This window comes from Notechis scutatus, chromosome 4 (genome assembly GCF_049901735.1).
Source record: "Notechis scutatus isolate UNSWTSFEM ecotype Mainland chromosome 4, rNotScu1.2, whole genome shotgun sequence".
Lineage (NCBI taxonomy): Eukaryota > Metazoa > Chordata > Lepidosauria > Squamata > Elapidae > Notechis > Notechis scutatus.
In genome coordinates this window covers 18,099,436-19,120,166 of record NC_142012.1, presented here as the reverse complement: position 1 = coordinate 19,120,166, position 1,020,731 = coordinate 18,099,436, and the positions used below count along the sequence as shown (strand labels likewise).

Sequence of the window (1,020,731 nt, the reverse complement as noted above, 5' to 3'; positions counted from 1 at the left end):
AAATTATACATTATATAGAACATGGTAGTCCTTCTTGCCTCAATCTGGTCTCTAAGCAATACAGAATTGTCAGCATCATAGGTGAGTCCAATATATATTGAAGATAGCAACAGCACTTAGACTTATATAATGCCCCCGGTGCTTTATAGCACTCTCTGGAAAGTTTATCATGTCAGCATATTGTCTCAAACAATCTAGGTCCACATTTACTGACCTTGGAAGGATGGAAGGTGAGTCAACCTTGAGGCCCATCAGGACCAAACTTCAGGCTGTGGGCAGATTTTTCCTGCAATACTGTCTTCTAACCACTACACTATCAGGGTTCCCTTGACAGAAGACAGTAAAGATAAACTAGTTTATTACTTGGTGCAATCAATTGCCATTGTGTGTTCAGTACGTTAAGTGCTTTCATTCCTGTGTAATATTATATTCTACAATTATAACCAAAGGCCAAACTATATTATATTTGAAGTCTTAAAAAAGCAGCTAATTCTAGAAGATAATTCGAGAGCACAAATGAAGTCTCTTAACCAAAATGATGGTTGTAACATTTTAATGTCCTGCATGATTATATAATGAAACATGCTTTCACTATGAAAATGTATTACACAAAGGTATTTTTATTATTTTATTTCTTCTTGGAGCATATTTAACTGATTAAAGTATATCACGGATGAAATAAGTCTGTTTACTACCATCCTCTCTACAATGGAACATGCTTTTGTGTATGATTCATCTATATTAAATTTGTATTGTGGACAGAAAACTATTTTTATTGATGAAATTTTAATTAGCCATATTTTGGCATCAGCAGTGAAGCATGAACACCATATGTCTTCAATATACTGTCTTGCACCTGTTGACTTTTACATTCCAAGAAAAAAACCTTCTTTGTAAGAACAGGGTAGAAAAATAGATTTGCATTCAACACACGTATCACAACTCAGAAAGTTAAACTTGATCACTTCTGAATATGCCAACTTTTGTCCAAATGATTCTTTATGGGATTAGACTTTGTCTGCTGAATTATCTATCCACAGTTGTTCTTGCACACATATTTCAATATGAAATGCTCAAACATGTTAAATTAAGATCCCTTATGAAGCCATAAGTACAATTCTAGTCTTGTTGCCTTGCAGTAAATTCAGTGGGAATAGAGGAAAAGTGAATTCGTATTACTAGTGAAGATGGGAATTGAACTCCATCACTTCTGGAAGATACTGGGTTAAATAAGAGTAGGAGTTCCTACCACTGAAGCCAGTTCTGAGAAACCATAGAGTGAGTAATTAATGATCTAATTCTCCTAAAACCAAAGTTATAGCTTTCCCCCCCAAAATGATTGATTTATTTTATTCCACAGTAAATGCCACATACTGGGGTCAAACCAGGAGCATATATTTTTTACTAGACAGGTAGGCTCCCATTATGCAATAAAATGGGTGTGTGTTGCATTGTCTGATATACTAAATTTATAAAGAAGGAGATGGGAATAAATGTCCTTACCTTGTTCTCCATGCTGATCACTATTTATTGTGATATTTTAAAGTTGTTTCCTCCCTGCCTCCTAGCTCAGATGAGGTCAAATGACAAATGCAGTGTTGTGCTGATGCAACACAAGCCACACACATTTTATGCATCTGCTGTAATACTGGACATATATACAAAAGGAATACAATATTGCTTTTGTCATTTTGACAGAAATACAAATCCTACAGACATCCTTGCCATTCAAAAATGGACAGTGCAAAAAGTGCAGGTTTTATTTCCCATTTGTCCCCTGTTGCATTTAATGGAATATAACGTGTTTTTAAGAGAAAATTTAAACACACTATGGAAAAACCATAGATTCTGGCAGCATCTTGAGCATTATGAAAACTTTCTGGTTGTATTGTACAAAATGCTTAATTGGATCAATTAGGGATCTCATATGCTAAATTAAGTCATTTAATCTTATATGTGTCTGTGGTTTGTCATGTTTTATCAATCAAATGCAGATACAGAAAATGGTGGTATCATAATGCCAACTTTGTCCTCTGAGAATGCTATAATGCTTGAAAAGAGTTATTCTTCATTATTAATCTTGAATCACTCATTTTACTCTGAGAAATGGCTTTCTTTTTTAGGGTTTTTTTTGGGGGTGGGTGGGGGGTGAGATTGATTGTCCAGAAAGAATCAAGTAAACACAATTCATTATTCTGAAAAGCAGTTCTAATGCTCCTTGTTAAATTGATTTAAACTACTAGTCAACATCCTTTGATCTGTGACAGCCTTCAGTTTAATCTATGGGCTATTTTGACTTCTTTTTCCCCTTGGTATCTTATTTTCCCCTTTGGTTTACAGACATGAAGTCTTGAAAAGACAGTATCTATTCCTGATTTGATTGCCCAGTTGGTAGTTTCATAGCATGCTGACTTCTGTCATCATCTGTAGATTATGGTGACTGAGCTATGATCTTTCTGAAAAGTACTCATATGTATTAAATAATAGTCATGCTTTTCAATCATACCATTGTATCCCAATGTCAGTTGACAGAGATAAGATTACTATGCTACTTATTCTTCATCACCTCCCTATATATCTCTTAGGCAAAGGGATAAATTGCACTTGGACAAAAAATGTTATCCTGAATTTCTATAGCAAGAAGAACTCTTCCCCCTTCCCCCCATATCAATATAAAAACTAGAATACGAGTCCTTTTTGCACTAGTCTAGTGCAATTCTCTTTCCACATGACAGCATATGTATATTTTATCATACACAGCACAATAATACTTAGAAAAAATAACTGCACATAAAACCTCTCACAACTGCAAACTGGAATAGCTCTTTTAATCAAAGCATTGCATAGAAGGAAGTATTCATAGCATATCATTCAAAACAAAAATCACACACACACAAATGTCATTGTTGTTCCTTTTATCATGTGCTGTTCTCATGGGGGTGTATTGTTCTGATTTTTAAACATTTTAACAAATGTAAACTACCCAGAATCATTATCACATGCACAGTCAGCCAGATTTTTAGACTTGGTTTAGCATTTTTATCCACCTATCATGTACTTCCCAAGGACCTGGGATAGGCCAATGTTGCTGTTTGATTCTATTAAAGGTATCTTTCGAGGTGTAAGTTGTTCCAAAAAAAGATGGCTTTGCAATCAACTGATGATGATTTTTGTCAATGCCGATGGTGTTCGAGTAGTGCTCCAGATGTTTTGGGATTGACCGGAGACACTATTGGTATTGGCTTTACTTTCTTTTGCCAAAAATCATTCTAATTTTATTTGCAGATCTTTGCAGTTTGGTGGTTTTTTTCCAGCTCTTTCTCTTCTTTTCTGCTTTCTCTTCCAGGTGCTGCCATATCCACTATTCAAACTTTTTTTGTCTTTCTTAGTGACAGTTGTTAAATCTGGGGTATTATGTGGCAGGTGTTTGTTTGTTTGAAGTTTAAGGTCCCAGAGTACTTTAGCTTTTTCATTTTATATTACTTTGTCTGATTTGTGGTTCCATCAGTTGTTGCTTGTGGACAAATGTTATTTCTTGCAGATATTCCAATGTACCAGTGTATCTGCAATATTAACACTCCTGACCGGAGAAATGTCCTATTTCTCATGTTATGGGAACAGAGTCATTTTCTGACCCTAATCTGCACTGTTCCAACAATGCAGAAAACATTCATGTGTAAAAAGCTATGTAAATTCTGTGGCTTGAATTCAGGTACATACTATCAAGGTTCTTCCCATATTAATTTTAAAAATCATATGTTGGTAAAGCATTATGTGATGAACATCTGTATTTCAGCTCTCAGAATTGCTTAGACAAAACAAGTTGCAAAATATTGCCCTATCTAAATATTCATTTCTGTAAATTGAAGGACAAAAAATATTCAAATAAGTTGGGTTTTTATTTGGAGCTTAATGAAAGAATATATCTTCTATCACATCTTTAAGGATTGTTCATAGTACATTAATAATGATGTAATAGGAATAACCTGAGCCACAAATAATTGCTGTAAGAAGCTGGATTCTTTTACATCTAACACTCTTTTAAATCTAATGTTCCTTTAAATCTAACATTTTAGATAAATTTGAAACATCTGAGTCCAGTTAAAATGGCTATTTTCCCTTCTTATCCCTCCCCTTTTGTAATAAAATTGCATTTTTGGAAAAACATTTTAGTTTAAGAAGGGAATGAAAAGTAGGCTGAAACCAGGAATGAGATTAGTTAATATAAGAAAAGATTACTGGACTGAAGGATATTAGAAAAAGACGGTAATTGTTATTTCCAAATTGTTGAGTAATTATGAACTCATTTCCAGAGATCAGCCGAGGTCATCTTCAATTGTAGTAATGTCATCATCATTTGTGGCTAAAAGAAATAAGCCAACTACATTATGTTGTACATTGGTTTGTATTCTTGATTTGTGTTGCTCACACAATTGCAAAATTTCTCGTAATCTCTATAAGTAAAGTATGTACATCAAGGTGAAACTGTAATTGAAGTAACAACTATATGCCCTTTATAAGTAAAATTCAAAGTCATTGAATAAAGAGCTTTTAATTTATGTCATATGCAAAACATATTTCTGCTTTAATCAAACTGATATGCTTGGTATGATGTTTACCCAGAGAGCTAGAATTTTTATTAATCGAAAGTTCATCTACAAAGGTTTTGGTTAATTTTCAGAGACCAAAATGTCACTGCAGCTCTGTTCAGTGGTATTTTGTCTTCAACTATGGCTTTATCTTCACGGGGTCTTGCCTCTTAGAAGGTCTTCATGAAATTATAAACTGGCAAGAGAGAAAACTTTGAAATACAAAGGTAAGGAGATTATGGTCTTAAAACAGATACCCAGAAGAGTGAGAGAGATGAGAAGAGAATATCGATTCCTGACTAAAATGTTACTGAAAAAGAAGTGAATTACAGATGGCTGATCCTAGAGGGTTAATGTTCACATGGCAAGAACAGAGACATAGAATTGATTCAATTGAGAAAGCAGAATTATTTTATTCAGAATTTTTTGGAAGGAAAGAGGAAGAAGCAGAAAAAGAGATCTCACTAATTGAATTCCAAGAGGACAAAATGGAGACTGAAAAAGAAGAAGGCGCAGTAGGTGGACAGGTGGAATCCAAAGAACAACGTGAACCAAGATCTACGAGAGCTGCCAAACCTAACTATAAAATATAATCATGGAAGAGAAAAAATTGATTACAATCAATATAAATGGACTTAATTCAGCTGTTAAAAGAAGGAAAACTTTTCATAAATTAGAGAAACTAAAATTTGATATAATTTGTCTACAAGAAGTACATATTAAAAAACAATATGAACAATTGTTGGTACAGCCAAAATTACGGAAAATATTTACTTCTTTGACTCAATGTAAGAAAAGAGGAGTGGTTTTATATATTAAGGAGACCACCCCAGCAAAATTGATTTACACTGATGAAGATGGAAGAGTATTAATGGTGGAAATAATGGACAATAATATGAAAACACTCCTGATTGCAATTTCTGCTCCGAATGATAAACAAGAAGAATTTTATAAAAAATTACAGATGAAAATAATTGAACTGGACTATGCCAATATAGTTATGATGGGAGATTTTAATGGAATTGTAGACAATAAACTGGACTATACAGCAACAACAACAAAGCAAAATAGAAAGACTCTCCCAAAATCTTTTTTTAAAATGTTTGATGAATTAAATTTAAAAGATACATGGAGAGAAAGAAATGCTAAAACCAAGCAATACACTTTTTACTCAAATAGACACTTATCATGGTCCAGAATAGATATGATATGGATGTCAACAGAATTACTATCTAATATTCAAGAAGTAAATATTGAAACAAGTACTTGGGCAGACCACAACCCAATGACAATCAAATGGAAAGGACAAAAAAGAAGATCGAGATGGACGCTAAACAATACTATCTTTAAAGGAAAAAGACTTTACACAGCAGTTGGAGAAAGAACTGGCCTTTTTCTTTAGAGAAAAAAGAAATTATAAACTTAAAGGAAGGGAAGAAAAGATGCTTAACTGTAATAAAGACTACATTAGAGTTTTGCTTAAGTCCAATTCACTATTCCAGCTTTGTGTCTAATGATCAGAATTGCCCAGGTATTCATTACCTTGAAGGTATTTCCTTCACTGAGTTTGGACTTTAAGATCTTCTTCCTTCACATGAAACATTCACTTCTAATCTTCTTGATTTCAATTGTGCTGACACTGTCAGCTTAAAGAATGCCCAGGCATTTGTAGCCATCCTCTTCATCCAGATCTTAATGTTATTTCTAAACAGCATCTTAATTCCTTCAGATTTTACTATTTTCCTCCTGTTGATGGCAAGGCTGAATTTTTGACTTTGCAGTTTCTTGGCTGCATATATGAACAGTGTGAAGCTATGATTCAATTTCAGTTGGTCTTTTTCCATACGACTGATTGAGATCATCGATAAAAAGAAGGTGGGATAGCCTGGCAGGTGTTTATGTTATTTGATAGCATGACCTGATTTATTCAATATTGTTTACAGAGGAGTCTATGCAATGACAAACTGTAATGGTGATAGTAAATCTCTTTGAAAAATTCCTCTTGTGATATTAATCTCTCCTAGTCTACACCACTGACCAGCAACCATGTCTTCCATTGTGCCATTGATCTTTACACAAAGCTTCTGATGTTTCTACTGTCTCCTGTTATTTCTATGATAGTTGCAACATCCCAGGTTCACATGATTGTCATTTCTGACCTCTCCAGCCAACTTCCAACAAGCAAAGTCAATGGGGGAATTCATTGAATGATTGTGTATTCACAACAACTGCAGTTATTTGCTTAACAACTGTGGCGAAAGAGGTAGTAAAATTGGGTGTAACTCATTTAACAACTGTCTTGCTTGGCAAATAATCTAATTGTGGTATTAAGGACTCGTTGTATTCTTGGTAAATTTGTTAATTTGATTTAATGGCTAAGGCACCAGGTGTAAAAATTAGGATACTGTGAGTTCTATTCTCACTTTAGCCATGAAAGATGATTGGGTGACTCCCAGGATTGTTGTTTTGAGGAAAATAGGAGGAGGAGGAAGAAGTATTAGATATGTTTACCACCTTCAGTTATTTATAAAAATATTAAAGGTGAGATAAAAATAATAAATAAAACCTTCCTATTTGAGAGAAATAATATTGGGGCCTTGGCAGTGGTGCAATGCTGCCGGTTCAGATGAGTTCTAGCAAACCGGTATTTCCAACAATCAGCTGGCCCCGCCCACCCACCCCCACCCTATCCTGTCCTATATTTTCATGTTTTTCAGTTCAGCTGATTTGTGTGGCATAGTGGATTTCCACACCTAAGCTGTTTTACTTACTGGGGCTGCCCTAGAAGGTAAGCCGTAGAGTTTGAAATTGGTATATTTTGAATGCTGCACACGCATGCTCACAAAACCGTTTGTTAAATCGGTTGCAGTCCACCACTGGGCCTTGTCATCCATGAGGGAGCAAGGCAATAACAAACAAGATGGTGGTTGCAGTAGCACAACTGAAGCATACCTCTTTAAATATGCATGTTACATCAATACATGTACATATGCAGAAAGGGCTACGATCATGCTTCTGTGACTATCATCTTGCCATTTTGAGATATTGTTGATTTAGGAAATGGGAACAAAGCTCTTCTTTTCAGCCACAACTATGGGAAAGAATAAATTCATATGAGAAAGAATAAATTATTCATCTAATGACAACATTATTGAGAGCACATAATTTTACATTAACAAGATAACTCAAAGTTGAATGGCAACTGAAATATGCATTCCTTCTATACCTGCTTATATCAGAAAGTAAAGCACTTCTGAAATATTTATAGTTCTAAGGCAACTGTTATGTTCAGGCCAAAGTTTCACAATTTTAAAAAATGGTTGTATTCCAAATGTTTATAATAAAAATGGAAAATTTGGAGAAGGGATTTGTTATTTGATAAGTTCTAATATGTAAGATAAAAGTGATGACTTTTTAGGCAAATTTTATTTCAAGTGTGATTTATGGGATCAAAACCATTTCAGTGAATTGAGGAGGAGAGTTTGCATAAAATACCATGTCAGAGCCCTTAAAATTTAATGTTACAGACATTGCTTCTTATAAATTCAGTTAAAGTTTCTGAGCTTGCAACATTATTACTGTCAAAATGTTAATATCAGCCGCCTGGAAGTGTAATAGCATAATGCTGTAAATGTCTTTTATCTATATTGATTTTAAGAGATGAGCCTGCTTAGAAAATATTAGGCCTCTATGTACTGTATATTTCCAACAGTCAACCTGTCTTTTATATACAGTATATTAGCCATTGGAGAAGTTTTGTGCTGGGACAATTTTCCCAAAGATGAATATAACAAAAGGGATCAATCATTCTCTTCCCAGGCTGTGATATCATTGCTGGGAACTAGACCCCAAAATGTGGTACTTACAGTAAGAGGAAAATGGCTGGCTATGTTAACTTGCCAAGATTGGCAACCTGGACTCTTGCTTTCTTTTCAGTCAATATAGATTATCTTGGATATCACATGCTGCTCTCATTGACTCATTTTAACTGTACTGGCCTTTGTTTAGAAAACCTCAGCTGCAATATCTGGTTGCATACTTTCACAAGCAATGTGAAAAAAATCAGCAATGTTACCTTTTTACTCGAGTGCGAGAAAATACCCTATGGTAATTTGCAAAATGTAAAATATAACATGTTTCCCCCTTATAATTTGCCCTACAGAGACTCTACATAATATGATCTTTAATCCAACAGAGCTAATATTTACTAATATACTACATTATGTAACATTATATTTAATCCAAAGGGCTAATAAATTGCTTGGGCTTCAATCCACACACATACCCCTCAATATAGCAAGCATACTTATACGCTTTTCTTCCCCTGTTTTATCCACAACAACCACCCTGTGGGGTGAATTTAGAGGATTGACAATGACTGGCCCAAAGTCACCCGATTGGCTTTCATACTTAAGGTGGGACTGGAATTCCCAGTCTGCTGGTTTCTAGCCTACCACCTTAACCATTGCACCAAACTGACCCTCTTTCTTTAATGATTAAACCAATACAGCCACATGTATCCAAATTAGAACGGCCTATTTTATAATAACTTCCTGGGTGCTATAGCAGCATCCACAAAGGGTCAAACAGTTGTGATGATTTGATTTGATTGAAGCTACACTTAATTGCATGTGTGAGTAATTTTTCCCCTTTATTCCTAATTCCTGGTTTCTAAAATTTCATTCCACTGGCTTACCTTTCCTAAGTTCCATAACAGGCACAATAAGCAATTAAAATCAGTATCCATTAATAAAGTGTTCTGACCAGACAGGAGAGCTGAATGCCTGGCTAAGAAGCAAACAAGGTGGAAAAATTTAAGGTAAACATAAAATAGCAGAGATATCTATGAGACATTGGAAAAGGTGTCTTTGAAAGTAAAATCAAAATACATGCAGCATGAGAACAGGAAAAAAATGGCTTTACTGTTAAAAGAAGTGAGCAACAAAGAAACTTTTGATGGGATACGATCAGGGGTGGGCTTCAAAAATTTAAGCAAAGGGTTCTCTGCCTGGTTGCTGGGTGGGCATGGCCATGGTGGGCGTGGCCTAGTCGGCCTCCTGCACCACAAGGGGGGGGGTGTTTTTGCCTTCCCCGGGTTCCATAGGCTTTTCTTGAGCCTCCAGGAGGGTAAAACAGTCTCCATGGGCTCCAGAGGCTCTCTGGAAGCTGGAAACGGGCATATTTCTGGCCTTCCTGAACTTCCGGGAGGCCCATTTTTGGCCTCCCAGAATCTCCGTCTGCACCCTGCAACTTACCTGCATCCAATATGAGCCATGTGGGAACTCCTGAGAGGGACGGGGTGGGGTGGGCAGCTAGGATTTGGGGGCAGCCAGGATTTGGGGGTTATCCAAACTGCACAGAATCTTAGCTAGGGGCTCTCCCAAACCCCTGCAAACCCCCAGCAGCCCACCCCTGGATATGATCACTATGAACAGATAAATGACCCTTTCATATGTGCCTTAAATTGCCTTAAACTGGCTGGCAATGAAGACTGGTTGAGAAATATTTATGGGTTTCAACCATATCCTACGCCTTCCCTATGGTGACAATCTGGTGTTCTGTCTGAATATACTTTCTATGACCTCTGATTAATGGGCTTCTATGGTCCTTCATCACCACCACTATCCCATATACACAAATCTACACAAATCTTTGTCTGGAAGGCAAGTACCAATTATGTTCCTTTCATTGGATTGGTTTTTAAGAACTTGTGATTGCCTTTGCTATTTTACATGAACAACTTTCTGTTTATCTTTCTCATACTTGGCACATACTTTCAAATATTATTCACTGGTGGACCAGAACCAAGGAAGAGGAAGAAATGTTTACTGCTTTACATTTCTTCCTATCCTTTTGAGTAGAAGGAATAACTGGCAACTCTTATGAATATGTAGGTCAGAGTTTCATGCACTCTGGTGAAATGAAAGTCAAAACCAGAGGTTTGTGGGTTGAATTCCCTTCAGAAGGAAGCAGATATCCCAGCAGCCCACAATGAAAAATTTGTGGAAGACAGTGAAATTAGATTCAACAGGGAACATTCCAACCACACTGCACAGTGAAAACTGGAGCAACGATGAAATAAAAATCACAGCAGGCCAATTAGATAGCAGTACTTTTATCAGTATAAATCAGAAATGACAACTTTTGATGTGTAGCAGGAAAATGCAGGAGGAAGTTGTCTTCTTGGTGGACTGCACACAAGTATGGAATAACATCTTTGAGAAATATATAGTGATGAGGAAATTTGGTTGTGTAGATCAACCTGTAGAGTTGATTGTGTAAAGCAACCTGTTGCTAACCCAACAACTTAGACCAGCCTCCTTCAAACCATATATTCCATATTTTCATTATTTTTAATTCCATCAGATTTTATTGTTTTCCCCTGTTGATGGCAAGGTTGCCTTTTTTTTCTAGGCTAAACAACTTTGCAATACCTTGGCTGCATATATGAACAGTGATTGAATTTCAGTTGGGCTTTTTCCATGCAGCTTCAGATCTTCCATGTACAGAAGATGGGATAGCCTGGCAGATGTTTATGTTGTTTGACAGCCTGATCTGATTTGTTCAGTATTATTTACAGAGGAGTCTCTGTGCAATAGCAAACTGTAATGGTTGTTGAGGTAATTCCCCGTTAGGAGAATGAGCGCACACAGGGAAATGTAGTGAGAGTGGTGAAGAATAACACACAAACAGCACACAGATACACTGTATAGTAAAATGTAGGTTTTTACTTCCAATAAATGTTTAAGCAAAGTCCAAACAAGCAGTCCAAGTCATTCACAATTAAAGCAATCAGTTTTCAGTCCAGGGATAATCCAAATAACAAAGTCCAGTATCAAAAACAGTTCAGTAAATAGACTTACATCAAACCCAAGAAGAACTGTGATCAGCAAACAATCAATAGTCAATAGGAACAGCAACACTCTCCAGAACAACAGAACAGGAACTAAACAACCCAGGTTTCTGGCTCCATCTTATGGCCATTTGAGGAATCACACCCAATTACAGTTTTAGCATTCTCTTAAAGAGACAGTATTAAAATGTCTATCCTGGTTTATATATTTTCCAACCCAAATGTTAGGTGACTTATATTCCTAACAATGGCGATAGTGAATCTCCTTGAAAAATTCCTCTTGTCATGCCTCTGGTGGAGACTGACTCTGAGGGAGAGGAGGAACAGCCAACAGGAAGTGTGGCTCCAGAGGTTGTGGAGGAGGCTGGGGAAGGGCAGAGGTCGGCTGAGCAGTCAGAGGAGGACCCAGGCCCATCCCTCTCTATCCTAGGGCCGCAGGGAGGAGAGTATAAGGGAGAGACATGGTCTACTCAGGAGGAGAGGGCCTTGATCCTCTTCATGGCTGCAGCTGTGATAACTGAATAGGAGGACAGACCTTCGTACGGGCGAACGCTGGAAACAAAGTGTGGGAATATCTCTAGTTTCTGGTTCCTCTCTGAGTTTGGTGTCCTTCCCAGTGTGTGTTCTGTTATCTATGGACATCCTCCAGCCCTTATCTTGCCTGGTTTGTGTTGCTTTTTTCCTTCTTCTTGTAACTGTTTGTGTGCAAGGTTTTTTTTTTTGTCTTCCATCAAAGATATTTGGAGCTTGGAAGCAAAGTGAAGGAATAAAAGGGGCTTCACCAGGTTTTTGTGACTGTGTTTATGTTTATCCCCACCCTGGGTCATCACACCTCTCATGATATTAACCTTTCCCAATCTAGCACCATGGGTTGTAGAGTTGATTGTGTAGAGCAACCTGTTGCTAGCTCAACACTTAAACCAGCCTTCTTCAAAGCATACATTCCCTATTCTCAACATTATTAGCCACCAAAACAGTTGCAAACAAGTTTATATGTGGCCCTTTGAATCAGTTCTTTGCACTAACTGCCTTGTAGCTGCAAGCACAATTGCAAAAGCAGTTCTCCCTCTTCTGTTTCTGGCTGTTTGCATTCCTCCTGGTGAATTCAAAATTCAAATATGGATGGGGTTAAAGGTAAGCGATCTTTCAAGATAACTTCTTACGTTACAGTGAATGAAACAGTGCTTATATCACCTCTATTCTACATCTTATTTAGTGTATTTATTCATCCAGTCATGCCTATCAAGCCAAAGAATAGATTACAACTTAAAGAAACATTCAAAAGCCTCAATAATAAAATATTTTATTTATATTTTAAATCATTGGTTACACTGAGCATAGCCAGAAATAATAAAAGTTATTAGCCTTGTCGAAGTTACTACTATATTTTTAATATGAGATTATCCTTTCATAGAAAATATTTTTCTCTGTTATGGAAAGAAATATTTTTAATCATTTCAGCATCTTAAAGATTGCAAAGACAGTTTTATTTTTTGAAAACATGAATATCTTTATGGTGGATAATTTAGAATATTACATTTTTATTAACAGATTACCATCAACTAATTCATGGCTGCATATGGTATGAAATGAATGGCAAAATTCAGTACAGGCTACTTAATAATCTTTGAACATAGATTGTCTGCAACTTCTAATAACAGGAGACATTGTCTGCTATCACAACTAAAGAATTATCCATTATACAGTCATTTATTTGATATTAGATTGCCATATGTTCCTGAAAACTGAAACAATATAAAACAAAATATAACCCTCAAATTAAAGACATAACAGTCTAGACAGAAACTGATAACCTTGAGTTCCCTAGAGCAAGAAATGAAAGACTGCTATGCTACCAAGAGATACCACTCTTAATAAGCATCAAAATTTTTGCAATGTTTATGAAGGATGAGATTAAGCTACACTATTAATGCACATTTACCTCAGGATAAATTGTATGTGAGGTATTATTTCAGCATAAACATAAATAGAACTGAATTGAAATTCTACTATCCAAAGAATATAAAAAGCAATTGTGGTCATGCCTACCTATAAGAACAAATACAAAATCGCTTTGGTAATATCCTTTTTTTAGGATCAACTAAAATGACCTAAACAAGTAGTCAGTTATTATCAGTATTAGATTCATTGCCCAGACAGTCTTAATATGGATGATGAGTATGTTTTTTGGAAGACAGGAGATTTTTGTTTGTTTGATTGAGTCTATTAAGTCAATATTGAATATTAGCATCTGTCTATACCAGTCCTTACAGTTTTCTTAACATCTTTATAAGTGGTTTGGAAGTCTCCTTCCTAGGTTTGAAGATCAACTGCTTCAGAGCAACTCACTGACTTTGTCCCTAAGGGTTAGGGTTAAGACTTAGGGTGTCCTCATTTCTATCCCAATAGCTTTAAATACATTTGTCGGAATTACAAATGATGTCGGGTTTTAGTTGATATTTAGAGCTGATTTATGAATTGTGGTTCCCTCGGTGAACTTAGTAAATTCCAAGTAAATGTAAAGGACCTTGGAATACTCACCTCTAATGATCTAAGTGCTAGAGCCCACTGCAACTACATAGCCAAAAAGGCATTAAGAGTTGTTAACCTAATCCTACGTAGCTTTTTCTCTGATAATATCACACTACTAACCAGAGCATACAAAACATTTGCTAGACCAATACTCGAATACAGTTCATCAGTCTGGAACCCACATTACGTATCTGATATTAGCACAATTGAGAAAGTCCAGAAATATTTCACAAGAAGAGTTCTCCACTCCTCTACTCGTTGTAGAACACCTTATGCCACCAGACTTGAAATTCTAGAACTAGAAAACCTTGAATTACGCCGTCTTGGTCTGATTTAAGCATGGTATATAAAATCATACATTGCAATGTCCTACCTGTCAATGAATACTTCAGCTTCAACCATAACAACACAAGAGCACACAATAGATACAAACTCAAAGTTAACCGCACCAAACTTGATTGCAGGAAATACGACTTCAGCAATAGAGTGGTCAATGTCTGGAATACTCTACCCGACTCTGTAGTTTCTTCCCCAAACCCCAAAAACTTTAACCTTAGACTGTCTACTATTGACCTCACCCTTTCCTAAGAGGTCTGTAGGGGCGTGCATAAGCGCACCAACGTGCCTACCATCCCTGTCCTATTGTTCCTTTTATTTTTCTTATATGTATCCATTTCATGTATTCATAACTATGTATATACTTATACTTATTATCTTGTAAACAATTGGCAAATCAAATAAAAAAATAAAAAAATAAATAAATAGTTTATTTCGAGTAAATATGCCTAGCAAAATTCCATATTAATTTAAGTATTAGAACTATGCAATACATATAGATACATGCTGATATTGATAAATCATGACTCACATCCTACACATTCATTTTTAAACTAAAAAAAAAAAATCCATGGCAGAAAGCAAAATAGGGTTTCTTTGTTTTTTCTGTCTTTCCATTGGGTCAGTCTTTTAATGTGGACCAAGTCAAGAAATAGGTTTTCTGCAACTCCACTGTTTATATTTTTTTAATCATTTGTAAATCATTGAGAGTCATATATTTGAGATGGATGGCTGTATAAATAGGATGGATGGATAATAAAGGTAAAGGTTCCCCTCGCACATATGTGGTAGTCGTTTCTGGCTCTAGAGGTGGTGCTCATCTCCATTACAAAGCCAAAAAGCCAGTGCTGTCCATAGACATCTCTGTGGTCATGTGGCCGGCATGACTAAACACCAAAGGCACACCGAACACTGTTACCTTCCCACCAAAGTGGTCTCTATTTTTCTACTTGCATTTTTACATGCTTTTGAACTGCTAGGTTGGTAGAAGCTCAGAGAAGTAACGGGAGATCACTCCGTTACGTGGGTGCTAGGGATTCGAACCACCGAACTGCCAACCTTTTTGTTCGACAAGCTCAGTGTTTTATCCACCGAGGCACCGCATCATTAATAGTCATTAATAAAAATAGTAGAACGTATTTTTGATTATCTAAGATTTATTCAAATACTTTATATGTATATCAATTCAACACAAGATATGAACATTTAACTAACGTTTAGGTTTTTTTCTCTCTCTCTCTCTCATGTTACCAGATTTTACTTGGTATGAAAGATCTGCAATTCTGAAATAGGGTGGTTGAGAGAAGTGTAGCCAACACAGTCAAATGTACCCTTAATTCTGATTCATAAAAACATTACATTTAAGCATATTGCATGCATTACAGGGCATATTGCATTGACCATACTGATTATGACTTCGTTATAAAATATTGTTGCCTGCAGGGTGTGTGTGGTGTTTGTTTTTATAAAATTCTTATCTATACAAACATATATTCAGAAAATAGAATTTCACTACATTAAAAACACCTTCATTTACAGTAATAAAGATATCTTTGTCTTATAGACTCTGTGTGTGTGTGTGTGTGTGTGTGTGTGTGTGTGTATTTAGGATATATATGCATCTGTTGTGGTTAGCCAGCAGCAGGTGCAGACAGCTGAGGAGAGTGAGGACTCAGATGAGGGGGCAGGACCATTAGGGAGAGGACTGCTGCCTTCAGAGATTGTGGAGACTGGCAGAAGTGATGAGGAGGTTCCCAAGGAGCCTGTGCCAAGTGCACGTGCACGAAGGTTTGCTTGGAGGAAAGAACAGTTACAACAGCACAGGAGACTCGGGAGTAAGGCTGCAAGGTAATGGCCCCTCCTTCAAGAAGATAAAAGCCAGCTGTGAACGAAAGCACTTTGCAGAAGGCAAAGAAGTTTTGAACTCAGCCTCATGGACATTACAGTTGGTATTTGAAGACTCTTTTTTTTTTTAATAAAGAGATTTTGCTGTAAGTTCTTTTTAATTCCAGGCAGTCTCCTCCCTTGCAGATCCTACCCTTTTATTCTTTTTCTCTCCTTTCCTGTTTTCAAAAGTTTTTAATTATCCAGAAATCTTTATTATCCCTTTGACTTTTTATTTTCAGCATTAAATGCCTATTGATGTCAAAGTGGATTATTTTCCAATTTCTTGCTTAAGTCTCTTAGCTTAAGTTCTTAGCTATAGGAAAAGGAGAAAACCAAATCTTTTCCCTTTTCTCTCTCCTTCGCAGCTTAAAAATCTTCTTAGGGAACAATGTTATTGTTTTTTAACAGTTTCAATTCCAGGGTACCTTATTTGTTGCTTTAGCTGTTTGACCCAGTCAACCAAAACTTTCTCTTCTTATCTTCCTCCTGCACATTCTTTTCCAGTCGAGTTCTTCTTTGTGGTGGCCATTTCTGACCACTGCTGCAACCGCCTTCGAGAAAGGGAGTAATGGCCAGCTGAGGAGGAGAGATGCGGCTCTCCTCAACCCTGCTGGCAGTCTCCCCCCCTCTTCACCACCTCTATGAGGTGGCTTAGCCCTGAAACCAGCCAGCTCAGGGCGCTCCAGCGGCGAGCACGGATCGAAGCCTCGCAGGTTTCGGTCTGTCACTGAAGAAGCTCAAACCAGAAGTCGGTATTTGAAGACTCTTGTAAACTATTTCTTACCTGTTATTTTTTGTCAGACTTGAAAAAACTTGGCAAGGCTTTTTCTTGTCAGAGCTAATTAGTTGGAAGCAGCTTTTTATCTGTGAAGAAACAGGATTCTTAGCTGAAACTTTAAAAGATTATACTGCTGCCTTTGTCTTGTGTTTGCTCTTTTGGAACCAGGTTTGGATCACAACAGTATCCTACACACATCTGTGTGTATGTGCACGCACACATACTATACATATTATAAGTATTTTCTAGTCCAGGTGTGTCTGTTACCAGGTGAGAAAGACTTACCCAAGTGACCTTCAACCTTGTCTGCTGCTTTCTGCTTTGGTTTTGCTTGTGAGAAGTCATCAGGGAAGGTTGCAAATATATATCATGTGATTGTGATATAAGAGCCGTGGTAGCAAAGTGGTTAGAATGCACTATTGCAGGCTAATTCTGACGACTGCCAGCAGTTTGATTCTCATCGGCTCAAGGTTGACTCAGATTTCCATTCTTCCAAGGTCAGTAAAATGAGGACCTAGTTTGTTGCGGGAATATGAGCTCCTAGCTCTTCTGCTAGGAGAACTATATAAATACCTGATTTCAGCTTTGTTATAACAATCAACTTTTAACAAATGATCTATATAAACTTTATCTCTCTACCTAATTGTGGAAAATTTTAACTTATCCACAGAGGTATCCAGTTTCAAATTTTATTCTAGTAGTGAGACAGGTGGCATAACATGGCAGGCAGCAAATAAATATTTAAAATAAACACAAATAAATTACATCTCAGTCTTATCTTCAGGAAGGACCTTTAAATGCCTCTTTTCCAGGGTTATGGTCTACAAATCAAATAAATAAATAAATGACAGCAGCAATATTATTATTATTTTATTCCTTTATATACCACATACTGCCAATAGGTTGGCCTACAGTGGTTTCTGCATGCCAAGCTTAAGCTTCCAAGCCATCCTGAAAGTAATATTAGCACTTTAGTGTCTGTAACAGATTTAGTTTGCACATCCTTTTTTCCATAATAAATAGATGTACATTTATATAAGCAAAGATTAGATAAATTGACTTGAAATCAACATCTGTAATAGACAATGACTTGCATATCTAAAGATGAAAGATCATCAACTGAACTGTCAAACTATTTAGCATCTTAGACACACTTTTCAACAAAATCATTTTGTATATTTAGCCATGTGTCATAATACAATTAGATAGCCTGAGTGCTGAAATCTGTCATTCAGTGGGCTTGTTAAACACAATGGAGACATGTCATTTGCATATTCTTGTAGTCCTAGAGAAAGAGAACCACCTGTGTTATTAGTTCATCTTATAAATGCATAATTACATTTACCATTATTTTTTTTACAGAATAACAGCGTTGGAAGGGACCTTGTAGATCATCTAGTCCAATCCCCCACCCAAGCTAGAGACCCTACACCATTCTGGCAGTCCAATCTCTTCTTGAAACCCTCCATTGATGAAGTTCCCACAACTTCTGAAGGCAAGCATTGGTTGATTGTTCTCACTGTCAGAAAATTTCTCCTTATTTCTAGGTTGAATCTTTCGATCAGTTTCAAAATATGCATTTAGCTGAAGTATTAGAAAGAAAGTTGTGGGCTGAAATATTTAACCAGAGCAAAGGTGATAAATGTCAAGAACCAACAAACTAAGTTGATGGGAAAACTTAGGATTTATCTTATGAAGTTGAAGCATCAGGTAACCACCTATTACTTTAGGGCATATTAGATATTACTTTAAGGCAGTTATTTGACTGCAATAGTTGTACATTCCTGGTGGTTGCAAAATGCCAAATATAGCTCATGTGATCTTAAGGACAGTTAAAATACAAGGAATGGTCATAAAGCTATTTTTTTATTTATTTTTATTTTATTTATTTATTTGATTTGCCAATTGTTTACAAGATAATAAGTATAAGTGTATAAATAGTTGTGAATACATGAAATGGGTACATATAAGAAAAATAAAAGAAGAATAAGAGAAACAATAGGACAGGGACGGTAGGCACGTTGGTGCGCTTATGCACGCCCCCTACAGACCTCTTAGGAAAGGGGTGAGGTCAATAGTAGACAGTCTAAGGTTAAAGTTTTTGGGGTTTGGGGAAGAAACTACAGAGTCGGGTAGAGTATTCCAGACATTGACCACTCTATTGCTGAAGTCGTATTTCCTGCAATCAAGTTTGGTGCGGTTAACTTTGAGTTTGTATCTATTGTGTGCTCTTGTGTTGTTATGGTTGAAGCTGAAGTATTCATTGACAGGTAGGACATTGTAATGTATGATTTTATATACCATGCTTAAATCAGACCGAAGACGGCGTAATTCAAGGTTTTCTAGTTCTAGAATTTCAAGTCTGGTGGCATAAGGTTTTTAGTGTTGTTGTAACTCTGAAGGATCACTAAACAGGGCAATCACTAATGAGGTCTACCTATATTATCGTTATTCATAGTAATATTAGTTAAAGTAGTATTAATTAAATTATTGCATGTAATAAAATCGATGGAGGTTGATAATCTGAAACTTCATGAAAGGGACAATGAACTGGATAAACCTAAAAGCAGCCAAGAGCAACAGTTTTATGAAGTCAAATATATTTCCTTCTTTGTATTTATTTTCCTTTTGTTCCTATTCATAACTTACGGTCAGCCTTATAAACCCTCTTTCAGGTAGCCTTCTCTTGCTCAGGTGTCAATGGGGCTATCTGGAAGTATACTTCCTCAATATTGCCTGAATGTCCTCCTGAATTCAGCACTCCAGCCAAGAGATATGTATTTTTCCTGGTCAGAGACAAAGCGGGAAGGGAAAGAAAGAGATGGATACTAATTTTTAATGTGTTGCAAGCCATCTCATTAAAAATTCCATTTTAAACAGCAGCATTTTATTTTAAATAAATATGAAGAAGCATGTTTTGTTTAGAAAAAGAGGCACTTAAATGTATTGCACTAGTGACTGATTTTAGAAACATTGATATGCATGTATGAAGTTGGAATAACCCACACTGAAGACAGAGAAAGCTGCTTTCAAGTATGCATAAAGAGTAGTTAAGTATAAATCATACAAGATGTTATACTCCTGGGCCTCCATAAATATGATAATGAAGAAATATGCTTTGGAGCATTTTGAGTTTACATATTTACACAGCTTTAAGTCTGAGTAATTTTAATTAATTTATATATTTATAAATATCTTTTTGCCAGTTTGAAGTAATAGACAAGTAAGGAAAAAACATTAAAAATGAGCAATTGATGCAAGCAACAAAAGAATAAAATAAATATGAGCCAATTGCAAGAGAGTAAAATAATTCAGTGCTAGTATTTTATCACCCTATATGAATCCCAGTAAAGTTGCAAATTTTAAGCTTTTTTTTTTTTTCATAACAGTGACTCCAGGAAAAAAAATGGGAAGGAAATAATGCAATAGAAAGGCAATCTTTGTCTCACGTGTGAGAACCCTAAATGAGGAGAATAATAATATAATTTAGGTGCTACTGTAAACATTAATGTAGAATTTAACTTTAAAATAAATAAGGTTTGAATTTCAGTCTTCCTTTAATTTGCATTGTAGGATTTGCAATTGATACAAAACCTACGAGTGGTGCAAAGAGCCAAGGAAAGATACATGCTCTGTATCACAAGATAAGATAGAAAGACCTGTGCATGGATTAGAGAACAAACGAAAATATACGATGCCATCAAAAGAATAAAAGAAATGGAAATGGGCTGGTCACATAGCAAGAAGAACTGATGACAGGTGAAATAAGGCAGTCATAGAATGGCTCCAACTTGATAAAAAGTGTCTACAAAAGAGACCTAAAACAAGATGGAGTGACGACATCAGCAAGTATTGTGGGCCCAATTGGCAAAGGAAAACTCAAGGCTGGAAACATACAGAAGAGGCCTTCATCCTGCAGTGGATAGGCAAAGGCTAGATGAAGATGATGATGATGATGATGATGATGATGATGATGATGATGATCTTCTAATTGGTACATTAACAGACCCCACCCCCACATCACCTAGAAATTCATCAACTAGGACGGAGTGGTCTAACTGTGCATAGCTTTTAGTCTTTTATGTTAACAGAGCAGAAATCCAGTTGGCCAACATTTAATTGATCCAAGGTTCATATAGGCAGAAATAAGGTCTGAAGCAAGTTGTCTCTGGCTGTAATTGTATGCTTATTTACCTGGAAGGAAACCGCATTGAAGATAGTGAAACTTACTTCTCCATTAAAATGTAGAGAATTGACTGACAATTATCCACTTCCACATACTGTGCTTAACAAATAGTATTTCTTAATGGCAGGATTTTTCAGTTCCCCATATCTAAAAGCAGATATTCATGAACATTTTAATGTAAAATAAATATTATTTCTGCATTAGATATCAAACAGCTGAGGCGAGCATCCTTCCTTTAGCATATTTTAAATGTGACTCTGAACCAAAACCAAATGAAATTGCTTACTCCAACTGTGAAAAAGCATTGCCACATACAGTAGCATGTGGCGTTCCTTCTGCAGAACTGCAAGGCATGTTTCACACCTGTTGTTGGTTTCTTTCCCTGCTATTTCACAACCCGAAGGCTCTACATTGAACTACGGGAGGCCTAATAGACTTGTGTATGTGTTACTGAGTTCTAAAACAGGTGTACAGTATACTGTTATAAACATATTTCTTGGTTATGTGAAATTATCTTTTCATTTTCAACATTTGTAATGTGTTTGTTGATTCCCATTACTGCAATAGCTGGCCCAGAGAATGTTAACATTGTCAAATCACATAGTCAAAGGCAGTATCTAATTTTTATGTGTCTGAGACATGATCTAATCTCCCTAATTATTTCCAAAGACAAAGGCCATGCTGATCAATTTATGTTTATTACTTTTTAAGAAATGCTAACCCCACACTCACATTTCAGGTGGACAATTATCTTCACCAACTTATACAACTGTGCAAACTCTTTAATTCAATATTGTCCTATTCTTTTTTTCCTTTCCCAATAATAAATTGATACATAAACTATTTGTCCTTTTACTGTCCAAGACAGTATTACCAAATATAAGGATCTATTTGATTTGTTTTGATTGAGAAGTTAAAAACAAAAGAAGCCAAAAGAGAAACAGTACCATAATCCTAATGTACAGCCAGAATTCTTAACTCTCTGCAATTGGAAAATATGTCTTTCTTTAAGGAGATATTTCTTTCAGTATTCACTGAATGAATTTTCAATATTTAACATTCTTTTGCGTGAGCCAGGCTGGAATACTGCACTGCACTATATCAATATACAGCTCTATCAAATATATCCAGCAACAATATATATAATTTATTATATAGGTTTAAACTTACAATAATGCCTGGGGTTTCTCACCTTTAATTTGCACTGATAACTGACCCATTAATATTAGTCAAAAGAAGAAACATTAGTAAAAATGCTTTGCATTCCTACATCTGTTATCATCATCTAATGAAGAACAATCATTTAGAAATCTTCTATGGGTCAGCCTAACTAGGTCCAATGATAACTAAAAGCAGGTTTATCAGGATGCTAAGAGACCTTGAAGAGTGAAACAGTAATAATATCTTTGCAAAAAATCTGCATATTTTTAAACTCTGTGTCTTTCTCTGCAAGGAAACAAAAAAGGAGCAGCAAGGAAGGCAAGAGGAAGGCAGAGAAAATATAAAACATAGGTTTGGATCTGGAATATTTGAAGAAAGAGATTTTTCTAAAAGCTTAGTCTAGGGCCACAGCTTTTTATTCCTTTGTTTTTTCAGTGTCTATTGTAGACTTGGTGACAAACCATAATAAAGCAGCCAAACCTTACAAAGCAATTTTAAGTGTCCTAAAAGAGATCAAATAGTGAGGTGTGAATTATTTATAATTAGTCTGTTACATTTACAGCGTCAATATCTTCTACTTTGTTGACACTCTTGTTTGTTTTTGCTTTGAACTGCAAAATTAGGCTGACATCCTGCCAGCTTATCATTTGTTTTTGTTGTCATGGCCTATAACATAGCCATTTTTCTTCTCATATCAAGATTTCATTTTTATAAGAAAATCAACTGTCCTGTCCTGCCCTGCCCTTTCTCAACTTGCTGCAAACTGAATTTTAGTTTATTAACCAGTAGTAAAGACTACAAGTTCACCTTCATGCCCTCTAATTATGCCATGAAAATGACCTCTAAAAGAAACTCTTTTATCTCTGATGTCCTCATGACATTGCCTTTACGTCATCCCTATCTCATATTTCATACAACCTATGGTCATCCTTAACTGTTGCCATCTTCTCCTCCTGATGCTGGCAATATACTCTATTATTCTTCACCAAAAATATGGTTGCTGATACCTCAGGAACTGAGAATACCCCAGCAACTATCTATTGGCCACTTATTCTGCTGGGCCATGCCTCCTCTCTGCCAGTCACTGGGAATCCCAGGGGTGGGATTTAAAAATCCCAGCAACCGGTTGTCTGCCCGGTTGCTGGGTATGCATGGCTAAAATGGGTAGGGCTTACCGGAACTTCCGGGATGCTCATTTTTCCCCCTCGCCACGCTCTGGAGGCTTCCCTCGAGCCTCCGGCAGGGTGATAATGGCTCCAGAGGTCTTCCAAAAGCCAGAAACAGACCTGTTTCTGGACTTTTAGAACTTCTGAGAGGCCCATTTTTCACCCTCCCAGAGCCTCTGCCTGAGCCCTGCAGTTACCTGCATCAAAATGGGCCACATGGAAACTCCTGGGAGGGGTGGGAGGGGCTAGCAAGTCGGTTCAACTACTGGTTTGGCAAACTAGATGTAAATTTAACATCTGGTTCAGCCAAACCAGTCTGAACCGGCTGAATCCCATCCCTGGAACTGCCCTACAAAAGTACTTTGGTTTGGGTTGAAAGACAGACTGGGCCCCTGACATCCACAGAGATATCTGTTTATGGCTAATGGCTCTACCAAAAGTTCCCAAGTCAAAATGTCAGGTTTTATAAGATTCCTGTTAGATTTCAAAGAACATGAATTAGCATTTCTTTGAAGCACGCTAGTCTAATTCTGGGCTCAGGTCAATTTTAACGAGAGAGAGGCAGGTTTTGCCAGTTGTGTATTGGTGGTTTTGTCATCACTAAGTGCATTACAGATTTTCACTACTTCTGATGAGTTTGATTTTGCTACACTTTTTTTTACTATGCATGTTATTGGGGCTCTATATTCTGGTAATAACTAATTTTATGTGCACCAATTTTAATTGCATGTTTTCCAGGATCACCTAAAGTAGATTGCTGCCAGCCAAAAGATCAAAACTGAACTTCTTGGCCACTCTCTACCAGACCTGCCATTCCCTCATAGCACTAATTGAAAATAAACTCATTATTATTGATCACTCTATCTTGCCTCATTTCAGGCCTTCCCTCCACTCCTTTTCAAGTGGAGCATTTTTGAGGTTAGAGTTTAGGCTTTTTCAAAAGAGCATCAGGCCTGAATTCAGGAATAGCCTGACTGACAAATCACATGCACCAGTGAGGGATTGCATTGAGCAAGAGCATCTGAACAACGTCCATGTATTTCACACTACACCACACTGTTTTTCTTTTCTTGTCACCTGTAGGCTGGTGTCATTTGTTCAAGTTAAGCAAGGTCAAGAAATAAGAACAACATGAATGTTCTTTGGTACTGTATGTGTTATTACAATAGATTATGGAAACCAGCCAGTTCTTTTCCACAATACTTTTTGTTAGGTATAACATTGATACCAAATATGGTTTGGGTGAATAAATATATAAAACTTAGATATCATGGTTTAAGTGCTTATCACTTTAAGCACAATGCTGCAGGCAATTAGCCGATTAAGGGTGCGGTTAGAAGTTACAATATAAGGAAGCATTAGAAGCTGGAAAGCTTACTGTGACTAACTGTGATTACTGACTGTGAGTGCCTGTGACTGAACTGTTCTTGTTTGCTACTGTTTGCTGATTTACTGCGTAATTCTACTGTTCTACTGTTTGAACGTCTTGTTGAATATCCAGCGTTTGTTTCTCTGGAGAGTGAAACCGGAGGAGGAGAAGATATCTTTATCGGTTGATAAAGATATTGCAAGGACTCTTAACTTGGACTATACTAGTGAGTCTTACTGGATGGAAATACTGTGAATGACTTAATGGACTGAATGACAATGCTTTAAACTCTAAATGGATTAAAAACTATTTAAACTACAAAGAAGTGTTTGTGTTCAGTGTGTGTATACTCTGGGGCCCTTCCACTCTCGTTTGGCTGCCTGGCTTGACTACTGCTGCAATACTCTGCTAGGGGTTAATCCCCAAACACTAACATTGGTTATGGGCCCAGCAGCATAGTCTAACTAACCAGGATATAGCAGAGAGAGTTGGTGTGAGTTGCACATTACTGTAAAAACAAACTGTTTTAATTAGTTTAAAATAGTCAAAATATCTGAAGAGTAATGGCACAAGTAAATTTGTCACAACTGTCCATGATATCCAGGCTGGATGGAACAAACTATGTTTCATGGTCAATGAAATGTAGTTTACTTCTACGCAGAGAAGGTTTGTGGGATATTATAGCAAACCCACCAGATGTGAGTAGATGGGATCCTGCTGCTGCTGATGATAACGAAAAGTTACAAGACTTTAAACTGAAGAATGAGCAGGCTTTATGCATCATAGGACTGACTCTCTGTGATCAGCAGCTTGTCCATATTCGTGGAGAAGAAAATGCTGCAAACTGCTGGGAGAACCTCAGGAAGATTTATGTTCGGGACAGTGTAGGAGCACATATAAATCTTACACGGAAGCTTTTTCGAACGCATCTTCAGAGGAATGGAGATATGTTAGTTCATTTAAACTGTATGAAGAGCATTTTTCAAGAATTGCAAGAAAAAGAGCTTATATTTAATGAACTGCAACAAGTCTACATAATATTATCTTCATTAGATCAAAGCTATGATGACTATGTGACTTCGTTAGAGGTATTGCCAAAAGAAAGCCTCTCATTAACCGACATTACAGGCAGGCTATTAGAAGAAGCCAGAAGAAGGCGTGAGCGTGACGAGCTGAGAGAAGATAAGAAAAAAGAGAAATTATCTTCAAAGCTTGAAAGAAACCAGATTAGCAAAGTAAAGCACCCGGAAGAAGAGAATTTATCTTCGATGGCATACACAATTAAAAAGTGTTTTAATTGTGGAGGCAGAGGACATTTGGCAAGATTCTGCAAAAAGAGAAAAAGCCAGAATATAAAAAAGCCAAAGAAAGCATTTGAACTAGCCACGTTTAGCAACTCTGATGTGAAGAATGATCTATGGGTGGTTGACAGTGGCGCATCCCACTGCATCACAAGAGATAAGACAAAATTTATAAAAATGTCTACAAGTTCTCAACATATATCTCTTGCTAACGGCTGGAATCTTAAAGCGAAAGGAGAAGGTTTTGCACATTGTCCGTGCATAAACCAGGATATAAAAATGTTGTATGTACCGCAACTAAAGTTTAATTTGCTTTCAGTAAGGGTATTAGATAAATTAGGTTATGTAATTACTTTTAAAGATAATAATTGCATAATTGAAAAAGATAACAAAAGGGTAACTGCAGCTTTAAATGGAACATTATATGTCTTAGATAATAGTAAGAAAGGGGAGGCACACTTTTCATCACTAACACTTTTCATCAAACAAAAGCAAAGCACTAAACAAGGCAGTCATTAATTGAGCCATATCCATTTTTTGCTCCACACAATAGTTAAGCGAATCCTACAGTCGTTCATTCTGCTTTGTCTATTGACATTTATTGTAAATAAATATGGGTTGCCAAGTGTCCAAATTTTGATCACATGATCATGTGGATGCTACAAAAATAATATGTAGCAATAGTAATAGTACTTAGACTTATATACTGCTTTATAGTGCTTTCCAGCCCTCTCTGAGCAGTTTTACAGAGTCAGCACATTGCCCCCAACAATCTGGGTTTCATTTTACCCACCTCAGAAGGATGAAAGGCTGAGTCAACCTTGAGCCTGGTGAGATTCAAACTGCCAAATTGCAGGCAGCCAGCAGTCAGCAGAAGTGGCCTGCAGTACTGCACTCTAACCACTGCACCGCCAAGGTTAGAGAATGTATGAGGACCAGTCATAGATATGAAAACTTTTTCAGCCTTTTTTTTTTCCGCATTGAACTGTCATTAAACAAATGTTTGTAAGTCAAAGATTTATAATGGGACATATTAGTAAGAGTGGCATTGTTTATGCCAGCATACTTTTCTACCAGCCTACAGACTTCCCCAATGTACATCAGTTATAGCAATAGCAATTAAACTTATATACTGCTTCTGGAGCTTTACAACCCTCTCTAAATGGTTTACAGAGCATATTGCTTCCAACAATGTGGGTCCTCATTTTACTGACCTAGGCAGGGTGGAAGGCTGAGTCAACGTTGAGTGATAATTAGCCTGTAATACTACATTTTAATCACTGTGCCACCACAGCTCAACTTACAGGTAAGTTATTTGGACACCATGCAGAAGTACTGTTTCATTGGTTGATTCAGAGTGGGAGAAACAAAGGTTATGAAAATTATACATCCATGAAAAGTTGGAAAATGTGTTACAATAGAAATGAACAAATGCCACTGCTCCATCTGATGATGATCATGGCAGTGATGACAATTATATTTCCAGCTCTTTCTTGCCCAGGAGCCAAAGCAACACAGATGATGAAAATTTTACAATAAAGAAGTCTAAGAGTAAAACAGCAAACAATAAAAACAAAAAGAAAGCATTAAGTTGTGCAATAAAAACCATTTATCGAAAGTAAAATATATTAAAAATTAGCACAGACCTTAATTTGAGAGGTAGTCTGGACCCTGGGGGCAATTGCTCAAACAAACACAAAGTCTTTGGTTGCTATCTAAAATAAATCAGCATGACAGCCAGCTTTACATGTTCTGGAGAGATTCTAAGGCAGAAAAATCTACTTCCATGTAGATAAAATATTGGAGCACAATTTAGAGACATTCAGTTGGCCTAGGCAAGACAGACTTTCTCTTTCCTCCTCTCTCCAAATGCTCCTTCATTACCTTATGTAAATGGACTGTTGAATAGTTCCTTCGAATGAGATACAGCAGCCAGGGAGAGGAAGAAGTGACAGTTAACTCAAAATTGGACAGAGACACTTTCCCTAAAAACAGTGGCTTAACTTAGTTTAAAGACTCCTTTCTCCCTAATTCCATGCCTTTATTAGAGCTTCTCATATGTAGAACATCAATACAGGTGGAGGAAGAACGGCGGTGAAATAGTTCCAATAGGAAAGAAATTATGGGAACTTTTCTAAGTAAAAATACCTTATCCTTATCCTAGAAAAATGAATTAAACTTTCATTTTTTTCAGGAATAAGTTTGTTTTTTTAATTTACAGCATAAGAGTTGCATTAATAAAATATTATTTTAAGGCCAGAATTATAGCTGCACTTTGCTTTTTCCCCCCTCCTCTGAAAAGCCACTTCTGATTAAATGAAATAATTCTCCTGGGTATGTCTGCATATATTTATTAAGACATGTCTGCTCTCTGGCCTTCCCAGCAAAGATAGTATAGGAGGCACAGAGGAAACAATCAATAATACTGGTTTTTTTACAGAAAGGTTGCATCTGATGAAATGGACTGTGGTCTGCCATAATTTGTGCTGGTAAATGTTTTAGTCTGACACAAGAATGCTTAGGTGTTTGTACACTGGCTTTTCTAAATATAGACGTCACCCTTCCACATTTTGGCTATAAGATCTTTATAGTCCAGAAAAGCAGTTTGAGATCAGCTGCTTAAACTCAGAATGAGCACATGTAAGTTCACTTAATGATTCATATAGTGTTCTCCCAAGACAGCCATCTATTTGATCAGTGCTTCCGGTTATGATCATTAGCATCAAGCTGAGCAATGATGACCTTACATCCCACTATACATTACTCAAGATTTTCAGTCTCTGCCTAATACCTATTATCACACAAACGCACCCTTCAGATTGACTTATCAATCCAACCCCTAAGGAAATACCCCATGTCAGATTGAGTCAAATGTTGTTCAAGCCATCTGGTTCATCTCTTTGCATCCTTGTATTTGACTTTATGCACATTAATTCACCCAAGTCCTAAAATAGCTTCTTCCAGGCCTGATTAGTATAGATAAAAAAGAAAATATCTTTGAAACAAAGCTTCAAAGTTTTTACATCTAAGAAGTTCTTCCTTTAGTGGCATTTTTCCCTCCAAAGATGCATCTAAGTCTGAGGAACATCTACTTCTGTATTTTTTGCATTTAAACTTGGTTTCCTCAACTTGGTAACCTTTGAAGTTTTGGACTTTAACTCCCATAATTTTTATGAAACACAAGGCCTTTGGTTGGGAATTAATGAATTGAATTTCAATACTTGGAGGGTAGCAAATAGGAGAGAGCTGAGATGAACAGTTGTGTATATATGACTTATCCTGGGCCCTATTGGATGAAGTATGTAATTTTCATTATAGCTGTGGCTGAAGTAGCCTTAATATTCAAGCAATGCTTCTGGATACAGAGATCCTACAGCTACAATTGAAAAATATTACCCAACTTTGCTGTCCTGCTTCCTTAATTGATTTTCTGGTGAGAAAGAAAATAGATAGGAAGATTATAAATGAATGTTGCATCTAAACCCATTGTAAAATTATGTGAATAAGATATGACAATGGTATAATAAATATCTCAGGACAAGTGTTCTAGGTGACATTTGAAATGACACATTTCTAAATGACATGGGTAATTTTATATGTAATCATTGTTCATGGAGCATATGTCAATGATTCTTCCTGAGAGCTTAAGTACACATATTGTATATAGGTGCTAAACTGAGTTGGCATTTTTGTTTCCAAAAAGAGAGCTGAATTTACTATTTGACCTACAATTGTTAACAGGATATAAAAATAATTGTGCCTATAACACAAGAACAATATTTTCTGGACCCTGCTTCCGTTGTTCCATGCACACATACATTCATATCAATCACAGTATTTCTTTTAAGCAAGCAACATTATGCAAAGTGAAGCAAAGGACTAAAATAGTGAACCAAATGAATTAATTCTATAGATAATACACATAAAAAGAAACAGCAAAATGACTTTACGCCCACATTATTCACTATATCTTTCCATATTTGTCCATGCTTCCACAACTTCATGCAGTTTTTATTCTCTAAACTTATCTCTTTCTTTTAGCAGATCTCACGAATTCATCCACTTTTTATTCCCTGTTCAGCGCTGAACCATTCACTAATCATTCCATATTTTTCCAACTTATGTGATTCTTAATTCATTCAGCAACCAGCCATCAATCCGTATTATCCAAAGTGTTCCACAATCATCAAGCCTATTTACTTTATTATGTACTTTTCCTAAATCAACAAAAAAGCAGTAAAACTTAGTTTCTCATATTTACACATTTCTTATTTGATTTCAAAGGGCTTACTTGGGGTATTAATTTATCCTGAGTTTATGTCAATACGCTGCATTCAGAGTATTCCTAATTGGGTTTTGACTTGCAAGTTCATGTCTTGGTTAGACTTTTAGTTTCATAGAATAGGGTAAGAATGTTTGCTTCTGGTTAGATCTTGGTACCACATGCAGAAGATTGGCCAAAATGTGCCCCTATTGCAACATGTGGCACAGTTATGATTAAAACTGTTAACCTAGCCTAGTAATTTTCTATTACTAAAACTGTTATATGACAGGTACATATCTTATTTTCAGGTTCTGCAAAATAAACAAAGTGGGTTATTTAGTTTAGTTTAGTTTTTTATTTTAAGAAAGACATGATCCATTCTGGTATTTAAAAGAATCAGTTTGCTTTGGCTTCCTTATGTTAATCATTCCTTGTATCCTAGATTCCAATAGATATGCATATTAATCTTGTACACATGCTGATTTGAACCATCAGTCTTTGTCTACTTGGACAAAGGATTTTTTTTTTCCATGTATAAGTCTTCCGTTGAGATTCTGTTGCAAGGATATCACATTTTCTGACCAATCAAAGCACAAAGTTTTGTGCCTTGGAAAATATGATACAGATAGCTATTGTAATTGCTATAAAGAAAGCAGTTCTGCAAGTTTCATGAGTTGCCAACTAGATATTGGAAAATCCTCTCTTCTGAAAATTGAGTGGCATAGTTCTAAGAGAGAGAGATGCTCAGCTTTTGTAGAACACTGAAACCAACACTGAATTACCCCATGCAGCCTTATCCTTTGCATAAGAATTCATAAGAATTGAGTTGAATGAATGCATTGGGACTCACAAGTAATGTGCACTGAAATGTGTTTAGGGGCTATTGCCAATAGAAAAAAATTTAATGGAATATATATACACATACACACACACACACACACACACACACACACACACATATATATATATATATATATATATATATATATATATATATATATATATATATATGTATGGAATTCAGCTTTGTTCAGGTGTTTTCCCACGTCATTGTAGTTGTGCTTTTAAAGTTGTAGCAACGTTTCGGCAGAATCTCATCTGCCATCATCAGGCTTCTGTATATCACGAGATTAAAAAGAACCCAATACACAAGCCTGAGGATGGCAGATGAGATTCTGCTGAAACGTTGCTATAATAAAAGCACAAATATTAAGACGTGGGAAAATACCCGAAGAAACCTAAATACCATACATACATACATACATACGTACGTACATACGTACTGAAAACCTATAATTTATGCAAAGCTTGTAAACCTCTTGTTTACTTTTCACTTGGATATTACTTTACTGCCTTGTCATTCTTTTTTTTCCTCTGGTGTGTATACTTTTTCAAAAAATATTCATTAAAATATATTTTAAAAGAATATGTCTTAATAATGGATAAGCAACCAATCAACAATAGTTGACACCATAAAATATCAATGATACAATATTGGTTGTCTTTCAGGGAGTTTTCCTACCTTACCTATAGCAAGGGAGAAAATATAGATATAGTATATTTAGAGAAAGAATTATGTGTTCTAAATATTTTAACTCTAATGTTGATCCTCTGTTTTGAAGAAATTTATTTTCATTATTTGGAAATATAAGAAGAAAACAGATTTTCACTGTTTTGTAAGGGGAAAAGAGGAGACTTCTTCACTTCTTTCTAATAGTATAATAAACCATCTACTTAATGGATGAAAGTTTAGCACACATCGGATATAATAGATAAGATAATGTCAGGCACAAAAGACCAGGTCCACATATGAAGATCCAATTAAATTGATTTACTGCAAAACATCTTATGTGCAGGAATCTTCTCAACTAAAGGTCAGCATCTGGTTGAAGTTACCGTGTTTCTCATAAAATAAGGCCGGGTCTTATTTTTTTTTGAGCCCCGAAAAAATGGCTAGGATGTCTTTTCGGGGGTGACTTAATTTCCTTCCCCCACACACACCCCAACCTAGAGCACCCCAAGTGCACTCAGCTCTCCACAAGGCTGCTTCTATTGGCCGATGGAAGCTCCCCAAAGGCAGAGTCACCAGCTGTTTCTATTGGCCAATGGAAGCTCCCCAAAGGCAGAGTCACCAGCTGCTTCTATCGGCTGGTAGAAGCTGCGTCATGGAGAGGTGAGTGCGCATGGGGCGCTCTAGGTGGGGGTGTTTGTGGGGGAGGAAATCTATCGGCTGGTAGAAGCAGCCTTGGGGCGAGTGCCCATACACACTCCCCTCACCACGAAGCCATTTCTATCGGCCGATAGAAGCTCCCCGAAGGCAGAGTCACCAGCCGCTTCGAGGCAAGGCATGGCTGCCCGCGGGGTGCTCCTGCACTTGCCTCGCCATGAAGCTGTTTCTATCGGCTGATGGAAGCTCCCCAAAGGCAGAGTCACCAGCTGCTTCTTTCAGCTGGTGGAAGTGGCCTCGGGGCGAGCGCCCACACGCACTCCCCTCGCCACGAAGCCATTTCTATCAGCCGATGGAAGCTCCCCAAAGGCAGAGTCACCAGCCGCTTCTATTGGCCAGTAGAAGCAGCCTCGGGGTGAGCGCCCACGTGCAGTCTCCTCGCCACAAAGCCGTTTTTATCAGCTGATGGAAGTTCCCTGAAGGCAGAGTCACCAGCTGCTTCAGGGCAAGGCATTGCTGCCTGCAGAGTGCTCCTGACAGGAGTGCCCCATGCGCAATCCCCTTGCCACTAAGCCATTTCTATTGGCTGATAGAAGCTCCCCAAAGGCAGAGTTACCAGCCGCTTCTATTGGCCGGTAGAAGTGGCCTCAGGGTGAGCGCCCCATGCACATTCCCCTCATCATGAAGCCACTTCTACCGGCCGATAGAAGTGGCTGGTGACTCTGCCTTTGGGGAGCTTCCATCGGCCAATAGAAATGGCTTCGTGGCGAGGGGAGTGTGCGTGGCTGCTCACCCCGAGGCTGCTTCTAATAGCCTATAGAAGCAGCTGGTGACTCTGCCTTTGGGGAGCTTCCATCGGCCAATAGAAATGGCTTCGTGGTGAGGGGAGTGCGCGTGGGTGCTCACCCCGAGGCTACTTCTAATACCCTATAGAAGCAGCTGGTGACTCTGCCTTTGGGGAGCTTCCATCATCTGATAGAAATGGCTTCGTGATGAGGGGAGTGGGTGTGGGGCGCTTCTGTTAGGAGTGCTCCATGGGCAGCCACACCTCACCCCGAAGCAGCTGGTGACTCTGCCTTTGGGGAGCTTCCATCGGCCGGTAGAAATGGCTTCGTGGTGAGTGGAGTGCGCGTGGGCCCTCGCCCCGAGGCCGCTTCTACCGGCCAATAGAAGTGGCTGGTGATTCTGCCTTCAGGGAGATTCTATCGGCCTATGTTCTATCGGTAGTAGATTGGGGTATTCTTGCCTAGGCTACCTGCAGGGTGCTCCTAAAGGCAAGTTTTCTCCCTCCCCTTCCCCCCCATTTCTCTTCACCTCGTGTAGTTTTAACGAACAATGTGAGAAATGGCGGGGAAACGCATGGATTAAATAGGCCTAAATTTGGGGGGTGGGGCTTAATTTCACCTCATGCCTAGAAATCATGCTGGGCTTTCCTATTGGTGGAGGTCGTATTGTTGGAGAAACACGGTAACTATGCACCATGGAATTCAGGAGAGGTTGGACTTAGTCCATTTGTGGCTATGCAAGGATTCTAGGCTGATCTCTCTTTTAACTCTGCCCTCAAATTCTGCCATTTCTTCTCCTATAGAGGACTTTTTACACGCTTTATTTCTCCACATGTATAAATATTTCTTATGTTATGCGTGTGAAAATATTTGAATTCCACATTCATAAAATCCCATTTCCACTTTACCTAAGCCAAAAATGCATTAAAGCCAATTCAGATTTAACAGACATGCTGATTTAACTGATAAAGTCAGTCAACATTGTGCTCAGGTATCCCCAATTAACTCCCAGAAGGGAGCAAAGCTCCTAATTCCCCTTTGCTGGAGATGTTAAAAGGGTTATTCTTCAGAACCATGCAGAAAGCTGTTGAAGTAATGCTGTAAGACAAGTAGGTCTCTCCAAACAGCTATGAGACAGAAATTTCAGTAAAAAAAAATAAGCAAACGAAACATCTATTTAAGGAAGCTTTTGTTTCTGCACAGATACGTTAAGATCTGGTCAGGAACATGCATTATACACTTGATTTATTTTTCTGTGTTATGTAAGTTCAATATTCTTCATTTCTCTGTCCAAATGCAGTAATTGCGTACATCATATTATAGTGTGGGTCCACTATCAGTGTCAACAATTGTGTATATATCAGATAGTTTATGGGGATATTTTCATTCCTTCGGGTCTCTTGTGGTCTATAATATTATATTGGAACTCACCATCCCATTTTTTTATAGGGATTTTAGTTTAGAAGTGAACAAACTAAGCATTGTCAGGCAATGGAAGAGATGAATTTTATACTGACAGTTTGTACTAGCTCAGTGGTGGTTACTTAGCTCTGGTAATGGCCTCATATGGAAGTGAAACATATCATTCCATACAATATATCAGAAAATACTAAAGTTGTGAACCAGACTGAAGAGTAAAAAAAAATATCCTGAAAGAAGGTAATCATAGAGTCATGTTTAGCTGGGTACATTTATTGCAAAGGGCAGGAATTTAACTAGAATTGAAGCTTCCTTGCCATTTAGTTGCCCAGAAGTTTGGCTGGCTACCTCTCTTATGTTTTGCCTGATGAGAAAATATTTTTGTTGTCAAGTATATATGCCTTGCCGTGTTGTGCAATTTGTTTTAACTTGTGAATCGAGTATCTTAACTGACAAATAGAAAATTGGCATTATGCTCCAATCTTTCCCTGAGCAAAGGAAAAAGCAATCAGAATGAATGCAAAATCTGCAGGTGGATTTGTTTGTTAAGTGGGGCCTGGAAAGCATTTGGCAGAATTCTGACTGAAAAGAGTGTTTAAAAAAAGAACTAACAAGTAAAATTTGAGAAGCGTAATATGGCTTTATGCCATACAGGGGCTGGAGACCAGATTTTTGCTCTTCAGCAGGTCCTTGAGGTATTTTATTTAACATTTGCTGGTTTAGAGAAAGCATAAGATAATGGACTTGAATATTTTGTGGAGTTGAAAGTTGGTTAACTGAACAAGATAAGAGTAGCATGTAATAGAAGGAAAATAAGAGAAAATAAATGGAATACTTTCCATATTAAGCAGTGAATAAGATAAGGATGTGTGATGTTTCCTTAATTGTTTCATGTATTTCTAGACACACATATAAGAAATGCATTAAAGGTGTGCTGGCTGGCAATGTGAATATAACTGCACTTTTGTCTACATGATGTGGTATTGTTGATTGAGAACTGAAATGACTTCCTAGAATGCCAAATGGACCATAAGATGTAGTGCTGGACATGAATCTTAAAATTAATGTATCGAAGTCAAAGGTAGTGACAGAATGAATGAATGAATGAACAATCACAAGTTATACATAAATGTCCAAACATTAGAACAGGTAGATATATTTGTATATGATGACAGGATATTTCCAAAGATGGGAAAATGAGTGAAGAATGTTTAAGACAGGTCAAATGCTGGTAGAAATAAAATGTGTTTATTTCTGCCTAATGTGTTTATTATGATGATTTATCACTTGATGTTTGTATCTTATTAATGATTTTTTAACTATGATTTATAATCTATGACCTATCACGTTATTTGTATGTACATTGAGACTTATGCACTGGAGACAAATTCCTTGAGTGTCCAATCACACTTGGCCAAAAAAGAATATCCTGTCCTGTCCTATCTTATGTAGAACTGAGTCTTGGATGTGTCAGGAGAAACATAGAAATGGAGCTCTTAAAAGTTCTTAATATAAGAACAAAAATGGGTAAGTCCTAAATGAATGTAGATGAAATACAAAAATGAGGCGATTTAATCATACAATGAGAATAAGGATCAATTCACAAAACAGAAGTAAGAAGGTAGAATAAATGGGACTTGATGGAGGGAAAGATCAAAGATCTTTAACTACATAGTTACATAGTTACACTATGTAACATAGTTATATAGTTACATAGTTACACTGTAACTACAAAGCCAAAAAGGCATTAAGAGTTGTTAACCTAATCTTACATAGCTTTTTCACTGGTAATATTACACTAATAACTAGAGCATACAAAACATTTGCTAGACCAATACTCGAATACAGCTCATCAGTCTGGAACCCACATTATGTATCTGATATTAACACAGTTGAGAAAGTCCAGAAATATTTCACAAGAAGAGTTCTCCACTCCTCTACTTGTTGCAGAATAACTTATGCCACCAGACTCGAAATTCTAGACGTAGAAAATCTAGATCTACGCCACCTTCGGTCTGATCTAAGTATAGTATATAAAATCATACATTGCAATATCCTACCTGTCAATGACTACTTCAGCTTCAACCATAACAACACAAGAGCACACAATAGATACAAACTCAAGGTTAACCGCACCAGACTTGATTGCAGGAAATATGGGTTCAGCAACAGAGTGGTCAATATCTGAAATACTCTACCTGACTCTGTGGTTTCTTCTCCAAACCCCAAAAACTTTAACCTTAGACTGTCTACTATTGACCTCACCCCTTTCCTAAGAGGTCTGTAGGGGGCGTGCATAAGCGCACCAATGTGTCTACTGTCCTATTGTTTCTTTATTTTTCTTATATGTATCCATTTCATGTATTCATAACTATGTTTATACTTATACCTATTATCCTGTAAGTGATTGACAAATCAAATAAATAAATAAAAATAAAGAAAGAAAGGTTGTCGATCAATTCTTCAGAACATAAGAAAAACAAGAAAAAGACAATCTATGTAGCACTGTATGTACCTTGTGGTAAGATGGGCAGAAAATGAATTAAATAATAATAATAAATATATTAAAAAATGGAAATAAAGATTGGAATAGCAGTAGAGTATAGAAAAATATAGTGAATGGTATTTTGGTATAAATTAGTTCTAGGCATGCTTCTTTCTATTTTTCTTATTTTTGGCCTTCAATTCCTTTGGCTTATTTGCCTTTTTATCATTTTGCTTAACTTTACTTATTCCAGAATGGAATAGCATGATGGATTCGTGGGTATGTAATGTTGTTATTGCATTGTATTTTACAGTTAATTTTCACTGTTGCTAACATCTACTGTGCCTGCTACACTCAACTGAAAGATAAGATTTTTCTCTACTGCTATTGACCAATAAATAATATTTTGTTCAAAATGGCTGCCAGGGTATGCTTACAAAACAGTTTCCCTTCTGGTGGCAGCAGGTAGGTTTTGCTGAGTTTTGAAGAAGAATGTATAAATCACATTTCCAAAGCATCTCATGTATGATATCCATAATCCCAACACCTTTTTCGAGTTGGCAGCTGTTATATCTTCTTGTTTCCCTAAGGGCATGTGGAGAAAAGGAGGAGGAGAATATGTTGGGAAGTTCTTAACTACTCCATTACAGTTTGTTTCTTTGTTTCTTTCTTTCTTTCTTTCTTTCTTTCTTTCTTTCTTTCTTTCTTTCTTTCTTTCTTTCTTTCTTTCTTTCTTTCTTTCTTTCTTTCTTTCTTTCATCTTTTCTTTTTTTCCTGGCAGAACTCCAGCATTACCACAGATCTGTGCGGAATGAAAGAGAGGGAGAAGACAATTTTCCATGCCTGGAGATTCAGAAAGCACGAAAGGTTGTTTTAAAAAAGGGTTGTTGAAAGCAAAAAAGCCTTTCCTATTTTATTTTGCCTTTTATTTCAACCCCACCCCATCCCAAAGACAGCTCTTTTTAAAAGTTTTTTTTTTTTTTTGCCTTTTGGATTTCCTTACAAGCTTTTTTTATAAAAAGACGAAAACGTATTTTTCTTTTTTGCTGCAGTTGACGGCATATGCACCGCTGGTGTCCATCCTTTGAAAAGCAATTTTAAAGGGAGGCTCCGCTGCTTCCCATCGGATACTCCAGTTCGGATTTTGCGAGAAGCTCGCGGAAAGCTGAGCTCCTTTGGATGGGGAGCAGAATTGCTCTCTGTTCTCGATTCCTACAGATAAGCGATCCCAGGCAGCATTTTTGGGGCTGGGGGGAGTGAGTACAAACTTCGCATTTCCCCACATTTACTCATCGCTTTCCCTTCGTCCCGCTTGGGCGCGCTTTAGGCAACAGAATGGATCTCTCCGTTATGCCGTTCGCCCTAGGAGTTTCAGGAGGGAATCCCCGGGAGTTTACAAATAGATCGCAACTTCCCATCTCAGGATCGGGGTGCCGTTTGCGCCTTTGGCGCAACCGATCGCCCTGCGGGTGAATCCCCGTCCGAGAAAATGGGGTAATTGGGAAGGCTTTCGAGCTCGGTTCTGCTTTATATACTCTTTGCGCAAATTTCAGGCAAATCCCGTATGCGCCCCCTTCTAAATGCCCCCTGCTCTGGCGAGCCAGTTGAGCCGCGATCCTGGAATGCTACTCTTTGCTTAGGGCTGAGCTGAGAGGCGCACCGATCGCAAATCTTGGAGCATCTAAATATCCAGGTTTTCTAAGATAAATAAATCTAGCTTGGCTGCCTCTTTTGAAAGAGAGGTGAAAGAAGGGATTCCCCCGCCAAGGACACCTAGTGGGTGGGGGGAGAAATAAGCAACTTTTTCAGCTTATGCTTAACGAGGTAGCATATAAAGCTCACCATCTCACTTATTTTGCGTTGAAATCAGCATGCAGTGGCATCAATGGGCTAAGGAACTCAATTTTCCTTTTTTTCCCTGTTACTTTGCGGGATATCCCATGTGTTTTTCTTGATAATAATAGGAAGTGGTCTAGCGTTGTCTTCTGGTGAAGCATTTTTCAAATTTTCTAAAGGTAAAGGTTGTCCAGTTGTGTTGGACTCTAGGGAGCGGTGCTCATTTCTGTTTGTTTCTTAGCCAAAGGAGACAGAAAAAAAACCTGAGATTTCGTGGTGGTCTCCCATCCATGAACTAATCAGGTTGGACCTTGGTTTGCTTTTCAAAACCAGCTACATTTAAATCCCTGCTGAGAAATTTCTGGCCTGATATACATACATACATACTCATTTTGCCTGTGTCTGTGTACACATATGTGTGTGTGTGTGTGTGTGTGTGTGTGTGTGTTGGGGTGTGTCACATAAAGAGAAAGAAAGAAAGAAGAAAGAAGAAAGAAAGAAAGAAAGAAAGAAAGAAAGAAAGAAAGAAAGAAAGAAAGAAAGAAAGAAAGAAAGAAAGAAAGAAAGAAAGAAAGAAAAAGAAAAAAAAGATGCAAATTGTGTTGTTGACATAATGGTATCCCTGGTTGGGGGATTCCTTCCAATAAATGCTTCCAATACGTATATTGCCCTATTCAAGGCTTTTCTGAGGGGGACTAAATCCTATTTTGCTTTAGGTCCAATCTAGTCATAAGTATAACTAATACTTCTATTAATACTACTTCTTTACACTTGGTGCTTTTAGTGGATGTATGAAGAGTAATCAATATACTGAGCGGCATGAGATTGCTTCCCCTTTCCTCTTTCTTTAATTTCCACCTCATGTAACTCCCAGTTGGCTGAATTCTGGAAAGAGATACACCCCGTGGGACTTCTTCATCAGTGAATGTCTCTGAGCAGCACATTCTAGCTTTATGGATTACTGGTACAGTCCCCAACAGTTCTACACAAAAGCAAGCTAACTTCCCTGGAAACTATGCATAAGATTAAAGCAATTATAAATATTATGCATGTTCTCCCAAGCATGGTGCCTGCAGTACTTTACTCCTAGGTACCTTGAAAAAAGAACAAAATTATCTATAAAATGACTATGTATCTTAAAGTTAGAAAGTTCTATGCTGTAAAAAGAATTTTACATATTATGTAGGAACAGAAATGTAGCAGTCTTCTTTATTGATGTACGTGACAATCTAAATATTAGACAATTGTATAACTGTTGTAAATGCACTTCACTTGCTATTAGTGAAACAACAGATGGTGTATTGTATTTGGTTTTAACTTTTTCCACTTTACTGGTTCTTATTGCAGGGAGAAATGTTGCAACTCTTAATTCTGTATTAATAATTGTCATCACACATCCACTTTGCTTTTGAGCATACATTGAAAGTTTACAAAAGGCATAAAAACCCTTTACTCTCTTTAATTTCTCTTTCTGTATCTGAACTGAAACTGGTAGTTTTTTGTTGGAGTAATAAAGTCACACAAACCATTTCCCCTTCCTTGATAATACGTGTGAAAGATTAGGCTGTCCAAGCCATAAATCATACATAGAAGCACACACCTCGAATTCAAATTTCTTAATAGTTCAGTAGGTCATCTTATTGGCTTTACATTAAGTGATAATTAAGTTGCCATAGATGCGGAGAGAAAGTGAACCATGCTAATTACAAAATTATGTAATTGATTACAAAACGTCACATTTAAAACATACTAAAAGGAAACAAAATATGTATCAAATATGCACAAGGGGGCAAATTCTTTAATGACCAAAAACACCAATTTCTTTGTTGTTTCCTTCCTATGCATTAGTACTACTGTTGGCCACCACCATTTGTTTCAGTTATTTCATATTGATCAATTTGTTTCCTTTGGAATAGTTTGTCCCTTCAACCAGGATAAAATAGGGCCTTCTGAACTCACTCCTTTCACTAGAATATGTTCAAGTGTGGGTTTTGTGGTAAAGATATTATTGTACATTTCCCACTACTTCAGCATGCAAGGCCAGGTAAAACCAAGACTTTCTCCATTACTTTGCCTCTTAACAGTGTAACAATGGGAAATGTTTATACTAATAAAGAAGAACATTTTTAGCTCAGGATTGATATGAAGGGTCCTGGGAGCTCTCTGTTGTTGTTGGTTGTTTTCTTGCAGACATTTCATAACCCAAACTAAGTAACATAATCAGTGCTGATGATATTACCTAGCTTGAGTAAAGGAATGTCTGCAAGAAAACAAGGAAGCTCAGAAAGGACCCCTCAAAATGTTTATAATTTGTCCCTTTATATTATTTATTTATGTCCTGCCTTTATTACTTTTACAAGGTGGTGAACATATCCAACTCACCTTTCTCCTATCTTCCACACAACAACAATCTGTGAGAATGAATTGGTCTGAGCAGTGGTGTATTAACCATTAAGCAGACTAGGCACGTGCTTAAGGCACCAGATCCAAAGGGGACACCACAAAGTTGAGAATATGGCTTTGTTTGTACAAGATTTGTCAATGCTTAGGGCACCAGTGAGCCTTCATCCACCAGTGGGGCTAAGAGAAAGACTGGCCCAACGTCACCCAGCTGGCTTTCATGGGTAAGGGTGGACTTGGATTCACAGTCTCCTGCTTTCTAGTTTAGTGCTTTAACCACTAAACAAAACTGCTTCGTTATAGTACCAATAATTGGCTGTCATGCTCAAAACATGGTGGAATGAGAGACAGAGTCAGCTTGTTCCTGGTGCATGACTTTGGAAGTCAGTTTTCCAAATTTCCTGGTGTGAATGCTGCATTCATCCTCTCCTAGCGTAGGATCCAGGATCTCGGGGTGCTCTTGGGAAGAGATCCAAGATGAAAAGGGGAATGTAAGAAGTTGCAGATAAAAATGAGAAATCTAGGAGCACAAAATAATGTTTCTGGTGCTATAATACAGCCCAATTAATTCTTCAGGGCAAATTATCTATTCAATACTTGGTCCTAGGAATATTTATTATCTTAGCATGGCCTGGGAGCTTTCCAAAATTGTCACAGTATGCATTCCAAATCAAGCCCAACCATGTCTAAGTCTTCCTTTAATTGGTTAAATGCATAAAAGCATAATGTCTAGCACACCTAATAATGAGTAATCCATTAGGGCACAGCACAGTGAAGCACATAACATTTTCATAGTAATTGTTCGCATGTATCTTAAGTTGAGTCTCCTTTAGTTTACTATGCAGCAAAGAAATAAGCCATTAACACAATTAACAGATGTTGAGTTACAGAGTTAATTTTGTTTTTTTAATTAGTTGGCCAGAAAGCAATCCCAGGAATTGTGACTAGGTATTTTAGCAAAATAGCAGTATATATGGAACAAGGCAAGAAATAAATGCTTTGTTCTCCTAAGTTAGTAAGCAAAACCTATTGCTTTTTCAAGCAGTTTTTTTTTGAAAATGCATGCATTTGATGTATTATTTCAATTTGCATATTCTTTTTCACCTTAGTGTGCTCAAGGAAGAGGAAATGGGAACCAGTATATATTAGTGAAATCTATCTTCTCACATTTAGAAAATGGGCATTTGTCTTTTCTTTTTTCTTCTTTTGGTTATGCCAAAGATGCAAAATACTGCATTTTTCCTTCAGATAATGCAACCAGAAGTGGGTTCTGCCCCAACCACATATTTTGAGGCCTACCTGTGTCTTCCATCCTTATGCTGTCCAGATATTTTGAGATTTCTGGAAGTTATAGTCCCAACATGCAGCAGTTGGTATTGGTGTCAGTGCTAGTTAATCTAGGCTGATCTTGAAAAGCTAAACAGAGCTAAACACACCTGATTAGGACCTGGAGAAGACACCATGAAGTACTCCTAGACTAGACTGGGAGGTTAACAAAACACCCTACAAGAAATAGGAAACAACTGTACTTCCATTTTGTCACCAATATGGATATGTTTATAAAGTCAGTAGAAAGACTCAGAAGCAGAAAGGAAATTTTATTTCTTTTTAGTCCTAACACTTTTGGAAGGCATCAGGTTACACAACTAATCTACATGTTCACATTTGTCAGAGTGCATTGTTCCAGTGTGCTAAGCCACGGTATATTTTACCAGTTTGTAAAACCACAGAGGCAAGCTTTAAAAAATACCAAGTCATAAACTCTGCTTTATAAGCTACAAAGATTATGGATTGCTATATTATCCTAAGCCAAAACCAAATGACACACTAGCTGTATTCATGAACCCATGGATAACTTAATGATTATCATGTTAAGCAGGGGTGGGATTCAAAAATTTTAACAACCCCTTCTGTGGGTGTGGCTTAGCTGGTGGGCGTGGCTTAATGGTCACGGCTTGGGTGGTCATGGCTTGGTGGTTATGTTATTGGCTGGGTGTGGCCAACTCAATATCACATCGAGGCACGCATCTCCTTGCCTGGCCTTTCATGACTGTGGGGATGCTACAACAGTTGTGTGAAAAATGGTCACAAGTCACTTTTTTCAGTGCCATTGTAACTTTGAATGGTCACTCCACACAAGCAAAGTACCAGCAAAGGAGGGAAAAAAAACTCCAGAGACGTTCCTGAGACAGGAAGTCTAGTCCTGCCAAAAATGTAATAAGGGTTAACGGAGAGGCAGTTTCTGTAAGCAACACCAGAATGTTTCCTTCCTGCCTTCCTTACAGGATTAGGCTAGTAATTTCTTCTAACAACCGGTTCTCTGAACTGCTTAGAATGTTAACAACTGGTTCTAGCAAATAGGTGCGAACTGGTAGAATCCCACCCCTGATGGTAAGCTAAAATGCACTTGGCTAGATTGTGGTTCAGTGTCCAAACCATTCAATGTAATGTGTGAGCTTAACCAGTGAGTTTTGTCTTGTTCTTGAGTGAATTTATGGTCTTACAGAAATGTTCCTGTACTCTACTTCTTTAAAAACAATTCATTCCCCAAAACATATCCATTATATAGTCCCAGCAGTGAGAGTATTGTGCACACAAAGATGGAAAGATTCCACTACCCATTATGGAGGAATGGTTAATGAAGTTGATACATTGTTGAAATGGATAAATTAACTACTTTGACTAGAGAAGATACATCATCTATGTACTTTTGTTTATTGGACTCCTCTTATGGATGCTTTGTGTAAAAATGAAACTTGTGACTTATGGTTTTGATGATTGGACAGTATAGATTATAGAAAGAAGAGTACTATGAACTAACTTTAGAGATAAAGATGAAATGTAAATGTACTAATAACTGCTATGAAGAATATCAAAACCATTTGTTTCTATGGTTTTTCTATTTTTATTAACTATTTTCTTTTTTTCTTTCACTTTTTGCTTTTTCTTTGAATTCCTTCTCTTTTCCTTTGCTTACTGCCTGTTCCTTTGTCTTGGCTTTTACCTTTATGTTTATTTTTTTTTAAATCAAAATGCATTTGAGAAAAGAAACCTGATGGCTCACAGGGGTTTGAATTTTTTTAAAAAAATATCAAATAGCAAAGAACTCTTGTAAACGGAATTATCCACTGAGTGGGGAGGAAGTCTTTATTTTTACTTTAGTAAGTAGTACCACTTATTCCCCTTAGAAGGGCAACTATTGTTTAGAGAATCTCAAATTGATTGCCAGAATAGTTAGGAACTAGCCACGGCAGAGAATGAGGTGGCTGGATGGAGTCATTGAAGCAGTAGGAGTGAGCTTAAATGGACTCCAGGGGATGGTAGAGGACAGGAAGGCCTGCAGGAACATTTTCTATGAGGTTGCGACGGGTCTAACAACAAAACGTTAGGAACTAGCAACAATCTTATTGTGGATGTGTTGTGATGGTCTACCTTCTGTTTTTGTCTACAATCAGCTACTCCAGAAGGCCAGCCCTGCCTCCCTGACAGCTGGAGAAAATGTCTTTATTCCAACTAAAAAGACACTGGTAGGTGGCATTTCCGTAACTACTAAACGATTGCCACACATGGATAGTGCTTCTTCCATCCAATATAGCCAGGACCTCCTAGTTGATCCACACTGCTCAATCCTAAACAAGGTTACTCAGAAATCCCAAAGGTGCTTTTTCTACAAGAGGCAACTGGACTTTCTGGTTTTTCTTTGGAGACGTAAAGCAGCTTCTTCAGCTCTGAGGTGAAGAAGCTTCTTGGATGAGAAGCTAAATGTCTTCAAAGAAAAACCAGAAAGTCCAGTAAGGAGAAACTTTCTGATAGTGAGAACAATCAACCAATGGAACACCTTGCCCTCAGAAATTGTGGGAGCGCCATCACTAGAGACCGTCAAGAAGAGATTGGACTGCCATTTGTCAGAAATGGTTTGGGTCTCCCCTTGGGTGGGGGGTTGGACTAGATAATCTATAAGGTCCCTTCCAACTCTGATTATCTGTTATCTGCTTTACAGCTCTCTCTAAGCGGTTAACAGAGTCAGCCTATTGTACCCAACAACCAGTTGCTTCTTGGAGAAAAAGCACCTTTGGGACAACCATGACCTGGATGATTGAGAACCTCCATATATAAACACTTACTAAGAAATGAATCCCTAACCTATCCTGTTGGGGTTTATAAGACACTGGTAGGTGGCATTTCCATAACTACTAAACTATTGCCGCACACGGATAGTGCCAGGACTTCCTAGTTGATCCACACTGCTCAATCCTAAACAAGGTTACTCAGAAATCCCAAAGGTGCTTATAAGACACTCGCAAACGTGCCTGGCAGAAACCTCACGTCCACCTACTCCTTATTTATTTATTCATTTCTTCCCGTCGCTTTTCTCCAGGTGTTCCGAAGTGGTACTCGCAGCATTTTTTACCTCCGTTTCCACTTCCCGCCACAACCTACTTTCGCAGAAAGCCACTTTCGTGACCGTCCTTTTCAAAATACTGTTAGAAGGAGGCTTGGTCTCACTTCTCCTCCCTTCCCTTCTCCCGTCTGGGAAACGCGGGAGGATAGTAAGCGCTTAGGATTGCGAACCCACCCGGGCACCGCCGCCCGCCTTCTCTCCTCCAAGCCTTGAAGTGCGCAGGCGGCGCGAGCAGGGAGGAGCCACTTCTGGTCCGAAAAATCCAGCTCCGGGCTTTGCGGCGTTGTGGGGGGGGGAAGCCGAGAGCTTCTTGCCTTACTACCGCGAGGTGCCTCAGCCGGGGCTTCACTCCGCAGCTCGTGGCCAACATTCGGGAGGGAGGGAAGAAGAGGAGGAAAGAGGAGGAGGGAGCGGGGAGTGTTGAGAAGGCAGAGGGCGAGTACGGCGCGCCGACTCGCTCCGCTTTCACGCCGGCGTGGCGGCGCGAAGGGGAGTGTGCTGCTTCTGTCGGGTCGCCGCGCCTGCCTCCGGAGGGAGTTGGGAAGGATGCTGCGGGGAGTCGGTGCCGCTTCTACCACTCCGGGCTCGCCAGCGGCTCCTGCAGACTTCTTAGCCCAGGCTATGAAATGACCATTCCTGGTCGCCTCGGAGTCGCCGTCGCCTGGACGCCTTTCCCTCCGCGCGCAATTCGGGCTAAGGAAGCGCGCTACCCACCTTAGGGCTGCGTTTCCCGGCCAAGCCAAGGAGGCTGAAGAAGCAGAAGCAGAAGAAGCGGCAGAAAGCAACGGTCGGGCAAGGGACGCTGTGATCTCCAAGTGGGGCTTGAACCGCTGCCCTCAAGCGGCAGTCGGGGACCAGGAACCGGCGCAGCGCAGCGCAGCGCAACGCAAGGCAAGCGTTTCCCGAGCGAGCAGGCGGGCGAGGGGTCCGCCGCGACTGCTCCCTCCCCGACGGAAAGTCCAGAAGGGGGCCCCCGGCGGGAGGACGAGAGCTGACGGAGGAACCGCCGCTGCTACCGCGGCCGCTGCCGCGTAGGAGGTGGAAGACGGCGGCAAGGGGCGCGAGCCGGCCTCCGCCTTCGAGGGCTCTTGGGCGTCGAGTCTCCCCCCACACACACACCGGAGCAGCCATGGGCAAAGGGTTGGAAGCCGCCGCCGCCGCCCGCTACGGACTGGGACTGGGATACTTACTGCAGATGGTCGCATTGCCCGCCTTGGCGATCCTGAGTGCCAGCAGCCCCGGCTCGGCTGCGCAAGGTAAGGCGGCTTTTGCTCTTCGCCGGAGCTCTCTTCCTGCACCTGAACGGCCGCTTTTCCCAGAGGTTGGACGGGGCGGACGCCTCTTTTCCTCGCCCCTTGTCCGTTTTCTTCCTCCCCGACCGCCGGGCACAGCTAGGCAAAAAAGCCAGCCCTGTCCGCTTCTCTCGCTTCCACGGTTTCAGGCGGAGAGGCTGGAGCGGGGCGGGCGGGGGGGGAGAAAACCCGAGCGCAACGGGGACAAGCGGCTTCCAAGCCACTTTCCTGTGCCCGGCTTGCAGCTCACGCCGGCTGCGTGTGGCGGTGGAAAGAAAAAGTCCCCGCGGAGTTTGAGCCGGATTCAGCGGGCGCTCCGAACTCTTTTCCCCCGAAGAGACTTGGGGGATCGGCGGCGTCTCGGGTGGGCGGGAAGGCGTTTTGCATCGCTCTCCGCTGCCCTCCTTTGCAGCGAAATCCAAGGGGAGAGAACTGCACTTTGGCAGGCGCCGGAGAAGCCCGAAGCTCCTTCTTGGCTCCGCTACTCCGGATTGCCAAGATTATGCGGGAATAGGAGGATTTCCCTTGGAGAAAGTGGGTCCACCGCCGTCCGGGGGGCAGCCTCCTTCGGGAGCAGAGCTGAGTCAGGCGGGGATAAAGAGCAAAGTGTCCGGTTTAAGATTTGCTCCGAGGCGGAGAGCGGGGCTCGGTAGTTGAGGACAAGCGGGCAGCGTCGGCTGGGTCCCTTCTGAGGTTCCTTAGTTGGAGAAAGATGGAGAAGAAATAATGAATAGTCGCCTGCTGCTTTGCAGACAGAGCTGCTGCACTTCTCCATCTTTCAGCCGGCTCCTATAGATTTATTTGGGGCATTATTTAATCAGTGGTACCGGTCTGAATCGTTTCAACTCTACATATCTCTCTTTAGGTATTTTTTTAAAAAGTTGCCTCCTTCCACAGTAAAAATTCCACAGTCTCTCCTATTTTCCTCTCCTGCTCTTCACTAGTTTGATCACACCCATGTATATTCCCTTCCCACTCACTTAGTCGCATGCATGTCGTCAACAGATGCTCTTCCTTCTCCAAATTGTGGTTGCCTTGATAAGTGGCATGTTTAGTGTGGCGAATGCTATTGTGTGTGGAGTTGATTGCCTTCCTTGCTTTCTGCTTGATCTCATGTTAGGTGGTTGAATAAGGCTGGCCCTTTGACTAACCCTCTGGAAGTTGATTTTCACTGGGGAAGACTTCGGAGGCAAGGGACTATTAGCATATCAGAGGTCATTCTAGAGAGGACCCAGCGGTGACAGGTTTTGGCAATCGTGAAGGGCAACAGAACAGGAAAGAAAAAGAATTAGCACAGTGATGCTAATGGACCACAATCTAAAAATAAGAGTGCCATGGGGTAAGCCTATGGAAATAAACCCATTGAACACTAGTTTTCTGTCAGGGTTGCTGATCATATCAATGGGGCTTGTGTAGGAGAACTTCTCAACAAACAGTGTTTTATATTCAGGAGTTGAATAAGATGCCTTTAGATTTTTTTTCTTTCAGATTTCAGAAAGATGCAGGAATAGGTTCTTCCTTGGCTTGAACTCATTGCTTTCAGGTCTTTTGTCAAATACTTCTTCATACTAAGCTATTGTAACACAGGGCTTATTCCTGATTGTTAATTTGTACTAAAATACTGGAAAGTTAGAGAGGGCTCTTTCGGAAGTCAGTGCCCTCTGTCTAAGCATAGCATCAGCACCAGATTACTGTACCACTTGGTGTCTCTGTCTTCGTATTGCCATAGAAATAATCTTTTACAAAGTTTCCTCAGGCTGCAATTCTTTGCCCACTTTTTGGGGAAATTAAACTTAAAAAGGGAACTTGTGACATGTATGGATTTAGCTTTCAACCATTCGTTATAATTGGTGATTATTTTTTTTTTTAAAAAAGCCATACTTTTCAAATCCAATTAGTAACTTTTTTCAGAACATGAATCAAAACTCTTGTTCCCATGAGAATTGCTACTACCATTGAATACTAGCAGAAAATATGACTATTAAGCCTTAGAAAGTTTGCTTTTTGTGATTTTGGATTCGCTTTTGAAATGGGGGGGGGGTTCTTCCTACATGAGGAACAGACAAGAGTTCATCCAGTTCATATCCAAAGTCTGGCAGTCTGATGAATTCCTTGTTTTCAGCTCACAATTTGAAAGTAAACAAAAGGGTTAATGGGAGAACAAAGCATGCTCACTCAAGACAGCCAGATGAGAAGAATCTGATTAGTAGTGGAAAGTGAAGAGATAGGGGAGAGGTAATATAAGAGGGACAATTACTGCTTCTTTGTATATTAGGCATCTCAAAGAGTCGTGGTGCCTGAAAGTTGATTATTGTTCTTCTACATGCTTTGCTCAGCAGGAATAGAGGTATCCTGAGCCTGCTTCTTTCTGTACCTCCCACCTAAAATGCAGTTTTCCCAAAAAAGAATGAAGCTTGTATACAGTATTCATTATCTGTCCAACATTGTTGACCAAAATCAAAGCCAAGCCAGAATTGTGTCTGCCTCTTTGCAGGCTCCTCTACTTTTTGTTTAATGATTTGATATATTCTGACTCCTAAAGTTTCATGTAATACAAATTTCTAGGTTATTTTTTTGCTTTGTTTGCTTACGTTACAGGGCATTTGGTTTGTAGGATTCTTTCTGAAGTTGCTACCTTGAACTTTCTTGCCACATATCAGCAGCTGAATAATAGGATTTGAAAAGAAATGTCATTCTTGTGTCGATCTATATACTGTGTACAGAAAAGATGAACATTTTCATCAGATTGAGTAACCCATTTTCATTGTTACCATGGGGAAAGAAAGAGAGAGCAGAAATACACATTTATTGCAAGCACAGCTGAGAAACATTCTGGGGGAAAGAGACTTGTGTGTGACAAAGTTGTTGGACATTTTCCAGAGCTTTTGTTCTCAGTCTAAGCAAAGTATAGGAGAAAGCCACAGCAAGCATAAGGCGTCTTAGTGTGCATGTGTTTCATTTTGGGGGACCCACAGCACCTGAAAATGTCTTTCCTTTCTGTCCTTACCATTTTAAATTGGTCTCTAGGGTATATAGATAGGATTGATTTGGGCTATCTGACTTTTTAGTGTAGTATCATAATAGGGATGATTTCAAAAAATTGTTGCATTTCTTGAGGGACTAGCAGGAGTTGAATGGATTGAACAACATTTCCAACATAGGAATATCCCCTTAAAGCTACAAAGAAGTCACTGATCATTTTGTTTATTGTTCTTTGAATCAGATGTGAGTATAGCATTCATGGGGGTGATTATATCACTTGATGTTCTTTGTACATGAAGCTAGTGATTTTTACATTAAGCATATATAAAGAGATTCTGTGTATGCATATGCAAAAATAAACAAATAAAATGGTGGCCAGTTTGAAGTTCTAAAATTTAGAACTTCTAAAAGTTCTAAATTTGAAACTCAGACCATGGCATTACAATGCTGATAGTATGTTTCATGATAATTTGTGTAATCCTGAATTAACTTGGTTTCCACATTAATGATTACTGTTATAACCTTGGTTGTCATGATATCACCTGAAATGTGATAAAAACATAGAAAACTTTCTATTACTACAGATAGATGTAACTATAGTAACTAAGTATGAAAGATCTTCTGCTATTTTTATGCAGGGAAGGGAATTCTTCTGCAGCATTACACTGCATGTTAATTTTTAATTGGTTTATTCCTTTTTCAATTATACTTCCTAGTCTTGTGTTCACTTTTCATAACGATGAACATGACCCCAACAGCTTACTCATTTTCTGGTTTTAATACAATATAATGAATGAAATGATGATATCCCATGTTTGAAGGAATGATAATATGAAAACAAACTAATTAATGCAATTACAAAATTAAAATATAGGTAGGATGTATTCATACATCTACCAGTATATTATTATGAATGTTGTAAAAGAAAGTGGTACAATCATTGGAACTCCTTCCAACAGTGGAGAAATTTCCTTTTTTTTTAGTTTTCGTTTGTTACTTACCTGTTTCAGAAGTCAAAAGTGTTTTAAAGCAGATGTCAGTTAAGACAACTATAAAATAAGTATTGAACAAATAAGTAAAACTTTGAGCTTAATGCACCTATTGTTTTTGCATGACTGAGATACAATGTGAGGTTACAATGAGCAGAGTTTTTTATTTTATATTTTGCGCCTTCTGATTAAACCTTATGCACTTCTGAATAGACTTTATGCACCAAGACATAAAACTTTACACCAATCCGATCATGGTTTCATTGATTTCTGTACCAAAGTATTTTCCTCCTTGATTCCATTGCCCTTTATACTTTTTGCCCATGGATAAAGTATTACCAGCATTTTTGAACAGTTCCTTTTTTGTGGGGAAATCTGTCTAATATTTCAAACTGAAGTTACCTTTGCAGATTTCAATTAAATCTACATTCCAAATGCAAACATTGTCTAAAATTCACCTTTTTGTTTTAAAAATCAAACGCATACTCTGAAAATATTTTAATTTTGTTTGCTTGTATTACAGTATTATCATTTTATAATTATTTAAAAGTTTGCCCTGTGTTGGTTTTTTTGAGGTGGGCTGGATGCCTTGGGCATTTCTGGAATCCCTTTTACTACATTTTGGAAATATATTCCCTAATTCAGTAATTGTTTTACACCTTTCCCTAGAGACATGTACTGTATTAGTATGAACAGTTGTTATTCAGGGCAAAGGATAAGGGCAAAGTATATTTATAATTAGATAGGAAGAATAACTTTATTTTGTTTTATAGCTCTTTTAAAATCTTTTAAAATATTGAATTGTGTACACATTTAATTTTATTCAGTTACTGCAATTTCTTATTCTATTTCTCAGAAACTATTATGTGTACAGAATATAGAATAGTATTTTCAGATGAGTTACACAAATAATGAAACGAAATTCAATCTTATGCTGTCACTTACACCGTTTTATTCAGTATTACATCATAAAACCAGTACTGGTAATTTCCAGTAACAAACAGACATACAAATGTGATGCTAATGTATACTGATACTGATGTTCACTTTTTTTAAAAAAATAGGCCTAATTAATTTTCGCTTCCATGGTAGAGTATTCGTAATAATATTATACTAAGTAGAAATGGTTTAACCATATTTATTCAAAAGCAGAACTACATTTGCTGGCCATAAACCTAGCTGCAATTATATAGACTTTGGAAGAAAAAAAAACTCTACTCATTTGGAGTTGTTTTGAACTTTTTAAAATTTCAATTATTAACAATGTTGGGAAACTGGTAGCTATCCAGATGTTGAAGCATTCCAGTTTTCATCAACCCAGACCAGCATGGCCAGTAGTGCTGAATGTTGGGATTTGAACCCAACGGTATCTGGATTCCGTTATCTGTATGAGCAAATTGCTGGTATCAGTACAAACAAGCTATTTTCCCATTCAGACTGGCTTTTTAGATCAGGTATTTTTTTAATTATAAAAGGATATTGTTATATTTCTATTTCTGCATGCAACTCTTGCATATCAGCACTGTTTAGGCTTAGATTAGACTAGCAGAAGTGATCATTCTTTTGTGAAATGTAGTTCTGGGAACTAAAACTTCTACTTCTGATGTTTCCACTTAGCAATACATTTAAAAAAATGATTTAAAATCCTGTGATGATGAAGAACATGATGACGATGACGATGGAGAATAATCCCAGTCCACCGATCTGTATGGTCATTCATATTTGTCCTAGAATCACCCTCTTTGTTATCTCTGAAAATAAAAGGGATCTAAAACACTGAGAGAAAATTTGCATTCTGCCAGTCCTCAAATTCTTTTTGTATAGAAAAAATTGTTCTGCTGGGTCCACACTAAATAATTACTTTTGAAATAAAAAACATTAACTTAGTAATATTGTAATATGACCAGGTTAGTATAGATCAAAAAATTTCAAAAAAATAAAAAATACAGAGACAATAACTTTAGCCATGTACTATATAATTATTTTCTTTATCTTTGTTTCAGTTAATTCTAATAAAAGTGCCTGACACAGAACCTTTCCCCAAATCCAGGTTATTTGTGCTAGCTGGTTCAGATATTATTAACATTATTTTCTATAGCAAAAACCTCCTCAAATTTATCTTTAGTACATGGATATGTCCAGATAGTTTTCTTCAAAACAGCATGGAAGAGCTTTGACATTGCATGCTTCTGGGATTCCTCCCCGCTATTTCTGCTATTTCGTAGTTCGGTTTATAGCCTTGGGTCTCGTGATTTCTCACACAAGTGCTAACTGATCTAACTCTTTCAGAATCTGACTCAATATTAGATATGGTTGACCAGGTACTGCCTTTAGAATTCAAATGGTTACCAGGGTGAATTTGACATTTAAGGATAATATAAGGAACAATTCTATCATGTAAAAATTGGATGCAGAAAGCCTCACTCATTGTGGACCAAAACATTGGTTTATATATTTCTCTTGTTCAACAATTTATTTATTCAGCTGATGAGATAGCAGTGATATTGGGGGAAAAAACAGCCACTAGGTGAGATTTTCCGTCTGATGTCTTTCCTTAGGATTTAATTCAGTATAAAAATGGAAGAAGATTGAGCACCACTGGAAGATGATTATTTATTTATTTATCCAATTTATATACCCCTGATGTCAATGAGTGACTCTGGGTGATGAACATAATTAAAATAGCAATAGCACTTAGACTTACATATTGTTTCACAATGCTTTACATCCCTCTCTAAGTGGTTTACAGAGTCAGCATATTGTCCCCAACAATCTGGGTCCCCATTTTTACCCATCTCGGAAGGATGGAAGGCTGAGTCAACCTTGAGCCAGTTAGAATCAAACTCCTGGCCTGGGAGTGCAGAGTTAGCCTGCAATGTTGCATTCTAACCACTGTGCCACCATGGCTCTTCGTATACATAAAGTGAAAACAATAACAAACATTATAAAAGTTAAAATACAACAACTAAAGAAAAAACAAGCCAAATCACTATCACAATCAAGAAGTTGTAGATACCTTTTGCTTACTTTATCATCCAGTGGATAAAAGAACTCTACTTCAACTTCTTCTGTGGAAAAATTTCTAAATCAATTATCTTCTATTTAAAATGTGAACTGGTAGGAGTAAAGGCTAGAAAATATATATACTTAGAGTATTAATATAATCTAGGTAGTTTCTTATTTTGATAGATTTAATATAAATCACTAGTTCTTAGGGAAACAATTGAACTCTTCTTCCATATTATGCCTTAATGCATTATGAAATGAATTGCCGCTATTGGATATAGTGACATTCTCCCCATATGGGAAACAATCAGATTCTCTGGTGCCATACACAATATTGACCATCTATATGCTCAGAAGACCGTGAAAGATTAAAGTTGAAAGTGGGGGCTAAATGCTATGGATATCCCTCAGATTTTGTCCTATTTGTTCCTTGTGTGTTTTGTACATATGTTAAATTTCAAAAAGCAAAAACCCATCCCAAAGAGCTTATAATTAGATTCAAGTGATCATTTTAAAAAGAAAGAATAAAAGAAGCCATATGTGCAGATATTTACCTCAGCCCACTGTATTAGCAACAGCAGCAGTTTGAAAATGCTTGGTGTGGAAAAAAAATATAATATGTGAATATGCTAATCTTCAGGGATACACTTTTTAATTAAGCACCTAAATGCATTTTGTTGCCCCCCCCCCAAAAAAAGTGAGAGAAAGATGTTGCATGGAGAAAAAAAAACAATTATTTTGATGCATCAATGAACTAGCTCTATTTGATATATCAGACATAGCTTTTTGTAAAAAGAAGCACTGAATAGGGTTTGCAACACTTTTTTTAAAAAAATTATGTTCTGGTCATAAACATTTGAGAAACCCAGCTTAACCACTACTGTCCTTTCTTCAGCTTATACCACTAACCATAGTGCTTTACTTAGAGCAGCATTGTCATAGTTGATTTCATTGAGGGCTGCATCAGGGTTGTGTTTGACCTCGGAGGGCCAGGGTGGGTATGGCTAGCTCGACATCACTCGTGTTGGTGCCTGTGGTGAAAACAGGGTCCTGGGCTCCGTTTCTGACAGCAACGGCCTCCTGCAACCCTCTGCCTGCAAAAACAGAGTTCAGGAGGGCCACACGTGGCCCTCCTGAGCTCCGTTTTTGCTGGCAGAGACACCGCAGGCTGGTCCCTTGCTGTTTTCAGAGTGGCCCCGTGGGCCAGATCTAAGCACCTGAGTTTGACAGCCCTGGTTTAGAGGCTCCCTTTACAGTACAATGCACACTTCAGCAACAAAAAGAGTACAACGAGCATATAAAGTAAAATTCTGAATATGTGGGAAAGTTTATTGGGAGCATAATGTAGGGAAATGTATCCATGTATTGCAGGTTTCTTTTTTAAATGAAAAATGTGGAATACAAATCATTTTTCTTCCTTTAGCAGTTTGTAACTATATAACTATACAAATAGTCCTTGATTCATTTAGTGGCCATTCAAAATTACTGATCCTCACACTTACAACCATTGCAGTATCTCCTCCATCACATGATCAGAATCCAGATGCTTGGCAACTGGCGTGTATTTACAATGGTTGTATGGTAGCATCCTGGGGTCATGTGATTGTCATTTGCAACCTTCCCAGACAGCAAGCAAAACCAATCATTAGGGCTGCTACATTGTGGGTGGCTGATAGGATAGAGATGATTCTCACCTCTAGGTTGCCCATTATCTTGGTTTTTAATTTTAATTTTAATTTTTTATTCTATTCATCCTATCTAGATATTTAAATCTAAATATAACTTCATATGTATTGATGCAAACAACACAAATCATGTGCTTGATAGGACCATGTCTTTAAAAGTGGTAAACCTTGTTTTAATTATTTTAACTGTTGACCATACATTTAAATCAATCTTTAGTTCTTACAGGAACAGTGACTTAGTAAGTGAACTGGGTACATTTTCCTGAAAAGATAAATGTTTTCCTTTTGTCAGGAATGCAGTTATTAGCCACCCAGTGGAAATGTTCAAGTTTTGCAGGCAGCAACCCTTGGAACAGAGAAAGCAACATTTGTTATGCATATCATTTTCATTACTGCTTTTTTTCATTAATCACATTATATGATGAAATCATATGAACTTCTAAAGGCCAACCTTGCAATTAACTGCAAAAAATAAAAAAGAAAGTCTTATAAGAAAAGTTCGTTCAGAACTGTTTCAAGACCTTAAAAAGAAAAGTAATAAAATGATTTATTACATGTGTTCCATACAATCATAGTCTTAAATTCAGACTTCTTAAGAATATTCTATTATTCTTCTATTATACTTCGAATAGGTAGTCTTAACTAAATAATATTAAGTCTTTGTGGTACACACTTTATTCAAACAATAATACTCTACTTACTTTATTCAAATTAATTTACAAAGTTTTGTAATTAATGTGGAGAACATGGGTGAAAAAATGAAAAAAAAAATCCAGAATAAAAAATACGCAGGAAGCTGTAGCATAGTGTGATTTTGAATCCATAGAATTAACAAAGTCACAAAAATATAAAGTCACCCCAAAGCATTTTATCTGTTAATGCTGACTATAAAGAACAAGCTATTTGCAGCATTAAAAATGTCCTTGATTTACAATGCATTATTTCCCCCTTTGCCCAAATACAGTTGCTTATAGCATTGGTAATTAGGACTACAGTGTACAGAGGAAAGATTTAATTCTTTCTTCCTTCGGTGGGCACCTAACAAAAATCCCTCCTTTTGTGTTATTATTTGCATTGGGAATAAGTGTTACAGTTAAGCGTTTACTATTATAACTGATTTTATTGCATGTATTTATTTATTTATTATTTATTTATTTTGTCAAACAATTATTAGATAACAGGTATAAGTATAAACATGGTTATAAATATATGAAATGGATACAAATAAGAAAAAAAGAAACAATAGGACAGGGACGGTAGGCACGTATGTAGCTGATGTTTGCTGTAGAATATATAACCAGAATGGGTAGAACATAATATGGAGTAATCAAATGGTTCACTTTGGAAAAGCAGTATGTCAAGTAAGTATGCATGCTATCACTTTATCTACAGTATTTAAAGTATAAACAAACTGAACAAAGTGAAAGTGAAGTTAATGGGAGAATGATCAGCAATGTGAAGTAAGATAATAATACTACCAGGATGGTGAACAGAAGACTTTTTAAAAATCTCTTGCTAAAAGTGAAATAGAAGATTGTGCACAAGCTAATGGTCAACATTAAAAGCAGTAATCCAATACAAATAAATGGAGAAGTTGTGGAAGTAACAATAGACTTTATTTTTTTAGGATCAAAAATTCACAGGGATGTTGACTGCAACTGTGAAATAAAGGGTGTCTGCTTGGAAGAGAAACAAAGACAAAATACCAAAGTGTACAGATATCACACAAAGTATTATCAAGGCTTTAGTTTTTCTAGCTGTAATATATGATTATGGAAACTGGTCCACCTGGAAGTAGAAATGAACAAAAATAAATACCTTTGAATTGACCTGGAAAAAAAAACTTGTTGAAAATATAATGAATTTCAGGAATAAACAATTCACTGCTAAATGAAGTAAAGCCAGACTGCTCAGTGAAAACACTATTAATAAATGATTAAATATTTTGAAGACATAACTAAAAAAGCAAGAATAACCTGCTGCTTGGAAAAATAGAACACAATATAAGCAGAGGCCAATAGAAGATAGCTAGATTATTCTGACTGATGATGCAAGCATATGAGAAGAGGAACTCAGATAAGCTTTTACTGACTAACAATTCTGGCAAACTGATATCCATTGGACCATGAAGAGTCAGAAGGAAATGAAAAACAATAATCATAAATATACTAGCTATACTGAAAATTTAAGTGAGTTGAATTGAACTTAATTACCATAAGTGTACTTAAAATCATGAGTGCATTTTTACATTGAGAAGATGGAGATTCAAGACACATTGTGAAATATCTAGAGCAGGGCTGTCAATCTTGTGGCCCATGGGCCAGATGCTTCACGCGCTGGCCACACCCAGGCCTGGTTAAGCGAAGGGGGAAAAAGTTATGATACATCATGTGACCAGCCGTGACGATGCGAGTTTGATACCCTTGATCTAAAGCATTTATCTATCCTGGAGTTTAGCATAAATGTGAATATTACCATTTTATTTATACATTTATTATGGAGTGGGTCACTGTACAAGCAAGTTAAAGACACAGTCTGTGTTTCTATATCACAATAAGAACTACTGCTGAACGTGCTGCTAGCAGTGTTTGGTCATTTGCGAGGAATTTTTAGGCATCAAAATTGAGAAGGCATTCCCATTGTTTATTTTAGCTTCATAGTTTATTGGGTTGTACGGCTGAGCCATAGAGTAATACCATTAATCAAGATAAATACAGTACTTTATTTGTAATGTATATTTTATGGTAGGGGAATGAATAGTTGTTATTTTTGTTACTTTCATGGGGAGAAATGTTACTATCCAGCTGTGATCCCGAAGTTTTTAAACACAAATTATATGAAAATATGTGGTAAACAGTCCCTTGGAGAGAAGGAGTAGTTTTATGTATAAACATGCATACATATATACATTTGATGTACAAGTTACTTTTATAACAATATCAATATGCTGTATGGAGTTTATTGAAAATAAACTTTTTAAAATATCAGCATGATATGCCTTCAGCACAGATGTCTGGGAGAACAAAATAATTAAAGCTTAAGTACAAAGAAATATTTAGTCAGAAATAAGGGTCTAATAAATCCAGCTGTTAAACATTTGTATCTGGAACATTAACCTATTCTAATCAGAATAATTTATCTTGGGTTTGGATCTTTGAATACAGTCTTCAGAATCACGGTGGCACAATGGTTAGAGTGCAGTACTGCAGGCTACTTCTGCTGCCTGCTGGCTGCCTGCAATTTGGCAGTTCGAATCTCACCAAACTCAAGGTTGACTCAGCCTTCCATCCTTGCGAGGTGGGTAAAATGCAGACCCAAATTGGGGGAAATATGCTGACTCTGTAAACCACTTAGAGAGGATTATAGAGAACTGTAAAGCGGTATATAAGTCTAAGTGTTATTGCTAACTGCTATTGCTATGGTACCTTTGCTCTCAAGCATTAATTCGTATGTTCTACTTTTACTGGCATTATTTGTATCTCACACTTCTTTGACTTCTGTACATGAAATAATAACCTCGCCGACTCCCTGGTACAGTAATAGGAGAAAACATTTGTACTTTATTTTATTATTTTATTTATGGTGTACATGGAAAGAAGGAAAAATACATATAAGCAAGAGGCTCCTGTTTGTCAGGGAGCTATACTTGGTGGGCTCCAGGAGGTGGTCTTTCTTTGCTGTGGGGCTCACCTTATGAAATCTTCTAATGACATCAGCTCCATACATCTTAACATTCCCTCAAAAGTCACTATAAAACCTGGCTGTGCCTCCAGGGAACCGAGGAGATATTGCGATGGCTCCTTTACTGTGGCTAGTATCATTATTTCCTGGTTTTGTGTTTTTATAGCTTTTAATAATGAATGTTTTATATACTTCTTGGCTTTTTAAAATTAAGGGTTGTATGCCACCCAATAAGATAAGAGGTGGGCAGCCATTCAAACTGGGTGAACAAACAAACAAACAAGAACAGCATTGATTATTCAGGTTGGAGTGTTTATTTCAAGATGAAAATTTGTAGGTGAGAAAAGATCAAATTAACAAGACACTAGAATTGCTGCATTTTAGAACCTATTTCAATTAAATCACTACTCTTTTATTCTTAGGAATTGCAAAAATCCAGATAGCTGCCTGACTATCTAGTAGTCAGTCTGAGTTGTACAGATTGCTTTTACCTCAAGGGTTTACATGCTGTTATTGTGTTGTGTTTGCAACCATTCATAGAGCCAGCCAGCCATAATACACCACTCCAGGTTTAGCTGCTTAATTAAGGTTCTCATGACATGGCTTTGACACCTTAACAATGCTGGTGGAACTTAACCTTGTACCGAATTGATGTATGTTCTGAATGATTATGAAGATCTAGTCATATAAATTGCTTTTCACACGCACAAAAGTTTCACTGCACACCTGAGCCACCAATGTGGTTCATTTAATGTAAAAATTGTTGGGCTGAATTATTCTTGGAGGATGCTGAGAAAATAAACTTTTATACCTTACTCTCGCTTAGCAAATATGATGCTGAAGAATTCAGTACGGTTTGCCTGGTAGCAGCTGATTACTGTTTTCAGTCAGTTTTCATAAAGCAAAGCAGGTTTATTGCTGAGAGGTTGAAATGTTAAGCTATGTGGATTATCTGCAAATCCTGTGAGAACAGACCAAATTTGGATTTACCTTGCTTTCTCTCCTGGGTGCAGGCTCTAATGGTCTGGAAGAAGAAGAAAAAACCCTAACTGCATATGTCGCAGCTAGGGAAATGTTTATCTCATTCTTTTGTACTCTCCAAGTGGGAATTGAATTTATTTTGGTAAAGTTGTTTTGTTTTGTAGTGAATATTCTATTTTACATACAAAAAATAGGGTATAATAAACATATTTTAAAGAATTTCTTCAAGGGCTGTGTTTTTAATTCCTGAAATGGTCCAAAACAGTTAACTGGCACTAAAATATGCAGATCAGCTAGTGATTAAATGTAAAAAAATGTGATGACTGGCTTTGAGTGTTCTTAAAATGGATATATTTTTAAAAATTGCTTTGCAATTAGACTCTCTATACAGTGGATTACTGCTTAATATACTGTATTTCAGCCTAATTAAATTGACCTACAGTGTGATCCTTTACATGTTTATCAAATATGAGTCAAGTTAATTATATATTATATAAAAATTTATCTTTTACATTCATCATCCAGAATCCATTGAAATTGGCTGGCCACTAAATTTAAATAAATACTACATATATCTGGTAATTCTGATATGACTAGTGTCGGGTGCAAGGAATTAGGGCCATTTGTAAGGTTGGATCATGGAAGATTTATTCTATATTATATAAATGAATCTAGTCTTTTATATAGTCAACTAATGGTCAGCACTAAATTGGTGCTAGATAAAGGTTAATGGAATTCAAAGGGGGCTGAGCTTGTATCTCTTGTGGGAACCAAGGAGTCTAAACTGATGGCTTGTTTAACTCTGCCCCTTAGCTCTGTCTGCTTTTCTCCTATACTGGTTTCAATATTGATGGGGTGTTAGCATCACACTTTTGCATTAGCAATTCAACATATAATCCTTTGTCCCTTTATTTGGAAATATTACTGAAAATGTCTTTATTTTATTAGAACAAAATAAAATAAAATACTTTGAAGAAAATACCAGAGAATCAAAAATTGCTGAATGTTTTATTAGTATTCATTTTATCTAACTATACAGGGCTTTTTCTGGTATGAAGTCTCTTGGTAAAGAAAACCTTAAAAATTGCATATGTAAGGAGTCACATGAAAAACTGACTTCAAATGACTGAGCAATGCAAGATAACTTTTTTTATCTGGTATATCTCACAAGTAGACTGAACCCATTTATAAGACTAAAGGAATTTATCTTAATTGCCAAACTTTTATATAAAGGGAGTTTTAAATATTTCAAATCTAAAAATATAAAGTAAGAATTTAGAGTATTGCAGCACATTTTGATCTTCTCAGACCATTGCTTTTCAATCACAAAGGGAATTTTATGGTTGATATCTGAATAACATTGCTTCTTTGGCTGAAATTATGTGAAGTCTCTTAGCCTTTTATAAATTTACTAAACCCCTGGCCCAAATGCAGTGAGGATTTTGAGAATTGTAAGGTTGAACTGAGGTTAATGAGTTGGTGCTAGAGATAACAGCACATTCCAGACTTCAAGTTTGTTTTGCATTCAGTGACAGTCATTAAATCAAAGGAAGGATTTAAACACACACACACACACACACACACACACACACACACACACTTGAGGAAGGGGTAGTTTTTTTAAAAAAAAGATATGGCATATTTCTCCTAATAACCACTCACTGAATATAACCCCATTGACATTAGAAGTCCATTAGCTAAGCCTAGCTTAAACAGCAGCTGATGCTATGTCAGCTAAATGTATATTGGAATTTTACACATAATGCACAAATTGAATATATATGCAATGGATATATAGGAAATCAAATATATTCTTATTGAGAGAATATATTCTCTCTCTAATCAATCAGACTAATCAAAAGTATAAAGTGTAAGCTGAGTAGCAAATATCTCTAGTGGAAGAAAATGAAAGTAAATCTAAAATTTTTGTACAATAAATTGAAATTTGTAAGACATATCTCCAAATGCCTAAAGGTACAATGATACCTGACATCAGAACTTGTGATTTTCAGTTGTAGTGAAGTGTGTGTAAATGCTGTAAAGAATGTGGCTGGATAAAACTAAGAATTACTATCAGCAAATGCAATTATGTAAAGTTTATTTTTATTACAATTCCAGATTTACTAGAGTTGTATTGCATTGCAATTTCTGAATTCTGCATTAATGAACTTGTGATCTGTGGAAGTCATTTTTCAAGCAAAAGTTGGCTAACAACAATGATAGAAATAGCATCAAAAGGAAAAGCACTGCTGAGTGGATTATCGTGTTACTTAACAGATCAATATTCTTTAGGACAGTTGAAGATGAAAGTCATGGGGTGGTAGATATCTTGATAGGGATTTGCTAGAAAACAAAGCTAGAAAGATGACACATGACAGGCCATGAACATCTTAAAGAGGACATGTTTCTCACATGTCTGCATTTTATTATTTAATTTTGTAGAGCATGCACTTAGTCTAATCTAATTACACCTAAAATTAAGCAGCTTAGTTCAAGCCTAGTTGCCTTCTTCTCTCAAACTTTCTTAGCCAGCATGCCTATTGCTAAAAATTCTAGGGAGTACTAAAGAAAAAAAAAACATGTAAGAGCCACTAGCAGATAAAAAAGATAATAAATAGCAATAGTGCTTAGACTTATATACCACTTCACAGTGCTTTACAGCCTTTTCTAAGCTGTTTATAGAGTCAGCATATTGCCCCCAATAACCTGAGTCCTCATTTTACCTACCTTGGAAGGATGAAAGGCTGAGTCAACCTTGAGCCATTGAGAATCGAACTGCCAAACTGCTGGTAGTCAGCAGAAGTAGCCTGCAGTACTGCATTCTAACCACTGTGCCACCACCGCTGTGTATGTCATCTCATCTCTAGGAGAGGAAGATTCATGAGAAAGACCCTCTAACTCCACTTTGATTCTGTCTGAGAGGGGCTAAAAGGAAATTATGCCAGTCTTGAAAGATTCAGTTGCTATACACTATGAGACAAAAGTGGAATTCCAGTAGTTTTTGTAATAACTGTTTCCTGACTTGGCCTGTCTCAAAGGACTGATAAGTGTGGTACATTTGGAAAATGCACTTGAGAAATCAAAGGTATATCATGGAGATTTTTAAAAAGTTACAAATTGATGTAAAATGGGAAAATATTACAATTGTTAGAGGATAACTAGCAACAAGATGAATAGACTCAATCACAGTGACAATGGGTGCAAAGTTGGAAGACTTGAAGGCCAAACTTGGGAACAGATAATTCTGGAGAAAATCTGTGTGGTTATTAAGAATCTCTGTGACTTGTGGCAGATAATCAGTCAAAAGAAATACACACCTTTTTTTCCCAAGTACCTTCAAAGTTATGACAATCTGACATTTTTTATACCTCATGCCATATATATATATCATCTGAACACTATACAGAAGCCTGATGATGGCAGATGAGATTCTGCCGAAACGTTGCTACAACTTTAAAAGCACAACTACAATGACGTGGGAAAATACCCGAACAAAGCTGAATGCCATACATATATATGTATATGTATATGTATATGTATATGTATATGATGTATATGTATATGTATATGTATATGTATATGTATATTCTTAAGTTTTCGTGTGTACTTACATGTATGGTATTCAGCTTTGTTCGGGTATTTTCCCACGCCATTATAGTTGTGCTTTTAAAGTTGTAGCAACGTTTTGGCAGAATCTCATCTGCCATCATCAGGCTTCTGTATTGTGCTCTGTGAGTCAGACTTTCACAGCCGTTTCAGTTTTAAATTTGGGGCTAGCCTACTGCTGTGCCAGAATGGTTTTTTCTTCATCCTGATTGGTTGGGAGTCTTGGTCTGTGTTTATTGGTCTTGGAGTTTGCTGTGTTCTGCTTGATTGGTGTTTCTAACATCTTCTGTCTGTTTTGTGGCTTTTTTTTGTCTTGATTGGCTGGCAAAATTGTGTTCCTGTATTGGAGCTTTTAGTGCAGCTTGGCTCCGAGTAAATGGATGGCTATCATTTATTAGGAAGCTAGGTTTCATCTGGGTGCCTGGTTGGGGTGTGTTTGAGCTGGAGGTATCAGGGGGGATCTGTTTGTGCCCAGGTGTTTGCCTGGCTTATGGTGTGGAGATTTTTTTTTGTTTGTGAGTGCAGGCTTCCAAATAATTGACAGTCTGGTGGAATCATCTCTTCTATTCATGCTTTCAGGTCTTTTTTCAATCTTTATGGCTTCTCTGATAATTTTGTGGCTGGAGTTTTCTATAGTGGTAGGGTTTTGGTGCCATTGAAGTCGATGCTATGACCTGTTGCTTTCATGTGTTGGACTAGTGAGGAAGTGTGTTCCAGCTTTTTTACTGCATTTTTGTGTTCATCCAGGCGGGTACTTATTCTTCTATTGGTCTGTCCAATGTATGTGGCAGGGTGTGATGCACAGGGGAGTTCATATATGCCTTGGTTTTCCAGGTCAATTTTATCTTTGGGGTTTCTTAGGATGGCTGCTATTTTTCTGTCTGTTTTGAAGGCAGTCTTGATGTGATGCTTGTGTAGTATCTTACTGATTTTGTCTGTAGTACCTCTTATGTAGGGCAGGACAGCTGTTCCATAGGTCTGTTTATCTTCTAGGTCTCCATTATGTCTCAGTGTGTTTTTGTGGAAAACAGACCGCGGCTGCTTCGCCAGCTGTTGCACCCCCTGACCCCAAAACCAAACAAGCTGACACACGCCAAGAACACAGACCCAGACCCCAAACTCGAAGCCAGACTAAAACCCAGAATGCTACATCACAGCCACCCACTCAGGACATCACATCAGAAAACTCAGGAAATTACACCACAAGAACTCAAGAAGTTGCAACACAGCAACACAAATGACCCATGATATCACAGCACAAGACCAAGGATACCACAGCAATAAATCTCACAAGGTCATCATACAACACATTACCCAAGCTGTTACTACACAGAAGGCTAATGGAAAAGAGATCAAAACACAAACGACCCAGGAGATTACAATGCAGGACCCAGGATACCACAACAAAAGAACTTGCAAGCCCATCACACAACCCATTACCCAAGCCGTTAAAACACGAGAGGCTAATGGAAAAAAGATCACTACAAAACAAACGACCCAGGAGATTACAGCACAAGATCCAGGATATCTCCACAACAAAACTCACAAGGCCATCACACAGCCCACTATACCAACATCAACTCCATCAACCAATCAAGAGGTAGCAGCACAGCCAACCAGCCCAGCACACCAGTCCCCACCACCAGTATTTATAGAGAGATGGCAGCTCCGATCACACACTGCTTGCACTGGCACGAAGCCGAAAGCACCAGCCTGAGGATGGTGAGTGGGACCTCACCGAAACGTCACCAAGATACTCTTAATCTTACATGGGAAAAGACCCGAACATACCTACACCTACATACCTGTACCCGTGAAAATCTACAAAAACAAATATATATGTTTGTAGATTTTCACGGGTACAGATATGCAGGTCTTGGCTTGTTCGGGTCTTTTCCCATGTAAGATTGAGGGTATCTTGGAGACGTTTTGACGAGGTCCCACTTGCCATCTTCAGGCTGGTGCTTTTGGCTTCATGCTTGTGCGAGCAAAGTGTGATCAAAGCTGCCGTCTCTCTATAAATATTGGTGGAGAGGTTGGCTGTGTTGTCATTTCTTGATTGGTTGATGGAGTTGATGTTTGCAGATTGGCTGGCTTTTTCTTAAGAACATGTGTGTCTGAGGTATTGGCTGTGTGTCTGAGGTATTGGCTGTGTGTCTGAGGTATTGGCTGTGTGTCTATCAGCCTCCTGTGTTGTAACGACCTGGGTAATGGGCTGTGTGATGACCTTCTGAGTTCTATTGTTGTGACATCCTGGGTCTTGTGCTGTAATCTCCTGGGTCATTGGCTGTGTTGTAACAAACTCATTACCTTATTAATGTTCATTAATAAGACACTGGACTTGTCAACCAGAAATTTGGGAGCTCAAGACCCAAGCACCACATGACAAAGTCAGCTACTGTTCTTGCCCAAGCTCTTGCCAGCCTAGCAGTTCGAACGCCTACAAATGCAAGTAGATAAATAAGTGCTGCTTCAGAGGGAAGGGAACAACGTTTTGTGTATCTTGGTGTATAGTCATGCTGGCCACATGACCAGGGAAGCATCCTTGGACAAAGCTGTCTCACTTGGTTAATAAACGGACAGGAGTATAACCTCCTCGAGTTGTACACAACTGGACAGGAGAAACATTTATCTTTTTTAGACAGAGTACTGGATAATAGTATTTCTAATATAATTGAAATGTATATAAATTTTAAAAGTACTGTATTCTTTGCAGAGCATTGCTTTTCGTCTGGAAAACTAGACAGCCAACCATGAGCTCTGAAACGAGAGATCACAGGCTTTAAAGTACAAATATAATTGGCATTCCATTCTGTTTTATGGTGTTATTGTTTCAAAATGTCTTTTGAAAACAGTTATTATGCTGTTATTCTAATGGCCCTGTGGAGGAAGGGATTTGTTTCTTAAGCTAATGGGCAATCTTAGGTAGAAATTGAACAATAATTAATGTCTTTTCTGTCACATTTGTAACTACTATGAAATATTATCATGACCTCCTGCTTGCACCCTGTTCTATTACTAGTCCATTAGCAAAATCCTGCACAATGTAACAAGTATAAAGCTTTCCTCCTTGTATGACTGGAGGAAACCTAACATTTTAAAAGTCATATCTGTATGCGGATATAAATATATATGTATAAATATTATAAATATTAAAAAATATTTAACTTGCTTATATACAGACAAAGATGGATTTGAAGTGGCTTCATATTCCCCCAAGCCTTTGCAGAGAATTCTTGGAGATGCAATATATTACTAATGACACAAAAATGTTATAAAACTAAGGGTCATGGGACTATTTGTGTTTATAAAGGCGTGAGGTTCAATATAGGACAAAGAAATGACTTATTTCTTCTATTTCCATTTTTTTTACTGTTATAGAAGGCTGAAGCTTGGGTATATCTCAAAGCACTTACAGCTATCAAAAATTTAGGTGATTCTTAATTCTAGACTTTAGGTGATTCTAAAAATTTAGAATTTAGAGAGATTCTAATCCTGTCTTGGATAATCTCTTTTATACCAATTACAAATCATTCATTTGTTGATCAAATAATTTATTGTCAGTCCATGAAAATAATAGAAATAGTTTGGTGTACTCTGAAGTTTGAGTTTGTGGAAATAATGCACAGGAATGATCATCATAAAGTACAAAATTTCTGACAACAAGAGGATTCATTTGAGTTCTTTAGATACTTCACAGATCTTGCAACCTAAATGATTTAATGCAGGGGTGTCAAACTCGATTTCATTTAGAGCCGCATCAGGGTTGTGTTTGACCAGGGTGAGCATGGCCAGCTTGACATCTTTCATGTTGGGGCTGCCTGTGACATTTTTGCTCTGACAGCAAAAATGGGCTCCCAATCTCTGTTTTCAGCTACAACGTCCTCCTACAGCCCTCTGCCAGCAAAAATGGAGCTCTGTTTTCACTGGCAGAGGGCTACAGGAGGCCATCATGCCCAAAAATGGGGTCTGCAAGGGCTGTGCGGAGCTCTCCCAAACTCTGTTTTCACTGGCAGAGGCACCATGGGCCGGTCCTTTGCTGTTTCCAGGGCTGCCACAAGGGCCAGATCGAAGCACCCCGTGGGCTGGATCCCATTCCGGGCCTTGAGTTTGACACCTGGCTTAGTGGATGGACATATGGTATGAAGATATATCTAAATTGCTTTGGAAACACCATCCCTTTGTGAAACTATTCCTTTTCTGTTGCCTGTTCATATTGTATGCACATATATGTTTGTCTATTATATAAATGGAAGTCTTGGCAGAATTTAATTTTGGAACATAACAGATCAGAATTGGAAAGGACCTTGTAGGTCTTCTAATCCAACCCCCTGCCCAAGCAGGAGACCCTACATAATTTCTGACAAATGGGAGTCCAATCTCTTCTTGAAAGTCTCAAGGGATGGCGCTCCCACAACTTCTGAGGGCAAGCTGTTCCGTTGGTTGATTTTTCTCACTGTCAGAAAGTTTCTCCTTATTTCCAGGTTAAACCTCTCCTTGTTCAGTTTTCATCCATTATTCCTTGTCTGGCCTTCAGGTGCTTTAGAAAATAGCTTGGCTCCTTCCTCTCTGTGGCAGCCCCTCAGATATTGGAACACTGCTATCATGTTTCCCTTGGTCCTTCTCTTCACTAGACTAGCCATGCCCAGTCCCTGTAACCATTCTTCATATGTTTTAGTTTCCAGTCCCCTAATCATCCTGGTTGCTCTTCTCTGTACTTTTTCTAGAGCCTCAACATCCTGGTGACCAAAACTGGATGCAGTACTCTAGGTGTGATCTTACTAAGGCTTTATAGAGTGCTATTAGAACCTCACTTGATCTTGATTGTATCCCTCTATTAATGCAACTTAGGATTGCATTAGTTTTTTTGGCTGCTGCTGCACACTGCTGGCTCATATTTAGCTGGTTGTCCACTAAGACTCCAAGATCCCTCTCACAGTTACTACTATTGGGCCTGGTTTCACCAGTCTATATGTATACTTTTGGTTTTTCTTGCCTAAGTGTAGGACTTTATTTTTCTCTACATTGAATTTCATTTTGTTAAATAGGGCCCAGTGTTCTAGTCTGTCAAGATCCATATGTTGGTATAGTATACTAATTTATAATAACATATGTTGGTCCAATATACTAATTTAAATGATGTACTGAAGATAAAGAATGATACGTCATTTATACATATAGCATCAAAACTATACAATCTTGTCTTCTTAAAATACCACTTTCCATTCTCCTTTACCTGCGAACTTTTAAAAATTTAACATTCAATTCAGGATGATATTTACTTGACAGGTGAGAAGATAAAATACAGATAGTCCTCAAGTTATGACCACAATTGGGACCATAATTTCCATTGTTGAGTCACACCTCATTTTATGGCCTTTCTCCCCATAGTTGTTAAGTGAATTACATGCTCATTAAGTGAACCCAGCTTTCCCATTGATTTTGCATGTGAGAAGCTGGTTGGAAACTGTTGTAAATACATGCTGGCTACCATATGCCCAAATTTGGATCACATCACTATGGGGATGCCGTATTGATCATAAGTGTGAAAACTGATTGCAAGTCACTTTTTGTGTGCTGTTGTATCTTTGTGTTGAAATTATGTTTTACCGACAAAGAAAATCAAGAGAGACTAAGTATAGATCTATTTCAAGCTATTTAGCTCTCATCAGCTAGCCATACCCTTCCTGGGATTTGGACTCTGGTTTGTCATGAAAGCGACTGTTTGCGAAGGCCCCTGGATTGGGGCTGAAAGGCGAAAGCAGAAGCAGTATGTTCCATCCCATAATTGGGTAGACCAGGTTGCCCTGATATACAGTTCTCAACCGGGGAAAAAACAACAACAACACTTGTAACTTTAAGCAGTCATTAAATGATTGTAAATCAAGGACTACATTTGTACTATTTTTAGTAGCAGCTTAAAAAAAAGAAAATGCCCATTAGAAATGGAATTGAATCAGGTTTTTTTATTTAAGATATAGGATCAGCAATTGAATAATTGGAAACTGATTAAAATGTGTTGATATCAACTAGAATATAAATTAGGATAACACAGAAGTGTTTGATCATACTTGAAGACAAAACTCTAATTTTAGATGCTAGAAGATTGCTAGTTATTTCTAGTGCATTTTTATATATATAGAATACAATGGTTCTGTGTTGTTTTCAGCCATGTATATTCACTCTCAAAATGTGTTTTTGCTTGGAAATTCTGAGCCAAAATGCAGTTTATGTATTCATAAACCTGTCTGATTTATTTCACTTGTATCTGATCATAAATAAGCGTATTAAGACCTGTGACTGTTGCAAGTCTGCATATACCTTTTTGCTGATTCATAACATATGCTTTCTGGGAGCAATCTTGATTTATTTCTGGAAGATGCAGTTCAATACTAAAACTAGAATGCTGTTATGCTGCTTGTTTTCAAAAGCCATACATAACACTGTAAACATGGTTTTTCCAAATCAAATATTATGATAATATAGGCTGTAGTCCAGAGAATTGCTAGCTCAGTAAAAGACTTGAGCGCCTACTTAGCATCCATAGATAAACACAGCAAAAATTTGGAGGTTGACATGGATTTATATATTAACTGGTTTGTTTAGTGTATTTTGTCTCCCAATATATCAGAACCAACTACGAAACCATATATAAGTCTGCATACAAAAGTCTGATTAAGAAAGTAACAACTTTTTAATGATTGCAAAATTGAAAAGCGTCTGAACAAAGTAAGTGTTATGCATCAAGACACAATAATCTATTGTTAGTGATTACGTCTATAGATTGTCTCCATTATTATCTGTCCCTTATCTGGTCTTTCAAGTCTTCAGCAAACTTATTGTTCCTATAACTAAGTTCATCCAACGCAGCTGGTCATCTTTCTCTTTCTTTTCCTTCCATATTTCTTAATATTAGAGCCTTCTTCAAAGAGCTAACCTTAATAGAATATAATTTAAGAGAGATCAGTGCATTAATGCCACCTGCTATATCCCATTGTTATATATGATGCCCATATATAACTTACTTTATCAATTTAGTTGGTAAAATATGATGGTTACGGCTTCTGTAATTGTTTTTTACACAGCTGTAGCAAATCACCTATTTTTAAGGGATCAGCACATTTTTAGATTATCTTAGGGTGCAGTGATAAAATTAATTCCAAGGGGACACTTGCTATAGGCAATATTGTTGCTATGGTGAGCATGGCCAGTTATAAAAATGGCCCTCTCCCAGTACACAAATCTTATCTCTTTGCCTCCCCCAAGAAACTCATTCTCATCCTAGGAATTGCTGCAAATATAATTCAAGAGGCTCTTGGGTTTTCTCTCTACATAAATTCAGCTAATAAAAGAACTAGCAAAAACAAAACAAAACTAGATAACATCAAGAACCTGGTAGTTATCTTGGGATATGTTGGTACTCACAGACACATCCTTTTCTATCCCTTGTTAGTCACGATTTAGTTGGAATTGTAAATTGAGTAATCTATGAGGTTGCTCAATTTTCGTGCATAGTTAGATAAAGCAAGGCTGGATAGTTCAAGTCCTCAGCTCAGCAAAACCAAACTGATGATGATTTGAATTGTGTGATAAATTAGAAAATTCTGAAAACAAACAGTACATGAGGAAGAGAGTAATTGCTTGCGTACATAAGGTACTATATCAAAATAGCAAAATCTTGGAGTTGGATCATTTAAAATAGCACGTCAGCTTTGGTGCAATTGACCTTATCCCATTTTATATCAACTTAAAAGCTTGAGCTTGGGGGCAGGAGGAATATTTTCAAAATACATTATTAGACTTTAGAAATATCACCATTACTACGGGAATACAATTTCAAAGGGAAACTAAAACAAGAGCAAACACAGCAGTCATCCCATTAGCTAGAAATTCTTGCATTAACAAGGACATTTTTGAGTGCCATTCAACAGGCAGGAAAATAATCCTCCTGAAACTTTATAAAATCTCGTCCCACTTAACAGGACCAAAAGAAATGACATACATCTAGAATAGCAATTATACAGCAAAATGCTTTTAAAAGCAAGTATATCGGGATTTTAAGAATACTTTAAAAGGAGCTCAGTTTGCAAAGTTTACTGGGAAGCTTTTAGTAAACCGCTACTAGGCATGTATTGTAAGTGAAACAACATTTTGAACAATTAGGAGTAAAACATAAAAATAGTAGTGACTTCTGTCTAGATGAGTTTTTATTAATATGGTACTTTGAAAAATATTTGTATGCAAGTTTCCTGCTTTAGTAACTTACAATAAGGAGCACAAAAATTATAGAAAAAATTATTGTACTCTGGCCCTATTTTATTTGGAGTAGTTTTCAGTGATTAAGGCACTAGACTAGAAGCTGGGAGGCTATGAGTTCTAATTCTGCCTTAGACATGAAACCAGCTGCATGACTTTGGGCCTGTCATTCTCTTTCAACCCTATGAAGAAAAAGAAGGAAGTAAGGGCAAGCCGTTTCTGAAATCTTACCAAGAAAACTGCAGGGACTACTCTAGGCAGTTGCAGGACTCAAGACTGACTTGAAGACACACACACACACACACACACACACACACACACACACACACAAATAACCTATCCATTCCCATATGGAACTTGTTCATCCTATGTTAAACAAATCTCCAAGCAGGTTCCCATTGATTTTTACATAGCATATGGCAGTATTTTACCACAGTTAAACATGGAATTCTCTTGGAATTTAAATGAAGCCTTGGAAGCATTTACATATATACCTGTTGGCAGCCTGAAAAAGATTATAAAACCATTAACTTCACATCATAGTTATGTGAATTTTGCTGAAATTCTAGTTTTGTTTGAGAAACACCCCCCCATAAATTAAATCCCTGATGATAAAATGAAAAGACAACTGTTGGAAAAATACAGAAAAACATATTTTCCTGCTTCCTTATCCTAGGAAGCAGGTTCTTGGTTCCTTTATATATGATCATGTGTAATTCAGTCTGAGTAGACCAAGAAAAAAAGTAGAGGAAGTTGGAAAAGCAATTTGGTGAAGTCTTTGTTATTTGAAGCTACATCAAAAAATAGATTCGGTTGCACAGGCAACTGTTTTATGTTTATTCAGTAATTAATCCCCTAACATGGGAAAGTGCAGCTTTTATCGGAATAGTTCTAAAGAAGCAGTTGAGGATGTAGAATATATTTTCACAGAGTTAGTATCACATTTTTAAAAAGTGGTTGATTAGGTAATTGGAAGCAGGCAAAATAATATTCAACATAAGTTAAGGCAAGAAGACAATGGTGATAGAGTGAAGTTTTGTTCTACCAACCATTGCATACAAATCAGACACTAACCACACGTAACCATTATATGGTCATCTTGTAACAGCTTTCTCTTACTAACTGGACAAAACATGTGATTCTTTTTCAGGTGTATTAATTTCTTCCAAACATCTTTTCTCCAAAGTGTATCTATTTTGAATGTTTGGAAAAATAGGACTTTCATCCTCAAATGTTAATTATATAAAATGCTACCGTGTTTCTCATAAAATAAGGCCGGGTCTTATATTTTTTTGAGCCCCGAAAAAACGGCTAGGCCGTCTTTTTTGGGCTGACTTAATTCCCCCCCTTGCATTCTCATCTAGAGCGCCCAGCGGGCAGCCTCGCCACCAGCTGCTCCTAACGGGTGATCATGGCGAAGCGCAGAGAGCTTCCTACTCCCACCAAACACCTTTGCTGCAGACCCAAGACCTTTGGCACCTGCCGCTGTTGCTTTCCCTTCTGCCCATTCCCCCGCCACGTTTGGAGCTGCCGCTTCCGTGTTTGGAGTGCCGCTGCCACTTGGAGTGCCGCCACCATTTGGAGCACCGCCGCCACGTTTGGAGCTGCCGCTTCCTTGTTTGGAGTGCCACCACCATTTGGAGCACCGCCACCATTTGGAGCACCGCTGTCATGTTTGGAGCTGTCACTTCCGCGTTTGGAGCTGCTGCCGTGTTTGGAGTGGAAGCGGTGCTCCAAATGGCGGTGGTGCTCCAAACAGTGGCAGTGCTCCAAACGCAGAAGTGGCAGCTCCAAATACGAAAGTGGCAGCTCCAAACAGCAGCAGTGCTCCAAACAGTGGCAGCGCTCCAAACATGGAAGTGGCAGCTCCAAACGCAGCAGCAACTCCAAATGCAGAAGCGGCAGCTCCAAACGGCAGTGGTGCTCCAAACAGCAGTGGTGCTCCAAACATGGAAGTGGCAGCTCCAAACACGGCGGCGGCATGGGCAGAAGGGAAATCAACAGCGGCGGGTGCTGAAGGTCTTGGGTCTGCCGCAAAGGTGCTTGGCAGGAGTAGGGAGCTCTCCGCGCTCTGCCATGATCGCCCATTAGGAGCAGCTGGTGGCGAGGAATTGCTACCCGCGGGGCGCTCCTAACGGCATGTCCCCCCACCCTTCCCCCCATTTTGTATGTTTTAAAATAGGCCTAAATTTGGAGGGAGGGGCTTAATTTCAGTTTAGGCCTAGAAAACATGCTGGGTCTTCCTATTGGGGGAAGTCGTATTGTTGGAGAAACATGGTAATTATACAGCGAGCACAGCATTGTTTTTGGTAAAACATAGCTACTATCTTAAGAGTTTGACAAAAATAAATCCTTTTTGTTGGAGTTTGTTTGATTTTCAATCTCCAGTTGAGGAAGTATTAACTTTAGAAAAATAGCAAAATCTGAATTTAATTATTCAACATGAGTCAGGGAAGTAACTTCTAAAGATCAGCAAAACACATTAAATCTTACATATTATGTTATTTCAGGCAAAGAGAAAGAAGAGAAAGAAAGGGGACATTATTCAAACTGGTCCTTTTTGTAAACACAGAGGTATATAATTACCGGTGGGGTCTTGCATGCCTTGTTTCCATACTACTAGTAGTTTGTTATCAAATGATGGAATCTTTCTTGTCTTGACATAAAACAGAGGAAGTGGTTAGGAGACAAGCCTGTAATTATCAGCGGCAAGTGTCTGTAATAGAATGCCACAGGGGTTTCAAAAGACAAACATTGCTTCAGTAGAAACTTCAACATTGTCAAAGAAACCACAAGACCTCAAAGTAATGGGGAGTAAGGATTTAAGATTTTGCTGAAATTGTACCAAAACCAATATCTAAAAGAAAGCCTCTGAATTAGTCAGGTAGTTTTCACGAGGCTGCACATTTCAATAAATCTATTCAGTCAAGTTTACAAATGAACTGGCAGATTAATAAGAAAAAACTTCAGGGCTTCTTTATATATCCCTGAGCTTCTACTTAATTCTTGGAAGGTTTGCAGTCTGCAATCATAAATCTGAATATTATGCAGTGCATTGTATCAATTGAACCTGTGAATTAGGACAGATAAGTTTTATTTAGCAAGTTGAATTCATCCTACCTGATACATTTGGCGTAGCTCACCATAGGGTTGTACATTACTTCTTTACCTGTCTTCTGAAATAATTTATTGAGAGCATGCAGCTCAGGGATATACTGTATAAACATGCCCTATAACTTCCTGAAGTTCCTAAGAGCCTTATCTGCTTCTTGGATCACTGGTATATGTGATATGAAGCTACCACATTGACATTTTAATATGATAAAAAGGAAAATTATTAAACGCATTGAGAGCATTCATGTTAAATTAATTTAGTGTAATGTTAATTGAATGTTTTTTTTTTTATTAAATCAGATTTAGTTTTTCTGTATGCCTGATATTGAATTTTTGGAGTGCATTATTTTAAGTCAGAGAACACATATCACATTATGCCATAGTTCAGTTTTTTAAAATAATAGTGAGAATGAGGAAGAAAAGGAGGAAGAGGTAAAAGTTAAGTAGTCAGTCAAGAACAAAACAACAAACTGTTTAAAATTAAAAGAGGAGGACCAACAATAAACACAAGCTAAAAGAACAATACAGAATATATTGTCAACATTGTGGTTAACATTGTAAGCTATATATCTAAGACCAAAATCCAGAATGTAATATTTTAATACCGGTATTTTCAAATAACTTGTTCTTTATACTTTTTTGGAGAGCTATAGTTAAAACAAAATACAGCTTACTGTGATGTTTACATCTCTACAGTATATCTTCTGTCAATAAGGTGTTTTCAGCCATCTGATTAACACTTAAGTAGAAGATCATAAGGGCTATAAATTAGATTGGTAAATTACAAATGACCACTGGCAAGGAAATGTAATAAATGTATCTATGAAACCAACAGATACTGAGTTTGACTGGAGGAAATTTTTTACATTATTTATGCCACAATTATTAGGCTAAAATATGTTGTTTAGCAGCACTAGGAGTTAGTAAACAGAAAAATATAAATTAATATCTTACTTTTTTTAAAAAGCAATATCAATAAGACCTTTAGAATTTGTATCTTTAATATGAACTGTGCTTGTTCTTTTCAAATGCACAGGAAAAAGAAAGCACAAAGAAAGCATCCATCAGTTATGTAGAATGCAGAAAAAATGTAGGTAAGGGAATGCAAATATTCCGAAGCTGTTCTTTTTAAAATGTACATGTGGTTTTTCCCCCCTTACATTTATTTTTATTATAATGGTTCTAATGTATTTATTAAAACAAATTGAAAAGACTCCAAAAGATCAGTATCAAAAAGAGAAAGTCAATAATGTAGCTGCCAGCCTAACTTTTTCACATGATAGGATGTACACTAAATATGTACTTGGTGGACTAAAAGTGTTTGAGACCAAAGTATTATCACAACTGTTAAGACTTCCCAAATATGTGTACATTAGACTTTTGAACTCATAAAAGTTGTTCAGTTGAGCTTCTTAAGAAGCTTATTTTTGGTTTCCACTTGTGTTTAACTGTAACTTATAATTGAAATTCTATCAATGGTATTAAAATTCATGCTCACATATCATGTGTTAGCTACTGCCTCAATCTTTAACCCAAGCTATCTGAATTTTTTGATTCTTGAGTTTCTGTGTTTCAACTTCCTTATATGTATATTCCATTTTTTTCCATGTGGTATCAATGAGGTCTCCCATTATTAATCTCAATAATCCTTTGAAGTAGGTTGGGCTGCAAGACAATGATCAGCCAAAATCACCCATGATCCCTTTTGATAAGTATAGCCAATATACTATACAGTTTCATTTGCTTCTTGATATATTTTCTTCCAGTATAAATTCAACTTACTGTGGTTTAGGAAAAGAACCATTGTTAGAAACAGATATATGAAATAGTTTGTTGTTTCTTTCAGTTAAGGCAATCCAGGTTTTAATACAAAGGCATAGGGTCCTACTCTTTTCAACCGTATGTCTGAAATATTGTATTTCTCTTATTTAAGCCTGCTTTACTAGAGCTGGAGCTACTGTATCTGGTCTTCAGTCATTTGGATGACCTGGACATGGAAGCAGAGAGTTTTATATTTGTTCACTCACCTATCTAGTGGTCATCCAAATATTTGCAACCCAATGTGATAAACTTGTGAGCAATCAGCAAACTTAATATTTAAATACATGCTGATTGCTCTATAAAAAAGTAATGAATATATGGTACAATATTTTCTAGCATTGCATAATAAAATAGACTTCCAACTAAATGCAGTTTTTTTGTTTTCTTTTTTTTCATAGACAAGGTCATAGAGCAGGGGTGTCAAACTCACATCATCATGTCGTCACGACTTTTTCCCCCTTCGCTAAACTGGGGTGGGCATGGCCAGCGCATGATGCATCCAGCCTGCAGGAAGCAACTTTGACACCCGTGACATAGAGCCTGTGTCAATGACATCAAGCCTTTTGGCCTTGTGTCAAAATTCAGAAAATGCTTAACTTGATTTTGCTGACCTCTCTCTGTCTCTTTCTCTCTTGTTTAGTCTCTCTCTCTCTCTCTCTCTCTCTCTCTCTCTCTCTCTCTCTCTCTCTCTCCACCCTTTCTCTCTCTCTCTCACACACACACAGACAGACAGAGACAGAAACAGAGATAAAGAGTCAGAGATTGAACAAAAGAGGAACAACCTATCTCCCAATCTAGGCCACCATAAATAGTGATATTTGGTGGTAGCACCAAGGCTGGGGTAGAGGCCAGTGCTCTAGTGCCACCACTGCCACTCAAAATGTCATCTTGAAGTTCCCTGAGATATGATTGCCTCCTCAGCTCAGCGCTCCCCAGAATCCTGAACACATGAGGCTTACTTTCAGGTAGTGTCCTCTTTCTGTTGACAGACCCCTGCAGCCTACTGAAGCTGCCCGAGATTGCACAAGGCCCACCTTCATTCTTAAAGTGGCTTCAGGTAATGCTTTTATGCATTCTCTGAAATCACACAAAGAAAGGGTGAAGTTTGGTGAATACCAGCATATCAACCCAAATGTCATTGCATGTTACCTTAGATATGTTTTCCATATCTGTCTACTGTGCTAATCTTTGGTTCATTCTATAGATCCCATTTGGGACTGATAAATCTCATTCCTTTGTAAGATGAAGAATTTAGGCAGAAAAACAAGGTCAAGTCTATTGTGCTGTCCAGAAAGTTTAGATTTAATGGTATTTGGGATAGTTAGTTAGGAATTGTGAGCTGTCATAGTAAATGTAGTTAAGATATCCTGGGAAATGTAGTCCATGTCATGTGGTCATATCTGTAATCCAGATTGGTCACTAAATTGACCCTTGGTGGGTCGGGGAGGTTTCCCTCACTCTTGCCTGAAGCTATTACCATGCGGCTGCTTCAATCATCATGGGGTTGAGACCTTATTATCTTCCTAGACCACAATTCAGATATGCAAAGGATTGGACATTAAGAAGAACCTCGTCATAAATGTGAGTTGACTGATGAACCAATAAAAAATACTTTGTGTGGATGCTTTGTGGAGTTGATCTGTCTGCTTTATGCCATCCAAATATTAATATGCAGAACATCTATAATATTGTTGGAATTTCTGTGACCTGAATGTGAAGAAGTTAAGCATAACAGACAAATCACTTTCATTTTGCAAATTACTGAAATATGCTTATTGTCTATCAAATTGTATTAAAACATAATTGTACAGACATGCTTCCAAAAATGAAAAAAAAAGAGTGTCATCTTAAAATTTTGACAGTGCACAAAAAAATAACACGTATTCTTGATTCTTACCTGCAATAAATTTAATTCCTCTTTCAGTGTTTTAGATTTTCTTCACAAACAAACCTTTGTTGAGCAATGCATTTAAAAATGTCAAGTACATGTATCACTTATATGAGTAATGTCTGCATTTACAGTAAATGGAATTTCTATGAAAACACTTTCCATGCTTGAATCATTGCTTTGGTATATCACTCCAGCCCAAATGACCAAGATCTAACCATATTGCTTTTAAAGAAAAAAATAAATAAAATGCATGCTGTATCAAATGTTTTCCTTCATAATTATGCATATATTTATGGGAAGAGAAATGACACAAATCTTTGAACATCTGTTGTATTCTTTGTTGTTCTTTTAAAAGAATTCCTACAATGATGAGAGTGTTACAAAGTTTAGCACCATAAAATATTTCAAGAACTGACAGGAACATAAATCATTTGGATGGTGTGTGAAACAGGAAAATATAAGTTAATTTTAAATCTTCAGAAGTTTATTTTCTACATGGCAGCAGTACCAGCCAAGGATCAAAGTCAATAACTTGGGGAAGATGGTTTCCTAATTCTGAACAAGGACTTGTCAAAGAAATATGTTCTCTCCATTCATCAGAAGTAACAATTTTAGATGCTAAGAGAGCCATGCAAGGTGTGAAAATGAGGTGAAAGTAAGAGTTGAGCTAACCTCTTGTTGTTTGTAGAGTTCAAGACAACAAAATTGTTCATCACTGAGTTCTTTATACAAAATGATAAAATACAGCAGGTTAAAAAAAACATTATTATAACATATACTTTATATACTACAATTTCCCTAGTACCAAACTTCTAACTTCCCTCCTGAAATCTACTTAATTTAACTTTTACCATCAAACATATACTTATTATTTTGTTGTAAAGATAGAGGTGCATACTCTACAACAGTTGTTAGATTCTGTTCCTAAAGTTTCAGAATTAAACAGTGTGAATTGTCATATTCCTAAACGTGTGAAATGCTATGTGCCAAAATGCTTAAAAGATGCAATAGTAACTAACAGCTGTGCATTTGATTTTTCAGTAACTTTTCCATTATATCCTTATAAAAAGATTATTTCTGAGTTCCTGAGACAAGCCTGCTATTATCAATGTTGAAAGATCTACCATTTAATTGCTATTGTTTTGCTGATGTTTATTGCATACAGCTCTTATATTAGTGAGGTACAAGTTTGGTTGTATGCTACAGTCATGAATTGATTCAGGATGATAGGGAAACTTGTGAATTGGAAAATAATTGCTATTTATTTATTTGTTTTCAAGCTAGTCATGTGCCAACTAATATGATGAACAAGGACACAAGCAATAGAGCTACAATGCTATTTGTAGTAGCAATAATCTAATATATTTGTTATTTATCTGAACCCTGAAAAATTTGGGAAAATGACAAGTAGTAATCTCTCTAGCTTCCACACAAATTAGTTTTCACTGTCTATTACAGATTTTGTCAACCTGCTGTTTTTTAAGTCTCATTTAAGTACAAGAAAAATAAATATTGCTGATTTGCCTTACATTACTGTTGAAAAGAATCACAATAATGGCTGCACTAGGCTACCAAATGATTTTGATTTAGTGTAGGCTTATAAACCATAATATATTGTTTAATACAATGCATAAACCTAGTAATTATGCTTATTCAACTAACAATAATTAAAACAAGCCATAACCTAGATTGATGTGTGAATCACATTGAGCGTGAAGTGTCCTATAAAAATATTACAGGTGTTATTAAAATATATTTGTATCTAATGGGGCTGTGTTTGCAGGAGCTAGCTGTTTTTATTAGAAGGTTCCTGTTGAGGTATTCCCCGTTAGGAGAATGAGTACACTCAGAGAAACATAGTGAGAGTGGTGATGAATAACACACAACCAGCACACAGATACACTGAATAGTAAAATGTAAGTTTTACTTCCTGTAAATGGGTAAACAAAGTCCAACAAACAGTCCAAATCATACAGAGTTAAAGCAGTTAGTATTCAAAATAATCAGTCCAGGGATAATCCAACAACGAAGTCTTTTTCTTTACCGGTATCATAAACAAAGTTCAGCAAATGGAGTTTGCGAATAATTACAAGACTCACAGCAATTCAAGCAGAATGACAATCAGACAAAAGGCAAAAGGAAATGCAAAAAAAAAAAAAAAAGAACAAACCAGGTTTCTGGCTCCATCTTATGGTCATTGGAGGAACCTCAGCCAATCACAATTACAACATTCTCTTAAAGATACAATAGTATTAAATGACTATCCTGGTTTATATATTGCCAACCCAACTGTTAGGTGACTATCATTCCTAACAGTTCCCCTTTTGGGACATACAATACATGTGATGTGACACAAGAGGAGGATTTTGGGTTGGTATTGTGACATTGCTTTCAGCAGTCTTAGTCCACCATTTTCTGATGAGAATATTTCTGATGAAATCAATGAAGCAGACAAAAGAAATAATTATGTGCTATCAAATCACTACACATGACTAAGTATCAGTATCAAGAACATATCTATGATACCTATGAGAGAATGCCTTTATATGTAAAGCAATATTTGTACTGCAGAGGTTTTTACATGTACAACTTTATGTATAAAGTTGCATACACATGCTCTAGTTCTCATATAGACTTACTTAGGCGTAATGGTAGGGGTAGAGCTTCTTGCTACAACTCATGCTATGATTTCAGTATTTTACATAATAGAAAGTTGCACTATTACAATGTAGATTAAAGAATAGTTTTAGTGTGTTAATTAATGCTTTCATAGTACAACATGGTCAACTAATCAATGGCTACTTGACTAATCATATTTGGCTTAAGGACAAATTAGATTGATTAAATGCACGTTGAATTAAAATAACTTCTTTGTTGTTCAGTTGCTGTGTCTACTCTTCATGAACTTTCTTCTGATGTTTGGGTTGCCCGATGTGGCTAATATTTCATATAATCGTGAAGACTGGACCCAGTCTTCCAGACACTGGACCTAGATAGTAGACAAGCTTGTTGTGATGTGACAGTGATGGTTTTATATAAAGAGTAGTGGGCTAACTTTTATTCTGGTTTATTCTGTCACATAAAGGTAGCCAATATATATCTATGCCCACCAAAACTATTATTTACAATAATAGAGCACTGCATAATTAGCAAACCATAAACAATAATAATCAAAAGGCTACAAGCTCTGTCTGTCTACTTATCTCCTAATACCTACAGTACCTTTTCAAAATAGCATTTTGTGGTTTTGATGATATGCTTTTGCTTTTAAAAAAATTAAGACAGGAGAACATTTCTGGGAAAGGTTATTTTTCAGCAGTCTATCCATCAGAGATAGTTGGAAGGTCTTGTCATTAAAAACAAACAACACACACACTGGAACAGAGAGCCCTGGATTTTTTTTCTTAGTTTCCTGCTCCTTTCAACTTTCAGTGATCTTTAGGCTAAACTAAAATGAGATTAAGCAACCTCTTTTCTCAAAATGTGCCAGGATGTGGATCTTTTTAATAGTTTATTGAGTAGGGAAGTGTAGGCTTAACTTAACTTGGAGAGCACCATTTATATCTCTGTTTATTTTTCTGCTTATCAGTATACAGATAATGGTCCTTAACATTCAGACTAAATGCTTTAGTTAATTTCTTCCAGATGTTGGGAAGTCTTTGATGCAGTTTACATAAAAGTTTTTTCTTTCTTTTTCATTTGAGTTAAACAGCATTACATTTTGAAATGGGAGCTCAAGCAATTATTTGATGGGCAAATACTGCTAAAATGAGAATGAGTTCACTAGTCTTTTGAGTGCTTGGTTTCAACTTTCATTTTAAGTAAAAATGTCACCATTTGTCATGCCAGCATAGCTGTTAGGTCTGGACTGAGAAGTTAATTCCCATGCATATCTAAAAATGAATTATTTTTATGTAGCCAAAATAAACATCTCAATGAGACTCTGTTGATAATGTTCTTTATCAGCTACATTTTTATTTATTTATTTTATTTATTTATTTATTTGATTTGTCGATTGTTTACAAGATAATAAGTACAAGTGTATACATAGTTGTGAATATATGAAATGGGTACATATAAGAAAAATAAAAGAATAAGAGAAACAATAGGACAGGGACGGTAGGCACGTTGGTGCGCTTATGCACGCCCCCTACAGACCTCTTAGGAAAGGGGTGAGGTCAATAGTAGACAGTCTAAGGTTAAAGTTTTTGGGGTTTGGGGAAGAGACTACAGAGTCGGGTAGAGTATTCCAGACATTGACCACTCTATTGCTGAAGTCGTATTTCCTGCAATCAAGTTTGGTGCGGTTTACTTTGAGTTTGTATCTGTTGTGTGCTCTTGTGTTGTTATGGTTAAAGCTGAAGTATTCATTGACAGGTAGGACATTGCAATGTATGATTTTATATACCATGCTTAAGTCGGACCGAAGACGGCGTAATTCGAGGTTTTCTAGTTTTAGAATTTCGAGTCTGGTGGCGTAAGGTATTCTATAACGGGTAGAAGAGTGGAGAACTCTTCTTGTGAAATACTTCTGGACTTTCTCAATTGTGTTAATATCACATACGTGATAAGGATTCCAGACTGATGAACTGTATTCGAGTATTGGTCTAGCAAATGTTTTGTATGCTCTGGTTAGTAGTGAGATATTACCAGAGAAAAAGCAACGTAGGATTAGGTTAACAACTCTTAATGCCTTTTTGGCTATGTAGTTGCAGTGAGCTCTAGCACTTAGATCATTAGAGGTGAGTATTCCCAGGTCCTTTACAGAGCTTGGGTCATCAACAAGATCTTGACTATTCAGCTTGTATTTTATTTTCTGATTTTTTTACCAATATGTAAGACAGAGCATTTATTTGTTGAGATTTGGAGTTGCCATATGTTAGACCATTCAGATACATAGTCTAGATCTTTTTGAAGGGTAGTAGTATTGTCTGTGGTATTGAACAGCTTTACATCATCAGCGAAGAGAATGCAATTGCTCTTGATATGATCACAAAGGTCGTTTATGTAGATTATGAAGAGAGTTGGTCCTAGAACACTGCCTTGGGGAACACCACTATTGACAGGTACTGGATTTGATAGGGCGTTCCCAATTTTGACCATTTGTTGTCTGTTTGACAGGAATGCTTCTATCCAGTTATTCAGTTGTCCAGAGATACCATAAGATTTTATTTTTAGGAGTAGTTTGTCGTGTACCACTGAATCAAAGGCTTTGCAGAAGTCTATGTAGATTGCGTCTATTGCTTTGCCCTGGTCGAGTTGAGTAGTCCATATGTTTTTGCAGTGTAAGAGTTGCAGATTACAGGATAGTTTTTTTCTGAAACCAAATTGTTTATTGGAGAGTAGGTTGTTTGTCTCTAAATGGAGGATGATGGATTGGTTAATAATTGATTCCATGACTTTATAGGTGACGCAGCATAAGGAGATTGGTCTGTAATTTTCAACTAGGCTTGGGTCTCCCTTTTTGAAGATGGGAATGACTGTGGCTTGTAACCATAGGTTGGGCAAGGAGCTGGTTCTGAAAGATCTTTCAAAGATTATGCTTAGAGGTTTGGCTATGGCAGCGGATAGTTTTCTTAAGAAGTAGGCACATATTCCATCCGGTCCAATAGATAGAGATGGTTTTAGGTTGCGTAGTGCTTTTTCAACGTTGTCTACTGTAAAATCGATATGTATTAGATCATTATTGTTGTCTGTGGTACGGCTAGGAAACATTGGGCATGATCCATTACTGTTTACAAACACTGAGCCGAAGAATGTGTTAAAGATGTTGGCTTTAATGGTGTCGTCGCTGCAGTCTTTACCATCAGGTCCTATCAAGGGAGGGATGGACCTTGAGTCTTTTAGTTTGTTGTTTACAAAATTGTAAAAAGCACGGGTGGAATTGGTGCTTAGAAGGTTTTCCTCTTGTTTAATGTGGTAATTGGTGCATTCGGTCTTTATCTGGTGGCATAAATTTTTATATCGGTTTTTGAAATTAGCAACGTGACCAGATTTGTTTTTCCGCCAGAGTGATCTCTTTTTGGATTGAAGTTTCCTTATTGATATGGGTAATCTGCTTTTTTGTTTTGTTTTTGGAGTTGTTGTTGGAACATATAGTTTGATGACTCTTTTGACTTCAAGTAAAAATATGTTGTAATGGTCTTCAACAGTATTGCATCCAGTGAATAGAGATTGCCAATCGAGGGATGAGAGATCGTTATCTATAAGATCATAGTTGCATTTTTTGAAGTTACAACTAGGGATGACATCGTTGTGGTGATTTTTGTGTGGACGTATGTTGAGGCAAAAGTCAATCATATTGTGATCACTACTGGAAAAGGGTTCTTTGGTTTGTATTCGGTAAATTAAATTCAAACTATTGCAGAAGATGAGATCGAGGCAGTTGTTCAGTCTAGTGTTGTTGGTTACTAGTTGTTCAAGACCTAGATTTGTAATAGCATTGAAGAAGGTTGTGTGTATGATTTCAGTTGTACAATTATTTAGGGTCCAGTCAATATGAGGTAGATTGAAATCTCCAAGAAAGATAAAAGGGTATGGGCAGGATGTAGCCCATGTTAGTAGTGTATTTAGCTTGTTTACATGTTCGATGTCATAATCAGGTGCTCTGTAGCATAGTAAGAATCGAATTGTGATATTTAAGGATAGTTCACAGATGATGGTTTCAGGAAGGGCAAGCTCCTGGGTAACTTGGATATTTTTTAGATGTAAGGATTTTTTATAGAATATAGCAACACCACCTCCTCGACGATTTTCACGATCTGATCGGTAAACATGATAGTCTCTTACTGTGGTAATGGAGTCGGGGAGAGATGCATTGAGCCATGTTTCACAGACAAATATAATGTCGAAGTTAGCCATATTTAAGAGGATGAGAAATTCAGGTATTTTATTCACGAGGCTTCTTGCATTGAGTAGTTTGCATTTAAGTCCGGCAGCAGTTGGGATTGAGGTAGTTGGGGGGCGTGCGTGCCTAGTCTTGGGTGATGGTGGGTGGTGGGTAGTTTTGGGTGATGGTGGGTGGTGGTAGGTGGTTGAGGTAGGGTAGTGGTTGAGGGTAAAAGTTGGGTATTGGGTTGCGTGTCTTACTTTTGATGCAGTCAGCATGGTAGTCAATGTACAGGTCCTTCTCTCCATTGTCTAGACGGGTTTTGAGTTCGATGCGGAGTGCACGGGAGCGGGCACGTTGCTGTATGGTTAAGTCAGGGCGGCAACGGAGGTTTTTGTGGTTGGTGTTGGTTTTGGCGAGTGAGTTTATAGTGTAAATGAGTTTACGTTTGCTTGATTCATTTTTGCAAATGATCCTGCACAAGCGTGGGGCCACAGAGCCGTCTCTATTTTTAAGCTCTCGGTCAATGCGGGAAATGTCAAGTATTTCATCGCCGGAGATGGTTGATGCTTGGTAATCTCTGATGATGTTTCGGACAGTTGTGATGTCATCATTGACAATGCTGTCTTCTAGTCCAAATAAGATGGCATTTGGACGTTTCCGTTCACGCTCTTTTATGTAACATATGCTAGATCAAGGTAATGGCTTTGAGAGGAAATATATTTTAAGTTTAACAAACATCTGTACTCTATAGCTACATTTATATAAATATCACAGGAGAAATTATCATTTCCAAAACAAAAATTCATAACGTACCACTGTGTCAAATAATTATCAAGATTTGTCACTGTCACATTCAAGAGACAAATATATATATATATATATATATTCTGTGTTTATGTTTCTATCTGTCTCAGGAAACAGGAACAAATTAATCATTTTATGTAAATAAATGCTAACACAATGCCCTACAAACTATTTCAGATCAAAACTAATTGAAAGAGAACCAAACTGTTGGCTATGATAGAAAATCAAACTATAAAACATTCACTGTATATTTCTTAAAACTATATGATGCCACAGGGTTCCAAAATACCAATATAGATAAAACTTAGCTATATCATTTCTTGGTGGCCTATTCTGTCTTCAGAAATTACATGGAACAGGAAAACTAATTTCTGAGAATGTTGATGTCATATGTGTGCATTGTTGTTTGCATTATAAAATTTAAAAGATAGTTATTTAGAATGCTAAAATTAAACACTAAAAGTTTTTGTCTGAATGTTTTTGGTGTACAACATCAGTTTACAAAATCATTTTAAAACATGACAGTAGTAGTACCAGAGAAACTGAAAGGAAAGCAGAAAAAGGTGGCAAAATGGATACCATACCTGTTTGAGAAATTAGTGTAAAAGAATCCCACAGGAGCTTTTTCAGTCACTGGACTTTCTTGTTTTTTCTTTTGAAGACATTTCACTTCTCATCCAAGAAGCTTCTTCAGCTCTGACAGAATAGTGGGAAATGGAAGGTTTTATATTCCTTGCAGACAGCTGGTCATTTGCATCCTTTTAGGTCCTTGAAGCACTTGGAGGTTTATTTGTGTCCTTAGGATCACCTGAGTAGTGTTCCTGGTTCCTGTAGTCTGCAATTTTCCCTTCTTCTGGAAATCCATTCCTATTCCCACAACATTCAAAGGGTATTTGTCCCAAATTGTATAGTTCAAAGTCTATAGAGATTCTCAGTCATCCAGGTCATGATTGTCCCAAAGGTGCTTTTTCAGGAGGCAACTGGACTTTCTTGTTTTTTCTTTTGAAGACATTTTGCTTCTCATCCAAGAAGCTTCTTCAGCTTTGACAGGATAGTGGGGAATGGTAGGATTTATATTCCTAGAGTTCCTGTAGTGTGCAATTTTTTTTCTCTGGAAATCCATTCTTAATGTAAAAGAGAAGGGCAGAGAACATGTCATTTGTAAATTGAAAACGTGGTGCCCTGTCTTCATGTAACATGCAGTAATCATGCTGTAAATCTGTACCGGATAGCTTTCATATCTAGCTATTTTGAGGCTTACTTTAATAAAATATAATACGGTGTAAGAAAACAATTTCTAAACAGATACTCAAGGTCTTGCAGATACTCAGTGCATGCTTTTGTCTCCCTTAGTGGGCAAACTCTATCACTTGGCAAACTATAAGCAAAATATGAGGTCAATCATTTTTATCTCTCATTCTGCAGGTGGGTCATAGGTTCATTCTAAGAAAACTAATGTAGCGTGTGGGAAATGACTGCGGCCCGGTGATGTGGAATTGTTCTTGTTCATTTCAGCTGTTGTTTTGAGTTGCCTTGTTTTTTTGGGACAGGTAATCTATTTCGTTTGTACCTGAGTCCCTTGCAAAGTGCCACTAACTGCATTACTCCAGGTCACACTGATAAAAAAAAGGCAGGTTGAATTGTTCATCATTCAAGCTGCTGCAGTTTTTCTTGTCAGAAAGGATACAACATATGTCACTAGTCAAATGATGATAAGAAACACACATTTTTAAAGTACATTTAGGATGGTAATATATCAGGCTATCTAAGGACCCTGAAACAGACTAAAAGCACTCAGAAAATCTAAAAATGATAGACTTGCTGTTGCATAATTCAGTGAAGCCAACTTGAATCATGATGGTCTTTACATTTATTATGACATTATTAAAACTATAATTAACATTGCAAAGTAAATTGGTTATTCAGAACCAGAGTTTTGTATTTGTAAATATAGATGGATAAGTTTACCCATGTGCTTCCTTGATATAATATGTTAGTTTTACTTGGAAGGACTATAGTTGTAAATATAAGCATTACATATAGAAAATTTATATCTGTAATCTTTAGCTAACTATTTATAAACTGATAAGGAAAAGAATTATGCTGAGATTCTGGAGAGCAATCGCTAGTCAAAACTACATTATTGAACTAGGTGGACAGCCTGATTTAATCTCAGGCAGTTTCTAAAATGCAAATCCTACATGGTGCACTACAAAGTACAACACTATAAAAATGGAAAAGTACAACACTATAAAAATGGAAAATAGCTGTCATCAAACATTAACCAATATAGTCCATCTGTGGTAAGAATACGTAGATATATACCATCTGAGAAAATCTTTCAAGCTTCAATTCTGTAATTGTTTTCTCGTGGGAAAATGTTACCCATATAGATACTAAGCATGACAGGAAGCCATTTTTTCTATATCTTCAAAGGTCTACTTTTCTTGTTAAAAGGGAATATTAAAACCATCTAATTTTTGACATTTGGAAGCTGAAGTGATTAAATCAAGGAAACTTCAAACCAGGTGAGCAAACAGCAAACTTAATACTATTGAAAAGGTTTTTAAGGCCATCACTTAGGTGCTTGAAAGTTAATGCCCAGAAAAGCCATTGGATTCAATTTTCATTTTCTCCAAAATCCTTAGATTTTCATCGGGCTTGCGGTTGGTGTATAGATGTAGACCAACAGTGCAATTTTTATAAAAATTACTTCTATATCACACTGTTGTTTAGTTACTGTTTTCCAAAATGTACAGTTTATCAGAGAAGTAAAAATTGAATGTGGCTTTACATATGGGTAAAAGCATGGCAAAACTGAATGCATGTTGGTTAAAAAGTAATCATACTACTTGCTATTAAAAGAACACTGAAACAATATGTCTGCAATACTAATTTGTGAAAAACCATGTTCATTTATAAGAACTTTTAGTTAGGCTTTCTTCCTTTGCCTTGCTATTTATGAGAAAATAAAATTAAGCTTGCATAAAGAGATATTATTTCCAGCTAATGCAATATGATAGTAATGTGCTTGGCTTCTACAGCAATTACTGTTGTAGAACACAATGAGTGACAAACAGTATTTAGCATACTGAATGGGGTAACATCTCTAGCTTTAATCCAATTAATGCCCCCTCTGCAAGATATAAATAGATTAAGTAAGAAAAACCAATATTTTTTTCCATTCTCCCACTAGAGTGATATACATTAGTTGTTTCTTCCCATCTAATTGTATTACATGGCAGGGAAGTGATAAAGGTTTTAATGGCAGTTATAATCATCTGTCACTTCCACTTAGATGAATGTTACTCAATATGATTTACATCATTTGCACTGCAGAATGTTCCTTCTTGTCATTAATGTTCCTTCTTGTCATTAATGTTAATATGTCAGTAATATGCTGATTATTTTTCTTTTAATTAAAAGGAGTTCCTTACTTTAATAAAGAATTCCATTTTACCTTAACAAGTGAAAAACCACACATGGTAAATAAATTGACAATGGGATAACACATAAAAATGTAGCCCTAGAGCAACTATCCAAGCAATATTTTCTAAACAGAAATAATTTCTGGTGTTAAGTTCTTTATTCGCTCTATAGCAGTATTTTTGTCCTGTATAAAATTAAAGACTCATTTTAAATATAGCTAGCCCACTCTTTCAAGTCTGAAGCACATTATTAGCACTAGCACTAGCATTTAGTCTTACATTCCGCTTCACAGTGCTTTACAATCCTCTCTTAAGTGGTTTACAGTGTCTGCATTTTGCCCCCAACAATCTGAGTTCTCATTTTACTGACCTCAGAAGGATGGAAGGCTGAGTCAACCTTGAGCTGGTGAGATTCGAACAGCTGGCAGCCAGCAGTCAGCAGAAGTATACTGCAGTACTGCATTTCAACCACTGTGCCACCATGGCTCAGTCTAGGTATGATAAAATATACAGTCTCTCATCGAGGGTTGGACAGGTTAAAAACAACACCATTTACTCATTTCCACATTCACTTAGATAAGGATGTAGGATGAGTAAACTTGTCAGGATTAAAGTCTAGGTATTACAAATGTACAGTAAACTATACCATCAGTAGTCATTGTCACATATGCTTTCCATGGCATGCTGATTATCTTTTTTGTTCATACTCTTTCAGAAGAGAATATATATCATTGTAATGGAATGTGGAAAAGATCTTGGGGGAGAAGGTAAAGAAATGTTGCCTAGGAATAGTCAGATAAGAGATAGCATAGCCGGCAGAAGCAAGAGGCTCTAAAAGGATGCTCCCTAAGTTTTTGGGCTATAAAGGTGTCTGTGGGAGAATTTTATTTTTAGCCTTGCAAGATTTCTTCTGTTAGTGTAGCTTTAAACAAAGTAAAATTAGTTCATCTGGCCATATTTCTTGTCCTGTTTACTTAGCAATATAGACAGGAGACATTTCAGAAATGGCCTCCAGTCCTCAGGGAGCTCTGCTATCTGCTGAGAATCTGGACAGCAGTGTTGTTGCAAACCCAGCAGCAAGTGGATGCACGGATGACCAATTTGCAGACAGCCATACAACAACTAATGTAACAGCTGGGGCAGAATTTGACTCAACTGCACAACAGATTGTGACTTAGCCAATGCCCCTGCATTCCCCTGAGAGCTTGCTGGGAAACTTTAGAGGGACCAATTCAGGACATTCACTGCTCAGTGTGAAATGTTTATCTCAGGCAGGCTGGTAGAATTTTCCACTGATCGCAACAAAAGTTACTTCTGTGCTGAGTTTGCTGAAGGAAATGGGCATTGGTAAATTTACCTTTCTATAGATGCTGCTAGAGAGCCCAGGATGGGTTAGACTCCTCCTGATGACATCATCAAGCTGGGTCTGTCTTGTATAAAAAGGACTGCCTGTGGGAGTTTTCCCCCAGCTTTGGTGAAGGTACTTGACAGACTGTAGGAAGTGTCTCTGAAAGCCAAACAGAATCTTTAACATAAACATTAACACATCTTAGCATGGTCCGGACCAAATAAGGGAGGGGCTGGGCTCTCTAGCAGCATCTATAGAAAGGGCGTTCTCAGGTAAATTTACCAACGGCCATTCTCCTAAATGCTGCTGCGAGAGCCCAGGATGGGACATACCAAAGCCTGCATGTCCATGGGAGGGTCCTCGTCCGGCAAGTCTCTCCAAAGTTGGAACCACTTACTGAAGCAACTGTCTGCCAAAAGCCGCACTCCTCAAGGCATAGGAGTCCAGACGGTAATGTCTGATGAACAGAGACGGGGAGGTCCATGTAGCCACTCTGCAAATCTCCACTAGGGGTGTCTGGGTGGCCCAGGCAGCTGAAGTCGAGGCACTCCTAGCAGAGTGTGCCATTAGGCCCTGGGGTACTGGAAGGGCTCTGGTTAGAAGGCCTGTGCAATGCATGCCGTGATCCACCTACTCAAGGTGGGAAGAGAGGTTTGTTGCCCCCAATGGGAAGTGGAAAGGACACAAACATGGCCTCAGTTTTGCTAAATGTAGAGGGACGTCTGATGTAAATTTGAAGTGCCCTGCTAACATCTAGGGAGTGCCACTTGGGCTCTAAGTCATGGAATGGAAGGGGACAGAAATCAGGTAACACTATGTGTTGGGATCTGAGGAACCCAGTATTAATCTTAGGTACAAAAGGTAGGGTCTAGATGTCTTTCCTGACAGACAAGGCTGCCAGGACCAAAATCCTTCTAGAAGGGGTGATCACTACCAGAAATGCCACCTTACAAGACAAAAAACTGCAAGGGAATTGACCTCAGTGGTTCAAATGGGGCCTTAGTCACTTTAAAGAAGTCCCATGTGGGATCTCGATGACCAGGTTTGTAGCACCCTTCAGAAACCTGTGGACCGTGGGACGTCTAGACAAAGATTCCACTCCCCCCAAGGATAGAACAGAGGGCAAGACTGCAACCTGCCTCCGCAGAGTGTTAGGTGAAAGTCCCTTGTCTAGGCTCTCTTGGAGGAAGTCCAGCATCTGGCAATTAAGGCTCCGGAAGGGGCAATGTCATACTTACAACACCAATCGCTGAAAGCCTTCCAGGTTGCATCGTAGATGCAGTTGGTGGAAGGTCCCCTGGAGGCTTGGATAGTTCTTATTACTCTGGAGGAATGATAGTTCCGGATCAGGGATCCCCGCTCAATCTCCAGATGGCCAACTGAAGCCACTGGGGCTCTGGAAGCAATATTGGCCCCTGTCTGAGCGACACTCTGTCTACCAGAATCCTCCCAGGAACTGGAGATGGAACGGTTACTAAGTCTGCGAACCAGGGCCTCCTGGGCCAGTGAGGGCTACAAGTATAAGTTCTGCTCTTCTGCCCACAGAGTCTAGAAGACCCCCAGAATCAGGGGCAGAGGAGGAAGGGCATACAGGAGTTCCCATGGCCAAGGGCTGCATAAAGCGTTCATTCCCTCCACCCCGGAAGCGCACACCTGGAGTAGAACCTCGGGAGTTGCATGTTGTCCTGGGAAGCGAGGAGATCCACTGTTGGCAATCCGAAGCGCTCAAACAGCTCCTGAAATAAATTGGGGTGCAAATGCCACTTTGCCTGGTCAGTGGTGGCTCTGCTAAGCCAGTCAGTCTCAACATTGGCCCCACCTGCAATGAGCTCAGCTCTGAGAGATACCTGGTGTATCTCTGCCCATAAGCAGAGTTGATCTGCCTCTAACATCAGAGGTCCTGAACGTGTCCCGCCTTGGCGGTTAAAATGTGCCTTGGTTGACACCTTGTCAAGCAAGATCAGGATGTCCCTATCTGAGATAGCATACTCTAATTGTGTCAGGGCCAAATGGACCACTCGAAGCTCTAGCCAATTAATATTATGTGCCAAATTTGCCTGGGACCATGGTCCCTGGACCACCCTGGATTGAAGGTGGGCTTGCCAGCCATACAGACTGGCATCTGTGGTTAGCACTAACCTGTCCGGTTCCTTGAACAAGAGTCCCATGGAAAATGCCTCAGATGACCCCCATCGAAAAGATTTAAGGACCAACGGAGTTAATCTGACCTGAAAAAATTCATAGCAGCCCCTCTTCTAGGCCCTGTCTGATGCCAGTGGAGACTACATCTTGGATGTAGTTGGGTCTGCCACCAAATGATGGACCTGAGGGGTGAAGGCCTGCAGCAGGGGTGAAGGAAGCCTTGAGTTTAGGTTGAGAACACCTTGGGCCATGGAGGGCCAAGCTGAAGAGAGGTCCCAAGAGGCCTGTTTAAAAATTGGGGCCTGATCTGCTTAATAACTAGAGGATTGGCTGCTTGGGAAGCCTGTTGTAGTTGACCCCTCATTTGCTCAATAGTTTTGTTGAACTGCCTTTCTAAGGCTGCATGCTTTCGTTTCTCTGCCTTTAATTCGGCCTGGGATGTTTTCTTAGGGCCCAAAGCTTTGGTCCTAATCTTGGCCGCCACCTCCCTTTGAACAGACTGGGAGCATTGTCTCCTCTTTCTTGTGCCAGCTTGGAGGCCTTGAGAGATCAGGCCTGAAGGCTCTGTGTGGGCCTTGTCTTGATTCATAATGTGCATAAACAGACACAAAGGTGCTAGAAGCGATCCTCACTATGTGTTGTCTATGAAGTAGCCTGAATAGGAGCTTATGAATAGTAGAAGCTGGCCTTTGGGGGATGATGCCACCTAAAATGGCCACTTGCTACTTTCTTTAGAAGAAGAAGCTTTCAAAATGGCCACTCACCATGTGCGGTTGAAGAAGAAGCCTCCAAATTGGCCGCTCGCAAGAGCTACAGGCTATGCAGTGGTTAAATCACTCCTTAGGCTGTAAACAACCCTGAACGGAGAAATCAGCAATAAAGTGAAAATTTACGATCAGCTGAGAGGCGCTGCTATCCTCCATACGATCGTGGAGGCCAAAATCACTGAGGGAAGACTGTGGGGGAGGATCAAGGGTTACTCCCTATTTACAGTCTCCCTCGGTTGAAGAAAACGTTGAATCCTCGTTGCAGGAGAGTGGATGCCAATGATGAAGATAGCTTTCACTTTTGCTAACTAAACTGCTTTCAGAGACACCAGTTTATTCTTTGTTGTAAGTTGGATTCTTTGGTAATGAATGGTACAGTTGGGTAAAGCAGTATGTTACATTTATGTGTTTTTTTAATGTCCATAGAAGTGTGGGAAGATGGGTCTGCTGGTTTTCATTTGTCACCATTCTTTAGTGATTTGACCAGAGGTGGGATTCAAAAATCCCAACAACTGGTTCTCTGCCCAGTTGCTGGGTGGGCATGGCCATGGTGGACGTAGCCTACCAGAACTTCCGGGAGGGATGGTTTTTTGCTTTCCCCAGAGTCCAGAGGCTTCCCTCAGGCCTCTGGGAGGGCGAAAACGGACTCCCCTGGGCTCCAGAGATCCTCCGGATGCTGAAAACAGGCCCATTTTTAGACTTCTGGAATTTCTGGGAGGGCCAGAAGGTTTTTGCCCTCCCAGAGCTTCCACGTGGACCCTGCACTTACCTGCATCCAAAATGGAGACTACTGGGCAGGGCCAGCTGGTCAGTTCAACTACTGGTTCGGCGAAATGTAAATTTAACATCTGGTTTACCCAAACCAGCCCGAACCGTCTTTGATCTTTTTTAGTTAGTTCAAAATGAACAAGGAGGAAGAACCATGGCATCTGCTTTATACCATAGATTTAATAGCTCCCTACTCTTTCCCGACTTCTGCATGCTTACCCTAGTTTGAGGAAGATTAAACAAAATGAAATTAAACATCTAAACATTTCCCTTGTTTAGATACTATAATTGAAGAAGATGAAAATAACACATAAACAAAGAATGAGAAATTCACAAAGAAAATTATACCATACCCAGACAGTCGTATTGAGCCTCTAATGTGAGGGGTGAACTGCACTGGAAGTAAAGTGGTTACCACTTAATATCAGACTGGAGAAGGGTTGGTTTGTGTCTTACACTTGCCAAGCAAGTGGTGTAGAGCTTCAGAAAGCAAATAGGAAGAGCTATTAACTGAAATTGTGGGTTAATCACTGGACATGGATGCAAAAGGAATTCAAGCAATGCTCTTGACTGCACTAGGGTAAAATAACAGAATCTTGAAAGAAGAAAATATTTGTAGCTCAGGATTGAAATGAAGGATCATTGGTGCTCTCTGAGCTTGGTTATTTTCTTGAAGATGTTTGATTGCACAAACTAGGTGATATCATCAATAGTAGCATCACTAGCACCGGTGATGTCACCTACTGAAACGTCTGCAAAGAAAATAGCCAAGTTCAGAGGCCACCAAGGACCTAAAAAAATCTTGAAACCTTCCCAAACCTTCCTTGCTTCTGTTTTTAATGCAATAGGTTTAAGGAAGGGTATTCTGAACCTCTTCTTCTCACTTTCAATTTTCCTAGGGCTGAACAACTCTTTCCTTTCTCCCTCCTGTTTTTAAGGGCAGTTTTTCTTCATACTGTTACAATAGTTTGAAGATGCATATAATGTTTTCTTTTTTGTCTGATTTTTGAAAGGTGAACTGATAGTTTCTGAACTATCCTTTTCTTATGTGCAAGTTAGCTCATGTCAAACAACTGCACCATATTCAGGCAATGATGTTATAATTCCTTTCTGTCACCCCTTTGCACAGAAGGCCTCATTGTATCTGTCTTAAATTTGGCAAAACATCTATCCTCACTGAAAGGACTACTACTGCTACAACTTTCAACAATCTATATCCCACGTTAGGCATCTTTAAATCCTGTTGTTTAAACTGAAACTTAAAAACTCCTGTATAGATTTTTCATGCAATTTGGCAAGCTAATCTCATCATAGGTTTGTTTGGAAATTGGATTCCATTATTCCGAAAACAGAGGTACAGCTCAGTGTCTCTCATGTGCTAGGCCCTGGAAGTTGTCATAGCCAGCTTAGCAAACCTTGCTCCAAAGTCAGTCAGTCAGTCTTTCATGAGATTGTCATGAGTTAATTAGATGATTTTAAGAGATCTAGGTAGGAGTGCAAATCAAATAAATGTGTATCTCTGCTATACTTTTTCTTTTGTAGTTTCGTTTCATGAGAAGAATATTCTTCTTTGATTTATTTTTCTTCCTTGTACTCAATTTTAAACCTCTGTATTTTGTGTTTGGATATTGTCTACATCAGAAATAACACCTTATAAAGTATAGAAAAACAAAGGGGGGGGGGAAATGTAGAAAAAATTAATTTATAATTTTTGTAAAATTTTCAAGAATCATTTCTAAACTGAACTATGCTATCATACTTTACATTATTATATATAACAGAAGTGACATTTAAGAAGTTGGATGACCCCAAGTCCCATTGGCTGAATTTCTGATAAGTGACAAATATAACTCCTAAACTTTGCAAGGTGAACATGGCAAATCTAACATCTCTGCTTTGTAACTTCCAAACCTATTGCAATTATGGTAATAAATCATGACAGTTGTAAAATGGGTCATCATCACATGACCGATCCAATTTTACAGTCTCTTTTTGCAGTGGTCATTAAGTGAACATGGCAACCACAAAACAATCACTGCAGTCATTAATGGCATATACATTTGTCATTAAGTGAACCCATTGTTTGCTATGGGCCAGTTTTTACTGGAAACTGGATATATATGCAGTTTTAACCTAAAACGTTATAAATCTCAGTCATATGACTGTGAGGTATTGCAAACGGCCACAAATGCAGGCCACATGTTGAACACATAAACTGTGGTCACATAAGCTCAGGAGGGGGTAGCCGTTAGAACTTTGGAACTGGGGTTTAAGTAGCCTTGGGGGGAGGTTCCATTGTAACTTCATAACTCAAGGACTACCTGTGCTACTTGTTTTGCTCTTCTTTTCAAAACACGAGTATAATTTTATATGCATACATTGTGTCCTGAATTATAAATCATAATGTGCAGCCAAGAGTAATTCAAAACTCTATGAAAGTATTCAGATAATGTATAGTGGTTAATGGTTGACAAGGTAGTTACTTCTCCAACTTTTATTTATACCATTTATAAAAATGAGAGCGATCATTAGAACAAGGTTAACGCATCCCACATTTAACATGAATTAAATCTCTCATACTGTTCAAATAATTTTATGGTAAAGTTCTAAAAGCCGAGTAGTTAATAATAAACAAGTTTCAACTCCGATAAATATAAATGTGGATGAGAATAGGGTTATTATACATATATGATAACCAGGGGTAGAATTCTTATCAGTTTGGCCTGGTTCGGTTGAACTGGTAGCTCCGAAGATCATCTGAGACTGAACTGGTTCACCCGCACTGACTCCATATTGACCTTTATTTCCTGCTTTTCAACCTCAGCTGAATCGTGTGGCACCGCAGATTGACACGCGTCAGCTGTTGAAGACACAGGGAAAGTGCAGGAGAAGGTCGGTAGGAAAGCCTCTGTGCGCACACAAAACACGTCTACCAAGCCACGCCAACCGAACTGGTGGTAAAACAGTTTGAATCCCACCACTGATGATAACCAAGGCAGCAGCTGTTGTAACCCATTAACAGAACCTGCAGGTTTCTTGTTATCCTCCAACTAGCTATATTTTGACTTCTTGTCAAATTTCACTTCATACCCATTCTCTCTTCTTCTTTTTTTGCAGCTCTTTAGGTTGAGAAGTAGTAAAGTGGAAAGCAAGTTGAATCTGAAATAAGAACTTGTTCAGTAGCTTTCTACAGTCTTTTTTTGAAGCATCTATGAATGTAAGATGGAAACAAAATGCCATAAATTGAACTATACTTCTATTTAATCCACAGGCTTAAATAGAAGTAAAATTTTCCTTTTATTATTTTTATAAATATCTCAAGAGGGCAAACATACCTACGATTCCTTCTTCCTCATCTTCTTCTTTTCTTCCCCACAACAACTCTGGTTGGGCTGGACTGAATGAGACTGACTGGCCCAAAATCATTCAGCTGGCTTTCATGCTGAAGGCAGGACTAGGACTCATGTTTCCTGGTGCCTAGACTACATTGGTTCCCACCTATTTGTTAAGATTTTCAAACATTAAAACACTAAATATTAATATTAATAATATTGGAATGAAGGGTATTCTTTAATACCCCAAGGTGAGAAGAAATGCTGTTTTCTGTATCTGTATACCCTGAGCTTGCTCGGAAAAAGTTTTAAATCAAAGAGACTCATTTCTGGATAGGTAAATGTGTGTATTTTCTTTCTGAGTTTGCTGTGAAAGCAGCTACAGTTAATTATTAGATTAGTAGAGTCTTCTGCTAATTTGACAAGGTCAGATCATGTGGCTTTGTCTTCATTGCAGGCAACCTCTGTGCTATGAATCCTTAAATCATTAACTTCTTTGTCACTGAAAAAGTATCCTAGCTACTCGCCTGTCTCAATCAATATTCCCAGACAGAGTATTGGTGTCCTTATTCTTTAATGTCCCAAGGGATTGGCTCAACCACATCACCACTTCCAAATCACTCAGCTAATGGGCACAGAACAGCAAACCCTGATGGTCTCTGACACAACACAACCACTTGCATATCAATGCTGTACATCTCTGTGGCAGGGAAGGGAAACTCAATAATGAAAATGCTAAGTTTGCATTATATCAAATTTGGGTCCTGTAGGCTTGATTCTGTTTAATATACCTGAGAATTTTAATGTCCTTTGAAAGTAGGTATGTATTGTTCTTTCTTAAGGGTGTCTAAATTTACTCCATGACAGGGCCTTGTGATAAAAATTTCTGCAAAAAAAGAAAGAAAGAAAGATATTTCTCTTCTTCTTAGCCACATCACAATTGTATAAAACTTAGGTTAGCATTCCTAAGTATGATCAGCCAACATTCAGTCTCTCACATATATAAATAAATGAAAGAATATAGCAAAAGGTGTTAAATTGCAGTAACAACCCCCTCTAGTGGCACTTGGTGATGATAAAATATAAAGAACTTCAGAATTTTTATTGAAGCTGCATTTTGTAAAAAAAAAAATACATAATTTTTTAGAGTATGCCTTGCTTTAAAGTTAAATCTTAAAGAACATTCCATTTTAGCTAGCATTTATTTTTAAAGGTTTTTATATTTACAATCTATGAAGAAATTACAGTCTATGTATTTTTTTTTTTTCAAATGGATTTAAATTGTATGGATAACTTATTCCTAAAATCAAAATTCTTACGGAAGCTATGGTTAGTTGTCAAATTAATGTATTTTTTGTTGGAGTAAAATGTAAAATGTATATTATGGCAGTCTACAAATTATTTCTTCATATACCATCCTGACATATGATACAAACGTGTAAGTTGTAGTTTTCACATCATGACATATAATGAGTGAGGGATGCCTGTCTCTGCAGTACAGCAATATAATTTGCAGTAGAACAATATATATTACTAATAAGTTCTAATATAGATTGTCCTTGATTTAAGATGACCATTCAGAGTTGTGATGGATTCGCAAAAAAGTTATTTATAACTTGTCCTCAAAGGTATAATTACCACACCATCATGTAATTTCAAATTAGGCACTTGGCAAATGGCTCACATTTATGAGCAGTTACAGTGTCACGATCATTACATTTTGTGACGCTTTTTGCCATTTTCTGCAAAATGAGATAAAACAGATTTGCATGTACAGCCATGTGTTTGCAACTCCCAAGCCATACTTTGTAGTAAGATCTAGAATTCCAACACAAGCATCAGAAAGTGATCGTGATTAGACCACAGCACAAGAATTCCATAGTAGTTATCAGTAATTCTTTGGTTATAAATAAAGTTTTTTTTTCTAGAAACACAAAATGTATGGGTGTTGGGGGAATGATATCAACTAAAAGTACAAAATGATCTAATTGTTTCCTCTCCTTGAAAATGGCTGAATCATCTTACTTCAACTACCAAAAGAAGGATAATACTATAGAAAAATGTTTGACAGCAAAGCACTTTACATAAACAGGCCTAATCATATACTGTAAGCAAAAAGTATAAGAGTGTCTTCTTTTTTTGAATTGTTCCAGAACTGTTATCCATCTTCTACCAGCATAAAGGTATTTCAGCAAACTAAGTAAAGATACATTGCCACATAGGATCAGTATCAAGTAAGCTTTGCATAGAATTAACCTTTTAATTGAACTAGTGAGGCTAGGATTATGAATCTATCCTTGTTTTGCTTTGCCTTCTCTAGTTCCTTTTTCTTTTCCTACTCAGTTAGTTATAGTTGCACTGCTAAAGCAATATAACAGAACAGATTAATAGAGTTGGAAGGGACCTTGGAGGTCACCTAGTCCAACCCCCACCCAACCAAAGCAGGAGACCCTACACCATTAGTGCCAATGACAATTCTCCTCTGTTTCATGGTAGGACAATCTAAAATTTCTTGCCTAAGCCAGTACTATTATAGCAACAGTGTTCAGTCACTAATATTTCATTATCTATTCATAAGAAATGGTAGAAATTATCTGTGTATTCTTTTCTTTCTTTAATGTCCATCTAAAATGCTTAGAAGTTTGTTTGTGGCTGCCTTGTCCCTGCTCTTTTACATTTTTTGCCGATATGTTTGTAAATCTATACTTCAGTGGTTATTACAGTTTGAAATTACCATATTGCTTGCTGCTTTAAAACTCTTCCTTTGCTTTTAAGTCAGTTCTGCACTTAATAAAATTAAAGTTCCATCAAAAACCATCTTTTTGTTGTAGGTTGTATACAGTCGTCATACAGTTAGGGCAACTTAAACCTGTAATTTAAGATGTAATTAGTGTAACTTTTTGGAATATAATTATTAAAACTTTTCATTAAGAAGATTAAAAACTAATACAAACTAATATAGAATAAGGAGGAAAAAAGAACAAGAAAGAAAGCAAGGAAATAAAAAGAAAAAAGTTGAAGATTATAGAAAACAAAGGAAAAATATGTAAAAAGAAGTGGCTTCTAATATTCTTCATAACAGAAGTGCAGATATATTTAACTTTTTTCTCTAATGCTACATTATATTACCTGCTTCTTTCTGTAATCTTTTCTATCTAAACATCAAATGCATAAATTACAAGTTCATGTTTTTTCATGTTTGCACAAAAAGTACAAGAGGCTTCCAGTTACCAATAAATGTAGAAGTATTAATGTTTTTTTCTCAAATCAAAGAAGTCAGTTTATCTATTTCAGCAAAATCTGTCCACTTCATCAGTCAATCCTTTATAGCGATTAGAGTCAAATCTTTCCATCTCTAAATATATAGTAATTTGCTGTAGTAATCACATATTGAAAGAATCTTCCATAGCTTCCTACTGTTTTATCCATGTAACAAACAGGCTACTTTTAATGTACTAGTTTTAAATACATTGTTTATATTAAAGAGAAATTGGGATAGTATAAGAACCACAGTGGCACAGTGGTTAGAGTGCAGTACTAGAAGCTACTTTTGCTGACTGCTGGCTGCCTGCAATTTGGCAGATCAAATCTCATCAGGCTCAAGGTTGACTCAGCCTTCCATACTTCCAAGATGGATAAAATGAGGACCCAAATTGTTGGGGACAATATGCTGACTCTGTAAACTGCTTAGAGAGGGCTGTAAAAGCACTGTGAAGCAGTATATAAGTCTAAGTACTATTGTTATAGTAAATAACTTCCCACCTTTATAGCTGCAAAGGGTTTGCATTCTAGAATGTTAGTGATACATTTGAAAATAATGATATGTGAGTGCCAAATTAGAGTTAGCCAATCAGGCACCAAGCTAAAAAAACTGGAAGACTCTGAACTTTAGTCTTAGTCCTTAAACCAATTGTGTGAATTTGGGCCTTTCTCTCTATCTAAGCACTAGGAAGAAGGTAATAGCAAATCATTGTTGTAAATGTATCCAAGCAGTCATTTCACCAATATTCAACATTGACTTAAGGGTATTTGCACATGCAAACATACAAACACAGATGCCATTTAAAGAGTCAATGAATATTCACTTTAGTAAAAGAAAATCTCTTACATGGTCAAACCCATTCAGGGTTGAATTTTTTCTCAGGGAGCAACATCATGAAAGTAGTTTATTTCTTCTTTAAATATGATAGGATTTTACAAATTTTGTGGTAGTTTCTCATTGAAATGCTAATTAGGCTGATGCTAATTGAGCTCAGTTTTTTTTAAAGTAACCAACTTTGGTTGGGTAATATATATTTGATGTATCTTTTAAAAAATAGAATGATAAGAGGATTGCACTTTTAATTATGGAATACCCAGAGGTATTTGAGTCAGGTAGCCTATAAATTGTATAAATAATTTTCATTGTTTTTCTGTTTTTTATATTTGAATATCTAGTTTTAAAATAGTTTTTAAGAAACCTAATTGGAATTTGATTTACAATATTGTAAACAATTATAAATAAGTTGTAAAAACTTACAAGAGGTAAGTTTTTTTTCACATTATAATCTGACATTCACGTATCACAAAATTTCCTCTTACTGTTAAAATTTCAAAATATAAAAAGTATTTTCACGAATATACTGAAAATCAATTGTCTCAATCTTGGGATACCCTAAAATAGGGGTGTCAAACTCACGTCACAGCGGGGTCACATGATGTTTTGGGACTCTTTTCCCCTTTGCTAAACTGGGCAAAGGTATGGCTAGTACGTGATGCATCTGGCCTGAGGGCCGGGAATTTGACAGTTCTGCCCTAAAAGATGAAGAATTACAATCCTCAGAATCCTTTATCATTAAGTACAATTTCTAGACATTGGTAATTCAATAATATCAAGAATCCCACAGATTTTCATTCCCAGAATTCAGAAAGGTGAAAGAGGTTAAATTGTGCCATGCTTGAAAAAGCATTGCAATTCCCTGAGTAGACACTGAATATTTATTGAATTATCTTGCTACTGTCTTGGGATCTGTGATATAAAAATGCATATCAATAGTAATTTCAGATAATTGTCTTACAATGTTTTATTCTTTATTTTTTACTATGAAAAGTAAAATAATAGGAATAAATTCAGTCACTTCATTTCCTAGAAAGGCAAATAAAATATATCTTTATCCTCTTGGCACTTTCTACTAAATAGTGTTTTGTCAGACCAATTTACTAGCTTAAAATGTTCTGACAAAGGACAAAATGTTTGGGAGGCAGTTCTTTCAAATAGGAAGTAAATTCTAATCTTTTATGTTAAGTTTACATTAGCACAACTTCTGAATCTGAATCAGAATCTTTGATTTCCTCTGATAATCTCAGTGACTTGCCAACAAAACTGAAATGATAAATATCTTGGTTACTAATTGTTCTGGCCTAAACTGTTTTAACCAGGAGTGGGATTCTACTGGTTCGGCCCCGGTTCAAGCAAACTGGTATCTCCGAAGATCAGATGGGAGCAAACCAGTTTACTCTAACGATCAGCTGTTGGGCCCACCTGCCTGCCCGGGCTCCAGTCTGTGCTTTATTTCCAGGTTTTTCAGCTCAGTTGCTTCATGCGGCACAGCCGATTGCTGCATGTCAGCTGTTTTACACACAGGCCTTTCAGCAGAAGGTGAGTTTGCAAATGCGTGCAAACTTTACTGAACCGGTTGTTACACCGGTTGAATCTCACCCCTGGTTTTAACTGTCATAACCCCAACTCTTGAACCTGGCCAAGAAACTAATTGGCAGCTACAAGTGTTGTTTCAATAAAGATGTCATTTGTATGAAAAGGTACCTTTGCTCTAATGTGGCCATTGTCTTTTGTACAAGTTGTAGCTTTGGGACCAAAAGTTAGTCTGACATAGAGTTCATAGAGTAACCTATAATTTCACAAAATGCTCATATATATAGGACATCTACCTAAGGCTTTATGAAGTAGAAATAGAAAAAAGCTGACTTATTGGAGCATAAATCCCTTTACATAAGACATAAAAAACTGGAAACTGCAAAATGATTTTAAGTGAAAAGGAAGTTGTGATCCAGTTTGCAGGAGGGAAACCCTATTTTTACTCCTTAAGAATAGAATAGTATAGTATATGTAAATAGTAAATGACTGTGATTGTCTTTCCTGTTTAATTTTTTGGTTTTATGGTAAAGAAGAAAAATGAATCAGAAGCAAGTCTATGTAAATGAATAGCAGATTCATAGTTTTCTCAGTGTAACCTCTTGAGAAATTATAATCAAACCTTTTATGTTATATCCAATGTAAAACAAATGCAATGCACGTTTTGAAGATCACTTTTGGTAATTAATACTACAGAAGATTTAGTAGTAACTTGTAACAGATTTCGATCAATAGAACAACAATGTCTGAAAATTCCCAGTCACAGCTTGGCTGGATCAGAATGTTTATTATCGCTGTTCAGAAATATAACAGTTTGCTATTGCTCTTTCAAAGATGTAAAAGTAATTTTAAACTTTCAGGGGTTTAGGAAACTTAAGCAAAATGTGCACAATTTATAACAGCAAGAAATAATTATCAATATGTATTTACCACTGTGTTACTTGAGTCCTAATTTCTATACTATCCTCCCTAAAATGCCATCCTCCAGTTTTATGCCCTTAAAAATCTCAGAATTCCCCAGCATCAGTATTGGGGTGGGTGGGTGTTGTTAGCATATTTAGAGCAGTGGTCTCCAGCCTTTCCAGCTTTGTGGACTGCTTCCTGTGTTGGCGAGGGAGGGAGAGGCGATGATTCCATGTAAGAAGTGAACACACAGCGCCATTTGGCTCATGCATGCACCCACCACTCCTTCAAATGGAGTTTGCGCGCTTGCCTGCCACTTGTGCAACCCAATTCCAAATGGGTTAGGGACCCCCTGATTTAGCATAGAGATGGGATATTTTTTTCATCTTTTGCTTGGATTCTACTCCTTGGTGCTTCAGATCACTTCTTGTTACATCTCTATGTTTCTGAATCCAATAATTTAACGGGAAAGTCAAATCAAAGATTGTACCTCATAAAGATTTCCTGATCTGAACTGGTTCTAAGTTTAGAACCTATGACACTCGTGCCAGAAGTGGCATGCAGAGACATTTCTCCGGCATGTGAGAGGACTCCCAGAAGAGCCCCACTGCACATGCGCATGTACCCCCTGCCAGCCAGCTGATCGTCAGGTATCTGCCATGCATGCTTGGGGAATACATGCACGCATGTGCAGGGGGCGTGGCGCATGGGAGGGTCATGCACACATGTGCAGAGGTATGTGGCATGGGGGGGGGGTCGCGTGTGCATTGCGTCATGGGTGCACGCAACATGGAAAAGGTTAGCCATCACTGACCTAGATCATATTTGATGTTACTTTCAACTAGTAGCAGAACTAGCAGTTGTAATTCCATTACGGCATAGTTTTAGTTGTATTCCATTATGGCATAGTCACTGGTTTGGGAAAAGTTTCTGCTTTTTCAGTCTATTTGTTCTATCTTACAGATGACCTTTAAGTATTAAAAACTTCAGTATCTTGAAAGATGACCTGCATATAAACCCAAAGCCTCAGGGATGCTTAAAATTCATCCCAGCTCTTTTTAGAACACTGCTATTATGAAGCTAACTCTATAAAGAAACACTTACATGAACAGTGTGTATGTGTGGATATGATTTTTCCCCTAAAGGCACAAAGATGAATCTGACATATTAGGAGTCAACATAGAGAGTTAAAGAAGAATCTAATCAACTATATCCTTCAGTATAGAAGAACTAAACAATGGCAAATTTGGCATAAAATTGTTTAATAATTGTATCTATAGGAAATACAATCTACCGTATATACTCGAGTATAAGTCAACCCGAATATAAGCCGAGGCACCTAATTTTACACAAAAAAACTGGGAAAACTTATTGACTCGAGTATAAGCCGAGGGTGGGAAATGCAGCAGCTACTGGTAAATTTCAAAAATAAAAATAATTAATTTGAGAAACGATCTCACTATCACGAAAGGTTTAATTGATTCACTAACCCCAAAGAAGATGATGATGATGACAGCGGGAGGCAGGAGTCACTCTCTTCCCCTCCCTCGGAGGCCCCCTGAGTCAGGAGTCGCTACCGCCGGCGCGGCCCCAGTCCCGCGTCGCCTCGGGAAGGGAAAGGCAAAAAGGAAGAGCCGCGGCAGCACACCAACAGCAGCAGCGGCACCGGAGGCTCAGGCTCAGCGGCTCCTGGTTTTGCCCCACCCTTCCAAAGGCAACGCGGGACCGGAGCCGCACTGGCGGCAGCAACTCCCGACAGCCCCAGCCGGACACCTGAGCGGAGATGTAGGGAGAAGGCAAAGCAACGGAAGATCCTTCAGGGAAACTGAGGGGAGACTCACCTGGTCCAGATGAGCCCCCTTCCCGCCCTAAGGAAGCAGAGGCAGCCAGCAAGGGCAGGCAAGCCCGCTTTACAGACTCCGTCCGTCCTCACTCCCACCCACCCACCCACCCAAAGCCACGAAGTCCCCCAATCGCGCAGCCCAGAATCGCCCTCCCCTCAGGGGAAGCAACGACACCCGCCAGCGCGTGGAGCAGGACGGCGCCGGAGATCGTTGGCTGCCTCTTTCGCAGCACGGGAGGCCTCCCCGGCTGGCCAGCTGTTCTCCTCCTTCTCTGCCTGCGCTCAGCACTGCCGCGGCTCTTCCTTTTTGCCTTTCTCTTCCCGAGGCGACGGGACTGGGGCCGCACCGGCGGCAGCAACTCCCGACAGCCCCAGCCGGACACCTGAGCGGAGCCCGGGCGGAACTGCCTGTTGCCGCCGTGGGCGCCGTTGCGGGCGCCTGGCTGCCCAAGTAAAGAACAGGGCCGCGCCGGACCATCGGAGAAGCGGAGCAAAGCCGGACACCAGCAGCCGCCTCCTCGGCGCAGAAAGCCTCCCCAACCAGCCGGCCGGTCTCCTCCTCCTCGGTCACACAGAACAAACAGGCAGAGAAGGAGGAGAGCAGCTGGCCAGCCGGGAGGCCTCCCGTGCTGCGAAAGAGGCAGCCAACGATCTCCGGTGCCGTCCTGCTCCACGCGCTGGCTGCTCGGACTTGCCGGGCCCGGCACATAGAACAGGGCGGTGCTGGATGTTGGAGAAGCCGAGCGGAGCCGAAGCCACCTCGGCTCGTGTTGTTTCTGAGCCCGCGAGCCTAGAGCCAGGGCGCTTTCATTGCACGGCGGAGCTTCTTGTCTCGGGAAAAACCGGGCGTCGTTGCTGCCCCCTGAGGGGAGGGCGATTCTGGGCTGCGCGATTGGGGACTTCGTGGCTTTGGATGGGTGGGTGGGTGGGAGTGAGGACGGACGGAGTCTGTGGCGGGGCTTGCCTGCCCTTGCTGGCTGCCTCTGCTTCCTTAGGGGCGGGAAGGGGGCTCATCTGGACCAAGGGTGAGTCTCCCTCAGTTTCCCTGAAGGATCTTCCGTCGCTTTTGCCTTCTCCCTACATCTTCCCTCTGTTAAAATTCCCCCCCACACACACACACTTATTTTCGGGCGGATAGATTTCGTGTCTGAGCATTCTCACATGACGGTGAGTCTTCCCCCCTAAAAACAGTTAAAAAGAAAAACATATCCTCATGCAAGAACTTTTCTGCTTCCGATTACCCCCATGCTTAAAAGTTGCAAAGGAAACACGGAAGCAGGGAAGCGCCTGCCCAGCTCCGGATCTCCACACCATTTTTTTTCAGAGGGAATCTGACTCGAGTATAAGCCGAGGGGGTTTTTCAGCACAAAAATGGGCTGAAAAACTAGGCTTATACTCGAGTATATACAGTATATCTCAGTTAAGACATTACATTCTTTTTTAGAAAACTGTTGAGGAACAAGAAGAAAAAATATAAATAACAGCAAAAGGCAACTGAAAAAACTACTGACGCTAGTAATGGACTACTGTTAGAATATTATTAGATCCCCATTACAAAAAAACTATGAAGGTAGTTGTAGTTTGGTTAACTTTCTTTTACACTTTTGGTTGGCATGTAGAATTGAAACATTTGCCTACTTTCTCTTTTAGTACTTAATGAAGGGTTATTCATCATGACTGCATTTCTGTGGCATTTTGGAGCCTGTAAAGACTGAGCTTTTTCCTCCTGTCCCACTTGCCAAGTTATGAAGATGAATTAGTAAGATTTTTGTGAATATTTCAAGCAGATGGACTTGCCTCAAGAGGTGGAAGAGGAAAGTAAAAATCCAGTGATTTTGCACTTCACTTCCAAGGGATAAATAGTCATCATCTATCTGTATTAATACTGTTATGGAGTAACCAAAAACCATTGTGAGTTTTCAGTACAGATCAATATATTTCACTGAAATTACTAGTAGTATTACAGAGAAAGTGAAAATTAAATAAGCTAATGGGGGCTACAAATTGGTGTAATTATCCTGACATGTTTGAGATGTAATCTTCAACTGTTCCTAGTTATCAAAGTTGATAATTTTATTAAAGTTTCTGAAAGAGGTAGAAAAGTGAGAAGATAGAGAAGGTTTCTTTCCCGCTGTATACATTATCTATTCTATGAGATTAATATTCTGTTTATTTTTTATATTTTTCAGAAGAATAAACAATGAGTACTCCCATGGAAATAGATGAAAAAATATTAAAAATTAAGACTTGAACTCAAACCACTACCCTGTAAGACTTCCTGAGGAAACACTTGAGATATCTATTCCAGTGGTGGAATTCAATTTTTTTTACAACCGGTTCTGTGGCAGTGGAAGGATACTGTAAAATCTCCAGTCAGAGGTGGTATTTGCCGGTTCTCCGAACTACTCAAAATTTCCACTACCAGTTCTCCAGAATTGCTCAGAACCTGCTGAATACCACCTCTGATCTATTCCTTTACTCTTTCTTCAATTATTGGTCTTTTTTAAAAAATTATACATGGGCTAAGTTCGTACCACAGGCAGTTAAGACTATAAAAATCATGCAACAAGACAAAGGCAGCCTATTTCCACATAAAATTGCCATATTATCAATAGCAATAGCGCTTAGAATTATAGACCGATTCAGAAGAAAAGAGGGGTGCATTCCAGAGAGATTGGAGGCAGCTCAGTTCAGATAAATTGTATGACAGAAAGAAGGTGAAAATAACCCCTCCCTAATAGTTTTCAGGGTAGATGCCAAATGTGGATAATAGAGAGTTTAGTTTGGCAAGATTTTGTTGATAGGTGTGGAACAATAAAGAATTTTGCTTGGAATAAGCACTATGTGTCATCTTGGTTTTGGGGCTTGAAACTTGCTACTCTAGGCTGAACTTCCCAGAATTCGTTGCCATAATAGCTAGTATTTTAGAGCCTGAAAATCCTGGGAGACTAAGTCCAAAATGATCTGTAAACAGAGAAAGATGCTTTAACTTTTCTTATTTTATAATTAATTGGCATTTTATTGTTTTCTACACCCTTCTGAAAGTAGTTGTTATGCGGTGAATGTATATTTTGTTTATTTGAAGTTTTAGCCATTCCTAAAACGATTTGGATAAAATAAGCCATTGTAAAAGCTTCTGTTTCATATGAGTTGGTGTGAAAATGAAGTAAAAAATTTCTCCATTAGGAGAAATTTAGGGGAAACACAATTAAAAACGAAATAAGAAGACTGCTAAAGAAACAAGCCTTCCCATTTCCAAGAAGAGTGTAGGCAATTATACTCCCAAGAGCAATACATAGGGGACATACTGGCAAAGTTGTGATACTTATACAAAGCTTTTCTAGTGTATAGAAGATGTTTAGATAATCATCAATCTTCATATTGACAGATACAGGAGCAGAGAGATCTGACTGTTCTGCTTTTCAATATAATCATTGTTCCCCCAGAAGAAAATTACTGTCCTGGTGTACCTACTTAAATAAGAATACTACTTCATCCAGCTGATTAAGACACAATGCAATAAAATAATCAGAAGAACACATACAGTTTTTGTTAAATCCAGGATTTACTTGGATTGATTCAAGTTCCAAAGTTAGTAGGATCACTTCAAAATACATCTTACCCCTGCAGCGTTTTACAGAGACACAGATACATACCATTAGTATCTTTATCTATAAAAGTTTCATATAAAGAAGGGGACACAATGGCTCAGCAGTTAAACATGTCAGCTGGAAGACTGACAGCCTGGGCTCAGTGGTAGGATTCAGCCAGTTTGCACCAGTCCAGGAGAATTGGTTGTTAACCCTCTGAGCAGTTTGGTGAACTGGTTGTTGGAAGAAATAATTAGGGCAGGGAACTGGTTCTTAAATTATTTGAATCCCTCCACTGCCTGGGCTCAAGACCCGAGCACCGCCTGATGGGGTGAACTTTTGTTACTTGCCCCAGCTCCTGCCCACAACAGTTCAAAAGCATGCCAATGCAAGTAGATAAAGAGGTACCATTTCTGTTCTATCTTTCTGGCATATAGTCATGCTAGCACATGATCACGGAAGTCTCTTCCAACAATGCTGGCGCCATCAGCTAAGAAATGGAGATGACCACCACCCTAGATTTGGACATGATTGGACAGGGGCAACATTTACCTTTACCTTTATGAAGAAAAGGTGCAAAAAATGTAGTTTATTATTATGACTTTCTTTTTTCCCCACTCAAATATTCTCATCTGGAGATAATCAGTTTTCTTAGCTAAGGCTGATATTTCTGTACATCTCATTCTCATGTAGGCAACTCTTATGCAACTCCTTTAATTGCTCCTCTGAAAATTAGTGGGCTTGATCTCCTCAGAAGTAAATAGTAAGCTTGGAAATGTCATCCAGTTCTGCAAAATTAATTAAAGCTAGCTGCTATCTCCTTTTTCAAGATTATTATTAAAATAAAAATCTCATACGTAATTTTATAAAGCTTCATACAATGCCAATATCCCCCAATTCTGTTTTAAAACAACACAAGATACAGCCTTTTGTTGAATTCCGATGACAGTCAATTGGAATATCTAATCCATATTTGGTTTGTTGTACATCTTTCATATTAAAAGTTGATCTTTGCCTTTTATCACTAACCTAATTCATATGAAGCTTTTAAAAAAAGAATACTCCAAGGATAAGGATCTTTCATTTCAGTTTTGCTGAAGGGTAAGATCATAATCAAAAGCTATCTTAAACCTCTAAAGTTCAGTAGAACCCCCCCTCCCCCCAGATAGATGGAATAAATATAATATTCCTTACTAAGGTTAGAAAGATAAAATTAAAAATAAAACTAAACATAGTGAAAATAAGTTTACAGCAGCATCATTACCTACAATCAGCCCCAAAGCCCAAAGACTCGGTGGCATACAACAACAAACATAAATAAAATATAATAGAAGCTAAATTCAAATAATATCAAAAAAAGAAAAAAAACCAAGAAAGGCTGCCCTAAGAAGCTGCCACAAAGAAGAGGAAGACTACTAAGCACCTTTTTCATTAAAGCTTCGGGAAGGCAAGTTATTCCACTGCTTAATTGTTCTCACTGTTTGGAAATTTCTCTTTAGTTCTAGGTTGCTTCCTCTCCTTGATTAGTTTCCATTCAGGGGTGGGATTCTACCGGTTCAGACCGGTTCGGGCAAACCGGTAGCTCCACTGAGCATTTGGCCCCGCCCACTTGCCCCTGCTGTTTCCTATGCTTTATTTCGTTGTTTTAGAGCACAGCTGATTCGCAGAGCAGTTTGCTGCGCCTCAGCTGTTTTATTCACAGGGGCTGCTGTAGAAGGTAAGTATTAGAGCTGAAAATTGGTTTTTTAAAATGTGGAGCACGCGTGCGGAGCGTGCGCTTGGCACGCATGCACTCACCAAGCCAGTTATTACACCGGTTGAATCACACCACTCTTTCCATCCATTGCTTCTTGCCTTGCCTTCCAGAAACTTTAATATAAAACCAACAATGGTGGTTTTTAAGAAGAGATTGGACAACATTTATCTGAAATGGTACAGGGTTTCCTGCCTAAGCAGGAGGTTGGACTAGAAGACCTTCAAGGTCCTTTCCAATTCTGTCATTCTGTTAAGAAAAGCTGAAATGCAGCCCAAGCACTTTAGAACAAAATAACTTGGAAAATTATTTACAAAACAAGATGGGATTGCCCATTCTTATCTGGCAAGAATAATCCACTTTCAACAGCTATTCCTCTGGTTGCAGAATGACAATCCTTCAGAATGGTCACAGGTCCTTTTGGAGGGTTATAGGTCCTTTTTTATATTTGAGACTAGTTTAAACATTTTTCTTCTACCTTGCTAGTATCCCACAAATTCTTCTTTTGTCTTCTGTTTTAACCAAGGCAGCAAGACTACAGATTTTTAGATGTTGTTTGTATCATCTTGAATGATGAGGAGCTCTTGAACTGCCTGATAGAAAGAACATCCACTTTGGGGAAGATTCAGTGTTATTGCAACTCTACAGACTATGACTGTAGACTGGTGGAATCCCAGAATTTTAGAAATTATTTTATAACCTTTTCCAGATTATAAGAATCAATTTTTTTTTACAGAGGTATTCAAGTTTTTTATTTTGATTGAGGTTTGATATATGCTTAGTATTTGTAAGATGAGAAAACCATTATGATATATGTTTAAAATATATATTTATATAAGATGGGATTGGCCCATATCAAATGATTGCTTAATAAAATGCCCAACTGTCCCTATTTTTCCCCTTAATTAAATTGGGCATGGATTATTTTTAAAGTGGCATGTAGGAAGACAATTATTAAATTTATTAAATGTGTCTCTCTTTGTGTATATATATAGAAAATGGATAAGAATTTTTGTATCTTATAATCTTATAATATTAGAATCAGAACTTTATTCTTCTGATTCCAATTAGAATCTTTAGAATTAGATTCTAAAGATTCTAATTATATTAGAATATTTAGAATATTATCTTCTAAAGAGAAAAGTGAAAATCTATAGGTGAAGGAAATGTTCTTGTTTCATAGTTTGTGATTAAACTATGAAAGTGTAAAATGCACTTCCACAAGATACGGTGATTATTATCGACTTAAATTGCCTTAAAAAGAATTTCATAAATTAGTACTTTCCACCTAGTAATGTCTGCCAGCCATAATTACTTGGTTCCCTCAGATTCGGAGACAGCTTCTTCTGAATATTAATATTTGGGTATCAAAAGTAGTAGAAACCATCATCTCAGAAATAAGCTCTTTGGCCACTAAGGGAAATGAGATGCTGGACTGTTAGGTTTTTTTTCCTGTGATTCTGTTTCTTTTTACTCAGTTCATTTGTTCTAAAAAAAATTTCCTTCCTTCCTTCCTTCCTTCCTTCCTTCCTTCCTTCCTTCCTTCCTTCCTTCCTTCCTTCCTTCCTTCCTTCCTTCCTTCCTTCCTCTTTCCTCCCTCCCTCCCTCCCTTCCCTTCCCTTCCCTTCCCTTCCTCCCTCCCTCCCTCCCTCCCTCCTTCCCTCTTTCTTTCTTTCTTTCTTTCTTTCTTTCTTTCTTTCTTTCTTTCTTTCTTTCTTTCTTTCTTTCTTTCTTTTTTTCTTTCTATAAATAGAGGTGGCAAACTACCTAATACTCCTTTCTTCTCTAATTTCCCCACAACAACTTGTGAGGTAAGTAGGACTGAGAAAGAGTAACTGGCTTTAAACTGTACTTTAGTACTTTAAACTACCAAAAGAAGATTGGAAAATATCAGTTTATTCTGATCTGAAAACCAGGATACTAATGGTGGAATTAGATGTAGGTTTTGCTGCAAAAATCTGAAGGATGCACATAGCTTCTGTCAAAAAAAACAGGGTATAATTCTGAACTCCTTAAAGAAAAAAATACATTTAATGAATAATAATATTTTAATAATAATTCTATATAAATATAATTTATATTTATTATAAATAAATATATAAATACACATCTGGAAGAAGCAACAAATGTAAATTATGCAGATAGAAAGACAGGACCGGACCTAATAAGAACCTATAGAAAAATTATACAGATTGTAAGGCAAGACATCATCAGGGAGAAAAAAATGATAAAGTAGAATTTACATGAAGATTTAATAACGTGATGTCCCAAAATGTTAGTATGATCACAGTGTTGAAAATGGCCTTGTAAAAAAATGTATAGAACTGTCATCTAGAACATAGTATTCCAGATAATCCAGTAAAACAAATTTACCTGCAGAAGTGACAATACCAAATGAAAACAAAGTAACTCAAAATGAATTGGAAAACACTGTAAAATATTGGAATTTGACAGATGAAATACTGAGATTACAGAATAAATTGGCCAAACATTTTCACATTAATGCATTAGGAACTATAACAATAGAATCAAAACAGTCCTATTTTTTCAATGTGTTCTGACCCGCTCCCAAACATGACAAGCACACTGTTTGTAACAAAAAGTTCCCTTTATTAGGAGCATCAACAGCTCCGGCCCAGAGTCTCTCTTCACAAAGTTTCTAAGTGCCTGTGGAAAGCGAAACTGGCTCCCTTTCCCCCTGAAATGGGACCAATACACCAGGAGTCTCTTTCTCCCCACACTCATAAAAGAAGTCCTGGAAGGTGTGTTCACTCATTTCCAGCATCACACACACACACGCTCAAAAGGCACGCCTGACTCTCAACACAGCAGATTCCATGAAAGAATTTTGATAAAGTTCCAGACAAGATTCAGTGGTTTAGCAGTGGCTGACCGACAGGGAGATGAATAGTTGTCTGCCATACCTATTCACCTCCGCCCCCTGCCTTTTATCTCCAGAGCTAAGGTGGGGCTTAATTAGCATTGGTAGCTCTTCCATCCTGATGACCAGCTCATAATGTCCCACTGCTCTCCTTTCCTCTGCCTTCTGCACATCCGTGTGTCAGGCACAAGACCCAGCTGTTTCTCCTTTTCCTCATCAGCCACTTTCAAACCTGGGGGCTGTTGCCTTTCCATCTGGAGCCTGCTGGATGGCCCAGGCTCTGCCTCTGTCTCTATCTCTGACATTTCCTCTTCCCCTTGGAGCTCTCCTCCAAATGCTTTGATGCGTGCCTGACTCCCACTCCTCCTCTTCCTCTGATTCAGCTGCTGGAGAGGCCAACAGCTGAGACTCCACAACATAATGGTTATCAAAACAGTTGAAAAGGGAATAGAATAATTTAACCTCAGAACATTTAGTTCACAAATTCACATCCCAAAATCTTGTTATGGTAATGTTTGGGAAATTGTTAGACTTTCGAATAGAACTTATATCGACACTAAGCATTCTTAAAAGGTAATAGTAATAATATTTGGTGGTATTGCAGATCCCGGCAATAAATTTGTCAGGTCCAAAGTCAGATTTGTAATTCAAAGTACTTTCAAAACTGAAAGGCAGTGAATAAGCAGAGGAGCATGCAGTCATCATAATATTCTTTTTACCTGTCTTTCTAGCTTGCAGTTTAAAAATTGCATTTAAATGTATCCATTCATACACAGAATAAACACTGCTGCTGTATTTTTAATGTAATAATACTCCACTGGTAACAACCATTGTATTTTACATTTTAATCAGAAATGGTAATTTTTGTTAGAGTGGACTCGATCTATACAAGCATAAATAAAATGTCATGGAGCAAGACCATTTATTTGAACGAGGAAAAAACTGTTTAGAACTATGGAGAGATCAATAGACCATAAAAGTCCTTGTTTGCCTTGTCTGAATTCTGTATCAGTCTCTGAATTACAGAAGTGGTCTATATTCAGTAGAATGATAAGGAGCTTAAGTAGCTTTCAGAATAATGTTGGCGCTTGGAATGAACATCTCTTTGCTGTGGCCACTTTTCAAAAGATAAAGGCCAGAGATCAGTATGCAGCTCTGAGCTTTGACTTAAGATAAACGAGAGTTAGACTTTAATGTTTTCTTATCCTATGGTATTCATCTTCCAAGTCTAGTTTACTGCTCTAGTTGCCAAAATCCAAATTAGATGAGGGTCTTGTCTATTTTGGAGTGGTATATATAAGCATCTAGAAAATATGAAAAATTCATATTCTTAAACTACATATAATCATAATTAGGAACAAATAAAAGCAGGGAAAGATTAAAATCAACCAACTGGTGTGCTTTGTGTTTTTACTTTACTTTGTGTTTTTACTTTCTAGAAATAGCAAATAAATAAGCAGCTTCCCATCTGGCTAAGCAACTTTATTTGATTAAAAAGAGCTAGCCCAGGTTTTCCCCCCTGAAGCTATTCGTTTACTAGGACAATCCTGATAATTCATAATAACAAGAACACAATGCACCCCTTCACCTAATAAAATGGCTTCATCAAATCAAGATTTTTGTTTATTTGTTATGGTATTCTATGTAGCTCAGATCATGGATTTAAGAAAAATAATATATTTAATGCAATGCAAAAACAAGCAACAAAAACTACCTTATCACAGAACATTGCATAGAGCAGATAAATCCCATAAGCAGCAGAAATAACAATAAACCTACTGAACACTCATTGGTACCATCAACTTATAGTAATCTATTGCACATAAATATGGTAAACATAATCTCTTTTTGAACAAAATTTTGTGGGATAGAAGAGATTTTCAGACCATATATTGTTTACCTAGCCTCTAAACCAGGGGTCTTCAAACTTGACAGCTTTAAGACTTGTGGACTTCAACTCCCAGAATTCCTCCTCCAGTCATGTTAGCTCAGGAATTCTGGGAGTTGAAGTCCATAAGTATTAAACTTGCCAAGTTTGAAAACCCTTGCTCTAAACCTTTCAATGTTTTGATTCAGATAGGAGAGAATATTTGTAGCTCACGGTTGGATTGTGGGATCCTGACTTTTCTGTTAAATTCAGTCCTTGCATATTTAAAGGCAGAAAGTTGGAGAAGGTTATAGTTTCTAATGATTGATAACCTCCGTCAAGCCTAAAGACTGGAATTACTACCATGGTTAATGCTTTCAATAATCTTGAGAGTTTTGTTACTTAAATTAGCAACATTTCCTCTGTTTTCCTTTTCTATTTATATTTGTACATTGCGTTCCTGTGTATGGAATGTTGTTGTTGTAGTGTGGGTGGAGGTATGGTACACAAGTGCGTCAAACACCCACCTAAGCCCCTTTCTTATATTGTTCTTGTAGAATGGGACATATGGTTTACCAGATTGTATTAGACATCTGCTACACAAAAAACTATTACCACTTTTCAGGCTTCTCTCAGTTATTTACTTTAATATTCTTCCTTTTTATAGAAAAGATTATCTCGCAAACTAGATTTCCCATAATAAATAGACATCATTATTTTGTTCTAATCCTATATCTTTTCCCCCTTAAATATAATGTCTTTCACAATATAGCAACAGCAATAGCACTTTACAGTATACCGCTTTACAGTGCTTTAAATCCCTCTCTTAAGTGGTTTACAGAGTCATCATATTGCCCCCAACAATCTGGGTCCTCATTTTACTCACTTTGGAAGGATGGAAAGCTGGATCAACCTTGAGCTGGTGACACTCAAACTGCTGAACTGCCGGCAGTCAGCAGAAGTAGGCTGCAGTACTGCATTCTAACTACTGCGCCACCACGGCTCTTATACATAGTTGTATAACCATTTCATTTATTTTGCTTGTGGGCATAGCATTTTTCCCATTGCACTGTTGTTGAGAAATACCCAATATGAAGACTCCTGAATGAGCTAAACCTTGGAAACCCTTCCTTTCTTCTTTTGAAAAATGAAGTATTGAAAACGTCATATGTTATCCTTTTAGGAAGTGAAGAGACACCTTGGTGAGAATATTTTTTAAAATGTAGATAGATCTTGATTTGTTAACTATTTCACATTGTTTAATTCATGGCAATAAAGCAAATGCAATAGAAACTGTCTTTCTGGTAGAGAAAGTTCTGCTGTTCATCATACATTTTAGCCTCCAGACCCTTTTTCATCTTCATTGCTCTTCTTTGCATTCTTTCTAGGATCCCAGCATCCTTTTTGTGTCATGGTGGCCAACATTGGACACAATATTCCAAATGTTGGCCAACATTGGACACAATATTCCAAATGTTACACTCCACTAGTGCAGTGTAGAATAGTACTTTTACTTCCTGTGATCTTGACGCTATCCCTATGTTGATGCAGCCTAGAACTAGATTGGCGTTTTTGGCAGCTGCAGCACACTGCTGGCTCATATTTAAGTGGTGCTCCACCAGGACACCTCGATCTCTCTCACAGGCACTACTGATGAGCCAGGTACTTCCTGTGTATTAAGTTTTTCCTTCCTCCTGCAAGACTCCTTTTTTTCATCACTGAACTGCATCTTGCTGGACCAAGGCAATAGTATAAAAATAGGGGAGGAAAAACACTTTTACCAGAAGGAAGAAATAATGTGGAATTAAGTAGTCTCTCTTTAAGAAAAAAAATGGAAAGAAAAATTGTCAAAAAAATGTATGCAAATTTTGCTGAATTCATTTATTCAAATAAGTATTTGAACATTCTGGCCATATATTAAAGAGGGGTGCAAGTTATTATTGTGAATTCAATCTACATTACAGAATAGGGACTTAAAGCTTCCTATGCTCTCAATAGTGTGTTTTATTCTGTACCCTTGTATACCTGGTGTACAGGTAGTCCTCCTTTAACAATTGCTCCTCTAGTGGCTAAAGATGTTACTACTTCCCCAAAAGCTAATTACAATTCTATTTTGAAGTTATGGCTGCTTCAGTGCCCCTGCAATCCTTCACCCTTATGACTGATAGAAGGAGTGCTGAAGCAGCCCCCCCCCAACCTCTGTCCCCCTCCATTCTGCCCTGCTAGGTTTCCACAGCCTTGAACCTACCTGTCATGATGTACACTTATCTTTTAAGGTAATATGCTTACTGGCCAAAAAGGTTGGGAGATCGTTCTATGGTGAAACCCTCCAAAAACGAATTCCCTTTGTCTGCATAATAACCCTTCTGTTGTTTTGAAAAAGAGGGGAAGCTTTCATGTTTTTAGACAATGACTCATTTCAAAAGTTCAGAGATAGAAGGAAATCTAGACACTGGAATAAATGGAAGTTTTTCTAACCCTAGTTTAGAGTACAATTCTCAAACTAATTAATAGTTCTGTAGCCCTGTTAATAGCTGTGTAGTTATAATTCATTATAATTAGCTGTAATGCTTGTCTATATATAGGTATAATTAATTATAATAGTTGTATATTATAATTCAGTCTATGAATCATAGATTCACTGATCTGATTGTGTCTCCTTCCATTTGCCTTCCATGTATTTTCACTGTTTTTTTTTTAACCTTTTGCTCACCACTGGGGCAATCAGAATGAATATGGGAAAATTCATAAAATTACTAGGGTTAAGTAAAGATTTTTAAGGTACATTTAGTTTGTAAAAAATATGGTTCAGCCATCAGAATAGAGAATTTTTGCTCTAAATATTTTCCTCTTGTGTTTTTTTTTTTCATACTTCTGCTCGATCATCAAAGCAACTAAATGCCTTCAACTCCTGGCAAGTCATTTAGAGCAGGGGTCCCCAACCACCGGTCCGCGGAACAACTCCTACCGGGCCGCGGCTTGCTGGGCGCCGCCATCTTTTTTTGATGAAAACGTGCTTCCGGTGAGCTTTTCCGGGTAGAAAGCTCACCGGAAGCACGTTTTCATCAAAAAAGATGGAGGCGCCAGCGCTCGTGAGCTTTTCGGGTAGAAAGCCATTTCTACCCGGAAAAGCTCATCGAGCAGCTGCGCCGCCATCTTTTTGATGAAAACGTGCTTCGGTGAGGTCACCGGAAGCACTTTTTCATCAAAAAGATGGCGGCGCCCAGCTGATGCCGTACCGGGCCGTGGCGCCCAGCTGATGCCGGTACTGGGCCGCGGCGTCAAAAAGGTTGGGGATCACTGATTTAGAGAACTCAGAAAAAAAACATATATTGAAGAGCATGTTTTAAAGTCTTCCTAAACTAAAAGAAGTTTAGATAGCTATCGATTCAGCAAGAAACTGTTTTTTTTTCTCATATCCTATTTTTACACTTCCTCTCTTTTTTTTTCCAGTCTCCTGTACAATTGCTTCTCTTCACTGGTCCAGTTCAGTGTCAGAAGTTAAATGGATCAATTATTTGCAAACTGCCTGTTGATCTGTATGGCTATATGGCAATCAGAATTCCAAGAGAAGTGATTTCTTCTGTTTGTCTCTCTTTCCATTGTCAAATGGCTGCTTTACTTCCTACTGAGGCATAAGCTGTCTGCAGAGACAGGTGGGCTGAGGGTGTCCTCAAGGAACTATAATGAATTTTGGCCCACAACCAGTCTTCTGCAGCATCCAAGAAGAATTATTTTTTTGGGGGGGGAGTCATGAGCTGAGTGTTTCACTGGCTGTCGGCATATTTGCTGATCTGAAATTTGGACTTAAAAAGTCACAGCATCCTTGTCACAGAACTGTTTTTGCGCCACTATTCTCCTTTATGCAGGATAATAATTTAGCACTCTCTAACTTTTGACTAAACAAAGATTAATCTGACTAGCAGGCAGCATGAAATTCTTCGATAACACTTGGATTCTTATTCTGAGTAATTATAACAGGGATCTGAATTTCATTTAATTTTCCTGCAATCAGCATCACAGGAAACACTGATTTTGGGGGGAATCCATTTTATTTAGTTGTTGCAGTATTTGTTTTAACGGTATTGTTGTTAGTTGCAAAGTCATGTCCGATCCATCACGACCCCACGAACAACGTTCCTCCAGGCCTTCCTTTCCTGTACCATCTTCTGGTATACAGTATACCATTTGATAAAATGTGGAGTTAATTCTCTTTGTATGTGGCTAGAAAATACAAAATTATCTTTAGAACAGAAAACACATAGCACAGTGCATGTGATTGTTTTGTTTTTCATTTTTTAAAAAGTCTCTTTAAGTTCAGCTGCATTTCAATGACATGATTACAATTTTCAGTCACTTAACTACATAACAACCTAGAGAATTCCCAGGCACTGTTGTGGCACAGTTCTTGTGCTGAATGTATACTTTACAATTTGGCAATACAACTCATAAAAAAGGTTCAGGGGGTTATTTCTTTGATTTAAGACTATCAGAGATAAACATGGTACAAGCAATTATATGTGTTTGAAGGACAAAGGAATAAATATTTGTTATACATCAAGCATTTTCAGCAGTGGTGCAAATCCAGTGTTACTACCGGTTGAAACTGTGAGTACTTTATTATATGATTCATTTATAATATAACTGATATAAATAAATATACAGCTCATTTTGTAAGGCCTTTTATCTTGTAAAAAATGTGTGTAAGAAAAACAAATGTTACTGTTAATGTATAGGTTGTCCTTGACTTACAGCCACACTTGAGGCCAACATTTATGTTGTTAAGTGAGTTGTGTGCCATTTTAAGACCTTTCTCGCCACAGTTGTTAAGCTAATCACTGCAGTTGTTAAGTTAGTAACACAATTGTTAAGTGAATCTGAATTCCCCATTGACATTGCTTGCCAGAAGGTCACAAAAGGTGATCACATGACTCCAGACACGTTTTGTGCATGTAAAGGTAAAAAGATAATAGAACTGAACATCAAATAAGCATGAAAAATTGTCTTTGCAATCATTTATTCAACAACAAAATAACATATATGTCATGTCCTTTTTCTGAAAAATGTATATCTTTGGCTCTAATACCCAGTATTGCCCCTTTGGCAGAAACTAGGTTGTTCTTATAACTGTCTATCAGTCTATCATTGGCAACAATTTCCTCCTAGTCTCCCATACAGAATGTTTTCAGCTATGAGATGTTTGAGGAGTTTATTGCATATACATTCCTTATCAAAGCCTGCAACATCTCAGTGGGATTAAGTTCCAGGCTTTGCTTTGATTAAACTCCAATTTCTTTTTTCCCCCAGCCATTACTTGGTGGATTTACTGGAACATTTAAGGTCATTGCCATGCTGCACTGCTTCTTTAAGTTGAGCTGTGATCTTCTGACAGGACCTTCTGGTAAAATGAAAAATTCAGAGTGGATTCTATGATGGTGAGATGCCTAAACACGGATACAGCAAAGCAGTCCCAAACCATAAGATTTTCATTAGTTGGCTCTGCAGTTGGTATCAGTTCCTTCTGGTGAAATGTTGTTTTTCAGTTTTCACAAAATATATCTTCTGGTATGGTAGCCAAGAAAGTCAACCTTAATCTTTTCTGTCCAGAGCACATGGTTACAGAAGTCCTAGACTTAACATAAGTTTTTGTATTCAAATTTTAATATTGTCCTCCAGTTCTTTCTTGGGCAACAAAAGTTTTCATCTGGTGTACCTCCCTGTTTTTCTAATTATAGAGTCATGCACTATGATATCAATAGTGGTGAGAGTTACCTGTGGATCATATAATGAAATAGTGGTGTTCTTAAAGACTTCTTTTGGCATCTTATGCTGGGATGTTCTTGCCTAGGGTAGGTTGTCATTTGTTAACATCTTCTCCACTTGTGGATGATCTTAAAGACTGGAATGGTTGATGTTCAGTAGTTTGATAATCTGTTTGAGTCCCTCCCTGGACTCATAGGCATCAATAGCCTTCTTTCAGAAAGCTCTTTTGGTCTATGCATGGATACACCACACTCTTCAACAACAACAATAAACCAATCAAAATAAACATCTAAGGTTTAAATCAGTGATCCCCAACCTTTTTTATGCCGCGGCCCGGTACCGGCATCAGCTGGGCGCCGCGGCCCGGTACCGGCATCAACTGGGCGCCGCCATCTTTTTTTGACGAAAAAGTGCTTCCGGTGACCTCACCGGAAGCACTTTTCATCAAAAAGATGGCGGCGCTAGCGCTCCGGTGAGCTTTTTCGGGTAGAAATGGCTTTCTACCCGGAAAAGCTCACCGGAAGCGCTGGCGCCGCCATCTTTTTTTGATGAAAAAGTGCTTTCGGTGTGCTTTCTACCCGGAAAAGCTCACCGGAAGCACTTTTTTATCAAAAAAAGATGGCGGCGCCCAGCAACCAGCGGCCCGGTAAGACTTGTTCCGCGGACTGGTAACGGTCCGCGGACCGGCGGTTGGGAACCCCTGGTTTAAATGACACAGATTCCTCCAGATTGATTCTGATTAACATACATCCCAGCCATTACAAGGGTGTATTTTTACAAATCACTTTATTATTAGCTTCAATTAGATCACAGTTTACAAAAGAAGTACACTTTTAAAATCACCCTTAAAAAGTTATAACTTTAAAAATAAAAGAATGGTTAATTGTCAAAGTATATAACGATGATATAATTCTTTGTTTCATTTATCAGTAGTTTTTTTCTGTGCTAATTTGAGTTTAGGTTGATATTATTTTGTATTTGTATTTTTCCTATTTATTTTAGCAATCTTGAGCATCAGTAAACAAGTTTGGAAAATTTGTGATCAAAAATTGGCACTTCAGAATGTTATGAGGTCAAGCTGAACTAGTAGAGTTCTAACTGGAATGATCCTGTTTTGAAGCATAAGTTTTGAGAACATGCAATTCAACAAAAACAACATAAAAGTTTGTTTCTTTTATATTAAATGGGTTTCTTTAACCAGTGTCATTTTAAAAATGATTTTAAGATATTTTATTTAGTAGTAGCAGTTAAGGACTGAAGTCATTTGATATTTGATTAAATTATGCTTTCCCCACCCTATATCTTTTTACTGTGTTACAGTAAAAAGTCAAGATTCCTTATGTTTTGCATTAGAATGGATCCATAAGCATTTGAAGCATTTCGTTTTAAATCTTTAATGATACAACTTAAAGTTTTCTTATTAAAGATTCAAAATGAAAGTATGTCATTTTAGTGTTCTGCAATGACCATAAAATCTCGTCCTCTTCTTTCCTATTTAAGATCAAGTTTCTGGTCCAAGGAAATGGAGAGCTATTTATCTAAAATATTATCTGGTTTACTAACCCACAAATAGAAATAGAAATACATGAAGAAACAGTATGGAGAAGCTGAATGACAAATAAATAAATGTGCATTGTGATTGAGAAGTTAACAGTGAAAACCTTTTGATTTAACTATTTGTCTCAGATCAGATATAAATACGAATGGGTAGGTGTCACATTGTGACATGTGTTGTTGTTTTTTCCAACATTAGAGTTAACAGTCTATGGGTACATACCAATCTAATATTAATTTATTTTAACCATTATACAATTTATTATTATTATTAATTTATTGGACCACAAGCCACAGTCATCCCCATCTTCAAAAAGGGAGACCCAAGCCTAGTTGAAAATTACAAACCAATCTCCTTATGCTGCGTCACCTGTAAAGTCATGGAATCAATTATTAACCAATCCATCATCCTCCACTTGGAGACAAACAACCTACTCTCCAATAAACAATTTAGTTTCAGAAAAAAACTATCCTGTAATCTGCAACTCTTACACTGCAAAAACATATGGACAACACAACTCGACCAGGGCAAAGCAATAGACGCAATCTACATAGACTTTGATTCAGTGGTACATGACAAACTACTCCTAAAAATAAAATCCTATGGTATCTCTGGACAACTGAATAACTGGAGCGTCCTATCAAATTCTGTACCTGTCAATAGTGGTGTCCCCCAAGGCAGTGTTCTAGGACCAACTCTCTTCATACTCTACATAAATGACCTCTGTGATCATATTAAGAGCAATTGCGTTCTTTTCGCTGATGATGTAAAGCTGTTCAATACCACAGACAATACTGCTACCCTACAAAAAGATCTCGACTATGTATCAGAATGGTCAAACAAATGGCAACTTCAAATCTCAACAAATAAATGCTCTGTCTTACATATTGGCAAAAAAAATCAGAAAATAAAATACAAGCTGAATAGTCAAGATCTTGTTGATGACCCAAGCTCTGTAAAGGACCTTGGAATACTCACCTCTAATGATCTAAGTGCTAGAGCCCACTGCAACTACATAGCCAAAAAGGCATTAAGAGTTGTTAACCTAATCCTACGTAGCTTTTTCTCTGGTAATATCACACTACTAACCAGAGCATACAAAACATTTGCCAGACCAATACTCGAATACAGTTCATCAGTCTGGAACCCACATTACATATCTGATATTAGCACAATTGAGAAAGTCCAGAAATATTTCACAAGAAGAGTTCTCCACTCCTCTACTCGTTGTAGAATACCTTATGCCACCAGACTTGAAATTCTAGAACTAGAAAACCTTGAATTACACCGTCTTCGGTCTGATTTAAGCATGGTATATAAAATCATACATTGCAATGTCCTACCTGTCAATGAATACTTCAGCTTCAACCATAACAACACAAGAGCACACAATAGATACAAACTCAAAGTTAACCGCACCAAACTTGATTGCAGGAAATACGACTTCAGCAATAGAGTGGTCAATGTCTGGAATACTCTACCCGACTCTGTAGTTTCTTCCCCAAACCCCAAAAACTTTAACCTTAGACTGTCTACTATTGACCTCACCCCTTTCCTAAGAGGTCTGTAGGGGGCGTGCATAAGCACACCAACGTGCCTACCGTCCCTGTCCTATTGTTTCTCTTATTCTTCTTTTATTTTTCTTATATGTACCCATTTCATGTATTCACAACTATGTATACACTTATACTTATTATCTTGTAAACAATTGGCAAATCAAATAAATAAATAAATAAATAAATAAATATCATTATACAACAAGAGAAGAATAAAGGGATGTGGAGCTTTCTGCTTTGAAAAATGTATAATCCAAATTAGCTGTGAAAGCTATTTAAGCCAAGGAGAATGCCTATGACTTTTAAACAAAATATCAGTGTATATAAGCGGTAGAGAATAGCATTTCAGGTGTGAACAGAAATTTCTATTCCTTTGCCACTTGGAAAAATAAACCTGGGTGTAAATAAGCTATTATATTTAGATCTAATTTAAGATTTAATCTATTCTAGATTTAAATAATTATCTTCCAGATAAATAAATGCCACTCTTTACTCACTGGAATAAGAGATGTTAGCAAGCAGTGCCTAATTTATCTATTTTGCATGATAAATTAATTAACCCAGTCAAATCCTTAGATTTTTACACTCTCAAGACCATTGAATTCATTTGTTCATTTCCAAACCTGTCTATTTTGAATTAAGATCAAGTAATGATGTGTACCTGAAGAATGAATAGATAGGGATTTGAGAAAATTGCACAAAAGGAACACACAATTCCTAAAACATAACCTTTCCTTCATTTCAGTCCAAACATGTTTAAAGTTTCCAAGTATAAGTAGCTACAAATATAAGTTGATGCTCAGATATATGGTCATTTGTGCATGTGTATGTATGTATGTATGTATGTATGTATGTATGTATGTATGTATGTATGTATGTGTATATCACAATTTTAACTTTTATGATAAGCAATTTTATACAAGTAAAAAGTGGCATCATCTCATCCGAATTTACACATTGCATTCTGCTCTTTAAAATTTCCAACTTGTCTTTTTCCAGAACTTCATGTACTCCACTCATAATTATTTCTTCTTGACCCTCTTTATACTTCTTTCATATATTCGTGTTATGGTTCATTCTTCATTTTTCTTTCTTTTTTAAAAATTTTAAAATAAACTTTATTAAAGTTTGTCTGTCTGTCTGTCTGTCTGTCTATCTATCTATCTATCTATCTATCTATCTATCTATCTATAATAAAATATCGCATTTCGTTACAAACGAAACCAATATACAAATACAAATATTAACATAAAACATATATATTTCTTATCAGCTAAGATGGTGTGATCATTTATTGAAAACAATTTTACTAATATTCATTTTCTATTTTTGGTATATGCTCTTAGTTTAACCACTTCATTTTTCAAATCCTTATCTTTTAATTTCCTGGTTTTTCTCCTTCATCCAATTGTACCATTTTTCCCAAGCCTTGTATATTTTGAGTCTACCTTATTTTTTGTGTAAGTAGATCCATTTCAGCACAGTCAAGAACTTTCTGAATTATCAAATTATTTGTTGGCATTTGGTCTCCCTTCCAGCATTGTGCCAACGCAATTCTTGCTGCCGTGATTATATGGAGAATTAAGTAGTTCATTTCTTTTTCATAGTCCCCTTTTAACATTCCCAACAAAAATATTTTGGCCTTAAATTCTAGTCATATATTTGTAATTTCTTTTATCCAAATTCTATTTTTTTTCCAGTACTTTTTACTTTTGGGGCAAAGCCACCAAGTGTGAAAGAAGGTACCTCTCATTTGCTTACATTTCCAACAGGTCGGATTTAAATTTGAGTACATATTTGCTAACCTTGAAGGTGCCAAATACCACCGATAACACATTTTGTATTGGTTTTCTTTATAAACAACCAATTTTGTTATTTTATGATTTTGTTTCCAGATTTTTTCCCAATCTTCCAAATTAATGTTGTGCCCTACATTCCTTGCCCATGTGATCATTGGGCCTTTAACTATTTCTTCCACCATTTCAAATTCTAATAGATAATTATACATTTTAGAAATTAATTTTTTATCCATCCTCTCTAATATTTTATCTACTTGATTTGGTTTTACCTCAATTCCAAATTCTTCTATATCTTTTTTATATCTCACCACTCTATTTTCATCCCTTGTTCTCTGAGTTCTTGGTTCGTCTTAATTCTCATTGGGAATTTAGGACATCATAATACCTAATCTTTCTTCCAGTTTCTAAGGCACTGGGGAGGATCAATGCCTCCATGACGGAAACCCATCCTGGAATCTTCATATAATGTTTATGTTTAATCTATTTCCACACTTTTAACAATGAGCTTCTAATTACATGACTATTAAAGTGTGTATATCTCTTGTTTCCAGGGTTCCACATGAAGGCATGCCACCCCACCTCTAAATTGTGCCCTTCTAGGGGTAATTTTTTTTAATTTCTTAGATTGGCCCATTCTTTAATCTATGTTAAAACTACTGCTTTATAGTATATTTCCCAGGCAAGGAGTCCAAATCCACCTCTATTATCTATTATCTTGTAGTGAACTTAATTTTATTCTCACTTTTTTCCCTGATCAAATAAATTTCATGGTAATTTTATTTAATTCATTAAAGAATTTTTATCTAATTTAATTGGAATGGTTTGAAAGAGAAATAGTATTCTTCTTGACCCTCTTTACTGTTCTTTCATATATTCATATATTTATGGTTCATTCTTCATTTTTCTTTCTATGGGACTAAACTTCAATTGAGACTTCAATTGTATTATACTTTGTCCGCTTACTTCAGTGGAAATGTTTGCTGTATGATTATGCACATGAGTAGAAGCTCAATCAATTGCTTTAGACAATGTAATAGCAATAGCACTTAGACTTACATACCACTTTACAATGCTTTACAGCCCTCTCTAAGTGGTTTACAGAATCAGCATATTATCCCCAACAATTTGGGTCCTCATTTTACCCAAAAAGGATGGAAAGTTGAGTCAACCTTGAGTCTGGTGAGATTTGAACTGTCAAATTGCAGATAGTAGTCAGTCAGTAGAAGTAGCCTGTAATACTGCACTCTTACCACTGCACCACCGAGGCTCATAATAATCTGCTATAAGTGTAGGAGCTGACCAGACAGAGCTTGAAGATGGAGTCAAATATATCATTGATTTGGAATTTTTCTATAGCCACAAGAGATCTAAGTCTACCTTTCTGTGAATTCTGTTGGTGAATTATCTGGTGTCAATTTCCTTGACTGTTGGTATCAGATAATTGTGTATAGGTAGCATGTAATACATTTTTTGGCTATGAACTCAATTCCTGTTCCTGGTTACTTGTACCTGACATTAAAGTCTTGAAGCAAGATCTGGAAGACAAAAATATAGATAGTCCTCAACTTACAATTGTAAGGGAGCCTGTTCAACACAGTTGTAAGTCATGGTGAGTCACTCATGTGACTGACTCATTTGTAAAACCTTTGTTGCAGTGGTCATTAAGCAAACACTCTGGTCATTAAGCACAGTTTTGCTTAAAACTGGAAGTAAATGCTCAGGTTTTTTACAAAACCATCCTAAATTGTGGTTCAGGTAATAGCGGGACGCTGCAAATAGATGGGCTAGTTGCCAAGCATCTGACATGCAGTCACATGACCAGAGGGGACACCGTTGTAACTTCGAAACTGAAGCAAAAATAGCCCAGCGAGGTTCACTGTAACTTTGAATAGTTGCTGAGTAACAGGACATAAGTTGAGGACTCGCTGTAAAGCATTGGTGAAGTTTATTAACATCAGCTTTATATGGCTTTAAACTGGGTTGCTATGTCTTGATTTTGTTTTGAATTTTGCAGTTTGAAATTAAAATACTTGAAAATGTATTAAATAGTATAGCTGTTTTTTAAATATACCATTGCTATACAATATGTGCTATCAGAATATCCTTAAAATTTTTATGCTGTGTTTGTCAAACCCCCTTTCAATTATTTGCCATTTGCATATGATGAAATTATTGCAAGCAAATAAAACCAACAAATTCAATTAAAAATTAAATTAATAATCAGCTTAGTTTAGTTTAGCAAATGAGAATTCGGGAGAAGAGAGGTTAATATATGGAAAAATAATTTTGGGTCACTGTATACTGGTCCCAGATTTCAAAAGGTATCTATGTTCCACTTGTAATTGTTTCAAGCTTTCTCATTGAATATAATGATCTTCAGAGTTTCTCTAACTTAAAACATACTAATAATAACAATAACAAAAAAGTTGTAATTTAGCCAAATATCAATTCCTTATTTGACCATCAATCTATTCACAGACAAAGTCAAAAGAAAAATTAAGTAGTTTCTAGTTGCCATTTAATTGGGAAAAAAATTGTCTGATGGTATTTGTCTAGCTGATTGATTAATTTTAGAAGCTTTGTGTTGATAAATAAGAGTTTGGTGATCTTCTTGCATACTGAATATATTCCCTCCCTCCCTCTTTCTTTCTTTCTTTCTTTCTTTCTTTCTTTCTTTCTTTCTTTCTTTCTTTCTTTCTTTCTTTCTTTCTTTCTTTCTTTCTTTCTTTCTTTCTTTCTTTCTTTCTTTCCATCATACACTTTATTGTGAATCTGATCTTATCTTTGATATTTCATTTGTTCTTTGCTGTATAAGAACAGAACTAGGTTTCATCTGTTAAATATGTTTCTCAGTTCCTATAAAATAAGGTTGCACCAAAACTGGAATCAGATTAAAGTCTGAAACTCAAAAGGTCACTGCTTAAAATATGGATAATACTGTCCATGAAGCAACACTAATCTCTTGGTACTATGATGAATATGTTGACAAGCCTTTGATTTTTAATAATTAATCACAAAAAAACAAAGCCATATTAATAATTTAAGGCCTACTAATGTAGGGTGCTACGGTTATTTGAATACCATGCTTTCTCTTCAGCTTTGCCTGTGTTAATTTTAACTCAAAGAACTCCAAGCAATATCTCTTTTAGCTCATTGGGTTTATTTATGATACCATTAGCAAAGAGCAGACCAGTTCAATGGCCATACAGCAAGTTCAGAGATAATGAATTTTTAAAAAGCACAATAGGTAATCAGAACACAATGGGTAATTAGTCAACTATGATGGTATATAAATAAAATAAATAATCAGGAAGCTCTACCATCTGTTAACCTTCCTTTAAAAACAGTTGAACTTGCAGTTCTGATTTGTGCAATTTCTTCACTTATTATTTCTTCACTTCACTTATTTGAAAAATGCATTTTTCCTTTTGTAGCAATATATGGGTAATTTTTTCCTTCTTGTGGTTAACAGTAAGAACTATAACCTCGCTTATTACTAGCTTGTAAATAAATGAATGGATACAGAAACTCTCTGTCTCCTTCTTCATCTGTTTGTGTTTCCTGGTACTTATAGTAGGAAATTCTTTAAATACTGAACTACCAGAGCACCTATTTAGCGGTCATATCAATTCAGTATATTAAATAAGGATGATAGCTATTTTTGTAGTTGCAGACTGATTCTGCATAAACAGAGACTGTCATTTTCTAAAGAGCTCTGTTCTGTTCACTTTGTTGAAGTTGGAGCTGGTAAATGGAGGGAGAAAAAAAACCTTCTCATATTGCATGTCTGGTTACAGAAATTGGATGATTTAGCATAATGCCTTCCAGTCTTAAATACTCAGTTTTGTGACTATGTTCAGCTATTTTTTTAAAAATGTTGGTGGTTCTGAAATTGTACTAATGAAATAGCACTAATTCCTGGTTTTTGTAGAAGAAAGATACAGGAATTAGGAAAAGCATCTTTAAAAAGAGTAGTTTATTTTTATGTACTTAGTATCATAGAAGCCAAGCATGTGGACAAAAAAAATACATCATAATTATATGAAGAAAAATATGGATTAAAAGCAAATTCTTTACAGTAGAAGGCCAACATCTCAGGTTTCAAAATGTCTGAGTGTATATGTGTGGGTTTTGGGAGGCAGTTATTGTCCAAATCTTCAAAAAGCACGAAAGGTTTGTGGCATGTTCACTCATCTAATGTCTCAGGTTTTTTTCCCTACTGATTTGTTTTCTTTTTTTTAAAAAAAAATTCTCCAGTTCAGTTTCAGAAAACATGCCTAGGAATAGCCTAACTATATAAAAGATGGCTTTATGGCTTAAACTAAAGTAAGAATATAGCAGATGCATTTGTTTACAATATTTGTTTTTATTTTGTATTACAACATTTCTTTAGTGCTGTAACTAGTTTTTATTCAAGGTACTTTACAAAATCAAGTAGAGTCAAAGACAAGTAAAAAATAGCAATAGCAATCCTTGTTCATTGTTCATTCCAAATGCACATCAGAATAGTATATCAAATCAAATCAAATATTTATTACAGTCATGGACCAGCATAGGGAATAGTATACTTTTTCAGTTTTGTGAAACACGAGTAAGGTAAGGACTCCCCTAACATCAGGAAGAAAGATGTTCTATAACACATGAGTTAACAGCAAGATAGTATACCTGTGGACCAGGTCTATCTTAAATACAAGACCAACCAAATGACAATAGATTCATCAACTACCTTTTACAGCAAAAATAAAAATATGGAACTGGTCGATAGCTTCACTTTTTAGGATTAACTATCAACAAAAACAAGAGAGCCAGTTGATTAGTGGTTAAGACTTTAGATTGTAAATCAGGAATTGGTGTGTTCTACCCCTATCTTAGGCACAGAGCAAGCTGGGTGACTATGAGCCAGTCTTTCAGCCCTAGGAAGGAGGTAATGGCAATCAACTTCCCAAAAGGTTACCAAGAACACTTCAGATAATAGTCCAGGCAGTCATCAGAAGTCAATAGTCACTTGAATGGACAAATAGACAAACATACACACAAAACTCAACAGAAGCTAGCAGTCAGGAAATACACTACAGATTAGTATTTCATTGGGACAACAATAAAGACCTTGAAAAAAATATTCATATGCCATGAATATCTATGCCTATTAGAATCATGCAAGGAATTTTTTTCCTGTGACACAATATGGAATTGAAAGTTATACTTTGAGGAAACAAGATTTTGGAGAAGATTCTTCAGAATACTTTAGACAGACAAGAAAACAAACACTTGGATCTTAGAAGTAATCAATTTGGAGTTCTCACTCAACACACAGATAATCAGGCTGAATTTATATTATGTGAAGGTTTAGCTCCCTTGAAAAATCAGTGCTAAAAAGGTGGAAGGATGAAGAAGGTGATGACCAACAACAAGGTGGATGGACTTGATTACTGATTACGATTCTCTTGTATGAGCATGCAATTCTCAAACCATTCATTGTTTCTGTATAATCTACAGTTTTAGGCAGATATTTCACAGATGGACATGTTGGTACTTCTCTCCTGATTGAATGAAAGTCTTACTGTGAAATATTTTATTTTCTTAGGTGCAGCACCATATCTTTTAACTTGAGATCCACTAAAATAGTTGCGTGAAGTGGTACTCAAATGGACCTTAACTAAGTCAGCAGGTTGAGATAGAACTTGATCTTCATGGTCCATACAATCTGTGAATGTTACAATTTGAGGCGTTAATTTAGAAAGTCTGCTATAGATAACCTCCAGTTTACTCATGCTACTTAGTAGAGGTCAAGAAATCAATTTAACCTTGTGAAGAGAGATTCACTGATCTGTTTTGGATTTCTGAAAAACTCAGAAACAAGCAATCTTTATTCTCTAAATACATACAATTTTGCATTGTAATCTAGCATAACTGCATGGACAGAAAATAGAGTAATATTAATTCTCAATTTTACCATATATACATTGATCTAGTACAGTAAGTATAATTTTTGTCCAAGTCAAAACTGAATTAATAAGATCATTGCAAAAACTTCCAGGATTACAAAAGTTATTTAGATTGTAAATTGTTGTACAACAGAGAATTACATACTGACTGTATTTTGTAGTTCTGGCTTTTAAAATATTTGCACAGTTTGTCTACTAGGTATTGAAAATAGAGTTTATCTGAGTTATGTTAATTCATTATACCTAGCTTGTAAGGTTTTGAATATAACTTATTCCTAATCCAGTCCTTCTGCTAAAGTATACATTATAAACTGTTGTATAAACTAATGTTCATATAAAATCAGATTTATTCTAATGCCTTGGTAAATATATAAAGGGAAAGATAAGCTGCTTGGATAGAGAACAATTTGATCTATATAGCTAGTTATAAAAGCAATTTAACCCATTTGCTTTCTGTTGAATGGTCTTTTTGAGACACTTAATCATTCAGCAAAGTTATATAAACTGTCTGAAATTCTTAATTTGGTCCTTAACTTAATTTGGCCTTTAAATCTGTTGAGTTGTATAATAAAATGTTTGGAGAAATGCAGAAGACATTTCTGATCACATCTTACTATACTACATCAATGGTTATTTATGATCATTTGGAAAGAAATAGAACTCTGAATGAAGTTGTATTCCAGTATTTATGGGTAGATGGTTACCAGATGGAAAATGGACAAAGGAGAAAAAAATCCTTTTACATCCCTGGCAGAAGCTGGAGCAAAGGACAGGAGCTGATCCCACCCCATGACAGCACTTGGGTCTTGAATGCAAGCTTACTGCTTTTTAAGCCAGCATCCTAACCATGCAGGCCACCTTACTCCTTAAGGAACAATCAAGGATATAAATAAGATTATTTCACATCTGATTCATTGTGTTAATGTAAACCTTTGTGCTGTTCTGTTTCAGTCCTCCTTGTTTTATGCAACCAGGATCCTAATTTCCTCTTTAGAATGCTAAAATTAAAATATAGCTTTCTGATGTAATAGGAAGAGATGATTGAAATAAACTGATGTTGGGAGACTGGGAAGAGGAAATTGGGTTCTTCTAAATAATGGTCTACTTATGTGGTCCTTTCTGCTTATTGAACTTGGTTGGTTTCTTGCAGTTTCATTACCAAACTAGGTAACATCATTAGTGCTAGAAGGAAGTGGGATTACTTTCATTTTATATTCTAGTGGCTTGCCCTGTTGACATTGGTGGGAGTGGTCTTGGTGGATATTTAAAATAGGCTGCTGTTTTACTGTTTGGCAATAAAATGTCTGCAAGAAACCAACCAGGCTTAGAGAGCATGAAAGATGCCACAGTTGGCATCAGTCTTCTTCTCTCACACATAAAGCATTTTGCACTTTTGTCAACAAAATTTAATTTAAAAGTGGAGCTAAGAAACAGGTTGAAACTTGTTTCTCTAAATCAGAGGTGTCAGACTCGTGGGCCAGATGCATCATGCGCTGGCCATACCCACTCCGTTTTAATGAAGGGGGAAAATGTTGTGATATGTCACCTGATGACAATGTATTATCACGAGTTTGACACCCTGCTCTCAATGAATATTTTGGGATTGATTGTCTCTATTATGGCATAGATTAATAAATCAGTCATCCTGATTTTTATAAGAATGCACGGTGTTTTCTTAAAGCTCTTAATTCTGGGTTGTTAGGAAAGTGAAAACCATACTATCACATAAAACACAGTAATTAAGCCTGTTTTTCAACTTCTATTCACAAGTGAGTCAAACATAAGCTTTAGTGCTATGAGTATTAATAAACTGCTAACTAATATTGAGATTTCTAAATAAATATAGCTATTTTAGATCTATTTCCATAACTAGGGTCATGGAAACATGTTTAAAATTTGCCACAGGTTCAGTGTAATTTGGGAGAGGTTTTTTATAAACAATTGTTGATCAGTAACTTACTATCATGACTTTTTCCCTCCTGTGGGTTTTGAATAAACCTATTGATAATATAACATGTATATACTTTTGAATCAGCTATGTAGTACTAAATACTATATAAAAATGAAAGTTTTCTTTTAACTTAATTCACTGAGGCTAAATAAATACTATTTATAATTTAAGAGATATAGCTGTTGATGACAGTTCCATCAGTTAGTGTGAAATGTTAGAACGGAATTTTAAGGTGAAATGAAAGTACCTATTGCAGGATACAATCTGGGTCGGCTACCAGGACCGTTTTGTCTTCCGAGCTTTTGGACTCATCCTGAAACCCCTCTGGAGCCCCTCTTCAGGGAACTTTTCTTTAGCAGAGCTGTTCTTGGCCAACAGATATGTTGGCCAAGAATAGCTCTGCTAAAGAAGAGTTCATTTTATACAGAGTTCACCCCTACATCAAACATTAAAGTAATAATATTTAATTGGCAATTTAATCTGCTATGTTCATTTTCCCCTTAAAAGCATATGTCAAACACAGAAGCATTTGTAATAGAATGTGTGTATGACCTTGGAGGATAAAGGAAAGATATGTTGCCTAGGGAACAATCAGACAAGAGAGGGAGGAGCCCCGATGGCATAACTAAAAGCTAGAAGAACAAACTTAGGAAAGACCAGCTCTAATTGATCAGGTAGTTAGAAATGGTGGTTTGTACCTTCAGACATGCAATATTCTGTTAATATAGCCTTAGAATAACGTATCTAGTTGTGTTTCCTGTTTACCCAGAATGGCTGACATCTTTAAAGGAGCAGCAATATCCAGTTATATGTATTAGTTTTGTATTAGCCCAGGGGAATGATGTTTGCATTTTGAAGTCAGTACTCTGACTTTACTTCACATTGTGCTCCTTATGATACATATATAGTGCATGCTCTTCCCCATGTATCAACAGAATAAAAATGCAAATATAGATATTGTGTAAGGTAGTTTTTTTTACCTTGCTTTTCAAGACTTGCTCTTATGTGGATACCAGTGCACCATTGGAGAACGATAACTTGTAGTATAAATGTGATAGTACATATGGTGTATTACACTTAAGGAACTTGTATCTTAAGCAGTTCTTTTCCAATTTATGTCCTCATGAGTTCTATCAGTACATAAAACATGATTTGAATAATAAAATGGCCTGACTATTCTTTTCAAATGATGTTCTGTAGATGTTTTAAAAAATTGTATAAATATTCAAATTGCCTAAAAATCTCACATTGATTTAAACATGTTAACAGAATGCTCTCTCTCTCTCTCTCTCTCTCTGTGTGTGTGTGTGTGTGTGTGTGTGTGTGTGTGTTTATTTCACAGTGACTTTTTTCAGGGAGTTTTTAAACATTAATAGAAATCATTAAATTAATCATGAAAATTATTTATTCAGAGCAATGCCAATGTGAGTTAATGGCTGACAGCTAATGAATTTTTACTTCTTTCTGTGGGAATTTCAACAGAAGCACTTGACTCAGGATGGTGTGATGAATTTAAATTATAGCATAAATTCAGCACCATAAAATTCCTGTTCAGAAAAGATGATAGATTGAATTACAAATAATAAACATTCCAAACAGCATCTGCTTTAAGTCCACTGCAGTTTAGAACATTGTATTTAGAGAAAAAGATAAGTGACGGATGGGTTGATGTTTCTTTGTTTACATATTCCTTCTTCCATTTGTTAGCCAGTATGAAACTTTATATACAGAGAGTCTCACTGAAAAAGTGGGGCCAAACAAGTTATGCTCTTTGAAGTGATTAAAAAAACATTTTGGGATGGGGGTATTGGTTAACATTGTTCAAATTGTCTAATGCCTTATATTGTAAATGCAGGAAATATTCTGAAGGATTTTTCAGGATTAGAGTATTTCAGTCTGTGGTTTATCATTGCATTAGAAAATTTTTTGTTAAGAAGATATTGACTAAGAGGCTTTACTTTCTATACTATTTAATAGAAATGATTCTACTACAATATGAAGCAAGGGTTCTAACCCAGAATTAACATTTCAGTCAACTTTATCTCTCAAGCCTTCTTAAAGCTTTGAAGAGTTATGCTACATCATCATCATAATTACAGATTACCATGATTTTCTTGAAAATATAGAGGAAGGAAATTCTGTGAAATAATTATAGATCTACAGAAAGGTTGGAAGAGGCTGCATAAGGTAGCAGCCAGCACTGGGTTTTTTCCCCAAATTCGTTCCCTATACAGCCCAATAATGTCATGTTGAGATGCCAATCTGCATGAAAAAAAACATGCTATTTCTCTTCCATATGAAAACATTATTAAGGTTTTAACATTACAAATAGAATCCATGTATACTGTAGATTACTCCTGACTCATTAATTGCGGTGGTTGTGAACCTGTTACGTTCATCAGTTGGAGAATTGTTTAGGGGAAAAGAAAAAAGAAAAATAGAAACATTTCCTTAGAAGAAAGCAAAGATTGTGCTGCATGATATGTATTTATTCTTTGAAGTAGAAATATTTACCACAATTAAGGGATAAAGGTAGCAAATTAGGCTTCATCTTATAAAATTAAATAGAGCTGTAGATTATATCCTGGAAAAGTAGGCATGGATACAACAGAGAAGGTTGCTGATGTACCAAAACAACAGTACAATAGGGAAAAAAAAAAAACTCTTGTTGGGCTCAAGCTTTGGGTTCCATTCCATAAAATGTAATTTATTATGATGAAAGAGTTCTTTATGAAACAATGAATTATTGGAATGTTGTGAATCCTGCTAAGTGCAGTCATCCTTTGAAGCAGGGGTCCTCAACCACTGGACCGGTCCCGGTCCGTGGAGCACTCTGTACCGGGCCGCAAAGAAAAAAAAATGGCGGCTTTCTTCGCCTTCGGTGAATGCTGCTGGGATCGAGGATCAAGGACACAAATGAGAGAAGGGGAGGGAGGAAGCAACCAAAGCCTGTCCTGCTCTCTGGCTCAGCGGCTTCGGTTTCCTCCCACCTCGTTCCTCTCTCAGTCGCTCTCTCGCTGCTCCACCAGCCCAGGAAGAAACTGCTTCAAAGAAGCTGGGGGGGTGGCTTTTCCTGTCACCGCAGCGCCTCCGAAGCGCCCGTTCACCCCCACCCCGCCCGCCCGCGCGCGGTTCAATTCAGTGCCCCGTTCTGCCTGCCTGCCTGCCTGCCTGTTTGGGAGCAGCTTTGGCTGAGAATAATAACTATTCGCCTCTTTTTATCAGCGAAGCTGCTCGAAACAAAGAAGGCAGGCAGGCAGGCAGAACGGAGCACTGTGGATTGAACGCGCGGGCAGGCGGGGTGGGGTGGGGTAAATGGGCGCTTTGGAGGAGCTGCGGCGACAGGAAAAGCCACCCCCCACTTCTTTGAATCAGTTTCTTCCTGGGCTGGTGGAGCAGCAGAGAGCGACTGAGAAAGGAACGAGGCAGACACCTGAGGGAGGGAGGGAGACACCTGAGGGATGGGGCTGAGGGAGGCAGGGCCGAGGCGCTCCTGAACTTGGTGGTTTGCTGGCAGACGTTTTATTACCCGACTAGGTAACAACATCAGATGTTACCTAGTCAGGTAAAGAAACGTCTGCAAGCAAACCACCAAACTCGGATTCCCCCCCCACCCCGGTCCTTGAAAAAGTGTTTGTGCTTGAAACTGGTCCCTGGTACAAAAAGGTTGGGGACCACTGCTTTGAAGTATAGGTAGTCCTCGAATTATGACAATTGAGCCCAGAATTTATGTTTCTAAGTGAAAAATTTGTTAAGGAAACTTTGCCCCATTTTATGACTTCTTGCCACAGTTGTCCAGTGAATCACTGCAGTTGTTAAATTAGTAACATAGTTATTAAGTGAATCTGGCTTCCCCATTGACTTTGCTTGTCAGAAGTTCACAAAAGGTGATCCCAGGACCCCAGGACACTGCAACAGTCACAGATATGAGCCAGTTGCCAAGCGTCTGAATTTTGATCACTTTGTAGTATATATAACAGATTTGCATCACAAACATGGAAAGCAAGAGAGAAGGTTAAAGGTGTAGAACCTGACAAAGGTTAGGTCACAGGCTGTATGCTATGTGTGACATTGCAATGTGAAACAATTTCCTTTTTTGAAGTTGGTTAACCAACAGATGAAATTGGTAAAATGGGAAAATTAGCCACCTAATATCTCAGATTAAAATTGTAGTAAAAATAAGTGATGAAAGATAGTTTCTATAGAACAGTTTCTTTTGGAAATGTGATCCTATGTCTCTTGTCACAACAGTTTTGTCACAGTCTCTGTTATATTACTAATTTTCTCCAAAATAATCTTATTTGAATTAGGCTGCTATGCATGTAGCCTTTCTTTTCAAGTTTTTTTTTTGAAGTGTATTAGTTAGAGAGTCCTGTTGTACTAATGAACAACTAGGAAAAGAAGAAACAAGGGCACTTAGAGGAGTTGTTGATAAATCTAAGTAATATGGACTGAGAAAACATTCCATGTTTCTGATTCTCTTTTGGTTGCACAACAATAGGTCAAAACTCATACTTAGAGGTAAGTGTCTCAGTGAATTATTTTCTGGTTAGAAAGTTCTAGGACTGATGACACATTATGCCTTAATCCAACCAGAGTTACTTTTAACTGATTGTTGTGGCTTACCAAACTAGAGGCCTGGACTTTGAGTCACAGCAAGAGGTACTAAAGGAAAGGCAATTTAAAAAAACCTGTTGTTTGCACTGGGAGAGAAATAGTTGGCATTTGAGAACTGCTGCTGTTCCCCACTGAGATGCTGGCAGATTCCATTGTGGCCAAATAAAAACTAACTATTCTTTCCCGCTACATGGGGGACGAAGCTCTACAGATGCTCCATTGGTGAATGATGTCAGGAAAGTTGTAAAAATATGAGTAAGATACTTAACACAACAATGTCTTTTTACCATGAGGCAATTTTATGATGAATTTCTTGGCTTGTCAGTGTGAAGTGGTCATGATGGCAGCAGGATAGCCCTTGTTCTTGAAGAATTTATTCTCTCCTTGATGCTGCTTGTATGTATTTAGTTTTTTGTCAAAATGCCCCTCAGAAGCAAGAAAAGTTTTGCTGAATGGAAGCAGAGAAATGGCTAATAGTCTGTAGGCCTATCATTCACCATTTCTGCCTTTTGACTGCATTTGTTCTGTGCTAGGCTTAACATAAATTGCTTGTTTATTCATGCCAGAGCTTAAATAGAGCTTGTTTATTCATGCTACAATGAGAAGTTAGATGAAATGGTATAGAAGTTGATTTTGTATTTCAGTGACTGAACACTATATCAAAATACTGATGATTATAGATGATAAGCAGCTACTGTTTCTTCTGACAATTGGTGAAACTTTAAGGATACAAAGAAACATATCTTAGTTCTGTATCATTATTTTTTTCTTTCTCCATGTCCTTTTTAAAAACATTCATTTACCACTGAAATCAGTTTAGGCAGTTTGTTCTTTCTACCCTACCTCCCCTTGCAGACAGACACCGCATATATTAAATTGTTGGCTCTCTGAACATATTTCCATGATTTGTGTCAGGGCAGGACTAATGAGGCATGAAATCTTCTAGCTCTGAGACATTTTATAAGCAAAGTCTTCTCCAAAACAAGCAAGCTCTCTTGGCCCAATGGAGTAGCGAATTCTTTAGATCAGGGGTCCCCAACCCGTCCGCGGATCCGGACCGTGCCGCGGAACAAGCCTTACCGGCCGCTGGTTGCTGGGCGCCGCCATCTTTTTGGTAAAAAAGCAATTTTTCGTCAAAAGATGGCGGCGCCAGCTTCGATGAGCTTTTCCGGGTGAAAGCCATTTCTACCGAAAAGCTCACGAAGCGCTGGCGCCGCCATTTTTGACGAAAAAATCACTCGTGACGTCACCGAAGTGATTTTCGTCAAAAAATGGCGGCGCCAGCTGACGCCGGAACCGGGGCGCGCCAGCTGACGCGGAACCGGGCATGGGCGTCGAAAAGGTTGGGGATCCCTGCTTTAGATTACACAAAAAGGATCTTAAAAAGTAAACATTTAATTGTCACTTATTCATATGCATGTATTTTGGATACATATTTTACACCTCCAGTTTATTCATAATAGCTAAGATATGTTTGATGGAATGCCAGTTAAGCAATCCCGTATTGAACAAACCTTTGTTTTTTAAAAAGTAATATTTAGATAGTGATGTGATAATATTGGATAATTATTTAGAACGTAACACATTTGAAACCAAGCTGTGACTTGTATTGGCAGTAATTGCTTACGTTTATATGTGTGTTGATTATTATGGTATCCTAGGTATGTGGTAGATGTTGGCTGTTTAATAACTACCTGTTTGATATGTATTTATGTTTGCTATGTGTTTAATGTTAGCTGTGTAAATTGCATAAAATAGATGAACATGATGTACAAAATATAATAGAACATTGAAGTTATATAGAACTTGGCATGCATCTGTCAAGCTAGTTTTTCCTCTTCTTTATAAATGGTTTTGTATTATTGTTTGCCAAATACATGGAACCTCTGTCACATTACTTAAGAACAACCCAATTAGCGTTAGTCTCAAGTTATTATTTGTTTGGAAAACTATTTTTACATGTATTCATCTTGAGAATTATTATGTTTGTTTAAAAAATCACTACTTTAGTTGACTGGATTTGGCTATTTTAATTACATTTTATATCTGATATCAGATTATTGTTAGCTCTATCCTAGACAAATGGCCATCCAACCACTGTTTGAAAATTTTCAGCAAGATATCTCTTATCTTAGGTAGATGGTTTCACTGCTTAAATAAGCCTGGTGCTGGTGTATAGTCATGAATGAATTAAAATTTACTGTCAGAAAATTTCGCTGACTATTCCCTTCTTTTTCAGTTTCAACTCACTGGCAATTATTCTGCTCCTTGGTTTTGTTAAAACATACAAGTTACCCTCTCTTGCACATGACAGCTAGCATCTTTCACCTCAGTATTTTCCTGCAGGCTAAAAGGGCCCAGGTCCTTTAAACATTCTTCATAGGACGTGATTTGCAGACCACTAATCATCCTAATATATCTTTTTTTTGACCAGAGTGCGATTTGTCCATATCACTCTTAAAGTATGGTATTGATGGAGGCACAATGGCTCAGTGGTTAAATACGTTGAGCTTGCCAGCTGGAAAGCTGATAGCCAGATTCAAAACCTGAGCACCACATGACAGGTGAGCTCCCATTACTTTTCACAGCTCCTGCCAATCTAGCAGTTCAAAAGCATGAAAATGCGAGTAGATAAATAGGTACCACTTCGATGGGAAGCTAACAGTACACTGGCTCGTTTGACTAAGAAATGGACATGAGCTTTGCTCCCAAGAGTCAGACATGACTGGACAGGGGAAATGTTTTTCTTTTTTCTTTTAATATTTAGTATTAGGTACAATATTCCATGTTTGGTATAATCAGTATAAGTACAAATGGATTAATATTTTCTATGATCCAATTGCAGTGCAGATTTTAATGCAGCCAAAATTTCTATTAGCCATTTTAATTCACTAGGATTCCAGAGGCTTCTCTTGTACACTATTGTCAAAACAGGTTTCCCCTGGCCTGAACCTATGAGTGAGTTTTTTTCTTACCCTTGTGTAGGAACAAAGACCTATCATAGTTGAACATGGTCTGTTCCATTTGGCCCAATGTTGACTTAATTAAGGTGTTAGCTAATCCCTCTGATTGGTGTCATCTATACATTTGATATATTTATCTTATATTTTACTCTATCATTTATAAAGATATTGAATAGAATTGTACTTAAAACAAAGCCCTGACAGACTATATTTCATACTTCTTTCTTATTCAACACAACACCTCTTACAAATACTTTTTTTGACACAGTGTCATAGAACTGGAGTTCACCCTCATCAACATTTATTAATTTGTTTCTATTTAATTTGGGTTCTTAAATTACAGTTCAGTGATCCTTTGTTATGGATTTGAAGATTCATGTTGTCTGATGAAGTATCTGAAACTAACAAAGAAAATTTAGATGTTTTCAGAGTCAAATATAAGTACTTTTTGACAAACCGAAGAACTGAGTTTATTTTTGTCAAATCCCAGTACATCACCTGTGCATAAGAGCAGTCCTCCCAAAAAAACAGCAATAATATTTACTTGTCAGTCCATAATATTGCAGTAATATTTCCTCCTCACACCCTACAGTGTTGTTAAAGCTATTTTTAAAATTTGTGAAGTAGGTGGTTAGCCATATGCTTTTTTGCTGGAATGGAAATTACAGATTTTTTACATTCAAACACTGATGTACAAAATGAACAACTCAATATGGAAATAATTATGGTACTATTTTGGATAATGCTTACAAAAAAGATCTGTAGAATTTTCCTGTGGAAAATTGAAAAGAGCAACAAAAAATATGGAAAAAAGGAATTGGGAGAAATAATATGTATGACTACATTGCTAAACTACTGACTTAACCCCCCCCCCTCCCAGCTACTTGGCAGATAAGAATTGGGTAACCATCCACCTCACGGGTGTCAAACTCATTGCTGTCATGTGACGTTTCATGATGTTTTTGCCCTTTGCAGAGCTGGGTTGGGCATGGCTTGAGCGTGACACATATGGCCATTGGGCTACCATTTTGACACCCCTGATCTACCTGCATCCTAAAGTAACTGACTGAAAACTTCCATGAATTGATATAAGCAACATAACCAGGATAATGTTTGGAAAATGGCAGCAAGACAACATATATATGTAACCCCCGGGTCAAAAGCAATGTAAAAACCTTTATTATTTTGTTTTGTACAACTTAATACTATTAAAAAAGATGATATAAAATCCCAGAAGGGATTTAAAATAAATTAATATATTTATGCCACAATGACTTAAGTAAATTAATGGTAGTCTGGAGATAAAGTGGCTGAAGAAAGCATGAAATTTCCCTTACAAAGAATATCTGCAATAGAAAAAGTACAGTGTTCTGGAGAGAAAAACCCAATATACAGAGAATCGTAGCTGAGAGAGAGAACCATTAGCATCAGCAGTTAGAGTTCCTTTGCCTTTTCATAAGTCATTTGAGTTTTGTATGGTGGCACTACATTTGCTCTTGCTATCCCACAGGAAGTTTAACAATACAATATTATATATGAATATAATATATTCAGAATCGTGGTTCTTACACAAGCCACTAAATCATTCATAGGATAATAAGTACAGTGCAATGCAAACAATGAAATTATATTGTAGTTTTTCAGAATAAAAGGTACAGTATATGAAAGAGATCCTGTTGTGGCTCGTGATAATATAGCCAGTAGTTGAAAGCGTCAAGAAAGAGTCATGAAGATGGCATTAGCTTTGTTCTGTGGAGTGCAACAAATTTACCAGCTTACTTCCATGCTAGGCCTAGGTGATAAATCAGATCACAAGCTGCAGGCACCATGAAGAGTCCTCGGCTGGGTGCATTGAAGCAAAGGCAGCCTAGGCTATTAGGATCCCAGCAGAGGCTTCAAATAACATGTTCTGTCGCCTAGAAAAAAATCACCACAGGTGGGCATGGAATGAATCCAGCCTATCTTAAAGCGACCAACTACTGCAGTCAGTTTCAGAAGGCTTAGAAATGGAGCATGCATGGCGTTTCTTTCATTGCCTGAAGTTCTTGAAAATAGGAATTAGTATATCATAGGTAATTTTCATGAAAGAATTTGGAATCTAGATTCCGGTGCAAAGGCATAGAATTTACTAATAGTGTAATCCTAACTTGATACTCAAAACAGAATCATAGAATTTTTGTAACTTTGTGCATTCTGTATTTATAATTCTCACATAAAGATTACAAATGAATCCTTAAGATGTGCTATTGTGAACAAGAGGAATGTTAATTTATGTCTAGAAAAATGTAACAGGAAGTCAAAAGCTGAATATATTATAGAGATAAAAGGAAGAACGGCTGTTTTAATGACTCATTCCTAAGTTTTGTAATATCTTTTTCAAACTGAATGTGAACCATTTCACTGCCCTGGTCATTCATATCTCCCCTCTCCCTCCCTCCCTCCCTCCCTCATCTCAATTAACAAAACATTGAAAAATGTAGCAAATTTCAAAAAGCAATTTCAAAATTGCATTTTGAAATTGAATTTTACAGGTCCAAATAATAACAAATTCAAATTTGGACGTGTTTGTATTAACAGAGAAGAAACTTAAGTTAATTGAAAAAGCCAGTGTTATTTATATTAAATTGTATTATTGCTGTATTATTGACTGTATTAAAATGTCATTTCAGTTTCAGTGGTATGGTGTGATTTTTGAGGCACCTACACAGTTCAAGGCACTTAAATAATTAGTGCAAATAAGCTAAAGTATTGATGCATTTTTTTAAAAAAGAATGTTTCACAACATTAAAACAAGCTAAATATCCCCATAAATTATACTCATGAAAGAGATTGCTACTAGTAATTGAGCCCATGTTCCACACTGCACTGTGTGCAGATATGCCAGTTAATAAGCCTTAGCAATGTCTCTGTTCATGGAAAATGAATCAGAAATTATTATCAGATTATCTTTTTGGCATGCCTGACTAGTGTCTGAAATGGCACTTTACTAATATGCTATTACTCAATGTCATTAAGCTAGAAAAATGATTGAACGGCAAATTCATACTTGCATTGCCCTGCTCTAAAGATGCAGTGCTTTAATATTAATGCAACTCCTGGGAAATAATATTGCATGTACCAAAAATGAGATTTTCATGTCCCAAAACAGGAGCTCCTAAAGCTCTGTACATCATCTATATACTTGGGACAGAAGATGGAATCTATAATAAGTACTGAAATTGAAGTTAACATTGTTTGGACACACAAAACGTAAGGTAGAGATAGAAAACTTGAAGAAAATTGGATTTTTCAAAACAATTCACAATCTTTCCATCCAGGTTCAGAGTAGTGTACGTTTTGTGAGTGATAGCTTTTTCCCATGTGTCCGTAAGACAAAAATAATTCTACAAGTGTTGTCTTGACCACAAGTTTGTATGGTTCTACAAATGAATGAACAATCTGGTGAGGTTGAGACCTACTCTGTTACTTCACCTTTTGTAAGCTCTGGATGTTATGTTGCTTTTGCTGTTCATTCCATTGTATTGTTTAAAACTCCTCTGAATTCCTAGTTTTCTTGATTTATTCTATTAAAAGCTGTCTGGATCTTTAAACAAGTAAACCCCTTTTTCTACAGTAGTTTGCAATGTTGTGTTAATCACTTGATAGCATTCCCATTTTAGAATTGCTTTAATGAAGGTAACTAAGAAAGAAGCACCATTTGGGAGAGAAAAATGGAAACAGTATGACTGTGTAATTTATATGATGTTTTCAATTAATTCTACTGCAAATTGTAGAGAGAAAAAACAAATGAGATGTTTTAAACCTTTTTTTTCCTTTTTTGCACACAATTATTAAGAAATTGTATTTTAAAGAATGAAATACTTGTTTTGAATTACAATGTGAAGCAGAAACAGAAGGTCTGTTACAGGAAAATGCAATTGTGTTAGCAAATCAGCATCTCCTACCATCCTCAAAAATATAAAGTTAAGAAAGAAAGAGCCAGTTTTTTCTCTCTAAAAGTCAGCTATCATTTGACAGACATCAGATGTCAGATATTATTCTAAAACCAACAGTGGCATACACCAGGTTATTATATACCGAATCTGAAATAAATAGTCCATGGTTTCTGCAAAATAGCATAATAGCAATATGTGGGCTAGAACTATGGAAAAGTAAGTTAACCAAATATGCATTACTTTAGAATATATTTGATATGAGGGATGCAAAATAAAACAGCATTAATAAATCATCCCAAATAAAATTTCAGGGTTATACATTTTAACCTTTAATGGGAGTTGTCATATTAACAAATTGCTTCTTGGAATGCTGATGACAAGATAGTAGGTTACCAGTACAAAGTAAAGATGTCAATACGTAGTATACTCAGTATAGATGATTTTTTTAAATTAATGATGTTTAGTATAAAATGTGTCTTTCGTCCACCACATCTACATAAATCTTTTAAGTGTCTTTCGTAGACACATTTTGTCAAGTGGAATTGATTGTAGGACTGCCTTGGTCCACCTGCCATCAGTTCTCCTTGATATGTGACCAACCCGTTTCCATTTCAATTGTTTTTTTTTCCCCTTTAAATTCTTTAAAACCAGATGGATCAATGACATCAGCAAGTATTGCGGGCCCAATTGGCAAAAGAAAGCTTAGTGCCATATGTGTTGGAAACATGTGGAAGAAGTTTTCGTCTTGCAGTGGATAGACAATGGCTAAAATGATAATATACAAACATAAATAAATAAATAAATAAATAAATAAATAAATAAATATACATACATACATACATACATCTCTCTCTGTGTGTGTGCGCACACACATTTTCTGTACAAAGGGATTGAGACTAATTCAACTCTCTTAGCATTGTATTTCAAGGTTTGCTTAGTTAGAATCACTTGCATGTTCAAATGTTTCTGGACAGAAAGTTTTGTAGTATTAAAAGTTCTTTCCTAGTTTCAGCAATATTTTCTCCTGTTCTGATAAAATATGAGGGCACCAAAATTGCTGCCCTCACACTAAAGTGGGGATAGTAGCTTCTATTACCGTTGTTAGAGGAGCAAGAACATCTCTGTGCATGCTATTCTCTCCCAACCCCAAAGCTGCCCTCACTATGACAATAACTATCTTTGCTTCTCTTTTTGTTGGAAAGCACCATTGTTTAAGTGTGGCAGTACTGACAAGGATAATGATGAAGGAACAAATGTAAGATTTCCATTATGAATCGTGACTTTGTGGGTTTCTGTCATTAAATGAGCCAACCTGTGCCTGGGGTGCTCATGTTGAGGGCCTTGAGATAGAAGCTCATGTTGAGGACCCTCAAAGATTGGTGAGCAGAACATCTTAGAACTAGAGCATGAGGGTTGTGCAAATAACCCTGATTTGTTTTGTCCTAGCATGAACTCAGGTTAACGAATCTTTCCATTCTAGGAACAAAAGACTGCCTTGCTCCCATTCTAAACTGCTATGTTGCTCTGATTTCCTTTCTTCAGAGCCAAAAATAAACTTAACAAATGTTCGCTCAAAAAATGAAGGTCTCAGACGACTTGCTTCCTTGAAAGGTGGCCTTTCTTTTCTCAATCCAAACAAGCTCAAGATTTGCAGTTTAGAACATAGTGTGATAGCTATTAAAAGCATTATACTTAAATAATGTAAGTAGAAATGATTGAAAAGAACCTAGGCATACTGAAGATACAATAGGTCAAATGACAGATGAAACATGGAACTTGGTGGGACATACAAAAGAAATGAACTTTGCATTGTAAAGCATAGTGTGAAAAAGGCTTTACAAGAAGTCTTCCCTGTCTCTGAGAATACAGAAGGCAGTTGGTTTGACAAAATACCACTCAAGGGAGAGAAGGAAGCTTCTCACTGTCTCTTGGAAAACAGGGTTACAATTTACTTCACAGTTGGAGAGATCAGCTCCAAGGGGAAAAGCTAGGATTGATCCTTCTGTCTGCACCCATCAAGTCTGCCTCCTAATGGTTCACTTTTAATTTTTTATTGTTTTCATTAGCTTAACCTGCAGCTGACCCATGCAGATTTTATTTGCAGCATTGTTAATTCTCTTTCTCACACCCTGCAGAAAGTCTTCTGCCATTTTTGTGACATCTCCTTAAAACACACACACACACACCCCACCGTAATGACTACTTCATGGCTGCATGAAAAACCTAGTTCTATTCCATTATTTAACACTACACTTATGCCATTCCATTTGAACTTAAGAACTTTTCAAGCCTGCTTCATTGCACTGAGTTTGATAGCTAACCCAAAGGACAAGGATGGTTACTGTGAAAACAAGGAGCAAGTGCACACACACACACACACACACACACACACACACACAGAGAGAGAGAGAGAGAGAGAGAGAGAGAGAGAGAGAGAGATTAAAGCAGAACTGATATAGAAAATAGCAGGAGATTTATATAGGACTCTAAATATAAATTTCTTATAAGATAAAACCAGTCCATTCTACCTGTTTCAAGTATATCTTTGTGGAAACCAAAAGTAATGTTCCTGTGTTCCTAAAAATGCCCAGATCTTACTTTGTTTGCCTTATGATGTTTTAAATGTTAAACAGAGAACAGTTATATTAATGTTGCTGGTTTTTCTTATTTTCCTTGTTTATCCATCTGGTAATCAGGGATGTCAAACTGGCAGCCCACGGGCTGGATGCGTCACACAGAGGCCACGCTTACTCCAGTTCCATAAAGGCAAAAAAGCCTCGCGATACATCATGATACGTCACGTGACACAATCGAGTTTGACATCCGTGCTCTAGTTTAAACAAAAACTTCAAAAAAGAGGATAAACAAAAAACTGTAGAAAAGCTATTACTGATATTTCAGGATGAATCAGAGGGATACAAATTTCAGCTGATCTGTAGTAATTCAACCGCATTCACAGAATGAAATGCAGGTGAATTAAAAAATCCCTGTTCCGGCAAAGATTCCTCTAGGCAGTTGTCTTCTACCTTGCCACAAGAGTGAAATCACATCTGGCTCTCTCTCCAAATGAAGAGTGACAGGGGTGATGGGGATTGCCGATATTGCAACAGTATTTCTTTGGTAGCAAAAGCTATCTGGTAAGATTTAGAAGGCAATAAAGGTTTTTCAAGAAATACAAAGCTAACTTTGAAAAGTAAAGAGGAACTCGGGGAGGGGGGAATGTTAAGGCAATCTCTGACTCATATATTCTTTGCTTTAGACATCACTTTCATGTATTATAAAATATCCATAATAATTTAATTTGTTCACTCAAAGGTCCTTTTAGAAACCAGTAACTACAAGGTGTCACCTGGAAAATGTGATCTGGGTATTTATAAAATTAACTGCAATCCCCATTTCCTCCCCAAGAACTGTGCTTAAATAGCTGTAAAGATATAATTAATGGGGGGCGGGGTTGAGGAATATGAGCATAGTCTTTGCTATATGCCTGTTAACTTTCCATTAAACTTCCATTTGTTTAGCAGAAACTTTCATGTAAATATTAAAGCTTTGTGAAGAAATATGGAATAGAGTTAGTCTGCAGGAGTCTAGAAGAATAGTGAAGAAAAATTCTGTGCTAGATTCACAACAGAATTTGAGCAGTCCAACTAACTTCTATTAGGCAGATCATTTAATGTAATAATTTAATTTAATACAATTCTTGGTTGCCTACATCTTTTGGGATAATGTTAAAGTATAGGCTCTTTTCTAGTAAACAAATGTTAAAGAAATACCACAGCTCAGTGACAGTGTCCATGTTTGCATGGAAAAGGTCTAAGGTAGGGTGTCAAACTGATAGCCCACAGGCTGGATGCATCACGTGCAGGCCACGCCCACCCCAGCTCCACAAAGGGGGAAAATGTCATGACCGCAACATGATGCCTCGAGTTTAACGCCTGTGGTCTAAGGGATTCAATCTTTAGCATTTCCTGCAAAAACTGGAACATGTGGCACCATCTGGAGATAGCAAAACAGAAGAGAAAGAAATGTTTTTTTAAAAATCACAATATTCAAAGACCTGAAAATAGAAGTAGAATTGTGGCCCAAGGAAGCAAAGCTACTGCAAATAGTAGTAGGCAGCACCTTGGGTGCAATCTTAAAACATCTGGATTACAACTTGAATGTGATGGGCATTGACAAACACACTATCAGTCAATTGCAAAAGGTAGCTTTACTTGAAACAGCTTACATCTTGTACCAATATCTTCAACACCGTCAAATATACTAATTTAGGTAAGGAATCAATAGATGGATAAAAATGCCAATGTCTAAACATTTAGATGACTGTGCAACCAGACATATTAATAATAATAACAGGAGGATAAAATCTGAATGTTCAGCATGTAACGAACAACAGGAAATGTCACCTTTGTAGTAAAAAGGTTGAAATGACCATTTGATCAGTGGCTGCAGAAAATTTTCAAAAACTAACGATGTAGCATCAGAACTAGGTTGCTAGAATTATTCATTGGAAACTTTGGATTTGAATGGTAATAAAAACTATTGGGACCATCAGTCTTTGGAAAATGAGCATGACTTTAAGAGCTAAACCTGTTCATAACCTGCCTGATATAATTTTATAAAAAGAGAAAGCCTGTTTTGTTGATTTTGATATTCAAGTAATGCTAGGATTGAGGAAAAACAATTGGAAAACATATAAAATATTGGGACTTGCAGATCGAAGTTGAATGCTCATGAAAAAAGAAATCTGTTGTTATACCAAATATAAAGTAATGCCTAAAGGACTTTTTTTTTTGATGGCTGGATAGAATTTATCAGATCTGAACACCTTAATTTTACAAAAAGCCACGCACTTTGGAATTAAGTCTATACCTTAATAATTTTTTGTCTCCTTGGTCAGGAGCTGAATGATTAAGTGTCTCTAGACTGTGAATCTAACTATAGATTATGCATACATGATAATAATATCATAGGCATGGAAATTGTAAAAGAAATAATACAACCTAAGGAAGTTTCACAATTTTAATTCTTTAGGGTTCTGTCACCCTACTTTAAAATCCTTGGTCAGTAATAGCAAATTTAATGCATGCTCTAGGAACCATATTTATTACTCAACCTTGGAAGTTATTACATTTAAGTATTGTATGGTCATGAATAAGAAGGAGAAAAATAAACTGCACTACTTTGCTTCTTAGTATATCAAATTTTTGCTGCTGAAAGATAATGGAAGCAGAAAATATGAATCTATTATACAACTGAATCTCTGATGATTCAGTTGACGGTGGAATGATGTATGCTAATGTAAAGCTCAACCTTTTCTCCTGATAAGTGATGACATATAACAAACTATTTTAAGTACATCTGCATAGAACAGGTTGACATTGTTTTCCCATAAATCTAAAGCTTTCTTAACCAAGATGCTTATTGTAAACATGTTTATTGTATGACGATCCTAAAATTAACCTTTAATTGGAGTCCATTATTGGTTCAAATCACAAGTCTCTTTTCGTATATTAAAGTTTTAAGGCTATCAATGGCAAGGGCCCAATTGTCTACTTTTCCTCTCTCTGTTATGAATATGTCCAGTTAAGATTTGCAAGATTAGCACAGACACAGTCACACACAAAAGACACAGTCACACACAAAAACTCATTTCATCATGCAATGCAATGTATGAAATAGATTTCTAAGTTTTCTCTTTCTAGTTTTCTCCTTTCGAATATATATTTTAATTTGCTGTTGTTTTGGGAAAAGTTTTTTTAATAATCTTTTTTCATGGAGCTTACATTTTTTCCAGTAATTTAATGTTTTCCATATTTGATAGATTTAATAATGATTTATGTTATTGTGCTATTACTTCCTTTGTCCTATGCATTTTCTTAGTACCTTTTATACAAAACTGATATTAAAGTACAAAGAAATAAGAGAATTATGCACATGCAAAATAGACATAAAAACCATGTTAACAAAGTTTTACATTGATCTCCAGGTCCTATTAGAGATACAGAAGCCTACTTAGCTCTTGTGATAGTGGAAAAAATAATTTGTACCCAAACACAAAATCAAGATAATATGTATGTATGTATATAAGCAAGCAAGCAAGCATACCTACAGGTTGACTACAGGTTTATCATCTTTAAGTATTTTTTTTCCAACTTAATCCATCTTTTAAGGATTTTTTTCCCAACTTAACTTAAAAAATATAAAAATAAAGCAATCTTTCCCCAAAATAGTATTTTTCTTGGTCTGATCATATTCCTTCTATCTCCTCATAATTGACTTTGTTGGTTCCTCTAAAAGCTTCTCCTGGAAAAGAGTGACTGTAATCCATTTTTTAAGCGACTATGAATTATATGCACGTGGAATTAGATTGAACCCACATACATTAGGCTAAATGGCAATAAACAGTACGGAGGGCATGACCTTCCTCAACATGTATTTAGTTGGTACCAATTTATAGATTCCCCAAAAAATCGTTGAATTTTTTTTAAAATTACTGAATCAGTTCTAACGCATATATTAAGTCTTCATTGCAGAAAACAAGTAGAGTTATTTTATATTTGAGAAAATTAACATGAAATGAAATTAACGTTTATCTACTCTGCAGTGATGGAAGAAGGAATGGATATTAGACAGGTCGTTTTCAAGGAATTACTGCCCTGTGCAGGTAACAGATTGAAGGGTTCAAGAACTAACAAACCTCCAGGCTGTTTGCCCTAAGCTGCATAAGCGAGGCATGAGATTTGTGGATAGACTAGGCTTGGAGCCAGGTGGCTGATTTTCTGTTTATGTAAGCAATCACTTTAAAAGGAATACAAAAAGCATTTTAATTTTTAAACCATTGGTTTTTTTTTCTTTTCCCATTACATAGTAACAGATGCCTGACAGCCTTGATTAATAGTTTTTCAGGGGGTGCTTCTTGTCTTGTTATAAAGGTTTAATTTGCAAATTTTATATCACTAGGTTGAAAGGGAATGAATAGCAAATGTACAGGAGACACCGAGAGAAGTTGGGATTCATTTTAATGAAAGCGATTTGAAAATATTGCATTGGGACAATATTATGTCCTCTCCCCAAATTGAACACATAAGTGAAAAGTGAAGCAACATTGTGATATGTTTGTTTTCAAGGCATTTCTTTAATTAAACCAGAAATGACATGTATCTTAACCACCCATGTTATGACATAAGCTACTAACTTAGTTTTCTAATTTTTTAAGTACTGCTGAAGTAATTGCATTTAAGGAACCTATGGAAGACAGAGTTAAAACAAAATGAAAAAGAGGTTTTTCACACTCTCTGTGTGTATATTTCACACATGCATGCACTCACACACAGACACATTTCTCTGAAGAATGGTGTGAGATTTCCATGCCTGGGCTTTAACACATAAAATATTAACAGCCAATTTTCAGCTGTACTTCTGTCACTTCCATTATCATTCTACACATCCGGAGTGATAATGGACTTGGTAAATTGAGGCCTTGAGACCACTAGGGTTTTCACCTAGAGTACTATTCTTCACCAGAGGTGAGGCAGCTAAATGTTAATGGCATCAAAGTGCAGCATCTTACAGTGTATAATAGAAGCCATATTGGATTGGAAAATAAAAGATCTGGGTTACAAAAGATCTTGCTTTGAATAACATTGAGATGACACTGGTTCTTGAGATTTACATCTTAATTTAAAGAACTGTCAAAGACTATGGATATCTACTGAATATCATTATAGGTATGTGTGAATTTATGTGTGTGGAAAAGAGGCTTTTGGTTTTGAAGAAAAGCATATTCTTATAGTATGGCCTGTCTCTGGATGTGAGGGCCATAAATAAGCGTTTTCATGACACAAAATGCATTCATGGATATTCTCTCAGGTTGGGAAAATATGGCAGGACAGACCAATTAACCTCAAACTGGAGTCTTTTGGCCACAGCCCGCCTCACAATTTAGTCTTCTTTATGGAATAAAAATATGAATAATAATGAATTTTTTAATTAATATGTGACAGCAAAATAGACTGCTGTCAGGCACTGACAAATTGTGGAGCTGACTTCCAGCATGTCAACTATGTTCAAGGGTGATATTCAAAGTCAGCCTCATAAAAGCTAGTCAGGTGAAAAAATAATAAAGTGAATTCCATAGATTTCTCTTCGGCTTTACATGAAGGACTGGCCAAACAACTTGTAAAACTGTTGTTATTGTGGTGCTTTCAATCCTGTAACTTCTTGTAATTAAAATGAAACAACAACAGTCTGAATTAATGATCTCTTTTTACTTTGTATCTTAACGCTGCCTTTGGGACACAAGAGAAAAATGTCATCCATTCTAAGCGAAATTCAATATATTGTTCCCTTAAACTATTCAATTATAAGTGTGCCTTATTTTGTAATAAAATGGGATTTAGTTTTCATTTAAATATATACTAATTAATTCTATTTATAAAATTAGTCTTCTCTCTCTCTCTCTCTGTATATGTGTGTGTGTGTGTGTGTGTGTGTGTGTGTGTATATATATATATATATATATATATATATATATATATATATATATATATATATATATATATATATATATATATATTTGTTTTCTGAGGTTCTCTGGTATTTGTATGTGATCTTGTTGGCCGTAGATAATGCTGATGAGTCCATCATCTGGCTTTCAGCCTGTGCTTCTCAGAGTGAATCACTCTGAGAAGCACAGAGCTGAAGACAGAAGCCTGAAGATGATGAATGAGACTTCATCGAAACGTTGCCTAGATACTTCCAATCTTAGGGAGAAAACCCGATAACAAATATATATATATATATATATATATATATATATATATATATATATATATATATATATATATATATATGGCATTAATTGTGTTACTTTATTGGAGGCCTTTAGTGCAGCTTGGCTCCGGGTAAATGGACGGCTATCATTAGTTAGGAAGCTAGGTTTCATCTGGGTGCCTGGTTGGGGTGTGTTTGAGCTGGAGGTATCAGGGGGGATCTGTTTGTGCCCAGGTGTTTGCCTGGCTTGTGGTGTGGAGATTTTTTTGTTTGTGAGTGCAGGCTTCCAAATGATTGACAGTCTGGTGGAATCATCTCTTCTGTTCATGCTTTCTGGTCTTTTTTCAATCTCTATGGCTTCTCTGATGATTCTGTGGCTGGGGTTTTCTATAGTGGCTAGGGTTTTGGTGCCATTGAAGTTGATGCTATGACCTGTGGCTTCCATGTGTTGGACTAGTGAGGAAGTGTGTTCCAGCTTTTTGACTGCATTTTTGTGTTCATCCAGGCGGGTACTTATTCTTCTATTGGTCTGTCCAATGTATGTAACACAATGTTGCCAGCCAATCAAGATACAAAAAGAGCCAAAAAAACAGACAGAAGATATTAGAAAGCAGAACACAGCAAACTCCAAGATCAATAAACACAGACCAAGACTCTCAACCAATCAAGATGAAGAAAAAACCATTCTGGCACAGCAATAGGCTGCCCCAAATTCAAATCTGAAACCACTGTAAAAGCCTGACTCACAGATGAACTATACAGAAGCCTGATGATGGCAGATGAGATTCTGCCGAAACGTCGCTACAACTTTAAAAGCACAACTACTATGACGTGGGAAAATACCCGAACAAAGCTGAATGCCATACATACATACATACATACATACATACATACATACATACATACATACATACATTTGGGTGTGGGTCTGGTGTCATTCTTCATGTTAGGTACTCGTTTGTTAATGAGGGCAGGTTTCCAAATGGCTGGTAGGCGGGAGGTATCATCTTGTTTATTCATGCTGTGTGGGCATTTTTCTATCTCTATGGCTTCTCTGATTATTCTGTTGTTGAAGTGTTGAGTTTTGGCAATAGTTCTGGTATTTTTAAAGTCAATCTCATGTCCTATGGCTTTGAGGTGCTGGACCAGGGAAGAGGTCAGTTCTTCTTTTTTGATTGAGTTCTTGTGTTCTTCAATGCGTGCACTAATTCTTCTGTTGGTTTGTCCGATGTATGTATTGGGGCAGGCGGTGCATGGGATTTTGTATACTCCTTGGTTTTCTAACTTGGTCTGTCTTTAGGGTTTCTTAGGATGGTGGATATTTTTCTGTTTGTGCAGAACACTGTCTTAATGTTGTGTTTTTGGAGGATCTTGCTGATTTTGTCTGTAGTGCCTTTTATATATGGGAGGAGGGCTTTGCCATTCTCTTGTTCTCTGTCTTGGATTTTGGTTGGGATTTGTTTTTGGATTAGGTGGGTAATCTTCTTTCTTTGGAATCCATTGGCTGTTAGTACGTTAGTGAGAGTGTGTAGTTCGGTTTTTAGATGTTGTTCATCGGCTAAGCATTTTGTTCTGGAGATGAGTGTCTCGGCTATGGAATTGATCTGTGCTGGGTGGTGGTGTAAGAGTGCGTGGGTGTAGATAGTGGTTTGTATGTGTTTTCTTCTGGTAGATGGTGTGTCCTAGGGAGCCATTGGATTTTTTGTATACTAAGACATCTAGGAAGGGAAGTTGATTGTTAGCTTCTGTTTCCATGGTGAATTGTATTTTTGGGTGTAGGCTGTTGAGGTGTGTGATGAAGTTGTTCAGTTTTTCTTTCCCGTGTGGCCAGATTATGAAGGTGTCATCTACATATCTGAGCCAGAGTTTGGATTTGTGATCATATTTTTCTAGAGCTTGTGTTTCAAAGTGTTCCATGTAGAGGTTTGCGATGACAGGTGAGAGGGGTGATCCCATGGGTGCTCCTTCTATTTGTTTGTATTTTTGTCTGTTGTAAGTGAAGTATGTATGTGGTTGGTCAAATCTAGGATGTGCTTGGGGGGGTGTATTTGTTTTGGATGTCTGTCAAGGCTTCTTTTATAGGCACTTGGGTGAAGAGGGATATGACATCGAAGCTCACTAGTAGGTCGCTGGGCTGTAAGTTTTGTTTCTTTATGATCTCAATGAACTGGAATGAGTTTCTTACGTGTGTGTTGATGGATTCTGCATAGGGCTGTAGTTGTTTGGCAAGAAATTTGGCTAGGTTTTGTAGAGGTGAGCCTATGGAGCTGACTATTGGTCTAAGTGGGGTTCCTTCTTTGTGCATCTTGGGGACACCATAAAGCTTAGAGCATCTGGATGATTTCTCTCTGGGTATAATTCTTTGCTGGATTTCTTCGCTGATGGGGCAGGCTTTTATTTTGGATCTGGTGGTTTTTTCTAGGTAGGTGGTGGGGTCTGTGTTTAGGGGTTTGTATGTGGGGTTTTGGAGTAGGTTGGTTAACTTGGTTTGGTAGTCAGATGAGTTCATAACCACTGTCGCGTTGCCCTTGTCTGCTGGTGGTTTTTTCTAGGTAGGTGGTGGGGTCTGTGTCCTTTCGAAAGGATTCAACTTTGCTGTCGCTCCCAAACACATCCTCACAGAAACCATTATATGCGGAGTTGAAACCTGCCTGACCAAAACCAACCCTGATGATGCTAACAGAATCAGACTTGAAATCACCAACATCCTCTGCACCAGCAAACCACCCAAAAGCAACTTATCCAAAGAAGAACAAACTGCACTACTTAACCTGAAAGAAGACACCAGCATAATAATCCTACCTCAATAAATGTTTCCTAAGCCCTTGCTTAATTAAAGTCCATGGTGGTAAGAACAGAAGGAACAATACTTCTAAAAATTCTAGTCCAAGATTTTGTCTCACAGCAACCAATAAGATATTTATAAGTTTTTTTTTAATTAAAACAATACAGGAATGAAATAACAATCTGCAATGTATGTATTCCATAATTATCACTGTCATCTCTACCATCATCTCCGACTCTGGAGGAAGCACAAAGATATCAATTGAATAGCTACTGTCTGTTATGGTTTGATTGAATAATTGATTTAGAGTGTCTACACTCTTTATTGTTATTGCACTTTCTGGTCACAGCTTTCATAGTTTAGCTATTCACTGTGTGGATTACTTTTTCCTCTCCTAAATCTCTTCTTTAGTTTCATTGCATGATTTTGAGATATTATTTTGAGAAAATTAAGTATCACTTTCTCTGTGCCCCTCACCATTATTTACAAAAGGTAAATGGGCTTCATGCCCCATTGCCATACGTTTTTCTGCATTTGTTCCAGCTTTACAGTATTATTTTTAAGGTGAGGTGCCTTCTATCTTAAGTATCACAAATGTGTTTAAAGGCATTCCAAATTTATTATTTTCCTCCCTTAGGATACCCAGTATCAAATTAGCAAATTTTCCTTGCTAAGCAGAAGATGGATTGGCAGTTTTCCCTCAAGACTGATTTCTTATTCAGTCATTGCATCTCAAATGACAGCAACCTATATTTATAATTAAAGGTCCTTCCCCATATACAATTTACATCATTTTACATCTATTCTCCCCTTGCCATTGTCTCATTTGCTGCAAACCTACTTGTTAAAGATGGCTACAATTCTAGTTAGACCATAGAAGTTGAAGGACATAAAGATGTAGGAACATGTGCTTTTTATCCTCCGTGAGTACTAATAATTTAAGTTCAAAGTGGCAAATTTATTCCCTCTGTACTATGAAAAATGGCATCTACAGTATCTACACATATAATAGTAAAAAATAAGTTACCATGAACTCAAGAGTATATATTCCCAAATAAATACATTTACAATCACCCTATAACTTTTAACAAGGTGATTTATTGTTTTTCTAGCAATCTACTTTTATGTCTTAGTCATAGATGAAACTTGTGGTCTTCAAACTCTCTGAGGTTATATAATGAGTGATTAACTTCACAAAGTTTTCATAGACATGAAGTGAATTCTGTGTGGTAATTTCATTTGTTCTCTTCTGAGTATGATTCAATCCACCGTAGATCCGCTTGATCTTATTTTAGATATTTGGATTCCTGGCTTTTCAAACATCACGCTCAGTTTGTTTTTTTAATTGAAGACAACCCAGAAGTAAATTGTTATATAATTGTATCTATTACATGCCACTTGTAATTAATTAGTATGCCATATATTGTTTCTACTAAATTAAAATATGAAGTGATACCTGAAATAGAAAATATGCATGCATATCTATTGTATATATGTATTCCCATTTGTATATACAAAGATATCATTTAGCTGTAACACTACAATATAACAATATATTTATTTATACTTTACATGATAGGAGATATGCAGAAGTATTCTGATTAAAATAATCTTCAACCCCTTCTCCTTAAAATGAGTTGAAAAAAAGAATATAAGATGTAATTCAGAATTAAGAAACAAATTTTAGAAGCTTTCATTGTTTAATAGCTATACAGATGTGAGAATAGGAACAGTTGCAAAAACCACATATACAGAGAAATGTTGGCTTTTTGTGTGAGAAACCATGAGCTTTAAAAATTAAGTTATTTTCTTTAAAGAAGAATGCATACATTTTCCCTCCCTCCCTCCAGTGACTTAGATTTCTGGCTGTTCAGCCAATTGTCAAGGAACCATACACTATCTAGGATCCCTATGCCAATGATGACATCATAAATTTGAATTATGTTCGAATCCTCCCTTACATATTTTTAAAAAGTTTTAAATGAACACAGTAGTATTTTAATTATTGCATACTTATGTTTATAATGTGATCTATGGGATAATTAATTGCAGTCTCAATGCCCAAGCTACAATATTGCCACCTGGTGGTATTTAATATATTATAAATGTCTAATAAATCTCATTTGGAAGTTGCATGCAAAAAATTCAGAGAAACAAGATTTCTCATGTCTACTGGGGAATCTATAATATATTTAATATTGTAGATTAAAAAAAATTCTAGAAGTGCTCTGTCAAAGAAACTAAAATGGTGACAATAAGTAGTTTCTAGATTTGTCTGCGGTGAAATCTACCAGTGTCTAAATATTCAGATAGTTGTTCAGTGGGTTATATGCTCCTTTTGCATTTACATTTAATATTTATAGCTTTGAATAAAACTAATAAAATGCAGGAGAAAAACTTTGACATCCAACCAAAAATTCTTATTCACAATAATATATTTTCCATATTTTAACTAGAAAATAAAAATGTTATAAGTCATCTTAGAAAACAAATTATTTAGAAACATTTCAACTTGAAGCAAAGAAGAAATTATTTTCCCAAAATATGTGTGGGTTATATTTGTTGAAAGACTCTTCACTTAACAAGCATTAAAGGTTACAAGGGACCCCAAAGATATGACTGCCACATCTTCATCCTGCAATCAGGTTTGCATTTTGGGTGCTTGAAACTATCTCGCATTTATGATTTAGGAATTTAAGGGGAGATTATTTATTAAATACAGAAAATGGATAAAGCTATCTTACTTGCAAGGTATCAGTGAAGCAAAATAAAGTTATAGAATCCATTGAATGCAGTCTGCTTTATAAATAGTTCATTGGTGAAGTCATGTAACTTGTCTAGGCTGATTAAGACATATAAAGTAGATTTCCTTGATTAGAATTTGGCTCTTTTTTGATCTGGAAAAGGATTAATAACTAAGGTTATAAGGAAAAACAGCTGTTCCAATTTCCTTTACAGCATTACGTTTCTTGCACAAATATGCCTTTCCTTGTAAGTATTGGCTATTTATTTTGTTATCTGTGACAATTCTGGGTTCATTTGCCCATTCTGCCATGACCTACTTCAGCTTCTCCTCATGAAAACTGTAAATTTAGCTTGATTATTTATTTGTAATATCTTATACTTTGGGATGACGGATAACAGTTTAACAGCTGGTTTAGTTAAGATAGTGTGAATGAAATAAATGAAAATTCATTTAACATGGGAACATTTAGCTGTAGTTTATGCACCTAGTAATGTGATTAGTCTTGTTCTATGGAAAATATATAATGAAACTTAACTTGTTTTAGGAATGATAGTGTTTTATTCAATAGATTTCCAATTGGGAGGGAAGGGAAGGGAAGGGAAGGGAAAGGAAGGGAAAGGAAAGGAAAGGAAAGGAAAGGAAAGGAAAGGAAAGGAAAGGGGGGGAAATGACATTTTCTCACCTTATGACTTCAATTGAGCCCAAAATGTATGTACTAAGCAACAGGTTGTTAAGTGAGTTTTGCTCCATTTATGACCTTTCTTGCCACAATTGTTAAGTAGTTAACAGTTGTTAAGTTAGTAACACTGGCTTCTCCGTTGACTTTGCTTGTCAGAAGGTCACAAGAAGTGAGAAAAGATCATCACTAAAGGTGATTACATGACCCTGGGACACTGCAGTCATTATAAATACAGGTAGTCATTGACTGAAGACCACAATAGAACTCAACATTTCTGTTCTTAAGTGAGACATTTGTTAAGTGAGTTTTATCCCATTTTGCGACCTTTCTTGCCACCTTTCTTGCGACCTTTCTTCATTGTTAAGTGAATCACTGCAATTGTTTAGTAAAAAGGTTGTTAAGTGAATCTGGTTTCCCCTTTGATTTTGCTTGTCAGAAGGTCGCAAAAGGGATCACAGCAACAGTCCTCATTTAATAAGAATCAGTTGTCAAGCATCTGAATTTTGATCACATGATTATGGGGATGCTACAAAGGTTGTAACTGTGAAAAACAGTCTTAAGTCACTTTTTCAGTGCCGTTGTAATTTTGAAAGCTCACTAAATGAACTGTTATAAGTCAAGGTCTACCTGTGCATTTCAGTTGCCGTGCATTAAAATTTTGATTACATGACCATGGGAATGTTGCAATAATTGTAAGTGTGAAGAATGATCCTAAGTTGTAACTGTTGTAATGATCATTAAAAGTATGGTTGTAAGTTGATGCCTACTTGCACTTATTTTTTACACATTTCAAGCATGTATACAGATTTCACTTCTTAGTAGGTCTTCCAAATGTAATTTTTTAAAACCCTGACATTTATTATATGTAAAGCAGTTCTTTTTCCCTTTCTGAATACTCAAGTTCAATTGTTAAACAGTCCTTTACGGATTAGAAGTGAAGCAACTAAATTGAATAAGTTAATACTAGAAACCAAATTAAAAAGCAAAAACATCAAGTAAATCAATATATATTTATTTAATGCATACATAGAGTGGCTAAGAGAGGTCATTCAGTGGCCTGACATACAATGTTATCTCTAACCCACACAGATGGGATATGCTTTCAACTTGGAGTGTTTGAATGGGAAGAAACAGGTTGAGAGTTGACCCAAGCAAGGCATAGTGGCTATGTGTCCAGAAACCAGCTGAGTCCAGGACTCACAGTCATTATGTCTTGCTTGGATTAAGTGATTCTACGATCAAATCATAAATACAGTAATAGTCATTATCTATGTAGTTTTGTAATTGTGGGTCCAATTTATCCAATTTAAGAGTGCCAAGTTCATTACTGTTGCCCTTGTTTATTTAGTCATTATTTGACTGACTGCATTTGAGTGGTGTGGTGGCCTAGTGGTGAAGCTAATTGCTCCCATTCAGAAGGTTGAGGGTTCAATCCTAAGTAGCGGCAGATGTTTCTCTCTCCCCAGGCGCAAAGAAAAAAAAATCTGCTGTGAACTCCACATGGTGTCAGAAAGGGCATCCAGCCAGTAAATGCTCAGCTCCATCCAGTCGCCCGATTCTACCCCGAATTACTTAAGGGATGAGTAAGTAATTTGGGAAGTTGACTGACTTCAATTCTTTAGTTTATCCTAATCATAATAGCTAAATCTCACTGGGGGATGGAGATCAGCATGAACTATGATATTAATTTAACTAGCAAATAAGGAACATAAAATGTACATCCTTATTTTAATTGATAAATGGCATCAAGATAAAGCTTTAATCCAGTAGGGAACTTTGCAGAAAATACTTGAAGATGCAGCAGGACATTACAAAAATTGCATTAAATTGATACTTGATCAAGAATGAAATTTTAGTACAAGGATAAAGAGATATTCAGCAGTTTCTATAGAAAAGTTCCATTGTATTTGTGTTTGTCTTTCCTTAAGCAATGGAGACAAGAGAATGGCCTGATTGCGAAGATAGATATTCCTGCATTGCTGAATTTGGAAGATATGAATTCCCTAGTAAAAAAAGGAAAGAAGGAATAATGCTTCTTTTTCACAATAGAACAGACCCTTTTTTTTTTTTTTTTAGTAAGCTGAATGAAATCTCCACATTTTGTTAACAGAATTGGGAATATAACAAAGCCCTTTTTCAATGCTCTGCCATTATCTCTTACTGTAAACTAAATTATGGCAAAATTGTGGAATTAATCACTTGAAAAATCACAGACCTCGGGTTACCTGATAAGTATTTTGGCACTGTTTTTATTCTGAGAATAGGAAACAATTTAGTAGTCTTATTAAGGATGTGCCAGTTAACTTCCAATCCACCTTCCTGTCCGATTGGTTTAGATCTTATCATTAGGAATGACTAAGTGTGATTGAATAGCATTTCAGTGATTATATCCACCTTTATCCAACTTCATTGCTAAATGAAGTGGGACAGGAAAACTAATTATAGTTCAGCTTTAGAGGGTGGTTCGTGTTTCCTGGTTCACTGATTTTACAAAAGAAATTTGTACTGTCTGCTAGAATAGTCCTTAACTCATTTTTTAATGGACATGTTTGTTAATTCTTTGTTCCCTGCTTTAAAATGTAACATGGTCCTTGCCTCTCAGCTGAGTTTTTTTTTTTTTAATCTTTGAAGATTCCTCATTTTGACAATAACTGGGATAAATTGATGATTGATTCAAAGTGCAAACTTTTCCATTCTTTCATTGCAAACTGGTGAAATAATTTGTTTTAAAAATTAGAAATGGTTTTGGTGCTGTCAGTATTGACATCAAGGAGTGGGTGGTTTTTAATTCAACATTTATTGAAAGTTTTATATTTCAAGTAATTATATACTTTATCTATAAGCTGAGAGTTCCCCAAACTTTCTGGCTTTGTGGACCGGTAGAAAGGAAGAAGGGATGGTTCTGTGCGAGCAGCCAGCAAGCACATGCGCAACTCCATTTGTGCAAGCTGCTGGCAAGCGCGCCCATATCCATGCTAAAGATCCTTCAGGCACCAAATTATGGAAGAAAAATCATCACATTTTCTTCAAGCTGTATAATGAGCAATATTTATCAGTGTCAAGCATAAAAGTGCACAGTCTCAGTTGCATAACTTTGGGAGGAAAAGAAGTTAATAATGAAATGCTGACAGATATTTCAGCTGTCTTAAGGATCCTGACAAGCTTAATTGAAAGTAATGATCTCGTACATTCACAAAAACTTTTCAAGAATTCAAACTCTGCTCCACATAAATGAAAGTTTAAAAGCGTTTTGCTATACTTTGAATGCATAAAGATGATCTTTGTTCTTTTTTTAATTTTGTGCCATGCTTCATTTAACTCCAACTGCAGTTTGATATAAAAAAAATAGTCACAGAGTTTTCAGATCCATGTTTTTTTTAAAAAAAAGAATTTGTTTTCTTTTTTTAAAGTTTAATTGCGCATGGCATAATGGAAATGACATAGGTATTAAATTGCTTTATAAATTTTTCACTGCTGGTGGGAAGCAAATATTTTTTTAGATTCCTGTCTCTGTACTTATGCCTGATATTAGTTTTAGTCTCAAATTCATCATACTTTTCCTTGAAAATTCATAATATTAGGAAAGGTAGAAAAAAGACAGTGACAGGAAAATGTATGGATTTAATTACAGAAAATTCATTCATAAATTCATCATCGGAAGATCTGAAAGGTGGAATGTACTGGGAACAGAACATTTATGTGGTCATTAAGAAATGACAGTGATTTGATGGCAAAACCTCACAAAAATGTATTTTTTTAACATTGTTGTAACAAATCATCTCTAATGATCTAAGTGCTAGAACCCACTGTAACTACATAGCCAAAAAGGCATTAAGAGTTGTTAACCTAATTCTACATAGCTTTTTCTCTGGTAATATCACACTACTAACTAGAACATACAAAACATTTGCTAGACCAATACTTGAATACAGCTCATCAGTCTGGAACCCACTTTACGTATCTGATATTAACACAGTTGAGAAAGTCCAGAAATATTTCACAAGAAGAGTTCTCCACTCATTGCAGAATACCTTATGCCACCAGACTTGAAATTCTAGACCTAAAAACCTAGAACTACGCTGCCTTCGGTCCGATCCAAGTATAGTATATAAAATCATACATTGCAATGTCCTACCTGTCAATGAATACTTCAGCTTCAACCATAACAATACAAGAGCACACAACAGATACAAATTCAAGGTAAACTGCACCAAACTTGATTGCAGGAAATACGACTTCAGCAACAGAGTGGTCAATGTCTGGAATACTCTACCTGACTCTGTGGTTTCTTCCCCAAATCCCAAAAACTTTAACCTTAGACTATCTACTATTGACCTCACCCCTTTCCTAAGAGGCCTGTAGGGTGCGTGCATAAGTGCAGCAACGTGCCTACCGTCCCTGTCTTATTGTTTCTTTTTTATTTTTCTTATATATATATCCATTTCATGTATTCAAAACTATGTTTATACTTATACCTATTATCTTGTAAGAGATTGACAAATCAAATAAATAAAAATCAGATAAAGATGCAGGTATCATTAGCCAAGGAATTTCAGCTGGTGGTATCCACAAGAGCCTTCTCTACTATGGTTCCTGCCCTCTGGAACATCTTACGACCTAAAGTGAGGTTGCTCATACCCTCTGATGTTTCGTAAGAGCCTTAAGACCTAGCTCTGCCAGATAGCTTGGGGACCCAATGGGGGAGCTTCATACTGGAGGTTGTTGACTAATTAGAATTCAACATCATCTCCCCCCATGTCCAACTCCCCTTCTTTGCCAACTTGTATCCATGATTTAATGCTTTTTTATGTGCTGTGTTTTTTTACGATGGATAATTTTATTTTATTTTTCAAAGATTTTATACTTGTAAACCACCCAGAGTCATTGGATACCAGATACGTGGCAAATAAACTTCATAAATAAATAAAATAAGCAAATAATCATTTTTAAATACTTTCAAATGTCCAAAGAATAGTGGAGGAGTTGTTTGTTTTGGATTTGCCTACTCTTATTCTGTTGATGTGATAGGCATCTGTCATTTAATAACCAGCCTGGATTATTAGAAAACAGCAGAATGTGGCAATGGTACCTGAATATTCAGTAGATGTGTGTAAGTATGTGTGTATTTGTGGGTCTTATTGTAGCACATTTTTTTTAACAAAAAGAAAAAAAACTTATTTCCAAATATCTATGGGAAAAGATGAATATATATAAACTTAAAAGGTAACTGGAGGAAATATAACACATTCCTCAAATACATAAAAAGATGTCTTCTAGAAGAAAGTCAAGACCTAAACTTTTTGTTCTAGAAGATGAAAAATGAATTTAAGTTAGAACAATCTTTCTCAAACTTGGCCATTTTAAGATGTGTAAATCAATTTGCCAGATTCATTCACATTAAGCTATTATCACGTATTTTCATAGTTTGCAAAGTTGAGTTGTTACAAAATATTATTTTCTATTTTTTTAAAGTTGGAAGTTCTAAAACTTCTGTTGTTGAACTGACAAGGTCCTAATTTCATTATTACTGAAATCATCAAGGCAATCCTATACAGGTAATCCTTGTCTTGCTATCACAGTTAATGACCATATGAAGTTACAGCTGACTCAAAAAAAGTTACTTACAATCCATCCTTGAAGTTAACAACTTACACACCACTCTCACAATCACACAACCTCATTTGGTAATTGTTTTATGGTGTTTTTCCAGCAAAAAATGGGAAAATAGTCCAATGGATAAACTAGATTTGGATTTAAGACCATGTGATTCACTTAACAACTTTTATGACTCTGTATTATAAAAACAACTGTAAAATCGTATCTAATCAAGTGGTGACTCAACTTACAACCACAATCACAACACAATTTCTGTTGTGGTTAGCTGGTAGCAGATGCAGATGGCTGAAGAGAGTGAGGACTCAGATGAGGGGCCAGGACCATTAGAGAGTGGACTGCTGCCTTCAGAGATTGTGGGGGCTGGCAGCAGCGATGAGAAGGAGCCTGTACCAAGTGCGCATGCGCGCAGGAAAGAGCAGCTACAACAGCATGGGCGACTCAGGAGCAAGGCTGCAAGGTAATGGCCCCTCCTTCAAGAAGATAAAAGGCAGCTGTGAAGCGAACGTTCTTCGTAGGAAGCAAAGAAGTTTTGAAACTCAGCCTCGTGAACATTATAGTTGGTATTTGAAGACTTTTGTGTTGTAAACTATTTCTTATCTGTTGCTTTTTGGCAGCCTTGCAAAAACTTAGCAAGGCTCTTTCTTGTTGGAGCTAATTAGTTGGAAGCAGCCTTTTATCTGTGTAGAAACAGGATTCATAGATGAAACATTGAAAGGTTGTGCTGCTGCCTTTGTCTTGTGTTTGATCTCTTGGTTTGGGTCAGAACAATTTCCAGCTCAGTTGTGGTCATAAGGACTACCCGTACGTTCTTGCTTAATGACGAGTTCTTTTTAATGAAGATGTCTTAATATGGGATTATATCTCAAATGCTTTGTAATATGATTTTACACCCTTGCTGCAAATTTAGAAAATGCAATTTATTGAAAGATTAGTCTGCATGACTAAGTTAGATGACTTATATCATTGTGATTCCCAGAAACCCTTCTGAACCAAGGACTACTAAAAATAAAGTTGAATGTATGGCTGAATCCTTAAATCAGGTGTCCAGTTCTAGATATATGTGTGGAAAAAAGAAATAGCAAGTATATCAGTGGCAGCAGTTTGCACCAGATCTTGACTGATTTTGAAAACTCTGAATGAGATCAAACTTCATTAGTATTTATTTATTTATTGATTGATTTTATTGATTTAATTTATAGTGCTACCTATTCTCCCATGGTGACTCGAGGAAGCTTACACAATGTAAAACCATATTTAAAACTAAAACTAAAAATAAAAAACAATAAAAACTAACAAAAAGAATCAAATAAATTAGTAAAGTACAATAGAACAAAATTTGGAGAAAAAAAACCCCAACTCCCATCCCCCGCCCTGATGACAGCAGATCACACTAGCCATCTGATGGACTCCATCCTACTCTGGGTTCCCCAGGCCCGCTGGCAAAACCAGGTCTTCAGTGCCTTTTGAAAGAGTGCTAGAGTGGGGGCCATTCTAATCTCTGGGGGAATGATATTCCAGAGAGAGGGAGCCACCACGGAGGAGGCCCTTCTTCTGGATCCCACCAGATGTATCTCCCTAAGGGTGGGACCCGCAATAAGTTTTAGATTGGAGAAAATCAGGAATTCCAGGTTTTCAGGTAGACCAGGAAATTTTAAAAAGATCATGGAAGAAAGCAGTGGCAAACTTCTCAGTACTAATGCTGAGAGATGCTAGAAATTAAATTCAAGAAGCGAAAAAAGTCTTTTAAATCTAACAAATACTTGGCTTGAGCTTTGGAATTGTGATTGGAACATTTTTAGAAATAATCTGTTTCCTGAATAATTCAGTCCATCATTTTCCCCTCGTTTCTTTTCTCAACACGTCCATAGGGGGAAAAAATTGTTATGCTTTTGTCAAGCCTCTGCGAAGGGAGTTGGGATGTACAAAAAACCCTCCTGATGGATCATGCACCTCTGTATGATGTTTGAAAGAAGGGGAAAATATGTTATATTATTCTGTTCCTGCTGAGTGTCGTTATTTTTCATTGAGATGGCTGAAGCCAATGCAGTTGTTTACAATGCCAATTTTAATAATTAAAGGCTTTACTCCCTGGCATAATTTGTATGCATAAATCCCGAGATTTAAATTCTGCAGGCTAAAAGTATTACATCTTTATTTGGACAGCAGCACACAAAATGTTTGGTTTGCTGAATTTCTGGCAATAGACTGGGATGTGACTCTGGCAGGTGGAAATAAGGAATGTGTTTCACTGAAGGACATGGGGAGCCTAAGAATGAGCAAAGATGCCATTGCTGGCTGAATCATGTCTTTGTATCTTTCTGAGTAAGTGAGCAGATCTGCCATGATGTGCTACGACATTCTGGCAGAATGTGGCCAAGATTTCAAGGGAATAGCCGTTCCTTTGGGTAGCGGTACAAGCCCCTGCACAGATAGTTATTCTGGGTTGGAAAAACAGATTACATAGTGCTGCTCATAAGGAAAATAAAAAGATCCTTCAAGTGGAAAATGTGCCAATTAAAACACCTGAGGGAAACCAGAAGAGGAGAAATGCACCTTATCTCAATTTTTTGTCATGGTATTTGTCATGAAAGTAGTGTGCAGGATTGCTTTTGACATCTTTCTATAATTAGTTCTTTTGCTGCAATCTTTGTGGGTAGGGAGATGTTTCCTGTAACACGCTGACACAGATGAAAAGGAAGAAATACTAGAGAGCTGTTTAATTGACTCCTGTACAATCTCATTAAACTTAAGCTTTTTCCAGCAGCAGTAGGTCATGGTAGTGACCAAGGACTGTGAATTCTGCCTTGGCAAATGCACAATGGCAGGGAGCATGTTCAAGTGGGAGTTACTTCAGCAGAATCTGTAATTTCACAGTACAAGCACCTTTGGTCTTGTGGGTTGGAAGCCAAGTCCTGGATCTCCAGGTAAACAAGGTAAAATAACAATATGTTAGCATTTACAGTAACGTGGATTTTACAGATGTTCACAGAATTTTTGAGCCATTATGGAAACTACAGCCCCTGTATATCAGTGGAGTGTAGATGTTGGGCATTGTGTAGGGTGTGTTTGTTGTACAACAGACTGAAATATATGGATACAAAAATATAAACACGGAGATACACACTTCAAGATTTCAGGTATATATGGAAGTTTGTATGGTTTATGGGTGTACTATATTCTGATCCAAGTTTAGCACCTGGTTTATAAAGATAGTTCAACATACTAAGGCAGATCAATATTAAAGTGATTTTAATATTGATATGCTTAAATGTGACCCAATATTTTAAAAACAGTAGTATAGTTCTGAATGACTGCCCCAAATTAAGACAACTGATTCCATATTTGTAAAAATTAATACTACTTGAAAAAAAATACTATTTGAAAAAGTAATATCATCTCGACTTAAGAGATTTAGCAAACTGTATGGTAGATGGTCTGAGATTTACTGAGTAAGATAATCAGTGGATTATATAATTGTATTTTGTGCGTCTACTTATTTTAACCTACCTTCTGCCAAGTGCCTTCCTGACATATTTGATGGCAATTGCCACAATTCCAAATGCATTAAGATAGCGGTTTCCATAAATCTTGATTTAGAGCAAACTGCTAAACACATTTAAAATAGCAGAGAAGGCGATCACACAGTCTTAGGATGCTGTGAGTATGAATATGGAATTCATATTTTAATGAATATGGAATATTTTGGGGGGAAAATATTGAAACCTTTTTATATATCATGTTAGGATATGAGGTTTTACTATTGGTTTTAGAAATTCAGGCTGTTCAAAGACATTTCTGTAGACAAATGAGTTCAAAGCCACTTAAATATTCTCAAAATGCATAAATAAAAATAAATTTCCAGCATATTTGCCCCATATTTTCTGAAAGGTTTCCAGTTAAGGTAAGTAATCTCTTGCTTTAAGAGTAAGTAAACACTTAAGTAAGATAGGTGCATACAAGTACCGATTTTAGGCTTTTTTTTCTTTCTCAGGCTTTGAATTTAAGATAAAAATACATCAATATTCATGTTGCCTAAGTTGCAAAACAGATTAATAGAAGCAGCAATTAAAACACGAAGACATCATTTTGCCGAAGCTAAGAGGTTCAAGCATTCATCGATTTGAAGAGACAAAAAATAATGCTTATGTTTAAATTCTCCCTGAATGGGAGGTTATAAAGGCACTTAACTTTGGCTGATACATTAAGTGAGAAGAGCAGAGGGATATTTTTTTCCCCCAGTTCTGGAAATATATAGTGGATTGGAGAACACAGTGCAGATGTTTAGTTATTATTGCCAAGGAACTGTTGCCCCTGTGAGCATCTGGATTTATTTTTTGACTACCTGATCTGGATTCACTCACAGACAAGAGACTCATTTCCACTTAAGGCAGATACTACACAGGAAAAATATTTCATTGCTCATAGTCATAATAAAGCCCATACAATACAGACTTCAACAACAAAGCTCAGGTTTCTCTTAAGCAACTGCTAGCATTTCTGCACATTGTAAAGACCTTGTAATATCAAAGCTAATGGAAGGACATATGCTAAGCAGTTGCTTTAATGGAAGAATGACTGAAATTCTTGAAAGCTTGTTAATATGGGACCCAATGAACTAAAATGAAGTTAAGAAATAAAATTTCTAGTCACCGTTTTGGGCAAAATGCATGCTATTTTTAGTTGTTATGGTTTCTTGTTCCACATAGAGAAAAAATATTTCAGACTTCTTATCAGAAGCATATTACAACGGCACAGAGTGAATTGCATGACACACAGAAACAGTTTGAAAAGGATACGAAGCTAAAGATCAGGCTCCTGCAGAAAATGAATAGACTTCTAGTTGGACAGCCAAAATACAAGCAATAATGATAGGAGCGTTGTCACTCTACTGCTTTTGTCCACTTGACTTTTACTCTGAAGGGAGGAGAGATTACAAAAGGTTTAACAGAATTGTTTTCAGTGCAGATTCATTGGAGGCCAAAACTTCATTAGGAAACTTGGCCGTTGAAGAGAATGTGTTCTATTCAAGTTGTTGTTTGCTTCTTGTTTACCAGTAATTGTGGAGTATTCATTTCAGCGAGAATGCATAGTACATCAGTCACGCATGAATGAAATGAAATGAAGTGCATGGATTTGTTTAACTTAGGTGTATAGCTGTACATCAATCCATGTTTTCTGGGAACCATACAGATTTGAGAATAAAATAAGCTACTTAAAATGTGGTACAGTGAAACAGTACAGAAAAGTAAAACTATACCATAAACATTTGTTGATATGTGATACAATAAGATAAGTTCAATTGTGAAATTTGAATGTACTCACCCAAACTCTACAGTGATTTTAAAAACTGTAATTTCACTAGTACTTCATTCTCCTTCTTCTTTTGCTAATTTCAGAAGATGAAGGTTAGTGATGTCAAAGCTTCACCAAGCTTACTGGTTGTTTTTTTTAAAAATAAGTCTACTAGTCATACAATTGCTGTGAAATTGTGATCCTGCCCTAAAATTGTAGCCAGAGCTTAAGCAGATATCAACATAAAAATACAACTTTAAAAAAATTACTGCAGAAAACATTTTTACATAGGTACGATAAAGGAATAGGAAATCCACATATGTACAAATAAGATGGAATTGTGGCAGACTTTCTCACAATGCCCTCAACAATGTTCTGAGTACTAAGTGTGAGAGCTGCTTTAGCAACAGAACTTAAGATGGATATCTTGCCAAAAGTTCACACAGATAATATATGATAGGACATGGAGAGAAAACAAATATTGCATGGAAATAAACTCTTGTTCAATGTTTTAAGTGATATACCTTGAATTGGATCAGAAAGAGATAAATAATTTTTTTTAAAACCTACTATTTAAGGAACATTTTTTAGAGAACAATCATCTTGTGAGTTGCAAAAAGGAAAAATTAAAGAATAATATAAGATGGTTTTGAAAAGAATAAAGGGTTGGGCTTCTGGAGAAAGAATGAAGGAATGAAGATGGCTCCTTGAAAAGTAGAGCCGATGACAGTGAAGACTGGAGATCTAGCAACTTTTTCAACGTCTCTGGACAAAGGATAGTATGTGAGATTATCCACAAGTGCTCCAGGCAGTTGTTCCTCATGAGGCATATACAAGATAGTGGTCTCCACTGGGTTTTAAGTCATGGGAATGATCTTGCTCAAACTGCAGTTTGTGTCTTTGAAAGGACACAAAACTTACATACTTTTTTCATCACACCCTGAAATTGCTTATTAACTAATTTTCAGCTATAAGTAACTTGTTGATCAACAAGTCTGAAACACCAGTGAAAGTCTGACATCACGTTTTACTTAAAAAAGACAGAACCTCAGTGTAAGTGGATTTACAAATGGCAGACTACAAAAATGATATGGAAAAGATATTACACTGCACATAGAAAAGACTGGTGGCTGATGTTTTAATAATTAAAAAAAGATACCTAAATAGCTAACCAATAGAGTATCTTGATAATTTGTCTATATTTGACTTACAAAAGAGTCATATTAAAGTATTGAGGAATGTTGGAAGGGGACAAAGAAAAAAAAAGTAATGAAATTCTATTATATTAAGACAGTTAGAAATAAAGGGAAGAACTATTTGATCAAGGCGTATAGGCATGTTGTTATTTCCAGTTACTCTTAATGGACTCTGCTGACATCAGGGCTTAAATGACAATGTTTTATGGATTTGTTTATTCTTTTAATTATACTACTCTTTTAACAATACTCCTTAATAAAATTACTTGGAAAAATGAAAAAACAACAACACCAAAGGTTCAAGAAGAATGTTAAAAAGAAAGAAACTAGGGGAAAAATAACCAAGAAGAGCTTGGTCCTAATTGAAATTAGAATTGCTTTCATTTTGGGAAAATGTTTTCTTAACAGATAGTTGTATCCTTCTCTTCAAGCTCTTTCTGGTTAAATTAAGGATGGTGGTTATAAGCTCCATTAATGTTGCCCTTTCTGGGGGAAAATATTTTTTTAACTGCAGGTTCCCTTTTCCACTTTTATCTTTCCCAATCTCAGGTACACAGGTCGAAGCCTTAATTGGGGTCAGAGCGGAGCAAAAGAATAAGCTTTTCTTTATTGCTATGCAAATGTAGGCAATCACTGGCATAAATATTTCATGTATGTCAGTCTTAACCTGCACAGTGTTTTGGCTACAAGTTTTGTATAGCTATGGTTGTCTTTGGAAAGATATATCTTGCTCTAACCTGCTTTATAGCAGTGATCCTGCTAGTTGTGCACTCTGTCGTTGACCTTGTACATTTAGATATAAACCGCTATTATAACTATTCAGGTCTCTGTAGACTAATATCTAAAATCCATGTACTGTACAGGTAGCTCTTGACTTACCACCACAACCCAGCCCCAAATTTTTGTTATTAAAGTGAGTCACGTTAAGTGAGATATTTTATGATCTTTCTTGCCACAGTTTTTAAGTGAACTACTCAAAATTCCCTCTACTGGTTCTCCAGAACTGGTTAGAACCTGCTGAATACCACCTCTGGAAATGTTTATGTCCTTGCTTACAGTACATCTATGAAATTACAGAGTATATTAGGTCTGTCCATAGTTCAAATGATGCCTCCAACAGAAATTATATTTTGTAGACGGTTTCATAAAAGTGAGGCCCAATTTGCATCTGTAATTTGTCTTGATTCAGTATATCTCATTTCCTATTTTTAGGAAAGTGATCAATAAAACTTACGATATCACACCATGTTTATATCAATCTTAGGCATGAGCATACTTGAGAATAATGTGTAACAGTTCTAACTATCACATCTAAATAGATAAGAGGGTTAAGATGGGAATGGTACAGAAAGAGGCCATCACATTATCAGGGAGGCTGGAAAACTTGCAACATATAAGACTTTTTAATTTAGAAAAAGGCAATTAAGAACAGCATATTAGAGTTATTGAATTATGCCATAATTTTTGCTGCTGTCTTAACAGAAAATCTTTGAGTCATCCGATGATATTTAGCATCTGTTTCAGAGCAGTTCATAATACAGTGTTCTGGAATGTGAAAATTAATGTAAACTTTCACGTCTTTTAATTAAGATCAGATGCATTTTTGAAAACTAAAAGTAGCAGTAATCACTAGTCATGATGACTATATGCTAAATTTTCCAAGATTAGGATCTGCATGTCAGTGAACATCCCTAGGTAGAAAATTAAAGAATAGAAATTTGGCTTTTGATGTTGGTGTTCAATTTCTGATTTATTCCAAAAGACATCTAATTGACCCTTTTGGAAACAGGATGCCAAGTTAGATAGGTCTTTGGCCTAATCAAGGAACATAAAATTATATGTTACTGATTGCTTAATTATATCATGTAAACTCATGATTTGTTATTTCAGTTCGTTTTAGAAAATCGGATGGTATCAGGACTGATATAACTTGCCAAAGTGCCTTCCAATTCTGTTATTGTGTAAATTCCAAGGCAATGTCTTGTAAATCAGTGGTTCTTAACCTGGGCGATATCGCCCCCCAGCGAGCGATTTCATTTTTCAGGGAGGCGATGGAACGAAAAGGGGCAATGCGGGGCCAAAGGAATGGAAGGGGGCGATATGGGGGCAATGGAGTGAGAAGTTTTGGGGACACTTTTGAGACTTTTTTTGTACAGTGAGCCGCTGTATATCTGTTGTACAAAAACATCAGATCGCTCGCTATTAGTGGATTGAACTGTGTTTTAAAATGTTCCTCCAGTTAGCTTCAGTACAGAATGCCATACATATATGAATACGCATCACTCATCTTCATGAGCGATATGGAAAAAAGACTGGAAATAAATTATTTGCATCAATATGTCCTGATGACAATTTTTTTTAAAAAAAAAACGTGTTTGCATAAATTGAAGAATTATTTCCTTGTGTTGTGATTGAGAGGTTATGTTGGGGGAGGGGGGCGATGATAACTTTCTCAATGGCTCAAGGGGGCGATTCTTTCAAAAAGGTTAAGAACCACTGTTGTAAATCACACTACAGTAGTCCAGTTTCAAGGCAAACAAGACATCAGTGACAACCTAAGTGGCTTCCTGGTCCTGGAACAGATGCATCTGGCACATCTGTAGGAAGACTCTCCTGGCAAAAGCTTCTACCTGTTCTGGGATGGAAGGAGCAGAAACTCAAAATCCAGGAGGACATAGGGCAAGTGACCATAGTCACAGGTGCCATAGTGGTAAAGATATCTGCCATAGTCCTCTGATGCTGACACCCTGTGCCATCTGCTTTCAAAATCTAATCTGTGCCAATGAAATGGCATATCACATTCCACATTAATTGTATATTTGTGAGAAAGTGTTTCCTTCTCTTAATTTGATGATATTACCTGTGGGAAAAAATCTTGCAGGAAAATCTTGCAGAAAGATTAATTGTTCTTCCTTTCTGAGGAACTGCCATCCATATACCTCTATGTCACAACAGCGTATTTTATTGTCTCTTCATCCTTACTACTGGTCACCAGAGCCAAGGTATATCTTTTCCTCCCACCCGGTTCATTCTTCATTCTGTAGGATAGTAAAAGTACTGTGCACACCATCATATATTTTCCATTAACTTACAGTCAATTGAGAGAGTTTCACAAAAGATATTTTCCATTAGCAGGGTCAAATGGGTCGTTTTAAATTTATTTTGCAGAAACGGTGGGACCTAGAATTTCAACAGGGGTTTGAAGTAAGATGCTTGGAGGCATCCTCTCTGCACGAGGCATATGAAGATGCAGAATGCCTCAGGGTATGCTTGGAGTAGAGTCCCGTTCGACTTTCTTTGCTCTTGCTTTTATGAGCAGCGTGATGGAATTACCAGCACTGCTGCTAGAATCATGAGGGCAGGGGCCTGTAATTTTCATATATTTTTTTTCATTTGTACCTTAACTGTAGAGATACTTACAAGAGAGAATTTACCAGTCCTGCTACTGCAGAGTGATTCTTACGGCTGAACACTTTTCTATGCCCATAAAATTTGACTGAAAAGAAAAGCTTAAAACACACATTAACATGATCTGCTATATACTGATGCTTCCTTGAGTTACAGGGTTCTATAAAAGTGGAACTTGGATATTCTGTCATTGAATGGGTCATTGATTTGAAAATAGGATATTGATAGGGAAAAAAAAAGAGGGGGAATACAGAACTGATAGGAATTTTGTCCATAAATAATAACTTTTTGCAATCTTCCTTGCTGTCTTCCCACACGTAAAGTCAGTGAAATAGCCAGCAGAGATGACAAGCCAATTTGGCAACTTTTTTCTCTCACAGCCTGGCTGTGGTGCTTGTAGCAGCCCCCTTCCCACAGCGATCAGTTGTGGGCACGCACATACACGCAGACTCCATCAATCCCAGCTATCCCTGCCATTCTTGCATTTAGCAATGGGAATTCCAGTCCCAATCATCATCATAATCCAAGAATTACTTGTAGACTTTGAAGATAAGATTTTTCATTTTCTTTAAAACACCTATTATTTTGTAAATTGTGAATGGTTTGGGTTCTTTGTGAACTTTTATAAATGTTTTATGGCATAAGATAAAGATATTGCTTCCCACTATGGTATTTACAGTTAGCAGTCCAAAGGAGGGGGAGAGAGTGGGGAGAGAGATTTTGAATCAAAGTAAACAAAGATGAGAAATGACTGAGTGATCAACAAATTAGTCTGTCTTTAATGATTGCATTTTGTCTGATTGTTGTAAATACCACTGCAAATAGATCTATTTTTCCCCTAAAGGTTAATACAAGGAGATAAATTCTTCACCCCAAAATAGTTGTTTAAATTATTTCTGTCTTTAGTGCAAAGAACCCCCCCCCTCACAAATATGCAGGATGATTATAATTTCCTGATTAATTTATTTAAAGTAATTGTTTGACTCTGAAATGTTAGAGTCCTTAGTTTTTTTACTTTATAATGGCAATCAAAACTTCTTACAACTTTTCTGAAAATAAATGGAATATTGCCTACCTTGAGCATTATTGAACTTTTCTGGGAATTTGTGCATATACCAAAGAATCCAAGTGAGTCACATTTCATTTTGGGATACTTATTAAAATGTGAGGAATATGCAAGTAGCAGTATGTTTGTGATGTGATGGAATTAAGTAGAAATAAGTTCTTGATGCAGCCCACGATCCAATGTTATGAATACAATATAATGAAATGTTTTAAAGTGTAGGCATGAATTGTTTTTTTGATGGGACATCTATTTGGAGAAAAGAGTAAGACTTAGTAAGTTGTATATACCTCAGTAGGGAGTAAGCTAGAACCTAGGTTCTAATCACGATAAACCCAACATGATGACATATGCATTGTTATATCATGACATCAGCTCTGCCCTAGTCGCATGGTGTTTCATGTATGTTTGTAAAGGTTGAAGTTTGATCGTGATTTCACAACATACAATTCATCTCTTGCAAATGTTTATAGGCTGAAATTTTCTTCATAACATTGGAAAGATCCAAATGCAAGGCATTTAAAACTGCAAGCTCTTATCTATGGTCTAACATAGAATGAAAAATGCTTAGAACTTTAGGCCAGTTGCTCTTCCTTATTCCTAGGAAGAAGATAGTTGCAAACTGCTTCCAAAAGTGTTGCCAAGAACACTGTAGAGATTTCTTTAGCTACAGATTGTTCTCAGCTTACAAACACAATGGAGTCTGGAACTTCAGTCATAAATTGTTGCATAAGCTGAGGCATTTCACTTACGACTGAACTCAATTTTGTAATTAATTTATGATGATTGTGAAATGAGTTATCAAAGTTGTTAAGCAATTCCTAGGATCAGTAAGCAACCCAGCAATCCAGCATACCCAATGATGCCATAAATGCCAAGTGTGCAAAATGCAATCTTGTGAACACCAGCGAGGCAGCAGTCATAACCTTAAGAACAGGCCATAAGAAATTTTTTAACTTCATCATAACTCTTAATAGTCATAGTTATGAGCAGTTGTAAGTTGAGGACAGTCTGTAGCCAAGGGTAACTTGAAGGCAAAACAAAAAGAGTTTTTGATACAGGAAATGCAGTTAGTTTTATTAAACATCTAATTGTAGGTTAAATATACAAAAGAAAAGAGAAAATAATATTTACTAATACCTTGGGTGAAATGATTGAATGATATGTTATTTGTTATTAGTAGCCCCTTAAGATCCTATAGTTTTAAATGGTTCAATGAAACAGGCTTCAAACGTCATCTTATGTTATGTATGAATGATGGATGTACAACTTGAAAAGAAAGTTCAAAGTTGGACTAACCATGTCAAACAAATTTTGTCTGCAACATGGTGTGAATTGGAATTATTGGATCTTCCTTGATGCCAGCAGAACAGCAATAGAGCTGTGTGACTTTTACACAATATCATATCTATTTTGAAGGAGTGTTGAAAAATAAAATTCACTACATTTGGAAGATGTTTGGAGCCAATAGAACTAGGGTAGACTAGTTGACTTACTGAGGAGAATGATTGGGGTTATTTTTATTGTACGTCCTTGATTTATTGGAATATTAGTCAGACATGGGAAACATTGCAGTCTACATTATAAACATCCATGTGGCTGTGCAGTGCTGACAAAGTTGGTGGTTATAGACAAGCTGTCTTTCCAGAAAGCTTATCTATCAACAGCTTTTGATCTTCAAACTGCTGAGTCTTTGATCAGCTTCCAAAGATCCCCATGGTTTCCTGGAATACTGTTCAAGTATCACAGAACTAATGAATCTTTCAAAACATTCTACAAAAGAGAAAGAAAGAGAAAGAGAGAGAGAGGAAAGAAAAAAATTAGTTCAATATTGTCATATATATATATATATACACACACACACAAAACACTAAACATTTCTATAATGACTAGCAATAGATAACTGGAGAAGAAAAAAATTCTTGCTATTCTAAACAGTTTTTGGCTACTGCAAAAAATAAGTTATTGAAGGATGCAGGAGGCATCGGAAGAAAGTCCACAGTTAGAAGTTTATAGATGCCAGACAGCCACATTAATGTAAATCTGCTTGTGCCTACAGGCATATAAAACATAAGCATTCTGTTCAGTCACTAGATATGTCAATTGTTCAGTGTAAGTGCTTTTAAAGTGCTTGGCACTCCTGGTTTCACTTTAACTTTAAACATCACAACTGAAGACTTTCAGAAAGAAAACAAGGCTAAAATAAACAGATCCTCCAGACTCTTTGTGTCTTTGAAATTCCCCCTTTTAAAAAAAATCAGATTGCATAGTTATTCTTCAATAAAGTAGAAGAGAGTTTCAAGAAATTGGCCAATTCAGTAATTGTATATAAGAAATAAAAAGAACTTAATCAGAGCAGAGGGCATGGAACTAGCTTTCTGAAATTTAATTGAACGTTCATAAATGTTGAATGTAAATTGAATGGTGAATGTTATTAAAATTGATCACATACCTTTGTACAGTCACGTTTCTAAGCTTATTGAATACAGCACATTTTATTGTACATTTTTCATATATAATTCTAACAGCTGCTTTAAGTGTTTTAGATTCACATTATGTATATCGTATGTATTAGAGATACTGGTGGAAAAATCTGGAAATTACTCATTAAACTTTCCTAACCATGGATATTAAAAAATTGGTTAGGAAAACCAAAACATCACACTATAGAGCAGTAAGTCTCCACATACAATAGCTTTAGAATTAAGACAAAAGAAACAAAACAATGAAATTAATCCAAACCAAATCAGTTTAGGTTTGTCACTCAAAAGCACAAGACTTAACTTACTATAAGGTGGACCATTATGTGCAAAATCCTAGCTTTCTTGAGAAGTCTGTGCTGCTGAGAAAGGTGGAAGAACAGATAAAAAGGACAGCAGAAACAAATGGGAGAGACTTCAACGAAGCAGTGATTGGGTATAACATTGGAAAACCTAAACATAGAGAACAGACCATACAGAATCTCTGTGTGATCATTGACAGTTGATAATGACTTGATAATATCATTATAATTATCATTATAAATAACATCATAACATAGTTATGAGAGATTTGTCACAAATTTTTATTTTTCAATTCTCTGTGTCTTAGCTGTTTTAAAGCCCATTATCTGCAATTTGGTAGAGAGTAGCAGTACAGACAGTCCTCGACTTAACAATCATAGTGGAGTCCAAAATTTCTGTTGCTGACAGTTGTTAAGTGAGTTTTGCCCCCTGTTATGACTTTTCTTGGCACAGTTGCCAAGCCTGCAGTTGTTAAAATAGCAACCTGGTTGTTAAGTGAATCTGGCTTCCCCATTGACTTTGCTTGTCAGAAGGTCGCAAAAGGGGATCACATGAGCCCAGGATGCTGCAATTGTCATAAGTACAAGTCAGTTGCCAAGAATTTTTGATCATGTGACCATGGGGATGGTGCAATGGTTCTGAGTGTGAACATTGTCATTTTTTTCTGTGGCATTGTAACTTCAAACAATCATTAAACAAATCATTGTCCCACAAAGATTATTTTTATTTATCTCTTGCAGCCAAAAAAAAAAAAAGCATTTAAAAGTTAAGCTAATTTATTTTTATCTGAAATTTCATGTTATGGCAAGGTTAGTTTTAAGTTATGGTACAAGCAACAGACCAGGAAGTGAATGCTTTTTCTCTGGTATTTATATGAATTAATAGGGTTATTACACAAACGATACAGTCCCAGTGTATTAAGCCTATACTTACCTGTGCCTAATGATATGACAAGGGACAATGCTGTATCAATAAGTGACAAGTGACAGGATTTTAAAAAGTTACAAATTTCTTTTCTTTTTTTTTTATCCTGGGCCATCTTTTTCTACTAATAAAGGCAGTTCTTTTGACAAGCTTCTCCTTCAAGGACTGAGGAATCTGTTCCTGTTACTCAGGGCTTCCCTCAGCTTCCAGACTCCACATTTCTGTAGGTTCTGCTGTAAATTGAACTAGCTCTGTAATTGCCTCTTGGTTTTTCAGTCTTTATTGGTATGTAAGAAGAAGGGGAAACAATTACCTGTTGCTAGATAGCTGTGTTTGGCATGCAGAATACAAAATAAGAGTTGGAAGGAACCTTGGAGGGCTTCTAATCCAACCCACTGCTCAAGCCGGAAACTATTAAGTTAGAGCTGAAGAAGCTTCTTGGATCAAAAGTGAATTGTTTTCAGAAGTTTGTCTGAAAGCCCCAAAGTTTGAAGAAAGCCCAAAAACTCTCTTTTGGAAAAAGTACCTTTGGCACAACCATGACCATGGATGATTGAGAATCTCCATAGACCAGGGGTCCCCAAACTTCACAAGTTTAAGATTTGTGGACTTCAACTCCCAGAATTCAACTCCAGCTGGCTGGAGAATTCTGGGAGTTGAAATCCACAAGTCTTAAAGTTGCCAAGTTTGGAGACCTCTGTCATAGACTTTGAGGCCCTAAAACATTCCAGACAAATGGCTAGTCAATCTCTCTTTTGAGGCTTGAGAAACTTTGAGGCTTTGCTACTCCATACTCAGCTGTGTTAACTGCAGGGTCTTGTTGATGTTTTACCTCCTCCGTGCATAACTGGCTTTTCCCTTAACTTTTCCACTGAATTTTATTTCCTTCTTCCACCCTCATGTGTCTTCAGTAGTTCTCTTTGCATCTTTTTACAATACAGGCATGAACCTTCACTGTATTAAAATCCTAGGGCACACAAAATTATATCACATATATGGAAAACTCAACCTTTGACTCTTTCCTTCTGCACGTGGTACACAGTCTTCAATCCATGTATTTTATGAAACATATTAAAATCCATTAAATCTTTTGTGAAATAAATAAAACGGATGGATTTGAAAACTCATCATTCTTCAACATAGACTTTCCTAACCTCTTTATTTTTCAGAAAACATAGCCATCTTGATTTTTTACGAAAGGTCGGGCTCTTTGCATGTATTCCAACGAAACAAAATGTTATATTTTTGTACCCATCATATCAGCATGTTAAATATATAAGTTGATCCTTGAGTGTCCAATTTCGTAAGTTTCTTCCCTTACTCTAGTATCTCCCTAATTTACCCAGAGCAGAAAAGTAGGACATTATTAAGCATTTTTCTGAGGGAATACTGTCATATTCTTACTGGAACTATTGCTCTCATTAGATTTCACCAGAAGTTACAACTGTCAATATTTGAAACTACTCACAGTGAAGAAAAGTATTGAATTAGCAACTATGCAGTGACACAACAGATCTGCAATAATTTTTGTCACTCCTATTCCATCAAAATAATTGAAATAATATGTCTACATATGATTATTTCGATAGTCTTTATATACTGTACCTTCTTTATACTTTTTGTTTACACCGAAAGAACCCAATCAGATATATTATTTCTAATTATTTTCAGTAACATAATAAGATAGGCAATCATTTATATGCTCCCTTTTATTCATTTTCTTCCTTTTATTGAAAATGCCAAGCATTAAACAGGTGATCATTTTAATTTAATGTAACAAAGCAGAAATCTGTTTAAATGTTAAACTTAATAAAGATTTGGAAAACAATATAAAATAAATGGATATAAATCTGTTTGAAAGAATTAAATCAGAAAGTTATATTTTCATTAAACAAAGTGGCTAAATCATGCTGCCTCCATTTTGGACCAGCAGTCTTACTGAAGAAGCTTAGAACCATGGGAAATTTTCTCATTGGTTGTCTTAGTTCTCTTAAGTCCATAACTTTTGACCTGTGATAAACTGATTTTTGAGCATTTCAGAGGGATTATCTTCTTTCATCTACAGTACAGAACTTCAGGCAGACATAACTTGCTTACAAAATAATATCTTCAGGTGAGAGAAGTTTGTGTTTTCAAATGAACTGCAGAGATTTCAGGTAAACAGATTCCCAAACACACAAAGGTGTTGTTTTATGCATTTGTTAACAGAATCTGAACAGGTCCTGATTATCCAAAGAGCTTGTAGTCTTGTTGAAAAATCCAAAGCAATTCTTTAATCTTTTGAGAGAGAGGTGAGTGAAAAACTTTATAAATTATGAAATATTTAAAACTGGAGAAAAAGAGAAGGGAAAAACATTAGCTACAGTTAGTCCTTGACGGACGACCACAACTGGACCAGAATTTCCATTGCTATGTCAGGCGGCTGCTAAGTGAGTCATATAGAAGATATCACATCTTCTGTTAGGATTGCATGGAGTAATCAGTCTCATATCATATCCCTATCTTCATCCATTGAGAAGCAAGTATTGAAAACAAGTAATGTACTCAGGGAAAGGTGACATTTTCAAAGTGAATTGTCAAATTAAGTTTGCCCCAACTGTTTTGTTGGTTGGGCTGAGGAAGACCTATGGTATTGGACAATAATAAACTTTTTAAATTGGTTTTCCCTTGGCCAGAAAAGGAACAGATGGCTACAAGTTAGTCTAGTTGATAGTTATGATTTAGCAACTCTTAAGTATTTAAATGTATAGTTCCATTGTACAGTAGGGGATTAGCATATTGTTCTAAATTTAGAGCTGATATCTCCAGGGGTTCCTTATGCTTCTGTAACCAGCAGAATTCAAGCAAAACTGTTCAGTTACCTATGGTTACTGCGGAGGTATATTCATATGTCCTAATGTGTTTCACAATGATGACAGGATTATATCTTACTATAATTTGTAGTTATACATGTTGACATCAAGGGTTATGGTTGCATTTATTATTCTGTTGGTAATTGTATTTTGTATCATTGCTGTGATCCTATAGATCGGGGGTATCAAACTGGATTTCTTCAAGAGCCGGATCAGCATTGCAGCTCTCCTCCGTGGGCCAGCTGCGGGGGGGTGGGGGTGGAGAGACGGGACGGATGTCTTCCTGCAGCACCCTGCTGGCCAAAACGGGATAAGGGGGGGGGCTTTGTGCAGGTCCCTCTGCATCCCATTTTCAGCCTGAATGTTGTCCTGCAGCACCTTGCTGGCCAAAATATTTTGGCTAGCAGAGTGCTGCAGGAGGCCATCCAGGCCAAAAACGGGGCATAGGGGGCCGTGCATGGCCTCCCTACTCTCCGTTTTTGCTAGCAGAGGCACGCGGGCTGGTCCTTTGCTATTTCCAGGTCAGCCCTATGGACCATATTTAAGGACCCCGTGGGCTGGATCCAGCCTGCGGGCCTTGAGTTTGACACCCCTGCTCTAGAATTATAAATATAGAAGCAGCATAAAAACACTTTAAATAACAACTAAAGAATCACAAAAATGTCACATTAATTAATTTCTAGAAATGTTAACAGCAAAAACAGATTTTAAGAGCTGCTATGATTTGCGTCAAATTATTTGTACTGCCTTTGCAATAATCATTACATATTTGCTTATACTTTCTGATTTTAAATGTTAAAATTGCATTTTTAAGAAGGAAGACATTCTATTCGACTATTTAAAGTTCATAAAGAAAACATGCTTGCTCACCTCTCTCAATTTGTTTTTATATTCTTTAACTGATGTTCTGAGAAAAATACTTTAAATGGAGTCAAATTATTGGCATATTGAGAGAATATGAAAGTAATCAAGCTAAACAATGAATAAGAAAAATCATGGGATAGAATGTAGCAAGGATATAAAAGAAGAAAACAGAAAATTATACAGCAATTATCTGTTTTAGCCATATTTGCTAAAATGCTTAATGACTTTTAAAGGAACATTTTTTAAATCTTCATGTATTATTGTCTTTGAAATTATTTGCATCACTGGAAAAAAAAACTTGGTGTATCATACAACAAGACACTCCTTTCACTTCATTGTTCAACAGTGATAGACAAGTTGTTTTTAATCTTAATAAGTGAGTTGATCTATTTTTGGAATTTGTGCAGCTGAATTCAGCTGAAGAAATAGTAATGAAGATAATTTTTAAGGGAATAAAGAAAGAAGTCTATCAGGCTCTGAAATAAAGTTAACTTTAATCAGGTGTCATAGAAATCCATAAGAACAAAATTACATTGCTTTAGTGTTTACAGCTTAAACTGTTGTTGGTTACCTTGAAATATTTGATTTTTCTGCCATGTTTAGGTTAAAGCAAATAAATGTTCTTATTACTGAAGTAGTAAAGTTACTTAATCTTTTTCATAAGGAAACACAATGCTGGAACATTCTAATATTTTTGATAGAGGCTTGATTTGTGTCCCATTAATGGATTTTTATTGCAACTTTTTATACATAGGAGCCGTATGACAACTTCAGACACATTTTTTTTTATTTTGAAACTAAATAAAAGCAACTCTTTTTACTGTTTGGATGGGAGATAATTTGGAAAAATCTGACTGCATATTGGACTGGGAAGTTGCAAAATATTGCAAGAGAAAACCTTCAATATTATTCATAAATAAAATAACAGGAGTCACCAGGAGTTTAGATTAAGTAGAAGTTTAGATATTTTCCTTATGTTTTAACTAATGTTAAAAAAAAACTTTATTGAGTTCCAAAAGAGCTCTGAGCTCAAAATAATTCTTCATTATATTTTCCCACCCAAATTTTCTTTTAAGATAGTGATTAGAATAAATGAAGAAACTTCTTCATTCAGCAATATGGCCTTGAATGGAAAAAAGAACTATCCATGGATTAAAGAAACTTAATATAAATTTGATTATGAATGCCATTTAAGTGTAGCAGAATGGGATTTATTTAAGTCTGGCCCATAGAATTGAGAAATCCACTGGGAAATATATTTACATAAGCTCTTTTTATTTCAGTCAAGAAGACATGGGACTTTTAAATTGTTTCATTGCCATACTATAAAGTAGGTATATTTGTAGTTTTTTCTGTTATTTCAAAGTAGGTATATTTATTGCTGTTTTTAAGTGTGGTGAGGAGCTATGCTAGCATATTCTATTTTTGGGACTAAAATATAAGAGTTGGCTTTGCCAAGACAAAATAACTATTATATAGTTAAGACAGAATGTAAATTGATACATTGATTCATGTAGGGTTTCAGATTGAGTTAAGGATTTCTTTAATTTCTATTTGATGTTTCTTTCAAAAGTCAACACACCAACCTTCCTTATGAGATAACTTATTTTGAAACCCATAAACGATACTATTGCCTTTATCTTGTAATGATTTTTTTATTACCATAGAAGGCCTGTGTACCTAAATAACTTGCAGCTAAAATTTCCTTGTATTTAGCTGGTTCTACATTTTCACCTTTCTATCTTTTTTTTTGTGCGCTTTTTTTCTATCGTTCAAAGTTTCTTTTTTAAAAAAGGAGTCATAAATCTTATTTAAAAACAGACAAGTATGATGATATTCCTTATATTTCTAAAACACTTTTATCAGTTGTAGGAAAATGCATTAGATTTTACCGTCACTTTGTATTTGTCTCCTAAGGGCCTAAAACAGTTACATCCCTGAAATTTTAAGTAAAGATGGACAAATAAGCTATTCCCTATTCTTGTCTTTTAAAACCTTTAAATTCTGCACATGTGTGTTGCAATTAAACTGAACCATGCCTGAGTTTAGATGTCATAGTAGCATTTTCCCTTATTTGAAAATTATGTTAGTTTAGTGCTCTCAGATCATTAGGTAAATCCACAGGGAAGTGTGTGATGATCTGGGGCATGGCACAAAGGCAACACAGTCAGATAATCAGTAGGAGTCCCTTTATTAGCTTCAACTTTTCTCCCGATGTCCTGGTTACCTTCTGGCTGGAGAAAAACTCTCCCAGGATCAGCCTTTGGCTGCAGAGAATCAAGTCCAAAACGTAGTCAGCAAAAACTGTAACTATAAGTCCAATCAAGGCAAAATGAGGTAATTAGTTCAGCAGCGCAGGAGCAAGAACTCCAGACATGAAGGCACGGCAATAACTCAACATGGTTGGGAAGACGCCAGGAACACAGATAACTAAAGGCAACACAAGATAAATTATGTTCGCTTCTAGCAGCTGCCATACTCAATATGCATTTCTTTTAAACTCTAATTCCCAGGCTAATGATTGGAATCAGGTCCCTTTCCTCTCCCGTAAGCCATGCAACCTATCTTGCTCTCTTCTCCGTTCCTCCCTGCATGCCCTAGGATGAAGAGGGGGTGGGCCTGGGTCTTCCTCTGAACTCCCTTTCCCTTGTTCTACCTGACCCCTGCTCTGCCCAGTGGGACTTTGCCCTTTCCCAGTTTCCTCCACAGCCAATGGAGCCACACTCCCACTCCCTGTCTTCCTCCTCAGATTCAGACGCCAACAGGGGCATGACAAAGTAACTGTAAAAACTGAAGTGGCTGACTTTATGTTCCTTAGCCTTGGCACACATGAAGTTTCTTTCATTACATGTATTAGTTAAAGAAGAGTTAAGGACAGAAAGAAAAAAGTTTTTTTTTTCAAGCATTAGTCTGTCCTGGCACTCTGACAAATCAACCATTAACAGGCACATAGATACACACTCAAACTTACCTACTATTCAAAAGAGAAAATCAACAAACTGGAAAGAGAACAAAAAGACTCAAACATCACCTCACACAATTAACAGCCAGATGAGAAGACAATAACACCAAGAATAACATTAGATTAGACTAACAATCAAGAAGCAAACAATACTCCAGTCAACAAACTGCCAAACAGTAAACAACCCAACTAAAGAACCACTTCCATCTGCAAGGCATGCCACTAGAATATAAATTTAGAGCAAAACCCTATTAACACTGATGACGTTACCTGGTTTGGTAATGAACTTTCTGCAATGAGACAACCAAGCTCAGAGAGCACCAAGGATCACTCATTGGTCTATTCTCTTAGTATTCACTGTCATTTATTTAGTGGCTATAAACTGCCAGATATCATGGGTTAGTCAGTATATTTTGCCTTTAAAACTATTTGCCAACAGTAGAGTACTTTTAATGCTGAAAATGCTAGTCTATGACCACAATGAAGATTTGGATTTGACATGATTTATGATGAAAACAGCATTTTGGAAAATCATTTTACCTCCCCTGCAGCAATAACTCAACATCAGCATTCATGCATGGATTTATCTTAAATACAGGGAACCATATGCTTCGTGATTCTTAGCAGATAATGCATTTTACAAAATTTTGCTTTAGTTCATATTGACTTCATTAGTTCAGAGAAAGCAACCAATAATATTCCTTCCCTTCGAACATATTCCATTATAATTTAAGTTTCCTGAATTATTCATCATCATCTCACGTACACTGTAACTATAAACCCTTCGTTGTGATTTATTTCCCCCAGGTACATCATGTACTTTTCCATAAAAATTTATTCATACATTTCTTATTAGCAAGTGTCTATAATTTTGCACACCCCATTCTTGTGTTTAAATAAACGGATATATCTTATCTTCTTCACTCTTTCCTTACTCAGCCTTTGGATTCTTGTTAAAAGAAACAGTTGATCTGGAAACATGGTAAATAAATGCATTTCTCAAATCAGTTCTGGATTTTCTGTTTATAAATTATAGGTATCAAATCTACATCATGCATTCCAATGACTAAATGTGTGCTACTTCAGCATAATAACTTACTTGATTTGTTTAAAAAAATAAGAAAATTAGAGTTGTAAAGAAATACTATTTTTTTAGACTGACCAACACAGTATTGGTTTTCCTATAAAACACACTTTTTTGTGTGAATGGGGAAGAATTTCAAGGGTTTTTTGTCCTCCCCAAAATTGAGAAAATTGTTTTTGGATTAGTTCCCCCCTAGATGTGAACTGAGTGCATTCTAAGTGCTATTGCTATTCAAATGCCCTTTTTTGTTTCATCCTGTCTCTTCATAAAACTTTATCAAATTCTTAGGAAACCATAGATTTGCATGGAAAACAGCTTGGAAAACCCTGCTCTAAAGCACCCTATTGCTTCTGAATGTTGAAATGCTGCACAACACTACAATTTACATCAGGGGTGTCAAACTCGCAGTGTCACGGTGGCATCATATGACATATCACAACTTTTTCCCCTTCACTAAATTAGGCATGGGCGTGGCAAGCACGTGATGCATCCAACCTGCGGGCTGCAAGTTTGACAGCCCTGATTTACATTATCATATTCTTGGGGTAGAATCCTGAAAATACTACCAAATGCAGGCAGGATGATAATTGTAATTGTTGTATTTTTTTCTCTCAATAATGTTACCAGTATCCTGTTTTTCTTCCTTAAGTTCCTTCCTTATCTTGCTGAAATTTTCAGATTCAAACTTCAATTATCTAGTTAAGCCATTCTCATTTATTACTATAAGTGTGACAGCAAAAAGAATCTAGTGAAAATGTAATTTTACTTATAAATTATTTTTCCACTTGCTGTACCTGCATGCAAACATTTTAAAAATAAAACACAAGTTTAAAGGTGTATTTAATCTGAACAACAAATCTGTATAAACTAAAATATCTACTACAGAACAAAATAGTTAATTTTCTTTCTCTCAGTTCAGCCTTTTCATACCAGCAGGAAGAAAAGAAAAAAACCCACCAGTTTTTTTAAAAAAAGTTATTTTCCTTCACACTAAATTAGCCATATGAGGTAGCGGTTGAATAGGCAAATGAAATGTATTATTACAGTTTTTAAATCTCCAGAAACAACCATTTCATTTTATTCTGTGTTGGTCAAACCCTGCCTCAACTAACGTGTTTCGTCTAGGGCTCCATAATTTTACTCTGATAAGGTTGTGACTATAGAAAAAGCAGTTGGTGGTACTGGTTAAGGTGTTAAACCAGGGCATACCTGGTTCAAGCCCACTTTTAGCCATGAAAAATCACCAATCTTTTCTATCAACCTACCTCATAGAACAGGAATGTCAAAAGTGGCAGCCCATGGGACAGATGCATCACACGTAGGCTATGCCCACCCCAGCTCCACAAAAGGGGAAAACGACACAATATGTCATATGATGGCAAAGTGATGCTGCAAGTTTGACACCCGTGTCATGGAAGATAAATTGAAGTGAAGCCCCAAGATTAACTGTCTTGAGCCTTCAAGTAAATAAATAATGTAAATATACATTTGGTTGGACATATTCTGAAGTCAGATGTTGGGCTAGAATCATCTTTATTGTTGCATTAATGTACAAAGTTACTAGCAATTTTAGTAGTTTGGTAATTAACTGAACAAGGAATCTATCTCTTAATGATAGGGCAATAACTCATTGCTGTTGCAGAGTGTGCTTTATTTGTTAGGATAAAAGGCTGTCATGTGTGATTAATAGCAGTGTTTGTGTTTACATTTTAAAGTAACACTTCATAAAGGAATATGAATGTCATATGTTTGGTAGGACAAAACATAGAAAAGGAATTTTGCTATTTGAGCTTTGTACAATTTTCCATGTTCTGTTCTTTATGTGTCGTACCAAGGATATCTTGGAATGATCTGAATTTCATTTTTTTCCTTTGAATACAATTTCCTGTAATTAAGTGTAAATTAATTTTAAATTAAATTGTGATACACTTCTATTTTTCCTATCTGTTTTAAAATACCTTCTAAGGGAAAGGCTTGTCACTCATTATTTAAAAGAAGAAGAAAAACATTCTACTGGGGAAATTTTTTGAAAGATTGTCATCAAATCAATCTTGCCCTGGCAATTGTGCAGTATTTTCAAAATGATTTGTCATTGCTTTTTCTTTGGTCTGAAAGAGGTTGATAGGTCCAAAGTCACCCAAAGATTTTGTGCCAACATCGGATCTAGAACTCACAGTTTCTTGGCTTCTAATCTAGCATCTTCCAGAACTACATCACACACTGGTTCTTGAGGAAACATTGATTTAGTGTTATTCTTCTTTGAAAAAAAATTCAGATTCTTTATATACTGTACATGTTGTTTGAAATCCTGCAGTATCCTTGATGGATCATAATTTGTCACATTTGCAAGTAGCCAATGATAATTTGGATCAGAAATTGAGTCATTAAGATGAATCATAAGTTATAATGTCACATGACCAATTTAGGATAACAGTTCTGGCAGTCCCAGTTGTTGTTAGGCAAATCCCATGTAGTCAAAGTTTCCCATAGTCACATGATCACCATTTGTGACCTCCTGCTGGCTTCCCCATTGACTTTGCTTGTCAAAAGCCCGCAGTGAAAGTTGCCAGTGGTGATCATATGATCACAGAGATGCTGTGACATATGCAACTGTGAGAACCCATCGTAAGTACTCCTCATTCAATGCCATCATAACTTTTAATGGACACTGACTGAATGGATACTACACAAGGACTACCTGCACAAAAAGATGGTTTAAAAAAAACCCTCTTACTTCAAATGCAGTTTCTAAAAAATAGGAGGGAAAAATCTACATTTGCACAAAATGGTACTAAGGTGCTGGAAATTTCTGCTTTCTATTTCAGATGTCCTAGCATAGATCACAACTTAACAAAAAATAATAATAAGTTTTTTTCAATGTGGTGTCTGAATTTGAGAGCTTCACAACTTGCATACCAAAGCAGAATTTGTTAGCTGAAAAAAAAAAAACAAGTTGGTTGTTGGGTACATAAAGAAGCCACATGTTGTGATTATTCTTTTGACTACCTGTTAACAATGCCTGCATCCCATCCCAATCCTGTAATCATAATGATTCAGTCTCCTTTATAACAGTAGCTTGTAAACCAAGGGTGCCAAACTCACGGCGTTACAGCAGCGTTACGTGACGTATCGGGACTTTTTTCCCCCTTCACTAAAAGAGGCATGTGTGTGGCCAGCATGTGACTCATTCAGCCCATGGGCCGGGAGTTTGACAGCCCTGATGTAGACTTATATACCACTTCATAATGCTTTATAGCTCTTTCTAAGTAGTTTTCAGAGTCAACATACTGCCTTCAACAATCTGGGTCCTCATTTTACCAACCTCAGAAAGATGGAAAACTGAGTCTTGATACCTCCAGAAGTTAGATCTGTTATAAATTAGTATTTGGCTTAATTTTGGTTAGTTTGTCCTATTAAGAAATAGCTTTTGAGTTTTTAGCAGCTTGTCTATTTCTACACCTGATTTTTTCCAGTTTCATAGGAATTGAATCGTGGAACATAAACAATCTGCAGGGAAAGACATTTTTCCTTGCAGTGAGTGGAGCGAAATAACTTCCTGTGATTAACCATTCAGTCAAAGAAAGAGAAATACTTGGATTCTAGACACAGACGTCTTTGTGTCGCTGCTCACACAAATTGAGAAATACAAATTCTTTTCTTGCCTTATGGGATTGGGGTTGCAGGTAATTGAGAGAAGCATTTTATATAGGAAAGGAAAGAAAAAGTACATTTAGACAGCTCCGTTTGGAAAATTGCAGCCCGAGGGTATAATAAAGAGACTAATTCTATGAAGTCCAAATCGGCCCCAGACACATTAAATTGTGAAGTGTGAGAAGGACACCATCAATTATGGCTGCTCTACTTAAATGTAAATGAGAGCTGTGGATAATGCTTTGGATAATGATTTTTGTAATAGTACAATCAGAAGGTTTCATGTATCTCACACAGAGGAACAGTTTATAATGAAATGCTTTCTGCTTCCTTCAAGTCTAGAAGCAGATATTTAAAGTGGGCTTTAATGCCTGTAATCATTATTTGGATATTCTGACAAACTTTAATCCAACATTTAAGATGACTTTACACAACACACATTAAATGAGTTAATGTTGGGTGGTCATCTTTAATAAGAAACTCATTCCAAAGAGAAGAAATACATCCTATGGATATTGTTCATTCTTATAAATATGTTTTCATGTGGTGAAGAAAATAAACAAGGGGAAATGTCTTGTCCTAAGACTAAAACAATATTCAAGATGTTCCTGCTTGGATGCATTTATTGTATTCATCATTTTATTGCTTTCTTGAACTGGTCTGTTGTTTCCTTTTCAATATTCTGCTCTGACCAAAGTGTCACGAACAGACTATTTTCTCAATCTGTTCTCTAACCCTGATGTACTTTTGGCTGGGTTCAACCCTGCAACTATAGTTTGCAAATCAGAGTTTATCACTTAACATTTTGTATGAACATGATCAACATTAGTAAAACAGCACCTTTGAGATACATAACTAAAGTTTGCTGAACTCAACCGGTGGTGGATTAAAGCTCACTGGTGCCCTAAGCACTGTCAAATCTTGGTGCCCCCCCCCTTGTATATACTGTACAGACGAAGCCATATTCTCAATTTTGTGTTGACCCCTTTGAGCCTGGTGCCCTAAACATTTGCTTAGTCAATTAGATACCACTGAACTCAACGTGTAAACTTAGTCTCATGCAGAAGTTACTTGTATTAGCTGCAGAAAAAAAATAAGACTTAGAATGCAGGAATGCATTCTTTTCTGTCAGCTGTCTTAGCTTCATATCTTGGAAATTCAACCTGGTAGAGGAGAGATTAAGCCAGAACATAGGAGCTGACTGACACTCTATGAATCTTCATAATGGCAATGTCAAGAAAGCAGTGCATCTTTATTATACTAGCTGGCTGTTTTGCTTTGATTTTCTCCTAGAGATAAGGTTAATTAGCTTTGTTAGGGCAGTAGGAAAGGAATGACTTAAACTGTAACAGCTGGTACATTAGAGAGGCCACATCGCACAGCTGTTGTGGTAGAACCCCACCTAGATTTAACCTTTCCTGACCAGACAGCTGAAGGGGGTGTTATTTTCTTGATTTATATTTTAATGAAGTCATTTTGATTAGAGGCTGCCAACTCTTTGAAATAAGAAAACAGCTTATATTTTCTAGCAATTTGCATTTTGTTTGTTTGTTTTTTTCTTTTTAAAATAGAAATGTTCCACTAAAAGGAAAGAGAAACATTCATGTGCATTTTTTGTGCCATTTATGAACTACCTTTCCATAAAATAAACAAGTCTCTTAAGCATAGCTAGTAATCTGCCAGCCTCACGATATACAAATAGCTGAAAGTCATTAAGGGAATTAATGGTACACAGGTGAGTCAGGAATATTTTTATTAAGTGAGGAACTATGCAAAACAAATGACTTCTGCAATCAAGGACACATTTTATGAAATGAATGTGGAAGGGCTAATTTCTACAGGGAACCTGTATACTAAACCAGGACCAAAATAATGTAGTTAAAAAAATTAGAAGCCTTCAAACTAAATTGAAATTATAGATATCTTTTTGCACTGTTTTCGGAGTAAATAGATGTAGGTTATTTTTGTCTGGCTTTATGTTGAATATATAAAAATGTATATTAAAAATAGCAACTCCATTTACTGTACCATGTCAGATATATTTATTATTCTAGTTTTTATATATGTCACCCAACTTTCTTTGTTCTCCTCAAAACTATATCTACAAATCTTGAATTCTCCCATGTTTCTGTTGATGGTTAGCATGCTTTTTACTTACATACTGGTAAATAATTGTTCTTTTGCTAAGAAATTGCAGGAAGCTAAGCAGATATAACCACTGTGTTAACAAAGTAGATAGCTTACCAAACCTATTGTCAGGCTAAAAGAAATGCAAGTTCAATTTTTCTTTTCCAAATCTGTGGGTAAGTTGGAAAGAGGCAAAGTAGTGCTTGTGCCAATCACAATTGGGACCAGAATTTCTGTTGCTAAGTGATGGCACAGTGGTAAGAATGCAGTACTGCAGGCTACTTCTGTTGATTGCAGGTCAATTCTCACCAGCTCAAGGTTGACTCAGCCTTCCATCCGTCCGAGATTGGTAAAATGAGGACTCGGATTGTTGGAGGCAATAGGCTGATTCTGTAAACTGTTTAGGGAGGGCTCTAAAGCAGTGTGAAGTGGTATATAAGTCTTAATTGCTATTGTACCCAATTTTGCCACAATTGTTAAACAAATCACTGCAGTTGTTAAATAATCATGTAGTTGTTAAGCAAATTCAGGTTCTGCCACTGACTTGTCGGATGCCAGATTAAAAGATCACAAAGGATGCAGAGACACTAACTGGTAATACATACCAGTTACCAAGTGCCCAAATTTTGATCATGTGATCCTAAGGATGCTGCAACAGTTGTAAGTGCCAGGTTTAGTTGTAAGTCACTTTTTCAGTGCTATTGTAATGTTGAATGGTTCTAAATGACTGGTTGTAAATTGACGACTACTTGTACTAAGCCTTAAGCATAAGAAGTTTAATTCAGTTTTCAGTTATATTTTCTCATCAGTTGTTGTACATAAAGTAACTGAACATACAGTAACCATTTCAGAACTAAATAATTATGTCTGCTGGAAGTGTCGGATATTCCATAAACCCTTGCCTCTGAAAGTAATTACAACATTTCATTACATTACATGAACCAACTACATCACTGTCCAATACTGAATATCTCAGCATGGATATTCGACAGGATACTCCCTTTTAAACAGCATTGCCTGAACACTAAAGCTAAAGTTAGCTGGAGGAACAATATCATCAGGAAATTGATAAACGAGACATGGGGAGCTCAACCATGTATGTTGTGCACATCAGCTTTGGCTTTGAGTGTCTCTGCAGCAGAGTATACTTGCTCCAGTGTGGGGCACATCTACACATGCAAAATAAGTTGATATTGCCATCTATGAAGCAGCACTCTTAGTGATCAGATATCTCAAACCTATACCAATTAAGAAAAACCAATATGCTGAAGTGGAGACTCTTAGCAGATAACCACCTGCTGTGTGAATGTGGAGAGATGCAGACCCCAGCCCATCTGCTGCTATGAAACATGTACAGATAATGACTCATTTTTGACCAACGTCAAGAAGGTGGCTTCATTCTGGCAATTTAAAGATAGATCTAGACATGAAAGAAGAAGATCACATCACATCGCTGGTTCCTTAATGCTGGTCAGGCAGGGATCAACAGGATTAGGGCACAGCAGCCAACCAAGAGTATTCATTGCTGCCAGATCTTTTCAATGAATTTGGAAGCAGAGAGCCTTGCCTTTTTAAAACTTGATCAGATAGCCAACTTTTTTTATGGGAATAAGGTTTGGAAGCAGGCTAGATTATGGTATTCGTACTACACAATTGACTAGCAAAGGGACAATTAATTCTTACCCCACTTCTGACAAGGCATTTATGTTTGGATGTGCTTTAGCCCTTGTTAAGCCCTTTGAACAAATCTAGTCAATTAAAAGCTCTCTGTGTATTAACAATTATTGTCGGAACAGTAATTATTATTCCATTAAAATATCAAAAATCTGTTAAGATCCAGAGACAAGAAGCCAAGGAATTCCTTCCTAATGATGCAGGCTTTGGGTGAGTCCTTATCTTTCTGATAGCTCAGGATGGAACCACTTTTTTCCCCAAAACAAATCAAATCAGTATTCAGATTTTAACTTGGCCATGTCAGCATCCTGGGAAAAGGGTCATTCAGCTGGTGTAAGTTGGGGGATGGAAGTCAGCAGGCTTAATTTGAATGTTTGCCCTCTGAATTAATTCGAGTTGACCTATTTGAGCAATGATGGAAGAATTTTTTATTTTGTTTGCCCTGATCTATCCCCTAGTGAGTCTATGCTTGTTATTTTTTAATGAAACCATTTTCAAGGCCTGTTGTTTTTGGTGCAGAGAATGCAGGAGGATGAATTTATCTATTTTTATATGGTTTAGAAAGATAGATGGTTGCCAAAACCACCCACTTGCAATATGGTGAGTTATGTCTCTCTCTTTTTGTTGTGATTGTTGATATATATGTTCTTTTATTCTTGCAGGTGCCATTTAGTTGTTTTTAACTCTGTGCCTCACAATAAACTTTTTAAGATTTCTCTGAAAAAAAACCAAAATTATTTTCACAAGGGGGAAAAAGAGAGAACATCATAACAAAATATTTATCAAAGCCTTATGTTTGCATACTAGCATCTATTTTAATATCTGATCCTTATAGCACATATTTAAAGATTACGAAGTGCTTCTTATTGCTGAAAATAGGGAATAAGATGGAAAACAATTCTTATTTTTCTCAACTTCGTTCACCCTTCATGACTGGAGAAAATGATGTACTTACTGGTTCATCAGATACTCCTTCCAGTATACTGAGAAATTCACTCCAAGAGGATTGATATGTAAGTATCTAAGATCAAAACCCTGTTCTTAAGTTAAAGTGCATAAAGTTGATAAGTCCATAAATAATACTTCCTAAAACACAGATGACTATACTGCTAAATAAAGTCAATGTCTATTCATTATCACGACAAAGTGGAACAGACCAACATTTCTTGACTGTCCACCCGATATTTTGTAACCCACACTTCATATTTTCCATTGCACATATGGAAGCAAGCACCATTTCTGTGTCCCGATCTCTCTGCTTATAAGATATCAAGCTGAAAATGGTAAGATTGAAAGTCAGGTAGTTACTGACATTTCCTGGCCTACTCAAGCATCTAGATTAGCTGGATCAGCAGTGCAAACACAATTCTTCTTGTGAATGAAACTTGAAATCAAACCTCAGTAATAAAATAATATGCAGCTCACTGAGTTCTGCTCTTACTAGCAAAGATATCTCTGCAAGATGAAACAATTTCATTTAAAAATGTAATTATAAAACTTTACACATATGGGGTAGAATTGTACTAAAACATGAGGTGTAAGTTAAGAGCTTTTTAAAAAGGGGGATAAAATCATTCCCCCCCCCCAATAGATATTAATGTAGATATTGTAGGAGAAGCAGCTAGCAACCAGCTGTTTACTTTGTCAGTAATACAAATACTCAGAATTAATATGTAGTCAACATAAATTATATTCAGTATGAAAGCAGATAGTAAAGCTTCCACTAAAAGAGAATATAGAAGTTGTGAATTTGTTGGAGCTCCAAGAACTCCACATGTAAAGCCTTACTGCAGGAGTCTTCAAACTTGACAGCTTTAAGACTTGTGGACTTCAACTCCCAGAATTCCTCCTCCAGTCATGTTAGCTCAGGAATTCTGGGAGTTGAAGTCCACAAGTCTTTAACTTGCCAAGTTTGAAGACCCTTGCCTTACTGTCATATCTCCTTTCAAAGGTTCCCCAGATAAAGACAATTCTGCCACTATCAACTGAAACTCCGGACAAGTTGTAGACTGATTAGTTGGAGTTTTTTTTTTTTAAATCAAGGAGTCCTATCTTAAGTCTAATTCTGAGGGGGAAAATGAAAATTTTTTGATTACTCAGATCCAACAATATAGAATTCAATAAACTTGGTACAAGTCTAAAAAGATAAAATTTTGTGCCACTTCTATACAAAGCCATGAAAAGTTCCTTTTTTAAATCAAGGCATAGATAAAGGTTTTGATTAGGAAAGCAGGATTCTAGGAAAAGAAATGTGGGTAAGAATTACAAAGAATTTCAAAAATTATGAGCTTAACTGAAGCAATTTTTTGTCATATACTTTTATAAGTGTGAAAGAACATGTCACTGAAGATAGAACTGAAAAAGCCCCACCTGTGGACAAAGGACCATTTTAAACTATAGCTCATGTCCTACTATACTGCATTTTCTATAAGGACTCATAGACCCACTTTCTAACACCTCACCTAATAAAATACCTAGAAAATACTGGTCTCTTCTAGGTACAACTTGTTATCAGATCAGTATGAAATAGTTTCTCTGAATGCAGCCAAATTTTGTTAATCTGTGTGTAAAACTAGGGAGACTGTAACTGTTCACTGATAATCTATCACTAATGGTAACATATTATTTTGCCTGTTTTTTATTTTTTAATTATTATTGATTTTAATGCTTCTATTAGTAATGCTTGTCTGTGACTTTAATAAATAAATAAAAATTCCTGAGAGGCAACCATCGGCCCTTCTAATTGCATGTTATTCAGCATAATTTCTTCTTCCTCTTTTTTCTTTCTTGAGCACTGTCAAGAATTATAGAATGTTACAGTAAACCAGAGTAAGATTGATAAAATAGTTGAATTTCTGATCCTGCAAAATTTCATAGGTTTAGCAAGCAAATAAAACCAATCACCTAACAGCTGAACCTACCTTTTTAAAGGGTCTGCAGTTGAATGATAAGGGTGCTGATTAGTTTTCACTAGTTCTGTTACTGTATTAAAGTAATTACACAAGAAAGGTTATTTTGGAAGATAAAATGTGAATTCTGTCTATTTAGGTCATTCAGTTATAGTCAACTTGGCAGGTGCTGTAGCAAACAATTTTGTTCCATATAGAATCGGTGGCAAAAAAAAAAAAGGGCTTTCAGTACAGTATATTTATTCCATCATATCACCCATGTTTCACTGAAGAAAGGCACGATTTATTTAATGCATATTTAAAGATAAAAGAAATTGTTGCATATACTGTAGTATTCATGCTTCTGCTTAACTAGTTAATAACAGATGTAATGGGACATTATCATAATTTTAATCTTGTTTAAATTCACAATTCTGCCTGCAATCCACCAGACCAAGAGGAAAGAAATTACAGTAAGCTATCTTAAGGCAGCAGATTGCATAAGAATCCATTCTTGTAACCTATAAAATCCTTTTGCAATTTCTGCGACAGCTGTCCTTAATAAAACAAAAGAAAATCCTCATTGTACTGTACTATAAATCTGAAATAAATAACTCCTACAACAGAACAAAATATATTGGTACATGTTCCTACAATTAAAATGTACTGGTTGCAGTTAATGGCTTTCCTATATTTATTTTTGAAAATCAAGAAGAAGAGGGACCTTCAGTTTGGAAAGTACTTTTATTGTGCATCACATGTGGCCCTCATTATTCAACGTTCCATTGCCACATTTTTGTATACCTGCACTTGGTAAATACAGACCTGTTCTTATTGTCTGCACTGCAGGGTTTTGTGCTTGTGCTCTTTACGACATGCAGATTTGTTTGAAGGAGGACTTTTGGAGTGTTTGTGTATGTTTTACACATGTACAAAGAACAATGAGCTTTTGTACATGTACAAAATATGTTTTCCAAGGTCTCCTCTGTGGCTTCCTTATACTGAGTGGTTCAGCTGGAACAATTGTTCTGTGAATGAGGACCACCTATACTACTAGCCTTAGAAACAGATCAGAGGTAATTCATGCAAATCCTTTAAGAGAAAAGGAACTCACTACAGCGTACAAATGATAATGCATGAGTGGAACAGAAAACCAAAACTGAAAAACGTATTTTCTGTTAACAGCATTATTCAATCCATTCAATTTTCTGTTGTTGTTTTTTTATTCTTGGACTGAAGGAATAATATCAGGCAATCAGGCAATCGGGCAATACCAATGATCATCACAGTAAGAGATTCTCCAGTCCAAATAAAAACAGGAGTGTTGTTTGCCATCCCATGCAATATACTTCATAAGTCTTCAGTTTATTAGAAATTGACAGTCCTTCTTAATAAGACTACCCAGAATCACTTAGGTGAGATGGGCCTTGTTTAATAAAGACACCAGCTGATGCAGGTGCACAAATCTTTTCTAATATTTAATTGGGTCACAGAAAATCTCCAGAAGGGTGAGCACAATGGCGAGCAAGTTGCTGCTGTTTGTATATACTGTACTTTACATACTTGGGCTTCAGTCTTTGAAATGAAGATTGAATATGTACTAATATTCTCTGTGCATATCTATTCATCCTGAAGTTTAAAACATCTCTATGGGCTAAGGCTTCTACAAATGAGGAAGGATACTACTTCTACATAAGAAATGATGCTATCTTCCAAATATAATCTCTAACATGATACCTCCAACCTTTTTCTTTTTGAATGGGTTGATCTTCACAAAAATACGTTGTAAGGGAGAACAAGGTCAGAAATGCCCTTCAAAACACACACACACACACACACACACTCTTTCTGTTCCTGTATCTGTGATGTAGATTGGAATCAAAAGCAGATAATTACACATAGCTGACAGAGTTGGAGAGAAAAATAACCATTGCTCTTGTCCACTAGGGCATAACATTAAAAGGAAATGCCAATTTTGATTAGTATTGGCAAAAGTTTTGCACCAGGGATACAGGTCTTTGGAACACCGTATTATTTAGGAGTGCCCTTTTTTTCTTCAATCAAGTCAGTCAAACAGACTACAATCTGTTTTAGGACTGTGTGTACTTTCTCAGCCATGTGTTTCAGCTGCCATCATTTCTAACAGCGCTGTACTTTCACCAGAGTTCGCTCAAGCATGGCCCTCTGTTAAAGTGTGCAGGTGTAATAGCATTCTAGTGGAAAACGATATGCTGTTTGTGAGGCCTCAGGAATTTGCTCAAGGTGATTTTAGTGGCATTTTTCAAGGAATGGTAATGCAATGCTGAGTGATAGAAAATCTGTTCTTCAGCTGCCGTGGGCTATAAACTGAGTATTAAGGGTATGGAAAAATCTACCTTGCTCTCAAAATAAGAAGAGGGAATATATATTCACATGGAATAAAATGTACTCAATACTTTGAAGTAAACATGAATGGCATTTCATTTCTTGTTGCCTAGTGCACAAAAGCAGTTTTTCTCTGCTGCGATAGAATCTGGCAGACTTAAAATTTATTGGTCTTTGCATTTTAAAAGCTGCCCTTTTAAAAATTTGAAATCTGTTTGAACTTCTGTGATTATGCGGAGGGTCAGAATATTCCTCTATTCCATTGTTTTTCAACCATGGCAACTTTAAGAAATATAGACCTCAGCTCCCAGAATTTTCCAGTGAGAATCAAACTAGTTGGGTAATTCTTGGAGTTGAAGTCCCCATGTTGCCAAGTTGGGAAAGACTGGATAGAGGAAAAACTGGAAATTTTGTTTTTTGCTTGTGCATAGGATGTTAGTAACAAGCAAACCACCCAAAAGCAACTTGCACAAAGAACTAAAAGCTCTGGAAACCCTAAAAAAGGATAGCAGCATAATCATACTTCCAGCAGACAAAAGGAATGCCACAGTAGTAATGGATAGAAAAGACTACGAAACAAAATTGACAGACCTACTCCAAGACTCCACATACAAACCCATAAACACGGACCCAACCACATATCTTGAAAAATTAACCAAGAAGAAAATTATAACCAGCCACATGAGCAAAGAGATCCAACAGACGATCATCCCAAGAGAAAAATCTTCCAAATGCCCCAAACTATACAGCCTCCCAAAAATACACAAAGAAGGCATACCTCTCAGACCCATAGTCAACTCCAGAGGAGCACCACTACAAAACCTAGCTAAACACTTAGCAAAACAGCTAAAGCCCCATGCTGAAACAGCAGCTTCACATGTACAAAACTCATACCACTTCTTGGAAATGATCAAAGATCTACACATGGAACAAGAAGATCTGCTTGTAAGTTTCGACGTGGTTTCACTATTCACTCAAGTCCCGATAAAAGAAACTCTTGAAATCATCAAAAATAAATGCCAACCAGCTAAACACCTCATGGAACTAACAGAACACTGCTTAACCAACACATATTTCATATACAAAGGACAAAGATACAAGCAAATTGAAGGAGCCCCTATGGGATCACCACTGTCACCCGTCATTGCAAACCTGTTCATGGAAAAATTTGAATCCAGAGCCCTGGCTAATGCCACCCACAAACCCAAACTATGGTTAAGATACATCGATGACACATTCGTGATTTGGCCCCATGGAAAAGAAAACCTAAACAATTTCCTAACACACCTAAACAGCACACACCCCAAAATCAAGTTCACCATGGAAACGGAAACAAAAAAACAACTACCATTCCTAGATGTACTAATTTACAAAAAAACAGATGGCACACTAGGACACACCATATACCAGAAGAAAACACACACCAACCGCTACCTCAACGCCCAATCCCACCACCACCCAGCACAGTTAAACTCCGTGGCCAAAACACTAATTGCTAGAACCAAACGCCTGGCAGACAAGACACACATAAAGACTGAACTATGCACCCTGACTAAAGTACTGACAGCCAACAGCTTCCACAAAAGCAAAATCACTGGCTTGATCCACAAAAACACACTGAGACATAATAGAGACCTAGAAGATGAACAGACCTATGGAACAGCTACATAAGAGGTACTACAGACAAAATCAGTAAGATATTACACAAGCATCACATCAAGACTGCCTTCAAAACAGACAGAAAAATAGCAGCCATCCTTAGAAACCCCAAAGATAAAATTGACCTGGAAAACCAAGGCATATATGAAGTCCCCTGTGCATCATGCCCAGCCACATACATTGGACAGACCAACAGAAGAATAAGTACCCGCCTGGATGAACACAAAAATGCAGTAAAAAAGCTGGAACATACTTCCTCACTAGTCCAACACATGAAAGCCACAGGTCATAGCATCAACTTCAATGGCACCAAAACCCTAGCCACTATAGAAAACCCCAGCCACAGAATTATCAGAGAAGCCATAGAGATTGAAAAAAGACCAGAAAGCATGAATAGAAGAGATGATTCCACCAGACTGTCAATTATTTGGAAGCCTGCACTCACAAACAAAAAAATCTCCACACCACTAGCCACGCAAACACAAACAGATCCCCCCTGATACCTCCAGCTCAAACACACCCCAACCAGGCACCCAGATGAAACCTAGCTTCCTAACTAATGATAGCCATCCATTTACTCGGAGCCAAGCTGCACTAAAAGCCTCCAATACAGGAACACAATGTTGCCAGCCAATCAAGACACACAAAAAAAGCCACAAAACAGACAGAAGATATTAGAAACACCAATCAAGCAGAATACAGCAAACTCCAAGACCAATAAACACAGACCAAGACTCCCAACCAATCGGGATGAAGAAAAAACCATTCTGGCACAGCAGTAGGCTAGCCTCAAATTTAAAACCGAAACAACTGTAAAAGTCTGACTCACAGACAAACACAATACAGAAGCCTGATGATGGCAGATGAGATTCTGCTGAAACGTTGCTACAACTTTAAAAGCACAACTATAATGACGTGGGAAAATACCCGAACAAAGCTGAATACCATACATGTAAGTACCCGCGAAAACTTAAGAAAACAAATGTATGTATGTATGTATGTATGTATGTATGTATGTATGTATGTATGTATATGCATGCATGCATGCAGGTCTTGGCATGTTCAGGTCTTTTCCCATGTAAGATTGAGAGCATCTTGGCAACGTTTCGATGAGGTCCCACTCACCATCTTCAGGCTGGTGCTTTCGGCTTCGTGCTTGTGTGAGCAAAGCATGATCGGAGCTGCCGTCTCCCTATATATCCTGGTGGGAAGGTTGGCTGTGTTGTCATTTCTTGATTGGTTGATGGAGTTGATGTTTGCAGATTGGCTGGCTTTTTTGTAAGAACATGTGTGGCTGAGGTATTGGCTGTGTGTCTATTAGCCTCCTGTGTTGTAGTGACCTGGGTAATGGGCTGTGTGATGACCTTCTGAGTTCTATTGTTTTGACATCCCGGGTCTTGTGCCGTAATCTCCTGGGTCGTAATGACCTGGGTCATGGGCTGTGTGATGACCTTCTGAGTTCTATTGTTGTGACATCCTGGGTCTTGTGCTATATATTAGTAAATATATATGTTCCACAAATTAATAGCATTCACCTGTTTACCAAACAGATTCCAATCCACATTCTGTATTGGCCAGCTCCTTTGAATCAAAAATATTTTGAATAATTATAACCAAACCCAGATAAAATGCTCTGCCATCCTAGATTAAAATGTATATGTTTACAACTTACTTTACACCCTTCAGAACTTAAAAGCAAAATAGGTAAATAAAAATATTGTCTACTAGTGGAATTATATTTAAATGTACCTACCACTTCAGATAATTATTAAAGTAACAGTTTTAAAAATAGCATAAATAGGTTACACTTTTATATACAGGTGAAACTTGAAAAATTAGAATATTGTGCAAAAGTTCATTTATTTCAGTAATGCAACTTAAAAGGTGAAACTAATGTATGAGATAGACTCATTACATGCAAAGCAAGATAGTTCAAGCCATGATTTGTCACAATTGTGATGATTATGGCTTACAGCTCATGAAAAACACAAATCCACAATCTCAGAAAATTAGAATATTACATGCAATCAATAAAACAAGGATTGTACATAGAACAATATCGGACCTCTGAAAAGTATAAGCATACTCAGTACTTGGTTTGGGCCCCTTTTGCAGCAATTACTGCCTCAATGCGGCATGGCATGGAAGCTGTCAGCCTGTGGCAATGCTGGGGTGTTATGGAAGACCAGGATGCTTCAATAGTGGCCTTTAGCTTGTTGTTTGGTCTCATGTCTCTCATCTTTCTCTTGGCAATGCCCCATAGATTCTCAATGGGGCTCAGGTCAGGCAAGTTTGCTGGCCAATCAAGCACAGTAATCCCACAGTCATTGAACCAGGTTTTGGTGATTTTGGCAGTGTGGGCAGGTGCCAAGTCCTGCTGGAAAATGAAGTCAGCATCCCCATAAAGCTCGTCTGCGGAAGGAAGCATGAAGTGCTCCAAACTCTCCTGGTAGACGGCTGCATTGACCCTGGACTTAATGAAGCACAGTGGACCAACACCAGCAGATGACATGGCTCCCCAAATCAACACAGACTGTGGAAACTTTACACTGGACTTCAAGGATCTTGCAGTGTTGCCTCTCCATTCTTCATCCACACTCTGGGTCCTTGGTTTCCAAATGAGATGCAAAAGTTGCTCTCATCAGAAAAGAGGACTTTGGACCACTGAGCAACAGACCAGTTCTATTTTTCTTTAGCCCAGGTAAGACGCTTCTGACGTTTGTTGTTCAGGAGCGGCTTGACAAGAGGAATATGACATTTGAAGCCCATGTCCAGGATCCGTCTGTGTGTGGTGGCTCTTGACGCATTGACTCCAGCCTCAGTCCACTCCTTGTGAAAGTTCCCAACACTTTTGAATGGCCTTTTCCTGACAATCCTCTCCAGGCTGAGGTCATCCCTGCTGCTTGTGCACCTTTTTCTTCCACACTTTCCCCTCCCACATAACTTTCTATTCATGTGCTTTGATACAGCTCTTTGGGAACATCCAACTTCTTTTGCAATTACCTTTTGAGGCTTTCCCTTCTTATGGAGGGTGTCAATGATGGTTTTTTCCACAACTGTCAGGTCAGCAGTCTTTCCCATGATTGTGCTTCCTACTGAACCAGACTGAGAGACCATTTAAAGGCTCAGGAACCCTTTGCAGGTGTTATGGCTTAATTAGCTGATTAGACTGAGCCTAGAATATTGAACCTTTTCACAATATTCTAATCTTCTGAGATTGTGGATTTGGGGTTTTCATGAGCTGTAAACCATAATCATCTCAATTATGACACATCACAGCTTGAACTATCTTGCTTTGCATGTAATGAGTCTATCTCATATTAGTTTCACCTTTTAAGTTGCATTACTGAAATAAATGAACTTTTGCACGATATTCTAATTTTTTGAGTTTTACCTGTAAGTATGAAAAATACATTTTATCCAGTTGCAAAGCAGTCATATTCACATTGGAAGCTCAACTTTCAATGGAATGAGAATTATACAGGAATTATTTAATTGCAAGCTGAAGATAGCAGACAGAATAGCAGAATGATCAAACGGAACATAATAAACCCATAAAGAATTAAAATATCTTTGTACGTGTGTCTCCATCAAAAAGTTCCCTGACTGAAATTCTGTTCATCATGAGAGATTTTGATAGATTACTTTATAAATCTTGGGACATTTACTTCACAATGCTTTTTAATAATATTTAAATTTTTATGCATTGCTATTCAGCTAGTATCATACTGGTTTTCCATAATAAATGCATAAATGCAGTAGCATGAAAGTAAAGTAATGCAAATTGCAAAATTACAGCTTAACCTGAATCACTGATTCAATATAGGCATGATCACCAAAAATATCATTCTACTTTTGTTGTTGACTTTCATGTATTCAAAATATAAGCACATAATGTATGATCTTGGATCTTAATATACTAGCATTTAAGTAATCATATGGTATTTTAAAACAATTGGTCAAATTCATACACCAAATTGCACTCTAAAATTGATTATCTATGTTTGGCTTAATGCAATTTATAAACTTAGCCACTATAACATATTCCATTATGGAAGGATATGGCTCAGAGGTGGTATTCAACTGGTTTGGACTGGTTCTGGTGTACTGATAGTGGACATTATGAGTAGTTCGGAGAACCGGCAAATACCACCTCTGGCTGGCCCTGCCCCCTGCAGTTTCCTGCTGCATATTCCCTTGTTTTTTAGCTTAGCTGATTCACGCAGAAGAGCAGAATGCCGTGCCTCAACTGAGCTAAAAAAACAGGACAGCTCACCAGCGCTGACACAGAAGGTGTTTTTTGAGCGCTGCGTGCATGTGCAAAGCACACTCTCATAGAACCAGTAGGAAAAAATTTGGAATCCCACCAATGTTTAGCATGATATGTGAACAAGCTAGTGTTGGTAAAGAGCCTCAGTGTCAACCATGAAACTGGAACCAGGTGTTGGAACCTGACACTCAGACTGAATAGCACAACACATGCATTTATTGAGAAAAATGCATAACCTAAAAATGTAGTTAACTAATCAAAATAATAGCCAATGATTGCTATATACCAAGTAAGACATTATATAGCAATAGCAATAGCACTTACCACTTTACAGTGCTTCACAGACATTTCTAATTGGTTTACAGAATCAGCATATTGGCCCCACCAATTTGGGTCCTCCTTTTATCCACCTCGGAAGGATGGAAGGCTATAGTTAGATAATCTAATAGTCTAACCTGCTGTAAGGCAATGGTAAATTAATTGTGTTAAGTTTACAATGTAATAAAAGCAACAATAAAAATAAAGAGGTTTTTTTTTTGAAGAAATAACAATCCGAAATAACTTGTAGATTAAAAAATAGTTCCTATAAACCTGGATACAGATTATCAGAAAATATTAACAAATAACATTAATTCCATTACAATTTTGAAAACGTTTCCTTATGTAGCATTTTTTTTAAAAAAGTGTTTACAACCAGTTATAAACATTGTGTTCAGCTATCAGTGTATTGTAAAATCTGTCAAAATCCTGATTTTTTTTAGTTTAATAGGCAAAGGTAGCTAGAGTTAGGGAGTTAATAACTTGACATTTTATTTGACAAATACAGCATCAGGAATATGCACTGGGTTAAGCAGCTATTAGAGAGTCAAATATGTCCCAAACAACTGCCAGTACCTATGAGACCGTGGCTGATTTCAGCTAAAGAGAGAAAAACAATAACCAGAAAAAATACTAAGTGAAAATACATGTAGGACGAAGTGAAAACAGAATGTAAACAAAAACCAAAAATAAAAAGGACAAACGTGGTATAATAAACCTTTGTATAACAGAAGTCAAGTCCTAAATAAGTTATTTGAGGTTCACATATTGATCAGATTTTCTAAGTCATGAATTAATGTTAGTTGAGAAGTCAAAAGTGCAGGCTTGTCTTGATCCAAGATTTTAAATCAGGCATAGTGGAGCTTTTTATTTGATGCCCATATAAATAAATCCACCGTTCTTAATAAAACTGATGTGTTTAAATGTTTCAGTATACAATTTAATATTGCATCATCATATATCATATTAACGTATCATCATACAGTTTGAAGTGATCTTCAAGGTCACTTAGTCCATCCCAGCGTTCATTGTAGCATTCACTAAAACATTAAAGAAGAAGGTGTCAAGGTAATATTAGGAAACATACCTCTTCAGCAAAGGCAGTCTCTTCCACCAACTCTATCTATCTATCTATCTATCTATCTATCTATCTATCTATCTATCTAATCTATATATCATACACTGCTCAAAAAAATAAAGGGAACACTTAAACAACACAATGTAACTCCAAGTCAATCACACTTACTGTGAAATCAAACTGTCCATGCTGGAGGATGCTGCAGGCAGCAGAACATTCTCCACGGCATCTCCAGACCCTGTCACGTCTGTCACATGTGCTCAGTGTGAACCTGCTTTCATCTGTGAAGAGCACAGGGGACCAGTGGTGAATTTGCCAATCTTGGTGTTCTCTGGCAAATGCCAAATGTCCCGCACGGTGTTGGGCTGGAAGCACAACCCCCACCTGTGGACATCGGGCCCTCATATCACCCTCATGGAGTCTGTTTCTGACCGTTTGAGCAGCCACATGCACATTTGTGGCCCGCTGGGGGTCATTTTGCAGGGCTCTGGCAGTGCTCCTCCTGTCCCTCCTTGCACAAAGGCGGAGGTAGCGGTCCTGATGCTGGGTTGTTGCCCTCCTACGGCCTCCTCCACATCTCCTGATGTACTGGCCTGTCTCCAGGTAGTGCCTCCATGGTCTGGACACTACGCTGACAGACACAGCAAACCTTCTTGCCACAGCTCGCATTGATGTGCCATCCTGGATGAGCTGCACTACCTGAGCCACTGGTGTGGGTTGTAGACTCCGCCTCATGCTACCACTAGATTGAAAGCACCGCCAGCATCAAAAGTGACCAAATCATCAGCCAGAAAGAACTGAGAAGTGGTCTGTGGTCACCACCTGCAGAACCACTCCTTTATTGGGGATGTCTTGCTAACTGCCTATGCTTTCCACCTGTTGTCTATTCCATTTGCACAACAGCATGTGAAATTGATTGTCAATCAGTGTTGCTACCTAAGTAGACAGTTTGATTTCACAGAAGTGTGACTGACTTGGAGTTACATTGTGTTGTTTAAGTGTTCCCTTATTTTTTTTTGAGCAGTGTATGTATGTACATATATATATATATATATATATATATATATATATATATATATATATATATATATATATATATATATATGTGTGTGTGTGTGTGTGTGTGTGTGTGTGTGTGTGTGTTTTCTTAAGTTTTCACGGGTATTTATATGTAAGTTTTCACGGGTATTTATATGTATGGTATTCAGCTCTGTTCAGGTATTTTCCCATGTCATTATAGTTGTGCTTTTAAAGTTGTAGCAACATTTAGGCAGAATCTCATCTGCCATCATCAGGCTTGTGTATTGTGTTCACAACCACCTGCTCAGGATATCACATCACAGAACTCAGGAGGTTACACCACAAAACCTGAGGATGTTGCAATACAGCCAACGACCTAGGAGATCACAGCACAAGACCCAGGATGTCACAACAATAGAACTCAGAAGGTCATCACACAGCCCATGATCCAGGTCATTACGACCCAGGAGATTACGGCACAAGACCCGGGATGTCAAAACAATAGAATTCAGAAGGTCATCACACAGTCCATTACCCAGGTCACTACAACACAGGAGGCTGATAGACACACAGCCAATACCTCAGCCACACATGTTCTTACAAAACAGCCAGCCAATCTGCAAACATCAACTCCATCAACCAATCAAGAAATGACAACACAGCCAACCTCCCCACCAGGATATATAGGTAGACGGCAGCTCCGATCACGCTTTGCTCGCACAAGCACGAAGCCGAAAGCACCAGCCTGAAGATGCTGAGTGGGGCCTCGTCGAAACGTTGCCAAGATGCTCTCAATCTTACATGGGAAAAGACCCGAACATGCCAAGACCTGCATGCATACATATATATACATACATACATACATACATACATACATACATACATACATACATATATTTGTTTTCTTAAGTTTTAAGCAGGTACTTACATGTATGTTATTCAGCTTTGTTCAGGTATTTCCCACGTCATTATAGTTGTCCTTTTAAAGTTGTAGCAACGTTTTGGCAGAATCTCATCTGCCATCATCAGGCTTCTGTATTGTGTTCATCTGTTCGTCTGTGAACACTATACAGACGAACACAATACAGATGGCAGATGAGATTCTGCTGAAACTTTGCTACAACTTTAAAAGCACAACTACAATGACGTGGGAAAATACCTGAACAAAGCTGAATGCCATGTGTAAGTACCCGAAAACTTGAGTGTGTGTGTGTGTGTGTGTGTGTGTGTGTGTGTGTGTGTGTATGTATGTATATATATATATATATATATATATATATATATATATATATATATATATATATATATATATATATATATATATATATATATGTTTTCTGAGGTTCTCGCGGTATTTGTATGTGGATCTTGTATGTGGATCCCACTGGCAGTTAGAAGGAAGAAGCAGCTGAAAGCTCACATCATTCTGAGAAGCACAGAGCCAAGAAGCAAGCCTGAAGATGATGAATGAGACTTCATCGAAACGTTGCCTAGATACTTTGAATCTTACGCGGAGAAAACCCGAATAACCAAAGATATATATATATATATATATATATATATATATATATATATATATATATATATATATATATATATATATATATATATATATATTCATATTCTAAATCTGCTTCGTAGTAGTTTCAACCCACTCCACTCCATAACACCAATTCCATTCCATCTCTAGAATAGAATAGAATAGAATAGAATAGAATAGAATAGAATAGAATAGAATAGAATAGAATAGAATAGAATAGTATTCTTTATTGACCAAGTGTGATTGGACACACAAGAAATTTGTCTTGGTGCAAATGCTCTCAGTGTACATAAAAGAAAAGATACATTTGTCAAGAATCATAAGATCCAACACTTAATAATAGTCATAGGGCACAATAAGCAATCAAATCATACTAGGAAACTGTCAATAAAAATCATTAGGATACAGTCATAAGTGGGAGGAGATCGGTGAAAGGAAGGATGGGAGGAGTAATAGTAATGCAGACTTAGTAAATAGTTTGACAGTGTTGAGGGAATTATTTGTTTAGCAGAGTGATGGTGTTTGGGAAAAAACTGTTCTTGTGTCTAGTTGTTCTGGTGTGCATTGCTCTGTAGCATCGTTTTAAAGGTAGGAGTTGAAACAGTTTATTCCAGGATGTGAGGGGTTTGTAAATATTTTCACAGCCCTCTTTTTGACTCGTGCAATATACAGGTCCTCAGTTGAAGGCAGGTGGGTAGTCCTAATTACTCTCTGAAGTCTGTGTCTGTCTTGTTGGGTTGCAGAACCAAACCAGACAGTTATAGAGGTGCAGATGACAGACTCAGTAATTCATCTTTAGAACTGTATCAGCAGCTCCTTGGGCAGTTTGAGCTCTATGTTGTAAATGTAAATCTTTACTTATTATACAGTCATAGTCTTTTCTTCTGCAGGCTAAACATCGCCAGTTCCTTTAACTTGTTTTCCATACAATTTGATAATCATTTCCCTAACCACCTTCAGCCCTCTTTTGAACTCACCTCACTGTGCTAGTATTTTATTTTATTTCATGTCATTTTTGCTACAGTATGCACAACTGGTCATAATATTCAAGTGGGATTTGACTAGAACATAATGGATAGGAGAATAGCAGTTATCCTTTTTAACAGCTGCATCACCTTGTTTAATGGGGAACCAGATACTTTTTGCACATACAAGTCAAGTCTCCTCCATTGTCTACTCTGTATTTTTTTCCCCATCTAGATGTAGGACTTTAATTTTTTTCTCTATTACATTTCATCCTCTTTGTTTTGATCCACTGTTCAAGCCTGCATTTTGTGACCTTCGTTTTGTCTCCTAAAGTGTACTTTTGTGTCATTTGCAAGTTTGATAATTGCCCTCTCAATCCCTTCATTCAAATCATTAATAAAAATTAATAAAAATATAGTATAGCAAAGGGCCTCAGACAAGCTCTCTGGTACTTCACTTGATATGTTCATCAATTGGTCTGGATCAATTAGAGTCCTTTCCGAGTGCAGTCATTCAGCCAATTATCCTCTATCTAATCATCTAACTGTGGTTTCATCCAGCTCATATTTAATGAAGATATCATCAAATAATGTATTGAATGCTTTGCTGTGATCAAAGTAATTTATGTACAGACATTTTCCTAAGCTAACAAAAAGGAGATAAGTTTAGTCCAGCATGACTTGTTTCTGAAAGCTGATATTGGCTCTTACTGATTCTAATTTTCTAAGGTTCATAAACATACTGTTTAACCATTTGCTTAGGATCTGGCCCAATGTAAATCACAATTGACAGATCCCACACCTTTCATTTTTGAAGAGCGAAACATGTTTTATTTTCTCAACAGCCTATTTTAAACTATTAATATTAAACTAAAATGGTATCCCTAGAATGAGAAGTCAAAAAAATTCATAGAAAGCAGTGATAAACTACTGTACTTTTTATACTGTTGCCTGAAAAATGAAACATGTATGGATTCACCAGAGGTTGAGCTCAACTTGAGGGAATCTTGCTCAAGGTAACCAAGTAACTGTTCCAGTTAGTGGTTAGAATGCAGTATTGCAGGCTAATTCTGCCAACAGCCAGCAGACTGACTCTGAACGGCTCAAGCTTGACTCAGCCTTCCATCCTTCCAAGATTGGTGAAATGAGGACCCAGATTGGTGGGGGCAATATTCTGACTCTATAAATTACTTAGAGGGCTGTAAAGCAGTGTTAAGTGGTAGTCTAAGTGCTTACAAAATAAAAATGAAAATTTTGAAAATATTAAGTGAAAGTGCACCTTTTTTCCATAAGGCTCTGCTCTATGGGTAACTGAATATTAGGTCAGATTGACAACTATATTTAAATACTACTGCAATGGAATTTCAGTGCTATGAATGGGCAAAATAGGATAAATAGGTTTTTAGATGGAATATCCAAACCATTAATCTCACCTAATTCACAATGTCTCTACCTTTAGCCTTAAAACTTTAATCTTAGACTTTCTACTATTGACCTCACCCCTTTCCTGAGAGGTCTGTAGGGTTAGGGTTAGGGTGCCTACCGTCCCTGTCCTATTGTTTCTTTTATTTTTCTTATATGTATCCATGTATTCATAACTATGTTTTTACTTATACCTATTATCTTGTAAGCAATTGACAAACCAAATATAATAAATAAAAATAAATAAAAAATACCTAATCTTAGTAGCTGCCATAAAGACAAAAATAGGCAGCTAAAAAATAATTCAGAAATGATGTTATTGTATTTCTTCAATTTTCAATTCTCTGACTGAGAAAGTACCTTCATGTTTATTTATTTTTTTAAGCCTCAACTTGCCTTTCGATGGTGGGATCATGGCAGAGTGTACTGTTGTTCTTTTGCTTTACAATATACCTTTTTGTTATTCTGCAGTCTTCCTTGCTGTCTCTGCTTCCCAAATGGGAAGAGTTTATTGGGGAGAAATCATTCTTTGGGATTTAAGTGAAGTTTGGAAATAAAAGAAAAAACAAACTGCTAAAGAGAAGATTGTACAATAGACAACAGGACATTCACACCCTTAGGAAGTTCCAAGTATTGGAAACCCAAATCCCAATCCTTGGTATATCACCTTTTGTTTACTTTGAGAGGAGACAGAAATTAAACATTTTTGTTATTGGATTGAATGTGATTGGTTAACAAAAAGCAGAAGAGAAGTCATCCTCCCCAATTTTTATTCTCTGTATCATGGAAGTAAGGAAACTAATGTATAATAGTTAGGCCTGTGATGAGGAACTGACAGTGCATAAAAAAGAAATGATGGTGACAAAGCAGTTTTTAAATTCTTTGTGGAATATTTAAAGGGCGACTGTGTTTTCCAATAAACATACTGCCCTCTGAATTCATTAACGCTCTCTCTCATTACAGTTTGTTTAACTTGCTCTCAAAGATCTGTTTGGGTGGATAAATGGCAAAAGCATCTCAAGAGTGTTCATATGTCTCTAGCAAGTCAATCAACTTTTGATACTTGAAAAACTCCCTGGAAGACATGGTCCATAAGATGGATGGCAGAAAGCTGCAGTAAATTGTTTCTTAGCGGGAAATCTGCAGGAGTAGTGTAATTTGGACAATGGAGCATTTGACAGCTAACCTATCAAGAACAGTGCACCCTGGGGATGCCAAGCATTGATGAAGCAGACGCTAAATAGGGAAATCATTTTCCAATCAGACAACAGAGTGGCTGCTTATCCCATGGTCCTGGGGGTTTCTTCTATTGCAGTTCTTTGGCAGCTTTGTTCATTTGGCATTTCTTCTTAAAGAAAGTCCGTTTTATTTTTAACCTTAATGAACACAACAAGGAAAAAAAAGATTTGCAAGTTTTGGTCTTTCTCCAACGAGTTTTTGGATGTATTTACCAGTTTAAAACAAGGCTGTGAAAAATAAATTACGTATATAGAGTGCTTAATAATCAGTGTTTGATAAATTCAGTTACTTGTTCAGACAGTAGCTTACTTGCATCCATGAGACTGTTGCATATTTTACTATAGTTCCTAAGAATTTGAGTATTAAATGCAGTGGTAGTTTAATTAATCATTGGGAATGCTTAGGAATTAAGAGGACTGCATCTAAAACTGAAACTGTTCTTACTGTAAAGAAGGTAAAAAAATGGAATTCACCTATTTTAATAATTTCTAAATTAAACTTAAAAATAAAATGAAATGAAATTGAGAATCCATTGCTTTTTGTTCATTAGTAGTTTAAAGAAGAATGACTTTACATAATTATTATATTCTTCCAAAGCCCATTTGTCCAAGAAATTCATTCATTTGTTGGGCATTCCCAATATGTGTATTCATGAATGGGTCCAAATGTATATGCATCCCAGGATGTTGCAGGGTCCAATCTGAGTAGGTAACTGGGACCATAGGTTTATTCTTCTGAGGTTTCGGACTCGTGTTGAAGCCCATCCTCGGGGAACTCCTCTCTTTCCAGAATGCATGCCAGTTCTGGAGAGAGACAAGTTCCGTGAGGAGTTCCCTACGAATAAGCTCCAGCACAAACCCGAAGGCTTGAAAGAATAAACCTATGACCAACTCAGATTGGATCCTACAACACTATGTATTTGTAATGATGGCATCTTCTACAGATATCTGTATGTTCCTCCTGGAAGTTTTCAGAAGAAAAGCCCTTTTTGTACAGAAGTACTCCTCAACTAATTATCGCAACTGGAACCAGAACTTCTGTCACTAAACAATGTGGTCTTTCAATGAGCCATCATATGACCGTGCCTGATATTCCATATTTTGCTGCTATTGTAAGTGAATCGCTGCAATCACTAAGCAAATTAGGCTTCCCTCCTCCCCAACTGACTTTGTTGTCAGAAGCCAACTGGGAGGGTCACAAATGTTTACATGACTCTGGGACATTGTGACCATCATAAATACATGATGGTTGCCAAGCGTATGAATTGTGATCATGTGAAGATGTGATGATTGTAAGTCTGAGAACCAGTCATAACTCACTTTTTTTGGGGGGGGGGGAGGTCATCATACCCTTGCTAAATGAATGGATATAAGTTAGGAACTATCAATATAATTAAATAAGGATTTTTCACATGTGCCAATATTGTGCATTATCAGAAGCTTATATATATTCTCAGTTCTGGACAATCCTAACATCATACAGGACTCATTTTGAACTTAACTTTGTTTATGAGCTATGTTTATGCTAAAGAATAAAAATAACTTAAAGGGTATTCATGTATCCTGCAACTTCAGTGGGGTTAGCTGAGAATTTGTTCTTAGGTCTTAGGGAAACGTTGCTATCTGTAGGGTAAGAGCAGGCAGAGCCTGAGGGCAGAGTCAAGTAAAGAGACAGCCTAGAATTGTTATGTGTCCACAAATGCTCCAAGTCCAACCCTTCCTTTGAATTCTGCTAACTCTTATCTAGGACCAATTTAGTGCTGGCCATTAGCTGACTAGATTCTTGTGTATAGGCTTGAACAATAACACTTCTGACTTTGAAATTTCCTGTGATCCCGTTTCTTCATTCCTGACAGTATCCCCTAGACAGAGTTCTGCTTAGGAGCTGTAATGGGTTAGACCAAGGGTGTCAAAGCCTGGGGGCAAGATCCAGCTGTGGGGTACTTAGATCTGGCTTGCAGGGCTGCCCTGGAAACAGCGAAGGATTGGCCCGCAGTGTTTCTGCCAGCAAAAATGGGCTCCCTAGCTCTATTTTCGGCTGCCAGGGCCTCCTGCAACCCTCTGCCTGTGAAAACGGAAAGCTCTGTTTTCATTGGCAGAGGCCATGGCAGAATGCTCAGGCCACCACGGGTGCCCCATCAGGAGTGATGTCGAGCTGACCATACCCATCCTGGCCATGCCTCCCCCCCCTCCGAGGTCAAAAACACAACCCTGATGTGGTCCTCAATAAAATCGAGTTTGCCACCTTTCAAGATGGCTTTAGTGAATTCTGATTTGTGCTTATGATCAAGGCCTAGAACTTATTCCTTATATTTGTTTGTATTTGGCCTGCATAATTCAGCTAATCCTTTGTCTGATTTAGGCCTGCTTCATTTCCATGTTGTAACACCTTCCTTGCAAAACCAACAAATGAGGTAATAAAATTGTAGTCAATTGGATCCCCCCCCCCTGGAAAAACTAGCACATTATACCCTACTACCAAGATTTCTTTCTGGCATTTAAATATGAATGCTATATAGTATGTATTCAGTAGATTTGCAGCTGCAATCTCTGCAATCAAGGTCTTAATTCTTCTGACAAGAGAATCTATTTTATCTAATCCCCAAGTGTTGATATCTTTTTCTATTTTGTATGCTCCCAATACTTCATTCTTTCAAAGACCAGTACAGATTTTTATAATTCCATATGAAGATTTGATTTATTGTATTTAAGCTAATTATTTAATTACATTTTATACATTTCTTTTTTTTTTTAATGAGTAGCAAATTGTAAATAGTTTAACACATACAAATAACCCTAGACATGGGCATTTTAAAATGATTCATATAATGTTCATATAATGTTTGGGCGAATCTAAGTACAATAATTGTATTTTGTTTCCTAGTTTTCTGGGTTATCTGTCTTAAAACTCTTATATTCTAGAGAAACATTATGGTCACTTTAGAGTGTTTATTTACTGTTGAGTTACTTTTACTCTACATCATTCAAGAAATAAATCCTTGTTTTCCAGAAAGCAAGCTTAGAGCTACTTAAAGTCTGAGTGAGTGAATTAAAGCAAAAATAACAGTATGTGTGAGCCATGCTTTTACTGATATTTTAACACTAAATAAAAAAGGTAAAAGGCAAAGGTTTCCACTGATGAATTGTGATTCTAAGGAGTGGTGCTTATCTCTGTTTCTTAGCCAAATGAGCTAGCATTGTCCAAAGACACTTCTGTGGTCATGTGGCCAGCAGAACTATATGCCAAGGCACCTGGAATACTGTTACATTCCCACCAAAGTGGTACCTATTTATCTATTTGCATTTACATGCTTTCAAACTGCTTGGTTGTCAGGAGCTGAGGCAAGAACAGATGCTCACCCTGCCACATAGTACTTGAGTCTCAAACTGCCAATCTTCTGGTCGGCAAGCCTAACATCTTAACTGCTAGGCCAGATTTCCCCAACCTTTCTGGGTTATCAGCCCGAATGGGGAGCGGGCAGAGAGAGGGGATGATTTTGTGGAAAGGGCAAGCGCATGTGCATGTGCATGCACGTGAGCACCTGTGACATTCATGATGATGCAAGGGTGAGTGGGTCTGCGAGTGCACATGACAAGGCTAGCGCAGGAAGGGCCTAGAGTACCCGCAATGAGGCTAGTGTGAAGGGGGCCACGAGTGCTGCAATGAGGCTAGTGCAAGTGGGGCTGTGAGTGCCCGCGATGAGGCTTGCATGAGTGAGGCTGTGAATCCCTGTGACAAGGCTCTCATGAGTGGGGCCATGACCGCCAGTTGATATTCACACAAATGGGGCTATGTGCGTCTCCAGAGGCATGCACATCGGCCAGACAGTCATACCGCCTGGTGGCAATTAGCCCATGGCCCAGTAGTGGGCCACGGTCCACCTGTCATCATACTCCCTTTAATATAACACCAGACTTATCAAATATTTGCCAAATCTCATACCTCCCACCACTACGTCCCCCCAAAAGTTATCACACTCTTTTTTTTTTTCTTTCAATTGGAAAATTTGCTTATACATGAAGAAGTTCCAGAGGGTAAGCAATCCTAATCCCCAAATCAGGCCCAGGGGTGGAATTCTACCAGTTCGCACATATTCACTAGAACCAGTTGTTAACATTCTAAGCAGTTCGGAGAACTGATTGTTAGAAGAAATTACTGGCCTAATCTTGTAAGGAAGGCAGGAAGGAAGCATTCTGGTGTTGCTTACAGAAACTGCCTCTCCGTTAACCCTTATTACATTCTTGGCAGGACTAGACTTCCTGTCTCAGGAATGTCTCTGGAGGTTTTTTCCCCTCTTTTGCTGGTACTTTGCTTGTGTGGAGTGACCATTCAAAGTTACAATGGCACTGAAAAAAGTGACTTATGACCATTTTTCACACTTACGACTGTTGCAGCATCCCCACAGTCATGAGAGGCCAGGCAAGGAGATGCGTGCCTCAATGTGAGTGATATTGAATTGGCCACGCCCAGCCAATCACATGACCACCAAGCCACACCCACTAACTTAGCCATGCCCACAGAACTGGTTGTTAAAAAATTTGAATCCCACCCCTGATCAAGACTGTTGATATTAATCGCATGACTAAGGGAGAAAATGTTCTGTAGCTGCTTTGAAGAGGAAAGGTCATTGATTTGAAGGAAAAATCTCCCTACACTTCCGGGCACATTTGTACTTTTTCAGATGATGTGATGTGCAGATATGGATGTCTTTATCTAAATGATAGCTGTATGCTGTTTACTGTCTGTCATAACCTTATCGTCTTAAAGGATTTTCCAATACTGCACACAGCGCATCTGTGACTGAGACAAAATCAATGCTTATGGATTTAGCTGTGTAATCCTATCACTTGTCCTGCAAGATGTGGTTTGAAATGTAAAGTTTGTTAAGGTTTGAATGAAGTTGAAGATCCAGGGTCTCTAGTGGAAGTTTTAAGTTTTTAATGAGTAATCTGTTTTCTACCTTTTCTTTTCTTTCTAGTTAGCTGTATTTTTTGCTGTATGTAGCTTAGCCCTTTTCCTCAATTATTACAATATATATCCTTAAAAAAACTGCCTGCAACTGATAATGATCCACATGAAGAAAGCATATGGAAATAAAATTTAGGATCTTGGAAAGCCTTTGTGAGGCGTATGGGAAAGACCACATTGAGAATGAAAGAAAAATTAGATGGTGGAATTAAATGGAATTATTCTTGCTCAGCTGCAATATTTCTGTTGTTACATTACCTGTTTTATTTTATGAGGTTCTAAAATACTGCATGTGTCTTATTAAATAGATGAGCGCTTTCACAGCTGAGCAAAAGCTATTATACTGGGGTTATTACTTCTGCAATCGGGAACAAGTTGGTACAATCTGTTGAAAAGCCTTCCAAATGAGCTTCTTTAAAACAAACAGCAAACAAATCTTTTCTGCAAAGCATATTTCTACAGATAACACACACACACACACACAGAGAGAGAGAGAGAGAGAGAGAGAGAGAGAGATTGAGAGAGAGTATTGATAAATAGGAGGAATATGCAGATATTTTCCAAGAAATGTAAATGATTTGTTTGTCCCTTCTATTATTTATTTATAAAACAAACATATATAGCTTCTTCTCTATCAGAAGAAATTCTGGGCAAAATAAAAATAGCACACACTGAAAAAGATAATTTAAAACAATTAAACTATGTTATTCCCCCATTAAATTTGTGTTTATCCATCCATTACAGTTAGCCCTCGACTTACGATCACAATTCAGCCCAAAATTTCTGTTGCTAAAGGAGACAGCTGTTAAGTGAATTTGCCCCATTTTATGATCTTCCTTGCCACAGTTGTTAAGTGAATCATTACAGTTGTGAAATTAGTAACAGGATTCTTAAGTGAATCTGGCTTCCCCATTGACTTTGCTTGTCAAAAGGTCACAAAAGGTGATCACATGACCATGACAATGGAACCGTCATAAACATGAGTTGCCAAATGTCCAAATTTTGATCATGTGACCACGGAGGTGCTGCAGTGGTCATGAGTGTGAAAAATGATCATATAACTCACTTTTTTCAGTGACATTGTAACTTTGAATAGGCACTAAATGAATTGTTGTTCATGTTTGACTACCTGTATTTCACACACACACACACACACACACACACACACATGCTCAATAGATTTTCAATAGTATGGATCATATTATCATATGTGGTAGACTTGTGCAGAAGCTAAAAGATATTGGACTAAAATACATACATGGTTGGAAAAAATGATAAAACAACATATAGATTTCAAGCCTGAGATATTTTTATTGGGGATTTTACCTGAAAACTATAGTAAAGAAATAACATATTTGATTATTCATGTGTTAACAGCAGCTAGCATTGTATTTGCTCAAAATTGGAAAAATGAGAAAATTCCGATGGAGGAAGAAGTGATTAAGAAAATAATGGAATGTGCAGAGATGAGTAGGTTAACACTGGCAATTAGACAGCAAGAAGAGAAGGAGTATTATAAGATTTGGAACTTATTTTATGCATGGTTAGAAACTAGAGTAAGAAATTAAAGGATTAGTAATAATGCTATATTGTAATTGATTATTTTGAATAAATCATGACATGAACATAATTTAGTAAGAGTCGGGATTTGCTATTAAAGATAGATGGTAATTGAAATAAAAAACTTAATAATATTGCAATAATGATGAAATATGATATATAATGTTGACTAGAACATAATATGAATGTAAACTCAGTGAGAAATGTATACAAATATTATTATGCCCAAGATATATGTACCCAAACAACACGCTGTATAATTGAAAGATGGTTTTTATTTGTTGTTTTTGTTGTAAAAATTAAAAAAAAGATTTTCAATAGTGGGTGGAGGGGAAAAATAGGTTACATTGAAATAGAGTACCTGGCCCAGTCACCACAGCACTTTCACAACTGAAGATGGATTTGAATCTGAAATTCCTTAATTCTGGTCCAATCCATACTGATTCTCTTTTAAAGAAGCCATTTTTAAGCCGTGGTGGCACAGTGGTTAGAATGCAGTATTGCAGGCTAACTCTGCCGACCGCCAGGCGTTCGATTCTGACTGGCTCAAGATTGACTTCGCCTCCCATCCTTCTGAGGTCAGTAAAATGAGGACCCAGATTGTTGGGGGCAATATGGTGACTCTGTAACCACTTAGAGAGGGCTGGAAAGCACTGTGAAGTGGTATATAAGTCTAAGTGCTATTTTGCTATTCTTGGTCTCCTTCACTAACGTCAACATATTCTCCATTTTCATCACCCTGAAACCAGCTCTACCAGTCTGGACTATCTATATTCTTTTTCTGTGATCTGATCTTCTTTTCATTCTCTGCATGTGTCCGTTGTTTAAAAATTTGAAATCTTAACATTGCTTCTTTTGCCATTCTGCATTTTTTTTCTCTCAGTGTAGAAAGTTTATAAATGCCTAAGTACTTATTGGAATTGTCTGGGCAAAGGACCAATTCTTCATATGGAAGGGGAGGATTTGGGGCTGTTTCAAAACATTACCTGGCATTAACCTGAGGCCATAAAAAGCAATAGCTAATTATTCATTCACAATCCAATTGCTGAGATCTACTCTAACAGGGAAATGTACTGCCCAGCTGAAACTAATGATCTCCATTTAATAGACTGGGAGCAAAGATTGTATCTTATGTTTGTCAAATACACATTGGGTTGAGAATTGTTTTTAAAATAAAAAATACATTTGAACCAGTAACACAGTTAGATCCCTGCAGGGTGTGTTGGTTGACCCGAATTTATGTTGTTAAGCAAGGCAGTTGTTGAGTCACACCTTTTTTTGCCATGGTTGTTAAGCAAATCCCTTGAAGTTGTTAATAATATGATGGTTAAGGGAATCAAACTTCCTCCATTGACTTGTTGGAAGCCAGATGGGAAGATCACAAATGGCAATCACACATCCCAAGACACCACAACCATCATAAATACATGCCAGTTGTACTAGTTGTAAGTCACTTTTTTCATTGCAATTGTTACTTCAAATGAGTGGTGGGATTCAATTTCTTTTACTACCGGTTCTGTGGGTATGACTTGGTGGGCGTGGCAGGGGAAGGATATTGTAAAATCTCCAGTCAGAGGTGGTATTTGCTGGTTCTCCAAACTACTCAAATTTTCGGCTTCCGGTTCTCCAGAACTGGTCAGAACCTGTTGAATAGCATTTCTGCTTCAAACAGTCACTAAATGAATGGCTGTAAGTTGAGCATTACCTGTAACCTTTGAACTCTTTTGCCATCCTGTGTCATCTAATTTTATTCTTAAAGCAGGGAAACTCAAAGAGCTGGGTAGGGTAAAATGAACTGTGATACTAGCAGTGCTAAAAATGTGGCAAGTATAGTAGGAAGGTCTATTCAATTACTCAAATTTCCTTTATGGACTGTAGGCCTATAGTTCCCTATCCTGTTATAAGGCATAGATCTTTTCAGCTGTCACAAAGAAGAGGGAGTCAAACTATTCTACAAAGCACCTGAGGGCAGGACAAGAAGCAATGGATGGAAACTAATCAAGGAGAGAAGCAACCTAGAATTAAGAATACATTTCCTGACAGAACAATTAATCAGTGAAATAACCTGCCTCCAGAGGTTGTGAATGCTCCAACTGGAGGTTTTTAAGAAGAGATTGGATAACCATTTGTCTGAAGTGGTGTAGGGTTTCCTGCCTAAGAGGGAGGTTGGACTAGAAGACCTCCAGGTCCCTTCCAACTCTGTTTTTCTATTCTATTCTCTACTGCATCTTTTCCAGTAGATTCTGAATTTCAGGGGTGTCCTTAACCCTTCAAAAGCTCTCTATTTCTCTGTTATGGCAACCATTTGTGGCCAATTTGGGTACCCTTTGAATATGTAGGTTTAATCTGCCAGAATTGACTTGCCAACATGGAATCTGTTAAGAATTCTGAAGGCCGGAGTACATGCTGATTTCACACACATTTTAAGCCACCATGTTTTGGAGGGATTACTGTGGAAACTGCTGGTAGTTATGGCTTCTATTAAAAAAATCCTTTTAAAGAATGGAAAAAGGGAGAGTAAAGCAACAAGAAGGTGTGGTTGTAGCAATATGACCTTTTACATCACTCTGGGTAACAATTTAGCCTTGCTTTTTCATTAGATCTACTACAGAATTGATGATGTAGCATTCACACTTAATTAGCCACAGAGCAGGGTTAAATTAGTGCTGGAAGTTCTAGCACTTCTACTATAAAGGCATGTAAACTGCATGCACAGCGAAAAAATATTTTATCAGCAAATTGAATAAGGGAATATACTTCAGCAGGTTTTCCCCCCCAAATGGAGCTTTGAACATAAGATTATGTGCTTGTGTGCATGAATGTGCATGCATATTTACTTCCTAGATTTTTCCCCATTTGGATAGTCTTTATATATATAACAGGCAGCCACAGAGGCAAAACAGATAAGCATGCTTGACATAGTTAAATGTCTCATATAATATATACATTCCTATCATCCAGCTCCCAGGTGTGATGATAATTTTACAAAGAATATTAATACAATGGTTTTGTTTCTATTTTGTTTTCAAAAGAGTGTGCAGATTCCTCAATAGAAAGCCTTAATTCATCAATATGGATAATTGCATTGGATGAAACGTTAATACCACTTTATAGTGCCTTGGTAAGACCACACTTGTAACATGGCATCCAGTTTTTGTCATTACAATATTTTTTTTTAAAGATGTTGAGACTCTAGAAAGAGTGCAGAGGAGCAACAAAAATGATTAGGGAACTGGAGGATAAAACATATGAAGAACAGTTGTAGGAATTGGGTGTGTCTAGCTTGGTGAAAAGAAGGACTAGTGGTGACATGATAGCAGTCTTCCAATATCTCAAGGGTTGACACAAAGAAGAGGGAGTCAAGCTATTCTCCAAAGCAGCTGAAGGCAAGATAAGAAGCAATGGATGGAAACTAATTAAGGAAAAAAGCAACCTAGAACTATACAGAAATTTCCCAACAGGGAGAACCATCAGTGGAATGATGCCTCCAGAAGTTGTGGATGCTCCAACGCTAGAGATTTTAAAGGAGATTGGACAGCCATTTGTCTGAAATGGTTTTTTTGCTTGAGCAGAAGTTTGAATTAGATTCCAACTCTGTGATTCTGTTATTCTGGACGGATGCCAGCTTATGTATACAAATACAGATTGTAGGCTCAATTTTTATATAGAAAGTTTTCACAAGGAACAGTTCCCAGGTTGATTGTCAGCATGAGTCATCAATTTAAGAATAAGCCAAAGATTTACTGAATAAATTCACACACCCCATAGAACAAAATATTACATTTACCTTCATCTTACCTTCTTTCCCACTGTCCTTTTTATGTGGTTATAAAATCGCTGCAGTGTAGAAATAGCAATTATTTTATCTCCTACTTAGCTCGAATTCAAAAGAATTTCTTTTAAAAAGTATTAACTAGTTAATAATCCAAATTATGCTGACTGCGCATATAGCCACTTTGCTCCTGCTGGGAAGGAACAGCTAAAGAAGTTTTTATATGAGGAAACAATAGATAGGTGAATAAAAAGCCAGGATATTAACTTATTAAAATAATGCATAATATTATGGCTTGTTCTGAAATTGTAAATTGGACGAGAGGAGAAAAGGCAAGGTTTGATGGATTGTTCATACCCACAGGAAAAAGTTACTGTTGGTATGCCAAAAAATTCTTATAATTATCCAAATGCTGCTAATAATGTAGGCTGCTAATAAATATAGATTTCCATTTTTAGATTGCTGAGTTATTGCTGGAGAAGGCACATGTGTTAGAAAGAGTAAATACAATTTAGATATTTCTTTACCTCTGTCTTATGTTTACTTATTTAATTTCAATCACAAATTATGCCAATCTTCATATACTCCAATTGGAGTGTATGAAGCATGATAGGTATAACAGTAAATGATACAATGTTAAAAGAACAAGGCATAATAGTAACTGCACTAATAGAAATATCACTCATAATTAAGAACAGTCACTGTGAGAATCAACCATTCACTAATTCCTGAAACTTTTCTGAAACACTGTCAGTCTTGTGTGCTAGTCCAGACAAGAAGTATACTCTGGAGCAGGGGTGTTAAACTGCATTTCTTTGAGGGCTGGATCAGCATTGTAGTTCTCTTTGTGGGCCTGGGGTGAGGTGGAGACTGGCAGGTGGCCTGAGTGGCCCATTTTCAGCCCGTTTATGGCTGTTTTTAGCCTTTTTTTCAGTCCATTTTTGGGCTGTTTTGAGCCCGTTTTTTGGCTGTTCTCGGCCTGTTTTCCATCCAGCTTTTGGTCCATTTTTCAGCTGGCAGAGTGCTGCAGGAGGGCATGAAACACACTCATAACCTATGTAACACACACAGCAGAGGTGTAACATGTGCAGAGGTGTAACATTTGTATCAGCTGAAACAGGACAGTCGAATGTGCTTACAAGGTTGAGTGTGCTACACTAATCAATACGGAAGGTTACTAGAGCATGAGTGACTGAGTGTAGGGTTTTCTGGTTCAGAAGTGGACAAAATGGTACATAACCCAAAGTTGTGCTTAAGTCTTCCTAGCCACAATTGCTACTTTCTTATCAAGGCCCCCTGATTGTTCAAAGACCCTATCTGGGAGAGTGCCACTTTATTCAGAATTAAAGATATTAAATTTCCAAATTGGTGACCCTAAAACCCAAAGCTGTTTTCCAGCCTTGGGAGCGGGAGGCAAAATATTAATGGAAGGAGTTCCCTTATGATATTTGGAGCTTATAAGAAGATGGGAAGTCAGAAAAACTGTGAATTACAGCAGAAATGATTGTACATTTAAAGAAGAACTTTTACACTTTTACTCTTAAATTCAGGAACTTTCCCCCAATATTACACCAAAAATCTCTTCTTTTCTTCTTGGAAAGCAAATTATTTTTTTGGCATATCCCTACGTTGTTTCACATGGAATAATTTTACTTTTAGCAAGAAGAATATTTTAAAAAATTATTCCATTAAAAAAAATTCACCAGATAACTTCAGAAAAGAAAAAACCTTCCCAATTTATTGAGCTTACTAAAATCTCAATAATGGAATATCCCTAATAGCAATAATAGCTATTGTATATTTAAATATACGACTTAGTAAAGCACAAAAACATTTGTCATAGTTATTATTATTATTTAATAATAATAATTTATTTAACTAACTCTCCGTAACACCTTACTTGCAGTGACTCTCTGTCACTGAGAGTAAGGTGGTACAGAGAGTTAGTTATATAAACAATTATATCTGGTTATATAAACAATTATGCATTATTTTAAAAAAGAGAATTTATTAAAATAACCCTTATACTTGTTGTTCTTTGTTTCTTAGAAATAATTTTCAAGGATACTCCTTCTAGCAGAATTTGTAGCAGTAGTCTTTCATCTAAATACAGTATATTAAGCAATTTACTTTAGATAATGTATCCAATAAAAATTTTAATATTGGATTAAATAAACCATATCTTGTGGCATGCCTATTGCATCTTCACCGTCAAAGCTTGATCTATGGGTGCATTTAGATAATTTGGTCTCCCTAATGCTCCAGTGGAGCAGGGTCAATTGTTGCCTAATGAAAGAAATCGATAGCAATTTTTCTAGTGAGCTCCGAGAAATTAGCATTGGCGAACAAGCATTGGCAGTGTAGAATCTGATACAGTTATGTATCCCTGCTGCTGTTAGGAAGTAACCTACAAAGTAATGGATCAAGATAAAATTCTTTGATTAAGTAGTTGGGTAGTGTGAATAAATGTGACTGTGTGCATAAGTCAATGAAGTTTGAAATGATCAGGAAAAAGCTTTTCCCTGCTAAAGGAACTTTGAGCAGGTCTTACTCTTCATAGTTCAAAACAGGGGCGTCAGACTCAAGGCCCGCAGGCCAGATCTGGCCCATGGAATGCTCTGGCCTATCGGGCTGCCCTGGAAACAGCGAAGGACCGGCCCATGGTGCCTCTGCTAGAAAAAACGAAGCTCCATTTTTGCTGGCAGAGGTTTCAGGAGGCCATCACAGCCAAAAACAGAGCTCGGGAGCTCGTTTTTTGCTGGCAGAGTGCTCAGGTGCCCACAGGTGCCCCTGACATGGGTAATGCCCACGCCCACCCTGGCCATGCCCACAGCAGCCCTCCAAGGTCAAACACAACTCTGATGCGGCCCTCAATGAAATTGAGTTTGACACCCCTGGTTTAAAACAAAGGAATATGAATGTACTAGCTGGATACCCATGCTTCGCGACAAAACTATGTTGTTGGGCTGAGCAGGAGCCCAGGCTTTCCTTCTTTCCTCGTTTCCTTTCCTTTCCTTTCCTTTCCTTTCCTTTCCTTTCCTTTCCTTTCCTTTCCTTTCCTTTCCTTTCCTTTCCTTTCCTTTCCTTCTTTCTCTTCCTGCCCTCCTTTCCTTTTCTTCCTTTCCCTTCCCTTCCCTTCCTTTCCTTTCCTTTCCTTTCTCCATTCCATTCTTGCATCCTTTTAGAGAGTTGTTGAGACAACTTGGAGGTTTGTCTGTGTCCTCTGGTCACCTGAGTGGTGAACATGGCTGTGAAGTTACTAAGGAAATGGAATGTGAGGCAAGTGGGGGGAGTAGAACACCATAGCATCAGAGTGTGTTAATAATATATGAAATACTAATGCTCTGATGGTCATTTTGAAAAATCCTTTCTTAGCAAGCACCTAGAAGCTAAGAGGAACATATGTGCCAAATTTCAAGTTTGTAGGCTTTACGGTTCTAGAGATTTCATGATGCTGAGTGAGTGGTATTTTGCACTAATATATACATTCCATTAAATTATTAGATAGATAGATAGATAGATAGATAGATAGATAGATAGATAGATAGATAGATAGATAGATAGATAGATAGATAGATAAAGCTGCTGGGATGAAGACCTTGTATTCCTCCAGATACTGGTGCTGATGATACATCTCTCTTTTTGTGTTTCTGCTTAAATGCTTACATAGCCAATTCCTGATAAATTCAAGATATTTAATGAAGTTACAAATCTTTCCCAAAAGTAGCACAAAACTGGAATTTCTGTTATTAGGAAAAATGATTGTTCAGTGAGTCACACTCAATTTTATGACATTTTTGCCAGTTTTTAAATGAATGACTACAGTTGATACGTGAATCGGAGGGCGGGGGTCATTGAATGAATCTAGCTTTGCTTGCCAGAAGTTGGCTGGGATGATCACAATTGATCATCATAGATACAGTAAAGCCAGTAGTCTTGATCATTACATTTTCCAGTTTCAATATCCAGTTCTTCTGTAATCACCATGCCAGTGGTAAGATTCAAAAAAAATTATTACTGGTTCTGTGGGTGTGGCTTGATGGGCGTGGCAGGAGAAGGATACTGTTAAATCTCCATTCCCTCCCAGTCCCCACCCCACTAACCTGCTTTCCAGCTCTGCGTGTGCAGGGCAACAAAAGAAGATCCTGCCAATGAACTGGGACTCGGGAGGCAGAGAAAAGATGAGGGCGGGGTGAGTCAGAGGTGGTATTTGCTGGTTCTCCGAACTACTCAAAATTTCTGCTACCGGTTCTCCAGAACTGGTCAGAACCTGCTGAATACCACCTCTGCACCATGTTGTACTGTAGCCATGCTGATCGATCTGTTTCAATAGATGTTGTTTTAATCCTTGCAAACACCTTATTCCTCTCTTTCCTTATTATTTTCTCTATACTGTTATAAAGTATTATCAATTACCATAATTAAATTAGATTTCTAAATCTACTGTTAGGCAATTTTATTATCCTTATATTATGATCACTTTTTAATGTTAAAAGAAGGTATGTCTAAGGCTCTAAATAGAGCCACTCAAACTGAAGCAGTAGAATATGAGCCCATTTATTCCTATTAAAGTGAACAAAAACATCTGACACTTTTGGCATTTCATAAACTAGAATATGTGCCTATGTTGCTAGCTGTTTTCTCCTTTAATTAGTCACTTAAATGATGTATTCATTTATTACATTTATTAAATGGCTCATAAACTAGGCATTACATAACAGTTAAAATACAATAATAAAACAAAAGAAAACAGTAAATCATTGTAATACAGAAGTACAAGTATAAAATAAGCACTTAGAAATATAACACAATAACATTTCATCAAATGCAAAACCACAACCCCTCTCTCAGGTAGATGAAAAATATTTGAAAGGCCTAGCATCCCTTGAAGAAACAAGGGCCTTGTTCTGACAATCATAGGTGAGTGGAGCCATTGGGCAAGCTTTCACACCTTCGTAAAATGGTGAGGGGCACCACCAAAAACTTCTTTCTCAGAACCATTCTCTAAATCTTTTTCTGAGGCTGTCTTTAAATCTCAATATTGGCAGTGAATGAGATTCTAAAACATGAGTAATTTCAGGAAAAAGGTTGATCTTTCTAACTTGAATGATGTAAAGGAACGTTGAAGACAGAACAGAAATTATCCAGTCCAGAAATCCAGGCTAGGCATTATGAAGAAGCTTCTTGGATGAGAAGCGAAACATCTTCAAAGAAAAACCAGAAAGTCCACTTGCCTCTTGAAAAGACCACCTCTGGGACAACCATGACCTGGATGACCGAGAATCTCCATAGACATTTAGTGATACCCTTTGGGTATTAATTTACTTGTGGTATTAGAAACTTGTATTTATGAGATCACATCAAGTAAAAAAAATACCATTAGGTGTAAATATCTTTTGTTTGAGTGATTTAGAATTAATACTCCAAACCTTTCCCCATATATTTGCTGACACATAACATAACATCGCCTTACTCTATTATATTGCAGAATACAGATCTGCTGAATGAGCCCGGCTATGCTGACCTTATATTTATACTGCTTAGATTAGGTGCTTGCGGCTAATCAAAGGACTATTTGAAAAAGGTTATTGATTGAATGTTGGGGCTAGACTCTGATCCCAGAACTACACGGGCTAAAATTAGATCATGCTACCCAATGAAATTTTATGCTGATATGCAGAGGCTTAGCATCAACTTTTCATTTTAACATTATAGAATCTATGCAGATAACTGACGTTTGGATAAATCCATGTCATTATAATTCCATTCAGTCTTAGCCTAGTCTTCAGTCTATGCACTGGTGACATAGAATAATTCTGGGTACAATATCTATTAAAATAGAAACACATATTTTTTTGGGTGGAAAACAGATCAGAAATATGTCATTAATGCATTCAGAGTAGTTATGCATTAATGACTTATTACTATTCTATCCTAATTAATAAACACTTAGAAATTAGAAAGAGAAGGGTGCATAATTTTACATTTGTTTATGCTTCAGTGCACTCCTACAGATGAGAACTTTCTTGCAACTTGTGAAATACAGGCTACATTAATTAGTGCATATTCCAAGTTTTCATATCAGATGATTTGCTCTTGTAGATAAGTTAGTGAAAGGATTTAGAAATCACCTATATAGAAAGTAATTGCAAATATTTCCCAATAGAAAATGTATAATTTGTGAGCCATGTCTTATAGAACACAGTGGTAGAATATTATGTTCATAGGGGTTTTTTGGGTACCTTAGATGAAAAGGATAAATGAGCCAGAAACCTTGCTGCACTTGAAAACTGTTTTCTTTTATATGATCTGGAGGAGCAAGCTGCTTAAATTTAAATTTTTTATTCTTCCCCATGAGAAGAAAGAGAAACAGAGAGAGAGAGAGAGAGAGTATTCAAAACACAAATGATAGTTCTGAAACCATAGTGCTTAGCAAATCAGCTAACTGTTTTAGCTAGTTAAGATCAAACTATGAACCAACAGTATCATGTGGTGCATGCCATTTCACGTTTAAATTGTAGGGCTGTTTGAACAATCTCACAGTAAAGCAGCCAGGCACATTAAAGCAACAATAACAACTAGCAATATGAAAAAGGATGGTAAGTTAATTTTCTTCCTGTCACCCTAGTTCTTTCTGTGAGTTCATATATTACAGTGATATTTCTACTAACATGTGGCTCAGTGGGGTTTGTTTATGGATACTATCTCTTCAGAGCAAGTTATTAATATGGAAATATAATACTAACCTCAGTATTAGATGATCCAGTAGAATCCTTTGTATATAGCTGTGCATTTCTTTACATATACATTAATATATAGGGTCCCCTCACCAGGGGAGACATGATAGCAGTGTTCCAGTATTTGAGGGGCTGCCACAGAGAGGAGGGGGTCAAGCTATTTTCCAAGGCACCTGAAGGCCAGTCAAGGAATAATGGATGGAAGCTGATCAAGGAGATTCAACCTGGAAATAAGAAGAAATTTTCTGATTGTGAGAACAATCAACCAATGGAAAAGCTTGCCTTTGGATGTTGTGGGAGCTTCATCCCTGGAAACTTTCAAGAAGAGATTGAACTGCCATTTGTCAGAAATGGTGTAGGGTCTCCTGCTTGGGCAGTGAGAGGGGTTGGACTACTTGACCTACAAGATCCCTTCCAACTCTGATAATCTGTTAATCTTCTCTGTAAAGAATTCTGCATGCAACTTCCAAATCTACCTCCCTTCCAAATCTACCTCCCCACTGCATCAGAATTTTGGACCAATTCATAATTTTTACAACCTGGAAATTATCTTGGAACAGTAGTTCCTTTGTTTTAAAAGGCACACATGTAACCCATCGTTCTTATTGTCCCACAAGAAGCATAACTGTGTACTTCTTTATTTTAGAAACAGAATAGTGTACTATCAGCTTGTTAGACACATGTGCACAGATTAATTATTTTCTATTTAAATCACTGATCTGTTTACCTTAGTTGCTATTAATACTGATTTTGGAAAAGTGCAGAATTTATGATTTATTTGTTATTTTTTATATTTAATCTTTCACTAAAGAACTGAAGACATCATATGTAGCACTGTCTCTTTATTTCCCCCCATTAATAATTTGGATTAAGAGAAGAAAGACAGAATAATCCAAAATTATCCACTGAGATTCCATGGCAGAGGGTTGACTAGAACCAATCTAGTGTCTTAATCATGATATCACATTGGCTCTTATTAGATTAGAACGTATTGAATATGATGTATACATAGATTCAGTCACTATGAAGCCAAAAATTACCTGTATGATGCATAAATGTTCATGCTTAAAACTTGTGCTAGGCAAGCCTAGTTATATCACAAAAGGAAATTGTAATGCTGTGGATAGTTATTTTTGCATAATTCCATCTGAACCCAGTTTAGCTGAGTGCTAAGTATTAATCTTTGCAAAATTAATACATATATTGGAATAAGATAATTAAAAGACAATCTTTACTGGATCTTATCTACATGGCACAGTGGTTAGAATGTACTGCAGACTACTTCGAATCTCACTGGCTCAAGGTTGACTGAGCCTTCTATCCTTCCAAGGTTGGTAAAATAAGGACCCAGGTTGTTGGGGGAAATATGCTGACTCTGTAAACCACTTAGTGAGGATTGTAAAGCACTGTGAAGCAGTATATAAGTCTAAGTGCTATTGCTATTGCTACTGCTATCATATAACTCAGGGATTCCCAAGCCACAGACCAGGCAGCAATCTATTGGGACCTGGCCAGTTCTGGAGAAGCGGTAGAGGAAATTTTGAGTAGTTTGGGGAACTGGCAAATACCACCTCTGACTGGAGATTTTACAGTATCCTTCCCCTGCCAACCAAGCCACGCCCACAGAACCGGTAGTAAAAAAACCTTAAATCTCACTACTGCACAAAACCATCCCCCCACCCTGGCAACCAAAACCATCCACTGCCAATCCATGGAATCAAAAAGGTCCCCCATTGTAACTGATATAATGAATTCTTGGCATATGCTGGGAAAAGATTCTGTTGCATGATCTAAAACATTCAAGCCATCTAAGTAGATTCACACAGACATAAAATACAGAAGCAACAAGTAGAAGCTAATATCTTAACCTATGGCTTTGTTTTGTCACACTTGGCTAGAAGAATGGGTTGTATTTTGAGCCAGTATTTTTCTAATATATTGTTCTAATGTGTATAAAGAATTAAATAATTGTGTGATGGTGTTTTTTTTAAGTAGCAAGAATATGTTTTCCTTTTTTCAGTATTTTTCTTGTTTTATTAGCTCCGATGTCAGTCACAAAGGGATAAAAGTATCAAACTGGATAGAATCTTTAGTTGAACTCTGGAGTGCAAAGTAGAGTGAGAAGCTAGGGAGCCAAATTTCAGAAGTTCCTTTCCTGACCTAGTCTTTTAAATTAAATCAATTGGATGGCAGGGGAAATGGAATGAAAGAATAGCAAATCAGCAAGATTTTGCAAGAAAGTGTTGATAGAATTAGTTTCTGCAGGGAATAAAATATTGCAATATGTAACCAGATACTGACATTTTTTGTGAACTCTTAACTTTGTGGCTATAGATTGCTTCTGTAAGTTATAGGAGCAGATGGAACTGTACTGCCCCATTGTGAGTCTTGAAATTAATCTACTGCTGTTTAAAACAGTGGAGAAACATGGGGCTTTTATATCAGTGCACCGGTACATTGCTGAATGTTTTGCTGAGTGTGTGTACCTGCAAAGTAACTATGAAGATATGTCTTATTGTAGATAAAATATATGAGCTGAAAAAGCAAGACTATGTAGATATATCCTTAAAAAAGCTGTAATACAATCTTGGAAATATCTCTACTGTATCGGTATATTAAAACTACCTGTACATTCATGTTTACTTCTAATAGTAGAAGAATAGTCTTTTGTCATTTTTTTCCAGTTTGTTTACATTGGCAGGTAGTACAATAGCAATAGCATATACCACTTCACAGTGCTTTACAGCACTCTCTAAGCAGTTGTTCTGGTCTAGGCTTCCCAAGATCATTAGGCAGACTCCTCGTCCCGATAAAACCCCTTTTATTTGGGTTAAAGTGAATTCCTCTCCAGCAAAGTCCTGGCAAACAGTCTTTCTTGAGATTTCACAACTACAGACTTTTATCAAGCTTGGAGAGTTGCCAGGCCAATATCTTCCAAATGCCAAGCTGTAGCAGAATTTACTTGGCAAGAAGTCAGGAACAGATCCTCACCCTAATGAATTGAACTAATTGTCTCCTGCAAACCCCACTTCCCTTTTCACTCCTCTTTATTCCCTATAGGAGGGGCCATTCACTGTCCACCTGTGCCCTTACTCCTGAGTCAACCCTTGTTCCTTAACTGTTCCCTTCTCCTGGCAGCTCTGTGCATGTGCACACTGGGAACAGGCTCCAGCTGTTCTTCTGCTCCACTGATCTCTGCCTCAGAAGGCAGCTGATAACTGTCAGACGGGCCTGGCCCCATCTCTGCCTCTAAGGCACTTGTCAGAGCCTTCCCCAGACTCCAGGACTGGCCCATGTTCCTCCCCAACCTCCTCACTGTCCAAATCTGGCAGGCCAAAACAGCGCTTTACAAAGTCAGCATACTGCCCCCAACAGTCTGGGTCCTCATTTTACCGACCTTGGAAGGATGGAAGGCTGAGTTGACCTTGAGATGCTCAGAACTGAACTCCTGGAGTGAGCAGTGAGTTAACCCTGCAGTACTACATTCTAACCACTGTGCCACCACGGCTCAGTTAAGTGAACAACCCTGCAGTTGTTAAGTCAGTAATAGGATTGTTACATGAATCTGGCTTCCTCATTGATTTTGCTTATCAAAAGGACCCAAATGTGAGCATGTGATCTTAGGACACTGCAATGTCATAAATATGAACCAGTTGCCAAAGATGATCCAAATTTTGATCACATGGGGATGCTGCAACAGTTATATGTGTGAAAAAGCATCATAAGTCACTTTTTTTTCAGTGCTGTTGTAACTTTGAATGGTTACTAAATGAATAGTTGTAAGTTGAGGACTACCTTGTGAGTTTGATCCTAGGTAGAGGCTAATATTTGGAATAGACACTCCTGCTCAAGCAGGGGGTTGGACTAGATGACCTCCAAGGTCCCTTCCAACTCTGTTGTTCTATAGTCTAAACGATGAGTAGCTATACATTATCATCATCATCACACAGCAATTTTTTAGATGATTCGGGGAGGCCATTAACACATTGTGCAAAACTAAACCTATCACCCCAAAACAAGCAAACATAAGAAATTGATTTCATAAAATGTCTTATTTATACATATGTTGGCTTTGAAATAACAATACAAACAGGGAAGGCAGTGATCATGTGAATTTCCCAGTCAAGCTATTGATAGGCTATTTTTCTTTTTACAGTTCTTACCTTTGAAACTAGGATGTTTAATCGACCAAAGATTGACTTCAGGCTGAAAATAATTCTTTAGATGAAAAGAAGGACCAGGTGTGACATGACAGCAGTGTTCCAATATTTCAGAGGTTGCCACACAGAAGAGGGAGTCAAGTATTCTCCAAAGCACCTGAGGGCAGGACAAGAAGCAATGGGGGAAACTAATCAAGGAGAGAAGCAACTTAGAACTAAGGAGAAATTTCCTGATAGTTAGAAATTTCCTGATAATTAATCGCTGGAACAACTTGCCTCCAAAAGTTGTGAATGCTCCAACACTGGAAGTTTTGTTGGATAACCGTTTGTCTGAAGTGCTGTAGGGTTTCCTGCCTAGGCAGGGGGTTGGACTAGAAGACCTCCAAAGTCCCTTCCAACTCTTATTATTCTATTCTATTAATAACTCTCCAAGTAGAATGTTATCTGCAAAGTGAATTGTACCTTTTCAGGTAGAGGAGGAGGAGGAAGATATTCAAATAGGACATCCAAAATGAAAGTTCTTCCTATATAAATTATACATGGACAAGTAATGTGGATTATTTTCTTATGTAGGAGAATGTTTGTCAGAAGTTATTTTGATTTTGTTTCCTTTATGAAAGAACATTCAAATATTAATGTGTTATTTAATCTTCAACTGACTTTCACTTTAAACTTCTATCAGCATTTTGAAGAAATAATGAAACCCTGTGCTTCCAAGGCAGTGAATTCAGTAGGGCATACATCTTTCTAAAAATTACCTTTGTAGCCTAAATTTCTTTGAAAATAGATAAACAAACATGCATGCAATGATAGCACTACTTGAATTTGGAATCAGTATTTGGGCTACAATGAATTAATGAGTTTTGTTACATATTTCTGAACAGAGATTAATTTTGAGTTTATTCTGATTTTTAGTAGTAAACAGTGTTGCTTAAGGATCATTCTACCTATTTCAGCATTCTAAGGATCATTCTACCTATTTCTACCCATTTTAAAGTATGAAGTATGGAGTTTTTCATGCCCTCCTCCTCTTTAGAATGATAATGGACTTGTAATGAAGTTGGACATAAATCAGTCACAAAGTGAATAATTTGTGTTTCTTTGAAACTTGGCAAAAGGTATTTGGCAAAAAAATGTGTACCATTAGGACTTGAAAAATAAAGTAATGGTTTGGCAATCTTTGAATATAAGGATGGCACATTTATGAGTGAGTGGTTGTAATAAAGGGAAAATGTGCATTATGTGTTATGTTACAGAAAATACAGGCAGTATTACTCAAGTTACAACAGTTCATTTAATGACTGTTCAAAGTTATAACGGCACTGAAAAAAGTGGCTCATGACAATTTTTCACACTTATAACCATTGCAGCATTCCCATGATTTATATTTGGATGCTTGACAAGTGACTCACATTTATGATGGTTGCTGTGTCCTGGGGTCCTGACAGGCATAGTTAATGGGGAAAGCAGATTTGTTTAATAACCAGATTACTAATTTAACAAATGCAATGATTCAGTTAACAATTGTGACAAGAAAATGCATAACATGGGGAAAAAAATCACTTAACAAATTTTTCACTTAGCAACATAAATTTTGGGCTCAGTTGTGGTTGTCAATTAAGGACTATCTGTATAAGAAAATAGTTTAATTCTATAAAGAATTCAGAAATACAAACTCTATTGTGTCATGACGTCTGAATGTTATGGAGTTGGTAGGGGATGTTTGAAATAATTGATTCTAACCTCTTACCTCACACACTTACCCAAATGATAGCATCCTTAATTGATGGCTGTTGTCTATGTCTGATTAAATATATTCAGTAAAATATTTCTTTCAATTCAGTGCACAGAATTAATCCTTAATCATTTCTATAAAGCTTTTTTTGCTTCTTATTTTTGCTCCGTTATTTGTAGCGCTAAAAGCAGGCATCTTCACCATTGTATGTATTAAGATAGATATTATTATTATTAGGTTTGAAAGAGTAGCTAGATGTCCTATATACTTTGGTGAATATAATGGTTAACATACTCAGGATAATTCTTTTTAAAAATATACTTTAGTTGAATATTTGTTTATTTAAAGTTGTATTTATAAGATTAAAAATATATTCCTTTTATCAGAATGAACCAGATATCTGCTAAAGAGGAATGTTCTTATTCCTAACTGTAAAGATACATGAATTAAATCATTTTCCAAGATTAATATAAACTATGGAACCTAAGAAACTGCTGCTAATATTTCTATACCTAGAAGACATCTGGAGTGCTATAATGAAGTTTGACAATAGTTTACCATTAAAGTTACATCTCTTATCTCTTCCCATTTGTTCCTCATGCTAACATCAGCCTTCATCTTCATGTAAATATAGGAATTTTTTTTCTAAGTGACAAAGGGTGCCTTAAGGGAGCTTGAATGAATAGGTTTATAAAAAAAATATTGTAACCTAGGTCTTGTCCATCTTTAATTAGTTACCAAGGTTAAAGGAAGGTCAAGAGCCTGGAGCTGTTTCAGGACTAATGTGTCAAAGAAAAATGAAGCTTTACAATGAGAAGGAAATGATGCTGCTTAGAGCTGCAATAATTCTATGACCCCATGTCAACCATTAGGGCTACTAATGGCAGTTGAAAGTAAAAAATATGTCTTGTATTGCAGGTGATTCAGAAGCAAAGAGTGCTTAGGCTTTGGGGAGCCAATATCAAATGGAATAAGACATTTTTGCTTTATGCAAAATTTGAAATAATCGCATCTGGTCTTCTCTTCTCACTATACATTTATTTGCCACCTCCTTGAGTCTCTAAATCCAATATTCAGTTATTCAAGCAGGCAGGAGGTATGAATGATACTGAATTGCTCATAAACTGCCATTACAAACCATATCTAATTCAATAAGTGTTAGTTTGCTAATTAGATAAAGTGCCCCAAGCTCTCACTTTGAACAATTGTGAGCTAAAGACTGTGAGCTTTGTTATATGAGAAATACTGAAGTGATCAGTTACTTACTCAGTTCAACATGCATCTCTCTCTCTCTCTCTCTCTCTCTCTCTCTCTCTCTCTCTCTCACTGGAAAAAAAGAGAGGTTTTTTTAACATTTAAATAAAGGAAAAGAAAAATTGACAGCACAATATGATCACTATTCAAAGCATGGTAATAATTAGAAAGAGGTTTCCATAACCTCTTTTCCTTTAACTTAAATGGATTTAGCAAGTTTTCTTTTCAAGGATAGAAATAATACAGTCTGAACCAACTCTCTCAGGTTTTTTTTTTTTTCCAATCGTAGTTTGTGTCTTTAGCACCTGGCTTGGTAAATTGCTTTCTGGTTCCAAGAGGGGAAACTCTATATTAGCCTTTGTAAAGTATACATTTATTAGTCCACACAGGGGTAGCCTGCCCCAGCTCAGCAAAGGAGAAAAAGTCATAATACGTGATGTGATGGCAATGTGACATCATGGGTTTGACACCTGTGGTCCACAACATTAACTTGGCTGGTCAGGTATATATAATTTTTGTCATTATTAACACTTGCATGTAAGTGAAAAAAGAGGCTTTGATGTGTTAGTTAAAAAAAAAATAAGGCGTTACTGGTTTAGTTTAGTTTACTTTATTGTCATTGCATCTCGTACAACGAAATCAAACACCATCTTCAGTGCACATCATGACCATGAAAATAAACACAAACACACATCCTTCACACTCCACACATTGAACCGAAAAACCCTGATACCGCACCAACACTGCACTGTAGAATTCAATAGAGCTACTGCCTTGGGATAGAAGCTGTTTTTCAGCATATTTGTCCTTGTTTTATTATTCTGTACCATCTGCCAGATGGTAGTAGTTCAAAAAAAAGGGTGCCCAGGGTGAGATGGATCTTTTAAAATGATTTGAACTTTCTTAAGGCAGCAGCAGCTATAAAGCTCTTCCAAAGAGGGGAGAGGGCAACCAATGAACTTCTGGGCAAAGAGGTTAACCCTCTGGAGTGCTGTCCTATCTGCCACTGTGAAATTGGCAAACCATACAGAGGTGCACTAAGTTAAGATGCTCTCTGTGGTGCAGTGGTAGAAGGTCACCAGCAGTTTTTCATTCAGTTGTTGTTTTCTGAGAACTCTCAGGTAGTATAATCTCTGCTGGGTTTAAAATTGTGGTTTTCTGTGAGCATGTGATTAGTTTCATCAATTTCATGTAATGGGACAAAACAAGTATATTTTCATACCTTTGAAAGAAGTACCAATCACATATGGTAGTAATAAATAAACTTAACTAATTTAGAATTTCTGTGGAAGATTTGAACAATCTACATTATGTAGACTTCAAGCAAACTACTCTTAACAACCTTCTGTGTCTTCCCCTGTAGGAGTAGAGAAGGCAGAGCCTGGGAGTAGAGTTAAGAAAGGACTCAGCTCTAGAATCATTACATGTCCACAATTGCTCCAACTCTACACACACACACACACACACACACACACACACACACACACACACACACACCGAATTCCATTAACATTCATTTAGTGTCAATTTAGTGCTGACTAATAGACCAGGTTGTTGTGTATAGGCTTCAGTGATGAACTGAACTGGAATTTATTTTATATCTGATCCTGGTTCTTTGTTCTGAAATCTCTGGAAATATATAGTTTGCCATAAAAATTCAGTAATTCAGAAAACTGATGGCAGGCTGCTTGGATGAAACTATTAACTCTTCTGCAATTTGTTTAAGTTGAAAGGAAAATTAAACCATTCATTTTTCCCCCTTCTCACTATGCCAACTTTGCATCTTGATTTTTACTAGTTGTGGCCTTTAGATAGAAACAGATAGATTAACATGGTCACTGTTCTCGATTCTGATTTTACCCAAATGACTTCTACAATAAGTGCAAACTCCCTGAATTTTGGATGGCTTCCTCCTCATCCTCTTAGGGTGGGTGTGGGAGGCAGAATGACATGTTTCCTGTTAAAGTGTCCAGAAAACCTGAAAAGTTGCATTTTGTTGTCATTTTGGTTGTTCATAAAGGATCCATTGCCAACATACATAGACTACTACATCTAAAAAAAACGTTTAATCTGTCTCTGGGTTAAGTCTTAATTTATTCACTCATTAGATTTTAAACCATTAAACCTGGAACATAATAAGTGTGTTAATGCACAATATACATATTCTCACAAAAAAGGCAAACTTCCACCCACAAATCTTCCACTACCCATTCACCCTTCTCTGGTTTGCAAGTCTGAATTCAGATTTAAAATGATTGCTGAAAACCAAAAGCAGTCCTAACAAGAGATAAGAAAATAAAAATTAGAGTGTGATATGCTACAGTCTAGATCAGGGGTATCAAATTCAATTTCATTCAGGGCTGCATCAGTGTTGTGTTTGACCTTGGGTGGCCAAGGGGGTGTGTGGCCAGAGGGCATGGCCAGTTTGATATCACTCATGTCAGGGCACCTGTTTCTGCCAGCAAAAACGGGCTCCAAAGTTCAGTTTTCAGCCACAATGGCCTCCTGCAGTCTTCTGCCAGCAAAAACAGAGCTCAGGGGCCACGTGAGGCCCTTCTGGGCCCCATTATCCGCCACAACGGCCTCCTGCAGCCCTCTGCCAGCTCCTTTTGTGCTATTTCCAGGGTTGCCAGATCCAGCCTCCAGGCCTTGAGTTTGACACCCCTAGTCTAGATATACTACATTTTTTTTAAAGGAAGGATTTCTCCAAATTCAGACCAGTTCACAGATGTAACGTGTCCAGCCTGGCTAACGTGGCAGTTCTTAACTCCTCCAAAAATGTCCCATGGAATCCTGGGCCCTCAAAAAATAACCTTGCTCCTTTTTTTGTATACTAATTTGTCTACTTAGTTTCTGGTATAGATAAAAGACATCCATCCAAATCACAATGTTACACAAGCATGTGAAGGAAGGAAAGAAAAAAAGAAACTCTGAGCTTAGATATGGATGCTAAATATCCTGTGGATGTGACTGACCTGGATTTCCACACACACACACCCTTTGTCTAGTGATCTATTATTTAAACTGTTGGAGAGGATAGAGCAGATAAACATAAATGAAATAGGAGCAGAAAGGTCTGGGTTCAGATTTCTGCTCAGCCATCAGTAGGGTTAATTGTGGGGTATGATTAGAGGATTGTTTTGTAGAAAAAAAGGACTAAAAGATAGAAAGATACAGACTGTTACTTTGCAGGGTATCATTTGCTGTGTAGAATTTCTACATTACCTTTGCCTATCTTGATAGAGCATAAGATTTTATTTTTTTAATGACGTCATAGCAACCATAATGCATTATCTTCGCCCAATGGAATTATATGTTCAAAATAACACCTGTTGTTAATTTCATGCAAAATGGGGGTATATTCTTCTAGAAGACCATTTAATCAAAACATTTAAAAACTGAGCTCAGCTCCCAAACATGCAGTTAATTCCAGCTGCCTTTGTTGTAATGCACTGTGAAGGTTTCACTAAATGATTGGAATTCAAATGTGAACAGAATTATCTTGGCATTTATTCACTTTAAAATGTTTTTGAGTCATTCTGAAATAAAAATTCTGTTTGAAAATATATACATACATACATACATACATACATACATACATACATACATAATCTTTTCAAACAGAATTTTTGAATATATATATATGTCAGTAATTGCTTCTTCTTTGAAAGAGACAAAAGGATGAGGGAAATGCTAAGAATATTTTTTTGAATTGTAGTGCAAGAAAAAACAAAATCACATGTATTATCAAACAGTTATAATGAAACTAGTTTTCTGGCTAAATTCTGCTTCAAATAGATTCAATTAATGCTTTGTACTTCATGGAATGTAGAATGAAGTTATCCTCTATTAACCGTGAGATACAAATGTATATTTTAATTGTCTTTGCAGATATCCAGCTCTTAATTTCTCTTTATCCCCTGTTTATCAGAGGTATATGCAGGAAAAGGACTTGTTAAAACATAGTCCGCTACCTAGGAGAGAAAGAAATAATGTTTTGTGTTCTTGCTGCAGGAGATCTAATCACATCTGGGAAGTCAGAAAACCAAACCGAATTTCCAGCATTGATTCTATCAGTTTGATAAGGCTGAGGCTATTACTTCTTAGTGGTGTGTAGCAGATGTATAGGATTGAAGCCTTGAATGCTGAAGGAGATGAAACAGGAGTTTTCTGTTGACACTCTTTCGCCCCCATAGGATGTGACAAAATCCAATCATCTTTTCATTGTCATATATTCTTTTTCCACCATTATCTTGGAGAATAATGAAAAATTATAAAGTCTACAAATTACCAAAAATCTGCCAATAGTTATAGGGAGTACAGGTTAAGGTATTGTTGTTTTTCTTATCTGGTGGGGGGGGGGGGGAGGATGCAATTTCTGTCCTTAACAATACAGTTTTCAAGCATCTCTTTAAGATATCCTCACATCTGCTTTTGATTCCTTTCCTTTCCTTAGAATTAGAAAAACAGAGTTGGAAGGACCTTGGAGGTCTTCTAGTCCAACTCCCTGCTTATGAAGGAAACCCTACACCACTTCAGACAAATGGTTATCCCATGTCTTCTTAAAAAATTCCAGTGTTGGCGCATTTACAACTTATGGAGGCAAATTGTTCCACAGATTAATCGTTCTAACTGTCAGGAAATTTCTCCTTAGTTCTAAGTTGCTTCTCTCCTTGATTAGTTTCCACCCATTGCTTCTTGTCCTGCCCTCAGGTGCTTTGGAGAATAGCTTGACTTCCTCTTCTTTGTGATAACTCCTGAGATATTGGAATACTGCTATCATGTCACCCCTACTTACTTTCACCCTTCCTTTCCTTTTTAAAAAAAATATATTTTATTGAACAACAATTAAAAACTTGGTTGTTTACTTTCCTTTCCTTACTTTCCTGAAATGAACTAGTGTATATCAAGAAATGTTCCTGTAACTGTGAATTTTACAATTCAGACATGCTTTCTCCCAAGGGTGGGATCCGACCGGTGTAACTACCGGTTCGGTGATTTTACATTTTGTTCGCGCATGCATATCGTCGTCATCTAGCTGTCTGGACAGCTGAGCAGCGCTGCGCACAGGTGCACAGCAGTTTAAAAAAGCATTTTTTTCCTGCTTTTTCAACCACAGCTGTGTTGCGCAAAGCAGCTGCGGTTGAAAACACAGGAAATAAAGGTCAGGTAAGAGCCCGGGCGGATGGGTAGGCCAAAACAGAGCAGACATAGAATCGGTTCTATGTATGCTCTCTGTTTGCTGCTTTTTAGAGCAACCGGTTCTACAGAAGTGGACAGAACTGGTAGAATCCCACCCCTGTTTTCTCCCCATATTAAGATAAATCAGCCCTGCCAGGTGATTACTGGGCTGTACTTGGATAATATCAGAAGGAGTCAATAGAGATGGGTCTGGTAAGAGATATCCAAGAAACACCAAGGTTATATAGGTAGTCCTTGACTTATATAACCATAATTGGAACCAGAATTTCTGTTGCTAAGCAAGGTGGTTATTAAGTGAGTCACATCAGCTTTTACACATGTTTGCCACAGTTGTTAAACAAATCACTGCATTTGTTAAGTGAATCACATTGTTGTTGAGCCATGTGACCATGCCTCATTGACATTGCTTATCAGAAGTTGCCGGGGAAGTTTGCAAATTGTGATCACATGACCCCGGGATGCTGAAACCATTGTAAATATATGTTGGTTGCCAAGCACCTCAATTTTGATCGCATGTCTGTGGGGATGCTATGACAGTCATAAGTTCATGGACTCGTCATAAATCATGAATATCAGTGCTGTTGTAACTTTGAACAGTCATTAATCAATGGTTATTTTTTCAGAAAGTCACTGGGAAAATAAAAGAAAAAAAATCACTTGAGAAAGGAAATTAATAAAACACGTCAATGGCAAACTGAAAGGACAAGATAACTCACGATCTCCACCTCTCTAGCCTGGTGATGTTTACTCAAAATAATTATGCCACAAGGAAGAAGTGGTTCAACCTAATTTTCCAAAGCAAAACAATGGATGGAAACCAATCAAGGAGAGAAGCAACTTAGAACCAAGGAGAAATTTCCTAACAGTGAGAACAATTAACCAGTGGAATGACTTGCCTTCAGAAATTGCAGGTGTTTCAACACAGACTTCTAAGAAGAAACTGGACAGCTCATTTGCCTCCAATGGTATAGGGTCTCCTGCTTGAGCAGGGGATTGGAGTAGAAGACCTCCAAAGTCCATTCTAGCTCTGTTATTTTGCAATCTGCTATTGAATTTATTTTATTTATTGATTTGATTTGTCAATTGCTTATAAGATAAGAGGTATAAGTATAAACCTGAGTAAGAATACAGGAAATAGGTAGAATAAATGGGGACAATAGGACAGGGACGGTAGGCACGATGGTGCACTTATGCACGCCCCTTATAGACCTCTTAGGAATGGGGTGAGGTCAATAGTGGATAAATGATAATGACAGTCTACAAACTGGACAACCAAGTATTTTTCTTTTTGCTTCTCTGGAACATGATTAGATGCAAACTGAATTGTTGATCTAGCATACATTTTTGTATTAAAATGGAAATATTTGAATTAATTCAATACTGTCTGCTTTGGTTATGCAGAATATATTTCCTAACTATGTTATATCAGTGAACAGGCAAATCTAACAGATCACAATATAGCAACTGACTTAAAAAATAAAAGTGTTTTAAAGGATCATTTGAACAACATCACAAAGGTCCTGATCAGTCAGTCTGAATCAGAAAAACTGTAAATCTTTAAAAGAGAATTTTGTGATTTGCTTTAATAGGATGTTGATCATTATAATATGTATGCTGGGAGCCATTAATGAAAATGACCACATTTTTTTTCCTGTTGTTAAGATCCAGAATTGCATTTTTGCTTAATTATAGAACATATGTGTCTACATATGTACACATCTGTCTCTTTTACTGATTTGCTGTTAGGTTACCAAAAGAAACAGATGTGGTCTGGATCTACTCAAGAGAGGCTACTAATTTCTGGTAGAAATTTGACCTATGCTCCTAGGCACGTGAAGAGACCGTCCTACATCAGGCCTTAAAATGGCATAAATCCAAAGTTAATCATAATTAGAAGAGATCCAATACAATGATTAAGACTTGTTAGTGACATCATATTATTGTACTGATTTTAAAGACTTCTGTTGGTAAGACTGTGCCTGGATCCCATTCATTATCTTTGCAGAGAATAACTAAAAGATTGATTTATTTAAATCAAGATGACTTAATTCAGAAAAAATTAAGTTTACCTTGATGTTTAATTTTATTCATTAATTTGAATCCCACCTGTATTATTTTTACAAATAATAATAAGGTGATGGACATGCCTAATATTCCTCCCTTCCTTCTATTTTCCTCACAACAACAGCCTATGAATTGAGTTGGACTGAGAGAAAGTGACAGGCCCAAAATCAGCTGACTTTTATGGCTAAGGTGGGACTAGAACTCATGATCTCCAGGTCTCTAGCCTGGTGATGTTTACTCAAAATAATTTTTTTTAAAAAAATCTACCAAAATATATAACACAAAAAACAATATTTCTTACTTGTTTCCTGGTGGTTTTCTTTTAATGGTGCTTGGCTCAATGGCATTACAAAATAGCATCTTTAAAGCAATAGCTTATGCTGCATCAACTGTTAAATAGTCTATCTATAATTAGAAAGGAACAATCTGTATTTTTCCTTATAGTTTGAGAAACTCTGAAGGCTCGTGAAACCTCAACCTTCTCAATTTACACTTTTCTAATAAAGACATAGTGTAACTGAAGCTACGAAGATAGATACCCTGATAGCAATCTATCCAGTCCCTTTCATCCATCATTGTTTGTTCTTTATCTGTCTTTCTACAAAAGCTGCGCCGTGAGGAAAAGTCTTTTCATATCCTTTGTAATTCTGGACAGTGGAAAATATATGTATATCGAGAGCAAAGAAAGGTAGTTGTCTGACATTTAATCTTCATGAAAACTGACACGAAGGGAAGAGCTAACCTTCTGCATTATTTTTAGTTTGATATTCTGTGGTACTTTATTGATCATTGCTGGCGTCCATCACTGCGCATAACAATAACTGATTCAGAAGCAGAAAAGAAGAGATTGAATAAGGCCTTTAGGACAATCAGCTTCTTACTGAGAAATATGTCAATAGTGACTGTTCCCTCATCCTTTTACCAATAAGAATGGCTCATCTGGGTATTTCAAAAGCTTTTGCATATTGACAAGATATTTTTAAATCAATGAGAAGCTATGAACTCTTCCAATGAATTGCTGTGTTCTTGTTTTAGAAAAGAAGAAGTTTGCTTTTTTGGTGGGGGAGGAGTCTTGCTACGGGGAATAAATGGACTATCTTAAACCCTTGCTCGTTTTCAACTATTTACCAGAGAACTTTCTGTAAATCTTCCTTTGCAATGAAAGACATGCAGTGAAGCAGTTAAAACCTGTCCTTACATCAGAAATAAGAGAATTGCTTTTAACTTCCCTTGGTTCCATGATATCAGTTGTTTTTCCAAGGCTAAAATCCTGCACAACATATACACACATAATGCTTCAAGCAAATGAATACAGACTTGAAATGCAGGTATAAATAAAGCAGGAAGATTCCAATAGCAGGTTTTCTCATTAGCACATTATATTTAAATGCATAAATGTTCATGAGCTACAGTTCACTTCATGAACTCATCAGATGCCTAGATGGGACAGACATAACTCGTGTCACCTTAAGAAAGCTTATGCCTTTGAATAACATTTATTAATCAGAAAAATGCTACCAGATCCCTTCAGATTTATTTGTCAATGATTCTCCTCCTATTATTGATACAGCCATAGTGGATGATGTTTAATTGAAAGCTCATGCTCCATTTTTTGTATATCTAGAAAAGTGGAGCACTTATGATTTCATCCAATGCTGATATGTTACTTAGAGGTAGTCCTCGACATATGACCATAATTGAGCCCAAATTTTCATTGCTAAACAAAACAGTTGTTAAGTGAGTCTTGCCCCATTTTATGATCCTTCTTGCCACAGTTGTTCAATGAATCACTGCAGTTGTTAAGTTAGTAACATAGTTGTTAAGTGAATCTGGCTTTCCTATTGACTTTGCTTGTCAGAAAGTTGCAAAAGATGGTAACCGTGACCTTGGGACACTGCAACTGTCATAAATACATGCCAGTTACCAAGCTTCTGAATTTTGATCATGTGACCACGGGGATGCCGCAAGGGTCGTAAGTGTAGAAACCGGTCCATGAGTCACTTTTTTCAATGCTGTTGTAACTTTGAAAGATCACTAAGCAAATGATTGTAAATTGAAGACTATATGCCAGGGGTGTCAAACTTCATTTCATTGAGGGATGCATCAGGGTTGTGTTTGACTGTGGGGGGGAATGGCCAGGGGGCTGGGGTGGATGTGGCCAGGTCAACATCACTTGTATTGGGGGTGCCTGTGGTGGACTGAGCGCTCTGCCAGTGAAAATGGGCTCCTGAGTGCCGTTTTTGGCTGCAACAGCCTTTTGCAACCCTCTGCCAGTGAAAACGGAGCTCGGGAGGGCCACCTGTGGCCCTCCTGAGTTCTGGTTTTCTGGCAGAGGCCCCATGGGCCAGGGTGGCTCCATGGGCCAGATCTAAGCACCCTACAGGCCAGATCAGGTCCCAGGGCCTTGAGTTTGACATCCCTACTATATGCCATCTGAAGGTAATGTAAGTAAAAGATCCATAGAAAGACACACAGATGCACAATATTTTCTTTTATTAAAATTTATACAATAGCAGAACTTCCGGTTTGAAGGGCTTCAATCGTACGCGGTTTCTGTCTGGGCTCGCCGCTGGAGCACCCCGAGCTGGCTGGTTTTGGGGCTAAGCCACCCCGTAGAGGTGGTGAAGAGGGGGGAGACCACCAGCAGGGTTGAGGAGAGCTGCATCTCTCCTCCTCAGCTGGCCATTACTCCCTTTCCCGAAGGCGGTTGTAGCGATGGTCAGAAATGGCCACCACAAACGAGAACTCGAGCGGAAAAGAATGTGCAGGAGGAAGATAAGAAGTGAAAGTTTTGGCTGACCAGGTTAAATTGTAAAAGCAACAACTAAGGTACCCTGGAATTTAAACTTACAAAAAATAACATCGCTCCCAAAGAAGAGTTGGAAGCAGCGAAGGAAAGTGAAAAGGGAAAGGTTTGGCTTTTTTTTCCCTTCTCTCTCCTTCCCTATACTGACAACTAAGAGACTTAAATAAGAAATTGGAAAAATCTGCTTTGACATCAATAGGCAATTAAGCTGAAAATAAAACAAAATGCCAAAGGGATAATAAAGATTTCTGGACATTAAAAATTTTCTTTTTCATAAGCAGGAAGGGAGAGAAAAAGAATAAGGGCAGGATCTGGAAGAGAGAGGAGACTGCCTGGAATTAAAAAGAATCTACAGTAAAACTTCAACAAGACTTCTAGAAGATACATTTTAACTGAAACCTGCAACTAAATAGTAACCCCAGGAAGAGAAAGTGAAAAAAAAGAGCAAAAAAGAAACAGCTTGCATGTATTTGGATTATTTGGTGATCTTTGGATTCTTGGTTATTATATTTGAATGACTAAAATCAATCGGGTGGTTGTTTAAAAATTTATACAATCGCACCACTTCTGGATGAATTGAAAATGGAACTTAAAACGTACAAAGAAGATGCACAAGAAGGGAAGGGTTCTTTTGGCTTTGTTTTTCAATTCTTAGAAATGGAGATTTGGAACTATGAGAAACAACAAGAAAAGACTGCAAAACAAGAAGACTGGGACAAAGAAGAAGACTGGGACAAAGAATAAACAAGCAATTTTATGTGGGGAAGAAAAAGGAAAGGGAGGAAACAGAATGGAGAATTTAAGACTTAAAAAAACAACCAAAGAAAAGAAAAATAATTTGAAAAATAAGTATAATACTGGAAAGCAACAGAAAAGGGGAATACAGAAGAGAGAAATAGAGGTAGAGAGACAAGGGGGTAAAAAGGGGAGAGAGAAGAAGAAAGGGAAGAAGGAAAGGAAAAGAAGTTACAAAGGACTGGAGCAAGATATAGAGAAACAGGACATATTTAGAGATAATGGGTGAAAATCTAACTGAAAAAGGGATTCTGTAAAGGTACATAAGATTGTATTGTTATATTAGTAATAGAAATAACTTTAGAAAATTGGAAACAACGTATGATTAAAATGAGGGATAAAATAGTTAGTGTAATTTAGTGAAATGTTTGTTAATAAAATAAGTGAAATAAAATAAATGAGAAAATTGAATTAGGAAGGAATGGGAACATTTTAATTAGTTAATGTTTTATAAAATATAAGTGAAGGGGGGGGTGGAATTAACTATGGAAAGCTTATAATTGTTCCCATAGAAGTATGATATTTAATTGAAAAGTAATGTTAAAGATGTTAAGACTTTAATGAATATTAATATTAATGGTAGAATTGAATTGGAATGGAATGTTTTAATTATATACATTTATAATTTTTTTCTTTTTTTAAGAATACAGTGTGTATTTTAAGAATGTACCAAGCAGAATCTGAATGGAAGTTATGTATTATATTGAATGTTACAACTTTAGGGAAAAGATATAAAGGCGTCATACTCCAATCAGTAACTACAGGAGAAATTTTGTTTAATGAGAAAAGATAATAGATAATTGAAACAGGACAGACAAAAAATATAAATACAATGATTTGAATTGAGATGAGATAATTAAAATAAAATTGAGAAAATTAAAAGAGGGGAGAAGCTATGCAGAAAATGTAAAATAGTAATAAGATATGGAATAGAATATAAAAATGAGCATGAACCTGAATTTGTGTCTGTACGAAGAAATGTAACCCGGGATTATGCTACTTTCAAAAAAGATGTTTTATTTGTATTTTTTTTTCTCTTTGTGAAAACTCAAATAAAATTTACAAAAAAATAAAATAAAATTATACAATAGCACTCAGCAATATGTGTTGTGTTCTGGTTTTCATGAAGTTGCCTGATTAAATGACTCATACAGTTAGCAGCATGTTCTTAATGATTGAGTTTGATTTTCATGTTAACAGAAGAGCAGGGGGGAACAAACAGATGCAGCCAGACCTGCGGCATTACAATGGAAGATCTACCCCTTATCACCAAGCACATTACAAATGATGCCTTAATACTGCTTTAATCTTTATGAAGCAAGATCCCGCAGACACCACTGTTGACTTATGTAAGGAAACAACAGCCCAGTCTGAATCTAACTGAGTTTTACAGAGCTCTTTTATAAAATAGGTCATAGAGAATCTAAAGAAGCCAGATTCTGGAAATTATTTATTTTATTTATTGTTTATGCCACCTACCTCAATCTACAAGAGGGGTGTCAAACTTGATTTCATTGAGGGCCTCATTAGAGTTGTGTTTGACCTCAGGGGAGACGGGTGGGTGTGGCCAGGGTGGGTGTGGTCAGCTGGACATCATTCTTGTTGGGGGTGCCTATGGTCACCTGATTACTGTGCTACTGAAAACGGGCTCCCAAGCTCCATTTTGGCTGCGATGGCTTTCTTCTCTGCAGCAGAGGCACCACCAAGGGCCAGTCCTTTACTGTATGCAGGCAGCCCTGTGGGCCAGATCTAAGTACTCGTGGGCTGGATCGAGCCCACGGGCCTTGAGTTTGACACCCCTGCTCTATTGCAGTTCTGGTGGCTTACATTATAATAAAAAGTTAGAAATACAAAGAAGTTGAAATTAGTAGAATTAAATAGAAAGCTAAAAACCAAGAGGGTGGACGACATGGGAGGTGGTCTTTTCTACCCTTTTAGCCAGCTCAGCACATTGTGTCCCTATTGGACTCTGAGGCCAGCTGGCTGAACTGGAAGGCCAGGAGTGACAGATCCCAGTAGGAGAACAATCCAGAGGGCAGGGGCCACAGCAGAAAAGTCTCTTCTCCAGACTCTGCCAGTGAAAAATCTTTGGTAGACAGAATCCAAAGTAGGCCTCTTCTGTTGGAATGAGTGCGGGTAGACCAGTCCCATCAAGGTGAAATGGACCCACAGAGATCCTGAACCCGTATCCTAAAGGGCTTGTGAGATAATTATCAACATCTTGAATTGGACCTGAAAGCCAATTGGCAACCAGTGTACCTCGTGTAACAGCAAGGTTACATGTGCCACTCAAGAGGGCTCCAGAACTGTCTGTGCCCCTGCGTTCTATGCTATTTGTAGTTTCCAAATACTCTTCAAGGGTAGACCCACATAAAGTGTGTTGCAGTAATCTAGTCAAGAGATAACCAGTAGTTAGAAGTCCCAACACATGCAGAAGGTTGTGGGTGAAGAGACTGTTATGCAATATGTATGGTAGGACTGATTTCTGATACATACTTTTAATTAGAGGAATATTCTTCAGTGATTCACTAATATTCCGCCCACATATGAAAGCTACATCTTAAGTTTTCATATGTAACTACTACAGTGTGATTTTGATTCTTGACATTTTCTATGAGTACTGCTATTCCTGGGGTTTTAAATATTCACATGTATTAAAGCTAATCATAAGACCTTGACACTAGATTTAAATAAAACATTTATTTAGTTCCTTCAGTGAGAAAAAATATATAAAGTAATCTTAATTCATGAGCTCTTGCTGTAGTCATAAACTGGCATGACCTAATTCTTAATATATTGTCACAAAAATACTCTTACCATTATTAAAGAAATAATTACAAGTAAATGCAACTGATCCAGAAAGATACATAAAATACTTCCAGATGAATTTACCAAGGTTAACCAAAGCAACTAAAACTCTTCTGAAGGAGTCATGAATTGTTAATAATAATTATAAAAAAAATACTGTTGGCAAATTAAATCTACCTACTTGAAAATATAGTTGTAATTTTGCAATTACGGTTGATGGTCCATGATTATCATATGGAAATCTGTCTACAAATTATGCAATCTGCAAATGATATGAGATAGTGAAAGAATCAAGCCAGCTGTATAAGGATTTATTTATTCGTTTCAATTTATATGGGTGTCTATCTCATATTCATTACTCTGAGTGGCTAACAACAGTTAAAAACACTATGTGAAAACACATGACAAGAATGCAAACATGATTTGCAGATGAAGTAAAAAACCAAAAGAACCCATAAATGAATAAACACAATTGTGCGGGTTCTGCTACACATTCCCCAAGCTTGTTGATCCAACCCAGGGGTGGGCTTCTGGGGATTTGCAGGAGAGCCCCTAGCTAAGATTCTATATACAGTTTGGAGAACCCCCAAATCCCACTCCTGGCTGGCCCCTCCTGCCCCTCCCAGGAAGTCCCCACATGGCCCATTTTGGATGCAGGTAAGTGCAGGGTGCGCATGGAGGCTCAGGGACAGCAAAAAACAGGCCTCCTGGAAGTTCCCATTTCCAGGTTCCAGGGAACCACAGGAGCCCAGGGAGGCCATTTTCATACTCCCATAGGCTAAACGAAAGCCTCCAGAGCCCGTGGAGGGCAAAAATGCCTCTCCTGCCATGGTGCAGTAGGCCAACTAGGCCACGCCATCTAGCAACCGGGCAGAGAATCCTAAAATTTTTGAAGCAAAGCCCTGACCCAACCATCTCTAGTTCTTTGATTCTATGATTCTAGTAGAAGGGTTCTGAGGGGATGATTTTACCAGAGTGGGCACCATGACAAGGCCCTACCAGATGTTTCTTGAGTCCTGCCAGATGCGTTGTAGATAGGCAGAGCAGTCCTCTCCTGCCAAACACAATGTTTTTATTATTTTATTATTTTTAAAATGAAAATTAAAGCAAAACTAGATTTTATTTAACTATGCTTTAATGTTCCGTTTTCATTCTTTCCTACAGATGATGATTTTTTTCACGAGCTCCCAGAAACGTTTCCTTCTGATCCCCCAGAACCTCTTCCTCATTTTCTCATTGAGCCTGAAGAAGCTTACATCGTCAAGAATAAGCCTGTGAACCTTTACTGTAAAGCCAGCCCAGCCACTCAAATCTACTTCAAATGCAACAGTGAATGGGTTCATCAGAAGGACCATATTGTAGATGAAAGGGTTGATGAAACCTCTGGTGAGTTGCAATTACTTTGGGGAAAAAATGTATAATGGCTTTGGTAGATTGCTTTAAATCTTGTTGCAGTAAGGTGACAATGGGAAGTACATAGAGTACTTATAGTGAAGCCAACCTTTTTGTGGAACCTTAAATAAGTAGAACCAAATATTTTAGAGACATATTTTGGAGAAGGTGATTTAAAGGGTGACATTAATGTTTTTATATTTATTTATATATACAGGGGGCTATGATCCTAGGTAGAGGCAGATATTTCTCTCTCTGGGCACAATGAGAATATATCGACTGAACAAAACTCCGCATTGGTGACAAGAAGGGTATCTGGCCATTAATACTCTGCTAGCTCCATTCAGTTGCTCAGACTCCACCCCGCAAGGGATTATTATGGGGTCATTAAAAATTATGATGATGATTAATGTTTTTATATTTCCATACTATCCCTTAATAATTCTAACTCCACAAAGTAAGACAGATTTTTCTCATGGAAAGATTAAGGCTAAAGTCTTAACTGTTTCCCAATTCAATTGTTCATTGTTTTTCATTAAAAAATATCACTTCTAATCAAATACAGGTAGTCCTTGACTTACAACCATAATTGAACTCAAAATTTCTGTTGCTAAGCAGGATAGTTATTGCGTTTTGCCCCCATTTTATGACCTTTCTTCCCACAGTTGTTAAGTGAAGCACTGCAGTTAAGTTAGTAACACAGTTGTTAAGTTAACCTGGCTTCCCCATTGACTTTGCCTGTCAGAAGGTTGCAAAATCTGATCACATGACCCTTGGACACCACAATCATAATAAATACATGTATCACAAACATCCAGATTTTGATCAAGTGACCATGGGGATGCCACAACAATTGTGAAAAATGATTATGTCACTTTTTTCAGTGCTGCTGAACTTCGAACGGTCACTAAGTGAACTGTTGTAAATCGAGGGTTACCCTTAAGTATAATTTATAGTCACCCAAATTAGAGATCAACATCTATGGTTTTTCATGTCTTAATAATGGCTTAATATGTCAGAACCATATAGAATCAGTTTCAGTTATGCATTTTTATATTGAATCCAAATACAGGTGTGATATGGTATGTACACTTTTAACTGCTTAAGGTACAGAAAATTCTACTTATCTACATTTAGTATTCTATTTTTATTATATTTAGTATTCTGAAATATTTTTCTGTCTGTCTGCCTGTCTATCAATCAACAGGCTTGAAAAGGTATCCCCTGAGCTATAAACCTATTTGTGTCAATGATGTGCTTCTTATTTTCTGAAAGATTAATAATCAATACTTGGGATCACATTCAAAATGGAAGATTGAAGTTTGTGCTCTTTGACAGCAATGAAAAATAACTTGCTAGCAAGCAATTTTTTTCACAGGGGAATTGAACACTTTGTCTAATTACTCAAGGAAAAAAATCCACTCAGTACATGGAATGCATAAAAATTTCATATAAAGTCAGTTCAATACTAAAAAAAAATCTCTTATTTTTTAACATTTGAGAGTACAGATTTGTAAGCTGTTGTAGCAAGGTCGTTCTTGAATTAGTGAAAAAAAAAAGCCACAGCTGTTTTGTTTGAAATGGTAGTTCTATAGGAAATTACAGAAGTTTTCACAATTCTGGAAGACAGGTGGCAGTTTGAAGAAATCAGAGTTATTTTCTACTTTGTCTAATATTCATATTCCGTGAGTCTTTGTGCCAAAAAGGTACTGACAAGGCTTTGTTATATCAGTAGCCCACTTCTACATTGACCAACCAAGTAGCTGTAGGTATGACTATTTTGGCTGCTGATCCTTAATCATGGGTTGTTTAATGAGACCCGTGTTTTTTCAGCATCTCTAGTTCAGAGAAACCATTGAGTAGAGATTAGACACCTAACAACCCAATCAATTTCATTATTCACACAACTGATGGTTCAGGAAGGGATAGTTTAACTCAAAATTTCTCCAGTGATGTTGGGCAATAGCCAGATATAATCTGAAGGAATGACAAAAGAAGAGAACTAAGAGCCCATTTTTAGTCAGAAGTACCACTTTTTCATATGTCTGTTTGGATAATGACATGGTTCTGATAGAACAGGGCTGTAAAACTCGTGGCCTGCTCATCGGATGCATCACTCACTGGCCACGCCCAGGTCCGATTTAGCAAAGGGGAAAAAAGTCCAGATATGCCATGTGATACCACTGTGACGACATGAGTTTGACACCCCTGTAATAGAATGACCTCTTGTCATAAAAATGTGATAGATTTTTCATTTATACAGCCCAGGATTGTAATCTCATCTCACCGACTGTAATCTCACCCCATCCTCATAGATAGCTCTTAACATTTTACTATGTGGGCAAGAAAGTACATCATAATATTTTATACAGAACAATGGTGGGATTCCAAATCTTTTCCTACCAGTTCTATGAGAGAGCACTTCACGCTCACACAGGCGCTGTGCACATGCACAGCACTCAAAGACCGCCCTTGGTGTCAGTGCTGGTGAGCAGCTGAGGACCAGCAATATGCTTTGCCGTGCAAATCAGCTGAAAAACAAGGGCATATAGGACAGGGAACGGCAGGGGTGGGAGGGCGGGGCCAGCCAAAAGTGGTATTTCCCGGTTCTCCGAACTACTCAAAATCTCTGCTACCCGTACGCCAGAATTGGTCCAAAATTGATGGCTGAATAACACCTCTGATACAGAAGGGCTTTGCAAAACAGGAAAACAATACCCCAGAGAGAACAAAACCTTCTTCCCGGCGTTATTAGATTAGCAGCATCCTCTGGAGCCAGTTATGTATACTGGTTAAGACATCAGGTTAGAACTGGGAAACCATGAGTTCTAGTCATGTAGCAGCCACAAAGTCAGCTGGTAGAATGGTATATGGGAAAGATCTTGGAAGACTGGGACCATAAACACTGTCAAGGGAACAGCTAAATAAGACATACCATAGTTAATAGCTGGATAATAAATGGGGCAAGACCTCATAAGAGACCCTCCCTAGTATTCTATGCTGTAAAAGAAATGAGGGGGGAAATGTACTTGCAAGAGTCTACCAATATTGCTTTATAATAAAGTCGGATTAGTTCCTCTGATTGTAATTCCTATCAGGTTTACCTAGAAAGGCCAACAACAATTTTGCATGTCTGAAAATACAATTCACCCATTCCCATCTCCTTTATAGCCAGAGATAGTGTCTCTGGACCTGGTCCTCCCTGGCTTTTTTCACATATCACCTTCCAAGCAGTGATGTAAGCATTATCTAGTTCTACCAAACTTTGCAAAGCCTGTCTTTCCAATGATTGCACAGCCCTAGTATTCAGTCGGAACACATGAGTGGTGGAAATGATGAAAAGTATCATTTTATGGTCCTTTATTTGAAATATAGTTTTTTTCTTCCAACAGCTTCCAAATTTTCCATAGAAATCATATCATTCCCACAAATAATTATTCACATCATCATGATTTTATTTCTATGTAATGTAATCTAGCAGAAAAGCACCATGCATTAGAATCTTTGGTCTAAACCGTATGTGAAAGCCAGGGAATAATACAGGTAGTTACTGCTGCTGATGTATTTATTTTTCTCATTTTATGGTTTAATTCTTAATAAACAGCCTTGTAAAGAGCTATTGAACCTTCATGTTGGTTGTTGGTCTGTGAAAAAAGATAAAACTCACATTCTCCCCAGTCCTGTTGCTATAGTTGCATTGGCATTCAAATATCAAGCAGTCAAGTGCATCTTCACTTGCTTGTGACATACCATCTTAGAACCAGAGTCGTCCCCCCCAATCTCTCAAATCTTAAACAATGACCAAAAACAATGCAAAGCCGTATGAAGAATGGTAAACCCTGGCCATGGCACCGGTAATATAAGGCATCTGTTAGGCTGAGATTACAGTGGTGGAGGATCAGAAATGTGAATGAAAAGCCTAATGCTGCATATCTGAAATTGCAAAAATGTAAAGAAATGAAAGAAAGCCACCAAAGGACTGCAAGTAAATATGTTCATCAGTGCTGGAAGGGCTAAACAAGATAAAATTGTGGGCTCATTTGTTCATTTCTCTTGCTCTATCCTTGACTCTGTTTCTGTTCACAAGAATGGATTTTTCTCATTGATAAACATGGTACAGTGAGCATCTTATAATCCAGCTATAATTGAGGATGCAGAAAATAACAAGGCTGGGTTTAGTTATTCCCATAAAGAATAACTGGAAAAACTGTGCCCTCAGAGGCTCAATTATTTTAATAGAAACAGGCTTATATCTACTTGCTGACTAAGGTGGAAAGTTATTGTGTGTGTATTTGATGAAATATTTCTGAGTATCTTAATGCTGACAGATGCAGTGTAATATTACAAAGTTGAATGCTATAAAGGATCAATGAAGCCATGGATTCTTCTTTTTATTACTGTAAGACAAATAATGAAGAATTTCTAGTTTTTTTTATATAAAAAGAAAACCTCAATTGTTTCATTGAGTTAAATAATCTATATGGCTACCTATCTCGTAGCAACAACTCTGGGTGCCAGATAGAGGGTTGAAACTGAACCACAGTAAAATAATCAATCAATAATCAAGGTCCAGGGTCAAAATAGTCCCAGATAGCATCAAAATGTAGCAAACAAAAGAGCAACTACCAGAGCTTGTTAACTTGCCAGGTGAAATGTTTGTTGAAACACCCAGATTTTTAGTATCTTTTGGAAGGCATAGTGCACTCATCCAAATCTATGGAATGATGCTGTTTCATGGGGCCCTTTTAAATTCTTCCCCTTTTCACCATTTTAAATTAATGAAATGAAGTGGGCTTAATGTTGAGGTAGAATATTCTTTGCATTTTTTTTTCCTCAGCGAAAGGGATTCTGGTTCTTTGTATTTTCAGAATTGCTTGAGAATTTCTTTGAGATTTCTCTCATAGTGCTTGATATATATTGATATATAGAGGGTGTTGCTACTGGTCTAAAAATCATAGGACTATTTCATGATATTACCCTTTAGGATTCGTTTAAAATATGGGAAGACAGGATGGCTGCAGACTGTATTATATATGATAACACCATGATCATTCACAGATCTCCAAACCTAAATACCAGGATTCTCTCCCTTGCCTTCTTTCAATAAAAGTATTGTTTTTATGACATTTCCAAAAACAATTCTGTTTCATACTAAATGAGAACTGACAGGAAAGGGGCACAATTTTTCTACATTTGTTCCAATTTAGAAATGAGGGTTCACAATGTCGGTTATGCTTGCAATTTTGATTGATGATTTCAATAGCCAAGGTGAAATATAGCTCCAATTAAATTATAGTATCAGGAGACAGAAATATTATAAATTCACTTTTATTTTATTACATTTCTTTAGCATATATGTTTAACTTTGATAAACTCTTCCCTACTCCCCATGATAGTTATTTGGGTTGTTTTGAGTAGATTTCACTGCCTTAGAATTTCTCGGTGAAGCAAGATCCTTTCAAAATAACTTTAACATGGAAATGTACCACAGAGCCCAAACAAAGTTTAAATGATGCATGTCCTTTCATGAAGCATTTTGAAAAAAAAATCGTGCTGCCCTATTCCGACAATCAGTTCACATTTTGACAAAGTGCTAAGCTATTTCATCATCTTTTGGTTCTACCTGAAGAAAGTTAATTTAGTGTTCTTTGAAAATCTCTTTGGTTGGAATTTTAATCAGATGTCCTTCACAACAGTATAAATAGTCTTGTTCTTGAGGTCTGTACTTTTTCTCAATCATTTCGGAGTCTAGGAGTTTGTCATTCCAGTACTTATTACTGAGCCACGCAGACTGATGCCATCATTTGTTTTAGAAAACAGTGCAAATGCTGAGGCAGATTGCCACTGTGATGAATTTATGTAGCTCTGAGTTGAACTATTAGGTTCTTGGTATTCTCTGAGCTTGGTAGTTTCCCCTTCAGATATTTTACCACCAATGTAGCTGTCTCTATCTCTAAATCTTTAAGTGTTTTCATTGAAAACCTGAAGAACTGCTACCAAATCAGCATATTAAAATTGAACTAGGTGGCCCAGTGTTCTAAGCATAAAGGTAAATTTTAATCTTCCTACATTTACTTTGTTAATCAAATAAATTCCAGACAGACCAATTTTCAAGATTTCTTATATAGCTTGTTTGCTTTAACAATGGTGTGTGTAAATATATGTTCATATAGGCTCTGCAGCATTGATTGTGCTTGTTGACAACCTGATGATACACAGTTGCACAACTCTGCCTTGGGCTACTCAGACAGTGCTGCTAAGCTCCTTTCTCAGTGCCAGGAAACTATGAAGATCTGGTGCTGGAGAATGGATTTCAGTTAAACTGTGGAAAAACTCTGTGGCTGTAAGTTTTAAGTTCTCTCCCGCAATCTGGAGATCTGCTATCATTAACTCAGTTTGAGGGGTGGTTCATTTTCTCAGTTAGCTCTGCTATGAGTTTGAGCATCTTCTTGGACTCATGGTTGGTGCTTGAAAGAGCAGGTGGTAGCCATGAAAAGGGGTCTTGATCATGGTGACTCATGCTTTAATCATCTACCATTTGGTTTACCATAATGTGGTCTAGATGGGGCTGCCAATGCAAAATATTTGGAAGTGGCAGCTGTTTCAAAATTCAGTGGTACAAGCAGTTACATTATATGAGATGACCAGGAGATGACCAGGCTGAGCCCAAGAGAAGGGTTAAGTGCATCATCAGTCTCGAGTCTGTTAACACACAAGAAATCTACGTCCAGCCCACCTTGAATTCCATTGCCTCTTATCTACTGCCAGTTTGATTTGACCATTAGTAGTTCAGATTCTTGTAGAATGTGTTAGCATGCATTAAACCTATATTCATGTGGTTCCTGACTTCTTGCACAAGACAGAATCCCTTTATATGCTCATATAACATCACAGTGAGTTGTACTGTTTCCCAGTAGGCTTCTGATTCCAATTCAAAATGTTGGTTACAACCAATAAAGCACTAAATGGCATAGAAATAGGCTTTTTAATGGGACTATCAGTCCCACCACATCTACCATGGAAAGTATGCTCTAGTTCCCTCTATTAATCACTGCCATCTTGCTGTACCCACAAAGTCACATCTGCTAGCTTAACAACAGGTTCAATAGAAGAGGTACTGCAAAAGAACTAAAGCCAAAGATATTCATCATTCATCATTCTTTCAGTATGTGCAATATATCGTCTTTCTGTCTCTTCATTAGATAGCAGTATTTCATAACAGGGCTATTGTTCTTCAGCAACTTCTTAGCCATAAAATATGGAGAGCATCTTCTTCTATCAGATATAAAGTAGGCCCATACACTTTTTTCCTTTATCATATTTGACACATATTGCTATCACTTTCTATTCTCACAAGATTTCTCCATGCTTCTTTCATTTTTTTTTCTGTCTCTTCACTGTTGGAAAAATAGAGAAAAGAAGAGAGAATCATTACTATCTCTAAAAAAGAAACCTCTAGGGTTTTTTTTTAATCAATTGGAAGAAAGGTAAAAGGCTGTGAAGCAAAATTGAGCCTCAGTCATTTAATTATAAGTTCCAGATATCACATTAACAATATTTATAATAAGACAAAGTTTTCAATTTCCAATTTAAAGAATGAAAATATACCAGGAGTGTAGATTAGGAAAATAAGCACCTCAAAATGAAAATATTAAAATACCAGGAGAAAATTTTGCAAAGAAAATACTTATACCACATTTGAGATGTTAAGAAGAAATAGTGTAGAACAAATCTAGAATTGGAGAAAAGGTAAAGTAAATGAAATCATATATAACAGATTTATTCCCCATTTCACTTGTGAAAGAACTACCAGAATACTAAATTAAAAACAAGGCTGGAAAAATCATTCTGGTTAATATTTTTCCATTGACCCGTAGCCCTCTGCAGTATACAGACAGATTTGAAAGTCCCTTATTCTCACTAGATTAAATATCCATTTTCTTATAAGAAACTAACAGGGCTATTGATACTTCGTTTAAAAAGGATTTAACCAGGGTTTCATATGGCATACAAAGATAAGCATTTTTTGAAGTTATTGAAGTTGTCCAGTAATTTTTTTATATCCTTCAGTGACTCACTTTCCTGTCCAATTTTTCCCTGCTTGTGATAATTATGTCAAGAATTAAAAACACCTTGCTTCTCAGAAATTTGAGTATGCTTAAAATTTGGGGGAAGACATTGCATTTCCCAAGCTACAGCCTCTCTGGAAGAAGTCAATTTGTTTGACCATAACCTTAGGAAAAAGGAAAAAGCTAGGCAATAAAGAAACTTTTGAGACTTATTACATCTTCCTTCTTTGCTAAGTTAGCAATGAAATAGGATTTCCAAACAGCCCAGAAATGTGTGTATGCTCAGGGACTTATACGAGCAATTTTCTCCCTATTTTCTGGCTCTGCATTTCATGAACTAAGAAGAAGCAAAAACATTCAGTAAGGCTCCCCACTGACCCCTTGTGTCACTGTGTCGATTTTGCTTATTTCTATTGTTCCTTCACCATTGCCTGAATTGTGACACACTATCCAGCCATGGGAATGATGCATTTTCCATCAAAATACTATCTTCAAAATGTATGTGGTAGTGGATTTTTTGTTTTGTTTAGGAGGTGGGAGGGAGTTGTAATAAATACAAATCTTTTCATTTTCAAAACCACATTTTGAAAATAAGATAAAATAATAAATAAGATATAACCCTGCTGGGAATTTTTTTTTTTTTTTTTTTGAGTTTACGAATGGCCAGATAAGCCTCCTTACATTTCTAATTTTTGCAGTGTGTTCTGGCAAACAGTACTAAGTGGCTCCTATGCTTTCCTATACACTCTGGGATTCTTTGGCTTTCCTTAACTGCTTCAAAGTGTTTCAATTTTGCGTAAATGCTAAGCTACGTCTGGCATATATTCCCAGGTTCCAAACAGCTGTATCATTAGAAACAGCATGTATATCCACTGAACCAGGAATAAGAGAGTGAACATATTTTTCTAGAAGTTTGCTCAAGGCTGTACTCTAGGAAATTCAATTTTAAAACTTATTTTCTTTCCCTTCCTTCTATGTCATTTGCAGCTCCATTTTATCTATGCTAAACATCCATGCTGTCAAATGCAAGAATAACCAATGCAAGAATAACTCTTGGCACCTTCTGTCAAGATTTCTGTCAAGAAGAATTCTTTTTTGCTTCAGAGCTCAGCTTGGACCTTTCCTCCCCTTGCTCCTTTATATTCATAACAATCGCCCAAAGCTCTGCATAGGGAATCCCCAAATGTGACAATAAAGAGTCACTGAATGACAGGAAAAACCAAGCAGTACAGTCTGTTTGTCATAGAAGTACTGTAGAAGCCACCCAGAGTTACTTAAGATGGTCAGCCATATAAACCTTTTAAATAAATTTCTGCTCATGAATGAATTCTTTATTTTTGGAATTACTTTCTGTGTTCTGACTAAGGCTTCCTGAGACAGTAACAATCACATGCTGTTCCCAAAACCTTTGTTTTTATTTCAACGGCTGTGAATTATATGCATTCACAGCCCGTAATGAGGCCCAAACAGTTTATGAATAGTCCAACAGAAGTCTGCCACAGTCTTTCGAGATAAGGCTGATAAACATCCACTTTTATCTCCCTTGAAATGCTGCCAGTGACTAAATTGCCAATTAACTGTACAAGGCCAAATGGAGCACAAAGTCAACACAGAACGTCAGAGTTTAAACCGACCAGAATGAACAAAGTTGCTTCCTGCAAAGACTCATGTCCCTTTACTCCTCCTTTATGTCTTATGGGAGGGGCCAATCATCTCCAAGCCTTACTCCCGAGTCGCCCCTTTTGTCTTAACTGTTCTTGCCTTCTGGAAGCTCTGCACAAGCACACACTGGGAACAGGCTCCCCCTGTTCCTCTGCCTCACTGATGTCCGATTCTGGAGGCTCTGGAGTCAGCACATAACTCTCAGAAGTCCCTGGCCCCATCTTTGTGTTGGACACAGATCCTTCATCCGAGTCCTCCCCAGACTCCAGGACTGGCCCATGTTTCTCCCCATTGTCTGACTCTGCTGCCAGCTCTGCAGGCCACCGGCAGACCACAACACTCAGGTTGACCAAGAAGCTACTGATAGATTTTTGCAGCACTGTAGATCACCTGGGTGCTTTCCTGATATATTATACCACAATCCCCATAATTCAGATGACTGTTTACAAGCTGCATGGGATGGGGAGATGAATCCCAAAATGTATGCTGTATAGTGAAACATTGGGAAGGGATGACCTACTAAATTCAGCTCTAAATACAAGTAAATGTATACAGTGTCATTCTATACCAGGGGTGTCAATCTCGTGGCCGGATGCGTTGCACTGGCCCATTCACCCCTGGTTTAGTGAAGGGGAAAAAAGTCACGATACTTCACATGACGACAACATGATGCTACAAGTTTGACACCCATGTTCTATACCATTATCAATATAGGACATTTCCTTAATTAAACACTCTATCCAGTCTCTGATTTCCAAGAATCTTGAGATGGGAAGTATATGGTAGAAAATCAAACTAAGATCATTTATAGTGATGGATGGATGGATAGATGGATGGATAGACAGATAGACAGACAGACAGACTTCACCATCACACTTCATCAAATTAAATTCACTTGTTTTTTTATTGATGTACCAATCCAAACAGTAACATGGTCTCTGAAAAATGTCCAAATTGTGCTTTGAAAGCTAGCAGTTATGAATCCCATTACTGGTGTTAATATCCTTGATATTGTTTTAGGGTGTTATATGTTTCATAAATGATGCAAAGTATGCTTAAAAAAAAACAAAAAGCATTTTTATTTTTATAATCATATGAATTTTAATTTTGTTATTTGATTGCATTAGCAAGATTCAACTCTACTGAACAAGTTGTGTAAGGTCCCAAGTGGCCTCCCTTCATTTTTATTAAATACTATGTTTTCTTCCACATTTTGGGATAAATCTGCTTCCTTTAAAGCAAGAATGTCACTGCAATTCCTCTTGAAAGAATTGGTGCCATTTTTCAGGCTCCTGTCCAAAACCTAAAAAGTGAAGTTTCTTCAGAGGGTTTGCTAATTAAAGGATTATGCCTTTAATGTAATTCATTTGGTATCATTTTCAAAGCATGCAAAACCCTATTTTGGATGTTGTCGTATGTTTGATCTTTGCTGGTCCTGCCTCAGATACTTATCTTCTCATTCTACATTAGTCTTGAAAATGATATCCCTAATGATTCAGGACTAAGAAAGGAATATGAAGTTATATAGGAGCTAAATATTAAATTCCAGATGTGGTAAGATAGATAATGCCACATATCATAACTAATAAGGAAGACTTCCTATCCCTCTGAGCTCTCCAGATATATGTTCTGACTCTGCTGATTAGAATTGTCAGAGTAAAATCAATAATAAAATATACCTGGGGAAGATTATGTCAGCAGAAAAATGAGATAGGAAGAATGATTTGGGATTGGAACAAAGACCACCTGGCTTCTTAATTTTGTATAGACAACCTCTACAAAGTTTTATCTAACAACATATTTTTAATAGGATTTTTTCAATTCTTTATTCCAAAGTTTTTGGAATAAACTTCCAAGTTATTCCCAATTTTTAAATAGTGCTGATAGGAATGAATCAAATTGTGATTAAGTTTTGTTTACTCTCTTACCACACAACAGTTTCAACAATGGTGACAGAAGCAGAGCTCTTGAGATCACGGAATGATTTGCTATTCAGATAATTAATCACACAAACAACACCAATGTTCACATGTCAAGTGATTAGATTTCTTACTTGCTATCATTTTAGTAGTGCTAAATTTGCCCCATATCACCCCTTTTTTGGTTTCACATGAAGCTTCAAAATAACATCTGAGGAAATATGCTATGTTTTATTCAGGTCTCAAAAGAAGTAGCTATTTTAAACATACAAACAAATCACTTACAAGGTTATTTGTGAAAATCTGTACTAAATTGGGTATGTCAGCATTTCATCTGAAATTTTACTTGCTTCAACTATTTTGCTATCTTCACCCTAAATGACAAAAAAAGGAAAAAAAACCTTAGCCTGAACATGTAAGCATTGGCTACTAATTTTAAATTTTCATTTTAAGCATTTTATGTTTGGAAATTTTAGGCATTTCCTCCTACCACCCAATCAAAATCAAACTTTGACTTCCATGTAAGTTTATACCAGAACTTCAATTACTTCATTGTTAACTGTTTGTATATTTCTGAATGAAATATGCCTCAGGTCTAGTTATTTAAAAGTGTGATTTCATGTTTTTAAGAAATCATTTTCAACATTCACTTGCTGTTCTATTTGGCCAGTAAAATACACAGATAAGATGCATTGATAACAACAACTAAGGTTTCTATTTATGTAGAACTTTATTTTTCAGTTGTTTGGTTAACCCAAGGAAGGTTAATAACAGAAAGAGATGCAAAGTCATAGCTAGCTTAACCAGTTTAAAGTTGATTGGGTTTCTCCTCTCCACTTAGATATGCACATTCAAATCTATTGATCACAATTGCTAGGTTACCATGGTGCTCTGAGTATGGGTTGTTTGGATCTGAATAATTCTGATAAACCAATGTGATTTGTAAGATGTCATGTATGGTTTAGTATTTGTGTGAATCCAGCCATTGCGACTTATTGTTCAACAAATGGACCATTTCAGCAAATGTGTAAAGCCAGATAGTAGCTATGTTGTAGCAATCCTTTTGTCTTAGCAAAACGTTTCTATTTCTCTTTAATGTGTCCACTAGAATATTTCCAGAAAACTTCCATAAGTGTAAACTGTAAAAATAGTGTATAACTGTAAAAAAAAACAATTTATACAAGACAGATTTATATATAACTAGGTTCTTTGGGTTTAGACTATTACATCATTTGTTTTCCTTGGAAATATTTCTTCCCTTTTTACATATGGACCCTATTTACTAACTTTTGTATAACAAAAATCTAGTGTCTACTTTGAAGTGCTTGAATAAAAGCTCTTTGAAGTGCCTGAATAAAAATGGGACCACATTCTAGAAGCCAACAAATACGTTCTTTCTCCAAGGATGAAAAAAATATGTATACCAATTCAATTTTGTTTCAAGATAAGCAACATTATGGGGAAAAACACAGGAAAAAAGTAGGAATCAGCAAGGTAAAGAAGCTAAAACATAAAATAGTGAGAGGTAGAAAAATATAGTTAAGTATTATTCACTATTCTCCTGCATGGTTTCTGTTCTGCATATCGTCTATAGCTAAAGCAGTTGACCAAAGGATCCATTACATTAAACAGATTGTAAAGGTGATATATTTACCTAAATGTAGATTCTTTGTATTTAACACACATGGTTTCTTTTGTACATGTTATCCTGGACTTTTGTATTTTATTTTTGTTTTGTATTTGACCTGATTGTCAGACTAATCAATCAATAAACTACCTGTTTTCCTGAATACTTTTTCTATTCTTGCAAACAATTGCTTCTATCATATCCATACACTGATTTTGTATATTACTTTTGATTTAAACTTCTCATCTCACCCTTGAGAACCTCATCATTCAGTCCATTTTATTGACCTTCCCTTTCCTTTTAACCAATGCATATTTCCTTTTCATTGTTTGTGTGTGAGAGAGGAATAGAGATATATATTCAGTCTTCCTTCATTCGCTCTGTATGACCAAGTAATCTCAACAAACTTCTGTGGTCTTTTTTGTATTCAATTCACCTTCATTCAGTATCTCTTTATTCTTCTTCCAACCTTTTCTTGTTTTAGCTCTTCTTAATATAACATTAACATAATTCTGACATACCCCAATTCCCACTACACATTCAACTTTTATTTTTGTCCTGCTACACTCATTTTTATGTAGCAAAATGGGTTGAAGCATTATCCTATGTACTTCTACTGACAAGCATTCATTTTTCACAACAGAATACATATTATCCACTATCTATCTACCAGCATGTGCATGCCTTAAACTTCTCCATTTTTCATTCTTAGTAAATATTCTTCTCAAGTACATACATAGGCATCAATTTCAAAACAGCATGCAACCTTCAAATGCACATAAGCGTTATGGCAGCATGGTCTGGAATCATTTGTATACCATTGTTTGATCTCAGTCAGAAATACTTCCCAATCCAACTAAGAAATAGTAGGATAATAAACATGGAAATCTTAACTCTGACCTTTTCCCAAGGAAAGAAAATTCTGTTACGTCTTTACATCATATTGGAAATAAAGATGTACATGATGGATAAATAAGTCCCAGTGCTCCCAAATTGGTGGCTTTATTGTTCTCCACTATGGAAAACAACCAAACCAGAGCTGTAAATGAAAATACAAGGCATTTCATTAACAATTTTAATTACTAGCTGTTTATACAGTATGCAACTCTTGTTGAGTGTTCTGTGAACTCCTACAATTAATCCCCTGCAATTAAGTTTGTTATGACATAACTTTAAATGAAAAGCACATGCTTCTGAGCCCTGGTGTTTGAATTTATGCAAATTTATTAATGCATGCAAATTTGCAATTTCCTGGATTTTTCTCCGAGGTTGCTGGCCGTTATTCATTTGTGAGTTTTATGTATAAAAATGGATGAGTGATGCCAGTACTCATCTGCTAGGCACTAGATGAAACAATTATCTCTTCTTTTTAAACTTCTTTTTGTTTTCATACTAGCGGTTTCATAGTGTGCAAGGAATGCTCAATTCGATAACTTTTTCCTAGCAGACCTGTTTAATGGTGTACTATTATAAGCACTCAGCATGTAGAACTACCAGGCTGACCAAAGATGTTAAGTTTTCCCAGCAAGTACACATAAGCTTGAAACTCTGGTAAGGGCATAGAAGGACAGTCTCCTCCCCACCTCCCTTCCCAAATAACATCTATGATTTCACAGTGTGCGACAAATCATGTACCTTGACAAGCTGCCCCAATAACTAGATTTATGCTCTTAACCTAGTGGACATATGTCTACTAAGGAAAAATAGAAAGTATAAACTAAATTAACCATAACATATAAAGAAATGCAGATATAGGTAGTCATGGAGTGAATCTGGCTTCCCGTTGACTTTGCTTGTTGGATGGTCCCAAAAGGAGATCACGTGACTCCGTGACACTGCCACCGTCATAAATATGAGTCAGTTGCCAAGGGTGTGAATTTTGACCATGTGACCAGGGGGATGCTGCAACAATCATAAATGTGGAAAATGGTCATATGGCACTTTTTTCAGTGCTCTTATAACTTTGGTAACTAAATGAAGTGTTGTAAACCAAGGATTACCTGCAATAGGAAAGAAAGAGAAAGCTGTGCCATGTAATATGCTTAGGATGTCCTCTACAAAGGATATCAGGGTGTTCATTATCCTTAAACAGTATACAGAGTTGAAGTGATTTTTAAATTCTACTTAAGCAGAAACTTTAATTAATGGTCAGTATCATTAATAAGTTGCTTGAGTGGTGCAGTGGCCTAGAGGTGGAGCTCGACTTAAACTCAGGAGGCTGTGAGTTTGATCCAAGGCAGCGGCAGATATTTCTATCTCTGGGCACAATGTGTTCTGACCTAAACCCTTTTCCAATAAAACAAACAATAACCAAAGGAAACAGAAACCTTTTAATGAGTCTTATGAATCCCCAATTAAAAGGCTGCTGCAAACTAATTAACTTTGATAAGCACAAACCTCACCAAAACTGTGTGAGACTGCCAAGAATCACAGATAAGAAATATTTCACAACACAAGAGTCTTCAAATATCAACTTAAGATACTTCAATGTCCACGAGGCTGAGTTTCAAAATGTCTTTGCTTCCTTCAAAGAACTTTCACTTCACAGCTGGCTTTTATCTTCTTGAAGAAGGGGCCATTGCCTTGCAGCCTTATTCCCAAGTCGTCGTGCTTTCCTACGAGCAGCCCTGTGCGCACATACACTTGGCACAGGCTCCTTGGGAACCTCCTCATCACTGCTGCCAGCCCCCACAATCTCTGAAGGCAGCAGTCCACTCCCTAATGGTCCTGGCCCCTCATCTGAGTCCTCACTCTCCTCAGCCATCCGCACCTGCTGCCAGCTAACCACAACACAATGATTAAATATCTGCTGCAAACTCTGCAATGCTGACAGGAAGGCCATCCGGCCAGTAAACACTCAGCTTTATTCAGTTGCTCTAACTCCACCTGATGCAAGGGATTACAGGGTCATTAAAAGAAAAAAAATATTGATATCTTGCTGATATACTCTCAGCTTATGAGAATCAAGAGGTCATGGAGGGATTTTTTCTGGCCTTCTCACCAACATCCCCATGCTCACAGACAGGACATCCCATTGGAGTTCATGCTAAATTTGATAGGTTCATAAAGGTCACAGAGGGCATTGATGTAGCATTGTAGTAGTCAATGCTGCAGAAGGAGAGTTAAGTTTGGAAAGATATTTTGGATGGTTTTAAATTTTTCATATTAAACGTTTTGAATCTCCATTGGAGGTTTTCAGCTACCATGCCTTAAAAACTAAATGATCTATAAAATTCAGGGGAAGGAAGGCTTCAAGGACCCAGAAAAAGATATTGAGGCCCCAAAATTTGCCTACTTATTTTGTGAAACTTATTCAAGAAGACTTCTAAGCAGATGGTGTGTAGGCAGGCTTTTTTTGTATGTGTGATTGTGTATATACAAACCAATATTAAACCATCTAGGCAGAAGCAGAAAATTGATTCATTTTTTTCTAAAGAACAGGGATGGAGTTAAGAAGATGCTTGAATAGGTCTCTGATCCATTAAAAAAAACCCAGCATAGCTGCTATTACTGAATCGAAAGTCCTTTTGTTTGCTTCTATAGCAGCAATAATAAAATAATCACACAAGTATGTCCTTCACAGGTATAATTGTCTGCATGAGGCATTCACATGAAGAACAAAGATACGATTTTTACACAATTTGCAAAGATTCACAAAGGAAAACCTATTCTATATAATCTACAATATCACCCTGCTCACCCATACAGATGTTTTATTAAATTTAATTTTCTTTAGCATGCCAAGGAAGAATTGTTGTACTCGTGGTTTCAACCTCATAGGCAAATGGTGATAAGTTTTAGTTTTCTGATTTGAGACATGGATGAAAAAACTCTCAGCCCTAAGTTACTGAAGTGGTATATTTCCATTCATTCATTTAGTTTGACTTTCTGTTTCTGAAGCAAACTACTGCGGCAAGACTATAAGGATACTAAACATCAGGGGTATCAAACTCAAGGCCTGAAGAGTGCTTAGATCTAGCCCGCGGGACCGCCATGGAAACAGTGAAGGGCTGGCCTACAGTGCCTCTGCCAGTGAAAGTGGAGCTTGGGAGGGCTGTGTGAGGCCCTTCCGAGCTCCATTTTCTCTGGCAGAGGGTTGCAGGAGGCCATCACGGCCAAAACGGAGCCTTCGTGCCTATTTTCACTGGAAGAGCGCTCAAGTGCTCCTATTACAAGTGACGTTGTAGGCACTCCTATTGCAGGTGACATTGAGCTGGCCAGGCCCACCTCAGGCCCCCAAGGTCAAATACAAGCCTGATGCATCCCTCAATGAAATCGAGTTTAATGCCCCTGTTATACGTGTATTGCTAATACATTGCGATCATAAGCCAAATTTATGTTCTCAGCAGAGATAAGTTGAGACTTGTTAACATCAGTGGTGGGATTCAAATGTTTTTACTACTGGTTCTGTAGGCATGGCTTGGTGGGCATGGCATGGCTTAGTAAATGTGGCTTGATGGACATAGCTTGGTGGGCATGGCAGGGGAAGGATACTGTAAAATCTCCATTCCCAGCCCACTCCAGGGGAAGGTTACTGCAAAATCCATTCTCTCCCCACCCCACTAACCTGATTTCCAGCTCTGTTCTCCTGTGCAGGGCAACAAAAGGAGACCCAGCCGATCAGCTGGGGCTCGAGAGGCAGAGAATAGATGGGGGTGGGATCAGTCAGAGGAGGTATTCCAATCTACTCAAAATTTCCACTACCGGTTCTCCAGAACTGGTCAGAATCTGTTGAATACCACCTCTGGTTAACATGCTATATTTGCATTTTAAGGAATATTGCTCACATTAACAAGTTTACATAACATTTTTAAATATTTATTTATTTATTTATTTATTTGATTTGCCAATTGTTTACAAGATAATAAGTATAAGTGTATACATAGTTGTGAATACATGAAATGGGTACATATAAGAAAAATAAAAGAAGAATAAGAGAAACAATAGGACAGGGACGGTAGGCACGTTGGTGCGCTTATGCACACCCCCTACAGACCTCTTAGGAAAGGGGTGAGGTCAATAGTAGACAGTCTAAGGTTAAAGTTTTTGGGGTTTGAGCTAACTCTTTTCATAATGCACTGGTGCCTTTTGCCCAAAGCTGCATAAAGAATTACATACAAGCAGGTAAGCTAGTAATGAAAAGTTTCTTCAATACTGCGATGAGTATCTTGGTCGGTTGAAGGAAGAGCAGAGCCAGGCCTTGAGTGCTTCTGACAGCCAGCCTTCCTAGCACTACTAATCAAAAGGCATTGTGTAGCTTTTCTAAAGAGGTTCATAAAATTCTATGAATAAATCATGATGTTTTCCAATCATAAATACCCAAGATAACCGAGCTACAGCATTGGAGGCACTGACTACTTTATACTGATTGGAGCTGAAGGTCTTAATTACTATTGAAATTTGGCTTTTTGTCAAAATGAAAGCTGGTTTTTGGGAATGTAGCAAACATGCAAGTAGATAGGTTTCTGAAATAGTAGCACCACACACCTTGTTCAAAATAACTGATGATGGTAGGATGATAAGTGGCACAACTGAAGATTGTACAGCTGAATAAATTCTTATAGGACATATATTCCAATTTATGCAGGATATTAAGGACAACTTTATGCAATGATTGTTTAGCCTATGCTTGAAAATTTCCAACAAGAAAGAGCCCACCTACGAAGAGAAGAGAGATAATTTGTAACAGCTAGAAGGCAACTAGTGCTTAAAAACACTAAAAAGCTGTTTCTTCCTGTAATGATCTGAAATAACCCCAACAAAAAGCTGATAGTGGAACATTTAAGACATCATAATGCTGTTATTATGGACCATCTGTCTGTCTGTTTCTTGTCTTGAGCAAATAATTAGAAACTGCTGTCTGCATAGAAAGAATAGCAAGGCCATTTCCAAACATAAAGTTAGGGATCAGGTTTGTAGCCGTAAGATGGTTCTTATTGAATTGCTGCTCTCACCTTTTAAAGGTAATTCTGGGAAAAATAGGTAAAAAGCATTAACTGAGAAACAACTGCAGTTCTAAATAAAATCATATTCTAAACAGAAGAAAGGACATATCTGGGATCTTTTCTGAAGTCAAAGTAGCTCTTCAGAGGAAAGCAGGGTATAACACCACACCTTCTTAGGTTTTTCAAATGTAATATATATATTCCTTTAGTTTTTCTTGTGTTGCTTCCTTTAAATCACAGCAATATACTTTGAGTGCTTTAATTTCACAAAATGCTATTAAGAAGTATTATTTATGCAAAATAGTTCACAGCTTGAAGGATAAAATGCCAAGAATAATAAATTTTGTTGATTTATTTGTTTGTTTTAAGAAAAAGGAAATGAAATGCAAAACAAAGGCAGCAACCGAACAAGATGTTACAAGCTGTGTTCACACAATTTGTATTAAATCAATTGAATAAACTATAATGAACTTTATTGCTCCAGTGTGGTAAGTCATAAAAAGTTCTTTAAAAAACATAATGGCTGGCTTCAGGAACACAATAAGTCCTCGGACCAAACAATGCACACTGTGTTGTATCACATTGTATGAGCCCAGGCACTATCTGATGATTCCGCAAGTTGAAGAAAGATGTTTTGGTCTCTCTGTTTGTTTCAGTGATACAATGATTATTACTATTTTTAACAGAGTTCATACTGACTTACAATATTGGTGTACTGTGAAATTGTATAACAATAACAATTAATTGCGTATGTCCTTCAAATTGGTGGCCTAGAGATGACGACATTCACCTCCCATTCAAAAGGTTGAAAGTTCAATCCCAGGCAGTGACAGATGTTTCTCTATCAGCGTGCATGAACTATGAACTCTACATAGGTATTAGAAAATGCAACCTGCTAATAAATGCTCCATTCAGTTACCCCAACTCCACCCTAATAAAAAGGGATTATAGCAGGGGTGGCTTCAAAAAATTTAGGAACCAGTTCCCTGCCCGGTTGCTGGGTGGGCATTTTTGCTTACTCCGGGCTCTGGAGGCTTTCCTTGAGCCTCCAAGAGGGCGAGAATGGCCACCCCAGCCTTTGGAGGCCTTCTGGAGACTGGAAATGGGTTTGTTTCCAGCCTTCTGAAACTTCCGGGAGGCCTGTTTTTCGCTCTCCCTGGGCTTTGGAGGCTTTCCTCCAGGAGGGTGAAAATGGCCTCTCTGGACTTCACAGGCCTTTCTGGCCTTCCAGAGCCTTCAGGATGCCCATTTTTCACCCTCCCCGAGCCTCCACGCACTTAGCTGGGATCCAAAATCGGCTGCACAGAGAATCCTGGGAGTGGTAGGGTGGCGTGGGCGGGGCCAGCCAGTCGTTGCAACTACTAGTTCAATGACCCAGATATAAAATGAGCACCTGGTTCACCCAAACCAGTGTGAACCTGTAGCAGCCCATCCTGGATTACAGGGTCACTAAAAAAAAAAAAAAAACTGGATCCTTCTTGTTTTGTTTTACATAAATTATTGCTTATTATATTGTGAATTTCTCAGAGTCAGTTTGAAGTTGAGTAATGCCTAATTTTAAATAAAGAAATGGTTACCTAGTCTATTGTATCAAGTGCCTGAGAAGAATTTTCTGCTAAGTTCAAATCTCACAATTAAGTTAAGCTTTATAAAGTAAGGTGTCTGTGATTTACACATAACTGGGTCTGACTAATAATGTCAATGGTGTTATGTACTGCCAGCAATCCTCACAATACAATTGTTCTGCAAAGAAAGGAAACCTCATGATCTGGTGTATCACCAAACCAAAATAACCAACATATTACCAGACAAATATTTCCCTGAAAAACTCAATAAAATTAAGGCTATTTTAGGTTAACACTCTTGAAAAAAATAAGTGAATTAACTACTACCCAATAGAATAAGCGTCTTTTTTAAAATTAATATCTGGGTCTGGTCTTTTGTTCAAATGGCAACTTATTTGTAATTATGTATATCTTAGATGATGCATAATATGTCTACATTTTTGATGTAGAGGAGTCTAACAAAAAGATACAGTAAATGTACCCTTATTGTGAACTTTAACATCTATTGTTACATCTACTTTAACCAAAATGTCATTTAGTATTTTCCTGGGGAACAAAAATCTAGTGCCAGAAAATTCTTCCTACTTTCAAAAATAATTCAGAAATTAGAATCTAGCAATAAATCTTCTTGCCAATCCACCACCTCAATAGTTCTTTTAAAAATTTGATAAATAAATATTTTTGAATGTGAATAACTCTTTAAAATGCATTTCTAACCTTACTCCTAAAACTTCTACAATGCAACTTACATAAAACAGATGCCAATGGACAGCAGTATTTTACAAGGCTGTCTTAAGAAAATGTCATAAGATTTCAGATTCTGGTAAAGATTTGGTGGGAAGTTTGCTATATTAATTGCTTTATTGCCCTATTTTTTTGACATTTCATTTAGATTTTTGGACTTAGTTGTTAGGAAGAAAGCTAGCTAGACATATCATTTATATATATATATATATATCTTTTTAATATATATAATAGGTAATCTTACTGGTAGTGGTAGGTTTCAGGTTGCATTCCTGCTTTTTTTTCTCTCTTTTGTCAACTGTAATAATTTTTATTTTCACTTCTTTGGCCACTGTAACCTATGAACTGGAGACATTTTCCATTTACTGCCAACACATTTATGTGGGTTTTGATGCTTTTAACAATTCTACAATAGTCTACTTCACACTGTGTGCTTTCTGTAATCAGTGCTTTTGCAGGACACAATTTTCCACTGTAAAGACAGACCTCAGGCCTCTTTGTCTTTGGAGCTAGGGGCAAAAAAACTTGACTCCTGAACTCCAAATAAGAAACCCTTGTACAAAAGGGGGAAAAAAATTGCTAACACAGACTAAAATAGCTTAAGGTTAAATTGTGACCTAAAACATTTGATTCGTAGGATCCAGAGCATATGTCCAAGTATTTCTGGCTTGTATCATCTATCTAGGGACTATGAATTACTCGTCTGGCACACTCAGTCATGCATGCAACATAATATACAGCAAGCAGAAGTATTTCCTTCATAAATATCTTGCTTGCTTTATATAATACAAGAGTGAGCAAAGAATATGTTTAAATGTATATTTACTTAACTTTATTTTAGGAACTTTGCAAAAAAAGCTTTGCAATTTGAAGAACTTACTGTGAGCAAATATTAATGCACCTTCCAAATGGACAACTGTTTAAAATCACAATTGCCAAAACATCTCAGGGAGATGTTTACCCAAGCAGGATTTGAACAGTTTGATACAATGGTTAGATTTGGGAGATTCCATTCTATCCCATACAATGAACGTAACATGTATCTGTGAAACTGACGAGATAGAAGATCTGACCCATATATTATTCAATTTCTGTTTGTATAAAGAGGTGAGAGATAAGTACCTTGGTCCACATATTAAACATATGGTCCAGTGGGAAGCCCATATTAAAACAACTTATCTCATGTGTGGCCAGAATCTGAAAATGGCATTTAATACAGCACAATTTCTGACTAAAATGGTCCGACTTAAGATCGGCATATGTGGGCCTGATTGGGGTAGATTTCAGGGGTGATGTAGAAATACAATTTTATGTCATTTTATTCTATTTTACACATTTATGTATTAAATTAATGTATTTTATCCTATAACATTGTATTTTGCCCTACTCTCATTTTAAATTGTTTGTTTGGAATTTTATCGGTAGGCTAATCAATATTTCACATATATATATAAAACTATGATTTGAAGAACTTACTGTATAAGCAATAAAAGTGAAAATAATTTCTAGAATAAGAATATATCTAGATGCAGATACAAGAGTTGTATATCTAATCTGCTTTGTGTTCATGAAGTATACCTTATATGGAAAGATGAAATAGATTAAAAAGGCTGTTGCTAAAAAAGGAAAGCTATACATTAAGCTGAAAGGAAGGACCACATGTCAGGAAACATATGATAAGATGCCTTCCACCAAGCAAATAAAAATGAAGTCCTTCCATTCCTTCAAAGGTTGACTTGCTTTTGAAGACTCTCATCACATTGGTTTAGAGTATAGACTTACACTTGGACCTTCATTTAGGCTTCAGACAGGACATTCACAGCTTGGCTTCATTCAGGAAACTCTCCAACCTTAGCAGGGGTGTTTATGATTGGCAGACAAGAAGCTGTGTCCATGCCCTCTCTTCCCTATTGCATTAGCTTTGTTGACATTATCCTGGCTCTAAGCTACTTACAGAGAAGACAGCATGTTAGTACATTTGTGTTGAAGGCAATTCAAGATCACAAAAATATAAACTAAGCAATAGCAATTACAACATTTCTTTTCTTCTAATAAGAGAAAGCACAAGAATAGAAAAAGGAAATTCAAATTGGCACAGGCATTTTAAAGCAAATATAGGCCTTATTGTAGACCCAATACATAAAATATAATAACAAATGAAAAATAGACTCAAATCTAATAACTGAAACAATAGAAACTGTCCATAGCAAACCCTTGGATGTGAAATGTATGAATAAATATTTTATCAACAATGGAAGCTCTGTGTTTTTTTCTTTGTCACTCAGTATCATACTATAATTTAAAATCACAGTATGGATCAATAAATGAAGGTTACTCGGGCATGTTGTAAATCTTGTGTAGGTTCTAGAAGTTATAATTAACGTACAAGCTTGGGGTATATTACTGTATATTAGATATCTATGATCTTTGCAATCAGTAGCGTGGCTTTACACTATGTGAAAAAAAAAATTAAGAATGAGAAAACATGATCCAGTTTAAAAGCAGTTTGATGCCCAACCAATGTAAATGAGCAAAACTTGATTAATTTTATGTCACTGGCAATAATCTACTACTTATTTTAACTTTGCTTTGTAATTTTGTGCCTAACTATGTAAAATACATATTTTATAAAAATGCATATTTTCCTTTCTTCTTACCTTTGTCACTTCCTCAGTAAGGTAAGGTGTTTCCCTGAAAATAAGACTATCCAAAAAAATAAGCCCTAGCATGTTTTCTGTGTATGCGCCAAATATAAGCCCTATCCCCAAAATAAGCAAGCCTTACTTACTTATATTTTAAAAAGTATACGTATTTCAAAGGTGTCTTAAAAATAGTTCCTTGTCCTGCAACTGCTCCCTTTTCCATACCAATGAGTTACTTACATACTGCTAAAAATGCCAAATTCTGAAATCAATATAGACATATTGATTATGTTTTGGTAGGACTCATTGTTCGAGAGGTGAGCATTGAGATTTCACGGCAACAAGTTGAAGAACTCTTTGGACCCGAAGATTACTGGTGCCAGTGTGTAGCTTGGAGTTCTGCAGGCACAACCAAGAGTAGGAAGGCCTATGTCCGTATTGCATGTAAGTATTTCCTTCTTTATTTTGCTAGAAAGCTTTTTTAAATACTGTAATCAAATTAAAGTTCTTTCATTATTTTGCTCTGTGTGAGAATCTGACTCATTTCATTAAACTTTCATTAAACTTTTATTTGTGGTAGCATGTATACTTTACTGATTTTGCTATAATATCATAGGTATACTTTTTGTACATACAAATATTTACTGTAATCTCTTGTTTAAAGTGTTCCTTCCTGAAAGATAAATTAAATTATTTATCAGGTTTGTTTGTTTTTATTCTGCCTTTACTACTTTAGAAGCAACTCAACGTGATAAACATACATAAAACTCCCTCCCCTATTTTCCGCACAAGAACAACTCAGAGAGAGAGAGAGAGAGAGAGAGAGAGAGAGAGAGAGAGAGAGAGAGGAAGAGGGAGAGAGAAAGAGAGAGATTGGCCCAAGGTCACCTGGTTGGCTTTCCTTTTTTTAATTTATTATGAAATTTATTTGCCACCTATCTCATATCCAACAAATGTCATGCCTAAGACAGGACTAGTACTCACAGTCTCCTGGTTTCTAGGACAGCGTATTAATCCCTAGACCAATTGACACAGACTTATTATCTCTTCTTTTAAAATTATTATTATTCCACTCATCAGTCATAAGTCTTCTGGTTTATTGTCTATTTTTGATAAGTGTTATTTTTGGAGTAGGATAAAATACTTTTTATTCTACTCCAGATAGTATACTTTTATTGCTACTGCATCTAGTTTTGTTATTGTTTTTAAAATAATACTTGGAGCCAGTACTTTTGTGATATTTCTTTTAAGATCAAAATTTGATCAACAGTACAAAGCCATTCAAATCTAAGTGAAAAGGAAAATCATGATTTAAAAAGTATAGATTCTGCATTTTAGTATATATGGGGAGATAGATGCTATATAAATTTTATTAATAATGAGTAGAGCCATGGCCTAGAAATGAAGGCACTCTTTCCCCACTCAGAAGGTTGACACTTCGATCCCAGGCAGTGGTAGATGTTTCTCTGTTAGGATGCAAAGAGAAAATACCTTCTGTGAACTCCACATAGGTGTCAGGAAGGGCATCTAGCTAGTAAATAGTTAGTTTCATCCTGACTCCACCCCAAAACAAAGGAATTAAAAAGTCATAAAAAGAAAAAAAAAACATGATTTAGAAATAAATATGTGACAAGCCAAGAACAGCAAATAATAGTTCAGTACATTCAAATTAAGAGAAATATTATGACCTGGAAGCTGAATGAATATTCCCATTTATCAACATCAATAATTGCAACTTCAGCATAATGGTTTCTCAAATGCAGTGTGGTACATCAATTGCCAATGAAACTGTCATCAAGAAAATAGAAGAGCCAAGTTATACAAGGTGCGACCTCAAAACCAAGCAGAGCTCCTTCAAGAATTTTAGCTGAATTGAATTATTACTGTGACAAAGGTGAAAGTATGAAATGCATAGAATTTATTGTGTTAACAATATTGGAAGCCATTTCTGCTGCTTTTTTGTGCTGACTCTACTGACATATGTAGGATTCTCAAGTCATTCAAAAGATAAATGTTGTTCCAGTTCTGAAAAGCATTACACAACTTGGCAATAAAACCTCTTAAGTTTAGTCACTTGATTCTCCATATTTATTTACTACGCTGAACATAAATTGCAAAAAGTGGAAATGAGTCTGATTGTTAAACATATTGTGAATACTTCTTTTGGTACTGAAGAGTAAATGAAAATGAATAAGGTTTTATTTTATTTTTCAAATTCACAGTTCAACTTTGGATATTTATTTTCCTTGATGGATTCATGAACTTTAGAGTTGCACTATGTAGATCCATTAATCTGTCAGAACTGAGGTATGCTGCAACTAATGGCCTTCCATCTAGAGAAACTGTCTACAGTCAAACAAATAGTTATTTTATCCAAATAAAGCTTTTGACAGGATAAATACAATCCATGGTAGTAGATTAGATCTGTGTAATCATTTCATTCCACTGCTTTTAATAAGTTGAAGAAAGAGTGGATAACAGTCTATTTTGCTTTAAATAGAGAAGAGAATAAGATTGCAAAAAGTATTTTATTTCTTCTACTCTGTTCTTCCCTTCTTTCAAGGCGAACTGAAACACAGATACTCACCTTACTGTACAAATATTTAATTTCCATTAATTTCCAAAGAGAAGACTCTCTTCTAAAGCAGTATTTGCACTGGAGATTCTCTTTCTACCATCATGTGGATAAAATGAGTTTACTCTGACTTAACAATGAAAGCCATGGCCATTACTCAGAGTCAGCCTTTCTTTGCCTTTGGGGAAATGAAATAAACAAGTTTTGGTGAAAGTTCACTGGAAACTGTCTATCAGTCTGGCATTTAGCCTGACATTTTAGTGAAAGGGAATTGCACGTCTATGAATAAATTCCAGAAAACCCTTTTATCAGAATGCACAATTTTTCCATGAAACACTGTAAAAGCTATTAAAATCATTCATAAACAAGAATTCTTAAGACACATAAAGAATCTTGAAATGGAATGCTTTGTTGCAGTAGCATCTACTAAATCTTAATGTTCAAATTTCTAACTACTCCTAAAGGTTGGTGCTTTTGTTGTTTCTTTAGTTTCATGTATACGTTTCTCTTTTTTTGGGTGATGCTTACAACTGATTACCAGTGTAAGAAACAAATGATTACCTAGGTTAGTTTTCCAATACCAAAGTGCACAAATTAAAAAAAAAATCCTAAACTTAAAAGCCAGACCTACATGTTTTAATCACTTGACTGCCACATCTAGAAATTACATTCACAGATGAATTAAAATCATCATGTTTATGCTTACTAGAGCATTTTTAGTCCACCAGCTGCATAAGAGTTGCATTTCATCCATTATATCCTATTTCTAGTAAGTGGAAGTCAACCATATTTAAATTAAAATATGTTAACTTGACAAGTTGTCCTGGTGATATTCAACAAAGCATATCTTTTACACACCTCATTTTTCCAGGACTAGCTAAAAACCTAAATCATCAGTGCATCTTGTTTGTCTTCTGTTTAACCATGTATCTTCTCCAGATTTAACAAACTTATTTTACACGTGAAACTAGACTATTTCTTTTTGTGGATCTAAAGTTATGGATGGAACATGATTATTTTTTTTATGAAGAGCAATGAAGAGACATCATTGGCAATCAACATTTGTTATAAGTTGTTATCACTGAATATATTTGAAAGAAGTATGGTAGCTCAGTGGTCTATCTCAGAAGCTTCTGGAGCCAGAACGTTTTTATTATTATTTTATAGCACTTATAAAAAGCAGAAAGCTGGCTAGGAATATCTGCACTTATATTAAAAAAGTGCTTTTTACAGATTTTTCATAGAACAAATTTTATAGTACGGAAACAGACTTCATAGAACAAATCTACATGATTTATCTCATGTACAGTAGATGAATCATCTTGTCTACTAAAACTGTGCTGCCGTGATTTTAGTAGGGCTTGTTGCTGGATGCATATATGTAATGTTTCTGTGATCTTTAAAGCTCAAATAGATAAACATCTGCATGTTAACTATGCTTCCATATCTCCCAGTAACAATTATATAAGTATTTATAGAAAAAGATGCAAGCCCTAGTATTTTACTGAGAGTATGTTTTTGGCAACAAGCATATATTTAGCATCTGGGGAGCTTTCTGGCTGTTAAATGTCAAAATAACTATTCATTTAAAGTACTAGTAATGAGTCCAGGACAAATTGAAAAATGCTGAAATGAATTTTTTTAAAAACTATGTTAAATTATGGAACGTATTTGAATATGGTTTTTTGCCAGGGTACTCATGACAGATTGTCAGCATATCATAATTAGATTTTTAATTGAAGTTATTGTTATCTAATGTATCAGGGTAGTTGGTATGACTATAATTAGCTTCTTACAGTAAGATTTATAGTTGATATCTCCTCCTCTTTATGTTGTGATGAAATGATTCGAACCAACCAGGAATATATCAAAAAATTGTTGCTTATTAGCTATTTGTGACACACTAGCTCTTCATGTCAATTGATCAATATGTAACTATCAATTCATGGACTTTCATGTAATGTTGAACCTTTTATACAACTTCCTACTACTCATGGTTTATAACTAATATTTTCAACAACAATAATAACAAAAACAGCAGCAGCAGCAGTGTCACTCTAAAATGAGGAATCTTTGAAATTATTTTTTTTAAAAGGAAGATTGGAGAAAAATTGCTATGATAATCAAAATAAAAATACTACAAAGAGATTTTAGAAGCAGCAGTTTTGAATTTTTAAATATATGCTCTTGGACACAAGAACAACAATTTGTAGGTAAATACTTATATTGGTTATTTTGGAGAGTTAGGCAATGTGAAAATCCTCTAATTTATGTTGGCAGAATAATTACTGTTAAATGATCAAACCCTTGGCCTGAAATGAAACAGTAGCAGTGGTAAGCTTAGTGCTGAAAACTTAATCTTAGTGAAATATGCAGAATGTTCACCACAGGTCATTCACAATATTTAAATTGCAACAAAGATAGATTTCTTATAAATACAGAATGCCCTTTCTAAGCTTATGTTGGGTGGAGAAGGAAAAGGGAAAAGTTTTGCCCTACTGATTCTACAGGATAGTGGGACACCTTCACTGTCTCCATTATGTCCAAAGTTTCATAATTTTATCTCAATTCTGTTCACATTCAATCTAGATAATAAATCAAGGATTTTTTTTTTTAAAAAAAACCAATTAGCTTGATCCAGTGGTTAAAATATTTAAATACCAAAGCCTGATGTAATGTGACTTCAAAAAGTAATTAAGTTATTATTTATAATGAGAGCTTAGAAACCTGCAATATCATACATTAGCCAAATTCAAATATGCACAGACCCTTGGTTGTGGCATGCATGCAAACGTGTAAAAAAATATCATTAAATGTTTAAATACCATTAAAATCTGACTTCAGAAATTCCGAAGTTTGTGACAAATACAACAAACAAACAAACAAAAAACACAAGAAAACAAATCAAACAAAATAGAAACAGCAACAGTGCTGATTAATACTTTCAGGAAAAAGACACAGTATTACTTATTTTAAAGTAAGAAAATATTTTCATATGGTTCTAAGTCTTTCCCTCTAAGTACTTTTGTGATTCCTCAGCCATTACTTGAAACTTTAGAACAGACAATGAATATTCCAATGAATTATGATCTTATTGCTGCAACATTTTTAAATTACTTAATTTTTTAATTACAAAATAATCATACATTGATTGGAAGAGATATGTTTATTATTTGAATGAATGATCTTCTAGAAATCTTATGAATGAATGGCCATCTAGAAAGGCTTTGGAATATTTGGAAATACTAGTGAATATATCTATGATGACTTACCTGTTTAAAGTTGTCAAAACAATTTCCCTAGAATGACACTCTAGTGTCAAACTTGCGTCGTCATGACATCGTCACATGACATGTTGTGACTCCCCCCCCCCTTTGTGGGCAGCAAGTTTGACAGCCCTGCTCTAGCTTAACCTGGTTTTTTTATCATATTTATATAGCCACCCATTTCACATGAAATTATTGATTCACAGTTTAACACTCATTCAGTTATCCTCAACTTGTGGAAACCAACAATGAATCAGACAGATTAACTAGATGAATTCTCTTAGAAAGTAAATACAAGCTAGGTGAGATGGAACTGCATATTTTTTTAAAAGAGAACTTGTTTTTAATTTATGCCATAAACAATGAGTTGAATCTCACTGTTGTCTGGAGTTTTTCAGGCACAGGCTTGTATTTACAGAAATTTATTCTGAACTTCCTATCTGCAAGCTGGTGCACCTTGGAAGAGTTTTGCACAGAAGTTCCTAGGATTCTCAAGAGTATCTCCAACAGCTATTTCCCAGCACAACTGGAGGATACCAGTTTGGGAAAGAATACTTTAGATATGCAAATACATTCAGTGCAATAATCATAACAGACCACATGAATCCTGGAGGATAACATTGCATCTGGATTTTAAAAGTTCCAACAGAAAATTGAACGAGGGGAAATCAGCTTCCAATACTGATTTCTACACTGTAAACAATTCTTTCATTGGATAAATAGTGTGTTTATGTGGGGGAATTATACCTTTCTTTTAGACAAAAGGAGGTTTTGTTAACACATGGTAAGCAAAGGATTGGAATCACAGCAAGATTAACTTGTAATGACTTCTGCATAGGAAAGCACATAGACACTGTAATTGTACATCAACAATAGATTTACTAAACTTCTTATCTCTTTTTTTGTACTTGTAAAATAAATACACACATACACACTGGTTCACTAATGGAATTGCCACCAAAAAGCACATTTCACAGCTAATCAGGTCTGTTAGTATAGTGGATTTTTGGATGACCATTCTAAGTACACAAAAGGAAGCAACCAACAAGCTGCCTTGTAAGTACACAATTACGCCCTTTCTTTAAAAAAGGATATTATTCACTTGATAATCTCCAATGGGTTCTTTAAGGACATTACAGCTTATTATGCCAGTCGATATTAGAAGTCCTTTTAGTTTGTAGATCACTGACCTGGTGGAGAGGAATAGTGTCATTTCAAGTGTCACGTTCCCCGCTGATGGAAATAAACAAAAAGAAAAGAAACTCCTTCCGAAGGGTGTGTAAAGAAAAGAAATGTTATCTGTGGCTGCTTTTTTTGTGTCACCTTTTTCAGCAGGCAAAACAGGGTTTAGGTTGTAAGGAAGCAGTAACAACAAATTATCACTATTACAAGTTAATAAAGCTGTTTCTAGAACGATTCTTTCAGAAACATAGTGTGTTAGGAACAGAGAAGATTAAAAACTTGTACATTAACTTCAAGTTACTTCAAGTTTAAATTAATGCTCTAGAGAGCCAAAACCAGACTCCAGGAACTAGCTTAGATTTGTATCTATTCCAAGTATACTCCTTTTTCTTTCACTGCAGTAAATATAAATGCTCCTAGTTTATTATCTTGATGTTCTTTATCACTGTATCTATGTATGCTACTGCAATTATTACTGTATTTTTCTCTTTGTCAACCTAAGTTTAAAATGACACAGTGCCCTAATAATCTTTATATATATAGAGAGAGAAATGCAAGCTGTGTGAAGCGGTGAAGGGTTTTTAGCATATTTTGTGCCTGAATAAAAAAGTACATTTTATTTCATGTATATTCTACCTTTCTCACTGAGACACAAATTCATATAAGGGGAAGGATTATCTCTCATCATTTTATTTCTTAAACAACTGTGTCATAAACTAAGCAAAAAAAGAGACTGATCCAAGTCAGTGATTGTATAGTTAAACTCAGGACTTCTCAGTCCAGAATAACAGATTTCTTGGGACCTTGGAGGTCTTCTAGTCCAACTCCCTGCTCAACAGGAAACACTATACCATTTCAAACAAATGTATATCCAGTCTCTTCTTAAAAACGCAGTGACACAGCACCCACAACTTCTGAAGGCAAGCCATTCCACTGATTAATTGCATGGTCAGGATTTACTTATTTAGCGTATGGAAAATACATGGTGTCAAGCCCGAAATTGTCATAAGTGTAGCCATTTTAGTTTGTCTTAGTATATATTCTTTTTTCTTATTTTCCCTGTGGTGGTCATGGGGGGGGGAGTTGTGGGCTTGACACACTCCTAAGGTGGGAGGAGTGGAGATAAGGAAAGTGTTATGGCTAGGGTATCTTCTTTCCCATGGGAAATGAGCTGTCTGGGTTTGGGGCCCTTGGAGGTGGAGATTTATGACATCAAGCAACGTTGTATTACTTCTATTGGAGAATGTGACTTTTGGGGGGTGTTTCTAACTTCTAATATTGTGTGGTGATTCTGGGTTGTGTCAGATCCAGAATTACCATGGACTTTACCAATTTGATGTTTTCCTAAATAAAAGAAATCTTTTTGAAGATGGACTTTATTATTTTTCTTTTAACATGGATTTCATTACTTGGGAACCTGACACATGGACGTATAGTAGCTCAAATGTAAATGTCCAATCCATCCCAGCCCTTAAAGGACAGGGCGGTCCATGCTGAAAAAATCAGACACGGTCAGGAAATTTCTCCTTAGTTCTAGGTTGGTTCTCTCCTTGATTAGTTTCTATCCAGCCCTTTAACCCAAGATGGCTGGCAGCAGAACATAAATTCAACAGCAGATTAAGCTAATACAGAACAGTTCCAACTACACACTTTAAGGCAGCAGGCTGATTGCTCTGTCCTCCAATTTCTTGCTGGTAGTTCATTTCTCTGTTGACACTGCTGGCTGGTTGTAGCAACCAATGCCGCACTGCACCATTATGTATCATGGGAACAGAACAACATATACTGTAGGTATTTGTCCTGCTGGTGCATTTGTATTGGTGCCTTTTGACTCATACGTACACAGAAATGCTCTCAGTGATATCATGAAGGAAAGTATTTGGAGAAAGTAAAATTACTGATAGCTAAGTACTTGATCAAAAAAGGAAATATTTAAAGTGGAGGTGAGTCTCAGGGAGATAAGGTGAGAGTGCTACTCTGTCTATGTTGTCATTTGCAACCCAAGGTCCTGCCTTGCCAGTCTTCTCAAGAAAGCAGAACTCTTGAAACAAAAGCCATTTCAAAAGGAACTTGTATTGAAAGATTGTGATAGCAAGAAGATGTAGGCAGGAACTAAGGTTTCCCGCTCAAAATGTTAGAGCGAACAGAGCCCCTCCCAAAGTCCAGTCCATCATCAAGCCAATCCCAAGGTGCAAAGATGTTATGAGAAACTCAGGCCGAGAAGGTGATGAATGCTGGTTCCCAAGGCAACACTGCCACTCTTCTCCAAAGACGAGATAAGGCAGATGGCTCGAGGCACATTCCTTTTTCCTCCCCCTACATTCCATTCCTTTTCCTTTACAGCAAGGCAAAGCAAGGAATAGAAACAAAAGCCCCATGCAGAGATTCCCTGCAAGCCTCCCTCTCCCACCAAAATGACAATGTCCCTATGGGAATCTATGGGACCTAACAGCAATTGCTTTATTCTTTGTGATGGTTGGGCCACTTCTAAGCAATGGACACAGCTTGAGCTTAACTTTGAATACTGTCCACATACCATTGAATCCTATCAACAACTGACCACAGAGTGGTGCATTTTTCAAATTCAGCCCAAATCATCCAAACTCGCAAATTAATGTATCATAATTTATATAAATGGTTACTGACCAAGTTTGGGAAACTGAAGCATGGAAATAAATGAGCCATCTCAACTAGTAATATTATTGCTAGTCGACACTAGGATATTGCTTTATTAAATAAAATAATGAATGCCAATCCCTAAGGACAAGTAAAGAATAATCAGGATAATAAGTGATTTTATAAAATGTTAGCAGTCAATTAGGTTACACTTGATTACAATTGAATTTGATATCTATGTTGCAGTATGTGTTTCAACAAAAAATGTTTTACAGGATAAATATCCTTCAGTTTCAATGGTTTGCCATGGAACTTCCTTGACAGAAGTAATCAAAATTTTAGGAGACCTCAGGTCAACTCTTTCTTAACAGTAATTATGCCTATCAACTCAATGCCTTCTGGATTCATGCACACAAAGCAAAATGGCAGTGTGCCATTTCAACAAATGACTGGCTAAGAAATTATTTTCAATTAACTTTTCAAAACAAGTTGGAAAAGCAAACCATAAAATAAATACCTGATTGTAAGGGCCTCACATGCTCCATGTTCATTTGTGTATCGAAAGCCAGTCTCACTTGTCACCATCTCAAGTGAACAAAAAACAGATATAATAAGATAAGCAGATATAAACACCTCTTGTTTAAAAAAAAAAGTCAAAGAGCAATTTATTCTCAAACTTCATTTGGTACAAGTAATGACTGGAATTCATTCCTATAAAGCTAAGTGCAGAGCAGTAGGAGCAAAGCATATTTTCTAAGATTCCACTCTCCATTATTAATAAGATAGTCATAGCAGAGTATAATGGGGATCTTTCATTAAAAATGCTACTTATACATTTTCTTGGTACATGGCCATCACATCACCTTAATGTTTGGTGCTTTACTGGTATTCTAATTAGAAAAGACTGAATCAATCATATTCCGGTCTATGCCAGTTCAATCTATTGAACCACAATTCCATTCCATTTATTTTTGCAACAAATCTTCCTTTCTTTCTTTCTTCCTTCCTTCCTTCCTTCCTTCCTTCCTTCCTTCCTTCCTTCCTTCCTTCCTTCCTTCCTTCCTCCCATCCCCTCCCCTCCCCTCCCCTCCCATCCCTCTCTCCCTCTCTTACCTTCTACTTTTTGTATACAATATTTGTATACCTTAGAAACAGCCTCACAAAACTTAAAAGAACTGCAATCCACGTATTAGTCCTGGAAATACAATTTCAGAAGAAATGTGTCTTTAGCCATAAGGAATAGTACAATTAAATATGTTTTTCCTCCCATCCTAGATTTACGGAAAACTTTTGAACAGGAACCATTAGGAAAGGAAGTGTCTTTGGAGCAAGAAGTACTACTTCAGTGTCGCCCACCTGAAGGAATCCCAGTGGCTGAGGTGAGTGACAGGAGTCTCTGAAGGGTGGGAAGCTGAGGCTGCTATCCTGAGACCTAATCTGTGGCTAATGGTGCAGTGAATTAGGTGATGGCATGATAAATGGAAGGTAATGGACATCAAACTTCCTGCTGTTGGTAGAGTAGATTGATTGGGAGCTGATTAATGACTTCAGAGTCAATTAGAATGCTCCACTAGGCAGAGTTACAATGAGATGTTTCCTTCCACTTTTATGGTGAAACAAGAAGACAGCTAACATCAGTCTCTTAAGACAGGCACCATGTAGAACATATGAATATAACTCTTTCTTCCCCCACCAGGCCATGCCAACATTCTAATACTGAGATAACCAGCTTTCATATATATATATATATATATATATAATTAAAATAATTTTACTGCTGCATTTACTTTTACAGCTATGATTATACATATGGTGACTCATTTAAACTGCATCATGGTAAGTATGCACCTGCTGTGGTCTGTTAAGGATCTGGAACAAAGGAAAACTATAATCCATCTTTTAATGTTCCATGCCTGTTTTACTTAACAGCAATTAAAAACACATGAAATAAGTATCTTGATATCTATCTTGTGGAAGTGACCTACTGAGTAAAAGGGAAAAAACTATAAATGTTCTGACTAGGGAGCCCATCTGTTAAGAAAAACCTACCCTCCAAACTTGGAGGTCGTGCTGCTTTTAAAAATGCTTGTGGACTTTCTTTGAAATTGGACTTAAATACTTCCATTTTGTCTACTTGTTAAGTAGAAGTATGTAATACTTGTTTTATACTGAATAAATAAAAGCTTTATAATACAGTTTGTGGTAAAAGCTTTCTACTGGTTGGAACTATTTGGTGGGATGCTACACCAAATGACATTTGAAACATTTGCTCAAGGTAAGATTTAGAAAACCTAAAAGATGTTAAAAAAAGATTTACATATTAAACTACAAATATATTTATTACATAATGAATCTATTTATCCACTAATCTAATTCGAGATAAAGATAAAAGTTCTTCTGGATGGCCAAATTATAGTAAAAATGAAGCCAATTTATGATATAACTATAATAGATATTTCACATTTCTCTTTTTGGCTATATAGGAAAAGCTATGCATTTGTAATATTTGTGGTATTATCAATATACCATTAGAGTTACAAGAAACATAGTGGGGAGGGCGGTATAAGTCTACTACCTAACACACTTGGCTTTTATTGAGGCTTCCACTGGATTTCCTGAAATTCTTCCCAAAATGAAGAATTCACCTTGGAATATGACACCTGATATTCTGTAAAATTGTGGCCAATTATTTGATTTATTAAATATCAAGTTTTCTCTCGGAGAGAGAGATCAAGAGAGGAATCCCCCATCATTTTATCCCAGGGGCGTCAACCTTGGTTTCATTGAGGGCCACATCAGGGTTGTGTTTGACCTTGGGGAGGGCAGATGGGCATGGCTAGGGCGGGTGTGATCTCTCTCTCTCTCTCTTTCTCTCTCTCTCTCTCTCTCCCTCCCTCCCTCTCTCTCACTCTCCCTCTTTCCTCCCTCCCTCTCCCCTCCCCCCTCTCACCACAACGTACCTCACAGGATTATTGTGAAGGGAAATAGCAGGAGGGAGGGCTAAAACACTCCCTTGCACCTGAAGGAAAGGCAGGATGTAAACTTAATATACAGACAAGGGGTAAATCACAAAGATTCTTCCATCACAATGTATTTTCTGAAATGTAGAAGGAATTTTTACAACTTAGTAATAAAACATTGTTTATTCTTAATCCACACCTCATATTTTCTCAGTCCACCACATGCAAAAGGCCTTCCAGATAGGTAAATCAAAATATAATGCCATCATTTTGGTAACAAGATGCTTGCCATTTACTTTGTAACTGTTTTGGGGGGGATTCTGTAAGTTAGCTGAGCCAGTCTGTACAAAGCATATCTCAAAGCCTATCCTGATTTGTTAAAACAGCAACAGATAATTATAATTACATGGTTAATGCATTTTACTCCTTTTCCATTTTTATTTTATAGACTGGTGCAATGAGATTAATAATTTAATGCAGAGATAGGTTGGAAGTCAGCATTGTGATAACGGTAGAATTAATCAACTACTGTTCTCAAGAAGAACTTATCAGTTTCCTTTTCTTCTGAATTGCCTAACAACCAGCTGTTGCATAGTGACAAGAATATTTATAACAGGGCGCATCATATCGCAATTGCATGAGGGTATTTAGGGACTTCATTACCTTTGCTAGAAGCTGAGATTATTCATGACTGGCAGATTGTCTGGGTTCTAAATTATGCACAAGACACGGATCATCCCTCCCAATGTTTTAATAGTTTTGTCCCCAAAGCAGAAAAGATTGTGTGCCAGGCAAAGGAAGAAGAAACACAATTAGTAGAAAGAGAAATTTTCAGGGTTTTTTGTATGTCATACTCAACCAGTTACAAAATACTAGCTTTTTGACAGGAGAGAAAAAAGTAATTAAAAGCAAATGGTTTAAAATATTTTATAAGACCACAAAAGAGAAATGACGTTATAGTCAGAAAGTTTTTTTTAAATCTTCTTTGTAACTGCTGCTCTCTTAAATCGAACAGTCTAAAAGTTGACTAATAGACAAAGCAAGGATATTTTTATTTAATCATATATTTCATTGTTGATATTTCTGGCTGTGCTTTTTTCAATAGACCTAAACACATTTCATTGTAATATGAAACATTTAATTTCTAATTAGAAAGAGTCTTGTTTGGACTTCCGGTTTGAGCTTCTTCAGCAACTGACCGAAACCTCATTTCTGCGAGGCTTCGATCCATGCTCACCGCTGGAGCGCCCCGAGCCGGCTGGTTTCGGGGCTAAGCCACCCCGTAGAGGTGGTGAAGAAGGGGGAGACTGCCTGCAGGGTTGAGGAGAGCTGCATCTCTTCTCCCCAGCTGGCCATTACTCCCTTTCCTGAAGGAGGTTGTAGCGGTGGTCAGAAATGGCCACCACAAAGAAGAACTCGACTGGAAAAGAATGTGCAGGAGGAAGATAAGAAGAAAAAGTTTTGGTTGACCGGGTCAAACAGCAAAAGCAACAAATAAGGTACCCTGGAATTGAAACTGTTAAAAAACAATAACATTGTTCCCTAAGAAGATTTTTAAGATGCGAAGGAGAGAGAAAAGGGAAAAGATTTGGGTTTTTTTTTCTCCTTTTCCTATACTGACAGCTAAGAGACTTAAGCAAGAAGTTGGGAAAAAAAATCCACTTTGACATTAATAGGCATTTAATGCTGTAAATAAAAAGTCAAAGGGATAATAAAGATTTCTGGATAATCAAAAGCTTTTGAAAACAGGAAAGGAGAGAAAAAGACTAAAAGGGCAGGATCTGGAAGGGAGGAGACTGCCTGGAATTAAAAAGAACTTACAGCAAAATCTCAACAAGACTTCAAAAGATACATTTTAACTGAAATATCGCAACAAAAACCCCAGGAAGAGAAAGTGGAAAAAGAAATAAGAAGAAATAATTTGGGACTATTTGGATTACTTGATGATTTCTGGATTTTTGATTATTGTATTTGAATGACTAAAATCAATCGGGTGGTTGTTTAAAACTGTTTAAAACGGCTCCACTTTTAGAAGAACTGAAAATGGAACTTAAAAAGTACAAAGAAGATGCACAAGAAGGGAGAGGTTCTTTTGGCTTCGTATTTCAGTTTTTAGAAATGGAGATTTGGAATTATGGGAAACAACAAGAAATGCCTGCAGAACAAGAAGATTGCGACAAAGAAGAAGCCATCTTTAATGAACAAATAATCTTAGGTGGGGGGAAAGAGAATGGAAAATTTAAGACTGGGAAAAACAACTCCCCCCCCCCCAAAAAAAATACAGTGAAAAATAAGTATAAAATCAGAAAAATAAGTATAAAATCAGATTCCTTTTTGTATATTATAGGATAAGAAAATGCTTCAATAGTCGATAGCCAGACTGGAATTTTCAAATAACATTGTCTTTTAATCTTCCCCCAATTTAACCACAGAGACTCCTGTATACAATGTCTTCTAAAGTACCCCTGTGTGTTAGTTCCTTTATACCAGTGGTCCCCAACCTTTTTTGTACCAGGGACCGGTTTCAAGCAGAAAATTTTTGCAAGGACCGGGGAGGGGAAGAGAAGAGAAGGAGGCTTCGCTCTCTCGCTGCTCCACCATCCAAGGAAGAAACTGCTTCAAAGAAGCGGGGGGGGGGCTTTTCCTGTCGCCGCAGCTATTCCGAAGCGCCCGTTTCACCCCCACTCCCACCCCACGCGCGCGCGCGCTTCAATCCACAGTGTCCCGTTCTGCCTGCCTGCCTGCCTGCCTGCCTTAGTTTCTGGTTGTTTGGGAGCAGCTTCGGCTGAGAATAATAACTATTCGCCTCTTTTACTCAGCCGAAGCTGTTCCGATTCAACCATTAATGAAGGCAGGCAGGCAGGCAGAACGGAGCACTGGGTTGAACCCCGCGCGCACGCGCGCGCGGGCGGGTGGGCGGACGGGGTGGGGGTGGGGGAGAAACGGGTGCTTCGGGGAAGCTGCGGCGACAGGAAAAGCCCCCCGCTTCTTTGAAGCAGTTTCTTCCTGTGCTGGTGGAGGAGCGAGAGAGCGACTGAGAGAGCTGACCCAGAGAGAAGGACAGGCTTCGGTTGCTTCCTCCCTCCCCTTCTTTCATTTGTGTCCTTGATCTCCGATCCCAGCAGCATTCACCGAAGGTGAAGAAAGCCGCCATTTAAAAAAAAAAAAAATCTTTGCGGCCTGGTAGAGAGTGCTCCACGGCCCGGTACCGGTCCGCGGCCCGGTGGTTGAGGACCCCTGCTTTATACCATAAAAAAGCATGCCACCCCAACAATAGATCATGTCCTTCTAATGTCAACAATCTAGTATTTCTTAAAGTTATCCATTCCTTAACCCACATCACATTTGTAGCTTGGTAATACAACTCCCAATTAGGCAAACCAAATCCTCTTCTTATTCTAGCATCTTGCAAAAGTTTTAACTTTATTCTCGCTTTCTTACCTTGCCATATATATTTCAACACAATTTTATTTAAATCTTCAAAGTAGTCTTTTCCAAGCCTAACTGGAATTGTTTGAAACAAATATAAAATTCTGGGTAATATATTCATCTTGATTGTTGATATTCTCCCTATTAATGACAGTTGTAAATTTTCCCATTTCGCCAAATCTAGCGCTATCTGCTGTTTAAGTTTGATATAATATTTTGATGCCATTCAGAAAGCAGTTTTTGCAGTTCAGCTTTGATATACTGTCATCCACAAGTTGGTTTGTTAGTAACTGTTGTGCTTTGAAGACTGAAACATATTAATTCACTTTGTCAAGCAGAAAAGATTGATGACTGCAACCTAATAGGCTGTGAAGCCTATTTGTACTGCCATGGGGCAGACACCAATTAACACTTGGCAGGTCCAAGAATCCTATCCATAAAGCCGTTTAATGTCTTCCACTTCACACAACTCCCAATTGCCTTTTTTACTTTTTTTATTTGTCTTAATATCAGGAGTGGAGTCAAACGTCCAAGAGAGTAGATTAGCCTAAGAGAGCTTCTGTATAAATTCCTTCCAACATTGTTAGAAGAACAAAATACATAAAATTAATGAATATGAATAACTTACTTTAATATGTTATTGTTGTCACTACCAGCAACAAACAACATATGAAATATTTGGGGGGAGAGGAAAGCAAACTAATATAAGATCACTCAGCTGAAGGATTAGATTGTAATTTTAATCTGAAGATGTGTAGGTTCTTTGTTTAGATTCCATGTGCTTGAAAGGTATTATAATTGCCAGACTGGAAGTTAGAAAGTTGCCTGCAACTTTCCAAGTTGTTTAATAGAAATAAAGCAAACAAGCTTGTAATTACTCTCTGTTTAAAAGAAAGACAAGCCATATCCAGCCTTTTAAATATTTTTTCTGAAATACCCAAGTATGTATTTACATTTAAAAGCTCTATGAGAAAATAATCTCGTCTACATTTTACACCCTGTGGTTCAGAGCATGGGAAATCTAAACATGGTCTACACACTAGTTTGAAGATGTGGATACAATCTTTTTTTTTTACAAATGAATTTGCAACTCCTCCTAGATTTTAGGATCTTATGACTGATTAGTGGCAGGAAATCACTGCAGATGAACAGTAAGATCATTTTGTTTATTCTGAATATATTATGGCATAGAAGATATATTTGCTGTGCTGTTTGTCCTCAGCAGGAGAGAACACTGTTTCACCTACCACACGGAAAGCTGTCCATCATCTACAAATTTAGCTGCCTACTTAAGACTGTATATAGCTGGATAGCTTAACGATATGCAAATTAGCAGCCTTGCTCAACAGATTAGAAATTGAATAAAACAAGAAATTTAAAAGCACTGATTTTAAATGTTTCAACATTAGTGGAGATTACATTTGTAGTGACAGATTCTATCTGAAGCCTTAGGGAAGGGGTGCCCAACTTCTGGTCCATGGACCAGCACTGGTCCGTAACATGCCAGCAACTAGGCTGCACAATCAAGCCAAGCCCCATCCATGGGATACAGGCAGCCTGTGAAATCACACCCCTCCAATGCACGGAAAAAACTTTTCCCCATGGAACTGGTCCCTACTTCCCAAAAGGTTGGGGCCCGTTGCCTTAGGAGGAAAAAGTCAAACAAATAGATATAGGTCACACCATGGAATTTTTAAACCCCAAAGCCAAAACTAGATACATTTTTCTTGGAGATTTGAATCCTGGAAATGCAGTCCCTCATATTTTTAATTGGTTTCAAAATCAAATTGTTATCTTTTTAAACAGCTTTAAAAAGATGTGGTCCAGCACTTGATTTATGAAAATATAGAAATACTGTGATGATCCAGGGTGGGATACAAAATAAACACAGTCACAGAAAACAGGTGAAGCCCCTTTTATTCCTTCACTTTGCTTCCAAGCTCCGAATATCCTTGATGGAAGAAGAAAAAAATCCTCCCACAACAATAATTACAAGAAGAAGGAAAAAAGCAACACAAACCAGGCAAGATAAGGGCTGGAGGATGTCCATAGATAACAGAACACACACTGGGAAGGACGCCAAACTCAGAGAGGAACCAGAAACTAAAGATATTTCCATGCTTTGTTTCCAGCGTTCGCCCGTATGCAGGTCCGTCCTCTTATTCAGCTGTCACAGCTGCAGCCCATGAATAGGATCAAAGCATTCTCCACCCAAGTAGACCACGTCTCTCCCTTATCCTCTCTTCCCTGCGTGTCTGGCGGGAATCACTCGCCAGCCTCTGCCCTTCCCCAGCCTCCTCCACAACCTTTGGAGCCACACTTCCACTCCCTGTCGGCTGTTCCTCCTCTCCCTCAGAGTCAGTCTCCACCAGAGGCATGATAAATACAGCAAGGAACTGCATACCGCCATATGGGTAGTCCTCAATTTAGGGACACAATTGAGCCCAAAATTTATTCTTGCCACAGTTGTTAAGTGAATCACTGCAGTTGATAAGGTAGTAACCCGGTTGTTAAGTCAATCTGGCTTCCCCATTGGCTTTGCTTGTCAGAAGGTCACAAAATGTGACCCAGCAAAGGTCATAAATATGAACCAGTTGCCAAGCATCTGAACTTTGATCACATGATCATGGGGTTGCTGCAAAGGTTGCAACTGTGGTGTAGGGTAAATGGAACCTGTTGATGTTTAACTGTGAAGAGGAACCAATGTTAGACAGAGAGTAGTGAGGGACATATTTTGAGGTGACACAGTATGAAGGAACCAGAAGGGAGGAGTTAAGAAAAATAAAGCAGTTTTGTGTACAGAGAACTCACGTGTTAGGAGTACTATTACAAAATACGACATGGTGTCAGAAGTTCTGTAACATGGTAACTGAACAACGAGGTCTACCCAAAAGAGGAAAATGAGTGGCAGTGGGGATGAGCAGAATGAGGAAGGAGTTAGCAGAATAGCTAGCACACCCAGCACTACTTTTAACATCCAACCACAGGAGCCCTTTGATTTTTCCAGACCAAATGAGTGGACAAAATGGATACGGCGATTTGAGAGATTTAGGCAAGCAAGCAATCTCGCAATAAGCTTCGAAGAAAATCAGGTGAACACTTTGATTTATTGTATGGGAGACGAAGCAGATGATGTTCTGCATGGCCTGAAACTCAGTGAAGCTGATCAGCGTCAGTATACTAAAGTAAGAGACGGCTTTCAGTCATTCTTTGTAGTAAAAAAGAACATTGTGTATGAGCGTGCAAGATTTAATATGCACAAACAAGAAGCAAATGAGACAGTTGATGCATTTGTCACAGCGCTGTATGCATTAGCAGAACACTAACTATGGAACACTACATGACGAGCTCATCAGAGACAGGATTGTAGTAGGCTTGGTCGATACACAGCTATCAGAACGCATGCAAATGGAAAAAGACCTAGACCTGGATAAAGCTATTAATATGGCAAGACAATCAGAGGAGATTAAAAAACAGCAAACCACATTGAGAAGTGATGCTAGTGCTGTAAACCTAAAGTTTGTGAACTCTTTGGATAGACTGTTTAAAGGCAGGCATCAGAAAGAAAAGCAAAAATTCAGCAGAGCAAAGAATGATGAAGCAAAGCCTCAAAGCAGGCATAACAAAAACACTAAAGACCCCCAGTGTCACAAATGTGGTGGCATGCTTCACCCTAGACAGGAATGTCCTGCTAAGGATGCTAAATGCCATACATGTGGGGAAAAGGGTCACTATCAACATGTATGTTTTGCAAGCAAGGCTGTGCATGGCATTGAGGAAGAGGAGAGAAGCTTCTTTCTTGGCTCTGTGACATCACATGCTGATCCATGAACTGTGGAAATCAGAATGATGGATAAAGACATCATGTTCAAGTTGGATACCGGAGCAGATGTCACTGTTGTTTCACAGAAGAATTTTGCCAACATTTTTCACAACACACAGGTGCCGGTGCTGCAAAAAGCAGAGAGACCTTTACTGGGTCCAGGGAGAATTCCACTGGAAGTGATGGGGTTTGCCAAACTACGGCTAAAGAAAGGAGCAAAACAAATTACAAAGAAGGTGTATGTGGTCAAAAACCTGAGTATGCCTTTGCTGGGACTGCCAGCTATTGTAGCTCTTGGTCTGTTGGTTCGTGTGGACACTATTGACATGGAAAACCTGAAGTCAAGCTACCCTAAGTTATGCAGCGGCCTAGGGGAGGTTCGACAACCTTATTGTATTAAGCTCAAACCCGATGCTGTGCCTTTCTCTTTGAAAACCCTAAGGAGGATTCCCCTACCATTGATGGGGAAAGTCAAAGATGAGCTTCAACGCATGAAAACTTGGGAGTAATCACTCATGTGGAAGAGCCTACGGACTGGTGCACAGGCATGGTAGTGGCGCCCAAGAAGGACAGCAAAAAGGTGTGTTTGTGTGTGGACCTGACTGGCTTGAACAAGTATGTGTGTCGTGAAAAACGCATTTTACCATCAGTAGAACAGAGTCTTAGAACACTGGCTGGTGCTAAAATGTTCAGTAAATTAGATGCCAACATGGGGTTTGGGCAGATACCCCTCACCGAGGATTCAGCAAAGTATACCACATTCATTACACCCTTCGGGCAGTTCCACTTTAACTATCTTCCATTTGGCATTGTCTCAGCGCCCGAACATTTCCAATATATGATGGCGGAAGTTACACAGGGGCTGGAAGGTATAGTTTGCCACATTGATGATCTACTGGTGTGGGGATGGGACCAAGAAGAACATGACCATCGACTCCATGCAGTGCTAACAAAATGGGAAAAGGCGGGAATCACTCTGAACGTGGATAAGTATGAACTCTCCAGGAGTGAGGTGGTCTTTTTGGGTCACATCATCTCTGATGCAGGGATACGACCTGACCCAAGGAAAACAGAAGCTATCAGAGCTATTAAGGAGCCCTCTAGTGTGAACGAACTGAGGAGTTTTCTTGGCATGATAAGCCAGCTGGGGAAGTTCATCCCTCAGTTGGCAGAAAAAGATAAGCCACTTTGTGATCTCCTTTCTAAGAAAAACTGTTGGGTTTAGGATGTGGAACAGGTCAGGGCATTTAAGACATTGAAAGATGCTTTGTCTTCCCCTCCGGTGCTGGCCACGTATGATCCAAACAAAGTGACGAAAGTGTCAGCGGATGCATCGTCATATGGCTTGGGTGCTGTTCTTCTTCAAGAGTGAGGAGATAAATTGAAGCCTGTGGCTTACGCATCACGTTCACTCACTCCAACTGAACAACACTATGCACAGGTGGAAAAAGAAGGCCTGGCTCTAACCTGGGCATGTGAAAGATTTCGGGATTTCCTCCTAGGAAAGCATTTCTGCCTGTGGAGACTGACCACAAATCACTTGTCAGTTTGTTTGGAGATCAAGCACTAGATCTTCTACCCTTGATAATTCAGTGATTCAGGTTGAGGCTCATGTGTTACTCTTACTACATTGTGCATGTGCCCAGAAAATCACTTTGGACAGCAGACACATTGTCACATTCACCTATGGACTCTCACATGTCCAAAGCAGAACTGGAGCTGATGGAAAGCACTAACATATATGTGGACTGTTTAGTAGACACCTTGCCTGTTAGCCACACATATATGGAAATCATAAAAGAGCAGTTGCAAGCTGATAGTATTTGCTCTCGAGTCATGAAATTGTGTGCAGATGGATGGCCAGTGCATGCAAAACAGGAACCTGCACTGAGGGAATACTGGCCAGAACGAGCTACACTCACTGTACAAGATGGATTATTACTGAAAGACACTAGGCTTGTGATCCCATCCACTCTGAGGAATGAGGTGTTGGAGAGGCTGCATGAAGGACACCAAGGGGTGATGAAATGCAAAGAATGTGCTCGTCAGTCTGTGTGGTGGCCAGGACTCAGTCAGCAGGTCAGTAAAATGGTGCTCAAATGCAGGACATTTATTCAAGAGCATCAGAATCCTAAAGAGCCACTCATGACATCTGAGTGCCCAGAAAGACCATGGCAAAAGTTAGGGACTGACATGTTTGTACTTGGAAGGAAAACATACTTAGTTGTGAGAGACTATTTCTCCAGATATGTCGAGATTGCACTGCTATCGAACACTAAGTCAACTGATGTCATTGTCCATCTGAAGTCAATCTTTGCCTGGCATGGGATTCCAGAGGAGTTGATATCAGACAATGGACCACAGTTTTCTGGACAAGATTTCTCTCATTTTGCATCCACATATGAGTTCAAACACGTTACCAGCAGTCCAAAGTTTCCACAAAGTAATGGAGAAACTGAACGTGCACTTCAGACAGTGAAAAGTCTCTTGAAAAAGGCTAGCGACCCTTATCTGGCCCTGCTTGCCTACAGAGCTACCCCTCTCCAGAGTGGGTTCAGTCCGGCTCAGCTGCTTATGGGGCGACATCTTCATACCACTGTGCCAACTCTTCCCTCTCAGCTAGACCCAGCATTGCCAGATGTTGACCATTTTGCTCGTAAAGAGAGAGAGAAGAGGAAATTGAATACTGAATACTACAACAGGAGACATCGTGCAAAACCTCTTAGTGATTTGGTACCAGGAGAGCATGTATGGGTCACTGATACAAAAGAATCTGGGACTGTGCTGCAGAACCACACGAGTCCAAGGTCATATCTGGTGGATGTACCTAAAGGTGTGGTGAGACGCAATCATCAGCACTTGATACCCTTACACACACATACAAGTGAAGGAGGAGCGGTGGAGCAGCAGGAGTTACCAGAGACAAACAGTGAACAAGTTTCTACAGCACCTGGGAAAATACTTAAAAACTTTCCTAGTGTAACAGCTACCCCAAGGACAAGGTCTGGGAGAGCTATAGTTAAACCAAAGAGACTGAATCTGTGAACTGAGAAAGTGAAAAAGAGTTAATGTTGATGTGTAGTTCAGTAAAAAATCTGAGGTGCAGAATAGTTTAAACACAGTTAGGTGTATTGGATTAGTAAATAGTTATATGATAACATTTTCTTCCCTACAGGATTTAGATAGGAACAGACCTTCCACAAAAGAGGCAGAATAATCCTCTAAGGTCTGGTGAGACAAAGGTAGTCTACCCTTTGTTCTCTAGAAAAGGGAGATGTGGGGTAGGGTAAATGGAACCTGTTGATGTTTAACTGTGAAGAGGAACCAATGTTAGACAGAGAGTAGTGAGGGACATATTTTGAGGTGACACAGTATGAAGGAACCGGAAGGGAGGAGTTAAGAAAAATAAAGCAGTTTTGTGCGCAGAGAACTCACGTGTTAGGAGTATTATTACAAAATACGACAGCAACTATGAAAAATGGCCATAAGTCACATTTTTTCAGTGCCGTTGTAACTTTGAACGGTCACTAAATGAACTGTTGTAAGTCGAGGACTACCTGTAACAAAAGCAGTATGAGCTTCCAATAGTATTTGCTTTTCTAATGCAATTGGTATATGGAATCATTAACAATAGTAAATGAACTCTCGATTGATTCATATTTCAGCCTTCCAAAGCATAGATGTCATCTGTCAGGTTTGATAGTGACTAACCATTACACTCACCTTGATACTAACTGCTAACTCCGATTTGGAGTTATTCTGCCATTTTTTATTATAAATATAACATGTCAGGGTAATGATTTAAGAGCTGACCGGCTGCTACGATGATGTAACGCTGGGAATGAGTTAGCAAGGGATTTGGGGCTGATGTCACATTAAGAGCCTGTAATAATAAGAGTCCCTGTTGGGGTGTATCTCTCTTTCCGTGTGTAAATTGCTGATTGCTGTTTGTTTGAGGTCTTGTTAAAGAATGTGTATGTATATATATTTTTGTAGGTAAGCCACTATTTAAATACAAACCTCTGTCTGCTGTATTTGCTTCTGGGTTGCCTCACATAGTCTCACTGTGCGCACTCTGACATAACAAGACTTATTGTTCCAAAGTTTAATGTCCAATCCAAAGTTACAATATTTCCTAAATCTGAAAGCTTCCAAGTGTTTGTCATAACTTGAAAATGGAGGTAGGTATAAAAATATTAAAAAGTCAGCTGCCTATATTCTCACATTATGCTTCTAGTCTGGCACAACACTATAGATGGGAATATATTATTTTCTTAACACCTTCCTCCCAAATTCCCATTTTAACAAATCTCAGGCATTTGAATTCAAAAACTATGTGAAAATTAAGGTGTGTGTGTGTGTGTGTGTGTGTGTGATACAGTTTAACAAATAATTTCTGCACTAAACAATGGAGTCCTGGTGAGTCTTTAAAAGAAACCCCTAGCATTAAAAAAAATTCTTTTTTTATTCCTAAATTCTAGAAGCTCTTAAGTTTACATGACAAACTAGGTTTTATTAGGGTACTATGGGAAAGTCTACAATTTTACTTTGGTCCTTTTTTATTTCAACCAATAGCTGAAATAGTTGAACACTTGGGAATTCATTTGTCATTTTCACTGAGCGACGGTGCCGCAGTGGTTAGGGTGCAGTACTGCTAACTACTTCTGCTGACTGCTGGCTGCCTGCAATTTGACAGTTTGAATCTCACCAGGCTCAGCCTTCTGAGGTCGGTAAAAGGAGGACCCAGACTGTTGGGGGCAAGAGGCTGACTCTGTAAACCACTTAGAGAGGGCTGTAAAGCACTGTGAAGGAGTGTATAAATCTAAGTGTTATTGCTATTGAAAAGAGACATTAGTATCCATGTTCTAGTAGTAGCTAAAGATCCTGATTCCTTCTAAACAGCAATTCCCAGAATCTGTTTGGAAGTATAACTCTAAGTGGACCAGTTCCGATATAACTGTTTCTATTAGCAACATTTGTAGTTCTCTTAGGACTTCTTGTTATATTACAAAGTAATTCATCTATTTATCTACGGTTCCCAACATATATTTTACAGATTATGAACACCATTTGCATTAGAAATGCTATTGTGACCTCTGATTTCAATTACTGCATTTTTTTTTCTACATAGGGCTGCCCTTGAAGAGCATTCGGAACCTTCAATTGGTGCATTATATGGCTACATGGGTTGTAAATGGCATTAGATATTTAATATATAGTATATAACGCCACTTTGGAACTTCATTGGCTGCCAATGTGCTTCCAAGTGGAATTCAAAGTTATCACTTTTAAAACACGTCATGATGCAGGATTGAACTACCTAAGGGACTGTTTTCTCCCAGTTGTTTCTAATCCATCCGATCCAATCTGTTAGATTGGGTATGTTTAAGATCAGAGGTCCCCAATCCCCAATCCATGGCATGCCAGAAATCGGTCAGTGCAAACAAGTGAAGCCCTATCACTGGATGCAGGCAACATATGAAACCACGTCCGCTCCAGTCCACATAAAAGCCTCTCTCCACAGAACTGGTGTCAGGGTTCCGACGGATGCCCTAATGAATTCATGAGCCTCGAGCCAAGTTTCAAAAGAAATCCAATGATTTGTTAGGAGCAACATGTCGGCACTTTTCCCAAGTGCAGTCGGCTCTGCCCTATGTAATTTACTGCCCACCGATGACCCTGTTTCCCTCCCTCCTCCCAGGGTTTGTCATAAATCACCTTCTCCAGCTTTCGCAGGCTGTGGAAAACATGCCTTGTCTGCTGGGCTTGGTAACCTGAGACACAATCTGGAAAAAGGTATGCGTGGAATGTGCTTCTGGTCATAGCAACAAACTACTCCATCAGATCTCCCCCCCTTCTTATGGCAAATTGAGAGTAAGCCAGGATTTCTTTACAAGTTGACAACCGGTTCTCGGTGTCCAATACCCATATATATTTATTTCAAACTGATTTAATTGTTGCTGCCCTGAGCCACTTGAAATGGATGGCTATAGAAATCAGATAAATAAGAATAATTCAAAGTACAATTATTTTAGATGCTTCAGAACCTTTTGGCACAAATACACTGCTGTGTCCCCAAGATGTTGCCTTCATTTGATCCCAATCCATGACTCAGTCAAGGTTAAGTTCTAACACTCTCCAAGAACAGCCTCAGTGCATAGAATCTGTTAAGCATTGTTATCCATTATTTTGGAAGGAAGGAAGATGTCTGCAGGGACATAAAAGAAAAGCAGGATAGGAATTGACGTTGGGAATAGCAATTTCATGCTAGTATAGTTTCCTGCTGAGTCAAGGATGGATGAACAGTTCTTCGATTCACACAGCTCTCAGTGGATATGGATTTTTTCAAAATCACATTAGTACTTATTTTTTGCAGTTTTAGATAAACTGTTGGATTATCATAAATCATGTTAGGAATATGCAATGTATGGAGGAAGAGACTTTGTGTACTGACAATACACCACAATTGTCTGTAATATATTTTTTCCTTTTTCGTGAGTGAAAAATAAAACATTTTGAGATACCTATAATTTTTTTTTTTTAAAAAAAAGCATCTCTATGGCAATTACTGGGATTCTCCTGCAGTAAAGAAAGGACAATTATTGGCAGTTAATTATTTTTTCCTCATTGCTTCTGAGGTTTTCAAAGATGCCCCACTATCCTTAGGAGAAATGATGAGGCAGCTTCATCAAATTAACTTCTCACTCTAAGGTTATAGATCAACCCATCGGTGATACCTGAGATTAGTTAATAAGCTATAAGCAGTTGAACAATTAGCCTTTCTAAGTATAGAAGGAAGTTTCTAAAAATTCAATTCAATAGCATCAGCTATAACATCTGATGACCCAACTGAGCTTAAAAACTGTTGTATTAACTTCAATCAAGTTAGGGACCAACTGGGGTTGGGGAAAGCTAAGTAAAGAGACTGTTGCTGTGTTACCAAATGATTACATTATGCTTGCCAACTCAAGAAGAATGTGACACAAATGCTATTCAGCTGGGCAAAATGTACAGAGCAAATGGGACCTATACAAACATGTAGCATCAGGTGGCTGCTGCATCTAATTGATTGTTAATATAACCGCTATTTGCTTTGTTTAGTGAGAGTAGTTCCTGATTTTGCAGCCATTGCCTTTAATTGGAACTCCTCTGTGTACGTATTTCCTTGCAGGTACTTTATCAACCTGACAGCATTTTTGCATTCTGTTCAGAAAAGTTCAGAATATCTGTTCAGAATATCTAGGCAGAATGCCAGCGTCCATTTTTCTGTATTGAAAACAACCCACCTTCTTTTCTTTCTTTGTATTTATTCAGTCTTAGGCTTGGTTTTTGTACATAGCTGATTCCTTGCCTATACTGGTTGAGTGATTGGATTAGGACTAGTCTTAAAATTCTCTTTCTTGTTCTGTTTTCTCCAGTTATCTTACCCTTGTTACCTCTGGTGTTTCTGCATTTTCTTATCTTCAAGGAACAGCATTGTTTTTTATCACCTGTGTGATAAATTCTAGATCTGTAAATTCTTTGAAAATAGTCCAGAAGTACTTTGAACCTCTCTCTAATACAGGGGTGTCAAACTCAAGGACTGGGGGCCATATCCTGCTCGTGGGGTGCTTAGATCTGGTCCTCAGGCCTGCCCTGGAAACAATGTAAACAACACCCAGGCTCCGTTTTTGCCGCGATGGCCTCCTGCAGCCCTCTGCGAACAAAAATGGAGCTCGCCCAGGCCAAGTGCACACGGCCTCCCCAAGCTGTTTTCCTTTGCAGCGGGTTGCAGGAGGTCATCACGGCCAAAAATGGAACCTTGATGAGTGACAGCTGGCTATGCCCATCCTGGCCACACCCCCAGCCACACACACCCTCACCTCCCCAAGGTCAAACATAACCCTTATATGGCCTCAATGAAATCAAGTTTGACACCCCTGCTTTAACACAACAGCTCTTTGCTATTGCTTTTATTATATTTGTGAAAAAATATGCAAATACATTAAGTATCCACTCCTTAAATACTTTAAGGAAACTACTGCTTAAAATTTCAGTGATTCTTTAAGCAGGTGTATCATGGAAGTTGCAAAAAAAATCAAACTATTTTAATGAAGAGCAGAGAGAACCTATTCTTGACCAAGCACTTCTTCAAAATTAGTTTTGAAGCATGTACAGTTGTAATGCATTCATTTTAAAATTACATTAAGACATTCATAAATTAAGTTTATGAATTTAATAAATATTAATTTCTATGAAAAATTTGTTTTTTTTAATTACTCTCCTAGTCCTCCATTCTGCCTTGTGTGAACTTAAACTATCTTAATGTTCCTTAAACATTAATAATTTCAGGTATTTAAGTAGTTGATCAATTAATATTTGAAGCCAAAACTTATATCTAAGAAAAATGTTATCTATTTTTATGCTACTATTTGTACATGGAATGCATTTTAGCATTTAATAGTGAAGGATAATGTTCTGAAAAATAGACCGGTTTAGGACTGTAACAAAGAATCATTGTGACAATCGTGTGTTTTTCTCTCTTGTTGAGGCAGTTGGCCTCACATTTCATGTTGGGTGACATGTGGCAGGTTCTCTTTTCTAATTAGAACAAATGTCCCAATTATGTTAATATATCTCCTGATGCCAATCAGTGAATAATTAGAGGCAACACATCTGTCTCCCGCTAAGGGAATGGGATAAAAAAAGATAGAAGAACAAAGTGCAAAGCGCTCTAAATTGCTGCCACATTGGATTGCACATTTATGAATGCACAATATCATGAACAACTTTTAAATGTGTTAACTATACATTATATTTTTGTTTGACGTTCTAAAATATGAACTGCGGAGATCCAGAGCATTTTATAGTAAAAAAAATTAAACCAAAACATTAGAAGCATGTTCTTTAAGGACTTCTTTAAAAGTGAGTAATATTAGTCACAGGATCCAATCTGGGTCTATCACTTTGGGACCAGAGATTTAGTCTTCCAAGTTTTCAGAATCGTGCCAGAGCCCATCCTCAGGGAACTTCCCTGAACTTCAGTTCCCTGAAGATGGGCTTCAACACGTGTCCGAAAGCTCAGAAGACTAAATCTCTAGTCCTGGTGATCGACCCAGATCGGATCCTGAAACATTACCCTGGGATCCTGAAACATTATCCCCATCTATTCAGCTTCATCTGTGAATATTAGTCCCTCAATCCAACCCATTACTGATAGCAAACAGGTGTTCAAGAGTTTCCCATCATTTGCTGAATGTATTAATAATCATGTTTATACTTATATTTATTACCTAATGCATGCTTGACAAACAAACAAACGACTAAATAAATAAATGAAGCGGTATATAAGTCTAAGTGCTATTGCTATTAATAAAATCTCCATATCATTGTAGCCTAGAAAGATGTGTTAAGATATAAAATGAAAGAAATAATGTCTTGGCAGAGGCTAAGAATGAAGAACAACTTGTATACTCTGGGAGTAATTCCAGAACAGAGGCTGAAAAATGGTTTATTGTATGTAGCTTGTATAAGGAAGCATAATTCCTAATATGAATTACATGGTTATCTATGTTTAACTGTGATTTCCTCAATTAACTCTGTTTTATGACTTGGCAAAACACACTGAATATTACTATACAATGGAATGGGTTCATATAGCATGTTATGCTAAAATGTGATCTGACATTTTGGTTCGGTACATTCTTTGAACATAGGCATAAAACTTCAGTATTTTTGGAATTCCAAATTATATTGGCATTTTCTATAAAAGCTTTAAATGAAGAAATGCCTTATTCAGAACAGGTATTAATTCTGGAGCAATTGTTATATGTTTATAGCTGAATCAATTTTAATTTGACATTTAGTACTATTACTAAGGACATTATAAGTGACTCATTACTAAAAGGCCCTACAAATAAGACCTGTGGTTTCAACAACCTAAGGAGCTTTAAATGCAACATCTTGTCTTCTTTGATAAATTAGGCACATCAAACATTGGAAAATGACTGGAATGCTTATTCTCTCTGTGTGATGAGTTTTAGAGAAAAATATTAGCAGCTCTGAAAAAGACTTTAGCTTTGAAAAATGTTTTGAAAGGGGAAAAACAGGTGCTCTTTGAAAGGTTGCCTTAAAAAGTAAAACAAAAAAACAAAAAAGTACTTACTAGCTGGCTTTCCTTCTTAATTTCTGCCACTATCTTAGAGATATTTTATCCATTTCTTTACATAGCAAATTCAAGGCACATTTTAATCAATATACACTTTGCCATCTATGATTTCTAGGCTGCTTGGGTAGATGGTTACATGATTTAGGAGAAAAAAAAGCTGTATGTGTGTGTGTACACATACACACACTGCTTTTTTTTCTCCTAAATCATGTAACCATCATGTACACACACACACATTGTGAAAGATAGGACCTTTATACATTCCACTGCTTACTTCATCTCTGAAATGCAAGATATCACATTTTTCTCATTTTATCAGAATTCTGGTTTTTTTTTCCATAAGATTGTATGGGAGCTAATATAATAATATGCAGTAAGATTTTTCTTTATAATCCAAGAAAGTAAACTAAGACAAATTCTGCTTCACAGACTGTCATCGAGCTGACATTTGTACATGGAAGTAAATAAACGTCATGTATATTTATCTTCATTTGTGAAATAAATATAGCTGTGCGATTTTCAGTCTCCAAAAAAGACATTCGGAACATGTGAAAACACAAATATGGCACCTATCTGCAACCCTTTCAAGAAGTTGTGCCTTTCCTTGGGCATCACAGAGCAATCATGTAATCCCACCCCAACTGCTATCCAGGTCTTGCCTCTAGTCAAAGTCAAGGTTACCTAATGTTGCCACAGGCTGTATCTACTGTGTGGGTTGCATTACCATTACCTCTTGGTGAATAAGCGAACATGGAATATTATCTATCTTTATACATATTGTCCATGTTCTCTGTAAGATGCTACAGTACTGTACGAAAATAAGGCAAGGAACAAAGGACTATGATTATGTCAAGGGTGAGCTTGTTATCTTCTGCAAATTGTGTATCCTTCTTGGGTAATTATGACAACAAAAAACATTTGGTTTATAGAGTTGCAGGTGCTATGATATATTTCCATATGCTCCAAAACATACCTGAAAAGTGCATCTAAGTGCTGTACTGTGGTGGAATCTAGTTTCAATAAGAACAATCTGATAGTGCCCAATATATATATATTAGATTATATTAAAGCTGACTATTTTGAGAATTACATTCCTGAAAGTATTAGGGAAAATACGTGAGTGCAGGAGTGCAATAAGGAATACTACCATTGCCTTTGGTTCTATTGTACAAATTGTGTAGCTGTTTAAAATCCCAGATGCCTAGAAAGGGCTATCTTAAAATATAGGATGAATGCATGTGATAGACAATCACTCTATAAATTATAATGACTGTTTCCATGAAGAAATATTCTTTGCCTAACATTCTGGCATGAAATATAATTTCAGAATAAGAAAAATCTAAGGTTGTAGATTTATTAAGGCATGGTTGCATGTGGTATTTTATCACAGAAAATATATGTAATTTCACACTATTTTAAATGAAATAGTTTCCACTAGAAATAATTCATTTATGCAGTGCATAGAATCATTAGTAATTCTGTATTGAAAAATATTAATTTGATGAACATTAATGTATGGATCTGAGAACGAAGAGTTGCATACTTTGCAACCACATTTTATTTTAGGTGATAAAACAAAATATCCAGTTAGAACAAGGGTGTCAAACTCAAGGCCCACAGGTTGCATCCAGCCCATGAAATGGTTGGATCTGGCCTGCTGGAGTGTCCTGGTCTATCCAATGCGAAGAGGAAATATTGGGTCATTCTACTCAATGGCTTCAGCCCGGTCTACCCAATGCGAAGAGGAAAGATCAAGCCAGTCTACCCAATGGCTTCAGCCCGGTCTATCCAGTGAGAAGAGGAAACATGCCAGCAGTTTGGGGAATGGTGTCAAATTAGTCACGCCCACCCAGTTGGCCACACCCACCCAGTCACACACACACACACACACACACACACACACACACACACCAAGGTCAACCACAGCCCTGATGCGGCTCTCAATTAAATTGAGTTTGACACCCATGAGTTAGAATATTCATGTTCCTATGTTAAATGGGATGGATTTTGTTAAGCATAATTTCAGTGATTTGTAGCATACGAAGAAAATACAAAAATAAATAATAGGAAAAAATAGGGAAGGAAAAGGGAAAGATAAAAGTGGGGGAAATACTTTTGTATTTTCTTTGCATGTTACACTATAAACTAACAAAGGTGTTATTTAAAAACATTCAATCATTTGTATAAGAAAAGAATCAAGCTTTATGTTAACAAAATCAGAAGAAGGCCCAACTGCCTAGATGAATGATTGATCACAGTCATTTCTGTGATTTAAAAAAAAACAGAGGAGCAAAGCTTCTTGGCTTTCCATCTTCTTTGGGCAAGTGTTCAAACTGTTTAGAGTAAAGGGCATGTTTGTCTGGGCGAACCAGGTCTTTCTTTGTTGTGAGAATTCTCTGTATTCCATTGGGTTGGCCAGGGGCAGGATTTTTTTTTTATTTGATTAAAGTGCTGGGCATAAATTCCAGTGATCTAATGACATAAAGGCACTTCTTTGATCCATCCCAGGCTGTAAAACATGCTCAGTTCAAAAGCAAATAAGCTACTAAATGTTCAGCCAATTTATGTAGACTAACTTACCTCAGGCAGTTCCAAGAGACTGGAGTGCTTCTTGATTATAGAAATGAATGGAATATTATATAGCTTGAGGAACATGTTTTTAGGTCTTTAAGCATTCCAGCCTTTCTAAATGCCCTTTAAAAAAAAACAAAAAACCACCAAATATTTGTATGAATACAGAGTGTGATTGTATATCCAAGTCATACAGAGTCACATTGATACACGTATACCCATACAGTATATACGGCAAACAGTATCTTATTTTAAGTCAACAAAAGATGCATTATTTTTGGTGAAATATGTTTAACCTATGTTCCTACTAAGTTATTAATGAAAAATCATTTGTTTCAAAAGATCGTGACCCTCATAGATTCCACAGAGTTCTCTAAAACCGTAGTTGTTAACATTCTGCATAAAGAGGTCACCGAATGCTGTTATTCTTTAAATTTAAAAATTCACTGTTCAGTTTCCAGTGAAAGGTAAAGTAAAAGGTAAAGGTTTCCCTTGTCCACTTGTGTCCGGCTCTAGGAGGTAGTGCTCTCATCCCTGTTTCTTAGCTGAGGGAGGCAGCATTGTCTGAAGACATTGTCTGAAGACATGTGACCAACATGACTGTATGCTGAGGCTCACAGAATGCTGTACCTTCTCATTGAAGTGGTACCCATTTATCTACTCGCATTTGCATGCTTTTGAACTGCTAGATGGGCAGGAGCTGGGGCAAGTAATGGGAGTTCACCCCATCCTGCAGCACTCGGGTCTCAAACCCGGGATGTCAGCTTTCCAGGTGACAAGCTGAGCATCTTTAACCACTGAGTCACTGTGCCCTGATTGAAAAGTAGGATAAAAATAATTACAAGTCAAAATATACTTGAGCACATCTTGATAGGAAATCTAGATTTGCCTTGGCAATACATGGTCTCCTCATGTTTCTAGGGCTATTGACCACTAATAGTTGTCACAATGAACTCTGGAATTTCCTGAAATAAAAAGAAGTGTAAAGGTAACAACTACCTTACAGGTCTTTTCAGCTGGACATTTTTCCTGTATCCACTATATTTTGGTGAAATATGTTTAACCTATGTCCTCGACTTGCAACTATTGGTTTAATGACTATTCAACATTCCAACAATGAAAAAAGTGATTTATGACCATTTTTTTATAATTATGACCTTTGTAGCATTCCCATGGTCATGTGATCCCTATTTGGGCTTACTACTTGTCAGTTGGCATGTCAATTACACTGTCCCAGGGTCATGTGATCACCATTGTAATCTTCTCAGCTGGCTTCCGATAAACAAAGTCAAATGTGGAAAGCCAGATTCACTTAAGGACCACATGATTCACTTAATGACTGCAGTGATTCATTTATCAACTGTGACAAAAAGGTTGTGAAGTGGGGCAGAACTCACTTAACAATTGTATTGCTCAGCAGTAAAAATGTTGGTCAGTTGTGATCCAAATCGAGACCTATCAGCTCTCCTAGAAGAAGATAATTATTGACAATTGCTTGTTTGTGTTTGTATTTAAAATGTATTTTTGCTTATGTTTATTTACTTGTTTTGTACATGTAATTGACAAAGTGCTTTGAGAGAATTATTAATCTGTCAAGGAATATAAATACATGTAATTAAAAATGTAGTTCACCAGAGTGCTTCATATTATCTGATCATATTTGTGAATCTCTCAACAGGTTGAGTGGCTGAAAAACGAAGAGGTGATAGACCCTGTTGAAGACCGAAATTTTTATATCACTATTGATCACAACCTGATCATAAAGCAGGCGCGTCTCTCTGATACAGCCAATTATACTTGTGTTGCCAAAAATATTGTGGCAAAAAGAAAGAGCACCACTGCTGCTGTCATTGTCTATGGTAAGAGAATTATCAGGTTATGTATTTGAGTGATTTATAGATTTTAGTCTATGTATAAATTAAATTTAATCCATGCAGGCATGAGAAATTTAATCGATGGACTTCTAATATAGGTTGAATTCTACTTTATTTTGCTCTGCATATTTAGTTGAAGCATAGAAACAATATAGGCAATTTATAATGAAAGTAGAATGGCTTTCATTTTGTAGTTAATTAAAACAAGTTGGTCTGAGGGAAAACAAACTCCACAGATTTCTGAGTTTTGTTGCCCTCATTTTACTGGAATGTTAGCCCAACCTCCTTGTCCATGCTTTCAAATTTCACTGTGTTTATCAAAAGCTTAAGACCAAGGCAGCTTGAATAATACAGCCTTACAGTTTTCCATCTGCCTGCAATTAGAACCAGGACATATATTATATTTAGCCTTGGCATTCTTCCTGTTGAGTTATAGGTAGAGTAGGGAAAAGAAGAGAGAGAGAGAGGTAGGAAAAAGCAGATAAGTAACTGTTTGCCTGATTGCACTTACACTCGTTTTCTCTTTTCCCAAAGAATATCCAAAGTTCTCAATCTGCTGCAGTGCCATAAAGAATAATTATTCCTGCATTTTCCATCACTTTTCATTCAATTTTGTGATAAAGAATAGGCTTTCAAAATTTCTTTCAAAGGAAAATAGAATTTCATCATTGGGTTCTTGCACTTATTTTGTTACAAGAAAGGGTATGTAGGAAGTCTATGTCTTCCACCTTTCACTGATCAGTTATTTGTCCAGCAGTCTGTAACTATTAGCTTCCTAGCTTCAATTAAATCCCTATAAAGAAAGAATTTCTCTATTTTAACCCTTCTTCTTCTTTTTTTTTTACCTTGGACAGGGTAGGTAGATAGCCAGGGAACCCTTCAAAATGATGAAAGTGTAGAAAGTAAGAGCATCAATAGTATTCTTTTCTACCGTCAATGATGATAAAGAGTCATCTCAAGAGCCTCTAAGTCTTTTTATCTTTTGGACAAATGCTTGATACATAAAGCAGTTTTGCGATATGTCCTAAACCCGGGGTGTCAAACTCAATTTCATTGAGGGCCACTTCAGGGCTCTGGTTGACCTCAGGGGGCCAGGGGGAGTGGCTGACTGGGTGGGTGTGGCCATCTTGACACCATTCACTGGGTGTTGCCAACTGGGTGAGCATACCCAGCTTGATGCCATTCCCCAAACTGTTGGCATATTTCCTCTTCACACTGGGTAGACTGGACCGAAGCCATGCTGGCCTATGTTTCCTCTTCCCATTGGGTTGACCAGCTTAAGTCACACTGGCCTGATGTTTCCTCTTCGCATTGGGTAGACTGGACTGAAGCCAGGCTGGCCTGATGTTTCCTCTTCGCATTGGGTAGACTGGGCTGAAGCCACGTGGGCTGATGTTTCCTCTTCGCATTGGGTAGACTGGACTGAAGCCATGCTGGCCTGATGTTTCCTCTTCGCATTGGGTATACTGGGCTGAAGCCACGCTGGCCTGATGTTTCCTCTTTGCATTGGGTAGACTGGACTGAAGCCACGCTGGCCTGATGTTTCCTCTTCGCATTGGGTAGACTGGGCTGAAGCCACGTGGACTGACCCCTTACAAATGGCCCCATGGGCTGGATCCGACCACATCATGGGCAGGATTTGGCCCGTGATCCTTGTGTTTGACACCCCTGTCCTAAACTATACATTTTTAAAAAAAAAAATTATATATTTGACATTTTAAACTTCAGAATAAAAGCTTCATCAGATATGTTCTGTAATGTCATAGCATTTTTCTATTTTTTTAGTCGTTAAGTTGGTGCAAAATGTATGAATTACATTATTGCATATATCACCTGAGATGAAAATAAAACACTCTGCTGAAAGAACCTAAATTAATTGGATAACCACATTAATTGCAGTGCATTTAGCTGAGGAATTGGCCTGAATGTAAGGGGAAAAAAGCAGAAGGGAAATTCTATGAAATGCAGGGGATGATTAATTTTTGAAGCTGTAATCCTTGCACAAATAAATTGTAGGTATTATTTTCCAAAATGTAAGCTTGTGAAACTAGTTTAATGAGTAGAATTTAATGGGTTACTGACACAAAAAGTGAAACATTGAATTTCATTTAAAGGATATTCCATCTACAATATAAAGTAGAATATCATCAAATAGTAATTGATTCGGGAGAATTCATAAAGTTTTAAAAATTATTCCAGATTAATCTATGAAACAGAAATTTGACTAGGTAACTCTCTTTTGACACACACCATACTCTCTTTGGTTTCTAAATATTTAAGAAGTTAGTATAAGGTCCTTAGCATCAAAATATTACCTGGCTGATATGCCACCAAGTCAATATTAGTCATTGTAGATAGATTTTTTTCCCCTCCAGGATCTTCCCAAAGCTTTTTTCAAGAGGCAATTGGATTTTTTGGTTGCTGGTTGTCCTCTTTTTTTCCCCCTTCTCTTTCCTTGTACCTTTTCCAGTAATATGGACATTTGAGCTTGGTCATTTGTTCCTTGAATGTTCATTTGAGTTGATTTGTTCCATCTTCCATTTTGGGGGGGGATATGGGAGGGATTGGTTATTCCCTTTATTCTTAAGTTCAATAGCATAAATATTCTTTCTGTGCTTCTTCAAATGCCAAGTTTCATAGAGTGCAAAGGATAAGTAAAACCATTGCCTGCACTAATCTGGCTTTTCTAGATTAAGATGATGGCATCTGAATATATTTTCCAGGATTCATTGCTGCTAAACCAAGTGCTAATATATGACATAGTTCTTGATTGCTGATTCCTTTATTGTTGATAGTTGATCCTAAACGACAGAAATTACCCTACCACTTCAATATCAATCAATCAATCAATCATCAATGGATTGAATATGTTTATTGTCAGTTCTAAGGACCATTATTGTACCTGCTGTCATTAGTTTGGCCTTCATTGAATGTAATATTTGTCCCATTTTCCATTGTGACATTCCTTATTAGAGGTTGCAGCTTGTTTGTATTGTTAGTAACAGGATAGTTTTACCAGCATAAGCCAGGATGTTGATGTTTCTTCCTCCAATTTTTAGATTATATTTGTCTAATTCTGATCCAGTTTATAAGTTAAACAAATAAAGAGAGAATATATAGCTTTGCCTTATACCTTTGACAACCTAGAGATGATCAGTTTCACTATGTTCAGCCTGAGTATTGTTTCCTAACCGATCAATTTCCTAAGTACATTCCATAGCTTGACATGATAACCACATGTCAAGGGTCTTCTATATCCAATAAAGCACATATTAACTTTTGGGGAATATTCTTTATCTTTCTCCATACTGTAGTAGCAAGAGCAAAGAAAAGGTTAGTGTTTAAACAATACTGTCTATGGAATTATTTGAGTAGGAAAGAACCTATATTGTCCCCTACAATAGTAAGGGGGAAATCTTAGAAATTTTATGTGACTATTATATAACTTTGCTGATATAGTTGTTCAGAATCACTTGCAACATTGAATTCAAGGGATAGTAAATTCTGATTTATCGATATAATTTGGTTGACTCAATTTTCAGCTTCATCAGCTGGTGTAAGTATAAGCGTTCATCTTCTTGGTGTAAGAATATCCTGAAACATAAGGAAGCTTCATAGAAAAAGGGGATTCTATTACTGGCCTTCCTAAATGATATATCGGTGGAAATCGAATAGTCTTAATGCCCATTATGACGTGACTATCTGAGTGAAGGAATATCTCACTTGGGAAGTAAGGAAAAGCTCTTATTGGTTATATGTATCTTTTCCTTATCATCTGCTAATATGCAATAAATTTTAATATTTGTTTTGAGAATGATATATACTCTGAATTAGAGTCCCAGTGGCATGTCAAGAAAAGTGAATGAAGCAACATCAGTGCCAATTGCCCAAGCAATGCCCCTCTTGATGTGTTCCATGCTGGAGAAATTCCTACTAACCTACACTTTCTTTTCTTAAGCTTACTTGATTACTTATGATAAATAAGATTTGATTCATATGGCAGGGCCTTGTTCCTTGACAGAATACATATTTTTGGTTCTCTATTATTAAAGCTAATGCTGGCATATTACTTAGTTGGCATGGAGGTCATCTAACTTTTTTCAGATGGTTCTCATTAAAATGTGTATTTATTTTTCTTCAACCTATACAGACGTCCTGAAATTGTCTATGGATAGTGAGAGTAGGCAATAGTGAGAGTAGGCAAATTGTATGCCAGTTTTATCCATCCAGGAGAAAGTTGATCATGAGCCTTATTTTCATAACATTCCTTCAGATAGTTGTAATATGCAACTCGATGAAGCTCTTCCTGAAGAATATTTGAAGACTTCAGCAAGTATAGGAATTATTGATCACAGTTTTGTCTTGCCATCATTCCAGAAATGCATCATTTGTTATATCATTTGAACCAACTACATCGGCTTTCCATTTCTCTCAAACCCAATTAAAAATTATATATATATATATATATTCTTAAGTTTTCGCAGGTACTCACATGTATGGCCTTCAGCTTTGTTCGGGTATTTTCCCACGTCATAGTAGTGGTGCTTTTAAAGTTGTAGCAACGTTTCAGCAGAATCTCATCTGCCATCATCAGGCTTCTGTATTGTGTCCGTCTGTGAGTCAGACTTTTAGTTTATTTAAATGATTATCCCCTCCTACTCTTTTTTTTCAGATAACTTATTAGAAAGATACACTGCACTAATGGATATAAAAGAGAAGCCCTATGAAATGTATACACTGTCTCTATCCAATTTTATTATACCCACTGTGTATGTTTGCATGTATGTGTGTGTGTATTTATGTCTGTGTGTATGTCTGCAATTATATAGAAAGCAATACATCTGCCAACAAAATTATTTATTTCTTATTTATTTTTATTTGTCAATTGCTTACAAGATAATAGGTATATGTAAAAACATAGTCATGAATACATGGATACATATAAGAAAAAAAATATATAAAAGAAACAATAGGACAGGGACAGTAGGCACGTTGGTGCGCTTAGGCATACCCCCTACAGACCTCTTAGGAAAGGGTTGAGGTCAATAGTAGACAGTCTAAGGTTAAAGTTTTGGGGGTTTGGGAAGAAAAAAAAACACAGAATCAGGTAGAGTATTCCAGACATTGATCACTCTGTTGCTGAAGTCGTATTGCAATCAAGTTTGGTGTGATTAAGCATGAGTTTGTATCTATCGTTTGCTCTTGTGTTATTATGGTTGAAGCTGAAGTATTCATTGACTGGTAGGACATTGCAATGTATGATTTTATATACTATACTTAGATCGGACCGAAGGCAGCGTAGTTCTAGATTTTCTAGGTCTAGAATTTCGAGTCTGGTGGCATAAGTTATTCTGCAATGAGTAGAGGAATGGAGAACTCTTCTTGTGAAATATTTCTGGACTTTCTCAACTGTGTTAATATCACATATGTAATGTGGATTCCAGAGTGATGAACTGTATTTGAGTTTTGGTCTAGCAAATGTTTTGTATGCTCTAGTTATTAGTGTAATATTACCAGAGAAAAAGCTACGTAAGATTAGGTTAACAACTCTTAATGCCTTTTTGGCTATGTAGTTACAGTGGGCTCTAGCACTTAGGTCATTTGAGATGAGTACTCCAAGATCCTTGACAGAGTTTGGATCATCAACAAGGTCTTGACTATTCAGCCTGTATTTTATTTTCTGATTTTTTTTGCCAATATGTAGGACAGAGCATTTATTTGTTGAGATTTGAAGTTGCCATTTGTTTGACCATTCTGATACATAGTCAAGATCTTTTTGAAGGGTAGCAGTATTGTCTATGGTGTTGAATAGCTTTACATCATCAGTTGCTCTTGATATGATCACAGAGGTGATTTATGTAGAGTATGAAAAGAGTTGGTCCTAGAACACTGCCTTGGAGGACACCACTGTTGACAGGTACAGAATTTGATAGGACACTCCCAATTTTGACCATTTGTTGTCTGTTTGACAGGAATGCTTCTATCCAGTTATGCAGGTGTCCAGAGATACTATAAGATTTTAGTTTTAGGAGTAGTTTGTCATGTACCACTGAATCAAAGGCTTTACAGAAGTCTATGTAGATTGCATCTATTGCTTTGCCCTGATCGAGTTGTGTAGTCCATATGTTTTTGCAGTGTAAAAGTTGCAGATTACAGGATAGTTTTTTCCTAAAACCAAATCGTTTATTAGAGAGTAGGTTGTTTGTTTCTAAGTGGAGGATGATGGATTGGTTAATAATTGATTCCATGACTTCACAGGTGATGCAGCATAAAGAGATTGGTCTGTAATTTTTAACTAGGCTGGGGTCTTCCTTTCTGAAGATGGGGATGACCATGGCTTGTGACCATAGTTTTGGCAAGGAGCTGGTCCTGATACATAGCCAAAAAGGCATTAAGATTTTTCAAAGATTATGTTTAGAGGTTCGGCTATGGCAGTGGGTAGCTTTTTTAAGAAGTAGGCACATATTCCATCCGGTCCAATAGATAGAGATGGTTTTAGATTGCGTAGTGCTTTTTCAACATTGTCTTCTGTAAAATCGATATGTATTAGATCATTGTAGTTGTCTGTGGTTCGACTAGGAAATACTGGGCTTGATCCATTGCTGTTTACAAATAATGAGCCAAAGAATGTGTTAAAGAGGTTGGCTTTAATAGTGTCAATGTTGCAGTCTTTATCATTAGGTCCTTTCAGGGGTGGGATGGACCTTGAGTCTTTTAGTTTGTTGTTTACAAAATTGTAGAAAGCATGGGTGGAATTGGTGCATAGAAGGTTTTCTTCTTGTTTAATGTGATAATTGGTGCATTCAGTTTTTATCTGGTGGCATAAATTTTTGGCAACGTGACCAGATTTGTTTTTCCGCCAAAGTGATTCTTTTTGGATTGAAGCTTCCTTATTGCTTTGGGTAATTTGTTTTTTCTGGTTTTGGGAGTTGTTAATGGTACATATAGTTTGATGACTCTTTTGACTTCAAGTAAAAATATGTTGTAATGGTCTTCTACAGTATTGCATCCAGAGAATAGAAATTCCAATCAAGGGATGAGAGATTGTTGTCTATAAGATCAGAGTTGCCTTTTTTGAAGTTATAATTGGGGATTCCGTCATTGTGATGATTTTTGTGTGGATGTATGTTGAGACAAAAGTCAATCATATTGTGGTCACTGTTGGAAAAGGATTCTTTAATTTGTATTCCGTAAATGTTTCTGGATTCAATCCTGAAAGACTTTGGCAAAAGCCAATCTGTACAACTTTCCACATAACTTGAAAGATAAGCCTTCCATAGGAAGAAAACCCCATTAGAAGATATTCAGGACATCTCTTATTGCACCTTCTAGTATATGGAGATCCTGTGTAGGCTCTGTCTGATTATCCAAATAGGCCAGGCTTTTCTAAGAGGCATTTCTTTCCTAAGAGAGCCAAAGATTACTGAATTTTCAACAAGCAGAAGCTAGTTTTGACCAGATTTTAATCTCATTTTGTTACACATTAAAGGGTGGACAGAGTACCTTTGTTGTGATATTACTGTTTCTTTTATTATCGACATTTGAAATCCAAGCAAGCATAAAAGAAGTAGTGTATTTTTTGCTCCATAAGACGCACTTTCCCCTCCCAAAAAAAGTGGGTGGAAATGCCTGTGTGTCTTTGGTGAATAGCAGCTGGGCCGTGAAGGCGGGGTCCTTTTACAATGCTGAACCCTGCCTCTTCTGTCTTTGTCACTACCCGCTTCTTCTGTCTCTTTTCTTCAATGCAGGGAGTCAATAGGCAGAGCTGGCACATGCGAGGACACCTATCTGTGGTCCTCTCAGACTCTGGTTCAGAATATATTTTTTTTCTTGTTTTCCTCCTCTAAATGTAGGTGCGTCTTATGGTCAGGTGCGTCTTATGGAGCGAAAAATACAGTATATAAACTTTCCTTTTTCACACAAAAAAGGTTTAATTCATAGAAACGCTTGGAAGCCTACAAGCTTAATAAATGGTTAGTTCTTCATTTAAATCATTTTCCTACCTTTATTTTTCAGTCAATGGCGGATGGTCAACTTGGACAGAGTGGTCAGTATGTAACAGCCGTTGTGGAAAAGGCTCTCAGAAGCGTACAAGAACATGTACCAATCCAGCACCACTCAATGGAGGGACCTTCTGTGAAGGCCAGAGTTCACAGAAAATAGCTTGTACCACATTATGTCCAGGTATGTTTTATCCCTACTATGCAGTCTTGTTTTTGTTTCTTTTCATGGCGGTAGTGTGGGGGACAAAAATGATGACTCCTTACTTTTAATTTTAATGTGAACTCTATTATGCCATTCAGATACAAATAAGATGAATAATTAGCACTATTATTATGCAATGTTTGCCTCTCATTGCAGTTGTTATTCTGAACACCTACATAATGAGTCAAGATTTAGACCCTTGGGAACCTAGGCCTTGGATCTGTTAAAAACTCTGCATTTAAATGATAACATGATTTTATGTATTAAAAAGCTCACACATAGGCAAAGATTTTACTAAAAGTAAAAATATTATCTGAAGCAGATGTATTATTGTATTTATTGTAAACTGCCCAAAGTCACTATGAATACGGGTAGCATATAAATGTGATAAATACATGAATGAATAAATACATAAAATTATCATGTTATTGTAATTGTTGCAAAATAACAAAATTTTCATGTTAAAAACAAAAACCATGCACAGTCTCTTAAGAATATGTTTCAGAATGTTTTTGGCTGCCGTCTTATTCACAAAGATGAGTAAAATCTACCCTATTCATTTTAGATGGATTAGAAAATTGCTTTAGTTCTTTCCAAGGACAAAACATTTAAATAAAGCTCATGCCTGATTTCTCTAGTTCAAAACCTGATTCGCCCTTTAAACCAACAAAACATTTTTTCTATCACCAGCTACGTTCCTTTATCTATCTGGCCATAGTGATCTAAATAGTATTAACATAATGATTGGAAGAAAACCTATTTCGTTCCCCCTCCCTATCTTTCTGTTGCTCTTGACATCAATTAAACTTTCCCTTGAAACATTACAAATTCAAGGTTCCATGTTATTGCATGCTTCTCAGCAATACAACTTTACATTGAAGTAAGGAATAAAATATAGATTTAAAAGGGTAAAAGCACAGTACAGTGCAAGCAATTTCAAAAATTGTGTATATTATCCGTAAGAATTTGTTGTGGATCTGTTGAATTCTTTCTGAACCTATTATTTTAGTAGGGAATATTGTGAGAAATCAATATGTTAATAGAAATTCAGTAAGCATATATTTATATATATTTGTTTTCGTAGATTTTCACGGGTACAGGTATGTAGGTGTAGGTATGTTTGGGTCTTTTCCCATGTAAGATTAAGAGTATCTTGGTGACGTTTCAGCGAGGTCCCACTTGCCCTCCTCAGGCTGGTGCTTTCGGCTTCGTGCAAGTGCAGGCAGTGTGTGATCGGAGCTGCCGTCTCTCTATAAATACTGGTGGTGGGGACTGGTGTGCTGGGCTTGTTGGCTGTGCTGCTGCCTCTTGATTGGTTGATGGAGTTGATGTTGGTATAATGGGCTGTGTGATGGCCTTGTGAGTTTTGTTGTGGAGATATCCTGGATCTTGTGCTGTGATCTCCTGGGTCGGTTTTATTGTAGTGATCTTTTTTCCAGTAGCCTCTCGTGTTTTAACGGCTTGGGTAATGGGTTGTGTGATGGGCTTGTGAGTTCTTTTGTGGTGGTATCCTGGGTCCTGCATTGTAATCTCCTGGGTCGTTTGTGTTTTGATCTTTTTTCCATTTGCCTCCTGTGTTGTAATGGCTTGGGTAATGGTTTGTGTGATGACCTTGTGAGATTTATTGCTGTGGTATCCTTGGTCTTGTGCTATGATATCCTGGGTCATTTGCTGTGTAGCAACTTATTGAGTTCTTATGGTGTAATTTCCTGAGTTTTCTGATGTGATATCCTGAGTGGGTGGCCGTGATGTAGCATTCTGGGTTTTAGTCTGGCTTCGAGTTTGGGGTCTGGGTCTGTGTTCTTGGCATGTGTCAGCTTGTTTGGTTTTGAGGTCAGGGGGTGTGACAGCTGGCAAATAAATAAAGCAATAAATCTCACAAGGTCATCACACAACCCATTACCTAAGCCATTACAACACAGGAGGCTAATGGAAAAGAGATCAAAACACAAACGACCCAGGAGATTACAACGCAGGACCCAGGATACAACCACAAAAGAACTCGCAAGCCCATCACACAACCCATTACCCAAGCCGTTAAAACATGAGAGGCTACTGGAAAAAAGTTCACTACAAAACAAATGACCCAGGAGATCACAGCACAAGATCCAGGATATCTCCACAACAAAACTCACAAGGCCATCACACAGCCCATTATACCAACATCAACTCCATCAACCAATCAAGAGGCAGCAGCACAGCCAACCAGCCCAGCACACCAGCCCCCACCACCAGTATTTATAGAGAGACGGCAGCTCCGATCACACACTGCTTGCACTGGCACGAAGCCGAAAGCACCAGCCTCAGGATGGCGAGTGGGACCTCGCCGAAATGTCACCAAGATACTCTTAATCTTACATGGGAAAAGACCCAAACACACCTAGACCTACATACATATATACATATATACATATAACATATATAATATATAATATATACATATAAATATATACATATATACATATATACATATATACATATATACATATATATATATATATATATATATATATATATATATATATATATATATATATACATACATACATACATACATACATACATACATACATTCATGCTTTCAGGAAGAGATGATTCCACCAGACTGTCAATTATTTGGAAGCCTGTACTCACAAACAAAAAAATCTCCACATCACAAGCCAGGCAAATACCTGGGCACAAACAGATCCCCCCTGATACCTCCAGCTCAAACACACCCCAACCAGGCACCCAGATGAAACCTAGCTTCCTAATAAATGATAGCCATCCATTTACTCGGAGCCAAGCTGCACTAAAAGCCTCCAATACAGGAACACAATTTTGCCAGCCAATCAAGACAAAAAAAAGCCACAAAACAGACAGAAGATATTAGAAACACCAATCAAGCAGAACACAGCAAACTCCAAGACCAATAAATACAGACCAAGACTCCCAACCAATCAGGATGAAGAAAAAACCATTCTGGCATAGCAGTAGGCTAGCCCCAAATTTAAAACTGAAACGGCTGTGAAAGTCTGACTCACAGACGAACACAATACAGAAGCCTGATGATGGCAGATGAGATTCTGCCGAAACGTTGCTACAACTTTAAAAGCACAACTATAATGATGTGGGAAAATATGTCAAACATTACAAATACCTTGCCTTAAATTCAGGGTGGTAGAAGAGATCACAGAACCAAAATTTGAGAAATCCAAATGTCTAGTCTAGGGGTGTCAAACTCAAGGCCCTGGGGCCGGATCCACCCCACAGGGTGCTTAAATCTGGTCTGTGGGGCCACCCCTGGAAATAGCAAGGGACCTGCCTGCAGTGCCTTTGCCAATGAAAATAGAGCTCATGAGGGCCATGCACAGCCCTCCCAGACTTGGTTTTTGCCCACGATGGTCTCTTGTAGTCCTCTGCCAGTGAAAACAGAGCTCGGGAGGGCGTGTTACCCCTCCCCGAGTTCCATTTTCACTGGTAGAGAGCTGTAAGAGGACATTGCGGCTGAAAATGGAGCTCAGAACCCCGTTTTTGCTTACAGAGAGCTCAGGCAACCACAGGCACATACCCTGAGAAGTGTGACATCAAGCTGTCCACACCCACCCTGGCCCCCCAAGGTCAAATACAACCCTGATCCGACCGTCAGTGAAATGAGTTTGACACCCCTGTCTAGTGACTACCTATCTAAAACTTCTTCTGAAAGATGCACTTTAAGAAAGACTTTTCAGAATATTCTTAGAGCAATTTTAGGTAACTTTTTACATAAGAGCCAGGATGAGTCAGCAAGAATAAGACCTCTGGCTTTTGGAGTCCTAAATAGAAGATCTTCCTCCTGTCTTATTTTTTCTTAATTAAGGGTTTTGGAAATTCAGCAGTATCACCAAACACAATTCAACTTGTTGGCATACCATGAGTTATCTGGGTGGAGGAAAAGCAGAAGCTATCTAACAGCTCTTCTACTCAATTATTCTATTAATCCCAGTGTTAAATCTCTTTGCTTATAGCTACACTATTCTTCCCTCTTGTTTGTACATGAATTCCCCATGAAAGCTTCTTTCATTGTATACTACCATGCACTAGACTTTCTTCTTTTGTTGTTTTCTTTGAAGTTGTTTCATTTGTCATCCAAGAAGTTTCTTCAGAAGGTAGAGACATTAACCTGCATTATAGGGAAAGGGTGCTATTTGGTGGCAAAAATCAACTGGAGTTGCTGAGATAGTCAGGAATTTTTTTTCCTGCACAGAATAGAAATGGAAAATAAATCAGTAAGTTTAAAATCAAAGTAGGGTTTCAACAAATTTACAGCATTTTTTACTTTGTGAAACTTGTTACTACTGTATTTTTGTTAGAATCTCCCATCTCCATATGATCAGTGAAATAGAATGCTCTATTAAACTCCGAAATAATCTCCTTTTCAAGTATGAGTTCTGCATTGGTCATACTGCAGTATATTGGACTCTTAGCTTTCTATTACTAGTATCATTTCTTTTTGTATCATTCCATCATACATCCAGGATTATCCTTGATTTTGCTAAAGGAAACCTCTAGAAAATTAATACATAAATTTGAACATGGGAAGGAATATTGCTTCTGCAGTAAAGTATGTCTATTGCTGACCAAGAATGGAGAAGTATCATTCTTTATTTTAAGAACTGATATCCCACCATTAATGTTTCATACTGATCATTGGTATGATATAATGCAATATTTTGATTAAAAAACAATAATAAACTGCAGATGTTCTATTTTTATTTCTTCATGTGGAGTAGGTGGAATTACAAAAATCTTTGAATCTTTACTGACAGAATAGGACATTTCTAATTTGCTTACTTACACATTTCCTGATGTCACTGAAGAAAATAGGTGAATCAGAATTTCCATCCCTGTTCACATTTAGTGAACTAGAACATTTGCATGGCAATTTATTGATTGTTATCATGTATAGCAGACTTTCTCAACCTCAATAATGTATTGACTTCAACTCCCAGAATTCCTCAGGCAGCCAGTTGAAGTCCACGTGTCTTAGCATTCCTGTGGTTGAAAAACACTGGTGTATACAGTTTGGATTAGTAAATCTCATATGATCTACTAGTGGCACCATTTCTAATGACAGCTTCAGTTCTTTGATTTACTGCATCTCTGCTTCTGCTGCATGCTAGAGGAATGCACTAAAGAGAAAACATATCAAAAACTGAACATCTTTCACTCATGCTTCTTTTAGTAAGTTCAGCAGAACCCAAAACAGAAATTTTGATCAATATAGTTGTCCATTTCTGAAGCTCTATAGCTACCTCTGGTGGGTGGTTTACTGGTTTTACTGCATATTGCAAAGAGTTGGGCTAGGTGATTCTTATGGTGTTCTGCAGTTCGGTGATTGGCAGTAGGATAAAAAGGATTTCATCTTACATAGAATCTATAGGCAGATTTTATCCTGAGATTTCATCATTGCATTCCAATAAATGAAGCTGCTACTTATATACAAATGATCTGACCAGTATTGAGTTGAAATGTATCACTTTGGCTGGAAAGAGGGAGAGGAGGAGAGGGAAGGAGAGAAGAGGAAATGAAATAAGGAAAGGAAAGGAAATAAGGAAAGGAAAGGAAAGGAAAGGAAAGGAAAGGAAAGGAAAGGAAAGGAAAGGAAAGGAAAGGAAAGGAAAGGAAAGGAAAGGAAAGGAAGGCACTTCTATCTGTTATTTTCACTAAGCAGACTCCTTATAGAGCAGGGGTGTCAAACTGATGTTGTCATAGCAGCATCATGTGACATATCAGAACTTTTTTCCCCTTCACTAAACTGGGTGTGGGGGTGGCTAGCACGTGATTCATCCAGCCTGTGGCCCAGGAGTTTGACAGAACCTCTTATAGAGTCTCATGTAAAATCATTTTTTTTTAATCTGGGTATTTTCTATTTCTTCCATTCCCACCTCATTTTGTCTTTATATTTTGCCTTTACATTTTTCCATTTTCTTATGACAGTGGATGGGAGGTGGACAGCATGGAGTAAATGGTCTACCTGTGGAACAGAATGTACCCACTGGCGCAGGAGGGACTGCACCGCACCGGCACCCAAGAACGGCGGCAGAGACTGTGAGGGCCTTGTCTTGCAGTCCAAGAACTGCACAGATGGGCTGTGTATGCAGAGTAAGTGGAAGTACCCTAATGCTGCTTTGTTGACATTGCCATTTGGGATGGACAGACAGAGTGAAACAGTTTAGAGCTCTAGCCTTCTCTTGATATTTGAAGAAAGAAAGAATTCATGTAACTCTGTACTGGAAAAAAATTCAAAAGAAATTCCCCATAGCAGAGGAACAAACTCACCTTTAAAAGGTTTGGCATAGCTTCGCAGAAACAAGTCATCTCCTGTGCTCTTCTAATCCCTTTTTCGGTGTGTTTGGATTATAGCTTCCTGCTAGTTTGAGTATGGAAGGAATTGACCTTCAGATGTCCCTCAAAATTCCAACAGAATTAGTACAGTTCATGTTGGGTCATGACATCTAAAGCCTTCCATCTATTGATTTACTCAGCCTGGCATTTAAGCTAGGAGAAATGTTTTTAGGAGGAGCAAAATATCCTCTTTGTCTTGTTGTTCTTGACTGTAGTTGGCACCTGACAAAAAAGTACTAGCTGTATTCTGAATAGGTATCTCTGTTGCTTTGCATGTGTTCATTCATAAGCCCATATTATCATTTTTCTCATTGCTCTGTTCCATATTTTAAAAATGAAGGAAAGCATAAACCTGTCTGATACTGCAATCCTATTGCAAATCTGTTCAGTAGTAAATGCAGTTTCATTCTGAAAATTAATTGCACATAATTAGCACCCTTGTCCTTCAGCACATATAGAGAGAGAGAGAGAGAGAGAGAGAGAGAGAGAGAGAGAGAGAGAGAGAGAGAGAGAGAGAGAGAGAGAAGAACCTCTTGCAACGCTTCTGACCACAACCAAATCGGGTTCGACAAAAATTAACCCAAATTTTTCATGGCCAATTACACCTTCCGTGCCAATTTTTTGTAAGTGCCAAATTTCCAAAATTAAGTTTGGGTCACGATCAAATCAGATTGCAACCAAAGTTATGGAATGAATTATGGTCATGACCAAATGTTCTACTGTAATAAATATTTGGGGCAAAGGGATAACAAGAGCAACATCCCAAAATGTCTGAGAAGTATGAAATCTATACTATTATTATATCTATTTCACACATAGATTTCCACTATGATGGATATCAGGATGACAATCCTTTAGATCAGGGATCCCCAACCTTTTCGGCCTTGGCCCGGTTCCGATTCGGCATCAGCTGGCGCCGCTGACCCGGTGCCAGCGTCAACTGGGGCGCCGCCATCTTTTGGCGAAAAAAATGCTTCGGTGGCGTCACGGAAGCACTTTCGATCAAAATAGCGGCGCCAACGCTCGGTGAGCTTTTTCGGTAGAAATGGCTTTCTACCTGGAAAAGCTCACGGAACTTCAACGCCACTCATCTTGATGAAAAAAGTGCTTCGGTGAGCTTTCTATCCGGAAAAGCTCACCGGAGGCTGCTTTACACAAGATGGCAGCGTAACAACCAGCGGCCGGTAAGGCTTGTTCCGCGGCCCAGTACCGGTCCACGGCCCGCGGCAGTTGGGGACCCACCTGCTGAGATAGAGAAGATACCAAATTTCATTGAAAAAGAATTAGTTTCTCTTTAAATATATAAGTGCATATGGATTTTTTAAGGAAAGATCGTGATTATGTTATTAGAGTCTTGTTAAGTTTTTTTCTTCTTAATTAGTTGTATCTTTACATAAAATACTAGGGAATCAACAATAGTAAACATAGAATTTGAAAACATGCATACAGTTGCATTTGGTGATTCTGTGTACTTTCCTAGAAAGTACTTTAATAAAATTGTATTTATTTTACTTGTTAATGATATTTGCAGGCTAGCCACTTAGAACAACTCCGATAAGCGTGCAGATTAAAAACTTAAAAATCAATAACAATCTAAACTAAAGACAAGAGAAAATGGAGGGGACGAACAAATGCTGAAACATGAAAACCACCATGTAATGAGCTCACAGCATTCCTTAGCCCAATGTTTGGGGAGTCATTTCTGAAAGAAATTAGGGTTAGAACTGTTCAGCTATCTGGGAGAATTCTGTTTCAAAAGGCAAATAGTGAAGCATGCCATCTCTGAGACACAAATATGGGACCTGAAGCATGCTGTTGTGGTTAGCCGGCAGCAGGTGCAGATGGCTGAGGAGAGCAAGGACACAGATGCCAGGTCAGGACCATTAGGGAGTGGACTGCTGCCTTCAGAGATTGTGGGGGTTGGCAGCAGCGATGAGGAGGTTTCCAAGGAGCCTGTGCCATGTGCGCATGCACGCAGGATTGCTCATAGGAAAGAACAGCTGCAACAGCATGGGCAACTTGGGAGTAAGGCTGCAAGGTAATGGCCCCTCCTTCAAGAAGATAAAAGGCAACTGTGAAGCGAACGTTCTTTGCAGGAAGCAAAGACATTTTGAACTCAGCCTCGTGGACATTACAGTTAGTATTTGAAGACTCTTGTGTTGTAAAATATTTCTTATCTGTTGTTTTTTGGCAGCCTTGCAAAAACTTGGCAAGGCTCTTCCTCGTAGGAGCTAATTAGTTGGAAGCAGCCTTTTATCTGTGAAGAAACAGGATTCATAGATGAAACATTGAAAGGTTGTGCTGCTGCCTTTGTCTTGTGTTTGCTCTCTTGGAACCAGGTTTGGGTCAGAACACATGCCAACTCTATCAGATCTTATAGGATAGACAAAACCATGGGAGAAAGATAATACTTTAAATCAGGGGTCCCCAACCACTGGTCCGTGGACCGGTACCGGTCCGTGCCGCGCCATAAAAAAGGTTGGGGATCACTGCTTTAAATAACAAGGCTGCATGCCGTGGAAAACTTAATACAGTACATGACAACCAATATATTGAATTGCACCTAACTCATGTACCAAAAGTTTTAGATTAGGGGTGTCAAACTTGATTTAATTAAGGGCAGCATCCGGGTTGTGTTTGATCTGGGGGGGTGGGTGGAGGAGGCATGGTCAGGGTGGGCATGGGCAGCTCAATATCACTCATGTGATCAAATGCCACTTTTGCTAGTAGTTTGTTTTGCTAGCACTCTGCCAGGGAAAGTGGAGTTGTGAGGGCCATGTCCAGCTGCGACGGTCTCCTGCAATCCTCTGCCAGTGAAAACAGAGCCAGGGAGGCCTACTTGAGTGCGCAGCTCTCCCGAGCAGCCAAAAACAGAGCGGCCCCTCCTGAGCTCCGGTTTTCTCTGGCAGAGGCACTGTTGGCCGGTCCTTCACTGTTTCCAGAGTGGTCCCATGGGCCAGATCTAAGTACCCTTGAGTTTGAAACCCCTGTTTTAAATGAACACACTTTGGCATAGCTATAACTGTTCATGCCACCACGTTTTGGATCAGCTGAAGTGGTCTTCTGAGTGGTCTTCAGAAACCATCCCAAGTACAGGATATTCCAGTAACTCAGATGACAAGTGACTAATGAGAGGGGGCTCGTGATCCAAGAATGGATACAATTGGCATACAAAGGTGTTCCTGGACATAGCTGTCACTTGTTCTTCAAGCTGGAGCTGTGAGTCCAAGAAAATCCCCAAATTGCATACAAATTATATTTATACTTGCCTATAAATGTTTTGGATTCTATTTTAGATTGTGTATATTAATAGTTTGCAAAAATGTGAAGGAACAATTATTACTTATTAAGAACCATACCATTATTTATGTTCTCCTATGGTCTTTAGTCATACAGATTAAGAAAGCTTTTGAAGTATTACGACAGTGAACACATTGCAGATAATTCCTTTACACTATTGCTCCTTTTTATGTTCAAGGTATTGTAAAGGAAAAACAATTAAAGCTCATAATATTCATCTCAAATGTTGATAGCCATTTTATTTTTCATTTCACCAAAGGAAGGAAAGGAATCTCTAGAAAGGAAGACAACAATTAGATGATTTGCAAAAGTGTCAAACTTTGGTAACATTAGATGGAGGAGAAAAAATGTCTGACTTTTATAATACAGCAAATTATGCATCGCTTCAATTCAGCTAGTCCTCGACTTTCAACATTTCATTTAGAATGGAATGGAATGGAATGGAATGGAATAGAATAGAATAGAATAGAATAGAATAGAGTAGAGTAGAGTAGAGTAGAGTAGAGTAGAGTAGAATAGAATAGAATAGAATAGAATAGAATAGAATAGAATAGAATAGAATAGAATAGAATAGAATAGAATAGAATAGAATAGAATAGAATTCTTTATTGGCCAAGTGTGATTGGACACACAAGGAATTTGTCTTGGTGCAAATGCTCTCAGTGTACATAAAAGAAAAGATACATTTGTCAAGAATCATAAGATTCAACACTTAATAATAGTCATAGGGCACAATAAGCAATCAAATCATACTAGGAAACAGTCAATATAGATCATAAGGATACAAGAAACAAAGTTGCAGTCATACAGTCACAAGTGGGAGGGGATGGGTGATAAGGAGTAATGAGAAGATTAAGAGTAATAGTAGTGCAGACTACTATTTCATTTAGTGACCATTCAAAGATACAATGGTACTGACAAAAAGTGACTTATGACTGTTTTACACACATATGACTGTTGCAGCATTCCTGTGGTCACATGATCAAAATTCAGATGCTTGACAACTGACTCATATTTATGATGGTTGCATTGTCCTGGGGTCATGTGATCACCTTTTGCGACCTTCTGATAAACAAAGTCAATGGGGAAGCCAGATTCCTTTAACAACTGTGTTACTAACTTAACAACTACAGTGATTCACTTAACAACTGTGGCAGGAAAGGTCATAAAATGGGGCAAAACTCACTTAACAAATGCCTCACTTAGCAACAGAAATTTTGGGCTCAATTTGTGGTCATAAGTCAAGAACTACCTGTAGTTCTGAATGACCTGTCGTGATACATTATGAAGACAAAATATTCTTTATTTTATATATATTGGTATCACGTGATATTTAGATAGGATGATACTGTTCTTGCATGTATGATGAAATAACCTTTTGTGCAGAAATTTGGAATGAAAATACCATAAAGTACCTCCAGGCAGGGGTGGGATGCTACCAGTTCTCTATAGAACTGGTAGCTCTGAAGAGCAGCAGACACAGAACCGGTTCTGTGTCTGCTGCTGTTTGGCCCACCCGCTTGCCCGGGCTCTTACCTGTCCTTTATTTCCTGCTTTTTCAACCTCAGCTGCTTTGCCCAGCATAGCTGAGGTTGAAAAAGCAGCAAAAAAGTGGTTTTGCAAACGCTGTGCACCCGCGCACAGCGCTTATCAGCTGTCCAGGCAGCACAGCTTAAGTTGCATTACATGCATGTGTAAAACGTAATCACTGAACCGGTAGTAACACCAGTTAAATCCCACCCCTGCCTCCAGGTGCTAATATTATATACTGTCCTTTTCTTTAGCGAGGTTGTATTGCTGAATTTAAAGACTTCACTACTTTTAGGAAAATTTATGATCTATTAAGAAAACTGTGTATGTATACTAAGCTTACATTTATTTATCAAATTTCTATGCCACCCATATCACTTAAGTAACTCTGGGTGGTGTACAACATAATAAAACATTATAAGCCCTGAATAAAAGTACAACTTAAAACAAAGTTTAGAAAAAAGTTAAAACTTATAAGTTAAAGCAAAAAAATATATATCAGAGATAAAAAAAATTCACAGGACTAAAAAGTTAACAAGGCAGAGGGAGTGCCCTCAAGCCATCAGCCATCCCCAGGATGGTATCACATTCTTAGACTCCTGTGCTAATTAAGCTTTCTTTGCTTAAGTGGATTTTGTCCAAATGTTTTACAGTTGAGAGGTGCACAGTCGTTCATTTTTTATCCTGAAATATGAGCCAAGCAAGGGGTGCCTACAGCAGGGGTGTCAGACACAAGGCTTGCAGGCCAATGGGGTGCTTGGGATCTGGCCACGTGGCCAGCCTGGGGATAGCAAAGGACTAGGCCGGGGTGCCTCTGCTAGTGAAAACGGGCCATGGGGGTGGGGGCACGTGACCTGTTTGGGCCAGCAGGGTGCTGCAGGAGGACAACATCCTCCCACACGGCCAGACTGCGGAGGACAACTACTATGTTGATCCGGCCCTCCAAGAAATCCAGCTTGACACCCCTGATCTACAGACTATAATAATAAAAAAAAGTTAAAATACCATCTCTGCATCCCAGATAAAAAGCAAGTGGATTTTCTATTGCAACATTGCAGCTATCATCTTGACTTTTTAATCACTCCTTAATGAGATCTCTAAAAGTTTTGATTTGCCACCCACAATTGGTCCAGACCATCTACAAATGTTCCCTCTCCACTTTTCATATCTACCAATGTATTCCAGTTGTTTGGTTCCACCAATATTCTTCAAGAACAAATGGTTAACTAAAGAGAGGCTATTCTTTTCAGCCACAGAGTGCCATTCTGCCTAGAGACAAAATAAACACTGCCTTTAATGCATAGTGTGCTGGGACTTTTTTCCTGAATAGGAAACCAAAAGCCCCCATTGAAGCAAATTAAGGGGTCTTTTCTGCTTGCAGAATAAAGCACCAGCCTACTTGATCTCCCATGGGTTTCCCAAACAAATTTCACTAAATATTGTGCATTAAAAGTAATATGTAATTTGCCACACTGCATGCATTATTATTAGATTAATCAATGTCAAACTAAAGCTAGATTATAATCTTGAGCTAAGCAATGGTTTGTTTAATGCCTTAATGTTCACATGTAACAAGAAGCCATACATATCAGCATGACTAGGTGATTGTGAATTTATCTAACTATTTATTATTCCACGTAGTAATTATACTACGGGATACTAAATATACTAAGATTTCTTACAAACAACGATTTTTCACTGGTGGCAATGGTCTATTAATATCAGTGGTCCACTGATATGATGAAGAACGAAGAACTTAAATGAAACAAGCCTCTTGTACCTTCCTCCCTCTCTTTGCCTTCAAGAATCTTTCTTACAAGTACCTTAGTTGCCCATAATGTGATCATAGCTATTTTTTTCCCAATTTTTAACAGCATTCAGTTGTTAAAAGACTCTGCAAGAGATACTCTGCAAGAATGTAAGTTATAACCCTGTCATATAATTTACATCAGCAGAACAAGGAATTTAGATATGTTTGGCTGATCATAATGAAACCGATAACATCTAACTCCTATCAAATCAAGTCAAATCAAGAGAAAGAATTAGTGTGCTTTGTTCCTTCAGCTTCGAGTATCTTTCCTACATCTGCCTCTTTTCTTCAGTTGTTAGTTCTGTCCTTGGCTATCTTGACTAATTCAAACAGACTCTTAAACCGTTCATTTTCAGTACGAACCATGTTGTTTCAAAGTTTTAAAAGTCTTCATCCTAGATTACCCATCAGAATTAGAAAAGAATGCAGTCATTTAAGGGTTAGCCCTTTTGCTGAATATAGAAACTTATATTAGAGCATCTCAGGTGGCTTTTCAGTGCCAGTTTAAATACATCTAATACAAAAGGGCTCAATGCTTTCCTAGATAGCTCCATCTATTACACAGTTATAATTCTACTGTTCCATCATGCTGAATTCTTTCAATTGTGCAACCACTAAAGACAATCTTGATTCAGGATAACTTTGCATATCAAATGCCTCAGGGGTGGGATTCAAAAATCCCAGCAACTAGTTCTCTGCCCAGTTGCTGGGTGGGTGTGAAAGTTCTACCAGAACTTCCGGTTTGGCCATTTTTCATCTTCCCCAGAGTACGGAGGCTTCTCTCAGGCCTCTAGGAGGGTGAAAACGGCCTCCCCCGGGCTCCAGGGGACCTCTGTAAGCTGGAAACAGTCCCATTTCTGGACTTCCAGAACTTCCAGTTTGGCAGTTTTTCACCTTCCCCGGAGTCCGGAGGCTTCCGTAGGGCCTCTGAGAGGGAAAAAAACAGCCTCCCCTGGGCTCTATAGGCCTTCAGAAGCCAGAAAACAGGCCTGTTTTTGCTATCCCAGAGTCTCCACACGGACCCTGTACTTACCTGCATCCAAATCTGTGTGGAGACTCCTGGAAGGGGAAGGAAGAGGTGGGCAGGGCCAGCCAGTCGGTTCAACTACCAGTTTGGCGAACCAGATGTAAATTTAACATCCGGTTTGTATGAAGCGGGCTGAACCGGCTGAATCTCAGCTCTGAAATGCCTCCTTTAACAGGAGGTATCTATCATACACTTTTCCTCAGTTTCCAGTTACATTCAAATTAATGTATATTACTTGTGAGCTTGCTCAAAGTAATAGATGATTAATGTAAGTTCTGATGTAAAATATGTTCATAGTACTTGTTGGATATAACTTATTATATATTCATATTAATCTGAATTCTATACTTGAAGGAAACAGAACAGGAACTAGTCAGAATGATTTGGTACCTCTAAAAATCCAAGAGCTCAAACCAGCACTGTATGGATCCTGCCAACTTCTATTATCTCTTCTCCAGTCCTTTTCCAGTCCTCTCTTACCTACCCTTCCACACTATCTGAATTGCAGTGATGGTGACAGTTGCTTAGCTCTATTCTAACAGCACTTTTATATCTGTGCAAGTGCAACCATTACTGAGGAAGTAGCATAAATAACCATATCATCATCCAAGCTAATTTAATTGAACAGGCAAAAAAAATCACAAACAGCCTCATCTTTTCTCTACAATCAATTGCACCTTTCTTGCACAATCAACAAGAAAGGCTGATATTTAAACAAGATACCCTAGTAAATCTTGGTCACATTTACAAGTATTTTCTTTGCAGTATATTATTCTCTACAGTTATATCACTCAGGCAATCAATAAGCTGCTTCATACATCTATCCCTATTCCTGTGTAAAATAGCAGTCTGAACTGGTATTGATTTCTTTTAGAATTAAAAACTATGGAGTTTTCCTTTCCCCTCTCCATTGCTTGTAATTACTGTATTTTTCACCCAAAGCTGTAGTTTGTGCTTACTGCTAACTGTGGTATTTCTGGTGCAGCTTGGCTGTCACATTTATTCAGACTAATGATCTTGCCCACACACTGGCTCTCTCTCATTCTGTAGTTAGTATTTTCCCCCTAATGTGAAAGGATGAATAGTCAATAAGCCAATTCCTTCACAGAGACTGAATGAGAAAACTAGCTATAGTGCCATTACTAGAGGAGGCTGCCTCAGTAGACAACAACATTAAAGTGGAACCCTTACAATTATTTAATCATTATAAGGGCTTTAATTAGACTTCTATATTGTATGTTGACCAACAAATTAAAAACTATTCAGTTGCTACCCAGAAAAACTATTCAGTTGCCACCTCCTTTCTTTTTTGCAAATCATAACAGGGCATCGACACAATATAACTCAATAAAAAGAGCTAGTTGTAAAGAGTCTAGAGGGATTTTTTGTTGTAAAGTTTAGTAAATATATCATTATATTAAATTACACTTGTACCAATATAAATGTCAGAGATAACAAAATAGTAGCTAAAATGTTTAGAGCTGGCTAGAAACAAAATAGCAACAAGCTTCATTCAGAGGAATAGAGTAAGTCATCTTTCTCTAACCTTTATATCTAATGTCTATCAACTATAGTTTTTCACCATTTCTGTCCCTGCCAGATTTTTTTCATTGATTTCAGTCAGCCCCTACTTTCCATGGTCCACTCTGCCTCAGTTTCATAACACAGATCTTAACAAACTTCATGGCAAACCAGATTCCAGCCACCATCCATATTTTTTTCAGCTCTGTCCCTGCCAAGAGTCCAAAGGAATGGCCTCTGCTGCGTAGCCCTTTGATGCTGACCTTGCCAAAAGCAACTTCAATACCCCAAACAATGATTATTTTCAGCCTTATTCCAAGAAGCTGAAGCAGGCCATGGATTAACCAATTAACAGAGTTGGAAGGGACCTTGTAGGTCATCTAGTCCAAGCCATTGGATGCTACACCATTTTTGACAGATGGCAGTCCAGTCTTTTCTTCAAAGCCTTCAGTAATGAAGCTCCAACAACTTCTGGAGGAAAGCTGTTCCATTGGTTGATTGTTCTCACTGTTAGAAAATTTCTCCTTATTTCTAGGTTGAATCTCTTCTTGATCAGTTTCCATCCATTATTCCTTTCCTGGCCTTCAACTGCCTTGGAAAATAGCTTGACCCCCTCCTCTCCGTGGCAGCCCTTCAAATATTGGAACACTACTATCATGTCTCCACTGGTCTTCTTTTTACTAGATGAACCATGCCCAGTTCCTGTAACCATTCTTCATATGTTTTAGCCTCAATTCCCCTAATCATCTTGATTACTCTTCTCTGCACTTTTTCTAGCATCTCAACATCTTTTTTATAGTGTGGTGACCAAAACTGGATTCTAGGTGTGGTCTTACTAAGGCTTTATAGAGTGGTATTAATACCTCACCTGATCTTCATTGTATCCCTCTGTTAATGCAACTTCATATTTCATTGGCTTTCTTGGCTGCTGCTGCACACTGTTGGCTCATATTTAGCTGGTTGTCTACTAAGACTCCAAGATTCCTCTCACTGGTACTGCTATTAAGTCTCTATGTGTACTTTTGTTTTTTCCTGCCTAAGAATAAGACTTTCCTTTTCTCTACATTGAATTTCATTTTGTTAAATAGGGCCCAATGCTCAAGTCTGTCAAGATCCATCTGGATATTGAGCTTTTCATCTAGGGTGTTAACTATTCCTGCCAGCTTAGTATAATCTGCAAATTTGGTAAATTCTCCTTCCGTTCCCTCATCTAAGTCATTGGTTGATTATGTACGGAAGCAATTTCCCACAGGCAGCAAGCAGACAAGAAAGAACCTGGAGGATGCAACATACTTTCCTTCTCCTTGCAATCAACCTTGGCCAAGAGGGAATATTCCCTGCAGCTTCTACTTCAAGAGTAGGATGCAGTGGCAAAATAATTTCAAAGGCCAGAAAAAAATCCTGTTATAAAAAGACAATGGAGCAACGCATCATGAGGAAGTCTACTTTGGTCTTTTGCAATAGAGCAAGGGTCTTCAAACTTGGCAAGTTTAAGACTTGTGGACTTCAACTCCCAGAATTCCTGAGCTAATGACTGGAGGAGGAATTCTGGGAGTTGAAGTCCACAAGTCTTAAAGCTGTCAAGTTTGAAGAAGACTCCTGCAATAGAGGAATTGCATTTGTTTTACCTGAAAAGTCCCATTCATGTTGCTACTTCTAGATCTTGTCCACTTTCAAGTTGCCCAGGTCAGCGTACATACTTCTTCTTTTCTCTTCACAATTCTCTTTTGTGTTTAATGACTATTCTTAAAGCTCTTTATGAGTCTTGTGACTGGATGGAGATTTGAACAAAGATTTAACCCTATTTGAAGAGATGTTAATATCCTACTGGCATTTCAAAAAGGGCATTTCATTCACTTCCCAAATGACTTTTAATTAAAGGCTGCTCAACAAACTTGTCTTTCATTTTCCCTTATAGTCTTAACCTATTCATCTTGCTTTTGGAATCCTTGAACTTTTTTTTTTTTTTTTTTGAACATACAAATTGCATTAATACCAGATCTGTGGTCAATCACAAAGCCTCAAAGCGGATCACTGTTGAAAAGCAATCATGAGGGTTCATTTTTAACAATATTATACATACGCATGCCTTGCATTTCTCCAAAGAGAAATGTATCATTCCTTAATGAAAAGAAAGATTTAAAAACAATGGTAATATTTAGTTTGACATTGGGGTGGAGGGAGGTTTAATAGCTATTATGTGATTACTTCAAAAGACAACTTATGCCTAACCATGTGCATTTTGTATTTGTCTCTAAAGTGTGGAATGTCATTTCCACTGTTTGAAAGGCAGAAGACACTTAAGCTTACCCCTCAGGGAAAAAAAAATCAGTATCCAATAGATGAGTAACTAGCTGGAGAATCTCTTGGGCCTCATATTCCAAGGTGATCTCTCATTCTATAGTTGACAATAATTAGCCATTCAGAAAGAAGATAAATGTATGTGATTTATTGCTAGTATATCTAGTGTCAGCACTGACCTATGGCATCATTAGTGCAAACCAAAGTCTTTCTGATTGATGGTGATTATGTGCCTTCAAGTCAGTGTTGACTCTTAGTGATCACATAAATAGATAGATCTTCTTTAGGATGCCCTGTCCTTAGATCGGACCTTCAGGTTTTCTAGAATTTCACCCATTCCTTGTATAGCTGAATCTATCCCATTTGCTGCTACTCACCCTCTATTTTTCATTCCTTCCATCTTCCCTAGCATTAGTGCACCCCCACCCCAATCTTTATAGGCCAAAAAAGGGGGGAAGTGTGGCAGTCAAAATAAACCAAACATTCTTGTTCCTTATCTGATTTTCAAAACCTTTTGCATGTTTTTCTTTGTAAACAAATAGTAATCCTGCAGAACTTGAAGTTTCAAAGCGAGGGAAACCATTATTTCTTTGTTTATTTAATATAAAAAGTATGAATTTCAGAAATGTTACACTTAGCAACAGGAACTTAAATATCCAGACTGCCTATCAAACCCAGTGCACCCTGTATTTTGGTTAGCTTCAAAGATTTGCATAAGAATGCTGATAATTCGTGGAGAACATCTTTTGAATTTCTTAGACTTCAGAGATACATTAGTGGAGTGGAACAGAGAAGACACTAATTTATCAACTTCGTTGGTTTGAGTCAGGCGCAAACATAAGGAAAGGCATATGGTGATTCTTCCAAGCAGGAAGAATCTTGCCAAACTGAAGTACTGTACTATCTACATCAAACATATATTCTGAGAACTATTAGGAAGGGGCTGTCTTTGCCTTCCTTCTCTTACATAACATATCTGAACGGAGGTACCTCTTATTCCCCTGCAATGTACCCCTTCCCTCCTGGGAATCCAGTTTACTACATTCCATCACAGTGTACCAGGAACTACTGCAGTCTTTAATTTTCTCAGGACATATAAATGTAAATATCCTAGGACCAAAGAAAGAAAAGATTCTACAGTGATCTTCAAGTACACCAATAGTAATACTCAACTTACAATCATTTGTATAGTTACCATACAACCAGTCCCCACACTTAGAACCATTGCAGCATCTCCATGATTATGTGATCAGAATTGGGGCACTTGGCAACCGGCATGAATTTATGATGGTTGCAGAGTCCCAGGATCATGTTATCCCCATTTAGATCTTCCCAGCTGGCTTCCAACAAGCAAAGAAAATGGAGGAAGCTAGATATTAACAACTGCATGAGTTTCTTAACATCTATAGTAATTCGCTTAAGAAACATGGCAAAGATTGTAAAATTGGGCACAACTCACTTAACAATCACCTTGCTTAGCAGTACAAATTCTGGTCACAAATATATATAAATATAAAACTTCTTGTAATTTGGAAATAGTTTGTAAAGGCAAAAATTAAATAGATTGGATAGCAAGTAAAATTAATATATTTTTATTTGTGTGTGTGTGTTTATTTTTCTAAGGAATGTAGCTTTATGGCTATACTTAAAAACAATAGGTAGGCTAGAATATGGCAAGTTTACACAGAATCTACTAAAATATGTGTTTAGGTCTTGTTTATTAAATAAAATATATTACATTTATTAAATTTATTGAAAGTTGCCTACATAAAAGATTACTTAACTCAGTCCCTGATCCTCAAAATAGATTCTTAAAATGAGCAGCAGTTACTTTGTATGCCATATTAATTAAACAGAGTTAATACAGGTTAATAAAACAGCCATGAACATTTGAAAGCATTTTTCATTCTATCTCAACAGCCTGTAAAAGGCTATAAAAGTGCAGGTTGTCACAACTAAAATTTCAGGAGAAATCCATTTCCTTGCATACCATTATATACATAAGCATCTTGACATCTAATTCAAAGCTCAAGAGGTATAGCTATTTAATAGTGCAGTTACATAAGCTCTTTTGTTCATAATTTTAAAAATGAAATACTTTGAAAAGTAAGATTCATATACTATGAAAATAGTCATTTCTATAACCTTTAACTGTGCAACCTCAGGCAACAATTTTGGGGCTAACTTACAGAATGTGTCCAAAATCTGAGGTGCATGTCTTTCAAGAGAATGACATTTGGGGAAATAGCTTCACTGCTACTTGGTTAGGCTGCTGGTGCTCGAGTGATATGATCCTCATTTTCAACATGACAGTTTCCCAGCCATTCTAACAATCTCTTGCTCTGTCTCCCAATCTGTGGTGTTGCCGTTCACCCTCCCAGACCCATGTAGCACTTCTTGTGCACCCTCATGCACCTTACCCAACCTGTGCCACCACATATGTGCCTTCCTTGACCTGTGCAGCACCTCTTCCACGTGCCCTTCCCAACTCACATTACCCCCTTTTCTCTGTCTGCATGATACTCCCAAGCACTCCCAGGCACCCTTCTTAATCCACACTGCCTTCTATGCACCCTCCCAATCCTTCAGGACCCATAGGACACCTCTTGCATACTCTCCCATATCTTTTCCAATCTATATTCCCATGCACATGCTCACTTCCTCTTCATCCAGAAACAGCTACTAACTTCCTGCTGGCCTTGAGTAAACAACTTCCTGGTAACTTTCTTACTAACTTTCTTTCTGCAAGCTTTCCATAAGCAAAGTCAGTGGGAAAGCCAGCAGGAATTTGAAAAAGGAAGAAAGGAAGATTTCTGATGCTGCCTGCCAGCTCCCCATGAGGACACTCGATGTGAAAGCCAGCAGGAAGTTGGAAGTCCCTCCTGATATCTTTTTTTGGGGGGAGAGGCGCTAGTTGTGTTCATTCTGTTTCCCTCTTTAGGTGAGGAAATATATCTGAAACAATGACCCAATGGGACATGTGCATGTACATATATATGTATGTATGTATATACATATGTACATAAGTATGTGTCGTTAGTGCTATTGTATTATCCATAAAATTTGGAGCATTGTACAATCCTGAAAAAAAACTGTGGCTTCCTTTTATGTTCCAAAATACCTCTTTTTAAGAATTTGCAATCTTAAAAATCAATTAAACTGTTTTACGTAAATGTACATCAACATTCAGAATAGCCCTTTGAAATGTTCATTTATGTCCTAATTTATAGAATTCTAATGGCAGTTTCCCTTATTTTGAAAGAACAATTTAGATGCAATGTAGAATTACAGCACAACAAAATGATCTTATTTAGTCCCTTCTGAATTAGTTTTTTTTTAAAAAAAATCCCTAAAAGCCTGCAGCAAAATTTACTATTTGCTTTTGAAGGCTGTCAAACTGCTGGTTCCTCTTAAATCAGCATGTTTCATTTGGGTCCTCTTTGGTCATGTCTTCCAGATCAGTGTTTAAGCACAAGGTTATTATGCAGTATATTCTTAGTTTCCCTGCAAGATTCCTTAGCGTTTTCCAGAAATTGCTCTTTCATGATTAAACTGATCCTGATCATTATTATGCAAACCTCATGATGTTTTGCAATCTTGTTTTAAAGTTCATGTACTTTCAGTTTAAAGATCAAAATCAGTTTTTGTTTTTTGTTTTTAAATACATAATTAGCTCAGTGGTGGGATTCAGCTGGTTCACACTGATTCAGGTGAACCAGGTGTTAAATTATACCACCCCACCACCCCACTATCAAAATGGATCCTGGGAGCTACGCTGCACTGCAATGGAGAAACAGGCAACAGAGTGGCCGGCGCAAGAGAAGGAGAAAGCCACTTTCCTTCTTTCTTCTTCCTGCTCCTCCTCCTTGCCTCATGCTGGCTACTCCATTTCCCGTTTCTCAATTGCAGCGCAGCACACAAAATTCACTTTGATAGCAGGGTAGGGTGGGTAATTTAACAACCAGTTCACCCAGGGTCAGGTTGGCGGTCGCGGGAGGCTCGTCCCGCATGTACGATGGAGTTGGAGGATGGGGATTGGGCATGCCTCCCACAACAGCCAACCTGACCCTGGGCAAACCAATTGTTAAATTATTTGAATCCCACCACTGTTTTAGCTAAGCGGATGGTGATAGTTTCTAATATGTCCTATTATTTATTTATTTATTTATTTTTCATATTTCTTAACCGCCCATCTCCCTTCCGGGTTCTGTAGGTACCCAGGCCCTATGAATTAGACCCAGAAGCAAACTGGCATCCAAACTGTCATGCAGTTCATGGAGCAAACATATTAAATGTGCCCTTCTTTTGAGTACCCAGTATGGTTCATGCAGCCACATTCTGTGCCAATTGAAGTCTCTGGATACTCTTCCAGGGTAACCCTAAGTAGAATGCTTTGCCTTTTATTCATAGAATCATAGAGCTAGAAGGAATCTTAGAGGTCTTCTAGTCAATCCCTTGTCAAAGCCAGGAGACCTTATACCACCCTGTACAAATGGATGTCCAAACTTCCAGCAATGGAGCACTCACAACTCCAGGAAGCAAGCTCTTCCATTGATTAATAGTTTTCTTACTGTCCTTAGTTATAAGTTGGATCTCTCTTTGATGAGCTTCCACAAATTGCTTCTTGTTCTATCCTCAGATGCTTTGAAGAAGTCACCCTTTCTTCTTTGTGAGAACCCTTCAAGTACCAGAAGACAGCTATCATGCTACCCATAAACCTTCTCTTCATTACCCATACCTAGTTCTCTTAACTATTCATTGTACAATTTAGCCTGCAACCTCTTATAATCTTCGATCCTTTTCTTTGCACTTTCTCTAGAATCTTAGCATATATTTTTTGGTATTCTGATGACAACAGTTGGATGCATTGTTCCTAATCTGGCCTTACAAGTGCAGTATAAAGTGGTACTATCACATTTTGTGATGTTGACGCTATCCCTCTGTTGAGGCAACTTAGGCCTGTATTAGCCTTTTTGACAACTGCAGCAAACTGCTGGCTCATATTAAGTGGTGGCCCACTAGGACATCTAGATCATTCTCACCATTACTACTGCTGAGTGAAGGAACCATCCATTCTGTACCTGTGTGTTTGGTTTTGCTGTTGGATAGGGTCAAAGGATCAAGCCTGTCAAAATCCTTCTGAATCTTGAGCCTGTCTTAGAAAGTGTTAGCAATTCTCCCCAGCTTAGCATCATCTGCAGATTTGATGAGCTCCCCTTCTATCCCCTCATCTAGTTCATTTAACAAATTGAAGAACACCGGCATGTTTCCCTCTACATGGATGTAGTTCCATTGAAGACTACATGCTGAGTGATGATGGTACTATCTCATTTTGTTCCTCTTCTTCTTGTGCCATATCCATCACCGGACGTTGGCGATCATGTTGGCAATCTTATTTTTTATCAACAGACGCACGAAAAAGTGCTGCTGAGTTTTGTCCAAACCAGTCCTTTAGATTTTGAAGCCATGATGTTCTTCTGCCTGGACCTCATTTGCCTTCAGTCTTTCCCTGGATGATTATATGCCATATTTTTCCAGGTATCACATCACATGTCCGAAATATAACTTCCACTTTTTAATTATTTTGATGATTTCTCTTGGTTTTTCCATGTGGCTTATCATCTCCTCTTTTCTGATTTTGTCAACCCAGCTTATATGTAACAGCATTTTGTTCTATCTCACCAAAAGGTAGCCTATCTTTATCAAATGCCTTACTGAAATCTAAATATATTATATCCACCACATTTTCCTGATCCACTAATTTAGTCACTTTATCAAAGAAGATTTCTCTGGCATGATCTGTTCTTAACAAACTCACACTAGCTTCTAGTAATCGCCTTGTTCATTTCTAGATGCCCACAAACTCACTGCTTGATTATCTTTCCCAGGATTTTCCTAGCTATTGATGTTAAGCTGATGGCTCTCTAGTTTACTGCATCCATCTGGATCTATTCATGAGACCTTATTGCAAAAATGGGAGAATGGCAGACTTTAGCAATTAAGACCTCCAAAGATTGACTTTTGATAAGGAATGAGAAAATAAAAACTCAAATATATTTTAACTCTATCTATAATTTAAGAAAAAAAAATATAAATGATAACTGGAGTTTCAACAAAGCTTTTTAAGTTTAACCCTGTCCCACTTTTTCCTCCTTGAAACTGTAAGAATTAATTTCCCAGATTTTAAATAATTCAATTCATTAATTTAAATGCAGGGAGATATGTTAAGCATTGTACTGATCGCACTATAGTTATTCTAGTAGTAAAGTCATAAGAAGGTAGGGGGAAAAACATTACAGAATCCATGGGAAATATGTTGCTTTTTTTTTTTTTAAAGAAACACTTGAGGCTTTTTAAATTACATTTTTTCTCAAGGCAAGTCACTGGCTGTAATTCAGCAGCTCAAGTCTCAGCAGTGCCAGAAATTATTATGGAGTCAAATTAAGCAGCAGCTTTTTATACATTTACCTGAGGTTTTTTTTTTTAATGTGATAGTGTTATCAGAAGAACCCCAGGTACTTACCATGCAGTAGTGCTGACACCATGAGCAAAATAGATCAAGGAAGAAGAACAAATCCCAGCTTTGCCTGCTCTCGCTTTGAAGCTCGGAGAAAAGTCATTTTTCTGTTATTACAGGTACTAATCTCACCAGATTTGCCTCATTATCTGAGGAAAATGCCCTTTCTTATTATGTAAAGATCAGATAGGGAAGCAGAAGAGGGGTAAATGCAGCTGTTGAAATTCTCATATTTGTGCGGAAGCAATTGTCAACTGTCAATCATGTGTATCCTCACAATATTTTCTTTGCTGGTCCAAACCTTTTGAAATGCTGTAGGAACAATTGTTTTTAATATATGACAAATTCTTAAAATCAGTCCCTGTTCTCCAAGGTGTGCAGAAACAGCAATGAAGAGAATCAGGTTTGTTAAGTTACTTTCCCCCCAGAACAGTTAATAAAACAGGCAATAATTGTTTTAGTTGCTGGGGTATAGGCAATGGTGGGCTGCAACTGGTTTAACAACCTGTTCTGTGAGCGTGCACTTTAATTTTGGTTTCCGGCAAAAAATGGCTTCACTTAACAAGCCCTTGGTTTGCTCAATGACTACCGCAAAAAATGTAAAATCAGGTCGGTTATGTGTTGACTTGTTTATGACCATAATTCTGGGCTCAATTACAATAGCAAATCCAGGACTACCTGTAGCTATACCTCAAATTTGTGCTTGGCTTGGGGCTTCCCAGTGTGGGTGTATTTGTTGTCTTTATTCAGGAAGTTGACTTTTGGATTATGGGAAAGGTGACTTACCTTGAAGTACTATCACAGCACCTCAGAATTGAAGCAGCAGTTCTATAAAGCCAGCATAGCAATGGAAAATTAGTTTAGCAATTCTTGTTACTTCTCAGCTGAGCTGCAAAAGAGGGAGAGAGAGAGGGCGGGGAGGGAGGGAGACAGAAGAATGAGTGTCTGAGGAACTACATGGCAACACATGCAGTGGTGGAATTCAAAATATTTTACTACTGGTTCTGTGGGCACACACGGAGCGTTCTAAAATGGGCAATTACTGTCAGTGCTGGTGAGTAAAACAGCTGAGGTATGGCAATCCACTCTGCTGTGCCTATCAGATGAGCTACAAATAAAGGAAATATAGGACAGGAAAGGGTGAGTGGGTGGGTGGGGCCAACTGCTGACCGCCCCTACCAGATCATTAGAACTAGTCCAAACCAGCTGAACACGTGCCTATGCCAATCTCAGTGGCATAACAAACAAAATTGGGAAACTGAAAAATACATAAGTTAGGAGCATTTCATAATGGAAGTATATTAGAATAGGTGCTGGATAGTTCCAAATGCTGTCAGCTGAAATCATTTTTTTTATTAAAGAGCAGAGTCATGCATATTCTCAGAATGATGTACAGTGTTTTCATAACTAATAATGATTCAATTTCAGCAATTCGTAAGTTGAACCTTGATGAGGTTTTTTTTTTTTTTTTGTTAAAAAGAAAGTTACATTTCTTGAAGCTTATTGTAATTAATGTAAGATACCACAATATGCGTCATTGTTTTACATACTGATGTTGAAATCCATGTGCAAAAAAGCCATGATTATAAAAAGGTCTGTGTAGATTGGTGCCTTAGAGAAGCATATCCTGTCTTTCCAAATGCTACTTGTGGAGCAACATTTGAGCATCAGCAGTTACATATGCAGCGGAATTCCCTTGCTCAATGTGTAGCATGTCCCTAGTTTATGAAGGATGGCTGCAAAAATGGTCTTGCTCTACTTTAGGGGTGTCAAACTCAAGACCTGCAGGCCAACCGTGGGGTGCTTAAATCTGGCCCACAGAGCCGGCCTGGAAATAGCAAAGGACTGGCCCACGGTGCCTCTGGCAGCCAAAATAAGGAGTGTAGCCCATTTTCAGCCTGGACAGCCTCCTGCAACATGTTGCTGGCCAAAACAAGGCACAGGGGGCTGTGTGCGGCCTTCCCACACCCCGTTTTGGCTGGCTAAATACTGCAGGAGGCTCTCCAGCCCAAAGACGGGTTGTGTGGGGTCTGCGTGTAGCCTCCCCATGCCCTGTTTTGGCCAGCAGGTGCTTCAGGAGATGTCCGTCCTATCTCCCCCCACAGCCGGCCCGCGGAGTAGAACTACATTGCTGATCCGGCCCTCAAAGAAATCCAGTTTGACACCCCTGCCCTACTTGGTCAAGAGAAAGTAACTTGAAAGTAAAAATATTATAAATTGTGCTTTCCTTATTGAAAATGCTAAAGAATGAAAATTGTTAAAGTTGTTGGTTTTCATACTTTGAACTATGTGGGCCTTGAAGATAATAGATCCATGCTGTAGGGATTCTATAAGAAAGTGGATAAACTTGGTTGCCATTTCTCTATATCAGTATAGCCTACCTTGATTGAAAAACATTTTCAGTCATCAAATACTAAGTAATATTATATTGAAATTTATGTATGGTTTCTCAGTAGTTCTCTGTTGTGAAAGTGTCTTCTGTTTTTCAATCTCATTCTCATGGTATTTTACAATGCCTTCAAATTTAATTGCTGATAGGCCTAGGAATGCAATATTTTACGATGAAAAAAAATCCATTTCAATTTTCTTTGGGATTTGGTTCCTTTTTTTAAGTAAGCCAGCGTCCCCGCCCCCCTCCAACAGCTGTTTACTTGATTCTGAACATGCTTACTTAGAAGTAAAATTTCCACTCATCACAGTGGGAATTTGGTTCCAGGTAAATGTTTCTCCGTTGGCATAGACAAAAAAAACCCAACACCTTTTTTTCTTTACTGCACAGCTTCAGAGCAAATTGCTCAAAGAAAAAAAAAATAGATTGCTTGAGAATTGCATTATCACTAAAAATCAGGAGAAAGTCACTTTTCTTTCTATTTGTTTCTTGTAGGGAAAAAAATTGTGTTATAGTTTTGTCAATATTACACAAAGCTTCAAAATCCGAAATAAATTACTTTATGATGTCAAGGTTCCTATTGATTTTCTAATGATCTCAAATGGAACACATGCCTTTTCCAACTCTCTGGCAAATTGCTTGCTCCCCAGAGAACAGAATTGGATTTCTATTAAAAGGAAGGTTAAAAACCATTCCTCTGAAATCTAGGGGAAAAAGGAAGAGTGGAGGGAATGATGCTTTTCCATGGGTTGAACACTTGGTAAATGGATATTTAACCTTTGACCGTTGAAGACAAGGCACTTGCAGTCCTATTAGACCAGCAGCTAGCTTCTATAATTAAATAAAAAACTATTTAGAGCTCTGCTGAATATATCCTGGGAATTAACGCATATGGCAGAAATTGGGAGGAAGAAGACTTTCCATATGCTAATGATCCTTGATGTCTGAAATAAATTAGATCCATTAGAGTTTATGCTCAATAAAAGAAAGACTTTAAGCACTCCAAAGTTAGTGACTCGAGACCAATTTTTGGCTTTGAAATTCAATCTGTCTACTTATTAATTCTGAGTAAGACTATTGAGCAGACAGGAGATGCAAAATTATAATAGTGTGCTGATTCTGAATTCTAAAATGCCATGAGTTTTTTTCTTTTTGTTCCCTTTTTTTCTTTTCCATTCCTTTTGTTTTATTTTTAAATTAAAGTATTTGGGTACAATTGTGCGTATGTGTGAACGTGTGTGTTTAACAGCTCCCTGTGTTAATTTGATTTTATTCCCATTTTTTTTTCTTTTAAAGGTTTCATTTACCCTATTTCAACTGAACAGAGAACCCAGAATGAATATGGATTTTCTTGTAAGTGTTGCTTGATAATATGTGCTTGGATTCTGATTAGCTGATCCAAGAATTACTTTCCACTAGGTTGTATGTCCATTGGAGAAGAGAGATTCAACTTCTCCAGAGTTATGTTTTGCTTGTTTAAGAGAGAGTCCACACTTGGGGAACAAATATTAGGGAAGGAAGGTAAAAGAAAATCAAAGAAAACCAACTAAGATTTTGGCAAGGCATGAAACAATTGCAACTTTTTAATTTGATTAAAGAGGATAAGACAATGAGTGTGTATGGTTCCCTTGGTGATTTTTCTCACACTTTTTTCCATGAAAGCCATTTCTGAAAGATAGAATAAAATATTAGCATTTTCAAAGGCACCTTTTGAGTTCTATTAGGAAGAATATATAATAGATGTCCCTTGGTCATCTATTGGTATTCATCTATTGTATTAGGAGTTAAAGAAAACCAAAACCAAGTATTTTAGAACATGATCTTTTCTTTTAAGAAAGTATTGCCTACGTACATAAGGAATCCAAAAGCTTACTACTTAAGCATATCAGTACATTTAAATGTTGTAATATTGGTCTGTTTAAAAATAAGTTAAAATATTTTCTGTTCATGAAAAATGTTGCATCATATTTATGTCACGTAGGCAGGTTTTTTTTTGGAAAAACTTGTAGAGGGAAGCCATGGATTGGCATGTAATATTACAGTGGGATTGTGAAGATGTATTACAAACATATAAGTGAAAAGATCACCAAAGCTGTTTGCTCATCTGCATTGCCGTTTGCTCATCTGCATTGTGAAAATCAACAAACTGGAAAATTTAGAGGATACATATTTAGATATTTTGAATAAATGAAGAATAAACTATGAACACAGTAGGTGGATGATGATTATATTCAGTCTCACCTCACCAGTGTTGTGGACATGATTGTGCTGGGCTACCTTATAGCACTATATTTGGGAACAAGTGAAGGACTCCAACATCCAATAAAGCCAGTATGGTGTAGTAATTAAGATGCTGGACTATAATGAGTTAGATCAGACAGACCTGGATTCCAATCCAGCCTTATTCATGGGAAATTGGGGACTTTGAGACAGTCACTTGCAGTCAGCCCAAACCTAGATACAGGGGTTTGTTTGATGAAATGAAGAGTTATTCCATAAACATTGTCTTGAGCTCTTGGGAGAAAAGACACAATATCCACTTGATGAATTAATGGATAACTATATGTTTGTTGAAGTTCTGCCTGGTCTTTCAATAAAAACCAAATTAAATCAAACCAAACATAAAGCTTGAAGAGCAGTTCACAATCCAACCAAAATAACAGATAGTAACTTCAAAATGAAAACAACAGAACAATAAGAGATCGTCAAAGAGTACACACAAACCAGTTGGAGTTCAATTGTATTTTAAAAGTCTGGTAGAAAAGAAGAAATGTGCCTGATGCTTTAAATTTAAGCTTAACTTTAAATTAAAGACATTCAAATGATGACAGACTTTCAAGGCAGTGGTCACCGGTCACTTCATTTGGAAGAATAGGCTCCAGGGAAGGAGGCTGATAATGCATGAAAAATATTCATACGGCAAAAATACAGCACCACAAATAATAATATTTAAGCCTAGATGGCTTTGGTTCTTATTTCATCCTTCATCTCAGCACATTGCAGCAAGCTATCCAAGGCATGTTGAGGTATCAGCTTGTTCTGTTGCTGTTAATTGTTGTTTTGTTCTTGAAAGTTGTCTAAAGCAGAGGCTGTTTGGATTTTCATGTCAGACCATGTTTGAAACAGGAGGAACAAATCTGATTTGGACAGCTGCCTTAGGCTCTCTGACAGATTGCAGACTTCTTGAATTCTGTCAGCATGCATAAAACAGTGATGTTCTCAGATCTGAAGCTTACTATAAATCTCTCTCTCTCACACACACACACACACAAATAGAAAATATGATTTTGTAACAAAAAAAATCAGTGATGCATTAGAAACATGTTTTGAATTTCTTGACATTATGATACTTTCCTCTAGGTTTTAATGGGCCACTTAGTCTTTCAATGTCACCTATAGCCTAAGAGCATATTTGGGACTTAGATTCCCCACAGCTTGCCTGGGAGGGGCACGTCAACAATATGTAGATATTTAAAGTTTCTTTAGGCAAAGTATAAGCAGCCGCTCCAACTTATACATACATGCAGATGCACATATTGATCCACAGAGACTCAAATAAATAAAATATACATACTGAATACTTTTAATACTTTTCAATAATAATATTTAAGCCTAGATGGCTTTTTTATTTATGTGCATAAATAAAATATACATGCACATTTGAAAAGTATTAACATACAGTTACTTCTATGTCTTCATATTATGGAGCGTTGTCCTCAAAGTATTTCCTTTAAGAAGTAGGCAAGCTGTCTATCAGGCATACCACCATTTCCCATTTATTTTCTTTTAAGATTTATTTACTTTTAAAAATTAAGCTTCAGTATGCCAAAAGGAAATATAGCCTCTTTTATTAACAGGTGCCCCGCTGAATACATTAGCACCGAAAAGAGTGCTAAATGGCTCTTTTGATTAAATTTGCCTTGACAGTCTATTTATAAACAATGTGTTAATTTACCTGCCTCCAAGACAAAAAAAATACACATAGACAAAGAGTAAGAAAACAGTTATGACTAAAGCCTTGAATATTTTTTCCTCCTTCCAAAATCATGTGGCAGAGCATTCAATTTCAAATTAACATGCAAAACTATAATAAACACCTATAGGAGCTGATAGAAATATGTGGGACAATTAATATGTTCTACTTTTGTGTTTCAATTATTATTTTTTCCCCTCCTAGCTGCTCCTGATTCGGATGATGTCGCTCTCTACGTTGGCATTGTGATAGCCGTGATTGTGTGCTTGGCTATTTCGGTAACTGTTGCATTATTCATCTACCGGAAGAACCATCGAGACTTCGAGTCAGATATTATAGATTCCTCGGCACTAAATGGTGGATTTCAGCCTGTAAATATAAAAGCTGCAAGACAAGGTTTGTTTTCAGTCACTATTAACAAAATTTAAACAAAAGCTGCAAGACAGGCGCCATTTGTTTGTTTCCAGTCACCATTAACAAAATTTAGAGATATGCCATAAACCAGATTTCTCCAACTAAATATCCTGTAGATAAATTTATCTAGAAAACTTAATCTATAAGAACTAATGTCATTTGTCCCTCTTCTGCATTCTTCTTTTTTAAAAAATCATTACCTTTTCTTTCCTCTTACCCAATCTAAATTGTGAGTTCTTTAATCAGGGACTCTTTATCAATTATATATCCTGTGTAGGATTTAAAGAAAAAAATAATTTGGGTGGTGAAATGCAGCCCCTTCCAAATTCCTCTCCCTTTTCTATTTAGCTTTGCAGTACCAAGATAACTTCCACTAGTTTGGTCTATAGAATTATTTCTGATAAGTTTATTTATTTACTAGAGACCTGTGTCTCTAGTAAAGTTTATTTACTAGAGACCTAATATGATAGACCTGTGATTGTCCATTTTTCAGGATTTGTTTTTGAGAAGAAAGATTTTCCATGAAGATCCATGTAACCCATAGAATTCAGCCATGCAAGGATTACATTTTTCTATGCTGTACAAGAAACTACATGAACAATAAGAAATGCCAAATGAATAAGAAAATTATAAAACACTCAAAACATTTTGATTCTTTTGACTTTCTCCCAGAAGCTTGGAATGTTCTGATAGTCTCCTATATGCAGTACTAAATAACTGTAGTTATTGTGCAAGCAATTACATAGGGGAAACGACCAAGTGGCTACAGACCAGGGTACATGAACACAAACTAGCTGTCCGGTGCAAAGAACAGTGCTCTCAGATCTGGGCACATATGCGGGAGCCTAATCACACATTCAGCTTTCAAGAAGCTGAGGTTGTTGCCCGTGATATAACTAAAGGAGGATGCCTTTAAAAGAAGCCTGGTTTTCCAATAGCAATTCTATCAGTACGCATATCGAACCATCACCAGCCTACCAAGCACTGAGACACCAGGAAAGACCCTGTAGGAGGAGCAGAGACCACTTCCCATTGGTCTCCCATTGGGAGCAGGGACCACCTCCCATTGGGAGCAGGGACCGATGCCACCCCTCCCATCCCTGGGCATGTGGACCCATCCTATGAAGGCACAGCCAGGCCTGTCTAAATACAGAGGAGCTCGGTAAAGCTGCCTCAAGTTATAGCAGACAGGAATAATGAAGAACGAGCTGGGCCAACTACAAGGTCACGAGCAAAGCAACATATTGCAATAGCTGGCATGTTAACATCACCTCCTAGAGAAAAGCATTCCAGGCTGGGTCGGGTACAGGAGAAAGCAACAACAAGAGATAAGCCTCCTTTAACCAACATGACAAAGGAAGCAAAAACAACAGAGCTAATTATGGATGGGAGGCAGTTGAGAGGGCCTATTATGCGTGCAAGGGCTAAATTGATTAATGATATATAAAGGCAAAGATCTCTGTAATGGTAGCTTAATACTCTGACAATATCAGCAGAGGCTGACGAAAGCTTAGTAAGTACATTAAATGTAATTTTAAGTTTCAGAGATCGCAGGATGTCTGTTTCTTATTTTACAAGTATACCTGGAACTCATATTTTTAGAATAGTTTGTGATACTAAATAAGAAAGAATCTGTTTAATTTTCTCACTTCTTCCAGCTCTTCCAATTTATTCTATTATCACTGCTGCCACTTTGCGTGTCCTCCTTCTCTGAGGGGAAAGTCCCTTCCCATGTCGATTCAAAGAAACTTTTTAGAAGATGGAAAATAAAAATTAAAAAAATGACCTGAATCCGCTCCTTATTCATTTCAATAGCAATATGATTAAATTGTTCAGAGTTATGAAAGCTACATGGTAGCCATGTGCTATCCAATAATTTATAGCCTAGAAAAACAAATTTTGGGGAGGAAGATAACATAAAATCTATTTCCTGACATGCTTCTGCTCTTCTTCAAAAATTCATTGTGGCTTTTCAGTGAATTTTATCGTGATAGTCTGACCTGTAAATAGGTACTTCAACCTCAAAATGAGACATTCCAAAAGGTCTGGAACATCTTACAATCTTGAAACGCTATTTTCAAGACCAGAATGCTTTGAATGGCCAACCTGGGTTTGGGAGCATTCTATGATTAAATGTTGACTGGCCTATGGCCTATACAATACTTGTTTATATTTCCTCTCTCCCTTTCTGACTTCATTCACTCCACAACTGGTTTCTATGGGTTTTGCTGTGCAGCTTTTTCTTCATTCTGCCATACTCTCTATTGAGTCCTTTACTTAGCAAGGAAATCAATGCAATCTAGCGTCAGCTGCCACCTCACACTTGCTTTTGCCTCGCTACCCTGTGACGACAGTCTGCCATGAACTTTGGGAAGTGTGGATGGGATGCTGCTTCAAGGTCACCTGGTTGGGAGAAGAAGGCAGCTGCCTTCCAACTTAGGCTTGAAGTGACCATTCTGAAAACATCTTGCTTAAACCTGATTGGATATGGAAGCATAAATTAAGGGAGGGAAAAGTTGAACTTAGGGATTTTGACATATGATTTTCAGTTCTGGATATGCTTTACTGCAATACGCTTGACTTCTAATAAACTATACCATTCTCAACCAATGGAATCAAGGATCATTTCTAATTAGAGGTTTAAGCTGTGACAGGTCTGACATCTAGCTTGTAAGACCACTTCAGATCACATCTACTGCAGATAAAACACAGTAGATTGACTGGAAGGGGCATCTGGTAGGCCCCATCAGATTTCAGCTTTATGAACTTTTGAAGAAAGGAACCTTCACATCCTAGAACTTCAATTCTGTCTATTTCTATAACAACATATGGCCTAACAACTGTCTTTTTTTTAAATAAAGTTTTATTAAGTTTTAACAAAACAAATAAAACATCTTATTTGAGTACAGCATGGTTCCGGGTTATCACATTTCCATACAGACACAATTTCATATGCATATTCATCTTATATATTCAACTTCATATCTTATTACTCTTTTTCCAACTTCTCACTATTTCTCCCTTTACTTCTCTTAATTTTCTTTTATGATTATCTCATTTTTTCTTAGTTAATTGTATTTCTTTTACCTAAATTTCTATAACTTTTTATTCATTATACTTGTACTTTCGTCTGTCTTGTTTACAATTTCATTATGTTCTCTTCCAACATTCTTAAAAAGCAAAATTCCCTCTGTGATTGCCAATCGGAGCGTAACACCTTTAAGTCTTATTGTTATTATCATGAAATTTCATTAAACATTAAATTTGTGCATTCTAAAATTATAACATTCAAATTTCTAATCTATTTTATATCATGTAAATCTCATCATTCAGACTCTGCTTGGTACTTCCCCTTAAAAATGTAAAAAGAAAAATTCTAAAAACATAGCAAAAACAATATACATATATAAACATTAGTGAACAAAATAGTTATTCAAATTCATTCTAATACTGGTATGAGCCTTGTAAATCTTCCACATTTCTTTTCAATATTTATCAGTTGAAATGTTTCCCCCTCTTCTTCATTATTACTTAACTGTTAATAAACATACCATTGGATAGTCATACAGTTTTATCTTATAAGTTATTTACTATTAATAAGCAAATTAATTATTCAAATTCATTCTAGTAACTGGAATAAATTTCCTTATAAATCTTTCACATTTCTTTTCAATATTTTATCAATCTTTAGAAACAATTACAATGTTTCCCTCTTTTCTTTATTATTGCATTAATTATAAATAAACATACCATTACATAACAATACAGTTTTATCTCATAGATTATTTACTTATTTCATTTCTAACTCATTAGAGTATTCTACTACACTATCTTTTGTACCTTTGCATGATGATAGATGATAGTTTGTACTTGTGCTATTTGTGCACTATAACAAGATGCTTCCTATATTGCATGGTATAAGATTGACAAGGTTGTTCTCCAGTTTGATTAAACTTCTACAAAGTATTTTCCACTTTTCAAAGGCTCAGGATATAGTACTTTTCACATCTTTTCTCAGCCCTATCAGCCTCCTGGGGATTTCTTTTCATTGGCTAGTTCTTAAGCCTTTACAATCTCCTACATCTGTTTTCTGCCATGTTGACATTGCAGGAGCTTTCTTGTCTCTTTCCAATATTTCTGTCAATTTCACTGATCACTTTGCTGGTCTGCAACTGCTGTGCAAAGTCAAAAGTTATTCTGCCAATGCTTTTGGAATCTTTGCTGCCCTTTCTGGAAAAAAAGTTCTACTTTGGGACATTTCTAGAACTGCAGGTTGATATACCACATCTATGAGAAATTATTGATTACAGGTAATTCAAGTATTTAAGCTGCTTCTGTTACAGCCCTGCTCCCTTCTACCCTATTTTAGGAACACTTAATCATGTTCTTTACCCATAACCATGATGTGCAGAAATCATCTGGAAAAACATCAGATTCTTACCTGGAAAGGTGAATCTTCATATGTGAAATGCCTTAGTATGACTACATACCAGAGGTGGTATTCAGCAGGTTCTGACCAGTCCTGGAGAACCGGTAGCAGAAAATTTGAGTGGTTTGGAGAACCAGCAATACCACCTCTGACTGGAGATTTTACAGTACCCTTCGCCTGCCACGCCCACCAAGCCATGCCCACAGAACCGGGAGTAAAAAAATTGAATCCCACCACTGCTGCTTACATTACTACTCACATAATTTTGGCTGCATGCAGCAGCTTAATATTTTCAAACATTTTCAGATTTCAAGTTCCACAGCCAAACCTGAGATTCAGTCATGATTTAGTGAAGCCTTTCCTGACTAATAGAAGTTACTTTTTATCTGTAGTTTATGAGCGCATTTTTTTTAACACGGTATGTTCAAAGTTGTCCTGGAAACTCTGAGGGTTTCATTCATATCAAATCCAGACAGGGACTGATGGGAATGCTGTTGTTGAGGCCATAGCTTCTTGACCTTAATGTTGCATTTTTTTCTTCTTCTTCTTTAAAACAGATCTCCTAGCTGTTCCTCCTGACCTTACTTCTGCAGCAGCTATGTACAGAGGCCCAGTTTATGCTTTGCATGACGTCTCTGATAAAATTCCAATGACCAATTCTCCAATCCTGGATCCCCTGCCCAACTTGAAGATCAAAGTTTACAACAATTCAGGTGCAGTCACACCCCAGGATGAGCTGTCGGATTTTTCATCCAAACTCTCTCCACAGATTACCCAATCCCTACTGGATAATGAAGCATTAAACATTAAAAATCAGAGCCTTGCACGGCAGACAGACCCATCGTGCACTGCTTTTGGGACCTTCAACTCTCTTGGGGGTCATCTGATTGTACCCAACTCAGGTAAATTATTATTTACACCCATTTGCTTTCAAAGAACATTTCTCGTGTTATTTCCAGAATTGTGGGGGTTGTTTTTTTTCCACTCTAGCAAAGATTTTGCATCATTATAGAAAGCTGTATCCTACATTTAAATCAGAGAAATATTTTTCTCCCATTTGATTTTACTTGGCTATTATACATATTCTTCTCACTAACTTCTAACTTCTTCTGAAGGAGAAAAATGCAGAACTCTGAGTCATTGCCTTCAGATAGAGACCTTAAAGTGTCAACTTATTTGAAGTAGGATGCTCAGCCCTTTGGCTTTTTTCCCCTTTCATGTATCACAATTAAAAAAGAGGGAAGAGGGAGAAAACCTTGAAGTTCAAGGCAAAAAGAGTTCTGTTCTCACTTGACATAAAAAGAACAAACTAATTATAAGAAAGAAATCCATTCCAAATTTCTGTTTGTTTCCTCCAGCTCAGTCAGAAGGCAGATGTTTATAATACAATAGTTCTTTCTCTCTGCATTTGCAACCTCAGAATTTATTTATTTATATTTTAAAGATAAATGAACTCTTTGAAGGTCAAATAGGGGGAAATAACCCAATAATGAAGAAGAAAATGCATTGTGGAATTAAATTAATTATCTTCCATAATTATAATGACCATTTGCAGGTATTCCAATAAACTCATTTGTGTGTGAAGTTCTGTCTCCTCATAAGAAGAGATGTTGTGACACAGAACAAGGTAGCAATAGCACTTAGACTTATATACTGCTTCACAGTGCTTTACAGCCCTCTCTAAGCAGGTTTACAGAGTCAGCATATTTCTCCCAACAATGTGGGTCCTCATTTTACCAACCTAAGAAGAATTAAAGGCTGAGTCAAAACCTTAGGTTAGGATAGAAGGAATCGAACCCCTGGCAGTGTGAATAGAGTTGGCCTGCAATATTGCATCCTAACCACTGTACCACCACTGCTCTTAGTTGGACTGAAGTTCTTACTGGATTTGGGGGGAACCTTCCCATACAGGAGGGGTTTTAGAAAGGGAAGGTAGGGAATATTCAGTGTATTATCATCATTGTTCATTAATGTGCTTATTTAGATGCTGAGACCATATCATAGTCTGTATATACAAAACATAGCAGGGCAAGACCAACGGGCCAGGAATGATGTTGAGGGAGTTTGTTGGTGTCTGAATCTGAATGGTCATGAGGACAGCACCTAACCCCTAGCAAACTCTCTACCTGTTTATCTCTCTGTCTTGGAGCTTGCAAACATTCTCATAAACTTATATTGATCAGGGTCACTGAGATAACACATCATTTTCCTCCCATCACCCAGATGCTCTTCTTCCCATTTAGAATATCTGAAATGAAAGGATACCAATGGAAACGTGATTGCTTCCTGAACTCACAAGAATGTTCACCAATGGAAACTTTAGTATCCCTAAATGACTATGGAGATTCTCAGCCATCCTGGTCATGGTTGCCCCAAAGGTGCTTTTTCAAAAGGCAACTAGACTTTGGTTTTTCTTCAAGAAATGTTGCTTCTCATTCAAGAAGCTTCTTCAGTTGCAAAAACTGAATGAACTGAAACTGAAATAGCTTCTTAGATGAGAAGGGAAACATCTTCAATGAAAAACAGTCCAGTTGACTTTTGAAAAAGCACTTTTAGGATTTTTAGTATCCCTACCACACCTGCCTAAAGACTTCCTTTCAGAGGAGAAGATCTGGTAAGGATTCTAGAACTAGTTGAGAGATTTTTAACAGTACCTTTAATTTTGCAGCTATCATCTTAAATGATTACAATTTAATTGCATTTTGACAGCATACTTTTACAGGCTGTGTTTTAAGCTACACTCTAACAAATATTCCAAGCTGCTGGTAATAAAAAAAAAGTCAACGAATATTCCCTATTCTGTAACCAAACTTACATTGGTTCATCTAAATGGTGAATAATGACCAGATAAAGCTGATATCCTCAGGAACATGAAAGAGACTACTGTTGTTTCATGAGCAATGTTTCGTTGCCCTTTTTTCCAAGTTTCATTAAATAAGAATTGCCAAGAACAATGATCCCATTACTACTGTTTGGAATAGTAAATGCAACTCTGGGCTTTCCCCTCCTCATTTTTACAGTCTAAGCAGCAGTATAACCATCTGTTCATTTCTTAAATAAAATAAAAGCAGTTTCAGACTCCTAGAATGCAGAAGGCAAACACTGAGGCACCAACAAGTCAGAAAACTACATCTATTAAGATGGCTGTAAAAATCCCATTTCTATTTCAAGAGTCCTGGTAAAATCCTGTCAATCTCCAAAAAAGCATATTATTCAAAAGTTCAGGTGGTTTCTCCCTTCTCTTTTATTTGCTTCAGCTCTTTCTCTCTCTCTCTCTCTCTCTCTCTCTTTTGTCATCTTGTTCTATAGGAGTAAGTTTGCTGATTCCTGCGGGGGCGATTCCTCAGGGGAGAGTTTATGAAATGTATGTGACGGTTCACCGAAAAGAGAACGTGAGGTAAAAGATTCTGCTGCTTGCATTTGCTTGAATGCTTGCTGAAAGGAGGAGTCCGCATGTGCTAATGTAACATTCTGATCAGCATATCTGCTTGGACTGAGGCAAACCTGAAAAGATGCTGAGGCCATAAAATGGTTTGCGAGCAAACAGACAAGCCTTACTGAGGGAATGATCTCTCTTCTCTATTGACAGGAGCAAGTGATGAAATATTTCACTCGAGCTGTTTGTTTTTTATTTGTCAAATTTAGTTACCACCTCTCTCACTCACAGTGTGATTCTAGACAGTTAATTGAACAGCTTGAGTAGTTAATAGCTATTTGGCAGCAGTATCAAAATAATGAAGGAAAATCGCAGATATAAGGGTACATTCCCCAGGCCAGGGGAAAGAATGGAATAGGATGGTATTCTCTACCATTCAAACTTTATATTCTGCATCTCATTCCCTTACGTACAGGTTGTCCTTACTTAATGACAGTAATTCGCCCTGACATTTCAATCACTCCGTCATAAGGTTGTAAAGCATAATGTCATGTGACCTCATTGCTTAGTGACACCACTTCTGGCATTCCTTAGTCCTGCCATTAAGCAAGGAATGCAGGTTGTTAAAGGGGTTAAAGGAGCCAGCAGTATATGGCAGGAGCCAAAAAAGGCAACGCAATCCTAAATTGCATTAACAAAGGGATTGAATCAAGGTCAGGTGAGGTACTAGTATTGATCTATAAAGGCTTAGTAAGGCCACTGCATCCAGTTTTGATCACCACACTATAAAAAGATGTTGAGATTCTAGAAAGAGTGTAGAGAAGAGCAACTAGGAGGGTCAGGGAACTGGAGACTAAAACATATGAAGAACAGTTGCAGGAACTGGGCATGGCTAGTCTAGTGAAGAGAAGGACCGGGGGTGACATGATAGCAGTGTTCCAATATTTGGGGGGCTGTCACAGAGAGGAGAGGAACAGCCTATTTTCCAAAGCACCTGAAGGCCAGACAAAGAATGATAGATGGAAACTGATCAAGGAGATATTCAACCTAGAAATAAGGAGAAATTTTCGGACTTTGAGAACAATCAACCAGTTGAACAGCTTTCCTTCAGAAGTTGTGGGAGCTTCATCACTGGAAGCTTCCAGGAAGAGACTGGACAGCCACTTGTCAGAAATGATACAGGGTCCCCTACTTGAACATGGTGTTATACTAGATGGCCTACAAGATCCCTTCCAACTGTGTTATTCCCAGCATCTGAAATGAGAGTGCATGAATGTAAATATTGAATGGAGTGTTGGGAGGCTCCCAACAGGCAAGGGAATGGTTGCTGCCAGAGAGGGGAGGATGCACAAGCTGCATCCTGAGTATGGCAGAGCCAGGAGTGATTGCTGCCAGGTGGGGAAGACTTACCCGAAGGACTTGTGACCTTCCTTGGTAACTTCATCATTGACTTTGCTGGTGGAAAGCCGGCAGAGAAGATTACAAAGAGCAATCACATGACTGCAGAATGCTGCCACCATCATAAGTGTGAGCCAGATCGCAATCATGTGACCATGGGCCATGGTACTGTTGTAATTTTGAACAATTGCTGAACAGGTATTCATTGAACAAGGACTACTGAAGGTGATGTGTATTTTGAACACTTCAATTTTACAACAGTGGATCCAAAAAGCCTTGCATTTTAATCTGATCATTTCAGCTTTCACTTACTTTCTCCAGTGACACAGCCTGTTCTGTTCTCAGCTGCAGCTAGACGCACTTCTATAATCTCATAATCTGTTCTCTATCCCTAAACTAATTGCTTCCGAAAATTAATTATAAGAGAAATATGTCACTTATATTTTGGAAACGGGGAATTATAACAAAGGTCTGACTGTGTGACTATTTGCCAGTTATTTCATAAAGTACTATTATTCCCTCCATCTTCATAAACCTAACTTCCAAGGCAGGTCGAATTTTAAATAAATGCTGTCCCTATATTTGCTGCATGAAGGTAGGATCTATTATTCAATCCATGTCTAATAGGTCATCACAGCTACAATTTCTTCACACTCAGCCCACCTCAAATGTACTTTGACACAAATACACTGTTGATTGCCTACGGTACACGTTTGGCCTGGTGCTTTTCCCCTCTGCTTTTGTAGTGATGGATTAAATAAAAGCGCCCATGTTGCTTTTAAGAAACAAACATTGACCTTTCAAATGGAAATCACAATTATAATGCTAACTTGGTTACTGTCTTTTAAAAAGGGATATAGTAGAGTTGCAAAAAAAAGCAATTAATGCATTAGGGGCTTAAATAACTCTCCTAGATGGGAAAATTACAATGTTCAAACTTTTTTTTTTCACTTGGATGTAGGACAGTAAGGAGCAGAGATGGCATTTAGCAGGTTCTGACCAGTTCTGGAGAACCGGTAGCGGAAATTTTGAGTAGTTCTGAGAACCGGCAAATCCCACCTCTGACTGGCCCCGCCCCCATCTATTCTCTGCCTCCCGAGTCCCAGCTGATCGGCTGGGTCTTCTTTTGTTGCCCTGCACAGGAGAACAGAGCTGGAAAGCAAGTTAATGGGGTAGAGAGGGAATGGATTTTGCAGTAACCTTCCCTTAGAATGGGGAAGGAATGGAGATTTTACAGTATCCTTCCCCTGCCATGCCACGCCCACCAAGCCATGCCCACAGAACCGGTAGTAAAAATAACTGAATCCACCACTGGTAAGGACATATATTTAATCAGAATAAAGCTGGAAGGGATCTTGAAAGTTTTCTAGTCCACCCCTTCTGCTCAAGCGGAAGACCCTATACCATTTCAGATAGGTGGCTGTCCAGTCTTTATTTAAAAACCTCCAGTAATGAAGCACCCACAAGTTCTGAAGGCAAGCTTTCCACTGGTTAATTGTTTTCACTGTTAGAAAGCTTCTTCTTAATTCCGGGTTGCTTCCCTCCTTGATTTAGTTTCCATCTATTGCTTCTTGTCTTGCTTTCTGGTGCTCTGAAACATAAGTTGACCACCTCTTCTTTGTGGCAGCCCCTCAATACTGGAACACTGCATATCATGTCACCCCTCGTCATTATTTTCTCTAGACTACCCATAACCAATTTCTGCAATCATTCTTCATATGTTTTTGTCTCCAGGCCTTTAATCATCTTGCTCTTCTTTGCACTTTTTCCAAAGTCTATCTAATATAGGAACATACATAAGCTGAAAGGAAAATGTTTTTATCTTTGAAAATATTGGACTCAGGGCAGTGTACTGAAACTAAATGCAGAATAACGCAGCAAGTTCTTTGTCCTAATTTGGTTTACAGTTTATGCTGAGATTAAAAATAAAAAGAAGGTGTTATAACACATAGGTTTTTGTTTTGTTCTTTTTTTACTTGTTCTTGTTTAGTGTTGTTCGTTTTTCATTTTCATTTTGAGTTACTGTATTGTACTGATTTTTAAATTGGTCGCTATTGCAAGATGGGAGGTCATATAAATGTAACAAAAATATAAATAAAGTTAAATATGGAATTTGCTGCCATATGGCATGCTGATAATCAGTCTAAAAAGTTTTAAAAGGGGGGACTATACAGATTCATGTGAAATTAGGCTCTTACTCTTAATGATGAATTCTACATTATTAGTAGAAGAGAATGAAATATATAAACTTAGAGGCATTAGCTGGATTGCGGAATTTTAAAAAAAGGAGATTTAGGGAAAGATAAGTAATGCTCTCAAAACATTGATGCTTTAGAGTCTCACTATGCACAGTCTGATAATGAATCTGTGTCAATGTAGAAACAACATTACATGTAATGGCTCATTATGCTAAATCTTCAGGACTGGATTGTAAGATGTATTTACATTATTTTTCATGAAATGTATGTGTTCCTCCCTGACACTGCACAATCCTGTTTTGCTCTTTTCAAAAAATAGTTCTGAGGCAAGGATAATTTTGCAAGTTCAGTGTGACATCTCTGCTATCATCCTATCTTGTATAAGTATAATATTTTTTTCTGAAAGAGTATCTGAAATATGTTTAGGTTTATGTGTTTTCTGAATGCATTTTTGGCAATAGTAGATTAGATGGATCCAGAAAGCATTTTTTGTGTTGTGAACCATAATAACAATAGACATACATATGTACTTTCTTGGCCAAAATTATGTTGAGTGTCAATTTATGGAAGTCTCAAGTAAATGATTAATATCAAATGAATAAAGTTTTGTTCTAATTATCAAGACACATAATAACAGTTTCTATTATAATATCTTCACATTTCTTTTTTTTTTTAGTTCTTATGTAATGTTGATTTTGCTGTTACTGGTGCAATTTGGGTATTTTTGCCACCTACAATAATCTGGCATTGTTCTTTCAACTTAATATTTGTTATAAGAAAATAATAATAATAATAATAATAATAATAATAATAATAATAATAATAATAATAATAATAATAATAAATCATAGCACAATATAGCATGCATTCTGGGCAAAAGAAAGAAGTACAAATGTAGGATTGGCGGAGGCTGCCCAAAACATTTTTGATCATGCCAATTTGGAGGAGACAATACATTTGTATAAACATTTGCATGAAGTAAAACTTCAGTAAAATACCAAAAAATTTAAAATTTGCAAAGTATGTCTGAAAGGATAATCATCTGCTCCTATGGCTATTCATCTCAATTCTTTCACTCTGTATTCTTTCCACTACCACCACCTTTAAATTTGGTGTTAATCAAAGTATAGTATTTTATTCCAGCAAACCAAATAATTGGCATAATAACAAAGAGGACACAATTGAAATAATGAAATCTGTTTGTCACTCAGAATTATATATACTATAAATTTCTGCAAGCATACTAATTGCCAGCATGGCTTTCCCTGAGGAAAACCCAATATTGTAATTTAGATTAAAGAGAATCATTAATAGCGTTCTCAGAAATCATAACTACAGACACCAGGTTTCTTGGGAAAAGTCGTAATAACTGTTTACTGAATTTGATTTTCTAGATGAATGCTTAATATAGTAATGATGCCCTCTAGGATAAATACATAGGGGGGAAAAAGATTCCTAGCAAGTTTTAAGAGATGTAACATAGGTAATTGTAGTACATAAGTGAATGTCATCTTAAGTTGTACATGACATTCACCACATATTTCTGAGGAACCAACAGCAGATTACTATAAACCATTCTCTGCCCATTAAAAATTTATTCTGGTTTATGCTTCTTAAAAGAAGCAATGTCATTCATTGCTGGAGTTCACAGCTGTTATTTCTTAAACTATTTTAATGCATTCTAATGAGAATAGAAAGCACCACCCGAAATCTTGTGGTATGAATAACCTAAGTCTATGAAAATGGGAAATGGGGTCATTAAAAATCTTGGAGGTACAATAATAACAATTTATGGGTATTTTTAATACACTCTTCATTTACACTGGTGAAGATGCACTTGTGACATTTCCTGATACTAACTGCATTTGTAACATAATCCTAGATTTTAGCATGCAAATAAAAACTAGCCTAGAATAACAGAAGATATTTTACATTTTTCTACTCAGACAGTCTACTGTTGTGACCATTCTTAAATCTGTGTTGCAAAATATGACTAATGAGGCATCAACAGAATTGAAATATTTAAATGGCTTACTTAGTTCTACTTTGTTCTGTGTCTAGTAATGAATATTTATCTATACAGAAAAACAACATTTAATGGCTCATTATGGCTAAAATATGTTCATGAATTAAGTTCATTCTCCCCCCCCCTCTCTCTCACACACACACACATACACACACACCTGGACTACGGTGCCACTGGGGAGAGAGAGAGAAAGAGAAAGAGAGAGAAAGAAAGAGAGAGAAGAGAAGAGAAGAGAAGAGAAGAGAAGAGAAGAGAAGAGAAGAGATTGATTTCAGTTTCATGAGCCCCATTCAATATTTGGGATATTTACCATAGGAAGTTCACAAGAATTTCCAGGCAGCGTTGCTCTATAGATACAAACTTTTGTAGAGCAGAACTGTCTGCAAGAGTAAAACTGTTGAAGGTATCTCAGTTACCACATGAGCCACAACACTGCATTGTGAGGGTTTGTCAGCCTTCAAGATTTTCTCCCTTTGCTTTGCATCTTTCGGCTGTAACGGGGGGAGGAGGGGAAAATGGTTATGGGAAATGAGCTGGAGATGTTACAAATCAGAACTGTATAAGCTAGGGGGGTAGATTCTTGCTTAGGTTTCTATCCTATGCTATGCGCAGCTGCAACTCTTTATCAAAATATGTCAAGGTCAACGGACAGAGGCCTCATCACTACCTGGAGATACTCACATGATGATATACACAACTTTTAATTGGATGAGCCAATTGAACTATTGGGGGTGGGAACGTTGCCATTACTTTGTATATGTGATTTACGCGCCCATTCTCTCATATTCAGAATTCTTTTGTTGCTAACCACTTGATTTCTAGCAAAAGATATCTTTTCTCTGATTAAAGGAGTCTAAGTATTTCTTTCTTGGATTTTGAATGGAGCACCAGCTGACAGGGTTTTTCCTAATGAAGAAGTCTATGTAGTTTTTTTTTCTCTTGTGTGTATTGGTATCAAATACACAAGTCTTTTCTGCAATTAATATCATTTGAGTAGTGCTGGCTGGGGGAAAGATGGGAAGAGTTATAAATATATCTGAATAAGACTATAAAATATACCTGAATGGCACTGTAGCTCCAGTTGTCATTCATATGCTACAATGACTCTTTATGAGTTCTGCAGCATAGAGATCAATCAGTCAATCAGTCAATCAAAATATCCTTCTATAGAGTGCAATATAGAACATCGACACAAAAACCTGCATTAGCAGAAATCTCCCAACTCAAATCTTCTAGTTGACTCCTCTTGATAGTCTCTGACTGAGGCCTCAAATTAGTGATTTTGGATTATTCTTTGAGAAACTGAAACCCGAATTCTAATTTGATTCTGTCCCCCATCACCCCCAGCTTCTTATTTCTGGCTTGAGTAGAGGGACAAACAAGGCATCACAGGTTACACATAATGCTAAACAAACTGCAGGCAGATTTCCTATCTTGGTTAGCTGCTCCTACTGACAGCATGAGCGATCAGCTGAGTAATCAAGCAGTATGCCTCTGCATAATTTTAGCATGAGGATGAGCATTAGATTGGGTTTTATGATTAGTGGCAGCCTCATATTACTGTTTCTGGCTCAAACTGAGGGTTTCAATTAGGAAAATATTTGCATTATTGCTAGGGTGAATTTTTGCATGAAGAATTTGTAGAAATCTGCATAATGTTTTGCTTTGTTTCAGGAAACAAAAGTATAAATCCTCTATTATAAGGCAGATTAATCTTGAAGAACGAATGGAAAGTTGATGAAAAAAGATATTGTATGTGTGATAAAATGATTAGGCCCAGAATATGGAATGCTTTGTGTGAATATGAGTTTTAAATTTGGCTGCTAATATGATAAAAGTGATTTAAAGGCAAAGCTTAGCTGACAATGAGAATGCTTTAGAAATTGCTTGGCACAGAGAACAAGTAAGACAAGGATTTGTCATGTCTCCTTGCTGTGTGGTGTAACAGATTTAACACATAATCAGAGTTGGAAGGGACCTTGTAGGTCATCTAGTCCAACCTCCCGCCCAAGCGGGAGAATGTATAAGCAATTGTTCTTGTGACATTGGAGGTGTGTTGGCTGCAGATATAATGCACATGTACTTTTCCATGTATTTTGCTGGCTGAAATCTGAATGATTTGCAGTGAATGTCCAATAGAATGTTTGTACGTTGTAGCAAGGAGTGTGAAGCTGAAAATTCATGTGTCAAAGAACAAACATAGATGTGTTTGACAAAGAAAATCAAGTGATTTTATAGTTACATGTCTGTATGTGTGCACGTGTACAGGTGCATTATAGAAATGGGAGAAATTAGAACAAGGGGATGTATTGATATACTTTGGTAAAAGGTTTACCAAGTATGGGAAAATAAAAGCAGACCTTCTAAGATGGAAAAATACCGTATTTGCCGGCGTATAAGACGACTTTTTGCCCTAAAAAACATGCCTCCAAGTGGGGGTCGTCTTATACGCCGGTAAATCATTGTCACTGGTGCAAGAGCGACGGGGCGGAGCTCCGCAACTTGCGAAGCCCCTTCAAGCCCAGCCGAAGTCTCTCTTCCTCCTCCTCCCACCCACCCACCCACCCTCCGCCCGGCTCGGGCGCATGCGGAGGCCAATCTGGAGGTGGGGTGGGGGGTGGAGCGGGAGGGTCTCTGGCGGGGCCACTCGCCCAGCCAGCCCCGAGCCGCGTAATGGCCCGGGGAGTGGGGGGAGAAGGTGGTGGGGGTGGACTGTGGCGCCCCTCCTTCTGGGCAGCGGGGCGGGGCGGCAATTTGCTCCTCCCGCTTCTCCCTCCCTCTTTGAAAGACCGGGAGGGCTGTGCTTGGGGCAGGGGGTGTCCTCAGGAAGTTCCTGATGGGACCCGCTGGGCAGGGCCACCCGGCTCCCGAGCTGCTTTCCAGGGTCCCCTTGGGAAGAAAAGGGTCCGGTGGGCAGTGGAAGAAGGCGAGCGCCCTCCTCCCGCCCCCTGTCCCGTCCCGTCCCTCCTCTTGTCCCCTCCTCCCTCCCCGCTTAAGAGAGAAAGATCTGCCTCCCTGCACCGAGCTTCCACCGGCGCCGCGTCTCCCGGCCAGCGCGCGCTGCGACTTGGGAACCGGCCAAGCAACTTTAAAACCGGCGGAGGCCAGAGATAGCCGGAATTACCCTCCACACCACACACACACACACACACACACACAGAGAGAGAGAGAGAGAGAGAGTTGGCAGCTGTCCATCCCCACCCTTGGAGTCCCGATGGCACGCACGCGGGGCTGTCACAAAGAAAGGGAGAGGAATTGAGTGCCAGCCTGAGAAAGGCGAAGCTGCCTCTCTAAAGCATTTTGGTGGCTTTGTAAGTTTGGGGGAAAGGGGTTGGGGGTGTCAATCAAGAATTATATCCAGAATACCCCAAGTGTTACAACTTACCGTGTTTGCCGGCGTATGAGACGACTTTTTGCCTTGAAAAGCATGCCTCCAAGTGGGGGTCGTCTTATACTGCGAGTATATAACAAAAACTATATTTTGAGTGGAAATGTTGGGGGCTCGTCTTATACGCCCAGTCGTCTTATACGCCTGGCAAATACGGTACTATTGGAAAGATAATAAGTAGTCTGTGGATCACTAATAATGATTGGATTCTAGATTTAATATAGAGTTGGTTACCAGTAATAGTTTGAGATGTTTGGTCTTCTATAGAGACAAAGAATAAGGGTCAAAGTGCAAAACTAATATATAAGGAAGAGTGAATGAGTTGAAAGGAAGGGAGAAAAAACTGGAAAAAAAACATGGTGACTTGATGAGTTATAACATCACTAATTATTTTTATTTTTAATTTCAGCATAAACTGTAAAAAAATTAAGACAAAGAACTTGTGTTAATCCTGAATTATTCTGCATTTAATTTCAATAGATTGTCCTCTTTCAGCTCACATGTTCAGCTATATGTTCCTATATTATCCTCAGTTAACAAGATGTTACATGAATTCTTGTATCTATGTGGTAGAAGTAATGTCATTTACAAGGATAAATAAATAAAATACAGAGGAATTACTACTTCAAATTTGCTATAGAGTGTATAGCAGCATACTCTTTAATTGATTTTTTTACCAATGTATCGTCACATAAATTGCCTGCCATAACTTGAGAGTTATTTTCCCTCTGTTTTTTTCTGTTTTTCTTTCTTATTCTTTTGCAATGATTTTAAGCACAAATAATTGTTAATATATTATCGTTTTAATAATAAATAACACCAAACTTCTCTTTGATATCAGTTCAGGGATAAATAATAACAGGGTTTATAATAAATCAATTACAATGGTACCTGATCAATGTATATTTTCTTCTTCCTTTATAATCCATTCAGGCCACCAGTAGAAGATTGTCAAACCCTTTTGACCCCTGTAGTGAGCTGTGGGCCTCCAGGAGCATTACTAACTCGGCCTGTCATTTTAACAATGCACCACTGTGCAGAACCAAACACCGAAGACTGGAAAATTCAGTTGAAGAACCAAGCGGACCAGGGACAATGGGAGGTGAGGTTCTTGCCTTTCACTTGCATGGTTCACATTGTCTGATCGAATATCCATTAAAATATATAGTTTTCCTGAAATGTATGTATTGTGACCATTTTTAAATCATTTCATTCACATTTCCCACTGGGTGTTGGGACTGCAATTTCCATGGAATGTTTTGAGTTTTTAATACTTGCATCTAAGGGATGCGGTGGCTCAGTGGCTAAGACACTGTACTTGTTGATCGAAAGGTTGGCAGTTCAGCGGTTCGAATCCCTAGCACCACGTAACAGAGTGAGCTCCCATTTCTTGTCCCAGCTTCTGCCAACCTAGCAGTTCGAAAGCACGTAAAAAATGCAAGTAGAAAAATAGGGATCACCTTTGGTGTGAAGCTAACAGCGTTCCGTGCCCCTTTGGCATTTAGTCCAGTGCTGGGATTCAAATTTTTTTACTACCGGTTCTGTGGGTATGGCTTGATTGGCGTGACAGGGGAAGGATACTGTAAAATCTCCAGACAGAGGTGGTATTTGCCAGTTCTACTCAAACTATTCAACATTTTCGCTACTGGTTCTCCAGAACTGGTCAGGACCTACTGAATACCACCTCTGGTTTAGTCATGCTGGCCACATGACCACCGAGATGTCTTCAGACAGCACTGGCTCTTCAGCTTCGAAACAGAGATGAGCACTGCTTCCTAGAGCTGGAAACAACTAGCACATATGTGCAAGGGGAACCTTTACCCTTACCTTTTACTTGCATCTTGGCAGGCTATTATATTAATAGGGTAGAGCTATAAATTCTGAAGAATAGTAGACAGTATATTGTGTTACTCCTGATTGTTTGGTATGTTAGGGAAAAAACCATGATTCATGCCAATACTATCAAATAAGAATTAATGCCAGCAGTATTAAGCAGATTTTGGGTAGGTAAATGGGTTTTAAAAAGTTCTAAATTATCAGAAGATGGTAGAGCTTGGAGAATTTCTATTCTTTCTTTTCTTTTCTGGAACACTTGTGGTCATTTTAAGCTGTTTTCTTAATTCATAAACTCTTAGAAGCATGCAGGATTAATGGGATGTATCTAGTTATACTCCATATACATTTGGTTCTTCCATCTTGATATCGAAAGATTGAAGAGGAATGTAATATTCATATGAATACTACAGCCTTTTATGAACTTGAAAATTTTGTATAGTCCCAGAGATAAAACTTGATCAAACAAAATACAATAATCACATTCAACCAAGTATTAAAACAGTTCTTCTTTAGACTTTCCCTATCAATACAGAGATGTAAAAGGGGCATATCTAGTTCAGACATTTCCATCTTAACCTAAGTGCTATAATTTATGATTTCTTGAAATGTTTTTATCTTTTGTTATAATCTAACATTAACTTTATACTTGAAAGTCACTGGGAAAAAAGATAAGGTATGATGGCCTTTCTTTTTTAATAAACATCTCTTCAGTCCAGTTTTATTGTATTAATAACTCTTTTATCTACTCAGTGGTTGGAAATATGTCCAAACAGGTTTGGAACAAAAGAGTAATATAGGTAGTTTTTGACTTATGGCCACAATTGAGCCAACATTTCTGTGTCTAAGCAAGACAGTTGTTAAGTGAATTTTGCTCCAATTTATGACATTTCTTGCCACAGCTGTTAAGTGAATCACTGGAATTGTTAAATTAGTAACATAGTTGTTAAGTAAATCTGGCTTCCCCATTGACGTTGCTTGTCAGAAGGTCACAAAAGTTGATCACATGACCCTAAAACACTATAGCCATTATAAATATGAATAAATATGCCATGCATCTGAATTTTGATCATGTGACCATGGGTATGTTGCAATGGTCATAAGTGTGAAAAGTGGTCATAAGTCTTTTTTTTCAGTGTTGTTGTAACTTCAAACAAACATCAAATTAACTGTTATAAGTAGAAGATCACAACCTATACATTATTTTGCAGTAGGCGCCTGCTAATAAATCTGTACCATCACTAAAGTAGTCAGCATTGTTTCTCTGTTAGTTTTGGGACATGCTTGGTTAATATTACTTATTTGGTAAAGAAACACATACTGTTTCCTTTTAGATTTACTCCTGGTAGCATATTGATTTATAAAAAGGAAAACATAGCTCTTGCAATTCTGTTGAAAATCTGACCATTTTTGTATAATTATTTTTTGTAAAATGCACTTTGACATAATAATTTGAATTGTTTGCTACTTGTATAGAAATAGCAACTGAATAAAACACCAGATACTTCAATTCTAAAATCATATCTAGGCTTTAATATGCTGGTTTTATATTGAAATATTTGCTTTGTGGAATTTTCAATTAATGTTCAGAATATAAAGCAACAGACTTGTAAAATAAACAACTTGTTTTATTCACTGTCTAGAGACTAAACTTACAAAATTGAAACCTAGGTTGTTACTTGAATAGCCATACTTTGCTTAACTTCACATAAGATCTTTCTAGATACCCCTTTGAGTATGAATGATATTGGTACATGTGGAGTTGTTTTACCTTGTATTTCTATGTTATTTTTAATGTTGTTAGATACCTTGAGTAATGAACATACAGAATAACAGGAGATGAACTGAAGCATGTGTGTACGTGCATACACATTCAATATACATAAACTGAACACTTGTTGACTGAAGGCAGAGGTGGCATTCAGCAGGTTCTGACCACTTCTGGAGAACCAGTAGTCGAAACTTTGAGTAGTTTGGAGAACTGGCAAATACCACCTCTGAATGGCCCCGCCCCCATCTATTCTCTGCCTCCCAAGTCCCAGCTGATCAGCTGGGTCTTCTTTTGTTGCCCTGCATAGGAGAATGGACCTGGAAAGCAAGTTAGTGGGGTGGGATGGGAATGGATATTTTGCAGTATCCTTCCCCTGGATTTGGGAGGGAATGGAGCAGAGGTGGTATTCAGCAGGTTCTGACCAGTTCTGGAGAAGTGTTAGTGGAAATTTTGAGTAGTTCAGAGAAGTGGCAAATACCACTTCTGACTGGAGATTTTACAGTATCCTTCCCTTGCCATGCCCCCCAAGCCACGCCCACAGAACCGGTAGTAAAAAAAATTGAACACCATCACTGGAATGGAGATTTTGCAGTATCCCTCCCCTGCCACGCCCACCAAGCCATGCCTACCAAGCCACGCCATGCCCTCAGAACCGGTAGTAAAAAAATGTGAATCTCACCACTGACTGGGGGTATCTTAACAAGTGATCAAATCTTGTCAGGTAAATGTTTATAATAGGTTCTTTATTTCTTGCTTCTGGTCTGTATTGTATGAGGATTTGACAATAGGGAATGTCCTAAAAGCTCTTTCAAACACTGTAGTTCTGTGATAAGATATTTATTACACTTATCTTGGAAGACCTTGTATTTAAGAATATCTAATGCGACCTGCTTGCATTAATTATCAGTTTCCAGGCCCAGTTAAGGAGCTGTGGTCATTTTCTCCATTTGTACTAAGCAGTGTTTTTGTGAAATAGTTTTACTATCTAAAGTAAGATACATGGAAATTACATTTAGAGACTTCATAGTACTGTCATCCTGGCCAGGGAGCTCTATTTGGTAGACTCTTTTCAGTTTATTTTTTCTTCCTTTTGATCATATTAAGATGTATGTCATGTTTTCTTCTTGATGGTTTTCCATGCTATTAACTTTTATCCTGTGTATGATGTTCTGTTATTTTCTACACCTTTGATTTTATTATCAAACATTCTTGTAAACCATTCAGAACACTTTGCTATGAAAGAATATTGAAAATTAAATACATAAAAATAAGGATCCCCATTTTATTTCCAGGTTATCGAACATCAAACCTAGGAAAACCCTTGCTGATGTAGTCAGAATTGGGTTATATGTACTCATTATTTTGGCTCAATCTGTTGTACGTGTGAGCATACAATCTTGAACCAGCTTCTGACAGTATGTCATATTCCTCTTTGTGACCTTTGTCAGAGGTGGTATTCAGCAAGTTCCGATCAGTTTTGGAAAACCAGTTGCGGAAATTTTCAGAAATTCGGACAACCGGCAAATACCACCTCTGACTGGAGATTTTATAGTATCCTTCCCCTGTCATGCCCACCAAGCCACGCCCACAGAACCGGTAGTTTTAAAAAAATTGAATTCTACTACTGGCCTATATGCATCACCTACTTGGGTGTTATATCTGCATTGAGTTTCAAGCAGGAACACTTCAAAATTGAGATCCCCCCCCCCCCGCATGCTACATGGTCCCATTGTACATGTTTAAGAGATATTCCTACTTCTCCCTCTGATCCTTTTCAAAGAGCTGGTTTCAATAAACTCAGAGATAACTTGGGAAAGATTTCATGGATGAAAATCCTAAAGGGGAAAACAACTCAAGAATCTTGGGAAACTCTAAAAAGTATGATCATAGAAGCCCAGACCAGCACAATGCCACTGAGAAAGAAAAACAAGAAATCCAAGAAGAAACCAGCATGGCTGCACAAAGATCTCTCTGGCAAATTGAAAGAAAAAAAGGACAAGTACAAAAAATGAAAAGAAGGACATACAACTAAGACAGAATATCAGCAGACAGCCAGAATCTGCAAAGATGAAGTCAGGGTAGCAAAGGCTCAGACCAAACAAAGACTTGTAACAAAAGTCAAAGATAATTTTAAAAGTTTCTTCCAACATATAAATAACAAGAAAAAAATCAAGGAAACAGTCAGTCCACTAAAGAGAGAAGATGGCAAGGAAGTAACAGGCAACAGAGAGAAAGCAGAACTGCTTAACTCATTCTTTGCATCTGTCTTCATGCAAAAAGAAACTATAGCTCAACTCACCAAAAACATAACTGTAAAAGACAGACCAGAAATAAAAGTTAAAATAAGCAAAAAAATAGTAAGAGAACACCTGCCTGATCTTGATGAAAACAAATCACCGGGGCCTGATGGATTACATCCCAGAGTTTTAAAGGAGCTGGCAGATGTCATCTCAGAACCACTGCACCATATCTTTCAAAAATCCTGGAGCACTGGGGAACTTCCAGAGGACTGGAAAAGAGCTGACGTGGTTCCCATCTTCAAAAAAGGGAAAAAAACAGACCCAGGAAACTATAGACCAATCAGCCTAACATCAATACCCGGGAAGATACTGGAACAGATAATAAAAAAACAGATCCGCCAACATCTAGAAACAATCAGCACGTGTTTGTTAAGAAGAGATCATGCCAAACCAATCTTATTTCATTCTTCAACACAGTGATTAAATTAGTAGACCAGCAAAATACTGTGGACATAATATATTTAGATTTCAGCAAGGCATTTGATAAAGTAGACCACAACCTACTTCTTAGTAAGCTAGAAAAATGTGGAATAGATAGCACCACCACTAGATGGACTCGTAACTGGCTGGCAAACCGTACTCAACGAGTAGTCCTTAATGGGTCTAAGTCTACATGGAAGGAAGGAAGCAATGGGGTGCCACAAGGTTCCGTCTTAGGCCCAGTACTCCTCAATATCTTCATTAACAACTTAGATGAGGGAATAGAAGGGGAAATTACCAAATTTGCAGATGATACTAAGCTGGCAGGAATAGCTAACACCCAAGAAGATAGGCTCAAGATCCAGATGGATCTTGACAGACTAGAACACTGGACCATATCTAAGAAAATGAAATTCAATGTAGAGAAAAAGTAAAGTCCTGCACTTAGGCAGTAAAAGTACACATATAGACTGGGTGAAACCAGGCTCAATAGCAGTAGCTGTGAGAGGGATCTTGGAGTCTTTGTGGACAACCAGCTAAATATGAGCCAGCAGTGTGCAGCAGCAGCCAAAAAAGCTAATGCAATCCTAAATTGTATTAACAGAGGGATACAATCAAGATCAAGGGAAGTACTAATTCCACTTTATAAATCCTTAGTAAGACCACACCTAGAGTACTGCATCCAGTTTTGCTCACTACATTATAAAAAAGATGTTGAGACTCTAGAAAAAGTGCAGAGAAGAGCAATCAGGATGATTAGGGGACTGGAGGCTAAAACATACAACAAACGGTTGCAGGAACTGGGCTTGGCTAGTCTAGTAAAGAGAAAGACCAGGGGAGACATGATAGCGGTCTTCCAATATTTGAGTGGCTGCCACAGGGAGGAAGGGGTCAAGCTATTTTCTAAAGCACCTGTAGGCCAGATAAGGAATAATGGATGGAAACTGAACAAGGAGAGATTTAACCTGGAAATAAGGAGAAACTTTCTGACAGTGAGAACAATCAACCAATGGAACAGCTTGCCCTCGGAAATTGTGGGAGCGCCATCAGTTGAGACTTTCAAGAAGAGATTGGACTGCCATTTGTCAGAAATGGTGTAGGGTCTCCTGCTTGGGTGGGGGGTTGGACTAGATGACCTACAAGGTCCCTTCCAACTCTGATTATCTGTTAAATCTGTTAAGTGCTACACAAGCAACAAGATACGGAACTTTCTTTTGTATATTTTCTCCTTAGTGTAACTAGATATTTGTTCCTTTTTGTCCTTTTCTATATTCTTCTTCTATAGAAGACAAACAGGAAGATGAAGATATTCTCAAATGGGCTGTTCTTCATGTCTTTTAGCTACATCAGTCCCCTACCTAGCTGTAGGGTTTGAGCAATGAACGCCCATTTTCATAAGTGCACTTAGATGTGATGGCATATTCAATACCCAGTGCAAATGCATTTTGTTGTTGCAATGTTGGTTTATTTTGACACAGGGATATTTTGTTTTCAGTTATACAAAAGTTGTGGGAGTGCCTCTTTTGTGACAGATCTGGTTGGGTCTAGACATCCTTAAAGCATTAGTGATCATGATAGTTTTCAGCTCCTTGGTCTCCAGTGTCATCATCATAGAGGTCAGCAATCTGTTAAGACTCAACTAACAGTCAGCAACAAATTGGCACTAAATAAAGGTCAACAGAATTCATGAGGGACGGGGCTGGACTTGGATCTTTCGTGGCAACACAAAGCCTCTAAACTGATGATGCATTTAACTCTGCCTTCCATTTCTCTTCTACACAATCCCAGCAAAATTAGATCCCACTTCAATCTTGTCCACTTGCCCATTCTTTACCACGTCTTACCACGTCTCCAATATACACCAGATGCCTGTCTAAATAACCTGAGTAATTCTGAGAATAGGAGGATTTAACAATAGACTTCTATATCCATTGTTATAAGTTTTTCAGTCCCTCAAATGCTTTTGCATCTCTTGAGTATGATGGGTTAGTCTAATTGGATATGGCTTAAAAATCTGTGGGAAAGTGATCCAAGCTCCTATTTTTTTCTCCACATAATATTACATCTTTCGCTCAGGTGCATCTTGTGGTAATGATGCAATGATTCAGTGACTAATCCAGTGACTGTAATCACTGGAATAAATAGATTTGTTTGCTCATGATAATTCACAATTCTATCAATGGCATTCATGACATCTCTTCCTTAAGTATGAAAGCCAGTTGAGTGACTTTGAGCCAGTCACTCTCCCTCAACCCAACTCACCTCACAGGGTGGCTGTTGTGAGGCAAAGAGGAGGATCTTGAGTTATTCACAGAAATAATAAAGATGGGATAATTAATTTTAAAATTCCAGGAAGTGCTTCCTTTCATTAATGGAACAAGAAAGTTCTTCTTGCGTTCTCTTCATTTTTAAAAAAATCAGGATGATCCAGGTGTGGTTCATGTCTCTCGTCTTATAGTCTCATTAAATGCAAAAAAAAAAAAAACCTTCACCAGTCTTTTTGGCATCATGACCCTACTGCCAATTTGTAATCAAATTTTCTAGCTTGACTTTAAATCAGACTCATAATGAATGTTCTTGAAGTAATATCAGGAACATCCTTGATCAAATCAATATTCCTATGTGAGAACATTAACTTAGTTTCTAAGTCATTCAGCCTGAAATATTGTTTCACTTGTTTTCTGAGTTGAGGAGCTATATAAATGTGAACAAATAAGTTAATTCATTCCAAGTTTTACCACTTCTCTCTTTGTCTTTTTCTCTCTCTCTCTCTAATCAAAGTTTCCTTCTCAGCTATTTCTTTCAGTCTTTCTCCTGTTGATAGATATTCCTTGTTTTCTATCCACTTAATGTAGCTATCTTTTTACATCCTGGAGTTTACCAGGACTTTTTTTTAACAAACTGTTGTTTAAATCTCTGGCTACTACCAACATTAGTGTGCTAATTTTCAATTTGTGGTTTTGGTAGTTTTTGCTTCTTTTTGGACAACTAGTAACCTATATGTGTTTTAGCCTGAATCTTCTTATCTGCAATGCCAGGGTGACATAGTTGTGCTATATTCAGATGTGACCTTATTTCCAAAGATAGTTTCATGCTTACATCATAATTAATCATTTATTCTGATAACATTCCTTCTGGATCCAACCACTTTTCTTATCGTCACTTATTCTACCTTTGACAGTTAAGCTTGCCAATCCCCACACACTAATCTGTGCATTGTAAAATAGTTGTGAAGACTACTTTACTTTATATTTTTCTTCAAGGAATCATCCTGTTCATTCATATATCACATTGATTCTTTCCATAAATTAATGAAATGATGAGCATTCCTTGTTCACAGTGCTGCTATGTTGATCCTGGAAGCTAAAGGGGAAGAGAAACCACACCAAACAAATTGAGTTGAGACGTGTTTTAGCCCCAAATTTTTCCAAAGCATTGGTGGACTCCCAATCAGACTCCCAATGGGAGTCCATCAATGCTTTGGGAAATTTGGGACTAAAACATGTCTCAAGTTTGTTTGGTGTGGTTTCTGCTCCCTCTTACCTTCCAAGATCAACATAGCAGCACTGAGAACAAGAAATACTCATGAATGAACTCTCAACTCTTCTCGCACTGTAAGTTTTAACATCTATATGCTTATTCTCTTCCTATTCTGAATGCCATTCTGATTTTCTTTCCTTCCATTGAGCACTCCTCAAGGCAGATGAGTTTTGAAAGTGCCAACACAATTGTTTTATAGCAATGGTTGCTAAGATCTCATTACTGATTACCTGTTTCTTCCTATTCCTCAGGATGGGCGGGGTCATTTTATACACATGCAATATCACCTTATCCTTAATGAAGGAATTTTAAATCTTTCCCCAATTCATGAATCGTTGAACCTACTGATTCATTTATAAGATCAAGATTACTAGGTATCTTACTTTGAGGCAATGGGGGAAATGTTCATGAATTGATGTTTCAGTGATCTTTCCCATTATCACTGCATATGTGGTAGCTGTCATTGGGTGTCTAAATTTCCAAATTCTCTAAGCAGTTCGTCTTCCTTTCAACTCCTTACTCAAAAAGGGAAGTGAGTATCTTTGCAAATGCGATGACCCAGGGTACGGCACAGAGATAACACGAAGAGCTGACAGTTCAAACTGTCCCTTTTGTGCTCCAAATCTCCCCCAAATGCTTCCACGTTACTGACAAGCAGGGTGATAATAAACCCCCATCACACCAACCTCAAGCAGTGTCTGGTTGCAATTACACGGCAACAAATCCTAAATGTATTTGGTAAAAGAAGAGCAAAGCAAGGAATTCAGGGAGCAAAATATCCAGATAATCAGTTTAGAACACCACACAGGAACGCAAGGTTCCTTGGCACATTCAAACTTCAGCACACAACACTTCAGGACCTCAGCAGTTGTTCCGACAAATGACCCTCCCCACAGAGTCACCTTAAGTCTCATTCCCCAGGTGTGCCTGGTGAAGCTGGGTGGGGTTCTCTCCTCATGCATGGCCTGCTCCATCTGAGCTGATTCCTCCTTCTCTGCACTCTCCAAGCCCTTGCATCAGTAGGGGTGGTTCTTGCCCCTCGTCTGAACTCTGTTCCTCCCTGTTTGCAGGCCTCACTAATTTCGAAAAGCCATGCCTGGACTGACTCTGCCCTTCCCCAATTTCCTCCAAGGCCCTCTCACTCTCTGTCAGTTCTTGTTCCATCTCATCCTCCCCTGCAGATTCAGACTCCGATGGGGGGGGGGGAGCATGACACTAATATTTACAAGTATCTTTTATGTGACCTAATGCTGAACCTCTAATTATAACTCTTTTTTTCTTTTTCTCTCTAATTTTTGCCCATTGTCCTCATACAGATTTGTTGATGTATATGGTTCTGCCTACGCCATCTTTGGCAAATGTCAATTTCCACCTTTATTTCTCTCCATGTTAAAATTATTATATATTTGTAATGTTTATGTCATGATACGTTTGCAACTTATTGGGTGAATATTTTTCTTTAATGAAATATGCATGTATGCTTTTATTAAAAGTCCGGATTTGAATCATTGCATAGAAAAGGGCTAAATGCATCAAACATAAAATAATTTAATTTGCTTCTGAAAATCAAAATAAATTGGGGATACCCATACTTGAAATATTAGTAAAACATATTATATAAAATAATAGTCAAATATAGAGTAAATAAGTGAGCAAGTATTTTGAGAGCTACTATATATCCCTGATTTATTTGAATTCTATTTCCTGAAACACACTTTGCTTGATATCAATTACTCTCAGATTTCTCCAAATATTTTACATGTCTCCATGGTATTGTAACTGGAAAAGCAATACTATTGCCTGAATAGTATGCATTGATGTATTGATGTTGACATTGTCCAAGCCTTTAAATTGTTCTTATTTGATTGTCTTTGATCTTTTCAGGATGTAGTAGCAGTTGGAGAAGAAAACTTCACTACTCCATGTTATATCCAGTTGGATCCAGAGGCATGCCATATCCTCACAGAAACTCTTAGCACCTATGCCTTAGTAGGGCAATCAGTCACCAAAGCAGCCACAAAACGTCTGAAGTTGGCCATATTTGGGCCACTGATCTGTTCATCCTTGGAATACAACATCCGTGTCTACTGTCTGGATGACACCCAAGATGCCCTCAAAGTAATTTTCATTTTTGATATCATCATGGTCTCTCTTTCCTCTTCCATTTCTTGTTATTGCTATTACTGTTATTATTATATCTTGCCACCAAGAGCTGTGGTGGCGCAATGGTTAGAATGCAGTACTGCAGGCTACTTCTGCTGACTGCCAGCTGTTTGAATCTCACCAGGCTCAAGGTTGACTCAGCCTTCCATCCTTTCGAGGGCAGTAAAATGGGGACCCAGATTGTTGGAGGCAATAGGCTGATTCTGTAAACCGATTAGAGAGGGATGTAAAAGCACTATATAAGCGATATATAAGTTTAAGTGCTATTGCCATCATTATATTGCTTTAATATTTACTTTTGGACTTTACCATTGTTTGCTTGCAAATGTCCACCAATCTGTTTTATAACAAAAGATGAGCATGATTAAGACCAAAAAAAAAATGCAGATTAAATTGTAACAATGACCTTTTCATCATCATTTTCCTCACACTATAAGCTAATTCTTTTCCCAGAATGCCTTATTCTTTTGTTTACCTGCAATGAAATCTGGATTCCACGATGTTTGCATTATTAAAAGGCCATAAGGTGCTCAAAAATTTAATTGCTGGTTCATGTATTTTTGATGCAAAGTGCCAGCTCCCCAGAGGAACAAAACATATAAATGCCTCTTTGTAAATACTTTATAATGATAAAAGAACCTCCGGGTTTTTAATGCAATCCTGCTGTTGTATTGCTTAGCTAGATAACTTTGGCTGCAGTGTTTGCACTGAAAATTTGTAACATAAATGATCCAACTTTCTGTATTCCTACACACAATCTTATCCATTCATGTGAATGCAACTAATTCACAGCAGGGTTTCCATACCAAGAGATACAGCTTGTCACCTCTTTTGAAGTTGTAATCTATGGTGCAGTTATACTCTCCATCATTAAGCACAACATTATTGATATCTGAGTCTTTATTTGTAGTGTGTTTTTCTTAACGGCTTACATAAGGCTTTAGTAAATATATCCACAAAGTCTTCCTAAAATCGGATTGTTGTGCATGGCTTGCAAATCCATATGACTCCAGCTACCATTGGCAATGCCATTTATAGAATAGAACAAATTATTACTGTTGTTATTTCTATTGCACCACTACTGATAGTGGTAGTAGTCAGGGGTGAGATTCAATTGGTTTTACTTTCCTTTCGATGACTACGTTTTGCGCATAGCAATAGAATACACGCTGGCAAAACTTTTCTGGACCACATGTGGTTTCTTTGGACAGTATCTGATGGTTAAAAAATTACTGCATTTTATTCATTAGAATATTATTGCTTGCATCTCAAGCTCATTAAAAGGGGATTAAGTTCCAAGCAATGTCAGGGTTTTAGTCTCGCAGAGATAAATTATTTTTTCTTATCTGCCCATTTTGGCCCACAGAATCGGTCGGCGTTGTCTCATACTCGCCAGACGTTTTATGTGCAAACAAGTGTCTTCTGAGAATTACTAATAGAGGCAACTCACTTGCGGGCTTATGCAAGGAAGTCTGTGAAGGTCTTACAAAGTTTTTGGGTTTCCATGGAGCCAAATAGTTTTTAGGAATTCAGGGTACTTAACATAGATACACATCCTATTTTTTAAATGTTGTATTGGTTAATATACAAAAGAGTGTAATGTATAATAATATACAAGTTATTTGTATTCCAGTCTGACTAAATAAATCCCATGCTTACTTATATAGCCTTATCCTGGAACTGAGCTGAATGCTCCCATCATACTTTGCCATACATTTGACTAGGCAGGACAACAGAAGCATTATGAAGCATTTGGCAAGTTACACATCGTACATTCCATGAGTGTTGTGCATAGCACCAAGGAGACATTCAAGCCAACTTCCATGAACTTGTATCCAAACAGCAGGTCCATTTATAGCTGTTTTTAGTACTGTAACACTAGATTAAAGTAAGGATAGGTGTGTTAAAAGAAGTTAGCAGTACACTTGCCTACTTATTCTAGTTTTATGTCAAACATGTGTCATGACAAAAAATAACAAGGCACCGTACAAACACTGTAAGGCATTCAGATTAAATCAGCCCTCTGAATCTTATAACACTGCATGTTTCTTTTGAGTAAGTTAAAACATGCTAAAGTTGTTTTGAAGTTTAGTTTTCTTTTAAAGCACTGTAGAATAGAATAATAACAGACTTGGAAGGGACCTTGGAGGTCTTCTAGTCCAACCCCACTACTTAGGCAGGAAACCCTACACCTCTTGAGACAAATAGTTATTCAATCTCTTCTTAAAAACTTCCAGTGTTGGAGCATTCACAACTTCTGAAGGCAAGTTGTTCCACTGATTAATTGCTCTCACTGTCAGGAAATTTCTCCTTAGTTCTAAGTTGCTTTTCTCCTTGATTAGTTTCTGTCCATTGCTTCTTGTCCTGTCATCAGGTGCTTTGGAGAATAGCTTGAATGTTTCTTCTTTGTGGCAGCTCCTGAGATACTGGAACACTGCTGTCATGTCACCCCTGGTCCTTCTTTTCATTGAACTAGACATACCCAGTCCCAGCAACCGTTCTTCATATGTTTTAGGCTCCAGTTCCCTAATCATCTTTGTTGCTCTTCTCTGCACTCTTTCTAAAGTCTCAACATCTTTTTTATTGTGTTATATTGGTCGCATAGTCACTCAGATGTTCAGAGTGGATTTGGCATTTTAATCAAGACTGACACTATTGAGTCATTCCCAAGAATCTGGGATAGGAAGATATTGGTGATGTAAAGGTATTGTCTCCGGATGCAAGCTATTTCATGTAAAGTTGCTTATTAGGTAAAGGTAAAGGTTCCCCTCGCACATACGTGCTAGTTATTTCCGGGTCTAGGAGGCGGTGCTCATCTCCATTACAAAGCCAAAGAGCCAGCACTGTCTGAAGATGTCTTTGTGGTCATGTGGCTGGCATGACTAAATGCTGAAGGCGCACGGGACACTGTTATCTTCCCACCAAAGTGGTCCCTGTTTTACTATTTGCATTTTTACATGCTTTTGAACTGCTAGGTTGGCAGTAGCTAGAACAAGTAAAAGGGAGCTCACTCCATTACATGGTGCTAGGGATTCGAACCGCCGAACTGTCAACCTTTCTGATTGATAAGCTCAACATCTTAGCCACTGAGCCACTGTGTTCCCTAAATTTGCTTATTATTATTACATAATTATTAGTAGTGTTACCTAGTCAGCGATGATGATTCAAACAGGACTTGAATCTAACTCTTTCTACATGTAATCCAATTCATTAACCAAGAAAAAACTTTATTCTTTCTGTTATCCATTTCCTTATTCACTCACAAAAAATCCCTAATGTCAACTTTTCCATGTTTGGCGGGGAAAGCAAGGAAACCTTAAAAATGTTTGTTCCCTTGCTTGTAACATGAAACTAGAAATACTGTATATTCATATCCGTCTTCCTTTCAAGTTTGTATTGAATTGCTTTGAAAAATTGAGTAGGAATACCAGATAATAATGATTGTAGTGTTATTAAATTTTCTTGTTTAAGTGAATCTTAATTATGTGCAACAATATAGAGGCTGCATAAGGAATATATCAGTAAGGAGATACAACAAATTTTCCTTCTCGCAACTCAGGAATATAATTTGGGTGTAATTAACATTGATAGAAATCAAATTATTATTGCCGCTTTGGTTTTTAGGCATCTTCACAAGATAATTAAGGTGTTCTTGGAATAAGCTAAAACTGACTGGCAGAATGTAATTCTAAAAGCTTTCTAATTAGGCCCCCCTCCCATTTAAATGCAAACACCATTTTGACTTTAAGAATTGTCAGGTTAGTTGGAGACAACAGCCTTCTCAGTTATGCTAAATAGTTTGTGAGCACGATCATCATAATGATCTTGTATGTTGAAGAAAAGACATATTTTCTATCTTTTATGTGTGCAGAGTGTGCATGCTCACATGGGGGAAAACTATGGATGTGATTTACAAAGTCCAATCAATTAATTAACAGGACTGCAACTCCACAGCCATGCCAGAAAAAGATGAGTCTAGTTCCAGGAGTTGTGACAGATGTTACACGTGTGCCCTAAAGTCCCTTTTTACCTTCGTTTATGAAGTGCAGCATTGCTCCTCTAATTATGATTTCAGTAGGAAGGAAGGGAGTCTTCCTCTGCTTTGGATTATTACTGGCAATGTAAGACGTTCAGCCTTGTACAGAAAAAAGATCCCTCTTAGTCTAATGAACATTCAAACAGAAATTACATTAGTTTTGATTTGCGGGATCATTTTGCAAAATCATAGTAAATATACCGTACAATTCATCCTATCAAGGATTCAGTGGTGGGATTGCATATTTTTTCCTACCGGTTTGAGCGCACTTCGTGTAGCACTCAAAAACCGCCCTCTGTGTCAGCGCTAGTGAGGTGAGCTGCTTTTTTGCTCAGCTGAGGCGTGGCAATTCGCTCTGCCATCCGAATCAGCTGAGCTAAAAAGCCAAGGGAATACAAGACAGGAAAGGGCAGGGTGGGTAGGTGGGGCCAGCCAGAGGTATTTGCTGGTTCTCCGAACTATTCAAAATTTCTGCTACCGGTACATCGGAACCAGTCCGAACTAGCTGAATACCACCTCTGCAGGTATTTCCTGTTTGAATCAGAATAGGGCCATATTTAGTCCTTATCTTTCATGTTGACCAGGTTCTGGCTTGCCCTACAACTGGTTTGTATAACAGATGTCTTCCTTGCACTGAGCAAGGAAGTCTTTCCTTTTGCAAAGTGTTTTCCCTGTGCTGATCAATTCATAACCTATTTAGGAGTCATTATGAGTATATAATTCTTCAGTGTACAGAAAAGAAGACCCAACTTACAGCAAAGAGATCTGGGTTCAAATCTCCTTTCATCTATAAAACACAGTACCGTAGCCAATAACATAGTTTCAGAGATTTTTCTGCTCTAGCCCTTACAGAATCTCCCCTCGGAGAGTAGAATGGCTCCAATTCTGTTAAATTTTTGCAAAGTTTTAAAATGTTGTCTATGTAGCTGGGCTTGGAATTCCAAATGTGTTTAGGGCCCCGTTACTTGGTTTTATTATTAGTTGATTAATCATCACTGCTGCTGTTTGCATGAATTAATTTTGTGAGGTTTTTTTTAAATATTTTTTTAAAAATTGTTTTAGAATTGTAAGCCATCCAAAGTCACTAGGCTAAGTGGATGCTATGAAAAAATGAATGAATGAATGACTAATTTATGTGATCTTGAGTTCACATAACAGAGCAGGGTTGTACAACTTTTGTTTTAATTTATATGTTATCAATGACTCTTTTAATACCATGCTAAATGTACTTTGTCTTTCTTGCAACATTCAGGAAGTGCTACAGTTGGAGAGGCAAATGGGTGGACAATTATTGGAGGACCCAAAGGCTTTACATTTTAAGAGTAGCACTCATAATCTTCGCTTATCTATTCATGATATTACTCACTCCCTATGGAAGAGTAAACTACTAGCAAAATACCAGGTAAGAATTGCCAAATTCTAGGAGAATTCATCAGCCCTCTTGCAATATTAAGCATCATCCAGTATTGCAAAGTCAAGTGGGAATACAGGATCTCTGAAATTGCTGAATACTTGATAAGGATAAATGAATGTTTAACACCTGCTACTACATTGTTTGGTTAAATGATTCTATTTGCATTGTTGGTATGTGTATTGGGATTTATATTTTTAAATGCTCATAAAGGATGTTGATAAGGAATACACAGTGAACACACCAGGCTCATTGAAAACATCAACCTGGTAGCAATGGGATCTCTTTAAACTGGACAAGGGGCCAACCTAACAGCATATCCGTTTCATTTAAGTAAGTGTAAAGTGATGCATATTGAGGCAAAAAGTATCACTAATGTCATATGCACACTAAGGGGTTGTGAGCTGTATGTGAAAAAGAACTAGTGGGCTAATAGGCTATATGACTGAACCACGTATAATTAACCTGTGGAATTCATTACCAGATTCATTCATTACAAGATGTGATGATAGCCCCAAACTTAGGTAGTTTTATTTAAAAAATAAATAGGGAAAACCAATAGAAGACAAATCTGCCAAGTACTGTAGTATTAGTCTTCATGGCTCACTATTATCTGTTGTTTGAGAGTACTTCAGACTCAGACTCCTATATGCAAGTATCCCAAAGTCCAGTCGGCTAATGAGAAGCAAAATGTCTCTTGGCCTGGTTCTACAGAACTATTCTTATGTGTTGTCCTCATAATAATTATTGAAAGGTGTATCATTACCTTTCCACAGATCTTGAATGTTACCTTTAGGTGAGAGAGCCAGTCTGGTGAGTGGTCAGAATGCTGGCCTATAAACCAGGAATCTGTGATTTCCAGTCCCACCTTAGGCATGAAAGCCAGATGGGTGACTTTGGGCCAATCATTGTCTTAGCCCAAACTACTTCACAGGTTTTTTTTGTCGTGGAGAAAATAGAAGACGTAGAAGTATAATGTATGTTTGCTGCCTTGCATTAGTTATAAAGTAATAAGGTGGGATAAAAATAAATAAAATCTGAAGTTGATTATTGATATAATGATTACAGAAACAATGGAGAAATATTTGATAGTATGGAGTAAGGAAAACTGAAAAACTATAACATAGGTGGAATTGATCTACCTGCCTACCTGGCTTCATTATTGTTAATTCCAAGAATTAACTCCTTTTATAATGCAAATATTATATGATGATAGAAATCTCTTCAGGAATTTACAAAAATGCAGTAGTGGAATTTAATAAGTATCTGTTACAGAAAACTCAGTCATTTGGCATTAAATTAAGTCTAAATTAGAAACTTTTTCTTGTTGTAGACTCTCAAATACCATTTGAAAGAATTGGGACTTCTGTTCCCAGAAGTCCCAGACTATGGTTAAATTTCTGGAGCATATTTGTCTGGAGAACAAACATGTTAAATATATACTTACCTTAATTATGCATTTTGTTATGGAAATGTTACTTTTTCATTTCTTTCCATTCTACTCTTAACTATATTTCATCAATTGTTACAATAACCTAGTCATGTGAAATTTACATCCAGCACAGATTGGACTAAGTGAAAAATCAGAAATTTATTTTTATTATCGGTGTTATTTCTTCTCCAGGAAATTCCCTTTTACCATATCTGGAGTGGATGTCAAAGAAATTTGCGTTGTACCTTCACCCTGGAAAGGTTCAGCCTGAACACACTGGAGTTGGTATGCAAACTCTGTATACGGCAGGTGGAAGGAGAAGGGCAGATATTCCAACTCAACTGTGTGGTGTCTGAGGTGAGGCATCTCTCCACTCTCACTTTTCTCACAGCTGGGTAAATCCTCAGAGGAAGATATTCATTGTCTACAGATCAAAGAAATAGCGTAGAAACTGAGACTATGCAAAAGTTCTTGATTTGACCAACTAGGATTGAAGCAGTTGTGGGATTCCACATTTTTTCCTACCAGTTCTATGAGAGAGCGCTTCATGCATGTACGCAGCAGTCAAAAAATGCCCTCTGTGTCACCGCTAGTGAGGTGAGCTGTTTTTAGCTCACCTGAGGTGCGGCAATATACTCTGCCACATGAATCAACTGCGCTAAAAAAACAAGGGAATATAGGACAGGAAAGGGTAAGGGCAGGTGGGCGGGGCCAGCCAGAGGTGGTATGTGCTGGTTCTCTGAACTACTCACAATTTCCACTACCAGTATGCCAGGACAAGTCCGAACCGGCTGAATACCACCACTGAATTGAAAGGTGTTATTGTTTCATTGAAGTTAATGAAATAAAACCATCGAGCAACATGACAGAAGGATGGCTTTGTCTGGAAATCTTTTATGTAATGAACACATAAGAAAAGGAAAGATAATATTGGCAAGACAGAAACTAGGGGTTATCTAAGGCTGAAAGACAGTTGTTCTGTAATATAGCTTCCCTTTTCCCATGAAGAGCCTAGTTTTCAGCACAACAGAGATGTTAAATTTAGATGTTTAGTTGGCATTTCTGATATGAAGCAATTTCTGCCATTTGCAGCTTCTCCTATATAGAGATAGCTTGGTCACTGTCATCCATATTGTGGTAACATTCAGATTTGCCACTATTTGCCACTATTGCAATTCAGATTTGTCTTATGAAGATCTAGCATAATCAATAAAAATGCCATAATATTAAGTTGAGCAGTAGGAATGACCATAGACAGTCAAATTTGTTTTGGGAATTTTAATCAGGAGTCAAACCTGAGCAGTGGAATGGGTCTACTTAGGAGCATAAATGGGATAAAAGCAGGGCAACCCTTATTAAAATGTAATTTTATTTTGAAAGTGTTTTAAGTCCTGCCATTGTTGCTATATAATCAGGGACAAAAAAATCATTAGACCGAAACCTTTCCTCTTCGTTTCTATCTCCCAGAATGAAGTGTTAGCCTTAAAATCACTTCCTTGGCCTTTCTTCTGCTTCATGCTGTGGCAGAATTGGTACTCTCTTTCTGACTTTCACTAGCCTTTTCAGTTAAAAACAACTCCAAAGAAAGACCTCACTGACATTAATAAGGAATGATTCTGGTGTCTCAGCACCATAGCAACCAGCCATCAGTTTCGTTCTGCTGGCCATATCTCTGAGCCACACAGCTCCACCCCTGCTGGCTTTGGATGGTGTTTTTATTTCTGAGCCCAGCAGGTCTATGTCATTCAATAAGCGCACAACTCCAGCAACAACTGGAGGAACAGAAATTCAGGATAGGGAAAGATCTAGCGGTCCTTTTGATAAATGCTGCCTCTGTCTACCAGGGCTGGTGGATAAAGAAAAAAAAATGGATCAGACAGAGAAGCAAATGGAAAGATTAAGAAAATCCCCCTTTTGTGGGCATTTTTTTTCCTCAAAGGGGACAGTGACATCACTGTAAAGACTTTATGGAAGATTTAGTAAGGTTTATTTCATGATTCTTTTACAGCATAAGCTTCTATATGCAGCGGCGGCTGGGGAAAATGCTGATAAGGATTGTGTAGCAGCAGATGACACCATATCTAAAAATTATGATAGTGCAAAGTATTGGCTGTAAGGGAAATGAGGACTAGGGAAGTACCTTTTTTCTTCCTTGTCATCAGGGAGTAGAAACATTCAAGAGCCATATCACAAATTTCTCACAAATGTGTGAAGCCACTGAGAATGATATACACAGTGGTATCTCTGTTTTTGAAAATATGTATTTCATTGTATGAATGAAACAAATGTGCTTGCCAATCCTTACACTGAAAACTGTAAGCGACAATAGTGGGTTTTAGGAGGAGACCTTCTATTCTATTCCACCTCTTACAATATTAAACACACAGTATCAATACCCTGTTTCACCGAAAATATACCTACCCTGAAAGTAAGTCCTAGCTTGATTTTTACATGTGCGCCCAATATAAGCCCTACTCCCCAAAATAAACCCTCCAGAATGCACAGGTAAAAATTAAGCTAGGGTAGGGATGGGGGTGGTGGAGCTGCCCTACTACTTACCTTTGGACAGTTGTAGCCAGGCTTCACACACCCCGACACCTGTCGTGCCAGCCCATTTCTTCTGCAGCCAGCAAGGCTTTCCTGAAGCCTCTGTAGCTGATAACAAAGCTCTGTATCGATCCAGAACCATCATTAAAAAGGCACAACAAAGAATGTTCTTCTTGAGTCAACTCAGAAAGTTCAGACTGGCCCAGGATATGTTGATACAGTTCTACAGACAAATTATTGAGTCTGTCATTTGTACTTCTCTAACTGTCTGGTTTGGTACAACAACCAAACAGAACATGTACAGACTTCAGTGGATAGTTAGGGCTGCAGAAAAAATAACTGCAACTAGCCTACCTTCCACTGAGGACATGTATACTGCACCAGTCAGAAAGAGAGCTGAGAAAATATCTACAGACCCTTCACATCCTGGACATAAACTGTTTCAACTCCTTACCTCAGGATGCTGCTATTGGGCGTTGCATGTCAAACAACTAGACACAAAGACAGGTTTTTCCCTTGAGCCATCACTCTGATGAACACCTAATAACCACAGTACTGTCCTATGTCTAAGGATATTTACCCATGTAGTATGTCTGTATTACTATTACCCTTCTCATCTTTTCTACTACTTTCTCCTTTTGGTATTTTAGGATTATATTACTTCATTGTTTATATGTACATTGAGAGCTTCCGCACCAAAGTCGAATTCTTTGGCCAAAGACAATCATACTTAGCCAATAAAGTATTCTATTCTATCCTTTCCTCTCTTCTCCATCAAAAATCACATAACTTTTTTGGTCATCTGCAATTATCTCTTTGTCAAGTGAACTTTTGGTGAAAACCAGAAATAATGAGCTACCATCCTCCAACTCATTTCATTATTGTCCCATGAATTTTATGAATTTGTATCTTTAGTTATATTTTTTTAAATCCATTATCTGGTCCAGTGACCAATGACCTTTATGTGTGTATTTAAATGTATTAAAATTCTAATCAGTGAATATAATTCTTGAAAATTATAACATTGAAATCAGTGTAATTAAAACAAATCCTCATGCTAGAAAAGTCTTAAGAAGTTAAAAGTTATTATGAAATATTGTAAAGCAATAACTAATCAAATCTGATCATATAGTCATTCCCTAAGTATTGATGTAAATATTAGAATATTTATGAAAAAAGTGGGTCTAATATTAACTATGATAAGAATGAATTCTTCAGAAGGCCCTGTTAGATAGTATTAAGTTAAGATTTGATATAGTCAGATTACAAAGTCAGGTTAATTTTCATCTGATCATCTATCCTGGCTTCTGCTGAGGATCTATTTAGCAATAGTAATAGCACGTAGACTTATATAGTGCTTTACAGCCCTCTCTAAGTGCTTTACAGAGTAAGCATATTGTCCCCAACAATCTGGCTCCTCATATTATCGACCTTGGAAGGATGGAAGGCTGAGTCAACCTTGAGCTGGTCAGGACTGAACTGCTGGCAGTTGGCAGAGCTAGCCTGGAATACTGCAATTCCACAGCTCTATATTTACTATATTTATATATAATATTTCTTTCTCAAACAGTTAAAAGAAATCCACGGAATGGCTCAACTTCATTTTTTTTCTTAATCACCCTGAAAAAGCTATTATGTATCAGTACATTAGACTAGAAGACTGGTTATATATTATAGGGCAGGGGTATCAAACCCGCGTCATCACGGCAGTGATGTCATGTGATATACCGGGACTTTTTTCTCCTTCACTAAACTGGGTAGAGGCAGGGCCAGCACATGATGCATCTGGCCCACGGGCCGTGAGTTTGATACCCCTGTTATAGGGCATACAAAGTTGCATCATTTTCTTCTTTATCATAATTGTATTGAAGTACTTGAAAAGGAGTAAAAGCAACTATTTGCTTCACTCCACCAGAACATACACTGGGGGCATGAAGGGAGTGTCAGGATTTGAAGATTAAGTTTCCAGTTGGGAAAGCACAAACTTTACAATTCCTTTCAGTTACTGCTTCCAACCACTATGACAGACTCATTTTCACCTCAGAAAATCTATATTACATTATATAGTTGTCTTGTTGATAAAGTTCACCTTTCAAAAAGTAGTAACTGATTTTTGCACCAATGCATTCATTGTATTACATTATTGAGACAGTCCTTTCCTATTGCTACCGCGTCACTTCCACATGAAGCCCAGACATCCAAATGCACTGCTAAAGTCAAATAAGCGTCAATGTTTTGTTAATTTTTGTTGAATGAAGGACCAGTATTTTAAAAAATACTGATGCTAATTTGATGAATGAATGAATAAAAAAGCCATTTCAAAATATATTTTGAAATGTTTTACCAGTTCTCATGTCCTTTTCTGTTTTTGATTAAAATCAGAGCATAAAAAATTCTGCACGCTCTCCTCTTAGATTTCTACATGAAACAAGGATTGTGTCTAAATTATGACATGTCCACAGTGATGACACGCAGCAAACTTCACTCTTATCTACTTGCTCTCCCATATCTGACACAAGTATGCAAGTCGTGGTTATGTCGTGAAGTCATGATATATTTCATAATTTTCTTTCTTCGCAGCTGTCTATGTCCCTTTTTGTCACTCTAAAATACAGGTGTCCAACTTGTCAACTTTGAAACATGTGGTCTTCAACTCCCACAATTCTGCAGCCATTCATGCTTGGTAGGGAATTTTGAGAGTTGAAGTCCACAAGTTTTAAAGTTGACAAGATTGGACACCTCTGCTTTAACAAGAACCCTTCCGTCTTCTCCATGTACACACCTGCCCAATAATGTAGAATAACCAAGGTAGAGGATAAAGATATCATTTGCCATTAACTTTGCTTTAGCACCTTGGGAGAAAAGGCATTTTAAAAAGTCTTTTTGGTCATTCCAATATCATAACCCCTGTTTAGTAGTAGAGAAAATTTCCTTCTGTTCCTATGAAATGAATTTGCCATTCACCTGGAAATACTGGAGCTTCATGGAACCTTGGTCTGACCCATTTTCTTACTAAGCAGAGTTATTTCCAAACCCATCTTTCTAATTTTAGTTGCTCTGCCTTGTAAGAGAAATACTGACTTGATAGTTTCCCTTCTCCTCAGTAATTCTAGCAACTAAGCAGGGATAAAACTTACACAATTCTGATAAGTTTTCATCTTCTAATTGGAATGCCATATATAAAGCCATATATAAAGCACCAATCTACTTGGCTTGTGAGTGTCTATCTGTCTGTCTGTTTGTCCTTTGTTTTCTTTTAGTGTAACATTGAGATAGTAGTATCAGCTCAAGGGGTGGGGAGCACATTTCCAGTCCTTGTTCTCAGTATTGCAAAATTGTCATTAAGACAATTAGATGGCTTTTGAGAGATTGGAGAATGAATACCTTCACTCAGGATAGCAAAGTGATAATTATTTATCTATAAATTCAGAATTCTGATTTTTGGATGTACTGATAATAATAACATTTTGGGAAATAAAGGAAAGTTGATAGTTGCTGATCAATACTTCAATGTACTACAAAAAGTTTCATGGCCCAGTGTGTAACTTTATCACTTGTGCTCAAGTTCTGAATTTCCTACTGACCTCTTGTAATTCATAAAACTGGTCATATTGCACAATGGGTTAGGGTAGGCAGGAGTTCAGCTTGCCTCCAGAAGTTGTGAATGCTCCAACACTGGAAGATTTGAAGAAAAGATTGGACAACCATTAATCTGAAACGGTATGGAGTTTCCTGCCCAAGCAGAATAAGCAGAATAACTCTAATAACTCTGAATAACCTGCCTAAGCAGAATAACTGTGTTATTCTGTTAAGTGTTAAATAATTTAAAAAATGACAAAATCAGAGGATCGGAAGTGACATTTGGCCCCAACTTTCATTATAATCCAGTGGATACTTTGAGTCCTTTGCAGAAGAGAAGAAGAATGTGTTAGGAAACCAGAAAATGAATGTTGACTTTTCAGGGTTGGCCTTTTTCTTACTTTTTGATGTGGCCCCTTTAAAGTCTACGCTAGTGTTTCTCAACCCTGGCAACTTTAGGAGGCGTGGATTTCAATTCCCAAGAATTCATCATGGCTGGATGAAGGATTCTGGAAGTTAAAGTCTATCTCTCTTAAAATTGCCAAGGTTGCAAAACACTGCTCTGGCAGCCTGGCACTGTTAGGTACATAATTCCTACTTTGTAAAGTCAGTAGCACCCACGTGACAAATTTGGCTGAGAGTGTGCAAAATGCCTATGAGTCAGTAAATAGCAATATCACTTAAACTTGTATACTGCTTTACAGTGCTTTGCAGCCCTCTCTAAGTGGACTATAGAAGGAACAGATCAGACATCCAGCCCTTGCTTATCAATGGAGACCGAGTTTCAAGTTTTAAGTTTCTAGGTGTTACCATAAAAGAGGACCTGACCTGGGGTGCCCACATTGCAGCACTGGTCAAAAGGGCCCAGCAGAGATTATACTACCTGAGACTTCTCAGGAAACAACTGAATGAAAAACTGCTGGTGACCTTCTATCGCTGCACCATAGAGAGTATTTTAACTTACTGCACCTCTGTATGGTTTGCCAATTGCACAGTGGCAGATAGGACAGCACTCCAGACGGTTAATGTCCCAGAGGATCATTGGTTGCCCTCTCCTCTCTTTAGAAGAGCTTTATAGCTCCCACTGCCTTAAGAAAGTTCAAAACATTCTCAAAGATCCATCTCATCCTGGGAACCCTTTTGTTGTACTATTACCATCTGGCAGATGGTACAGAATAATAAAAACAAGAACAAATAGTCTGAGAAACACCTTCTATCCCAGAGCAGTAGCTCTTTTGAATTCTGCTGTATAGTGCAGTATTGGTGCTGTGTCAGGGGTTTTCGGTTCAATGTGTGGAGGGTGAAGGATGTGTGTTTGTGTTTATTTTCATGGTCATGGTCATGATGTGCACTGAAGATTTGATTTCATTGTACGAGGTGCAATGACAATAAACTAAACTAAACTATTACAGAGCCCCCAATAATCTGGGTCCTCATTTTACCCACCTTGGAAGGATGAAAGCCTGAGTCAACTTTGAGCCTGGTGAGATTTGAACTGCCAAATTACAGGCAGCTGGCAGGCAGCAGAAGTAGCCTGCAGCACGGCACTCTAACCACTGTGTTTCTGTGGCTCTTGTCTTTTTTCTCTACTATGGATTTTAGTCCAAGTAGGGATATGGAATCAGTCTTTATTGTTATAGCATCTGTAAAATAGATGCTCAACCCTTTTCTATGTCCCTAAAGTTCTTGCTGTCGTTTGTTTGGAAAAATTACCCTAGCAATTCTAATGTATAGAATATAGTCTGTGAGCAATCATTTTGATCCAACTACATCCACCTATGTCAGGCTTCATCTACTACACAGGTGAAATTTATTTACATTCTCAAATGTTGATTATACTGTGACACTGACAAGGTCTAACATTGGTTTTATTGATTGAAATGAGTTCTGGAATACTGCTGTACTCAAACCTGTAGATGAAATATAAAGAAACTGACATTTAAAGCAGATTCCTTTTTATTATTTAGTAGTTTACCAACAACATAACCTTTGCTTTGCTAGAGATAGAATATCCTGAAACAATACGTTTTTATTGGTTTCATCTCCTGCAAATGTCATGTAAGGTTTTCTTGTAAATGGGTGTTTGTGTATGTGTGTCTGTGTATGTGTATGCATGCTATATATGTATTACTACAATTTTTGATAACATGCTTCTGCCAGGCTTATACATCATCTTGTTTTCCAAGAAGTATAGTACTATTTTCAAGAAAAGAAGTAAAAAAGCAACGGCATAGTAGGGCTGTATTATAAAGATGGGGGAGGTGGTGATGATAGTGTTTTACTCTTAATTATCTGTAAATGGAGATGATTACACTTTGTAAATTGATTTGGAATATTACATATTATGTGTCCATGGGTTATGTGAGCATTTTCAGTGCTACCAGGATTCCCAGGGTTGTGTTTACATTGTTATTTGTATTTCATTTGGGTGGGGAGAGCAATTTGGTTTCTTGATATAGTATAACCAATGGATTTCAAATCTTCATTTTATTATGACATTTCCTGTTGCAGAAATGTCTTATTTTTAAAAAAGACTTGTGAATTTTATCTTTTATGAACAAGAACTATCTGCAAAAATACAATGGTGATGGTAGGAGTAAAATATTTCAGTTATGCAGAAAAATATTTTTGCACCATTCTCCCTGAACTTTTAAAATACCATAATAAACTATTCATATGTTCACATATTCTATCTGAAGTATGATCTGACTTGGCCTTTTCTCACATTTGTTGATGCTTACCTTTTGTCTGGAGGAAAAATGGGTGATTTTGTCTGGAGGAAAAATGGCTGAAGGAATTGTTATATAATAGGCCAGAGTCTTCATCTATCTGGTTCAGGACTATGGCAATGACTGATATTAACTTTACAGATTTAAAGAGAGGACTTTTGCTAACTCTGAAAAACCTACCTAAACAAACAGAAATAGAACCTTAAGCTCTTTACATACATCATTGATAGCCATCAGCATCTTTTGACTGAGGATTGTTCTCTAGCAGCAGCACAGTGGAATTCTCTCAAGTGCAACACATGGAATGATTTGCTTGTGGCATTCAAGGATATGGGCAGCGTGGTGGCTTAGAGGTTAAGACCTGGGCTTGTCAGCTGTAAAGCCGACAGCTTGCATTCAAGACCCTAGTGCCACGTGACTGTGTGAGCTCCCGTCCTTGCCTCAGGTCCTGATAGCCTAGCAGTTTGAAAGCGTGCAAATGCAAATAAATAAATAGGTACCACTTTGGTGGGAAGGTAACAGCATTCCTTGATGTCATGCTGGCCACATGACCATGGAAATGTCTCTGGACAGCACTGGCTCGATGGACTTGAAATGGAGATGAACACCACTTCCTATAGTTGGCAACAACTAGTGAAGTAAAATCAGCACTAGTAAAATATCTTTGAGTAAATTTACTCAAAGATATTCAATTAAAGAATGGGGAAAATACAGCAAGTCATTCTTGGTATATTAATTATCAATTGCAACTTTAAAAAATCAGCGTTCTATTATATATACGACTATATAAGCAGAGGAAAGAATGTAGTGCTCAATTTGTTCCAGATAATCTTTTAAATAAAAAAAAGTAAGCAAGTAAATAGGAAACTGGTATATGAAAGCCAAACAGCAACTTTATTTAATTTATTCATTGTTACATGAATGCCCCATTATGATTCCACTGGGATGTTAATAAACATTCATTGTTACAACCACCAGATTGTAGAGAACTGTATGACTGTGTCTCAGACTGTTTCCTAAAATTAAGACTATGCTTAATTTATTAAGTTATTATGACACCATATAGGGAACAGATAGTGGTGAAATTCCCTGGATGCTATGGCTCAACTGAAGACATTAGTAATTTTAAAAGTTTATTTTAAAGTATTTTACGTTGCCTTTCTAATAAAAGGTAGTAGAAAAGCAATATAAAAGTAGAACTTCCGAAGATTCATAGCCATTATGTTACATCTTATAGAACCCAAAGGGTTTATATTTCATAGAGTGTTTCTTTGTTAATCTAATTCTGTCTCCTCGCTTATTGTGTGGCCATATTTTCTACTTTTCATATATGCAGGAACCTACTGGCATTGAATATCCTCTTATGGATCCAGCAAGCACCATTACAACCATAGTAGGACCCTGTGCATTCAGCATCCCTCTTCCTATCCGTCAGAAGCTTTGCAGTAGCCTAGATGCTCCTCAAACAAGAGGCCATGATTGGAGGATGTTGGCCCACAAACTAAAATTGGACAGGTAAGCAAGCATATTGTCAACGTAAATTTGACATTATTTGAGTTACCTTTTCATATGTGCTAGCAGTGCATTGCTGATACTTCTGAAATTAGTAAGGGAGAATTAAAATCTGCTCTTCAAAAAGTTCCTTCCAGAGAGGTTTGTGCCAATAAAACCATGGACATTGCATAGGAGTAAGTCATATAATGGCTTATGGTCTATGGCAGGGGTGTCAAACTCAAGGCCTGGGGGCTGAATCCAGCCCTGGGGTTCTTAGATCTGGCCTGTGGGGCTGCCTTTGAAACAGTGAAAGACCAGCTCACAGTGCCTCTGCCAGCAAAAACGGAGCTTGGGAGGGCCGTCTGCGGCCCTCCTGAGCTCCATTTTTAATGGTAGAGGTTACAGGAAGCTGTCACAGCCGAAAATGGAGCTTGGGAGCCTATTTTCACTAGCAGAGTGCTTGGGCCACCACAGGGACCCCTGGTACAAGTGAAGTCAAGCTGGCCACACCCACCATGGTCCCCCAAGGTCAAATACAACCCTGATGCAGCCCTTAATGAAATCAAGTTTGACAACCTTGGTCTGTGGGAATAATTGTCTCAATCAACGCTGGAGAACCCATCCAAATTGTAGCTGAGGGCTTGGTATACCAAATTATCAAATCTTTTCATCCAAAACAGTAACATTAATATGTTAAAATAATACTCCTGGGCATTATTTTGGTATTTTTCTCTTCTCTGCACATTCCCATATACACAAACCAGAGTAGAAAGCACGCAGTAAAAGTTCTAATTAAGTTCTGTGTTCTTTAATATGTGTAGCATGTGACAATTAAAAGGTCACTGATAGCCTCTAGTACATTTTAATTATATTGTTCTACTGATCAGGAAAAAAAACCATTAAAAAAGAAGGTTCATTTTCTTCTTTAATGCATGTCACTCTTGGAGTGACCACTATTATAATGGAGCTACAGATCAAACAGTAGGGAAGAACATAATATTGTAGATTGCTAATAAATGACAGTTGAAGGGAAGAAGGACACACTGTTCTTATTAACATGGTATACCTGGAGACAGCAGAAGGACATGCAGAAATAATGCCTGTGTTCCAGGTGGCTTATTTTATATTCTAATTAATTACAAATGCTTCTGTATCCTTCACTGATATGATTCTCACTTATATATAACATACTATATATATTTTAATGCATTACAATAATTTCAAAATTAACAGACATATCAGATAATAATAAATAATATTGGCATACATTCAAAATAAATACAAAACATCAAGTATTCATCTTAATCAGGTACATAATTTTTATCTTATCGGCCCCCAAATATACATCTTAAAAGCCAAGTTTTTAGAACCATCGTAAATATTAAGAATCGGAGTATGGTTCTTCCTAATGGTGAGAGGAATGGGATGGAGTTCCCACCAAGACCACCCTTCCCTCTGAATTCCCATTTGTGGTTCCTTATAAGGGTAGGATTACTAAACATGCACTTCTGCAGGCATGATTTTGGATGGGTAGATTCAACTTGGAGTTCTCATAGAGATAGATGAGCCACAAAACCAGGTAGGTTTTTAAAGGTGATCGTCAAAATTTACCTTGAATAGCATTCAGAACACAACATCCAACGAAATTCCTGAATCTTGCTATTGTATTACATTATAATACAAGTTTCCCAATTAATATGTAGACCTCTGTATTTTGTACCAGTTTTAGTTCGTGGATGGTTTTCAAAACCAATCTATTCATGAGGAGACAAGGGCATAAGTAAGTGAACCAGCTTGGTTTACTCCAGGAACATTGCAGCTGGTCCCCTTGCCCAAAGATTGCAAAGGTCTTCCTAGCCATTGCTTCAAGCTGCTGTCCAGCAGAAGATGACAGTCAAGGATCAGCTCCAGATTGCACACAACTCTTTCTGGACATGCACAATCCTGTCTCAAGCTAAAGCAGATAGTATCCTACCTTCCAATCCATTTAGTAGGGCTGAGTCTCAATTTGTTTCTCTCCATCCAGTCTCTAGGTAACAGAACAAGATTTAAGCTGCATCAACCAGACATCTAGGATAGATAGATAGATACGTAACCTATATATTTCCCCTACAGCTTCATGTAACATTAAAGATAAGGGTAAAGTAATTAGACACACTGTACTAGAATACCGGAGGGCTCCATCTGTTCTCTGTCCCAGTGTCCATACTCACTGGAAAACTCCACAAGTACCACTATGAAACTCTAGATCCATCAAATGCCTGGAGAGATCCAATTGACCAATCTCTCTCCAAAGTTTGTACCCTTAGTCAACTCCATAATCATGAGAAAGTCGTTAATAAGGGCATAGTTCTTATATCCCTGCACTAACAGATAACTTCAAGTGTCCTGGGGTATAAATAATGTTTAATGTGTGCCTCCTAGTGTGTGTCAGGCTGGTGAAGATTTGAGGTTAGTCCTTGGTTGTCACGGTCATGAAATCTTGAACCCCCTGAGAATACTCAGAGGTTAGAGACGATAAACTTGAATATCAACCTAATCGTCTTAATCACCAACCCATGTCAAAACATGGTAAAGTGATGCTTTGGTAGAGGTGGGAAGAAGCAACAGCAATAACATATCCATCTGGTCCTGTTACCTATTAGACAACTATGTACCAATCCCATATCTTGTCTTTGCAGCATTTTGTTGATTCCCCCATATATAAATGACTGCATAGTAACTTCCTGGCAATGATACTGATAAAGTACTCCATCTACTATACACTCCAATCTCTGATGAGATTAGAAACCATGCCTAACAATGCTCTTTTACATGGAGCAAAATGTAAGATATTTTATATTTTGCTCCATGTAAATTACATTTATATATAAGCAAAAAAATTTAGCCAAGAGCACAGTTTTAATAGCATCTGATTTCTCACTGCAGGTACCTCAATTATTTTGCTACAAAATCAAGTCCCACCGGTGTGATCTTAGACCTTTGGGAAGCCCAAAATTTTCCCGATGGAAATTTGAGCATGCTGGCCACCGTCCTTGAAGAGATGGGAAGACATGAGACAGTTGTTTCATTGGTAGCAGAAGAAAAGTACTGAACTGACCTTGGAATGAGAATGAAGGAATGTTAACCATCTCATCAGCTGCGACCAACACAAACCAAGCACCCCAAACCAATGTGTCTCATATCCAGAGGCATTCCAGAGGGACAAGACACAGAATCCTGCCTTTTCACGTGCATCCTTTTTGTATATTATCACAGGATTTGAAAGAAATCATGCAAAGTTGTTACCTTTATAGTATAATTCAACCTAACATTCCTCTCAGCTTGGCTGTACACTGCTTAGTGCAGGATTTTACAGTTTCCTAGGAAACGCTTTTTATTGCTATCCAGATATATGGATAAACTTTCTTAACAATCCCAGTTTCTATGAACGTTGTTTACATCAAATCCTGGGCAGCAGGATGGAAATGACTGTCCATGGCTATCTTTTGATATATTGTTTTTCTTCTTTCGTTGAAAGCCATTCTACACCAAGCTGTGGACAAAGCAGGGTTGTGGCTATTTTCTGATAAATCAATCTCCAACACACATTTCAGACAATTTCATAACTGCAAATTTGCCCATTAGATGTCTTAAAATAACCTACCTATTCTGTTTCCTAGAATGAGTTAAGACAGAATTTGAAACTTGTGCATCTGGCAGGAAAACAATCTGAAAGCTGATCAGGTATGCATCTTCCCTCTCTACCTTCACCAAGGTAGCTTGTGTGTCCCTTGGTGACTTCAACTCTGCAGGGATTCCCTCTCCCTCCCCCAGCTTACAATATGCCCTGCCTTCATCTTTAAAGCGTGAGTGAATGAGTGGGTGAGTGAGTTACAGGTACTCAGTTTGGTGTGTTTTGAGAAGAACTACCCTCCCTAAAAAAGAAAAAGAAAAAAGTTACTTGTATGATGACCATAACTGAATAGTATCTCGTACAAATAATGTTATATTTCTTTTAATAGTAGTATTTTTGTTTACCAAAATTATCTACAGCATTAAACATTTGAGCACCCTCCTTGGAAGTTGAGGATGGCTGCCTTAGGCCTTCTAATCCCTTTAAGAGGGAGATTCTTCCCCTCTGTCCTGGCCCTGGGGCTCTGTCCCTGACCCCTCCCCCACTGCCAATCAATGTCAGTGAACTGGTGCATGAATTACTATCATGCAATACACTTTCTCCTGACAAGTTTTCTTTTACAGATGGGTAACAATGCATTCATCTTGATAAAGAGAATTCAGCCTAGATGGATTGTTTTATACATAAACAAGATGTTTTGCAAGAAAAACTGCACGTTACTCCTGTTTATTTAGTAGTTTTGATATTAGATGCCTTTTCTCTTTGCTGTAAGCCATCAAAAGTTCATGCCTGTCCGTGGGATTAATTTTCTATGCCTGAACATTAACTATCTGTTCTATGTATATCGCTCCTTATTGCTATTCTTTTAGAGAGAAGTGCTCCTTCAGATACTGGTTTTTATCCAAAGATGAAAAAGTATTTCATGCAAGTAACTGCAAAGTTTGAAGCTAAAGGACACAATAATTTCATTTGTGTGTTTCAGATTTATTGTTAAGAATAGAAACATCTATGGGTTTTTGAGTTTAAAGTACTTGAGTTGGGTCCTGTTCTACATGTGTGGTGTCTTGGATAGGTTTTGATGGCCTGTTAGCAAATGAAACTGGGAATTGTCCAGGCTCATAAGGAACTTTGGTACATTTTTCAGTTACAAAAACAATATCATGGCATTTTGTTTATAGCGTTCCCTTTCATTTTTCTCCCTTTCCATTTAAAAAAAAATATGTTATTTTACCATCTTCACTTGCTTAAGATTCTGTATAAGGTACGCATGTGCTCGTAATATTTCCTGTGAAGGTTCTCAAATCTGCATTTCTGAAAGTAACCATGGAAATACTGTTGGTTAGCAGGGAAGGTGAATTTTGCCTGACCTTTTCTTCATTTTGACATTTCCACAGAGTTTTATTATCCATCCAGCGACTATGCGTTTATTAAACACAGAGCACCATTCATAGACCATTCCGTTAGGAAACTCAGACATTCATCTTTCAGTAATCAGAAGCAGTGAACAGGTTTTGATCAAAGTCAATGTGGATTTTCTTTTGAGAAAGTAGTTAATATTTTGGTCATGGAACATCCTAGTTGGGCTTTAAAAGTAACTTTTGATCTGGTACAGTTGCCTCCTTGTGTTTAATCTGTTTCTGGCTCTTCAACAACCATTGAATTTAGATGATCTCACTCCTAATAATCCCTTTCACACACGCGAACACCTCTCTCTCTTTTTTTTTTTTCTCTCTCTCTCTTTCTCTCTCTCATATCTATCTATCATCTATCTATATTTATCCATCTACAGTATCTATCTCTATTATCTGCCTATCTATCCATCCATTTGTCATCTATATCTATCATCTATCTCTTTGCTATCTTAGCTATTATCTATATAGTCTCCATCTCTATCCATCATCCATCTCTATGAGACATTTTTCTATCTTTCTGTCTATCTCTGTCATCTATCTAGTTTTGGTTTCGCTATCACTATCTAATAATCCTGTCAAATATATTCACTAATAAATTATCTGTGATTTTTTTTAAAAAAGTACCCATACCAAAAATAGCTATCATGTGAAATGGGGTAAGTCTAATACCATACAGGTGACAGAAGAAAAGTGGGTATCTACAGGAGGCTGATGGAACCACAGTTTTTCTCTCTGTGCCTAGAGATTCCATCTAAGAAACCAGAGAGTTTATTAAAAGGGAAGCCATCATTTTAAAACATACACATACTTTCATTAGCTGGTCTAATTTTTTTTAATTGGACCTTGTTTAGACTTGGCAAGATGGTGCCTATTAGCTGAAACCTCAAATGAAAAATAAAACTGACACATTTTAACCAATTCTATCAAGATCTATTACGTTTTTGCATTTTTATTTTTTAAATATTTTTTAAAATAATAGTACCACACAAACTTTTACCACGATACAGTGTCTGAAAAGTCATTTTCTGCTGTCAGCTTTAGATGCAGTGGATGCAATGAATAATAAATATACACATACATAGACACACTATTTGTAAATTGAGAAAAGACAAGCTGAGATGCATTCCTACTTAAAAGTAGCCCTTTTCAGACCATTTTGAAAAATGTGTCTGGTTGAAGTGTGTATAGAAAGCCCATGATTATAGGAAAGTGTGTGTATTTATGTGAGTGTATATACTTACATTCCATCAGTGCACAACAAACTAGGAAATACACCTACTGTCACAGCTGTTCTGATATTGATCAAAGGTTTTTAAGTTACTGTAAAGCAGTTCTGGAAAATAAACTTAGACTATTCTGAATTAAGGCATGTGCAGTAGATGAGTATGGCGAAACAACCTTCAAGTACATAGAGTTAATCCCCAAGATGCAGCTTGACACACACTTCATATTTCAATAGGAAACATTCCTGAAAAAATAAGTTTATGGGAGCAAAAAGAATGGTGGAATTTATAAGAGAAAACAGAGTCTAAGTTTGAATATGCTTGAGCCTACTGCCATCTAGTGGCTTAGTATACCATCTAAATGAGTTTTAGAAAAGCCAGTTTTTTTCTTAGCATTAAATATAATTTTGTTATCCTTGGGGCTTTTTAAGAAAATATATTGAGATCTAGTAGTAAGGTCTTCAAAACGGCATTTATGAGATACATGTTTTTTGAGACCTAGAGAAAAAAAATCAGGACTATCTGCTAGAACTTCCCACTTAAGGTTCTAGAGACTTTGGGTATTTGTAAGTTTTCTCGCCTTTGTAGAATTCTGCAGATGTGTCTGTTGTGCATACAGGTATATACAATATATAGGTATTGTGTATACAGGTCCTCACAGTGATATATAAAATGCTAGTGATAGAAGTAAAATATATAAATACTATACCTATACAGTTATATAAAGGTAACTAAATATATTTAAAACTTTTTAGGTTTTTTTTCTTTTTTTTAAAGTCCTATAATGAAAAAGCATTTAAGGGTGATTGATGGTTTGTTTTTTGGTTATGTTTTTCTAATTTTTTGTCATTCTTTTCTTAAGAAAGTGATTCTCAAAATATTCATATGAAGTGAATTATATATTCATATTGCTAGAATGTATGAACTTAAGTCATTTTCAAATATTATTGGAATGCTTAGTGGTAATTTCCTTTCTTGGTTGGTGCAGAAATCATAATTCTGCACAATTGATTGAATTGGATGTTACCATTGGATTATGATCAAGATATAATTATGCAGCTTTGCATTCCTTGCTTGAACGGAGGAAAACTTACATATCTCAATTCAGTCTTGAGGAAGGAGGAATCCCTCATATAGATGTATGGACTTGGTTTGCATAGTACACTTATCTAGATCAGTTAAAAGATATAGCTGCTGCATTCATGTAACATGCTAAATTTGAATATGTTAGACTATAGTCCAATATGTTCCTTGAATTCAGCCTATATTCTAGCAAATGTGCAAGCTGTGATTCAATTCACTATCGGCATCAAACATATTGTGTTAACCAATCCATGGAGTGACTGTGCAAATACTGAGATAATGTTTAGAATGTCTGCCTTGAACTAGTTTCATAGATACCAGAACCATGGTCCCCATGAACATCTCTTAGTTGGGACTACATCTTTCCTATATTTACCATTACCTTTCCTTATGAGCTATTGCTTTTGTAGTAATATCAAAGACTCACACAGAAGCATTTTCCAATGATTATATACGCGTTGTGCAACGGCTAAAAAATTGAGTTGTCTATTGAGATTCTCAGTCATCCAGGTCATGGTTGTCTGAAAGATGCTTTTTCGAGAGATAACTGCACTTTCTGGTTTTTCTTTGAAAACATTTCCCTTCTCATCCAAGAAGCTTCTTCAGTTCTGATAGGATGATGGGAAATGGAAGGATTTATACTCCTTGTAGACAGCTGGTCATTTGCATTTTTTTAGTGAGACATTAAGGCCACCTGGAGGTTTATCTGTGTCATCAGAGTCACCTGAGTGGTACAAATGGAAGTGGAGCCTTCTTGAAACTGTTGAAAGGACTGTGTTGTAGACTGGAGATGATGCTGTATCCTTCTCCCTCTGTTGAGAGGGTTGTTCAATTTTGACATAGATGACATCTTTGACCCCTCTCAAACCAGCAGTCGTCTCTGTCCAAAATGTGGACTCTGGTGTCTTCAAAGATTAGCCTTTGTCTTTTGATACAGATAGACTATTGAATCTAATTCTGACGGGTTTGTTATGTTGTGCCATGCCTTTATGAAGTGGTTGTTTTGTTTCCCCAATATACATGTTTCACTGCATTGTACTGGATATACCACGTTGCTCAGATTGTGTCTGGGTGTTTTATGCAAATGACCAGCTGTCTGCAAGGAGTATAGATCCTTCCATTCTCCACCATCCAGTCAGAGCTGAAGAAGCTTCTTGGATGAGAAGGGAAACGTCTTCAAAGAAAAGTTAGAAAATCCAGTTGCCTCTTGAAAAAGCACCTTTGGGAAAAAAACCTGAATTGTGCTACTGTTAGAGGGCTCTAAGCATGCCAATGGTTGCAGCCTCAATTCCTTGTCTGGCATGAACAACATTGTCTGTCCTATTGGTTGAAAGACAGAGATAAATAATTCTTTGACTCATCAACTGCAGTATAAAATTTTAAGTATACTATTCCCTTAATTATGAGAATGATTTTTATAAACCAGCAACAATAAACGTAAAACATTCAAGAATTTTGTAGAAAATGCATTATTTTTTTTCCCTTAGATTTTGGATAAGCAGACTTTCACAAATTTTTGAGGATTTCTTTCTCTGATCCTCAATATCATGACCAGCATCTCTGGATGGCAAATATAATCAATGTATCTTTCTTGAAAGTAATTACTACCTATGTTTTACAATGGCTTTAAGAAATCTACAGCTTGAGTCCAGTAGCTTGTTTTCTGGTAGGCTGCATTACCTACTTACCTTTCCTCAGTATATTACATTGTGTGGATGAAGATATCAGTCTGAACAGGCAAATACAGTATATGCCCAGTGAGTAATGTATTTAAGAAGACAAGCAGTGCTGCAACTGATCACATTATACACATAAGCATTACAGCAATTATTTGAGTAAATAGATCCAGGACAAAATTATAAGCCAATGGTAGAGGTGTGGATAACAGTTGTGTCCATCACACAATGTAACTGGAAACCTTGAAGCAAACCTGTTGATTTTTATGTTCTGCATCTGTACCCTTGTCAATGTCAATTCCATTTTAAGGCCTGTTGCTTTTGGTTTATGGGATAATGATTAAAGACCCATTTTTATCTTTCTTCCTGGACAGAAGTAGCCTAGTCCTTGCCCTAAAACTCAGGGCAAGGTTGAAATTGAATTTATTTCATAGAACATGAACTCATCTCCAAAATGGAATACTAAAATAGGAATAGCAACCATACTGGTGATTGTGGCATGTCATTTCAGTACATCCCTCTTTAGCAAGGATAAAAAGGGCATAAAAACTTAAAAGCACAGGTCATTCATACACAATTATTGTGTGTGTGTGTGTGTGTGTGTGTGTGTGATGATTAACCTTATTTTCCCATGATCTTCAGGTAATAGCTGTTTACATAGCCCCCTAGTTGTTCCTTGTAATTCAAGTGGTGACAGTATAGGCATATTTAAGATGTATGGTCATTTCCTCCTATTAAATTAGTTGGATAGCTTTTTAGACAAAGGGAGGTTAAGTCCATACAAAATCATCAATTTTTAATGGCTGAATGTTGCTCCTCATGGACTTTATTCCTTATTTGGTTAAATAGGCCTCACTCAAAGTCATTGGTTGAAGATCAATGGTTCAGACTATCTAAAGTGGGGGAAAATATCAGTATTACACTTTGCATTATTGGTTACAGACCTTGAACTTTAGTCTGATCTGATCACAATATGCTACTAGGCTGTTTCTTTATGGAGGTATTTTTAAAATGTGGCAGTTTGTGACTTTGCTGCTATTACAGTTTAATTCTCTTAATTGTGTCTTTGAAAAAGATCAAGACAGCTGGATGTATCTTACTGGAAAAAATGAATTCAACCTTCTGTGACAACAGTGAAAATGTATATTGTGGTTTTACTCTTGATTTTAACTGACAAATATATTAATTCCTCAACTCCTCTTTCTTATCTTCTTTTTATAAAGTACAGATTGTGTGATTGATGTAAGCTTTGTTAGATAAGGTTATGATCTTTATGGTGTCCTTATCTGATAGTTTTGATTTTAATTAAAATTTTACTTTTTTGGCAGTTCCATTTGGGCCTGCTGAGATTCAGATAAATGTATTTTGCTGGACTGGAAAAATTTAGTTGAGCTTGTATAGCCTGTTGGCTTCCATATGTGTGTTTCAACAAATTAACTAAAATAAACCCAGGAGGAACAAAAAAAAGAAACAATAACCAAATTAAGTAGACAAGGTAGAATGAAGCAAGAATGCCTGATGTTCATTTTTATTCCCCCTTTGTGGCCTTTGCTGATTATCCCTTCTAAAATAATTACCATCACTACCACAATACATCACCTTCTAACCCCTCATTCTGTGAGTGGGCACCGAACATAATCATTGGTAAGAAATATGATTCTCTTGGGGCTGATATTAGAGCATCTACATCTTACTGAGGTGCTCTTTCCATCTATTACTGAGCAGTAACAGAGTGAAAGCAGACACTTGATACTGGTTTAAACCTGGGCTAAGACATGCCTGCTATAGCAGGAGAGGAAAGAGGAGACAATGTACTTCATACAATTTGAAAGAGAATCTTGTTTCTTAACTTTTTGCATCTCGCAGCTGAACCGCAAGAATATTTCCTTTAGGTTTATGCTAGGAGTAGATTTTGGTCTTGCATTTGTTTTGTTGAACCAGTTTAAGGGAACGGGTTTGGTTTAATTTTGGTCTCCCTTATTGCTGTATCTTCTATGCAATTCTTTTTCTAAAGAATTACTATGACTAACAGAGCAAAGTGCTAGCCATTGCATTCTCTGTATTGCTGTACAGTGGAGGTGTAGTTTACTAGTTCAGAGTGTGCCTCTGTCCCTTTCTCCCTTTTTCCTTCAGCCCTCTGTTTGTAAATGCCTGCATTTATGCTGTCAGCCTGACATGTACAAAGTGTAAGAAAGAATTTTTAAACAGGTTATAAATTATATTTATAAGCAAGTGAAAACAAAACTATGTGTGTCTTTTCATTTAGTAAAAGCATTTTCGGTCTGCCTTGTTTGTGCGAAAGCAGTTTGTGCTTCCCAGTATTATAACACAACTTGTTCACATTCACATTTAAGCCTCCACCTCAACAGAGTAACTCCAGAGAATGACACATAAAAATGTACTGAAAATGTACATATTTCAAGACGCTAACTGCTTTGCAAGTCACAATTCACAAATGAATCCATTTGCTTCATGAACTGTTTTTTCTGACATGTCATGCCATGGCCAAAGGCTCTATGCCTTGCAAAAAGGCACAAATATTGGGTGTTTGAAGGAGAACATTAAAATTTCATCATATACAAGATTTAAACAAATTAAAGGTAAGTCTTTAGAGCAATTAATGATGGGCTGGTATTCTTATATTTTCCTTGGGGGGCTTTCAGATTGGACAGAGAAGTTGGGATCTTGTGGCTTGAATCATTGCAAAACCCCAATCCATATGGTAACCAAGAAGAAGGAATTGTGCTAGAATGGACATTTCAATGATTGGATAACCAGTACTAAGGAAAAATATCTGCATAAAACACACTAAAACATAATAAAGGCCACTAAAAACCCAGACAAGAATTGGAATGGGAGTTAATAAGTCAATGATAACAACACTCTTAAGTTATTGCCTTGCTTCCATGTAATACCATGTAGTTATTCCATAAAGAGAAAAATTGGAGACGGAAATGCATAATTTGTTATCTGTCTCACTATTCCTTCCCTGAGGAAAGAGACTTTGCTGGTTTCAGAGGTGGTAATTCAGCAGGTTCTGACCAGTTCCCCCATCTATTCTCTGCCTCCTGAGTCCCAGCTGATCAGCTGGGTCTTCTTTTGTTGCCCTGCACAGGAGAATGGAACCGGAAAGCAGGTTAGTGGGGTGGGGAGGGAATGGGATTTTGCAGTAACCTTCCCCTGCCATGCCTGCCAAGCCACGCCCATCAAGCCACACCATGCCCACCAAGCCACACCACGCCCACCAAGCCACACCCACAGAACCAGTAGTAAAAAAACTTAATCCTACCACTGGCTGGTTTGCTGTTGCACCATTCTTATTTTTAGATCTTCCTCTTCAAAATGAATCTGCAATTCCAAGTTCAAAACTGAAAGGTGGCTGATGCAAAGGATCTCCTCTTTTTTCCTACATCTCCACAGGGTCAGTGCACATGGCAAGTTAAAAGGGGCCAGCAACCACAACGGAGACCAGCAAATCTGATGCTAAGTGCTACTGTCATTAAGTGGAAAAATCAGACTTATGACTTCACATCCCCTTTGGTCATTAAACAGAACATTCTAAGACCGTACAATTTTACCCCCGTCTTCTCTACTAATTCTTCTTGTCACAAGCTGGTTGCAAAGCACAAGAATGGCGATCTGATCACCACAGAACATTGTGGTGGTTGTAAAAGTGATCACAACGCTTTTTTAAAAATACTATTGTAACTTGAAAGTTACTAAACAAGATGATAGATAGATAAGGTTTACCTTTCATCTCTACTCTAGGCTCCTTTACAGACCTTAAACATTTACTTTATTACAAGGGCTAACATAAGTCTAACTACATTTTTTTTTCATTTTTAATGATTCAAAGAAACGCATTCACTGCATTGAAGTCGTGTTTCTGTAGGGTCATGTCAGAGTACAATTACAGTTTTATCAAGGCTGCAATAGGTTCCTAAAGAAAGAATGAACTAGTTTTTCCAGGTTATAATTCAATGTAAGTTTAATAAATCAAACTAAACTATTTAATTCTGTAGGGCTTTTTATTGAATAAATAAATCTCTAAATATCTCAACCAATTTGTGTACCTCTTGGGTTCCCATCTAAATGTTTTTATTCTAGAAAACAGAGAAAATCTATGTGTAAGAGTCAACAAGGACTTCATGGCATATATTGAATCAATAACTCCCTTTTTACGACTCTGCAATTTCTTAATTTGGGGCAGAGTAAGGGAGACTGGATGGAGGTGACCATTTACTGGCTGGATGTCCTTCCTGACACCACATGGAGTTCACAGTAGAAGTTTGGGTTTTTTGTGCTCTGAGAAACATCTACCTAGTAGTGAACTCTCAACCTTCCAAATGAGAGGCAAGCATCTTCACCACTAGGCCATCACACCGTTCATAATAGATAAATCAAATTCAAAAAAATAAAAATTGTGTTTAAACAGCAGCCATTTTTTTTATTTTATATTAATCCTAGCTATTCTTTCCTCCGTACAGTGTAAGACTAATAAGCAATTTAAATACTAAGTGCAATGAATCAGTAATCAAGAAACCATACTTTTACAACTTCATTATCAAAAAAAGGTGCATTGGAAAACATATTTTCTAATGACAACCTACAATTTTAAAGTAAATCTTGAACTCTGCATTTCTGCCTATGGTTCATGCCTATTAAAATAAGCCTTCCTGCTCTGCCAATTTAACACTGATCAGGAATCACTTTTCAAGTTTCCCAAATTGCAAAATTAAAAATGGGAATCTGTAAGTTATTCTAGTGGCAAAATAAAATCAATTTCTGTTTCTTCATCCACACATATGCCAGCACTTCATAAACTAATCCCTTTTCCTCACATATTATCCAATCTGGACAAATAGTTATGATTATGCCTTTTATCATGTGTACTGAATTTCATAGTGGTTGGATGAATACGTTTATTTTTATTGGCTAAAATGCAAGAAAATATTTTCCCTATACTAAACTTCTCCTGTTTATGGGTTTGTAACATTTAGTTGGGTGAAATGTTACATCACAGGGCAACAATTTTTGAATCAAGATACCTCAAAAGGACTAATTTAAATAATAGTTCCAAAATCTGAGACCCATGATGCCCATGGGATTGAAATTTCAAGAATCTTCATACTAGTTCTGTTCAAGTTGTGGCTGCTGGCATCCCTGCAATTAGCCACAGTCATATGATTGGGATTTCCAGCTACACTTCCTTGAAACCTGGAGGTTGTGAGGCATAAAGGAAGATGGGAAGGATAGATTCTCCACCCTATTTCCTACTTCCCTCTGACGTCTACCCCCCCAATCAGCTAGCAACAAGATCTAATGGGTGAGTAGCAATTGTGTGCTTTGAAACTGAGGTCAACTGGCAAGGTCTCTTCCTCCCTGGAGGGGGTCTTTGGGTATAGGGCAGGGGTCTCCAACCTTGGCAACTTTAAGCCTGGTGGACTTCAACTCCCAGAATCCCTCAGTAAAAAGGCTGAGGAATTCTGGGAGTTGTAGTCCACCAGGCTTAAAGTTGCCAAGATATAGAGAACAGGGTTGTAGTTTTTCTTGTGGTCCATGACTACCTTTGTTTCCCCTCTTCCAGTAAAGTGGTAGGCAGTTCTGCAGGTCAGAGAAGAAGAAGGTGGGTTCAGTGGAGCTCTGCTGAAGGTCACGAGGAAATGGGAAATAATGCCAGCCTAATATGTTACATCTGGAAGCAAGGATGACCCAATAGATCATGGGTTGTCTACGCTAATCTTAAAAATTGCCTCATGCATAGGGCAAGTAACCCAGAGAGAAAATGAATAACAGTAGCAATGAGAAATATAAAGTGAGGAGTTCTCAATATTTTAAGGACTCCGCACTATATGTTTTCTTTCACAACTTCAGCTTTTCACAACTATCAAAAAACAATGTTTACTCATTGCAAACATATTAATTTACTTTTTTGATATAAAGTAATTTCACAAATAAATATATCTGCCTAATCATAGCAAATCCCACTGCCAACAAATTTTGTGAAAGCATTTCAAATGATTCCATCCCAGCAAGGCTAATGATGAAGTACATTCTCTCCCTACAACAGCAATAAAATACCAAACAATGAAAATCAGGTTGTAGAAAGCAAAAAATCAATTAAAACACACACATAAAAAGTATTTGCAAAAAGTGAATGTTTTGCCTACCCAAATAAAAGCTGAACACTGTCGCCTTGTTTTAAATAATTATACAAATTCAGATTTTTCTACACGGTATCCACCTTAATTTGCAAGTAGAGGAAAGAATATAATAGTTGCCCATTTTTAATACGCTGTTTCATGTCTTTGAACTTAAAAGACAGACAGGAAGTGAAAAAGAATCACCATGCTAACAAGAGTTCAGTGCAGATTTAAAAAAAATTCATTGCTATCCGCTACAAGTTTGAATATCATTGTCATTAGCAAATAAATGGCAGGTTTTTTTTAAAAAGCATAGCGATAAAGCTAAAACAAACAGTACAAAGATACTAAAACCATTAGAAACTCAAAGCCAGCTATCAGAGACAATATAAAGGTAACATGAAAGAGGTTTTCAAGGCTTTTCTAAAGCCTCTTAAAATGCTATTATCTGGAACCCAATTCTTGGCCTACCACTGAAAAGGTATCTTCCTCAAATTCACCTATCAGAGGAATGTTGGAAAAGTGAATTTTGGCACGTTTTAACTTTTTAAAAAGTTATTTGAAAGTCACTTAAGGTTTTATTATTTTAAAACCAGCTCTGAACACTTAGGCCTAGTATCAATTTGGAAACCTATGGAGCTAAGTAGTAAAGGTATCACTGATAAATTGAAATTTTCCAGCAGCTTCCCTACATTGGCTGGTTTAATTTTCAGTTTTGTTAATTGTTCCTCCTATAAATGCCTGAATCAGAATAGACCTGGAAGTCCAACCCCTGCTCAAGCAGGAGTCCCTATACCATATCAGACAAGTGACAATCCAATCTTTTCTTAAAAACATCCAGTGATGAAACCCCTACAATTTCTGAAAGCAAGCTGTTCCACTGGTTAAGTGTCCTCACTGTTAGGAAATTTCTCCTTAATTCCAGATTGCTTCTCTCTTTGATTAGTTTCTATCCATTGTTTCTTGTCCTGCCTTCTGGTGATTTGGAAAATAAGTTGACACACACACCCCTTCGTTGTGGCAGCACCTCAAGTATTGGAATACTGCTATCATGTCACCCTTAGTCCTTTTCTCTAGGCTGGCCATACCCAAATCCTGAAACCGTTCTTTGTGTTTTTGTCTCTAAGCCTTTCATCATCTTAGTTGCTCTTCTTTGCACTTTTTCCAAAGTCTCAACATCTTTTTTGTAATGTGGTGACCAAAATTGGGTGCAGTATTCCAGGTGTGGCCTTACTAAGACTTTATGAAGCAGTACTAATACTTCACGTAATTTTGTTTCTATACATCTGTTTATACAACCAAAGATTATATTAGCTTTTTTGGCTGCCGTCAGTTGGCTCATGTTTAAGTGATCGTCCACTAGGACTCCAAGATCCTTCTCAGTTACTGTTTTTGTACCAGATTTTGCCTATTCTGTACTTGTGCTTTTGGTTTTTCCTGCCTAGGTGTAAAATGTTGTGTTTTTTTCCATATTAAATTTCATGTTGTTGTACAGCACCCATTGTTCAAATCTGTCAAGCTCTTTTTGGATCCTGAGCTTGTCTTCTGGTGTGTTGGCTATTCCTACCAGCTGCAAATTTAATGAGTTCCCCTTCTATCCCCTCATCAAAGTAATTTATGAACATATTGAAATTTTAATGAGTTCCCCTTCATTGAAGTAATTTATGAACATATTGAAAAGTACTGACCCTAAGACGGAACCTTGTGGTACCCACTGCTTACTTCCCTCCATGTAGATGTGATACCATCAAATACTACTTGTTGAGTGCAGTTTAACAGCCAGTTACAAATCCATCTGGTGGTGATGCTGTCTATCCCACATTTTTTTAGTTTACCAAGAAAAGTTGTGGTCTACTTTGTCAATTGCCCTGCTGAAGTTTAAATAGACTATGTCCACAGCATTTCGCTGGTTCAACACTTTCATATTGGAGTCATTATAAAAATCAGGTCTAAATAAACATCATGTTTAGGTTCAAATAGAAGTTTAAAGGTAGAGGAAACCACATTGAACGAGGTGCAGAAAAGTTCATCCACCACTAAGTTTTTAAAACTTTCAGAAGACTGGAAAACTTTATACTTTTTCCTATCGTCCTGTACCAACAATTCTATTGTATTTTAAACATGAGTATAAATTATGGAACAGAATGAACAACTTTCATGATAACTACAATTGATACAGCTAGTAATCTCTAGCAATCTGGCCAGTAACAAGGAATATACTCCTACTGTAGAATTAATCCTACGTTTCCAAATGTTTCTCCATCATGCAATAATTTTTCAGCTTGGCTCTCTTATATGGAAGGCGAAATTCCTTGATGTATTGTAATATTTCCCCCAAAGTACTGTTTTTATAGTTTACTAATAAGACACTTAAACACTGGAAGTTTTTAAGAAAAGTTTGCATAACAATTTGTCTGAAGTAGTGTGGAATATCCTGCCTAAGCTGAAGGTTGGACTAGAAGACCTCCAAGGTCCCTTTCAGCACTGTTATTCTATTCTAAAAGGAAGACTAAAACATTTTGGTCAGTTTTCTGACTGCTTATGAATGGGAGAATGGCAAATATTGATAAAAGTTATAAGGAAGCTAGCTGTTTGAAAAGACATTGTTTTTTTAATGAGGTATTGAAAACATTTTATTTGGGGAATGTTAAAATGAAAGACAACATTATGAACAATCACAACCCAGGCCTGTTCCCTGTGTTTCTGTGTGTTTTATAATTACAGTATTTACAGATCAAATAAGGCATTGGTTTTCATAAGAACACAAATCAGTATCATTTTAAAAAAAAATCATACCATCAACCTTCCTTGAGCTGCATTAACAAACATTAAATCATTATTGATCTCAAACTTCCTATCCTCTCAATGTAACTTGGTAGTCATACAACTTTCTAGACATTTTTTTAAACTTGGTATTCTTTGAAGAAAACTATTGTGTCCTAGCATTCTCCCCTTTAGCCTGATATAAATTTGTAGTCATGAAATATAGAAGGTCCTTAAATAAAATATCCATTATGGACAGCATTTTGAATCATTCATGCCTGATTCTGACTGTGCAATTCACTTTTGGAGCAAAACAAAGAAAAATTATTGTATCTTTTCATGTCTTTTTTGTTTTCAGATCACAGTATCACATATTGTGTTTTCATAAATAAAAGTTTTATTTGCAGCTATTTATTGGCTATTGTATAACACACCTTACATTTAATATGCATGGTGGATTTATTCCAATTCCCAACAGTGTGAGATACAACCACATATATATTTAAATCCAGGCACCTGGACAGATGTAAATCACACAAATATTCAACTTGAGGAAAATATCACTTGAAGATCATTTCTTTCAAAAACAGATATATTTTTTTTTAAAAAAAATATCAGCTTTAAGGTTAGCAGTGAAATGATTTACAGATTTTGAGACTTTTAGAAACATTTTGAGAGCAGGGCATAAAGAACTTTCTTTGAGCCCTGAGAAGACTTGACTTCATAATTCAGGCATCCGATGGCTTCTTGAAAGCTCCAACCAGTCTGGACATTTATTCCAAAATTTCTAAATAACACCTGCAAATTTCAGTAGTTTGCTAATCAAGACTAAGTGGTACAGAGTAACTGCATATGGAAACTATGAAAATAATGCAATTTGACTATAAATATTGTTTAGGGGCCAATAGGTTTCCTTAATATATATATTTTGCTTTGAAACTGAGTATTTTCTACATATTATTAACATATATAAAGTACAGGGATATGTCCAAATGAAATTGAAGAATTTATATTTCTGGGGAATGAAAGAATATCTTGGAGATCTGCAATTTAATTGCACAAGTTTAAACCCTGTATGATGTAGTCAGAGCTTAAATTGGTTGTATCTCTTCGTTGAAACCATGTAGAAGATTCTTTAGAGCTTTACATTCTCAGCTTCCATTAAGCTAATCACAATCATGGCTTGGTTAATTTATAGAAGTCAGTTGTCAAAACATCAGGCACTCAGGAGGAGGAAAGGTACAACTTATGAAGTGACTGGTTTTGTGCACAATCAACTGCTTTGGAACAAAAGTTTCATGTGAAGGCAGCTAATAGCTTCAGAAGTCGAATTGATTTTAGAATAGCCTATAAATTACCCTACATCAATAAGAATCAGCCATCCTTAACTGAATGCAGCAATAAGTCCATGCAGGTTTTTAAAAGCATGGTGGCTGTATGCTGTATTTAATTAATGATTCTTTCTAGATGGCTTTGTGGAATCTTCTTAGAGACTGAATGTAGAAATTCCTTCACATTACTAAAAGTGCCATTGTAAAAGGGTACACTAATGAACATGATCTATCCAAATACATCATACTCTTCTCAGAAATATGACGTTGGAAATAATTTTTAACTATCATTTATATTTGCTTTCATTCCAATAATTTATGCCAAGGTAACTTTGCTTACATCCATGCATCTTACAAAGAGAAAGAAAGTTCAATAGTTATCTGTAGAATTCTAACAAAAATGTCCTATTTCATAGAGACAAAAATGTTCTATACATTGCTTTTAGAATGAAGAAATGCATGGTACTTCCCAGTTTTAAATTTCTCTCTGTGAAAGGCACAGCAGAAAATCTCAGGTCCTCAAATCTGTATTTCCCCCATCTGTTCTGAAAACCCAGTAAACAACTATGGTTCTATCATTTAAAATTACTCCTCAGATAAATCAGATTATTATAAATATGAGAAACATTTATTAAAATTTACATGCTCCTATCTCACTGTCTAAAGCAGTTTAGAAATATTTGGAGGGGGGGCATATAACCAAGTCAAAAAGATGTGTGTTTCTTATATGTATCCCATTTATAGCTCTTATTACTATTTTGTGAATTTCTTTAAATGAGCAATTCAAATTTAAGATAGTTCATCAAAAGGTAGAAAGTGTAACAAAGGCTGAAACAAGATTAAAACAGGCTGACATCCGTGTTCAAAACCATTTCTACGATATACTGAAACTAGCAAAATTTGTTTAAAAATGCAAAATTGAGAGAAAGTACCACAGGAATTCCGAAATATGCAGAGTTTTGCATTTTGGCTGAATGTTATTTTGGCTTAAATAACATTGTCCTTTTTCACCTAAACTATGGGATAATGGTTAGAGATATAGCATTGTCCAATTTATTTATATAAAAATAAATAAATAAAAGGAAACAGTACCTTAATTTTTCTCTAGAAACATTTCTATCAACACAGTTTATTTTAACTCAATTACCTTAAGGCAAAAGGTTTTTAATGCAATTTTGGGAACACCTTCATTTACCGTTGAAATGCTAGTGAGAATACACAAGTTCAACCTTTAACAAATGTTCTCTAAGACATTTTTTTTCAAAACACTGAGTGTAAAAAGGCCAAAAAATTAGTCAAAAAGCCCCCAAAGGCACAGTCCTCTGTCAGAATAACTTGCATAAGTCTCATTAAGTGAATAATTATGTGCTGATATCACTCCCATATTTCCATGAATAGAAGGATACACCCTATGGGTATGACCAAAGCCCATGTTTTTACAGGAATGACAATTTAGAATTGGCCAAGAGAAATTTGTTTTGATGACATGTTCCTGCAAGTTTCATGAATGTAAAATATTAAAAGTTACACACAAGGAACTGCATGACAATATCTTCTTTATTCAAGGCACTGCTTGGTTGCAAATCATGGCTTAGCTGTTTTTCCCCCCAGGCATAGCATGCATCCTGCATAACAATTTAAAATTGGGTTTGGGTCATTTTAAGAGTGCAACAATTTTTTTTCTATCAGTAGGACTTTGGATGCAATTTTGTATTTTTTTGTGTTAGAAAATAATTCTTTCCTCGGACTTTGCAACTGCAATGGTTCATTCCCATGAAAATTAAAAACTTCAAATATTAATAACAATATTAATAATAAAGGCTTTCACAGAAAGCAGCATTCATAGTCTAGAAACAATTATCGATATATTTTCTTGCATTAATCTCCAAGGAAACTAAAAGTCTTCTTGTCTGGTCGGTCTTGACTGAACCACATTTCTTTCCCTTGGAAAGGTTTCTGCCCCAGTATGCAAAATGCTTTGCCAAAATCTGTATTCAAGGTTCATATTACTGAAGGCATGTCATTCTTCTTCCTGTCTCTTTGAAACACAGAAGGAAAGTCCATTTTTTCTGAGCTTTAGCTTTTGTTAGCTGAATCAAAGCTTAATGTCCTGTGACTCTGACATTTTGGCAAGTGTTTTCTTAACTCGCAGGGCTGTGAGCCGGGAAGCAGGGTTATGAGCCCAGCATTCATTCATTAATTTTCTCATTTGTCGTAAGCACTGTGAAAAAGAAATAGGTATACATATATTTACATCTCTATACAAGCATTCTATCTCTCTCTTTTGCACTTACTCTCTTACACACACATATCAAGAATATTTCATAAGCCAATATTACCTGTCTGGCCTTATAGACAGACCTCTTCAATATTATTGAAAAATCAAAGAACTCATCTGAGCAAGGAAACTTATACGAAAAAGTCACATTATTTTGCTCTTTGTTCTGATTATGTAGATGTTACTAGATTCTTTGCGTATATTCTGTTGAGACTTGGCCTCTGAGAGAATCCCACTCTCCTTTAAAATGAGACTAGATCAATGGGATTAATAACATTCAAACAATATGTTTGTTCTTGAAGCATTTGATGATTTTTTCTCTTTTTGCATTGAAGAGCAGTCTGTGAAGATTACACCCAAAACTTTCTAAGACAAGTGTTCTTAGCACAAGTATCCTACTCCTGCTCTTCCAATATGGATTCAATAGCATCGGATCTCTTAAAATGTTGGGGATAGGAAGATATTTCTGGGATTGGTTTGAACTTACAAGAAGAGACCTGCAACTTATATAACATCACTACTCAGTTTTGTGTTATTTTAAACCTGAATTTCTGGTTAGGTTGCTGAAGATTACAAAGTAGTCAGCAAATGTAGTAAGCAAACATCTGTGGAATTTCTGCAATTTACTCTTACTCCCCCCCCCACACACACACTTTTTTAAAAAAGCCCATTTTGTGTATGCCCCCACCATCACTCACTCAAGATTGTTTACAACTCTTGCCATTTTTAAGTCTTTTTAAATCTAATTGCAGAATACTTAAGTGAAGACTGCTATTCCCAAATCACAGCTGTCTCCTACAATAATAGCATTACACTGTACCACTTAACAAGATTAATGACCTCTGCATAGCATCGCCATAACTGTCGGCAGATTTGTCTGCAATACATCAATTACTAGTCTACTGATTCCAAAACACAATTTTGCTTCATTATAAATTCTCAGTGGAAAGTGTACAGACTACTTTCTCCCTCCTTCCCCTAAAGGAAAATATCAGCATATCAGCTTCAGAAAAGCAATTTCCCATATTAATTTACAAACAAGGAGCAGAAGACTCACAGCATCCCCAGACTATCTATTGCAGGGCTGCTATGCTGTTTAGCCAGTTTGTAAAAATAATCTATACGGATCCATATTCTACAAAGTCTGTAGAGATTCTCAGTCATCCAGGTCATGGTTGTCCCAACAAAGTTTTTTGAGGACTTTCTTGTTTTCTCTTTGAGGACTTTTTGCTTCTCATCCAAGAAGCTTCTTCAGCTCTGACTGGATGGACGGTGGAGAACGGAAGGATTTATACTCCTTGCAGAAAGCTGGTCATTTGCATCCTTTTATAGGGTCGTTGAAGCACTAGGAGGTTTATCTGTGTCCTCAGGGCCACCTGAGTAGTGAGCTATACAATTAGCTATACAATTTGGGATGAACACCCTTTGAATGGTATGGGAGTTAAGAATGGATTTCCAGAGGAAAAAAACTGCAGACTACAGGAACCAGGAGCACTACTCAGGTGATCCTGAGGACACAGATAAGCTTCCAAGTGCTTAGACCAGCTGTCTGCAACGATTATAAATCCTTCCATTCCCCACTATCCTGTCAGAGCTGAAGAAGCTTCTTGGATGAAAAATGAAACTTCTTCAAAGAAAAAACAAGTAAGTCCAGTTGCCTCCTGAAAAAGCACTTTTAGGACTATATTCTACAAAGAATTTAGTAGGACTGTATCTGGGAGAATATAAAGGGCATAGAAAAAAACACAAATCTCTCAATTCCCTCTCTCTGGATCATATATCATATTATATGATCCAGTAGTTATCCAGCCCATATTCTTGTCTTCCCACTTATCAGTCCATCTCCACTCCTTTTCATGCAAATTTTGGCCATCCTAGTTAGGAATTCATAGGGTTAAGATTTCCTCACACACTGACACAAGTTGAAGAATTAGATGGATCTAGTCAACCAGTGTACTTAAAAGGTAGCCATGCCTAGAAATGGGTTGGTTGGATGGTTGCTTTGTTCATGAGAACAAACTATTACAATATTTCAAGCAAATATGTCAAACCACTGAAACAGCCTAGAGTATAAAAGTTACAATTATTTTTTTATTCAGTGCTCTTAAGTTCAACCTGACTCCTACTCTACAATCCATCAATGCTTTAGAAGTGGCTTTTCTTCTTCCTTTTTCTAGAATATTTTTTTTTCAATTTCTCACTCTAAGCTACACCTCTGGATTTCCATTATTAGGGTTAGAATCTCTTTTGTATGCCTATATTTTATTAAATAATTTTCAAAAGCATTCAGTACAGGTAGTCCTCGACTTACAACAGTTCATCTAGTGACCATTCTAAATTTCAACAGCACTGAAAAAAAGTGACTTATGACCTTTTTTCACAGTCATGACCATTGCAGCATCCCCATGGTCACATGATCAAAATTCAGGCACTTGGCAACTGACTCATATTTATAATGGTTGTAATGCCTCAGGGTCACGTGATCCCCTTTTTCAACCTCCCTGTCAAGCGAAGTCAGTGGGGAAGCCTGATTTATTTAATGACTGTGTTGCTAACTTAACAGCTGCACCAATTCACTTAACAACTGTGGCAAGAAAACTTGTAAAATGGGGCAAAATTCACTTAACAAATGTCTCAGCAACCTAAATTTTGGGTTCGATTGTAGTCGTAAGTCGAGGCCTACCTGTAATGGATGGATTGAAAAGAAAATACTTTACCCTAAAGTAAGAATAATGTCTTAACATTTAGGTATTCCTTTTCTTCTTTTTAAGCATGTGATTCAAATTAAAAAAAAAATTCACACAGAATTGGGATAAAACAACCTTCCTATTTTTGAAGATGATCTCCTTACCTCATCACTGCTCCATCTATTGGGAAATGAAGGCCGTAATCTTTTGATGCATACTATTTCCCTCATGTCTTCATATGAAGGATCACTGGAAACAAGGTCATGATAAGGAAGCTGGTATTCCTCAAAAATACCTAGCAAGGAAACCATTTGGCAAATATATAAGTTACGTCCAATTGAACATTCCTGTGGGATTAAGAACTTACAAATTTAACTAAACTCAACACAGGTATGGATAGCAGCAGGAAAAAAAATCAAGCTATATTTTATTCTGATCAATATGATGAAAGAGAATTTATTGTAGAAAGTTGGTGGGCTTCAGAAATCAACAGACACTTAGTGATTCTTCGAAGCAGATTTGTTTATCAATTCACACCTACAGATATAATCTTGACAAACTAAAGCAGACTACACCTACATGAAATATATATTCTGGGAACTCTCGGGGATGGGCTGTCTTCACCTCTCCCTGATCATCCCTCATCAAAGCTGATGAGCCCTGGTGATTAGAATGTAGGACTGCAGGCAAACTCTGCCCATAGTTTGGAGTTTGATCCTAACGGGTGTCACGGTTGACTCAGCCTTCCATCCTTCCGATGTCAGTAAATTTAGGACCCAAATTGTTAGGGGAAATATCTCACATTTGTAAACCACCCAGAGAATGCTATAAAGCACTGTTGGGCAGTATATAAATCTAAGTGCTATTGCTAAAGCTGAAGGCCCTTTTCCAGTAATGGGTTTATAAGTCTCATGACGAAAACTTTAGAAAGAAAATTAGAACCTGGTCTTTTCCAAGATTAAGCTGTCCTCTGATTTTTTAGTAATCGGAAGTACTACCAAAATGTCCAATTTCCTTTTTTAGATGACTTCAGATTATTAGAATAGATCTGCATGCTATGCCCCTTTAAAATGGGTACTACAATATGCCAATTTCACTTTACAAACATTGAAATGTTAAACATTCTTAAGACAAAGAATACAATAAAGTAAAAAAAAATTAGGGTTAGCATTCCAAATCTTCCTGAATCCAGAATTAATTTTCTATCAGGATAATCCTACACACTTCCAGTCCTTCTAAAGTGAAGTTAACACCTGTATTTTCTATATTTTTGCTCTTAAATCTAACTAAATTCCTTGCTAATCATGGTACCTAAGCAAAATCAACCTCATTGTATTTTTGCTTAAACAACAGCTGTGCTCTTGCTTTAGCAGTAATTTTTATATCCACAACAGTTCCCATAAATGAACTCCAAATTCCCATTACAATTATGAAATATTGCATCTTTAAAAGAGTCTATTAAAATAGAGAATAAATCTTTATAGGCTAAGTAAGACCTTCCAGAAAAGGAATAATAAGTCCCAAGAGTACAAAGGGACTTAGTGTAGTGCCACCAATTATTTTTTAAAAAGCTATTATAATTCTTTTTCTCTGTTATTAAAAAAAACACACACACTCAAACATTTTCTGGAGAATAGTTTGGGTTAATGGGTTGCAGCAAAAATAAATTTTATGGCACCTTAAAAATCTAACTACAGGTAGTCCTGGGGTTACAAACCATTTATTTAGCACTCAACGTCACTGAAAAAAGTGACTTATGAGTGGTCCTTGTACTTAGGATCCCCACAGTCATGTAATCAAAATTTGGCCTCTTGGCAGCTGCATGCATTTATGATGATTGCAGCATCTCAGCATCATGTAAATGATCTTTTGTGAACTTCCCAGCCAACTTCCAACAACTAAGTCAATGGAGGAAGATGGACTTGCTTAACGAACACATGATTAACTTAACCACTGAAGTGATTTCACTTTACAACTGGGACAAATAAGGTCGTAAAAGTCAGGTATGACTTGTTTAACAACCAGCTTGCTTAGAAGTGGAAGTTCTCTTCCTAGTTGCGGTCGTTAAGTTGAGGACCACAGGTAATACATTCCAACACGAACTTTGTAGATGCTAAAAGATGATAATATGATGTTAAAGGCAGGCAGCCATGCCTAAAATATTTACCTCCAGAAACACATCTCCTTGCTATTTCCCAAAGGATGAGCCCAAAGCTGTACATGTCAGCCATAATATATGACTGAAAGTGATTTCGATTCAAACTTTCATCCAGCACTTCTGGAGGCATGTAGCGTTTTGTTCCTACTCTGGTGTTTGGTGGGATATCCACTTCATTTGTATCACTGGAAGATGGAGGGGGGGGGAGAGAGATACGGAAATTAAGTATGCAAGCAGTTTCTCTTCGAAAACCAAAACTGCTCTTAAGAGAGAAACACCCACTCCTTTTCAAATTAAAACGATATCTAGGCAAGTCAGAATTAACGGATAGTCTCAATGGAAATTATTCTTACAGAGAAAGCTTGTCAAGTCTTAACCCAATGCTCATTTTGAAACACAATCCCTACCAAATGTTACATTAAGCATTAAACTGCAAAATTCAGAATTCAGCAGAGGATGCTGGAGACTTTTCTGAGAGTTTGCTGGCAATAAATTGGAATTCTGATGCTGAGAATTACAATTATATTTCTCTTACAAGTGTCTTAAGATGCCTCAGATGCTAATGCCTTCATGGAGGGTAACAAAAAAGCTGAAGAATTACTATTCATGATCTTAAGGAAGATATACTGTGGATACATAGTTAATAAAAATGATGTTTAAGAACGGAACCATTTATATTAATGTGTCTCTACATCACCATCAGAATCAAGCTGGAAGGGACCCTGGAGGTCTTCTAGTCTAGCCCCTGCTCAAGCAGGAGACCCTATACCATTTCAAACAAGTGGCTCTTCTTAAAGACTTCCAGTGATGAAGCCTTACAACTTCTGAAGGCAAGCCATTCCACTGGTTAATTGTCCTCACTATTAGGAAGTTTCTCCTTAGTTCCAGGTCCGTTATTTCTTTTCTTGCCTTCTGGTGCTTTGGAGAACAGGTTGACCCTCTCATCTTTGTGGCAGCCCTTCAAATACTGGAATACTGCTATCCTGTCACCCCTAGTCCTTCTTTTCTCTAGACTAGTCAAACCCAGTTCTTGCAAACATTCTTCTTATGTTTTACCATGCAGTCCCTTCATCTAAGTTGCTCTTCTTTGCACTTTTACCAAAGTCTGAATATCTTTTTTGTAACGTCATGACCAAAACTAGGATGCAGTATTCCAGGTGTGGTCTTACCTTAAAGGCACCTGTGTTGTGGCAGTATAATTCAAACTATTGAAAAAGACAGCCTTCCGTTTGAAAACATATTAGTTGAAACTGGTTTATTTGCATCACGCCACAAAATTCACACAGCCTCCCCCTCTACTCCTTCTAGTGGGTAATATGATTATAGGAGAGCTTCCAGTGGCTTTCTGAAATGGTAGCAAACTTAGCTGTTCTGACCCGGCTCCCAAACAGGACTAACCCTCTGTAGTAAAATAAATGTTTCCTTTATTAGGAGCCCAGCAGTCCCAGCAAAAAATCTCTGTCTCTCTCTCAGTCTCAGTCCCTCTCTGTCTCTCAGTCCCCCACCCTCTCTCTCACACACACAGAGCAGGCTAACAATCTGTCCACAGGGAGATCAATAGTTGTCTGCCACACCTATTCATCTCTGCCCCCTGCCTTTTATCCCCAGAGCTAGGGTAGGGCTTCATTAGCAGTAGTGGCTCTTCTTTCCCAAGGATCAGCCCATAGATTTCCATTGCTCTTCTCTCCTCTCCCTTCTGCGCATCTGCACGTGAGGCACTGGGCCCAGCTGTTCATCCTCTTCCTCATCAGCCACCTCCAAACCCGGGAGCTGTGGACTCTGCATCTGAGGGCTGATGGACAGCCCAGACTCTGCCTCTGCCTCTCTGCCAGCTCCATTCCCTCTTCCCCCTCAGAGCTCTCAGGTTGCCTTGATGCCGACCCTTACTCCCACGCCTCCTCCTCCTCTGATTCAGCTGTGGGAGGGGCCTGCGGCCAACAGGCCACAACTTTAGCTACGGTATTCAACTCCTCAAAATTGTTCACTCCTACCACAACAGCTTGGCTGCTAGAGAGGATGAACAGCATTCCCACCTGATGTTCATTTCAAGGATCTGTATAACTTCCCCCCCTTTTTCCCCTTTAAAAATGTTTAACAGACTCAGCTTCCTTAAGATATGCTGTATTTTACCCACCTAATGAATTTAACCGCCAGACCAAGATCTGCTACACAGCAAGTTCCGTTTTTCTTCACCAGAATGTTTTTACTTTTGAGATCCCTGTGAGCAATTGCTGGTTTGCCTTGGGTGCTAAAAATCTCGGTATGCAAGTGACACAATCCACTGATAGAGGAATATGCCAGTTTCAGCATTGCTTTTGTATCCAAGGTAGTAGATTTTAGATAATCATAGAGAGATCCATTTTCATGATAATCAGTGATAAGATAAAGTTGTGTCCAAGATCCAGTACCTTTAATATCTGCAGCAATAAATCCTGCAAGACAAAATTAAGACAAGACTTTTCTAAAAGGTAAAAGTAAAGGTTTCGCCTATCCAATCATGCCCACCTCTAGGGGGCAGTGCTCATCTCCATATCTTCATTGAGGGAGCCATCGCCCAAAGACACTTCCGGGATCATATGGCCAGCATAACTATATGCCAAAGGAGCCTTGTTACCTTCCCACTGAAATGATACCTATTTATCTACTCACATGTGTATGTTTTCAAGCTGCTAGATGAGCAAGAACTGGGGAAAGTAATGGAGGCTCAGCCCGTCACATTATTAAATTACTAAAAATATTTATAATTACGAACAATCAAAATATCAAAAAAAATATTAAAAAAGAACTTTTGCCGAAGTAAAAAGTAGAGAAGTGTTAACAAATTCAAGAGATCAAAAGGAATGAGGCCAACTTCACCTCAGGGGAGACAAGATTGGACAATGCGGAGATTACATTTAGCTATGTCACTCACCCAAAATATTTTCATGCCTCATCAGGACAGTCTGATAGATTTCTGTCTCTCGAAACCAGCTGGCTTCCTCGGTGGTGAAGAAAACTTTGACAGCCACTTTTTCTCCTCTCCACTTTCCCATCCAAACCTCCCCGTAGCGACCTTTGCCAATCTGCTTCACCATCTGAATCTGTTTCGCTATAGTCCTCTGTACCTGTTAAGAGACATAAAATGTTGGCGTTATGCCTACTTCCAACCAGACACCATTTTTGAAAATTTTCAAAGGTTGGAACCATTTTCAATAATTTATATTTCTTCTTGAGTTAATAGCATTAGGTCTTTGTTCTGATCTTGCAGGTCTTCCTTTATCTAGTACAGGTTTCTTTTCTCTCTGTGGCCAACAAATATCTTCAGTAGGTCAAAATCAGGACAAAATATACTTTCAGTTGTGTTCACTAACAAATGACGCTCAGATATCTAGTGGACTTCTATGATTAAGTACACACATGCAATTGGATTTTCCTGGTCTTAGTCAATTCCTTAACCAAATATTTCTCAACTTTAGCAACCTTAAGATGTCTGGACTTCAACTCCCAGAGTTCCTAGTCTAAAGTTGTCTACCTAAAGATGCATCTCCAATGTTTTTATACCAAGTTCACCCTGAATATTCATTCAAGTTGTGAATATTCAGTTGGAAAGTGAAGGACAAAGCTCATTTATAAGATTAAAATTATTTCAACTTGTTTTGAAATGAAAATGAAGTTTAAAAATACAAAATTAAAATGAAGATTCTGTAATTTTAAAAATGGACAAAATCCAAACCAAATAATAAAACAAAAGCAAGAACAGAAAACCTACATAACTGAAATCTTCTTAGCTGTTCACCTGCAGCCTATAGATTTTGTCCTATATTTTTCATGAAACACTAATGCTGTTATTTTCTTTAGTTGAGATACGATGCAAACAAATTGTGCAAATGGTGACAATTCTTATATTATAGATTGACCATTATAATTATGATCTCAGTACTCTTTTCTTACCAATAGAGGGAGCCCTGAACCACTTCCTGAGCTCTGTGACTGCTCAATGAGGTCTTTCAAGGATTCTCCTGGTGGAATATATGTCTCATCTTGTTCAAGTCCAATGCTGTAAGGAGGAGGTCGCCGTCTCCTTTCTAGTCTTTTATACCTGCAGATGTATATATAAGAATAACTACAGGTGATGCTACCAATACTGGTTGGTCATGAAAGCAAGCAAAAGGTAATGTTTCCACCATTGTTTGCTACCATTTTTCCATCGTTAAATGCTATGAATAATTCAGCATTTTAAGACCTTCGTGACATTGTTTGTCTCTCTGTAAATTTGTACCCTTCTCATTATTATCATTATATACATACATTATAACTATCTGGTTACATTTAACAATGACCAAAAATCTATTACTTCTGTAATAAACAGGGACAAGCATATGGCAAACGTTAACTCCTGAACCGCCTCCTATCTGAAGGAAAGGAGGCTAAAATTACTCAGTACTACTAGCAGCCTGGGTGAAATCACAACCATCCTTGCAATGAAATTGAAAAACATATGCTGCCATGCAGCTGGGAGAATGTAAAATACAAGCTCTCTGAGTTTGTTCTGCGCATAATAAGCAAGCCCTCATTGCTAAGTCAGCTGTCCCAATTCCTGCACTATTTTCCCTATTTTCTTAGTACATTTTTTCACACCCACTGGTCCTTTCATGAGCGGTCATGAAAAGTACATGAAGTAAAAGCAAGTTTATATGTTACATAAAGTATCTCAGAAACTTGATAGAAAAGGAATAAAATGACAGAAAAAAAAGAAAAGGTACCAAGGTATGCCATGCAATGTAATAAAATCACCTGCAGTGGACCTGCAGGAAATACTTTTATGAATGGAAGAGCCAAATGGCAATCCACCCTAAATGAATCAAAGGAAGAAAAGTGTGTATTTCAAAGAAAGTTTGGTCAGTTATTTTCCCTATGAATGAAAGTGCTTTATTTTCATGCTATGTTGGTGTAGAGTTGTCTGGAGGAACATAATAATTAAATATTAAAACTGGTAAAAAAAAATCTGCCATTTCATTCTGCAGGCCAACAGCTTTGCCTAATTTGTGTATCTTCCAGATGTGAGCAATTTAGCTCCCCAAATTATCAGCAATGGTTGTGCTAGCTGGGGAAGTGAACTCCACATGTCCTGAGGGTCCCCAAGTTGAGAAAAATCTGTTCAGAAAACATAACCTTCTTGATAATATCCAACATGGTTTATGCTACTTTATTTGTCACTACCTTACCAAGATAATTTGGGAATGATGCTAATTATACACATACATGTAACGGTACATACAAAATTTCATAAGGGTTTTGTCTCTTGGATAGATGTACTTTCTCTGTGAGTTTTATAAACCATGGGGAGGGAGGGAGGGAGGGGGAGGGGAGGAGGAAGGAGGGGAGGAAGGAAGGAAGGAAGGAAGGAAGGAAGGAAGGAAGGCTCTTTTCTAAGACACTGTGTTACTCAGAAACAAAGAAAAAACAGAAATCACAGAGACTTAAGCATTAAGAATGTACAATGATCCAAATTCAATAAGAAAAAGGATGATCTGAATTACCTATGGGCAAATGTGGCACACCTGCCCACCACCTTCTTAAATCCAAAATATGTTTCCCACGACCATGAGGGGCAGTGGCATATACTCAAGAAAAGAAGCAAAGTTTAATCAGGATGTCCCAATGTGTGTCATACATGCACTTAAGTAAGTCTCAAACCACCCCACATATAATGGGATATATGCCTCTAGGCATGTCAACAAATAAATATATAGAAAAATTAATGATGCCTTTGAGAACAACACACTGTATACTGGAGTGTTATTTCCATGAGCCTAATTCACAAAACAATTCTGCAATATTTATTTCAACCCTGGCACAACCTGAAGAAGTAATGAAACTTTTAAAATTCATCATTAACCAGGAAAAAAAATACAATTTGATGTCTAGTCATGTTTAACTGATAAATCTTAATATTTTAGACATTTCAATCTATGCCTGAATATCAAATACTTTTGGAATTATAACCTCACCTCAAATCCTAAAAATCTCAATGCTCAATAATTTAAACCAGAATTTATGACGATTTCTAATATACCACGCCTGTTTTACTTTATTCACAAACCCACTTTCCATTTATCTCATACATACAGGCTCAGTTTTTGTAAATTTTCATTCTGACTGTCAAAGCTGTGTCAAAAGTACTATTAAAACCAAATTGTTCTCTCAATCTTCATACAAACGCAAGAAATTAGAACACGTTAAAATGATCTTTCATGTCAAATTGTGCTGTAAAGAAACAGTCAAGGATAAAAGTATAATTTTCTTTTCCAGACATACCTGAAGTAACAGAATATGATGATGCATACCAAGAGTATGCTACAGACAATCACTGAAATTAGCAGAGCCTTCTGGTGAACATTTCCCTTTGAAAAAACTTAAAGAAGAAAACAAAAGCCTTTATCAATCAAGAGATAATGAGAACTTCAGTTTGCACATATTTGTGAACAGCAGGCAGGAGGGAAAGATAAAATTAAGACAGTGGTGACATTAAAAATTGCAGCACCCAGATGTGACTTATAAAGTTTCTCGCATTAACCACTGCTATCCAGAACAGGAGCTGAAACAAAATCAAATTCAAAGAATATGCCTGTCCTGAATTTTTTGAATTCAACCAGTTTTATAATACTCTGAATCATTTTAAATCCAGATTTCGTTGGTAATTACTCCTATTCTTCTTTTTAATAGTTTGGGCATTGGACAATTCTGTGATGGTAGCAAATGCAGAAGTGATGTAAAGTATCCATGGTAAAATACTTTACTGCACGGATGTCAAATTCACAGTGTCACATTGCCATCATGTGACATATTGTGACATTTATTTCCCTTTGCGGAGTTGAGGTAGACATGGCATGCGCGAGATGCATCCGCTCGCGGGCCACCAGTTTGATACTCCAGTTTGATACTCACTTCCATGGATCTGCAATTGTTACCATCATAATATGGTACAATTATCAACTACACATATTGCGAGATAGGCAACTTATCTCTAAAAAAAATGAGGAGGATGGAGTGGGAAGTTAAAAGTTAAAGTTTACAAATAGTCTATTCCAACTTTCAACCACCATTAACATTTGACTCTACACAAATTTAGTGGCACAGAAATTTAACAAAGAAAAATCAAACATATCAGCAGTGGGATTTCCAGGGCTAATATGAGTCTGCAAATAGACATCAGGACTCCAGAGATAGTTAGCACTCATAAAGGACTGGTCAAAACTCAGGTTAGAAATTAGAAGCGTGTTTTTATGAAAGTTACATTTACATCAGAAAAAAACATCTAAGCCAGCCTCAGAACATCCACACAATAAATCATGACATTTGTAAATGTTTCCGGTGTAATTGTTATTAGCAACTATGCAAATTCAAGGAAATTGCATTTTTATTAGGAAATGTTGAGATGTGGGAAAGTTAGGAGGAAAGAATATATTCAATTTAAAAAATAAAGAATAAAGAATAAAGAAATGAAATACCAAAATATTTCATACTGAAATACTATCCAATTAATATAGTAGCAGCAACAAGATTTACTGTGATTTACAGTATATATCTCTAATAGCCACCATCACAAATATAAGACTTTAGGAGATTATGGTCTCCATTTCAAGTATACATTTCTTTATCTGTGAACTGCAAACTGATCCAGCATGCATCTGGTTGTTTGAGAGTAAGAGGAGCTCTTTCGGTGTTCTATATAGCAAGACAAGATGAAGAGAAATCACACCATAAGCTGCACGTCCTCTATCCTTATTGATCGGCCCTGGAATATGACTATTGTATTTCGGATCTACCAGCATGATACAACAAGGAGGTGCCTAGGGGACTCTTAGCTTTCTTATTAAGCACGTTTACTTCCAAGCTCTGATTTCATCGTCTATTTTGGCCCCTGAACAACATTTCCTTTCTGGTTTGCCTCTGAAGTGAGAGGCAGACAAGGAATCTATCTCCGGTTTGCATCAGGTTTAATGTTTTCATTTTATAGTATCTACTAGTGGTGTAGAGACCAAACAAGGCTGGTGATTTTGAAATTGCTTTTATGAAGGATATGAAAAAATACTTTAGTGTCCATAGTTAAAAAAAAAAATGTCACAAAATCCCAACTTTTGGCAACTTTTAAGTCTTGTGGACCTCAACTCCCAGAATTTGCTTTGTTGGCTGAGGAATTCTGGGAGTTGAAATCCACAAGACTTAAAGTTGCCAAGGTTGGATACCCCTGTCCTAGAGCTTGCATGAGTTAAGCTGCATGTGTGTACACACTGGACACTGTTCCACAAGTCAGGTGAGTGCACATGCACACTGGCCCGTTGCTCACTGGCCCAATTCCAAATAAGCCACGTCCCAGTAGTGGGTCATGGTCTGGGGTTTGGGAAGCAGCCATGTGGAGAGAGAAGCAGCAATGTGGGTCATCTCATGTCCTCTCTTTTCCGAAGATGTTCTGAAGAACCAGTTTATTCACTGGTTTGTTTAGTCCTTGCTACAGTTATAAGCTTTACATTCAGAGAAATGTCTTCTGTTTGCCATGAAGACAGTTTGAATATTTCCGAGATAGATTCTATGCAATCTCCTGTAAAAAATGTATCTAAGGAGAACTCTCTGCATTTCAGAAATACCTAATATTTTCCAACTAATTTTCTTCATTCACAAGCTAGAAGCATGTTCAGGTTTACTACGGTTGCAGTGAAAGTCTGCAATGAAAGCCTATCAAACTCAATTTCATGTCCCCACTTATTTCATCGCTAGCCTGGGAGCCAGACATAGTGGCACCACCATTTCTGTTTGCAAGAGCATAAAATCAGTAAAGACATTTTTTTTAAATCTGTTCTGCCTGAAACTTGCTTTTTTCATATCCAATATTTTTATTCTTTCCAACATTATAATGGGAATTAACTGTTTTTCCTGCTTGTCTAATAAGCATCCTGCCTAACCAGGGTATGGTCTTCTTGTTCTTACAAGGACATTTTACTGCGTAGGAAAGCTGTTTAAAACCTGGAACATTGAGTGGGGGTGAATGTTCTGTTTTTATCTTGTTACCAGTAAATTAAGACTTTATTTTTTTTGCCTTTGTGTTTTTTTTGCCTGTATACACATTTCCTTCATATTTAGAAAATGATAGCACAAGGAAAAGCCCTTGCAAAGTACGGCACCTTTACTTTTCCTACGATCTCTTCTGTATCTCAGTTAATTTGTAGGTTAAGGAACCTACTACTAGAGAATTTCTTTAGACTGTGCCTTCCCTTGAGATATGACCCTGGGTTATAAGCTTTTTGAATCAGAAACATCTATTTTTCACGTGACAAGTGAAAAATGGTTGTGTCTGGAAAATGATTTTGCATAGGTTGTTTCCTGTTAAAGAAAAATATTGAGCTGGAGGTTTAAATTCTTGATTTTCAGAATAATGAATTAAGAGAATTTTAGACAACTGACAATTGATAAATCAAAACAGTTCAGAAATTTAGTAAGATTTTCAGTTGTCCTTCTTATTTGAGCCGTGGTGGTGCAGTGGTTAGAATGCAATACTGTAGGGTACTTCTGCTGACTGCTGGCTGCCAGCAGTTCAGCAGTTCGATTCTCACAAGGTTGACTCTGCCTTCCATCTTTCTGAGGTCAGTAAAATGAGGATCAGATTGTTGGGGAAAATATGCTGACTCTGTAAACCACTTAGAGAGGGCTGTAAAGCCCAGTGAAGTGGTATATAAGTCTAAGTGCCATTCTCAGCACATTGTAGACTTCTTGAAAAAAATTATCGCTTCATAAAGAACACAATGGGCTAAAGACCTGTGGCATCAGTTGTCTGCTTCTGTGATTGTGGATAGGTAGAAGCCACAGAATATGTTCTTTGTTGCTCCTTTCATAGAAACATTTGAACCAGGTTTATCCTCCTTCTTATCAGCAGATATCTTGATTGTTCTGACTCTGCTCTGAAGCTGCTCACAAATTAATTGCCTTTTATTACAGTGGCTAAGTTTTGCTCAGCAGCATGTAAGGTCAAGCTCCTGTTACATAGATATATATTTATGTTATTTCAACCAGGTCTTCTAGTCTAACCTTTGCTCAGGCAGGAAACTCTATATCATTTCAGACAAATAATTGTCCAATCTCTTCTTAAAAACTTCCAGTGTTGAAGCATTTATAATTCCACTGATTAACTGTCAGGAAATATCTTCTTAGTTCTAGGTTGCTTCTCTCCTTGATTAGTTTCCATCCATTACTTCTTGTTCTGACTTCAGGTGCTTTGGAGAATAGATTGAGCCCCTCTTCTTTGTGGCAACTCCTGAGATATTGGAATATTGCCATCATAATAAATAATAGCAATAGCAATAAGACTTATATACTGCTCCACAGTGCTTTGCAGACCTCTCTAAGCAGTTACAGAATCAGCATATTGCCCCCAACAATCTGGGTCCTCATTTTACCCACCTCAAATGAGTCAACCTTGAACTTGGTGAGACCCGAACTGCCCAACTGCTGACAGCTGGTGATCAGCAGAAGTAGCCTGCAGTACTGCATTCTAACCATTGTACCACCGCAGCTCTTAATAATATTTATAAGTATATTTATTATAATATTTATAATAAATAAATAATAAATTGACTGAACTGAACATCAACTTAATTACTACATGGTCTTTAATTGAGTGGAACTCATTGAGTGCTTAAGTGCTTAAAGAAAGAGAATCTAAAGACGAATAGGTTCACTAAGTAGATATACTGCACAAATGTAATTTCACATATTCTTCAAGGAAAACATTTTCTTAAAATGAAGTCATTTTAACCGTATGGAGTACATTGCTACATATAAACCAGTCATCTAGTTAAATAGAAACAAGCATCAAAGTAATTCACTCCTGCATTTTAAGGCTATATTATTAGATAAGTTTTCCTGATTTCAGAGGAACAAACTATTTAGAAAATCATCTTAGGTTAAATGAAAAAGGGCACCATACAAAATGCTTACGTTGTCGTATCATCCTTGACAAACTTACGTAGTCTTTTTCGAAAATGGATATGTATTAAGATATTAGGATTAGTAATCTTTATTACCTGGATGTTCTAATGGTGGTAGAGTAGGGTGAAGATCTTTATTACAGAAATCCTGATCTGTGCAGCATGCTATTAATCTTCTTGGTTGAGACAATGGAGTGTCCTGTAATAATTATAGATAACTTTTATATAAAACAGTTCATGACAATTTTCAACTATAAGGAGACATGTGTGCATGCAAACAGTTCAAAGTGCTTGTCTTAAAAACTTAGGAGTGCACCCATTTCAACATGAATACAATGTATAACTCAGGTTGCTTATCATTATCGAACTCCTTTGTGTCTTTTTTACATGTGCAATTTAATTCCTAAAACTTATGAGGAAATGTTTAAAAAAAAACATTAGGATTTGAGTTTCTATTAAAAACCAAGGGCCCCAATTTAGTGAAGACCTTACTAATGACAAATTTGGCATTTGCAGCTAGATGCAGTTATCTGCTTGTGATTTGCTACCTTTTTTTTGCCAATTTCCAGCAAAAACGACCCATTGGAGAAGTTGGATATGTTTAACAATCGACAAAAATTGTTGTCAAACTGGGTCCAACTTGAGTTACCACTGCAACAACTTAGGATAGAAATTCCAGTTCCAATTGTGGACATAAGTTAAGGTCTATTTGCTTAGTGACTGAGGTTAAAACAGCACTGAAAAATTGTGACTTATGACCATTTTTCATATTTACAAATCCTGTGGTTGCATGACCAAAATTCAGATGCTTGGCAACTGGCATGTATGCACGACGGTTGCAGTATCTTCATTGCCTTTTGCAACCTTCTGACAAGCAAAGTCAATGAGGAGATTTACTTAACAACCATGTTACCAACTGAACAACTGCAGTGATTTGCTTAATAACTATGGCTGCTACTACTTTTACAATTCTGAGCTGGTCTTTTCTTAGCATGGATAAGTTGGCTGTGGTTGTGTTTCTGGTCAAACACAGAATATTTCTGCTGTTCATATTAATGGCAATAATATTCTCAATTTGTTTCTTTGACCTTGTAAAAATAATGCAGAACATTAATATTTTAATTCCCGACAATATCCAGACCGATTCTGAAAGGTTGAGTTCACAACATTTTCTTACTCGGCATTGGAAGTCAGAACCTTCTAAACCTATGCAGCCAGTAGTAAAACTCTGTCCTCCAGTATCTTCATCTTCCACCATCGCAAAGCAATAGCCATCCGTGCTGAATACAAGAAAAAAAGAAAGATATTTCATTTAGCCTTTAATATTCATGATTCTCATAAGTGTTGTTCATAATTCATGAAGCATCTGAACCTGGAAATCATTAAATCAAGTGCAGTAAACATTTATTAAAAGCCAAACTGTGTGATGCTCTGTGGCTAGCCATTCTTTGCAGAAAATCGCTTTTTCTCCAAAAATCTGGTACTTCTGGTATTTGAGAGTTATTTTCCACTGGTGTTTGATTAGAACAGAGTAAGCAAGGCCTTTGCAGCATTTGTTGACTTCTAATGATTATTATTATATTCAATTATTTGACAAACTGTTATTATGAGTTTTCTGTCAGTGACTTCTCCTCATTCCTACTGCTCTGGGGACTGCCAGGAAAATGGATCAGAAAGAGGCTGGAGGAATGCATGAGCTGTGTCTTGCTATGGTTTGTTCACATCATCCTTAACTTTGGCTGAGCACATTGCAAAAAACCACAGCCAACTTATCAGAGCAAGGAAAATCAGCTTTACAATCTAGACGGATTCAATTTGCTAAGGAAGAATTGAACAACATAGCACATTCCAGCCAGAGCTGCCTATCACAAAGCAAAAGTGATGGCTGGAGAGCCAAAATGTTTGGGTTACAACAGACTGTACAATTATGCAAACTACATGGGGCCCCGACAATCATTTTTTAAAACATCTTTTTGGTGGATGATTTTTTTTCAGTTTATGTTAAGCTTGCAGTATGTTTTATACTACAGCGCTACAATACTGTTTCCTGCTTCCAAATGTGAGGAAGCAGCATCACTGTTTCTTTGGCAAACAGTCTGATTTTTAATATGTTGTTATGACTGTGCTGGAATTCAGGATGAAAGATGCAACATTTAATTACATTAGAAAGAGGCTCTAACTGAGCCAGTTCAGGTATTAATCAGGGATCCATGAACTGAAAGCAAATAAATACCAACCCAGGCACTTCCCTTCCTCAGGAGCCTAATTTTTGTATAGACATTCTAATCTTATTTAAAAAATAGGATGCTCTACAAAGTCAAAATAAGGAAACTGAGATAAAAAAAAGTTCCCAACAATCTACAATATGAAAACAAAGACAAGACGAATAATCAAAAAAAGAAAAACTTCATTATGACTTACCAGCTGAACTCAAATGTTCCTGATTTTTAAAAAAATGCTGGCATATTTTAGCATTGATGTATACATGCTAATATCAAGTCTACAATCAAGTCTGAATGGAAACCGTTTTATTACTACTTTACAGTCTTGCATGGAACAATTAAGAAAGCAGAAATGAAGTGTGTTGTGTTCTATGGTCAATAGTGGTTTTTTAAAATATTTTTTTAATTTTTTGCTATATAAAGAAAGAGCAACAGTTTCAATGTCTATACAAACAGTGTGTTGTCTGGTTACAGTTAATTTTAGCAATCATAATCATAGTAATAATGTTCATTAGTAGTAGTCATATAATAACAGTATTTTCTTGACATATTAATACTTATTAATACTAATTTATATTAATAATAAACATATCATAAGCCCTCATAGTAAAATTAATCCTTCTCTTACAATTTTAAATATTCTAACTTCTGATTCTGTTGGTTAACCATTGATAAAACAAATCTCATATTTCAAAATATTCCGTATCTTCCTTCTCTTTAATTTCAAGTGTTAATTTACCCATTTCTGCATATTCTAGTATTTTTTAAAATTATTATTGTTTCTTCTGTAGGGATCTCCACACCTTTCCAATTTTGTGCAAATACAATTCTGGCTGCTGTTAACACATGTAGTATCAGATACATAGTCCCTTTCAATAGTAATTTTTAATAGACAAAGTAAACATCTGGGGAAATAATAAAACATGTAATAGAATTACTGACAGACCCTGAAAACAGAAGTTTTAATTAAAGATTACCTAACCCATGGTGTAACTCAGGTGTTTACTAAATGTAAAAAAAAAGGGGGGGGGGACATAGTCCAGAAATTTTGTAGCTGTTTAACCAATATCATTATCCAGTTTCTATTCTACAAGTTGCAATATCTTAAATATTGATCAAGAGTAAAGAACTTGGAAGGTAATTTTTGAAAAACCTCCAAAGGATTTTCAGTTCCAATCCAGAGGAAAACATATATTATTATTCTCCACACTGAGATAGTAAAAAGAACCTTTTCAATTGAATCAGTTTGAGTAACATTCAGAACCTTGAAACAATAAAATTATTGTCATTTCTCTCTATTCAATCCACCTTTTTTTCTTTTGTTCTCTCCTTTTGTTCTCTCTGCCATCTGTTTTTGCTTTCTTCTTCCCTTCCCCCCATCCCATGCCTTTTCTCCTCTTTTTTTCCACCAACTGGTTTCCACTTCAAGCAAAGATTTTCAAAGCTCACTGTTCTTTTTTGCACTGACCTCATCAAGCAAACTGAAACTTCATCCTCCTGCAGACTTATTTTGAAAACTGTGCATTCTCTTTTTCATAGGACTCTTTGGGATTGAGTGAGGCAGAACCCAAAGTGGGCAGCTGTTGCAAGCTACTGAAATTTTAGCCACATGCAACAGATACACTACTACTGATACAGGCTTTAAATACCAAATATTTCAATATATACATATTCTTCAAACATACCACATAGATCCTGGATATGATATATTAGAATATCATGCAAAAAAAATTATAATATCGTGCAAAAGTTCATTTATTTCAGTAATGCAACTTAAAAGGTGAAACTAATATATGAGATAGACTCATTACATGCAAAGCAAGATAGTTCAAACCATGATTTGTCATAATTGAGATGATTATGGTTTACAGCTCATGAAAACCCCAAATCCACAATCTCAGAAAATTAGACTATTAAATGCAATCAATAAAACAAGGATTGTACATAGAACAATATCGGACCTCTGAAAAGTATAAGCATGAATATGTACTCAGTACTTGGTTTGGGCGCCTTTTGCAGCAATTACTGCCTCAATGTGGTGTGGCATGAAAGCTATTAGCCTGTGGCAATGCTGAGGTGTTATGGAAGACCAGGATGCTTCAATAGTGGCCTTCAGCTCTTCTGCATTGTTCGGTCTCATGTCTGTCATCTTTCTCTTGGCAATGCCCCATAGATTATTTATGGGGTTCAGGTCAGCCGAGTTTGCTGACCAATCAAGCACAGTAATCCCACAGTCATTGGACCAGGTTTTGGTGCTTTTGGTGTGTGGGCAGGTGCCAAGTCCTGCTGGAAAATGAAGTCAGCATCCCCATAAAGCTAATCTGCGGAACGAAGCATGAAATACTCCAAACTCTCCTGGTAGATGGCTGTGTTAACCCTGGACTTAATGAAGCACAGTGGACCAACACCAGCAAATAACATGTCTCCCCAAATCAACACAGACTGTAGAAACTTCACACTGGACTTCAAGCATCTTGCAATGTGTGCCTCTCCTTTCTTCCTCCACACTCTGGGTCCTTGGTTTCCAAATGAGATGCAAAAGTTGCTCTCATCAGAAAAGAGGACTTTGGACCACTGAGCAACAGACCAGTTCTGTTTTTCTTTAGCCCAGGTAAGATGCTTCTGACGTTGTTTGTTGTTCAGGAGCAGCATGACAAGAGGAATATGACATTTGAAGCCCATGTCCAGGATCCTTCTGTGTGTGGTGGCTCTTGATGCACTGACTCCAGCCTCAGTCCACTCCTTGTGAAAGTCCCCAATACTTTTGAATGGCCTTTGCCTGACAATCCTCTCCAGGCTGCAGTCATCCCTGCTGCTTGTGCACCTTTTTCTTCCACACTTTTCCCTTTCACATAACTTTCTATTAATGTGCTTTGATACAGCACTTTGGGAACATCCAACTTCTTTTGCAATTACCTTTTGAGGCTTTCCCTCCTTATGGAGGGTGTCAATGATGGTTTTCTGCACAACCGTCAGGTCAGCAGTCTTTCCCATGATTGTGATTCCTACTGAACCAGACTGAGAGACCATTTAAAGGCTCAGGAACCCTTTGCAGGTGTTATGGCTTAATTAGCTGATTAGAGTGGGACACTTTGAGCCAAGATTACTGAACCTTTTCACAATATTCTAATTTTCTGAGATTGTGGATACAGCACTTTGGGAACATCCAACTTCTTTTGCAATTACCTTTTGAGGCTTTCCCTCCTTATGGAGGGTGTCAATGATGGTTTTCATGAGCTGTAAGCCATAATCATCCCAATTATGACAAATCACAGCTTGAACTATCTTACTTTGCATGTAATGAGTCTATCTCATATATTAGTTTCACCTTTTAAGTTGCATTACTGAAATAAATGAACTTTTGCACGATATTCTAATTTTTCGAGTTTCACCTGTATAAGATGTTAAACAACCTTGCTTTAATTTTTATAAATATATATATATTACCTCAGGTAAAAGAAGTTTAATTTGTTAGTGATTACATTTAAATGGAATTACAGTATGCCCTGAAGAAATATTTATACTATTTATCTCAGAAGTCTTCATAAGACCTAAATTCATAAGACCTAAATTCAGTTTAAAACTGTTTTTGGATTAGACATAATCCTTCTAAACTGAGAAGCCCTTACAACACTGTCTATATATTTATTTGGCACAAGGAATTACACTCTTAAAGTATAATAACTCTACTAAATCAATACACCCAAGTTACAATAGTGCAATCTGTGGTAAATAGATTTCACTATTGAAAGGTTTTGTAGCCACTTTGAAGGCTACAAAATCCATATGAAAGAAGCACATTGAGTCGAAAAAATCCTTGTGCATGATATAACTTATATACGGTTTAGTACTTGAGAGTTCAAGGTAGAGAAAAGGTTAAAAATGTTGGGGTTACATTGACAAATATAAACTCTAAATTGTTTCAAAACAATTTTGCAGCTGTGTGAAATGATATTAAAGATGAGATAACTTGCAATTATCTTCATTGGGCAGAATCTGTGTAAATAAGATGAATATTTTACCAAAGATGTCGATTTTATTTCAGAGTTTACCAATATTAATAACCAACAGTCCATTTCAACAATGGCAAAAGGATATTTCTACATTTATATGGCAAACGAAAAAAAACCCAAGAATTAGATATAAATCTGCAAGATGCTAAAGAAAGAGAAGCTTTGGGTTTATTAGATTTGAAATTGCCACATGAGGTTTCACTTAACAATTGCTTAGTGATAAAGTTGCTGGTCCCAATGGTAACCATTAAGTGAGGATTATAAGCAAGGTATTTTAATATTTAGATTGTTTTCAACAAAAGAAGGATAGTGACTAAAACATTTTTGACAGAAATAAATTACACAACTGTTCTTTCTTATTATGAGGACAAAACTTGCTAGATTTTAAAATTGACAAGCATATTTTTTTCCTTCTCAAAAGTGCCTTTATAATTATAGGGGTGCTTAAACATTTCCTAAATTCCCTTTCCTGTCCATTTTTTAAAAATTAACATAATGTAGAGCTGATTCAATATGAAAAGCACACTTAACTTTGTGAGGAGAGTTGTTGACTACTTTTTATAAGCATCAATGGCTTACAACTTTAAGAAGATGTCTCAAATTCAGCACCTCAGATAAGGGTCATGGTTGTTTTTAAATATGGTCATCTCTCTAAAATGAGCATCCGCTTGGCTGCTAATGTTCACAATTCAATGCTTTTAAAGAGATGTGTGAGTGCTTTGATAACATCCAGTGGTGGGGCTGCTACCAGTTCGGACCAGTTCTAGTGAACCAGTAGTTCCAACAATCAGCTGGCCCCGCCCCTCTGTACCCGCCCTTTCCTGTCCTATATTTCCATCTTTTTCAGCTCAGCTGATTCGCATGACACAGTAGATTTCCGTGCCTCCGCTGTTCTACTTACTGGGGCTGCCCTAGAAGGTAAGTTGTAGAGATTCAAATTGGTGTTTTTTGAATACTGTGCACGCTCACAAAACCAGTGGTTAAACTAGTTGCAGCCCACCACTGATAACATCCAATGTTTTATTGAAGAAAGTTGTTCCTAAAGGGCTAGGAAAATAAATGTGTGTTTGGAACTTCCCAGGTGCAGGATGTTTACATGATGATGGTTAGTGTTTGCAAAGGCTGAAGGTTAACATAACCTTTACAAGCCCGGGTTTAGGAAATGCTTTCAATAGCTTTCACCTCTCCCAGTAAAAGGTCCTTGTTAATCCATCCACCTGTGCACTCAGCCATCTCTTCCTGCAGGTAGGTTGACAGTATTTACATATTCTTTGTGGTGATTCAAGGTAATAGAGAAACCCAACACCACGGCCTTAAAAATATACCAGAGTCTGTGGGCTTCATTCTGAGCCAAAATTAAATGCTTTAAACAAATCTCGTCCCCTTGTGAAATTCTCCAAGTACGATACAAATTGCCAGCTCTCACTAGGTGGCACTTGGACAGATAGGTAGATGTGTTATGCACTCAAGTAAATATTTGCAGTTAGATCTTTTATGTTTGCATTCTTCACCGTATAGACCTTATCTGCATGAAGTGGCACAAAAGGAATAACTAAAGTTACACTTTCTATGTCACAAAGACCGGCAACTTCTTAAGAAAGTTAGAAACAGCAGAAACACTTTTTAAAAAGTGCCTAAAAAGTGAGTTTATAAAAGTCATTGTCACATTCAACAATACAGACATCCTAATTTCTTTTGAAAGAACTGAGTACTGATATGTACAAACATATATTCTGTAAAAAGAAATACTATAAGTGTTTTAAATTCTGCCTATATAGAATATTGAGTAAACTATATTTGCAAGCTATGAACTTTGTTCCTTGATTTAATTCTAACAATAGACTTTTTTAAAAAAACCAAAGAATTGGGTGGTTTCTTTTTAAGTAACCCGGACAGCAACTATATTGTTAGAAAAGGAAGGAAGGACAACTTGAAATCCATTCAACCTTCATCTTAACTGAATGAAAAACATAACTACATCAGTCTAAAATGTACTTGTACATTTTGCCTTTTTATTCTATCAAAAGCCATCCACCTTAAATCAGTGTAGTATGTATGATTTGGGTTTCTCTAGGCCTAAGACTTATAGGAAAATGTGTTGGCACAGAACAAATATACTTAATATTTTCTCTTGTATTAATCAGAATTAACTCCAAATATCAAATATAAAGTTTAAAAGGTTAACAGAATCAACACCATATGGAAAGACATTTGTCTTCTTTTTCTGCCAAGACTATAATATTTCTGTAATGTAAAATGCATTATCCAGAAAGATTACCATAATAGGAAAATGAGCTTAGAAGGAGAAAAAAAGAACCTATATAAAAGCCTCCATCATATATGTTAAGCAGGAGCATAAGTTAAACAACAGTTAGACAAAATTTTCCTTACCAGGTGATCCCTTTCTTTAGTAAATGATATTTACTCATCCTAAAATCTCAGTATTTATTTGGGTAGCAAAATTAACCACCATTTACAGATGCATTTTTCATTATTTGGTTTAATCTTTTAAAAGCATTTAAGTCAAATGGGCATGACACCAAGTTAAATCATGGGCACAGCAAAGTATGTAAATTGCACAGTGTGTGAAGATTTCTCCACCAACCTGCAGGTGTTGTTTTTTGAATTTTCGGGACAGTAGTGATGACAGTGACACCAGAGCTTCTTCTGGGTAGGAGCAGCTGCTGTGCTTCCTCCATCTTCTTTCCTAGCATCGATATTTCCTTTCCCAGAATTCCTCAAGGGCCTGCTGTCTAGAAAGTTTGCTACACAGGAGAAGAAAACAACAGCAATGCAAATAAGACTAAGAATTTTGAGTCGGTAGTCCAGAGTTCTGGAAGATGCAGGTCATAAAGGACTCACACACATAAATGACAGATGTACTCATTGTTGAAATATTGTAACTTTTTCTAATTCATAGCAACAAGATCACTTAATTTTTATTTTCTTTACTTTTGATTATATAAAATTTACTACCCATCATTATAACTTATCTATCTGTATTTGAGAAACATTCCTATTACAGATCCCTTCCCACGTTTGACTCTGGCATCCTTGATATTTATGATATTAAGGGCTTTTCCATACAGTATTGTTTGCACTACCCAAATTCTTAAAGCTGAGTGCAGAGATATTTTTAGTTATGCAAAACAAAAATTCTCTATGTTGCGAGAAAGTGAATTAAATTTAAATAGTTTTTAAATAGGACAATATATTTAATACTACATGTTTTGACGGCAGCGAGAATTGTATTTGCACAACACTGGAAAAATGAGGAAACTCCTACAGATGAAAATATCATTTAAAAAATATTAGATTGTGCAGAAATGGATAGGTTAACATTAAAGATAAAGAATAAAGAGGATACAGAATATTTTTCAAGATGGGATTTGTTTTACCAATGGTTAGATAGTAGAGGTAGAAATTAGAAGTTGGAAGACTACCACTATGTACAAGTAAATAATATTATTATTACTATTATTATGTATAACTAAATTCAGACAGTACACTGTTCATTAAGCACTTATGTATGTTAAAGAAAAATGCATAAATAATTTTTTTTAAATGTAAATAGTTCTTTATTCCAATAGACTACCTGATCCATTGCTGTAAAGGAGAAGCTGCAAAGGTTCCAAGTTTGCATTTCAAAGTCTGTAGCTAGCTCTGAGGGAAGGTTTTGAATTTATGTTTACCAACAAAGAAATAAAGGGACACTAGTATAGATCTATTCCAAGTTATTTAGTTCTCATCAGCTAGCCATACCCTCTTGGGATTTGAATGCCGGAGCGGAAGCAGTATGCTCCCTCCTATAATTGGTTGCCCTGATAGACCGGTCTCACACTCTAAGGCAAGTGTCTTCAAACTTGGCAAAAGTTTAAGGCTTGTGGACTTCAACTCCCAGAATTCCTGAGTTAACATGACCGGAGAAGGAATTCTGGGAGTTGAAGTCCACAAGTCTTAAAGCTGACAAGTTTGAAGACCCCTGGTCTGAGGGAAGGTATTCTGGGACTTTTGCAACCAGGAACTGCACTGTGATCTACCAAATTATTGTAGAAACTATGCAGCATTAAACCTAAAGCAGGTGAACAAGATAACAGTATTTCTAAACTTAAGGCAATGGTTGACTACATATATTAATAGTCTTAAGATACAAACATCTTCAAGGTGAAGTGCAGACAATCCACATTTAGCAACTGCCCTGTTTAGTGATCATTTCTAGTTACCACAGAGATAAAAAACCAAACCTTGCCTTCATGACCTTTGCAGGTCTATAAAGCAAAGGAAAATTTAAGATTGTAAGCCCAACCACTGCTTCACTTAGTCACTACTTTGCTTAACAACTGAGTTGTGGCTCCCAATATGCATTAGCATATTGATTTTACCTTTCTTCAAACCACTACTTATAAAACTAATTCCTGATTGGGGGTCCAAGGTTTTGCTTTCAAAATATTTGAGTTTAACTTTCTAAATATCTGAGCAATATTTAAGAATTTTTGTAGAGTCTCACATCAATACATATAACAGATGGAGTTTTTTAAAAGCTCTTTAACCCAGTGTAGAGCAGAATATATTAATAGCTACAAATTTAAAAATCTTGTTTTATATATTGAAAAATGTATTTACTTAACAAACTTATACAAGCAGATTTCTTATTAGGATAAGTAACTTCAGTTATTTTGGCTCTCTAAGAATTTTTTAGAATTTTGTTTTAGATAAGCTTTCTCACACACAATAACCCACAAAATATTAATTTTTGCATATTAGGGCATTTTAAATTCCAAACTACAAAGGACAATTTAACATCAACAGATGTTAGCTTTTTGGGTCAGTGGAACAGAGCCTTTTAAAACTAAAGCTCAATTTTCAGCAAATAAGCACAAAACTGGGATTGTGACTAACATTGTTATTCATGGACAGAAGACTGACTTTTTACAAATGTTCTAGGCAGAAGTTTCAGACATCTGGCAAAGTGAAATTTAAAAAAAAATTAAAATAATAATAATAATGAAGAATTAAAAAGGTCAGCCATGTACATGTCTTTTTAAAAAATGTGAATATTTTCTCACTTTTCTGAAATTTACAGAACAAGCAAATTCAATCTATCCTATACATAACTATCTCTCACACACAATCACCACAAGCATTTAGGAACCCAAACTAATCAATTTTTAAGATTTATATCACTCTTTAGGATTTAGTAGAGACAGGTCACTGACTGTAGAAATAATCTATAATCCAGACTCTTATGTAATTCAGACTTGGCTACTAAACTAAAATAGCTCTTGCAAAAAACAAAGAAACAAAGAGAACGTATGTTAGACACCTTCTAAAGTCTAAAGAAGAGTAGCTACTAGAAAAACATACTCTGAGTTTACTTTATTAAGGCAATTTCTCCAGAGAGTTCCACTGATGTTCATCCATCCTTACATTCAGGAGGCAGATATAAACTTGCATGAATAATTTTCCAGATGATTAATTTAATAACAGAGCCCTTATTGTGTTAACATTTTTCTGTGTGATGTGCTTCACCGATTATGATGGTTTGTTTTATTATTGTCCCCAGTTTTCTGGTTTTGCTTGTGAGGATTCTTTTCATGATAGCACAACAGGCTATTAATTTCAATGTAAGGAAACAGGATTTGCAATTTTTTTGACAAGACAGAAAAGCAGGATCCGAAGGAGAGAGCCTAAATCCACTGGCTTAATGTGGAGCCTGTTATAATGGCTAATCTTAATGATTACAAGAAACAACAATGAGCTTTCACCCAACTATAATCTGCAAATTCACTCCCAAACTGTACAAATGTTTCTGCTTTCCAGAAATTCAGAGCAGCTGTTAAATTTGGTTATGCTGGAAGCACCCTAGCTTCCTAATATTCTAACAGGAATTCAGTGGGATCTCTTTGCTCTTTTGGCAGACAGCCAACAAGCTCAGAAAAGAGGCAACATTGTAAGAAGAACTCTAAAGCCATAGAAAAAAGTGCTGTGTCAACTAACTAGTTCATAATACTTGGCTCTAGACAAAAATAAAAGAAACACATGCCAGATCTTTTCACTTGCTTTTCAATCTATAAAATCCTGTTTGCATGGATGTATGTAAACGCTTATATGCAGACTTTGGAGAAGGAAAACTCAGAAATTTGAATTAAAATATGAAACAAATGTTTTATCTATAAAACATGGCAATTTAACTGAAGCTCTCGGTCACAAGGACTATTCAGACATAAAGAATCCAAACACAAAGAAGTAGAAGTGGCTTTTGTTATTACTTCTGCACTTTTCCACACTACAAGGAGAAAGAAAGAACTGGAATCAGATATCCTACATTTATCTAAACACAGGATCTCATCAATCCTATAAAGAAATTACTGAAGTGACATCAGGTTTCCTGTGCTCTAAGTACTTGGTTTATTTTATCCCTAGAAATCCAGCAGCACTGCTTTTGTCTGATGGAAACACCAGATTACTGCAAATCAACAGTATTTTAGCTTCTTCTGGAGAACACTGTGTACCAAGAGACAAATCTTGGAGGCTGGTGGAGAGTGTGAAATGGAAGCTAGTACATATAGGTCTGAACATCAGATATTAGAACCGAAATTGACAAACTAGAACATGTTCAAAGGAGAGCGACCAAACTAATCAATGGTCAGGAAAGAAAAACTTACATGATATGGTTGGAGGCATCCCAAAGGTACTTTTTCAAGAGGCAACTGGACTTTGTGGTTTTTCTTTGAAGACATTTCGCTTCTCTTGGAAGCTTCTTGGAAGAGAAGCGAAGCACCTTCAAGGAAAAACCAGAAAGTCAGTTGCCTCTTGAAAAAGCACTTTTCGGACAACCAAGACCTGGATGACTGAGAATCTACAAAGACATTTGGTTGGAGGTATGTTTAATCTGGAGAAGAGAAAACTGAAGAAGATGGGATAGCTGTTTCCAGGTATCTAAAGCAGTGTTTCTCAACAATGGCAACTTAAAGTTTTGTGGATTTCAACTCCCAGAATTCCCCATTCATATGGCTGACTGGGGAACCCTGAGAATTGAAGTCCACACATTTTAAAGCTGCCAAAGTTGAGAAACACTGATCTAAAGAGTTGATGCATATAAGAAAAGGTAGTCAGACTTGTTCAAGTATTGTAATGAATACTGAATTTAAATTAAGAGATAATACATTTTCATTGAACATCAGGAAAACTTTCCTAGTGGTAAAACATGTTCAACAATGGAAAGGATTACTTTAGGAGTAAGGGGCCATTTCCACTGGAGGTGTTGCTACTGAAGGTTAATGGTTATCTATCAGCTCTGCCGTGCTAACTAATTCCTGTCTTGAGCAGAAGGTTGGACAATATAATCCAGAGGAAGAGCCATGGTGGCACAATGCAGTACTGCAGGCTACTTCTGCTGGCTGCCAGCAGTTTTGGCAGTTCAAATCCCACCAGGCTCAAGGTTGACTCAGCCTTCCATCCTTCTGAGGTCGGTAAAAGGAGGACCCAGATTGTTGGGGGCAATAGGCTGACTCTGTAAACTGCTTAGAGAGGGTTGCAAAGCACTGTAAAGCAGTATATAAATCTAAGTACTATTGCTATATAAATACAAGTGCTATTGTTTTTGCTAATTTATAAGACCTCTCTCAACTTTTGTGTGTGTGTGTGTGTGTAAATGGGGACAGTTGAAGTATATTTAAAACAATGACGGGGATCTAAAGATACCTTATACAAATGGTAAGAATCTTGTGACTGGCATCTCACTATGTGTGAAATGCTTTAAAAAAACTTTGACCAACTTATCTTGTAATGGTGCTGACTCCTTTCACTCCAATGACCTGTTCTTGGTGATTTATTGTGGCTTTGGTCCCTGATTGGCTTACCTAGCACTTAGGTTGTCTACGGCCTATCATCTGCCATCAATACAACTTTTGATTGAAGCCTGACTTTCTCCGATAATGAGAAAGCCTTGGCCAGGACAGCAATAGATGCAAAAAGATGCAGTCAAAAATGAGCATTCAGCCATTCTCACATCCAGGGTGGATTTGATTTAAATCAAGTCGGTTTAAATCACAATTTAAATCATAATTTAAATCACTAGTAAAAAGGCTTGATTTAAATCATAATTTTTAAAGAGCAACTGTCATCTCTGTCCCATAGCAGCTCCTCCTCTGACCTGCTATTGATTCACTGACAGTCCCAATATTGCAGAATATACAGCTTCATGCTACATGACTAAGCTCCGTTTTATGCTGAATAAACTAAATTATTAATGTATCTTAAATAGAAAACTATCTTTAGATAGATTTGTACTCCAAAAGCATTTTATTAAAATAAATTTATAAAAATAAAAAAACATGCTGGGTCTTCCTATTGGGGGAGGTCATATTATTGGAGAAACACAGTATTTTTTAATAAAATACTTCTAACCGTCTTTCTCCTTTCTCCAGAATATACTATGATATATACTAATATATCAAGAATATATAATTATTTAAAGAAAAAACTCTTCCTGTGTATATTATTAAGAAAAAAAATCTATAGTATAGACCAGGGACCTCCAATCTAGTCAACTTTAAGACTTGTGGACTTCAACTCCCAGCAAAACTGGCTGAAGAACTCTGGAAGTTGAAGTCCACAAGTCTTAAAGTTGCCAAGGTTGGACACTCCTGGTATAGACCATGCCTATTTACATTCATTTTACTTTGGCTTGGTACAACCTTGCCAAATCTCCATCCCCAATGAGAATCATGTGACCAGACAGTAAAACTACTGTACTGCTGCTAAGGGAGTTTCCATTAACAAAACAGAGCACCTTATGTTGGGTTAAGCCTGCACCTGTGATCAGTTATTCACCAGTTAAGAAATGCAGCCCAGGCTTGGGTGCTTAATCCATCTCAGCTGTTCTTTCCCCAGCTTCTATTCTCTTTGATTGCACAGTTGGCAAGCAGAAACCTGTTTGACTAGGCAAAGAGCTGCATGTGTGATTTTTATGTTAATTATTTTATTTATTAAATTTTTCGGCCTCCTATCTTCCCTATAGAGTAAATCTGAACAGCTTACAACTGGTAAAACAAGTAGAAAAATAATTCTAAAATATTAAAACTACACAGGTCAAGATTTGAAAACTAAACTGAAACCAGAACTAAGAGATAACGGGACAGGGATGAGGTCTTCTAACTCATCAGCTAACTCCTCCATCATGTGAAACTGTCTAAATGACAAAAGAAAGCTGAAAGAAAAAGAATATACTGTGGGAATATATAGAGCAGCAGTGTCAAACTGGTGGCCCCTGAACTGAATGTATCACACACAACCCACGCCCACCCCAGCTCTGCGAATTAGAAAAAAGATGCAACCTGCAATAGTTGAATCTTCCAAGTGATCTTCAAGGAAAGACCCAAATAGTTTCTTCTTCTTCTTCTTCCTCCTCCTCCTCCTCTACTGGTTCTGTGGGCGTGGCTTGGTGGGAGTGGCATGACTTGGTGGGCGTGGCATGACTTGGTGGGCATGGCAGGGGAAGGATACTACACAATCTCCATTCCCTCCCCACTCCTGGGGGAAGGTTACTGCAAAATCCCCATTCCCTCCCCACCCCATTAACCTGCTTTCGGGCTCCGTTGTCCTGTGCAGGGCAACCAAAGAAAACCCAGCCAATCAGCTGGGACTCCGGAGACAAAGAATAGATGGAGGCAGGGCCAGTCAGAAGTGGTATTTGCCGGTTCTCCAAACTACTCAAAATTTCCACTACTGGTTCTCCAGAACTGGTCAGAACCTGCTGAATACCACCTCTGAAACACTTGTTATAGTCATCCAGAAGCCATCTTTGCAGTTTTTCTGGCTAAAGAATTCAAAATATTTGAAAATACTAAGAGCAATTATTTGGATTACAAGGAATAAAGAATCTTTCACCAAGTGCCTTCCTCTGAAGACATCATAAATAACACCTCCCATAATGGTGTGCCATCTCTAGAATGCTTGCCATACATTTTAAATCGTTTCACACCAAGCACAATATTTTTCAACTATTAGGCAAACCTTGTTTTCATTCCAAGGTTTTCTTTAATTTATGCTACTAAACTTAGCTATATGGTGCGTTTTATTTGTTTTACAGCTGTCTGCAATTAGGTTGCCAATGTACTTTATTTTATAAATATTCAGCAGTAAGTGAACATTAGAATGTATAACGGCTTTACAAATGATGCATAGATGTTCTACACAGATTCCATAATAAATGTAAGCTCTCCATTTCATTAGGAAAGAAAAATAAATACATCTTTAAAGCTCTTAACTGATACATAAACTATGAAAGGTTTAGAAAGGTTGTCCCAGCTATGATGCAGAAAACAATGTTTTTCTTGTGTTACAAAAAGGTGAAGGTTTCCCCTCTCCAGTCATGTCCAACACTAGGCAATGTTTCCGAGCCAAGGGAGCCAGCATTGTTCCATGATCACATGGCTGGCATGATTGTATGCCAAGGCACACTGAACGCTGTTACCTTCCCACTGGAGTCGTACCTATTTATCTACTTATATTTGCATGCTTTTGAACTGCTACATTGCTAGGAGCTGGAGCAAAAATGGGAGCTCATGGCATCAACCAATGCTTGGATTTTTGAACCGCCAATCTTATGGTTGATAAGCCCAGCATTTTAACTGCTAGTCCAGGGGTCCCAATCCCTGGTCGTGCCCAGCACCAGTCTGCGGCATGCCAGAAACTGGGTTGCACAAAGCAAAACTCCATCTGCAGGATGCAGACAGTATGCAAAACCATGCCCCCTCCTCTAGTCCATGGAAAAACTTTGCTCCATGGAACTGGTCCCTGGTGCCCCAAAGGTTGAGGACTACTGCGCTAGACCACACCCCTTCATGAATTACATTATTCACACATACACATGCACACACACACACACACACACACTTTTACATGTGTATGCACTAAGCATATTATTATGTTTACAATATAATAAAAAGATAACAAGATTATTCAAAACAATTAAAAATTCAGAAAAATAAAAGTCCAAGAAACCAAGAGGGCAGCCAACATGGAGGTGGAGTCCTTTTTAGGCCTTTGTGACAAATTATTTACATAGTTATGATGAATAATACCTCACATTATTTTAAAATATTTCCTTTACAGTTTATCGTTCAATTACAGTAAGTTATAGGTTAAGATAGTATTTATCACATTCTGTTCTAATAAAGGCAAAACAGTGAAACTCCTAAATAGGGCCCACTATTTCAAACTATCCACATACTGTATGAAGTGCTTATTCTGATTTCTTCTATGTTGTAAGCCAGCAGATCAGTAGTTATGACTAGCAGAGTCTCAAAGATAATATGTTGATTATTTTTATTTTTTTTTACCTCAGGAGCAATTTTACTGCAGTATTTTGAGAGCTACCTATCTACATTTTTTAGCATAAACAGGAGTCATTCTATTCAAGAGTGCAAAAATTAGAGTTACTGTTGTCATTCCACAGTAGTAAGTTTAAAAAACAGTGTAAATAATGCGTTTTTAACTGATGCAGTCTCGCCCGAGATAAATAATACTTAGGTAAGTAAATAACTAAGCTGCTGTACCCAAAAAAGGTCCATTTGTCATGACAATTCATTTAGAAAATCCACAGTGGAAGGCACAATTCAAAAGACTAAATCACAAAGTAAGTATTAAGTAACAAGATATGCCAAGGACACTTAAAGTATGCTACAATCAGACCTGCCTATCAGAGTCTAAAATGTTAAAAGATAACTTTGCTGGGTGCTATGACTTTGTTTTTTAAACTGTGATTTAGAAAGCAAAGCTTTTGCTTTCAAAAATCCTAGTCTTTTTACTTGCATATACTATGTATTCTGCAAAAGACTATTGTAGCTTTTTTAAAGCAACATTTTCACTTTATGATAAAGAAATTAAGTGGAGTCATGAAACAAAAGAGCATATTACATCGGTCATCTGCCTTGTCACTCATCTCTTTTGGCTTCTCTATTCATCTCAAGTACTGATTTAACTTTCCATACCATGTTATTTCTATGTTTTTAAGATTGTGCTATATTCACATTCACATATAAAACCTATAGTGGTGCCGTGGTTAGAATACAGTATTGCAGGCTGACTCTGCCATTGCCAAGAGTTCGATCCTGACAGGCTAAAGTTAGACTCAGCCTTCCATCCTTCCGAGGTTGGTAAAATGAGAACCCAGATTGCTGGGGGCAATATGCTGACTCTGTAAACCACTTAGAGAGGGCTGTAAAGTCCTATGAATCGGTATATAAGTCTAAGTGCTACTGCTAGTGCTATTCTGCAGCTACTTCATGTAGCATGATGGTATTTTCCATATACATATATAAGACCCATTGAGATATTTTAGGTTCATGGGCAAACTTTAAATTTTGAGGTCTTATGAAAACCAATCCAAAATAAGGGAATTTAGAGAATATAGACCACACAGTCAAGATCCTGGAAAAAACTGAATAACACAACTCCTATTTCTTTGAAATTTGAAAGCTCTGTGTCAAAGCTTTTTTTCCTGCTTTTCTAGCACAATTGGATACTCAATGGAGTATTTTCTTTGGATAGTGTGTAAAAATTTCTAAACTTAGGAAAACAAGTAAATTAATAATATAGCCTTTCCATACTAAGCTTGTGATCACAACTGTGATGCCTACAATTCATGCATTTTTTTTCCTCCAAACTGTCAGATCCCTTTGTTCTCAAGGTTAAATGTAGTTCTTTCTTATAGAAAATAAATAAGGTATACCAGCTCTTCCTTAATCAATAGCATCCAATATTAAATATTTTGCATTCAAAATATAAAAAACAAAAAAATGTATTGTATTTATTGTTTACTGTACTTATATCTCCCCTGTTCTCTATTAAGTCAAAATGAGGGTTTCACCTAAATTTATTCCTGTAATAACAACTCTGTCAGATAGACTGGACTGAGACAGACACAATGACAGCTCTAAAGAATACAGCGATCTGAGTGATTTCATTCAATTATCTTCATATTTATCATTTTTAATAGAAATTCATTTTCTTGTAGTTATGATCATTTAGGTTGCGTTCTTTTCAGTCTTTCATAGAGGTTCTTTTAGAAACTGAATACATATCTTAAGTCAGTGTTGACTCTTAGCAAGTACACCACTACAGTTTCCCCAGGTGGATGTATTCTCAATTTCATCCTTTAGATCAGGGGTAACAAACTAGATTTCTTCAAGGGCCAGATCAGCATTGTAGTTTTCCTCCATGGGCCAGCCAGAGAAAGGGGGACAGGACAGATGCCTCCTGCAGCACCTGCCAGCACCCCATTTTCAGCCCCCCCCCTCCATTTTCATCCTGGATGGCCTCCTGCAGTACTTTGCCTTCCAAAACAGGGCGCAGGGGTGCCCACACAGGGCCCCCTGCAGTCTGTTTTGGCTGCCAGAGGCATCATGGGCTAGTCTTTGCTATCTCCAGGCCGGCCCCACAGGCCAGATTTAAGCACCCAGATCTGGCCCACAGGCCTTGAGTTTGACACTGCTGCTTTAGATGCTGCTGTCACTCTTGCTGTAATTGAATTCATCTTTTTTTTTTCTTCTTCTTCTCTTCCATCTTTCAATCACAGATGGGATGTAGGTTCTCATACGTGTCCAAATTAAGTTAATTTGAATCTGTATAGTTTGGAGATGGATTATTGTAAAGCTACTCCAAGGACTCTATGTAAAAAATATTAGAATATGGCCTAATCAATGGATTGAACTGATGTTTCTGTTGAGGATCACTTTCATCATCAATTCAGACACTATCTCTTATGTATGCTTTAATTTAAATTTCATGATGCTTCTATGCATCACTTTACTTCCTTTCAATGAATTTAGAGCAAACCCAGTAGAAAAGATTTTTTAATATATTTTGTCTCAGTTTGTCTGGATTCTCCCTTTGAACATATTGCTTTGCTGTTGCTTCTAAAGCTATTCAATCCATATGCCTATATATCAGCATTTTAAATTTCAACATGATTCATGCTCACTGGAACTATTTGTATCCAGCATTTGGAGAAGTATAAGTTGTATAATCCTGCAAAACTGTGCTAAATGTTGGACTACCTCCAAATTTATCATCTCATTAAATCCCTTTTTTATTCCAACTGGCTGTCTCAAGGTGATCATTACTCTGCTTCATGATAAACTCAAACAAGGAATACATGACTGCTGAAATTATATTTCTCCTACTGGTTATGTTCTCAATATCACTTTTTGTGGGAACTCTGAAAGCTGAAATTGCAATTAATCTGGAAGACAGACAGACAGACAGACAGACAGACATACACCCCAGCCTGGAAAAAGACTGCAGTATTATCAATTGAAATGAACCAAATTATAATTCTTATTTCTCCCATCAACAAACAAAGAACCCAAAGCTTGCACAAGATCGACTCTCCCATTACAAGTGTCAGGTGTTACAATGGCAGGCCAGAAGTGAGAATACCCAGGTGTGAATTATGTCACTAACTGAAAACAACTCAGGTTGTCTGGAATCTGATACCACTACCCACACATTCCTCTGAGCATTACACAAGCCTCCCTAAAGGAATATTACACTAATGCTGCTGACTTCTTACAAAGTCTTTATATACCATCCCTCCTCCTTTCCCTAGATTGTCCAAAGCCTGGAAATGTGGATATTGTTCAACTAAAGGGTTTTTATGCTCTTTTCAGTCAGTTCTTCCAGACATGCAATGCACAATCTCGTTTAAAAATATTTCCCTATTGACTCATTTATTATTTCAATTTGCATTATGGTAACATCCCAGTATCTTGAAACACACTGGTATATAAATCACAAATGTATCTAAAGTCCTATTGTCTTCTCATTATGACATAGAACGACAACTTCTTTACCTAAACAAATGCTGCAAACACACGTATTTGCTAAAATGACCTAAGTTTAATTCTAGCTTGTGAAAGTAGTGTACCTGGCACTAAATCTCAATTTATTGTCCTTTATGCACATATTAGGTTGTGATGAATTAAAAATTATATGCTGATACTCCTGGAGGGAACTAGGTTGAAAAACTCTCATCTACAGTATTTTGAATACAAAATATGTATGAATCTGTAAAACCAAGTCCAAAATATTTTTTAAAAAATGTGCAAATCACATATCACAAGAGCACACGGAAGAGAAAATCAAAAAAATCCTAACCAAGTCATTCTACATATTTTTGTCATCACACATGATTGTCACTTCATGTAATCCACGGAGCTAACCAATATCTCCTTTTGTCTGTGTTCAATTATTTTCCCCACTTATGAATGCCTGAGCTATCAACATACACACAAATGCTAGAGGTAATTCTTTCCCTTGAGAACACAGGGATTTCTTTTCTGTAGGGTGGAAAGTACTAGTATTGCTTCTATTGATGATTTACTCGTTTTTTTAAAAAATGAATCAAGCAGAAACAAGGATTAGTATTAAGTAGCTATAACAAAACAATGTTAGATGAATGCAGTGAGCCACATCTGATATTCACAAGTAGGATGGTAGATGGAAAGCCAGATCCTTAGTGATTGAGATAATGTAGTTTAACAAGGTGTGTATCCTAATAAAATAGTATGCTTAATACCTTCCAACCCATTCTCAGAAGTCCTATTTACATTAACTCTTATTCCTTTAAGCAAAGGATAAATAATTGTACTTTAGTGATAATTACAGTTTAGGTATTTTCACCTTCCTTTATGTTTTCTCCTGCAGAGATAGAAACAAACTGTTTTCTTCACACAATACACCTAGTTGGCTTTATGGCAGACCAATAACATTTTATATCCCTTTTTACAACTTGTCCCTTGCCATTCTTGTATTGTAGAAAAATATGGTAGCTTCAGTTTATACTATTTTCTGTGCCCTTGGTGCTCTCTGAGCTTTGCTGTTTGCTGGCAAACATACCATTATCTGACTAGGTAACATCATCAATGTGTGTGAGTGTGGAGTTTACTTCTTATTTAGATACAGGTAGCTTGACTTGCAGGGTTGTTGGGAGTGTGGCTTTTTCCTTGGTGGCCCTTGATTGGGGTATTTCTGCTTGATTGTTTGACTGCTTTCAACCCCTGCTACTCTATTTATGATTTGAAATAGTGTACAGGTGAAACTCAAAAAATTAGAATATCGTGCAAAAGTTCATTTATTCCAGTAATGCAACTGAAAAGGTGAAACTAATATGTGATAGATTTATTACATGCAAAGCAAGATAGTTCAAGCGGTGATTTGTCATAATTGAGATGATCATGGCTTACAGCTCATGAAAACCCCAAATCCACAATCTCAGAAAATTAGAATATTGTGAAAAGGTTCAATATTCTTGGCTCAAAGTGTCCCACTCTAATCAGCTAATTAAGCCATTAACACCTGCAAAGGGTTCCTGAGCCTTTAAATGGTCTCTCAGTCTGGTTCAGTAGGAATCACAATCATGGGAAAGACTGCTGACCTGACAGTTGTGCAAAAAAACCATCATTGACACCCTCCATAAGGAGGGAAAGCCTCAAAAGGTAATTGCAAAAGAAGTTGGATGTTCCCAAAGTGCTGTATCAAAACACATTAATAGAAAGTTAAGTGGAAGGGAAAATGTGAAAGAAAAAGGTGCACAAGCAGCAGGGATGACTGCAGCCTGGAGAGGATTGTCAGGCAAAGGCCATTCAAACGAGTTGGGGACTTTCACAAGGAATGGACTGAGGCTGGAGTCAGTGCATCAAGAGTCACCACACACAGACGGATCCTGGACATGGGCTTCAAATGTCGTATTCCTCTTCTCCAGGCGCTCCTGAACAACAAACAATGTCAGAAGCATCTTACCTGGGCTAAAGAAAAACAAAATTGGTCTGTTGCTCAGTGGTCTAAAGGCCTCTTTTCTGATGAGAGCAACTTTTGCATCTCATTTGGAAACCAAGGATCCAGAGTCTGGAGGAAGAATGGAGAGGCACAAACTGCAAGATGCTTGAAGTCCAGTGTTAAGTTTCCACAGTCTGTGTTGATTTGGGGAGCCATGTCATCTGCTGGTGTTGGTCCACTGTGCTTCATTAAGTCCAGGGTCAACGCAGCCGTCTACCAGGAGATTTTGGAGCACTTCATGCTTCCTTCCGCAGACGAGCTTTATGGGGATGCTGAATTCATTTTCCAGCAGGACTTAGCACCTGCCCACACTGCTAAAAGCACCTTGACCGTGGGATTACTTGATTGGCCAGCAAACTCACCTGACCTGAACCCCATAGAAAATCTATGGGGCATTGCCAAGAGAAAGATGACAGACATGAGACCAAACATCCTTGTCTTCCGTGACACCTCAGCACTGCCACAGGCTGATAGCTTCCATGCCACGCTGCATTGAGGCAGTAATTGCTGCAAAAAGGGCCCAAATCAATACTGAGTACATATGCATGCTTATACTTTTCAGAGATCCAATATTGTTCTATGTACAATCCTTGTTTTATTGATTGCATATAATATTCTAATTTCTGTTTATCGATGCATTTTGCTAGTCTTGCCTGTCAGTCCTGCACAATGGCTCAGCCAGAATGAGACATACTGTACAGTGGTCTAAGGTTATACACACAAAACCAGACTTTCCTTCTTACTCTACCTGTCCAAGCAGAGCAGAAGTAACAGTGATCCCACTTTGCATATGTAATCCTCCCAATTAAGAACTCTAATTTATTCTCAACCCCCAAATGGATTCAAAACAGTTTGAGGGCATCTGCTACAGGAATACAGCCTCATTATCTGCATCCTACTCTTCATAAACATATCTCAAAGTAAGCTTTAATAATAGAAAAAATGAATTGGGAGAAATGAATATTCTGGGGAAAAATTAATCTATGATTCCAACAGGAAGTTCTTTTTGTAAAGACTTTACAGAACATTGGAAGATAAGAGCAACAAAGAGAAGTGCAGGTTGGGAGGTTTCAAAGAAAGAATATGAAGGAACATGGTATTCTCGGGACTCTTTTTATGAACTGGGACTTTGCACCACTGTGTGCCTTTCTATTCGACATCTATTTATGATAAGCTAAAAATACAAATGAAAACACATACACAGTCACATGAATAAAAGGTGGCTTTGAAAAATTGCTTCTTAAAATTACATTTAAAAAAAACTTAGTACGTAAGAAGTAAAGAGCATGAAAGACACTCATAGATTTTTGTATTAAAGAAGAAACAGAGAAAAAAAAGATGAGTAGAGCCACACAACATTTCAGAAAATTTTCTTTAGAACACAGTGGCACATGAAAGTAGCAACTGTCTGTGACGCCTTTAAAGCCGTTGGATTTGTTTCCAGAGTTGATGGATATTTTAAGTGTAGCGTTCATGTTATGCATATTCCTAAACAATTTTTTTCTGAATTTTATCTGGAGCATTTCACAATTCCTGAAGCACCACAAATAATTTATAAATATGAACCATGCACTTTCATATACTCCCCACAGTAATTATGCAAGAGACTCTGAAAATGAAGTTTAACTGCCTATTATTCTGTGTAGATTAAGTTCAGAAGAAAAAATAATAAAAGACTATTAAGATAGTTCCTACAAGAAACATATCCTTTCACTTTTTACCCAAATGTATTTAGATTCTTTTAATGAACTCAGTAGAACTGTTATCTGAATGCTAATATTCATTTGCTGCAATAAAAACAGTTGGCATACTCAAATGAACTAACTATGCTAAAGATTAGTACCTCTTAGGTTTATATTACATTGTATTTTACTCAAATGAAAATACTTTTTATTGCAGCTGATACTTTTCTGTTTGTCTCCTGGCAGAGGAATGAATGCTAACATTTATTCTACATGTCTTTAAAGTATTCATTAGCAAATGGGCAAATCAGTTACTAAGATTCATTCTAATTAAGTTTGTGAAATCGAAAACATAAAGTTCCTTTTATAAAATATGTTTATCTGGATTATGGCATTTCTGGTTGATATTTGCACTGAAATATTTTCAAGTTTTATACAAACATGCCTGAAATAACAGGCGTGACAATTCAAAAAAATGTGTGGAAAGCACAATGGATCCTTACTAAACTGTGTGGGATTCTGGAATATTTTCAAAAAGGACTGTGACAACATCAAAGAGATTCATTCAAACTGATCTACAGTGAGAAAAACTGGCATTCCCACTCTTCACTGTAGCTGATAACAGGTTTAGAATCATCATAATTATGAAACTAGGTTTTGCAATCATATTTAACCAATCAGTTATCATACAAAGGTAAACTCATTTCAGTCAATTTACTTTAGAAGAAAATTAATAAAGGAAACACAACTGCAAAGTTATTTGATATTAGAATCTTACTGCTCATATTAGGGATTTCTAAATCTTAACTCTTCCTCTCCTATACACAATATCTTTCACGGAAAAACAATTACCAACCTTCGTACCAAGCAATATGTTTAGCAACCGCAATTGTGACTGGAAACTCCACTGCTAAGTGCTGGGGTGGCTAATCACGTGACTGCAATGGGCTTACCACCTCATTTTCTCTTTGATCATGAAGTGAAACATCACAATTGGAACAGACTTACAACCTCACATCCCTTTTGGTTATTAAGTGAAATAAGATGTGACTGCAATTTATGGTTTTATTTCCACCTACTCTATTAACTCTGCTTGCCAGATGTGAAACATTCAAATGGCGACCACAACACACAGCAATGGTTGGCCATAAAAGGTTTTGTTGTGACCTGTCGACCACCAGCCCGCCAGCAACCGAATCAGAGGAGGAGAAGGAGGAGAGAGACAGAGAGACAGAGAGACAGACAGAGAGAGAGAGAGAGAGAGGGAGAGGGAGAGAGAGAGAGAGAGAGAGAGAGGGAGAGGGAGATGGAGATGGAGTCTGGGCCATCGTCAGTTCTCAGATGGAGAGTCAACAGCCCCCAGGTCTGGAGGTGGTTGATGAAGAAGAAGAACAGCTGGGTTCAGTGCCTGGTGTGTGGCTGTGCAGAAGGAAGAGAAGGGGAAGAGCAGTGGAAAGCCATGGCCCGATCCTGGGGAAGGTAGAGCCATCGCTGCTAGTGAGACCCCATCCTAGTTCTGGGGATAAAAGTCAGGGGGTGGAGATGAATAGGTGTGGCAGACAACTATTTATCTTCCAGACAGATGGATGGGTGAGAGAAATTTTTTGCCAGGACTGCTGGCATTCCTAATAAAGGAATCTTTTGAGTTCACATCAGACAGTTTGTTCTGTTTGGGGAACTGAGTCAGAACAACTTTTTTAAAATACTGTCATAATTTTGAGCAGTTATTAAACAAAGGAGTCTATAAACAAGGACTACCTGGATATAGAAAAAAACCTGAAGCACCAACTTTTTCTGACTTCATCTCTTATTCTATGAGTACCAACTTGGCTCAGTGCAGAAGAATTATCTTTATCTTTTATTTTTCTTTCTTTTGCATACATACATGAAGAAGGTCCTGGATTAAATCCTAACATCTCCACGGAATGCCCCAAAATCCTGCTCAGCACCTTTAAAAAATGCAACTAATAACAGTACTATTTAGTTTGAAAGTAAGTAATCTGCATCAGTAGAAGGCAACTTCCACTCTGAAACTTGTGAAGGATCTCTCTCTAGCAAAATTGCTTAATATATCATGAAAATATTTGGACATGCCACTCTAAAGCCTTAATATTAAAAATTGGTCATACCCGACAGGAATTCTGAGAGCTGAAAACCGAAATTCAACATGTAAGAAATATGTCTATTTTCCCAAAGTTAAAGAAAGTGAGATGAGCAGAAAAATGCTCTTTTAATGTTTCATGCATGAAACATGTTTGTATCAAAGACTACCCATCCCCGAAGGTTTTGTTTAAAAAAAAATACTGGTCTCCCTTTGTTTTACAAACCCAAAATGTCCTTTGTGACCCATAAACAGAACAAATACAGAGTTATCTGGTTAGTTTTTAATGCTGTTATAATAACAATCTTCTATTAAGATGGCATTTTCAACACTCATAAGTAAAGCAAAGTAAGTAGTGACAGAAAACAAAATAATCTGGTCACACTCAGAACCAACTGAACAGAAAGCAGAATATTTGCAGATGCCTTTGCTTTTATCCGAACAAATACAAATCTTTTATAAAAGCAAATGTATCATCCCAAAAAGAAGCTGAGGGATTGTTATTCTTATTCTTGTTACTGAGGCATGTTTCATTCTTCCAGCTTCTGGTGCCACAGTTCAATCCAGCATTCTGAAGAGAAGTAAACTACAGAAGCTCTTGCTGTAAATTTCTTTTTCTGACTAGATTCCAAAAACCTTCCTGCACTTTGTTTTGCTTATATTTCAAATATTTCTAACACTCCCACAGAAGAAACACTCAGGAAAGGAAGCTGAATGTTTTTAACTGAAGAGCATCTCGGTTTGATTTATACTGTCAGAGGGAGAAAAAACTCCTGAGATAAATACTGTTGGGATTAGGTGTTCCCCACTTGTCAAGAGCATACACAGTAAATATACCAAATACAGAAAGCTCAAGATTTCACTGTGCCCTCCACTTAAAACAATGCAGGCTTAACCAAGAATAACTTTTGCATGAATTGTGCCCATTTAAGATAACTGCCACCAACGTAGATTGCTAATTAATATAGGTCCTTCTTTTTTCTCCCATGCCCAAATACCTCTTCCATAAATGACATTTATTTATTTATTTATTTATTTATATTCAAAATCTATAACCACTCATCTCAAGCAAATGGCATTTGAGACAAAAGGCAGAAAATATTGAGAAAACTTATGCACACCTGGAGCATATGACTTCTGTCTGAGAGCTAGGCAAAGAGGGAGAAAGTCTTAATATTCTGATCTTACTTTGCCCAAATAATTTTTAATTACTACATCACTTGATGAAGATCTTGAACTTCAGGTTTATAACAAATCAGATGTTATCTACCCCTATCCCCCAATGTGATCATCTAAAGAAGCTTTAATGGAATCCTTCAGACTGATCTATATATGGTGTCTTACATGACATAGCCTATTGGCCAAGCTTCTATTTCCAGAAAAATAAACCTCTATCAATATTATATGAGAACCTGAAAATGATCAAGCTGGAAGACATAGATTATTTACCACTGCTGAAGCACTGATTTATACACAGTTTATACACAGTTTCTCTCAAATGGTAATACTGAGAATGGTAAAGTTCATTTTCACAACCAAAAATTGAATTCCGGGGGTACTAAGACAGGTGTGCATGCAATGGTTCAGAGATGCATATATTATGCCCATCATGGCTGACATGTGGCGTAGTTCAGAACACTATTTGGTTTGTGAGTGTTGTCACCAGTTATAAAAGCTGGTAAGGGTGTTGAAAGATGTCTGTCATCAAAACATCCCCAAGGAAAGCATTTTTATATAAAACTCTAAACCCTAAAGAGGTAGCTCCCGAACCTCCTAAGTCTAGCAGACTTTAACCCTCCCAAACATTTTGGGAATGTCACGAATAATTGTGTACTCTATACATTTATTTTATTTATTTATTTGTTTTGTCGATCACTTACAAGATAATAGGTATAAGTATAAACATGAGTAAGAATACAGGAAATAGGTACGAATAAATGGGGACAATAGGACAGGAACAGTAGGCATGATTGTGCACTTATGCACGCCCCTTACAGACCTCTTAGGAATGGGGTGAGGTAGATAGTGGATAGTTTGAGGTTAAAGGAGGTTAAAGGTTGAAGGAGTGGGGGTTACATGTCTGGAAGCTCTTCAGACTTCTTTCATTTGCTGTCTTTCGTTGAAAAAGGAAAATAACTGAAGAATGGAAGAGGCATGTGCTAATGTGGTTAAAAGGACATCGGCTGTAGGATCAATAATAACTCTCGATATTTTTTTCCTATTTACATCACTGATGTTGTTATAAAATCAATTTTTATAGGGGTAACTTTTCAGCTATTTTTTAATCCCACAAAATAGCTCTGGACAGCTCCTGAGCACAACTATTTATCTACTCTCATACGAGTATTAGATTTTGCTCTTTTAATTAAACAAATATCATTATTCTTATGGTCTGTACAGAGTAACTGGATTTGCATGAAATTGCATTTATTGGCCCTCATTGCAACCTTCTGTGATTAATCATGTGCACCATGAAAATAGTTTCCTCTTTAATAAATATATATGAGTGATTTTACTTGTTAAATGCTATTATTGTACTGTGCACATGGATAATGGCTAAAAGTTAAAAGGGAAAGAAAGATGGGCTGGAATTAAAGGATCTGGTGTTATGGGAAAGTGATTAGTTGGGTGGAGGGAAGCCATTTCCAAATACTATTCATGGCAGATGTGAATTAAATGATACATACTATTTATTCTTCTGTCTTCACATTGCTTTTAAACTTCTAGGAACTTTGCATGTATTCATATAAAGTTGAAAAGAAATATAAATGATTGACACATAAGAGGGAAAAACATGCCACATCAACCAAGTTTCTTATTACAACAGTTTATGTACAAATATATTGCACATAATAGCAATAGAATAAGCACCACATAAACAAATGCTATGCCATTAACTTCATTTTCAGCTAATTGTAAAAATCAGTGCTTCAGCAGTGGTAAGTAATCTAAATATGGATGTAGTTCTTTCCCTTCTATGGTACTGTAGCATTTTAATATTCATCTGGATACCTGAAACTTCCAAAAAGTTAGATATCCATTAGTTGTTATTTATATACTTGAAAAACACAGTGTTATATCAGATGTTTGTGACCATTGGGCTACAAATTCCAGCTTACATTCTCTGGTGATGTCGCTGAAGAAGCTAGAGGCCATTTACTTGGGTTTATTTGGGTTTTAATATGCCCAAATGGTTTTCTATCATAGAGGAAAACTATCTGTCAGTGTTCTAAGTAATGCACCCATAGAAAACAAAACTCCCAGGCACATGAGTTCCTCAAAGAACAGTTTATTGGAAGCCGACTCTGAAATTTCCTGTGGCTCTCACCTGATTAAAAGTAAAAGCTTCCCCTTTCCCACCAAGTCACTGGTCACAGTGTCCAATCCAAGTGCTGGCCAGTCACTTGGTTACTTGCTCCTCCTCTGACCAGCCCCACCTGTGAGAATGTTCTTGGTTCCCACAGGAAAACTTTTTTCTTTTGGCTGCAAAACCCTTTCTAACTATTTTCCACCTCCCATCATTGTGTGGCAACCCTGAAGCCTCAAGATGGCTTCAGCCAGATTCACTTCAGGGTTGACAATATTCTTCCTTACCCTACTCACACATATGCATAAGCACATACAAGCATAAACAGAATTGCACACAAACAACCCTACTTTGGTTATTCTTTGTTTTTCTATGGATTCTGATTTTTATAAAATCTTTCTTCCCAAAACTGCTGTCAAATTAAACTTGTATTTATGTTGATAAGCTACCTAATAAAAATTGCAGATCTACTTAGCAATAGACTCTTTACTATTTTAATGCATTTAGATTTAGTGCACAAATTTGTAGCACAATTATTAGCAAGACAAAATATGCCAACATTATTTGTGCTCCAAGCAGTACTTCAGAAGATGGATATTGTTAATCTGGCTGGCAAAGCCAGTAGATTCTCTACTATCCATATCCTGATCCCAGTGAGTCACAGGCAAGATAAGAACTTGTGCGATTTAATTTCATTAAGAGTCACTCAAATACATTTTACTTATCACTATCAGAGCAAACACCAGAACATTTTGTGTTTCTATATTCTCGCAAGAGCTAAAATTTAGTTTATCAACTCCCTACTCTCTCAAGGAAGATAGATAGAAGGTATTATCTTAAAATGCTTCTGGGCAAAATAATGCTAAATCTCTTCTTTGGCTCAAAAAAAGCCTCCTAAGGAAATCACCTATCATAGAATTGTAATAAGTCCTGTGATTTAAGATGATGTCAATATGCTTAAGCATACACACCTGAACTATACCACTATTCTCAGGACAACAGCAAAATTCTACTGGTTTTCTATCTCAACTGGTTCTACTCCAATGGAAAGCATGGTGGTTCCCTTGTCTCTCAGCACTCAAACCAGCTATCCTGTATTCTCATATGGAGTAGCCATCTGGAACAGATGTGGGCAATCACCCATCTTCTCCTTATCTATTATGCGGGATCAGAGTTTCTGTGGGATCAATCCAGGGGTGGGTTGCGGGGGATTTGCAGGGTTTGGGAGAGAGAAGATTCTGTGCAGTTTGGAGAATCCTACTCCTGTATGGCCCCGCCTCCCTCTCCCCTCCCAGGAGTCTCCATGCAGCCCATTTTGGATGCAGGTAAGTGCAGGGCATACACGGAGGCTCAGGGAGGGGAAAAAACAGGCCTCCCGGAAGTTCGGGAAGGCCATAAATTGGCCCGTTTCTGGCTTACAGAGAGCCACTGGAGCCCAGGGAGGCTGTTTTTGCCCTCCTGGAGGCTTGAGAAAAGCCTCCGGAGCCTGGGGAGGGAAACCCCCCCCCACCGTGGTGCAGGAGGCCGACTAGCCCACACCCACCAAGCAACCAGAGAACCCTTTGCTAAAAAATTTGAAGGCCCCCCCGATCAATCTACTTACCAGTCTTCAGTCTTAGCCATGGTTGCCATCATTCAGAAATGCCTTAGCTTGCCATGCCTTACCCAGAAGGTCTACTTTTCCTAGAGAGGAATCATACATGTTTCTTTTGGGGCAGATATTATGTTCCCTCTCTTGGTAGATGTTCTGTAAGCCTCTTGACTATTTTATAAATCGATAGATATTATATATCTTTTTAAATTAATCAGCAGGACAGAAATAGTTTTGAGGACAGAAGTAAGCAAGGATGTAAGAGTGTGATTTCAACATTTCAGTGCCATATTGCCTTATCATGCTCTAGTACCTATTTCTTGCCAAACAAAGACAAAATCTGACTACTTAAAAAGTCCCTCCTCCCACCTCCCAATTTTTTATTTTATCATAATAACACAAAGTAAAGTTGAAAGGTAAAATATAAATGCATGAAATAGAAGAACCAACATTCTTTAGCATAAGCTTTGTTTAAATTTTCTTTTAAAGATTCAATATTAAACAGGTGAAAATAAAGAGAAAACATCATATCCAAAAAAAAACACAATATACCGCCTGCGTGCATAGAAATACAACTGACCAGCTTGGTCCTTTTCCAAAGGTAATTTATTGCAGGTCTAAATATAAAGTAGGTTTCCTTGACACAGGACTGTGTAATGTCTACAAGACAAAACCCAGCACACATTGTTAGACAGACAAGGGGATGGATAGAAACAACTAGTCAGAGCTTTGTTGGCTGCCTGCCATTCTGCAAATGGTACAATTATGAAATATTTGAGATCATGACTTTTTATAAGATTAAATGCTGAGCTGTGTGCGATCAACACACAAGTTTAACAATAACTCACCTTGGATACCAAAACCATGGCCTCCAAATGATAAATTGCACATCCTTTGCGTGCATAAAGCAGTCCTTCTCTAGGGATAGATAATGCACAGTAATAAACTGCATCCTCTCTAAGAAAACTGTCATGTCAGAATGAAGCTAGGGGCTCTTGATTTAAGATAAAACTATTTTACCCATGGAAAAAAAATGTATCTGTAGCAGGTGACTTGCTATATCCTTCTACACTGATGAAGAGAAACATGACACCACAATATCGTGATTATAAACAGCTACAGGGATAAGTTTTGCTTTAGGCCACAGACAATGCCTGTCAGAAGGACAATAGTCTTAAGAGAAACTAAAATGCAGTTAAGTACTTTCTGATTACATCACAATCTAGATGTAAGTTCATTATTATGACATGCTCAAAAAGAATGGATCATAAGGAGCTCATTAAATCTGATAGAATCATACAGTCTTTATATGTGATTTGCCCATCAACAATAGGTCAAAATGTGATGACCACATTACATCAAATGTGATGTAACAAACCATTTCCAATAGGCCAATGTATAGGAATATATCTTTCTATTTTTTTAAGAAATCAATATATTAACAGTTAATGATTGCACTCATCATATGATAACCTGATTATCTAAAATTCACATTACAAGGCAATTCATCATAACAGATTTATGTCTATTTATGTCCAAGGTACAGGCAATGAAATAGGATGATACATGGAACCCACATCACCATAATTCCCATGAATCCTGGAAAAAAAAACATTAAAATATTCCAAACTATCTTTCTCTAACCTTGTGTATTCCTGAATTGTGAGCCTAAAACCCTCAGAATTCAGGAGGAGATAATTACAGCAAGCTACATCCTAAAAAAGTATGGCAAATTACACACAACTCTAAATTTCATGAGCATTCCAAAGGAAGAATGAAAAAGGCAAAGCAGACATTAAGAGAAATAGCACAGCAAATAAAAGATACCTCAAAAATTGCTATTACTATTATCCTTCCCCATGTTTCCTATTACAGTGGTGGGATTCTTTTTTTTTTTTTTTTTTTTTTTACTAACGGTTCTGTGGGTGTGGCTTTGTGGAAGTGGCATGGCTTTGTGGGCATGGCTTGGTGGCGTGGCAGGGGAAGGATACTGTAAAATCTCCATTCCCTCCCCACTCCAGGGGGAAGGTTACTGCAAAATTCCATTCCCTCCCCACTTCACTAATCTGCTTTCCAGCTTCCTTCTCCTGTGCAGGGCAATAAAAAAAGACCCAGCTGATTAGCTGGGACTCAGGAGGCAGAGAATAGATGGGGGCAGGGGCAGTCAGATGTGGTATTGGCCAGTTCTCTGAACTACTCAAAATTTTCGCTACTCGTTCTCCAGCACTGGTCAGAACTGCTGAATACCATCTCTGTCCTATTACCTTCTACTATTCATATCTACTATTGATATCACTATATTATTTTATTGTTTGTGTGTACACTGAGAGCTTATGCAACAGAGGCAAATTCCTTGTGTGTCCAATCACACTTGACCATTAAAGAATATTCTATTGTATATTCTATTCTGTATCCATTTCTCTTATTATAACCGCAGACTTTTCCACTTCAAAATATTCATTTTTTTCTCTAATGCAGGATGGGAAAAGAAACAAATGCTTGCATTTTAAGCATTTCTAAAATGCTTTCAATATTATTATGGTCTGTGTCAAAAAGAATTTCAGCAACAACAATCCTAACAAACATAGCTTAACAATAATTCTGCATATTTTCAAAGAGGACGCTGCATTCAGCATTATTCTTTGGGAAGGACGTGATCTGTGGAAAGAACAAATCATCTCAACTTGGCACTAAGATGTTGCTGCTGCTTTTGGAAATGTTTTCAAGAACCTTCAACTCAGTTTGCACATTTTGAGCTTGCATTCTCTCCTCTACCCCAAGTGGCTAACTAAAATGTTATGGATAAATTTAAATTACTATAAAATATAATAAATTAGGGGACAATGAAACAAGGAGAAGAACAAAAAAGAAGGGATGATTAAGATTTTATAAATTCTGCTAATGCAGATAAGCAGGATAGTTTTAATCCCTATTTCCTTAACTTTCATTTTCTTAGGCTAGCGAAATAAAATAATTTTCCACTTCTGCTACATATATCAGAGCAAGCAATTCTAATATAGTTATGAAATATGCATACACCTAAGAACGTTCTGCTCTACTAATCTTCTTCATAGAGATGAATACAGAAATAAGAAGAAGTAATCCTGAACTCTATTATTAAAGGATGAATTGGAATAAGTGTAAATCTTTATAGCAAATCCAAGAATCTGTACTGAAATAATTACAGTGATAAGCTAGGTGAGGTCTGATTAGTAAACATATAGACAACTTTTTATAAGTAGGCTTGTAAAAGATGATATTCACAACAGTGCCAGTCTTATAAGCAATTGTAGTGGGTTACTTTCCAAGTATGTACTTCTCAACACCTGTCTACAAGATGATGATTCCTATCAAAAGCACCAGTAAAACTGAAACCTTAGATGTCATGTCTCTAGTCATGCCTAAAGAGGTCCCAAAGTTCACACCAAATCTCTCTATAAATTGCCTTTTGATTCTTCAAAAGCAGTAATTAACCTGTTGAATGTTATATTCTAAAAAATTATGGAGTCACAGTGATTAGTAATCCATAAAATGTCACATTTCTAAGATACTTACCAGCCATTCAATGCTTTTGATTTAATCTCTAAAACAACGTTTGGGAGCATGTGGGATAATAGGTGTGTAATTGGAAGGCCCAGATATTATATCATCAAAAAGCTTTTAATTTGGTCATCAGAAGTCTTGTAGGAAATTCAAGGACTATCCCCTAATTACTGATGTAGAAAATCAATTGCATGGGATTAATTATATTAAATTTGTGTTAAAAAAATTAACTGAGGTGATATTTTACTGAATGAAACAATATCTTCTTTCTGTAATGTGGACCCAAGCAGTTCATCCAAAGACCAAATAGAGCCTTTAGCTAAAAAAAGAAAAGACTGTGCAGACTTGATGCACATATTAAAAATTGAAACGGTCCCATATAGGACTCAGCTATTGACCAAAAGCATAAGAGGATATCTTATGTACAACAATGGAAAATAATTTTTCTTTCAAGAGTTTTGGTTCCTGTAAAACTTTTGGTGATTATGATAGATCCCTTCAAACTGAACCCAAAAATAATTTCAGAATGACTGTATCATATAGCCATCTTGAGAAATATGAAATAACAGCCAAAAATCTATGAGATATGCTCAAAAATATTCAGGAAGCAAAATATTTGTTGATCAATTAAAGCAACTGCAGTGAATATTTTGCCCTTTATTTTTTTTCCTTTTCTGTTGCACTGCTGAGCAAAACATTCAAAACCAGTGACTTTTTTTTCAGTACGCTCACCCTTCTATCCAAGATACTAAGAGTGAAAGGTAAATCTTGTCATTTTCACTAATAGCCTTGTAAAGACAAAATGTTATATAGCAACTGTACCACATCTTTAATTAGCTCTTTAAAGCACTTCACTTATTGAACATGGGATTTAAAAGCTCAACCGCAAAGCCAAAGTGCGTATTCATTCAAAAGCTGCAGCTAAGATATATACAGCCACTAGAAGTTAAAGCACAGAATTTGAAAGATTTGCAAGCTCTAGGGGGAAGAGATTTAATTTTTAAAACAATGTGTCAACATGCACACGTGTATATTTCTCATAGAAAAATGGAACTAATTATACTTATGTTATTAAATGGGATAGAATTAATATTGCAATATTAGAATTCAGTTTAAATATCTGATAGGCAGAAAGAGACTTTAATAACAAAGAGGAAGAAAATGCTTCCTGGAGTTTTACAAATTAAGAGGGAAGATATGCATATAAACTACCCATTTTAACATAACTATTAAAATGGAAAAAGTTACACAAATGGATTTTTTTTAAAAAAAGAACAAAATAACTTTTTATACATGTATTATTTTCCACTTACATTGTTGGATTTGAAGTTATTCATTTGTTTTCAAAACTTGCACAGAATGTAACATCCTGCTACTACTAAAATTATGATTAAAATAATTTTAAAGGTTAAGTTGTTCAAATTCAAGTCAAACTATTTTGTCCCCCAGTAACTTCCACAGCTACTTCTGAAAGTCAACAGAAATTATCAATGTAATAATAATCATGGATGAATCATGTAATAATCATGGATGAAAATGATATATTCCTGTAGATGTTTCTTACTTCATCCTAGGCCAGGGGTGTCAAACTCGTGGCCCGCAGGCCAGATGTGTCAGGTGCTGGCCACACCCATCCCCTTTTAGCAAAGGGGAAAAGTTTGACAGCCCTGTCCTAGGCAGTGAAAGATGGCCTGTAGCTTCCGTGTTGCCTGAGAAAGAGCATAAAGTACATAATTTGTGTAAGAATAAATGCTTAGATAATTTCAAAAATCAAAGCATGAAATAGAAGCTGAGTAGCTCCAGGTTTCCCCAAATTGTAGGTGGGAAACAACTTAAGTCTTTGTGGAAATGGGACATTCATCTTTCATAGCTAACTCGTTATGATAGTCTTCAGTTTTCAAACAACCTAAGCTCAATTAAGTTGACTCTATTGAAGATACAGGTTGTACAACACTTATACAACTATCGTGAATATTATTTCTTTACATGTGGCTTACATGTCAGGAATTTGAGAAGCAAAATGCCCAGATAACAAATCAAAGCATTCATTTTGATAGAGTCCCTTAAATCTTTACTGGGAGGGAGGGAATACTTCCTGGTGAATCAACATCTCAATTTGTTTCTATTATTTGTAATTTGTATAGGGAATGTAATTTCTTTGCATTCAGGATTGACTGCTATTCAACAGGAAAAAGCACATGTAGCTCAGGCTGGGGACTGTGTTGACTTGGTTGTTTGTTTGCAGATATTTTAATACTAGACTAGGTAACATCATCAGTGCCAGTAAGTGTGGAATTTGGTATAGTAGCTTGCCCTGCCAATGTTGTTGGTGGTGTGATTTTCTCCTTGGTAATTCCTTAATTAGGGTATTGTTTTCTGCTTGATTATTTGTCTAGTACAATCCCTGCTTATCTGGCTATTAGATGCTGGTCTTTTTGTCCCTTTTGTAACTTTTTTTTTATTGTCTGTATTGAACTGTCTGTAAATGTAGTTTATCTCTATGTGTCCATTGATCACTTATTTGTCTGAATGCCAAGCTTCCAGGAAATCCATAGCATTTTTGGATTTAGCTTGGTCCAGTATGTTCAGTGTTTCCAATTGAAACTATGGTGGAGTCTGTCAATAGGAGTTTTCACAGAGTCTCCTAACTCCTAGCACTCTGCTAGTCTTCTTCCTGCCTGTCCTACTTAGTGGCTGTTACAGTCCTTACACTCTATGTTCTTTTTTTTTTTTTTTAAGGAATCATTTACAACCTGTGCAACCAAATAACCAAACTCAAGAGCATCAGGGACTGCACATTAACTACATGTCAGAAACTGTGGGATATAAGCTGAAATTGTAAAAAACAGAATTACACAGATGCGCTTTTTTCTCTAAGTGAGAAATAAGTATATTAGTACTAATATACTAAAAGTACTGTACTGTACTCCTAATATACAGTACTAGGAGGTTCATCCTTAATTCAGTATAACAGAGATAGGTATCAGGCTCTTTTTTTCTGATGTTTTACTTCCATCCTTACAGTTGGCACCAGCAGACAAGTCAAAGAAATTCACAGACTTGTTATCAAATTTCATCACACAAACAGGGTATGGTGCATACTTTGTCGTATAAACTTTAAATGTATTTCAACTACTTGGATGCTCCCAGGGCTCTGCTTCCAAAGATTTGTTCTTCTGACCACAAACATTCCTTTTTTGATTAAGTTTATTTATTGTCCCCAGGCTTCATTTAGTCCACTCTCCAAACACACTGTTTTGCTCTGTATCTTTAAATTGTAGAGTTTTGAGGTTGATGCATATCGCAAATGGCATTCTGTAAAACCAAATTTTCAAAACTCATGCTAGTCATTGGATAAATAACCAACAAATTATTTTAAAACATGAAGCTGGAATTCAGGATGGATTATGCCAAATTATAGGAATTTCCAGCTACATCTCAGTTTGCCACTATGTGTTTTGCTTTGCTTTACAGAAGTATTGCAAAGTCACCCCAAAAACAAATTACAGCAGTTTTACTAGCAAAAATCCGATATTGCCTCAGAGTAAACCTAAATAAACAAATCCCAATTGGCTTGGCTAAAATATTAGAGGTTTGTGCAATATATGGTTACGGTAGGCTAAATGAGGCAGAAGAAGGAGATACAAAGAAAAAGTAATTGTCCAGAAAAAGTGATTTTAAGCTTGCACAGAAAGGGGGAACTGCTTTTCCTGCATTCAAATGCACTGAATTATAACAGATTACCTTTCCCCCCCAAAAAAAAATCTGGTCTAATGCTCAAAGTTTATACGTTATAGAATTTTACCAAACAGTTTGAAAACCTAACTGTCAAGGCAACTTTACTCCTACTTCCCAAGAAAACAAACACATCTCCTTGAAGAGCACAGAAGCTACAAAATGGAGCAGTAGGGACAATTTTGTTCCACAATGCACTGGTGTATCATCTGTGACACACAAGCTGGTTAGCTTCCAATAGGCCTCCATTCAAGATGTTGGTTGTTGGCTATAAAAGCCCACAAGGGACAGGGTTACTTCTGGGACCCATTTTTGATTGTCTCTGTTCATCATACTAGAAATGTCCCAGCACCCATCTATTAAATTGTGCCACCTTACGAGATCTAGGAGTTGTGTTTTCTCTGTCACTGGACCTTCCCTGGGGAACCTCATTTCCCTCCCCCTCCAGATTCAGATGGCTCCAATTCTGCTGGCTTTTTGCAAGGGACTACAAATTTAAAAACCTGAATGAATGCTATTTTTTAAAAGCAGTATTTGATTGAATTATCCATGTCCAAAACAATGTGCATTGTTTTGTTTTGTTTTGTTTTAATTTAAAAGAAGTAATCATTTTTATAAGATTAGGATCAAAGGCTGGAACATTCTATTTTGTGATTAAAACTCAAATATATTCGCAAAAGGCACTAAAGAGATATTGTAAGTAGTCCTTGATTTACAAACATTCATTTACAAATGGGTTACATTTATAATGGTCCTAAAATGTGATCTACAACCTTTTCCCAAACTTATGACCACTGCACCAGCCCTGTGTTCACACAATAGCGATTTAGGGGCTTGGTAAGTGGCTCACATTTACAATGATTACAGAGTCCGTCCTACAGTCATCTGATCGCAAATTACAACTGTCCCACTAGCATCCAAAAAGTAAAAGCAATGTGAAAAGTTGTGTTTGCTTAATGACCATGTGATTTGCTTAACAACTGTAGTAAAAATGGTTGTAAAATTGAGTCAATGATGACTTGCTTAATGATCACATCACTTAGCAATCAAAATTCCAGGACCAAGTGGGTCATAAATCCAGGACTACCCATGTTTCCACGAAAATAAGACCCTGTCTTATATTTTTTTTGCCACCAAAAAAGGCATGTTTTTTTGGGGGGGGATGTCATCCACTAATTCATTTCGCTTGCGTGCATTGCCCCCGGCCTCCTTTTCGCTGTCAGAGGCCTTCAAGAACTTCTGTGGCCAGAAAGGCCTGAAAAGCTTTCCTGAAGGCCTCTATAGTCAATAACAGAGCTCTGGACCAATTCAGAACTCTGTTATCCACTACAGAGGCCTTCAGGAAAGCCTTGCCAGCTGCAGAAGAAATGAGCCGGCAAGGCAGGTGTTGCGGTGTGCAAGGCCTGGCTGCAACTGTCTAAAGTTAAGCAGTAGGACAGCTCCATTCCCACATCCCCAGCCTAGCTTTATTTTTACCCGTGCACCCTGGGTGGGTGAGATCTTAATTAGGGCTTATTTTGGGAGTAGGGCTTATATTGGGCACACGTGTAAAAATGAAGCTAGGACTTACTTTCGGGGTAGGTTGCATTTTCAGGAAAACACAATATCTGTATCTCATATCATACTTTTTCAGAACTGAGCTACATCACACCAAGAGAGACTGGCCACGAGAAACACCTTCAAATACATGAAAGTAATAACAATTTTAACCAATGTAGAAAAGTGATTTGAGGATGAAAGCAGGCTAAGATATACAGATGAGCAAAAAAAAAAAAAAGGATTGGTACACAAGATCCTGATTTCTTTCCTCCCCAATGATGTGCTCTCTCAGGAAGCCACATATAACCTAAAAGAACAGCTTGGAGAAACAAAGTTCAGGGGAAAATAATGAGTGGAGAGAGATATCTCACTGTGGTTACGCTACCTTGAAACTTCCCTTCAGATGCTACTGATTTCCTTCTGTTCTGCTGACCCTAGACCGCCTGGGATTATTATCTCCATGAGTTGAGATATGCAAAACATATCACAGCTTTAACCTTCTAAATATTTTCTCTACAGGATATGCAGTAGCTGCCAAAGACTGGAAGGACTGACTAAAGTGTTAGCTTCCTCCACCGCAAGAAAGTTAAATGTTTGAGGTTTTAGGATAATTTACATTCTTTTCAAGTAATGCACCAACATGACATCAATCTTACAGAAAACAACATATTTATTGGAGTGTTGTAGAACACCACAACTGAGAAAGGAAGATAATTTTTCGAGATAATATAATGAGAGACCAGCTTCCATTTAACTCCAAATAAATCAGTTTAAGGTATCCACTTAACACAATCCTTTAGAAGTGATTATAAAAATATAGTAATAAACTTGTCAAATGTTGCCAGACAGTTAAAATGAGGCAGCCTGGAATATTAGATTATAGATTTGCATTTAGGGACCTGTTGCCTTCATTTTTGTACACTACCATGTTATGGGCAGTATGCTGTAAGTAATAAACATAATTATTATAAAATATTAATAGCTCTGACCTATGGCAAAATGTGAAAAAGCACACCCTAATTAGGAAGTTGTATTAGAATACTACTTTCTTGTCACAGCAAAAAGGGAAAAGCAATGTAAAACAATAACAAGTTTTGGGAAATTTCTCCAAAAGATAATAGATACATTTGCCAAGATCTATCATAAGGAGGAGGTAAAGGAGTCCCTGAGGATTTTATTCTGCTAGTCATTGCCAACTATAGGGAGTGATGTTTATCTCAGTTTCAAGGCCATTTAGCCAGTGCTATCCAAAGACATTTCTGTGGTCATGTGGCCAGCATGATGTCACGGAGCACTGTTACCTTCCTACCGAAGTACCTATTTATCTATTCGCATTTGCATGCTTTCGAATTGCTAAGTTGGCAGGAACATGGGCAAGGATGGGTGTTCACCCCATCGTGTGGCACTTGGGTCTCGAACCTGGGATTCCAGCTTTCCAGCCAACAAGCCCAGCTTCATAACCGCTGAGCCACCACAACACCTATTCTGTGCATTAAAACTACTATATTTATTGAATATACTTAATGCTGAGCATTAAAACTGCTATATTTACTGAGTGTATAGTTGAGAATAAAACCAGAAGTGCTATAGAATAAATTTCATATTATACTTTGGAGAATTAGTTTTTAAATAAATAGAGTAAACCCATTATCTTTCCAAGATAATTTACTAGTTCTAAATGTTCAAAACGCCTTTTTGGGAATAACCTGTCTATCCCAACTAATGAGATGTCCACTACATTTGCAATTTGATATCTAATCATTTTACACTAAATGAAGTATTATTAAAGAATCTGCCATAAAGCAACAAATTATTAGCATGATTTTGGCCACTGTTTGAAACTTTACAGTATCATGAGTAACTGAGCTACAATGAGTAGTAAAACAAACATTCCTTTTTAGCCTCTCCCATTATTTGCTAAGTGAATTTTGCCAAGGATTTTTAGTTCAATTTATATTTAGGAAGGATTCCTTGTGGATAAATAAAGGAACTCTAAGTTCATACCAGGATAACAAACCAGATTAATTAGTAAACCTGTGACATATTTTTTACTATCCCAGTTTGTTAACTACTATTAAACAAGAGATACCTGATTTAGATGTAAAACGGGAAATTTTAATTTAAGATAGCATATTCTGAATCCCTAAAGCACAGTTCATGGAACTCTCAATATTGTTCTAACCTGACTTTTTCTCATGATATACATCTCTATATCTACTTAGCCCAGAGTTTCAAATTGCCTTCCCAAATTTAGTAAGCCTTAGTAATATCTGAGTTACAACTCCCAAAATTTTCCACTAGCAGTTCCAATAAATTTGGACACTCACAATATAGAGAACTATCTTTCAAGTTATTAAATAAAAAGTATGTTTAGTTTGCAGAATTATTTTTTACATTTCCAGATAGAAATACTCAGGAATAGTAAATTTAGGGAAGGAACAGCTGTAAGATACTGGATCCTTTTAACTTATCACCCACCCCAAAACACAGCCCAGAATAGGATTTTCATAATGCAAATCCAGGCAATTTTTTTTTTTGTTTTATGTCCACTGAGTTTACTTGAACAAAATTAAGAGTCATATTTTGCTTAAATAATTCTTTATGTAGCTGAATTAGTTTATGTAATTGTATGCAACAGATGAGAATCAGCAAAGTGTGTTTTAAAACCATCTTAAAAGTCAATTTAACTCTTGTCATGGAGATACTCAGAATAATTTATGGTTGCTCCGGAACAGAGATGAGCAGCTTCCCTTGGCTAAAGGGCTAAATCAGATTTATATGGCATGATAACAGATGTTTTCTAAAATTGAGTGGGACAAGAACCCACTATTTTAAATATTTTAAGGAATGAAAAAACACCTCAAGTCACATGCAAAATTCATTTTGACCCTTACCATTCCCAAACATCAACAATCTTAATTGATCCAAGATTTTTTTTCTATCTTACAATATATACTAATTTAATTTTACTGGGTGTACAGGTTTTCTTTATGTATATATATTTAAAAATAATTGCCATCCGTCACATTATGTGACCTATTTTGGAGTGATTTTAAAGATGGCTAAAATAGATGTGCCACGTAAACTCTGTGACCCCTTTAACTAGCATCAAACCAAACTGTCTTTGCTTTGTAGAAAAGCATCTGGGTAAACAGGAAAAAGTGAGATAAAGTGCAGCAACTGTGAACAACAACAACACATTTCCAAAAGAGAGTGCTACTAATTACCCACTCCGAAATTCACTTCAGAAGTAAGTTTGCACGTAGTTTAAAAAGTACTGAAGCAGTAACCTGTCTCTTAACACTTCTTCAACTTAAGGTGAAAGAGAGCAGGAAGAAACCCTTTAAGTTATATGACTATGTCTTCAACAGCCCAACTGAACTAATTAGCTTATTCACAAGCTCATCATTATATTCTCAGAGCCTTTTCCAACTATTTAAAATCAGTTCTGACTTCATAACCTGAAACTTAGGATTTTTTCATGCCTAAGGGCACTAAATTGTATTTACTTGTAAGTTCCACTTCATAAATTATTTTTGTGAATTAATGAGCGCGCAAAACGTAGCTGTGTGCCTGAGAGACAAGTTTTGTCTAATGGTTAAGGCATCTGGCTAGAAAGCAGAAGATCATGAATTCTAGTCCTGCCTTAGCCATGAAAACCAGCTGGGTGACTTTGGGCCAGTCATTTCCTTTCAGCCCAATCCCACCTTACAGGGCTGTTGTTGTGAGGAAAATAAAAAGAATGTATGTTTGATATGTTCACCACTTTTTGTTATTTGTAAAAATAATGAAAATGGGATACAAATAAATAAATGCTAACTACAAATTATGTCTATATCTGCTTTCCAGGCATAACCCCAATCTTCTGTATTCATGAAGCTCCTCTCTGAATTTAGAACTGTTATTGATTAACATTCTAAATGATTCAAGAATTTTCAAAGCTTTTTTCCCCAAAAGTTATACTGAAAATGGTAAGGGAATAAAGAAACAAGGCAACTTTTGAGTAAGGCAAATTCTCATGATGACATAAACTGAAACTGAGCTACCATATCTTGGTTTTATTTAAATATACGGTATCTTATTTTAGCTACCTGCAATATACATGGATGGTTTCCTTATTCTTTACTTATCAATAAAAGAAACAGAACTTTTAGAAACAAAATTCTTCATTTTACAATGGTAGTCTTTTGCTAAACTACTAAGATGCTAGAGATATATGAATAGATCTCCCAAACAGTTTAGGTGCAGAAAGATGTCTGAATGAATCATAACTGGATTAGAATCTATTAAGCTCTCTTCCCTCTTCCTTTATTTTCCCAATATAATTAAAACTCAACTAAAGTATTATTTGATTTGTTACGGAAAAGTTACAACTATGCATATTTTCTCTAATGAAACCAACAGAAGCTCAGAGATATCCATTTCAGTTGGGAAAATTCTGTGAAGGACAAACACCAATAGATAGTCTCTACCATTTCCACTCTATCTGATTTCAAGGAAAATCCATATACATTTAGTTTCTTGTTTAGTTTGGCCTTGGGCAACATGTACACCAAGTGATTTTTAATCTTGTTGGAGATAAACAAGATCATCCATTTTGAGATACTAAACAACCTCCCGTTCTAGGATGAGATATACAAATATTTCTGAAAATAATAATTTGGGCTCTGTAAGTACCAAGTGGCATTTTTCTACATGGCATAAAATATCATTTGACTAAATATGCAAAGAGAATAATCTTTCTGCTTTTATTTTTTTAAACCTGGAAATAGTTATCTCCGTATGAGAAATGTAGAAGTGACCTGCTCTCTGGAGAATCTGAATAATGGATATGGATTCCATAGCCTTACTTCCCTGTAAAATACATGGGTAATATTAATAATTGAAGTAGAGATGAAAGTAAGATCTGTATATATGTTTTGTGCACAAACTCAGGAAAGGAAAAGAAAGAAACCATTTTTAGTTCGGATTCTGTATTCATATTTGTTTAAGTTTTGCTCATGTTTCCCATTTTTAATATTCTAATCAAAAAACAATATTCAGTTCCTTTGGATGGAAACATTTTCTGTATTAGTCTTTCAGCAGTTCACTGCAGGTTTCCTGCATAAATCTCTCCACACCCTTACAGATGTTCGTATCTCAGTACAGATCTATTTCCCTTGAGAATCAGCCAAACTATTAAGAATCTGCATTTTAAGGTGGGAAGAGCTGCATGCCATCTGGGAATATGAAATATAAACGATCCAAAATCTGTTTAAGTCTTTAATTCTTCAAAAGTCACCCTTGAACTTCCTCAATAACATGGGAAAACAAGGATATTTCAAGAAGGACACAAGTGAAAAGTATCTAATGGGAGGCATGGCAAGTACTATGGGGACCACCAAACATTAAAATGTATTATACTGCAAATACTATCTTGTCGAAGCCAGAATACACAGCAGTTACTGTCCCAAGGCTCACTTTACTCAAGTAATACATTACATTAAGTGTGTAAATGCTGGTCTTTTTCACCCGAGTGGGGGAAAAGGGGGGAAACACAGGAGAAAAATAAGGTAAAAAGGGGGCCACAGGTAAATGGTGAAACATTGGTGGGATAGAGGACCAAGAATGGGCTAAAAGTTTTATGAAAGCTGGATTTATCTTTCATAAGCAACTCCTTGGTGAATATAGAAAATTATTCCTCCTTATGTTGAATACCAGCCAGATAATGCTACAAGTAAAATGTAAAAACTATGTCACCATATTGCAGGATTGTATGTAAATACAGGTGATGTATGCTCAAAGAGCATGTAAGGTAAGCATAATCCAAAGTGGTACATTTAACACACTGGTTTGCTACCAGACAACTGTGAGAGCTGGATATGTTCAAATTAATTGATTTCAATAGGTTAAAAAAAGGTATACCACTGTAAGTTACATAAAGCTTTGAAAATTAATTTCTCAACCAACAGTTAAGTTTAGCTGAACAATATTGTTCAAATTAATAGGGTTCTATTTTTGACTAGAGTAGTTTCACAGCTGTGTATATAACTGACTTCATGGAAATGTACTAATTGCTAATATAATTTATTTAAATAAGACTGTTTTCTTTCTTCTGTTATGTATCTTTCTAGATTTTTGAAGAACATCAAACATTTGATCCCAGAAGAGATCATTAAATTATCTTTCTTCCTTTTCAGTCATTTTTCAGTGCCTCTGAGAGAAAAAAAAAAGTTTGCTGCCCCTCAAGTGTCATTTGCATTAATTAGCTACTATATCTTAAAAATACTAAGAGCCCAAATCTCTTAATATTGCCTTTTTAATTCCTTCCAATAGCTCTTTTAAAATGGCAACATGAAGCAGCACTTGCTACTGATTTTGAAAAGGCTTTCTGGAGCACCGCATCATTCCATTTGAAATATTATTCAAAGAACCACAAAGCAGTATTTTTAAAAGGCAGAAAAACAAAGGAGAGGCCTGGCAAGTTATAACACCCATCTATTTCTAAATTAAGCCTTTCAAGGCGCAACACTATAAACCATTTACCTTGTGGAACCTTGAACACAAATCTTTTAAAAAAAAAAATAACCCGAGAAGTTCAGAGATTCTGCCTAAGTTGCACTTTTTAGTGCAAGACGCTTCAGCACCCTATCAGAGACAAATTGCACAGCATTATCTTCTTACCCTTCGTGTGAATGGAGAGCAGCACTAGGAAGGAAATGTGAAGTTGCCAATTCGTTTCATCTAGCCAGTTCATTGCAGCAGATGCAACAGCGGCGGCAGCTTGCAGTTCTCTTCTTTTCCCCTCGCTTAGTTCGCAGAGAGCTCTCGCGCTCCCGCCTCTCAGCAATTCAGATGAGTTGTGCCAGCAGAGCCTAAAGAAGAGAAGTTGAAAGACAAGCCTGTTACAAACTGGTTCTGTCACCACGTAGTCCTCAACCGATCACCCTTGCAGGAAGGACAACAAAAGGGCAGCAGGACTCCAAGCAGGACTGGATTCCTGAGACAGGAGCATGGACTGATTGCTGCCCACACAGGGAATTCATGTAAACTTAGAAGTTGCAGCAAAACAGGAGAGAGAGAAGAGAAAGAGAGAGAGACAGGAGGGAGGGAGGGAGGGAGGGAGGGAGGGAGGGAGGGAGGGAGAGAGAGAGAGAGAGAGAGAGAGAGAGAGAGAGAGAGAGAGAGAGAGAGAGAGAGAAACTCAAGAACAAATGAGAAAGAATCTCAGCTCCCTTGTCAATTTCACACTCACGTTCACAAAACAAAGCCATGCTGCTTCAAAAATCTAACACATAGTTTCTAGAAGGTTGTATACCAGTAAGTCTGCCATGGATTATCCAGAAACAAAAATAACTTGATTTTATCCACAAATGTAACTATATTTTTTTTAAAAATATTGTTTCACTGAATGTATTACACTGGCAATTGCCCTTTTTTAACAGCTCCCCAAAAGGAACAATGATAAAAAAGGAAAAATGATAAAGCCAACATCTTTAACACATTCTTTGGCTCAGTATTTGTAAACAGCAATGGATCATGCCCAGTATTTCCTAGCCGAACCACAGAAAACTACAGATCTAATACATATTGATTTTACAGAAAACAATGTTGAAAAAGCACTACGCAATCTAAAACCATCTCTATCTATTGGACCTGATGGAATATGTGCCTACTTCTTAAAAAAGCTATCCACTGACATAGCCGAACCTCTAAGCATAATCTTTGAAAAATCTTTCAGGACCAGCTCCTTGCTAAAACTATGGTCACAAGCCACAGTCATTCCCATCTTCAAAAAGGGAGACCCCAGCCTAATTGAAAATTACAGACCAATCTCTTTATGCTACATCACCTGTAAAGTCATGGAATCAATTATTAACCAAACCATCATCCTCCGCTTAGAAACAAACAACCTACTCTCTAATAAATAATTTTGTTTCAGAAAAAACTATCCTGTAATCTGCAACTCTTACACTGCAAAAACATATGGACTACACAACTCGATCAGGGCAAAACAATAGACACAATCTATATAGACTTCTGTAAAGCCTTTGATTCAGTGGTACATGACAAACTACTCCTAAAACTAAAATCTTATGGTATCTCTGGACAACTGAATAACTGGATAGAAGCATTCCTGTCAAACAGACAACAAATGGTCAAAATCGGGAGCGTCCTATCAAATCCAGTACCTGTCAATAGTGGTGTCCCCCAAGGCAGTGTTCTAGGACCAACTCTCTTCATACTCTACATAAATGATCTCTGTGATCACATTAAGAGCAACTGCGTTCTCTTCGCTGATGATATAAAGCTGTTCAATACCAAAGACAATACTGCTACCCTTCAAAAAGATCTTGACTATGTATCAGAATGGTCAAACAAATGGCAACTTCAAATCTCAACAAATAAATGCTCTGTCTTACATATTGGCAAAAAAAATCAGAAAATAAAATACAAGCTGAATAGTCAAGACCTCGTTGATGATCCAAGCTCTGTAAAGGACCTTGGAATACTCATCTCTAATGATCAAAGTGCTAGAGCCCACTGTAACTACATAGCCAAAAAGGCATTAAGAGTTGTTAACCCAATCCTACGTAGCTTTTTCTCTGGTAATATCACACGACTAACTAGAGCATACAAAACATTTGCTAGACCAATACTCAAATACAGCTCATCAGTCTGGAACCCACATTACGTATCTGATATTAGCACAGTTGAGAAAGTCCAGAAATATTTAACAAGAAGAGTTCTCCACTCCTCTACTCATTGAAGAATACCTTATGCCACCAGACTCGAAACTCTAGACCTAGAAAACCTTGAATTATGCCGTCTTCAGTCTGATCTAAGTATGGTATATAAAATCATACATTGCAATGACTTACCTGTCAATGAATACTTCAGCTTCAACCATAACAACACAAAAGCACACAATAGATACAAACTCAAGGTTAACCGCACCAAACTTGATTGCAGGAAATACGACTTCAGCAACAGAGTGGTCAATGTCTGGAATACTCTACCTGACTCTGTGGTTTCTTCCCCAAACCCCCAAAATTTTAACCTTAGACTGTCTACTATGACCTCACCCCTTTCCTAAGAGGTCTGTAGGGGGCGTGCATAAGCACACCAACGTGCCTACCATCCCTGTCCTATTGTTTCTTTATTTTTCTTGTATGTAGCCATTTCATGTATTCATAACTATGTATATACTTATACCTATTATCTTGTAAGCGATTGACAAATCAAAATAAATAAATAAATAAATCAAATCTTACACTGTTCTTTATAAGTCTCTAGGCCACCTTGAAGCCCCCTGAGGTCAACAGGCTGTTACTCTCCTATACAAGTAACCCAATCTCACCACAAAACCCTGTATGTGTTTACTGAGAAGCAAATTCTATCAGTGGGAGTTTATCCTTTGGTAAAGGGATCCGTACTTAAAGTATTGGATTAGGATGGAAAGACCCAGATTCAAAGCCACCTTTATCCATGGATACTAAGAGGCCAATCCGCCTCTCTTGTTTATTCCAACAAAGCTTATATGCATAAATATCTACAGCAGGGGTGTCAAACTTGAGGCCCAAGGGCCACATCTGGCCTGTGGTGTGCTTAGATGCAGCCTGCGGGGCTGCCCTGAAAACAGATGCCTCTGCCAGCAAAAATGGAGCTTGGGAGGGTGGCACCCTGGTAGAATGTTGCAAGAGGCTGTTGCAGCCGAAAACTGAGCTGAGGACCCTGTTTTTGCTGGCAGAAGACTTGGACTACTAAAGTTGCCCCCAACACGAGCGATGTTGAGCTGGCCATGCTCACACAGGCCACACCCACCTCAGACCCCCCCCCCAAGGTCAAACACAACCCTGAAGCAGCCCTCAATGAAATCGAGTTTGATACCCCTGATCTACAGGATCAAATGCTTATCTCTCAATGACAGAAACTCAAGCTCCATCCCAATACAAGCTCACTGCCTTTTGTACATGTGACACTGCACCGTTGCTGTTTTTGTCACTTGCCCTACCTCAAACTCCCGTGACCCCACCTGCAGACATGTCTATGTCCAGGGTGGCTGCCATGGGGATCACAAGAAAGAATTCCCCCTATTTAGTCATCTTTGAGTACTTGTAGAAAAGTGTTATAAAACTAATAAATAAATTAAATCCTATCTTTCATCTAGATCCATTAGTTTAGTTATTGTAATTAGTTTAGTGTCTATGGAGCTTCTCGGTCATCCAGGTCACAGTTCTTATTCAGCTCTGAAGAAGCTTCTTGGATGAGAAGCAAAACGTCTTCAAAGAAAAACCAGAAAGTCCAGTTGCCTCTTGAAAAAGCACCTTTGGGATAATTAGTTTAGTGTTCTACTGCACAGTGTTAAAACACAAACTTTCCCCTCTATTTCTATGGAGAGCATTGCTAAAGAGGCCTAGCAATGCTGCTTCAATCAAGGATTACAAGAAAAAAAAACCTTACTATTTTACTGCTTGTAAAAAACATGAAACATCAAGAAAATAAATTGGCATTTAGCACATAGTCTCTACTTGAGGTGGTCCATACTTGTTCCAAACTTCAGTTCAATCCTATACAAGAATTCATGCTTTAACATTATCTCTCTTTCTCAAAAAAAAAAAAAATACCCCTCCATTCTGCAGATTTGACATCTATACATTTTTTAAATTTGATTTTGGGAAAGTACAAGTGGTCCTTGACTTATGACATAAATTGGGACTAGAATTGCAATTGCTAAGCAAGGCAATTCTTAAGCGAGTTGTGATCAATTTCACAATTTTTGGGGGCGTGGTTGTTATGTGAATCACTGCAGTTGTTTAAGTGAATCGTTGTGATCATTAAGTGGGTTCAACTTCCCTCATTGATTTTGCTTGTTGACTGGCAAATGGCAATCACAGGGATTCTCAAACCATCATAAATACATGCTGGTTGCCAAGCAAGTTGCGATCACATAACCATGGCTGCTGCAATGGGTGAGAATCACCCATAAGTCACTTTTCCCCATACTATTGTAATTTCAAATGGTCACCAAAGGAATGGTTTGAACTGAAGTCTGCCTGCATAGCTTCTGTTCAATTTTGGAGAAAACAACTGATCTTTTTCATGCTTGTTGTGAAAGGCAGGTCCATTGCTGTGAGGAAATTCTGTCTAGCATTTAAACTGGTTTAAAAGCTTTTTGACGACTTCTTAAATTAAAAAAGCACTGAAGTTCTTTTGAACATACTACATTTCATCCTAAACTAGGGGGATGTGATAGATAAGCAGTTAAAGACACTGAGCTTGTCAGTTGGAAAGCTAACACCTCAAGTTAACAACAGGTTGAGGTCCCATTACTTGCCCCAGCTCTTGGCCACTTAGCAGTTTCAAAGCATGCAAATGCAAGTAGATAAACAGGTACCACTTCGATGGGAAAGTAACAGGGTTCAATGCACCTTTGGCTTACTGGCCATGGTGGCCACGGAAATGTCTTCAAACAATGCTGGGTCCATCGGCTAAGAAATGGAGATGAGCACTAGCCCTAGAGTTGGAGATGATTAGACAGAAGAAACTTTTATCTTTATGTTTACATTTCATCCTAAACTAGATTTCTGCCAATATGTCTTCAATGTTTTCAGGAAAATTCTACATTGCAGAAAGAATTCAGTGAATCGTATATGTCGTATCTGTTCATTTAGTTATATAATACTAGCTTAACACTTAGATTATATGCTATTGCATATACTGTGTTAGGTATAACATTGATACCAAATATGGTTTGGGTGAATAAATATATAAAACTTAGATATCATGGTTTAAGTGCTTATCACTTTAAGCAAAATGCAGCAGGCAATTAGCCGATTAAGGGTGCGGTTAGAAGTTACAATATAAGGAAGCATTAGAAGCTGGAAAGCTGTCTGTAACTTACTGTAACTGTGTGCTGCTGCGACTAACTGTGATTACTGACTGTGAGTGCCTGTGACTGAACTGTTATTGTTTGCTACTGTTTGCTGATTTACTGCGTAAGTCTACTGAATATCCAGCGTTTGTTTCTCTGGAGAGTGAAACCGGAGGAGGAGAAGATATCTTTATCGGCTGATAAAGATATTGCAAGGACTCTTAACTTCGACTATACTAGTGAGTCTTACTGGATGGAAATACTGTGAATGACTTAATGGACTGAATGACAATGCTTAAACTCTAACTGGATTAAAAACTATTTAAACTACAAACAGTGTTTGTGTTCGGTGTGTGTATACTCTGGGGCCCTTCCACTCTCGTTTTGGCTACCTGGCTTGACTACTGCTGCAATACTCTTCTAGGGGTTAATCTCCAAACCCTAACATTGGTTATGGGCCCAGCAGCATAGTCTAACTAACCAGGATATAGCAGAGAGTTGGTGTGAGTTGCACATTACTGTAAAAACAAACTGTTTTAATTAGTTTAAAATAGTCAAAATATCTGAAGAGTAATGGCACAAGTAAATTTGTCACAACTGTCCATGATATCCAGGCTGGATGGAACAAACTATGTTTCATGGTCAATGAAATGTAGTTTACTTCTACGCAGAGAAGGTTTGTGGGACATTATAGCAAACCCACCAGATGTGAGTAGCTGGGATCCTGCTAATGATGATGATAAAGAAAAGTTACAAGACTTTAAACTGAAGAATGAGCAGGCTTTATGCATCATAGGACTGACTCTCTGTGATCAGCAGCTTGTCCATATTCGTGGAGAAGAAAATGCTGCAAACTGCTGGGAGAACCTCAGGAAGATTTATGTTCGGGACAGTGTAGGAGCACATATAAATCTTACACGGAAGCTTTTTCGAACGCATCTTCAGAGGAATGGAGATATGTTAGTTCATTTAAACTGTATGAAGAGCATTTTTCAAGAATTGCAAGAAAAAGAGCTTATATTTAATGAACTGCAACAAGTCTACATAATATTATCTTCATTAGATCAAAGCTATGATGACTATGTGACTTCGTTAGAGGTATTGCCAAAAGAAAGCCTCTCATTAACCGAGATTACAGGCAGGCTACTAGAAGAAGCCAGAAGAAGGCGTGAGCGTGACGAGCTGAGAGAAGATAAGAAAGAAGAGAAATTATCTTCAAAGCTTGAAAGAAACCAGCAAAGCAAAGTAAAGCACCTGGAAGAAGAGAATTTATCTTCGACAGCATACACAATTAAAAAGTGTTTTAATTGTGGAGGCAGAGGACATTTGGCAAGATTCTGCAAAAAGAGAAAAAGCCAGAATGTAAAAAAGCCAAAGAAAGCATTTGAACTAGCCACGTTTAGCAACTCTGATGTGAAGAATAATCTATGGGTGGTTGACAGTGGCGCATCCCACTGCATCACAAGAGATAAGACAAAATTTATAAAAATGTCTACAAGTTCTCAACATATATCACTTGCCAATGGCTGGAACCTGAAAGCGAAAGGTCAAGGTTTTGCACGTTATCCGTACATAAACCAGGATATAAAAATGTTGTATGTACCGCAACTAAAGTTTAATTTGCTTTCAGTAAGGGTATTAGATAAATTAGGTTATGTAATTACTTTTAAGGATAATAATTGCATAATTGAAAAAGATAACAAAAGGGTAACTGCAGCTTTAAATGGAACATTATATGTCTTAGATAATAGTAAGAAAGGGGAGGCTCAAACTGTATTTAATAATATAAAGCCTCATGATGAATGTATCCATTTATTGCATAGGCGTTTGGGGCATGTAAATTTTAAAATGCTAAAACGTACAGTTGAGTTATCTGAAGGAATAAGGTTAAAATCTTGTGATAAATATTTGCGTTGTAATGTTTGCTGTGAAGATAAGAGCAAGGTATTGCCTGCAAATAGGCTAAATGGTTTCAAAACAAAAGAACCTTTAGAAGTAGTATTTGCAGACATAATAGGTCCAAAGAAACCCAGTATGGGAGGTGCTAGATATATACTGAGCATTATGGATCATTATTCTAGATATGGGTTTTGCTATTTAATGAAAAGCAAAACTGAAACATATCAACATTTTTTCAATTGGCTCAGGTTTGCTGAAAGAAAGTCTAAACGACAACTGATAACCCTGGTGACAGATAATGGCACGGAATTTATTAATAACAAATTCCAGAACAGACTTAAGATAGCTGGAATAGAGCATAAGAAGTCTGCTCCATACAGGCCAGAACATAACGCTTTTATTGAAAAGAAGAGGCCAAACACTACAGGCAATGGTTAGAACAATGTTAAATGATTCTGGGTTACCTGATTCTTTGTGGGGGGAGGCTACAATGTGTGCTAATAACATATTGAACAACGTTGTTAATACAACAACAGGTGAAATTCCATTCACCAGGTGGCATGGCAGGAAACCTGACCTAAGTTACCTGCACACATTTGGTGCACCAGCATGGGTGCATATTCCTGCACAACTCAGAAAAAAAGGGCAACATAGAGCTAAAAGATTTTTCTTCGTTGGTTATCAGGCAAACCATAGGGCATATAGATTTTGGGAGAAAGGCACATCTAAAGTGTTATGTAGTGCTAGTGCCCAATTTCTAGAACATGAAGGATGGGAGAAATTAGAACAGGATGCCAATAAAGATGTAATTATTGAATCCTATAGAAATCCCATTAGTTATCCCTGTAACTTTAAAAATAAAGTAAAGAGACAAATACAGGATGAAATAGTGCCCATAAAGGAAGAAACAGATTCAATAGCTGAACAGGATGAGGAAGATGAACAGGTAGTAGTTCAACAAAGTCCTCCTGTAAGCCCTGTAATTCCCAGAAGAACTACACGTATATCTAGACCGCCTGATAGGTACCAGGCTAACACAGTGTGCCAGATTAATGAAGTTCCTAATTTTGTTGAAGAAATTAAAAAGTATCCTAATAAAGAAAAAGAAAAATGGTATGCAGTAATGAATAAGGAACTGAATTCATTAAGAGATATGAAGGTGTATGAAAATGCCAAATTACCTGTAGGAAAGAAATCCATTGGCTGTAAATGGATATTTAAGGTAAAAACAGATAAAGATGGTAATTTAATCCATAAGGCAAGGTTAGTAGCCCAAGGTTTTAGGCAGAATGCTAATGACTACGATGAGGTGTTTGCACCTAGTCTTAAGGCAGCAACCTTGAGGGCAGCTTTAGTGTGGGCAGCTAGTAAAAACTATATAGTTAACCATTTAGATGTGGAAACTGCTTACTTGCACGCCCCATTAAATCATATTATTTATATGAAAAAACCTGTTGGTATTAAAAGTGAAAATAAGAATAATAATGATTGTTGGTTGTTAAAGAAAAGTCTCTATGGTCTTAAACAATCAGGCTATGAATGGAACCAGTATATTGTAAAGGAACTAGACAATATAGGATTTAAAGCTGGTTTAGCCGATCCATGTTTGTTTAAGAGGGAGACAAATGGGAAAGTATCATTATTATTACTATTCACAGATGACATTGCATTGATTACTGAAACTAATGATGAAGCAAATAAAATAATAGCATCATTAGGAAAGAGAATAAAGATCAAGCAATTAGGGGAGATAAAGAAGTATCTCGGTTTGAATATAAAGAAAACTCAGAAAGGTTTTAAGATATCTCAGGAAGATAAGATAAGCAAATTGCTAAAAGATTACAAGATGGAGCTTTGTAAGCCAGCTAAGACTCCAATGAGTCAGGAGTTTAGCAACACTGATGTACAAAGCCCTGAGTTTGATAAGGTGATTTATCAATCTTTAATTGGTAGTTTGAGTTATATTAGTAATTGGTCTAGACCAGATATATCGTACTGCGTGAATCAGTTGGCTAGATTCAATTCTGCACCATGTGAAAGACACTGGAATGCAGCTAAGAGGATATTAAGATATCTTAAAAAGACAATGAATTATTCATTGTATTTAGAACCAAAGGGTGATTTAATTCTAAGTGCATATGCAGATGCTAGCTTTGCATCAGAAAGAGACACTAGAAAGTCGACTTCAGGAACAGCCATAATGCTGGGTAATACATTAATAGGCTGGAAGTCAATAAGACAACAGCATATAAGTTTGTCTACTATGGAGGCAGAATTCTCCTGTTTATCATTGTTATGTACAGAATTAATAATGTATAAACAAATGTTAATTGATATAGGTATAACTGTAGATTATCCTATAATTATACATGAAGATAATCAGGCAGCAATTCAAATGGCCACAAATATTGGAGTAAAAACAAGAAGCAAGCATACAGATCTAAGATACCTAAACGTGAGACAATCTGTAAGAAGTAAGATGATTCAGCTAGAGTACTGTATGTCGGAGGACAATTTAGCTGATAATTTTACTAAAGCCCAAGGTGCCAGTAAGCACCAGGAGAGTTGTGAAAAATATGGGATAAGATTGTAAAGGTATTATATATTTATTTCACCCAAAAGGGGAGTATGTTAGGTATAACATTGATACCAAATATGGTTTGGGTGAATAAATATATAAAACTTAGATATCATGGTTTAAGTGCTTATCACTTTAAGCAAAATGCAGCAGGCAATTAGCCGATTAAGGGTGCGGTTAGAAGTTACAATATAAGGAAGCATTAGAAGCTGGAAAGCTGTCTGTAACTTACTGTAACTGTGTGCTGCTGCGACTAACTGTGATTACTGACTGTGAGTGCCTGTGACTGAACTGTTATTGTTTGCTACTGTTTGCTGATTTACTGCGTAAGTCTACTGAATATCCAGCGTTTGTTTCTCTGGAGAGTGAAACCGGAGGAGGAGAAGATATCTTTATCGGCTGATAAAGATATTGCAAGGACTCTTAACTTGGACTATACTAGTGAGTCTTACTGGATGGAAATACTGTGAATGACTTAATGGACTGAATGACAATGCTTAAACTCTAACTGGATTAAAAACTATTTAAACTACAAACAGTGTTTGTGTTCGGTGTGTGTATACTCTGGGGCCCTTCCACTCTCGTTTTGGCTACCTGGCTTGACTACTGCTGCAATACTCTTCTAGGGGTTAATCTCCAAACCCTAACATTCTGAGAACATAGACCATAAATATTGAGTCATCTATTTGCTTTTTTTTAAAAAAAAAAACATCCTGTATTATGGTATAGGATTCAAATCTATGAAGGAGAAAGTAGATTTGTCTGGTTCAAACCTCAAGTATGTATTTGGTTTATATGCCAATCATCAATTACTGAATACTACACTGCTCAAAAAAATAAAGGGAACACAAAAGTAAGATATCCTAGATCTGAATGAAGGAAATATTCTTATGAAATACTTTGTTCATTACATAGTTGAATGTGCTGACAACAAAATCACAAAAAAATATCAATGGAAATCAAATTTAGCAACCCATGGAGGTCTGGATTTGGAGTTACACTCAAAATTAAAGTGGAAAAAAACACTACAGGCTGATCCAACTTTGATGTAATGTCCTTAAAACAAGTTAAAATGAGGCTCAGTAGTGTGTGTGGCCTCCACGTGCCTGTATGACCTCCCTACAATGCCTGGGCATGCTCCTGATGAGGTAGTCGATGGTCTCCTGAGGGATCTCCTCCCACACCTGGACTAAAGCATCCCCCAACTCCTGGACAGTCTGTGGTGCAACTTGGCATTGATGGATGGAGCGAGACACGATGTCCCAGATGTGCTCAATTGGATTCAGATCTAGAGAACAGGCGGGCCAGTCCATAGCATCAATACCTTCGTCTTGCAGGAACTGCTGACACACTCCAGCCACATGAGGTCTAGCATTGTCGTGCATTAGGAGGAACCCAGGGCCAACCACACCAGCATATGGTCTCACAAGGGCTCTGAGGATCTCATCTCTGTACCTAATGGCAGTCAGGCTACCTCTGGCAAGCACATAGAGGGCTGTGCGGACCCCTAAAGAAATGCCACCCCACACCATTACTGACCCACTGCCAAACCGGTCATGCTGGAGAATGTTGCAGGCAGCAGAACGTTCTCCACGGCATCTCCAGACCCTGTCACATATGTCACGTGCTCAGTATGAACCTGCTTTCATCTGTGAAGAGCACAGGGTGCCAGTGGCGAATTTGCCAATCTTGGTGTTCTCTGGCAAATGCCAAACGTCCTGCACAGTATTGGGCTGTAAGCACAACCCCCACCTGTGGACGTCTGGCCCTCATACCACCCTCATGGAGTCTGTTTCTGACCGTTTGAACAGCCACATGCACATTTGTGGCCCTCTGGAGGTCATTTTGCAGGGCTCTGGCAGTGCTCCTCCTGTCCCTCCTTGCACAAAGGCGGAGGTAGCGGTCCTAATGCTGGGTTGTTGCCCTCCTACGGCCTCCTCCACATCTCCTGATGTACTGGCCTGTCTCCTGGTACCGGCCTCCTCCACGTCTCCTGATGTACTGGCCTGTCTCCTCCATGCTCTGGACACTACACTGACAGACACAGCAAACCTTCTTATCACAGCTCGCATTGATGTGCCATCCTGGATGAGCTGCACTACCTGAGCCACTTGTGTGGGCTGTAGACTCCATCTCATGCTACCACTAGAGTGAAAGCACCGTCAGCATTCAAAAGTGACCAAACCATCAGCCAGAAAGCATAGGAACTGAGAAGTGGTCTGTGGTCACCACCTGCAGAACCACTCCTTTATTGGGGATGTCTTGCTAACTGCCTATGCTTTCCACCTGTTGTCTATTCCATTTGCACAACAGCATGTGAAATTGATTGTCAATCAATGTTGCTACCTAAGTGGACAGTTTGATTTCACAGAAGTGTGATTGACTTGGAGTTACATTGTGTTGTTTAAGTGTTCCCTTTATATTTTTGAGCAGTGTATATGATTTTAAAGAAAACCAGGAACAGAATTCTGTACACATTAATTATAGAAGTAATTAGTTCATTCATTCAAGCCTCGGTTCATATGATCAGGACTCATAATTCACACAATAATAACTTTCTGGAAAGGCGGTGCATACTTAATTCTATAAAGGTCATGCAAATTTTAAATTGAAAATTTGGAACAAATAGAAAAAGCAATACACTGCATATGTACAGCTATTCCTCGTGTTGATCCATTTTTTTGTTTTTTGAAGAGGTGTGATTTTATCTGGAGATACTAGAAAAGGTGACTGTTTTCTCAGTCACCTTCCACAAATCTGTGTCCTATCTTGCAACATTTTTCATGTCACAAAAGTGATTCTATTACAGTTCTTAATGTATTTTGAATGTGTGTCTGCTTTGTTTCAAAGCCACTTCGATTATTTTTTTCAAAAATACTCGTCATTGTAGAAAGTTTGCAAAAAGGTGGCTTTTATCAACCACTGACATACTTTTTTTGGGGGGGAAAGGAAAGGGGCAAGACATCCATCTGGATAAAAGCATATGATGCATTTGTTCCTAAATTACAACTTACTTAGTAACTTACTCTGCTAAACTTCAGTGATCTAAAGTTTAAGGCATAAATAACAACGGTAGGAAATCTGATTTAAGGAGGCAACATCTCTTATGGTTATAAGTTTCTTGTTTAAGGGATATTTAACAATTTGCAAAATGACAGCAATCTACTGAAGAAGATGACTATTAAAATTATCCTAATGTTACCTATGATTCTACCCTTCATCCAAAATAATATATACAGATGGTTCTGACATGATACCAATAAAATACCTTGCCTCCTTGGCAGGGTAAACAAGTTGGCTGAACTGTAAGAAGCTTAAAGGAATTCTATTGGGAGGATCCAATTTTATTTCATTTTATTTTTTGATTTCATAGTCCTGAGACAATTAGGAAGTCAGACTTCATCTAAATAAACACCTAGGGCCCTCTACAATAACAGCACCACATTTCAAAATAAATAGCATGTGGAACTACTCTAATTATGCCAGATGTATAAGAAGACTTCTTAGTTTTTATTTTTTTTTCATTTGATATATTCTATATTATATTATTTAATTACATATTGCTAGGGCAAATATTAAATTCTGCAGGGAGGTTTCATCAATAAAACTCTTTAAAATTATATATAAATGAAAAATCAACATTGTTTCCATGCTTTTTAATCTTATTAGTGGTGTAACTGTACGTTCCTATTTCTAATGACCCTATAGTGTATTTTCTTGTATTGGAAAGATCTGACAGCATTAAAAATGGCATAAACCAGTGATGGCTAACCTTTTCGTCATTGCGTGCCAAAACTGCACGCATGTGCATGCCTACACCCATAATGCAATGCGTGCGTGACCCCCCCATGCCCTGCGTTTGCACTTGCAATGCCCTTGTGCCGTGCGCCTCTGCGCATGCACTACACCCCCTGAATATGCACACACGTCTCCCCCCACACATGCACGGCAGATACCTGACAATTAGCTGGCTGGCAGGGGGTGTGCGCGCATACGCTGTGGATCAGTTCCAGGCGACAGCTCACGTGCTGGCAGAAATGGCTCTGTGTGCCACTTCCGGCATGCATGCCATAGGTTCGCCATCACGGGCATAAACCAAGAGCTGAATATTACTGTTCTTTAGCTGATATGGAAATAATAAGAAATTCTGTACATGTTAATAATTGGTTTTGGGTTTGTTTGTTTTTTAATGTTAGTTTGTTTCACAGGAAAAAAACCAGTTTTATTGGTTAGAGGAGACAGTGATGCAGAGTTAAGATGTTAAATTAAAGTGGGGACACCCATTTTCTAATCCACTTTGAGTTACAGAACTCATTGGATTGGCCTGACACCAGGCCAATCACTGTCAGCCCAGCCCAACCCCCAAACAGGCTTAGTTATTGGAAATATAAGGGGAGGGGATAGTAAATATGCTATTTTTTGTTCCTGAAGAAAAAGTAAAATAGGAAAGAAAATGATTAGCACATAAAAAATATTCCAGTACAGGTAGCCCTTGTCTTACAAGAGTTCACTTCGTGACTATTCAAACAGCACTGAAAACAGTGACTTATGACTATTTTTCACACTTATCACCATTGAAGCATCCCCATGGGGATGCTTGACAACTGCTTCACATTTATTTAGTGTCCTGGGATCATGTGATCCACTTTTGTGACCTTCTGATAAGCAAACTCAATGGGGAAACCAGATTCACTTAACAACTATGTTACTAATTTAACGAACTGCAGCGATTCACTTAACAAATGTGGCAAGAAAAATCATAAAATGGGGCAAAACGCACTTAGCAAATTTCCCATTTAGCAATGTAACTTTTGATCTCAATTGTGGTCGTAAGTGAGGACTACCTGTATATATCCACTAGCCTGGTTAGATAGTGGTTGTTCAAACATCCACAGTGTTACTTTTCCTGACTTTGAATATGCAAAGCATATTGAAAAAAGAAAAACCAAGTGAAATGAGATTCTGTACATATTAAAAAAATGTATTTCCCTGACATTTCATCTAATATGGTCTTAATATGGTTTCTTTTATTTGATTTAAGATGTGGTGCCAATACAAACAATTGTGACATTTTCTTTAAAGTATATTTCAACAAACCATGGCATAATGTAATATGAGCCTTAAGCCACGAGATGGGCAGCACATAAATTTGATAACAAAAATGCCAAATGCACTACCTGCCTATATCTACTAATATTGGATAGTGACTCTACAATGGATGATGATGAGGATAGTAATTTTCATGTTTAATGAATAAAATATTTATAATAATAATGATAAACTTTATCATTATTAACATAATAATAATAATAATAATAATAATAATAATAATAATAATAATAATAATAATAATAATAATAATAATAATAATAGACGGGCACCTGCCACATAACACCCCAGACTTAACAACTGTTGATAAGAAAGACAAAAAAGTCCGGATAGTGGATGTGGTAGTGCCTTGAGACAGCAGAAGGGAAGAGAAAGAACTGGAGAAGATGAGAAAATACAAAGATCTAAAATAGAATGACTGTGGCAAAGGCAAGCAAAGGTAGTACCAATAATAATGTAAGTCTCAAAACAATGGGGGCACCATTTGAATACCACTGGCATTGACAAATTTGCCATCAGTCAATTGCAGAAGGTGGCTTTACTTGGAACAGCTTCTATCCTGTGATGATATCTGTAACACTGTCAAACATCCAGATTTGCCTATTCCTGGTCCTTGGTAAGGACTCGTTAGATACACAAAAATCCCAAATCTAGTTTGAACATCTGACTGTGCGATGATGATTAATAATGATGATGATGATGATGAAGATGATATTTGTGATATTTTTAAATGTTCAGTTGACTGTTTCATGATTAATGAATAAAAGAAATTATTATTATTGTTGTTGTTATTATTATTGTTCTTGTTATTATTATTAAATAAAATACAAAGACGTGCAAAAATAGAGCAACTGTGGCAAAAGAAAGCAAAGGTGGTACCAATAGTATTAGGCACTTTGGATGTAATCCTGAAACATTAACACCATGAACATCAACAAAATCACCACTCGTCAATTTCAAAAGGCAGCTTTACTCATAACAGTTTACATCCTGCAACAATACCTTTAACACATCTACCTATCTCAGGTCCTTGGTGATAGGCCAACAAAAATGCCAATACAGTCTAAAAATTTGGACGACTTGACAATGAACAATAATAATGATGATGATAATGATGATCCTGGCTCCAATTTGCATTCAAACTTTGCCTTCTCCAAATAGAAATATTTACCCAATTCGAATTTAAATCACTGTCTCAATCAATGACCAAATCACCAGGTCCTAAAAGAAGATATAAAAAGAGCTGACTGTTTTATATGTCAACTTGCGTCAGGGATATCAGGATAGTTTTGCTGTCCTTATCCATGCCTTGTGTTGATTTAAAATCAAGCCAGGTCCAATGGAAATGACTTTTTCCCCCAAGATGCATTACATAGGATCACAAAACGTCAATATTCAAAAACTTAGCAATATGTTGGTTGGTTAACCAAAACAACAATAAAAACCCACCCAAGGTGGGTTTTTTTTTTCCCAATCATTCTGAAAGAAAATTCAATAAACTTTCCTTTCCCCAACTTCAAATGGAGAAAGAATTTCCCTACTCCGATCCCCATTTGCAGTATTCCATGTCGCTAGACAGGAACAACCCAAAACCGTAACATTTTTTGAACCTTCCAATGAAAAGACTAATACTTTGTTACCAAAAGAAAAAAGAAAAATTCCCCTCCTGTCCCCCCAGATCTGACTTGAATGAGCAGTATTACATTCCAAGCATGTATTCTCTTTCTTTTCAGAAAGAAGTTGGGTCATTTCCCTCCCACCCATCTCCAAGATGGAAGGAGAAGGGGGAAGAGAGAAGGGAAAAAAAAAACACCTCACAACTTTTCTAAAGTCTGCAAAGGATGATTTGTGTTCTCACTTATGGGGTATGACTGTCACTCTTGATCTGCTTTCAGGCCTAGATTACATGGGATAAGGGCTGACCTTATTTGAGTATTCACACATTATGCACTCATGAAGAACAAGCAGGGAAACAAAAGTCCCTCAGATGTTTTCTACATCAATCAAGCTCACAGCAGGGCGACTGCCAAAGCCGCCTTCCATTTAACTTCGGAGAGGAAAGAAGAGTCCAAGGCAGACTTAATAAAGTTTAAAGCTGTGTCACGGTAGACTTAGGTCCAATTGTCAACTCAGCCCCTCCCTCCAAAAAAATCTTTCTTTCATTTAACTTCGGAGAGGAAAGAAGAATCCAAGACAGCTTAATAAAGTTTAAAGTTGTGTCACACTAGACTTAGGTCCAATTGTCTGTTTCCCCCCACCCCCCCCAAACAAAATTTTATTCAACAAATTCTCACCCGTTGCTGCAGACAACAAATGTCTTAAGACAAGTTAGCTAAGAAAAAGTCAAAGAACAGAATGGCAAAAGACGCTTTAGTACCGTTCTCACGGACTTTCAGTAAAAAGCATCAGTGGGTTTCTCTTAAGGAAAAAAAAGAGAGAATTACATCTTTTGATTAGGGGAAAAAAGAATTAACACCACTAAGTATTCCACCACTAGAATGCTTTAGATATCAGACAACCCAGAAAGTCCTATCCATTCCATTGAGTATCAACAGTAGATTTTTTTTAAACAATAAGACAGGCTTCTGCAATATGATATCCTCGAGATGTTGTGAGGGCAACAATTGCCAATACTGAGAGTTTTAAAAATGGCAAACCCACACAAAGCCGTGGGGGGGGGGGGAGAAATGCCAATTCATCAGCACCCATTGTAGGAATCGAATGACGATGGTTTGCATGACTGCAAGTCTTTTTTTCTTTTTCTTTTTTTCAAATTCCATAATCCAGATCAAAGGCCACGGCTGACCCTGCACTTTCTCAGATGCCCCTGTGAGGATTAGCACTCGCAATAAGCCATCTAGAGAATCCAAAACTGAACCCAATTATCTTCTGCATTAATATTCTGAGACAGGGGTTTAGAGAGAGAGGAAGGATGAAGCAGGGAAGAAGGAGCAAGGAAGTTTAAGGATCTCAAACTATATAACTAGGAAGATGAATACTTTTCAGTCCAAGGATTAGTTCTTTGTAAACATTTGCATGCTCAGCAAATAGGCGCAGCCAAAGAAAAGTGTGGGTTGGTATCTGGACTTTTTCACACAAATACCCCACACATCTCTTATGGTTATGAGTTTCATGTTTAAGGGATTGAAATAATTTGCAAAATGATAGCAATGCTACTGAAGAAGATGACTCTATTAAAATTATCCGAATGTCACATAAACAGGGACACAGTGGCTCAGTTGCTAAGACGCTGAGCTTGTCAATCAGAAAGGTCAGCAGTTTGGTGGTTCGAATCCCTAGCACCGCATAACGGAGTGAGCTCCCATTACTTGTCCCAGCTTCTGCCAACCTAGCAGTTCGAAAGCATGTAAAAATTCAAGTAGAAAAATGCAAGTAGACCACTTTGGTGGAAAGGTAACAGCGTTCATTGCACCATCGGTGTTCAGTCATGTTGGCCACATGACCAGGGAGACAGGCTCTTCGGCTTTGTAAGGGAGATAAGCACCACCCCCCTAGAGCCGGAAATGACTAGCATGTATGTGCGAGGTGAACCTTTACCTTTAATATTACATATGATTCTACTCTTTATCCAAAAAAAATATATAGATGTTTCCGACATGAACCAATAAAATACCTTGCCTCCTTGGCAGGGTAAACAAGTCAGCTGAACCATAAGAAGCTTATGGAATTCTACTGGGAGGGTCCAATTTCGTTTTATTTTTGTTTTTATAGCCGAAGAAAAGTGTGGGCTGGGTATCTGCACTTTTTCACACACACACCCCAAATAAAATCATGCACACATATATACTCCAACCTGAGTGAATTGGATGTTTTAAAATTCATTGTCTTCGCTAGGCGCAATCCCACTGATCTTTGCCTTACAGTAATTCTATTTTTTTTTTTAAATGTTGTTGTTTCCAATTCAAAATAAAACTCTTTCCTCTGCTCTTGGCTTCTGTTTTCCCATTCTTCCTCAGAGAGTGCAGCCTCTTGGATCACCGGAGTTTAAAAAATGTCTAAAGGGCTTTTGTGAGAAACAGTCTTACAATAATCTCCTTCAATCCTTCCTAACACTTTCTTGTTTGGATGGCAATCTTCCTCAGCTTGGGAGCACATGGTGTAAATTTTGTGTTTAAAAATTATTCTGAGTAGATATATATATATATATATATATATATATGGACAAAGTGAAAAAATATTAGGGGAGGGAGAAAAAGATTTAGTACTAGGTACTCCTCAATTTATGACCATTTGTTCAGAGATGGCACTGAAAAATACATTTTTGATCCTTCCTATGGCCATTGCAGCACCTCGAAGGTCACATGGTCAAATTTTTGGCACTTGGCAACTGCATGGACTTACAACTGCATGGGCGCTTCAATTACTTCCTACCTGCCTATCTTCCGCCCTCCCATTTATCTCCTTTAAGCCTTCCTGCACTCCTCTGCCTTGAGGGAAGCAAGTAACCCCAGAAAGGTTGAAAACTGGAAAACCCCAGTGGCCCCAGCCCACCCCAGCCAGCATACCTTTGCCCAATTGCTTTCTCTCCCCACCCCACTACCCCAAATCCTCCCCAACGCAGCCCCAGCAAATGCTCACACGTTCCCCAGCCCACCCAACAAACCAGCAAGCATGGGTCTCCCTTGCTGCTTTCTTTCCTGGTTCACCTTTTGTGCTCTTCTTTTTAGACACAGCTTTTGAGGCAAACATTTCCTATGGTACCTTAGCTCCACTTTTATTTCACTTGCCTTTAAAAAGTACAATTTACAAATTCAGAAAGAAGAAAAAAAATCCATTAAACATCTATTCAATATGCCATTTGCATCCTATTCACAATTTGGATCACTCAATCAGATCAATCAAAATTAGAGCTGGAAGGGACCTTCGAGGTATTCTAGTCTAACCCCCTGCTCAAGCAGGAAACCCTATATCTTTTCAGATAGATAGCTGTCCACTCTTTTCTTAAAAACCTCCAGTGATGAAACACCTACAATTTCTGAAGGCAAGATGTTGCACTGGTTAATTGTCCTCACTGTTAAGAAATTTCTCCTTAATTCCAGGTTGCTTCTCTCCTTGATTAGTTTCCATCCATTGTTTCTTGTCCTGCCCTCTGGTGCTTTGGAAAATACATTGACCCCCTCTTCTTTGTGGCAGCTCCTCAAATACTGGAATATTGATATCATGTCCTTATTTTGCAGTATTTACAATGTAATCACAATTGATTTCATTACTGGGCAATGAATGTCAGTATTTTCAAAATGATTATTCCAAAGGAGTTCTATTTAAGATGGCAAATGTAATCAAATGTAATCTTGAGAAGATACACTCCCACCTCCTCCAAGGTATGACTCGTAAATCCTTTATCCAAGGATCATTAGTCACTGCTTGCTTTCAAGGATCATAGTTCAGTTCACTGTGCCCTACAAGTTTATCTTGTAACAAGCTGCTTGTCCTTCAGATGTTGTTGGATTCTTAATTGATATTGCTTTAAAATAAACTAACAAAGCTGCAATATTGTTTTCTTACTTAATCTACAATATCTTGTCCAGTATTTGTTTTAAGTGAAGTGTTCTTCTAGGATTCCATTAAAATGTTAACAGGAAATTCAAATTCAATATAACAGTTATTGATCTTATTCATTTAGGAAGATGTCTATTTTCCACATTCCTAATTTAAGGTTGAGACAAGGGCAACCTTAATTTTATAAGTACAATAGCTTAATTTTCCAAAGTTGTCATTCTCCTTTCAGTGAGTCCCTCTCAGTAGGCTTAATTTTGATCAGATTGTACTCTTAAAATTAAACAGGGTTGATGGACATATTAAAGTGCTTACAATTTTCACTTATTTAGGTCTAACATCTTCATATATCTTTATTTTTAATATCTTGCTGGCTTTCCAGAAGGCCATGAAAACCTGCTTTTTCTCAAAAATTGGGGCCCAACTACTAGCAATCTCTGAAATTCATGTTTCAAGGTAGGAGGGGCTTCTAAAATACATAATTTCATTTCAATTGTATGTTGTTGGTTTTTGTTTTTTTTACTTATTTGCTTCTTGTGTGACCATTGTAAGTTTTCTAAATAACATACTGCTCTTTGCATTATGAAAATCTAAATCATCAGCTATCTTTTAGAGAGATTATAAATGCCAATAGGATAGTCTAGATCAGAACATTTTTAAAGCACCATAAACATAAATTATATCAAAATATTGGTTACCTCAAAAAGTGTGTTCAAATATATTTAAAAGCACTGAAATTTTTTTAAAGGATCTTCACTGGTATTCACAGTAGGCCTACAAACCATAATGGGTGGAAATTACAACATAATAAACCAAGCTAAATCGTATTATAAAGCAGATATTGTGTTACTGAATGCTAGAAACAATCACAAACTTGATAGATCATACTGAGGTCTTGAGGTTCTTGCATATGACTTGGCATTTTTGTATCAAAGGTACTCAATAAAGAACCTTTTCTGATAGTTTACAAATAGTGTTCAACTTATTTTTTTTAAAAAGGAAGCAACCAAAGAATATGTTTACCAGAGAATTTTATGGTGTCAGCAAGCTACTGAATTCATGCTACGACTGTGAAACTCACAAACATTTGGTTTGCCTTAAGATGCAAGTAACCAAATACACTTCCTACCCAGTTGTTTTATGAAAATGTGTTAATCTGAAAATAATAAAACCTACACTTACGAAAAAACACTAGGAAAGAAAAAAAGATAGTTCTACAAGATTTTTTTCTTCTTAAATTAGAAGAGTTTTGAGATGCACAATTATACAAAACTGGAAAAGCTACATCACTCAATTATACAAAATATTTAAAAAGTGGCATTGAATCAAATGAATCTTTATCATAGTTACTGAAATGTAAAGTCTTCAGAAAAGTTGAAAAATTAAGAACTGAAATCCATGTATAAGGACACATTTGCAGCTGTATCAAATCTGATGGTGTATTAAAACGTTCTATTTAGTTTACTGTTGCTTTAATCATGGAATTAAAAATTATGAACACAGAACACTAAATGGAAAATTATGATTATCAACTTCTTATTATAAACATTGTGAATATGTTTTGCAAAAGAAAAATGAACTCTACAAAAACACATATGGCACAAATTCCTAAAGGATTTATTAAGATGGGGGAAATTACAGTTGTCATTGTTGAGAAGAATTTGTGCAGTGCAAATGAATGAGTTGTTTGCAGTAATCTTATTTCAGACAATAACTGCTTTGACAATTGATGTACCACTTAAATAGCGGCAACATAGCCAGATTTATATGGCAGAAGAAAAAAACCCAAGAGTTAAATATAACATTATCCCAGTTGCAAAGATAAGAATAGGAATGGAACTGCCTGGTTTTAAATTGAATTTTGCTGTCTGCTGGTTGGTTTGGATTAAGGAATGGATGTTGTTAAGAAATAAGAGAATTTTAGATTTAGAAGATCATGGTTTGAGATTTGACTAATGATTAGGTTAATGTTAATCAACAAAGTAATGTTGACATCCTTACTTGCAAAATTAAATAGATTTGCCACTGCTAAAATATCTAGAGATAATGTATCACAAAGGGCCTCAATACAGGTGGTCCTCAACTTACAAAAGTTCGCTAAGTGACTGTTCAAAGTTACAACGGCACTGAAAACTATGACTTATGACCGTTTTTTACAGTTATGAGCTTTTCAGCATCCCCATGATCAAAATTCAGATGCTTGCTAACTAGTTCATATTTATGACCTTTGCTGTGTCCCAAGGTTAAGTTATCCCCTTTTGCATCCTTCTGACAAGCAAAGTCTGGGGAAGCCCGATTCGATTAACAAGTGAGTTACTAATTTAACAAACTGCAGTGATTCACTTAACAAATGTGGCAAGAAAGGTCATAAAATGGGACAAAACTCAATTAATAAATGTCTCACTTAGCAACAGAAATTTTGGACACCTGACCTGAAGAAAAGTGGGTAAGCCTTAAGATTCCTCGTCCCATATTGTCTCCCAAAACCTACATGAGATATATGAATCATTTCAACCTTTAAAGAAAACCTTTTGCCGTTCAGCTCAGAAAACCTAAATAAACAGGAGTGACCAGTAACAACGGAACATTTAAATTCAAGAATTCTGGATTTGCCACTTTTCTCATGCTTTCCACCAATCTTAGTATAAGATGGCTACTCAAAGAAGTAGGCTTTTTTACTTTTACTTTTTAAATATCTATTGATATTTTTACAAACCTTGACTCTCCTTCGAATCTTTGGCTTCACTGTTTGTCAGGACATCATGTTGCCTACAATGCCTACAATGTCAGCTGCACTCACCAATTTGAACACGTTAATAAAGAAAATGAAGACAAATCTATTAAATGGACTGAAAAGCAACCTCAAACTAATCATAAAATGTGCTTAAAGTTCTACTTGTATCCTATTCTGTAAGGTATTTGGTTTAATTAACATTTTAACATATGCTTATTACTCCCCCCAAAAAATCTCTCTGAACAAAGAATTTCCAACAGAAAAGATGTGCAAGAGCTGTAATCCACAGGACCGCATACACACCACATGAAAAAGGGTGGACCTTGTCACCTTTTGATCTAGTTTAACTAACTATTGCTATCCTAATTATGGAAACCAGCCATCCCTAACTTGCTGCCATCAAGCTGAGTTGGAGTAGAGCTCCATGTTTCTGTCAACTCTGCAAAGAATGTCCACATAGATTTTATAAGCTTTACACATATAGTTTCCTTGGCTACATAAACAAAAGTGCACTGGAGCTGAAAAGTACTTCACATTCATTGCTTTCATTCTTAGATGGAAAGATTTAAAACAATTCTGACATGCACACACTGCCAAGCAGCAAACACCGCCACATTATATAGCACAAAAGTATTATTGTCCATATTTTTCTATAAGTGGATTAAGAGAAAGCGGTTTCATATGTCTGATATGAAACCTGAATTGCAAGTTCCAAGCTCACAATATTAATATAACATTTTATGCAGAAACATTTTCTCCACAGTCCTACCTAGAATAGAATAGAATAGAATAGAATAGAATAGAATAGAATAGAATAGAATAGAATAGAATAGAATACTTTATTGGCCAAGTGTGATTGGACACACAGGGAATTTGTCTTGGTGTAAATACTCTCAGTATACATAAAAGAAAAGATACACTGCTCAAAAAAAATAAAGGGAACACAAAAATAAGACATCCTAGATCTGAATGAAGGAAATATTCTTATTGAATACTTTGTTCATTACATAGTTTAATGTGCTGACAACAAGCTCACACATAAATTATCAACGGAAATCAAATTTAGCAACCCATGGAGGTCTGGATTTGGAGTTACACTCAAAATTAAAGTGGAAAAAAACACTACAGGCTAATCCAACTTTGATGTAATGTCCTTAAAACAAGTCAAAATGAGGCTCAGTAGTGTGTGTGGCCTCCACGTGTCCGTATGACCTCCCTACAATGCCTGGGCATGCTCCTGATGAGGTGGTGGATGGTCTCCTGAGGGATCTCTTCCCATACCTGGACTAAAGCATCCCCCAACTCCTGGACAGTCTGTGGTGCAACTTGGCATTGATGGATGGAGCGAGACACGATGTCCCAGATGTGCTCAATTGGATTCAGATCTGGAGAACAGGCGGGCCAGTCCAAAGCATCAATACCTTTGTCTTGCAGGAACTGCTGACACACTCCAGCCACATGAGGTCTAGCACTGTCGTGCATTAGGAGGAACCCAGGTCCAACTGCACCAGCATATGGTCTCACAAGGGGTCTGAGGATCTCATCTCGGTACCTAATGGCAGTCAGGCTACCTCTGGCGAGCACATGGAAGGCTGTGCGGCCCCCTAAAGAAATGCCACCCCACACCATTACTGACCCACTGCCAAACCGGTCATGCTGGAGAATGTTGCAGGCAGCAGAACGTTCTCCACGGCATCTCCAGACCCTGTCACATCTGTCACGTGCTCAGTATGAACCTGCTTTCATCTGTGAAGAGCACAGGGTGCCAGTGGCGAATTTGCCAATCTTGGTGTTCTCTGGGAAATGCCAACACCATCCTGCACGGTGTTGGGCTGTAAGCACAACCCCCACCTGTGGACATCGGGCCCTCATACCACCCTCATGGAGTCTGTTTCTGACCTTTTGAGAAGCCACATGCACATTTGTGGCCCGCTGGAGGTGACTGCCATTAGGTACCGAGATGAGATCCTCAGACCCCTTGTGAGACCATATGCTGGTGCAGTTGGACCTGGGTTCCTCCTAATGCACGACAATGCTAGACCTCATGTGGCTGGAGTGTGTCAGCAGTTCCTGCAAGACAAAGGTATTGATGCTTTGGACTGGCCCGCCTGTTCTCCAGATCTGAATCCAATTGAGGGCTCTGGCAGTGCTCCTCCTGTCCCTCCTTGCACAAACGCGGAGGTAGCAGTCCTGATGCTGGGTTGTTGCCCTCCACGTCTCCTCATGTACTGGCCTGTCTCCTGGTAGCGCCTCCATGCTCTGGACACTACATTGACAGACACAGCAAAACTTCTTGTCACAGTTCGCATTGATGTGCCATCCTGGATGAGCTGCACCACCTGAGCCACTTGTGTGGGTTGTAGACTCCATCTGATGCTACCACTAGAGTGAAAGTACCGCCAGCATTCAAAAGTGACCAAACCATCAGCCAGAAAGCATAGGAAATGAGAAGTGGTCTGTGGTCACCGCCTGCAGAACCACTCCTTTATTGGGGATGTCTTGCTAACTGCCTATGCTTTCCACCTGTTGTCTATTCCATTTGCACAACAGCATGTGAAACTGACTGTCAATCAGTGTTGCTACCTAAGTGGACAGTTTGATTTCACAGAAGTGTGCTTGGCTTGGAGTTACATTGTGTTGTTTAAGTGTTCCCTTTATTTTTTTGAGCAGTGTACATTCGTCAAGAGTCGAGAGTCATAAGGTACGACACTTAATGATAGTCATAGGGTACAATAAGCAATCAAGTCATACTAGGAAATAGTCAATATAAATCATAAGGACACAAGCAACAAAGTTAGTCATACAGTCACAAGTGGGAGGGGATAGGTGATAAGGAGTGATGAGAATATTAACAGCAATAGTAGTGCAGACTTGATACAAGACCATCAACATTCCATATTTATTCAAAGAAAAAGTCACTTAATAGTTAATAGGGTTCAGCAATGTTTTTGTGTGTCTGTGTGTGTGATCTGAGCATCCTCTCCTGATGGCACGTACATACATATGATACATACATTATCCATCATTATCAGCTTAAATTTGTATAATAAAAGCTTCTTTGTTGATTGATGGTCATGGGCTCTGATCTATCACACTAATCCAGTACAATTTGATAGGCAGTTTGTTGTTGTTGCTGTCATTGTTTTACTTCCCAGTCTAGACTTGATAGAGAAACTGGCCAAAAGTCACCAAGCCACTTCCATGCCTAAAGGAGGAACAGTCTATCATTTCAGTTTGCTTACCTGAAATCTTTCCAGAAATCTTACTCAAACAGTTGAAAGTTTTCAAGTTTTGATAATCAAATGAAATATAGAGCATTTAAAATAATAATAATAAACTGGGGGCCTTAAAATTGTATTCCCAGCAAATGCATTAGCATTCCCCTGACAGATCCTATAACAATATAGCATAATCTCTGTTAAGCCTGGATTCCCCAACGGGCGTTAAGGAAAACAAACTAAACAGAACGTGCAGCGAAGTCAGATAGGAAGACAGGTAAATGTGTGAGATAAGTTTTCTAGTTAACACGCAGTAAAAATACAGATACGCTTGTGCTATCAAAAATATAGTTTATTCCATTTAAGAATTATAGCATAGTCAAATGTAACGGTCCATTAGTCATATATCATTTTCAGTCAAGTCTTGTCGGGGATACTCTATTTGCAAAGTCCGTGTTGAATAGCCAATGTCAGTACACTTACAATAAATCAGTCCAATCTTTATCTTCTCTCCGTTGAGAAAAATCAACACTCCTTTTTCTCTCCCTGTTCCAGCAAGAATGCAGTCATCAATCCATCCAGTAATTAGGGATCAGTAAGCCAGAGAGAGCGAGCTGCAATTGCCTCGCTTCTTATATAGTGCTTTTACAACCACACCCTTAATTACATTCCTGCAGTTAAAGTTACACACACTTTAACTAACAAACCATGATACCATATTTATTATTTTTACCCAAACCATTTAGGGTAAACAATGTTATCCCTAACAATCTCAAAATATCTTCTTGTAATATTTTGCTAATATTCATAGTAAGATATGGATTGTCACTCACAATTTCCAAATTAGTAGAATTTGGTCACAAATGTTTGGAATTTGAAATACAGGGGCTAATAAATTTCATTATGTAAAAGAGTCAACTTGAATGAACATTGAGATCTAGAGAAATTGTAAGGCAGGGGTGTCAAACTCAAGGCCCAGGGGCCGGATCCAGCCCATGGGGTGCTTAGATCCGGCCTGCAGGATCACCCTGGAAACAGCGAAGAACCAGCCTGTGGTGTATCTGCCTGTGAAAATGGAGCTTGGGAGAGCTCCATTTTCACTGGCAGAGGGATGTAGGAGGCTGTTGCAGTAGAAAACTGAGCTCAGGAGCCTGTTTTTGCTGGCAAAGTACTTGGGCCACTACAGGCACACCTGACACAAATAATTTTGAGCTGGCCATACCTACCCTGGCCATGCCCCCTGCCTCCCCCCAAGGTCAAACACAACCTAGATTCGGTCCTCCATTAAATTGAGTTTGACACCCCTGTTGTAAGGCAAAACTCACTATTAAAAACTACAACAGAAGCTAAACAAATAAATAATTAGTTGTCAAGGATAAATACTATCACTGCTACACAATTGGTCAAGGATAAATACTATCACTGCAAGGCACAACCATCAGTTCAGATTCAACGGGACACATGACGACCCATCAATAACCAGAAACATGTTTCACAACAATCTCCTGATTTACGCAGCAACTTACAGTACATAGGGCAATTAACAATAAGAGATCATAAAGATTATAAAGCAAGGCTTATTTAAAAAAAGTTCCCCAATACAACTAAAATAATCTATTTGACTTTTCAGATTTTCAAATCTGAAAAATAGAAAATACTATTGTCCATTTTGGAAATACTGCAAAAAGCACAGCTGTTCTATATTTAATAAAAATAACAATCTTTAGTTCATTCAAAAGCCAATATAAAATACAACTGCAGATAATAAACTGCAATAAATAAGTTTAATTTTAATGACGTGATATAAAAGACTACAATTCTGAATTCTACGGTGTCATTCCAATGCTCAGGCATGATATTCCCCTCTGGAAAAAAAATCGGGGCCGGCCAAAAGAGACCCCCCACCGCGCGCCAAGAAATCGCCCGCCCGCCCGCCCCGCCCGCCGCGCCCGCCCCTTAGCAACTGCTGTAATTCACTTAACAACTGTGGCCAAAAAGGTTGTAAAATGAAGCAAAACTCACTTAATAGCTAGCTTGCTTAGCAACAGCAATTTTGGACTCCATTGTGGTCGTAAGTCAAGTACTATTTGTATTCACTACCTGTAAGCACAGAATATCTTCATATTCATCCTTTACAGTAAAATGGGGAAACCCCTCTCTTGTACACCAATAAAATATATTAGCAAGAGAATCAAGAAATCCGTGCCATAATGAATTTTCAAATAAATTGGTTTCTAAATTAAATGTACCCAGCTGTCTGGATTTAGGTAACCTAATTCCATTTTCTTTTAAATAAAACTGGTCTCACAGTTTGTACATTTTAGCAGAACCATTTCCAAATTATGAACACATGGCTAATAAACAAAACATACTCTTCCATTTAAAATTCTCTAGGGATTATATTCTCAGCTGTGTATAAATTTCCAGATTTTCCTACCTACCACACCTGGAACTGGCTCCTCAAATTACATCCTCCCACATCATTTTTATTTACTTTAATCTCATATCAAGAGATCACACTGAGCACTATTTTCTTGCTAAGTCCCAGAAGTTCAAGCAATTTCCCAGGACATTTCTGAGTGAACATCTTGCTCCTCTTTAAATCTTGGGGAAAAAATGTTCATTTTTGATTTCCAGAGAAATAAAAATAGACAATGAACAGTTAACTATCTCAAAATTCAGAATGAGATCATAAGTAAATGCAGATGCAATACTTCAGGATTAGAAGATAATTTTATTGTCATATCTTATATACATGGGAGGACAAGAATATTTGTAATTGTCACTTATCAAATTAGAACATTAATCCACCTAAAAAGACTTTCTAGGATTTCTGACTAAAGTCCATCCTAGGCCTATTTTGACAGCCAGACCTTTTGAATGCAGAACATGTATTTGTCCTCCCTCTTTATCACAGTTAATGAAATAAGCCAAATCAAGTGAGATATCTTTGCTTAGACACTTTGATACCAGAAATTTATTATTCATTTAAAACAGCATTCATTGTTGGAAATACAATTACTCTTGTACTTTTTTGGGGAAGAAAAAATGCAGTAATATTTTCTTGGGTGGATTATAGAGCTCTGCATACATGAAGACCCTGATTACATCATGCAGTATATAAACCGATATAGACCAGCTTGGTCTAATGTTTAAGGCACTAGGCTAGAAAATGGGAGACTCTGAGTTCAAGTCATACCTTAACCATGAAAGCCAGCTGGGTGACTTTGGACCAATCACTCTCTCTTCACCTACCTAATCCACTTTACAGGATTGTGAGGAAAGGAGGAGCATTACATATGTTAGCTGCTTTGAGTTATTAGTAAAAATAATAAAACTGAGATAACAATAAATACATAAATAAACACCATCATCGCTTGTCCAGCTGACTGTAATTTCCTTGGCTTCCCATACTTCAATCAAATCTCAAACTTTTTCTAGTCACAGACTTTTTTCAGATTAGGAAGGAAAAGCAGCCATAGGGACTGCTGTATTATTTATCAATTTCTATGCCTGGATCAGCAGTTGCCAACTGGTGGGCCGTGGCCCACTGGTGGATCATGAGAAAATTTTGGTGGGCCGCAGAGAAATCTCACCCCCAGAGCACCCCGCCCAAAGCAATTAATCCAGGCTGCACAGAAATACAAGGCTGCGCTGCGCACATGGCCTGCGGAAACCCTCCTGCCCACTCACTCCTTACCCAGCAAACTTGCCTACTAAATTGCTATTTCTCCTTTTGGTGTTCTGCTGTGCCGGAAGATCTAGATTAGTTAGGAAGCAGGAAATGGTTGGATTTCTTGCTTTCTAGCTAGTCTTTAGATCTTTGGCTCTGCTTTTAAGCACAAACAAACCTCCCTTAGGACTGAAGGTTTGCTTGCAAGCAAATTCACTGCAGACTCACGGCAAGAAAATTTGAAAGACTGAGCTAGCTGATGGCAGACAGATAGATTTCTGAATGAATCTGTGATTCTGTGAGCAACTCAATCTGCCTGCCTGTTTTGCCTGATTTGGGGTAAAAGTTGCTTTTTTATTAAAAAAATCAATATTTATATAAATATTTATAATATTTATATACAAACCATGCCCAGCCAGTCACATGATCACCAAGCACACCCACAAATTAGGCCATGCCCACAGAACCAGTTAGTGGTCCCTGGGATTTAAAATTATGAGTTTGGTGGTCCCTGAGATCCAAAAGGTTGGCAACCCCTGGCCTAGATGACTCTAGGCTGCTTACCCAATAGGATTGAAACATGAACTAAGAATAACAAGTAACAATACAAAGCAGAAATGTAACAGTACAATACATAGGAAGTTAACTAAACAAACATTTCCAGCCAACCACCATGCTATTTCAGAGTCCTACTACAGTTCTAGCTATAAGATTGTGGGGGAAGGGATGGCTTTATACAATCTTCAGCAGGGGTGTCAAACTCGTGTCATCACATGATGTATTGCAACTTTTTTCCCTCTTCGCTAAACCGGGCATGGGCGCGGCCAGCTCATGACACATCCGGGCCACAAGTTTGACAGCCCTGATCTACAGGGTTGGGACCAACCAAACCTACCAATGAGGCGAATATCCAGATCATAGGCTATAAAAGGCTTTATAGATGTCAACCAAACCCTTTATTCCATTTGAAAGTCTACTAGTAATCAGCTGATAAAGCAATGATGTCACTCCTTCAAAGTAGACTACACTAGGAAGTGAATTTTTAAAATGATACTACTTTCACTGTAAAGTTACAGCAGGGGTGTCAAACTCACGTGGTCACAGCAGTGTCATGTGATGTACTGGGACTTTTTTCACCTTTGCTAAACCAGGTGTGGGCATGGCCAGCATGTGATGCATCTGGCCTGCAGGTGGGGAGTTTGACAGCCCTGAGTTACAGTAACAGAAACTTACAAGTCTGACTGGTTTTTTTACCCTTCTTTTGTTCATACCCATCAGTTTATGTTTGCCAAGATATTGAGCCTTTTTGTGCACAAGTTGGATATTTTTTTAAAAAATCTTTGTTTTCCTAATCAGTAAATCTGATTTCTGTTGGCAGTGCCCCCATTGAAGGGGTAGTAGAATAAGATGTCCAGAACTCTTAAGAGAGGACAGCACCAAAAAGTTATTTTCCCCTATGGTTCCTAGAATCTAGCTTACCTCCATAAATTCCCAACAAATGTCAAGAGTATAGGGAAAAGGGGGAAAAAAAGATCTCCATAAATTTTCAGAAGAAAAATGGTCCAACAGGTATAGTAATTAGTAGGAAGAACAGATGATGTCAAAAATGAATAGAATAGAATAGAATAGAATAGAATAGAATAGAATAGAATAGAATAGAATAGAATAGAATAGAATAGAATAGAATAGAATAGAATAGAATAGACCGTTATTGTCATTGCATTACACTAATACAATGAAATTTGAAAGCTACTCCAGCACACTGCCCCAAACACCACATCACAATCACACTACAGAGTATTTAAAAATTAAAACAATTATTATAATAATAATAAGACTAAATCACAAATAGACCAGTTAGTCCACTGTAATGCTGGGAAGACTTGCTGGGAACTGAAACCCAACATATTTAGGGGCATCAAATATAGGAAGTTTGTCAGATATAAATGTAAGAGAAGGATTAAATTTCCCTGATCTTCCAAACATATCAATAAAAGAACAATTCAGTCAAATATGATATAAATTTCAATGCTGATTGCCCAATTTAAAAAGAAATGCCTTGGCAATGGAGCTAGTGGGCATTTATTACCAAATCAGAATGTTGTCGTTTAAAATTGTCACCAAATTCAAACACATCCAGCAAAAACTTAAACTAAGTAATGTTATGTTTTTGACTGCATGTTAGACCTTGTAAAATTCAAAGCATCAGTGCAGCAAACTTTGCATCATGTTTGTATTTCCAAGGAAAATGACAAACTTGTTGTAAATTTAGTAGTAGATTCTCACATACTTCTATGTTGTGTCTGAAATATTAAGCTTCCTTTTACTCAGCCAGCTTTTATTTAAGTCATGCAAATTACAATATCATTTTCAAGCTTTTCTACCTTTGTATTCTATACATGTAGTACATTCAAATACGAGATTTGTATTTTTGGAGAAGAAATCTACAACAGAAAAAGAGAGGTCAGATGAGGAAATTTAAATTCACTCACAACTCCTTGGAGACCTGTATCTTTCGCCAGTATCAATTTGGAGGGCATCCTCAAGTAATGCATTTGAGACAGGAAGGTGACTAAAAGGTCACTTGTCCTTTTGATTCTCCAGAAAGGATTTGCCAGCTGAAAAGCTTTCAAGGGCTTATAGAGTAAGTTCTTGTGGCTGGAAACACTGCTAGATACTGCGTCCCCTGAAATACTTGTGTTTTTGCCGTTTGCTGTTTTTTCTTTTTGTTATGGGCTGATATCAATTCTGATTTGCAATTCAAAGAGGAAGCAAAATAACGATTATTCAAAAGATAGTACAACTGGTTCTGGCACATGAAGAAAAATGGAGATAATCCATTGTTATGGAGAATTCTACATATAATTCTTCTGCTCAAATTATGTCTAAAACAGTAGCTGTATTCCAGTTGCACACAATGGGAAGAGAAAATCAGTGAATCTTCAGCACCCAAACAAAAAATATTAATATACAAAATTAAGCTGTTTTTGGTTTTATATTTTTATTAAATGGGAATGCCAGCACTTAAAATTTCTCTCTAATTTGCTAAAGTGATAGGAAACACACATCTATTTGACTACCAAGGCTCAGATACCTTTTCTTACTACAAGTAGTCCAAGACTTACAACCATTCATTTAGTGGCCATTCAAAATTACTTCACTGAAATGACCACTTATGACTGTTGCAGCATCCCCATGTCCCACGTCCACCCCAGTTCCCCGAGGTAAATATAAATATGTCTGTCATAAATATGAATAAGTTGCAGTATCCCGGGGTTATGTGATCATTGTTTGGCCTTTGGACAAACAAAGTCAATGGGGAAGCCAGATTCAGTTAATAACTGTGTCACTAACTTAACAAATACGCCAATTCACTTAACAAATGTGGCAAGAAAGGTCATAAAATTGAGCAAAACTCACTTAACAAACGTCTCACTTAGGAACAGAAATTTTTGGGTCAATTGTGGTCGTAAGTTGAGAACTACTATACAAATGCTCTACTTTGGATGCAACTAGAACAAGAGAAGAAATTGAAAAACTCAAGACAGAAATGCATATTATGATGGTTTTCCTAGGGTGACAAATTGGCAACCCGCGGGACGGATGTGTCACACACAGGCCATGCCCATCCCAACTCTGCGAATGGGGAAAAGTCATGACCACAATGTGACATGGCAAGTTTGACACCCATGTCATAGAGGTTAAGATTGCCCAATGATTTTCCATTATTTCTCTCCCACCTTCCACACTTTTATTTTTTTATTGCTTCAAGAGCGTTCATAAAGATTCCCTTGATGAATTTTAAGACCAGAGTGAAAGCTGCATTCCTAATCTAAGTTATGCATATTAGGGATTTGAATATTTTCATACCAATTTTGGTAAACAAAGAATGGTAGTGTGTCCCCACTCGCTGTGACAATTCCATAATGGGGCTTTAACCTGTGAATTAAACCAACAGCAATAACCTATCGAAGTTTGTGAGCCCACATTTGTTTTAATTAAACAAAGAGATTATACAGATGCTGCTGACAAGGATTATCAAAACAGAACGGCATCACCTGCCCTCTGCAACCTCACTAATTTGTACTGAATCTGAGGTACCAATTAACAGAAAAAGCAGGGAGGGGTCAGCAAACATAGTTCAAGGCCAACCATTTCACGCTGAGCACAAACGCATTTGCTGCCATTATTTCAGGAGAGGGGGCTTTAAATAAAAGCTTCAGGGTTTCAGAGTTTTGAAAGCATCTTTTGTGGCGTGACATATTTCCATTGTCAGTTTTGCCTCTCTTGCTTGCAATTCCAAGGAGGACAAAAGAGAAACTTCTGTGTGGTTTGGGTAAAAAGAAAAGACATTTTCTATAGGCTTCTCAGCTAAAGAAAAGCAGAGAAAATGATCTGCATTGTGCATTTGAACCGGAAATCTCGCCTTCGAGTGGCATGATTGAAATTAAGGCTCCAGAATATTGGGCAAGAGGAGAATAGAAACTAATTTGTAATGAAAGGTAATTTAAATGTAATTAATAGCATTCATCCAAGGCAATTAACTTCCTCTGCATTTAATAATTTCACCTTCCCCCCGTTCCCTTTCCCATTCTACAGGTAGTCCACAACCTACAAACATTCAGTTAAAGGAACAACAGCACTGAAATATGACTATTTTTCATACAACTGTTTCCTGGGAAGATCTGTTTCTTCTTCTTGTGCCACATCCGTCATCGGACATTGGCGATCCATGTTGGAGATCCTATTTTTATCAACAGCCACATAAAAAAGTGCTGCTGAGTTTTTTCCAAACCAGTCTCTTAGATTTTGAAGCCATGATGTTCTTCTTCTGCCTGGAACCTCATTTGCCTTCAATCTTTCCCTGGAGGATTAAGCGAAGTATGCTGTATTTTTCCGGTCTCGCATCACATGTCCAAAATATTCCAACTTTCACTATTTAATGGTTTTGCTGATTTCCCTTGGCTTTCCCAGGCAGCTTAAGATCTGTTTAACTTATAAATTTTAATCTGGTATTTTAAATTTTAAATTTTATGTCCTATAGCAGGCACAATTATTTTAATTGTGATGCTTCTGACATGAATAAACAAACATGACCATTGCAGCATGCATATGGTCACGTGACCAAAATTCAGATACTTGACAATTTTCCTAAATATCCCAAAAGAGGCTTTTCCTGATAAGAACGTAATTGGTAACTGCGGTAATGAAGGTGCAAAGTCCTTCCTTCCTTCCTTCCCAGTTATCTCTTCTCCCACCTCTACTCCTTCCAATATTTCATCATGTTGCTTTTTTTGTCAGTAAAAAAAATTACCCTTGTTCTAAAAAGAAATAAGGCAGTAGGTATTTCTGTCTGTCCATCCTTCTGTGTAAGAGTGGTTTCTGTTTCAGACAGACTGATTAATATACAAACATCTAGTGTTTTTTTTAAAATGCAATAGCTTATTTTACAAACTAATTTTATTGGTAATTATAACATCTTTTAATATATACCAAGCTTAACAATTTTTGAGAATACATAAATGTATATACAAGTGCGATATCTTAATACATTTCCTGGGGAAATCACCAGGATTACTCTCAGAGTAAGCATCCATAAATTGAAACAGTGAAGATGATAGGAGTAGCACATACATATATATCCTTCAAGCTGTGCTCCTTTCTGGTAAATAACACATATACATTTTGACACTTTCTCAGTTTGATTTATTTGTCTTTCAAATGAGAATTAACAGAATGATTACAGGGCATAGTTATTCTCCTTGTCCTCTAGCAGCTATGCGACTCATCAAATAATGACTGATTAACTCATTAGTACTTTAGACTCAACTGACATTTCACTCTCTACTCATGTCATGTCCCACAAACATTTTCTCCTTTCCCAAGGCTATATAAAATGCTGAACAAACATTTGTCTTTGGTGATATATTTATTTATTCAGCCATTCTCTGCATTTAATCAGCTTTTCAGATTTCCAATTGCACATGGGATTTTGATTTCCAAACATAGACCAATATGATGAGAAAGAGAACAAAGGAAGCCCAAAGGGCAATGAAGTTCCACTAACATGCCACCATAACTATTCCATAGTTTAGGGTTACCTTTACCCCAAGACACACATATGCCAAATGCAGAAATATGTATTTCAATTACGAGGACTTCCAGTTTGAGGCTCTTCGCTGGCAGACCGAAACTGTGATCATGCACGGTTTTGATCCGTGCTCGCGGCTGGAGCGCCCTGAGCCGGCTGGGTTTGGAGCTAAGCCATCCCGTAGGAGTGGTGAAGAGGGGGGAGATTGCCAGCAAAGTTGAGGAGAGCCGCATCTCTCCTCCTCAGCTGGCCATTACTCCCTTTCCCAAAGGCGGTTGCAGTGGTGGTCAGAAATGGCCACCTCAAAGAAGAACTTGACCGGAAAAGAATGTGAAGGAGGAAGATAAGAAGAGAAAGTTTTGGTTGACTGGGTTAAACCAGAAAAGCAACACCGTAAGGTACCCTGGAATTTAAAATATAAAAAAATAACATTGTTCCCAAAGAAGATTTTGAAGCAGAGAAGGAGAGAGGGAAGGGAAAGGACTTGGTTTTTCTTTCTTTCCTTCCTTATACTGACAGCTAAGAGACGTAAGCAAGAAATTGAAAAAAAATCCACTTTGACATCAATAGGCATTTAAGCTGAAAATAAAATGTCAAAGGGATAATAAAGATTTCTGGATACTTAAAAGCTTTTAAAAGCAGGAAAGGAGAGAAAAAGAATAAAAGGGCAGGATCTGGAAAAATGGAGGACACTGCCTGGAATTAAAAGGAATTTACAGTGAAATCTCAACAAGATTCCTAAAAGATACATTTGAACTGAAACCTGGCAACAAAATAATAGAACCCCAGGAAGAGAAAGTGGAAAAAAGAAGCAAGAAGAAACATTCTTTGGATTACTTGGATTACTTGGTGATCTTTGGATTTTTTGGTTATTGCATTTAAATGACTAAAATCAATTGGCACCACTTTTAGAAGAACTGAAAATGGAACTTAAAAAGTACAAAGAAGATGCACAAGAAGGGAGAGGTTCTTTTGGCTTTGTATTTCAACTCTTAAAAATGGAACTATGAGAAACAACAAGAAACGCTTGCAGAACAAGAATATTGGGACAAAGAAGAAGCCATCTTTAATGATCAAATAATTTTATGTGGGGGGGGGGAAGGAAAAGGGGGGAAAGAGAATGAAAAGTTTAAGATTTGAAAAAACAACCAAAAAAAAAAGAATAGTTTGAAAAATAAGTATAATATTAGAAAGCAACAGAAGAGGGGATTACAGAAGAGAGAATTTGAAGTAGAGAGACAAGGAGGTAAAAAGGGAAGGGAGAAGAAGAGGGGGAAGAAGGAAAGGAAAAGAAGTTATAAAGAACAGAAACAAGATATAGAGAAACAGAGAAAAGGTATAAGAATTGAAAGTATAAACCTGTTTAGAGACAATGGGTGAAAACTTAATTGTAAAAGGGATTCTGCAAAGGTACATAAGATAGTATTGTTATATTACAAATAGAAATAATTTTAGAAAATATGATTAAAATGATGGATAAAATATTTATCATAATCTAGTGGAATGCTTGTTAATAAATATATGAAATAAAATGAATGAGAGAATTAAATTAGGATGGGAACATTTTAACTATTATTAATGAAGATGTTAAGATTTTAATGAATATTAATGATAGAATTGAATTGGAATGGAACGAGTAATATATATATATATATATATATATATATATATATATATATGTATATGTATATGTATATGTATATGTATATGTATATGTATATGTATATGTATATGTATATGTATATATGTATGGTATTCAGCTTAGTTCGGGTATTTTCCCGCGTCATAGTAGTTGTGCTTTTAAAGTTGTAGCAACGTTTCGGCAGAATCTCATCTGCCATCATCAGGCTTCTGTATAGTCTCTACAGACAAAATCTGCTGCAAAACAGACAGAAAAATAGCAGCCATCAGGCAACCCCAAAGATAAAATTGACCTGGAAAACCAAGGCATATAAGTCCCCTGTTCATGCCCGGCCACATATACAGACCAATATAAGTACCCGCCTGGATGAACACAAAAATGCAGTCAAAAAGCTGGAACACACTTCCTCACTAGTCCAACACATGGAAGCTACAGGTCATAGCATCAACTTCAATGGCACCAAAACCCTGGCCACTATGGAAAACCCTAGCCACAGAGTCATCAGAGAAGCCATAGAGATTGAAAAAGACCAGAAAGCATGAACAGAAGAGATTATTCCACCAGGCTGTCAATCATTTGGAAGCCTGCACTCACAAACAAAAAATCTCCACACCACAAGCCAGGCAAACACCTGGGCACAAACAGATCCCCCTGATACCTCCAGCTCAAACACACCCAACCAGGCACCCAGATGAAACCCAGCTTCCTAACTAATGATAGCCGTCCATTTACCCGAAGCCAAGCTGCACTAAAGGCCTCCATTAAAGTAACACAATGCTGCCAGCCAATCAAGATACAAAAAGAGCCAAAAACAGACAGAAGATATCAGAGACACCCATCAAGCAGAACACAGCAAACTCCGAGACCAATAAACACAGACCAAGACTCCCAACCAATCAGGATGAAGAAAAACCATTCTGGCACAGCAATAGGCTGCCCCAAATTTAAATCTGAAACCACTGTAAAAGTCTGACCCACAGACGGACACAATACAGAAGCCTGATGATGGCAGATGAGATTCTGCTGAAACGTTGCTACAACTTTAAAAGAACTACAATGACGTGGGAGAATACCCGAACCAAGCCGAACACCATACATGTAAGTACCCGCAAAAACTTAAGAAAACATATATATATATATATATATATATATATATATATATATATATATATATATATATATTTGTTTTCTGAGGTTCTCGCGGTATTTGTATGTGGATCTTTGGTTATTCGGGTTCTCTCCGCGTAAGATTCACAACCCATTACCCAAGCTGTTACTACACAGGAGGCTAATGGAAAAGAGATCAAAACACAAACGACCCAGGAGATTACAACGCAAGACCCAGGATACCACAACAAAAGAACTCACAAGCCCATCACACAACCCATTACCCAAGCCGTTAAAACACAAGAGGCTAACGACCCAGGAGATGACAGCACAAGATCCAGGATATCTCCACAACAAAAGGCCATTACACAGCCCATTATACCAACATCAACTCCATCAACCAATCAAGAGGCTGCAGCACAGCCAACCAGCCCAGCACACCATCCCCCACCACTTGTATATAGAGAGAGATGGCAGCTCCGGTCACACACTGCTTGCACTGGCACTAAGCCGAAAGCACCAGCCTGAAGATGGCGAGTGGGACCTCGCCGAACGCTGCCTAGATACTTTGAATCTTACGCGGGAGAGAACCCGAATAACCAAAGATCCATATATATATATATATATATATATATATATATATATATATATATATATATATATATATATATATATATATATATATATATATATAAAACCTTTTTTAAGAATATAGTGTGTATTTTAAGAATGTACCAAGCAGAATTCGATTGGAAGTTATGTATTATATTGAATGTTATAATCTTATACATTGAAGCTTAAATAAGAGTTGAATGGATAAAATTAAAAGATATAAAGGTGTTATACTCCAATTAGTAACTACAGGGGAAAATTTGTTTAATGAGAAAAGATAATATGAAATTGAAACAGGACAGACAAAAGTATAATATAATGAATTGAGATGAGATAATCAAAATAAAGTTGAGAAAATTAAAAGAGGGGAAAAACTATGTACAAAATGTAAAACAGGAATAAGATATGGAATGGAACACAAAAATGAGCATGAAATTGAGTTTGTGTCTGTATGAAGAAGTGATAACCCGGGACCATGCTATTTTCAAAAAAAGATGTTTTATTTGTATTATGTTTTTTTTCTTTGTGAAAACCCAAATAAAATTTTCAAAAAAAAAAATGTATTTCAATTACGTGCTAGTTTTAAATCTATTTTAGGTGATATTTCAAATAAACCAACTTTCTGAATGCTCAAGCTTTACTGTACTATTTATTTAGAATATTTATGTATATACACATATACACACACCCCCCAAATGCAATAATGAAATTCTGGGTAGTACAGGTAATCCTCAAGATTTGACCACAATTGAGTCCAACATTGCTGTTGCTCAGCAAGACATTTAAATGAGCAGGGGTCTTCACTTGCTGAGTCCAATTTTCTACTATAAATTTGCCCATGATTTGCTCATCTGCTACTATAAATTTTATCATCACGTAACAGGTCCCGGGCTTTACAGACAAAAACATTGTCAACCTCTGTTCTAGAACTTAGGAGCTGATTAGGGTAAGTCTCTCATCTAAAAATCATGACAACTAAAGCCTCAAAGAGTCATTGCAAGAGCTGAATCACAGTTAACGAAGAAATGAAAAAGAAAAGTATGAGAAAATTATTAAACAAACTGGAATTTGGTGAGTTGATCAGATAGTGCCATGATGGCAAACCTATGGCATGTGTGCCAGCAATAGCACGCAGAACCACTTTTGCCGGCACACGAGAGGTTGCCCGGAAGAGCCCTACTGCACATGTGCATGCGCGGCCCGCCCAACAGCTGATTGTTGGGTATACGGTGTGCATGCGCAGGGGGCATGGGAGACATGTGCGCATGCAGACGCATGGCGTGCACAGGAGGATCACGCGTGCATGCGCAGAGATATGTGGCACATGCGGGGGTCCCACATGCATACACAGGGGGCGTGGGGGGCACATGCATTGCCTTCTGGGTGCTGACAGATGAGCATGCGAGCACATGCACAATTTTCAGCATGGGAGCCCAAAAGGGTTAGCCACCACTGAGATAGTGTATGATATCTAATGTCCTATAGCTATATCCAGAGTTTTGTTAATAATACAGAAGAAAACTATACATATGTGTTAACCTGATTGATTACATATGTGTGTGTGTGTGTGTGTGTGTGTGTGTGTGTTTTCATAGATTTTCACAGGTACAGGTATGCAGGTTTTGGCATGTTCGGGTCTTATCCCATGTAAGATTGAGAGTATCTTGGCGACGTTTCGACGAGGTCCTACTCACCCGAACAAAGCTGAATACCACACACACACACACACACACACACACACACACACACACACACGGTATTCAGCTTAAGTACCCGCGAAAACTTAAGAAAACATATATATATGTGTATGTGTGTGTGTGTGTGTGTGTGTGTGTGTGTGTATTTGTTTTCTGAGGTTTTCGCGGGTATTTTTATGTGGATCTTTGGTTATTCGGGTTTTCTCCCACGTAAAATTGGAAGTATCTAGGCGACGTTTCGATGAAGTCTCATTCATCATCTTCAGGCTTGTGTCTTCAGCTTTGTGCTTCTCGGAGTAATGTGAACTTACAGCTGCTTCTTCCTCTTAACTGCTAGTGGGGGTATGACTTGATTGGGTGGGGGCTTGGCTGTGTTCTGATAGGGTGGGGGTGTGTTCCCATTGGTTGGGGGTTTGGCTGCCAAGCAGCTGCAAGCTCACATTACTCCGAGAAGCACAATTTATATAATATAATATATATAATAATTATTAATAAGTATGTATGTGTGTGTGTGTGTGTGTGTGTATATACGTATATATATGTATATATGTATATATGTATGTATGTATATATGTATATATATGTATGTAAGTACCCTAAAACTTAAGAAAACATATATATATATATATATATATATATATATATATATATATATATATATATATATATATATATATATATATATATATATATTATTACATTATATAAATATATAATATTTTCCTATATGATTTTAGGAGCCCATTGTGTACACAGCAATCAGGTTGCAACCACCCATATAAAGAAGTCTTCTCACATTTTCTCCCATGCAAGAAAGATACTTCATTAGTCAATATGGTGTAAAAGTCACAAGGCTTAAATAACGGTTAACCTCTGGATGAAACATGTTCTCAAATTCCTACAGACTGCTTTATTGTAAAGCGCATATTTGCTGATGCAGCCATGAAACACAAAACTTCTTTCAAAGATAATTATTAGCATGATTTGAACAATCTTCTAGCCAAGCTTCAAACTCACCTCATCATTTCCTGGAGGTCATGCAACAGATGTTAAAGAAAGCCAAGTCTTGCTTATATTTCCCTTGTTAAGTACAGAGTTAATGGTTTGCCTTTTTCTCCTGAAAAGATAATAACTGCTGCCCCAAAGGTGATTCGTTTTACAAAATATCAGTTAAAGAACTGTTCACTGATAACCTCACATGTGTGCATCGAACCAATATTCCCATTATTTCTGAACAATAAAAAGATTAACATTATAATTCAGAAGTGACTCAGGCCTATTCCTGATTCACTGGAATATAAGACTGGGGAGTGGCTATAGCACAATCAGACTGGCATGATTTTCTTATTATTATCTTCCTGTGGAGTTGATTATCTGCTCTAGTCTATCTACTGTTGCTGACATCCAGTGACAACAGAAGATAAAACAAAATATTCTCACACTACAAATCTTCTCTTTCTTTCTTCTCTTTCAGCCCTACCCAAACTATATTGTCCTTTGAATGCTACTGATGTCTGTCTAAATGGTCCCAATCAATGGTCCATGAGAAAATTTTGGTGGTCCACACAAACATTATTTGCATTTTTTACATTGCATTAAATACTATTTATCTTTTTAAAAAATTCATATTAGTGGCCCGTAGGATTTAAAATTATGAATTTAGGGGTCCCTGAAGTCTGAAAGGTTGGTGGCCCTTGGTCTACATCATTTATGTTGCACAAGATCAAAGTATCGTGGGTATAGTAGAATACAGCTAAAAATTTAGACCCTTAGTTTAATTGTGGTGACTTGTACTGCAAAGTATGGATTGAAACAGAAATAAAACTGACCATTGGAAGAACTATCAGAGCAAATAGTTTCATTTAGATGGATTAAGGATATCCTCTTATTAATAATAATAATGAGATTAGGTGGATAATAATGCCAAATCTAGTCTAAATGTTTGGCTAATGAACCATAGTAAGGTTGAAATACTGTGGGATTTCTGAATACAAACTGATAAAGTCTCAGCTAATAACAAGATTTAACTGTGGTTGAAAAGAAGAAAATGTGAATAACAGATGTAACAATATCAGGGTATAATAGAATAGAACACAAAGAATTGGAGAAAAACATAAAGTATTAAGATTTTAAAATTCGAAATTGAAAGATTATGGCATAAACCAGCCGTGACTATACCAGTAGTTAACAGCAAACTGAGGGCCATTCCAAAAACTCTTTGAGCAATGCTTAGAAAATCTGCATATTGACAAAATTGTCATCAGTCAATTGCCAAAGTCCCTACTGGTTACATCTGCATATATACTATGCTATTTATGCATATACTGCACATAAACATTATGACAGTTTCCTAGATTCTTGGGAAGAACTTGACACATTTGAAGGCCAATGCTAGCTAAAAAACTGTCATCCGTGATTTTAAATTATAGTGAATAGATAACAACAACAATAATAATGCAACAATATTGTTCAATTCAAGTAAGTACCAAGTTAAACTGGTTCCTATTACCATCCACTCAGTTTCATCTATGATACAAATTTGGGAGTTTTCCCTCTAAAGGTAGTCCTTAACTAACAACCATTCATTTAGTGACTATTCAAAATTACTAAAAAAAATTGATATAGGACCGTTCTTCAGACTTATGATTATTGCAGCATCCCCATCATAATGTGAACAAAATTCAGGCGCTTGGCAACTGGCATGTATTTATGACTGTTGCAGTGTCTGGGGTCTTTTGTGACCTTCTGGCAAGCAATGTCAATGGGGAATTCAGATTCACTTAACAATTGTGTTACTAACTTAACAACTGCAGTTATTAGCTTAACAACTGTGGTGAGAAAGGTCTTAAAATGACACACAACTCACTTAACAACAGAAATGTTGGCCTCAAGTGTGGCCTCCATTTTTTACCTATTTCATAATTCAAGCTATGTATACACTGTAAACCTGTAAACAATTGATACACAAAAAAAAAAAAAAAAAAATTAATGTGGCTTTTAAGTCAAGGACAACCTATACATTAACAGTAACATTTGTTTTTCTTACACACATTTTTTTACAAGATAAAAGGCCTTACAAAATGAGCTGTATATTTATTTATATGAGTTATATTATAAATGAATCATAATAAAGTACTCACAGTTTTCACAGAAACAACTTGAGTCAAGTTTGGTAGATTTTTTTAAACCCACAATAGAAGAACCAACACTGCAAACTTCTTTCTATAAGCAGTAATAATTTGATCCATGTTCTTTTATATATAAAATGTTTGAAATGGGGGTTGGGAGTCTGAAATATTACATTTATCAGAAAATAAATAGTATTATTGGTGTTTTGAAGAAGCGTATCTTTACAACTGTATAGTTATGTCTCTTTTCCAGTAGTATTATAAAATTGATCGAATGATTGTATTAAAAACAGATTCAAAGCTTTTCAGACGGATAGTTCATTTGTTCAAGAGTAATCAAAATTAGCCCAACTGAATATCTTCAAAGTATTGAGAGGTTGAATTATTTAGTGATTCTGGACAAAAAAATGAAGAAAAAAGCAGTGTCCCCCACCAGGTTCTACTTTTCTAAAAAAAAAATATGTGTTTTTCTTGCAGTAAAATCAATATTTATTTCTGTAATAGTAACCCATGAGGCCCAAATGAGCTCAATTATAGCTTTGTTATATGCTCAGTTCATGTAAACTTAAATCTGAGTATTGCCATATGAATTGGTAAAACAAATTACAGAAATCTTGGCATTATATAATTATATTATTTTAACTAATATCTCTCTCTCTCTCTCTCTCTCTCACACACACACACACACACACACACACACACACATTCTTTTTCATGCAATAGTGGTGAATATTTGTAGCTCAAGTGTAGAATGAGGGTGAAAGTTCGTTCTCCGAGCTTGTGGGTTGGGTTTCCAAACGTTTGTTATTAGGCTAGGTAACATCTTCAGTGGAGTTTAGGGGATGTCACTGTCACTGTTTTTCTGTTTATGAAGCTCGGAGAACAAACCTTCATCCTCATTCTATTTCATTCCAAAAAAGCTGAATCTTCAATTCTACATTTTGCATAAATTGCATATTCAATTCAACCAGTGGCAAGTTGGGACAGTTTTTTGACTGCCAGCATCTAAGACATGAAAAATGTTCCCTATCAATATAACAATGTATCTTATTTACAGGCTTCCATATAATCTCTTGTATGGTGAAGCAAAATCTTGGAATCTAATTTTATTTTTTATGTATAATGCTCTATTGTAAAGCAGCAAAACTAGGTTCCCAGCACTTATCAACACTGTTTTTCAGTCCACGGAAGTGAATAGAACCGGCATTTATGTATTTTACACGTACCATTTTATAAAATTACTATTAACCGAAATGCCTGTCACTACTCCCCTGAATTATAATAATTGGGGTAGATGAAGCCCTAAACTTTAATCCAAAAAATCAAAGAACACAATAGCATAATTCCATTTGTCTCACTGGGATTCTTCTAAAGGAATTCCCCTAGGACAAGGATGTCAAACACAAGGCCCATGGGCCAGAACCTGTAAGGGAGCCAGCTGTGTCACTTTGGCCCGATCTACCTAATGCAAAGAGGAAGCATTAGCCCAGCATGGCTTTGGCCCAGTCTACCCAGTGCACATAGGAAACATGCCAGCAGTTTGGGGAGTGGCATCAAGTTGGCCATGCCCACCCAGTCAGCCACACCCAGTGAGTGGCATCAAGCTGGCCACGCCCCCCCATTGGCCACACACACCCAGTTGCCATGCCCGACTGTCCCCCCCCACCGAGGTCAACTACAGCTCTGACGTAGCCCTCAATGAAATTGAGTTTGACACCCCTGACCTAGAAGTCAAAAAGAAACATGTAAAGTAATGAATGTTTTCATGTTCATAAAAGGTCCACTTCTTTGATCTAGAGTAAAACAGCACGCAGTACTTCTATAGGCATAAACAGTTCTAGTTATCAAATCCCAAGGCTAAAAGTTCGTTTATTTCCATTTCAATCAAAATTTTAGCACTATGCTTTTGACTAACCAGAAGAAGGCAATACTGCTAAATGCTGCCAAGAATACATGTCCATGAAGTCAGCAGAAGTTGTGCAGGAATTGGGCTGAGTTCAATTTTAAAGAAGGCTTCTAAGACAGATCCATGAATAATACATTCCAACAGTCTAATCTGAGTTGGCTGCTAGGGTCTTTCTTTTGAAGTGGCATAAGAAAGAGTAATGTAATGGGTTTCATCAAAATTCAGAACCATATTCCAGTCCCATAAAAACACTTAATATGACATTTCTCTTACTGAACTGCTTCTAAAGCATATTTCAAAAGTGTACTCGAGCCTCAGGAAAATGTATCCAATCCCATGGAAAGCCAGTTTGAGTTACCTCCAATTTCTTGCTACGGACTTCCAGGTGTTTCATCTGGCCCAGCAGTTGGGCACTAGTGTTGATACTTTGCATCTGAAATTCAATCACTCGGAGCTCACTTCCCATTGTACTCAAATCTTCCAGCAATGTGATTATACAACTCCCACAAGCTAAACAAAAAAGAGCCCACACAGAAGAGTTTAAAATGTGTGTGTGTGTGTGTGTGTGTGTGTGTGTGTGTGTGTGTGTGTGTTGAAAAAAACTGAAAATAATTATGGGACAAAAGATATTTTCAGAAAATGTTATCTGTTACTAAAACCAATAAGAAAACTTTTGAAATGGTGTTATAAAACTATGTTTGTCATACAACTGCACTGCTTGTCTGCACTATTTTACTGTTACAACCATCAATAAAACCAATAAATGTAAGATGATAAAAAAAAATGTCCACTTGGACCACCTATCCAATCAGATGCCTTGCAACTTTTGTTGGTTTCTACAGTAAAACAGAAAACAGTGGGGGGGGGGGGTTTGTCAAAAATTGTGGTGTCATTTTATCATCCTTCTGAACAGCATATTACTAAGTATGTGAACTACCAAGGGACTGATTTAGTCTGTAAGTATTAGGTTCATTTATTAACTCTGATTTATGACAGTCTTGATTTTAAAACAAGAATACTGTACTGCACTTCCAGCATAAATACCCACTGGCAGACAAGTAGAATAAATATATCCTGTACTTTTGAAAGTTCAAGGTATCTAAGTTCCAGTTGCAACTGGAATTCAAGCCTTTCCTGACCTAGTGTATTTACAACTGTGTGTGGTTACATGATCATCGTTTGTAAGTGGCATGGAATTTTAGAACATTTTGAAATGTATATTGAGATTTGTTGGCATAGACAATATATCCCTGAAAACTAAAAGCACTATTTTTATATGGAGAGTGGTTTAATAGCTTTATTCAGGAAGGTAGAAAAGAAGTCAATACTACCCATATTGAAAAAGAACTTAGTACTACCTCTATCAAAAAAAAAAAAAAAGAAGACCTTAGCAAACATCCATGAACAGAGTTAATGTTTCTTATGGACTTGAGTATACTGTACATGACATCAATAACTGAATCCTACTGTGATCTGATTTTCTAGAACACACAATCTGAATTACATCTGTATACTACTAAAACTTGTCATATCTATTTGTTAGTAGCCTTCCATTGGGTGAATTGCCAGCTATAGGGTAACAGTGATTAAACCAAGGTAATTCAAATGAGATAACTTTGAGATAGAGAATGCCATGGCAATGAAATTTGGGACTGCTGGGGTTGCTTCAGCATCACCATGCCTTCTGACTACACTTCTCCAAAACCCACAAGATGTGTAACGCAAGGGAAGATGGAATCTTTGCCCTCTTTGCCATCTTCCTCTGGTCCCTGCACCTAACTGGGTGAGTGGACATTGTCTGCATTGTATTTAAAGATGAAATTTCCAATCTCTTAATGACAGTGGTTAATGAGGGAAGAATGAGGCAGTGACTGAGATGCTACTGGATAAGTAGGGTTGGCTGGGAACACCAGTAACAGGTAAGCTCTCTTCCTCCCTTGGTGACATACCAGGATAGGGATCAGGGGTGCAGTTTTCCTCATGATCTAGCACTCCTTTTGTTCCATGGGTCAGGCAAGGAGGAGAAGGTAGAGTAGGGGTGTCAAATTCGATTTCATTGAGGGCCACATCAGGGTTGTGTTTGACATCAGGGGGCCGGGGTAGGCATGACCAGCTCATCATCACTCATGTTGGGACACCTGTGATGGCCAAGTACTAAGGCAGGACTTCCCTCCCTCTCGTTATCTCCCTCCTTCCTTCCTTTTCTTTTTCCTCCCCTTATTCTTTCTTCTTCCTTCCCCTCTTTCCTTATTTTTCCTTCTTTGCCCTCATCCCGTCTTTCCTTCTTTTTCTTTGCCTTTCCTCTTTCTCTTTTCCTTTCTCCTTTCTTGCATGCTCAAATGCAAAAGGGGAAACATTTCTTCTTTTGTTTTGTCTTTAGTTTGCTTTGCTAAACCCTCTCCCAGCGAAAACGGAGCTTGGGGGGGCATTTTCTCTGGCAGAGGCACCATGCGCCGGTCCTTTGCTGTTTCCAGAGCAGCTCTGCGGGCCAGATCTAAGCACCCCAAGAGCCTTGAGTTCGACACCCCTGAGGTAGAGGCTTCCCTGGGACTCTTCTGAGGATGAAAAGTTAACATTTATGGAAAGAATGACCCAGTGAGTCACATAATGTCTAGTTAATTTTAAAAGCGAAGAGAACCTGGACAATGGATAAAACGGGGCTTGTTTTCCTATAGCACTAAGTGAAAAATAAATTAGCCATTAACATTTACTTGAAGGAAAACAGTCACCTTTGATTTTTTTTTTTTTATAAAGACACAAAAAATGAGATAAAGAATACTGTCACTGTATTGGCATCATCTCATTTTAGAAATGTAAAATCCAGAAACAACATTATTTCCAAGGCATAGCAACAAAATATCTAAATGTATCATTAATTTAATCTGTGGAAGACATTGGGATGAACACCCAACCCTAAATCGCCAGCACACAAAGGTTTAATTGTAATTTGCTATTGGAGATGTTTAAATCATATTAACTCAGATGCTTATTTCTGCAATGGTAAACATCTTAATTTCTCATAAGCTTGTGGATATCACAATTCAGAAAAATAAACATAAAATAGGAGTAAAAAAAGCAAAATCTCCATCATCTTAAAATAATTGGTATAAATTGATTATATACCTTAAGAACTAGAATAATGTTATTTGAAACACACTAACACTTGTCACTCCCTCTAATATATACAATATTCAAATATATGATATATTCATTTCAAACCTCTAGGTACAATAGAATGTTACATATATAGAATAAAAAAACCAAAACTGCAGGAAAAAGAATTCTATGATCAAATCTGTATCTTTACTTAATTATTTTACTTATCTAATTCCAGCCACGAGGTGGTGTATTTACAATTTATTTAAGGTCACAAATAGGCTGCTTAAACATAATGTGGGTGGGTCTGAATGTGCATGGTTGATTATTAAAAAAGAAGCTCAAATATACCACAAATTCAAAATCACTGATTCGGTCTTAAATTTTGCTTTCAACCACAAACCTATGTCAGTATTTCTCAACCTTGAAAATTTTAAGGCATGCTGACTTCAACTCCCAGAATTCCCCAGTGAGCCATGGCTGGCTGGGGAATTCAGTGAGCTGAAGTCCACATACATTAAACTTCCCAAAGTTGAGAAACACTGGCCTATGTGATGTCTTTGTAATTGTGATTAACTCACAATTCTCAGGAAGCATAATATATACTTCTCTAAATATGTAATACAACATATTTAGAGGATGCCCAAAACTTATTCTTTAAAATTACAGCACCTTGCAAGGCAGACTTGCAAATTGATGCTTAAAGTTAAAGAATAAAAAAAAGTTTAAAGCCCATAAATAGCAATAGCACTTAGACTTATATATCGCTTTACAGCCCTCTCTAAGCAGTTTACAGAGTCAGCCTATTGCCCCCAATAATCTGGGCCCCCATTTTACCCACCTCGGAAGGATGGAAGGCTGAGTCAATCTTGAGCCTGGTGGGATTTGAACTGCCAAATTGCAGTCAGCAGGAATAGCCTGCAGTACCACACTCTAATCACTGAGCCACCGAGGCTCATTAGTTATTTGGGGTCACTATCAAAGTTCATAGGACCAAGATATAAAGCATCTGAGTTATTAGCACTTAGATCAGACTTGGCCTTGTGAATCACTGTTAGTACAAACTTAGAAGCAACTGGCAAGCAGGCTAAATTAGACAAAAGAGAGAATATGCCAAAAATAAATAGCATTCCTTTTTTTCCAAAACTATGATCAGGGTGGGTAGGCATGATACAACTTATATATCCTTGTTTAACTATAAGTAGACAGTAGACATAACTTTCTTAGTGAAATTGTGTAAGATTTTATTAAAGGAGATTATCTGAACTTGGTTCTGTTTCAAAGATAATGACTTTGAAATTTATGACTCAAAATTAATGGATTACAGGGTTATAAAAAGAGCGCTTTACTATTATTGTTCTTGAAGCAGTGAGTCCTTAAGACTCACTGACTGCCTACTAGAAAGATTGTCAGCCTGATTAGGTGGATCAGACAAGAAACACCATCAGATAAGTTAATTCTACTTTACTGTTAAGGCCATATTAACAGATTCTTGCAAGTCTGACGTTCCAATTTCCAGTTTCCTTTTCACCCTAAGAAATTAGGGAGGTATTTTCTAAGCCTCTTGTCCATCCCATTATCTACCTGTGGACTATGCTGTCTCCCTATCTCTTGGAAGTAAGCAGCTTCCAAGGTTATTCCCACATATTATTAAAGATTCTCCAATCTTCCTTCTGATGAATTCTACCTAATCTACACCTGGAAACGTTCTGATGTGTTTGGACTGTATTTCTTAGATTTTTTTTTTTTTAAAGATCAGCCAGTTTAGTTTAATGGTTAAATGTGCTGTAATAAAAATAGGGTGATTGGGAGTCTAGTCCTGTCTTAGCGATGGAAACAAATTCAATAATTTTGTGCCAGCCACTTTCTCTTAGCCTAGGAAGAAAGCAAAGATAAACCACTTCCCAAATAATTGCCAAGATTTGTCCATATAGCTGCCAAGGTCCATGAGGGAAAGTGCCCTCATCCCTCAAAAATGTATACGAGTATTAGCTCATCTGAAAGGCAGTAGATTTGCTGTCATCTAATGTACAACCAATAGCTCTAGATAGCACCTCCATAGATTTTTGGTATGCTTGGTTAATTTTCTCATATGAATCTTGCTGTAGCATTCATGAATGTTATTTCTCTGTAAAACACAAACTTAAGAAAGAATGACACCAACTCCACCTAAATACCTTCTTTCAATTCTCCACATGCTTGTAGTTCCATTTTTCTTCCTTTTCCCCTCCTGTCTTAGGGATTTAGTGGCTAAATATTAGCAGCTACCATATTTCTTTAGTTGGCACCAAAAAAGAGTTTATAAACCACAATTCCTCAAAGGCTCCCTATTAATAATTAGCCAGATTTTTTTCCCCATTATAATGAATCTCATTACAAAGTGAAGCAGCCTTCAAAAGCTTCCAACAGAATTCAGGTCGCTTTGCTTCTCCAACTTATTTGACTTTGCCAACATATTTGACTTGCCAAACTCGATTTACTAGCAGAATATAAACATGGAAATCGCATTTCAAAAGATTAGCAAACATCAATGGGCTGGTAATTGATTGCAGCCCAACAGCATGTGATAGAATTTGGTCACTTCTTACATAAAATCATCGTTGGTCATTTGTTACAGTTTGCTAATTAACAATGTATGGGAAACGCCCAAAAACAGATGATGGAAAATGAAGAAAGTGATTATACATTGTCACTGGGAATGATAGCATCATCAGCTAACCAGTACAGAAACTGATATGTAATTTTCCACGTCAAGGCACAGGGACAATGGGCTTGTTAATTAAAAGTCATACTTTATACTTTACACTTCTGGAAGCAGGGAGATATGTAATAAATAACCACCACTCACTGATATATTTCAGTCCTCAACAAAAGCAGGCCCTGCTTCAATGCTTTGGCACTAAGTAAAGGATATGCTGACCTTCAGGGCAGGGAAGAAGTTTTTAAACATAAGGGTTTATGGTAACTTGATCTGGGCCATAAAGGATACAGAAACATAAGTAGATCTCTGCTAAATGAAATGGTTATTCTCAAGGGGCAACTTATCTTCACAAATCAAAGTGACTGTCTCAAAAGGATATTCGCAGCATCATTTTTTATCATCCTGATTTTGGTATGAGTTGGGATGCCTCATGAACAGAATAATTCCTCCTACTTTCTCATATACATTTTTGCCATTTTCATAAAATAGAAGTTTGGAAATACTTCAAAATGAAACCTCAAATTAAAGGTTTCACTTCTACACTTTTTTTTTTCATTTTTAAATATATATTTTTATATATTTAATTTAATTTAAATAAATAAATGTTTAAATATTTTTAAATGAGATCCCCAAACACTTGTCAAAGACACTCTCCCAAAAAACACCGTAAATGGCTGTTGCTATGTGTGAGCCCAACTAAAGATTCAACTAATACATGCACTGATTTAACCATGCAGAGGTGATAAAACAGTCTCTTTGTAATAAGCGAATGGTGAAGTCATTCTTTTTTAACCCTGTTGAGGTAATTCCCCGTTAGGAAAACGAGCGCACACAGGGAGACGTAGTGAGAGTGGTGAGGAATAACACACAACCAGCATACAGATAGAGTGTATAGTAAAATGTAGGTTTTTACTTCCAGTAAACAGTTAAGCAAAGTCCAACAAGCAGTCCAAGTCATTCACGGTTAAAGCAGTCAGTTTTCAGTCCAGGGATAATCCAAATAACAAAGTCCAATACATCAAATCAAGAATAATGATGATCAGCAACAGTCAATAGGAAAATGCATGAACGGCAACTCTCTCAGCAACAACAGAACAGAACAACCCAGGTTTCTAGCTCCATCTTATGGCCATTTGAGGAAACACACCCAATTACAATTTTAGCATTCCCTTAAAGAGACAGTATTAAAATGTCTATCCTGGTTTATATATTTCCAACCCAAATGTTAGGTGACTTACATTCCTAACAAACCCCCAGGACTATGCATTCCTGACAGGTCCTGGATAAAATTCATCAATTTGTAAATCTGTTCCATCAAGAACTATCTCAACGTTTACATAGTTCCAATGGGGTCCATACAAAGAGAAAACCAGTCCAATTAATTGGGAGAAAGATGAATGTGTGTTTGGCATGAAGGTCTTCCAGATTTTGGGGGTGGATCTACCAATTCTTGACTCCTGACAACTACCTGGAGAACTCTGTACAGTTTTCTTCGCAACATTTTCAGAAGTGGTTTGCTACTGACTACTTCCTGCAGTCTGAGAAATACACACTGACTGATCCAAACTCACCCAGACCCAGGGTGAAATTCAAAGATTTTCCCTACCTGCTCTGTGGGTGTGGCTTGGTGGGACTCAGTCTTTAAAAGGAAGAAGGCAGGCAGGTGGGCATGGGCAGGACCAACTGATTCAAATCATCCCTACCATCTCTGCCAATGTGGTGCGAAGTGGTTGAATGACTGACCCAGACAGTTCTGTGACACCTTGACAAGAAAAGATCTGGAATACAAACAGGTTTTAAAACTTCCTTTAACTGCAGTTAAAATTTGTATCCTGTAGAAAGTGTGATTACAGAAAGCTACAATCCTGCTGATTGAAAAATTGTCACTCGTGACATTTTAAGATGCTGTATCATAGCTATCAATGGTGTTAAACCCTGCTTGTTTAATACTGCGTGCTTGGGGGCAGGTTGTGTTATTCATTTTATCTTGTGTAAGAGCCTTCAATTTATAGAAAACAATAGCAGCTGGAAAAATGGGGGGAACACTGCGATTTATTCCGCAGATTGAAAATCAATATGCGCTCAAGTTGGAAGCAAGAATAGCATCGGCATTATAAAAAAAATACTGCACTAAAGGTACTAAAGAAGAAATTCTCTTGAAATGAATTTGTTAGCATTAGAATCCACTAGAGAAATTTTGTGTAAAGTCAAGGATTTAAGTACAATGAACATTTGTGTCAAGCAGCTTGAGAGGAGTAGTAGCTCCAAATTGGTTTGGGACACTTATAGGATTTACCTGCAACTGCATTCTAGCCAATCCTGAGTTAAGGGCATAAATGAAATTTAAAGAACTAATTCCCCAGCTCCTAGACTATACAACAGGGATGTCAAACTGAAGGCCCTCGGGCTGGATCCAGTCCACAGGGTGCTTAAATCTGGCCTGCGGGGCTGGCCTGGAAATAGCAAAGGACCGGGCCACAGTGCCTCTGCTAGCAAAAATGGGGCATGCAGAGGCTGTGCGTGCACCCCCATGACCCGTTTTTGGCCTGGACGGCATCCTGCAGCAGTTTGCCATCCAAAACAGAGTGCGGGAAGCTGTGCACAGGGGGCCCTACATCCCATTTTGGCCAGCAAAGTGTTGTAGGAGGCTGTTCAGGCCAAAAACAGGGTGCGGGGGGGGGCACGTGGCCTCCCCATGCCCCATTTTGGCCGGCAAGGTGCTACAGGAGGCATCCGTTCCGTCTCCACTTCCCCATGCTGGCCCATGGAGGAGAACTACAATGCTGATCCAGGTTGACACCCCTGCTAAACTTTTCACATGGAAACAAAAATCATATGATGCCTGCAGATTGTAATAAGATCATTAGCTTCATATAGCTGCTTTATGTAGCTCGGCTTTAGGACACACCTGTAAACAAAATCAGCCAATTTATTTAACATCTGAGACAAAAGGGCAAAAAAAATCCGCCACTTAATAACAAAAATACAATATACAGGTGGTCCTTGACTTACAACAGTTTGTTTAGTGACCGATCGATGGCACTGAAAAATGTGACTTATGACCATTTTTCACAGTTATGACCTTTGCAACATCCCCAGTCATGTGATCAAAATTCAGACATTTGGCAACTGATTCATGTTTATGACTGTCGCGGTGTAGCAGATTCATGTGATCACTTTTTATGACCTTCTGACAAGCAAAGTCAATGAGAAAGCCAGACTCACTTCACAACCCTGTTACCAACTTATCAACTTCAGTGATTCACTTAACAACTTGGCAAGAAAGTTCGCAAAACGGAACAAACTCACTTAACCAATATTTCACTTAACTGAAATTTTGGGCTCAATTGTGCTTAAGTCGAGGGCTACCTATAACTAATAATAATTCACAATGACAGGCTATCCAAACATGTAGTCTAAAACATTCACACAATGAAGTGGCTTTTCTCCCACTGTGAAATGTACACATGAATTTTTTTTAGCCTAATCTTTTGATATAAGCCTTCCTACAGAAAGTATATTCCTTACTGTAAAATGAAGCCAGATTCTTTTCTTCTTACAAAATTACTATAACTGGACTATTCTTCCCATCATTTAGGGTCAATTTATATTAGCATTATTGACAACACCAGACCCAGAAATGATCCAAGTCATGCATACACATTTGTTTAAATTCAATTTAATCTTAATCAATTATGAACCACACTGGCAAGTGGTTGAGTCACGCAAAATAAAAATACATGCAAGGGAATGATATAATATTAACTCCTTTGAAGATTTTTTTTTTTTTTTGCCTGTCAAGTTCACTGAAATTTAGATGGAAAGAATACATCTTGAGAGGAAATAAAATAGTGGCATTTTGAACATTATCCGCAGCTACATAACATCTGATTTAAAACAAAAACCCTAATATTTGAAAAAAAGATTTGGTTACCATCACAGAAACTGATATAGTGATGGGTCAACTTACCACGGTAACTCACCACAGCACAACTCCCCACGGGACAAGAGTTACACTAATGTCAAAGAAATGGTGGAACAGAATCATTAAGAAAGGATGCAAAAGTGGCAACAAAATTAAATGTGAATGAGAAGCATTTAAATAATTTCCTAATTATTTTAATAATTTAAATTGTTGAATTGTCTCACAGTGTGTTGTGTCATAGCAAGTTGTACCGCAGCAAGTTGGCTGCAATGATTTGGCCACAATGAATTGGCTGTGGTGGGTTGACCATGGTGAGTTGTCCCATTCCAGGGGTGTTAAACTCAAGGCCTGCAAAAGATCTGGCCCACAGGATCGCCCCGGAAAAAGAGAAGGACCAGCCCATGGTACCTCTGCCAGCAAAAATGGAGCTCAGGGGCCATGTTGGCTCCATTTTTAGCCCCACAGCCTCCTGCAGCCCTCTGCCCCCCCCCCAGCTCCATTTTCACTAGCAGAGGGCTGCAGGAGGCCATCACAGCCAAAAACGGAGCCTCAATGAATAATGTCGAGCTGGCCACGCCAACCCTAGCCACTCCCCCGGAGGTCAACAGAACCTGATGTGGTCCTCAATGAAACCGAGTTTGACACATCTGTTCTATTCCATCCAGATACACCCAGTACATATGCAAAAGAATGACAACTGGTTCTTGAAAGCAGAAGCTACAAAACTGTAGGCATTAAGAAAACAGTTTTCAACCAACAGAGTTTTCATACAGTAATCCCATGAATGGCAGTACACCACAAACCTACAAAGGCAGCTTTACTGATTCAAACAGTGGCATGTAATCAGTCCTCATTACAGATGAAGAAGTGAAAACAAACAACAGAATAAAAAGTGGTTACATACCTTCACAATCTTTCCTTTAGTCAGTATTCACTGTGTTGCTGGAAGACTGTTCTTCTTAACCACAAGTAGCCCTTTGAACCTAAGAGGGGGAAAAACATAGGTTTAAGCACAATAAACAGGCGAAGTATAAAGCCCTGATCCAAATCCAAGTTAAAATTAAGTCCATTGTTGCTGTTGATTCCATTTCTTCATATATAGGTGTCTCTCCTCTTTTCCAAAATTGCTACGTAGGTCTATAAAGATTATTTCCAGGCTCTCACTCATTCCTTCATTTGCACATGAGACTGGTCTGTGTTATTGTATACCTCGGAATGACTCGATAGCCAAGTCTCTCAGCTGTTCAGACAAAGGCATGAATTAGCTTCCCTACCTGCCACTTTCCGCCAGGCTGGAAAATACCACTTTGCTGCCAGTTTGACAGAGGCTATAGGCCTTTTCATGAAGACTCAGATCAGGCACACAAGACTAATTATGAGACTCCTCTGAAGAAAGGAAACTCTGTGGGGGAACAGGGGAGAGGGGGAAACCAAGAAAGCAGAGGAGGTGGAGGAAACTAGCTATTCTCCCTCTCTTCCCAACTTCACATATATATTATTAATTAGGCTCATAAAATCAAATGGATGTATAATGCCACTGTCAACATGGCTAAAGGTATATATAAAATTCCATCTTTCCTTCCTCTCTATTCATTAGATACCTCACCAACAGAGAACTCAAAAGCTTACATGAACTGAAAAGCTTACACCATCTTTTCGGTCTCAAGATTTGATCCTTGTGAATATATTGATCAGCTAGGAATGTTTTCTTCTAAGAACTACGATAGTTTTACTCCCCCCCCCAAAAAAAAATAATGCATGGAAAACACCTTCTCTTCACAGTTCTCAATAGCAACAAGTTCTAGTAACCCAGAAAATTAACTTCTCACAGATTATATGAAATCTAGTGCAAGACATGGATCCCTATTGGCCACTAAACCAAAAAAGATTCTGAAGTTTTATCTGTGAAATAATGAAAATAGCAATAGCACTTACACATATATATCACTTTATAGTGCTTTATAGCCCTCTCTAAGCAGTTTTACAGAGTCAACCTATTGCCCCCCACAATCTGGGTCCTCATTTTACCTACCTCAGAAGGATGGAAGGCTGAGTCAACCTTGAGCCTGGTGGGATTCGATCTGCCAAACTGCAGGCAGGCGGCAGTCAGCAGACATAGCCTGCAGTACTGCACTCTAACCACTGTGCCACCAAGGCTCTTGTTCCTGTTCCATTTCTGTTCCTGTTCCAATTCCTGTTCCAGGGCAAGCAAATGAGGATGCCAGATTCATTAACAACTATCTTATTAACTTAACCACTGCAGTGATTCACTTACTAACTGTGATAAGATAGGTTGCAAATGGGGCAAAACTCCCTTAACAACTGTCTCACCTAGCAACCGAAATTTTGGGCTCAGTTGTGGTCGTATGTCGAAGGCTACCTGTATATGGGAAGAATGTTGCTAAAAATGAAGAACTAGCTAAACAAATTTTATCAATTGTGACTGCTGGAAGTATTTATTATGTGATAGTTGTTCAAAAACTGAAAATGGCATTGTGTAAGAACAGTCAATTGCACACATTATAATGTGGAAGTGAGCATTGTGTACACGAGAGGAAATAGTTGCATGTAGTAGAATGAAAAGGGAGAGCGATTCTGCTTTGGAGTGAATGGATGCTGAATCAATGTTGATTGAATAGCAAAGTGAGTCATTACAAAAGCAGCATGTTAAGTGGTCTACTCATTTAGAGTTAATTCAAGAAAACTGAATTGCAAAACAAGAATACTCTGGTTTGAAAAGAAGGGGCAAAACTGGAAGATGTTGTAGCTGAATGGCAGCAACTCCTCTAAAAGAGACCGTTGAGAACAAAAGAACAAAAAGCAATGTATAAACTGTTGTATGGGGATGGTGGACGACAAGGATGTTTTACAAGGACAGAAAGGTGTTTGTAACAGCTGAAGTGGGAACCATGGCAACTCACCTCAAGCAGAAACATAAGAGTGAATAAAGTTTCATAAAGTAAAAGAAGTATCAATAATTCACTGACTCAAAGGAGAGCAGGAGAAAAACAATCTTAAGATTTAAATCCTTGATCTATATAAAATCTATGTCTATAGACCAGTGGTCTGCAACTTTTTCAGCTTGGTGAACCAGCGGATGTGGCGGGAGGAGACCAGATGGTTTCTTGTGCGCCACTTTCACAAATGCACTATCACATGTGCTCACCCACCACTTCTGTAGCCCAGCTTCAAGCGGGCTGCGGCCCAGCACTGGGTCGCGGCCCAGGGGTTGGGAACTCCCTACTATAAACAATACATTCATAGGTGGCAAATGCAATCAGGTCCAAACTCCACTGAGTGAAATGGGCCATATATTTATCTTTCCAATGCTGCAATATTAGCCTTTCAGGCATAATAAGGGAATGGAGATGTCAGGTTCCAAGTAATGCAATCATCATAAAACTCAGAGGCATTGTAATTTAGTTTGGTGGTGGGATCATATGAATTCAGTTTGACAGGAGAATTCATTTATGTTGTACAATTGTAAATTCAAAGTATTTGGTAAGAGAAAGTAGCAAGGAGGTGACAAGCAACAGAGAGAAAGCAGAACTATTTAGTTCGTTTTTTGCATCTATCTTCACACAAAGGGAAAAAACAGTCCAGCCTATCAAAAACAGCACCACAAAAAACAGATTAGAAACACAAGTTAAAATAGGGAAGAAAATGGCTTAAGTTAGCACCTGTGCATCCTAGACAAGTTTAAATCACCAGGACCTGATGGACTACACCACAAGGTTCTGAAGAAACTGGCAGACATGATCTCTGAACCATTGAACTATATCTTTCAAAGATCCTGGAGCACCAGGGAACTGCCAGAGGACTGGAAACTACTTGTATAGTTCTCATCTTCAAAAAAAGGAGAAAAAATAGATCCAGGAAACTACATGCCTATCAACCTGACCTCAATACCAGAGAAGATTCTGAAAAAGATAAGCAACGAATCAGATGCCTTATTTTATAATTCAATACGTCTGTCGTGTGTTGCAACAGACATACTAAATGTGTCCATCTGGCTGACAATCTTAACTGGGACTTTAAAAAATCGTGCCAGGGCTTATTTTCCAGTTAGGTCTTTTGTGGGGAAGAAATATGGTAGTTGGCATAATGAGTCCTCACTCATGGTATACACATTAAAATGCTCAATACTTATTTCTGAAAAATAAATGCAGGAAAACAAGCCACTGAACATTTACTCGTAAGTTTGTATCCCAACTTTTTCTTCAGTGCAACAAAATCCTAATCAATAAAAGTCAACCACAGAACAACAACTTCTAAAAGACATCAATAATTTTTATGGGCTTCTTGTGAAATAAATTGATGCACTTTAAGAATTTATTTTTCCCTGTAAGCTTTGTTTTTATTAGCTAAAATAGAGCACAAAACAAATCATAACAATTCATGATTGCAACGATGGATGTTATTGATATGTCCAAACCCAAAATGGGTGGATTACCTAACATATATTAATAAATGAACAATCTCTCAGGATCATGGGTTGAAATGTTGAATTCTTTGCTTGGAGAAAATTGCCTGCAGTAATGTTATATAAATGTTATTTTTTTCACAAATTAATCGGTAAATAAAAACTACAAGTTATCTTTATGAGTAAAAATATATGCTGAAAATCCCTGAAAAGGGACTGCAAAAGTAGCATCTGGAGGGAAAAACCTTATTTAAATGTAGTCTTTAGAAGGAATATTTCTATCTTCCACCTTCTTTTTTAAATGAACAGTTGCATTGGCCCTTAAACTTCTGTGGTAATGTCTCATAAACAAAAAACTGTACTAGAAATCATCTTTCTATAATTATTTATTATACAGACCAAACCCAAAAGACTGCATTTCTGTTAAAACAATAAAGTTTGGTTAAAACAAAAGCTGATAGCTATTAAATAGGTACCATGGCATAGCAGATTGTTGAGTCACAGTATACTCAAAGTTAATAACTTTTCCATTTATGAATTTATATGGTATAGTTCACAATAAAATTAAACTAATTCACAGCCATTTTTACACTAATTGCATTATGAATTACAAACATATGGAAGACCTTTAAAAAACCCCAGAAGACTAATATCAATGCACTATTTTTGTTTCTACCCAATAATATCTCTTGTAGGCTTCTCCAAAATCAGTCTTGGATTTAAATCCTCAATTTTTGAGTTTAAATACAACATATCTGATGATGCCAGTGATTATTGACATTTAGCATATGTTATCTGCCATCATTCTATGTGTTTTCTTAATCTGGTAAGGGATATATCGAATAAAGGAGCAGGCAATGGCCATGACATTACTAGGATTAACCAAGTAGTTAAAGAAGTTAAAGTAGCTGTTCTGAAATATGAAAGTTAAGAGAACCACAAAGAAAAATATAATCTTAAAATTTATAATAGTATAAAGGATTTGTTAATACTTGTCTTCCTCTTCCAGAAAAAAGGTTTCAGAAAAACACTGGATTTACCAATGCAAAAGCTGTAGAAACATGGACTTTGCTGTTGTGACCTATTGCAACTTGCCATGGCATTATAGATATAGAGACATAAATGAAGGGTCCCAGTATTCTTTACACCAGAGGTTCCCAAACTTGGCAACTTTAAGACTTGTGGATTCCAGCTATACTGGCTGGAAAATTCTGGGACTTGAAGTCCATAAGTCTTAAAGTTGCCAAGTTTGGAGGTTCTGCTTTATACACATGTAATTATGTAGGGAATGAACATTAAGACATAGAAAGTCACTGATAGTCAAATCTCAAACCTATTTTTAGGAGATAGAAATGTAAAAGAATAATAGAATAACAGAGCTGGGAGTCATCAAATCCAACCCCTATACCATTTCAGATGAATGCCATCCAATATAAGAATTATAGAGTTTTAAAACAGAGCCAATTGATGCAATAGTTAAATACACTGGATTAGAAAGTAAGAGGCCATAAATTCTTGTCCTGAAAATCAGTTGGGTGATCTTTGTCTTAGCCCTAGGAAGAATGTAACATTCCTGTAATCATCATGTTGGATTTGATGACCATTACACAAAAGTGTAAACAAAACACACAACTTAAATTAGATAAAAGGTTTTGGAACATCTCTGATACAATACCACTTGTTGTACTATATATAAAATCTTCCAAGTTGCATTTAATTTCAAAAACAGTTGAGAGACCCATACAGAATAAATTTTAATATGTCAGTTGAACCTGCAATTTAGTAACCTGTAATGCATTTAAGAGATGCTCCTTATAATAATATCCTTTTTAAAAATTGCAGAACCTGTTCAAAATATTCTGACTCATCATTTTGCCTAGTTAAAAGCTAGGCTTCTATTATCTCACTGTCAGAAAAGCTGCCACATTCTGTAACATAAAACATCTAACAAGTACACAACAGCTGTTCATACTTGCCAGGAAAGTATGTTATAGCAATGATGTCATGGAAAAAAATCTGGAATTGATTAAAATGTATCAGACAGTCAAGCTATTCAATCTCTTGAACAATATGTGTTCACATATTCCACCATCTGCATTACAGCTCAGGGCAATGAAGAATAGTTCCCTTTAAAAGATTACCATTGGAGAGAAGGCAATTGTCATGGTTTAGTAGTTTCATTTAATAAAACTCTGCTTGTAACCAGATAGTAATACATATGCAAAGCTAGAAGTCTCATAACTGCTAAATGAGTGGCTTGGCATTCATTATCCAATAAGAAAAAAAAGGCCAATCTTTTAACTTTTAACAACACATGCATGCATGTACTATGCGTTTATAGCAATGCAGGAAGCTTCTAAGGAGGTTTTTTAAATTGAATTATCCATCTCCGTTCCAATGAAAATGGGTTAAATACTGGTCATAAAAATGCTTAATTCAGATAGAATTAATTTATTTGCCCAGTTTGAAAATTCTAACCTTTGAATTCCTGATCCTGCTTATTTGTTATAAAGTGCATTGTTTCAATTTATGAAACAACGTTTGCACTTTACTTACATCAAGCAAGAGTCTAAGGTTGGTTTGAAAAGCAATCCTATGTATTGCTGTTAAAATAAATGTTATTATTTTTTAAAATTTATATACATCTTTATGAATTTGAAAATGTATTGAAGGCTCTTTACCTTTCCAGTCTCATTTCAGTTTACAGATGTTCAACAAATAGGGTGGATTTGATTTATATCAAGTCCATTTAAATCATGATTTAAATCACTAGTAAAAAGGCTTGATTTAAGTTAACTTGATTTAAATCATAATTTCTTAAGAGCAACTGTCATCTCTGTCCTGCAGCAGCTCCTCCTCTGACCTCAATATTGCAGTATATACAGCCTCATAAGCTCCGTTGCTGAATAAACTAAATTGTTAATGTATCTTAAATAGAAAACTATCTTTAGATAAAAATCTAATTAAAATAAATTTGATTTTAAAAAATTTAAAAATCCTATTTTTTTTTCATTTTTTAAAAAGGGTGTTGGTACTTACCTGATACGCCCGTTCTCTGTGAGCTGTGAAGAGCATCCAGAAGTGGGAGGTGCTTCAGTTTCTTCTGGAAAGGCTGGGCTTAAAACTCCGGGACACTCCTTCTCCTCCACGGGACACCTCCTCAGCGTCCCCCAGTTTTGCGAAGGTTGAGTGCCATAGTCCGGGACTCATCACCTAATCTAGATCCCTGACTGGAACAGAACCCCACCAGATGGAAAGAAATGGGTGGGCTGGATGCTCTTCACAGCTCACAGAGAACGGGCGTACCAGGTAAGTACCAATGCCCTTTCTCCCATGAGCTGTTCAGAGCATCCAGAAGTGGGACATACCAAAGCTTGGCCTGTCCTTAGGGAGGGACTCTGTCTGGATCGAAATCCACTCCTAAACTCTGTGGACCCTCTGCAGGACTCTTCTGCCAAATGAAGCGTCTGCTGAGGCATAGACATCAATTTTATAATTTCTGACAAAGGGAGATGGTGAAGCCCAAGTTGCCGCTCTGCAAATTTTGTCTATGGAAGCCCATGTGGCCCATGCTGCTGATGTTGCCGCACTCCTTGTTGAGTGGGCTGTAATGCCCTTAGGAACTGACATGGACTGGCATTCGTAACTTTTAGCTATGGTGGCTCTCAACCATCTACCGATGGTCATCGACACCTTTTGCCCTAAAGTGCATGGGTTGAAGGATAAGAATAGAGCCTCAGATTTTCAAAATGCCGCCGTGTGGTCTAGATAGATGCTTAAGGCCCTTTGAATGTCAAGTCGATGCCATTGATGCTCCAGTCTATGAGATGGTTTCGGACAAAAATTTGGAAGCACCAACTCCTGCGCTCTGTGGAAGGCTGAATTTACTTTAGGAGTGAACGATGGATCCAATCCCAATCACTCTATCCGCATGAAACACGCACAGGTCCTTTCTCATTGACAATGCCGCCAATTCGGAAATCCTCCTTGCTGATGTGATTGCAATTAGGAAGGCCACCTTATATGTCAGGAATTTAAGACTAGTGGTTCTTAAAGGCTCGAACGGGCCAGTTGTAAGTGCGGTTAACACCTTGTTGAGGTCCCAGGTGGGATAGCGGTGAATTACAGGAGGTCGTAAGTTTGCAGCACCCTTAAGAAAGCTGCGGACATGTGGATGGTGCGCTATGGACCGGAGGCTATGGACCCAGGCTATCACCGAGGATAAAGCCGCCACCTGTCTGCATAAAGCATTTGGAGATAGGCCCTTGGTCAACCCCTCCTGTAAAAAGTCCAATAATTGTCCTATTGGTGGGGCAGTTGGGTCGATCTTAGAGCCCTGGCACCAGCGACAGAAGGCGGACCACGTGGCCTCGTATATACAATTTGTTGAGGACCGTCTGGATGCTTGAATGATGGCAATAGCATCCTCTGAAATCTGTTGGGCCCTTAAACGGCTCCGCTCAACCTCCATACGGCTAGACTGAGCCATTGTGGGTTCGGGTGAAGTATCGGCCCTTGGGAGAGGAAAACCTTCGACGGTGGAATTTTCCAAGGTTGTTCTCTTGACAGGTCCTGTAAGTCTGTGAACCACGTTCGCCTGGACCCGTAAGGGGCGACCAATATCAATTCCGCTCGTTCCTCCAATAACTTCTGGATCAACCTGGGTATTACCGGGAATGGAGGAAACGCATATAGAAGTCCGGGAGGCCACTGACATCGCAGGGCATTGACAGCCTCCGCCCCCTGAGTCGGGTACCTTGAAATATACCGGGGCAATTGGGCGTTGAGAGGAGAGGCAAATAGATCGATCACCGGTTGCCCAAAGCTCCGCACTGCTTCCTGACAGACGGGTGTAGGCGCCACTCTGCCTGATCTATCATGGCCCTGCTGAGCCAGTCCGTTTGTGTGTTTAAGGCCCCTGCTACGTGTTCTGCCTTGAGCGAAAACAGATTGGCCTCGGCCCACTTGAACAACTTGGCCGTCTCCAGCATCAGAAGTTTGGAATGGGTACCCCCCTATCTGTTTATGTGGGCCTTGGTTGTGATATTGTCTGTCAAGACCAGAACGTGGCGTGATTGGAAAAGGGGTAGAAAACTGCGTAAGGCCAGGTGAACTGCTCGCAGCTCCAACAGGTTGATGCTTTGTGATTGTTCGGAAATAGTCCAAATTCCCTGCGCAGTGTGGAATTGGAAGTGAGCTCCCCATCCTACCAGGCTGGCATCGGTTGTGATCATTGCCCTGTAAGGTTCCTTGAAAGGACACCCCTTGTTTATCGTTTTTTCCGACCACCAGCGAAGCAATGAGAGAACATTGTGTAGTACCTTTATCCGGACGTTGGAAGTGGCTCTTCCAGATCCCTGGAAAGGTAGCAGGAACCATTGCAGCTCTCTAGAATGGAATCGAGCCCAAGGAATAATGGAAATACAAGAAATCAGTTTCCCTAACAGTTGAGACAGCACTGCCAGGGAAACCCTCTTTAAGGCTCTGATCTTTCTGTCCAAAGACTGGATACTGTTTAACCTGTCCTGAGAGAGAAAGACCTTGCCCTCCACAGTATCTATCACTGCCCCTAAATGAACTAACCTAGTTGAGGGGATCAAATGGCTTTTATCCCAATTTATGGAAAAGCCATGACTGTGAAGGGTCTCCAGAGTAATCTTGGTATCCAATTTTGCTTGATGTCTGGAAGATGGCAAAATTAACATATCATCCAGATAACATTGTAAGTGAATAAATTTGATCCTGAGTGAGGCAGCCAAAGCCGCGAGGACCTTGGTAAAAGTCCTAGGGGCCGAAGCCAGACCGAATGGTAGGGCGATATATTCGTAGTGCCAATCACAATAGCAGAATCTAAGATATTTGTAGTGAGCAGGTCTAATTGGTATATGTAGATAAGCCTCTGTGAGATCTATAGAGGTCAGGACATCGTTCTCTCTGATGCTGAGCAGAATGGACTGGAGAGTAGTCATCTTGAATTTTCGATAAACCAATGATCTGTTCAGACGTTTGAGTTCCAGAATTGCCCTCCAGCGCCCCGAACTCTTTGGGATCACAAACAATAGAGAGTAACAGCCATGACCCCGCTGTTCAGATGGGACCTCTCTAATGGCCCGAATATGTAGAAGATGATTGATAGCCTCCTGCATCAACACCCTCTTAATGGGGTCCATGGACCTAGGGCTCCTAATGAAAATGTTCGGGAGGGAGGATTGAAACTCTAGCACCAAACCAAACCTAATAGTGTCCTTGACCCATGCATCAGAGGTGGAGCTGTCCCATTGATCAGCAAACAATTTTAGCCGTCCTCCAATGGGAACTGCTGTTGAGGACTCACTTGGGGCGACGAAAAAATCGGCCTCCGGTGCCTCTGGGGTTTCTTCTGTTTTGGCCTCCCCACTGACCTCTATTGGAAGATTCAGACCTATCCTGTCTAAAACTGGGTCTGTAGCCTGATGTTCTCTGAGATCTGGGAACGTATGGGCCTTGATAGTAGGGCCGAAAGGAATCCCTTCGAAACAACTGGGGCGTTCTGTTTTCAGACCTCCGAAAGAGAGGGGGAAGCACTTTTTTCTTGTTTCTATTCTCTATAAGGAGGGGCTCCAGGACACTGCCAAATAATTTATCCCCCGATATTGGGGCTGATGCCAACTTGCATTTATGCTTGGTATCTGCCTGCCAATGTCTGAGTCATAGCAGTCTCCATGCTGATACGTGAGATGCTATGGCCCTAGACGAGAATTTGACTGCATTAAATGTGGCGTCGGCGGAGAATTCTGCCGCTGCAATAATTTTAACAATGTCCTGGTGGGCTCTGACATTTGACGCCAGCAATATATCCCTCAAGTGGAAGAGCCATCGTAGGGAGGACCGTGTAAACAAGGATGCCACTGTAGCTGCCCTAATGGCCCAGGCGTCAGAAACATGCGCCCTATGGAGTGCCAACTGTGCTCTCTTTTCTTCCGGTCTCAGGGCTTCCTCAGCCTCGTTGGGAAAGGTTGAAGAAGAGGCCAGTGCCACCTCCGGCGTTTTGAGAAAATTTGAAAACTCTGGTGCCAAATTATAATATCGTTTATCGTACCCTGTTGGGGCTGGGTATGATGCTGCTGATGCCCATTGATTTTGTACTAATTCAGCAAACATACGAGGGACAGGAATAGTTTCCGCCTCATTAGCCGGTTGTGAGAATATTAGGTCCTTGGATTCGGAGGAGTGTCCCGGAGTTTTAAGCCCAGCCTTTCCAGAAGAGACTGAAGCACCTCCCACTTCTGGATGCTCTGAACTGCTCATGGGAGAAATAATTGATTTTTATTCACCCTGTCAACAAATAAAGAAAATAATGACAAACACATCTGGTGAGTATTACAGGAGAGTAAGAAAAAAATGAACTCTCTCAAAGCTATTCTTGCTTAGTTCTTTAAGCATAGGAACTCTGCAAGTCTGAAGACTAGGTCTGGCTATAAAGAAATTGACCAATTAATAAATTCTCTTTGAGCACAATGCAAGAAATCAAGCTACAACTGAATTGAAACTGTATTGATTCAATAAAAGTAATTCTACAGAATCTGTTTTGAGGAGTAATATAATTCTTCTGTCAGTCAGCAAAATTCTTTCCTCGTAAACCATGAGGAAAATCTGTATCAATTATCACATTACATCTAGTACAGCTGAGGTTAATATCCAGAAGAGAGGCTATATTTCCCTTAGGTCTCCTCTCAACCATCATACATCAGCCTTCAAGAGACAGGAAATGATAAGTAGATGTAAATAGGATTCCTAGCTAGAGAATACACAACTGGGAGTCAATTAACACTTGCAAGATCATTGAAATGATATGACATACTAAAGAGTAGGAAATCTCTCCAGACTCTTAGACTAAGAATATTTCTAGTTTCTTTACCATATGTGAGCAAAAGCAATCAATCAGGAAAGTGGTTGGAAGAAAGAAAGAGATTGGCAGGTCTAGGAAGTTCAAAAGAACTACTAATCATTCACTGACTTCTTCCAAGATGGTGCTTTTAAATGTGTTAGGATTATAATTTCTAGGATTCCAAATAAATGGCAATTCTAACACATTTAGTGGGTGTCATGAAAGGAAAGGATGTTCTATTCTGCATAAATGTGTCATTGTAGTGTGGTACAAAGACAACCTTGACAAATATTTTTAAATAATATTAACAATTCATAATTAATACAGGCCATCATCAAAGATTACTGCTATTCATAGTTTAACAGGAAGGCAGACGTTTTCTCTGGATCATGAAAATGCTGAAATCTCATGAGATTACACAATCCTTCCAACTCTCAGTAATCCTACAAGATTACTTTAAGAAACAGGTTGTTTTTTTCAACATTTAATTTTGGGTAATCAATTCCTGTACAGTGAGGTCACAGTTGCCACAAGTAAAATATTGAAAAACATTCCGCTTTCAGCTAAACCCCTACTTCAGTCCATTTAATACATTGCAATGAAAATGTGAGAAAGAAATACTACTGCCAGTATGGGAGAGAACTTTTAACCAAAGGATAATATTTGTTTCAGCATTTGTAATAAATCTCAGGATTTGGAGAAAATGTTATTTCCATTTGGAAAGTTTATATGTTCTTACGCTTTAAAACAGAATAACGGAGTTGGAAGGGACCTTATAGATCTTCTAGTCCAACTTCTGCTCAATCAGAAGACCCCCTATACCAGTGATCCCCAACCTTTCTTATGCCGCGGCCCGGTACCCCCAACCTTTTTTGTGGCACGGCCTGGTACCGGCATTAGCTGGGCGCCGCCATCTTTTTTTGATGAAAAAGTGCTTCTGGTGACCTCACCGGAAGCACTTTTTCATCAAAGATGGTGGCGCTCAGCGCTCGGTGAGCTTTTCCAGGTAGAAATGGCTTTCTACCCGAAAAGCTCACCGAAGCGCTGGCGCCGAAGCACTTTTCATCAAAAAGATGGCGGCGCCCAGCAAACCAGCGGCCCGGTAGGACTTGTTCCACAGACCGGTACCGGTCCGTGGACCGGTGGTTGGGGACCCCTGCCCTATACCACTCCAGGCAAATGGTTATCCAACATCTTTTTAAAAAGTTCCAGTGATGGAGCATTCACAACTTCTGGAGGCAAGCTGTTCCACTGGTTAATTGTTCTCACTGTTGGGAAATTTATCCTTAGTTCTAAGTTGCTTCTCTCCTTGATTAGTTTCCATCCACTGCTTCCTGTCCTGTCTTCAGCTGCTTTGGAGAATAGGTTGCCCCCTCTTCTTTGTGGCAGCTCCACAAATATTGAAACACTGCTTGCTATCAGTCATTCTTTTCATACCCAATTCCCGTAACCATATGTTTTTAACCTGTAGCCCCTAATCAGAGTGGGCTGCACATACTTTAACAATTGGTTCGCCGAAAATATGAGGGCTCGCATGCATGCCCCTTCGCGCGCTTGCGTGCATGCACACCAAACACACTTCTGCACCGCTGCAAAACCACGGAAAATTTCCTGCGCGTGGCAGCCAGGGTGAGTAGATCGGGTAAGGCGTGGAAAGCGGCTGGGCTGCAAGGGCGGGATACGTGAGCAAAACTGTGAGATATATAGGATGGGATAGCACCTGGGCAGGTGGGCGGGCCCAACCAGTGGTCATAAATACTGGTATGGCAAGCCAGTCTGAACCGACAGCAACCCACCACTGCCCCTAATCATCTTTGTTTCTCTTTTTTGCACTCTTTTCAGAGTCTCAATATCTTTTTTATATGGTGACCAAAACTGATTCTATTTATTCAAAACAGAAGTTGGATTATATTGTTTTATAAATTTATGGGTTGTCCAATTCCTGACATTGTGCAATGTTGAAAACATATAAAAATTATTAACAGAAAATGACGGTGACACAGAAGTATGTGTCCATTTTAGCCAATAAACATTACAAGAAGCATTTTTCCAAAATTATTTGCAAAGCACGCAGATCTTTAGAAATAACTTTTCTACAGCAAAATGCTCCTCTGCATTGATAGGCATTTGAGTAATGCAATCAACTAAGCAGGCCCAATTTAATAGGTCTATTTCTCATACTCCCAAGAATTTATAGGCACTGACCTCTATTTCACAAACTCATTCAGGTTTCTGAAGGGATGTCATCTAATGGCGAGATTATTTTTTTCCAAATGGGAGATTTCAACATTAGAAGCTTAAAATCAATTACCAAAGGATTCCAAAGAAATTCTCCATTGCTCTGAGAAATAAGATAGGAAGACACCTGTCTCTTTTTCTGGAAAAGTTTTCAGGAAATGGGAAGACAAGCTAAGCAGACCATGAATCAAACCAGTCTGCTAGGTCCTGATTAAGACAGGTGCTGCAAAAGGCTTACAAATGTTTTTGTATCATTATCCTACTTAGACAAAGATCTGAATGCTTCTATTCTTCATACAGAGAAAAGCACGGACAACTGTGTTACCAAAAATATAGTGAATCGGTGAAACAACCCATACCATACATAAGATTCAACCGCTAGAATTTTGACATGGATTTACAGTTAAGTTATGCCATAATCAACATTACTATGCAAGCCATTCAGAAGATCAAACCTGCCTTCATTAAGCAGATGAAACATTTTTTCTTCTACTAGGTAGAAAAAGTGCAAATTAACCTGGCACCTTCCGACACTGACTACATTACTCATGATTCCCAGCCAATATTATCACCAGAACTGTGGACTGAAAATGTATGGGAAACATTGTACAGCTATCTGCAAACAGTGGGTTGTGAGAGAGGCCAGCAGGGGAGACTTTTACAGGTTTGTGCAGAATTTTTAAAAATGCTGGGTGAGCCAACTCATCTTGTTCCTATTCACAAAGTAAAATAATGTAGCGTTTTCTAATCATAAGGTACAGAAGAATGAAATATATATTTTGAGGTGTCCAGCACATCTTCAATACATTTTCAGCAATAAATAGTAAAGCTTAGTTAAACTATTTCCATAAATTCTTTGAATGAGGTTTCAGTATGGCAACTCAGCATTCTTTCGCATTAAAGCTATCATAAAACACTGAACAGCTGCTAAAACCCTTCAAAGTAAGGTTTAGCCTGTATAAATGAAGTTTATAAGAAAAATAATACCAAAGAATGCATGTAGATATTGAGCCTTATCTACCATAGAATGCCAGTTCTATGCTTCTCACATGTACACTGCTCAAAAAAATAAAGGGAACACTTAAACAACACAATGTAACTCCAAGTCAAGCACACTTCTTTGAAATCAAACTGTCCACTTAGGTAGCAACACTGATTGACAATCAATTTCACATGCTGTTGTGCAAATGGAATAGACAATAGGTAGAAAGCATAGGCAGTTAGCAAGACATCCCCAATAAAGGAGTAGTTCTGCAGGTGGTGACCACAGACCACTTCTCAGTTCCTATGCTTTCTGGCTGATGGTTTGGTCACTTTTGAATGCTGGCGGTGTTTTCACTCTAGTGGTAGCATGAGATGGAGTCTACAACCCACACAAGTGGCTCAGGTAGTGCAGCTCATCCAGGATGGCACATCAATGCGAGCTGTGGCAAGAAGGTTTGCTGTGTCTGTCAGCGTAGTGTCCAGAGCATTGAGGCGCTACCAGGAGACAGGCCAGTACATCAGGAGATGTGGAGGAGGCCATAGGAGGGCAACAATCCAGCATCAGGACCGCTACCTCCGCCTTTGTGCAAGGAGGGACAGGAGGAGCACTGCCAGAGCCCTGTAAAATGACCTCCAGAGGGCCACAAATGTGCATGTGGCTTCTCAAACGGTCAGAAACAGATTCAATGAGGGTGGTATGAGGGCCCGAAGTCCACAGGTGGGGGTTGTGCTTACAGCCCAACACCATGCAGGATGGTGTTGGCATTTGCCAGAGAACACCAAGATTGGCAAATTCACCACTGGAGCCCTGTGCTCTTCACAGGTGAAAGCAGGTTCACAGTGAGCGCATGTGACAGACGTGACAGGGTCTTGAGATGCCATGGAGAACATTCTGCTGCCTGCAACATCCTCCAGCATGACCAGTTTGGCAGTGGGTCAGTAATGGTGTGGGGTGGCATTTATTTAGGGGGCCGCACAGCCCTCCATGTGCTCGCCAGAGGTAGCCTGACTTTAGGTACCGAGATCAGATCCTCAGACCCCTTGTGAGACCATGCTAGACTAGAGTGTGTCAGCAGTTCCTGAAAGATGAAGGCATTGATGCTATGGACTGGCCGGCCCATTCCCCAGACCTGAATCCAATTGAGCACATCTGGGATATCATGTCTCGCTCCATCCACCAATGCCACGTTGCACCAGACTATCCAGGAGTTGGGGCATGCTTTAGTCCAGGTGTGGGAGGAGATCCCTCAGGAGACCATCCGCCACCTCATCAGGAGCATGCTCAGGTGTTGTAGGAAGGTCATACAGGAACGTGGAGGCCACACACACTACTGAGCCTCATTTTGACTTGTTTTAAGGACATTACATCAAAGTTGGATCAGCCTGTAGTGTTTCTTTCCACTTTAATTTTGAGTGTAACTCCAAATCCAGACCTTCATGGGTTGCTAAATTTGATTTCCATTGATAATTTTTGTGTCATTTTGTTGTCAGCACACTCAACTATGTAATGAACCAAGTATTTAATAAGAATATTTCATTCATTCATATCTAGGATGTCTTATTTTTGTGTTCCCTTTATTTTTTTGAGTAGTGTATATACACAAAGCCTCTCTTATTTGCAAATCATAGACATACCTAAAACCCATCAAATATATATGTGTGTGTGTGTGTATATGTGTGTGTGTGTGTGTGTGTGTGTGTGTATTCCATAAAGAATCATATTAACATTTATTGCACATCATTTTTATTTCTACTTATTAACTAAGTCCCTTGATTGTGAAACTGGTGTCTATATAAATATGACAAATAAATAAATACACTACACAATACAAATTACATTTTCAGAAATACTGAATTTAGTTGTTAGTATAAACTTTTACATCACCTTTCTGATGCTGCTGTACAATTAATCATAGGAAACAAAATTAAATTAGTTTGTAATGTTGTTGTTAGTTGTGAAATCGTGTCCAACCCATTGCGACCCCATGAACAATGTTCCTCCAGGCCTTCCAGTCCTCTACCATCTTCTGGAGTCCATTTAAGCTCACGCCAACTGCTCCAGTGACTCCATCCAGCCACCTTATTCTCTGCTGTCCCCTTCTTCTTTTGCCCTCAATCTTTCCCAGCATTCGGCTCTTCTCCAGTGAGTCCTTCCTTCTCATTAGGTGGCCAAAGTATTTGAGTTTCATCTTCAGGATCTGGCCTTCTAAAGAGCAGCCAGGGTTGATCTCCTTTAGGACTGACCGGTTGGATCACCTTGCAGTCCAAGGGACTCACAGGACTCTTCTCCAGCACCATAGTTCAAAGGCCTCCATTCTTTGGCGCTCAGCCTTTCTTATGGTCCAGCTTTCATAGCCATACATTGCAACTGGGAAAATATAGCCTTTACTATACGCATTTTTGTTGGCAAGGTGATGTCTCTGCTTTTTAACATGCTGTCTAGATTTCCATAACTTTCTTCCAAATTAGTTTGTAATACTAATTTTTAAAAAGCAATTACAAAAATGATGTTTTAAAAAAAGTGATCAGTTTCAGTACTTAAAACATAAGGCAAATTTCCTATGGAAATTGCTAAGATGTTGCTCAAACTTCAATGTTTGCAAGAAGACACTAATTTTCTCCTGGTAAAATTGAAACGTTTTCAGTTTAAGCACAATCGCTCGTAAAGCCCAACAACCCCAAAATCCATCACAGATGGACATCCGAAAGATCCTATTAATCCAACTGTAATGCACAGGTATGTTTGTATGGATAGTTACCACAGAGTGTTAGTGTGTGAGTAATGTTCTGAATTAATGACTGATTTAGTCTGATATTTCAAATCAATTCAAAAAAATTGATCCAATATTGGAGTCTGAATTGAATTGTCAAATTAGGTTGATTTGATTCCAAATTGGTTAGGACAAAACCAAGAAAATTGGTTTTGCATATTTGCAGGAGGGGTGTGTAGAGAAGATGCTCAAGTACTATTTTCCACAGTTAGAACAACAAGGACCAGGAATATTAGGTATAAGATGCAGCAAACTATGTATCATTTAAGTATCCGGAAAATCTTCCTAACAATTATGTCTATACAACATTGACAAATACTCTGCCTACAGAGAGTACTCTTTCTTCTTTCAAGTTTTTAAGAGGCTAAACAGCAACCTCCTGAGTGTGCGTCATGTCCACTGCAGAAAGTTGGACAAATCAGAGGTCCCCAACCACCAGGCCATGAACTCGCACCAGTCTATGGCTTATCTGGAATCGGGCCGCACAAGCAAGCAAATCTCTATCTGTGCATAGACAGGATCCAGGCAATACACAAAACCACACCTACCCAGTCTACTGAAAAAATGCCCTCCATGGAACCAGTCCCTGTGCCCGAAAAGTTGGGGGCCACTGAATTAAGATTATCCTGTTGTCCTTTCCAATTCTATAATTGTTAGATTCTATGATCATCTTAGTAACAGTAGAAAAGCAGTGAAAATTCATCCTGCCTTCAATAGCACATTCCAGCTAAATGTCAAAACCATGATATAAAAGAAAGGTTAAGGTTTTCTTTTCTTGGCACCAGTAGCATCGCAATTATTAATTTAAAAAAATGAAACATTTGATTTTGGCACTGAAGATCAGGTCTACATCAAAACCGATGGCTTAAACTTTTGCTCAATTACCCATTTATTCAAAGCATATAAACCTACAAAACCACACTTTCTCTTATGCCAGCTGATCAATGAGGTATGGAACACTATTAAGTACTAAAGCAAGCTCATACTTTAAAATGTTCCAAATATGTTCTTTAGGTGCATAAATCACATAAGGTTTCACATTTCAATTTCCATGCCTTAAAATAGGGGCAGAGCTAGAGTTCTATCTGATACTTCTAGTAGTTTGGAGGTACAGTATCAAGTACATCATGTAACCAACATCATGTCATGTTCAGGCCACGTTAATCATTGTATCAGATCACGTTAATTGTTCAGGCCAAGTTAATCATGGTATCATTTTACTTAATTTTTTAATATATGTTAATTTTACACTAAACTAATTCTCAAGATTTGGACTGATTATATTTTTAGTGCAGTTTCACTGGCCTATTTCTTTGCTGCTCAGTCTTCTCAGTTTGGTGATCTGCACTGATCTGAGAAAATTAACTTTAAAGAGAAAGAGGAATGAGGCTTGAAATATTATTTTGTAATCTCTCTATGATTAAGACTTTCAGAAAGATTGTCACCAGATTTCCTATGATCACATATGTGCATCAGATTGAATTTCAACTCATGGAAATCACTCTGAATTATCCTTTGTAAATGGGTAACTTGTAGTGAGACTCAACTATTTGAAAAAAATTATCATATACCCATACAAAGCATTTCATGTGCTGTGAGTTAAAAAAAATTAAACATTCTTCTCCAGTATGAAAGTTATGGGTGTCTCAGCTCACCTGGAGTTTGAAGAAGATCATAGACATTGCCCTATTCTGACAATTTGTTCATCATACTTACACAAAAATAGGAGGTACTTGACCACAACATGCTTATAATGCCATTGCAATGTGAACCTATGTTTACAGCATTGTTTTAACTACAAACATGTTTGAATCAATAGAAAACAGTATGTAAAAGAGCCTTTAAAAACTTTCAACTGAAATTTCTAGCAAACATTCATCACAAAACTTTTATGCCAAAAAATATATTTGATGTAATTTAATGCTAGCAGAGTGAGTCCATGATCACCAACTAGCAGAAGACTGCTTAAGAATCCTTAATTTCACAAAACATTATCAAGCTTAGCCATAGTTTTAACTACAGTAGACTAAGAACTAGACCAAGTCAAGTACAAAAATGCTATACAATTCCTGGAAGCCTAACACTCAGACAAATCTATCATCAATAGGCACATAGAAGTAAACAACATCTACATATCATTCAAAAAAGACAATCAAAAAGCTAAAAATAAAACAAGATGATAAAAACACCAATAATCAACACTTAGATGAGCAGAGGTTACACCAAACTTAACATTAGACAAACAATCAAGAAGCAAACAATAATCCAATAAAGGAACTGCCAAACAAGCTAACAGTAAACAGTAGCCCAATCAAAGAACCACCAAGACCACTCCCACCAACACTGACAGGGCAAGCCATTAGTATATAAAATGAAAGCAAACCCCACCCGCTACTAGCACTGATTGTTACCTAGTTTGATGATGAAACATCTACAAGAAAACAACCAAGCTCAGAGCAACAAGGATCTCACAGTTCACCCCTGAAATACTAATATTCTCTTCTACTAGCTCGATATCCGTGCTTCACTATGAAATTATGTGGTCAGGCTTAGTTTTTGGTGAAGAAAATAAGGGGAAAAAGTTCTGCCTCTGCCTACCAGCATCCATCGGTATTCATCTGTCTAGCCTTCTGTCAGTTTGTGAGAGGGCTGTATGGAAACTGAAACAGTATTTGCTGTGTGAGTAAGATGGAGACAGCAAGGAGCCTGGGCGTGGCTTAGCTGAACTGTTCTGTACTAAAGCTGCTTGCGGCTGTGAAAGTAAAACTGAAACTCCTCTCCTCTGCTTATGTTTTGCATTTAGAAGAGATTTCTTTTCAGGTGGGGAGGGGGAGTAGAACTCCTTAGCATCAGAATGTGTTGATAATAATATAGGAAATGCTAATGCTCTGATGGTCATTTCGAAAAATCCTTTCTTAGTGAGCACCTAGAAGCCAAGAGGGACATACATGCCAAATTTCAAGTTTGTAGGCATTACAGTTCTGAAGATTTTGTGATGATGCATGAGTTGTATTTCACATATATATGTGTATGTGTATGTGTATATATATATGTGTGTGTGTATGTATGTATGTATGTATGTATGTATGTATGTATGTATGTATTGTATTCAGCTTTGTTCGGGTATTTTCCCACGTCATTGTAGTTGTGCTTTTAAAGTTGTAGCAATGTTTCGGCAGAATCTCATCTGCCATCATCAGGCTTCACACACACACACACACACACACATTCTATATTAAAAATTGCCCTGAATTCCTTCATTTTTAAGGTAGAAAGGTAGGATGTAGGTAACCTAGCAAACAAGAAAACTAACCCAGCTGCATACATATATCATATTGTTCTTTGCATAAACAGAAGACTGAACTAATTCAAACGAAAGGAATCAAAGTAAAGGAACAAATGTCTGGCCTTGTCACAACATTTCCTGCAGCAGGAGCCCTCTTCATACACTAACAAAAAATCCTTTGATAGCCAGAGTCCCTGAACCCCAAAGTTGATGCCCTCCATCTTCAATGTCAAATGCTTCAATGAGCAAAATTAAATAAGTACCAAAGAAAAGATTTAGGGACATTATAGACCTTTGTGTAACCAGTGACACAATACTACAGTCACCTAAAGGTCAAAACTTTGATTTCTTGACAAAGTAATATTTTTAAAAATTATTTTTTTAGGTTACAATTTGGTAACTAAAATGCACAAAATGTACCTAGCCACATTGCTTTTAAAATTACTTTTCCTGTTTTAACAAACATAGCATTTCTTGTAATATCATGATCTGTAGCAAAGAACTGTATATTTCTCTTAGGCTCTAGCTTAAATACCACCACACTTAATGGTGAAGATTTTGAATGGGCAATGTTTATTTTCTTAATTAACACACACAGAAATTGTCCTTGGGGGAGGGAGGGAATATTGAGCTGCCCCATAATCTATTCTTCAAAGTACCATGTCCTGAAACAATGGTGGGCTGGAAAGTGTGTTGTTCTTTGCGCTCTGTTATGAGTACTGGGATAATAAATATGTGCCAGTATAATGTGCCAATATGATGAGGTCAGTTGGTATGGCATTAACATGCTTTTCTTAGACACTTTTGTTTATTTGTCTTGTGCTATTTTTTGTTTTTAAATGTTAACAACTGCAAACTGCCCAGAGCTGCTGGGAATCAGGTGGAATTTAAATATGTTTCGTTTTGTTTATAAATTTTAATATATTTAATTATTCAATATAAATAATTATGATCTTCCATAATTAGATGATTCTGAATTATCTCAATATTCACTTGGAAAGGCAAAACAATTTTGACTTTGTGTTTCTAAATTCTTCCTTCACAAATCTCCAAGATCCTTCAGCCTTTCATATCATGATTGCTTCCTGCCCAAGGACTTCTTTGATGTGGCCTAGATTGGATCAAGATTTGTCAAGCTGCCTTCTGAATCAAGAAAGTTATTGACTCCAGTTAATAAGCAGAGCTAATGAGCAAACATTAATCACAAGCCCAGGAAGTCTGCTTTAAATGCCTACATCTCTTTCCCAATTGTCTGAGAACTAACCCAGATCATCAGCCTCACACATGGTGCAATTATTTTCTCACTATAATACTCCAACTTTACACCTCTAAAGGTTAAAAGCTAGCACATGATAGATGGTATAAAGAAGATCAGAGAAGAGTGGTAAAGAAATTTTCCTGGTGTTCCATTTTTAGAAAATGATGGTTTCCAACATCTTATTTTCCATGTGAATTCTAAAAGACAGAAAGACTATCTGTATATATACGGTATACATACTGTATACATGTATAACAAAATAACAACTACAATACTTAATACATTTTTTCATGTATATCTTGACTATATTGTATACGTGTAAAACAAAATAACAACTACAACACTTAATACATTTTACATGAATATATCTTGACTATACTGTATATGTGTATAATAAAGTAACAACTACAACACTTAATATATTTTGCATAGAGATATCTTGACTTCTGAATCAGTGTTTCCTTTTCAGTCTACAAGTCTGAATCCACACTGATTATATTTGCACCAATTATTCACAATAGAAGTCACTATTTAGAACATGTATATATTTAAAAAGAATAAAGCCTCTAAATCATAATACTTTCTCAAACAATTTTCCCACAAGGAAGTTCAAAGCAAAGCAAATCAAGTTTATTACAGTCAAACAACAGAGACCAAAGCAAATAAAAACACTCAAGGAATATTCTAAACTAAAATAATAAATAGGTTATTATATTTAGTTTGTTTAAAAGACAGAAAGCAACCTGAGTAGTACCCTATGCCTTTATACAGATTGTTCCATCTTTTGGGTTTTTTAAAAGAATTTGATTCCATGTACACATGCAGTTGTTTTGAAGCTAAGAAAAATGCATAATATAAAAATACATTCACAGTCATTTTCCTTGACACTAAATATATGTATTGCACTACCAGGGGTTACTTGTGAAGGAAAAATGTATTTCTATGGAGGAACAGAGGTATTCAGCCCCTAACATTAAACTTATTTTTCTCAAATACTTTCACATTTTCAGACATTTATGACATTATATACTTTTGCTGATATAGTTCTATTTAGATTTTAGCTCTATCTATATTTGCCTTAAAATAAAATGTCTAAGTATATTTGCATAATTATTTTTTATGCTGAAACATAAAAATATTAAACATATATTTAATGAAACTGCTAATTTTGTTCAAAATTAAAACTTTAAATTAAAACTTTGAGTATTTGTTATAGTGGCTTCTGAATCTTACATTAATCTTTGTTATGAAATATAAGAAAGAAACTGAACTTCAAATGTATCTTGGGACCAGACCCAAAATTAGGGCAACACTAGAAAATTCTTCTTAATTTCCCTAATAGGAAAATTGGAAGTCTAATTAAATCAATTTACCAGGGGCCTTAAGATCAAATTTAAAAGTATCTAAAAGCAGAACTCATGGCTGCAATGTCATATTTCAACTTGTTCTGAACATTTGTCTCTTTGCCCTCATGCCTTTGCATTTTATACTTGTATCCAACCTCACAGACAACTAGAAAATGTGAAATCTTGCAACCGGGTTTGGTTTACCCCAAGAAATGCTTTTCCAGTTCCAACATTGCTATATTTGTTTTATATGCAGAATATTATACACAAAAGCAGATTTATATAAATGACTGTTGCCTGATAATAATTTTGGAGATTGGTAAAAACTATCCATTCAAATTAGCCTTGAGAAGAGGAAGGTTTACAATATTCTTTGTTGGGGTTCCCTTCCCCTCCATATTTTCATTTATCGGCTAAGAACAAAAACTTTGTTTCAATCACCATTAAACACAGGAGTTCCTGAATTCATTCCTATATGGCCCAAAGCCAGATTAGAATTATGGGAATTGAAGTCTACAAGTCCTAAAGTTGCCAAGGTTGGAGGCCCCTGATCTACAGGAACATCTTTCCCCAAGGACCTCTACCCATCCTACCAGGATGGATAAGGTCGGCAGCACGCCCCCCACGCTCCTGGGGCCTTCTGGGCCTCAGGGAAGCTTCCCGGGAGGGTGTTTTTGCTTCCAGAAGACTTCCCTGGCGCTCAGGAAGGAAAAAAATGGAGGAGGGGGTTGCTGTGACCCCTGTTGCTGTGAATATCCTGTCAAACATTCTGAGGTAGACTTGCTTTTGAAACATAGCCTTGATTGTACTCTTCTTCATATAGTATTTTATTTCTACTCCTGCCGCTCCGGCTTTCCCTTTTCAGCCAGTTCACGCTCACGTAATATCCACCCACATTTAAAAATGCCAATCATTCACCTTCTACAGTTGCTCATTAAAAAAATGGTAATAAATCATTACACTGAATATGAGAGAGTATATGTACATCCAACACTGTGGTGGAGAAATAAAGCTAACCGTACGAAACTTCCACAACTCCATCTGACAAATGCAGTTAATGTGTCAACATTAATTTTCTGAAAGAAAAAGGCTTATTCCAGTTTAAGTATAAGAAATCTTTATAATAAATTGATTTGGAATTGTTTGCCTGGATCCAGTGAAGATAATTGAACTTAACCCAATGTTCTCTTTCAAATCATTGAGAAATATTGAACAAGCAAACCATTATTTTTTCTGCTTTCCAATCCAACTCCAATTCAAGTTGTTATTTTTGGCATTTTAGACTTTGAATGCATCACAACATGTGCATGGGAATAAACAATAAGTGAAACATTTCTCAGGGAAAAGAGAAATAGAAAACAGAAGTTATTATAGCTATTTTTTTCATTTTGCTTTGGGAATCTTGAAAAGTTTTCAAGGCTAGTTTCTACTCCAACTCAAGGTGGGTTTTATTTTATTTTTTCTGCTTTCCCAAGACCTAAATATACTTTCCATCAGGGCCTCACATTCTCTTCCCTCTTCTCTGAGACAAACCAAACTTCCATCATATCAGTTAGTGATTTCCCTAGAAAGGACCATTGTAAAGAAAATTCTTTTTTTATATATATTCCAATATTCACCATGTCAGGAACTACATCCTGAACATCTGACTCCAGACATCTAAGATCTCAGGTCTAAACATGCTGCTAAAGAAAAATTGTGTTTTGCAGAAATATGCAGGTGGTCTTTTTTTCAATTAAAACTACAATCTACGGTGGATGAGCTGAGTTCCAGTTCAAAAGGAAATATACATTTGCTACTACTAATCAATCATTAATAAGATGACTTTTAGTGTTCACTGGTAAATTTCTAAATCTGTGCAAAATATGTCTGGAACTCTCATCAGTAAATAGCAAAGTTTAACTTAGTTTCCAGCTTTCCACCATATAGTCAGTATGCAGGACTTCTTTTAGGTTATTATCTCAAATATCAGCCAATATTATTTCATCTACATTGTATAGGAAACTTTACCAATGATTTCAGTAGTGGCTCTAAACTGTACATTGGAACAATACGCTAATAAGAAATCAATTTCCATTCCCCCAAAAGGCCTCTGTTGAAACAGCCAATTAAAAAATGCAGATTGTGTATCATAAAACATATATTTATAAAGTATATAAATCACTATTTCAATGACTCTTGATATAGTACTTTAACTGGTTCCCTTCAGTGCTATATGTACCTACACCTTCAAGTATCTCATTTCCTCCAAATTTCCACAATAGCCTGAGTCAAATTGTACTTTAGATACTGCAACTATTTGTGGAGTATGGATTCCTAATAGCTTTAGTCCATGGTTGCTGTTAAAAAGTGGGATATCAGTCTCACTAATTTGCCATTAAAAGCCTTGCTTTTTAAAGCCATAATTTAATATTTGAATAGCTTATAATTAAGTAAATGCAGAGTAGCCTTTCAAAAGCCAATTAAATATGTTGCCATCAAATATGCTATATGGTAGATTTCAAAAAATTCTCATCACTCAAAAGATTTTACCCAGTAATGGTACTGATTCTGAAACTATAGATCCTATTTTATTATATTGCATTACAATAACGAACATTTCACTGGTTGGCCAAATACATTTTAGTTACAAATTATACACTGTGGAATTTCCAACCCATTTTTTTCAATATCCCACCCATTCCCCTTTCAAGAATGTCCAAGGAGGTTTACTGACAAAATGGTGATTCTGGGTACCTTTTTTTTTTTCTTTTTCAAAATGAAATAACACTCAAAAAAGGTATGGCATAATTCTCAAACAATGGTCAAACATTTTGTGTACACATACATGCAACAACTTTTCTGTAAATCACAAAATGTCCAATGAAACAAAACAAAAAAACAAAACAAAAAGAACCAAATTAAAGTTTCAGGGAGGGGAAAATAATGTTTATAATGTACCTTAAAACATAAAATAGGGAGAAAGATTTTTTCCCTATTTTATATGCTTTAAGGTACATTATAAATATGTATTCCATGTTATTATTCTGGGTTCAGAGATTCAGTATTATATTTCAAAGATTCATACAGAAATACATAGTGAAGCCACTTAATAGTATATATTCGTATGCTTAAAGCTAACAATCTAACATCAAACTCCAGTGTGACATCAAGAGAAAAAAACCTCAAATTCTGCAAAATTTACCTCCTTTAGATTAGTGGCAATCTGGCAACCAAACCTCTTCATTATGGAGAATAATAAAAATTCTTTCTTGTTCTTCTTTTGTCCCATTTCAGATGTGGTAAACAAAGGTAAAGAGACAAAGAATCTATCCTAAGATCTAGTGTGAAAACTTGAATGAATATGTAAACAAACACATGCTGAAGCATCAAAGCATGAATGCTGCTTCCATATGGAGTTAATTTGGAACACCAAATGGGAAGTAATTACTGTTTGTTGTGCATGCACTTATATCCCTCTGTCAGTTTTTGAAAAATGGTCTTCCATCCCTAAGACAGACTATTTCTGCTATTTTTCATTTTGAGGTAACAATATTATTATTCATCATCAGCCAATTGCAAAGGCAGCTTTACTTGGAAAAGCTTACATTCTGCAACAATAACTTTAATATCATCAAACAACATCTACCTAACCAAGGGAAGGACCCAAATAGCTGGATAAAAATGCCAAATGCAGTCTAAGCATCTGGCCAACTGACCAGATAATAAATGTTACTATCCTTCTGAATGCAGTTAGTTCCCATTCTAGCAGCAACTGGATTACTCTACATAACTATTTATACAAGCAGCCACAATTGGGACCTGGAAACTCAATTGTTAAGCAGAGTGTTCATTAAGTCAACCTGTGACTGTCTTTATGATTTTACTTCAGCTTTCCTTTGCTTTAGCAAAGGTTTTATATGCAAGGATTGGTTGAATTAGTTGTAATGGTGAACAGTCGCTGTATGAGACAATCACTAAATGAGGAATACCTGTCAAGAATTATACTTCATTTCATTGCAAAATTCTATTCCGTTTCATCTACACATCTATATATTTATATCTAGTGTTACACTTTTCTCTTGCTGCATTAACTCCAGGGGTTTTTAGGAAGCTACCAAAAACTGCTTTCATCTTATCTTAGGGGTAACAGGATGAACGTAGTGTTGGATATTCCCCACTCTTTTAAGAAGTTTCCTCTCATAAACTAGAAGGATATCATCATTATGAAGTTTCTATGAATGCTGACATTTCAGAATGCTGACATGCTGGCTGGGATCGCACATTGCATTGAGCCAAAAGATGTTTTTCAGAGTTTTGGTTTAAAGCAGGGGTGTCAAGCTTGCATCATCACAGTGGTGTCATGTGATGTATCAGGACTTTTTTCCCTTTTGCTAAACCGGGCATGGGCATGGCCAGCGCATGATGCATCCAGCCCCAGGCCGTGAGTAAGACAGCCCTGGTTTAAAGCGTCTGCTTTTAAACTATGGTTTATAGTTTAAAGTGCTACATAAACTCAGCCAATAGGACTTGTTCAATAATTCAAGGTTAAATAGTTTTAGAATAATGCCTGAACCCAGAGAGTATGTTTTTGCTCTGAAAGAAATTTCCAGATTATAATCGCTAATCTTCGATCTGCAGCAATCCATCCATTATATTCAGAAAGTCATATGCCCTATCTCTATCATTACTTCCCTGTCAAATAAATGGTCACAGCAAATGAGAAGAAAATTGCTTGACAAAATTACAAAAAAAGAACATTTGTCAGGCAGACATGTAGGATTCCAAAAGTTCTGAATCAGGAGCAAACTTATCCTGCTGAAGAGAAATTATAAAATATTTTCACAAAAGAGTAGATTCTCAGCATCAAGCACTATTTAATGTTGAGACTTGAAATGCGAGTGCTTGCCAAGCTCCACAGTTCCCCAAATTTTTAAATTAAAAAAAGAGGAAGAGTATTCTTTGTATTCTGTATTGAGATTGGAAAATAACAATGTGGGTTTGGGACATAGGATTTGTTTGCTTAGATCTTTTAAGTGGTTTAGCCTTTATTTGTTGGTGTAGGGTTGGACTGCAGCAATTTGAATGAACACCAGAAGGCAGGGAAGAGTAAGAAGCTTCTGTAAGTTTCTACTGCCATCAAGTGGCAATTGGCATTTTTGCCAATCAGATTTGATACAGACAGACAGGTAAATAGGTAGATAGATCTGAGGAAAGTTAATATGAAGGCAAACATTTAAGTCGTGTCTGGATGGCATCACAACTCTTAAAACAAGAAAGGGAGTTCACAAGATTATGAGTCAGCTCTAAAGTAATCTGTGAAGAACACCAATGCATACATAATGAACACTGAACCTATTGTGTACTCCGCAGCACAACTGCCAGCTAAGCCATCGATCTTTATTTAAATAAACATTAAAGCCGGTTTTTTTCCTTCTTAAAAAAAAACATATGAGAAATTAGATAGGTAATCCTGACAGAAGGTGCTAGGGATTTTAAACAGACCACTAAGCATAATATGTGCTTTATGAAGGGCTAATTGAAATTCAATTTAAGGAAAGATAAGGATCTTGAACAAATGCTTCTTCACTTAGCCTTTTCTAATAGAGCTATAATACTCAGAATTCCAACGCACCTGGTTAATGGTTATCACATTAGGATGGAGTGCTCCAAATAAGAAATTTAAGAGATTTCTGATGTGTGCAGGGGTGTCAAACTCAAGTCATCACAGCAGTGTCATGTGACATGTCGTGACTTTTTTCCCCTTCGCTAAACCAGACGTGGGCTTGGCCAGTGTGACGCATCCGGCCTGCAAGTTTGACAGCCCTGTGTTAAAGTAAGAACCCACAAAAGATTCCTGAGAGAAAATAATTCTGAACCAGTAGTTTTCAGAGCTAGTATGATATTGTGGTTAAAATGGATTAGAACTGGGCAGACCCAAGTTTGAATCCATGTTCTATCATAAAAAACCCCTGGGTGATTCTGGACACAACCTATCTTGCTGTGAAAAAATGTGAAGGAAGCTATGCATGCTGCTTTCCATTCCTAAATAAAAAGTGAAGTATAAATTGAATACATAAATGCCATCCATCTTTCGCAATGATGAAATGATGTCACACATTATCCATTTATCTCTCTTTTGTTTATTACAACAATTAATCCATACTTTGCTATAAGAAAAGTTAAGTGCAATATCAAGATGTGATATTAAGTGAGTCTTTTTCTTTGTCTGGAATACTACTGCATATTATTATAAATATTTTATATTTACTTTCCCTCAATCATCTTCATTCTTTTGAAAAAACTTTTCCAAATGGTTTGGGGGAGAATCTCCTAAATAATGGGAACTAGAGCAGCTATTGTGGGTAAGAAGCTATCCAAAATTGGTGAAAAAATCATATCAAATTCTTGGACAATACCCCTCATGCACTCTAGGAAATATGATAAAATCAGAAAGAGGGAGAAACTTCAGCCTCCTTATACACAGGATTTTCAGGATACAATATTATTTTTGTTTTTGTAGTATATTTAGTTTTGAGGAATAAGAAAGGAGATAAAAATGAAATCCAACTATGTCCATCAGCTTACAGTAGTTATAGAAGCTATGGTAATGATAGAGGCTACACCTGAAAGCAAATAGGGTTTCAAAATTCAAAATTCTCCAAGGAAATTGGTTAATTGAATGGGCGTTGGTTCTTACCTGACACGCCATTTCTCTTCGAGCTGCGAGGATCGTCCAGAGAGTGGGTGGAGCTTCAGTCTCTGCTGTCGTAGGCTGAGCTTAATTTCTGAGGAATGCTCCTCCTTCCATCACGTGGCTCATTACCGCGTTCCCCAGTTTATGCGAAGACGAGAGGAAACAGGAATTCGTGCTCTCATCTTACTAGACTTACAGGTGCATTGGCCGAAACAAGACCCCACCAGACGGTGAAAGAAAAAGGGAGGGGCTGGACGATCCTCGCAGCTCGAAGAGAAATGGCGTGTCAGGTAAGAACCAACGCCCATTCTCCTTAGAGCTGCTCGGATCGTCCAGAGTGGGACATACCAAAGCTGGCGCCTGTCCTACGGGAGGGGCACCGTCTGGTCTGTAGACTCCTCGGGTTCCCTGAGTACCCTCTGAAGGACCCTTCTACCAAAAGAAGCCTCCGCTGAGGCATATTTGTCGATTCTGTAATGCCTAATGAAGGGCGACGGGGAAGCCCACGTCGCTGCCCGGCAAATGTCGATTATTGGGGCCTGGGTAGCCCAGGCGGCTGAAGTTGCCGCACTCCTGGTGGAGTGAGCCGTGATACCTTTGGGCACTTGGAGGGCCTGAGCCTGGTATGCCTTGGAAATGGCCGCTCTTATCCAACAGCCTATGGTGGTTGAAGGGACCTTGAACCCTTGTGACTTTGGTTGGAAGGATATAAACAGGGCCTCGGATTTACGGAAGGTCTCTGTACGTTTAATGTAAATCCTCAAGGCACGTCTGACGTCTAGAGTGTGCCACAGTCTCTCCCTTTCATGAGTTGGCCTGGGGCAAAAATTGGGGAGGATAAGTTCTTGAGCCCTGTGGAAAACCGAATTAATCTTGGGTAAAAAGGAAGGGTCAAGTTGTAGGACCACCCGGTCGGGATGGAAGACGCAAAGGTTTGCTAGCCTTCCCCCTGGCACCCCCTGGGGCCGGGAGAGCCTCCCAGGGGACTTTAGAAATTAAAAAGGAACCAACTGCGCAGGGCTAAGAGAAGAAAACAATTAAATGAAATAAATACAACCTGGAGAAGAAAAGACTACGAATCAAATAGGGCTTTCCTGAAACGGCCAAGAGCACATTCAAAAACTGCCTACTCTGCACGAAGGCTGAGCATAAACTGGTGAACGCGGTAACGAGCCACGTGATGGAAGGAGGAGCATTCCTCAGAAATTAAGCTCAGCCTACGACAGCAGAGACTGAAGCTCCACCCACTCTCTGGATGATCCAAGCAGCTCTAAGGAGAATTTTTCTAATGTCTTCTCCAAAAATTATCCACCCATTTCTCCAGAGCAAGGCTCCTTCTTAACAGCGCTCATACCACCACGACAGGTAGTCTTCTACTTACAACAGTTCATTTAGTGACCATTCGAAGTTACAACAGCACTGAAAAAAGAGACTTATGACCGTTTTTCACACTTAGAACCATTGCAGTATCCCCTCAGTCAAGTGATCAAAGTTCAGGTGTTTTCTGATGGTTGTCCTGGGAGTCACGTGATCCCCTTTTGCAACCTTCTCACAAGCAAACTCAGTGGGGAAGACAGATTCATGTAACAACCGTATTACTTACTTAATAACTGTGTGATTAAGCCGTGATTCACTTAACAACTGTGGCAAGGAAGGTGGTCAAAATGGGTCTTAACAAATATCTCACTTAGCAACATAAATTTTAGGCTCAACTGTTGTCATAAGTCGAGGGGCACTTGTACTGAAGAAGCCACAACTGCTATTTCACTCTTGGCTATTTTATAATGAACCAAATACAGGAACCTTTCGTTCACTGCGCTCGAGACTTTCTTTGAAATGGTTTTCTCTGTTGAAGGAACTTCTAATTCTCTAATAGAACAAAGAGGCGGAAGTATTAGTCGTAGCATCACTAACAGGAAAAGTGCAACCGCTTGAGCTTTCAAGTCCTAACACCAGGAACAAATTAGTTCATTAACCACCTAGGTAGCCTGAATTCCTCCAAATTTCCCTGCAGTCAAATATTACAGAAGCTCGGGTAAAATCAAAAATTTGTAGCAACAAAACAATAATGATTAAAGCCTCTTTATTAATCCTATCCTATTCAAAATCACAGAAGGCAGATAGATACATTTTGCAGGGAGTTCCCAGTGAACCTTGGTGTTATTAAGAGTTTTGCTTTTAGGCCCTCCTTACCAAAGAACATTTGAAAAGAAAAGAAAATGCCAGCCTTTAAAACTTAATCCTCTGCGAATAATCCCGCAGAAGCAAAATCAAGGCAACCTAATAAAGCAAATTGGCCTTTATCCTGCTATGCCAATTACATGCCCCACCAGACAAATTCGGATAAAGAGGAACACATTGGAATAATTACGGAGGTAGCATTAAGGTAATTAAGGAAATTACTTAAAATCGATAGACTTCAAAAAAACATTTGAAATGATAAGAATCTATCATTAAACTTCTGAGAGTGCAGCAAATTACAAGGAAAGTGTTACAAGATGAAGACAGTTCTCCAGGTAGTTTATGAAATGTTTCCCATTACACATCAAAATGAGTAAGAATGTTTGTATCAAAAAAAAAAAGTGTGTGTTACAATACACAAGACACTTGGACGGGAGTGGCTGGGTATGAGGGTGTAGGAGAAAGGCACAATGCATCTCTGGAAAACAATACCAAATTTTGTTTTTCTTTTCTTTTGTCTAAACATCAATTTAAAAAAAATAAATAAAAGGAGTAACCACCTCTCGTTCTTGACAGCAAAAATTATCTCCTATAATAACTAACTCTAATTTTAATGACTATTTTAACTGAGCACAAGGTGGAAAGGGATTAAGTTACACCCTCTCAATTCTACTGTAATGAGATAAATATTTAATATTTTTACTAAAATTCCCACTTCTATTTTCCACATCAGAATTTTCAATCACCAAATGGGGAAAAAAACCCAATTCACAGAATCTAATCATTACTATTATTATTATAGGTGGTCACACAGCCAAGATATTTAAACTGAATATGGCATTTTTATCCACCTGTGTAGTCTTTCCAAAGGACTGTCAACTCAGGGTTCAGGGCTGCCCAAGACAGGGAGGGGAAAAATAATTAGGTGGGGCTTTTAGTCAAAACAAAAAGTTTTCCTGTGGGAACCAAGGACATTTAAACAGGTGATGGGGAAGAGGAAGAGTGGAGTAACCGAGCAACCAGTCTGCACGTCTATTGGACAATGTGACTGATGACTGGGGGGAGAGGGGAACTTTCACTTTTTAATTAGGTGAAAACTGTGGGAACTTTCAGAGTCAGTTTTCATTCCATATGGTGTATCCAATAAACTGTTCTTTGAGAAATCTACCTGCCTCAGAGTTCTGCTTTCAATGGGTGCATTACTTGGAACGTTGTTCTATTTGCCAATCTTTGCATTTTGTGATTTCCCCCCCCCCCCAGTTCTTTCTCTTCTATTTTGCTGTTTCCAGGTACTGCAATGTTCACTATCCAGAATTTGTTGTCTTTCTTAGTGACAATTATTAAGTCCAGGGTGTTACATGGCAGGTATTTGTCTGTTTGAATTCTAAATTCCACTTTAGCTTCTTCATTTTTTTATCACAGTGGTACCTTGGTACTCATCATTAATTGGTTCCAGGAGACACAATGAGTACCAAAAACGATCAGTATCAAACGAATTTTCCCATAAGGAATAGTATAGTGGGTCCCAAACTATCCAACAAAACAAGTTTGAATTAGTACATCAAGTACCAAACAAAAATGAGCACTGGGACACATTTTTTGCATCAAATGCATTGAATATCAAATTTGATGTGTTTCAAAGCAGTTGAGTACCAAGGTATCATTGTATTTTGTCTACTTTGTGAACTGGAGCCAATCGGCAAAGCTAAACCATTTTGCTCATACAGAAGTTAGGCATCATTTTAACTATGTCTTCCAGATGGTTCCTTATCTAAATAATCTTACCTTTTACAAAGGCTAAATTAAATGTCATACTATCACATACAACTTCATGAAGATTTGCAAAAGTTCTCTATTGCACAAAGATTTTGTTCATAAGACAGCAAAAAGGCAAATTGCTAGAGAATGTTTTGAAGGTTTGATCTGGCTTAAATTAAAAATTATTATCAGGTAGATCTATGCTGTTCTTGTCTGACAGATCCCAAACTAAAACTTTCTGGTAGTGAAAATCAAATAAAAACACAGTTAGAAATGTAATTAGGAATGGCTGGATTATTTTGAATGTATTGTTAATAGTTAACCAGTGTTGAATATTTATGGTGTAATTCTTTTCTGTATTGCTTAAGGTAATAAATTCTGCAGTGTTTATATTAAAATGGCTTTTATACTGGGTCTGTTGAATGTAACCAATTTATAAAACTTCATCAGAAATCAGAAAATTTTGGGGCGCCATCTAAGTTCCGGATCCTGTTCTACTGTTCCAAAATAAGCCATAAATTGTAAATTAAGAAAAAATAATTTTTATTCTCCTTATTTACAAAGAGCAGAATAACAAAAAGTTCAGAGAGTAATTCAGCCAATTGGCTGGCCTTCCACAATAAAATTTATATATTTGTTTTTATATTATTACTTTTTCAATATGTATTTTAAATATGTTTATATCTGTTCTTTTTATATACTTTATTTATTTAATTATTGTACACCATTCAGAGACACTTATGGTGAGATTGCAAGATATACAAATTTGAAAATAAATAAATAAATAAAATTCACACTTCGGCTACAATACCAAGACAGCCATTGATGGAATGATGACAAAAACAGTGCATAAAAATTGAATCTAACTTAAGATGATTGGGAAGTATTTCCAAATCTCTAGGCCAGAAGGAGAACCACAGTGAACTCCTTGATACGGAAATGCAGTGGGTCAAATATGTATTGTCACATTCAGGAAGTGTTGCCAGTAGCCAAGCTAAATAGGGATTCTAGGATCTACACTAGTGTTTCTCAACCTTCACAACAGTAAGATGTTTGGACTTCAACTCCCAGAATTCCCCAGGCAGTAATTCTGGCAGTTGAAGTCCAGGGATCTGAAAGTTGCCAATGTTGAAAAACCCCGATCTATAAATACATTATAGAACTGTTTGATTTTGATCTTGCTCCTACGGGTTTTGAAGCATTAGAAAAAAGGAAAGAGTGAACAAAATGCAATCCCTAAATGAAATTTTCATCTTGTGATTTTTTTTTCAATTCAACAAATGTAGCAGAATTACCTTATCTCCACTGCCCAAGCACTTTAGCAGTAAAGATAAAAGCATAAGTGATCTGATTATTGCTTATAATATCCACAATTTAAGATAAGAATGCACTTCATTACTTCATTGTATACTCTAAAAAATAAAATTAATGCATTGTTTTTAAACAAATCTAAACACAAATTGGCCCTTATGCAAATATTGACCAAGCCTAATCAGTTAGACATCATTGTAGCAATTCTAGATAATAAGTCTGCTTCTTGGTTAAAAAAAATAAAAGCAAATATACATAAGACACTGATTGCTAAAACAGCCATATTTCAAAATATTGCGGCACACATAACAGTAAGCTAACTAAAACTTCAAGTCACTTCAAAGAATTATTATTCCAAAGCAGAATAATTATATAAACTTCCTGCCTACCAGGATTCATAAGAATGTAGAATATCCAAATTACAATCACAATTATCATGATGTCTAGTTTTGGTCTAGTTGAACTATATACCAAAACTCTGGAACCTGATTGTTCGTCAAAAACTGTAAGTGAAGGGGGTTATATAATCTAAAAATATCATGTTGAGAACTTGGAAATAATATTATCCAGATGTGAAGGAATGTTGTTAGAAATACATAGAATGTTGTTAGAAATACATAGATCAATGTGATTTAGAATATTTCCTACTATTCAAAGGATCCTTCAAAATACAGCAGATTATAAATTCCAATATTTTTTTACTCAGCTTATTAGTGTATTCATTGATATAACAATACCAATTATTAACAATTAATAAGTGTAAAACATAACATAGGATTTTTCTCTTTTTTAGCTTTATTATATTTATATTTATTTATTATATTTAGCTTTATTGTTTTGTTAATTATGTAGGATTTTTTTTAGAAAAAATGATAAAGTTTGTGATTTATGACTGTGTATGTATAATTGTATAAATAGATCATTGAGAAACAAAAAAATTAAGTTTTTTTTAAAGGTGGCATATAACTAAGTAGAATATCTGGAAGTAATCCAAATCCAAATAAGGTTGAATTCAGGAAAGCTAAGGCTCAGAATGAACTGAAGCTTTCAATACATGTCCCACAAAACTTTGTGTGAAAGAGAATATTCAAGAAATGTCTGGTATGCTAGCTGAAGAAAACGGCAAGATGGTGACAGCAACTGCTTAATTCCTATTTTGCACTGGCCTTTTTGCAAAAAAGAAAAGATAGACAAAACTGTCAAAAGCTATGGATGGATTAGCAGATAAACGCAGATCAGAATAAGAAAGAACAGCTAGTTGCTTTGAATTTAAATTTCTGGGCCAGGACGCTAAAGCAACTGGTAGATATGATCTCAGAACCGTTGAAGTATTCTTTAAAAACTTCTGGAGTACAAGGGAAATGACACAAAACTGGAAAAGAGCTAATCTTGTTCCCTTTTTTAAAAAAGGACAAAATGGATCAAGGAGTAAAGAATACCTAAAAGGTAACCAATGAAAGAGGTTTGCCCCTCAAAAGTGAGTAAACAACACATATGAAAAAATGCAGATACATCTCTCTCCTCAGTGTTAATTTGTTCCTTTATATATTCAGTCACTAGCTCGATACCCATGCTTCGCTACGAAACTATGTGGTCGGGCTTAGTTTTGGGGGAGGAAAGTAAGAGGGGAAAATTCTGCCTCTGCCTACCAGCATCCATAGGTATTCATCTGGCTAGCGTCCTGTCAATCTGTGAGAGACTTGAGGGTTGTTTGGAAACTGAAACAGTATCTGCTGTGTGAGAACGGAGACAGCAAGGAGCCTGGGCATGGCTTAGCTCAACTGTTCTGTTTGGTGCTGCATGGTGCTGTGAAACTGAAACTGAAAGTCCTCTCCTCTGCTTGTGTTTTGCATTTGGAACAGATTTCTTTTCAGGTGGAGAGGGGGAGTAGAACTCCTTAGCATCAGAGCGTGTTAATACCGTATTTGCCGGCGTATAAGACGACTTTTTTGCCCTGAAAAACATGCCTCCAAGTGGGGGTCGCTTATACGACGAGTATATAACAAAGGTCGTCTTATACGCGCAAATACGTTGTTGTCACTCGGTGCAAGAGCGACGGGGCGGAGCTCCGCAACTTTGCGAAGCCCCTTCAAGCCCAGCCGGAGTCTCTCTTCCTCCTCCTCCTCCCCCACCCACCCACCCACCCACCCACCCACTCCGCTCGTGCGAGCGGACAGGCAGGCTCCAGGCTTTGCCCCATCCCTCACCTCCTTCCATCCCCTCCACCCCCCAGTGGCAGAAACTTCGCCGCACGTGGGGACGAGTGGAGGGGGTGGAGAGCAGCTGACGCAGCTCAAAGCTGAGAAACGCCATCCTTGCTTTTGTGCTTCGGGAAGAGTTCGTGTTTTTGTTTTTTTGTTTTTCTCCCAGGAATGGATGCTGCTCGTGCGATTTTCTTTGGGAAGTTTTCTCTTCCCGGTTTCAGCCTTTGCTCGAATCCTCCCCCCCATTCACTTCTGGAAAGGATGCTTGTGTAACTCTTTTCCTAAGCGTTGCTGGGGTGGAGGGGGGCAGTGTGCAGCGTGAGCGAGAGGCTCTTTCCTTTCTCCCTGAGCGCAAAACCGTCTGCCTTCTTCTCTCTTGGACGGACCGAGCAAGGCTAATAAGATAATAATAAGATAATAAGATAAGATCCTAAAGCGCGTTGTGGAAACAGATCTGGATCTCATTGGAGAAAGGTAGCAAATGAATGAACTGGACTTTTGGCAAGTCTCGGGTAGGAACTCGACGCTTTCTGGAAAGTTAGTGAGCAGGAAAATAGACATCCTTTCCGCTTTCTCCCAGCGTGGGTATTTCATTATCCCTCCCTGTAAGAAGTAACAACCACAAAGCCAAGGGAAAAAACGATGCGCAGGAAAGCCACAGTAGGAAGCAAGATTTCTCCCCACCCCACCCTCTCTCTCTGAAATAATTAATGTCACAATCAGTGTGGTGCACCCTTGAGACAAATTGGTTGGGGAGGTGGAAAGATATTAAGAAACAACTCGACTGTTTTTCGTCCAGTTTTATTTTTATTTATTTATTTTCCCCTGAAAAAAGCAGATCGCTCAACGGTGTCACAAAGAAAGGGAGAGGAATTGAGTGCCAGCCTGAGAAAGGCGAAGCTGCCTCTCTAAAGCATTTTGGTGGCTTTGTAAGTTTGGGGGAAAGGGGCGGGGTGTCAATCAAGAATTATATCCAGAATACCCCAAGTGTTACAACTTACCGTATTTGCCGGCGTATGACTTTTTGCCCTGAAAAACATGCCTCCAAGTGGGGGTTAGTCTTATACGGCGAGTATATAACAAACTCTATATTTTGAGTGGAAATGTTGGGGGCTCGTCTTATACGCCCAGTCGTCTTATACGCCGGCAAATACGGTAATAATAATATATGAAATATTAATGCTCTGATGGTCATTTTGAAAAATCCTTTCTTAGTGAGCACCTAGAAGCCAGGAGGAACATAACATGCCAAATTTCAAGTTATTAGGCTTTATGGTTCTGGAGATTTTGTGATGATGCATGCGTGGTATTTCACTTTTATATATAGATAATTTTATGTCCACTCCCCAAGCAACTCTGTTAAACAAACAGAAACACTTGCAATTTTTTTGGTAACTCACTGAAAAAGGTTTATCAGAAGATTTGGTATTACCCACACCATTCCTAATTTAGAGGACCTACAGGAACCACTCCAAATACACTAAACAACTACATCTGCTTCAAAGTTAATTATTACCGAGTTAATTTTGCTGCCTTCAAAATTTGTTCTGCCTGCTTCACATAATGTTTTAGAAATGATGCCCAACGGACCGCAGACCACAGGCTTGCCAATTTATTTTCATTTAAAGATGGGGGGAAAGATAATTTAATGTACTATTTACCAGTTGAAGAGTTACAGTTCACTGCAACTAATTTCACCCATCTTCCTCCTTTAAGAATATTAAAAGATCTAATGTTATACAGCAGTTAAATGTTGTCAGTGTTACACATCATTTTTCTACATCTTGTAGCAATCGGAAAACATGTAAGGCATCATTATCAAAGGAAAATGAATTAATCTTGTCTGTTTTAGTACGATGTCCCAAACAGGCAATGCCAATGAATGTTAAGCAAATACCAAAACAGAACCATTGTTTAGGATCATGCAACTATAATAAAAAATTACTGAATTTTTCGCTCCATAAGACACACTTCCCCACCTAAAAAAAGTGGGTGGAGATGTCTGTGCACCTTATGGGGCAAATATTGCATCATGGTGCCAGTTATTTGGTGAATAGCAGCCGGACCGCAGTAGCAGGGTCCTTTTAGTGTTGAACCCCACCTCTTTGTCACTGTCTTTGTCACTGCCTGCCTTTTCTGTCTCTTTTACATAATGCAAGTGTCAATAGAGCTCAATAACTGCACATGAGAGGACACTATCTGTGGTCCTTACAGGCTCCGCCTGATATTTTTTTCTTGTTTTCCTCCTCTAAACCTTGGTGCATCTTATGGTCAGCTGCGTCTTATAGTGAGAAAAATATGGTAACAATCTGACAGCTCTTTGATAGCATCCCTCCATGTAAGAAGTCAATATTTTTCTCTCCCCCGCTTTTTATCCTATACTTCTTTATTTCCATCTTTCCCTGCCCTATTTTCTTACTATTTTCATTTTCATCTGTATTTTACACTTGGGTAAATTCAATAAAATTATTAAAACAAATAAATATATATAATTTAAAGGTAAGAGAAACACATACAGGAGCAAAACCTGCCGTCATGCCAGAAGTACTGTGTTTCTCACAAAATAAGGCCGGGCCTTTTTTTTTTTTTTTGACCCCCGAAAAAACGGCTAGGCCGTCTTTTCAGGGGTGACTTAATTTCCTCCCCCACCTAGAGCGCCCCATGCGCACGTACCTCTCCACGAGGCCATTTCTATTGGCCGACAAAAGCTTCCCAAAGGCAGAGTCACCAGCCGCTTCAGGGCGAGGCGTAGCTGCCCGCATCCCATCACCATGAGGCAGTGTCTTTCGGGCGATGGAAGTGCCCCAAGGGCAATCACCAGCCACTTCAATCGGCCGGTAGAAGCGGCCTCGGGGCGAGGGTTGTGTGCGTGGGCGCTCGTCCCGAGGCCACTTCTACCGGCTGATTGAAGTGGCTGGTGACTGCCCTTGGGGAGCTTCCATCACCCGAAAGACACTGTCTCATGGCGAGGGGACACGGGCAGCCACACCTCACCCCAAAGCGGCTGGTGACTCTGCCTTCAGGGAGCTATCATCGGTCAATAGAAATGGCCTCGCGGCGAGGGGAGTGTGCATGGGCGCTTGTCCCAAGGCCGCTTCTACCGGCCAATCAAAATGGCTGGTAACTGCCCTTGGGGAGCTTCCATCACCCGAAAGACACTGCCTAATGGTAAGGGGACACAGGCAGCCACGCCTCGCTCTGAAGCGGCTGGTGACTCTGCCTTCAGGAAACTATCATCAGCCGATAGAAACGGCCTTGCGGATAGGGGAGTGTGTGTGGGCGCTTGCCCCAAGGCCGCTTCTACCGGCCGATCGAAGTGGCTCGTACTACCCTTGGGGAGCTTCCATTGCTCGAAAGACACTGCCTCATGGCGAGGGGACACGGGCAGTCATGCCTCGCCCTGAAGCAGCTGGTGACTGCCTTTGGGGAGCTTTCATTGGCCGATAGAAACGGCCTCATGGCGAGGGGTGTGTGCGTTGGCGCTCGCCCCAAGGTTGCTTCTACCGGCCAATCAAAGCAGCTGGTGACTCTGCCTTCGGGGAGCTTCTATTGGCTGATGTTCTATTGGTAGTAGATCAGGGTATTCTAGCCTAGGCTACCTGCAGGGCACTCCTAAAGGCAAGTTTTCTCCCCCCTCTCCTCCCCCCCCCCCATTTCTCTTCACCTCATGTAGTTCTAACAAACGATGTCAGAAATGGCGGGGAAATGCATGGTTTAAATAGGCCTTAATTTGGGGGCGGGGCTTAATTTCACCTCATGCCTAGAAATCATGCTGGGCCTTCCTATTGGTGGAGGCTGTATTGTTGGAGAAACATGGTATAAGCAAACATACAGACTTAAAATATCCTATTATCAAGGTTACAATATTGGCAAGTTATCACTCCTTCCAACAAGGGCCTTTTTTGAGTTTATTATACTATATGGAGAATAAACTCCTACTCTCAACACTTTTTCTAAAGTTACAGGATAGTCTGTATTTCTTATACTGGGATGTTTCCTTTACAAGTTGCTAAAATGTCTGTCTGTACCTATATACACATTCACATACACACAGATACATAGATAGATACATAGATAGATAGATAGATAGATAGATAGATAGATAGATAGATAGATTGATTGATTGATTTTTAGGCTAGCATAATTTCCTTCAACTGATCTCCAGGCTATTCAAGAATTTTTTTCCTGATGTAGACATTCCATGTCTAATTACTCAACAAAAAGACAAACATATAAAACTAGTGTTTTGATCCTTAGGCATATAGTTATGGTTAAACAGCATTATATGGGCAATCATCTCTTAAATCTTCTTCCTATTGAGTCTCATACAGGTTGACTGAATCAATATTATTTAATTGAAAAACCTGTTGTACAGATAGCCATGGAAACCTCCTGGGAATAGCTATTATAGCAACAATTGTGAAAGGTAAGTTTCTACAATACCCCATCCTGTGTAAAAATTTTAAAAAGAGAGAGAAAGCAAAAGTCTACAGATTATTTGAAAAACATTGGTTTCATATATGTGATTTATACAAGTACAGTTAGTCCTCGACTTACGATCACAATTGGTACCCAAGTTTTCTGTTGTTAAGTGAGACATTTGTTAAGCGAGTTTTTTCCCATTTTACAACATTTCTTGCCACAGTTGTTAAGTGAGTGACTGCAATTGATAAGTTAGTACTACGGTTGTCAAATGAATCTGGCTTCTCCATTGATTTTGCTCATCAAAAGGTGATCACATGACCTTGAGACACAGCAACGGACATAAGTATGAACCAATTCCCAAGCATCTGAATTTTGATCATGTGATTATGGGGCTGTAAAACAAAGGTCGCAAGTGTGAAAAACAGTCATGAGTCACTTTTTTCAGTGCTGTTGTAACTTTGAATGGTTACTAAATTAACTGTTGTAAGTCAAGGCTTACCTGTACATGATACAATGAAACTTAACTTCCCATCTTCATTATCAGCATGTATTTACAATATTTATATCCAGGTAGTAAATGAAATCTAAGTGGGTCTAAATGTCTATGAAGATTGTTTCAAGGTGCTTTTCAAAAGGCAACTGGACTTTATTGGTATTTTCCAAGGCACAAGGCAGTAATTATTTACAACAATTATATTAATAATCAGTTTTTTCATTGGGATTATTTTTGCATTCCCTAATTATTTAGCAGGAAATACCAGGATTAAGATTTAACTTGATCTTATTTTTAAACAACTTGCAATTATAAATTAACCTGGTGCAGCCAACAGGCAACAGAACACAAGTAGAAATGATGTAACCTTGTAATTTTCTATCTGTAACATTGTAGCTCAGGTTGTTGTTGTTTTTTTAAATGAGATTGATTAATGATGAAGGGATCAGCGTTTAATAAAACTACTTAGCAAACTAGTATTTACCAGTTAAAAAAACACTGAAATTTAAGACCAGTTAAATTACCTCCTTTTCATTATAGATCCATAACAGCAGATGTGGAAAGTCATAAATCATACTGATTTATTATTTACATTCAATGAACACATATTCTTTACCCTGAGACAGTAAAGATGACCATATTGCTCCATTTATTACTGCATTATTAGATCAGAGTTCTCCCAATGTTTTTTTTTTAAATTTATGGGCACATTTTGAATTTTGACTGCATGTTTTAGTAGCATCACAAAGACATGGATGGTAAGGGATCCAATAAATCACAAAATAGTTAACTAGAGTGGGTATGGCCAGTCACATATATTTATCTACAGTACTAAAAAGTGGCTTGCTAATCTCTACTAATCTTTCTTGTCCTACCCAGTATTAGTTCTTGGTTCCTATTGAATCCCAAACCAAGCACTCATAATTTATCTAAGCTATCTATTTAATAAATTTATATTTGCCCATCTTTCTATCCAACACGACTTTTACAATATAGTAAAAATCATAAAAACATCAAAATTAACAAGTATTAGATAAAATTAAGAATCAAGAGCACAAGTGATCCTTCCAGTTACTTCCAATGTAAAGCAACTCAAGCCAACAAGCAGAGCCAACTTTTAAGATTGTTCCAGAAGGCCAACAGTGGAGATGGGCCTTACTCCCAGTGGCAAGATGTTCCAAAGGATGAGGGCCACAGCAGAAAAGGCTTCCTTGACCAGCTGGGTCCTCAAAAGGTCCCTTTCTGTTGAAGTATGTTGGGTGAGCCAATCCTATTAAACTGAAATGTTTCTAACAATAATCCTTTCCATTTGCTGAGAATGCCTATTAGGTCTATGCTAGGATCAGAGGAAGTTCTGGAAATTAAAGATCATGCAGATTTTTGGGAGAGAGGGCAACAATATGCTAGCTTCCCATTTGATTTTTAAAGTAAAACAGCCTTTAAAAACCCAATTTATATTAGTTGATGTGGGAAACATAACAAGCATTAAAGGGATGGTGCCTTGAGCATTAAAGGGTGACACCACTGGTACCACACTGAATTCTTCTCTTGTTGCTTTCTGTTCCTTTGAATAATTCCTCTTCAGTTGCTTTTCTCTGTACAATAACTTAACCTTTTGTTTAAAATCCCTGAAAAGGAAATGTAATCATTCTCTAAATGAAAATGTTCATGTCAATGCTGGCAATGCCTTTAAAAATGCTTTCTGGCAGGTTAACCTATACGACACATGGGATAATAAATACATATATTAACGAATGGACATTGTTATATCAATGACAAGGATTAAAATGAAGTTCAATTCTTTCAGACTGTGTTTAAAGAAACTTCCATTAAACAAAATACAACTAACAGTTAAGATAGAAAGCACAGATGTGTAAATTAGGCTTGTTGGTTTCTTCCCATTAGTGTTTTGACATACAATAAACAGTAAAGTCAATAGATGTCATTTATCTCTCTTGTTAACACTAGCCCAGGCACAGTCTACAATTTTTTTCAATGTACAGACTACCTGGGAGTGGGGGGAATAACAAAATACAAAATCTGTTAGCAGCTTGGAGAGATTGGGGCGTTGGTCCTTACCTGATACGCCCCTTCTAGGCGAGCCGCGAGGAGCATCCAGACTGTGGGATGTGCTTCTGAGTCCTCTTCTTTCAGGCTGAGCTTTAGACGAGGAAACGCTCCGCCCCTCCCACGTGGCATCGCGCAGCCTCCCCAGTTTTTTGCGATAACGAGAAGAGAAGTTATTAATCCTATCTAATCAACTATTGGCTCCTTGGCTGAAAACAGGAGTCCCCACCAGACGGAGATGCTAGGGTGGGGCTGGATGCTCTCGCGGCTCGCCTAGAAGGGGCGTATCAGGTAAGGACCAACGCCCATTCTCCCTCGAGCCGCTCGGAGCATCCAGACTGTGGGACATACCAAAGCTTGGCTGTCCTATGGGTGGGACTGCCTGGCCAAGGCCCCTCCCGGATCATTGACAACCCTCTGTAAGACCCGCCGGCCAAAGGAGGCCTCAGCTGAGGCATACGTATCGATCTTGTAATGCCTGATAAACGGGGACGGAGAGGCCCAGGTGGCTGCCCTACAAATGTCAGCAATGGGGCTTGTGTGGCCCAGGCCGCAAGTGGCTGCACTCCTGGTGGAATGGGCTGTTATTCCACCGGTGCCGGCAGAGAATGGGAAAGGTAACACCTGGCGATGGTCGCCCTGATCCAGCGGCTGATAGTGGAAGGAGAAACCTTGAGCCCTAGTGTCTTGGGTTGAAAGGACAGGAAAAGAGATTCCGACCTTCGTAAGGACTGAGTGCGCTTAATATATACGCAAGGCCCGTCTAACATCTAGGGTGTGCCAAAGAACCTCCCTGTTCCCGGAGGGTCTAGGGCAAAAATTTGGTAGAACCAGTTCCTGAGATCTATGGAAGGGCGAGTTAACTTTGGGTAGGAAAGTGGGGTCAGGCCGCAGGGACGACCCGGTCTGCATGGAACACACATAGATCGCTCCTGACTGACAGAGCTGCTAATTCCGACACTCGACGAGCAGAAGTGATGGCTACTAGAAAAACTACCTTAAAGGTGAGGAACTGAAGAGATGACTCCCTCAAAGGCTCAAACGGAGAACGTGTAAGAGAAACTAGGACCTTGTTGAGGTCCCATGTGGGAAACCTGTGAACAGTGGGAGGGCACAGGTTGGTGGCACCCTAAGGAAGGATCTAACCCGGGGTGATGGGAAAGGGAGACGTAGTTATCACAGGAGACCACTGTTGAGAGGGCAGAGACTTGTCGCCTCAGGGTGTTAGGTGCAAGCCCCTTGCGAAGGCCTTCCTGAAGAAATTCCAGAATCTGAGCCACGGAAGGAGAGAGGGTCAACCTGGGACCCACTACACCACTTGCAGAACCCTTCCAAGTGGCATCATAAATTCGTGTAGTGGAGGGTCGCCTGGCGGCCAAAATAGTGTCGATGACATGGCTTGATAGGTTCTCGCTAGTCAGACGGATCCGCTCAACTTCCAGACGGCTAACTGTAGCCATTGAGGCTCCGGATGTAGAAGGGGCCCTGAGAGAGGAGACCCTGTCCGGGGGATCCGCCATGGGGCGCTACCGATAGGTTGCGGAGGTCCGCAAACCACGGTCGCCTGGGCCAATAGGGAGCCACCAGGAGAAGGTCTGCCCTCTCCTGAATGAGCTTCTGAATGACTCTGGGCACTAGCGGGAGCGGAGGGAAGGCATATAGGAGCCCTGGGGGCCATGGGCAGCGCAGAGCATTGTGGTTCTCCGCCCGTGAGACGGATACCGGGAGAAAACCGTGGAAGTTGTGTGTTGGATGGGGAAGCGAACAGATCCACCACTGGAAGGCCGAATATCTTGGACGCTTCCTCGAACAGGGATGGATGAAGTCGCCATTCTGCTTGGTCCACCGTGGCCCTGCTCAGCCAGTCCGCCTGGGTATTGTCTATCCCGGAGATGTGTTCGGCTTTTAGTGATAGAAGGTTGGCCTCTGCCCAGCGGCAAAGGCGCTCGGCTTCCCTCATCAGTTGAATTGACTGGGTGCCCCCTTGCCTGTTGATATGGGCCTTGGCCGTGACGTTGTCTGTGAGAACGAGAACATGGCGACTGCGGATCTGGGGAAGCAGCGCAGAGCCAGATGGACGGCATGGAGCTCTAGCCAGTTGATGCTGCATCTTTGTTCGGTCGGCGACCATTTGCCTTGCGCCGAGAGTGAGTTGAGATGAGCGCCCAACCGGATAGACTTGCCGTCGGTAGTGACGGTGAGTCTTTGAGGCTCCGCAAAGAGGTGGCCTCTGTTGATGGCGGGATTGGTCCACCAGAGAAGAGACGTGAGGACCTTTGGAGGGACCTTGACTCTGATCTTCGAGTTGCTTCTTCCGGATCTTTGGAGCGGGAGCAGGAACCACTGGAGGGGCCTGCTGTGTAAGCGGGCCCAGGGAATAATAGAGATGCATGACACCATTTTTCCCAACAATCTAGAGAGGTCAAGCAAGGCCACCCTCCTAGAACGTCTAATTTGTTTGACCAGGGTTTGAATGCTAAGAAACCTCTCTGGGAGAGAAAAACTCTCTGAGACCGAATCAATTATGGCACCCAGGTGGTTGATTCGGTGGAAGGGGTAAGTTGGCTCTTTGCCAATTGACTAGAAACCCGTGTGCCCGTAGGGCGGAAAGGGTGACCCTGGTATCCCTGACTGCCTGGGACTTGGACGGGGACAGGATAAGGATATCGTCCAAGTAGCAGTGGAGGCGGACGGGAATGCTCCTGAGGTGGGCCGCCAGGGCCGCCAGGACCTTGGTGAAGGTCCTGGGGGCCGAGGCCAGCCCAAAGGGTAGGGCCACGTATTGATAGTGAAGGCCATTATAACAGAACCTAAGGAATTTGTGATGAGAGGGCCTGATAGGAATATGAAGGTATGCCTCAGAGAGATCTATGGAGGACAGCCAGTCTCCCGCCTGGTGCCTAGGAGAATGGATTGCAAGGTGTGCATTTTGAATTTGCGCTGGATAAGGTGACGGTTGAGCCGTTTCAGGTCTAGGATGGCTCTCCAGCCCCAGAATGTTTGGGCACGACAAAGAGATGGGAGTAAAATCCCTTTCCTCTCTGAGCCGGAGGGACAGGTTGAATGGCCTGAATATCAAGCAGGTGATGGATGGCTGCATCCATTAATGCACGTTGGTGGGATCCCCTGAGGAGGGGATGGGAAGAAACGATCAGGGGGAGTGGATTTGAACTCTGAGGGCGAGACCAAACCTTATTGTGTCTCTAACCCATGCATCGGAAGTGGATTTGTCCCATTGGGCGGCGAAGTGGCTGAGGCGGCCACCAATGGGGAGGGAGAAGGAGGCTCTACCTTCTGCGGTAGGGCCTTCCTCCCGTTCCCGAAAGGGTCTCTTATAACCACCCCCTCGCCTGGTCCTGTCGCCTGAGTCCGTGCGATCCTGGGATCGGAAGGAAGGGGGTCGGGGGAATCTGGGCGGGAAGGGGGTTGGTAGAAAGGGCGGGAAAGCTCCTCCGAAGGGCTGAGAGCCCCTGGTCTCCGATCTTCGAAGAAGGGAAGGCAAGTACTTCCTCTTGCTGCGACCCTCGACCAGCAGGGGTTCGAGGGCCGGGCCAAACAGTTTGTCTCCTGTAATAGGGGCAGTGGCCAGCTTGACCTTATTCTTTACGTCCGCCTGCCAGTGTTTGAGCCATAGCAGGCGACGAGCCGTGACGTGGGACGTGATGGCCCTGGAAGAGAATTTCACCGACTGGTAAGTGGCGTCAGCTGAGAACTCGGCTGCAGCCACTAGCTTCTGCAATGTCCTGGTGCGCCCTCAGGTTGGAAGCAGGGACGTGTTCCCTGAGCTGACGTAGCCAGCGGATAGAGGACCTAGTGAAAAAGAGGCGGCGGTAGCTGACTTAATGGCCCAGGCGCCGGATAGGTGGGCCCTGCGCAGGGCCAGCTCCACCCGCTTATCCTCAGGTTTCAAGGCCTCTAGGGCCTCACTAGGTGTAGAGGAGGAAGCTAGACCCACAATAGGGTCATCGACCTCTGGAATGTTCAGGAGGCTGGACAGTGCCGAATCGAGATTAAAGAACCTCTTGTCTTGGCTAGAGGGTGTGGGAGGGGTCCCTGTGGAGGATAGTTGCTTCGCTACCAGATCTACGAATATGGGGGGGAAGGGATGACCTCAGCTTCAACCACTGGTTGGGTGAAATGGAATCTTCTGGGCCCTCTGGGATGGGGGAGGTCAGCAGGGGCCTGGGAAAGAAGGCCCGAGACATTCTTGGCCTTAAGAAGGAGGGACTTGAACATGTGTGGTTTGAAGAGCCCCCAAAGGAGGGTTGGTCAGTCAAGTGCCCTCGTCCTCGGACATCTCCCCTCCATGATGTCAGTCTCTAAGGGAGGTTCACTGTAGCGGGAGGAACCCATCTGGGAATCCTCCTCCTCGAAATCCCTAAAGTCCCCTTCCTCCTCAACCTGGGCCCCAACCGGAGGAGGGCTGTCCCTCTGAGAGAGTACCTGAGCAACCGGGGACCGGTTGTGGAAGGGATCTGATAGACAAGGAGTCGTGCTCGGAGACTCGAGGAGAGAAGCCTGATCTGGACATGTGCTGTAGTTCCTCTATAACACTCTGGCGGATGGCTGATTCCATCCAAGCCCTGATGTGAGGTGGCACCTCAGATGTAGAAGGTTCGTCCTGGCGCAGACCAGCAGCCGTGGGTGTAAAAGTGGCTTGGGTGTCAGACTCATCGTAGGACCGGGGGTCGGGAGACCCTGGGGCGAACTGCGCCTAGGTAGGGAAGAAAGGCCTGGGGGAGAGGTTGAATAGAGGTAGGGGGTGGAGGAGGAGGTAGAGACGGTTCAGAGCGGGACTCCTTGAACGCCTGTCGAACTCTTTTCTAACGCCTTGTGGCGCCTTAAGGCGTCACGTTGAGAGGCCTTGGAAGGTTCCTTGTCCTTTCTAGAGCCCTTAGGTTCCTTGTCCTGCTTGCGCAAATAGTGGGACTTTGCCTTGGCCTTCAATGAAGGACGTTTAGAGGAATTGTCGTCTGCCATATTGAACAATAGAGATTAATAAGGGCGGTTGGCTCGCCCAGATCAGGCCTGGATAAGGCCGGGTGAGGATGAGGCTGGCCCGCTCCCCCTTTTGAATTTTACTTGTACAGAGATAACAGAAATATATATATATATATTTAGCTATGTAATCCTGTTTTGTTCCTTTCTGTAGTGCTTTTTATATTCTTTATATCAGCTGAATATACAGGTACTCCGATATATCCAATATCTTAAGAGAAAAATTGCTGTACCAAAAATATTATTTCTTTTTGTTATTATTCCTTTTGTATTTGGATCAAATATAAATTCTATTATAGTTATTTCCTTGGATGTATATCTCTCAGTGCCAAATCAGTCGAATAACGCCTGAGGCCTAGAGTTGAATAGGAGGCCTCTGGCAGCCAGCCTCCAGACAACAGAAGAAAAAAACCGGAGGGGGAGGCTGCAACTTCGCCCCGAAAGGGCTGTGGGAGGCCAACAAGCACTAACCAAGACTAGCCAGGCAGTTCGATGGGCAGCTAGGCTTTAACCCTAGGCCTGGAGATTTAATTCACCGCAGCTGAATATTAAATAAAAAAAAACTTTCAGCGCCCGGCCACGGGTGGAGCCAAAATGGCGTCCTCGAGCTGAACTGCCTGGGCGCCTTCGGGACGGAAGAAAGGAAGGCTTGGCCGGTCAGCTCGGCGCTCCTAAAGCCCTAGGGGCGATAGCCCTCCCGGTTGGCGTTTAGGGTGGGGGAATCCAGCGGAGGAGCGCATGCCACAGGCAACGCGCAGGCAGCGACGCGATCTGATAAGGGGGGCGTCGCGCTGAAGGCGCTGCGAGCCCGCAACCGCCCTGAGGACAGGGAAAAAATTTCCCTTGAGTCCTGACCCTTTGCGCAGGAGGAGGAAGGAAGCAAACCTTATTAGGACGGAGGATTCAATGAAACAGCCAAGGAGCTCTTTGAAACGCAGCCTGATTCTTCGAGGCTGAGCAAAAGACTGGGGAGGCTGCGCGATGCCACGTGGGAGGGGCGGAGCGTTTCCTCGTCTAAAGCTCAGCCTGAAAGAAGAGGACTCAGAAGCACATCCCACAGTCTGGATGCTCCGAGCGGCTCGAGGGAGAAGTTCATACATGAATAGTACATCCCATGTTCAGCCTGAGAATGTTATGCAATTTTCTAGCATACCATTTGCAATTTCTTTCATCCCAAAATGCACTGTTAACATTTAGAAGCAACCTGCTCATTTTTAAAGGAATGCTCCCATTGTGAGGAATATGCATCACCCAGAGATGAGGTGGGTTTCCAGTTACCAGGCCTTCCGTAAAGATGTTACTCTCTCACACACACATACACACGAATTGACCTGGTCTGATAATAACTGTTTGAAGAAAGGAAGTCCAGTGAGAGAGAAAGAGAATCCTCGCTTCTTATAAAAAAATAAGGCCCAAGTTTTCACATCTAAAACCTCTCTCTACTAATACTTAAATCTTTGCAAAGAAATCATGTTATTATCAAAATGATTTATTTGCTGAAGAAGGAAGCTAGCAAGGTATATTCTAATTTTATGCTGTCCTGTTCAGAACACTACTGGGCATGGTGATTTTAAATACATGTAAATAAGTAACTAAATTCAAGGACAAAACCAAATGTACTTGTATCGACCCATTAACTTCCTTTTCATTCTTTTTATTGTTCTTTTAGTGTACTTTTTTTAAGGGCCTTAAGACATCTCATCTTTTCCCTGTTTATTTTTTTGGAATTGATATAATGTATTAGAGTAAGAATGGAAATGCCTGGCCTTTGACAGATTGACAACTGAACAGGGATTGGAAATTTGAATATCGTTGTTCCAAATCTAATCCTGTATTCCTTGAGCTATAAAATTCTCTTTTCTAAGGTGGCTAATTTATGCTTTCCTGATCAGTTAGGAAATAATATCTACCCAAGAACTTTGAAAATGTTTAAATACTAGCTTACAAGATTACATTCCAAAATAAGGTCATGGTCAAGACAAACTGAGTTTAATTGCGTTGTGTAAACCCAGCACTGGTCTATAAACTGTGATATATAGTTAAATGCTTAACCTTGGTGTACTGGGAAAAGGTTTTCTTAATGTATGGTGTATAATGAATTGTGTAAACCTAGCCAACCAAGGTTGATTTAGTAAGCATGTGTGAAACTGTTGATATGTGTTTAATTACATCAATTTAACTAAGTGAAGAAAATTTCTAAACACCATTTCTAAATGGTGTAGGGAACTGTAATTCAGATGTTCCTTCTACATGATATAGAAGACAGCTGGGAATTCTAGGGAGTTGTGGTCCGAATCCTATATGGAGTTAAGAATACAGAATTTACAGAAATAGGCACAGATATGAGAGATATGTATTGCTTCAAGCAGTTACATCATACCTATGATGGAAAAAAATGAAAAGACATCTTTACATTAAGAGTTAGAGGAAACAAGAGGTTGGAAGATAAAATGTGAAACAGTCAAACTCCAATTATTATCTTTTCAACATCTAACTACAATAAAGGACAATTCTTTGTATAAGCACAACCTGTTCTGAAATAGTTCTTCTACTAAAAAAAACACAAATGTTTGGTATGCAGGTAGTCTTGTTCCACATCTTCAAACACATACCCACCTGTATAAATTATTTATCATGGAAAGAATCTGCAGACACTTGTATGGTTCACTTCTCTAAATATAAAGGTATTAGTCATTAACTTAAAGATTCATCCAGATGAGTTAAATGTTGGGATGCAACTAATAAGATTTGTGACCAGTCAACATTTGCCTCCCCAAACACACACAGCAACAGCAGGGTGACCTAGTGGTGATGACACTCGTCTTGTACTCGGAAGGTTGAGAGTTCAATCCTAGGTAGCGGCAGAAGTTTTTCTCCTAGGGTACAAGGAAAAAAATATCTGCCGCCAATTCTGTCTGGTGTCAGGAAGGGCATCCGGCCAGTAAATCCTCAGCTCCATCCAGTCACCCTGATTCTACCCAGAATTAAGGGATTGCAGGATTGTAAAAAAAAAAAAAAAGAGGATATTTACATACACATATATAAATACACAAGCATTAATCATTAAAAAACCCATCATCACTGGGAATAAAATTAATATACAATATCAATGTTTTCCAAATGTACTGACATAAGCTCTCATTAACTTCTAGGCAACAGTGTGTGTGTGTGTGTATTCCTAGTGAACTCTGTATTTTTTTGTATCAATTGGTCTTTGTAATCCCGAAGTATTCCATTGCGAATCAACATCCTGACATTTCTTACCTTAACAACTATTTACAGCTGAAATTTATTTAATCCAATCAACATAATTTAATTCTCTCATCACATTACTCACATTTTTTTAAGTGTATACGTATGAAATGTTTACTTATGTACAGAGCCTCTTAAAGCTGTTAGAACAATTCTGTGCAGTATAAAATGTAATATAAAGTCCTCCAACTTTAACTAGAAATAAATTTTCAGATAACTATAATAAATTATGAAATTATACACTGATCTAGAAGTGCAATATGAATAGGGTCATTCGACTTACACTGATTTTAATGAATATTATATGTGTTTAACAAATAGAATTTGTAAAGCCGATGATATTCCAACCAAGTCCAAAATCCCCTTCTTCCTTCTTTTCTTTGCAGTTAGTTTACAAAGACATTTACATTTTTATCATATACACATATTTTTCTTTTCAATTGTGTCCAATTATTGGAGAATGCTGGAGAATCCCCTGCAGTTTTCTTAGCAAGATTTTTAGAAGTTATTTACAAAAGATATAAAGCTAAATCTCTAAATGAGATGGGTAGCATATAAGAGTACTAAAAAAAAAATTATTTATAGGGAAATTATTGTAAGAACTAGAGATTTATCCAAACCAGAAATCCTTTCCTAGAAGAATCTTCCCTTGACCTCTGTAGAAAGAAAAGAGAATGCATTACAAAGATCTGCTCTCTATTAACCAGTAGAAGATGCATATAAAATATATGTGGTCCTTATTTAGCGACTGCCTTGTTCAGCAGCTACAGCAGTTACAACAGTGATGTGAACCAATCTTCACATATATTGACCTTCACAGCTCTATAAACTGAAGGAAAGATGAAGTATTATCAGAAGGATGATCACACTTTCACTTAGCAACTGCTTCATTGAAATGACCATGTTGCCAACCCTAATTTAGGTTACTACACATGTTAAGTAAGTCCTGCTCATCTTTGCATGCATATTAAACTTCCACAGATTATCAAGCAGAGAAAAGCTCTGCTTTCAAATTGGGTCGGTGGCCAAGGCACTGCTCAGTGACTGTTTCCAGTGATCCAAAAAGGGAAGCCGTCCAGAAATCAAAAGTACATTTCAAACCTTAACTATGAACAAACACAATAGAATAATTCTGCAGAACAATGCCATGTCAAACTGACTTCCCCGCTGCTCTTATAAAAGGGAAATTATGAAGAACATCCAAGCCCTTATTCATCCCACATGGAGCCTTTCTGCAAAAGGACAAACCTCGACCAATTCTAACTCCTTATATATTGTCACTGATATGATTTAGTACATCCACTTTTTCTGCCAATGCGAAGGATTCATACATTCATACACTTTTTTTTTATAACGAAACACAGCTTTTGGTGCCTTGCCCTAGCTTGCCTTCAATTTATCCATTAATTCTGCTTTTTGCCTTTGACCTTTAAGGCTGCCTGATGAGGTCACCTCAGGTCACCTTTGCATATTGAACCTTTGCTAACTTTTGTGCATGAACTGACCTTTCCCCTTTCTTTGAGAATGCTCTATTTTGAAAGCTTCATCTTCTTGCTTGCTTTGACTTGTTCCTGGTTTCCAAATTTCAATTTTTCTCCTGTGTCCTGACAAGGTACATGGCAACCACCTTTTTCTAGCTGGATAAGTCCAGTACAAAATTAAGTGATTTCATTACTAAACATTAACCTGCAAAACAAAAATAACTTCCCCTCATGCTTCACAATTGAACAACAATATATTTTTACCCAAACTACTACTGAAAACTACTTCTTTCAAATTGTGTCCACAGAAAGAAAAAGCAACAGAATGGCAGAATTTGATTCTGTAATGTGTAATGTGTAAAAAGAACATAAAAATTGCTAGGCTAGGAATCAGCAAATTATATGTCACTGAATCAAATGCTTCTTCATATTCATACAGTTTTCCCAACAGTAGAAAAGTAGAAGTATAGAAGAATAAGAAATGCCTAGGCCAACAGGCTTTGTTGCTAGATTTCTCCAAGTTTTTCCTCCATGAAATACTAGTAAATTTAATTGCTAGCTGATGGGTTTAAATCATATTGATCATTCAGGTACCAATGGTGAATCTACACCAAATGTTGGTGAGCCACAGTTCTCCACATTGATCTTTACACAGGCACCCACAGCAACCAAAGTGATGAAACATGCATCATGATGTCACATCACAAGCTCCTCCCTTTATGGATTCACATGTGAAAGCAGAAGACAATGTCATAGAATCTGTGACATGATTCACATTTTATCATTTGTTCCCATTGGTCCTTCTTCAGATACCTATATTTGCAAGAGCCGTGGTAGCGCGGTGATTAGAATGCAGTATTGCAAGCAAGTTCTGCCAACTGCCAGGAGTTCAATCCCAACCAACTCAAGGTTGACTCACCTTCCATTCTAACAAGGTTGGTAAAATGAGGACCCAGAGTGTTGGGGGCAATATGCTGACTCGGTAAACCGCTTAGAGAGCGCTATAAAGCTCTTTAAAGTGGTATAGAAGTCTAAGTAATATTGCTATTGCTATTGGCCAGGTTACCTTGATTACCTGGGAGATATGTAGTACAGTAACAGCCACTGGTTTCCTAATCTAAAGTATTTACAGGTAGTCTTCGATAGCATTCAAAGTTACAACAGCACTAAAAAAACTGTTTTTCACACCACTCTTGCAGCCTCCCCTTGGTCACATGATCAAAATTTGACTGCTTGGCAATTGACTCATATTTATGATGGTTGCAATGTCCCAGGGTCATATGATCACCTTTTGCCACCTTCTGACAAGGGTGGTCAATGGGAAAGTCATATTCATTTAATAACTTTGTTACATCTTAACAACTGCAGTGATTCACTTAACAACTGTGATCACAGAAATCGTAAAATGGAGCAAAAGTCATTTAACAAATGTGTCTTTTTTTGTTAGCAACAAAAATTTGGCCATACATAAGTTGAGGACTACCTATATTTCCTTTGGTATGTTTTATAGAAATAGCTTTCCACCTGAAGGTTTCAGCGATGAGATATAGTCATTGTATCAGTGTCACCCACACGGTATAATAAAGTTGAAAATTAAGGCCTTTTACACAAAAATGAACTCTTCAAATTAGGCTTTGGAAACGCTTGTTTCAACAAGCGTTTTTTTAATATATATATTTTTTTACCATGATTAAATTTGGGCCATTAGAAGTAGCACTACAATAGTTTAAGGGGCAGTTAAAAGATTTGTCCAATTCTATATCAGACCTTTCCTACCACTCCTAAATGAACTGAATGGAGTTCCTGATAACCAAATCATTGACATAATTTCTTTTTTAAAAGCCTATTACCCTTCCAAAGGGGGCATAGTTGAGCAGGAGTTAATTTTCCCAACAATGCACTATAATTAAAACCTCTGCAAAATTAAAACACACTTGAGGATTCTGCTAAAAAAAATAAAATATATCAAACTATCTCCAGATACCAATAAATATGGAAGGTGTGTAAAAATGGGGAAAGGAGAGGCAAATAGGTGATCCTAAGTGTATTTTATTTTCTGGAACAGCCACTTGGGTGGTCCAATGAACAGCTTATATATAGGATTACCTCTAGCTCAGCCACACTTAGAAACAGATGTGCTCCCAGGTCTGGGAAATTAAAAGGGTATAGTCACAGCTGCCAGAAAAATCACAATATAATATCTCATTGTAAGGAGAATGATTGCCTGCTGGAGCATACTGAACAGCATTCAGAGCCGAAGCATTGTGGATTACACTTGTGAATGCCTCCAGCAAGAGTTCCGTTCTTCACATAAAAGTCTACCCAAGGATCAAAAATGTTTCTTGCTCAATAAGCAAAGGTCAAAGTAAAAACATCTCTTTTAAGGGATGACAGATTTGATTATATCACACTAAACAGCCGTTGATTATTCTCGCACACTGAACAGTCATGCCTGTAATTTGAGGGCAAAGTCTTTTAATATGAATTTCCAGTTCTGCTTAAGAAATCAAACTTCGTACAATCTGCTTAGTCATATACAAAAATCAAAATTGGAATAGTCTGTTTCAAAAAAACCCACCATGAATGTGTAGCCTGATACCACTGACACCTGCCATGAACAAATGGATCCAGTCTTCATTCTGAAAATGACTGAAAAAAAATAGCCTAATTATTGAACTTTGTAACTTCATGAATTTCTTCCTCAAACTATACTTCTTAATATGCTGCGTGTGAAGGGCTCTGGAGAATCAAATCCTTATACTCTTTTGTGCCGTTTTGATACTTCCTAATAAAGTAATTACCCAACTACAAATTGGGTAATTACCTAATTAGGAATTGAAGCAGCAATATCCTATTGAGTCCAGCAAGGAACATAAGGATGGAAATTTTAAATTACAATTTCAAGCCCCATACTTCCCTCAAGTATGTGGAATCTTGCTTACAACAAATACATTTGGTCAACTACTCGTAACACTTAATGCTTGACTTCCATATCCTCAGAGGTGGGCTTCACATAGTGTGCCTAGTGCAGAAGTGAAAATGTGAGCGCGCTTGTGTGCGGCTTTTCAAACACACAGCGATTTCATGTGTGCAGCTTCCAGCACCTTCTCGGGCAGCCACAGTGAGTAGAGGTGAGGTGCGGAAATCAGCTGGGCTATGTGGGCGGGGCAAGAGAGTGAGATATATAGCAGGGGTCCCCAACCACCGGGCCGCGGACCGGTACCGGGCCGTGGAGCACTCTTTACCGGGCCGCAAAGAAAAAAAAATTAAAAAAAATGGCGGCTTTCTTCGCCTTCGGTGAATGCTGCTGGGATCGGGGATCAAGGACACAAATGAAAGAAGGGGAGGGAGGAAGCAACCGAAGCCTGTCCTGCTCTCTGGCTCAGCTCTCTCAGTCGCTTTCTCGCTCCTCCACCAGCCCAGGAAGAAACTGCTTCAAAGAAGCGGGGGGGGTGGCTTTTCCTGTCGCCGCAGCTTCCCCGAAGCGCCCGTTTCACCCCCACCCCGCCCGCCCGCCCGCTCGCGGTTCAATCCACAGTGCTCCGTTCTGCCTGCCTGCCTGTCTGGTTGTTTAGGAGCAGCTTCGGCTGAGAATAATAACTATTCGCCTCTTTTTATCAGCGAAGCTGCTCCAAACAAGAAGGCAGGCAGGCAGGCAGGTAGAACGGAGCACTGTGGATTGAACCGCGACGGGCGGCGGGCGGGTGGGGTGAAACGGGTGCTTCGGGAAGCTGTGGCGACAGGAAAAGCCACCCCACCCGGCTTCTTGGGCTGCTGGAGGAGCGATAGAGTGACTGAGAGAGGAACGAGGCAGACACCCGAGGAGGGAGGGAGGGAGACACCTGAGGGATGGGGCTCAGGGAGGCAGGGCCGAGGCGCTCCCTGAACTTGGTGGTTTGCTGGCAGACGTTTTATTACCCGACTAGGTAACAACATCAGATGTTACCTAGTCAGGTAATGAAACGTCTGCAAGCAAACTACCAAACTCGATTCTCTCCCCGGTCCTTGAAAAATGTTTCTGCTTGAAACCGGTCCCTGGTACAAAAAAGGTTGGGGACCACTGATATATAGGACGGGATAGCACCGGGGTGGGTTGGCGGGCCCAGCTGATGGTCGGAACTACCGGTATGGGAGAACCAGTCCAAACCGGCAGCAGCCCACCTCTGCATACCCTGCTATGTGAAGACTGACTGTTATATCTCTCCAAGTCAGGGTTATCTGCCCCCAATCTGCTCCTTGAACTCAATATTGTATCCATAACTACTATAATTGTACCCAATCTGCTCCTTGAACTCAATATTGTATCCATAACTACTGCTGGTTGTCCTCTCTTTCTTTCTACTTTTCCCAATATTATAGACTTTCCAAGAAAGCTGGGTGTTTGTACTAATATATCCAAAACACATTAGTTACAGCCTGGTCACTTCAACACATTCTTCAACACTCAAGTTGAAAAGCATCTTTCTATCCTGTTTTTTCAAATTCAATTTTCATATCTCATTCAGTGTCACAAAGAAAATAGCTGCATATACACTTTTTAATTTTACAGATACAGATTATTTTATCATGGCACCTGAATATCTTTTCATTGCTACGCTACCAAGAGCTTGTCTGTGACTTATTTTTTAGCTGCTGATTTCTTTACTGCCAATATCAATCCTAAACAGCAAACGCTATCCACCAATTCATTGTCAATTGTGAGGACTGCTCGTCACTAATTTGGTCTTTATATTTAATTGTAGTTCCATTTTCTTACTATGCTCAACTTTTATCATTAAAGCTTGCAGTTCATCTGTACTGTCAGTTATAGTAGCTTCAGCCTATCAAAGAAGGAAAGCTCACAATGCAATCCATGGCCCCCTACCTTTCCAGTTCCGCAGACTACAGCCGGGAAGTGGTAAGGAGGAAGGGGTGGTTTTATGCTAGTGCAAATGGCATTTCACCTACTCATGCGTTCATCCAACATTTTTGCAGTCCGCTTCTCAACGGAATAGGTGATCCCTGCTATAGATTAGTTCCAATGTCAAACTGATCATAGTGACAGGCATTTGCTTTCTAACACTCCATTGCATCTGGCATCTTATAATATAATTCCATTATTCCATATCCTGGAATTTTGAATGAGAAATCTTGACCTCCTTCTAAATAATATTCCCCTTAGATATTTGAGGATTGCAATCATACTTCCCCTTTCTAGCAGCTTCATCATCCTTACTGCCTTTTCCTGTTCCTAGGACTCTTGAATCTGTTCCAATTTCCAGAAACTGTTCCAATGACTCAGAATTCTTCTTAAAGTGTGACTTTTACTAATACAGCCTGAAATTTCATTTGCTTTTTTTACAGTCATATAGCCAACCACACGCACTGTTTATCCACAAACAGATGAAACTTAATAATAATGGGACATCACCAGTGGAAGCTCAGAAGGAATGGTTAAATATAACTAGAACATTATTATTTATACTAGTTCTCAAAACTACAGGTTTCATTCTAAAAAAAACCTTGCAACTTAAATTGAAAAGTAATACAAAAATGTGAAAACAGCCATTTGCCAGTCAAATGAGCGCTCTACAATATTGTAATTTCTGGAAAATGTGCATTTTGTGTTTAACTGACTTCTTTCAATGATTTCTCAGTTGTGAATACACTCTGAGAATACAAGTCTCAGAGAAGAGATATTAAATGTCCATCCCCTTATTAAATTAAGTCTGGATTTCACTTCAATCTTTTCTTTGTGAATTTTGGGAATAGTAAAAATAATAATCATAAACCAACTGTTTTACAATATTCCTAGCAAGTGGGAGGTAAATGTATGAAAATGCCAGAAGAAAACATGATTAGAAACAGACACAATATTAAATAAGACCTTTTTTTCTTTTGTAGAGAATGGCACCAATGTTAACCCATTGTTCTTTAGTCAAAATTCCCAAATTTGGAACATAATGTTTAAAAATGTATGTTTAAAGTTACAATTTTTACATGTTATTGCAAGCAGATATTTTTAATTTTTCACCTTTAACTTCTGGATATATTTCTTTTTTTAATCTGATATACGGAAGCTGCAATGAAATGATGCCTAATTATATTGTAATTTAATTTTCAGTGAGTTGAAATTCAGTGTGCCAAGAAAGTGATTTCACTTATATTGTAAATGTTACCAACTTCAATACCAGAAAAGTTTGATTTCATATAGCTAGCATTTCAGATGTGCTGAGGATTTTTCCTATAGTATAGTACAACTTGTTATATCTGATATAGTATTACAGATCTGCTACTGATAAATCGGGTATGCTGTGTCATATTACTAAGAATGAAATTAAAGCATTAATTCCACCTTTATCTTCTTAGTAACTCAAAAACCTTTCTAGAAATGATGATGAAATTCTTGAATGGTTAAGTTATGTTAACAATTCAGCACCAATATATATTTCCAAATTAACTTCATCTTCAATCTTCCTGTAAGCATAAAACTGTGAAAGATACAATGGCAATGGTTGTTCAGAGGTGATTTTAAATGTCACTATATCACCTAGGATAAGAAACTAATAGTTAATCTAGCTTTGTTTTTGTTTTGTTCTTTTAGTTGATGGGTAGGGTACTACTACTACTACTACTAAACTAAGAAATGCTGACAAAGGGGAGCTGAATTAGGAAAAACATTCCAAAGCCTGAATGAGTTCTCCAAGACAGATATTACTAACACTGCAAAGCCTACTTCCTCAAAACCAACCAACCTGTTTTGGAAGATCCATTACCACAATGAACCAATCACAAGGCAGATAAACCTAAACATTGTTGATAGATTGATTCAACCAAAACGGTAAACCTTCCCTCCTCAAAAATGGATTGAATCCAACTATTCTTTTGCAGATTTAATTTTGATTTACTTAACTGCATGAAAACAGGGCATGAGGGCTCATCATTAGGATGAGCAATCTTATAATCTCTCTCTTCTCACAAGTTGTTGTTTGTTCGTTTTTTTTTTTTAAAAAAAATCCAGTCTTTAAGGAATGAAAGAAATTAAAACCAGATATAGGGAAGGACAACACGTACAGTGTTTAATATTATCACCTAATATATTTCTCAGTAACATGGAAGCAAAATTCGGAGTCTTAATTCAACTAAAAGAGCAGTGATGTCTTGCCAACTCCAGTTCCACAGACACATTCCTAAGGAACTGACAGTCTCCCCAGACTGAACGTATTTCATAAACATTTTCATCTTTGTCTTTCTATGCCTTATCTGTACTGCCAAACATCAGTCGGAAGACACTGGGATCAAAGAACACCTCTTAAGAATGCCGAATAAAACAATTTTGCAAACTTTTTAAAAATATGCACTTATAGAAACTAACTTTCAAATAGGTTGGTGTGTTGATTTTTTATTATTATTAGAATAAGAGCAAGAAAGGGATACCACTATGCTTTAAGATTGAAATACAAGGGCAATATGTTATATAAATTAAAATTGTGTTGAACATACAGATGGCCGCCTGACAAGAAGCATATTTTACTTCCTAGGACACTTCCTTTAAAGTTTTCCATGAAATTGCAATTCTGTGATACTTAGTTTTTTTTAATACATCTTATTCAAGGTCTTTGTTCCCAGAAGTATTAAATGTGTAAGACCAAAAGATTCTGTTTCCTCAAATATGTTATGCCATTGGGAATTTGTATTCCAATAAATATTTCAGACACATGTACAAATGCACTGACAAAAAGTTAAACAAGAGAGTACGAAATCACTATCATAGTAGGCTTAACCCACAATTCTCTTTAAAGCTAGCTGATACTCACATGCAAGTATAGAAATACAGAGAGAAAAAACTAAATGGAGACAATGCTTGATGGCTTTCAAGGAACACTTTTCTTCCTTACAATTAAAAATGTCAACCCCCCAGTGGATTTTTGGTTGAATTTACTGCCAACAGACCTCTATTTCACAAAGCAAACCACTTCTAGAACTCAGGAAAAATTTCAGAAGGTCCTATATCAACCTGATATATTTTCACACTTTAATGTTGACAATCACCAATGAAGGGGAATATATGTGTCCCAGGATAATGTTGCAGGATCCAGTCTGGGTCGGTTACCAAGACAAATTACCCACAACAATAAGGAAACTTCAATAAAAAAAAGATCACTATGTATATACAGTATATACATAGTATATACTGTATAAATAATATATAGTATATGTTTTCTTAAGTTTTCGCGGGTACTTACATGTATGGTATTCAGCTTTGTTCAAGTATTTTCCCACGTCATTTTAGTTGTGCTGGGTGATGGTGGGATTGGGCATTGAGATAGTGGTTGGTGTGTGTTTTCTTCTGGTATATGGTGTGTCCTAGTGTGCCATCTGTTTTTTTGTAGATTAGTACATCTAGGAATGGTAGTTGTTTGTTTCCGTTTCCATGGTGAACTTGATTTTGGGGGGTGTGCTGTTTAGGTGTGTTAGGAAATTGTTTAGGTTTTCTTTTCCATGGGGCCAAATCACAAATGTGTCATCGATGTATCTTAACCATAATTTGGGTTTGTGGGTGGCATTAGCCAGGGCTCTAGATTTGAAATCTTCCATGAACAGGTTTGCAATGAAGGGTGACAGTGGTGATCCCATAGGGGCTCCTTCAATTTGCTTGTATCTTTGTCCTTTGTACATTAAATATGTGTTGGTTAAGCAGTGTTCTGTTAGTTCCATGAGGTGTTTAGCTGGTTGGTATTTATTTTTGATGATTTCAAGAGTTTCTTTTATCGGGACTTGAGTGAATAGTGAAACCACATCGAAACTTACAAGCAGATCTTCTTGTTCCACGTGTAGATCTTTGATCTTTCCAAGAAGTGGTATGAGTTTTGTGGTATGAGTTCCACTTCTTGGAAATGATCAAAGATCTACACATGGAACAAGAAGATCTGCTTCCATGAGTGCTCTTAGAGGTGATGCTGAATCTTGGCCCTTAAAGATAATCTATACAGCAGCTGTACAGCACAAACCCTAAGATACAATAATACACAACAACAAATTGCATTCTTCCAGGATTTTCACACATATTGGCAAGAACACGGCTACTCTCAAATTAGAACTAACAAAACAAAAATGCTGAGTACACTCTTCATTATTGTAATTTGGAAACAAATTCAAAACCCTTGAACTTTTAGAAAAGCGGGCGCAGAAACTCACAAATGCTAAGTTGAAAAGAATAGTGAAAAGGTAGCCTTCATTTATTATTTAAAAAAATATCTTGCTTCATTCACAAGACATAATATTGGATTCTAAAGATAAGTTTTAAAACCAACTTTTAAAGGTGAGCTCACCAAAGGAAGGGAGATATTAGCCAAGGAAAGGAAAAGTACATTTTTGTCTTGTCTAAGAAACTTCAGCCAAAGACAACAGCTGTTGAAATTTATACATCTGTCTCCTTTCACATATTGTTTTAGTAATTTTAAAATTGTTTAAATAGATATTAAGAGCCTTGCATGAGCAAAAGTAGCTGGTAGGCATTAGATAGATGGTTATATGCTGTACCATATATCAGAGACTCACTGTTGCAAAGATTTTTTTTAGAAAGACCTTGTCCTTTATTTGAATGGAATTACTGCAATGAAATTCATTTTTATTGTTCACATTAAGAAATAAGAATAATATTATACATTAGGATTTTTTTACTAGGGATATCAAAAGTTCAGGAAAGATTTTCATATGAATATTGCCAATCGGATTTTTAAATAAAGGCCAAGTTCCAAATACCTTATTTGCTAAAGGAAAATGTTTACAATTTTGGCAATTATTTTCAAACTTAAACACATATATAAACTGGATTTCATAACAAAGGAACTCCAATTCAGGATTAAGGAAAGCATGGTTTCTTTTCATAAAGTGTACATCTAATCATGTATTTCATTAAATGTGTGCTTTGCATTCTTGTCTAGGTTTTTCAAGTATATAATTCTAAATATAGGGGGAAGAGAAATTTTCATCAAATCACAGTGAATCTTTTTGCAAACAGATTTCTGACAAGAATTTCGCACTATGACAGCTGGAGGGAGCCAGAAGAGACTTCCTAAATCGGAAGAATTGAGGGATTTTCACTTAATTGTCACAAGGAAAAAGAACACCTTTAAATTAATGTTTCTGTATTTGCTCTAAACACCTAGGTACATTTGTTTGCTATTTGCTTCTGAATTAGGCCACCACAGAATGGGTTGCTAAATGTGCCTACAAGTTGGCTGTGAATTTATGCAAGCTGTTTGGGAAGTGAAGGTTGACACTAGGAAATTTTGTTTGTTCTAACAGTATCAACTTTTCCGTGAAGATTACATACATTTAATTTATGACTAACATTCATATACTTTTTATTTTAATACATAAAACTATGAGAGATGTTAAACTGGGAAAATCATAAAGAAAAGTTTATTGTAGAGATGCTGAGAAGTTTGTACATATGTACCTAGAAATGAATGCGCGCGCACACATACACATACACACACGTGTGTGTGTCTGTGTCTGTGTGTCTGTCTATCTGTGTGAGAGAGAGAGAAATACCACTCATGCATCATCACAAAATCTTCAGAACCGTATGTTCCTCTTGGCTTCTAGGTGTTCACTAAGATGACCCTTTCTGGAAGATCAGCCTCCTCTAGCCGCTGCCGCTCAAGTACCACACGGTCAGCTTGGACCACTGGGGCTCTGGGTGGAGCAGGGCACCCTGGTGAAGGGAGATTAGATGGGCTGGGATCCTCCAAGGAGAAGCCACCAATAGGTTGACCAGGTCCGCAAACCAGGGCCTCCTTGGCCAATAGGGTACCAGGAGGAGGAGCTCCGCACGTTCCTCCAACATCTTCCAAATTACTGCCAGAATGATGGGAAGCGGGAGAAAGGCGTAGAGGAGACCCTTGGGCCATCTGCACTGAAGAGCATTGGTCCCCTCCGCTCCCTGGCAAGGAAACCTGGTGAAGAATCTGGTGACTTGGGCGTTTTGAGGAGTAAAGAAGAGATCCACCTCCGGTGTTCCGAATCTGAGGGAAAGATCCCTGAATAGAGACGGAGGAATGGACCATTCTGCCTGGTCAACTAGGCTCCTGCTGAGCCAGTCGGCCTGGGAGTTGTCGACCCCGGAGATGTGGTCCGCCGAGATCAACAGGTGTTTCTCTGCCCATAACCCCAACCATAGCACCTCTCTCATGAGGGCTTTGGACCTCGTCCCCCCTTGCCGATTGACATGAGCCTTTGTGGCCATGTTGTCCATAAGGACTAGAACATGAGAGTCGGTCACTGATTGCCTGAAATGCTTGAGAGCCAGAAAAATGGCTCTGAGCTCTAGCCAATTTATGGGAAGGGTCTGCTCTGATCTGGACCAAACGCCCTGAGCTATCAGGCCCTGCATATGGGAACCCCAACCCAGGAGGCTGGCATCAGTGGTTATCACTAGCCTGTCTGGGTCCCTGAACAGGAGTCCCCTCCAGATTGAGGGGGAATGCGACCAATTGAGAGATCTCCGGATTTGTGGCGGGAGTGGGATCTTGATGGATGAGTGGCTGGTTCCTGCTCGTTGGTAGGGAAGCAGGAACCATTGGAGGGGTCGGGAGTGGAGCCAAGCCCACGGGACAATGCCAAAAGAGGAGACCATCTTCCCCAGAAGTTTGGACAGCAGTGACAGGGGGACAATTTGATGTTGCTGGATCTGGCTGATGATCTCTGCAAGGCTCTTTCCACGAGCTGGGGACAGGAAATCCTGGCACGACATGGTATTGATGATTCCTCCCAAGTGTTGCAATTTGGTTGTGGGAGAGAGCTGGCTGGTGTTGATGGAAAATCCGTGGCTCTGGAGACATGACAGGGTAATTTGTAGATCCCGATGGGGCACAAGGGTGGAAGAGGATAGAATCAAAACGTCATCCAAGTAGCATTGGATCCTCACTGGAATAGAACGCAGAGATGCCATCAATGCTGCCAGAACCTTTGTGAAGACCCTTGGAGCCGATGAGAGGCCAAAGGGAAGTGCTCGATACTGGTAATGGGTATTCTGATAACAGAAACGGAGAAACTGGCAATGATGAGGCCAAATTGGGATGTGGAGGTAAGCCTCAGTGAGATCAATGGAAGAGAGGTCTCCCTCCGGAATGCTCTCTAAAATAGAATGCAGAGTCTGCATTTTAAATCACCTGTATTTTACAAATTGGTTGAGAAATTTTAGATCAAGGCTGGCTCACCACCACCCCTGAGGCTTTGGAAACGATGAAAAGGCGAGAATAAAGCCCATGTCCCCGTTGAGACGGGGAAACAGGTTGAATAGCCCTGATTTCAAGAAGATTCTGAATGGCCTGATTCATGAGGGCTTGCCTGGAAATGTCCCGAGAGACAGGACAGATCAAAAAAATTTGGGGGGGTGGCATTAGGAAGTCCAATTGTAACCCTGACCTAATAGTGCTGAGCACCCAGGCGTCCGTCGTTGACTCCTCCCATTTGGAGGCAAAGAAGGCTAGGCGACCTCCGATGGTGGGGAGAATGAGGGATTACTTAAAGCAATGGAAGGAACGACCCCCTCCCCCCCGAAAGGGCCGTTTACCAGTAGAAGGTTGTTGCCTGCCAGATGCTTCTGCCCATTGTTCTTGGTGCTGGGAGTATGGCCTGTGAGAGCGGGGGAAGCGAGATGAGGTCCCCACTCGGAAGGCAGGAGGGCGATAAGGAGCAGGGCAATCGTCGGCTTTCTTCCCAGAGGAAGAGAGAATTTTACGTTTATCTCTGGTTTCGATAAGATAAGTTTCCAGAGCATCACCAAAAAGCTTATCGTCTGCGAATGGAACTGAAGCCAGCTTCCATTTTAGGCATGACTCCACCTGCCAATTTCGGAGCCATAAAAGTCTTCTTGCTGCTACAGAAGATTCCATAGCCTTGGATGCAAATTTGGCGGAATTGAGAGTGGCATCCGCAGTGAATTCCGCTGCTGCAATAATCTTATTAAGGTCTTGGTGAGACCGAAGGTCAGAAGCAGGCAATCTATTCTGGACATGGCGCAGCCACCGTATGGATGCCCTTGTGAAAAAGGATGCCGCTGTTGAAGCCCGAACAGCCCAAGCAGCGGCCTGGTGATTGCACTTGAGGTTCTGTTCGGAGCATTTATCATCTAGTTTCAGGATATCTTCTGGCTCCGTGGGAGTGCCAGAAGATGAGAACGTGGCCAGAACCAGAACATCAACAGAAGGCACTGCCAGGGCATTGTAGAAAAGCTTATCCAGAGAAGATGGGTGAGGACCTGCCGAAGGAGAAGTGCACTGTTCCTTGACCATGTCCAGGAACAAAATGGGAGAAGGCAAAACCTCTGCATGCACTACAGGCTAGAGCCTTAGCTTTGATTTTAGCAGCCACCTCCCTTTGGACTGATTGGGTGTGTTGCCTACATCTTTTTCTCTTACTGGGCTTAAGAGACTGTTCCATTGGGAGGGGGGGTAGAAAACTCTGCCTGAGCCTTATCTTGCTCCATTTGTAGAATAAAGGCTCTTGCGTTGGAAAAAAGCTGTTTAGAAATTTTTCTATTAAGCCCCTTAGGGTATAAATGGCCCCCGGGCTTACAAAATGGCCGCTCACCTCGTGGTGGAAGGCTTGAATCCAAGATGGCCACTGACTACAGGAAAACAGGCTCCAAGATCGAAGAATCGCTCCTTAGGCTATACAGAGCCCCAAGCGAAGTCAGCAAGGGAAAAACAAAGCAACCAGCTACACGACCAGCTGGCTTGTGCTCTTATCAGTTTGCCGATCATTTTAACGATCGCTCCAAACCACAGGCTTGGGGGAGGTCTGCAGACGCTGCCCAGCTTGCCTGCACACAGCTCTGTAACGCTGCTCCCAACGTTGCAGGAGAAAGAGCCCTGCTCTCCTGGAAGAGCAGCTGCCCTGGGAGCTGCTTGAAGCGAGGAAAAAAGTACTGAAGATCGCTGTGAGTGCTAACTAACAGAACCCTTTCAGAGACACAGCTACTGAGTGAAAGGAGGACTCAAAAGCTGGGGTCTCTCCCAGGGGCTGGCTTTTATATCTTAGTACAGACTCAGCTAAATGACGTCATAGGAAGGAGTCAACCCATCCTGGGCTCTCGATGCAGCATGGAGGAGAATTTGACACCCCTGCTCTACAGTGTCCAAACTTCAAGATGACATTAGCACCATCTTTACTTTATCCAGAACATGGATATATAATACCTTACCTCACTGCTCCAGGTGGTATCACCCGGCAGCTTCATTAAATGTTAAACAGGATAGTCTCAAACCCTGCAGCACCCCACAATTTAGAAGCTACAGACAGAATTTGTGCTAACCAACACTGACTGAAACCTGCCACTGTGAAAGCAAGAGAAACAGTTATACGGTTATACAGAGAAACAGTTATACTGCCACACACTCACAACCCCTGAAGTCGGACTAGAAGGAGACCATGGTTGATGATATCAAAAGACACTGAAGTATCAACAAAAGCAAGGATAGATGCCCTAACCGCATCCCACACTCACTAAAGGTCATAAAAAATTTCAATCCATACTATTTCAATCCAATATACCCATGGCTGAAATCCATCTGAAAGGGGGCTAGATAATTCACTTCATCCAGGATCCACTGAAGCTCTTGGGAAGCCTCAACAAGACTTCCCTAAAAAATAGAAGATTGCCCAGAATGGTTGACTCCAGCAATGGCTGTTTGAGGAGAGCATGAAGCAACATTTAAGGGACACTGGCATCATTTACCACCTCTGAAACCCAACCACATGTCACTTTCCTGGAAACTTTCACCAATCAGGCAGGGAATGGATGTAATAAAAAGATGGCTGAGCACACGGTCATAAAGACCCTTTCTGCTTCCTTGAGCCCAACAGTGTCAAAGTCCTCCCACGTAATATAGCAAGACTCTCTCCCAGGCATCTTTACAAGGCAACCTGAGAGGTTCTGTCCAACAGATACTCTATAAGCTCCTCTCATGGACCTGAAATATATCCCAGAGTCCCTCAATCCAAGATACAGTGGAACCTCAGGTCACTAACACTTCTGTCTGTGGCCAAATCGGGTGACGACCAGAATTTTCAGAAAAGTTTTGTTTCTGGTTGCGAACACACCTTCAGGTGGCGACCAGACACAGCCACAATGATTTTCTCTGCTGCAGTGATTTCCCCTTTGGCACCATTTTTTGTCTGCACATGTACAGTCAGTCGTGCTTCCAGTCATGACCAAATTGGGTTGTGACTGAAGTCCCGGAACAGATTACGGCCGCGACCCGAGGTTCCACTGTATATATTTTCTTGTCAGGGGGAAGTAACAGAAAATGCTTAATTAGATTATTACAGCTAATCAGAAGAGCAAATTACTTTATTACTTTAAATGACTATAGCACAATTTTATTGAATAAGACTAGTGGGACCTCCTCAACTGGAATGCCTGCCTATATCAAACCATGACTTCTGTGTACTTTTCAAGATGAAGTGCAAGTTTAATCCTTTTTCTTTAACCTATGTGTAGGGATGACAGAATTACTATTAATATCCCAACTGCTGCTGTTGCTACAGAATTAAAAGGTGGCACTTCAGAAAATATAAAGCTTGTCTTTTGTCCCATTTAAGTAGGAGAAGGCTACCTCTAACAGAAGCAGTTCTACTGATTTGTCAAGATACAGAAGACATATGCAGGGCTCTAACCCTCAATTTAAATAGGATTTGTTTATTTCATATTGATGGGGTTTTAAAACATGGAATGAAAATCAAGAATGTCAAAAGAAGCAAAATTGCATTTCTGTCTCAGGAAGAGACAAAGTATAGCAGTGGGTCGTTTTGCTGCAAAATTGGGATTGTACGTCTGATTCATCGCACATGAAACATGACCTTCCTGAAGAAAGGTGTAGCATTCAGTATCTGTAGCTTCTCCTGGTTTCCAAAGATGTCAGCCCACGTAACACACACACACACACACACACACACACACAAGCCAATTAATTTGAAAACCACATCAAAAACCTTCTATCCTGGAAAAGGATGCTAGTCTTACTAATAAATCAGCAACCTGGCTGGCAATATCTTTCCTTCTGTCAACAGCACAGGCCACCAGCTGTCTTGGTTACATTCCTTGTATACCACCCTTTGCGCTGACATACAAATTTGACAAAAAAAAAACCTTGCTCACTGAGCTAAATATGCCAAAAGCAAGTGGTGAAATCAAAAGTAAATACAAATGTGCCACAGCGAAGACACCCAAAACAGAGAAATGAGATATAACAAAGGCTAAGGGTTGAAGCCAAAGGTACCCTACACAGCATAGTTTATGTTTCACTGGCTGTTTTAATGACTTAGTCAACATCAATAATATAAAGGACATCATGCTATTGAAGGAAGTTTTGCATAAATAAAGGTCCAAATCCTTCTTTTTCTGAAATAATGGTCCAAACCCTTCTTTTTCCTCCTTGCTCAGTACACTTTATCCACTTCCAAAATAATTGTTTCCATTTCAATCACTCCACATTTTCTATGTCTCTTAATAGTCTATCAGATTACATATTTTTGCAAGTTTTTATTATCCATTTTAGTATATATTTTTTCATAATTTTTGAAGTTATAATTCTATGATATGCATTTTTTATCATCCACAGACTCTTTAACTTTATCGTTCCTTTTTCATATTTCGAATTGTTGTATTTCCACAATCTTCTGTGGCAAATCTGGATTATTGTCACTCTATTCCTGTGATGGCACGTGTGCCAGAAACGGCATGCAGAGCCTCTGCCAGCCCACAAGAGGTCGGCCGGAACAGACCCACTGAGCATGCGTGCGTGCGCCCTGCCAGCCAGCTGGTTGTTGGGTATATACCATGCATGCATGAAGGAAGATGCACATGCAGAAGATGCGCATGTATGCGCAGCGGGGCGCAGCATGGGGAGAGGTCATGCGCACATGTGCAGGGCATGCGGCATGGGGGGGTCACACGTGCATGCACAGAGCCACACAGTGTGCATGCAGGTCATGAGTACATGCACAGGGGACGGGAGGTCATGCGTGCATTGCACTATGGCACGCGACGAGAAAAAGGTTAGCCATCACTGACATAGAATATAGAATTTTAGAGTTTGAAGGGACCTTGAAGGTCTTCTAGCCCAACCTCCTGCTCGAGCAGGAGATCCTGTATCTGTGGTGGTGAACCTATATGGCATGCGTACCACAGGTGGCATGCAGAACCCTCTCTATGGGACGTGTGCCGTTGCCCCAGCTCCGCCGCACATGCATGCACACCTCCCACCAGCCAGCTGGTCTTCGGGTCTCTGCGGCGCATGCGCGGCAGGTTGCATTGCAGGGTACATGTGTGGAGGTGTGTCCATGCATGAGGGTACGTGTTGCATATTGGGTATGCACATGTGCACTTTGGGCACTCAGTGCCGAAAAGGTTCGTCATCACTGCTCTATTCCAAGAAGCTTTTATGTTCTCTTTCCTAGTGTCCATTAGCATTCATATCTTCTAATCCTTTTTTATAAAGGATTCATACTTCGTCCTCCTGGATTTATTGCAGGGGGTTTTTTTCCACTTCTTTTCTTCTTCCATACCTGTTTTCCCAAGATTGTTTTCAGAACTTCCTCCTGACTCTTATATCCTTCACAATTCTTTCATCTTTCATTAAAACAAGTACATCGTATTTTTATATTACTCTTAATTTCTTACCTGTGCAAAGAAAAACATATATCAGATATTTAAAAGATTTTTTTCAAATTAAATTCTTATCTAAGTGATCCTTCCTTTGTATTCTTGAATCTACAAATAGTTGATCACTTTTTAAATGTTATTTTTTCCTCATTTCTGTCCATCTATTCAAAAAACAAAATAAAAAATAACCTATTCAACACATTCAAGTTGCACATTTTTCCCAAATATTTATTTGGGGTTCTATTGTCATCACAATTTACTGGAGTTGACATGCAACCATCATCAACCTATAGATTCCTACAGCAACCTAGATGATACCAATTTTTATTTCCTAACAAACATTATTCCCTTTTAATTCATAAATAAGCCTACACATCTATTTCCCTGCATGCATTTATCAGTGGTTGGAAGAACCTTCTTCATTTTATTTATCATTCCCATGGACACACCACTTATCCTATTTCTTTGTTTTCATTCCATTTACTTCTTTTTCATTCAATTTGAAAGATTCCATTTGTTATAATCCTCCCCAAATGAGCCCAAAGGTATTGACTTCCATAGCCAATGATGGCAGTGGAGAAAAGAGGCATTTATATGACTTTTTAATACTACAGAAAAGGCTAAACTAGGTTACCAGCCTTAGTCATACCCAGACTCATGCACCATTTCCTGCTAATGGAATAAATCAAACAGAATTCATTATTGATTCAATGGAAGAAAAAGCATTTGCTTAATTTATATGTATTAAAACAATGGGATTTCAATTCCGCTGGATTTGGTCCAGCGTCACTTTATACAAAGTTATTAAGGTTCTTAATGAATGATAAAATACACAAATTAAGAGAGAGAAAAACCAAAAAAATAGTTAGGTTTGGCTTGTTAAGTAAGGTAGCTGTGAAAAAATGTAACACAAATAAAGAACCCACTACAACAATAAATTACTTACAATCTTCTGTAATGGATCAAACAAACTTTTAAAATAAACTTTTAAAATAGCAAGATGAATCTGACACACCTTCACTTAAGGGAGTCTCAAACATAATACTCTTTTTTAAAAAAAAAATCCCTGAAGAGAAGATCTTATAGTTAATTGAAAATGTCACAATATAAAAGAAGAAAGGAAAAAGTGTAACTTTAAAGTTGTATTTGAAGCACTCTTTGATGCTGATATTGTCATGGAATCCAGTCTCTTCTAAAAATAAGAGTTTATAAAAACCATAAGTTAATTTTTTTAAGTTTATTTCTTCTCAGAATTATAGATATATGTATCAATATTATCCAGGATACAGCTGGTTGGTTTAATGTGTGTATTATGGTAACATGAACTGTATTCACACAAAGCAGTAAACTTAATAAAATATACCGTGTTTCTCCAACAATACGGCCTCCACCAATAGGAAGACCCAGCATGTTTTCTAGGCATAAAATCAAATTAAGCCCCTCCCCAAATTTAGGCCTAGTTTAAAACATGCAAAATAGGGGGAAGGGTGGGGGGACTTACCATTTGGAGTGCCGTTGGAGCTACCACCGCCGTTTGGAGTGCCGTTGGAGCTGCCTCTGCCGTTTGGAGCTGCCTCTGCCGTTTGGAGCCGCCGCCGCCGTTTGAAGCTGCCGCTTCGGCGTTTGAGCACTACACAGCTGTTTGGAGCACCACGCCGCTCAAACACGGCGGCAGCTCAAACACGGAAGCGGCAGCTCCAAGCGTGACGGCGGCACTCCAACGGCGGCGGCGGCTCCAAGCGGCAGAGGCAGCTCCAAACACGGAGCGAGCCACCACCGCCATTTGGAGCTGCCGCCGTCGTTTGGAGTGCCGCCGTCACGTTTGGAGCTGCCGCTTCGCGTTTGGAGCTGCTGCCGTGTTTGGAGTGGTGGTGGTGCTTCAAACAGCGGTAGTGCTCAAAATGCGAAGCGGCAGCTCCAACGTGACGGCGGCACTCCAAGGCGGCGGCAGCTCCAAACGGGCGGCGGTGGCTCCGCTTCCGTGTTTGAGCTGCCTCTGCCGTTGGAGCCACCGCCGCCGTTGAGTGCGCCGTCACGCTTGGAGCTGCCGCTCAGCGTTGGAGCTGCCGCCGTGTTTGGAGTGGCGGTGGTGCTTCAAACAGCGGTAGTGCTCCAAACGCGGAAGCGGCAGCTTCAAACGGCGGCGGCGGCTCCAAACGGCAGAGGCAGCTCCAAACGGCAGAGGCAGCTCCAACGGCACTCCAAACAGCGGCGGCAGCTCCAAATGGCGGCGGTGGCTCCGCTTCCGTGTTTGGAGCTGCCTCTGCCGTTGGAGCCACCGCCGCCGTTGAGTGCCGCCGTCACGTTTGAGCTGCCGCTTCCGCGTTTGGAGCTGCTGCCGTGTTGGAGTGGCGGTGGTGCTTCAAACAGCGGTAGTGCTCCAAACGCGAAGCGGCAGCTTCAAACGGCGGCTCTCCAAGCGGCAGAGGCAGCTCCAAACGGCAGAGGCAGCTCCACGGCACTCCAAACAGCGGCGCAGCTCCAAATGGCGGCGGTGGCTCCGCTTCTGTGTTTGGAGCTGCCTCTGCCGCTGGAGCCACCGCCGCCGCTTGGAGTGCCACCGTCACGCTTGGAGCTGCCGCTTCGTGTTTGGAGCTGCCGCCGTGTTTGGAGTGGCGGTGGTGCTTCAAACAGCGGTAGTGCTCCAAACGCGGAAGCGGCAGCTTCAAACAGCGGCGGCTCCAAACGGCAGAGGCAGCTCCAAACGGCGGCAGCAGCTCCAACGGCACTCCAAACGGCAGCGGAATGGGCAGAAGGGAAAGCAACAGAGGCAGGTGCCAAAGGTCTTGGGTCTGCAGCAAAGGTGTTTGGTGGGAGTAGGGAGCTCTCTGCGCTTCGCCATGATCGCCCGTTAGGAGCGGCTGGTGGCGAGGCTGCCAGCGGGCGCTCTAGATGAGGATGAAAGGGGAAATTAGTTACCCCGAAAAGACGGCCTAGCCGTTTTTCGGGCTCAAAAAAATAAGGCCCGGCCTTATTATGTGAGAAACACGGTAGTTAAATTTATGAATCACTCAAAGCCAAATCGAAGCAAAATCATAGTATGGCTTAGGGCAGTATATGTGAACTGAACCTCAATTTCTAGACATTTTAGTTGACATCAAATGAAAGAAAAGTCCTCAAATATTGTCTTGCTCCATCAAAATTTACTAGCTAAATATCCATAATTCAAGTTTTAGTTCCACATTCTCCTTGTATGTGTGCATTGGTTTATAAATAAGCATTATTTTCTAAAAGCAGTTTCTATTTTGTAATTGGTAGGATTTGTGAAATACAAGATAATTTTCACCATGTGACCTATGAATGTTTAATTTGTTGGAATGAGAAAGAGGACTTAAGTTACAGGACAACCTTCCAAAAGGAAGCTATGAGTCTTCAATGTATAATTTGTGTAAGTATCAGATCATTTTCCAACATGTATTTTCTCCCTATTACCTATCATGGTATTTGAGCTTTCATACTGGAAGACAACTTTTATATAATGAACTTTTGTTAATTTTCTGCTTTTCAAATTCTGTAAGGGGCTCTCAAGCATAATATAACCAAAAAAAACCCATAAATTAGAAGAAACAATATATAGTAATGAAATTATGAGACGTACTTAAAATTGATGTAATTTTCAGATAATATATCCATGCACTACATGACTGCATGCAAACCTCACATATAAAACATTTTGGACAAGATCCTTAAGCCAGGAGTTTATGCAAAGCAATTGTTCTCAGTGATCTGAGCAGCTAATATCTTACATGAGTCAGCCAGAGCAAAAAAAGATGTTAACAGACAGTTGTATAAATGTAATACAAATAAAACGCCTTTTGCCATTACAAGATCCTGCCTCTACATCTATAGTAGGCCCCATCTGTCAATTCAAAATCTAATCCCTCTTTCACAAAAGATTCAACTGAGAATAAACTTTTTTAAACTGTGAAAAAGCATCAAGAAGTCATCCTCTGAAATCATCCTCATTTCACCTTTGAATATAAAATCAAAGATCAAGAAGTTGATCTTATGGGAGTGTGTTCTTCCTCTAAAAAAAACCAACAGAAAATAAAGCATCTGAGGTATTGAACTACTTGAGACAAAGCCTTTGAGGAAAAATTGTCTCCTTGTCTGTGAGAGATATTGACAATATCTCTCACAGACAAGCTGAGAATCAGTCTCAGCTTGCACTACAGCAGGGGTGCCAAACTCAATTTCATTGAGGGCAGCATAAGGGTGTTGGACCTTGGGGGCCAGGAAGCATGGCCAGCTCAATACTACTCATGTCGAGGGCATCTGTGGGGGCCTGTGTGCTAAGCCAGAGAAAATGGGCTTGCGAGTTCCATTTTCGGCCGTGACAGCCTCTTGAAAACAGAGTTCAGGGGGACCACGTGTGCCTCCCCAGGCTCCATTTTCAGCCGCGACAGCCCCCTACTGCCCTCTGCCAGCAAAAATGGTGCTTGGAGGATCCAGACAAGCTCTGTTTTCACTGGCAGAGGCACCTTGGGCTGGTTCTTTGCAGTTTTCAGATGACCCCCATGGGGTGGATCTGGCCCCTGGGCCTTGAGTTTGACACCCCTGCGCTACAGTCTCCAGTTATATGGATTTACCATACGTTACAAATTTTTTGGGACACTCTTCCCCCTGAGACTTTGTTCCCATATGGCTTTTCCCAGTTCTTCATTATCTGAACATGTTTCTCCATTTGTCATTTTAGGCTTTGAATGTTAATGGTTTTTATTATTTATCATTAAATGTTCACCATGGTACCTCAGGATGTCTTACACATAAAAATGGCATAACAATAGTTAAAGATACAAGTCCTTCTAATCAACACAGTCTGAAGGAGTGATCATTGCTCTCCTTGCTTGATAGCACAACTCACCTGGAAAAGCTTTAGCTTAGGTTTGTTTGAAGATCAGGTCTTACTTGACAAAAAAATACACCATCTGTATTTTGGCTACTTGTCATAAAAAGAAGGAAGAACGTTTGAACCTACATACTGATAGTTTATATTTTACAGAACTAGATGCATTTGCCAGACTTATGCTGGTGTTTCTCATATGTGTCCAAACACTGAATACTTGCATTTAAGAGTCAGTGCCAACCATTGATTCTAGATCATTCTAAGTCTCCCTAAGTGTTGGGAGGTCCATATTTTCCTAAAACACACAGGGTATGACTCTTGTAGCCCACACATTCTGATCTCTTTGAAATTTTTAAACAAAAGTCACATTCAAGCCTAATTGCACTATCCAAAAAGTTTTAAGTATATTCTCACAAATGGATCCAAACATAAGAAGCAAAATACAAAGCTTGCTTTTAAAGTCTCTTTCCTTAGCAGTATACGCTCTAAGCGTGTATATTTGACCTGGATTATTGAGAAGAAGGATGATGTAATTGTGAAAACTGGAGTTCAGGCTATTACCACATTTTCCAACAAATATTCCTCCATGAACTCACCCAGACAGTGATTCAATTATTCAAAGGTCTCCTTAGTCATGAAACAAGACTAAAATTTTATGCCTTCACCATTTATAATTCATAGTATCAACAATATAATTAAAAACAGAGCAGCTTATTAACCTACATCAAAAACTTCATTTTTATACTGCTACAATTTCAATGTCCTGATATTCTGGTATTCAAAACAATTTGCACGATTCTTCCCCATTAAAACAGCTTGTTGAGCAGGTAAACTAAGCAGGAGTACTAGGAAAAACTTGGAAAACAAAAACTTTTAAATTTTGTCTGAAATTATTATGGTAGGTTTTAAGGCACTTTAGTGGGTGCTCTCATTATACTTTATTTGTTTAGTATAACATACAATTAAATAGTATCTCCAACCTGATACTACCATATCTCATAATGGCATTATAGTTAAGGACATGGATGACTTACAATATTTCCAAAACAATTGAGCAATTACAGAGAAGTCTATAAGAAAATGGAAAGTTAAGAAAAGCAGAAATGATGAGAATAAACTCACAAGCATTTGCATAATTCAATTATTTCCACAACAACTTCAAATCCATGAGCTGAAGTATGCAATTTAAATAGTGCGTTACTTTTCTTTTTTCATTCAAAGAGCTACTATCTCTTTTGCATAATAAACAGATTTATTTATTTCATTTAGCAATCAATTTGAAGTTTACCAAGTCATTAATAAAAGGTAAATGTTCCCCTCACACATACGTGTTAGTCGTTTCCAGCTCTAGGGGGCGGTGCTCATCTCCATTACAAAGCCAAAGAGCCAGCACTGTCCAAAGATATCTCTGTGGTCATGTGGCCGGCATGACTAAATGCTGAAGGTGCACGGAATGCTGTTACCTTCCCACCAAAGTGGTTCCTATTTTTCTACTTGCATTTTTATGTGCTTTCAAACTGTTAGGTTGGAAGAAGCTGGGACAAGTAACAGGAGCTCACTTCATTACATGGCACTAGGGATTTGAACTGCTGAACTGCCGACCTTTCTGATCAACAAGCTCAGTGTCTGCCACTGAGCCACCGCATCCCCTAAGTCATTAATAGAACAATTAAAGTATTAATAGAACAATTAAAGTATTAAGTCATTAATAGAACAATTCAAACTACTGTAAATACAAACTTTCCCTAAATTCTGTCTTGTTGACGTAAGTATTATGAGGAATTTATTTGAAAATTATCAGGTTCATAGACTGAGCTATGACATCATTTATTTTACTATTTGCTGGGTTCATACATGCCCTAATCATAAAGCATGATCTACAAATAAGAAAAGCTCAGTTCATGGAAAATGCTAAGTCAAAATAAAACAAGCCACAATATAGAATAGCACAAAAGATAAACCAGTGACGCACTAGATGTGGCTCAACTTGCCAAATTTCTAGGAAACGTGGCCTGTAGTGAAGACATGAGTTCAACATCTCAAATACTACAGGTTGGCATAATATGGATTAATCTTTCATATGAAAGATTTCATTACTTCTTACGCAGTGTCTGAAAAAGATTCCTTCTTCCAGTTGCCCACAAAATTTGGCAAGTTTCCCATGATACAGGCCAGATATTTTATTCTTAGTAAGCCAATCCTGCACACTTTATTCCATTAGTTGTTGGTGGTTAGAGGGGGCAATGTTCATCTCTGTTTCAAGAGCATTGAGCCAGGGCTCTCCAAAGACATTTCTGTAGCCATGTGGCCAGCATGACATCACACAATCCTGTTTTTTTAAATATATATTTTATTGTATTTCCATCATTACAGCGCAAATCATCATATTTTCAACAGCATTTCTGACATCTATAAAAATGTATCTTATAAATCTTAATACATTATATATACATTTGCCAATAACTAATTAATATCTTTATCCATAATTATATTCTTATATACTCTACGTATATACAATTCGTTTTCTTGAGGTCTCTTACAAATTAGTTTTCACATCTTATTTCTATATGTTATCTAATTGTACCATTTGTGCCAAATTAAAAAATATTCAGAATCTTCTTTATCTTTCAAATTTAGTGTGAACATATTCATTTCAGCGCTTTCCATTATTTTTTGGTGCACTAATTCTTCACTGAGGGTATTGGGAGTTTTCTACATTTGTGCATAGGCTGTTCTGGCAGCTGTTAAAATATGTAATATTAAATATTTTACTTTTTTTGGACGTTGGTCTTTGATGATTCTTAAGATGAAAGTTTCTGGTCTGAGTTCAATTTGATAACCCGTAATCTCCCGTAGCCAATTTTTGATTTTGATCCAGAATGCCTCAGGGCATAACCACCACATATGGTAGAAGGTACCGTCAACAAGTTGGCATTTCCAGCATTTTGGACTTAAAATGGGGTAAAATTTTGCCAATTTCGTTGGAGCCAGATACCATTGGTAAAACACTTTATACAGGTTTTCTTTGTATGATGAAGATATTGTTAGCTTGTGATTTACATTCCATAATTTCTCCCATTCTTCCAAGTCTATGCTATAACCAAAATTCTGCGCCCAGGCTATCATAGTACTCTTCATGGTCTCTTCTTCCATTTTGAAGTCTAATAGGTAAATCACACAGCGCTGTTACCTTCCCATCAAATTGGTACCTATTTATCTTCTTGAAATTTTTATGCTTTAAAATCCTAGTTTGGCAGGAGCCCACCCTATTGCATGGATCTTTGGTTCGAACCTAGGCTGTCAGGTTTCCAGCTGATAAGACCAGTGTCAGCATTCTGATTAACACACTCATTGGAAGCAGAATTCCGGGGCAGGTAGATTCCTCAAAGAACATGTTTATTGGATACATCATATTGGCACAGCCAGTGAAAACCAACTCTAAAGATTGCCGCAGTTTTCACCTAATTAAAAGAGTAAAATCCCCCCCCCCCAGGTGTCACCAGTCACATTGTCCAATGAATACAGTTGGTAGGCTCCTCTCCTTCACTCACTACCTGTCACAAGGACCTTGGTTCCCACAGGAAAACTTGTTTTGACTGTTAGCTGGGCTATCTATTTTCCCCCTCTCTTTCTTCTCCTAGGCTTCCTGGCAACTATGAAGCAGCACAAGATGGCTTCAGCCAGGTTCGCTTCAGTTGACACCTAGCATCTTAACTACTGAGCCACCACACCACCAATTTATTCCTTATATTTTTAACTTAATCACTATAGTATAGTTCTTTCAACAGAGCACACACTCCTATCTTCAAGACTGTCAACAAAAGTTATGCCACGTTTTTGTTACTGAAGAGAAGGCTGGAAATGCATCAGTTTCTTGCCATGCTATGGGTTTTTTTTTTCAATGAAAAATCAGTTTTGATGGTATCTTATTGCCCTATTCTCAGTAGTGCGATTCAACGGGTGTAACAACTGCTTTGGAGACCGCGCACACATGCTCTACATTTTAAAAAGCCCATTTACTAACCTATTGCAGCCCCTGGGACTAAAACAGCTGAGGTGCGGCAAACCATTCCGAACCAGTAGAATCCCACCCCTGCCTATTCTTCCCCATTCTAGTTAGGAAGCACTGGTCATTAAATGTAGCCAAAGCAATTCATGGGATATGCAGCCCACTATTCCTCTAATAACATGTACAGATGACTCAGTTTATATTTCCTGCTTTTCAATTTTAATCAAAATAACGTATACATTTATACAATTTCATGAAATAGTGCCTTTCACTTAAAAAGAGACAGGAAGAAAGAGCAAAAGAAGACACATTTGCATGGCATATTCTAATTTATATTTTAAATTGAAATGTAGATATAAATTAGTAAATTCAAGCATCACCCTAACATATGCTACTATAGATTATTAAGCAACTTATCAGTATGGGTCAGCTCAATCAGATGTCCAGGTGCTTATTTATTTTAATTTCAGTTTCATTAAGATGGGTCATAAATAATTATAACAATTGTGCATTTCTAAATTTTACTCTACATAAGCAAACTTAAGGGCATATCTTCAGGGGTGGTATTCTACTGGTTCAGACCAGTTCACCGGATGTTAAATTTGCATCTGGCTTGCTGAACCAGTATTTGAACTGACCGACTGGCCCCTCCCACCCAGGCCTGCCCCTCCCAAGAGTCTCCATGAAGCCCATTATTGATGCAGGTAAGTGCAGGGTCCGCACAGAGGGTCAGGGAGTGGGGAATGGGCCTTCTAGAAGAACTGGAAGTCCGGAAACTGGCCAGTTTCTGGCTTCCGGAGGGCCTTCAGTGCCTGGAGGAGACTTTTTGCCCTCCCATAGGCCCGAGAAAAGCCTCCGGACTCTTGGGAAAGTGAAAAACGGCCCTCCCGGAAGTACTGGAAATCCAGAAACAGGCCTGTTCATGGCTTCCGGAGAGCCTCCAGGAAAGCCTCCGGACCTTTAGGAAGGCAAAAAATGGCCCTCCCAGAAGTTCTCCCACTCCTACTCAACAACTGGACAGGGAAGTGCTTGCTGGGATTTTTGAATCCCACCCCTGGGCATCTTTCTCCTTAAGCCAAAAACATGATGTTCGCTTCAGTTAACACCTAGCATCTTAACCTAGGTAAAGTCTGTGTGCTCCTGATTCAGAAAGGTAACTATGTATAGCATAAAATTTATCAAAATTACATTTAAAGAAGCTATGCATATGAAGGTTGAAAGATATTTCATGTGTGCCTTCAGTAACTCAGAACCTTATTTTAATGCTGTCTGAATTTTTAAATATTTGTCTTAAATCAGCTGAAAATTGTTTTGCATATGGCATCTTTCATGTCAGAATGGGACAACTCACCATGCCCAACTTGCCATGGGACAATTCACCACGGAACAATTCAACAGTTCAATTTAATTATTTAAAGTAATTTTAACATTATTTTGATTTTTGTCGTTCACATTTTATTTTGTACGTCCTTTTGCAGTTTCCTTAATGATTCTATTCCACCATTTCTTCAACAATGATGTAACTCCTGTTCCGCGGCAAGTTGGCTGCAGCAAGTTGCCTGCACTGAATTATCCTAGACCCTTCCATGTTCCCCACCCATTTCTTAAAACCATGATTCAGACATCTTGGTTTAAGTAGAGAATCTGTTAAGATGATCATGGTTGATGACAAATGTCCTTCTTATGGGTTGAATTCAAAAGTTCCTCAGAAGGAGGATAGTTTCAAAACAATGTCCTCTGGAAGGCCTTCAAGTAAAGAACCACCTTTGTAAAATAGGAATATATAGATAGTTTCTCAGAGGCTACAAGATGAATCCAAAAGGAACCAAACAGGTGAATGACAGAAAATACACTGTGCTGGTTAATCCCTTTTAGAAAAGGATTGGAAATTGGAGCAGTCAGGAAAACAGCTGATCACTTAATAGAAACAGGGCTGTGCTCCTTCACCCCATCTAGATTATACTGAAATACATCTGGATTTCCTGTATTAAGAAATATGCGCAAGTTTTCCTTGTTAGGAAGAGATTGTTCCATCTTCTGCTTTTAATTATGCACTGAAAAATGAAAATGAACCAAGCTGTAAGCAAGGAAATAATTCAGAAACAACTGAATTAGTCCCAAAGGCCCATGGAGTCAAAACTACTATAGAGATTTATTTTGCTTATTCAGTTTGCGTCTCATTTCTTTTCTAATGGTGATTCTAAGGAACAAAATAATAAAATTACAGATGGTCTGGACATTCTCAATAGTATTTAGATTTGTGTATAACTGAAAATAGTTGTTTCATGATGTCTTTAATCTATATATACATTAATTTAGAACTAGATGGGACTAAATTCTGAATAAATAAACTAGGTACTGAACTGTTACAACAAACAAACCACTATTTGTAACTGCATCATCTCTTAGCACAACCCTGTATAACAGGGGAGAAGTCAAAGTAAAGGCCTGAAGACCAAATCAAGCCCACAGGGAACTTAGATGTGGCCCATGGGGCCACCCTGGAAACAGCGAGGGACCAGCCCAGTCCCTCTGCTAGCAAAAATGGAGCTCAGGAGGGATGCCCAAGCTCCATTTTCACTGGCAGAGGATTACAGGAGGCTGTCACAGCCAGAAACAGAGCTCGGGAGCCCGTTTTCGCTGGCAGAGTGCTCAGGTCACCACAGGCACCAATGCAAGTGATGTCAAGCTGGCCATGCTCACCCTGGCCACACATACCCCCCCCAGAGAACAAACACAACCCTGATACGGCCCTCAATGAAATCAAGTTGGACGCCCCTGCTGTATAATATCAAAATCTTAGATTGAAGTCAGCAAGGTCATGAAAATTGTAAAAACTGAAATTTCATCCCAACTGTTGCCCAAGTATAAATGTGCAGAAATCCATTTGTTCCTGTTATATGTATCAAATTTTCACCTAGTAAGATCTAGAATGTTTTCTTCCATGTTATATAATTTGTTGTAACAAACATAATATACATATTCTCCCAGTATTTGGATTTTCACATGCAGGCTGATTATATGTAACCTTTTGCTGTTTGAAACTGTACCAATGCATACATAGGGAAGTAGAGGCTAACCTACTACCATATTGATTGCATCGGGCTATTCCATTCCTCTTTTGCCAGACATTTTTATACTTGGTTACACTCCAGTAAAGTAGAAATTATATCAGATATAAAATCTATGATATATAACAATTTATTCCTTTAATAAAATATTTAATGAGTTTAGCCACTTTTTAGTATTCTGAGTAACTTTATTATCTGCACACACAAAAAGTAACATACGAAAAATTTGAAAATTCCAGAATTTTTATCAGCTATTAGATTATTTTCCTTCCTTCCTGAGCTCTGTACATACAGTATTTGACATACTAGAACATTCAATTTTAATGAAAACGATATTCACATTTCACCTGTAAATAATATATAACATTGCTTTCCAGCAAAATATAATATTCATCCTTCGAATCATGGAGAACTGTACTCACAACATACAGGTAGTCCCATGTCCAGTTAATCTTACCAAATCAGAGATATCAGTGAAATGAATACAAAACCAGGAAGATAAGAAATGTGATTCTGCTTAAAGTCAACTGCAAGGACATACAATGTGTTTCTTCTTCAAAGAAACGCTGTCTCATTCTGGCTGTTTCTTATACAATAGTAAAGTTCAATATTTTTGTGGAGTCGTAGCCTATTGCAAGCCTCATGAATGTTCTCATTGTAACTTTTGATTGGCTGCTTCAACTTTTTGCCATTGATGAACTGGTCAACAAAGGTAAGGTAAGCAGAAATCTCATCTCGCAATAGAAGACTGAGTGCTATCACTGAGACAATCCAATCTCCAGCCATTCCAACAGATTCTATCACAGTAAGTCACAGATGAGACATCCTTCTATCAATAGTTCAGAATTAGAAGGTCCATATGGAACCTAAACCATAAAGGTTTCTTCTGTTCAGTTGTGTCTGATTCTAAGGGCTGGTGCTCATCTCCATTTCTTAGCCAAGGGGCCCAGCATTGTCCAAAGTTCATTTGGCCAGCATGACTATACACTGAAGTGCACAGACCACTGTTACCTTCCCACTGAAGTGGTATCTATTTATCTACTCACATTTGCATACTTTCAAACTAAGTGGACAGAAGCTGAGGCAAGGATGGAAACTCACCCCAACACGCAGAGCTTGGGTCTCAAACTCAGGCTGTCAGCCTTCCAGCTGACAAGCTCAGTATCTTTAATCACTGAGCCATCATGCCCCTATGATTGAACTCATTCTATAAAATCTATTAGAAATTGCCATTCAACTGCCTTTACAAAAACATGGGTTTCAGAACTCATGCATATTTCATATGCCTTCGTGAAGTTTTCTGTGAAGTGATAAATGCCACAAGGTGCTTTCCCAAAGGAAACCGGCCTCTTGGGTTTTTTCCATTGAAAATATTTCACTTCTCATCTTCAGTTCTGAAGAAGCTTCTTAGATGAGAAGCAAAATGTTTTCCAGGAAAAACAACAACAGGAAAGTCCAGTTGTCTTTTGAGAAAATACCTTTGGGACAACCATGACTTGGATGATTGAGAATCTCCATAGATATGATAAATGACACTAAATAAATGAAAAAACTATTTGTTTTTTTAGAACAAATAGTCTATTATAAAATGACTAAATTATAGCGTGTCAGTATTAACAGTTTAGAATATTTCAATATCTGCTACATAAAACCAAGAAAACTACCATGCTGACCAATGAGATATTGTGTATTTTACCTTAAATGTATTAAAGTAGTTATTTCTATATAAGGGCAGGTGTGGATTTTGAAAATTGTATCCAACAGTACTAGTTTCCTTTTCCCATCCCTATTTCATTCATGGGGAGAAATGAATCAAGTTGTGTATTCCCATATCCTTACAATGCAACATAAGCATTCATCTACATGGATTTCATTTCAGAATTACACTGGGCCACATTTACTGAAAGGTGAGTTATAGCACTAGCAACAGAAACAGCACTTAGACTTGCATACTGCCCCCTAGTGCTTTACAGCACTTTCTGGGTGGTTTACAATGTCAGCATATTTCTCCCAACCATCTGGGTCCTCATTTTACCAATCTCAGACAGATGGGAGGCGGAGTCAACCTTGAGCATCATCAGGCCCGAACTCCAGGCAAAGTTAGCCTGCAATACTGCATTCTAATCAGTACACCACCAGGGATCAGTGATACTATTTTATATCTGTATTATATCTTTATTTATCTGAACCTGTGAGTCAGAAGGTGTGGTAAATCAATGAGAAACCAGAAATTTGCAATGTGCGAGATGTTACCAGGCGTGGCTTATATTGTGCAATCACCTTGTCTCATGTATAAAAGGTAATGGACAATCAAGATTATGACATCTGCCCCCTTGTTAACTTTATTTTTCTCCAACTAAAAGAATCACCGGAATGAAAATATGGCATATTGCACTGGTTAGGGGGCCTGAGATTCAGGGTCCTCCATATGGAAGTACTCTTCCATTTAAATACTTATGAGTTCCCAAACAACAGATATGATCAACTTTTTAAAGAGTAAAGATCATGCTGGCTCTTATAGAATCCCTGGGCAACCATGTATAATTGGATTACACACTACGCAATCACTTATATATAGTCTCATTCTCTTGTCTCATCAGCTGAACTTATATACCATTAGAAAGAAATTTTATTTGCTTCCCCAAATATCTGGATTAATGCCCTTCCAGAAGCAACAGCAACAAGAAAATAGCAATCTTGAGCAGATCAAACTTCAACAAGATTTCTATGTTTATTGCAATATAAACTCTTCAGAAATCAAATGATGGTTATTTTGTACTTTATACAAAGACAATCTCAAACCATGCATGCTATTCTAATATATCTGTTCTAGCATTACACTAGTTAGAAACTTTCTATAAACCTATTGGGTCAGCAATGAAAAAGAACTTTTCCAGCGATTTCCACAAAAATCTCCACCTTTTTATTTTTTTTTCTGTATGTTAGAAAGTGTTCTGGAAAACACATGTGGAATTTAAACAAATAGGACTTTTAAAAGATTTTAAAATAACACTTTTGCCCTTATAAACACAGAACACTCTTATAGCACTTTGGCAAGTTGAACACCAGAAATCGATTCAGGATAAATTGGGTTCATGTTTCCCACCACTGTCCTTTAGACCAGGGGCTTTCCCAGGTCCAAGTCACATTTTTGCCCTTTTGTTACCTTTTGTTTGGAAACTTGACAGATTAAACTTGAAATTTCTGTTCTTTTACCAGCGAGTCACAGCTCCTCTTTTAAATATCAATAAGCAAAGAGATCTTCTCCAGGCACAGCTCTATTTAAAAAAAACAAAAAAAAACACGTACCAGTTTATTTGTAGCTACTTATGGCAATTTTAAGATGTTCCTCTCGCGGCTTCATCTCACAGATTCATCACTGTGAAATTATGAATATGAAGTCATTCACTCCCTTGTACTCAAAACAATCATTCAAGAACAGTTTAGTTCTCCCAACTGATGTTTAACCCCAGAAAGAGCAGTCACTGATGTTCTCCAAAAGCCAAAGATGCTTGGAAGATATGAATTTAAATTTCACTCTGCTCCTTGGAGGGGGGAATTAAACAATGAAAGCACAATGCCTTGGATTTTACAGGTTGTTGGAAAAGTACTCGTTCATTTTACCAGATGCTGAAAATAACAGAGAAGGGTGAAGCAGAACACCTGTATCAGCAGATGCAACTAATATAAAATCCAGATGAAGAATGATCAGTAAAGCATTCCTGGTGGTTTATTTTATCTTTCCTAATAAGCTGTGACCAATTTCCTCTCTTCACTTTGCAAAACTTGTGGGTCCCATGCCATTCCACATACCTGCAAGACAGCAGCTGTTCGATTCCTCTAACTGTAACTTTGAAATGTGGCACTCCTGATTTAACTGCTGTTAAATTGCAAGTACAGTTGAAGTTTACAGTACTGGTTTATCCAGCATGTGTATTTTTTTTTAATCTTTCTTCTCCTTAAGCAAAACTACACCTTCCATACACATCGCAACCTATTAGTATCACAGGTCCAACCTGCAGGATGCAGCTTGCTTCTCCTGAAACTTCTTAAGCCTTGTTTATTTAAAAGCAACATAGTTGCCCACTCCCATAGGCTCTGTGTCTTACAAATTACAATTCCAAAACAATAAAAGCCATTAAAAAATGCACCACCCCACAGACAGCCCATCTTTCAAATTCATGTAACACACACATATGCACATCACATGAAGGCAGTAATATTGTTGGTCAACTTCAGGAAACAAGAAAAGCAATTTTCTCTTAAAATATGAAGCTCCAATGTAAACTGCAGAATGGAGAGTTACTGTCGGTCAATTATCTAGTTTTAATTTTCTCCTCTGCATGTGATTGGCCACTGGAGTAAAATAATGCCAAAATTTACTTTTATCAAGTACTCTTATGCCAGTTGGGGGTTAGGGGTGGGAAGAGATGCTTTCCGCTACCCAAGGGTACATTTCAATACCATTTCAAAAGTCGAATTCCCTGAGACAGTAGATTATTCCTTTCCACTGATTAAAAAAAACAAACCCTCTTTTCCCCCCAATTTAGGGTGCTCCAAAGTTCAAAGGCTTTATTGTCATCGTACATCATGTATACAACAAAATCAGTTTAGCCTCTACTGGTGCAGTCCATACAAGAATACAAGACAACATGAATAATATAAAGAATAATCCTTATGAGTAGTTGGGGGGAACCTAGTCAAACGTTTCCAATTGTACGTCATATTCTGTGCCACATGTATATTACTCTGGTGTATGATCTTATCTCATGGTACATACATGTCCTTCCATTGAGGACCTGTATACTACATGAGTCAAAAAGAGAGCGGTGAAAATATCTACAGACTCTTCACATCCTGAACATAAACTGTTTCAACTTCTACCCACAAAACAACGCTATAGAACACTGCACACCAGAACTAGACATACGGATATTTTTTTCCAGAATGCCATCACTCTGCTAAACAACTAATTCCTTCAACACTGTCAAACTATTTATTTATTTATTTTGATTTGATTTGTCAATTGCTTACAAGATAATAGGTATATAAGTATAAACATGAGTAAGAATACAGGAAATAGGTACAAATAAATGGGGACAATAGGATAGGGACAGTAGGCACAATGGTGCACTTATTGCATGCCCCGTATACATCTCTTAGGAATGGGATGAGGTCAGTAGTGGATAGTTTGAGGTTAAAGGATTGGGGGTTAGAGGATGTAACAACAGAGTTGGGGTAGTGCATTCCAGGCATTGACTACTCTGTTGCTATTTACTAAGTTTGCGTTACTATTATTCTTCTCATCCTTCCTACTACCTACCTCTTCCCACTTATGACTGCTTGTCTCTCTACAATTTATATTGTTTTATTTGTTCCCAAGTATGATTCGATTGCTTATTAGTAACCTGGGACTATCACCAAGTGTTGTATCTTATGATTCTTGATGCATATGCCCCAAAGACAAATTCCTTGTGGGTCCCATCACACTTGGCCAATAAAGAATTGTATTCTATTCTATTACACCCTACACCGGCACCCGTGAAATTCGTCTTTGATCCACTCGCAAAGGATAAAAGAATAAGCGGCTCTTTCCCCAACCCGCACTCCAGCTCTTTCACGTCTGTCTCCACGTGATTCTGGAACTTCAGTCTCACTTCTTAGCAACGTCCACCAAACTTTCCGCGCCGTCTCTACCTAGCCCCCCACCCTTGCTTCCCCCTCCCGTCTAAAGAAGGGCTTTCGATCTACCGCCCCTCACGTTTTACTCACCGCCTAAACTCTGGCGATTCTCGACCTTGCGGAGCTTCTGGGTCGGCGCTCCTACCTCTCTCTCCCAAGCCGAAGGGGCTGACTTTCCCCCGCAACCCCCTCGCCTCCCACACTCAAGAGGGTCTCCTCCTCCTCCCTGCCCCTTTCCCACAACGCGCACCTAAATCCGGCCCCCGAGAGAAGCCGGCCTCTTCCCCCCTTCCCCCAGCTGCCCATGCCAAAGCCCCCCACTGAGCTAATGGGGGAGAGAGACTGGAAGGCAGAAGGAACGGGGGAAGCAGCCATTCCCAAAGGCGCCGCGCACCGCGCCAAGGGAACGGACGCTGTGGCGAGTTTCGTCCCGCCGCCGCACCAACAAGCCGAGCGCCCGAAACTCACTTGCAAGTCCGAGGCACTGATAAAAGTTTTCCCGAGCCGCCCGGGCTTCTCCACCCCACGCCGCTCGGTGGCCAGCAAAAGGGAGAGATAGTGGCAAGAGCGAGCAGGCTGGTTTTTTTGTTTTTTGTTTTGCCCTCCTCTCCTGGCTCTTTGAGCTTGTCTCGGCACCTCTTTCTCTGCGCCGCTTCTGGCTTCTCTTCCTCTCAGAAGCTGCTCCCGGACTCCGGAGCAGAGAGAGAGAGAGAGAGAGAGAAAAGAAAGAGAGAGAGAGAGAGAGAGAGAGAAGGAGCGCTGCTGGATTCGTGCCCTCTGCAGCTCCCACTAGTGAATGCCGAGAGCCAAGCGCTTTTTTCTTTTTCTTTCTTTTTTTGCAAAGGAAAAAAAAAATCTCTTAAGGCTCAGCTCCTTCTACACTCAACCCCCCCACACACACACACACACACACTCACACCCCGTTGGGAACATGCGGCTACCTTGGTTTAAGGACTGGTGCACGTGTTAGGGAATCCGCCGTCCGCGCCCTGAGAGGAGCGTCGCGTCGCTTGCGAGCAACTCACCGGGTTGGCGCGCAACGGTTATAACGCTCCGCGTTCTGGTTCTGGGGCTTTTAGGCTCGGACGGGCGTTTTTTGAGACGGGCGGCTGCAAAAACGTGGAACGGCGCGCACAGGCGAGAAGGTCGGCTGGGTTGTACACAGCCTCCCTGGGTTTCCCTGCTGGCTGAGGTGAAAAGCCAAAAGCTGGCTGGCTGCCTGGCGTTTTGCAGGTTCGTGCCGCTCTGCTAATAAACCAGGATTAAATGAATGTAGGCAATACGTGCAATAAACGCAGGTAGTCTTCGACATCCCAAATCCATCTACAACACAATCCATCTCCTGTCGGTGGAGATTCTGAGTCATTTCATTTTATTTATTTATTTATTTTATTTGCTTACAAGATAATAGGTATAAGTAGAAACATAGTTATGAATACATGGATACATATAAGAAAAATAAAAAGAAACAATAGGACAGGGACGGTCGGCACATTGGTGTGCTTATGGACACCCCCTACAGACCTCTTAGGAAAGGGGTGAGGTCAATACTAGACAGTCTAAGGTTAAAGTTTTGGGGGTTTGGGAAAGGAATCGCATCCAGGTCATGGTTGTTCCAAAGGTGCTTTTTTCTGGAGGCAACTGGACTTTCTTGTTTTTTTTCTTTTTTGAAGACCTTTCGCTTCTCATCCAAGAAGCTTCTTCAACTCTGGCAGGACTGTGGGGAATGGAAGAGCTGAAGAAGCTTCTTGGATGAGAAGCAAAAGGTCTTCAAAGAAAAAAAAACGAGACAATCCAGTTGCCTCCAGAAAAAGCACCTTTGGGACAACCATGACCTGAGAATCTCTACAGAGAGGTAATCTCTGATTTAACAATAGTTTTTTTTAATGACTGTTGGACGTTAACAATGTTGCTGAAAAAAGTGACTCATAACCATTTTTCACACTTGTGACCCTTGCAGCATCCCTGTGATTACATGATTTACATTCTGATGCTTGACAACCGATTCGTATTTATGGCATTTGCAGTGTTCTGGGGTCAGGTTTGTTTGTGACCTTCTGGCAAGCAAAGTCAAAAGGGAAACCCAAATCACTTAATAACCCTATTTCTAACTGAACAATTGACGTGATTGCAGTGATTAACCAATGTGGCAAGAAAAGTCGTAGAATGGAGCAAAACTCACTTAACAAATTTCTTAATTAGCAACATAAATACTGGGCTCAGTTGCGGTCGAAAGTCAAAGACTACCCTTATCGTGTAGCCAGAAACAGTAGGACTCCCATTTCCACTCTTCGTGAAAATCTAATTGGGCTCTAAAAATATTGCATTTTCCAAAAAAAACTTAAATTAGCTACATAAGTCACAGCCATAATTCGTGCCATAACTTTGGTCGCAACCTGATTTGGTCATGACCCAGACCTAATTTTGGAAATTTGTCACTTGCAAAAAAAAAAAAAAATGGCGTGGAACGGAAAATTGACCGTGAAAAAAAAAATTGTTAATTTTTTTATTGGAACCCGATTTGGTTGTGGTCAGAAGTGTTCGTGACCAGAGGTTCTACTGTATTTGGAAGAATATTCCATCAGATAACTAGTGGGCCTAAGAGTAATATCAAAAGGTAGTTTTTTCCAGAAGTCACCAAGAGTCAGTTTCTACTTTTAACTATGCAGGTTTGAGTAGCAAAGAGTTACAATTTTGGAACATCTAGCAAACTGCAAGTTCCCACTTTCTATTTTAACTGAAGTAGCATAAGAGTGATGAACTTTCCACACCTCCTGTCTGACTGTTCATAATTTGAAATTAATTACAGCAGAATCCAGTGCTCCCTCGAGATAGACATTCAGCTATACAGAGGCATTATTACCCCAGTTCTCTGCTGATTTTCCTTTTTCTTAGTTTTTTTTTAATAGATAAAGGTTCATTCACCCACATTCTTAATACTGTAGAGTTCTCACCTCAATCAATCTTGGCTACCCCCTTGTGTGCTGTGCTGAAGAATCCCAATCCTTGTAAGACTGTGGAACTGGGAGTGGTGCTGAAGAATCCCTAGATGCTGAACTTTACCCAGGAAATATTTTATTTCACTCCCTCGTCCTTTAGGAGAGGATGGGAACTCCTCTCCTACCTATTGTCAGCTTTGGAAGCCATATTAGTACCAGGCGTTTCCACACTGTCACATTCTTGAGCCTGGGAAAATGGAAGGGGGGAATTTCTTGAAGTGGGTGTGTGGTTAGACATAATAGCATTCTTCTTCTAAGTCAAGGTCATGTTATTTCTGCACCTGGTTGAGAGGAGTCTCAAGCTGGGACGGATGATGATTGGGGCCTGTGGTGCAATGAGGGAGGGGTGCAGGGGGTGGATTTGTAGTTTTTACTTATTGCAAGGAAATCCGGGACTTTCAGATTTGAGGTTTCCCAGATGTGCCAGGGTACTACTCTAATAGAAGAACTTTGAAGAGCATGTCTGTCTCAGAGTTATTTGTTTGGAGTGGAGGTTTTCTGGAATGCTGACACCTTTTTTTTGTTTATGAGTATATAATGCAATGGATATGAGTTTGGCTCAACTAGCTGTACATATTTGCATGGAGAAAATAATACTAATGGGCCATAGATAACTTATGGCAGAAGAATCTTCCAGTTCTGCATTCATAAGTCTTCACAGGTTTTCCTCGAAGCAATGCTCACTTTACAAGAAAATGTCTCTTCCTAACTAAGCAGGATCACAGTTCCGCCTTAGTGGTGCATTCATTTCCAACCTGCTTTTTCTCCCAAGGACCCTACCTTGTGCCATAAATTTCCATTCATGCTCTTCATTAGTGTCTCAATTAGTTCTCAGTGTAAAAGCTGTCTGGAAAGGAATTTTTTTCTCAAAATATTGGTTATTGAAGACTCATTTGAGATTTCATATTTTAACCCACCTAGTCTTAGAGCATTATTGATATGGGTCCGAGTCACACAAATCTTTTTTTTCTTTCTCTGTTGATGAAGGAAATTTGAGAAGGGAAACAAAGAAGGTGTCTCAAGATTTTAGGATACTGAAACAGACCAAGGAGCGTGCAAACCAGTTCAAAAGCAAACACCGAGAAACAAAAAGTGCCTCTACCTGACCTGTCACCCACTTTGAGGACTAAGCCTTTGATTAAGTCCTTGACATGTTCAGTGAAATCTTGTTTGCCTTCTCCTTTCATGCACCTTTGAGCTTGTAGGCCTTACCAGTTGGGACCCAAGCCAGGACTGTTCAAAGCATGCAAAAAAAGTTTAACATTGACTGAGCCTAGAAGCGGAAATACTGGAAGTATGACAAGAAAGTTTGTTCTTATTTGATTTGTGAGTCTTATGTTGGCAAAATCTTGAGTTCCCACATATCCTCATGCATTCAGAAGGTCTGGTATCCCCAAGCAAGTTTTCTGTGCCTAGCGTGGATCAATATTAATGCCTGCTACTTAGTGTAACTTTTCATCTCTCTTGTGGAAATGTTTCTTCCAATTGCTTGTGTATCTTTCTTACCACAAGTTGATCTTCTTAGAATACACCCAGGTAAATCGTGAGGTGGCTAGGGAGAGAAATCGTCCTGCTTTCTTTCACACTCAGAAAGAAAGTTGATGAATGAAAACATGACTGAGAAATGCCCAAAACAAAAAGGACCTTGAATAAATTCTAACAAGTAGAATGAATGAGTGGTTTAGAAATAAAAAGAAAAGAAAATGTCAATTAGGAAAAGAATGAGGAAGTATGTAAATATGTATATATGTTATAGAAAAGATTGAAGTGTAAGATGAAATATATTGATTTGTAACAAGAGCAAGATGTAATGGCAATGGAATAAGTAATCATATATTGAAAAATTATAAGGAAATGTGAAAGATGTCTTGATGTTGATAACAATGGATATAGTTTTATTTTATGTTTTTAAATTTTGGAATATCAATAAAATATTTTAAAAAAAGAATGTGATACTGCATATATTTAGTTAGGAGATGGCTAAAGTGTGTGTGTGTGTGTGTGTGTGTGTGTGTGTATATATAACACAATAAAGATCCCTTTTATCTTTACAATCCTGGGGAAAATGTTCTGCAGCCTCCCTTATTTTCTGTATTAAAATACCATCATATGTCTTTTTCAGTAGAGATGCTGTTGTCTCATTACCAATGGAAATGTCTATGGAGATTCTCAGTCATCCAGATTATGGTTTGTCCCAAAGGTGCTTGGTCTTTGACTTTCTTTGTTTTTCCTTGAAGAACCATCAGAATGCAGCTGGAAGGGAATTTGGAGGTCTTCTAATCCAACCTCTGCTCAAGCAGGAGATCCTACACCATTTCAGACAAGTGGCTGTCCAATCTCTTCTTAAAAGTGATGAATCCAGTGATGAAGCACTCACAACTCCTGAAGGTAAACTCTTCCACTGGCTAATTGTTTTCACTGTCAGGAAGTTTCTCCTTAATTAGTTTCCATTCATTGTTTCTTGCCCTGCTTTCTTGTGCTTTGAAAAATAAGTTGACCCTCCACCCTTAAATACTAGAATACTGCTTCTCATCCAGTATTCAGAACTACTTCTTAAATGAGAAGCAAATCATTTTCAAAGAAAAACAAGAAAGTCCTGTTGCCTTTTGAAAAAGCATATATGGGATTACTAATGGGAAGCAGTTATCTTCCAAACACTGATTTCCCCATCTCTCTTGTAGAATGAAGCATGGAAAGAATGTGCAGTGAAGCACTACAAAACATATGTGTACTGTGCCTCTACATTTAAAGCTCATCACGTTACTCCATGCTTCCTGCTTATAGTGGCACAAAAGTAAGAAGGCACCTGTGTGACAGTGAAATATGATGCACACATGAAGTCCATTATAAGGCATCCAGAAAGCATCCATGATATCAATCAATCCGAGACATTTTCTCTCCAACTGATTTATTTAGAAACAGATCTGGTATGTCTAAGGCAATTTCCCAAACGTTACACAGAATCCACCTTCTCTCCGCCCACTTCTACACTTCATAAATCATGAGAACCAATTAACTGCAACTGGAATTTCTTAATATGACATAACAGAATAACCTTGAACTTTTCAACTCCTCCACCCCACTTCCATGAAATGTGACAGCTTAATTTTAAAGCTGACATCCATGCCTACACTTTCAATATCCCTTGGGAAAATTCTTGTCCACACAAGATTCTGAATCAAGGAAATTGCTTGTGCGCAGATTAGAGCAGTGGTGGCGAGCCTGTGGCAGGCGTGCCAGAGGTGGCACGCAGAGCGCCCTCTGCATGCACGCCATCATCCCAGTTCAGCTCCGCCACGATGTGCGCATGTTTCCCGCCAGCCAGCTGGTCTTCAGATCTCTGCCACACATGCGTGGGGGGTGTGCATGTGTGAGGCACATGCACAAAGGCACACGTGTGCACATAAGGGAGGTACCCGCATGCATGGGGCGCGCTTGCATGTTGCATTTTGGCTATGTGTGTGTGTGCGCGTGCGCTTTGGGCACTCAGTGCCATCACTGGATTAGAGGATTGTGATTGTTTTCTTTTCTTGTAGGACGACTTCATTTGCTGGTTGCCATTGCTGCTGGCGGTGTGGTTGTCAGCTACAAAAGTAATAAAGAACTATCTAAATCTAAAATAATTTCCAAAGCAATCAGACAAAAGCGGCAAAAACACTCAAGCTCTCAAGAGGCTTTTTTTGGGGGGTGGGAGGTCTTTTGAGTGATTCCACCTCCATGATTTCAAAATGTTGAGAGGTATCCTGAGCTCCTTCATATGTCCCATGGAATTAAATCAAGGCTCCTCCCCAGGGCCATCAAAATGAAATAAAAGAGATAGCAGCACTTGCTGACACAAACACTCACACCTCCAGAAAGCTGAGCCATTACCTCTCTCTAAAGATTACAAGATGCCTTTTAAAATAATATATTCTATCAACATCTGAGAATTAATAAACCTGTATTGGTAGCAACAAGTGCTCTTAGGTATCCCCTGCTCCAGAGAGAAATTACAATGAGTGTTTCATCTTCCACAAAATGATTTTTAAATATTAACCTTGGTTTGTTCAGATAGATTTTATTTCTTCACAGCTAATTTATTCTGATTATTGTTTTAGGATATTATTCTTATCCTACTTCATTAAGATGCCAATATTATCAGCTTTTGATATTACTCTACTCTCTAAAAGTAACACTCTGTGTTACTTTTGTTTATTGAAAACCACTATGCAAGTATTAAAGCTAAATGTATACCACAATTACTACTGTCTCATACAGGTTACTTTTTCCAAAATGTATTGACATTTTATGATAGCCTCATTTCCTAGCAAAGTAAAAATGAGATAATAATCTTCCCACTTATATTTAGAATAGAATAGTTGGAAGACACTTTGGAGGTCATCTAGTCAACCCCCTGCCATCAGACAAATGGTTATCCAATCTCTTCTTAAACACTTCCAGTGTTGGAGCATTTACAACCTCTGGAGGCAAGTTGTTCCACTGATTAATTGTTTTAACTGTCAGGAAATTTCTCCTTAGTTTTAGATTGTTATTGTTGTTTTTAAATAAATAATGATTCAAGTTTATTACACAACCGCAATAGCACTTAGACTTATAGACCACAATTAGACTTAGACCACAATTAATATCATTGTATAATTGGAAGAATGCAATGCGTTGGAACCAAAGGATTATTCAGTTTTATGCCAAATCAGAGCAGAAAACAAGGAAAGGCATTTTGTCCTTGCCTCTCCCCTCATAGTTCTTTTTATGCTGTTGTTTACGTGCTTCTCCATATACAACTTTTACAGAGCAGCGTGTGTTTAAAAAAGGAACAGCAAAAGTCTCAAGAGATTGTAGTTAAAACTGCAACAAAATGCCTGGAGAAAGTAATAGGTCTTAAATGTCCTCCAGAAAGCAAGCTTGGAAAGATGTTCACAAATCTAGATGCCATCACATTGGAGCCTAAGAATAGCCCTGTTTTGATCAGGATAAACAGCTTAATCCAGCATTTGGTTTCTCACAGTGGCCAACCAGATGCTTCCAGAATGCAGAATACAGGAGATGGACATTGTCCCAGTGTTTTTTCTCTGAAAATTGTATTTAAACTCATGATGCCAGCAAGTATACCAGTACCTGTTAGTCTTTGAACTCTAGGTAAATCTGTCCTCCACGAATTTATTCAATCCTGTTTTAAAGCTATCTGAGTTATTGATCATGAACACATCTTACAGTGATAGATTATATGAATCAGTGTTGCATTGGACACTGGCTGCATTGGATGGCTCTTGAACCCAGTGCTTTGAGAGATGGAGAAAAGTCAAAACAGAAAAGATCCCATTTTCCAACTCCAGCCATAAAACATGTTGAGACTCTAGAGAAAGTGCAGAGAAGAGCAACCAGGATGATTAGATAACTAGAGACTGAAACATATGAAGAATGGTTACAGGAACTGGGCTTGGCTAGTCTAGTGAAGAAAAGGACCAGGGGAGACATGATAGCAGCATTCCAATATTTGAGGAGCTGCCACAGAGAGGTCAAGCTATTTTCTAAAGCACCTGTAGGCCAGACAAGGAATAATGGATAGAAATGAATCAAGGTGAGATTCAACTTAGAAATAAGAGGAAACTGTCTGACAGTGTGAACAATTAACCAATGGAACAGCTTGCCTTTGGAGGTTATGGGAGCTTCATCACTGGAAGATTTCAAGAAGAGATTGGACTGCCATTTGTCAGAAATGGTGTAGGTAGGGTCTCCTGCTTGGGCAGGGGTTGGACGAGATAACCTACAAGGTCCTATCCAACTCTGTTAATCTGAAGAAGATTATTATTATTACATCTGAGGAAAAAGAGCACAGAATTGAATTTTATACATTTTCCTTGGACAATACCACAGCATGTTTATCTATGTCATTTACTGCATTTTTTGAAGTAGCTAAAGCACCACTTAGTCATCAATTTATATTTATCGCTAGATAAAGACATAGAAGCTTAGACTGATGTATCTATGTGCCTAAAACAGTTATTTGAAGTAAGCAAGAACAAGAATAAAGAGCCTCCCTATGAAGGAGATGGGCTGTTAATAAGTTTGATAAACAAACAAACAAACAAACATTATTTCTGGAACACTCCATATGTGGAATTTGATAGTAATGTTCACAAAATAGTTGCTGTTGTTTATATAGCCAATAACAATATACTATAGCCATATGTTACAATTATGTGACGCATTCCTTTGGAAGATGGTATGTTCAATGGTCTTTTGTCCACTTCTTATGTGTGGAAAAAATGAAGAAATATGAAGAAACAAAATTTATATCCCAATTGTACAGTATTTCTCAATACACAGGAAATAGTGTCAGTTTCAACTTTCCCCGGTGTTAAAGGAAAGATAAATCCAGAAAAGTTATATAAGAGAAAGAGGAATGTTAGCAGAACAATGGAGGGGCAGATCTGATGATGGTAGAATGGACTTTGATGTCCACAGAATTTCCATCAAGGTCAAATCTAGAAGTGTTCACATATACCACAGTTATTTCATCCCTTTAATTTCCAATATTAATTTATCTTAAAAATCTATCACAGACAAAATAGAGTGTCCACATGTATCAAATAATTCAAAAGTTGATAGACAAGCAAGAACAAGAATAAAAAAGGGGAAAAAAGAAACAACCAACCAACCTTTGAAGAGGAAAACCATAAAAGAGAAATCTGAACTGAGTGGATATAATCTGAAGAACAAGGTCCGTTACAGCAAGATATTATTACAAATGACATAAAAGGCTATTGCAGATTTTAAATCTCTAATTTACTGAACAGTCTTCAGAGTTGCACCAACCGTCTACAACAACCCTACTCTTGTTCCATTCTTCCTATGTAATAATACAGCTTAGTTCCAGATTTCTTAATTATTCATAAGACCCACTTAGTTAGTCATGACTAATTTTCCTCCAATGCATCCTGTCCATCAGTTGTAAAAGTGGACAGTATTTTGGAATCCAGGAATCCCTTTGGAGAGAGAAATGAAGCCAAGAGTGCACAACTTTATAGCCAGGTTGGGGATTTTCTGGTCCTTCCTTGTTTTTGACGATGATGCTTGAATTATTGTTCTTTAATTGTAATAAATCTCATTAAACATTAGTGCACTGTTTCAAAATAGTGTGAAACCAGTTTCACACACAAACACACGTCACTGAATTTTCACAGCACCCACAAAAGAGTTGGAGAGTTTCTGCAAAAACACCCTTGTCTAATGTTTGCATGACTAATTCTAGAGCTACTCCTGGATTCTCTAAGGTTGTTAAGGATTGGATCTGTGCACAAACTAGCCTAGACTACCCTCTTCGAGCAATTTTATACAGGATCTCTTCAGGGGTGGACTTCAAAAATTTTAGCAAAGGGTTCTCTGCCCAGTTGCTGGGTGGGTGTGGCCATGCTGGGCGTAGCCTAGTCAACCTCTTGCACCACGGAGGGGGAGCATTTTCGCCATCCCCAGTAGTTGTGGGATTCAAATTTTTTTACTCTTGGTTCTGTGGGCGTGGTTTGGTGGGTGTGGAAGGGGAAGGATACTGTAAACTCTGCAGTCAGAGGTGGTATTTGCTGGTTCTCCGAACTACTCAAAATTTCCACTTACTGGTTCTCCAGAACTGGTCAGAACCTGCTGAATACCACCTCTGTTCCCCAGCTTCAGAGGCTCTCTGGAGGCTGGAAATGGGTCCGTTTTTCCTAAACTTCCAAGAGGCCCATTTCCCCCCGCCCCCAAGCCTCCACACACGCCCTACACTTACCTTCATCCAAAACAGGCCGCGTGGGGACTCCTGGGAGGGGAGGGATGGGTGGGCGGGGCCAGCCAGGAGTGGGATTTGGGAGTTCTCCAAACTGCACAGAATCTTAGGTCCCGAACCCCTGTGAACCCCCAGCAGCCCACCCTTGGATCTTTTCAATGTAGTTTATGCAGTTTTTAACTTTGGAATTATATCTGTATATATCCATCACAATAAATATGTGACTGATCCTATGGTGTTCTTTTCTGTGCCATCTCTAAATCATCTTGACCCAACAAGCTAGAATATGATCTATTTTCCTTCACTAAGCTGGTGCCATAGACCTTCAATTTCACAGCCTCTAACTCGAAAAGACAGAGTGAAAACCTTTGGATTCTGCATTGCAAAAGCCTCCTTTCAATTTCAAAATAATATAAAATAAAAAGGCAGAGTGATTGCATCCATGGCAATAAACCTCCACACAAACAAAATGCCTCAGGATAAAAATAGTGTCCTAATGGTCTCAATCTCTCATTAGACAAGCAAGTATCTAGCCATTCAGGCCAAAGATGTAGGGTTACACACAGATTTGCTAACAGACCAGCACATATGCGCCTAGTAACATTCCTATGAATAAGTTGCTAACAACAATTCATAAAGAATTCAAAGATCTTTTTATCCCAAGGTGATGTTTTATTTCTCCTTTCTGCCCCATTAATTAGTTGGGTAATGTAGACCAATCCTCATTTCTATTGTCATATTCTGTGGTTTTAATTAGTCTAATCAAATAACATATATTCAGCTGTTGAGTGATTAGAACTTAGAACTGAGTGGTTACTTGATTTCTTACAATTGCAATGTAGTCCTAAACAAATTTTCTCTTTTTAACAATTAAATTTGCCTTTGTGATCTAGTCCTCAACTTATGACCATATGAGCCCAGAATTATGGACTTAACCTGTGCCACTCATTAAACAGGTCATTGCACGACAGACCCAATTTTACAACAGTTTTTCAGTGGTTGTTAAGTGAATATGGCTGTCATAAAGCAAATGCCACAGTTGTTAAGCAAATCTATTATTCAGAATGGGCTTTTTTTTTTTTGCCAGAAATCAGATGTAAGTGCCAGTTTTCAGAAAAAAAAGTTGTAAATCACAGTCATGTGATCATGGGATCTGCAAATAGTTGTAAATAGAGACCAGTGGCAAGTGCCCAGAATGTGATCATGTGACCATGGTGGGGACCGACATTGGAACTTCAAGACTGGGTGGTAAGTAACTTTTTGGAGGGTCTGTTGTAGATTTCAACAGTTGCTAAACCACCAATCATTAAGCAAGTATTATGTGTATATTATATGTCTCTTGTTTTGTTTTTGTCTATTTGCTCCATTTGAAACAGACTGTGTATACATTTTTATTAATTAAAGAAGGAATTTAGATTTGATGATGTTGCAAAGATATCAAAGATATCAAGCAAGTGATATGGAATCTGCACTTTTAGAAGTGAAATGAATTTGTTGGGTTCCAAACATCACAACAGGCAGAGGAGGATTCTGTTCATCTGAAAAATATTTGCAAAATCCTGGAATGCCTTAAAGCAGCAGCAGGACAATCACAATTTTAATATTTCTAATTTATTGTATGTATTTACCAGTGTGCCATGGATTCTAAAAATTGGCAATTAGAAGAAGCACCTCATCAGAGTGAAGTCCAGCTGATTTGCATAGGACTAATTAAAAAGTCATATTTAATTTAAGAGATAGCCCTCTCCTCTTCTAACATTTGGGGGTGTTAAAATACATTCTCCTAATGCTCTTCACAACATCCTAATAGAGGTGCGTTCAGTGGATTTTCTCCATCAGAGAGAACATGAGTCTCCATCATTTGATCTGATGCTATCTTTAGTGCAAGTGTTCGCCTGATTTCTTATCTGCTAATATGAAATGTTTGTATATATGATTATTCCAAAATGGGGAGAGAGAAAATTTTTCACCTTAAAAAAAAGAATGACAGCCCAATCCTTCTGCCTTTTTTACTTAGAAGTAATAATAAAATGCCTTAGAACTATAGCCAGGGAATAATATCTTTGTGTTCTTGAGGCCTAGACTTTCACCTTTTGATATAACCTTTAGACTTCATAAAGTGAATAAAATTTCAGATGAGCCACAAATCTTCCTCCTTGAACTCCTTCTTTCTAAAAAGAAATAGTCACATAAAAAGAACAATAGATGAAACATTTCAATAAACAGACATTTTGTGAAACAGCATGGAAACGCTGAATATTTAATGAATTGCCTATGTCTTTGCGCTGTAATTATTCATTACAGTAGCTGATTAGATCTAATTGTTGAAGGCACTATGTTTATGGAATCCTCATCTTTTAAAGTCGTATATCTTTTAAAGCCACATATCTTTTAAAGTCTGTCCTTAAGAAGTACAGGTTGTCACTGTTCCACTGCTAAGCAAGAGAGTTGTTAAGTGAATTTTGTCCCATTTTACAACCTTTCTTGCTTGTTAAATGAATCACTGTAGCTCTTGAGTTAGTAACACAGTTAAGTGTCAAGTGACTCTGGCTTCCCCATTGACTTTGCTTTTCAGAAGGTCACAAAAGCTGACCACATGACTCCAGGACACTGCAACTGTCGTAAATATGAATCAGTTGCCAAGTGTTGAAATTTTTATCATGTAACCATGAGGATGCTGTAATGGTCATAAGCATGGAAAGGATCACAAGTCATTTTTTTTCAGTGGCATTGTAACTACTAAATGAACTGTTGTAAGTTGAAGACTATCTGTATTGCTATGTTACACAGTTTGCTATACAGTCAGAATAACTTTTCATCATTGAGCGCCATCTATTTTAATCTAATTAAGCTCAAAAAAGATTCCTCTTATCGAAAAAGCAAGTAATAAATCAGGCTGTCCATTCAGAGTGATTATGTCTAGGCTCAAGGAAAAGTGTATGGTGTGCAGCCAAGCTTTTCTCCTCTGGACCAAGGGAAACAAAGTTATTTGGGAATCTGTACTGGGAAGAAAAATCCATTCGTCACAGAATGGTATATCGAAATAGGGTTTACATAAAAACTCACCTTCGCTCTAGTCTGCATATTTTACATCATTCAAGTAAATGCATGAATTTTGTGGCGGATTAGCTGTGCGCTCTGCATCATGAATGCCAAACAGCTTGGATATGATGGATTGCCTAAATTTTGCCAATAAATATGTGGCTATTATTTATTTATTAAAACCAATAAATATGCGACTATTCTGTGGAAAAAGCCAAATGCCTTTAAAAGAAGGAAGGAAGGAGGAAACAGTGAGTTTGCAACTTTTGTTACCAAACCACATAAAAAAGCTATAAGAAAAGCAGTTCCAATATTACATTTAGGTAGTTTTTCTACAAGTCTCACAATGAATGAAACTGGTGAGAAAGATGGTGTGACTGCAGAGGTGATATTCAGCCAGTTCTGACAGGTTCTGAAGCGAAAATTTTGAGTAGTAAATATCACCTCTGGTTGGCCCCGTCCCCATCTATTCGCTGCCTCCCGAGTCCCAGCTGATCGGCTGGGTCTCTTTTTGTTGCCCTGCCCAGGAGGACGGAGCTGGAAAGCAGGTTAGTGGGGTGATGAGGGAATGGGGATTTTGCAGTAACCTTTCCCTACCATGCCCACCAAGCCACGCCTACTAAGCCACACAACGCCCACCAAGCCACGCCCACAGAACTGGTAGTAAAAAAATTTGAATACCACCACTGTGTGACTGTATAAATATTTGCATTTCACACAACATGCATACACTACAATTATACTGAAGAAATTTAAATAAGGTCATATTAGTTACACAGTCATCATGATTCTAACTTCACAGAGGATATGCGATAGCAAATTCAGGATAAAACCTGGAATCAAACATGATTGATTCTTTGATGGCTGTTTTGACCCACCATGTGGCTACTAATATGGAAAAGGAAATAAATGGATGGGTCAGCTTCATTAAGAAAAAATCCAAATCACTAAATTATGCTGGTTCATGGTTCATACACATTTAGAAGATTCTTGTACATTTGTTGAACATAGACAATTGTTATGATTCGTTGGACAGTTAGCCAAATGTTGAAAGTGGATTTTGCATTTTTGTCCACCTATCGAGGCCTTCCCCAGAACCTGGGATAAGCAGATGTTGATGTTTTTTGGTGTTATGGGTATTGTTGCAAGATGTAAGCTGTTCTAAGTAAAGCTGCCTTTTGCAATTGACTGATTTTATCAATGCCGAGTTTACATTCATAGTATCTATTACTATTGGTAGTAATGCTTTCTTTCCTTTCCTTTCTTTTGCCACAATAATTCTACTTCTGTTTGCAGGTCTTTGTATTTTGTTATCTTTTCCAGTTCTTTCACTTCTATTCTGCTGTGCCCAGGTATTTCCACCTCCACTATCCAGACTATTATTATAATCATCATTATTAAAGAACAAATGATCCATTTGCAGAGAGCTCTGCCAGAGAGTTGAATATACCTCTGTTAAGAAACCAGAGAACATAAGAACATGAAAAAATTAGAACATAGACATATTAGCTTACTCATCTATGGGAGTGGCCCTTCTTTCACCAATGAGTAATCACAATCAACATAGCATCTAAGCCAGGATACCAACAAGCTTCAGGCACTATTGGTTCAGGTTAGAGATTAAACCATTAGAAATAAGCTCATGATATCATGTACTATGACAACCTTTTAAATCCTTCAAATCTCTACCTGACAGGTGAACAGAGGGAAGAGTATATATCTTTTGTTTAGATTAAAGAACCCAGCATTCATTTTCTGCTGACTAAAATAAACAATTGCTATTGCTTACATTTAGGCCTACATAGATGTCTCTCCTGAGAAAGACTTGGCATAGAACTTTAATACAATTTTAAATGATAGTTCATGTACATGTTGACAGCTATTTTCAAGGCCAGCCCAACAGTCATCCCAGTGCAGATAGAAATGTTTAAAACATTTGTTTTAAAAAGAAACATCTATATAAATAAAAGTATGCATTAGTCATTGGATAGAACGATACCAGGAGAGGAGGAGAACAATTGGTGTGGTGAAGAAGAATCAGTTATTGCTAGCTCAATCAATAATAGTGTTTTTCAAATTTGGCAACATTAAGATTTGGGGATTTCAACTCCATTGATGGTTGGGAAATTCTGGGAGTTGAAGTTCACACATCTTAAAGTTGACAAACTTGTAAAACACTGATCTGTCCCATGGTAATTGGTGTTCCCCTTTTGTGTGTATATATATGCACACACACACACACACACACACACACACACACACACCATATGGCTACAATTTATGACCAGGTTTTGTGTGTCTATGTATTCGTAATGTATCATGTTGTTTCTATACACATTAACAGAGTACATTTTCTCAAGTTCCCAATGAGAGTACTTTGGTGTAGTGGTTAAAAACAACAGGCTAAAAACCATGAGATCGTCAGTTCTAATTCTGCCTTAGAATAGCAATAGCACTTAGACTTATGTACCACTTCACAGTGCTTTTACAGCCCTCTCTAGACAGTTTACAGAGTCAGCCTGTTGCCCCCAACAATCTGGGTCCTAATTTTACTGACCTCAGAAGGATGGAGGGCTGAGCCAACCTTGAGCCTCGTAAGATTTGATCTGCCAAATTGCAGACAGCCGGCTGCCAGCAGAAGTAGCATAAGGGAATAACAGAGTTGGAAGGGACTTTCTTCTAGTCCAACTCTCCGCTCAAGCACAAAACCCTATACCATCTCAGACAAATGGTTGTCCAATCCTATCTTAAAATCATCCAGTGGTGGAGCACATACAACTTCTGGAGCAAGCTGTTCCACTGATTCACTGTTCTAACCAGTGGCGGGATTCAATTTTTTTTTTTTTTACTACCGGTTCTGTGGGCGTGGCTTGGTAGTCATGGCAGGGGAAGGATACTGTAAAATCTCTAGTCAGAGGTGGGATTTGCTGGTTCTCCAGACTACTCAAAATTTCCACTACCGGTTCTCCAGAACTGGTAAAAACCTGCTGAATACCACCTCTGGTTCTGTCAGGAAATTTCTCCTTAGTTCTAGGTTGCTTCTTATCTTGATTTGTTTCCATCCATTGATTCTTGTCCTGCCTTCGTGTGCTTGCAGAATAGGTTGACCCCCTCTTTTTTGTGCCAACCCCTTAGATACTGGAACACTGCTATCATGTTACCCATAGGCCTTGATTTTATTAAATTAGACAGAGCCAATTCCTGCAACCATTCTTCATATGTTTTGGAGACAAAGCTAGCTGGCTCAATCACTCTCTCTTTCTCAGCCCAAGGAAATTAGCAATGACAAACTCTTCCAAACATGTTGCCAAGAAAACTGCAGGACTGACTTGAGGGTATCATCATCACCATCTAGCAGAAACTAGTCTGAATTTTTCAGCCTGAAAATTTGCGCTGTTTATGTGAAAATAAGCATGATATATTTTAGCCATTTTTAATTACTGTTTCATGACTATGCATAAAAAAGAAATGAAGGCATGCAAGCAAAATTGAAAAAGCAGATACCTTGACAATGAATAAAGCAGGAAGAAGGGCCTTAAGTTACTCTGAGTGAGTCTTGGTAGCCTAAGGTTCTCTTTTATTACCACAATAACATGATGGTGCCTCAGCATTGCCTTGAATTCAGCTGAAGGCCTATTTATATAATAAAGTTGTCAAATTGCCAGCTTCATGCCTTTTAGTCACAGTGGGTGACTTGGCATCAGGGAGAAAATTTTCTGGGGAATATTGAATGTGGAAATGCTAGGAACATAAAGCTAACATATAAAAATAAACAGAAAATATAAACAAAAACCATGTTCCTACCCTTTAATAAACTGCATTAGAAGTTATTCATTTATGCATTTATTTTAATTTATTATAACTGCCCAACTGCAATTTCTATTCATATTCCATTGGTATTTTTTACAAGTAAGATAGCAATAGCACTTAGACTTATATACCGCTTCACAGTGCTTTACAGCTCTCCCTAAGCGTTTTACAGAGTCAGCATATTGCCCTCAAGAATCTGGGTCCTCATTTTACCCATCTCGGATGGATAGAAGGCCGAGTCAACCTTGAGCCTGGTGAGATTTGAACTGCCAAATTGCAGACAGCCAGCAGGCAGCGAAAGTAGCCTGCAGTACTGCACTCTAACCACTGCGCCACCATGGCTCTAAATGTAGAAAGATGCCATTTTAACCAGTTTGGTGGGTATGGAGGAAAAATGGTATGGAATATTTCTTTAGGATGACCGTATGTAACATGCAAAAAATATATAGTAAACTGACAACTTGTTTGAGTGCTGTCTGGATAGGAAAATAGAATATAAATTGACTGATTATTTTCATGACTAATCTCTCATAAAACCATGATCTTTGATTTTATTTGCTCGGTGTAGGTTCTGTTATACTGCATTCTTGTTTAAAATGTTACAGAGAACAGGAAACAGATAGATTTGAAGCACAAGTCCAGGTAACATTACTGAACAAGAACCTTATCCAGATTAGTTTGAAAGGGTAACCTTAAAGAACTCATGCAGCAGTTTTGGACTAATAATGTTCATTGAGGACTTAAACAGATGAGAACCCTTCATAAATATTAATGTCACTCACCAGCATTAATGATCAATTTCACAGTAGTTTATTTTAAAGCAATCTAATTTCCTGTCAATCTCATTATTCCTTTCTTTGAGGCAAAGCAAAATGACATTGTGTGCTGAAAAGTCCAAAGATTCAAGAATTTATTTATTTTCCTTCTATATATAAAGTGATCCTAGTAAAGCACAAGAAACAAATAATTTTTAATTGCTCTTAAAAAAATACAATACTGGTATTTTATTTTCCACATCCTCACTGACATAAATCTGTCCATATTCTAGGAAGGATGTCAGTATGTTTAGTTTTTAAGAAAATTCTACTATGTGTAACCTGTCTAGCCAACATTATTGAGTGCTTTTACACCCAGGCATGGGGAAAAAAAATGACCAAAAAAGGAATATCTTTCCTTGCAAATTTTTAAAAGCTTTATTTTAAAATCATAATTCTGCCAAAATTTATGACTGTAAACCATAGGAACTTTTAAAGGGATTCCTTCAAAAAGTGATGACACATCACATAGATGTACGTTTTTGTATCCAAAATACTTTGTGGTAAAAAGAACTCCCAGAAATTCAGATTACAGGGGGTGAGGGAAAGCTTTGCTTTGTATTCTGATTTTCCCTCCTCAAATTCTGATGAGGAATCCCATTTAAGTAAATTCTCAGGAGATCTTTAAGGCCAAATAATCAACATTATAATTACCCTTTGATTACAAACTTTCTCATTCTTCTTCAATAAAGTAATGTGTGGTTGATATTTCTCTTCACATTTAAGTCCAACTGTTATTTTCCAAAAAGGGGATTTTTTTCCCCATGACTATTTAATTCCAGCCACATTAACATAATTCTTTTCAAAGTCTGGGAAATCAATCTCCGTTCATGATGGAAAAGCAATTCTTTTAGGGACATTCTTTCTTTAAGAATGATAGTCTTCAGGAATTGTCTCCAGAATTCTGATCTCTTATGAAGCACTCAGCAATTCTATTTAGAAGTTTTTCATAAAATCTGCATGCATAGAATGACTGCAAAAAGCAATATATTGGCATGGATGCAGAAAAATTGTGTTAGGGTGGTATGAATTGAAGCTAGGACAGCTAAGAAAACCTATAATTGATAAAGAATTGGTTGTACAAGAAATAGCAATGGCACCTACACTTATATACTGCTTCACAGTGGTTTACAGCCCTCTCTAAGTGGTTTACAGAGTCAGCATACCCAACAATCTGGGTCTCTTTTTTTTTTACCGACCTGGAAGGATGGAAGGCTGTACAGATAGAGATACAGATAATCAGAGTTGGAAGGTACCTTGTAGGTCATCTAGTCCAACCCCATGCCCAAGCAGGAGACAATACACCATTTCTGACAAATGGCAGTCCAATCTCTTCTTGAAAGTCTCAACTGATGGCGCTCCCACAACTTCCGAGGGCAAGCTGTGTCAACCTTGAGCCAGTCAGGATCGAACTTCTGGCAGTTGGCAGAATTAGTCTGCAATACTGCATTCTAATGACTGCACTACCACAGTTCTTACAGAAAAGGGAAGAGTTGTGGCCACCAAAAAATAAATTAATGAAAGAACACCATAGAGCACCTGAAAATTATCTTTTATAACACTGCGCACGAAAAATGCAGGAAAACGTGTCTCTTTTGCATTTATGCAGGCTTCCATCAATAAAAGACACAAAAGTCATTTTTCACCTTCCATTTCCTTGATTGTCTCCCAAAATACTGAAATATTATCCAATCCTCTGAAATAAATTTGGGGAAGAATATACTTCTGAAAATATCTCATGACATTCTGGAAGCCTCCACAGAATCAGTGAATCTGACAGAAATAGAAACATGCTAGGAAGAATGTATAGGCACTAGACCATTATTTATATTTAAGGTTGATTTATTGAATAAGCTATAATTGAATGAGGTTGTACAACATATAAAACCATAAACTGTTATTTATAAATCACAATGCTTGTAGGTTGATCTGTTGATTTCTTGATTCAAGCTAAATTTCCTAGGTAATCAAATGCTTCTAAAACCTTTAAACAAGAGGAAATAGCTATTTAAACAGAATTATGAACATAATGTTATATTTGGATAGCTGTAACATAATTTTTTTTTTTTCTATTGTTCACTCAAAATTGAAATGTCATGGCCCCATTGGATACTGGCTCAAAGGAAGAGGAGGCATTGGATGGAGATGGCACATCTCCCCTGGAATGTTTGGAGAGGCCAGAGACTGAGGACAATGCTGTCCTAGGCCCCTCAAGCATGGGAGAGGTGGTCAGCCAGATGGGGAGCTGCCTGCCCTCACATACGCAGGGGAGAATCCACTACAGATGGGCAATGGTGACGATGAGAGGCAGCAGATCTCCTCTGACGAGGAACAGCTGCTTCCCTCACTTGATCCAAGGGCAGGGAGAGTGGAGTGGAGGTGAGTTCAAAGGAGGTCTGTGAGGCTGCTCACGAGGGTGTCCCCCTCCCCTGCTTTTCTCACAAGAAACACCTGGCTTGAGTTGACTTAAGCAGAGGCTGAGGGAGAATGACTTTGTCAAGAACAAAAGGGATATTCATCTGCAAGTTGGTGTTTGGATGGCAGACCATCTGTGAATTTCAGGCCTGATAATATACTGGCAAATTTAAAAAAATGGCGAATCACTTTCATACTAATGCAAGTTGCAATGGTTACTTGTCTGCTTCCAGGTACAATTCAAGGTGTTGGTGATCACCTTTAAAGCCCTTCATGACAGGGATCCAGGTTACTTGAGGGACCATCTCACCCAACTGGGATTGGCCTCTCCCACTCAGAGGACACATGTTGCGGGTCCCGTCAGCTCAATTATTACAGCTGGTGGGATCCAGGAGGAGGGCCTTCTCTGCTGTGGCTCCTGCCTCTTGGTACATCTTGCCCCCCGCTTGTGCCCCCCTGAGTCTCCTATCCTTTCACAAGAGACTAAAGATGTGGCTTTGCCAGTAGGCCTGGGACCCTAGTGAGGGAACAGCACAGTGAAGGTGGTTGACTGAATAACAACTGATCCTACCTCCTCCCCACTCCACTCCCCCATGTGTCCTTAGGTTTTAATGTTGATCTTAATTATTTTAATATAATATATTATATATAATATATTTATTATGGTTAGCTTATGGTAAGATGGATGGATAGATAGATAGATAGATAGATAGATAGATAGATAGATAGATAGATAGATAGATAGATAGATAGATAGATAGATAGATAGATAGATAGATAGATAGATAGGCAGGTAGGCAGGCAGGTAGGCAGGCAGGTAGGCAGGCAGGTAGGCATGCAGGCAGGCAGGCAGACAGAGATAAATACCAATACATACATACATACATAGGCTACTTCCACTGCCTGCCGGCTGCCTGTAATTTAACAGTTCAAATTTCACAAGGCTCAAGGTTGACTCAGCCTTCTATCCTTCTGAACAGTGGTGGGCTGCAACCAGTTTAACAACTGGTTCTGTGAGCCTGTGCTTTGCACACCTACGCACACTGCACACACATGTGTGCAGCATTCAAAAAACACCAATTTGAACCTCTACAGGGCAGCTCCGGTAAGTAGAACAGCTGAGGCGCACGAAATTCACTGTGCCACATGAACCAGCTAAGCTGAAAAAGATGGAAATATAGGGCAGGATAGGGCGGGGAATGGGTGGGCGGGGCTAGCTGATCGTCGGAACTACCAGTTCGATAAAACCGGTCTGAACCAGCAGCATCCCACCACTGCTTTCGAAGTGGATAAAATGAGGACCCAGATTGTTTGGGGCAATATGCTGACTTTGTAAACTGCTTAGAGAGGGCTGTAAAGCACTGTGAAGTGGTATGTAAGTCTCAGTGTTATTGCTACTGCAAGAAAATTACACGGATGTGTCTTTGTTTGGGGCTAGAAATGGGGCTGATGTCATCCTAATCTCCACAGGCTTAACCGTGTTCCATTTTCTAACTGTGTTAGAGCATGATGGACTGTTGTAAGTGAAAGCAATAAAATAGTGAATGGAAGTTGTAGAAGGGATTCTCTTCAGCCAATGCTATGCCTCTTAATTTCCTCTCCTTTTAGCTCTCAGCTCTGTTTTGCCATCTGTGCTCTGGGAACCTTAAGTTAATTGTATACCCCAAGATTTTACAGTTTCTTCCGCATAGAGCAACAGAGATTCTGCTTCTCAACAGGCAGATTAACAATGAATACCTTAAAGCACAGATGATTCATTTCTGACCTTTTCCAATGAATTCCAGGGCATTTTTCATATAGAACCACCCTGGATCAGAAAATGTACTTACTCAAAATAACATAATGTACTGCTGGCAACGATATGCAGTCCCCAAGTCCAGATTTAGAAAGCTTTAAAAATCTGCAACTACCTTCTGTTTTATCATTGTTTGCTGTTACTGTTACCTCAATAAGTTGCATGAAGTGAGAACTCCGAGGAAAGCCCATGTTAGCTATGTACAGGATTACTATAAAAACAAGGGTGTCAAGCTCAAAACCCGCAGGCTGGATCCGACCCATGGGGTACTTAGATCTAGCCCACAGGACCACCCTGGAAACCAAAAAGGATCAGCCCATGGTTTCTGTTTTTGCTAGCAGAGGGTTGCAGGAGGCTGTTGCAGCTGAAAACAGAGCTCAGGAGCCTGTTTTCGCTGGCAGAGCATCCGGGCCGCCACAGGCGCCCCCCCGACCTGAGTGATGTTGAACTGGCCACACCTACCTTGGCCACGCCCATCATGCCCCACCCGAGGACAAACACAACCCTGATGCGGCCCTCAATGAAATCGAGTTTGACACCCCTGTCATAGAATATGGAGCATCCCCAAAATAGAACACTTTTCACTGCTCCTATAATACATTCAATATTACGCCTTCCACTATTTGATAGGAGAAGCCCCTACATTGTGGAAAGGCAGATAAGCTGCATGCAGAACAGCCAATATTCAACTGCAGGCTGTTTTTAAAAATAAGGATCAGGAGATTGGGACCCTGGGAAAACCTATTGCCAGATTCATGAACTGTGAGCTAACAGTTGAAGCAAGATTGTGAAGTGACAAATGTTCTCCCCGACTAGCATTTTTGCAACTAAACATTGTCTCCAACTTTTGAAAAATGACCTGCTGCTTCTCTTGCATGGCAAGGAGCTGGAAGCTAATTTAAAACAATAAGATTATAAATTATGTCTTATTTAAGTGTGGCTTATCATAGTTGGATCCAAGACTTGGTTTACTTCAGATTTGCATTTGTGGTTCCCCCTGCTCCAACTAACATGTCCTAGGTATATTTATCTTTGTAGGCCTTTATTGTGTCATACTCCAGATGCTTAGGGTTACAAAAGTATTCCTGGGGCCTATATTCTTCAATGAACTGCAGGGAATAAGTTACAGTCAGTATATTGAACACAAACCAGAGCCTTTCTCCGAAGGAGATGGGTGATTAAGAAATATAAAATATAAATAAATATATAAATATGCATAATAAAGCATTAATGAACTATTTAATATAAGGTTATATACACCTTTTGATTTTGCTGTTTCATATTTTGTGACTTTTTAAAAATGTAAACTATTTTCAAAGTTTTGTGCTTAATGGACAATATAAGTATGCCAGGTTTTTTTTTTAAGTCAGAGAAATGCAAGCAAGAAGACCCCCAGAAAGAAACATCTAAATTGTAATATTTCTTACATTGCTTCTCAGACTCATCTTTCATTTTCCTGTCAGTCTCACCATTGTCTCCTTAAAATATGAATAGTCTTTTTTTCTTTTTTTTCTGTACCTTTTATTCTTTCCTTTCTCTTCCCTTTCTCTAAATTTAGTTTGTATTAGTTTTTTCTATTTTAATTAACATTCTAAATAAAAATTACATGTATGTATGTATGTATGTATGTATGTATGAATGTATGTATGTATATGTATATATAAAAAAGAATACAAACCTTTCAAAAACATTCCATTCCCCAGATACATATCCCTATTCCCTGATTTGCATGACACTGGAAGCCACAAAGCATAGTTAAAATACTGCTTAGGACTTTTTAACTAACCTTCTCAGCATATCCTATCAACCGAGCCAAGGTGAGGAAATAACAGCTCTTATACAATCATGGGTTATTTAAGGATTATGTACATAAACTTCTTTTTCCAACTTCTGGCAATAAACAGTGGAGTCTCAAGAACTATTTCATGTTTCCTAGTAATCAATCAATTTAGGAAGTAATCAGGTACTCTTTTATGATGGAGTCTCAGAACAAGAGGAAGATAAATGTTTTTTTTAAATGTACAGGATATTCATAAGCTCACAACCTGCATTTCCCCCCCACTTTTCTTTGTAAAAAGTAGTTTGATAAGCCACAGGTTTGAAACCTGGATTTTGCATCTGCTTTAATTCACCTCTTGAGATCTGTCTTTTATAATAAAATTGTGCAAAAATATTTATGACAGTCTCTGCAGTACATTTTATTCTTTTTTTAAACTAGTCTAGGCTGATGGTATTCCTATTTTCCAATTCCATCATTCTCACCCATCTTATTATTTCCAAAATATCATCAGTACTTTTCCACTACCAATCTAACGTTGACTTCCTCAATCTCTGAAAAGGTGATGATATGATATTTTCATCTTTGAAATCTTCCGAAAACAACAATGTTGCCCTTTCCTTATTTAAGAACCACCTACTATTTTGCTCTAGAAGTAAAATAAAAAATTTAAAAGCGAATAAATCACTTATGCTGCTTATGGATTACTTGCAAGTTCGAGTTTCACCACAACATCTCCGTCAATGTCTTTGTGGATTTTTGAACAATCAGATCTACAAATCCAAACCCAAGCTGCCAGATCTGATCCAAAATATAAATAAAATAAATATCTTTTATATCGTGTTCATAAATCTTTTTCCTGCCTCAATTCAGATCCATATAGGAAGCTAATATACCATCTGAAGATAGGTGCATCTTTCTCATAATTTTTTTATTTTGTCTTGGTAGGCAATCCTGGTTTCTGAGTTATTTGAATTAGCAAAATTTGTATCTAAGAATGTAACAATAGTGCTACAGGATAAAGCCAAAGGCTGCCAATCTGCGCTCTCAGTGACCAGATATGTTTAGGAGACCCACAGGGATGATATCCACAGGGCACCGTTCTGATGATCCATGTCAGGTAATTTGTACCTGCCATGGAAGTGCATTGCTTCAACTTCTAAGAGAAGTAACAATTAAGAACCTGAAGATGTAGTTTTGTCATTGAACCTGGGATCCACTAGTGTGGGGGACAGCTGGTTAAATGACTATACTTCTAAACAATGAATGGTTTTTATCACAGATTATGTTTCTTACAATTCAATGGGTTTTTTAAATGAGATTTTTCTTCTTTTTTGTGGTTGTGTTAACCCTGAAGTGAACCTGGCTGATTTTTGCCTGGCCATTTTTGAGACTTCAGGGTTGCCACACAATGGGGGTGGGAGAAATAGCTAGATGGGGTTTTGTAGCCAAAACAATAAAGTTTTCCTGTGGGAACCAAGGACACTCTCATAGGTGGCTGGCCAGAGGAGGAGTGAAGTAACCAAGAAACTAGCCAGCACCTTGATTGGACAGTGTGACCAGTGACTTGGAAGAAAGGGAAACTTTCATCTTTTAATTAGGTGAAAGCCATGGGAACTTTCAGAGTCGGCTGTGCCAATATGATGTATGCAATAAATTGTTCTTTGAGGAATTTGCCTGCTTCAGAGTTCTGTTTTCTATGAGTTCATTACTTGGAATGCTGACAGGTTGTTTTTTGGCTTTTAACCTGGGTTGATCATCCAGAGCTGCAGTTGTGAGATGGGAAGCTATATAGGATTTGTGAGTAAATGCAGGAAATGGCCAGGCTAAGTCCAAGAGTGGGGTCAAACTCATCATTAGTTTGGAGTATTCTACACCCCTTTAAGAGACCTAAGTCTTTGTCCATTATCAAACCTCTTGTATAAGCCTTCATTGTGTCCCAGAGGTTCTCTAATGATGTATCCTCTTTTGTATTTTCTTTAAAGAAAAAGTCAATTCTCTCTCAATTTTCTGTTTAAAGTCTTTTTTCTTTAATATATATTATTTAAAGTCCATCTAGATCTCCTTTTTTGTCCTTTCCATACAAGTGTTATTGGATTGTGATCTGCCCAAGTACTTGCTTCTATTTCAATGTCTTGTATGTTAGAAAGCAATTCTGTTGACATCCATATCATATCTATTCTAGACCATGATGCATGTCTGTTTGAATAAAAGGTATATTGTTTATTTTCTGCATTTCTCTCTCTCCATGCATCTTTTAAGTTTATCTCATCTACTATTCGAAAGAAGGATTTTGGCAATGTCTTTCTAGTTTTCTTTGCTGTTTTTTGTGTTTTATAATCCAATTTGTTATTTATTATTCCATTAAAATCTCCCATCAGACAGATATTAGCATAGTCCAGTTCAATTATTTTCTTATGTAATTTCCTGTAAAAATCTTCTTGATTATCATTTGGAGCATAAATTGCTATTAAAAGTGTCTTTAGATTATTGTCTGTTATCTCCACCATCAAAATCCTTCCATCATCTGTATATATTTGTTCCGTAGGGATTGTATCTCTAATGTATAACACCACTCCTCTCTTTTTACAATGTGTTAACGCTGTAAATAATTTCCCTAATTTTTGTTGTTTCAATATATAATCATTTGGGGTTTTTTTTCTCCTCCAACAAAATCTTAATAAAAATTTTCCTTTTGTCCTCTCCCTTCCCACTTATAACAGAAAGCTTTAAATTTTTACCTTCTGTATAATAGCAGGATTTTCAATATCCATTTGTTAAATCCATGTGGAAGGAGAGTAAACTTTCTCTTTAAACACTTTCACTCGCCGCTTGTAAATCTCTTCTGGAAACAAAGTATCTTTCAAAAATCAGGATTTTCAGGATATTACTTGTATCTTATAGTCCCAGTTCAGCCAAAAACTTTCGCTTCAGAACTTTCTCCTTCTTCCTCCAGCACAATCTTGTCCAGCTGTCAGCTTCTTTGTGGCGGCCATTGCTGACCGCCGCTCCACCGCCTTGAGAAAAGAGGGTTAAGCCGGGTGGGGAAGGGGTCTGCGAAAACCCCAACCCCCTGTCCGGATCCCTCCTATCTTCGTCTGCCTCTACGGGGCAACCTTAGCCTCCAGACCCGTCCGGATCGGAGGCACCAAGGCGGCTAGCGCAACAGGGATCGCGCAGGATCACGAATCCCTGCCACTGCCGAAGCCGACAAACCGGAAGTCCCCATTTTGTTTTTTAATATGTACTTCTTGTAGGCAGATTATATCAAATTTTAATTTCTCTAACTTATGAAATTTTTCTTCTTTTAATAGCTGATTTAAGCCCATTTATATTAATTGTAATCAATTTTTTCTCATCCATTTTAGACTTTGTAAGAAGGATTTGTTGCTCTAGTAGATCTTGGTTCTCGTTGTTCTCTGAGTACACCACCTATGGCTCCTTCCTCTTCTTCAATTACTGCTGTACATTCCTCTTGAAATTCAATTAACAACTCTTCTTTTCTTGTATCTTCCTCCCTTCCTCTAAAATATTCCAGATAGAATAACTCCACCTTTTTCAACTGTATCAATTCTGTGTCTTTGTTCCTGCCAGGTAAACATGAGACTTTTGGGTATCAGCCATCTACAATTTATTCCTCTCTTAAGTAACTCTTTAGTCAAAAATAAATATTCTCTTCTTATCTCTCTCACTCTTTTCGGTACCTGTTTCAGTACCACTATTTCTTTATCTTTGTACGTTAGTGTTTTTTCTTTTGCCGCCTGCAGTATTTGTGATTTTATTATTTTCTTAGTAAATCTAATATGAACTTCTCTTGGCAGTTTATTTCTCATCGCATATCTTGTATAAACACGAAAAACCTCATCCATTCCATCCATCATCTTCTCTTTAGTTACCTCTAATGCTTCTGCCAGGATTTCTGTCATAATTTCAGCAAGGTTTTCACCCTTTTCTTCTTCTATATTTTGAAATCTAAGATAGAATTCTGATCTATCAATTTCCCATCCCAATGATTGTAGAGATCTGCCCTTATCTCTTTCCACTTCACTCAATCGGGTATCCATATCTCTAATCTTATTTCTTTGTACATTTTGTTCTTCAATTTTCTTAATTCTGTCCTCATATTGCATCATCATCTGTTGAATATTTTCTATTTTTTCATCCGTCTTTTCCATTCTTTGCTTAATATTCTCCGTTCTCTTTTCAATATTATCTGTTTTTACTTGTATCTTTTAAATTCCTTGCATAATCATCTGCAGTGTCACTTCTTTCTCCTTTTCTTGTTGTAACATCACCTGTATTGATCGTTGTCCTCCAGATGGTGAGGAAGAAGAAGTTGGGATTGAAGAAGCTGAGGCTGGTATTTTTCTGCTCATCTTAAAGTACAATAGAAAAATTGAAAAGAAAAAGCAAGAGCAGCCAATTGCCATTCCAGTAAAAAAAAAAGAAAAAAGAAAAAATAATTAAAAATAAAAGAGGGAAGGGAAAAATCTTCAGGCACTTGAATACCTTAATCCAAATGGTTCCAATTATATAGGAAAAAAGGAAAAAAAGGAAAAAATATAAAATGGAAAAAGGATGAAAAAATAAAAAAAAATTAAGAAAAGATTTAAAAACACAGAGATCTGTATATTCCCCTTGCCGAAGAGGTAAAATAAAGGGAGGGGGTAAAGTAGTCTTATTCTTGCATAAGTCCAAATATAAAAATCCAACTGGGGGCGGGAATAGAAAAAAAAGGAAAAAGAAAATGCAATTCTGTCAACAAGCAAAGCACTGCCACTATATGTTCAAGGCTCTTTACTAAATCAAAAAACAAAATTTCCAGTTCTCTTTTCAAGGTCACTTCAATCTTCTTTCTTCAATTTCAAATCCAGACTCCAGCTATCAGTAGTTCCACAGAAGAGCACCTGCAAACAATGTACATGCTCTTCCCACTATCTTTTCAATGAAAAGCACAGAGTCCTTGAATGTAACAGCAAATGTATCAACAAGAAAGAAAGAAAGGAAAACAATGTATCCAAGCCTCCAGGTGGCAGCGCTACTTATTTCCCTTTCCTTTCCCTTCCCCTCTAATATTAAAATCAGGAATAATAAAAAATATAAAGAATCTAAAATTATTAAAAAGAAAAAGCAAGAGAATAAAAAACTTTTCCAAAGAGTTATTTTGAAGGGAAAAAATAAAAATTAAAAAGGAAAGACCAGTCCAGTTTAAAAGTTAAAAAGTTTTAACAAAATCCAAAGTTCCAATAAAAAAAAAAAAAACCTTCAGGCTTAATTTGTGCTTAATCTCGCCGCTTGAGCACTTTTATCTTCACTTTTAAATTTAATTTTTAGTCTTTTAGGGTGTTCTCTCCAGAAAAAAATAAGTAGAAAATTATCTCACCAAACGGACACACTTTCTTTCCAGCTTTCTTCCATTCCGGAGCTGTCCCAGCTTCAGCAGCTTTAATGGCTGCCTCTCCACCGCGGGAAAAAAGGGCTTCTCCTGGATCTACCAGGGACTTTGCGATGTCCCTGGGATCAACAGGATGTGCCCTCCTCTGTCACTGTTTCTACGGGACGGTTTAGGTCCGTTGGGACCGTCCTGCAATGGAGATATCAGCAGCGATCTTAGAGCTTAAAGATTGCATGCTGTACTGCTGCGACGCAAGTTTTTCGGCTTTTAACCTGGGTTGATCATCCAGAGCTGCAGTTGTGAAATGGGAAGCAATATATGATTTATGAGTAAATGCAGGAAATGGCCAGGCTAAGTCCAAGAGTGGGGTCAAACTCACCATTAGTTTGGAGTATTCTACACCCCTTTAAGAGACCTAAGTCCAGCTCCCCATTGACTCTTACCTAACACCAATTTGCCTTGACAGTTCGTAGTTCATATTCTTATGTGTAGGTAGCATGAAATAAAGCTATAATATTTTTGAACTCTATCCTGGTTCCTGACTTCTTGCATTTGAAAATAAAACAGCCATCTTGATTAATAGTTTAAACCATTCATGAATCTGATCAATCCCTTTTAGAGCTGTCCAAGTTTGATGACTAGTTTTGGAAGAAAATACCATAAAATACCATACCATAATTGAACTACATGTATTCATAATGAATGTATTATTTAACTTCATGTATTCATCACTCTTGGGTGTTTCAAAAGATCTTTTGAAACACTACAATTAAAAGATAGGAGACTATACAATAGATATTAAGCTCAGGGCTAATTGTTCACAAGCTACAATGACATCAAAATGAGACATACATTGTGACATTTTGCAAAGGGTGGAATTTAGTTTATGCAGCACAATAATTCACGCATCATAAATATGCATTGCACATCTGTGAATGGAAATCATGCAATTTGGGTTATGGTGTCACAATGGATGTATCATGATTTGCCATCTAGGTTTCTCTACTTATTTCTGTGCTTTAACTATTTTCAAAAAGAAAATATATACAACTTTTTTTCTCTGATCGCAAACAGAAGAAAGCTGTAACTTTTCCACTTAGAAAAGTTTGCTCTAAGTTACTTTCTTCATCTTGCCCACGAAACTTTGGCCCTTCCTCCAAATACATTTGCCTTATATTGTTTCTGTCCTTTTAAACTCCAGCCAACAATGTTGAAATACCAGACCTAAATATTTCTATTTTGCAGAATTATTCTGAGTTTAGACATTGCACACTCTCAGAGCAAAAAAAGTATTTTATTGACTTGTGAAGATTTTGCTCAAAGTTTATTGCATAGTTCAGATTTTTCCAATCTTTCAGATTCTTTGAGGCAACATCACTAATTCTGAAGAATGGAATCGGGCAGATTTAATATGCATTTTTCTCACAGTGTTGAAAAGCATACTGCCTATCATTTGACATTTGTTGTAACATTTATTTATTTATTACATTTTTATACCATCCACCTGTCCTATAAGGCGACTCTTATTTGCTGATCTAATATATTTGCATATTTTTTTACTCCTTTTTGTTTCAGAGTTCTATTTAATTGATAATAATTTATTAAACTTGTACAGTGCTTGACTCTCAATCACTCTGGTCTGTCCACAACAAGCAAAGAAACAATAAAATCAATAAAATATAAAGAAAAAAGACAGCAGTATTTTGTTTCGTGGAATTTTGTTTCCAGGTAATTTCTTAATATATATTAATGAAATTATCTCTGCCATTTTTTAAAAAAATCTAAGCTTGCTTGAATATCTTGCAGAATCACTCTCCACAGTTCCCTAAAAGTCTGGGGAATCCTGATGCTTACTTTTCTGTTTCCATGGTTTTGCTGTGGTCACCTGTTCCAAATGCAATTAGAGTAGCATTTCTGTAGGCCAGACTTTTAATTTCTAGCCAACAAGAATCCTTTTTAAAGGCTCAAGGCACAATGGCATATGTTGTTTGGTTAGAAAATTTATGGGACAGTTTGGAAGCTGCAACTTGTTCTACTTTTGCAACTTGTTCTACTTTTTGTATATGTAGTTACAATAATTCTTACTTCCATACTATGGCTCAGAGAAGACTAGACAAGACTAGTTTAATATATTCCAAATTGTCCCTTGCTAAAGGCGCCCTGTATAGTATTATTGCATGATTGCCAATCATTTGGATCTGGATTATTTGCTCTGACCCAAAGCAGTTTGCCTAAATCAGAAGCAGAATGTCCTGCCTCAGCGTCTACTGTTTGGTCCCTCAGCTCAAGCATGTTGCAGATGTCTGCTTGCAAAATAACACTTTCACTTTTTTCTTCTTTCTTCAAGCGAGGTATGACTGGTCCATTCAATCATGTTCAATGTGATAACACAATCCATCTCCATGGAGATTCTCAGTCATCCAGGCAACTGGATTTTCTGGTTTTACTTTGAAGACATTTCACTTCTCATCCAAAAGCTTCTTCAGCTCCTCACCTTTCAGAGAAAAACCAGAAAGTCCAGTTGCCTCTTGAATAAGCACTTTTGGAACAATCCATCTACTGGCACTATCATAACACTGGTCTTGTCCCTTATCCTTTGGCTTTTGTTCTTTGGTTCTTTTGCTTGACTTGGGGCAAATATCTCATGAACTTACCCTGAGATCAAAGAGTATGGAGGATTAGAAATATTATTTGGTCAGTGCAAATCTTTCTTTTGGTCAGTGCAAATCCTGGAACAAGGTTCTTCTTAGTGTTCCAATTTACCTATGAGTTTAGGGATCAACAAAATAGGCATAACAACCTTGTAGATGTGTCGGTAGAGGGCAAATGAATGGCACTGAACAGAAGTGAGCAGTGTCGAGTGCATTTAAGGAGGCAGCTCCCCTCCATCATATAGCCTTTGTATTTGCCAACAAGCAGCTGGTTTAAGAGTCTGCATTTAAGATGCATCTAGATTTTTCTGTTAGGAGGTCAATGAAACATGAGAAGAAGAAAAAGCAGATGTAGTTCTGTGAATGTGAGAGACTTGTAGCAAAAGTTTTGTTTTGCTGCAAGAATACTAATTTAAGGTAAACTTTAAAGTCTTAAGTCTGAATAATCTACAGAGCTCCAAAACCGATTGAACATTGATTCCCAGCAACCACAATCAATGTGATCTCAATTATAAGAACCATTCAGGGTGGGGCAGCACAGTTGGTTGGCTCTTGCCTTGGGTTAACTAGTACAGGTATGCAGATCCTGTTTGATAGTTGGTGGGATTTTATGGTTATTAAGCCATTCAGTATTTATTATTTTTATTTCAAAGTTATTGTATAACCATGTTCGAGCAATGTAAAGATTTAACTCTCTGTGAATGTAGAAATGCTGAAGATAGCACTTTCACTTGAACACAGCTGCAGACAATAGTTTGATTTCACACCTTGTGCCTTGGAATTAAATCTGGTGAAAGATTAGGAAAACACATAACGTTTAAAGGACTATATTGCAGAGAGAACACACATTTACATTATGCTAAAAGCAAGGAGGGAAGAAAGGGACAATTTCATGTTGCAAAAATTAAAGTTTTAGTGAGATAGTGAATCTATGGGTATGGAATTGGTTTGGTTGAAATCTGATACTCTAAAAGAAAATGAATTACACGAAAGTTTAATTTATACATCTTATTTTATACTGACTGTTTCCTAGTATGATTTGGTTGCTTATTGTACCCTATGAATATCATTAAGTGTTGTGCCTGATAATTCTTGACGAATATATCTTTTCTTTTATGTATACTGAGAGCATTTGCACCAAGACAAATTCCTTGTGTGTCCAATCACACCTAGCCAATAAAGAATTCTATTCTGTTCTATTCTATTCTATTCTATTCTATTCTATTCTATTCTATTCTATTCTATTCTATTCTATTCTATTTTTATGGTATGTATTTCCCAAGGTGAGATTGCAGTCCTGTTAGGAAAGAAATCAGTCATCTTCATGTCACATTTTTCCGAAATTGTTGAACTGTATCTTAATTTGGATTACAGGTAGTCCTCAACGTACAACCACAATTGAGTTCCAAATTTATGTTGTTAAGTGAGATATTTGTTAACTGAGTTTTGCCCTATTTTACGACCTTTCTTGCCACAGTTGTTAAGTGAATCACTGCAGTTGTTAAATTAGTGACACAGTTGTTAAGTGAATCTGGCTTCCCCATTGACTTTGCTTGTCAGAAGGTCGCAAAAGCTGATCACATGACCAGGGACACTGCAACCGTCATAAGCATGAACCAAGCTTCTGAATTTTGATCACATGACCATGGGGATGCTGCAAAGGTCATAAGTGTGAAAAAGGGTCATAAGTCACATTTTTCAGTGCCACTTTGAATGGTCACTAAATGAACTGTTGTAAATCAAAGACTGCCTTTCTCAATTGCATCTGGACAATCAACCAGATAAAAATTAATTAGTCGGAACATCATTAGTTATCTCCATTTAATTTTATCCAACAAAGTTTGTTCATCACAAGGGAAACTTCTTCCATTAAGGATTTTGACTACCAAACAGATCAGAACATGGAATTAAAGAGCCGTATAAAATTACACCTAAAAGCCATTACAGCCACTTTTCATTGTCTGTCTGTTTAAAAAATTTTTTTACAAGTTCTTAATGGCAATTAAATTACATTGTTTGTGAGCATCTTCCCGTTTTATGACTTTAGACCCAGGCTATTTAATCAGTGAATACATTTGCTGAACCGAGGAAAGTAACGATAAATTACAAAAATCAAATTCTCACTTCAATAAAAATATGATTTATTATAGCAGCACAGAAAAGTGTTTAAAACAGATGCCACTTTAAAGTAGCCACATTAGTTTCCTATAAAGATCATTTTTTCCAAATAATAATAATAATAAAACAACAGCAACCATAGCAGGATAGAGGTAGGGCCCAGTTGTATGTCTGCAACATAAAAATTAGCATCAAGAATTTATAATGGAAATTTTTTGAAACAACCTTAATCCCAGGGCCTTTTTGAGTGTACCAAGCTCATAAAACCCAGCACTATGGAGGTAGAGTTGTACTGAAAATATTTTTTTTTTAAAGCAAACAGCAGAGATACACATTCTGCTCAAGTTTTCAAAGGCTAAAACCTGCTACTATTGTGTAAATATAAAAAGGGTTGCCAAATATTATCAAAAAGTTCACATGGGATTTAAATATTGAACAGCTTGACTGACAACTGAAAGCTTATCCTGAAAGCAATTTAAAACTGGGTTGGCCACAGGTCAGTTTTTCTTTACCAATTTCCAGACTTGCATAGATATCTTGCCAAATACCAAAGTTTTGGCAAGCAGGGATGCCCTATTTTGGGCTTGGGGTCTTTCATGGTACCAAAATTTCATTTATATCACTCTTTCTTCTAAAAAGAATGTAACATCCCTAACAAAAGAAGCTGTTGTGTTGAATTACACTGGTAGAACACCATGAGTGCTTTTGGATAATAATGTAATACTGGTTTAATACAGTTGTGATATTCAATTTTTTTTACTACCGGTTCTGTGGGTGTGGCTTGGTAGGTATGGTGCGGCTTGGTGGGCGTGGCAGGGGAAGGTTACTGGAAAATCCCATTCCCTCCCCACCCCACTAACCTGCTTTCCAGCTCCATTCTCCTGTGCAGTGCAACAAAAGAAAACCGAGCCAATCAGCTGGGACTCAGGAGGCGGAAAATAGATGGGGGTGGGGCCAGTCAGAGGTGGGATTTGCCAGTTCTCTGAACTACTCAAAATTTCCACTACTGGTTCTCCAGAACTGGCTGAATATCATTTCTGGTTCAATACATTTTGGGGATAGGTGGGCTTAAAGAGTATATACTGTATATAGTAAGTCTTTGAGGTAGGAAACCACTGTGAACAAAATGTCTTCCATGGATTCTCTCCTAATTCAACTGACTCATGTGGGTTTTACTAGCCACAATTGTGGTTTTGCTCAGCAACACAGTTCAATCAATGTCATTTCCTGCAACATCTCACTCTGAATTGCAGTGGAAAATTGTGTCTCTGAGATAGAAGGCATCAGCCTACAAATGTGTCCTACTGGGTATCTAACATTTGCCAGATGTTGATGTGTATCTACTCCTAATCATGATGGCACCAAAATTATAAAACATACATTGTGATATCCTGATACTTGTGTCATAATATCAGATGCAAAGGCAAAATTTTGTCATAGTTATATCATTCTCCTCCCCCCTCCTTTGTTACACCATGGACACTCATAGATATATGGCAATTGAATAGAACATATTTGGCTTGCAACTATGTATTTTTTTGAAGCTGCCACAGGCTAATTTCATTGATGGTTCTCTTAGTACAATATGCAGCCTCCTGAAATATACAAGGACCTATGCATCATTTGCTGAGATGGGTAGCTATAGAAACCAATCAATCAATCAATATTTCAAATCTACTATCTAGATTCACATAATTATATGATCTCAAATTTGTTGAGCAATGAACAGTTGGCTGGGTTAGTAAAGGTCAACTCTTCTATGTGGTCCAGGTTAGGAACCAGATTCCACCAGAAGACTAGAATTATACTTTATTGAGTATACAGTAACTGAATCTTGAAAGTCTGATTGTATTTTCCTTTCCTTCAAACTTACATCCCAGGAAATCAGTTATGGAGTCAGTTTGAGTCTCTTCCTAATGATTTTTTCCTTTTCTGGGGCTCAGGACATGCTCCTGCACATTTGTAACAGTTTCTAATTATTTTTCCCCATGGGGCGTGCATAAGCACACCAACGTGCCCACCGTCCCTGTCCTATTGTTTCTTTTATTTTTTATTTTTCTTATATGTATCCATGTATTAATAACTATGTTTTTACTTATACCTATTATCTTGTAAGCAATTGACAAAAATAAATAAATAAATAAATAAATAAATAAATAAATAAATAAATAAATAAATAAATAAATAAATAAATAAATAAATAAATAAATAAATAAATATAATCTCCATGACTCCATGCACCAATACAAATAAGCTATTGATTGTAGAATTGTAGAATACTTTATTGGCCAAGTGTGATTGGACACACAAGGAACTTGTCTTGGTGTAAATACTCTCAGAAAAGATACATTCATTAAGAATCAAGAATCATAACGTACAACACTTAATGATAGTCATAGGGTACAATCAACTATCAGATCATACTAGGAAACAGTCAATGTAAATCGTAAGGATACAAGCGACAAAGTTACAGTCCTACATTCACAAGTGGGAGGGGATGGGTGATAAGCAGTGATGAGAAGATTAACAGTAATAGTAATGCACACTTTGTAAATAGTTGAACAGTGTTGAGGGAATTATTTGTTTAGCAGAGTGATGGCACTTGAGAAAAAACTGTCCTTGTGTCTAGTTATTCTGGTGTGCAGTGATCATAACTTTAGAAACATAATGATTTTACTCAACATACTAAGCTAACGTCATTTAATTGTGATCACTTAAATATGAGCCACCAGTGTGCAGTAGCACCTAAAAAGGCTAATACAATCCTTGGTTGTATAAACAGAGGTACAGAATCAAAATCATGTGAAGTATTAGTACCACTTAGTAAGGCTACATCTGGAATACTGCATCCAGTTTTGGTCACCATATTTCAAAAAAGATGTTGAGATACTGGAAAAAGTGCAAAGAAAAGCAACTAAGATGATTAAAAGCCTGAGACTAAAACCTATGAAGAACGATTGCAGGATTTGGATTTGGCTAGTCTATAGAAAAGAAACACTAGGGGGGACATGATAGTAGAATTCCATTACTTGAGGGGCTGCCACAAAGAAGTGGGTGTCAACTTATTTTCCAAAGCATCAGAGGGCAGGTCAAGAAACAATGGATGGAAACTAATCAAGGAGAGAAGCAACCTGGAATTAAGGAGACATTTCTTAACAGTGAGGACAATTAACCAATGGAACAGCTTGCTATCACAAGTCGTTGGTGCTTCATCACTGGAGGTGTTTAAGAAGAGCCTGGACAGTCATTTGTCTGAAATGGTATAGGATCTCCTGATTAAGTTCCTGATTGGTATAGGATCTTCTGATTGGACTAGAAGACCTCTGAGATCTCTTCCAGCCCTTTTCTGATTGAACATATAAGTACAGGGCAGGAACCCAGAAAAGCAGGAGTCAGTGAATATCCACATAGTTATTTAAGAAAATAGATGCCACTTTTTTTTTAACTTGCCAGATGTTCTCACTGATAGGAAAGAAAACCATTGTGTGACTAATGTGAAAAAGAGACAGAGATTGATCCATTCAAATATTTCCTCCTTCATGCTATCCTAAGCCAGAAGGAAGATTTGAAAAAGAGGATCTCCAACCATCATCAGCCAAAGGAAAATGGAGGTGGAAGGAGGATCATAACAACTTTTGGCTGTCCAAACTAGAAGGAGGAAGAGGGTGATGTGTGTACAGTTCAGAGACCCAAAAGCAGACGAAAAGGGCAAAATGGATGTGGGGTGGTGTAAGGGCTGAAACTGGTGATGGAGGAGCAAAATATTCCCACGCTAGGGAAATCCATTATGCAAACCTATTTCCACTATCTTTCAAAGTCCCCAGACAATCTACCAAGTAGCTGCAATTTCAAGAGGATAAGAGATACCCTGTGTGAATTATGAAGCTAATTTACCCAGGTTTTGTTTGGAAAGCTGCAAAGTCTAGCCAAAAAAAAATTAATCGAAAGTAAACTGTGTGAAGATCTGGGATTTACAGAATATAAGCTGGGTAGGATGCGCGAATCCAACTGGCTTGTATGAACCAGCCATTAAATTTTATACATCATAATTGGTTACTTAGTGTGGTAAAACCATGATTAATTAAACAGTGGCACTGAGTGATGTACAAAGCTAATATATAAGTAACTGTTCATTTTTGAAAAGAATGCTACATTGTTCTTTTAGATCTTTATTTTAAAATAGATTAGTAGAATTTCCACTTTATGTGGGCAACATGTATCTATCTATAACAAGATACTATAAAAACACACACACACACACTTAGGCCACTCAGAGTCTTGCCTTTGAATATTTTTGAGCAGGTCAGAAATAGGTTTGTAGATAAAAGTCTTGTTTGTAACATACCAATGCCCTATTTTCAAATGCTGCTAACAAAGATATCCGAAGGAATGCAATAAATGTTCACATTTGTGCACAACTGATACCTTTCATATTTTTGTAGCTTTGATCCTTAAGGTGGTGGATTTAATTAAAACTGTTAAGAAGTTGTTTGCATAAGTCCTGCTTCTGTAGACTAAACAAATGGACCGGCTTGGAGACTAGCTTATAGTTAGGAGCCAATATATACAATAGTGAGCTTTAATATGGCAGGAAGGTTAAGCCAATATTTGGGGAAAACATATTCCCTATTTTCTCCTGCTTCCTAAAAAATTCTAAGCACAATTCAGTGTAGTTATGTTTGAAACCCTAGAGAGTTTGGGATCAGGGCACCTTCACAACTGTTGGGTCCCAAGAGTTCTTGTCACCCTTTGAATTAGAATCCTTTTCTGAATTTTACTGTGGAGTAAATTAGGGGTTTAATTTACCCCCAATGCCTCTCCAATTACTGGATGGTTAACAATTCTTAAGATATGTGGTCCAATGCATTTAAAAAGAAACATTCAATGAAGAGTTTGATCACAGATTGGAATTTAGAGAAATAATAGGCTCAGGATAGACACTGATGTCTTCCCTCACACTTCTGAACTAGTCTTTATAGTACACCTTGTGGCACCCAAGAAGCTCTGAAGAATGAAGATGGTGTAGAAAAGTTACTCAGAGATACAGCTTGTCTTTTCTATTGTATAGAACAAGATGATTCCAGCAAGATCAATCACTACAAATCATATTTTCTGAGTCAGGGGCAGGTATATTGGCTAATATAAGGACATGGCAATACCAATCTATAACAGAATAACAGAGTTGGAAGGGACCTTGGAGATCTAGTCCAACTCCCTGCTCAGGCAGGAAACCCTACACTATTTTGGTCAAATAGGTTGTCCAATTTCTTCTAACAAATGTCCAATGTTGGAACACCCACAACTCCTGAGGAAAATAATTCCACTGATTAATTGTTCTGTCAGGAAATTTCTCCTCAGTTCTAGGTTGTTCTAGAACTTAGTTCTAGGTCTCTTGATTAGTTTCCATCCATTGCTTCTTGTTCTTCCTTCAGATACTTTGAGAATAGATTGACTCCCTCTTCTTTGTTGGCATCCCCTTAAATATTAGAACACATCTATCATGTCACCCCTAGTCCTTCTTTTCATTGAACTAGAAATACCCATTTCCCGTTCTTCATATGTTTTAGCCTCTCTAATCATCTTTGTTGCTCTTCTTTGCACTCTTTCTAGAGCAAGGGTGTCAAACTGAAGGCCTGGGGGCTGGATCTGGCCCACAAGGTGCTTAGATCTGGCCCAAGGGACCATCCTGGAAACGATGAAGGACTGCCCCACGGTGCCTCTGCCAGTGAAAATGGAGCTCAGGAGGGCCACATGCGGCCCTCCTGAGCTCTGTTTTCACTGGCAGAAGGTTGCAGGAGGCAGTCTTAGCCCAAAATGGAGCTCGGGAGCCCGTTTTCACAGGCAGAGCACTTGGGCCACCACATGAGTGATGTCAAGCTGGCAACAGCCACCCTGGCCATATCCACCCCGGCCCCGAGGTCAAACATAACCCTGATGCTGCCCTCAATGAAATTGAGTTTGATGCCCCTGTTCTAGAGTCTCAACATCTTTTTTATATTGTGGCAACCAAAACTAGCTGCAATATTCCAAGTGTAGTCTTACCAAGGCATTATATACCTTTCCCTTTTGAACTTCCTGGCTTTTCCTCTCAATAAAATACAGTGTTTTGTATTGCCTTCCATTTCTCCTTTAAGGTAGCCTCCTATCTTTATGCAGGGAAGAACATTGTCCTTGTATGTGACATTTAAAGCTTTGTCTCAAATAGCAAAGTGGTTTGGATCCACCCTAGTATGACTGCTTATGTGTTGCTTTAAGCTTCATGGTTTTTTTTTCCTGGAAAACTTACTAAGTGCTCAAATGCTTAAGACAATGCAATGTAGAGAGATAAAAGCCAATTAGCAATTGTAGATTACAATACCAGTTTGGAGGGAACTGTCACTCTTGTGTTAATAATATTATTATTATCCTAGGCTTCTCCAACTTCATGCTCTGTGAGTGTTGGCACTGCAAATCCCAACATTCCTACTTAGCATTGGAAGCAATAACTGTAGTCCTTTTCTTTCACAATCACTTACTTTGACAGCAGGGAAGGTCCGTCAGCTGTCACCAAATCAGAAGTCTCAGCAACTTTAAACAACATGCCCAATAAGGCTATGGAAAGAGGTGGTTTTCTGGATAAGAGCTAAGGTGGCGCAGTAGTTAGAGTGCAGTACTGCAGGCTACTTCTGCTGCCTGCCAGCTGCCTGCAATTTGACAGTTCAAATCCCACCAGGCTCAAGGTTCACAGTCCTTTATAGACTTCTCTAAGAAGTCTCAGCATATTGCCCTCAACAATCTGGGTCCAATCTGGGTCAATTTTACCCACTTCAGAAGGATGGAAGGCTGAGTCAACCATGAGCTGGTGAGAATTGCTGATAGTCGGCAGAAGTAGCCTGCAGTACTGCATTCTAACCATTCTAACCACTGCACCACCATGTAGAATAAGAGCCAAATATAGTAAGTTCCAAGCTTATTCAAATGTTTCTAACAATAAGAATGCTAAATCATGTCTTATGGTTTCTGGTCAGTGTATCTTACTGATGCTAGGAAGTACATTGTTGGGAGTGTGTGCATTTTCAGGAAAATCCCACATGATAGGCAGATGATAGAAAAGAGATCAGAATAAATAGGATTAATTGGAAAATAAAATGACAATCCACTCTAGTAGTTGCCAAGAAAACCAATCGGGGTTTACAAAATGGGACAGTATTAGCATTTTGCTTGGAAATTAACTTTCTCTTTATCCAAGTCTGGAAAATATCCAGTGAACTACTGGGCAGTATCAGTGGCCAAATACATGTGGCACTGATCATTGTGATATGGATGGACTAAAATCAAAGGACGTCTAGAGGGAAAGAGAGCTCCACAGTGCAAAAAACATATTTACATTGGGAAGGAAGAAGGTTAGACGTTAAAGCCTAATGTCAGAATCAAAATGCTAAGATTGAACACTGATAGAATTATCTCAGTTTGACTTTTAAAGCAATTTCAATTAAAGAGAGAAAAAAACGTAGTTGATTATGCGAAGACCTAGCTCTTGGGGAAAGGTTCTAATGCTGATAAAGATAGAGGGAAAGAAAAACCTGGAGAAGAGCGATGAGTAGCAAAGAGGATAGACTAGATACAGTGGCAATGAACGTACCATTGGGAGCCTTGAAAGAATAGGGCAGGGGTGTCAAACTCCTGGCCCACAGGCTGGATGCATCATGTGCTGGCCACGCCCACCTCTAGTTTAGCAAATGGGAAAAAAGTCCCAATACATCACATGACAATGACATGACAACATGAGTTTAGTACCCCTGGATTAGGAAGATCTCATGGTGAAGATCTATGTGGTCATTAGAGAGTCTAAATTGACTTTCTGGCAGTTAATTGGTTGACAATTCTATTATGACTTGTAGCCCTATCTATGTACAGTACTTCCATGCTCACCTACTCCACCTTCCTGGAAAATCATTATAGGTGATATGGTCTAAACCAGGGTGTCCAACCTTGACAACTTTAAGACTTGTGGACTTCAACTCCCAGAATTCCTCAGCCAGCTTTGCTGGCTGAGGAATTCTGGGAGTTGAAGTCCACATGTCTTAAAGTTGTCAAGGTTGGACACCCCTGGTCTAAACCTATGGGTTTGTTTCTTTGAAACTTTACTATATCCCTTGCTGCATGTGTTTGTGTGTGGGGGGGGGGAGAGAGAGTTGGATGACAACTAGCTAGATGATGATAGACAGACAGACAGACATCATTTAATATATCTTTTGATTTAATTAAATCAGTTCATATTTTAAGGAAAACTATTTTTTCTTCTAAATAACTACTAAAAGAAAACAAATATGATTGCAACTATGAAATTTTTCCAGATTGTTGCACTTGCATCAAAGGGCAGGAAAGGAGAACGATAAAGAGATTTGTCTACTTTCCATCGTGAGGATTTTTCAAATGTACCCCATAGAGCAAAGCCCCAGCAATGAAATTAATTTGAGGAAAAAGAATAAACTACTGTTTTTTCCATACACCTTAGTCTACAATTCCCTTCAGTTGTAATTAGCATGACCAATGGGTTAAGACTATGGGAGTTGCAGGCCATAACATCTGGAAAGGGCTAAGTGGCTTTTCCCAGTGATGACATGATTAGCAAATACAGCATACTGTAGCTTCAGTTTTTTAGACCTGGGGTGTCAAACTCGATTTCATTGAGGGTCGCATCAGGGTTGTGTTTGACCTTGGGGGGCTGGAGTGGTCGTGGCCAGGTGGGTGTGACCAGCTCAATGTCACTTGTGTCGGGGGTGCCTCTGGTAGCCTGAGCACTCTGCCAGAAAAAAACGGGTCAAGCTCGGCTCGAGCCGGAGCTCGTCACCTCAGGGGTCGGAGAATCGACAGCACAATAATGATGCAGCAATAGGGGGGTGGTTGGCCATGCTTACCTAGTCAGGACTGCAGAAAGACTTTATGAGCTGCAGCAGCAGCCAGCATGCACAATGGACGTCATCTATGCTTCAACAGCCCATGATGCGACACCCAGCAGATGGGGGGGAAAAGAGCCGATCCTAGGACCTTTTAACTATAAGCAGAGCAGAGCCAATCCGCGGACTGGTGGAGGGTTCCACACACATCGCGCCTTGGGTGCGAGCTGGTGAAGGGTGATTAGCATACACTGTAGTGTCAAAAGATGGAAAAGAGAAGGGATGTGGGATGGCTAAAAAGGGGTGGGGCCGCTGGATGTTGGGGAATGCACTGATAATGACTGGGTGGGATAGATAAATGAAGCGCTGGTAGGCGAAGCTACCAATGCTAACTTTGTTTTGCATGCTTGCTGTTTCCTGCTGTCCCTAAGGCTGTGAAGGAATAAACAGCTGCTGTTTTTCTGAAAAGCAACACGTCTGCTGTTATCGCCTCATCTGTTTGGGTAGCTCAGAGAGTAGCTGAGAACGGGCTCCTGAGCTCTGTTTTCGCCTGTGACAGTGTCCTGCAACCCTCTTCCAGCAAAAATGGAGCGCCAGAGGGTCGCATGCGGCCTTCCTGTATTCTGTATTCCCTGACAGAGGCACTGCGAGCTGTTCCTTTGCCTGTTTCCAAGGTGGCCCCACGGGCCAGATCTAAGCACCCCATGGGCTGGATCCGGCCCATGGGCCGTGAGATTGATACCCCTGTTTTAGACCTTTTAGTCCCATAAACAACAGTCTCAAGATGTTAAAACTTGATGAAATACCCTTTATCTAAATACAGTTAGAAGGGTTAATATTTCCTTTCTTACTGTGCATAAAAAAACTCTGTAAAACTATGGGAAATGTTAGCAGCATGATTTTTTTTTTCACAATATGTATTTAAAATTAATCATCAGATGTCCCACATGAAAGCAGTCAGGCAGCTGCAAATCCTTTCAGTCAGTAGGTTAATGATTTGACATGGCCTGTAACAGGATATGTCTATTTTGATTGAAAAAGTTCCAGAGATAGCAACTAGCAGTTCCACTACAGCCCAAAACGATCCCAAGGATTTTCCTATTAACTCCCAATTCTACAATAGGGTAAGTTAACTTTCTCCAGCCAATGGATAAGGGAAAGCATATCATTTATAAGAAATAATAAAAGCAGGATATAAAGAAACAAAGCACTTTGCTCATAAAATGGTTGATATTCAATTTGTTCCTTCATCATAATGGATGCCATTGTAATCACATCTAGCCACAAAACGTACATTTCACAGAAGGCAGAACGAGATGTTCCCGTCTATCTTGAGTGGGCATCTGCAGAAAGGAGACACAAAGTCCAAACAAGCAAGATGCTGGTCAGAACAACCCAATTGAAGGTCTTCCTTTTTTCTATAAACTTTGAGGTCACACACAAATAGAAATCTATCATGTTTCCTGTTTCAATCCCCTCTTCCAGAAGATGCTGCCTCTTAAACTTTTCATTTTTAAAAAATATCTTATCTTTCTTCTAGTCATGTCACACTTGCAAAAAAAAAAGCATTAGGTTTGAGTTAAGTCTATTTTAGTTCCTAAAAATATCTAAGCTAGGTCCAAAGGGATCCCTGTAAATAAATACTGTTTTGTTTTATTTTTTGCTTTGTATAGAAAGTCTTAAATAGAAGACACTTCAAGGGAAATACCTGCAAATACAGAAATGCCTGTAAGAATTGTGTGCCTGAACCTACTATAGACAAAAATGTTTTAAACTTGCATTCAGCACTTTGTTCAATGATAATGGTTTGGTGCTGGAAGAGAAATGCTGAGAACAGTTAGTACTTGAACTCCTCTTCTTCTTTTACAGTTAGAAATAGCTGATTCTTATTTCCAAGAAAGTATATTTTGCTGTTTTATTGATTTGGGTTTGCATCAGATCTCACACTTTTTTAATGCACAGGATTAGGGATTAAATGATTGGAAATAACTCAGGCTGAAGAACTGTTGCTGGTCACAACACAAATTTGGATCAATTGTCCAGGTTTAACTTTGATGGTCTTCAAGTATTGTTTTCTTATAAACTAGGGTTGAATTTGGGTTTGCAAAGAAGTATTTCTCATCATTTACTAATTATATACTTACTAATATCTCATCTTTATTATAAAGAACTCAAGGGGGCAAACATATCCAACACACCTTCCTCCTGCTCATTTTCTCCACAACAATGACCCTGTGAGATGAGTTGGACTGAGAGAGAGTTGACTGGCCCAAGATTACCCAGCTGGATAAAGCAGAAAGTAATTTATTGTCTCATGAGAATTGTAATGCCACATTACAGTTCTGAAACTCAGTCTGAATAGCATTATTTCTTCTTGGATTTATCACTAGGTTCTATTTGTGTTTATCATTGGCAGCCTCACCTTGGAGAACTAAATGTCACTTCAGTTATTTGGCCTTCCCTTTCCACTCTTCTTTCATCTTACCCACTAGAGTTTAATAGGAAACTGATAGCAGTTGGTTGGTAGGAGACCACAAATCAACATCCATTATTGTTTTAATTTGTAATTCAGATATTTGATATCACTTACTTGAACCATGTTCTAATTGAAGGTTATGTTTGCTTCATTCTTCCAATAGATATATTTTGAATAAAGTAAAAAAAGATTGACAAGGCAGCTTTTCTAAATCTGGTGCCTTTGATGTTATGTTGGAGACTCTAACTCAAATTTCTAAGACTTGGATCATTCCAAATGCTTCTAGATTTCATTCTTCCCACTCAGAAGACTGGTTTCTACTTTGAAAATATAGGCTGCATACAATAGGTAGTATACATCTGAAGCTTTGAATTATATTAAATATGTAATATGAAGCATTTGGCTAATAATGTGTCATATGACTGTTTTGTAAAACCAGTCCTTGTCATATTATATCCTTGATAAAAGGTTTTTCTAATGAAGCATTTTGCGGCACCTGCACTCCACCAACTACCCTGACATACTTATCTCATTAGTATATTTATTCCAAAATAAATGTGTTCAATTTATATAGTCTGCATAAGTCTTTTTTGGTTTTTTTTTCTGAATTAGCTCAACACACAATGATCTAGAAATATTAAAGAATTAATTCCCAAATCAGCCATTCTTCCTAAAGCAAAGCATTTTGTCTGTCGATTTTGAGATATATTTATTCTGAAAAAAAAAATACTCTCAGTTTATTCTCAGTGACATAAACTCCTTTTAATGGCTATTATCTTCCTCCCTCTTGGAATTGCACTGTGCAAGGCATATAACAAGAGCTTAGTGAATTTCTCCAAGTTAGATGTAAATGTGTTTTTCCTTGAGGTTTAATTCAACTGCTGTCAAAAGCTAAGTGCCCACCGGAAGAAGTTAACACCACCATAGGGACAGAGATAGAGAGAATGCAGCCGAATATCTTGGCTGCCTTCCATTTTGTAGCTGAAAACTATTCCAGGTGGAGAACAATTTCCAAAGGAGTTCCAATCTTCTGTCAAGTGACACGGCAGTGTATCAAGCCAGAAATTAGGGTCTGGGGGATCCTGGAACATCGATTCCTTGGGGAATGCTGGAAAGTAATCTACCAAATGTTTGTAGCGAAGCATCACCAGATGAAGCACATAATCTCCATACCATCAACACACAGTGGGGATTGTTTAATACAGTGAACCATGACAACTAACCTTTAGGATTATTTAATCTTCCACAGCAGCTGCACCATTGACATGGAGGTTTGGAAGTTTACTGATAGGCTTATATTCTGTGTGCAGCAATGCAATTTTTGTATTAGCAGAGACGGTGAATAAAACAAAACGAAAAATTATAGTAGTTTCATAACTTGAGATGGCAGAAGATATCAAGTTTCCTATTTGCTTTTAAAATCTTTTTTGCATTCGATGGACAAACATTTCAAAAATATAAAATGGAGATATTGGCTTTTCTTTTCCCTCAGGAGAAACTTAAAAGGAGTTTTGCAAGTGTTTCGGGACCTTATGGTAACTGGAAATCATGAACTATTCTATTGTAGAATTCTGGACCATTATAGCTCAAATTCTTTCATCACGCCTACGTAGGAAACTTTTATTAAAGCCATTTTAAATTCTCCGTTGCAATTAATGCCATTCACCTTCAACAGCATAAAAATGATTAAAATTGTTAATATGAAGCAGGAACTAAACAATTAGCATGCTATTTTTTAAATATGTGTGCATATATAGGTGCATATATTGTACATCTGTGTACACTTATTTCTCAGCATACAACCACAATTGAGCCTAAGTGGTCTGCTGCTAAGTGAGACATTTGTTAAGTGAGTTTTGCCCCATTTTACCACCTTTATGGCCACAGTGGTTAAGTGAATGAGTGCAGTTGTGAAGTTAGTCACATGGTTGTTAAGTGAATCTGGTTTTCCCATTGACTTTGCTTGTCAGAAGAAGGCAGAAGGGGATCACGTGGGATGCTGCAATCTGGATTTTGATCAGGTGACCATAGGGATGCTACAATGGACTTAAGTGTGAAAAATGGTATTAAGGTCACTGTTTTCATTGCTGTTGCAACTTTGAATGGTCACCAAAACAAACTGTTGTAAGTCGAGAATTACCTATATATGAATATCTAACAAAGTTAAAAAAAAACTATATATACGTTACAGTCTCATGGGTGCATCATTGGAAGATCCCTCAGGAGACCATCCGCCACCTCATCAGGAGCATGCCCAGGTGTTGTAGGGAGGTCATACAGGCATGTGGAAGCCACACACACTACTGAGCCTCATTTTGACTTGTTTTAAGGACATTACATCAGTTGGATCAGCCTGTAGTGTTTTTTTCCACTTTAATTTTGAGTGTAACTCCAAATCCAGACCTCCATGGGTTGCTAAATTTGATTTTCATTGATAATTTTTGTGTGATTTTGTTGTCAGCACACTCAACTATGTAATGAACAAAGTATTTAATAAGAATATTTCATTCATTCAGATCTAGGATGTCTTATTTTTGTGTTCCCTTTATTTATTTTTGAGCAGTGCATATGTATGTATGTATGGTAGGTATTCAGCTTTGTTTGGGTATTTTCCCACGTCATAGTTGTGCTTTTAAAGTTGTAGCAACGTTTCGGCAGAATCTGCCATCATCAGGCTTCTGTATTGTGTTCGTCTGTAAGTCAGACTTTTACAGTTGTTTCAGTTTTAAATTTGGGGCTAGCCTACTGCTGTGCCAGAATGTTTTTTTCTTCATCCTGATTGGTTGGGAGTCTTGGTCTGTGTTTATTGGTCTTGGAGTTTGCTGTGTTCTACTTGATTGGTGTTTCTAATATCTTCTGTCTGTTTTGTGGCTTTTTTTGTGTCTTGATTGGCTGGCAACGTTGTGTTCCTGTATTGGAGGCTTTTAGTGCAGCTTGGCTCCGAGTAAACGGGCGGCTATCATTGTAGCAACGTTTCAGCAGAATCTCATCTGCCATCATCAGGCTTCTGTATGCCTGACTCACAGACAAACACAATACAGAAGCCTGATGATGGCAGATGAGATTCTGCCGAAACGTCGCTACAACTTTAAAAGCACAACTATAATGACATGGGAAAATACCCGAACAAAGCTGAATACCATACATATACATATAGATATACATATAGATATACATATAGATATAGATATAGATATAGATATAGATATAGATATAGATATACATATACATATACATATACATATACATATACATATACATATACATATATATATACATATATATATATATATATATATATATATATATATATATATATATATATATATATATATATATGACAACTTGTTTATGGTTATTACTCTAATTAGAGAAACATTTTTCCATGGTCTGCAAGCTCCCAGAGGCTTTAAGCCATCATTCAAAATGATGCAAGCTCCCCATTTTTGCAGTAAGATAAATTGAAAATGAACGAGATTCTATAAAAGCAGTCTTGTGTTGTTCAGATATGCTCCATTACAAGTTAGCATTTATTTTAAGACCATATTGGCGTTTCTTAATATTTCATTTAAACAAGATGAAAGAACAGCATGGTCCTAGCACAGAGGTGTCAAACTCAATTTCATTGGGGGCCGCATCAGGGTTGTGGTTGTCCTTGGGGCACTGGATGGCCATGGCCGACTGGGAGGGAATGGCTGACTGGGAGGGCATGACCAGCTTGACACCACTCCCCAAACTGCTGCCATGTTTCCTCTTCACACTGGGTATCCTGGGGCAAAGCTATGCTGGCCTGATCTTTCCTCTTCGCACTGGGTAGATAAGGATGGCCCCATGGGCCAGATCTGACCACATCATGGGTTGGATGCAGCCCACAGGCCTTGTGTTTGACACCCCTGTCCTAGAAGGTGGGAGAAGTTAGTCTGTGAAGGTTTGTATCTTAACCCCAGCATCTTTTTGTTCCAAAGGACGATTCAGGAGTACATTTTGAAGAGATTTATTTGTTCTAGGAGGCTGGGATAAAACCTAAGTTATCATCCATGATGCTTTGTAATACCTGAATGGTTTTCTATTATGCAAGCTTTCATTTGTACCCTTCATTCCATTGTACCTTTTAAGTCTGGTTGTAATTTTTGTTATGTGGTACATCGACTCCTTATTTAGTGGCCGAATTCTTTGTTTACAGTATTTTTTCTATATTTTTTTACAAAAGCAATAAACAAAAAAGGAAAATGTAGAGAAAATCTCTTTAATTATATTTACAAAATTCTCTCTCACTCCAGTTACAACAAAATCCCTAATTTTTTATCATCCTTTTTCCCCCCCTAATGATCAAAACCACAAATGATGAGTGCAGGTTTTCTATTTCATGTAAAGGGATTTTCAGTTGAGCCTAAAAGCTTAGGCCTCATTTCTTTAATCAAATTTAGTTATATTTGCAAGTTTCATCTCCACCAACCATTCCTCTGTTGTAGGTCTTGTTGAGCCATTCCATTTTTTTGAACAGGTAAATAGCTTTGCTGCACTTTCCACATATGAAAACAAAGTTCTGTGACTGTGTGTGTGTGTGTGTGTGTGTGTGTGTGTGTGTGTGTGAGAGAGAGAGAGAGAGAGAGAGAGAGAGAGAGAGAGAGAGAGAGAGAGAGAGAGAGAGAGAGAGAGATCATTTAATTCAAAAGAGAATCTGAGTTGCAGCAAGCAATTCTCACTGTGAAGCCAGTCTAAAAGTCTTAATTTTCCAGGCAATTGTATTAAAAACAGCTGCAGGTAAATATACTGTAGTAGATTAGTTTCATCACTGTCAATACAGTATATGAAAAAAAAAATCTAGCTGTCGAGTTTATCGTTATTGTTAAATATTAAAGCTTTTGGAGTGAAAGCCTTTCTCAAACACACTAAAGAAGCTACAACTTCCAGAAGGGCTGGCTCAGTTGTTTTTAAAAAATTTCTTCACTGTGTGCACATGGACAAATGCACAAACCACTCTCTCTACTGGACCCTCGGTGGACTGTGAAGAGGTTTTGCTAGTGTACAGTGTAGGTATATGTGTACAGATAACAGGAAACATCTTCAAAGCAGCTGAGCTGAGCTGACCTTCCAGAGAGAACAGCTGCTTTAATACTTCGAGGAGGAGGAACTTCACTCGCACCATTGGGCTTTATGAAGTTCCAGTTGAATGCTTTGCAATCCTAGTTATTATTTTCTAAGTGATATTGCATTCAATAAGTACAGATCAACATTCACTTTCTACAGTATAAACAGGCACTTCTCTTGGTCAATTCCAGTGGCTTGCTTAGTTCCACGAGTAGAATATCAATTCTGTCAAAACTGTGAATGTTTAATTGACTTTACACTTTCTCCCTAAATAGGTTTCCCATGTGAGTCTCTTATTATCTTGTGAGTTTGTTTCCTATTACTGTATTATAAGTACCCACCATCTCAGTGAAGTGATAATGTTTGTTCGAGAAGCTAAATTAACAAAATAAACTACTATAGACCTAATCCTGATCTGATTGACATGGCATTCCTGAACTAATGCACAGATTATATTTTACATCTATGGGAATTTTCAGGTTTGTTCCTAACCAACCTGACATTTTAAAATTATTATAATGCATGTGAAATAACCAAAAGGCCAAACCGAGAGGAATGGGGCAGTACTGCCCTATTTTAATAGCTAGATCTGTGTAAAACCTGATCAATTTTGAAATAATCATACAGAGGAGAGCAATTATTTTTAAAGTGGCATAATTTATTGTTTTAATATAGGCATGAGGAATCTTAAATTTGGCTGTGGAAGAATAGGAATAACAACAACAAAACTAAAATGCTATTTTGATTACATATTCCTCTGTGCTATTAATGTTTAATGGAAAATTAGCACATCATTTTGTGTCTTTTAAAAGTCACATAATCTTCAAGAACAGTTTCAGTTCTTGAAGAACTATGAAAACAAGTATTTGAATGAATAAACTGTAATAAATCAATTTAAACCAACGAACCAGTTTCTGAAAATATTATATACAATGTTTAAAGAAAATTTAAAGATTCTCAAATTGAAATAAGGATAGGTGTCATCTACGTATCTGAGCCAGAGTTTGGGTTTGTGATCATATTTTTTTTAGAGCTTGTGTTTCAAAGTGTTCCATGTAGAGGTTTGCGATGACAGGTGAGAGGGGTGATCCCATGGGTGCTCCTTCTATTTGTTTGTATTTTTGTCCGTTGTAGGTGAAGTATGTATTGGATAGACAGTGATTGGTCAGATCTAGGATGTGCTGAGGGGGTTGTATTTGTTTTGGATGGCTGTCAAGGCTTCTTTTATTGGCACTTGGGTGAAGAGGATATGACATCGAAGCTCACTAGTAGGTCGCTGGGTTGTAAGTTTTGTTTCTTTATGATCCTCGATGAACTGGAATGAGTTTCTTACATGTGAGTTGATGGATTCTGCATAGGGCTGTAGTTGTTTGGCGAGAAATTTGGCTAGGTTTTGTAGAGGTGAGCCTATGGAGCTGACTATTGGTCTAAGTGGAGTTCAAGCCCCCACCTGAACAGAGCACGCCTCCAGCCAATCAGAACACGGCCAGCCCCCCAACCAATCAGAACACAGCCAAGCCTCCAACCAATGAGAACACATCCCCACCCAATCGGAACGCAGCCAAGCCCCCACCCAGTCAAGTCACACCCCCACTGGCAGTTAGAAGGAAGAAGCAGCTGAAAGCTCTCATCACTCTGAGAAGCACAGAGCCGAAGAAGCAATATATGTGTGTGTGTGTGTGTGTGTGTGTGTGTATGTATGGCCTTCAACTTTGTTCGGGTATTTTCCCACGTCATAATAGTGGTGCTTTTAAAGTTGTAGCAACGTTTCAGCAGAATCTCATCTGCCATCATCAGGCTTCTGTATGCCTGACTCACAGACAAACACAATACAGAAGCCTGATGATGGCAGATGAGATTCTGCCGAAACGTCGCTACAACTTTAAAAGCACAACTATAATGACATGGGAAAATACCCGAACAAAGCTGAAGGCCATACATATAGATATACATATATATATACATATATACATATATATATACATATATGGTGTTCGGCTTGGTTCGGGTATTTTCCCACGTCATTGTAGTTGTTCTTTTAAAGTTGTAGCAACGTTTCAGCAGAATCTCATCTGCCATCATCAGGCTTCTGTATTGTGTCCGTCTGTGAGTCAGACTTTTACAATGGTTTCAGATTTGAATTTGGGGCAGCCTATTGCTGTGCCAGAATGGTTTTTCTTCATCCTGATTGGTTGGGAGTCTTGGTCTGTGTTTATTGGTCTCGGAGTTTGCTGTGTTCTGCTTGATTGGTGTCTAGCTAAACCTAGCTAAACACCTAGCAAAAGAGCTACAGCCCCATGCTGAAACAGCAGCTTCTCATGTAAAAAACTCATACCACTTCTTGGAAATGATCAAAGATCTACACGTGGAGCAAGAAGATCTGCTTGTAAGTTTTGACGTGGTTTCACTATTCACTCAAGTCCCGATAAAAGAGACCCTTGAAATCATCAAAAATAAATACCAACCAGCTAAACACCTCATGGAACTAACAGAACACTGCTTAACCAACACATATTTCATATACAAAGGACAAAGATACAAACAAATAGAAGGAGCTCCCATGGGATCACCACTGTCACCTGTCATTGCAAACCTGTTCATGGAAGAATTCGAATCCAGAGCCCTGGCCAATGCCATCCTCAAACCCAAACTATGGTTAAGATACATCGATGACACATTCGTGATTTGGCCCCATGGACAAGAAAACCTAAACAATTTCCTAACACACCTAAACAGCGCACACCCCAAAATCAAGTTCACCATGGAAACAGAAACAAACAAACAACTACCATTCCTAGATGTACTAATCTACAAAAACAGATGGCACACTAGGACACACCATATACCAGAAGAAAACCCACACCAACCGCTACCTCAACGCCCAATCCCACCACCACCCAGCACAGATAAACTCCGTGGCTAAAACACTAATTACCAGAACCAAACGCCTGGCAGACAAGACACACATTAAGACTGAACTATGCACCCTGACTAAAGTACTGACAGCCAACGGCTTCCACAAAAGCAAAATCACCAGCTTGATCCACAAAAACACACTGAAACATAATAGAGACCCAGAAGATGAACAGACCTATGGAACAGCTGTCCTGCCCTACATAAGAGGTACTACAGACAAAATTAGTAAGGTACTACACAGACATCACATCAGGACTGCCTTCAAAACAGACAGAAAAATAGCAGCCATCCTTAGCAACCCCAAAGATAAAATTGACCTGGAAAACCAAGGCATATACATAAGTCCCCTGTGCATCATGCCCGGCCACATACATTGGACAGACCAATAGAAGAATAAGCACCCGCCTGGATGAACACAAAAATGCAGTCAAAAAGCTGGAACACACTTCCTCACTAGTCCAACACATGGAAGCCACAGGTCATAGCATCAACTTCAATGGCACCAAAAACCTGGCCACTATAGAAAACCCTAATCACAGAATCATCAGAGAAGCCATAGAGATTGAAAAAAGACCAGAAAGCATGAATAGAAGAGATGATTCCACCAGGCTGTCAATCATTTGGAAGCCTGCACTCACAAACAAAAAAATCTCCACACCACAAGCCAGGCAAACACCTGGGCACAAACAGATCCCCCCTGATACCTCCAGCTCAAACACATCCCAACCAGGCACCCAGATGAAACCCAGCTTCCTAACTAATGATAGCCGTCCATTTACCCGAAGCCAAGCTGCACTAAAAGCCTCTAATACAGGAACACAATGTTGCCAGCCAAGCAAGACAAAAAAAGCCACAAAACAGACAGAAGATATTAGAGACACCAATCAAGCAGAACACAGCAAACTCCGAGACCAATAAACACAGACCAAGACTCCCAACCAATCAGGATGAAGAAAAAACCATTCTGGCACAGCAATAGGCTGCCCCAAATTCAAATCTGAAACCATTGTAAAAGTCTGACTCACAGACGGACACAATACAGAAGCCTGATGATGGCAGATGAGATTCTGCTGAAACGTTGCTACAACTTTAAAAGAACAACTACAATGACGTGGGAAAATACCCGAACCAAGCCGAACACCATACATGTAAGTACCCGCGAAAACTTAAGAAAACATATATACATATATACATATACATATACATATACATATGCATATACATACATACATACATACATACATACATACATACATACATACATACATACATATATATATATATATATATATATATATATATATATATATATATATAATGACAACTTGTTTATGGTTATTACTCTAATTAGAAAAACATTTTTCCATGGTCTGCAAGCTCCCAGAGGCTTTAAGCCATCATTCAAAATGATGCGAGCTCCCCATTTTTGCAGTAAGATAAATTGAAAATGAACGAGATTCTATAAAAGTAGTCTTGTGTTGTTTAGATATGCTCCATTACAAGTTAGCATTTATTTTAAGACCATATTGGCGTTTCTTAATATTTCATTTAAACAAGATGAAAGAACAGCATGGTCCTAGCACAGAGGTGTCAAACTCAATTTCATTGGGGGCCGCATCAGGGTTGTGGTTGTCCTTGGGGCACTGGATGGCCATGGCCGACTGGGAGGGAATGGCTGACTGGGAGGGCATGACCAGCTTGACACCACTCCCCAAACTGCTGCCATGTTTCCTCTTCACACTGGGTATCCTGGGGCAAAGCTATGCTGGCCTGATCTTTCCTCTTCGCACTGGGTAGATAAGGATGGCCCCGTGGGCCAGATCTGACCACATCATGGGTTGGATGCAGCCCACAGGCCTTGTGTTTGACACCCCTGTCCTAGAAGGTGGGAGAAGTTAGTCTGTGAAGGTTTGTATCTTAACCCCAGCATCTTTTTGTTCCAAAGGACGATTCAGGAGTACATTTTGAAGAGATTTATTTGTTCTAGGAGGCTGGGATAAAACCTAAGTTATCATCCATGATGCTTTGTAATACCTGAATGGTTTTCTATTATGCAAGCTTTCATTTGTACCCTTCATTCCATTGTACCTTTTAAGTCTGGTTGTAATTTTTGTTATGTGGTACATCGACTCCTTATTTAGTGGCCGAATTCTTTGTTTACAGTATTTTTTCTATATTTTTTTACAAAAGCAATAAACAAAAAAGGAAAATGTAGAGAAAATCTCTTTAATTATATTTACAAAATTCTCTCTCACTCCAGTTACAACAAAATCCCTAATTTTTTATCATCCTTTTTCCCCCCTAATGATCAAAACCACAAATGATGAGTGCAGGTTTTCTATTTCATGTAAAGGGATTTTCAGTTGAGCCTAAAAACTTAGGCCTCATTTCTTCTTTAATCAAATTTAGTTATATTTGCAAGTTTCATCTCCACCAACCATTCCTCTGTTGTAGGTCTTGTTGAGCCATTCCATTTTTTTGAACATGTAAATAGCTTTGCTGCACTTTCCACATATGAAAACAAAGTTCTGTGACTGTGTGTGTGTGTGTGTGTGTGTGTGAGAGAGAGAGAGAGAGAGAGAGAGAGAGAGATCATGATACCATTTAATTCAAAAGAGTATCTGAGTTGCAGCAAGCAATTCTCACTGTGAAGCCAGTCTAAAAGTCTTAATTTTCCAGGCAATTGTATTAAAAACAGTTGCAGGTAAATATACTGTAGTAGATTAGTTTCATCACTGTCAATACAGTATATGAAAAAAAAAATCTAGCTATCGAGTATATCGTTATTGTTAAATATTAAAGCTTTTGGAGTGAAAGCCTTTCTCAAACACACTAAAGGAGCTACAACTTCCAGAAGGGCTGGCTCAGTTGTTTTTAAAAAATTTCTTCACTGTGTGCACATGGACAAATGCACAAACCACTCTCTCTACTGGACCCTCGGTGGACTGTGAAGAGGTTTTGCTAGTGTACAGTGTAGGTATATGTGTACAGATAACAGGAAACATCTTCAAAGCAGCTGAGCTGAGCTGACCTTCCAGAGAGAACAGCTGCTTTAATACTTCGAGGAGGAGGAACTTCACTTGCACCATTGGGCTTTATGAAGTTCCAGTTGAATGCTTTGCAATCCTAGTTATTATTTTCTAAGTGATATTGCATTCAATAAGTACAGATCAACATTCACTTTCTACAGTATAAACAGGCACTTGGTCAATTCCAGTGGCTTGCTTAGTTCCACGAGTAGAATATCAATTCTACTCAAACTGTGAATGTTTAATTGACTTTACACTTTCTCCCTAAATAGGTTTCCCATGTGAGTCTCTTATTATCTTGTGAGTTTGTTTCCTATTACTGTGTTATAAGTACCCACCATCTCAGTGAAGTGATAATGTTTGTTCGAGAAGCTAAATTAACAAAATATACTACTATAGACCTAATCCTGATCTGATTGACATGGCATTCCTGAACTAATGCACAGATTATATTTTACATCTATGGGAATTTTCAGGTTTGTTCCTAACCTGACATTTTAAAATTATTATAATGCATGTGAAATAACCAAAAGGCCAAACCGAGAGGAATGGGGCAGTACTGCCCTATTTTAATAGCTAGATCTGTGTAAAACCTGATCAATTTTGAAATAATCATACAGAGGAGAGCAATTATTTTTAAAGTGGCATAATTTATTGTTTTAATATAGGCATGAGGAATCTTAAGTTTGGCTGTGGAAGAATAGAAACAACAACAACAAAACTAAAATGCTATTTTGATTACATATTCCTCTGTGCTATTAATGTTTAATGGAAAATTAGCACATCATTTTGTGTCTTTTAAAAGTCACATAATCTTCAAGAACAGTTTCAGTTCTTGAAGAACTATGAAAACAAGTATTTGAATGAATAAACTGTAATAAATCAATTTAAACCAACGAACCAGTTTCTGAAAATATTATATACAATGTTTAAAGAAAATTTAAAGATTCTCAAATTGAAATAAGGATGAATAAAACTTCACTATGATGCATGATCAGTGAAAGAAACATCCAAAATTTATTTATAATACATCTTGTATTATACAAAATAATTCAGGTGTAATAATAATTTTTCTGCATGAACTAAAAAACTAAATAGGTCAGGACACTTACTACATGCTGATTTTTGACTGTAAAATCAAGACTTCTGTACCAAGTATAAGACAAGGACTTCTCAGAATGGAATTATTTTGGAAGCTTTGATAGGAAGTGGCAGGTTTTTTTTTTTTCACTTTTATAATTTAAATAGCACAAAGTATACCATTGATTGAGAGGTCCCATGACAACATACAGTTTCTTAGAGGAATTGTAATACTCTATTAAATGGTTTTAGTGAAAGCTATGATTTTTTGGTGACTTCTCCTTTGCCATTAGTAAAGTGTAATCTTCTAATTATTTTTTTCATCATGCTATTTCTGGTAACTCCTAATTAACACTAGAAAATAATAAAATCTTAATGAATTTCTAATATTACCAAGACTTTATCTGAAGCCAGATATGAATATTCCCAGAAAAGTTAAAACTTTGCCCTAAACGAAGGTTTTATTGAATAAAGGAATTTATGCCAAGTTCTGTAAGAAAAGCTTTGAAGACCCTTAACACAGTAAACCAGTCAGCTGACTGGAAGGTTTTTTTCCTTGGGTTAAACAATGAAAGGTTTACATTTTGAAATTTAGCTGTAAGGCAGGGGTCAAACATCACGTGACGTATTGGGACTCCCTCCCCCTTTGCTAAACCGGGTATGGGCGTCGCCAGTGCGTGATGCATCTGGGCCATGGGACGGGAGTTTGACAGCCCTGCTTTAGAGGTATAGATATTATTCTAGATTACAATTTTCTAATGAATATTTTTGTTTCTTGTTGCTAAAATGATAGAAAAACATACTCTCTGCTGTCAAAGCTTTGAGCTTAGTCTTGATGCCTTTAATAATTTTACTTTTGGAGTTTAATATACTGTTTAAATAGACTTGCGTTCCTCATCATAGTAGCCTAAACACTTGCAACAGAGGCTGGATTCCTGTAAAACAACCTCTAGCTTTTTATAGTCATGTGCAGTGTTACTTTTTCGTTAGACAAATAAGGTTGAAAGCAACATTACATTCTCCTAGAGAGAAAAAATACCAAGCTCATTAGAATCCCAGGAGCTACTGTTCTCATGAAGTAATTGACCACGTTACTATAGATGGTTAAGTATCGTAAAGTGAAATCAGAGAATGCTTTGTGCTAAGGCTAAATACAGTATCAGATAAACCTCGTTGGAAAAGATAGAATTGCAGTTCCTATTGATGGTCTCCGGCTTGGAAAGAACATCAGGCAATCTTTGCACACAACTTTGTCAGCTATTGTTTTCTGCCTGCTGATGAAAGAGAAAAAAAAGAAAAATACCAAATACAGGCAGTCCTTGACCCAGAATTTATGTTGCTAAGTGAGAAATTTGCTAAGCTCCATTTTACAACTTTTCTTGACACATTTGTTAAGTGAATGCAGTTGCTAAATTAGTGGCACAGTTTTTAAGTGAATCTGGCTTCTCCATCTTGGTAGAGGACCGCAAAATGAACCCAGGACACCGCAGTGGTCATAACTATAAGTCAGCTGTCAAGCATCTGAATGTAAATCACGTAACCATGGGGATGCTCCAACGGTCCTAAGTGTGAAAAATGGTCAAAACTTATTTTTTCAATGCTGTTGTAATTTCAAACAGTCACTAAATGAATTGTTGTAAATCAAGGACTCCCTGTAATTTGTTACAGGTAAAGATATATGGCCACTTTGCTGTGATGGTATTAAGCTCAGAGATGGTATAAAAACAAAGCATTGAAAATATAATTCCACAGATATGTTTATTGATGTGTACATCTGATCAAGTTAATGAATAGGCTTTTTTGCAACAACTGAACTGATAGACAAATGACAATAGAAGCAGTTACATGTTTAGCAAAGGTGAGAAGTTTTAAAACAGAGCAATACAATAAAATGAGAACTGATACCAAGATCACTAGAATATAAATGGATTGAAACAAAACTTCACAAAAAATGCAGAATAACCAAATCCAACTTTCTTCATCTTGCTTTTTGAAAATCACTCCAAAACTCTTGATTATCAGGATATGAAGACCAAATAATCTTTAATTTTTAACTTAGCTCTTGTACCAGAGGGACATTGGTCTATTTACAAAGAACGTTGTACTAATTAATTACAATATGCAACAGCTTGCATAAATAGGTTTTCATAAATCCTGTCTTATAAAATAAGTGGCTTATTAGCTATGGAAAGTATTCATAAACTATCCATTCAACTCTCCTCCTCTCCTCCTGTGTCCTATTTTCCATTTTTAATAGCAGCAGCAAACTCAAATCTTATTCAATCTGGCAGAGGCTGAAATTTCAGTTCTCCAAATTCTCAGTTACGGAAAGGCTATGCATTTACTGAATGCAGAGCAAAATAACTTTTCAAATTCCGGACATTTGCCACTAAATCAAAGTCACCTTATTCTACAAATTGTAATTTGCCCTGTGAAATGTTGATTGGTAACCATATTTCTCCTACAATACATAAATGTGGTATTTATATATGAATGAATCATATTTATTAATGAATGAAAAAAATCTAAAGAAGCTAAGGAATAGAGAATAAACCTCATATGTATGGGCTAGATACAGACTTAGAACAGATCCATAAAAAAACAACAGAATCTAAATTAAATATGGTTAATTTAAATTCCTTTGGTTATAATAGACTATTTTGGCTAACTCTGATCCAGTCTATTTATTCCATGCTTGTAAAATGAAAATGCTGGAATACTTACAACACTGGAATGAATACTATTGAATAATTTTACTTGATTGAATACTTTTACTTTGTGATGTCATCGCATGACACAACTTACACAAAATTCAATATAATCCTCCTCTCTTTAGTAAATACTTGGGAACTCTAAATTGGTTCCAATATGGAAATATTATTATGCAAAATTATCATAGTTCAGCTATCACTGATCCATAGTACACACCAAAACCATCCACTAGGAGTCCCGTGGCCATTCTGAAGACATATTATGGAGGGCAACTTGGCTACAAGAGGGCTTCAAGTTAATGTATTCAAATTATGCTTTTCTTTGTTTAATGCTTCAGTATTGTTCTCAGGTATCATAATTTTTAATTTCTTAAGGTTAGAATTTCCAAAAAAGTAGTAGCAGCCAATGTCTCTCTGGATTCCCGAGGTCAACAGCTGTAAATGGCAGGTGTAGCAATGTGACCCAAACTCCATTCCATTTGTGTGAAGTGTCAATGTCACACAAAAGTGGGAAGCATGAACCATGACACTAAGTTCATATCTTGCAAATTTTGACCTTTCTCCTACCCTCATAAAGATCCTTGACACAGCCTTCATGGAACACTTACAGTTTATTTAAATTCTTTGCTCATTTGGGAACCTATCCACTTATTCTTTTAAATCTTTGTATTAAAGAACATATTATGCTATCAGTTGTCTTTCTTTTTGTCTCTTCTCCCTACTGTTATCAAAAGAGGAGCTGAGATATACAGGATGAAAAATTAGTTCATAAATTTACTTATATATACACAAATGCACATAGAGGAAGCAAACAAGCATTTCAACATAATTCAGTATGTATTTTACATACACATGATTAAAGCAGCTGATGACCAAACCATAAAAGAAAATAAAAACCTTCAGTACTTACTATAGCAATAGTACTTAGACTTATATACCGCTTCATAGTGCTTTACAGCCCTCTGTAAGCAGTTTACAGAGTCAGCATATTGCCCCCAACAATCTGGGTCCTCATTTAACCCACCTCGGAAGGATGGAAGGCTGAGTCAACCTTGAACCTGGTGAGACTCGAACTGCTAAACTTCTGGCAGAAGAATTAGGCTGTAGTACTGCATTCTAACCACTGCGCCACCACAGCTTATTATCTAAGAAAGCTGGAATTAAAATCCCCCACCTTTTTCTGTATGTTACAACAACAAAATAAGTGCTATGTGCACACAATGTAAATGATTAGTAAGGACTTAATTTATGTAAATCTGATCTTACTTCAATCCTATCTATGTGTACTACTTGGACTTCTTTTAATATCTGATATTATTTCAAGACAATGTGCATATGCTTCCTGAACACTTACAGAACTTTTCATCTCAGTGATTATTTCAATACTTGATAAGTAAAGTTTATTTTACTTTTTTCTGCATTTGACAAATGTTTCTTTGATAAAGAGCTGGATTCTACCTGAACTGATCAATTAACCAAAATCTTTGTCCCCACCTGCAAAGCAGCTACAAACCGAATTCTAAATTTGCTAGGTATCAGGGTCCACCCTCTTTACTTTCTGCAGTATCCAAGAAGCTGTTATCGTTTATGGCATTTAAATAATAATGCAAAATTTGCTACAAAGTATTGGATTAAGGCGAAGTATTACTTGATTATAAAAACCAATCAGCAACGTTCCACTTTTTTTTTTAGATTTACTCTCATTAACAACAAACATCTAGCTTCAATCTTTTATTATATACTTTAATTCAACTATTTCCAACCTTGTGCCCATGAAATAAATTCTGGATTGAAAATGTCAGCTTCACAACTGAAACACAACCAAAAGCTCTCAGAGCAATTTGGCTAATTAGTTATCCCTCTTTCTATTTCATGTGAAGTCATAAACCCTACTTCTTCCCATGTCTTTGCTTCTACAAATTTAAAGTTTATATAAATACATCTTGAAAACCAACACCCAGCCATGTTCTTTTCTCCCATTTGTTGGAATAATCTTTAATGTTTCAGATGTTCACAGAGTGAGCATGTTTCTTGCACAGAGGCTTATCCTTCTTGGAGAAGAATGTCTGGCCCTCCAAACTCTCACAGCAAACCTGAAATAGCATAAAATTAATTAAAGGCCAGTGTTCCAAAACTTTATACATAAAATACAGGTCCTCTCAGTACTCAATGCCTTATTGAACTAACTAGATTTCTTTGCTTTTTGTCATTGTGAATTATTACATAAAAATGGGATCTGCAAGAAAAGTGGTGCAAAATGTTCTTGTTCAGATCTTGATATTGACATCCAAGTTTTGTAATCTATTTATCATCTTCTCAAGTTTTCTTCTTTTTTTGTCTGGTTGAGAATCAACCACATTCCATGGCTACTAACAATTTTTCATTCTCTATCAGGGATTGAGAATTTTGCTCCACATTTAAAGAATTTTTTCTAAGTATATTGTTGACTTGGGGGGGCAGTGGCCTAGTGTGCAAACACTCAGCTCTCACTCAAAAGGTTGAGAGTTCAATCCAAGGTAGTGGCAGATATTGCTCTTCTAGGGCAGTGGCCCCCAAACTTTTAGGTACCAGGAACTGGTTCCAAGGAAAGAGGGTTTTCTATAGACCAAAGGGAGTGTAGTTTCATGTGCTGCCGTCATCCCGCGAATGGGTCTTTGCTTGTTTGTGGAGCTCTGTTTCTGGCATGCTATGGACCACTGCAGGTTCAGGGTCTGGCAGTTGGAGTAAAAAGAAAATATATCTGCTGCAAACTACACATGGTGTCAGAAAGGGCATCTGGCCAGTAAACTTTCAGCTCCATCCAGTTGCCCCAGCTATATCCCAAATTAAGGGATTACAGGGCCATAAAAAAGGAGAGTTTATTATTGATGTTTGCATAGTTTCCCCCATCTTTATACTACTTTTCCTAATTGTTGCTATTAAATGTTTCTAAACTGTATTTTACAATTGCAATCATGCCAAAGTGATACATGGTAAAACAAAAATCTAACAAAATTGTATAATAAACATCAAATAATAAGACCGCAATGGAACACTAGGTGTTACATTATATTTTTTTAGTCTTTGAAAGTCAACACTAGCACCATGAATAGGCCTGGAAATAAGATAATAATTGTTTCTAATGTTGAACATAATATAGGAATAACCAATATTAAATACTAAGCTTTCATTAGCATCTGAAATTTTAACCCCTCTTGTAATAATAGTCCAACATCTAACACATTACATGTTGCCTGGACAAGATCAAAGTGTGAGTAACTGAGTAGCAACAATTATAATCCCTGATGAACTAAACAATGGAGTTCTGTTTAAATGACTATTGCTTGCACATTTGAACTTCTTCATGTTCTTGTTAACAAGAAGCTGCAGTCACATTCATGATCTGCTTGTGGGCTCTTCATTAGAATCTGTGGAGGACAGAATGCTGGACTAGATGCTGGATATTTTGCTCTGTCAGCTTGGCTTATTCTTATCTTTCCACTCTTCTCCACCTCCTGCACATTCATAATACGGTTTTTATACTTACTGAGCACACAAAACAGGTATCGTGCCAAGTATGGCCCAAGGCTTCCAGAAATCTGTCCCCAGCTTCAATAGGGAACTCACATCCATGGCACATGGAACCAAATAATGCATAATAATCTGTAGAATACATAATGTGGACACTTAAAGAATAACAGCAATTTCAGCAAAATCTACAAGAGAATAAATGCTGTATGCCTACAACAGTGGACAAAATTTTTGTAGACTTTTTCTCTTTGAAGTTTACCAAGCTACTATTCCTTGTAGGAGGATTAAATATTTTGCTATTTGGCAATCTGATTAAGGGTATAAAATTAAATTATCACCACCAGATGGCAGCAAAGAAAATATAGATAATTCTTTGCTGCTCTCCAATGTCTGTCCCGATTTGGTAAGATGCGTAACAATCACAGCGAAGTAGCTTTATGATAATTATTAGGGACACTGTGACTTTCCAAATAAACTTTTTGCATCAAACAATTTGATTCTGTAAAAGGACCAAGATGAAATACCATTCATATGGTAATGGATATAATAAAAGAATCACATGCAGGGCGGAATTTATCAAAGATTTTCCTAAGCCATGTGACTATTTTGTACATTTTTTTTTAATATTCAGTACACACTGTATGCATGTATTCCAATAACTTATTTATTGCAGAGGTGAAAGGGCCAAATTAAAATTATGCACAATTTATTTAAGATAGATGGTGATTTATATAAACAATCAAGTACACCCATTTCTCCAGCTACCAACTCCATGCTGGAAGTTAAATGAGAAGTACTTTATCAACTCAAGGAACTTGCCAAATTTGTATGCTATCTTTGATATGACACATTATTCAAATATGTTTATTTTAAATCTGACAAGCTCTTTCATCTCACAATATCATACTGAAAATGAATGTAGATCTGTTTAACTTGGCTCCTGCTTAGACTTTTAAGAGGTTTACAAGCTTTCTATGGAACAGTAGCCAGAACAGACTGAAGAGCTTCTGTTTTCTTTCCTTTTCAACCTTAGACACATAGTCTTAAGATTTTTCTCCTGTTACATTAACCATGGTAACAGCAGCCTAAAATAATCTGTGCAAGGAAAGTCCACAAAAGGCAGATCAGAGATGCACGATTTCCAAGTGCGGACATTGAATTTGTATCTTTGATTTTTCACCTGAAATTCCAGCTGAAGAGGGACCTCCCATGAAAACTCGTGGGATGAATACTTCAATTATTTTTGTTATTGCTTTGTTACTTCCATTCAAGTTGTGAAAGCTGGGTTAAACCCAATGGAGGGATTCAGCCGGTTCGGACTGGTTCAAGCGAACCGATTGTTAAATACCACCCTCCCGCAATCAAAGTGGATTTTGGGCACTGAACTGCAATGGAGAAACAGGCAACAGAACAGCCAATTTCCCTCTTTCTTCTCCCTGCTCCTTCTCCTTCCCTCATGCTGACCAGTCCGATGCCCGTTTCTCCATTGCAGCACAGCAACAGGATCCACTTTGATAGCAGGGGTGGGGTAATTTAACAACCGGTTCGCCCAGGGTCAGGTTGGCCATCGCAGGAGGCTCGTCCCACGTGTGGTGGAGGTGGAGGACAGGGATGGGGCATGTCTCCTACTGACCCTGGGCGAACCGTTTGTTAAATTATTTGAATCCTACCACTGGTTAAACCCCACTTCCTATTACCAGTGATGAAGTTACCTAGTTTGGGTAGTGAAACATCTGCAAGTAAACAACAAAGCTCAGCATCAAAGACCATTCAACCCTGAACTACAAACACAGTCCTCGACCTACAACAGTTTACTTAGTGACCATTCAAAGTTACAATGGCACTGAAAAGTGATTTAACGACCATTTTTCACAGCTATGACCTTTGTAGCATCCTCATGATCACGTGAACAAAATTCAGATGCTTGGAAACTGGTTCATACTTATGGCTGTTGCTGTGTCCCAAGGTCATGTGATTGCCCTTTGCGAACATCTGACAAGCAAAGTCGATGAGGAAGCCAGATTCACTTAACAACCAGATTACTGACTTATCAACTTTAGTGATTCACTTAACAGCTGTGGCAAGAATGGTCATAAAATGGGCAAAACTCACTTAGCAAATGTCTCACTTAGCAACAGAAATGTTGGGCTTAATTGTGGTCATAAGTTGAGGACCACTCGTATTCTCCTTTATCTGTATTATACTTTTTTAAAAATTTAACAACTTTCTGGCATCTCTTTTGTTTGTGAAGCAATTATTGCCTTCTGCCAGGAAAGATGCCCATTGGTTTTTGCTTATTCAATTGCGAGCAAGAAAGAGTGTGATTAATTTCCTTACAAAGAGAGGACTGCAGTAAAAGAACACAGTACAATTATCTACAAAAAAAATAAAAAGGAAAAAAATGAAATAGGAAAGCAAGCCCAAGCAATAACTATTTTTTTAAAAAAATCTATGAAAGCAAGATACATTATATACAGTAAATGACTAATAAATTGCTGTAGGAAATTCCATAAATACATAACGTCCCATTTTTGATATGTTGATCTTTTCCCCCCAAATATTTTCATTTCTACAGAGAGCACTATACCTGATGACTTGTTTACCTAACTTTAAATTCCAGATTTAATCATTTTAAGTTGTCCTCATATTTTCTATCAAATCAAGAACGGCATTTCAGTTCAAATGAACTGGGGGGGCGCTCTGCCCCACTTGATTTATTCATTTTTAATTAAAAGTTTCTTTATTAAACAAATAAAGACAAAGACAAACAAATCTTACAATAAAAAAGTTGGATGTGCCCCACTTTAGATGCCACTAGTAGCACGAAACTGACCTGTTTCCAAATGTTATGTTAAAAATAGAAACATTATCAGCTGAACTGGTAGATTCCCATCAGCAAGGAAAGAATAGCCCTGTATTTTTTTTTAAATATAAATGTCTTCTCACCTCTTTATTTTCCTTATTTGGGTTGCTATGGATAACACTCACCTGTCTCACAGTAAGGATCACCATCTTCCAAATGGAAAATATTGTTGCGAATGGGCTTGTGACAGGCCACACACACAAAGCAGGAGACATGCCAGCTTTGTTTCAAAGCATTTATTACTTCCTAGCATAGAAAGCAAAGCAAAGCAAAGCACACAAACAGGGTTTATGTGTGAGTACTTGAATATTTGAATTAGATAGCTTTTTCTGTATATTTTTGGAACAGCATAAAAGCATAAAAATTGGGAAATACATGCTTTGAGCATTGATGTTATCAACTCTACAGCTACTATTCAAGGAAAAGCTAAGAACTGAAAATCCAATAGAAGGATGAGTCCTAGACACCTTGTGCTTTAAATACCACAACATTCATTGATGGTATTTTAGAAATTGAGACCTTTTTAAATGCTGGAAAGGCTTTCCACTTGACATTGAAAGATACATTTCAAAAATTATCCCCCCACCAAACTTCTGGGGATAATCATAATGAGTCTATTCACCTCTTCTTAAAGAGCTGATGCTAAAACTTTGGCTTTCACATCTAGTATAGCCTTTCCCAAACTACATAGCATTAGCAATATATACTTACTTATACACTGTCCCACAGTGCTTTACAACACTCTCTGGGTGGCTTACAACATCAGGGTATTGCCCCCATCAACCTGAGTCCTCATTTTACCAACCTTGGAAGGATGGAAGGCCGAGTCAATCATGAGCTGGTCAGGATCAAACTTCTGGCAGTGGGCAGAATTAGCCTGCAATACTGCATTCTAATCACTGGGCCATCACAGCTCCTCTGATAAAGTTACTCTCAAACTCAACTCCTTTTGGCTCTACAGGTACATCTATGCAGTTTTCCTGTCAGTATTATCACAGTAGTTTTGTGATTGCCTCCTTCTACGATGTTTTTCTATTTTCCAGACTTATCCATTGCTCTGGAATTCCTGGTGTTTTCCATTCAAGTATTAACCAGATCCAGGTTGCTTCCAATCCCAGAGAACAGTAGCCCAGGTGCTGAGACTGGGATTAAGATACAATAGGATATTCTGGAAAGGGAAAACACTAGAGAAAGGCAATGCACAACTCTAAAGATAATTCTAATTTTGAAACCGAGATTAAGGAATTATTTTATTGCTCCTGCATCAATCTTTACAGAAACAGCTAGTTTGAGTATGTGAGTTATCTACTCTATAATGTTAATTACAAATTGACATCTTACTTACTCCAACCCGTAATCTTCCTCAAACCAATTGACATGGGTTTGCAAGGCACAGACATTCTGGGCGAGGAAAGGCTGTTAAATGAACATTAATTTTACTCCATTTTTTTAATCATACTTTCAATCTTCTTCCAGGAAAGCAAAATTTATTGCTAGACAGAAAAAAACTTCTACTGGATTTTTTAAAATATCGAGATACAACTAAGCCATGGACAAGTTGTTTGGTATCATCAAAGTAAGCACTTAATGTGAACTCTTCAGAAGACAAATTCCCAAAAAAGCTACAGAGGAAAGGCAAACCTCTGTTTTGGCAAATAAATCTAAGAACCAAAAGGATTAAGAGATTTTAAGACACTCCATGTTTAATAAAATGCAATCGAACATCTACTTTCTATCTTCTTCAGCAGGCAGAAGGCAAAATTTATTGCTAAAGAGAGAAAAAACTTCTACTGGATTTTTTTAAAATATCGAGGTACAACTAACTCCATTAAGATACATCTAGACATGTGATAGAAAATTCTTATACTCTATATGTTCACCATAAGGTTTGAATGTATTGTTTTTGTTTAGTTCCTCTAAACCAAAAAGCAAAATTAAATCAACCAAAGTGAAAATGCCATTACTCTGCTAAACTTTGCTAAACAACTAATTCCCATAACACTATCAAACTATTTACGAAGACTGTATTACTATTATTCTTCCCATCCTTCCTATTACCTATCTGCTCCCACTTATGACAATAACCTTGTTGCTTCTATCTCTACGATTTATATTGTTTTATTTAGTAACCTATGACTATCAGTAAGTGTTGTATCTTATGATTCTTGATGAATGTATTTTATTTCTTTTTATGTACATTGAGAGCATATGCACCAAAGACAAATTCCTTGTGTGTTGAATCACATTTGGCCAATAAAGAATTTTATTCTATTCCTATTCTATTCTATTCTGTTCTGTTCTAAAAGTTTAAAAAAAAAGAATGCATGCCATTTCATCTGTAGAACTATATTCTGCCTATGTATAAAACACAGGTTAATTATTTCTCAAATATTACAAAGCAGTGTTTTTCCCCATGTTTGAACCTTTAAAAATCATTTGAAAAATACAGACACTTGAATTCTACAGGTAACCTTGTTGCTCTGTGGATATCTGAACAACTGGTCCTGCTCGATACCCTCTAACCTCTGTACAGGCACCTTTTAACATCAATGCTCTTTCAGCTATGTAGAAATCCAATTTAAGTCCTTATGTATAACAAACTGCTCTCTTCTCACAGCACAGGCTAATTTATGAGGCTCATTAGAAAACACCAAGTCTGAGTAGGACTTCTGGCCCTACTTAGGATCAAGTTTCCAATTGTCTGCACTAAAAATACAGCCTTGGAAGAAAACATAATAGGAACTTGGAAGGACGACTAAGTATTTTGGTACTACCAGCTACATTTAGCAGAGAATATTTGAACTTGGTGTGCTTTAATTTTCTTCAGCCATTTAAGAATATTAATATTTTGAAGCTTATACCTGAAGAGGAGTAAAGCTCCAGTGGGGAAAAAGCAAATTATTATTTCCAGTATTTCAAATTTTGAATGAATCAATAAATTCTGCAGCTGAGACTACCATTGAGGAAGTGAACATAGAATTTTTTTCATTGATTTTATTGTAAATACTGTGCATGAACTCAGTGGAAATCACATGTGGGCAAGAAAACATAATATAGTTGACAGAAAAGCATCAACTAGATTTATATTCCAAGCAAAGATGGACAGCATCAGCAGTAATCCTTTTAAATATGAAATTTATGTAAATCAAGTCAACGTTCTGTTTCATGAATGAAAATAATTTGGATGAAATGCATAAATGCATAGCTGTTTTGTAGTCTGAGGTAGCCAACTATGACTACGTCAATGGAAAATAAAATATTGAGTTAAGTCACGGATGTGCTTCCATAGCTGGGAAAAAATGCTTCTGTAGAGGTCATTTGCTGGAACTGTTAATATTTATGCAAGACAATGAGTGAAAAGGTATATATAGAAAATCCATATTCTTTGGAAAACAGTTGGTTAAATTGGTGTTTTTTATACTATTAAGTAAGCAAATGTCTATGAAGATTTTCAGTCATCCAGGTCATGGTTGTCCCAAAGGTGCTTTTTCAAGAGGCAACTGGTCTTTCTGGTTTTTCTTTGAAGATATTTCGCTTCTCATCCAAGAAGCTTCTTCAGTTCTCTCTCTCTCTCTCTCTCTCTCTCTCTCTCACTTTCACTCTCACTCTCACTCTCACTCTCAGAGCTGAAGAAGCTTCTTGGATGAGAAGCGAAACATATTCAAAGAAAAGCCAGCAAGTCCAGTTGTCTCTTGAAAAAGCACTTTTGGGACTATTAAGTAAGTACAAAGTAGCTGATCTATTACCAGAAGCTGTCATGATTTTAAAGGTTCATGAAGGCATGATAAAAATGCAACTTTATCTTAAAGTATGTTTTCCCAAGAGTTTTCCATTTCTTTTGGCAGTTAAATTGCACTTTAATTTCTCATTTATCTTGCAGAAAATTTCTTTAGTTAGGGAGAAAAAGAATTTAAAGAAATTCATACTTTTTTTAAAAAAAAAATCCCTTTCATGTAAATGATACAGAAATATGTCAATACCAAGATTCTAAGTTGACAAGTTTAATTGTTTTATTCAATGATATTCTGAGACTTTTCAGCTGTTGCATATAGCAATCTATTAGAATTTTACTACAAATATTTCACAGATATAATACACAGGAAAAACCTGATCTTGATATTGCAAAATGGAACGAGAGCCTGTAATAAGATTGCAAAAAAGTGTGGTAACTTTTAGATAAATGTATCAATAATTTAAGGATATTAATTAAAAAGTTATAAGATACTCTATCTTAAATTTGGGGGACTTGTACATCATGGTTATTTCATGCATTAGTGTAAAGTAACCAGGTGTACAATGCGTTTGGCTGCAACACAGGTGTGCTGTGGAATGTCACTTGATCCAGTTCTTACCTTTTCACAGGTAATACTGCCTCAAAGGGCATGAACTGTAATTATACTAAAACCTGAACCCCAAAAGCTGAAGGCTATCATAAGCTTCCCAAAGTATTGTGCTGCAACAGTAGGGAAACAACATGATATAATCTTTATAAGAATGCCAGGTGATTCTATATAACCTTCTCACTTGTCTTTTCTTTTACTTTCTGACCCTGTGTGAACATCCACTTCTAATAATATGTCCATATAAGCCATAAGCTTGATATTATACCAATCAATACTCAATAAAACAATTCCTCCTGAAAATTTCTGGATTCTATGATTGAGACAATTATGATAACCAGTAAAATACTTACAGTATTTCAACTATGTAAGAATTCACATGCTTGCACAATTTTTAGTGGACCAAAATGGATACTTCCTCAGCTTTCTGTTATGTTCCGAATGGAAGCATGTATTCATTTTACTGACCATATTGTATGAACCTTATTAATTAGCATTTATTTGTTGTATTATGAAATCACTATGTTCAAGAGTTCAACTCAAGAATAGCACTGAAGTAGTTTCAATCAATGAGTTACAATTACTCATATACAAGTTCCTTGTAGAATAAGAGGTGCCGTCCTGCACCTCATGTATATACAACAATCGTGTATATAGAAAATAGTACCAACCTGATGACTTGATTGCACTGAGCACACATTGGAGTCCGCTTGCCTGCTGGAATATGCTCTGCTCTCTGAACCAAAGTATCTTCATTGGTTTGCAGAGGTGCAGCTGCAGCTTTCTCACCAGAGGTTGTATTATTGTTGGAAATCCATCCACTTCCAGCTGCCATGAATCGAAATGGGACAAAACTGAGCTTACAAGGAGAAATGCTAGCAACCCCAGTGTTTTAGTATATAAATGCAGAAAGAAATATATTGATATAAATAAGTATGCAATCATTAGGGATATATCTAGCATTCAAATGATTTGCTTCACTTAACACCTGTGAGCATCTTTGAGTGATGAATTCAAGCGCATCTTTTGCAAGACTTTTGTGACCATTTTTAAAGTTGTTTCTGGTTGCTTCTGTATATGCATGAATGCCCTTTATGGAACAGAGATGCTTTCAAAACTAGAAACCAAGAGATGCAAATAAACTGTGATGTGCTTGATTCACAATCTCTCAGGTTAAAAAGAACCTCAAATCCTTTGTAGAGAGATAATGCTGAAATGCTTATTTTCATGACTGTGATATAAAGTATTCCTTGACAGGAATTCCTTGTTTCCTATGAGGGTTCTCACCCCATACCTGGACTTGAGACCAGACTATCATGAATCCGGGTTTATCTGTATCCTCTAAGACCCTCTGTATTTTATAATTAACATATTTTATACATTCATTCTTTGGTTCTCTAGAATCTCACGTCCAAGACGTACATGACATAATCATAAGAAAAAAAGGAAATAAAAAAATTTAATCTAAGATTCAAGACTGAATATATTCTTTGGAATATAACTGAACTTTTTTAAAAAAAAAAAAAGTATATAAAGACTACATTTCTGAATGGAGTTTAAAGTCTAGTTCTATTGCAAAAATGTCCTTCACAATGGACAAAGGAATTCATTTTAAAAAAAAACTGTAACTGGTAAGAGATTTCTAGCATATTAAAGTATTCTAGTCAATCTGCATTACTTTGACTTTAAAGGCTAACTCCCATTAAACAGTTTATCCAGAATTGTCTAATTCTAATTCTAGAAAGGCTTATTAAATAAACTTTATTCTATCTCAGCTGGACAATTACATGAAGCAAATAAGAAAACATACTCATTAGCAGGCAAAGAACTAATCATACTTTTCCCTTTGTAGCGTACTAAAAAGAAATCCTAAGTGGTGAGATATTTGAAATATGCATCAGAAATAAATTCCTTCAAAGAGGATCTTCACATAAGGATTGTGTACTTTGAAAATAGTGCTTTTACCCTTGGGAACATCCCAGTGAATTTTAAAAAAATCCACACAACATTGCATGCAGCTAAAAGGGAAATTAAAGAACAAGCAACAAAGGATTTCAACAAAAAAGGCAGGGTAAAAGTCAACCATGTCTGAAATGCTGAATTACTGGCAGATAACCATAACATACAAGAGGGTTAATAAATGAACATAATACAAAAATAATTCAAAGTAAAGAACATCAGTAGAAGTAGAAATACTTTGTATGCAAAAGAAGTCCAAGTCCAGACTTTCTCATCTCTACAGAGGATCTGGAAAAAATATCTTATTGGGAACACTACAGAACTACTGCTAGCTAGTACAAAGAAATAAAGTAAAGCAAATGTAAAGGAGTCCCTGCGGGTTTTACTCTGCTAGACATTGCCGACTGTAGGGGGGTTGCTTACTTAGTTCCAAGGCCATTGAGCCGCACAGTCTGAAGACATTTCCATAGTAATCATGGAGTATTGTTAACTAAGCCTTTCATGGCTTGGGACCAAGTTATCTGAGGGACCGTATTTGCCAGTCACATCTACCAGACCCATCAGAGCTGGGAGATAGGGAACACTGCGGGTCTCATCCCCTAGAGAGATACACCTGGTAAGAACTAGAAAAGGGGCCTTCTCCATGGTGGCTCCCTGTCTTTGGAACATCATTTCCCCAGAGATTAAAATGGCTCCCACTCTCTTCCAGAAGGCGCTGAAGACCTGATGCTGCCAGTAGGCCTGGGGAACCCAAAGCAAGATGGAGCCCATTAAATGGCTCGTGTGATCTGCTGTTGCCAGGGCAGGGGGTGGGGGGTGATTCTATCTTATATTATTTGATTCTTTTTTATTAGTTTTGTTTTAAATGAGGTTTTATATTCTGTAAGCTGCCATGAGTCACCATGCGCAAATAGGCAGCAATAAAAATTAAATAAATAAATAAAATAACTTCCCTCCGAAATACTCGCATTTCCATGCTTTCAAACTGCTAGGTAGGCAGGAGTTGGAGAAAGGACGGGAACTCACCCCATCATGTGGCACTCGGGTCTAGAGCATGAGCTGCCAGCTTTCCAGCTGATGAGCTCAGCATCTTAACCATGGAGCCATCAAGTGCCACTCAAGTCCAAAAAAAAAATAAAAAATAGATAACACCAATTAGCAGGGGCGGGATTCAAATTTTTTAACAACCGGTTCTGTGGGTGTGGCTTATTTGGTGGGCATGGCTTGGTGGTCATGTGACTAGGTAGACGTGGCTTGGTGGTCATGTTATTGGCTGGGCGTGGCCAACTCAATATCCCTCACATCGAGGCACGCATCTCCTCGCCTGGCCTCTCATGACTGTGGGGATGCTGCAACAGTCATAAGTTTGAAAAATGGTCATAAGTCACTTTTTTCAGTGCCATTGTAACATTGAATGGTCACTCCACACAAGCAAAGTACCAGAAAAGGAGGGGGGAAAAACTCCAGAGACGTTCCTGAGACAGGAAGTCTAATCCTGCCAAGAATGTAACAAGGGTTAATGGAGAGGCAGTTTCTGTAAGCAACTCCAGAATGTTTCCTTCCTGCCTTCCTTACAGGATTAGGCCAGTAATTTTTTCTAACAACCAGTTCTCCGAACTGCTTAGAATGTTAATAACTGGTTCTAGCGAATAGGTGCAAACTGGTAGAATCCCACCCCTGCCAATTAGGTGTCCTAAATTCTTAAGTGTGTTATTTGCTTTTCAATCTTTCTGACAGGGCCTTGTAGTAAGTAGCATTAACTTTATAGCCATATCTGAACAGAGGTTCAACACAAACAGCCCCTATCTTATTCTACCAGACCACCCCTTATTTTTTGTCCTACAGTCCCTATTTTGCATCTTTTCTTTTAGAAATAATGCAAAAACAGCTCCGTTTTCTGCCATAATAAATATCTTGGCATGCTTTTAGTTCTGCCTATAGTCAAATTCATTAACGTGTATTTATCAAAGGCAGTTTAGTCACACACCTTTTCTGCCTGATTAAACTTCAAAGTCTAACAAACTGTTGAAGTTAAGAGATAAGACTGGCACCTTCTAAAATCTTTTCAGCCCTAAAGTGACAACAGTCGATAATTTTCTTTCAACCTCTTTTCACTAAAGTGTGATAAACACCTGTAGATATTTATGATGCAGCATCAGGATAACCTTATCCTGACAAATAAATAACGACAGTAAAAGAAACAGGAAAGGTTTCTAGAGAAATTGGTACAATAAATAAGTAATTGGTCAGCTTTTCACTATAAAGAAACGGCATATTCTTTAAAATCGGCTCTTTTCTGTCTCTGAGGCATTCCATTGTGACCCAGTGATCACAGTAATTTATTTTGAACTATAAATGCTCTTCAGGTCTACAAATAAACACCAGATAAAAGGGGAGCAAGAAAAATAATGTTGAAGAGTGCTGTTGTTTCTGACAAATGGCACTTTTGAGCACTACCTTTGAGAGTTTACCGCTTCATTTTCAACTCCCAGCAAACAGGAAAATTGTCAGAGCATTTTCTTGAGATTACTGAAGCAACTATGTAATTATGGATTTTTCCTGATTATAACACCCCAGGTAGCAGTCTAATGCATTTGCTGAGAATTTTCATTGTGTTTGAAAAGTTCTCTTTTAAAAGGTTGCACTTATCCAAGTTAGATTTTTATAGGAGCAGAGTGTTGCTACTCGGGTAACATTAAACACCTAGGAGAACCTCTGGGACCTCATTTTCTTCGTATATTCCAGGTAAAACCTGGAAATGATTATGGACGATGACACTGAACTTTTGATGAGCTGTATCCCCTCTGCGATTCTCCAATCCCTTTTAAAACTTCTTTGTCTTGATCCTGGCCCAACACTTCCAATTAAAATGTACAATTTCCATTAATTAGCACTGTTTCAATTGCTGGATTGTTGCAGCATCTGGAATTATGAACAATTCAGAGGCGAATGTCTGAAATTATGAACAATTCAGAGGCGAAGGACAGAGATAGACAGGCATGATTTGGGAGGCATGAGACTCATTAATAGCCCACAAAAGTCACACTTTGTCTGCTGTGATTTTGTTTCCCCAATTAGGTTAGAAATAAAAACATGTTATTGCACATCATTTTCATGAAAGTCAATAATGAATTCTGAACTGCACTTGGGAAGCAAAGCATTAAATAAAAATGTGAATTCATAATGTATTACAGCTGGTGTCAAATATTTTGTTCTAAAGGAAAAATGTCCTTGTCTTTATCATTAACATGAAAAGGGTGGAAAGTTACCAGCTCAGCTAGTCCTCAACTTACAACCACAATTGAGCCTAAAATTTCTATTGCTAGGCAAGTCAGGTGTTAAGTGAGTTTTGCCTGAATTTTTACAACCTTTTTTACCAAGTGAATCACTGCAGTTGCTAAGTTAGTAACATGATTTAAAATGAATCTGGTTTCCCCCTTTGCTTGTCAGAAGGTCGCAAAAGGGGATCATATGACCCTGGGATACTGCAACCGTCATAAATACAGTTGCCAAGTGCCCACGATTTGATCAAATGACCATGGGGATGCTACAACGGTCATAAGTATGAAAAATGAATTTTACAATAGCACTGGGAAAAAATATCATTGTTCTGGTAGGTTACTGGTAAGCTGAAGAGGACAATATTTGAAATGTATGCAAGCAACAATACATACATGCATTCCCGTATATTTCATGGGAAGATGAATCTTAGAACATATTCCAGAGCCTTGGTGGCATAGTGGTTAGAGTGCAGTACTGCAGGCCACTTCTGCTGACTATCAGCTGCCTGCAATTTGGCAGTTCAAATCCCACCAGCCTTCCGTCCTTCCAAGGTGGGTAAAATGAGGACCCAGATTGTTGGGGGCAAGATGCTGACTCTGTAAAACTGCTTAGAGAGGACTGTAAAGCACTATAAAGCAGTATATAAGTCTAACTGCTAAGTGTTATTGCTATTCTGGCTTTACAATTTTATACCAGGGTAAGACAATTAACCTAAAATTAACCATAGATCCCTAAAAGTAACCATAGAACCCTTTTATGCTACCCATATATGCTACTCTTTGCCACAGCTTCATAGTTTATTTAATACATTTAGAGACTACCCTACAATTTGTTCAACTGTTGGGCACAGAGCATTGTCTCAGTTAAATAAAACTTTCTCATGTTATGTTATGTTATGTTATGTTATGTTATGTTATGTTATGTTATGTTATTTGTATTCCATTCCATTCCATTCCTTCCAAAAATACACCAAGATATGTGTTTCGATTAGGTAGTAAATACTTCAATTTTATTTGTGTCAGTTGTTTGCATGTGAGAAGTTTTGTTTGAACAGTACAACTCCATACATACTTTTGAATCTCAAGGGCAGCTTAGACTGACGCAAACACAAAATACCACCTGTTGTTTGGGATATAAAAGATAAAGATGTCTGTAGGAGATACTAGCTTCACCGTAGAACACAAAATAAACTAACATTTTCAGAAAGGGCCTAAGCATACTGGTTGGCAGTTTGTTTGTTAGTCCAGGCCGACAGCTGTCTTTCTCTGGCTGGTAAACCTCTTATCTTCCATTGCTTCAATCTCTGGTGGATAAACTGTACAGGGCAGATTTTTTTTCCACCATGGGTCCTTCTCTTTGTCTTCTTTCAAACCAATAAACACAACAAAGGTACACAATGTAACATTGTCCAGTCCATTCTAGGATTATTAGCCACCCAAGTGCTTTCCCAAAACCAGAAGCTAATCTTCAACAACCATAGTTGTCTAGATCTGTCTTCAATGACAGCCATAACACACTATTTATTAGCCTAAAAGTAAAAACAAAACAAAACACACCCCCAAATTAATACTCCTGCTTCTTTTTTTTTTCCTCACAACAACCAACCTGTGAGGTGGATTGGGTTAAGTGGGACTGGCTGGGCCATAGTCATCCTGTTGGCTTCTCCTAATGTTCTTAGTGTTTATCCTGTAATCAGTGATACCAAAACCAGCTTGTATTTTTCAGCTGGCTTATTCCAAGATACGATTAGGGCTGAGAGGAAACATCTGACCCAAAATCACCTAACTGCCTTCTGTTTCTAGAAGAGAACTAGAACCTGAGTCCCTGTTCATGGCGCAGCATCTTAACCAATACACCATGTTGGCACTCATAAGAAGTATCTTTTATAGTTGAGCCAAAATATATAATTCTGCAGTTTTCCTCTCCCGGTTCTTGACTTACTTTCTGCAGTAACACTGGAGAAATGTTCTCTATCGTCTACCAATTGGAATCTTTAACCCTTTAGATCAGGGCTGTCAAACTTGCGTCGTCACAGTGTCATCATGTGACATATCAGGACTTCGCGTGACAAATCCAACCCCTGGGCTGTGAGTCTGGCGGCCCTGCTTTAGATAATGAAGGTTTCCCATTTTTACTTCTCTTCTGCTCTTTGTAAGACTTGGAACAGACCCTTCATTATTTTAGAGGATTATTTTCTGGGTACACTTTAATTTGTTAAGGTTTTTAATAATGGCTGTCATCCTAAATGGAATAAAATACTCTATTTCAGAGGACTGTAATGGAGTAATTATTCTTCTATAAGAACAGTATTTTTCCTGGAAATACTTCTATTTTCTAGAGAAACATGAGAATATTCAGAACACACAAGGTGTTATTCATAGCAGAGTCTAATGCTAAACATTAATAATGAATTAAAATCTTATGTAAAGTCCACTACTTGAGCCAACCCTTCTCTGGCAGATATTCTCCTGACCATAGCAACCACTGAGACTGAATATTTAACACTCACTTAAACATAAGATCAGGCATCATATGAAGTCTATAAATAATAATAAAGATACTTCTAGACATACAAGTGCCAGAATTTCATTATAAAGTGCTGTCGTCCAGTGGTTTAAGTAACCACAATCATACTACCGTACAACAGATGGGTGAAAATAGATGTTCCTATTACTTAATAGACTAATAGACCTTGGCTCTTATTTCAAGGATAAATGAATATTGATGAGTTCTAAATGCTATTAATATTCCCTCCTTCCCACAAAAAAACTCCACCAACTAAATTTCAGGCTCTGAACATTTCCCTAAAAGGCATGGGCTTAGGCAATGAGAGAAAGCAAAGCCTTCAACAGCCATTACTTTTTTTTTTCTTTGCTAGATTTGTGGAATATAATTAAAGCTTTAAATCCTCCTATGATGAAAGGCAGAACAGGATTGATTACACTGTTATCATTTCTTAAAATGTCTGGGAAAGCTAGAATGTGCACCATGAAAAATCACAACAGGTGCATCAGAGGCTGGGTTACAATTTCAGAAGGTTAGTTTCCTGCCGCAGCAGCTAGTCTTTCATCTCTAAAGCGCTCAGATTAAATGGACTGTAAAGTTTCTTAATTAAAATGAACATTCTGGGCTGGCTTGGGTCAGGTCATTTTCTCATCTGCAGTGTTTATGGGTCAGTCAAAATTCAGTAAAATTTGAGGGATTTTCTTTGTTCCTTCCAAAGTCAGTCTTAGAAGGAAGAAAATTGGGAGTACTATCCCATTAAATTCATGGTTGCTACAATCAGGAGGGCAAAAAGGTGTTCTGGAATAGCATGGAGCGAGAATGTAGGATATTTTCCAACTCCTTAAAACTGCCACACCTTTTCCAGGGATCATATATTGGTTTAAGAATTTATGGACGAGTGTGGTTTGAATTCGATCTGTTCTCTTGTCATTTCTTCCAGCCAATTTCTAATTTTTTGCCAATATTTTTGAGCTTCTATACAGGACCACCACATATGGAAAAAAGTTCCCTCTTTTTTTTTTTTTTGCATTTCCAGCAATTTGGACTCATATTGGGGTGCATCTTCGCTAATCTCGAAGGAGGAAGGTGCCATCTATAAAACATTTTATAGGTGTTTTCTTTGTATGCTACCGATTTTGTAATTTTATTATTTTTACCTCAGACCTTTTCCCATTCTATTATGGTGATGCTACATCCTATATTCCTACTCCAGGCTATCATGTTCCCTTTTACAATTTCTTCTTCTAATTCTACTTCTAATAAATAATTATAAAATTTGGTTATATTTTTTTGCCTGATCCTAATAAAATTTTATCTAATTGCTGGAGTTTATTGTTAATTCCAAATTCTTCCTTGTCCTATTTATATCTACTTTGAATTTGAAGATATGCCCACTGATCAATTTTTAGTCCCCGCTCTTGAAGTTCTTGCCACGATTTCAAATTTCCTTGTGTATCCAATAGATCCTTATATTTAATCATTTTAGTGATATCCAGATTATTTGGGTGAATCATCGCCTCCATTGTTGAAATCCAAATTGGTATTTTTAAATAGTGTTTTTTCTGTATTTTCTTCCAATTAGTTAATAATGAGTCTCTGATTAGGTGTCTGTGAAAAAATTTCTGGCTAGTTTTCCCTACATCCCATAAAAAAGCATGCCACCCCCTTTGCAAGTCATGGCCTTCTAAGAATAATATTCTCTTATTGGTTAAATTCACCCATTCCTTCAACCATACTAAAGAGGCTGCACAATAATACAACTCCCAATTTGGAAGTGCCAGCCCTCCCCTGCTCTTTATATCCTGCATTGCCTTTAAATTTATTCTAGTTTTTTCCCCTTGCCAGATAAATTTTACAGATATTTTATTAAGTTCTTCAAAAAACATTTTGATTGGGATCGTCTGAAATATATATAGGAATTTTGGAAGAATATTCATTTTAATAGCAGCAATCCTGCCTAATAATGAAAGTTGCAGCTTGCCCCATGTTTTTAAATCCTTCTTTACCTGTTGCATCAATTTATCATAATTATTTTCTTTAAGTGTCTTACAATGTGCTGTCAACCATATTCCTAAGTATTTAACTTTCTTTATCACTTGTATTCCCATAACTTCTTCTAGTTCTATTTTCTGTTTTTCTGTTAAATTTTTAGTCATTAATTTTGTTTTCTTCCTATTAATTTTAAGTCCTGCTACTGCTCCAAATTGTTCTAATTCATTCATCAATTTTTTCCTCTTTCTATTGGTTCCTCAATGAAAAAAAATCATATCATTCGCAAATGCTTGCAATTTATATTCTTCTTTCTTAACCTTTAATCCTTTTATGTCTGGGTTCTGTCTAATTCACATTAGTAATGCTTCTAATGATAATATGAAAAGCAGGGGTGAGAGTGGGCAGCCCTGTCTGACTCCTTTTTCTATTTTTATTGGGCGGGTATATTCCCCGTTTATTATAATATTAGCCTGTTGTGTATCATAAATGGTTGTTATAATATTTTCAAATTTGGTGCCTAAATTCATATTATAAATTTTTTGGATTAAAAATTGCCAATTTAAATTATCGAAGGCCTTCTCTGCATCTAAAAACATAAGTGCAATTTGTTTTTCGGGGTGAGTTTCGTAAAATTCTAAGACATCTAGTACTATTCTTAAATTGTTCCTGATTTGTCTGGTCGGGAGAAATCCATTTTGATCTTTATATATATGCTCATTTAACATTCTTTTTAGTCTACTTGCTATAATAGAAGTGAATATTTTGTATTCAGTATTTAACAGTGAAATTGGCCTATAATTATGTATATATCGGGGATCCGAATCCTCCTTCGGGATCAGCGAAATCAATGCCCCCCTCCATGAGTCCGGCATCCTGGCTGCCAATAAGACGTCATTAAAAACTTCCACCATAAGAGGTCCTATTTGTTCTGCTATTGCCTTGTACAGCTCCCCTGGAATCCCATCTGGTCCTGGGGATTTATTGTTTTTCTGGTCCTCTATTGCTGATTTCAATTCAAACCAAGTAATGTCTTCGTTTAATAATTTTTCCATTTCTTCCCCAATTGCTTTATCCTTCACTTCATCTAAATAGTTTCTTATTCTATCTTCGTTAACTTCTTCCTTTTTATATAACTCTTCAAAATACTTATGGGCAATTTCTTTTTTCTGTTCTATCTCCTGTTGTATATCCCCCTTTCCATCTATTAGCTGGTATATCAATCTCTTTCCTTTTCTTTTTTTTTAGTCTATATGATAGCCATCTCCCTGGCTTATTAGCATGCTCATGTTAGGGATCTTTGATAAACAAATATCAAAAAAAGTGAAATATATAATAATACACATTTTAACAGCGGCCAGATTGGCTTTTGCACAATGTTGGAAGCAGCCTCATGTTCCATCAGAGGAGATGATCGTTCAAAAAATTTCAAGTTGTGCAGAAATTGACAAATTAACTTTGGCATTAAAAAATAAAGACACTTCAATATACTACAACAGCTGGAATTGCTGGTACAAATGGATAGACCAAAGATAGACTTCACACTAAAAGGCAAAAGAGGATAGGATAAATCCATAGTAGTGATACACAGATATATGTAAGGATTAGGTGTGTGTATATGGCATAAAATAAGGATAAAAAAGAGGTCTTACAAACTGTTGAAGATGAGAATGTTTTTAATTGTTTTCTATTTTTTTTTCTATTTTCTTCTCCCTTTCTTCTTTTTCTCTCTTTCATTTAATGTATGTGTTGTTGGTTTGTTTTAATTGTAAAATCAATAAAATTTATTTTTAAAAAAAAAGAATTTATGGACGAGTGTCATGATTGCCCTCCATTTTATAATACGGGATAACTGTTGTAAAACAGCCGCCATAATTGTGGTGGCAGTGGTTCAAGACTTGCCAATGCACTTCCAACATCTTTTCAGTTTAATTTTTAAACCAGAATTGCACAATCCAGTAGAAATTGGAAGACCATGAGTTCTAGTCCTGCCTTAGGCACAAAGCCAATTGGGTGACCTTAGGCCAGTTGTTCTCTCAGACCTAGGAATGCAGCAATGGCAAACCACATCTGAAATCTTACCAAGACCAATGCAGGGACTGGTCCAGATAACAGATTAACAGAGTTGGAAGGGACTTTGTACTGTAGGTCATCTAGTTCAACACCCTCTCCACTGGTCCAACAGAAAACTCTACATCATCTCTGACAGTGAGTCTGGTCCAGGTAGTTGCCAGGAATCAACACTAGTTCAAATGTGTACGTACACACACACACACACACACACACACACACACACACACACACACGAGAGGGAATTATTGACTATACAGTCAGTAATTAAATGAATTGAAGGAAGTCACACATTGGAGATTATAAAGTCTATGGTAATTTTTCCAACCTGTGTGGATCTTTCTGACAGATGGACCGGACATTTCTGAGAATTCTAGGAATTTAAATTCATCCATTTGAAAGTTATGCAGATTAAAAAACAATGACTTATAGTTATTGTGAGGACTACTTATGCCATATGTAAAATAATCCTCCAAAGCACATTAATTTCAAATTGCCGTATTTGGGCTGGACCTGGAGAATGCTGACTCCTTCTGGCTGCCGAAAGCGGCAGACTGTAAACAAGACAATGAATAGGGAGTCTTATTTTAAAAGTTAATAAAGAAATGAAGCTGTGGTTTTCTGGACAACAAGATGGAGAGAGGCTGGGGTGGGAGAGTGCCTCACTGTTAGTAGGAGGAAAATGAGGTGGAACATATTAACCCAGTTCATTTACATCTGATGTGGGAGGAGATGAAAGTTGTGAAAAAGAAGAGCATTTCAAAACTCTTATTCCAAATAAAAAAACCTGAAATTATCTCTGCAAGATACTAGATCTGAATAATACACATCTTTAAAATCCATTTAACCACAACATACAGGTGCCTTTGTATCCGTGGCTTCACTAATCATGATTTAGCCTACAGTTAATAAAAACAGACCAGACCTCATTAGCAGCAAGTATGGCTTTCATATATTTGCAGTTCTTTATCTGTCTCTCTTCTCTTTGCATATGCAAAATGGTGGATGGATTCTGTACTTGAGTAAAGCAAGTTTTTAAAGGTCTCGTTAGCCATGGTTTTGTTATCTGCAAGTTGAAACAAAACCATTACAAATATCCAGGGCCACCTGTGAAAACTTATCAACTGGCTTTTCTGGTGGGAAGAGAGTTGCATAATCAGAATCGTATTTTATATAGGGAAAAGAAAACATTCTGTTCCACGATGCTTGCAACAGGTTAGCATCTCACATCACAAGGAAATGCCCCAGCTTCAACAGGTGATGTTTTACGGAGAACTTTGGTGTGGTTTCAGAACACTTTGCTTGGCTACACTGGAATTCACATTCATTAACCTGTCACAGCCTGTGGTATGCCAAAACAATTAGCACTATTAATACTGGGCTGTCTATTTGTCAGGAGCAAACTTCTCTGATGTTGCTATTGAACTTTAAATGTATTCAACTCTTTCAGGACACTTTTATTTAAATTAATGTCCTGCTCAGTTTCAAAATACAGCAAATACATGCTGCTAGTCTATGACCCAAAAAAGATTTGATGATGATGATGAAATACAGCAAACAGTCTTTATAAAAACCAGGTCAAAATTAAATCTACCAATACTGTATGGGTTTTAATCTCACGAATCTAACTTCCTAAAGTACAGAATTCTAGCCAAACAGCTCTAGTTTGCTACCTTTGGCACTTGAAACCGTCCACTCTTTAAAACTTTATTGAATGAATCACAAACTGTATGTATAAAATACCAGCCCCACAGTGTCATCCTAATTTTAAAAATGTCGTTCAGCGTCTTATCAATTATAAGCATTTTGGAAATTTAAAAAAGGAAGATAGTTCATTACTGTATCTGGAAATGTTCCCATTTTTCCATTAAAAGGATAAAGATAAGTAGAATCACAGAGAACATATTGGATGAGCTAGAAGGAAAAAAAACATATCCATTTGCATTCAGATAAATAGGTGTTATACTTTGGGCTATATTATGCTGGCAGTCCTGTGACGAATGAGCAACATCCTGTCTTTCAAAATGGTTGTGATTGTGCCTAAAGATGTTGCCCACTCGTGCCAAATAACACTCTCTTCATTTCTCTGCAGCACATTTAGTCCTGCATCAACTGACACTACAAAGCAGCAACTTAAGTTTAATCAGTGTTCTGATTTCACTAATTGGTCCAGACATATAAGCAGCGTGTAGAATTCCCACATTATCGGAATGTGTTTTGGATAGTTTTAAGTCTACAGTATTTTTTATAAGCAGTTTAAAGTTCTGCCAAGTTGGATATTCATGATTTGCAAAAACTCTGGGAAGATCCCCACATAAACTAATTTACAAATAAAAGTCTTAAAACATATTAAGAATGCTTCTTACAATCTTAAGTTTTAATTTTGTGTTTCAAAGATTAGTCTGGTTTAGAAATTAAGCTTCTCTTGAATTGCATACCAATATGGTTATTACCATATCAAAAATTCAAAATTAATTCACAAACATACCGATATCTGTTCACATACTCTTTATGAACTAGTTCTCCATATATATTCCGATTGGTATTTATTCCAAATAGTTAATAATGAATTTAAGATTGGTCTGAATGGTATAAATATGCAATATGTGTATGTGTAAGTCCCAGGTTTGGGAGTTAATTATAAAGGTCAATTTGTAAGATTTTCAAACACTGGGAAAACAGTGAATTAAGATGGGGTCCCCAACCCCCAGCCGTGGTCTGATACCAGTCCGCGGCTTGGTACTGTTTTGCGGCCTGTTAGGAACTGGGCCATGCAAGAAGGCGAATTTTGTCTGCGCATGTGTGGGATCTAGATAGTGCGCAAAACCATCCCCTCCCCACCACTGCCACTGATCCATGGAAAAATGGTTTTCCCTGAAACTGCCCCCGCTGCAAAAAACTTTGGGGGCTGCTGAACTAAGAGACCGAAGCCTAAGATCTGGTGAATGGAATAGGAAGGCAATGACAAAATGCTGTGACTTGAATAAACACTGTGGTTCTTTATTTAGTTTTGAAATACTTGGTTTGCATTGATCCAGACACTGTCCTGTGTTTGCAGTGGCATGGAAAAGTTGTTGCTTCTTAAAAGAGGGAAAACTTTAAAAGTCCACTTTATAAAAAATATGTGCCTTTCGGGGTATTACAGCAGAACTAGTGCCTGGGAGACAAAATAAGACGGTACTTATAGATAGAAAAGAATATTGGTAACTTAGGACTCAACTGAACTGGAGGTGTTTACCATTGTGAGATGGGTAGCTACACAAAATAAATACATAAATAAATACATCTTTTCACATTTCTAAAGCCTGCAGAGAAGAAATGCATGTTTCAGAGCACCACAACACATATCACTTCAGCCTGCTATATAGAGGCCAAACCTAACTCCGGTTGCAATCAGATTTTCAAATTCTGGTAAATTTGAGGAGTAGCATGGTTATCACTTAGCATCACTGCAACCAAAATATCTTTTAAAGCATATAAAGTGATTCCATCCTAATGATGGAAAGGAAAGCAAGCAGAATCACATGCCTATATTGTACTCTTAACATTCAGCCAAACACAGATTTGTCTGCCCCAAACATTCTTATACTTTTTCACTCCTGTATTGGGTTTTTTCAGTTTAAAAGGCAAGCTTTCCAAAACAAATCTCATTGCTTGAGAATAGCTTAATTCCATTAAACAAAGTAGTAAAACAAAGGAAAAAAACTTCAGCAGATAAATATAAATTACAAGCAATGAGATTCGTGAGAAACTTTAAAAAAAACACCATTTGAAATATTGCCCTGCCTTTGTTATAAAATACATGGGGTTAACACACTTACTTCTACCACCATCCAGAATACCTTGCAAGTTAAACATTAAAGATCATTTCTGTTAAATGTACCATAAATGAAAGAACACTGTACACTCAAAATATAGGTTGTCCTCTAAAAGTTAACCTCTATTTCATTTCCCATTAGAAAGAGAAGAAAGAAAAAGAAAACCATTCAAGAAAGTACAAAATGCAGTGATTTATCGCCACCTCAAGGTATTTTGAGGCATCACACCTCCAAATCCCCCCTAAAATTATTGTCAAACATAGTCATTGGGCCACCCAATTAAAACTACCTACCACATTAAACATACATTTTTGGTAACTAGGAATCATTATGAATCCTTCCCCTATCAATGAGTTTTCAAAAAAATGCATCCATTCATAAGTGTGATTGAATCTAATTGCTTTATTTGATTGAGTGATTGATTGATTGATTTGGAACCTCTCTTTTCTGCACACAGCATACATAGTATTCCACCTTCTAATTTTTCCTATAACAGTAATTTTGTGAGGTTTGTTGGACTGACAGATTGACTGGTCCAAAGAATACCTATTGAGCTTTAATATCTGAGGTAAACTAGAACTTGGGCTTTGCCTATGCCAGTTCAAATCCGTAACTGACTCTTTTTACAACTAGAACAGTTCTAAATAGATTAAAAATACCTTGAAAGAGTAAATTAGTATTTTTTTTAAAGTAACTCAGAAGGTCTTTCTTCTTTTACTATGAAGCAGAGAGAGTATGGAACAGTTCTCTGCTAAATTTTGCCTTCTGCAAAAGGGGATTTTTGAGGGGAAGGGATGGGGCATTGGTTTAATCTTTCTCCTCCAAGTAGAAAATCTTTAAAATCACAGTGGAGAAAGCAAAAGAGATTATTACAAAGTGTGGTGGCAAAGAGGTATTTTATACTGAAAATAACTCTTCTGCATATGGTCAAAACAAGCCGATAGTCCTACAGTTTTAAAGTCAGCAGACCTTCCTACAATGATCAGATAGTGACTCCACATTGCGTAACCACAACAGAACCATCCCAGAAAATTTGCAAAAAGTCCTTTGTGTGAAGACAGAGATCAGCCAAACAGGCAGGAAAAAGTTGTCAAATTTCTGGAGAAATCTGTTTTTCCTTTTCTTTATTGCACCCTTAATTTTGCCATGCAAATGTAAAATCATGGGTGAAAACATTCTCTAGCTCAGGGATGTCAAACACAATTTCATTGAGGGCTGCATCAGGCTTGTGTTTGATCTCAGGGCCCAGGGGGGTGGGCGTAGCCAGGGTGGTATTTTATGCTCACTGGCAGAGGCATCGCAGGCCGGTCCTTCACTGTTTCCAGGGTGGCCCCGCAGGCCAGATCTAAAGGCACCACTGGCCGGATCCAGCCCATGGGCCACAGGCCTTGAGTTTGACACCCCTGCTCTAGAGCTTTAGATGAGAAACACATCAGGAAAATTAAACTACATAAATTCTCAGTTTATTCAGGACTGACAATTTTTATAAGAGTGAAGAATCTGAATTCCACATAATGATAAATTGTCCCGGACCCCCGCCCCCACCAAAAATAATTACTCTAAAATAATTTGGAAAGTCTGAAGAACCACATGTATCATATCCAGTTTACATATAGCCAAAAGTATTTTAAACAAAAGTCAAACATTAGCATGCCAAGAATCAATTAAGTGTGTTTAATTTATGAGTTTACTATGCAAATGAATTGAAATCTTCGATTGGAAATATATTTACTAAAGCGTTTGAAAAAAAATTAAGATATATGAGTAATTTTCAGCTTACAACTGTTGGTTTAACAATGGTTCAAAATTATAATGGTCTTGGAAAAAGTGTTTATAACTTTTGTCACTTATGACTGTCTCTCTCAGACACGTGATCACAATTTGGGTACTTCCCAACCGGCCCACATTTATGACTGGTTACAGCATCCTGAGCAAATATAGTTTCAATCTATAACCTTTCCAGTACCAATGTCAACTGGAGAAGCTGGATTCACTTAAACAACTACAATGATTCACTTAACAAATGCGGTAAAAAATAGTCATAAAATAAGGTCCAATTATGTATGGCTTGCTTTATGACTGCACCAGTTTACTATGGAAATTCTGGTCCAAATTGTGGTTGTAAGTCAAGGACCACCTGCTTGGCTTAACAGCCTATAGTTTTCTTTCCTTATTAGATTTCAGCAGTACAATCCAATACGTTTTCACTTGGAAATTTCCCACCGAGTTAATGAAGTCAACCTTTTAGTAAGTTTGCTTTGTTGTTGTGTTATTGCAGCCTAAGGAAAAATGGAAGATCTGAAAACTGCTAATATGCTCGTTTTAGAATTACCAAATTGCTATGTATATAAGTGTATGTTCTACCTACAGATACATAAGGGGGGAAAAAGCAATAATTACAAGCTTGATTTTTAATGTAAGGTGCCCTATTTAGTTATTTAATCTAATTCTAGGCTAAAGTCTTATGTTGAAGCACCGTAACTTTCATGGAGCTCAACTGAATGGGGAAAAAATGATTAAAACACAACAGCATGAAATTACTGTTGCTTAAACCTTCACTGCGGACTGTACTGAATGAAAGTTCAGGGAGGAACTTTCAGGGAGAAGAAAAATCAATGCATACCTAAAATTCATACAGTGAAGGTCTCTATAAGTCTAAAATCTTGAAATAGCAGCTTCACAAATACCAAAGGAGAGAATGGTCGGTCATATTGTCAAAAAAATCAAACTTAGAGGAGTTATTTATTCCTAGATAGTGCTCTTACAAGTGACAGCAAACTTATTGTGATTATTAATGTCTTAAAGAGTCTAGCAAGTTTTTTTTAACACAACACTGGTTGTGTTATATGCCAGACTGGTTACCTTATTTGAAAATAGCTTAGTAGCTAATGGCATAAGTGTAACAGTTATGTGTAAAAGGATGTCCCACTGAAAATGCCACATTCTATCAGGAATAGTAGCAGCAGAGCACATTACAATTACTTGAGTAAACATTACTAGTACAGTACATGAATAGGACAGCCCTGTGACTATATCAGCTATGGGAAAGAACGTAACTGATATAACAACCAAGCTGGTGACAGATACTCCTGGTTAATGTGTTCATTTAGGCCCTTGATAACAATGGTAAAACTATATGTGCCCCCTACTCAATTCTGCATATTTCTAAGTACAACATACAGGTAGTTCTTGTTTAGAAACCACAATTGTGACTTCAAATTAGCTGTCAAATGAAGTGGTTGCTCAATGAAACTGACTGTGCTTATGATCTCACTTCAGCTTTCCTTGATTTAACAGAGCTAAAACAAATAAAATAAAAAGATTTAAAAGGATGGACAGAGAAGGAAATTCTTCTAACTTCTTTCTCCAAAAGAAACAGCTCTCCCTGGAAAAACTTTCCCCAGGGGGAAAGACCCCTATCTATGGAAAACAATTATTTAAAACTTATCAAGATTAAGAGCCTTTCAATATGCAGTCTCAGCCAATGTATCATATCCATGCCATAGGCAACTGGTTTTTCCTCATTCTCCTCATTCTATATATTATTATATATTGAGACTATAACCCATCTTCCTTGCAGAAGAGAGCTCACTTTTCTTCCATTATTAAACCCAAGGCAACACAAACTAAGATTTCACATTCTCATGTCTATATAAATTGACCCAACGTATAGAAATGTAATATCTGGGTCATGGTATTACACATATGAAGACAGCCCTGAATCTCTGCTCTGTTCTAACTAGAAGTATATGTGCAGTGAGATGTATGGAGACATAAGGTATATTTTTGTGCCATATGGTACATAATACCAACACATCAAATCAATATGAATAAATTAAATATTAAGCAAAACCAACCTCCATGCTTCTTGTGTTAAAATGGCAGTCTTCATTCTTCACAACAATTTTACTTTACAGGGGATCCATTTGTGAAAATGAATTTTATTAATTTTGTTATTCTATACTTTTGTATTGCATTTGAACATTAAATTTTCAAGGAAAGTAAAGCACACAAATCTGGACTCGGCATCAAATATTATCAGGTAGCACCAATATTTGTATATAAAACATTTGATTTCAAAATCAGCAACCAAATCAAAACCTTGAATAATTTACCTGGTTGCTTAGAAGACTCCCAGCCTGAGGTTTTCTCAGCATATTGAGGTCCTTTGGGCTTGAATCCTGCTCCAGACTCAGCTGAAATAGTTCTACTGGCACCATTTTCTGGGTTTTCAGGCATGCTTCTTACTGCAGAAGCAGTACAAGTAGTAAATTGTGTGGGTTCCAAAGAATCGCTGTTTGAAGAAAAAAAATATTAGTTTAGCACAATCCCCAAACAAGCACAAGGATTCAATGGAAATTTTCTTTTATATAAATACAAAGAAAATTATTTTAATTTATTATCAGAAAGACTGCTCCTTCACTGTTTGTTCTCAATTTTGCAATACTGCAAATCTCATAGGACACCCTAATCCAGGGGTCTTCAAACTTGACAGCTTTAAGACTTGTGGACTTCAACTCCCAAAATTCCTCCTCCAGTCATGTTAGCTCAGGAATTGAATGGGAGTTGCAGTCCACAAGTCTTGCCAAGTTTGAAGACCCTTGCCCTAATCCATACTCTTTGCATGTCATCCATACTTGAACTGTTTCAGATAGCCGTATCGTTCATTGCAATTTATAAAGATCTTGTTTAAATTGCTTTTTATGACAGAGATAGTTGGTCCCTTTCCAATTTCCCAGAATTCTGAGCCTTCAGTTAATGCTAAGACATGCTCATGTGAAACACATTTGATTGATTTGTTTTTAATAATAAATATAGTGGCATTTTTCAAAGTCCAGAAGGATTCATTTTCACAGTGTATAAAACTGCTTTCTTCAAAACCATGAACAAAATTTCAGATGTAAGCACCCAAAGAAAGAGGAACTGCCTTTCACAATTCAACCCCAGACTAGAAAAGATGACTTAACAATCAACAATTAGATACGTACCCACAAGTTTAGAGTTAAGATTATGAATATAATTGTCTACCAGTCCATGTGTTCACATTATACTTTCTTTAAAATAAGGAAGGCTAAACCAAGCCTATAACATTTGAGGGCCTTCCTGTTCATTTATTCCACCTCAAAAAATGGTTCTGGTTATTAGTGCAGCAAGAATATATTTTACTGATTGCATTTAATATCCATCATTTATCTGATTAAAATTTTAATCCAGCAAATATGAAAGAGTTAACATGTCTTAAAGCAAGAAAATACTATGTGTATCATATACATAACTGGTAAGATTTACTGGTTTAGAGAAAGTGAGAATTGAAGCAATTGGCGGGGGGGAGTTTACATTTTGGGAAAGGACAAGTTTCTCTTGGATTTAGTTCTAAGTTTTCATACAGGTTAAGTCACTTTGGACATTCTATAATTTCACAATTAAAACATTGGTCTGATTTAGTAAATCTGCTTGAAAATATTCCAAAAGAAGTAACTGTAGGAAAGCATCCTCAAAGTATACATTACAATAATTACAGCGTTTGGCTTGCTCTTTTCTAAATACAGGTAGTCCTTGACTTACAACCACAATTGAGCCCAAAATTTCTGTTGTTAAGCGAGGCATTTGTTGAGTGAGTTTTGCCCCACTTTACGACTTTGTAAATGAATCACTGCAATTGATTAAGTTAGTAACCTGGTTGTTAAGTGGCTTCCCCACTTAACTTTGCTTGCCAGAAGGTCGCAAAAGGTGATCACTTGACCCTGGGACCCTACAACTGTCGTAACTATGAACCAGTTGCCGAGCATCTTTTGATCACATGATGGATGATGGGGAGGCTGCAAAGTCCGTAACTGTGAAAAGTGATCACAAGTCACTTTTTTTCGGCGCTGTTGTAACTTTGAGTGGTCACTAAATGAACTGCTGTAAGTTGAGGACTTCCGGTAGTAAAGCTATGTAGACTTTAAGGTTCTGCCTGTGGTTGATGGTGGCAGTTTTTAAAAAAGTATTAATAGAACAAAAGTTCCTATCGTCATGGAAGTCTTTTTATGTATCTTTCAAGATCCATATTACACGTGTATGATTTTTTTAAAAATAGCAAGGAAAGTCCTTTTCCCCTTTACATTGCTTTGGAAGTCCTGCTAAACAATGAAGATTGCATTAAGTCTATGGACTAACAAATATGAAAGCGGCTTCAAGCATGATTTTGCTGAAGAATATGGTTTATTTTATTTTATTGTCATTGCACCTCGTACAATGAAATCAAACACCATCTTCAGTGCACATCATGACCATGACCATGAAAATAAACACAAACACACACCCATCACCCTTCACACATTGAACCGAAAACCCCCGATACCGCACCAACACTGCACTATACAGCAGAATTCGAAAGAGCTACTGCCCTGGGGCAGAAGCTGTTTTTCAGCCTATTTGTCCTTGTTTTTATTGCCCTGTACCGTCTGCCAGATGGTAACAGTTCAACAAAGGGTGCCCAGGATGAGATGGATCTTTGAGAATGTTTTGAACTTTCTTAAGGCAGCGGGAGCTATAAAGCTCCTCCAAAGAGGGGAGAGGGCAACCAACAAAGTAACATAAAGACTGCTGCTGTCTCTTGGTCTCCTCTTGTTTAAATTTGTGTACTTTTTTCATGCTTACTCTCTCTGGGTTAAGATAAAACTGCTTTATCTTAACCCAGATATCGCAGGCATGAAACCTACTGAACAATACACAAATTCAATGAAATTATGACCAGACATTCAAGGTAGTCCTCGTCTTACGACCACCATTGAGCCCAAAACACTTCTGTTGTTGAAACAGTGAAGTGAGTTTTGTCCCATTTTATGATGTGCCTTGACACAGTTGTTAACTGAATCCCTGCAGTTGTTAAATTAGTAACATGGTTGTTAAGTGATTCTGGCTTTCCCATTGATTTGTTTGCCTTAATCTTGCCAGAGGCGATCACGTGACCCCAGGACTCTGAAACAGACATAAATATGAGTCAGTTGCCAAGGGTCAGAATTTCGATCACGTGACCATGGGAACGCTGCAATGGTTATAACTGTGAAAAAGAGTCACTTTTTTTCACTACCTGACACTGTTGTTACATCCTCTAACCCCCACTCCTTTAACCTCAAACTACTATTGACCTCACCCCATTCCTAAGAGGTCTGTAAGGGGACATGCCTAAGTGCACCATAAGTGTCCCTGTCCTACTGTCCCCATTTATTCATACCTATTTCCTGTATTCTTACTCATGTTTATACTTTTACCTATTATCTTGTAAGCAATTGACAAACCAAATAAATAAATAAAAATAAATAGACTTTGAACAGACACTAAACAAATGGTTGTAGGGTGAGAACTATCTGTATTGCCAAAAGCATTTAAACATGTGAATTTATACAGAAAGATACATGAAAAGTGGCATGACCCATGCTAGTACAGCTAAACTTAGAGGCATGTAACTAGAAACTGTGGGCATTTTAAAGGGAGGAAAGGCTGAGGTTTAGCTGAACAATTGGCCTCACATGAAACTTTTGATTTATGGCACACGCTATGCCTATTGAGGTTGGCAGGAGTCCTTCTGTCAACATTTGCAGTAGACCTCACACACCAATAATATTGGAACTAGTTTTGTAAGGCGTTCATTACCAAAACAGAGAACATTTTGAGTTCCTGTGGCTGCATTCCCTCCGGGTTTCCTTGCAGGGTTAATCTTCATATTGTGCTTAAGTAATTATGGAAATGTTATCAATATGCAACATGCTGATTTAAAAAAAATGCAGCTTGCTTTCTAGTATAATTCTATGCAATGGAGATTGATTAATGGATCATGGTGTAAGGGAAGAAAAGACTACAAGAATTGGGCATCTGTCAAGTTATCATATCCAGCAAAAAGATTGGTATCTTTTTGTTCACATGAGGGCAACTGGATATATTTTTCAAGTAAATCTATTTTCATCATCATGAAAGAGTTCAGAGGAAGGAAGGAAGGAAGGAAGGAAGGAAGGAAGGATATGGGAATGAGAGAAGGAATTAAGTTAGGAAGGAAAGGAAGGGAAGAGAGAAGGAAGGAAGGAAGGAAGGAAGAGAAGGAAGGAAGGAAGGGGAGGAAGGAAGGATATGGAATGAGAAGGATTATTAGGAAGGAAGGAAGGAAGGAAGGAAGGAAGGAAGGAAGGAGAAGAAGGGAAGGAAGGAAGGATATAGGAATGAGAGAAGGAAGGAAGTTGGGAAGGAAGGATATGAGAATGAGAAGGAAGGAAGTTAGGAGGGAAGGAGGGAAGGGCGGTAGGGAGGGAAGAAGGAAGGAAAGATATGGGAATGAGAGAAGGAAGGAAGTTAGGAAGGAAGGAGGATGGATATAGGAATGAGAGAAGGAAGTTAGGAAGGAGTGAGTGAGTGAGTAAGTAAGTAAGTTGTATTTCCTTCTGTATTTAAAATCCTTTGGAGCTCAACAAGATTTTCATTTAAATTCCTATCTGGAACTTCAAGACCTCCATCAACTGTTCAGAGTATATTAATTATTGTATTTTAATCTAATTTTGCTATCCATAACAGATGGACAATCTGTTAATTTATATAAGATCCAACTTTCAAAGCTTACAAAGCTATGCTAAATAACCAGCACACCCATATGCCTCTGCAATATGCTATCGCATTCTCTTTCACTCCTCCTACGCATAACACTTTTACATCTGGATAGCGAGGAAATGTATGATAAGTAAAGGAATGAACATCCATGCCATTCCAGCCCTTCCTATGAATTATTCAGATCAGTGGTGGGATTCCAAATTTTTTTTCGTACCGGTTCTATGAGAGCGTGCTTTGCGCACACAGCAATCAACAACCGCCCTCTGTCAAGTGTTAGTGAAGTGAGCTGTTTTTTAGCTCAGCTGAGGCACGGCAACCCGCTCTGCCAGGTGAATCAGCTGAACTAAAAAAATCAAGGAAATATAGGACAGGATAGGGCAGGCGGGGCCAGCCACAGTTAGTATTTGCTGGTTCTCTGAACTACTCAAAATTTCTGCTACTAGTACGCCAGAACTGGTGCAAACCAACTGAATACCACCTCTGATTCAGATCCACTATGGCGCTCATCAGTCAGAACAATGGCATTCTTCCCATTTTCCATATTACATCTTCCTTGGACAGCATGGGAAAAGACAAAAATGAAAACTCTCCAGTTAGCTACACCACATATAGGAAAAGGAATAAAGAGAGGCGGGGGCACATTAATTACTCTCTTGATAAGGATTCCTTCTTCTATTCATAAATTACCCATTTGAATCGAAACTGTAAAGCAGAAGTTCTTTGCTTTGAATGGCCAATTCCAAAAGTGTCCATAGACAAGACAAAATGTGTGTGGCCAAAAAAATTATTATTAATTTGAATTAATTTGAGGTCTCAGCCCACCTTGATACTTGGGGCTATGGTGTTCTTCATTTCTACAATGGTCTTCATTTCTTACAGTACCTAACTTTATTTATAGCAGAAACCTATGTGTGAACAAACTACCTGAATTTCAATAATATAGCACTTGTACCTGAAGTTATATGTGAAATCACTGTATTCATGGTTTCAGGATAAAGAAATTTGCTTTAAGTTATCAAAAAATCAAATTAGAACTAAGTGCAGCAGTCTGGCAATGGAATACTCAAAAACATCATTAATGACATTTAGTATATTTTAACTTAGTTACAGTGACTAATAAATTAGAGCAATAGAGACATGTAAGTCAAAGTTAATGAGATACATGAGAACTGAACCCTATCTTACCTATTTTTCCATTTGTTGTATCTCCCCCCAAGTAGACTTAAATTTATCAAGCAGATACAGTTTTCCAGATAATAATTGTTTAATTTTCCATTGTCCTAAAGTATAATCTTTGTTCTAAAGAACAGGTCTTTTAAAAGGGAACAAAGAGAGATTCTGTCACTTCCCAAGTCACTTTCTTTGTGCATCAAATTCAGGAAATAAGATCTAATGCAATGCAAGACCATATTGTTTTTTAGGGAAGAAAGACATTTTAAGATGGAGAAATTTAGATTGAACAGTAATTTAGATTCCAATTGTGAGATACTTAATAAGATAGATAGCTCTTCCCTCAAAACTATCAAAAGCTATTTGTCCATTTTCCGAAGAGAGTCAGACATCTGCTAGGGGTGTACAATCAAAGAAAGTGCCAACATTTCAGTAGGACCACCACTTTTGTTTTTTTATGTCATAATTCTTCTAGGTTAGGCCCTCTGCCAAGAAGAATTGGCTTCCCCATAAACAGTCTGGCCTGGAACTGGCCATGTTGCTGTATTTTTTCCAAGTGAATGTTCCCAAAATTAGAAGATTTCCAGAAATAAATAAGTTGACATAAAAACAAAATACTTAAAATGGAAAACTGATTCAATGACCTCTGCAAGCTAAAGACACACACAAAGCCATTACCAATATGATCTGCATGTTCTGATCAGTCTTCTCAAAATACTTCTACACAGGTAGTTTTAAAAGCTGGTGTCTAATACACCAGTATCTCGCATACTGTACCTACTAACCAGTATCTAGTATATATCTAATACAGGAGCGTCAAACTTGAATTCATTGAGGGTCGCATCAGGGTTGTGTTTGACCTTGGGGGTCAGCATAGGCGTGGCCATGCCGGGCATGGCCAGCTTGATATCACTTGTGTCAGGGGAGTCTATGGTGGCCTGAGCATTTTTCCAGCAAAAATGGGCTCCCGAGCTCTGTTGCCCCGCCCCCCAAGCTCTGTTTTTGCTGGCAGAGGGCAGCAGGAGGCCCTCGTAGCCAAAAGTGGAGCCTGGGAGGGCCTCAATGGCCCTCCTGAGCTCAGTTTTCACTGGCAGATGCATCGCAGGACAATCCTTTGCTGTTTCTAGGGTGGCCCCGTGGGCCAGATCTAAGGACCCTGTGGGCCGGATCTGGCCCGTGAGCCTTGAGTTTGACACCCCTAGTCTAGGATTCCTTTGGTTTTATAATTATTTTTAACCCATTTAACTTTCTCCCTTGATTCACTTGGCCGATTCAAGGTCAACTAGGTTCTCTTTTTATGGATGTTTATGGATGTTTCTCCCCCCACTTTATTTATACCAGAGCCACTCACTCATCAAGGCATCGTGCTGCCTCAAAACTGGACCGAAGAAAAAAAAAGTCAGGTTGTATAATGCATTGTGTAACTAGAAAATGTCCTAGAATCTCATATACTGGTATTTTTCTGTTAGCCTTATAAAAATACTCCAGGGACAGATTCCTTCTCTTTCTTAATAATAACTAGGAAATTGAACAAAATCCATCATCTGTATAGGCAGAGTGCTATGTTTCTTGCCCAATCTCTAGAACTAATGCACCATCATTTACAGAACACCCAGACTAAGATGATCATTTCTTAAATCTTAACAAAACACATAGAAATTTAAATATTTTAAGCATAGCACAACCCTACCTATGCTTAGGATAAATTTATAATCACAGGAAGGATGAAGTCAGTTTCTTTTGACAATGTCATAAGCCCATGATGGATGAGAATTTTAAATCAGATTCTAATATTCAATCTAAAAAGCATCTGAGTTACAAAAAAAACAACTTCATCTTCAACTGCTGATAGCAAAAAAAATAATTTCAACTTATTTTAGTTCTTTTATAGAACTCCAATTCTAATTGTTAAGAAACACTTCACTTAATATAATTCTGGGAGTGAGCAGGATGAAAAAGAAAAGTTGAAAGATATCCATGCCATTCTCTTACTCAATATTATAAGAAAATCACTGGTCCGGGAACCCTGATTTACCAAATGTGAGGCGATAATGATAGAAAAGATCATAAGATGTGACACTTTCATGAAGTGTCACTTCTAAACGGCCATTGATCAAAACTATCCAGATTTCTTCAATTTTAAGAGTTAATGTGGAATCAATATTTGAACTAAAAATTAAGGAATAGCTTCTCTTCAATACATCTAAAATTGTTATTTTTGAAAGTCTTACATTTTTAAAATATCCTCTGTTTTGCAATTTGTGGAATTTTAAACAAAGGAAACTATTCTTAAAATATAACCATCGTTTCACAATGTTTGCAGCTATGAGAAAAACATTTGGAAAAATTGTCTGCATATGGCAACATAAAAAATGCTTAGTGCCAGACTCACAAAAAACACAAAGAAGGAATTCTACAGAAGGGATTCGTATTTCTCTCCTTTTAAATAACTCTCCACTGTAAAATTGCAAAGATTAATGTTTAATATTGCTAAAGGCAACATTGTTCTAGCAGAATCTAAAGAAAAGGAAAGAACAGCTAGACATATGAAAAAATGGAAGTGGGGAAGATAAATAAGGCAAAATGACTCAAGATTGTTTTGCCTCCTGAGTTGATAAATGAATATGCAAAAGTCTGAAAATCCAAATCATTCAAAGCTCTTACATTTTTTCTCAGATACAGAGTATATTGGAAAAATAGCTTTCTAACATCATTCCAAACAATAAACATATTTCTTTTTTTTTTTTTTTTTGTATTAAATTAAAATTTATGAAGATGCTAGTAGGATCACACGTAGTCCTCAACTTACAATTGTTTGTTCAGCAATCATTTGAAATTATAATGGTGCTGAACGAGAGCAGCTATGACTGTTGCCCCAAGTTACAGCCCCTGTGGCACCCAGCAGTCACATGATCAAAATTTCAGCATTGGCAACATGCCCACCATTATCATTGCAGGGGTGCTGCAACTCCCTTACCTATCTCCATCTTCAGCTAGGTTGCTCTGTAACAGGGCTGTCAAACTCTCAGGTTGCGAGCCGGATGTGTCACATGCTGGCCATGCCCACGTTCGGTTTAGCAAAGAAGAAAAAGTCCCGATACATCACGTGGCACCACCATGACGACTTGAGTTTGACACTCCTGCTCTATAAGGTGGTACTTAGTCATACCACTGAGCCTAAACCCTAGTTCTGCCACTGCCAATCACAAATACCACCTTGCATTGTTGTCTAAGGCAGTGGCCCCCAATTTTTAGGGCACCAGAGATCTGGTCTATGGAGAGCGGTTTTTCTGTGGACCGGAGGGGGCACGGTTTCATGTGCTTCCTGCATTCCATGGATTGGGTTTTGCTTGTTTGTGCGGCCCATTTCTGGAATGCTGCGGACCAGTCCCGGTCCACAGGTTGAGGACACCTAGAGATCAGGGACTCCAGCTCTAAGGTACATGAGAATTGAGGAATGATGCAATTGTCCCACTGCTCAGTGCTCTTGAGGATCTGCCATGTACCATTTATTTTCCATTGTTTGTCTGCTGCTATGGAAAAGTGTCTACAACAGGGATGTCAAACTCAAGGCCTGCAGGCTGGATCTAGCCCATGGGATGCTTAGATCTGGCCTGCAGGGCAGCCCTGGAAACAGTGAAGGACTGGCCTGCAGTGCCTCTGCCAGCGAAAATGGAGATTGTGAGGGCTGCGGGAGGCCCTCCCAGGCTCCGTTTTTGCTGGAAGAGGGCTGCAGGATGTCAAGGTGGCCATGCCCACCCTGGCCATGCCCACCTCACGTCACCTCTCCCTCGCCCACTTGTCCCCTCCGAGGTCAAACACAAGCCTGATGTGGCCCTCAATGAAATTGAGTTTGACACCTCTGATCTACAACCTCTCCAAGGCAGCTCAGTCATGTCAGGTCTTCTTTCTTGGAACCTGTTTGTGCAGAATTTGTGCAAAGCTTCTGAAAATTTCAGAACAACTTGGTGCAATTTTGGAAGACTTTGGAAGTCTGATGCAACTTCAGAAAAGTTTTGAAAGCCTCCTGATAGTGGGGGAGTCTTGGGAGTCTGTCAAACCAGGGGTCCAAAGCCTTCCAAAGTATCACTCACCTTTTGGGGGACTTCAGAAACCCTACACAACTTGGGAAGCATTTAGAAATTGTATGTGAACTCTTGTGGAGTCTCTGAAGTCTTTCAAAGTTATGCTGGGTTTCTAAAGTGTTCCAAAGTTGTGCCAGGAGTTTGCAGGCTTCGGAAGCCTACACGAATAGGTTCCAGAAAAGAAAGCCTGATGAAACTGTGTGTTGTATCATTTTCTTGTTGATTTTTTATCATTGTGGATTGTGAGCCATCAGTAAGGTTTGGCAAAAGAAAGATGGCCAAAAATATTTTAAGAATGAAATGCAATGTGGAATTTCTGAAATTGAATAAGACTCCCTTCCCTTCCTCAGTCTTAATATTTGCCCATCCTCATGATTTGCTCCTGCTGCCTTCGTAATTCTAGGAGTTGAACTTCAAACATCTTAAAGCTGCAAAGGTCACAAGTAGAAAAGGTTTTTGATTCTAGTTTTCTATATCTTGCTATTGTTAAATATAGAGAGTAGCATTTTCATACATTATGAGGTTAACTCAAAGGTAACATGAACTCAGATTTGGGAAGGATCATACAGCAACAGCAATTGCAGACTTATATACCACTTTACAGCCCTCTGTAAGCAGTTTACAGAGTCAGCATATTGCCCCCAACTTGGGTTACAAAGGTTTATGCTGAGGAAGGAAGGAAGGAAGAAAGGAAGGAAGGAAAGAAAAGGAAGGAAGGAAGGAAGGAAGGAAAGAAAGACAGAAAGTACAAAAAGTGACTTTTCACTGATTATGGAGAAGGTTTTTAAAATCTTCACAAAATAAGCTTTTATGTGTTCACATTTGGCTAATCTGAATAATATGTACTTATGAAGCATTTTAACAGTGAAATCATCCAAGCGTCCCAAAGGAACTAGTTTATTAGACACAATAAATGAGCGAGCTGCATCTAAATCATCAAAACCTCTGCTTTGTTGGTTAAAATAAAACTTGCCAGAAAAGCTGGTTCTCATGTTATCATAGCTGTGGTCAGAAAATATGACACAAAGCAAAATGCACCACCCCACCAGGAATCGTGAAGTGTTTTACAGAGTAGGTGGCAAATGTGTGAATAATCTTTTATTTGCTGTCCCATTTCCCAACTATTGCAGTCAGACTAAGTCAGTAAATACCAGGGGAATAGAAGAAAAAAAGCCTCTCTGTTCTAATAATACTTCTTTAGAACATGTGGTTTCCACACTGGAGGAACATTGCCAGTACCTCAATCCAGACCTATTGATTCCACTCTAGTAATATTTCTCCACCTTGGAGTTAACTGAAAGGTCATACTTTTTAAATAAGGGAAAATGGTTCTGTGCCATGAATCACATCATAAATTCAAAATGAGTTGGAAGACCACCATCAACCTAAAATATCTTAAATTAACCTGATTTGAATAACGTGGTACCAGCAATGGACATGAGCCATTTATAAAACATTTTGCTATAATGACTGAAATATTTTAGAATAGTCTTAACATTAAAATATGACTTTTCTCTCCCCCTCCATTAGTCCAATACAGATACTATGCTAGTAGTGAGTGATTGCTACTCATGCACAAAAGTTTTTGTGTAAATAAACCAGTGACATACCTTTCTTAGTTTTTAAAATGAAGAGCTTAAGCAAAAAGAAATGTACAACTTTTACTACAATAGTGTAAGTGGGATTGAAATTCGAAACAATCCAAAGAGCCAGTGAGTTAGATACAACTATGAGGATGAGGTAGAAGTGGCCAAGAAAATTTGCTATATTTTTACTACCTCCATTTCCTTTGTACTTCCAGAACACTTGTAGATTTCCTTGATGGCCTTGTAATTTCCAGAAGTGGGGGTTTAATAATAGGAGTAATGAGAAGAGCATCCAACAGAGAACGATAGCTACTATAATCTGGAAGTCTAGTAAGTATTTAAAGAGAAAATTAAAGAGAAAGGGAAAACTAATTATCATTGTACATTAAATAGAAAGCTATCCATGCTAAAACTGACGAGGAAAATAGCTTCTTTCATTTTCTAGTACCTAGAGACTAACATGCATTGTTATTCAATCAACCAAACAATGTATATTACCAAATAATGCTCTCAGATCTTGGATAAAAGAATCTGTACCTCAGATCATACTAAACTCTAAAGCAGGAGTGTCAAACTCAAGTCTCATGGGCTGGATCCGGCCTGCAGAGTGCTTAGATCTGGCCAGCAGAGCCACCCTGGAAACAGCAAAGGTCTAGCCCGTGGTGCCTCTGCCAGCAAAAACGGAGCTTGGGAGGGCTGCGATGGCAAGAATGGAGCTTGGGTGAGAAGGCAGAAGGTTGCAGGAGGCCATCACTGCCGAAAACAGAGCTCAGGAGTCCATTTTCACTGGCAGAGTGCTCGGGCCACAGGTGCCCCCACCTCCAACATGAGTGCTGTCAAGCTGGCCACATCCACCCTGGCCATGCCCCCCTGAGGTCAAACACAAACCTTATGCGGCTCTCAATGAAATTGAGTTTGACACCCCTAATCTAAAGCATCTGCAAAAGTCTCCTCGTCCTGTATTTTTCATGATATATTAAGCACATCAATGAAGAAATGTTCAATCTAAATATATCCTGGAAAAATATATTACTGTTCATGAAAATTATGAAGTTGGAAATTCTATATGATGACCTAATGACTTCATGAAATACTGTACTATTATTAAAATACATAAAGGAAGCTTTAAGTTCAATTTACACTGATTCAATCCAGGGCTTCTTCCAATTTCCCAGGTAAGCTACCAGCTGGTCCCTTGACGAAGCGCTAATTGGGACCAACCCCACTTAGCTTCGGAGACTGCCTAACTAGAATTATATGCCAACAGGATAATTCAGATTTCAGCAAAATTGGAATGTCAAAATTATAAAGTTAGGTCAAACAGTTATTTAAATTTCAAACACAGAAGCTGCTGAATTACCTTCTATGAATTCATTTAAATAATTAGAATGATTCCCCCTTGCATCCTGATTACAATTCCTTTACAAAATCTAAAGATGATAGACTTGAGGTTTTGTTTTTTTTCAGAGCAATCAATTCAAGATAAAATCAGAATTATCATAAAATCCTAACTCACTGGGATAGAAGAGGTCAGATATATTCATATGTACATATATGTGACAGATTATATAACTGGAAACAATTTTCAGTGGCTGACACTGATGATGTTACCTAGCTTGGGTAATGAACGGTCTTCAAGAAAACAACCAAGCTCAGAGAGCATCGAGGACCCCACAATTTTCTCTACTGTAAATCCAATTAATTCATCTATTCCAGGGCTGTCAAACTCCTGGCCTGTGGGCTTGGATGTGTTACGTGCTGGCCACACCCATGCCCAGTTTAGCAAAGGGAGGGAAAGTCCCAATACGTCATGTGAGGCTGCCGTGAAGACGTGAGTTTGACACCCCTGATCTATTCCAAGAAAAAAAGGGGGGAAATTGAGACTTAATCACACAATTAATCGAGCTATTCCAAAAAGGGAACAAATTGAGATTTAATCACATAATTCAACACTGTGAATTAACTGCATTAAGAGTGCTAGCATATATTTCTTATCTTAAAAGCACTCAGAATTATATCTCACATATTTCTGTGCTTCTGTGCTATTTGAGCTTCTCTCATGATATTCCTTTCCAACATAATGTCTACCTGGAACGCATCGATACAGCGGCAGATACAGCAACAGCAGCACTGCTCCTAACATGTGTGGTTGCCTCCACTGGAACTGAAGTGAAGGGCATTTGAGGATGTGTTAAACAACTTCCCCATGGATTTTCCAATAGCAATTTCCTATGATGCAAGATTCAGTCCAAGGGAAGAAAACAAAACTGAATCTGAGATAATTGTAGATAAGCAGAGGTTATGTATACAATTTTAGAATTAATCGCAACACACCAACGTACCAACTTTTTCCGAAACGTTGATAAACTGTTCCTTAATAGAAACATCACCTTGAAATTTGCCTATATTAGCAAGTGTATAAGTCAGTCTTATATTCTGGTATCTTTCTACCCTTGACACTTTGGGGAAACTGCATTTAGGTTACCTGAAGTCTTCCAAATGGCTAGCATTAGAAACAGAGCTTTATAGACTTACTTTTCCTAATTTATTCAGTGGGACCTGTGTCCAGTTAATGTGTAATGGGCTTGGCTTTGCAGCCTGAACAGTATTGCTTTGAAGCACATTATTAAGCAGTGATCTTAATAATGTAATCTCTTTTTAATTAAAAAAGTGCATCCGATTATGATTGAAATACATGACCCAAATACCAGCCTGAGGAACTGACTGGTGTTACATACGTACTTATTTAAAGCATCCTCATTAGGGTGTTGAAGCATCCGTTATTTATATTCAGAAGGTGTATGACTGGAATTGCACTAAGCACTAACAGTATAAGTAGTCTTCAACTCCATAGTTAACAAAGATCTTCATCAAAGTCTCCAGCTTAATTTCAGAAATCCTCTATAAGATTATCAGTTCAAATATTTAGAAGAATAACTGTCCTCTGGAAACTAGCTAGAGGAGAAAAAATTTGAACAGAAAAACAGCGTGGGGAAAAAGAAGATATGGGTTTGATCCTATCTATCCTTTCACTTTATTTCTACCTACTGCCAGATGTCAGGCACTAATAGATCAGTCTGGATGCTTTGTGAAGCTTTCATAGGGGAGAAAAAGCATCTTCCATCTTACTAAGGTGTGGCATCTTGAATGAAGAGATTTTTCAAACTACATGTTTGCATTCTTAAATTGCAGTTTGAAGTCACTGCAAAGGTTTTGTCAAAAGTTTTTTTTTTTAAAGCATACAATCTCTGATTGCTTCCCCTGAGTTTAATATAGCACATTTTATTTCAGATGATTTGGATCAATAGTTAATAATGTTTAAAGAACAATTCACTTCAGGTGTTTAAAAATGTAGCTGATCTCTCACAGAAAAAAACAAGTAGTAACGAAGAAAAATGTATGAAGCTATGCTGAGCAACACTCTCTTAAGAAGTTCTTGGAGTAAATATAATTTCAAGATGTTTCTCTCCTAGGAAAAAATCAATATACTATAGGTAAGGTTGATACTGCTTAGTATTGAGTTTCAAATAGTTTTGTTATATTCAGTTTGTTTGGTGAAGGACTTATTGCTATTGAAATTATAGTCATTCATATTTATTTTTTACTTGTATTTGAGCATGCTGGAAAGCACTCTGGAAAGTAAATACTGTTTTTCAATCTCCGCCTTGATAGAAAACTAAGATGGGTAGAGAGCAGCTGGTCTTCTTCCTTATCATAACTGCTGCACACAACCATAAGATAAACAAGGAGTCTCTAAGTCTTTTAAGCAAGTCTTAATAATGCCAGGATATGAGTACCTGCCAATAAAGGGAGGCTCCAATGTAGACTTCTCAGGCTGGGCTGTTGAAGTGGATTCCACAGAAGCAAGAGAAAGTACTAGAGGTTCAAAGGTCTGAGTTCCCACAGTACTCATCATGGGTAGGTTCTTTTTATGTTCAGCTTCATTTGTCCCCAGCTTTGGAACTGGGGCAATCAATTCAGAAGACTGAGTTTTTAGTCTTCTTGACCTTGATCAATTAAGAGTTAGGTTTAAACAGGCACTATATTAATTGCTTAATAAGCAATAGGAAATAATTAAAGCACTGGAGGGTGTTTTTTTTTTAAAAGAACTAACGTTGAAGGACCTGCGATCTAGATTAGAACAGTCTTTCTGTACCTAAACACTTTCTGGATTTTAAAGATTCCCAAAATTCTCTCAGCAGTGGTCCTATTAGTAGGAATTCTAAACATTAAAGTCTTCAATTTATGGGCCTCCTGCAGATTGGAGAAGGATGGTATACATGAATCTCACATTTAAGGTTATCAAATGTTCTTTCTCTGAAAATAATCCACTTTCTAAGAAATAAGAGAATATAATCATGTTATCTTTTCCCATCTGAGTTGCATCTAAGGCCACTTTCTTTTGTTCAAACTATATGTTACAATCCTTTCACAAAATTTGGTAGATAGGAGCATCATATAAAGGTCAGTTGATGTGCCACAGAAAGGTCACTCAGATATTAATAAAAAGGAACTAAACTATATGCTTCTAGGGTGGATTTTTGTTCACTGAAGATTAAATATACATGATATGCAACTTTTTTCTTTATATGGGAATTGATTCTGAAGAAATAGTAACTTATGGTTTTTAATAGCAACTTATGAATCTATGGAAGATTATCTGTATGAAGATGTTGACATCTTTATTTTATCTATAAAGGACCACAAACATATGGGCTCAAGGATTGTCTAATATGCTACCTACAGGTTGATTTGTTTTTTACTCAATAAACTGCTGCCCTCTGGTGGAATAAAACACCTTTAGTAGGATGAACATTACCAAATCTCTAGCAGACTTTTAATGCTCCTTTCTCCATTTTATCACACAAAATTCTCTTGCAAGCACAGAAAACATGCAGACCATCCCCTCTCTGTAAGGGAAGTGTGCAAACTGGACTGTCACAAGAGAGGGAAAAAAAGCAGTCAAAATACTATTAAAAAAGAAAATAATTTTATCTGTCTTTTTCCCTAGTTTTCCAAGGTGACAAACATTTTGCTATCTTAATAGCAGTTTTTGTGGATTTTTAAAAAGAAGCAGGATGCCCATGGTTAAGAATTATGTAAAGAATTCCTGCACTGAGATGGAATTGGACTGGATAATCTATAAATCCCTTCCACAATATGCATTCTATTATTTTACGAATACTATCCAATTGATAGATTTGAAACTACCTAGCAATAACTGGTGTTGTTTTAGACACGGTGGCTACTTGACTGTTAATACTCAAAATATGGATGGTCACAGGTGGATGAGGTGCACACTTGGGTAAGGCTTCCAGAGGATTGTTGATAAAAAGTTCTCTGAAGAAAAAATGTATGGTACAAATTTAGAATGTAAGTTTTCTAACATTAGCTATGAAGTTACAATTAAAAATTGGCTTGACCTTAAATATTAATATGTATGTTGGTATAACATATAATATGTATGTGTATGTATGTATGTATGTATGTATGGTATTCAGCTTTGTTCGGGTATTTTCCCACGCCATTATACACTGCTCAAAAAAATAAAGGGAACACTTAAACAACACAATGTAACTCCAAGTCAATCACACTTCTGTGAAATCAAACTGTCCACTTAGGTAGCAACACTGATAGACAATCAATTTCACATGCTGTTGTGCAAATAGAATAGACAACAGGTGGAAAGCATAGGCAGGTAGCAAGACATCCCCAATAAAGGAGTGGTTCTGTAGGTGGTGACCACAGACCACTTCTCAGTTCCTATGCTTTATGGCTGATGGTTTGGTCACTTTTGAATGCTGGCGGTGCTTTCACTCTAGTGGTAGCATGAGAGGGAGTCTACAACCCACACAAGGGGCTCAGGTAGTGCAGCTCATCCTGGGTGGCACATCAATGCGAGCTGTGGCAAGAAGGTTTGCTGTGTCTGTCAGCATAGTGTCCAGAGCATGAAGGCGCAACCAGGAGACAGGCCAGTACATCAGGAGACGTGGAGGAGGCCGTAGGAGGGCAACAACCCACCATCAGGACCGCTACCTCCGCTTTTGTACAAGGAGGGACAGGAGGAGCACTGCCAGAGCACTGTAAAACGACGTCCAGTGGGCCACAAATGTGCAAGTGGCTGCTCAAACGGTCAGAAACAGACTTCATGAGGGTGGTATGAGGGCCCGACGTCCACAGGTGGGGGTTGTGCTTATAGCCCAACACCGTGCAGGACGTTTGGCATTTGCCAGAGAACACCAAGTTTGGCAAATTCGCCATTAGCGCCCTGTGCTCTTCACAGATGAAAGGAGGTTCACACTGAGCACATGTGATAGATGTGATAGGATCTGGAGACGCCGTGGAGAATGTTCTGCTGCCTGCAACATCCTCCAGCATGACGAGTTTGGCAGTGGGTCAGTAATGGTGTGGGGTGGCATTTCTTTAGGGGGCCGCACAGCCCTCCATGTGCTCGCCAGAGGTAGCCTAACTGCCATAAGGTACTGAGATGAGATCCTCAGACCCCTTGTGAGACCATATGCTGGTGCGGTGGGCCCTGGGTTCCTCCTAATGCACGACAATGCTAGACCTCATGTGGCTGGAGTGTGTCAGCAGTTCCTGCAAGACGAAGGCATTGATGCTATGGACTGGCCCGCCCGTTCCCAGACCTGAATCCAATTGAGCACATCTGGGATATCATGTCTCGCTCCATCCACCAACGCCACATTGCACCAGACTGTCCAGGAGTTGGGGATGCTTTAGTCCAGGTGTGGGAGAAGATCCCTCAGGAGACCATCCGCCACCTCATCAGGAGCTTGCCCAGGCATTGTAGGGAGGTCATACAGGCACGTGGAGGCCACACACACTACTGAGCCTCATTTTGACTTGTTTTAAGGACATTACATCAAAGTTGGATCAGCCTGTAGTGTTTTTTTCCACTTTAATTTTGAGTGTAACTCCAAATCCAGACCTCCATGGGTTGCTAAATTTGATTTCCATTGATAATTTTTGTGTGATTTTGTTGTCAGCACACTCAACTATGTAATGAACAAAGTATTTAATAAGAATATTTCATTCATTGAGATCTAGGATGTCTTATTTTTGTGTTCCCTTTATTTTTTTTTGAGCAGTGTAGTTGTGCTTTTAAAGTTGTAGCAACGTTTCGGCAGAATCTCATCTGCCATCATCAGGCTTCTGTATTGTGTTCGTCTGTGAGTCAGACTTTCACAGCCGTTTCTGTTTTAAATTTGGGGCTAGCCTACTGCACAACTACAATGACGTGGGAAAATACCCGAACAAAGCTGAATACCATGCATGTAAGTACCCGCAAAAACTTAAGAAAATATATATATAATGTTTTATGTAATTTGATATCATATCAAGGAGTCACTTCAACAATTATTTAAAAAAAAGCTCCTTTACAAAACTAGCTACATTTATCTTAAGCCTCCTCAAATATTTGGTCAACGCTGAAGGTAAAATGCTGATAGACTACATTGTGCATTTACTCTTACAGCTCTTTATTCCTTACAATGGATTATCTCCAGATTTACTCAATATTAAAAAGGTAAATCATATTGATGGCATTCATTCAAGTATTTTTTGGCAATACCAGAAGAAGTGTGCCTTCTTCCAAGGTAACTTTTTAATTTCCTGGTTTAGCCAAATTCCTTTGAATTCCCACATGGTCCATGTACTACTAAAGCTAACTCTACTAAATTTTTGAACTAAGTCAAGATTGGGAAGGCACTGCTACCTGTGGAGACTCCATATTTATATTACTGGAACAAATGAAAATTATGCCTCCCAAAGTACCTCTGATTTAAAAGACCAGTCTTATGTTTGGTTCCACGACTGACATTTAATTTTCCAACCATTGTATATATCTCTTTTAGAAGTGATAGAATTCGTATTGATGTTCATATACAAATTTAGAATAATAAAACATTCCTTCATATTTTTTATTATTAATATTGAGATAATATTTCCTAATAGTTTATGGAATTCTACCAATAAAACTGTTGTTCAAATATAGGCAATACCTCATGTAATAGAAAAACAAGGTGAATGAAGAACATATTATATATTGAAGAAACCATGAAGTATTTACCTCCTGAAAGATGGAGAAGAGAGGTTAGGTCCAGAAAGTGTGGTAGAAGAAATGGTAGTAAGAGCTGGTTCTATGGTCACAGAACTAGTTGAATTTGCTTCTGCCCTGTTTCATGGAAGTTTGTTTCCATTCCATCACAAATCAGAGAATAAGTCAAATGTTCAAAACAAATTATTTGAAATCTGCACCTACACATTTCTTTAGCCTTAGGGCAAAATTGTTTTGAGTTGGATGAAACATTTGATTAGTATCCACGCTAACTTTGAAGTTTGCTGCATTTTATAGAGTTCCTATCATTCTTTTAAAACAGTCAAAACTGAATAGATACATAAAATTCAGATCAGTGTGAGCAATTCAATAATTAATTTGATAAGATAACATAATCCTCATGATGCCCAGCTTTATTTTACATTTTAATGTTCTGAAGACATTCTCAAAATACTGGAAGTTTCAATAAAAATGCAGCATGCAAACCTAATCAGACCTAGAACAGAAATTGTTTCACCTTTGCCTAACAGATGCTGAAAAAAACCACATATCATGTCCCTTTGACACAGTAGTCCTATTTTTTGTCTCCAGTTTAACCTCACAATAGAAGAGTATCAATAACATGTCTTTTTTTTCTTAGCAACTGAGATCACTATATGTTTTCCATGGTTTTCTTAGCCACTTAGCAACTTTCTGTGCAATATGTACAAAACATATGAAGAGTTATTGTGTGGAATGGCGAGGTGGCCTACAGGTGAAGCTTTTGCCTTACAATCAGGAGGCTGTGAGTTCGATCCTAGGTGGAGGCAGATATTTCTCTCTTTGGGCAGACTGAGAATGTATCTGCTGAACAAAACTTCACGTTGGCAACAGGAAGGGCATCTGGCCATTAAAATACTCTGCTAGCTTCATTCAGCTGCCCAGACTCCACCCTGCAAGGGATTGTGGGGTGGTTAAAAAAGGATGCTATGAAGAGTTATTGTGTGTGAACATGCCCTCTATGCAAAAAAGAATCAACTGTAGCTTTCCCCACAGCCTGGAATCTAATAATAATTAGTAGTAGTAAAGTGATGATAAACGTAATGCTCTGACTTCCAAATGTGCTTAATTACTTAATCAAGAATACCGGTGTCTTTTAAAAATGTTATTAATAATTATATTACTACATGGTGCGGATGAGTTTTCGTAATAACATTCAAGTCATGAGTGAGACCTGTGAACTGATGGAATCACAAAAGAGGAGCCAACCTTTGAGGTTGTGGTGGTGGTGGTGGTGGTGCTGATTGTTGAAATTCTTCAGATATTTCACAGATCTGAGTAGCTTCAGAATGGGAGTGCTGAGCTTCTAGTCCATTCATTAGATCTCTAGATATGATTTATTTGTAATAATAATAATCATAGAGTGCTTGTAATTTCAAGTCTAGCTACTGTAGAAAATACAACTTTTGACAGAATAAAAACAACAGTAGGGCAATCAACCACATTACAGATTAATTTTTAAAAAACTTAGTTTAAAGAAAAACAAATTTAACATGTGTTCTGCTCTACAAAGCCAGAATATGTACATGGTGTTATGTGTGTTTGTACGCCCTCCCATAGACTATTGCAGCTGCCATCAGCAGGGACAGTTACAGCCGTCTGCATCCTATTCCTGGCAAAATAACTTTATAATAACTGAACTTGGCAAACAGGGATAAAGCATTCTCAAGGATTATCAGAAAATAGAAAAAAAAATGGTAGAAACAATAGCAACAGCACTTAGACTTATATACCACTCCACAGGGCTTTACATCCCTCTCTAAGCGGTTTACAGAGTCAGCATATTTCCCTGAAGAATTTGGGTCCTCATTTTACCAACCTCAGAAGGATGGAAGGCTGAGTCAACCTTGAGCCGGTCAGGATCGAACTCCTAGCAGTGGGCAAAATCAGCCTGCCATACTGCATTCCAACCACTACACCAAAATGGCTACCTGAGACATAGCAATAGTTTGGGACATAAAGATCTAGTTGGAATTAGATTAAAAAAGGACTTGGGGTTTTGGAGATTAAAAAACAAAAATAGTGATTCAATTAAAACTGCTTGCGTTAAAATTGATAATAGCGTATGGGGGGAGGCAAGGGATCTCCGAGAAGGGACTGACACTGAACAATATCGATGGCTCTTTATAATGCTCATGTCTTACAACCCAAGAACAAGCATCCAGATTTCACTGTGGCAGGAAAATGAATAAATATATAGGTCTAATCAAAATTCATATTTAAAAAATGGAAACAACTGAACAGTTCTCCAATCTTTCAAATGGTAATGCAATATCAAGAATATGTTTAATTCAGTGATGGAGCCTTCAGACCTTAATGAAATGAGGTATTGAACTGTGTTGTGTAGGATCAAAATCAATACCTTTTCCGCAGACTGACAAACAGTACAAGGTACATGGCCTGGGCTGAATCAATGTCTTCTGTTTTAATCATATTTTCTTTTTCTTTTTTTTTTGGGGGGGGGGGGAATGGTTGGGTAAAGTCACTAGATATAACAAGCCTATAAATAATACATTAATCATAACTTTTTTTCTCAGTAAAAATCAACCAGAAGATCACTTGAAAGGGCTACAAAACTTTCTGTGAAGTTAAGTGTTTTTTTATCAGGGTTCTACCCAATTATTGGACGGAGCATACTGCTTCCACTTTTACCTTTCAGCCCCAATCTAGGAGCCTTCACAGGCAGTTGCTTTCGTGACAAACTATTTTTGGGTTGAATTACCAACAAAGAAATAAAGGGAGACTACTATAGATCTATTTCAAACTATTTAGCTCTCATCAGCTAGCCACACCCTTCTGGGATTCAAACCCAGGCTACTTGTATATTTGGTAGATGTATTAACCTCTAAGCCACGGGCTCTCCTCAATTTGTTGGCTCTATCAGAAGAAAGATTAAGTGTTTTTTTAACTTCTGTGAAGTTCAATATAGTCCAAAATTGAAGGTGGTGAAACTAATACAAACTTCCATAAATTTGAAATGTTGATTCAAATATCAAAAATTAACTAGGACACTTCTAAGACCCATGGGTGTGGATTTTAAAACTGTTCACTGTACCATTAAAATATACAGTGGAATCTCCGGTCATGACTGTAATTCATTCCGTTACTTTGGTTGCAACCCGATTTGGTCGTGACCGGAAGTGAGACCAATAAATGGTGAAAACGGGGAAATCGGTGCAGAAAGGGAATTGGCCGTGAACATGATTGATTGCCACCCGATTTTTGAATCGTGACCAATTCAAAAATTTTGTGGATTTTTTGATTGGAACCCGATTTGGTTGTGGTCAGAAACGTTTGTGACCAGAGGTTCCACTGTATCTTAGATCAGGGATCTCCAATCTTGGCAACTTTAAGACTTGTAGACTTCAACTCCCAGAGTTCCTCAGGCAGCTTTGCTCTGGGAGTTGAAGTCCACAAGTCTTAAAGTTGCCAAGGTTGGAGACCCCTGTCTTAGATCTTTAAAGAATCCAGCATGGGAACCATCCAGCAAAATATTAATTTTAGCTCTAGAAAATATTTATGGTAGAGGACACACAGTTGGCTACCACCTCCACTGACTCCAAAAATATAAGCCTAGATTTAGGCCTAGCTCAATTAGTGGTAGGTTTGGGTTGATCTCTCCTAGCTGTGAAGGACTCATGTCTAGGTATTTAAAAACCTTTGTTTGTTCAATGTTGTTACTATTTATTTATCAATGAGAAGCATGACAGGCAGGTCCTTTGATGAATATCACTATATTTGCTTAAGAAATATTGATGACAAGTTGGTCACTTGATTACATCAGTCCTGAAGGTTTGTTTGAAAGGAGGAAGAACTGCAATGATCTAGGGGTAAAAACAGTTTGTGCTATGAAGAAAAGACACATAATGACAAAAGGCAGATTGACCTAAAACAGCAAGAGGAAAAAGAGAGACCAATCCTCTGAAGTTTTCACATAGTACTGTGCAACCTAAGTCTTAAAAAAATATTCAAGCACAAAAGTTTACCCGTCATTTGGTATACATGTGTGTTTACATCTTGGGCCTGCAAAAAAAAAAATACTGGAAAGAAAAAATGGTCTTTCATGACATAAATTTGGGAAATTTGATTTATAGTAATTTCCAGATCTGCAATGAATTCCATCTTCAATTCCACTGAACAGTTAACCTGGAAATATTAACCTGGAAAACAATGCCTAGAAATAAATGATTAAGTATTGCCAAATATTTCCCACGAGTACCTACAGAATCCCTAATATGTTTTCATATCAGGAGCTCCTAATAACTCCAAAACTAACATTTCAATTATGGGAGAAAACTATAGATTCTTCATTTATCTACCGTGTTTCTCACAAAATAAGGCCAGGCCTTATTTATTTTTTTAACCCCTAAAAAAATGGCTAGGCCGTCTTTTCGGTGACTTAATTCCCCCCCTTGCATCCTCAGGCAGGCGGGCGGCGATGGCTTGGATGTTGACCTCGGCGTTGGTGGGGCACTTCATATCGGGAAACCTTCTGCCACATTTGCTTTCCCTTCTCCCCATGCTGCCATGGCATTTAAAGCAATGCTGCGGCATTTGGCGCAGCCATGCGTAGCCAGCCCGGGCTCCTCCCTGCAACTGGAGCCCGGTGGAGACACTCAGCTTCAGGCGCTCCTGTCGCTGCCTTCCCTTTGCCTTTGAAGGCAAAGCCAATTCTTTTAAAAACGACGCCCTACTATTGGTACGACAAAGACTCCCCTGCCTGAGAGGGCAGCCCAACCCCATGTGGGGAGGCGAATCTCCCGGGGCCAGAGCGCAGGATCGGTTCACCCCGGGAGAAGTGCCTAGCTGCCATCCCTGCCTGGCGCCAGGCAGAGCGCAAAGAGCTTCGCCTGGGGCGCCCAGCGCAGCTGACAAGCGGGCCCTCCTGCCCGGTGGTGGAGCTCTCGCCAAGGCAGCGAGCGCCTCCCCGCCGGACTCACCGATCATCCCACCAGAGCCATGCAGGCTGGGCAGAGCCGGGAAAGCGAGCCGCGGGTGCGCACCTGCCTGCCAAGCAAAAGAGCCGGGCCGACCCGAGCTTCGCTTCCTTCCCAAGTCCCTCCAGCCCAAACCTGAAGGGGCCACCGGGAGAGGCCGCCTGAGGCAGTTATAGCACCCACTCATCCGTGGACAGGGAGGCAAGGCGACAGCCTGCGCCGCATCCTCCTCTGAGCTGAGCCCCGCCAAGTGAGCGCCTTGCCCGATGCCCATGCCGCTTCAGCGTTTGGAGCTGCCGGCGCGTTTGGAGATGCGTGGGGACAGGGATGGGCTGGGCGAGGGGTGGAATGGACAGGCGGCTTTGGGCTCTCTCCGCCAGACCCGCCAGCCAGGGAAGCAGTGCTGCTGTCGCCTCGCCTCCCTGTCCACGGATGGGTGGGCACTATCATTGCCTTGGGTAGCCTCTCCCAGTGGCCCCTTCGGGTTCGGGCTTTGAGGGACTTGGGAAGGAAGCCAAGCTCAGGTCGGCCTGGCTTTTTCAGTTGGCAGGTGGGTGCGCACCCAGCCTGCATGGCTCTGGCGGGATGAGCAGAGGGTCTGGCGGGGAGGCGCTCACTGCCTTGGCGAGAGCTCCACCGCCGGGCCAGAGGGCCCGCCTGTCAGCTGCGCTGGGCCTCCCAGGCGAAGCTCTTGGCACTCTGCCTGGCGCCAGGCAGGGATGGCGCTTCTTCCGGGGTGGGCCGATCCTGCGCTGCGGCCCCGGGAGATTCGCCTCCCCACGTGGGGTTGGGCTGCCCTCTCGGGCAGGGGAGTCTTTGTTGTACCGGTTATAGGGCGTCGTTTTTAAAACAATTGGCTTTGCCTTCGAAGGCAAAGGGAAGGCAGCGACAGGAGCGCCTGGAGCAGAGTGTCTCTGCCGGGCTCCGGTTGCAGGGAGGAGCCCTGGCTGCAGCGTTGCTTTAAGGAGAAGGGAAAGCAACGGCGGAAGGTCTCCCGATACGAAGTGCCCCACCAACACCGAGGTCAACGCAGGCAGCACCATATCCGGGTATGCAACAAAAGTACTTCCTAATGGCCCCACCATTCCCCCCCTCCATTTTGCATGTTTAATATAGGCCTTAATTTGGGGGTAGGTGCTTAATTTGATTTTATGCCTATAAAGCATGCTGGGACTTCCTATTGGAGGAGGCCGTATTGTTGGAGAAACACGGTAGGGTTCGTCCCATAGTGTATGATGATATAATAATGCATGTTCAAGTGTTCAATGTTCATTAGGACATTCCTTTACACTATTCCTGAAAGTTAGTATCATCACTCCCATAATGCAGATGGGGAGATATATGTAAAACTATACAGTAAATTAAGAGAGAAATTAGATACCAACTAGAAGCTTTTTAATGTATATGTACTGGACCTACACTATAACATAATATAATGGACTTACTTTGCTTTTGATCCAATGCTACTGTAGAACACTAATATCAACTAAAGATAAGGTTGGGTAAAGATACAGGCTTAATTATATGCAGCCCATAATTAAACATATAATTACAGAAATGTACTCTTAGCATGAGTAAAAATCTTGAAATCTCGGATGTGTTGTAGCAAAAATCACCACAACTGTTAAACAGAAGCCACAACAGCATTTTACACAACAGTTCCACAAGCAGGTGGGACAATTAGAATACAGACCAAGGTGTCACATTGCACTATTTTGTGTACTCACTGAAGACTAATTTGGTGCACATGCATTGTAAAGAGAAGTGAGGTTTTATTATATTGTAAGTTTAGCAATTCTATGAGTTAAAGAATGAAGCATCAGTTAACTAATTTACTGTCTTGTAAAGAACTAGAATAGTACAGACTTTAAGAAGAAGGTATCAGGCATTGGTGTTCTGAACTCAACCGCGTGATGAGTACCACTGCCGCTGTATTTGGTAATTTTTGTGCACATGTGCTATTAATGTTAAAAAATTAAGTTACCTTAGATCTCCGTTCTCTGTTTGACTTTCCCTAGAGTGCCAACAAATAAAAAGTGACAACTGCTATCATAAAAGACAAAATAAACATCAGAAGAAAATTCTATGTAGAATATGTTCATGTTTGGGGCATTTCCCCTCAAAGCTTATATCTGAGTTTGTTACACACAGGAATGTAAACAAAGAATTTGTCCTTGTAGTTATTGTAAGAATGATGGGAGCTCTTTTTAAATGTTAAAAAATAAAAATGAACCAAGGAAATGCATCCTTTCTTTGTATTCACTGTCCAGCAGCCCCTTCCTATCCTTTCCTTTTCCAGTAATGTTTTCAATTAAATGTATGTTTGGTACCTACACGCGAGAACTTTGAATGGATATAAAGAAAAAAGAGAAAGTAAATTAAATGCGATATTTATTCAGTCATTTCGAGCCCCACATAACATAAATTAGATGAGTATGCATCTGCTATAATACATTATATTACAAATTAATATGTATGATCAAAAATTAATAAGAAGCTCCAAACAACCCACTTCACAATAAATAAAACCATTATTCCCTTAGGTCATACTATTTTCTTTTGCTGTTTTACATGGCTTCTTCTACAATATAATTTTTACTTTGATCTGTGTCTGGAAGACTTCAGATGATTTCAGAACATTTGTCTTAAGTAGAACATGAGCTGTATAACGCAACTATTGCTAAGACCCATAAACTAACATAAAAAACCCTCTTCTTCCATTACCTCTTTGAAAACATTTACATTCAGCCATTAAATATATCCAACACAAGAAACAAACATTGATTTTACTGAATCGAACCAGAGCCGTATCGGAAGTACACAATGACGCTTAAATAGTTTATTACGTATGTTTTCCAACGCAGGCATTACTGTAACTTTCTCTGTATCTTAGCACATAGCACCTTTTTTCAAATAAGAGCCAGGTTCCCTGCCAGAAAAGGCACCCTACTTTTTTCAAGTCAGTATGAATTTTCTATGCCACCTGTTATCTGCATGGTGGTTTTTACAGAGATGCTGGCTTTGTAGAAGCAGAAACAGGTTCATCTCATTCTTAATACACGAATAGGGAAATTTTTTTAAAGAGAAAAAAAATGATAGATAAAAGGCTAGACTTTCTCAAAGCTGGGCTGGTTTGTTTGTCATTTCTTTCTTTGCAAAAGCATTTGGAAGAAAAGGACTCATTCAAATTTTAGGACTTGGCGAATCATTGGACGTTAAGGACACGGGCTGAAACGCCATGGTGCCAGTCACGTAATTTTGTGTATCTAGGGCCTATGATGTGGAGGGGGATCTTTTCCCTGCAGAGAAGAAGTAACAGAAGAAGACAGGTAAGAGGAAGGAAGTCTGCATATCTAAATCCATTCTACACAACAAACCAAAAGCATGCGGAATTCAGAATCAGAATTAGTTTACACTAATTGTCCTTGCACTTCAGTACAAACCTGTCGACGTTGATGAGTAAACCAATTTCTATTGCTTCTTGTTGTGAATTGACACTTTAAATAAGCAGACAATGTCTGCTGACTTTCAAACACCAGAATAGAAGCTGCTATTCCTTCCATTATTAATAAACTTAAGAGTTATGCAAGATAAGTTGGGTAAAATTAATGAGGTTAGTTTATCCTGATGCAGAACCCAACTTCTTACTGAAAAAAAATGTGAGTACTATTACTGATACTACGAATAAACATTGGTGCTAGAACAATTGTGTATAATTGCAGTTAAAAATGCAGAAGCAAAATACTACACAGTCCACACATCTCAAGCACTTACGATAGAATAGAATAGAATAACAGAGTTGGAAGGGGCCTTGGAGGTCTTCTAGTCCAACCCCCTGCCTAGGCAGGAAACTCTACACCAGCTCAGACAAATGGTTATCCAACATCTTTTTTAAAAACTTCCAGTGTTGGAGCATTCACAACTTCTGGAGGCAAGTTGTTCCACTGACTAATTGTTCTAACTGTCAAAAAATTTCTCCTTAGTTCTAGGTTGCTTCTCCCCTTGATTAATTTCCACCCATTGCTTCTTGTTCTGCCCTCAGGTGCTTTGGAGAACAGCTTGACTCCCTCTTCTTTGGGGCAGCCCCTGAGATATTGGAATACTACTATCATATCTGACAGAATTATCTTACAGAAGTGCTCAAATACCAGCTAGCAATAATTGAAGAAACTTTGATTGACAGCACTTTCATAGAATATAGGTTTATAATTCTGTAAAGCACTCAAGACTGAAATGCCTTTTAATCAAGACAAAAACTGCCTCTTTCCATATGATCCTACATTTTCTCTGTGGTCATCTTCAGAGGGTCTGCTGCAGATGAAACCACATGTTGTGGTGTGATACACAGCTACCTAGCAATAGCAAAAACGCTCTACCCAGAAAGGATACTTAGCACCCTATTTGTTTATCTTTCTGGAAGCAGACAAAACATTTATATTTTACATATTTATATTTTGTGTTTCTCTGAAGCTTTGCGATTCTGCTATGATGCATATATTGTTCATTTAATTATTGTTTTGGTTTGAACTTTTTTATAGTGTGATCAGTGGAAAACTTGGTAATGATGAGCAGACTATAGTTTTTAATAATAAAATTTTCTAAAGGAAAATAACGAAATAAGGCTACAGACTCTTCTGCTTTTAAATACTTACATGCTGTAGTGAGTAGGATTATTCCCAGCTCAAGACAGATAAAAGACACAATAAAATATCAAATATTCACAAGCTAAAGGAATCAGGATGTTAGGAATTGCAGTAGCCTCATTCACCGGTAATATCACTTTTTAATAAAGATGCACTAGCATTTCAATTCTTGTTAGTTTTGTCATAAAAACTTATTTTAAAATTGGAATTTGGCCTATATGTCAGTAGTAAAACATATAATTTTAAATCTGATTAATATAACAAAAATATCAAACTTCTAAAACATCTCAAAAAGATTAAACAATTACCTCTAAACTTCTGATTACTATTTATATTTTTTTAAAATATATATATATATCTTTTTCACATTTCTTTTCCACTGCTGACACCATTCCATTTTTATGTAAGTATTATTAATAACTTTAGATATCTATATAAAGTATTCAATTTTATGCATATTCATTAAAAAATAATGTTAAATGGGAAATTCTAGGCCTATCCCAATTTATTTAAAAACAAAAACATGCCATACAAACCTGAACCAGAATTTTAAAATGTTTCTTTCGGAAAACCGAAAGAATCTTGTAACATCTTTTTTTCAATATATCAAAGCAAAACCATGCAATATATCTTTTTTTAAAAATAAAAAAAAAAAATCATTATCTTACTTTGCCTTCTTTAGATTGTCTGATTCCGGTTCTTTCACTGCAACAAAATAAACCATTCATTCAGTTTCCATGAAATTGCCATTTCTTCTCACTGATCCATGAAACTTTTATCCTTAATTTATGACAAGACTAATATCTAAGCATCCTATTGTTACAAATGCCTTATGATAGTCTAAAACAGAAGTGGTATTCAGCAGGTTCTGACCAGTTCTGGAGAACCGGTAGCGAAAATTTTCAGTAGTTCGGAGAACCGGCAAATACCACCTCTGAATGGCCCTGCCCCCATCTATTCTCTGCCTCCTGAATCCCAATTGATTGGCTGGGTTTTCTTTGGTTACCCTACACAGGAGAACAGAGCTGGAAAGCAGGTTAGTGGGGTGGGGAGGGAATGGGATTTTGCAGTAACCTTCCCCCAGGAGTGGGGTGGGAATGGGGATTTTGCAGTAACCTTCCCCCTGCCACACCCACGAAGCCGCGCCCACAGAACCGGTAGTAAAAAAAATTTGAATCCCACCACTGGTCTAAAACAGTGATGGTGAACCTATGACACATGCCATGTCATTTTTGATGGCACATTGACAGGTCATGTGAGAATGTGGTGTACTGTCATATGGTCCCTAAAGCCTCTGGAAGTCACACAAGAGGGCCTTCTTCTCATGTGGCCTCTGGAACCACCAAAAAGCATGCAAGAATGGGGCGAGTTTTCCCACTCTTTTCGGAAACACAGACCATTCTCCTAAGTTTCCAAAAGCCTTATGTGACCGGAAGCAAAAAAATTTCTGAGACACAAACTGAAACATGTTTACAATTAATGTATTTATTTATTTTATGTGCCACCCATCCAAAGCAAATATTTGTTATTGTTTCTCTTTTTTCTGTGTGTATGTGACATACCAGCAGAGTCAAGTTGGGCATTTTCTGAATTTTTGATATGCTGATAACATAAGAACCATCATTGCTGTAAAACAGGGCTGTTATTTTAAATTTACTGGGTGTCTGTTTATTTTAAAGAACAGATTGTGCCTCAGTGTTGAGTTGATTTGGGATTGAGTGTGGCAATTTTCCAGGCCTGTGATTGTACAAGTGAGCGACCAGAAGCTGAACCTGAGAGCATGCTTGTGTAACACTACTTAGTAGGGTAATGAACATCTGCAGGTAAACAACCAAATTAAAAGAGCACCAAGGACTTGCATCAGGGGTGTCAAACTCAAGGCCCGGGGGCCAAATCCGGTCTGCAGGGATGCCCTGAAAACAGCAAAGAACTGGCCCGCGGTGCCTCTGCCAGCAAAAATGGAGCTCAGAAGGGATGCAAGAGGCCCTCTCAAGCTCCATTTTCCCTGGCAGAGAGTTGCAGGAGGCCGTCGCAGCCAAAAACGGAGGTCATGACTTCCCAAGCTCCATTTTCCACGGGCAGAGAACTGCAGGATGCTATCACAGTAGAAAACGGAGCTCGGGAGCCTGTTTTCGCTGGCAGAGCTCTCAGGCCATCACAGGAACCTCCGATACAAGTGACCTTGAGCTGGCAACACCCCCCCGGCCAAGGCCCCCATGGCCCCCAAGGTCAAATACAACCATGATGCGGCCCTCAATGAAATCAAGTTTGACACCCCTGAGTTATACAGTTCCACCCTGAGCTTTATTTTCTTCTGTTAAATACTTACTACGTTCAGTGCCTGTGATCTGTTGAAGGATACGGAAAGAACGTGACTGAGTGGTTCCGGTCCTTGGATGCCAGTCCTCAGTATCTTCAATCAGTCTCTTCTTGCTGTTGTTGCTATGAACCGGTGGATGGAAAAATTCTGTATTTCTGTACACAACGTGTTTCCGTGGTGGACTAATACAATGCATAAGAACAATAAAACCATAAGTGAAAGAAATCTTGATGACGCTGACTTTTCATTTACATTTATCAAGGCCAAGATGTTAAGGATATGTATTTAATATAAATCTCGCTGGAGTAAATTTTCATTTCTTTCAGGTTTAGATAAAAACATTGAAGTGCATGGCACCCAGGTTTCAGCTGTTCCTTTTTTTAAGAAACGTAAGCTGCAATCATAATTCATAGAATCCTTCCATTTAATTCAATAGAATTTTTTTAATAAGATAGCACATAACTGTATCTCCTTGTATTGGGCTCTAGGAAAAAGAAAATATATTACATTTTCTAGGAAAAAAATACTGTACAGACACGTTCTTGTGCTTTTTTACTCCCGTTATACCTATTCTAAAATATAGTTTACTATATTAATTTAATAGTGAATTTAAAAAATATTATGAAGTCGATCAAATGTTAAAGATGGCTAACTTGTAATGTTGATCAGTACTGAGATTATGTGACCCTAAATGTATGGACACCCTGTTTGGTAGATAAAGAATTAATATTGGGGAGTGGGTTCTTAAATACAAAACAATTGGTAAGATAAATACAAAGGAAGGAAGGAAGGAAGGAAGGAAGGAAGGAAGGAAGGAAGGAAGGAAGGAAGGAAGGAAGGAAGGAAGGAAGGAAGGAAGGAAGGAAGGAAGGAAATCCTATTACTACTATTCAGCAAAGAGTAAGGAGAGAAAGGCAATAGTTAAATTGGTAGAAAAGATAAGTAGAATTTGGAATGGTACAAAAATTAGTTATGGATGTGCAGAACCATTTTAGGCAAACTGTAAATTATCACAACTCACTCCCTCTCCCCATACCCACCCTGATCAAAAATAAAGGCCACAGTTAAAAACAGCATATAATATTGAACTTCAAAAAGGCACGATTTTGGCTATTACCGTTTAGGTGGATTTTTCCTTTTATTGTATTGGAAAGAGCAAGGCAATAGAATACAAGAAAGTTCCAGCATAAAGAGGAGAAAGAAAGAACAGAAAGACAAAAGAATTATAAGTATTACGTTTAACTGCTGCTACTATTAACAAGTCACCAAACAAAATAATTTAATAATTATTTTATTTTCCCAAGGAAAAAACCCTATTGGCTTACTTGAGCCTCATTTCACCCTCTCAATTTCTTCACTTAAGTTTGGCAGAAAGCTGAGGGATGAATTGGCAAACTCCCAACCTGTCATTGAAGCTTATATAGCTACTAAAAACAATCATATGCATGTAGCCAATTACTCCACAAGCAACAACAACAAAACCCCCATGTTTGATCCTACTGGGCATATTGATGTTTTTTTTCTTCAAAATGTGGGATCCTTTATAATTACTTTTGAATAAGCAAAGACTCTCCACTATTAACTACCCTCTACCTGGGCAACTTCATGGACATCAGCTCAACTTTACTGAGAAGATAGGCTACTCATCGCAACCCCCACTGTGACTGGTCCTTTTTTTACAATACCTGAACAGGGTTATAGAATCTCGTATAAGAAGATCACAAAGACCTTCTAAAAATCCAGGTGATTTTTCCATCTCTGCTTAACAATTTCTATCGCACAGAAACTCATCATGTTCACTCTGGAGCTACCTCTTGCTATTCAGATCTTTCTTCTGATGTTTAGTATCAAACTCCTTCCTAAACTTTCTGAGTGAATTCAGTAACTTAGTGTATACATTTACTTCTCTTTGTCATATTTTCATCTTACACTAAAAAAATAAAAGTAATTACTGTGGTACCTTGGTACTCAACTGCTTTGAGACTTTTAAAAAGAGATTGGACCGCCATTTGTCAGAAATGATGTAGGGTCTCCTGCTTGGGCGTTGGACTAGATGACCTACAAGGTCCCTTCCAACTCTGTTAATCTGTAAATCTGTCTTCATTGAATTTGGTACTCTACATATTTTGATGTGAAAATTTTGTCCCGGTACTCATTCTTTGCTTGATACTCAATGCATAAGCTATAGCTTATCAGATGTCGATTGCCTTGTTCCTACATTATAGCTTATGGGAAAAATTTGTATAGTACTTATCATTTTTGGTACTCATCACACCTCCTGGAACCAATTAATGATGAATACCGATGTATCCCTGTACACAGACTAAAATTATCTAAATAAAATACTGAATAGAAAAAAGAGGAAAGGATATAACTTTCAGATTCAACCTTCCCCAATGTAGTATCTTTCTCAATTCTACTAATGTAGTACAATGTCAACAATTCTGATCATTCCTAGGTCATAGAATACACCACAGAGAGGTGGTCATTTTAGTTCAACACATCTGGAGAAAAGCAACTGGAGAAAGTTAATTTACTGCATACTTTTTTTCAATTCTTTCAACAAAACAAAAAATATTATTACAAAACCTATTACCAAACTTAGAGGAAATGGAAGTTAATTCAAAAAGTCTGCCTACAGAATACAGCAATTATTTTATATAAACTGAAGCTCAAACATTAAGAGAGTGATTAGTAAAGTACTTACACCTCATCAGGGTTACTGAAGGAATGAGGGACAGAAAAGAGACAAACAATGGACATGATTCCAGGATGTTCAAATACAGATAAGGAATAACATAGAAAATGGGAGCAAAAAAAATAGTTAATGAAAGTTAATTGTAATATTAAAGACAGATAGGAAAAAAGAGTTTCATTTAAATCATAAATATCAGGTAAAGCTAACAGTATCCAATTGGTTTTTCTAGAATAATTTCTTGCTGACTTTTACCAGCAGTTACCATATCATGCCATAAGATGGCGGCACAAGCTAAGGTAAAGTCATGGTAAATTTACTTCTTCCCGAAGTCAATGGGAGAATAAGGGAAGAGCAGAGAAAGAGGCTGAAAACTCCTTGAATTAAATTTTATTCTAATAAATGCCTTCATTTTTACTGCATTTAGCAACATTTGACTATCTCAATAGGGGGGGGGGGAAATCACCCATTTTAATGTCTAATCACATACATTAAAGAGACTCTTTTGCTGTTATCTCTACTGTTTGCCAGTTACTCATGACAAAATGTAATATTGTAATTAAAACCAACACACCAGTGAAAGTGCAAACAATTTATGTTGCTTTAACTTCAAAAGCCAAGGCTCTATTTTGCTTAATTTTAATTCCAGGACAGCCAAACATGCCAATTATTTAAAGCACAACTCCATTCTAGTGAAACGAATACTAACTTTGTCACTGTCGTAACCTGTAAAGGGGGTTGAAAAAATATGTCAATATGTTTATTACAGCAACTTCCCTACTGTTTTACTTTATCATACCCAAACCATTTAAAAGTTCAAGTGTTTTCACACATTTCAAACCAATATAAATAATCTATTTCATCCCGTGATTAGCTCAAGGGGTCCATCTAATACAAAATTTCCATGCATGAATTAAGAAAGCAATTCAAAGCAAACACACATGTACTTAAAAAGCAAACCAGTAGTCCAGTGTTTCTGACGCTTGTGTGGATTGTTACCTTGCAGAATTTTCCAGTGAGCAGCCAAGAGTTAAAATCCACACATTTAAAGTTGCCAAGTTTCAGAAACACCTGATTAGTTATTCACTGCCCCATAGCAGAAACTCTTTTCAAGATGTGCTCTTTTCAGTAGGACATGCATGTTGATTTTAAATTTATAAACTGCCAAAATTTAAGGACCACTCTATTTTAAGACAGATTTAAATAGGAAGTGGGATAGATTAAACATTTTACTTCAGTTATTGATTACACAGTGACTGATTTGCACAGGATACTAAAACATTTGCTTCTGCATTTTGGTCTAAGAAGTGCTAATCCATCCACTAGGTGTCCTATGCTCCTACTATTGAGTTACTTTTGATACTGGTGAAGTGGAAATAGCAGTTTCTATCTCTATAGACAAACATGACAAATCCTAATATTATTATATTTATCTGACAACTTTAGCTAAATTAATTTAAGAGGTGCAGTTATGCACTTAGAAATTAATGTTATCTTTGAGAAAAAATAAAGCATCAGTAATCATACATCTTACTCTACAACAAACTTGAGTTCATTTATACCAAAGGTGCTTTTTCAAAAGGCAACTAGACTTTCTGGTTTTTCTTTGTAGATGTTTTGCTTCTCATCCAAAAAGAAGCTCCTTGGGTGAGAAGTGAAACATCTGCAAAGAAAAACCAGAAAGTCCAGTTGCCTCTTGAAAAAGCACCTTTGGGACAACCAAGACCTGGATGACTGAGAATATCCATAGACATTGAGTTCATTTAGTTTTTGAAACCAATATATTTTCAGAAATAGGGAAGAGTATGTTGTACAGTGCATAAGTTGGTGGTTGGACTAAGGTGGTATTAAGCTGGTGAACCAAGGAACATCAGGTTCTAGTTCTTCCTTAGCTACAGAAACCTATGACTTTGGTTGAGTTACACCTCAGTCTTAATCAGCTTCAGACTCTGTGACAGGTGGCTGATGAACAAAATTCTCATCCCAAAGATACCACTTGGTATCTTTTCTGGAAAAACTAGAGAAGTGCATTCAGAAGAACAAGCAGACTCAACAATATTGGATAAAGGCTTCAACAACATCTGTATTTTCCTAAAATTTAAATCTATTGGATTCAAGGCAAGTATTCCAGACTTTCACGACTGCTGAGTCATTATAATACATTTTTGTTCAAAGTTGATGTGGCAGAAGTAAGTAGACGCTTTTAAAGTGCCAATTCAACCATGAGCTTCCCTAGATCACAGGTGTCAAACTCATGGCGTCATGTTGCCATCACATATTGTAATGTTTTTCCCCTTTGTGGAGCTGGGGTGGGCGTGGCCTGTGTGATGCATCCGGCCCATGGACCACCAGTTTGACACCCCTGTGCTAGATGATTACTATCAGGTACATCAGGTAACAATAGTGTCTTGGATCAAAAAGACTCAAAAAGGAAATGGAAAACAATATTTTTAAATAAAAAAAAACTAGAAATATTAAACACAAACACAGCCCAATTCTCTATAATTATCTACATATTTACCCTAAGGCAAAACCTTTGATTTTCAACAGCCTTGTACCTCTATGCATATAAAATTGTGGCAGGCTTAATAATTGCATATAATTGTTTTAAAAGTCTGCATGCCCCTTATAATATAAATCTTTATTTAGTATTGAATTTCATGTTAATCTTATGAGAATTTCATTCGAGGATGCAAGGGCCACCGGTGTTCTCATTTTATACGCTGACAAATAAACTACTCTTTTCTCTGAATTAATCTGTAATCTCTGCAAGCAATTCCTTAAGATACAAAGGTAGGGCCATTTTAATTGCTAGAGTTCAATCTCAAACTACATTGCTTGAAAAGATATAGTGCTACCATCTATGACTGTTTCAGTAAACAGATTGTATTACTAAGCGCTAAATATATTTGTAAAAAAGGGCAGTGCAACATCTCAGTGTTTAATCAGCACCAGATTTTTCATGTGCAAGCAAATTCTTCTTACACAAATAACTGCACAAGCATCATTTGAAACCATATTTTAAGATTTTGCACCTTGTCAGGACACCTCAGTCAGTTTTAAAGAACAGAGAGATAACACTTGGGTTGACCCTACCAGCTGCATTTATTATGAAACTTAAAAGCTTGAAAAATCAAAACCATTTAGTTCAGGGGTGTCAAACTCAAGGGGTCCGGCCCATGGTGCCAGTCTGAAAATAGCAAAGAACCGTCCAAAGTGCCTTTACTAGCAAAAACTAGATATGGGGGTCGGTCCCTTGCACCCTGGTTTCAGCCTGGATGGCCTCCTGGATGGCCAAAATGGGGCATGGGCATTTTGGCCCGCAGGGTGCTGTAGGAGGCATCCGTCCCGTTTGCCATCCATCCTGTCTACCCCCTCCCCCCCGGATGACCCGCGGAAGACAACTACAATGCTGATCCAGCCCTCAAAGAAATCCAGTTTGACACCCCTAATTTAGTTCAACAACTTGATTCAAAAAAGCCTTCAATCCAAACCACACTGATAAACCAACAAACTTTAAAAATGGAGATAGGATTACAGATCTAAATGTCTGGGCTAATGTAGGACTTCTTTATAGACAGATAGCTGGCAAAAGCTCTTTCATAGCCGGATTTCAGAAAGCAAAGGGAACAATTGCATACATTAACTGTAGAGAAAATTGTTTGTAATTACAGTGGGTGACTAGATCTTGCCTGGGGGAAAGAGTTTGCTTGTCTTCTTAGTACAAAGTTATTTTAGTTGTTATAAATTATTTTTGAATGCTAATGAATGCAGCTGAATGGCAGGGCTGTATTTTAAATTTGCAAAAGCCCTTGTGCCAGGGTGCCTGAAGCATTGCCAAGATATATTTATATGTACTGAGAAATTTACCAGGAATTCATCCTCTCTATTTTAGATAGGGTGGCTGCATACAACGCTATGCCCTTAAGGCTAATAACAATAGCTGTGCCCTCTACGTAATGTAGTATGTGTGACATTTTTGCATAGTAGGTATTATATTGAAAGCAATAAGTTGTCGGAGGAAAAAAAATTGAACACGCAAAAGGTCAACTGCTTCAACAATCTATAACTTGAGACCTATACACATTGCTTCAATGAAACCAACTATGAATAAGCAAATTGGAACGTGATGGATTATTTTAGGCAATGTATTTGACAGTCCTTTCAGTGATTCTCTTTCTTTTAAAGCAGGGGTGTCAAATTCAAAGCCTGGGGCCCGGATCTGGCCCATGCGGTGCTTAGATCTGGCTCGTGAGGCTGCCCTGGAAATAGCAAAGGACCGGCCCGTGGTGCCTCTGCCAGCAAAAATGGAGCTTGCGAGGACCGCGCATGCCCCCTCAGCTACATTTTCTCTGGCAGAGTGTTGCAGAAAGTCGACACAGCCGAAAACAGAGCTCAGGAGCCTGTTTTCACTGGCAGAGCGCTTGGACCACAGGTGCCCCCAACACAAGTGACATCATGCTGCCACGTCCACCCTAGCCCCCTCCCGCTCAACCTAATGCAGCAAGGACAACCCTGATGTAGCCCTCAATGAAATAGAGTTTGACACCCGTTTTAGAACTATGCCTAAGTAACTTTGAAACTTTGTGAAATCATTTTTTTAGCTTTGCTTTCCCACACCATTTTTTTGTTTTTGTTTTGTGCCTATCTTATATTACCAGTGCCAATCTTTTCTAATCGGGGAATAGAGCTGTAGTCTTAGATGTGGTTAAGCCTGATTCTGATCCACTCTTTTAATAGTTACTAAAACTGACAAGGGTTTCACAAGCTCATACTCTCAGATCCTTGATTTTCTGTATCTCTTCCAATAAGCTAGAACTACAGTCTTCGGGGACTCATACTTGACAATCAGCTATATAAATTACAGAATCATGAACTTCTTTTTTTTCCCCTAGTAGAATGTACTAAGTGGGAGAGAGAAGGGAAAATAAAACTATGGGAAATTAAAAAGCATGAATTGAGAGATTGAGCTTTTCTTCTACCATCTTGCCTTCCTCAAAATGAAATATAATTATTTTCAGTACATATTGTAACTGCCTCTTCAGATTCCCATTAATGGCTTCATGGCTTCTCACAATAACAAAGGAATTTGACAAAACATTTTTCTGCCAGAAATTGGAAGCACTTAGCAATAGTACTTAGACTTATATACTGCTTAACAGTGGTTTACAGCCCTCTCTAAGCGGTTTACAGCGTCAGCATATTGGCCCCAACAATTTGGGTCCTCATTTTACTGACCTCGGAAGAATGGAAGACTGAGTCAACCCGAAGTCGGTAAGAATAAAACTGCTGGCAGTTGACAGAATTAGTAATAGCACTTAGACTTATATACCGCTTCACAGTGCTTTACAGCCCTAAGCGGTTTACAGCATCAACATACTACCCCCAACAATTTAGGTCCTCATTTTACTGACCTCAGAAGGATGGAAGGCTGAGTCAACCCTGAGTCAGTAAGAATCAAACTGCTGGCAGTTGGCAGAATTAGCAATAGACTTGTATACTGCTTCATGGTGCTTTACAGCCCTCTCTACAAGTGGTTTACAATGCCAGCATATTGCCTCCAACAATGTGGGTCCTCATTTTACTGACAGTCAGCAGAATTAGCCTGTAGCATTCTGACCACTGCAACACCACAGCTCATATTTATACTTACATTATAAATATAATTATTATAATATAATATAAAAATACATTTATATATGTACTATGCTTATGTTTACAAATCCATATTGTTGGTAATGTAAGTCAAGAACCATAATATAGTTGCAAATTTAAAAAGAAAATGAAAATTGCAGAAGAATAAGAACAAAAGCTGTAGGGGGAAGTTGTTAAGTACAGAAAAAGCCCTGTACTAATACAATGGATAAAAAGAAGAAAACTGGGTAGAATATAGAACAGAAAATGCTTGGCTGGAAAGATGAAAAGAAAAATTTCCACAACAGGTGAACCTTTTCCCCCTTGTAAAACCAAGAACACATCTATGATAGGATGAGCTTTGCTATGCATTTAAATCTTCAATGGTCATTCTTAAATTGCTGCGAACCCTCGAAAATAGCAACTTGGCGTCTCCAGCAGAGCACATTCAGCACTGTCCTCAATTTATAAATCTGATTTATAAAATCAAACAATTTCCTTCTGTATAGATCTGCCCAGATTACACTTTTATAAACTAACCTGACTTTTTAACATTTGTAATTTCAGGTAGAAAGTGCAATCGATGAATTACCAAAGAAGAACTTTGGAGACCATTAAAACAGGGAGGAGGAGGAGGAGGAGGAGGAGGAGGAGGAGGAGGAGGAGGAGGAGGAGGAGGAGGAGGAGGAGGAGAAAAAAAAACTGCCCTAAAACGACCTACCCATTTTGCTGATTACTGTCACCCTGGTTCTCTCTGGATCCACTTTGCTGCCCCTCTGTCACCTCTGGGGCCCTTTCGCTGAGCGATGCATTGTGTGGGGATTGCCATGGGATATTTGCAGCACTCAACACAGGGCAACGTTGGTCAGCGTTAGTTCTGACATTAACATGCACTCCTGAGGCAGTGAACGGGGGAGGCGTGACAGTGGCCAGAGGTGTAGGGGAAGCATGTAATGGAAGACTGGAACTGGCGGGCGTGAAGGCAGATGACGGTGATGGGATGGAAGTGACCTTGGAGGAGGACACAGCTCCAAAGGGCCTGGGAGCCTTATTGAAGGCCACGCTGGTTGTGGATGAAACTTTGGGCACGGCTGGAGATGCAATGGGCACAGGCTTAACTAGGTCCTTGGGCTCTACCTAGGTGAAATAAAAACAGGGAAAAAAATACACAAGAAAGCACACACACACATGCACATACACATGCAAAATATATCCACGGCATCTGTAGCGGTTTTGTTGTGAAACATCAATTGATGACTGACTGGTTGTACAAGTACACAGCATTGGCTGTAAAGCACTGACTGCCAACATCACACAGCGTGCGTCATTGGAAAAAAAACAAAAAAAAAACCATGCGTGAGCTGGTAGCCTTAGATTTATTTTAGCCAAAAATGTCACTGTAAAATTGGATCCAACAATTAGGAGAAAAGTACAGTCCTCCAGTGCAAGGGTTACAGGTTATCAGTGAAAGGCAGAATCCTCATAGTGACATTTTTACTTATTAAAGGATTATGTGTCTCAGACAGGACTATATTGGAACAATGTCTCTACTTTCCAGTGACAAATGACCAATTTATTTTTTTTAGAAGTTAGTTTTGAAAATAGTATGAAGTCGTATTAAACTCTGACACCAGAGAAAAAGAAAATTACAAGTTTTATTGCATATAATCAGGCTCTGAGTATTCTTCATCTTACCTTCTCCTCATTCAAAAGCCATTGCTATCTTAGCTTAACTTAAAGCAGGAGTCTCAAAACCGATCGCATCGTGGGCCGTATCGTGACATATCACGCTGTATCGCAACATATTGGGATGGTTTTTTTGTGGGTGTGGCCGCCAGTTTGATAGGCCTGACTTAAAGGCAAACTCACATATTATCTTTGCTACAAAATGTGACAGTGTGTCTTCTTTTACTCAGTTCACTGCACTACAATAGCCATCAGACTTGCTGTACATGAATTTTATCTGTAATGTAGTTAAGCAAATCAACAGGCACCTATTAGATATCACATTCTACTAAGGAAAGCAAATCTTTTTGCATCTTTACAGACTCCTCTTCGTAATTGTATCATACCTTTAGAGATCTGGCAGGGAAAGTCTTACATTAAGCTACCTTCTTATAAAAGATAAAGGTAATCATTTTCTCTGTCTAGTCAGTCCAACTCTAGGACATGATGCTCACCTATTTCTTAGCGGGAGAAGCCAGCTTGGTCCTTTTGTGGTCATATGGACAGCATGATTATATTATTATGTGCTCATCTCCATTTCTTAGCTGAAGGAACTGGTACGGTCCTTTCATGGTCCTTCTGTGGTCATGTGACCAGCATGATTAGATGATGAGGCACACAGAATGCTGTTACCTTCCCGCAAAAGTGGTACCTATTTATCTAATTTCATTTGCACCTTGTTATAAAGCTCCTACTAAACATGCTTGTAGTCAGTTGCTCTTAGAATTTTAGGGAACTGAACAGGGCCTTTTAAGAATATGGCTGATCTCTATAAGTAGGAGCAGTTTCTTAACTTTTATCTAAGTTTGGAAGCTAAACTGGACTAGGGCTGGTTAGCATTAGGATGGAGAATGATTAGGAAATTCCAGGATGGTAGACTGGATTAGAAAGAGGGAAAATACACTGGAATGGAAAAGTTGTGCAAATCACTTCTTCACTGTTACAAACAAAAAACAAAAAACTGTGGAAGGGTGATCATTAAATCCCCAGGAGTTGAATTCAACTCAAAGAAAAGTCTGAAAGAACTACAATAGTTATTTCCCATGTTAGTTCTTGTTTTTGAAACCTTAAAAATTTTATATTGGTCGCTTGTCATCCGATATAAATTTGGCCAATGCCAAAACAGCTGCAGTAAGGAGGACTTTCAAAGCCAAAAAATTACACCTTAGTACCAAATGTTTAGGATCAAAGAAAATAGCATATCTCAAGGATTCCAAAATAGCATCTTTCAAAGTATGTCCCTATGCATGAAATGGGACATACAACACAACCATGTTGCACTGGAAGAGCTTTTCAGATCGACGGCACTGATTAAACAGAGCATTGAGAGATGGGAAAGAGTAAATTGGCTACAACAGGAATTCTCCTGTACTTAGGAACTGGGGAAGAACCCCTTACCTGCTGCACAGGAATTGGATCTGGTTTTGGAGCTGCAGGTGCTCTGAAAGAGAAAAAGGAAACAGATTACATGGCTTCTAAAGCAATTTATCCCAAAGTCCCATAGAGTCCATTACAATGTAGCTTCTAAAATCACAATGCAGATCAAACACTTTTTGAAGTCCCATTGACTTAATTCATGCTTGATAATGCTAATCAGTGGGACATGTCAGCTTAGCCAAACTTACATCAGCCGTTAATCAAAGTCTTATTTCAAATAACCAAAGATAAGTAGATTGAGCAGCAAAGCAGCTCCACCCAGGAAAGCAAAACTGAAGAGCAAACCATCTGCATCCTAAAATTAAACAAGAACGGCTTTGTATATTGAATGGACTTATAACTCAACGGGCCCATGCATGAACGATAAAACACTCCAACGTACTAACAAAAACCACACTGCTTTCAGTTTATACAATAGTGACAATGTATATGGCATCATCTCATTTATCCAACTGGCTTTACTTCCTACTGCAGGCACAGACCGCCAATGAATTAGTCCTAAAATAAACTGAAGGAGAATTTTGGAGGTTGCCTCATGAATAAAAGCTTTAAAATACAGCCTTCTTCCCATTCCTTGCACACCACATCTGTGAAGAGTCTCAATTTTTTTTTTTTATGGTGATGGTTATTCTTCTACTTTTCAACCTGCTATCATACTTTCTTAGAAAATGTTCACATATTATACACACACACACACACACACACACACACTACAGCAGTTTCCCTTTACAATACGTGTGCTGTTTCAGCTCTAAAGTGCATGTAAGTTGCAACAATTCCTTGAAATGACTTCCTAAATACATGGCTGGGACCCCAAGATGCAGTACCGATTTTTGGAAAAGATGTCATAAAATAGCAATAGCACTTAGACTTACATATTGCTTCACAGTGCTTTATAGTCCTCTCTAAGTGGTTTACTGTCAGTACATTGCCCCCAACAATATGGGTCCTCATTTTACCCACCTTGGAAGGGTAGAAGGCTGAGTCAACCTTGAGCCTGGTGAGATTCAAACTGCCAAATTGCAGGCAATCAGTAGTCAGCAGAAGTAGCCTGCAGTGCTGCACTCTAACCACTGCGTCACCGCAGCTCAATGTATTGAGCCGCATATTCTTCATCCACAGTATATTAAATTATTCTGGATATCCTGAGAATGATCCTCATTTCTGATTAAAAATTAATGGTGCTCTGAGTTGATCATTGCATTTAAGCCACAAACTGATGCTCAGTTAATCTGATATGAAATAATTTCTTAAGAATACTTGAGAAATTCATTTATACCTTAGCTGTCTCCCCTTCCCCTCTCAACTTACAAGCCTTAGCTTTATCCAATCCTTAAAAAAAAAAAGGAAGCAAGATTGCTACGGCTGCAGTAAAGAAAAATAAAAGAGCTTATGCTGGCAAAAACAGTACTTAAAAAAAAACACTGAAAGCAGTTTTCTTATGCATTATGGGCTGATTCAATTACTTCCAAACAAAAGCATATTTTAAATGCATTTTGTGGCTAGATTCCTGAAATAGTCTACTGATTATTACTCAGGATTGAAAAACCCGGAACATTTTTGCTCGCACACAGATAGGCACTGATGTGGCTGTGAAAACAAAAGTTAATAAACAAAACCAGGCAGAAATGACAGCTTTTGATGTACTGGGTCCTCATAGATCAAGACTGGGCAGATTGAAATAAGTGGCTGAATTTATCCATTAACTAAGCCCCATTCACAATAATTAGCCTTTTATGTGCCCAAGAGCTTGCCTATCACTATAATTTATAGTATAAAAGTCTGCACCAACAGAACATATGTGTGGATAATGCCACAGGACCTGTCTTCTGTTCTATTATCTCAATTTGGAGTAAATCATTTTTCCTATTCGTAATTTATTACAGAAAGAGGGGTGGTGCACCATATTAGGATTGCTTTCTGTATACTGACTGTATTTCAGTCAGTTTCAACCTCTCAATTTGACGAGGAGCCAATCATTTAAGTCAGGGGTGTCAAACTCAAGGCGTGCGAGCCAGATCTGGCCCATGGATGCTTAAATCTGGCCTGCGGGGCTGGCCTGCAAGTAGCAAAGGCAAGTAGCCCACGGTGCCTCTGGCAGCCAAATGCCCCCCCCCATCCCATTTTCGGCCTGGACGACCTCCCACAGCACTCTGCCGGCCAAAACAGGGCATGAGGGAGCGCACAAAGCTCCCACACACTGTTTCGGCCAGCAGGGTGCCGCAGGAGGCCATCCATGCTGAAAACAGGGCAAAGGGTTGGCGTGTGAGGCCCCACTGCACCCCATTTTGGCTGGCAGGGAGCTGCAGGATGCCTCTGTCCCATCTCCCCCCAGCCGGCCTGCGGAGGAGAACTACAATGCTGATCCGGCCCTCAAAGAAATCCAGTTTGACACCCCTGATTAAGTGAATGATTAATGAATTAATCATGATTAATATCAAGAGCATTATACATTAAATCTATATCAATGGAAAAGCGGGAACACAATGTTTTCTTGCAAGAATGGAAAAATTGGGAGGAAATAAGCAGTTGCTCTATGTTTCTTCAGTCTCAATTAACTAATTGGAAATGCTGTATCTGTGTCAAAACCAACCAGAATTATGAATTCTACAACAAACAGAAGAACAAGATCTATTAAAACAACTCATTTATTATATGGACAGTTTAATGGCTTTTCAACCACTCAGTCCTAAATCTATTTAATTTAAAAAATAGGTTGTGCCTTCAGATCACAACCTGCTTAATCTGTCAGTTATATTTTTAGCAAAAATAGTCAATGGTCCAGTAGGTCTTAGAACCATATTTGTTTCTGCTGCAACAGTTACTCCTAACTATCCCTTTCCCTTTTAATATGATATGGATACACACACACACACACACACACACACACACACACACACACACACACACATATATGCAGGTCTTGGTGTATTTGGGTCTTTTCACGTGTAAGATTGAGAATATCTTGGCGACGTTTCGACGAGATCCCACCCGAAACATCGCCAAGATACTGTCAATCTTACATGGGAAAAGACCCGAACACACCAAGACCTGCATACCTGTACCCGTGAAAATCTACAAAAACAAATGTGTGTGTGTATGTGTGTGTGTGTGTGTGTGTGTGTGTGTGTGTGTGTAGAGAGATAGAGAGATAGAGAGAGAGAGAGAGAGAGAGAGAGAGAGAGAGAGAGAATGAATCAATAAATCCACTTCAACCCTTTCTACCAATATATTAGCTATTTCATGTAACGAAATAAGGTGAATTTCTCTACAGGAAATATAAACCAACAAACTCTTCATTCCTTACATTTTTGTTTTGTTCACCTTTTCCTGCTTGGTTCATCTTTTCCTGCTTATTTGAGACTTAAAAAAAATATGGAGAACTCTGCCAAGTCATCCATCCAGCAATCTGGAAACATTTGCTTCAAGACAAAACTGCTTTGTTTCAAGTCAAAGCTACAGCTTGCTTTATAAAGCAAAGTTATAAACCAAAAAAAGCTGAAATGCAAGAGGGAATGGAAAAGGAGGAGCACATCATAACACAATAGTTTTTAGTAGTTGGCTGAAGAAGACAGAAATTAGCAACCACACTCAAGCAAAAAAGCTAAATAACATTGGGGTGGAGACTTGGCTATTTTACTATACAATTTTGTTGCAAGCATTATATTCCACAATGTCACAGACAATGCCAGCATTTCAATAATTGCCAGACACATAAATTATCTGAAATTGTTCTATTTCTAGAGGCTAGGTCCATTCAACATGCTTCCAGTAAAGTCAAGTAAAACCCTGCAGTTTTGACAATATATTAGTTTAATTATATTGAGGCTCAGAAACGATGCACAGGTATCCCATATAAGTCACAAAGATGCCATGTTATTTGCACAATGACTTCTTGACAAATTAAATAAAAACCCGCCCTCAGAAGCTCATGATTAGCTTAATATATTATGAAATGCAGAAAATGGGTTAATACAGTAAACCAGTGTTACATTAACTACCTCTACAGAGGTAGAAAAATGAAAAATGGAGAACAACCTGAGAGTTAATATATCATTCTGGCAATCACAATGACAATCCTGGGTATAACTACAATTACCATATTAAGTACAATTTCCTATCAATATTGGCACTATTTTATGATGGGATATTACCATATTCTATCATAAAACTAAGTTAAATGTCATCACTTCAGTATTGCTTTTCTCTTCCCTCAATTCTGGTTAACAGGAACAGATCAAAAGATGCTGAATAAAATAGAATAGAATATTCTTTATTGGCCAAGTGTGATTAGACACACAAGGAATTTGTAAACATACATTCATTATAAAACATTAGATACAATAGTTAGTAATAGTCATGAATACTAAATATGCAATCAACATAAATCATACTAGGATACTATGTAAACAATATAAATAGTAAGATACAAGCAACATATAAGAAAATAAGGAGATAGGTAATAGAGAAAATGAGAATAATTATGGCAATACTGCCTTTCTAGATAGTTTGACAGTGTTGTGTGAATTAGTTGTTTAGCAGAGTGATGGCATGGGGAAAAAACTGTCCTTGTGTCTAGTTGTTCTGATGTGCAGTGCCCTATAGTGTCGTTTTGAGGTACAGGGTAAGTTGAAACAATTTATGTCCAGGATGCGAGAGGTCTATAGATATTTTCACAGCCCTCTTTCTGGCTCGTGCTTTATATAGGTCCTCAGTGGAATATCACATTTTGACTTTTGTGTTCATTCAAAGAGATTACTCCAATAAAGCTTTTGGATTTTTTTGTCATTACAGCCTACTATTCTTTATACACACAGTTTGTAAACAATATCTTTTTGAATATGCGTGTATGTATGTGCACACATAACGCTTTGATTTACTTTACAGGAATGGGTTTTTTTTCCATTGAATTTTTTACATTCTTTTACATAGCATACTGCACATTGCTAATTAATAGTAAGGCAGTTGGGTACATAATTCTCTATGTTGACGTTTTACAGTTATAACTCCTAACTCCAAAAAGCTATTTGAGTAATATTGCAACAGATTTCTCATTTTATTGAATATATATTTTCTCCCATGGTTGTTTGTTTTATTTTCTATGTTAGCACTGATCAGATAGTGAACAAAACCAGATCTTCACACAAGACGAAGACCAGAAATCACAGTCTTGTGGACCAAACACTAGTATAAGTAGCGACATAAAGGATGGAGAATTAAAGATGGAACAGATAGGATTGTAAAATAGAAGAAGAAAAAGTACTGGATTGAAAAAGTAAGAATCTGAAGGAGGAAGAGATGGAGAAAATAAAAATGGTTAATGTTACAGTGTAGGAAAGCCATGAAAACTTGTAAAGCTTCCTCAGAATTAAACTCATGGACATAGCCACTTAGTGTTCTTAGCAACAATACGGAAGAGGTTTACCATTACTTTCTAAAGGTAGTCCTCGACTTATGACAGTTTGTTTAGTGATTGTTCCAAGTTACGATTGGACTGAAAAAAGTATCTTATGACTGTTTTTCACACTTTTGGCCGTTGCAGCATCAAAATACGGATGTTTGGCAACTGTGTCATAATTACAACAATTGTGGCGTCAACTTTTGAGACGTTCTCACAAGCAAAGTCAATGGGGAAGCCAGATTCACTGTACAACTGTGTTACTAACTTAGTAACTGAAGTGATTCACTTAGCAAGTGTGTCAAAAAAAAGGTCATAAATGGAGCAAAATTCACTTAATGTTTCGCTTAGTAACAGAAAATTTTGGCCTATTGTGGTCTTAAGTTGAGGATTACCTGTACTGGGATTTTTTTAAAAAATTCCTCAATTGCTCAATAATCTTGCAGTTTCCAGGTAGTCTCCAATTTAACCACTAACTTGACATGCTCCAGTTTAGCTTCCAAGACTAAACAAAGGTCAGTCAAGTGAAGTACAAGCCAGAATATCTAGACATTATTGTCAGGATTAGTGGAAGAAATAATACCAGCAAACAGGAAATAGAGAAATTATGAAATTCTATGAAGAAACTAGAAGTACTATTGACAAGTAGAATCTGGAGGTGGCTATAACGCTAAAAAGAAGAAGTGAAAATACATGAGGGAGGAAAAAAAGTTGAGTTAATTATAGAAAGAAGTTGATCTACAAACGTAGGCGTGAGTAAAAGAGCAGACATACTTTTGCTAAGTCTGCATGCTGGTATATATCCATAAAATAGAAAAATTAGGCCAATCTTCTCAGTGCTGGAAAAATGAAAACAAAATAGGGTGCATTTTTTTTTTGCATAATCATTCATGTAAATAAGCAAGACACCTGACCTAAAGGGGCTTTAGCAGATGGCCAATTTCTACAAATATATATTTGAGTTGGGCAGGAGGCATGCCTTGAGTTGAATCAACAAATAAATAAGAAACATTGGATGGTGGGAGTAACATTCATTTCTACTTTTCACCTTAAACAAAAGTCTAAACCTCCCTTTCTTAGTTCTGAGTATTCCGGATGCAACTTACATTACTAGCTCTTCATCACACGTACAAAATAACCGAGTTTAGGTTTCATTTTTCTGATTTATTTTTCCATTTTCAAAAGATACACTAGATAATATCAAGAATAAATAAAATCGCTAATATGGCAGCTAGCCTGAATAACACAAGCAGTCATTTGGGGTGTGTGTGTGTGTGTGTGTGTGAAAGCACTTTTATGTAAACGATAGATGAGTAAGATTAATGCAATTCCGGAACATTTAAAACAGTCTGATAAATGTGTTATCAACAGTCTTGCTACCAAACAGGCATCACACTCAAGAGTAGATGGTGCTATTAGAAATTAAAACTGAAAGCCAAAATGTCCAAATCTGTCAAATGCATTTTGACCAACAAGGTCTTCTTCAGGAGCTTAAACTGGTGGCTTCCTTAAAAGAATTGAACTCCATCTTCTAGTTCTCGGCGGCCTTTCCCTGAACTGAACTCTCTCCTTTGTCACAATTCCTAAAAGAAGGTACACTACTTTAAAAATGATGCAAACTAATGGTTTTGTTGTTGTTGTGCTGTTTAAATACAGGCAGTCCTCAAATTACAACAGGTCATTTAGTGACTGTTCAAAAAAACTGACTTATGACTGTTTTCATACTTACAACCTTTGCAGCATCCCCATGGTCACATGATCAAAATCCAGATGCTTGGCAACTGGCATGTACTTATGACAGTTGCACTGTCCCAGGGTCATGTGGTCTCCTTTTGTGACCTTCTGACAAGCAAAGTCAATGGGGAAGCCAGGTTCACTTTATAACCGTGCTACTAACTTAACAGCAATTCACTTAACAACTGTAGCAAGAAAGGTCATAAAATGGGGGTGAAGTTCACTTAACAAATGTCTCACTTAGCAACAGAGAAATTTGGGCTCAATTGTGGTCGTAAGTTGAGGACTACCTGTAGAAACAATTGGCAAATAAATTTAACAACTTAAGATTAATCAGTATCTTTTAAAACAAAAGCTATGAAAGTAGTAGTAAAAAGGTTGTGTGAAACTAAGCAGAACTTAGTAGTATTAATGTTAGTATTAGTATTGCTAGTTGTTCATTAATACGACAGCCTACCAGCCAAAGTATTAATTTATTTTTAATGTTAAAGGGAAATTCAGAGATTTTACAAATATATCATGGAGGAGTAATCATTTTGGTTTCAAAGCTGGATGAAGCCACGAGAGTATGGATGTCTCTTAAAACTGATCCATGACCTACAACTCAGTTCTGCTGAAATTGTTGACAATCAAGGGTGAAAGTCTTACTGACACCTCTCCATTCAATCCTACTTGCTAGATTTCCACCCCTGTCCCTGGGAAACCCACCCAGGAAATCTTCTCACAATATTCTCGGGGCTAGCTCAGAGTATCAACACACTAAGAAATCTATGCAACTACTGGGTCTGATAATGTTTTTTTTTTTTTTTAATTACAATATTTCTATGTTCCTTCATTGCAAAAACTGGCTCTGGGTAGGGCACAAAAAAACCTCCCAGAAACAGATCACAATTACTTTCCCAATGACAGTAATAAAGATTGCCTAAGAATTGCCGATGGGTTGTTGGGTTTGACGGCCTACTAAAACAAAATGGTTTCACAATCTTCCTGATTGACAAATGTCAGGCACAAATAATTAAGACAGCAGTTGTGTTAAAAATGTATTACATGCTACCTATACACAAGAATCTGGACTACATAATTAAGGCAAATTGGTGCTAGCTAGGGGTCAATGAAATTTATGGGGGGCTGGATTTGGATATCTTGTGGAAGCGCAGTGACTCCAAACTAATGATACATTTAACCCTATCCTCAGCCTGCTCATCTCCTACAAAAGGTTGGATCAAATAGCACCACTGACACCTTGTGTTCCACAATATAGAGCAGGGGTATCAAACTCATGTTGTCACGTGACGTATCGTGACTTCTTCCCCCTTCGCTAAACCAGGAGTGGGTGTGACCAGCACATCACAGGTAATAACACAGGTATTACTATGGCATGCTAAAACATGGAGCTCTAATGAAGCCCTGTATATCTGTCTTCTTAATTAAATACTTTCAAAATAATCTTATAAACTCTCTAGACATAAAATCTACATATGAAATATAAAGGTATAAATTCATGAATTTTTCTTCACACAGTAAATATTTTTTTTAAAAGGAAAAAAAATTATGAAAAAAAATCACAGCTATTACATGGAAGCCAGATTTTCTTTTTCATCTACAGATACTTCTCAACTTACAATCATTCATGTAATAAAAATTTGAAGTTATAATAATTTGAAGTTTGAATTTGAAGTTATAATAGTACTGAAAACAATGACTTATGACTGGTCTTTGCATTTATGATTTTAGAAGCATCCCCACAGTCACAAGATCAAAATTTGGTAATCGGCATGTATTTACAATTGCAGCGTCTCTGGGGGCTAGCCAGCTCTCCAAAGGCAAATCAATGGGGAAAACTGGATTCACTTAATGACTGTGTGATTCATTTAACAACTGAGTAATTTGCTTAATTGTGGCAAAAAAGGGTTATAAAATTGGCTATGACTCCTCAGCTGCCTACGAATGTAGCCACATTCCCTCAGTAAAAAAGTAGGGTAAAAAAGTCTTAAAGTTAGTAATTCAAAACTAATTCGTTAGTAATTCAAAATTCAAAACTACAAGGTAAACCATGATGAATTGCAATCTCTATTTGGTGATAACCTCCTCCCATATATCTCTCTTAAACTCACTGATCATTCTACTAGGTAGCCATTGTAAGGAAAGGTGATTTAGGTACATGAAGTGTTCAGGAGGTTATTGGAGACCTTATACTTTGAATTCCAAGGTCTTCAGTACTGCTATTAGTAAGCTGAACCTCAGCACTGGCAGTACACCGTGGCCTTTTGACTGACCCTGTTGGTGCAGAGTTGTTGAGTAATTGCACAACTTTAATTGACAGGCAATCCTTGGAGATCATATACAAGATAGGGCATCTACTATTTTGTTAGCTATGTCCGAAAACTAAATATGAAGACCTAGTGTAGGAACAACTATTTTAATTAAACCATGAGAAAAACTCTTGTAAAAAGGATCAGTAATGTTCTAACACAGGGATGTCAAACTTGTGGTGTCACATTGTCGTCACATGATGTATTATGACTTTTTCTCCTTTGTTAAAACAGGGGTGGGCGTGGCCAGCCCATGACACATACTGCCTGCACGTTTGACACCCCTGTTCTAATGTTAGGTGTTTCCACAAACAAATTCTGTTTCTAAGTTCTGAGCAGAACATCTAGTATGTCTACCAATTTACATATTGTGTGATTGTCCTGATGAATATTCATACACCCTCAAGCAACTATATATAGGAGATAAAAATGCAAATAATTTCCTAATTAATGCTCACATAAATGCTTGTGTCCAGGAAATTAATATAATTTTCATCTCTAAATATATCCTTCCAAGTATCCAGTGATGAATTCGTTGCTCATATGAGGGGAAAGTGAAACAAATAACCAAGTTAATAAGTATACTAAGATATGATTTGTTGAATTATTTTTAATTGAAAAGTGCAACTGTCACACTAGGATACAACTCCTGACTTATTAATCACAGTGACAAGGTTTATTCAACACCTTAAGCTTAAAATAAATCAGATTATGTAACACAAATTTCAAACTATACATCTATTTGCTATGGATTCTAAGCACTTCTGGAAATTAAATTGTGTCTTGTACAGTTTCCAATTTGTACAATAAAAAGCAAATCAAACATGATAGAAACAAGCAATTTTCCGGAAGGATAGTGCTTTTAAAAAAGGCATCTGAGCTGTCTACTGAGAATATAAACATATTTAAGAGACAACCACCTTTTTTTTAATGCCTTGGCATATTTATAGGGTGCTTTAAGGCCAGATGTCTAACTAACTAACTAACTTAGCAACTTTAAGACTTGTAGACTTAAAGAATTCTGGAAGTTGAAGTCCACAAGTCTTAAAGTTGCCAAGTTTGGGGACCCCTGTTTTAGGCCATGGAAGACATTAGAAATAGTCAAGTTTCTGTAGTTAGCCTGGAATAAAATTTACCGTATTTGCCGGCGTATAAGACGACTTTTTGCCCTGAAAAACATGCCTCCAAGTGGGGGTCGCCTTATACGCCGGGAGGACTCCGACTCCCACTTCGAGCTTGAATTGCAGCCGGGAGGGAGGCTGGGGGAGCGGTGTGTGTGTGTGTGTGTGTGTGTGTGTGGCGGGTGTCACTCGCCACGCGCTGCGCAACCTTTCCCCTCTTCCTTCCTTAGCGGTGTGGGAGGAGAGGATTCAAGATCCTCACGTGCGGCGACTTTTCTTTCTTTTTTTTTCTTTTTGCACGCAGGTTTTGCATGCGGGCGGCTGTAGGTTAAGGATGGGGAGCCCCCGGGTGGGTTATCAGGTTTTACGGTGCTTCCAACATGTGCGAACGGTGGGAGAGCGGAGAAGAGAGCGAGCGAGCACCCCGCTGTGTGAAATCCTGCCGTCAAAGCAACACTGGGGGAGGCAGGGTATAAATTTACCAGGTTAATGTAGCAATGGTGATTAATGCCCAGAACATTGTTTGCGGGTATTGGGGTGTGTGTGTGTGTGGTGGTGGTGGTGAGGAGAGGTTGTCCTTTGAATGCGGAAAAGTAGGTGTGACCTTGTGTAGGAAAATAAAGAGATCCTTTTAGCGTGTTTGGCTTCTTTGCCTCCCCTCGTTCGTTTTGATGTGGAGATAATGGCCTTCGGGCGGGAGGGGAAGAAAACGGTAGCTGGATCATTTCAAATTTCACTTACTCTCCTGCCTCACTTCAATATGTCTGAGCGACTCCAGATACTGGAAGACTTTTTGAATGAAAGTGTTACCTCCATATATATTTTTTAAAGAGGGCCACTTGGGGAAAAAAAAAGATTCTAAGGAATTCCTTGTTTCTTGATTAAAGAGAAGGCATTGAATATACTGTTCCTTGGCAGCCTTTTCAGTGTCCGGGTTTTTGGTGTGTGTGTGTGTGTGAGAGAGAGAGAGAGAGAGAGAGAGAGAGATCAGCTATATTGAGAAGAGAACGTTTCCTGTGTTCTCATTTTATTTACAACATATTTTACGCTTAATGGTAAGCAATGAAAAATATTTTTAAAACTCATTTCTAAACTCCATAGCTATTTGCATATTCTTGGTTCAAAATTGGATTAGCTCATTTCAAAATTGTCCAAAGCAGAAAAGTGCGTCAAAAAAAAAAAAGTGCAAAAGTGGAAGGTGTGTGGAAGAGGGGTAGTCTTATACGGCGAGTATATAACAAACTCTATATTTTGAGTGGAAATGTTGGGGGGTCGTCTTATACGCCCAGTCGTCTTATACGCCGGCAAATACGGTACACCCAGGGAAGTTCAATTAGTGGGAATAGCATGACTACTTATGAAGTTAATGTTCCACATGCAAAACAAACTTTAGACTAGGAAACGCATTCATGTAGAATTTATTTATTATTAAGTGTTTTTTTTTACTCTGCTTCACTCCATGGACTTCAGATGGCTTACTAAAGAATCCAAAATAACAAATGTAAACTTCTATGCAAGTAAAATATTTGCTTAAATTAGAATGATAAAATTTAACAACAAAAAAATAAAAATTCCACTCTGATCTCTACATCTTCCTAAGTTGTGGTACAAACAGGAGATAATAAAAAGAGACTGCTTCTTCTAATGACAATTAGTTTCTTCCCCTGCAGTTATTCCAGACAAATAACAGCCCTACTGAAGTGTTATTTCTTTATAATGAAGCACTGCTACTAAAATCCTGGCTCCATACCAGATTTGATATAGATATTAACACTTCTCGTTCCTAAGAAGGTCTCATATATCTGACTATGCAAAAACCAAAGATTTGAGAATGCTTTGAAAGCAATATACAAGGAGGACAGGGATTACAATTTCGTCAAATCAAAAACTACTGTCTTATATTCAAGGTGCCTCAAGTTCTTTTTAAAATCCTTTTAGTTCCCTTATCTTTTGCAAATATTATGTTACTTAAACATATGGGAAACTTGTCAATACAATCCCTGGTCTCTCTACAGGGAAAAAAACAGTCTCAATTGCCTTCCTTCAATATTCTTGGGAGTTGTTTGTGATTTGTTTTAGAAACTGTTACTATCGTGGGGTATTTAAAGAAAGAACAGGCAAAAAGTGCAATTTTATTCACATATATTTAATGTTTAACAAACACGTGTACTAATATATTTTAAATATATAATGTCATAGGGAAGAGACTACAGATAGCTGCCAGGAGCTACTGCCAACAAGAAGTCTCTGCTTTGGTCGTCACTAGACTGAGAACATAAAAGGCAAATGTGAAAGTTGGACCATAAGGAAGGCTGAGTGCCTAAGAATTGAGGCCTTTGAATTATGGTGCTGGAGAAGAGTCCTGTGAGTCCCTTGGACTGCAAGGCGATCCAACCGGTCAGTCCTAGAGGAGATCAACCCTGACTGCTCTTTAGAAGGCCAGATCCTGAAGAGGAAACTCAAATACTTTGGCCACCTAATGAGAAGGAAGGACTCACTGGAGAAGAGCCTATGGCTGGGAAAGATTGAGGGCAGTAGAAGAAGGGGACAGCAGAGAATGAGGTGGCTGGATGGAGTCACTGAAGCAGTCAGCATGAGCTTAAATGGACTCTGGAGAATGGTAGAGGAAAGGAAGGCCTGGAGGAACGTTGTCCATGGGATCCCGAAGGGTCGGACACAACTTCATGACTAACAACAACAACCCTCTTCTATGACAAGATGAATTTATCTTTAATATCAACTTCTCTTTATTTGCACAATTGACAAGGAAGCAGGCTCTGATCCCAGTTATTAGTTAAGAGGGCCTCATCAGGTGGCAGCATGCGGTCAACCTTGAGTGAACTCAAAAAGGCTAAGCAGGGTCAGCCATGATTAGGACATGGTAACCACTTAGGAATCCCAGGGCTACAGAGAAGGGAGTAAAAGGTTTAAAAGGCAATAGCACAAAAACCTCCACCAACCAAGTTGATGTAATCACCAGGAGTCAAGTTCAGTTTGAAGTAATTGTTACTCAGAGGACTAAGGGCGTTGACAAAAATGTGTAGAGCAGGGTGCAGCATTTGGCTCATGAAAATTCCCTAAAACTTTGAGTCTTTCATCTTTTATGAATCTGAAATGCATGAGAACACTAAAACTATTTAATTTGATTTAATGACATTTAAATTAAAGCAAATTAATTTTATGACAACAATCTTTTTTTTGGGAGGGGATTAGAATACTGTCCAATTTGGACAGTATGGTTCAATATATTATTTATGGACAAACACTGTTCTTAGCTCCTCCCAAAAGAAATTTGTGCCCTAGCATGAAATGATCAGCATATTAACATACTTCTTTGCTACTTACAATTCAATTAAAAACAGGTGTACAATATACACTGCAGCAAAATATGAGACCTTTAAGATCCAGAGAAAACTATTCTGAATAACCATTCTATGTTACAATATGATGAACCAAAAAGAATCAAGCCTCATTAGCTAATCACAGTATGTCTTATTATTTCCCCCTTCCCAAAGAAAATGATATTGTTCTTGGAAAGTTCAAAGACCATGTGTCAAACAGGTACAGAAATGCTTAGAATAAAATGGCAACCAACATTAATTTGTTTGATAAATAAATGAGTAAAATGGCAACCAATATTAACATTTAGTATAATTTATGTAATAAATTGTGTGTGATTTTTGGTACAGTGGTATCTCAGTACTTGACTGCTTCAAAACTAATGGAATTTGATGCAAAAATATTTTTGCATGATGTATTTTGATGCAAAAATATTGCCCCAATAGTCATTGTTTGTTTGGTACTTGATGCCCTGTGGTGGGAAAAAGGGGATGGCTGTGGAGAACAAACAGGAAATAGACCATGCCAGGAAGGTCACTGCAAAAGGAAGAGGGGATGACTACAGACAGTGGACAAGAATTCAGCCATGTTGGAAATGTCACTATCATAAAAAAGGGACCAGCAGAAAATCCTTTCTGACTGAAACAAAGGATCGCATGGTAAGTCACGTGGTTTGTTTGGCACGCATTGTTTTTAGTACTCATAGTGTGTCCTGGAATCAAGTAATGACAAGTGCCAAGGTACCACTGTATACCCGGTATTCTGAAGCACTTTTCTACCACTACAAGAACAAAGGCCCTCCAAGAACAATTCAGAAAGTTAAAAATTGCACTAATCAACTCTTAATACTAAGTTACCATATTCCGTAGTAAGGAACTGTTGCTCACTCATCAAATATCTGTTCAAGAAAAGGTTACCGTAATTCAGTTCTCTATATTATTAAAATAAGGAGATCATTCGATCTCCTGGTCCCCTGCTCTCTTAGTAATTTAATTTATTCATGAATTGCTTCTACACTTATAATATATACTAAAATCTGTTGTCTTTTCATTGTACTTTCCATACCACAACTCCTTTGGCTGTTTAACAGTAAGGTTATAGGTAAAATATGTTCATATCTATATCCATTTATGACACAGTAAGGCATTCTTGACTGTAAATTGTCTTCTCTGACATACATACCATCAACTTCTAGGGATTAAATGCATTCATAGATGAAGATATTCAATCGGGATAAAAGTATATTGTTTCTTAGTTCAAAGAACATGTAATTTAACTTCAATGTTATTTGTGATACCAACTAACTATTTAAAAGGGGAGGGAAAAAGAATGCTAGCAAGACTAAATGTCACCAGAGCTCATGCACCAAGTCATCTGTATTATTTTAAGAAGTTATGATAAATGCTAGCCAAACTTACATTGTTTCCCTTTGTCATCTTCTCCGTATCCAAACAAGCCGAGCTTAAAATAAATGTACAAGGACAATAGTGCCATGTTCTGAATGCTATCTAGAAAATCAACTAAGCCAACTAATCTTCTACATTCTCTTATCAGAAACTATGAGTTAGGTAGAGATTCCTCCTAAGTGAGAACATCACTAAGTGAGGACAAAGGGTGGAGTGGAAGCTGATTTGGTACGTTTTAAAGTATTCACAAACAATAGGAGTCAATTAATGCTATACAGGTAGTCCTTGATTAGTGACCACAATTGAGCCCAATTTTCTGTTGCTAAGCGAGACATTTGTTAATTGAGTTTTACCCCATTTTACAATCTTCCTTTCCACAGTTGTTCAGTGAATCACTGCAGTTATTTAGTAATAGGGTTGTTAAGTGAAATCTGGCTTCCTCATTGACTTTGCTTGTCAGATGGTTGCAAAAGGTGATTGCATGATCCTGGGATACTGCAACCGTCATAAATACGAATCAGTTGCCAAGCATCTAAAATTTGATCATGTAACCATAGAGATTCTGCAACGGTCGTATGAAAAATGGTCATAAGTCACTTTGATCAGTGCCATTGGTCACTAAAGGAACTGTTGTAAAGTCAAGAACTACTTATAAGTAACAGGATTCTTCCTGTTTCTTCATGCTTTCTATGGATTAACAACAATAAATGCTAGACATATGGATTATTGAAGATCTATAATAGGAGAAGCATATATAATCTAGTGACAGCAATTAATTGAAAGGAAGGAATGAGGACCTTACAAATTTAGATAAAGTAGAACATTTCAAACTGTAGCTTTTAAGATTTTGTGCAAGTGATAATTGTGTGAGTGAATAAAATCCACACCTACAATTGACTCATTGGCCACAGTTTGATCCATGCCTATCTTGTAACACGCCAAATGCACAAACTTCTGATAACAGATAAAAGCTACAACTGGCTAGAAAAACAATGCATTTGTGCAATCGGTTTGAAAAGCTCAGCTGTCTTCTGAACATTACCAAAAGAAAAAAGATGATTAGGAGAGGGCGGAGCTGGCGTCACGACGATATGGCATGCGATCTGGGAGGTCTGAGATCGCTGCCGATATCTTTGCTCCTGGATGGTCCAAGTGGATCTAAACCGTCCCAAAGAGACGGTGAATGTAAAGAGCGCATCCTGTCAATCCCAGGGATACCGCAAAGTCCCTGGTAGATCCAGGAGAAGCTCTTTTTGCCAGCGGCAAAGAGGCATCCATTAAAGCTGAAGTTGGGACAGCTCCGAAACGAAAGAGAACGGAAAGAGAGAGTGTGCCGGTTTGGTGAGAACTTTTTTTTTTATTTTAAGATTTGAAAGGACACCCTAAGGAAAAGAAAGAATCTATAAAAGTTTTGACAGAATTGATTAAGCGGCAATTTTAAACAGGAATGTCAAAGTAATAAAAAAAATTTTCATTGCTGGATTTTCTACACATGATCTTATATTTTGAAACTGGACTGGTTTTTTTTCTCTTCTTTTTATCTATTCTTTTCTCCTTTTTGACTTTATAATATTTTAAGCCAGAGACTCCCTTTTAGTTATTTTTTTTTTAAATCTTTTTCTTTTTTTAATTAATTCTTATTATATTTTACTTGGAAAAGGAGGGGGAAAGAGAAAGCTAAAGAAACTTTGTAACACTGCCAACTAGAGGCTTGGAAATATTCTATCTCTCTTTTGACCAGACAAAGCTGGGCTGATTCCAGAAGGTTTAATGTTTACATGGCAAGAACAGAGATATAGAATTGATTCAATTGAGAAAGCTGAATCATTTTACACAGAATTTTTCAGAGGGAAAGAGGAAGAGGCAGAAAAAGAAATTTCACTAATTGAATTCCAAGAGGACTCCCAAATGACGACTGAAAAAGAAGAAGGTGTAGTAGGTGGAAAGGAGGAAGCCAAAGAACAGCGTGAACCAAGATCCACGAGAGCTGTCAAACCTAATTGCAAAATATAACCATGGAAGAGAAAAAATTGATTACAATTAATATAAATGGATTTAACTCAGCCGTTAAAAGAAGGAAAATCTTTCATAAATTAGAGAAATTAAAATTTGATATAATCTGCCTACAAGAAGTACATATTAAAAAACAATATGAACAATTGTTGATACAGCCAAAATTAGGGAAAATATTCACTTCCTTGACACAATGTAAGAAAAGAGGAGTGGTTTTATATATTAAAGAGACCATCTCAGCGAAATTAATTTATACTGATGACGACGGAAGAATATTAATGGTGGAAATAATGGACAATAATACGAAAACACTCCTGATTGCAATCTATGCCCCTAATGACAATCAAGAAGAATTCTATAAAAAATTACATATGAAAATAGTTGAATATACAAAATATACAAAAAGGAACAAACAGTTAGATATGGTGAAATATTGAATGAAAAGGGTGAATTTAAATCTATACAAAAACTAGAGGAGCAAGGTATAAAGATGAATTGGTTTTCATATGCGCAAATACATTCAAGGTATGATAAAGATTCCAAAACAGAAGGTTTCTATGATAAACTGACTGACTTAGATAAGATTTTGACAGGTACTGATGAAAAGGTGATTAAAAAATTGTATGGATATTTATTAGAAATTAAACTAGAAGAACAAGAAGTTAAAGAAACTATGATTGCTTGGGGGAAGAATTTTGGATATGGGATTGATCTTGAGAAATGGCAAAAATTGTGGTCTCAAAATTATAAAATGACAATATCAACAGCATATAAAGAAAATTTGTAAAGATGTTTTACAGGTGGCACTTTTCCCCGACAAGAATAGCAAGAATGTTCAAGAATAAATCCGAAAAATGTTGGAAATGTCATCAGATATCTGGCTCATATTACCATATGTGGTAGACTTGTGTGGGTGCTAAAAAATACTGGACTAAAATCCACACGTGGTTGGAAAAAATGACAAAAAAGCATATAGATTTGAAACCAGAAATATTTTTATTGGGAATTTTACCTGAAATATATAGTAAAGACTTGAAATACCTGATTGTAAATGTATTAACAGCGGCCAGGATTGTATTTGCTAAAAACTGGAAAAATGAGAAAATACCATCACAGGAGGAAATCATTAAGAAAATATTGGAATGTGCTGAAATGAGTAGATTGACATTTGAAATTAGAGAACAAGGTGATAAACAATTTTATAAAATTTGGGATCTATTCTATCAATGGTTAGACAATAAAATATAGTAATGAAATATGTAGTCTTTTAGAAAATAATGAATATATAAAGATGTATTCTTTTCTAATTATATCTACAAAATGATTCTAGGATAGATCAGGGGTGATGATACGAATTGTTATAAAACAAATTAAGTAAAATATGATCATTTTGGAAAACATGAATGAATAAATAGTCAAATGATTGATTTTTCTTATATTAATAGAGTCTGTCAGTTCTCCCTCTATCATTACCTTTGCCGTTTGCTTATAGTATATAGCTTCTATTGCTTGAATAAATTGCAATTTCAAGTTGTATGAAATTTATTTTTTCTCAGGCAGCTTTGTTATTAGAAATATAAAACTTTTAAATATAAATTGGCACAGTATGTTGTAATTAAAAGGAAAATAGAAACTTAGAGAAACTACGTTAATAGCAAACTATTAGAGAAAGAGGGTTCCTAATAATTTAATTTGCAGATCTCAACATTTTATCAATATTTAAAGATTATACTGATGCTTATAATATACCCTAGTCCACAAATGAATTCAGGTGTTCTCCTCCAATATCTAAATATGAGAAAAACAGTATCAACAACTAAACAGTACAATACAATACAATACAAACTCACTTAAATCATTAGTTGAAGTTTAGCATCCGTTTTTTTTAATCAACTCAATTCAGAAATTCTAGCTAACTACTGTTAAATTGTCTCAGTTGAACAACTAGAGTTTGACTTTGCCTTTATTTAGTGATTTAAAACATGTATATAGCCTACCCATCTTTAAATTAACTTTGGGTGGCTTCCTATCAAAAATCCAAAAAACATATAAAATCACTTAAAGCTATTTTATTTGTTTAAAATATTTATATAGCCAACCATCTTTCAACCAATTCTGGGCGGCTTCAAATCAAAAACCTGAAAAACATATAAAATCACTTAAACCTATTTATTTAAAATGTTTATTTAGCCAGCCACTTTTCTACCAACTCTGGGTGGCCCCCAATCAAAAATCCAAAAAACATATAAAATTACTTAAAGCTATTTTATTTATTTAAAACATTTATATAGCCACCCATCTTTCAATTAACCAAAAGATAGTGAGGCAGGGCAGCCATTCTGGATTGATTGCTAGGGATGAAATCCATACAGAGAAAGTGTAGGGATAAAAGTTAAAGCTTGTTCATGATTCTGATTTCCCATGATGTGCTTTATACTTTTCTTGAAAATCTGGTTCAATTCTAGTATAGCAACTATTCTATAAAAAAGCAATGCACTTATTTTTTGTAGAAGTAATAAATGAACTGTAAGTAATTTGATGCCTATAACTGGATATCCTATGTATTTTTAATTACGGGCATTGCATTTAAAAAATTAATGCAAGTACAAATTGCAAATTAGTGGGTGAGTCTTACTGTGACTAACTATGATCAATGATGCAGTTTATTCCAGAAAAAAACTTTGAGATATGGTAAAAGCTTATCGTTAGTCAAATTTGAATTTCAGTCAAAGAGTAGTATAGAAACAACTATCCAACTGGTTGAAAGTTAAAAAAAAAAGCATTAAACACAAGCTAAACGAATACTAAATTTATTGTCACTAGTGTTACCAATGTAAACTATGTCTCTAGAACAAAAAAAACAAAACCAGAATACCATGTTTTCCTGAAAATTAAACCCAACCAAAAAATATGATTTTTCAGGATGCCTGTACTATAAGCCCTACCACAAAAATAATCCCCAGTTTCGGATCCTCAGCCAGACGGATGCATTTAGTACCGTATTTTCCCAAAAATAAGATCTAACCAGAAAATAAGACTTAATACATTTGTGGAGCAAAAATTAATATAAGACCCAGTCTTATTTGGGAAACACGGGTATCATTTGTTTAGAACTAAAGCATAAAGCTACAAATCTAAGATAGAAATAGGTTGCAATAAAATATAATAATGTGACATCCATCTGTATATTTAATATTGTTCAAAAGTTAGGTTTTGGGCGTATAATTTCCAATAGGCATATAATCTGTAGGAGTAAGGTGTCAGAAATTTAATAAATAATTATAAATTTATAAAAATGCAATCAAGGTCAGTAAAAAATGAAATATGGCAACAAACAGGGCTTACATGTAGAACAATTTTAGTGGACACTCGGAAAAATAATTGATAAAAAACATACATGAACTATAAAAAATATATCAGGCGCATCTGATGAAATGAACTACAGTCTATGAACAGTCAATAATATTTAAGGCAGCCTCTCAGGCCAGATCTTCTGAATTACTTGGGTTTGTAAAAATTGCTGAAAGCATTTACTATCTATCTGTGGTAGCAGAAAAATACTGCATAGGCACAGCTACAAAAATACATTGTCAAATGCCTCTTGGATGCAAAAAAAGGATTAAAAACAGATGGAAAATATAAGATTGGAAACTGGCCTAAGAGCATTAGACATCATTCCCTCTTAAACAAAGCTAAGATGCCATGTCTGATTCCAAGGACTCTTCATTTGATCTTTACCAGCCTAATTCTGTACAATCTTTACTCCAGCTGCAAGGTGGCAGTCACTAGTGAATCACATCCTGTACGGGGGTGAAACACTGACTCATTTTCTATCAAATAACAAAAACCGTCCAAGGGTTTGCTAAACTAGCCATCAAATAAAAAACTAAAAACTAGTTTCTGTTATTTCTGTCCCCATATTAATCATCATTATTCCACTGCGCTTCTTAGACATCCAGAAGTTAGCTTTCAGCAGAAATTTAATTCCTCCTGCAAATCTCAGTGGATATCACATGTAATGAATAGAGTTGAATTCATGTATTTTGGGTTGGCAAATCCTTCATTACTGCAGATTGAATGGATTCTTACAAGGATAGAAATAAAGCAGAAAGAATGTATTTAAAAGTCCTCCATAAAGATTATTTGTTGCAGTAAATGGGTTTTTCAGGATCAAGTCCCTGATGCTAGAGAAGAAAATCTCTAAGCTGCTAACTTCATAGGATACTTCTTGAAAGTATTACTTCAAAAGATGGTCTACTAGCTTCAGAAGATATTTCTGGTGAGGTATATATTGACAGTCTAAATTGTAGTTGACTAGTTCAATAGCTGATATGTAATTGATTACATAATTGATTCATAAGAACCGTAATACCAAATCTCTTTTTAGTCATGCTTCAGGTCAACCCAGTCTATGGCAGGGTTGTTAAACTCAAGGTCCAGGAGCTAGAGCTAGCCAGCGGGGTGCTTAGATCTGGCCTGCGGGGCCGCCCTATAAACAGCAAAGGACCAGCCTGCAGTGCCGCTGCTAGCAAAAATGGAGCTCGGGAGGGTGGCTCTCCCGAGCTTCATTTTCGCTGGCAGAAGGGTTGTAGGAGGCTGTCACAGCTGAAAATGGAGCTCAGGACCTGTTTTTGCTGGCAGAGTGCTCGGGCCACCGCAGATGCCCCAACATGAGTGGCATTGAACTGGCCACATCTGCCCTGGCCACACCCACCTCAGTCCCCCAATGTCAAACACAACCCTGATGTGGCCCTTGATGAAATCGAGATTTACACTCCTGGTCTATGGCTAGAGATTCAAGAGATCAATTATTATTTTTGATCAAATAAGCCTATTATTTATCTGATGAATCTTTTAAAAAAATATTGAACAATAGATCATTTCTGTACTTTCTCGATTTATCTTTAATCAGAGATTCCTTAGGCGTCCTTCACTTCCAGTCTCAGTAATATCCAGCATGTCTGAAGTTGTTCTCCCAACAATTTAATTCCAATTGCTATTTTTTCTACTCAAGCATTTCTCATCTTATAGTCTGCATGTATATTAATTGAACAAGTGGACAGTGTTTCCCAATTCTGAACAATTTAGTTCTTCTTTATTCTAATTGATGCTTCCTGGTCATCATGCAGATTGTTCAACAGGCAAATGAAGTGGTATGATAGACCAGGTTTTTAAGGACTAGTCAATCTGTTTTGGTCTATGTAAGTGTTTATATATCATCAGTAAAAAAAATGGACACATTTCTTTTTGGATTTCCCTTGTCTGTATTTTCTGAATATAACATCTGTCAGTTTTCATTCCATGTGTTGTCTGCACTGTAAATTCTTGAGCTCTGTCCTACAAAATGCAGACTAAGTACAATTATTTTGTAGTTTTTAGCAGAGACAATACTTGGAATTGAAATTTAAATTGCTCTTTTGCATCCCTAGAACATTGCTCTATTTTGCACACCATACAAATCTGTGCCATTTGAAAAGTTTAAACAATTTGATCAGTACTTAATAAAATTACTGAAGTTGTTAGCACCATTTTCTAGGGTCCATTTAATTTCACTTTTTATAATGACCCATCCTAAATCAGTAATAATTCATATCTGTCATTTTTTCTATAGTTCTTCCATATATTTGTACCATCTCTTCTTTCTATCCTCTTCTTAAATATTTCTGTTCCCATCTTTCCATAAGGTATCTCCTATTAATTGGATTGTTATCCTTCATATTTTTATTTTGCTCATTTAGCTGTACCTTCTTGGGTTTTCCTGTTCCTTTCTGAAACTCAGTATTCTATAAAATTTATTGAATATGAATTTGTTTTGATACCTCCTCCCCTTGTCATCTTTTTACTTCCATTTTGAAGGGAGCAGAATACTTTTAACCTACCAGCAAACAGCCGTTTTGCTTCTTTTCTTTTTTGCACATCTGCAATTTTGGTTTGCTTCCCTTTAAGATCTCACCCTTTAAATACATTCAACACATTTTCTCAGGGAAACCATCGTATTATGTTGGTTTGGTGATTTTCTTTAAGTTGTAATTTTTCAATAAGGCTGAGATCACAAACCCCTTGCAAAATTACAACTTAAACATATATTTTCAAGGAGAAAAAAAAAGATCTAGCAGTGTGATTTGAACCGCAGGCAGTACTAAATCTTGTTTTTGCTGACTTAATGAAATTCTTCCATTTTTCTTGCAGAGTACATAATGAATTTTATTTTGGTGTCATCCATCTGTTGATGTGGGGTATCAACTCAGCTCTAGGTTGTTGGGGAAAAAGTATTTGCTATAAATATTGAATTTTTTTGGCACAACTGTTAGCCTGTCTCCTGCTTCATATTATACATAGAAACGTAATGTTTCCATTATTTCAGTCCTACTCTAGTTCCAACTTTAGCACCCAGTCTCATATAATGAACATGCTGTGGGTTTTTTTGGTGTGGCGTTGACAAGTTATTATAGAACACTTCAACTTCCCCTTTTTCATATCTGTGGGTTCAACACAAGACTTGAATCAGCATGATACCAATTGGCTTGAATTGGAATCAAATTTGAGATTATTCTAAATTTTTTAAGATCATCTTATCGTACTTTTTAATCATTCTAACATATCTAAACACTGATTTTATCACTTGTATATATAATGATAGTTACTTCATTTCTGCTGTATTTTTCTTGTCTGCAGTAGATCCAATGCCCTCTGCCGTTTGAAATTTGTTTCAGTTCGCTGATTTCCAGAATGTCTATGTTCAGTGTTGACATTTCTGCTCTGGCAACATCATGTTTGTCCTGGTTTATGGTTCCAACATTCTACATATTAGTAATAGGTGTGTCAACTCTGAAGCTGGCCTGAGTGAGGCCATTTTGAGATTTCAGCGCTGACAAACTGAAGAGAGACAGGGAGAGGGGAACAGAGATAGTTGGGGTGTTGTAGCCAAAACTTTCTCTTGGGAACCAAGGACATTATTGCAGGTGCTCGGAAGGAGGGGACTGGAGTCACCTAGCAACTGGAGAGTAACATGATTGGCCCATGTGACTGATTGTTTTGGGAAAGTGTCAGAGTCGGTTTTCCCCAGCCTGTGCCAATATGACATAACCAATATAATTATTATTTGAGAAATCTACCTGCCTCAGAGTTTTGTTTGCTGTGGGTATGTTACTTGGAACCCCGACAATGTGCATCTTTGCAATATTATTAAAGATAGCCTACATGACAGCCTATGCCAGGGCTCTTCAAACTTAACAGCTTTAAGACTTCTGGACTTCAACTCCCAGAATTCCGACTCCAATCATGTTAGCTCAGGAATTCTGGGAGTTGAAGTCCACAAATCTTAAACTTGCCAAGTTTGAAGACCCTTGGCCTATACTGTCCTCCCCAGAAACTCGTTGGATATCTTCTGAATGGGGGAGACTTTGATGTTGACATTGTCCTCCTTATGTATGTCCATTTGGTTTTCTTGGAAGAATATTGCAGTAGATCTATTTCCTCCTTGAAAGTGCTTTATTTTATATGATCCTTTATGGTCAGTGGAATGGAGAGAAGACTTCTCGGAATAAGAACTCCTAATGATAGCTTTTATGTCACTGGGATGTACAATTCAATTCACTGCATAAGTTCATACTATTTTTCAAATCACAAGGATAGAGTCTCATATGGTATCAAACATTGTTCTTCTGTTTAGAATATTGATTTAAATTCTGTATTTAAAGAATGCATTCTACCACTAACCCTCAATAAACAGAACCAAATCATTGGCTAAAAATACAGAGAAGTGTTAAGACTATTAAATTTTAAAGGAAACTAATAAGAGTACATCTGAAGGCTTTCTCATAGTTGTCACACAGAGACTTAGAAACCGAATATTTTAAAGGGGGTCTATGTTTACCAATCTTATTTTTTGTAATATGTTAAAAATATTTTTCTTAGGAACTTAAAGAAGAAACAGTGGATATGTAATTTAAAGAGTTGTTATAAATAAAGCTAAGTTAGATGACATTTTAGTTCTCTATCAGAAGGATTGGGAAATAGATGCAAGTGGTATAACATAGGTCCTTGCAATTTTGCATCATACAGCTGTTCGATTCTTTTTTAAATAATAAATTGATGATGCCATACAAAGCTCTCATTATTACAAACAAAGGGTACAATCAAGGTTAGAGAAAAAGCATAAGCATTCCGGGAAAGAAGAATGCATGTATTTTTCTTCTAAGGTGATGTTATTCAATAATAGTCATGGTAATACCAACAATCATGATAATTACCTTTGCAGATTCATAACCAGATTTCCCGAGCAGGTCTTGATTTTATTTTGTGCTTCCAGGTGAGTCATACTTTCTGCACTTATCCCATCAATGCTAAGGACCACATCACCTATTCCGACGTTTGCATTAGCTGCTTTGCCTCCGTCGTTCAACTGCAAAGTAATATAAGCATTATTCATTTTCATTCACATTTTAAGAACAGAGTCATGAGAGCTAAGAAGAGGAATGACAAACATTTCAAAGTGATATAAACTTTGAAAAGAATACTGCATTCTTATAATGAAACTACTCTATGGGAAAGGCATAAGATCCTCTTAGGATGGAGTGAACAGTACATGAAATCAACCAGGTTCAGATGTTATACTAAACCAAAACCTAATCTATTCATTTCTAGCTAAGGTTGTTTAGTGAAACCAGCCCAGTGGTCCATAACACATGGAATAGCTTGGTTTACTTAATTTACAATGTTAGACTAATCAACTATGTATTATAAATAAGCCACAGTTTGTCTATCACACAGCACTCAATACAAAATGCATTTCCATACATTTTAAGGTGTCATGATCTTGGCATAATTTTTTAATGAAAACCATACACAAGGACCTAAAGATTCAAATGCAAATTTATAGAAGACATTTAGAAAACAATCCCTGTCTTAGAATAATAAGCTGAACTAGGAGGCTGGGTTACCAATAATGGTCAAATTGGAAATGCATTAACAAACATATAACTCCTTGCCCCAGTTCTCAAGCACAACCATCTAGGTTGTGTAAGTCTGTTACTGTGGGTACCAGCAACTTCATGTATATCCGAAGAAAAATCAATCCTCTGCTATCAGGATCACAGTAGATTTCCAGAGGCAAGCAATGCTCTTATTTATTCATTATAGTTGAGGTACAAAATATATCACAAAATACAATAAGGTGTAAATTGATCATAGCAATCATATAATTATCACAGGATTTGATATAAACTTATCATTGCAGGACTTGCATGTCAACTAAGTAAGCAGAAACTGAAGACTACAAGTTCTTGGTTATTTTGCACTGGGTTCAAGAAAAACCCCAATTAGACCAGTGGCCCCCAACCTTTCGGGAACCAGGGACTGGTTCCATGGAGAGAGGTTTTTCCACAGACTGGAGGGGGCGTGGTTTCGCATGCCACCTGCATCCTGCAGATGGGGATTTGTTTATTTACGTGTCCTGGGTTTCTGGCATGCCAGGACCAGGGTTGGGGACGCCTGAATTAGACAACTCAGTTGTTTAAGAAAAGGTCCAAGAAATCCAAATGTTTTCAACCTGCATGTAGAAATTGGCTATTAAGATGTGAATTAACTCACAGAAAATAATTATTGCATCTTGTATTCTTTCTCCATGGAGTTCCTTGAACTGATCAAAAGTTTGAAGAGAACCAGATTGGAGTATTGGGGAAAGGAAGAGTGCAGAAACATCCTTATTGTAAATTTTCTTCAGCCAACTTATTATAAAACTTCACGTCTGATTTTGGACATGTATCTTCTCCTCTACTAAAGGTATTTACAGACAGAATATTTCTTCCAAAAGGTAACTTTCCAGAGAAAGAATGCTAGATAGAATAAGAACAGCTGAGGGAATGCAAACATTCCTTTGTAAATTCCTTTAAGTTTACTTATCTTAGGATCTAAGCCAGATGAAATTGTTATTTCACATAACAGTTCATTTAGTTGGTATCAAAACCCTAAGTATAAAAATCAAAATTAAATGTCCCCTTTCAAATCTTTTTTTCCCTTTGAACTTGAGTTGATCTTCTCATGTCTTATATATGTACAATTTAAAAATACAAAGTTATTTCAATTTTGTTTCATTCAAACCAGATAGAATGAGAAAGATGGTATTTTCCCACTACTTTAGAACTTGCAATTTCAGACAACACAAAAAGTATATATATTATTTATTTACAGGAGTTAATATGCCAGCTCCAATCCAGTGTGCACACTGGGCAAACTGAATTAATTTTAGGATTTGAGTAAAGCATTCTAACACAAGAAAAGAGAATAAAGTTAATAATCGCCAATGTAACATAATAATATATAATAAAAGTTAGAAACCAGTCTTCCATGCAATATGGATATTATGAAAGATTCTAACCAAACTATTCACATCTGCTGCAGACAATCCTACAGACTCTTTGGCTAAGAAATGAAACAGTACAAATTCAAGCAGCAAATAAATGAATGGCATCACCATACAAAAACTTTAAATGAAAGGAAAAATTGAAAAAACAGATTATCCTTTCCATGCAGATTGCCAATGTGGGATTACTTCCTACTATATCATGGATGGGCTCCTATCCTATCTAATTTCAAGTATGGTTCATGGACTTTTGTTTACTTAAAAACATTATAGTGCCATAATGAGATACAGAACATTGGTGAGAATGTAATTACTATATCCTATTGAAATAAAACTATTTTATCTTTATTTTGAAAAAAGACATTCAATTGCTCAACAATTATATCTGTTCTTTTAGCCACCGTTCATGTAATAATGATTCATGTTGGATTCCAGGTCTTTAATTTTGCCAACATATTTGTATTTTACTCATGATCATAAATTAGGTTTATTTTTCTTAAATGTTCTTCTTTCTGCATTTCTGGGCTCCAATTCATGAGGCCACAGGAAAGTTTCAGATTGCAAACTAACCCTGAATTACATAGGATACGGGCCACAGGAATGTCACATATGTCTAGTCACACTTAAATATTTTTTATTTACCTACAATGTTAGTACATCCAAATGTATGCTAATAAAATGCCTAAATGGTCCAAATTTTGGCATTAACAAATCCACTAACTTACCCCAACAAAGGATGTTCAGATTTGGTCCATATTCTGAATACAAACCAAACAATAATTAGAAAAGATGTGTTGCCAAGCTGACTTAAATCAGTTTCCATTACATTCCTGAATACTTTCTAATATATGAACAGTGGTGGTGCAGTGGTTAGAGTGCAATATTGCAGGCTACTTCTGCTGACCGCCGGCTGGCTGCAATTTGGCAGTTCAAATCTCACTAGGCTCAAGGTTGACTCAGCCTTCCATCCTTCCAAGATGGGTAAAATGAGAACCCAGATTGTTGAGGACAATATGCTGACTCTGTAAACCGCTTAGAGAGGGCTATAAAGCACTGTGAAGTGGTATATAAGTCTAAATGTTAATGCTAGTGCTATATACAGTATATAAAAAAACTGATCTGGTTTCCTACCATTACCTTTTAATACATAAAACAGACAAGGAGAAGAGCAGACAGAGAGGACTCAGCCTAGAATCATTATGTGACCACAAATGCACCAAGTCTATCCCCACTTGAATTCTATTAACTCTTATCTAGCGCCAATTTATTGCCTTCCATTAATTGACCAGACTCTTGCGGTGGATCAAAAGGTCGGCAGTTCACATGTCACATAACGGGGTGAGCTCCCGTTACTTCTCCCAACTTCTGCCAACCTAGCAGTTCGAAAGCATGTAAAAATGCAAGTAGAAAAATAGGGACCACTTTGGTGGTAAGGTAACAGCATTCCATGGGCCTTTGGCATTTAGTCATGCTGGCCACATGACCATGGAGATGTCTTCGGACAGCGCTGGCTCTTCGGCTTTGAAACAGAGATGAGCACCGCCCCCTAGAGTCAGAAACAACTAGCACGTTATGTGCGAGGGGAACCTTTACCTTTACTTTGTGCATAGCCTTGAGCAATAAATCTTCTGAACTGGAAATTGTGTTCCAACACTGTTTCTCAGAATGGCTTCATAGATATTTTTGGGGTGTTTATAAGCGGAGGCAGCTAGTCTCCTGAAACTAATATTTAGAAACAAATGTCCCTCAAATGGAACTAACAACGAATGTTCAGATCTGATAAGACTTGCTCTTACAGACTTGTTTCCTTCCAAGCCATTTAGGTTATTAGCCATCACTATATACTGTGGTAATGAAGTCCATGGGTTAACTACTACATAGAGTTAAGTATACTTTTTGTTTTAAATCATTTTCCAATTAATCTTAATGGAATGACACTTAATCCTAAGATTTATAAAGGGGAGAAAATCCTTCTCCACATCCAGGTTTTCCATGCCATGGAGGACTTATAACTGTTTTCTCATAAGGAAGATGAACCTGAAATCACACAACCAATTTATTCAGTTCAAAATTATCCAACTAACAAAGAGATGCCAACAATAAGAAAATTAGGCATTCCCATTATTTAATTCAGGATGTCAAAACATCAACCCAACTGTTCCTGAAAACCTCTACCAAAGGTTGCCCTACTCATTTGATAATTATTTCTACTGCTGGACTGCTGCGATATTCGAGACAATTTTTGTGAAATTTCATTGTCTTGGGTCCATTACATTTATGTATCTTTGGTTCATTACATTTAATCAAGGAGCAGATAGCTGTCCTTCATTTTCTGCTGGGACTTTGCTTATTGAAAGAGGTACTGTTATTTTCCCCTTCTGTCTAAAATGAATATCATGGATTCTATGCATTTGAAGTACATTGGCTTTAGACCATTTGAAAACTGGGATACTTAAAGTAACTCGTTCACATGATTGTGTCTACCACACAACATATTCCGATCTACTGCTATCGGTGTTTGTTCCATTTAGTGAACACATGCTGCTTTTTGGCAAGGTAGTGCTCAATGTCTGATCTGGAATAGTTTATGGAAGATAATGCATACTCAGCCAAATGCTATTTATAGAGATCTTGCTATCTATTTCTCATGTATCCTCTCCTAACCTGATAAGAAAGGGACAGCTAGTCAAATCACTGGATTCAATTTCAGCTCTTTCCTTGTAAGCCAGTGGCCCATAAACTGGAGACAATTATCCCTAGGAGGATATTTTGGGCACACTTGAAGATAATGGAACAATTAGTAACCATGTGCTTACGAGTCAAAGCTGCAGTTTGGGACTGCCAATGCATTTGTGTAAAATAATTCCTTGGTGGCGAGGGAGAAAAGTTAATGACACTACTCAAGACCAGGAAAAATCATATAAGAACCCCAGCTGCAAGTTAATGCTAATGTAATATCATTAAGAATAAAAGCAGAATTCTACTCTGGGTAATCTTATAGTAAAGTGACAGAGAGGATAATTCCAGCTACACAAGACCAAGCCTTAAGAACAAGTGCATTCAAGGCCGGAATTAGAAGACAGCAACAGACAGCAAATGCCATCAGCAAAGCTAAAGAAACAGTGAACCACTTAGTTGGCTATGGCAAGAACATCTCACAGACTGACTACAAACAATGGCATCATAAAGCAAGATTGGAGCATTGGAATACCTATAAGAAATACTGCAAGCAAGAACTGTTAGGACCACAAAATAGATAAAGTAATGGAAAATCAAGAAGCTAAAATGCTTTAGGATTCAAATAAGAAGTATTGGCCACACAACACCCCAATCTTAATCATTGTTGATAAGAAAGACCAAAAAAGTGCTTATTTTCTGTATCAAGTGTTAAATCCATTCATTTTGTCTATAACATTGCATGCTTGCAGTCAAACAGGTCTGAAATTATTCATTCTTTCTTAAAATAGACATCTCCTGGACTTAGAAACAAAATAAAAATGCAAGAAATGTGAATTCCAAATATTTAACATACCTAATAAATGCCGAGTTTGCTGGGAATTCACATTTCTTACGACATTTTTATTTTACTTTCAAGTCTAAGAGAAAAGTGCACTTTTATACTACATACGGTTATATAAGACCTGTGTGCATAAACATTGAAGTACTGTTCTTTAAGCTATTCCTTTGCCATTAATTTACTTGATCATCTAATTAAAACAATCGAGCCTCTTGAATCCCCTTGTTTTTTCCTAGCAACTTGCTGACATTTATTGTCTTTTTGAATGAGGCAACTCTAATGCCTATGAACATTTGAAGTTCTACAATGTTGTTGGTTTTTTTTGGCAGAGTATTAGCTAATCAAAACTACAATTCAAGTCTTATTGGCGTTCAAGCTTCTCGATTTGTGGTAAGGCACTATTTTTCACACCTCAAAGATTCTTAATGAGTCACTAATGAACAAATCAGCTGAGAAAGCATTTGGCTTCCCAGATGGACAGGAGACATAGGATATTGCCGGGAGACATAGGATATTGCCGGTTTGGATATTTCATAGCTGAGATACTGCATCACTGCAGTATATTTACTGCTGAGCAAGACTGCCTGAGCCCAAAGCCCAAATGTACATGACATTTGCTAGTACTGTAAATGTCATTAGACACATACCCTGCCATAGTATGTCAGTCTGCAATAATATGGATTCCAAAATACTCTTCATTCTTCTTGCCAAGCTTCAAGTAACATTTATCTGGGAGGCACATTAGTGGTTTTCTTTGTGAAAGCAGAGTTGTGCCATGTCATTTAATACGCAAAGGCGAAGAAAAACCTTTATCTATTTTTGTGTATTCTGTGTAGTCTACAAATTTATAATATGGACAAATATAACTTCATTTATTTCATTTATAGCTTTATTTTTATTTTATTTTACTTCATTCATGGCAAACTATATAGAGATCCTATATATTCTTCAGGAAATGCCAGACGTAGCAGACTGATATTCTGTCTTGCATGAGGCAAATCTTTATGGTCAAGACAGAGGAGAGCGCCAGCCACATGTGGAGACAGATGGGGGTAGAATTTGGACTTGTTTAAGTACAATATATCTGCTTCAGGAATTACACTCTAAATTATCCATTTCCCCTCAAAAATGCCAAAAATTTATTTTTTAGTTTTTGCAAATGTGATCATACAAACAACTCAAAAAGCTAAGGGAACTCAGGCTGTCCAATTCAAATTTAAACTCCTGTCTAAGGTAATCTAATTTCTATATTCTATATCTTTTATTTATTGTTCCTAGACATGGAGAACCATTCAAGAATTTTCTATCTGCACCCATGTGCTTCAAACTGTAGATCATTATTCCAAGAATTATGTTCCTACAGCTAAAAAATCCAACTTTCTCTTGGCAAATAGCTTGCATTTTGAAGCATGTTGTGTACATTCAACAACAACAGATTAACAGATTTGGGAGGGACCTTGTAGGTCATCTAGTCCAACCCCCTGCCCAAGAAGGAGACCCTGACTACACCATTTCTGACAGGTGGCAGTCCACTCTCTTCTTGAAAGTCTCAAGTGATGGCACCCCCACAACTTCCGAGGGCAAGCTGTTCCATTGGTTGGTTGTTTTCACTGTCAGAAAGTTTCTCCTTATTTCAAGGTTAAATCTCTCCTTGTTCAGTTTCCATCCATTATCCCTTGTCTGGCCTACAGGAGCTTTAGAAAATAGCTTGACCCCTTCCTCTCTGTGGCAGCCTCTCAAATATTGGAACACTGCTATCATGTCTCCCCTGGTCCTTCTCTTCACTAGACTAGCCATGCCCAGTTCCTGCAACCGTTCATCGTATGTTTGAGCAACTAGTCCCCTAATCACCCTGGTTGCTCTTCTCTGCACTCTTTCTAGAATCTTAACATGTGGCTAGCAAGGACACTATTAGCAACTTTCAAAAAACTTGAAACATATACTTCTCCTAGGAAACATATTGTCAAATTTGTTTTTCTAATGAGCCTTTGAAATTTCTACCGAAAGAAGCTGACAAAATTATCGTGAAGACGTGACATGCGACCCGAGGCTGCAGAGGAGAAAATGGGGTTACAATATGAAGTATTTACTTTAAAATGGGTGGTATATTAGACAAGCTAGGACATGCTAATTTTTAAAAGCTAAAATCCTATACATGGCTTCTACCCTGGTGCCTTCACTGCTTGATCAGAGAGGCTCACTTTATAAAATCCATCCAGGTGTTCAGACCCACTGGAAAAGTTCCCTTTAAAGATGTCCCAGCTATCAAAGGCTCTCTTTCTTCTTTTCCTGAATTGCTCTCAGACAATGGAAAACATTCTTTGTGAATTGCATCTGGCCCCCAATTCTCAGTATTTAGGAACTCTATAAAACATACCTTTCATGAACTTTGTCAAATATTTACAGATGTGTTATAATTTATGTTGTATTTTTTAACATTTTGTACTCTGGATTTCTTTTTTTTTTCCTTTTGAGGTGTCTTTGGTGCTCGTCAGAGCACAAAGCCAGCATATTCTTATTCTCTCTCAAATTATGATTTAAATTAACCAAACTTAATCTGAAGCCCTCCATGTGTGATAGATAAGGTGGTTTAACTTCTTTTTAAAAAAAAACTTAAATTCAACTTCTGTTTAATTCACTTTTTAACTGATATTTTATTTAAACGTGGCTATAAACTGCCCTGAGTGTTGGTTCCTGGTTCTAGCATATATCATTATCTGGCAAGCCAAAAATAAATATTCTAGTGACAATATTCAGCTAGGCAAAGAGATCTTAAGGACTATAAATAGATTACTGGCAGCCTTCCAATATCCAGTGTAGCCACTATTAAGCAGAATAATAACAATAATAATCAAATTCCAGATGTTAATATTTACTATATTGTCCAAAAACAATGGCTGGTGCAATGGCAGGTGCAAAGAAGGATGTAAGGCTAGAATAAGGTCACAGTAAACAGCTCTGCATGTTGTTTGAAAGTAGCTGTTTGATTTGGAACTTTCATTTCAAATTTATTCAGGAAGATTTATTTACTTTTTAAGATTTATTTAGTTTTTAGACAGCACTCTGTGTTCCAACTTTTTCCCATTAACAACTACTCTATCAAGAGAGAGTGATTGGCTCAAAGCCCAGTTTAGAAGAGACAAGACATTAGGTCTTTTAGTGTCAGCTGAGTAGCTTAATCAGTCACTATCACACCGGTTTTCAACCAAAAGTACTATGCAATTTTTATTTAATTTGGAGGGCATGGGGTTATACAGATAGTCAAACTTAAAAAACTTTTGTTTAGTAATCATTCTAAATTACCACGGCATTGAAAAAAGTGACTTCTGTCCAGATTTCACACTTATGACCATTGCAGCATCAACGTAAGTCACCTGATCAAAATTTGGGCACTTGGCAATGTCCTGTATTTATGACAGTTCCACTGTCCTGGGGTAACGTGATCGCCATTTGCATTCTTCTCAGCCAGCTTCCCGCAAGGAAAGTCAAATTTGTTTAACAACTGCAAGGTCCACTTAACAACTGCACTGATCCGCTTAACAACTGTGGCAGCAAAGATGAAAAACATCAGATGCAATTCACTTAACTACCTTTTTAACAATGGAAATTTTGGGTTCAATTGCACATCAGAAGTTTGACTTGGGAGGCAGGTTTTTGTTTCTAATGGGTTTAGTTTTTATAATTTTAATATGGTGTTTATGCTGTTTTAACTTTTGATTAAGGGCCATTCAGAGTTGGTTGTAAGATACATGGCTATACCAATGTTATAAATACCATTTTGCCATGTTATGTTATAAAAAAAGGGTTTTTTAATACACAACTCTCTTATATGTCCATACTTGGTATGCAATATGTTCCAAGTATGCAATATGTTCCGTGTGTGTGTGTGTGTATGTATGTGTATACACACACACATGTATGTGTATACACACACACACACACAAAGCTTACAATAAAATGAGAAAAAAATAGCATTTTTATTGGAAAACCCCAAAACACATCAACAGTTCAAATCAGCTGTCAACATAAGGAATTTTTAATGCTGAGCAACAAAGAAAAAGAAAAAAAATATTTCAAGCAATATAATAGCTAACTACAATAAAGCAATGACAGACAATATATTCAGGTTTTGACAAGACTGTTGTGTCTGTTGTGCCAAGAACAAAAAAAGACCAAATAAGGAAAAACCATATGAGGATGAAAAACCAAGTTATAGTTATGGGTATTAGAATGATCTCATTGTTATTTAATATCGTGCGGAAAAAAAATTATTAACCAAATTTATGCGGCCACCATCTTCCAGCAGGAATTGGCTTGTCACTTTACCATTATTGACCTATCACTTTACCATTATACAATTAATTTACCAAATTAATAAAAAAAAAGTTTTAGTCTTTTACTTTAAAATAAGAAAAATTAAGCAAGGAAGTAATGAAGCATAACGCTAATACTGTTAATGTTATAATCCAATCCTATATACCAGGGGGGTCCCCTCAACCGCCGGTCCGCGGACTGGCACCGGCCGCGGAACAAGCCTTACCGGGTCGCTGGCAACAGTTGGCGCCGCCATCTTTTGGCAAAAAGCAATTCTTTTCACAAAAGATGGCGGGCGCTTTAGGCGTAATGGTGAGCTTTTCCGGTAGAAAGCCATTTCAATCCCAATGACATCTTATTCATCTTCCCGTTTCTTGCTTGCTTTAATAGAAAAATGGAAACAACGCAATTCAGATTTAATTCTGTTTTTATAAGATTAAAGAAATAAGCTATTCCTCATCCTATGATGTCAGTCCCACTTAATTTAATAAGGCAGATTTCAAGGTAATATTTCAATTTTGGAAACATTCCATTTTCATCTTCAATACTGTATAAAAGAAGACTATAAATATGAAGACCCTTTTCCTGGCATCATCCCAGATTTCGAAAAGACTCTCAGCATTGGGGTTCATACAATATGCTAAATCTGCTTTAAACGCAATAAGTACAGTTTCTGTTCTAACACACTCTGCTTCTCTGAACACAGGTAGTCCTCAACTTATGACAATTGAGCCCAAAGTTTATGTTGCTAAATAATAAATTTGTTAAATGAGTTTTTCCCCATTTTACACCCTTTCTCGCCAGATTTGTTAAGTGAATCATTGCTGCTGCTAAATTAGTAACATGATTGTTAAGTGAATCTGTTTTCTTCATTGATTTTCCTGGTCAGAAGGTCGTAAAAGATGATCCAGGCATGATATTCCGCTCTGAAAAAAAAATCGGGGCCGGCCAAAAGAGACCCCCCGCCGCGTGCCTGGGGAGCGCCCGCTGCTTTCCCTCGCCAGGGAGGCTGGCCCAGCTCCCTTTTCCTGCCGCTCAGCGGCCTCCGCTCACACCGCCCGGGCTCCGCTCAGGTATCCGGCTGGGGCTGTCAGGAGTTGCTACCGCTGGCGCAGCTCCACGCGGCTCCAGTCCCGCGTTGCCTCGGGAAGGGAAAGGCAAAACCAGGAGCCACTGCTGCCGTTGCAAAGCGCCGCCGCGGCTCTTCCTTTTTGCCTTTCCTTCCTGAGGCAACGCGGGACTGGAGCCGCCCCAGCAACTCCTGACTCGGGGCCTCCGAGGGAGGGGAAGGAGGAGAAGAAGGGGGGAAGGGGGATTCCCCAAAAATCGGAATTCCAATTTTAATCGGAAGAATATCATGCCTGATGATCACAAATGACTCCGTGATCCTGCAACCATCATAAATGTGAATCAGTTGTCAAGCATCTACATTTAGGCAAGAAAAACCAAAAGTCCACATATAGACTGGGTGAAACCAGGCTCAATAGCAGGAGCTGTGAGAGGGATCTTGGAGTCTTAGTGGACAACCAGCTAAATATGAGCCAGCAGTGTGCAGCAGCCGCCCAAAAAGCTAATGCAATCCTAAATTGTATTAACAGAGGGATACAATCAAGATCAAGGGAAGTACTAATACCACTCTATAAAGCCTTAGTAAGACCACACCTAGAGTACTGCATCCAGTTTTGTTCACATTATAAAAAAGATGTTCAGATTCTAGAAAAAGTACAGAGAAGAGCAACCAAGATGATTAGGGGACTGAAGACTAAAACATATGAAGAACGGCTACGGGAACTGGGCATGGCTACTGAAGAGAAGGATCAGGGGAAACATGATAGCAGTCTTCCAATATTTGAGGGGCTGCCACAGAGAGGAAGGGGTCAAGCTATTTTTCTAAAGCACCTGTAGGCAAGACAAGGAATAATGGATGGAAACTGAACAAGGAGAGATTCAACCTTGAAATAAGGAGAAACTTTCTGACCGTGAGAACTATCAACCAATGGAACAGCTTGCCCTCGGAAGTTGTGGGAGTGCCATCACTTGAGACTTTCAAGAAGAGATTGGACTGCCATTTGTCAGAAATGGTGTACGGTCTCCCACTTGGGCGGGGGTTGGACTAGATGACCTACAAGTTCCCTTCCAACTCTGATTATCTATTATCTGTTATCTGAATTTTGACCCCATGAACATAGGGATGTTGCAGATTGTAACTGTGAAAAACAGTCATAAGTCACTTTTTTCATGCCATTGTAATTTTGAATGGTCACTATATGAACTGTTATAAGTCGATGATTACCTGTAAAGGCTTTTGGGCTTAACATTGAGGCCTGGTTCATGCAGGAGGATGTCCACAATAAAGTGAAATGAAATATGCAATTCCATTTTAAGCCAATGCTGACCAACTTTGTGTGTTTTCCGAGGTTAAGCAAGGTCAGGCCTGGTCAGTACTTGAGTGAGATTCCTTGAGGGAATACTGGGCTGGCAAGCTAGCACTTGGGAAAATAGAAGAAAAAAGCTTTCTGGAAGAAGAGTGGGAAGAAAACTACAGTAGTTCTCGGCTTAAAGTACAACTGAGCCCAAAATTTATGTTGCTAGGTGAGAAATTTGCTAACTGAGTTTTTTCCCATTCCATGATTTTCCTTGCCAGATTTGTTAAGTGAAACACAGTGGTTCTTAAATTAGTAACACGATTGTTAAGTGAATCTCTGGCTTCCCCATTGACTTTGCTTGCCAGAAGGTGGCAAAAAGTGATCATAAGAGATCACCAGCGCTGTGATTTAGAGCTGCGGTGGCGCAGTGCTTAGAATGCATACTGCAGGCTAATTCTGCTGACTGCCAACAGTTCGGCAGGGTCAAGGTTGAGTCAGCCTTCTATCCTTCCAAGGTCAGTAAAATGAGGACCCAGATTGTTAGGGACAATACGCTGACTCTGTAAACTGCTTGGAGAGGGCTGTAAAACAGCATTGTGAAGCGGTATATAATGCTAAGTGGTCATTAAATGAACCATTGTAAGTCAAGGACTAGCTGTACATGGATTGATCCATTAAGTTACCAAGAGCTGAGATTAACTTGAAAGAGACTTTTCCTCTACTTTACACATGGTTTTTTTAAAAAAATTACATCTAATGATACACACTGGCATGTGAAACTATGCTAATGCAAAATTTGACCTTTCAAATAGCTATTACAGAATTGGCAAATTGTAGAGAAAATGGTTTTAACTCTTTTAATTAAAAACTACTGGTTTTTACAAGTTGGGAAAGTTCACTTGGAAAAACAAGATTAGTTGAAAGGAAAGTTCAAAGAGACAAAGAACAGGACATGTTGTGATAAAACACAGAAGCTTAGAAGTTTGCATTCAGTTGACATGCAAATGACTAATGTGTCCTGGAGCTGTTTCTGGCATTCACATCTCTTGCCATGTTTTATGCGTACACAAATGCATCTTAATTTCAATTTCTTGTTGACAATATAAGCTTCCTAATTAGCTTCAAGAGTGATAGAGATGTTAGTCCAAAACACTTAAGGAGTGGCAGTTGTAAGTTCACTTCAGAACAAGTTTTTAAAGGTCCAACAAAACTTGCAAAACTGAGCAAAACTGTGCATTTAAATGCAACAGAATTGACAATAAGAAATTACATAGCTGTGAGTACCGGAAAAGCTTAAAAGTGAAAGAGAAGTGGGAGGTTTCAAAATGGTAATAAAGCTAGAACAAAGGAACAGGATGTTAAGACATTAGAACAAAAAGGATAGAAACAGCTTTATATCTCTGAATAAAATCCACTGCAATCCATAAACCTGCCATTAAAGAAAATAATCATCCCAAACAGCATAGGTAAATTCATACTGATTGGAGAAAAGTTTGGGAAGGATGCAAAACCAATATGGACAATGATGAGAATAATCATCAGCCTTCATTGACAATGGAAAATATAATAGTTTAGAACAGACGTGTCAAACTCACGATGTCACATTGTTGTCATGTGACATATCACAACTTTTCTCCTTTTGCTAAACTGGAGGTTGGCATGACCAGCGTGTGATGCATCCGGCTGCGGGCCACGAGTTTGACACCCCTGGTTTAGAATTGTAAAGCCGCTTACTAACTTAGGGATAGATAATCTGTCCATTCTGACTCTGAATAATAAAAAATTATTAATTATAATCCTCTTAATTGTGGTGTTTAATTTACAATATGGCACACAGATTTATATAGTATTTTACTTGCAACAAGTGGAGGAAGTCCAATAAGAAATCCCCTGGAGAACATTAAATACTAAATGATGCTTGCAACTGATCTTCAAACTTTTGAAAGTCCCAAAATGTAAGTCCAATTACTATACAGAGCATGCAAGATTGAAGCAAGCAAAGGATAACCTCAGGAGATACAGAGAAGCTAAAGTTGCAATTATAGATGACTGGTCATGGACATAAATATCACAATTAGCTCCTTCTGCACACACAAGGGGATTAGTAGACCAAGTGGGAATCTGGTGTTTTCAACCGCAGACAGCTATGCCACATCACTGCTTTTAAACCATCAGTTTCAAAAGTGGCTTACCATCAGTCCTGATATTTGGGACAAGAAAAATAAATGCCAGAGACATGCAGAAGGACCAGCTTTTAAAATATAAGCTAATGGAAACCTAGCAACTTTCCTAATGTAACTTGTGCCTTGTAATGTGCCTACTGAGAGACACAGCTGGAATGGATTTGGGGCTGAAAAGAGTTTGCTCTTCACACCAAGACCATGGCAGAAGCACATTTTCCCCCTCCTAAGGGTGTAAACACAGGAAACTACAATCATTCGCAGCACTTGGGTCCCATCATGAATTCCAAGGATCACCCTTGATTATCCAGATAAGCCTATTTCCTTCTCACCCTGAATTCTAACTTGAAAGGGTGTTTGCATGATTGAAGGAAGGCAAAAAAGCATTTGCTCTCTATTACTCCTTCAAGTGTCGTACCCAGCAATTTGAGGATTTATATTAGTGTAATCTCTGCACTTGGAAAGGTTTCCTAGCAGCTAAAGCAAATTTGCATGCAAAACCTTTGGACAGTCGATCTTTAGGGGTGATTGTGATAAAATTAAGAGTTTCCTCCCTTACTCCAAAATTGCAGAAAATGTTGGGAACCTCTATCATTGGCACTTAGTTCTATCTCATGGGATGGTAGGAACCCAGAATACTACAGTAATCAAAACATTAATACATTGCTTTCAGATTTGTACTATTCTTAATATTAGAGGATTTTGGTTAAGGGAAGTTTTTATTAAACATGTATTAAACCTTAAAATTGATACAAGTTCCAATATGTGATATATCAGAGGTGTCGAACACAAGGCCCCCAGGCCACAATGTGGTTGGATCCAGCCCGTGGGGCCGTACTGGAAAATGTAAGGGGCTGGCTCGGTCTACCCAATGCGAAGAGGAAACATGCCAGCAGTTTAGGGAGTGGCATCAAGTTGGTCACGCCCAGCCAGGCAGCCATGCCCAATGAGTGGCATCAAGTTGGCCATGCCCATCCAGTTGGCCACACCCAGCCAGTCGGCCACGCCTGCCTGGCCGAGGTCAACCACATCCCTGATCAATGAAATCGAGTTTGACATCCCTATGATATACTGTACTTACTGTATCATATCTGATTCTCAAAGACTGCCTGGACAACTTCCTGTAGTTTTTCAGAAGTGGCTTGCCTCACATATGCGTGTGCACCAAACACGCACTTTGTGCACACATTAAAACAGTAAAAACTAAGCTACTGCACCTCTCAGCTGTTTAGCACAGCAATCCACTCTGCCGCGCCAAACAGCTAAGAGGTTATACACACACACACACACACACATATACATATATTTTAAAACAGATAGTTAGTTTTCTAACCACCCATTCCAAGCCATAGGTTCTACTTCCACCAATAATTTATAAAACAGACTTGAGAGGGAATGCAAAAGTTATTTTGAGCCCTAACATGCTGGCATCTCATTTTTACACACTGCCTTACAGATTAAGTTTCAGCTTGGCTACATAATTAAATTCTACATTCCCAAAAGTTCACAAGCTCTTCAACAGATACCGCATATATAGACAAATTTGCACAGGTATGTTGAGTTTTATCATCAGATTCACGTATTACATGGGATTGAAACACCCACAAGTGTTTTGGAGTGCACTGCATACAATTCTGATCCCCCTTCCAATATATTACTCTATTACAATCAGTTCATTTTTGCAGATAAGAAAGTTGTATGTGAAGGCAGAATTGCTTTTGATTAATGCAACTGCCTTCCCAAAAAAAATTTTCAAAGGAATTCCCAGAATTCTTCCCCAAATTCTTCTTTTGTTAGATAAACAAGAAAACAGATTTTTATTACTAGAAAACAGGCACAGGCCGAAACATGCCCAGATTCCCTATACAATACTACCGATTACGGCATTTCAACGTAGACTTTGGAATTTAGATTCTATCACTTTGTACAGAGAGATGATTCATATCACAAGCGGATACTCCTGGAATTGAGGACACAATGTTCCAGTGTAGATCAGTATGCCCATTAATGTAGCAACCTTATTCAGGACATTAAAAAAAACAACCTCTGCCTATTTCATCACAAGACAATAACTTGTAGAAAGTTAGACCCACCTCTCTCCTACAAGAATGAAATATTTTAGGAAATATTAAAAAGGCAGAATATTATATTTTCCTGGATGAGAAATTGAGAAACATGCTCTTGGAGACAGAAAGTCAGCCCCAGCTCCATGCCCCCAGCAGATATTTTCGTGTCAGCTTATCTATAAGACAAAAGACTGGGCCAGCCTATCTACAAGACAAAAGGCCTTCAGCTCCAGGAAGATGAGATTATCAAAGCCATTCAGCCACAATAGGAACTACATTACATAAGCCCAAGGTTCCACCAAACTTGATTCAGACAAACATGACTCCACATGGGAGTCTGACTACAGCAACCGATAGAATACATGCCCTTGCCACAGGAACAAGAAGCTCAAGTTCAAAGCCCAAGAGAGGGTATAAATAACACTCACTCTCTCCACTCCATGTGATCAGCTACCCAGGACTTTAAACCTGTGTGGTCTTGTTCACCAATAAACCATCTTTCCAACCAGCCTTCATGTTTCCAGTGTCTTTCTCCCCACTTGGAACTGAACCCAGATGGATATTTCTTCCAACAACCTCATCATAGTCTGCAGTGAAACAAACTCTGTATTTCACTGTGTATGTCAACTCATAAAACTGCTTGAAAGAAAACTGCTTAAATGTCTTTGAAAAGAAAGACATCTACTACTTTTCTAAAGGACATCAGTCCTCCTGATCCCTTTCTTCTCTGCTAAATCATACAGGATAGGCAGATTCTTCCTAGAAAAAGACAGTCCTGAAAGCTGAAAGGATTGAAACACCTTAAAATTGGACTCAAAACATGCTGAGTTATGTTTTGGGCTACACTTCAGAGAATTTTTTTTTTGAACACCCAAACACAAAAGTTAAACCCTGACAGTTATCTGAAAATGAACAAAAGTTGTGTGTTAACTTGCAGGAGCAAAAATTATTGCCATGGAAAGTTTTATCTGATGCAAAGAAATCTGGCTGCCTAGATTGAGAAAAAAGACACCTTCACCTCCATGCAACTTCTCCATTTAATTCCTTTTGCTCTCTAACCTTGAGAAAGTGAACTCTGTGAATAAGCAGAAGCTCAACCTTATTATGCCTCCCTGAGAAAGTGAAATTCTATCTTCTTAATTAATTTATAACAATTGGTTTGTTTTGCTGATGCATATCGGCTGCCTTAGAAAGTACCCTCCCCCCCAAAAGATGTCATGGTTTGATTTTTAGCTAAATGGAAGAAGCTAAATGGAAAAAAAAAAACACAAACTTGGGATTTGCACAACACACAAGGCTGCAAACCATAATGTATAGAAACAGTTGAAACCAAACTAGGAGTTTGGGGTTTAATGTGATACCAGAACCCAACCACTGACATCTATTGAAAAAATAAATTGCACAGGAGCTTCTGGACACTGTCAATGTTAAAAAAAATATGAGAGGCTTGCAGACCTTTTGGTCATATAGGTAACAAGGAAAATAAGAGAAAAGAGTTATCTAAAATGAGAAATAAAAATATATTAAATAAATCTAATACTATCTTCACAAAGTAAGCAAGCATCAGATTACTTAATAGTAATACTGCTAATACTAAAACATTATAATACTAATGAATAATATATCAATAAATAATAATAAACAATAAACAATAAAACAAAATACTAAACTGCTAATACTAATCAAATACCATTCAGCAATTTGCATCAATATAGAAGCTAAATCTGAAAACTAGAAAAATCTTGTTTTCCTTCACACACTATATTTTTTAACACGATCAAAATGTGAACTGTTTTCTCAAGAAACCTAATAGTTATTTTTTTTTCTTTAAAGTCATTCTTCCTTTTCCAAAGTACAAAAATGCAAATGGCCATTGTTTCTTTCTCAGATTCAGAGGACAGTTTCACAAAATTCCAAAAAAGGCAATGTTTTCTGGTTAGATACCAGTCTGCCACTTAAAGAGGCTTGGGAACAGATACATACCAGAGGACAGGAAAGTCATTCGGGATATCTGCACCACATTGACAAATCTGGAAATAATTACCGCAATCTCACTTTATATCATGCACTTTTTTTTCCTTTACCACAGTCAAGACAATCAGCAAATAATCAATAATAAGTTAAGTGTAAGGGCAATGCAGAATGTTTCTAAGTGCTCACCCTTAATGCAGAAATTAGAAATAACTTCTGGCAGAAACAATATAGAATTTAAGGGGATGCTGTCATAGGGCGTGAAGTGACATGCAACTGATTGTTGTACCTTGCAATTTCTGAAACATTCACTGATTTCACACACACACCAGTGGTGGGTTTCAAAAAGTTTTCCTACTGGTTCAGTGTGAGCGTGTGCTTTGCGTGCATGCACACGCTTTGAGCATATGCAGCATTTGCAACTCACTTTCTGCTGCAAACCCTGTGTGTAAAATAGCTGACGTGTGGCAATCGGCTGTGCCGTGCAAAGCAGGAAATAAAGGTCGGTGTAGAGCCAGGACAGATGAACTGGTTCGCTCAAAGATTATTGTCAGAGCTACCAGTTCAGCCCAACCGGGCCGAACCGGTAGAATACCACCACTATCACACACATACTAAGCCATGGCTTATTTAAAGAAATTTACATGGTTTATGTAATAAATTGTATAAACTACTGACATGCCATAAGGCAGTATAATATAGCATGATAGATGATTTCATGAAGGAAAAACTCCACCATAAATGAGAAGAACTGGTAGAAGGGAACGTATTTTGTAACAAACGACTTTCTCAACCAGAACAGAAGACCCATGGAACAAACATCAAACTCCCAATAGATCCATATTTTTAAAGCCAAAATTGTGTCCAACAATATTAAAATAAGCCACTGCCTTGCTTGAGACTTGGTCACAAAACTAGCATCATTAGCCCAAAGAATCAAGATAAAGTACTCAAATGATAATCTCACTTGGTCTACTAAAAACATAGAATACCTTCAGGAGGAAGATTAGATTTAATTACTAATGAGACATCTGAGTAATGTTTCTTACAGTAACAGGGCATGAAGAAGCTATCTTACAACAGTTTTATACTTCATTTCCATTCCACAAGTTAAGGAAATGTTATAGTTAAGGATAGATGAAAATAATAATTTTAACATTATTCCATTGCTTATTCAACAGAATGTGTAATAATATACTGAGTAATTTGATAGAAACAGTGCTATACAACTTTAATGCAGCTTGTTATTTCAAATAAAAAATTATGGAATATTCTTGTGGGGGAAATCTATAAACAAAATAAGAAAAACAGATTATCTTCTGCTTCTGTTGGTCTCTTTTTCTGAAAATACTTGAGTTTACTTTTCCCTTTTTTTCATAAGCTTCCTTTCGTATTATGAGACCAACTTTCTGTTTAGTCCCATTATTCAAGAGTGAACTGGGTTCACTCATCCCAATTGTAGAATTCTATTAACCTATCAGCCTTTTCTATTCTGTAGAAGCACTTTATGATGGAAATATATCGATAAAAAGCATTTTTAAATGAAGCTATTTTAATTGTTACTACTTTTAGTAGTTTGCAATAATACCTTGCCTTGTGCTAGTTATAACCCATTGTTGCAACTAAACTATAATACAATAAAGAAGCACAACAAAAATAAGCCTTCAACACAAAACAAAAACGCAATGTTATTTGGCCACTATATGCTTAGCAGCAGCAAACACAAAACATATAGCTTACTACTTTTCTAAAGTAAAAGATTTCCTGTTCACTACTTATATGATTTGTTAATGAATTTTGGGCATATTACAGAAGGGCTGTCAAATAGTTGATTGAAAATGGGAAAGGTTAATTCCCTTAAGTCCCATCTGCAACTGAGAGAGAACAAAGAGGCTATACAAGCCAAGAAAGCATATGTTTTAAAGATATTTGGGTTGCCTGAGAGTGTTTGCTTTAGCACTTAACCATAACATACATGGAAGCTTATGTAATAGACATCATAGGCTCTCGCAAAACCAAAATTCACATCTTTGAAAAGAAAAATTTTAACAAGATAGAAGAAGCTTATGAGTACCACGAAGCATCTAGCTGAGAAGCTCACTGTGGAATTATCTTTGGGAGTACCAATCAGTAAAGTTCATTTTTCCCAGGATCTGCAAAGTTGGCAACTTTAAAGATTTGTGTACTTTAACTATGCTGGTTGGGGAACTCTGGGAGTTGAAGTCTTAAAGTTGTCAACTTTGTAGACTCCTGATGTAAACAAACATCCTTCCCTCTTCCTCATTTTGGCCTATTTTCTCCCTATTTAGAAGGGATACTAGGAAGCTACTAAAGTTTTTTTAGTCATCCAAAAACACTGAAACAATCCAGCATCATCATGAAGTCCTCGTACAATCCTTCAGGAGGGCCCTCACAGTGTGTTAGAGGGAAATGCAAGTAAAATGCTTATTTTAATATTAATATATTTCTGAAATAATTGAAAGCCTCATGGCAGTTTTCAATTATTGTAGATTCCATTTTAGTGCCAGGATTCCCAAACGGCATTCAGATCATGATTTAAGAAATCATAAGTGGCTGGGATTTCAGTGTACCTTAAGCCATTATGGTTTAGACTTCTCTTGAATGAATTAGAATAAGAGTTCCTCTTAACCCTTAACCCTTTTATTTTAATCTTTTGTTTTAATCTGTTGCATGAAAAGGTCAAGAAAGACACAATAGAAACACAAAAATATTACAGAGAGAACAAACAAGAATCTACTTTTTAAAAATGCAGGATCCAGTTACCATGGGTGGGTCGTCATTTCCATTAAGCAAATTAGAAAACTAGAGTAATGCAAATACATTCAAATAAATTAATAGAGACCAGTCTTTAGAACAAAGTTGTTCAGACACCAAAACACAGTGTACAATTTGCAAGTTATTGCAGACATGCATTTAGGGCCTAAGCTGACATGCATTTAAGGTCTGTCATATTACATTCCAAGGGTTCATAAGCCAACTATGAAAAACATTTCATTTGGTCAAGGAAATACCAGTATTCTTCCTATTTTAAGCTTTTATCATGCATTTCCTTTTATGGATAGTGGGATCACTTTTTGTTTCCTACTAAAAGAAGTTAGAAACTCATATATATCCTGGCTGTCCACCAAGACAAACAAACAAACTTTTCAGCACCACATCACCTCTCACAATGCCCTTAAAGATAACAATCAGCAAATGAATAAATGGGAGGAGAAGGGTGACTAAAAATAGCTATTCAAACAGGGGGGCCACTGACTGAAGCCACTAGTCCTTGAGGGCGAAAGGAAGAGAAAAAACCATCCTCTCACTCTTCTTAGCTTTCCTTAAACACCATGAATTCAAATGGATTTCTTTCAAACTTTTTCTTCTGCAGCTAAGCCACTTTAAGATGTTCTTATTTGGAAGAAGAATTGCAAACAGACCCAAAGGAGTGTGGCTTGTTATGCTGCATTCATAATGGATCAACAAGAGAGCACATGAATTTCACTGTTCTCAATCATCCCCAACTGCATACCATTTGAAGTTTCTCTCTGTGTGTGTGCCATTTTTCTACAGGGTTTCTATCAAGACTGCATATAGATCCAACCCAAAAGAGCTGCAGAAAACTGCCCTAAAAGCAAGATAATGGTATCCAGGCGTGGAGCTCTTGGCAACAGTAGGGAAGAAACAGTTTTTAGCATCCAAGTGTACCCTACAGCAGTGGGAATTCCTGATAGTTTCCCATCCCACCAGTTACAATTTACAGTCCTGCTTAGCTTTTGGAAGGTTGGTTGAAGTCACCCGCTGTGACTGAGGAAAAAAACTTCAGCTATACATTACCTCCTTTCGAACAATAAAGTGTGAGAAAATCAGAAAACAACTGCTGTCCATTAACATGTAAGCATCAGAATGAACATAGCTGGTCTTTGACACATTAAGAAAAACCCAGGAGCCTATTCATTTGATATTAATAATGGTTCATAACATTTATATGCGTCTTCATGAATGCACAATTAACATACATCAAAACCACCCGATCATCCATTCATGCAAATCCCAAGCACAAAGGTTAAGATCATGCTTTCAATTTCAAACAGGTCACTACTATATTCTACTAAACCCCAACCCTAAATCAATTGATACATTTCACTATTAGAAATTGGTTTTAGAAATTTACTTAAGGATGCAGTTGCTTTCATGGGTAACAAAAACTAATTTCAATTTACTGTTGCTTTTAAATGTAACTCTGCTTGAACCAGTGTTTTGATACTAACTCCCAACAAAGGCCATAAAAATAACTAGCATTCGCACACTAAAATCAACTGCATGCATGAGTGCCCCAAACCTCAGAAGGTCACAACAGACAGCGGGAGAATATAAACAGCCCTGTTTTTTGGCCTTGCATTTCTTTATCAACATATCATTACTAGCCTTTCTGATTGTATTTGGAACGGGAAAGTGTTGAACACTCTCTTCTGATGTAACTAAAACACAACCTAGTTCCCTTCTATTATCAAAGAAGCAATTGGTTGGCATACCAGAATGAAGTACATTATTTCCAGACTAAAAAGCAGTGTCCATCAACATTAAACGTTAACTTTAATCAAGAGTGGTGAGAGGGACGGTTACACACACTGTTTGCATATTTAGGATATAGTTTGGTCAGTTTCCCAGTCAAGCCTACAGTCTTGGGATTTCCTGATGATGTACAATCACTTTCTGATTTAGCTTTTTCTCCCCCACATCAGCCAGCTGGAATGTACCCTTTTGATTCTCCAAAAGTTGGAAACCAGTAGGTAGGCTCTGAGGACAGTGTCCAACTGTTTTTAAAAGTACTAAGGTATCTATTTCAGGTATTAAAGTTATTAGAACTCTCTTCGCTATCAGGAGAATAGATTACTAGTGATCACAGCTTCCAGCAGAATATAATATCTGTAGCTCAGGGTTCAACTGTGGAGTCCTTGGGATTCTGAGGGTTAGGGTTAGGGATTCTAAGGTTGGTTGTTTGCATTCACAATTGTCAACACAATTGTGAATGCATTTCAATAGATTTGTTCAATCTGTTGCTGGTTAGCTACAACAAACTCATAAGTTTCTTCTTTTACTGACAACCAGAGGACAATGTAGCATCTTCCATTATTAACCAACTAGGTAACATCGGTGCAAGTGAGGATGGGGTTTGCTCCCTATTTATATATAGTCAGTGATAGACAGACAGATGTTGAATAGAGGATGGATGGATGGATGGATAGATAGATGGATAAATAGATGGATAGATAGATGGATAGATAGATGGATAGATAGATAGATAGATAGATAGATAGATAGATAGATAGATAGATAGATAGATAGATAGATGATAGATGGGTGGGTGGGTGGATGGATGGACATATGGATAGATGGATGCATGGATGGATAGATACCAGTAGATGGTAGATGGAGAGACAGATAGATAGATGATTGATAGAGGATGGAGAGGGGGGGGAGGGGGGGGAGAGAGAGAGTGAGAAAGAGAGAGAGAGACATAGATGATACAGATAGATGGTAGGTAGGTAAATATAAAATAGGGATACAACAATACAGACATATATAGTCAATGTTTAGTGAATCAAACATTAATCAATATATGTTTTTAAAGCAATAAACCATTTTGGACAAAAAGAACAAAAATATTACAATAACATACTTCTAAATATGTTCATAAACAGAATTAATTCCAAACATTATTGTTTGGTACTAACATAATATACCGTGTTTCTCATATAATAAGGCCGGGTCTTATTTTTTTTTGAGCCCCGAAAAAATGGCTAGGCTGTCTTTTCGGGGTTGACTTAATTCCCCTCCCTTGCATCTTTGGGTGGGCGGGTGGCGACGGCTTGGATGTTGACGTTGGCGTTGGTGGGGCACTTCGTATCGGGGTTAATGCAGGCAGTACCATATCCGGGTGTGCAACAAAAGTACTTCCTAATGGCAAGCCCCCCCCACCATTCCCCCCCATTTCGCATGTTTTAATATAGGCCTTAATTTGGGAGGAGGGGCTTAATTTCATTTCATGCCTATAAAACATGCTGGGACTTCCTATTGGGGGAGGCCGTATTGTTGGAGAAACAGGGTACTTAACCATGAGACAGACAAAAAACATGAACTACTCATATTTAGATATTCCACAAGATAGTTATGGATGCTTATTGTTAACAGAAGTACTGATAATATGTACATTTTTGCAACTGTTTAAAATTTTCTAGATTCTCTTCTTGGTGATCTAGCGAGTTTATCATAATACAGGTTATATTCTGAATTGGTTTTTTTGTGTAAAATTGTAAAAAAAAGATATAACACAATGTATTTCAATAGATTTGTTCAATCTGTTGCTAGTTAGCTATATTTCCTGAAGCAAAACAATGAACTCATACATTTCTTCTTTACCTGATAACAAGAGGTCAATATAGCATCTTCTATTCTAAAGACAGCACTTACAAAATACATGAAACTAAGCAATCTAGGACGAATTTAAATATCTTAGTGAAGTTTCCTTGAAAGTATTGCCTCACCGAAAAAGAAAACATTTTTAAATGTTTTCTTTTTGCATTTCTTTCATATTTCCATTGTCTGTGATAGCCACCTGCTTGCTCTCAGAAGGTCAGGATGCTTTCCTCTGCGGTTGGGCTATCATCACACACAATAAGGGCCCTTTTATAGATATAGTAACTTAAGCTTCCTTTTTACTGAAAGCGTCTGGCTTTGCAAAAAGTAATGCGGTAGCTTGAAATAGCAACAGGAAACACATTCTGGTTAAAGGCGGCAGAGAATTGCCCTTTCCCAAGCCATAGCCACATTTCTTTCTCCCAAGCAATGTAGGATTTTCCCTAGTTAGTGATCAGCCCAGCCCAAATTAGGTCACTGTTTTCTTCCCTCAGCAGTCAATCTCCACCCATCTGCTTGATTGATATAGGACAGTGATGGCTAACATTTTCAGCACCAAGTGCCCAAAGTGCATGTGCAAACCCCCAAAATGCAATGTGCGCACATCCCTCGTGCATGCGCCCCATCTCCCCTTGCATGTACCCCACCCCCCACGCATGTGTGCATGTCCCCCACATGCACATCGCCCCCGCACATGCATGGCAGAGACCTGAAGGCCAGCTGGCCAGCAGGAGGCACACATGTGTGGTGGAGTGGAGCTGGGGGAATGGCTCGCGTGCCCACAGAGGGGACTCTGCAGGCCACCTTTGGCACGCGGGCCACAGGTTCGCCATCACAGATATAGGGTGTTCAGTGAAACCAGCCCCTCCCAAACACCTGTGTATTGATAAAGGAGACTATTTGTAGCTCAGGGCTGAAAGAGGAGTCCTTGATGCCTGAACCTGGTTATTTTCTTGCAGACATCTCATTACCCAAATTAGGTAACATCATCAGTGCTAGTGCATCATCTGGTTTTGATGCTATTACAGGTAGTCCTTGACTTACAACAGTTCATTTAGTGACCGTTCAAAGTTACAATGGCCCTGAAAAATGTGACTTATGACTGTTTTTCACAGTTAAGTCCTTTGCAGCATCTCCATGATTGCATGATCAAAATTCAGATGCTTGGCAACTGGTTCATATTTGTGATCGTTGCAATGTCCTAAGGTCATGTGATCGCCTTTTGCGACCTTCTGACAAGCAAAGTCAATGGGGAAACAAGATTCACTTAACAACCAGGTTACTAATTTATCAACTGCAGTGATTCACTTAACAACTGTGATAAGAAAGGTCGTAAAATGGGGCAAGACTCATTTAATAAATGCCTCACTTAAAAACAGACATTTTCAGCTCAATTGTGGTCATAGGCTGAAGATTACCTGTATTTAGTTTAGGTAATGAAACATCTGCAAAACAACCAAGCTCAAAGAGCACTAATCTCTCTCTCTCTCTCTCTCTCTCTCTCTCTCTCTCTCTCCCTCCCTCCCTCTCTCTCCCTCCCTCTCTCTCCCTCCCCTTCTTTCTCTCTCTATCTTTTGAAAAACCAAATTTAGCTAATATAGTCTGTGTCTGGATGTGTAGGTTCCACTAAACTACGGTGTGTTTTAGACATTTTATAGAATTAATCACACTGTCACTAGGCCACAGACCTCAGATCACCATTAATAGTTGGATTAACTTCGATCCAAAACTAGGCATATCTCATAGGTCTTAACCCAGAGTATGAACCAAGCCCATTTCCTCTCAGTGGAGGTCAAGAGGAAATGAGCATGCCCTTGAAATAAAATTTTAAGTAAGAAAAATTACTTAAGTGTCCACTTCTGACATATCCAGTAAGTCATTACTTTTCTTAAAGTTCAGCTAAATTCCAAAATTGCATACCTCATAGGAGGTGTCATAGCAACCAACAAAAATATTGGTATTAAAATACTTACTAACAAAAGTTTTACAGGTAGTTGACTTACAACAGTTCATTTAGTGACCAAAATTCGAAGTGATTCACTTAACCACTGTGGCAAGAAAGATCGTAAAATGGGGCAAAACCCACTTAACAACTTTATCGCTTAGCAACAGAAATGTGCGGCTCAATTGTAGATATAAGCCGAGGACTATCTGTATTGTCACACGATATACCAGGTGATACTCAAAAGGCTTTTTAAACATGCTTACCCGAGAGATAGTGAGAGGCATGTTGAAGTCCTTCCCACCTTGGAGCCTGAACCCCCAAGGAGCTGGACCCACCAGTGAAACACTGTAGTTATTCATGGTCTTCTGCAGTTGGTTATAATTCTCAGGGGAACAATCTGTAAGAGATATTTGAAGATTCTGAATGCTAAAAACACAACCCAAACATCCAAAATAATTAGATCAGGTGCTAATGTTCTGACTGGGTTCACACACTGCACTAACCACAGTAATTTTTATATCTTAATACAAAGCATATAATCTAACAGGGGTGATAAACTCAAGGCTCGTGGGCCAGATTCGGCCTGCGGGGTGCTTAGATCTAGCCTGCGGGGATGTCCTGCAAACAACGAAGGACCGGTCCTCAGTGCCTCTACCAGCGAAAACAGAGCTCGCGAGGGATGTGCATGGCCCTCCCAAGCTATGTTTTCATTGGCAGAGGGTTGCAGGAGGCTGTTGCATCTGAAAACAGAGCTCGGGAGCCCATTTTCGCTGGCAGAGCACTCAAGCCACCACAGCTCTCTCCCCCAACATGAGTGACGTCAAGCTGGCCACACCCACCCCGGGGCCCCCCGAGATCAAACACAACCTAGTTTGGGCCTCAATGAAATTGAGTTTGATACCCTTGATCTAGGACAACCACAGAAACTAGGAAGCTTCCCTCAAAATTTATAATGGACAAGCACACAATCAGCTTTTATATATTTCCTTCCAGGAATCTTGAACATTCCATAGGAACAAAAGGGGGATGTGTTTTAATTATTTGTTCAATAAGCCATGACTGGATTTACACATCAGGCTAGCCTGAACCAAAGAAAGCACAAATGTCAACTTAGCAGAAAGTAAAATTCAAGCCAGTCTATTCTCAATCTTCACCTGGTTTTTGAGAAGAGCTTCCTTTTTTACAGTCTCCATGCAAGCCAGAACACAATAGCCACTGAAATCATGAATAATGTCTTAGTCAGAATTAGTGGTTTTCAACTTTCAACTCATATGAAGTGTCTGAAGATCATTTTGCAGGTTCTGAATTGCTATTCCCCACCGCACAACATATACACACAAACGTGCCAATGTTGCATTACTTGTATTATTATAGTGTTATTATTGGCAGAATATTGGGGACATAAAAAATCTACAAACATCTTTGCATCTCAAAATGTAAAAACACCCAGCCCTAATTTCATCAATATATCCACTTTTTTATTTTTCATTCTTCTCCCTGCGCATAGTTGTTCTGAAAATAGATTTCAGGATTAAAATGCAGAATAAATTTAAGTCATGGGTATTGTTTAGAGACTCTAGCTTAACTAGAGTTTCTAAATAATATCCACAATTTAAATTTAACAATACCTACGACATTACCTCTAGGAAAGGTATTTCATTCTCTTACAAAGCGGAAATGCTTTTCATGGATGCATTATGAAAACACCTGATGTTTGCCTGAAATAAAGTAGGCTGAAAACCAAGCAGATAAAATTTTCTAGATATGATTTGTTTTCTCTCTGCAATTCTAAAGTCACCCAGGATGAGAACTCCATTAATTCAAGTTAGCTTCCATTGTGGTCTATCCTTAACAAGGTTAAGACATGGCTTATTTAGCCATAGAAAACTAAGACTTATAATAACTTTATTGTCACTTTAAACATACACTGATTAGCATACATTAAAATGAAATTTCGTTGTATACAGCTCTCAAAGGTATACCTCCAATATACACTACATAAACATGAAAAAATAAATGAATAAAATGATGCATATACCCACATATATTATATAACATGGCTTGAGGGATAGGTCAGAACTGTGACCTAAACTATTTTGGTCACTGAAAAGTGAAACTGATAGGAAAGTGTTAACTCCACCTCTGCCTGCTCAAAGGTGGGGCTTAAGACTTCTTCCTCCTCCATGAGGAAATCTCCCCTTTTCATTTGCAATAGAGTGTAATTTGACCTTTTCTTTACTGAAACTCAATCTAAATCCATCACAATTACAGTTGGCATGTGCTACTTGTAATCTGATCTTCAGTTCCGTGAATCTCCTTTCCATCCATTTTTGTAGAAGGCAGAATTAAGGTTGACAGGGAGAGGTCTGTTTTGGGAAAGCAAAAAAGCCCTTACTCTCTATCAGGAAGAGGTAATAGTTAACTCTTTCCCATTGGTTCATCTTTCGGTGATGGAGAACGCCTGGGTATCTTCCTTGCGCTAAGCCACAAAACATGATTTATGATCAAAACACACTATAACTTAGCTGGAGGCTCTGAGCGCAGACTAAAGTATAAGCAGTATGCCAAATAAGCTTTTTAGTCTTTCCAGCCCAACAGAATGATGGAAATAAATTAGAAGAGGTCGGTTTATATCTGTCTAGCTATCACAGAATAACTGTCCAAAAACTAAAGTGCCTAAATTTAGTGTAGAGAGAAGTGCCAGCAAAAGAAAGCTGGAGTTCAAAAATAGGCCAAATAACATTGCAGGGGTTGTGAAGGAAAACCTCTTACTTTCCCAGTGCATAACTAGCAGAGATGCAATCGGGCTGCCCCTCTATATGTTGCCAACTGTTCCATTCTACTACCACAATTGTAGCTTCCCTTCTATAGTTATGACTCACCATGGACCATATACACTTATACAGCATGTCTGATGCTTCCAAAGGTACCTAGGCAGAGGCAACCTGTTATATCATGACAACAAAGAAAATGCAGGAGCCTTTATATCCATTGCTGGCAAAGAGGCTGTAAGAAATTCCAGCAAGGAATGAATGATCTGCAAGTTTATCCTATCTTGTTTTTTTCTTTCCAACTTAACATAATGTTCAAAAGGAGTTATGGAAAGGGGCTCATGACTCTGTCTATACTTTAGCAGGATAATTCTTGAAAAAGTCAATAAAATAGGAGCAAATCTGTTCTGAGGAAAAAAGCCAGCAAAAGACTAAGCTTGAAAATGGGCCAGATTTGATTAGGCACTGGAGAGAAAGAAATCGAACCCTCCATGTTATCTCTGAAGGTTGAATAGACATCTCCATTCTAAGACCCTTTGTGACCCTAATAGAGCTATTATGAAGGGGTCAGAAAGAATTCTACAAGTAATGTTCTTTGCTTTCTATCTCACGTGTCATTTTATAAATACAGGTGGTCCTCAACTTATCATCAGTCATTTAGGAACCAAATAATTAAGGCTAACTGATTTTGGATACCTTGTAATAAGTACTTGGAATAACATATGGGAATCACTAGGGTTTGTAGCACAAACACACTAGCATACAACTTATTATAAACAGTCTATCTCAGTGAGAAAGTTACTTGGCATTAATGAAACACTTTAAAAAGTTTCTTGGAAAGTAAAATATTTCTCTTCTAGCCTCAGATATCTTTTTGATGATGTTTAAGCATGCAAATCTGGTGGGAGGAGGAGGGAGATTGGAACTAATCGAATATTAAATAGTGGTTCTTAAATCCATAATCTCGTATCTATTATTCCATGGCATCCTGATAGCTTCCAAATGCTTATTCCCCTCACAAGCACATATTTAAAATAGCACCTGAAAGTATTACTGAAAAGCACTCATTAGAAATGTACCAAAAAATAAAAGTGCTTGAATAGTTTAGCTTGCCAGTGGATCCTTTTATGAAATCTACATTTTCCTCCAGGTAACAAGAGCAGTGGAAGAAATTGGTAGCTTCAAATATGCACAACTATGTGTTAGGGTTTGGGGATTAACCCCTAGAAGAGTATTGAAGCATTAGAAGCTGGAAAGCTTACTACTGTAACTGTGTGCTGGCTGTAACTGTAACTGTGTGCTGCTGCGACTAACTGTGATTACTGACTGTGAGTGCCTGTGACTGAACTGTTATTGTTTGCTACTGTTTGCTGATTACTGCGTAATTCTACTGAATATCCAGCGTTTGTTTCTCTGGAGAGTGAAACCGGAGGAGGAGAAGATATCTTTATCGGCTGATAAAGATATTGCAAGGACTCTTAACTTGGACTATACTAGTGAGTCTTACTGGATGGAAATACTGTGAATGACTTAATGGACTGAATGACAATGCTTAAACTCTAACTGGATTAAAAACTATTTAAACTACAAACAGTGTTTGTGTTCAGTGTGTGTATACTCTGGGGCCCTTCCACTCTCGCTTGGCATTCTGGCTTGACTACTGCTGCAATACTCTTCTAGGGTTAATCCCCAAACCCTAACATTGGTTATGGGCCCAGCAGCATAGTCTAACTAACCAGGATATAGCAGAGAGAGTTGGTGTGAGTTGCACATTACTGTAAAAACAAACTGTTTTAATTAGTTTAAAATAGTCAAAATATCTGAAGAGTAATGGCACAAGTAAATTTGTCACAACTGTCCATGATATCCAGGCTGGATGGAACAAACTATGTTTCATGGTCAATGAAATGTAGTTTACTTCTACGCAGAGAAGGTTTGTGGGACATTATAGCAAACCCACCAGATGTGAGTAGCTGGGATCCTGCTAATGATGATGATAAAGAAAAGTTACAAGACTTTAAACTGAAGAATGAGCAGGCTTTATGCATCATAGGACTGACTCTCTGTGATCAGCAGCTTGTCCATATTCGTGGAGAAGAAAATGCTGCAAACTGCTGGGAGAACCTCAGGAAGATTTATGTTCGGGACAGTGTAGGAGCACATATAAATCTTACACGGAAGCTTTTTCAACGCATCTTCAGAGGAATGGAGATATGTTAGTTCATTTAAACTGTATGAAGAGCATTTTTCAAGATTTGCAAGAAAAAGAGCTTATATTTAATGAACTGCAACAAGTCTACATAATATTATCTTCATTAGATCAAAGCTATGATGACTATGTGACTTCGTTGGAAGTATTGCCTAAAGAAAGCCTCTCATTAACCGAGATTACAGGCAGGCTACTAGAAGAAGCCAGAAGAAGGCGTGAGCGTGACGAGCTGAGAGAAGATAAGAAAGAAGAGAAATTATCTTCAAAGTTTGAAAGAAACCAGCAAAGCAAAGTAAAGCACCTGGAAGAAGAGAATTTATCTTTCGACGGCATACACAATTAAAAAGTGTTTTAATTGTGGAGGCAGAGGACATTTGGCAAGATTCTGCAAAAAGAGAAAAAGCCAGAATGTAAAAAAGCCAAAGAAAGCATTTGAACTAGCCATGTTTGGCAACTCTGATGTGAAGAATAATTTATGGGTGGTTGACAGTGGCGCATCCCACTGCATCTCAAGAGATAAGACAAAATTTATAAAAATGTCTACAAGTTCTCAACATATATCTCTTTGCTAACGGCTGGAACCTGAAAGCGAAAGGTCAAGGTTTTGCACGTTGTCCGTACATAAACCAGGATATAAAAATGTTGTATGTACCGCAACTAAAGTTTAATTTGCTTTCAGTAAGGGTATTAGATAAATTAGGTTATGTAATTACTTTTAAGGATAATAATTGCATAATTGAAAAAGATAACAAAAGGGTAACTGCAGCTTTAAATGGAACATTATATGTCTTAGATAATAGTAAGAAAGGGGAGGCTCAAACTGTATTTAATAATATAAAGCCTCATGAAGAATGTATCCATTTATTGCATAGGCGTTTGGGGCATGTAAATTTTAAAATGCTAAAAACGCACAGTTGAGTTATCTGAAGGAATAAGGTTAAAACCTTGTGATAAATATTTGCGTTGTAATGTTTGCTGTGAAGATAAGAGCAAAGTATTGCCTGCAAATAGGCTAAATGGTTTCAAAACAAAAGAACCTTTAGAAGTAGTATTTGCAGACATAATAGGTCCAAAGAAACCCAGTATGGGAGGTGCTAGATATATACTGAGCATTATGGACCATTATTCTAGATATGGGTTTTGCTATTTAATGAAAAGCAAAACTGAAACATATCAACATTTTTTCAATTGGCTTAGGTTTGCTGAAAGAAAGTCTAAACGTCAACTGATAACCCTGGTGACAGATAATGGTACGGAATTTATTAATAACAAATTCCAGAACAGACTTAAGGTAGCTGGAATAGAGCATAAGAAGTCTGCTCCATACAGGCCAGAACATAACGCTTTATTGAAAGAAGAGGCCAAACACTACAGGCAATGGTTAGAACAATGTTAAATGATTCTGGGTTACCTGATTCTTTGTGGGGGAGGCTACAATGTGTGCTAATAACATATTGAACAACGTTGTTAATACAACAACAGGTGAAATACCATTTACCAGATGGCATGGCAGGAAACCTGACCTAAGTTACCTGCACACATTTGGTGCACCAGCATGGGTGCATATTCCTGCACAACTCAGAAAAAAAGGGCAACATAGAGCTAAAAGATTTTTCTTCGTTGGTTATCAGGCAAACCATAGGGCATATAGATTTTGGGAGAAAGGCACATCTAAAGTGTTATGTAGTGCTAGTGCCCAATTTCTAGAACATGAAGGATGGGAGAAATTAGAACAGGATGCCAATAAAGATGTAATTATTGAATCCTATAGAAATCCCATTAGTTATCCCTGTAACTTTAAAAATAAAGTAAAGAGACAAATACAGGATGATATAGTGCCCATAAAGGAAGAAACAGATTCAATAGCTGAACAGGATGAGGAAGATGAACAGGTAGTAGTTCAACAAAGTCCTCCTGTAAGCCCAGTAATTCCCAGAAGAACTACACGTATATCTAGACCGCCTGATAGGTACCAGGCTAACACAGTGTGTCAGATTAATCAAGTTCCTAATTCTGTAGAAGAAATAAAAAAGTATCCTACTAAGGAAAAAGAAAGATGGTATGCAGCAATGAATAAGGAACTGAATTCATTAAGAGATATGAAAGTGTATGAGAATGCCAAATTACCTGTAGGAAAGAAATCCATTGGCTGCAAATGGATTTTTAAGGTAAAAACAGATAAAGATGGTAATTTAATCCATAAGGCAAGGTTAGTAGCCCAAGGTTTTAGGCAGAATGCTAATGACTACGATGAGGTGTTTGCACCTAGTCTTAAGGCAGCAACCTTGAGAGCAGCTTTAGTGTGGGCAGCTAGTAAAAACTATATAGTTAACCATTTAGATGTGGAAATTGCTTACTTGCACGCCCATTAAAACATATTATTTATATGAAAAACCTGTTGGTATTAAAAGTGAAAATAAGGATAATAATGATTGTTGGTTGTTAAAGAAAAGCCTCTATGGTCTTAAACAATCAGGCTATGAATGGAACCAGTATATTGTAAAGGAACTAGACAATATAGGATTTAAAGCTGGTTTAGCCGATCCATGTCTGTTTAAGAGGGAGACAAATGGGAAAGTATCATTATTATTACTATTCACAGATGACATTGCTTTGATAACTGAAACTAATGATGAAGCAAATAAAATAATAACATCATTAGGAAAGAGAATAAAGATCAAGCAATTAGGGAGATAAAGAAGTATCTCGGTTTGAATATAAAGAAAACACGGAAAGGTTTTAAGATATCTCAGGAAGATAAGATAAGCAAATTGCTAAAAGATTACAAGATGGAGTTTTGTAAGCCAGCTAAGACTCCAATGAGTCAGGAGTTTAGCAACACTGATGAACAAAGCCCGGAGTTTGATAAGGTGATTTATCAATCTTTAATTGGTAGTTTGAGTTATATTAGTAATTGGTCTAGACCAGATATATCGTACTGCGTGAATCAGTTGGCTAGATTCAATTCTGCACCATGAAAGACACTGGATTGCAGCTAAGAGGATATTAAGATATCTTAAAAAGACAATGAATTATTCATTGTATTTAGAACCAAAGGGTGATTTAATTTTGAGTGCTTATGCAGATGCTAGCTTTGCATCAGAAAGAGACACTAGAAAGTCGACTTCAGGAACAGCCATAATGCTGGGTAAGACATTAATAGGCTGGAAGTCAATAAGACAACAGCATATAAGTTTGTCTACTATGGAGGCAGAATTCTCCTGTTTATCACTGTTATGTACAGAATTAATAATGTATAAACAAATGTTAATTGATATAGGTGTAACAGTAGATTATCCTATAATTATACATGAAGATAATCAGGCAGCAATTCAAATGGCCACAAATATTGAGTAAAAACAAGGAGCAAGCATACAGATCTAAGATACCTAAACGTGAGACAATCTGTAAGAAGTAAGATGATTCAGCTAGAGTACTGTATGTCGGAGGACAATTTAGCTGATAATTTTACTAAAGCCCAAGGTGCCAGTAAGCACCAGGAGAGTTGTGAAAATATGGGGTTAGATTGTAAGTTATTATATATTTATTTCACCCAAAGGGGAGTATGTTAGGTATAACATTGATACCAAATATGGTTTGGGTGAATAAATATATAAAACTTAGATATCATGGTTTAAGTGCTTATCACTTTAAGCACAATGCAGCAGGCAATTAGCCGATTAAGGGTGCGGTTAGAAGTTACAATATAAGGAAGCATTAGAAGCTGGAAAGCTTACTACTGTAACTGTGTGCTGGCTGTAACTGTAACTGCGTGCTGCTGCTACTAACTGTGATTACTGACTGTGAGTGCCTGTGACTGAACTGTTATTGTTTGCTACTGTTTGCTGATTACTGCGTAATTCTACTGAATATCCAGCGTTTGTTTCTCTGGAGAGTGAAACCGGAGGAGGAGAAGATATCTTTATCGGCTGATAAAGATATTGCAAGGACTCTTAACTTGGACTATACTAGTGAGTCTTACTGGATGGAAATACTGTGAATGACTTAATGGACTGAATGACAATGCTTAAACTCTAACTGGATTAAAAACTATTTAAACTACAAACAGTGTTTGTGTTCAGTGTGTGTATACTCTGGGGCCCTTCCACTCGTTGGCATTCTGGCTTGACTACTGCTGCAATACTCTTCTAGGGGTTAATCCCCAAACCCTAACACTATGCACACATAACATATGCAAAAGTTGCATTTATCTGCATGCACTAACAGAAACCCCAGAGCTCCATTAAATCTTGGTAAGCAGACATCTCAAGAAATATTACCAATTTGGTGTCATACATTAAAGAACAATATACCAATTGCTACAAAGTTGAGAGAAAGGGGAGGGAGGGAAATACACATATATGGAAGGGGTCTAGATTGTTTTGCAGCTGCCCCAAAAAGTCATGAGCACAAAGAGCAACGAAAGCAAATTTCTCACGCCCTACTACGAAAAAGAAAAAATTGGCCTGGTTGATTTTATTTTATTTCCATTGTCTTTTAAACATGCCCGGAGTTACTGATTTACCAACAGGCAGGCAGTCGGGGCCACTTAAGGAAAAGCCTTGCTGTGATGAAATGGGTTGGTGGCTGGGGAGGGAGGAAAGGAGGTGTGGGAAGCCCCCAAACAGAGGGGGGGAAAGATAGAGAGAAGTGGGGGAGGGACAGAGAGAGGAGGAGGGAGGCAGAGAGAGAGGAGAGAAAAGGACAGAGGGAGGGAGGGGGAGGAAAAGGAGAGCGGGGAGGGGAGAGGGAGGGAGGGAGGGAAAGAGAGAGAGGGAGAGGGAGGGAGGGAGAGAAAGAGAGAGGGGGAGGAAGAGAGAGAGGGAAAGAGAGAGAAGGGAGAGGGGGAAGGGGACGGAGAGAGAGAAAGAGAGAGGGAGGAAGGGAGAGAAAGAGAGAGGGGAGGAAGAGAAGAGAGGGAAAGAGAGAGAAGGGAGAGAAGGAAGGGGACCGAGAAAGAGAGAGGGAGGAAAGGAGAGAAAGAGAGGGGATGAAGAGAGAGGGAGAGAGAGAAAGAAAAAACCGGGGGAGGGGAAAGAAAAACAGAAAAACCACAATCTGACAAACTAATCTCGGGGGACCAAGCCAATATTAAAGAGGACACTTGTTGCCGCTTTTCAACTGTTGGATTTTTTAAACCCCCCGAAGGTCGGGACTCGAAGAAGCGCCACCTCACAGCAGCCTTTCAAAGGCACGTCTGCTAAAAAGCAACGCCACAGGAAAGGCCGGCTGCAAAAAAAAGGGGGGGGACATTTCGCGACGGAACTAGGAAAGGGACTCAACAGGGTTAGGGCGGCGAAAAGATATGCTCTCTGTGTCTTAGCTCCGTCTGTTACTGCCCTGGCCGCTCCGGTCGTAGTCGTAGCAGCTCCCCCACCCCTTTTCCATGGCTCTCCTTCCGTCCCCAAACTTCGTGCAAACTTTAGCCGGCGCCTCCACCACCCAGCCCTCCCAATTCCGCAAGGTGCCGCGGCGCGCTGCTTCTCTAAGGCAGGGCTCTCCAACCTTGGCCACTTTAAGCCGAGGGACGGGGAGAAACTTCAACTCCCAGAATTCCCCAGCCAGCTGGCTGGGGAATTCTGGGAGTTGAAGTTCTCCCCCCGTCCCCGGCTTAAAGTGGCCAAGGTTTGGAGAGCCCTGGGTCTAAGCGCGCAAAGCCTCCTTCGCCCGCCTCGCGCGCCCTTTTATTTCCCGCGACCCCCCTCTCGGGGAAAGCTTTCCCTATGGCCGCGGGGGGAATTCTCTCCCACTCCCTCCGTCCCTCCTTTTCTCCTCAGCGAAACCCCGTCCGCGACTCACTTTCCGAGGCGGAGAGAGGCTGGAGAGGCGCGCGAGCGGTTCCCACCAAAGTGGCGTGTGCGCGAAAGAGCGCAAAGTCCAAGCCCGAAGAAGCTCTCTCGCCCCGAGCTCTTGTTTGCACTTCCGCCCCTTTCTTCGCTCCTCCTCCCCGCTCCGGCTCCGGAGGGCCGGCGAGGCTTGGCTCCAGCAAAGAGCGAGAGGAGGAGGAGGAGAGGCGGGCGGGGGCAGCGGGCTACTTTCCGGCCTTGGCGTGCGCCTTCGTTCCCGGCGGAGCCTCGGGCGCCCGCAGCCTTGCTGGCCGCGATGGACACCCCCAAGACCAGAATTGCCGGCTGAACGAGGACGAAGAAATAAAGACACGCTTCCATGGGAAAGATCTGGAATCTAAATCAAGCGCCTTTTAACCACGTTTAACAGGCTGGACTTTTAATCAAGTGCCTTAACCACGTTTAACAGGCTTGACGTTGTTTCCACCTCAGAGAATTACGCAGAGTCTGCGAACTTCGTCCGCCTCTCCAAATCGATTTCGAAATTATTTTATTCCAAATGCGCATGAAAAGCGTACGCGACCCGTGGAAAAAGAGAGCTAGCAAAATGCGTGCACACGTGCAAGAGGGGAACCTGCGGGTCATTGTTATTCTGGACTATTGCCATATTTGCTGCCATCGTGTGGTTGTATGGATTTTCTCAAGCAGAGCATTCCTTTGTTTCACTAATAGCAGCAGACACAACTTTGATTATTTAGTTGCTGTTGACCAGGCTTTGCTTTTTTTTTCCCCTTTGTAGAAGGAAATAGATTTACGCAATTTCCAGAATGTCTTTCTAGGACAGGGTTCTAGAAAGGGTTGACAAGACTATGCATTATTATGCATAGTAGTAGTGTTAGTGTAGTGTAGTGTGTAGTGTTATTAAAGGTAGTCCTCAACTTATGACCACTATTGAGTCAAAATTTCTGTTTCTAAGTGAGAAATTCATTAATTGAGTTTTGCCCCATTTTACGGCTTTTCCTGCCACATTTGTTAAGTGAATCACTGCAGTTATTAAATTAGTAACACGGTTGTTAAGTGAATCTGGTTTTTCCCCATTTACTTTGCTTATCAGAAGGTTGCAAAAAGGGATCACATGATCCTGGGACATTGCAACCATCATAAATATGAGTCCGTTGTCAAGCATCCAAATATAAATACCAGGGTGATTTACTGGAATGGTTATAAGTGTGAAAAATGACCATAAGTCAATTTTTTCACTGTCATTGTAACTTTGAACAGTCACTAAGTGAAGTGTTTTTAAAGTCAAGAACTACCTGTAGTTGAAATAGTATTTATTATTTGGTTTTTATCCCACCTTTGTCATAAGTAACTCAAGGCAGCAAACATATTTAGCATTACTTCGTCCTATTTCTCCCACAACAACAACCCTGTGAGGTGGGCTGGCCTGAGAGAGAGTGACTGGCCCAAGGTCACCCAGCCAGTTTTCATGGCTAAGGCAGGACTAGAACTTACCATCTCCTGATTTGTAGGCCAACATTTGTTCTCTTCATATAATAAATGTTGGGGATTAATGAACAATCTGAAACTTCATGAAGAGGACGATACTGCAAAGTAAGGGCCATTACAGAGACAATATTTCAGATGATAACTGCCAGCATTACCATATATGGGAGTGAGTACACACATTGAGTAAATTATGATTTGGGTTAAGTGTCATTCAATGAATAAGTCACAAGGTTTACATATTGTGTTGAGCTACACACTATGCTTTACCAATAAGAATAGAATAGAACAGAACAAAACAGCATTGGAAGGGATCTTGGAGGTCTTCTAGTCCAACCCCTCCCTCGCTCAGGCAGGAAATCCTATAGCATTTCAGACCAATGGTTGATCAAACTCTTCTTAAAAACTTGCCATGTTGGAGCGTTCACAACTTCTGGAGGCAAGTTGTTCCACGGATTAATTGTTAATTTCTCCTTAGTTCTAGGTTGCTTCTCCCTGTGATTAGTTTCCATCCATTGCTTCTTGTCCTGCCTCTGCTGCTTTGGAGAATAGCTTGACTCCCTCTTCTTTGTGGCAGCCCCTGAGATATTGGGAGATTGCTATCATGTCACCCTGGTCCTTCTTTTCTAACAGATCTAATTAAATCCAACCAAGTTACACCTTTGCATGATACGGGAACTCAATGTAGAGTTTCTGGTCACAATTTTCATTTTACAATTGATTGCCAAAGATGAAGAATGAGCAGGAGTCGGGATGCAGCGGACCAGGACAAATCATCACTGCAAACCAGTTAAGGTAAAAATTGTCCGTGCTCCCTGCTTAATGCAGCCTTCTACAAATGCAAGCCTGGTCCTGAATCTGCTGACAAAAGTTTTGTTTGAACCAGATTACATTGCCAGCCTTAAAAATAACTTCCTAACATGCTTGGCCATGTCTGCCTTGCTTAACCACCCACCATGACGTACAAATTCATCATCTCCTGGCCTGAACAAAATTAATTCACTTGTCTGTAGCACAAAAGGTTTTATTCTCTTCGCTTCCAAGGACATTAGTCTCTGGCCACACAGGAATGAGCAGAAGCTATCTTGGCCTCCCTTTGTAACAAGATCTTTGCCTCCTTTTTTTATGATGCCCATTCAGTCCTCCCAGTTATGTCCTTGAAGATCAGAGTTCACAAAACGTCTGTCTGAACATGCTTGGCCTATAGTTGATTCATAGAGTACAGTGAAAAATTCTGCTTAATTAAGGTTGTCAGTTCTGTACTGCAATTGGGACAACTAGTAAAGGGACAGAGAAATCTACTTCTTGGTTGCAGATCTAAATTTAAAGTTTTGCAGATCTGCTAATCGTGAATTGGTGAGCAATACAACTTTTTATTTATTTATTTATTTTGTCAAGCAATTATAAGAAAACAGGGATAAATATAACATAGTTATGAATACATGAAATGGATACATATAAGAAAAATAAAAAGAATCCCCCTACAGATCTCTTAAGAAAGGGGTGAGGTCAATAGTAGACAGTCCAAGGTTAAAGTTTTTGGGGTTTGGGGAAGAAACCACAGTCAGGTAGAGTATTCCAGACTGACCACTCTGTTGCTGAAGTCGTATTTCCTGCAATCAAGTTTGGTGCAGTTTACCTTGAATTTGTATCTATTGTGTGCTCTTGTATTGTTATGGTTGAAACTGAAGTATTCATTGACAGGTAGAACATTGCAATATATAATTCTATGTACTATACTTAGATCAGACCAAAGACGGCGTAATTCAAGGTTTTCTAGGTCTAGAATTTCCAGCCTGGTGGCATAAGGTATTCTGCAACGAGTACAGGAGTGGTGAACTCTTCTTGTGAAATATATTTCTGGATTTTCTCAACTGTATTAATATCAGATACATAATGCAGATTCCAGACTGATGAGCTGTATTCAAGGTCTAGCAAATGTTTTGTATGTTCTAGTTATTAGTGTAATATTACCAGAGAAAAAGCTACGTAGGATTAGGTTAACAACTCTTAATGCCTTTTTGGCTATGTAGTTACAGTTACAAAACTTATAATTTTGTTTTGTGTCATTTTGTCACTATGAATGCTTATTACTTTTTTTTCATTATAGAATTCTTTATTAACCGAATGTGATTGGACACACAAGGAATTTGTCTTGGTTTTTCCTATCTACATGATATTCCAGTTGATATTCTAGTTGCAGCTCCATTAGTATTATGATTATTTTATTGCCTTGGATGCAAAATATCTGTGAAGGCCAGATATATAGTCTTGTTCACACAGTAAACTAAGCTACCATATGGTTTAATTATTGGACTATAGACAGGCCAGTCACGACTTGTTATTGCCATGCATTTTTACCATGTTTTTCCTCTTTCCCAATATATTTATGTTTGTGTAGAGTTATGTACATCTACATGTTTAGCATTCCGTAACAATAGCTCAGAGCAAAACTTTATGCACCAGAGTTCTGTTCTGAGCTCAAAAGAAAATGCAGAGAGAGAGAGACCGAAAGAGAAAACCTCCACTTTGCATGTCCTGTGAGAAAAATATCAATCCAGGATCATTATTCACAGGCTGTAGGAAGTCAATCCACATGATTTTCGTTTTGTTTCTTTAGAAAATGTAGGTAGCTGTCCATCTCACTAAAAGTTATTCAGGGTAACTGTGAAGCAGAAATACTTTCAGGTGGGTGTGTTTTGTTTTGTGTACTATATTCATGACAGTCAAGGAAATAGATTAAAATAAATCTAATGTTTGTGAAATTTGAAGCCGCAGCTAGATGAGGATTCCCAACACGGATTTATGTGCAGCAAGAAAGAAATGGCATTATTTTACCATCAAACTCTTCCAAACTGAAGCCAAATGATTGTTTAGTTGCTTCACCTTGACAACAAGGATGGGTGTACACAATCTCCTGCTTCACTTCTAAAGGGCAAGACTAGTCATCACAATTCATGAGTAATTGTTATGTCCTGTTGCTGCATACCATGACACCAGTTAATAAATATCTAAATACAGATTCAATTTCTATATACGATAATATAATACACACATAGAATCAGGTACCTGTTAGGTTTGGTGCTATGCAAAAGAGAGAGAGAGAAACATTTATCTAATTACTTTTTTCCCCAAGGAAAAAAGAAAACATTAGCATGCCATAGCATGACAGCTAATGAATTTAATTATTTATAATTATAAATTAATGGTATAACCTTATATCTTGCCAGCTCAGCCATAATAAATGCCTTACAGAGATGGAAAATGCATTTTAATTTGAGATCTGGCAATGGTTATAGGTTAATATTATTAATAATCATTTTGTATGCAATGTAATTTGTAATTTTGTATGTTTGTATATAATGTAAAATCTCCTTCAATTTAGGTTAAACGCTTGATAAAGTCATGAATGTGTCAATATAGTTTTCTTTACAATTATATGAAGGTTTGCTATTGTCTTAGTCTGATTTGGGAGATCAACAGTGATCTCCCATACAAGTACTAATTTAGATTGTCAAGATTAGCCATAGCTGATGAAAAACTTTAATTCTCTTTTAAAACTGCCTATCTGAATAGTTGTCACCATTCCATGTTAGTGATGACTCAAAGAGTACATTAGCAATTAATAGGTTTTATAACAACAAATATTTCTATTTTCTATTGTACTGTGTTATGAGATTATTTGCCCCCAATCTATAAGAGTGCCACATGACATAGCATAAGAGTCATGCATCAAACTAGACCAAAGCTCAACAAATCATGTTAAACTTAAATTAATTCCAAAAGGGTTTAAGGTATCTTCTGCATAGATTTGGTCAGTAAAGCAGTGTTTCCCAAGCATGGCAATGTGAAAACATGTTGACTTCAATTCCCAGAATACCTTAGTCAGCAATGCTAAGAAACACTCTTGGGCAGGGGTGTCAAACTTGATTTCATTGAGGGCCACATCAGGGTTGTGTTTTACCTCGAGGGCTGGGCATGGCCGGGTAGGGATGGCCAGCTCGACGTCACTCGTGTTGGGGGCACTTATGGTGGCCCAAATGCTCTGCCAGCGAAAATGGGCTCCTGAGCTCCATTTTCGGCTGTGACTGTCTCCTGCAACCTTCTGCCAGTGGAAACGGAGCTCATGAGGGCTGCACACAGCCCTCCCAAGCTCCGTTTTTGCTGGCAGAGGCACTACGGGCCAGTCCTTTGCTGTTTCCAGGGCAGCCCCACAGGCCAGATCTAAGCATCCCATGGGCCAAATCTGGCCCGCAAGCCTTGAGTTTGGTGCCCCTGCTCTAAAGAATCAGCAGCATTTTCACCAGCTCTCAATGCTCCTTTGGTCTCCTTACCTTAGGAATGGGACAATTTTTCACAGCCTGCAGCCAACTCGCCACAGCCAACTAGTCACAACCAAGACACCACGGCCAACTCGCTACAAGACAACTAACTCATCATGACCAATTGTGGTGGGACAAGTCACTATGGAACAATTTAACAATTCTTTTAATTATTTAAAATAAAAGATATTTTAATTTTTGCCATTCACGTTCCATTCTGTCCCTTCTTTTTCATCCTTTCTTTAATAATTCTATTCCACTATTTCTTTGATAGTAGTGTAACTCTTGTTCTGGAGTGAGTTGTCCTGTGACGAGTTGGCGAGTACTGAGTTGGCCGTGGCGAGTTGGCTATGGCAAGTTGGCTATGGCAAGTTGGCTATGGCAAGTTGGCTATGGTAAGTTGGCTATGGTAAGTTGGCCGTGATGAATTGTCATACCTTACCTTCTCCCTTGAACTGGCCAGTGCTGTTTCCAAACTGGCCAATAGTGGAGAGCTAAACATGGATGCTAGCAATCCCATACTCCATTCTCATCATGTTTGCCGTTGTTACAAGAGGAAACTAGAAACATCAAACCAAGATTTTGTTCTGTGTGAGCTCACAGAAGTCCTCACTCAGAACAGCAAGAAAGTGATGGGAGAAGGGTAGGAGGGCATCACTAAAGTTCAGAATAAGAAAGACAATCGACCCCAGGAGGTGGGAAGTAGAGTGATTTTTCCGACTCACAAGCTGGGGAAGAGCGGAAGCAAGTAGAAATAGTAACAGTACTTATAAGTAGAAATGGTAACAGTATTTATGATGTGGATAAATTAAAGCAGTAAGGAATTTTCTGCTCAAAAACAAAGAGCTCAGCACTAGGACATTATGTATATCACTGGTACATGTCAAGAGTTATAAAGCAAGGAAACTTGATGTCAACATAGAAATGTCAAAACTGTCCGTTGACATTCAATGTTAGGAATCAGTGAACTGAAAAGGAATCAAATGGAATGGCTACTATACAGCAGGGAAACATTATACCTTTGGAAAGAAAACCATATAAGAAATTAGGTAGCCATCATCATTATCTTTATCAAAAGATTGCTTGTCATCATTGTACAAGGGACAGGATTAGGCTCAATCTGAAGTGAACGCCTTTCAAAAGATGCTTTTCAAAGTTACCGGAATCTAAATCTACGTTCCAAACATACCGGTCGGAAAAAAAGCTGAAATTAAACAGTTCCATCCTAAAGTGCAATTTTTAAACAACAGATAAAATCATAATCATCTACTTCTCTGTGTGGAAGGGAGATTTTAGGAGTAGTTGTTCTCTTCTGATTTTAGGACTTTTATCTTCAGATACTTATCTCACAATAACTTCATTGATCAAAATGAGCAGTTGGCTGTTGATCATTGGTCTCATTTCTCAAGATCTCCGTGCCATCTTTCATATAATAGTACTGGTATGGAATGTCTTCCTGTTCATTCTGGTATTATGTTTGTAAATGAACAGATCATTCTAGCATAACATTGCCATTAAGTTGATTCTTAATTATCTAGTAAACAATAACTCAACATACTCAAAGATAATTGTTTGCTTAAACACAGTAATGATCTTAGATTTGGTCAAATTCTTATTACCTTCCATATTTTGTTTTACAATTATCTATTCCAATAAAGAATTCAGAACTACAGTTTATGATATTGTATATTTCAGTATAAAAGGAAGGCAGATCTAAATATTGCTTTAGCTACTTCTCCATTGTATTTATCTTACATGCTAGTTCATTAATGCTAAAAAATTTATTCTCTCAACTTTAACTGGACATAAAAACGAACAAAACTAAAATCTGATTTCAGAATAGGCAACAGCACTGGCACTAGACTACAAATGTCTGATGGACAATGAAAAAATGCAAGGGAGTTCCAAAAAGACATTTATTTTGGATTTAAATTAAAGTCTTGGACTGCATAGACTGCAACAAATTATGGATACCTCTTAAAATGCACCTCTGCATAGTACAATATTTCTATGCTGATCAGAAAACAAACAAAAATGGCTAATTTATTAGTTCGTAATTGTGAAAGAGATGCAGTGGCTTAGTAGCTAAGATGCTGAGCATGTCGATCAGAAAGGTCACCAGTTCACCAGTTCAAATCCCTAGCACTGCGTAACAGAGTGAGCTTCCGTTACTTGTCCCAGCTTCTGCCAACCTAGCAATTCAAAAGCATGTAAAAATGCAAGTAGAAAAATAGGGACCACTTTGGTGTGAAAGTAACAGCATCCCATGGACCTTTGGCATTTAGTCATGCTGGCCATATGACCATGGAGACTTCTTTGGACAGCGCTGGCTCTTCAACTTTGTAATGAAGATGAACACTGCCCCCTAGAGTCGGAAATGATTAGCACATATGTACGAGAGGAACCTTTACCTTTACATAATTGTGAAAGGAATGCACAAAAGATGTACGTAGTATCCCAATCTATTTAATTTATATGCACAGAATATCATGAAAAATGGTGGAATAGAAAAAAAAATAGAAGCTAGAATTAAATTTTCTGAGAGAAATAACCACAATAATATGCTGATCATATTACTTTGATGACTGGGAGTAATGAAAATGTTGTTGAAGATTAAAAAAGAACCCCCAAAATTACATCTACTGCGAATACCAACGTATTGCAAATTAGTGAAAGAAGTAATGGGCTGTATCTTCTTAGGCTTAACCCTTCACAGGAATAGAATGTATTGGGTCATGAAAAAAAGTGGCCAGACAACTAAATATCAATATGTTTCCATAGAATCAAAGTCATATGGCAACAGAAGGCATCATGTTAATTTCAAATAAGTCACTGCTACAAAGCAATCTGTCATCCTGACTCATTAGAATTATTAGAGTTCAAACTGTTGAGTCCAAACCTTGCAAGAGGTACATTGTGAAAGATGTTTATGAAATATATCACTGGGTTACTATTTAGTACAGATATATCTCCATTTATTGCATTTCATTTAGCCACTTAGGAGCCATATTGGCACAGTGGTTAGAATGCAGTATTGCAGACTAACTCTGCCCACAGCCAGGAGTTCAATCCTGACTGACTCAAGGTTGATTCCACTTTCCATCCTTCCGAAGTTGGTAAAATGAGAGCCCAGATTCTTGAGGACAATATGCTGACTCTGTAAACTGATTAGAAAGGGCTGTAAAGCACCATGAAGTGGTATATAAGTCTAAATTCTATTCCTATATTGCAAGGATATTTAAGGTGACATATTAAAAAGGTCAGTTGTTGTCTTTGCCTGTTAATTGAATTTTTTTTAACAGTAAATAGATAGTAGGTCAAATTAGTTAGGGGAAAAATCCATAATCCTTATGAAAACCTTTTTCACAGGCCCACGGTATATGCACAGCTCATGTCTTTTCCTATTCCTGCCCCTTACCAGCAATCCAGGCACATATATTGGCTGTGTCATATTTTCGATTAGGACAATGTGCATTGTCTCAACTTTGTTGTAAAGAAGAATGCGGTGGCTTGTAGTTAACTTTATTTTTGCATTAATCAAGCAACTCCCATTTTAAGGTTTCCTGAAAATTAAGAAAAGAATGGACTAATATAGTCTGCCTGCCTGGACAAACATAAAAATAAAATACCGCACTAGAATTACTCTTTCCCAAGCAAAATCTGTAAAGTAGACAATTTACTTTCTTCCGCATCAATTAATTCAAGTAGATGTCAGAAACAACCTCAATCATTCCACAGAATGCAACGTGGTACATAAAGTAAAAAAAACTAATTCATTTGCAGTCATTAAGCTATTTGGAGCAAAATGAATTGAGTTCTCCAGATGAGAACTCAGCTCTGAGGAAAAGCTGGAGGAAGTATCTCAGGAAGGTTAAGGTTGAAACTAATTGTTAAGGCTACCTGAACGATACAAAGGCCTTTTGAGCAGCGGAGCCAGACTAAATAAGTTACTACCTAATGGTATTTTTCTGCTCATATGCAGTCTGGTATAAGAATATATACATACACGCACAGTATGCTGTTCTGTAAGCTTTATAATACTTATGGCTGTTGAACTTAGTAACATGAAAGGAGATGAGAAGGGCCAAAATCTACTTTCCCACAATAAATAAAAGCCCAGCTGACAAGAATAGCTGGGAAGAGAAATGTTTAACATACGTAGTTAAGCTGCATTGACACCCCAGTTTTAAACAGAACATAAATACCAAGATTAGATCAGTTTCCCCAGCTAGACAATTCATCAAAACACTCATTAACTTGGTGGATAAATACCATGTTTACAATAAAATGGATCTGTTCACTGTCAGCAGAAAATGAAACCTGCATCAGGCCAATATTTCTGGCTCATAGACAGGGCACATAACATCCCAGATTGCAGCAATGATTAAAACAGTCCAAATCTTGATTAACTGCATCTAAGGGCTCTGGCAGATTCTTCCAGGTGAATTGAAAATGCCATATGCAGAACAGGGAGTTTATTCTCCTGGGCCAGCATGAAAGAGATGACAAAAATTATAGCTTGGGAGTAATGAGAAGTAATGAAGATGGTTAACATCCCTTTGAAACAGTGAACTGGTCTCTAAGGAAAAAGCCTGGGAGATTCTTGCATGCATCACATCCTATCAAATGCCACCAAGAGATGCAAGTATAAAAAGAGATTTGATTGCAAATTGCACTCATATGTTCACAGGCAGGTAATTTCATGGGTTTGGCCATCATCATAGCATGGATGGAATGTTTACTTACACTCCCTCTCATACATATGCAACCAATCATTAACATACATTAACAGACATTTTACCCTACACTATTTAGCTTTGTACATTCAGCCATGTATTGTCTCCCCACTTAACCTTCAAGAGTACCCCAAATGTGATGATCATATGATAAGGATGGTAGAAAGAGAAGTCGACATGCCTCTTCTTTTTCTTACATAACCCTAACCCTAACTGTTCTTCAAAAAGACCTTGATTATGTGTCTGAATGGTCTTACAGTTGGCAACTTCAAATCTCTACCAACAAATGCTCTGTCCTACACAATGGTAAAAAAAAAAAATCTATATACCAAATACAAGCTAGGCAGATATGACCTTGTTGATGACCCTCACTTTGTCAAGGACCTTGGAATTCTCATATCGAATGACCTAAGTGCCAAAGCTCACTGCAACAGTATTGCCAAAAAGGCTTTTAAGAGTCGTAAATTTAATTTTACAAAGCTTCTCCTCTGGTAATACTGATTTGCAAACTAGGGCATTCAAAACCTTTGCTAGACCAATACTTGAATTCAGCTCTGCTGTCTGGAATCCGCACTGTATATCAGACATAAACACAATTGAGCGAGTCCAGAAGTATTTTACCAGAAGAGTACTGCATTCCTCTGTTCGCAACAGAAAACCCTACACCACCAGACTTGAGATTCTAGGCTTAGACAACCTTGAACTATGCCAACTAAGATTAGACTTAAGCATAGTACATAAAACCGTATGTTACAACATCTTACCAGAAAATGAATATTTCAGCTTTAACTGCAACAACACAAGAGCACACAACAGATATAAACTAAATGTAAACCATTCCAAACTCGATTGCAGGAAGTACGATTTCAGCAATAGAGTGGTCAATGTCTGGAACTCACTACCTGACTCTGTTGTCACCTGCTCAAACTCACACTCCTTTACCCTCAAACTAACCTCTATTGACCTCACCCCATTCCTAAGAGGTCTGTAAGGGGCGTGCATAAGCACACAATCATGCCTACTGTCCCTGTCCTATTGTCTCCAATTATTAGTTCCAATTTCTTGTATTTAGATTTATGTTTATTCTTGTTTCTGTTCTTGTTTCTTCAACAGAGGTTGAAGAGGTCATTCAGACCGTTTAATTTATCACCTGTTTACAGCAAGAAATTAAATTAAATCCTCCACAGAGATGGCAATATAGCTTCCATTTGAATGTATCCAATGAAGAGAAACTTATTATTTTTCAGGATAATTGGCTTTGCTGTTAGGAAATAGATTTCCCTCTCAAGATAAAATCTACCTTTTTCTAGCTACTCCTTTTTCCTTATGTAAACATAACTTTATGCCCTCCAAACATGTTGACTTCAATTCTTAAAATTCTCAGCAACAACCACAGTAGTTGATGATATCCATTCAGTCATGGCCAACTTGTGGCAATTCTATGGGGCAGGGAAGGAACAATGGATGAAAACTGATCAAGGAGAGAGATTCAACCTAGAAATAAGGAAAATTCTTCTGACGCTGAGAAAAACCAACCAATTGAACAGCTTGCCTTCAGAAGTTTTGGGATCTTCATCCCTGGAAGCTTTCAAGAAGAGACTGGACTGCAAACTGTCAGAAATGATGTAGGGCCTCCTGCTTGGGGTGGGGGCTGGACTAGATGAACTATAAGGTCCTTCCAAATCTGTTAATCTGTTAAATGAAACAAGTTAATTTTAGGAAAGGAGTAGGCTAGAAGATCCAGAGCAGGGGTGGGATTCTACCGTTTTGGCCCGGTTCTATAGAACTGGTAGCTCCGAAGAGCAGCTGACACCAAACTGGTTCTCTCCGAAGATCTTCTTTTCTCTGGTTGGGCCCACCCGCCCGCCTGGGTTCTAGGCTGTCCTTTATTCTTACCTTAGTTGCTTTGTGCTGCACAGCTGAGTGCCGTGTATCAGCAGGAGATGGTGATTGCTTGCAAGAGAAGTTGCTTTGCAAGTACTTCACGCATGCTTTGCACGTGCTCACCGAACTGGTTGTTATGCCGGTAGGATCCCACCCCTGATCCAGAGTACAGAACAGAAGGAGGGGAGATGGTGGATTGAGAAGGATCTGAGTGATCCATTTGATCCTTTTAAACTTGGACAGAGATATTCAAAGGTCATCTCTGCAACAAACTACTGTAGTCTTCACAGTTCTCAGATAAAAAGCTAGTTAAGCTCCACATTTTCCAATCTTCAACTATTTCTTTGAGTTGTTCTATGTCTGATGTTTGATGGTGTCCAGCCACCACGTTCTTTGGCACCCTGGTTTCCTTTTACCACTAACTCTTCCAAGCCTAATTGCTTTCTTCAATGAATTCCCCACATGACATGACCAAGTGAGACCCATTTTTATGATTTTGCCTTCTGATGTTATGTGCTCCAGTACAGTGGAACCTCTGACCACGACCAAATCGGGTGCTGACCAAAAAATCCATAAAATGTTCGACTCTGATCGTGATTTTCCCTGCCACACCGATTTCCCCTTCTGATCATGCACAGAATTGTAGGCACACACTCAATCAGGTTCGCTTCTGGTCATGACCAAATCGGGTTGCGACCGAAGTCCTGGAACAGTATGACCCAAGGTTCCACTATACTTGCTTCTTAGTCACCTTTGTTGTCCAAGGAAGTCTATGTGTACGCAGATTGAAAACAATGACTTACCTGGGCCATAGAGTGTGCATCACGGGTTGAAGGAACCTGGTTCAAAGTTCTAGTCACTGAAAAACACTACAGCAGTCACTACTTTGCCTCACATTGCCTCACACTTTTGGCAATTTAATGAGATAGAAATGTACCTCGTCTGCCTTAACCTCCTAGGAGGAAGTCCACATGAAAAACAAATCAAACAAATTGCCTTTTCATTAAGGCAGAATGCCATTCAGATGACCCACCCACAAGAAATTTAATATTGGGAAGCTTTTTAGAATCAGAGAAGGTGTGATCTGGATGATTAAATTGTAGAAAAACACCAACCTCAACATAGTGAGAGATTAAGTTCTTTTCTTTCATGATTTCTGCATATTTACAGCAAAAGCCAAGCATTGATTGGTTGAGGCTTAAGACTTCACTAATTGACCTGAGTGCGCTACCATCTTTTTTCTTAAACTTAAAAAATAATAAAGGCAGCAAGCTGCAGGAGTATTTTGAAGAAAACTGAAATGTGTTTTTGAATTGTTGACAAACACAACTGTCAAATGCATTAGAATACACTCTTTCACCACCTCACACATACTCCCTGATGCCTGCCTGCCTCCTTCACATCCTTGTGTATCCTTGTATACTGTCCCCAACCCTTGCCATACCTCTAGCCTCGTGCAACTTCACACATTCTCTCCAATTCTGGCAGCACCTCCCATACACCCTACTTCAGGAATGTCAAACTTGATTTCATTGAGGGGCACATCAGGGTTGTGTTTGACCTTGGGGGGCTGGGGGGCATGGCCAGGATGGGTGTGGCCAGCTCAATGTCACTCATCAAGGCTCCGGTTTTGGCCGTGATGGTCTCCTGCAGCCCTCTGCCAATGAAAATGGAGCTGGCAGAAGGCTGCAGGAAGCTGTTGCAGCCGAAAACGGAGCCCAGGAGAGCTCCATTTTCATTGGCAGGACTGTAGGAAATCGTTGCAGCCAAAAATGGAGCCCGGGAGGGCTGCACGTGGCCGTCCCAAGCTCCATTTTCACTGGCAGAGGCACTGTGGGCTGGTCCTTTGCTATTTTCAGGGCAGGCCCGTGGGCCAGATCTAAGCACCCCGCAGTCCGGAAACTTTGACATCCCTGCCCTACCTGATCCTTAGGCTTTCCTCACACCTTTCTCCACCAAGAAGCAGCCACTGGCCTATCTGTCAATTTACTTGCAAGCCACCTGGGACTTGTAACTTCCTGTCTGATTCCCAACTGACCTGGTTGTGGGAAGCCAGAAAAAAGTTGCCTTTCCTAGTGACTATGGGATTTGGTTAATGATGGCAACCGGAACTGCTATTGCTATGCAATTGTGCTTTATACCCATGTCACTTACTGACAGAAATTTTGCTCCCAATTCCTATTGTAAGTTGAGGACTAGGTATTACACTAGAACTGTTTCATTCAATGTCATCCCTGTGTCTTTTATGACTCTTTGTATAATTAAAGAAGATTTTATCTTGACAAAAAGGCAACATTCTTCAGCTTTTCCTTCTTTTTCTTTCATGTTTTCATTTTTGGCATCAAATCTAAGATATGTAATTATCTCAGATTTCGGGGTAGAGTTACCCTCTAGAGTCAAGCAATTATAGAAATAATACTAAAGATATTGTTGAATAATGAGGAACATATTTTACCCCTAGGTCAGCCTAACAAAGACATAGTAACTTCAAGGGCTAGATTTTACTTTTTTGGAGTTTCTTTAGATATATGAATGAGAAATGAAAAACAGAATTATTATTATTTTCTTAAGAAAGAAATGTAGAGACAAAAAGAAGCAAAGAGATTGCTTGCAAACCTAAGTGAAAGTATTTCTCTTTTTTTCTTTTCCTTTCATGTTTTCATTTTTGGCACCATATATAAGTCATGTAATTATGTCAGATTTTGGGGGTAGATTTAAATCCTTCAGAGACAAGAAATTATTCTAAATAATAATAAAGATATTGTTGAATAATGAGAAACATGTTTCATTCCCCTCACCCTCCCTGCAAATCAGTCTAACAAAGTCGTATTCACTTTACAAGGCTAGATTTTACTTTCTTGAGTTTATTTGATATATAAATGAGAAATGAAAAACAGGATTGTTTGGAAAAAGAAAGAAACTTAGAAGGAAACTTAGAGATTGCTTGTAAACTTAAAGGGGAAGTGTAGATAAAAAGCAGCAAAATGAACATACTCATTTTGTTTAATGTGAGATGTGGAGGGGAGCAAAATCCCCCATGTAGAATGGCATTAGAAACTGGAAGAAAGAAAAGGGCACAGTTCGGAGGTGGTATTCAGCAGGTTCTGACCAGTTCTGGAGAACCGGTAGTGGAAATTTTGTGTAGTTTGGAGAACTGGCAAATACCACCTCTGACTGGCCCTGCCCCCATCTATTCTCTGCATCCCGAATCCCAGCTGATCGGCTGGGTCTTCTTTTGTTGCCTTGACAGGAGAACGGAGTTGGAAAGCAGGTTAATGGGGTGAGGAGGGAATGGGGATTTTGCAGTAACTTTCCCCCAGGAGTGGGGTGGGAATGGAGATTTTACAGTATCCTTCCCCTGCCATGCCCACCAAGGCAGGCCCATTAAGCCATGCCACACCAATCAAGCCACGCCCACAGAACCATTAGTAAAAAAAAATTGAATCCCACCACTGGCACAGTTGATACTAATAAAAGAAAAGATCTGGAGATGATTGTCAATGTAGATCAGGCGTGTCAAACTCAAGGCCCAGGGGCTGGATCCAGCCCATAGGGTGCTTAGATATGCCCCACAGAGCCATCCTGGAAACAGCGTCCTGGCCTGTGGTGCCTCTGCCAGCAAAAACAGAGCTCGCAAGGGCCATGTGGTCCTCCCGAGTTCAGTTTTCATTGACAGAGGGTTTCAGGAGGCTGTCACAGCTGAAAATGGAGCTCAGGAGGGCTGTGTGTGACCCCCCCAACCTCCATTTTTGCTGGCAGAGGGTTTCAGGAAGCTGTCTCAGCAAAAAAAAATAATAATAATAATAGAGTTCGGAAGCCCGTTTTTGCTGGCAGAGTGCTCAGGCCACCACAAGCACCTCTGACACAAGTGACATTGAGCTGACCACACTCCCTGGCCATGTCCCCCATGCTCCCCTGAGATCAAACACAACCCTGATGCGGCCCTCAATGAAATCAAGTTTGATACCCCTGATATAGATGAACTATGCAAGATTGCACAACTGCGTAGTAAGAAGCTCTAGGATGAAACGGAAGAAAGCCCAAAAGGCCAGAATTGTAATTTTTAATGTGATGAAACAGGAAAAAATATAAAACACATTCCTAGGGGATTACGGTAGTAATGATATTTAATTTCAACTAAACTTAAAGTTTAAACTTTAACTTCATTTGAGTTCGTGAAATCCCATATAAAGTCCAGTAAAAGAATCCAGAGTCACTCTGAATATAGTATATAGTAGAATTCTATTTTCTTCCATTCAATTATTTCTGATTCTTAGATGCATTTGTACAAATGAGTATCTTTAATTTCCACGGCCTATCATCTGATAGAATAAAGAGATAGAATATTCAAATAATTACAATATTTGTAATGCCAGGATAGTAAGTCAAGGACCAGAATTTCTGTTACAAGGTTATCTGGAAGAGATTGGTTATTTGATTTGACCTAACTGTACAGAGCTAGATAAGAGACTGCTAACTGAGCATATATTTTAAAAAGGTAGGTGTATGAATATGCAAAGTTGTATGTAATGGCTAATTGTAAAGCTGAAAGAACATTGGAAGTAGTGTGTAATGTAGTATCATAATAGTGTAGGTCAGGGGTGTCAAACTGAAGGCCCACGGGCCAGATCTGGCCCATGAGGTGCTTAGATCTGGCCCGCGGGGCTGTCCCGGAAACAGCGAGGGACTGGCCCGCGGTACCTTGCCAGCAAAAATGAAGCTCAGGAGAAGCCCCGTTTTCAGCCTGGACGGCCTCCTGCAGCCCTCTGCTGGCGAAAATGGAGAACAAGGGGTGTGCATGCAGCCCCCCCGGGCTGTGTTTTTGCTGGCAGAGGGCTGCAGGAGACCGTGGTGGCCCAAAACAGTAATGGGAAATTTTGGAATTAGAGAAGCACCTTTGTGTGTTTATGTGTGTGTTTGTGTGGAAAGAGAGAGAGGGAGGGAGAGAAAGGGGGGTGTTGTTTTGTAGACCACACTAGGGGGAGGGGGAAAGCTTCATGATGTTATTAAAAAATTTACAACATTCCCTTACAAGGTGATAGATTTTTTAGCAAATCTGCCCAATTTTTAGAACTGCAAATCTCAGCGTTCAAAAGACTCCATAATGACTGACAAGGCCCTTTGTTGGTTTAGCAGCAAAAGGCAAACAGTTGGAAAATAAAATGAGATGAGCTCATAATATAACTAAAACTTGACGGGACCATCATGTTAAATTTAATATTTTTTTTTTTTTTTTTTTTTTATTTTTTTAAATTTTTTATTTAATAAAAAAAAAAATAAAAAAAAAAAATAATAAGACATGAAATGAGGTTTTTTTTAGTGTAATTTTTGCACCTAGAAATGATAGAGAGCGCTGTGGGTGGTAGGAACTCCCAGAAATGATAGAGGCGCTATGGTGTAGGATTTTTGATTGGGCCTGTCTTCCCGTTTTTAGTTTCTTCTATGTTTTATTAACCGAAGGGTGGGGGGAACCAACGGCAAAATAAAATAAAAGACTGCCTGATTTATTCCTCTGAAAATGCCCAGAGAAGTCAAACTCTTGAGTGAGAAAACCTGGAACTTGTCTGCCCTTTCTCTCATTTTAAGCTCTAAATTTAAAAACTGGCACGCCCGGCTTCACATTCTGCCTCAGCTCTGTCAGCTGATACCCCCAATAGCAATCATTTATGTGCTTCTATCTGGAGGACATTCGTCATCTCTTCCTGTTCCAGTGGATGCTTGCTTTGCCCAGGAACAATCCAGGGCTCAAAGGAGCCTAGTTGAAATTTATGCCCTGTTTTTTTAAGGCCTGTTTGTTTGTTCCCTGAAACTAGGTAGCTAATTTGAGTAGAATGAGAGTTATGGCCTTACCTATTTTCAACATGAAACCAGACCACCTCATAGCGGGGAGTGATGTCAGTCTTTCTGGTTTGATAAATAGCTAGTCAATGATCTCCAGGAATGAGTGTCATTTCTAACAGGCTCCTATGGAGGACGGCTATGCGTGCTATTAATATGTGCTACTTTGGTTCCATGGCACATACTCTACTGGCTCTTTTGCTGAGGTCTTATTTTCTCCTTTCATGACACTGGGGAGAAAAAAGGGGCAGGATAGATTTTGGATCTTCAGACAGGCAAAAGAAACCAGCCTGTTTTAAACATAAATTTAACACGAGACTTTTAGGTTTGTAGAGAAGCACTGTCCTTATATTTAATAGAAATAGAAATGGAATAATAGAGTTGAAAGGGACCTTGGAGGTCTTCTAGTCCAACCCCCTGCCATTCTACTAGCAGTTCTTCAAAACATTCAGAGCACAAGTACATAGAAATAGTTGTTGTTGTTGTTGTTGTTTAAAAAACAACCACTTATTCTTAGATCGCTTGAATGTGGAAGGGTTGCCTCTTTGTACTTCTGTTATTTATTCTGAATTTGGGTTTGAGGTTCAGATTTACAAGGGAACAACTGCTTGATTTATTGATTTATCAATCCTTTGGAATTGATTGCTTGTGTGCTGGTCCTGAAGAAATCCATAATGCAGGTTTCCTAATCTCACCAAGATACTATTTCTCCTATCTCCTATCTTAGTTTTAGCTTTGAGTTTCCATGAATATTCAGAGGAGCAAATGCCAAAATATGTCAATAAAATGCATTTTTATTGACTCATTTCTTTTAATTGTCATTGTCTAGTCTCATGTTAAGCTCTGTTGCCATATCTGCCTTGCTTATTATGCACTTAGGATAGGAAAAGGTAATATAAATATTTCTTCCTTGATTATTAATGTGTATTAATGTTACAAGTGCTATATTTATTCTTCCTGCTACAGAGAGTTTCTTTGAGTGGTAAAAATGCAAAAAAATGTGCATGGTCATTAGAATCTTTCAAAATAATGTCAGAGGTTAGAAGGAAGTTTATATAACTTATATTGTCTGTGAATGCCTTACCAACTTAAATTAATGTGCATATACTGTGCCAAAATATTAAAAAGAGAACCTCCTCAGAAGGCTCATAATCTAGGCCAGGAATGAATTGTAATTGACTGAAAATTCAACAGTTCTGGGAAACACTATGCTAGTATTATGAAATGATTAAAATCTCTTCAATTTGTCCACCAAACTGATAATTTTTTAAATCCTTACCAAGGGATCTTAATGCATTTTTCCAAAACAGTGCAGAATAAAATCCTCCTTAATAGAAAGATTGATTGAGCCCCAAACATATCTAGAATTTTAAATGCTTTTCAAGGTATCTAGCCATTCTTCGGGGACTCTTATTTATCCAATGATAGATGAGGTTTCAACCAGAGTGGACTGGTTTTTGTTTTTAAGGTAGAAATGCCAAACCAAATATTTCTCTTGTAGCTCCATGCTACAGATTCTTTGCAGTTTCCATCCCAAATGACTAAACGAAACTGTTTTCCAGTTCTGGATATTTCAGGATTGAATATTGTAATTGACCTTGAAAATCTCTTTCCACTAACACTTTTCCCTTATTTAATTTTTCATTGAATGTCACTTAATTAAGTCAATGGACAGTGATGGAAGCATTATACATGTATGTGAAAAGAAGAAGGTATCGGTACTAAAACATTTTAACACTCAGAAAATTAGAGCCGCAAAACTCCCACAGGTCGTCAGGTAAAGAAAGAGTGAATTAAAATTATTACAGACTTTCCTCGAAGCTCTATGGAGAGAGGATTAATCACTGCAAAAAACAACAACAACCCAACCCACCGAAGATCAATGTCCTTTCCTGCTGACCTTTCTTCAGATAAAATTTAGTTACACTGGAAAGAGGCTATAGATCACCTCATCTAACCCAATATAAAAACTCTTTTTATGACCCTGTAATCCCTTAATTCATGGCAGGGTCAGGAAAGACTGGATAGAGTTGAGTGTTTATTGGCCAGATGCCTTCCTGATGCCACACGAAGTTCACAGCAGATATTTTTCCTTTGCACCCAGATAGAGAAACATCTGTCACTGCCCAGAATTGAACTCTCAACCTTCCAAGTGGGATGTGAACATCTTCACCATTAGACCACCACGCCCACTCTCTCTAACCCAATACAATTGTTTAAAATTAAAATAACCACATTCCATCATTTGCTTTGATTTGGCATGGGTAAGAATAATAACATGACTAGATGGGATTAGGCCAAGTCTAGTCCAGCATCATGTGTTTGCAGGAGCCAAGTGCCTTTTTGTTAAGCCTTCAAAAATGATATGGGGTCTATAAACATCTCCTGTTATATGTATGAAGGAATGTAAGTTTGATTTACAGAAGAGGGAAGGGAATGCCAAGCCATTACAGAAAAGAGATCTGAATCCCGGGAAAGACAAAAGCATGAAAAAAAAAATCTAAACAATTCTGTCTTGATTGTGTCAGGTATAAATTGAACTCAGTGAGGGCTGTGTCAGAATTTCAAGATTCTTTTATAGTACTCTATTTGCACTAAAGTAAATCCCAAGGTACTCTTTTCCTGACTTTACTTACCTTAAAAGGCAATAATTGGAACTCAGATGTAAGATTTCTCTATTCTATTTCTATTCTATTCTATTCTCAGGCAAAATATGCTTACTCGTTCTTCTAGTTCAAAAGTACTAAGTCTCTATGTAAAGTATCTGCAAAAATACAACTAGATGGTAGAATTTTTTGGTATACATTTGGCCAAGATGAGTTTGGCTGAGATCACAATAATTGGTCCTGGAAGAAATGAGAATAAGCAAAATGATCCAAAGATCTATGAATAAATTGTGGGCAAAAAAGCTGCATATTCTTACTAGATTTGCAATCATGATGAAGTTGTTGGAATAATGTTCTCCAACCATGTTATCCATAACACGATCTTTAGATAGCAAATCCAAAATTCCTGAGAGAGGGTACCAGTTTGGAGAAACCTGCATGAAACAGACCAGGACCATTATATTTCAGAAGCATAATTATGTCTGGCTAAATGAATACATTCATATAGCTTAGCATGAATGTGAAACATTGATTTGGTCTGAAAATAAAAAGCGAAACTTATTAACAAAAATTCTGTTGGTATTAAAAATATAAAGCAAAGACATATGGTTCATATAACGTAGACAATAATTATGCACTCTTCCACCAGAATAAGTCTTAGATATCTAAGCGGATCTCTTCAGAGACTTGGAATGACGTATGACATTCTTATACTTATGCCCATGTTTGCCACTTCTGTAAGAATGTTTATCTGACCCAATGACTAGGCTGACCATGTGCCTGTAATCTCCATGAAAACATTGGCTCAGATGCACCATCCAGGCAATCAATGCCTTTTATGCACATAAGATCCAAAGAATGTGCCACTCCCAGCTGCCCTTTCTCATAAGGAACCTGAGCCCACTCAATCCCAGAGGTTTATAATCCTTTCATCAATGTGATGCCAAAAGAAAGAAGCTCTGTGCTGCCCACACCCATAATTTTAATTTAGGGCAAAAGGAGTCCCTAGTGATGTGTGTCCACCAAACAAACAAACAATCAAATAAACAGATAGACAGACAGATAATCCCCTCATTGACATGTCAGATATCAAAAGCATTGCTCATGTGTTGCCCAAGAATGAGTAAAAGTATTGTAGCCTACCAGAAATAAAATATATACAAATGGAAGAAAATCAAAGGGATTTTGGAGCTGGAGCAGCCTGCTACGTGTGACTACACAGAGAAAAGGCTTTGAAAGGTTTTCAGAGTAGCTTAATGTCTTTTATGATCCATGCTATCTTCATCTGTCATGAAGTGCTTGGTTGGACTTTCACTAGATTTGGTGTTCTATTTAGATCTAAATGATATCAATCTGTAAGTAAGGAAAAATACATTGCTGTCACTATTTTGTTCAGCTGTTGTTGACAGCTGATGTCATGCAAGAGGGGGAAGGCATTATTTTAATATTATGCATTCTGGCAGATCTTTGATGTCTTTGATGATTATCCAATTGATGTCTCTGTTAATGCTGTTGTGGCCCCCATTGGTCTTTGAAAAAGGGAAATTACAAAGTATATACCGAGTATAAGCTCAAAAAAAATTTTCAGCCCATTTTTTGTGCTGAAAAATCCCCCCGCTCGGCTTATTTTTTTTTGGGGTGGGGACTAAAATTTTTTTGAGTCAGATTCCGGCTCTGAAAAAAATAGGTGGTGTGGCTTACTGTATGCAGTTGGACATCTTCATACAGCATGTACCATAGCCTAAGTGTTCTGACCCAAACCCTTTTCCAATAAAACAAACACGAACCAAAGGGAACAGAAACCTTTTAAAGATTCTTACGAATCCCCGGTTAAAAGGCTGCTGCAAACTAATCAACTTTGATAAGCACAAGCTTTGCCAAAATTGTGTGAGTCTGCCAAGAATAACAGATAAGAAATATTTCATAACACAAGAGTCTTCAAATACCAACTTAAGATACTGTAATGTCCATGAGGCTGAGTTTCAAAACATTTTTGCTTCCTACAAAGATGTTCACAGCTGGCTTTTATCTTCTTGAAGGAGGGGCCATTATCTTGCAGGAGGGGCCAACAACACTAGACTAAACAACTGCCTCGATCTCATCTTCTGCAATAGTTTGAATTTAATTTATGGAATACAAACTAAAGAACCCTTTTCCAGCAGTGTCCACAATATGATTGACTTTTGTGTCAACATACGCCCACACAAAAATCATCACAATGACGTAATCCCCAATTATAACTTCAAAAAAGGCAACTATGATCTTATAGACAACGATCTCTCATCCCTTGATTGGCAATCTCTATTCACTGGATGCAATACTGTTGAAGACCATTACAACATATTTTTACTTGAAGTCAAAAGAGTCATCAAACTATATGTACCAACATCAACTCCAAAAAAAACCAAACAGATTACCCATAACAATAAGGAAACTTCAATCCAAAAAGATATCACTCTGGCAGAAAAACAAATCTGGTCACGTTGCCAATTTCAAAAGCCAATACAAAAATTTCGGCCACCAGATAAAGACCGAATGCACCAATTATCACATTAAACAAGAGGAAAACCTTCTATGCACCAATTCCACCCGCGCTTTTTACAATTTTGTAAACAACAAACTAAAAGACTCAAGGTCCATCCCACCCCTGATAGGACCTAATGGTAAAGACTGCAATGACGACACCATTAAAGCCAACATCTTTAACACATTCTTCGGCTCAGTATTTGTAAACAGCAATGGATCATGCCCAGTATTTCCTAGTCGAACCACAGACAACTACAATGATCTAATACATATCGATTTTACAGAAGATGATGTTGAAAAAGCACTACGCAATCTAAAACCATCTCTATCTATTGGACCGGATGGAATATGTGCCTACTTCTTAAAAAAGCTACCCACTGCCATAGCCAAACCTCTAAGCATAATCTTTGAAAAATCTTTCAGGACCAGCTCCTTGCCTAACCTATGGTCACAAGCAATAGTCATCCCCATCTTCAAAAAGGGAGACCCCAGCCAATCTCCTTATGCTGCATCACCTGTAAAGTCATGGAATCAATTATTAACCAATCCATTATCCTCCACTTAGAGACAAACAACGTACTCTCCAATAAACAATTTGGTTTCAGGAAAAAACTATCCTGTAATCTGCAACTCTTACACTACAAAAACATATGGACTACACAACTCGATCAGGGCAAAGCAATAAACGCAATCTACATAGACTTCTGTAAAGCCTTTGATTCAGTGGTACATGACAAACTACTCCTAAAACTAAAATCTCATGGTATCTCTGGACAACTGCATAACTGGATAGAAGCATTCCTGTCAAACAGACAACAAATGGTCAAAATTGGGAGTGTCCTATGAAATTCTGTACCTGTCAATAGTGGTGTCCCCCAAGGCAGTGTTCGAGGACCAACTCTCTTCATACGCTACATAAATGACCTCTGTGATCATATTAAGAGCAACTGCGTTCTTTTTGCTGATGATGTAAAGCTGTTCAATACCACAGACAATACTGCTACCCTTCAAAAAGATCTTGACTATGTATCAGAATGGTCAAACAAATGGCAACTTCAAATCTCAACAAATAAATGCTCTGTCTTACATATTGGCAAAAAAAATATCAGAAAATAAAATACAGGCTGAATAGTCAAGATCTTGTTGATGATCCAAGCTCTGTAAAGGACCTGGAATACTCATCTCTGATGATCTAAGTGCTAGAGCCCACTGCAACTACATAGCCAAAAAGGCATTAAGAGTTGTTAACCTAATCCTACGTAGCTTTTTCTCTGGTAATATCACACTACTAACTAGAGCATACAAAACATTTGCTAGACCAATACTCGAATACAGCTCATCACTCTGGAACCCACATTACGTATCTGATATTAACACAGTTGAGAAAGTGCAGAAATATTTCACAAGAAGAGTTCTCCACTCCTCTACTCGTAGAATACCTTATGCCACCAGACTTGAAATTCTAGACCTAGAAAACCTTGAATTACGCCATCTTTGGTATATAAAATCATACATTGCAATGTCCTACCTGTCAATGAATACTTCAGCTTCAACCATAACAACACAAGAGCACACAATAGATACAAACTCAAGGTTAACCGCACCAAACTTGATTGCAGGAAATACGACTTCAGCAACAGAGTGGTCAATGTCTGGAATACTCTACCTGACTCTGTGGTTTCTTCCCCAAACCCCAAAAACTTTAACCTTAGACTGTCTACTATTGACCTCACCCCTTTCCTAAGAGGTCTGTAGGGGGCATGCATAAGTGCACCAATGTGCCTACCGTCCCTGTCCTATTGTTTCTTTATTTTTCCTATGTGTATCCATTTAATGTATTCATAACTATGTTTATACTTATACCTATTATCTTGTAAGCAATTGACAAATCAAATAAATATATAAATAAATAAAATTATTCACTGAGATACAAAAGATTCCCATCCTTTATACAATCTGGGAACTAAATTGGGCTAAATGAAAGTATGTGGCCCAGGGTAATTTAGCAAACATTTTATACTTGTTTTGGGTCCACAATTGATCCCGACAGCTCTGTCATTAAGTAATGTAGTTGTTAAGTGGGAAATCATACGACCAGAACTGCATTTTCCTTCTCACTACCTCCTAGGTAGCTGGCTAAAAACTGACAAGACTAATTTGTTTTACCCTTCCACTTTTGTTTTCCTCCTAATCAGTTGCCCAACTTTTGGAATGCTTACCCAAGTGTTTGGATATTTAGCAAGGAGCAAGTTCATGTTTGCATTTACAGTACATACATATCAAAAGCAATATGCTACGCAAATAGGCTGGTGTATAAAAAAACATGAGAATGCTAAGCAAAATGTTGGCAAATCTATTCTGCTTTAGGTGAATTTATAAGTCACATTCAGTGGGAACCTCAACTATAATACATACAATAACCTGGAAGCTTATTAAAATATGATTTAGCACGTCCAAAATATCTATGTCCACAAATCATCACCGTAGATGAAGCAGGGAATGCTGAATCTATGCTGATTAAACTGTTTTAGGAGGACAAGAAAAGTCTAAATTCAAAATAGAAGAGGTATCAGCTTCCCAGGCATGAGAAGGGTTTACAGCAATTTCTCTCCATAACAGTTATTAGTGCAAATTAAAAAAAAAGGAGATTGATAATGGATTGAAATGAGCAGAGATTATTCCATGAGAACCTGCAGCTAACTGCTGTCACCTCTTTGAATAGTTTTATTGAAATGGATAAGATAATAGGAGCTGGAAAGGAATTTTTATGGCCATGTTCAAGAAAGACACAGGGTTAATTGGGGGGGAAAAAACTTAAGGGAAATTTTTTGCATCAGTGGGAAATTTATGAGAGCTGGAAGATTTCTCTTTTATATATTCCTAAATTTTATTAAAATTATTAAAAGGGTAAAATCTAATGGAAACTCATATAAAGTAAAACAAAACAAGAAGAAAGGAAAAGAGTGATAAAGAAAAGACACAAGTGCAAAAAGAAAAAAAGATAAAAATAAATAAACAGAAGTTTCAGGCTTTCTTTGCAACATATACCGGTACAAATATGTTAATAAAATTATCTCGTATTCTGTGCTACAAAAAAAAAAAAATTCTTTTTTCTATTAACTAGGATTTTTTTCCTCCAAGTATCTAAGAAAGCTGCAAGGGGATTTCTGAACTGTGACATTAACTGCTGGTAGACGAAGAAGCAATTTGCAAACATTTAACAAGGATCATAACATCTAAAGTTTTAGATCCACCCTGGATACCAGAATAGCATGATGAAACACTCAATTTCATGTAGAAAGTAGATTTCAGGCTGAAGTAGATCAACAATGCTCATTAAAATTGCTATGTTTTCTTATTTATGGGAACAATATTTCATTTATGTAGGCATTTCTGGGAAACATACTTGATGATAGTGATATGTATGAACATGCATATGTCTTTAATTATACATATAGTGTTACAAATAAAAGCCTTTCACCTGAAATATGGTACTTTCCTGTTGAGTAATGCATTCTTTATTCAGCAGTTGCCTGTCACAATAAAGTTATACCTGCTTATGTGAACTAGGTGTGGTTCATTGCTGTTAGAGAGACTAGAGCTCACTTTCCCAAGTCTTACTCCACCCTAAGATCTGCATTAAGGTTTATATTAATAATTTATTCTTAATCAGAGCCATGCTGGCACTTTTTTCTGTTTTGTATCTCTTTCATGCAAATGTATTGCTTTCTCTGGATGTTTCAGTCACTGGGTTTTCTGGGACTGAAAACTATGAAGCTATAAAGCAGAACAATTGTATGTTAAATACAATTTGACTTGACTCAGAGTAAAAAGGCAACAGGTTGTCTTGTTAGTGAAATACAATCAATTCCAAAATGATAATTTTCAAAATAATCTCACTGATGACATCTAGTGGCTATGTGATTTAAGTTATAGATGAACTTGTGTTATTGTTGCTGGATTTTTAATTATTTAATTGTGTTTAATTTTGCACCATGAACATTTTTCTACTTGTTCACTTTAGCTCTATTGTTAATTACTAATGCAAATTGATCTCAGTGGGTACCAATACTTAAAAAGTTATGTAAGTATGTTAGAACAGCCCTAAATCTCTATGTACACGGACATAGAGATTTTACCAATATTTTGAAAACAACAACAATAATAACACTACCAGTGGAACTGCAAAAAACTGCACTACTCGGAATATTGTATATTTTAAGAAGATGCTTGGTTGATACCTAGGATGTGGCAGCAACCCATATCAACCATCAGAGCTAGTCAATGATATTTGTGATACATTTTTAAATGTTCCGTTGACTGAGTTCCATGTTTAATGAATATAATAATAATAATAATAATAATAATAATAATAATAATAATAATAATAATAATAATAATAAAAAATAATAATAATAATAATACATACTGTTCTTAAGAACTATGTTTTCATGTTACCCATCATCTCTGGACTTAATAATGTAAAAGCATTATGCAACCTAAGAAAGAGTTGATTGAACTGCATGCCAGTGTTGTTTTTCAGCCACATCTGGGTTCCATGCTGTAGTAAATTGAATTCCACACACCAACCATAAAAAGTAGGCACATATCCTTAAACATTTGGACACTGGAATGTGATGCATTCACAGTGGACTCTCTAAGGCTGCATTGGCACAGAAATACATTGCTGAAAGTGTTTTACAATACACTGAACACATGAGGCCCTAGACCAGGGTGTCTAGCTTTAGCAACTTTAAGATTTGTGGAGTTCAACTCCCAGAATTCCCCAGCCAGCATCACATATACCTTATATGATTCAGTCATTAAGGAAGAAGTGATGGTTCATTAAACTTCTTCCCACAAATGATAGGAAATGTGAAGTTCATATCTAATTTTTCCTTTCTTCCTGATTGCTGGCCTGAGTTTATTCCAGAACATGTTCTTTGGGCACATCTGACTGTATTATCCTCTCTCTCTTTCCATTTCAGGTTGTGCCCATTTATTTTGATGTTGCCAAATTGATGAAATGACATCACAATATAAGCTCTGCCTTTTTTGTGTTGGTTTTTTTTCATACAGAACTGTGTAAAAGATAGGATTTGTATCACAGCACACTTTTTTTTATTAATTGCCACCTGTCTCATAGGTAAACAATTGTCTTAGAACAAATAAGTTTTTGCATGTATCGATTTGGGATTAGAAAGACTAGAGACATTTGATCTCAATGAATCATAGCCACACAGAATAATAATTATGAACTAATAGCCATATGTGGCTATTACAGTATATATCAACAAACATATGTTGAGCAGCATTTTCATTCATATGTATTTCACAGTTGGGCATTCTAACTTTGTTTCTACATCAACAGATACTTCATGCATATCGAATTAACTGCATGTCAGCAGCTGACTGTCCAGCCAAGAGTTTTAACATATACATGTGCACAATATTTTAGCCTTTTAAGGCAGCCCTACCAACATTGTCACTATCCAAACCCCAGTATGATCAATGATGAAAAGTTTTGGAAACCAGAATCAAATGTCCATGAGAAAAAAACCCATAAACAACTTGTGGTCAACAAAAAGAGACAACTATATTTGAGCACTAAAATGCTTTTATTGTCCCTCTTGAGTAAAGCTTACTTTGGGAGTTCAGCAGTTCATGAATTATGAAACACATTTTTTAAATATATATATATATTGTATTTTCTTACTGATATAATACTAGAGAAATACAAAAGATGGTAGTATGGTATCTTTGTCTAGTTCCTGCCAATGGGATAAGGGGGCGTGTTTGATCATGTGCTTGACACCTTTACATTTGAAATGAAAAGAAGTATGTATAAAAACATTGTGCAAAGCCATAAAGTTTTATAAATGAAGTTGAATAATACATGATTAATTGGGAAGTTGGCCCTTAAACAGTTTCTTAAACAAATCTTATTTTCTGGCCAAATGAATGATGTCCATTTTCTAAGTCAACTGACGCTTTCCAAATGTTTGGATGTAGCCCCAGGTTTTTATTTACTTAAGAAAATGTATATGGCCGTCGCTCCAACTCACTCGGTGAGTCTGAGCTGCTTACAAGGGGGAAAAAACCCAATATAGAAACAAAAAAGCAATAATCATCCCCTACATTCTTGTGACAACAATTGGATGAGCCATTTGAGGGATTCCATTCCAGTCTGGGATCCCCAGGCCCATTGGCAAAATATCTTCAGTGCCTCGCAAAATGGTGTCAAAATGGGGGCCAATATTATCTCTGTGGGAATGATATTCCACAGAGAGGGAATTACCGTGGAGAAGGCCCACAAAGACCTCTTTTGGAGAGGAGACCTGTAGCATTCCCTGCCTCCCCATTCTGATGGGTTGGGTAGATGTGACCAGAAAAGGATGGTCCTTTAAATAACTTGGCCCCAAGATGCGTAGGGCTTTGAAAATGACAACCAGCACCTTAAATAGAACCTGGAAGCACATTGAGAACCAATACAACTCCCGGAAGAGAGATGTCAGATGTGAACATCTAGACCTGTACAAAAGCATGCAGGCTGCTGCATTTTGAAGTAATGGAAGCTTCTGGATACTTTCCAAGGGCAGCTCCATGTAGAGCATGTTGCAATAGTCAAGACATGAGGTGACTAGGGATTGGGTGACTGTGAGCAGGGATTGTTGGTCCAAGAAAGGGAATAAGTTGGCACACAACCCAAATTGCACAAAGACCCTCCTGGTCATGACTCCCATTGGTTTCTTGAGTCATGAGTCCAGGAGGATGCCCAGATTATACCCAATTTCACTCCAAAAGTTGCCACTCCTCTGTAGTTAATACATGGGAAGTAATAATATTAACTCTTATAATTTAATTTAAATTTAATTTTTATCCTGCCCCTTTCACTTTTATGAATATAGCCCATCATCTAAATATAAATTGATTTTAACCTAAAAAAATCACACTTGTATCGTGAAAAGGACTGAGGACTGCTGGTCAGTAAGACATGAGTCATTTTTTCCTTAAATACATCCATTTTCAAATCAATTTCTGTGTCACTATTTCAATTTCAAGACAGATGACAAATTAACTATTTTAGTAGGATAAAAAGTCAGCAAGTTATTGGTTGATTGCTGAATATTTTCTAACACATCCTTCTGACTCATCATCTTTCAGCTGATAACTGATCTGAGGAAAGATTAAGTCACAATTTGTGTGCAGGCTAAAATTAATAGCTACTTATGCTCTTAACACTTTTTCTTGGAAACTGGTGATAGGACAGTCATATATTAAGCATTCCAGTTAAAGTAATGGAAGAATGAAAATTTATTCCAATTATATAAAGACATATTTACTAGGTGGTTTTGTTGACAGTCATGTTCAGAAATGACCTCAGCATTGCATGAAGAAATGTTTCATTTAAACTGTTCTGCAATTTTTGTTTTTGGTATCATCATTCAAAGAAACAAGCTTACGACACAAGCTTCTCAACTGGTCCAGTAGATGAATGAAGCCTTCCTTTGAGTAACAGGTAGTTCTTGTCTGGAGCAGAGTACAGACCAGTGTTTTCTTCCTCTATATTTTCAGTCAAAGATTGCTCCTCAGACAGAGTGGTTTCTGAGGTAAGAGAATGGGAGTGTGGGAGAATGGGAGTGTGGGAGAATGGGAGAATGGGAGTTTCCAAGGAATCCTGACTACTTATTGGGTCTTCATGGACTTCTGCTTGAGAGGTGTCCATGCTTTTCCCTCTACTGCTAGCATTCAAGTCAAATGGAAGAGATGATGCTCTCAATGAGCTGGTTAAGAGAAGCAGTTCTGGAGCATTTAGTTTAAGGCGTCTTTTGAGTGGTTCTTCTGGACAGATGGGAGATACTGAAAACTGTGGGGGGGAAAAACAGTGGAAATTAAAAATATTAGTCTTATCCACCAAAAGTGGGAGAGCTGTTCTCACATTGATAAGAAGTCTAGTAGTGTTTCCAAAAGGTTCAGCAATTTCCAAATCAAGGAGCTGATTGCTTTTCTTTCAAAAGAAACCAATCCCCTCCCTTTTATGTTAACAAAAGAATACAACATAAAATTGTTGCTGTAAACTGCCCCCCACTCTCTAAATATCGATACAGATAGATATACAGATTATTCATTTGGAAGCAAAATACTCATTGGAATTCTATGCTTTAGTTTATTTTCTAATAAATAATACTAATCAGAGCACCAAGACATTTATTGGACTGCTTCCAGTCTATATTGTTGCAAGAGGACAACAAGAACAGTGTGTGGGGTGGAGGATGAAGTTGGATGTAGAAATCACATATTTCTTTTAGAAAATTAGTCAGTTGCTATGTATGAATTGCTTTATGTATCAGTTACTTCCAATGAATGCATATAACTGGCTGTAGTAGGCTCTGAACTAATCCTCTGAATATTTATGGGGACTTCAATTCCACTGATAATGAAGTATCTTTCAAACAAGGTCTACGGTGTATGTTTGCACACACCAGCTAATAATATCACTGACTGACATTTCAGGAAATCTTCTACAGTCAACTGTTCAGTATTAGCAGAAGATGCTCTCTGTATTCTTTAGTTATATAAAGCAGTTGCCAAAACTTCCACTCTCTGTGAAAAAAAGGAGTTTCTTTTTTCATGTTCCTCCTCAAAAACTAAAAGGAGGGTTCTGCCATTTTGTTCTGATTCCTGGTACGGAATCTGAAGCAGATGGATGTAACAATTGAAGTTATGAACTGAAGAAATGAAAAGGAGAACCAGAGAGGGAATAGTTCTTGGAATTTACACCATATCCTCAGTATAGGGAAGGATCTAGTTTAGGCAAGTTTTTCTTCTCAAAAGATGAACAACCACTAAAATGAATAAAAATTAAATTCAAATTCAAAAGGGTAAAGTAACATTACTGGGAAGATCTTCTATTGTAGTCATAATTTCATTTTTTATTATATGTAGTTAGCCTGTCTTAGGTAACATGTGTTGCCTGCATTCATACATTGCAATATTTTAGATTTATATGTATAGTTAATTAGCATATTATAGTAGCTTAAGTTATATTTTTGTTATTTGGTAATATATGTTATACTTTTATTACACATGCTACTCATTATGTTAGTATTTTATCTTGGCATATGCTCTTGTTAGGGATAAGGTTGTGATAGGTGGAAGAATTCCCCTTTAGGCTTGCACAAAAGATTTGTTAGTAAGACTTAAAGGAACATTAGAAAATATTGATTTAACCTTTTCTTCAATTGGTGCATTGATGGGCAATTCACTTTTTTCTTCTGCATTTGTTGAAAAAGAGTTATTTTCAGGTGGCTGCAATTTTGTATGGACTGTCTCCACAGGATCAAGCTCTACATCACTCCAAGTCTAGGAAAGAAAGGAGAAAAGAAAAGAAAAATTGGATGGTGTTACGATGAAGTATATATATATATTTTCTTCTATAGAAGTATTTAGCATAACAGTCCTTTCTCAGATAGTCCTGATCTTAATTAACAAAAGCATTATCTTCATTTTCTATGGAAGGCTGGTAGGCTGATGAACAGCTAATGCTATCTTAATAGATAGATAGATAGTAGAGGTGTGTGTGAGAGAGAGTGGGGGAGGGAGGGAGAGAGAGAGGGAGGAAGAGGAAGAGGAAGAGGAAGGGAGGGAGGGAGGGAGGGAGGGAGGGAGAGAGAGAGAGAGAGAGAGAGAGAGAGAGAGATTGGTGCAATTAAATACCAATTTGGTTGAAGTTTCTTTGAACAACCCCATTACAAAAATGCTCATTACATGGATTAACCTTGAAACAGGTTAGAGTGAGGACGTGTACCAAAGAGACATGAGTCTGAATGTTTGTGTCCATGCATAATTAATCATGGCATGTTCAAGGTGATCTTGAAGCTTTTCTCTGAGAGACTATCAGCCTCTTCTTCATGAGACAAGCTTAACTTTTTCTGTAGCAGAAATGGCGGAAATGTCACTGCTTTTGTTCTTGGATACGAAAGAGACACGACTAGACATAGAAGACCGGAAGGAAGAAGTTGCAAGACTTGTGGAAACTTCGCTTGCGGATATTCGTATGAGAAATCTCAAACAAGGAATAGCTCTTCGAATGGTTTTCCTAAAATGCAGAAAACAAACAAAGAAATGAGATTCTAAAAGTTTTTCCCCCAATGCCATCACTCTGCTAAACAACTAATTCCCACAACACTGTCAAACTATTTAGTAAGGCTATATTACTATTCTTCTTCTCATCTTTCCTATTACTACTCTCCTTTTCTACTTATGACTATAACTTTGTTGCTTGTATCTTTACAATTTATATTGTTTTATTATTTAGTTTTCTAGTATGATTTATGTTGATGGCTTATTTACTATCCTATGACTATCACTAAATGTTGTATCTTATGATTTATGATGAATGTATTTTTATGATGACTATGATCATGATTTATCACTTATAGCTTTTATGTACACTGAGAGCTTATGCACCAAAGACAAATTCCTTGTGTGTCCAATCACACTTGGCCAATAAAGAATTCTATTCTATTCTAAAATGAAACATGAACATGAATATTTCCTTTCACAACTGGGTGAAAGGAAATATTCATAGATAGTTCATGTTCATTTAATCTTATTTGGTGAGGATTGACCTATATGCATGGCAAGGTCTCAAAACATATTATCATTTCTCTCATGTTTGGCAATTTATTTATTTATTTATTATTAAATTTGTATGCCTGTTAAATTAATAAATTAAATTAGGTAAATGTATGATCCTATTCAAGGATTGTAGCTACAATATAATGGCCATCAAAGATATAAATGTAGTTCACCTGGGACATTTTCTTAACTTAAAAAACTGCTTCCTTTGTTTATAAACAAATAAGAATTTATCATTGGTTTAACTATCTTTAGCCAAGTTGCAGCAAATTTATTTTCTTCCTTCAGCTCCAAGCTAGACAGCTGGCTTGGTAGAAATTTAGTATTTTAATACTACCTTATTCTTCAGGTCATTGTAAAATCTTAACCCTAGTAATTAACAGATAACAGGAAATCAGAGTTGGAAGGGACCTTGTAGGTCATCTAGTCCAACACCCCACCCAAGCGGGAGACCCTACACCATTTCTGACAAACGGCAGTCCTTGAAAGTCTCAAGTGATGGTGCTTCTACAACTTCCGAGGGCAAGCTGTTCCATTGGTTGGTTGTTTTCACTGTCAGAAAGTTTCTCCTTATTTCCAGGTTAAATCTCTCTTTGTTCAGTTTCCATCCATTATTCCTTGTCTGGCCGACAGGTGCTTTAGAAAATAGCTTGACCCCTTCCTCCCTGTGGCAGCCCCTCAAATATTGGAAGACCGCTATCATGTCTCCCCTGGTCCTTCTCTTTACTAGACTAGCCAAGCCCAGTTCCTGCAACCGTTTGTTGTATGTTTTAGCCTCCAGTCCCCTAATCATCCTGGTTGCTCTTCTCTGTACTTTTTCTAGAGTCTCAATATCTTTTTTATAATGTAGTGAGCAAAACTGGATGCAGTACTCTAGGTGTGGTCTTACTAAGGATTTATAAAGTGGTATTAGTACTTCCCTTGATCTTGATTGTATCCCTCTGTTAATACAATTTAGGATTGCATTAGCTTTTTTGGCTGCTGCTGCACACTGCTGGCTCATATTTAGCTGGTTGTCCACTAAGACTCCAGGATCCCTCTCACAGCTACTGCTATTGAGCCTGGTTTCACCCAGTCTATATGTGTACTTTTACTGCCTAAGTGCAGGACTTTACTTTTCTCTACATTGAATTTCATTTTGTTAGATATGGTCCAGTGTTCTAGTCTGTCAAGATCCATCTGGATCTTGAGCCTATCTTCTTGGGTGTTAGCTATTCCTGCCAGCTTAGTATCATCTGCAAATTTGGTAAGTTCCCCTTCTATTCCCTCATCTAAATCGTTAATGAAGACATTGAGAGTACTGGGCCTAAGACTGAACCTTGTGGCACCCCATTGCTTCCTTCCTTCCATGTAGACTTAGACCCATTAAGGACTACTCATTGAGTACGGTTTGCCAGCCAGTTACGAGTCCATCTAGTGGTGGTGCTATCTATTCCACTTTTTTCTAGCTTACTAAGAAGTAGGTTGTGGTCTACTTTGTCGAATGCTTTGCTGAAATCTAAATTAGTCATTGTGTTGAAGAATGAAATAAGATTGGTTTGGCATGATCTGTTCTTACCAAACCCGTGCTGACTGCTAGTTATTACTTTACTTGTTTCTAGATCTGTTTTTTTATTATCTGTTCCAGTATCTTCCCGGGTATTGATGTTAGGCTGATTGGTCTATAGTTTCCTGGGTCTGTTTTTCCCCCCCTTTTTTGAAGATGGGAACCACGTCAGCTCTTTTCCAGTCCTCTGGAAGTTCCCCGGTGCTCCAGGATTTTTGAAAGATATGGTGCAGTGGTTCTGAGATGACCTCTGCCAGCTCCTTTAAAACTCTGGGATGTAATCCATCAGGCCCCGGTGATTTGTTTTCATCAAGATCAGGCAGGTGTTCTCTTACTATTTTTTTGCTTATTTTAACTTTTATTTCTGGTTTGTCTTTTACAGTTATGTTTCTGGTGGGTTGAGCTATAGTTTCTTTTTGCATGAAGACGGATGCAAAGAATGAGTTAAGCAGTTCTGCTTTCTCTCTGTTGCCTGTTACTTCCTTGCCATCTTCTCTCTTTAGTGGACTGACTGTTTCCTTGATTTTTTTCTTGTTATTTATATGTTGGAAGAAACTTTTTTTGTTATCTTTGACTTTTGTGGCAAGTCTTTGTTCCAGTGGTGGGATTCATTTTTTTTTACTACTGGTTCTGTGGGTGTGGCTTGGTGGGCATGGCAGGGAAAGGATACTGTAAAATCTCCAGTCAGAGGTGGTATTTGCCGGTTCTCCGAATGACTCAAAATTTCCACTACCGGTTCTCCAGAACTGATCAGAACCTGCTGAATACCACCTCTGCTTTGTTTGTTCTGAGCCTTTGCTATCCTGACTTCGTCTTTGCACATTCTGGCTATCTGCTGATATTCTGCCTTAGTTGTACGTCGTTCTTTCCATTTTTTGTACTTGTGCTTTTTTTCTTTCAATTTGCCAGAGAGATCTTTGTGCAGCCATGCTGGTTTCTTTTTGGATTTCTTGTTTTTCTTTCTCGGTGGTATTGTGCTGGTCTGGGCTTCTATGATCATACTTTTTAGAGTTTCTCAAGATTCTTGAGTTGTTTTCCCCTTTAGGATTTTCATCCATGGAATCTTTCCCAAGTTCTCTCTGAGTTTATTGAAATCCAATCTTTTAAAATCCAAGACTCTGGTGTCATTATGTTCTGTTGCTTGTGTTTGTGTTATGTTGAATTCTAGTATGACATGGTCACTCTCACCCAAGGTTCCTACAGTTTCAACTCCCTCTATCACTTCTTCTCTGTTTGTAAGAATTAAGTCCAGTATGGCTGTCCCTCTAGTTTCACCCTCTACCCTTTGGACAACAAAGTTGTCAGCTAGGTTGGTTAGGAACTTATTTGATTTCTCACTTGGTGCAGAAATAGTTTTCCAATTGATATCAGGATAATTGAAGTTAATCATATAAATCATATAAAGTTAGTTCTTTGTCTACCACTGATTTAATATCTTGCTTTTTATTTTTGTTACTTATTTCAATAAACTAAAATAGAAAATTGAGCCTTGGATGAGTTATACATTGTGGATAATAGTACTTCAAAGGGATATGTCCTTTTTCATTACAATTAAATTATTCATTGTATAATGAATAATAATAATGTTTAAAGTTTTTGAAGGTAAAAGGGTAGACCAGGATAACAGGATATGCATTCTTGTCTATTCTATGTTAAGCTTTCATGATTTTAATCATAGTTCTGGAGATAAATTTGTTGCAAACATAATGAGCTTGATAGCTGTCTGCAATCCTAACAGATCTGAGGTTGAACTGAATCCTTATGTCCTGCTTAATGAAGTCTGTCTAGATTTTGAAAAATCAAAATCAAAGAAGTCTTGAGAGAGAGAGAGAGAGAGAGAGAGAGAGAGAGAGAGAGAGAGAGAGAGAGAATGATGTGCCTTTCTATAAAATATTACAGCTTTTTCCGTGTTCAAACATAATCAGCATATAGTAATGAACTTGGGACTCAAAAGCTGTCAGCTGATATTAGCAGATGCTTTTAATCTTTCTTTTTAATGTCTGTATAATTCTGCATCATGTGTTCAATTCTTGACACTTAGACAAGCAGAACCAGCCAAAACAACTGAAAGATAAATGTGTACAGATTGTCATGAAATTCTCTGTTAGCTGACAGCAAAGAAAACTTTAGAAAGCAGACAAAAATTCTTTCTGGAACAACATAAGATTAGGCATGGAATAAAAATAGTATATTACTAAGTTCTTCAAAAAAGGCGTGGAAGGTAATTCTATTTTGCTATCCATATTAATCTTGCAGATTAAGGAATTATATAAAGAAGTATTTATTCTGTAAATGTATGTTATTTATGTAATAATATTTACTACCTACTTCAGTCCAGACAGATTCTTAGTAATGAACAACAAGCATACACACAAAAAGAAAAGGCGATAAGAAATGTAATATCCCAAATTGCTATAATTGTCAACTAGGATCAATTTAGCATGTGGAATGCAAGAACATTTGAGACTGAGCTGACTTTTGGGGAATACAAGTTTCAAAAAATGGGGTCCATAAAGTTCTTTTACTGCCCCATACATTATGGACTTCTTGCCATTAATAATGCTTCCACTAGTTATGGCAAACAGTATGTCAATCAATGTTCATCATTGGTTCCAAGACACCTAGAACACATCAGTTTGGAAAATTATGGCATTGTCCTGATAAAGAGGACAAAATTGAGCTGGAATCCCTTTGATTCCATACTCCATTTGGTAGATTTTGACAGCAATATAGAAACTATTATAGCCTTCTTCCATGATGTTTTTCTAACTTTCAGGATTAGTTTACAACTCTGATATTTAGGGGATAGCCCTCTCATTCACGTATTTGCTGGTCTATCCTATTTTAGCTGATAAATTCAGACAAAATCAGCCTTGAGCTACTGTCTTTTGATGAGGAACTTATACATTTTAAACTCATTTTTCTTTTAAATACTGTACAGACAGAAAAGATATTGTTACTAGTTAAATTGCTAAAAATATAGGAATCCAGGCAGAAATGAATTAATTTAAATTAAAATGTCCTACTATCCAACAGTGGATTAATTTCACTTCAAATATATCAGAGTATAAAAGTAGTGTGTTAAGAGTGAATTTACAATACCTGTAACTTGGGTGGATAATAGCATAAATTATAGGATTGTGAATTGCTGAAGCTTTGGCAATAACAGCAGGCACAGACTTAGAATATGGAGTTAAGACCCTGGCATAACTAGAAATAAGAAAAAAAACTTAGATTAATCACTAGACCTTTAACTAAGCACATGGTTGAATATTTGATGATCTGCTGCAGTGCTTTCACATATATCAATGTCTTCAGTGACTTTTTATAAATTTAATTTTGGGAATTTGGAGAGAGAAAATTGGAAGTATGAAATTATGATACATATGAAGGGTAGATGGGAGATACTGATACTGAAAAACTTTCCATGACATGTGTGTCTCTTATATGCTTTTAAATATTTTAAAAATAGAAGGTTCCATACAATAAATATTTTACATGTTTTCACAATACTGTTTTTAAAACAATTCAAAAAATAGAAAGAGATGGCAGGAAGCTCTTGGGGGGAAAAAGTAACAAGATAAACCATGAATTATTCCTTTCAACTGTGATGCATTTCTCGCTAAAGAATATTTCAAGGGGAAAAATACTTTGTCTAACTTGGTATTTATTTAAACTGAAATATTCAGGATTTTTTTGCCCTGGCAGAGCACAATATTTATTACAGTTACTGACAAAGGGAGAATATTATAGTCTAGGGTTGAAATGAGGGGTCCTTGACATTCTCCGAGCTTGGTTGTTTTCTTGTAGACGTTTCATCACCAAACTAGGTAATATCATCTGGGCACTGGTGGCGTTACTTACTTTGCATAATGAAATGTCTGCAAGAAAACAATCATGCTCAGAGAGTCCAAGGACCTTGTTATAGTTAATGCCTCACTCACCAAGTAACTAAGTGAGAGACATATTTGACAATTGTCAAAGAGTTTAGTGCTTTCTCATTTTATCCTCTTTTTCTATTTTTTCTACTCTTGACTGAGATGGTGATTTGACACTTACCCAGCCCATGCAATCAGGGTGACACAAGCATACGGAGACCAGGATACAACATAAACCACAATGGCTACGAAGGCAACTTTTGCTAGTTTCCATTCATTCTTTATGCTCTGTGAGCTTGACTTTTTCCGTTTAGAGGTGGATCCTAATTTCTGAACATTCCTGTAAAAGAATGAGAAAACAGCAGGCCTTTGATTAAGAATTCATTCTGCCATGCTGGGGCCATCAATCACCTGGCATCGCTGCAGGTTATACCAGTCACCCAAGTTTTAACTTTTTTTTCTTCTTAGGTTGCTGGGCGGACTGTATTTAAATACTCAGAAGTGATGCCAGAAAGTCTTGGGAATAAGAAAAATGATGGCAATTATTTACAATACTGGTTATAAACTCATAGGGATTTTAAAGATGTTGGTTGCTCCTTCATGGCTTCATGAAATAGTGTGCTGGCTTGGATGAAACCTAACAATAGTCGGTTATTTAATGTTCCTTTTCTAATTTATATTGAGTGTTATTTAAATAGTACCAGTGATAACGATTGAATATAATCATCTTCTTTTAGCAATCCTATAATCTCTTGAGGGATAGAGACTGAGCAACTGAATGGAGCTAGTGCTTACTGGCCGGATGCCCTTCCTAACATCAATGCGGAGTTTTGTTCAGCAGATATATTCTCATTGTGCCCAGAAAGAGAAATATCCGCCTTTACCTAGGATCGAACTCACAGCCTCCTCATTGTGAGGTGAGCGCTCCACCTCTAGGCTAATGCACCACTCCATAACAATTGAATACAATGCTTATATATATTTAATCTATTCAAAAGAAAACTAAACTGCAAAATTAAAACAAAAACAAAGAAAAACAGGAAATGGAAATAAGTAAAATATTGAAAGAAAACCAAGCATGTCATGATTCAATACAATAAGCATTTCTGAACTTATCTAAGGTACCAAAACTAATAAAAGTCATATTTACACGAACCATACATTCAGCATTCAAATTAAGGTGAGACAAGCTAAGAATCACAGTCTGATCTTCATCTCTAAGCTTTCAGCTAACAGTTTTTGTATGACCAACATTTAGAGTCTGGATTGTTTTTCCGGTCTAGAATTATTTATTTTATTTATTTGGTTTGTCAGTCGCTCACAAGATAATAGGTATAAGTATAAACATGAGTAAGAATACAGGAAATAAGTATGAATAAATGGGGACAATAGGACAGGGATGGTAGGCACGATGGTGCACTTATGCACGCCCCTTATTAGGATCAAATTAAATTTGATCTCCTAAGTTCCTATGGCAGAGACTTTCTTATTCACTTAGTTGTGGCTCCTGTGTGATAGGATATAATATAACATTGTCTTTACTGATAATGCAGGAATATTTATTTGGTAAGAATATGAATCTCTTTCCAGTTCTTAATGCACCATTACAGCTTATAATCAACGGAAATGTACTTGAATTCCTAATAGTTAATTTTTTCAGTCATACACTTACCTGCCTGTACTTCTTATGGTGAGGAACATGAATAAATAGCAATGGAAGATTATCATAAGAGGAATGAAGAACACACACCAACATAGCAACATGGTGTAACTTCTGTTTGATGGAGAATAGCTTACATAGTCCCATGTACAGGATATCATCAAACCTTCTGGGATATAGGAACCTAAATATTAATTAAATGTTTATTATATAGTGCATAAAATAAGTAACAACAGATGTAAGAATTTGTTATTTAAGAAGGAAACAGCAACACCGTTCAATAGATGCAGTTGTCTTCATCTTATCTTTAAATCTTAGTCCCAAAATATAAAATTATTTATTGTACTATGAAGTTTCACATTCTAGAAGGCCTTTGACAGTATTTGTATTGGCTAAAATACCCATCAATATCAGTGAGCATGGCTCTGAATGTTGGTAGTCCAAAGTACCTGTAGGAACAGGTTTGGGAATGTCTTTACTGCAAACTGACCATTTGAATCAGAACGTATACATTAAATAACTTATTCAAATGATTAGTTTGCAGTAAAGACATTTCCAAACCTGTTCCTACAGATGCTTTGCACTATTCAGAGAAATTCATCTCATAGATGAGATTCAAGACCTAGAACCATTTTTCTAAATGAAATTTCTGTTGATTTTTCCATTGGAATAAGAACTTATTAATAACTTAATAAGAACTTACTCAAATGGAAAATCAACAGAGGTTTCTTTAAAAAAAAAAAAAAGGAATCTCAACAAGGGGATGCTAGTCTTGACAGAACAAATTAAGCTGTGTCTAAAAGTTCCTTCAGACGTTAGTCCTAAAAGCAGAATCACTAGAAATTGAAAAATATTTGCAGAAAACTACACAGAGATTAAACTACAGGATTTATTTTACTTCATTTTGGATTCTTCTATGTTCAAAATGGTTTAAATCTTTTAAAAATATAGGAGACGTGTGTATATTTGCCATGTAGAAGTTTTATATAGAATGCAATGGCTAAATTATGGAATAATTTTATTTAATTTATAATGCTTCTATGCTCATAAATATTTAAATGTTTTTAAAAAATACAAACAGGAGCATTTTTGATCATAAGTCAGTTGACGATTGAACTGATCCTTCAGCTGTGCAATTCCACTCCCAGTGGCTTTATACCTTTGCTTTCATACATGTATGGAAAATATTTTGCCTATTTTAAACTGCCTTTGAGGAAGGGTTTTTTAAAATGAGATTTTATTTGTGGACTTTATTTTAACATTGATTTATACTTTAATTTATGAGTTCCCAGGACAGGACTTCTACTTAAATTCCGGATATAAAGAGTAAGATCCTGTAATTTGCAGTTAGATTCTACATACAGAGAAGGTAGTCTTTTAATGAAAATCCTTCATGATTTTGTTCTGTTGGCAGTGCAACCAGAAGAGGTGTGATCATGGAGAAGTGTTTCAAAGTCTTACATGGAACATTAACTAATTCCCCACTATCCTTAGAATTGGGGTCATTCTGGGATATCTTGACTGTCATACTCCCTTGCCGTTACATATTTAAGCTTAAGAGAGATAAAACCTGTAACATCTGGACAGGGTTACTGCCATACAGTTTTAATGCTGATTGTTAACATAACACTGTATCCACAGACGTTCTGCTAAGTACACCAGAGCTACGAGTAGCTCAAAAGATGCCAAGAAGATTCACTGGTGCATTCTTAAACCAGATTATATATATGGAATTACATTGCAAAGCCAATGTGTGATGCTTTCCTATTGCTTCAGGTTATAATGGAGAGAGAAGTACATCTTCCTAAGCTGATGTTTATAAAAAACAGAGATATTGCAGTAAATCCTTTAATTTAACCCAGAACCAGATGTTTTTATGCTGAAAAAAAAAAGATTTAAAAGGCTCTTGAAAATTCAGCATCTTCTAATTAGAGTTTTGCTTAGAATTAGTCGTGAGTCACTAAATCCATTGATAACAATTCTTCCCTAGTCAGTTTTCAATAATATGACTAGATATTAATTAGTGATTAAAATATATGGTTCTGGATTCTTGCAAAATACGTTCTCTCCACCAATGGGGGAGGATAGGAAAATGCAATATTAATTGGTGAAACATACAACAGAGACAATAACTCTCTAACCTAACTTATTCAAACCTAGATGAATGAACAACACAGCTACTAAAAATGATATATTTGGATCTTTCAGTCACCCAATTGTATTTGTTTAATTTTATTACCACACTAAAACTCTTTGAGCTACATTTAGTACATCTATTAAGAGAAATATATTAAAAGTCTTTGGGGTTGACATGATCTCTCAGACTTAATTAAATCATATTTTTTTATTGCTGTGTATGATATTATTCCAATCTAAATAAAGAAATCCTCAGTTCTACTTAAATTTTTGGAAATCAAATCAACTAATATGAAAGGAGGTTCAGTTTGATCTAATGGTTAAGGCACCAGGCTAGAATCTGGCAGACTGTGAGTTCTAGTCTTGCTTTAGATATCAACAATCAGCTGGGTGACTTTGGGCCAATCACTCACTGTTAGCCCAACTCATCATACAGGATTGTTGTTGTGGGGAAAACAGGAAGAGGAAGGAGTACATTTGCCTCCCTGAGTTTCTTATAAAGTAATAAAAGACAGAGTAAAAAAAATCTAATTATTCAGTCAAGCTTATCAAGAAAGCAACCTGTAGCCCTATGTTTCTAGCAGAAAAAAATGTGTGCATTTTTTGAATGTATTTTTGTAGAAACCACCCTTTAGCAGAGGTGTCAAACTCAAGGCCTGGGGGCGAGATGCGGGCTATAGGGTGCTTAGATCTGGCCCACGGGGCCACCCTGGAAAGAGTGAAGGATTGGCCCATGGTGCCTCTGCCAGCGAAAACAGACCTTGTGAGGGTCGTGCGCAGCCCTCCTGAGTTCTGTTTTTGCTGGCAGAGGGTTGCAAGATGCCGTCGCAGCTGAAAATGGGGTTTGGGAGCCCATTTTGTCTGCCAGAGTGCTCAGGCCACCACAGGCACCTCCTCTGACATGAGTGATATGCTGGCCATGCCCCCCTAGCCACGCACCCCCCGAGGTCAAACACAACCCTGATGTGGCCCTCAATGAAATCAAGTTTGACACCCCTGTCCTATACATACCAATATATATGCCAGATACCTATATATACATATACACACTCATCAAATATATAATAAACCAAACAATAAAAACCCTGCCAAAATAGCTTGCAAGTAAAATACGGATCAATCTTATCGGTATGATTTATACCACACAAATATACAAATACAGCCAATATTCTGATGGGGAGAGTGGGAGCTGTTGTACAGCCCAATTGGAGGGCAGTATTAGAAGACATATAGTGAGTATATGCACACACACATATACATATAATGTAGATACAAGAGTAAAACAAAGAAAGGAAACAAATGAAAGGAAACTGATAACATACTCCACCCGAATAATGGACATACGCTCCAACCCAGTGAGTACAGCCAGACAAACATGATGATTATATAAGAGCGTTTCTTTGTACTTCTTTTTAAGGACTGGAGAGGTTTTGTGATCACACAGTAGCGATCCACCGAAATAGCTAGCAAGGTCATCATTGAGGTTATTCCGAAGAGAGCTCCACAAAAAGCATAGAAGTTACAACCTGGGGCAAACAAAGAGCAAAACAAAAACACAAGATGTTTAGTTTGCAATGGGAAAGGAGCAGGGTGGGAAAAAAATCAAGAAAAAGTCATCCGTAAATATTTCTCATAGTTCAGAGGATAAGGAGTTGTTTACGTATACTATTTTTTAGAACTATATATACACCAGGTGACTTTTTTTTCACATTTTTAAAGTTTATATTTCCTGATTTCTATTTCTTCCATAAAGTCACATATATCGCTTATTTGTTTTGTGGTTTGTCTGATTTTGATTGAACAGATTTGCATGAATCTACCCACTAAGATCTATTAAAGATGGTGACTGGCAAATACATGAGGCTTTTGGTCTCCTTTTTATGATCCTTGGACGCCACAACTGCTGAAAAATGGCCACACTGCATATTGCGATTTTAAATCTGAAAATGTATGAATTGTAAGCGTAAAACAGGCATAACATAATTAAAAAAGAAAAACTTCCAAATGCAAATTTTTGTTCATGTATATATAATTGCTCTGCCCATTTTGCAACCTTCTTAAGTCCAAATACTTTAAGTGTATCCATGAACTAAATTCATTTGTACTTTATTCAGTAAGCAAACCATAATTTTGAATATTATCACAATATTGGAAAAAGTGACGTGATCATTTTTCACACTGCATTGCAGCAACCCCATGGTCAGGTGATCAAAATTCAGACACATGGCAACTGACTCATATTTATGACGGTTGCAGTGTCCCAAGGTCATGGGATCACATTTTATAACTTTTCGACAAGCAAAGTCAATGGGGAAATCAGATTCACTTAACAACTATGTTACTAACTTAACAGCTGCAGAGACACACTTAACAACCATGGCAAGAAAGGTTGTAAAATGGGGCAAAACTTATTTAACAAATGTCTCACTTAGCAACATACATTTTGGGCTTGATTGTGGTTATAAATCAAGGACTATCTGCACAAAAATTATAGCAAATTGGTTTGTTAAGAGTGCCTGCATTGAAAGAATTCTGATTGGAAGTACAGAAATGATCATGGATAAAATTTAGTAATTTTGGGTTTTGCTGTTGAGAAAGTATGAGAAATATATGATTTTTTTTTATTACACAAGTGCCGATTTAGAAAACTGTATTATATAATACATAGGCCTGAATTATGGATGACCCTGGAAAAACGACTTGTATCAGGAGGTCACAATGAAGGAGTGATGTCAGGACTGGAAACAACTCAAAGGACAAAGGAACACACCAGAGTTCAGAAAGATTGTACAGCCTGGGCATAGCTCAACTGAAACATATACATTCCTGCTCCCAAAAAGCCAAGAGGTTGAGAATATGACACTCTTAGAATTGGTAATTCGGTGATCTTCCCATCCCACTGATCAAGACTAAAATTTGAACTATGTTATGGTCTCGATTTGGGGATAGTAATCTGTTTGATTTCATACTCTGTAAATTAAATCATTAATGTTTAATTCAGCAAATACTGTATATGCCAGTGGTGGCGAACCTTTTCTGCACCGAGTGCCAAAACGGGAGCATGTGAATGGGAAACTAGAAGAGCAGCTCCCCAGCGCACACACGGGGGAGTGCTGGAAACTGGAAGCTCAGATTTCTGGCATGCACATGCACACTGGCCACCTGGTCTTCCAAACACGCATGCATGTGTGAAGACTAGCTGGCTGGTGCGCACATGTGTGCCAGGGAGCTGCTTTGCCGATTTTCAGAACCCTTGCGCGCATGAAGAACAGCTGGCTGGCACATGCCTGGAAAAGCAAAGGGTGACGATTGGCGTGCCTGGAGAGATGGCTCTGCATGCCACTTCTGGCACGCATGCCCTATGTTTGCCATCATGGATATATGCCATATATATGATCATGATATATAAACATAGCCTATTATTTTAAGATAAGGCAGCTCTTAAGATATAAAGTATGGGAAATCTGTAGCTCAAGGTGCTGGTTTTCACCTATAAAGTTCTATATGGATTATAGTTTGTATATCTATTACCAAACAGATTCTGTTTACTCTGTTCAGACTATCAGAGGAGGCCTGTTGTGGGTCTCCCATTTATGAAAATGTACAACAGAAGGGACACAAAAATGTACAATGTCTGTGGGGGCTCCCCTCTAACCTGTTGAAGTGTATCTTTTTCAGAAGTTCTGAAAACATTTAATTCTTAGGAATCATTGATGCCAAGTAGATTAATATGATTGAACTTCATGGTTCAAGTTTTATTTTTTTACTATATTCTATTGCTAATCCATAGTGTATCTACATACCTTGCTTTATGACTGAAGAATATTCTATTCAATTCTATACACAAAGAAATAAAAGTTCTACTCTATTTTGCATAAGTGAGGCTCCACTTTAAGTACTATTCTGGGGATCTTTTTTTTTAAAGAGATCAGAGAAATAGAACTGATGAAAAGGAGCGAAAGAAGGATGATCAAAAAGTACTGGAGATTAAGTATTGAGAGTAAGTTCTGAAAAAACTGGCATATCATCTTTGATGAACAGCAACAAGAGGAGATATGGCAGCAATTCTAAAATACTTACAGGCAATTTCCATAGAAACTCACAACCTTCCTTGAAAAACCATTACAAAAAAGCAGATTTTAATGACATCAGGAAATAGATCCAAATGATGAAAGCTGTTCACCTATGAAACCACCTATAATAGGAAGAACTGGATTCTCTTTTGTTGGATGTATTTAAGCCGTTGATGAATGGATGTATGTCAGAGATGCTTTAGTAATGGATTCCTGCACAGGACAGGAGGGTTGAATTAATAATCCCTTCCAACTATGATTCCAAATACTGTTCTCTATTGGGTAAAGAATAATGATGTTAATTTAAAAGCAGGAAGACTCCACTGAATGTTAGAAAAAGTTTTTTTTTTAACTATAAGAGCAATTTGGTAATAAAAATAATTATCTTAGGGAACAATGAATTCCTTTCAATTCAAGTAAAAGTTCTTTGTTCAACCATTGGATTGCTTTAATTCGCATTTCTGTACTGAACAAATTGATGGATTTTTATTGTCATAATGGACCATTTTAACTATAATTCTAGGACTGCTTTTAGGATTAAGATATGGAATTAGGTGTTATATTAATATAACGAACAAATATATGAATCTCATATATTAGCCTGTTATATCTCATTTCATCTTTTTATATACAGCTTCTTCGTAATAATGGGAAATGAACTTCTGGTTATTGTTATCCATCATTCGTCATGTTAACAGATAATTGTGCAATCATTACATACTACAAATTCCTTTCCTTTGGGAGAGGTAGGAAAAAAGGAATTAATTTGTTGATCAAAGGTCAGGGATGGTTAAAAAAAATTACACCCTTGTTGATAAAGGATCCTTAATAATTCCACTTGCACATAACACTTCAAGGACAAACTTGATGCAGCTGGAAAATGTAAAACTATTGGGAAAGCACCTGCGTCTCCAAGTACCCACTCCTTATGCATACTGTTGAAAAAGCAGACTGGAGCTTGAGTTGCAGACATCAGAAAGTCACTTGCAGCTAAATTCATGATGAAATAATTTGCAGGTGTCCTCAGCCTCTTGTTGCTTCACCATTATCATTATCACCATCAATTATATAAAAGAGAAAAAAGTGCTTTGTTAGTTTCTGTTACAGTTACAAACTACCATTCATCCAATACAGCACAGAATAAAACTGCACAGAGGCCTTTCAAAATGAAAGCTGAAAGGGAGAAAACAATAACGGACCAGTTTGTTTGCAAATAATGGCACAGTAGGGTTCAGATATTTGGGTTTAAATTTGTTTTCTAGTAACTTGTGTAGTTGTGAAGTCTTTCTGGATTATGTCCTTTCCATAAGCTAGGTATGTAAATATACAGCACTGGAGCAGCTGAGAATAATTTTTAAGTAATCAGATAATGTTTAAAATAAAAATTAGAAAATTGTTTGTAGCGTATCTTTTCCTGACTAAGGAATGTTGTAAATCCTGAATAAAACAGTTCTGATGTTGATAAAATACACTACTCTTCTGTACCTAGAAAACTGGAAAAAATATTTGGTAAAAGCAAAACATTTAAATAATGGCAGAAATAAATTTAAAATCTACTATCTTATCTAATCATCATAATCATAATCATCCTCCTTTGTTGTTCGTATGTACACTGAGAGCTTATGCACTAGAGACAAATTCCTTGTGTGTACAAATCACACTTGGCCAATAAAGAATTCCTATTCTGTTCTATTCTATTCTATTCTATTCTATTCTATTCTATTCTAGTCTAGTCTAGTCTATTCTAGTCTAGTCTAGTCTAGTCTAGTCAACTCTATTTTGTCAGAGGCTTACTAGGCAAAACTTATTAGTATGGCAAAAAAGATATTTTGATTGCAGTTATTGCTGGCTACATTCATGAGAAGTTATTAGAGAATCAGGGCGCTAGGTAACTGCAGAATTCATGCATTAAATTAGAAGTCAGAAATTGCATGTTCCTTGGCTACAACAAATTCTGAAATCTCTCAACATTATTTTATTTCTTCTTCTTTAAATATTTAAGTCCATTCCAACTTTATTGTCATTCTTTTTAAAATTCAAACCAGAAATCAAATCCAGTTTGAGTTCTGTGTTGCTTTCCTGCAGAGTGAATGAAAGAAGAGGACAAAACATTTCTCAGATGGGCTGACATAATTACATTTTTCATAATTCACTTACATAATACATATGTTAAATCAGTATAATTACAAAACGTCCTCATTTCCAAATTAGTAAAAAAAAATAAAAATCAAGGATAGCATTTAGTCTCAAGGCAGAGTTTCCCCCATCTTAATGGCATCAATTTATTTCATTCTGGGTTTGTGTATGCATGTGTGTCCATAAATAGATATACACACACAGTCCTACACACACATCAACACTTCTTCCATGTTCATGCAGCTTAACACGTGCAAAATATAAGCAAACCAAGTACTATGGATATATTTGTGAGCCAAGTTATAGGCATGCAAACTCACTCAACTACTAATTTAGCTTGCCTTTTCTGATTTCATCTCTGTATGGAATAGATGAAATCATGTATTAGTAATTGTTTGAAATCTACAGATTTCAAATATTTCATTCAGTTTGTTAATAAAGCATGCATAAGTTATTAAGATGTCTGTTAAAAATAGACAAATTTAGAACATGTGTAATATTAGGAACTGTTTATACAAAATGAGTATATTGTGCAAATTTGCAAACAAAACTAAATGAGCTTGGAGATGGACAGTATAGAATTACATGTATTGCTTGCAGCAACATTTTTTTAAAATGTGAAGTCCAATTTGCAAAAAGAAGAAACTGAGAAAAAAAAATGAAATTGATATTCACCATCTATCATGAGGAATAAAATGAGGAATTCCAGTGCTCTTAATCAAAATGTTTCAGGCCCGAATATGAGATGGCCATACAGGGATCCTCAATTTATGACCTCAATTGAGACCAGAAATTTCATTGCTTAGCAAGGAGTTGACAGTCACTCCCAATTTTATTACCTTTGTTGCCATGGTTATTAAGCAAATCACCGCTTTTAAGTGAATTATGTGGTCACTAAACAAATCTGGCTTCCCCATTGACTTTGTTAGTCGGAATCGTGCTGGAAAAGTCACAAATGGCAATCACAGAAAACACTGCAGTATGTGGTAAATACAGGTAGTCCTGGACTTATGACCATAACTGAGCCCAGAATTTAGGCTGCTAAGTGAAAAATTTGTTAAGTGGGTTTTGCCCCATTTTATGACTTTTCTTGCCACATTTGTTAAGTGAATCACTCATCTTTTAATGACTCCTTAATCCCTTGTGGGATGGAGTCTGGACAACTGAATGGAGCTGAGTGTTTACTGGCCGGATGCTCTTCCTGTCACTAATGTGGAGTTATATTCAGCAGATATATTCTCATCGGGCCCAGAGGAAGAAATATCTGCCTCTACCTAAGATCAAACTCACAGCTTCCTGATTGTGAGGCGAGAGCTACACCTCTAGGCCACTGCACAACTCTCTGTTAAGTGAATCACTGCAGTTGTTAAATTAGTAACCTGGGTGTTAAGTGAATTTGGCTTCCCCATTGACTTTGCTGGTGGAAGGTTGCGAAACAGGATCACATGACCATCATAAATATGAACCAGCTGTCAAGCATCCGGATGTAAATCATGTGATCCTGGGGATGTTGCAAAGGTTGTAAGTGTGAAAAACGGTCATACGTCACTTTTTTCAGTGCTGTTGTAACTTCAAACAGTCACTAAACGAACTGTTTTTAAGTTGAGGACTACCTGTACACCCTGCTTGCAAAGGGTCCAAATTTGATCACAACCTGTGGGGATGCTGCAACCATCATAAATGTGAGTACCAGCCATAAGTCGCTTTATTTCAATCCCCTTCTAACTTCAAATGATCTCTAAATAAAGGGTTGTAATGTTAAGAGCAACAGTCAGATCTGCCCGACTTAATCTCACCTAGTTCGCTCTTATAAGGAAGCAGTATAAAAAAACAAAGATGAACTATTAGCTGAACAGACCACTAATTGTGAATTTTCCCCTCTTCCTTCATTCCTATCTCCAGCTTGAGAAAACAATACCTGTAAAATGCATAGAGGACAAGGAGATTTCCCATAATTCCAACACAACCAATGGCCAGAACACAAGAGCCTACAGTGTATAGGACATGGTCAGGAACATCCACTTTAGTCGGGTGACCACTTGCCGTAGTGTGGTTCTGGAAGTAAAATAGCAAAAGAACAAAGTATTATTAAATTAAAATTATTACTGGTTTGTAGAGATTCTCAGTCACCCAGGTCATGGTTGTACCAAAGGTGCTATTTCAGAAGGAAAATGGACTTTCTTGTTTTTTTCTTTTGAAAGCATTTTGCTTCTCATCCAAGAAGCTTCTTCAGCTCTTCCATTCCCCACTATCCTGTCAGAGCTGAAGAAGCTTCTTGGAGGAGAAGTAAAAAGTCTTCAAAGAAAAAACAAGAAAGTCCAGTTGCCTCCTGAAAAAAAGCACCTTTGGGACATTATTACTGGTTCAGACATTTAATGTTGTATACACACATACATAGATACATATATACACACAAACACACACACATTAATAGAAGAGTATATGCATTCCAATAGAAGACTCTGAGCCAACCAATGCTCTATTTCCATGATCAAATCTTGGAATATTTAATTAGCCAGACCTACTAGCAACCTTGGGTACAGTATATTTCACTATACACAGAAGTGAGATTTTGAATTATTTTTCTTAACAAGCACAGATATTGTATCAGTAGCAAGGAGCATCCCAAGTCCAATAGCAATAGCACTTAGACTTATATACCGCTTTACAGTGCTTTACAGCCCTAAGCAGTTTACAGAGTCAGCCTATTACCCCCATCAATCTGGGTCCTCATTTTACCCACCTTGGAAGGATGGAAGGCTGAGTCAACCTTGAGCCTGATGAGATTTGAACTGTCAAATTGCAGGCAGCCGGCAGGCAGCAGAAATACTCTGCAGTACTGCATTCTAACCACTGTGCCACCAAGGCTCATCAATTATCCCACCAATCAATTATGGAACCTTCCAACTAGATGCTACAGCAACAAGGACTGAAAAGGAGTAAAATGTTCTCTGGAAATATCATCATATTTATATGGTTGTTTTTTTTTCCCTAGCAAAATTCAACTGCTCAGCGATAAGACAGAAATGATTTTTTTAAACATTTTCTTTGCCTCATTGTGGTGGACAAGTCAGGCCATATGTGTCGTTTCTGTGAGACACCCTCATATTATTCAACACTGAATATCACAGCTGATCGATTAGTTGCAAATCTGTTGCTTGAGCCTGTTGACAGTTGGTCTGTGTTCATCTCAGCAACCACCTTGCAGGAGGGCAGCTTCCAATGGCATCAGCAAGGTGGAGTAGGCTCACTGCCTCAGATACTGATTACGAATTTCAAGGTTGTGTTTCTGTAATTCTTTGGCCCATGAAAAGCAATATGAGGTTGGTTATACATTATAGGGGGAATGAGGAAGAGCTCCATAATTAATGCAGAAAATTAATTGATAGAAAATGACTGTTTACGTGCTTCGTGGGGCTTAAAACCACTTTTTTTAACCAAGATGTTGAACTCTATTTTTAAGGGGGAAAGGATCTCAAGGAGAAAAACTGCTAATAGAAAATTTTGAAGGACAAGAAGCTGGGAAGAAAATGGTACTGCACCACAGAAATTCTCTCACTGTCTCATCTTCTGTTCCTTCTGGGACCCATCATGGAACTACAGAATTTATTACTTTTTCTTTTTAGCACTTCCCGCAAAGTGTAAAAATTGGCAGAACTAAGTCTTTTGCAACAACTGGTTCTTCCTCACACTGGTAAAAACTAAGTAACACTAGCATTATGAGCCACAATAGTCAAGTAATAATTGAGACTTGCCAGAGGACAGATATTTAGGGATTATTATTGTTTAGTTAAATAATTAATAAAAACATTTCTATATTGCTTCATTTCTTGTAGCAAATTCCAATGCTGTTTATCAAGTATAAATTTATTGTGAAATAAAAATAATAAATATAAGATTAGTGGGTGGTGAAGTGATTTTGGAAAGCTAAGCAGGTTCAAATCGAACAATACAGTAGGGAATATCAAGGCTGTAGATTAGCATCCAGGAAGGCAATGTCAAGCCACTTCCATATTTTTGCCAAGAAAATAACACAGCCGTGTCCATATGGTCACAAAGATATGGGAGTGATTGGACAGAATTTTTACCTCTTTAAACAAAACTGAAGTATGGTGTAGTCAGTGCACAGGTAAAGCCATTCCCTAAGGATCCCCTATAAAGGCATTCATAGTCTACAGCAAATGAACTCTATCAAAATTCAAAGATTCCTACTGAAATTGTTCCAGTGATAAATTATGTTTGTATTTTAGCCAAGAACACAAACAAAATGGTCCATTAAACAAATCAAATCAGAGTTCCCATACATGCTGTACAAATTATACTTTGGATGCATTTTATGTGTCACTAGAGAAGAATATAATGCTATGAAAGGTGATAGGAAAGAGAAAAAGGGGACATATAGAAGAGGTGGAAGGGCTCAATTACAGTAATGGAAGGTAAAGATCTGAGCATCATGGGGACATATCCTCCTGGACAAAAGAAAGAAAGAAAGAAAGAATGAAAGAAGTGAAGGAAGGAAGGAAAGGAGGAAGGAAGAAAGGAAGGAAGGAAGGAAGAACAGGAAGAAAGAAAGAAATCTATCTATCTGTCTGTCTATCTACCATAAACCAGTAATCAATCAATCAATCAAAAGTGATGGTATTTTTACTCCCTGTAAAGATTGGTAATTGTGCTACACTGCTATTTTATAATGATATTTTGTTGTAGAACAGTGGGGTGAACAGTTATCACTATATTATGAAGAAGAGAAGTTTGGAATATAATGATACTTAAAACGCAATGCTTGAATATATTACTAAGAATGTACACAGGGAAAAATACTCTTTCCCCGCTTGAAATAATATCAAAGTACTTCTAGAGAGTCAAAATCCAGAAAAGGGATATAAAGTCACCCAAGAAAAGGGTCTTACTACCTTAATATGTCTCAAAATAGAGAGAAAAATAAAATCCATGAAAGAAACCCAAACTGTTTGTTGTAACAGTTTGCTTAATATATGTTAGTAAACACATCCTCAATCGACCATCTGTTACTGTTCAGTCCAAATGTCATTTGCCCATTAAAGAGTTTAATAATACATTCAATGTCTTATATAAGCTACAAATCCCATTCATTTTCTTCCTCATGGAAAAATTAAAAAGCTATTGAATGGCATACTAAACTTGAATGTGGATTAGTATTTCAAAACTGGATAGAATTTTGTTTGGATTAAATTAAGGCACTGTTTCAGTTTCATTGTTGAACTGGCATATTTAATGTTTCTATTTTTAGATTAACCTCCCTAATGCTTAAGAAAAGTATGGCAAGAAAACAATTTATGGAAGTTAAAGACTTTCAGTTGCATATGAATATATTGTGAAGAGAAACAGATAAAGTTAAGCTGCAATCCCTGCTTTGGTGTAGAAAACATATAACTTATATGTCCTAAATATTTCTGCTTGGTGGTGAACAAACAGAACAGCTCAATTTATGTAACTAACATTATCTCATAATTCCTGGTACACTGACACACATAAATTAATATTTTGAGTCACTCTTTAGATTTGGTTCACAGTAGTATATGGCAGCTTTATATAAGCATGATTGACACCAAAGCATTATGGAACACAGAAGTGAATAATGTAAATACTGGTACCAGCTAACAGACCCTATAAGTTTGTGTTGCTGGATTTCTTTTTCTTTAAACACACAGACATTTCCTACCTAGCTACTCAGGGAGCAGCAGACATAAAATGGTATTTTGATTTTGGTAACTAAAAAGTTGGAGCTTCCAACAAAATGTTGCATGCAACTGTCCAAACCATTTGATGATAGGGGTGCATGTACATGAACATTTACAGTACATTACAGAAAAAAAAAAGAGTCATCCCCCAGACTTAAACAGAATTAGTTTGTTCAAAGGGCTAGATCAGGGGTGTCAAACTCATGTCATCACAGCGGCGTTATGTGACGTATTGGGACTTTCCCCCCCTTTGCTAAACCAGGTGTGGGTGTGGTCAGCATGTGACACATCTGGCGCGCGGGCTGGGAATTTGACAACCCTGGTCTAGATGACCTGTAGGAAAATCCTTTTAGCGTTCTTGGATTAAGACAAACAGAATGGCTTCCAGAAAAATGAGGACTGGAACATGAATAACTTTTCCTTAATCTTCACTGTTCTATATAACCCTTTCCACCCACTTATAACCTCTCCATATCAAGTGTTACAGAACAGTTCTTAATCGGCTTCTGAAGATCTTGGTGGGGCCCAACAATGGTATTTCTTTACTGTTACTTATGTCCAAAATTCTAACTACCTCCCTTTTATTCCACAAAGAGGTAGCTGAGGCTGCTTGTTCCTGGCCTGCTTGTTATCTGTGTAATCAAGGCTACCTGCTACACTTTCTTTGCAATCAAGATGCTGTGTAATCAAGGCTACCTGCTACACTTTCTTTGCCATCAAGATGCTGCCTGTTGTTCAGCACCACACAGAATAAATGTCACCATCTTCATTAATCTTTGATGTTCTGAACTGCAGGAATGACTAGGCCTCTCCACTTGGAAGTTGATGGAGTGTCTCGCCATTCCTTCCCTTCATTCCCTATTGCTTTTTGCCTGAGCAACGTATCGTATCGCTTTCTCCAGACCATATTCTGCATTTTCCAATTTCATTCTTGTTAGCTAGGTCTTAGCTTGTTGCTTTGTTTGGCTCCCCAAAGCTCCCACACTAAGTGGGCCGGTGAAAGTTATATTTTTCAAACCAGCAGGGGGAGAAAATGAAGCTCATCTAGATCATCCTTGGAAAGGAGACTGAGAAGAAGGCGGCCAAATTCATTTCCTTTATCTATTCCACTGCTATTCCCACATAACCCTTCAACAAATCCAAGATAATTTCTTTCTGATTGCATCTCTGGGTCCCTGATGAGGCAAAGGTAGAATTCTGACTCAGACAATTACCCAAGCCATTTCTATAGCTCTGATTCCAAAGAGGTGTTTCTATCCAATTTGACATGAATTGAAAGCATAACTTGTTCATTTAAATTGTTTCTTCTATATTCTGAATCAAATTTGATAAAATGTACTCTCTCGGTCTTTGTTTTCTCTCTCTAAGGGTATATAATTTAAAATCCTGTTATTCTTTAAAAAGCAGTAGCAGGTTCAGAAATGAGCTAATTTGTGTTTTTTTACCTCGGAGAATATTTAGGGTAGAACACTGAGTCTGAAACAATCTGAAATCACACACTGGACACAAGATAACAAACTGACAACAGCAGCACATGCAGCTTAAAAACTAAATCTGTCCTAATGTAGAGCTTAATGTTCAATAATGGGGGTAGAGGGCAGGAGGGAGCAGATTGGGGACCTGATTATGCTCAAATACATCTCTAAACATCCATCCCTAAGCTAAATACTACGTATAATCTCTCAGCCTGCGTATAATGAATTAAGAAAGAAGAACTGCATGAAAAAGACAGCAGCAACAGAGAGGAGGGGGAAAGGCTAATAATGTGATAATCTCCCATACCTTCTACAAAGTCTGAAGGAGAGGCTCTCCTATTTCTTGGAATAATCACTGATGCAAAAGTATTTGGGACACATGACTGCTTTCTCTGCATGGCAGAACTCCAAGAATGAGAGTCTCTTCTATAACGGATTCAGTTAACTTCCTTGCTTTTTTACTCCACCATCTGGTCAAGAGAGCATTTTTTCAGGCATACATTAAACAGCCTGAGTTTTATTTCAGCTAACTTGACTGTTTAATTTATTTTAATCTGCTGCACTGATTTTTCCCCTCATTTCAACAAACCAGCTTTAATTATTTTATGGGTGTTCTTGTACTTTGTGTTGCTAAATCCATTTATTATTCTTTCCATATCTGATGGTAACTACTAGACCTCTATGGACTTCTCCCTTTGCCTCATTCATGCATTGTCTGTTGCAACTAAACTGACAATATAGAAAAGGAGGACTTGCCTAAAAAGCAAAGTAATTCCACAAATGACTGAATCATTGTTTATTAAATAAGTTAAAATTGTATTGCAGTAACCTATAAAGCATGATTTATGAGTGACATAGGCTAGCCTCTCATAAAATATTGTTCAGAAACTATCACAATAAGGAAGAATAACCACAAAGAAGCAACTCATATTTTCACTTAATGAGTACATTAAGTATCCTAACCATATTGTTTATATGAAATTAATCCATAAACCCCACAAAAATCTGGATTGTCTTCCGCAACCTGGTACCTAGAAGAGAATAAAGCTGAGTTCTCAGGGGGTACCTGGAAAGCAAAGTAATTCCACCTGGAAGGTTAGTGAAAACTATCCTACATGTGGCTATGTTATGCATAACTTTGTTTATATCAGAAATAGGACAAGATTGTTATCTGGGGACAGGGAAATAGAATAATTATAAGGGTCATGCATAAGTGCACCATCATGCCTCCCGTCCCTGTCCTATTGTTCCCATTTTATTGTACCTATTTTCTGTATTCTTACTCATGTTTATACTTATACCTATTATTTTGTAAGCAATTGACAAATCAAATAAACAAAATAAAATAAATAAATTCTACTCTGTAAATAACTGCTGAGAACCAAACAAGTGTTGGTTGATCAAAACTTTAGTTTATTGAGGACTGATTTAGATGAAGTCAAGATAAAGAGGAAGTGATGGAGAGACTAAATTAGCTATTTGTTGAGCAGGCACAAAAATAAGGTTGCGTGCTGAACTATATAATTTTTTTACACCGGGGTGGGAACTTTCCCACTTTTCCAATCTTAGATTTCAGTGAGCTACCATATTGGCTAGTAGGCTGTGGCTGGCTAAAGAAATCCTGAATTCTTCTATCTCAGGGCTATCAAACTCCCAGCCCGCAGGCCAGATGTGTATGTGCTGGCCAGGCCCATGCCCAGTTTAACGAAGGGGGGGGGAAATCCCAATACGTCACATGACACTACCATGATGACGTGAGTTTGACACCCCTGTTCTATTCTATCTGAATAATTCTGTGTGCCTTTGGCATATAGGCAATGACCATGAAGATAAGCATCGCACCTTGGAGTTGTACACAACTGGACAGGGAAACCTTGTTTTATATTATTCTGCCTGATGTATGCTGCAAGTCACATAGATGTAATAACTGTATAGCAGCTGTCGCCAATGCCATATCACTCTGGAGAAGATTGTTATATAATGATTCTTTATAATGATACAAAACAATAATAGGAGTAAACAATTAGTATAGGGCAGTCAGTTCTAATGTTTATCATCTGGTGTATGTTATATTTCAGAGAACAACCCTATTAGCACAGTTACCATACTAAAATACACGAGGAAGTGGATATAATATGAAATTAGAAAAGTTATTAAAATAATTTAAACATCCAGTAATATATATTAATCACTGATAGGTACATACTGGCACAGATTATGATGGAAAAATTTCCCAAGATACCTACTATTTATAGTTTGGATAACAGAGCAATGTTTATATATATTAATTAGTACTTAGTTAGTTCTGTCATAATTTTATCAACAAAAAATAGAAAGGCAGATTTTGTTCAACTTTTTATTTTTCCTGTTCGCTTCTGATTAAAATTTTAAAAAGTAAATTATGTGAAAGCATTGCTTCTAATTTGAAAGCATTGCTTCTAATTACACAGCTAAAATGGAACACTTAAAAGATTCTTTTTTTTTTTTTAAAGAAAATTTTAGGTAGCTCTCAGAGATAAAAGGTTTTTGAAGACAAATCCACAATGCCAAAAAAATGCATAGTAATTGCAATGCATTTTGCAAGTAAATGCTATATGAAGCATTGCATGGTCCTAATATTACATTTTCTAACAATTTCTGAAAACTGAAAGCCGGTATGCTACAATGATTAGAGTTAGATTAGGATTGAAGAGTTCTAGATTCAGTTCTATCTTCAGCCATGAAAGTGCACTGGGTGACTTTAAGCCAGACAATCTTTATCAGGTTGTTGTTGGCACAGAGTTTGGAGGAGAAAATGGTACATACATATGCTACCTTGAACTCCTGGAGGAGCTAATAAATAAATAAATTGCTACATATTATTTTGTCTCTTTCAAGACCAAATTATTTAAATGCCTGTAGAGTTAAACTGAACTGAAAAGGTACCATTGTGACAAATATTTTAAATGTTTTTGAAATATACCATAACCTTAGTAAAGGTTTGGCAAGTTCCCATGAGATCTTTCTGAACAAGAAAAACACATGAGCGTACTGTGGTCTGCTGAATTTGCAATTGGCTGTAACAAATGCATCCAAAGAATGCTTGTAAATGGTTATGCTTTGAGTGGAATCTCCAGGGATCTTGTCCCAAAGCTATTCTGCTTTATTAGATATTTATAAGTAAACTACAGGATGGAGCTGAACTGAAAGAATCATGAAATGAAAAGGATAGAGATAACCTAAACTAGGAGCATTGGCTAACACGTAAGAGGCTAAATCAAAATTTAAAATAATCTCTGTATGCATGGGCACTACCTCAAATTAATAGGGTGATATTATCAAGGTCCTGCATCTGAGCAGGATAGATATAGGACTAGAAATGTGACCTTGGAATGTTGTGTATATATTCTGAGTCCCATCATTGAAAAGGAAATGTGTGAACAAGTTTAAAGGTGAACATATTTTTTTAAAAAAATCTGGAAACCAAGACTTTTGAATTAAAGGGTCTATCTATCTATGCATGTATGTATGTATCTACCTACCTACCTACCTACATATATTTTGCTTGAAAAAGAGACTAAAATGGTGACATGATAATGGTCTACAAAATATCGAAAAGAATGTAGTGAGTAAAGAGGAGAGCAAGCTTATTCTCCTCTGAAAATGAGGGAAGAGGAAAGGCCTTTTTAAAAATGGGACATTGAACTAAACATTAGAAGAAATTTCCTGATTATGAGTTCTTAGGCACTAGAACAATCTGTCTTGCACAGGGTGGAATCTCCTTTAAGGCTTTCAAATGAAAGCTGGGTAGCTGTGGATACTTGATATTGACATTTAATGTATTTCTGTGTGGAATAAAAGGCGGGACTAGGTTATGTATCAAATCCTTTTAACACTTTAATACAACCAATTCCAAGTCTGCAACATGCAATGAAAGCTTTTGTAGGAAAAAAAAAAAAGTATTGCAACTCTAATTCCCAGTTCAGATAAGGACCAAAAATAGTACGTTACACTCTGGGCAATATAACTCTCCTGGAAAGAAAGGGCAGTAGACTGGAATCAACTTCCATACCATTCATTGCAATGACAGAAGAGATGCCAAAAGATGTAAGCCTACATCTTACATAGAGCTCTCTACATAGAGCCATGGTGGCATAGTGGTTAGAATGCAACACTGCAGAGCTAACTCACTGCTCACTCCAGGAGTTTGATCCTGATTGACTCAATCTTCCATCCTTCCAAAATCGGTAAAATGAGGATCCAGATTGTTGGGGCAATATGCTGACTCTGTAAAGCACTTAGAGAGGGGCTGGAAAGCACTGTGAAGTGAGATATATTAGTCTAAGTGCTAGTGCTATCTTCCAGTAATTTTTAAAATGAGGTGTGTTGGGAATAATAGTCCCCTAACAGTTGGGTTGGCAATATATAAACCAAGATAGTCATTTAATACTGTTATATCTTTAAGAGAATGCTGTAATTGTGATTGGCTGAGGTTCCTCCAATGGCCATAAGATGGAGCCAGAAACCTGGTTTGTTCTCTCTTGCATTTTCCTGTTTTGCCTTTTGCCTGATCGTCGTTCTGCTCGGATTGCTGTGAGTCTTCCAACTGTTAGCAAACTCCGTTTACTGAACTTTGTTTATGATACTAGACTTCGTTTTTGGATTATCCCTGGACTGATACTAACTGCTTTAACTGTGTATGATTTGGACTGTTTGTTGGACTTTGTTTACCAATTTACTGGAAGTAAAACCTACATTTTACTATTCAGTGTATCAGTATGCTGCTCGGGTATTATTCAATACCACTGTCACTATGTTTCCCTGGGTGCACTCATTCTCCTAATGGGGAATACCTCAACAAGGTGCACAATTAACAAACTGCAAATAGGACAAGCTGGATACATATCTATTTCTGAGGTTTATTTATAACTGTACATATGTTAACCTTAATCTATAATTGTATTGTACTGGAATATGAAAGAGGCTAGATTCTGATGGTATATATAATAATTTACATTACTTTCCCAGCAAAACAGAAAGCTGTGCTTGGCTGATCTCTCATAAATTCCTTATCAAGTTTTTACACACTCAAAAATATATATCAAGTATCCCCATTAAAAGATGAACAATAGTTATTTTCTAAACTTTCAACTCAACTGATAATTGCTGTTCTCTCTTGGTTCAGTTAATGGAATTCCATTTTACACTTCTCAAGACTGTACTCTAGAATTGTATAGATACTTACATCCCTCCATCAACAGTATTAATTATACCAAGAACTCAAAAAGATGTAAATGCTCCAAGTTTCTAACAGATGAACAGAAACACAGGCAGACAGGGAAGTCCTTAAAACTATATAAACTTTTGTTGATTTGTAATTGTATTATATGCCCACTGTTGCTTCAATGGATAATTTTTTTTTGAAAAAGCTCACAATTAGGACATAGAACATAGAGTTGGAAGGGACCTTGGAGGTCTAGTCCAACCCCCTGTTCTAGCAGGAGACCCTATACCATTGCAGACAAATGGCTGTCCAGTCTGCTCTTAAAAGCCTCCAGAGATGAAGCACCTACAACTTCTGAAGGCAAGCCATTCCACTAGTTGATAGTTCTCACCATTAGGAAATTTCTCCTTAGTTCTAGATTGCTTTTTGGGGGAGAGATGGGAACCAATTAACTCAAAATGCAACAATGTACTCCACAAACATTCCACTTTATTCCTTAGCCTGATCTTACTCTCAGAAGAACAAGTAGATTTTTCTCTTCCAAACTGTGTATTGGGAATCTTGTTATGAGACCAGCTCAATTTACTGTCATGGATTTAGTTTGGTTTTAATGGGATTATTGTTTTATTGGTCTGTATTTTGCTTTTGTGTGTGCATGGTTGTTTTAATTATCTGAGCTGACCCAAATCATGAATGTGAGATGGCATCTGTACAAACTGAATAAATATGCCACAGATTCCTAATCATAACAAGTTGTTTCACTACCACTGCCAAAAAAATAAATAAATTGTAAGATCTTTTTGAAGATGGTAACAAATCTGGAAGTCAGTGAAGTGGCAATCTAAATCTTTTTAATAAATCCCTGAAGCTAAGAAATTTGTTCCTTTAGAACTTGGCCCCTTTCCCTATTCTGTGTCACGATGTATGACAGCAATCTTAATGCCTTAGTTAAGAATGTTCCTCAGCAGGGAATATATTCCTATTTTTTAAAACCCAAAACATGCCTATATCTGCTTAACTAGATGTAAGACATAGAAAACTTCTATGTGAACACAGATAGGATTACACTGTTATCAGGCACAACTGTTCAAAGTCTACAGAACTTTCACCCTAGAGAGCTGCCCCTTCTCAACACATTTTTAATGTCCTACCCCCCCAAAAAAAATCCAACTCTAAGAATGGTCATAGGAAACATAGGAATTTTACAAGAAGAAGATCATCTCATCTGGAAATTTAAGAGAAAAAAGGCTGAGTAGTTACAAATTGCTTTTTGTAGTGCTAGGAGCTGTCCATCTGAAAGTACTCAAAGTCTAAGAGCAAGGCAGTAAAAACTACAGCAAAATCTCCATCCAAGAGAGACTCCAAGAAGTTTCCTTCCTGGTTTATCATTGCCTTCTTCTGGATAAGAAAAGTTGATTTCAAATCCCACTCTAGGCAGCGATTGGCAGCGCTTCCAAGCAGTGCTTGGAATTTTGCACTGAAACCTGCTATGGTTAGGCTTTGGCATCAAATGGCCAGTGACTATTAAAGATACTTTTCCAGTTAGCAACTCCCATTCATAGATATGGAGGGATTTCTGTGTGAATTGTAGCCCAGAGAAGCTGCTTGTGGGCACACCATTCTCTCTGCCACAAGCAGAGGACTACGATGGCCCATAGCGACCTCCCAAAGCATATCTTCTTTTTATGGCAGCCTTCCACTATATTCTTCAGATGTTGCTGGATGGATGAGCAGAGTTTTCCAAGTTGTGGTCCCAGCATGCTTGGGAGGCTCTGAAGAAAGAAAGGCTGCACTATAGAGCAGCAGGAACACAGAGAGAGAGATGGAGGAAGAGACGAAAGGACAGAAAGAGAGAGGGAGGGAGATGGAGGAAGAGAGAATGGAGAAAGAGAAGAGAGACAGGAGAGGAAGAGGGAGGGGGGAAGGCGAGAGAGATGGATGAAAAGAGGAAAGGAGAGGAGAGAGGAGACAAAAGAGAGGATGAGAGAGAGGAAAGGAGAGAAAGAGAAAAGGAGAGAAAGAGAGAGAGCCCGAGGAAGAGAGGGAAGGAGAGAGAGGAGAGAAAGAGAGAGGAAGGGAAAGAGGGAAGGAGAGAAAAGAGAGAAAGAGAGAGGGAGAGAAGGAAGGAGAGAGAGAGAGATGAAGAAAGAAAGGAGAGAGAAGAAGAGAGGAAAGGAGAGAGAGGGGAGGAGGGAGAGATATAAATTTGTTTTCTCCTCTTGCTTGAACGGCTGATACCCCCTCATACTTACCTGCCGGTACCTTTCTTCCATAACGCTCCTCCGATCCCTCGGGCGCCGCTGTGCCTGGCAGGCTAACGCAAGACGCCAAGGAACCCGCTTCCCACGCTCCACCGACGAACTCGCGGCTTTCGTCCGGCCGTCCCGCGGGCGCCCTCCTAGCGGACCAAGAGCCCCAGGCTGCTCCGGCTGCGGGCGGCGCTTCCAGCTGGGCCGGGAAACGGAGGCAGTGGCGGAGACTCCACGCTCGGGGCGAGCCTATTTAACAACACCCCCCCTCCCTCCCCGCCCTCCGTCCAGGTAACAGAGCAGACGCCCCGCTACGCGCGCCCGGCTTTTCCCGCCTCCCCCTCCCCGGGGTCCGGGGCGTCTGGCGGGAACGAGCGAAGGAGGGCAGCGCTGCGGAGAAAGAGGGAGGGGCGAGGGTGGTGGAGAAGCCCGGAGGAAGCTCCGAGTCCAGAAACCGGCGCGCAGCCCCGTCCCAGACGAACTTTCGCGGGCTTTTGAGTGCAGGTGCGGCGCGTGGAAGGGAGGGAGCCGGAGTGGGACTGTACCACTTGCGGGGGTGGGGTGGGGGTGGGGCGAGAGAGCGATTCCAGCTTAGATTGCAGATTCTTTCTTGGGCAGCTACTAAGAAAGCCGGGAGGGTGGCTGGGGGAGGGGGAGAAGCGCCGGTGAAATGACGCCGGCCAGAGAGTAGAGTAGAGTAGAGTAGAGTAGAGTAGAGTAGAGTAGAGTAGAGTAGAGTTGAATTGAATTGAATTGAATTGAATTCTTTATTGGCCAAGTGTGGTTGGACACACAATGCTCTCAGTGTACATAAAAGAAAAGATACATTCATCAAGAGTCAAGAATCATCAGATACAACACTTAATGATAGTCGTAGGGTACAATCAGCAATCAAATCATACTAGAAAACAGTCCATATAAATCATAAGGATACAAGCAACAAAGTTACAGTCCTACAATCTCAAATGGGAGGGGATGGGTGATAAGGAGTGATGAGAAGATTAATAGTAATAGTAGTGCAGACTTTGTAATAGTTGAACAGTGTTGGGGGAATTATTTGTTTAGCAGAGTGATGGCTTTCGGGGGGACTACGACTGTTCTTGTGTCTAGTTGTTCTGGTGCGCAATGCTCTTGAGTGTCGTTTTGAGGGAAGGAGCTGAAACAGTTTATGTCCGGGATGTGAGGGGGTCTGTAAATATTTTCACAGCCCTCTTTTTGATTCGTGCAGTATACAGGTCCTCGATGGAAGGCAGGTTGGTAACAATTGTTTTTTCTGCAGTCCTAATTATCCTCTGAAGTCGGTGTCTGCCCTGTTGGGTTGCAGAACAGAGGGGGCTGCTGGGGAGAGGTCGGAATGGAAAGATGGCAGGAACTGTTCTCAGCTTTTTGTCACATGATCCTAATATTACTTCTGAGTAGCGGGAGGACAGGTTCTAACCTCATGCCGAGCTTGTTTGTTTAAACTTGATACGGGTGGTCCTGGATTTACGACTGACAATTGAGCCCAAAATGCGGGTTGCTAAGTGAGAAGCCTGTTAGGTGGGTTTTTAGGACTTTTCCCTGGCGCGTTTATTAAGTGAATTGCTGCAGGTGTTAAAATTATTAACATGGCTTGTTAAGGGAATCTGGTTTCCTCATGGACTTCGCTGGTCAGAAGGTCGCAGACGGGGATCATGTGACACTGCAACCGTCATAAATAGGCACCAGTTGCCAAGTGTCTGAATTTTATTCACATGACTGGGCTGCAACAGTTAAAAATTGAAAATAGCACTAGCAATAGCACTTAGACTTACATACCGCTTTATAGTGCTTTACAGCCCTCTGTAAGCTGTTTACAGTGTCAGCCTCTTGCCCCCAACAATCTGGGTCCTCATTTTACTGATCTCAGAAGGATGGAAGGCTGAGTCAACCTTGAGCCTGGTGAGATTCGAACTGCATTAATTATAAATAAACATACCATTACATAACAATACAGTTTTATCTCATAGATTATTTACTTATTTCATTTCTAACTCATTACAGTATTCTACTGTCACAACACTATCTTTTGTACCTTTGCAGAATCCTCACTTTTAACTTAATTTAACCATTGTCTCTGTATTTTCTAGCTGAGCAAATACCTTTAATCCTAGTACGTTTCCCCTTTTTCTTTATTTCCTGTTTTTGTCCCTCATAAGTTCTTTCCCTTTCTATCTTTCCCCCCTTTTTCTCATCCCTTTTTTTATACCCTTCTCTCTCTAATTTTCCCTTCTGTAGTTTTCTTTTCTGTTTCTCCTTGCTGTTATACTTCTTTTTCAGACTATTTTTCTTTTTGGCTGTTCCCTTTGATCTCAAACTTTTAGCTCCTTTTCTCCCCTTTTCCCTCCTTTCCCCGCTTTTAACTCCTTTCCCCCCTTACCACACTTTGCATTATTTGATCATTGAAAATGGCTTCTTCTTTGTCCGGCCCTTCTTCTTGCTCTTGAAGCTTTTCCTTTTGCTTTTCATAGTTCAGGATCTCCATTTCAAAAAATTCAAATACGAAGCCAAAGGATCTTCCTCCCCTTTCTGCATCTTCTTTCTGTTTTTTAAGACTCATCTTCAATTCCTCCAGGAGTGATGCCATTTTAAACACTTTTGAACAACCACTTGATTGACTTTAAGTAAAAACAGAAAAAGAAAGAAAAAACCAATGCCAAAAACTTTTTTTTTAAATCACCAAATGATCCCAGACTGTTCCTTCTTATTTCTTTCCTTTACTTTTCCTTTCCATGGGTTACTGTATCTTTTAATATAGTAAAAGACTTGGAAGTCTTTTCAAAGTTTCACTGTTAATCCTCTTTATTTTTCCAGGTGGCTCTCAATTTTTCCATTATTCCAAGTCCCACCCTTTTGCCTCCACTCTTCTCCTTTTTAGGGCTTTAAAATGACCAAGAAAAAAATCTTTATTCTCCTTTTGACACTTAGATTTCAGCTTAAGGTTGCCTATTAGTGTCAAAATAGATTAATATAAATTTCTTTCCATACCATTTGTAATTGTCAATATAAACGTAAAAAAAGGGTTTTTAACCTCCTTTTCTCTCTCCTTCACCGCTTAAAGATCTTCTTTCAGAATTATCCCTCTAAGTACTTTTAGATTTGGGGTACCTTGCTTAGATGTTCTCTGTTGTTTAGCCCAGTCTGTCCTGCTTTCCTCTTTATCTTCCTCCTGCACAATCTTATCCAGTCGGGTTCTTCTTTGAGGTGGCCATTTCTGACCACCGCTGCAACTTTCTTTGGGGAAGGGAGTTTAGACCAGCCAAGGAGGAGAGATGCAGCTCCCCTCCACTCGGCTAGCAATCTCCCCCCTCTTCACCACCTCTACGGGGTGGCTTCAGCCCCAAATCCAAAGGATCGGGGTGCTCCAGCAGCGAGCACAGATCAAAACTGTGCACGATCGCGGATTTCGGTCTGTCGCTGAAGAGACCCAAACGTCAGCAGTGTTCCAATATTTGAGGGGCTGCCACAGAGAGGAAGCGGTCAAGCTATTTTCCAAGGCACCTGAAGGCCAGACAAGGAATAATGGATGGAAACTGAACAAGGAGAGATTCAACCTAGAAATAAGGAGGAACTTTCTGACAGTGAGAACAATCAACCAATGGAACAGCTTGCCCTTGGAAGCTGTGGGAGCTTCAACACTGGAGTCTTTCAAGAAAAGATTGGACTGCCATTTGTCAGAAATGGTGTCTCCCGCTTGGGTGGGGGGTTGGACTAAATGACCTATAAGGTCCCTTCCAACTCTGTTAATCTAATCCCTGCACCACCAAGGCTCGGTAGTGATAATGGTCATAAGTTACTTTTTCAGTGGAGTTGTAACTTTGAATCAGAGGTGGTATTCAGCAGGTTCTGACCAGTTCTGGAGAACTGGTAGCAGAAATTTTGAGTAGTTTGGAGAACCGGCAAATACCACCTCTGCCTGGCCCTGCCCCCATCTATTCTCTGCCTCCCGAGTCCCAGCTGAGTCTCCTTTTGTTGCCCTGCACAGGAGAACAGAGCTGGAAAGCAGGTTAGTGGGGTGGGGAGGTAATGGAGATTTTGCAGCATCCTTCCTCTGCCACACCCACCAAGCCATGTCCACCAAGCCATACCACGCCCGCAGAACCGATAGTAAAAATTTTTTAATCCCACCACTGCTTTGAATGGTTGCTTAACGAACTGTTGTAAGTCAAGGACTACCTGTATTGTGTAGCTTTCCAGGCCTAGCTCTCCCCTGACATTGCGCATTAAGAATGCCTTTCTAATTGCAAGGTATTTGTTTAATGGTGGGCCAAGAGAGGTCTGCAGAGGAGCTTAGGTTAGGGATGGCGCTTAGGTTTTGGTGTCAAAAACTCAGACAATGCCTCACTTGACACTGGTACCCTACCCAGAGAGACAATTCTTTACATATTTAATTGTTTAAAAATAATTCTGTCAATCATATGTGTGGTTCTCGGGACCTATTCCACATTGCTTATTTTCAGGTGGTGTTTTGGAAGGGTCCTTGGTGGTCTCTGAACTTGCTTGTTTTCTTGCAGACCCCTGTGGAGATTCTCAATTATCCAGGTCATGGTTGCTTTTTCAGGAAGCAACTGGACTTTCTTGTTTTTTTTCTTTTGAAGACATTTCACTTCTCATCCCAGAAGCTTCTTCAGGTCTGACTGGATGGTGGGGAATGGAAGGATTTATATTCTTTGCAGACAGCTGGTCATTTGCATCCTTTTGGTTTTCTTGCAGATGTTTCATTACTCAAACTAGGTAACATCATCAGTGCTTGCAAACCCCACATCTAGGATGCCCATCCCTCCATCCTGCTAGCTCTGATAATGGTACTAGTTTGGGTAATGAAACGTCTGTAAGAAAACAAGCAAGCTCAAAGAGCACCAAGGACAGAAGTGGTATTCAGCCAGTTCTGACAGGTTCTGGAGAACCGGTAGCAGAAATTTTGAGTAGTTTGGACAACCGGCAAATACCACCTTTGACTGGCTCCACCCCCATCTATTCTCTGCCTCCTGAGTCCCAGCTGATTGGCTGAGTCTTCTTTTGTTGCCCTGCACAGGAGAATGGAACTGGAAAGCAGGTTGGTGGGGTGGGGTGGGGAGGGAATGGGATTTTGCAGTATCCTTCCCCTGCCAAGCCCACCAAGCCAAGCCACGCCCACCAAGCCATGCCCACAGAACAGGTAGTAAAAAATTTTGAATCCCACCACTGACCAAGGACCCCTCATTTCAATCCTGACCTACAAATATTATCCTTTATTGTTCTCTTTCTGTCGACAGTCCCCTGTGGCTTAGCTGAGGCAGCTCTGGATCACACAAGATCTTGAGGCATGTATTCATGAAGCGGTTTTGGAGAATGCTGTCTCACGGCCTCTGCAGCCTGCAAAACCACAACAATCATGCCCTGTTCTTGCATGTTTTGGGAGGCTTTGGCAGCCATGGGAGAACATATGGCATTCTCACATGACCTCTGCAGCCTCTGAAAGCTGTTTGAGGATAGGACATTCTTCTGAAAATAGTTGTCACGTGTTGGTGAATGCTCACCCAAAACATTGTGATGTGTCACCCTTGACGTGTTATAGGTTTGTTTCGTACTTCAGCTACAGGATAAGAATGACTTAAGGGCAACATCTTGAACATATGGGATATAAAAATGGTTACTGCAGTATATTTGTGCTGAATTGTCCTATACATGAATTTTTGAAAGAAAATTTGCTTTGGTTCAATAAAATTTATGCTCAGGAAAGTAGTTTAGGAAGACATCTTATGCTGTCATTACATAAGAAATTTAACATGTGGCTTTTCTGTATATGTTGGTAGATGAGAAAAATCACAACAGACACTTCTTAATTCAACAGGAACATATACGGGGGGGGGGGGGGGGGGGGAAGGTATAGAGAATGATTGTAACTGTGTTTCCCTGCTTGTAATCCTTACTTAAATCATTGTCTAAGCAGCTTAAAGTTTTGACATAATGTTTCTGACGACGATATCATTAACCAGCAATCCAATCTTAACAATCTGCTTTAGCTGTGGCAGGAAAAATTCTGATTTGCACCATTATAGCATCATGATGCTACAGATGTTCCAGTTGGTAGAAAGCTGTGACTTCTGGAATTACAGGTCCAGCACATTTGGAAGGGACAAAAACAGGATAGATGTGTTATGTTTACTAAGCTGGCAGGAATAGCTAACACCGAAGAAGATAGGCTCAAGATCCAGATGGATCTTGACAGACTAGAACACTGGGCCATATCTAACAAAATGAAATTCAATTTAGAGAAAAGTAAAGTCCTACACTTAGGCAAGAAAAACCAAAAGTACACATATAGACTGGGTGAAACCAGGCTCAATAGCAGTAACCGTGAGAGGGATCTTGGAGTCTTAGTGGACAACCAGCTAAATATGAGCCAGCAGTGTGCAGCAGCAGCCAAAAAAGCTAATGCAATCCGAAATTGTATTAACAGAGGGATACAATCAAGATCAAGGGAAGTACTAATACCACTCTATAAAGCCTTAGTAAGACCACACCTAGAGTACTGCATCCAGTTTTGGTCACCACATTATAAAAAAGATGTTGAGACTCTAGAAATAGTGTAGAGAAGAACAACCAGGATGATTAGGGGACTGGAGGCTAAAACATACAACGAACGGTTGCAGGAACTGGGTTTGGCTAGTCTAGTAAAGAGAAGGACCAGGGGAGACATGATAGCGGTCTTCCAATATTTGAGGGGCTGCCACAGGGAGGAAGAGGTCAAGCTATTTTCTAAAGCATTTGAAGGCCAGACAAGGAATAATGGATGGAAACTGAACAAGGAGAGATTTAACCTGGAAACAAGGAGAAACTTTCTGACCATGAGAACAATCAACCAATGGAACAGAAGTTGCCCTCGGAAGTTGTGGGAACGCCATCACTTGAGACTTTCAAGAAGAGATTGGACTGCCATTTGTCAGAAATGGTATAGGGTCTCCCACTTGGGCAGCGGGGGGTTGGACTAGATGACCTACAAGATCCCTTCCAACTCTGATTATCTGTTATCTGTTATCTGACACTGGGAATCCATACAGACTTATAACTTATGAAAATAGAAAAATAATAATGGCCTAGCCAGCATTCTGTTTTTAATTAGATAAAAATAGACATTAATTTCAAAACATCATGGAATTATAATGAAATGCGAAGAGAATAGCTTATCAGCAGTCTCATTCAAATACATACAAATATCTTGTTTGTAATAGCTCGTAAGTTTGAGGAATGCCACTTCCTTTTTTGTAGTGATTTGTTACTTTATTTGTTAATTTTTTTTATCCTCCAGGGATAATTACTTTCATTCTTCTAAAATTATATGTGATTTATAATTATATTATAATTACAAATTAATTTACAATTTAGAGTCTTTAAATTGCCACGAAAGATCGCAGTCCCACCCTCCTTGAGTTCCATTGACCCTAATCTTGTGCCAGTTTACTGCTGACCATTAGTTGACCATTAGATTCTTGTGTATAGGTTTGAATACATCTTCTATGCTGCAACTTTACAAATGATCCTGTTTATTTTGCACCTAAACAATGGGATGTTTAAGGTCTGATGTAGTTTGCTAGTGTATCAAGTATAATCTAAATTATGAGATATCATGAAAAATGTTCCGTGAACCGTACTGCAATTATTTGGCATATAACTATCAATACTACTATTGCTAATAATAATAAGCAACTTAATTTCAGTGGCATGAATCAATACTGAAAAAATGCAGCTATGCAATAAACTCATGCTCACTATGCACCATTTGTCTTCATATATATATACACTGAATTTTAAATTTACTATTGCTGTAAGATGTAATGCTGTATAAAATAAAAGCAAAGAGCGGAGGAAATTGCCCCCAATAGTTTTTTAAATAAGAATTTGAAAAAAAATAACAAAGCAGATGTTAGTTTGGATTTGACTGAGCTAAGGTGGAAGAATATGTTCATTCGAGTTAATACAAATTCTATAGAATCAAATCCATGCAAATTCATAGACTTCTCTAGAAGGAAAGAGAAATAAAATCTAACGTTCCAAAGGTTCACTTTTAATCAAGTAGGACAAGTTTTCATATGGTGAAAGAAAAGCAAAGACAATACTGGAAACAAAAGTGTACCCTTGGAACACTTATTCCACTATAACATTAGATGTGAATGATCTTTTCTTTTCTACTATATCTGGAAGATGGGTTTTTTTAATAATCTGTTTTGAGAAAGGATATTTATAAAAGTCTCAGATGATGTTACAAAAAAGATAGAAAAATGTGACTACAGGCCATTTGGCAGTTCTGCCTCCTCTTTTTTTACTTGGAAAATAAAAAATGAGAAAGGATGGAAAATTCTTTTCGGATCTGTATGCTATAAATAGTTATTTTAAAGCCAAGGAAGCAGAGGGCAAATATCCACATAGGGATATCATTACTAGAACAGTTTGATCCAAGATTGGAAATATGACACTGAAAACACTAAAGAAGAAAACAAAGCTGTCTTGGGATATAAAAGATACAATTACAAGTCAGATATACTGCAGCGGACCTAGTAAGTTTGGCTGTTGCTGTTTGCCAAATGGCCTACTTAACAAGGTGCTGTTCTAGGGCTCTAAATAAATGTATTAATATAAGCAATAATTTAACTTGCCCTAAGTTAAAAATGGCAAGAATGTGTATTTTAACCTAATTGATAGTATCTTGAAAATATACCTGCCCTTCATTCACAGGAAAAGCTAAATCCAAGATTTGTTTTGAAATGTGTTGTGAGTTGTGTAAACTCAGGAGATTTGAAACAAGAAAATCTTAGTTTTTTATATTGTTTGATAGAAGTATCTGTTTTGGTACCCAATGAAAGTAAGAATAATTTAAAGCAACTTTTGCACACAAACAGAAGACTTGAAGAAGCTTTATTAGTGACTGAGGTATTGTGCATTTCATTCCTGATATTTTCCAATTCAATTTTCTGACTAGAAAAACAAGATGGTCAAAGTCGAACCTTAGGAAATGAACAAGTTTTGAAGGGTGTTGTAATCTACAGATATTGGCTGAATAGATCAAAAGATACGCGCAGATTTCTGGGAGACAAAATAAATCATTTTTTGCACCTGAAAGTTGTTTATTTTTTTGCACAAAGTTTTAATAAAGTCTTATGTCAACTTAGGAAACTTAGATTCTGTATTTGCTGTAACAATGAAATTGTAACAATGAGCCATACAGCACAGAAGGGGTAACTAATGATAATCTATTTAAACCTATATGATCCTTGTTTGAATTTTACCCCTCTTTGCAGTTAGTCGTTTCAGTTCTCAGGAAGGAATTATCTGTCATGCAAGCTGAAGAATTGATTGGGAATTAAGCCAAGAAGTTCAGACCTCCACTTAGCATGCAACGTTAGGAACTGCTAATTCTGAAATCAAGTGGGGATAATGTGGGTTGCTACAATGTTTTTGGGTGGTGATAATAAAATAATTGAATCTTTTATGATACAATTATTAACTAATGCAATCATTGGCATATATAATTAAGAACTAATCATTATTGCAATTAAAATTTAATTTTTCTAAGAATAAATTTCCTGAATCTTCTTAAGCTTTAAAGGATTATATGTTTCTTCTATTTTTCTTTGCTATTTTGTTTATAATAATGTAAAGTTATTTCATTATTTTAAATATATTGTTGATACGTAGTAAACTACCCAGAGCCCTTTGGAGTAGGGGGGCTTCAATAAATCTAAAATATAATAGGAATCATTTATAATTGTGCATTTAATACAAAGCCTGTGGGAAAGGCTATATAGTACAGAAACAAAATGAAATATTGATATTGATAAAATATATTATTAAAAATGATTGACTGTAAATTATGAATTAAAGTAGAACATGCTTAAATGAAGCTTGTCAGATATTTCAAATGAAATATGAAAAAATCATGTTAATTTTCTGGTTAAGATTCTGAGAATAACATACTCCTTTATCAGAATTGTATAATTAGATATGACTTAATATACATGGCTAATTAGAAATAAGCATTCCTTAATTAGGAGATGTAGTTGACTCATCAGAAACTTGTTAAAAACACTAGTTATGGGTCAGTACAGGATGGAATATGAATCAGTTCTTTGTGGAAATGAAGCCCAAACTGTGGAAGGTCAAACAAAGATCTTTTAGGAGTCTTTCGTTCTACACCCTCCTCTTCTCCTTTTCCTTCACATTCATACACATATACAAAGCGGAAGAGATAATTTCCACTTGATTGATTCAAGGAATAAGAACAGGCTTGTAATATCCAAACTGCCAAACACCGCCGAGAGCTTCATTTGGAGACAACAATATAACAAAATGTCTGATTTCTGAAAGCTTTATTTGCTATTTTGATTGTCGCATATGCTGCTTGGAGCAAAGAAAAAAGGAAAATTGATGCTAAACAATTTATCTGTATAACTGCTGCTGGCATTAAAAAAATGAGAATCTGAAATGATAGAGGCTGGGTTCTTTGTGATCTCTTGGTTGAGTGTTTTATTCAGATGTTTCATTACTAGGCTGGGTATCATTATGGGATCATGTAGGGGTTATGTAGGGGTCATAGATGGCTCTATAGGCAAAGAAGAAATACAAATCCTAGGTGTTTGAGCTAAGTTTGGTTGAAGTTTGGGCTGCTCTGAAAGTGATGCAATGAAGGGGCTTGTGTTCTGAAAAGGGTGTTGAGTAATTCCTATTGTGGCTTAATGACTTTTGTCCTGTTTTGGTTCTTGGGTGAGGGTATTTGCTTATGAATAGAGCTATCTAGATACTTGTCTTCTTTCAATAAGCTCTTTATCTCTTAAGTGCTGATATCTACTGTGGGGTATTAAGAAAAAGTGGAGGCTGCTTTCTGCCTCTAAGGAGACATGTTTCTCCATTTCTTCCTTTGGAAAATATAATCTGCCTTTTTAAATATTCCTCAAAATATGTCATTCTTCTAGTAGGAGGGGTGGCTTCCCACATCATCATCAGTGGGTGGAGAAACACTGTTCTAGATGAATACCTGGCAAGCAAATCTCATGAAATTTGGTCATGCTTTGTGGAGATTATCCATGCTTTTGAGCATGAAGGTAGCAGCTCTTTTTTAAGTTTTAAAAATACTTACGTCATGAATTGCGGTCTGGAGTTCCAGCCCATAACATTTGTAGGTTCTTAGGTTGTGTAAATATATTCAAAATTATCTGCCGTGACTACTCTGGCTTCATGATCCTATTTGGGGGAAAAAACCCCACCTTGTTCTCTTTCTCTTAAGTAGCTATTTCCAAAATGCATATTCAGGAAGGTAATTGGCTGTAAGAAAATAAACAGTGAAGTTGATTTTGCATCCTTCAAATCTCCTCAGCCTTATGTGTGACTATGAGCTCACCAGGCATATACTTATTCATTCCATCTATTGGTTATCTCATCTCTTTTGAAGATTTTCTGTGAAGAAAAGTTCCATTCTCATGATGTCTAATCCTGTGTGATATCAACCCCAAGGTTTTAATTTCAAATATTTTTTTGTCTCCTGCCGCTTTGAAGTAAACATATATGGGCTTCCTAATAGGATAGGATTGTGAATCACTCCTTAACAGCAGGTTCTGTAGTTCTGCTGAAGAACTAGTTACATCAGAAAATACAATATTATTTAGAGACGAAATGTGTTTTTAGTAGGCCAAAAGTCCAGCTTCTACATACAGAGAATTAAACCAATTAAAAATGGAGTACCTTGCCCCCATATCGTAACAATATCATAGTGCTATTTTACGTCAATTGTACAATCAGAATAATACTGAAAAGAGAATTGCTTCCTCTCTCTTCCTGTGATTTCCCCTCTCATTCGTGAAGTCAAGAAGCCATGGTGCTTTGCTACTAAAAGCAGAATCAGATTAACAGAGTTGGAAGGGATCCTGTACTGTAGGTCATCTAGTCCAACCCCCTGCCTGAGCAGGAGACCCTATATGGAACAGCTTGCCCTCGGAAGTTGTAGGAATGCCATCACTTGAGACTTTCAAGAAGAGATTGGACTGTCATTTGTCAGAAATGGTGTAGGGTCTCCCGCTTGGGTGGGGGGTTGGACTAGATGACCTACAAGGTCCCTTCCAACTCTGATTATCTGATCTGAAGGTTAAAGTCAATTTTTACTCCTCAATGCCTTCTGATAAGCTACTCACTATATACCATTTCTGACAAATCGCAGTCCAATCTCTTCTTGAAAGCCTCCAGAAGCTCCCACAACTTCCGAAGGCAAGCTGTTCCATTGGTTGATTGTTTCACTGTCAGAATATTTCTCCTTATTTCTAGGTTAAATCTCTCCTTGATCAGTTTCCATCCATTATTCCTTGTCTGGCCTTCAGGTGCTTTGGAAAATAGCTTGACCCCCTCCTCTCTGTAGCAGCCCCTCAAATACTGGACCCCTGCTATCATGTCTGTCTTGGTCCTTCTCTTCATTAGACCAGCCATGCCCTGTCCTCAACTTAACAAGTAAAATTGGGAGGAGAATTGGCGGCTGTTAAGTGAAGTTGGCTGATTTTATGACCTTTTTTTGCCACGCAAATCACTGAAGTTGTTAAGTGCATCACAGGATCGTTAAACAAATCTGAAGTCTCCCATGATTTTGCTTGTCAGAAGTTGGCTGGGAAAGTCACGGATGGTGAATTTATGACCCCAGGATGCTGCCACTCTCATAAATACATTTATTTATGAATATCTGGAATTTTGATTACATGACTATGGATACTGTGTCAGTCATAAGTGTGAGGGCCGGTTGAACATCTCTTTTCTCTTTTACAACACACGAAATGCAAAAGAGTAACCCTAAGTCCATTAGGCAGAATGCCAAATGAAATCTTAATTGTTTGTTTTATCTTAGCAGTGGAAAAGAACAGTGGCCAATCTATGGGGGACCTTGACAGTCAAAGGTGGCAACATTTATGGAATGGCATAAATAGGATTCATGGTAGTAGTGATAGTACAGTAGCTGTAGTAACATGTAACAGAGTTAGTGCTACCAAATCTGGGCCATAAAAATATTGTTGTTAATCATATGACCTTAGTTACATTTCTTTATTTCTCTGCTGCCCTCTAGTGGTGAAACAGCATCTTATACACAGTTGTAACTTCAAAACTAATTACAAAATGTCCTACTATAATAAGGCTAATTAATAAAGATTTTAATTAAATGAGTGAAAATAATTGAATACTTTTCAAGTGCAGGGGTAAAGGACACATAAAATAAAGTTGTATTGGGGTTTTTTTTGGTTGCTGAATCTTGATTAGTTAGGCCAGGGGTCTCCAACCTTGGCAACTTTAAGACTTGTGGACTTCAACTCCCAGAGTTCCTTTCAGTCCACAAGTCTTAAAGTTGCCAAGGTTGGAATACCCCTGACTTAGGCCATATGTATACAATATGCTAAACCTAATATGGTTTATTTTGTTTGGTTTGAATGAATTCTTTGGAACCTAGTAATTGTAATTTTTGCACCATGGTTTCACAATGCTGTGATCTAATTGTGGTTTATTCAGTAAAATATGTCTTGGTGCAACGGCTCAGTTTTATTATTTTAGTAGGCATTGTGGTGCTGTGGTTAGAATGCATTATTGCAGGCTAACTCTGCCCACTGCCAGGAGTTCAGTCTTGACCATCAGAAGATTGACTCAGCCTTCCATCCTTCTGAGGTTGGTAAAATGAAGACCCAGATTGTTTGGGGTAATCTAAATTCCTTAAAGAGTGTTGTAAAGCACTGTGAGGTGGTATATAAGTCTAAGTGCTATTACTATTGCTATTCAGACACAACAGAAGTAGTCATAATTTTAGTGTTGTATGTGGAATTCCAAGTTTCTTAATCCAAGCTTATTTTGGGCTTTCTTTCTCTTATCTTAAATTAAGTTAGATATGGAGAGTAAACTTTGCAGATTCAACTGCACTTAAGAATGGGGCTGTGCCTAAATAGAATACAGTTGGATTAACATTAAACAAACCAGACTAAAGTTTGAAAATCAACAGTTAGTAGGAGTCGTATTGCTATCAATTCTATCTATACCGCATGAGGATCTAACCAACAAAAGGGTAACATCGATTTTATTGTGCATCATACCATCCACTGGGAGCAATAGAGAGATAAAAAAGGAAGTTTCTGCAGATATTATTGGCAATAATCCATAACTACTGTGTCTGCAATTCATACTTAGTCAGACTTTTAAGCTACGGCTTATCTAAAGAAAGATCCAGTTGTGTAAATAGTTTTCAGAAAGTAAAACATCGCTAAGAATTTTCCAGAGAAAGTGAGAGTGTATATGTGCTTCTGTTTTGGATACAGAATTTCAGTAGGAAAACTCCACTTGAAAAATTAGCTGAGTTAGGTGAAATATGTTTTATAAGAGAAAGAAAAACAGATGAATAAATATTTCTGAAGGTTATATAATCGATACTATAGTGGAAAATAATTGATCTTATCATATTTATTTATATATTACTGCATATTTGTTTATATATGATCATAATGAAGTTGATGATGTTTGTATGTTTGTATGTTATGACCTTGGACACCTAGAGAGCACACTGCTCAACGTAGAAAGGAAATGTATGATATAAAATAATAAAAAAATATTTTTTTTAAAAAAAAGAAAATTAGCTGAGATCTGCTGGAATTTCTCCTAACAGAGTTCAGCTTCAGACAGGACAACATAAGAAATTCAAAGTTCCGTTGCATGGATTTAGTACAGTGTCTGCTTCCAAATCCTTTTAGTGGACATCAGAAAGTTCTGCTGGATCCTATTTTTTTTAATGAGAATTAGGAAGGACTAAACATTAATGCATCACCCTATACATTAACAAAGAAGACATATATTGTTCTGCTAGGTAGGTATGGCACAAGGGGGTATCCCAAGATCTACAAAGACAAAATACCAGTAATACATTCCATGTGCCCAATAAGTAGACAAATCTACCACCAAATATTAGATGTAAGATTATCTGAAAAAGGATAGGGCTCATGAAGCAAACATTCTATTTACTTCTACCTATACCTATACACAGGTAGTCCTTGATTTACAGCCACAATGGAGATCAACATTTCTGTTGCTAAGTGGGTAATTTGACTAGCATCTACAGATGATTATGCTCCTTAGGAAGGATAACATTGATATTATTAATATTTGAGATGAGACAATTATTTTTAGTCATGAGAAAAAAAGCCAGGAGTTATTTGGTCATGTTTAACTACAGGTAGTTCTTGACTTATGATCACAATCGAGCCCCAAGTTTCAGTTGGTAAGTGAGACATTTATTAAATGAGTTTTCTCCCATTTGATGACCTTCCTGACCACCATTGTAAAGAGAATCACTTCGGTTGTTAAGTTGTAACATGGTTGTTAAGTGAATCTGACTTCCCCATTGACTTTGTTTGTCAGTAGGTCACAAAAGGCGATCACATGACCCTGGGATACAGTGACTGTCATAAATATGAGTCAGTTGTCAAGCATCTGAATTTTGATCATGTGACCAAAGGGCTGCCGCAGTGGCCATAAGCATCAAAAACAGTCATAAGTTACTTTTTCCAGTGCCGTTGTAACTTCAAACAGTCATTAAATGAACTGTTGTAAGTCAAGGATTACCTGTACATTCCTCATCAACAAGAAATGATTGTAACAAAGAATTGGTACAATCTTAGAACAATATAGTTAATAGTCAAGCAGGAAAAAAAATAAGTTTTTCAATTTCTGATGGCTAGTTACTAATTAGATGGATATATTCTGCAGCCGACATGGGTCTCTAAGTATAGGGCAACTCTGTGATTATTGGAATAGATTAATGGAGATTCCATTGCCTTCTTGCAGGTCAGGTTTTATTTGATCACTATCTCAGCCCTGATTACCATGTTATTGTTTGTGAAGTTTTAATAATATGTTCAGTTTTCATATGTGTTCCTATTCCTCTTCGCCAGTTTGAGTAAACAGGACACAAAAATACAATGTCAATCGTATTTTACTTGAAGCAAACAAAACAAAAGCGAAAGAGTGAAAAAAATGGGGGGGGGGGGGGGGGTAGTAATTAGCAAAAGGCCTTCACACAAGCTCTCTATATTGCAAAACGAAAAAAAAACAAGCAACAGTGTCGAAGGACCTTGTGATACTTCTAGTGTAGGCCCCTCATAAGTTGTCTCCTCGTGCTTTTCTCCCACTTTAACCAGGGAGCATTAGACCCTCTCTCGTCTGGACCCCCCTTAGATGAAAGCCGAAAATTTAAGAGTTCCCCTCCTTTCGTGCCGCCCCCTTTACAAACTTTGTCGTCTTGTGTAACCTCAGTCCCTTCCGCCACTAACAAACAAGCCCAATAGAATCAAAGAAACCGACCTGCAACAGAAAGGGTCTGCTCTCCCCGCTTGTTCCCCCCCCTCTTGCTTCTAGCTACATCCTTTTTTCCCTTCTTTTAAACATTCTTTAAATTGCAAATCAAAAAAAATAAAAAAAAAAAAAAAATAAAAACCATATAAATGCTGTTAAATAAAAATATATGCACTTATGTGGGCATTTCATTGTATGTCACACATTCTAGCATTCCTAATATCTACAGTCCTGAACAGATACTTTTGAGTATTATCTTTTACAGATTATCAGGTCATCTAGTCCAACGCCCCCCTCTGCCCAAGCAGGAGACCCTACACTGTTTCTGACAGATGGCAGTTCAAATTCTTCTTGAAAGCCTCCACAACGTCCGAGGGCAAGCTGTTCCATTGGTTGATTGTTCTCACTGTCAGAAAATTTCTCCTTATTTCTAGGTTGAAACTCTTCTTGATCAGCTTCCATCTATTATTCCTTGTCTGGCCTTCAGGTGCTTTAGAAAATAGCTTGACCCCCTCCTCTCTGTGGCAGCCCCTCAAATATTGGAACATTGCTATCATGTCTCCCCTGGTCCTTCTCTTCACTAGCCATGCCCAGTTCCTGTAGCCGTTCTTCATATGTTTTAGTCTCCAGTCCCCTAATCATCTTGCTTGCTCTTCTCTGCACTTTTTCTAGAGTTTCTTTTTCTATTAAAGTGACTATGGCTTCATGAAGCTCAGATGAGCCAGCTCCCTCAGTCAGGTCCCCATTACACAATCCAAGTCTAGGAGATGTTGTTGAGGTAATTCCTCGTTAGGAGAATGAGCGCATACAGGGAGACGTATAGAGAGTAGTGTTGGAATAATACACACAGAGCACACAGATACACTGTACAGTAAATGTAGGTTTTTACTTCCAGAAAGGTTTAAGCAAAGTCCAAAATAAGCAATCCAAAAGTCATTCACAGGTAAATCAGTCAGTTTTTCAATTCAGGGATAATCCAAATATCAAAGTCCAGTGTGAAAAAACAGTTCAGTATCAGACTTACATTAAATCCAGAAATATCAGTCAATTAGGAAAAATGGAGGAACGGAAATATTTTCCAACAGAAGGAAACAGAGATACTCACTCAGACACACTCTTTTCTGAGACTCAGTCTCAGACTAAAACAACCCAGGTTTCTGGCTCCATCTTATGGCCATTTGAGTAACCACACCCAATTGCAGTTTTTTTTTTTTAAACAATTTTATTGATTTTCTACAAACAAACAAAACATTAAAACATCAACTCTCTTATATACATACAGTTTGTCGGTTGGTTCATCAGTTTTGTGCATTCATTTCGCGGTCTCAATTACAATTATGTTACATAACAACTCATATTATCAATCCAAACTTTTATATCCTAATATCGCTATTAAAATCATTTGACTATACTTTTAATCATTCATGCTTTATGAGATAACAATGCTTTAAACAGTTTATTCTATAGCAAATCATATAATCATACCAAATCTATCCTACAAACACTTTATAGATATAATGTCAAATAGCAAAAGCGAAAAAAAAAAAAGATAAAGGTATTCCTTGCTGTCTAACATTCTAAATATTCTATTATCGTATTTTGTCATCTAACCATTGATAAAAAAGATCCCAAATTTCATAAAATTGTTTATCCTCTTGCTCTCTAATTTCAAATGTCAATCTACTCATCTCAGCACATTCCAATATTTTCTTAATAATTTCTTCCTGTGATGGTATTTTCTCATTCTTCCAATTTTTAGCAAATACAATCCTAGCCGCTGTTAATACATTTACAATCAGATATTTCAAATCTTTGCTATATGTATCTGGTAAAATTCCCAATAAAAAGAACTCCGGTTTCAAATCTATACATTTCTTTGTCATTTTTTCCAACCACATGCGAATTTTAATCCAATTTTTTTAGCGTCCTCACAAGTCCACCACATATGGTAATATGAGCCAGGTATCTGATGACATTTCCAGCATTTTTCAGATTTGTTCTTGAACATTCTTCCTATTCTTGTCAGGGGGAAATGCCACCTGTAAAACATCTTATACAAATTTTCTTTATATGCTGTTGACATTGTCATTTTATAATTTTGAGACCACAATTTTTGCCATTTCTCTAAATCAATCCCATATCCAAAATTTCCCCCCCAAACAATCATAGTTTCTTTAACTTGTTCTTCCTCTAATTTAATTCCCAGCAAGTAACCATATCACTTTCTCATCAGTACCCATCAGGATCTTATCTAGATCAGTCTGTTTATCATAGAATCCCTCTGTTTTAAAGTCTTCATCATACCTTGAATGTATTTGCGCATATGAAAACCAATTCATCTTTATACCTTGTTCCTCTAAATTTTGTATCAATTTAAGTTCACCCTTTTCATCCAATAGTTCCCCATATCTAACTGTTTGTTCCTTCTTATAAATTATAGGATAGGAAAATGCTTCAATAGTCGATAACCAAACTGGAATTTTCAAATAACATTGTCTTTTTATCTTCTCCCAGTTTAACCACAAAGACTCCCGTATATAATGTCTTCTAAAATAACCCTGTGTTTTAGTTCCCTTATGCCATAAAAAAGCGTGCCAACCCAACAAAAAATCATGACCTTCTAGTGTCAACAATCTGGTCTTTCTTAATGTTATCCATTCCTTAACCCACATCAAACTTGCAGCTTGGTAGTACAATTCCCAATTAGGCAAACCGAATCCTCCTCTAATTCTAGCATCTTGCAAAAGCTTTAGCTTTATTCTCGCTTTCTTACCTTGCCATATATACTTCAATATAATTTTATTTAAATCTTCAAAATAGTCTTTTCCAAGTCTAATTGGTATTGTTTGAAACAGAAATAGGATTCTGGGTAAAATATTCATCTTAATTGTTGAGATTCTCCCTATTAATGACAATTGCAAGTTTTCCCATTTCTTCAAGTCTGTAGCTATCTGTTGTTTAAGTTTGATATAATTATTCTCTTTTAATGTGCTACATCTTGCTCTCAAGTATATCCCCAGATACTTGACCTTATTCGTAACTTGGATTTTCAACAGATCTGCCAATTCTTCTCTTTGCCTCAATAGCATGTTCTTTGTCAAAATCTTTGTTTTGTCTTTATTTATTTTCAAACCAGCCACCTCACCATATATCTCTATCTTTTCCAATAACTTTGGAGCTGTTTCTAACGGATCTTCCAAAATAAAGACTAAGTCGTCAGCAAAAGCTTGCAGTTTAAATTCTTCCTTTTTAATTTTCATAAATTAGAGAAATTAAAATTTGATATAATTTGTTTACAAGAAGTACATATCAAAAAACAACATGAACAATTGTTAGTACAACCAAAATTAGGGAAAATATTTACTTCTTTGACTCAATGTAAGAAAAGAGGAGTGGTTCTATACATCAAAGAGGTCATCCCAGCAAAATTGATTTATACGGATGAAGACGGAAGAGTATTAATGGTGGAAATACACAATAATATAAAAATACTCTTGATTGCAATTTATGCTCCGAATGATAAACAAGAAGAATTTTATAAAAAATTACACATGAAAATAACTGGACTGGACTATGTTAATATAATTATGATGGGAGACTTTAATGAATTGTGGACAATAAACTGGATTATATAGCAACAACAACAAAGCAAAATAGAAAGACTCTCCCTAAATCTTTTTTTAAAATGACAGGTGAATTAATCTTAAAAGATATTTGGAGAGAAAGAAATGTTAAAGCTAAACAATATACTTTCTATTCAAATAGACATTTATCATGGTCCAGATTGGATATGATTTGAATCTCATCAGAATTAATATCTAATATTCAAGAAACAAATATTGAAACAAGTACTTGGGCAGATCATAGCCCAATGACAATTAAATGGAAGGGACAAAAAAAAAAGATCGAGATGGACGTTAAACAATACTATTTTAAAGGAAAAAGATTTTACACAATGGATAGAGAAAGAATTGGTTTTTTTCTTTAGGGAAAATAAAAAAGAAGATACTTCATCGCAGAATGCTTGGGATACAATGAAGGCATATGTTAGAGGTTTGATAATAGATGATATAAGAAAAAAGAACATTAGGAAAAGGCAAGCCACTAAGATCTTGGAAGATGAGTATAAAAGACTTGAAAAAGAATTACAGAAAATGCCACAGAAAAAGGAAATTAAATTGAAGTTGGATATAACTAAACATAAAATGGAATTAATAGAGAAAGAAGAATTGGCGCAGAAAATTAGAAATGCTAAACAGAATTATTTTGAAGATGCAAACAAACCAGGTAGAAGGCTAGCATATAAATTGAGAAAAGAGAAAGAATCAAGAAAAATATTGAAGTTAATAGATGATCAAGGCCAAGTTTGTTATGGTAACAAGGAGAAAAAGGAAATTGTTCAAGATTTTTATGGGCAACTATATAAACAAGAGAATATTGATGAAGAAAAAGTTAAACAGTATTTACAGAATGCTAACCTACCGAAAATGCCTAAAGAGATTGAAGAAATGCTAGAAAGCAACATAACAATGATGGAATTAACTGAAGCACTTAAGAAACAAAATAATGGGAAAGCACCAGGTCCAGATGGGCTTCCGGCAGAATTCTATAAAACATTTCAAGAATTATTGAGCATTCCATTGCTTGAAGTTATGAATGAAGCTATGTCAAAGAAGATGATACCTAAAACATGGTCAGAGGCTTATATTACACTTATTCCAAAAGAAGAGGCGGATCCACTGCAAATTAAGAACCATAGACCTATTTCTCTATTAAATGCAGACTATAAAATTTTTGCTTCAATTTTAGCAGAAAGACTTAAAAAATACTTAAATAATTTCATCCACCCAGATCAAAATGGATTTCTGCCAAAGAGACAAATTAAAGACAATATGAGAGTAATCTTGGATACTTTGGAATATTATGAGGCACATCCTGAAAAGCAAATGGCTTTGATATTTCTAGATGCTCAAAAGGCATTTGACAACGTGAACTGGAGATTTATGTTATTACTATTGGAACAGATGGGTTTTGCCAGAAAATTTGTCCAAGCAATAGAAGCCATATACAATAAACAGACAGCAAAGGTAATGATGGAGGGAGAACTTACAGATTTTATTAATATAAGAAAAGGCACAAGACAAGGATGTCCCCTATCTCCTTTGCTATTTGTATTGACTTTGGAAGTGTTGAATAGAAATATTAGAGATGATAAAAGCATAAAAGGAATGACCCAATTGCAGTTTTTAGCATGCTCTTAAAGAGACAGTATTAAAATGTCTATCCTGGTTTATATATTTCTAGCCCAAATACCTGTTAGGTGACTTATATTCCTAACAGAAATGATTCATCTAGAGCGATTGCAAACAAACAAAACACTTGTCATTGATGGTAAATGGAATAATGTACTAGCAAAAGATGTGATGTAGTACACATTTCTTACATTTGCTCTGGACTGTGAAAGCACTGAACAAAAACAAATTAAGACTCAAAATGTGGAAACCCATTTTCAACTAGATTCTAAAAATCTCTTCTCAAATTTTGCGTGCTCATCCTTAGTTCTGTTGAAAGGCTGGAAAATGCCTTTCTTCTGAGGGTTCGGTTTTCCTGCTGGGAGAACTCCAGTGCAAGGACACAGGCAACTGCTTGGAAGCTGGTTCTTTTTATTTTTCAGGAAGGCGAGAGATAGCAAGAAGTCTGCGTTCCTGGGGCTTAGCTCGCTTTGTATAATAAACCCCTGATTTTTATACTTTTTTTCTCCTTTTGTGTGTGAGTGCTTGTGTTTGTATTTCTTAATGTTTTAAATCCTGTCAGGGGTTGTCTTCATTTCCGCCAGAGGGTAAACTCCGCGGGGTGGTTTGATTGGATTATCAGTTTCGTCCTAATGTTTTCTTATATTTGTTTTGTGGCAATCTCCTGTCTGCTATGGAATTTATTTCATGTCTTTTGTCTATTTGTTTTGCTGATTTGGCATGACCTGTTGTTTGTAAGGGATTTCTTTTTCTTGTTTCCCTAGCTTTCTTAATTACTTGGCTTTTGTCTAGGGGCTTCTTTCAATACCTTTTATTAAATCTCTTTTCCTATGCAAGTTTGTTTTATGGCTGGCCTGATGTTCCCTTTGGGCTTTTCCTGCTTGGGTGTCACCACTGTCCTCATGAAGTTCCCTTTCCACAATCCTTCATTTTTTTTAAATTTATTTTTTAAGAGGGTGGTCTCTGATTGAATGTCTGGGTATACTTGGTATTTGTGATCAATCTGGATCATTATCATGGCTGCCTGTCTCCCCTTTAATTTTCTCTTCTGAGAGGGAATACAGGCCTTTAGGCAGCTAAGGCAGGGCGGTATGCATTGACAGAGGCAACACATGAGGGCTCCAAAGACACAAATGGTGACTGTGGTTGTTATAAGGATTTTGAGCCAATGGAAATCTGGCATCCATGAGAAGAGCCATGAAAAGTCCAGGAATGATTGCTCCTGACCAATATTCTGAGATAGCTCTCTCAGGTGGTGGATGTCCCTCCCTACGAATTCTGAGGTTTCGTTCAGATTGAAGCAACACATCCCTTGGAATGTTTCGCAGCCATAGTTATGCTTCAAGAGAAGGAAGTCTATTGCTGCCCTATTCTCCAAGGTGGCTTCTCTGACCTCCCTCAGTTCTCTGTTAAGGGCATCCAGGGCATGGGAGATCGAATTCAAGCTTTTTGCCAGGGTACATGCTAGTCTATTCAAATTTTTAGAATTTCGCACTGCCAATCCAGGTACCCCTACCAAGGATATTGCCAATGAGATGTATTCTGTTTTGGTGGGAAGGGAGACTTTGGAATCACAGTCTGAGTCTAGGGTTTGGAAGGCTCTCCTGTGTCGTCTCTGTAAGGATGGCATAAGCATGGTTAACCTTCCCAAGGTGCAGGGGCCATTTGAGGCATTTGCAGGAAGGTATGAGTAGGCTTTTAAGCCACAAAGGAAGAACGATCCTGGTGGGAGCTTCAGGTAACTATATGAAAATGTTATGGTCTCTGTATAGTTGCATTTTAGTTCTGTGTTGCTAAGACTGGTGCATTCTGTGACCCTAGGTGAGCTGCACCCAGTGACATTATGATTTCCCTCCTGCTAAGCAAAAGTTAGTGGTGTTGAGTATTTCTCTTGCTAAATATTCCCATATGTTTCCTTTCTCTGGGATAAGCTTTGGTTCCAGGAACGCAGTTGTTTGTGTTACAAATGTTACAATTGTTACAGATAACAATACATAGTATATATTGCATTTCATGTTCCCCATTGCTAGATTCCTTTTCTTCCCTTCCTCCCCCCCTCCTTTTTTTTAATAGCAATGTAAAAAAAATGCAAAAGGTCAAGTATCAAAAAATTATGAGTAAGGTATGGTTAAAGTCCTTTTTGTTAAAAAAAACGATGAAGAAAGGTTTAAAAAAGAAAAAAATGGAGAAGGTGAGAGAAAAAATAAAAAAGAATAGTTTATAACTCAGCACCTAGGAGTCCAGTTTTGTGTAATGCAATGTTTGCACTTGGTTCCTCACAGTGGTGTGGTTCAACGGTGTTGAAGAATGCTGCAAGAGTCCATTGATCTGTGTCCCAATCTTTCTTGAGTTTGATGGGTGGGATTGATTGTGGTGGAGTTTGGCTATGGTCTATGACTGCTGGCTTTGCATGTGTCCAATGTAGTCAAGAGTCTCGTTCTGCAACCTTTATGGCGGTGTGTGTAGTCAGTAAAACTTGGTAGGGTCCTTTCCATCTGGGTTGTAGGGGGGAGGTTCTGGTGAAGAACTTGATCCACACCCAATCTCCTGGCTCATATGGATGCAGGGCTTCTTCCAGGGGTAAGGTCTGTGTCAGCGCACTCTGGGTCCAGAGGGTCTGTAGTCTCTTTTCCAGGGCTGTAAGATAAGAAGAGAGAACCCTATCCCCCCTATCTAAGCAAAGGGAATGAGGATCTAGGCTTTGTAGGGTATGGGGGGGGGTGACCAAAAAGGATCTCAAAGGGGAAATACCTATATCTTGTCTTGGTCTGGTTCTGATATAAAAGAGGGCAATTGGGAGCACTTGTGGCCAGGAGAGGTGTGTCTCCTGACAGAGTTTGCCCAGTAGGGTCTTTGCCTCTTTGTTTGCTCTCTCCATGGCTCCTTTAAGTAGTCCCACTTCTGATGCATCCCAGCCCCATAAGGAGGGTGGCAGGCTTTTTTAAAATCTTCATGAAGCCCTGTGTTGCTGGTTATCAGCATGATTGTCTTGTGTGTGCCTTTTCCTGGGGTTTCCAATTGCAGCCCCTGTTTGTCTCATGTTATGGTAGCTCCCATTTTACATAGGAGATCCCTTCCTATTAGAGACAGTGGGGACTGGGGGCAAATAGTAAATGCATGGTCTACTGTGAAAGGTCCTAGTTCTACTGGTACGTTGTGGGTAAATTTTACAGGGATTATTTCTCCCCCCCGACTCCCATTATGCTATCCTGAGCCCCTTCAGCCACTGAAGCTTTATATGGTGGTTCAGTAATGAGGAGGTGGCTCCAGTATCAACTAAGCAATTGTATTTCTTTCCTCCTATAAGAATGGTGACAATGGGTTCCCCTTCTGGGCCATTTTCTAGGGGGATAGCCAGCCCATTAAAGGTAGCCATGAATTCAGTGCTTTCATTTTCATGTTCTTAGTCAAGAAAGGGGGTAAATCATGTTCTCTTCTTTGCTCCCATTGATGTCTATTGTTATTATTTATTGGAGGAAAGGGAGCGCTGGGTGGTGCCTGGTGACTGAAATTTTGTTGCTCAGTGTAATGGACTGGATTATTGCCTGGCCTCGTGTGTCTAGGTGGTGGATGATACCGGTTTGGGGGGGGGGGGTGTTGCCTGCATTGCCTGCTGAAATGACCTTCCTGTCTGCACCTATAACAATGCTGACATTTGCCTTGCGACCATCCTGCTTTATCGCAATGCCAGCATTTCTTTGAATTATAGGGGGTTTTACCTGGCGTTTGTCTGGCATCATGTTTCATTACAGCAAACATTTTAAAGTCTTCCTGTCTTTCTATTCGTCTCTTTCTATCTTTCTCTTCCTCTTTCAGCTTGTCTCTTTGATCATAGACAAAGTTAGCAATCCTGGGCAACTCTGCTATGTCTAAGGTTGGCCAGTTAGAGACAAAGCGGTGGAAATGTTCTTTAATATCTAAGGTGGACTGATCCACGAAGGCTGAAGCTAAAATCCTTTGGTCCTTCAGGCAGCTAAGGTCTAGGTTGGCATATGTAATAGCTGCTTCTGTCAGGCGGACCCAAAAGGCATCAGGGTTTTCCTTTTCCCTTTGTGTTGTTGTTGTTTTTTTGAAATTCAGACTAGCTTAAAGGTTTTTTTTTTCTTATTTCCTCTAGAGCTTCTAGTAAATTATCTTTTGCTCTAGTGTTCATCCCATTGATTGGTATCATTATAGTCCCAGTCAGGGCGATGTACTGGCCATGCAATGCGGGCTGGGGCTGCCTGACCAGGGATAGTTGGTAGTTTGGCTATTTGGTCTGGTTTTTTTTTCCAAACAGTTTTAATAGTTCGTCTTTCATTAGAAAGACTTGTAACAGCTGAGTCATGTCACCCCAGGATGGATTATGGCTGTCTATGATAGATTTCAGGGTTTTAATAACTGTTTGAGGATCAGCCCTGAAAGCTGGGGTATCCTTTTTTCAGATGACTAGGTCAGAGGCAGAGAAGGGGTGGGTGGGTAAAAACATATTCTAGTTGTCCCCTGTTTCTGCCTGGCACTGGCTTGCTTAAAAGGGGAGCCATAATCCGTGCCTCAGTATTCCCTTCCCTGAAATGGGTTTCAAGCTTTTCCTTATTTTTTTTTCTCGGTCAGGTCTTTGGTCCTAACAATTTCAGCCCAGCAGTACCAATAGGGTATTTGGCTGGGCTTAATGCATGTTCTAAGTGCTTTCAGGGTTTTATAATCTAAAATACCGCTATCAGGCCAAATTTGTCTACCCGTGTCATCTCGCAATAAAGCCCATTTTTTGCAAATTCTTTTTGCATCTTTTTTATTCATTCCAGGCAGGACAGGCACTAGCCTTTCGTCCCAAGCCTCAAGTAATTTATCCAAGGGGGTCTGTTCCATTGCCCTCGAGCTACAATTCCCATATTCCCTACCTGATGTGGGGATTACTTTGGTTTAGCCGGGCTACCGCCGTCAGTTTTCAGACAAAAAAGGTCTGGAAAGGACTCCGGTTTCCCTACACACGGAGTACGGGCCCCTTTCTCGTAGGGAAACTCCGCCGTCAGTTTTAAGACCCCCTAAAAAACGGGGATCTTGGAGGACCATCTGCCCCCTAGCAGCCCGGTACGGGCCCCTCCCTCACACTCCGCCGTCAGTTTTCAGATCTCCCTTAAAGGTGGGGATCTGGAAGGACCTGCTCTGCTTTGTAAGGCAAACTATTTCCAATTTTGTTTGCCAGCAGCCGGTACGGGCCCCTTCTAAATGCACAGGGCTTTACTTGCGGGATGCACTGGGACTATTTATTCTGCTTTCTATTTATTTCCCAACACCAGTTCCTTTCTCAGCCCACTCGGTTTTTCTTATGTCCTTCAGAAGGACTCACACTCTGTGATCACCCCTTGCGTTCCCAAATCCAGCCGGTCACGGCTCATGTTTGAGCTAGCAGCTGGCTGGGGTGCGGCTGGCAATCACAGAGGAGGTGAGGTCCCGCTGTTTCCGAAGAGAAAACCCACAATCACACACCTGGTACACTCATGCTTCCACTCCCCTCCCTAGTAAGATTATAAATTTGAAGCGGTACTCACCTGCTTTCAACCAACTGTTGAGCAGAAAAGCCCAAGGACTCCCTTTACTACCCTTATGCCTTCCGGGCTGGGTCCGTGGATGTTGTCCCTGGACAAAGAAGGTCCATGCCGGCTGGGTTTGGATCCGTGGGCCCAGTCCGGTGGCAGGGTTGGCTGGAAAACCTTCATGGTCGCCAATTGTTGAAAGGCTGGAAAATGCCTTTCTTCTGAGGGTTCGGTTTTCCTGCTGGGAGAACTCCAGTGCAAGGACACAGGCAACTGCTTGGAAGCTGGTTCTTTTTATTTTTCAGGAAGGCGAGAGATAGCAAGAAGTCTGCGTTCCTGGGGCTAGCTCGCTTTGTATAATAAACCCCTGATTTTTATACTTTTTTTCTCCTTTTGTGTATGAGTGCTTGTGTTTGTATTTCTTAATGTTTTAAATCCTGTCAGGGGTTGTCTTCATTTCCGCCGGAGGGTAAACTCCGTGGGGTGGTTTGATTGGATTATCAGTTTCGTCCTAATGTTTTCTTATATTTGTTTTGTGGCAATCTCTTGTCTGCTATGGAATTTATTTCATGTCTTTTGTCTATTTGTTTTGCTGATTTGGCATGACCTGTTGTTTGTAAGGGATTTCTTTTTCTTGTTTCCCTAGCTTTCTTAATTACTTGGCTTTTGTCTAGGGGGCTTCTTTCAATACCTTTTATTAAATCTCTTTTCCTATGCAAGTTTGTTTTATGGCTGGCCTGATGTTCCCTTTGGGCTTTTCCTGCTTGAGTGTCACCACTGTCCTCATGAAGTTCCCTTTCCACAGTTCTTTCTCTTTTGGCATTACTTTGTACTGTATCTAGAAATAGTTTTTTTTTTCTGTTTTACTTCTATCCATTTATGATACTGTAGGACAAGGAGAGACTGTTCATCCTAAAGAATAACAAGTTTGATCTAATTAAGAAAAGACAACAATACAACATGTCATGAAATACTTATTCTTTGGTATTGTATTACCGAAGAGTAAGAATTTCATCACATGTTGTATTGTTGTCTTTTCTTAATTATTTCTTAGAATCTGCTAAGATAAATAATTTAAACTTTAAGCTTTTTTTAAAAAAAATATTTAATTCGAGTCTAGTTCAAACATCAGCTTTAAAAGAAAGAAATATTTAGTTATCTAGAGATTAGTTTTCTCACTATTTGTGATTGATCTTATTAGTAAAGGATGATGAACTTAAGAGTTTTTACAACATCTACACATTACCACAAACATCTTTTCCTTATCATTGGTTTTAACACATTTACATTAAATCTGTTTATGTAGAATAACAACTGCTCAGACACAACTTTTTCTCCTTCAAATGGAGCTTTCTTTTTTTTATTACTTAATATCGCAACTATATTTTAAAATATAATTCTTCCAGTGCAATCGCCTCTTTTCTATTCCTGGAAATATCTTATAATATCTCTCTGAGCTACATTAGAAACTGGCTTCCAAGATAGCCAATAATTTGGGATTTAGTCAGACCCCTTGCTGATCCAAATATAACACTTTGATCTTGTGTTTACTTCAAAACAGAATAGTCTGTTTTTTCCCCAAAAGAGGTCATTTGCTTTCTCTGCATGAGAAAAATGAGAATATCCTGAGTGTAAAATAATTATGGAAAATCACCAAACTTTTTTTTACAGCAGTTAAAGCAAAACTAAAATATCAATGCATTCACAATTATGAGTGCAAGCATATAGTCCTTGGGAACTGTAAATACTTGGTAAATCCAGGTATATTAGATTTTACTTAATGCATTGAAGATTTGTAAGACCGTTTCTGCAGAACTATATCACATTCTCCTGTGGAAATTTCCAGAGGTCAAACAGTTTAGCTTTTAATTTTATAAGTGAGAAGCCACCTCAAGCAATGTATTTTTGAAGAGTTTTGTGTCATGGGAAAACTTAGTATCAGTTCATAACAGAACCTGAAAAGCATCCATTAGAAATCAGCAAGGGAATATACAAATGGTTAAAAAATAAAAAAGAACAATCTAGGAGACAGACAGCAATGTGAGAGCCTTTTGACCTGAAATCCCTTGCAGTAGTTTCTCCCATCTTCCAACCCACAGGCCATAAATACACTTTATCATTTATCTCCCTCTTCCCCTCTGCCCAGTTTCTTTTCATACACTGAAACTGAGTCTGAATTTTGAGTTCAGAAAACATATATCTAATAGGGAACGTTACAAACTAATGCATGGAATGGAGAAAGTAAATATGAACATTTTTCTCCCCTAACACATTGTATTGACACAACTCAAGCAGGAAACACAAAATGAAATACCGAGAGTACAATAGAAGTATATAATAATCATATAATAATAATTAATAGTAGCAATAGAAGTATTTCAATCTTGCGTACATCTATGATTTGGAATGCATTCCCAATTAGGATAGTGCAGAATTCTGACAAAGTGCCTTAATTTGACAAAGCTTTGATTGGATCACTCCTTCGAAGAAGATTTGCAAGTCTAGGTTAAGACCTGCTTTGAAGAAATGAATCGGAAGGCTGCAAAGGGCTTCCTTGTTTTACAGGTGCTTCACAGACGGAATGGCTTTTCTGCAAACAGTACTGCAGCTTCATTTTTATGTTGGGAGAAAGCATTGCGAGGAAGGGAATAGCGCAATAGTATCTCCTACATTAACATGAATGGGCAGCCAATCCGTTTAATACCTCATTTAAACTCTCTGCCAGCAGAACAATTCTAGCATGGCAAAGCTAATATGATTTTTATATTCATTCACTTTCTCGGACCTCAGCTTCTTGAGTGTGACCAGCCACAAAAACTTTTCACTTTGCTCTCTTTTGGCTTCTGTGTTGGTCCTGCCAACCCAATGAGAAGCAAATAAATAAATAAATAAAAATGTGATGGTCTGAATATGAGCTGGGTGCTGATTAGACCAGTAATGCATTTTGGGGAGAAGTCTTTATTTTTAACCTATATGAGCTGGACAGGTTTAAGACTCTTGATAATGAGTGAATGGGCCCCAGACTAACACTGGCCACATTGAGATACATTGGCCCAAAGCTTTACTGTTTTTAAGAATAGGAGATGGTAAAGGAAACATGTTACTTTCTCTGTGATCTACCTATCTCAATGGGCCATCTTGCTTCAGATGTCTCTGTTAACTAACGTACAATATTGTCAACAAGCTACATCCCTAACATAGCAAATCTTGTCAGTGAGTAAAAGGATCTTTTCAGGAATGGTCAATTATGCCAACTGCAGAGCTCATGGGCTACATCCCAAAAGAGCAAGTCATTCTACTACAGGTGAAACTCGAAAAATTAGAATATCATGCAAAAGTTCATTTATTTCAGTAATGCAACTTAAAAGGTGAAACTAATATATGAGACAGACTCATTACATGCAAAGCAAGATAGTTCAAGCCGTGATTTGTCATAATTGTGATGGTGATGGCTTACAGCTCATGAAAACCCCAAATCCACAATCTCAGAAAATTAGAATATTACATGCAATCAATAAAACAAGGATTGTACATAGAACAATATCAGACCTCTGAAAAGTATAAGCATGCATATGTACTCAGTACTTAGTTTGGGTCCCTTTTGCAGCATTTACTGCCTCAATGCGGCATGGCATGGAAGCTATCAGCCTGTGGCACTGCTGAGGTGTTATGGAAGACCAGGATGCTTCAATAGCGGCCTTCAGCTCTTCTGCATTGTTCGGTCTCATGTCTCTCATCTTTCTCTTGGCAATGCCCCATAGATTCTCTATGGGGCTCAGGTCAGGCGAGTTTGCTGGCCAATCAAGCACAGTAATCCCATGGTCATTGAACCAGGTTTTGGTGCTTTTGGCAGTGTGGGCAGGTGCCAAGTCCTGCTGGAAAATGAATTCAGCATCCCCATAAAGCTCGTCTGCAGAAGGAAGCATGAAGTGCTCCAAACTCTCCTGGTAGACGGCTGCGTTGACCCTGGACTTAATGAAGCACAGTGGACCAACACCAGCAGATGACATGGTTCCCCAAATCAACACAGACTGTGGAAACTTCACACTGGACTTCAAGCATCTTGCAGTGTGTGCCTCTCCATTCTTCCTCCACACTCTGGGTCCTTGGTTTCCAAATGAGATGCAAAAGTTGCTCTCATCAGAAAAGAGGACTTTGGACCACTGAGCAACAGACCAGTTCTGTTTTTCTTTAGCCCAGGTAAGATGCTTCTGACATTGTTTGTTGTTCAGGAGTGGCTTGACAAGAGGAATATGACATTTGAAGCCCATGTCCAGGATCCGTCTGTGTGTGGTGGCTCTTGATGCACTGACTCCAGCCTCAGTCCACTCCTTGTGAAAATCCCCAACACTGGGGGCCTTTTCCTGACAATCCTCTCCAGGCTGCAGTCATCCCTGCTGTTTTTGCACCTTTTTCTTCCACACTTTTCCCTTCCACATAACTTGCTGTTAATGTGCTTTGATACAGCACTTTGGGAACATCCAACTTAGTTTTCAATTACCTTTTGAGGCTTTCCCTCCTTATGGAGAGTGTCAAAGATGGTTTTCTGCACAACTGTCAGGTCAGCAGTCTTTCCCATGATTGTGCTTCCTACTGAACCAGACTGAGAGACCATTTAAAGGCTCAGGAACCCTTTGCAGGTGTTATGGCTTAATTAGCTGATTAGAGTGGGACACTTTGAGCCTAGAATATTGAACCTTTTCACAATATTCTAATTTTCTGAGATTGTGGATTTGGGGTTTTCATGAGCTGTAAGCCATAACCATCTCAATTATGACACATCGCGGCTTGAACTATCTTGCTTTTCATGTAATGAGTCTATCTCATATATTAGGTTCACCATGTAAGTTGCATTACTGAAATAAATGAACTTTTGCACGATATGCTAATTTTTCGAGTTTCACCTCTATAGCCTGAAAAGGCCACATTTTACCCACGTCTTTTTTCCAAACAATTCTATTTTTTATTGCATAGCTTTTGACATAGTTAAATAGAAAACACACACACATAAAGATACAACCCCCCCTCTATATGTGTGTGTGTGTGTGTCTGTCTGTCTGTCTGAGAGAGAACTTTTTGTAACACATTCTTCCTTTTCTTTCCATGTATTTACACACCTGTTAACCACTAATATTTCTACTGTATATTAACATTACAGCTTATCTCTAAGTCTTTCATATATTGTCTTTGATTGCTCTCTTCACTCTTTTTCTAAATATATCTGAATTTGCCTCATTGTTTGTTGTATATGAGGAAGAACCCCTGCTGAATTTAGCTAATTTCTATTGTTGAATACATATAGTTAGTACTGCCATTGCATGCTGTCTCCAATTTTGGTCTCCCTTTTGAGTGTTCTACCAAATAGGCTCCTGCAGCTGTCAACATGTCATAGTGAATTGTGTTACTTTTCATTTGTATTTTCAGGAATTATTCCTAGCAAAAAATGTTGTTTCGGTTAAAATTTAATGTTTACATTTTTCTGAAAGTTTTGAAGTATGCCTTTCTAGTACTTCATGATGACCACATGTGGTAGAAGCTTCTTTTTTGTGGTAACATTTCCAACATTTGTTGTTTTATGATTTATATATCTTGGTAATTATTAATGGATATAATCAGTTGCAGATACCATTTATAAAACATTTAATACCAATTTTCTTTTTCAGTAGCTGTTCTCATTGTTCTATTATGAATCTTTAAAGTTTTGCATACATATTATCATGTACTAAATATGGAATAATATTTACATTTTTCAAGGAAATAAAGAGGACTCACATCATTTAGATGAACCAGATTAACAGACTCAGTTAAAATGAACTTCTGCAATGTAATATATGGGAATTGCATGTACAGTGAATACAAACTTACATTGCCGGACGATAAGTAAAGGGATTAGCCTGTTTGGAAAGATTTATATGATAGTCTTTACCCATTCTTTTCAAAGTTTTAATAAGGCCCCAGAAGTGCTAAATTGGCTCACCATATGTAGCTCCAAAGGACACATTGGCTACATCTTGTATTCTGTTGTTAGTGAATGAGCAGTGATATAATGTGCCATATTTCAAACATCAAGAGGTTCATAGAAAGCATCATAGAAAGCTTATGAAACATCATAAAAAAAGAAATTTTCTGGGGGGGAAATCCAATAACTGCCTGGAAAAAAATAATTCAATGAAATTAAACAGAACTCTTACCCGAGTGAACAAAAGAACAAGGAATTTCGTAACTGGGTCATTATTCTAGTTCACTCTTTGACAACAATTTGAAACATGTTGAAAACGCATGTTTTGTTCTCCCTATCTTGCATTCCTTGCCTTGTAGATACTAGAAATTATAATTGGAGCTTGCAGGAACTTTCCTCTCTGTCAATTTAATTAAATCTGTTGGAGGGTCAGTCTACAACTGTAAGAATCCTTAAACCATACTTCAGGACTCATCTTTCTCAGATTAACTCCCTGAGAACTCATTGGTGCTATTCACACAGCACATTTAATTGGGTCTGATGGGGGGAATTAACACATCATGTGAACAGCAAATCAACTTACTGGAGGATTAACCCTCTTATGCAGCTGTCCAAAGCAAATCCAGAGTTATAGATTGTCCTTCCAAATAAAACAGCAAGGCTTCCCTAGATACTGTATTTGGTCTCTGTTCTTTTCTTGTTTCTCCCTACATCCATAGAAAGGATGAGAAGACAACAAAAGTGAAGTAGATGATTTTTCCAGCCTGTAATGGTGCTAATCCCCACAGGATGACTGCAGATTTTTAACTTCTTTTTTTGAAGTGAAAGTAAAGGACCTCAGAAGAGAGAGTCTCACAGGACTCTTTTACAGTGAATGGAAGAATAATGAAAATAATTCACAATAACAATATTTGATTTATGGAGACACGAGATCACCCGTAGCCAAGGGAATGACTGATGTATTGGTTCCTGCAAATGGAGAATGGGTCTTACTTGATTGCACAGGGGAAGATTGAATCTGTGAGGGAGATGGGCAATTTCTAAATTTGATGTTAAAATTTTTAAAAAACCAAACATATTCTCTCAGATTCTGTGAAAGACCACTGTACCCTGTGCCTGACCTATATTTTTGTATTTATTTTTCCTTCCCCCCACCACCTTACAAAGGGGAAAGATTGATTAAACCAGCTATTACTTCCAGCAAAGAGCTTTCCTAAAAGGAGCTAATGCAGGTTAACAAGCTCAGAGGTAGCCTTAGTTAAGTTAATTAACTCCCTATATGAAATTGGCTAGTGTCTAATCAGTCTACCTTTAAGATTTTTGTTTGCTTTTTAAGCAGCTGGGAGCACACTAATCAAACAGCCGGTGCAGTATGTATTCCTATTATGTACTTGCTTATTCTCATAATAACTGCCTTTTCCCAGTTTCCTTATGAGTTGTCTTCCCAAAATCTTCTCTATTTGTTTTTACCTGGCTGTTTGGGGAATCATATCCTTCTGAGGCTGTAAGTATGTTCAGGGGTGATCTCTTTATAACCTTTTTTAAAATATTTATGATTGTCCTGGCTTCTCCCTTGGTGTTCTTGTTCATTGGTGTCTGTCCTACAATTTCGAATTAAGCATCAACACCCATATTAAAGGTAATACAGAAGCACTTGGATTGCTTTGTCTGCCAACATTGGAAGAATGGCCAAGTTAAAGAAACTTAAAACATTCTGACATTGTAAGGGCCAAGGTTAGCAAACAGCAATCATTTGGGTCCCTTGCTTTACTTCTACAGGTTACTGGACAGAATCTTAAAAGTCTACCAAATCAATTCTCCTGATCAACTTTTATGCAGTATAATTACAGAGGAGTTACTCTAAGTGTCTTTCTCACACTTTCCTGCTCCCATGGACTAAGGAATATTTTCTGTAATAATAATAAGAGAGGTCGCTTCTTTCCCCTCTCCCTTGGACTGCAAGGTGATCCAACCGGTCAGTCCTAGAGGAGATCAACCCTGATTGCTCTTTAGAAGGCCAGATCCTGAAGATGAAACTCAAATACTTTGGCCACCTAATGAGAAGGAAGGACTCACTAGAGAAGAGCCGAATACTGGGAAAGATTGAAGGCAACAGAAGAAGGGGATGGCAGAGAATGAGGGGGATGGATAGAGTCACTGAAGCAGTTGGTGTGAGCTTAAATGGACTCCAGGGGATAGTAGAGGACAAGAAGGCCTGGAGGAATGTTGTCCATGGGGTCGTGATGGGTCGGACACGCCTTCGCAACTAACAACAGGAACTTCTCTCCTATAGTGGTCACATTTCCTGCACTGTGTTTCCAAGCTTTGTTAGATATTTTAGTGAGGTAGGTTAGAATTAGACAAATGACTCGCCTGAAGTCACCCAGACCAGTCTTCCATGGTTGAGATTGGGTTAGAACCTGACTCTTCCAAATACAGGGCTGTCAAACTCTCAGCCCATGGGCCGGATGCATCACGTTCTGGCCACGCTCATGCCCGGTTTAGTGAAGAAGAAGAAAGGCCCAGTAGAGATAAGAGGTAGAAAATAGGTGTATAAAGATTATTGTTATGTATGAATCAAATATATAAGAGGGTTTATAATTACAAACAAGTTGATATAATTTATAGAACTATAAATAAGGTAATATAAAGAGAAACTTAGTTAAAACTATTGAGTTACACCACTATTATTGTTATCAGTGTGCATGTTTGTACTTTCTTGATTTTTTGTAAATGATATACTCTGACAATACACTATTCAAAATGTTTATGAATAAAAATAAAACATATACTAAAAAAAAAGAAAATAAAAAAGGCCTGATATGTCACGTGACACCGCCATGACGACGTGAGTTTGACACCTCTGCCCTGTACCTATTATTAGTGCAAATGGTCAATTATTTTGTTCACTTGAATCAAAGTATCAAGCGGATAGTTTAAACTGCTCAATTTAAAGCCTTGGAATCATTTTTAGCTGCAGCAGCTTAGAAGAGGCATTAGTGCTTATTAAAAAGTATCACTTTGAAATATGGTATATTCACACAACATCTAAAGAAAAAAAATAGGAAAGGGGAAAGTGCAAAGGCATAAGGAAAAGAAAAAAGAAATAGAGAAAGGCTAACTTTTAACTTACTTTGATACAGTTAGATATAAAATCCATTAACCATTTCAACTAAAATATTCAAAAGTGGTTTCTAGGTAGAGACAAAGCTAGACAAAATCATCTATAAATTGATACAATCCTTAAAAATAATTTTTAAATACCATTCCGATATAATTATTTCTGTTTTTAAATCTATTCATTCCATATCCCCTATATCTGCTTCTTCCTTATGAATGATTTCACATCAGTTTACTTGTTGATTTTTCAGACATATGCAGCACTGTGAACAGATTCTGATGGCTCCATAATTTCTACTCATTTAATTGTAATATGGAATTGCCAACTATTAAAAACTCATAGCAATCCTTTCCTTCATATATTTGGTGCCTCTTCTGTTCTCCCATTCTGAAGTAATCTTTTTCTTTCCTGAGGGCAGGCCTAAAATATGCTTTTTCATCTTTCTAAATAGACTTCTGAATACTGTCTTGTTCCTATTGTGCTTTCTCAACTTTCTTATTTGGAACACTATAATCTTATTTGATTGTTTCTATTAGGACTCATACGGGAACAAACTATCATTAGATCTCAGCTGAGGATAGTAATCCAACTCTTCTGATAACTTTAGTAAACTAAAACTTACAGACATTATGTTGTTGCATTGTGTTCTTCAGTAAATTCTTCACAGGATTTAGAACAGCGAATGGAGATGTGTGCTTATGAAACATCTGTGCAAGAACCTTGCTTTTTTTTTTATCAGTGATGTGAATAGATATATGACTGCATACATTTGACTACAAAATCAGAGGTATCAAAGAAGGCCCAATTTACATAAGTCAAAAGAACCTTTCCTCACTACGATTCTACCTGGAATTTAACAACACAATCCACACCAGCCATTCCTACTTAGTATTCACACACTGTGGCTCTTAAAATAGCACAGTCCCAAAGGCTCCGTGAGAAATATTTGAAAATGAAAGCAAGGAAACACAGGCAATGTCTCTCGGAACCACAATAGACTGTCTAGAGATAAGCAGACACAAAGGCAATCATATATCAGGCAAGTAGATCCCTAGGGAAATGAAAATGGTTAGAGCATATTTCTTGGTGAAAGCAATATGGGCCTCTCCTGAGGAAATGAGGGAGACCTTCATCCTCTGAGGTGAATGCTATTTGTAGCTTTTAGTTTTATATGCCAGCAAGGCCATAAGACAAAATAAGGATTTTCTATAGAATAGAATAGAATAACAAAATTGAAAGGGACCTTGGAGGTCTTCTAGTCCAACCCCCTGCTTAGGCAGGAAACTGTATACCATTTCAGACAAATGGTTATCCAATCTCTTCTTTAAAACTTCCAGTTTTGGAGCATTTGCAACTTCTGGAGTCAAGTTGCTCCACTGATTAATTGTTCTCACTGTCAGGAAATTCCTCCTTAATTCCAGTTGCTTCTCTCCTTGATTATTTTCCATCCATTGTTTCTTGTTCTGCCTTCAGGTGCTTTGGAGAATAGCTTGACTTCCTCTTCTTTGTGGCAGCCCTTCAAATATTGGAACACTGCTATCATGTTACTCCTAGTCCCTCTTTTCATTAAAGTAGACATGCCCAATTCCAGCAGGAATAAGGAAGTAAACATTCCTTACTTTCAATGATTAAATAGGACAAGTTGTATTTGCTAATTTTGACCAGGGTGTGCAATAAAACCAAATACAAATATTGTATGGTCACTTTAGGCAAGACGAGTTGGATACTGGGAGGGCTGTTCGTTTTTTTTAAAGAAAGCTTCTCAGAATGCATTTTAGTTTTCATTCCTAATCTGTAGTCAGATATGACCCCTGCTTTCAATTCTGCAGAAGTCATCCTGCGCAGTTCTTATATCCTTCTGCTAGGCAATGACACCCACAAATAACAGATGCTTCTTGGCATGTTTTCTGCTTCCTTCTACTCTAAGTAAAGGAACAAACTGCAGATTATGCTTGGAAATCTCTCTCACACAAAGCCAGAGTTATGCACACTGCAGAGCGATGTGCAAAGTACTGTAGAAAGAAAAATTAGAAACATCTGGCAAAATAATTTGGAAGCGGTTTTCCACGGCAGCGAAGAGGCAAGCCACATACTTTTTTAATTTCATGGCATCGAAAAACAGTATACTGATCAAAAACAATATACTGATCAAGCTAATTTCCAATCATTCCATTTTTTTTTTTTAAAAAAAAAGGATCCAAGGCTTGTTGAGAGGCTTGGGCTACAAGTGCTTATCACAGGGGTGTCAAATTCAAGGTGCTTAGATCTGGCCCGCAGGGCCGTCCTGGAAACAGCGAAGGTCCGGCCCACAGTGCCTCTGCCAGTGAAAATGGAGCTCCAGTGGCCCTCCCAAACTCCGTTTTTGGCCATGGCGGCCTCCTGCAGCCCTCTGCCAGCAAAAATGGAGTTTGGAGGGTTTCTGGTTTCGCTGGCAGACGGTTGCAGGGTGCCGTTGTGGCTGAAAACGTAGCACGCAAGGGCCCTCCCGAGCTCCCTTTTTGGGGGCCCTCCCGAGCTCCTTTTTTGCTAGCAGAGAGCTTCAGGAAGCTTTCGTGGCCAAAAACAGAGCTTGTGGCTCAATTTTCTCTGGCAGAGGGCTGCAGGAGGCCGTTATGGCTGAAAACGGAGCTCATGAAGGCCATGTGCACTCCCCAAGCTCCATTTTTACTGGCAGAGGGCTGCAGGAGGCCATCACAGCCAAAAATGGAGCTCAGGATCCCGTTTTTATTGGCAGAGCGCTCAGGCCACAGGTGCCCCTCCGAAACAAGTGATGTCAAGCTGGCCACACCCACCCCAGCTATGCCCACCCTGGCCCCTTGAGGTCAAACACAATCCTGATGTGGTCCTCAATGAAATTGAGTTTGACACTGTGGCTTATCAGATATTTTCTGGAAATGCGGAAGACCACAGATGTGCTAGACTGGAAACAAATTGTGGAGAACAATGTTTTGCTTGATTTTCACATTTACAACAACAAAAAAAGTGTGTGCGTGTGGGGGAATAAATAAGGATGGCATGGTTTCTTGAATTCTTTCTAAAGTCCATAATAATTGTACTATGGTTTGCATGAACAGGAGGGAAGGAGAGGCATACAATACAGGGACTCCTAACGTTTTGAGTCAAATATTTACTGCCTCTCCTATAGGCACTAATAGACCTACTTGCCCGTGACTTAAAAACAAATCAAATTGGGACTGTCCCTTTTCTGTTCCAGAAAATAGATGGCTCATTTTTCATTTATGCAGTATGAAATATTGTGACCATCTGAAGAAAATGTAGCAGAACCCAGAGATCAATAATTTGATATGGCTCTCCACAGGCTATTCCCCTTAATGATGTTCCCAAAGCAACCTCTGATCCATAACAGAACTTCTACCACAACAGCCTCCTTTATGGTATATATTGAAGGAAGGCATGGAATTGGTTGAAAGACAGCGGCTTGGCGACAACACATGCTGAGCACACAAAAGATACCAGGTTCAGTCTGTGGCATCTGGAAAAAGGGATGAAAAAGAGCCATGGCTAATCAATCAATGAAGATAATACTGTGATCTGCATGGCTTGATTCAGCGTAAGTTTACTTCCTCTGATACACAACAAAAGGAACCATTTATTATGTTTAGGAGCAAAAATTTACTGAAGGGCTAAATGTTGTATTATCTCCCTCTTTTTTGAGGCAGGGGGAGGGAGGGAAGAGAATATGCATTTATTTTGCGTACAAATGGCCAACCAGAAGAGAGAGAGCATAAGGAAGCCCAAACACTGTATATAGACGCATCTTCGATACCTGAAATCTCCAGATCAGAAAATGCTTCTACTTAAAACTCTAGAATTTTTCCCCCAATGGTGCATTAGGGCAGTGTCCCCCAACCTTTTGGACACCAGGGACCAGTACCTTGGAGAATGGTTTTACTATGGACCAGAGGATATATGGTTTTGCATGCTGCCTGCATCACCTGGATGGGGCTTCGCTTGTGTGCGCAGACTGGTTGCTGGTATGCCACAGACTGTCCGTCCTGGTCTGAGGATCGGGGTTTGGGGACCCTCACATTAGAGGGATGTGAACAGTGCACTCTCCTTAAGTGTCACAAAAACCTACTGAACAGCTTTGTAGAAATCCCAAGTATAAAGGGTTACAATATTAGATATATATACAGGCTGTTTCTACTTATGGTAATGTCTTTTTCACCACTGAACACACGGCATTAAAGAAACTAAAATTGATAGTCCTCAGTGACGTTTGAGCACACGTACACAGAATGAAAAAAAAAAAAAAGCAACAATTGTTTAGAAAGACTGTTTCTTTCCCAGGTTCTGGTCTGGTGGGATTGTAACATTGGTGACTAAGGCTCTGAGAATTCAGCTAAGTGCTTTGTCACTGGTGTGACCTTAGCTTCCTTATCTAGTTTAATTTCCACTTTCCCTGTGGAGTAACTTTAATGTGGATGTGACAAGCACAGCCATTCATGTCAGGAAGAAGGTAAGTCAGAACAAATGGTCAAAATTGGGAGTGTCCTACCAAATTCTGTACCTGTCAACAGTGGTGTCCCCCAAGGCAGTGTTCTAGGACCAAATCTCTTCATACTCTACATAAATGATCTCTGTGATCCTATTAAGAGCAACTGTGTTCTCTTCGCTGATGATGTAAAGCTATTCAACACCACAGACAATACTGCTACCCTTCAAAAAGACCTTGACTATGTATCAGAATGGTCAAACAAATGGCAACTTCAAATCTCAACAAATAAATGCTCTGTCTTGCATATTGGCAAAAAAATAAATAAATCAGAAAATAAAATACAGGTTGAATAGTCAAGACCTCGTTGATGATCCAAACTCTGTCAAGGATCTTGGAGTACTCATCTCTAATGATCTAAGTGCTAGATCCCACTGTAACTACACAGCCAAAAAGGCATTAAGAGTTAGCCTAATCTTACGTAGCTTTTTCTCTGGTAATATTACACTACTAACTAGAGCATACAAAACATTTGCTAGACCAATACTCGAATACAGCTCATCAGTCTAAAACCCACATTACGTATCTGATATTAACACAGTTGAGAAAGTGCAGAAATATTTCACAAGAGTTCTTCACTCCTCTACTCATTGTAGAATACCTTATGCTACCAGACTTGAAATTCTAGACCTAGAAAACCTAGAACTATGCCACCTTCGGTCTGATATAAGTATAGTATATAAAATCATACATTGCAATGTCCTACCTGTCAATGAATACTTCAGCTTCAACCATAACAATACAAGAGCACACAATAGATACAAACTCAAGGTAAACCGCACCAAACTTGATTGCAGGAAATACGACTTCAGCAACAGAGTGGTCAATGTCTGGAATACTCTACCTGACTCTGTGGTTTCTTCCCCAAACCCCAAAAACTTTAACCTTAGACTGTCTACTATTGACCTCACCCCTTTCCTAAGAGGTCTGTAGGGGGCGTGCATAAGTGCACCAATGTGCCTACCATCCCTGTCCTATTGTTTCTTTATTTTTCTTATATGTATCCATTTAATGTATTCATAACTATGTTTATCCTTATACCTATTATCTTGTAAGCAATTGACAAACCAAATAAATAAATAAATAAAATTATTCACTGAGATACAAAAGATTCCCATCCTTTATACAATCTGGGAACTAAATTGGACTAAATGAAAGTATGTGGCCCAGGGTAATTTAGCAAACATTTTATACTTGTTTTGGGTCCACAATTGTTCCCGACAGCTCTGTCATTAAGTGATGTAGTTGTTAAGTGGGAAATCATACGACCAGAACTGCATTTTCCTTCTCACTACCTCCTAGATAGCTGGCTAAAAACTGACAAGACTAATTTGTTTTACCCTTCCACTTTTGTTTTCCTCATAATCAGTTGCCCAACTTTTGGAATGCTTACCCAAGTGTTTGGATATTTAGCAAGGAGCAAGTTCATGTTTGCATTTACAGTACATACGTATCAAAAGCAATATGCTACACAAATAGGCTGGTGTATTCCTCATTGTCTTCCTGTCTTTTAATATTTTTCTCTCCAAGCTCTCTACTTTGCAGGATTGGAGGTAGATGTATCAGGTGCAAGTGATTGCTTATATAAATTGCTTGTGTTTTTCCTTCACTTTCCCACAAGAAAATTGGAGTTGAAGGGATTACAAGAGAGTAAGCTGGTATACCACGGAGCAGGGGTCGCCAACCTTTTGGACCTCAGGGACCACCAAACTCATAATTTTAAATCCTGCAGACCAGAGACCCTGGGAAAATCCCCCAAAAAGTCTGCAGGAAAATTCCCCACCCTGTTTTCCTGCTGATCAATCATTCTTTATTTGGGATCGCAGGATACCGTCTCCAGCTCCGTTCCCAGGGGGAGAGAGAGAGAGAGACAGAGAGACTTTTGGCTTCATTCAAGGAAAGCAGAAGCAGCAGCAGTCTTTCTTTCCCCCAAACTCCGCCAAAAATGAGTCTTTGCTGGCACAGCCTCTTGGAGCAGGATGTCTTGCAGGGTCCCAAAGATTGATTTCTGGCGGAGTTTGGGAGAGAGAAAGTAAGACTTTTGCTGCTTTCCTTGCGTGCAGCCAAAAGCGGAAGCGGAAAGAAGCATCCTGGTGGCCAGGCGAGGTGTGTGGGACGAGTGGGGCAAGTTCCTCCCTCCCCTCACTACCTCATGTTGTTTGCAATGCAAGTGACGCAAGCTTTGTGTTCCCATGGGCCATGTGGGCAGTGCAGCCTTGTGTTCCTGCGCAGCCTGGATTAATTGCTTTGGGGTGGTGGTGCTTTGGGTGTGACATTTCTCTGCGGACCACCAGTGGTCCCCAGCCCACTGGTTAGCAACCATTGTGTGCTTGTGGCTGCTGATGAATTGCATTTAAAGCTATTCCTCACTGTGTGCCTGTTTACTGTCTTGTAATCCCTTCTTCTCTGATCTCAGCTCTGCGGGGGAGTGGGTGGGTAGAAAATGTATCTCCTTTTATTACTTTATATCTATTTATAATTGTCCAGCCAGTCTGAAGTTGTGCTTGACCAAATGCAAAATGCACTGTAATACATCTGCAGGGGAAACTAGTCCATCCTTGCTTAATGAAGAACATTCCACATAAATTGTTTTATCAAAAATACAGAAAGTTACACTGAAGCATATTTAAAATCTAACAACATATTTTCCCAATTTAGATTACCACTCCCTAAGCAGCTGAGCTGTGAAGATTTCGTGCTCCTCTATTACACTATTGGATGAAGGCAAAGCATATCACTCCAGCATTGTGATGAGTGGTGCGGTGGCCTAGAGGTAGAGCCCTCGCCTCAAAATCTGGAGGCTGCGAGTTCGATCCTAGGTAGAGGTAGCTAGTTCTCTCTCGGCATGATGAGTATAACTCCGCGTTGGAGACAGGAAGGGCATCCACTCAGCTCCATTCAGCCTGCCCAGTCTCCACCCCACAAGGGATTATGGGGTCACTAAAAGATGATGATCATGATAAGGTAGATATCACTTTATTAGACTAATAAGATTGCAATCTGACCAGACGTGTCTATGCCTTGCATGCCTTCTGAGCAGCATCAGGAATCTTAATCACTTCACAGTTAGCATCCTGTCTATTCCCATAAATTTAAGAGAACTTTTATCCCCAAACATAGAAATATACCTTAACAGGGAATCATTAAATTAATGAAAAATTTAACTAAATAAACATCTTTTAACTAATATGACAATTAAAATGGAATCAAACAAATGCACAATGGTATATGATTAAAAAAAAACCACATTAATAGTTTATTTGTGGAGGGGAAAAAACGATAAAAACTTTCTTAAAGGTCAACAAAGTTTGGAGAAAATTTCTAAATCATCACTACTGAGAAGGCCTTAATGTAAAAGCTATCACAGATAAAAGAAAACAAATATGAGGGGTTTTAATTTCTCTTACCTTTCTCTGCAGTTAAAATAATCATTTAAAACAGAATTAAGATTAATATTTTTATTATGTGAACAATCTGGTATAAAACATTACAGTACTTCAAATAAAAACAAACCAAGAGACAACAAATATGGGCATTTCAAATAAGGCACATGTAAAAAAACACACATCCAGTGAAATAGACAAATTTCTATATATATATTTATATATTTATATTTAGAGGTAGAAATAATTACAAAAATATGCAACAACTTTAACCATTAGCAGTTCTGTTAAAACTAGGGTCCCTATTAAAAAACTGCCTTGGTAAGATAGTTACAGATGGCATTTTATGCACTACATTTTTATGACATCTGTACATTTTAATTTGAGTACCGGTAGGGGGAAAAATGCTATTGCATGGCCAATACAAGATTTGTTTAAAAAGCTATAAATGTTCATACAAATGTATTTAATAACAAAACATTCTTGAAGCACCACAATTTTTCTCTCAAATAAAAAAGAAATCTACATCGCCTTTTTTATATTAGCATTAGAGACCTAATGAGGTTTTTAATAGTGTTGCTATATCTGCTGGAATGGCTCCTTCTTCTCCTGTAGAATTAAAAGGAATATGTCAGATTTTCATGCGCAAAGAACATTTAATTCAAGTTAATAGTTATGATGAATGCAACCAAAATAATATTTCTGCAATCTTGCTAACTGAACATGAGAATATTATCGCAATGGAATACTTTTTAAAACAGTGGAATGCAAAATTTGCTTGGACATTTGAAAATCACTGGTTCAATTTAATCTGTTTTCCAAATTACTCTCGGGGTTTTGCATAATAGTTACTATTCTGATTAATCTTGTTCATATGTCTGAATAAGCTGGAATCAAATCAGAGGTGGTATTCAGCAGGTTCTGACCAGTTCTGCAGAACCGGTAGCAGAAATTTTGAGTAGTTTGGAGAAACGGCAAATACTACTGCTGACTGGAGATTTTACAGTATCCTTCCCCTGCCACGCCCACCAAGCCATGACCACAGAACTGGTAGTGAAAAAAATTGAATCCCACCACTGAATCAAATATGGTAGCTGGCATAAATTAAATTAAATTTGGAACCAGGTTCAAATATTTGAGCAAGCCACAAGGCAAAAACAACTATTCTAAAAATTACTTTGGACACATCAAGTATCTATGTGTAGCCACTGTTAACTTTTTCTTTATTTATACTTCTGCATCCTATTGTGCAAATTGCTTTTCAAAGTCTATTAAATAGTTCACTAGACAACATGACAAAGAGATCCATGAAAAAGAAATACTCACTTGGATCATAAAACATTTGCACCATTATTTATATTATAAACAAAGAGGTAAAAGTAAAACTGGATTTTGATCAAACTATGTGTCAAAACTTTCTGCACTTTTTTGATCCAAAAAAAGAATGAAATTTGGTGAGAAATTGTATAAAACATAAAAAAAAAAAAAAAACCTAGGAAATGCTACATTCTAGCTTTCCAGTCCATGTGGTCCCTAAATGTCGTTCTTTTTTAAAAAAATATACATACTGGACTGCTTTTATGGATTCATTTTAGGACTCTAAGATTCTGAATATAGATTGGGCTGACCTTAGATCACTTTCAGACAGTTGAACATTTATTCTAAATAATCATATGGTATGTTATTTGATTTAGAGACATTTCTCAGACTACTTTTTGAAAAGTACTTAAGTTGGAGAAGCATACGGGGATCTCAACCAGGTAAAAGATTTTAATAGCTATTATACAGTGGTTTGTACTGAAAAATTATATTTTGCTTCAACATACAAACTTGAACTTATGATTTAATTTTTTTTACAAAAGCAACAATAAATTTGATGACATTATTATTTCCATATTTCTTTGGTTTTCTAAATACTATTTTTTTCTACCTCACATACTTGTGAACCCTCTCTTTTTAACCTACTAAAAAGTATTTTGCAATAACTCACCTGTTTCAGTTGCTGTCATATCTTGCTCTAATTTTAACTTCTGCTGACTGATTTTGAGCATGGATTCTTCTATGGTCCCTTTACTTATAAGCTTAATAACCTGCACTTCTCTAAACAAAATAAAAACAAACAACATCAAATATTTATTCATATAATTATGTAAAACAGTGTTTATAGTTTATTACAAGTATATTATTTCCCATCTGGCATAATTATATAAAAAATGAAGCTTGTTTATTTTTAGCAATGTATTTAGTGACTAACCTTTCTCATGCAAAGACAAACATAAAGTGACAGCAACTGTGGATTAGAACTGTGATGAATACATGTATCATATGTCATAGGCATATATCATACATGCAGAGTATCAGACAAAAATTGCAAAGCAACTTTAGCATTGAGAATTCCTATGTTCAAATGTGGATCACTAAAAATATTTTACCAAAAAAGGAGTTATTTTAAGCCTGCCTTTTTTGTATCTGTTTTCTTGTATTGCAGCCAATTCCATAATTTCAATGAAGTGAAACCATAGTTTGAACAAACAATAAAAGAATAACAACAAAACACAAGACTGGCTGACATTAGAAATATAAAAACAATGTTAGCTTACGTAAGTAAGATAAGTATTGCTAGGCAATGGTGTAAAGATGGATGTAGGGACAGATAATTCTTATAATTGTCTGAGACTCTATATCAAGGGTGTCAAACTCGATTTCATTGAGGGCTGCATTGAGGGTTGTGTTTGACCTCGGGGAGGGGTGTGTGGCCAGCTCGATGTTACTTGTATTGGGGCACTTGAGGTGGCCCGAGCACTCTGCCAGTGAAAATGGGCTCCAGGTGTGTTTTCAACTGTGACAGCCTCCTGCAACCCTCTGCCAGCGAGAGGCATCACTATTTCCAGGGCAGCCCCACTGGCCGAATCTAAGCACCCCGTTGGCTGGACCTGGACCCCGGGCCTTGAGTTTGACACCTCTACTCTATACAGTCTTCTTTAGGCTTTAAAAAAGAACGAATGAACCAAAGTGTAAAGTTTATCTCCAATCAAGGTATTCACACCAACACACCAAATTAATCATAATAAAATCAGCACTTTATAAAATTGGGAAAGTTTTCTTATCAATCCATACCTAGTCTGCCCAACTCTGTGGCATCTGTCTTCAGCCTGTTTGTCATTGTAAGGATTGCAGTCAATATCATGGAGAATGACCACATTGGCCGAAGTCAAATTAATCCCAAGGCCTCCAGCTTTAGTTGAAAGCAAGAAAATAAAGATACCCATATCTGAATTGAATTCATCTATCAAATGTATCCTATCCAAAAAGAAAGAAAAAGCAAAGCATTTATTAGCACGCCAAGTCTTTTTTAAAAAATGAATCTCCTATTGGTTGGTCACATTATAAAAACTGGCATATGTACCCGTTCATTTGTTGAGCATAGCATCAAAGCATATATAAAGAAAATCTCATGTAGCAGATATGTTCTTACCTTTCGGAGATCTGTGTCTTTCCATCCAGTCTAAGATAGCGATATTGCTCGTGTTTCAGGAGAACTTCCAAGATGTCCAGCATCATGGTAAATTGGCTAAACAAGACAACTCTGTCACCCTAATGGATGAACGAATACAGTTAATTTATGAAAAAGCTCCTACTTTCATCAGAAAGTGAAGTACACAAATATTAAAGCTGCTTTAGACTACAGAGGCTGGATTTAAAACTAAGCAATACATTTGAAAGTCAGTGTTCCAATATTTAATATATTTACTAAGTTGAGGACTAAACTAGTCTACTGTTTTCAAGGGACAAAACAGCCAATGTGATGGCTTCACTTGATCATGAAATAAACATGTATCTGTTTTTGTCAGCTGTAATCTGTGTATAAGCAGTGGCTAATAAGAATTATTAGAGAATTGTAACTTTAGACATAAGCAAAACTCTATTTTTAAAAAATCTTTTAATGACCCTGTAATCCCTTGGGGGTGGAGTCGGGGCAACTGAATGGAGTTGAGTGTTTACTGGCCGGTAGCCCTTCCTGTCACCAATGCAGAGTTCACAGCTGATATTTACTCATTGTGCCGAGAGAGAGAAATATCTGCAGCTACCTAGGATCAAACTCACAGCCTCCAGATTGTGAGGCGAGAGATCTACCTCTAGGCCACTACATCACTCACATAAGCAAAACTCTATGAGATGCAATAATAATACACTGCTAATAAAACAGGAAGAGGCTAATATATTAGGATCAGATTACTTTATTCTAGTTTAAGATGCAGAAAAATACCATCTGAACATAAACTTGTGCAACATAAGTGCATAGTTAGTTTCTAAAGAAGATTTTATATTTCAATCTTGGAACACTCAGTAGCAAATTACTACAAAAGTTATTTCTATTTTTGTCAGATATGAAGGCTTGTCTTTACTTCAAAAGAATAAATCTATTTTGTCTTTGAAAAAGTAGGAATTTAGGCTAAAAAACCTTCCCCTCATGTTATTTTGCAAAGAGGTCAGAAAGTTATAAGTTTAAAAATAATAAATTTATTACTTATAAATTCTCAAACATTACGCATTCTGTTATCATACAGAAACTCAGAAGCAATTGGTCCCAGCATGGGATTGATATTGCTTTGAAGGAGAACTCATAAGAAAAATTAAAATGTTTACCACAGGAATAAAAACACTTAATATCAATTTTCAATAGATTTTTTTGCCCAGTAAAGTAAGTTGTCAGTAGCATTGAGTCGTGATGGCGTGGTGGTTAGAATGCAGTATTGCAGGCTAATTATGCCAACAGACAGAAGTTTGATTCTGACCAGCTCAAGGTTGACTCAGCTTTCCATCCTTCCAAGATGGGTAAAATGACGACTCAGATTGCTGGAGGCAAATATGCTGACTCTGTAAACCGTTGAGAGAGGACTGTAAAGCATTGTGAAGCTGTATATAAGTGCTATTGCTATTTTCTGAAATTACACTGCCTTCATCTCCACTTCTGAAATAGCTTCAAGAGTTTCAAAAATAATTCAGTTGGTTTAAGGATTAGGGTTATTACCTTAACCTTGGCCACTAAAAGCAATATTTATGTATTCTCCAAAAAGGTCCTTAAAGATTAGAAAACTAGATTTCTTAGCTCTGAACCTCACTTCATTTGGCCATCAGTTCTATAACCAACAATTAGCTGTCATTGCCTCTCTCCTCTCTCATCTAGTTAAGGCCTATTTTGTTATATTATATTAGGGATTGATTACATTTACACCCTTCCCCCCAATATACTATTTTTCACACAAACATTTGAGGAACCTACCTGATGAAGAGTCCCTATGAACATGTTACACTAGCCATGGATAAATTGTGAGCAGGCAGGATTTTTAGCCATGGTTAATGACAAACCTAGATAAACGGTATTGAGAGGGCAGATGAGTTCATAATCCTACAAGCAACTGCTGATCTTTAGCCCTGGCTAATGTTGTATCTATTTTGTTTTCCAAGAATCTTCAAAGGTGAGGAATTTGAAGAGAAGAGAGCTTCCCCTAACTAATACGAATATTGTTTTCTAAAATGTGTTTCGGTCAGTATAGATTACAGCTGAAAACAGCTCACTTATTTGTAGAGGTTAATATATCAAAAAGGGATTGGTATGAAGGGCGCACCTTTTCTTTAAAATCCGATAAAATGTGTATTAGTGTTCTAAATTTTCCAGAATCCAAAATTAGATCCATTTCAAGTTTGAAGTCCTGAATATTTGCATACTGTTTACAAAGCAAATGCAGTTCATAATCAGTCATCACACACATATCTTCAAAAATAAGATCAGGGTTTGCTTCACAGTGTGTAGGCTCCTAAAACAACAACAACAAAACCTTAGTTATTTGCAAATGAATAATATTAACATGCAAAACACACCTACTGTCCTGTAATTTATTTTTATCCGACAATCCCGGTTTTTTTTAGAAGGCTCCTTGGTGCTCTCTGACCTTGCTTGTTTTCTTGCAGACATGCCCCGTTTTCGGCCGTGACTGCCTCCCGCAGCCCTCTGCCAGGAAAAATGGAGCTGGGGAGGCGCATATTCTGCAGGAGGCCATCCAGGCTGAAAATGGGGTGCGCCCCTCCCCCCCAGCTGTTTTCGCTGGCAGAGGGCTATCAAAACAAACTAAAAACAATAGGACAAATGTTTCCCCTTTTGTATTTGAGCTTGCAAGAAGGGATAGGAAAGGAGAAAGGGAAAGAGGAAAGACAAAGAAAAAGAAGAGAAGCTAGGAAAGAGGGGAAGGAAGAAGAAAGGAGAATGAAGAGGAAGGAAAAAGAAAAAAGGAAGGAAGATTATAATGAGAGTGAGGGTCTCAGGGAAGTCCTGCTTTAACATTTGGCCACCATAGGTGTCCCCGAGATGAGTCCCGTGTCATGCCCACCATGGCCACACCCACCCACCTCATCCTGGGCCACACCCCATGTCCCACCAGCCTTCTGAGGTCAAACACAAGCCTGATGCGGCCCTCAATGAAATCAAGTTTTACACCCCTGTTCTAGAAGACTGACCTTCAGCTGCTTTAATTCTGTCCTCCTTCCACCTGACTGATTTCATAAGCGTGTAGGCCAGAAGAGTAATTGAGCCGATGCTATTGGTGAATCCTTCATTTGGCTGTCACTTAATTTTAGTCAAGTGGGAATAGTGTTTTACTTATTGTTTTTAAAAAACAAACTTTGTATTTCTATTACCTCCCAGAATTGCATTGGGGAAATTGGTGCCCATATAAAGTGAAATAAATAAATGCAGAACCTTCAGAATTTGTCTTGATCGTGCAGGGAGATACACATTACCTATTAACTACTGCATTAAAGCCAGATTTCAAATTGTGAGCAAATAGGACAAATGCACCTTGTGTGATCCAGGTTTTTTTTAATCCATTCATAACTTTGGGCAGATTACAAAATTAGAACACTTTTATTTATGTTGTCATATAAAACCATTTTTCATTCTAGAACTTATTCCCAATCTTTTTCAATTTTTTGAATGTTTTATTTTGACATAGTTTCTCCAAAAATATAAAATGACTCTTGACAAGACAGCCAGATTGTTATAATGGTTGATGTAACAAAACAGGCAGATTGTAAGTTTTAGTCCTGCCTGAGGCACAAAGTCACCTGGGGAATTTTGAGTCAGTCACTCACTTCACCCTAAAAAGCAGGCAAAAGCAACCCACTTCTGAAAAACCTTCCCAAGAAAACCTCAAGGATTCCATTTACAGGTAGTCCTCCACTTACGACCACAATTAAACCCAAAATTTCTGTTCTTAAGTGAGACATTTGTTAAGTGAATTTTACCCCATTTTACCTCAGTTGCCTTAGTTGTTAAATGAATCCCTGCAGCTGACAAGTTAGCAACCCGGCTGTTAAGTGAACCTGGCTTCCCCATTGACTTTGCTTGTCCAAAGGTTGCAAAAGGTGATCACGTGACCTTGGGACCCAGTGGCCAAACATCTGAATTTTGATCACATGATCATGGAGATGTTGGAAATGTCGTTAACTGTGTTGTAACTTTGAATGGTCACTAAGCAAACTGTGGTAAGTTGAGGACTACCTATATTTATTTATTCATTTACTTACTTAATAAGTAACTAACTTATTTATAATACAGGGCTCTTCAAACCTGGCCACTTTAAGACATGTGAACTTCAACTCCCAGAATTCCCTAGCCAGCCATGCTAGCTGGGGAATTCTGGGAGTTGAAGTCCACAAGTCTTAAAGTAGCTAAGTTTGGAGATCCTTGATTTAATATATCACCCATTTCTGAGGCAAATGCACCTAATGACCAAACTAAAATGCATCTATTACTTACCTTGAGCATGAGTTTTGACATGGCTCTAAGTTTTTCAGAGGTATAATACTGGCGGTGTAGGAGAGGATGATTAGCCATTTTTCTTAGCTGCATCATGACATTCCCCATTTCAGGATTTTTTTCTATGAAGAGAAACAGACATCAGGAAAACATATCCATACGCTTCAAACATGTTAATTAAAAAGTCTTTTTTTTTACAGATATATCTAAAAAACCTCAGTAGAGCTCGGTGTATTTCTTCCCTTGTGCAAAAGAAAAATGGCTGAGAAGTACTAATACGCATTCATACCTTGACTATCAACAGATTTCTTAAAGCAGCTAAAAAGATCTTGGTATAGTTTTTCCTGTTTCTCAGTCATTTCACACCACTCCACAATGTCTTTTTTGGGAGGTAGTTGCTGCAGCACCTGGCAGACCAAGACCGAAATTCTATGTATTAGGAAAACAAACTTAGACACACAGATACAAAACTGGAAGTTCTACTTTATTTATGGTAACCTAATATCAAATAATTATTTGTCATGGCAGAATAAAGGCATACCTCTTCTTTTACTCTTCTCAAGATGAATGGTTTTATTATCTGCTTTGCATGTGTAATTCTCTCCTTTTCATAAATGCTATGCTCCTCAGATGCTTTCTAATAAAAAAATCAAAAACATAAAGAACATTTCATAATGTCAATGCAAGAAAGGTAACATGAACAGAGATCATATGTTATTTGTCCTTAACATGAATATCTTGATTCAAAATAAAGCTTCATTCAAATTCCATGGTAAGCAATAATGTGTCCTGTTTTAGTTTAATACAATGTTTGAACCCAGTCATTTTTGTTTATTAAACAAACCACAGTTAAACCACAGTATGTGTGGGTTACATACAGCTACACTGTGGTAATGACAATTATTAAAATGTTTACTATTGTACAGAATATTTAACGGAGGGATACAATCAAGATCAAGTGAGGTAATAATACCACTCTATAAAGCCTTAGTAAGACCACACCTAGAGTACTGCATCCAGTTTTGGTCACAACATTATAAAAAAGATGTTGAGACTCTAGAAAAAGTACAGAGAACAGCAACTAGGATGATTAGGGGGCTGGAAACTAAAACATATGAAGAATGGTTACAGGAACTGGGCATGGCTAGTCTAATGAAGAGAAGGACCAGGGGAGACATGCTAGTAGTCTTCCAATATTTGAGGGGCTGCCACAGAGAGAAAGGGGTCAAGCTATTTTTCTAAAGCACCTGTAGGCCAGACAAGGAATAATGGATGGAAATTGAACAAGGAGAGATTTAACCTTGAAATAAGGAGAAACTTTCTGACCGTGAGAACAATCAACCAATGGAACAGAAGTTGCCCTCGGAAGTTGTGGGAGCGTCATCACTTGAGACTTTCAAGAAGAGATTGGATTGCCATTTGTCAGAAATGGTGTAGGGTCTCCCGCTTGGGCGGGGGTGGGTGGGTGTTGGACTAGATGACCTACAAGATCCCTTCCAACTCTGATTATCTGTTATCTGTTATATCTAAAGATGCAAAGTTGAAGATTGCATTATGATTTTTCTGAACTATGTTTTAAAATTATCTTTAAATTCACAATGCAAAATTAACAATAATCATATAACTATTTCAAAACAATAAAAACACATACAAAATATACTTACTGCTTTAGAAGAAAATATCCTCCGGATTTCACTGGTGCTACTACTGAACATGTGTGGCATTACAAAATTCAATAGGGACATAAGTTCTAAAAGATTATTTTGAACAGGAGTCCCAGTTAGCAGCAAACGATTTTTTGCCTGTTTTGATAAAAACAAATAAGCAGTGATTAGAAGATGAAACATTAAATTACCAACATTTTGCCAAAACATTGCATTAGAAGGTAATACAATACAATACAGTAAGTATTATGAGGTAATACAATACAATAAAGAAGTAATACAAAACATTGTGTTACTTTTCACTGTTGAGAAGTGTAATATTTTCATAGCTACACATTTTAAAAATGGCTTACAATATTTAAAATGATAAGGATGTTGCAAATAACAGCCTTAAATGTCACTGAAGTGAAACAACACAGTGAAAAATCTCAACCGTTTTTGTCCGGACAGATAATAGCTACCACGGTTGGCTATATAGTTAATCACAACAGCATGCATGCATGATTGTTTATTTAAAAAAAAAAATAAAGCCACCTCACTCATAATTTTTAGCTCTGCAACACCTACAAAAGAGAAAATAGTGCAAAACAAACAACCACCAAGAAAATAAAAAATAATATTCAATGCCCAACAGGGCTGGTGGTAAAACATGAAGACATAGTACTGGAAGGGCTTATTCCAAAGAGCAGGTACAGCAACACAGAAGTCATGTCTCTTAGATCAGGGGTCTCCAACCTTGGCAACTTTAAGACTTGTGGACTTCAACTCCCAGCTGAGGAATTCTGGGAGATGAAGTCCACAAGCCTTAAAGTTGCTAAGGTTGGAAATCCCTGTCTTAGATGGCCTTGTTTCAAAAACGGGTTTCTCAACTCTATGCAACCTTGTGAGACAGGAAGACATGATAAGAAGAGATAGTCATGCAAGAGATGTGGCACCCATGGCTTTATAAAGCTTCTATATTTAGACCTAAGGCTTATTGTATATTTACATAATTCAGATAGGTAATTCTACAGGACTGCAGTTTAATGTTGCAAAATGAGAAACAGACTATATATTAAAATATTTTATTAATGATGTAACATTTAGTAATCCCTGAACATGTAAATCATAACTGACAAAAAGAACCAAGAGTAAACAATCAGTGCCTTACATTAATTGTCATCAGATGTTGATAGCGTACAGAACCCATATTTTTTAGCATATGACCTTCATCAAAAATTGCATAATTAAGTTTCATCTTGCGAAACAGGCTACGATCTTCTGGACTACTAATTGCACAGTTATACCTATCAAGACAACAAACTATGAGCATATGTTGCTTTACAAACACGCATACATTTATTGATTTTATATATATATATATATACACACACACACATTCTAGCATTCGGTTCTGATAGTACAATGCATGTTTAAAAGCAGGCATATTTAAATAAAAGAGCTATTTAATGCTGGCAAGAGTTTTAAGAACCATTACCAGAAAAAATATAATTACTAGGAGCATTTGAACTGTAGCTGTTGTTACAATTTGAATATTATATTTGCTTTCGATTGCATTTTGTATGCAACACTGTGGCACAATATGCACAACTATTTTTCCATTACAGGTACTCCTTGCTTAGCGACTGCCTGGACAGCAACTGTTCCGAGTTACAATGGTGATGAAATGGTAACTTTATGACCAATGCTTGCATTTATGACCTTCCCAATGTCTCTTTCCATCATGTATTTGTCATTAGTCAGTCAGTATGCATTATCTTGTGTAAAAACATAAGCACAGCCATGGTCATGTGATTTTTCACATAGCGAACATGTTGCTTAATGACTGAGTTGCTAGTCCCACTTGGATCATTAAAAGAGACTACCTGTAGTATATTCAACATACAGAACAAAATGTCTAAAGATAATCTTTTACTGGGAAAGTATAACCAGTAATACATTATGCCACATATATTACATTTGGTGTGCTTATAAGAATATATTCATTTATATCTCCTCACAATCAATGGGAATAACACGATTTATTGAAAAATATATTTATTCCATTAAAATTATCACGTACTGATAATTATTCAGCCCTACAAATAATCCAGTTACGACTTATAGCTGACTGAATTATATAAAAGTTCTTTATTTCTACACAAATCTTTTTTGGGGAGAAAGTTGGGAATAATTGTTTGCTCCAAATATGCTGACACGGTAGAAAGGCCACAAAATCCTTGTAATACATTTATTCTCTGCCTGTTATGAAAGCAGTGCTTACTTCCACTGTAGTTACTGTCCCCAACATATTTTCTTTCTCCATGCAATGAGTAATAATACTAATGGGAGAAAAGAATGTACTAATATATTTTTATTTGCGCAAATTAACTCTGGATTTCACAAAATGTTTGAAATATTACTATATGTGAAGTTATACATCTCTTTTTGAAATTATTATTATAAATAAAAATGTCATGCTCAAGTGAAACACTTGAACAGAAGTACTTCGTTAGATTATAACTACATTTTTAATGGATTTCTACTTACGTTGTCACAATCACATTGAAATCTGCCACTTTATTGTAGATATCCATTCTGAGATGCCTCCTGTCTTCTTGAGAACCTAGGCAAAAATGGAGAGCTAGACTTTATAGTAATTCTAGGTAATTTATTAAACCATTCTTATGAATTCACAAGTTGTTTGCTATAATATGCCATAAAAACATAGAACTATATTTTGGCTGTAAATATTTTACCTTGAAACACAATTTCTTACCGTAATAAAATAAAATCTGGAGTTCTGGACACCACAGGTTAACTTCCCTTATCCAGTTATCTATTGTTAAAAAAAAATACATGAAAGTGTTAAAGAAACATTTTATTAGTCTACACACAGGTAAACATGAGTCCTAACTTGCTCACCCTAAAGTACAAAACTACAACATAGTTGTGATTGGCTGTGTTGGGATTCTCCTCGCTAATGAAGCCATCATCAGTCGTTAGGTGTCCTTGGAGTGAATGTATGTAGAATTGCACTATTAGTGGAAAGAGCCCTACACTCTTTGGAGGAAGGGTTGAAGGTATACCGTATATGCCGGCGTATAAGACGACCCGGCGTATAAGACGACCCCCAACATTTCCACTCAAAATATAGTTTGTTATATACTCGCCCCTCTTCCGCACGCCTTCCACTTTTGCACTTTTTTTTTTTTGAGGCACTTTTGTCTACTGTGGAATGCGAATCCCGTGAAGCTGAAAGGAGCAGCCAGCCTTCTCCCAGCTCCCAGGAACAGGCTCGCACCGCCGGGCTCCGCTGAGGTATCCGGCTGGGGCTGTCAGGAGTTGTTACCGCTGGCGCGGCTCCGCGCGGCTCCAGTCCCGCGTTGCCTCGGGAAGGGAAAGGCAAAAGGAAGAGCCGCGGCTTTTGCCTTCCTTCCCGAGGCAACGCTGGACTGGAGCCGCGCGGAGCCGCGCCAGCGGTAACAACTCCTGACAGCCCCAGCCGGATACCTCAGCGGAGCTCGGGCGGTGCGAGCCTGCTTCCTTGGGAGCTGGGAGAAGGCTGGCTGCTCCTTTCGGCTTCACGGGATCGCTTCCACGGTGCGCAAAAGTGCCTCAGCCGCGGCAGCCGCAGTGCTTCCCAATTACTATTTGCCGGCGTATAAGACGACCCGGCGTATAAGTCGACCCCCCAATTGGAGGCATCTTTTTCAGGGCAAAAAAGTCATCTTATACGCCGGCAAATACGGTACATAATTTTAAACATAGTGAAACTGGGGTGAGGGTGGGTAGTTATTTGCACTGCAAGCCCTAAAGTTCTTTACGTAATCTCTTATTGAATTTTTCTTATAATATAAAGGATGTTCCTAAAATAAACCTTTCTGAGATTCTCCCTAATTGAACCTTTAGACCAGGGGTGTCAAACTCGCTTTGTCATGGCATCGTCATGTGACCTGTCGGGACTTCCTCCCCTTTGCTAAACTGGGGCGTGGCCAGCGCATGACGCATCTGGCCCGCTGGGCTGGGAGTTTGACATCCCTACACTAGGGAGAGTGAGATTCTAATCCAATCTCAACCATGGAACAGTGGTGGTATGCTACCGGTTCAGCCCAGTTCGGCCAAACCGGTAGCAAAAATTGCTACCTGAGTAAAAAAAAAAAAAGCCTCCGACAATCAGCTGGGAGGAGGGAAAAAAGCCTCCGATCAGCTGAGAGGAGAGAGAGAAAAGCGCAGGATCGGCCCTCCCATCCGCCCCTGCGCTTTTCTCTACTTTATCTTCTCAGCTGACTGGCGCTGCAGGCCTCAGCTGGTGTGTGGAAAGCTGCGCACGCGTGTTAGATGCTTGCACACACGTGCGATCATCGGACTGGTAGTGGAACAGGTAGGATCCCACTGCTGCCATGGAAGACTGGTCTGGGTAACTTCAGGCCAGTAATTGGTCTAATTCTAACTTACCTCACTGTGACAGAATATCTAGCAAAGCCTGGAAACACAGAGCAGGAAATGTGACTATAGGAGAGAAGATAATTTTCTTATTACAGAAAATATTCCTTAGTCCATGGGAGCACGGAAGTGTGAGGAAGACACTAGTAACTCCTCCATACTTATACTGCATAAAAGTTGATCAGAAGAATGGGTTTGGCAGACTTTTAAGATTCTGTCCAGTATCCTGTAGCAGTAAAGCAAGGGACCCAAATGATTGCTGTTTTCTGAGTTTGCCAACCTTGATCCTTAGGATCAAGGATCCTAAGGGTCTTGAAAGATATGTTACCAAGGCAATGATTGGACAAGTGCAACTAAAGTCCATTCCAAGAAATATGGAGGAAAATGTTTCAGACAGGCTCCATACTAGGTGCATAGTACATTCTGACTTGCAAGATTCTGTTACAATATCTATCTAATAAAATAGTTTTTATGCATACAAAATATGGTATTGGATTCTTAGACTGGTCTGTTCTATTAAAGCTGATAACATTCCTAGGTTTAAACACAATTGAAAGCAGACGTTGAATGTTCAATTATCTACTCTGAAATCAGTTGTAATATCATACTCTTAACTCTGTGAGGCTTTGGCTTAGCTTTAATAAATCCAATTTTTCAAAATTTGCAAGAAAAAAAATAGAAATATTTAAATTCCTTTAGCTTTTTTTCCAAAACAAGGGTCTAAGATTTTACCTACCTATTGTTGATGCGGGCACAACGATCAAATGTGGACCTACATCATCCGCTTGATAAAGATATGCCAGAAAAGCAATTGCTTGAATGGTTTTTCCTAAACCCTAGGTAAAAAGTAACTTAAAATAGAATTATTTTTATAGCACAATGCTATTGTTAAATCTAAAATATAGAAACATATTTAGAAGTAAATTATAAACTTTTTGAAATGTTACAATAATATTTCCTCATTCAAATATTTTGTAATATCTCTAATCTATATACAGTACAACTGGTAAACTTTTTCTTCATTCTTCATTCATGCAATAAGTCTAGACTTATAAGAAAAAGCCAGGCCCTTCTTGGCAACTACTGCTTCTTTGTCCATAAAACTCAGTCTCAAGTTTTTTTTAGTTTTTGATATTTTGTAGTCTCATGATTGATTCTATTAATGACATCTTTCTGAAGTTGCAAGATAACCAAATTACTTTTCCCCCCAAAACTCATCTGGAATGCGCCAGTCAACACACTCACAGTATGATTTAGTCCCAGGTCTTCATGCTAACCCATTCAGACATGTCACTTTCTCTCTTGCATAGAAGCATAAGATTGTATTAGCATGTGATACAATGGTTAAGGAGTTAGATTAAGGCTGGAAAAGACCTGTGTTTAAGTCCTTTCTCATCCATGGAAATCCATTAGTGACTTTGGGTCAGCTACATGTGTTATAAATTATTTCAGTGCAAATAAAAGCTACATTGTTTTCAACTTACCATTTCATCAGCTAAAATACCATTTAAGGAGTGCTTATGCAAAAGTGCTAGCCAATTTAAACCAATCTTCTGATATGGCTTAAGTTCCATGCTGACAATAGAAAGGGAAAAGTACAGTTACTGTTGTGTGAATTCAACTTCCCTGACCTACACAATTTCATGTAACATAGTAGCTAAAAAGACACAAGTTACTTAATCAAAACTTGCCTTTGTGTTACAATCATGCTGCCCTCAACTGTCCCACTATTATACAGGAAATAATACTAAATTATGTTGCAGTTTTGGTATGAATTAGAACACGTAAATATGTCAAATGCTTCAAAGCATTTACAATAATTGTAACAAGTCTTGATGTACAAAAGCTCTCAGCTTGCTCTGCCAACAAATTAGTCCTTTTAATTTTAATGGAAGACATTTAAACACGATTGCAATTGTCTGTAAACAGTCTGTGGAAGTGAGTGCACAAGTGAGCAAAGCTCCATTTGTACAACAGTGGGCACCTCCCCATGCCACCAATTCCTGAAGCTAGAACGGTTGGGGACCGCTGTACTAGAATGTGAGTTTCTCTGCCCTTAATTGAGCACCTTAACCATCATACTATATCACAGTCTTTCTTTTCTGTTTATGTTGTTGCATTTATTAATAAGCAATCTTGCTAACCTTGGATTTAGGATGGATGGTTGGTCAATGTTCCATCCACCACCTCCATTTCCAGTTATTTTTGTGACTTGTTTGGTCAGTTTATTTGAGATCTCTTCGCATTTGTTCATAAGTCTTAGCACAACATCTCTTTCTCTTAGCAATGTTTTGCAATTCCAAATAATATCTTCCGACAAGCCATTTGTCTTACACATTTTTGTGAACTACCAGAGAGAGAGAGAGAGAGAGAGAGAGAGAGAGAGAGAGAGAGAGAGGGAGGGAGGGAGAGAGAGAGAGAGAGAGAGAAAATAAGTCACTAGGTTTAAGTACAAAATCAAAATAAATTGAACATAGAGAATCCATCAGTTTTATTCCTCAGACCTTTTGGTTATTCTAACTTATTTTTCTCAATAAATTTTCATTTTTTATTCAAAACATTAAAATGCAAACTACAAAAAGGAAAAAAAGGAAAAAGTAAAAAACAAAGCAAAACTGGACAAAACTTAATTACATTAATAATTATTTATGAAAACAATTTACTGAAGTCTTATTCATTAAACATTGGAGTAGCATATGATCAGAGTTTCCTGGCCTGCCCATAGTAACACATATTAAGTAATTAATATTCTTGTGCATTTTTAGAATGAATTCACAGACACCATGAACCCAAAACAGGATTTTTCAAACTGCTTTAGCTGTTACATTTGATTGTCAAAGTATAAAAACTGTAAACTTGTGTTTCAACAAAAGAGGGTGCTATTAATATGCAGCTGAAAATTTGTTAGAATCTATGTAGTTTATTTCTTTGATGTGCTTTTATTTGTTAGGCAAAGCTAACAAAGTGATAAAAAATAAAGAGTTGCAAAGCATTCATAGGACTTATTTGAGAACTGCTGGGGCTATGTCCATGGCTCCCAGTGATAAATTACTTTGGCAGAAGGTTGCTATATACAAACCATTATTTCTAAAAGAGAAAAAAACCGCTAAAGTTTTCAAAGCTAAACTTTTTCACCACCCACCTGGAAAACTTGGAATGCCCTTTTAAAGCCAAGATAATCAACCTGGACAATACCTGTCAAAAATCAATCCGGCAGTTTTATGATTGCTTCCAGCACTAAGAAACATCCTCCGTGCTTGTTTAAACAGGGCAATAACTTGTTATATGCAACAGAATGCAAAGTAAGATTTATTTTCCTAATCCTAAAGCTATAAAGATCTTTTGTTGAATTCATGATTGTAAATCAGTAAAAAAAATAGCATCTATTCTCTGCTTCTAAAGAGATAATCCCTTCATAGTGTGCAGGCTAAACAGGCATCCTTTTATTTTTATCTTGGTATTGTACAGATTCATAATAAGAACATAAGTTAAATGCATCTTACAGAAATATCAAGAATTTAAAAAGTCCATCTGTTTCCAACACCATTCTTAGAAATAAAGCTGATGCTACAGGTTATTAGTTTTAACATTTGTTAAAAATCAGATAGAACAGGAAGCTTGTAAGGTGCTATGGAAAGTTTAGGGAAGCACACACATTCTTTCTTTTAATCTTTAATCTTGTTTAAAAATTAAAACCAATTAATATTAATTCTAATTCAGCTGTAATGTTATGGTGGGGAACTAGAGCCACAGCAACAACAGTAATCCCAAAGCTTATTTAGCTCTTAGCCAAAGCTAATGAATTATAGCAAAGCACCTTATTTTATGGACTGTTGTAGCAAAATAACAGAATAATGGGATTTACACCATTTAATCTTGTAAAATGTTAATTATTTAATTTATACCAACAATATCCATTATTGGGAAGTGCATTTCAGCTCTTCCTTAGAAAGTTGTGGCTTTTATTTGGCAATTCTGATGAACTCTCTATACAGATTAAATTGTTATGAAATATGCTTGAATTTAAGTAGGACTGAACCTCTAAAAGTGAATTATTTTACCTGTAAAGACATTTTAATAGGTTAATTCACATTTTCGATAATTATTTTAAATGCCTAAAGGCCAGATTGATGTGAAGAAGACTTGTAATTTTTACAAGTTAACCTTAAGTTAAACCATCTGTTAAAAAAACCACCCAGTTTGTTTCATGTTGCATTATCTCCATCTGTTTCCAAATCTTGAGTAAAAACAAGGAACACTTTAGCCACTCTCCAAAATAAATCTTATGAATTATGAAACATTCATCTTGTACAAATTTAAGTCAAATTAAACAAATTCCATTTCTTAAGTACGCACACAACCCAAGTCAAAATTATGTGTTCCAACCTTCCACTTATTACAATGAAAGTGATAATATATTGGTAAATAAAAACTTCTATATAGAAACACCTGCAATAAAACAAAGTCAGTTTCTGAGATTTCATCTGGTACAAAATATAGACAATCAACCCATTGGACAGTTGAGCCCGAAGTTGGAAACTGAGCATTTATATACCCTAAGGTGGTATTTAGTTATCTAAAGGATCTGATTTATTTATCCCTTTAGATCAGGGGTGTCAAACTCAATTTCACTGCGGGGCTGCATCAGGGTTGTTTGACCTTGGGGAGCTGGGGTTACATGTGGCCAGGGTGGCTGTGGCCAGCTCGACATCATTTGGCCTCCCCAAACTCCATTTTCGCTGGCAGAGGACTGAAGGAGACCGATGCGGCCGAAAACGGAGCCTGGGCGGGCTGTGCTCGGCCTCCCTGGGCTTCTTTTTTCTGGCAGAGGCATTGCAGGCCAGTCCTTCGCTGTTTCCAGGGTAGTCCCACGGGCCAGATTTAAGCACCCTGCAGGCCAGATTGAATTTGACACCCCTGCTTTATATATACATAAGTAACCTTATTTGTAGGTTAGACAAGAGAAATTTTTAAAGTCAGATTTTTTCAATCAACTGTGCACCAACTGATGAATAACCTTCTAATAGACTTGTATGTAGCCCACTTTGATTCAAGTACTCAATCAGCCCTTTAAAAATTATTTCAAGTTGCTTTCTCATTTCTAGTTCTGTTGACTTTTTAACAACATATATTACCTTAAGTTTCTTAACTTATTATTTTTTAAAGGAAATGTTTATTTTGCTACAAAATATTTTGTTAAATATTGTTTAAAATTATATTAATTAAAACAATATCAGTGGCTATAAAAGTCAACACTGTCCTTGGCTGCAGTAACAGAGGAATAGAATCAAGGTCATGTTAAGTGTTACTACCACTTAATAATGTGTTGGTAAGACCAATCTTGGAATATTGTATTCAGTTTTGATCACCACAATACAAAAACAGAAAAGTGCAGAGAAGAGCAACAAAGATGATTAGGGGACTGGAGACTAAAACATATGAAGAATGGTTGTAGGAATTGGATATGTCTAGTTTAAGGTAAATAAAAACTAAGGGTGACATGATAGCAGTGTTCCAATATCTAAGGGGCTACCACAAAGAAAGGGGGGGGAGTCAACCTATTCTCCAAAGCACCAGAAGGCAAAAAAAGAAGAAATGGATAGAAACTAATTAAGGAAAGAACCGATCTAAGAAGAAATTTCCTGAGTGGAAAGTTTTCGGTGGTCCAACACTGAAGGTTTTTAAGCGCTTGGACAACCATTTGCCTAAAATGGTATAGCATTTCCTGCCTGAATATTGGGTTGAACTAGAAGACCTTTGGGGTCCCTTCCAACTCTGTATCTGTTATTCTGCTGTAATGGACATACATACTCATCATGATATTCCTTTTCAAGATAAGAAATGCTTTGTTAAGTGCAAGATAGGAATATGTTATACTATGAAAGGTATCAAAATATAAGGTAGGAAAAATAATTAAATCTACTTTTCACAAACACCATTCACCTTACCTCTTCAGACATCTCTAACTACCCCCACCACCTCCAATTGCATATGTTGCTTGACAGGCTCTTTTGTTCTTAAAGTTACCACACATCTATTTTTGAGATATGGCTCTCATCAACTCCATTTGAACTTTAAATAATAACTCGATGGAGTCATCTATTACAAATGGCACCCATTTTGTTCTAAAACATATATTAGTATCCATTCCAAACTTTATAAAATGATTTACTTATTCATTACTAGACTAGTCTAATTACTGAAAAGACAGCTGTGGATAATTGCAATAATTAATACAGAAACTTTATAAAAATGTATTTTCCATATCCTAAACTAACCTATGGTTTACATCTAAGCTTGCATACAAGAGCCTAACTAACATATACAATTCAAATTCTTGCTGTGCCATAAACTCACTGTGATTCTTTTATTAGATTTTAAAAAAAAATATTGCAAGCAATTTTAATTTATAACTGAATAATTTATAAAGCAAAATTAATATATGAAAAAATTAAGTTTATAGTCTCTTTTTGAATATTTATGCATTTTTCAAATTTAAAAACCACATATAAAATTAATTATGAACCATCAAATCCATGTCAGCTCTTAGATTTCATGTTTAAAATTAAAGTTGTTTAATGTCTTTGTTAAAGAGAAACTGGAATACTTTCATTTTTTATTTATATTTCGCTTCATAGTATGACTTTCCACCCCCAAACACCAACTTAATGCATAGTAAAAGAAATGCTGGACAGCTGAATAGTCTGCTGTCAGTGTTTTTAGAAGTTATTTTTTCTTGAAAACTTCCAAGAATATAATTTGCTGAATTTCATTAATATTAGGGCATGTTATTACAGAAGCTAAGTAAATGTTTTGGTACTGACAAATAAATCCTTTATGAAAGAGGTTTGAATTAAAACAGGCCTATACAATTTAATTCTGTGGAACTATTTCAAAGAATGGCAGCCAACTTTAGCAATCACTATTGCAAAGAAGCTGTTTAGACAAAACTCAACATGTTTCTAAAGGACAGATGTTCTGTTCAAAGTATAAGACTTCAGGCAAAACAACTTCAGAGGCAGCATTGCTGTAAAACTATTCACATGTATTTTTCATGTATGCACTTTTAAAACATAGAAAAAAAGTATTTTTTTCATTTAAAAACCTGACCCAAACAATCTAGGGTCCAATATGCTTAAATGCCTAATTCAGAACAATGCAGCATGTATAGAGAGGTTTAAAAAGTACTTAAATGCAGTGGCCTCAATTCCTAGAAATACTGTTTTAAGGAACAAACATCAGAAGAATTAGAAAATAGCTTACTTCCAACAATTTATCTAAAACAATGACAAATAAAACTCAGACAAAATACCAAAATCCTGCAATTTTTCCTTTGAAAAATTAACAACCCAACCCAATCACAAAGTCCCACCTCTAAAAGCAAAGACTGTTTCATTTTGGTGGTACAGCACAAAATAAAGTTACTGAAAATGTTTTTTTTTTAAATTGTTTGAAGCAGTATAAAAAGTACTCACCAACAACAGGTATGCTTTCTTTCATTTCCATGTCAAGACTTCTAATTTGTTTTTGAAAGTTAAAAAAACACCCTTATAATGCTCAAGAAAATTACCAAAATTGCTTAATGCTAAAATTTAAAAAGTCAGCGATGAGTTAATTGAAAGGAATCAAAAGAAATAACAAAAGCTTCTTCATCAACCGTTTAACACACTTTATCCTGGCATCTAATCATGGAGAAACTCTGCAAGTTGGTTACCGATTCTCTGAGGCAACTGCAGTTAAAAGAAATTGCCACATTCTTCATTTCTGCATGGTTTTTCAATGACAGGAGATCAGGAAACACTAGCAAACAGCAGCTTCACAAATGAAAGCTCCAAATTCTTCTTCTGCAGTAAAGGGAACCAAGTTTCTGAGCTCAAGAATGAATGACAGTGTTGTCAGCCAATCAGCTTCTATTTTTCAAGAAAATCATGCCTTAATGCATTCAAAGTGAGGTCATCTGACACTTTGAAATGCTACTGGCTTAGAAGGAGCATAGTGCTTTAGCTTGGTTAGGTAAAGCGACACATGTATATGCCTTCTGAGTAGGAAGACATCCCTTGTATTAATAATATATTACATGCTGTTGATATATATTTTTTTTAAAAGAAAAGAATACAGACTTACTAAAGCTTCCCAACTATTAAAGGGACGGAGCTCCATTATTCTTTGAGCCTTTTTCTGAGAACACTGTGGAATCAAAGTGAGTTCACCAAGAGAAGCTCCTTGAAGAAAACTAAGAATTTTAGATCGATAACCATCTTCCATCACTTCGTCACCACTGCTATAGTCCTCATCAAGGGAACTACCGGCTTCCGAGGCAGACTCATATTGCACTTCCTGGGAGTCCTTTTTAGTACTCCAGATTTTTTTCTTTTTTTCCTTTCTCCTGAAGCCATTCTCAGAAGTTTTGGATGATTTCTCTTTCAGCTTCGTATTGGAAGTATTCCGGTGGTGAGCGGCATTATTAACCAAGTCGCTCTTTCCATTTGAAACTTCACTCTTTGAAGGTGCATCTGTATATATAACATAAAAGGATGGAGACACTTTGAAAAGCGAGGCCAATAGCAAAACCCACTGAATCTAGCAGGAGTCTAAAAAAAGCACCACAAAGTTGCTTCTGCTCAAATTTAATAACTTTTTAGATTCAGTGCATCTGTCTTGCCCCATGTCACTCCTATCAAAACGATCGAAAACAGACAGAGAACGTTTTGGAGCAGTTATTTGACATGTTATTTGACAGAAACAGTGGAAATCCTCCTTCCATTAGGAGTATCACACTGCCAATGAATGGATATTGGGAGGACATGTTATTTTTCTACCCTGTAGCACGAAGTATTCTTACTTCACCATATTACTCCATTACATAAGTGCTTAGTAGAGATCATAGAAGACTTTCAATCCTAGCAAAAGAACACGGGCAGAATACATGGAGGGACTCGAGAAATTTCCTTCGCTCCTGAATATTTGCCCCTCTTGAATTTTTGCAGTAAGTCAACGGAGACTGATTGGATGGAATCCAGGAGTATTTCTTTAAAAATGGGTAAAGTTTTCAGGCATAAAAACTCCTCTTGAAAAGGCCTCCTCAGTTAAATATGAGTCACTACTTTTAAAGGGAGAAAAAAAAAATCTTCAACTCCACAGCCTTTGGGGGGACTCGCAAAGCATTATTTCATTTGCCATACTGTTCACCATCCCAACAGCTGTGAAGCCATTATCATACGCATTCTATCATTATGGTGAAAATATTTATCTTTCTATGTTATCAAATTCAAGCAAAGCTTTGCAGCTGTCGTTCTAGTGCCTGGAGTCAGTATTGGGCTAAAGGATAAACATAAGTTGAATTCAGAAAGATGGAGAATATAGGTGGTCCTCATATCTAGGAATCAGATGAATATTCTCTTCCAGATGAGTTACCACACTTCTGAAAAAACACGCTAAGTACACAGCTTCTCTATTAAGGCCTTGCTGAACTTGAGAAGAAAGAACCCCCTGAGACAAGAAAGGGTTCAAAAATATATGTATAAGTATGCAATATTGGCGAAGATCTATAGCTCGGGTGTAGGATAAGGGTGAAGGTTCGTTCTCTAAGCTTGTGGGTTGGTTTCCGAATGTTTCGTTCCCATGCTAGGTAACATCTCCAGTGAAGTGTAGGGGATGCCAGTGTCCTTATAAGCACCCTTATAAACAGAAGAACACTGACACTGACATTCCCTAAACTCTGTGGATGATGTTACCGGGTTTTCCCAAAAATAAGACCCTGTCTTATTTTATTTTTTTTGGCCACCAAAAAAGGCACCAGGTCTTATTTTCAGGGGATGCCATCTACTGACTAAACTCATTTGTGCTTGTCATCCCCGGCCTCCTTTTCGCTGTCAGAGGCCCTCAGGAACTTCTGCGGCCGCCAAGACTTTCCTGAAGGCCTCTGCAGCTGCTAAAAGATCAATCCGGAGTTTTGTTACCAGTTACAGAGGCCTTTAGGAAAGTCTTGCCAGCTGCAGAAGAAATGGGCTGGCAAGGCAGGTGTCGGTGTGTGTGAGGCCCGGCTATAACTCTCCAAAGGTAAGTAGTAGGGTAGCTCCACACACCCCATCCCCACCCTAGCTTAAGTTTTATCTATCCACTCTGGAGTGGGCAGGATCTTAATTAGGGCTTATTTTGGGGGGTAGGGCTTATATTGGGTGCATGTGTAAAGATCAAGCTAGGACTTATTTTCAGAGTAGGTCAGATTTTTGGAAAAACAGGGAACCTAGCCTGGTAATGAAACATTTGGAAACCAACCCACAAACTCAGAGAACAAACCTTCACCCTCATTATGTATAGGTAAGATATGTATGTATATACACACACACATATACTCAATGTTCTAATGTTTTAAATGCCTCAGAAAGAAGCAACAGATCTTCAACCAGAGGAGAACATATTAAAGTAATAAAACAGCAGTATATTTGCTTACAAGCTTACTTCAAGATGCTGGAGCTTACCGTTAAAGTATTAAATAGCTTGAGACACAATACCTAAAATGCCAATTCTTCTTACACTAATTCACTCATGTTTAAAGATTACCAGAATATGCATTGCCACCAATTCTTTTAGCTCATTCTTTGTAAGAATGAGATAAAGAGCTTCTTCAATAATGATACGGTCTCACTTTAACAACACCATATCATGAAATGGTGCTGATACTGTTATTTTAAGTGATTCGAATTTATTTGCATAAGGATTTTCCTTTCTTCATTTGTTTGGTGTACGTTTTTACTATGATGTATTATGTTTTTATCAGATTACTGTAACTTATTTTGCTTTGATGTCTCTTATGTTAAGTCTTAATTCACTAAATTAAAAAAAATCCATACAGAATAATTGTTAAACCTCTTTCAAACCTTTTATTAGAAACAGGGTATGCATCTCACTGAATATGTGGGCCATAGGGAAGATGCATGCTTACTCAGTTAATGATATATGCTAATTAAAATACAAATATACAAATATATTACCCTCTTGATCTTCCATAAATGCCTTTAAAGAATCCAAAGCTTCTTGATATATCCAGTTATGTTCCTGAAGTACATCTCTCAGTTCCTAATTCACAAAAAAGAACAACAAATGATCACAGCATTAATAAACCATATAAAACATACAAAGACCTTTTTATCAAAATTGCACATATGTATATAGTCTCATCTAAAAAGCTGTTCAAGAAAGAACCCCGGTATTGAGAACTATAACATACAGCTTGCTAAATCTACAAGAGTCTTTATATTTTATCTCATAATTAAGGTTGAGATGCTATAGCACAGGGGTGTCAAACTCAAAGCTCGGGGGCTAAATCAGGCCCTTGGAGCCGCCCTGGAAACAACGAAGGACAGGTCCGTGGTGCTTCTGCCAGTGAAAATGGGCTCCTGAGCTCAGTTTTCGGTTGCCACGGCTTCCTGTAACTCTCTGCCAGTGAAAACGCATGCAGCCCTCCCGTGCTCCGTTTTCACTGTCAGAGGGTTGCAGGAGGCTGTGGCAGTCGAAAAAGGAGCTTGGGAGCCTGTTTTCGCTGGCAGAGCACTTGGGCCACCACAGGTGCCGACTGATGTCAAGCTAGCGATGCCCACACTGGCCCCCTGCAGTCAAACACAACCCTATATGACCCTCAATGAAATCGAGTTTGACATCTCTGCTATAGCAGTATAAGAAAACAACAAACGAATCTAAAGGTGTCAATATACATGACTGTCTTCCAATGATAATTTTTATTTGACTGGTAAATATTAGATATCAATTACTTTCAGTCTACAGTAAATGTAGTTAGTATTCAAGTACCAGCAGCCACCATGTGGCATGCAAAAAAAAAAGTATATTAGCAGGTTTGGAAAAAATTTTAATGCACAGTTGCATTGGAAAGATAGATGATAGATAGATCGATCCAAACTGAAAACAAAATGCAACAAGAGGAGCCTTGAAAATAACATAGCTTGGAATATGCTACACTATTTGCCTTCTAAGCAATGCTTACCACTAAAATGTAAAACACCCTAAATCCTAAAATAACTGTAAAAGCACTATATTTTGAAACACCTTAATTCCTATGGATGTTTATACAATTACAAGTCTCAATTTCAGTGAAAATTTCAATCCATCAGCCCTTATGTTGACTGAAAACTTGGTTAGGGAAGGATGGAATGTCCCTATTTACAGTTTAAAGTGCTCCAAGTTCCTAAAGTTATTAGTGACAGATAAACAGATATGCAATCTTTAATGGTGCTCCAGATCTATTTGTAATGTTGGCCTAAAACATAGACCGTGTCAAGTAAAACCATACCTCTTTATGTAAGCTTGGAAACTCTTTCTGCAATTTGCTTACTAGATTTTCATGGTTTTCCCCCTCGTTTTCAAGATTTTGCAACTATGGTTGAAAAAAAAAAGATTAATTTTATTTTGCAATTCAGCTCTACCATTTAGATTACTAAATAAATACATATACATTTATGCAGTTTATAAAAGAATTAAAATAATCCTACAAATGTATAATACAAAGACACCATCAATATAATACAAAGACACCATCAACCACCAATGGGGGAAAAAATCAGTGATCAGAAAACTTATTTAGGTAACCTAGCATTGCTTAACGGTTGGATCCATACATTATTTTTCTTAAAATTAAAGTAAAATTTCAGTACTGTGAATTTTTGGAATTCCATCTTTACACACACACACACACACATACACACACACACACACAGAGAGAGAGAGAGAGAGAGAGAGAGAGAGAGAGAGAGAGAAAGAGAGACAGACAGACAGATACAGGCAGACAGACAGACACAACTTTAACTATATTCAAAAGCTGTAACTTAATCAGAATTATGAGTATATGTTTTTATCTCTCTATTTTCCACTGACTCAGTAAAAAAAAAGATTTTAATCAAAGATGGGTATATGTAGTCTATGGTTCCAGGAGACCTTCCAGAGAACTCCAGAAGTTGATATCAAATTATATTTTAGAACGTAACAGGAGAAAATTCTAAAATGGATCCAGAGTAACCATATTACCTCCAGTTATTCAATTAAATTTTAAATCAGTTTTTTGTCCTGGCTCCATCTACCGCTTTATCTAGCCATTGCATTCCATGTCTATAATCACTATCAAATACAGACTATGGTATAGAGAAATTGTGCAATTAAGCTCAAGGCAATTTTTAGCATTTAATGGCATAATCCAAGCAGCCACATCAGCATAAACTGAGGAAATGAAACAGATGAAAAATGTATTTAGGAGTATAGAAAGCAGAGCAAGAGCCTTATATATTAAGTCAGTATCATCAATAAAGACTTCTGGATGTGGAAGAGGAATTTTCCCACTTCTTGAATAGAGGTATCAGAAATTTAGTAAGGTTTATTATATTCTGCTTTTGGTACTGAGTTCCCCCCTTAGTTTGGGTTCTGGTATTTATAGAAAATATGACCAAATGCTCACAGGATCAAGTCTTTTCTTTTTTGCACTTTGGTCATCATCCTTATCCGCAGAATTATTCATCGCGTCTTCTTCAAGCTTTCTCTTTCGAGATCCTTTTTTTAAGTAAAAAAAGTACATTAAATTAATATTCGAAAAGGACTTTCAGTTTAATATCTAAGTGATTATGGTTATTTATATTATTTCAGGAATAGTTAACTAATATAATAAAATTATTTTGGGGCTGTCTTATTTAAAAATGAAAACTAAACTCACATTCATAACTCTCTCTTCAAAATGGATAGTACTGTGGAACAATTAAGATTAGCTGCCCACCTCCATGTTTTGAAACACTTATTTTTAATATATATTCCAGACATTTTGTGTGAGCTCAGTATCTTCAATATATGATGTTATGTGTCCATTTATTAACCTTCCCCCTCTTGATTTTAAGTTAGTTCATTGTGGTGGTCCTAACCCATAAGTTAAAATTATAATTTTATAAATTCTAGTGTGAATAAACACATTTACATGAATTCAGTTGCAGTCCAATGTGCAGTAAAAACATTAGGCTGCTTCATTCCCTTGAACACCCATTGGCATTGACAAAAATCACCAATAGTTAATTGCAAACTAAAGCTTTACTTTGAATAGCTTACATCCTGAAATGATACAGGCAATATTATTAAACAGTGTGTGTATATCTCCGGTCCTTGGGAAGGACATGATGTGGCAAATGCATGTGGCAGACTGTGTGACCAACCATCATAAAAATTCTAAATCTCAGTTAATATGATAATTAATATGGGAAATATTACATGGTAATAGTATCATTAGTTCAAATTAATCAAATTCTAAATCTCAGTTAATATAATTAATATGGGAAATATTACATGGTAATAGTACCATTAGTTCAAATTAATCAAATTAATTATATTTATTTTACATTGTTTCATTTTCACAATGTAATCAACTGTCGCCTTTCAGAAGAAATGAATAATTTCTCCCCCTTCGACAAACAGGTGTTCAATAATAGAACTTAAAACTTGGCCATTGTTTACAGACTTGTTTATTCTTGCCTGACTCTTTGTACACACAAATACCCACTATAGTGTCTTTGTCAGTTACTACAAAAAAGATCTGAAATTTTAGTGTTATATTAAAACTCTGTTAAAAAAAAATGCAGAAGCTGAGGGCAATGGGGAAACAAAGATCCAGATCAAAACAAAACAGCTTTGTAAAGTATTTAAACACTGTAAAATTAAAACAGCATTTTGTTTAAAGTTTGTATATCTACAAGGTCTCATCTTAAGCAATTTTAATGGATTTCTGTACATGCAGTATATTATAAAATATATTTTAGTTTAAGGATAAGTTTATATGCATAAAATGGTGTTAATTTGTTTGGTTTCTGAAAAAAAGTTACATGCACAGTAGGAACAGACCACCTATTTGTGCGTATTTAGCAACAAATCACTAGTGACACTTGGTGAATTTTCATGACTTTGGAAAAAAGAATTTAATAACCTGTGATATTAGGTATGTGATATAGCTGTTACTATTTTGACCCTCTTTGTATACAAGTTTCAGTATTTTATGTAAGTTTTTTGTTAATATTTATATCAGTAAGGCTATACAATATTTGAACAATATAGCGTGATGAAATAGCAGTTAAAGCAAACATGAGAAAAACCAATAAAAATAGCCATATACCTTCATCAAACAGTTTTAGACCAGCAGCTATAGCTTCATCCATTGTATTTGTTGATTCTATGAGCTACAAGAAGAAAATGAAGAAAATATTTCTTTTCTAAATTAACATTATTATTTTAAAAATTTGCGATGAAAACCTGCGCATTTTTATTCGGAAATGCAATTTAGAGTATCTATGTGTGTGAGACAGAGAGGCTGAATATTTCATTGTTCTCCTCTTTCTAAATCCGGCAGTTCTCGGCTTACAAGCATTCATTTAGTGACTACCTATATTCTGATTAAGGCTGTTGAAATAAAGGGAAAGAGAAGACAAGAAATCTTATCTTCAAACATTCGAGATATGTCTATGGATATTTCCTGATAATTATAATACTGTACCTCTAATAATGCCTGGTCACTTTTTTGTGGGAAAAGTTCTTTTAGTGTTTGGAGTTTACAGTAATTCAGATCCTCCTCTTCCTCTGTGGAATCTGACATTTCAGCTGGACTATTTTTATGGAGAGATTGTGATGATTCATTCTCGCTTTCATCACCAGAAGGTTCAGAACTGTAAACATAAAATATTATGACAATGTTTACTATAGAATTAAAAAAAACTTCATAAAATACATAAACAGACATTAGATAATAATGGTTAGACATTAGAAGATAATGGTACATTTCCTGGAAATCAAACATTATAGCCCTATTATAAAATCTTACTAAAAACAGGAACATTTTTTTATTTTTTTTAATCTAGGAATTTTTTTTGCTTTCTTTTTACAATGATATGTTTTTTTTAGATCAGGATTTCAGATCCCTAACCCCCGGGCCACGGCCCATTCTGGGCCACAGCCTGTTCAGAGCAGGCCACCTAAGAGGCGGTGAACTTTTGTGCACACGCAACTCCACTTGTGTCAGAGGTGAGCACTCGCGCATGAAGTTCCATTTGCATGAGTGGCGGGTGCTCACATGTGAAGCTCCATTTTGTAATATTTTATTCTAGTTATTATTTTTTCTGAGTTCATTTCCAATTTCTGATTCAGTAGGCCATGTTCAGCCTACCTCCTTAGAAAAACAAGCTAAAAATAAACATTAAATATTAAAGACCAATATATCAGAAAGGCAGACTGTCAACTTACAGGAAGAACATTTGAACTTTAATATGGTAAGAGGGACTTTTTTAGAAAGATCTGATATGGATTCATTATAGTATTCGACATAATATATCTTATCATATTAGCATCTTCCTTGACAACTTTCACAATGTTACTAACTAAAAATAACTTTATGGTGAATTTCTGTATTTTATTCATAACTATATCCATTAAGTTCATAAAAACTCATGGTTTACCACCCTATTACCTTTATGCTGAAAATTTTATATTGAGTCATAGGAAATGTCATGGCCCTGTCAGAACCTGAATCTGTGAGGAAGATGAATTGGAACTGGAGCCAATGTAGATCAAGAGGGTGGCTTCATTGGCTTTGGAAGAAAATCCGGAAGAGCAGGGCCAGTCAGGCCAGGGCTTTTCAGGATTAGGACGGCTTATAGGCAGGAAGCAACAGGGACTGGATGACCCAGAAAGGCTAAGCAGTGAATATGAGAGACAGAGCTCAGGTGATGAACAAGGACCACCCCCTCCTGATCCACGAGCACGGAGAGTGGAGAGAAGGCGAGAACAGTACAGGCTGAGCTGGCTATTCAGGAGGAGAGTGCCCCACCCCTCTTCACAAGGCACTTCTGGGGACTGAGACTTAAGGAGATGCTGTGGGGAGTGGCATTTGTCGAGAACTGAATTCCTGGGGTGTTGAATGCTGACGTTTGAATTTTTCTGAATTCCTTGAACGCTTTCTAGATTTCTGGATTACTTGCTGTGCTCTCTTGCTTTCTGGATTCTTCAACTTGCCCTGCTGGATTTATTGCTGTACAGCCGTGGTGTTCACAGTGTTGAGCTGGACTATTTACAGCCAGAGGCTGCTTGAGGTGTGTGTGTTTATTTGTCATCACTTTGCTCTGAGACTTGCCAGAAATGTGGGAGCGTTTGGGGATATTTGAAGCAATAAAGGGGCAGTTTGAACTGCCAACTGCATATGTTATCTCTGTGCTGTGCCCCGGGTCATCACAGGAAACCTGAACATCAAATCCTAAAGATTCCAGATTGATATTGTATTTTAAAATAAGCAATTAATCTGAAAGAAGTTATAAAACTTACATTATAATAACTTCCCTTCTAGAAACCGAGGATTGCTTTGTATTTTTGGATTTCCTTCGTACTTCTTCATCTTCACTCTCAGATGACAATTCAATAACATCTTTCTTATGTTTAAAATACTTTGATTGCACTGTCCTCTTAGCTTCAGGAGTTTCCGGAATACTGGAATCATCTTTGGAAGCAGAATCAACGAGACAAAATATACATTATTCATAAACAGAATTAAAATGCTTTTTGTAACTATGATGTATTTTGTGATACAACGATAAATAAAAATTTGTTCTTAACTCTGAATTCTTAACTCTGAGAATTCTTAACTGAATGGTTAACTGATGGCAGAGACAAATGTGAACACACACACACACAAAGTGGCATATTTGATTTGCCCCCCTGAAGCATAGTGAAAGTTTATTGACAAGCTGTAATTGTAACATATGGCTAGATTTACTGATATAGCAAGATGGAAATCAATAAAGAACTTGCAACATGAAATGCATTGGACTCAATAAATCATAGCTTACATATAAATGCTCTATTTGAGAACAGTTCCAATGAAATATGTGCTTTCCCAAAATTTTCTGATTTATATAAATATCACTAAGTCTGAGTCAAGAATATTTTATTCTCAAGTTTAGAATATGTGCACTAAAGCAGGGATCCCCAACCTTTTCGACGCCGCGGCCCGGTTCCGGCGTCAGCTGGGCGCCGCGGCCCGGTTCCGGCGTCAGCTGGGCGCCGCCATCTTTTTTGACGAAAAATCACTTCCGGTGACGTCACGAAGTGATTTTTCGTCAAAAATGCGGCGCAGCGCTTCCGGTGAGCTTTTCGGGTAGAAATGGCTTTCTACCCGAAAAGCTCATCGAGCGCTACGCCGCCATCTTTTTGATAAAATTGCTTTTTTACCAAAAAGATGGCGGCGCCCAGCAACCAGCGGCCCGGTAAGGCTTGTTCCCTTGCCGGTGCACGGTCCGCGGACCGGCGGTTGGGGACCCTGCACTAAAGCATTCAATAAATTCAGAATAGATTAGAAGAGACATCTCATTGAACAAGAACAAAGAAATGTTTTTAAAGAAAATATTTTTAAATATTAAGAAAATTTATAAACAAAACTAATTGCTTTATGATTTTGATTCGTCATGTAATCTATAAGGCCAAGGAAATGGAAAATTTTGTTTAAAAAAATCAATATACACAACAAGCTCCATTTAGAAGAGATTGAATGCCACTTAATTGGCAAAATCGCCTACTAACAAAATCATCTTCTAATAAAAACTCCATCTTACCTGAATTGAGACTTTATCTAATATTTAGGTTACTTATGTATCATTCATAAGGAATTAACCAGCGGACATGTTAAACAATTTATATTATTTATATCACAGGTTACATTGGACATGTTCTGAAATCAGAGACAGGCAATCTGATGTCCATCAGTCATTTTTGCACTAAATTTTCTTATCAGTCTGGCACAGAAAGAACAAACTGTGGAAATATTAGTTCCACACATCTGGAGACTCTAAATGACACACAACATATGCAACAAAGATGGGCCTATTCTTACTCTAACTGTAATGTCAGAACTGTGTGTAGTTCAATAATTAGTTTAAGAAAGTGCTTATAATATCTATCTTGGCTAGTTTTTCCCACACTTGAGATTTGTCAATGGACTAAAAGGCACAGGTAAAATCACTAAAAGCAACATAGACTTGCTTTCTATGCATAGTGATATATTTTTCAATAAGGACCTTTAAAGTTCTGTGTGTGGTATTCATATAGTGCCTGTTGCATGTGGCTTTTTAGATGCTGATTGGGGTGTGTTGATCGCTGGCTTTTAAGTCTTTAGCTGTCATTTGCTTGTGCTGCCCAGCTCTCACCTTCTAAGTACTTCATAGGCTGGTGGTATATCAGCACTCCTGTTGACTGACGATTGTTCATCCAACAATCTTAGTAGCTGCAGTGTGAGGCTACCAATGAGTTTGGGTCTCTTTGTCTGACAGCTCGCTTGTTTTTGCAATCTGGTGGTTAGTTTCCTTCCTGTCTGTCCTACATACTCACAGGGGCAATCCATGCAGGGGATTCAACAGATTATAGAGAGAAGTTCCCTAAAGATGGTCTCCAGCACGAGACTGAATGCTCGGAAGACAAAACCTCTGGTCCCGGTGATCAACCCAGATTGAATCTTGTAATTTAATAAATAACCAACTAGATTTCTAGAGAATACCAGTATTTTTATTTTGGAGTAATTTATTTTAAAGGGTTCCTTAGAGCAGTAAAGTGATGTACATAAGATCTTGATGAATTTATAAATAACGGAGGGAAAAAAACAGGGTTTACCAGTTTCCTCAGTCACATCGGATGCTGGAGAAGTTGGTCCACTAGTATGATCATCATCATCTTCTCCACCAACAATAGCAGCATGATCTTCTGAAGAAGAAGGAATTGTAGAATTCTTCCTTACAGTATTGAAATCAATGGGCTCTTTCTGATCTTCAGGAGAATCTGAAGATGGAGCATTTTGTTCTTCAACATTGGTCCTCTTCTCAAAGCGAAAGCGGTCCAGATTAAACAAATTCATGATCTTTGTGCTTCACTTTTGCCAGTTTATGATGTTCAACTTTAAAATTGCTGGGAATTATAACAGCCTCACATAAATGAAGTGTAACTGAAGAAAAAATAAGGCAGGTTATTAACGAAGATAATCAACAATATAATGTAGGGTAAGGCATGTATTTTACCAAGCTTCAGCTGTGGTTATCAGTTAGCACTGCTCTATTCTTGCCTTAATTTTTTTCAGACATTTCTTTCCAAACTGTTTTAATGCTGTACATTTTAAGACAAACTCCTTCATTGCAAGATGCTAGGAAAACTTTTAATGTTTACTTATTCTCTTCATTCATTCCTTAGATGTATTAGATTGGATAATTCTTAATTCTAAGATTAAATTAATTTTGGTGATTTTTATACCATGGGTTCCTATTTTTATAAGACCCTTTACAGCAGGGGTGTCAAACCCATGTTGTCACGGCGATGTCATGTGATGTATTGGGATTTCCCCCCCTTCACTAAACCAGGGGTGGGAGTGGCCAGTGTGTGACACACCCAGCCCATGGGTCAGGAGTTTGACAGCCCTGCTTTAAAGCACGAGCCCTGAAAAAGCAGTATAGATATATTTTCGATAAATATGGAGGCCTCATGAATCAATATATACCTTTTTCTTCCCACTTCTACATTCTTGGGTGCACATGTCACACTAAGCCAATATAAAATATCAGTTTGTTGAATAAGGTAGAATTTACTTAGTTAATATATGATATTAGGCCATTAGGCATCATTTATAAAACCTAATCATGATTCCAAAGATCACTCTAAAACAAAAACAAATAAACCCAACTCTCTGTGCATTTTTACAGACAAAAATATAAGTACAATGCATTCCACTGCAAACATTTAAGATTTCAATCAGGGTAAAATTTAGACAAATATTGTGAAATCTGATATTTGGGTCATTAGAAGCCATTCCACCAATAATCTTGTCATCATATTCCCATACCCAGACAGGAGAATATGATACCCACTCGAATCTGACAGAAGCTTATAAATATCTCTGCAAGTCTGGAAAAGTTTTGCCTATTTTTGTGATTCAGAGAGAAAAGTACATGTTCTTACAAAAAACTTCATTTGAAGATTTTGCACAGCTATTTATCTCAAGCAGTTATTTGGCAGCCAGACTGGATCATTAAATAGATGTAGAATACGGGACTATTGTCTTGATGCAATACCCTCTGTTCAGTCAACAATGTTATGGAGCCAAAATATGTACATTAGTCAAAAAGTTTCAGTTTGAGATGCAAACAACAAAAACTCATCCCCACCAGTCTGCACTTGTGTTTAACAGTGAAGGAACACAGGGAAGAAAACATCCTGCAGCCAAGAAGGTTCCACACCTGTTTGCACTACACAGGTGACCCTGAGGAACACAGATAAACTTCAGGGTCTCAAGGACTCTCTAAAGCAGGGGTCTCCAACCTTGGGAACTTTAAGACTTGTGGACTTCAACTCCCAGAATTCCTCAGCCAGCAAAGCTGGGACTTGAAAGCCACAAGTCTTAAAGTTGCCAAGGTTGGAGACCTCTGCTCTAAAGAATGCAAAAGACCAGCTGTCTGCAAGGAATATAAATCCTTCCATTTCCCACCATCCCAGTCAGAGCTGAAGAAGTTTCTTGGATGAGAAACAAAACTTCAAAAAACAAAACAAAAAAAAAAAACCCAAGAATGTCCAGTTGCCTCCTGAAAAAGCACCTTTGGGACACCGTAAACTGGATGACTGACAATCTCTATAGACAGTCAAAAGGGTGTCAGCGCAAAATAAAAATCGAAGCTAACATTCAGAAACCACTATAGGGAAATTTCCTTATACTGATAGTCTTTGAATTATGACAATTGGAACCAGCATTTTTATTGCTAAGGCAGTTATTAAATGAGTCACTCCCAATTTTACAACCTTTGTTACCCCAGTTGTTAAATGAATCACTATAGGTGTTAAATGAATCATGGAGCCATTAAGTGAATCCTGCCTCCCCCATGGATTTTGCTTGTTGTAAGCCTGCTGGGAAGGTTGCAAATAATCATTCTGAAGGCTAGAAAGAGTTATAGTCTTCAGAACGATAGTGTTTGCTAGCTTTTTGGCTTTCTTTTCCTCTTTAGTGTTCTGAAGGCTAAAAAGATTTATAGCCTTTGGAATGATCGTGTTCACTTTTTAACCTTCCTATTAGACACTATCAAAAACCACCCTTTTCCCTCTGTGTAGCAAATGAGTAAGTATATAAGCAAATGTTCAACTCTGAAAGCTGCTGCTTATCAATAAAATTCAGATGCACTCACAAATTTTTGATTTGAAACTCTGACCAAGACTATGAAGGTTGTGGCACAATTTAGTACACTGTCCAAACATTCTAAGAACATTCACCTTCTGCATAACACAAAGAAGTTAAGTGTTTGTATATGTTTACCATCTCCCTGCACAAAAAATATTAAGTCTCAACACATGAGGCCCTTTAAACAGACTTTTTATTTTTCTAATCTGAGTAGCCCTCATGGAGGGCCCTAGAAAGAGTGAAGTTGAATGTATATTATATTATGGAAATACGTAGAAAGAGATTCACTTTAATGACAGTGACTATTTGTATGCCTAGAAAACAGCTGAGAATTTGAGGGTAAAGAGTTCCATCTCTCATCTGTCATTCCAGCAATCATTTACTTTTATCTGGGTGAGATTCTGAGATTCCAAGAACAGCAGTTTAGCAGCATCATGAGCCTACTTCCCATATTCAAGATCTGTAGTTACAGAAGCTCTATGAAGGAATGTGCTTTGACTGGGAATGTAGCCTTTCACAAATGTACATTTTTGCAGGGTGGGCTTGCAACACAGATCTTTGCAGACTATTGTCATGCTTTAAGTTTTTCATGGTAATGTAATGCAAAGTACAGCATTACGCGAATAGGCAGCAAATGGGAAATAGAACAAAATAAATTAACCACAGAAAAGAAAATGCAATTTAAGTAAATCTAATTTACAGTATGCCACCATTAACTGTTCTTTTCAATACCTTTTTATCCTTTCAAACCATTTCCCCCTACATCTATACATTGCCTTACGCATTTTAACCTTTCACTCCTCTCTCTTTAAAAATGTCAACACCTCCATCTGATCACCATTCCCAATCTTCTTGTAGAGCCATTTAAACTCCATTCATGTACTTGAAATCTTATTCATTCTCTCAGTATGTCTAAAGAACTTCAAGATACTTTTCTATTGTGGTCACTCACTTTTCAATCTAGTGATTCATCCCACATTCGTTCTTGATTCTCTTTACTTGTTTTATCACATTCATATTTAGTACTAGTAGTCCTTGACTTACAACCATGATTAAGTCCAAAATTTATGTTAAGTGAGTTTTGCCCCATGTTATGATGCCTGTAATGACCCAGGGTGGGATAAAAAATAAACACAGTCACAAAAAATAGGTGAAGCCCCTTTTATTCCTTTACTTTGCTCCCAAGCTCCAAATATCCTTGACTGGAGACAAAAAAACTCCCACACAAGCAGTTACAAGAAGGAGGAAATGCCGTTTAAATTATAAAGAGTAAAAAACAACACAAACCAGGCAAGATAAGGGCTGTATATGTCCATAGATATCAGAACACACACTGGGAAGGATGCCAAACTCAGAGAGGAACAATAAACTAGAGATATTTCCACACTTTGTTTCCAGCACTTGCCTGTATGCCTGTCTGTCATCTTATCCAGTTGTCACAGCTGCAGCCTATGAAGAGGATCAAGGCCCTCTCCTCCCCAGTAGACCACACCTTTCCCTTATCCTCTCCTCACTGTGTGCCCTAGGATGGAGAGGGGACGGGCCTGGGTCCTCCTCTGACTGCCCAGCCACTCTTTGCCCTTCCCCAGCCTCCTCTACAACCTCTAGAGCTACACTTCCACTCCCTGTCAGCTGTTCCTCCTCCTCCTCAGAGTCAGTCTCCACCAGGAGCATGACAATGCCACAGTTGTTAACTGAATCACTGCATGTGTTAAGTTAGTAACATGGTTCTTAAGTGAATCTGGCTTCCCCATTGACTTTGCTTGGCAGAAGGTTGCAAAAGCTGTTCACGTGATGCCAAGACATTGCAACCATCATAATTATGGAGCCCGGGGAACCCAGAGTGGGATGGAGCCCATTAAATAGCTCATGTGATCTGCTGTCGCCGGGGCGGGGTGGGTGGATGGGAGTTGGGGAGTGATTTTGTTATATTGTACTATATTTATTTGATTCTTTTTGTTAGTTTTTTTAATGTTTTAAATGTGGTTTTATATTCTGTAAGCTGCCTTGAGTCACCATGCGCGAATAGGCAGCAATATAAATTCAATTAATAATAACAATAACAACAATATGAACCAGTTGTCAAGCATCCAAATTTTGATCCCGTGAACATGGGGATACTACAACTGCCATAAGTATGAAAAATGGTCATAAGTCACTTTTTCAGTGCCGTTGTAACTTTGAATGATCACTAAATGAATTGTTGTAAATCAAGGGCTGCCTGTACTACATTCGCACCGCACTGGTTACTTTTATATTTTTCATGACATAATTATTATTTTCATATAACAAGGTAGACAGAAGCATGATTTTATACCCATTTTAAATTATTTTAATAAATGTTCATCTGGTTACAGACCACAAACTACCTAGAATTTTATTGTCAGAATTCGTATTTAAAATGCCTCCATTTTTCTATTTTCAGGGAACAATCTACCAAGGTTCACAAAGCCATTTATTTGCTGTATATTTTGCCATTAACATTTACTTTACGACTTTTGGTTCCATTTTTTTCCTGTCTGATACAAGTCCCTCAATCTAATACATTAATTTGCAGTTCCATATTTCTTTAATATTTTCATATGCTAACATTTTTGAAAATAATTATTGCCTCTTAGCCAACACAGCATCCTCTGAATGTACATGTATATTCAACCCACAGATTTCTAACTTCACCCCAAGGAAAGGTTTATCTAAAAAATACATATTAAAAAATCAAGAGCCTTACGTGCTCTCAACATTGAATCATTGGTTAAGCACTGAATTTATTCTCAGGTACTTTATTTCTACTGTAAAACAGTCAGCAACCAACCTTCAACCCTGTATGTGTATAAAAAGACCCCTTAATTCAAACCCACTAATTTTTATACAGCAATTAATACATTTTTATCCTTTAATCAAAATGTTTCAGATCATCTCTTATGACTAAACCAAGACTGCATCCTACTAGGGCAGAAAACCTACCCTAGTATATTGCATAACAGTTTGCATATGATAAATGTAAAGGCAGTCCTCATGTAGTAGTGACCACATGGGATCAGCAATTCAGACCATTCATCCAAGTGGGTGCTAAATGAAACTGTCACTGTGCTTAGCTTTCCTTTCTTTTACAACCAGTAAAAGGTCATAAATGCAAGGCAAAGTTTTTATCACCACTCTAACTCTCTACATAGGGCAGTTTTAAAGAGGACTTCCTAGAACAGTGTTTTCCAACCTTGGCCACTTTAAGCCTGGAGGAGCTCAACACCCAGAAGTCCCCAGCCAGCAAAGCCTGTCCTAAAAGATTCATCAAGATGCTACAAGGCTTGCAGTCATCTATTATCTATTAATCTATCTATCCATCCATCCATCCATGCCTAATAGCTACAGAATATATGTATGTATGTATATGTATATATATGTATGGTATTCAGCTTTGTTTCGAGTATTTTCCCATGTCATTATAGTTGTGCTTTTAAAGTTGTAGCAATGTTTCGGCAGAATCTCATCTGCCATCATCAGGCTTCTGTATTGCCTTCGTCTGTGAGTCAGACTTTCACAGCCGTTTCAGCTTTGTTTGGGTATTTTATATATCTGTGTATTTATGTATGTATGTATGTATGTATATTTCTTTCTTTCTTTCTTTCTATCATCTATCTATCTATCTATCATCTATCTATCTATCTATCTATCTATCATCTATCTATCTATCTATCTATCTATCTATCTATCTATCTATCTATCTATCTATCTATCTATCTATCTAATGTATTCTGCATTAGATAAGATTTATTTCCTCCTGCTCGCCTGGTGAAAAGGCGCGATATCTTCAACCCAATAACAAGGGCACCTCTCTTTATCCCAAAGGCGTTCCTCGCCTGAAGGCAGATCATTCCGGCTTCCCCTCCCTTCTGGCAGGATTTATTTTATTGTTTCTTCTTCTGCTCATCATTGGTTGGAAACGAGATACCTCCCCCACACCTCTCCTAACTGCAGATTTTTCACATTAATTCTCCTCCATCAAAAACACACAGCTCCCCTCCCTCCGAGGCATCACCGTTTCTCCCCAGAATCGAGCAGGCCTTAATCACCCCCTCCCACACATCCAGTCTCTCGTGGGTCGCTTTTCCTCCCCCCCACCTAAATTCCCTATTTTATTCGGATTTCCCCCCTCTTTTCCACCATCTTTCCTCATCTCTTCCAGCCTCCCCGCCCGTCTTCCCTTGAGATCGTTTCCTTGACCTCCCACCCCACCCGGGATTTCTAGCCCACCTCCACGATCACGACACCTAGGGAGCCCCTCGGGCACCCCGTCCACGCCGGTGCCCCGTCCCCCTGCTTTTTCTCCTTCCCCCGTGGCGGCTCGGCCGAGAAACAGACGGAGACAAAGAAGGGAAGGGGGAGGGGGAGGAAGCAGACAGGAAGCCGGGCGGGCCGGCGAACGAGCATCCTTCCACAGCTATGCACGCGGCTTCCCGCGCTTTCCTTACCGCGGGCCCACTCCGACCAGGCAGGCAAGGAGCGCCTGCAGAGCGGCAGCGGCAAAACAGAACAAGATATGGGGTGAGATGCGGGGGCAGAAGGAACCTGGCGGCAGCGGCGGCGGCAGCGATGACGACAACAACCGCGACAATGAGGATGACGACGAAAGGACGCGCCGAGCCCTTTGCCAAGAGCCGGGCGGCTCTGGACTGAAGAAAGCCCGCTAGCCTCACAATGACGCTTAGTGATGACCTCACGGGAGTGTTTTTCTCTCCCCCTCCATCCCCATTCCCTGTGCCCAGCATCTCGTTGGTCCAGTTTTTCCCCCCACCTCAATAGCCAAGGAGTTTACATTCAATGGCGAGGGTGATATCCAAGCGCGCCCAATGGCCGAATCGCAATGGAATGCGCAGGCGCAGTTCTCGGCGCTTTCCTTGAGAAAGTACTTCATAAGCTTCATTGTGTACATTTAGAGAATGGAATGGAATGGAATGGAATAGAATAGAATAGAATAGAATAACAGAGTTGGAAGGGACCTTAGAGGTCTTCTAGTCCAATCCCCTACTTAAGCTGGAAACCACTAGACAAATGGTTATCCAATCTCTTCTTAAAGACTTCCAGCATTGGAGCATTTACAACTTCTGGAGGCAAGTTGTTCCACTGATTAGTTGTTCTAACTGTCAGGAAATTTCTCCTTAGTTCTACCTTTCTTCTCTCCTTGATTAGTTTTCACCCATTGCTTCTTGTCCTGCACTCAGGTGCTTTGCAGAATAGCTTTGAATGTTTCTTCTTTGTGGCAGCCACTGAGATATTGGAAGACTGCTATCATGTCTCCCCTAGTCCTTCTTTTCATTAGACTAGACATACCCAATTCCTGCAACCGTTCTTCATATGTTTTAGCTTTTAGTCCCCTAATCATTTTTGTTGATCTTCTCTGCACTCTTTCTCGAGTCTCAGCATCTTTTTTGCATTTTTACCAAGGCATTATTAAGTGGCATTAACACTTCATGTGATTTTGATTCTATCCCTCGGTTGGATTTGAAGAATTCCTTGACTTGCAATCTTTCGTGATATTTAAAGTGGTCGGAATTCAGTTCAGTGCTGGACAATATGAGTCACAAAGGAATGTCCCCCACTAATTTTTGCATTCTTTGTGGCGGACTCTGCAAACTCCTGAGGGGCAACAGCTGTGCATCACTTGGGGTACCCAAGGCAGTGGTTATGAACAAAATAGGTTATCCCAAAAATGCTTTTTTTTTTTTTTTCCAACAGGCAACTGGACTTTCTGGTTTTTCTTTGAAGACAGTTTTTGCTTCTCATCCAAGGAGCTTCTTCAGCTCTGACGGGATAGTGGGAAATGGAAGTTGAGGCCACTTGGAGGTTAATCTGTGTCCTCAGAGTCACTTGAGTGGTGCAAATGGGTGAGCAGCCTTCTGTGTTGTAGTTTGGAGGTAGATGATGTCATATCCCTCCCCCTCTGCTGAGAGAGGGATGTTCAATTTTGATATAGATGGACTCTTTGACCCTTCTTTCAAACCAGCGGTACTCTCTGTCCAAAATGTGAACATTGCTCAGGGGTGGGATTCAAAAATCCCAGCAACCGGTTCTCTGCCCGGTTGCTGGGTGGGCATGGCCGTGGTGGGCATGGCCTACTGGAACTTCCAGGAAGGCTGTTTTTCGCCTTCCCCAGAGTCTGGAGGCTTCCCTTGGGTCTCTGGGAAGGCGAAAACAGCCTCCCCCAGGTTCCAGAGGCCAACAGGAAACAGGCCCGTTTCTGGACTTCCAGAACTTCCAGGAGGGCTGTTTTTCACCTTCCCCAGAGTCCAGAGGCTTTCCTCGGGCCTGTGGGAAAGTGAAAATGGCCTCCCCCAGGGTCTGGAGGCCCTCCGAAAGCAGGAAACAGGCCCATTTCCGAACTTCTGGGAGGGCCGTTTTTTGCCCTCCCAGAGCTTCCACGCAGCCACTGCACTTATCTGCATCCAAAACTGGCTGCGTGGAGACTCCTAGGAGGGGCAGGGTGGGACGGGCAGGGCCAGCCGGTCAGCTCAACTACTGATTGGGCGAAACAGATGTAAATTTAACCCTAACCAGACATGATATTCTTCCAATTAAAATCGGAATTCCGATTTTTTGGAAATCGCCCCCCTTCCCCCCTCCTCCTCCTCCTTCCCCTCCCCTCGGAGGCCCCCTGAGTCAGGAGTTGCTACCGCCGCCACGGCTCCAGTCCCGCATTGCCTCGGGAAGGGAAAGGCAAAAAGGAAGAGCCGCGGTGGCGCTTTGCAACAGCAGCAGCGGCACCGGAGGCTCAGGCGCAGCAGCTCCCGGTTTTGCCTTTCCCTTCCCAAGGCAACGCGGGACTGGAGTCGCGCGGAGCCGCGCCGGCGGTAGCAACTCCTGACAGCCCCAGCCGGACACCTGTGCGGAGCCTGGGTGGTGCGAGCGGAGGCCGCTGAGCGGCAGGAAAAGGGAGCTGGGCAGCCACGGACCATCCGTCTCTCCATGCAACACGCCACCGCCTGGCCCTGGCGAGGGAAAGCAGCGGGCGCTCCCCGGGCGGCGGCCTCAGCCCCACCCCCAGGGAAGCGGCTGCCCAGCCCCGATTTTTTTTTCAGAGGGGAATATCATGCCTGCCTAACCCTGATATTGCTGTCTTCAAAAGAGTGGCTTTTGTCTTTTAAATGCAGATGGACTGCTGAATCTTGTCTTGATGAGTTCCTTCCATTCTCCGCCGTCCAGTCAGAGCTGAAGAAGCTCCTTGAATGAGAAGAGAAAGGTCTTCAAAGAAAAACCAGAAAATCCACCTTTGAACAACCTGAAAAAAGCACCTTTGGAACAACCATGACCTGGATGTCTGAGAATCTCCATAGATAATAAAATAGGTTGAACTCAAAATGAGTGCCTCATGTGGAGTTGTCAAGCTTTCCAAGCTCAAAACAGCTCATCCAGCTGCTCTGGAAATGTTTTGAGCTGGAAGCAACCCTCTGGAGCTTGGTTTTGAGTGTGTTTCCCAGCAAAAAATAATCATTCCCAATCATTAATTCCTTGTCCAATTAATCAGACAACGATAGGAAAACAACCAATACAGGTAATCCTCGACTTACACCCAAAATTTCTGTTGCTAAGTGAAACATTTGTTAAGTGAGTTTTCCCCATTTTATGAACTTTTTTTACCAGCGTTGTTAAGTGAATCACTGTAACATGTTTATTAAGTGAATTTGGTTTCCCCATTGACTTTGCTTGTCAGAAGCTCACAGAAGGTGATCACATGACCCCGGGACACTGCAGCCGTCATAAGTATGAGTCAGTTGTGAAGCATCTGAATTTTGATCAGATGACCATGGGGATGCTGCAATTGTTGTAAATGTGAAAAATGGTTGTAAGTCACTTTTTCCAGTGATGTAACTTTGAACGGTCACTAAATGAACTGTTGTAAATCAAGGACTCCCTGCATTTTATGCTGCAATTGCAAAATAAACATTCAATCACCAGCAAAGCTAAACATTTATGCTATAGAACATGCCAAAGTAACTGCATCCTAGTTTCACTGGTGAAATCAGATTAACTCCAGAAGTAATGTTTTTATCCATGACGTCCAGGTTTCAGGTTTGCCATTGACTTCATAAATTTTCCTAATGTTTTTTTTTTAAAATCTAGAAATTGCTTATTTGATGCCAACATTCTTTTGCAATTTTGAAACTGGTCCTTTGAAGACTAGCACATGTGGACATTTCTAATGGAGTTGGAACAAACTGGAAATTAAGTTAAAAATATTTTCATATGTCTGGTATTCTGTCTATTAACTTCATAGACATTTTTCTGCTACAAGCACATCTCATCTATATTGCTTGGGGGTTCAGGAACAGAAGGAAAGGTTGAGACAAAAACTACTGCTCTTACAATCCCTGGATTATTTGTAATAGCTTCCTGTGTTTTGATCCTTTCCAGATGTGTTAGACTTTGACTTTGGTGATTTCCACCCAATATGTCCCAAAGGGATCATAAAAGATCAACTTTTGGCATATCTGAGGGCACTTACCTGGGATAACAAAATTTATATTCTGTTGTATGTTTTGCATATATATGTTCAATCAGAAAATGGCAGTGAAACATAATGCAACAATCAAGACTGCTGAAAAATTAAAAGCACTTTTATAAAGTATTGAGAAACTGAAAGTTAAACCAAAAGCAGATGCAGAGCAATAGAAAAATAAAGTGAGGAGGAGAAAAACATAAACTAGAAATGCTATATTGCTCTGTATTAATTACTCTGCTCTAAAGGTAAGCTGTCAAAAAAAAAAAAAAGTAAAATGCAAGCCAGGACATACATCCTATGCCTTGAATAGAATGTGCATTTTAATGTGTCTTTTATTGTGAAAGTAAACCTAAAGAAACAAAAACAAACAAGGAAAGACTTGAGGAAAAAGTGGGAAATAAATTGTTAATTGTCAAATTATTGGTGGTTGGCTCTTAAAAGAGTTCCTAGTTTGTCCATCTTTCATTAAAGTCCAGATACATGAGAAAATAAAAAGAAAAGAAACGGCACCTGTAAAAATTACTTTGAATTCTACTATTATAGAAATGACAACCTGTCATCAGTCTTTTGTAAATGTAGATTTTTAATTTGATTTGAACATATACCAGAACAAAAATGACATATTACTTTATAGTTAGATGATGAGACAAATGTGCCTATAGATGAGACAGATGTGTTTATTTTTGTTTTATAAAAGGACTTAGGTTTGACTTCTATTCAAAACAGATAAAACAGCTTTCCCCATAGGCCTATTTTAATATTGTAGTGGACAATTTACAAGGCATTTAACAACTACAGTAAAAAAAAACAACGTAATAATTTAAAGGAAATTGAATAAAGTAAGGCATTACAAAAGCAGTTGAACTTATAGATGTGTATGGGAGAAGATGACCTTTAAAAGAAAAATATTCTAAAATATTGCTGGTAGTTCTGGTTGCCATCATAAAGCAAGGACAAAACTGGTTGTTAAACAAGAATATGACCACTACTAACTCCCTGCTGTCTTCCCCATTGACTTTGCTTGTGGGGAGTTGGCTGAAGTCACAAATTGTAATCATGGACACGCTGCAAAGCTGAAACTCCAAGGATTGATTGTAGCTACTATTCATTCAGCATAATCCTAAGTTTGAATGGTTGTTGAATGAGTGGTCATTAAACAATTACCACCTGTACCCATCCATTCTGATTTCTGGTACTATAGTCCTGTTTTTCCGTTACTCTGGTACTAAGATGGAAAAGAAACCCAGAATGCTCTCATTGTGATTTTTTTAAATAAAATCAATGTCTTGTCTTTATAACCTATAATAATATAATAGAACTCCAATGATTCTTGTAATGTCTGTTTCTTGGCCTATCTTGAAGGGCTGAAACTTCCTAATGTTCCAGATTTCTGCAATTTTCATAGGACTTTCACTGCCTTTATTTGAACCCGATCCAACTGCCATGGTTATTTGGATGCTCAGAATTTAACACAGTATTTGAGATAGGATCTGACCAATGCAAAATTATACTGGAATTACTATGTCCATGGATTTGGAAGCCTCCTCTCTATGGTTGCAGCCTAAAATTTCATGTGTTGTTTTTGCAGTCATTTCAAACTGATTCATAGTGCTTTGCGGACCTCTCTAAGCAGTTTATGGGGGGGGGGGTGGGGGGGGGGGGGGGGGGGGGGGGGGGGGGGGGGGGGGGGGGGGGGGGGGGGGGGGGGGGGGGGGGGGGGGGGGGGGGGGGGGGGGGGGGGGGGGGGGGGGGGGGGGGGGGGGGGGGGGGGGGGGGGGGGGGGGGGGGGGGGGGGGGGGGGGGGGGGGGGGGGGGGGGGGGGGGGGGGGGGGGGGGGGGGGGGGGGGGGGGGGGGGGGGGGGGGGGGGGGGGGGGGGGGGGGGGGGGGGGGGGGGGGGGGGGGGGGGGGGGGGGGGGGGGGGGGGGGGGGGGGGGGGGGGGGGGGGGGGGGGGGGGGGGGGGGGGGGGGGGGGGGGGGGGGGGGGGGGGGGGGGGGGGGGGGGGGGGGGGGGGGGGGGGGGGGGGGGGGGGGGGGGGGGGGGGGGGGGGGGGGGGGGGGGGGGGGGGGGGGGGGGGGGGGGGGGGGGGGGGGGGGGGGGGGGGGGGGGGGGGGGGGGGGGGGGGGGGGGGGGGGGGGGGGGGGGGGGGGGGGGGGGGGGGGGGGGGGGGGGGGGGGGGGGGGGGGGGGGGGGGGGGGGGGGGGGGGGGGGGGGGGGGGGGGGGGGGGGGGGGGGGGGGGGGGGGGGGGGGGGGGGGGGGGGGGGGGGGGGGGGGGGGGGGGGGGGGGGGGGGGGGGGGGGGGGGGGGGGGGGGGGGGGGGGGGGGGGGGGGGGGGGGGGGGGGGGGGGGGGGGGGGGGGGGGGGGGGGGGGGGGGGGGGGGGGGGGGGGGGGGGGGGGGGGGGGGGGGGGGGGGGGGGGGGGGGGGGGGGGGGGGGGGGGGGGGGGGGGGGGGGGGGGGGGGGGGGGGGGGGGGGGGGGGGGGGGGGGGGGGGGGGGGGGGGGGGGGGGGGGGGGGGGGGGGGGGGGGGGGGGGGGGGGGGGGGGGGGGGAGAATCAGCCTATTGCCCCCAACAATTTGCCTCCTCATTTTACCTACCTTGGAAGGATGGAAGACTGAGTCAACCTTGAGCCTGGTGAGATTCAAACTGCCAAATTGCAGGCAGCTGGCAGTCAGCAGAAGTAGCCTATAGTACTGCATTTTAACCACTGTGCCACTATTGCTCATTAAAAGTATATATCTGTTAAATGTTCCATTTGGAGTAGTTGGTTTTAACCTATTTTAAATAGTTGATTCCGTATTTTAGCTGTATCTTCTAGGGCAACAGTCTCCAACCTTTTTGGCTCTGCGGACCGGCGGCAGTGCTGGCAGTGTTGGGGACACCGAGAAGGGGGAGAAGAGATGGTTCTGCACAAATAGAATTTTGCGCTCTCGCCTCTTGCCCGCCACTGTTCTAGGGTATTAGTGACCTATCCAATCTTATGTTAACTGCTGATTTGATAAGCATTTTTTCTCCTTCCTCACTCATGTCATTCATTAAAATGTTCAGAAATCCACGACTTTGTGGCAGCCCAGTTGATAGTCAATTTGATGAACTGTTGATTACTTTTTCAGTACAATGTTCAGGTTAGCTGTATATCTGTTTATCCTGCTATTCAGCTCACCCTTAACAATCTTGCATTTTAAAAAATGTCATGGAAACTTTGTCTGGAACTTTTATAATCAAGATACATTACAGCTACAACTTTACCACAACCTGTTGAGAAAATCATGAATGATATTGTTAGTCTACCAAACATGGCAATTGCAAAGTAGTTAGAAAATGTTTTGTTGGAGTGTAAGATTATGCCAACATCCAAGCAAACTATTCAGGTTTCACAGTTAGGTTTCTTTAAAACATTGGGTGTTCTGGGGAAAATATGTCTGATTTTACAGGGTCATTTCTGAGAAGCTTGACTGATATTACTATATACATCATCTGTGGGGATAAAGAAACTTCCTTTGAGACATTGCTCCAGAAGTTTGTTTTTATTTATTTTACAATTTGTAGCAAAAATAATAACTTGTTAAATAATGGAATTGGTCTAGAAACAGCAGTAAATGTTTTTTTCTACTAAAAGTTAGAGTTAAGGTTTTAAGTTACAACAGCAATCAAGTATTTTTTTTTTATCTACCCAGTGAACCACACTTCGTGATAATAACTTTCTTTTTATTTCTTAAATGTTCTATAAAATGAATATTTACTAGCCTGAAGTAGTCCAAAGTAATTGATTAAATACTTACCTTCTTAAAATTCACTTTTAGTCAGCCAAAGGATTTAATAATTATATTTATTATAAAAATATCTCCAGGTCTATTCTTGAGCAAAACTCCTTTAGGATTTGAAACATCTGCTGGTGTTTCAGTTAGAAGAGGCACAACACATCAGCACATTCTCTTGCTTAAGATCTTTTTTTAAAAAAGTTGGGGATTAGTACTGTATACAAATATATACTAGTAGTATCAATTCAGAAATTCTGTCTAGGCTTTAGATAGTTTACTTTAAGAGGCCTAGAAGTCAGCAGACATCTGGTTCATACAGGTAGTCCTCAACTTATAACCATTTGTTTAGCAATCATTCAAAGTTACAATGACACTTTTAAAAAATGACTTGTGATTGGACCATTGCAGCATCCCCATGGTCACAAGATCAGAAATCAGTCTCTTGGCAACTGGCATGTATTTACAATGGCTGCAGTGTCCCAGGGCATCGGATTGTCCATTGCAATCTGCCCAGCCGGCTTCAGACAAGCAAAATCAATGGGATAGGCTATTGACCGCTGCAATGATTTGCTTAGGTTTTTCATTTCAAATTTGAAGATTCATTGAAATTGTTATGTTAAATCTCAGATTTCTGTTGGGTTCTTGGTATGGCTTGAGCTTGGTTGCCTTTTTGCATACATTCACAGAGTGGAATTCACTTATTGTTTACATATAGTAGTTTGCCCTGCCAATTTTGATTGGGGATATAATATCCTTGATTGTTCCTGACTAGGCTATTGTTTCTTTCCTTGCCAACCAGCCAAGTCCACTGTTGCATGCACTGATCATGTTACTGAGCCTGGTGATGAAACAACTTCAGGAAACAACAACTGAATTCAAAGAACATCAGGAACCCAACAGATCATCCCTGAGCTACATATAGTCTGTACTGTTGGGACCTTAAACTTTTTTGTCTAACAAATGTTGCTAATCAGAGCTCTGAGAAACCTGCTTTTTGGATTAAATGTTTCCAGTTCAGATTGCTAGGAGAGAATCTGACAAGTTGTAATTCAACACATTTGAAGGATGTCTGGTTGGAAAAACTATTATGATTTGAAGGTGCCTGGTGCAGCACTATTGATCTGGTTACTAGATTCCTTGATAGAAAAAAAATGCAGAATATAAACATGAGGGACACTTCGTTTTACACTTTATTTGTGTAGGAGATTTATATGTCTGCCCATCTTAGAATCCAATTCTGGGGCAGTTCCTGATAATGAAAGGAAGAAAACAAACAAAACCATAAAGCAAACCTGGCACCTCTCCCATTCTCCTTGGATGACTCCAACAAAACCATGTAGAAGCTCCCATCTTACTAGCTCTTGGGGGAAGAGCCAATACTTTACAATATTTTGGAGGGTTAAAAAGATTGGAAGCCTGCTGGATCACTGCATAAAGGATGTACCACAGGACAGTGGCCATAATGGGAAAGATGCCCTTCTTAGATCCCACTGACTAAATGACATTTAATGGAAGGGACCTGAAGGATAGTCGCTGCATCTGACATGATGGGGCAGGCAGATAAGGAGAGGCAATCCCGCAGATAACCTGGCCACACCTATGTGGGGCTTTACACATATTCAGCACCTGTAAATTGCAGTACACAGTGAGTGCAATAGTAAGCAAGACCAAAATCCATTCTGAATATTTCCAGGGATCCCTGAAATTTATATTGTTGGAAGGACAGTATTTTTTTTTCCATCTACTTACTTACAGTAAATGAATTTGTATGGCCATCAGCCCATAATACTTGCTCTGGGTAGGTAATAAAGTTAAAACTCAGTAAAAGGACGGAGAAGAATAAAATAAAAGTGTGCATAATGGCAGCCAAGGACAACAGCAATCACAACCATAGTACCCATAGGTCTTGTTAACTTCCCAACTCAACATCTGAGAAAACAGCCAAGTTTTTAAGCCTTTCTTGAATGCCAGATGGATCAGGCCATGTATGTCACTATGTACCACAGAATAAAGTTTTGTGCATTGCAAGATCTTGTGAACTGTGCAGGTAATCCTCATTTATCAACCACACAAAGATTATACATTGAGGATCACCTTCATATCATAGGATAGGTTACTTATGATAGGTTCTGACACTGTATAATGGTGATAGAGTAGATAATGATCCCAAGGTACTAGACAGTAAGCAAGAGGTAAATATAATACTTGGTTGGATCATGTCTTGTGAATAAACAGTAATGGAAATGATAAGGTCAGAACATGGAAACTAAAGAGAGTGCATAGCAGAAATTTAAGGCTAGGAACTCAGATTTTAAAACTGGCCATGGGTATTAAGCCTAAAAATGGTGATGTTATCATACTTTCTAATACTGTTGTGGTCAGAGCTTTAAAATAAACTGCCTTCTATTAATCTTCAGCCCAAAATGTATAGTAAAAGCTCCTGCTAATTTTGGAGGACTGTATCTTGAACCTGGATATTTATGTTGAATTCCAGCTTTCGCCCTAGCAAATTTGGATCAAAGATTCCCACAGATGTACGGGACTAGATCTTCTTGCCGAGCTGAAATTATAAAGAATCAGAGCTCCTAAAAACAAGTACCTTAGCAAAACTTAGTTTAAGCTCATAATTAAATTGACAAATAAAACCTGTTGCAGGCGAGACTAGAACAGTTCAGCTCCTGCAAATGTGTTAGAAACACAGCAGGGCCCTTGAAAAAAGGCTCTTAAGATTTTGATTAGATAATTTCCATGTGCTTTAGTGCCCTATAGTACCTGGGGAGCTAAACTGCCTCAATAAACTTAATAGCTACTGATATATAATAGCTTCCTAATTAACAGGAGAGAAAAGTACAACCTTTGTACACCTATTAGGTTTTTCAGTGGCCAACCTAATTGGTTCTCTCCAGGATGCAGAGGAATGGAAAGTAGGTCTAAAGTAATTAAAAGGCCTAACTTGCTGGGTTAACGGTTTCATTTATTTACCAGCAAGGTTTATGTTATTAATTCTCCTTTGAAAAAAAATCAGCACTTTAAGAAAGCCGTAACTAATAAGTAAGCTTTCCTTATCATTATAGGTTTTTAAAGTTTGATGGTTCCAAGTAGAATTTATGTGGTAAAATGTACAAACAGAAATAATTCACGGTCATTTCCTATTTTGTCCACTAGGGGGAGAAAGGTTTGCAGTTTAAGTTCATAATCTTGAATCATCAATGCAATTTTCTAGCGAAAACTCAATTTTATTTTAGATGGATATAGAGTAATCAGGGCAGCAACCGTTGAGACAGATTTTTTTAAATGAAATTGTTCTAAATTTATGAATTTCTGGCCTGCTTTTTCTCCTGACTGAATAATATATCTGTGTGACAGTCTGCTTCTAATCTGATACCAGGTTGATGAGCCTTCATTTTGATTCCCACATCTGTACTTTGAAATTTGGAATCCAATGCATCACGTGAACTATTTGAATATACCCAAAATGGTAGTATCTTGTGCAGACGTTACTGTGAGCACAAATACTTTTTGGGTCACTTGTTGTATATAGGAACATAATTATTAAGAGGACAACCATTCATTAATGATGATCCCATGTGGCATTTTGAGACAATGTTGAAGCAACAACAATGCTGTTGTCCTATAAAATGGCAACCATGACAGTGCATCAATTTCTAAAGGGAAAGTTATTGTGAGGTTACAATATCCTACCATTTCTTTTACTCTCCCTGCTTTCTCTTCTGCTTTGTTTTTCCTTCTGTCCAGGTTGATATACCTGTATAGGTAGTTCTCCAATATCAACTGCAATGGAGCCTGGAATTTCCACTGTAAGTCATGATGGTTGTATGTTGAGGCACCCATGTGACCGACTTGATTTTACATCATGTTTTTTTGCTTCAGCTGTAAAGAAAACATGCCAAACATAAAGTGAACGGGGCGATTGCAAAGCAAGTCCTTTCATTCTTAAGGCTATTTTTTTTTGCTGGAAAACAAGCCTCAAACAATAGAAACTGGCAAAACAATCATTATAAATTGTGGTCATATGATCACAGAATGGAGTCACAGCTGTAATAATGAGTCAATTGACAAGCATCCAAAATGTGGCTTTCCAACAGCAGGGGGAGTGCCACCACCAGAATTTCAGAATGAGGTTGTAAGTACCTTTTTGAGGGTTCATCATAACTCAGAATGGCTGCTACCTATAAACACAGCTCTGAACTTCAGTTGCCCAGGATAATGGTAGAGTTGGTTTAAAAATAATGGGTTCAGCTGGGTTCTTTTTATCTGTGTGCAACACATATGGGGGGTAAAAAAAGAGCATTCATTGTCCTGTCACACACCAGCCAGTATCTTTTGCTGTCCCTGCAGTCTACCATTATTTTTATTTCAAAGAACGTGTATAGTGGCCATAGGATGCCAGATACATTCTTGAAAATACAGATGGCATAGAGGTTGATGTTTTGTGTTGCAATACAGCAGCTTCCTAATGGCTATTGCTTTTAATTAATTAATTAATTTTAAAAAGGGAGGTGGGAAATTTATAAAGGGAGATTTGTTGCCATAATGCCTACCATTGAGATACTCTTTTTTGAAATCAGTTCAAAAAAGATCAACAGATAAACATAATATTGCTTTTCAAATAACAGCTGTCTTTTTCTACATTTATTTTTGTACCTCATTTTGTGTTTCCCTGTGTGGGAATGTGAGTAGAACTTGGCAAATCTGTCCACATTTCTCTGGGGAATAGAAGCCAGACATGGCAGTTCTTCACTTGAAGGGTTATCCAATCCCTCTCAAATTTAAGATCATGCTGAATTGAGTAGAATTTATTTTCAGGTAGCCACTAATTCTGGGTTCTTTTCTCTTTTTAAAGAACAAGAACTCAGCACTCTACCCACCAATCCCTATTGTTTAAATCCTCTTCTTTGAATGAAAGGTAGAAAATAAATGATCTTTCCTGAAAAGGATTAAGAATTGATAAGGAAAAATTAAAAAGAGGTTGTTTTTGCTATACCTGAAGCAAGCAATGGAGAACATTTCCTTTTTCAGAGTTTTTAGGTCAGGAAAAATCCACAAATATGTTTTATGCTGATGGCTTTGGACTGAATGACCAAAGCCTTTAAAAGAATATTTTATAGGGCTGCTTCTACTGTCTGCAGGAATTACGTTTTAAAACATAAAAGGAAGCCCAAAATGTTGACATTCCAAGTAACACAGTCAGCGTGTTAGGACTGGTGGCAGCTTTTAATGGTCAGTTTCCAGTGAACAAAGATGGAGTGAGTATAGAATTTAAAATTCTAATTGCAGTTCCATTTTCTATCTTCATTATTTAGTAGAAGGAACAGCCAGGCATCATAGTAGTATAAGGTAAAAGATTATACTTCGCTCCAGGACTAGAGAGATCCCATTTGATCATGGAATTCATTGAGTAATTGTGGATCTGTTATCTCTCAGTCCAAATTATGCTACAAGTTTGTTGTCAGGGAAAAGTGAGAATACTTCCCTCTATATATGTAGCATTAAGCTTTTAAAGAAGAGTTTAAAAACAAATACAGCTCCATTATTAATCCCAGACCTCCATGAAAATTATTGCTTATTGTTTTGAGTTAGGTAGCAAGAAGGATGAAAGCACTATCAGAGCTATTGATGAAAACTCACTTGAAATTCTGAATGACCTCTTCCCCCAGATGTGCTATAAATCAGAGGTCTCCAAACTTGGCAACTTTAAGACTTGTGGACTTCAACTAGTTGGCTGGAGAATTCTGGGAGTTGAAGTCTACAAGTCTTTTCCAAGTTTGGGGACCCCTGCTATAAATGTTGATTAAAATAGAGCCCTGGAGGTTAACATGGCCCCAAAGACTATGATTCCAAAAATAGTTACAAACTAGACTTTCCAAACATGGCTTGAAAACAGGGGCTGAAGCCACCAGATCAACCCATCAAGCAATCTAAAGGAGATAAAGACAGTGGTACTATTCTATCAATTTGGTCCGGTTCTAGCAAACTGGTAGTAAAAAAAGATTTCTGTTTGGCTGAACCGGTAGTAAAAGAAACAGCTACTGGTTTGGGCAAACCGGTATTTCTTTTTTCTTTTTCCCTTCCGACGATCAGCTGTTCTGATGATCAGCTGTGCTGGGATCCCCCTCGCTGTCTTACTGCTTCACCCAGGAGGCTTCCCTGAGGCCCAGGAGGCCAAAAATAAATAAAATAAAAAGGAGCGCGGGGGTGTGTGCTAAGAAGAAGAAGAAGGAGAAGGAGAAGATATGCCCACCCAGTCACATGGCCACGCCCACCTATCCATGCCCACAGAACCGGTAGTAAAAATATTTGCATCCCACCTCTGAATGAAGATGATGTATTTCTGCTATCTTGCCAACTTTTACAGGAAGATTGGAGTATTATGACTAAAGTAAGTGATTTGTTTGTGGTCCACAATCACTAATTACTACTCATGAAAGAGGGTCATGATGGCACAGATACGTTTGTAAGGCTGCAAATGAGTAATTACGCCCTCTTAGAATTTTTATGCACAATTCATGCAACACTTACGCAGATCCAGAATGTATTTATGCTGTGGAACAGTTATTGCTACAGCTCCGAAACTCGTGTCAACCATTTACAGACATAGATTTCCTTTTCAGTGTGTTGGGTTTTATTTACTAAGAGCCTTGGGGTCAGTGAAGCATAATTGCTGTGAAACAACTTGTATGTCACAGAAAATATGAACTGGTGTTAGACATTAACCATCCCAAACTATTAGAAAGAAAGGCATGGAGGTTTTATTCTCAGCCCCTTCATTTATTGTCTAGTATTTTTTCATCCCTGAAAGATAGAGACATTTCTTTATTCATGCATCTCAGTGAGTGGTAAATGAAGCATGCTTGCCCAACTTATTTCGGATGGAAATGAGTCTAATTAGTCCGTCTAGCTAAAGAATAGTTGTTATATTCCAGAATGGAACAAATTTGCTATAGTTGATACGTTACAGCCATTCTATTGTTCTTCTGGAACCAGAAATCCCCGCTGTAGCAAGGTTTCATGAAGTGAAAATGACAAGAAAATAAAATCAGCCTTATCACAAAAGCTGAAATCAGAAGAAAAGTTTGTTGGTGATGATTTCACACTAGCTGGAACTAAGTTGATGTTATAAATCCATTTTTATCTGAAGAAAATGCAGAATCTGTCTTATGTTTTTGGATCCTAGAGTTGCAAGAAACTTATTTGTGGCACTAAATTCAGCTATGTGGTTTTTACTTTTATTTATTGCTTTAGTTTTAGCTTGAGATTTTTTTTTTCAAAGGTACTAATTCAGCTTTTTCAAAATGTGATTTCTTTCACAAGAGGTGCTATTAACAGAAAAAACAATTTGGCAGGTGACGTGATAGTTGATTCCAAGGAAAACACAAATTTATGCTGAGTTACTTGGAATCTTTTGCATAAGTTTGTTTTTTTAGTCAAGCTATTGCACTCATTTCTCAATTTCAGTGTCTCCCAACCACCCAACAAACACAGATCAGGTACCAACAAATCTTTTTAAATAATCGGAATCATATCCCACAATGAATTTACATTCTTTGAGTGAACAATTCGGCCCATGACGCCAACCTTTGAGGGAGAATATTGTGGTCATGGTGTCTGAACAGTGCGGTAGCTATGGCTACCTATATAATTCTTCGCAATGGAAAAAAAAAGTGTGACAATGACATTAAATTTAATCAGGTTCCCCTTTTCGGTAGTTCCCACTGGGATGAGCCACTAGTGTCCTGCCTTAAATATTCAAAGCCTTCAAAGTTTGCATGCGTTTTTATGCTAGGCCAATATCCTGCTACTAGAGAACAATGGATCTGTCATGTATTTCTCCTTTGAGCAGCCGTAAGTCTGGATTTCTCTAGTAGTGGGATATTATGATGGCTGCTTCAGCAATTGTCCTTATGCTAGCCTTCACTTAGGAAGAAGAAGAGGAAGAAAAAGAACGGTCATTAAAAACCACTGGCAGCTAAAATATAAAACGTCTGTCTGTTTTTTGTTTTTGGAATTTAGATCAGGGACAGGTCTTTTTCTTTTTTTTTTATTCTCGAAGACAGAGCTTTATTTCCAGTCACAGTTCATCTGATATAAATGCACCAGTACAAAATATCATATGGTTCAATGCATTTGGAAATGTAACCCAATGTATATTAGAGAAAAGGAGGCTGAGTTAAGTGTTTCTGCAAGCCGAAAGTGATGGATTCTTGAGGTTTCTCCTAAAGCTGACACTATATCGAACTGCTGACTACGCTTTTTAAAAAGCTGCTCACATAACTCTTTTCAAAGCTGAGTGAGATCTCCAGCCTTTTTCCCCCCTCCCAATATTATCCATAGGAATGTGTTATAGCTCCCCTGTACATTCTGAACTTTCTGCTCATGTGTGAGAAAATTAAGCGTTATAGCTGGTAACTCTATAAAGAGAAGCCATTCTAAACATAAAGACAATTACATCGTACTGATTCTACAAATCTCAGGCATAGTTAGAGCCCAACACACAGTTGCTCTTTAACAAAGTATAGAACTTTTATGTAAATTAGGTAGACTTAATTAAAATGTTGAATTAGTTAGTAATTAGGTCAGATCAAAACTTATTCATATTTAGAATATAAAACCCAGGAATTTGTACAGGCAAGAATGACTGTCTAGGTCAAGGGGTGTCAAACTTGTGTCGTCATGGCGGTGTCACGTGACGTATTGTGACTTTTGCTAAACCAGGCATGGGCGTGGCCAGCACATGACACATTCAGCTTGTGGGCTGCAAGTTTGACAGCTCTGATCTAGGATTTCAGGTGAAAGATTTGCATTACATTCTACAACGATGAATACAATAAAATAGTCGATAACAGTCAACATAAAAAGTAAAGTTTCAGATGTGAAGATTCTAGAGTATCATTGGAAAAGGCAGACAATTTTATATATTTTAAACTTACAGAATTAACGATACACAGGTTTTTTTTTTCTTTGAAAACTCCTACTAGTAGTAATGGGTTTACACCCCCCCCCCACAAAAGGATCTAATTTGAAGTAAATAATTTAAAAAAAACCTAGTGAAAGTGAAATTGATGTGTTGGGAGTAGCCACATATACAGGCTTAATGAAATGTAAGGGCTTTCTTTTAGAAAAAATAATAAGTCGAGTATGGATTTGGACCTGGGATGGGTTTACCACATGCTTCCTTGCAGCACATAGATGGCCTTTAAATCAAGTATCTGGGAAAGCACACCTGTGCTTGCTTACAATAGGCATTCTTGTCTTTCTTATCTCAATTGCTGAAGCCTTCAAGGTAGTGTACTGATTGCACGCGCTGAAGGTACAAGTGGTGGGTTAATATGTTTTCTTTTCCTCCTCACTTATCGTATCTACTGGAATACACAGTGAAACTACTAGAGCAGAGCATATTGCTATGCAGGTAAAAGAAACACCTGGAATCCCTAACAGTCGCTTGGAAAATTTCTCACCTGAAATCCTAGACAGCCATTCCTAACCAAGGTTGGCCAGTTTCACCTCTACAAATTTTTGGGATTTGAACTTCCAGAATTATTGTTCACCTCCTGCCAGGCCATTATAGTCCCAAGACTAGAGCATTAGAACATGAGGCTGGGAAAGGGAGATGCAAACAAATACAACGTTCACATTTCTTGACAGATTTCAAATATTAGTGATCATACCAAGAAGAGCATTCTTGACAATGCAACTATTAGTCTAAAGTCAAGTGCATTTGATAAACCTGTATATTTTGTCCCTGAATCTGTCAGTAATAAGACAAAGTCAAAATATATTAGCTAACATTCCCATTCATAACTGCATATCCAACAACAGGATGATTGCAACCAAATATTATTAAATGTTCTCTCAGAGAATCAATACACCACACCAAAAGTGCTGTTGTATTAACCTTATTTTGAAATCAGAAGAGATGAATTACATACTCTTCAAAGCAATTTTCCAGTGATTTACAAGAATATGACATTTGGGCTTCTTATTTCAAAGGTTGTGCGAATAAGTTAGATCAATAATAATTTCATTCAATTCCTTCCATACCTTAGGAGAATTGGTTACTTGGCTTAGGAGTTGATTTCTCCATGGTGTTCCGAAAATATGAGGAATCAAGTAGGGAAAAACTGGCAAAGGCTGCAGTACTCCATATATTGACTTGAAAGCATGTGTCAATGAACACAAATGTTTTGAACAGAGCTACAAGCTACAATTAGCAATATGGGGTTATTAGAATTCTTTTATTGGCCAAGTGTGATTGGACACACAAGGAATTTGTCTTGGTGCAAATGCTCTCAGTATACATAAAAGAAAAGATACATTTGTCAAGAGTCAAGAATCATAAGATACAACACTTAATGATAGTCATAGGGTACAATAAGCAATAAAATCATACTAGGAAATGGTCAATATAAATCGTAAGAATATAAGCGCCAAAGTTACAGTCATATAGTCACAAAATGGGAGGGGATGGGTGATAAGGAGTGATGAGATTATAAAAGGCACATGCTGTGTTTATGTATAACACATTGAACAGCTAACTAGTCAACCATTTTAAAGCCTAGAATACACAAACCCAGCCAAAATCATTGTTAAGCTAAGTCAACTGATCTCATAGTAGACTAGTTCATGGATAAATGTATTGTGTGAACACAACCTCTGTAATTTCAGAATGATGATAGAATTAGAAATGACATTCAGTTTAACTAAGCATAACAAAGCAAAACTATACCAGTTTGTTCCTGAATATTTGGCATATAAAGATCAGAATAATCAGTGGAATTGTTACTTTAGCCAACGATATTAATATCTTTTAAATTAAATGGCATTAGAAACCTTTTAAGACATTACGTGCATTTTATGAGATAATAGGTAGATAATGTAACAAATCTCCTGTCTTGAAATTATTGGCAGTCAGCACCATTCCCAGTCTTAGCAATTAATTGGAAGTTCATTCTTATTTTTTAAAGCAGATATTTATCTAAATACCGTAGTATTGACCTTGGCCTAAAACTTTGGCAATAAATCAAATAATTGACAGTTTGATGCTTTTTCGTGTATCAAAATCTGTTTTTTGAGGCATCCTATATCATTTTCTTTTGCCTATTGGAAAGGCCAGTGTCAGAGAAGTTCGGTATCTTTCATGGAGCTCTCTAGCTGGTTTTGCTGGACTAATCACATTTTATTTCCATGTGGCCCCTTGATCGTGAATAGATTTAGGGATAATCTCTGGATATATGCAAAATTGTAATAACATCCTCCTCTCCATTCTCACAAAAGTTCTGACAGGTTGATGGGTTCCTTTTAGGTTCTTTATACCCTTAGAACCTTACTTTTCCACCTGCCTGATTTGTGTTTATAGCTATCCACAAGAGCATGCCATGCCATAGGTATTAGGAGTAGGAATATTAATAACGAGTCACTAGTTGAGCCATCTCCTGGGGCTCCCAGGCCTATTGGTATAACCAGGTCTTGGGGGACCTTCAAAAGCTCAGGCATGATGAGGCCAACCCTACCTCTGGGGAGAGAAGATTCCACTATGCTGGAGTTTGAAAGACACTCTTCTCTTTATTTGACCAACAACCATGACAAGGTTATGGCCAAGTTTTGCTGGCTGAGGAATTCTGGAAGTTAAAGTCCACAAGTCTTAAAGTTGCCAAGGTTGGAGACCCTTTCTCTATAAAACTTAGACCCACAAAGAAGACCATAGGGCAGATGTAGACTCAAGCTTTGTTGCTTCTGGTCTCAAAGAGTACATCCAGTATGTTCATTTTGTTATAAGCAACAACATTGGTAAAATGATGTTTTCATGCAAAGCATGCCTTGATGTTTGCTTTCAATTTTGCCCTCTTTTGAGATTCTATTCTATGGATGAATCAGAGGCAATTCTAGGTAGCAAGCTAGCTAGATAAGATCTTCAGAAATGTTTCTGTCCTTGAGGGTCAAGTTCAAATATTTTCTGTAGTCTGAAGATTTGAAGCTTAGTTCATTTACTCTCCTATGATTTGTCAATCCCATCATCAACTCTATGGCTCCAGTCATTACTCCTTGAGTGTCAAGAAAGAAAACCTAACAGCTCTGGATACAGGATGACACATAGGTCAGACTTCCAAGGTGCTTTTTTAAAGGCAGCTGGATTTTCTTGGTTTTCCCCCCCTTGAAAACGTTTCACTTCTCATCCAGGAAGCTTCTACAGTTCTCTGAAGTTCTCTGAAGCTTCTTGAATGAGAAGTGAACCGTTTTCAAGGAAACAAAAATAAGAAAATCCAGGTGTCTTTTGAAAAGCACCTTTTGGGACAACCATGACATGGATAATTGAGAATCTCCATTGAGAGCTTGTGAGACATACAAGCTTCTGTATCCTTTCTAGTTCAGTTTTAGGAAACTGAGCAATTCCATCTCTCCATCGTTCGGGGTTTTAACTTGAAAACTAACTTTATCATTTCAGAGCAGATTCCCCGCTTCAGTCCAGTCAGCTCCCTCATCTGTTGATAAATGCATGAAGAAGGATGTCAGAACAAAGATTCTATCGAGTTATAGAAGAGAAATAACTGAAATATCTTGTACTTTCCACCTATATTCCAAGCAATATTAAATTGCTTAGTAGTAAATATTTTAAATGAGATAATGCAAATATTCCTTGAAATATTGTTCCATTCCAAATTAAAATTTCCTAAAGAACAGGATTAGATCCTTTCTTTCCTAGTAAAAGTATCTGTAATTTTTTTTTTTTTTGACCACAGAGAACATGTCTTAGAATGTAGACAGTTCAAATGTTTAAGTTGAATTCAACAGTGAGTATTCCTACGGAAGTGTATAGGATTGCAGCCTTAGGCAACTTCTGTTGTTCCAGCTTCTAAACTCATGACAAGTGGAATTTCCTCGCTATCACTTCCAAGCAACAGCAGCACTTCTATGTCATCTCTCTGTGCTTGCTCCATTGTTTCTGCAGAATGAGTTACCCATTGTGAGAACAGAGGATATTGCATTATGGGCACTAGACTCGGAATTGAAAACAGAGGTTAAGTCTTCTGAGGGTGATTCCAAAAGGTAAGGAAACAAATAAAGAAACAAACAGCATGAAGTTATAAAGGAGAAAGTCCACTGAGAGTCACAGAATTACTACACTAATAGTGTAGTAGAGATCTAAGTTGTAAATGCAAATCCTCCAGAACTTTTCTTTACTCTTTACTTACTGAATGCCTTGAATATATTTTATACTGTATATAAAGTAGTCTTTCCTCACCTACATTGTATTGCCCCACTTAAAGCAGTGTTCTCCCCCACCTTCCACTTCTGAAACTAAGGGAACGATTGTCTTGGTGGACCAGTAGCCATGGTTGCAGACACTTGATCTGTTTATTCCACCTGAAAATCTCTGACCTCTGCATTACCTGTGTAAGAAGAATAATAGGAGCAGTAGAAATACATTGACACAAGATTCTCCCTTTACTTGCAAGACAGCTCTAGACATGGGAAATTTGAATTAGAATGGGCAAGCGTGCCCTTTGGGATCCAACTACAGTTCCTTCTGGTTTCCTCATTTCAAATGCGACTGGTTCCTCCACCCCATCCCTGCTCAGGCTTTCACTGCTGGAGACCAGATTTGTCAATTATATCCACTTGGTCATTTACATTTAAGCCACCTCCTCTCTTTTACAAGAAGGAGAAAACCGCTCTCTTTTTCTCTGGCATTGTGTTTTCTCTTGGGCAGGCAAAGTTCATGCACATACTAAAACCACCTGAATTCTGCCTTTGTAGAATCTGACAAATGAGCAAAAGTTCATGTGCTGGGGCCGGAAGATCATGTGCTTTATATGTCACCTGATGAGACTGTCATTGATTGTCACCCTGATGGGAAATGGTGACAGGGTTTTTCTTGCCACGAAGGTCTCGCGAGTAAGGAAAGTCGATTCCAGCAGAACTCAGTCATTCCAAATTTAATTTATACTGCTAATTCATACCTTATTATTACTGTGCAAATATGTACAGGTTGGTGAAACCTTGGTTTCAAAAATATAAAGCATTCCTATAATATACTGTAGCCAGACAAAGTATACAGGTAGACCTCATATTACGACACAATTGAGCCCAAAATTCCCATTGCTAAGCAAGGCAGCTGTTAAATGAATTGTGCCTTATTTTACACCTTTTTTTTTGCCACGGTTGTTAAGTGAATCGTGTGGTCATTAAGCGAATCTGGTTTCCTCATTGACTCTGCTTGTTGGAACCCAACTGGGAAAGTTACAAATAGAATCACATTAGACATTATCAGAAGGAAAGGAAAGGAAAAGAGGAGTCTGAGTGTTATGAAGTCTGGGAAATGTTTTATATATATGGTTAGAAAAAAGGAATAAGATTTGATATGAAATAGAATTGTAAATAAAATGAAATAGAATTGTAAATAAGATTTATGTAATTGTAACGCTTGGCACAGAATTGTTAAAATGTAAATACACATGTATTTTGAAAATAAATAACATTAAAAAAAAGACATTATCACAATGCAACGGTCATAAATACATGCCAATTGTCTGAGATGGAATAGGGCGGGGGTGTCAAACTCACGATGACATATTGTCACATGATGTATCGGGTGGGCGTGGCCAATGTGTGACATCTCTGGCCTGGGGCCCACGAATTTGACACCCCTGATATAGGGTTTCTTGCCACAGCAGGGGTTTGGACTAGAAGACCGCCAAGAACCCTCCCATCTCTATTCTCTTGTCAAATGCCTGAACTTAGATCACATGACCATGGGGATGTTGCAGCGATCGTAAGTATGGGGGGAAAAAGTCATAAGTTATGTTTTTCAGCATCAAACAATCACTAAATGCATTGGTGTAAGTCATGGAGTAGCTGTATTATGGCTTAGCATCAAACTACACCATGCTGAACCATAACAACCCCAGCCCATTTCAGCCTAGTCTAGGAAATTGCAAATTTCTCCAAAGTATTCCGATAGTCCTCAGTTAAATATGGCAACTACAGTTTTATTTATTGCTTCTCATTTGTTAAACCCTACATATTGCCATGAATTAATAAAAGGCATTAGAAAGACATACCTATAAATAATGGAAGACACAATGCTATTTTATTGGAGAAAATTTGATGAAATGTGTTCTGGGAAATAGCATATTGTCCATCTGAAAAAACATTAATATTTGTATTACAGTATTACTTGTTAGTAAACATTTTTTTATTATAGAATGTTCTCATGTATACAAACATGTATAGGTGACAAAATGAGACCAAAATGCATGATATTGTTACATTGTATTTTGATTTAAAAAGATGATATTTAATTTACTGGCAGGGAATAAAATGAAGAAAAGATTTATTTTAGAAATAAAAAGCAAAATATTTCTATTCTATTGCCTTGGAAATAGAATGACATGCTGCTCCTTGTTCATTAGTTCGAGTTAAGTACAGTAATTGCAAATCATGCAAAATCTGATCCAGATCACAAGTTTCTTAATCTTTCTTTACTATACTTATTACATATTTATACCATTATATTTCTCAAGGATCTGCGGCAGTATTAAATAAATTTCAAATTTCAAAATTTGAATCTGATTTTGTTTGGATATTCCAATGAAATTGTGAAATCAATCAAGTCCTATTTCAAAATCAATAGAGCTGTTTTTGTACATGTGCAGAAATATCTGAAAATATCCAATTTGATTTTAATTGGCTTTCTGAAATGATTTAATTGTCTTTGAATTGCATCTCTGAACTGAATTTTTACACAGCCGTAATATAAAAAAAAAAGAGTTGTGATGTAACAGGTAAGAAAATGGTATCTTCTGACTTTGGATTTTTTTTAAAAAAAGTGAGCTATGAAGAAGTTAGAATAAAGAGATGTTGAATAACTGCAAAAGAGAAAATGATAAAATTGGAGCAAGTATATAAATTTTGTCTTTGAATAAGCAAAATCTTTTTTCACCTTTTATGGTTGAACACAAACACAGGAAAAATTATATGAGCATAACTGAGCTTTTATTTTTTTAAAGTAAACTTCTGCTTGGATTCAAAAGATGCAATTGTTTCGGCTGTCTGTATGTCTTAAACCATCACATTATCACACTTGCACTATATGCAAAATACTATTGGAGTAGGTAAACCTATTTATAAAGTATAAACATGGAAGAGAAAAAACTGATTACAATTAACATAAGCGGACTTAATTCAGCTGTTAAAAGGAAAACTTTCCATAAATTAGAGAAATTAAAATCTGATATAATCTGCCTACAAGAAGTACATATTAAAAAGCAATATGAACAACTGTTGATACAGCCAAAGTTAGGGAAAATATTTACTTCTTTGACACAATGCAAGAAAAGAGGAGTGGTTTTATACATTAAAGATATTATCCCAGCGAAATTGATCGATACAGATGATGATGGAAGAGTATTAATGGTGGAAATAATGGACAATAATATGAAAACACTCCTGATTGCAATATATGCCCCGAATGACAATCAAGAAGAATTCTATAGAAAACTACATATGAAAATAATTAAACTGGACTATACTAATATTGTTATGATGGGAGACTTCAATGGAATTGTAGACAATAAATTGGGCTATACAACACAGAAAACAACAAAGCAAAACAGAAAGACTCTCCCTAAATCCTTTTTTAAAATGACAGATGAGATAAACCTAAAAGATGCATGGAGAGAAAGAAATGCTAAGACTAAACAATATACTTTCTATTCAAACAGACATTTATCATGGTCCAGAATAGATATGATATGGATGTCAACAGAATTGTTAGCAAGAAATAAATATTGAAACAAGTATTTGGGCAGATCATAATCTAATGACAATTAAATGGAAAGGACAAAGAAGAAGATCTAGATGGACGTTAAACAATACTATATTAAAGGAAAAAGACTTTACACAGTGGATGGAGAAAGAACTGGCTTTCTTCTTTAGAGAAAACAAAAAAGAAGATACATCAATTCAGAACGTATGGGATACAATGAAGGCATATGCCAGAGGCTTGATAATAGACTATACAAGGAAAAGAAATACCATGAAAAGACTAGCCTCTAAGGCATTAGAGGATGAGTATAAAGGGACTTGAAAAAGAGCTACAGAAAATGCCAGAGAAAAAGGACATTAAGTTAAAAATGGATATAATTAAACATAAAATGGGATTAATAAAAAAAAGAAGAATTAGCACAGAAAATCAGAGGCGCGAAACAGAACTATTTTGAAGATGCAAATAAACCAGGTAGATGGTTAGCATATAAACTGAGAAAGGAGAAAGAATTAAGAAAAATGTTGCAATTAATAGATGATCAAGGCCAAGTTTGGTATGGAAGTAAAGAGAAGAAGGAAATTATATGAGACTATTATGGGAAACTATACACACAAGAGAATATTGATGATGAAAGAGTTCAACAGTATTTACAGAATGCTAACCTACCCCAGATACCTAAAGAGACTGAAATAATGTTAGAAAGCAATATAACGATGATGGAGTTAACTGAAGCACTTAAGAAGCAAAACAATGGAAAGGCACTAGGCCCAGATGGACTTCCGGTGGAATTTTATAAAACACAACAAGAATCATTGAATCTTCCATTGCTAGAAGTTATGAATGAAGTTATGTCAAAGAAGAAGATACCTAAATCATGGTCAGAAGCTTATATTACACTTATCCTAAAAGAGAAGGCCGACCCATTACAAATCAAGAATTACAGACCTATTTCCCTACTAAATGCAGATTATAAAATTTTTGCTTCAATATTGTCAGAAAGACTAAAAAATACCTAAATAATTTTATTCACCCTGACCAAAATGGATTTCTGCCAAAGAGACAAATTAAAGACAATATGAGAGTAATTTTGGACACTTTGGAAGACTACGAGGCACACCCTGAAAAACAAATGGCTTTGGTATTCTTAGATGCACAGAAGGCATTTGACAATGTGAATTGGTGATTCATGTTATTACAGCTGGAACAGATGGGTTTTCGTAAAAAATTCATCCAAGCAATAGAAGCTATATAGCATAAGCAAACAGCAAAGATAATGACAGAGGGAGAATTAACGGACTCTACTGATATAAGAAAAGGAACAAGACAAGAGTGCCCACTGTCACCTTTGTTGTTTGTGTTAGCCTTAGAAGTGCTAAACAGAAATATTAGAGAAGAAAAGGATATAAAAGGGATGAAAATTTTAAAAAAAAATTAAATTGCAAGCACTTGCAGATGATCTGGTTTTTATCTTAGAAGATCCACTAGAAACAGCTTTAAAATTGATAGAAAAGATAGAGGTATATGGGAAGGTGGCTGGTTTGAAAATAAATAAAGACAAAACAAAGATTTTGACAAAGAATATGTTATCAAGACAAAAGGAAGAACTGGCGGATCTATTAAAAATTCAGGTCATGAATAAGATCAAGTACTTGGGGATATACTTGACAGCAAGATGCAGTACACTAAAAGAGAATAATTATATCAAACTTAAACAGCAGATAGCGCTAGATTTGGCAAAATTGGAAAATTTACAACTGTCATTAATAGGGAGAATATCAACAATCAAGATGAATATATTACCCAGAATTTTATATTTGTTCCAAACAATTCCAATTAGGCTCGGAAAAGATTATTTTGAAGATTTAAATAAAATTGTGTTGAAATATATATGGCAAGGTAAGAAAGCGAGAATAAAATTAAAACTTTTGCAAGATGCTAGAATAAGAGGAGGATTTGGTTTGCCTAATTGGGAGTTGGACTACTAAGCTACAAATTTGATTTGGGTTAAGGAATGGATAATATTAAGAAATGCTAGATTGCTGACACTAGAAGGACATGATTTGTTGTTGGGGTGGCATGCTTTTTTATGGTATAAAGGAACTAAAACACAGGGGTATTTTAGAAGACATTATATACGGGAGTCTCTGTGGTTAAACTGGGAGAAAGTTAAAAGGCAATGTTATTTGAAAATTCCAGTCTGGCTATCGACTATTGAAGCTTTTTCCTATCCTATAATATACAAAAAGGATCATACAGTTAGATATGGTGAAATATTGAAAGAAAAGGGTGAACTTAAATCTATGCAAAAATTAGAAGAACAAGGTACAAAAGTGAATTGGTTTTCATATGCGCAAATACATTCAAGGTATGATAAAGATTCTAAAACAGAAGGTTTCTATGATAAATTGACTGATTTAGATAAGATTTTGACAGGTACTGATGAAAAGATGATTAAAAAATTGTATGGATATCTATTAGAAATTAAACTAGAAGAAGAACAAGTTAAGGAAACAATGATTGCTTGGGGGAAGAATTTTGGATATGGGATTGATCTAGAGAAATGGCAAAAATTGTGGTCTCAAAATTATAAAATGACAATGTCAACAGCATATAAAGAAAATTTGTATAAGATGTTTTACAGGTGGCATTTCCCCCCGACAAGAATAGCAAGAATGTTCAAGAATAAATCTGAAAAATGTTGGAAATGTCATCAGACACCTGGCTCATATTACCATATGTGGTGGACTTGTGCGGATGCCAAAAAATATTGGACTAAAATCTACACATAGTTGGAAAAAATGACAAAAAAGCATATAGACTTGAAACCAGAGATATTTTTATTGGGAATTTTACCTGAAATATATAGTAAAGAATTGAAATACATGATTGTAAATGTATTAATGGTGGCTAGGATTGTGTTTGCCAAAAACTGGAAAAATGAGAAAGTACCATCACAGGAGAAAATTATTAAGAAAATATTGGAATGTGCTGAAACAAGCAGATTGACATTTGAAATCAGAGAACAAGAGGATAAACAATTTTATAAAATTTGGGATCTATTCTATCAATGGTTAGACAATAAAACATGGTAGTGAAATATGTAGATTTTTAGAACATAATGAACATATAAAAATGTATTTTTTTATTATATCTACAAAATGATTGTAGGTTAGATCTGAGATGATAATATGAACTGTCACAAAACAAATAAAATAAAATATGGATTATCTTGTAAAACATGAATGAATAATAGTATAGTCAAATGATTGATTAATAATGATATTAATGCATTTAGGAATATTTGATTGACAATATGAGAATATATACAATGTAATTGTAATTGAAGACCAAGAAGTGGAAGCACAAAACAATTTGTAAACCAACCGACACACTGTATGTGTATATATATATAGAAGATGGCTTGATGTTTTTATGTTTTGTTTGTCCATGTTTGTCTTAAAAAACAATAAACCTTTTTAAAAAAATATTTCCATCCTCCCTTCTAAGTTAAAAGCAACTTCCCCAGGAATCTAGCAATGATTGAACAAGTATATTTTAGTCACATGAACAAATCTATAAGTGTGAGAGAGGGAATGCAGAGTAACACATGCCATTTCATTTTGTTGGCTTAAGCAAGAACATTTGGCTATTTTGAAATTGATGAAGGAACCATACAAGGCTGCTTAAATCTTGGAGATAATAGTAGGCCCATGTCATATGATCCATGGGGGAACTCTACATTTACCAGGTCATTCTACTGAGAATGTTGCCTGCAGGTGGGGAAAAGACCTACGTCTATAGTGTAAATGAATTTGACCCAGAGTTGCTAAGAAACTAAAATACTCACCAGGTATTAGATTCCACTGTGTGTACATCAGGAATTTCTTACAGGAAACCTGTAAATGGAGCTTATGTACAGTAGCAATGACTATAGTAGGCTCAGCATGTATTCTCTCTGTGTTTATCAAATATATTCTTTTCCACCTTTTTCTCAAAAGGAAAAAAAATGTGGCATTCTTGTGAAATAGGAGCATTTGAATTATATTATGATTATGAATGTTTTTTTTTTAAATTTCTGCAACATTCTGCAGCCTCCCTGCCTTCCGATGTTCCACTTAAGTCCCAGAAAATGAAGCATTGTGATAGAACTTCTCTTATGAGGCATTTACAAATCAAGGGCACGGTGGAAGGACAAGTAGCGGAAAAAAAACCCAACCTCTATCATTCCACAGTTGATGTACAAGTAGTCCTCGATTTATTAGCACAATCGAGCCCAAAACTTCTGTTGCTAAATGAGATGGTTGTTAAGTGAATTTTGCCCCATCGTATGACTTATTTACTGTTGTTAAGTGAACCACTGCAGGTTTTCATTTAGTAACACGGATGTTAACTGAATCTAGCTTCCCCATTGACTTTGCTTGTCAGGTGTTTGCAAAAGATAATCACATGACCCTGGGACACTGCAGTCGCCATAAATGCATGCCAGTTGCCAAGCATCCAAATGTCGATCACATGACCACAGGGATGCTGCAATGGTTGAAAGTATTGAAAAAAAGGGGGCACTTTGTTCGGTACCCTTGTAAGTTCACTAAGTGAAAGGTTAAGTCAAGGATTACCTGTAATTGCAAATACACCACTAACAAGAGGCTGAAAGAACCCTCCCTCTAATGCCCTGAGACTAGCCAATAAAACACATACCCCCTTTGCATGGAAAAAATATGTGTTTTAAAGAACACATTTTGGGGGAGCAAAACACAGAATTCCATCTAGAAAAAGAGAAAATCGGATTAAATCATAGGGCTAATCTGGCCATATTTCCAATATTATCTGAATTTTGCAGCAGCCACCTTATCAGCCAGTTAAGGTAAAGGTAAAGGTTCCCCTCGCACATACATCCTTGTCATTTCTGGCTCTAGAGGGCGGTGCTCATCTCTATTACAAAGCCAGCACTGTCCGAAGACATCTCCATGGTCATGTGGCTGGCATGATTAAATGCTGAAGGCACACCGAACGCTATTACCTTCCTACCAAAGTGGTCCCTATTTTTCTACTTCCATTTTTATGTGCTTTTGAACTGCTAGATTGGCAGAAGCTGGGACAAGTAACAGGAGCTCACTCCGTTACGTGCTGCTAGGGATATGAACTGCCGAACTGCTGACCTTTCTGATCGACAAGCTCAGCGTCTTGGCCACTGAGCCACCACGTCCCCCAGTTACCTCACAGTAAATCTGATACTTAAGAGCACTGAGAAAGGAGAGGTTTAATGGCTACGAATTCTCCCTGAAGGAATCCATTTCAATACCTCTCTCTCTTCACTTGAAGGCACACCGATAGGAATGGGCAGACTGGAGGAGGCTATTTTAAATCAGGTTGGGAGCATTCTGGGAGAGAGTGACTGGCAGCTGTAGCAGGCATCCTGGTTACATGGTCATCCAGAGCCTCTTCATTCCCATCACCAAGTTCTGGTGTCACAGAAGGACAGCCCCCTGTGGCTCTGCCAAGTTCCTTGCTGTCATAAGGCTAGGACCTGGGCTAATTCATTGCAGTGAAGTTTAATTAAACTGCTCCAGAGTTGTTTCCCTGGTAAAATAAGTGTGGGAAGAGAATGTGGTGTCAAAAGAGACATACCCCTGACTGTGGTCTCTGTATTGTTATACCACAACTAATATATTGTGGGAATTCCCATGGAGTCCATGATAAACTGTATTATCAGCTTCCCTAAAGTGGGCGTTTTACCGCGTAGGTTACTACTGTAGCTCACAATTCCATTAATCCTCCTAATTTATTGTATTAGGGCTGTATGTGAGGTCTGCTAAATTCATTGAGCCCCTTTCATCTTGATAAAAATACTTGTTTTTCCTCTCAGATACAAGCAGTTATTACTTCAAAGCGACTTGCACAAAAACACAATTATGCCCTGGGAAATATAAACTGCATTTGACATGTTGCCTGCCATAAACCTGAAATATTTTATTAGATCTACTAACTGCTGTAATATACACATCCCACACACTGAATTTTTTATTTCGTTCTGGGTGTGTAGGATATTTTGTAAATGCAATTATTGGGGAGAGTGTGTCTTCTATACGTATACATACTGTCCATGCATACATAGCACACAAAACAGGATTCATACGTGTGTGCCTATAGAACAAAAGCTGTGTTTGTGAGACTAGCAAAGATATAATGGTAAAGATAATAATGAATGTAAAACCATAATATTACTGAAAAGAATGATTAGTTTTGTTATTTGGTTTCATTGAGTTGTTTGAAATCAAAATTCCAACCAGACTTTTTGCAAAAGCCTACAGTATGTATGTAAGTATGGATGAAAGTGGATAGGTGTGCCTGTACATACGTATATCAGTACATATATGTACACGTGTGTTTGCTTATAAAGGTGCTCTACGCACTTATTAGAAATATATTTGAATTGAGTTGTTCTTTAAGAAGGTTGGAGTGCTGACTGTGCAGTGTATATTTAATTTAACAAATGAATTGCAGTATCAGGTAATGTTATTTATTAAAAAGGGGCCAAAGAGATAAAACTAGTAAAGCAAAACATTTCAGAACTGATTAGCAATTCCATTTTCAACTCCACTATCCAGAGATGTTGAGATTATTAGTCATGCTTGTATCTCAGTTCTGTTTTGGGGGGAAGTGGCACTCTTAGATATATTTTTTCTTTTTCTTTTCTTTTATTAATCTTTATTACACAGTTTTCAAACATTTACAGCACATTTCCATTTTTGACAGTGTATCAGAGTCAGCTTCTTTCCTATTGACATAATACTTTCATTTTCATTTTCAATTCCTGGTATATTTCTCTACTATTTGTACAATTATATTTACCTTTTTATAATTCCTTATATATATATTTTTTCTTAATGTTTTTCCCTGTAAATCAAAGTGCTCTTACTAGGCATAAGGGTAAAAGTAAAACCTCATTGAGACTCAGTGCCCTAAATTTGACTCCATATCCACCAGTATTCAATAGCACCAAAATTTTCTTTTAAAGCAGTAATGTGGCTTTCCAGATTTTCCAGTTATGTCTACTTTGCATCTATTGCGAAGCACTCAGATATGTTTCTCTGAATCGGGCTTCAAAATATTAATACACATTGCTATTTTTAAGGCACCTATTGCTTATTTTAACTGGCAGCATGCCTTTAAAATTAAGAAATATTGTTAGCCACAGAGTGGCTGAGCCCACAGGTGGAATTAAGTCACAATTTCAGTTAACTTGGATTTGCTAAATAAGCCACGATGACTAGGTTTATAACAACATACTAAGCTGTAAATTACAGTTTAAAAGTTACAGAGGCTGGTTTTATACTACATGCTGGGCAAGAACCAAATAAATAATGCCATGGCTTTAAAATGAGACATAAACCCAACATTGTTTTATACTATGCCAGTCTATGGAACACATATATTTATCACATGCAATTCACAGGCTATGTTTGACTGGCGGGTCCAGCATATCATAGAAAGTTATTATTGTTTTCTTGGTCTTGGGATTTTATTCTGGCCCAGAAGAGAAGGGCTGTTTGAAATTAGTGTGGCGTATAGTAATGCAGAAATGTGGCTTACTGTTGAGAACCACTTCGGTCTAGTTGTTAAGGCACCAGGCTAGAAACTAGGAGTCTATGAGTTCCAGTCTTACCTTAGTCATGAAAGCTAGGTTGTTGATTTTGGGCCAGTTTCTCTCAGCCCAATTCACCTCACAAGGTGGTTGTTATGGGACAAGGTGTCAAACTTGCATCGTCACGACAGCATCAAGTGACGTATCGTGACTTTTCTCCCTTCGCTAAATCAGGCATGAGCGTGGCCAGCGCATGATGCATTCAGCCCGCGGGCCATGAGTTTGACAGCCCTGTTGTGGGGAAAAGAGGAGGAAGCAGCATTAGGTATATTCGTCACCTTGGCTTATTTATTAAAAAAAAGGTTAGATAAAAAAATTAACCCAATTATTATATAATATTTCATATCCTCTAGACCAGGGATCCCCAACCTTTTCGACGCGCGGCCCGGTTCCGGCGTCAGCTGGGCGCCGCGGCCCGGTTCCGGCGTCAGCTGGCGCGCCATCTTTTTGACGAAAAATCACTTCGGTGACGTCACGGAAGTGATTTTTCGTCATAAAAATGAGCGGCGCCAGCGCTTCTGGTGAGCTTTTTCGGGTAAATGGCTTTCTACCGGAAAAGCTCACCGGGCTGGCGCCGCCATCTTTTTGACGAAAAATTGCTTTTTTTACCAAAAAGATGGCGGCGCCAGCAACCAGCGGCCCGGTAAGGCTTGTTCCGCGGCCCGGTACCGTCCGCGGACCGGCGGTTGGGGACCCCTGCTCTAGACAAGTAGGACTAGTGTTGTGTGACACTACTAAATGTGTCTCATTCTTAGGTATTGTTGTCATTTAGATTTCATTATAAACTATTGTTTTGTAAGTTGCTTTAGAAGAGCTTTTGCCATAAATGAATAAATATAAATAAATAAATCTAGTAAAACTGAGTCATGATGAAAAGATGCGGACATTATGATGATTCAGAATAAATGAACTGTATTGTGTTTCACATGATAAGTGAGTCACAATTATCTCTTATAGCTTCCTTTACAGGGCATTACTGGCCTCACTGCTCCACTCAAATAAGCAACTGGCTTTATTACTCCACCTAAAGAACCATCGTAGCTTTAGAACCTGAGAGGTAGAATTCAGCAGGAATTTCTTCTTCAACTGAAGTTGGCTTAGTATGCTTACAAATCAGTTAAACTGTTATTTCTATACCCAAACATGTAGGGTGGAGCTGAAATGAGAAACTAAGCCACATTAGTCTCCTTTTACAAAACTTTTCCATCTTATCAAAACCACTCAGGCAGAAATTGTGTTTCAGCATCTTCTCCTATCACAAAGCCTTTTCTGTCTGGCACCTGTTCCTGATACTTCTGTGCAAACCAATGTAGCAAATATTGCAAGGTGGCGATACCGCTATCCCAGAAGTTGCCCAGTACCATAGCTCCTGCTGTCACTGTGAGTTTTCTGCGGGGACAATTTTCCTTTCATTTGCATGGCAGAAAACCTAATGGGGCTAGTTGGTTTGTTCTGTACCTTTTCAGCTCTATGTTCTGATTTAGTTTCTTATCAGCTTCTTATCAGTTCCTATCGATGCTCCCAAGTTGCCTGTCTATATATCTGAAATCACTGCAATATTTATTGCTTTAACCCCACAAGGACCCTCCAAACTAGAGAAAAGATAATTGGCTGAGAAATTAGAATGCAGAATCAGAGTTTTATCCTTACAAATCGTCAAGTGGGCAAGGATCTAATCAGCACACACAGTGTTTTATTCTGGTAATTTTAACTTGTATCTTTCAATTTTCCCAGACAAAATGAATAACAGTATGCAAGAATAAATAAATGAATGAATGAATGTCTAAAAGTAAAAATATAATTGCCATCAATCAACTGTAATGTAAAGCTAGGTTAGTCATTTATGACACTTATTGGAAAACAACGCCTTTCCTTGTATCACGAGGAAGCCTTTTGTTTTAAACTTCAGTTTTTGATTCAGAGCAGATGATAAATGATCTGAACAAGAATCTTTTAACAATTGCAAGATATTCTGGTCAAGTGCACATTGTGTGTATGCTGAACCTGTTAGCATGCTCCTCCTAAGATCCAAGAGGGAAACTGAGGGTTTTCTGTAAGTACGGAGGAATTTCTCAACATTTTGTGAGAGAATTATGTCTTGTGTCTGATCGACTTCTATAATAATGAGCCAATCAAAGCATTGGACAAAACGATTCCCATGAGGGTTTTTTCCCCCTGTCTAGGATGCTGGGGCTTTATTGATTGATGGAGGAGCTTAACAAAAAAGGCAAGTAAAGTAATAACCTGTTAGTGGAAAAACAATGTGTATGGTTCAATCCTCCATGTAGACCTACATGAAGCTATATCTACAATCTCATGGATTTTGAAAAATTTTAGAAGAAAGTTTAAAGATCTGAGGCCCTGGGAGCTCAGGCAGTATTTGCATTATTTCTTCCAACGATGTGAAAGGTTTAGAAGGAAAGTGGAAGTGAAAATTGTACTGCAGAGGAGTAACTAGGTACACAAATTGATTTATGAGGAGTTTTTTGTTTCTGAGGTTATTGCCTTCATTGTTTAGATGGACTGCTTGCTTGAGGCAGGCTGCATATCATAAAGTCAGATGAAAATAGTTTGATCAAAATTTCAGTGGCTTGATTGGAAGAGTTCAAACTGAGCTCAATGTAGATAACAATGAAAATCTTGAAATAAGGATCTCATATAAAACTTGTACACTGTGACTAAAAAGAAGAGTTGCTGAAATGAACTTTTTAAATCAGTCATATTCATATAAATTTATATGACTGCCCATCTTACTAATGCAATTCTGGAAAGCCGGTAAATCATATAACATCCAAAACAATGTTAGCTTATAAAGTTCATGGCTGCTGTTTTTTATACATTAATATTTAGAGTGGTGGAAATAAATAAGATGAATCTGAACTCTTACTGCAGAAGATAGCATTTGTTCAAAAGGATCAAGAAACAATCAAAAGAGAAAAGGAATTGTATTTCACTTTAATTTTGCTTAGAAATCCAAATGCATGAACTTGCCAATGTGCACCTGGCTTAAAATAAATGGAGGAACAAATACAAGCAATTCTATTGATGTTTACTATCACTCTCCCAGCCAAGAGAAGATGTAAAGCTATAGATGATGTCTTCCAAAATCCAGCTGAAGATCTTCTGATGAGTTATAAAGATGTAGTGATGGGAGAGTGTAATTACTCTGACATCTATTGAAGAACAAATTCTGACAAGCATTGTTCCATGAAATTTCTGACTTGCCTTGCTGACAACTTTCTCCTTCAGAGAGTGGAAGAAGGCAAAAGACAAACAGCTCTCCTTGATGTGAAACATTTAGAATAGGGAAGATAAGTTGAAAAACCAGAAGCAGAAGAAATACTGGGGGAGGGGGGGAGGGGGGATGACCATGTAATGCTGGAATTCTTGTTCTTAAAGGAAACTAAAGCTGACCATAAGCGAACAGGTAATTTAGACAGGAAAGGCTCATGGCAAACTCAGGTTGGATGAGAGTTCATGAAAAAAGAGATCTTAAAAGTACAGTTGTAAAAAATTCTAATGAGAAAGGAAATAGTAAAATAAGCTAATGTGGCCACCAAAAATCCATTGTGAAGATCTGAAAATATAAAAAAAAATAACAGAATATGAAAATAGAACTAGGGCTTAGAAAAATAGTACAGAAAGTAGTCCAGAACTGCAGACCTGAAGTCAGGCATGCAAGAGTTTAGAATAAACTGGGGTTAGTGGAGGTTAGTGGCTAAGAATAACAAAAAGGACATTTTAATGTTCAAAATAAAAAGAAAAAAAATCAGTTAACCAGCTGCTCAGTGAAGAAAGCAAACTTTTAAACAGAAGAAATGGCAGAGGAACTAAACTCTTATTTTGGTTCAGAATTTTCCAGCAATATATATTTCACATTGTCAAGGACAGGGTTTTATTTAAATCATTGACAGCAAATTGGCAGACTTTATAATTCAGTGTCTAAAAGAACTACCCGAGAAATGCAACTAAAGGTACATAAGCAATGTATCATTTATACAAAGGCTGAATAATAAACAGTTACAAAGATGTATCATATATTAAAACTAAAAATTTGACAGCATTTTTCCACACTGGTTTTCTCTGTGGTTGCCCCAGGATTGTGGAACATGCTGAAGACACTGCAGACCATGTTGTTTTAGCAAACATTTAGATGAACATTGAACTTAATATGTTAGATTTTGACTAGGCCTTTAGTGAAGATTTTTGGCAGGAATTATAGCAATAGCACTTAAACTTATATAGTGCTTAACAGTGCTTTATAGCCCTCTTTAAGCAGTTTACAGAGTCAACATCTTGCACCCAACAATCTGGATCCTCATTTTACTGACTTTGGAAGGATCGAAGGCTGAGTGAGAATCGAACTGCTTGGTCCAGTGAGAATCGAACTTCTGGCAGTCAGCAGAAGTAGCCTGCGGTACTGCATTCTAACCACTATGCCACCATAGCTTATATATTTTATGTGTGCACGCTGCGGGAAGGGATATATCTTTTGTGTTGCAGAAAGTTTATCTTAAATGGCATAGGTTTGTACTACAAAAATCAACTCTTTGCTAGAGTAAAGCCTTAGCATGAAGCAAACTATTTTTAGGTGAAAAAAACCTGAACATGTATGCACATGTCCTTTGTATTTTTACTAGGAAGTAGGCAAAGGATAAAGCCAATTTGGCCTCGTGGCTCAGGTGCTAGACTAGAAGCTAGACTAGGAGACCTACATTCTTCCATAAATGCTGCCTAGAAAACTTCATGGACTTGTCCATGTAGTTGCCAAGAGTCAAGTCTGAAGAAACCACTGCAATAACAGTCAAAGTGTAGAAGGAAAACACCCTGAGGATTTGTCAGAAAATCCAGAAGGTAATCAATGATCCACAGCTTTACAATAGGTCCATTGAAAAGGAAGTGAAAAGGCAAAAGATGCTTCTCTATGTGCTACTTTAAAATGCAAATCACATTTGGGTTCAACTATGAGGATGCAAGAAACTTCAGGGCCCAGCAATTGTGTTGAAAATTTATCCAAACATTTTGTATATTTACTCTTGATCTTGAGAGACACGACACAGAGGTCAGCAAATGTCAATAACATTTTAATTGCTAAAGGATTTTTTTACAAAGCCACTGGGGAATGGCTAAAACAGGATACTGTTTATTCTCCTTGGCTTTTCTTTATGAACTCTATTCTTGCCTGTACACCTGATAGTGGCTGTGCATACAGATAGAGTCTTAACAATACCAACCTGACATTTAAGCATTTTACCTGCTGCACAGGACAACCTGCTTGTGCTTTTAAACTTGCTTCTTGGGCCAAATGCAAAGGAACAACTGTATAATTCTCTGCTTATCTGCTGTACTTGAGTCGGCATAGTTAGTGCCTGGACGTGTCAGGTATCAACTAGGGATTCAAGCAACAGCCTTCTTACATTTAACGGGGTCCCATAGCCTGCACTGTATTGCCTTTTCTTTGAAGGCAGGCTGTTCACTAGAATACCATCCATCTCATTTGTCCTAAAACATACACTTTTACAACTTTCCTGCACCTGCATCAGCCATTAATAATTGTTTGGCTCTTCTCTTTTTGTTCTGTTGGCATCTCATTGTCCTACTATCCCTTTAAGAATGAGGAGGTATATGCATGTAGGCTCTGGTGAAATGTTTTGTTATAATATCTAATGTTTGATGTAAAGATCCTTTAAGAAAATTCAGGTGAAAAAATGTTTATTCTTAAGTATATCCTTAATGGATAAGCAATGATGGCCAGGATGATCCACTCAAACATTGTTTTGGATCAGTGAGATGGACTAGGCATATAATACATATTTTTGTAAGGAACCAGAGGTGGTATTCAGCCAGTTCTGACTAGTTCTGGAGAACCGGTAGTAGAAATTTTGAGTAGTTTGGAGAACTGGCAAATGCTACCTCTGACTGGCTCCACTCCCATCTATTCTCTGCCTTCTGAGTCCCAGCTGATTGGCTGGGTCTTCTTTGGTTGACCTGCACAAGAGAACGGAGCTGGAAAGCAGGGTAGTGATGTGGGGAAGGAATGGGATGTTCCCCTGCCATGCCCACCAAGCCATGCCTACCAAGCCATACCCACAGAACCGGTAGTAATAAAAATTGAATCCCACCACTGCATGGAACTGCATTTCCATACAAAACAGCCATGATGGCACAGTGGTTACAAGGCAGTATTGTTGGCTAACTTTGCATTCCCACCATCAAGAGTTCAATACTGACCGGCTCAAGATTGACTCAACCTTCCCTCCTTCCAGGTCTATAAAATGAGGAGCCAGATTGTTTGGGACAATATGCTGGCTCTGTAAACCTCTTAGAGAAAATTTTCTAATATCCAGGATAAAAAAAAACAGATAGGTTGTTCTTTTGAGAACCCCTAATTATAATGAAAAATTAAAAATCAGGATGAGACATAATTTGGCTATGTTTAAATAAAAAAATGTACTTTGAGATCTCTTGAGTTTGATGGACAATGTCTCCACCCTCCCAATCCCCTGTTGTTCCTCTTAGTACTTAACATTTTTTCACCTAAAATGTTCAATTTTAAAAAATATTATTTTTGAGAAAACCCCCTCAGAAACAATTGAATAACTTTTGAAAGCTATCTCAGTGCAAGTCTTCTGCTATTGCCTTCCTTTATTTTGCCGTGAATGTTTGGAATTGGTCTGCTTTTATTGCAGCTTTAGACAATGGCTTCAGAATTTATATTGAATATATCCTGCTAATTTCTGAGTAAACATGCATGGGAATTTATTACTAGAAATATTACACTTATTCAAGGAATGAAGTGGAATTTTAACTATGATCTTTCATTATATTCAATAAATTACTATGCTCCCCATTGGTTCAATAGGGCTAGAGGTCAAGAGGTTGTGTACCAGAAATACTTAATGTAGAATTAAAATATAATTTTCAATGAAATTAATGTCATTCTTGAAAGAAACAGAACTTGTCTCATGAGCACTTTCTTTGGGGGAGGCTAACTCAATTGCTTTGATGTAAAGGTTCTGTCTATTCTTTTAAATATTCTTTTGATGCTGTATTGCTCCACTTGTAATAGACTGTTATTGCTCTAGATTGAATTTGCAGAGTAAGGTAAATCTTTTGTGATGTGATTGTGCTGTCCTAAACTCAATATTGTTCAGAGGGTCTTTTATAAGTCTCTGGTTTTACTGCAGCAAACAGGACAAATTTTCATTTTTACTCTTTTAGAGGGTTTTTTTTTATTCTTGATTTTGAGACTGAAACAGGAGGTGTTTACATGCACAATCCATAAGACTTGAACTCTTACAGCACCACAAAGACATTGGTCAATTGTTCACTGAACAGTGTTGGAGTTTAAAAATAAATATTCTGTAAACGTTATTCTGTTCCCAACAGCACTTACCAATATTACTCAAGTTCAGTTAATAAAGAAAGCAAAGTTTCTCATTTAATAAAAGCCCAGTTCAACAATTGTCTGTTTATAAAAAAAAGGTACAGGCTTAGAATGAGATTGACTGTCTCTCACCTCTACAGCTCCTTAGTTATGTTGATGAACTTGATGTTTTCAGCAGCAAACCTATTTCATTAGATCCAGATCATCTGCCTTTAGACTGGACAAGATATTTAATTGCAATAGAGTCAAACCCATCAATTGTGTACAGATTATTTATAAATATAAGCATCTAGGATCCGCATCCTGTATTTTTTTTTGTCAACTGTATCTGCCAATTGTTTACAGAACAATGGGTTGCTCACCTGTTTTTTAGAGGTTATGGATCCATTCAGTGATTTCTTTTCAAAGTAAACCAATTTATTTTATTTACTATAATCTCCTAAGCCATGTTAATGTAATTTCCCAAATTATTTCAGGTGAATGTAGCAGTAGGAAGCACAGATAAAGTGCATTGCTTTTTAGAGTTGATAGTTGTGAAAATGTATTTAATTCTAAGAATTTCAGGCAAACTATTCAAGAAAACACGCTAGTAAATAATATTCTGTTACCCTAGACTAGAGTCATACAATATGAGAGGCCATGTTTACTAAAGTAAAGTTATTAAACGCCACAGAGTTCATTTTTCAAAAATACAAGAACAAGACAGGATAGTTTTGATCATAATTCAAAGTCATTTCTCTCTGACTAAATTCAGCAAATTTTACATAATTACATAATTCAAAGTCATCTTACTTTTAGTTTACTTCTGAGTAGAATGGCTGGTACCAAGCTTCACAGACTAGACCTCAGTCATAAATTTCATACATGGCTTAACATGAGTTCTAGACTATAGCTTGTCTGAAATATTTCAAATACAAAATATGGTATAGTTATTATTCCAGTGTAGAATGAAGCTACACAAGAGTTGGCTGCCTTCTGTCAGCATGAAAATACAGTTGTCTTAAGTCATGGAAGTTTAAACTTGTTGCTTCTTCTCATATTTCCATTTTGCAATACCATAGAGTCTTTGAGCAAATGTTGGATTTGTTGATCTAATTGATATTTCTGCTCTCAGTTTCTATGGTCTCCTGCTTTTACTCCTCTCGTGCTAATATTCTTATTCTAGCTTTTTTCAACCTGAATTCATAGACCAAAAAAATGGCTAAAATATTTTCTCCCAGGAGTCTGTGCATTTTGATTTTCTGAAAGCTAAAATATGGTGTAGGTGGGTAAGCTGTAACTTCTCTATGATAATATGATACCTTCCTTGAGCTCTTCATAAGCCATTTTGGTTAAATTCATCTTTGAACTTGGAACTTGACTAAAGTAATGTAAGGACGGATATGAGTTTCACCCAGTTTTTTATTTCTCTTATTTAGAAGTTTATGAAGCTCAACAAAGAAAGACTGGCTTCAGAACTTTCTTTATTAAAACCTCTTATGTTCTCACAGGGAAATTTTGGAAATAGCAGAAACCAAACAAGTTTGATCGGCAAATCTTTCAAAGCACGGTTGGGGAAATCTTGGTTTCCAAATTCTGTTTGATTTCAATTTCTTACAATCCTCAGGGGGGAAGAAACCACCAAGATCCTATCTGAACAGTTTCAAGAGTGTCCAGGATTCCCCTGATATTTCTATTGCTCTCCTGTTTCTGCCTACCATCTCTGCTACATGCAAGCTCATAAAGTATTCTTTCTTTCACTCTTCCTTATCTTTTACAGGACACCAAAAGAAGGCAGAAGATGAAATAGAAGTGAGATTGGAGAAAAGGCACACTTTCTCATTTTGCTGCACTCTATAATGACATGATTTGGTAAAGACAAAGGACAGAAAATTCACCAAGAACTCTTCAACTTCCTGTGTACTGATCTGAACTAGACAAAGATATGGGTGTGTAGAGGTGGGGAGGCCTCAACAGCCTCTACTTAGAGGCAATGCTAAATTATCTTTTAAATAAATATTTAAACTGCTCTTTGCAGGATTCTATAAAACAGCGTTCCCAACAGATGGCTGTCTAGTCTCTGCTTGAACCCAACCAGTGAAGGGTAATTGATTACACTGTCAAATTGGTCTTATTGTTAAGAACTTGTTAAGAACACTGTATTGAAGTATGTTTTCTTGTAATCTGAGTCTTTTATTGTCCCCTGAGCATTCTGGAATTATAGGGAAAAGGTTTTGACTTTCTCCTGTATTAAAACTTCTCAGAAACTTGAAGAGTGTTATCATATTCTTTGTCAGTTTCTTAAAAGCAAACATTCCATGTACATAGATTCCCTTCACAGAATTTAGTTATTTTGTCCAGCCCAACCTCTTTTTATAGCACACATCAGTGGTGGGATTCAGCCAGTTTGCACCAGTTTGGGAGAACCGGTTGTTAACTTTCTGAGCAGTTTGGTGAACTGATTGTTGGAAGAAAACATTAGGCAGAGAACCGGTTGTTAAATTATTTGAATCCCACCACTGGCACACATCCTTACTAAGATAAGGTTTCTATCTTAATGTCATCTAAAGGATTCATTTAAAAATTCTCTACATCAAGTCACCATGCTCGGCCTGAATATTTTTAGCAGTCCTTGATGACAATGAAACATTATCCAGACGGTTCCATAAACCAAATCTTCTCCCATCAACACCATTTGCACACTCAGGCATTTTACATATATTATTTTTATTTCTCTTTTCAGCTCATTTTCATTGTCTGGAAAGGGTGGGTGAGAACATTCCTTGAGGCCCCAGGATTTTGTGCTTCATCCTTAGAACTTTAGAGTCCATGATGATAGTTATAATAGTTATTTGCAATATCCCATATTTCACATGGATTAACAGGAAGGGATTAATATCAATGTTAATACATTTGGAAATTGTTTTGTTCCTTGCCTCTGACAGAGTTGCTGAGTTGATACACAATTGTTTTGGTTTTTCATACTAATGAGTGACCTAGGATAGTTCTTTGTCTCCCTGAAGAGCCCAGGAAGCTATCCTGTCTCCTGTTTGTCAGTGTCACTTTTTCTTCCTCTGAAGGCTTCCTCTGTTTGCTCTTGAAAGGACTGAAAATTGATTGTGGCTTCAATGGTTAAGACTATCGCTTACATCTCTTGCTTCTGGGTTGTCACTCTCGAGCAATAGTGTTGCTCTTTTGTTTGTTCCATATTATGAAAAGATGCTGCACTCTGTCAGCTCAAAATGATATTTTTTCATTTGATAAAACAGCATATTCTCTAATGAATTACAGCTGTTCCATCTACCACTCCAATTAACTGAGGTTTTTTAAAAGTATAGTACTGTTTGCACTTCAGCTGAGGTATATCAGATTGTTTTCAGGATTACAAACAAGACATTAACATTACAGGTATATCAGCTGTTGACTTCTGTTCATTTTTACTTTCGTTTCTTCTGGTGCTACTAATAGAAAATATTCATGTCATGGTTGTCCCAAAGGTGCTTTAAAAAAAAAAGGCAACTGGATTTTCTTTATTTTTATTTTTCTTGAAGACATTTCTCTTCTCATGTAAGAAGCTTCTTCAGTTCTAACTAAATGGTGAGAAATGGAAAGGATGTATACACTCTTGGCATTCATCCAATTGTGAACACTTAGTTATATTTATTTATTTATTTATTCATTCATTAACACTTATTTCTTCTTGTTCCCTTTTAAGGCTTCATGATAGCTAAGTACAAACTCTTGACTTAGAACATTTGTTTGTGGCTCCCATGTTGAATTCAATTCTTGTTAATTCTCCATGTTGCTCTATGAGCTGGAAACCATCTGCCTTATATTCTTCTTATGTTCTCAGCTTACTACACCAGGAAGTAGTCACTCAATCACTCAGAAAGGGGCTCTCAGGTCCCACTTCTTCCAATATCTAGCTATTCAGAGTTGACCTTTTCACCTTTCACAGCTGAGCACGCAGTCCCTTAGCTTCTCCAGCCACTCTCCCTTCTCCCTTCTATTTTCCTTCCTTCTATTTCCATGTTGTATTGCTGAGCAAATCTCACTTGTTCTCCTTCTTTACATACTTGTTAACTAATTTAGACTCTTAACAATCCCATAGTGTTACTACAATCATATAACACTGTCTAATGTTTATATAATATTGTGTTTTGCTTTTTACACAATGTTCTAATTCATCTCTGTCTTCAGACGTTCATAAGAATTTATAGAAAATGGGGGAAACCATATTATCTGTGGGTGCCCTTACTCATTCTGCTGCAGGAGACCCTTGGCTGTGACCTTAAAGTCTAATCTGAATGTCCTTTGTTCAGAGGGGATCTTTTAAGAATTGTGCAAATTTGTTTCCAACCCTGTATTATCTCCGTCTTTCACTTCAACCACACCTATCATGCATGTAAAACTTTGGATACAGATAAGAAATTACACCTATACGACTCAAGTACAAGGCCACATAAGGACCAGCTTAAGGAATTAGAAAGCAGAAAACCCTAATTCTCCAAAAACTAAGGTCATTTAACCTGGGTCAATTATAAATTGACAATGGAGAGATCTCACCTGTTCAGAAATAGCGACCAAGGCAGCTTCTGCTTAAAGCCTTTGTAGCCATTTTATCAATGCTGCATAACACACTTTCAGCCATCAACAAAAGA

At 37.8% G+C, this 1,020,731-nt stretch overlaps 5 protein-coding genes across 13 annotated transcripts; 1 reads left to right on the top strand and 4 right to left on the bottom strand.

The window, feature by feature from the left end:
- Nucleotides 1–46,233: 46,233 nt before the first annotated feature.
- Nucleotides 46,234–404,249, top strand: UNC5C (unc-5 netrin receptor C). Its single transcript, XM_087962879.1, has 17 exons — nt 46,234–47,172; nt 255,464–255,685; nt 280,165–280,308; nt 290,779–290,882; nt 314,112–314,292; nt 322,324–322,491; nt 328,471–328,635; nt 350,570–350,626; nt 353,451–353,642; nt 358,647–358,991; nt 361,399–361,486; nt 371,409–371,577; nt 382,224–382,457; nt 387,791–387,940; nt 389,574–389,738; nt 399,573–399,751; nt 402,659–404,249. Exons 1-17 carry the CDS (start codon nt 47,046–47,048, stop codon nt 402,822–402,824), a joined length of 2,856 nt encoding a protein of 951 aa, XP_087819005.1. The 5' UTR covers nt 46,234–47,045; the 3' UTR covers nt 402,825–404,249.
- A 14,007-nt stretch (nt 404,250–418,256) lies between these two features.
- On the bottom strand, nt 418,257–631,633 carry BMPR1B (bone morphogenetic protein receptor type 1B). Of its 4 annotated transcripts, XM_087962877.1 has the most exons (14): nt 630,875–631,182; nt 627,891–628,002; nt 541,028–541,106; nt 484,300–484,490; nt 445,902–446,061; nt 438,239–438,341; nt 437,158–437,260; nt 432,398–432,494; nt 430,031–430,178; nt 429,012–429,204; nt 428,235–428,532; nt 426,110–426,285; nt 424,107–424,237; nt 418,257–421,198 (listed from the first exon to the last, which is right to left on the bottom strand). In XM_087962877.1, the coding sequence occupies exons 4-14, from the start codon at nt 484,370–484,372 to the stop codon at nt 421,073–421,075; spliced, it is 1,608 nt and encodes a 535-aa protein (XP_087819003.1). In that variant the 5' UTR covers nt 484,373–484,490; nt 541,028–541,106; nt 627,891–628,002; nt 630,875–631,182; the 3' UTR covers nt 418,257–421,072. The 4 variants fall into 4 exon arrangements, with proteins under 4 accessions (XP_087819003.1, XP_087819004.1, XP_087819002.1 ...); XM_087962878.1 differs by lacking the exons at nt 627,891–628,002; nt 630,875–631,182 and adding an exon at nt 631,348–631,633; XM_087962876.1 differs by lacking the exon at nt 627,891–628,002.
- Nucleotides 631,634–702,437: 70,804 nt separating this feature from the next.
- Nucleotides 702,438–828,045, bottom strand: PDLIM5 (PDZ and LIM domain 5). 4 transcript variants are annotated; one of them, XM_087962875.1, is made up of 10 exons: nt 827,679–827,873; nt 817,163–817,296; nt 790,007–790,158; nt 764,393–764,435; nt 761,991–762,406; nt 755,648–755,662; nt 754,058–754,075; nt 752,950–753,122; nt 751,289–751,325; nt 748,352–749,276 (listed from the first exon to the last, which is right to left on the bottom strand). In XM_087962875.1, exons 2-10 carry the CDS (start codon nt 817,256–817,258, stop codon nt 749,183–749,185), a joined length of 1,044 nt encoding a protein of 347 aa, XP_087819001.1. In that variant the 5' UTR covers nt 817,259–817,296; nt 827,679–827,873; the 3' UTR covers nt 748,352–749,182. The 4 variants fall into 4 exon arrangements, with proteins under 4 accessions (XP_087819000.1, XP_087819001.1, XP_026528450.1 ...); XM_026672665.2 differs by lacking the exon at nt 761,991–762,406 and adding an exon at nt 756,345–756,361; XM_087962874.1 differs by lacking the exons at nt 748,352–749,276; nt 754,058–754,075; nt 755,648–755,662 and adding exons at nt 702,438–702,708; nt 721,619–721,797 and having other exon boundaries at nt 827,679–828,045.
- Nucleotides 828,046–858,373: 30,328 nt separating this feature from the next.
- On the bottom strand, nt 858,374–892,300 carry LOC113415294 (melanopsin). 2 transcript variants are annotated; one of them, XM_087962872.1, is made up of 10 exons: nt 891,804–892,300; nt 879,072–879,208; nt 875,954–876,054; nt 872,267–872,470; nt 868,821–868,992; nt 867,330–867,488; nt 866,373–866,480; nt 861,011–861,182; nt 860,315–860,446; nt 858,374–858,950 (listed from the first exon to the last, which is right to left on the bottom strand). In XM_087962872.1, exons 1-10 carry the CDS (start codon nt 891,822–891,824, stop codon nt 858,543–858,545), a joined length of 1,614 nt encoding a protein of 537 aa, XP_087818998.1. In that variant the 5' UTR covers nt 891,825–892,300; the 3' UTR covers nt 858,374–858,542. The 2 variants fall into 2 exon arrangements, with proteins under 2 accessions (XP_087818998.1, XP_026528411.2); XM_026672626.2 differs by having other exon boundaries at nt 875,921–876,054; nt 891,804–892,299.
- A 43,661-nt stretch (nt 892,301–935,961) lies between these two features.
- On the bottom strand, nt 935,962–976,640 carry SMARCAD1 (SNF2 related chromatin remodeling ATPase with DExD box 1). 2 transcript variants are annotated; one of them, XM_026672655.2, is made up of 24 exons: nt 976,491–976,640; nt 969,483–969,810; nt 967,149–967,320; nt 965,332–965,500; nt 964,954–965,017; nt 963,265–963,356; nt 962,110–962,193; nt 960,797–960,881; nt 957,927–958,315; nt 951,947–952,149; nt 951,287–951,377; nt 950,539–950,638; nt 948,136–948,195; nt 947,907–947,982; nt 946,528–946,663; nt 945,378–945,515; nt 944,255–944,350; nt 944,003–944,120; nt 943,714–943,835; nt 941,528–941,716; nt 939,373–939,491; nt 939,015–939,197; nt 937,888–937,997; nt 935,962–936,506 (listed from the first exon to the last, which is right to left on the bottom strand). In XM_026672655.2, exons 2-24 carry the CDS (start codon nt 969,721–969,723, stop codon nt 936,445–936,447), a joined length of 3,099 nt encoding a protein of 1,032 aa, XP_026528440.1. In that variant the 5' UTR covers nt 969,724–969,810; nt 976,491–976,640; the 3' UTR covers nt 935,962–936,444. The 2 variants fall into 2 exon arrangements, with proteins under 2 accessions (XP_026528440.1, XP_026528442.1); XM_026672657.2 differs by lacking the exons at nt 957,927–958,315; nt 960,797–960,881; nt 962,110–962,193; ... (4 more) ...; nt 969,483–969,810; nt 976,491–976,640 and adding an exon at nt 957,278–957,403.
- Between the last annotated feature and the right edge of the window lie 44,091 nt (nt 976,641–1,020,731).

Bases quoted from the DNA above. Each gene is read 5' to 3' on its own strand.
- BMPR1B (XM_087962878.1), bottom strand. From the start codon at position 484,372: ATGAACTGGCTAGATGAAACGAATTGGCAACTTCACATTTCCTTCCTA. The intron at 446,062-484,299 runs GTAAGAAGATAA...TCTCCTGTGTAG, and splicing joins GCTCTCCATTCACACGAAGG to CAAACTTTCTAGACAGCAGG. The intron at 421,199-424,106 runs GTAAGGAGATCA...TCTTTTTCACAG, and splicing joins ATAGATGGAGCAGTGATGAG to TGCTTACGACAAATGAGAAA.
- PDLIM5 (XM_087962874.1), bottom strand. From the start codon at position 817,258: ATGAATAACTACAGTGTTTCACTGGTGGGTCCAGCTCCTTGGGGGTTC. The intron at 762,407-764,392 runs GTAAGGGGTTCT...TATTTCACCTAG, and splicing joins ATCCAATTCCTGTGCAGCAG to GTAGAGCCCAAGGACCTAGT. The intron at 751,326-752,949 runs GTAAGTATTTAA...ATTTTGTTGCAG, and splicing joins GATCACAGGCACTGAACGTA to TGAAAGAACCGGAATCAGAC.
- UNC5C (XM_087962879.1), top strand. From the start codon at position 47,046: ATGGGCAAAGGGTTGGAAGCCGCCGCCGCCGCCCGCTACGGACTGGGA. The intron at 280,309-290,778 runs GTAAGTATTTCC...CTCCCATCCTAG, and splicing joins GGCCTATGTCCGTATTGCAT to ATTTACGGAAAACTTTTGAA. The intron at 389,739-399,572 runs GTGAGGCATCTC...TCATATATGCAG, and splicing joins TCAACTGTGTGGTGTCTGAG to GAACCTACTGGCATTGAATA.
- LOC113415294 (XM_026672626.2), bottom strand. From the start codon at position 891,824: ATGGAAGAAAGGTACCGGCAG. The intron at 867,489-868,820 runs GTAAGTGTATGA...ATTCTTTTACAG, and splicing joins ACCATAAGAAGTACAGGCAG to GAATGTTCAGAAATTAGGAT. The intron at 861,183-866,372 runs GTATTGTAAATT...TCTGCATTTTAG, and splicing joins ATTATCCACCCAAGTTACAG to GAAAACCATTCGAAGAGCTA.
- SMARCAD1 (XM_026672655.2), bottom strand. From the start codon at position 969,723: ATGAATTTGTTTAATCTGGACCGCTTTCGCTTTGAGAAGAGGACCAAT. The intron at 941,717-943,713 runs GTAAGTAATAGA...TTGTTGTTTTAG, and splicing joins TGTCAAAACTCATGCTCAAG to GAGCCTACACACTGTGAAGC. The intron at 939,198-939,372 runs GTAAGAACATAT...CTTTTTGGATAG, and splicing joins AAGACACAGATCTCCGAAAG to GATACATTTGATAGATGAAT.